This window comes from Pseudorasbora parva, chromosome 17 (genome assembly GCF_024679245.1).
Source record: "Pseudorasbora parva isolate DD20220531a chromosome 17, ASM2467924v1, whole genome shotgun sequence".
In the NCBI taxonomy this organism is placed as follows: Eukaryota; Metazoa; Chordata; class Actinopteri; order Cypriniformes; family Gobionidae; genus Pseudorasbora; species Pseudorasbora parva.
The window spans coordinates 37,231,586-38,106,491 of record NC_090188.1 but is presented as its reverse complement, the minus strand read 5'-3'; the positions used below and the strand labels follow the sequence as shown (position 1 = coordinate 38,106,491).

Sequence of the window (874,906 nt, the reverse complement as noted above, 5' to 3'; positions counted from 1 at the left end):
AGCGCGCACTCTCTCTGTCTTCATAATAAGCAGTCTTAGCATATTTAATTTACATATTGCGTTAGTCAAAATCAAAAGGTCGGCAGACCGAATCCATGTCAGACCATTTTTCCTTGAATTTTGACTGTTCTCTGACTCACCAGTTTGAATTTGCTCTCCTCGTCCCTTCTGCCACAGTCTGTTCAGCCAGACTTTCTCTTTCACATTTCAAAAGCTCATCTTCAGTGTAACTGTTATTCTGGTTCAAATAGATACGGTTCAGGATCTGCACCAAAGGAAATATCTTCTGAATCGTCTCTCACAAACGTCTCCATGGTTACAACGCACGCTCTTTGAGCTAGCAGATCGTCATGCTGTTATTTATGTTGACAGAAGAAGGTGCTGTGTAATATCATTGCGCCACTACACCCATGACAGCCGCAAAGTTCCTACGCCGGAATGAGAAAGTAGTTCCTAGCTATAACGGTCTAAAAAAATAGAAACTTTTCATTTTTCGTTGGTCTTAGTACATGATGTAACTATAGATGTGTCAAGTTTTAAATAGGAAAAATATTGAAAGTCTTTGGTCATTTTTTTGATCACTGATGCTAATGGACCTATATGATTCAATGATGTATGCTAAGCTATGCTAAAAGTGCTACTGCCAGATACAGAGATCAGCTGAATGGATTCAAAAAGGGTAAAACTCAACTGTTTAACTCTAAGGGACTTGGAATATGAGCCTATTTTCCAAAAAAGTGGAGTGTTCCTTTAAAGGCATTTTTTCCTTACATTACTTTTCCTTTTATACTTTAAGTAGTTTTGAAACAGGTACTTTTACACTTTTAGTTGAGTAAAAAGCTTGAGTTGATACTTCAACTTCTACAGAAGTATTTTTAAACCCTAGTATCTATACTTCTATCTGATATACCTTCTACGTAACACCTCTGTGCCCTTTACCTGCTCATCGTCCTCATCCAAAGCCTCCTCAGGTGCCCTTCAACAAGCTTTTGGAGTATTGTCATATGATATGTTTTGTTCATGGACTTTCAGTGTGTTGTCATTTGTTGTTTCTTTGTTCAGTTTTCCGCCACTCTGTCCCCATAGTTACACTCGTTCGTTTAGTTCTCCTGTTTCCTTCAGTCTGTGTCCGGTCTCGCTGATGTGTGTTTGCGATCTACCTGGATGACTCACCTGAGTGTCCTTTTTCATTAAACTTTGTTTGAGAATTGTCTTCGCCTTCCTGCCTGAACACACTATTAAGTTAAGTTAAGTTAATAAGTTAGGTCAATAATTAAAGTCAGTAATAATAGTAATAATAATAATTAATAGTATTATTAATATTATATCAATAATACAATTCAGTTGAAGGTTCTATTTCGGTCAATGGTCACATGCCAAGCAGGTAAACAAATCAATAAAATTTTATTTTGTTTTTATTTTCTAAAAATTATTAATTTTCAATTTAAAATGTTATGATTTAATTACTTAATAGCTTTTCATTAAACTCATGATGCAGTTCCATTATGTATCCCAGTCTGGGAAACCCCGATATGATGTAATATTTAATGCACTTCATGTCGTTGATAACAAAGAATGGAATATATTTTCTTTATGTTAGTATTTTATATGGTACAATATTACCCTATAATAAATGTGATGAACAAGTTAGGTCAAAGTTATCTAAAATGAATCAAAAAGTAGTCCGAATTTATGACCTTATATAAAAAAATATTTTACACCAAAAGAGGGTTTGCGCTAGCGCAAGCTGTTAGTAAATCTGGCTTTCTACAGTCCCTGACAAAAGTCTTGTCGCTTGTGTACAAATTGACCTAAAGTGCCAATGAAATATATTTCTAATCAAGATATTTTTGCAAGAAATGGCTCATTTTAATCCCACCAGCTTTTGTGATAATGTTTCAGTGAAAAACTAAACTTTCAAAAAGTATTCTAATATTCACAGCTTGGTAAAGCCCATTGAGTCAATTTTTGCAAAGACATGTGACTAATAATGGATCAATTAGGTCTCAAGTGTGTATACAAAGAACCCCAGTACGCTAGACCTTCACATCAACTGCAACTAGACCTCTGCAAACATGCCTAAGATTCACCCTGAGACTAAAGTTTTGATTATCAAGAGGCTGAAGACCAGATCCACTGCTGATGTGGCAGACACCTTCAATGTGTCTCAGCGTCAAGTACAGAGGATAAAAAAGAGATTTGAAGAGACTGGAAACGTTTTTGACAAGCCCAGGTCAGGCAGACCCCGCAAGACAACTGCTCGAGAGGACCGTTTGTTGGCTCGAAAATCCAAGGCCAGCCCATTTTCCACTGCAGCAGAGCTCCACGAGACCTGGTCACCTGAAGTCCCTGTGACAACCAGAACAGTTTGTCGGATTCTGTCTCAAAATGGCCTGCATGGACGAATCAATGCCCAGAAGCCAGCACTAAACAAAAGACAATTGAAAAACCGTGTGGCATTTGCCAAGGCCCACAGCCTACTAAAAGGATGGACGCTGGAAAAGTGGCAGAAGGTGGATTTTTCAGATGAATCTGCAGTTGAATTACACCACAGTCGCCGCAAATATTGCAGGAGACCTACTGGAGCCAGAATGGATCCGAGATTCACCCAGAAAACAGTGAAGTTTGGTGGTGGAAAAATCATGGTCTGGGGTTACATCCAGTATGGGGGTGTGCGAGATCTGCAGGATGGAAGGCAACATCAATAGTCTAAAATACCAAGAAATCTTAGCTACCTCTTATTCCCAACCATAAAAGAGGCCAAATTCTGCAGCAGGACGGTGCTCCATCGCATACTTCCATCTCCATATCAAAGTTCCTCAAGGCGAAGAAGATCAAGATGCTCCAGGATTGGCCAGCCCAGTCACCAGACATGAACATCATTGAGCATATGTGGGGTAGGATGAAAGAAGACGCATGGAAGACGAAACCAAAGAATATTGATGAACTCTGGGAGGCATGCAAGACTGCTTTCTTAGCTATTCCTGATGACTTCATCAATAAATTGTATGAATCCTTGCCAAACCGCATGGATGCAGTCCTTCAAGCTCATGGAAGTCAAGATATTACATTTTAATCTCACAGTGCCACAACTTAATTTGCTGACATATTTTTGTATTTGCAGTAAATTTGTTACATTTCTGTATAGGCAACAAAACTTTTGTCTTGCCAAAATTTGACCTTTCTGTCTTGATTAAATGATAAATATTTTTTCTGTGAAAATTATTTATTTCAGTGCATTAAACATCATTTGGGAGGGTTTTAGCTTTTCATAGGAGCTATTTCTAACACCAATTAATTAATTAAAAGTCAGGTTAATATCAGGTATTTCTAGAAAATAGATAAGCGACAAGACTTTTGTCAGGGACTGTATGTGTAATGCAATGGATTATGTTACTTACTACAATTTGTGTCATGTAATTTTGAATCAGTAACAGACTAGAATTAGTAAGTAATCTACCCAGCACTGAATGAATCTGTGTTTTTGAACAAATAGGTTGAGTGAATGATTCCAATAACTTTCTAAAGGGGATGTAAAATGTAATGTAATGTAAAATAAGTCTCTGATGTCCCCATAGTGTGTATGTGAAGTTTTAGCTCAAAATTATGCTGTATGTTTTATAGCACATTAAAATTGTCACTTTTTGAGGGTAAACAAAAACAAGCTGTGTTGTGTGTCCCTTTAAATGCAAATGAGCCGCTGTTCATGAGGCGGAGCTTCAAGAGCTTGTGTTAGCAGCTCTGATAACCTCCTGACAGGCGATGAAACTGTTCAAACCGGAGTCGGTAATGATGGAGAGTCTCAAGAAGAAGTGACAACATGAGACAGGACGAGAAATTTTAGGGTTGTGATGTCACTAAAGCCTAGTTCAGGCTGCACGATTTTCAAACAAGATCACGTGTCAGACCTTGCAGTTCTCGCGCATTTTGGAATTGTTATTAAAAATGATAAACTGCACAAAGTTTGCTCCAAATTGTCTGTGTGCTGATTTGTGGAGAAAAAAAGTAGGTCTATTGCTGGAGAGACAGAGGGAGCAAGGATTGTGTTCTGCAAAGACAGTTTGAGGTAAATAAATAATTTTGTAATGTGCTGTGGCTAGACGTGCAAATGTTTGAGCTTTGTTTCTGTTTGATAGAACTGTAAATATATCTAGTAAAATACTGATATTCTGTCTATAACTCCTCCCTGAACCTCTTGCTGCCCTGTATCTCACGCTCTCATTGGCTGTAGGCCAGTGTAATTTTCAGTCAGAACTCGTTTCACACAGCAGGAGTTTGAATCGCCATGAGTTTGAATTGTCACTCGCATGCACAAGCTTTTCCTGTGATCTCTGGCATTTGTCGGCGATTTCACAAAACCTGTCGGTGAGTCAAAATCGGGGCTAAAATCGGGCAGTGTGAACTCGGCTTAACCCATGAAGAAGCTCGTTGTAGTCCTACCAGCCGTTTGTTGTAGTGCTTAAAAAGCGATTTCTGTAAAAGACAATATCTACCTTTGCTTTGAACTTTGAGCATCATAACTTTGTAGATGTTTATGCTCATACAGCAACATTACAAACTAACTGAAATCATAATCAACCACCCCTTTAAAAAGAAATTCACTTGTCGTCCACTCACTGGTGTATCAATAAAACATGCAGAAAGAGAAATGCTACTGGGAATGAATCACCGAGATTAACTGTTGTGTAAATATACAATGCACTGTGACAATTTTCATGACAGTTATGTACATTTCTATTACAGCTAAATACATGAGAATTGTTGCATTACAGTAACGAGTATATTGTTTACTATAGCTTATTTTCCAATAACCTAACATTGGTAACCCCAGTAGGGAAATCTATATATGAAACTGTATGTTTTCTTATTTTAAAACAAAATCTAGAGATGGTTTTGAGTCCTTTTGTGTTCGCACTTTCCCAGCAGCATCTGTCTTCACATGACAAGCTTTCGCCCTGCCCTTAGTTGTCACCTTTTCTGTCTGTATGATTGATTCACAATGTCTTACGAGATATCTTCACCCCCATCTTCAGAAGTCAGGGATCAGGTGTCCAGTTATTATAAGCGTCTAATGGTGACGCAGACTGCTTTGGGCGTCACTGCGGGAAACACACATGAGACTTTCCTCTCTCATTTAAGTCCAAATCTTGCACTTTTCTAAAATAGCTTGAGGGCGTATTTATACCGGTGTAGATCAGAGGCCTGGATGTGTGAACTCGCTGACAACTGCATCTCTGTGAGAAATGCTCTGAGACCGAGGTATGAGTTATACCGAGGTATAATAGTCAGGGCTTGTACACGATGGTGGTGCTCAGTATCTAGTGCTCGCTCTACACGCTGAAGACTCCTTCTCGGAATCGGACTTCATATGATTTAAAGCAGACAGATGGTGTGTGCATACATTATCTGTACTTATATCAACAGTTTCATTTAACACTATAACACTAAATCAATCTGAGCTCTCTCTATTCACTGCCAAACATGAAAAATAACTATGGGAAACAACCCGTGATGAGTCAAAAAAAAAAGGGTCAAACAGACCCCAATAGAAAGTTACAAAGAGTTTTTTTGTGCCAACACATAATTGTTGGGAAAAGGGAATGACAAATAACTTATATATTTAGTTAATAAAAAATATACACAAATAACAAGAATATCTGTTTGGCATTGTTTGATCTAATGTAACTAAAAATAATGTATGCAAACTTAAATAAAACTGCCTTTTATGTACACAAAGTTAATTTGAGTTACCTTAACCATTTAAGTAAGAAAGTATCTTATTAATAGTTAAAGTAAGGTGAACTCAATCAAATGAACTTTCATGAGTATTTAGAGCTTTCTTTTTCTTTTGATTGAAAAAAACTGACACTTTATATGTGATCTGAACTGTTTAATTGTTTTTAGTTTTATGAATTTGCTTCTTTTTATTTAGACAAACCTAACTGGGCTGGGATTTCTATTTTCCAGCATACTTGGCAAGCGTAAATGCTAAAATCAAGTGTTATGTGATGATTTCTGTGCAAGGTTAATGTTAAGTGAGAGATGTAGGAGTGCTGTGCTAATCTATAAGAGTTTCTGTAAAGTTTTATTTTTATTTTTTATTTTTTATGGAGGGCAAGCTTGGTTTGAGGACAGATTTCTGTTAAATGACCAATATTGCCATACTCTCTCAGCAATAGGTATTAATATTCATGTTGAGATTATTATGATCATTTTAAGTTTAAATGTAAGAATTAGCTTACTCAAATATTTACATTTAATCATTTAGCAGACGCTTTTATCCAAAGCGACTTACAAATGAGGAGAACAATAGAAGCAATCAAGCCAACAATAGGTGTGCTGAAGTGAGAAGTTTTTCCTTTGAGTTTTACAGACGACACCATTTTCCCAACTCTTGCGTGATTCCCTGAAATTTTGAATATTCCGATCTATTATGATTCTGACCTGTAAGGTTGCCAGAATAATAATCATACTCGGTGTGTTAATAGGCCAGATGAGAACTGGCACCCCGACTGAGTCTGGTTTCTCCCAAGGTTTATTTTTCTCCATCATGCCCTGATGGAGTTTGGGTTCCTTTGGTCGCTTTGGCTTGGCTTGCTCAGTTGGGGACACTAAAATTATGATCCAAGTTATTCAACTAAATATACAAATAAAATTAATTAATTAGGTCTTATTTAATTCTATAAACTATAATACTGATCTGCCAACATTGTCGCTATATGATAAATTAAAATAAGCTGATAACATCACTGTTTTCTCCAGAACAACTGTACAGCCAATACATTTTTTTTGCAATATTGTCCTGTTTAACACTGTGAAGCTGCTCTGACACAATCGTGATTGTAAAAGCGCTGTATAAATAAAGTTGATTGGTTGATTGATTGATTGATTGATTGATTGATTTTCAAAACGATCCCCATTTATCGTGGATCCAGGAAAACAACAAAAAATGGCTGCCTGGCCATTAGATGGTGATGAAACACAATAGACTAAACATGTAATGTGCATGTGCATGACCGCATCATTTTCACAGATTTGTGCTTTCGTTGTTTACATGTAAACCAGTTTAAAAAACATTGAAACTTTGAAAACCCTTTTTCTAAAGTTTGTGTTTTCACGCAACCAAAATATAATTGTCGTGTAAATGAAGGGTAAACGTTTTTAGTTTTTAGTTGAAAATAATGAAATAATGAAAATAATAGTCTTGTATTCTAGAATACTACATGTACCAATGTTTTTTAGATATATGGAATAGTAAGTGTTCATTTTAATTGCTCAATAATAACTTAAGAGCAATTAAATAAATTGTACACATTTCATTACTTGAACATTTTAATGTAACTGAAATGCACACATTTTCAGTTGTTCTGCATAGATTTGCATGTTATTCATTTAGGAACCTAGCCTAGAAATCTAGACGCACCCTAGCGGCAGCAAATCTAATCTGCCCGCGAGTGTCGTCTAGCAACTCTCAATACAGTTCTGAGCTGTAAACGCCAAACTCTTGCCGGGCCAATCACGTCGTGTATAGAGTCGGTGGGCGGGGCCATAATGACGACGGCCGAGTTGCGTTTGCGTGCTTCTAGTAAACACAGAAACTGGCGAACGGCGGCGGTCTTTTGAATCAGCTTTGACTGCGACTCTGGAAGACTTGGAGTTCAGCTTTTCTCTGAGAAAAGAACAAAGAACGGCACTGAAGTCATTCTTAAAAAGGGAAGATGTGTTCGGAGTTTTGACGACCGGATACGGTGAATGTTTAATCAGTCAGCGAGCTCTGTTTCACCTTCGTTGCTCTGGTTGGTTGTAGCGCTATCCTATCGCGTGCAGAGGGAGTTTGAAAGACAACCGTTTATCCCGCCCCTCGGATTGAGCTGTCAATGGTGAGTTTCCATTACCCTTCAAATTGCGCATATTGAAATTGCGCATTGAAAATATGCCCAATGGAAACGCGGCAATTTCGCAAAAACTCCCATATATCGCAAAAAAGTTTTTACGCTCTCATGAAGTGGTTTTTCAGGCAATTCGAAAAAGGACATTTTCGCAAAACTGCAATGGAAACGTTTTTTTCGCATTTACATGTCACCTGTTGCGGTGACGCATTGCTGCAACATAGGGCCTATATATTATATTTTCCACTCAATTGTGTCGTAATAACAAGATAATGTAGTTAAAAGGACATATATTTTCTCCTAATAAGGACTACAGGCTATATATACTGTAATTAAGACACTTATTCAAGAAATGTATTAAAACAGAAAGAGCTAGCCTATAGTTTCAGCCTTACTCAAAGGCCGAGGAAACAGGCCAGTTGCACGTCAATCCATTCCAGACGATCTTAGTTTGCTTCTTAGTTAATAAACAGGCAATTAATTGATGAAACATCGATCAAAATAAAAATACAATTTATACAAAACTAAAAAAAATTTTTTAAGAAAGACTTTCTAGAAAATAAAACTCGAAGTGATCAAAATCATGTGACTCCCCAGGTCTCAAACATATTGCGATTCTTACTCATGCTGCTCACTTTTCATAATCAACATATAAATTAAAATAATAATATTACAGGCTAATGTTTAGGCCTAAACGTACTTAGGCCTATTTAGTTGCGTAGTTAGGCTATGTTTTCTTTAACCCACTGCCGATAAAAGCGCAGACGTTCTCATTTTTTCCTTCTTCCTTTAAGAGAGATGAAACAATTTACAATACTCTGTCATTTTTAGCTATACAGATGAGTTCAAGACATAATTATAAACTATAAACTGTCTATTTTTATTTGTGGACTCGGGGAACTAATTATTTTGCATGCACTCACTCCAAACGCGGTCTCCATTTCAAAACAATTATTTCGTTTATTAAATGCCAATTTTTCTTTTCCAAAGCATTTCTAAATTCAGTTCATACGCCCAAAAAAATGAAATGTCTAGCCAAAATAACGAAAGTTATTTTGAAAAAAAAACCATGCTAATTCAAACATTTCGCTCTACTCTGCGTCAACCTGGCGCGCGTAAAAGTCGATCATTCTTTACAGATGACGGTTTGTTTGGAGAGAAGACGAGACAGAGTTCTTTATTAAACTCATAAAAGACAATATAGGATTACAGTAATACTGGATTCTAAACACAGAAATGCTACATTATCATGAAGACCTTGAAGCAGATCTGACACACACAAACACCTCATATCCGTGCCGCTTAAGTAACCTAAGGGGCTTTCCTTGCCATTAATGCTTGGATAACACACGTCTCCTTCTAATAAAAATAATGGCTGGTGGATGGGATATACAAACCTACCAAGTGCCATCGTTTTGGAATGACCTATCGCGAGAGGAAAGTAGCTAATATGTTTTAGTCGTATAACTGCAGCAATGGAAACGCTGTCATTTCGCAACAGTTTTTTATCGACATTTAAGAAATATCGCAAAAGTTTTCCGCAAATCTGTAATGGAAACGCAGCTAGTGGTGAGTTTCCAGACCGAACATCTTGATGTAGGTCTGGCTTGTCAAGCTATTAGGAACCCACATGATCAGGACTTTTGCTTGAGTTGGTCACGCGAATTTGACGCACAGGAGCCTGGTTTGAAAATAACTTATGTATGTGTTGTGTTTCATAGATCGCTACATAATAGAAAGTGTTGGGGGTAACAATTAACAAGTACTACAAGAAACGTGAGTTATGTAATCAGATTACTTTTTCAAGAAATGAGATAAGTAACGCATTGCTAAAAAGTTACCTTTTCGGATAAGTAATTCAAGTTACTTTTTTCCTATTTATTGACTGTGTCTTATTATTCCACAACCCCAAATGGCAGCGTAGCTGAAAGATCGTGCCCTCTACTGTACAGGTGGGAATTTGCATTTTCTATGGCTTTATTTGACAAATATAGCTATAACTTGTTTTGTTATTAAAAACAAGCAAGCAAGCCCAGCCAAGATGACAAAAAGCAATGCAAAAGTAATTTATAGGGTTAGTTCACCCAAAAATGAAATTGATGCCATTAACTCCTCACCCTAATGTCGTTCCACACCCGTAAGACCTCCGTTCATCTTCAGAACACAGTTTAAGATATTTTATATTTAGTCCGAGAGCGTATCTAAGTGTATGCACACTATACTGTCCATGTCCAGAAAGGGAATAAAAACATCATCAAAGTAGTCCATATGAGACATCAGTTGGTTAATTAGAATCTCTTGAAGCATCAAAAATACATTTTGGTCCAAAAATAACAAAAACTACGACTTTATTCAACATTGTCTTCTCTTCCGCGTTTGTGTTCAATCCTCAAATAAAGATTCAAACGGTTATGAATCAGCGGATTGATTCATGTGATTTCAGCAGTTTAAAACGCGATCCAATTCGCCTTATTCACCTGGCGGCCATTTTGAAAACTCTAACGCTGTTGTGGGGTACACAAACCCGGAAGCTGGACTCCGATACAGTACTAATCAACAGCAGCATTCTGTTTCACTGCACTTCGTCACACAGGATAAAATCCTACAGAGGACAAAACCTTTCACCGTTTTCCGGAGGATAAGGGATTACATGGAGAGTGGATTAAAAAAATATCAGAAGGGATCCTGGTCGTAATTTCTGCATTTTACTACATACGAAGTTCGAAAGACTCAAGCAATAGCAAGACTGGGACATGTCAAGTCAGCTTTATTTAGCGCTTTTACAATACTGATTGTTCCAAAGCAGCTTCACGGTGTAAACAGGACAATATTGCAACAAAATTTGATTCGGCTGCAGTCATTCTGGAGAAAACGGTGATGTTATCAGCTTATTTTAATCTATCATATAGTGTCAACGTGGGCAGATCAGTATTATAGTTGATACAGTTAATTTACATGTGGGAGATATGTGTATGTATAAGCTACTGGATCTTCATATATGTAAAATAAAATGTCCATTTATCTAAAGAATAAAGTACAATTTTATTACACATGGATGTATCATAACTTTACAACTTGTCAGAACATCAGAAAGAAATAAGTCATTCAAAAACATTGATAGGCATACTGGTCTAGGTTTGTAAATGGTAACTATGTACATTTATTGGTATGGAGGAATACAAATGGCCTGCTTGTATATTGTAAGTATGGAAAAACGTACTAGAAAAGGGCAGAACATTAGAAATTACATTAGGAGGAAAATTTAAAAACATTAACAAATGAAAACTATATACATAAACATATTATCAGTGATGCATTACATGATTTTGTTACACACAGCAGGCAGAAAGTGAGTGACACAGAATGCTGCTGTTGATTAGTACTGTATCGGAGTCCAACTTCCGGGTTTGTGTACCCCACAACAGCGTTAGAGTTTTCAAAATGGCCGCCAGGTGAATAAGGCGAATTAAAGAATCAATCCGCTGATTCATGACCGTTTGAATCTTTATTTGAGGATTGAACACAAACGCGGAAGAGAAGACAATGTTGAATAAAATCGTCATTGAGTCATTAATGACATCAGTTTTATTTTTGGGTGAACTAACCCTTTAACACATTACTTTCAATAAAACATTACTAAGTTAAACAGTTAGTTTACATTATAGGGAGTAATGCAATACTGTAACACATTACTTTTAAAAGTAACTTTCCCCAAACACTGACAATGAAACATTTTTGCCAGTGAAAATTCAAATTATAAATAAATTAACTTTAGGGTTTACATCAAAATCGCTAATTAATTAAAACTAGCAATATTCGCCAAATAATAGTTTGAGATTACTGAGAACAGTGTTCCTTTAAATTAAAGTCAAACTGGATTTGAACAGGATTTAAACAGCATCATTCATGTAAAATACGTTAGAACAGCCACATCTGACTGGTGGGGTTATTAACTGTAGCCTGGTGTTATCACTACCTGACTTCATTCACAGATGCATTTCAGATCCATAGCTCCCCCTTCATTTACAGTGGCTGTCACCTAATAGTGTGTGAAATCAGAGATCTGATGATATATCTCCTTACACTTTCCCTTATATGATGATGAACTGCCTAAATTGCGACGGCGATCAGTGTGTGACTGTGTGTATGACTAAGATTGTTCAGCTCTAAATACATGCTCTCTGAGATCTATAAATGTTTAGTTGGCCTTTATGTGTCTCACACACTGGCAATGTCACATCTGCATTATCATTTAATATCAGTGTGACGTTTGGAAGAGGATCGCTCAACAGACAGGTGGTTCTGAGCGTACGGTTGCACTCGAGGTCTGAGTGAATAAGCTGATATATTGCAGTGGGCAATAAACAGCCTCAGAGAGTTTGTGTTGCTGCCATAGAAGTGTGATGGTGATCTGGAGGAAAAAGAAGAAAAAGAGGATTATTTTGGACTGTCTGTCAATTTAAGGTTTCCCTCATTTTACACTCGAGCGAGCGCAGGTAAATGTTTTCGCTTTTTGAGCTTGTGGCATTTAAACATGATTAAACACTTTAAAGCAAGCACAGACACGTGTGCTGAGGGAAAACAAAACTGTTTGGCATATGATGAGAAGAAAGCAAAAAAAGCTCTTCATCACGCTATTTTAGGAATGGATTCACCAGATATTTTCCTATAAACGATTAAATGCTATGAAATTGTTTGATCCATTGAAAAAGTAAAATAACGAGTGTTTAAATGGTTAATTCACCCAAAATATTGTTAATTCACACATAATATTTTTGATGAAATCCAAAAGCTCTCCGACCCCTCCATAGACTCAACTTCAACTTCCAAGGTCCAGTAAGGTTGTAAAGACATCATTAAAATAGTGCATGTGACTCCAGGTTCAAACTTAATGTAATGAAGTGGTGAGAATACTTTTTGTGCGCAAAAACAAAACAAAAATAACAACTTTATTCAACAATTTCTTCTGTCTGTGGCTTCTGGGTTATACGTCAGAATGCAGGCTAACCCATGTGACATTAAAAAAAACATCCAATTATTTTTGTTCTGTTTTGGGAGAGTTTATCTTTGTTTAAACTACAGCATTATGAAAAAACAAATGCGTCAGCCAGGCAACTGCCATTGAGATTAATGAGAATGAGTGGTCATATGATTTGAGGCTAAGCTAACCCTTTAACAAACCAGGTTAGCTGGATTTATCTCACATCAAACTTTTGACGGCATGAACGCTTTTGTCACAGAAAGATTAGGCCTTTTCCACACTAAATTTTTAATTCCACACTAAATATTTTTATTCAAAAAATATATTTTTTTTTCTCCGTTTCGGCCTTCCGTCCCTACTGCAGCTCCGTTTATACTCGTGTATTTGTAAGGCCGCTCAAATCGTCCCAATGGAGGCTAACGATTGGTGGGTGATGGTCGATGCGCGTTCAGTCTTTTCAGCGGGGCAAAGAGATTTTATTTCAATTTCTCTTTATCTGACTCCATTTAATCATAATTTAGAATTTAGGTTAGAATGCCAATTGGTTATTTGGTCATTTATATTTAATAGTTTAATCACACATTTAATTATTCCGTTTAACCCTTTGTTGAAATAATGCCCGTTTGTAACCTGAATAATTCCAGAGCAAGTCAGAATCAATCAAAGTGTAACAATTTATTAACAGTCAGGTAAATGTATAATGTCAATTACATAATCAATTCAAAGGTAATCCATATAACATCAAATACTCTGAAGTAAAGAATGAAATATATACCTGACTTCTGAAAATTACATAATGCTGGCTATCTTTGAGACGTCCAATATTACGGGCTGACCTGTTTAAAGTGTCAAGCCCTGAGCTCTTTGCAACATTCCCTTAAATACCCAGAAACAAATGCACAAACTCTTTCAAATGTAAAGACGAGTTCACAATGGGAATTGCATTAATCAAGTCCTATAGACTTGTATTGATGTAAAGGCCAAATGGCTGAAAGCCACACCCACCAAACTAAGACAAGATATCTCTAAACTCATTGATTATCTTTTGGTAACTTCTGTGGGGATGAGATCTTTGTACCAGTCGAGACATTTCAAACGATATCAAACACATATAATACTCTATCGTGTGGATTGACATTGTAAGAGAGAGATTCTGGGTGTATTTTCAGTGATCTCAGCAGGAGAGAGGGTACACTGTAAAAAAGTATTTAGAAAAAAAGTTACCTGGTTGCCTTAAAATTTTGAGTTCATTGAAATTAAAAATTTGAGTTAATACAATGAACATTTTTTGAGATTCGACAACCTTTATTAAAAGATTATTAAAAGATTCTGTAAGCATATTGGGTAATTATGTGTGTGTTATTTCTGATGACGCAGTGAAACATGCCAAATAGTGCTATTTTCATGAGTTAGCACATTTTTTATGTGGTTCAGATACAATAATATTTTGAGTTTCTATTTCCTGCATTGTATCAACTCAAATTTTTAATTTCAATAAACTCAAAATTTTAAGGCAACCAGGTTACTTACTTTTTTAAGTTAAACCAACAAAAACCACCACAAATTTTTTACAGTGTAGGAATTGAGGGAGAGGGGGTCAACAGAGAAAGATGTAGATTAGCTGAGACTGAGGTGAGACTTGCGTCTCCAGTGGTGTGTGAGGGACAGTTCAGATGTTAATTTCCTTTATTTTCTCAGAGTCCTTGTTCCTCATTTAGACATTTCGGCATACTACTTTTTTCAGCCTTACACATTTTCATTTTAAAATGTATAATTTTTGCTATGGTTTTTGCCTGTCGTCTACACTACTTTGGCTATTTCAAACCTCAAAAACTGAGACTTTTGAAAGTGCAGACCCCATTTCAGTTTGAAAGCTCCGGCGTTGCATTTCAGTGTAAATCGACCAAAACCAGTAGCGGCTCCTGGTCGTAAATTTAGGTAGGACAGATTCTGAGTCTTGCCTCAGATTTTGTTTTCCAATATTGCAAGTTGTGTAGGAATTCCAGTGAGGAAAGTCATGTCTATTCTGCTGAAGCAGACTGACGTCATCTTGGTCTAGAGTGAGGTTAACTTGAGGTCACATGAAAATAGGTGGGCCAGCCCGAAATCCGCCCCAATGGCTGTCTATGAGAGCTCGCTGCAGTTCCATTTCTCACCACAGATTTACATTTGGCTCACAGACTGGCTGCCCCACCTAATATCATAAATACATGCACTTCATGACTCCGAAAATCCGACAATTATTTGTTGCAGAATTCTGAATACATTTACAATTTATTATTAATTTAGTGTATATAGAGGTCCATGTTCAAGCTGAGATATCATATCATCAAAATGACTATTAAAAGCACAGTATGTAAGTTTTGCCGCTAGAGAAAACTTACTTAAAACTAAGGCGTAGCTTGATGATGCTGTGAATGAGCGTGGAATCATGGGAGTTGTAGTCTTGACTCTTCACCTTCACATCCGTTGTAAAGGAATCCGGCGGGCTCGGGCAGAAATCATGTTCATGAATGAGTAAATGTATTAATGCTACGATGGTATGAAGCAGGGTGTGCTCAGAGCTCTTGGGAGCGAATGCTAATGAGACCTGCAAAACTCTGGTCTCGAAGCTTTTATTCTGCTTATTCTCCCGCTGGCCGCTTCCGCCCTTTTCGTTGAATAGTTGGGTACAGCAGTAATAAAACACAGATAAAACAATCATACTAAATACATTTGAATGTGTTGAAAGTTATGTTATATCATTACTCTGTGCGTTTGTTTGGTGGCTGGTGTGAGAGACTTGTTGCACTTTGCAACAAAGTTGCAGTTTTCTGTAGATAAATGTATATAAAACAGCGGATATGACATCGTTGACAGGCGACGCAAGAACACGGTCCGTAAAGCTGGTTAAAGATGCTGATTTCTCTGGATTTAAACTTTGTTGGAAATATTTGGGATAATGTAAGTACACAAGTCAACAAAATATATAACATTGTTCTAGTGGTCTTACATATTTTGCCTTTAAAATAAATAGGTGTCAGGTTTTTTTTAGTTTTAACCATTTAGAATAATGGTCCATTATTAATAGATAACTATGCAGGAAGTAATGCAGGACTAATGAGTAGCACTACATTAACACTTCAGCTACTACTATTAACTCATATAGAAACAAGCTGAACTGATCAGTAAGTAATATTGAATTCAGGATTCAGATAGTTCCTCATTACTGAATGAGACTGGCGTCACTAAAACTAATAGTAACAAGGAAAAATGATAAAGAATTACTATTAATTACTAATCTCAACAGTAACATGTCTGAGATGTGAGAAATTTTCTTTGTTTACTCTCAATGTGGTCATACAATGCATCACTTATTACTTAAGTGTTACATAGTCATTATTCAGGAGCTACTAGTGATCTAGACCATTATTTTAAAGTGGAAACTATTGTTAGTAGATCACTACTGTAGTAGTTCTTAAAAAATGTCCTTTGTTACTCTGAATGAAGTAATAAAATGCATCACTAATTACTCAAGTAACCAATCACTCTTTAAAGGTAGGGTAGGACGGACTGATCTAAAAAACTTTTGTCCAAATTTGTTTAAACTTTCTTTATATGTCAATACATAATTTAAATGTAAGTACTCTGAAAAGGAGAGTATAAAAATCGAGTGACTCTAGACTTTAATCTGCAATAAACACAGCTCATTATTTTTGTTCGATGAATTTCATTTCATTAAATTCACAGTGCAGGGTTTTGCAGTCAGCGAAGGCAAACAATGCAAAAAAAGGAAGACGAGATCGAGAGGAAGGACGAGTTAAGGCAATGCATAGAAAGTCTTTGGATAAACAAAGAAATCAAACGCGAGTAAATATCTGCGTGGCTTTTCAACGATGGTGAGAACTGAGGGACCTGAAAAACGACTCATTGCTGGCTGTATTTCTGCTGGACAGGTAATCTTTCATTTTGATTATATATATTTTTTTTGGTTCATGTTTTCATGAAGCATGTATCACTAGCACACGTAGCTGCCTAATGTAGCTAACATAACATTACTTAGCATAAAGTTACAATGTTATACACTTAGCCATTAGTAGAGATGATGAATACTCAATATGCTTAGCTCAAGTTGATCGCTGTCGTGTTGAATTTTACAAAATTTAACTTTAGATAACAAAATGCATGTGTAAAAGCTAGTACACCGCACCCAGGAACTTTTTTTTAGAGCTAAGTTAGCTTTAGCGACTACTAATCAACAATGCTTTCATCATGGAAACTCTTACATGCAAAACACAGTATATGTTAGGAATCTTACCCGAAATTCATCTTCATCACAGTATAACTGATGTTATTGGACCAAATCAAACAAAAATATATTTTAAACTTTACCAGTATCGGTATTCTAGCTTGATAGTGAGTACTAAAAGACATCTTATTTGTTTATATTCATACTGATAAAGTTCGATGTTTTATTACATGTGATTCTGACATGATGTGACTACATACACACTGCTCGTCTCAGGTCAATAATGCGTCTTCCAGCTGATTGGCCGGTGAGGCGCGTTCATGTGTTTTGGGGGCGTGGCTTTGGAAAGAGCCCAGAAGGGAGAAGGTGGAGTGAATGGAAATAATGAGCTGTCTTTAAAACAGTCGTGAGAGGTCTACAGACACTCAAATTTAATCCTTTCTTTTTCAGAGTACTTACATTTTTATTATGTATTGACATATAAATAACGTTTTAACAAATTTGGAAAAAACGTTTTTTTAACCAATTCCTACCTACCCTACCTTTAAGGACTACTAGTGATCTGGAACATTATTTTAAAGTGGAAAAAAACATATTTTCCACTTTAAAATAATGGTCCAGATCACTAGTAGCTCCTGCATATGACTATGTAACACTTAAGTAATTAGTAATGCATTTTATGACTATTCAGAGTAAAGAATATGATTAATTACATCTCAGACACACAATAATGTTGTGATAATTGGTCAGTTAGTTAATAGTTATTAATGAGGCTAATCTCAGTCAGTAATTATTGATTACTTAATAAGGAACTATCACCTAAATTCAGTCTTACTCAGGCTACTGATCAGTTCAGCTTGTTTCTATATGAGTTAATAGTAGTAGCTGAAGTGTTAATGTAGTGCTACTCATTAGTCCAGCATTACTTCCTGCATAGTTATCTATTAATAACGGACCATTATTCCAAAGTGTTACCGTTTTTAGTTTGCGTAATTACATAAGATCCTTACGGTTATATAGAAACTCCATATGTTCCTGCTGTACAAGAATGAATAATGTAGTCCATCATCGCTCTCTGCACTGTGGTGGTAAAGATCAGATGTCAAAGGCTCCATAGATGTAGGCTGTCTCATATGCTGTACTTAGTCGACACGCTGCTTGGCTTTCAGACAGACAGCATTCATTCATATATGATAGGGGCCTTGAAAGCCTGTCTTATTCACTATTAAGCATCATTTAGACTAAGAAGGGAAGAGGATGTCAGCCAATACTGACGTGTAAATGTTCACATGGCTAGAAAGGGTTTGTCAATGTCTTCTCACTGAACTTCTTCTGAAAGTGTTCATTTGATCCTTTAAAGAGCACTCTTGGTGATTATATTAAAACTGATATGAATGCTTTAGGCACACATCCCAGGAAAATACATTTCAAGAGTACTCATACAATTAATACAGTTCTCTTTACTGTTTTGTTCAGTCCTCTATTGAAACTATACAGTTTATGCAATAATCCGAGACACGGTGCATGAATTGTAGCGCTCCCTTAAGTCAACATTATTATACTCTCGCATGAGGTTTGTTAGTTCAACTGTCGAGGTTCATGTACTGCATCATGCAACTGTTTGTCCTCGGAGACACTACGAGCTGGTTAGGGTGGAAAGGTCAAGTACATAGTAATCATAAATCAAAAACACTGATGTTTCCAAGGAAAGAAAGCTCAAGTTACAGAGAAGGCTGTTTTACTTGTCACTCAACTCTATCCAAGTGCACACATTATCACATGACCCAGTAAATGTCCTTTAGTTGCCAATATTGAGCAAGTGACGCAATTCAAATTATATATAAATTACATTCTGAATCCTTGTCCTATATCTTGGAGAAAAAAACATAAATTAATAAATTTAAGAGAAAATAGGAACTTACAAATAAATGAAATAACCAATTGTTTATTGAGGATTATAAAATGGCTCTGATTGGTCAATAGCTGTTTTATTCATAATATAACCGGCTATGACCACTTCACCCAACGGTCCTGTGTATCACCAAAGCCCCTTTAAGACGAGTCATTTCACTCGGCGGCCATCTCTGGGCATGCAAGTGCAGCTCCTATCTCTTTAAATGGGGAAACATCCAATTTTATAAAACATTTCAGCAAGCTTAGCCTGGTTAACTACTTAAACTCCAAGACCATTTTTTTGGGGATTTCCACCTGGATTTGGCCTACCCAAATTGAAAAGCCTCCCATACACACATACAGTGGTCTACGTTCAAAATGTTGGTGTCATTTTACAGGAAACCCTTTGAAGTTACATAAAACACTGCTAAAAGTGATAAACATGTAAGTATATGTTGTCTAAAGCTGTAATATCCCCCCCACAAAAAAAAGGTAGGTGGTTTTCGAATTTTCTCTTTATAAATTCATTTTTGAAAGTGTGTAACTCAGGCCCTGTGTGCTCTAGGACCCAGCAGACAGTTTGGGCTGCTTCCTCTAAATTACAGAAAATAGTGGAAAAAAGAAGTTTGTCTGTGTCATGTTGTATGACAGATTTACTCAAATGGGTCTGAAGGGATGACATTGAACCTAGACCACTGTATGTGTGTATGAGAAGCTTTTCAATTTGGGTAGGCCAAATCAGGCGGAAATGGCTCCAGAGTAATTTAGTGTAAATACATTACTTTGTGTAAAACAAATGCCAAAGTGATGCATGTCTCCATAAAGTAGAGACTCTAAGCTTTCAAATGGTCCCACATATGAGGTCAGAGCTCCTCCACAGACATTTAAAATTGACGATGTCTTTCCCGACCCTGTACAGGGTCCACAGAGTTTAAGTGGATAAAAGGCTCAGTAGTACCGGAGTTATAGTCTGGCAAAGCTTTATAGACAAATCATTTCCAAAGGGGCGTCACCAACGGATGATGACGATTACAGAGCGACGGAGAAACATCTGAGTGAGCAATTCTCTGTTTGGGATTTCGAGGAAGATGTTGCAATGGCTTCTGACGACTTTTGCCATTGTTATAAAAGAAATATGATAATAGCTGATAATAGTGTCCACCGCCACTCCATCAACATTATAGCATCTCATAGCATCTCAGAGCGACTGAATCATCTCAGAGCGACTGAATCATCTCAGAGCAACTGAAGCATCTCAGAGCGACTGAAACATCTCAGAGCGACTGAATCATCTCAGAGCGACTGAAGCATCTCAGAGCGACTGAATCATCTCAGAGCGACTGAATCATCTCAGAGCGACTGAATCATCTCAGAGCGACTGAAACATCTCAGAGCGACTGAATCATCTCAGAGCGACTGAATCATCTCAGAGCGACTGAATCATCTCAGAGCGACTGAAACATCTCAGAGCGACTGAATCATCTCAGAGCGACTGAAGCATCTCAGAGCGACTGAAGCATCTCAGAGCGACTGAATCATCTCAGAGCGACTGAATCATCTCAGAGCGACTGAAACATCTCAGAGCGACTGAATCATCTCAGAGCGACTGAATCATCTCAGAGCGACTGAAACATCTCAGAGTGACTGAAACATCTCAGAGCGACTGAAACATCTTAGAGCGACTGAATCATCTCAGAGCGACTGAAGCATCTCAGAGCGACTGAAACATCTCAGAGCGACTGAAACATCTCAGAGCGACTGAATCATCTCGGAGCGACTGAAGCATCTCGGAGCGACTGAAACATCTCAGAGCGACTGAATCATCTCGGAGCGACTGAAACATCTCAGAGCGACTGAATCATCTCGGAGCAACTGAAACATCTCAGAGCGACTGAATCATCTCGGAGCGACTGAAACATCTAAGAGCGACTGAAACATCTCAGAGCGACTGAATCATCTCGGAGCGACTGAATCATCTCGGAGCGACTGAAACATCTCAGAGCGACTGAATCATCTCGGAGCGACTGAAACATCTCAGAGCGACTGAATCATCTAAGAGCGACTGAAACATCTAAGAGCGACTGAAACATCTCAGAGCGACTGAATCATCTCGGAGCGACTGAATCATCTCGGAGCGACTGAAACATCTCGGAGCGACTGAAACATCTCGGAGCGACTGAATCATCTCGGAGCGACTGAATCATCTCGGAGCGACTGAAACATCTCGGAGCGACTGAATCATCTCAGAGCGACTGAAACATCTCAGAGCGACTGAAACATCTCAGAGCGACTGAATCATCTCGGAGCGACTGAATCATCTCGGAGCGACTGAAACATCTCGGAGCGACTGAAACATCTCGGAGCGACTGAATCATCTCAGAGCGACTGAAACATCTCGGAGCGACTGAATCATCTCAGAGCGACTGAATCATCTCAGAGCGACTGAATCATCTCAGAGCGACTGAAACATTTCAGAGCGACTTTTTTTTCAATATAATTTAAATAGATTTTACACACTAATTGCAATATCGTATCGCATATCGAATATCGCATTATTTAACAAGATATTGCATATCGCATTTTTCTTCAATACCGCACAGCCCTACAAACCACACAGAAAATCGCTACACTTCTCATACGCTTTCTTTCCTGCCTGGCTTATCGTTCCTACTTGGTCATTCAAAAGAATTCACATGAGCACAAAGTCATGTAGAGTGTGATGAAACAAGAGGGGAGTGTCTCTACGAAATACGAATGCAAGTGGTCAGTGTTTTAAAATGCATGTTGATACCAGTAAAACCGGTTCTGTGTTTGTCTAGCACTTCATTCACCAATTGTTAATTGAGAAAAAACACCTTTTAGAAGAGCATCACATGCTGAACTACAATACTTTAAATGTTTGGAGGCTATCTGAATTCACGACGAGCAGCACACGAGGGCTGAGTTCATACATAACAGGCTGCAATAAAGGGTGTGTGTATTCTTGTCATCCATGGACTTCAAGGTTTGAAATGCCCACTGGCCTTTGTATTTTTCTCTAGCCTCAGCTGCTCCGGGTCAAGGCTGCCGCTAGTGTGGAATGCGTGTTGTTCTCTGTGCATCTCCATTCTCATCCCAGTGTAAACAGGCATGCATTTTGTGCCAGGTGGCTGGAGAAGCACCTCAGTACCACATTTCTGAGAGTCATTCAATACTAAAGCCATCAAGGTCTTAGCCTCTTGATGGATCACTCTCAACCGAGCATTGTGTACAGATTACTAGCAGTTAGAGAAGAAGGCATCCCACAGCTGCACTATACATCTAAATGTGCAACCTCTCAACTCCTCAACCGCCAACTATTTTAGAGTCACCACCCATCCAGGTCAAAATTAGCCTGAGCCACCCACTTTCCAGACCGCACAATCTCCCAACTAGCCTCTCCGCCTCCAGTTAATATAACAATGAGCTCTGAGATTAGGTTACAACAATGGGGCCACGGTCCAATCACAGTGCAGACATGAGAAGTCGTCGTCTGAGGGCATTAACCATATTGCAATCCGTGTGCCAATCACTATCCAGAAATGCGTGAGAGGAGCCGGGCATCCCAACTATGGAACGTTAATTCTCACCTCAAGAGTGTTGCTCAGTGGAGGAAAGGGTGCTAATGGCCTGAGTGGGATCTTCTTACAAAACAAATATCTTTAAAGTGCAAAGAAAAACTTTAAAGCGTTCATTACTTTCGAACAGGGGTTTCCGTTCCTGTTTCCAACACTCCTACCTGGAAGTTGCTAGTGATCATTAAAGCTACACTGTGTAACTTTTTTAGTTTATTCTTAGCTAAAATCACTTAGTTCTTTCAAAAATATGTGCTCATTAATGTATATTTACTTCTTTCAAGTAATAAAGTATTCTCGTAAGTTTATAATATGCCATTGAAAATACATACGGGTGAGGGGTTCGAATGCTGGTCGCCATGTTGCCCCTCCATCTTGAAAGTACATTAGCCAAAGAGGGACATACCCGTAAATTCAAGCTTCGCCTTTCGCGTTATAACACTAGATGGCACCGTGTCGAATGTGAAGAGGGGGATTGCTTGAGACTGCTATATACTGACAAATTAAATAACTGCAAATTATAATAGTTTTTTAAAGTAACGTCATTACTTGAAGGAACACTTATTGACGAGGTCGAACTGGAAGCCATGCTAATCATGGACTAAATCGGCCACCGTAGGAGTTAAAACGACATCGGAATTGAAAGGAACAGAAACTAATATTCACTGGATGGTCATATACCTTTTCACCACTAGATGGGGGAAAATATCACACAGTGTAGCTTTAAGACCTTGATTAGCTGCTTTAGATGTTTAATTTGTGCTAATAAGTGCTGTTTAATTCGTGCTAGAGCTAAAGATTCTTTCATAATTACCATAATATCGCGATGACAACACGTGACGCCTTACTCAGAGCTGTTTATGTCCTTCAAGCTTCCATACTCGCAAAATCTAAGAACGAACTGATGTCACATGAAAGATGTCACGTCAAACCAAATCAGGCCGAGACGAAGTTCGTTTGGAGTTCGTATTTGGAGTTGGAAACTACTTGTCAAACTGAACTTTCCGGAAAAGTTCGCTCCTTTGTACTATCATTGGTCCGTGGCGATTGCGTAATAGGTGTGTGCTGAGGCTCCGCTTCATTTCTCCAGTTCAGCCAGTCGAGGTCAGACGTCTGCGAGTAAAAACATGAACACACTGGAGAGCTGCTTTATAGCAGAAACTGAAGTTGTACTTCTGATGAAATGAGACTCTGACACAGTTTTTCATGTTTCATACCACTTGATTTTAAGCTATCTGGTAAATGGACTGCATTTATATAGCGCTTTTATCCAAAGCGCTTTACATTTTGCCTCACATTCACCCATTCATACACCGACGGCGATGTCAGCCATGTAAGACGCCATCCAGCTCGTCAGGAGCAGCTGGGGTTAGGTGTCTTGCTCAAGGGCACCTCGACACTTGGTCAGGTGGAACCGGGGATTGAACCACCAACCTTCTGGTTTGTAGACAACCTACATGAACCACTGAGCCACTGCCACCCAAAAAGCTATCTATTGTCTAAAGTGGTATATAAATAAATGTGACATGACTTAACTGGAGTGCTTGTGCAAACATATCCACGTTGCTATGATCAGACGCGTTTCTTATGCTTTATTAAAATGCTCTTCTCAATTTTGTTATTGAGAGGAAAGCGCGCAGCACATGTTTACATATTCATCTAACCGTCGCTCTCAGCAGTTCACTAACTCATGCTCATGTATTTTTAAACTTTTATTTACCCCTTAGCGAAGAATGAAAAATAACTTTGCCGTGAGTATATCTGGTGTTTCTATCGCAACACTATCAACGCCGAAATGAATAAGCCGTTAAAGCGTTTTTTATTGCACTTTATTTTACAATATGTGCACTTACAAGAAAGTACTGAGATTTATCAGGTTACTATATGGGTTAAGATTAGGTTTAGCACCTAGTTTTAACAGTTATAGGAGTCTGTACGTATGCAAACTGGACTTTAAAATGAAGTGCTACTTTTCAGACTACCTGAGAGGTTTGAGTCAACTGGGTGTCCAGTTGCCAGATCCAGTTGCTCTGACATTTTGTGTCGGGTTTCGGCCAGTGTAGTTTAAGAGCTTCTACCTATCAAGGAGAGTTTACAGAGGGATTAGGGCACAGTCGGATGTCAAGCGGATTAGGAGATCTTGGGTCTTCATCATAAAAAATAATCCTGTATGTCAAGACCAGAGAACCAGTTTACCTCTTACAGTGGACTGCCCTCGCCTTAGAGATTGAAATTAATTGCCAAGCTCACTTCCATTTCATAAATTGTGTCTTTGAACACTTTGCCTTGAAGCCGGTGCTGGAAATACCTCGCAGAGTCAAGGGACTGTAAAAGATTTAGTTGGACTCTGGCTGCTTTAAGACAACTACAGCACACCCAGAGCGGAAGATCTTCAGGAATAACATTAAATTGGTCAGTAAACAGCCGGGATAGATTGAATTTGACCTGTGCAGGATGACAAGGAAAGATGTGCACAAGGTTCTCTACATCTACAACAGGGATTAGGGACCTTATCTTTCAAATTCTCATGTAGCTCTCAGAGCAAAAATAGCCTTCTAGTTTTCCTGAGTGGAGAAGAGGCTATCTTATCAAGGGGTTCATTTAACACCGCTTCAATCCGACAACGTGCTTGGTGACAGAGTACGAACGCGTGCCTGCCGCTCGGCTTTAAGTGAAGTCCTCTGGGGTGTGAGCAACCCCGCGAGTCAGAGCCGAAGGGCAGGGTGAGAGGCTGTGAAGTGCATGGACGCGTGCGCCGCCTTGTTCTCCATCCGAGAGCGAGGTTTAGGGTGAAGGGAAGGTCAAGCAGCCCCTTCTTCATGCTGTCTGCAACTTACACACATGCCGAAATAACTTCAAAGATAGACGCCCGGCATACACTAGACGCGGACAGGGGGACAAGTCTCACAGTCAGAAAAGATCAACACAGAGAGCCGATCAGTGGATCTTAGCACACCCTGATATTCACATAGGAAGGAGCACCAGGCTCAGGCTAGAAGAAAGGGTAGGTGAAAAACATTTATCTGGGAATGTGTTTCTACATTTTTTTTGTATTACTCTAAATCCCTGAAGATATTATACAGGATTTACTGAGGCTTTAGTTATTTTCAATCGCTTTGCCTCTATTCTCAAATGAGTCTTTTTTTCAGATCTGTGAACAGTTTAGTTTCTAGTTAGTTTCTGGTTCACATTAGTTTTGAATTTCTTATTGATTTAACCAATTGCATGTGTTTTGGCTCATGTGTGCAAAAGAGTAAATTCAAGGTCTACAATTTGTACAATAATTAAATGCACGTGGCATGTTGTTGATAAAAACTGATAAGTTGATTCTCAGTGAAATTGTCAAACTTCAGAACTTCTAAACATTCTTTCATCATGTGAGAAATTACATGCAAAATTATACATTAAAATATCAAAATAAGATATATATACATCTTAACTATCATAAATATTTGTAATGTCAGCTAAATTGGCATATGACCTGTCATTGTAATGAAATAGGAAATCGAAATGGCTGTAAGGTGGTGTATATTTAGTGCAGGATTAACAGATTTACATGTAAAATATAATATATTGTTTAATAGAAGAAAAGGCTAGTAAATTGAAGTGATCTGGTTGTTGTATTTCGCGGCGGGAGTTCAACAGCGCTGCAAATGTGTCTACAACATGATTTTGCTGCATTTAGTATTGTAGCCAATCACAGGCATTTCCATTGAAAACAAGGACCAATCAGAGATGTTGAAGTTACTGGTAAAGAGAATCCGCCGTTTTTCAACTAAACGTTACCAAGTTCGACAGATGCACAAATGAAGAATAAATAAAAAATTTAAGATTACTTGTTTAAAATGGAAGTTTCCAACATTAATCATACAGATCTACTTTTTTCTTATTTAAAGAAAAGATTTTGTTTTTTAATCAGACTTTGTGGCTTTTCTTACACTTATTTACTAAAGTTACAAAAATATAGATTTAAGTGCTATTAGTTTTGATAATGTTTAAAGAATACATTTGCCAATAAGTGCTCCTCTGATGCCATCTGCTGATTATAGTTGTCAGTTTTAATTTTAAAATAAAAGTTTTTGTTCTTCATAAAAGTTTGTTCTCCTATATCGCGAAACTTTCAAGCTTTATGTGATTCATTTTTGGACGAACCACACACACACTGTATTTTGCGAGGGACTGTCATGTTGAGGGAGTAATATGAGGACGTCATACCTTGGCTTTTGGTGAATGGACGCACTGAAGGAGGGACATCACAACTCAGCAGCTCTGTCAGTATAAATGCATTTGTGTTTTCACAGTTGATTTATTTTTGTAGAAATGTGAAGCATGTAAACTGATTCTTGTGGTAGAGCAATAGGAAGATGTGTAAGAAGTTATGAGTGTGTTAGAAAAAGACATAATGGGGTGTGTAAAAATGAACAAGCAGCTGAGAATTTTCAGTTTACATGTAACACATTTCTGCAAAAATTAATGTACTTTCATTTGTATGTACTACAGTACTGACTTTTCCAACTTTTACCTTACCTCTGAATCTGTATTTACTGTGCACAGAGTAAAATGCATGCTCATTGTGTGATACACAGACAAAACTGACATTCTTGTACAGTAATAGGAAGCAAAAGGAAAGAAAAGGCACGACATTTGTACAGCACATATTTCCATGGTGAAAAAACATCGAAACATTTTTGAGCAGTGTGGCTCACAGGATGACAAAAACGTTTTATTTTGGTGCCATTCGCCGACTGATTGACACTAGGTTTTGAGGCATAAATTAATTGATTTGGGCAATACGTTTTTGCAGACATGCAATAGAGTTCAAACAGTTGAATTGCAAATTTGAAAAATGTGCCCAATCGACTTTGTAATTTTTGTAATTCTTGATGTAATTCTTATTGTGTTTGACTTGAGTGATGTTACTTGTCCTTTCTAAATTAAATATAGTTTAGCTAATCAGAATGAGTTTTTTCTTTTTCTTTTTGGATTTTGTTTTCACATGTGGCCTTGTGTTGCTCACTAGCAACTCACTGTAAGGCTCTACTTTGCAGTCGTATATATTACTTGTCCATGTGGCGTGGGAAACATCACTGGGTTGTAAATAGAGTTCATAAATACCATCACTTCCTAATAAAACTCTGACTATAATCTACTTTCTCTGGCACTCGCTGAGCTGTCTAGCATAAGAGCATTAGATAGATAGATAGATAGATAGATAGATAGACAGACAGACAGACAGACAGACAGACAGACAGACAGATAGATAGATAGATAGATAGATAGATAGATAGATAGATAGATAGATAGATAGATAGATAGATAGATAGATAGATAGATAGATAGATAGATAGATAGATAGATAGATAGATAGATAGATAGATAGATATAACTTGTCTTCATGGACTGAAACTGCCATCTGAATCCCGCCATATGTAGAGCACTAACCCCATATGTTGGAAGTAATATGAAGGAAGCTCCAGCAGCTCTATTGCTAGTTAATCTCACTCTGCTGTCTACACACAGAAGGCATCCTCTCTCTGTTGCTATAGTAACAGTGACCACCGCGGACACACAAACCAGGATTACACTGTGATATTCATGCGCTTTGCTTGAAATGTGAGTGGTCTATGATAGATGCGGCGTAAAAGGGATGAGTTGTATTTAAAGCCCATTTAACATGGTGCTTTGAAGATGCTTTTATCCTCCACTTCATCCAATCTCCAGAGGAAAAGCACAGATATCAAAGGTGTAGCATTTACATTGGCTTGGTGTGCGAGTCCATTTTCTCGGAAGGACAAATGTACCTATCATCCAAGCTGCTCCGCTTTAAACACCCACTTAGCTTCTCCGTTCAAGCCGTCCAACTGTATGAGTCAGAGGAGGAGATTCAGTTGTTTGTTTGCACAAGCACATTGAAATACAGATTTCTAGAGCACAACTGGTGTTGTTCATGTAATCGTAATGACCTGAGTTGTAATGACATATTACTGTTATTATGAGAAGTTAATTGACTATAAAATGCGGATATGAATTGTTGAGCGACTGTAGATGTTTTAGTGCTTTGCCCCTGTGTGAAACAAATACTGTGACTATCAAAGTTCCCATCTAAGCAGTGATAGGATTACTCTGGAAAAAAAAAACTAGGAAAAAGTTCAGCTTGCATTTCTGAAGTAATTTATTTCGGGGCATGGGGAGGGAGTTGAGGCGTGCCTCGTGTTTCTAAACGGAAGTTTTACAGTAATATGATAACATGACATATGAAGTGGAACATTTGGAACAACAACAAGAGCACGAATCAGGAGCGGAAGCTGGGAAAAAGTTCCTGGAAATACAGTACAGAGGCTTGAGCTATGATTCTATTATACATGCTATTATATGGATATTCATATTTAGAAAATAACATGGTGAAAGCTAAATAAATAATAAAGTGAAGAACACAGTTTTTTCATGCATCTGCCAATTTTGAGATCATAGGGTTTTGCCTTTTCATAAAGTGTTTTTTTGCAGATGAGTGGAAAGAAAACATCCAAAATTCACTTCTAAGTGTATCTTTTATAGAAGTTTTATCTATTTGCATCTGTAGATTTTTATATCTATTTCTGTCTGTAGACGTGTTTTCTGATTTATGCGGTGATGAAAAAATATATATCCTAAATCCCCTCTGTAAATTTGTCTCTAATATGTAAAAAAACAACATTTTTTTAACCTTGCTTTATCCAAGGTTCAGATATTTGTTCTAGAAAGGAACACTGTAAAAAAAAATTGTTTTAGCTTTAAAAAAGTAAGTGAAATGTTAAGTTGTACTAACTGACAACTTGGATATTTGAGTTGAATAAACTTACATTTTTAAGACAGTGCGAACACTTTTAAGTTGAAACTATTTTTTACAGTGTATGTAATTTAGTGCATATTTAATTAGAGTATGCCTGATTTGCATATTTAAACAATATTTCAGAAAGCTTGTAATACAAATGTTGTTCTTGCAATTCTTAATGTAAAAAATCTACTGGGGAATTAGGACAATATTAGTTTTTTATTTTATTTATTTATTTATTTATTTTTAAATTATTTATTTTTTGAGTTCATTGGAATTAAAAATTTTAGTTAATACAGTGAACATTTTTTGAGATTCGACAACTTTTATTAAAAGATTATTAAAAGGTTTTGTAAGCATATTGGGTAATTGTGTGTTTTATTTGTGATGGCTCAGTGAAACATGCCAAATAGTGCTATTTTCATGATTTATCACATTTTTTTATGTGGTTCAGATACAATAATATTTTGAGTTTCTATTTATTAAACAAATTTCCTTCTTTTTATCAACTCAAATTTTTTTATTTCAATAAACTCAAAATTTTAAGGCAACCAGGTTACTTACTTTTTTTAAGTTAAACCAACAAAAACCAATTATTATTTTTTTACAGTGTATGATTGGAACATAGGCTTAGGGCCCTTTCATTCGTAAAGCGTAAAGCGACGCCAGGTGCAACGCAAGTGTTTTTTTGCTACTTTCAGCCCAGCGCAGTTATCATTTTCATGTCCACGTTTTTTAAATAGCAAATGCACTCGCGTCGTTCAGGCGCATTGTTGATGCGTTGCTATTTTGGGCAACTGAAAACGACTGCACCATTGACCAACAAAAACCTGGTAAAAAGTCAATAGTGCAATTATATTGAGGCACTTAAAGGGCGTGTTATTAATATGTGCCTAAAGGCGGATGCACAGTATACAATTATTATTGTGTACATAAAGATAAAAATGCCTACATGTCATAATAAAGAGTCATTGCATGTCTCAGAATTACCTATTTGCTGTCATGATGAATGAAATTGGCTAATTATTTAACCAATCGTGGCAATACACAATTGTATTTAAGCTGACCGGTCAGGTTGAGTGTGTGTAAATTCTGCCATGTAAATAGCAAATCTGCCATGGTGCAAGCACAACTGGCTTTTAAAGGGAATGGGAGACGACGCTCTGATTGGTTTATTGCACATTATGTCCAAAACACACCCATGACTCCACTGACTACACCAGGGGTCCCCACTCTCGGGCCTGGAGGGCCACTGTCCTGCAGAGTTTAGCTCCAACCCCAATCAAACACACCTCAAACAGCTAATCAATGCATTTATAGGCGTTGATTAGCTGTTTCAGGTGTGTTTGATTAGGGTTGGAGCTAAACTGTGCAGGACAGTGGCCCTCCAGGACCGAGATTGGGGACCCCTGGACCACATTGTTAAAAAAAAAAGTCAGGTCTCTAATTGGAAATTTTCAAGTGACTGATCACATCTACATTTTTCAGTTGGCCAAATTGAATTTCTCAGAATTATAATTCGGCCAACTGAAAAATTTAGATGTCATCAGTCACTTTTTTTACAGTGTAGGTACAACCTTTTTTAGACCACGCGTCTGGCGTGCAGAGCGTTTTTTCCGTCGTTAAACTAGCAAAAATGGATTCGGACACACTCAAGTGCACCTGCGCCGTGACCAAGCGCTCGGATCGTTAAAATACGGCCCTGAGGGGTCTATAGCCTTAATAATCCGAAAAATAGATGTTGAAGGTTTGTCATGGAACCATTAATGCCAATAAGAAACCTTTATTTTTAAGAGTGTAGAACTTTTCCACTGCACTTCATCGGTTCTGCATAGTGGTGTAAAATAAACGTTCTTTAGATTATAAAAATGTTCTTCACACTAAGAAAATCAAGTTCACTGAAAGGTTTTTCTACGGCATCGCTGCAAACAAACCCCCCCTTTTTTTTAAAGTGTAAACTTACATGCTAAAACAGAAATCATCCTAATTATTGTCCTGCCGTTTTCAGCTCAAGCATCATAACGAGTCCACAGCAGGACAGACGTACAAAAGTGTGCTTAAACCGAGAAGCTGAATGGCTGTAATCACGGGCATGCCTTTATCTCAATATAAACACAAGGCGAGCAACCAAAACAAATGAGCTTTGAGTGCTTTCCTATTCATCGGTTCCTCACAGACTCTCAGGATAAGCCCCCAGGAGCCCGTTAAACACATCTACTCATTCTGCTTTCCATAGTGATTCAGCGCACAGTCGCTACATGTCTGCCTATACATACGCCCTCATTTATAGTAATATATTTGTATGGCAGCGAGTGAGTGTGTTCATGTGTAGGTGCGTGCGTGTGTCTCCCATCACAGTAGTGTGGACATGTAGATGCCTGTTTTCAAATGTTCCACAGGCCTGATATTGTTGAGATAATCTGCTGAAAAACGATCCTCTCCACACTATCGCCTGAAGAGGAACGTGTGGGCACATCAGCCCCCAACATCAGGAGTCTTGTCTGTCGCTACAGCAACAGCAAAAAGCCTTCTATTACCGCTACAGCATTCGCCAGAGTTTCTGCCAGACTGCGTTTCTGATAGACCGCAAACAAGCCGGAAAAATGTGCACAATGCCCTCTCTATCAGTCTCCACCTGTGCAAAAGAATGTTTACATGGACGGCATGAAATGACGAGACTTGCCGTGCGTGCATGAAACTTTAAATACCAAAAAGAGTCTCAAAAACATGCAGTGTACATCTTTGAATCACTCAAGCACGATGTATTGTTCTTTGAGCTGTGTGGCATTGAGGGAAGCCTGTCTCTTTAAGAGCCAGTCCTTAGGCAGGTTGGCTTGTTGAGTGGGGAGGTGGAACCTTGTCTGCTTCTAAACAAGCATTTCTAACAACAAAACGTGCCTCACTAGCGGGCTGATCTCGCAGGGTGTGCGTACATACGGGACTGAATAGTGAAGTTGCGCCTGATTTTCTTTTGCATGACTTCCTCAAGGTGTGTGTGTGTGTGTGTGATATGTGAGTCCCGCTTCATCAGCACCTGAGGTTTGCAACACTCTGCTGGAGGGGCCACCAACAGCTCAGGTGTGTAACATCGTCTGAATTTACCATCTTTTTTCGTCATTGAATAGAGTTGAATTGTTATGCAGCATTTAAAATGAAAGAGCTGGCTTATGCGGTACCTTTTGAACTCTATAACTTTGTAAAAATGTATCCTTGGGTTGTAATTTAAGGAGGGATGTTTGTACAAGGCTTCAGGGAATATACTCTGATCGAGCGCAGGCACTTAAAGTTGTGAATTATACCGGGGATGGCAAGAAAGTGTTTGTGTTCACACACCATTGGAGATGGAAATAGTGTAGGAATAGACTATAGCTTAACTGTTATTCTGAGGTTGATTCTGGTTAAAGGAACCACGTGCATATTAAGTTTCCATGGCAGCTTATTAGTAAATAATGATTTTTTAAAGTACATATGCTCAGATTAATTACTGTAATTAACTGTCAATTAAGTGTATTTTGTCCTCCAGGCTACATCCAAGTAGCCTAACCATTGCCGTTTTGAGCAGTTCTTAAGAGTAATGAACCTTTTAATAATCTAAAGAACCACTAAAGTTTGTGTAATGCAGTTTCCATGGATGTTAAAGTTTCTTCACTAAAGACTGTGACATACGAGGACACAAATGTGTATAATGACATGGGTATGACACAGGTATTACAAGGAGAGGGTGAAATATGAGGACATTGGCCATGTCCTCACTTTTCAAAATGCTTATAAATCATACAGGATGAGTTTTTTTTAGAAAGTAAAAATACAGAATGTTTCCTGTGATAGGTAGGTTTAGGGGTATAGGGGATGTGTGTGTGTGTGTGTGTGTGTGTGTGTGTGTGTCTGTGTGTGTGTGTGTGTGTGTGTGTGTGTGTGTGTGTGTGTGTGTGTGTGTGTAGGTTTAGGGGTAGGGGCAGTGTAAGGGGATAGAAAATACGGCTTGTACAGTATAAAAACCATTACGCCTATGGAATGTCCCCATATGTCACAAAAACAAATGTGTGTGTGTGTGTGTTCGTGTTCCAAGGAGGAAAAGGAAACAACATGTAGTACAACATTCTGGAACAACATTCCAATCAACCAATCAGATTTGAGGAACAAGTTTCTGTCAAGAGTTAGGTTAGGTTTAGGGAAATGGATATGGTTAGGGCTACATTTTCAGACCAGAATGCTGTTCCAGGATCAACAAAATATGTTGGAAAAATCTGGACGTGAGTTGGAGTTCTGACTCTAAATTCTGATTTGAAGAGCCACGTATGAAATGCTGTTAAATTCCCACCGATGAGCGCACATTGTGTATTAAACCCGTTTATTATGTTGCTTGGTAACAGTAAACAGCCTACAGTTGAAGAGCTTGGAAGGATTGTTCATTCTGATTATTAGGAAGTTTCCTTGGACCCATGTCATTACTAAAGAGCCCCTAAGAAGACATGCCGGAGGAAAAATAATAAGTCAATGATATTTTGTTCCCCCAAGAAACTTTGTGTTCACTCTCAAACTGTTGTGTTCTTTGCGAGTGAGCGCAAAGTTTCTCAGGGAAAACACACATTTCGCGAGAGAACGCAAAAGCATTGACTTCTTATTTTTCCCCAAATCTCATTTTTTTTCTTCTCCATGTCCCTTTAGGGCTCCGTGCTTTACAAACATGTTTTTGTTCCCTTTAAATACTTAAGGAGAAATTCTGAAGAATCTTCATCGGACATTTATCAAGCGCCAAAATGACTCCATAAAACAGAACAACATTTAGACAAGATCAGACAGATCTGAAGTCTCATAAACAACGGATATTTTTTTTAAACGGGACTAAAAATGTACCTGTTTAGAAAGTCTTTCAATGTTTAAATTAATGAATGTTATTTTATTATATTTATTTGTTTATTTTCCTCTATCTGTAGAACTTCGAGATTTTCTTTAAAATGTAAAGATCTTTATAAATAAAATGTATTATTATTATTATTTACTTTAAATGTTATGTTGTGTTTTGGTTACAACACATGTGAGAAATTCTGGGATCAATGATGTCAAATCTGGCTGTTTTTGTAGTCTGAAATTGCTGCGGTGGACGTGAATAATGACTGTCAGTCTGTTCCTCGCACAAATTTGCATACAAGTTGTGATTGGACTAAGTTGTGTGGACTATACTGGACTGTATTATTGCTGTTTTTTGCAATGTTTGGAGCTTGACAAAGTGCCATCAAAACTTCGAAATAAAATGTATTCCATGTAAGGTAGAAAGTCATGAGGGTGAGTAAATATGGCACATATATATATATATATATATATATATATATATATATATATACATATATATATATATATATATATATATATATATATATATATATATATATATATATATATATATATATATATATATATATATATACATATATATATATATATATATATATATATATATATATATATATATATATATATATATATATATATATATATATATATATATATATATATATATATAATTAATTTTAAAAGCAGTTTTGCATCATGCTGCAGAACACCGCTTACCTTAATCCCAGTAACCGCAAGGCCACAGGTGGCTTATTGCTTTAATTAACATCAATCTGAAAGAGAAAACACCTTCTTATCAGTGAACACAGTGGTCACACCTCGCTTGTTGTCAGATGCCTTTGTGATGTTATTTTAGTATTTAATAACACATGCTGACAAAATATGTTAATAACAGCTTTGCCATTATAAAAAAAAAATTCAGTTTCTCAAAATTAATGTTATACATAAGGCAATGCAAACACTGAATATTATGCAAAATGTATTAATGAAATATGCTAAATAATACAAATGCACTTTATGCATTTAACCTCACTTTATTTTCCAGTATCATTGCTGTTCACTTCAAATACCCGCAAATCACACCCTTGTATTATTTCTGTTGCTGAAATTCAAATGTTGAACAACCGAAGATGAAGAGATAATAATTCGTCTCGCTTTTTCACATCGCCTTCAGGCTACATCTAAATCTATATCATTTATAATGAATTGCTCTGGATGATTCATTACATTTTGATAATTTGTGAAAGATGGACCATAAAATTGATGACAATGTCTCTGTATGTGTAGTTTCAGCTGGATAATGGCCAATGTGTCAAATGGCATAAAAGGCTTCTGACTGTATTTTTCCCATCTGATGTGACACATATTAATTAAACACAGCTGGAAATAGCACCTTACACAACCACAGAGTGAGCTGCTCATGAAATAAAGTCATGTTCAAATATAGCTTGCCTTCACTGCCAGGTGTCTGCACATGAGACCGGCCAGAAAGCATACGCGATAATTGACATGGTATCCCCAGCATCAAGGACAATAGATGGAGGCTTCCTACTGGGACATGCTAGAGAGCCTTCTGTCATAGAAACTGACCTATTCTCAGTTCTAGCATTCAAACATTTACCAAATTCATTAGAGGTAAAGAAGGTGCAGGATTTTAAGTACTTAGGGTCAATAGTCCAGAGCAATGGGGAGTGTGGAAAAGAGTTGAAGAAGCGGTTGGAATGGGTGGAGAAAAGTGTCAGGTCTGTTGTGTGATAAAAGAGTACCAGCAAGAATGAAAGGAAAGGTGTACAGGACAGTAGTGAGACCAGCATTGTTGTATGGTTTGAGGAAAAGACAGGAGGAAGAGCTAGAGGTAGCTGAGCTGAAGATGTTGAGGTTCTCTTTGGGAGTGACGAGGATGGATAGGATCAGGAATAAGTGCATCAGAGGAACAGCACATGTGAGATGTTTTAGAGACAAAGTTAGAGAGGCCAGGCTGAGATGGTTTGGACATGTTCAGAGGAGGGAAAGTGAATACATCGGTAAAAGGATGCTGAGGTTAGAGCTGCAAAGCAGGAGGTCGAGAGGAAGACCAAAGAGGAGGTTTATGGATGTAGTGAAGGAGGACATGAAGGTAGTCGGTCTGAGAGAAGAGGATACAGAGGATAGGACTAGATGGACGCAGATGATTCGCTGTGGCGACACAGAATAAACCCTGACAGAGTGATCAGGACCCCGACGCGAAGCGGAGCTTCACTCTTAAGAGGTTTATTCTGCGATAACAACCGGCTGGGTGTACATTATCCCGCTTATTACACGGCTACTAGTCTCAAATAAATTAGACACAAAATATTGTCTTGAGATTAAATATTTTATTAGCTCTTACGCAAAGCTTCCGCGAAGAAAATCAGTTCCAAACTGCTTTAAGTCTTTATCTATTACTGCTAAATGTTGAAAATGAATGCTGAAAGGGTTAGTTCACCCAAAAATGAAACCAAGCCTATGATTTACTCACCCTCAAGTCATTAAAGGTGTATATGACATTCTTCTTTCAGACAAATACAATCAGAGTTATATTTAAAAAGTCCAGGCTAACGTTAATCCCAGCAGTAGTTGTAACGTTAGCTGTTTTTGAAGTCCATAAAAAATGCAGCTGTCCGTCAAATAACGTGCTCCACACGGCTCTGATGGGTTAATAGAGCCTTCTGATTCGAATCGATGCGTTTGTGTAAGAAATATATCTATATTTAAAACTTTATAAAGGAAACCCACCTTGAAGTCTTCCATTGTAGCCATGGCTGTTTAATTATTTAACAGACACAAGATGGCGCCAGCGTTAAGCATAGAAGTAGTACCGGATGAGCGGTTGTTATCTGGAAATAGCATACCGCTGGAATGCGCAATTGACCAATCAGAATCAAGTATTTTACAGAGCCGTGTAATAATAAACAATATTTGCTCGTTCTCTGTGTTAGCTGGACTGAGATATTCAAAATATCACTCTGTAGTCTTTTGACAGCTCCGGGGCTTTTGTGAAAACTACAGATTACACTTCCGCATGTTTGTACACTGTCAGAAGAAAAGGTACAATGCTGTCACTGGGGCAGTACCCTAAGGTACAATAGCAAAAAGGTACGAATATGTACCATTTCTTCATTTCACAGTGAACCTTTTTCTGAGAGTGTAAGACTGAAAAAACTAGTATATGCCGAAATGTCTGAATGAAGAACAAGGACTCTCTGAGAAAATAAAGGAAATTAACATCTGAACTGTCCCTCACACAGCACTGGAGACGCAAGTCTCACCTCAGTTTCAGCTAATCTACATCTTTCCCTTTTGACCCACTCTCCCTCAATTCCTTCCCACTTTCATGCTGAGATCACTGAAAATACACCCAGAATCTCTCTATTACAATGTCAATCCACACGATAGAGTATTATATGTGTTTGATATCGTTTGAAATGTCTCGACTGGTACAAATATCTCAACTCCACAGAAGTTACCCAAAAGATAATCAATGTTTTAAGAGTTTAAAGATATCTTGTCTTAGTTTGGTGGGTGTGGCTTTCAGCCATTTGGCCTTTACATCAATACAAGTCTTGATCAATGCAAATTCCCATTGTGCACTCGTGTTTACATTTGAAAGAGTTTGTGCATTTGTTTCTGGGTATTTAAGGAAATGTTGCAAAGAGCTCAGGGCTTGACACTTTAAACCGGTCAGCCCGTAATGCTGGATGTCTCAAGATAGCCAGCATTATGTAGTTTTCAGAAGTCAGGTATACATTTCATTCTTTACTTCAGAGTATTTGATGTTATATATGGATTACCTTTGAATTGACTATGTAATTGGCTTTATACATTTACCTGACTGTTAAATAAATTGTTACACTTTGATAGATTCTGACTTGCTCTGGAATTATTCAGGTTGGGTATAATTTCAACAAAGGGTTAAACGGAATAATTAAATGTGTACTTAAACTATTAAAAATGAATGACCAAATAACCAATTGGCATTCTAACCTAAATTCTAAATTATAATTAAATGGAGTCAGATAACGAGGAATTGGAATAAAATCCCTTTGCCCCGCTGAAAAGACGAACGCGCAGCGACCTTCCCCCTGCCGATCGTTGGCCTCCATTGGGACGATTTGGGCGGCCTTACAAGAGTGTATCCCTGCTCACAAACAGTCCGATTGTCAGAGGGTTATTAACAGAACAGTTATTGTAAGGGTAGGTTTGTCACTGAAAATTGTATCATACTATGTCTACTCTTTGAGCAGCATTAAGGTAAAAACTGAACACTATGGCAACGGCTTTCTTAAATATGACAGCGTTTTGCTTTGGGGGTTTGGGAGGAACTGACAGAACGACAGTTTCAAGTTTTTCCCCTGCTTGGCCTAAACCACAAGGCCCTTTTTTATCGATCTGAGCGCATGCATGGTCTGAAGCACATGGCGCAGGTGCACTTACGGTGTGTCCGAATCCATTTCTGTTTGTTAAACAATGGAAAAAACTTAAACAATGGTCCAAAAGGGTTAGTCTCTTAATGAGTCATGGATGTGTTTTTGGCGTAACGTACATAAACGTTTAAAGACTGAACGCTTCTTCAGAGAGGAATCCTTTTATTTATTTTTATTTAAAAATGTTTGTGTGCTGCTGTGTGTGTTAAGTAATGTATAAGTAATGAGTTTACACGAGTTGTGTACCTGCCTATAGGCTCATATTACTAACACACCTTTAAATGACAGAAAAAATACTGCGCTACTAACTTTAGAGCAGGTTTTGGTCATTTTCAGTTCCTCAAAATAGCAACGCATCAACAATGCGCCAGAACACATCTGGTTTTCAGAGCAGCACGCCCATGGGGCAAACAGATGGGCACAAGTGCATTTGATATTTAAACAACGTGCTGAACGTGAAAATTATAATTGTGTTGGGCTGAAACTAGCAAAATCACTTGCTAGGTGTATGATAGGGCCCAATGTGTTTGTGGTCATCCAGTTTAAAATGTGTGCTACAAACACAGGGCACGTTCAAACTGTCTTTTATGTACTTATGATTCTTTCCCTTAAAGGGTTACTTCAGCGATTAGCATATGGCTTTGTATCAGTAGAAACCCTGGAGAATATTCAAATTATTGTGCTTTCCCCTCTCATATCTCCCTGAGACGAGAGATTTATGCATTTTATTTCTGGAAAAATTCCTCCTATGATGCAAAATGACGCTTTTTGCATCATAGGAGGAATGTTTGCCCAGAGGCTAAAAACTACAGCCAGCAGAGGGAGCCATTTCCGCATGTTTTGAATCCGGCATTGGGGGATGGAGATCACACTCAGCTTGCAGACAGGATCATTTAAACGGAGCTATGGTGAGCAATGTAAGTCTTTTAACTTCTCAAATTCATTTCTATGAAAGTTAAGCTTGCAAAGGCATGAACTGAAACGTGCCAGACTGAACTCGCATTGTGAATTTATGCCGCGAGTGTAGTCGCGATTACCTCAGCTCTCATCACTCCTGCAGTAAGTGCTCAGTGCTGTGAGACTCGCGCGGTGACTCACTCATTATATTGAACAGACACGTTCAGTTTTTAATTGTAGTGTCTCTAACTCAGTCACAGTAATGAAGTTGTTGGCGTTGGGAATGGCCTCACAGGGCAGCGAAGCATTCTGGGAATTGTAGTCTTTCATCCCCATGGGACAAAAATACATTTTCTGTCTTTTCTCAGTCTAGAAAGCACCAAATTCAAAAATAATTTCACATTTCTACTGCATTGATGGCCCAGTTTAAATACAGATTCATCTTCCCAGCGCTGAAGTACCCCTTTAAGAAAAGTATCCATGATTTTATTACAAATAAAACCAAAAAACATGGTTATTGTAGGTAAACCATGGTAACCACAAATTAACAATGCGCTATTCTTTGGTGAAGTAAATACCACAGAAAAGCAACACTGAATAAGCTTTGGACAGCAAAATGCCCAGAGCATTATGAGTGGTAAACTAACTCTTTAATATTCGGAAATATTATCAATTTGACTGCAATGATACCGCCAGATGAAAAGAGAACTTGAACTGAATTGAGCAACATTGACAGTTATTGAACTGAATTGAATTAACATGGAGCTGACTCAAGCTAAACACAGTCACTATTGTCTTCTGTAAAGCTGAATAGAACTTGTTTCATAATCATTAAACTTTACAGTTATTGAAATTGAACTGAATTGGGCTCAATAATGACACTATGACTTTTTACAGCTTTTACAGCAGAAGTTGAATTTGTCTCATATTTGATGGTTTGCGCTGCATTATTAATTCTGTTATTTCCTGTTTATTATTGTGGAGCTGCTTTGAAACAATCTGTATTAAGTTGTATAAAGCGCTATAAAGGTGACTTGAATAAAGACAGCGAGTTTTGAAAACAGTAATGTAATCTAGATGAGTGGGATTGGTCCCACTTGGGCTATTTGCAAATCAGATATTACGAAATGTATCACATAGATGAGAGCAACAAATAGACACAACACAGCGCTTTCTGTCAGCGTTCCTCTCAGCGAAACTGTGTGTGAATAGACAAAGGAAAGGAGCTGTACGGTATTGTTGTAAATGTCCACCATAAAAGATTCACAAAGCTGTTTTAATAATTAAGCATTAAGATGAATTATTCAGCGTGTCTGTTGGCTGGTTCATGTTCAGGTGTTGCTCTGATGTGTGGAGAGTGAAAGCACTCTGAGCTCTTCATCCTGGGATGTTGAGTCTGATTATGGGTGCTATAGTTGGCCAACACCAAAGCATCCCTTATTTTTAGTGCCCTATCTCTTTATACTTCAGTTCAGTAGGTATGTATTCATAATACATGAACAGCAAAGTTTGTCACTGAATAAATGCATGCTAATTTCATGAATGCTAATGTGTTATTCTCCTTGTTTCAGATTGCCCTGCACCATGAAACTCGCTGTAGTTCTTCTCCTCTCTGTCTGCTGTGTGCTATTTAAACACAACTGTGAAGCTCAAGGTAAATCTATTTATTCCACCACCAAAATACATTACATACTGTTTAAAAATGTAATTATAAATGTAATTTTAGTGTATATACAATACTGTTGGTTGCTAGTTTACGTTTGCTAGTTTATATATAGGGTTAAAGGGTTAGTTCACCCAAAAAGGAAATTTCTTTCATTAACTCCTCACCCTAATGTCGTTCCACACACGTAAGACCTCCGTTCATCCTCTGAAAACAGTTTAAGATATTTTAGATTTAGTCCGAGGCCTTTTTGTCCTTTGAATGTAAGTGTATGGCCACTTGCTGTCCACGTTTAGAAGGTTATGAAAACATCATCAAAGTAGTCCATATGTGACATCAGTTGGTTAGTTAGACTCTTTTGAAGCGTCGACAATACATTTAGGTCAAAAAATACGATGTTATTCAGCATTGTCTTCTCTTCCGTGTTTGTTTTCAAACCTCAAATAAAGATTCAAATGGTCGTGAATCAGCAGATTGATTCGTGATTCGTATCACCAGTGTCACGTGATTTCAGCAGTTTGCCAGTTTGACACGCGATCCGAATCTTGAATCATGACCGTTTGATTCTTTATTTGAGGAACATGGAAGACAATGCTGAATAAAGTCATATTTTTTGTTATTTTTGGACCAAAATGTATTGCCGACGTTTCCAAATAGTCTAACTAACCAACTGATGTCACATGGACTACTTTGATTATGTTTTTATTCCCTTTCTGGACGTGGACAGCAAGTGGGCATACACTTACAGTACATTCAAAGGACAGAAAGGCCTCAGACTAAATCTAAAATATCTTAAACAGTGTTCTGAGGATGAACGGAGGTCTACAGGTGTGGAACGACATTAGGGTGAGTCACTAATGAAAGAAATTTCATTTTTGGGTGAACTAACCCTTTAATGACAGAAAACATGGTCTAAAAGGGTTGTCCCTAGTCTCTTAAAGAGTCAGTGCGCAACGTGCAATAAACCAATCAGAGTCTCATCTCCCATTCCCTTTCAAATCCAGCTGCGTTCGCACCATAACGCAAATTTGAATCACATGGTGAAAATTGTGCTACTGACTTTAAAGCAGGTTTTTGTTGGTCAATGGTCGTTTTCAGTTCCTCAAAATGCGCCTGAAGACACATGGTTTTCAGACCATGGGGGAACGAGTGCATTTGATATTTAAACAACGTGGCGCTAGAGGTAAAAATTATAACTACATCAGGCTGACACAAAACACTTGTGTCGCGCCTGGCATTGTGCTGGGTGCATGATGGGGCCTTAAAAATGTTTCACAATCCACAACATTTCAAATCAGCTTTAAAGAAATGTTAATGTTTATATTATGTTAATTGCCTACATATTCTTGCCTTATAGTTGCATTTAGCTGTGTGATAATATACTTTACATTATGCAATGATAAACTGCGATGCATATGTATATATTGCTTTACGTGAGTGTACTGTGTGTGTATGTGGATACAGATGGATGTTACTTATATGTCCAAATATAGCTGGGTGATAATGTAGTTCAAGTTGTGCAACGGCAAAATAACAGCAGTTGATATTTTATATTGTAGTTATAGTGTAATTATATTTGCACTACACTGCAAAAAAGAAATTCAGGTCTCCAATTGAACATTTTCAAGTGACGGATCACATCTAAATTTTTCCGTTGGCCGAATTGAATTTCTGTTAATTAAATTGCATCATTTCACAGAATTTCGATTTGGCAAACTGAACAAATGTTAATCTGATCAGTCACTAGCAAAATTTTCAATTGGAGGCATTAATAATTATTATATTATTTTTTTACAGTGTATATAAAATACATTAAAAATCTTTTTAGTATGTACAATAATGGAACTAGTTATATGACACTAGCAAAATATGACAAGACCAAAGCACACAACCAACACAAGCACTTGCAAAATAATACAAGAAAATGTCAGAGCAAGTTAATTATGCATTTGCCAAATGCAAATAAAGAATTGGCCATATCGGCTGTTAATTTCCTGCCAACTGTGCTGCAACAGGATCCTGCCGAGTAGATTACATAAAACTCAGTGTCAGAGGCCTTTGATGGTTCCTTTGTGGCCAATCCGTCTCTTGAGTATTCAGCTGTGAAATTCCTGGTTAGAGAATGTGACAAATCTGTGTCTCAGTTGTTGGGCGCAAGAGTTTGTGTCTTACGCGCGTGTTGGGGGCAAAGGGCAATGCCCAGAGTCCTTCCTATGCGTCTAAGCGAGCCAGCGGAAACGTCAGTTGTGCCCATTGACCTGCAGTTGAAGATGGGGGGAAAATATGATCTGTGCATGTCTGCAAAGGTGGATTATAGAGCAGGCCAATGGGACCCCGGGCCTCTGACGGTCAGGGGCTTCCAGCCGAGAGGCTCAAATCTGGAAACAAGCCACTGCAATGCAAAACTGATACAGACAGACGGACAGCGCTTGAATGAGTGCCAGTGACTATTGCCACAACGTGAAATAAGAAATGGGAAATCATATCAGTTTCTGGCCCCTGCTCAACAATATCACTGCCTGCTGGACATTTTAGAGCAGCTTTGATGTTTTATATTAGGGTACGCTGGTGTTAAAGAAATGGATTCCCCCCAAACAGGGTTATTATTGTTAATTAAAGACCTATTAAAAAACTTAAAGGGTTAGTTCACCCAAAAATGTCTCATGACATTCTTCTTTCAGACAAATAAAATAAGTTATATTAGTTAAGGAGTTATATTAAAAAAGTCATGGCTCTTTCAAGCTTTATAATGACAGTGACGGTTGGGTCATTTTTGAAGTCCATAAAAGTGCATATATCCATCCTATAACTGCTCCACACCGCTCCGGGGGGGTTAATAAAGGCCTTCTGAAGAGAAGTGATGTGTTTGTGTGAGAAAAATATCCATGTTTAAAACTTTATCTACTATAGTCCCTGACAAAAGTCTTGTCACTTATCTATTTTCTAGAAATACCTGATATTAAACTGACTTTTAATTAATTAATTGGTGTTAGAAATAGCTCATATGAAAAGCTAAAACCCTCCCAAATGATGTTTAATGCACTGAAATAAATAATTTTCACAGAAAAAATATTTATCATTTAATCAAGACAGAAAGGTCAAATTTTGGCAAGACAAAAGTTTTGTCGCCTATACAGAAATGTAACAAATTTACTGCAAATACAAAAATATGTCAGCAAATTAAGTTGTGGTGCTGTGAGATCCAAATGTAATATCTTGTATGACTTCCATGAGCTTGAAGGACTGCATCCATGTGGTTTGGCAAGGATTCATACAATTTATTGATGAAGTCATCAGGAATAGCTAAGAAAGCAGTCTTGCATGCCTCCCAGAGTTCATCAATATTCTTTGGTTTCGTCTTCCATGCGTCCTCTTTCATCCTACCCCACATATGCTCAATGATGTTCATGTCTGGTGACTGGGCTGGCCAATCCTGGAGCATCTTGATCTTCTTCGCCTTGAGGAACTTTGATGTGGAGATGGAAGTATGCGATGGAGCACCGTCCTGCTGCAGAATTTGGCCTCTTTTATGGTTGGGAATATAAGAGGTAGCTAAGATTTCTTTGTATTTTAGACTATTAATGTTCCCTTCCATCCTGCAGATCTCGCACACCCCCATACTGGATGTAACCCCAGACCATGATTTTTCCGCCACCAAACTTCACTGTTTTCTGGGTGAATCTCGGATCCATTCTGGCTCCAGTAGGTCTCCTGCAATATTTGCGGCGACTGTGGTGTAATTCACAGAAGATTCATCTGAAAAATCCACCTTCTGCCACTTTTCCAGCGTCCATCCTTTTAGCAGGCTGTGGGCCTTGGCAAATGCCACACGGTTTTTCAATTGTCTTTTGTTTAGTGCTGGCTTCTGGGCACTGATTCGACCATGGAGGCCATTTCGAGACAGAATCCTACAAACTGTTCTGGTTGACACAGGGACTTCAGGTGACCAGGTCTCGTGGAGCTCTGCTGCAGTGGAAAATGGGCTGGCCTTGGATTTTCGAGCCAACAAACGGTCCTCTCGAGCAGTTGTCTTGCGGGGTCTGCCTGACCTGGGCTTGTCAAAAACCTCTCCAGTCTCTTCAAATCTTTTTTTTAACCTCTGTACTTGACGCTGAGACACATTGAAGGTGTCTGCCACATCAGCAGTGGATCTGGTCTTCAGCCTCTTGATAATCAAAACTTTAGTCTCTGGGTGAATCTTAGGCATGTTTGCAGAGGTCTAGTTGCAGTTGATGTGAAGGTCTAGTGTACTGGGGTTCTTTTTATACACACTTGAGACCTAATTGATCCATTATTAGTGACAGGTGAAGCTCATATGACAAGGTGACAACACTTATGTCTTTGCAAAAATTGACTCAATGGGCTTTACCAAGCTGTGAATATTAGAATACTTTTTGAAAGTTTAGTTTTTCACTGAAACATTATCACAAAAGCTGGTGAGATTAAAATGAGCCATTTCTTGTAAAAATATCTTGATTAGAAATATATTTCAGCGGCACTTTAGGTCAATTTGTACACAAGCGACAAGACTTTTGTCAGGGACTGTAGTAACTTATCTAGCTTTACGTATTAAACTTACAGAAAAAGTGTAGCGCCCGCGCCTCGTGCAGTTCGATATGCTTACACTAAATCTGACAAGCATAAACGGTCTGCAATATCGCCAGACGGGGCGTAAGCATTTGGAACTGCGAACACTTTTTCCGAAAGTTGAATACGCAAGACGATTTCCCAGAAGCTAGATAATTTACTTTTTAAAGGTTTAAATATGAAAAAAGTAGGGGCAGTGTAGGGGGATAGAATGTAACGCGTTGATAAACACACTAAAAAGCGATTATGCGTCTTGATAGCACGCCAAAATGGCATACGAATTGGCGTGTCATACATACGGCATTTCATGAGATCAGTCAGTTTTTTTGCTGGAAACTGCAGTGAATTGAATGTAGGTACGTTTGCGCATTTTGCAGAAAGTTAGTAAAGGCACATTTTTCCAATGAGCCTGTGTTACAACCAACGCTGGTGCTCCAGAGCCTCTCTGGATCATAATCCGTCCTCTCTTGTCTGTCCTGGCAAAATGTTTTTCTAGCAGTGCAAATGGCTGAGTGGATACTGAGTCTGAATGATCCTTGGGTTCACATGGATCTAGTTACCTTTTTCCTCAGCTCCTTCAGTCACTGTCCGGCCAGCCTTCTGTTTCACTCAACCTGCTCCCCAATGAGATCTTAGACACACATGCGTATACGCTTGGGGAGTGTGGCCCGTCTGGGGTTTAAAACCAAAGGGAAACCCACACCTGCATGTTTCACTGGCACCAAGGCGCTGAGCATAGCCACGGGGGTTCTGGAGAGGGAATATAGGGTTTCATGGTAGGAATAAATTTAGATCCCTCTGGTTTTCACATGCAGCGAGCCCACTCACGGTGGTGTCTGTTTAAGGACCCCCATGAGGTGAGCCACAGAGACCCGAGGATGGAGACAGTCACAACACCTGTCGCACTACAATCATAAAGCACTCAGCCCCAGGAAACCCAGCCATTGTTAACAACTGAAATGATCACTATGGCCCATTGGCAGATCAGGCATCCTCCTTCAGCATAAATCAATCCCTGCCGAATCAGAACAAGACAGATCAAATCAGCAGGTGTGAATCTCAAGAACATGTCCACGTCATATTTTAAAATTACCACAATCAAAAGGACAATAAATTACAATTGTGTTTACATTGTGATGATATTTTTGTGACTTTTAAGCACATCCCCCTCTTAATTCTGGTCATACAAATAAAGCGACTTATAAATGAAAGGACATCACAAGCAATAAATCACAGAGCCTATAATATTCATACTGCCAGGTTAATTAGAAGGTTAGGCTAGGAAACATGTTTGAAAATGCATAGAATATCAATACGCATTATGATAATGAGAATTTTTTAAAAACTGTAGTTTTGTTGTTAAAATGTCTTTAATAGTAAATAATGTCACTAGCCAAGTTTGCATCTACTTTTTTCACAGTTTTGTTATCAACAAAGTGAATATGCCTAAAAAAACATGGCAAAATTTGTTGTCTCCAGCTTGTTTCCATCCAATTGGTATTTTTACCGATAAAATGGTGTGCGTAATGCCGTCATCCCTAAAAAAATGCATTGTTGCGTAAGTTTTGTTAGCCTGGATGCCAGGCGAACTTAGCCTCGCACACAACATTTGAGGTTGGGAAGTTCTGGACTTGATACATTGGTCCCAAATAGTACACTTCATGTGCACTTTCGGACTTGTGGACTTACAATGGCCGCTGCGTGCGCGTGTCCGTTACGTCCACGACACCGCAGGGTGTCCCATTTGTAGTTTTAGGTCTCAGAAGGGTTCTCGCGAGCGCCCTCTTTGAGGTCGATATGTGCCCTCGATGCGCACATCTGCAGAGCCCGCACTGGTGCAGGTTACGCAGCGGACTTCTTCCCGGCAGTCAAAGCCGTCTTACGTTGTGAAAGTGCTGACTGAGAGGAAGATTGTGAGAGTTTAGGGTGCCATTTGGGAAAGGGCCATTGTGGAGCAACTATGAACCAGAGCTGTTCAGACAAATACAATTTTCAGGCCGTAATCAACAGTAACGTAATCATCAATGTCATCAAAGAGCGCTTTGGTTGAATTTGTTCTAATCCTAAACGGAGAACTTGTTCGTATATGCATTTACCTTTACCATTTCTCTCAAAAATGATGATCGTGTTGGTAAGTACTCAAATCCTTAATTTTTTTTTACAATACCGGCAAAGATTGTCACTCTTCTACTATTTCTTCCAGTTGAGTTCTGTTGACAACTATGCATTAGTCCTTCATGAATGAACCGCTCATTTTGGACTAATCTTTAATGCGACTTGGGAACAAGGAGTTGTCTCAGAGACCTGAACTAATCAATTCTGTTTTCGGGACTGCATGCATTGCATATGGGGCTGTCACAGCCCAGATCAGACACTGATGACGGAACGACTCAAACTCGAAGACAGGAGAGGTGTACTAATCTTTCCAGGGAAGAGATGTGATTAAATGTGAAATGACAGAAGAAAGAACGACTTAGATTCGGAGGTGAGGTTAACTAATAGACCGCATAGTCTGAAGACCCAGCAAAGCAATTAATGAATAATTTATTTCTTAAAGTTTGGCCTTGGCTGCATTAGCTTATAATTTATTTTATATTCTAAATGTGATCAATGTTTGCATAAGTACTAGATGTGTTGGGGAATTTAACGTAGCATTTTAATTATATTCTGATGAAATGAACAAAATGACTTGAAAAAAAGATTTGTTAATTTTGCTAAACCAGATTCAAAGACTCGAGTCCATAAAATGATCCGAACTTCACACTACTACTATACGTCTCAACATACATCACTTATTTTTTTTGAGAAAAAGGGTTTCACCGCAAATAAATGTGGTGTCACATGACAGAATTAGCCTATATAATGTGGGTTGAACCCAAAAAGCTCTAAACGAATTTTAGAATTGTTAAAACGGTAGCTCTATAGACCATTTAAAAAGGGAAATATAGGCCTACACAAATAGAAAGTTTAGGTTAAAGCTGTCTCTGGAAAAAAAAAAAACTTTGCAGCGATTTGATGCTATTGAACTCAGAAAGCAGAACAAATAACTTTTTAGTTTGAATGAAACCAAGACTGGCTTATCTGCATGTTCAAGGCTTGGGTTAAAGATTTTTGCTATAGGAGCGAACATTTGACAGTACCAATCTCTTTTTTTTTTATCCGAAAATTTAGCATGAGCTCCCCTGTTTTCAAAATCAGGAAAAATGTACAACCAATCGGTTGAAACACGCCCCATAATCACAGCTCAATGGAGCAGCATCAGAGCTTTTTGGATTCAACCCACATTATATAGGCTAATTCTGTCAAGTGACATCACATTTATTTGCAGTGAAACCCTTTTTCCTCAACAAAAAAAGTGTTTGCAAAGTAATTTTTCGCAACATTTAAAGTATCGACATACATCGAATTTGTATGCTAAAATTAAACAAAAAAAGATTGTCTTGCCATTTGAAAAAAATTATCGATAATTACCATTTTGATGAGATAAACCTTTTTTTCGCAATAAATAAATAAATAAATAAATAATAATAATTTGTTGATGGAAACTGTGATGGTTTTATATTCTGTTTGGTTTAGTTTTCCTGTTCAGGGATCCGTTCTTCGTACCTCACGTAATACATCTGAGATGAGATGATTTGACAGATCCCAGATCTTCTAATCCTGATAACTGAATAAAAAAATATTATTTACAAATAAAATTTTATATTTATTATTATTTTAAAGTATTATTGCCCCTGGTTCAGTAAGGAGCTCTTGTAAAACAGTAGCAGTGGCTGGGACAGATTTTAAGCATCACCTCAAGATGCGATCTAATCCGGTTTACATGAAATGAGCCGCTCCTGAGCAGGTTTAAGCTAACGGACCGGTTGCTATGACAGCAAGTCCAGGATGAGTGTCGAAGAACCAAACTATCCGAGATCAAACCAAATCGTCAACAGTCAAATCCAGCTAACTGAGTTAACGACGTACGAAGAACAGGTCCCTGTTCTAGTGTTTACTGTCAGTTTGTTAATTGGTTCTGTTTTCCTCCATTCCCTACCTGTTTGTTTCCTTGGTTACTAATTGATTATTATGTTCAGGTGTGTCTAGTTAATTATCTCATTAGCTCCTTTGTTTGCCCTGTGTATTTAAGCCCTGGTTCGTTTCAGTTGTCTGTTCTGGTCTGCATCCTGAGTACCCTGAGTTTTGTTCAAATAAGCTACCACACTTAGATTCTGTTTCAACTGACTTTGACAGTCACAATGCCAAACATATCTGAAGGGTCCTAAAAATAGGCTTAATTTTCTTTGAACTTTAAAGAAATACTTTTTGGGATGAATTTTACCAGGTTTTTTCCATTACAGAAAAAGCGAAAAAAAAAAAAAAAAGGAACTGTATAATTAATCTTGGTGTAATTACTCCAATAGTATAAAACATATAAAGCATTAATGGCTTATGCAAAATACAAATCTTGACCTAATGTCAATGGTGAAAACCCAAAAGATCCAGACATTTAAAAAGTTATTGTAAGCATAGGACTTTATTTTTTAACTACTAATTTTTTGGTTTTGGATCTGCACACATACCTATCTGATATGTGTGTCTCTGTTCTCTTTTCTTTTTTGTTGTGCTGCTGTTCAATAAATAAATTCACTAAAATGAAACTACATTTTTCGATAAGAGAGGATATTCTAAGAGATCTATTCACTCTAAAAAATGCTGGATGGTTTTAGCCAAATCTGGGTCAAATCTGGACAAACCCATCCGTTGGGTTACATTTTTTAAATACATTTTTAACCCAAGGATTGGGTTTGTCCATATTTGACCCAGCATTTTTTAGAGTGTATTTATTGCCTCAGTTCTTTTAGCATTGTGTTACCCTGCACCACTTAGAAATTACACAATACTCTATTGAACTGAATAGTGAGCAAATTTATTGATGTATCATATCATTTTGAAAACCAATGTGATCACAAATATTTACACACACTACAGACCTGGAGGCTTTTCTAGAATAGGCTACTGGAATTTGTACCACATTAACAAGAGAAGGTTACCTGCACCACATCTGTCTGTCAGCACTCTGAGATCATTTGACTTCTGTTTGCTGTCACACCCACACTCATTCTCTCTTTAAAACTCTTTACTGTGGATGACGAAATTCAGTATTCACTGTGTCCATCCTAGATTCAGACAAATACCATTGCATGTTTTTAACATACTGCCCAGTGTTTCTAAAACATTAATATGTTCAGTTTTCTTGTCATGATTAGAATGTTTTTGTACATTCTTCTAATATTACTTTTACTCTTAGTATAATAATAAAAAAAACATCATCAAAGTAGTCCATATGTGACATCAGTGGGTTAATTAGAATCTCTTGAAGCATCGAAAATACATTTTGTTCCAAAAATAACAAAAACTACGACTTTATTCAGCATTGTCTTCTCTTCCGCGTTTGTTTTCAATCCTCAAATAAAGATTCAAACGGTTATGAATCAGCGGATCGATTCATGATTCGGATCGCCAGTGTCAAACTGCTGAAATCACGTGACACTGGCGATCCGAATCATGAATCAATACACTGATTCATAACCGTTTTAATCTTTATTTGAGGATTGAAAACAAACGCGGAGGAGAAGACAATGCTGAATAAAGTCGTAGTTTTTGTTATTTTTGAACCAAAATGTATTTTCGGTGCTTCAAGAGATTCTAATGAACTAACTGATGTCACATATGGACTACTTTGATGATGTTTTAATTCCCTTTCTGGACATGGACAGTATAGTGTGCATACACTTAGATACGCTCTCGGACTAAATATAAAATATCTTAAACTGTGTCTGAAGATGAACGGAGGTCTTACGGGTGTGGAACGACATTAGGGAGAGTCATTAATGACATCAATTTCATTTTTCGGTGAACTAACCCTTTAATGTTAACAAAGGTTGTTCTTAGAACATCATGATAATGCTTATCAATTATTAATAAGAATGTTCTATAAATATTATTTAAATAATATTTTGTCTTAACATTTACATTAACTTAATATAACATTAGTGAAAGTTGTGGGAACGTTCCCTGTTAGCTGGGTAGTAAAGGCAAGAAGGAAAGAAGATTGCTTTAAGTGTGAATATTGAATTATGTACAGCAAACGTTCCACTTTTCATGTTGCATTTCTCCCATTTCTAAACTTACTGCTCCTCACTTGCTCCCTTGCTCACTAGTAAGAGAAATCGCCTTAGGGTTATGTACATTATATTGCCAAAAGTTTTGGGACGTCTGCCTTGACATGCACAATGACTTTAAGGACATCCCGTTCTTAATCCGTAGGGTTTAATATGGAGTTGGCCCACCCTTTGCTGCTATAACAGCTTCAGCTCTTCTGGGAAGGCTTTCCTCAAGGTTTAGGAGTGTGTTTATGGGATTTTTTGACCATTCTTCTAGAAGCACATTTGTGAGGTCAGGCACTGATGTTGGACGAGAAGGCCTGGCTCGCAGTCTCTGCTCTAATTCTAATTCTAAAACAAAGTTGAGAGCATGAAATTGTCCAGTGTCTTATGATGAACCATTAAGAGTTCCTTTCACTGGAACTAAACGGCCAAAGCCCAACTCCTGAAAAACAAACCCACACTAAAATCCCCCCTCCACCAAAATTTACACTTGGTACAATGCAGTCAGGCAAGTACCTTTCTCCTGGCAACCACCAAACCCAGACTCATCTATCATATGATTTGTCACTCCAGAGAACAGATCTCCACTGTGATGGCATGATTTACACCACTGCAGCTGACAATTTGCATTGCACTTGGTGATGTAAGGCTTGGATGAGCAGCTCGGTTATGGAAACCCATTCCATGAAGCTCTCTAAACACTGTTCTTAAACTAATCTGAACGCCACATGAAGTTTGGAGGTCTGAAGATATTGACACTGCGGAAAATTGGAGACTTAGCAGGCGCTGACCCCACTCTGTGATTTTACATGGCACCCTACTTCGTGGCTGAGTTGCTGTTTTTCCCAGTTGCTTCCACTTTGTTATAATACCACTTACAGTTGGCCGTAAAAATATTTAAAGGTCCACTGAAATCAAAATGTAAGTTTTTTAGCTTTTAGTATGACTGTGTTAGCCTTAAAGTTATGAATAAGCTGGTATGTTCCAAAACTATGATAAAATTTGCATTTAGGAGATATAAGCATTCAAAATTTACAGTCTCCCAATTCCGCTAAAACGAATTTCAGATTTTGGCGACATCATCGCAGACTTCACTTTCTCGTCAAATCTTCTGTCCAATCAGAATGCGCTCTAAAATCTAAAGCCCGCCCCCTACACTGCTGAAGCTGAAATCGGTCAGTTGTTAACATACATTTACTCATTTCTACATGGTGAAAGGCACATAGCACACTATATATGTGATAGGAAACAATTCAGTGTAAATATGCTTTCATTTGAGGCAAATAAAGTCTGTTTTCACTTTAGTTTCACGCACCGCAGCAGCGCACACACCCTAACAGCTCTGGTCTAAATTTAGACTACAGACACGAGAGCGCAGCGCGGATCAGATGCGCGGATCAGATGCACGAGAATATACATATCAAACTGTATATTAACGAATCGCTATTGGCTGTTTCAAAAAAGGGCTGCTAACAGCTGGAGCCGTTTCAGGGGAAATTACATCAACACATTGAATAATGCGGCGCGTTTCAAGGCACTTCAGTGGACCTGTAAGCGTGAAGAAATTTCATGAATGGACTTATTGCACAGGTAGCAACCTATCACAGTACCACACTTTAATTCACCGAGCTCTTGAGAGCAACCATTTCTTTCTCAAAAGATTGTAGAAGCAGTCTTGATGCCTAGGTGCTTGATTTTATATACCTGTGGCCAAGGAGGTGATTGGAACACCTGAATTCAATGATTTGGAAGTTTGTCCCAAAATTTTTGGCAATATAGTGTATGAAGGGAATGAGACGGTGCATCAGTTGCTGATGCTATGGGGACATGTCCTCCTGGAGCCCGGTGTCTGAGGCATGAGTAACTTCACACCAATATCACTGGCCAATGCAGTGTGATAACATCATGCTGAGCATTTAAATATGCAAGCACGTCATCAGATTCAATTTGTCTAAAGGATGCGTAAAACTGCCAAAAGATGGCAACACAATGCAGCGAGACGCCGCATCAGTTGCTGACACTATAGGGACGTTAATACCCACTACACCATGCTGACCAATGGTGTAGTCTGTTGGATTGGGGCCAATCAAGGAGCATAATCCTGCTTTACTACCCAGATTGACAATTAGGGAGGATGACAAGCAAGAGAGTGTTTTTCGTAAAATGTTTAAATCCCACTCAAACTCAATGACAAGCTTCAACTCATGCCAGTCCCTCCTAGGCAGCTCCACCCTACTTCAACTCCCAGTTGATGAACTGGGGTGGGTAACACCAGGCAATTATCTGTCAGGCACAACCTAAAGTGCATATCTCTAGCCTTGGTTAATTTCCCGCCAAAGAGGATGGTTAGGTGAGATAAGAAGCTGTACCACCAGGGAGCTCCACCCCACTTCAACACCCAGTTATGAACTAGGGAGGTTGACTGATGAAGGTAATGTTTTATCCTAGTTCCATCTGTCAGCACTACTATTTCCTATTCAACCAAAGATCCTTATCATGCTAAAGTGGTGCCAGGGAGCAACACCCACCAATGGATTCCATTCAAGGTGGGGGGCCAGCAGACTATGTTTGCTTAACTTACAGATCTAAAAACGAGTGAAGCCTTACTTTAACATCCATTCTGGAAAAGGTGACAGATTAGGGAGTCAACCACTTTAACCTTCAACTATACATCTCTGCTAAAAAAAAAAAAAAAAAAAAAAAAAGATCAAACAGCAACAGAGATCTCAATAAGTATTTACTTGGAAAAATACAGGTATTAAACTCATTTAACAGAACAGCCACTACAACATAAATGATACCTAACAAGTACCTGCATGAACAACATGCTTATATACACATTGGGGCAATCAAGGAAAAACAGAACAGGTGTGATACTAAATTAACATCAATGGAGACTAACTAGGAACATAGACAGTTAGGCAGACTGGGGAAACCAAAACTAAAACAGTGTGTACATACGCCTGATAAATATATTGTTCTATCCATTAATAAGGGAGGATAAGCCCTAGCATATCCCCTATTCTTTGGAATCGGAGGAGGGAGACAGGTGACAGTATTTATTCACCTCCACACATTCAGCTTACTGGATATCTTTTGGAGAACACAGCCACTTGTCACATCTTTTTACAATAAAATGGAGTGGGTGACAGACTCCTGAGGCCTAATAAAGCATTCTACTTATTTTTACTCTGCTTTGAAACCTGATGAAGGGATAACATGATGGAAAAATGGGTCAAACCATCAAAATGCCTGGTCCATTTAGAGTCCTAAAGACTGTAGAGGAAAGGCCTTGATTAAGCTCGACCCAACACATATTCATGAGGTGCATAGGCCTTCTTAGAAACTAAACTGAAGGTGTCAATCCTAAATGAAAACACTCAAAAACATCTTCCCCATTTCTCAATTGTATAAGGGAGTGCTAGGAGGAGGAAATGGGAATAGAAATATCAGATTCAGCTTGGCAGTGGGGAATAAAATTAGGGCACTCATCTTCAGTTTGTATTTCAATACAGGCTTATGCAATTTAAGGTGCTTCACAGGCTCCATCCCTCTAGGAGCAAGTTGGTTACAATGTAAAGTCCAGGGTCAGACCCAACGTGCCCCAGATGTAGTCTGGAAAAACAGGCCTGAGTCGCATGTTCCGGACATGCCCCAGATTAACAACATTCTAGCAGACATTTATTTATATGCAACAAAGATCTTGATCCCAATCCAGTGACTTCCATCTTTGGTGTAGAGCCAGAAGAAATGCAGCCAACAACTAATCAGAAAGAGCTCATAGCCTTTTCCACATTATTGTCTAGACGCCTGATTCTTCTCAGTTGGAAAAAGGCAATGCCACCAGCTCACAACGCTGGGTGACAGAGGAGATGTAGCTCAAACTTGAGCACCTTAAGGGTGTACTCACTAGGGCTGTCACTTTTTATTCGATATTCGAATATGCATTCAAACATGACGTGAAATATCCGTAATTGAACTATAAATAAACTATCCGGGTTTTAAAGTGCCATGTAGCGCAATTTTTTAAAATCGGTGCGTTTACATGGAGCACTGTAATCGGTTTAAAAGTCCAATCTGAATGAAAGTGCTCCATATAAACACCTCAATCCTAATAAAAATGCCCAAACTGAATTAAATTGTAATCGTTTGAGATGGGTGGGATAAACCTTTTCATGAATCGATCAAATGAAACATTTCACCATGTAAACGACCTGACTGGATTACTTTTGTGAGCATCCTTATATGACGTACACAGCGCGCGCCTTCACAACTGAAGTAATAAGAAGTAAGAAATAAGAAAATATTAGAATAGATTGCTTGATATTTAAAATCTGATCGATTTCGATTTTGTTCAAAAATGACAGCCCTAGTACTCACACTAGGCACGGTTGTACTGTGCCTGAGCACGATTGACCCGGATTATGGAGGCAGCTGACTTTGATGGAGATTTTTACAGCTTTACTCGCAAACTAAAATTCATAACTTCCTAAAGGCATCTGACTGCACCCTCGTCTACCTAAACTTCACTGCTGTTTTAATAAAAAGTGCCAAAAAGTTTGGAAGGCGCAACTGTGGCATCATTCAGGACGGTCTTAACACTCTCCCTGATGCCCGACAGATGAGCAACAAATGCCTCTCCATCGCCACCATATCCGTCATGGATCGGCTGATTGAACAGGCCGCCTGTTTATTGCCGTGGAGGGCCAGATCTGTGGCTATGTGCAGCTCAGCAACTGCTTTAGGAAATAGACCCTCATTCTGGTCCAGGTCCATCAGCCTGATCTGCCGCCACATATGACTTGCCAACCAGCCTAGATGTTGTCTGGCACAGATTGGATGGCAAATCAATGACGAAGATGTCATAAGATCTCAGAGAAAGTATCACAGTGAGACCATCCATCCTCCTCGAAGTCTGAACGTGCATGCTCTGCTCCTAAGCAAATGCCACGGAGCTTGTGTCCATCGCCAGGAGTAATAAAACATGGACACGGGGCACACATCTCTTTAATAGTTTGCTTGCCAATATGACATTGACACAGCGTAGAGATCTCTTTGACAGGGAACCCACTCCATGGCAAAATTTGTGGCCAGTTCTTTCAATGTTTGGTTTTTATTATCGTGAGAGTTGGCCACAAGATATATCTGAAATGAAATAAAACACTTCGTGTAACATTAGGCCTTTATATTTATGTTACAACCATAATGAAGAGATATCAGAGTAGTCTAAAGAAAGAATAAACATAAATCTGACTCGTCCCAATTAGTAACTGTTTTACATTTTGGCAAATTGGTGGCGAATTCGTACACATTTTTATGATATAATTTGCATGTTTTCATACGATGTGTTTACACCCAATTGACTGTAATTTTTAAGGGTGTTCCTTCATGATTCCCTTTTTCTAAAAATCTTTAATTTTTGTATAATTCAATCAAAATGTATAAAAAAATCACCCCCATGTGTTTTTCTATGAGAGCGGTTTGGCAAAATCAATGGTAAAATGGAAATTTAAATATCAGAAAGTTCTCAGAGACGTACTATTTTTCAGTAATATACAGGTCCTTCTAAAAAAATTAGCATATTGTGATAAAGTTCATTATTTTTCATAATGTAATGATAAAAATTTAACTTTCATATATTTTAGATTCATTGCACACCAACTGAAATATTTCAGGTCTTTTATTGTTTTAATTCTGATGATTTTGGCATACAGCTCATGAAAACCCAAAATTCCTATTTCAAAAATTAGCATATTTCATCCGACCAAGAAAAGAAAAGTGTTTTTAATACAAAACAAGTCAACCTTCAAATAATTATGTGCTAATTATTATGTTCAGTTATGCACTCAATACTTGGTGGGGAATCCTTTTGCAGAAATGACTGCTTCAATGCGGCGTGGCATGGAGGCGATCAGCCTGTGGCACTGCTGAGGTGTTATGGAGGCCCAGGATGCTTCGACAGCGGCCTTAAGCTCATCCAGAGTGTTGGGTCTTCCATCTCTCAACTTTCTCTTCACAATACTCCCACAGATTCTCTATGGGGTTCAGGTCAGGAGAGTTGGCAGGCCAGTTGAGCACAGTAATACCATGGTCAGTAAACCATTTACCAGTGGTTTTGGCTCTGTGAGCAGGTGCCAAGTCGTGCTGAAAAACCAAATCTTCATCTCCATAAAGCTTTTCAGCAGATGGAAGCATGAAGTGCTCCAAAATCTCCTGATAGCTAGCTGCATTGACCCTGCCCTTGATAAAACACAGTGGACCAACACCAGCAGCTGACATGGCACCCCAGACCATCACTGACTGTGGGTACTTGACACTGGACTTCAGGCATTTTGGCATTTCCTTCTCCCCAGTCTTCCTCCAGACTCTTCCTCCAAACATGCAAAATTTGCTTTCATCCGAAAAAAGTACTTTGGACCACTCAGCAACAGTCCAGTGCTGCTTCTCTGTAGCCCAAAAGTGGCTTGACCTGGGGAATGCGGCACCTGTAGCCCATTTCCTGCACACGCCTGTGCACGGTGGCTCTGGATGTTTCTACTCCAGACTCAGTCCACTGCTTCCGCAGGTCCCCCAAGGTCTGGAATCGGTCCTGCTCCACAATCTTCCTCAGGGTCCGGTCACCTCTTCTCGTTGTGCAGCGTTTTTTGCCACACTTTTTCCTTCCCACAGACTTCCCACTGAGGTGCCTTGATACAGCACTCTGGGAACAGCCTATTCGTTCAGAAATGTCTTTCTGTGTCTTCCCCTCTCGCTTGAGGGTGTCAATGATGGCCTTCTGGACAGCAGTCAGGTCGGCAGTCTTACCCATGATTGCGGTTTTGAGTAATGAACCAGGCTGGGAGTTTTTAAAAGCCTCAGGAATCTTTTGCAGGTGTTTAGAGTTCATTAGTTGATTCAGATGATTAGGTTAATGGCTCGTTTAGAGAACCTTTTCATGATATGCTAATTATTTGAGATAGGAATATTGGATTTTCATGAGCTGTATGCCAAAATCATCAGTACTAAAACAATAAAAGACCTGAAATATTTCAGTTGGGGTGCAATGAATCTAAAATATATGAAAGTTTAATTTTTATCATTACATTATGAAAAATAATGAACTTTATTACAATATGCTAATTTTTTGAGAAGGACCTGTATAGGCTAATATTAATTAATATTAAACATAGTCCAAAAATCTAATCTAATTTGATTATTGCTCTAAAAAATAGGTCACCGGGTTTAAATAATAGCAGTAATAATAATACTAAATCTAATTATTTTTGACCCCAATGTGTGTATGTAAATTACCTGCAAGCAAGAGGGAAAACATTTCCATTCATTTCATATTGAGCTGTAGAACAAGAATCATTACGAGAACAGATTGTTTTGGTTTTAAATGTTAAACTAATCCTTCAGCTGTCCATGTTTAAGAGATTACTCTTCGTATTGTTGTTTGGGCTGCTCTCAGTTATCAGTTTGTACTTCTCAGCTGTTGCACTGATAGCACAGGAAAGCCAGGCATGCATTGTTCAAAGCTCTGTGTTTCCAGGAATATATAGGTCTTGGCCAGATTACATGGAAAATTCTTCCCATTCCAGCGCCAGTAATGAATATGAGCTTACACATGTATTGTGTCTGACATACCAGATCTTATCCGAAATAGTCACACGATTAAGTGAGCACGTCAGATGGGGGAAAATTAAGTTCTCATAAGTGTAACACGTGATTTGCATAATAATTGTTCAAAACTTCCTGTCTGTAGGGAATAATTCAGCATGTTTAGTGAAAAGGCTCATACAGGACATGTGATGTCAGTGGAGGTTTGTAGGCATGTAGGGGTTGGGCTGAATTCTTGTGATGTTCGGGCAAAGCTCATACGGGCGGAGACATGAGCACATTCCTCTCCTCCCACCGCACACGCTCCCCTCGTGCCCATCACCACAGACACACGCGCTTGCTGGCCTAGCCCCAACACACACACACACACACACACACACACACACCCTGCACTAACATCCACCGTAGTGCAAAACCCAATACTGGATAAGCACAGCCAAGAATGCTAAATCACTCAGTCGAAATGGTGATGATGGAGATCAGGGGTGAATCATTTCCTGTACCACATCTTTACATAAATGTATATAACTTTATATAAAAGTACATGTAGATTATTAACCCTATTAAGCCTACTGTATCATAATACATTAATGTCTAAGGCCATTGTACACAATCTACTACATGCATTCTGCCCTATGACTGATATTTTATAATTAAGTATTTTATTGTGAAAACCCCCCTACAGGGCATTGGTCACACTGTGAAATGACTTTTTATATGAGTAAACAACAGGTAAGTTTTATATTGCTAGTATTTGTATATGAACAAATATTGGACTATTTTTCTGAAAAATATTAATACATATTAATGTGCATATCAGTTTGAGGAACGTTTATTTGTTCATCTCTCAATCATCATCGTACTATGGTGTGATATTGCATTATATGTCCCCCCCATAATAATAACTAAAGAGATTTGATCATAAAACTAAGCATTTAGCATAAGCATCATCTTACTAAGATTATTGGGAGATATAGAGTGACAATTGATATTTTATGTAAGTATCTGTTGCACTGTTTTAAAGATCACATTAGCTGTGTTGCCATCACCCTTCATATTGAGCAAATTGAAATTGTGAATTGGAAATATGCCCAATGGAAACACGTAAATTAAAAAAAAAATTAAAAAACATTTTTATGGTTGCATGAGGTGGTTTTTCAGACAATTCAAAAAAGGAATATTTCCCAAAACTACAATGGAAACAGGTCATTTACAGGTGACCTGCCGTGTGTAAAAGTCACATGTTCATTCTTTAAAGATGGCGCAGTATGTGTGGACAGAAGTCTGGTATTAAACTCAGAATTCTAAACAAGAAAGAAATGCCATAATTCATCAAGACCTGGCAGATATGAGAGAAACACCCAGAAACACCTCACACATGGCCGCTCATCAAAGTATAAGGAGCTTTCCTTGCCATTAAAGCTTGGATAAAATGCCTACATTTCCTTCGATTCAAAATAATGGCTAGCGCTGTGGCTGGGATACACATAGACCTGCCAACATCCGTTGTCATGATTTTTGGGATTTACTTTTTGGATTTTTGGAAGTACTAGAAAAGCTGTCCTTTCCCAATTGTTTTTTTTTTTAAATCAATATTTAGATAATATCACAAACGTTTTGTTTGTGCAAAACTGTAATGGAAACCAAGCTATTGATTTACACTACAAGCTATCAGAATTTCATCTTACTTTTTGACTAAAGAAATATCAGCAACTGCACCACATTGCATTCATCTTTCAGGGTTTAGGTTTTTTAGGTTTAGTTTAGCAATATTTTAGTTAGCTGCCAAGGCAACATTTCTGATTGCTGATTTATTTATGCATAAATTCAGTTTAAAAAATATCTGTCTCAAACATGTATGCTTCTTTCACAGTTCCGTTTTCCTCAGTAGAAACATCTCCGACGGCCTCAGCCAGTAACTGCACGTGTGAACTTGGCCACGGAAAATGTGCTGAAAACGGTGACTGCAGGTGAGACGATTCATGGGGGTGAAATGTATGTGACTTTCAGATGTCATGTTGGCAAAGTATATTTGGCCTGTGCAAGCTTGTTCCTGCTCAGAAGACTGTAAACAGATTAACAGTACAATGAACAGGGTATGTAGGGTTAACTCTGGGCTCTGTGCGGCAGGTGTGACCCCGGGTGGGATGGGCCGCGGTGCGACGACTGCGTGCGGATGCCCGGATGTGTCCATGGCTCCTGCCATCAGCCCTGGCAGTGCACATGCATGGTCGGGTGGGCAGGCCGATTTTGCGACAAAGGTGATTAATTATTTATGAACATAAGTGGCTAATGCTTAATTAGACTGGCATGACAGACTGGCTTGTTTCCGCAGATATTTACGTGTGCTCGAGAGAGCAGCCGTGTCAGAACGGGGCGACCTGCGTCTTGAGTGACTCGGGGGATTATAGCTGCTTATGTCTTGAAGGCTTTCATGGGCGGGACTGTGAACTGAAAACTGGGCCTTGCCAAAAGACCAAGTGAGTGTTTTTCTTTTTTTTTAAATACAATGTAAATGCTTGCTCATGTTTTTAGATAAAATAATAATGCATTTTATTTGTATTGCACTTTACATTTGGAACAAATCTCAAAGTGCTACAGTTAAGATCATTTTAAAATGGCAAAATACTAATAGATTTAATAGCTAAGACATAAGCTCTCCCAAAAAGAAATGTTTTAAATCTTTAAAAAGTCTCAAGAGCTTGAGGTGCCCCCAGATGACCGGGTAGGGCATTCCAAATTTGAGGAGCGGCAGAAAGCCCGATCACCTTTAGTGCTGAGCTTAGTCTTGGGAAAATCGAGGTGGTTTGAGTTTGTTGAACGAAGTGATCGAGCTGTAGTTGAAGGTGTGAGTAGTTCTTTCAGATAGGAGATAGATACTCTGTTTGATATCACAAATCGACTTTCTGTTTCTGTTACAATGAACCCCTTTATGTGAGATCCGTAAATAGGGGATTACTCATGATATGACCGCTTTGAATAAACTTTTTTTCGTTAAGATGTGATCCTTAACCTATTAGCACACAAGCCCAGACACACTGGCACATGAAGTACAACAGCCTGGTCAATTTGCAGCCTCCAGAGTGCAATCATGTAATTCAATGGGCTCATTACCGGCCCTGTAATAGACTGCGAACACCGACACGCTGCAGCTCGGCCCTACGGTTCTTCAGATGACGACCAAAACAACCTGACTGATTGGTTTCCAGGGAAATGATGCCGCATAACTGGACCAGTTGCTGTTCTAGCGACACCACATTACTGTTTAAAAAGAAATGTTTTATGGTTTAGATGTGCACATGAATGATGTAGTGAGGAATTATGCAATGTTACTTTATCTTTGTGTCTGATTCAAAGCTAGCAGAACACTAAATCTAACGAGCTTTAACTGATAAAAATAACCATCAGTTTTACCCATCCGGTCAAATATTGCGCAAACATCACTAACAGCTTAAAGTGGTCAATACTGGCAAATTACCATAATATAAGCGGGATAATGCACTTCTAGCTCTGCATTAAATGACTTAAATGCACTTGGCGGAGACAACCACTCTTCTTCTACTTCGTGTCGGGTGGTTCTTAGCCTCCGTGTCATGCATTAAAATTGTTTAATGCACAGCTAGCAGTGGATTTTCCCTCACTTATTTGGCAGGAGTAACTTATATTGAATTCAAAGTGCTATGTAGTGTACTCACCTAAACCATTATTAGGAACACCTGTTCAATTATCTAATCAACCAATCACATGGCAGTTGCTTTAATGCATTTAGGGGTGTGGTCCTGGTCAAGACAATCTCCTGAACTCCAAACTGAATGTCAGAATGGGAAAGAAAGGTGATTTAAGCAATTCTGAGCGTGGCATGGTTGTTGGTGCCAGACGGGCCGGTCTGAGTATTTCACAATCTGCTCAGTTACTGGGATTTTCACACACAACCATTTCTAGGGTTTTACAAAGAATGGTGTGAAAAGGGAAAAACATCCAGTATGCGGCAGTCCTGTGGGCGACAAATGCCTTGTTGATGCTAGAGGTCAGAGGAGAATGGGCCGACTGATTTAAGCTGATAGAAGAGCAACTTTGACTGAAATAACCACTCGTTACAACCGAGGTATGCAGCAAAGCATTTGTGAAGCCACAACACGCACAACCTTGAGGCGGATAGGCTACAACAGCAGAAGACCCCACCGGGTACCAGTCATCTCCACTACAAATAGGAAAAAGAGGCTACAATTCACATGAGCTCACCAAAATGGGACAGTTGAAGACTGGAAAAATGTTGCCTGGTCTGATGAGTCTCGGTTTCTGTTGAGACATTCAGATGGTAGAGTCAGAATTTGGTGTAAACAGAATGAGAACATGGATCCATCATGCCTTTTAACCACTGTGCAGGCTGGTGGTGGTGGTGTAATGGTGTGGGGGATGTTTTCTTGGCACACTTTGGGCCCCTTAGTGCCAATTGGGCATCGTTTAAATGCCACGGCCTACCTGAAAATTGTTTCTGTCCATGTTCATCCCTTTATGACCACCATGCACCAAGGTTATTTTCGTAAACGAAAACTGAAACTAAGACTAAAACTATTGGTCAAAAAACATTTTCGTAAACTGAAATAAAATTAAAAAATCTGAATAAATAAAAAACTAAAACTAAACGAAACTAACTACTCTTACTAAAAAACTAACTGAAATAAAATAATAATTAGCAAAAATAACTATTCGTTTTAGTTATTAATAAGCTCTCTTTAATGTGGTGGAAAATCTGACTGTGGCGGTTGAGGGAGTGTCTGTGTATTGCGCTACTGCGCGTGAAGTGATCTGAGGAGGAGATTAACCGCTGTCCTGTGACGGATGCGTGCAGACAGGCAACACACCGCTAGTCCTAAACGGCAGTTCACAAAGAATCAATGCGTCCGTGGCAGTGAAATGGGAAATAACACAAGGTAATGAGATGCACGTTGAACTTCTTTTAACTTAAGCTCGCTGTTTTAGAATGCCGTTTCTTACGCGACGAGAGACGCAGGCGCAAAAGTCAGCAACTATAGTAGCAAGTACTAGCCTACTGTGCGTTTGAGATTTCATGTTTGCATAATATTGACAGGCTCAAAGGTGTTATCATAATCATTTACTACTAATAATATTATTATCTGTGTGGAGACATTTCCCCACAAAGTAGGGAATATCAGGACACACATGCACACACGTTTGTTTCACTATATAAGTGAGGACATTACATAGACTTCCATTGATTTTATATCAGGTTAATGATATTTTATATCCCCTAACCCAACCCCTATCCCTAAACCTACCCATCCCAAGAACGTGCAAAACAATAGATTTAAATAAAAACATGTTTTTGCCGATTTATAAGCCTTTTTAACTATTGAGGACCAGTCAAATGTCCTCACTAGTCAGTTATCATAATATTTTACTAGATAAGTGAGGACATTGGTCCCCTTTACAATTATAGCACAACACACACACACACACACACACACACACACACACAGTGTGTGTTGGCTGTATTCAGATGACTTTAGCTGTGGTCTTACGCTGCTAGCCTACATTGTACTACTGAAGAAATTAAAATAAGCTTTTAATTGTTTAACAATATTTCATCTTCGGTATGAATGAGTTTGTCTGGAATTTATAATTTTTACTTTTATATTTTACGTTGCATTTATTTTGTTCTTTAAGATAGATCCTCTGAGTATTAGCCTATGTCAAAAATATCAAATATAATTTTTTAATATCAAAATATAATTTATTTCATTTTTTATCTCCAGATCGTTGTTTGTATAGGTCATAGTTTGACTCAAGCTTTTTTGCTCAAAGGTGAAGACCCAACTTTATGCATGTTTTGTAAGACCGTCCTGGGTTTAAACAATAATGCTTGTTTATCAAGTTTTTTACTTAAGGATGTTTAGTAAGATTAAACTCTACACTTCATTATGGTAACTCTGCTAAACTATAATTACTAAAACTAAAACTGAAAATAAATAAATAAAAACTAAATAGAAATGTATTTGCAAAATAAAAACTAAACTAAAACTAGCAAAACCATTTGTAAAACGAACTAAAACTAAACTGAAATTTGTAGCAAAATTGAAAACGATAATAAAATAAAAACTAATTTCAAAAAGCAAAACTATAATAACCTTGCCATGCACCTCTGATGGCTACTTCCAGCAGGATAATGCACCATGTCACAAAGCTTGAATCATTTCAAATTGGTTCCTTGAACATGACAATGAATTCATTGTACTAAAATGGCCGCCACAGTCACCAGATCTTAACCCAATAGAGCATCTTTGGGATGTGGTGGAACGGGAGCTTCTGCCCTGGATGTGCATCCCACAAATCTCCATCAACTGCAAAATGCTATCCAATCAATATGGGCCAACATTTCTAAAGAATGCTTTCAGCACCTTGTTAAAATCAATGTCATGTAGAATTAAGGCAGTTCTGAAGGTGAAAGGCGGTCAAACACAGTATTAGTATGGTGTTCCTAATAATCCTTTAGATGAGTGTAAGGTTGCACTTTCTACATGGTGAATGGCACATAGTGCAGTATGATATAGGGGTTAGGGAACGATCCATACAGTGTAAATATGCTTTCAGTTGAAGCGAATTAAATCTGGGTTCACGTTAGTAAAAAATTCCTGGCAAAATCATGCATTGCCTGGGAATTGACAGGGGCTGCTAGCTCTATGCTCGATTGTGAGTGACAGGAAGTATCATAGGCCCAGGAATTGGAACTACACTGGTTATTCTGAATTTTTTTGGGTGTTAACACTTGGCATGTTTGGTTAGATGAAAAAAAATCCTGGTGAGATTGCGGTTCATTTGAATAATTGTGAACGCTGTCATCCAAACCCTGTTGCACCCACCAAACAAGCGGACCGAGACCAATGAAAAGATGGGTCTCATCCGCTTCCAAATGGTTTGAATGAAATATGAATGCAAACTTGACCAAAGACGAGATCTGTCCCGAAATGTATGTAATAAAAATCGACCAATCAGGTTGTGAACATATCCCTATGCCTTCTGGTTCAGTGTTCAAATGCCAATGTGAACGATAAGCAGCTAAAAAAATGTTGTCTGGACCAAATGAACCAAGCGAAACTAGTTGTGAATGTACATCATTTCTCAGAAAACAATTTGTTACAATACAAGTTCAAAAAATCTCAGTGACAATTGAAAATTATGTCATTAATTACTCGCCCTCATGTCGTTCGACACCCGTAAGACCTCCGTTCATCTTCGGAAAACAAATTAAGATATTTTTGTTGAGATCCGATGGCTCAGAAAGGCCTTCATTAGCCCCGTTTCCACCACAGGAACTTTACCCAGGAACTAGGAACTTTGGGTGGTACTTCGTGTGTTTAGACCGCAGGAACCAGGGTAAAATTGAAGTTCCGGGTAAATATTTCCCCCTCCAAACGGCCCTGCTCGCGAGGTAGTACTTTTTCAAAGTTCAGGAACTTTCGAGGGCGGGACTTGGGCGCTGAACATGCTGATTGGTTGAGCTCACGCAGTTCAACCGGCATTTTTAAAAGTCTTTTGCGAGGTTCGGTCTCCGTTCAGTAAATATCAGTCTTGCTCTCTGTCTGGTGGCGCACGGTTGTCTCAGCCACCTCACGTTCAATGTCCGTAATAGCTGATAATAATATACATTGTCATTTTAAATCTAGCTTTACAAGCTTTCTGAATATGCTGCAGCTGCATGCTGCTGAATCTGCATATTAGTGCTCTTTTCTGTCGTTGTTAATTACCTCTTTAGTAAACCTATACATAACCAGCAAAAGCAGCAAAGCTTGAATCTCTTCCATACTCGTTATAAATTTTTTTTTCACCATGTAAACGACCTGACCGATTACTTTTAAGTGTGTGTCCTTACATGACGTGACGGCGCGCGCCGCGCTCATGTTGACAAGAGAGGAAAGTACATTTTTCTGAGGGGTAAACTTTTTATTTCGTAAGTTATGAAGATAATGTTGGAGTAATGACACAGCGTATATTGCCCCAGGCAGTTTTTACTTTAACTGCGCCTGACAGAAGATTTTTTTTCTGAGATGATTATTACACTTTACAACAAATAGCTATAAATAATACTGTATTAGTCCTGGTGGCCGTTAAGAGTTGCTATGGCTACAGTTAACACACTCCAGCTGCTGGAGAAAACAGCGTTGACATTTTTGGTGCGGCAGATAAACTGCATGTGACAAAATGATTGCGATTGAAAGTCATCACATGTAAACACCAGATCGGTTTAGATAACGTCTCATGTAAACAGTTCACTAAATCTTTCAATCGGTACACACACAAATGATGTCCTTCACTGATTTGGAGGAGCAGTCGCGCGCAGTCCTACATCACCGGAATAATTTGCCTAATCTTCTCTGAACTTTATCGCGGTCGAAACGCAGACAGCTGCAGGTCTGGGGGGAAGAAAAGTTCCTGTAAAAAAGTTCCTGGTACAAATTGTTCCGGGTAATTTTGGTGGAAACGGGGCTATTGACACCAATGTCATTTCCTCTCTCAAGACCCATAAAGGCACTAAAGACGTCGTTACAAAGCCCATCTCACTACAGCGGCTCTACAATCATTTTATGAAGAGATGAGAAGAGTTTTTGTGCGCAAAGAAACTAAATAACGACTTATATAGTGATGGGCCGATTTCAAAACAAAGATTCGAACGGTTATGAATCCGCGTATCGATTCATGATTCGGATTCCAATGTCACGTGATATCAGCAGTTTGACACGCGATGCAAATCAATACGCTGATTCATAACCGTTCTAACATTGTTTTGAAATCGGCCCATCACTACACAAGTTATTTATTTATTTTGCGCACAAAAACTATTCTCGTCGCTTCTTAAAATGATAGTAGAGCCGCTGTAGTGAGATGGGCTTTGTAACGACGTCTTTAGTGCCTTTATGGGTCTTGAGAGAGGAAATGACATTGGTGTCAATTAAGGCCTTTCTGAGCCATCGGATCTCAACAAAAATATCTTCATCTGTGTTCTGAAGATGAACGGAGGTCTTACGGGTGACGAACGACATGACAGAATTTTCATTTTTGGGTTAACCAACCCTTTAACCTTTAAAACATTGTGACAGTAGCATAAATCAAGATATTTGTTTATTTCTTCAGGTCCCCCTGCAAAAATGGAGGTCTATGTGAGGATCTGGGTGGTTACGCTCCAGAATTGTCTTGTCGATGCCTGGCTGGCTTCACGGGGCCCCGCTGCGAGACCAACATGGACGACTGCCAGATGCGCCCTTGTGCCAACGGTGCCACCTGTTTGGATGGCGTGAACCGTTTTTCCTGCCTGTGCCCCGTGGGTTTCACCGGCCGTTTCTGCACCATCAACCCGGACGACTGCGCCAGCCAGCCATGCCTCAACGGAGGACGCTGCATAGATCGAGCCTCGACCTTCCAGTGCTTCTGCCCTCCAGGATACACCGGCAGAACTTGCGAGATTCCCGTCTGGGAGTCGGGATCTCAAGCGGTGTCTCCGTTCAGGGGCGAAGGAGACAGAGTTACGCAGAGCAAATCGGCTCCGGGAAATCACTCCCGTTGGACCACTCCTAACGGGGACAATAGAAGCTCGTTCAAAATTTCCGTGGTGACTCAGCATGGGGCGGAAGGGCTGTCAGAGCTGCAGCTCATCATCCTGCTGGTGTTGGGGGGCATGACTTTGGTCGTGGTGGCAGTAACAGCTGGTCTGGTGCTGCGTGGACATTGCCAGGACCGATCGGCTCGCTGCCAATGCAGACCGGCCCCCACACACCATCGCCCATTCCACCGATGTCGGACGCAGCGGCAAAACTCTGTGCCTGCACAACAGGAATGCAAGATCAGTTTCCTCCAGTCTCCGGCTCCAGCCGAGCTCGAGAAGAAGAGGATAAACACCGACATCATTTAACCGCAGAGATCGAGCAGCTGCTCATTTTGAAGTAAAAGGCCACTTCTGACCACTCAAAAGATAAAGACTGATGAATCTGAGAGTCGGCCGCTGAATGCAGGTGGTCATTATCCAGAGCGATTGCACGGAAATTAAGAACCAATTAGTAGTTGTATTTTAATTATCAATTTCCACAAGTGGGGCATGTTCTGCTGAGGGAACATTAGGTCAGTTTGAGTCAATTACCTGGTCTGGAACATTATTCCGAAGATAAAAAATGTTTATCTATGTAATATTTTGTCAAAAATGTAATAACTTCCTCTGCCTCTGAAAAAGATTTTGGCTGATCTCACCAAGCACCATTTGTGATGGAATTGAGAGGTGTTTTAGTGCCATTCTGAGTCTGTATTTCCTCTCCCAAATTGTATTTTTTTCTAAAACTATTTTTTCCTATGTATTTTTTTGTGGGGTCTTTTTTCCCCTCAAACAAAATTGCTTGCTTGCTAACAGCATGCGGCACCAACTTTGGCAACCAGAAGCAGGTTTTTTTTTCTCTCACAGAAAATAATGGTTAATATTTTACAATAAGGTTAGTTTTTAAAGTATTTATTAATCTTAATATTCATTCCAACAATTACTTATACATTATTAAAATCAAAAGTTGTATCTATTAATATTATTCAATGGGTCTGAGCTGACAAACTAACAATGAAAAAGTCGTATTTTAATCAACTAACATTAGTAAAGATTAATAAATATTGTAACAAATGTATTGCTTATTGTTTATGTTAGTTACTGCATTAACTGATATTAACTAATTGCCCCTTATTGTAAACTGTTAGCAAAAATGTAATTATTTGAGAGGAAATAAAAAAAATGTCCCCTTGTTTCGGGGCTTTCGTAATTTTCATAGAGGCAATTTTCAAGATCCAATCAGTAAAAAAACTGATCAAATTGAATCACAGCATACACTTTTCTCATTTAATATACTGTATTAGCTGGAAATGTCACATTATGAAGGCAAGGTGGATGCAGATGCTGTTTCATGTTGATTTTAAGGTACACACATCCTGGGAACTATTTGTTGATATGACGTTTGTACTCAAAGAGTATACGGTAGCATTAATGGGTGTAAAATAACAGGAAACACTAAACCACTCAAGAATATCAAAACATCCATCATGTGTTAAATTAGTATTGTATTTTGTACAATCTAGCCACATTACTAGAGAAGCTCTTTTAATTTCAGATGTATGTGTACACATTTTTGCCAAGTGTTCAAATCGTAAAATGAGTATATGCTAAATGTTATTTTTTGAGAATATGGTTTGTTTTATGAACATACTTTTTTTTTGATGAAAATGTAACGTTCCCTTTAACATTATTGTGATGTTATTTTAAGTGGTTTAGATGGTAATATCAGTTTTATGGGAATGATTTTTGTGATATAAAATGATACATAAAGAACAGTATTCTTAAGTGCAAATATAATTTATTTATGTAATTTATTGTTGAAATGTATATTTGTTTTTTTTTATTGTAATGTGCATTTTTATACAGAACTGTGTGTATTAAAGTTTTTAACTGTGTAATAGATAAGGCCCATGTCTAAGTCATTCTACAAAAATACCAGGTGTCATCCCTTAAACTAAAAAGACATCAAGTGACCCCTGGTGGACAATTCAAACCATCTGCAAAACTGATAAATGCATTACATGATTGGATCAAAAGCATGTGGAAATTACCTTCTAATAATTCTGTCTGGTTATCTCAGTTATTTCTAGATTTACTATACTAGAAATTACTACAAAATGTTTATTTCTATGACACTAACTAAGTAACAGCAGTGTTAACCTGGAAGAGATTTAATCACACAATACACAGCTTTGTTGACTTTTTCACTGAAAATGTAATATAAATGCTTATGGCTTACCAAAGTAAAACTGTCCAACTGACTTTGAGCAGAGCAGCATAAGAGAGTAGAGCTTATCTGTTATAATTCGCTGGCATGTGCTCATCAGTTCTTGGTGATACTATTAAAATATTTCTCCAAGAAACTCTCGACTTCATCCTCTGTGTAGTCCTGTACACGGAAGAGGGAGTTCGTCGACGCTCCTCTGATCATGGCAGACAGCACTGGAGGGTGAGAGATGATTCAAAACCAGGGTCACACTTCATCAAAAATTCAACAGAAATAACACTCACATTCTTGAATACGTGGTTTCTGGGGACGCCCCATAGGCATAATGATTTTTGTATTGTACAAACCATATGTTATTTGAATTTCAAAGAATAAAAAAACATTTAAACAATATAAACAAACCATTTTTTAAACCATATTTTTAAGTTGCAATACCTATGTTATTATACACATTTGTGTCCTCATAAACCACATATACCTGTACAGACACACACATGTATTATATGTCTTAATACCTTTTCCAGAAGAAGGTCTGAAGAGACAGAGAACCCTCTTGTTCATTGCTACAGCTCGTCCAAGTTCATAACCAACTCCCAATGAGGGCTGTGTCACCTCAGCTACTATCACTGATGCAGAGAGAGAAAACTGCACTGTAATGAGAGTCCTGAGATGGGTCTGATACAGCAAAGCATGGTTAATGAATGACAGTTCTATCATGACAACTGTCTGAAGAGTTTAGCATGGTAACGGATTTGACAATGTTAATGTATTTGATCTTGGCGGAATAGATCTGCTACACTGCAGAGCAACTAGCGACTTGCTACTGCCAATACACAGACACTCTGCTGTGAGCATGTAAGACATGCTGCTGCTGCACAAATAGCATAGGAAAACTGTTAGCAGATCCTTACAGATGGAGCTGGGGAAGGTGGAGGCAGGGCTCCAGAATGCATCCTTTTTTTCAGCCGGTGAGACATAAATTTCCAGCACAAGTTCACCTCTAACAAAACTTTGGTTTCCATCTTCCCCAGCTCCACCTGTATCTACTACTGATAATTTAATGTACTATTTGTGCAGCAAATAGCATATATAAATGGCAAAGGAAATGAAAGCGAAACTTAACTGCACTACTCATTTGTGCTTCACGGGCCATTTATCACTTTGTACCAAAAATAGGTGAAGTCACGGGCCGATCTCGAACACACGGCACGGTTACTACACAGAATTCACCACAGAATTACAAAATTAATAACAACACTGCAAAGTCTGTCAAACAGTGCTGATGAAGAAACCAGGAGAAGCATTGTGCCAAGTTTTAAAAGGCTCAAGTCCACAAATCAGCAACATTCACCATGGATTTAATGTAGCATCACTAACTTTAACTATGGTGTTGTTGAAGAAATAGGCAAACACTTACAAGTACTTCACATTTTTATTTCAAGCACTGCAAAACTCTATCATCATTTTTAATGTGATGACCAAAACATTATTTGTTCATCCTTCAAAGATTGTCCTTACTGATAAAACTAAAAGTTCCAAGATGGTTCTTTGCCTCCACATTGTGATTTTAAATAATTTATTGCACCGCTAGCTGTGGATTAAATTTACTTTTAAAAAAGTCTACTGTATAATTATTTTCCCCATCTGTACATAAAAAAACAAACAAACAAACAAAAAACCTTTACACAAAACTTTACTGAAAACCCGGCACTTTCAAACCTATCATTTTTAAAATATTAAAGATCATTTTGTATAATCGTAAAAATGTCCACCTGTAACTGAATCAAGTAAACGTAAGAATAACTTTATAATGTTAGTAGCCTAGGGCTGGACCAGAATATTTGAATATTTAATAAATGCATACAAAATACACGTGTGAAGTCTGATGTTTCAGAAAATATAAGGGGTCACTAACTTTGTCAGTTATTTAATTATTTTTTATGAAATGTCATATGGTGTGACAGAAAGAATTAAGACTATAGAGGTGTCACAAAAGGACATTAAAACGTTTATAGTGGATCCAGAAAAGTTCAATTTTTGAACAATTCTGGGACAGAAACTTTGCATGTGCTTCAAAGTAACAGGACCTTAATTGGGGTCCTTCAACTAATTAAACTTCAGTGAAACTGCCCGGTTTAAAAACAGGATATGGTGTCACACCATAACCAGTTCCTATGCTTTTAGAAATATATGGATGAAAAAATTTTTTTATTGTGATGTACTTAAATAGACACGTCAACAACCCATCTGCTGGACTGATAAGTGGCCATATAAATATCGGCAACTGCACTAAATTGCATATTTTTTTTTAGCTCAGTTTGGGTCTCAATAAAATGTTTCCTCAAGTATGACCTCCATATTCTCCTTTATTATACTATTATACATGTCTGTGTCTGTAGTATCATGTATAAACTACAAAAAATATATATGTATTATGCAAGCTTTTTGTAAAATGTGACGTGTAGAGAATCACATTTGTTTAATTTTATCATTTGAAATGCTATTATGTGTGGATGCATGAACAACACTTCTGAATAACAATGAGGTGTGCCAACTTTATGAACATGTCATTATGATCTCTCACCATCTGACATAATCAGCCACTCCAAATCTCGGTCATGAATCGCTTTATCCCCATCCAAAGCGCCATCTTCACCTGGATCATGGACACATGTTTAGTGCATGACTGTGTGGTTATTTGCAGTTATTCATACACATTATCAGAACACCAAACACGATATGAAATGTATACATACTAAAGTCCTATAAGAGGTTGTGTAACTATGAGAAAGAGAGTAAAAGAGAATCACCCTTTTCAGACAGACTGTCACAGCTGACGTGCTCTGTTAAAACCTGGCCAAACTGCTGTAATTTCTTCACTATTCTTTGGTAAACATTCACGTCCTGTCTCCCTCCTCGGATACTTCCACAAAAGTATATGTTCATACTTTGCAAATGTCTTCGACTTTCGACGAGTGTAGTTTTCTCGATAACAACACAGCGCTTTCTAGTTTGGACGGGAAGTTCAGACAAAACTACTGCAAGTTCATTCCTTTCCCGCTCAAACACACACGTCACGGAGAAGCGCGCGCCACCCGGTGGCGATGTTTACACATGCAGCCATTTTATTTATTTATTTTGCTGGGCCATAACCCATTTTTATTATTATTCAAACAAATGATTCAAATAACTGATTTCAGCATATAATAAAAATGCTTCATAGGACAGATATCACATATTCTCAAACATTAAAGCCAAAGAAAGAAAAGAAACAACAACAGAGAGAGAGAGAAAGAGAGAGAGAGAGAGAGAGAGAGAGAGAGAGAGAGAGAGAGAGATAGCCTATTTAATACAACACTGTTGCTTTATAAATGTAGCCTACCGATTTATTTTTTTATTTCAGAATACATATGAAGCCTACATACAGTAACAGAGAAAACATTCATATCAACAACAACATTAGCAATAACAAAATAACACACTAATGCACATACATTAAGAAAAGCACAGTAATTAAAAAGTTAAATCACTATTTTAAATGAATCATGAAGCCTCAAAATAAAATAAAAACATTCTTAATTATCTTAATTAGTTTACTTACACACACACATTATATATATATATATATATATATATATATATATATATATATATATATATATATATATATATATATATATATATATATATATATTGTGTGTGTGTGTGTTCAAGTAAATTAATTAAGATAATTAAGAATGTTTTATATATATATATAATATATATATATATATATATATATATATATATATATATATAATATATATATATGTATATATATAATATTGTGTGTGTGTAAGTAAATTAATTAAGATAATTAAGAATGTTATATATATATATATATATATATATATATATATATATATATATATATATATATATATATATATATATATATATATATATATATATAAACAACATGTCAAGTTCATGGTCAAGTTATATTTATTTATTTACGTACACATCTTGCTCGTCGACGTATCATGACGCAATCAATGCGCAGTTCTGCTTCTGCGCAGGACCGGAAGCAAATAATAGCTCTCCAGATACAGATACCTCTGCTCAAAACATTTGGATAAAAGAGCTCGACAGAAGATACAGGTAACAGAAGATGACCCGAGATCATTTTCTGCACATGGTGAACAGTCGCATTCATTAGTTAATACCCTGGAATTGTAAGTGTATATGACTTAGCAGGGTTTTATAGCCTAAGCTTACTTTGACAGGTGTGTGTTTATACCACAACAAACATTATTTTCTCGTAACATGTCAAGGGACGCGAGGGCCGTGTGAAATGAAACCGTTGTGCATGCTTACTGTGTCTGTTAGCAGCCAGTGAATGGAAGTGGCGAGGGCCCGAGAGATGGGTCCAGAGAGAATCTTACCGAGCTCCGAGGAGGATGTGGTGCAGGACCGGCCTTTAGACAGCGCTGTGCCGGAGGAGTGGAGCGGAGAGGACATGGAGGAGGAGGAGGAGGATGGTGGAGCTGGAGACGAGGACAGCGCTGGATATTATTACCAGCCTCTAAATCAAGACCCAGACGGGATGAACAACTCCCACACAGAGCCAGCGGATGAGGGAAGCGCCGCGGAGCAGCTCCAGGAGGTCCAGGACAGAATAGAGGTAATTTAACTTACATGAAGTCTTTCAGTTCAGTTTTATTTCATCCGTTTAGGAAATTAAGTTTGCACAGGTGCCACACACATAATTTATACAATCACATATAACAATTCATATAAAAATTGACAGCATATTATCCATGATTACAATTTATTTAACATAGAAATAGCATTTGGGATGAATGAGTGTTTAAAGGGTTAGTTCACCCCAAAATGAAATTTATGTCATTAATAACTCACCCTGCATCGAAAATACATTTTGATCCAAAAATAACAAAAACTACGACTTTATTCAGCATTGTCTTCTCTTCCGCATTTGTTTTCAAACCTCAAATAAAGATTAAAACGGTTATGATTCAGCGTATTGATTCATGATTCGGATCGTGTGTCAAACTGCTGAGATCACGTGACACTGGCGATCCGAATCATGAATCAATACGCTGATTCATAACCGTTTTAATCTTTATTTGAGGATTGAAAACAAATGCGGAAGAGAAGACAATGCTGAATAAAGTCGTAGTATTTGCTATTTTTGGACCAAAATGTATTTTCGGTGCTTCAAGAGATTCTAATGAACTAACTGATGTCTCATATGGACTACTTTGATGATGTTTTTATTCCCTTTCTGGACATTGACAGTATAGTGTGCATAGTATAGCGTACTTAGATACGCTCTCAGACTAAATATAAAATATCTTAAACTGTGTCTGAAGATGAACGGAGGTCTTATGGGTGAGGAACGACATTATTGACATTAATTAAATTTTTAGGTGAACTAACCCTTTAAACCTCTTCGTTCTCCCCCCGAATGCTCTATATCTACGACCTGATGGGAGTACCACAAACTCTCTATGTAAGGGTTGGGAAGAGGAATTAATGATCACATACTTTTTTTTAACAACGCGCTCTTAAAAAATGTCTTGAAGTGATATCTGTTGAACTCCAATAATCCTAGATGCAGTCTTGACATAGACAGAGTAATACATTGGGGTAGTATTGTAGTCGAGACCACCTAATCCGAGACCAAGTCTCAATCAGCTCCCTAGTTCAGTAGTAAAGGCACTGATCAGGGAGTCAGCCCATTGACTTATGAACAACTTACTGAACAAGGGAGCTGATTGAGACGCACCCAAAGACTTTAAAGGGGTTGAGGCCAAAACAAAGGCAGGGCAAGATCGAGTCAAGACCACACCAGCACTCCTTAAATTCATAAAGATCCACATTACCGCACTGAGAAATTACTTATTTTTAATCTATAAATATAATTAGAATAACACACTATATAGAAGATTCATCTGAATTGGTAAATTAAAAATGCATACATATTGTTAAAATATATGTAATGTTTGTATAAAAGCAATATGTGCAGTCATGCTCAAATTCTTGCTCATGTGATATTGCTTGATTATATCATTACACAGTATTATAATTGTAATAATATAACAATCTCATATGAGTACTTTAGTGCAACAATATCTTGAATTTTGTGAGTATTTGAATTCATTTGACACAATCCCTCATTAATATCTGCACTGACACCAAAATAAATCAAATTAGAAATAAGTTATTGATTGCATCTGACGAGAAAGTTTTACATTCAAACATATTAATGTTAATAATTAAATCGGACAATGCAACAGCAATCCAGTGCATCCCAGCAGCTGTGGTCTTGAAACAAAATCCCAAGTCCTCTATGTCTGAGACCGAGACAAGACCTTCAAAAAAATAAAAGGTCTTAAGACCGGACTCGAGCACTATAGCTCTACTTTTGGGTGCTTGAAATGTGCCCATTGCATCCTCATCATTCTGGTTAGCAAGTATGGTTTACCCACTTGTTGCTTGGTTTCATGACATTTGGATTGTCTTGCTGAAACCTGATGTTGTCATCTTCATCAATGTTTTGCAGGCCATGGGTCTGTTCCTGCCCCAGCCTCCTCCTGACAGCGATGAAGAGGAGGATCCCGAGGGAGCTGCTGCCTGTAGAAGTCATGCCTCCATTCCCATGGATGAAGGTGAGCAAGAGGACAGTGTGTGTCAGTGTTGGACTAACATTTCATTTTCAATCAATGCAATTGGCCTTATAAAATAAAGTTAAAGTGATAGTTCATCCAAAAATGAGTTTGGTATGTAATGACTTATCTTTCTCATCTCTGTGTGTGTCATAACTCTGTCTGACGCACCCACCGCTAGCCTAGCTTAGCACAAAGACTAAACGGCTCCAGCTAGCCTACTGCTCTAGCTGCTCTAAATTGTCACTTATTGAGCAGTAGGCTAGATGGAGCCGTTTACCTCCAGTCTTAATGCTAAGCTAGGCTAGCGGTGGGTGCGTCAGACAGAGTTATTGCACACACAGAGATGAGAGCGGTGTGTGTGGACTTATCTAACTCTGGGGATACGTGAATAAGCTAAAGTCCCAAAAATGTGCCGTGTTCATTAAAAAAATAAAAAACACTGTTATTGTAGTTATTCAATGGTAACCACAAATTAACCTTGGTTTTGCTTCAAATCCATAGTTTATGGTAGTTGTGTGCTTATACAAATGGTAATTTATACGGCAAAAACATGGTTTTACTATCTAACAGAACCATGGTAAATTTTCGTAAGGGTATGTTTGTATTATTCATTATGTACAAAAAGTTACTAAGCAAAAGGAGTTTAAATCCCTACATTAAAATAATATAATAAAGAAAAACAAAAGAACCCAAACACTGAGTGTTACCATATATTTTCAAACCTTGAAGTGTTGCTAATATAACCCATTGTGTGCTTCCTGGACATTTACATGTAGAGAACATACTGGTGTGTTATGTTCCTTACATTTTCTTGAATTGGTCTTAAATTTACCTTCATAAAACCTGCAGAGTACTAAACTGCAGTGGAGAGTGAACTGAGCCATGGCGAGTCGTACCACGCAGTGGAAAAGCACAATATAGATGTGTTAAAAAATAATACCAACAATTTAACTTTAATATATTAATTTTCAGTTGCACTTTTTTTGCAGTATGTACACTTTCAATATACTTACCATTAATTGTTACTACTACACTAAGTATATAGTATGCACTAGGGCTGTGTGATATTGAAAAAAATGCGATATTTGATACGATATTGCTATTAGTGTGTAAAATCTATTTAAATTATATTTTACAAAAATATTTAAATATTTAAAAACTGAGAATGATACCATTTATGTTTCACATTCTTTCTGGGAAAAGAAACCAACAGTGTTTTAGCAAAAATTTGTCACAAATCGGATAATAATAATAATAATAAGTAATTTTAACAAATGTTTCGGTGTGTGTGTCAGACAGCGCGAGATTGTAATGAGTTGTTTTCCACAAGTTATTGCATTTAATAACTCTTTTTAACATCAAGCAAGTCACATAAGTAACAGTCATGAGGCTAGTCTATTCTCTTCTATATATGCGCCAACCTAAAATGTACACTTTTCACAATGTTTAAGTAGTCTTTTAAAATCATTCAGATATAGCGTGCCATTGTGATATTTCAATATATTGCACAGCCCTAGTATGTACATGCGAAACAGGACTGTAAAATAAAGTGCCACCAAATGTTCTCATTTGTGTTCACAGATCACGTTGAGCTGGTGAAAAGGACCATGGCGGCTATCAATTTGCCGACGCTGGGAATCCCTGCCTGGGCTCAGGAAATCTCAGACGACCAGTGGAAGGACATGGTCCAGCAGACGCTTCAGACCAGACAAAGCTCTGCAGGTCTGAGACTGGACCACAAGTGAAGCCTCATCCCACCCTCAACACATCTCATACACAGAGATCCTGACATTTGCTCATCTCAAACAAACCCCAAGGCTCATTTATCATCCTGGCTGTGGTTTATACCAACTGTGGACTGAAATTCTTAAAGTATAGTTAGTAGTTTTTAATTGCTTTGAATAATCAGGATACTTGCTGTGCAACAGTTCAGAGTTGGCAATTTTTCCTCCTGAAAACACCCCAGACATATTTCAGCCTCGTCTCAAGGCGGTTGTGTTAATTATGCAGTAAGTTCTTTTGCTTAATTACTTTTTTGTAAAGTGAAGTTTGGCAAGATTTAGTGGTTGCCTTTGTATGACAGTATAAACGTGTAAATGGTGCATCTCAGTTTCATTAATCTGATTGTTAACAATGTCCAACGAGTGACCGATCCTTTATGTATTTCACACGGCTCGAGCAACACAAATGGCCGTCACGTCTTTTGTGTTTCTTTATTGTTGTTCTGTACATACATGAACATCTGTACAAAATATGACTTTCATACTATGTAATGCTCAACCTAATTAAAGTACAACATATGTACATATGACCTGGAAAGCAGCTTAAGATTAGTGTCAGACTTGGGAAGGAGGGCTGGGAGAGGAGGGAAACGGTGAGTGTGGAGAGACCCATACTTTCTTAATTTCCCTGTTTCTGGTTGCTGCCGGACAAGTTGAACACTGGCCCCATCCGCCTGTCAAGCTGCATTGAGGAAGAAAACATGCTGCGTTCAAGAGTGAAGTTGCCTCTGATTGTTTCTGGAATGTTTTGGTCTATTTAGAGGCAGCAAGGTTGGCAATTCATGCTCTTGATTGCATTGACAAGTCATTCCTGTACCCCGACTGGCTGAGGTGATGTAACAACACTTCAAACAGCTAATGATTTAAAGACTTCACCTCTGCACTGCATACTATATGCCGTAATAGCGCAATTCGAAACGTATGCACACGTTTGGAAAAAGGTGTAGCAGCTTGAATTCACAAGAGGCGAATTACCTTGAGCTGCACACTGGATAGCAAAGTGTTGCGTTGTCCAGCAGCCTGTCGGAGGAATAAATGTTCCCTCACTATTGGAATGATCAAAGTGACACTTCACGGGACAGACCTTTACAACAGAGAGGGGACATCATACGTACAAGCAAACAGAACTAAAGAAAAGATGAAGTTGGGTGCAGAAAGAGGGGATACTGAAGGGCAAGGGCACAATCGTAAGCAATATACATGACAATATACAGTACACTACAAGTAGTCGCAACGGCAATCGCTTTTCCATATATTTAAGCCTGGACAGGTAAGCGAGGATCTTTTCTCTTGAAGTATATAGTCCTATTCGGAGGATTGTATAGCGCTTGATCGTACACTAGACCAGTGGATGGTTTTCCTTACCGCTCTAATACCTGAAAATAATATTGCTTAGGCGCTTTAAAGTGAAAACAACAGCAAAATAAGACGTGCAATCTTGGACAGGATGGTAGTTCTCGATCTTTTCGACAGGAGTTTGTTTTTCTTTCTCGTCTAGTGCTTATACATCAGAAAAAACCTATGAGACAAAAACGACAACTTACAAAAAAAGCTAGGAGGTGAATGGAGGAACAGAACCAGTTTAAGAGGTCTTAAAAAGGAAAATAAAACACGGAGTGTGGACCAATAGGTGCATGCGTTTAGATCACATTTTCTGCGGACTGTAAACGGACTGTATACTACTTTTACTGCATTTTCATCAAGCGCTCTGCTGGTGGTGGATATAGAGGTGATTGCTTCCACAAAGCTCTCGAACGTTTTTTGTTGATCGTGATCATTAACACAATCATGGAGGAAAACAGCTTAGGTCAATCTCTTTAACCTCTGCCTCCTAACGTGTGGTCATGACCTCAAAAAGGACTTCAGATGACTAACTGAAACATTTACAGCCCCAGGTCGCTATGGAGAAACGATTTCACAGTCCCATCTCAGATGAACGAGCAGACCTGTCTAGGGAAGCATCTGAAATAGATTCACAATCCCATGCGAGTTGAAAAACTCAAACTTGCATGTTTAATTCATAAAGCTTGTTCACTAATTAGGTTTTGTATAACATCAAGAATAACCCTGATCTCCCCCGTTTGGCTACCATCCCACACCGGACAAATCCAGTACAGGGTCTCCATATATCCAGTAACATGATTCATTTAGTTAAGTGTGGCCCCTTCATTGCAGACACGACAGATTTACAGAGGCAGTGATTGGAATACAGAAGCTCTCAAGCAGCGGTGAAAATGGGAAGGGGGAGCATGCGGACAAATGGAGACGGAATAAAGTGGACAAAATAAACAGGCGTGTGGAGAGAAAAACAAAGCAACCACAACAAGAGCATACTTCAATTTTTGTAACCCACACTGCTTTCTACCAACCCAGCGGTCGCTTCTATTCGGTGTGGGGATCAGCAGCTATGCGTCGATTTTGGAAAGAGTTTGTGCACGCATGGGAGTCGGGGCAGAGTGCATGGGAGCTCTCCACTGCTCTGTGGACTGGGCTTTTGCAGACGGGGCTCTCCAACAGTGAGGGAGGAAGGAGAATGGATAGAGGCAGAGGAACAGAGGTGCGTTACAGCAGGCGACAATTTTGGACCAAGACGAGAGGAAGAGTTTAGGCGCGGTGGAGGGTGGCGGTGCTCCCCCGTCAGAGGGCTTCCTGGTTGGCCGTCAGGTACTCCTCTGCTCGCTTGTGAGCTTCCAGGGCTTTTATAGTATAGACGTCCTGCGGAAGCTCAGACTTTCGCCTCATCAAAACCTTGTCTTTCTTGATGTCTTTCATCCCCTGAAAAGAATAGAGTTATATTCCTGAGACAGTGCAAAACGAATGGCCCAAATAATGCATACGTTTTGACATTGATGTGTAGCTTATGCATACAGCTGAATGCATGGCCTTTCAATCATTCGAACAAAGGGGCTCAACATATGTGCACTAGTAAGTTTCATCTTTGTCCAGTGTTTGCTCTCTCTTCAAATGTTATGACTGATAAAAATGTTCGCAATTTTTAAAGCTAGTTATGGCTTATCTATTAACCCTCCCACATCCCTTAGCATATGTGTAAAAATGTATACCTTGGGCTTGAGGAGGGGTGGGCAATATAAACTATAAAGATTTGGTAGAAACCAACTGCTTGAGGATTTGGATTATTGTGTCGATAACTCTCGTGCTGCGTTGTCACAATGGTTTATCACTTTTGTAGATTTAATTAGTGTCTTTGTAAAGACTATGCAGTTTTTTTACATTTGATTACTTTAGCCTATTTTTGTAATTTTTATGGTTCTAGACCTATGTAAAAAAAAAAACTTCAAGCACTGTATACTTCATTTGTATCCTGGCTCTGTTGTATTTAGTGCTTGTAATGTTTTTTCTTTGTTCTTGTTTTATTACGGACTCGTCTTCAAGCTTGAGAACTTTTTATTCGCGTTAGTTAGGCAAGTATTGTTTTTGCTGTGATACTGAAATTGGTGTAAAGAAACATGAAATTGCATGGTACTACCATGTTGATATTATATATTTTAAGCAAAAATAACTATATTGAGATATATATTATATATTATTAATACACGGCTCTGTCGAATACTTGATTCTGATTGGTCAATCGCGCATTCCAGCGGTACGTTATTTCCAGATAACTCCCGCTCATCCGGGTACTACGAGTTATCTTGACCGGTGCTGCTTCTATGCTTAACGCTGGCGCCATCTTGTGGCTTAAACAGCCGTGGGTTACAATGGAAGACTTCAAGGCGGGTTTCCTTTATAAAGTTTTAAATATGGATATTTTTCTTACACAAATGCATCGATTCGAATCAGAAGGCTCTCTTAACCCATCAGAGCCGTGTGGAGCACGTTATTTGACGGACAGCTGCATTTTTTATGGACTTCAAAAACAGCTACATCTACTGCTGGGATTAACGTTAGCCTGGACTTTTTAAATATAACTCCGATTGTATTTTTCTGAAAGAAGAATGTCATATACACCTATAATGACCTGAGGGTGAGTAAATCATAGGCTTGGTTTCATTTTTGGGTGAACTAACCCTTTCAGCATTCATTTTCAACATTTAGCAGTAATAGATAAAGACTTAAAGCAGTTTGGAACTGATTTTCTTCGCGGAAGCTTTGCGTAAGAGCTAATAAAATAGTTAATCTCAAGACAATATTTTGTGTCTAATAATTATTTATTTGAGACTAGTAGCCGTGTAATAAGCGGGATAATGTACACCCAGCCGGTTGTTATCACAGAATAAACCTCTTCAGAGTGATGCTCTGCTTCGCGTCGGGGTCCTGATCACTCTGTCAGGGTTTATTCTGTGATAACACCCGGCTGGGTGTACATTATCCCTTACTTATTGTGTCTCTCCTTAGTATTGAGGAATTACAACGTGGATGGGTACAAGGAAAAATATAAAAATGGAATTCAATTTATAAAATGGCTTACCCAATTTTTTTTTAATTATATTAATTATTCAGCCTTATGTTGTTGTAAACCCATTTGACATTTATTTGGAAGACAAATTAAAATATAATTTATGGGCAAAGAACCAATGAGGTTCATTCTCATGTTACGCAGCACGTTTGACCTTCCACAGGAACCAATGAGGTTTGTTCAAGCAAGTATGGTTTATGTTCGATGATTAATGTTTATATGTAATAAAAGCCTAAATTCAATCTGTTCATTATATAAAGTAATTGTGACTCTTCAGAAAATTTTGAATAAACCACTTAATTCCTGTAGATTAGTTTTACAATCTCTTCATGAAGTGTCAAAGTGGTAGTTTCAAATGGAGGGACAGAAATCACTCAGATTTCATTAAAAAGATCTTCATTTGTGTATTGAAGACGAACAAATACAGGTTTAGAAGGACATGAGGGTGATGGATTAAAGGGGGGGTGAAACACTCAGTTTCAGTCAATCTCATGCCAATCTTGAGTACCTATAGAGTAGTATTGCATCCTTCATATCTCCGAAAAGTCTTTCGTTTTATTATATTTGTAAAAGAAATATGGGCTGTACCGAGTCTTTCCGGAAAAAACCGAGCGCCTGGAGGCGTATCGAGTGGGCGGAGCTAAAGAATGACATATGCGCAAAGCGGTGAAGTCCTCAAGCGTGGAGAAACCCATCTCAGCTATCTCAGCTAATAGATATGATCCAGAATCTAATTCGGAGGCTGAAATAGAAACAGCAACAGCAGGACGTCCGTCTTTGTGGTATGTACTGTATTTAGTGGCCTGTCAACATGACATGATTCGGTTTATGGACTATTGTATGCGACCAAACCTTAGTAGCAAGCAAAGCGGTTTTGCACGTCAGAGTAGTGTAACGTTATAAGTTACATAGAACAACAATGAAGTCCGTTAGTGCATTTGAATGACGAAGCACGCGATCGTGTCGTTTACTGATGTTTACATACGCGACGATAAGCACAGCACAGACATCTGAAGCAGTTTTACTTACCGGCTGCTTCCAGGACCGAAGCTTTATCGCTGGGACGGCTCCGTCAAAAACACACTTCTTGGAGTGTGGAGATCCACTTTGCGATGCGACTGAAGCATTTTTGCGTTCAAATCGGTTCAAATGCAGCGCTGCCTTCCCGGAATGCTGTGCTGAAGCGTTGAAGTCGCTTAATGTCAAAGTGGAGGAATGAAGTGGAGCGCGGCGCGGACTATAACCGATCTGCAGCTGAGAGACTGTTTACGGCGTGCATTTCCTCTCTCGCGCTAGTGACGCGCGTGCGCACCCTACCGGGAGAAGAGCCCGTACGGCCCATACAAGGACCTTCCGATCTTTTAAAGGGGGGGTGAAATGCTGTTTCATGCATACTGATCTTTTTACACTGTTAAAGACTTGGAATCCCATACTAAACATAGACAAAGTTTCAAAAGTTAAGGTGGACGTTTGATGGGAGTATTTCTTTGTCAAAAATACTACTTCCGGTTAGTCATAAGTTTCGGCAAGTTTTTTGAGATCATGCGTCCCCATTGACGTTAGTGGGGGCGGAATTTCCTTGTATGGGCCTTACGGACAATTCTACCGGAGAGCGTGAGAGAGAGAGGGAGAGAGAGCGAGGGAGAGAGCGAAAGCAACAGGCTACGCCCATCAAAGCGCTGGCTTGTAGGATGCTGGACAGGTGACAATTACACATAGCACATAATGTCACCAAAAAAGTGCGTTTTTGGTTGCCAGACCAAGACAGTCCTGCACAGATTCCCCAAAAACCCCCGCGTTAAGGCAACAGTGGATGTAATTTGCTTTTCCGGATCAGCAACTGAGTTGCGCGAATGTTTATATCTGTTCGCTGCATTTCGGTGCCGACTGTTTCATAAACAAGGCCCAGCTTGACGCCGGCTTTTCCCAATCGCCTAATGCTGAAGGATGGAGCAGTCCCAACGTTAGAAGGGTGAGTGAGACTGCTTCAAATGTCTGTTTTTTTTAGTCCGCTTACTGTCTGCACAAACCACGCGTAAACACACAAACACACGTGCACAACTGCACTTCCCACATGTACACCTTCAAAGACAAAAATACGACGATATAATTCAAGTATAAATATGTAAATAACACAAGCCGCTAAGCATATTATATAGTTAGTGTATAACTTGTACCACATACAGACGTCCTGCTCTAGTCGTTTTTGCTGCTGCTCCTGTTCAACTGCAGCCTCTGGGTCTGATTCCGGATCATAGATGTATGGCTGTATCTGATTAAAAGCCATATTTTTATTTTGAATAAAGTTTTTTTCCCGCTGTTAGGGATGACGGACTCGACTCAACACACAGCGCGCTGCTGCACACGTCATTATTTAGCTCCGCTCACACGATACGCCCCCACCCGCTCGGCTTTTTTCGGAAAGACTCGGAACAGCGCATCTTTCTTATATAATTATTTAAAAAATAAAGACTTTTCGGAGATATGCAGGATGCAATGCTACTCTATAGGTACTCAAGATTGACATGACACTGACTGAAACTGAGTGTTTCACCCCCCCTTTAACGTCAAGTAGACCCATACTCGAAAAAAACTCTCCGAAACTTGTGAGAAACCGGAAGGAGTATTTTTGACACAGAAATACTCCATCAAACGTCCAACATTAGTTTTTGAAACTTTGTCTGTTTAGGATGGGAATCCAAGTCTTTAACAGTGTAAAAAGCTCAGTATGCATGAAACAGCATTTCACCCCCCCCCCCCCCCCCCCTTAATGACAGGATTTTTGAGGAAATATCCCTTTAAATATAATACATTAACAATGATTTGATGTTGTTGGACTAAAACGCAAACCTGTAATCTAAATTAGCTGTTGTTTATTTCTTTTTTGCCAATACCCACAAAAATCCACTGTACAGACATCTTTAGTTGCTGTGAAGATCTTCAAGTGTTCGTTTGATTGTACCTGTGAGGCTTCTGACTCCACAGTCTTCTTCAGCAGCTGGATGTCCTCGGCTGTAGGAGTCTCTGTCTCCATCGAGTACAACGGCATCCCTGCTTCGTTATACATCATATACTGCACGTACACACAAACACATGCCATTTACACATACATCAAGATAGTTCACACCTAAACATACATCTGCTAGGCTGGGCAGGACTGTTATAGGATATTTACATGGGAGAACAAGAAATATATTATTAATGAGTGTTGTCACAACTTAAATAAATAAATACAAAATTAAAATGATGTGCGGTCTAAGGTGCATGTTTATCAGCTATTTTACAAAGGCTTTGCCTATGGCTTATCCAAAAATAATTCAGTGTGAACTTAGTTAAAATAAATAAAGAAATAATAATGTGATTAAATGAGACGAAGCACCTAAAGCATTTAATTTGAGAGGCTGCTCACTGCAGAGCCAATGGGTGGAGCTTGACGTCCAGCTCTCTGTCTTTGGACATAATGGGTGGAGCTTAAAGGTCCTAATTAGGTTAAGCTCCACCCATTTGGTCCAGCCTTGACTGGATTATGGTTTACTGGATATGCAAAAATAGACTCAACAAAAATGGCTCACATTTTAACCAAGTGGTTGAGTTTCCAGCTAAATCTGATTTGTTCATTCCACCCACCTTACATCTAAACAGAACTTGGTAGGAGAGATGAAAGTAACCCACAGAGTAAGATGAATGCATAATAACTATTCCATAACAGAAATAAATGACTCACCTCCTCCTGAGCCAGACCTGGCCGCAGCTGAACCTTTGTACTCTGTGAAAATCCAAAACTTGTGGTTAAAAAAATACACATTAACAGGATCCCTTATCACATCCTGATTAAACTGTGGCAGCTCTTTGTGTTTGCCCTCAGAGCACAGAGAGAGATGAGTTGTGATAATTACACTCGCCAGGAGTAGATTGGAGTTGATTCATTCTAATTAGGATACATACAAAAATGAGATACACACAAAGCTTTTGCAATTCATCTCAACATGACTATAACATGACTTCACTATAGACATGTGCCGATTTTCGGTAATGCGATTTATCACGATAATGAATATGCACGATATTGTTATCGTGGGCACTTTAAAATATCGTAAATAATAATTTATTAACAATTAATAATTTTTTATAATGCACTCAAAAATACTTTGCCCATCAACCGTATAATTGCTCAACACCGCTGTATTCTGCTTCAAAGGGACATGCGCTCAGGTGTAAATGAGAAGCACATGAACCGGTGAAGGAGACGCGCTGCTGAAGTACCGCTCAGTGACAGCAGAGGGCGCTGATGAACTGCAGAATGCAGCGGTTAACCCGGAAACCCGCAAACAAACAAAAACCCTAGGTGTTTCTCAATGTCAAGGATGCTTCCTTGGAAGGACGGATCCTTCAAAGTCACTTCCTTCAGAGGCTAGGCGAGGCTCCTCTTTAGCATTCGGAGAACACGTAAATGGAACAGGCTAGCAAGTGCACGTCATTGCGTCATTACGTCAGTGAAAAGGTCCGTTGGCCATCAATAACGTTATGTGTAACGTTATTTTTATTTTTTTAATATCAATACAGTAGTAATTTGTACCGGTATTTAAACGTTAAACTTTACTTATATTTACTACGGTTATAAAAAATGTTTGGTAACGTAAATAAAAGCATTGTGGCAAGCAGCGAGGTGAGGGTCCGTGGAGTGATAATGAGCGGCAGCTGATCGCCGCCACACCGGTCTCGGCTCACGGCAGTGACGGGAGTATAATTGGAGGAGCATGGAAGATGAGAGAGGACTAGGCCTGGACTTTATGTTATGGTTTGTTTATGTTTTATTATGTGTGTGCGGGCAGTCGCCCGTGAGGGGGCTATTATAAAGTTGTTGAAGGTTTGCCGGTTCCCGCCTCCTTCCTTCCCATCTACAAAACCCGATACAAGCATATTTGCCCCGTTCACGCTCCGAGTCCGACTCCGGGAACGTCTGATAGCAAAGCTGCGCGCATAGGATTGTGGGTGATTTGAGAACGTGAAGTGCGCGAAGGCTACTCATATGCATCCTTTCCTGTATATGACATATTTTTCGAACGAAGGACTCAGTCCTTGGTTGAATTCCGAGGATCCTCGACATTGGAACAGTCCTTCGTCGGATGTCGATGACGTGGCATCCTTAGAATTCTGGCTTCCGAGGATCCTTCCTTGACATTGAGAAACGCCTCCTGTGTAGTTTTTAAAACAGCCATTCGTTTTGTAATCTACTTAAAGACTTAATAGGCTATTTATTTTCAAACTTAAACATTTTTATGTTTTAATCTGGACTACAACATGCCCTAATGATTAGAACTGTTCTGATTATTTGTTATTGTTCAGTAAAATATTCAACTTTATTAGTTAACATGTTAATTCATTATTACCAAACTGACAATGAAAAATACTTATAAAGAATTAATTATTCTAAGTAATGTTAATTTCGTAGTTATTTAACTTTTTTTATGGACCTAATAACTTTTTTAATGGACCTAAGATAACAATGATCTGTATTTCTTAACTAACATTAACAAAAGCATTATACTTTCTGTACCAAATGTAGCTGTTGCTCAATCTTAGTTAATGCATTAAATAATGAGACCTTATTTGTTAGCCTACCTGTTGTTCTTTATAGCCTAATTCTTTTGCACTTTAATCTGTTTGAAAATTGTACTTTTACAGCTCTGAAAAAAATCAAGAGACCACTTAACATTGATTTCTCAATGATTGGTCTTAATTTTTTTTTCCAGAGCTTTATATATTTTTGGTGAATTATTGTATTTAAACATTCAGTTATTTTTGTTATTACAAAAATAGTTCTTAAAGTTGTTATGCTATGACAACACCTTTTTTTTGCAGCTTATTTCAACATCGTGATAATATCGTATATCGTGATAAAACTTCAGCAATTAATCGCAACATGAAAAATTGATATCGGCACATGCCTACTTCACTAGCTATGTTCCATGCACATATTTTTAAGTGCATTTTGGGATATTGCATATAATAAAACTGCTGGATGGTAACACTGTAAAAGAGCACATAAAAACATATGCACTTAATTGAGTCTGATACATTTTTAAGACATGCGCATAAACCACAATGGAAACACATTTACCGAATATACTCTGTGATGCGCATTAAAAAAGTCATGTGAAGGGACAACATAACTGGACTAGCCAGCGGAGCAAATATCATTACTCATGTTTTCAAAAGGGTTCTGTTTACCTGAGGGTTCTGTTTTGCTAGTTCTTCAATTTTATGCCACATTTCTTCCCGTTCCTTAAGTTTGTACTTCTCTCTAGGGAAGAACAGGAAAACAAAGAGTTTAGGATATGTCAGAGAAAATAACTTGTATGTATTTGTGAATGTATATGGTTTCCACAAGCTTAGTTCAACAAAACCAACTTGCTTAGTAATTCTGCTTAGAGGACAAAGACAGTCACTGGGTCTCAAAATCTAGAGAACTGCCTACCTAGACATCATCTCTGGGCATGTTCGATGCCCAAAATGCTGTCTCTCTCTTTGTAGTTCACTAGGATTTGAGACAGTAAATGACAACTGCTGACAAGATCTTCTCAAACAATTTGTGTCAGAACAATCCTTTACAATCTTTACACCTTTTTGCTCCCTCATATTCTCCGTTTCTTCCCCCGTTCACTTACTTCTGCTTCTCAGCCTTGTACTGCTGAGTGCAGTCATCAAACAGCTTCTGGTTCATCTCCATAAAGAGCTTTAGAGCATTGTAGATAAGACCGTGGATTGTCCTGTAGGAAGAAAAACAGCATTATTTCAACAGAATTGTTTTTTTTCTTCAGGTGGTCATTCTTCATAAGAAAGAAAAAAAAGCTTTTTTTGTACAAGATACACCAATCAAGCATAACATTCTGACAGGTAAAATTAATAACACTAACTATCTCCATCATGGCATCTGTCAGTGGGTGTGATATATTAGGGAGCAAGTGAACATTTTGTCCTCAAAGTTAATGTGTTGATGTGGGAAAAGAAGGATTTGAGCGAGTTTGACAAGGGCCAAATTGTGATGACTAGACGACTGGGTCAGAGCATCTCCAAAACTGCAGCTCTTGTGGGCTGTTCCCGGTCTGCAGTGGTCAGTGTCTATCAAATGTGCTCCAAGGAAGGAACAGTGGAGAACCGGCCACAGGGTCATGGGTGGCCAAGGCTCACTGATGCACGTGTGGAGCGAAGGCTGGCCCGTGTGGTCCGATCAAACAGACAAGCTACTGTAGCTCAAATTGCTCAAGAAGTTAATGCTGGTTTTGATGGAAAGGTGTCAGAATACACAGAGCATCGCAGTTTGTTGCGTATGGGGCTGCATAGCCGCAGACCTGTCAGGGTGCCCATGCTGATCACTGTCCACCACCGAAAGCACCAACAGTGGCACGTGAGCATCAGAACTGGACCACAGAGCAATGGAAGAAGGTGGCCTGGTCTGATGAATCATGTTTTCTTTTACATCCCGTGGATGGCCGGGTTGTTTACATGGGGAACACATGGCACCAGGATGCACTATGGGAAGAAGGCGAGCCGGCGGAGGCAGTGTGATGCTTTGGGCAATGTTCTGCTGAGAAACCTTGGGTCCTGCCATCCATGTGGATGTTACTTTGACAGGTACCACATACCTAAGCATTGTTGCAGACCATGTACAGCATTTCATGGAAATGGTATTCTCTGGTGACTGTCGCACTTCCAGCAGATGCTTCAGGAATGGTTTGAGGAACACAACGCGTTTGAGGTGTTGATTTGGCTTCCAAAATTCCCCAGATCTCAATCCAATCGAGCATCTGTGGGATGTGCTGAACAAATAAGTCCGATCCATGGAGGCTCCACCTTGCAACTTTCAGGGCTTAAAGGGTCTGCTGCTAACATCTTGATGCCAGATACCACAGCACACCTTCAGGGGTCTAGTGGAGTCCATGCCTCAATGGGTAAGGGCTGTTTTGGCAGCAAAAGTGGGACAAACACAATATTAGGAAGGTGGTCATTAATGTTATGCCTGATCGGTGTATGTCTTAATGGAAAAAACAGATTGTAAATGTACACAATCTGTCAAAGTGTGGCTGTACTTGTTCCAGTGGCTCTTGGAGTTCTTGTAGAGAGCGGGAAACATGATGGGGAGGATCTTGGCTGCATTGTCGCTGATCAGGCTCATGATGTACTCATTGTTCCAGTAATACAACGCTCTTTCAGCAACCTGGCACACACATGACATTACAGACATGTTACAAAACTCCACATGCACATGCTAGTACTCTCTCTTTATATTATTGCACATCTTCGATGACGGCTGAAACCTTGTATCAACAAAAACTAGGGCTGTCCTCGACTAAGGATTTAGACATTCGAATCAGAATTGGTGAAGATTCGACCGTGAGATCGGTGGTCGAATCAGGCTCCGCATATCGATGAATCGAATCTTCGACTATTCGGGGTCACCCTTAACAAAAACACTACTTTTCAAGCTGCATTATCAAGGTTAATATTGTGTCTTTATTATAGGTTTCAGACACTTGCATATGTCATTATGTTATGGACATTTATCAAAACAAAGCTCAAATGGAGTTGCAAAGTTTTTGACCCGCAAATTTCGGACATGCATATTTTGTCAGTCATTAGAACGGCCGCATCTGAGGCGGTAAGTGCAACGTGTTATATTTTCATCAACTTACAGATCATGAAGTTCACTGTAGCTATGTGTGCACTCAGTTTTTTCTGTTATTCGGTCAAAACTTCCTGTTATTAAAGTGCTTTACAGAGGCTATTTGAAAAAAAGTCTCACTTTTAAAATCCATGTCCCAAGCACACAATTTAAATATTGTATGTAGCATATATGACAGACTTGTGCTGCACATGTTGCAATTAACCATATTTTCTTTTTGAAGTGATTCCAATCATATTTCAAGCGATTTAAAGCCATCATGAAGAACAGTGCACATCTGAATTGTCTCAACTGAAGGAAATAATCCATAATTCATCAGCTTCAAGATATCAGCCAAATTCTCTTATGAGGTCAATAAAGATAACATTAAAAATGAATCAGCCAATAATAATATGGTGTCTGATATATCGTGCATCCCTAATGCTAGACTAAGACACACATCTCTGCTCATCAAATACATGAAATATTTTATATATATATATATATATATATATATATATATATATATATATATATAAATGCAGCACTCATTTTCTGTTTGATCTGTGGCCTAGCCCATAGTTGGAGAAATGGAGAAGCAGCAGCAAACAGAAATGGAGAAAGAAAAGTGTTAAAATGATTTGTATCGCAACTAATAATTCCACATATGAACTTCCTTCAAGAGCCTCTCTTACAAACTAAATTTGCAACTTGTATAAAGAGGAGAAAGCTAAATTTGAGAAGGCGTTAAGACAGAAAAATAATTGCGCTCACCGTAGACAACTGGAATTCCCTCAGTAACCACAGCTATCTGGGTGTCACAGCACATGGAAACTTCAGTTTCACGCTTTGATCGTTATGAAGACAGATGAGAGGCACTATGCTGATATTTGCACTCAGCACTTTAGGCAAGTAGCCAGAAATACGAACATTATACTCAAAATGAGCATACTGACCACTGATAGTGCACGCAACATGACTGCAGCGGCCAATAGTGCTGGACTGTATACCGGTTCATACCGAATACCGGTGTTTATTTTGTTATGATATTGATTTTTATAATCCCGCAATACCGATGTGTCGCTTAAAGGGGTGGTTCTGTGCAAGTATAACATGTCTAAATACTAGGGGTGTAACGATACGCGTATTCGTATTGAACCGTTCGGTACGAGGCTTTCGGTTCGGTACGCGGTACGCATTATGTACCGAACGGTTTTTGGACTAATTAATTAGATTTGGAAAATAAAAAAGTGTGTGAAATATAATAATATGCGTTCAACAAGGTAGCCCAATAACCAAAACGACATAACAGGCAATGCCCCTGACACCGCCGAAGTGAAAAAAAAAACGAAAAAAAAACACCACATATGTTTTAGGCTGCTCAGTCAGGTGCTCGCTTACTCAGTAGGCTACGCGCTGAATGCTCGTGGCAAAATGGCAATTGCGTTTAACAAACCAGAAATAGAAGATCCTCCAATAACCAACAGGTCTGGTGTTTGGGTGAACTTTGGATTCTTGGTAAGCTATGATGGTGTTGGCAAGATTGATGGATTAAAAAACAACGGTGTGTCGCATTTGCTGATGGTACAGCAGCGGGAATAATTCATGTCATGTCAATCAAAGCCGACAACAAGACGATCTTGTTGTCTTTACGCCGACAACAAGACGATAAAAAGGAGAAACAGCCACAAACTATCCCACAAACTATCCCCGCAGCATTTAGACAGACATTTCCAACTTATTCAAATGGCAAAAGACATCACCGCGGCGAGTGGTCCATTTATAGCCGCGGATATGAGACCTTACGCCCGTTTTACACATACTCCGTCTGCAGTGCGTGTGCGGTGCGTATTTTTTTCCGTACCCATGTTAACGGATGACAGCTTTCAAACTGCACGCGGGTGCTATCCGTCAGTCTGTTCCAGGAGCGTTGCGTCTGCAGCAGTGCACGGATCGTTTTCGTACCGAGTCTATTTTTTGCTGCGCTGCGTTGCTGCATTAAAGTGATAGAACATTGTTCGCATTAAAATAAACATGTACTGACGCGAAAATCCAGTAATTTCACCACAGATGCATCTCATTTAAAATATACTCTTGTTTCAAAGTCAACACATGGCTTTTTTTTTTCTCAAGTAAAGCAACAAAACGACACTTTACCTGGCAGGTTAAAAAAAATGTGCCATAATGGATAGCACTCGTACTTTCTTGGAGGTGAAAAGCAAAGTTCTTTTTGACCTGCAGGATTTCTTTTAAAAGGGTGTAAAAACGAAAGTAAAGACTAGAGTCGGCTGTTTTTGAATAGACTATTGTAAGTTTCTAATTAAAAATGTTTGTGATTTAGGCTATAACCTATGTTTAAATGTTTTGCCACTTGTGTGAGCTAAATCTAAAGTATATAAATATGAATAAATTAATTTAATAAAATGTTGTTTAAATGTAGCAGGCTACGTAACCTGACTTCTATTAAAGAGTAAACAAAGAAAATTGGAATTCTGACGAGGCATGTTCAGTAAAAACTTTTGGATTTTAAATAAAAAATAATTAATAAATGCTGTGTTTGTGATATGCAACAGCGGATCAGTTGCGGACTGCAAACGCAGCATATGTAAAGCACTACAGGGTGTGGGGCTCCTGCAACGCACACGCAACGCAACATGCACCGCACACGCTAATGTAAAGAGCTAATGTCTTATTCCTGTAACTACATAGATGATGGGTAAAATCATACAACAACAAAAAATCATACTTTGTTAGTTTTAATAAAATAATAATAAAAAAAGGTAATTTCTGCCAATTTTTTCTTTTTGCTGTATCTAAAACATACCGAACCGTACCGAACCGTGACACCAGTGTATCGTATCGAACCGAACCGTGAATTTTGTGAACCGTTACACCCCTACTAAATATATATATATATATTAGGGCCGGGACTTTAACGCGTTAATTAAGATTAATTAATTACATGACTTTAACGCGTTAATTAATTACGCAAAAAAAAAAAAAAATTAACCACACTTATTTTTGCACCGCGGAACGTTTTTCAATGAATGAGTTTCGACGGACCGATTATACTGGAACACCAACTAGCGCTCCGGAGTCACGACAACAACAAACCGTCAGTGAACATGAACGAAGAAGCTGATGAGATCGCTTTGCTTGGCCCCGTGGAGGGGAAATTTTGTTTTAAAAAAACGAAAGAATGGAAGCGTCGACAAGAGCATGGTTGTGCAAGCTGTACAACAAGGAATTTGCGTATCACCGCAGCACATCGAGCCTCAGATATCACAGATATGCTTTTGCTAAACTTAATGGCAAATATTGCGCTGGTCTGCTGGACTGAAATAAATAAACAATATTTTGTTGATTAAGCTTATGTATTCAGTCATTATTCAATGGTATACTAAAAATACATGTGAAAAATTACTTCTCATTGTTCTCAGGTCAAATATTTATATGCAATTAAAATGCGATTAATTTCGAATAATTAATTACAAAGCCTCTAATTAATTGGATTAATGTTTTTAATCGAGTCCCGGCCCTAATATATATATATATATATAATTTTTTAAACAGCATATTTTTCTTATATTTTATCTTTATTCCACACCGCTGTCTCCACTGTCCTTTGAACGGCTCGTTTGCTTCCTGCTTCTATGAAGCCCATCGCTCCGAGAAACGCAATGGTCTTAGATTGGTTAGATGGCCAAATGTAGTTTCCTGTATTTTTGCCAAGCACAGGTTGTCCGGAAACGCCACGGCCCTTCCCCTTAGGGGCAGAAGTCATATCTGCGGAGACCATAGACAGTAAAAGAAATGGACAGAGCGTTCCCATTGACTTCAATGGCGGAAAAATGAGGCCAATCAGAGGCACTCACTTCCTGATGGCTGAGCGAACTGCGCAGGCTCAGACTGAGCTCAACGACGTAGATGTGACGTAAGGAACCTGTCTGACAGCTGTAGGTCTTCTAGTAGTTGTGGAAAGTGAAATCTGAATCACGTTGTTTAAATATTTTCTCCCGTTGCTTTTGGCTCACTATGGGCTTCTCCCCATTCTTCTCCCTTGACTTTATCAGACTTTATGTCTCCACGTCCCCCCGACTGCCTCATAGACAGTAAAAGATTGCTTCTGAGCTTCTCCTCCTGTCTATACGGTAATTTCTCAACTGTGCGACAGAGCATTGGTTATGACGCAATCGTTAGCCTATTTTTACAAAAACAGCTTCTGCGGGGCGATAGTGTAAGATACAAGGTAATGGAGCCTTTTATGCATTATCGTGTTTCTTTAGAAATAAACAATGGACAAATGGAGTCTTTAAACACCTCAGATGTAAAGTTATTCAGTGTCAAAGTGACTCTGAATGAACGGGAGTCAATGGGATGCTAACAGCAGGTGATGGCTTGGTCAGCAATGGCAGCCCCTATGGGTGGAACGCTTTCCGAGTGCTAGATTACCCCCTTGGCGGAGACTAGCAAGGGTTTATGATGTCACCAACCCAGGAAGAAGCTCGTTGTAATCCAAACCGGCCGTTTTTGTAGGTAATAAACTGCCGTAACTTTATCCGTTTGCATTGAACTTTCAGCGCTGTAACTTTGCAGATACTGTTTATGCTCAAGCAGCAACATTACACACTGACTAAAGTTTAAAAAGTAAAATCGCATGCAAACACCCCTTTAAACAACGTTCTGAATGCTGCGCAGCACCACACTGTTTGAGAGGGCTCTCGTTTCACTGTAGTGAGGACACAGCTGAGACCGCATTACAGCGGAGAATTCAAACAACATGCGGCGTGCAGAAGAGTGGTTTCTGCGCGGATCACCGCAATGAGTTTAACAGCACTCACCACATGGATCATATAGATCAGATACAGACCGGAGTGAGTGCGTTTCAAGTTTTTATAGACATTTCATATACTCTAGTGCTCTAAACATGGACTAGCACCGTGTCTGGCACATATTGAATCACTTCTTCGAATCTAATATATGTGCAAATAAGGACACTGATACAGCCGTTCGTCTGATCATGACCATGATGACACGAGGTATTATTTTTATACACAGAAGACAATGATGTAGAGTAGACCAAAAATTCAAAGAAGAATGAGCTAACTGTCTTTATTCCTTCTGTTAAACTGACATTTGTCATTTGTCCAGAGACTGTAGTGTTGTTAAATATATTGCAAATATCCTTAGACCGTTTAAATATTATTCCGAATTTCTCCATCATTTTTTTATATTACATCATTAGTTTTTTTAAATGCATCAAGGTGTCCTCTGTGTTTTATTGGTGGTTGTCTCCACAGAGCATCATTTTGTGGTGCTTTGCAAACCTGTATTACCTCTTAGTGTGGAATTTTTCTACATTATTCACTCATTATGACCAGAGGTGTAGTGGTAAAAAAAGAGGTGGGAAAACTATAAATTCTGGGTGACCGCATAGTGGTCAAGGTAAGGTGGGTCACTGCCTACCGGTGTATGCAGCCCGATCTCACGGCAATTCGTACTAATTTTACGAGGTGGCTATTATGAGCACATATGAGAGAACACACTAGAACATATTCACATTAAACAAGTTGGAATCAAAGACTGTTAATTTTGTCTTAAAAAATTACTCAAGCCGACTAATCGATTATCAAAATAGTTGTCGATTACAGTTTTTGCCAATTGCTAATGAGGCAGGTGCAGATTAACGACAGAAGGATGAATTTGGTGCCACATATTTTAATTTAAAGAAAACTCAGTTTCTGTAATTAACAGAAGATAGACAAAGTAAGTTGCACTGTAGTTTCCACGAGTGTTTAGCCTAATGGCTGCCGACATTAACAGGCGATTTTGCTAAACTAAAAAAACAATAATACCAAAATTTTTCCATTTGAACACAAAATACACTGCATCATTACAGCTTTTTTTTTTTTTTTTTTTTACAGGGTTTCGACATGCTCTCTACAATAAACCAGCTGCCTGTGATTAATTAATATCACAACAATGTCCAGAGTGCCTCTTTGTCCACTTGAAAAGTGATTGAAAAGTGTCACAAGCTGATTAAATGTACTACAAATGGATAATTATGTCATTTTGAAAGTTGCCGGATCCTTTTTTGAATCTTGGTTGCGTGTCGTTCATGAATGATTTGTTCATTTTGAACGAATCTTTAATATGACTCGGGACTACCGAGTTGTCTCAGAGAGTGATTCGTTCATTTTGTGTTGACCGCGCATGCATTACGCAACATTTGGCTTCTGATCGTTCTGATTCTGAATCGACAGGTGAGATCCGAGTCTTTTGTTCTTCCTGTCAGTCCCATAGAGACGGAAAGAGAAAAGATTGGCTCATTTTGCTGAACGAGACTCAAAGATCCGAGTCAGTAAAATGATCTGAACTTCCCACTACTCTCACTGACAGTTGCAGCGCAATATGAAAGACTTCGTCTAACTGTACAACAAACAACCAATGAAAATGAACAATATGAAACTAAAACGACATAAGCTTAATTTTAAAATGGCTTAGGAACTGTAGGCTATTTAGAGGTGGATAAACTCAATTTAGAGGTGGATAAATGCACTTTGGAGGTGGATAAACGGTATTTCCAAATTTTGGGAGGTGCGTAAACGGCGTTTACGGCCGTTTAGCCTCCACTACATCCCTGATTATGACAGTAGGGCATTCTCATCTAGTCGAAAATGTGGTTAATACCCAGGCATGCATAAAAAAAACCTGTCATATACCACGAAACAGATATAATTTTTTTTTAAATACAGTGATATAAATTTTTGGTCATACCGCCCAGCACTAGCAGCCAGGCAGGTCCCGTTCCAGCATATGCCTTGCATTGCACACAGTCTCCACAGAGCTCTCCACAAATGCCCGTTTAACGGCACCTTGGGAAAATGCAGGATGGTAATGGGCCATTTCATTTGAAAAACATGCGTGTTCTTTATGCTCTATATTTAGGGTTTCAGTAATAATAAATGTACATTTTGCATGTTCAGAAGACGTGAGGTGCCCTGTCGTGCGAAAATGTAAACAGGTGTGTGTAAGTAAATTGCTCAGTGCAAAGAAAGAGAAGTAATGGAAACAATTTCTATTTTCTTGTGTCTAATGGACATGAACAAGTTCTTTGAAAAACATTTTTGACCTTCGATACATGTCTAGTCTTCATGCTCTGTTGAGTATGGTTTTACTAAATAAAGTTTCAAACATTTTTTTTTTTGTTGAGAAAATCTTGAGTAAAGAAAACGCTGTACTTATTCAAACTACCAGTTAATTTACTCTTGCTTTGCAAACCAGCAGAGATGGTTCAAACTGTGTGTGGCATTTAATTCACGATAGAGGCGGGCATGTTATGAGGTTACTGAGGATCCAATTAAGTTACGAGGTTTAGTCACAAACTCTTAATACTTTTCATTTGTTTTAATATTTGCAGAACTCATAGACAGACATAAAGGTGACCAATAGTAATGATCTTAGGAGATACAAGGTTTCTGCCCGAGATCGACAATATTTAAAAGATTATGTAAATGATGCCCAATGTTCAGTGATGGAAAGAGATCATTGTTTTCATACCTGGAAGTGTGGACTTGATACACACTTGGCAAGCTGTCTAAACAGAGGCTCCATGACTTTCACAAACTCTGAGGGCTCAATCACATCCAAGATTTCCTCCAGCTCGTTCAGAAACATCACCTCCTTAGGACTGTGAGTCTTGGGCCAGAACTTCAGCAGGCCCATAATCACCTGATCAGCAGAAGAGGAAGGAAAATAGCTGAGAAAGTCATCTTAGCACCAGTTCAAAATGAATAAAGAATTCATACAGAAAAAAACTTGAAAGAAATTTTAATAATAGTGACAGGAAACGGTGCAGTTGCCAATGCTGTAAATCTTACGGGTTCAGTGAGGCTGCTGTCCTTTTCCAGAAACTGCACCACACAGTAGGCCAGCTGAAAGCACAGGAAATGACTTTTTCCAAATAAAACACAATAGGATGACTAACACTGATATTCCTCATTCTATTAAAACATCATAACCTCTAATACTCAATCTATAAGTATAGACTATGGATACAGTAAGACAGGGGTGGGCGATTTGCTGGATGAGGCACTAAACCGGAAAAATCTTTTAAATGTGGTTATGCAAAATTCATGGGCGTTTTGACCACCTTTAAATATCACTGTGAAGGAGAAAATGCAAGCGCTCAAAAACTGTTCATCCTCATGGTGTGGAACTAAACAAAGCCCCCTTAGTTGCTGTAAAGCTTTTCTACTGAGGGTTCCCACTCTTTAATGAACACCAGGTTTAAGGAGTTTCAAGTACTTTTTAAAGCACTTTTTATTTTGTAACAAGCACAATAATGACAATAAAGGTGGGGGTGTTACTGCCAGGCTGTACAGTATCAAAGACCTACTGTACCTGTGTCTATCATTTCTGCAGTAATAAAATACAATGAGGAGAGCGGGCTGATACAGTGTGTGTGTGTGTGTGTATGTGTGTGTGTGTGTGAGCCTGTTTATGTGGTTTATGAGGACACAAATTTGTATAACTACATGGGTATTACACTGGTATTACACTATAAATGTGGTTTATGAGGACATATCAAATGTCCTCATAATTCAAATGGCCTTAAAAACATACTAAATGATGTTTTTTTGAGAAAGTAAAAATGCAGAATGTTTCCTGTGATGGGTAGGTTTAGGGGCAGGGGCAGTGTAAGGGGATAGAAAATACGGTTTGTACAGTATAAAAACCATTACGCCTATGGAGAGTCCCTGTAAACCACATAGACCAACATGTGTGTGTGTGTGTGTGTGTGTGTGTGTGTGTGTGTGTGTGTGTGTGTGTGTGTGTGTGTGTGTGTGTGTGTGTGTGTGTGTGTGTGTGTGTGTGTGAGAGAGAGAGAGAGAGAGAGGGTGAGGGAGAGAGAGTGTGTGAGGGTGAGGGTGAGGGAGAGTGAGAGAGAGTGTGTGAGGGTGAGGGAGAGTGAGAGAGAGTGTGTGAGGGTGAGGGTGAGGGAGAGTGAGAGAGTGTGAGAAGGTGAGGGAGAGAGAGTGAGAGAGTGTGTGAGGGTGAGGGTGAGGGAGAGTGAGAGAGAGTGTGTGAGGGTGAGGGTGAGAGAGAGTGTGTGAGGGTGAGGGTGAGAGAGAGTGTGTGAGGGTGAGGGTGAGAGAGAGAGTGTGTGAGGGTGAGGGAGAGAGAGTGTGTGAGGGTGAGGGTGAGAGAGAGTGTGTGAGGGTGAGGGTGAGAGAGAGAGTGTGTGAGGGTGAGGGAGAGTGAGAGAGAGTGTGTGAGGGTGAGTGAGAGAGAGTGTGTGAGGGTGAGGGAGAGGGAGAGAGAGTGTGTGAGGGTGAGGGAGAGTGAGAGAGAGTGTGTGAGGGTGAGGGTGAGGGAGAGGGAGAGAGAGTGTGTGAGGGTGAGGGAGAGTGAGAGAGAGTGTGTGAGGGTGAGGGTGAGGGTGAGGGAGAGAGAGTGTGTGAGGGTGAGGGAGAGTGAGAGAGAGTGTGTGAGGGTGAGGGAGAGTGAGAGAGAGTGTGTGTGAGGGTGAGGGAGAGTGAGAGAGAGTGTGTGAGGGTGAGGGAGAGTGAGAGAGAGTGTGTGTGAGGGTGAGGGAGAGTGAGAGAGAGTGTGTGAGGGTGAGGGTGGGGGAGAGGGAGAGAGAGTGTGTGAGGGTGAGGGAGAGGGAGAGAGTGTGTGAGGGTGAGGGAGAGGGAGAGAGTGTGTGAGGGTGAGGGTGAGGGAGAGGGAGAGAGTGTGTGAGGGTGAGGGTGAGGGAGAGGGAGAGAGTGTGTGAGGGTGAGGGTGAGGGTGAGGGAGAGGGAGAGAGTGTGTGAGGTTGAGGGTAAGGGAGAGAGTGTGTGAGGGTGAGGGTGAGGGAGAGGGAGAGAGTGTGTGAGGTTGAGGGTGAGGGAGAGAGAGAGAGAGAGAGAGAGAGAGAGAGAGAGAGAGAGAGAGAGAGAGAGAGAGAGAGAGAGAGAGAGAGAGAGAGGGGGGGGGGGGGGGGGGGGGTTTGAACCAGAGATGCAATTTGAAGCCCTCTTCTTCCTGCTTTTAATATTTAATTTCACACTTGGTTGTAGTTTTCTTTTTTTATGAACCATTACTTGATTTTAAAAAATAAAATATAGGCAGAATATTACACACAGAACTTTGCAATAAAATAAGAGAACATGGATAACTTAATAGTTAAGCATTACAAGTTTTTGTTAACCACCTGTACAGGGTGGTGTGGAGGATCAAACCAGCAGAAATAAAAAATAAGTAAATAAATGAATGAATGAATAAATAAATAAATGTGATAATAGGAAAATAAATAAAAGAATAAACAACTTAATCAAATAAATTATTCATTTTAATCAAATTAAATTTTGTATTATATTTCACCTAATTTATTATTTTCTGCTTTTGTACATTTAAAAATATATATTTTTAACTTTGATTTATCTGTATACATTTTTATACATTTATTTTTTATATTTAATCATTTATTAATTCATTTATTTTGTATTTATTTCCACATATTTATTTTTACATTTATTTACTTATTTATTGATTCATTCATTTTAATTATTTTTTTCCTGCACAACATGGAAATGAGGAGAGCGGTCCTTGTGTAGCTTCAGCACATTTGGTTGAGAGCTCACGCATAGAATCGTCAGACCAGCTGAACTAGGCGATAGAGGAAAGTTATTAACTATTTCCCCGCCAAACACAGAATTTTCTGGGTTTTTCCGTGTTAGATGCCGTTAGACACTAGGGGCGCTATTACGCATCTTCTGAAAGAGTTCAATAAGTTCCTGATCAAAACACAGGTGAGGAAGACGCAGTAAAACCAAGCGGCAACCTCCACCAGTTTCTCTTGTAGCCAATACAGAAGTGACTTAAACTGCAATTCATTGACTGGCCACTAGGGGCAGGCTCCAGAAGGGAGCAGAATCTTATTGAGCCCCATGCCCAACTTTATAGCAGAAAAAACATGTTTACTGCCTGGTACAAATTGTGGTTTTGGCCTATACGGCAAATTTTTCCCTTCATGAACTCTGTGAGGGGGGTGAAATTTTTTATAACTCTTTTGGTTACATTATATAAAGTCTTAAAATGATGCATAATTAAGGGTGTGGCCACTATGATTGACAGGTGGATAGCCATTTATCCACTTTCTGTTCATCGGGTAACCTCAGCTCCACCTCTTTGCCCATTTTCTGTTATCTGAAAGTGACGCGCTGCCAAGATGGCAAGGGCCAGCTCATCGCTACTTTATGCTTCCAAACTGCTTTGCAGAATCCTATGGGTGATGTCACGGACACTACGTTCATATTTTTTACAGTCTATGGTTAAGCTGCGTGGGTTTGGCATCAAAAGAATAACAGAATCTTGCTCTTGGTCCAATGTCAAACATGAAGATAAATGATTGAAAGTATGCATTACCTCAAATTGTTAAATAACATCTGAAATAACCATTAGCAGCAAAAAAGGTCTCCAATATGCTGTAAAGTAACAGCACTTAAATTGAACTTAAAAAGTAGAAACTTTAAATGCAAGCAAATACATAAAACATTTTTTGTTTTTATATATTATTTCTTTATTTTTAAATCACGCAAGCAAGAGTTCTGTTCAGACGCTTGGATTCAGTATTCAGTACTACAGCATAATTTTGAGTTTGCATATTTTTCTTAAATGAATTGATTTAATAAATAAATGAAGTGAATTGATAAAAAATCCCAGTGTTATACTAAATTATTAACTCTCTTAGAATGCCACTCAGCCAATCAAATTTTAGGACTAACGTTGATTACTGAAACTTTTGAGTATATGTTTTTTACAGCATAGTTTTTTCATCCCCCCTATAGTGAAATCAATCCTTTCAACATAAAAGTCCCCAACAAAACAAATATCTTCAGAAGAGAGTTCTCCTTAAGCGTACCTGTGGGTGATAGACGCTGAGAGACTTCACTTTGTGTAAAGGCAGTAGCACTCTGATGAGGAACATTTTGTGCTCCTCTTTCAGTGGCAGGGCAAAGCCATTAATTATGCTGTGGGAAGAACATGAGATCGGTCATGTGACAGACAAGTTCTTTCAGTTCGGCAAAGAGAGAAAGACCTCCTCTCGGATTTGTCATGGCAACACTGATAGTGGTCACACTCACCTTCCTAAGATTTCTAAGAGCTCTGCGATTCCATTGTGATGCTCCGTCTCGTATATAAACCTACAGTGCGAGATCAAGGACATCGACTCAATGGATGATTCTGGAAGAGATATCAGTCTCACCTTTTCTCACAAACACAAGCTCTGGCTGACTCAAAGACAGAGCTTACAGTTTCTGTCTACTGTTATAAAGTTTATGAATGAGAACATTTTGATATCCAAAAGAACAGCAGATGTGGATTAGTAAAATGAACAGCTTGCCTGTAGAATATATTGTTAATCTGCCGACGGATGTAGGCTCTCAGCCCCAGGAACTTTCCATAGATCCTGTGCAGGATGGTTTTTAGGAAGTCCCGCTCTCTGGGGTCTTCACTGTCAAAAAGCTCCAGAAGCTGAAAATAAATAATGTGAACTGAATCCATCAGCACAATCATTACAGGTGTTCTGAGACCCAATCACAGTAGCTACGTTTACATGCATCCAAATCAGTTTATAATCAAATTAACAGATCAACTGGACTGAAAAGCCTTCCTGTGAACACTTGTAAAAAAACATGTGATGTAGACCTGGGGCCTATTGCACAAAGCTAGGATAAGGGATTAAGCCGGTATATCTTGGTGCTCTTGTCATCTTTTTTTTTTTAATGTAATACACCGCTTAAATTAAAAAGGCACACTCACACCAAGAACGATAACGAAAGATAACTGTATATTAGCTGATAAATTGAGCCAGGATCACCTAGACATCCCGTCTTAATCCCTTATCCTAGTTTTGTGCAATAAGCCCTGTTTTGGTCCGTTCTTCTTACCTCACTTAATACATCTAAGATGATTTGACAGAACCCAGATCTTCTAATCGTGATAACTGATCTCTGGCTAATTTGGTTCTTCAAACTAATTTGTGGATTGTATTAAAATATCTGGATTAAGTTATCTGAGATCACAGCACGTTCTCGTGTTCCCTGAAGAGGGCAGATGCAGCGATACTCGATCAGCAGTGCAGCGAATGGCTGGCGGCAAGAAAGCAACGTAATGACATCATATAATTAAAAAAGACACCTGACGAGGAACAGTTGTTTCTTGTAGTTCGATTGGTATTATTCCATAGTGATGGATGCCCCATTTTTACAGTTGAGCCCCTGCCCCAGAGAAACTCTTTGGCCCTGTATATAGGATAGATTTTTAATAACTTTAAAGGGTTTGGTCACCCAAAAATGAAAATTAGCCCATGATCCCTAGGATTATATGACATTCTTCTTCTCTTCAGTCAGTACAGGAGCCTACACTTTCGTGTTTCTGTTTAATGTTAAATAAAATGAGGCATGGGATGCTAACTGTATCTTACAGCTTGCATACAACTTTATCTCGCGGCTCAACAATTTTACCTCCTACCGACCAAAATCCAACGTACTTCCAGACATGGCTTTAGATTTTTTAGTTAAAATCGTCACCTTTCAGCAGCGACAGTGCGACTCCTGTGACCTGTCTCTGAACCCCCATGCGCTCGCTCACTCGCAAAGCAGACAGCCACGCCTCTACTACTGCAGCGTTTTTTTATTTATTTATTTTTTTTAATTTGAATATTAATTTTCCCCTTTCGAAATTTGTTTGTTAAAAACTATTCGATTATATATTCGAATTTAGAATATTCGTTGACAGCCCTACTAGTAACTGGTGTGCAATGTCATCAGATGGGGCATAAGCATTTTGAACAGCGAGAGGCGTGGGCGTAATATTTTTCCGTGACTTGAATACGGAAGACGAGTCGCCAGAAGCTAGATAATTTACTTTACACATCACTTCTCTTCAGAAGGCCTTTATTAACCCCCCCGGAGCCGTGTGGAGCACTTATATGATGGACAGATGCATTTTTATGGACTTCAAAAATGACCCAACAGTCCCTGCTTTATAAAGCTGGGAAGAGCAAGGACATTTTTAATATACCTCTGATTGTGTTCGTCTGAAAGAAGAATTTCATATACACCTAGGATGAATTGAGGGCAAGTAAATCATGGGGTAATTTTCATTTTTGGGTGAACTATCCCTTTAATGTGCTTGAATTGTGCACCAAGCACTAAATTCAAGTATTGGATCAGGACTCTGTAGATACTCTGCATTCAATGACTCGAAAAAGCTTGATCGGGACATCCCTAGCACAAAGAGGTGTCAGAATGGTGATATATACCCTTGCTTTAAACTCGACTTAGTATTCTACACAGGCAAGTGCTGAACACTTTACTGCAACATGCTCGTATAACCTTTAAAAGCAGCTGGCCTTAGTTTTCTTACTTACATTTACAACAGAGGGAGTGTGTAGCTTCCTCTGATAGTGTGCTGATGAGGACAATCAGAAGAAAAGACACTTACCGACATTACAAACTTTTGGTCGATGTATTTTTTGGCAACATTGGGCTGGAAATCAGGTGACTCCAGGAATCTTAAGAAGAATTCATAAACCAGCTGAAGAAAGGGAGAGAATGAGAGATAAAATAAAGATTCATATATGATGATTGTATGTCAGGTCCTCTTTGCCACCAGAACAATAGATGCTCTCAGTTCTTGTCAAAATTACAGACATTTTGCTCCAAAACCTAGTGAGATGCCTCGCTGCAATCAAGCCAGCAGGGAACCTCAGAAGTGACGGTCTACATACGCAGAAACTCTGTGACCCGCACAAACGTTCATTTTGACTTTAAAGTGTTAGTTCACCCAAAAATGAAAAATCTCTCATTAATTACTCACTCTAATGTCGTTCGACACCCGTAAGACCTCCGTTCATCTTCAGAACAAAAATGAAGATATTAGTGTTGAGATCCGATGGCTCAGAAAGGCCTTCATTGACACCAATGTAATTTCCTCTCTCAAGACCCATAAAGGCACTAAAGACGTCGTTACAAAGCCCATCTCACTACACTACAATCATTTTATTTTACGCTGATTCATAACCGTTCGAATATTTGTTTTGAAATCGGCCCATCACTATATAAGTCGTTATTTCGGTTTCTTTTGCGCACAAAAACTATTCTAATCGCTTCATAAAATGATTGTGGAGCCGCTGTAGTGAGATGGGCTTTGTAACGACGTCTTTAGTGCATTTATGGGTCTTGAGAGAGGAAATGACATTGGTGTCAATGAAGGCCTTTCTGAGCCATCGGATCTCAACACTAATATCTTCATCTGTGTCTGAAGATGAACGGAGGTCTTACAGGTGTCGAACGACATGAGGGTGAGCAAATACAGAATTTTCATTTTTGGGTGAATTAACCCTTTAACATAGTGCTGAAGCTGACAACTTCATACTTGAGAAGCATAAAAATTATAACACTAAAATAAAGTATTTTTATGCACACTATTTTTAACTGAATTATAATTTGACAAGCAGGGCGGACGAGAGCCATGAGAGAGTGGCGCAAAATCCTCTTTCGTCGTTCCTCCCTTTATGCTTCAGAGCTCCTCCGTGAGAGGATTCGAGACCGATGTGATGCGCAGCTGATGCTCATTTGCAAACACGCCACCGGCCTCACGACGCTCTCTCACGGCTCTCGTCCGCCCTGCTTGTCACAGACATTTTTTTATATTCCACATGCTTTTGCTTCATCTATCTTGGATATGCATTGCATTAAGCTCAGGGAAATATATAAACTTCTTTGCAAAGGACACGTGATGCTGCCTTTGAAGACAAAGCAGTTTTGAGGTCTTACATTTGCACAGCATAATGTAAAAAGGCAAATGAATGGGCAACCACCAAAAACATTTAACATACGCTATAGGGCAGCATAATTAATCAAATTTTAACTGTGATAACTATACCTGCTTCTATCAATGAATTAAAAATAAACATCCTGAGAATATTTTGACAATTTGACATTCTTGCATTGGATAACGAGCCTTCACTATCTTTCCTGCTTACCGGGTTGCCAGACTTCATAAATATAAATCCCCCAAACTGAGCTTTTCTCTTAAAAGTATACGTTTTCTGTACAATGCTTTACTTAATCTTTCCAACATGGTTCTCTCTGGGCTGCAAAAGAGCACAAAACACTGACAAACACATATGATGAAGTTTAGTGATTGAACAAAAGTGTCATACAGCCAGTTTTTGTCCCTTCATGAGGCCACGTGTGTGACTTGCTGCTATTAAATCTGTGAGTAAACCTTCTCTGAGACAAACTGTAATAAATATAAACATGAATCTGAACCATATTGTTTGGAGTCATGGATGGTGAATGAATTAATTATGTCCGGTTCGCGAACAAATCGTTCTTTTTAACTGGATCTTTTTAGTGAACCGGTCATTCGAAACGGTACGCATCTCAAATCAGCCCTGATCCCACAAGTTACTATAATTACTAACTTTCTGACATGAGTGACAGTCCCTCCGACTACAGGGAGTGCAGAATTATTAGGCAAATGAGTATTTTGACCACATCATTCTCGTTATGCATGTTGTCTTACTCCAAGCTGTATAGGCTGGAAAGCCTACTACCAATTAAGCATATTAGGTGATGTGCATCTCTGTAATGAGAAGGGGTGTGGTCTAATGACATCAACACCCTATATCAGGTGTGCATAATTATTAGGCAACTTCCTTTCCTTTGGCAAAATGGGTTAAAAGAAGGACTTGACAGGCTCAGAAAAGTCAAAAATAGTGAGATATATTGCAGAGGGATGCAGCAGTCTTAAAATAGCCAAGCTTCTGAAGCGTGATCATCGAACAATAAAGCATTTCATTCAAAATAGTCAACAGGGTCGCAAGAAGCGTGTGGAAAAACCAAGGTGCAAAACAACTGCCCGTGAACTGAGAAAAGGCAAGCGTGCAGCTGCCAAGATGCCACTTGCCACCAGTTTGGCCATATTTCAGAGCTGCAACATCACTGGAGTGCCCAAAAGCACAAGGTGTGCAATACTCAGAGACATGGCCAAGGTAAGAAAGGCAGAAAGTCGACCACCACTGAACAAGACACACAAGCTGAAACGTCAAGACTGGGCCAAGAAATATCTCAAGACTGATTTTTTTAAGGTTTTATGGACTGATGAAATGAGAGCGAGTCTTGATGGGGCAGATGGATGGGCCTGTGGCTGGATTGGTAAAGGGCAGAGAGCTCCAGTCCGACTCAGACGCCAGCAAGGTGGAGGTGGAGTACTGGTTTGGGCTGGTATCATCAAAGATGAGCTTGTGGGGCCTTTTCGGGTTGAGGATGGAGTCAAGCTCAACTCCCAGTCCTACTGCCAGTTTCTGGAAGGCACCTTCTTCAAGCAGTGGTACAGGAAGAAGTCTGCATCCTTCAAGAAAAACATGATTTTCATGCAGGACAATGCTCCATCACACACGTCCAAGTACTCCACAGCGTGGCTGGCAAGAAAGGGTATAAAAGAAGAAAATCTAATGATATGGCTTCCTTGTTCACCTGATCTGAACCCCATTGAGAACCTGTGGTCCATCATCAAATGTGCGATTTACAAGGAGGGAAAACAGTACACCTCTCTGAACAGTGTCTGGGAGGCTGTGGTTGCTGCTGCACACAATGTTGATGGTGAACAGATCAAAACACTGACAGAATCCATGGATGGCAGGCTTTTGAGTGTCCTTGCAAAGAAAGGTGGCTATATTGGTCACTGATTTGTTTTTGTTTGGTTTTTGAATGTCAGAAATGTATATTTGTGAATGTTGAGATGTTATATTGGTTTCACTGGTAAAAATAAATAATTGAAATGGGTATAAATTAGTTTTTTGTTAAGTTGCCTAATAATTATGCACAGTAATAGTCACCTGCACACACAGATATCCCCCTAATATAGCTAAAACTAAAAACTAAAACTTCCAAAAATATTCAGCTTTGATATTAATGAGTTTGTGTTCATTGAGAACATGGTTGTTGTTCAATAATAAAATTAATCCTCAAAAATACAACTTGCCTAATAATTCTGCACTCCCTGTAGAAATAAACGAATTTTTTGAAGTATTTTGTAACTCCAATAGTTCACTGAACCGAGTCATCTTTTGCTGAGAGATCTGATGAACTCACGAGCTGCTGATACTGAATACGCGCGTGTAAACCGAACATAGCGGTTCTCTGATCAGCAGTACAGAATCGAAAACCGTTTCTGTCGGACACGTTCAATCCTGAGAGCCGATGAGCTAATCATGCATGTTATTTGTTCAGAGGAACGAAATGCAGGTGAAGTGTATAAAACAAATCACGCTTGGAAACATTATCACATAAAGCTGTCTTATCACTGTATTATTTTAAAGTTTGGAAACACAATGGATTGTAAAACGGTCAAACTAAACATTTATTTGCTTTATCAATAATGAATGATATTTTTGGGAACAGCTTTTTTCTTATTTAATTTCTAAGTCGATACACATTTTAAAATGTAATCAAAAAGTAGGTACGATATCAGACTATTCAGCTTGCAGCAGTTCGCAGCTGGAATTTGCACTCAGCATCTGTGATATGTGACATACACTGCTACAGCGGTTCTCGAGTCAGGAACGGGTTGCAGCGGTTCTCGAATCACCAATACAGAATCGAGAACCGCTTCTATCTGAGAACCGATGAGCTGAGGTACTGAGCATGTGTGATAGCGTCGTCATGAACCAAACTGTTTCTCTCGGACAACTGATGCTGATAATACATGAGCACGAGTGAACCAAGGAGTAAGTTTATGTTATGTCAATGTAAGTTTATTTAATCTGTGTAAAATATCAGTGTTTGCACGACAGTGGCTGTATTGAGTGCTTTTGCAAAACATAAATGAAAAAAACATATCCAAGATGATGATGATGATGATGATGACAATAATATTTATTACTATACTAAGTTTTCATTACAAACACTTTATATGAATGTGTTTGAATCGGTTTGAATGTATTTTCATCCGCCGGGATGATAGAAATGACGTCATTACGTAAGGACGTAAAAGAATTGGTAATCCGTTTTTTTTTTTTACCGGTTCTTTGAAACGAACTGTCCGAAAGGACCGGTTCACGGAAAAGAACCGAACTTCCCATTACTAGAATAAATGCACTTATGCAACCTCTGTGAATACAGAAAATCATTTTAATATGCCAATTTATTATTAATGTTGGAAAAGATGTGTATCTTTTTTGAAAGAAATGAAATATTTTTGTTCAGCATGGATGTGTTAAATTGCTAAACGTGATAGTAAAGATTTATATTGTTAAAAAATGTTTCTATTTTGAATAAATGCCATTCTTTTTAACTTTTTTTTTTTATTCATCAATGAATCCTGAAATCAGTTTCCAAAAATATATTAAGCAGCACAACTGTTTCCAACATTGATTAAAAAAATCTGCCTATTAGAATGATTTCTGAAGGGTCATGTGACACGGAAGACTGGATTAATGGCTAATGCAAATTACGCTTAGCATCACAGAAATAAATTCTATTTTAAAGTATATTAAAATAGTAAACCATTATTTTAAAATGTAATAATATTTCACAATATTACAGTTGTTTTTAGTGTATTTTTGATCAAATAAATGCAAGCTTGATGAGAATAAGAGACTCTTTCAAAAACTTTAAAAATAGTAATTTTCCAAACTTTTGACTGGTACGGTGTATATACAATTATCTTAAAATATTTTTTCTGGTATATCTGAATATTAACCACAATTATGGTTTTTGACAATTGTGATTGTCAGTTTAACCATTATTGTGCAGCCCTATTTCAGTAAAGATTTTAGTAATACTTATAATGCTAACTAAATACTGGACTGGGTTGACAATTAGTGTTATTATAATATGAAGCACCACACACACCTGCAGGTGGGGCCAAGCGGCCTCCAGAGTGGGTTCATCCTCTTCAGGGTCAAATTCTGCTCCCGTAGGATTGGAAGAGGGTGGCAGAGTCCTGAACAAGTTTACAGAAAACTGAAAAGAGAAACACATTATCTGTCATTACACAAACAGAGAAACTGTCCATTCTAAGAATACACTAAAAGTACTATAATAAACCACAATACCTTTGTGTCACAATACCTTTTTTTTTTTAAAGGACACCAAGTAGCATTAGAAGCAAGTTAGTAAGCAGTAGTATTATTGTGTGACTGCATCGTTATTGCAGGGTCTTTTCTATTGTATTACTTATTTATTGTATTGTATTATTACTTATTACACTCTGTGACGTCAGCGTGAGGTGAAACACTGCCTTAACAAAAGAACAACACCTGATTCTGTGGCCAAGGCCAACGATTTTAGGTCTATGTGGAGCTAAACCAGATCGAACCTCCAAGCAATAAACATACCGAACAAGCTTCATTCTGATTCCAGTATTATGAATGTATATGAACTTTATTTTTAATGAAGACCCAGCTCACGTGGAGAAGACATTGTGCGTTTGTTCCTTCATTTCACCACAGATTCGTTTGTAAACAAGAGACTGGATTTGCAGACAGGATGAGAATACATGAATGACTGAAACAACACACTTATGTGAGTAAATTTGTTGTTTATATTTTTTATGTGATAGCATTACATTGTTATAGATCATATAATATTTATTGATTATGTGTCTAACTGAACATTTTGATTATGCTGATTCGTCTGGCTCTGCAGTGAGGCTTGTGCATGCGTGTTAGTGTTGCACGGTTAACGCTTATATCCACCGATCGGGAGGGCCAAGTAATAAAAAATAACATTCCAATCAATTGCGTGCTAATGAGTGATAAATCATTGTGTTTGTTTAATAAAGACATTTTACGAGCCTTGTGAGTGAATCCTTCTGGTTGCCATTTTCCAAAACGCTTTCAAGACAATTCTCATGTGTACTGACAGGGAAGCTGAAGCTCATTGACCAATTCAACTCTGTGCCCCACCCGTGGGTCCAATATTGCATCGCCATTCAAAATATACTGCAGAGATGAAGAGGTTAAATATGAAATCTTATCTAATCATAGCTGTGTGAGTTTACTTCCAAGTCTTAAGTGCAGTTCTGTGAGAGAGACTCAAAACTAAGGTAGAAAACAGCCTATTACTTACTTATTATGTTTTTGAATGTAAAAACCACGCAAACATTATAAGTTGACCTCAGACAACAGAATATAATATATCACAGGACACAATCATGAAGTGGAACGAAATGTATTGGATATTTCAAACTTTTTTAACAAATCAAAAATAGAAAAATTGGGCATATATATATATATATACATATATAAGGGCTGTGTATTGCCAAGAATCTGGTGATACAATACAGGGGTTACGATACGATATATTGTAATATATTGCAATATTTCTTTTTTGTGTTTTTTTTCTTTTTTTATAATTTAAAAGAATAAAGAACACAACCATGCCTAAAACACGAGAATGTATTTTATTTAATTAATACAGTATAATTTATATCACTAATCACTATTTTGTCCAATCTAAGTTAAGGGAAATGTAAAGTGACTGCAGGATTCTTTATGTGTATATGTTTTAAAGGATCACAGTATAGCAGTGGCTAATAACAACAGAAAGTGCAGTCCATTTCATGACTGAATGACTGTTTTATATTTAATACAGTTAAGCTATTTTCTATAAAGCAGTCTATTGTATAAAGTGCTATTTCAAGTAACTGCAGAGCTGGTCATCATATCCACATCGCTATGATCTTTCATTCTGCTGCCACCGCTGTCAGTTTTGGTGTTTGTTTATTTTGTTACTGAGAGGAAAACGTGCAGTACATATTTCTGTCGAAATGCTTCTCATCAGCTCAGGTGACGTCAGGATGTTAAGCGAGCTCTGTTTCAATGAGTTTCCCGAGTATTAGATTTTAATCTTGTCGATTTCCTTAGTGGTTTCTTTTGAGCTGAAGCCAAAATGAGTCCACACTTCAGCTCTGTATACTGCAGGAGTGGAATAATTCTATCATCTTGAGAGCTAGGTTTGCTAATGCAAACACTAGCAATGCATGCACTTTCACCTTGGACTTCTCCGGCTCCGCGTCAGTTATACGTTCTGAGATAACACTGCCATCTAGCGGTTGGGTGTTATACAGTCTGTGGTTTAAACCGAACACAAAGCCACGAATCTTGGATGTAAATAAATAAATAAATATCAATAGTGTTTTTGAGAATCGATACAGCATCGCCAAACGTAATATCGCGATATTCACGTGTATCAATATTTTCTTACACCCCTAGTATATACAGTATTTACATATAGAGGTGTGCAAGGGGATTTTATAGTGGATTTGTAGCCTAGAAATCTAGACACACCCTAGTGGCAGCAAATCTAATCTGGCCGCGAGTATCGCCTAGCAACTCTCTACACTTCTGAGCTGTAAACGCCAAACTCTGGTCGGGCCAATCACATCATGTATAGAGTCGGTGGGCGGGGCTTAACATAATGACGGCCAAGTTGCGCTTGCATGCTTCTTCTATTAAACACAGAAGCTGGCGAACGGCGGTCTTTTGAATCAGCTTTGACCGCGACTCTGGAAGACTTGGAGTTAAGCTTTTCTCTGAGAAAAGAACAAAGAACGGCACTGAAGTCATTCTTAAGAAGGGAAGATGTGTTCAGAGTTTTGCCGACCGGATCCGCCGAAAGTTTAATCTTTTAACTTGCTCTGGTTGGTTGTAGCGCTATCCAATTGCGTGCAGAGGGAGTTTGGAAGACAACCGTTTATCCGCCCCTCCGATTGAGCTGTCAATGGTGAGTTTCCAGACCAAACATCTTGATGTGGGTCTGGCTTGTCAGGCTAATGGATTTGAACATTACCTGTCCAATCAGAGTTAAGAGTCAGAACTATCCATTTAATAAGAATGTATTTGGTATTTTCTAATATACCTCTCTTTAAACTGACTATAACTTTCACAATGTTTGCACTAAAAACCTCACCTCACACAATTATCCACAATCGACAACACTGAACTGTCATCTTTTTTAGCTCTCATTATGAATGCAAGGCTTTAAATATGTATGACCTCAAATATCAACTCCCTCTGAAGTAAGAAAGTGGTAAGATACTGCTTATCACTTGTGTCCCAAAATGGCTGAGAGGAAGGAAAGGAGTGTTACTACTGCAGAGGGGCGGCACGTTGTTCTCTGTCAAGATGACGCAATGTTTCGACCACAGCCTCAGACGAGAGTCGACTCAGACCTCCAGACAGGAGAGGGAGGGGCGAGACATTCTCACTGACACCTCACACCGAGACGGGAGAGCGGGACATGAGAGTCTAATGAGCATGAGAGGATGGGGAACACTAGGGGACAATGTGCATCTGAAAGCTAAGAGGTTTGAGATTTATGATTGAGATTGTCTTGCAATACAATCGCAAGATTTATGATTAGAAACAGGGCTTGCTGATATAATGTTTCCAATATATACCAGATCATTTTTAGATATCACAATGTATCCCAATGACTGAAATGCACTTTTATTTGGCATTCTTTTCACTAAAGGCTGTGCGAATAGTATTTCAATGCACGTTTATGTTTGTAGACATTGCTGTGTATTAAATGTATCTTTTAGCGCTGTCAATCGATTAAAAGAAATCTAAATCTAGAAATCTAAAAAATCTAAAAGACACTAATCACACATTAAAATTCATTAAAATCTCCCCTAATAAAGTTTTATATATTTTTATATTGAAAAAATGTCACATTTAATCTTATAAATAATAAAATGTATGTATGTATGTATGTATGTATATATGTATATATATGTATATGTATATATATATATATATATATATATATATATATATATATATATATATACACACACACACACACACACACACAAAGACAGCAGCTTTTAAAAAATGTATTTAATGGCATCCTTTTAACTGATAACGGATACCAATCCTGCTACTGATGTCTCTATGAGATAATTTTTTCCCAATTTTAGCCATTAATTATAGCCATTCAGCATTACAATATAATGCAAAACTTAAAAAAACTTTTAATTTAAGTGAAGTTAAAACAATCTTCACAATCTTGTTTTTGAGTGCATTTGAGCATTTTGTTTTTTTAATTCTCTTTACCACTGGTTTAATTATCCTTGTTTTTATTTTTAATTCTTACACATGGTATTCTTATTTCTCATGCATATGCTATAACTATTTTAATTAATTTCTATGTAAAGCACTTCAAATTGCTACTGGGTATCAAAAGTGCTATACAAATAAACTTGCCTTGCCTTCACATAAACCCTTTTTAATAAATGTCACATTTAGCTGTGCACTTCAATATATCAGGGTTCATTGTTTTTCTATTAGCCGAGTCAGACTAGTTCAGATTTTTACTTTCCCAATCAAAATGCACAAAAGTTAGTTACATCAGTCAAAAATAACAAAAACATTGTAAACAGTGCTTTAAGATTTTCAGGTAGGTCTAACAGAAATCTAAGAGTTATCAAACACTTAAATTCATTATAAATTACAAATAGATTACTACTTAAAGCTACAAAAGTGATTCAGTCAATAGCAGTGAGTGATTCTCTTTTGTTTTTTTCGTTCTTTGATTATCCTTAAATGACAGACAGCAGCTGGATTCGGAAAGGTTGCAAAAGGTGATGCATATTTTCCTTACAAATGCTCCAAAAGGCTTCATTTATGTCATTTGGAGTGCAGTGCGCTTATATATTATAATAGGAAACTCACTGACAGAAGGCCTTCAGTTTCAAGTGCTCGCAACGTGCTTTATGATGAGTACTTCTGTGTGCGACTGCTGCGGCTGAAAAATGCTTTTATGACGCAAAATCAATGAAACTACAGTCAGTAATGTCTTAAGGAATAAACAAAGGACAATCCATATCTTATATTTCAAAAGAGATCTGTGCATTAGTGAATGCAGACCTCTCGCTGTATGTGTATATATATATATATCAGGGTATCTGCAGGTTTCCCCAAGTCAAATTTAAGACTTTTTAAGACCTTTTTAAGACCATTATGAATAAAATTTAAAAGACCTATATCACGCAATAAAAAAACGCATAGGAAATGCAGAATCACTCAATTAGGCTACTTAAAATTATATTATTTAATTTATTTAAATTGAACAAAGTATTAGTAAACGTATTATTCATAGCTCAATCCCACTAGGATTAGCACATATACACTATATATATATATATATATATATATATATATATATATATATATATATATATATATATATATATATATATATATATATATATATATATATATATATATATATATATATCTCATTTGACCAAAATTAGTTTTTATTTTGTGGTGGTCACTTCCATAGATTTGCAAACATTTTTTTTTTTTTTTTTATAATTAGGATGCAACATTAACCATATTATTATGTTAGATGCACAATAGTCACACATTGCAATAAAACTGACAAAATGCATGAATCTTGTTTTGTTATTATCAAAAAAGGCTGGTTCAGTTGTGTGCGATCTATCTTTAATAACACGATCGCTTGGGGTGGGAACCAACATCTTAAAAGTAAACCACAGCAATAATTGCTTAATATAAGTAAAACGTTTTCAAGTGATTACGTAATCAAGTAATCGGTCATTAATAAAATGTATTATAAACAAATGACAATAGGACAAATAAATACAATATAAAGATGCATATCTACAGAGAGGAACACTCCACCGTTTTTAGAAATAGGGTTTATTCAACTTCTTTAGACATTTAGATATGTGGGCAAATGCATTTGTCTCAGTGCATGCATTGTTTTAGTTTGGCAGGGTCGCCGCTAGCTTAGCTTAAAATGCATTTCCCCACATATCTAAATGTAGCAAAGTACCAAAGTTGAATAAGCCCTATTTCTAAAACAGTTGGTGTTCCTTTAAGTGTAAGTGCTGTTTCCCCCGTTTGTGTTGTTGTTAAGCTTATATTAGTTTGCTTTCACTTTGAGAACATACTAATGCGCAGATCCAGCGCTTACTTACACGTCTTAAACTTTTTAACTCAAATCAGGATATAGACATATGGATAATGTGTTTATATGATCGTTCAAGAGTAACCTTAGGGTAATGAGCCAAGAAATAACACATTCAATACACTCGCGCGAGCGCTGACAAGCAGCAAACACACGCAGTCTGAAATCGGAGTTCGGAGTTTACATCACTGTTATTAACTATTTTAGTGAAATCGGGTATATTATACTTTTATTTGGTCATTAAGCAAGATGGTGAGAAAGATTCGCCTTCGCGTTCACGATCGCGGAACTGCAAGAACCGTCAGAAAATTAAATTTTTCGGTTTATGCGTCTGTAGGGTACAATCAGAAAGAGGCTCGTGCCAATAACACGAAAGCTGATTGGCTGCAATAGACGTGGCATGCTTGTCTAATTTGTAGTTGTACTAGAGCGAACAATAGTTGGTCTAGCGAAAGAAAGAACTACAAACACCACAGAACAAACACACACACACACACACACACACGTGCGCGCGTGCTGCGGGAGGCGAGAACATTTCAATGAGGTAGCGTTACATGAACGTAGGAAAATTAAGACCTGTTAAACATTATTTAAGACCTAGAACGCAGTGCTTCCGCGAATTTAAGACTTTTTAAGGCCTTATATTTTGATTTTGAAATTTAATACTTTTAAGACTTTTTAAGACTCCGCGGGGACCCTGATATATATATATATATATATATATATATATATATATATATATATATATATATATTAGGGCTGGGCAAGTTAACGCATTATTATCGCGTTAACGCATTCATTAACGCCGACAATTATTTTATCGCGCATTAACGTAGTTATTTATTATTTCCGGTATATTGAAAGGCCGTTGCTCACTGCCTCTGAATACACACACAGAAAAACCATTGGTCACAGGACAATACAGTGCTGTCTGTAAGCCAAGGGCTTGACATTTTTTGTCTGGGACAAATAAAATATTAAAATAACCAGAAACGCGAGAATGATTCAGATTTTTTTTGGTTATTATTATTATATTAAATGTAAACACCGATTGATAATGGAGTGTATCTCTGCCTCTGGTAACAAAGTCACGTTGAGGCTCGCGCTGCCTGCCTCTTTGTGAGAGACATTCGTTGAGAAATCAAAACAATTGAGCAGATATATAAACTCAACAGAAGAAACATATTGGGGTAAAACTGAGTTTTTTGTAGTTGTTGATATTTATGATTTATGATATTGTTAATAACACAAGTCGACTTTGCAATCGTGAATTGTGTAGCATGAATGGTGTAGCCTAGTTCAATAAACAAGTAGCCTAATTAATATTAGGTTACTTAAATTTTAGATCCAAACAACCTTTTTTGTTCCACTGCACCCATGATTTCACCGACGAAAATAGTTCCAGAGGAAAGCAACACTCAGCGCGGTGTTTTGTTACTAAATGATTCAGTGTTTTGAATGAATCATTTGAATGAACGACTCAATGACTTGCTCATGAAGACGTCACTTGCTGCCCCCTATTGGCGGTTATGTTTAAAAGTATGATTGCATGTTTTATTTAGAACATCAATCTTATAACATTATTTATTGCAGCTGTATTTTTTGCAGTTTAAATTATTTAATTGGATTGGTAACAGCCTATAGTGTCTTTACTATTATAACTGAATTTATTAATCAAATGAAAGAATTTAACATAAAAGATGATGCAAACATTTAATACGATTTTAAAAAATGGCCTTTATAAAATTAAATAACACCCTCGGGCAGAGGTGTAGTGGTAAAAAAAGAGGTGGGTAAACTATAAATTCTGGGTGACCGCATAGTGGTCAAGGTAAGGTGGGTCACTGCCTACCGGTGTATGCAGCCCGATCTCACGGCAATTCGTACTAATACGAGGTGGCTAATATGAGCACACAAGAAGATATTCACATTAAACAAGCTGGAATCAAAGAATTTGACTGTTGTCTTAAAAAATTACTTAAGCCGACTAATCGATTATCAAAATAGTTGTCAATTTCAGTTTTTGCCAATTGCTAATAAGGCAGGTGCAGATTAACGACAGAAGGATGAATTTGGTGCCACATATTTTAATTTAAAGAAAACTCAGTTTCTGTAATCAACAGAAGAAAGACAATATAAGTTGCACTGTAGTTTCCACAAGTGTAGCCTAATGGCTGCCGACATTAACAGACGATTTTGCTAAACTATAAAAACAATAAAACCAAAAATGTTCTATTTGAACACTAAATACACTGCGTCATTACAGCTTTATAACAGGGTTTCGACATGCTCTCTATAAACCAGCTGCCTGTGATTAATTAATATCACAACAATGTCCAGAGTGCCTCTTTGTCCACTTGAAAAGTGATTGAAAAGTGTCACAAGCTGATTAAATGTACTACAAATGGATAATTGTCATTTTGAAAATTTCTGGATATCCATTTTCGAATCTTGGTTGCGTGTCGTTCATGAATGATTCGTTCATTTTGAACGAATCTTTAATATGACTCGGGACTACCGAGTTGTCTCAGAGAGTGATTTGTTCATTTAGAACGAATCTTTATTATGACTCGGGACTACCGAGTTGTCTCAGAGAGTGATTCGTTCACTTTGTTTTGACTGCACGTGCGCATTACGCAACATATGGGTTCTGATTGTTCTGATTCTGAATCGACAGGTGAGATCCGAGTCTTTTGTTCTTCCTGTCAGTCCCATAGAGACGGGAAGAGAAAAGATTGGTTCATTTTGCTGAACGAGACTCAAAGATCCGAGTCAGTAAAATGATCCGAACTTTCCACTACTCTCACTGACAGTTGCAGCACGATATGAAAGACAACCAATGAAAATGAACAATATGAAACTAAAACGACACAAGCTTAATTTAAAATGGCTTAGGAACTGTAGGCTATTTAGAAGTGGATAAACTCTATTTAGAGGTGGATAAACGCACTTTGGAGGTGGGTAAACGCTATTTCTGAATTTTGGGAGGTGCGTAAACGGCGTTTACGTGCGTTTAGCCTCCACTACATCCCTGCCCTCGGGCGAATATCACAAATATGCCGATTTAAGTCGGCCTATGTAAAAGCTGACAGAACTCTGATGAAAATATTACAACAGAATCGATATATGTTTATACCACCAATTTAATTTAATTTAATTTAATTTGATTAAATTAATGTTTAAGTTGATAATTACAAGAAATATTGTAACTGTTACTAACTTAAACTGCTGTAAAAAGCACCTTATTTGTTTAAAGTGTTTGCAAATCATATGTTATTGCACTTTTGTTCATATAGCAGCACTTTTGTATTCATTATTAAATGTATATATAAAAATAAAGAGAAAATCAAACTTTTAAATGATTTTCTTTCTTTCAGGGCGAATACATAAACATTTGTAATAAATTATAATTATAATTTTGTATTGCTGAGCCCTATTTAGGACACAGCAGATCTCTTCTCCGAATTATGAATGGCTGAAAGAAAACGCAGGTGTCTGGGCCTTGATTTATGATGGCTAATTACCTATAATTCCCTGGTGTACATTTACACTTGAGCAGATTTTATCCTGGGCCTGGCTAGTAATCACCTTGGCATTGGTCAGTCAAAAGCCATTTCTGTCAATTGGTCACATGATAGACAGAGGTGTGCACTTTCAACATGTTTTGTCCTATTATCTTCTGACCAGATGAGAATCAGCTAACCAACATTATGTTTGACTGCACAAAAAATGTGTTTGTGGTACAACAACCAAATGCAAAGCAATCTGTGACACTTTTTTTAATATATATAGGTTGCCTCAGATTTAATATACAATATCTCGACGTCCTTCATGCCACTTGTCACTTTGAATGAGTTCTTGTGAGTCACACGATACAGTGCAGCTGAGGCATCACCTTAGTGTGTTTGCAACTCTGAGGGATCTCAGAACGGTAGGAGAGGATTAATGTTGCCATGGAAACTGAATTAGAGGGGCAATTTTCCACAAATAAAAAAAAGAAGATATTATTAAATTTGAGAAATCTGCCAAAGTGTTTTTTGAAACCCAGTACTTTATTTAGCTTCACTTTTGACCACTCAAGACAGGGTGGTGTGAACCAAGCCACACATTGCTTATGCATGGGAACCATGTGTAAACGGTAATGGGGATATAGCTGTGTGACTAATCAAATTTTAGTTTCCATTTTGGCTTACAACAATGACAAAAGACGCTCATCAGTCATGGCCCCACAGCGCCTAAACACCAACAGGCTCCGTCTGCTACAGCAGCCACGCCCCTAAACACACGCTATAGGCTGAGCTGGAAAGAGATTGGCGGCTCTCAATGTTTGATGGTGCCTAGGAGGCTCAATGTTTACACTTTTGAGGGAGATAAACCCATGAATAGAATACTAATAGCACAAAAACAATAAACTGGGTTAAGAGTAGGTCTGGACGATATGACCTAAAATTACAATCTTGATAAATTTAACATTTTAACTTGATTACAATTAATGAACAATTATTTTGCTTTGTTGTTGTTATTGTTTTTTGCCCTCAGGTGTGCGAGCTACTGTCTGCATGAGTGTTCGTATGCTATTATATATATATGAGCGCATTAGTTGATTATTAATTATACACATTCGTTGGTCTAAAATTGCTTCAGAGTTAAAACTGGCAAGCCTTAAAACACAAACAACTGACAAACTTTCGTGAGGAATTATATGTACATTTAACTTTTCGAGCCTCTTATTGCTACCTGTCACAACTTTTTTGGAATGTGTATCTCTCATGAAGTCCAAAATGAGCCAATATTTGGCATGACATTTCAAAATGTCTCACTTTCAACATGTTATCTATTTTCTATTGTGAATAAAATACAAGTTTATGAGATTTGTAAATTATTGCATTCCTGTTTTATTCACAATTTGTATATTGTCCCAACTTTTATGGAACCGGGTTTGTATTAAAATCGTATTAGGCTTTGAAAGAGAACTCAAGGTGTTCTCCGGGCAGCTTTCTGTGAACACAGGACAACAAAGTTTGGGCTTTATGTGACAGCCTAAATGTGTCAAATTGCCAGGGTTGGCAAGTATTCACGTAAACACAGTCGGTTATGACTCAAGTGAACCTAAACAGTTGTGAGAAAAGCAGATGTGTGTCAGTATATTAGATCTGTGCATTTAGTCTTAAAGTGACAGCAGCCTAATAAACCAGCTGCACTGTGTCATTAATGTTAATCAACCATTAAAAAAAAGAGGAAAAACAATCAACGCTCTTGACTGTATAACTTTTGTAGCTTTAAATTCATGCAGTGAAGACTAAGCAGTATTTTTTTTTAGATTTGATTTCCATAATTTTCAGTATCAAGCTATTAGCTGAATATTATAATGTTAGAAATGTAAAACTTAATCATTTAATGTCTTTTTTCCCCATTTTATTTTTCTTGTTTGTAATTTGCTTTTTTGTTTTTATTATATTGATGTTGACTTCATTACTTGTCCTAGTATCAGTTCATATCAAGAATTTTACTGTTATTAAAATGATGATATCATAGCAATCTTATTTCCAGCAAAATATCCTTGATATTGCTATACTGAAGAAAGATTTTGGTTATATTGCCCTCCCCCATTGTCTTAATTAATCATGATTAAAATATTGACCAAAGTAATGGTCATAGAATTGATTTTATGATGATTTTTGCCATAATCGGATACCCTAAATGGGGTGCATTGATGTATGTCTGCTTAGGGAATATTTGTGCCGTCTCACCATGATGACAGCTTCGGGGTAGATGGACTCTGTGACCACGTCGCGGTTGTGTGTGATGTACTCCACCATTTCATTAAGGCCGGCTCTCTTCACCTCCTTGTACTTGAGATCACTTAGTGGATCAGTCACAAAGTCAAAAAGCACACAGCACTGCCGCAGCTTCTGGACAAACAGTTCTTCTCGATCCAGGGGTGGGGCATCTGGAATAGAAGACACAATAAACAAAACAGCCTGAGTGACACCTGTCAGGCAAGAGAGATGGGCGACAGGCAAAACAGTCAATCAAACCAACCTGCAAACCTCCCAGGGAAGATTTCTTATACCTCTTACTGTGCGTTTTCACACCAACACACCATCTAAGCAGAGCTCCTATTTAGGAGGCTCTCTGGTCCACCAGTCTCTCATTTACACCCTCCTCTCACCTTGACCGTGAGCCTCATGCCTGTCTGTGTGTTTCAGACTGTGTGTCTCTGCATGAGCTTGTCCAATATAGCACTGTTCTGCCAAGGCAGCAAACTGCTGCAATTATAAGACCATAATGGCTGAACTTGAATCAGATGACCAAGTCCTAAGCATGAATGATATATTTTAAAATGTTATTTATTCCTGTGATCAAAGCTGAATTTTCATCATCATTACTCCAGTTTTCAGTGTCACATGATCCTTCAGAAATCATTCTAATGCGATGATTTACTGCTCAAGAGAAATTTCTAATCATTATCAATGTTGAAAACAGTTGAACTGCTTCAGATTATTGAGTATTTTTTAGGATTCTTTGGAAAATGTTTAAAAGAACAGCATTTATTTGAAACAGGCATTTTTTATAACATGAAAATCTTTACTGCCACTTTTTTTTAAAATTAGCTTCAATTTAGTGATTAGTTAGCATCACATGGCATTTTTCATATATGAAAATGTTTTAGCAAAAAATATGCATGATTGGAAATATATTAATATATTTTATTTGTATGTATTTTTTTGGTGCATATGAATAAAAATAATAACATTTTCATGTGTTAATTAACTTTTTTTTAATGCATTTTATTTATTGCTTTAAATATTCACAGCAAATGGCTATTGAGTTTTTCTCAAAATATAAAAAGAAGATTTAAGAGAATGTAAAATGAAGATATAATTGTTTTGACACTATCACCAAGTCATAATAAGAGCTAAGGCTGGGTACGGACACATTTCACAATTTGATTCAATTTTGATTCATAAGCTTGCAATTTGATTCGATATTGATAATATGGCAAAAAAAAAAAAAAACAAGAAAAACAAATCTCTTAACTAACGCTGCAAACTATGGGAGTCAGTTGAAGCCTACTATAATACTGAAGGTAAAAATGAACTGATTTGTATATTATATATATATATATATATATATATATATATATATATATATATATATATATATATATATATATATATATATATATATACTTAAATCACACTTACACTTGACATTATAATATTAATTACATAATCATATTTCTACTCCGGACTGTTTTTTTTTAAATATACATTTTTAAAGGCCGTCATAAAAATGTACTCATACATGTATTAAACATTGAAGAACATAAAAAAATTATAATGAATATAAAATATGGTGCATATATTTAGCAAAATGCTCCTCTCTAGAGTAATTTTTTCACGCTGACTAACGAGTTTATGTTTTTCTGAGGTAAATCTGACATTATGTGACATTGTTCACAAGTTGTTTTACCAGGGTATATACAGAACTTCTTAAATTGAATTAAATACCTTTTACTACCTTTTTCACTACCTTCAAAATATTGTTTAATACCAGCGCAACTGAGCCCCTGCCTCTTTGAAAGTAAAAGTGCCCTTTTCGATCGCACCTCAGTGCCCCCACGAACGTGATTTCCACCTGTGGGGGAATGTTTATTATTTTTATTTATTTTTCTTATTTGCCTCTTTGCATTGGAATTCTCAATTTTAACCTTAATTACTACACTAATTGTAATAAATAATACAAATATTTTAAGTGGTCATTAATAGACCATAATTTTTGCACAAATAGTAAATGTTAAAATATTTAATAAATAATAAACCAAAAGATATCCTCAAAATATTCAATAAACATTATTAAGCTAACATTTATTTAACTGAAAAAATTGTTAAGGTGTATGGTCACATTTGACTACCAATGACATGAGTATGAGTGTGACCAATTAGTAAGGAATACCTGAGGGCTAAATACAAGAAAAACATTAATGTTTACGATGTTGCATCTCCATCACTGTCCATAATAAAATGATAGCCTACTGTAAATATGGTTAAAGTAATAATCAATGCACACTATGCTGTACTGTTTATCAAAATTTTTATTATTTACTGGATTTGGGCACTTTATTATTTCAATTTTCTATTCGTGTCTCAGGCGCGAAGCTTGACAGGCTACTGGCCCTTTAAGACCTAATGGGCGGATATGCGTCGTCTTGCTCGACTGTATAAAGTTCACTTAAGCCATATACAGACTATGTCTGCTAGGATACTTATCAAGATGAGCATGTTGACATACTTTTGTGTGAGTTTGTCCGATCCAGCGTAAGACTTGAAAAATAATTCAATATTTGCGCGCTTTCGGATGATGCACAGAGACAAATACTCTCACTATGCACGCGAGGTCTCATTCGCGTCTTGTGGCACAACACCCGGGTGGTGATGGTGAAAATGACTGATCATATTCGAACCAGAGCAGTTGAAAAACTCTTTCTATGTTTGATTCTAACATACGGCAGCACTTGAAGGTTACTACAGCCGTGAAGCTGAGCTATGTTGCAGAGAGAGGCTGTGTCTGTCAGTTATTATTATACATATGACAAAAACAATTGCAACGCTGTAGCCGACCATAGACCATATGGACGTAGTGTCCGTGACGTCAACCGTAGGATTCCGATAGGCCGTTCTGAAGGGTAAAGTAGAGGTGAGCTGGGCGTCGCCATCTTGCGAGCGAGTCATCGCGTGTCACTCCCGGATAACAGAAAATGGGCAAAAAGGCGGGATGTGCGCAGAGCTGAGGTGACGCAATGACTAAAAAAAATTCACCCCCCTCACAGTTGTCATGAAGATCAAAATTAGCCTTATAGGCCAAAACCACAATTTGTACCAGGCTGTAAACATGTTTTTTTCTGCTGTAAAGTTGAGAATTTTAACATGGGGCTCAATGAGATTCTGCTCCTTCTGGAGGCTGCCTCTAGTGGCCAGTTGAGGAATTGCAGTTTACATTACTTCCGTATTGGCTTCAAGAGAGATTGCGGGAGGTTGCTGCTTGGAGCCGACAGACTCATGTCAGACTCAGTCATTTCAGTGTTAAATAATCAGGTTAAACAACGATTTAATATACTGCAAATAGCCTACTAATACCAAACTACCAAGTACTGCGCACAGTGCGCAGCTAATTAATTAAAGGATTTTTTTTTTCCTAATGTCATTTTTAGTCAGAAATTAGCTTTTATTTTGTTGATTACAGTCTATATATATATATATATATATATATATATATATATATATATATATATATATATATATATATATATTTATTGTGACAAGTCTCCCGAGCTCTCATCAGCGTCGCCCTGGCAACGGATTACAAACACCTGCACGCGATCAGCACGGGCCGGATCGTCACAGCTGCAGGCCATCAGGCCCTGGCATAAAAGCCTCCACACTGGGACACCAGTTTGAGCACGATCTCCATGCAGCACTACTCTAATCCTTGTCTCTCTCTCTCTCCCAGAAAGCAGCCTGTGACGCTCCGGCCACCCCGCCGCACCTACGTCACCGCTAGCACCAGGGCACCCGGAAGGAGGACACTTACAGCGCACCTGCACCTTAAATTCACACGCCTGTCACTGTTTCCACAAATAAATCCACCCTCTGGGGGTTTTGCACCAATTTCACTGTTGCGTGATCCTTCACCCTGCCACAATATATATACTGTAATCAACAAACGATATCAACAAAAGTGAACGGATACGCTGCACGATTTAAATAGCGTTAAAGTCCTCATGAAATCTTATTTTTTTTAGCGCATATTACAGGTCTTAGGGTGATCAATTAATCCGTGCAAGTTAATACACAGAAAAAAATTGTTTGCCGTGGTAATCTTTAATCAAAATCCGAAAAGTTACTTCCGGTTTGGTTCCTTCTCAGATGATGTCAGTTTGACGGCTTGCGGTTTAAAATGCGTAACCCATCCCCTCTAGCCGTTCATCTGCTATGAGTGCGAGATGGAGAGGAGGAGCGCTGAGGTAAAACCCTGCCCTCTATTCAATATTCCCTTTCACTTGGAAATACGTCACAGCACTGAAGAAAACTCACTCGCTACTTCCGCTTCAGTAGAACTTTAAAAAAGTTAATGAATAACGACACGCAATATGTGGTGGCTGGTGTTGATTCTGTGGAGCACTGCCACGAATTTGTCTATGTCTGGGAAACACTGTTGTAACATTGGGCCTATGTTGCTCTCCAATGCCACGTTCGAATTGAAAGAGTAGTGTTTAGTTGCTAGGTCTAAACACCACAGCACCTCAGCTCGCAATGTAGCACTTCCCCGTGTTTTTAATTACTGAATGGAAGCAAGCTCGCGTACACGTTTGGCAGCAAGCCAGCCGGGTACCGAGTTTGTTCCAGCGCACGCGAACTAATGATATCGCTCAGGTCCTACTCTCAACATATAAATAAATCCACGCGAATTTTAGAAAAAAGGCCTGTACTTAACACAAATTAAAAAATATTATCTAAAAATTTGGGCTCGAAAATGTAACCCCTCGTCAAATGACGTTTATTACTTTTTAATGCCCTTAATTTTGGCTAATTTCATATACTACCTTTTACAACCCCGCGGACACCCTGTTTAATGAACACTTTCCACGGTTTAAATGTTTTTGAATTGTGTAATAAATGGACGTAATTTTAAATATGATAAATTTTTTCATATCAACAGTAACAAAGCACAAAGATTATAGCGATTTATTGGATGGGAGAAGCGCTACTATGTTCCATTCATTCATCAGCTGAAAACAGGATAGACTTATCGATTCTTGGGATTTAATAATCAATGTCGGTTCGTAAAATTTAGAATAGATTAAAATCGAGAAAGCACTATTTTTTTTAACCTGCCCTAATAAATACTACAAGTGTTTCAATATTAGAGGGGAAAAAATTATATTCAGTCAGCAAATGTTATGTAACTTGAATATGAATCAAGCAAACTCAAAATATTTGAATCAGTGCTGCTATTTGTCATTTTTAAAATCACAAAGAAGAGGTTTTAGACATGACAGTGTTTTTTTAAACAGACCCCGTCGATCAAGATGAACGGCACAGGGTAACGAGGAGAGGATGGGGGATTGATCCACTTTTGAGCAGCGTAGGGGACGGATGAAAATGCAGGACTAAAATCTGGGGCACAGATGACAGCTTCAATGAATCTATATTAAACGGGATCCACAGAGAGCTGCACTGCCGTAGCTCTATCAGAAAAGTCTAACTTCCCGTTTCACACGTCAAACAAATGGCAGAATGCTTGACATGTCTCAAACAAACAGCTTCTGTTGTGAGATGTGTTGACTATCAGTCTCTTTGATGGTGTCCTGCATCTCGATCGTGTGCAAGTATGAAATATATGTCACCTATCCTTAACCCTGCTGAAACAAGTGAATTCTTTCAACAATACTTTATGCTGGCGGATGACAGCAGGATTTCCAGAATAGATGCAGGACATGAACCTCAACATCCTGTACCAGGCCTGTAGTCTGAAGTAGGAGTGTGTGATTCGGAGATCTTATGCAATGCCAGAGGAGGTCTGAGCGTGATGAGAGGAGGAATGGAGGAAGAGGATGGCCTGCTGCCAGCAGGTTTTCTGCTGATGAATGCAAAGGATGGCTTTCATATTGATCTAATCAAACCAAATATGCCCTATACATATAAAAGCATGAAACAAAATAATCAGAGTCAGAAGACAATGATAAATGGTGGGGGTGCAACCATTAGGAAATTTGAGGCAGATACTGATAGCTAATCATTTATTTTTACCTCCTTTATGTATTAGTGGTTGGAAATATACTGGCTGAAACTAAAGGGGTGGGAGATGAAACTGATTTCAACGATACAGTGGTATAAATCAACTGTTTCAAATTAATTCACATGTGTAATAACATTGGATATGAATGTATTTTCGTTAATACTGAAAAATGTGTATATTGGTGGTTAGGCCTGTCACGTTAGTCAAAAAATCAATTAATCGCACGATAAAAAAAAAAATTGAGCTCGATACTTTTTCCGGCCATGATAATTTCCATTTTCATGCTTGTTTGTTTGTTTTCCTCTTCTCTCGCTGACTGAGCGCCTCGTCCATTTGGTGAATTGTTTATACTCGACGTGCAGACTGGGTGCGGCGTGATGAGATGTCATGCTCGGCCAGATTCGCCTGGAACTCATGGCTCTTCGGTTGCGAAGCTGCACGTAAAGTTACAAACTTTGGCGTGCACAGCGTTTAGCGAGGCAGGGTCCGTCGCGTGCTCCGTGTTGACGTCAGTTTTGTCACGCTCTTGTGGTCACGTTGAGTATAAACGAGGCTTAAAGCTACACTGAAGTTGTCAGTTTGATAAATGCAAGTTAATTCTTCAGTTCAATCTTTGTGTGCTAAAAAAGCATGTAAGTTCCTGTAAAGATAGTAATACACAATCTCCTTTTTAATAATCCAAATAAATGAAAAGCATGTCATCAATGTCTTCTCTCTTAGTGTATCAAAATCTCACCTAGCTTTCCTGAGAGATGGTCAAATAATTTTTTTTTGTAATACTGTATCCTAAATTGTGGATAATTAAGCTATATATCACATGCTGAAGTAAATTTCTGTAGTGTTACTGATTAAAAGAAAAAACAAATACAGAACCGAAAACCGCGATACGAACTGTGCCACCCCTAATCTGAACTTTGAAAAAATTTACCTGCATTATTGTGCCATTATCATTATTTTAGATGAAAATGGTCTCAGAACAACAATATTATTGTTTATCGCAATAATTTCTAGGCCAATTTATCGTCCAGCAAAATTTGTTATCGTGACAGGCCTATTGGTGGTGTATGTATGGTTATGGACCAAAAATAAGAAAATTGTGTTTTGACGTATAGCTCTATAGATGCGCACTACTGTTCAAAAGTTTGGGGAGATCTTTTTTTTAAAGACATTTAAAACTTTTATTAAGCACGGATACATTCAATTGATAAAAAGAGACAGTGAAGACGTATATAATATCAATTTCTTGTTACAAAATATTTCTATTTCTAGATTTCTATTCCAAATAAATGTTGTACTTTCAAAACATTCAAAGAATCCCAAACTAAATTATCAAACTTTCCACGATAATATTATGCAGCGCAACTGTTTTCAACACTGATAAGACATTTTCAAGGCCCAAATCAGCATATTAGACGGATATCTGAAGGCCTATAATAATATTTCCCAATGTTTTTTTTTTGGGGGGGGGGGGGGGTATCAAATGAATGCAGCCTTGGTGAGCACAAGAAACTTCTTTCACTGATCCCAAATTTCCAGCACCAAAACTCCTTCAGGACTGATTAGGACCTAAGATGACTCTCTTCGGGGTTGTGTTTAGGTTAAGTAATGCAAATCACTAATAATTAAAGCATCTGCAAGGAGACATCGCTGTGCCATTAAGATAATTGCAAGATAAAGTGTTATTACTATTATCACAGGGGACATATCTCTGGTGAGCATTTCAATTGGATTTGTCCCAGACTAGCGCTGTGAGGAGTGACACCTGTGAGACTGAGCGTGCATCTGCACACAAACCATTTGAACTGGTGCATAAGCAGACTGCCAGCACTCATGTTATGTCAAGTATACTCAGATTTGGCTAGTCACTGTTACATTTGTCAAATAGGTTAGTGAATATGCAAAATTACTGTAATGATGCTTGAACAAAATTATATCAAAACCACCCAGCATAAACCTGTATTAAAGTTTTCTGTATACCTGATATATAGCCATCATTAAACCTGTATACCCTCTGTATTGCCAAATTTAAATTGCCTCAGACTTTTACATTATACACCCATATTTTATTTCTTATTATAAAGCATGTCTTACGTTTAGGATAAATTGCATTATGCCCTTTACATGCAGTAGCTCACCCAGTGTCCTCAACATTTTTTCAGATGCACTCATATCAAACTACTGTATATCGATATTGTGGTGAGGTGAACGAGAGAGGGACATGGGAGGAGCGAGTGAGACCAGGGACGTGATTGCGAAGGAGTGTCACCTGCGAGCCACACCGGTCTCGAGTCCTCTCATGAGGGAGCTCAGAGGCATTTAAGGACAAGCAACACCAGTCAAGGACGAGAGAGGACCAGGCCTGAATGTTATGTTGAGTTTTGTTTATGTTTTGTTATGTGTGTGTGTGTGGGCAGTCATCCGTGAGGGGCTGCCTACGGTTTACTTTTCGTTTTGTTTATTTAATGAAAGTTGTTAAACGTTCGCCGGTTCCCGCCTCCTTCCTTCCAATCTACGAACTTTATTACAGATATATATTAACTCTTTCCCCAATAAACATGGAAATTTCTGTTATTTGTGAGAAAATACTTCCTTGCCAAACACAAATAAAATTTTCTGGGTCTGTGTGCTTTCACTGTCAGACGCTAGGGGGCGCTATTACACATGTGGACCCAGGGCTTCAAGTTTTGATAAAAAAAAAAAAAAAAGGGAAAAAGCATGAATAAAACTTTTTTTTTCTTTTTTTTTAAGAAGAGGGTCAGGTTAGCTCTTTCTATTCTATGAGCTACGAAATTTTCATGAAAATGGTCAAAAACATGGCGGGCGCTGGCAAAAACATTTTTTTTAAACGTTAGCAGGGAAAGAGTTAATGATGAGGCAATGAACTCTTTCCCCTCCAACATTTAAAAAAGAAAAAGTTGCCAGCCACCTCCAGAGCTTTATACATACATACAACAAATAATACGTTCACATGTAATCTCCAAAAACAACACAAAGACAGTAGATTGTGAACTTAAAACAGTCTTCGCATAAACCCATTGTCACATTTAGCCATGCCCTTCATACACCAGGACTCAACATTACAGATGGAGTGGTTCAGATTTTAACCTGCCCTGCTAAAATGCACAAAAAAAAAAATTTTTTTCATTGTTTTTAACCAATGTAATCTTGTGCTTAAAGATTTTCAGATGGGTCTAAAAGCTAAGAAATATATATCAAGTTATCTAACACTTCACAGCCTGCATAAATTATCAATTAAATATAGGATTAAACCTTATTCAAATTCAAATCTACAAATGTTATTCTGTCAAGAGCAGTGAGTGATTTTCTTTTTCTTTTGTTCTTTGATTAACATTAAAGACACTTTAAGACCTGGCACACACGACCCGGATCTAACACACATCCTATTTTCTCACAGCCCCTTGCTTTCATTTAAAGGTCCCGTTCTTCGCGTGTTTTCGAAGCTTTGATTATGTTTACAGTGTGCCATATAACATGAGTTCATGTTTCGCGTGTAAAAAAACACAATATTTTTCACACAATTTACTTATCTGTACAGCGCTGTTTCCTCTGTCCTAAAAACGGCCTGATGATTTCCTTGTTCTATGAAGTCCCTCCTTCAGAAACACGTAACGAGTTCTGATTGGGCCAGCGCTTCCCGTGTTGTGACTGGACAGCAGTAAAGGTCCCGCCTCTTACCATAACGGGGCGATGCAAGTGCTGAATGCGCTCTTCTCCACGTGGGAGAGCAATAAGACCACGCCCCCTATTTTGCGTGTTCTTGTGGGCGGAGGGTTAGTCAACAAACGGTTCTAGTGAGGTCATTCCTGAAGGAAGTGCAGCGGTGTAGTCCAAACCGGCCGTTCGCTGTAGGCTTTGAAAGGGAACTTCTGTTAAATAAAATATCTCGCTTGGCATTGAACTTTGAGCTTTATAATTTTACAGGTATTATTTATGCTCTAACAGCAACATTACACACTAACTAAAGTTTGAAATAGGGATGCACGATTAATCGAAATCGAACCGCAATCGCGATTTGGCTTGTGTTCGATTATGAAAGCTCAAAGGCTGCGATTTAAATTAAATAAATAAATGCCCAGTGTGTTTGCGAAGAGCGGCTCTGTGATAAACGCTGCTGTTTGAGTCCCTTATAACTAGGGCTGGGCGATATGACGAAATATATCGTCTGGACGATAGAAAATGTCTATCGTTTTATTTTAGGCTCTATCGCTTACGCCACGATAAGGCGTTTACAGCAGAATTTTACGTCAAGATGCACCTCACTCCACGGCATGCCCATGCACGCTGCAATACATAAACAAACATGGAGGAAGACGGTAGTAGACGCGGTTCAGACCAGGGTAATAATTATGCCAGAGTGGTGCATAAGCGCGCAAAACAAACTTCGAAACTAATGAGCAAGTGTTTGTGAGCTGATGTGGCTTCTCATCAGAGTGAAGCAGACGAGGCGTTATTTTATAGTATTCTATGTCAATCAGCACTGCATTATAATACGTTACACTTTATTACTATGAAAATACCTTTGACGGCTTGAAGAACTCAAATACACCATATTTTGCTGCTGTCGTGTTTATTGTCGTCATCAGGCATGTGATTGGCTAAGGATAAAAAAGCAGGAAAATATACCATATTTTATAATATAGACCACCCCCACCCCGCCGCACCGATCAAACTGGTGGCGGATCAATATGGAGAGTAAAGCAGGACCCATAACAACTTATTTGAACAAAAAAATACATTTTATTGTAATAACTTTTTTGTACAGTATGAAAAAAAAACTAATTATTTGGTGGATGCATTTTTACCCAATTTTAATAGCTAAATGTGCAACATGCACATTTTCATGTCAAAAGAAGGCCTCAATTTTTGTATGACTCTTTAGCCTTTGTAGAAAGCTTTTTTAGAGCCTCTACACGTTTCTTTTGGAATTTGCGCCTGGCATGATAAATTAATCTATAATGACGAAATGGGGGTGCAATTCACATTTATTCCACAAGGTGGCGATGTCTGATACCCAATGAAGTGACGTTTCACTCATAGTTACCTCTGACAGAAAACGAAACAATAATAATTATAATCTGCAAAACTTGAAATGGCTTAGTGATTTACTGCAGAGAGCAAGTATTAAACACAATCAAATATTAGTGTCACTGTCTCTTGATGATGGATGTGGTCAAGAAGCTGTCAGTGAGCAAAATATTGATTTTGAAGACATTGAAAATGAGTTTGGAGAATATGCTGGAGATCGCGAATATGAGGCAGATGCTGAATATACTGGTAAACGATCTCTGACGAGGAAATATGATGATGGTATTAAACATCTGCTCAAACTGAACCCTTCCAAGCTCCAAAAGGTAACGAAATAGGTTTTATTTTATTCTTCTGTAGCTGTTACTCTAACATCAGGAGTTGTATATATTATCGCGACAGGTAGAGGTCTAACGTTATCCATGTTAAATATAGATCTGGGTAAGGTTCTATATTTAATGTAAGATGTTCTGCGAAACAGTCATGCATTTAAGGGTTAAGCTATGGAATGGCTTCAGATGACTTTGTCACCCAAACTGACGTGAAAAAAGCGGGGGGCGCCGAAAAGCGCGCTGTTTGCATATATAGCTAGTGCTAGCAAATACAAGTAATGTTAGCTGTCAAGTTAATGTTAAATGCAGCTTAAACATCCTGCCATAGTGGAAAATCAATCAAAATCGATCATCTAATCAATCGACAACAAAGTCAAATTAGTAACTTATAGGTTATATATAGACACAAGCAATAGTATACCCAGATCATCCGATCCGGTGATGTTCTTGTCACGATACAGTCCTTGTTGCCAGTGTTGCCAACTATTTTCCAAGGAAAGTAGCTAAAGCCTGCCAAAAAAAACGCTAAATGTCGCTAGATGACGTTATGCGTTAATTAGCATATTAGTGACGTCATCACGCCGTCCTTGCGTTCAGCCTGCGTAACGTTTTTTCATTTAGCCTACTATATTTTACAATAATATAATAGCCTACAGCCGATTGTCCAATAAATGTTTTCATTTCCTATACCTTTTTGTCATACAATATATGATATAGTGAATTACAAAAAAAATTATGTGTAAAATCTGAATTGAGAAACTGGATGAACTAAAGCTCTGTGAGAGAGTAATATAAGTGATAAGCACAAGAGATGGAACTCATCATAACTCATTTATTTAAATATAAAACAAAAGAAGCAGATAACATTAAGTGAGAAATCGATGGCAACCTTGTGTGCTCATGTGTAGCTCGCTCATTCACGTCTGTCAGCTGCTGTCTGTATGCGCGTGCAGCTCCCCTCAGCCATTCACTGAACAGGGCAGACGCAGAGAGGTGTGTGTGACAGAGGGGAAATAAGACCTCGCGCTCGCAGGACAGTACTGGCGACATTTATAAACTAAAGTAGCTGAAGTTTGTGCATAAAATCGCTAGAGGGGTCTGAAAAGCCGCTAAATATAGCGACAAAGTCGCCAAGTTGGCAACACTGCTTGTTGCCCATCCCGCGATCGTGGTTTCGTCCCGGGTTACCATGGTGACGGCTGTGAGATGACGGTCAACCCCCCAATCCCCCCCCCGCCCCCGCCATTTTTTTTTTTTTTACAGATCTGCATGATTTACGTAGGTCACATTTTCAGGTCGGAAAATCCGGAATTCCGGATTAATCCGGAAAAATCACATCCCTGGTCATGTTTAATCAAAGCGTCTATATCTTCTGTTTACAGAACGCCATTACTTCTCTGAGGCAAATGTGGCGTTTTCCGCTCCAGGGCGCCCTCTAGCTTTCAGTATGAATTAAAAACTTTGGATAATCAATAATAAGAAAAAAATATACTTAATACATTTTAAAACTTAATAAACTTAAAAAATTATAAATTTATTGGACAATCCATGTTTTTTTTAAATGTACAGGAGTTTTTCCCCCCACAGTGGATGCACAAGAGGTTAATATTTCATATTAAAGACAGACTTTAAGAAATTGAAATCACAGATAAACAACACACACACACACACACACACACACACACACACACACACACACCTTTTATTTTTTACAATAACTTCTTAGTTATAGGCTGTCTGCATATTAATAGGTAACCCAGCAGTTGTTTTTTTTTTTTTTTGTAAAATAAGTTTTCTGTAAAATATTACAAAAATAATAATAATTAGTATTAGTATTATATTGTTATATTTATTCTGACATATTCTTTTTATTTGTAATTATGAAAATGTTATTGTAATGGTAATACATTTTATTTTTTAAAATATTTTAGCAGTAATAATAATCATAATTATTATTATTAGTCACATTAATATAAAAACACAAAATGTTATATACACACACACAAAAAATTATAATAACAATAATCGCATTTTAAATCGCAATTGCAATTTTATCCAGAATAATCGCAATTATATATTTTCCCCAAATCGTGCAGCCCTAGTTTGAAAGATGGAATCGCGAAGAACGGGACCTTTAACACTTTTTCATTTATTTAGGACAAGGATACTCGACAAAACAAGAATTGTTGGCATAATTGTGTTTTTTTCTGTTCAAGCGTGAATGACCCCTTTGCTTGGTGTTTGTTTACAGACAGCCGCTTCACAGACGCACAGCCGTAATGATTTGATTTTGGGTTTTATTTTCGTCTTATCACGGTTGAATAGTATAATAGCACTTGAATGAATGATAGCATGATCACATACTGCAGCGCAGCCAAAGGACGACAGAAAAAAAACATCTGCGTTAAAAACATCTAACACATTCTGCGTTAATTGCGTCAAATATTTTTAATCCGTTATACAGAAAAAATGAAATTGCATATATTAACGCATTAATTTTAACAGCACTAATATCGATAAATCGTACAAACTCGATATACTGCCCAGCCCGACAACAAGCAGCAAGCTTCCACAGCCCCCACAAAGCAGACCCTTTAGCAGCACACTGTCAAATGTCTCACGGAGGACCTATTCGATTATCTCAGTTGTCACAAGTCCTGCAAATCAAACCGGTATGTGACTGCGACACTGGAGCTGCAGAACCCTCAGGGAAGCATTTATCTCTCTCTCTTTGTCTGTTATGCACATACACACAAACAAATGACACAGAGCAGAGCTTCAGCTTGCCATTTAGTCCGCAGTGATTATTGCATAATGAGCCGTGCTTTTCCTTGAGTCCTGCAGATGGAAAGCAGGGCTGAGCACTGGAAGGAAAGCCCTTATGAATGTGGGATTACTAGACCTCTGGCAGGAACATAAGTTGCCTTCTGCTAGAATCACAATTCACTTGAACTGTTTTTTTTTTTCCAAGGCTGAGGAAAATAACTTTGATGGGGGGGTGAAACACTCAGTTTCAGTCAATCTCATGTCAGTCTTGAGTACCATTAGAGTAGTATTGCATCCTTCATATCTCTGAAAAGTCTTTAGCTTTATCATATTTATAAAAGAAAGTTGCGCTGTACACTCAAACAAAAAATGATTATAGCTCTTTGCTCAGTTTATTTAAATAAAACAACACAAATCTTTAGTTTTTTACTTAATTGCCATTCTACTTAATTTTATTACATTAAGGGTACGTTCACACTTGTAGTTCGGTTAGTTTGGTTTATTTGGTCCGGACCAAAAAACTAAATCAAAACATATAGTCCTGTTCCGCTTAGCGTTCACACTGGCATTTTTAAAGGTGAACTATGTAGTATTTTTGCAGTAAAATATCCAAAAACCACTAGGCCAGTGTTATATATTTTGTTCAGTTGAGTACCTACAATATCCCAGAAGTTTCCAACTATTTGTAAATTGTGAGAAAATTGCTATTTTAACTAAGGACAGGGACGTTGCAGCATTGCATTTGAGGGAGTCGCCTGTCAATTGCGTTATATCTGCGTTACCCTCGGTTTCGGCTTTTATTTGGCAGGAGCGCTTTACTCTTAGCAGTGTGAACAACTGAACGCACGGAGTAACGTCATAACATTGTTTTAAACACACTTAAATGTATCTAATATGATAAACAGAGCTGCATTACCTCAAAATCATAACCGGAAGAGCGGATCTGTGCAGGCGCCCGGCAAATCAGTCCCGTCCCGTCATAATAAAAGTCCCGGTATTCGCAAGGCGGGTATTTGTTTAACAATTGCTCCAGCAGCTGTGCTCAGGTCCATAACACTCGGTCCTGCTCTGCTTTAGACTACAGTAACGTTAATAACCGCATGCATGAACGTGATTTCTGCCCGAGTATTTTTCACCGGCTGTGATGAGAAGACCACATCTCCCAAGATGCTGCGCTCACACTTTGCGTCATCAAACTACGCATTTGTTTTGCATAGGCGCCCTCCAGTGGACAAAAGCTGCATAGTGCACCTTTAACAGCGACCCTAAAGTTACCGAACCAAAGCCTCAGGGAGACGCTCACAACCTGATTGGTCGGCTTATATGACGTAGGAGCTCGCTTACCGAACATTCAAAACAATGCTGTGTGCTGAAACGCGATCATTTTATGTGCGTACATGTGCCATTATTTTTACCCACTGAGAACTCATGAAGAGCTCATAGATGTGCCCAAAACATTCAAAACAGCAGCAGGATTTATTCCGTTGTATGCAGAAAAGAGTCGGCCGTCTCTTATGTAAAAGAGACGGCAATTCTGTCGTCTGGGAAACACAGGTCCTTTGATGAGAAGAACCATGTGTGCTTTTTGTGCAATTTTTCTAGCATTTTCGAAACATGCTTGTCGGACCAAATATTAATTTGGCACTTCCTCGTGCTCCAAGTTTGCCCTCTAACTAATGTACGTTGTTCATTTTGGATACACCGATCTTTCCACGTCGTCAAATCAGCGGGCTGTGTCGCATCTTGTGACATTACGTCCGTTTTTTGGTTCATTTACATGTCTTTGGTGCGGTTCGATTGATATATATGAACGCAACACGGACCAGAGTTCGTTTGGAAGCGGACTGAGACCCATCTTTTTAGCGGCCTCGGCCCGCTTGTTTAGTGTGCACCAGGGTTCGGATGGCATGTTTGGTGTTCACATATGTTCAAATGAACTGCACTAAATGAGCAATCGCACCAGGGTTCGTTTTAATCGAACCAAACATGACAAGTGTGAATGCACCCTAAATTAACTAAAATTTGTAAAATGTTAAAGGGGGGAATATACATCAAATACTCAATCAAATGTCCAACTTGTTATTTTGAAGTTATTTTGTCCATGTTTAGGATGGGAATGCAAGTCTTTAACAGTGTAAAAAGCTCATTATGCATGAAACAGCATTTCAGCTGAAGTGGATCTTCAGGCCAAAACACAACATGTCAACATCAGCATCAGTTGAGGGCTCGAACTTCACTTTTTAAATGATAATATCCTGGCTGGACTACTGTTGTCAGCGATATAAGTATTTGAAATTAACATGATTTCTTAATGTCTAGTGACATATCAGGGCCCTTTTATGATTCATTGTAATACATTTATTACATACAGTTTCTTCAAGAATAACAGGCTAATGAACCCACAAGTCAAGCAACCTGCAAATTCAAAACCAAAAATAAAATGTAAACGGCTGCAGAGTGCACATTTACGGACAAACTGTCATTCACGGTGTGCGCGCACTGGCGCATTTTCAGTTCATGCAAATGGAAGCTGATTGAAGCACAGTCAGTGATACCTGTATTACCAGTGTTGTCACACATTGATTAATCAGTGGGAAAATTTCCTCACCATCACATCCATTAATTAACCTGACAAGCCAGACCCACATAAAGATGTTTGGTCTGGAAACTCACCATTGGCAGGGCTCAATCTAAGGGGCGAATAAATGGTCTTTCAAACTCCCTCTGCAGGCAATAGGACAGCGCTACAACTGATCAGAGCACCGTAAAACGGACCTATTTGATGGATTAAACTTTCGCCGTATCCGGTCAGCAAAAATTCAAACACATCGGCTCCACTTCATATTAGGTGGCCTTAAGTACTATGTACTTACATCAAAAAATAAGTACAATGTACTTAATGTGTTGAAATTGTATTGCAAAACACCTTTGCTGATATTGAGGTGGGATACGGGTAGAGTTATGGACAGGTGTGATGGTGTGGGTGAGTTTAAGGGTAAAGTAAGGGACAGGTGTGGTGGTATGGGTGAGTTTAAGGGTAAAGTTAGGGTCAGGTGTGGTGGTGTGGGTGAGTTTAAGGGTAAAGTTAGGGTCAGGTGTGGTGGTGTGGGTGAGTTTAAGGGTAAAGTTAGGGTCAGGTGTGGTGGTGTGGGTGAGTTTAAGGGTAAAGTTAGGGTCAGGTGTGGTGGTATGGGTGAGTTTAAGGGTAAAGTTAGGGACAGGTGTGGTGGTATGGGTGAGTTTAAGGGTAAAGTTAGGGACAGGTGTGGTGGTATGGGTGAGTCTAAGGGTAAAGTTAGGGACAGGTGTGGTGGTATGGGTGAGTTTAATGGTAAAGTTAGGGACAGGTGTGGTGGTATGGGTGAGTTTAAGGGTAAAGTTAGGGACAGGTGTGGTGGTATGGGTGAGTTTAAGGGTAAAGTTAGGGTCAGGTGTGGTGGTATGGGTGAGTTTAAGGGTAAAGGTAGGGACAGGTGTGGTGGTATGGGTGAGTTTAAGGGTAAAGTTAGGGTCAGGTGTGGTGGTATGGGTGAGTTTAAGGGTAAAGTTAGGGACAGGTGTGGTGGTATGGGTGAGTTTAAGGGTAAAGTTAGGGACAGGTGTGGTGGTATGGGTGAGTTTAAGGGTAAAGGTAGGGACAGGTGTGGTGGTATGGGTGAGTTTAAGGGTAAAGTTAGGGACAGGTGTGGTGGTATGGGTGAGTTTAAGGGTAAAGTTAGGGACAGGTGTGGTGGTATGGGTGAGTTTAAGGGTAAAGTTAGGGTCAGGTGTGGTGGTATGGGTGAGTTTAAGGGTAAAGGTAGGGACAGGTGTGGTGGTATGGGTGAGTTTAAGGGTAAAGTTAGGGACAGGTGTGGTGGTATGGGTGAGTTTAAGGGTAAAGTTAGGGTCAGGTGTGGTGGTATGGGTGAGTTTAAGGGTAAAGGTAGGGACAGGTGTGGTGGTATGGGTGAGTTTAAGGGTAAAGTTAGGGACAGGTGTGGTGGTATGGGTGAGTTTAAGGGTAAAGTTAGGGTCAGGTGTGGTGGTATGGGTGAGTTTAAGGGTAAAGTTAGGGACAGGTGTGGTGGTATGGGTGAGTTTAAGGGTAAAGTTAGGGTCAGGTGTGGTGGTATGGGTGAGTTTAAGGGTAAAGGTAGGGACAGGTGTGGTGGTATGGGTGAGTTTAAGGGTAAAGTTAAGGTCAGGTGTGGTGGTATGGGTGAGTTTAAGGGTAAAGTTAGGGACATGTGTGGTGGTATGGGTGAGTTTAAGGGTAAAGTTAGGGTCAGGTGTGGTGGTGTGGGTGAGTTTAAGGGTAAAGTTAGGGACAGGTGTGGTGGTATGGGTGAGTTTAAGGGTAGGGTGTAAGGGAAGTGCCAACTGTGTAATTACAAATGTAACTACAGAAATTAATTACAGACGTAATTACATGCCGGTATTTTTTTTTATGTAAGTACAATGTAAAAACATGTGCATTGTATCAAATGATTAATTACAATGTTAGTACAAAGTAATTAAGGCTACTTTGAGCATGGCCACCTAATATAAAGTGGGTCCAACACATCTTCCCTTCTTAAGAAAGATTTTGGTGCTGTTCTTTGTTCTTTTCTCAAAGAAAAGCTTAACTCCAAATCTTTCAGAGTCGCAGCCAAAGCTGATTCGAAAGACCGCCGTTCGCCAGCTTCTGTGTTTACAAGTAGCACACAACTCTGCCGTCATTATGTTAAGCCCCGCCCATCGCCTCAATACACGATGTGATTGGCCTGACCAGAGTTTGGTTGCTAGACGATACTCGCGGCAGATTAGATTTGCTGCCACCAGTGTGTGTCTAGTTTTCTAGGCTATAAATTAATACCACTGTTAGTACATCTTCCTGAAAACTTAAAACACTGTTTATTTAATTTGTATTTTTATTCTGTTTGTAATTAGTTTCTTGGATCTTATTGTATTGCCGACTGCTTTCTTGTACTATTGTAATCGTTTTGAGGACCTTTACTTACATTAAACTAGTTTTAGTTTTTGCTTTAGTATTTATAATTTAAAACTGTAAAATGACACGTAACATGTAATAAGAATTTGGATCAGATATCGCCCACCAATAAAAGTGTTAAATAATCATATTATTTTTGCCATAATAGAGCAGCTCTACTGTGATGGCACAAGCAATCTGTCTTCAGCCAACATAAAAACAGATCAACTAGGTCAATACGTACAAACAACAAATAATATTTAAAAATAACAAACGTCTCCAGAGGCATATCCATAGCTAGATTATAATGTGACTATTGTGGGCCAATTCACAGAAAACACCCAGCGCTTTTGAAGAGCACATGCAATAACCTCGGGGCTCCTAAACAGATGACAAGAAAGAGAGAGGAGCAGTTGTGCATGGTTCTTAGGGCAAACTGCTTAAAATAGTCTATTAAAATGATAAGTGGTCACAGTTGTGTGCCGTGATGATCGTACACTCACAAAACCTCTAGAGAAGCTATTAATGCTAACATTTGACCTCTTGTCCCACACAACCAGGCCAATGTACAGTATGTCCTCTCACATGCTCTATAGCTGCACCTACAGCAACCACTATACACGACAGACATCAAACCCTGAAACACTCCAACAAGATACTGAGCTGCGTTTAGTGTTTAGAGTCATACGAGACTGTTTGCATATCTTGAGCTAAACATAACCCAAGCTAATTAAACAAATTACGGCCCAGTGACCTGCATGTGCCGACAAAGCAAATAGGACTGACTGAACGGTCTTTAGTCAGGGCGTAAGGTCAGGCTGTAAAGCTCCCATTACACATATGATACTGCAGGGCTTGACAATAAGGCCTGCCCGATGGCCCTGGGTGAGCATGAAAGATGCTCGGGACGCTCAGAACTGTCACTGGGTGTGTTTACACGCACATTCTTAAGTCGTTTATGCCTAATAAACCGACATTGAACATGTTCATGTAAACGCGGTAACCCGTTTTTTTTTTAATTTTATTTTTATCGGAGTAAGGTCATAAACAGCGTAAGCATAAACCGGTCGGGACATATGAAGGATGCAATACTACTCTATAGGTACTCAAGATTGACATGAGATTGACTGAAACTCAGTGTTTCACCCCCCCTTTAAATATCTATGGACTTCACAGTCAGTTCGTCACTTTCGCCGACAAGCGGATGCAATGAAACCGGTTTTCTGTTTGTACGTGACATCCGGCATAAAGCCTATTCTTCTCCTTATTATAAAAATAATACAAAACACTTAGTACCGTATGTATAGTTATTACCCCGACCCCCTCAGTGGAAAACTCATTAACATGATGTGGTTACCTTGCCCTTCAGCTGCGTAGCGCAAACAGACAGTCATAAGACTGAGAATTAACCTCCATAGGCAAATCACTGACCCTAGAGCAGGACATCTTTATCTCTCTGTTCTTTCAGTCACACTTGACCACAGCAGAACAACATGGATTTTATTACAATATTTTTTGTTATACATTTTTTATTTAAATTTTAAATAGTAAAACATGAGTGCACAAAATGTGGTACCATGAGTGCACATCTGACTGGATGTGCTACATTGGAAGCCATTTTAAAATTAACAACCAATTTTTTTTAAATCAATTTATTGAACACTGGTGTAATTATCATAGTGCTGCCAACCTGCCATAATTTTATAAAAGCAATTAGCCACACAAGGCTGTGTCACAGTACATTTACTAAGCATTAAGAAGAAAAAAACTTGACCATTGATAAGTCACTGAAAAATACAGCCCGTGTGGTTTATTGCTTTAACAAATAGGCCTGCTATTAAACCACATTTTACTAAATACAAAAATTGAAAAGGAGCTGAAATGCAGTTTGAACACTGCACACCAAAACGAAAATAAGCTTTTGATAAATACTGTGTGCTTCATATTTTCCTAAGCAACATCTTAGTAAAAGTAATCGTAATTTTAAAATCTTCAGCAGTCAGAATGATGGTTCAGTGACAGTCTTGTATGCCTCACACAATGAGCCATCTTTCTACTGCCAGGACATCTGCATGGTATACTGAGATCATGCTGCTGCAGGCAACCGCCGCGTGATACACAATGTCCTTCACAAAAACTGGGAAAATATAGGCAAGCACTCATTCGAAAGCCTGTTCAAATATGTCATCTCGAAACTTACGTAATCCACTTATGCTGAAAAACAGAAGAGAGCTAACCAAGAAGTGATCTACTTGCGCACAATGCATGCACAAATCAATTATGTATGTATGCATGGTGTCGTCTGCATTCTGTCTCTTCCTGTATCAACTTTTAGTCTGTTTTAATCATTAAGTCTTTCAATCTCATTCATAATGAATATTACTTCTGCCAACATGCCCATTTAAAACACTAGTAACGCTAACAGTACTTCGGGAATAGTCCATGCTATGATTATAATACATTTTCTGCTAGTATCATGAAATTACTTTCAAATAAATCATTACACTTCAATGGGAACCACACATTTTTGCCATTCAAACTGTTATCATGGCAAATACTGAAGTAAAAATCACTCGCTTCAATGGAATTCCTAGACAAACATTGAGCTAGTTTGGCTTAGTTCTCACACAAAGACAGGAAAAGGGAGACCTCCATGCTTCCTCTGTTTGTTTGCCATGTGGACATCCAGAGGAGACAGTGCCAGACCACTAGAAGCAGTGTTGCCTGGGCTAGAAACAAACACACAGAGACATTGTTCTGATGCAAGCATCTGTTTGACACCCTGTATAGAAAGGTGACTACGTGTATTGGTCAAGGCTCCACAGGAATGCTCATGACGCATTATGCAACCCAGAATATTTTAAGATACAGCAAGGTTATTTGAGATCATTGTTGTAGTGTGTAGGTGCACAACTCCAAAACTAAAACACATTGCAACAATCACTGCCGTAATTACTTTTACCATGAGAGAAAACATTTCCAACTAGACTGGAGTTTTACATAATAATAAACAACAACGACGACGACGACAGTAAAGAGCAACTCTTCTGAAAACGGAACATCATTCTTCCAACTATGAAAGCACAGGCACTAACAACACTTAACTACCTTCCTCCGGGAGTTCCTGCTTGGAAAGAGCAGAATTTAGGTGCAGTTCGAGAGGCCACACAATTTTTCTGAATGTCTGATCGTGTGTGGAAAATGACTTTAGGGCCTCAGCCTTCTGCCAGCACAGCTTAAAACACATTCAAATATTCATCACATATGAATTATGACAAAGTACTTTGTGGTGTTTATGTTGTTTATTTGGTAGATGGTTGTAGGAGTGCACATTTTATCTCCCCATTTTATATTTATATACAAACCCACACACACACACACACACACACACACACACACACACACACACACACACACACACACACACACACACAGGACACTTTATTAGGTACACCTTGCTAGTACAATATTGGACCCCCTTTTGCCTTAAAGGACAACTCCGGTGAGAAATGAACCTAGGTGTAATTAACAGATGGTTACTGAGTAGATCGTTCTCTGGGATGCGTTTTCATGAAAATCAAATGTAAAGAGTTTTATCTCAAACACAGATTAGCTTATTACGCTAGTATATGGGGCATATAATAAGCATATAATCGCTAGTTAATATCACTAACAAGGCTCAAAATAGCCTCACACTAACACGGCAGCATAATGAGGGTCCCTACATGCAAACCGAAGCATTGAGAACTTTGTAAGTGTACAAACAGTTTAATAAGAAGACACTTTATAAAGACAGTACGTTAAACGTATACAGACAGCAGCCATCTTGGAAAACAGTCGAGCCACAAACGCGGTGCTAAGTTACTGTTACTTAAGTTAAGTTACTGTGACTTGGAATCTCATATGGGACGCCTTCTTCCCTTGTAGTTAGTCAACCATATATTTTAATAAACAGATATAATTTATGCATTTCCATGTAGTTAGATTTCACAAACTTAATTCCTATCGACCAGCTCACTTAGCTCGCTTAGACTGTTTTCCAAGATGGCTGCTGTTTGGATACACGTAATGTACTGCTAATCTGTTATTAGAGATAAAACTCTTTACATTCGATTTTCATGAAAACGCATCCCAGAGAACGATCTACTTGTTAACCATGTGTTAATTACCCTTAGGTTAATTTTTCCCCGTAGTTGTCCTTTAAAAAGGTCATGAATTGAGAAATCAACTTCCTTGTTAGTCAAAGAAAGGCCTTTATTGACACCAGGCCCAGCAAACGCTTGATCTCAGAATGTGCCAAACTGTCAAACGTGCCAAAGACCCAGCTCACGTGGGGAAGCGATTGCGCGTTTGTTCCTTCTTTTCACCACAGATTCGTAAACAAGAGACTGGATTTGCAGACAGGATGAGATTACATAAATGAAGCAACACGTGTGTGTATGTGTGTGTGTGTGTTTGAATGTGTGTGTGTGTGTGTGTGTGTGTGTGTGTGTGTGTGTGTGTGTGTGTGTGTGTGTGTGTGTGTGTGTGTGTGTGTGTGTGTGTGTGTGTGTGTGTGAGATAGTATTACATTGTTACAGATCGTTTGATATCTATTGATTATATGTCTAACTGAAAATAACTTTGCCTGCGGACGGGCTATCTTCAATATTAAAATAACATTCATTTCTTGATGTGTGTTGTTGACTCTCTTGATATTTAAAAGAAAAATACAAATTGCGAAAGTTTTGATCATGATGATTTGTCTGACTCTGCAGTGAGGCTTGTGCATTAGTGTTAGTGACGCACATTCACGCTTATATCCACCGATCGGGAGGGCCAAGTAATAAAAAATAACATTCCAATCAATTGCGTGTGGATGAGAGATAAATCATTATTTGTGCTTGATAAAGACATTTTATGAGCCCTGTGAGTGAATCATTCCGGTTGCCGTTTTCCCACACGCTTTCAAAACAATTTCTCATGTGTACTCACGGGGGAGCAGAAGCTCATTATAATATGTAAATCTTATCCAATCATAGCCATAGATGTCTACTTCTAAGTCTTCAGTGCAGCACGCCCATAAAAAAAAAAAAAAGAGCGTTCCATGAGAGAGACTCAAAACTAGGGTAGAAAATAGCCTATTACTTATTCATTATGATGATTTGAACATAAAAACCATGCGAACATCATTAGTTGACCTCAGACAACAGTATAAAATAATAATAAAGCCAGTTAATGACCCTTTTAAGAACGGCCTTAATTCTTCATGGCATAGATTCAATAAGGTGTTGGAAATGTTCCTTAGACCACCAGCACGATGGATCCATGCTTTCATGTTGTTTATGCCAAATTCTGACCCTACCATCTGAATGTTGCAGCAGAAATCGAGACTCATCAGACCGGATTTTCCAATCTTCTATTGTCGAATTTTGCTGAGCCATTGTGAATTGTAGTCTCAGTTTGCTGTTCTTGCTGGCCCCGCTGTGTCTTCTGCTGCTTCAGCTCATGCTTCAAGGCTGGACGTGTTGAGCATTCAGAGACGTTCTTCTGCAGATCTCGATTGTAACAAATGCTTACCTGAGTTACTGTTGCCTTTCTATCAGCTGAACACGTATGTTAAATCTCCTCCAACCTCTGGCATCAACAAGGCATTTTAACCCACAGAACTGCCACTCACTAGATGATATTCTCTCTTTTTCTGACCATTCTCTGTAAACCTTAGAGGGTTGTGTGTGAAAATCCCAGAAGATCAACAGTTTCTGAAACACCCCATCTGGCACAAACAGCCATGCCATAGTCAAAGTCACTTAAATCACCATTCTGATGCTCAATTTGAACTTCAGCAGATCGTCTTGACTATGTCTACACTCCTAAATGCATTGAGTTGCTGCAACATGATTGAAGGATTAGATATTTCCGTTGACAAGCAGCTAAACAGATGTGCCTAATAAAGTGGCCAATGAGTGTATGTGTATATGCACACAAAAATGTGTACAAAATGTACATATAACCACACACATGCACACACACACACGCACACACACACACACATGCACACACACACATGCACACACACACATGCACACACACACACATGCACACACACACACACGCACACGCACACACGCACGCACACACACACAGACACACAAACACTTTTGGTATTCTAATGAAATAGTTTTCTCTCCTTGCAAACCTTTATCAAAGAAAAACACATCATTTTGTCCAGAATGTTTTCTACTTAGGAACACATATGCACACTAGGAACAAAGTAAGCATCAAGCCCTGTCTGTCATTCAGTCACAACAGAAGTTTCAGCTACATTTGTAAGCATTAACTGGTCAGCTTTTTTGGACTACCGACATGCAGTAGCACAATGACGCAGTTACTGATGAATGCAGTCACAAAATCAGATACTCTCCCCTCGATGAAATTTGATCACAAGTGGTCATAAGAAGCATTTGAAATGAATTTTAAATGGCTCTCTCTCGGCTGACCACTTGTGATCAGATGACCATCTGAGATAGATGATTCAGAGGTAAACAGGACCTAATATAAATGAACACCTCACATTAGCTGACAACGCAGTGCTGAATAAATTAAACCATACACTTTCTAAGAATATTCCACATCAGATTCTAAGAAATGAACGGCAAGAAACAGGCTTAATTAGATTGAAGATTAGTGTGTAACTCTCTAAATTGTGAGCTGCGGCAAGGTTTCACTGTCCTACTTAGCGCAGACACTTGCACTGCTGATCCAATTACCGTCTACGAGTTGTCATGTGCTTAAACTCCCTGTGCGGCGAGACGAGAAGGACTCTTCCTGACTGAGACTATGACAGAACAACGCAAACAGGAGAACAACCAAAGATGAGAAACAATATTGAAAGATCTCGATAGAAATTCCAATTGTTTTACCACATTTTCAGGAATAAATTATTTTTGATATGACTGGAGTCTGCAATGAAAAAAAATCCAAGTCGCACTTTAAAAACAGCTCAATCTGGCACAGTAAAAAAAACATTCAGGGGTCATTTAAGGCTACCCTCTAACAGTTAACACAATTAGCACCATTCACTGTGATATGTGCATAACAACAGATCACTTGATTATTTCAAAGAAATCTTCAACAAAGAACAGTGAACGATGCCTATTCGGCTATGTGCAGTTTGGAGTGGTTTCTACCTTTGAGGGCGGGAAGCTTCTGCAGTTCCCGGTTCTTGCTGAGGTTGAATCGTGATGAACTCTGTCGACGCTCCTTCTTTACAATCTGTGGCCCACCTGAGTACTTAATTTTGTTGAGCTGAGTGGGAGGTGGAGTGCTGTTGCTCGGACGCTTGCTGGCTGTCTGCTGGGCCTGAGAAAAAAAAACACAATGTTCAGAATCAAAGTGGGCACATTATACCATTCTATGCAACCACACCACTTTTGGTCACAGAAGGTCAGACTCCAGTGCCTTCTCATGGCAAACACAAATCGAAGAAGCAAAATAATGCACCAAATAGGAAAAAAGCAATCCTGCAAGTCAGAGGCAGGGGAAATACTCATTCTGGAGAGCATTTTATTGGACAAACATTTGGATACACCATCAGTTCTAGATAAGACATCATTATTTGTGTGCATCATCTTAAAGAGTACGTCAACTTTATGAGCACACTAGCCTATAAATGGCCTCAAAATTAACACACAACTGTCTCCAATGTATTGCGTCTTTACACCAGCTTCATTGTCGAGAAAGTGCACCTTTTAACTTACATCTATCTTTATATAATCTCACAAGCTCAACAGGTATTCCTCTTTGCCATGAATTACAGTTTTGTTTACACTTTTAAAATAATATTTATCCATATCTGCATAATACGTCATAGCTGGTTTACAATAAAGTATCTGCCAAACAGTGCAAATTTAAGCCAGCTAACTGCATCACACCTCACTGGGAAGCAACTGAATCTAATGTAATATTAAGCTTCTAATGTAATATTAAAATATATTTACAGGAATAATTGAGAAAAGCAGGATGGAAAAAAACTAATTCACTCCCTATTGAGCAATTAATTTCAGGCCATAATTTTATATATTTAAGGAATAGCAAATAATGCCCCCTTGTAAAAAATAAATTTGATGCAATAGGAAAAACAAAAACAGAGAAATGAAAGCAGAAACGCATCCTACGTCTCAATCAGCTCCCTAGTTCACTAGTCAGGGCACTGATCAGGACATAAGTCAATGGGCTGACTCCCTGATGAGTGCCCTGACAACTGAACTAGGGAGCTGATTGAGACGCACCTACAGTCTTTAAAAATTAAAACTTGGCATTGTTAATTTTTCTCATATTGGACACATTTATTAGGAAATAACATAAGATCAGGTAAAACAATAAATGAAAACTGATTTGGACATGTAAGACTAGTATAGATGTTTGAGTGATAAGGTGGCGTTTTATCCACATTTACACTTAATTCTCAGGGCTATTACATTCAACTCATGGTGAACTAGGGGGCAATATAGCAGAAGACACGATTAGCCCGTAGAAATGTGTCACATGACGTTAGTGTGCTGCGCAGTCAAATTTAGATGTGTTAAGCACTGCGGTTTGAAAACGGGTTAATTTCAGTACATGTGCACGCTGTCTGAGAGGCTGAGCCCTGTCTGAGAGACACGCTACATGAAGCCACTGCTCACAGAGCATGTGAGAACTGAACTGGGTGCTTTTTGCCGTCTAATTGGGCTTGAACGGTTAAAATCACATACCTAGGTGTCAAAGTGACATGTATTTGCATGTCCACAGAGTCATGTATTAAGTGAACAAACAGTTGAGAAACAGCAGAGAAATTGAGAAATAAAGCTCACAAGTCTAATGGGTCCGTGCAGCCTGTCTTAAAGTGACATCATCCAAATGTACCTGTTGTCATTATTAATGCTTATCAAACAACAACAACAAAAAGAGAAAAATTGTTCACTGCTCTTGACTGAATCTCTTTTCTAACTTTAATAAGAGTAAATGTACATTTAATATATACACAGTAAAGACTATGCATACTATTTCTAGTGCTTGAAGTTTGTCAGGTTGGACATTTTTCTCAGTTGTCTTAGTTCTAGTGTGTTTTCTTTGTTCTCTTTATCACTGTTTATTTGAAGCTTGAAAGTTTCTTAGTCTAGTATTAGTTTTTTTTCATTATATTGAAAATGGTGATAAGAATTATGAAATTTCAGTGGTATCAAAAACTAAAGTTGAACAAAATTTCAATGGCAAAACATAGTATAACACCATTGCAAACATTGTTGTAACTAGGGATGGGCATTTAAAAAGATAATATTCGATGATTGCTGGGAGTTATTTGAAAATTGCAACTCCTTCCCCGCATGCAGAGAGAGAGAGAGAAAGAGAGAGAGAGAGAGAGAGAGAGAGAGAGAGACAGAGAGAGAGAGAGAGAGAGAGAGAGAGAGAGAGAGAGAGAGAGAGAGAGAGAGACAGAGAAAAACATTTTTTTTTTATTAACCCCAAACTTTTGAATGGAAGTGTATTATGTTACAAACTGTTTAAATCATTAGTAAATAGACTATATTAACTCAAACCATATAATTATTGTAACATCCTGAAGCATATGACTGTTTTTTGACATCGCCCCGAGTCTCCAGTGTGCGTGAGCAACACTGAGGTGCAAAAATAAAGTAATCAGTGCATGCATTTTAGCCTATTACAATGTCATTAAGGCAATCATGTAAGAGATGATAGTGTTGAGGATGTACCCTAGATACGACAAAGAGAAAGCCTGCAGTTTATTCACTTTTTTTGTTTATGTAGCAGCCATTAAAATAGCTCAGTTTTTTTAACACTTGATTTGTCTTGCCTAAGTCAATAGATATAAAACACAATGTTAGTTGATATGTTTACTATCACCACCACAGTAAAAAGGCATTTTTGACATGTTAAGGCATGGGCTGATGCTGCTCGCAACGGCCCTCGCAAACAAAATGGGCTCTACAATCTACTAATAAACTAAATAAAAAATAAAAAAACATACAGTTTTTCTTACCTTACACCTCTCCGCAAAATGAATATAAATCCGATCTTCCAATTCCCACGCTATTTGCACATTCAACGAAATCATGTCAATTAAAGCAGCAGATATGAGCTGCATTTTATTCATCATCAGCTCATGCTCAAACACCGCAATATCATTTATTTGTATTGGTGGTTGGATATTAGGCCTGGGACAACGCGTCGATGTCATCGATGACGTCGACGCAAAAAATACGCGTCGATTTGTCAGACTCAAAATAAAGATGGTGGCGCCGGAGAGTAGTAGCAACCATAGATATACATAATAAAGTATATTATGTAATTAAAGGTGAACTATGTAGTATTTTTGCAGTAAAATATCCAAAAACCACTAGGCCAGTGTTATATATTTTGTTCAGTTGAGTACCTACAATATCCCAGAAGTTTCCAACTATTTGTAACTTGTGAGAAAATTGCTATTTTAACTAAGGACAGGGACGTTGCAGCATTGCATTTGAGGGAGTCGCCGGTCAATTGCGTTATATCTGCGTTACCATCGGTTTGGGCTTTTATTTGGCAGGAGCGCTTTACTCTTAGCAGTGTGAACAAGTGAACGCACGGAGTAAAGTCATAACATCGTTTTAAACACACTTAAATGTATCTACTATGATAAACAGAGCTGCATTACCTCAAAATCATAACCGGAAGAGCGGATCTGTGCAGGTGCCCGGCGAATGTGTCCCGTCCCGTCATAATAAAAGTCCCGGTATTCGCGAGGCGGGTATTTGTTTAACAATCGCTCCAGCAGCTTTGCTCAGGTCCATAACACTCAGTCCTGCTCTGCTTTAGACTACAGTAACGTTAATAACCGCATGCATGAACGTGATTTCTGCCCGAGTCCTATTTTCCACCGGCTGTGATGAGAAGACCACATCTCCCAAGATGCTGCGCTCACACTTTGCGTCATCAAACTACGATTTATTTTGAATAGGCGCCCTCCAGTGGACGAAAGCTGCATAGTGCACCTTTAAGTATATTATTTATTATGTATATTATCTATGGTAGCAACACGAGTGGCTCCTCAGACTTTCAGAAGTGCAAGGCTTGCTGGTTGGCGCACGGAGCAAGCGCTCTTAACACAGGCGCGCATGCACGCGTTTTGTTGTCACGGCTACATAAACAAATTTCTGCACACAGGGAGACAGATGTTTTGGTAATATTTTATGTATTTTAATCACAAAACCAAACGTTTGCATCAAGTGAAAGCATCGGGCACATTGGCTACCTACATAATAAGCGGTTTTAAATTTAAAATGTTCACTGTCTAATCGCGCTGATGTGACAGAGGGTATCCATCCTCTAAGTGAGCAGTTTCATCCCAGGACTATTCCGGGGGGAATAAAATTGGCGCCCGTAATGCACTCTACATGTAACTGTTTTCACTGTCATGCTACGGGGCTGTGTGGTGTTTTCTCTGCTTCTGCACACTAGAAGCGTGTCTGACGCAGCACTGCTGCTGCTATTGATGCGGAGGGAAGCCCTATTCTTAATGTTAAACATAAATAGCCTACTGATACAGCAAAGACAACGTCGGCAGTAGCCTATTGACCATAAATCTATGATATTGACGGCACAGGCAGTGTGCAAACTCCAACCTGTTTACGTGGAAGCCAAAAACAAAAACGGACACGCCACGCAGCCGAGACGCTCACGGCACGCTTCAGTGTCCCCGGATTTGATTACCCAACTTGTTGATATTTAATCGATGGGCATAGCCTGTAGGCTGAGTTGCATACATAGAAAAATCGCATATTGTGTTTCTTTGTTGTTGGTTAATACTTAGCTATTTATTTATTGCGTGTGTGTGTGTGTGTGTGAGAGTGTGTGTGCGCACATTGTTATGATTTTATTGAATGCATTGTTCTTGTATAGTCTTTTACTTTGGAATTTTAAAAGCAATAAACATATATTGCAATATTAAGGAATTTGTTTTTTTCATTCAGATAATTAAATCAACATTACAATACGAATCGAATCGTAACTGAATTGGACAGGGAAAAATTAATCGTTAGATTAATCGTTTTAAAAATAATAGTTTATCCCAGCCCTATAGGATATTAATCCAGCTCGAAAGAATTTCGAAAGGCATTTACTCCTGGTCTTTTGACAATCGGATAGATATCTGATCAGAGGAAATGAATGAAGTGAGCAGGTGTAAAAAGGCCATAACTCCTGCAGCGGTGCTGAAGGATCGCTCGCTGCTGCCGGCGCTCTGGACTCTGAACACAGTGCGAGTCTCGTGGTCTTGTGTTGTTTCCACCAGCGCAGCACATCTCAGTTTATATTAAATGTCTAAAATATAAAAAGGATAAGCCTAAAATGAAGGCATCGCCACCACATCAGCACCGAAACCATGGGGATTTTTTAGACGATAATCGCACAACATATTCAATATTCTATAATTAAATCAACTAATCGAATATTCGAAAATCATGACTCATCCCTAGTTGCAACAAAGCAGCGCAACACATCATCAGTCAACAATCTGCAAGCCAACTGCCTCCCCAACCCGTGGGAGCTGAAGTCCACAACTAACCTAACCTACATACCTCCTTATTACCATATCTAGATTCAGCCCACATTAAACTTTCATGAGTAGCCTGAGCTACACCATCAAATAAATATGGGTCTTCAATGCGAGATGAGCACCACAGAATCCATTTCGACCATAGGTGAGAATTACAGTATTACCACAGTGGGACTGTTCCCAAAACAAAACTGCATTTTTCTGTCCTTACGACTGTCAAGCTGTACGATGTGAGATTGTGTGTAAAATTCGAGGCAGACTGTGCGACAACAACCGTCTTTAATGACTGAGATATAAATATTAGCCAATACAGTATTTCTGACACTTTCTGTGAACTTCGTGTGAGGCAAAGTTTGACTGCAAAGGCAGTTAATCGGCCACCAGTGAGAATGTCACACTAAGCTACCCGAGACTGCCAATTCTGTCCTACGACAAAATAAATATTTCACAAACCTCGAAATTAGTCTCAGGCAGCAAAACTGAGGCAAAAAACACACAGCTTTTGATCAGGAGATTGAATGGAAAAAAACAAAGCTAATCTCTTGTTTATAGGAACACAGAATCAATGCAAAACCACAATGTGTTACTAGCACCATGGCTGAAGCAGTTCAGATAGCTGTAGAAACTGCTAAATGAGATGCATGGGACTTTCCATGCATGGAAAAATGCTTTATGCATTGCACGATTTTAATAAAGAAAAAGCGTCACTGTCCAAGCAACAAGCGGTATGTGTGTGTGTGTGTGTGTGTGTGTGTGTGTGTGTGTGTGTAGTCCACCGCTGTGAAACACATGTTGAGGCCTGCCGAGAGCATTGAAGAGCTGGCCTCAGTCACAGGGGTTGCATGACTGAGCCTGACTTAAAATAGACCAAATCAATAAACTTCACCCGCTGCTACGTCACACTCTCTGCCAGTTGATTCCAGCCGTCAGTATCACTTTGAACAACAGTGATATATTTCAGTACCAGCAGAGTTTACAGAGACAAGCTATTATGTCAATACAACCGCATACTTACAACTCAATACCTAAATGCATTCAAATGTAATTATGTAGCAAATCACCACGGATGCGAAATATCCAAAGGACGAAACAACCTTTCCTTCATCACTCTGAATGCTTCTTTACTAGGGTCTAAAAAAACAAGTCTGACAGGATACGAATCATGCCTGAAATCTACACAATAACTGAGAAGAACACTAAACAGCCGACTGAAGAAATAAAACTTCTGTTTATGTACATGCAGAGGTACACCATGTGGACACAAATTATATCAATGAAGTAAAAAAACAAAACAAAGAAATGATGAAAAAGGCTACTGATTTGGGGAACCATAACTGAATGTGGAAATGTTGTCTGTTGAAGCAATACAATATCTTGCCATTTACTTGATCCGTGCTCCTGTCACAAAATTAAGCACGACTTGGAGACAGAGAAGGAAGGACAGAACAATATATTTTAAGCTACTTTTATTAGATTTAATAACATACACAGACCTACAGTCTAGGCTCATTTTGAGAGGGGATTTGCATTGCTTTTTGTAGAAGAATAAAACAGCTTAAAGAGCCACTTTAATATTACTGGTTAAAAAAAAAAAGCAGAAATAGAAATGGGGGTTGTCTGGAAAAAAGGAAGATAGCAAGGGCTTTATCTACCCTCAGCAAGGCTCGAAATTGTGACCATTTTGGTAGCATATGCTCCCGAAATGTAATCTGTGTGACTTTAAAATATATTTGGGAGCATTTGAGTGCAAATAATTGTTGAGGTACAACCTGATTTAATTATACTACAAAACATTTGCTAATTACTGCACAGTCGGTGCCCTCTGTGAGCTGATAAATCTTAAAGGGGGGGGTCATGTCAGTCTTGAGTACCTATAGAGTAGTATGTATACTTCAGATCTGCAAAGTCTTTAGTTGTTTTATATTTATAAAAGAAAGATAGGCTGTACCGAGTCATTCCGGAAAAAACGAGCGGATGGCGGCGTATTGTGTGGGCGGAGCTATTTATCCTAAATAAACCATAGCTAATCAATCAGATTGAACTAATACATATGATCCAGAATCTGATCCGGAGACTGAAACTGAACTGGAGCAGCAAGGACGTCCGTCTCTGTGGTTCTGTAACTGTATTTAGTGGCCTGTCAACTTTTGTGTGTTTACTCGTGGTTCATGAGGACATGATTTGGTTTATGGACTATTGTATGCGACTAAACGGTAGCAGTAGCAAGAGGAACGGTTTTGCACGTCAGGCTAGTGTTTACATAGAAAAACAATAGAAAAGTGTGAACAGCCCTTGGTTTAATATGTTTGGGGCGGTTTTAAACACACACACCATACATTGCATGCTCCATCGATAAATTAACTATACATGATCGTGTTGTTTATATAATAATATATATGATAATATATACAATAATGTACTGACGGTAACAAGGCTGCGCTGTCGAGGCTCGCGCAGCCTCTTGAGGAGAAATCGATACAAATAAGCACAGCGCGCGCACACACACACACACACACACACAGAATATCAGTTAACATACTGCAGTAAAAATCTAAATGCGGAGTTTTTATAGCATATTTTTAATATATTTAAGCAAAGCAACTAAGTGCTGTTTTCCTGAATACCATCATGATTGAAAACGTGGCACTGATTTCATACAGCAGTTCAATAAACACTTAAAATAAAATTATTTACATTTTAGACGCAATAGACCTTTTTGTTGCGTTTCAGCAGTGAAAATAATTCCAAACAAAGATCACAGCAGAACCACAGCACGTCTCACAGCAACACTCAATTATTTCATTGCTGAATGATTTCACGTTTTGAACAAATCGGTTTAGTCAAAGATTCAATAGCTGCATCTGAGGCAGAGTAACCGTTTAATGATCTACAACAGCAAAATACAGCGAGCTTTGGTGAGAACTAAACAAATATTTAATTTCTAAATTAGTAATTTCTCGCAAGAAATTACATCAGAAGTGGTCCAAAACGTACACGTACAGTTGTACACACACCCGGACCAGCAAACACAACTTTCAGAAGCCATCTTTATTTTCCCAGCTCAACTGTCACCGAATGGAACGCATAGGATTGTGGGATATCAAAGGCAGTGAAGGATACATCTATGCTGCCTTCAAAAATCCATCAGATGAAGGTCTCTCAGGCGGCAGGAAGTGAAGCTAACGTTAGATTCGGACGTGCCTTGATGTCTTCCTACCTTGAAATGCTTCCTCTGACGGCAGCATTTTTTCAGGTTTCAAACATAGCCAATGACCCATTCATTAACAACGGCCTCATTCTTGAATGAATTAGTCACTCATTAATGACTATGACTAAGTTATTAAACTGCTCACCTGCTGCTGCCTAATTGTGGTTAGGGGTGTGTTGGTGGCAGTTTTTACCATAGCGGTGGTCTAGGGTTGTGCCGGTGAACATGACAACCGCACCACCGAGTAGCACCGGCGGTGGTCAGCCAAATAATAATCATCGACAAAAATTTTTTTTTTTTTTATGTGAATGCTGTTTTACGTGAATATTATGACACAACGCTTTATTTACTAAATAAATAATAGGTTCGCAATTAAATTTTACCTCGCAGCCATGGAAACATGGTTCAACTGGTTCCAAACGAGATACTTAATTTATGTCTCTCAAGATTTGGGAAAATAAATAAGAGATTCCATGTCCAGTAGAATAAAACTGAGTACGCCTATTGTTAAATTTGTGGAAAATCAGATGACCAGATCGCAAAACGCAAAGCTTAAATTAGGCTCACCTTACAATGTTTACCTCTCTCGTTCGACATGAATGTTGTTTTCATGGCTGCGAACATTTAATTGCAGACCTATTATTTATTTTGTATAATAAAGTGTTGTGCTTCACTCGTGTCATAATATTCACCTAAAACAGCATTCACATAAAAAAAAAAAATGTTGTTCGGTCAACCACCGCTGATGTTACTTAGCTAAAAAGTAAAAAAACTGCCACCGTCACAGCTCTACTTGTGGTTTAGTTCCATGTTTAAAAGTGTTATTCTTTCCAACATATCTTATTTGTATATTCAAAATATATTTGAAACAATCTCATAACATTATCAGGTGCAGTTGAAATTGTTCAGTGTAAATGATTTCATTTGATTGGTAACAGCTCTACAGTGTCTTATTATTCTAACTGAATTTATTCAAAATAATAATTTAAAATGAAAGATGAATCACAAATTTGAAAAGATTTTGAGGGTTAAAAAACGCCCCTGAGGGATAAATATGCAGATTTAAATGTTTCAAAGCTAATAAAACACTGATGAGGATATTGCTTCATAAATAAATTATATCTACAACACAAATATCTATTTATCATCTATATTTTTTCTAGACAAGCAACTTTTTTTACTTGGACAATTGAATGATCTGATGATGTATACTAAATATAAATCGTGAATTATAATACGTGTATAGTAAAAAAGTTCATTTCGATCCCTGCTCAGCATCAAAGTATGTACTTCAAACCTATGCCAGTATGACAAGTCAAGCGTGCTGCTGGGAAAATGTCTGTATATAACTCAGAATAAACTTCATCCAAGTTGCAAAAAAACAAGCAGAATGAACAGGAAGCGCAGTGATTACTTCACATATTACTATGTAAAATGTACACTGCAAATTTTTGTCTTCTAGTGTCCTGAGAAATGAAAAAGCCCAGCTTCAACACTTTTTTTTACAGCAAGTACTTGCCAAGTCCACTAGGCAGCCCTACGGTCAAACACAGCGTGAGCAACAGTTATTTTAGACCTGATATGTTTTGGTACTGTCATTACCTCTTCTGAATTGTCAGTTCCAGCATCCTTTCCGCCTCCGGCGTTACTGTTTTTCGTGCTGCTTTTTGCAGATTTGGTTGGTTCCTGTAATGATCACAAAAATGAACATATGTGTCATAAATGCAGCTCATTTCTGATTTTGTTCAATCGTAAAGCCCATTTTATTATATCTAAAAGGGGATGGTCTGCATGCAAGTCAACCCATGGGCAGGTCATGCTGCAGGGCTGGAATGACAGGTGGAGGAACCCAGAAGCCCAACTGAAACTGCATTTTCAATCAGGCAATGACATGCACAAAACATTGACTGCCATTCTGGGAATGATAAATGATTTCAGTTCACCCCGTCCAGCATCATATACATGGTGACAAACTTGTCCACTTATATATCGAGCGTTTATATAACCATGCCCACAGCTTGTCCACTGAAACATTGACTCATGCAGGAGACGTGTTTGCGTGTCCAGCTTATGCTGCAATCTGTCAACTAATACGTCTCTATTCACATATTAACGGCCGATCATAATCTCACTATAGAAAACTGATCTGTAAAGCAAATACCGGGTAAAACAGCCATCGAGGAGCATTCCCCCAAACACATACGTGTCACATTTTAAACACAAGTCACGGTGAGCCAAAGAAAACGCTTTCTCGTTATTTAAAAATCCCTGTGAACATGTAACTGTCAGTGTTTTGACTTAAGATATGCAGGCACGAATGCGCCCTTTTAGCGGGCTAAGCGCGGCCTTCACTCACAAAAAACAACGCTACCAAATGCTGCAGAATAATTATGGTCAAATGAATTCTCGTACGCGTTAATTAGACATGTGTTATGAATGCAATCTGTACTTTACCTTCTCTTTTTTAGTTTTATTCGGCATTTTGCAAATGTTGTCTTTAGCCGTGCCTCCGTGATAAGGCTTCCCTTGCACTCGGGCTCTCGCGCACACTGTTACCTCCAGCTCCCGCGCCCTCCCTTCACTTAGCAACAAGCCGATTGGTCAACAAAACGCAAAACTAGCTAGCAACAGCACAGCGGAATTTGCCTATTGGCCGCTCCTTGAACCAGACGGTCTTGAGTTTGCCAAACGGGGTCCGGGCTGCGACGAGGAAGGGGACTACAGCTGTTGTTGACGACTTATCTAAGGTGCAGATTGATCGTGCTGGTGACATTGACCGTTAACACGTCAGAATAGGGTCACACAGAGGGTGTTTTGGTTGTATAGGGCACTGCTATTTATATATTCATAAATACATATTTTTATTTATGAATTTGGATACAGTTTAGGTCATCTGGTTCAGCTTGATAATTATTGTGTCCTCAGATAGGCTGCTGTACTGTATATTTACCATATTAAGGGTATAATTTATTATGTTTAATTCGTTTAAAATCCGTTCACTGCATAGTAACTTTTTATAAACACAGGGTTAAACCCATAGTTCACTTCATTAATAATTTGACAAATGAACACAACTCTAGCTTTGAACAAGCTTTAGTACACCTTAATCCTTATTTCATATAATGGCTTATGGTTTCATTTTTCAGATATACTATCTTACATAAATGTTTTTTTGTATTTAAATACATATTATAAAATACATATTGTGTATTTAAGATAATATTTTACATTTTTCTAAAGAGCCCCATCAAAAATCTCCATGCAGAAGCATCTAGTGCCACCTATTGGTGATATAGCCTATTCCAAAAGTCATTTCGACAAAACTACACATTCCATTTTTAATTATAGTCAACTACAAAAAACAAAAACAGAAGCAAGATTTAATTCAAAAGCGTTTATTTGAAACACATAAAACATCATTTACATTAGCCTATTTTAGGGGTCCCAAACTCAAATGTCGTAACTTGTTAACTTGATTTTCAAATATTACTAAGCTATTCGTAGTCCATTCGTTTACTCGATGTCTTTTTACAAACCCGTATGATTTTCTTCTACGGAACACAATATAGGCTATTTTTAACGCTGGGGTCAACATTGGAATCCACTGACAATCATTGTACGGAAAATAAAACTTTTTTTTCCTTCTTAATATCCTTTATATCTTACAGAAGAAAGTTAGTGATGCAGAGCTGTAATATAGTGATAAAGTGGATTTTCTTTTTTAGGTGAACTATTCTTTCAAATAAGCTATTCTAAGTAAGTTTCCCCCAATGTATGAATTATATTAATGCACGTTAAATGACCAAACTATTCGAGGCAAAACACTTACCTCCATAGTAAGCAGCAGCTTCCTTTTTGCTGATGTCAGTTCCTCCTTGGCTGCAGATGTCGACTGTAATATTACTGTCATTAAAACACAGTGTAAACAAGTCAACCTGTATCTCTAGAAAATCCCTATCTCAAAAGATATTCCTAAATAACTTATTAATCTTTAGGTGTAATGATTCCTTTATATCTGGACAACTAGTTGTATGCAAACATTGTACAATTATAAAGCAATAAACAAGAAATACAAGTTCAGTAATTTCAACGAAAGCAGTTGCAGCATATTAGTGTTAACTTTGTAATAAAAATATAATTTTTTATCTACATTTATATTTGCTCCACATGCAAGTAACTAAATACTGAGAACAATGCACCTCATTCATAAAACAGGAACAGAATAGATTTATGTGTATAACGTTCATAAAACTGCTAAATGCAAAGTTTCATTCAATGTGGAAAATTACCTTAGAATAGTTTTATGAACCATTTACACATCCATTCTTTTCCTGTTTCATGAATGAAGCCCAATTTGTGCAAAAGGTATACAAACAAATACAATTTTAAAAAAGAACAGCAGCAATAAACATATCAATAAGAAGCAAAGACAGAAAGGGTTGCTGTGATTTATTTGAGCTAGCACAGAACTTGTGCAATAACACCAACTATTTGCAGATGTTAAAGTAGCATGGTAGTTATGTGAACATTATAACAACACAACATATGTCTGTTAAAAAAACCTGGAACCGGAAAGAAAAGCTATCAATAAACAGCACAGAGTAATGAAAACAATAGAGGCCAAGCCTGACATTTTCTGGCCAAAGTTGTGAATGCATGTCCTTGAAGCATGAACTCCACACCATTTCTCTTCTCTGAGCCTGGATCTTTGTGGCTCCTGCATTAAAATATCTTCATTGATTTAAATTGAACGAACAGAGGAAATGGATTTAGAGTCTGAAATCTTTAATACACATCATATGCATTGTGTTTTACATTACCTTTGGGGAAAAAGGAATGATTTCTGCTGGAAACAAAATACGGAAACAAGTAGCTCAACACCAGGTGCTTTTGACAAGATAGCGAATCTTACACATATTTAGGGCTCATTACTTGATGAAAGTTTTCATTCTCTTAGAGGGATTCCTTCCCCAGCACCCACTTCAGAATGAATGCTTTTCAGTCCACGCTTTCACTGGCATTACCTGCCAAAAGGTTAAGAATAGACATGAAACATTCTAACTGGATCAAGCAATTACAAAGAATACTTGAAAATCACTTATTTACATTCAGAGGTAACATATACATCCCTAAACCAACTCTTGGAAGGTCCTTTACAAAGGCTCAAAATTGAATTCGAATGTGTCCAAGTTCAGTTGCTCAGTAAAAGAACCAGGAAGCGGGGAGAATGACATGGGTTCCTCAGATTCCAGAGGGTTTTCCTCTTCATTATTTGTCTGTATTGTGTCCACACTATTAACTTCCATCACAGTAACATCACCCAGGGAGATTTCAATAGATTTAAGAACTTGTTGATCATCAAGATCTTCCTCTTTTGAGCTGTCTTCTTTTTGAATCTCTGGTTTTAAGAATGCTTGTTCAAATGCTTGTTCAAAGTTTGAGTCAATTGGGCTGGGAGATTTTTCGCTCTGTGCAATTTCTGAGTCTTCGTTCATGGGAGATACTTCACTCTGGACAACTTTTGAGGGGCGGCTGGGGGGTTCTTCTATCTGAGATACACTCAATTCCTCATTCTTGGTGGGTTCTTCGCTTTGGACAACACCTGAGTCTCCGTTCTTGAGGGGTTCATCTCTTTGGGCAACTCTTGAATCCTCATTTTTAGAGGGTTCTTCTCTCTGGGCAACACTCGAGTCCTCATTCTTGCAGGGTTCTTCTCTCTCTGCAATTCTTGAATCTAAATACGTAAGGGGTTCAACTTTCTGGGCAACTTCTGAGTCCTCATTCTTACAGGTTTTTTCACTCTGGGAAACTTCTGAGTCCTCGTTCTTGGGGGGTTCTTCTCTCTCTGCAATTTTCGAATCCAAATACGTAAGGGGTTGAACTTTCTGGGCAACTTCTGAGTCCTCATTCTTAAAGGTTTTTTCACTCTGGGAAACTTCGGAGTCCTCGTTCTTGGGGGGTTCTTCTCTCTCTGCAATTTTCGAATCCAAATATGTAAGTTGTTCAACTTTCTGGGCAACTTCTGAGTCCTCATTCTTGAGGGGTTCTTCACTCAGGGCAACCTCCGGGTCCTCTTTGTTTAGGGGTTCTCCACTCTGGGCAACTTCTGAGTCCTCGTTGTTGGGTTTTTTTTCACTCTGGGCAACTTCTGAGTCCTTGTTGTTGAGGGGTTCTTCACTCTGGGTAACCTTTGAGTCCTCTTTGTTTAGGGGTTCTTCACTCTGGGCAACCTCAGAGTCCTCGTTGTTGGGGTTTTTTTCACTCTGGGCAACTTCTGAGTCCTCTTTGTTGAGGGGTTGTTCACTCTGGGCAATTTCTGAGTCCTCATTGTTGGGGAGCTCTTCACTCTGTGCAACTCGTGAGGACTTGGGTTTTTTTTCGCTCTCTGCAACTTCTGGGCCCTCATTCTTGGGGGGTTCTCTCTCAGCAGTTCTTGAATCCACATACTTAGGGGGTTCCACTTTCTGGGCAACTTCAGAGTCCTTGTTCTTGGGGGGTTCTTGGCTCTGGGCAACATCACTAGCGCATTTGTCTTTATTGTTGGACGCTTTACAGCTTGAGTCTGGAGGTGTAAATCCAGAGTCTTGTTTGTCACCAGCACTGGCACTTACAGAAGGTTTAACCGCAGCGCAGCTACTGTAAAAAATGTCATACAAATCTTTTGCTTTTCCTGCAGCAAGAGTGGTCTTTGGCTTTACCATTTTGGGGATTTGGTCTCTGGGGTTAGAAGAAAACTGAGGAGGTGGACGAAGGATTACGGTGAGATTCTGCTCCCCCTCAGGCACTCCAGGAGCCGCCACATCAGACTCAAGAGTAACAACACATTCACTGGGAGTAACAGGTTTCCTCTGGGCAGCATTGACCACTTGTGGCGCTGTAGTGGGAGATGGAAGTGGTACGGATGTGTTGAAGATATCTACAGGGCTTGGAGGCGGCTTTGTGTGTTTTAATTGCACCTCTTCTCCACTAAATGCCTTGGAGATGAGGTCTGCTGACAACGCTGGGCCTATCTGAGTTCCTGTTACAAGACCAGCAGATTTGTCACTAGCAACAGGTGGTGTTGGTTTATTTTGCACACCTGTAAAAGACTTCCTAATAACCATAGGAGATGGGGGAGGCGGTAAATTAGGATTACTTTTATTTTCGTTGTATGCAACCCATTCACAAGAGGGAGGAAGCACAACCTTTCCTGACAACTTCATAGCAATGGATTTTGCAGCAGCTATAGACTTGGAAAAGGGATCTAGCTCAGCTTCCTTGTTTTCTGCTGTTTCGGTAGGCGCCTCTTCATCTTCCTTTAAGAATTGTGCTGCCATCCTCTCTGCCTCCTTCTCCAGTGTTGTCTTCTGTGGCTTTTTCCAACCGAACTTCCCAAAGCCAGGCCGACCAGAAGCTTCTTCGTTTTTCTTGCGAAGTTTAGCCAGCAAGGCAGGGCTTGGGCCACATAAGACTTTAGGAGGCTCGCTGGGTTTCTCTGCCTCTGCTTTGACATCTTTAGCACTGAACTTCCCTGTGCTCTCCTGGTCATCTTTAAAAAAACCAGCCTTGCCCTTCTGGTGCAGTGTTTTATCTTCCTTTTTTTCATACTTTCCATTACTTTCTTGGTCCTCATCCCACTTTGATTTGGGCCACTTCCCCCATTCCTCATCTTTAAATTTTGACTTCTTCTCCTCAGCCTCCCGAGTGTATTTGTATCTCTTATCATCTTCTCTGCCATACTTGGCCTTCTCCTCTTCTTTACCATACCGGCCCCTATCATCATCCTTTCTAAATCTATATCTGTCATCCTCTTCTCTATATCGATAATGTTCATCATCATCTCTGTTTCTAAATCGGTCATCTTCATACCTGGATCTTTCCCCTTCTTCCTTCCTGTACTTATACGTGTATTCTTCTTCTTTCTTTGATTGATTTCGCTCTTCATCATCTTTTTTATACCTAGCTTTCTCATCGTCCTCCTTTTTCTTGTATTTCTGTTTATCTATATCCTCTTTCTTGCATTTCTCCTTGAGTTTATTCTCATTCTCTTTGATATTCTTGTACTCCTCTTCCTTGCTGTACTGTGGTTTTGTCTCCACTTCATTACTCGACATTTTTCCTCCTTTACGGTGTTTGGATTTCTTCATATCCTGATCGCCGTCTTCACGTTTTCGTTTGTGCTCTGAACTCTTTTGGCTCTCTAAGCCAGCCTGACGGTCCAGGTTCCTCCTTTGTTCATAGAGGGGATTTTCATACATTTTTGTCTGTTGACAAAATCAAACACATATGAGCCAATCACATCTGGTCAAACAATAACAATTTACGGTCATATCCCAAAGTCATTATGAATATTGTGTGATGTTTACCTTGTATCTCTCATTGTGAGAATGGCAGGTGACATGGGCCTCAGCACAAATGGGATCACCAAAAAATTCTTCACATAACTGGCAGAAGAATCCCCTCACAGGAATTAAGAACTCAGAGCCTAGAAGAGGTAATACAGCAAGAATTAAACACATTTACCAATACTGTGTAATGATTTTTGGTGGCTTGTAATTTACCCTTGCTCTGTTCCAATGATGAGGCACACTGCAAGAAAACTAGTTTGTATCACTGCAATCAACCCATTAGGGAAAGGAATCATGCAGAATTTATCGATTCTCGTTCGCTGATCCTCAAATTTCACTTAATGATTCCATTTCCTTAAAGGTGCACGTTTTGAACCAAATGCATCACTTCATCCTTAACTAAATGATTGTGTTTTATGACTAACAATGACATTTTAAAAGGTGTTACCTTTGGCTGGCTTTGAAGTCTTCTTTCCAGCTGGTTGTTTCTTTTGACTGTCGGATTTTGCCCAAGGTCTGTCATAAGGATCTAGAGTCTATAGGAGAGCAAAACAATAGATAACTTAAGCAGATGCAACTGGCAGATATAAACACAATTCACAATTAAACAGACTGAACAAAAAATCTCATTACATACCTTCCTATGGGTTTTGTTGTGCAAATGCATGAAATAATCAAACATTGAACCACTGGTGACATTGCAGTTTTTACACCAGTGGTTTCCTGCATCGTAGTACTCAAACAGCTCGGCAGCAGTGTCTAGGGAATGGCTGCTCAACGGAGGAGATGACTTGGGTTTTTCAGGAGAAGCTCTTGATTTTGAGGCGGCTACCTAAATTAGTTTAGGCAAAAAAATGCATAAGTAAAAGTCACTAAGCAAGCAATAAAATGAAGAAGGAAAAAAAAAACAAATACTCTTGAGGTACCTAAGTTTAAAAGAATGAGCAGAAGCTTTTCAGAGAAATGAATATAACACTTCAAATCCTAATTTTCAATCATTAAAGTTTGTCATAGGACACTTACCTTAGTAAATAGTCCATCTGTTTCCAGTCGGGGAGAAGTTACCCATGGGTTTACTACTTGAATATAATTGACTATTGTAAAATAAATGGTTTTAAAAAGCCATTGAAATGGCTATTATATCATTTACCATGCATTAAATTAGACAAATCATTAAAGCACCAATGCAGAAAAAAACAAAAGATTTTTGCAGTGAATATCTTTCGATTTGTGAGCAATACATTAATATTTGCTGTAGTAGAAAAACAGACAATTAAAACCATTTTCTTAAAAGCAATATTTGTGATCACAATTATAAAACGTATAGAGAGTATACTGGTAAGAATTAAGAACAAATAATTATCTACAAGCTATGGGTAGACAAACCTATGCTGTAGAAATAAAATACCTAAAACTGATTTATTGCTGTTACAGATGATGGTGATGTCCTGTGTCAGAATTACAGAATTACTGATTGTCCTGTGATGTCCTGTGTCAGAATTACTCTTCCAGCAGTGCCAATATCCAAACAAATTTTTAAGACCAGTGTAATTATTTAGCAGGAGTTAAAAACATTGTGTCCGTCTACCTCAGAGTAACCCCTCAAAATATACAAATAGAAATGATTTTAATTAGAAAATAAGTAACAAAAAAATGGATGCTTTTCCCCCACATCAAAATGTTTGCAATATATACATAAGCAAGAGTCAGATATGATCACAGGTAAATTACTGTAAGAAATAAAACAATGTTTTTCAAACTGTGGTACACGGTGATACCACCAGCAGTACACAAAGTGCCTCAGGTGGTACACAGCTCTGGAAAGTTACTTTACTTTAAACCAGGGATGTGCCAGAGGCAAATATTATGTTCAGAAAGGAAATGACGCGTTCTACGGAGCCTCTAAAGCAGGAATGGGCATTTCCAGTCCTCAAGGGCCACAGTCCTGCAGAGCTTAACTCCAACCCTGATCAAAATCACCTGCATGTAGCCTTCTAGTAATCCTGAAGACATTGATACGCTGGTTCAGGTGTGTTTGATTAGGGCTATAAAGCGCAATATAAAATCAGCATAGTACGTATTTAGGTGTTAAAAGTAAAGGCAAGCTTTGAAAATGTTGCATGTCAGTATATGCATATTGTAATCCTTTCTAAAAGTTGCTATTGTGGTCTATGCATGGTTTTAATGTTACTTCTCAGTTTCCTTTCACAGATCGGCAAAGGCAAACTACAGGAAAATCCTAATCAAAATATGGCTTTATGTTGCTCAGTCCTTAACCTAGAATTCAAAATGATGCCAAATGACTACATGCTATTTGATCAAAGGTGGTACTTGCTCGGAAAAGTTTTAAAACCACTTTGACTAAAAAGCATCTGTGAAAACAATTACCAATTATGTTTCAATAGCACCAAATACATTTCAGCCTCATGACCACCCCAGTAAAACAACATCTAACAGGCTACTGATATGACAAGAGCCTTCATCTCATGTGAACATTATTTTAAATATTTTTCAAATGTGCTATTGATTTCTTTAGGGCAGTGTTTCCTAATCCTGGTCACGGAGTACCCCCAACACAGCACATCTTAGACGTCTCCCTAATCAAACAAACCTGATTCAACTCATCAGCTCATTAGTAAAGACTCCAAGAGACCTCAAATGTGTGTTAGATAAGAGAGACATCAAAAATGTGCAGTGCTCTAGAACCAGGAATGGAAACCATTGCTTTAGTGGAACATTTTTATTAAAGAAAACTGAATGCCCATTATTTACACACAAAAAAATGCTTAAATGTTTTATGTAATCACCGTCAAGATTTGCCACTTGAGATAATTTTTAAAGTGGCAGTCTAATGGTCATTCAACTCTACCTGGGAAGTTCGTATTTACGAGTTGGGAAGTCATGACACGTCAAATGGGTTAAAGACACTTTCGTTGGAGTAAGATGGCGGTGTACTTCCTCTAAGGCCGTGTGTCCACCAGGGCGTTTTTAGCCAGCTGAAAACACCTCGCTGTGAGAGCTTGAGAGCGTTTTGGCAGGCAGCGGGGTTTTTTTTCTTCAGTTGAGACTCTTTACTTGTCATTATGATACGGAAAATCCGCAGAAGTGTTACTAATTTCACAGGTAGTTCGTTTCTGTATTGATTCTATATAAAATTGCACATACAATGTAAAATATTTGCTCTGGCTCTTGTTTTAAATCAATTTGTTACGTTATTATTGTTTGTTTTTATCTGTTGACGTTGTATAAGCAGAATGTGGCGGTTGGTCTGTGTGTATTTGCCCCGCCCCTCCTCCACTGTGATTGGTCGGCTGAGTGAAGAGTGACAGTGATGAGCGCTGCGTTTTACTCAAATTTGAACATTCTTCAACTCTCGCCGACCAGTAAAAAACGCTGAGCACTCGGCGCGTGAGCGTGAAATACTCGCTCAGCGCCTCAATGCGGTCCAGACGTTCTAAAGTGTGCCGCTCCCATTAAAAAAAAAATTGAAAACGCCAGCCAGCTGTGTGAAAAAACGCTTTGGTGGACACTGGGCCTTAGGGTGCTTTCACACTAGCTCTTTTGGTGCGCACCCAGGTTCGATTGACATCAGAGTTTGGTTAATTTGGATCATGTGAACGCTGTCCTCCAAACTCCGGTCCGCCTAAAAAGGTTGTCTGGGGTTCGGTTCATGTGAACTTTGGTGAAGTTATGTAAAATCGCAGAAGTGAATCGCTATTAAAAATTTATGATTTGATAAAAAGGAGTGTTTGAGTGCGTTTCACTCATTTTCCTGACATGCTGCAAGTAGAGAGCTGCAAATATAATTTCTGCTAGCCTTCAGCATTTCCTTAGAGCATTTGCAGTACATTCACATTAGATAAGATGCAAGTGTCTTTTCATACTGAAGCTTTGGAAACAAAACCAATGGCCAAAAAACTAAAATATAAAAGTCTGGTGAGCAATGCAATGCATTTTGCTCACCGTCATTACCAACAAGGTAGACCGCTGCTGCATTGATGACAAGTGCACCACGATTCGGACCCAAAAATATAATCTGAACACAGTCTAGCGGGGCAGGAGGTGGGGGGAGCAATCGAACTCTGGTTCGGTCCAGGCAATCGAACGAAGTGTGAAAGCACTCTTAATTAACTACACAAAAATACAGCAAGGTTTTGCTCATCAGGTGTGTTTTGTTTTTTGGTTTAAATTAATTTAAGAAGCCACTATGAACTGTATTGTGGTACTCCACCTTATTTTTCACCGACACGCTACCAACTCAAAGACCAGGGCTCAAAGAAAATCAGGAGCTTATTACTTAAGCAACTCGTAAATACGATCTTTCTGACATGATTTGAACACACAGAAATACTTGACTAGGAAAAAGCCAATCAAGAGCATGTACCTTTCCTATAACAGAATTAGCAACTCTACCTTATTGTATTGGGTGCTGGTTTTGGCCCCCGTTTTCTCTGGGCTTCTGGTTGACTCCTTCTTATTCTGAGGAGGCAGCTGCTCATGGTCCCCGGAGATCTTCGATTCTTTGTAGTCTATACCGAGGATAAGTGCCACTTTGATCAGCTCTTCATGTTTTTGATCTGCCGCTCTCTGTTCAGAGCGCAGTTTAGAGATTTGGGCCATTGCATCCTCTTGGAGCTGACCGAGCTCTATGAGGAGAGGGTCCTTGTGTCCATCCTTCTCCCTTCGCTTCTTTCGAAGAAGCTCCCCTAAAGGATCAAAACAAACACTGTATAATAACATGAGCCCTTACATAGTAAACATTTCCAATTTCCACTTAGAGAGAAATACCTTGCTGCTTTCTCAATGTTTCCACATCCTTTAAAAGATTTTCTTTTCTCTTGTGTCGCATTACCTTTTCCTTTTTTAGCTTTTCGAGCTCTTCCATGACCTAAGACAGAATTTTATTTAGACCTTAAATGTATTCATCAGCAAAAACACAGATATGGTATAGAATAAGGTATTTAACAATTCTGGTTCTGATCAAAGAAAGTCAAAGAGGAAAAAAAAAAAAAAACAGTACCAGTTCTTGATTCCCAACCCGACAAATTTGTAATGAATTACCTTTTGTTTTTCGCTGGCGGTATTCTTAGCTTCCATTTCTTTTATCTGAATGCCAGCTGTGATCGCTTTAGAGGCCACAGCATCCAATTTAGAAGACGCTGAAAAGATTATCAAATCATGTTTAACTGTAATGTCCTAAGTCTAAATCATCCAAATATCTCTCCATTTACTCACCATCATGTCATTCTGAAACCATGACTTATTTATTTAATGCAACACAAAAGCAGACATTTTTGAAGATTTTTTTTCCATAACCAGGGCGCAATGCTAAGGATTTTTTTTCTGCTGGCCCAGTCGTGCCAGTGGTTCATATTTTTACTTGTCCTGCCTAAATTTTTCAGTACTGCCTAAAAAAAATGTTAAATAATGTTTTAATTGATTTTAACCCATAATAATGACATGTAAAGTAACACTGAATAGTCTGCACTGTATAAATGAAATATGGATAAATCCTTATTAATGCTACAAAAATGCATGAATTATTTGAAAAAAGTAATTATTAGGCCCATCTCCACAAGACACGTTCTGTGTGAGCGCATAGATGAAAACAGCCTTCTGTCATCAGCAGGTATTTCATAATCTAGACAGACAAAAACATTATTGTTAATAATTCTGATGCCGTGCCAGATGAGATGGACTCTGTAATAGCGATGATGTAGTCGCTGTTTTGTTTATTTTTCTGACAATGTTTGTGTTTTCCAGAGAATATTCCAGCACTCTCCATTCTCTTCACTCTTTAGTCAATGAATTAACATATAACCCTTTTAAAACTGTAGTTTAAAACAAATGCTTATATTTATGGGGAGTTACATTTAGGGATAGACTTACCTGTCATTTATTTATGTTCTACATTTGAAAACATTAGACTTTGTACATTTATTTTGCCTGTTATTAATTTGCTGTTTTATTAAATAAAAAGATGCACCAGCAGTAATTTTAAAAAGACACTTTAGTGACAATTTTTTTTCTTCAGTTGTACTCTTTCAGACTATTTATTGTTGTAAATGTGTTTTGGATTATTTGTAGAAGTGAAATAGCATTTTCAGTTCAGTGCTGTTGCTATACTTGTGAAAAACATAAATAAATATTGGTTCTATATATCGGTTATCGGGCACATAGACATGCAAATAATCAGTATCAGTTTTTAGTTTTTTTCTTAAATCATTATCGTTCGATCTCCAAGTAATAGTAGCTGGGTTTCCATCCAAACATGAATCGAATATTTTGCAAAAAAAAAAAAAAAATTGCAGTTAGATGCATTTTGCCATCAAGTTGTGCAAGCGGGTGATGGTGGTATTGTTAACCTAGTAACCAACAGTACATAAAAATACAAGATGTCTTCATCTTCAACAAATCCAGCGCAAGATGGAGAGGAGGAGCGCTGAAGTCAAACCCTGCCCTCTATTAAATATTATGTTTTAAAAAAAATGCTTCGAAATGCGTCACAGCACTGAAGAAAATTCACTTGCTACTTCCGGTTCACTGGGACTTTAAAGTTCATTACGTCAGAATTTATTCAGCAAATGTGTTCCCATCTCCTGTTATTCGCATTAACTCGTTTTCAAAAACCAAAACCTCCAAAAGTCAAAAACCACCTCAAGTGAAAATAAAAACTTTTTTTTAGAAATTTGGAGGTTCTGATGCGATACTTTAATGTGCAAAAAACAGGGTGATGGAAACAACTTTTCCATCGCGATAAAGATCGTCCGGCGAGTAAACCTGTTTTGCCCAAGCCTGCAGCACCCCTCTCAAAAAACTGAAGCCTCCGCGCCTCGATCGCCCCCAGGTGGCCGGTCCCCTCCGTGTTTTCTAATAAACGCGAGGCAAACTAAACAATCAATTACACTTAAAATATTTTTTACCCAAAGTTAGTTTGTTATTGTAGGCAGTTATAATCACGATCATTTCAAGTGTTTTTTTTCTTTTAAAGTTTCATTTTATTTAGTTATTTGATGCAAAAAAAAAATGGGTGTGTGACATCATGATTGACAGCTGAGATCGACGTCTTCTCTGAGTGAAGTTGTCACTGAGGCACTAACTGACCTTTTCAGGATTTTTGGGAGCAGATTGGAGCTTTAGCTTTAATTTCTACATTTCCATAACTGTTTATTTCACACCAACATATTGAATTGTTCTGCATCTGAGAGTGTGTGGACAGGCTTTTAAAATCACGGCTGTACTTCCTACTCTCTACTGCGCAGACTCGGTCCCAAGATGTCAGCGCCGTGCGGAGCATCTGAAAGCTTCAACTCTGGTCAGCGGATACGGATGAAGTCGCGTCGCCCATATTTTTTTACAGTCTATGGTTCTGAGCATATCCAACACAAATGCCAGCTCTTCTCAGTTGGGCAATGCGTTGGGGGCACCAGTGTGACCTCTAACAAAATTTACTCACACTGGCAAAGCTGCAGTCTTGAGCCCATTCAAAATATGGTTTGGAATGGCATGAAGGTGAGTACATAATGGCAGAATTACATTTTTTTCTGTGAACTACTCATTCAAGCAACTCCTTGAGAATGATTAAGTTAGAAGGTCACTAACCTTTTTTATTGTCGGTTTTACCCTCACTCGTCACAGGTTTAATCACTTTAAGATAGGGTCGATCAAAGGTAGGTACGCTGTAGGGGTCCATTGGACTGGGAGGAGGTACTGGCATACCTGGAGGTGGGTACATCGGCCATCCCGGGGGCATATATGGAACGTAATTACCATATGGATCGTAACCGTGTGGAGGGAAGTCAGGTGGCATTACTCCACGTGGGGGTGGGTATGGGGGCACGGGATGGGATGGGAGACTGGGTTGGGAAGGATATGTCTGTGTCCCAGGACCCACAGAGGGTGTCGTAGGCCACCTGCTTTCTGTGATGGCAGGTTGAGCCTCTTTTTTGTTCTGACTATGTGAACGTGGAGATCTTTGCTCTGGGGAAACTTGCTTTTTCTTGCTCTGTCCTGAAGTGCGATTGAAACTGCTACTTCGGCTTCCTCTGCTTCTACTTCGGCTGCTACTCCGGCTGCGACTGGAGCTCCTGCTGCTGCTACTGCTGCTGTAACTCCTACTACGGCTCCGGTGCTTTCTATTCGACTGCCGACTCGCTGGCGTCTTCTTTGCAGGGGCGCTACCATGGAGGCGCTCTTGCGTTCTAGCGGCCATCTTGCTTATTTCGGCCACTCCCAGGTCTAGGCCAATTGTTTTCAGCAAATCTTGTATCTTTTCATATTCCTCTACCTCCTTTCTCACCTTGACATCCTGTGGCCCAACTCCAGGTGGGAAGTCATCGGGTTCTTCTTTGGCATTTATCTCAGGTGTGGCAGAGGAGCGATGCCTGTCTGCCTTCCTGCTCTCTCTCTGCAAATGGCTCGTCACATTTTCTGCAGTATGGCCAAAAGTGTAAGGCGCAGTGCCATGTTCTCTTCTCCGACTATCAGAAGACTGTGGGAAACTTGTGTCTGGAAAGCTGGAATCTTCTGGAACCTCCTTAGCAGGTTTCGAGTCATCACCCTCTTCCTCTTCATCTCCATAGAGAAATTTCTCTTCATCTTCAATCTCTGTGAGACTCTTTTTCGCACTTTGAGGATGGACTGCCCCCGCTATCATTCCAAGCAACTCTGTGAGGTCTGACTTCTGCCTTCCTTTCTCGTAAGGGACCTCACTTCCGCCCTCTCTGGCTGGCTGGAGCTTGCCAATCAGCTCTTCAAGAACATTGCCATCAGAGCTTTTTCCCAGCATGGATGCAAACATGTCTGGATCCATGGTTTTGGAAAGTGCACAGAGAAGCTGTTCTGCCTCATGTGAAAGACCACCTTCTGGATTTCCTCGAGGGGAATCACTATTCTGAAATACATTGGTTAAACAAGTTTTAGGCACACTAGCATCATTAAATCTTTCTTTACTTTCAAAGAGTGAAGCCAATTTAATGTCAGTAAAAGCCAAGGTCACACTAGACTTTGAACAAAATTTTTACAGACACATCGGTCAACATGCATCCGAAACATAAAATTAATTAAAAGCAATGTACCGTATTTTCCGGACTATAAGTCACACTTTTTTTTCATAGTTTGGCTGGTCCTTCAACTTATAGTCAGGTGTGACTTATATATCAAATTTATTGCATACTGACTGACAACATAGCCGCCAGAGGGCACTCTATGCTGCTACTGTAGCCTACCCCTGAAAAAAACAACTGAAAACAGAAAAACTCTTAACTGAAATATTAACTTAAAGACAACAACTTGACTGAACACAAACAAAATGCCCCCATTAAGAAAATCCTATTCTGCAAATTACAAACTGCATAGTGAAATGCGTAGTAAAATATGCAGCTGAGAACGATTCACATGGCAGCGTTTGTCTGCCTCTCCCGGCATAGCATTGTTCAGGCACCATCTGTGGACTCGTTCCTCCAGCTCTGGCCATCTTGTTTTCAGTCTGCGATTAGCTTTCTTTGTTTTCTTCATTAGAGTTAAAGACCTATGCTTTTCACCAGTCCCTCACAAGTTTCTCACTCACTTCAAACTTTCTTTCTTCTGCTCGGTTATGCACAGCGAGCAGTTGCACACGCAGCTCCCGCTCTGCTTCTGCCCTAATGCGACTTATAGTCCAGTGCAACTTATGTTTTTTTCCTCTTCATGACGCATTTTTTGACTGATTTGACTTATACTCCGGAGCGACTTATAGTTCGAAAAAATACGGTACTCGACTTCACTGCAATCCTGCAGATTTAGTTTGCTTTCTTTTAAATCAAGCTGCAATACGTCAATCTTCTATTGGTCACACAGCTTTACGTGATACAAATTCGCAGGGTAGATTTCACCAAACGTGAACTTTGGAAGGCAGCGTTTCCGGTCTCCCGCATTTTTATGCGTATTATTGGAATTGAATGCAATGAAAAGTGTAGTGTGACCACCTCTTAAAGACCAAAACATACTCATTGAAACATGTCTTCTCTTTCAGGTCAACAGACACTTGAAGGTTTAATATCACCACCACGAGTCTCCAGAAGAGATGCTCCACAATATATCAGTTTTCAGATAATTTTAATTGTTCATAATCATTCTTGTTTAACATGTAGATTATCTATGCCATAATTTAACACACTTTAATAATTAAAACAATTCTCCAAGGTATTTCTATTTTTCATACTGCGACCCATGATTCACATTAAAAATGACCGTTTAGTTCTTAGAATTACATTTTTTATCTAATTTAGATATCTAATTTCAATGTCATATGATAGTTTCTTAAAGGAATACTCCACCGTTTTTTCATATTAATCTATGTTATTCCCTTAACTAAAACGAGTTGACACATACCTCTCGTCTCAGTGCGTGCCCTAAGGGTGCTTTCTCACCTACCTTGTTTGGTCTGGATTTTCAGTTTGGTACGAACCAAAATTACAGGTGTGAAACCTCCCTCGGACCATGGTCCGGACCAAACAGACAAAATTTGGTCCGAAGAAAAGAGGTAGTCTCGGTCCGGACCAAACTGAACAAAGGTTCGGTTCGTTTCTTGTGTGAAAGCATTTTCTGTTTAGTTCGGACTTTCAGACCATTTACAGGAAGTTCTGGTGTAGGATTAGTGAAAAAACACAGATTAAACAAAATATTTGCACAACGAGGACGTTAATTTGGTGAATTTGCCTCGAGTATAGTTGGTGCCGCAGATAGTAATGCCATAATATTAACAGTATTGTCAACGATATGCGTCTGTTCATTCATTCTTGTCAAAGTTAGTCGTTAAATGGACAACACACTGACGTCAGACGCATGTCTGCTAACAAACCAATCAGTGTTAAGATAACGCCCACATAGATCATGACGACAGGACGCCAGTGCGTCATGTAAAGTTCTTTGGTGCGCTTGCATAACTGCAATGTGTAATCAAACCAAAACTAACCAAATGGATACAATGTATCAAAACACGAACTTTGGTTCGGACCTTGGTGCGGACTTTCAAGTGTGAAAACGCCCTTAATCGCTCTCACGCACTGTGACGATCTGATAGCATTTAGCTTAGCCCACTAAGCCCAGTTCATTCACTATGCTACCAAACAGAGATCAAGTTAGAACCAAACACCTCCATGTTTTCCCTATTTAAATACGTTTACACGAATAGTTGAACGACCAAGTATGGATACACAAAATAAAACGTGGCTCTAATCTAATCGGTTTAAAAAGCAGAACTATAATGTATGGTGGAATAGCACTTTTGCGAGTACTTCGACTCGGTGCAGTAAAAAGTCAGGGGTGTGTATCAAATCGTCTTAGTTTAGGGAATAACAGTTTAATATGAAAACAGTGGAGTATCCCTTTAAGACATAATGAGAGGTAGTTACCTGCACTAGCATGGGAGAATCAGTCTCGGAGGAATCCATTCTTTTCTTCAGAATAGACTTTGCCGGCTTCACAAGCATATCCTGAATTTCCTTGCGTCGCCGAGCCTTCTCAAGCTCAGTAAAGTCCTCCTCCTGCTCTCTAAAATTACCTGATTTGACTCTCCTGGTGACACTGCTGTGCCGACTCCTACTGGAGCCGCTGCTGCTACTGCTACCGCTACGACTAACACTGCGGCTCCTAGCATGACTCCTTCCTCTGCTTCTCCCCCTGCTTCGGCTCCTTTCTCGGCTGCGGCTACGGCTCCGGCTGCGTGGCCGGCTCTTGCTCCTCGCCCTGCTCCTGGCTCTACTCTGTTTGCGACTACGGCTTCCGCTTCTGCTCCGACTTCTACTTCTACTGTAGCTCCTCGCACGGGTTCTGCTCTTGCTACGTGCTCTGCTCTTTGCTCGGTCGGGACTCCTGCCGCGACTGTAGCTCCGACTCCTGCTCCGGCTGCGCGGTCGACTTTTGCTGCGTCCATAGCCAGGACTGCGACTCCGCCCTCTGCTCCTGCCGCGGCTAACACTGCGCCTCCTCGAACCCCTGTCGCTGTGCCCATCATGGCTTGACCTCCGTGGAGAATAATAGGGCTTACTGTAGTGTGGATCTCCAGCACTATAATCTCTGTCAACAGAAATTATCATATCATAAAAGGCAACTGGAGTACAAAAGCAAAATTTCTTATCAATAAACCAACTTTATTTAGCGTAGAGCTGGGCAATATGGGATAAAAAATAAAATTTCAATTTAATTTTTTTAAATCCGATTTCAGATTTTTTTCCGATTCAAATTTTGCTTTTATTTAATCAAAACGAGACAAATGTAACCCCCATATCTGGGATGAATAATAAATTAATGGGTACAATGCCTTTGGTTCTGTGCAAAGCGACTGCTTCGGTGATTGTTCTCCATCATGCCCCTTTCCTGTCATATGCGGTGGCTTGTGCAAAGGATTTGGCTACAGTTAGCTGTTTTTAGCTAAGGTTTCTTGGTCACTGTGGTTTTGTTCGTCTCGGAGAGACTGGCATTTTTCATATTCGGCTGGATGTCTCTGTTTCAGGTGTTGGAATAGCTTTGCCTTTGACTGCGATGGACTTATGGCAAATGTTGCAGTGTGGGAGACGCTTTCTCCACGTCTGTCGCAGCAAACCCATACCAATTCTAAAAAACAGATGATTTTATTCCTTTCTTGGGAACAAACTTCCCACTTTCACCGGTAGCCATGTTGTCGCTTTCTATTGCCGTTTTGTGTGTGCTATGATGTTGTTGTCGTCGCTTGCCATACTATGTGAAACTAACGCTACGGAAGCTCCAGGGAGCCAAAATTGCGGCATTATACAAAACCTCGATTTACTTATTTTTTTAAAAGCCCGCAATAAAAAATGTGAAATAATTCATTCAATCGATTTGTCGCCCAGGCCTAATATAGCGCTTTTACAATGCCGATTGTTTCAAAGCAGCTTCACAGTGTTAAACAGGACAATATTGCAACAAAATTAGATTTGGCTGTACAGTCGTTCTGGAGAAAACAGTGATGTTATCAGCTTATTTTAATTTATCATAGAGCAACAATGTTGGCAGATCAGTATTATAGTTTATAGAATTAAATAAGACCTAATTCATTTATTTTATTTGTATATTTAGTTGAATCTAGTGAGTCATGTGCTCAAGTAAAGAGATTACACGATAGCTTCAAGCGATGTAGTATTAAATATTATAAAACTATTCCTAAGGGATTTCTGGCTCTCAAGATCCACTTTCCTGCAGAGTTTAACTCAAACTCTGATCAAACTCACTGTAGCTTTCCAGTAGGACATTTGGCTGAATCAGAGATCCCTAAGCCCTCATTCACTATTCCCCACATTAGTCCACTAATATGGTTCACTTGAAGGAGTGAATGAAAACGAGTGAGTGAATTCGGACAGTCGTTGTGTGTACATCGGCTGTACAGTCGTTATTGCGGTGCAATGTGGGATTGAATGAGTGCACTCAATAACATCCTCTATGGTTTCGGACACCACTACAAATGTCTGTCCCCTCAAATAATGCCCGATTAGAGGGTATAGGGAGTGTGATTTCCGATTCAGCCCTTGATTAGTTTGTTCAGGTGTGTTTGATTAGGTTTGGAGCTAAACTCTGCAGGAAAATGGATCTCGAGGATCAGGATTGTCCAACCTTGCACTAGAGTTAAGCTGCATCAGAGAGAGCTGCCAATAATGATTTTGAATAAAGTTTAGAGAAAAAAATGAGGGCCCTATGGTTTCCGTGACGCCGAAAATAGATACAGAATCACAGAATCCAGTCATAAAAACAGAGTTTACTGTATAATGCAGAATTTTATGGAATTTGTAAAATATTTGATAAATAAAAAGGTCAGAACACTTAAATCAAATAAGTGTTATAATGCGATATAGACTAGTGTCTGTGAATATTGTTACGTCCACAGGGACGTAGGGATTTATTTTATTTTATTCATTTTTGTGGATTCTATTTTGTGCTTGTTCTGTTGTTCTTGCTCCTCCTACTGTCTGCTTGACAGGCTCATGAGTGTCACCTGAATCCTGTTCCAGATCATTAAGTGGAGAACAAAGGAACCCAGAGATTTCCAGTCAGCGAGAAAGACTGAGGTTTTTCCTCTGCGGGAGGGACTGCCATCTTCTGATCCCAGTGCTGTTGTGTGCTTATATGGTGTATGGTGTATAGTGTTTTGCCTGTAGTGGCAGGCAAAGAGCTGTGAAGTGTCTCAGCTAAGTTGTGTATAACCAGTATAGCAAAGTGAGCTGTTACGTGTTACAGCTAATATTTGCACTCCTTAACCTTAACTCAATCTGAGCAGTGTAAATCAATGTGAGCTGTCTGTGAACATCAGCATTCTATTTTTATTTCCTTAATTTTCTCACTGTAGGGAGGTGGAAGCCTTTTGATTTAAGACCCACCTTTTCTCCTGTTTTTGGTGTAGTAAGGGAGTTAGGTAATTGTTTCTGTAATTTCTTTTATTCATTTTTGTTAGGTAAGTTATGCAGCAGTATCCCGTGAACAACTGCCTTTTGGAAGAAATGCTTGTTTCATCAATAGAGGTGTGATACTCCTGAAATGTAAGCCATGTGATTTTCTCTAATTGTTGGGACCTGTTCTGATTTACTGTGTCTCATGTCCAGAAACTTGTACATGCAAATGCACCTATTGGCCACTTAATAAGTCAAGACATTTTAGTGTGTGTAATGTGCAGCTTTTGACCAATCTGCAAATTCCTCTTGGCAGGATTTGAGATATTGTGATTCTTTGATTGAATTATGGAAGTAGTGTGGTCCTTCCTATATTCACAAAGCCCCTTAACTTAACTTGCCTCACAATCTGTTGCTCGTGTACTAAGAAAAGAATTTGGCATGTTGTGTTATACCTGTGAGCTAACGTGTTGTATTTATTTATTTTTCTCTGCATTTTGTGAAATGCCAAGAAAAAAAAAAAAAAAATCTTAATGGTGGGGGTGTTACGTCCACAGGGACGTAGGGATTTATTTTATTTTATTCATTTTTGTGGATTCTATTTTGTGCTTGTTCTGTTGTTCTTGCTCCTCCTACTGTCTGCTTGACAGGCTCATGAGTGTCACCTGAATCCTGTTCCAGATCATTAAGTGGAGAACAAAGGAACCCAGAGATTTCCAGTCAGCGAGAAAGACTGAGGTTTTTCCTCTGCGGGAGGGACTGCCATCTTCTGATCCCAGTGCTGTTGTGTGCTTATATGGTGTATGGTGTATAGTGTTTTGCCTGTAGTGGCAGGCAAAGAGCTGTGAAGTGTCTCAGCTAAGTTGTGTATAACCAGTATAGCAAAGTGAGCTGTTACGTGTTACAGCTAATATTTGCACTCCTTAACCTTAACTCAATCTGAGCAGTGTAAATCAATGTGAGCTGTCTGTGAACATCAGCATTCTATTTTTATTTCCTTAATTTTCTCACTGTAGGGAGGTGGAAGCCTTTTGATTTAAGACCCACCTTTTCTCCTGTTTTTGGTGTAGTAAGGGAGTTAGGTAATTGTTTCTGTAATTTCTTTTATTCATTTTTGTTAGGTAAGTTATGCAGCAGTATCCCGTGAACAACTGCCTTTTTGAAGAAATGCTTGTTTCATCAATAGAGGTGTGATACTCCTGAAATGTAAGCCATGTGATTTTCTCTAATTGTTGGGACCTGTTCTGATTTACTGTGTCTCATGTCCAGAAACTTGTACATGCAAATGCACCTATTGGCCACTTAATAAGTCAAGACATTTTAGTGTGTGTAATGTGCAGCTTTTGACCAATCTGCAAATTCCTCTTGGCAGGATTTGAGATATTGTGATTCTTTGATTGAATTATGGAAGTAGTGTGGTCCTTCCTATATTCACAAAGCCCCTTAACTTAACTTGACTCACAATCTGTTGCTCGTGTACTAAGAAAAGAATTTGGCATGTTGTGTTATACCTGTGAGCTAACTTGTAGTATTTATTTTTCTCTGCATTTTGTGAAATGCCAAGAAAAAAAAATCTTAATGGTGGGGGTGTTACGTCCACAGGGACGTAGGGATTTATTTTATTATCCTTAATCTTGAGTAAGACTGTTTTGTTTGTTGTTTTGGCATCTCCCCTCCTTACGTCCTGTTTGTTAATGCTCATTGTTAATTTAATAAATCTTGTTATTTTGAAACTGGTGTCATTGAGCCATGTGTGTCTGCCCTGGGACCTGGAGATGGCAGTTCTCTCATCCTCTCCCCGCAACTTTTTGTTACACTCCTTTCCTGCCCCTAGACTAGAAGGGAGGATCGTTACAATATTAAACCACAAAAAGACTATTTAAATATGAATCCTGCATGTTCTGCGTGAACGAATGGCGTAGGCGTGTGGTTTCATTTACACCACACACACACACAACGTTTGCATCTCCAAAATTACTTCACAGTTTTATTTGAGGAAAAACTATTGTCATATAATTTCCTTTTAGGTTCTGGGTTTCAAACATTTTTGGGGGTATTTTTATTTTAAAGAGCCTATAAGGGTCAGTCCAAAAGATACAGAGATTTAAATGCGACTCCATGAGTAAATTAGACAATTGTACACATTTTTAGTGGTCAAAAACCAAACGTGGGTCACTTTGCATCCAACTGATACTTTTTTCTTTTAAAGAGGAATATTTGAACAACAAATAATGTGGGTAGCGACTGATACTTATTGTGTTTAAAATTAAGATTTTAGAAGAAAAGTTAGTTAAGAACCAGAATCTAAAATCATAATGAGATTGTATGAGTTGCATGCATGCAAAACACAGTTATATTTTTCATTTTTGAACGGTCACCGTTGGCCTATAATGCAACAAAGATTGCTAAAGATTTTACCATTAGACCTACCAATCTCTTTGTAAAAGTAAAATAAAAATGCCTCTGTAATTTGGCTCCATATCTCATGTGAAATTGTCATTTTGACCCTGCTCCACAAAACAGTGAACTATTCAGTAAATATACATGCTACATTTAATTGTTTTGCTATCAACACCATTTATGCTTGTCTTTCTTCAGAAAAAATATATATTTTCAAATGTAAAAAAAAAAAAAGTGTTGTAAAATGTGCCATGTAGTGTATTACAGCATTACCAGTCAATATATTGTTCTTCAATCACTAGGTTGCTTCTCTTACCGGACATACGGAGCATCTGTCCCTTTATAGCCTGATGGATGGGTCAGCTCATTGCCCACCGTTATGACCAGACTGTGATCAACGGGGAGACCACCACGAGGAGGTGATGCACTGTACCTCTGTTTAGAAAAACGATAACAATACTCATACATGGAATAAATCAAGAACAATTAACAAAATAAATAAACGGTAGGCTCTCAGATGCAGTTTTACTATGGTAACGTTACTACTGATATCAGATGGATAATGGCGGGTTAAAATACCAGATGCGCCATAATGTTTATGACACTTTATAAGAATATCATCATGGTATTACTTCTATAAAACCATGGCACCAATGAACATTTTTATCAGTGCACAGACGTAAGCAATGGAATGAGAGGGCACTAAAATAGTAGAATATAATAATTTGTACATGCTATTTCTCCACGGAACGGCATATTACCGTAATGTACGTCCGAAAAAAAACATGGCAGGCCACTTTTTTTAGTGTGTTGACGGTGTAAAACTAGGCACATCCACGGTGCATCACTGCAATGTTGTGTGCAGCCGTGTACGTTAACAGTTTTAGTTTGCTTTCATACCCCATAGGCTCTTTGTGGTCGCCCTCCTCTATATTCATCAGGCGGGTCTCCTCTTGCTCCGGGTGAATATCTCCTCCGCGGGGACGGTCGTCGGTACGGGTCCGGAGGTGCATGGTGAGCCCGCTCGGGAGGATGGCTCGGTCCAGGACGAGGCCCGAACCCGCGAGACGGCGGAGGATGATAGCCGCCTCTCTGCGGCCTAGAACCGCGATACATAACGACGCTTAACTGTTGTTTCTGCGTCGAAGTCGAGTCGTTATTATTCCGGTCGCGGGATAGTGATTATCCCTGCAACAAGTTAATGCGCATCCAACAAAAATCTCCCTGCTGAGAGAAAATATGAATGAGAGCGTATTCATTACACACGAACAACGCTCTCTGTGGTCGCTTCCTGTGCCGCCATTGGCCCTCATTCACAGGACATGACGTCAAGCCAAGATCAACCAATCAAACGCAACGATACAGCATTGTTTTGGTTATCGAGTCTCCTAAATAAAATAGTAAGATTAAAATGCACTAATATAATGGGAGGATTAGGAATTGTAAATGCGGTCGATATATATATATCGTATATGTATCAAAATGCGGGTATCATTAGTATTTATTTATGTTTTTTGCTTTCGTTTTTAAAAGTAGGCCTTTATGCTAAACAAGCATGCATTTGTTTGATTACAAATATAGAAATTCTCGTATTATTGTGAAATATTATTACAATTTAAATGAACTGTTTTCTATTTTAATACTTTAAAATATAATTTATTTCTGTGACGCAAAGCTGTATTTTCAGCAGCAGTCGCGTGATCCTTCAGAAATCACTCTAATATGATGATTTACTATCAATGTTGGAAACAGGTGTACACACTACTGTACAAAAGTCACAAACTGTTTTTATTTATTTATTGGGAAATAAATGTATATTTTAAAAAGTCATACAAATGAATAAAAATGTAATTGTAAATATTTACATTGTTAGAAAATATTTCTATTTTGAATAAATTATGTTCTTTTTAAATAAATAAATAAATCATATATATATATATATATATATATATATATATATATATATATATATATATATATATATATATATATATATATATATATATATATATATATAAAACTGCAATATATATCCATATAGATTTTGAGAATCTGTGCGCAAGATCCCAGTCCTAACCACTGAAGCCATTCAGGATCATTTGAAACACACCAACTAACAGCCACCCAACATCACATGCAAGTTGTAACATGAAAAGATGCCGTGGAAGTTGGTTATTATTGGCTGGAACGTGGAAACCTCATGCAGTGTCAGATTAAAGGCCAACAGTTCAGGTTTATGTAGACCTATATACACTAGCATTCAAAAGTTTGGGTCGGTAATATTTCAAGTGTCACCAAAGACATGGTAGTAAAATAATTTTACAATTAAATGCTGCTCTTTTAAGCTTTCTATTTATAAAATAATCCTGGGAAATATAGAAATTTTATATCAGAAATGTCTGTTCAATTCAATTCAATTGATATTAGAATGATTTCTAAAGGATCATGTGACACTGAAGAATGGAGTAATGATGCTGAAAATGTAGCTTTGCATCACTGGAATACAGTATGTTTTAAAATATATTAAAATAAAAAAGGAAATTATGACAAAAACTGCTCATGACATTCTCGAATTGACTTTTTTGACCAAACATTTCCTCCATAGGCGTAAAGCGTAGTTGGGTTGGATCGGGACCCCATCTGAGTGTTTTCTGAGTTTTTCTCATAACAAGAAAATTTAATAACTTACTATGTGAACCTATGACAACTCATATTTACACAAATATTGCTTTGTGTAAAACAGACATAAGATACTTTTTCAGTGCACCAAAACACATCTTTACAAGTACAATTTTGGCTGTAATATTTGTGTCCCCTTCAAAAATTACCTTTGAGATATTTTTTGGTTGCTGGATGGGGCCTTGGAGATTTGGAGGGATCATGCCTGAAATACTTTTGGCTAACTATACACCGATCAGGCATAACATTATGACCACTGACAGGTGAGGTGAATAACACTTGATCATCTCTTCATCACGGCATCTATTAGTGGGTGGGATACTTTAGGCAGCCATCAAGTAAACATTTTCACCTCAAAGTTGATGTGTTAGAAGCAGGAGAAACATAAGGATTTGAGCGAGTTTGACAAGGGCCAAATTGTGATGGCTAGAGGACTGGGTCAGAGCATCTCCAAAACTGCAGCTCTTGTGGGCTGTTCCCGGTCTGCAGTGGTCAGTGTCTATCAAAAGTGCTCCAAGGAAGGAGCAGTGGAGAACCGGCCACAGGGTCATGGGCGGCCAAGGCTCATTGAGGCACGTGTGGAGCGAAGGCTGGCCCGTGTGGTCCGATCAAACAGACGAGCTACTGGAGCTCAAATTGCTCAAGAAGTTAATGCTGGTTCTGATAAAAAGGTGTCACAGAGGAATGGTTTGAGGAACACAACGAGTTTGAGGTGTTGATTTGGTCTCCAAATTCCTCAGATCTCAATCCAATCGAGCATCTGTGGGATGTGCTGAACAAACAAGTCCGATCCATGAAGCCCCACCACACAACTTACAGGACTTAAAGGATCTGCTGCTTACATCTTGATGCCAGACACCACAGCAAACCTTCAGGGGTCTAGTGGAGTCCATGCCTCAATGGGTAAGGGCTGTTTTGGCAGCAAAAGGGGGACCAACACAATATTAGGAAGGTGGTTATAATGTTATGCCTGATAAGTGTATATAGATAATACTTTTGCATCCTTTATTCAACTTCAAGATACTTTGACTTAACCAGCTCTCATTTATGTAGATACTTTCAGATACAAAACTTTATTGATAGCAGTTTCCCTTGGCTGCTACCTCAGAATATTCCTGAGGCTATTTTAGAATATCACAAATTTATGAAAGGGGCGATCTCTAATACTAAACAATCCCGATGCTTTGTGAGGAGCTTAATCTGGTACTTGAGAAAAATATTGGGGACCCATTCCTTGCCAAAATACATTCATCATCAATTAAAGGCACACTCATTCAATTCAAGGTAGTGCAAAGAACTCCCTGGTCCAGAACTGCACTTTTTGCCACTATCCCAAATTTTCTGACTTCTGGGAGAGTGTTCAGGAGTTTGTCATTATCTTCTCTTTACCAATGGACCCCAACCCTTTAACTTAATGTTCTTGTCCTCATGTCTGAGTGGCGTATGTGGTGAAAAAATTAAGATTAAAAAAATAAAAATAACCTTGATTGAGTCTGAAACAATGTGCTGTTTATTTAGACATTTCTTTAATATTAATAATTATACATTTTCCAACAAAACCAAATATTTTTCCTCTAATTGGGAGAGAAAACATTTACATTCATGCATTTAGTAGATGCTTTTATCAAAAGCAGCAGCGTTTATCAGAGCCAACAATCACTGCAGTACACAATGGCAAGTAGATTAGGAAACCAGCAAAATACGAGTAGAAATACATATTTTGCTACCATACAGTACATAGAAGTAAATCTAGTCACCAAAAGAGCAGTTCTTGGTCGTAAAGCACATTTGATGAATCCTGGTCTGAAGAAGAACTTCACATCAGTGTCAGTCCATTAAACATGGCACTGCAAGAGCTTCTCACCATTACTCATTTGTAGGATATTAAAACCATGGCACTTTATAACAGATTAATGTTTAAATCACACCCGAGACACGTTTATCAGGTGTTTTCCACACTGGTCATCACCCACGCAATCTATATGACCCTGCTCTCTTAGGGCATGCAAGAGAGTCTTGGTATTTAAAAAAATCCTCGCCTTCATGTAATGATCTAAAGCAGTCATCTCACCATGTTATCTGCTTCAATTTCAACTTCAGGAGTTCCTGGTTCATTCATGTATTGACATTATTTAAATAAGCAGGATTCAGAGAATATCCAAAAGATATCACACATGTATATTTTACACACACACACACACACACACACACACACACACACACACAGAGTATAGAAAAATATATAGCCTACTACTACAGATTATTTTCCACAACTTCCATATTTTAACTCATTGATTTATTACAAAGGAACAGCCACAGACATTTCACTTCAGTTCAAAACATGACGTTATTGTTGCTTTATACTACAATTATGTGAAATCTACCAACTCAAAAAGACGTTCATTGAGCGAGAACAACCACTTACCTGGAGAAATCCACAGTGTGTGTTTTCTTACTGATTCTGATTCCAAGAGACATAGAGACCAAGATGATTACATTTGCATTTGGATGGAAGAATAAACAGAGACAACAGAGGGACATACCAAGAAAGGTTAACATGAGTGAAATAACATTAAAATGTTAAAAAGGACACCTCTGGTTTCACAGGCTAGACTAAAGCCAAGTGCCAGACTGATTAAACTGAAAGCAAATTAAAACGTGCTATTGTTTGTCTCAAGATGGACACAGTAATGTTATTTTCTAAGGCACATTTATAAAAGCTACTTAAATGTCCTAATTGAACTAAAGCATAATCCTGGCTTAATCTCAACCCTGTGAAACCAGGCCCTAGACTTTTAAATCGATTACTACGAACCAAGATTTTACCTATAACATAAAGAGAAAAATATAGCAGCAAGCAGAAATTATCAGGGAAAAGCACAAAAATGAACGATGCAACACGCAAGCGTAGCTAGGAGCTTAAAAAAAAAACTTGGCAACAAATCATTAAAGATGCTTTGATATTATTTTTGTAAAAGTGGCTGATAGCTAACAAATAAAAATAATTACCTTGCTTATCGATTTTGACCAATAGGTGGCGCTGTTATCAAAGTGTCATGGTGTGGCCAGTGTAAGGGGACAATGACAAAAAGTTTGGTTTCAATATGCCAAAGCGTTGCAGTTACATCTACAGAAAAAGCTTGGCATCATCCGCACAAATTCGTTGACGTTTTGAGAACAGCTTCATCTATTGAAACGCTTTTGAGAACTTTTTGCCGGCATGGTCTGAAGAGAAGTAAACTTTGGTAAAAATTTGAACAACAGTGTTAGAGGAGTTCGAAAAAGCAGGTTTTCAAAGAAATTCAAAATGGCGGAGAGCACGTCTGAGAAAATATGGCACCACTGGTATCATTGTTCTTAATATGACCCAAAGAATCTATCAAGACCAGTTTCATTAAAATGGGCAAAATTAAACAAAGTTATTAGCATTTTTGTAAACTTCATTATACCTTTGGGCCACAAGGTGGCACTCTCTTGAAATGTTTTGAGTACCTCTAGGGCAAGGTCCCGATGATAATACAATAATGCACTCTTAAAATACAGCATTTTAAAACTAAATTCAAAATGGATGACTCCCACAATAGTTAATAAAGGAAAGTATGCTTTTATGATTTTTGGGCAAACTATTCAGAATTTAAAAGCAAAAAATATAGTTTTAATCTCCTGACCAGTAGGTGGTGCTGTGCCATAATGCTGCATGTATAGCTTGGTCAAGTTTGGGATGACATTTGGTCTGAATACATTTAAGTGTTGCAAAGATATAGTCCAATTTGGCATGCTCTTCATCACATTAGGTCACGCATTGTTCAAGGGTGTTCAAGGATAGGGTTTATCAAAAAGCTTTTGATACCGTTTTGCTAGCATGGTCAGATGACCCGATTCGATTTTAATGAAAATCGGAAAAACTGTCTAGGAGTTTTACAAAGTAGGGGTTTTTTTGGGCAGGAAAAAATTTGGCAGAAATTATGTTTGTAGTCCTTATGGTTATTAGCATAAATGTAATTGAAAATTTGAACAATAGGTGGCACTAGAGGGATTAAGTTGGTGACTCCAAATTTGCTGAGGTGAATGTTTGGACTGTCCACTATCAGTCTGCCAAATTTAACAAATTTCACAAGATTGCACCCGTCAGTGCTTTGCCCCAAATAAGAAGTGTGAACTTTTCGCTCTAGTCTAGCGGTGTGTGTGAATCATCCCAGGCAGTTTGTGATGGAAATCCTTTGATGGAGAAAAAAATAGGCTCTTTAAACGTGTAGTGAAAGTGTTTTTATGGGAGATCTGAGGATTTTGCCCAATTCCTCTTTCACGTTCTTAATACTTACATGCTTGTATTGACATCTTAAATGTGCAAAGAAAAAGAAATGAAACAACAGCCATAGAAAGAAATAGACCAATGCTGTAACTAAACCTCTCTCATAATTAAGCAGTCCAGACATTAAGTGATTAACGATGGAAAATGATCTTACAAGACGAGTTTAATCAATTAAAGTTATTTTTCGTCATCCTATAATTGTGGGTGTATTTTTTCTGTTCAAGAAGTCATTGTTTCTATGACTGAGCAGACTCCCAACAGCTTCTACAATAAAGTACACGTTTATATATTAAAGGTATTTACAATATTTATGGTGGAATGTAAATAAGTGAAAACAATCACTGGTACAGATTTCAGCACACATTTAAAAACGACCCCCTGTGGCACACACATCGGTTTGGTTTCACTGATCTAAAGCTTTAGAAATCATGAGAGGATATTTCTCTAACAGACCCAGAGAGCATCTGAATACTTCTCATCATTTCCTGGAATGCATTTAATCACTGTAAAATGTGTTAAATGGAGCTGACACTTCCTGATAGCAAAATGTTCTAAGATTAAAATGAATTACACAAGGGGAGTTATAGATAACTCTTTATATTTGAAATCCAAGTGTATGACACAAAGCAAAGTCTACTCCTTATCAAAAGACAACAGTAGGGTAAAGCTGATTGAATTATCACGTCTTTATTTGTCATTAAACTAAATGTATAAAACAACAAGTAAAAACGTAAGTCTAACATTCTTGCAAAATATTTCTGTAATTTGTATGTATAGAAAAAAAATCTGATGATCTTTCATTCAACAAAAGCTGTATAACAATTCATTTTGCATTTAGAAAAAAAGAAAAAAGACATGGCACTGTACAAGTTGACAGCTGCATTAGCTGAATAAAACACATGAGCGTTTGAGGAACTTCCCCATCTCAAACAGATGGGTCAGATGTCTCTGTCTTATTCGTCTCATGCTCCCATTTCTCCAGAAAAGCCTGTAGGTTGAGATTGAAGATGTCAATGCCCTTCCCAGAGAGGTGAACCCCATCTGGTCTGTAGTGTCCCAAATGAGACTTTATGTTGCCATGGCTCAAACCAGAGCCACCCAGTTCTGGCATCATTCCTTCTATACTGTTATTAATGGCCATACGAATGATGTCCATTTCTTTGCTATCTTCTGTACCCCTCCAGGACCGTCGTGAGAGGATGCTGGACCACACCAGCAGGCATTGGGGGAATATGCTCTTCAGCGAGATCATATCTTTCTGCACAGTCTCAATAAAGGCTTCTGGAGCAGTTGTGCTAATGTCATTTCCACCCAAGTGGATTATAAGCACATCCGGTTTGGGCCAGTTGTCTTTGAGCTGGTGCAGCAAAGGTACAAGTTGTTGCCACGTCATGCCCTGCACGCCCTTCCACCAGACGCGCACACAGTTCGGGTGCATGCCCAACTGCACTCCAAACTCAGGGGAAGTTGCCCTCTTCTCAGCCCAAAACACAAGAGAGTGGCCACATATCCACACATTCTTTATCTCACTGGGGGAAATTTTACCTGTAAATGTGTTACAATATAGGGTGTACATTAACCTCAACAGGCAACATTTGTTTTGTTTAAAAAAAGGGTTGTCCATAAACATCATTTCAAGACCTACCAAGAGATATTTATACCAGAAGACCTGTACCTAATCCTGACAAGCCTCGTCTAATTTGGGTTGACAAATAAGAGAATTAGGGCCAGATTTACTAACAGCTTGCACCAACGCAAACCCTAAACTCCTGTCGGGATTGACAAAAGGGACACTGAAAAATTACAGCTGAAAAGGTGTGGACAGTTACTTTTGCAGCTGAACTTATTGAATTTGAATTTGTAGGAGTTTCCCTACAAGACAATTTTTTTTTTAAATTGATTCGTGCAAGGTGATTTACTAAGGTTTGTGCTCGTCAATTTATTGGTGTTTGCGCCATTATTTACTGCATTAAAAAGCATGTCTTAAGCCAGACGTTTGGTGGATCTTCAATTGATCACGGATGGAACTTTCCACTCCCATCTGCCAGTTTTGGGAATTGTGTTCACGCCAATTTGCCCTGTATAGTAAATCTGGCCCATAAGGTACAATTTACCTTATCTACCATCTGATCTGCATCTTGTTTTGCGAGAAGTTAGAACACGTCTACACAGGAAGCGACTGGCGTTGAGTCGGCTTGCGATTGTCTACACTAGAAGCGTTGAAGCCGATGCCCCAACCAGGACTCAAATCATGGATATATCCTAATTTATTTTCAGCAAAATTATTGACTTAGCATGAGCTATTTTAGAATAGCCTTTTTTTGTTGTTGATACAATTACATTTACCCATCACCAAACCATGACTTTGAAGTAAAGGTGCGGTCACATTAGCGAAATTTTGCAGCTTACGCAGAAGTCACCTTCAAACCAAGCAGATTTCTGTTGGGCAATGCGGTGAATTTACGTGACCAGCTGAACACTTGTGAAATTTGGGGAAATATTTCACCCTCATCTGATCATGTGGATTCCTATTCAAATTACTGGATTTCAATGGCAAAAACCTTAGCAATGATAAATGCGACCACACCTTAAAATAAATGCACTGCAAAGCATTCAGATATTATCTAATTTTAAAAAATGTAAATAAATAAAAAACAGTGTAAGAAATGGATCTAAAACTGGCAACTGTTAACAGAAAGTGCATTCCAAAGTAGCGTAACAGAGACTTGTGGTGTAGACAGCGCCACTGAATATATTGCAACCAATCTACTTCTAATCCGCAAATCCAGTGTAGACAGTGTAAGTTTTTTCTAGCTTGCCCTCTGAAAAAATCCAATACTTTAAAACATAATATCACTGTTTAAAAGCCATTACCATTTTTTTTCACAAATTAATCAAGATTCTAATTTCAAGGTCTGCCATTTACCAAAAACATTCCAAAATACTATTTCCTGAACTCATGATAAATGGCTAGTTTAGGACTAATAAAGCTCCATTATTATCTCATATTGTCCCCATAATGATCTATGAACTACCTGAATACATTTTTCTTGGGAATAATATGACTGGGCTGGATGACTAAGTTTCTTGCAAGACAAAATAATAAAATAAAATAAAAACTATGCAGTAATTACATCTGAAGCTCAATTAATAATAAAGAAGTCAATAAGTGCCTGAACCTAAAGACTCCTGGAAATACTAATACCTGTAGCTGAATTCCGATTTTGTCCACGTACTCGCTGGGCTTCCATTTGCTGTTCTTTCTTCAGCTTCATTCTCTGGTTAAACTGTTCAAGCTGCCCAGAGCACAATCACATAAGAACAAAACTCTCACTGACAGAATTGTGCTAAAACAATCAGTAGATTTATCACAGGTTCCAAATGTTACAGGTGCGTTTATACGCTGAAGACAATTAGCTCAATGCAACATTGTCCTTGAATTGCTTCCGATATTTGCCACATCACAGAATTACAAAGCAAAGTGTAACATGAGAATATTATTAAGTATAACATGGATACTAAGGATCACAGAACAAAGGATTCCTCAAGTGAGAAGTTTGAAGAAAGATGTCATACCCGTTTCTTCTGCTTAGCCTTGATGTCGTCTTCTGTTATGGTAGGAACCTGTTTATTCTCGGTTTCTTCCGATGTACTTTTTGCTTGATTGTCCTCTATAGGCTGTATGCTAACAAGTAAGCTAGCAGGCGCCGCTTTAACTGTTTGAATTGTCTGACATGCCTTGACTGTTTGTATTGTTTTGAGGCACCTAACAGGCTTTGTTGGGATTTGCTGAACTGCTTGGTTATCGTAGGAAGTGCCCATTGAAGAGAGGTGGAGAGGGTTCTGAGAAGGTGAAGGACCATACTGATATGGCATGGAGAGTGGAGGCTGCACACCATATTGATTGGCCATTTGTGCATTGTACGAACTATAAGTGGGCATCATATGTTGAGGCATTGCTTGGAGACCACTAGTGTAACCTAGATTAGGGGATTGAGGTACAGTTCCATAAGGGTTCATACCAGGGGCCACTCCCCAAAACTGTTGATCACTGCTTTGATAATGTGCATATTGTGAAGCAGAAAAGGGGGGAACATTGGAATTTTGGGCATACTGGGAACTATCAGGTTGAATGGTGGTTAAACAGGTCCCTGGTTGGAACGGAACTTGAGAAACTGCGGTCGGCTCAGATGAAGTTTCGTAAGGATCTTGTTTGTCTTCTGTTGGTTTCAAATTCATCACGGTTCTCTTGATGCTAGTTAGGTCTAAATCTTCCACTTTGTGCTGGTCTTTGTATTTGACAGAGTCCTTGTAGCTCATGTAAACCTTACGATTCGAGGAATGAGCTGGGGAAACAGATCGGACTCCTTCAGAGTCTGAGGAATCTGCCCTACTACTACTACCCCTTTGCTCAGATTGGCTCCCTGATCGCTCCCTTTTTTGGTCAAAGGAGTAAGATGATGCACTGTGAGGTTTTCTCATCTTACCATACAACCGCTCTTGTGTCCTGTCTGCTAATTTGCTAACCTCTGCTGTGTCTAGATGAAGCCCTATCGTCTGAAGAAGACTCTGAATTTTTTCAAAGTTCTCTGACTTTCTGTCTCTCTCTTCATTGCTTTCTTCGGACTGCTGACGGGCTAAGCTTGTGTCAAAATTACTATCAGGCATCTCTCTGTCCTCTCCGCAAGCAAGCAGGACATTTGGATTGACTTTCTGGTACTCAACAGACTGACTACGCTCCCTATACACACTGTGATCATCAGTGTAATGTCTGTGCTCTGTTGCATACGGATCGGTGCCCTCATCATACGGATTCCATTGCTCAGAGAACTGATTTGGTTCTTTATGCATGCTCCAATTTTCTGAAACTATCGGATGCCCATATGGACTTTTCTTTTCAGCTTTTGCAGTAGGATCTACACCATACTTCATTCCAACAAGTTGAGAAAAACCACTACCATCCTGAACAGCTCTTTCATGAGGCAAGAGGTCATCTTTGCTAGGGTCATTCAAATGGGTTTCAATCTTCACAGGGTTTTTAACTCGTTCTTGGCCAGAGGGTTTAACCATAAAGGAAGGCTGATCATTGTCTTCATCTTCCTTAAAAGGATCATATATTTCATCCATGAAGGGTATGTTTCTATCTAATTGTGGTTGAGGGGGTTTCTTTATGTTCATTGAAGCCAGATCCTTTCTTGCCTCTTGAAACAATGAGTTGACAACACTGGTGTCAGCCTTGTTGAGAGCACTAAGGAAGCGTTCCATTTGAGTTGTAAGATTGCGGTTTTGACTGGATGGTAAAGTCTGACTCGTTGAAGGGTTACTGCTATGGGGATGACCATGAGGTTGGCGAGTTGTTGCCCCCTGTTGCTCATCATGAGAATGATTACCTTTGGACACGTTTGAAGATTTCTGGTCATGCAAAGGCCTTGAACTGGAGGCTTGCGTAAGAGGCTGTGGGATTACTAGTTTGTTAAAAGGAGGCGATTGAGACACTTGTGAGGCTGCTGAAGACTCCATAATCTGCTTGAAAAAGCCAAAAGTACCAGGATGAATAGGCTGTGGATTTGAGGGCCTGTTAAATGGCGAAGCTGCTGTCGTCTGAGAAAGTATCTTTGTAAAATTAGAATCATCCTGACATGGATGACCATATTCATTGACTGATGCTGTCTCACTCTGCAAAGATACAAATAGTAATACAAATAAAAAAATACAAACAATTTTCCTCCCCCAAATTACACTGTAGAGACAAGTAGCTTTTCCTTAAAACATTGTGCTTACTCTGGCTTCCAATAGCGCTTTTCCACCATTAAGCCAAATGGTTATTGTTGATGAAAAACAGTTTTGCACATCACTAAAGCTTTTTCACCAACACCAGAGTACAGTTGGCTAAAAGCCTTGAAAAGTTTGTGCATGTAATTGTTTGCAATGGTACCATTCTGAGCCGGATGGAAAATGCTCTGGTACCAAACTCATCATGCCTAGAACTGTTCAGCCAGATGGTGGAAAAGCGCTTCAGAAGTATTTTTCATAGCACTGCTGGGACATCCAGCTAAAACAAGCTTCAGATGGTAGTTGGTTTGATATGGTTTCTAGATGACCCAAAACAGTAATTTTATCAATCAGATCGGACCGTAAAATGGTTGGGTCACAACGTAGAATACCATCTCGGCCAAAATCCGACCAGCTGGTGAGGCACATAACCTGGAAAACTACCAGTAATTACCCAGCTACCATGTTTTAAAAACCTTCACCACCTTAAGCTGTTTTTCCCACCATGGAGTGCTAATCTTTATAATATCCTTTACAATGAACAAACCTGAGAGCTGAGAATCTCTGAGCGCTTCTTCAAAATTGACTTTTTCGGCTGAACATCAGGTTTTAATTCAGAGCTCCATAAGTTCCCTTTAGACATTAAAAATGTTTGAGCGTCATACTCATATTCCGCTTTCATTTCAGGCACTTCCTGAACAACTTTGATCTTCTGTTCCAAGGCAAATATCGCTCTTTTGCGTGCTATGGATTCACTGAGTTCTTCTAATCGCTTCTTTTTTTTCACCAATTCTTGATCGTGAAACTTCTCAGACCATGCAGTGGTCAAAGTCCTCTCCGAATTACTTTCAAATGTAGAGCAGCCAGGTGTATTTGAGCCAAAAGCACTAGTCTGTTGACGGTATCCCATTTGCATCTCTTGACTCTCACTCTTTAACGGAGCAGTAGTTTCCTTGCTTGCAGGAGCCTTAAAGAATATAAGAGACACCATGAGATATGCAAGAGAAAATTAAGATGCAAAACGAAAGCTAGGAGCCCAAGTAAAGACAAACCTGAGATGGATGATCAGCTTGAGGTTCAGAATGCTTCTTCAAGATGGACTTCACTGGTTTTAGGTCAGGCATCCACACGTTTTCACGATGCACATGATCATAATCAAATGTTGTAACTCCACTTTTTCCATCTACCTCATCCTCAGGTTCAATCTTTTTTGCTTTTTGCTCCATAGCAACAATAGCTTTCTTGCGTGCAATCATTTCGTTGAGTTCCATTAGCTCTTTCTTTTTTTTCAATAATTCATCATCTACATTATCAGGGCTTTTAGCTCTGCTTTTGTTGCTTGAATCTTTACTGCTGCTTTGTTTTGCATGGCGATCATATCTGTCGGATGGGCTGCGGCTTCTCTTCCTGGCACTTTGGGTTCCCCTTTCTCTGCTTCTGCTGCGACTTCTACTCCGTCTGTGTCTCTCGGACCGCTCTTTGCTACGACTGCGTTTGTGTCTGTATCGACCTTCCCTCATCTCACGGCTGCAGCTTCGGTTTCTGACATAGTAGCTCCTGCTTCGGTCTCGGCTCAGGCTTCTGCTCCTGCTGCGACTATATCTGCGTCTGCCACTTTCTCTGCTTCTGCTCCGACTATACCTACGTCGACTATTTTCCCTGCTTCTGCTCCGCGCTCGATCACCTTTAGCTGTGCTCCTTTCTTGTTTAATTTCGCTTTCCTTCTTCAGATCTTTTACAGATGACAAAGATGGTGACACTTTGTCTTTTCCCTTATTTGAGTTGCTAAAGATCAAGAAATTGTCAAGAAAAATCACATTAAAATCTATTGAATGTTACAACATAAGGACAATATAATATTTAAAAATAACTACTGAGAAATGTGGAATTTCTACAATGTAAAAAATATACATACTATATTGATAACTAACAACATTAATTACAATATACAAGTATCCAAACCAAATATGATTTTTTTTACAATGACAAGCCTTTACAGAACATTTTTCATTGGAAAGACTCAAGATATACAGATGTAACTATTATCACTATGTGAAAACACGTTATCATCACATTTATTCTCCATTCCAAACATAAATAATAACTAAGTTACATTTTAACAACATTTTAAAAAACAAATTATTTATTATTTTCTGTCAGACATACTGGATACAGCAAATGATTGAAGATATAAAGACAGATCAAAGTAACTGCTGTGGTTAGTTTAGGGGCACATATTTGCATTGTGACCAAACATTTCGCTTCAATCTATGACAGAAAAGAGACTTATTGTTTTACTATCATCTAAACACTAATGGGCTAAACTGACCTACTTACTCATGATTTACTTACTCTACATCCATCGATTCACTGCTTTTGCCCCCTGTTTTGACCTCTTCCTTGATTTGTTCTTTTGGATCCTTCAGCAGTTTGATGGTCATTTTCTTCTGCAGGCAGCCAAGCAAATACGGTAGAACTCACATGTAACAATCAACTAAACCACTGAAAATTACTGATAAACTTTTTATTCTACAAACTAGGGGTTGCACTAACTAGTCGATTAGTTCTGATACTTGTCATTATTCTGCCACAACTTTGGGATCTTTCGAAGACTGCCCCCAAATAGTCGACTAGAAGAGGTTTAGGACACATCCACACAAAGCCAGAGCTTTCCCAATCAGATTCCATAAACTCATCTCAAGAAATATATATATATACACATGAAACCAGTGAAACAAAAACGATGTAGTATACTTCCAGACCAGTGACCAGTGATACATGTGGCACTGTAATTCTGCCAAAGAGATGTACTAAAAACAGAGAAGACTCGGAGCATGTGCATGCAGTGTCTGACTAGGGCTGAGACATGAGGTGATGAAATTGTTTCACAAAATATACGGATTGGCTGTATTCAGATTCATCCAATCTGGAAACCAAAACACCGGATCTGTCTGGATGAAATGCCGATACGATACAGCTAAACATGTCTTTGTGAGTATGGCCTCTTAGTCAATCAAGACTTTATTAATAATAATAATAATAATACATTTTATTTATAAAGCACTTTACATTTTAAAGAAAATCTCAAAGTGCTATTAGTCGGTTAGTCGCAGAAAAAACTTGTTAACAGCGTATTTTTGTGGTAATTACAGTATATCGGGCAGGAAATCCAAACTTTAGACCATCATCTATCTGCCTCAAATATGAACTATCATTTGAAACATGCTAGTAGCAACTTTACATGGCTGCTCATTAACCTAGATGCATGTGCGCTATTATTAGGCGCATATTCAAGTGTTTGTGCGGAGTGTGGAAATGTATACAGGAAATAACTGCCCGTGAACTGAGAAAAGGCAAGCGTGCAGCTGCCAAGATGCCACTTGCCACCAGTTTGGCCATATTTCAGAGCTGCAACATCACTGGAGTGCCCAAAAGCACAAGGTGTGCAATACTCAGAGACATGGCCAAGGTAAGAAAGGCAGAAAGTCGACCACCACTGAACAAGACACACAAGCTGAAACGTCAAGACTGGGCCAAGAAATATCTCAAGACTGATTTTTCTAAGGTTTTATGGACTGATGAAATGAGAGTGAGTCTTAATGGGCCAGATGGATGGGCCCGTGGCTGGATTGGTAAAGGGCAGAGCTCCAGTCCGACTCAGACGCCAGCAAGGTGGAGGTGGAGTACTGGTTTGGGCTGGTATCATCAAAGATGAGCTTGTGGGGCCTTTTCGGGTTGAGGATGGAGTCAAGCTCAACTCCCAGACCTACTGCCAGTTTCTGGAAGACACCTTCTTCAAGCAGTGGTACAGGAAGAAGTCTGCATCCTTCAAGAAAAACATGATTTTCATGCAGGACAATGCTCCATCACACGCGTCCAAGTACTCCACAGCGTGGCTGGCAAGAAAGGGTATAAAAGAAGAAAATCTAATTATATGGCCTCCTTGTTCACCTGATCTGAACCCCATTGAGAACCTGTGGTCCATCATCAAATGTGCGATTTACAAGGAGGGAAAACAGTACACCTCTCTGAACAGTGTCTGGGAGGCTGTGGTTGCTGCTGCACGCAATGTTGATGGTGAACAGATCAAAACACTGACAGAATCCATGGATGGCAGGCTTTTGAGTGTCCTTGCAAAGAAAGGTGGCTATATTGGTCACTGATTTGTTTTTGTTTGGTTTTTGAATGTCAGAAATGTATATTTGTGAATTTTGAGATGTTATATTGATTTCACTGGTAAAAATAAATAATTGAAATGGGTATAAATTTGTTTTTTGTTAAGTTGCCTAATAATTATGCACAGTAATAGTCACCTGCACACACAGATATCCCCCTAAAATAGCTAAAACTAAAAACTAAAACTTCCAAAAATATTCTGCTTTGATATTAATGAGTTTTTTTGTGTTCATTGAGAACATGGTTGTTGTTCAATAATAAAATTAATCCTCAAAAATACCACTTGCCTAATAATTCTGCACTCCCTGTATATAGATATCTTAAAATGTCCAATTTTAAAGGCTCAATTTTAAAACTCAAATAAAAAACAAATACTCTGATTATGTAATGCGTATGAAAGATGCATCTCTCTATAGGCGCGTTCACAATACAGCAGAGATTTAGCATCATCAACACATTTGCCGACACAGAAAACACCAGTTTATTAATAAACATTTAAAATGCCTCTTTTAGGCTTTAAGCTCCTCTGAGCTTTATGTGTGCACTTGAGCGTAAGGCATATATTCCACCCTCTATTATATGGTCGTCATTTAATTAATATAAACATGCAATCAATCGATTAATTACTTAAATGAACCCATTCTAGTTGACTAGGAAAATCTTTCTTTGAGGGCAGCCCTAGATCTTTGGCAACTAGTAGTGGATCTCATCACTTGAGTTGGGATTATTCCATACATGGTGACAGCAGAATTCCCCTTTCCTCAAACTTTGTCCCAGTGTTGTTGTATATTATTCATTTTGTATAGTAACCGGTCATGGAAAAATATATTCAACAAAAGTGAAAATGGGAAACCCTGACCAAACAAATGAGATGGTCTTTGTTCATGTAAAAGCCAAAATACTTGCGCACTACAATGAAGTTATTAAAATGTTGCACATATGCTAAAAGGAATTGAACAAGAGGGACATGAATTTGACCCCTAGTGCTGCACAGTGTATTGATATTAATCAGGTTTAGACCCACCAACTCATTTTTGGATGATTAGTAAAACGAGTAGTCGTGCAAGCCCTAGTATGTAAATTTTACAACAAAAAAAAACTGATGTACTGCACCTTCTCTTTGACCCCAAAGGCCTCTAATTTTGGTGCCGATGTGAAGACACTTTCATTCAGCCTTCTGATTCTAACAGCACGCTTTCCCCCTTCAGCGACTTCACTCTTCAAATAGTATAGCAATTATATCAAAAAGCTGGATTGACAGATCAGTATCCAAAATGTATCCTTTACTTTTCCAGCAAAAGCCAGAACTACAGTAACAAAATACTGGGCATGAAATTTTTTAACAGTTACAAAAGGTTAATGAACAAAATTTTGTAACTGTAGTAACACAGTAATAATGTAAAGCAACAGATGATGCAGAGTTGATCATGATGTTTCAGCGGCTGAGAACTTACCGGTACTAACGTAAATTCAACCTTCTCAGACAAAGTGAGTTTGGTGTCCTCCATAACTTCACTTATGTCAAATAATAGCTGTGGGTCCTGTTGTGTCTTGATAAACCCAAAATTACCATCCAGCTTGACAACAAGACCCTAATAGATGGAAGCATGTCATAAGCAGAAATAAATCTTTAAATACCGTACAAAGATCATATTTTAAAGATCAGCACTGGCAACAAGAAAGAATAATACTTTAAATATGAAATTAAACTACCTGGCAGCAGGTGACCATCTTAATAAGTGAGCAATTGAGTCATTTATTCAAACGATTCGTTAAAAAATGAGGCAGTTGTTTATTAATGAGCCAATGAATCTTTTAGTCAACCGATTCAAAACGCTGAATCATTAAGTAATGAAACATGGCTTCACTTGCCCCTTCAAAAAAATCCACTTGTCCCGAACAAGCGTTAATGTTGATTGTTCATTGGGGGGCTTATCAAGTCAAAAATATTGAGAACCACTGCTATAATGGCTTAATAAATTATTATATCTTTCGTAGAACTGATAGTTACTCCAAACAACGCTTAACTAAAAAAAGTTTGGCGCATTCCCTACACTTCCGATGTTTGCTTTGAATTAATGGAATTTCCTTGCCTGTAACTTTAATGTCCCATTATTAAGATCAATGGTGCAAGTTAATTGTGCAAACCTTAGAAAGCTAAATGCAAGCTAACTGTTAAGCTAAGACCAAGATATGGGCGCAGCTGCTAATCAACTGTTGTGTCTACTTCAAAACAACTACCAAGATTTTATATAGACTCAACATCTTGTGTTAACTAGCCTAATCACCATGGATGAAAACAACAAAAGAACACTCACTATCTTTCGTTGCTCTTTAGAGTCTGTCAGGAAAGTTTCTGGCAGGATCTCTACATTCACAGCCCACTCCTCCTTCGTTAAGCTGTTGGTGGAAATGTTGAACTGGACCTTGTCACCGACCATCATGGTGGCCTTTGTGATCACGTCACGTGACCGAAATGATAACTGTTTCTCAGAGCCCTCCACTGTGGTGACCAGAAGACCCAAAATGGGCTCTTGCTTGTCCATCTGCAAACATAAATACATAAAATTGGAACACAACTGCTATAAAAATTTAAAAATACCCACACCGGTTTTATAAATAATAATGAAACGCTCCATGCATCTTTTCAATCAGCACAATGGTACCCTTCCAAAAAAAAACTCTAATTTCTCAAAACTACTAGGGTAACAAACAGTTTTTTTTTTACATGCATTTATGGAAGCTAAAAAAAATCTCTAGTGCTATTGTACATTAAAGGAACTGTATGTAAGAAATGTATTTCAAAGAATCATAAAATAGCACTGATATGTCACTAGACATTAAGAAATTTCCTTAAGTTAATTTCTGATGTTGATGTTGACATGTTGTGTTTTGGCCTGAAGCTCCGCCCTCCATTTATCTACCAATCACGAAGTCAGCAGTGTGTGGGCATCCGGGTTGCCAGATCTGCTCTAGTTACCACAGCTGCAGATCTACAAACGTTCCTGCTGATCCTGCAGCCAATCTGGCAACCTCGAGTCGGGGGGGGGGGGGGGGGTATACACCTCTCCACAGTCATTTGAAAAAGATTGCAGTACCAGTTTTGGCCACAATCTTACATACACTTCCTTCAAATATTATCTTTGTGTATTCAATCAAGACCATTGCTTATCCATGATTATAAGCATGCTTATTTTTGCTCATTTTGCATGGGGTAAAGAGATTACCTTACATGACTTTAATTTAAAGATGCATTTTGTTTTTGTTCTGAATGAGTTCTGAAAACAGTCTGCAGCTAGTCCCGGTCTAATCTGCTTTCTGTAACCAAATGCTGTGAGAAAGAACTAGGGAGTAACACTCCTTTCTGTAGCCAAGGTCAGTAAGGCCTTGGAAGAGTCTAGGGAGTCAGATTAAATGTTTTCAAATAATAAAAAAACAAAACATATACGTACAAAAGGTAAATGGTAAATGGACTGCATTAATATAGCGCTTTTAACAGACCCTATGGCCATCCAAAGCGCTTTACATTTTGCCTCACATTCACCCATTCATACACCGACGGCGATGTCAGCCATGTAAGACGCCATCCAGCTCGTCGGGAGCAGCTGGGGTTTGATGTCTTGCTCATGGACACTTCGACACTTGGTCAGGTGGAACCGGGGATCGAACCACCAACCTTTCGGTTTGTAGACAACCTACATGAACCACTGAGTCACTGCCGCCCCAAGGTAGTAGGTACGGGTAAAAATATATATAGATTTATTGATTTTAATTGATCCTCATATTGAGAAACTGATATCAGTTCTTTAATACGAAGAATCAATCTTTCAGTCTGTGTTAGCCTGGATGCCAAACGAACTTAGCCCCGCCCACAACATTTTTAGGTCGGGCGGTTCAGTCTGGCATCGCTCCATAGAGGAGTAATTATCCCCGAACAGAAACTGTTCAGACCAATGAAATCATCAGGGCGGCCATTAGACGATGATGGACAGATGATCAACAGTAACGTAATCACGTCATCAAAGGAGCTTGGATTATATTTGTTCGAATCCTAAACGGAGAGTTTGTATCTGCATTCACCTTCACAATTTCTCTCAGAAATGATGATCATGTTGGGTAAGTACTCTGTGTATCATTAAATTATTTTATTTTTTCACACCACCGGCAAAGATCGTGTATTTCAGCCTGATTCCAGCACGCGTGCACAGGGTTGACAAGAAAAAATGGCGTTTGGAGGGTAAAATGTGTGTTATTTTGGCAAGGTTGCCGGCTAAAATTCGCACTCATGGGTCTATACGTCACATAATAGTCGCTTCAACCCGCGGATATAGAAAACAACCCGCGGAAAAAAACGCGGACTTGGCAACACAGTGCAGTTAAGCTCTGATGACATTTGACAGTGCGTCGCTTCGTTGCTCTGATTGGTTGTAGGTCTGTCCAATTGAGGTCTTTCCTGGTTCGGTTAAACGCGCCTCATAATCACAGCCCAATGGAGCAGTTTCAGACTCATATTCTGACTAGAAGTATGACCACGTCAGTCTAAGTCTCTGTAGTTTCCATTGATGAATGCCATATACTGTACCTGTGAAAGGCCATAATCAATCTATATTGAATTGAATCAAATAGGCGTGGGTGATATTGGCCAAAAACTTGCATCATGATATCAGGAATTTTATTTCACGATAACGATATACATCACAAATCATGATATAGTTATTTTTGCCTCAAATAAGGTTTTTGATACCACTGAAGTTCTTACCACCATTGTAATAGCTCTATTTATTATCAAACCCATCCCAAAATGTAGCAACAGTAAAAACTGCATTTTAATAAATTTTAATAGCTTCACCTTATATCTGCTTTTTATAAATCTTAGCAATCAAAATTGAAACAAAATGTGATTAATAAATCACAGGCCTAAAGACTAAACTTTTATTGGCCATCGTCACTTATTAAACAGGGACTGTCGTGTTTTTCGCACTGCAGCTCCGTACAAGATCTCTCCCTCTCTCTCTGAACCGCAAAAATGTCTCTCTGCACTTAGAAACTGCTGTCGATATAGAATTTGCGAACGTTTATATAGCAATAATAAAAAATAGTAAGTGCATTTACTTCCTTTCTCCAGTAGTGACAGCAGAACCGAATGTCAGAGCTTATCGATACTGCAGTCTTTTATAATTTTCACTGGGGCTCATTTAATACAGCGTTTCGGTATCCTGGCTCCGCCCTCCTACATACTTCCCCTCAATCCCCTCAATGTCCAATCAGTGAACAGAGGGAGTGGCTGAGAATGATAACGCTAGATTGAGATGACAAACGTCACGACCAAACATTAGCGATCGGTATGGCAGATCCAGAGTGTCTCTGGGCAGATCCAATAGTTTTAAACTTCATCAAGGAAGTTAACGCTTATCAATGGAGATTGGCCAGACTCTCAGTACAAATTTGATGTAATTTCTGGTGGAACCAGGCTAGTGTTTCGGTACCCGTCCATAGCTACCTATACAGTTTACAGTATTATCAATAAGAAACATTTAGTTATAATTAAATTAACTTTTTTTGTTATTTTTGGACCAAAATGTATTTTCGATGTTTTAAGAGATTCTAATTAACTAACTGATGTCTCATATGGACTACTTTGATGATGTTTTTATTCCCTTTCTGGACATGGACAGTAATGTGTGCATACACTTAATAGATACGCTCTCAGACTAAATCTAAAATATCTTAAACTGTGTTCTGAAGATGAACGGAGGTCTTACGGGTGTGGAATGACATTAGCCCGAGTCATTAATGACATTTAATTTTTGAGTGAACTCACCCTTTAAAGGCACAATATGTAATGTTTCAGCATTAAAAATATAAAAGATCACTATATCTATGTTATATATTTTTTAAAGTTGTGTGTTTACATTATCCCGACAGTTCCAATTAACTTCTAAATCCAGAGAAATTAATATTTTAATTCGAAGACACGGACCGTGTCTTTATTTCCGTTATGTCGCCAGTCTTTCACGTCATATCCACTTTTGCGTCTTGCTTCCTGCGGAACTCGGCGGAACCATAGATATCTATGGGCGGAACCGCCAAACTCAAAGAGGAACACTGACAGACAGTATAAGGGGAACCCCCGTATAAAAAAGTCTGTATGATAATGGATCATGACTACTCTTTGCCTGTACGTTTTGCCGGCTCAACAAAGCGCAAACGTAAGGGTGAAAAAAATGACCCGAGAAGATTTTGGGACAGTAGAAGAAGCAAGAGAAGTGTAAACCTTGGAGAAGCCTTTAAAAAATGGCGAAATCTTCGTGACAAGCTCGGACTGCAGAGAGATGCTGATCTCGCTTGCGTTTTAATAAACAGGTCATTTAAGTAACCATTCAGCTAACATAATAATCATATAATCATAACATGCTGTATGTTTGCATATTGCATAGCGATCTTGACCACATTGAGACGCGTTTAGCTGAATACGTATACATTTTGTATTGTATCGGCTTTTCAAACAGGCGGATTCTGTGTTTTTGGAGACTGAAACAGCTTTTTTTTTTAAAACTGATTCAAAAGTATATTTCTATCCGTATATTTGGTGACACGATGATGTCATGTGTAAAACGCAGATGGACTAGCTATTATTGGTTTTATATGTAGCTGGAGAAAGTAACGTTAGCTTCATATGGTAATATGCCACTATCTTGGTCAATTAATATAAGGTGACCGTCACTTTTATCATATGTTAATACTAGCTACATATAATATTGATTTAATAATGATCTACTTATTCATATATCTCTGAGTTCCAAAATAAATGTTTATTAGAATGATTGATGAACGTGGGGAGCGACACAGCGCGTGTTCCAATGAACAACGTATTGCTGGTGCTGGTTCTCTCATTTACTGTTTTATGTTGGTAATGATAAACTAAATTGAAATTTATTTCCTTATTGAACAGTTGATATACAGAATGTTCGACAATCGCGGATGCCATGTCAATATATCTATAATTTGAGTAACTCAAATTATGATGCGCGGTTAATATGTCAACATAGCCTACCAACGTATAGGTATGTTGACATAGCGACCGCCCGCACAACATTCTGTCTCGCACATTATCTAACGTTACTGATAAGTTTGTTAAGTAACGGTAGCTTGCTGCTATTTCATTAGATTGACATTACATAAAGTGAAAAGCCGTAACTAAACTTAACAATAATAGAGATGTAATATAACAATCAATTACCTTGTCAGTGAACATGTTTTCTGCTGGAGATGCCAGATTCGCTGGTTGACAGTGGCAATAATGACAACAACTCCCATGAGCCCACGCACTTTCCCGACGTCATCAAAGTACGTCAGTTGTTATTATTTTGAATGAGTGACCCCTAGTGGCCAAAAGTTGCATACTGCACGTTTAAGGAATGTGTCATTCTATGTTTATGTGTTTTTGATACGTGACCTTTGTGAACCCTCTGTGTGGAAGCTGCAAATGAGAATAAAGAGGAAGTTGAGTGCGGCAGCTTGTGCGCGCGAGGGTGGGGGTATAAAACTTTCAGACACAGAGGGAAGGAGACCTTCTCTCTCTGAACGTTCAGAGTGATGAATGCCTTTCAACTCACACAACCACACAACTCACACAAACCAGGAAGATGGCGGAACGCGTGGTGCACGCTGACAGCAGGGCAGGAGTTGCAGGTGCAAACGATTCCGATTCTAAACCAAAAATTGGTGATAAACCTGATTTTAAAGTTAAATTTGATCTTAAACTTAAACAAAGTCAATCTACTGCTGACTGGACACAGAAGTGCTTTGTTGTAGTTTATATTGTTCTCCTCTTGATTTTATCATTGCGCTGCTGTTGGCCGACAAACATATATCAGCGGCGACAAAACAAGCAAGCTGTTGTTACTATTTTTGACTCAAGTAGTCAGCTCACTTCTTTTTCCGTGATATTAAATAACGGGAAAGCGGCTTTACCAACGAAGCAATTGCGCTCAATTGAAAGAAGAAAGCCATCTCAACTCTTCCGAAGGACAATAAGCTATTTAGCTATCACTCTTTTGTTGGCGAGCGATATTCATCAAAACCCTGGACCTAATTTTGACCGTGATGAATTACACCCTGCTGGAGTTTGCAGACGGCAAGGTATCGGTACTTTTAAAGTGCGTGCTCAAAATGAGATCAAGGAGAGCTTACATCTGTTTAAAACAATGAATCATTCAAAAGTTCTATGGGATCCACGCTCCAAGCCTAAAGGATTACTAATGGGACATTTAAATATCAGAAGCGTTGCTTCAAAAACTGAACAATTGGAACAGTTACTTACAAACTCGAATTTCGATTTGCTTTGCTTGTCTGAAACGTGGTTGACAGAATCATCGCCGAATACTGCATACTTGGTCCCGGGATATAAAGTCTTCAGAAAGGATCGAAAAGTTGGGAAAGGTGGTGGACTCCTAATATATGTGAAGGACTGCATAAAATGTAAGGAAATTGAATTTAACACTTTAGTAGATATAGAATGCATTGCTGTAACAATTGTTTTATCCCCATGCATGGCATTTACTGTTGTTGGTGTTTACAGACCTCCATCATCAAGTAGTATATTTTATGATAATTTAAGAAAAGTTTTAAAAGGGTTTGATAAAAGTAAGGAACTAATTCTGTTTGGGGATTTTAATGTAAATTGGATAGACAAATTACATAGAAAAAAGCTTCAGGAGATAGTAAGTCAGCTTGATCTTGCACAGTTAATTCAGGGCCAAACCAGAGTTACTTCATCATCTAAAACTCAAATAGATTTAATATTTAGTAACAAACCAGAAAGAATAACTAAGTCAATGAATTTATTAACAGGGTTATCCGATCATAACCTTATATTAGTAGTAAGAAAATTAACAAAACGTAGGTTAGAATATCAACAAGAGAAAGGAAATGTGCTAAATATTATACCAAAAAGATTGCTAAATGAATTTGAAGAGAAATTAAAAAAATTAAACTGGAATGAGATTCTGTACACAGATAATGTAGATGATGCTTCTGAATGTTTAATGGCCACAATTAATAAGGTCAAAGGTGAATTCAGTAAGAATGTTAAATTTACTAGAAAGAAACAGAATTTACCTTGGCTTAATGAACAGCTATGGAAGTTAATGAAACAGAGAGACCATGCCTTGAAAACAGCACTCAAATCTGGGTTGGCTCATGACAGAAGAACATTTCAGTGCCTACGTAATAAAGTTGTAAAGGAATTGAGAAAAGCAAAAGCTAAATTCTTTATTGAAATTATAAATGATGCAAAGGGCAATAGTAGACAAGTTTGGGCAAATATGAATAGAATACAAAAGAAAAATAGTAACAAAGGAAATAAAGATATTCAATTACAAGTTCAGGGAAATTTAATTCAAGACAAGCATCAAATTGCTAGTGTATTCAATAATTTTTTTATAGATTCAGTTCAAAATTTAGCACAAGGGTTTAGCGCAAGAAATAAGGACATTGTGCCATTAAACTATAATGCTCCTATTTTTAATATTTCTGAAGTATCCGAGTCTAATATAATACACATTTTGGGTCAACTTAAGAGTTCTAGGGCTAAAGATGTCTTTGATTGTGATTCTACGTTTGTTAAAAAGTATACACATGTTCTTAGTACACCCATCACTCATCTGGTTAATTTGTCAATAAAGCAATGTTATTTCCCGAATGCTTGGAAGTCAGCAGTAATAACACCGATTTTAAAGAATGGTGATCCTACTAATGTAACCAATTACAGACCTATTAGTATTCTACCAGTAATTTCCAAAGTAATTGAAAAGGTAATTTGTAGCCAATTAATAGAGTTTTTAAATCTTGGTTCTTTTCCTCTACATCCAATGCAGTTTGGATTTAGGGCACGTCATTCCACAGAGACGGCAAACTGTTACTTTGTTGAACAAATTAAATCCAGTCTTGATGGAGGAGGTGTTGTTGGTGCTGTCTTCCTAGATTTTAAGAAGGCTTTTGACACTGTAAATCACAATGTACTTTTATCTAAATTGTCAAAGTTTAATTTTTCTATTAATACATTAACATGGATGGAATCATATCTAAACACAAGGAAACAATGTACAAGAATTAATGATATATGCTCATCGTTTTTTGACTGCACTATTGGAGTCCCACAGGGATCTATTCTTGGACCAGTTTTATTTAGTTTATATATTAATGATCTACCCACTGTGTGTCCAGAGGTCCAATTTCAGATGTATGCAGATGATACAGTAATTTATACCCATGCTAAAACAAAAGAGCAAGCTGCTATCAAACTGACTGCTGCACTGGATAAAATCTCAGATTGGTTAAACTACTCATGTCTTACTCTTAATGTGAGTAAAACAGTGGCAATGTATTTCTCTATTAAAAGAAATGATAAGCATCATCCAGATATTTTAATTAAAGGTGAAGCAATAAATATTGTAGAGTATTTTAAATACCTGGGTGTGATTATAGATTCAAATTTAAATTTCAAGAAACATGTGAAAAAGGTTTCTAGATGTGTTAGAGCAAGCTTAATGGTTTTCCGGAATATTAGACATCAGTTACCTGTGGCTGCGGCGAAGCTTTTTATGCATACAATGATTTTCCCACATTTGTCGTATTGTGCTACAAGCTGGTCTCAAGCAAATGTAACAACATTGAAGCCATTATATAATTTCTATAAGCAAACTGTCAAAGTTTTAGACAAAAAATCAAGGAGTTATCATCACTGCATTATCATCAGAAATTATAAATTATTGACGTTTGATAGTTTTTTATTCTTTGCAGATATGTGTTTGATGTACAAGTTAATTCATGATCTTGCTCCACCACCTCTTAAACAGTGTATTACTTTCTGTAAAGACAACTCTAGGGAAACCAGGGCATCTACTAGAGGCGATTGTTCAGTAAAATTCAAAAAAACTGTATTTGGACAATCTGCATTCTCATATAGAGCAGCAGAAAGATGGAATTCATTGCCGGTTCATATTAGAGATTATACATCATTTAGTATTTTTAAAACGGAACTTAAATTATGGTGTAAGAAAAATCAGTTATGTGATCATTAATTATTTTAATTATTGCATATATGTATGTATGTATATGTGTATTTATGTATGTATATATGTATATGTATATATATGTATGTATGTGTATAGATGTATGTATGTGTATGTATATGTGTGTGTATATATGTGTATATGTATGTATATGTATATGTATTATGTATATATGTATATATATATATATATATATATATATATATATATATATATATATATATATATATATATATATTTTTTTTTTTTTTTTTTCTTTTTTTTTTTTTTATGAATTTCTATCTGATTCAATATTTCTAATATTCTGATATTATTATTATTATTTTTTATTTTATTTATTTATTTATTTATTTATTTTTATTATTTTTTTTTTTTTTTCCCTTCTTCTTTCTTTCTTGGATTGTAATTGAATTCTGTAATTGTATTGAACATCATCCTGCCCAGGGACCGCAGATGCAAATTAGCTATTTTAGCTAACTCTGGCACAACATTTGGGTTGTGTATGGTCCCTGTTAAATAAATAAATAAACTAAACTAAATAAACTAAACTTTCTCGCAAGAAAGAAACAATTGTTAAACCTTTCAATACTTCTCTGAATCCTAATTAGTTTGAAGATAAAATAATTTCCATGTCACAATACAAAACATATGATACAGGGGTTACTATCCGATAAATTGTTATGCTGTATATTGCAATATTTCTTTGTTGTGTTTTATTTTAAGAAAGATCTCATTAAAAAATAAAGAACACAAGTAACTATTTTATTTAATTAATACAGTATCATTTATAATCACTAATCACCATGGTGTGCAATCCAAGTAAAGGGAAATAGTAAAGTGACTGCAGGATCATACACTTTATGTGGATATGTTTTAAAGGTTCACAGTATAGCAGTTTTTCTATTTAACAACAGTAAGCGCAGTCCATTCCTGACTGAATGAGTGTTCGTTTTATATTAAATACTGTAAAGCTGTCTTCTTTAAAGGAGTCTATTGTATTCCATTTCAAGTACTGAACTGCAGAGCTGGTGTATCCATCACTATGATCAGATGATTTCGGTCTGCTGCCACCGCTGTCAGTTTTGGAGTGTGTTTATTTTGTTACTGATAGAAAAACGTGCAGTACATATTTCTGTCGAAACGGATGTCGTCGGGATGTTAAGCGAGCACTCAGATTCAATGCATTTCCCGAGTATTGGATTTTAACTTGGCCTGAATGATTTAAAATGACTCCTGTCAAGTTCCTTAGTGGCTTCTTTATAGCTGAAGCCAAAATGAGTCCACACTTCAGCTCTGTGTACCGCAGGAACAGAATAATTGTTCGTGAATAATCGTCTGGGAAGCCGGGTTTGCTAATGCTAACGCACGCACCTTCACCTTGCGCTTCTCTGAATCCGCGTCAGTTACGCTCTATTATATCTATTATAACACTGTTACTGTACACACTCTGTGTAGTATCAGAGCATATTAATGAAGTATGAGTACAAGTACAGCAGAGTAGTATCAGGCCTGATACCGATACTGGAATCAGCGCATCCCAGTATATATATAATATACTATATATAATATATATACTTCCACCATCAGCTGTTTTCTGTCCACCATCAGCTCTGTTTCTGTTCACCATCAGCTCTGTTTCTGTTCACCATCAGCTCTGTTTCTGTCCACCATCAGCTCTGTTTCTGTTCACCATCAGCTCTGTTTCTGTTCTGTTTTCTGTGTTGGTTGATTGTTTGTAGTATTCTATATTTTTACTTGTTATTCATTTTTTTTGTTATCCCCCCCCCCTTTGTTGCACTTTGAGATTCTTCGGAATGAAAAGTGCATTATAAATAAAATCTATTATTATTATTATTATTATTATATTTACGGTCTTACATTATTCCTTATCCAGCACAAGTTTATATACATTTACTGAAATACTTTTTCAGTTCCTTATGTTCAGGTTGGTAGATTGTGAAGGCCTACCTCCTTTTCTTTGGTTGGGCTTTTCTTTGGGGCGATTCTGATCGTCCCCTCATACTTCTCACTGCTTACATCGACCCCTGACTCTTGAGAACCAGCCGACATGGTCACAGGCTTCCACTGCAAATGTAAACGTGAATGTGATTTAGAAGAAAGTAGAAGTTAATGAGCACAATTTCCTAAAGTTATCTACAACAGGACAACTATGAGTGAACTTTTTTTCTGTCTAAATACCTTGTCGTCATTGCCTTTTGCTTGCTGATTAAAGGTCACAGAGCCCTCGGGCAGCTTTTTGAGTCGGATGGCCTTCTTTGTGTCATTCACCTTCAACACACAGGATTTGTATGTTATGAAGCTCTGAGAACTATCAACAAAAAAGCCAAAGATACAGTGTGTACTGGTGAAAAAAAAAGAGCCTAATAAATTTCCTCACATTCAAAATAGTGAGCTCCACTTCATCCATGACATTCAGCTCATCATCTGATAAATGGTCAGCAGCAGAAGCCGGCAGGTTATTATGTTTCTCTGTCATGATGGTCAGGTTTCCATCGATCTTGTTCATGACCACACCCTGTGAAAAAATATAAATAATAAATATATTATGTTTTCAGAAATTTGTTTTAATAGTTTGTCTGTACAAAACATAAGTGTTTTAGGTGTTAAACCAAGCTGAACGCAACATCTCTTTAACACTGTGGTCTCTAGATAATGGCTTGGGTCTCTGCTTCAATGTAAACATGCATTATTTCATATTTTTGCCCATTATCTGCTAGGCTAAAATGCGAAGCGACAAAGTAAAAATCACACATCTCAACAATTCATTCATATCTAGCATAAAGGGTCAGGACGAAACTTACACTGCTGGTCAAAACCAGCAATATATAATATATTGGAATATACCAATGCTTTTTTAATGTTTTTGAAAGTAGTCCAAGGTTGCATTTATTTATGTTTTTTTATTTTTTTTGTCGTATTTATTACATGATCCTTTATAAACAATTATAATATGGTAATTTGATCCTCATGTATTATGAATTATTACTGGGACTCAATTATTAATAATGGTGTTTATTATTTTCAGTATTAAGTTAAGCTTGTGGGTGTCCATTTTTAGCCGATCCCGGAATAATCTGATTTTGGTTCACACTGCCAGTGATTTTTTGGGATCTGTGTGTGCATTCACACACATCCTGTAAAGATGCTGTGAAGACACGTGACATCAATGCGGCGTCTTAAGTTTGCTTATGATCTGTGATATCTCTCGAGAAACCACACTTGTGCTTTTTTTTCTGATTCGAACATAAATCGAATCGCATACAGTTCCACAACTTGGCGAACATAGCAGATCTTAGCGGATTACATTTTGGGAATATTCAGCGTCATATCATCACTACGACACAACACTTACGGCATTGATTACAGCTTTTGTTCACACTGGGCATGTTCCGGGACTGAGCTTAATTAGGACATGGTGTACACTACTGGTCAAAAGGTTAGAATAGATATTATTTTTTGTGGACATTTGAAGCCCTTTAACATTGCGTTGTTGATCCTGAAAAATTGCAAGAGTGCCTTCTGTGTGGACATGTCACATGTGAATAAAATAAGTTTGAGATTTATAAATTAATGCATTCCTTTTTTATTCACAATTTGTACAGTGTCCCGGGTTTGTATTTTATAATATACAATTAATAATTTTTCTATTATATACACACTGTTCACTCAATGCTTCATATATATTTAATGATATGGGTCAACTCATTTCCTCTTGCTCTCAAGTTAACTTCAGTTTTCAATTTTTTTTCTCAAGTATCATTGCCAAGTAAAACTGCCTTAATCATACTATTAACAGACACACTCACTACTTTCATTTAAAAGAGTCAATGTAACTCTGGTCCAAACATATGCCTCTAAAACCTTTGAGGGCATTTAACCTCTTCTCCCACACCCCCATTTTTGGCATGTGGGGCATAAACAACATCACATTTACTCTACAAATGAATGCAGAAACAACTTAAAAGACACTCTTTTTTTTTTAAATATTTGTTGTAATGGCATTTTTTATGAATAAAGGTTAGTATCACTGATACTAAAACTGCTACTGATGTCCCTATGAAACGTGTTTGTTTTTTTTAAAACAATAATAGACATTCAACATTACAATATAATTGAAATCTATCAATTTCAATTAGGCTTCAAAAAATTTACTTTTAAATGTAAGTTTAATTAAAGGTGCACTATGCAGCTTTCGTCCACTGGAGGGCGCCTATTCAAAACAAATCGTAGTTTGATGACGCAAAGTGTGAGCGCAGCATCTTGGGAGATGTGGTCTTCTCATCACAGCCGGTGAAAAATAGGACTCGGGCAGAAATCACGTTCATGCATGCGGTTATTAATGTTACTGTAGTCTAAAGCAGAGCAGGACCGAGTGTTATGGACCTGAGCACAGCTGCTGGAGCAATTGTTAAACAAATACCCGCCTCGCGAATACCGGGACTTTTATTATAAAGGGACGGGAGACAGTCGCCGGGCGCCTGCACAGATCCGCTCTTCCGGTTATGATTTTGAGGTAATGCAGCTCTGTTTATCATATTAGATACATTTAAGTGTGTTTAAAACGATGTTATGACTTTACTCCGTGCGTTCACTTGTTCACACTGCTAAGAGTAAAGCGCTCCTGCCAAATAAAAGCCGAAACCGAGGGTAACGCAGATATGACGCAATTGACTGGCGACTCCTCAAACGCAATGCTGAAACGTCCCTGTCCTTAGTTAAAATAGCAATTTTCTCACAATTTACAATTAGTTGGAAACATCTGGGATATTGTAGGTACTCAACTGAACAAAATATATAACACCGGCCTAGTGGTTGTTGGATATTTTACTGCAAAAATACTACATAGTTCACCTTTAATGTATTATAATAAATGCCATATTTACATGTGGCCTTCCAACCTGTTAGGCATATACAGAAAATGAATAACTTTAAACCACCATTGAGTGTTTGTAAGAACATCCGGTTGTGATTTAATGTGGATTTTAGTCATATAATGTTGTTAAAATATATGTTTTATAAGCAGCCTAGCGCTACACCTGCTTAGCATTTATAATTTACATCCTTTATTGATATAAAAATACCCCAAATCACATTAAAATCACACACAAACCATATACTATCTTAATCGTGTGTTTATTAGCGTCTTGTTTCATGAACAGTGGTCAAATATCAAAGCTGGAGGCTTTAATCTTTCTAATGATACACCAACGATGCGCTGCAGGATAAGGAGTTAAAGGAGAACATTTTTCAGAGTCATATCCTCATTTTGTTCAACACAGATTTGTCTGGATAAAATAAAATGAATGAGCAGTTAGAAGTGCACTGGAGGATAGAATTCAACAGTCCTACACTTTCACAGACAAACCCAGAAAAAAGGTCAGAGGGATATGATGGGATACTTACCATCTCCCTGATTTCTTTGGTGAGTTGAAAAGTGTCTGGTGTTTTTGGTTTGATGTTTGTGGCTCTTTGTTCCCTGGTAATCACATTCGTCACCAACTGGAACTCCACACGATCATACAGCAGCAGAGTTACATTGGTGTCCATTTGGCCAAAGGGCAGTTTAATGGGATCCGTAGCGATAATAGTCCTGATGCAGCCAGGATTAACCTCCTTGGCATTGCCCTAATAAAATACATAAAGAAAGATTTTAAATGCTTCACTTAGTTCAATTGTTTACAACAGGACATCGTTACCATGACTTATTAAAGCAGTGGTTCGCACAGGTACTGTAGGAGGGGTGGGGGAGATCAGCACAGAAGAACAGAAAACATCCGTTTCATCCGCATTCTGTGTGCATAGCGGTTGCCGTTCTGCCTTAGTACCAAATCTACTTTTTCTGTAGTACCGACTCAGAGTATATTCAGTAACCACTAATAGGCAGCTGCTTTTAGTCGCTTCTACAAAACACCATTTAAATAATAATCCTGCATGTTCTGCGACTCTGTGTGAATGAATGGCACAGACGCACTGTTTTATTTTTGTGACACTCATGACACGTCCTGTCTTTTTAGCTTCTGCCGTCACTATATGAGGACGAACACAAACTTCAGCTCCAGTCACTTTATGAACATTGACCGTTTCATTTGAAAAACTATCGTCATAATATCAAACACACAAACTCAAAAGGCTCGGTTTAAATTGACAAATACATTACTGTTGTACAGTAGATTTAGCTACGTCACAAAGTAATAATAATATTAATTAGGGCCGGGACTCGATTAAAAAAATTAATCTAATTAATTAGAGGCTTTGTAATTAATTAATCGAAATTAATCGCATTTTAATTGCATAAATATTTGACCTGAGAACAATGAGAAGTAATTTTTCACATGTATTTTTAGCATACCACTGAATAATGACTGAATACATAAGCTTAATCAACAAAATATTGTTTATTTATTTCAGTCCAGCAGACCAGCGCAATATTTGCCATTAAGTTTAGCAAAAGCATATTTGTGATATTTGAGGCTCGATGTGCTGCGGTGATACGCAAATTCCTTGTTGTATAGCTTGCACACAACCATGCTCTTGACGACGCTTCCATCCTTTCGTTTTTTAAAACAAAATTTCCCATCCACGGGGCCAAGCAAAGCGATCTCATCAGCTTCTTCGTTCATGTTCACTCATGGTTTGTTGTTGTCGTGACTCCGGAGCGCTAGTTGGTGTTCCAGTATAATCGGTCCGTCGAAACTCATTATTTGAGTTTTTTTTTTTTGGCGTAATTAATTAACGCGTTAAAGTCACGTAATTAATTAATCTTAATTAACGCGTTAAAGTCCCGGCCCTAATATTAATACTACAACTATTAATAATAATTATTATTATTATGTGTGCCTAGAACATTGCTTATTTTCCACTTGATCTTTACTTTTAAACAGCATGTAGCCATATAAACATTTAAACGTTTATTTGTAAAATTTACTTATAAAGATTATAATCATAAATAATAAACAAAACTCATTTAATTAATATAATTAGTTAAACAAAACAACAAAATAGTTCCAACAGATTTTGCTGTGGCACTGAAACTGTAACCAAGAACTGTGAAATTGTAATGGTATTAATACCAGATTACTGGCCAAACATTTTACAGATGACGCAAATCGACGATATTTGCGTCACCAGAGTAATTTTTACAGAAATAAAATGCAGAAATCTCTCGTCTCAGGGAGATATGAGAGGGGGGAGCACGATCATTCAAATATACTCCAGGGTTTTTACTGATACAAAGCCATATGCTAATCGCTGAAGTAACCCTTTAAACTTGTTTACATAAATTAAAAGTTTTGTTCTGATCTATTGTTCCCTCTTAATGTTATATTTGTCAATGTTTTAACAGCATTTCAAAGTGAAACTACTGCAGGTGTTTATTTTTTTTTATTGCAGGTTCTTTAATCGAAAAAAAATCTTTGCTTGTATAATTTTTTGTCAAATTATTTGGTAGTCGAACACGGGATGGGGCTTGGGGGGGGCAACATACTTTTTTAAAGGGGGGTGAAACACTCAGTTTCAGTCAATCTCATGCCAATCTCTTGAGTACCTATAGAGTAGTATTGCATCCTTCATATCTCCGAAAAGTCTTTAGTTTTATTATATTTGTAAAGAAATATGGGCTGTACTGAGTCTTTCCGGAAAAAAACGAGTGCCTGGAGGCGTATCGTGTGGGCGGAGCTAAAGAATGACGAGCGCACACAAAGCGGTGACGTCCTCAAGCGTGGAGAAACCCTTGCTATCGATCTCAGCTAATAGATATGATCCAGAATCTAATTCGGAGGCTGAAATAGAAACAGCAACAGCAGGACGTCCGTCTCTGTGGTATGTACTGTATTTAGTGGCCTGTCAACATTTGTGTGTCTTTACTCGCAGTTTATGAGGAGATGATTTGGTTTATGGACTATTGTATGCGACCAAACCTTAGCAGTAGCAAGCAAAACGGTTTTGCACGTCAGAGTGTAACGTTATACAGAGAACAGCAATGAAGTCCGTTAGCGCATTTGAATGACGAAGCACGCGATCGTGTCGTTTACTGATGTTTACTCACGCGACGGTAGCCAACAGCACAGACATTTGAAGCAGTTTTACTCAACGGCTGCTTCCAAAGCAGGACCGAACCTTTATCGCTGGGACCGCTCCGTCAAAAACACACTTCTTGGAGTATGGAGATCCACTTTGCGATGCGACTGAAGCATTTTTGCGTTCAAATCGGTTCAAATGCAGCGCTGCCTTCCCGGAATGCTGTGCTGAAGCGTTGAAGTCGCTTAATATCAAAGTGGAGGAATGAAGTGGAGCGCGGCGCGGACTATAACCGACATAAGTGTTCACGGACGACTGGATCTGCTGCTGAGAGTGTTTATGGGCGTGCATTTCCTCTTTCGCTCTAGTCACGCGCGCGCACCCTACCAGGAGAAGAGCCATACTCGAAAAAAACTCTCCGAAACTTGTGAGAAACCGGAAGGAGTATTTTTAACACAGAAATACTCCATCAAACGTCCAACATTAGTTTTCGAAACTTTGTCTATGTTTAGGATGGGAATCCAAGTCTTTAACAGTGTAAAAAGCTCAGTATGCATGAAACAGCATTTCACCCCCCCCCCCCTCTTTAAGGTTTAAAAGGGGGACGTGACCAAAATAAGTTTGAGAACCACTGCGTTAAAGCTACATCAGTCTCCAACAGAGAAATGAACAGAAACCACGTGTTTTTTTAAATCACTGCATGGTGGATTTAATCAATCTCCCATGCCTCACTACTGTGCATCTGCCCATTAGAGCAGAAGCAGTTGCCTGATTGGTAAGTGAAGCCATATCAAACTGATATCAAAATAAGAAACAGCATTGAGGAAAATGGTTAATGAATAGATTTTCCAGTGCTAATTATCTGAAGCTTACAGACCATGGCTTACCATGATGTTATCTTCATCTGTGTTTCAAAGATGAACGAAAGTCTTAATGGGTTTGGAATGACATGAGGGTGAGTAAATGACAGATTTTTGATGACTATGCCTTTAAGTATTGTGTATGCCATCGTGGACAGATGCAACAAATCACAAATGAAATTATATTTTAAACTAGTGAAATTTCTAAAACTATAACCCTGGTGTGCACACAACCATCTTGTGTACATATGACTATCTGGCCTTGATGATCTTCCAGTGCATGTTGTTAAAGGAATTAAAACCTTCAGACATTCTCAATCCTTTCTTATCACCAAGGCCAGCAGCAGTCACCCACGCACATGCACGAGAGGGGGAAAAACGTTTCTGTTCAGCACAAATGAATACATTGTTAAAAAGATTGTACACTACTATAATGCCATAAGTTTTGGGAATTCTGCTTTTACATGCACATGAACTTTAATGACATCCCGTTCTTAATCCATAGGGTTTAATATGGAGTTCACCCACCGTTTGCAGCTCTAACAGCTTCAACTCTTCTGGGAAGGCTTTCAACATGGTATAGGAGTGTGTTTATGGGAATTTCTGACCATTCTTCTAGAAGTGCATTTGTGAGGTCAGGCACTGATGTTGGACGAGAAGGCCTGGCTCACAGTCTCCGCTCTAAAGCGGTTCTATTGTCCAAAATGTCTTGGTATGCTGAAGCATTAAGAGTTCCTTTCACTGGAACTAAGTGGCCAAGCACAACCCCTGAAAAACAACCCCACGCTATAATCCCCCCTCCACCAAACGTACACATGGCACAACGCAGTCAGGCAAGTACCGTTCTCCTAGCAACTTTTAAACGTCTATAAAGTCGTCTATTGGATTGCTAGATAGAGAAGCAAAATTGGTCAATCCAGAGAACACATCTCTACTAGGGATGGGTATTCAATAAAATGTTCTTATAAATTAGTCGATAGTCGATCGTTAATTCTCCCAACGATCGACTATCGATTAATCATTAATATTTTTTAGAATAAAATTAATTATTGAACTTTTATAAATTAAAAAATGCAATGAATACAAAACTGCAACGTATTTTCCTCGATGAGACCTTTATTACAAGATCAGCTTGTGGCAGACAGTAAACTAGGTTCAGTTAGCCAAACTGAGCATGTTCGCAAGCATATGCGTTTCTGCGTGGCATTTTCTATGCCTGAAGCTGCTATTGATGTATAGGAAAGGCCTATACTTCATGTTAAACATAAAGATATAGACTACTGATACAGCAAAGACATTGACGGCAAAATATGCTACCGAATATTTTGTTCTGTAACCGGTGCAATGTTTCAAAATCGATCGCGCGCGTGACTAGAGCGAGAGAGGAAATGTACGCCCATAAACACTCGCTCAGATGCAGATCCAGTCGTCCGTGAACACTTATGACGCGCCGCGCTCCACTTTATTCCTATGGGTGATATCAACGCTTCAGAACAGCATTCCCGGAAGGCAGCGCTGCATTTGAACCGATTTGAACGCAGAAATGACGCAAAGCTTCACAACATCGCAGATTTCCACAGTCAATGCTGTCACAGGACTTCACCAAATCATACCAAAGAAGTGTGTTTTTGACGGAGCGGTCCCAGCGATAAAGGTTCGGTCCTGCTTTGGAAGCAGCCGGCGAGTAAAACTGCTTCAAATGTCTGTTGGCTATCGTCGCGTGAGTAAACATCAGTAAACGACACGCTAAAGGTTAACGTTACTCCATTGCTGTTCTATATAACGTTACACTCTGACGTGCAAAACCGTTTTGCTTGCTACTGCTAAGGTTTAGTCGCATACAATAGTCCATAAACAGAATCATGTCCTCATAAACTGCGAGTAAACACACACAAATGTTGACAGGCCACTAAATACAGTACATACCACAGAGACGGACGTCCTGCTGTTGCTGTTTCTCCTGTTCAATTTATTTCAGCCTCTGGATCACGTATTAGCTGAATCCGATCGATAGCATACTTGGGTTTCTCCACGCTGGAGGACGTCACCGCTTTGTGTGCGCTCGTCATTCTTTAGCTCCGCCCACACGATGCGCCTCCAGGCGCTTGTTTTTTTCCGGAAAGACTCTGTACAGCCCATATTTCTTTTAAATATATAATAAAACTAAAGACTTTTCGGAGATATGAAGGATGCAATACTACTCTATAGGTACTCAAGATGGACATGAGATTGACTGAAACTGGTGCTACTTAAGAACCACTTTTCCTGGTTCGGAGCTGGTGCTTTGGGTGTGGAAAGACAAAGAACTGATTTGAAACTAGGCTCTGGCTCCGAACTAGCACCAGCAATGCCTTGGTGTAAAAGGGGTATCTCGGATTTTACATGGCCCACCACTTCCTGGCTGAGTTGATGTTCCCAACTGCTTCCACTTTGTTAAAATACCTCAAACAGTTAACCGCAGAATATTTAGCAGTGAGGAAAATTTATGAATGGGCTTATTACACAACTGGCAACCTATCACAGTACCAAATGAATTCACTGAGCTCCTGAGAGCGACCCATTCTTTCACAAATGTGTGTAGAAGTGTCTGCATGCCTAGTTCTTGATCTTACATTCATTTAACCATAGAAGTGATTAGAATCAATTCTCAATTCAATGATTCTGGCAATAAAGTGTATATGAGGTGATGACAGCTGAAATGAGTATTGCTTGAATATGTCCATTGATGAATGTATTTGTTAAAGTCATTTTGTCCCTAATCACTCAACGCTGTAAGGCTGAAAAAACTAGTAGATGCCGAAATATCTAAATGAGGAACAAGGACTCTGAGAAAATAAAGGAAATTAACATCTGAACTGTCCCTCACACACCACTGGAGACGCAAGTCTCACCTCAGTTTCAGCTAATCTACATCTTTCTCTGTTGACCCTCTCTCCCCCAATTCCTTCCCTCTCTCCTGCTGAGATCACTGAAAATACACCCAGAATCTCTCACTTACAATGTCAATCCACACGATAGAGTATTATATGTGTTTGATATCGTTTGAAATGTCTCGACTGGTACAAAGATCTCATCCCCACAGAAGTTACCAAAAGATAATCAATGTCTTAAGAGTTTAGAGATATCTTGTCTTAGTTTGGTGGGTGTGGCTTTCAGCCATTTGGCCTTTACATCAATACAAGTCTATAGGACTTGATTAATGCAATTCCCATTGTGAACTCGTCTTTACATTTGAAAGAGTTTGTGCATTTGTTTCTGGGTATTTAAGGGAATGTTGCAAAGAGCTCAGGGCTTGACACTTTAAACAGGTCAGCCCGTAATATTGGACGTCTCAAAGATAGCCAGCATTATGTAATTTTCAGAAGTCAGGTATATATTTAATTCTTTACTTCAGAGTATTTGATGGATTACCTTTGAATTGATTATGTAATTGGCTTTACACATTTCCATGACTGTTAATAAATTATTACACTTTGATTGATTCTGACTTTATTCAGGTTCTGGAATTATTCTGACTTTATTCAGGCTCTGGAATTATTCAGGTTACAAACGGGCATTATTTCAACAAAGGGTTAAACGGAATAATTAAATGCTTAAACTATAAATGACCAAATAACCAATTGGCATTCTAACCTAAATTCTAAATTATGATTAAATGGAGTCAGATAAAGAGAAGTTTGAATAAAATCCCTTTGCCCCGCTGAAAAGACCGAACGTGCAGCGACCGTCATCTGCCGATCGTTAGCCTCCATTGGGACGATTTGGGCGGCCTTACAACACGGACACACACACCCACACACACACACACCTGCAGAACTCCCCTAACGCTCAGCACTAACTCTTACTCTCATATTTCTATTCTAGGTACAACTGGATTATTACTGAATAGTGAGACTAATTACCCATATCAAATAGCTTGAACAAGCACAGTTTCTTTCCTACATTAACTGAAAGTTGAGGAGGGACATAATTAGATAGATCTATCTTTACTAGGGATGTCAATTTACAAAATTCACATAATCGATCATTGATTCAATGAATTAATAATTAGTTAATTGATTATAGATTATTCTTTAACCTCTAAAATCCAAAAAAGGGGGCACTAATAAATTATCATGCTTAACCCACACAAAATAGGTGTAGTTTTACAGCTTAGAAGCTTGACTTTATAGAGAATATAGAGAATATGACAATCACTTAACAAGTGCTTTTTAATTTAATATTAGAAGTGTATTAGAATATTAGAAGAGCTCTATCTTCATAAAATGAAAAAAGTAACTGCTTTACATGAAAATGTGATCTGTAAAATCATTGTAAAACACACATAGACCTGTGTTATACACTTTTGAAAAGGTCCTAAAACTAGCAGAATACAACAAGAATATTTGTTTCAGTTACAGACCAAAGTATTCCAAGTATTTTTATGAAATCTCACCACTCACACACAAAATCAGAACAACATAAACCAGATCACATATCTTTATTAGAGCAGATGGTCTCGAATGACCCCAAACACAACATAAGGCAATGCGTAGATCACAGAGTGACATGACATGCCGCTTGGCTAAAACAATAGACTTCCAGGATCTGATCGTGACGTGATCATGACGCACTGTTTTCCAGCGTCATTTGACAGTTCAGTGGGTGGAGACGATGTGTAGACACCAATCAGACACTGTTTTACAGCTGGGGCCTATACCATGAAGCCGGTTTAGCAGGCTAGCCAGATATGTTTAAGCTTAGTTTGTGCCAATCCTGGGTTTCAGGTGCCATTAAAGTGTTTTGGCTGTGTTTATCGCCATAGTAACTTAAGCTCCACGGCTAACCTGCTCCAGGGCAAGTTATGTTCTGGATAAGAGATCTCAAACTGAAATTGGACCAATCAGCTGTGAGTAAAGTGACACCAATTAAGTCACTCTCCCCGTTTCTGCTCCAAATTAAAGGTCATTACATAGCAAATGTTTTTAAAGAAGTGTCTGGTTTTTAACATTGGCTTATTTATAATAATAATAATTTTGAATGATTTAGATCTAATTTAGGTAATTATTATACCCTAAATCAATTACACATTTATCATTTTTGTTAATCAATCATTAATAGGGACTCAAATAGCCTACATAAAGTCATACAAATAAGCTTTAAAATCAATAAATAAAACTATTTTAAAAAAGCTTACTGAGCTTAAATGTTCAATTCTCTCTATATATCAACTTAACTAACTTCATAACTTTTACTTGCATTGACGTAAAATATTTTTTCTTTAAGTTGTCCTCTTTCATAGACAGATTTTCTTCTTGCTGTGTATTTTTTTAAATTCTTACTATTTTTCAATCATGTAATAATCTGCAGAAGAGGAAAGTGAATCTCAGTTCCACTGATGTCACAGCGTGTGATTGGTTGTTCACTGCTGATGTCATAGCTAAACTCCTGAACTCAGGATCAAAGCCTGAGTTGACAGAGAAAGCTGATGATCAGCATTATGGGACCAACAAAGCCTGAAGAGATTGGTTTGGTTTTGTCAGCTCGAAACTAATCCTGTAAACCTGAGTTTGTTAAACTACCATCGTGGTACAGGCCCCTGGAGTGCTCTTGGACTGTTTTGATCGCTCACATTGACAAGTCTTGATTTACCACTCGCCATAGAACAGGCGTGCATAGCTGAAACAGCGCTGGAATATCACCAGAATATAATTACTTGATTATTACTCATTTATTCTATGTACTTTTGATGTGGCATCTCGACAAGTAGTTCTTTTGTTCAGCAAAATCACTTGTTTGGAGGCTTTTTGGACCGTTGGTTAATAAAGTTTCAAATTAAACAGTTAACCCTAATCCATTGCATGTCTTGAAGTCATTAATACACTTGAAATACGTAACTACGGTGTGCTGCTTGCTTCATTTTTCATTGCGTCTGTTGCATGTTTTGCGCAAACCTACGTAATCTAATGACCTTGCTTAATCGACCATTGATAAGTTTTATTAAATGATTATTTATTAATCGTTAGCATCCATAATTTTTACCATTAAATGAAAGTGGATGTTAGATATCACGGATGGATATCTTGTCCCATCTTCCATTTCTTGATTAAAAAGTACTGTGACTTTTACTCACCTCAAGAAGGGTTTTGAGAACTACGCCTTCATAAACCGTACTCTCAATGTCATCTGTTCCTCCTGGTGCCACTTTCACATCAACCGCACATTCTTTTCCCTGAGATCACAAACCGTTAGAGTAAAAAAAGCTAGAACAATTCCAATATACAAAACGCTTCAAACTTATTCTGGGATCGTAGCACATATGTAAACACTTACCAGATTTTTCACTACTGTGAAATGCACTTTAACCCCAGGCACCAACTGAGATCGGTTTCCATAAAAGGCATCGAAAACGAAAGAGAATTTCTTCAAATCTTCCCGTTCAATGAAACCACAATTATTCTGAGGGGAAATCAGAAACAGTGCTATTAAAAGGCTTGATCATCAAAAACTCACTCACTCATTTAAATAAAATTCAGCACAAGAGCTATTTTAAATGCTGAATTTTTACTTTCGGGTAAATAATGCATGGCTTTCATTATGGCTATTAACATCATGCACAATGATATTTAACTAAAACGTAACAATTTGAATACAATACAAAACGTGTTTTATGTAGCATGTCTGTCACATCTAAATCATAGTTAGACCAAAAACCATTTAGCATCACATTTGGTTATGTTCACCAACATATTATTCATTATTAATATTATAGTAATATAAAATGAACATCATTATAAATACTTACGCCAATAAATGAAATGACACCCAATGAGCGTCCACGAGGAGTGCTGAAACAAAAAGGCACAAGGCAGTTTACTTCAACAACCTCTCCTTTCTTGAACCACCATTCGTTTTCCAGCCATACAGACTATACGTTACTTTGCAGAGATATTCTTGAACATTGATATCTTTGACGCCATGGATTTAGGAGGTTCCGTCTTTGTCTCTTTTGGCGCCGGCTGATCTTCTGTCTGTGGAGGTTGGGGAGGACAAGCATTTCCAGGAGGAGGCATGATCTGAAATAAAAAGGATAGCAGGCATTGCACTGCAGATCTACAAGATTATACAAGAGCAATCATTTAGCACCGAATCAAATACAAGGGTGAACTTACAGTGGCGTTGAACGCTTCAGGTGGAGGCTGTACTGGACCTGGACCCAGGAAATCAACTGGCGGTCCAGCAAACCCTCCTCTCTCTCCAAATGCAAGATTGCCCTTATTAGCACGACACAAGACACATATTTGCTTAATTCTACATTAAAGTCACCAAGAAAATCAAATAGTTTTTAATGAAATATTGCAGTATTTATTATAAATGATTTATGCATGGTCACCATATCTTTAAAATAAATCCCTCCATCCCTCTTTCCATCCCTCTTATATATGTGTCCATAATCTTTAATTAAAATAACTTACCATCCCTCTTGCAATTATGACATGTTTACTAGTTCAAGGGTGGGACAACCTGTCACGGTCACATCACAGCGATTATCACAGCGTAATAATCAGGGAACTTTGCTGCCGTGCCATGAGTGCAGCGGCTCAATGATATTACGCAGAGCTTGACAATAGTCCCCAGCACACTCTCTGTGAGAGCAGGTTGTCACCTTGGTTGTGCTGCCGGAAGTTAGACTATTTTCAGGCTCTGTGTTATATCACTGAGCCGCTGCACTCATGGCACGGCAGCAAAGTTCCCTGATTATTACGCAGGAATGAGAGAATAGTTCCTAGCTAGACTCAATCTAGATATCAATCTAGAAAATCACAACTTTTTATTTTCCGCCGGTCTTAGTACACAATGTAATTATAAACATGTAAACAGGAAAATATTGGTGTTATTCTGTCACTTATTGAGCAGTAGGCTAGCTGGAGCCGTTTACCTCCAGTCTTTGTGCTAAGCTATGCTAGCGGTGGGTGCGTCACACAGAGTTATGGCACACACAGAGATGAGAACGGTGTGTGTGGACTGATCTAACTCTGGGGGATTCGGTGAATAAGCTAAAGTCTTAAAAGTCGACGTGTTCCTTTAAATATGCACCATAAATGCCATTTGTGCCTTACAAAGTACACTGCTGAAAATCATCCAATATCCTTTTAATGTTTTAGAAAAAAATATCATAATATCCATAAAAACTAAATGGTATAAAATACTTCTCAGATAATTTTTTTAAAATAAAGTTGATTTCCATGGGCCAAATGGTATTTTAATTCAAAATATTTTGCACGCTTAATTATTTAGCATCACAACTGACGTAACATTTGGAATAGTCCGAGTCAGATACGGACATTATTATTTTTGACGTCACTCCAAGGAAATAACCCGGTTTATTAATAAAGTCATGTAAACGCGATTTACTTGCGTTGTCAGTTTACTGGTTTGCATGCAAACGGAGAAAACTGATTATTTCAATAAGCTGATATTTGTGAGTTATCAGCTTACTGGTGTGCATGTAAACACACTCACTGTTGCCCATCCCTAAGCTGTTTTTGCTTTTCAAACTCCGAGAGGAATCAGTTTAATATGTTGCAGGCTCATTTATTGATAATAAATTATATTGATGATGATAATACATAATAATATTGAGCCTTTTAGACCCCGGCCCGTTTAGACCTGTATTTAGAGTTTCAAAATGCATCTTACTACCAAAAGTAATCAGTCATGGCCTCAGTTTCATGCCAACTTTAAGCTATTTTTAAATCTCAGTAATATGATACTTCAAAGTAGCTCGTCTTATCCAGCTTAACCAATCATAATGGACACAAAAGCACATGAGATATATGCAGAAAGGGAAATAATACATTTACACTCTATTATAAAACTTGATTATATTTGTTCTCCATCTATAATAATAATCTAGATCACAGGTTTTCATGAGGGGCCGCAAGCGAGTGCCAACAGGTCCGTGGAAAAGCAGTGCAAAAATCATAATAGTAACTTATTAACTAAATAAACAGATTCATTTGATTCAATCTGTTCATTATATAACGCGATCCTGTCTTTTGTAAAAGTTTGGACCAATCAGCTCAGTTCATATGGATTAGTTTAACAATCTCTTTATGAACTTTTTGAAGCATCATATTGGTAGTTGTGTAGCGCCCAATGGTGGGACAGAAAGCACTCAGATTTAATACAAAAAATATCTTCATTTGTGTTCCGAAGATGAAAAAGAATCTTATAGATTTGGAACAACTTGTGGGCGAGTAATTAATGACAATTTAAATTTTTAGGTTGACTATCCCTTTAAATTTTACCCAAAAGTGAAAATGCTGTTATCATTTTCTCACCCTCAAGTTGTTCCCAACCTGTATGAATTTTCTTCTGCTGAACACACACACAAAAAAGGTATTTTGAAGAATGTCTGAATATTGGACCAAATTGACTTCCATAGTGTTTTTGTTGTCTGTTTGTTTTTTTTAACTATGGAAGTTAAAATGTGTTAATTTTATGATATTCAAAATGTTTTGAGTTCAGCAGAAGAAAACACCCCAAACAACAGGTTTGGAACAGCTTGGGGGTTAATTTTAATGTTTGGGTCAGAATCCCACTTGGCAGCTTGCGGGACAGTACACCACATTTAGATGACAAATGAGGACCCCAAAAACTTACATGTACATCCATTTGTTGCACAAAACGCGGGCCCATTGGACCATACTGCTCCATTTGGTTGAATCCAGGGTCCATCCTGTGGAAACCTGGTCCCCCTTCAAACTCGGACGGGTGGAAGTTCGGGGGTCTTCCCATAAACTCCGGTGGGCAGAAGTCTGGAGGTCGGTCATTAAATTCAGGCTGACGTTCACAAAACTCCGGAGGACAGAAACGCGGTCCACATTCAAGCTCTGGGCGATAAAATCGCGGTGCTGGTGGTCGGTTCCCAAACTCTGGTTGATGCTGGAAACGTGGATCAGGAGCATCAAAAGGCGGGCGGAACTCATGTCTGCCGGGAAAATTCATCGGATGGAAAGGCTCATTGTGCATCATGAACCCCTGCGTATCGTGCATAAACCGTCTATCCCCTTCCATGTTATCCATCATCATCATTCTGGGGTTTGGGGGCCCGAAGTCGCAATGGGGCCCAGGAAACCTCTGTCCAGGTGGGCCCATTGCGCGGACAGGAGGACCGCAAAACCCGCCGTGAGGAGGAGGAGGAGGTGCTGCGGGGCCCTTACCATGCTGCGGTCCCGGTTTTGGAGCATTTCCTTTTCTTTTCCGCAAGCGATTTTTACCCATTTTCCAACGGATTCCAACGGACTGGTCAGTGACGTACAGCAGCCACAAGTTGCCCGGTGAAGCTGCTAGCGGGGCCACACGAACCGCGTCACTACCACATTAATTTGCGTTTACGACCATGCAGATATAATACTGTTTACGTCGCATCGAAGCAAAACATTAAAAGAATAAAAGTGTTTTAATACATTTGATTCCAGCTGAGCCACTCACTTGACGTAAACTAAAGCTTAACGGTCTAATGCACGGACTCAGTCACTTCACCATGAACACACGCACGCACAGAAACAATACAAATGGTCGGCGGATGTGACGTAACACATTCAAAATAAGAGCGCACAAAAGATAGCATAAACAAACACGAAAGAAGCGTACAAAATGTAAAGGCAAAATATAAATACATTAAAATATATATAATAATAATAACAAATCAGCGTATTGGATCAATGTCAGTTTTTAAACAATTAATTGGTTAATGAAATGCAAGTGTTATTTAGAAAGCGCTACTTATTTTGCACACTAAAATCATAAAACCGTCTACTAAAGAAAACATATAGGCATACCGTGACTCACGTGTATTTTAAAGGGTTAATTCACCCAAAAATTAAAATGACCCCATGATTTACTCACCCTCAAGTCAAAGCCTTTGTATAGACTAAATCTGAAGGCAAATAATTAGACTACATGACTGCCATATACATACTGCCATAATAACTGATACTTCTATATACCATGCTATCCAATAGTCATCAAACTGATGTAAAACTTAAATATAGCAACAATGGGGTCCAAGCAATGGCTCATGCAGATGATACAGTGACACAGTGGCCATGTCTCTCAAAAATTAAGTTTTATGAGAGTGTCTCTTTATGAACTTATTATATTAAATTGTATTAAAAGTACCTTGTTTTAAATATCAATATAAAATATAACATTTAATTATCTTAATATAAAATAATAATAAATAAATAAATATGGGTTCATTTAAAAGCTATATTGAAGTAAGTAAAAAAAGGAAAACCATAATGCCATTTTTTCATGCAGGGGAACAGTACACCTGATCATAAGTCAGTGTGCACACTACAGGGTTTAAAAAAAGGCTTTCGCTGCAATGCCATGGAACCAATGAACAGTTCTTAAAGGGGTATTTCACCGGAAGATGAATGTGTATTTATATGGGATCATTTATGTAGTAGAAATGTCAAATTATTTTAGAAGTTGGTGTCTTCTAGACTGAGAAAAGCCAGAAAATGTATTTTTGGCTCATGTGGATAAAAGACAACAACTCCCAGAATGCACTTGCTTCGCTGCCCTACTAGGCCACTCCCAAAGCCACGCCTGCCGGTTACATCACTACCCACCGCGGAGGAATTAATTGAAAAGTTGAACACTCGATTTGCTCGGACCACTCCGTTATGAATGCCCAAGCGGCCGTGTGTGTTTACATTCTGTGAGGGATCCCACCACTATGGGCGGGTTGAAAACATGCGGCTCTAACTCCTACTGGCTGCAGTCTCAAGCCTCTGGCCAAAAAAGCCAGATCATTCGAATGTATACTGGGTTTCTACTGATACAAAGCTTAATGCTAAATCACTGAAGTAACCTTTTAAAAGAACCATTTTTTTCTTGAGATCTGAATAACTATAAACCTTTTGTGCGATGGTTAAAGGTTCTTTATGGAACCATCAATGACAATTAAGGACCATTATTTCTCAAAATGTATGTGGAAATTTGTTGCAACAGACCTGTAGAAAACTTCAAATAAGCATTTTTTTCCCTTATTCAAATAAAATAACTACATTTTCATCTTGAAAACTGAGTGAAACATGGTTCATAACACACTTTAATCTTACAAAACAATTTCAAACCCAAATAGCCTAAATATTAAATCAAGAAAATCTGCCCTTTGGGGATCTGCTTGCAGTATGAGCTTAAAAACTCTTAAAAACACAAGTGGGAATGTTTTGAATCTGCAGGGCTAATTACCTTTGTTAGCATTATTACAGGTTTAATTTAGAGCCACGCCCTAATTTGACACCAACATAAATGAAGATCAGGTGGGTGGTTTGGTGTAGCTCTGGAGTGGCGTAGGTGGTTTCTTTTAGGACGGCAACAGTTAATCATTTCTAAGAGCGGCGATTGTGTTAAGCGTGTGTTTTATGTTTTCAGGTTTTAAAGACTGATTTAATTCTTACTTGCTGTGATACTCAAGCACAATGGTGAGATTCTTGATTATTATTTTTATTGTGCTACTGCATAACCACTTCACTTAACTTGTGACTGTTTGCTTGTTTTGGTCAAACCAGAGGGAGTGTATTTCCATACATATTGGTCAAGCAGGTATCCAGATGGGTAACGCTTGCTGGGAGTTATACTGTTTAGAGCATGGCTTCCAGCCAGATGGGACCATTGTTAATGATGGCAGCTCATTAGTAGACTCCTCTTTTGGCACTTTCTTCAGTGAAACCGGTGCTGGGAAGTACGTTCCTCGTGCAGTCTTCATTGATTTGGAGCCAACAGTTGTTGGTGAGCCTGAACTCAAGCTCTTTATCTTATTCGTATTCAAAACTCTTGTTGCTGTATGTCCAGTGTAGCTCTATATTCTCTTCTATTTTGATTGAAATGCAGATGAGATCCGTAACGGACACTATCGACAGCTGTACCACCCCGAGCAGCTCATCAGTGGCAAGGAGGATGCTGCCAATAATTACGCTCGTGGTCACTATACCATTGGCAAAGAGATCGTAGACTCTGTGCTTGACCGGATGCGCAAAATGGTGAGTTTGCACTTCCCATTAAAGGTGGTTCATGGAGCTGCTGATACTAATGTCCATGGAGCCCTGCCATTGCAAAAAAGTTTCTTTAGATAAACTGTTCTTCACACTTGGAATTAAAAAATGGATTCAAGAACTACTCCCTGACATGTTTTTTGGGAACCCAAAGTGTTTTTTTCTATGGCATTTATGTGCATATATTTTGGACCAGACCGTTGATGAGACCTTGTCATTCCAAACAATCAGACTCTTGTTAATCATTGGAGCACAAATGAAGCTTTTTTAGATTAAATTTGAGAGCATTCTGTCCCTTTGTTGACCACGTCGCACCTACCACTTCACCTTTTTAGACCAATTTTCACATTATTTTATTCATATATAAACCTTTATCAATTCTCACATTAGCTATGGTAACCTGAAGCTCAAGCATGTTTGCTCTGAGTACCAATGGGATTCATTTGTTACGCAGCACGTTTGAGCTTCCGCAAGAACCAATGAGATTCATTCTTGTGTTGCACAGCACCTCTTGCCTTCATTTCACTCAAATGTGTGGTGACTGTTTTATAGCCAGGAATACTACTGGTATGTGTGAACCCATCTCTGCCTTTTCCCTCTGATTCCTCTGTAGGCGGACCAGTGCACCGGTCTGCAGGGGTTCCTGATCTTCCACAGTTTTGGTGGTGGAACAGGCTCTGGTTTCACATCTCTTCTGATGGAGCGACTGTCTGTTGATTATGGTAAAAAGTCCAAGTTGGAGTTCTCTGTGTATCCTGCCCCGCAAGTTAGCACTGCGGTGGTTGAGCCCTACAACTCGATCCTTACGACCCACACCACTCTCGAGCACTCGGACTGTTCCTTCATGGTGGATAACGAAGCCATCTTTGACATATGCAAACGCAACCTCGACATCGAGCGTCCCTCATACAACAACCTGAACCGGCTCATCGCCCAAATTGTGTCTTCCATTACTGCGTCACTGCGCTTCGACGGAGCCCTAAATGTCGACCTCACAGAGTTCCAGACCAACCTGGTCCCGTACCCTCGTATTCACTTTCCACTGGTCACCTACTCCCCTATCATTTCGGCAGAAAAGGCCTACCATGAGCAGCTCTCCGTACCGGAGATCACCAATGCCTGCTTCGAGCCAGCAAACCAGATGGTGAAGTGTGACCCTCGCCGAGGAAAATATATGGCCTGCTGTCTGCTGTACCGCGGTGACGTGGTTCCGAAAGATGTCAACGCTGCCATAGCCAACATTAAGACGCGGCGCTCCATCCAGTTTGTAGACTGGTGTCCCACGGGGTTTAAGGTTGGCATCAACTACCAGCCGCCCACTGTCGTGCCAGGAGGGGATCTGGCCAAAGTGCAGAGAGCTGTCTGCATGCTCAGCAACACCACTGCCATCGCAGAGGCATGGGGCCGCCTGGACCACAAGTTTGACCTGATGTATGCAAAGAGGGCTTTTGTTCACTGGTATGTGGGTGAAGGGATGGAGGAAGGAGAGTTCTCAGAGGCACGGGAAGACATGTCTGCCCTAGAGAAAGACTATGAGGAGGTTGGTGCTGATTCCACAGAGGACTGTGACGAAGAGGATGAAGAATATTGATGTTGCCTGTACTTGTAATTTGAGTAAATAAACTTAAGCATTTAAAAAATTTTTCGGTTCTATGACTACTTTTGCTTTCTTGACCTTGACAATGGGGTTTAGTTGAGGTTGTGTCCTTTGGCACTTGGGGGGAAAATGTAGCCACAGTTCAGCTGAAGTCACATTTCAGTTGCAAGGGGTTCACTAGTTTAAGATCAGTTTTGTTTAAATGTAACTCATGTCACTTGCTTATGGCTTCAAACCAGCTGTTTTTGAACCAATTAAAGTTTAACTTAATTACCTTAAATTTCCTGGATACTGGGGGGGGGGGGGGGGGGCAAGAACTCTTGATGTCAAGGGCCATCTTGCAACATTTAGTCCATAATTCCACAAATGTTAAGAGTTGCCAAATGCAGAAACCAGATGTTCGACTCTTGTTCATCCCATTATTGGTGGAACTGCCACAGTAACTCCGCTTTACATTAAATGTTGAGAGGTGTAAAGTGAAAGGGTGATTCTAAACTCCACTGGCACTTCAATACCTGTGTATCTATCCTAATTCATAATCAAAACCTTAATATTTCATTATATTCTCGTGACTCTTTCCAGTTGTGTTTTTTTTTTCTTTTCTTTTTTTCTAAAGAGTGTGTTTGTTCTCTGAGGAGTGACTGAGGGTCTGACCTAGAGATGTGTGACGCATCACTAAACACTTGAGGTATCACACCCCTAACATGTCAGGAGTGCAGTAACAGTATTTGCTCTCTTAGCCTGGCTTCCAGATATGAAATGGATTTGTCTTTAATTTATATTTTATTTCCTTTTATTGAAACGTTAAAGAGTCTAGATGAATATTGTCTGTACCTCTCTGAGAGAGCACATGTTATCAGTATGTTTGAGAAATGTTTATAAGTAGTTAAGATGTTCTCAACCTTGGAGGAAACCAGTATTCTCTGAGTTTTAGGTGTGTGTGTCATATCTATGCATGCGTTATGTTGGAGATGGACATTTCTGTGGACGATGCCAGACTTGAAAATGCTGTTTGGTGGCCTATGAGGTCACAAGTGATGCAATACTAGTTATTGGGAGAGGACCAGTCTACCTAGTTTGGCGATATGTGCTCCTATGTGTGGAAAGTTGCTTACGTTACATCTTATCTGAGCCAATCAGAATGACGTGAATAGACCTTGAAAACGGTATAACTGTTGAGACAATTGTATATGATAGGGAGAGGCGACGAGACTGTGAGAGCGGGAGCACGGCCTACGAACTCCTTGTGAGACTTGAAGCTGGCTTCTGCTTTTGAAACTGTAAACTATTCTTAAGTACATTTTTCTTTTAATTAATTACTCTCCTAATTCTTGGTCTTCTTTTCTTCACTACTCGTCCTGGGTCATAAACTGTTAACCCCTAAAAAAAGAGAACCTGAGAACCATGCATAAAAGTACAGGTGCCTTACATCAAAAATGACTCCACACCCATTCCCATACTTGAAAGTCTCAAGGCCTGGCTTCCCATAGACCCGATATAGTAAGTCTGGTTATGAGTAACCCACTTCGATTTGGTTGCATGTTGTTTTGCCAACTTTATGTAAGACTTTCCATGTAAGCAAAGTCAACCGTGATTAGAAGGGGTTTGATTTCTTTGACATGTTTATGTTCTAGATGACAAATCTTTTCTTGGGCTTTGGTTAAACATCATAGACTGCTTTGATTAGGCAGGATTATGGTTCAATTAGGGCATCTAAGTAGCTTTTATAAACGGGCCTTAGGAAAAAAACATTACTAGTGTGCACTTTGAGACAAAACAATGGCACTGACATATTTTAAGATATTAGTGCAGTTTCCTTTCAGTTAAAAAGCTCAAACATGCATTTTAGTCTAGGGCTAGGCTCAAGCTTTGTCTGTGAAACCGGGGGTTAAAGTATCTGATTTTAACTTTACTTGAGTATTTGACTCATACTGAATGTAGGCTCAAAGATTCATTAGTCCTCAACACCTAAGCTACGTGCCAATTAAAACAAGAAACAGTTGATTTGTGATGTCTGAAGAGACATGATTGCTTGATAAACAAATTGAATTTCGTCTTCATCGATTATACCAGGGGTGTCCAACCCTGCTTCTGGAGGGCAACTGTCCTGTAGAGTTGTACAGAAACCTGTAGAATCTTCCCAGCAAGTTGGAGCTAAACTCTGCAGGAGAGTGGCCCTCAAGGACCAAGTTTGGACAGTCCTGGATTATACAATTAAGGCATTATTATGGATGTACAGTTGTAGTGCCACCTATAGGTATCATTTTGATGCCACTTTGTGTGCATCCTCAGAACGCCCTGTGGTCCGTGTACTAAGATTTGTTAGGGTTGGATGTTGCATTCAGGGGATGTAGGTCAATTCGTAAAAAAGCAACGCCTGCCCATTTAATTCACTAATTACTTTTTTTTATTAATCAAAAAGCTTGTGCCACCACCATCCGTCTGCTGTGTGCTTAAATAGGTAAAGATCAGGCAAACGGCCTAGGACAAGTTTGAAAAGTAATATATCTGAATATATTTATCAGAAAGACTCCAAGATAGATGGGGGAGGGGGTTGGTTTTTTTAGCCCTTAGACTTCCAAATTTATGAGGCAAAAAACACAAATCCCCTTATTATAGCGCCACCTAGGGTCTGTGCGCTTGACACACACACTTCAATACAAACACATTTGGCTTCCACAACCTTCGGTGTTTGGACCCCTGATAATAATGATAAAACACTGTACTGTGTAGCAATGTAGTTCACAGAAGTACAATTTTTGCCCAATATATAACACAACAATCTTGTTTTTGCCCTCTGTTTAATAAAACATACAAACAAAGACATTGCATTCCTGTCAAAAGCACAAATAGGCAAAGCATTCTTTAGACTGTGCTATTCTGAACTCAACACAAAAGGCCCATATTAAATCTCTAAGAAAATAGTCATAGTTCAGCTGAAGTCAGGCCAGTGTTGATTCAGTTCTGCTGTAAAGATCATCACGTATTACATTTAGAAAATATAGAAGAAAAAAACGAATCAGTCAGGGGCCAGCCCTCCTCTGGCCAATGACCAAACACAGAGTCATTATGATTTCATTCAGGTCCTTTTGCTTGAAAATCGGCTTTATCACGCCGGTATGGAGCTGAAGCTGGTCATAGGGTCTGTGCAGAGGACCTGCCTGGTTCTTGTGGTCTCTGCTGCGGGTCTGTGCTGATGGCTGTCATGTCGGCGAGGCCTTCACAGGGACCGTCTATTAGACACGGTCTCTGATGACATTCAGGGCTGTGTTGTGGTCGTGTTTAGGCGCAGGTATACCATCTGATCTAGATACGGACTGGATACACCTGACTATGGTTCCCAGACTAATATTGCGAAGAAGCCATTCCTCTTACGATGAAAAAGGTACATTGGGTGTTATAGGAATTGTTCCTGGTTCCGGTTGACCTAATTTACAACAATTATTTAATAGATGCGAAGTACAGAAATGTGATAATATGCCACGTGTATGCCGAGTTAAAAAGATGTTTTTAATCTAGATTTAAACTGATAGTTAAATTCCAGAGTTCAGATTATTCCAGTTTAGTGTTAGGTTATCCCTAGAATTTGTATTATCCCAAGATTAATCCAGAGTTTGGGTGCTAAATAGGAAAAGGATTGACCACCTGCAGTTGATTTTGATATTCTAGGTATTCTCAACTGGCCAGAACTTTGAAAATCACAATAGATGTGATGGATTATAATGCGTCAAGAGCTCACTCAAGTACTGAGGAGCAACATTTAAAATGACCTTATATTGCCAAAAGTATTGGGACACTCCTCCAAATCATTGAATTGAGGTGTTCCAATCACTTTCATGGCCACAGGTGTATAAATCAAGCACTAGGCATGCAGACGCTTCTACAAACATTATTAAAAGAATGGGTCGCTCTCAGGAGCTCAGTGAACTCAAGTGTGATGCCATGATAGTTTGCCACCTGTGCAATACGTCCATTTGTGAAATTTCCTCACCACTAAATATTTCACGGTCAACTGTTAGTGGAATTATAACAATGTGGAAGCAATTGTGAAAAACAGAAATCCAGCCACAAAGTAAGCCATGTAAAATCATAGAGCGGGGTCAGCACATGTTGAAGCACACAGTGCACAGAAGTCGCCACAGACCTCTAGTTAGCTATAGACCTCCAAACTTCATGTGGCCTTCAGATTAGCTCAAGAACAGTGTGTAGAGCTTCATGTAATGGGTTTCCATGGACGAGCAGCTCATCCAGGCCTTATCACCAAGTGCAATGCAAAGCGTGGGATGCAGTGGAGTAAAGCACACCGCCACTGGACTCTAGAGAGGAGTGGAGACGTGTTTGGCAGTTGCCAGTAGAACAGAAGTACAGGAGTATTTGCCTGACTGCAGTGCCAAGTGTAAAGTTTGGTGAAGGGGGGATTATGGTGTGGGGTTGTTTTTCAGGAGTTGGGCTTGGCCCCTTAGTTTCAGTGAAAGGAACTCTTAATGCTTCAGCATACCAAGACAATTTCATGCTCTCAACTTTGAGGGAATGACTGCGCACTGTTGGACTTTTTCTCCCCAAAGTCCTCCCCAAGTTCAGTGATCGGCCAGGAGTATTATTTATTACGAGTTACAGCGAGTAAAAAAAGTGATCTGATAACAGGATTCAGAACAGCAAAGATCCCTATCTGGGCGGTCCAGAATACTTTACAACATTGACTGTTCAATCTATTCTTGTTCTTCCGTCTCCTCCCCACACCACGTTTCCTCCAATCAGGGGTCCTGTAACATCAGTCTCCAGGCAGCAATCTATAAAGAGAAAATATAATATACGGGACACAAAGGGCAGCTGGTAATTTTCCATTTCATACCCTTCTTTAGCCTTTGTTTCATTAAGTTTCGATTTCTGTAGAAGTGGTTATGCTTTTCTCAGAACTCCTCCAACTAACCTTTTCACCCCTAACCACATGCAGACATTGACTTTTTCACCTCCAACCACATACAAACATGTAAGATCATCAACTTTCATCTACAGCAATCTTCCATATATCATCAGTAATTTTAATCATAATAAAAAGCAACATTTAGCAACTTAAATCATAATAAGCAACATCATGAAATTAGCAAGAAATTTCCTTCAGCACCAGTGCACAAAGCAAGGTCTATAAAGACAAGAGTGAGTTTGGTGAGGAGGAACTTGACTGGCCTGCACAGTCCTGACCTCATCCTGATGAATTTTTGGGATGAAATAGAGCGGAGACTGAGAGCCAGGCCTTCTCGTCCAACATCAGTGCCTTACCTCACAAATGTGCTTCTAGAAGAATGATCAAAAATTCCCATAAACACAAACCCTAAACCTTGAGGAAAGCCTTCCCAGGTTGAAGCTGTTATAGCGCCAAAGGGTGGCCCAACTCCATATTAAACCCCACGGATTAAGAACGGGATGTCATTAAATTTCATGTGCATGTAAAAGCAGACATGCCAAAACTTTTGGCAATATAGTGTGTATATGCAATGTTTAATAGGGAGCCAGTGCAGTGATGACAGAATCAGGCTAATATTAATACATCCTGGTTCTAGTAAGAACTCGAGCTGCTGCGTTGTGGACCAGCTGGAGATTGTTTATTAAGCGAGCAGGGCAACCACCCAGTAGAGCATTACAATAATCTAGCCTTGAGGTCATGAACACATGAACTAACTTTTCTGTATCGTTCTGTATTGTTTCTTGTTCTGTATTTGTCATTGAAAGCATGTCATGAAATACATGCCTATGCCAAAGATTTCAGACTTCTGAGGGTCCTGCGGCAATAGAGCAACTGGCATCGGGAAGAATGGAAACGAATAGATGGCTCTCTCCAAACCATCTTAATTGCAGTGCCAGTATGTATCCTGCGTTAACTTGGGACTTCGAGGAGCCTTTAACAAGCATGCCTTCTGGAATTAAAGGCAATTAAACTGAGTGCAACAAAACGCTAGGTCAGTTTTTCCCTACATTTCGCTTTCCTTTGGGGCTAATGTATTGCATGCAAAATTAATGAAATAGAACGAAAAAAACCCTCTACACTCAATTTGAAGAAAAGCATTTATTTTATGAGCTGAATTTGAATAACTTGTTTTTAAGTTGAACAGAGAAACATTTCAGAAGATGGACAGTATATGAATATATAGGTTTATCTCAATTCAAAATTGGACTTTGGAGGATATTTTATATCTCCATCTCTATACAAGTGAACATAAACATGTCCAAAGCATTAAAACTTGTTTTGTTTTTTTGAATGAAAAAACTGAAAGCGATTAAGGTATGTTTTGCTTAGCAAATAATGCAACAAGCTACAATACTTTTAAATATGTATTGCCATTACTGCATCTTAATAAGACAGGCTAAAGGAAATGTTTAAGTGTGCAGGGTTCCGGTGCTTGACACAATCAGCAGGTAGTTAAAGCACCATCCTTGTCATGGACTCGTCTGAGAAACTAGCCATTTTTCATGCAGCCCTTAAACACGGGTGCTGATGTTTTTCTCTTTTCAAAACCTTTGAAAATATATCCAAATTCAAATGCTTACAATCATTCAAATGGTGACCAACCAACTTAATGTCATATATGAAGGCATTTAAAGAAATTTAAAATAGAATAAAGGCAAGTACTTTTGGTATTCAAACTAAATACACAATGCCGACACCTTTGACCTAATACAAAAAAAAAAAAAAAAAAAAACACCTTTCTTAATGTTCACACATCCCTTCTTTTTAAATTTGTTTTTTTTTTTAACCAAAAAAATGAAATTTGTTAATAACAAAACTATGAACAGTTTCAAAAAATATCACCTCTACAATATAACATTGATAATTAAGATCCTTCATTGAACTTAGAGTACCCTCATCAGCCATGAACGAAGTTACAATTTCATTAGATAAAGAAACTGTAGCATAAACCTAAATAAACGTGAAATACCACTTTTGGTGCAACAACCAAAAAAATGCTAGGGCTCAAAGTAGGTGCTAAGTGCGAAGCAAAGACCACGCTACTAAGAAACTTACTCAAAACTCTGGATTCCCATTACAAATGGTTGCTTTTTTCTCTTTTATATGGGTGTGGTATTTGTAGTGACTACTTTTACATTAGTAGGCATTCTGTAAGTATTGTGTATCACTCATTTAGTCAAAAGGGCTGAAGTCCCTCTCCAAGTTTTCAGATTCGTCGTCATCAGAAAAGAAGTCGTCGTCATCTATGTCTTCCTCGTCGTAATCCTCGTGCCACTCTGGAACATATTCATCGTCATACTCGTCATCCTCCTCCGCTTCATCCCCGGGGTCTTCGTTGTTATTGTTGTCAGAGTCTCCGGACTCAGAGGCTCCATCTGATTTGGACCTGAAATCGTAACAAAACATTGAAAACATCTGCATGTGTCAGTAGGATTTCCCTGTAAATGTGCAGTGGCTCACTCTTTGTTGGCATCCGTGTTGTTAGCCAGATTAGAGGCCTGCGCCGTCTCCTGGTCTGGCCCAGTCTTGGACTGATATCCTACACGGAAGTCCTGCCAATCGGAGATGGTCAAATGTGTTGCTTTGAAGGCTTTTAATAAACAAGTTCACGTTTAAGCCTAAAAAAAGTACACAAGTGAGAATATGTAAGAGTAGATGTACCTGAGTGGAGTGCTGGAGGATGGCCACAAGACGTTCCTGAATCCGGCGAATAAGCTCGAGGCCAGTGTTAAGATGTTCAGGTTTTAGGAGTCGGACACAGGATGCAAGATCAGTGCACTGCAGCAAGGTCTCCTCTGAAAGCAAAAGCACAATTCATTTTATTATAGTATAAATAATGCATCAGAATAATGAAGCACAATTGAACTAGAGCAGGATTCACATGTTGATGAAAAACTCAAAGTAAAATGCAATATGATCTGCTATATTCAGTGTTTGAAAGCTTCTCGGTTCACAGTAAATGGGCACCAACTGTCCAGTTTAATTTATGTGTATGCTAATAAACGTTCAACCATAAGGGCTAGAAACAAAATTCTCTGTTGCTCTGATTCCTTTGCTCAATCCGATTGATGTAATTAAAAATCATCCACCATTTTGAATATATTTCTACTTTTCTGAACTCTGATTTTCATGAAAATCTAACCAGATCATCTTCAGACCATGCCGACTGAAGTTTTAGAATTCAAGTCAATTCATCAAACCTTTCTCCACCTATTTGCTCATATTTTCTGAACGATTTGAAAACAAAAAAAAACACAAAGTTTGATTCAGTGCATAATGCTGAGTCAAACGATACTCAAATTCCCCATATCAGCCATTTTGGGTGTCGGCCATTTAGACTTTTGTTGTAAAATGCTTTATTTTATGGACAGATTGGCGTATCGTTATGACACTAAGGCACCATGTCTAAGGCACCATGCCCTAACAGTACTCAAAGTTTCGGGGCAATAATTTAATAATAAGTAATAATGACATTTCCAAAAATGCTAATAACTTTTTGATTAAATCAGCCTATTGTAATGAAACTTGTCTTAATAGATTACTTGGTTTATGCAGAGAACATAGACAACAAGTTTGCCATAGTCGGTCGAACCTCACGTGTGGGTCTTTAATTTAGAGACTCTCTTCATGTCTTTGCAGTTTAAATATAATGATACGTTTGGCCATTAACTTTTAAATGCATCATTACAATAGTTCACAATGCTGCTGCAAGTGAAATATAATGTGGATAACATTGAATAAATATATTTTCATCAGGTTAAATACTGATAATTGATCACTCAAACCCCTTTATCTAATCCTCTTTACTTAAATGCAGACAGTAAAAGAAATGGACAGAGCGTTCCCATAGATTTCAACAGTGGAAAATGAGGTCAATTAGAAGCACTCACTTCCTGATGGCTGAGCGAACTGCGCAGGCTCAGACTGTAGCAACCTGTCTGACAGCTGTAGGTCTTCTAGTAGTTGTGGAAAGTGAAATGTGAATCATGTTGTTTAAATATTTTCTCCCGTTGCTTTTGGCTCACTATGGGCTTCTACCCATTTTTCTCCCTTGACTTTAGACAGACTTTATGTCTCCACGTCCCCCCGACTGTCTCATAGACAGTAAAAGATTGCTTCTGAGCTTCTCCTCCTGTCTATACGGTAATTTCTCAACTGTGCGACAGAGTCGCGTTGGTTATGACGCAATCGTTAGCCTATTTTTTACAAAAACAGCTTCTGCGGGGCGATAGTGTAAGATACAAGGTAACGGAGCCTTTTATGCATTGCCGTGTTTCTCTATAAATAAACAATGGACAAATGGAGTCTTTAAACGCCTCAGATGTAAAGTTATTCACTGTCAAAGTGACTCTGAATGAACGGGAGTCAATGGGATGCTAACAGCAGGTGATGGCTTGGTCAGCAATGGCCGCCCCTATGGGTGGAACGCTTTCAGAGTGCTAGATTACCCCCTTGCTTAAATGTCGGACTTGCACAACCGTCATATTTGTAGTTTTTTAAGACTTATCTGCATTTGTAGTTCTAATTGAATCCACGTCAAACTTCCAATGGGTTGTGGGCAATATCAGCCATTAGAGTGTGTGTCGATCAACACTTCGAAATTCTGACCGGAAATAGTAAACCATCCGGGGAATCTCTTTGGAATACTCTTTTCAACATACTATGATTTGGGACATACTAATTCTATTTTTTAAAATACTATTTAGGAAGGATAATATGCGAATTGGGACGCAGCACTACTTTTGAGCTCCTCTACAGTTTGTCTAGCGTAGAAATCTAGACGCACCCTAGCGGCAGGAAATTTAATCTGCCCGTGAGTGTCTTCTAGCAACTCTCAATACAGTTCTGAGCTGTAAACGCCAAACTCTTGCCGGGCCAATCACATCATCGGTGGGCGGGGCTTAACATAACGGCCGAGTTGCGTTTGCGTGCTTCTAGTAAACACAGAAACTGGCGAACGGCGGTCTTTCGAATCAGCTTTGACTGAGACTCTGGAAGACTTGGAGTTCAGCTTTTCTCTGAGTAAAGAACAAAGAACGGCACTGAAGTCATTCTTAAAAAGGGAAGATGTGTTCGGAGTTTAGCCGACCGGATACGGCGAATGTTTAATCAGTCAGCGAGCTCTGCTTCACCTTCGTTGCTCTGGTTGGTTGTAGCGCTATCCTATCGCGTGCAGAGGGAGTTTGAAAGACAACCGTTTATCCCGCCCCTCGGATTGAGCCGTCAATGGTGAGTTTCCAGACCAAACATCTTGATGTGGGTCAGGCTTGTCAGGCTACAGTTTGTCAGATTTTTTCCAAAAAATTCGAGTTTTGGATTTTTATGTGGATAGATGAAACCTTTTTCGAATACCACTGCAACAAATTTGAGGCATGATACAAGATCGACTCGGAGGCTGTATCTCTGCATTGCATTGGCTCTATATCTCTTATTGTCATATTCAGCAAAACAAAGAAATTCATACAGGTTTGGAACAACATACGGGTGAATAAATGATGACAGAATTTCCGTTTTTGCGTGGACTATCCCTTAAACTCAGGAGGCATTTTGAGATTATGAATTAGAAAAATATAACCATAACAAAGAGCGCTAAAAATGTTTTGTGGTCTCTGTGAATTCTAATGCTTTGAAAGTTGTTTTCTTTGTCTTCTCATCATTAGTCAAAAAACAAAACTGATTGTCAGAGTGCAGAGTGAGCGTTCCCCAACACCCACCAAGCAGGATCTGCAGGGCGTTAGTATGAAGGTCCAGAGCTTCTGTCTGCTGCTCCATCACATCCATCTTCTCAGTGTCCTGGTTGTAATAGCTGTATACACATGAGTACGCCAGCACCTACGAGACCAATGACACAAACACAACCATAAGGACAGAAAAATAAAACAACTGAAAATATTTACATTTGTTTAAAGCCATATACGATTCCCACCTTTCGAGCTTGGGCAAGAATCTTGCAGGCGTCTATCACAAACGTCAAAGACTTCATCTGTAAAGCTTCATTTATAGAAAACACCTTGTTTTCCAGGTTGATCGCAAAGTCCTGCAGAAAACAATAGACAGATGCTCACATTCTTGTACAGAATTTCAAAAGTAAAAAAGTGAATGTGACGACGGCTCCAACAAACCTTGGCTTGGTTATGAAATGTGCATCTCTCGTTATAATCTTGGAACTTCTTCTCTTGTCTTGCAGCTTTACTCACCTGTGATTGCATATTAAGAGAGACAATTTTTAGGCAATAAGTTTAAATATTTAAAATCAGTGTCTCTCATTTTAAATGTAGGAGACAAAATTACTGATAGGGTTGGTAGGTTTGATTAAAGGTGGAGTGTGTAGTATTTATGAGGATATATTGAAAAAAAAATCGTTTTCAGTGGAGTATAAAGACCTTATATAATGTACCGTAATTAATTTTATTACCTTAGAATGAACCATTTCTATCTACATACTCCATGAGTCCACTTACAGCAGTCATCAGTTTTTTTGCATTGTCTTGTTTCTACAGTAGCCCTAAACGGATAATCTTCTCTACAGTGTGCTATTTTGCTTTTGATAAACAAAATAACCAAAAAAATAAACAACCTCACCGCTAGATGCCACTAACATGTACACACTGCACCTTTAACCATCTGGGGTTCTTCATTAATGGGTCACACTCAGGACCTTTGGGTCTAAAAGGACCCGGAGGGCGGGATTAAAACATTTTTGAGTAAAATCAATGAGATATATTTTTGTTCAATATTTTTTCTTTTCTTTTTTGGTGTTTTGAGATAATTTTCTGATTTGTAGATTATATGCACAAAAAAACTGTATTTTCATATTTTTGCCAATTTCCCGTTCATTTCCTATGGGGGTCATTTTTCACCCGAAGGTCCTGAGTGTTATTATTTTTTTTTTACACTTAGACTTTTCAAATTCTGTCCCCAATTTTTTGGGATGATCATATACCAAGTACCAATAAAGTCACAAAGTTTCATACCATTCCAATGAAGCAACGATTTAAAAAAGAATAATAATTATAAAACACTTTACCCCACCCTCTTGGGATTAAGATACAATTTTTTTTTTGTAAAATCAAAGAAATATATTTTTGTTTTATAATATATTTTATTTCATTTTTTGGGTGCTTTGAGAAAATTTTATGATTTATAATTAATATTTATGCAATAATTTTGACCCATTTTTTCCCATTGAATACAATAGAAAATGTATATATATATATATAGCCTAGGTCTCAATTTCTTTAATGAGATTGGTGCCATCCGGTGGACACATTGAGCATTTTTATCATGCAATAGCACATTTTTACCACTAGTGGATTTACAGCTCTCTGTAGAAAGGCTTGTGAATTCTAGGGATTTTTGCACATATTTGGCAATTTTTTTCAGGTTGTTGTTTTTAATATATAACAACAGCTTTTCAAAGACTATTTTTGTCAAGTTTTTTGTTTGTCTGGTTGGCTTTTGTTTTCATAAACAGGTGCTGCAATAGGCCTGGAGGTCACAAGGGAAGAATTCCATCCTTTGATCTTACTCTCTCTTTCTGTGTGTGTGTGTGTGTGTGTGTGTGTTTCACCAGTCTCATATTTCCCTATGTGTGTGTGAGTGTGTCTATTTTGCAACATTGATGGCTTACAGTCTCATGCTTTCATTGCTGTGTACTTTATTGATTAATAATTGCTTTATATATGCTGTATATCTACCAGATCACAATTCAATTCGAGACACACTTCATGTCTTTTGAAGATACTTACCATAGCGGAGCAGTTATAATAATCTTTATGTGTTGGCTTCCATGGCTTCAGACATCTCCAGCAAAATCCATGATTACATTTGGCACATGTCATACTACGTGGAGATAGATACAAGATAGAAATGTAATAGTAAAGTTAACTGTTGCATAGTTCTTCAATTTAATAACAGCAAACAAATAGATCAAATAATACACACTCTTTGTTTCTTTATAAACTAAACCGACTAGTGCATGTACACTCACTGTAGGCAACCTTCATTCTTTTCAATCTGAGCCTGGCAGCTGGGGCAGCGTTTGGATATAAGCTTGGCCAGATGTTTACTCTGGGCTTCCATACTCATTCCCTCATAATAGCCTCCATCATCCATCCATTGAGACATGTGACTGCAGCTGGCTGGGTAGTGCGCCTGATGGTTGAACGAGAGAGATTATTGAGGCGTGAGTAAAGATTACACAGCACAAGCGCAGGTGTTAATCTCGCTCATTTCATAAAACCAAGGCTTACTTTTAAAGTTTATCTGGTGAATCTCACAATACCCAATATAACCTCATCATCACTTTGGAAGATTTCTACTCAACCAAATACAAATTAATCCAGCTTATTACACGGCTCTGTCGAATACTTGATTCTGATTGGTCCATCGTGCATTTGAGCGGTATGTTATTTCTAGATAACAACCGCTCATCCGGGTACTACGAGTTATCTTGACCGGTGCTGCCTAACGCTGGCGCCATCTTGTGTCTGTTAAATAATTAAACTGCCAGGGCTACAATGGAAGACTTCAAGGCGGGTTTCCTTTATAAAGTTTTAAATATGGATATTTTTCTTACACAAACGCATCGATTCGAATCAGAAGGCTCTATTAACCCATCGGAGCCGTGTGGAGCACGTTATTTGACGGACAGCTGCATTTGTTATGGACTTCAAAAACAGCTACAACTACTGCTGGGATTAACGTTAGCCTGGACTTTTTAAATATAACTCTGATTGTATTTGTCTGAAAGAAGAATGTCATATACACCTATAATGACTTGAGGGTGAGTAAATCATAGGCTTGGTTTAATTTTTGGGTGAACTAACCCTTTCAGCATTCATTTTCAACATTTAGCAGCAATAGATAAAGACTTAAAGCAGTTTGGAACTGATTTTCTTTGTGGAAGCTTTGCGGAAGAGCTAATGAAATATTTAATCTCAAGACAATATTTTGTGTCTAATTTATTTGAGACTAGTAGCCGTGTAATAAGCGGGATAATGTACACCCAGCCGGTTGTTATCACAGAATAAACCTCTTCAGAGTGATGCAAGATCCTGATCACTCGGTCGGGTGAATATAACCATTTATGTTAAAAAGGGTAACACTTTCGTTTGGGGAACACATTCACTATCAACTATGACTTTTGCCTCAAACTCCTAATTTACTGTTTATTAATAGTTAGTAAGTAGTTGTCAAATTTAGGTATTGGTTGGATTAAGGGATGTAGAATATGGTCATGCAGAATAAGGCATTAATATGTGCTTTATAAGTGCTAATAAACAGCCAATATCCTAGTAATATGCATGCTAAGAAGCAACTAGTTAATAGTGAAAATTTAACCCTAAATTAAAGTGTTACCATAAAAAGTTATTCTACTATTATAGTCATATTTAACTGTGTATGTAGAGGTTTAAAAGAGAATAAAACGTTCTCACATAAGATGAGCTGCCATTAAAAGCCATCTTGTGATCTTGTGCTGACATGTGATGAACTGATGCCTCTTTGTGCTACCATCATATGATAAACATGTGATGAACTGAGGCCTCGTTTCATATAATATAGGTTGGGGCCAAAGGTTGATAAACAATATTGCAATTCATAACATGTATTGACTTGTATTAGAGTATATGGAAACCTGTATAGAAGACTGTCAAGACTCTGGAGCTGCTCTGCAGACAAACTCTGCAGAGCATAGTTAAATACTGCTTTATATCTCTATTAATAAAGTCTACCTACAGGCATCAAAACAACTTTGATCACAGGAATAAACTACATTTTACAATACATAAAACATGTTCACTGTTTTTACTGTTCACTGTTTTAAAAAAAAAATCAAAAGCAGTCTTAGGTGAGCAACAGACCAGGGCTGTCACTAATGATTATTTCAGTAATTGAGTAATCGGTCAGTTTTTTGACGATTAATCCAAATCTTTTTAGGTAATGAAAATAAACCTAAGCAAAGACCTAAGCCTTTAAAATGACTTAATGCTACAGCCACTGTTGAACAAGATTTGTTGAACTACTAATTTGTTGAACTACTAATTTGTTGAACAAGAATGGACATCAAACTCAGAACGAAAAAGAGTGAAATCACAATGAACAGTTTGCTTATTTAGAAAAATACTGATGTATGAGTAGGTTTATAAATGATTAACCTTACAAATCTGATGAAACGGCACACGTTGCGTTTCCAGATGACCATTTTAAGCAACCCAAATTCTCAGCATAAGCAGAGATGGAGTTTGAGGTTGTAATAGATTGCGAGGCTTTAGAAAACGGTCTAATAAAGCGGTATGACGTATTGCTTGTGGATATTTCCACCCACTGCACGCCTCCACGAGCTCGGCTGTTTTCTGAAAGAATCTGTACACCATAGCTGTCTTTTATAAATCTGATAAAACTAAAGACTCTTCAGAGATATGAATGATGCAATACTACTCTATAGGTAATCACGATTAACATGAGATTTGAAGAAACTGTGCATTTTATACCTTTAATTTTCATTACACAAAATGTGTTTACTTATTTTGAGTTGAAACATGAGCCGCACATGTTATGAACAGGCTTTTCTTTATCAGTCAATCTTTGAGTGTTCATGAAAGACCGTAGCATTAACAGGGTTAGTTCACCCAAAAATGAAAGTTCTCTCATTAATTACTCACCCTCATGTCGTTCGACACCCGTAAAACCTCCGTTCATCTTCAGAACACAAATGAACATATATTTGTTGAGATCCGATGGCTCAGAAAAGCCTTTTTTCCCTTTGACACCAATGTCATTTCCTCTCTCAAGACCCATAAAGGCACTAAAGACGTCGTTACAAAGCCCATCTCACTACAGCGGCTCCACAATCATTTTATGAAGCGACGAGAATAGTTTTTGTGCGCAAATAAACTAAATAACGACTTATATAGTGATGGGCCGATTTCAAAACAGTTTCGAACGGTTATGAATCAGCGTATCGATTCATGATTCGGACCGCCGAATCAAGTCACATGATTTCAGCATTTTGACACGTGATCTGAATCGATTCGCTGATTCATAACCGTTCGAATATTTGTTTTGAAATCAGCCCATCACTATATAAGTCGTTATTTTGTTTTTTTCTGCACACAAAAACTATTCTCTTCGCTTCATAAAATGATTGTAGAGCCGCTGTAGTGAGATGGGCTTTGTAACGACGTCTTTAGTGCCTTTATGGGTCTTGAGAGAGGAAATGACATTGGTGTTAATGAAGGCCTTTCTGAGCCATCGGATCTCAACAAAAATATCTTCATTTGTGTTCTGAAGATGAACGGAGGTCCTACGGGTGTCGAACGACATGAGGGTGAGTAATTACTGAGAATTTTCATTTTTGGATGAACTAACCCTTTAAGATGCCACATTAGGGAGATTACCTCTGGGAAGTTGCAGCTGAAGCAGGAAGACCAGCAGCACTTGGAGCAGGTGCCCATGCTACCGATGTTCTCCTTGCACAGGATCTGGTCACAGCCCTGAGGGTTGGTACACCAGGTCAAGTTGGAGCAGCACTCAACAAAGCCTCGCAGAAGGGCGCTCTCATACTGCGGGAGAAAGCACAGGATACAAACTCATTCTCAAGTACCTCAACTGTGTGTGTGTGTGTGTGTGTGTTTGTGTTGACCCTGCACATACTTTGGCAATGGTATCCTTATCAGTGAGGATGTTTTGGAAGAACTTCGAGGTTGGCTGAGCCCGACAGTCTGTGATTGGACAGTCGCAGTTCATGACCAGATTCTGTTCAATACGAGCAGTGAGGTACTCCTGCCAGCAGGACTAATGGGAAATGGAGAAAACGCATGACAACAGAACTGTAAACGCATAGTTCAGCATAGCGTCACAAACATTTAACATGTTTGAGGGTTTATACCATATGAGCTACGCTGTCATATTAATGAAATCAAAACTGGACTTTTAGGCTGTATGTTAGCTGTCTGTCATCTATACGGCAGTGTATCACCCAAAATATGAACATTTGTTCACATGAACGCGTCTAAAAAAAAAAAAAAAACTAGGGATGCCAATGTGACAATTTTGTCTGATCCCGATAACTTTATATTTGAAAGTCGATAACCAATATATTGGCTAAATCTAAAACCAAATATTTCTATAATTTTTGAGAGCCTGATTACAAAAACAAGTCTCACCATAAAAAGCCATTTCCCAAGCACACAATTATTATGATGTTCTCATTATAATTTTGTGTTATCTATATGACAGACACTGCACATGTTGTACTCAAATGTATTTTCCTTTATCCATTATTTATCGGCTTTAATATATTGGGAACATTTTCTTATTGGACCGATATTGATAAAATTAACATATGTCGGCCAGATATCATAAATTGTGCATCCCTATTCAAAATATTTGTAATCCACTTGCACTGAACAATCAAATGCTACATAAAATGAGAATATCCCTCCCTCTAATACTACCTGCAACTGACTAGCAATGGTTATTCAAAAGTTTGGGGTTGGTAAGGTTTTTTTAAATGGTTTTTGAAAGTAATCTCTTATGCTGAAGTCATTTAATCAAAAATTTAGTAAAACAGGATTATTCTGAAATATTACAATTGAGTGGTGCAGGTATGATACACCACTGGTTTCTTAAATATTTTCCTATGGGGTTTTCCAATTTATGTGTAAAATAAAACCTGTTGGAAACATGACTTGATACTTTGACGTTTTGTTCTACAAAAGTATATTACATCCACCCATAGCAAAAAACGATGTTATGAACATAACTTGAGTTTTTTTCAACAGTTTTTATTTACACACATTGAAAAACCCCATAATAAAACCCCATAGGAAAATCTCGAAGGAACCAGCGGTGAATTAGACTTCCGGGTTCTGACGCCATACCTGCGCACCTGTTTAAAATAGCTGTTTTCTATTTGAATATATTTTAAAATGTTTTTTGTTTTAATTTTCAGCATCATTACTCCAGTCTTTAGTGTCACATGATCCTTCAGAAATCATTCTAATATGATGATTTACTGCTCAAGAAACAGTTATAGGTTCGAGATAGATTCGGTTAACACTGTAAAAATAGCAGTATAAGTGTAAAAAATAGATACTATTTATACTTTAGTGGCAGATACAATTTTCACCTCAGTGTTGTACATTAAAGGTTATGCAATATCATTGAGTGCAAATTATATTTATTAAAATATTAAATCACTGCCCCCTTATTAGGACAATAAAGCCCTCCCTACACATACCCCCTAAAAACGTTATTATTACACACGATTAGACACTTTATTTAAACTTTTCGAATATTTGCTTTATTTTTATTGATAATAATTGCCTTTCCGATCCGGATTCGAAGGCATATCGATTTGGGTCAAATCTTTCTGCTACACGCCTTACAGCTATACTGCTACTGTTGACAACCCAGCGTCTTATTGCACAAAACTAGGATAAGGGATTAAGCCGGGATATCTTGGTGCTGAAGTCTGCATTTATTTAATCAAAAATTGAGTAAAACAGGATTATTCTGAAATATTACAATTGAGTGGTGCAGGTATGATACACCACTGGTTTCTTAAATATTTTCCTATGAGGTTTTCCAATTTATGTGTAAAATAAAACCTGTTGGAAACATGTCAACTGTATGTAAAATTTAGTACACCGCTGTCGTGTAAATGTACCCTGAAGGCACACACACATCAAGAATGATAATGATAACGAAAGACAACTGTATATTAGCGGATAAATTGAGCCAGGATCACCAAGATATCCCAGCGTAATCCCTTATCCTAGTTTTGTGCAACAGGCTCCTGATGTCAATGGGCAGAGTTAGTGTAAATAGCCTCTACCAATAAGGCGGGTATTTGCACTGTACCATTCATTTTTTTCCAAGAATAGAAAGTGATAAAAGCAGCATTTATATGAAAAATAAATATTTTGTAACAACAAAAAAACAAAAAACATACTGCCCCCAAACTTTTATACAGTAATGAATTCTGAGGAGGTTTTAACCCCACACTCACCCTGCAGCAGTAATGCATGCAGCAGAGCATGGGAGGGGGGTCACTCTCTTTGGACTGTGAAAGGCACACGGGACATTGGGCCCCGGGGCCTGGGGCCGGCTGAGGGTTGCGGATCTTGAGGCCGGCAGCCAGGACCAGGGCGTCTGGGTCGTCAGTGTACCGCTGGATCAACAAGTCCACGTTCCACTTGCAGTGAATTAGCAGGTGCTCGGCCCGGTCCAAATCCAGGCTCAGGGTTCCCGCCACCTGCTGAACGGTGCGCTGCATCAGCTGCTTGACCTCCTCTTGAGTCATTGTGCGACCCATGGAGAACAGCACAGCCTCCAGCACGCCTTCCTCCGTATGCTGAGGGGGAACTATAAGGCCTCCCAGGCTGCAGAGGGAGATATACACACACACACAACATGTCATTACATGGACTTGTGGCATATAGCACAGCAGAGTTTCTCAGGGAAGGGCATTATGATTCTTAACAGCAGGCACAAACAGAATCTGCAGACCTGTCCACATTTGCAATGCTGATTTTAGGGGGAAATCTGTGCAATGGATTTAGACAGGGAAGCATTAATAGTACTACACTTTCATTGGTAGCTGAAAGAATGACAGGTCGTCCAATTCTGTGGAACTCTGCAGTGCTTGCTCATCAACATTTATCCTTAACAAGAAAACATTATCTTCTATATATTCACCAGTTTTTTAACAGAATGATTTCTCTGTAATGATATAAAACCATACAATTTGTTCATTTTCAAAAATATATCCGCTTTAAAATGATACAAACTGGCATATCCTGAATAAATTCAGGGATAAAAACCTCTTTTAGATAAGTATGAATGTGTGAAATACAAAATACTAAATCATACAGCTAAATAAAATGATTCATTCCTGTTTACATAGAATAAATGAGCAACAAACATGATTCAAAATTTAAAACATCTTTATTTTTTATGTATTAAACATAAATGCCTTAAATCATCTTTTTCAACATTTCTAGCATAGCTATGCTAAAATGCTGCTGAATAAACATACGTATTAGATTTTTAAAAAAGTGGACAAAAAGAAAGAACAAATTCCTTGTATGGGCCAGTTCACCCAAAAGTTCTGTCATCATTTACTTACTATGTTGTCCCAAAGCCTTCTTCAAAACATCTTCAAAACACACGCATACTTGAAGAGGTCAAATGTAGGCCTTTATGTGTATATAAACATTAATAAACACAGAGCACACTGAATATGGTAAACGGAAGCTCAAACGCAACAACCAATGTTTGCATGTCGTCACTTAAGTACAGTTGAGCTACATTTGACCATATTTGATGTTCTCTGTGTATATGCATGGATCAAAGTTTATATATGACTACAAGGCTGAATTAAATCTGCGTTTCTTTAGAAGATTTGGATTAAACCATTTAGTTAAAATTAATATTTTTATGATGTCTTTCTGTACTTTGAAAGTTTTGGTTGCGTTGATTAAAAAAGATGAGATAATATAAAAAAATATCTTCATTTGTGTTCCGAAGATGAACGAGTCTTTTGGAGGGTGAGTAAATGGTTAAACTAACCCCTCAACTATGGCACAGGCAGGAAACGAGCAGCCTTTAATTTATAACAGGACTGAAATTCAGTCCACAGATGATCACAAATGTTAGTGCTATTTAAAATAAGGCGGCATTCAATTGGCCGAAGCCAATATTCACACTGATTAGCTCTGTCCTTGCGCAGGTCATAGTTAGTGCAACTGCAGATGTTAAACTATATCAAAAACAGATAAAGTAAAAACAAGCAGCAAAACACTTCCTGTGACAATGTGAAATTCCTGCCTCACACACAGACTGTTCTGAGAGCTATTGAGCTGCCTTGCTGTCTACTGCTAACACAGGCAGCTACCCTCTAAGGCACACAAAACCTCTTGAATGATGGATGCTCTACATAGGCAGCAGCTCCACATATCCCACAAATGGCTATCTGTAATAAAACACTCACCACACAACGGAGTCCAACAGTGTTTGATGTTAGTTAACGACAAAACGTTGTTATTCATGCTGCATATCTTTCTAAAAGCATCATTAGCATGTCTAGGTAGGCAGCTCACTAGGTTTTGGAACAGAGCAGCACACACAGGTAATTTAAAGAGCTTACAAATAAAAATAACAAAAAAACAGGACAGACAAGCTACTCGCCCCAACGAGAGGGTAACTGCTTTGCATCTCTCGTTTCAGAAAAAGAAAAGCCCTGAGAAGGGGAGGGAAAAACTTCAGTGAAAGCCACGTTCTTTGCCTCCTTTCTTGCACGTGGGTCTAGGGTTCAAGGGTTAAGGGTCATCAGCACACCTGGTGTCGGCCTTGCTGCCGCCGCTGCTTGCAGAGCTTTTTTTCCCGTCAATCTTAAAGGAGAACTGCGCCTGGCCCTTTCTAGGTGTGGACGGGTCCTCCATCAAGAACTCCACGATGTGTGGGCTTTCCTCGTTGCGTCGCAGGTAGCCTTTGTTGATGACATGCATGATGCAGGACAGCACGTCAGTAGTGCTGCAGCTGAAGCGGACCAAGGTGCGAGTCTGATTCGCCTCCTGCTTCTGACACCTGTCCAACACCTGCAACACCACAAGAAACACGCAAAAAGCACAAAAACTCGCAATTTCAGTTACGTGTGTGGTTTTATTCAACGATCACATTTGTTCATAATTCATAACAATCTAAAGAAAATCATATTTACATTTGTATAATAATAAAATTGTAAGTCTAAAACTAGTTAAATTAGTATCAAAATCACTACAACAAATGCTTTATGGAAATACGACAATTCACCATGACGTCACAACAGCAATAAATGTTCATCCGGGTGGCAAAAGCCGAAGCGTTCCTATGGCAAATTGCTTGGGATTCAGACATCGTTAACATGATTATTGAGGGACTGATTAACTAATTCAGGAGACAGCAATACATTAAATGCCTAACCTTGCTCCAGTGGATGTAGCGCTAGTCTACTACCATAATTTTTAAATGAGCCTAAGCCTACATTGAGTAGTTATTTTAGTGACTGTTGCTGTTTGACTTACAATATGTTAGGCCATCGTAGATGGTCTATTTCCCTGTTATCTATCTCAAAAAGGCTATGATGGTTTTCTGTTGCTCGGTCGGGGTCGGATCAGATGGCACAGACGAGAGCTTTTGACGGTCAAAATGATAGCGTGCTGTAGATAGCGCTACTCCGCTAACGTTAGGCATTCACTCAAACTAAACTTACGGTGATGATGAAGCCAGTGTGGTACACGCATCAATCATCCATCAGCCTACAACTGTTCTGCTTTTCCTATTTCTTCCATTGACATTCGATCAGTAGCCTACATGACACTAGAAGTTCAGTCTCTTCCTACTTTTACTTCAGGCAGTGACTGGCAAGGAGTTCGATCTTTAGAAGAGATCTGAACTTTACTAATATTAGTCTCGAATTTCCCCAGCTGAAGATAATTATGCTCTGCTGTGACTGTGTAGATGGACCGTTTTGAGAATACTTCTCTTTAGCGCCACTTTTGACGACGTCCACTCGCTTTAGCCTCCTCACCCACAGGTTTTGCTGGATATATTTACTTTTTTTCTGAAGGAAATCGATACAATCTTACACCTTTTGCTGTATATCTGTTGGCGTAACCCCAAACACAACACGTTTTCGTCATAGTTTCAACTTTAATCAACAACAATCTTCTTAACTATCTAACTGTTTACAGTAGTCGGCTGGATCTCTTCAGTTTGTCGGTAGAAGCCGCTCGCGTTCTGCCACCCGGAAGTATCCTGGTGCCGATTGCTTACAAACATTCTGAAATGCCGTATACTTTTCCATTTAAATTATTTACTTTCTTTTTGTATTGCAGTAGTGACATTTTGAAGGAAAATGTGCTTAAATGCCATAAAAAATGTCACAATATCAAAAATAAGAGTACTTAAATAGGCCTCATGCAAAACACAATCTCTATTTACAGGGTTCGTACACCTTTTCAAAGGTCAAATTCAAGCACTTTTCAAGCACTTTCAAGGTCAATTTTAATGATTTTTCCAGCACCTAACACCACTGTAAATTACATACCAATACATTGTCAAAATTATTATTTAGTACACTTTATCATCACATTAAAAAGATAATAATGCTATAAACAGCCAAAATCGTGTTTCGTAAAGCAGCAGGATCAGATATTTAACCAAATCACAAGTTTTATTTCTTTTAAATGTATCACTGTCTAAGTAGATTTTGCTTACTATCTAACCTGCCTTTGGGGTAAATGTAAAAACAATTACCCTAAACAAAATCACTCGACGGGTACACTTAACTTTCAATTCATTTATTGAACATTTTAAAAATGAAAACATTCGTCTTTGAGGTAGACAGTCAATCACATGTACCTCATTGACCTTTTCTATTTTTAATTTAAAAAAAATTGTGTGTGTATGTCTATTAAAAGTCTAGGCAATCAAGTATTTCTTCTGAAGAGATCACTTTATATGATCAGTAAAGAGCAGCAGGTGATCTTTTGTCTTTTTGTAGTTTGAATAACTGCTGCCCCTTTAAGACCTGACGCGAGTGTGGAATCAAAACACTGTTCCTGTTACTCATTCTTCTGAATCGTTTACGGCTGTATTTAGGTTAATACACACCCAGATGAACAGTGTAACATTTTTTTGTGTGTATTTGACCATTAATTAGCTGGGAAAAGGAGCTATTTTTTATTTTATTTACTTGTATGTCAGAGGTCGGCTTTATAACGGTATGTGCCCACTTCAGATATGAGCGCAAAATCTGCAGGAATTTGTAGAATTATGTATCTAATCCCGTGCTAAATTCAGACCGATCGAAAAATACATCAATATTTTTGACAGCACTAAGTTACTTGCAGGGGCAAAGCCATCTTTTCAGAAGTGAGTGGGACAGAATTTTTTTTTTTTTTTTTTGGACCAATATAATTTATTGCATCTCTTGCTTTTAATTGGGCAAGATATCAAATACACTGCTGAACAATAACCACTAATTAATATCTATAATATTATTCTCCTATTTTTTGTGCCAATTTTATAATTGGTTTATATACTAGCCTACAAACACTTGTGCATTAACACTCCATAGATTTTATTTAATGTAAAAATATATATATATATTCTAATGTAAACCAGCTGTTCTCCATGTGAATATATAGTAAAGTGTGATTTATTCCTGTGATCAAAGCTGAATTTATCATCATTACTCCAGTCTTCAGTGTCTCATGATCCTTCACTAATCATTCTCATATGAGGATCTGATGATCAACACACATTTAGGATTATTATCAGTTGTGCTGCTCATGGTGATGCTTAATTTTTGATGAAACCATCTAAACATTTGTGGTAAAATTAAAAAAGAGAGAAATTAATACTTTTGTTGATCAGACATGCATTAAATTGATCACAAGTGATATTTTTAATATTACAAAAGATGATAATTTTTAATGAATGCAAATAAATGCTATCCTTTGAACTTTCTATTCATTAAAGAAACCTGAAAAATAACATGTAGGCTATCATGGTTTCCACAACATTTTTAAGCAGCACAACTGTTTTCAACACAGATAATAATCATAAATGTTTCTTGATTATTAAATCCTGATATGAGAATGATTAGTGAAGGATCATGTCACACTGAAGACTGGAGTAATGATAAATTCAGCTTTGATCACAGGAATAAATTACTATATATTCACATAGGAAAAAAGCTGTTTTAATTTGTAATAATATTTCAAAATAATACTGTTTGAACTATTTTTGATTACATAAATGCAGCCTTGGTGAGCAGAAGATACTAAACATTAAAAGCTGCATTATTCATATGATAGCCTATACTTTATTGTCATCAATAGCCTACATTGAGATGGCTTGAAAAACACACATAAAGCATATATATTGTCGCAATCGTCTGATTGTCGTCGTCACGTTTCATCATCATAACGATTGTTTTCCTTCAGCTGCAGCTCCAGCGTGACTGGATATTACGAATCCGCTTTTGGACTTTCCGTGAGAGAGCGCCTCCTCATATTTAGATACGAATAAAATGACAGCAGGTCATGCATAGATTATTTTTTGTCTCTGAATTTAAATCTTGATGTATTCACATTGGTTTCTATGTATACACTTGCCCGTGACCTCAAGAAGCGCCCAATCAACCGAGATTAAAGAAAGCTGTTTTTAGCGTCCCTGTTAACTTGCCCGCCCCCGCGCAGGTAACGCCGGTTCGGATCCCGCTCGGAGCGGGTCGACTAGCATCGGTGAGACCCAGTAAAAGGGACGAAAATACATTTTATTAAAAGTGAGGGGGACACGTCCCCCGCGTAATCTACGCCCATGGTTACTTGTATGATCATCTGACACTATTTTTATGCACTGAGCTAATGTTTGTAGGTTTAAATTTGTGGCTACGTTCACTGCCTATTCCACAAATGAACATGTCATAACGGACATGCTAATCTTACATTATCACATTATACATATACTCTGTCACTAATGCGAATTCCTAGCTAGCAGTTAATAGCGCAAGTTAAACAAATAGGCGCTAATGTGTAGGCTACAGTAACGTTAAACTACTTTAGTTAGCTTACTTGAAAGTCTATGACTTAGCCTACCTTTCATGTGACTCGAAAGAGCAGACTCGCCCATATAGTGAAAAGCTGCATGTATTTTTGCAAACTTTACAGGAGGTACTTCGTGGGGTTTGTGCCAGTTTGATCCAAAATTCGTATTTAGCATCTTTCAGCCAACGTTCAATGAAACGACAACATGGGGGCGGAGTCACACGGAAATAGAGAGGCAGATCGCGAGCACAGCAGGTTTCATTTTAGGCTCTCCAACATTTTATTTCTACATTTAATAAACGAACTATTTAGTCAGATAGGTATTTGTTGTAAAAGAAATAGTTACAATTTCAAGCATTTTTAAGCACCTTATCCAAAATTCAAGCACTTTTCAAACCTTGAAAACACAACATCAAAATTCAAGCACTTTCAAGGATTTCAAGCACCCGTACGAACCCTGTATTTATTGGGATTTTGGGATGAAATATGATCTGGACACCATCAAATGAAAATTCTGTCATTTCTCAGTCGTTCCAAAGACCTTAGGATGAGCGAAGAGAATAATTTTTGTGCGCAAAATGAGAAAAACAGACTATGATGACTTTATTCAACTACGTTATTCACGTAGACCAACTTCCAGGTCATCAGAACATGGACCATTATTGGCAAACGTGAGCAACACGTATGCTGACGCAGGAGTTAGCCAATAATGAGCTGCCGTTCTGACGTACAACCCGGAAGAACTGCACTGTATTTACTAGGGCTGGGTATTGAGTTCGATACTTTTTTAGGTACTGACGAATTGCCTCGATACTATCGTGTATCATTTTGTGAATCATAAAAGGTCTTGTCATTCGATATCAAATTTCAATACCTTAATCTTGTCGTCAACATGCAGCATGATTGGCTGCGATGGAAGAAACGTGTTTACGGCGGTTATGCCCAGGGACACGTAACATGCGGCAAGTTTTACGTGCGCTTGAGTGTGAGGCAGAGATGCTCACAAGTCTCTGAGCTAGAGTCCAAGGTCAAGTCTCAAGTCTCTTTATTATAATAAGTCTCTTAAGTGTTGTATTACGTACGGCGACCCATCCAGGCGGTGTAGAGCACTGCAACGCTATATATAAGGAATTCAAAACATGTAATATGTTATTTTGACACCTTTCTCTATTAACATACCGTATCAGCTTTGATTTAGTTATATAACTGTAAACAGGCTATTGCAATATGACAAAAACCCCAAGACTGCTTTACCTTTAAGATAATATCTATTTTGCCTTAGCATGAATTGAGGTTCTGAAGAAAAAGGACTCCCTTGTCTGTCGCTGAATTATAATGATTATCATTTAGTATGTTTTTTTAAGCAGCTTGGATTATGAACCATGATTACGTTTTATTTTACTACCCATGTCATTATACACATGTGTGTCCTCATAAACCATATAACAAGAACACACAAACAAACTTTTAAAAACGTTTTTGCCCCACTTTTTGAAAAGAGGTATGTAGGACAACAAGGGTTAACATTAAACAAACGCTCATGTAAAAGCTGTCATGCGGACCTGTGAGAGCACCAGCACCACAACATACGTGGAGGAGGTCCATATTCCACGAGTAGGAATATAGCGTGGCCCCTTTAAGAGCTGCGCGTTTCCCTATTGAACTGCCGGTATTTTGTGTGTGTGCGCCGAACTGTGCCGTGATTCACGTGAACAGTGTGAAGAACACGGTCTTGGGAGCACTCGTTCAGAAAAGTAACCTGTGTATTCGTTTTAGCCGATTGTAATGTTTGTAATGTTGTAATGTAACGATTGTAATTTAGTTATATAAAACACATGTACTGTAAGTGTTGATGCTGTTAATGATTTACCTCAGACATGAGCGAGACTGAGCTTCAGTGCATCGCGCTCAGACGGCAGAGAATGTGCTCAGTAAAAAAAAACACTTTTCGATCTGGAGTCTAATAACAGTAAAGTAGAAAATATGTTAGCTTATATAGGCTATAACTGCACTTGTTTCAGAGTAAAGTTACTGCTAACCCTTTTCTTCCCCTATTAATGTTTGCTACTGCATTACATCTATGGCTGATCTCAATTTCTCAAACTACGGGCCACAGATCAAACAGAAAATGCACGCTGCGTTAATAAAATCAGTGCTGTTAAAATGAATTTGCGTTAATGCTTTTAGCGCGTTAATTTTGACAGCCCTACTAAAAATAAACATTGTTGGCGAGTCCCGCATCTCGAGTCCGAGTAGAGTCTGAAGTCTTTCGAGGACGAGTCAAGTCGAGTCTGAAGTCAATGTGTGTGCGACTTGAGTTTGAGACTCGGACTCGAGTATGACTTGAGTCACCATCTCTGGTGTGAGGTATATATTCTGCCCCCATACATACACGCACGCAAGCACACAGAGTCTGTAAAAAAAAAGTAAACAAACTAAAAAAATAAAACCAAAGTTTTTTGGTTCATTCAGGAAACAAATTGGTTCATTTCATCCTTTCATTCAGGAAACGATTCCCAAGCAGCCCTAGTATTTACTACATCAGCAACGAGGGGTCTGAAGACATTGTTGAATACAATTATTTTTGTTTGCTTTTGTGCACAAAAAGGATTCTCATCACTTTTAAACTTTATGCTTGAAACACTAGAGTCACATGGACTATTTTAACAATGTTTATAAAACCTTTCTGGACTTTAAAAGATGCAATGATGTTACTGCCTATGGATGGTTCAGAAACGTCTCGGATATCATCAAAAATATCTTTATATGTGTTCTATGTGGTCTTTCGGCTTGGAACAAAATGAGGGTGAGGAATTAATGACAGAATTTTTTTTTTGGGTGAACTAACCCTTTGCGGGTTTGTGAGTATTGTAACTTTTTTAATTCAAAGGGCTGCCTGAAGGTCATGCAGTCTTTTGAGAATTCATACTTTACCTTAAACACCAAATTGTCAATATGCATCTCCTTCTCATTCTTCATGATCTGCACAATGAGACAGTAGACGTAGTTCCTCTTCCTCTCTAGTGTGAGCGCAGCATCTTCATCCACATTCAGGTAGGTCTGCTTGGGAAGCAGGAAATGATAACCGTGTCTGTCCGAGCTCTGCGAGAGGGACTTCGTGTTCAATCTCAGGACCCCTGAAAAGTCCATCACAGCGTTTTTTTAATGCGATTCAAAAGTGTTGCTTTTTTAATTCAGAATTCAATACTCTGAACTCAATTCAGTGGTTCAGAAATTCACTTTTTTAAATGCATTTACAGTATCAAACGTTTGGTACAATTTTGAAAGAAGTCTCATATGTATCAAAAATACAGTAAAATGGCAAGATTCAGATTATGCAACATTACAACGGTTTCATTAGTTAACATGAATTAAGAATGAACAATACTTCAACAGCATTTATTAATTCTTAGTTAATTTTACTAATACATTATTAAAAGCAAAAGTTAACATTAGTTAACGCACTGTTACTGAAAATGAACAATGAACATTTTGATTAACTAACATTAACAAAGATTAATAAATACTGTAATAAATGTATTGCTCATGTTAGTTAACACATTAACAAATGAGACCTTATTGTAGTGTTACCAAAATGGTTTTCTATTAATATTATGGTTAATAAATAATATTATAATTATATATCGACAGTTAGCATCATTCTCCAGCCTTCAGCATCACATTATCTGACAAGAAAATAAAGGGAAAAGACAAGATTTGCTTAAAATCTTTTTTTTTACACTATAGTGGTGGGAAAAACACAAATTTCAAAATATGATTTGATATTGACTAACTTGGGGCTTATCAGGTACAGTACATTTTATGTTTACATTGTAATAAAACCATTCTCGCATTTCTAGTTTTTTTTTGTCACTTGTCAGAGACTAAGATTCATGTTGAGCCCCTTACAGTCTATGGTCCAGCCCTGTGTTCATTCATGATTGTTTTTGTGCTGTAAAGCGGAGGTCCATGTGTGCACCGTGCTCCTGTTTGCTTGAACTCACATTACAGCGCCAAAAAAGATTGCGACAGTTCAAGAGACGTCTATGGTCTCACTCCAGTCTATGGGAAAAAACTCATCGGATCTACACGACTCACATGAATGACATATTTTGATTAACAATGGCAAATTTCGTCAAAAAGTGACTAGTTTGCAGGTATTGGAAGCATGTTAAAATGGTTATTTTAAAACTAATCATATTTTACAATATTACTGTATTTTTGTTCAAATAAATGCAGCCTTGTTGAGAATATGCCTTTTTAAAAACAATTATTCCTTAACTCTTGACCAGTAGTCGGTATTTGATTCCTAACATACTTCCACTATTGTACCCTAAGCAAGAAAAATCGAAGCGAGGGTTTTTATTCGATGCGTCTTCTCATTTTGTTGTTCTGAGGTTCTCTCACCTTTCATTGGGTCCTGGCTACAGTCTGTGTGTGTGAGAACGCCCTCCTCTGCAGTGAGAGGTTTGAGGGCATGGCTCAGCATAGCAGGGGAGAGACCCGTGGCCTGCTGCAGCATCTCCACACTCACATCCTGAAGGCAAAAAAGGAAGTGAACACTTCTTAAACTAGTTCATATTACGATTTACATCTTGCCCATATTTGCATTGATCTTGTAAGAATACCTCGTGTTGATTGAACTGTAGCAGGATGTACATCTGCAGTGTGGAGACATAGAGAGTACAGGAGCCGTACTGAAGCTCTGCATGGCCGAGCCAGGTCCACTGCAGCCGGCGTGGCTTACTGTGGGTCAAGCTATACATGCGCTGACCTGCAGGACACGCACATATACAGATTAAATATGTCCGACCAACTGTATCATGTGGATTGCAAGAACTTACATTTCAGTGAAGTGTTATTTCAACTAACCGTTGGTGTAAAACTCTGTGAATTCAGCCAGATAATTGCAGAGTTGAGCAGGGAAGTGTTTGCTGGGATCCTCGAGGAAGCAAGGAGCTGACACTACCCAGCAACGCGGGGACAACACCAACACTTTCACGTCACTCTCTTCCTCGGGTTCAGACACATCTTCATCCATCATCTGATCATAACACAATGAACAACAAAATGCTTCATTTAATCATTTAAAAGGACCAAGTAATTCTGTAATCAGCTCGTTCACAAATTGGACACAACTAATCGCGTCTTGACAAAACACAAAGTAAGATATTTTGAAGAATATGGGGAACTAAACAGTTGATGGACCCCGTTGACTAATATTATGGAAGTCAATGGGGTCCATCAACTCTTTGGTTACTAACATTCTTAAAAATATCTTATTTTGTGTTCAGCAGAACAAAGAATACACAAGAATACAAAGATACATGATTGGAAAAACTTAAGGGTTAGTAAATGATGACAGATTTTTCATTTTTGGGTGAACTAGCCCCTTAAGTAAGTTTTTCAAGTATCTGTACAATTTTTTGAACTGAAGAAAATCAGCTGCTCCAAGACACGATAGTTGTGTCCAATTCGTGAACGAGATGATTCTATACAATCAATCTTGAAAATCGGTTGCAAAAACACACCAAATGATTAATTCACAAATTGGACCGGATCGGATTGCAGCTGTTCTCGAGTCAACAACACACGGATTCAAATGATCCGGTGAGGGCGAGTCTCCAGCTAACAATTCACTGAATTCACAAAAAAAATGAGCCAAGAACAAAAGATCCTCTTAACTTATGCGAAGAATGGCACAAAAATGTTAAGCTAAGCTAATGCTGAATATTAGGATTGATTATTGTGAATGAAATGTATATGGTCACTTTTAGACTGTTTGGTCAGATTTTAGTGAACTAAATCTGCTGGTTTAAGCCCACTGTAAAGCTGGAATGCGGACATGTATATGAGGTAGGTTTTATGTAAAAAAAAACAAAAAAAAACAAACAAAACAAAACACTTAAAGAAAATGATTTCCCATTAGTTCCCATGCATATTCCCCACTGCCGTAGTGGCTTAATCATAACACGACCTGAAACGGATTCTCTTAGCCAGCGATATAATATTGGCAGATTCCTCGCTCCAGTATAAGATTTTATTTGTCACCTCCTCAAAGTTCTCCAGATTTTTGTCCAGCTGCTGAAGACGGTAAAGATGAAACTCCTGCTGAAGCTCTTCAGATTCGCTCAGGTTGGTCAGCATCTGCTGTGGAAAGCGGTTTGGAAAGCAGGTGCCGATCTGCTCAACCACGGCGCTCTCTAACCACACCTTCCCCTGACCCAACAACCGGTCACCCAGATAGTACCTGAGGAAAATATGTACAACGTGAAAAAAGGGGAAACAGAACCATAATACTAGCCTGCATTTTTCCAGATACATTTTCTTGAGCCACAATATTTAAAATAATTCATAATAATATAATAAAATATGATAAAAGGTAGAATATTCTTTAGATAATTATTTTAGCAATATTACTCTGCCCAAGTTACAAGCAGCTGTTCTCACACCTGTAAAAATGCTCAAAGGTGTTGGCCAACTCCAAACCCGACAGGAACAGCATGGGCTCCAGGAACTGCTGAAGCTGGTTCAAGGTGTCCACGCTCCCAGAGTCCACTCCACTTTCCTGGATCATCTTGTCGATGTACTGCGCAAACCGTTCACTTACCTTCAAGTGAGTTAAAAAAATTAAATTAAAAGACATTCAAATTCTCATTGCAATGAAAAGCATTTTAATGGTCCAAAAAAAGCCTTTAACATAAACATATTAACTCGTTCCACAAATATCCAGCTTTCCTTGTTTTCAGATCAAAACACAGGTGAAGAAGAAGCAGAAACAAGGAATATCGTATGTAAGCAGATGTTTATGTAAAATTACACGATCATCAACATTAAAGAGCATATAAAACAAAACTGCCTAATGTTACTGAATGAAATGTGGACCCAGGATGAGCTACAGGACTGTGCAAGTATTAGGAGTGCTGATGGACTCCATCTACTCCATCTGTGTTTTGATCAGCGTTCTGGATCCGATCTGGATGTCGTCTGACAAAAATGTATTTTTCTCAGCTTTTTGCTCAAAATGTTTGAAAATATTATCTTTTTTTATTAAACTTATCCACGTTGTGCGGATAAAACACCTAACCCTATCTGTTCAGATATTCATACAACAAAATATTCTGCGGAGGCCATGTGGAAATGATCAAAAACACTGGCGGTGGCTGTCAACGTTTTTCAAAAACGCTTGTGGGGAAAGAGTTAAACGCAATATAAAATATGAATAAAAATATATACATTTACATACATTACATGCATACATTTAAAATAATATTAACATTCAATTTCGTGATGGGTTTCAATGAATATTTCCTGTTGACTCACGTGCATAGCGGTGAGAATAGAGAGCTGGAGCAAGGCAGCAGAAAAGCCCTGGCGGAGCGCGAGCACAAAAGCTGTGTGCTGGCCAAACAATTCCTCCATCGCATTCTTCAGCCGTAGGAACATTCCTCTGTACCGCTCTACGAAGTCAGAGAGGCTGCACGTCGAATCTAGGAAACACTTAACCTAGAAAGAGACGAACAAAAACCCACACCAGAATTATAGGAACTGATAGATATGACGTGCATTATTACAGTTGATTGTAGCAGAGTCCTGCATGGGTCCTGTTTGATAACCACACCCGCTTTATTAACATCACAGGCGACCCGATATTCGAAAGAAACACACATTTAATTCCGTACCCTGCCCGCTTGAAATGAAAACAGTGACCAAACCCACACTAAATAAAATGATTTTATTCAAATAACCCTAAACATCTGCAGTAAATGCCACACATTTCTGCAGGAATAGTCACTTGCATGCAGCGGCGGCGCCAGGGGGGGTCTTGATAAAAAATGCCTTGACCCCCCCACCCACCCTCTTCCTGATTAAAAAAAAATACATATTTGGGGTAAAGATTTAAAAATGTTTTCCTTCAAACAACACAGAACAATAATAATTAAATATTTATTCAACATATAAATGCGCGATTATGCATTTTCTTTTTGATCCGTGGCTCGTTAGAGACATTTAGATCAGCCATAGACGCAAAGGCTGCTGCAGCAAACGGGAAAAAAGGGTTAACATTAACATTACTCTGAAACAAGTGCAGTTCTAGACTTCATAAGCTACCACATTTTCTGCTTAACTTTTATTAGACTCCGCAGGTCGAAAGAAAAGTGTGTTTTTTCACAGAGCACATTCCCTGCAGTCCGATGCACTGAAGCTCACTCTCGTTCATGTCTGAGGTAAATCATTAACAGCAACAACACTACTTACAGTACATTGTTTTATTGAACTAAATACATTACAATGGGCTAAAACAAATACGCAGCAGGTTACTTTTCTGAACTAGAGCGCTCCCAAGTTCGTGTTTCTCTCACTGTTCGCGTGAATCGCGGCACAGTTCGGCGCGCACATAAAATACCGGAGGGACGCCCGTCTCTTAAAGGGGCCACACTATACCTGGTATGGTAGTCTGGTACTGGTGCGCCCACAGGTCCGCATGACAGCTTTCGAGCTGTGCCCTGTTATGAATTAAACTGCCAGTGTAAAAACTCCCTTTATTTATATTCTTAAAATGAGAGAAATCACTGCTTATTCTGAATTTTTATGATTAGACTTAAGAGACATGAACAATTTCTTTGAAAATCATCTATGACCTTTGGTACATGTCTAGCCTTCATGCTCTGAGTATGGTTTATAATAAATTTACATTTGCATAAAGCATGCATTTTTGTCCATACCCATGTTGATTAGAGTATTAAAAACTTAAGGTACATTTAGAACTGATAAGAATGGGCAATTAAATTGCGATTAAATCTTTAATCGATTGACAGCCGTAAAAAAAATATAAACATAAGAATTACTGCGCCGCACTATGAACGTTGCGTTCAAGACGCTGCAACGAACCGCAAGAGCTGATACGCTAAAGCTATAGCTTGAAGCTAAAAAATTTGTTTTCTCTGACATGGGTGTGGCTATGGCAATTAAAGTTTGAACATATTGTTTGCTAACTGCAAAGTAGTTGATATGTGGTGTTGTTTTTGTTGTTTAGTAGCAGTAATATGCAGTTATTAGCTGTGTCCACTGTATTTTTTGTTGGTTTTCATGAGACCCCCCATTGAAATGACCAGGACCCCCCATTGCCCCCCCAATCAAAATTGTCTGGAGCCGCCACTGCTTGCATGTCCAGGTATTCTGATTAATTTTATAATTCTTTCATCCACCAAATAAAAGTAGCAGCTCCTTTTAACACATTTCTCCATATTTCAATCCTACACTTCTCCAAAGTTAAAATAAATGTCTAACCTGTCGCTGCACGACACCCTGCCAGCACAAAGCAATGCCTGCGATGCTGCTAGTATTCTTCACTTTTGGTTTGGTAGAGGATGAGGATGAGCTTACTGCATTTGTTTCCTTATTCTTTCCCTCTTTACCATCTGTAACACAATGAAAGCACATAAACACTCAAGACAAATTGCTGCAAAAGTCAAAAGCATGTTCACACATACAAACTGGCTACCAATTAAACCTCAGCAAACACAGTCTGCCAGCAAGTAGGGCTGCACAATCAATTAGAAGTGACAATCAAAATCGTAATATGGGTGAGCGATTTTTAAAAATGCAAAATGCTGATGTTTAATTAAACCTTGAGTTTTCACGTGCTGCTTACTTCAAACTGAATGGGTGCATTTGTTTATGTCTACAACTTTTTTTCTAAGAATGACGATACAGTGTCTCAGAGCAGCTCTTAAAATCGGATCGCTTTATATCTAACTGGGGAGGTGGAAAGTTTGATTTGCTTTACAAATCTAATGACACTGGACTGCAGAAAAGTAGGAGTTTACTGTGTGTCATCTGATTTGGAATATTATAAAAAACGACTAAAAGTACGAAAATAATTTCTGTAAAAAAAAGAAAAAAGTTATCTATTGTAAAATACAATACCAAATACTAAATAACAATAATAAATATAATATTTCAACAAAATGATATTCAAGTGGACTTGATATTTTTAAAAATAAATAAAAATCATCATATGTGGTATGAAAAAAAAAGTAATATGTGGACCAAACATAAATCAACTTTAAGTTTTACTTTTAATATGAATGCAAAGAGAACTGGGTTCATTTTCACTGGGTTGAAATTTGAGGTCCGAGTTTAATTCATGTAACAAGGACTGAAGTGTTCCTACTGGCAGAAAAACTCCTTTGGGAGATAAATGGGCATTGCTAATTTTCAGTATTTGAACACGCGTGTGAACATGAAAGCTGCTGTTTCAATAAAGTTTGTGCTCTTTTTCCTTCATATCTCCATATCAAAGCATCAAATCCATGTTTTTACATGATACATTTTTAAAATTTTGGATTTGTTACCATAAATGACAGTTGTGAGTGGATTATCAAATTGTGCAGCCCTACCAGCAATTTCAATCAAAGAAAGACAAAAAAACACATATAAAGACAACAGAACTAAATAAAACTAAATAAATATAAATTAAATTAAGGCATTTTGTCATGGTTAGTTTGAAGTTGAGCTGAGCAAAATACATCAAAATGAAGTAAAAAAACAACACAAAAAACATTAGCACATACACTATTACTTACTCTTTAAATCTCTGCTTCTGTTGATACCTTCTGAAAACAAGAAAAATACCTTGAAATACAGAAGCTTTCATTTAACACATTCTCTGGACTAACAGAAAAGATTTACAAGACAGGACAACCAAATATACAAATATGTCCTATACATATAAAAGTACAGTAGTGGCACTCCAGTCTCTAGAATGTAGTTTTGTAGCCACTCACTGGATTTGATGGGAGGTTTGAGCTCTTCCGTATCAACCGTGCTGGTGTCCACATGAACAAGCAAATGAGTGAGACGCCGCACACGGGAGTTGAAGATGGAGGCTGAGTTCTTACACCTCTTGGAGGATTCAGAGTTCTCTAAATACTCATTCATCAACCAAGACAGAGGGCTGAGAGTAGAAGTCTCTGTTAAAAAGAGAAGATAAGATATTTAAAGAGGTACTTTTTTACATTTTCAACTTTAGTGTGTAGTGTTATTGTTTGAGGATGGAAAAAGGTCTGGAAAGTTACAAAAGCACAACGTCACTCCAAAGTAGGGTTGGGCGATCTACTAAATTGGCATCATACGGTGTCTACAGTAAAACATTGCGATGGACGATGACATTGGGTGGTTGTGATTGAGCACTTAGCTTCGTTCATGTGGTGCGCATCTGGAGAAAGAGAGAATGTGAACGGAGCTGAAAGGACTAGTAGAGGATACAGCGCTGAAATATCATTACCACAAACGAGTGCTTGTGATCAGGCACGTGCAGAGGGGGGATCTTTGGGTGCTCAAGCCCCTGCCCTTTTTCAAAATAAATCAAAATTGCCCCTCTCAGACAAATATCAATGATAATATTTGTGGTCAATAAAACAAAATAAATTTGACTTATAATAACATGACAATGTGTACATTAGTCAAGAACTGCTTAAAGGAACACTCCACCGTTTTTAGAAATAGGGCTTATTCAACTTCTTTCCTACATTTAGATATGTGGTGGGCAAATGCATTTTTGTCCCAGTGCATGCAATGTTTTAGTTTGACCTAATGTTTTAGGTCATCGCTAGCTTAGCTTAGCATAATGAATGGAATCCTATGTTGCCAGCTAGCATGTCCGAAGTAAAAGTGATCAAAAAACAAAACAAAAACGGTGTTCCTTTAAAAGTCGGGAAATGTCTGTATTTTTTTCATATCAGTTGGTCTGAGGCGTTGCCATAACGCGCTGCTAAGGGTTGCGTGCGTTTTACTGGCTTATTTTCCACAGTCTGTTCAAACAGCACTCGAGCGGCCCACATATGGTTCTTTCAGAGAGTGTCTGTGGCTTTTTTTCATCATTAGTCAAAACTAGTATTCATAAATGCTCGTTTGTCATGTATATATAGGCCTAACGTATCGCTGACAGGATGTTAACTGACAAAACAAAAAAGAACTGCACAAAACCATGCAGCAGCAAAAGTCGCATTAATGGTAAGTTAAGTAGTGTTACTTGTATTTATGTATATTGATGCACCGTTTACTATTTGATGAAACTATCAAAGTTAATGAAGCTAATGTGCCACTACAGGCCTGTTATGTGAAGTGCAATTTGGCGAAATGGTGATGTGAAAGGACTTTATTATATTACCATTTTTTATAATTATGCATCATTATGAAATAAGTCTCTTATGCTCATTAAGTCTGCATTTATTTGATCAAAAACAGCAATATTGTAAAATATTATTAAAATAATGGTTTTCTATTTTTAATATACTTTAAAATATAATTTATTCCTGTGGTCAAAGCTGAATTTATCATCATTACTGCAGTCTTCAGTGTCACATGATCCTTCACAAATCATTCTAAAATTATGATTTATTGTCAATGTTGGAAACAGTTGTGCTGCTTAATATTTGTAATTTTTTAATTTTTAGTATATAGATATTGCCCCTTTTTTAAATTTGAGCCCCTGCCCCTGAAGAACTCTGCACGCCCCTGCTTGTGATGTTTGTGGTGTGATCCGCAATGCTGTTTTGCTGCTCTGCTCACTTCAACTAGAAATGGTGCTACTGTTTTGCGGGATGGAAACATTACGGGGTCCGGATGCAGACCATGTCTTCCATTTGAATATCACTGGTTTAGTGGGGGGTGGGGAAAATCGGACCAGACTATGTTTAGGTAACTGAAGTTACCTGAGATGGTGATGCTCTGTATGATGGGAGTTATGAGAGCCTCCCAGCAGGTTCGGCCTAAAGCCTCTGCAGCCTCAGCGTCAGGCAGGAAACGGTCAGCAAACATCTGCTCGTGTTTCAGGGCACTGTTTAACCTGAACCCCAGAGAGATGCATATAATGTCAGAGGTTTTTGCATAATGTAGCAGTGAGAACATCTTCCATTCACTTAGTTCTGCTCTGTAAATAAAATATAACTATAGCAGCAGGTCTCACTTGTTAAAAAGCTGCAGCAGCTGGTTCTTGTCCTCCAGGATCTCCTGACACCAGGTGTGAGCTTTTGTAGTATAGAAGAGATAAGTGCGGCAGCACAGCTGCTCCTTAAACACGGGCCAGAATGTGGGCTTGGGCCCCAGAACCTCAAACCCATGCACTCGTGTATCAATGCCACCCTGTTGACAGAAAGGAAAACTATTTGTAAGCCAACTGGAATAAAGAGTCTCAGGCTTTATGCAGGAGTTCAGGCAAGGTCTGTCACATTTCATTCAATATGTCTGACCTGCTGACATCTTTTGACTCTGATCTGAATGATGGGCCAGAACCGGGTCATATTCTCCAGCAAAACCACATGGCTGGCGGAGGGTGCCACATTTACCTGTTTAACACACACAAAAGTATAATCTTAATGTGCAGTGTGCAATCATCACCTCTGTAAGACGAAAGAGAAGGGCTTTCTCACAGTGTTTAGTTCAGTATTGATGTTTGTGGGATCATCTCCTCCTAGAACTACAATACGAGCTGGCATGTAACTCGAGTCCTCACTGGCTACAAGCACAGTTAATTGCCTGTGAATGAAGAAAATGATAAAGATAAATATGATAAATAAATTTTTATCAGTTGCAGTGACAGTTGCAGAAATTAATTTTTCTATAAAGGGGCAACTTTTGCCCCATTAAACGGAATTCCAGGTGCAATTTATTTTAACCTATGTAAGGGTAAAATTGTCTCACCTTATTAAATGTGTCTAATTTCCATTGAATCAATAAATTAAATTAGTATAAGACACTATGGAGCTGTTTCAACTGCATACATAATGTTGTGAGATCAAAGTTTGAAATGTATACAGTGGGGCAAAAAAACGTATTTAGTCCAGGGTTGGCCCAAGGCATAAGAGAACTAAGCGAACTAGGCTGCATTTATTTGATCAAAACTACAGTGAAAACAGTTATATTGCGCAATATTATTGCAATTTAAAATAGTTGTTTTCCATGATTTATTTATATATACATACATACATACATATATATACATATATATATATATATATATATATATATATATATATATATATATATATATATATATATATATATATATATATATAAAATCATGGAAAACAGCTATTCTAAAGTATATTGTAATGTGTTCCTGTGATCAAAGCAGAATTTTCAGCATCATTACACCAGTCTTCACTGTCACATGGTCCTTCACAGATTATTCTCATAATGATTTACTGCTCACGAAACATTTATTTTTTATTATCATGTTGAAAACAGTTCTACATTTTTTTTTATTATTATTCTTTGAAAGCTTTCTATTTTAGATAAATGCTGTTCTTTTGAACTTTCTATTCATCAAAGAATCCTGGGGTAAAGAATTGTGAGCATATTTAGCATGACACTTCTAAAAAAATAAAAAAAATAAAATCGTACATATCCCAGTCTGAACTGTACTGTAAGACTTTGAATATTAAACTGTAAATGGACACCTGAGCACTCTTGTGGGTTTGCCATTTTTACTATTAAAAACCATATACGGGTAAAAACATGACAGACAGACATGATGTAAGCAACAAAGCTACAACTAATAAAATTGATAATGGGTGTGCGATTATTATCAAGAATTGACAATAGTCAATCGGTACAGAGGGGCCCCAAATAAAATTCTGCTTAGGGCCCCATGAAGGCTTGGGCCGGCTCTCTTAGTCAACCACCAATTGTGCAAGTTCTCCCACTTAAAAAGATGAGAGGCCTGTAATATATAATCATTGGTACATTTCAACCAGGAAAGACAAAATAATGAGAAACAAAATCCAGAAAAGCACATTGTCTGAATTTTAAAGAATTGATTGCTGGTAGTTTGGATAATTTGCAAATAGTGTGTAAAAACCTTGTGGCGACCTACAGAAACCATCTGATCTGTGTCATTAGCAAACAAAGGGTATATAACAAAGTATTGAGATGAACTTTTGTTATTGAACAAATATTTTTTTTCCACCATAATTTGCAAATAAATTCTTAAAAAGTTTAGACAATGTGATTTTCTGGATTTTTTTCTTCTCATTCTGTCTCTCATAGTTGAAGCGTACCCTATGATGAAAATGAGAGGCCTCTCTTATTTTTTTAAGTGGGAGAACATGCACAATTGGTGGCTGACTAAATACTTTTTTTGCCCCACTATATTAAAAAACAAAAACAATAAAGCAAATAAAGTGTAAAATAAAGTAAAAAAATAAAGTGGCTCTTTATAAAGGGGTCATTGAATCATTTACTCAAACAGATTCATTCAAAAATGTGGAATCATTCAGGAACGAAATACCATCTGCTGTGCCTTTGACTGGAACTATTGGGCAAAAAAAGACAATATTGACAATACTGGTGTTAAAAGGCACTTAATATCAGCTTCTTGTTTATTGAACTGTTTTATAAAATCAATATAACAATTGCAGTCATGCTGATATTTGAAAAAACATATTAATAGGATATATTAATATGTTATGACTATAAAACTCATATAGGGACATTGTGTTGCCACTTTATCTTGAATTGGAGGTATTTTATCAATTTGAGGCATTAAAATGACACTGAAATGAATGAGTAACTAAGCCAACATACCTGATGACCACTCCTTTATGCATGTAAATGTTGATAAAGTGGGAGCCAGTACAGCCGTTCGATTCCCAGTAAGTTTTGGGGTTTTTGTCTGTCAGTTTGTTAGCTCTATGGTGATTAGAGGAGACCTCCACCTTCTCCCAGCATTTGTCCTCTTTCAGTTCCACACTGGAGCCTAGAAAACATCACACCAATTTAACTAAACTCCATGGAATTGGGATACTTATACCTAAACTGGAACTAATTACATAGCATGGTTGGTCTAAAGCAACGGTTTTAAAAAGACTATTTTTAAATCAATATATTATTAGCCAAGAAGAAAATAATTGTTTCCACAAAATCAAATTGATTTAGTTTCAGCATGTCCTAAAACAGATGTTAGGCAGAATTGCAGAACTTTTCTTTACAATGTGCTTTTACAAAATAGACGGCTACTTTAAGACTTTTATGGCACTTTTTCTTATTATAAAAACAGGTCACATGTATAGAAAAGCGCAGGTGAGACTTTCTACCTAACTCCTTGTGCGTTTCATGAAAGAAAGAAATTAATAAGGTAGGTTGGAAAGACATGAGAGTGAGTTAATGAGTGAATAAATGGTGAACCATTGCTTTAATGATTACACTTTACATCAGTAAGTTTTAGGAACAAACCTTGGCACAAGTTCCGCAGGAACACATCAAAGAAGGGAATATTGATGGGCTGATGGCTGCGACGATGCTCTTCAATCTGACCAAGGACCATCTAAAGATGCAGATATGGAGCATGTAATCTTATCTTGTAGCATGTAATGTAAAGGAACATCAAAAAAATCCCTATTGTTTACACTGATAGTCTAACAAACCATTAAACATGTCCTCATTATGCTTTAGGAATTGATTCTATTTCTGAACAAGCCTACTTCATACCTGTATACACCCTGCCAGCACACTGGTGGTCATTTTCTTGTAGAGGCTGGCGTACTTCTCACAGTCAGTTATCAGGTCTCGAAGCTCCGTGACCATGAGGAGGCTGGTGCTGTGTTTGTCCAGGGCTTTGAGAAGAGCCTCTTTGGTGCCCAGTCGACACATCACAACAGCATAGTCTTTATTCAATGAGGCAAGTCGATATAAGAAGCGGATGAACTGCTGTACAACCTAAATGGGGATAAAGAGTCATGAAATGCTACCATTTTGAAATCATGATCTTATAAAACTAAATGAAGAAAAGTACCTCTCTGTCACTGACAAAGGCGGTCATAGAAGACAGGGAAGGCTCAATACTCTCATGCCATGGCAACAGATCCTCCTGGTAGTTATCCAAGAACTTGTTCAAAATCCTGTTAAATATAAATTAGTTAATAGAATATTAAAAACAAGACTTCATTTATTTTTTTGTCATTCCAAATTTCATTAAAAAAAAAAAAAAATCAAATAAAAAGTCCTGTTCACTCTTCCGCCTACGTCTAGCGTGACCGTTCCAGCGTGATTATGCAATCTGTGGCGAGCCGCAGAGCAGCGCAAGATGAACAATTTAAGTTAAAAAGTATTTACCTTCTTGTTTTGTTTTTTTAAAGGTCCAATTGTTTCACTAGATAAAACCCTATTCCTCATCTGGTATTGCACAGAGCCTCTGAAGCCCTTCGAAACTGCATTGATTTGGACCATAGAAGTACATAATGTGGAGTAAAATCCTGGAATGTTTTCCTAAAAAAGAAATTGCAATTTCTTTTTGACTAAAGACAGAAAGACTTGAACATCTTGGATGAGATTGGGGTGAGTAAACTATCAGTAAATTTTCATATTGAAGTGAACTAATTCTTCACACAGACAGCGGCAGGTTCATTAGGCGGCTGTAACTAAGATTTAATGCACTGATCCAATTTACAGGTGCTGGTCATATAATTAGAATATCATCAAAAAGTGAAACTTGTATATTTTATTCATTCATTACACACGGACTGATATATTTCTAATGTTGATTTATTTTCATTTTGATGATTATAACAGCCAACTAAGGAAAATCCCAAATTCAGTATCTCAGAAAATTATATTACTTTAGACCAATACAAAGAAAGGATTTTTAGAAATCTTGGCCAACTGTAAAGTATGAACATGAAAAGTATGAGCATGTACAGCACTCAATACTTAGTTGGGGCTTCTTTTGCCTGAATTACTGCATCAATGCGGCGTGTCATGGAGTCGATCAGTCTGTGGCTCTGATCAGGTGTTATGAGAGCTCAGGTTTGCTCTGATAGTGGCCTTCAGCTCTTCTGCATTGTTTGGTCTGGCATATCGCATCTTCCTCTTCACAACACCACATAGATTTTCTATGGGGTTAAGGTCAGGTGAGTTTGCTGGCCAATTAAGAACAGGGATACCATGGTCCTTAAACCAGGTACTGGTTGCTTTGGCACTGTGTGCAGGTGCCAAGTCCTGTTGGAAAATGAAATCTGCATCTCCATAAAGTTGGTCAGCAGCAGGAAGCATGAAGTGCTCTTAAACTTTCTGGTATACGGCTGCGCTGACCTTGGACCTCAGAAAACACAGTGGACCAACACCAGCAGATGACATGGCACCCCAAACCATCACTGACTGTGGACACTTTACACTGGACCTTAAGCTACATGGATTGTGTGGCTCTCCTCTCTTCCTCCATACTCTGGGACCCTGATTTCCAAAAGAAATGCAACATTTACTTCAGAGAATATAGCTTTGGACCACTCAGCAGCAGTCCAGTCCTTTTTGTCTTTAGCCCAGGTGACACACTTCTGACGCTGTCTGTTGTTCAAGAGTGTCTTGACACAAGGAATGCGACAGCTGAAACCCATGTCTTGCATAAGTGTGTAGTAGTTCTTGAAGCACTGACTCCAGCTGCAGTCCACTCTTTGTGAATCTCCCCCAGATTTTGAATGGGTTTTGTTTCACAATCCTCTCCAGCACCAGGTGTCTTCAATATTGAACCTTTCCACAATATTCAAATTTTCTGAGATACTGAATTTGGGATTTTCCTTAGTTGTCAGTTATAATCATCAAAATGAAAAGAAATAAACATTTGAAATATATCAGTGTGTGTAATGAAAGACTATAATATAAAAGTTTCACTTTTTGAATGTAATAGAAATATAAAGACTTTTGATGATATTCTAATTATATAACCAGCACCTGTACTGTTACTGCGTTTTCTCTCAACTGTTTACGTTGACTTTAGAAATAACTGCCTGTGTTTACACAGATATTTGGACCATATGTGTTAGGGTTGCACTGACAGACGATGCCATCTTCCATTGCTGATGGCTGACAGACATCACGATTTTGAGCCGGCATCGTGACTTCCTGTTTCTAGCTGAAGTCAGCAGAGTGCCAAAACAAGGGTGCGGATCACTCGACAAGCTCTCATGATAATATGTGGTAATGTTATTTCAGTCCTATACCCTCAAGTAGTTTTTTCGAAAGCCAAACATGCTTTCTTCAGCCCTTTCAGCTCAGTGTGCGCTCAAACGCAATCCCCCGATGGCACTTGAATGGTTTAAAAATGAACATACAGTAAACTATAAGCAGAATCGAAATGCATATCTTACCGAATCCATGGTTTTTGTACATTTGGAACCAGTTTTAAAATGGAACCTATTCTCAATACACAACGCTACTCTTGACACAACAATGATTTTAGACATGCTTTTGTGAGTGCATCTACCTCAAAGTAGCTTGAAATGTCTGTTATCTATTACCTAATTAAGACAGGCTCACCTAAGGATGGAAAGCTGTACAGCCCGATCTGCTCTGTGCTGGTCCAGAAGGCGGATGAGGTCCTGGAAGGTGTCTCTGCTGCGAGTTACCTCGTTTCTCTCTTCCTCCAGTTGGGAGGCGTCGTCGCAGAGCAACTGCTCCAGGGTCAGTATGACCTCTTTGGTGGCGGGCATTTCCTTCAGACTAACCACCAACATCTTTAGTTCTGTGTCCTTAAAGTCATTCTCTTCTTGAGACTCTACAGAGGCAAACAGTGATGTGGTGTTATAAGGCAATTTGAGGTACAAACATTTATATCCCAAGTAAAGAGTAACATGCTGCTTATTATAGGGCCATTGTTTTGACGACTATGTATTTTGACCCAATGCCTTAACCTTCAACGGTTCAAATCATTCACACATTTCTGTTTAATTATGCTATGATGGTAATTATTAATTGTTTGTTAGCATCTAAAAGCAATTCAATTTGGCAACAGTTACAATGAATGATGATACCTTTTTTCTCCAGTTTGTGGACCATGGAGATGTGGTTGAGGGCGATGATGGCCAGCATGCTGTGATGATTCTGAGCAGAAAGGCACTTCTTCAGCGTGGCACTGACATTGCAGGCGACTAGCTGCTCCGCCAGGCTCTTGTGGCTGGAAATCAGCATGATGATGACCAGCAGCCCGTTCCGTACAGACAAACCACAACTGCTTAAAATCACAGAAGAAAAATTAATCTCAATTCAGTGAATATCATTCAAATACGCTACATCTAAAATTATAGTTGGAAAGGGGCGCAACATTTCTGGAAACTTTCCATGGGAACTTAATCTGGGGAATTTTGGAAATATTCTGTGTTGGAAACTTAATTTATGTGAATTAATTGGAAATTTGTGCAAACATATGTAAACTGTATCATATACAAACAAATGTATAAAAAAACAATTGTAATAAGTGGATGTTAGTAAAAAAAAATGTGCATACTGATATACAGTATTTTCCAATTACAGATTTTTGGAACATGTAAATTTAAGGATTAATAAAAATAAAAAGTAAAAAAGAATAGCATTTATTAAAAATATAATTATTTTCTAACAATATAAGTCTTTACTAACTACTGTAAAAAAAAAAAAAAACATTCTTGCTGAATAAAAGTATTAATTCCATCTAAAAAATAAAAATAAAAAATAAATAAATGACTGGCCCCAAACTTTTGAACGGTAGGTGTATATTGTTACAAAAATGCTATTGAACAAATGCTATTCTTTTTAACTATTTTTTTTATTTTATTTTTATTAAAGATTACTGATTTGTTTTTTACTGAAGACTGGCTAAAGCAAATTCAGCTTTGCATTATAGAAATGAATTAGATTTTAAATATATTAAAAGTAGATTGTATCTGTATTTTTGATCAAATGTGCATGTTATGAAGGAATGCTCTGAGCATGTGATTGAGGGATGTGCAGGGTAGAAATTCAACAGAAAGTGCATTAAATCTGGTTATTTTAACAAAGATTATGCTGCAAGATTTTGCTAATACCCCGTTGTGCCGAACATTAGGTCAATGGCAGAAGGGATGGCACACAGGAGCCCTTTGGAGCCTTCTGGTGTAGCAGAGCCTATGCTTGCAAAAATCTCCAGCATCATCTGAGTGCCAGACTCAGAAAGGGGCAGACACGCACCCACACTGCGGGGGTCGTGTTTACTGGCACCTGTGATGACCTTCAGAGTCTGGGAGAGAAAAAAATATCATATTCATCAGTCACAATGGATACAAGGATCGTAAGGATTACACACGACGATTCAGGTTCCTTAACAGCTCGGTTATTAACATTACAGCATTTTCCAGAAAATAAATCACGCCTGACCAGAAGTCGTGTTTTTTCTGAGGTAAATGTGATGTTACATGACATTGTTCACAAGCTGTTTTATTGATGTCTTTCCCCAGTTGAAAACCCTCGATATTTGTTTGTAAAAATGAGTACCGACTAAAATCGAGAAGTCTATATTTTGTAACCAGCCCTAGTGAATAAGCACATTCTTATTATTACATAAAGAAATAAAAATTAAACATTTACAAACATTATCAGCACTATTGAGCAAGTTGAGTTCAAGCACTGTATGACGTAGCTCCTTTGCTCTTATGGAAATCCTCCGACATTTTTCTTTAAAACTTCTTGCTTTAGACTTTAATTTGTGACCGATGATTTGTTTTGCTCTGTTCTCTGGGCTACCACGTTTGTTAATTTCCACCGTGAGTACGGGCGTTGCCAGAAGCCAGTGATTATAATTTAGACAGTTTTAAATATGGATATTTTTCTTACATGTATTAACACACGGGAGTCATATTACTATTATGCTGGATGGATCAAAAACTATTCAATGCTATTATACAAGCTGATATTCAATGCTTTTTTATACAACTCAGTGTTTGGCTGAAATAAGAAAGTTATCCCATATAAATTATAGGATATTTTCCATGTTAAGTTGAACTATTTCTTTAAAGCGAAACCAAAACTACTGGCATATGGGAAAAGTGCTACACAAATAAATGTTACCACTTGCATTTGTAGCAAATTCAAATATGTGCACATTAAATGCATTATAGCAGCATGTTTCAGATGATTAAAAAAAGCAGTAATTTTTTTCCCCTAGGGAGATGGGTTGCCCATGGGCATTATTAGAATTATTTTCTCATCATATTTTCATGAACAGCATGTTAAAATAAATGAATTATAATCAATGCATTATTCTAAAAGACTGCATGAAGAATGAAATTCTACACAGGAAGAACATAGCTCATTAAAGGCATAAGGTATATGAACAAGAATCGCCACTCACCGCCAGTGCGATCTGCTGCACCTGTATACAAGTAGGATACTCCTGCATGCAGCACAGGATGGCTTTAACACCGCCCTCTGTGGCGAAGGAGACCCTCCACTCGTATTTCAGCATAAGACTGCGGGTCAGCAGCAGCGCATTGACAGCGTTCTGCTTGGGCTGGCTGCCAATCATCTCTACCAACATCTTTAAGACTTTGTCACTGGAAAAAAGAAAAAGAAAGTTATTTTCAAACTTTGTTATTTAAACTAATAATAATGTTAATCTAATGTTTATGGATTGTAATGGATTACGCATTGCAAGTAGACAGTGGACACTTTTCAAAAAACGTTTTCAAGTTAAGACGGCAAAGGAAAAAGTTTGTAATTTTACTTGTTACAACTCTAAAACAAACCCTAATCCTATGAAGAAAATGTTCTTTCAAATAAAAATCTCATATAATGCTGTGCTATCCTCAAAATGTATTTTATGGGTAACTATTTTAAGGTTCAGTTATTAACTAGTTGCTTATTAGCATGCATATTACTAGGATATTGGCTGCTTATAAGCACTTATAAAGCACATATTAATGCCTTATTCTGCATGACCTTATTCTACATCCCTTAATCCAACCCAATACCTAAACTTAAATGTCACAGAAATTACCTTACTAACTATTAATAAGCAGTAAATTAGGAGTTTATTGAGGCAAAAGTCATAGTTAATAGTGAAAATGTGTTCCCCATACTAAAAAGCGTTACCATTTAATGATATGTTGTATATTATACAAGGTGCTGTAAGAAAGAGATTTATCAAGTACAGTTCAAGAAATTATAAGTAAGATAACACAGAGCTGAGAGTAGTGGTATTTATGGTTTGTAAGTCCCACCGGATAGTTTGTGCCGAGTCTGATCGGAGGGTGCTTCTCTCCTGAGGTCCCTCCTCCTCTAAAATCTTACTGATGACTTTCATGCCAGCCAGCTGCAGTACGGCGTCGGAGCTGCTCTTCTTCATGATGTCCACCACCTCCCCCATCTTCTCTAGGCAGCTCTTCTTACCCTGCACCTTTGGACTGTTGAACACTGCAGTGAACAGAAACACACAAAAAAGCACTTGTTTAGAGGGAGAAATGTACGTCATCCTGTTCTGGGCACTCCTTTTACCCAATTAATTATTTAACAAAGAAACTTTGGTGAATTTGGGTGGATTTTGTTTACAACAAGGGTCTAAAATATTTTGCCACTTCTGCAAATGGTTGATGATACCAGCCATAAATATTTTTTACCGGGCTTGAATCTGTTTTTGCAAAACAGGCAGTTATGACACATTTTAGATACCACCAAAACTTTACAATTTTCTATTACAATTTCGATGCCACAAATTCCTAGCAAATATAAAGGTCAAACATTATTAAAGACAAGTAAACAGTAATAAAATAAGAACAAAAAGTTGAGTAACACTGCAGAGTCTTAACTTTATAAATTAAATGTAGACTAATCCTTAAATTACAAAAGTTATTCAGTCAAGAGCAGTCAATATTTTTTCTCCTCTGTCCTTTGTCGTTTGGACAACATTAAAAATACTGACAGCAGCAGGATTATAAGGATGCTGTTTACTTAAAGAACTAATGCACTGATCCAATATACTGATACATACTGTACATGTTTTTTTCAGATCTAAACTAAATGTGTGCAAATTTGTCCATTAAAGTGCAAGACAATGTCAAGCTCAATTTAGTAGCTTTCTGGGTGCCTGCTTCGCGTGTTTAAACTTACCACACAGTGTACGCATAACAAATTGAGTTCCCTTTCATGTCTTTTTGCACACAAATATTTCAACGGTCAATGCTTAAACTTTCGTGACAACGCAGCACTGGCTCATCAACTGTCCAGAGCGCCATTTACATTTATGTACAGTGCACTGTTACAATTCATAAAAATAGGCGATTGACACCGTTCCATATACTCGGCCATAGGGCTGGGCGATATGACGAAATATATCGTCTGGACGATAGAAAATGTCTATCGTTTTATATAAGGCTCTATCGCTTACGCCACGATAAGGCGTTTACGGCAGAATTTTATGTCAAGATCACCTCACGCCACGGCATGCCCATGCACGCTGCAATACATAAACAACAAACATGGAGTAGTAGACGCGGTTCAGACCATGGGTAATTCTCAGAGTAATTAGCCTATGCCAGAGTGGTGGCATAAGTGCTCAAAACAAACTTCAGACACAGACGCTGCAACGGGCTTTTACGCGTGGCACACCAGCCATATATTGAAATATTTTAATGGCAGGTGTAGGGATGGCGAAAACTAAACATTTTCTTGACCGACCACCGAGCCTCATTAGCCGGTTGAAACCGGTTGACCGATTACTTTAAAATATGCTGTGCTATTTGAAATAACAGCCGCGAGCCGCGCTCCTGCTCTCTCTCTCTCTCACACACACACACACACGCACTGTCCTAGCGCTGCCGCCTCCCTTCCACTCACGTCACTTTTTTTAAAATCCCCCACAGCGCGAAACATGAGTCCCGCAAACGTGGCGCCGAGGAGCTTGTTTGTAATCTGAGGACAATGGCTCCTTAGTTTCGAAATGGTTTGGGTAACGTTACACGGTGATCGCGTTGAAAATAAAGGCGTTTGTCTAGCGTTAGAAGCTCATTTGTAACATTGCCGCGGCTCATTTAAGAAAATAACACCTCTGAAGAGACGCCGCTTTAGTTCGAGTTAGAGCTAACAATAAAAAAAGAAAGACGATCAACACCTTATGTGTTACCACTGAAATGTAGATGTGATATATTTCCGAATGTAAGCCCATCTTATGCGGAATGCACACTTCATACTGTCGTCTGCTCTGGCTCTAACCTCGAGTGTTTTAGACTGTTTACTTTTTGCAAACCTTGTGAGCGCGCAAACCCAAACGCTGTGACCTCGCGCCAAATGTTTTTATTGGTTTATTAAGTACAAACAGGCGAGTTATGAAAAATTGAGTGCGAGGGATTTGTTCACTTCACACAAAAAGATTTTGGAATGAGACGGCTAACTGTAGCGTTTAGTCCACTGTCTATAATAGCCTAATTTAGAGATCACTTTTTTTTTTTTCAACAGACAACTTTGATCGGTTAGCGTGGATACGGTCAACCATCGGTCAAACGGTCATCGGTTAACATCCCTAGGCAGGTGTTAACTTTACCAACAATCTTGCTTGAAAAAAGGTTCTAAATAAAATAAAAATGTAGTCCATACTATCTTTATTTGTTTTGTATATCATTTCAAACTGCATTTCCACATTGCAATTTTGTATAGACTATTCATAAACTGAATTAACAGAAAAATTGCTATATCGTTATGCATATCGTTATCGGGATATCAAATTAGCTATATCGGGATATGAATTTTTGGCCATATCGCCCAGCCCTACTCGGCCAAATTAAAATACATTTACTATTCACAATATGGAAAGAGGGAATAAAACACTTGCTAAGAGCATGACTCAAACATGTCATTAATGGGCTTATTCAAGTCCTCTCCTTTTTTGAGTTAACTTTATCCATTTCGCGTCTCCCACATGTCTTAGCAAGTTGGTGAATGAAGTTACTTAGGTTACGTGTCACTTCTGCTTTATTAATTTATATAATTTTTTGAACAGAGTAACAGGCAGTTCTAGTTGTAATTTTCATCAATTTATTTATCTATAATTATTGACTATATTCTGGCCTGCCATCTAGTGGCAAATATTTTTTTGGCCCATGGCCAAATATACTTACCGACCCCTGGACTAAAGTCTTGGGGCACTTAAAATTGCAAAGCAGTACAACCAACTTATATAGTGATGGCCGATTTAAAAACAGAGTCGAACGGTTATGAATCAGCGGATCGATTCATGATTCGGATTACCAATGTCACGTGATTTCAGTGGTTTGACACGCGATCCGAAACATGAATTGATACGCTGATTCATAAAATTCGAAGCGGTTTGAAATTTTTTTTTGAATTCAGCCCATCACTATAAGTCGTTATTTCGGGGGGTTTTTGCACACAAAAACTATTCTCATCGCTTCATAAAATGATAGTAGAGCCGCTGTAGTGAGATGGGCTTTGTAACGACGTCATTAGTGCCTTATGAAAAATATCTTCATCTGTGTCTGAAGATGAACGGAGGTCTGACGGGTGTCGAACGACATGAGGGCGAGTAATTAATGAGATTTTTCATTTTTGGGTGAACCAACCTGGGAAGGCTGTGCAGTGCACGAGCCAAAAGGGAACGTAAACCCCGCTTAAACTTTCATTTGATTGGCCATCTCAATTGTTCTGACACTAAAGAGAGCTGTTAAGGCCTATTAGGACGGAAATTGTTTCTTATGTGGATATCAGTAAAAATAAATTTGCATGCAACCTCAGTGATAAAATTCATGCATTCGCATGGCGATTTATTCCCGGTGGAGGAGCGTTTTGTGATCCTGCGCACCTGAGAACGCTCACGTGGTCAAGTCGCATGATTGTCTGCTGCAAAAGCGTCATATGCTCGTAATACGAATAAAATCATATTTAATTTAATAATACGAAATTACTATTTAATTATTTAAATCTCCTGTTTAAAAATAGGAAGATGTCATTTAAAAAATATGGAAATGAGCAGAAATAAGTTAATACAATACTGCAAATTTAACCTATACATTAATAACGCCTCATTTCAAATGTTAACGTGTTTTTCTTCTCTTTCTCTTTTGAGCGGTGATGAATGATTATTCTTGTAAATACTTTCCAGCATTTCAGTAATAAAAGTGTAGGCTAGATCTTTAAAATACATCCAAATTACAGTAAAGCACAACGATACGGTACTCCACAAGGGGTCAAAAAGGATATAAACAGTTAATTTTTAAGCAATCTCTTCTTGAAAACTCAGAGATGTGGATTTGGGCAGGAATTCAATTACCACACAACCTTGGTTTGTGTCAAAAAAAAATAGTTTGGCTGGGGATTTTTACGTGGGTGGTGAGAGAAAAACACTGACATTATGGATTCGGATGGCAATAAAAATCACAGACTAGCCCCTGTAAATGATGAAAATACCTGACGACCCCACGAGAAACAATTACCGTCCGAGTGGGGCTTAAGACCACATTAGTTTAGACTGTCTGATCAGCCCATGGATCAACATCACATTCTGTTCCTGTCAATCACGTGGTGTCAACCAATTATACTGCATGAGGGAGGACCGATCCCACACACAGACACACACACGTCTATATCATCGATGTTAATCAAACAACAAAAGACAAAGAGAAAAATCACTCACTACTCTTGACTAAATATAAATATTTTGTAATTATCCTTAATCATTTTTAATTATTAATCCTGTATGTAATATTTAATTTATACAGTGGAAACCATGCCTTGTTATTATGATAAAATATGATTACTTAATTAAATTTCTGTACCATTTCTTACCTACCACTGTTAAAAGTTTATACCACATATACACTTTAAATAGCATTGTTTTTCACTTATCTTTGTTCTACTGTATTTGTGTGTGCTATTAGTTATAATGTTTACTTGTTTGTATCTTATTACTGAGTGAATACTTGTCTTTAATAATGTTTGAACTTTAGTTAGTTAGGCTAGTATCTTTTGATGCCTTATTGAAATGGAGAACTGTGCAATTTCACTGGCATCTAAACTTTTGCAGTCATAACCTTATTTATTATAATACAGCATTACATGGGTCAGAAACAATGAAAACAACAATGTATATCTAGTTTTTCGGGCAGGGCAAGTAAAAATATGAACCACTGGTCCGACTTTGCACAATTCTAAGGATTTTTATGTATTGGCCATGCAAGTTTGCCTTGAGCAAATAGATCTACTGCAGCATAAAGTTTATTTCTCCACTGTGACACGTTTCTACTGTCACAGGGTGTGTAAGGTCATATTCAACTATTCTATTCACAGAAATGTATCATTATGAAAAAAAAAAGAGGTTCTACTACCAGTCACATCCCTTTAAGCAACAACAAAAGGCTTGAAACAAAGACTTGCCTTTCATTTTCTCCTCTAGGTCATCAGGATACTTGGTGTCATCTTCACTCGGAAGTTCACTTTCTGTCTCACTGCCCGTGTCTGCTGGGATCTCCTTCTTAGCTTTCTTGGATACAGAGCCCATGATGCAGGAAGAAGCCGAGGAGGATAATGTGGCCGAAGATAACGACGAAGACGACGAAGCTCCTTGTCCTCCAAGCGAGCCATCCATCAGCATTTCCTCATCCTCAAGGCCAGCCCCTCCACAGCTCAGGTAGTGCTTGATGAAAGTGTGGGAGCAGAGCAGGTCGCCCAGACAGGAGGCCTGCAAATTCTGTTTAAGGTAGTGGAGAACCTTTCGTGCCACCTCACTCGTGAGGGACAGCTGGATAAGAGTCGACTCATCCAGCTCTACCATCTAAAAGACACCAGGAGAAAGAATACAATCATTGCCTAGTTCATTATTTACACACACAAACACATATATACATATACATCTATATATATACACATATATATATATATATATATATATATATATATATATATATATATATATATATATATATATATATATATATATATATATATATATATATACACATACATACATATATATATATATATATATATATATATATATATATATATATATATATATATATATATAATTATTTATTTATTATAATTATTCTAATGGCCATTGGTACTATCTTGGTAGCAGGGCATAGCCAATTCAACATTAAATATGTATTACACAGATGCAATGAATTTATGCAATATATACTAATGTTCAAAAGTTTAGACATAGACTAATCTGTGGCAGGGCGCTACAGAATCAACACCGGCCACCACATATTGAGTTTCGTCATTATTATTTTTTTAACACTATTTAAAAGGTATTCATTCAGTTGCATTTCCTTTTTCCTGCTCTCCCTCCATCTCTCACACGCGCAGCTCTCGGAGTATGCATTTATTTGTCCTTTTTAACCGTTGAAAACAGAGCCTGCGTGTCATGAAATTGCTTATCCTGTTGCGCCCTCTATAGGCCAGCGACTAGTCGACGTCAAGCTTAAAGCGTCATGGCAGAGCATTAAAATCGACCCCTAATCTTTATGTCAGATCATGTTTACTGACCTCACTCACCGTAAGTGATCGCGCGCTCAAGGCTGCTGGACATACTGGCGTATTAGAGGTAAAAAATTATATAAATACTGTTTGGTTTTTCACACAAACTGATCGTTTTGTGTCTTAAGACATCAATGTGTCGTCACGAGCCGCAGTGTTTAATATGGATTTGTCTGTGTATGTTTTTTTTTTAACATTCACATCGACATTCACATGCATTACAATTAAGTTTAAAATCTTCATTTTTGTTCTACTGAAGAAACAAAGTCACTAATATCTTGGATGCCCTGGGAGTACGCAGATAAACATCAAATTTTCCCTTTTTGGGAGAACTATCTGTTTAAACACACTGGCCTAAGTATGAAGAGCAGAGCGGAGGAGAGGGGGTTAGTACCGGTTCATCAAGGCTCTGTCGCAGGATGTTGTTGATCTCCTGCTGCTGTTTGGGCTCCAACTTCTTGATGAAAAAGAGCACTTCCCACCATTCAGCACGGCTCAGGATGTCTGCGTCATTTTGAGAGCCTTCCATCAGGTAAGGCAATGAATACATCCCACCAGGGGGCTTTGAGAAGAACGTCTGACTCACTGCCACGTCCAGAAACACAGAAGAGAACAATGTGGATTTATATAAAGAGATGGACGCACATAAAAGCAAACACAAACCTGGTTGAGTGTGAGACACCTTGATGACTTGTCTTACCAGTAGTGAGTTTAAGTGTCTCTGTGAGGGAGGAGGCCTTTTCCTGCGTCTCTTTCTCAGCCTGTCCTCCACTGCCATTACCCAGAATTTCAATCATATGCCAGTGCACCCAGTAGGTCCTAGAGAGGGAGTTCCAGTACACCTGCACAAGCCAAAACATGACAGGATTTAAGCAGAGATAAGGGCCTGACTTGCTCTTCTCTTTAAGCTAATGGAAAGTGAAAGAAGGGGCTTCACCTTTGGATAATGCAGATTGGAAAACTCAAAGGTCAAAGTAAATATTATATTAGCAGTTTTATTTTGTATTAATTTTATATGAGGTTTCCAGAATTTGCAGCTCATGCCTTGCTCTACTTTTTGCGCAAGTTACGTTGACTTCAGTACCCGGGGTTGATTGGTTGAGCTTGATAAATGTGGAAGTTTGACCATTAATACAAAGTTTATTAAGAGCTAGTTCTCCCCAAAAATGAAAATGAATGTAATGAAGATAACGCTTTATTTTAAGGTTCAGTTATTAACTATTAACTAGTTGCTTATTAGCATGCATATTACTAGGATATTGGCTGTTTATTAGCACTTATAAAGCACATATTAATGCCTTATTCTGCATAGGGTGTCAAAATTGCTCAAAAATGACGTTCGAATATTCTCTCTAAAACAAACACGAATATTCAAACTATTTGAACATCTGGGCGCGCATTTTGTCAATGACGCGCATTACGTCAATAACAGGACAAATGAATACAAAGAGACATTAACTACTTGTATAGTTTGTCTATTTAAGTTTATACATATTTGACAACGTATTACTTACACAAAAACAATTAAGACTGTTATTATAAATTATCTAATTATTATATATAAATTAACTAATGGCCAAGACCGCAGAGCGCAGACCTCTCTCTCTCTCTCTCTCTCTCTCTCTCTCTCTCTCTCTCTCTCTCTCTCTCTCGCCTTCACACGGATAACGGTTTAAATGAACAAACTTTGAGCGCTGATCAAGAGTTTTGTGCAAGCAATTTAAGGTCGCGAGACTCGCGACTCTTGTCCCAAATATAGCAGGCTTCATTCAGTGATTGAAACAAATATTATTAATATTAATTGAAGTTTTACAGCATATTGAGCGCTCCGAGCGAGCTGTGCTGTGGTAAACATGGAGCTTTTTCCTTGACATGATAAATAATCCCACCAGTGGAAGCAGTGCATTTATCCTTTATTCATGCAACATCTCTTCAGTCAGTACAGTAGCCCTACATTTTAGTAATGTTTCTGTTTAACGTTAAATAAAATGAGGCATGGTGTGCTAACTGTATCTTACATAGCTTGCATATTGCATATATCTCGCGGCTCAACAATTTTACCCCCTACCGACCAAAACCCAACGTACTTCCAGACATGGCTTTTTAGATTATGGAGTTAAAATCTCTTTCTCTGCTGTGGTCGAGTTGGGCTCTGCACTTTCTGCCATCTTCACTGCAAGACGCGTCCACTTTCAGCAGCGACAGTGCGACTCCTGTGACCTGTCCCTGAAGCCCCATGCGCGCGCTCACTCGCAAAGCAGACAGCCACGCCTCTACTACCGCAGCGGGGGATTTTTTTACGCTTTTTATTTATTTTTTAATCCGAATATTAATTTTCATCTTCGAAATTCGTTTTTTAAAAACTATTCGAATATATATTCGAATTTAGAATATTCGTTGACAGCCCTAATTATGCATGACCTTATTCCACATCCCTTAATCCTACCCAATACCTAAACTTAAATGCTACAAAAACTCACTTACTATTTATTAATAAGCAATAAATAAGGAGTTTATTGAGGCAAAAGTCGTAGTTATTAGTGAATGTGTTCCCCATATTAATGTGTTCCCGTAATTAATTACTCACATGTCTAAAAAGCCTATATAAAAGTGTTTGATATTGAGCGTCATGCTTTCACACAGCACTTACCTGGACCGGTGGTGAGCCGTCATTACTGTAGCGAAACTCTCCTTCATCCCCGGCACTGACCTCCTCGTAGTCCTCCAGCATACGGACCATCATGCCACTCTTCAGATTGTCCTGCACATACTCCACATATGCTGAACGCGAAGTAAAGTCAGAACGTGTCTTGAAACCATTTGTGGTTTTCTTCTTCTTTGGTGGCGTGACCGCAGTCATTGCTGTAGCGACCATGATGGAAGACGAAGCGGAGAAGCGCGGCTGAAAGATGGAGCGGATGGGGTGTTTCTGCATTTCATTATTTATTTCCTCCAGCCCTCTGCTTGTGCTCGTGGAGATGAAGGGCAGCTGCCGGTTGCGATCCCAGCCCATGACACGCACCAGCTCCGAGATGAGGTTGGCCATGGCCATGGTGAACTCGAACTCCCGCTGCACACGTGCATGCTCTGATTGGTAGGCTGCTGTGGAGGAGGAGGAGGGGCCGACATCCTGACGATCAGAGGCGGACTCCACCCCTGCCGTGTTGAGCTTGTCCATCAATGATGTGACGCACAAATAACGCTTCACCAGAGAGAAAAGCAGCTTGCCTGGAATCTAAAGAGACAAACCCAATTGTTATATTATACCCAAACATTGGTACAGGGTCAATAAAAAACAAACAAATGGGTTTTCATTTCCAAGAAGAAAAAAAAGGATTTTAAAAACATGTAGCAAGGTCTTAGAAACGTTTATTGGACACATTTAAAAAGGAAAAGAAAATGAATGAAAAATCAAATATTCATAATATTTAAACAAAACCTCTTCAGTCTTCACTGCTTAATATTTTCCCTCATATAAAATGAGGATTATTTTTTAAATCACATTTGTAATTAATGTATGTATGAATCGCTTTTTATGTATTTTTACATTTTATATACATTAGGGAAGCAGGATTTAGGATTTTTTCCGATATCCAATATTTTTCAACTCATTTTACAACTTTCATTTTGGCCTATGCTGATTTACGATACTTTTTTTCCTGTTTGGAAACAACACCATTTTGAGCAAAACCTTTTTTTATATTCTGGTTTTAGATTTCTGAGCTCTCCTTACTAGAAGGATACTTGTTAAAGATAAATAAATGTTAATACAGTTCTTTTTTTATGATAAGAGTATATTAAAAATCTCTGAAAATAACAATAATTTGTGCACATGACATCAGTTGATGCGGTCTTTATCTTAAAATAAAAAAATTCTACAATTATTTTAGAGCTCCTTGGATTATTCTTCATCATCTATTTTTTAACATTTTTATAACAGATTAATAAACTGTATATAAAAGTATTCAATTTAAAAGTTTCATGCTTGTGATTTATGACATCATTACTGATTTATTTATTCAGAAAAAGAAGTAACTTCAAGTTATTTGTGTATTCTACTTTTCAGGCGCATAAACACAATATCATACAGGCATAATTTTTTTACATGCCCTAACCCTTTTTTTTTTTTACTAACCCTATTTTAAACATTTATTGGCCAATTCCGATGTCGTACCGATAATAACGTGCATCCAAAACATAAATTTTATATATATATATATATACCAGAGATGCTCACAAGTCTCTGAGCTAGAGTCCAAGTCAAGTCTCAAGTCTCTTTATTATAATAAGTCTCTTAAGTGTTGCATTACGTACGGCGACCCATCCGGGCGGTGTAGAACACTGCAAAGCTATATCCAAAGCATGTAATATGTTATTTTGACACCTTTCTCTATTAACATACCGTTATCAGCTTTGATTTAGTTATATAACTGTAAACAAGCTATTGCAATAAGACAAAAACACCAAGACTGCTTTACCTTTAAGATAATATCTGTATTTTGCCTTGCAGCATGAACGCACAGTACAGTACAGACCAATAATTTAGGTTCTGAAGAAAATGGACTCCCTTGTCTGTCGCTGAATTATAATGATTATCATTTAGTATGTTTTTTTTAAGCAGTTTGGATTATGAGCCATGTTTACGTTTTATTTTACTACCCATGTCATTATACACATTTGTGTCCTCATAAACCATATACAAGAACACACAAACAAACTTTTAAAAACGTTTTTGCCCCACTTTTTGAAAAGAGGTACGAAGGACAACAAGGGTTAACATTAAACAAACGCTCATGTAAAAGCTGTCATGCGGACCAGTGAGCGCACCAGCACCACAACATACGTGGAGGAGGTCCATATTCCACGACTAGGAATATAGCGTGGCCCCTTTAAGAGCTGCGCGTTTCCCTATTGAACTGCCGGTATTTTGTGTGTGTGCGCCGAACTGTGCCGTGATTCACGTGAAGAACACGGACTCGGGAGCGCTCGTTCAGAAAAGTAACCCGTGTATTCGTTTTAGCCGATTGTAATGTATTTAGTTCAATAAAACACATGTACTGTAAGTGTTGATGGTGTTAAAGATTTACCTCAGATATGAGCGAGACTGAGCTTCAGTACATCGCGCTCAAACGACAGAGAATGTGCTCAGTAAAAAACGCTCTTTTCTTTTAACTTGGAGTATATAGGCTATAACTGCACTTGTTTCAGAGTAATGTTTTTGCTAACCCTTTTCTTTCCCTATTAATGTTTGCTACTGAATTACGTCTATGATCTCAATTTCTCCAACTATGGGCCATGGATCAAACAGAAAATGCGCGCTGCGTTAATAAAATCAGTGCTGTTAAAAATTAATTTGTGTTAACAGCGTAACGTGTTATTAACGCGTTAATTTTCACAGCCCTACTAAAAATAAACATTGTTCGCGAGTACCGCAGCTCGAGTCCGAGTCGAGTCCGAAGTCACTGTGTGTGCGACTTAAGTCGTACTTGAGTCAGAGTCTCAAACTTGAGTCCCCATCTCTGATATATACACATGCAGATACATACCATACATATCTTTTTTTTTTAAATTACTATTGTTTTATCTCACTGGAAAAAATAATAATTTTTCAACACTAATATTTATGGCTGTGTTAATTTCTTTATTTTCAAATTTTAAAGCCACTGGAAAATGCAGGGTGCCCTTAAAGCTACTATTGTAATCTAGTGCATCTTGGCCACTTCATGGAAGTAGAGCTATATTTTGTGTCAAATGAGTTGCTGGCAATGATGAATCAATTTCAGTTAGGATTCTGCCTTAGAAGGAAGTTGTCTATGTAGACAGCAGACAAGGCAGGACCTCACTGGATTTTGGACATATTTTCAGACTAGACTGGAAAGGAAGATGAGCACCTGGGGAAGATGGATGCCCTCAAACGAGATGCCATGCTCCTCAGAGGAGGTGGTTTCTGCAAAAAGCTCCAGCAGGGTGTAGCGGTTATCAAAGTCCATGTGCTGCTCGATGCCATCCTGCTGGCTGAGGGACAGGAGCACATAGGCACGACTCCCTGAAAGGCAAACAATATCATCCTTATCACAATGCTGTGTTTTTTTTTACTGACCCAATTTTTTACCGTCTTTATTTACTTTTATTACACATTTGACAGACACTTCTCCAAAACAACTAACACTGCATTGCAAGTATACATTATTAAGTCAAGCATTCTCTGAACAAATCTCTGAAAACCCAATAGAGTATATGAAACATTTACATTTACATTTAATCATTTAGCAGACGCTTTTATCCAAAGCGACTTACAAAAAGAGGGAGAGTAATAGAAGCAACGAAACAGACAAGGCCAACAACCTGTAAGAGCTGGAAGAAGTCTCAATTAGCACAGTACACAATGTTTTTTGTTTTTTTGTTTTTTTTAGACATCTACAACAAAAACTCATGTACACAAAATGCCGAACACTGGATTTTGATAGCTATGATAACAACCCATTAGGACTAAGGCTGTTGCCCCAACTGTTGTCGTTAATGCAGATTCAGTGGCCCAATGGGTTGGTTTTGTATGGCATTCTAGCTAAACGCGCAGCAATAGCCATCTACAACAAAAACTCACGTACGCAAAATACAGAACACTGGATTTTGATAGCTATGAAAACTATGTAACACACCCGCCTGAAGGCACAAATCCGGAAGAGAGACGTAGATATGATCCAGGAGTGTGCGCTTTTTGGTCGTTGCTGTGGTGATCAGTAAGTGCTATTCTGTATTGGTCAAGTGCAATTGTAAAGATGTGTCTTAAGATGTTTTTTAAAAATGGCTACAGACTCGGCAGCACGAATTGAGATCGGCAGGTCATTCCACCAGGTGGGAACGGTCCAGGAAAATGTCTGTGAGAGCGATTTCATGCCTCTTTGGGATGGAACCACGAGGCGCCGCTCACTCGCAGAACGCATATTTTTTCTAAAGAAAGACCAATGTAAATAGTGGTGAAAGTCAAAATATGAAATGTAATGGCTGTATAATTAATTAATAATCCATTGTAGAGGAGGATAAAATTATAATTTGGAACTAAATTACCAAATTACAGGGGGGGTAAAAATGACTTTAAAAAATTGCAGCATAATTATTTTATTTTTACACAGAGATTGGTAGGTCTGGTATTAGTAAAATCTATCAACTTTAGCAATCTTTGTTGCATTATATGCCAGCGATGACTTAAAAAAGAAAAGAAAAAGCACTTTTTTTTGCCCCAAGTTTATGTGACTGTAACTCAAGAAGTTTTAGGGGTGTAAGAAAATATCGATATACCCGAGTATCGCGATATTACATTTGGCGATACTGTATCAATTCTCAAAAACACTGTATCGATAAATAAATATATAAATATTTACATCCGAGATTTGTGGCTTTGTGTTCGAATTAAACCACAGACTGTATAACACCCAACCGCTAGATGGTAGTGTTATCTCAGAACGTCACTATTGCGGAGCTGGAGAAGCGCACGGTGAATGTGTGTGCATTACTTTTATCGTGAAACCGGTAATCGTTTCACCGCTACCTACATGCATGTTTCAAGGTTATAGGTAAAGAAACTAATTTGACCAGTAATATTATAATGTTTAAATTAATTTCTGAAGATTTTTTTCCGTTAGAGCTTTTTATTTTAATATTCATGTTTATATGTTTTTAATTTAGCACATTTAAAGTTCAGCACTGTTTTACTTTGTACCCCGGTATGCATTTTAAAAATTATCGGTCGATTAATCGGTTATCGGCAAGTGCGGGTCCAACCTAGTTATCGGTAAAATCCACTATTGGTCGACCTCTACAGTTTAAGTGTTCTTAAATGCATTATAATTTTTTTTAGTAATTGTTAAATTAATCTGTAAGTATAACTATATTGTGCATATTCATTACCGTGATATATCGCATTACCGAGTATAGGCACATGTCTACTAGAAAGGTATCTCTTCTTTTCAACATATACCTGTCTGCGTGCCATACATATTGTTTCTCCAAAGTTTGCATGCCTGTAACTCAAAAGTAAGTAAGTAAGTAAGTAAGATATCTTAATATGATTTTAGAAAAAGTACCAATAAATCACAAAATATGATTCTAGTTCTTAAACTTTCCATTTGAAGTCTGCATTTTCAAAAGACATGGGGAATCTCAGTGCGGCTGTGTTCAATTTTATGTATTTTACCCATTTTCAATGGTCAAAAACCAAATGCAGGTCACATTGCACACAGCTGAGCTGATACTTCCTGCATTTGAAGGTGAATGTCTCAACAATAAAAAATATATAGTTGAAACTAAAAAATGTGTCTCGTTTCCCTCTATCTAAATAATTGCAAGTTGAGGCACATCAAAATTTTAAGTTGAGGTATTTATAAGAATCTCTTTTTGAATCAGTTTCAGGGATATTTGGAAGACGAGATTTTGTGCCTGCAGCTTCTGAAGTTACTGAGAGTTAAAAAGAAAGTAGCACTCAGAGAGGTATGTTGTATGCAATTATATAAACAGAGTGAAACCAGATACATTTCTAGTTTCAGCATCATTTGTTCTTCAGACATTCCTCTTTAAACACAATAAGTATAAGCTGTTTGAACGGCTGACAACATTTGACCACTGAAACGTGTACAATTGACCATTTTACTCATGGAGCCGCATTAAGATCTCCATATCTCTGGGACTGAACCATATAGGGCCTTTAAAAATAAAATACTCAAAGAAATGTTTGTTAAGACCAAGAATCTTAAAGGATATTAAGATTTCTTTAATACTAGAGTTACAGGCACACAAGCCTTTTCTCATTTTTCAACAGTCATTGTTGGCATATACAACAAAGATTGCTAAAGTAAACAGACTTTACTAATAGGCCTACCAATCTCGGTGTATCAAGATGCTGCCATCTTTCTAATGTCATTTTTACCCCCCCTGTAATCTGCCTCCAAATCTCAAGTGAAAATTGTCATTTTGACCTCCCTCTTTCAAAACAGTGAATTACTCAATATACAGTCATTTATTATTTTGACTTTAATATTTTGGCTCTTGTAAAATTAACAAATGCACATTAAGAGAAAGTGCCAAAAAAAACAAACAAGCAATATCAGTACGGATGGAAAAAATGGGCATGCCACATCGATTGGGTCCATTTGATTTTGCCCATTTAAAAACAGAGGCAAAAAAAAGAGACCTTAGTTTTTCAGATGTTCAAGGATTAAAAATGTATAGAGCTCAAATATTTGATTTACAAGTGGCTCGGCTGTTTCATCTGATGGGTGAATTCGAAAAAGCCTTAAAGGGTGTCCTGGGTGTAGGGGTGTGCGATATTGACAAAAAAATTATTTTTCTATTTTTCTTGGATTTTCTCAATAACAATAATTAGATTATATTTTTTGCTGAGTGTTATTGTAATGCTACCTTAGTGCTGGTGATCAGCTGACTCCTAAAGTTTTTGATATTCTTCATATTCTGTGTGGTGGTCAGTTCACAGGAGTGACATATCTTTTCCACATAGATATATATATATATATATATATATATATATATATATATATATATATATATATATATATATATATATATATATATATATATATATATATATATATAGGAATTTTTTTACCAAATTATATGGATGCACCATCTTTTGTGTTCATTTCATGAATTTAATCAAATTAAATTGTAATAATAACACAATAGGGCTGTTACCAATCAAATTAAATGAGTATCAACAAAATTAATCTTCGCAATGGAAAGGAAATAGAAGCTGCATTTGAAGTGGCATTTACAAAGACTGTTTAATGAGCTTAAAAGTGACAAATAACCTGTAGTAATGCGTTGTTTTAAACACAACGTTGAATATTGATATTTGAAATTATTTAAAACGTGAAAAGATTCTTTAAATGTGAAATTAAATCCGTCACTAGGCGGCAGCAAGTCACTGTTAATGTGTGAGTCATTGATATTCAACCGATTCATTCAAACTACTGATTCATTCAGGAAACGATTCATTTGACTATATTATCTGTATAATTCACTGAATCAAATGATTTGTTCAAAAAGCTGATTCATTCAGTAAAGAGAACACCGCGTGTTGCTCAGAGGCGCGATTACAGTGCAGTGACTTTGTTTTGAACTTTTCTCGTTGGTGAAATAGAGTAAAAATGGGCAATATGGTGTCTAAACTGTAAGTCACTTATTAAATTCTTGTTTAGTAAACTTTTATAAAATCAATATCACATTTGTTATCATGATATTTGTTAAAAATACATGCAGTGAAAGCGTGCACCTGCACTAGTCTAATCTTCACGACTACATCACGTAGTGTATGCGCACACACACACTTTGTGTGTGTGTGGGGTATACTCAATGTCAGATCGCACATCGTTAAAACGACAATTACGATATAATCGCAGACGATATATCGCACCGGCAGCCACAAATTGCGTTTCGTTATTCTTCATTTTTTAACGCTATTTAAAACACGCACGCAGCGTATTTGTTTAGCTGCATTTCCTTTCCCTGCTCTCCCTCCATTTCTCGTATGCGCTCTCTCGCGCTCTCACTCTCACTCTACAGCCATTCAAAAGATAGCATGCCAACTGCACTGTTAATTTTGTTGATGAAGATCCTTTTTTCACAGACGAAAACGAGATGATAACTAAATAAAAACTAGTGTTGGATGACAAAAAGCTATGATGAAAATCTACTGTCATTTTCATCAACGAATGAAAGTGAGACGAAATGTTAGGGAGGGACAATTAGGGAAGAGATCCAGTCAGAACTGATGTCCTGTGTAACAGATGCACACATTTGAATTGTAACTTGAGGAGCTAACTACAGGGAAACGCGTGTCTCTCAGGCTCACACATCTCCAATACAGCGTTCAGAACGGCTCAAGCAATGATATTTATGTCAGGCAATTGCTTAGGAACTAATGCTGACGAATAATGACAATGTTTACTTTACAATGTTTATATAGTTATCCGTTTTAGACCATTGTAACAATGCATATTAGGGATGTCAATTTACACAAATTCCCATGATCGATCGTCGTTTAAATTAACGATCAATGAATCGATTAATCGTTAACCTTAATACTGCAATATGCGTCTACAGCAGTGGCTTATAGCTGACAGCATGACAGGATATGCAAATGCTGCTCAAAACGCATGTTCTTCTCCAAATGAATGAGAAGGATTTTTTTTTTATCTAAACAAAAGGCTATGGGATTGTAAAATTAGTCGATGTGATTTATAATTTAATTAAATGACTTATGGGTCATTCAAAATCCTTTGTGAATGTCCCTTGTCAGACTGTACGAACATGATCCCCGATGTAAGCCGTGTCACACTGTAAGATCTCAGTTGGCATTAATGTCAGACTGCACGATAGTTGAGGCGCGCTAAAGACGGACGCGCACAAGAAAACTCGTACGGAGTTTTATATCATCAATGAATGACGCGTTCGGTGACAGTGAGCTGCATTACGCGCGGGACTGAAATGACGGCTACAAAGAAATCTCTAGCTCTCGTTTTGGTCATAGTTTGTCTTGAAAAACAGAGATATTTGACGGTCGTCGTAGGAGAAGTCACACGGCCGGATTGTGTGCCAAATCTTCTGACACTTTCGTCTGAGGTAAAATTTGATCGCAGCGCTCATTAATCAGCTGCCGGTGAACATGTCAAACTAACGACCAAAGATGTCAGATTTTAGCCTAGGATCAGAGGAATCTTTTAGGATTTGCTAAATTTGTCTCAGACAGCCAAATCGTGGCAAAAAAAAAAATCGCACAGTGTGCACCCGGCTTAAATAACTAAATATAACCTGTAAAATAACACCAACTCAGATCTGTTATTCAGAATGTGTGGACACTCTTCCGAGAACAACGTGCTGAAACGTCACCTACAACCAATTAATTCAAAACGATTTATTAAAATATTGTTTTCATTAATGTTATGTAATGTGACAGTCCCAATCATAGTTATTATTAGTCGTGCGTTGCTGTTTGAACTGCGTGAGCTGAAGCGGATGCGCTGAATCAACACTGGTAGGTTACACTGAAGCGCTTTGCTAGCGCGTTATTTAACTCAACAAAAAGCTACCTATATGAGATTAATCAGATTTATATAAAGTTACCAAAATATTACAGATTATATCTGGACAAAATTATGCAAATGTACAAGTGAACTTCAATTGAGCTGATATTCACATTCAGAATGGGAGACGCGCTCTTCTTGGAACAAGGCTCTGAACACGGCACCTAAACCCAATGAATTTAAAACTATTTATTAAAATAGTTTCTCATTTACGTTATGTAATATAACAGTCTCAATCCTAGTTATTATGCATTGCTCTGTATGCGCTAAAGCCGAAGCACTAAATGAAAGCCATTTGCTAGTGCGTTTTATTTCGCTAAAAGAAATGCATCCTATATGATTGATCACATATATAACGTTACAAAATAAATGTAATCTTACAAATTACTTCATTACAATCTGATGCGAATGCACAAGTGAACTTGAACTAAGTTACATGCGTGTCAGAATGCGTGACTCACGCAGTTGAGCCGCATACACGCGCATGACCCTTCTTAATCGATGATCGATAAGTCTTATCGATTAAATGTCTTAACGACAATTAATCAATCATCGATTAATCGTTGACATCCCTAATGCATATTTTATCTCCCTCATCTGAACTTGAATGAGCATCCTGCAACTGCTAAAGTAAAGCGCAAGCATTTCAAAATAAGTCAATGTGCATTTAGGCATTTAATTAGCGTGCCAGAAACACGCTACGAAATCCCAAGTAGAACGCATCTCACAGCTACGGCGATTCCCTCCATGTGCAATAATGTGCAGAAAGTTATTGAAGGTCTGAGCAGCGCACATTTACTTGCTTGGACTACAGATTGCTGGGATATTTTGCTAAAATTTTCAAATGCCTGAAGGTATAAGTTATTGTTACATTATGTTGTTAAAAAAAAAAAATGTTTATAATTTAGTGTTGTACATTGCGAACAAAATGTAAGATATTATATTGCATAAAAGTCTAGTCTAAAAATGGTATAACAACGAGTGCTTGAATGTAAAAATCGAGAGTCAAACCGAACTGTGAGCTTAGAATCGAAAATGTAATCAAATCGAGGAGTTGGAGAATATTGACACCCCTACGTTATAGATCAAGATCAAGGATAATTAAAGAGCATATTGCAGGTTAGAGACTCCAGTGAGTCAGTGTATAGAAAAATAATGTAGGACATAGAATTTCTTTAAAATATACTTGTAAATACCCTAATAAGGCTTTTTGAGTCGTTTTTGTGAGAAAATTTTACTTCCGCATCTAAAAATGCGCAAACCGGAAGTGACATAACGAGAGGGAGTGCCGTGACTTTCAACCATAGGAAAACAATGGATCGCAATGACAGTTCGGACACTGTGGAAATTATAAATGTTTATTAATACTCATATGGCAGACCACAGCCATGCAATTATGACACACAATAAGGGACAGGCCAGGATTAGACAGAACAACGATCAGAAGAGAGGATTTGAGTTGTTGTGTGAGGAGAAACAGTGGAAAACAGAGCAGGTGAGAGAGTCGGCTCATACGCTAACACTGTGCTCAGATTACAATACTTCGCAGATAATTATCATGTATCAGGCAATCGCAAAGCTGCTATTGGTCATCTAGGAGTATTGATACCAATAACAGAAACTAATAATAAGTTCAGACCATCTGGCTTAAGTCACACTCGCCGTCCACATTAGATGTTAAAGCCGGGCGCGGGGCGTAACGTTACCCGGTGCTGTTTTTGCTGACATATGAGCTCGCAGACGATGTTTTTCCCTCGCGTGGACATTGTGGATGCTTGTATGGTCGTGGCTCGCAGCATGTGAGGAAAAACACGACGAGCCGAGCACGTTTCTCGCACCTCCCTCTCTCACGATATTTTTTTAAACATACAAAATCAAAAATAATCGGGAGTCGGCTTGATTCTCAGCATGGCTGGCCCCTATTGCCAAATCATGCACAACAATGTCACAGGCTAGATGTATGAGTATTATTATGCTATAGCTCAGTTGCTGCAACCATTACAGTGCCTTTTTACACACACACACACCATGACACACACACATACATACGCACGTGCGCTCTCACTCCCTCTCTGGTTGTTTCTGTTGAAAGGGCTGCTGTTCTATGCTTTTCAACAAATCATTTGCACACAAGTAATGTTTTCTATCTAAAGCTAGCAGCAACATTGAGTCTCTGGTTTGAGTCTTCAGTCTCTGTTTAACGCGAACGCTCGTGTATGTGTGTGTGTGTGTGTGTGTGTTCGCCCGGATCGCCTCAGTTACAGTGCTCAGTTCACGAGGTTTCTCCGAGCTGATCGTCTGACGGATCCGCGACCGGCCGTCACACTCCGCCGCGGCCGAGCCACAGACAGTATAACGTGTTATTGTGATCCTTTATTCACTCATTCGGTGTTATGGGTTTATTTTGTGCCGATTCACTGTCGATAGTGTGGGGATGTATGACGTTTTGAGTATGTATTTGAGTGAACGATGTATATACGCTTGAATAAAATATTATCAGCACATAATTCCTGACTTTTTTTTTTAAAGTGTGAGACTATGCATGTGTGTTTATGTAGCCTACATACTTTGTATTAATCAATGTTGAAATTGATTAATGTAAAAACAATAGCCAAGAAGCATTGCGTGTGAGTATTTAATCATTTAATATTATCCTTTAACTACATGAGTATTGCAATGTTAAACTTCATCATATCGCTGATAATCCGCGGTGTAAAGTGAACACACACACACACACCACCGCGTGTGTCAAAGCAGATGCAGAAGTGAAGTACCGTCTCTTCACCCGCACAAAACGCCACAATGCAGCTTTTCTTACTTTTTTTTTTAGGAAACCTGTGGACTCAATGTCCTGACAGGCTGGACACTATCATTTTCCATGACAATGATAAATTTAAATAGAAAAACTACCGAAAATACACTGATTACTACAGAATACCAACCTATTCTGCACTGAGCCAATGCAGAGCTTGGCAGACGACTCCCTCTCGTGACTTAATATGACGCGATGTTGAAAAAAACTGCGGTTTTACAAACAGCCAACGAAACGGCCACTTTATCTACTAAATTTGTGCTCTTATGTCTTTTAAAAACATTTTAAATCCTGCATTACCTTTTCATATGGCATTTTCATTCAAGGTTATATGTTTATCTCAAAAAAAATTTAACCTGCAATATAAAACACACTCAGACGTATTTGAGAATCGGAATATAAAATAGATAACATGTTAAGCAAGTTTATGAACATTTTGAATAAAAAAGGGAAAAGAAATCTGTCAAACTGCACTATTTTGTCTGATGCGAGTCACATGGCAAGCATGATGTGTCGCAATGAAAACAATATCACAATGGCTCAACATCACAATGTCTGTCAGCCATCGGCGGGGTCTGTTTATCAGCCCTTCCCTAGTCTGAAGGAAGAATGTCATTTACACCTAGAACGGCTTGAGGGTGAGTAAATCATGAGTCATTTAAATTTTCAAATCAAACATTTCTTCAAGAGGGGTTTGACTGGTGTTAAAGCAACCAGATAAAAGATAAGAATGATTATTACGTAAAAAATTAGTCAGATAAACAGATAAATAACAGAAAAAACATCCACATCTCACCCAGAGCAAAATGACTTAACCAGCAACTATTGTGCTGATTCTTCACTATTCTCAGAAACCCCTTTCTGCAAAAACATTTAGTCAAAGCACCTTCATGCAATTCCTGCTGAAGTGTGCAGAGCTCTAGTATAGTAATAGTACAGAACACTAAAGTAACGATACTTCCTTAAAATTACGTATACTATTACGTATATTATGCACAAGAAATAACATGGGCCACAAGTTATTTTGATGTTAAAATACTATGTCCTAACAACTATAAGGAAACTACTAATGTGCAAAAGCAGCACTATCTACATTGTTCTGTTAGTTTGAGTGGCCTGGCAATCCAAACCAAACCACTGGCCTGGATTTTAGGGTGGGAACTTTTTTTTCCAAACAAATGGCAGACAGGAAATATCATAGGGAATAAACACACAAATACACAGAGGGATCTTTTTTTTTAATTTTTTACAAATATTAGCGTTATAAATATACAAATAGTGCTATCATCTCACGTATATTGTGTTATTTATGTGTACAGGGTGAACACGGCTTAAAGGGTTAGTAATAACAGTGCTGGAAACAGTTCTGCTGCCTAATATATTTGATGAATAAAAGGTTAAAAAGAACTGCATTTATTCAAAATAAAAATAAAATTTATAATATAATCTAATAATATATTTTCTTTACTATCACTTTTTATCAATTTAACACATCCTTGTTGAATAAAAGTATTGATTTTATTCAAAAAATAAAAATAAAGAAAAAAAAATTACTCGCCACAAATTACTGACCAGTAGTGTATATTGTTATTACTAAATATTTATATTTTAAAAACATTGTGTTTTTTTATTACTTTTTATTCAACGTATCCTAAAAAAGTATCATGTTCTGAAAAAATATCAAGCAGCAGAACTGTTTCCAACTTTGATAATGAACTTTTTAAAATTTTATTAAAATAATTTCTAAAGGCTCATGGGATAATGATCCTAAAAATTAAGATTTGAATCACAGAAATAAATGATAATTTAAAGTATAATAAATTTGAAAACAATTATTTTAAATTGTAAAAATATAGCACAATATTAAATTTTTCTGTATTTTTGATCAAATAAATGCAGGCTTGATGAGCAGAAGAAACTTCTTTCAAAAACATTAAAAATATTAATTTACTAGTAATTTACCACGTTACAAATTTTATTTCATTCATGATGTATGATCTTTAAATTTGATAGTAAATGATGACAGATTATTTTAATGTATTATGAACTTGTTCTATTTGCCAATTTTCATGAAATGGTATTATTTTGTGTTACAGAGGCAATCTTGCAGGATTGTTTCATTTTTTTTTGCCATTACACATGTTATAACTTTGCACACTTGTAGGAGTTCCTTTGGCTCCTACATTTGGCAAATAAATTTGAAAAATATACCTGTGGTATTTGTTAGTAATCTTTCTGGCTTTCAGTTTATGAACATAACAGAATCAAAAATGCACCTTTAAGTTTAACAGATAATATCAGATGGCCTGCCTGCATGGAAGTCCTATTACCAATTTTGTGAACCATACACAACACATGACTCATACCAAATTAGGAACAAAGTAAAACATGAACTGGGATTCAAACAGAATTTTATTCAACTGAATTAGATTAAGTACACTTTCTGCTTGAATTTACACTGTTTTTCCATCCATGTTACACACGTTAAATTTTACATCCACTCAACTTTGATAAAAGTTTACTAGTTTACCATTGCCAGATTTATCCTGCCTTTCACACAGATGTACCCCAGGTTTTCTAAGGATGTTAACCTGAGGACAATGGCTTTCTCCATGAAGATTGATTTTGCAGACTATTGTCCTTGCAGTTAGGCCTAAACTGTGGAATCGATAAACTGTGTAATCCACAATCGCTCCAGCGGCCGTGCTCAGCTCCTCAACACTCGGTCCTGCTCTGCTTTACACTACAGTAACGTTAATAACCGCATCCATGAACATGATTTCTGCCCGAGTCCTATTTTCCACCGGGTGTGAGGTGAAGACCACATGTCCCAATAGTGTTGTCAAAAATATCGATATTTCGATATGTATCGATACTGGAATATCTGAAACGATACGATTCTCAGTTTTTACAGTATCGATATCAGCTGCGCTCTCCTTCTCTGACCGTCAGCGAGTTGACACACACCGGCATATTCTCACTCAGCCCGGTTAACCTCTGAGCACGGCGAACGCGGGTTCTGCTGGACTTTTTCCTCATGACAGTGTGTTAGTGTTAGTGTGTGATCGGTCAGAATTTCGCGCGGGATTGCACATAAATTAATTCTACTAATCCCCGCAGATTTCGTGCTCACATCTGAAGCGCACACACACATAGCCATGCGTCCGTTAGTCTTAAAGGGACCGCAGTCATTTGTTATTCAAACTACAAAAAGACAAACGATCAACTGCTCTTCACTGATCAACTTGTGTAACTTTAATAGTTTCATCTATACGCTATTGATTTTTTTTACAAAGAACATTATCCAATGTTGTTTTAAATGTAATTACTATGCATTTTTTTTATTCAGTTAACCTACTTATCTGAATGTTAGACCTACCTGAAAAAATAAAGCAGTCTATTTAATTTGTATCTTCTATTCTATTGCATTTATTTGTGCTATTGTTTGTAATCTGTTTATTTGTTCTTATTTTATTACTGTATACTCGTCTTTTTAAATTCAATTTACCGTTTGAAATCAAGCTTTCTTGTGCTGTGTGTAAGCTATTGCAACACAATTACCCCATTGTAAATAATACATTGAGATAGCAAAAATTTGTGAGATAATTTTAATAGTAATTGATCAATAATTGTTCAAATCAAAACGATGCCCAACCCTAAGGAACATGCTGGCCACATGAATTTTTTGTAAAAAAATAACAATGAATAATAACAAGTTCTGTTGTCATATTAAGCATCTTATCTTATCTTTTCTTTTTTTTTTTTTCTTTTTTTTTTACTGTGGTATCGATTTAGTATCGATATATCGATATTTTAGTCTGGTATCGTATCGAAGTCATAATTTTGGTATCGTGACAACACTATGTCCCAAGATGCTGCGCTCACACTTGGCGTCATCAAACTACACCTTTGTTTAGAATAGGCGCCCTCCAGTGGACAGAAGGTTACATAGTGCACCTTTAATAACAACAACACCAATAATTTAAATGATTAAACTTTATCTTTATTAACTTTATTGGCTTCACATTTTCCTTAGAGCAGTCAGCAAACCTGAGTAACCTAAAATGAAATAAATGCCTCCATTGTAGACTAGTCTAGACTAGTAAAAAAAAAAGCAAATTTATTGCACAAAAATGTATGTTAGCAAAGAAGTAATGTCACACCTAAATTATATAAATATGACTAATACTGATTAATAAACAGGCCTATAGTTAAAGATATTAAATAGCAGTTTTTGTAACACAAAGTAGGCACCACACTAAATTAAAAATATACAAAATAAAGTGAAAATAAAGGTTTTGGAAACAACAGTTACCATGGAGAATACATAATACCAACATGATGGTTAAAAACTGCTCCTGATGAACAGAATGCACTTCATAACTTCATGCAAATCCTTCCCAGCTCAGTACATGTTACGGGATTTATTGGTACTTTATTTATATCAGCAAGGCTACTTCGAATGAGGTACTCTCTCATCAATGACAAAAGCTTACTGGAGAAGGATGGACAATGCCCTTCATTTTGTTTGCACTTATAAATGCTGCTACCTACCAGCTGTAATCACCAATAAATGTTTTTCTATATCGTCATATATATTGACACATTGTGATATAACTATAAGTGTGAACCACTAAGGTCACATTGACTATTTTAACAATGTTTTGTACTACCTTCCTGGACCTTGAAAGTTATAATTAAATTGCTGTCTATGGAGGGGTCGGATTTCATCAAAAATATCTTCATTTGTGTTCCGAATTCCGAAGATGAACGGAGGTCTTATGGGTTTGGAAAGACATGAGGGCGAGTAATTAATGACAGACATTTCATTTTTGGGTGAACTATCCCTTTAACATGAGCCACATGCCTGTGGTCTCCTCCTCACGCTGAAGTGAGCGACAAACATGCCTCACCCCAATCAGAGGAACTAGGGATGAATAAGTGCATCCTGTGAATAAGACAGAAAGGAATGCGAGAAGGAACTAGAAAGCCCCTTTTTGTGACGGGTTCATTACCACATTTCCCCTTTCATAAAATGAAAATCAAAGTAAAAGTAACACTTGACTTTGCCTCTAAGATGTATAATTTATTAATAGCAATAGTTTTTTGGGTAACACTATTTTACAGTAACCTTGTTACATAGTTATGAGTAGTTATTATAGTAAGATCTATTAATTATGCATAATCACATGCAACGAAGCCCAAATCAAACCCCACCCTAACCTTATAGTAAGGATATGCAGTTAGTTAATATAATTCAGTACTTAAATGTATAATTACAGGGTGACAAAACATAGTTATCCTTCATTTTAAGGTGTCTTTGTTCTACTTTTAGACAGAACAGAAGCTCTCTAAAATTGTATGGGCAATGACAAGAGCTTAAACATCCTGAAAATAAAATTTGATCTCATCTGGCCCTTTTAGACACGGCCCACAGCAAATGCTAAGCACGCTGTGACAGCCCACGGCCTCTGCCCTGCACCGATGACTCACAATACCCAATATCTCACAGCACACTGATGGGAATCTGTGGCTTCATCAAACTTCACTGTGGTCTAACGTCAATACAGAGTCTTTACTTAAGGGTTCACCTTAGGCATCGCACTCATTCAATACAATCCATATGCACATGACTGCAGGAGAACATCACACGGTTAAAACTTTCAAACTCCAAGAAAGACCAATAGAGGATCTACACGACTGTTTGAACTCTTGGCTTACACTCAAACATGGAGGACACTCCTTGCTTTGGCAGTTTTAAATCAATACAAGAAAAAAAAAAGGATTCAAGTCTTGAAAGTATTTAAAGAAAGAAATTTTACTTTCACTTTAGACATTTCCGACTGGGTTTATATGTTAACCTTGTGTGTATTTGACAGTATTAGCGCAGTAAGACTGTCCAGTAATCACGTGTGTTTGACAGATGATTAGTGCGCGGCTGCGCACACTCAATGCAAAACTGTGCATATGCACGCAAATGAAATGTTTAACCGGCAAGGCTTTAAAACGCGGCTAAACACCCCCTAACTTTAGTGCATATGATTGGATATTTACTCATATCATATTGTGACGACACAAAGACGCATACCTGCTGTGAGAGCCAGGGCATGACAGCGGCACGGTCTCATTCTCTCTCCAGCGTGGGTGAGTGGCTAACTTGCAACTTTGTAAGGACAAAATTTGTTGTTGTTGTAATGACTTACTTTTGCAACTTTTGTAAGGATTAATCTAATTTATTCATGGAAGACCAATATTAATTTACATTTGATTCTTTACTAAATTTACTTAGTATTGCTTACTTTAATACTAATGTTAGACCTACCTGAAAAATTGTCTTTAAAAACAGAAATGCACTCCATGATCGAAGATTTAGGCGAGATAATTATATACATTTATATAACAAGAGAATTCCCCAAATTTTAGAAATAAAATTCAGGCCCTGAATGAATATCTGTAAAATTGCCTATAAATAATTATATATGTTAAAAAGAAGGCTTTGAAGTTTAAATAGTTTGTATCTGTGATCGGATCGGCAGATACTGCTTCCTGTGATTGGCTCCAATAATCCTGATTGGAGCACCCTTATATGCTTATAATTTTGTTTGCTTAATATAACGTTACTACCCATTTGACCTTAAAGTCTGAACCCAGTTTCTACTAAGGATGCATCGAATCCAGGATTCGGGTTCTGAAACGAACCCGCTTGCACTACACGATACTGGTCGATGATGCCGCAGTTGATTATGGCAACGTGTTTACTAGGTGGACCGTTCGAATACAGTAGGCTGTGAGAAAGTGAAAATGGAACTTGTGAACAGAAAATGTGTTGTTTGGCAGCACTTTCAGTCACAAGAATGCAATTCGAGTCGAGCTATATGTTCAATTTGCAATGCCGATTTGTCTCTTGGTGGCAAGAACCCTAAACAATAGCCGCTGGATGTCCGGTTCGCGAACGAATCGTTCTTTTTAACCAGATCATTTTAGTGATTCGGTCGAACCAGTTCACCAAATCAGACTGAATCGTTCTAAACGGTTTGCGTCTCAGATCAGCGCTGATCTCACAAGTTACTTTAGTTACTTGCTTTCTGACACGAGTGACAGTCCCTCAGACTAGAAATAAAGTAATATCTTGAAGTATATGTAGTAACTCCAACAGTTCACTGAACTGAGACATGTTTTGCTGTGAGAACCGGTGAGCTGAGATACTGCATGCGTGATAGCGTCGTCTTGAACAGAACTGTTTCTCTCAGAGTGCTGTTTCTCTCGGAAAACTGATGCTGATAATATATGAGCACGGGTGAACCAAGGATTTGTGTAAGTTTATGTTATGTCAATGTAAGTTTATTCAATCTGTGTAAAACATCAGTATTTGCACGACAGTGGCTGTATTGAGAGCTTTTGCAAAACATGAATTAAAAAACGTATCCAAGATGATGATGATAATAATTATTACTATACTAAGTTTTGATTACAAATACTTTATATGAATGTGTTTGCATTTATTTTCATCCTCCCAGATGATAGAAATTACGTCATTACGTAAGGACGTAAAAGAACCGGTGAAACGAACTGTCCGAAAGAACCACTTCGCGAAAAACAACCGAACTTCCGAGAGAATAAGAGTTGTGCATGAAGGAATCTACAGACAGCAATACGGCACAGTCATCCTGGCATAATGTTGCCTTTTAATTTTTTTTTAAATTAAATTAAAAATACACTGCTGTGGACGTTGTTTATGTCATTAATGTGTTCACTGTGATAGTGGACTGAGGATGGGAGTTGGATTCGGTATTCGGTTTCGGATTCGGCAGAATCTTAACCAGTGGATTCGGTATTCAGCCGAACCTCAAAAATCTGGATTCGGTGCATCCCTAGTTCCTATCAGGTTCAGACTGTTTTATCATCCTACATGCATTTGAGTGTGTTGAAAGTAAAAATTATGATCCAAGTTATTCAACTAAATATACAAATAAAATCAATTAATTAGGTCATATTTAATTCTATAAACTATCCAAATCAAACTAGCCAAATCAAATTTTGTTGCAATATTGTCCTGTTTAACACTGAAACAATCGTCATTGTAAAAGCGCTATATAAAAAAAGTTGATTGATTGATTGAAAGTAATGTTATAATGCTTCTCTGTGCATTACAATGATACACTTGTTGCACACTGCAATGAGCTAGAGAGAGATTAGGTGTGGTAAAACATGGTACTCGCACTAAATCAAGAAAATCTGATTTAAACAATAAGACTAACTGTGTTGTGCTAACAGTTGCTCACCTGTCTAATAGACAGAGGGTATCGCATGGTTTTTGGATAATTTAATGCAAAAATCTTACATATTGTGACTTTAAGCACATGCACATAAACTACCACGGAAATAAATTTACTCAATAAATTCCAAGACAAGGAAATGCTGCTCCTCCGCAAACAACCGTTTGTTGGAATAGAGTTTGCTTCAAGTCAATATTGAACAACTGCCACTTGCTCTGTTTTTTCATCCATACAGCAGTAAAATTATTATTTTTTAAACATAATACAAAAATATTTAAAGGTTGTTGCAATGGGTGTAATGCAATAATGATGCAAATAATGTAATATTAGACAAATATAACATTAAAAGGTATTTACTCCTAATTCCCAGGCTATTTAAAATATAATTTTAGATTTTAATCGAGTACAACAAAAAGTATTGCCAGTGGTTTTCCTCTTCGTTCAAGGGAAATACCCCAGGAAGTGAGAGTTTTACTTTAAACCGCTGGAAACAGCAACTCCCATATGGTTCCTCAGATGCAGCAAAAGATCACAGCCAACAGATCATTTAGAGACTGCCAAATATAATATCAATAAGTTGAATGCAGAAAGCAGACCACAGAACGCAGACCACAGAACGCAAGACTTACCCGCATCGTGAGAAGCCAGGGCTCGCAGCATCTTTCCGGCGCTGCGTCTTGTCTGTCGCTCCTTGTTGCAGAGCAGCTCCATGAGCAGGTCGAGAGCCCCGGTCTCCTTGAAGACTCCCACCAGAGAGCCGATGCTGGCGTAGGCGCTCAGCACGTGGATGGTGTGCGTAATGCTTATACCAAAGTCGCTGTTCTTGGCCATTTGCTTCCGGGCTCGGCGGACGAGATTCTTCACGTCGTCTTTCATGTCCAACAGCTCTCCCTCATCAAAGGTGTGGTCTGCGGGGAACTGGCCGCTGGGCCGCTCCTCCTCCTCCAGCATGGGCCTCTGGGAGTCAGCCTTGCGCTTGCCTAGCAGAGTGGGGCAGTTGGCGTACACGTCTTCAGTGGACATCCACATGAGGATGCTCTCCGTCTTGCTTTCTCCTGAAGTGGAGCCACTCGAGCCACCGACTCCCGAACTACTGCTGCCACCACCGCTCGCCTCATTGCTGCAGCCTGAACTGCTGCTATCATCCACAGTCACCAGGCTCCAGCGAATCAGGTACTCCGTCTGACCGTCGTGAGTCCTCCTCTGACGGATAAGCTCCTCTGGGTAAGCCTGTAGCTTTGGGCCCAGCTGAACCAGAAGGTTGCCATTGCGGCGCTCACCCACCATGGTAGCTGAGAATAAAAAAAGAAGAGTGATTTAATATCTATATCCATTTATTACGCCATGCACAACCTAAATGATAAAGAGAATTAAAAAAAAAAAATGTTTCTGCTGTATTACATAAACATCCTATAAGTTAAAGGAGTAGTTCACCCAAAAATATCATAATTACTCACCCTCTTATTTTTCCAACAATCTTTGAACCACAAATTAAGATATTTTTAGCAAAATCTGAGAGATTGCTGTCAATGAGTTTATTTATCCAAAACGTTAACACATTGAAAAATTCAAGAATAGATCATAAAACAAAGGAACAGAATGATTTAATCCAAGTCACACTTTATATGATGATGAGACTTATTTCCTTTTCTTCTGATTTTATTCATATAAACATTAAAGGGTTAGTTCACCCAAAAATGTAATGTATGTCATTAATGACTCGGCCTAATGTCGTTCCACACCCGTAAGACCTCTGTTCATCTTCAGACACAGTTTAAGATATTTTATATTTAGTCCGACAGCGTATCTAAGTGTATGTACACTATACTGTCCATGTCCAGAAAGGGAATAAAAACATCATCACAGTAGTCCATATGAGACATCAGTGGGTTAATTAGAATCTCTTGAAGCATCGAAAATACATTTTGGTCCGAAAATCACAAAAACTACGACTTTGTCTCAGCATTTTTTACTCAGCATTGTCTTCTCTTCCGCATTTGTTTTCAATCCTCAAATAAAGATTCAAACGGTTATGAATCAGCGTATCGATTCATGATTCGGATCGGCAATGTGATGCGATTTCAGCAGTTTGACACGTGATCCGAATCATGAATCAATACGCTGATTCATAACCATTTGAATCTTTATTTGAGGTTTGAAAACAAACCAGGAAGAGAAGAAAATGCTGAATAAATTCATAGTTTTTGTGATTTTTGGACCTAAATGTATTTTCGATGCTTCAAGAGATTCTAATTAATGTCACATATGGACTGCTTTGATTATGTTTTTATTCCCTTTCTGGACATGGACAGTAAAGTGTGCATTCTCTTAGATACGCTCTCAGACTACATATAAAATATCTTAAACTGTGTCTGAAGATAAACGGAGGTATTACGGGTGTGGAACGACATTAGGGTGAGTCATTAATGACATCAATTTCATTTTTGGGTGAACCCTTTAATGAATTAACATACATGGAGCACATCAAATATGACAAACAGAAGCTCAACCACAATTGCTTGACGTGTGAGTGTTTTATAAACTTTTTTGTAATTTTAATGGGGGGGGGGGACAAGAAAAAAGGACAAGACAAAAAATCTCTCAGATTTAATTAAAATATATTTTGTTTCTTCAGAGATTAAAACAACATGAAGGTGAGTAACTGATGATAAAATGATAAGTTTGGGATGAACTAAAACTACATTTTCAAGATAGATGAGACGTGATTAAAGTGTTGAGATGTTTCTGTAATGCATAAATGATAAAGTGTCATATTAAAGGAATATTTCACTCTAAATAGACATTTGTGTCATCATTTACTCACCCTCATATTGTTCCAAACCCATAAGACTTCCGTTCATCTTCGAAACACAAATGAAGATATTTTTAATGAAAGATATTTTTCATCATTTGCTCACTTTTGGGTGAACTATCCCTTTTAGAGCTGAAATGTTCAAGCTATTTAGGGCAGAACTAAAGGGTTTGGATGTTTCTTCAATACGTTAAACACTTCATAATCATCCAGAAGTGTTATATTAAAGGCAAGGGATATTTCACCCTAAAATTTACTAAACGTTACCAAAGCATCAAGGTTTATGAAGAAATGTAATTTAACCACACAGCTGACATGTTCATTAACGTAACGTGACTTGTGCTGTCAGTCCGCTAGCGATGCTGCTAGCGGCATACAGGCCTGATGTCTTCCTGTGTTTGATTCGCGGTCCTCGGAAGTTTGACTAACTCCAGCCTGCTCTGTGCTCATCTAAAGGGGTTTAAACCATTCAAGTCGCGCAGTTTTTCTCCTGTGGTGCGGTAAAAGCAACGCGCTGAGCTGAACAAGTGCGCATTAGCGCTTACATCAACATTGCGAGCAAGCAACGTGACGTGACGCGTCAAACTGAAACTAGTGTAACTTACAAAGCTGTATAGTATGCAAGAAGCAGCGAACCAGCAAACGTTGCGTGTATATTATAACTAGAGCGTTGTAGTTAGCCGCGCCGCGTCGCTAGCAGGGAACATATGCTGCAACTAGCTGTCAGTGCGGCCTCTGTGTTAAAAGACATAAAAAGCCCTCACTGAGCTCCAAAACTCCGCTTTGACTCACCTCCGGTGTTGCAGGGCCTCCTCTCCTTCTCGACTTTCCCCCTGGGTGGATGGAGTTTTCTTCTCCGTGGTAGCGTATCGTTGCCCAGCCTGAAGTCGTTTTTGCTGCCTGTTGTACAGTTAAGTGTTGTCTAGCGCTGCTTCCTGTGGAACAGGTATGAATTCAGCTCGCGTATGCGCCAACATCTGAGTGCAGCGACGCATTACTGCCACCAGTCGGCGTGGAGGAACTACAGGAGCCGCCGAAACATGAAGCATCCCAGCAAGCAATAGCCGTCATTTCACCGTCTAGGTTAACTATAGACAGGGCCGGCGCGTGCCTATAGGCGAACTAGGCAGCCGCCTAGGGCGGCAGCTCAGCCAGGGCGGCAAGAGAGAGAGAAGGCGAGAGAGAGAATTTTTTTTTATAAATTTATTTGTTAGTTTTACATTAGGTAGGTTACAATTATCGCACTTATATCAACAACATTTTTTCCCACTCCATTAGTATGAATTTAAATTAACTTTAAATTTAGAATAAAAATTCCCGCCCGATCGCGCCCCCACCTCACTTAGAGCAGCATCGATTAGTATATGCGTGCAAAATACGCTCGACTGTGCCATCCGTTCCGTGGAAGAGCGCTTTCCGCTGCTTCGAGACCATGGGCGCTTATTTGGATTTTTATATGACATCGCATCTCTCAAAGAAATAGGAGAACAGCCTACAATAGTTCTTCAGGATTGCTTAAGACTGGAAAAGTATGGCGTTATTTCCCTGTCAAATGTCGAGAGCGCAAATCTCTCTGCTCGCGCGCGGAATATAATGTGCGAGCGCAAATCTCTCTGCTCGCGCGCGGAATATAATGTGCGAGCGCGAATCTCCCTGCTTGCGCGCGAGAACTCTGAGTGCGCTCCCCCTCAGATACGCTGCTCTGCTCTTGTTTGAAATTTTTGTCTGGGCTCACTCAGAGAATATGCCTGCACTTAAAACGATTATGCAATGTTATTACGTTTGATTATTTAATTTCTGTACCTGAATCACTGTGTCCTGCAGCTTCAACTGTTCACTTGTATTCAATAATGTTTTACATTTATATTATTAGGCTGAGAATTGTGAAATTTCACTGATATCTACTGTTGTGGGTGCTTAAATATTGTTACATATTTAAGGTTACATTGGTCAAAACAATGAAAACAAATAAGTATAACACATGATATTCACGGTCTCTGGACCCCCTAAAGCAGCCTTGGCCACCCCATGTATAAAAGTCTACTTCTGCCACTGCCAGTGGATTATTTAGAAATGTATGCCAACTTTTGCGGTGAAAGGTAACTTAATTCACAAATTGCAGTAACATTTTCCCAATAAAATGGATTTAATTAATTTAGTAGTCAGTATTTTTAATTAGTTTTATTCTGTTGCATTTGTGTTTGATGCAGTTAGATATATCATAATTTTACTGGGGCATTTTGCCCCCTTATCTATTATTACATTATATATGCTTATATTATATCTATTAGGGGTCATTTTGTTCAGATTTTAATTATTTTTGCCTTTTGGAATCTGAATTCGCGATTGCACTGGACACGTTTTAAGTGCAGGCATATTCTCTGAGTGAGCCCAGACAAAAAATTCTAACAAAAGCAGCGTATCTGAGAGCGCACGCAGAGTTCTTCAGGGAGAACTGGAGATTCGCGCTCGCACATTACATTCCGCGTGCGAGCAGAGAGAGATTTGCGCTCGCGCATTATATTCCGCGCGCGAGCAGAGAGATTTGCGCTCGCGCACTATATTAATGTACTTTCGCGCTACAATAATGCGCTCTCGAGTTTGCAATCTTGTGGTGCATATGGTACGCGGTTTTTCGCGTGCATATGATACGCACTTTATGGCGTATTATACATACGAACCGTATTATTAGGGTTATGGGTATTATACGCATAAAGTGCGTATCTATTTATACGCATGACCATGAGATTGTGTTGGTTTTTCCAAATGTTTTTATAGCATTGAGAGTGCTTCTCACTCTCCCCGTCACTGAGCTCTGGAGAACGCAGTTTCTCAAAGCTTAAACTGATTAAAAATGATCTCCGAGTCCGTACAATGACAAAAGACAGACTCAATGGACTAGCAACAATTGTAATTGAGCACGAACTTGTAGAAAAAGTTAAACTCGAGGACGCAATCAAAGCGTTTGCCGCTGCGAAAGCCCGACGCGCACGCTTCTGAAATGTAGGCTATTATGTGAATGTCTGTTTGTGTGTATCAGTCAAGAAAAAATCAAAACCTCCAATGAGCTAAAAAGTTGCGTGCATATGTTTAGTTTTATTCCGTTACACTGTCTATTATAAAACAGAAATTGCAGCTGTAGAGCACTGTGTACTTTTTTCACGTTGCAGAATGAAAAATAAAATCTGAAAACATGCTTGCACGTTTTTATTTTAGTTTAATTTTATAGATAAAGAAAATATTAATTTGTATGTACATGCATCTTAAGGATACCTAATTGTGAGTGGGGCGGCACGATCGTGCTCTGCCTAGAGCGGCATTTGAGCTAGCGCCGGCCCTGACTATAGACCTGATATAGTCCAGCTATGAGTAGACCACTTTTAGCCAAAAGAATCTTGAATTTGGTTACATCTAATTTTTGTCCAAACAATTTGTGAGATGTATGATATTCCATCATGTAAGCAAAGTTAACAGTGATTACAAGGTGTTTGGTATCATTTCTTTAAAATGATATGTGCATAGGCTGTGTGTAGCCACGGTTTAGCTCCTATACAGACCGGCTATTCGTAGCCCACTTTTAGTCAAAAGACAAAACTGATTAATTTTAGTTTTTGGCAATGTAGCACATGATATGGTTAATATTACATCATGTTCGCATTGTCAATAATATCTGCAAGATGTGTCATTTCATGTCATGGTCTATCTATAGCCACGATTTAGCTCTGAATTGGACGGGCTATGTGTAGTCTGCTTTTAGCCCACCCATTTGTAAACATTTGAATAAGTTTTAGCTTTGCTGTCCCCCATAACATTCACTTAAAATGTAAGACAGTCAAAGAAAATCGTAAGCTAGATATATTTGAAAAAAAAAAAAAAAAAAAAAAAAATTACAACTCTCAACCGCTAGGTGGCAACTGTCGCCTGTGCTACTGGCAACGGCAGATATCGCGAAAAACATTTCTGTCGGTTGGAGTGGATTTTTTTTTTTACACAAGAAGAGGAGAACGGAGAACAACAACGGGCAACAGTAAACGTTAAAGGACATGATTAGCCCTTGTAAGTATCTGTGTTTTCGTTTTGACATATGCTCATTATATACATTATTTGTTATCGTGTATGAACGGTGAGATTTTAGCTTAGTAACATTATAGAATGAAGCCATGTGGTTAGCATGCTACATGTACACCTTCAAGGGGATAAACAAGAAACGTGCAACCTATAATAATTTGTTATGAAAGCCACAAATATTCTTTTACTCTTTGGATCATTATATGAAAATATGAGTCTTTGAATTGGCAAGGCAAAATTGAATGGCATATTTTACCAAGCCAAAAGTGCTTTACATAAAAGCAACATTGGGGAATTTAAAAAATCAATATAAGAAGACATTGTTAAAAAAAACATGATAACAGGAGAGTAAAACTTGCAGTGCAGTGTAAGAAATGTATCATTATTCCTTTCCAGTTAATAAAAGGCAGTGGCAAAGATTAAACCCTGATTTAAAATAAATGAAGAGTTGCCGGAGGACTGCAGGTTTTCTTTGAGTTTGTTCAAGATATGTTACGTATAAAAACTGAATTCTGCTTCTCCATGTTTAGTTTTGACTCGGGGGACAGAAAGCAGACCTGACCCAGATGACCGGAGAGGATGGTTCATAATGCGACAGACGATCAGAAATTCACTTTTGCCTTAAACCATTCAATGCTTTTCCAATCATCTACCTCAGGGTCCTAATGCAACATAATGGCTAAAATATCTTTTAAACACAAAAATTTAAATTCTGCCATTTACTCGCCTTCAAGTTGTTTCTTTTCGTCTGTTGAACACAAAAGAAGATATTTTGAAGAACCTGGATAATCAAAAGCTTTATGGGCCCCATTGACTTCCATTGTATTTATTTTCCTACAATGAAAGTCAGTGGCTACCATCAAATACCTGGTTACCAACATTCTTCAAAAAAATATATTTTTGTGTGTTCAACAGAAGAAAGAATCCCATACAGGTTTGGAACAACTTGAGGGTGAGTAAATGATGACTATCTCTTTAAACATGTCACATACATGTATCTTAACCTTTTATTGCCCAGCTCTAGTGCGCATCCAAGCAAAAGAGAATGACTTCATCACAATTACTTTAAATAAAGTAAACAATTATGATGTCAACATTGCTTTTCTTGTGCAACGTTTTGTTTCTTATTTGGCAGATGCCATGATGACCGACTTACCAGCGGCAACAGAGTTTATATATATATATATATATTTTTTTTATTACGTTGTTAATATTCCATATTTCTTGTCCTAATTTTATTTTTAATTTTATTTTTAACATTTTATTTGGTCATTTTTATGTTTTGATCTTTTAGTATTATCTTAAGTTGTCTAGGTTGTAAATGTTCTTTTTCTAAATAAAACCTTTATATTTAATGTGTTTGGATGGATTGTTATTTTTTAGAACCCGTTATATTTGAGTGAAAAGAATCCTTTAGCCATTTTGTTGTCTATTAAATGTATAGATTAGTCATGTGTTAGCCGTCTATTTGATGACAAGACTATCCTTGGGCTATGGTTAGACGTCTATTAGATTTTCACTGACAGCCCAAATTTAGCCTTGTTTTAGCCTAGACCCATATTGCTGTCTATTAGACGTATAGATGTAGTCATTCAGTAGCCGTCTAATCTTGGGCTATGATAGACGTCTATTAGATTTTCACTGACAGCCCAAATTTAGCCTTGATTTAGCCTAGACCCATATTTGCTGTCTATTAGACGTATAGATGTAGCCATTCAGTAGCCGTCTAATCTTGGGCTACGATTAGACGTCTATTAGATTTTCACTGACAGCCCAAGTTTAGCCTTGATTTAGCCTAGACGTCTGGGCTGTGTTTAGACGGTTATTAGACGTCTTTTAGACGCAAAATTGCTTGCTGGGATCGAATCTTTTGCTTCGAATCGGTGGTTCGGAGACGTTTTTATTTGGTTTGATGAGAAATTTACTTTACAAGTTTTTAATTTTGGTTTTAAATATATCCAAAGTAGACAATATAAATGCCAACTGATTCATTTTATTATAGGAAAGGCAAAAATGGCAATATGTTAGTAGGAAGAGAAAAATTGAACAAAAAGGCGATTATAATGTTGTAATGATGTTTAGCTATGATTAAATCTAAACTTCTAATTAATTTTTATTTTTATAAAGCCACAAATTGTTTAGAAGTGTTTGAAAACATATGGTGTCATTGAGGGGAATTGTGTTCTTTGAAATGAAATTACATTTTCTTTGAACATTATGTGATTTATATTTGAATTTTAATGGTTTTTTTTTTTTTTTTCATTTTTCTGTAATAAAGTTTTTTGAAAAATCAAAAAAACAACCCCCCCCCCCACACACACACACACACACACAAATGCTCATATAGCACTACATTTTAAAATACTTCACAATATCCAGACGGGGCTTTTTAGAAGGAGTATTTTAAAGAAATCGAAACAGAGGCTGCATCCGAAAACATATATACACTGTTCAGACATTATGACCACCTTCCTAATATTGTATTGGTCCCCTTTTGCTGCCAAAACAGGCCTGACCCATTGAAACATTGACTCCACTAGACCCCTGAAGGTGTGCTGTGGTGTCTGGCATCATGATTTTTTAACTCCTCTAAGTTGCAAAGTAGGGCCTCCATGGATCGGACTTGTTTGTACAGCACATCCCACAGATGCTCCATTGGATTGAGATCTGGGGAATTTGGAGGCTAAGTCAACACCTTAAACTCGTTGTGCTCCTCAAACCATTCCTGAACCATGTTTGCTTTGTGGCAGGAGCATTATCTGCTGAAAGAGCCACAGCCACCAGAGAATACCGTTTCCACGAAAGGGTGTACATGGTCTGCAAAAATGTAGCTACCATAGGTGCGTGACAAAGTAAAATCCACATGGATGGCAGGACCAAAGGTTTCCCAGCAGAACATTGCCCAAAGCATCACACTGCCTCCGCCGGCTCGCCTTCTTCCCATAGTGCATCCTGGGGCCATGTGTTCCCCAGGTAAGCACACACACCCGGCCATCACGTGATGTAAAATAAAACGTGTTTCATCAGACCAGGCCACCTTCTCTTATTGCTCCGTGGTCTAGTTCTGATGCTCACGTGCCACTGTTGGTGCTTTTTGCTCAAGCTCAAATTGCTCAAGAAGTTAATGCTGGTTCTCATAGAAAGGTGTCAGAATACACAGTGCAGTTTGTTGCGTATAGACTGGTCTGTGGCAGCAACAAACTGTGATGCACTGTGTACTCTGACACCTTTCTATGAGAACCAGCATTAACTTCTTGAGCAATTTGAGCTATAGCTTGTCTGTTTAATTGGACCACACGTGCATCAATGAGCCTTGGCCGCCCATGACCCTGTGGCCAGTTCTCCACTGTTCCTTCCTTGGAGCACTTTTGATAGACACTGACCACTGCAGACCGGGAACAGCCCACAAGAGCTGCAGTTTTGGAGATGCTCTGACCCAGTCCTCTAGCCATCGCAATTTTAAACAAATCACAATAAGTGAAAAAGTAGGCTGTGAGTAAAACTAATTTTTGCTTATGGATACCCCCCCCCCCCCCCCAAAAAAAAAAGAACTATGTCGTTTTTATTTGTACCTTTATCAGATTAACTGAAAGGATTTAGATTAATCGAGGTGACACTCATACTAAAATATCTTTTTAGCAGTAATTACAAGTACCCAAGACATTGTGTGATTTCAGATGCATCCATTGTGTTCAGACAGAGGGTGAAAACAGGTACTGCTTCAATGTAATTGATTTCTTTTTTTCTTTTCTTTTTTTCAAGAGGTGATGAATTGAGAAATCAACTTCCCCTTGAGATATATAAAGGTCATGGTAATATAAGAATATCTTGTAAGAGTCAAATCTGGTAAGAGTCAAAGAAAAGCTTTTATAGACACCAGGCCGAGAAAACAATCGTGTTTGCATCTTGACGTCATTGACTGACGAAATCAGAATAATAAGCTCGTGTAGTTCAGTCGCCCCGCCCACAGACTCATGGAGCCGTTCGGATCACGCTAGCCAGTAGCAATAAACATGCTGAAGAAGATAGCAAGATATTGCGTTATTCCTGGTTGTAGAAGAACACAGATCCTAATATGAGGAATGAGTGAATCTTCATTTATTTGTAATGAAGTTCCAGCTCACGTGGGGAAGAACGTTTGTGTGTTCACTTCACTGCGGGATCATTTGTAAACAAGCTTCAAGTGCTGGATTTGGAGACATATTGAGATTAAAATACAATGTTGTGCCTTCTATATTGGATCCAACAGGAATGGTGCAACACACTTATGTGAGTAAAACGTCTTTTTTATATGTAATATAAGTCCCGGGGCTGTGTGTTTTCCATACAGGCTACCAAAACGTAAGCCCGCCGTCGGCAGGCCGGTGAATCTCAAATAGTGAAATAATATTCCTTTCTTGATCTGGACGGCATGTGTGTGTGTGTGTGTGTGTGTGTGTGTGTGTGTGTGTGTACGCGGTTCGCGCTTATATCCACCAATCGGGTGGGCCAGTAATAAAAAAATAATATTTCAATCAATCGTGGTTAAATGAAAAATAAATCATTGTGTTTGTTTGATAAAGACGTTTATCGACGTCTAATAGAGCTACGGCTCTATATACAAGAGCTACGGTTTTCCTGTAGCTCAAACTGTAGAGCGTGGCGCTACACAGCAAAATCCCCAGTGTTAAAGGGTCATGAAACCCCAAAACACTTTTTTTGAGATGTAAACAGATATGTATAGGCTGCACATCATTGAAAACACTAAGGGTACTCATTAATGGTATTCATATGTGAAAATAGTTATTTTTGCATTTTTCAGAGCGATTTCTGTCTTCCGGTTTGAAAAGCTTAGTCGGAGCAACGTCACAAATGCTGACGTCAGCGCGGCCTTTTCAGTCCATGTATGGGCTGGTGGGCACATACTGACGTCGACCGCTCCGAGCGATTCTCGATATATTCATGACATAAAGCTCATTCAGTCCAATCCCTGCGCTGTAGTATGCATACAAGATAATTCAGTTATTATGCATGAGACAGTCACTTCTGTCAGGCTCGTCTTCCATCATTATTGTAGAGATATGGTGGGGAAGTTTTGGAAGCAGCGTGCGGAAAAGTCAAGGAGGAAAGCTAGGCGTTGTGCTGATACGAAGTAACGGAAAGGGCGCCGAGCGAGCTGTAACCGGCGCCGTCTGTGGAAGCCTTTGCTACAAAGGCTCGGTAAAGTAAAATTAACTTAGTCAACGCTTGCAGGTTCGGCGTGCGATTGCTCATCTAATTTTTGTCAGGAGTGCAAAATAACCAATCTGTAATCTGTTGGATAATGAACAAAAGCCACGTCCTCTCCGTTTTATTTGTGGTCACAGCCATGCACTAAACCGCATGTGTTCGGGCTCTTAGTGAAACAGTGTGCTGCATATTTGGACAAATATAGATTTAGCTGCCGAGTGATAGACAGCGCGGATCGTCACGGCAACCCAGCGCGCGTCGCTCCGTGCTTCAGATGCGCGGTCGAGACTATGAAGCCTCAAACACCTTCGCTTTTACCCCGATCTAGAATTACACATCTCTATCACATCGCATATTGGGTGGTTCATGTTCTCTTATCACGTCGGCGCGTTGTTCATCTTGCCAAACAGCGTGCATATTTGGACAAATATAGTTTTATCACGTTTGCAAAATATTTCGTCATGCAGAATAACATTTATTTTCATTTCTCACTGAATTATGCTGGTTTGAAGAGCTGAATGATTTGCGATCTCTGCTGCACGCCACTCATAGCTCTCTCATTCGCTGTACTCATCCCTCATTTAATCTCACTTTGGTAACGTGAACCAAGAACATGTCTCAGAACCGCTGTAACTGCTGTGTACCTTAAAATGCAATGTAAGTCGCTTTGGATAAAAGCGTCTGCCAAATGCATAAATGTAAATGTAAATGTAAAAATGTTTACGAGCCCTGTGGTCGAGAGAATCATTCCAAATCAATCCCTCCCTCATGTTAACTGAACGGACAGGAGCAGAAGCTCATTAAATATGGAAATATGCTTATCCAATCCTAGCCATGGACGTTTACCTCCAAGTCTCCAGTGCGGCACGCCCATTAAAACCCAGCGTTCTGGAGAGAGCCTGAAAACCAGTGTAGAAAATAGCCTATTACTTATGATGTTTTGAATGTAAAAACCAAACGAACGTTATTAGATGACCTCAGACAACAGTATAAAAAAAAAAAAAAAAGCCAGTTCATGACACCTTTAAACTTTAAATCATGTAAACCTCAAATATGATTCTGTAAATTATAGCACAATAGCCATTTAATGCCCTAAATACATGTGAAAAATATTTTTTTGTAACTATTATAAAAAGTTATCCCAGCTGGCACCATGACGAAATGTTGAAGTGACATCGAAGCTTGATATTGAATGATATCAAAATAACATCAAAATGGCATAAACATCATAACATCTTAACATCAAATAAATGTTTAATTGACATCAAATGCCAACATCAACAAAGCATCAAAATGACATCAACAGAGGTCAAAATCTTAACATCACATTGACATCAATATGACTTTCATTCTAGACCTATTTCGGGACGCAATTTTGACATCAATGTTTGATATTAAACGCCGACAGGGATGTGTAACTTTTTTTTCCAATAATACAGTGCTTGCTTACTGTAAATATTATTCTGGTGTTTACAAAAATATCACAAACAGTTCTTAAATGATTTAACAATTGTGGGGGGAAAATATTATCAATACAAGTTTTGTTTAAGTAATTTTTATTTTGACTCATTCTGGGCAGATTATAGTAATTAGAATCGCGTGGCCAATGTGTTTAATTGTTATATAAGGTCGCACCACAATGCCAAAAAACTGTGATCTAGACATTTTAATGAGATTCATCCTAAAATGCTTTTAATATTGCCTTTACCCAGTTGCATATATACACCAGTTTGTCTTCTACGTTTTATACACTAGATGACACTGTTGCAATTGACAGTATGTTAATAACGTGGCAAAAACAAAACCTTACCTGCAGTAGTCCATTTTATTAACTGTCAGAGACCCAAGAAAATAATTGTATTATGCTGCTTTACAGTTCAGAGCATATATTTAACTCAAATTTAGCATAGGTCTTTAAATAATTACTTTAAACCAGTTGGCAGAACTATTACTTCAGGGGATCTAAAACATTATGTTGAACTGTTTAGCCTTTTCTTTCAACATTATTTTCATTAGTTGTGTTTAATAAGATGTGCGACTATTGCCTGTACTATAGGATTTGGAATAAGATTATGAGCAACCCATAACATCCAGCATGAGTACAGGGATTTTTGCACAGGCAATCACCACTCACTTCAGAAAAAAATATATTTCTATTGCAAATACAGACCAGTTCTGTTTTGCAGCAATCAATTTTGTCATTTAAAGCAGTTACCTATTTATAAAATATAGACTAACCATTGCAAAGATACAAGATATATTAGACCATTTATGCTTTATTAAAAAACCAATTACTTTAAGAAAACCATTACGTGTAATCAGGAGTTAATACCGTATAACTTCTTTACCCGTAAAACACTAACACTATAGTACATTTTTGACAAAGAGTTAAACACATGCCAAATATTCAATTCATCGATGTAGAAAGCATTAAACAATTTCATTTGCATTTGTCTCAGCTCTTTTTTTGATTGAGGCACACAGCTGGATAAAACAAATAATGGACTCATTTGGAGGGAAGATAATATGATTTATCAGATAAATATGATATTATAGTCTCTATATATAGATATATAGTAATATTTTTATTTCTGTTTTTTATTTGTTTGCAAATGCACATGTTATAAATAGTTCTAAGTGTGTACTGCAATTTGTTTTAATTTCTGGTCCTGGCTTCTGATTGGTCAACACACTTTTCAATCCCAGATATCAACCTTTTCAAAATCTGATTTTTGTTACAATTTTAACAATACTAATAATTTCTTAATTCTGTATGTTTTTTATTTTTTAAATAATGTTCATTTAAATTTTTTTTTATTTAAAAACACCATAAAGACAAATGTACTTGGGATATAGCCACTGGCCATTCATAAGCAAATATGAGCACAATTAAATTAATTATATGAATAAAATAAACAAAAATATAATGTGTCATATATCATACATGTGTCTCTGAAACCCATGTTTTGTATTGATATTACTTTAATATCTGTATTTTTAATAGTATTGATAACAAATAAGAAAATTGTGAGAATATATTGATACTGCAGTGTGCCCATTCTTAATAACAGCAATGGCGGGAAAAACCTCTTCACCTTTTTTTGCTTAAAGTCCCTTTGTAGTCAATAATTTTTATCCCTTAACTCATATTTGATCACCAAAATAACATGTTTAAATCTTCATGTCTTAAAATAGCTTGAATGTAACTCTACACCCTTCACTGTGAAAAAAAAATATTTAGAAAAGTTACCTGTTTGCCTTAAAATTGACTTCATTGAAATTAAAATTGGTCTAATACAATGAACATTTTGAGATTCAACAACCTATATTAAAAGATTTTGTAAGCATATTGGGTAATTGTGTGTGTTTTATTTCTGATGACGCACTGAAACATGCCAAATAGTGCTAGTTTCATGATTTATCATTCTTTTTTCAGATACAATAATATTTTGAGTTTCTATTTATTAAACAAATTTCCTTCATTGTATCAACTCATTAACACATACCATGTTCCTGTTCTCCATCTCAGACACTGCCTTCTGAAATTCAGCATCCTTAAATACTTTGAACAGCTTAAATTATCAGTGGAGAAAGGCATATTCGTCATAATATAGGCTACATCATATACATAATTCACCTGTTATATTGCTAAATTTACACACAAAAAAAATCATATCAACAGAAATATATACCCAGATAACTCCTTGAGACTCCACTGCTTTACAGCAGTTAAAGGAACACGCCACTGTTTTTAAAAACGTTCATTTTCCAACTCCACTAGAGTTAAGCAGTTGGGTTTACCGTTTTTAAATCTATTCAGCTGACCTCCGGGTCTGGTGGTAGCACTTTTAGCATAGATCATTGAATCTGATTAGACCATTAGCCTCTCGCTCAAAAAAATGACCAAAGAGTTTCGATAGTCTTCCTATTTAAAGCTTTGCAATGATATTATGCAGTGCCTGAAAATAGGCAAACTTTCATCAACATAACCAATGTGACAACATAATTTTCAGTGTATTCTGGTTCAAATAGATACGGTTCAGGATCTGCACCAAAGTAAATATCTTCGTCTCTCACAAATGTCAGCATGGTGTCAAGGCGCTAGCATGTTGTGACGTTGGTTATGTCGACGGAAGATAGCCTATTTTCAGGCACTGTGTATATCATTGCGCCGCTGCACTCATCCCTTACGAAACAAAAATATATTGCATGAAAAAATATAATGTAATACATTAGGCAATATATTCACATATATGGGATTTAATATTTATATTTTCCAATGTACTGCAATATATTGAAAGCATCTATCATTTGTATATTTTGCAATATGTTACATGAATATATAATATATAGTATAGTACATCAATATATTATTCCATGTATTAACAATATATTTCAAGTACTATATTGGTAGGCTATATATATTATATCAAGTTCCTTATTACACAGGAATAGTTCAGCTATATCTGTCTAGAAAATAGCAACTTTTTATTTTCCGTCGGTCTTAGTACACGATGTGACTACAGAAGAGTTTTAAATAGGAAAAATATTGAAAATCTTTGGTCATTTTATGAGCGAGATGCTAACGGTCTAATCAGATTCAATGATCTATGCTAAGCTATGCTAAAAGTGCTACCGCCTGACCAGGAGATTAGCTGAATGGATTTGAAAATGGTAAAACTCAACTGTTTAACTCCAGGGGAGTTGGAAAATGAGCCTATTTTCCAAAAATAGTGGCATGTTCCTTTAATGATATGCTAAAGCCCGCTCACACATTGATCTGATTGGTTACAAGGTAGTTTGTGATGTCAGAAACACCAGCAATTTTAAACTGCGTTTTGGTTCACTGCAGTTTTAGGCCCCATTTACACGTACATGGTTATTTTAAGACATTTCTCTTCGTTTGCGGCCTTCGTTTACAAATGGAGAATTCGCCTCTCAAAACGAGTCTTTCTAAAAACTCCGGCCAGAGTGGAGATTTCGAAAATCTTCGTTTGCACGTTTGTATGTAAACTGAGACTAACGGCTGTTTAGGCAGCCAAGCGTCACAGTAGACGTCAAACGTGCGTCCGATGTTTACATGTGATCATGGAAGCGTTCAGAGTAGCAGTCGCATTTTATGTTGGTGCAAACTCTTCTCGTGTGTTGGCATTTGCAAATACAGCTGCTCCATTATGTCAAGGAGCACAGACGAATGAGTGCTTGGAGGTCAGCAATTTTGCAATAACTTCTCCCTCCAACATGAAGAACCAGTCCGCGTCACCGCCAGCACCGCCTGATTGGCTTACTTAGGCTTGAGCTTCTCGTTACACCGCCACCTACAGGTTTGGTATGCTCTTTGCGGTATATAGCCTATACACGAGTACGTGTCAATGAACCAAGCGGCAACCTCCCGTGATCTCTCTTGAAGCCAATACGGAAGTAATGTAAACTGCAATTCCTCAACTGGCCACTAGAGGCAGCCTCCAGAAGGAGCAGAATCTCATTGAGCCCCATGTTAAAATTCTCAACTTTACAGCAGAAAAAAACATGTTTACAGCCTGGTACAAATTGTGTTTTTTGCCTATAAGGCTAATTTTGCCCTTCATGACAACTCATTCGTTTACGTTATATAAAGCCTTAAAATTCTGCATAATTAAGGGCGTGGTTACAAGTGGCCATTTATCCGCCGTCTATAGTCATTGGGTCACCTAAGCTCAGCCCATATCCCGCCTTTTTGCCCATTTTCTGTTATCCGGGAGTGACACGCGATGACTCGCTCACAAGATGGCGGCGTCCAGCTCACCCCTACTTTAAGCTTCAGAACGGCTTATCGGAATCCTACGGGTGACGTCACGGACACTACGTCCATATTTTTTTACAGTCTATGAAATGAACACTTTTCTGAAAACTGACATGTGTGCACAGTTATTTTTGCACATTTCAACTGGAGAGGTCAGTTTATGAAAATAGTGTAAACGTAGCCTTAAAGAGAAAATAATACCCAGCAATGGTGTCTTATGAACTTGCACAAGGCTTGTCTTTAAGCATATTAAAAACACCACACAAACATATAAATGACATTAAAAACTTTTCACCACACTTTAATGAAATAGTTTAAATAGGCTACTTGCTGTAACTGTTGCCATAACAACACAATCTAGCTGTCACTATCTTAATAATAGCCATACAATATAAATTTTACCGAGGTTCAATTTGAATACAACTGGTGTCTCTGCTCTGACTCCTGTCATGTGCGCTCTTTAGGACCCAGGGGAACTCGAGCTCTTCCATATAAAGACCGCAGATGAGGAGAAAGCAAATGCATTATAGTGCACGGACATCAACAGTCTCAACGTGTCGTTTCGCTTTTTAATAGTCTTACCGCAGTCGTATTAAAACGACTGGCAAGATGCAGTATAATCGACATCGTGTCCGCATGAAAGGTTTTTGCTGGTGATTCCCCTCGACATTCTTGATAGATGACTTCTCGAAGCGGGGACAAAAACTGGACACTTTGGACTTTAATTTAACACTCTGCTCCGACAATTACATTCTGAAAGGATATATTACACGAGCATTTCAGCAGAGATTATTGGTGGCACAGATGAACATTTACTGACTGCTACACCAGCTCACCTTGGAAGGTAAGTTACCAGTCTGATCACGAACTTGTACAGCAAATGAATGATTGCACCAAGATGACATCAGTGCATCACAGGCTTTCTGAAGCCTGGCAACAGAAACCTTTCCATGCCTGTCGTTTGTCTCAATTCACCCTTGATCTCATTCTTCCACTGGTGCATTTTACCCAGAGATCACTTGATGCGCAGGTTGATTGATTAATGACTAGCAGATGAAAATATATGACTCTCGTGTATTTTGATCTGCTACAGTCCTTAGCCTAATCATAATGAGAGATGACGGAGGAGGATCACTCATTAAATAATTAAACTTGCATTTATGTGGTCAGTTATGTTGGTTATATGGCATTTACAAATCATCGTGGTTTTGTGTCGCGCGCAGATCTGTTTTTGTTTGCTTTGAATGTTCACAATTGCAGTCCAAAACCTCTTCCGAAAATATGCAAATTTGCTTAGGATTAATGTTTTGGTCCGAGAACATGATTTAGTAGGCTAGTTTTGAAATGAAACTGAATTAGGCTACTGATAAGGCTAACCTTTTAAGAAAAAAATAGTTCAAATCCAAACAACAACAATAATAAATAAAAAAAGTTATTAATCGAACAATTTTCGGTAATTAATCGCAATTAATTTTTAAAAATTATTTTATTAATTTTACATTTAATCTCCAAATTAATGAAGAAACAACATAAACACAGTATCCTATATAAAATACATATTTTTATGAATAACTACACTGATCAAAATTATGCTTGATTTACTTAAAAATATGATGATTTTGCATCATTTTATTTTGTAGATCAAACAAGACTAGTATTTGTACAAACCACTTAATTTTTAATTTTAATCTGTTAAACATAATTTGCACATAAAGTAAACTTAGGTTTGGCATTTCTCTAGTCATTTTTTTTGTGTGTGATCTACATAACTTTACGGGTTCTAAATATGTATTTTTGATTGAATCCAACTTATTTCTTTTCAATTCCATATTACAAATATCAAGTGGGATCTACTTTGTTTTTTCAAATTTGTTTGTGTTTTTTAAAGTAACTTATTTCTAATGCAAATAGTAAAATGTTGTACTACTTCGCTATTTCACCAATGGTGTATTTGTCAACAGAATGCCAGTAGAATGTACTCATAAAATAAAGAAATCTCGTTGCATTACATAAAGCTGACATTTTGGTTATTTGATAGTAAAAATGGACAGGGTCAGTATAAAAATAATATATCCACCTCAGAGATTAAGACATTGTGTACAATAAAACTATTGTGTTTTTATTGTCTCATTTCAGGAATACCCTTAATCCAGTCAATACATTTCAACATATACATGCTGTGGTCAAGGGTTAACCATAATATTAAATGGACATCTGTTAGTGTCAACATACCAACTGGATGTTAAACTCATATTTCAAAACATTTAAAATGACTGAACACTTTCAGTAAGGACCTTTATCAATAATGGAAAAAAGACATTGTACAGTATATTTTCTATACAATTATGTTTCTCAGTCACTTCTTGAATGGGATAGTTCACCCAAAAATGAAAATTTGATATTTATCTGCTTACCCCCACAACATGATACCAAAATAGCTGATTTTCTCAGTCTTAGCCATTATAGCATTCAGCATTACAGTATATGTGAAAGCTATCAATTTGAAGATTTATTAGGCTTTAAATGAAATAACTTTTAATTTATGTGAACTTAAAACATTCTTGACATAAACCCATTATAATAAATATCACATTTTCCTGTGACCAATATATTAGCGCTCAATTTGTTCTATTGTCCCAGTCAGACTGGTTTAGATTTTTACTTGCCCTGTCAAAATACACACAAAAAAGTATTGTTTTCATTGTTTTTGACCAATGTAACCGTGTAAACAGTGCTTTAAGATTTTCAGGTCTTAAAGGGAAATATACAGAAATGTAAGTATCCGGTTGTTATCGCAGAATAAACCCCGACCGAGTGATCAGGATCTTGCATCACTCTGAAGAGGTTTATTCTGCGATAACAACCGGCCGGGTGTACATTATCCCGCTTATTACACGGCTACTAGTCTCAAATAAATTAGACACAAAATATTGTCTTGAGATTAAATATTTTATTAGCTCATACGCAAAGCTTCCGCAAAGAAAATCAGTTCCAAACTGCTTTAAGCCTTTATCTATTACTGCTAAATGTTGAAAATGAATGCTGAAAGGGTTAGTTCACCCAAAAATGAAACCAAGCCTATGATTTACTCACCCTCAAGTCATTATAGGTGTATATGACATTCTTCTTTCAGACAAATACAATCGGAGTTATATTTAAAAAGTCCAGGCTAACGTTAATCCCAGCAGTAGTTGTAGCTGTTTTTGAAGTCCATAAAAAATGCAGCTGTCCGTCAAATAACGTGCTCCACACGGCTCTGATGGGTTAAGAGAGCCTTCTGATTCAAATCGATGCGTTTGTGTAAGAAAAATATCCATATTTAAAACTTTATAAAGGAAACCCGCCTTGAAGTCTTCTGTTGTAGCCCTGGCTGTTTAATTATTTAACAGCCACAAGATGGCGCCAGCGTTAAAGCAAGAAAGTAGTACCGGTCAATAGGGCTGGGCGATATGACGAAATATATCGTCTGGACGATAGAAAATGTCTATCGTTTTATATAAGGCTCTATCGCTTACGCCACGATAAGGCGTTTATGGCAGAATTTTATGTCAAGATGCACCTCACGCCATGGCATGCCCATGCAATACATAAACGCGCTCCCTCTGTCTCTCTCTCCCTCTCTTACTCACACACACACGCGCTGCAGCCTCCCTTCCACTCACGTCACTTTTTTAAAATCCCCCACAGCGCGAAACACGAGTCCCGCAAACGCGCCGCAGAGGAGCTTGTTTGTAATCAGAGGACAAATGGCTCCTTAGTTTCGAAATGGTTTGGGTACAAGGTGATCGCGTTGAAAATAAAGGCGTTTGTCCAGCCTTAGAAGCTCATTTGAATCATTGCCGCGGCTCATTTAAGAAAATGACAGCTCCGAATAGACGCCGCTTTAGTTTGAGGTAACGTTACTGCTAACAATAATAAAGAAAGACGATCAACACCTTATGTGTTACCACTGAAATGAAGATGTAATATATTTCCAAATGTAAGCCCATCTTAAGCGAAATGCACGCTTCATACTGTCGTCTGCTCTGGCTCTAACCTCGAGTGTTTACTTTTTGCAAACCTTGTGAGCGCGCAAACCCAAACGCTGTGACCTCGCGCCAAATGTTTTTATTGGTTTATTAAGTACAAACAGGCAAGTTATGAAAAATTGAGTGCGAGGGATATGTTCAATCACACAAAAAGATTTTGGAATGAGACGGCCAACTGTAGTAGCGTTTAGTCCACTGTCTATAATAGCCTAATTTAGAGATCACTTTTTTATTTATTTTAACCGACAACTTTGATCGGTTAACGTTGATACGGTCAGCCATCGGTCAAACGTTCATCGGTTAACATCCCTAGGCAGGTGTTAACTTTACCAACAGTCTTGCTTTAAAAAAAGGTTCTACATAAAATAAAAATGTAGTCCATACTACCTTTATTTGTTTTGTATATCATTTCAAACTGCATTTCCACATTGCAATTTTGTATAGACTATTCATAAACTGAATTAATAGAAAGGTTGCTATATCGTTATGTATATCTTTATCGGGATATCAAATGAGCTATATCGGGATATGAAATTTTGGCCATATCGCCCAGCCCTACCGGTCAAGATAACTCATAGTACCCGGATGAGCGGTTGTTATCTGGAAATAACATACCGCTCGAATGCGCGATGGACCAATCAGAATCAAGTATTTCACAGAGCCGTGCAATAATAAAAGTTATCAAACACTTCACAGTCTTCAATGCATAAATTATAAATATAGATTATTCATTATTAAAGCTACAAATGTTATTCAGTCAAGAGCAGTGTGTGACTTTCTATTTGTTCTCTTTTGACTTGTTGTGTTAAGTGGTTTGAAAGCATTTGCATGAATAAGAGCGGTCATATAATGTAACGATATAGCCAAAAGATGACGGAAAAAAAGGATACAGCACTATTGCGTTAAAATTTTTTATTACACAGCTCTCATGGACATCGCTGTTCTGAGCTTGAGACAGACTTGATAATAGTGTGTAATTTAAACCACTGCCACCTGCTGTTGCTTCTGCTTTTAGAGGGAAAAGCTGCCCATAACTGCTTGTCTATGATCTGTAATCCTCTGTAATAATAGTGTATTATTAGCGAAAAGGAGCTAGCAAAAGATCCAGTGTGTATCTGTATTTGCACTCGTCAAATGATTATATTTCCAATGTGTTTTCGTTTCAGTGGGTAATGTAGCCGATCACAGACATGTTTGTAGACTTCTACAACGCAGTTGGCCAATCACAGGTGTTAAATTTGGAATCCACTAACCACTCGAGTGTTTCAGTGTACTGAGTTCAGTTAACATACACGTCTCTGTAAGTGCAGACATTGTGAAAATAAGAGATTCATTGTATACCAGCTTCACTGATTTGCGGAACTTTGTGAGATTGCATTTATATTTAATAAGTGACAGCTTTTAGCGATTATAAAGGAGCAATATAATTATTATTTATTAGGGGTGACCCCGAATAGTCGAAGATTCGATGCATCGATATGCGGAGCCTGATTCGACCACCAATCTCACGGTCGAATCTTCGCGGGTGTTATGAAACGAGGATTATACCATTTTGGCAATATGGGGGTGCTCAATATTTTAAAGACGTGTCGCGGCGTTGAGCTGAGCATCGGTGTGCGACCCCTTTAAGGGCGCTGAGCTTAGCACCGCGCCTTTAAAATTATTACACGGTCAATGAGTGTACACACACCGGCGGCAGCATTCAGTGCCTGTCCGCAGCCACAGGAAGCTGTTTAAAATCCTGCCGCACCACAGAGCGCTTTCGTGCAGCTCATCTGTCAGTCAATTCAAAATTGAGCTCACGTGTATATAATGTGCGCGTCAGGTGGCGGTGTGAGTGAGATCCTGAGGCGTGCGGGGCTGAGCTTCGCGTACGTCTTCACCCGCTTTAGGCACAATCGGCTTCAGAACGTGCATGTAAACGCACTCAGTGTTCTTTTCCTCTCTAGGCAGGTATTTTTTTAAGTTTATTTATCAAAATGTTCTTTTATATATTTGTGTGATGTTCTGTATTTCGATCGCGGCTTTAACATGTTATGAGAAAACGGTTTATGAATGTTTATCCACCACCTTACCTTTTAGGCTATTTAAACCTAAATAAGAAAGCCATTGTCAGTTTGTCTCTCAGTTGGCAGGCAGTTTTGGTCGCTTTTTTAATAAAAGTTGTTGCTGTGTGCAGTGTGTAAAGGAAAATAAAAATAGTTTTACCTTTCTGCTGACAGTGTCGTGCCCCTCCCAACCCATTCACACACACACAGATGATTCGACTATCGGTCGACCATAGAGAGATTCGACAATTCTGATTCGATTGTCTAAATCCTTAGTCGAGGACAGCCCTACACTGAATCTTTGGTAAGTTGGAAGGAACACTGTGTTCCTGTCCTAAATGGCATCTTCATGTGCACTTTGCGGCTGCTATGCGCCCTCGATGCGCACTTCTGCTGAGCCCGCAAGTTTCCGAGCTACGCAAAGGACTTCTACCCGGCAGTCAAAGCGCCATTACGTCGTGAAAGTGCGGACTCAGAGGAAGACCATGAGGGTTTAGGGTGCCATTTGGGACATGGCCTATATCGAGCCCAACCTTTAGTTTAAACTGATAATCGTTTGTTCAACTCGCGTTGCGGTTCTTCTGCCACCCAGCCCCGGCTGAGGAGTGTTCCGGCGGGAAAGGGATGTTGATGCATATCCTTTGTACCGCAAACCCAGACGACGTACTGAAGGAAAATGAAAATTGAGCGGAGGTATGTAGGAGGGCGGAGCCAGGCTACCAATCTCCGCCCGAAAATCCCGGAAAACGTCTGTTAGTGCTTTGGTGTTTCTCATTATTCCTTTTCAGACAGTATATCAAACGTGTAATTGGCTTCTATGTTCTTTTAAAGATTAAAGGAACATGATCATTACCCAAATCAATCAAGAATAAATTGGTTTTGGAATCGATTTACAATTGATTCATTTTCAGAAACCTGTTTCTCATATCTGTTCAAAAGTCTATGTACCTTATGAATTTTGTTGGTCAATCTTTTTTTTTTTTTGAAAGTCTAAGGGCCAGATTTACTAAACAGGACAAATTATCATGAGAGTGCAATTCCGAAAAAGCGCTGATGGGAGTGGAAAGTTCTATGCGTTATCCACTGATGACGTGCAAATTAAAGGACCGATAATTTCCATAATGACCAACATAATCTACCAAGTGCAGCACAAATTAGCATCTGGCTTAAGACATACTTTTTTGGGGGCGTTAAATAATGGCACAAATACCAGTACATTGACATGGGGAAACCTTTGTAAATCACCATTCATTATTCATTTAAATACTCTCCTCCCATAAATTTTGCATCTGAAAGAAAAACTTCTACAAATGCATATGCAAGAATAAAAATAATGCAAAAATAACTGTCCACGCCTTTTCACTGCAAATTTTTTCACTGCGTGTCTTTAGTAAATCCTGACAGTAGTTTTTAAAGGGGTCATATAATGCCATTTTTGTACAAGTTAATATGATTCTTTAGTGTCTAAATGAAAACTTTGTAATATACTTTAATTAAAAATTCTCATTAGTATTGTAAGAAAACACAAATTTTACCTGGTCAAAAACCGCTCCGTTTTCAGCAAGCCATTTCAGAGCATACAGCTTTAAATGCTAATGAGCCTTGCTCGCCCCGCCCCTCTGTTCTGTGGGGGTTTGACTTGTGATGTGATTTGCTGATGTATGCGTTAGTTCATTGACAGACTGATGTTACAGCTAATGCCAATAAAAACTTTCTTTCGGTAAATGTAGGCTTGTCAGTGATGCGTAATGTTATCTATGCAGTGTAATAACTGTTACAACACAATTTTTTTTGTGACAGCAACAGACACCGTTATGAAACATCTACAAAAGTATGCTTAGTGTAGTGTTACCATGTTAACTTTATCACCAGCGTACACAGTTTGTAATAACACAATAACCATTATACGTTGTTCATTATAAACGTGGGATTATGAATTATATTGAGAACGTCATACATAGAAAGCATGCTGTAATGTAGGTTAACTTACCCGGTAAACTTTAGCCGCATTCATTGTGAAGTGTGCAAGCGATTTGCAAAGATTAATATAAAGGTTAATAAAACGTTACACTCACTTCTTCTGGAGGTGCAGCAGGAACACGAATAATTGGTACCGATCCTTTTCTCAGGAGCAACTTCTAAACCAAACCTGCTTTATACTGACCTTCGGTTATAAAGCAGTCTGGTGAGAAGTGATTCACGCAAACATGAAAGCATTGACGTTGATCGGGGGGGAATATTTCCTTTGAAAGCAAAACTTAGCCACTGCGTCTTCAGCGGTTCGGATTTGGGAACATCAAAATGACTGCTGTGTTCGTTATTACACCCAAGAACAGAACAACAAAACAATGGCGGACAATGATAATAAGAGGGCTCGCTCACGGCGGTTCTGAGTTGAAACTTTGCTGTCAATCAACAATCGTGGGAGGGGCGTGTGTGATGTCACACAGTCTAATGGCTTGATTTAAGAAAGGGGAAAACAAGAGGAGATTTAAAAAAACACTGGATGGAGTTTTATCATTTCAGGATGGTTGTGTAAGGGCGCTGCCAACACACATTTCCCTACAAACAACTAAAAGTGCATGTACCATTATATGACCCCTTTAATGCCAAAACAGTGTTTGCACTGAAGCAAGCTGTTAGTAAATCTGGCCCTAAGTTTTAGAATTATACCTCTGATAGGCTTATACCAGACTAACATGGCTCGTTTGAATTATGCATTTGATACAGTAGTACAAAATGTTTGACAAATCTGAGAAGAAAAAACAGTTCTGTCTGAAAACAGCTAAATATTGTACGATTAAATTGCCTGGCCGATATATCGGTCTATCACTAGTGTTTAGTGTTTTATTCCTGGAGTCTTTAATGTGTTATTGATATTTTCACACTAGCACTGTTAAACTGATGTATGTTTCCTTGGAAGGTATCCAGTGCTCTTTAGCACATCTAAAACACTGTAAGCAGTGTAAAATCTGAGGGACAAAGTGCTGAGATCAGGTATTAGAGTTCCTACTTTACAGGACCACCGACGCATCTAAATGCTTACAGGACACTGCTGATGGTGTGATGGATTTTTCTGTGCTCATGGAAGACTCAATCAGATTAGGATGCTTTGCTCCCATTAGGTGCCCCCAGCAATGGACACCACTTTTATTCGGTACACTGCTGAACTTAGCAGAAAATAAAGTTTGTGTATTCGGAAACCTGGCTGTAGGGTTTTAGATAATGCAGTGATTCAGAGCAAATCCATCTGCAAATTGATGGCCTAAACATGCATTTTATGAGAGCAACCAACATTCACATGACTGAGAAACAACAATACAAGGGTCCTTTGAAATTCCAGAGGAACAAAAACAAAAGAAAGTTGGTATTGAAGATGTAATAAAGTTTTGTAGAAATGGGAATGAAGGAGGTGGGAACCGGCGACCGTTCAACAACTTTAATCAAATAAATAAACAAAACGAAAGTAAACCGTTTATGCACACACATAACAAAACTCAACATAAAGTCCAGGCCTGGTCCTCTCTCGTCTTCCACTGTCTTTGCTCCTCCTTTTATACTCCCGTCACTCCGCCATGGTGAGACGAGACTGGTGCTGCCCAGAAGCAGACTGAGGCCATTGACTGCCCCGGTGGCCAGCTGATGGCTAGACTGCCCGCTTCATTGTCTTAGTCCACTTGTCTGTTACAGAGGGCAGCAGAAAGGGAAGGCTCTCTCTCCAAGCAGAGGTTGCACGCCTTTGAACTATGTTCAGGGCATGCCTTGCTCTCTAGGGGTTTCGGGGCACTACTGAATGTATATATATACTTATATCGTAAAAATAAACAATTGAGTGTCTAATTCAAATCCAAGTCTTCTGAAGTGACAAAGATGGTTTATGATGAACAGATTTACAGCGATGCACATACTGTAGTAAACACTGACGTTCCGATGATTGTGTGATGCACGGAAACAACGTGAGTTTATGAGTATAAGTGAGTAAACATAGAATTAGTCAAACAACATTTAAAGCAGCAATCCTTATAGTGAAAGCGCAAACATAATTTAAACCAGATCACATTTAGTTTTAGTAGTATGATTGTTCAAAGAATTTTAGATGGTTCTTGTATAGTGCATTAATAGCAGAAGAGGCAGGACGAGATGAGCACCAGCAGAGATGATGCCTGAAGTGTGAAACAATTTAAATTTACGGAGTTTCAATGACAGTATTACATTTATATCCGTTTTGCAGAGATATATATATTTGTGAGAATCCCAAATGAAATCGTTTTGATAAATCATAGCTTTGATTTCCACACAGGCTCCAGGTTGTTTATTAAAGCTGAAATGTGCCCGGATGTCGGCTTTTAAAGCAGTTGGAGCATTTTGAATTACTCTCATTCACATCTTGCCTCCCTCTGCCATTGCTACCGTGACAAAGCACGCACGTGACAAATAACATTATTAATTATTAATTATTAATATTAATAACCAGCAGCCATATCACCCTGTAGCCCAAGACTGGTTTCCCACTGAAGCTAAGCAGGGCTGAGCCTGGTCAGTACCTGGATTAGAGACCAAATGGGAAAACCAGGTAGCTGCTGGTAGAGGTGTTAGTGAGGCCAGCAGGGGGCGCTCACCCTGTGGTCTGTGTGGGTCCTAACACCCCAGTATAGTGATGGGGACACTATACTGACAAAGAGCACCGTCCTTCGGATGAGACGTTAAACCGAGGTCCTGACTCTCTGTGGTCATTAAAAATCCCAGGATGTCCTTCGATAAAAAGAGTAGGGGTGTAACCCCGGCATCTTGGCCAAATTTGCCCATTGGCCTCTGTCCATCATGGCCTCCTAATAATCCCCACATCCTGATTGGCTTCATCACTCGGTCTCCTCTCCACCAATCAGCTGGTGTGTGGTGAGCGTTCTGGCGCAACATGGCTGCTGTCGCATCATCCAGGTGGATGCTGCACATTGGTGGTGGCTGAGGAGATTCCCCCTTCAATGTAAAGCGCTTTGAGTGCCTTGAAAAGCGTTATATAAATCGAACAAATTATTATTATTATTATTATACGTGATGTCAGTAACATTATAATCGGTTATGGTCTATTACTGAACCGATACTGAATTGACCTCGTCTGCATCGAAGAAACGATTAATTTCGACATCCCTATTGCTAAGCCATTCCACTCCTTGGACTAGATGCATGTGTGTATTTACTCAGGTGAGTTTCTCAGTAAGCCCTGAGTTCCTACAGCACTTTTGATGCCGACAACAGAGTACATGGTCAGCCCTTGTGCTAGGCTAGGTGCATCCATGTGCATGGTTGGGCAACCCAGTCTCTCAGAGCACGTCTTCCCTTGGCAAGACATTTTGCTTCTCCTGGGGTTGAAAGATTTCACCTGCGGTTGGATACTCCAGGGTGCTCCTTCCGCAGCCCACACGTGGGCCATATGTGTATTCTTTAGTCCTCCCTTCGGGCAGGCATTGTGTTGCATTTTTCCACGTAGGATATGCTTCCCAGTATACCTTGGTATTCCTGTGTTAAGTGGAGTCCTTCATCCATGCTAGTCTTATGACAGGGAGCTCACACTTGCGCAGGGCACTGGAAGAGTGAGTGCTGAGTGGTTTGATTAGATTGATGTTACGTCTCTCTGCCACTTCCTCTGTACCGCTGGAACGTCTGGGAGTTCAGTCTCCAGCGTACTTCATTATATACCCACAGAGTGGGGTGGAGCTACGCTATGCAAAAAAAAGTTGCTTTTTTAAAAAGTTGCCAGCCAGTGAAATTTTGTTCTTTTAAACAAAACAAAAAAATACTCTAGCTTCATGGTGCATTTCCTTTTTTTTATTACACTTGAATAAGGGGACATTTAATAAAAAAGCAACATTTTGAATAAAAAGCTGAGAAAATCATGTTTTTGTCAGACTACATCCAGATCAGATTCAGAGCGATGATCAAACACAGATGGAGTAGATCGAGTCCATCAACACTCCTAACGCTTCACAGTCCTGTAGCTCACCTGGGTCCACATTTCATTCAGTAACAGTAGGCAGTTTTGATTTATATGATGTTTAAAGTTAATGATTGCGTTATTTTACATATACATCTGCTTGCATACGATTGCTTGTATTTTTTGGTTGTGTTCTTCATCTTTGTTTTGATCAGGTGATTCTGTAATTATTAATAGTGCCCTCTACTGTATAACAGTGAAAACACGGAAACCCAGGAAGCGTTTTCTCACAAATAACAAAAAATTCTGTGTTTGGTGGGGAAAGAGTTAAACGGAAACGGTGGTGCGTTAAAACACACCCTGTTCTAGGGGTGTCGAAATTAGTCATTTCTTCGATGCATCGCGATGCGGACAAGGACGATTCAGTATCGGTTCAGTGATAGACCATAACCGATTAATATAATGTTACTGACTTCATGTATAATGTTATTTGTCACACATGTGCTTTGTCACGGTAGCATGTAATCGCAGAGGGAGGTGAGTGGTGCGAGTAATTAAAAATGCTCCAACTACTTTAAAAGCAGACATCTGGGCGCATTTCAGCTTTTATGAACAACCCGGTAAGCACGACTTGGAGAACATGCGCGGTGAGTAAATCAAAGCTATGATTTATCAAGACGTTTTTATTTAGCCTACACTCCGCCACAAAACGGAGATAAATCAGATCTTCAATTCCCGCACTATATGCAGATTTATTGGAGTTCACATCACGTCAAAACAACAGATATGAGCTGCATTGTATTAATCAACAGCTGATTTCAAAGACCGCAATATGAATGAGTGCGAACACAGCACTGGTAAGATCATTCAGTTTCTTTACTTTTAATGAAGATGATTGTATGTTGAGGATGTACGACTTTACTTTCAGTTTTAATGTGCGGTAGTTTGTGCGTTGGCTTGATGAAGAGAACTCTAAGTCTGGACTGTAAGTCTGTAGGACTGTAAGTCTGGCTATAACAAGATATATAGCCTATAACACGCTCTTGCACGTTGATTTTTTTTTTAGCATTGTTGGGATAAGTAAAATTGGCATGTGTGGTTTCAACAACCATTTAGCTGTAAAGAGACCCAGACCACCTCCTAAAGTGGCTTTTAGTATTTTGTGTATTTGTTCTAAATGCTCCTGTTGTCTTCTATCCCAAGACTTGAGTTTTGTTTGATACATTCAAGAAGCATATTTTCTTTGAGCAGGTAAAATTAAAGGTTCAGTTCATATAACTGACTGACAAAATTGTATACGGGAGGATGCAGTGAATCATCAATTCAATGTGATATCGAATTGAACCGAATCAATGACATGATAATTGTAATCGAACCGAACTATGAGACCAGTGTAGGTTCACACCCCTACCCTGTTCTGATACACAAGTTGGTGAGAATAACAGCTGAGAAGGCACTTCTTTGTCTTCTTTTTGAAGAATTTTCAGAGCCTGATGAAACTGGTATAGATGTGTTTAATACTGCAAAATACATTCAATGTTACAGTCACTGCCTTTGCTGTCCTGAATAAAAGAGAATATCCCAACTGAGTGAAGGTATTTATTATTTACTAATTAATAATATTAATATTTAATAAATGATATTCATTATTATTATTATTATTATTACTATTATTATTATTAGTGTTAGTATTATTATTACATTCAGACATAGCTGAATTCTATTGTACAACAGTAATAGCCTGGTGTAATATTTCAAACAAATGGCATTTTGGGAAATTATTGCAATGCAGTTTGTGTGCAAGTGCGGAATAGAGATCAGCCAAAAAACGCTGATCGTGTGTTTGAAGCACAAACTGTCTGTTTCTGAGGCCGGGTTGACTGGTGCATCTCAAGAAAAAGGTCACCCTACAACAATTATTTGCACTTACACAAATGCTCCAAAATAAATATAGAGGTTTGAGATTTTATTTCTGGAGCATTTGAGACCAAAAGAAATTTCGAGCCTTGTCAGAGTTTCTCTGAAACCCTTCACCTTCCCCAGCTCCACCTATAGATATGGGTTAATTTTATATTTGCTATTTTCTGCTATATATGCAGCAGCAGTTTGTCTATACTCACAGCAGTGTATCTGTGTTTGTATTGGCACTTGCAAGTCCCTTTACTGTCCCTGCCTGTACAGTAGCAATAATCAACAGCAGCAGAGTAGCAGATCTATTCCGCGATAAGACCAAATGCATTGACACTGTCATATCCATTACCATGAAAAAAATCTTCAGAGTTGTCATGATAGAAATAGACTTAATTTACCATGAGCAAAATATAAATACAATTTTCGTTCTCTTTTTTGGGGGTTAAACATGATTTTGTGAGAATTTGTGAATTTACCATTTACAAATGTATTTTTCATTGTTTCATTGACATTTGTTCTGACACTCTGACATCAAATTCTCCCATCACAGTTTTATAACCATTGGTGATGTGGATTCTTGCAGGAAGAAGGGGAGTGACTCTTGAACCTCATGCCTCCACAAAGCCATTCATGAGGCAAGCCTTGCTCCACAGCAACAGACCAGCATGGAGAAAGGGCTCCGAACACGACCAGAAACAGAAGTGACGGATGAGAAAGACCATCCTACTCAAGGGAAGACCCCATTAGCAGGGAGTGCTGACTTGGGACATGAATGTTGCAAACGTAATGGTTTGATCAATACCCACAACTTAATGGTGGAAACTAAGGAAGGACTGGTGTCTGTCTATTCTGCCCCACAGTACCAGGGCCATGTGGTGTCCAAGGACAAAAATGGGACACCGGATGGTAGAGGACCCCCACAGTTGCTCAACCCCAGCGCCCTTCCCCAGGCCATAGACCCTTATTACAGGCCCAACCTCATTCTCTACCCTGAGAGTGTGTTGAGAGCATGGGGAGAGGGAGGAGACTGCTGCGAGACCACCTTCATTGAGGAAATGACCCCTGCCTCGTCTGGCTCAAAAGATGGGGTTCTGTTCACTGACAGCAGATTTCTAGATCTCTCTATGGAAGATGCCAAGATTCAGACACTCTCCTACGATGTGGATGACGATGATGATGAGTTTCAAGAACTCGAGGTGAGAGAGATTGCATACTTTAACACTTTTAAAGGGGTGGTTGATTATGATTTCACTTTTTTAACTTTAGCTAGTGTAAATCCAGCCAAGCATATGCAGACACAAATGGTTTTCTTGCTACTGGTTTAATTGAAGACTTTTCTCCAAATCCACCGTGAAAACTAAACACAGTATACAAAACATAATAAAGATATCCCATTAGCTTGCCAAAGCAAACGCACGCACAGAAGAGTGCACAACAGATGTAATTACCTTTTACTGACAGAAAATACAGACAAATAAAACACAATACCTCGTTGGCTGCATGCTGCAACAAAGGGAAATAATCTCTGAATCTTCTTTATGACCATTCAAGTCCTTTTTGATGAGAATACACCTTTATTCGGAGCATAATGTCCATGTTTGCCGCTTGCCTGCGTGAACTATGAGTGACGTGAAGTCAGTATTTGCGCATAAACTTGAACCGACATTTCAAAATAAAAGCACTGCAAATTATAATAAATAAAATAATGTATAAATGTATTAATAACAAACACAACTTAAATTCTCAATTATGAAAGTGATTTTAGTAAACAAACTACATTTTATTTAAATTATAAAAACAATATAATGGCAGCATTTATAGCTAGTGTGTAATGTTAGCCTAGAGATCTAGACGCACCCTAGCGGCAGCAACTCTAAATTGCCCGCGAGTGTCATCTAGGAACTCTCAATAACCTTCTGAGCTGTATTCCCCTAACTCTGGACGGGCCAATCACATCGTGTATAGAGTCGGTGGGCGGGGCCATAATGACGACGGCCGAGTTGCTTCTAGTAAACACAGAAACTGGCGAATGGCGGCGGTCTTTCGAATCAGCTTTGACCGTGATTCTGGAAGACTTGGAGTTAAGCTTTTCTCTGAGAAAAGAACGAAGAACGGCACTGAAGTCATTCTTAAAAAGGGAAGATGTGTTCAGAGTTTAGCCGACCGGATACGGCGAATGTTTAATCTATCAACAAGCTCCGTTTCACCGTTGTTGCTCTGGTTGGTTGTAGCGCTATCCTATCGCGTGCAGAGGGAGTTTGAAAGACAACCGTTTATCCGCCCCTCGGATTGAGCTGTCAATGGAGAGTTTCCAGACCAAACATCTTGATGTGGGTCTGGCTTGTCAGGCTAGTGTAATGTTGTTTTTGAGCATAAACAACATCTGCAAAGATAAGACGCTTAAAGTTCAAATCAAAGGGAGATATTGTCTTTTACATAAATCACTTTTTAAGGACTAAAACAAACGGTTGGTAGGGACTACAATGAGCTTCTTCACGGGTTGGTGACATCACAAACCCTACAATTGACATAAACCCTGCCCACACACTGCAAAAAATGCTTTTCTTACTTAGTATTTTTGTATCGTTTCTAGTCAAAATATCTAAAAATTCTTACATTAAGAAACATTTACTAGACAAGTACAAATTATTGTCTTGTTTTTGAAAAAAAAAATTAAATTAAATTAAGCAAAATAATCAGATATTGGGGTAAGCAAAATAATCTTGTTTTCTGTTTGAATTTTTAAGCAAAAACTCTTAATTTTTTGTTATTTTTTCTCAAAACAAGTACAATTACTTTTGCTCATCTAGCGAATACTTCTTGTGTTAAGAATTTATTGATATTTTGACTAGAAACAAGACAAAAATACTAAGTAAGAAAAGCATTTTTTGCAGTGCAGGAACATGTTGAGAAGAGGAAGAGTTGTTGTAGCACATTTGGGAGTCTGCTCAAGCTGTCGCATCCGTTGTTTCACACTTATTTTAATAGAGTACTGTAATGAAGTTCGTAAAAAGGAAGAAGGGGGCGGGAACCGGCGAACATACAAAGACTTTAATAAATAAAACAAACAAAACAAAAGTAACATGGGTAGCCCCTCATGGACGACTGCCTCGCACACACATCATACACCATAATCAAAACAACATACATTTCAGGCCTGGTCCTCTCTCGTCCTTCATTGGTGTCGCTCGTCCTTAAATGCCTCCGAGCTCCCTCATGAGAGAACTCGAGATCTGTGTGGCTCGCAGGTGACGCTCATTCGCCATCACACAACGGTCTCACTCCTCAAACGTCTCTTGCTTGTCCAACTAGCACGTAACACAAATGTTATAGCATGTCATAAAAACAAGATGACAACATAAGTTATAACTGTAATTAAACTAAACTATACCTGTTAGATCTTCATGCGGCAGATATTCTCTGGCACTCATGGCATTTTACAACCGTTCCCAAATGAGCGATTTATAGATTATCATGACTGAACATGCTAATCATTGACTTGAAGATGGTTAACTCCACATCAGCTACATGAATTCATCAACTAACCATGCAGAAATGTCTTGTCTCATTCTACGTCGTCACTTCTTCTTGAGTCTCTCCATCATTGTCAGACTCTGGTTTTAACATAAAAGGCTGAATAGTTTCTGACATTTTTCAGTGGGTGTCTGCGTGAGGTAATCGGAGCTGCTAACATGAGCTCTTGAAGCTCCGCCCTCTTCTTGAAAGGGTGGCAGGAAGCAGCAGCTCATTTGGATTTAAAATACATACAAAAAATGGCACGTTTTTGCACCCTCAAAAAGTGAGAATTTTAACGTGCTATTAAAATGATCTGTGGTGTTTTGAGATAAAACTTTACATACACACTCTGGGAACATCAGAGACTAATTTGACCTCTTGTTGGACTGCGGGTGAAAATTAGCTTTGAGCTAAATCCGGTACAATACATGAAGTTAAAAAGTTTATGTTAAAAATTGTACATGGTCCTCTTTATAAATAAAATAAAGTAAAGTAAAGTAAAGTAAAGTAAACTTGGCATTATAGGACTCCTTTAAATAATGGTTTGCATATTTTTATTTTTTGTAAAAATCGCTTGCCATTATGGGTAGTAAGATGGCTAACGTGATATATGTTTCACGCTTTAGAACTTCTGTTAAGGAAACATAGTGGACATCAATGCTTCCTGGTTTTCACAGGGCATTGTGGGACTTTTTAGAGAGCGAATATTTATTTATACAGTGATTTATACAGCCTTTAAAATGTATGTCTGTCTAATCATTACCCTGACTACTGAACTAGGGAGCTGATTGAGATTTACATCCAAAAATGTAAATTGTCATATTAATGTACTCACCCCCATGTCGTTTCAAACCTATAAGATTTTCTGTGGTTCGGTTCTTGGAAGTAAGGAAGAAGGCGGGGTCGGCGTTACTGGGACTCGTAGCTTTTATTGTTCTCTCAAACTCAAATAACACACGTGCTCGAGGGCACATCAACTCATTAAACTTTCACACTTCGTTCTCAATACTCTGTATGGCAATCTCTCTCCAGGCAGGCTGCACTCCGAGTCCCAGTCCAAACTCTCTCTCCCTCGTCTCTCTCTGCCGTGGCTTTTAAGCCGTCTCTCCTCGCCAACTACTGCAATCAGAGACAGGTGTTATTCATTTGCACTTGACCCACTTACGCCCCGCTCGGCTCCGCCTCCTCTCTCCCTCTGCCGATCCCGCAAAACCACGCCTCCCCTGCCACATTTTCATTTTAAATTCAAAACACTAATGAAGATATTTTTCAAGAAACCAGAGAAAGATTTCTGTACCTCCATTTAAAACCCATTCCTCTTAAATTTAAAAAAGATCCAAAAAATGTCACAAAGGCATAAGGAAAAATGTTTGTGACATTATAATAATAATAATAATAGATTTTATTTATAATGCACTTTTCATTCCGAAGAATCTCAAAGTGCAACAAAGGGGGGGGGGGGGGGGGGGATAACAACAAAAAATGAATAACAAGTAAAAATATAAAATACTACAAACAATCAACCAACACAGAAAACAGAACAGAAAACAGAGCTGATGGTGAACAGAAACAGAGCTGATGGTGAACAGAAAACAGCTGATGGTGGAAGTCTCTGTTAGCTCCGCAGCACACTGTGGTCCACTCCATGTTTCAGATTTCTCCCAGCGGCAGTGTCCCGATGACATCGCCGAGGCAGGACAGCTGAAGACCAGATGATGGGTCTTCATGACGATTCAAACGATGGGGATCGCCGCAGCACCATGCAGGAGGCAGAACATTTTTTCGGGCACTTCTGTGGACACACCGGGGCCGGCGCAGAAGTCCAAGCCGCTCCACGGCCGCAATGCAGGACGGAACAGCGGCGCAGCCGAGAAGCGGAACATCCCAACATCATGCCGGACGCCGATTACGATGGCCCAGATGACGCTAGCCCGGTGCAAACTTCAGCCACCATGCAGCTTAAGCCCAAGGGAGACCACCAGTGAGCAGTCGCGGCGAGAAAGTGAAACATCAAATGTCCACCAAACCAGAACCAACCGCAGCAATTCAAACGTAAACATTAAAAGCGGTGGAAAACGGCGAAACGAGGAACAACGTCCTCTCAGTGGCTGCCAGCAATCAGCAACAGCCCCAATTGTAGCTCTGACTGTTAGACTAGTCACAAACATAAGGAAATAAAATAAAATCTAAATCTAATAGTACATTAACATGATCATTTGTGGGTGGAGAAGCGGCGAACAGACGACGCCAGCGTCCTCTCCCCCACGTTGCCTAGCAACCTACTACAAACTACTACTGCAAACATTACTACATTAAACTACTGTATATAATGTTGAATATAATGTATAGTAATGCAATGGGGGAATATTTGTGTGTCCTGATAATAATATATTAACATTAATATTATTTAAGAAAGTAATAATAGTTAAAAAAAATGTTGGCTTAAAATATTGCGATAAAAATCATATTGTGAGTTTAGTATCGCGTTAGTATTGAATCGTGACATGAGTGTATCGTTACACCCCTAGTATCGATATTTTCAGGGAGTGAATTATTGTGCATAATTTTACCAAGAAACTTGAGTGACGTAATCAGATTACTTTTTTCAAGTAACAAGGAAAGTAATTACTTTTAAATTTACAAAATATGAGTTACCTTTTCAAATGGATGCAAGTTTGCTTTACCATTTATTGACTAATCTCACTTAATTAATCTCACTTTATTAACCAATGTCTTTGCTACCTACCTTTGATGATTATATTAAATCTTTCTAATTTTTAGGGAGTAACTGTAAAGCAATATGGTACTGTATTACTTTTAAAAGTAACTTTCCCCAACACTTGCAAGGAATAAAAAAAAAAGAAATATTTCTTTTAGACTTTAATTTTACAAATGAATTAATTTTTACTTTCTCTCTCACGCGCACAGTGAGCTGTGTGTATAAAGAAAGCGCATTCTCACATATTTCTAAACCATTTTATATATATATATATATACATATATATATGTATATAAATATATGTGTATAAAATATAAAATAACATAAGAAAGGGAAGATAAGGAAGATTAGAACCATTACATCAATTATATAATTACGACAGCAGAAAACATAACATGTATGCCAGGCTTTAGTGAAGGTGGTCCTTGTAAAACTGCTTAAAACAATATTTCATTTACCTAATATATTTTTATAATATATACTTTTAACAATATTTCATATAATAATATTGTACAAGGGAGATATTGAGTATGCTTTTATAATGATAGGTATGATAAATTGAAGCTCCAACTTTGACGTTTTCGTCCGTACAAATTCTTGAGGGGGGCCAATGCGTTAGAAGTGCTGTGATTTGCATAATCGTATACGTCATTTTTTTTTTTTTTTTGCATGCGCACACTTACACATAAACCAGGGTTTACAATACTGCCTGCGTAGGCAGCTCACTAGGTTTTGAAACGGAGCCAACAGTTTGCTAAACTGGATTTTCAGTCTTTTCAAATAATTTCTGCATCACACAAATGTTTTGTTTGCAATCCTTACCCATGTGAACCATACTTTTGTCCAATGCTATAAGGAAGGTGTGAGCTCTGTCTTTGCCCCTAATTTAACACCATCCTGTCATATGGTGCTGCTGATCTTTGGGAGAGCATGTGTCTAGAGCTCTTGCCAGATGCCTGGGAGAGAGAGAGGCTGATCAGAAGTGTAGAGAGTGTAAAGAGAGCCGGTCTGGACAGCCAGTTTCCTGCTGCTGCCCGCCTGTTTGCTCCACCTGTTCTGAGGCCGATGTGCAGCTTCACAGAGCCCTGCACGAGTGGGCACTGAGAGCACAGCCAAACCTGCAGATGTGTCACGGACTGTCTCTCATCAAGTTCACTTTGTTGTCAATTACGTGACCTCCAAAAAAGACTGATCTGATCAGTCATTGGATTAAAAATTTAAATTCTGTGTTTTTTATGTTAATGTGTAATGCTGTTTGAGGATGAAAAAGCTCTGCAATGTCCTTTTCAAAGTTTCTCATACATGAACGTAAGGTAACATTAATAATGGGCTACTTTATGTTTTATTGCCACCTAAATCCAGAATGTCAGTGTTTTTCTCCCACACCCACATAAAATCCCTGGACAAATTACAGACACAAGGTTCAGCATCACTGAGTTTCCAAGAGGAATCAATTCAAAATGCACTTGTTAAATCCTTTTTGACCACTGTGTTACACAATAACTATTGTGTTACATGTAAAAACAGTGGCATCATTTTGTTTTAATAAGTGGGTGGAACAGGAGCAGTGTTGGGTGTAATTAGTTACTATGTAATTAGTTACTGTAATTTAATTAATTTTCCCTTGAAGAAGGGATTACTCTTATTTTTTCTTTTATTTAATTATAGTAACTGATGTAATTGAACTAAATACTAAATATAATTATATATAATACAATAGTGGAATTAACATCAACTTTTAAAGTCTAACTTTAAAATGCATGTTTTTATGTATCCTTCTTACATTTGTAATACTTTGGTCAGTTAATAAGAGCAATTTATGTAGTTGTATATTTTGTATTTGAATGAATTAAGAGCCGTTTCATGTCAAACCTTGAATTGCTTAACTTGAGGTTGATATAGAATTTAGAAAGTAATTAGTAATAAGTAATTAAATACTTTTTGGAGAGAGTAATTTGTACAGTAATCTAATTACACTATTGAAGATGTAATTAGTAACTAGTAATGAATTACTTTTTTAGAGTAACTTGCCCAACACTGAACAGGAGTGGCGGGTAAAACATGATACAATAGCAATTGCAGAAAATATTACATTACAATTTCCAGAAATCAATTCCAATGGTACATAATTAAGCTTAATTTATCAACATAGAAGTCATGTTTAACGTGATCATCTGCTTTAGCCTAATACAACATTGTTAGTCCAGAGATTCTTCACATGAGTGAATAAATACATAGAAGTGCTTGTGTGCTTTAATGGTAGTGGTAGGAGTTTTGTTAAGCATATCAGAGGTTGTGGGTTCTAATCTGCTTTCGTATAGTTTTTTTCTCTCTTATTGAAACCGAAGGTGTTCATAAGTGATTCTATATCAAGAGCAGGGCCATGTTTTGTTTTGTGATTTAACCGGAATGAATAGAGTCTCCGGAACAGTGTTATATATGGAAGCCCATTTTCGCTGCTAAATAAAAAAATAAAAACAGTAATTGCGTCTTTTTATCTCAGAATTCAGACTTTTTTTTCCCTACAAATGCGAGTTATAAAGTAAAAAATTCTGAGATATCACGCAGTTTCGAGTTTATATCTCAGAATTCTGAGATATAAACTTGCAATTGCGTGATATAAAGTTATAATTCTGACTTTTTTTTCTCACAATTGCGAGATTTAAAGTCAGAATTTTGAGATATAAAGTCGCAAATTGCATGATGAGAAATAAAACTTTATAACTCGCAATTGTGAAAAAAAAAAAGTCAGAATTGTGAATTTATATCACACAATTGCAAGTTTATCTAAGAATTCTGACTTTAAAACTCGCAATTGTGAGAAAAATGCCATTGGCTATATAGGGGTGCTAAATATTTTAAAGACGTGGCGTGGCGCTGAGCTTCGCGTCTGGTGTGCGACCCCTTTAAAGGGCGCTGTGCTTTCACCGAGAAGCTCACCGCTGTACCTTTAATTTGAACAAATTCAATGAGTGTACACACACCGGCGGCATTCGGTGCCTGTGCGACTCAGGAAGTTGTTTAAAATCCTGACACGCCACAGTGCGCCATTTCAAGGTTTTATAAGAAATTTATATTATATTTCCCACAAATTGTACATATATGTCCAAAATGATTGTCCAAAGTTTACATACCGATTTCCCCCTGTGCAACAATATACAGTCCCTGACAAAAGTATTGTCGCTTATCTATTTTCTAGAAATACCTGATATTAACCTGACTTTTAATTAATTAATTGGTGTTAGAAATAGCTCATATGAAAAGCTAAAACCCTCCCAAATGATGTTTAATGCACTGAAATAAATAATGTTCACAGAAAAAATATTTATCATTTAATCAAGACAGAAAGGTCAAATTTTGGCAAGACAAAAGTTTTGTCGCCTATACAGAAATTGAACAAATTTACAGCAAATACAAAAATATGTCAGCAAATTAAGTTGTGGTGCTGTGAGATCCAAATTTAATATCTTGTATGACTTCCATGAGCTTGAAGGACTGCATCCATGCGGTTTGGCAAGGATTCATAAAATTTATTGATGAAGCCATCAGGAATAACTAAGAAAGCAGTCTTGCATGCCTCCCAGAGTTCATCAATATTCTTTGGTTTCGTCTTCCATGCATCCTCTTTCATCCTACCCCACATATGCTCAATGATGTTCATGTCTGGTGACTGGGCTGGCCAATCCTGGAGCATCTTGATCTTCTTCGCCTTAAGGAACTTTGATATGGAGATGGAAGTATGCAATGGAGCTTTGATGTGGAGATGGAAGTATGCGATGGAGCACCGTCCTGCTGCAGAATTTGGCCTCTTTTATGGTTGGGAATATAAGAGGTAGCTAAGATTTCTTGGTATTTTAGACTATTGATGTTGCCTTCCACCTTGCAGATCTCTCGCACACCCCCATACTGGATGTAACCCCAGACCATGATTTTTCCGCCACCAAACTTCACTGCTTTCTGGGTGAATCTTGGATCCATTCTGGCTCCAGTAGGTCTCCTGCTATATTTGCAGCGACTGTGGTGTAATTCAACAGAAGATTCAGCTGATCCACCTTCTGCCACTTTTCCAGCGTCCATCCTTTTAGCAGGCTGTGGGCCTTGGCAAATGCCACATGGTTCTTCAATTGTCTTTTGTTTAGTGCTGGCTTCTGGGCACTGATTCGACCATGGAGGCCATTTCGAGACAGAATCCGACAAACTGTTCTGGTTGACCCATGGACTTCAGGTGATCAGGTCTCGTGGAGCTCTGCTGCAGTGGAAAATGGGCTGGCCTTGGATTTGAGCCAACAAACGGTCCTCTCGAGCAGTTGTCTTGCGGGGTCTGCCTGACCTGGGCTTGTCAAAAACGTCTCCAGTCTCTTCAAATCTTTTTTTTATCCTCTGTACTTGACGCTGAGACACATTGAAGGTGTCTGCCACATCAGCAGTGGATCTGGTCTTCAGCCTCTTGATAATCAAAACTTTAGTCTCTGGGTGAATCTTAGGCATGTTTGCAGAGGTCTAGTTGCAGTTGATGTGAAGGTCTAGCGTACTGGGGTTCTTTTTATACACATTTGAGACCTAATTGATCCATTATTAGTCACAGGTGAAGCTCATATGACAAGGTGACTTTTATGTCTTTGCAAAAATTGACTCAATGGGCTTTACCAAGCTGTGAATATTAGAATACTTTTTGAAAGTTTAGTTTTTCACTGAAACATTATCACAAAAGCTGGTTGGATTAAAATGAGCCATTTCTTGTAAAAAAATCTTGATTAGAAATATATTTCAGCGGCACTTTAGGTCAATTTGTACACAAGCGACAAGACTTTTGTCAGGGACTGTACACTCATCATGCAGCTCTTCTGTCAGAATTCGATTCAAAATTGAGCTCGCGCATATGAAGTTTCGTTGCAAAACGAGATATACCGTATTTTCCGGACTATAAGTCGCTCCGGAGTATAAGTCGCATCAGTCAAAAAATGCGTCATGACGCGGAAAAAAACATATATAAGTCGCACTGGACTATAAGTCGCATTAGGGCAGAGCTGCAGCCGCGCGCATGCGAGCACGCGAGCACCCGCGCGCGCATGCGACCACCTGCTCGCGTGCACTCGCTCGTGCCCGCTTCACTGCATAACCCGAGCAGAAGAAAGAAAGTTTGAAGTGAGTGAGAAACTTGTAAGGGACTGGCGAAAAGCAGAGGTTACTTTAATTGTGATGAAGAAGAAAAAGAAATCTACTTGCGGACTGTAAGCAAGATGGCCAGAGCTGAAGGAACGAGTCCACAGAGGCTTGAACTCTCTGCCGGGAGAGGCTCTGCCGCGCGAGACGAACGCTGTGAGAATCGTTCTCCGCTGCATGTTTTACTACATGCTGTTTGTATTTTGCAGAATAAGATTTTCTTTATGGGAGCATTTTGTTTGTGTTCAGTCTTTCTAAGTTGTTGTGTATAAGTAAATATTAGGCTACAGGAGCAGCATAGAACGCATTCTCGCGGCTATATGTTTATTCTTGTCAGTCAGTATGAATTAAATTTGATATATAAGTCGCACCTGACTATAAGTCGCAGGACCAGCCAAACTATGAAAAAAAGTGCGACTTATAGTCCGGAAAATACGGTATCTATTTTGAGAAATGTTGGTTATTTGACATTATTATTTAAGACATCAACAGTCAAGTTCATTCACAATTTTTTGTACATTAAACTATTACTTGAGCTCAGTGTAGGCCAGGGACACAATATTCTTCAAATCCAGGATATTTTTTATTTAATTTTATGTCCATAAATAGTTCATAAATAAGTCAAAAACCATGCCAAAATGCAACATATTTATCTTAACATTGTCAAACATCTTAAATTGGTTAAAAAAACAATACATCATAAATATATGGAATAGTATATACAAAGATTGATTGATAATAATAAGATTCCGAGTTAGTTTTGGCCAGAACATGCATAACATAACAATTTTTTGGCTATATATCCACCATAGGCTATATTATTCTATAATACCATTAAGAAAAGCTTGTGTGTGTGTGTGTGTGTGATAGACCGACGTTACTCGCAGTCGCCGATGACCAAAATAAATCTTTGGATGTTTTCGCTCCCCTGAATGCCTTGCCTGTTTGGTCTTCTCCTTTTGATGATTTTCTTTAGATGCCTTCCTGACCGGCTCCAATCAGTCATCGAAATCCATAACGTTAAGCTTGACTCTGAAGCTTTGTGTCAGGGTCTAGAAAGAGACTGAAAGATCCAAATGCGATTAACTCATTTATTGACAGAACTGCACGAAGTACATAAAGTCCGAAGACCACTGAGAACTCAGAACGGGCAGGCAGGGTAAGAACAGTCAGGCAGGTCCAGAAGACAGAGAAGGCGGTGAGCTGGTCAGCGGCTCGTGACGCAGGGGAAGCAGTGGGCAGAAGAACCGAAGGAATCCCGGAATCCGGAACAGAGGCGATCTCCCGGGAGAAGCACAGCACACAACAGGGACCACAGAAGCCCGCAACGATCTGACAATGGGTGCAGTCAGTGACACGTATATAAAGGCAGCGGTGATGAGTGCAGCAGGTGATAGTGCTCAGGCAATAATCAGAAACCACGCCCCCAACACAACCACACAACACAAAGTGAGTGAGACGATGGATTGATGAACCGTGAGACTTTGATTCTCTGACTGACAGACAGCTGTTGATCAGTGACGGAGGCTACGTGACTGACAGCTTGCCTACAGTATAAACAATTAAATGGTAAACCTTTTTTAGTTAGCCTATTAAATCCTCTTTTTAAAAATATGTTTTTTGTTTTGCTATTATCGTTAATTCACTGAGCAAACTCGGAGCACTTCACCGGCGGTGAAGTGCTCCGAGTTTGCCTCGCGTGACATACTGAGCTCGCGCAGCATCCTGAACGTTCTTTATCGCACTTTGTAAAGAATCTGGGCTGGCGGATATCGCGTTCTGTGAAAAAATACATTTTGTAGGAGGCTTAAAATGTACATTTTTAAATCTTATTAATGGCAGCAATTCACACATAGATTAAGGTATATCTAAACAGTGATTTCCAATAATAAAATCTAAATGTCAAAAAATGCCGTTTATCGCGTTTTGCAACCAAACTCTTCATATATAATGTGTGCGTCCGGTGTGAGATCTTGAGATGCGGTGCTGAGCTTCAGTTCGGTGTGAGATCCTGAGACGTGGCGCTGAGCTTCAGTCCGGTGTGAGATCCTGAGGCGCGGTGCTGAGCTGAGCTTCAGTCCAGTGTGAGATCCTGAGGCGTGGCGCTGAGCTTCAGTCCAGTGTGAGATCCTGAGGCGCAGTGCTGAGCTGAGCTTCAGTCCAGTGTGAGATCCTGAGGCGCGGTGCTGAGCTGAGCTTCAGTCCGGTGTGAGATCCTGAGGCGTGGCATTGAGCTTCAGTCCGGTGTGAGATCCTGAGGCGTGGCGTTGAGCTTCAGTCCGGTGTGAGATCCTGAGACGTGGCGTTGAGCTTCAGTTCGGTGTGAGATCCTGAGACGTGGCGCTGAGCTTCAGTCCGGTGTGAGATCCTGAGGCGCGGTGCTGAGCTGAGCTTCAGTCCAGTGTGAGATCCTGAGGCGCAGTGCTGAGCTGAGCTTCAGTCCGGTGTGAGATCCTGAGGCGCGGTGCTGAGCTGAGCTTCAGTCCGGTGTGAGATCCTGAGGCGTGGCGCTGAGCTTCAGTCCGGTGTGAGATCTTGAGGCGTGGCGCTGAGCTTCAGTCCGGTGTGGGATCCTGAGGCGTGGCGATGAGCTTCAGTCCGGTGTGGGATCCTGAGGCGCGGTGCTGAGCTTCAGTCCGATGTGAGATCCTGAGGCGCGGCGCTGAGCTTCAGTCCGGTGTGAGATCCTGAGGCGTGGCGTTGAGCTTCAGTCCGGTGCGAGATCCTGAGGCGCGGTGCTGAGCTTCAGTCCGGTGTGAGATCCTGAGAAGCGGCGCTGAGCTTCAGTCCGGTGTGAAATCCTGAGGCGTTGAGCTTCAGTCCGGTGTGAGATCCTGAGGCACGGTGCTGAGCTGAGCTTCAGTCCGGTGTGAGATCCTGAGGCACTGTGCTGAGCTGAGCTTCAGTCCGGTGTGAGATCCTGAGGCACGGTGCTGAGCTGAGCTTCAGTCCGGTGTGAGATCCTGAGGCGTTGAGCTTCAGTCCAGTGTGAGATCCTGAGGCGTGGCGCTGAGCTTCAGTCCAGTGTGAGATCCTGAGGCGCGGTGCTGAGCTGAGCTTCAGTCCAGTGTGAGATCCTGAGGCGCGGTGCTGAGCTGAGCTTCAGTCCAGTGTGAGATCCTGAGGCGTGGCGCTGAGCTTCAGTCCAGTGTGAGATCCTGAGGCGCGGTGGTGAGCTGAGCTTCAGTCCAGTGTGAGATCCTGAGGCGCGGTGCTGAGCTGAGCTTCAGTCCGGTGTGAGATCCTGAGGCGCGGTGCTGAGCTGAGCTTTAGTCCGGTGTGAGATCCTGAGGCGTGGCATTGAGCTTCAGTCCGGTGTGAGATCCTGAGGCGTGGCGTTGAGCTTCAGTCCGGTGTGAGATCCTGAGACGTGGCGTTGAGCTTCAGTCCGGTGTGAGATCCTGAGGCGTGGCATTGAGCTTCAGTCCGGTGTGAGATCCTGAGGCGTGGCGTTGAGCTTCAGTCCGGTGTGAGATCCTGAGACGTGGCGTTGAGCTTCAGTCCGGTGTGAGATCCTGAGGTGCGGTGCTGAGCTTCAGTCTGGTGTGAGATCCTGAGGCGCGCCGCTGAGCTTCAGTCCGGTGTGAGATCCTGAGGCGCGCCGCTGAGCTTCAGTACGGTGTGAGACCCCCTTTAGGCACAATCGGCTTAAGAATGTTCATGTGTTCTTTTCTTCTCTAGGCAGGTATTTTTTTTAGGTTTATTTATCAAAATGTTCTTTTATAAATGTGTGTGATGTTCTGTATTGCGATCACAGCTTTAAAATGTCATGAGAAAACGTTTTACAAATGTTTATCCACCACATTACCTTTTATTTAAACCTAAATACTGTAAGAAAGCAATTTTCAGTTTGTCTGTCAGTTGGCAGGCAGTTTTGGTCGCTTTATTAAAAGTAGTTGCTGTGTGCAATGTGTAAAGGAAAATAAAAATAGTTTTACCCTCCTTCTGACTAATGTCGTGCCCCTCCCAACCTATTCACACACACACACACAGATGATTCGACTATTGGTCGACTGTAGAAAGATTCAACAATTCTGATTTGAATGTGTAAATCCTTAGTCAGGGACACCCCTAAATTGGAGTTTGTTTCAAAAATACATGGCAGATGGTAGACCAATCACAACGGACTGAGCCATCTGACCAATCAGAGCAGAGCAGGTTCACGGAAAGGAGGGATTTAGAGATTCCTCCATCGAGTCTCGAAAATTCAACTGTTTTTGACCTTTGATGCATGCAAACCTGTTGTTGGAGACCTCCAAAACAATATTAGGAAACTTTAAAATAGCATAATAGGGGCACTTTTAATGGAAACATTTTACTCACAATTTTTTTTGCAAATATGAATTTTAGTGAAAAAAGTCACTGGATGTGACTTTTGCTTGCAGCATATTGTGATGGTTCAATTATAGAGGAGTAAACTGCATAACCCTCAGACACAATCTCTTTTGGGTATTCCATAATCAGCTAATCAAAATTGCAATTTATGGAGAGATTAATCAGTCTATGAAACATGGGGAATGAAAATCTGATTGCATTGTCCTGAAAAAGACATCCCACCATACAGCACAGGACAGCAGGCACATCCACTCCGATGACTCATGTAACACTTTCCCTTTTTGCTTTCACAAGTGCGTCTTTCTTACCTGCAGAGAGAACTCGATCACGCCTCCTTTCGTAATCGCAGCCTTTAGAATATGCTCTGGCCTTTTTGAAATTCAATTTGGAATCAAATTAATGGAACACTTGACATTCCTATTATGCAGACACACTTCTCAATCTGTCGCACCATTACGAGGAGCACACGTTGCTTCATACGATACGCTGTTTGGAAGAAGATGTGCCAGGTTATCAGAGCAACTTGCCACTTCACAGCTAAAGCCAATTTGAGCAAATGAGATCTTGCAAGATGTGTATTGAAATTTATTGATGAGGCTGGACTGGAACTTGGCAACTGTTCATTAGATGTATTTGCATAATTAGAAATATGGTGTACCCAGGTGATGCCGTCAAATGAATATTAAATTCCATTTGTCATGTAATTTCTACACACTGCCTCATATTAGCGACTACGGTTGAAATGTAGCTTTTAGCTAATGCTATTATAATATAGCATGAATTGTTCTTGAATGAATAAATGGTATAAATGCATTTCTGATTATTCACAGGGGTTATTATATAACATGCAGTGTGTTTAAAATGCATAACCTTTCTCTGTGTCAAAATGAATAGGATGTAAATCTCTATATCCTTATATAAAAAAAAAAACATTTCCTGCCAGAATTAATTGGAAATAGCTAATTATTATATTGAATTTTGACTTTTCCACATTACTGTAGTACAGTCATTTAAATGTTTTGTTTGGCCTATGTGTGAAGAAAAGACATGTGGCTAGTTGCATTAAGATGTCATGCAATGATTGACTCATTTTAGGTAGGCCTCTTGGGCAAACATCACATCATGAACTGTAATCGGTATTTATAAAAATGTTTGATTAAGTTCTATGTTTGCTGTGCTTGTTTGTAGGTGTAATGCCTAATGCGTTTTTTTGTGTGAAAATAATATAATAAACAAACACGAGAACTCAAATCAGAGAAACTAAATCAGCACACCAACAAAACAGCCATGTCAGGGCAAGATCAGACAAGGAACATAACAAACACTGGGCTATAAATGATTTATCTGTGCACATTACGTGCACTTTTTAATCAAAAGGTTTTGACTTTTAGGAATTCATATAAAAATTAATTTTAATTGTAAATATTTAAATATTAAAAAAGCTCAGCTTGCCAAATGCAGAAAACGATCATTTCAACAGGTTAAAAGTTTGATAATAAAACTAAACATTCGTCTTTTATAGGGGTCAAAAATCAGTGACCATAGCCCAATAGTTAGCTAGAAAAATGAATCCATGAGAAGAGCATAGCATTTGGCTAAATATAAATGCACTATATTACATTTTCATAATATATCTACACCAAACCTGTTCTTTGATACTTAATGTTTAAATAAATCCATCATAAAAACACGTTTTTATGATAGCCACTGTGTAAATATTGTTTAAAACTGTTTTATGAGCAATTTAAATGTTTGTATACAAATCAGTTGTTACAGTGCATCCGGAAAGTATTCACAGCACATTTTATGTTATAGCCTTATTCCAAAATTGAATAAATTCTCTTTTTTCCCCTCAATTCTACAAATAATACCTCATAATGGCAATGTGACAGAAGTTTGTTTGAAATCTTTGCAAATGTATGTGTGTGTGTGTGTGTATATATATATATATATATATATATATATAATATATATATGTATGTGTGTATATATATATATATATATATATATATATATATATATATATATATATATATATATATATATATATATATATATATACATATATATGTATGTGTGTATATATATGTGTGTGTGTATATATATATATATATATATATATATATATATATATATATATATATATATATATATATATATGTATGTGTGTGTGTGTGTATATGTGTGTGTGTGTGTGTGTGTGTGTGTGTGTGTGTGTGTGTATGTGTGTGTGTGTGTGTGTGTGTGTATATATATATGTGTGATCATCCTTGATGTTTCTACAACTTGATTGGAGTCCACCTGTTGTAAATTCAGTTGATTGGACATGATTTGGAAAGGCACACACCTGTCTATGTAAGGTCCCACAGTTAACAGTGCATGTCAGAACACAAACAAAACCAATCAGGGCTGTTTTGTAGAGTGGCCAAACGGAAGCCACTCCTCAGTGAAAGTCCGCCTGGAGTTTGCCAAAAGGGACCCGAAGGACTCTGCCCTGAATGTTAGGCGTCATGTTTGGGGGAAACCAGGCACCGCTCATCAGCTGGCCAATACCATCCTTACAGTGAAGCATGGTGGTGGCAGCATTATGATGTGGGGATGTTTTTCAGCGGCAGAAATTGGGAGACCAGTGAGGATCAAAGGGAAAGATGAATGCAGCCATGTGTCTTTCTTGATGAAAACCTGCTCCAGAGCGCTCTGGACCAACAGGACAATGACCCTTAGCACACAGCCAAGATAACAAAGCAGTGGCTACGGGACAACTCTGTGAATGTCCTTTAGTGGCCCTGCCAGAGCCCAGACTTAAACACGATTGAACATCTCTGGAGAGATCTGAAAATGGCTGTGCACCGACGCTCCCCATCCAACCTGATTGAGCTTGAGAGGTCCGGCAAAGAAGAACGGGAGAGAAACTGTCCAAAAACTGGTGTGCCAAGCTTGTAGCATCATACACAAAAATACTTGAGGCTGTAATTGGTGCCAAAGTATTGTAAACTTTGTTTTTTCAACAAAGTATTGAGCAAATGCTGTGAATACTTATGTACATTTGGGAAATTATGGACATTGAGGGAAAAATAATAATTGTAATAGATTTTGGAATAAGTCTGTAACATGAAAAATGTGGAAAAAGTGAAGCCCTGTGAATACTTTCCGGGTCATTTTTAACCCTAAGGCTACACACTACAACTCTTGTTTCATATGTGAGACAAGTATATGAGAAAAATAATTATTGTATTGTATTTGTTTATTTTATTATTAATTATTTTATATTAATTATTAAGTTTTTGAAATGTTCACTGGTTCCCGCCTCCTTCTTCCCTGAGCTTTGTGACAAACTTATACAGAATTTGTTGCACAAAAAACTGCGCTGCGTTAACCTACCAAACGTTTTCTCATCCGTAATTCAGTGCCTCATCCGTGCACATGATTCATGAATTCCATCTCTGGACCATTCCACTCCTTCATAGTGCCATCAAGCTTCACCTTTGTTATTGTTTTGAAAATGATCCCATCATTTACTCTCCCTCAAGTCATCCTAGGTGTATATGACATTCTTCTTTCAGATAAATAAAATCAGTGTTATATTAAATAATGTCCGGGCTCTTCAAAGTTTTATAATGGCAGTGAATGGTTGTCGTTTTTGAAGTCCATAAAAGTTCATCTATCTATCATATAACTGCTCCACACAGCTCCGGGGGTTAATAAAGGCCTTCTGAAGCGAACTAATGTGACTTATCATGTTAATTATTGTGCCTTTTTCACTGCTTTGTGCTATCGCCCATGATCGCATCACGGATCAGACAAATTTCCACAAGAATCTTGAAAAACAGATGTTTTGGAAAGAGTGCTGAGGCAAGTTTTTGTAGCATCTAATGGTTTAGAGAAAATACAATCAAAGTTGCCTTTTCCCCCGTGGCCCCTTTAGCCCCATTATACCCTACCGTTGAACAGACCAGGTGCATTAAGCAAGTAGTGCGGTTGATTTTAACCTTATTTTTCAAAAGTCCTCTACATGCAAAATGTGTTACTATATTGTTAGTGGGCCCTTGCACCCCCCTAAGAATGACTATCTTAGATCTCGCACAGCTTTGTTGTTAGCATTATTACTCCACTTTTTTGTCTTCTTTTCCGCTGAAAAGGACAGAGATGTGAAATAAAGAGAGCTCGATGAAAATCCTTTCTGTCATCTGATTCATTCAGTGTTTTGTGTGTTTTCTGCAGAGTGAGTACTCAAGTGACTCAGAGAGTGAAGACAATTTCCTCCTGATGCCTCCGAGGGACCACCTGGGTCTCAGTGTTTTCTCCATGCTCTGCTGTTTCTGGCCCCTGGGAATCGCAGCTTTCTACCTGTCTCACGAGGTGAGAAGCTCTCAACAACAAACTTTTTCACAACATAATTTAGAGTCTGAGTGCTCTGTTTTATAATAAAGCAATAAGCCACAAGAGGCCATGAGTTAGGGCCCATTCACACCAAGGACAACAACTGTAATGATAGCGATAAAGATATAGGGCCCTATTCTAAGTGCATGGGCTAACTCGCACGACGCAGGGACATTTAGGGCGTGCCCGAATCCACTTTTCCTAGTTTAATGGCGGGAAAAATGGTTGGAGCGCCAGGCACATGGTCTACAATGGTTGTCTCCAGTCTCTTAAAGGGTTAGTTCACCCAAAAATGAAATTGATGTTATTAATGACTCTAATGACCCTAATGTCGTTCCACACCCGTAAGACCTCCGTTCATCTTCAGACACAGTTTAAGATATTTTATATTTAGTCCGACAGCTTATCTAAGTGTATACACACATTACTGTCCATGTCCAGAAAGGGAATAAAAACATCATCACAGTAGTCCATATGTGACATCAGTTGGTTAATTAGAACCTCTTGAAGCATTGAAAATACATTTTGGTCCAAAAATAACAAAAACTACGACTTTATTCAGCATTGTCTTCTCTTCCGCTTTAGGATGAGTCATTAATGACATAAACTTCATTTTTGTGGGAACTAACCCTTTAATGTGTCATGGGTGTGTTTTGGGCATAACATGTAATAAACCAATCAGAGCCTCATCTCCCATTCCCTTTAAAAGCCAGTTGCGCTTGCACCATGGTGGATTCGCTATTTACATGGCGGAATATGTGAGCGGAAAATCTGAACGCTTCTCCAGAGAGGAATCCTTTTATTTTTAATATTTCAAAATGTGTGTGTACTTGTGCATTGTGCACCCGCAAATATGTGAAAAATTATAACTGTGACGGGCTGAAAGTAGCAAAAAACAACTCGGTTGATTTAATTAATTTGATAATGACAGTAATAATAATAAAGATGGATGAAAGAATTATTATTATTAACAATAATATAATTATTATCACTCATTCAGTTTACACACTGTAAAAAAAATATTTAGAAAAAAAGTTACCTGGTTGCCTTAAAATTTTGAGTTCATTGAAATAAAATTTTTGAGTTAATATAATGAACATTTTTTGAGATTTGACAACCTTTATTAAAAGATAAAAAGATTTTGTAAGCATATTGGGTAATTGTGTGTGTTTTATTTGTGATGACGCAGTGAAACATGCCAAATAGTGCTATTTTCATGATTTATCACATTTTTTATGTGGTTCAGATACAATAATATTTTGAGTTTCTGTTAATTAAACAAATTTCCTTCTTTTTATCAACTCAGATTTTTAATTTCAATAAACTCCAAATTTTAAGGCAACCAGGTTACTTACTTTTTTAAGTTAAACCAACAAAAACCAACCAACACTATTATCACTAACTGTAAACTACGGCTTTTGCCTCAATAAACACCTAATTTACTGCTTTTCAATAGTTAGTAAGATGTTTAATTTAAGTATTGGGTAGATTAAGGGATGTAGAATTAGGTCATGCAGAATAAGGCAATAAACAGCCAATATCATATGCATGCTAATAAGCAACTAGTTAACGGTGAGAATGGGACCCTTAATTAAAGTGTTACCCAGTTTTATTGATACTTTCCCTGATTATGCTAGATGCTCCTGTGCTTTGAAAACAAAGACTTAGGGAAATCTGTTTAGCAGCCAAACGGTACATTTCCTAAACTTGCAGCACACACCAGCGTAAAGCCATGCGTTATGTGCTACACTTTGAACATTAGAAAACAAATATCCGTTTGTGTAGTCTGATGTGCGCTGCAGGGCAGAAGAGGGAGAATTCCCCGGGTTTGCCACATTGTTTCATAAAGGTGACTATAGTATGCTGCAGTGTCAAATGTATTTATAGCTTACCGCAATGCTCTTGAGAGGAGAGAGATTGCTTACAGAAAGTGTGCTGAGAGAGGGAGAGGTCATCCGCCTCTGAAGGGAAAAGTACAGAAAGTGGTAATTGCAGTATTTTCACGCATTCCCCCCTTCTTATTAAACACTTGTTTCAAAGCATTAATTCGAGATAGGAAAATTGTAGATATGGTATTGCTGGCTATTCTCACGAAAATGCGTATAAATAGTACGAGTGTGCAATGTCGTGGAATATATACGCCAAAACTCATTTTGGCGTGTCTCAACCACTCTGTTTTTCGTGTGCATATGATACGCACTTTATGGCGTATGTTTTTATGCTTGATTGTTCAAAAAATGCTTTTTTGTGATTGGTTACAGGGTTCCTACGCAATTTTCATTTCAAAATTCCATACTTTTCCAGACTCAAATTTCCAGACTTCCCTACAGATTTTTCCAACCATATTTAACTTGTTCTGTTAAATTGTTTTAAAATTCAACTGCTAACAGGTATGTTACATTCTAAAGGTTTAGTATTGGCGTTTTTGCCTTTTATTAGGATAGGAAAGTAGCTAGACAAGAAGTAAGTCCATGAGGCAGGACTTACATAAAATAACCTATATAAACCTACATACAGTGCCTTGCAAAAGTATTCGGCCCCTTGAACTTTGCGACCTTTTTCCACATTTCAGGCTTCAAACATAATGATATGAAACTGTATTTTTTTGTGAAGAATCAACAACAAGTGGGACACAATCATGAAGTGGAACGAAATTTATTGGATATTTCAAACTTTAACAAATCAAAAACTGAAAAACTGGCCGTGCAAAATTATTATTTAATTATTATATGTATGTAATTATTTAGCAAAAGGTCGCAAAGTTCAAGGGGGCCGAACACTTTCGCAAGGCACTGTAGCTTACCTATTGAAAGCGTTATCTGACTATATTTATACGTTACCAAAAACTTTAGACCTAATCTCTTTTTTTACGGTCTATGTGGTAGTTTGATCCAAACGGAATGAAAAAAAAAAACCAATTGTATATATTATATAAATTTAGAAATTCTTAATTTTATATTTATAAAATGAAATAGGGACAATAGTCTGGAAACATAAGTATTTTTCCATACTTTTCCAAACCCCGTAGGAACGAACAGTAACAATGGCATCGGTTTTACCGTATCCATTACAGCCTCACACTGAAATGCATGCAAAGTGGATTTGCTTTCGCAGCAGAAAACGGTGTCTCCTTGACATGTCGACACCACAAACTAAACCCTTTCAGGTCTCGGTTACAACTACAGTGTTTGAAGGTCAAAGTTGTTGTCAACTTGCTGCCAATGAAGACCATATGCTGGCATTATGCAAATGTGTTACAAACTATGGAGGTGTAATGCTGGATGCTCCAGAGATATAATAAAGAGTAGGATCCAAGTCCAATCCAATATTGGTGGTTTATTAATAAAACAACACAAGTAATCCAAACAAAGGCCAAACAGAATAGATCAAGACAGGGAAAGGCACCGAACAGAAACACACACACGAGACATCCACAAAGGATAACACCAGATCAAGAACATGGACAAAGAGGCCTGTTGTTGAGTTTCAGGGTAGGTTTAGAGCTGACAAATCCAGATAAATCCAACCTGGTTTAGATCAAGTTCAGCTGTTTCTCAATGCTCAGTATAAACATTCTCTGTCAACTCAGGTTTAATCCAGAGTTTGCGATCAACTCTCAAGCACGCGCAAAAAAAGTGTGACGTGCTGAAATGTGTCTCAGGCGCGTGCCTGAAAGTGAAGCCAATCACAGTGTCCGTTTAATTCACTTCTCTTTTGAAGATCGAGATCGATTTGAAAATTATCATGAAATTAAATGCATTTACAAGGCAGGAATAAACACTTTAGTTTGAAAAGGCAGATGAAAGAATATCTGACTATAGCAATGCATGATGTGAGTCAAAGAAATATGCCTAATAATTATAGATTCACAAAGAGCTCAAATTAATACACGTTGTTTAAAAGAATTACGAATGCATGTATTATATTTATATTACTATTTGGCTTCTTGTCAATTAATATAATATTTATATGGACATATTATATGAATTCAAAGTGATTATAATTCTTATAATGCATAATTAGCACCAAAAGATGCACAATTTTTTTTCTACATTTTTGTCATTATAAACTGCTTGCGCTCTCTAACCCAGAATAAAACCTGATCCAGTGCAGGTTAGCTGTGTAGTGTAAGTTACCATGATGATGAACACTGATAAAAACCAATCCACCTTCTTGAGCCCCAAAAAACTGAGTTTGCTCAAACTAATCTCAAACTTACCTGGGTAACAACTTAAACCAGCTTTGTGCAACAGGCCACCGGAGTTTAAATACACAAGACAACAAGGGGTTACCACAGGACTGCTGAAGTTGATTGCTTATGTCATGGAATATCTTTTTATTCGACCGTAAGTGGACTTCAAAGGGTATTCTGCCATCTTAAGTGAGATTCCAATCCAAAGGGAGCAAACATGTTCAGTTCGAAGGCAAACGGCAAAGGGAAGAAGGGAACATCGAGACATCACTTCACAGGAAGTGGAGAGAAACAAAAATCACCCAACTGTCATTGCGCGTGGCATCACCTGTCTGAACTAACGATGGAGCAGGGTTTTTAAACAGCAGAGTAGTTTACGAATGCCTTTTAATATTCATATTACTATACAAACTACAGTCCCTGACAAAAGTCTTGTCGCTTGTGTACAAATTGACCTAAAGTGCTGCTGAAATATATTTCTAATCAAGATTTTTTTTACAAGAAATGGCTCATTTTAATCTCACCAGCTTTTGTGATAATGTTTCAGTGAAAAACTAAACTTTCAAAAAGTATTCTAATATTCACAGCTTGGTAAAGCCCATTGAGTCAATTTTTGCAAAGACATAAGTGTTGTCACCTTGTCATATGAGCTTCACCTGTCACTAATAATGGATCAATTAGGTCTCAAGTGTGTATAAAAAGAACCCCAGTACGCTAGACCTTCACATCAACTGCAACTAGACCTCTGCAAACATGCCTAAGATTCACCCTGAGACTAAAGTTTTGATTATCAAGAGGCTGAAGACCAGATCCACTGCTGATGTGGCAGACACCTTCAATGTGTCTCAGCTTCAAGTACAGAGGATAAAAAAAAGATTTGAAGAGACTGGAGACGTTTTTGACAAGCCCAGGTCAGGCAGACCCCGCAAGACAACTGCTCGAGAGGACCGTTTGTTAGCTCGAAAATCCAAGGCCAGCCCATTTTCCACTGCAGCAGAGCTCCACGAGACCTGGTCACCTGAAGTCCCTGTGTCAACCAGAACAGTTTGTCGGATTCTTTCTCGAAATGGCCTCCATGTTCGAATCAGTGCCCAGAAGCCAGCACTAAACAAAAGACAATTGAAAAACCGTGTGGCATTTGCCAAGGCCCACAGCCTGCTAAAAGGATGGACGCTGGAAAAGTGGCAGAAGGTGGATTTTTCAGATGAATCTTCTGTTGAATTACACCACAGTCACCGCAAATATTGCAGGAGACCTACTGGAGCCAGAATGGATCCGAGATTCACCCAGAAAACAGTGAAGTTTGATGGCGGTAAAAATCATAGTCTGGGGTTACATCCAGTATGGGGGTGTGCGAGAGATCTGCAGGGTGGAAGGCAACATCAATAGTCTAAAATACCAAGAAATCTTAGCTACCTCTTATATTCCCAACCATAAAAGAGGCCAAATTCTGCAGCAGGACGGTGCTCCATCGCATACTTCCATCTCCACATCAAAGCTCCATCGCATACTTCCATCTCCACATCAAAGTTCCTCAAGGCGAAGAAGATCAAGATGCTCCAGGATTGGCCAGCCCAGTCACCAGACATGAACATCATTGAGCATATGTGGGGTAGGATGAAAGAGGACGCATGGAAGATGAAACCAAAGAATATTGATGAACTCTGGGAGGCATGCAAGACTGCTTTCTTAGCTATTCCTGATGACTTCATCAATAAATTGTATGAATCCTTGCCAAACCGCATGGATGCAGTCCTTCAAGCTCATGGAAGTCATACAAGATATTAAATTTGGATCTCACAGCACCACAACTTAATTTGCTGACATATTTTTGTATTTGCAGTAAATTTGTTCAATTTCTGTATAGGCGACAAAACTTTTGTCTTGCCAAAATTTGACCTTTCTGTCTTGATTAAATGATAAATATTTTTTCTATGAAAATTATTTATTTCAGTGCATTAAACATCATTTGGGATGGTTTTAGCTTTTCATATGAGCTATTTCTAACACCAATTAATTAATTAAAAGTCAGGTTAATATCAGGTATTTCTAGAAAATAGATAAGCGACAAGACTTTTGTCAGGGACTGTAGAATATTTATGAATGGTTATGGCAATAACCGTTACATTCGCATATTATATTTTATGAATATGTAGCCTAAACAAATTAAAAGTGTTTAGAAGCAGCTGAGGGCTGTCATTTTTTTTAAAAATTTTACTTATTTACCTCAGGAATGTTTACTATACAGCTGCACTTGGGAAAGAAAGCACACGAGATGAGACTGCTACAAAGAGCACAGATTGTTTTGTTAACTATGTATAAATGTATTCTTAATCTAATGTATTTTACGTAAATTATCATATTGAATGACAGGTGCAGCTTCAAATTTGTTCAAATTCAGGTCTCCAATTGAACATTTTCTAAATTTTTAGTTGGCCAAATTTACTGTGGATTGATGCAATGTCAAATTCAATTAAGCCAACCCAAAAAATTAGATGTCATCAGTCACTGTCATTTTCAATTGGAGGTATATCTGTACAGTAGGTATACAATATTGGTATATGCAAACTAATAAAACTATGGACAATTATATTTTTAGATACATATATAGGCCTAATGTGTGTTTTGTAAATGTATATGTTTATTATATTGTTATAAATTTTAAAGTAAAGTAAATTACACTATTAATTTATGTTATAATCATAATCTGCATGACCCCGTCTTTTCCTTTCTTTAAAGGGGTGATGAATTGAGAAATCAACTTTCTCTCGAGCTTTTGATAAATAAAAGGACATGTTAATATAAGATTATCCTGTACATCTCAGAGCTGAAAACTTCATTGTTAGTCAAATAAAAGCTTTTATAGACACCAGGCCCAAAAAACAATCGTGTTCGCATCTTGACGTCATTGTGTGGCGAAACACGCCTAGATAGAATAATAAGCTCGTGTAATTCAGTAGCTCCGCCCACCGACTCATGGAGCTGTTCGAATCGCGCTAGCCAGCAGCAATAAACATGGCAAAAAAAGAAAGCAAAATATTGAGATTAAAACACACTGCTGTGCCTTCTATATTGGATCCGATAGGAATGGTACAACACACTTATGTGAATAAAATGTCTTTTTTTTTTTATATATGTAATATTAGTGCCGGGGCTGTGTGTTTTCCAGACAGGCTACCAAAACGTAAGCCCGTCGGCAGGGCGGTGAATCTCAAATAGTGAAATAATATTCCTTTCTTGATCTGGGCGGCATGTGTGTATGTGTGTGCGTGCGTGCGTGCGTGCGATTGGGCTGCCCAAGTAATACAAAAATAATATTTCAATCAATTGTGGGTGGATGAGAAATAAATCATTGTGTTTGTTTGATAAAGACGTTTACGAGCCCTGTGATTGAGAGAATCATTCTGCTTGCCGCTTTCAAAAGAATCCCTCCCTCATGTGAACTGATCTGACAGGGAAGCAGAAGCTCATTAAATATGCAAATCTTATCCAATCCTAGCCATGGGCGTTTACTTCCAAGTAGAGTTTAGATTCTTTGCCCGAGCCCGAGCCCGAGCCCGAGCCCGAGCCCGAGCCCGAGCCCGAGCCCGAGCCCGAGCCCGAGCCCGAACCTGACCCGAACCAACCCGCGGGCCGGGTCGGGCTGAGATTTTCCTGCACTATCCTCGGGTCGGGTAGGGCCGGGCCCGTGATCAAGCGTTTGTTTTTTTAATCATTAGCCTACTTTACTAGTCTAATTGGGTTGGCAGAAAGCTGCTATAATCAGAAATTATATATACATATTTAGCAAAGTAAGAACTAATACAACAACTAAGAAACAAATGTGTAGGCTACAAAGTTGCACTAGTCAGGATTAGTGTAAAAATGCGTGTTAAACTCACAGCTCGAGCAGTGATGGAGCGTAGCATCATAAACAGAAACGCTCTGAGTCAAGAGCTGCTCGCGAGAACACTGCGCTTTGCTTAATTAAATATCTTCGAATCGTTTCGTTTAAAAGTGGTCATTTCAAGCTTTCTACACGCATATTTCTCATGTCTGTGAGGCAAGTATAGCCTGCTGAGTTCCGGTTTATTTATGAGACACGCGCTCCAGTTCATGAGCAATGAAAGCAATCACTCCCATGACTTCACCTCACGATTATAGTCTGCTATTTGCTTTTTATTATTAAATCCAGGCAATTGGCCTAAGAAACCTTTTTTAAAATTAAGATACAATTTAAACAAAACGAAATAAATGCTTTCTACAAAACAAAACTTAATATTAAACTAAATATAACCACCAAAATCATTTCTGACCCACTCGCATCTTTTCACTCATCATAATCAGATGAAATATGTAAAAATAATATTATAATATTTAAACATAAATATGAAAGAAAAAACACATTGTTTAATGGCAACAACAAAGTAAGCTACAGATAAATGTCTGAGCTGGATTTGAGCAAACATCAGTTTACCGGTGAGCGGATCATGAGCGCGCGCCTGCGAATTATTGAGCGGAGTCAAGTCAACTTTATTTATAGCCTATAGCGCTTTTACAAGGACGATTGTTTCAAAGCAGCTTCAAAGTGTTAAACATGAAAAAATTGCAACAAAAAGTTATTCGGCTGTACAGTCGCTGTGGAGAAAAGTGAAAACTAAATGTAGTTTTATCATGAGCCTCACCAGTCCGCTTCGCTGCGCTTTGCTCATTACAGGCTCGTTCTCGTCAAAACGCCCACGTATTGAACAATGGTCGTGTTTAAATCGGGCTCGGGCTCATAATTACAGTTAATGTGTCAGGCCGGGCCGGGCTCGGACACAACGTGCACGGGCTCGGGTAGGGTCGGGCTTGATTTTTTTGAGCCCGATCTAACCTCTACTTCCAAGTCTCCAGTGCGGCACGCCCATTAAAACCCAGCGTTCAGGAGAGCCTCAAAACCAGTGTAGAAAATAGCCTATTACTTATTAGTTATGATGTTTTTGAGTTTAAAAACCACACGAACGTAATAAGTTGACCTCAGATAAAAGTATAAAAAATAAAAAGCCAGTTCATGACACCTTAAATGACGTTGCAGGGTGTTCCAAATGAGCGATTATTGTCAGTGAAGTCCACTTCAACTGATATACCGTGCTCAGGGAGTAGGGAGCAGTGAACACTGTGCAGGGACCCTGTCCAACGGAGAGCACCCTAAGGAAATGTCACTGAAAAAAGGTAACTATAGAAACAAACACACAAAAAAGTTGAAACTTTCAACTTAAAAGTCCTTAGGAATCATGACAGTAGGTTTGTATAGAAAGACTCCTATACTTTTATTTTATTTTATTTTTTTAGGCAGTTCAGAATTGATTATTTCTTTTGGGAGACAAAAACTCCATTTATCTGCACTTTGATCTTTGAAACTTTGCAGACCATTTACATTCACAAACATGTATATTATACATGACATTAAAGGTAATATCTGAAAAGCATAAAGAGGCCCTTTAATGGTCCTCAAAAGACCTCATTTTCTTAAAGAAAAACATAATTTCTTTAAATTTTGTACTGAAATTTGTCCTGAACATGTGCTTGATGGGTTTTCTGAGAGTCATTATGTGTTTAAACTTTCAGTGGTCGCATCTGACGCTGACTTTAAAAGCAGTTTATGGCCCCATCTCTCCGTTTTTTGCTTGGTTTTTCTCTTTCTTTATCTTTCATGCGATACATCACGACTCAACACCCACAGCTCTCTAATTCTCTGCCTGAAAAAATAGAAATCCTTTCTCAGCCTGCTTCTTAAAATCTAAGCCTACACCAAAATCATTTCACTGCAATCCTTCTACAATCCCTATCAACCGATTCATGTAAAAATGTCAGAACAAAATGTTGTCAAAATATGATTGTGCAATTATGTGAGTAGAAATATCTAAATAAATATATAAATGTTTACGGATAAATATAATTTTAGACACTTTAAAGGGATCCTATAATGCTCTTTTTACAAGATGTAATATGTCTCAATAGTCCACAGAATGTGTCTACAGCAAAAAATACACCACAGATTATTTATAATAGGATGTTTTGAAAGGCCCTATTTGGGTGGCAGGCCATAAACTCGCTGTTTTCGTGTGTCTCTTTAAATGCAAATGAGCTGCTGCTCTCTGCCTCTTTTTAGAATAAGCTGGAGTCTTTAAAGCTCACATTAGCTTGGATTTTTTATTCTAAGTTTTATTCTAGCTTCATGCATTCTTTTTTATCAACACTTAAATATGAGTAAGTTTCATAAAAAAACATTTTGAACAAAAAGTAAAGAAAATCACGTTTTCCTGAAAGACTACATCCAGATCAGATTCAGAGCGATGATCAAACACAGATGGAGTAGATCGAGTCCATCAACACTCCTAACGCTTCACAGTCCTGTAGCTCGTCCTGGGGTGACATTTTATTCAGTTACATTAGGAAGTTTTGATTTATATGATGTTTAATGTTGATGGATCACGTCATTTTACATATGCATCTGCTTACATACGATCGCTTGTTTTTTTGCGTCGTCTGTTGTAGCCCATCCGCCTCAAGGTTGTGCATGTTGTGGCTTCACAAATGCTTTGCTGCATACCTCGGTTGTAACGAGTGGTTATTTCAGTCAAAGTTGCTCTTCTATCAGCTTGAATCAGTCGGCCCATTCTCCTCTGACCTCGAGCATCAACAAGGTATTTTCGCCCACAGGACTGCCGCATACTGGATGTTTTACCCTTTTCACTCCATTCTTTGTAAACCCTAGAAATGGTTGTGTGTGAAAATCCCAGTAACTGAGCAGATTACTGGAACAGTTTCTGGAACATTTGCAACCCTAGTGGCAACTAGCACTGGCCTCATCTTTATGATTTTTTTTGGTCTCTGCTATAGACTTGTAGTGTAAGGTGTACTTAAAGAAAATGATCAAATTGAGCTTTTTACAGCAATTAAAAAGTAACATCATTGTTTTAAGTTCAGAATTGTGTGTGTGTGTGTGTGTGTGTGTGTGTGTGTGTGTGTGTGTGTGTGTGTGTTAAAGGCTCAGTGTAATTCAGTTTGAACGGTCATGTATTATACATCTAGTGTTGCTCCAGGACCTTTCATCTTCTTGATTTTGGCGAGAAGCTAAAGGATGGCCGATGTGAAAGTCATCCGCCAGTGGGACATTTTGTGTGAATGAACCAGGCGTGATGTGCCTTGAGGGAGGCCAAAGCAGCCTCTTTGAACAGCTCTTTTATCTATTCTCTTTCAGTGACATCATTTTTAAAAGGTTATTGCTGTCTGCTGATATAATTGCATAGAGATTTAATCAGACATCTAAAGTATTTGACGTAACTATAAATCTTCAATGAGTTTGGACCACTGATCGTGTCCTTTTATTTTAATGCTCTGCCTGGATTGTTTTAGGTAACAAATCGGGTAGTAATACAGTTTGCCTGGCACTATGTCCCATGTTGCATGTTGTTCTAGATTGTGGATGATACAAAAAACATTCTGTTTACCATCTGTTGTCCATGAGTAACAGAGCGCAACAGTGAACACCTTTTTCAGACAAAAAACTATGAACCAAACCAACCAGGTTGTTTATTATTGGACTGTCTTCAGCATTATGGGTAGTGTAGTTGTGAACCTTTAAGATTAAGCTAAAATTACACTGGCTTCAGTTAGGTCTGTATAAAAAGTTTATACAGAATGATTAAAAACCAACTTCATTGTAAAGTGTATGGGATTTTTACTTCCTAAAGTTGACTGTTACATTCTAACAAGTGCAGAATCTCTGGATAAAAACATAAGCGAAGAAGCAAAAACAAGTGATATATAAGAAAATAAAAAATTTAACTGTGAAAGACTGTAAAAATGCAACGGTTAAAAACCATACCATATTATTTTTCCATACTATATTTTCGGTGAATAACTGTTAATGATCTAACCTTACGTTTTGTGTAATTTTACAGTAAAATACCGTTAAATGAGTAAAGTTTTTAGAAGTGAAAAAGAACAAATCGTTGTGTAATTACAGTGAAAAACCGTAATTTGACATTCCCAGAATTCCCTGAGACACTTCACATTTGATGTATTTTCATTGAAATAACTTTCTTTAATCAGTTATGTACATTAGGGTTTATTGGATTTTTTTAATGGTTTGTGTGAATGACACACATTTATGCCTGGCTCACACTACAGGAGTTTTAAAATCCTATCCGATTGGAAAATCTGGGTACAGCACACACTTCAGGAGAATCCTTGCAGATTTTCTTCCCACATATCTTAAACATGCTCACACTACAAGATTTGAAAATCAAGGAGCATCACACACTACAAAATATTATCAAGATTATCTTGCCAGAGGAAGTGCGTCACGTGATCTACGCAGCAGATCTTAAGCGGGGGAAACAAAATGGATAAGCCAAAATGGATAAGCATGAAAACTTGTTGTATCAATAATGATCATTGTTGTGAGAAAAACCAAAAGTGTAAGAATAAACCAGTGTGGATTAGACAATGCAGACAGGCTCAACATGGATTGTCAGTTCTTCAGTGAGAAATGGAGGTAATTCTATTGACCTCATTTGATCCTGTCGTTCGGGTGCTCGTTGTGTATAGCTGTGTGTGTGTGTGTGTGTGCGCGCAATGTATTTTTCCCCTCGGAGCTTGCCGTATAAAGCCTTGTTTATACTCGACGCGTCCGCATGAGCGCGAGGATGCGCGCGGCAAAAATGACGTCGACGCGGAGGGTCGTGTGCATTGGGTCCGCAAGACCCCATTTCGCCTGGTGGTGTGCAGCGGATTTTTTGTAACATACAAATTAGTTGCTTATATTTACTGAATGAGCCTACAAAAGCAGAAATAAGCCATTTTAAATAAAGATCCATGTTTGACCAAATAAATAAATAAATAAATAAATCACGACACTAAAGTTTAGGGAAATTAGGAATTATTAAGAATAATCAATTAAGATCGTTAATTTAGTGCATATTTTGTTCTCACGTCACAAGTAATAATATTAAGCCAAGGTTTACTGAGTTTTACACAATTCTTTTGTTGTGTGGTTTTTGGTGAAATGTTTTAAAAAAAATATCCTCACCTGTGTACATTAGCCCACTTCTTCTCGACACTTTTCCTGATGGTTTATAGAACAATTACTCCGAGTCGCCCTCTGTCGTTTCAAAGAATAGCACAACGGCGAGCGCGGCGAGTATAAACGCCTCGTCTGTTTGGGGAGGAGCGCGCGCAGTCAGCGGAGGCAGGCGCAGCGGAGCCAGGCGAAAAGCCTTAAAGGGGGGGTGAAATGCTGTTTCATGCATACTGAGCTTTTTACACTGTTAAAGACTTGGATTCCCATCCTGAACATAGACAAAGTTTCAAAAACTAATGTTGGACGTTTGATGGAGTATTTCTGTGTCAAAAATACTCCTTCCGGTTTCTCACAAGTTTCGGAGAGTTTTTTTCGAGTATGGCTCAGCTTGACGTTAATAGAGCGGAAGGTCCTTGTATGGGCCGTACGGGCTCTTCTCCCGGTAGGGTGCGCGCGTGCGACTAGAGTGAGAGAGGAAATGCACTCACATAAACACTCGCTCAGCTGCAGATCCAGTCGTCCGTGAACACTAATGACGCGCCGTGCTCCACTTTATTCCTATGGGTGACGTCGAGCGACTTCAACGCTTCAGGACAGCATTCCGGGAAGGCAGCGCTGCATTTGAACCGATCTGAACGCAGAAATGACGGGAAGCTTCACAACATCGCTTCAGTCGCGTCGCAAAGTGGATCTCCACGGTCACTGCTGTCACAGGACTTCTCCAAATCATACCAAAGAAGTGTGTTTTTGACGGAGCCGTCCCAGCGATAAAGGTTCGGTCCTGCTTTGGAAGCAGCCGGTGAGTAAAACTGCTTCAAATGTCTGTGCTGTTGGCTATCGTCGCGTGAGTAAACATCAGTAAACGACACGATCGCGTGCTTCGTCATTCAAATGCGCTAACGGTTACTCCATTGCTGTTCTCTGTATAACGTTACACTAGCCTGACGTGCAAAACCGTTTTGCTTGCTACTGCTAAGATTTAGTCGCATACAATAGTCCATAAACCGAATCATGTCCTCATAAACTGCGAGTAAACAAGTGCAAATGTCGACAGGTCACTAAATACAGTACTTACCACAGAGACGGATGTCCTGCTGTTGCTGTTTCTCTTGTTCAATTTATTTCAGCCTCCGAATGATTCTGGATCATATCTATTAGCTGAGATAGCCATGGGTTTCTCCACGCTGGAGGACGTCACCGCTTTGTGCGCGCTCGTCATTCTTTAGCTCCGCCCACTCGATACGCCTCCAGACGCTCGTTTTTTTCCGGAAAGACTCAGTACAGCCTATATTTCTTTTATAAATATAATAAAACTAAAGACTTTTCGGAGATATGAAGGATGCAATACTACTCTATAGGTACTCAAGATTGACATGAGATTGACTGAAACTGAGTGTTTCACCCCCCCTTTAAAGGTGGAGCATGCGCACTTTTTGTACTGGAGTGTAGCAGATTTTTCAGGCTGGTTATTACGTGTGTGACCGAGAATAAATTGAAGGAACGTTCAGACGACTGTCATTTATTGTTTTCTAATTTCTAAGTATTTTAGTATTTTTGCGTGAGAGCAGATCGGGAGGTGCAAGATTTGATCTGTGAACACCTCACATTACCAGATAATCTGCGCTGATCATCGGAACCGATCCGAGTCCTGGAAAATATTTTTTCTTCGAGTCTCGGGAGGGGAAAATCGGGCATAAATCGTCCTAAAACTCCCGTAGTGTGAGCCAGGCATTATTAGTATTGTATATATTATAATACTTTGAGTCATCATGTGACGCTCAACCCACTCATCACACAGCTTTCAATAGGTTGGTCATTTAACATTAGTTCAGTTAATACTATACGGTTATTTAACTTGAAGCTGCCGTTTTTTTACCATCATTTTAAGATCATCAAACATTAAACAGCACATAAATCAGAAAAAACCTAATGTTACTGAATGAAATCTGAATGAAATCGGCTTTGAAAAAATGCATTTTAAAGTTAATTGCAGCTGATGTAAATAGTGATTACATGTTGTAATAAATGATAATCCATATAGACTATTTAACATACTGAAGTGGTCCTTTCTAGTGATTTACAGTTATAGGCCGCCTGCACCCCCCCCCCCATTTTTTTAATGTAAAATAAAAATTATGATTGCTACTGTTATTTTTTCAAGTGTGCCTACAAGGCACAACAAAACTGGTGTTTCTTTATATAATTTATGTTCATTTTAAGTGAATATAAAACCGTGATACAAACCGAACCGTGAGCAATCGGTACTGATACACCCCTAGCATAATATATACGAGGGGGTGCCGCAAAATGTTGAAAATTTTCAAAGGGTGCCATGACTGAAAAAAGGTTGGGAAACACTGCTTTAATGGATAAAAAAAAATGGACAACGCAACTTCACTCCCTTCTATAGTACTAAGTGAAGCTGCCAATGTCCCAATATGGCGCTGACATATTGAGTGTCGAGTCTGCGCAGTAGTGAACTTGGAGCTCGAGTCTGCAAGAAGTGGAGCCGCGATTTCAAGGTCTTGTTCACACACAGAACAACTCATTATGTTGGTGTGAAATAAACAGTTATGGAAATGTAGAGATTAAAATTAAATCTCCAGTCTCCTCGAAAAGATCCAGGAAAAAGTCCGTTGGTGCCTCAGTGACAACTTCCCTCAGAGAAGCCATCAATCATAACTAAAACTAAACTTATTTAAAGAACGAACCCTTGAACTAACATCAGCGTGATAAAAACTGCCTAAAATGACTGAAACCGTCTTTGGATATTTGAAGTGCAATTTGATTGTTTATTTTGTCTCACGTCCCATTACATTCCTTGAAGGGCGGATTTATGACCTATACTGCATCCAGATCCAGCAACATGGGGGCGATCGTGTCGCTTTGGCTTTACTTTTCAGGACTTGAGTGGCACGCTTGTTTAGTACAGTCAACAATTATTTACAGCACTACTGGATTAAGTTAAAACTTTCTTAGAAATACATGTAGGCTTTTTTTTAATAATAAAAATCCTCCAAATATTTTTTTCCCCAGTTAATGCTTTTTTTCCAGCTTGAGAGACCCTTAAACATCTTTTTATTTGATTGTTTTTCATTTACTATTCACCCCTCAATGATAGTGCTCTCAAACAATGCATGCACAAATTATAATTTGGTTTTTGGTTTTATTTCACTGGTTACTAATTGCATCTGTGTATTGGGGGATGCATTTTTATGTTTTCTATTTCAGTTTCCAAGTGATTGCCTCCATTTTTTTTCACCAAAGCAAATAATCAATTCTGAATCGCAAAATGATTTTATATTGGCATTTATTTGAGCCCTATGACATGCTGAACAATTACAAGTAGTATGATTTCCAACAGATTTTTTTATGGTTATGGTTATGGTTGTGAATTTGTAGTAGCCATTAGACTGCATCACGATCCTTACATTTTCATGTGTCGCATTTAAACACTCATCAGATATATTACGATTACATTTTAATTTCAAATGAATTGTCCTTATTAGACCTTAATCCATGAGCAATTATTAAATCTGGGCAGGCCGGTGAATGCTGTTCCTATTCTGTCCTGAAACTGAACTATGTGACAATCTGTTTTTGCTAAGCTAGTGTGCATAATCTGATTCATTTCTTTCAGAGCGTGTTCTAACACAAGCACAATAAGCTCCTTATGTAATGGTTTGGCGAGAGAGAGTGCGAGTGTGGGCCTTGTAGAACATAAGCTTTGAATAACATATCTCTTTTTGAACAATGGGTGGATGCCTTCAATAAAATGGTTCTCATTTCATCAGCAACACCGTGGGTGCTCTGTGCTCGCCTACTTCAAGTCAAAATGAATTTATGCAGTAGTTGATGATTATACAGGAATCTCACATATTAATATTGCAGGAAATATATTCAGTGGAGGGGAGGCAATGGAGGCAGTGCCTCCTCAAAAAAAAGGATGAGAAAATAATCCATATTGCACAAATAAAACAATGCAAATATTACAAAATGTGTCTCTTTTGCCTCCCCTGAGTCCACTGACCCTTAACAGACCCCGTAAAGTTTAGTGGGGTGTATTTGAGAATGAATGGGGGAAAGTCACACCAAAGGTGATTGGTTTTAACTGGACATGATTGGTTTGTGTGATATATCCCGCCTTTTTGTTTAATTATGGGGTTGATGGGAAGACTAATAAAAAGGTAAGGAACCACTTAGATATCACCGCTTTGTCACATCCAAATCAAACATGAAATAGCCTGAAAACTAGCCTGACAAGCCAGACCCACATCAAGATGTTTGGTCTGGAAACTCACCATTGACGGCTCAATCCGAGGGGCGGGATAAACAGTTGTCTTTCAAACTCCCTCTGCACGCGATAGGATAGCGCTACAACCAACCAGAGCAACGAAGGTGAAACAGAGCTTGTTGATAGATTAAACATTCGCCGTATCCGGTCGGCTAAACTCCGAATACATCTTCCCTTCTTAAGAATGACTTCAGTGCCGTTCTTTGTTCTTTTCTCAGAAAAAAGCTTAACTCCAAGTCTTCCAGAGTCGCGGTCAAAGCTGATTCGAAAGACCGCCGTTCACCAGTTTCTGTGTTTACTAGAAGCATAGACAGTAAAAGAAATGGACAGAGCTATCCCATTGACGTCAACGGCGGAATGTGATGTCAGTAAAGGAGCACTCACTTCCTGATGGCTGAGCGAACTGCGCAGGCTCAGACTGAGCTTGACGACGTAGATGTGACGTGAGCAACCTGTCTGACAGCTGTAGGTCTTCTAGTAGTTGTGGAAAGGGAAATCTGAATCACGTTGTTTAAATATTTTCTCCCGTTGCTTTTGGCTCACTATGGGCTTCTCCCCATTCTTCTCCCTTGACTTTATCAGACTTTATGTCTCCACGTCCCCCGACTGCCTCATAGACAGTAAAAGATTGCCTGCGAGCGTCTCTGCAGGTCTATACGGTAATTTCTCAACTGTGCGACAGAGTCGCGTTTGTTATGACGCAATCGTTAGCCTATTTTTACAAAAACAGCTTCTGCGGGGCGATAGTGTAAGATACAAGGTAACGGAGCCTTTTATGCATTGTCGTGTTTCTTTAGAAATAAACAATGGACAAATGGAGTCTTTAAACACCTCAGATGTAAAGTTATTCACTGTCAAAGTGACTCAAAAATGGGAGTCAATGGGATGCTAACAGCAGGTGATGGCTTGGTTAGCAATGGCCGCCCCATGGGTGGAACGCTTTCCGAGTGCTAGATTACCCCCTTGACTAGAAGCACGCAAACGCAACTCGGCCGTCGTCATTATGGCCCCACCCACCGACTTTATACACGATGTGATTGGCCCGGCAAGAGTTAGGCGTTTACAGCTCAGAAGGGTATTGAGAGTTGCTTGACGACACTCGCGGGCAGATTAGATTTGCTGCCGCTAGGGTGCGTCTAGATTTCTAGGCTACCAGAAATCATGACTATTGTGGAGTTTTTTTAGTGCTCAATCACAATCAGTTTGGTGAAATTAAAGGTACATCTTCGTGTCTGTGACCAGTGTCTGTGACATCAGTTCCCAAATAAAATATAGTTTAAATTGTTACTCCATTTACAGTAGTTATTGTTTAGGAATAAATGTAAAAAATTATGAAAAACAGAATACTAATTACAATGAATTAGTAATATACAGAATACTAATTACAGAATACTAATTACAATGTATTAAACAGAATACTAATTACAATGTTAATGTGAAAATACATAACACATTTTTTCTATTTTTTATGTGACAACATTAAGTGTAACTGAATTAAATTTGTGTGTGTGTATATATATATATAAACTGAGGACTTCGTTTCAGAACAATGCACACTGTTAGATTTGATATAATCACTGATACAAAGTGAGCGATTGTCGTGTCTTATTTAGTTTCTTTTTAATTTTCCTTTTTATATTGTGTCATTACTCTATTGTGAATTAGTTTTTACTTTGATTTAATGGTAATTAATTATGCATGTCTAAATTGAAGCAGTAATTAGGCTACTAAGTACAGTCCTTCATCTTCACGGAACAATAGGCTGATAATCATGTTTGCACACTGACTGTGCACATTATCAGCAGGGGAGGAAGAACACGAATACTTTGCAAATCAAAGTTCAAATAAAGCATGACTAATTTTTGGCAAAGGATGCATTAAAATACTGGGGATTACACATAAGGCTCAAGAATAAAGTTTTTTTTTTTTGGCTTCTAAATCAGACATTTCGTTTTTTTACTTGCTCTGCCAACATTGTAACTGTCTCTGGATGGATGGATGGATGGATGGATGGGAGGGAGGGAGGGAGGGAAGGAAGGAAGGAAGGAAGGAAGGAAGCAAAGGGAAGTCCTGGCCTCCATTTTTTTCTTGTGTCAGAAGCCATTTCACTCAGATATAAAGTTGTAATAAAAACTATTCAACACCCATTGCAAATCAGGTTTATTGGCACAATCATTACAGATTTTCAACTGTTTGCAATGAACAAATCAAACTATCGTAATAGAAATACCTCAACACGACAAATGTTTCAAGTGGTTTCCCCAAATTCAACTGCAAAGCTTTTAAAGACTTTTGCATTCTCTAAATTATTCAACCCCTTCATGGCAAGCATATTTATTACCTTTTACTGTTATGACCTGCTGCAAACGAGATGTATACCGGACACCAGTTTCTGCCAGCGTTTCTGAGGAATCTCAGCCCATTCCTCATGAGCAATGGCCTCCAGTTCAGTAATATTCTTGTGTTTGCGTGCCGGAACTGCCTCGCTCAAATCACACCAGAGATTTTCTATGAGGTTCAAGTCAGGAGACTGTGGTGGCCACTGTAGTGTCTACCAGGACGACTTCTGCAACCATGTCATGGTGGAATTAGAGGAACAGCTTCATTAAAAAAATCATACTACTAAAACTAAATGTGATTTGGTGATTTAAATGATGTTTTTGCTTTAACTTTGAGGAGTGTCTTTCCGGCAGCGCGTGCGCTTCAGATGATCTGTGCAATCTGTCACAGTTCTAATCACAAGCCTGTCAAAATGACTATTCGAGAAAAAGAGAGATCGTAGTACTCCAGTATTAAAGTCATTGCACTGGTTACCTGTTGGTTTTCGTATAGATTTTAAAAATCTTTTATTAGTTAATAAGGCATTGCACGGACTTATAAATTGCTCCAGACTATCTTTCAAATATGATTACAGTATATGAACCAATAAGGACTCTTAGATCTTCTGCTTCTTCTCCTCTAAAGGTACCCCATATTCGCACTAAAACATTTGGTGATGCCGCTTTTAGCTGTTAAGCTCCTCACATCTGGAACAACCTCCCAGAGAACATAAGATGTGCTGAAAACATTAATAGTTTTAAATATAAATAAAAAAACGTATCTTTTTAGTCTGGCCTTCCTGTAAAATCTTAGATAATTGTATATTTTGTGTTTTGCTTTGTTTTTATTGTTGTATTTTATTTCTCATAATTTGATTTGATAAATTCTATTGTTGTGTATCTTAATGGGTCTATTTTACTTTTTACTTTTTATTTCCTCAATTTAATTTTTTATTAATTGCCAATCTATTGGTTCTTTGTCAAGCTCTTTGTCTTTTTTAACTTGTTTAGAAAGGTGCTATATGAATAAAATAGCTTGCTTGCTATATTCCTAAACTGTACGTTTAGCTCAAAAATGTATTCTGCATTCACTCACTCTCTTGATGATTTCACGCGTCACACAATCATTTGAATGTCCGTGTTTATTACAATATGTGCGTCGTTGTAAATCTGTTCATTATATAAAGCCACTGTGTCTCAGAAGACTTGGATTCGGATTAGAAACTCGTTTAGGTATTTTTACGATGCCTTAATGACATTTATTGGATCTTTTAAGTTTGAGAGGAATGGATTTTAAATGGAGGCACAGAAATCTCTCAGGTTTTATAAAGAATATCTTCATTTGTGTTTGGAAGTTAAACGAAACAACATGAGGGTGAGTACATGATGACTGGGTTTACGTATTTGGGTGAATTATACCTGATAAGTATAGTAAGCTGAGCCTTGGATAAAACAACTCTGTCGCAGCTCCAACACAATCACATGGTAATCAAATTAATAGTACGAGTGTGAAATCTCATGGAATGGATACACCAAAATGAGTTTTGGCGTGCATATGCTACGCAGTTTTTCGCAAGCATATGATATGCACTTTATGGCGTGTATATGACACGCTCTTGGGTAGGATTAGGGTGGTGGGGTGGGTGGTTCGTACATATAATACGCCATAAAGTGCGTATCATATGCATGCGAAAAACCGCGTACCATATGCACGCCAAAACTTAATTTGGCGTATCAATTCCACATGATTTCACAATCGTATTATCAATGATACATATCACATTTTATTTCGCGATTTATCGAAAAGCGATATATCGCTACACCCCTACTGCAAATGCTATCATAACTTATGTTGAACAGTCATAATTACAGCTGATACTAAATGTATTTATTATACATTCTAAAGATATTGTATTTTAAATGTGTATTTTGGATTAGGTTCCTAAGATTGTCATTAATATAGTTTCTTCAACATTTGCCTCACTGATCAAAAAGAACGGACTGAAAAAAAGTAAGGCACTGAGGAAAAGTGGTTGTGCTGGTAAACTCTGACATTTCCAGAGGCCTAAGAACATTTAAGATACATGCCAGGAAAACAAATGAATAACTGAACTGAATATAACAACATACTGCTTTGCTGCTTGCTTGGACTGTAGGGCTAAAATGTATGCCCTGACAGTAAGCATTACAAAAATCATGCTAATTCAGTTTGTATTGCAAGCCCACAGGGACATGAGATGCTCATGTGTACCGATGAGGGCTCAAAGCTCACCAGTGGACCGTTTGCTTTTCAAACAATGCATCATGATAATGTCAGTGACAGTTTTATTAGATCAAGTCTTCTGTGATGGATTTAGTGAATTTTGAATGAATAAAAGCAGAAATAAAGTGTGCTCAGCCCTGCAGGACATGACATAACAGCTTTGATTTATACATCACAAGGCTCTTGTTGTGCACAAACTGTAAATGAAATTGAAACACGAAGGTTCCCCTTCAGAAAAAGTAAACGGCATGCTTTTAAAAAGAGTCTTATAGAAACAATAGGCTTTATATACCTAATTGCAAAATTAATGTAATGTTTTCAGACACTTAAGTGAATGTTATTTAAAATGAAATATACTCACCTAAAGGATTATTAGGAACACATACTAATACTGTGTTTGACCCCCTTTCGCCTTCAGAACTGCCTTAATTCTACGTGGCATTGATTCAACAAGGTGCCGAAAGCATTCTTTAGAAATGTTGGCCCATATTGATAGGAGAGCATCCTGCAGTTGATGGAGATTTGTGGGATGCACATCCAGGACAGAAGCTCCCGTTCCACCACATCCCAAAGATGCTCTATTGGGTTAAGCTCTGGGGACTGTTGGGGCCATTTTAGTACAGTTAACTCATTGTCATGTTCAAGAAACCAATTTGAAATGATTTGAGCTTTGTGACATGGTGCATTATCCTGCTGGAAGTAGCCATCAGAGGATGGGTACATGGTGGTCATAAAGGGATGGACATGGTCAGAAACAATGCTCAGGTAGGCCATGGCATTTAAACGATGCCCAATTGGCACTAAGGGGCCTAAAATGTGCCAAGAAAACATCCCCCACACCATTACACCACCACCACCCGCCTGCACAGTGGTAACAAGGCATGATGGATCCATGTTCTCATTCTGTTTACATCAAATTCTGACTCTACCATCTGAATGTCTCAACAGAAATCGAGACTCATCAGACCAGGCAACATTTTTCCAGTCTTCAACTGTCCAATTTTGGTGAGCTTGTGCAAATCGTAGCCTGTTTTTCCTATTTGTAGTGGAGATGACTGGTACCCGGTGGGGTCTTCTGCTGTTGTAGCCCATCCGCCTCAAGGTTGTGCGTGTTGTGGCTTCACAAATGCTTTGCTGCATACCTCGGTTGTAACGAGTGGTTAATTCAGTCAAAGTTGCTCTTCTATCATCTTGAATCAGTCGGCCCATTTTCCTCTGACCTCGAGCATCAACAAGGTATTTTCGCCCACAGGACTGCCGCATACTGGATGTTTTACTCTTTTCACACCATTCTTTGTAAACCCTAGAAATGGTTGTGTGTGAAAATCCCAGTAACTGAGCAGATTGTGAAATACTCAGACCGGCCCGTCTGGCACCAACAACCATGCCACGCTCAAAATTGCTTAAATCACCTTTCTTTCCCATTCTGACATTCAGTTTGGAGTTCAGGAGATTGTCTTGACCAGGACCACACCCCTAAATGCATTGAAGCAACTGTCATGTGATTGGTTGATTAGATAATTGCTAAATTGATATAAAATGGTATTTTTTTGTAGGGTTTTTGAACTACTTAAGTAGGCTAAAGGTACATGTTTATTTGTAATTTCATAATTATTTCTGTTGTCTTTTAAATATATATACTTTCGAATGTACTGGCAAGTATAAACTTTAATATACTTTCTAGTGTATATATATTTAGATATATTTGTAATTACACATTTTTAATGAAGCTGCAAATAACACACTACAGGTAAAATTGTAATTAGGTAATTTACATGTGCTTTAGCATGTTAGTCAACACATCAAAACTTACTGATATAATTAAAAAGTGCACTTGTGTGTTTTAAGAAACAGTCATGAAAGTAGACTTGAGACTTTTACTTCAATTATTATGGAGCTAGAAATATGACTAAATGATCTGAATTTGAATTATATAAATCTGAATTATTGACAAGTGTAATCTAACAAAATTGAATATTATGTTGCATTTTACATAGTCCTGAATTTGATTTTTTTTTAAATGTTGAATATAGAACCTTTAAAATTGGACACATCTGAAATGTTTTTATGTCGAAATTGTATAGACATGTATTTTCAAACAGCAGATATTTTGTTCTGAATTAATAGACTGGAAATATTCAGTTTTTGAAAATACAGATTCAAGATTTCAGATGAAGAAGAAATTCAGATCATCAAATTCAATATTCTAAAATTCAGATCATCAAATTCAATATTCTAAAATTCAGATCATCAAATTCAGTATTCTAAAATTCAGATCATCAAATTCAATATTCTAAAATTCAGATAATCAAATTCAGTATTCTAAAATTCAGATCATCAAATTCAATATTCTAAAATTCAGATCATCAAATTCAGTATTCTAAAATTCAGATAATCAAATTCAGTATTCTAAAATTCAGATAATCAAATTTAATATTCTAAAATTCAGATCATCAAATTCAGTATTCTAAAATTCAGATCATCAAATTCAGTATTCTAAAATTCAGATCATCAAATTCAGTATTCTAAAATTCAGATAATCAAATTCAGTATTCTAAAATTCAGATAATCAAATTCAGTATTCTAAAATTCAGATAATCAAATTCAGTATTCTAAAATTCAGATAATCAAATTCAATATTCTAAAATTCAGATCATCAAATTCAGTATTCTAAAATTCAGATCATACAGAAAGTAGGCCAGAGGTCATCATCAGGGAAGAGTAAAGGATGTCAGAAAAATCCAACAGAGCACCATCTGATCATTTCATTTTCTATTTGTAATGGAATAAAAAGAAGATCAAACAGCCCTTTTATACTTTTTTTGTTTATATTAGATTAATGCACGGAAGAAAAAAAATTTGGCTAGATTTCTCATTTTTTGTGTGGTTTACCGCACAATTAAATAAGGTCGGGTGCTGATTAATATTTTATATATCAGATCAACATTTTTTTCTGTGAAACGCATTAAGTTGCACTGAAAAGTTGCCTGATCTTGGACCTGCCCTGTGCAGTTTAATAAGCGGTAGTCTTCTACTGCTATAAGACTACTATTTTGTTGAACAGACCTGGGCTGAATCTGAAATCGCTCCCTATACCCTCAATACCTGCAAACTGACAAGTGGTGAAAAGGTGACATGTTTCTGAATGAAATACATTTAGGGGGCTCTCTGCGGCATTGCCTCCATGTAGTTTTTAATATGTAAACAAAGCATTTTGGTGCACTCTGAGTCTCTGACAAGAAAATAAAGGTAAAGGTAGCATTTGCTTCAAGTAAAAAACATTTACACTATAGCACTGGGCATTGTCACAAGTTTCAAAATTTGAGTACAGTGTATTGGGGGGATTTTTGCAGAAAAATTTCGGGGGAAATATGCAGATTTAATTAGGCCTATGTTAAAGCTGATAGAACACTGATGAGAATATTGCTTCAAAATCAATATATTTATACCACCAAAAATTATTTTGCAGAAATGACTGCTTCAATGCGGCGTGGCATGGAGGCAATCAGCCTGTGGCACTGCTGAGGTATTATGGAGGCCCAGGATGCTTCGATAGCGGCCTTAAGCTCATCCAGAGTGTTGGGTCTTGCGTCTCTCAACTTTCTCTTCACAATATCCCACAGATTCTCTATGGGGTTCAGGTCAGGAGAGTTGGCAGGCCAGTTGAGCACAGTAATACCATGGTCAGTAAACCATTTACCAGTGGTTTTGGCACTGTGAGCAGGTGCCAGGTCGTGCTGAAAAACCAAATCTTCATCTCCATAAAGCTTTACAGCAGATGGAAGCATGAAGTGCTCCAAAATCTCCTGATAGCTAGCTGCATTGACCCTGCCCTTGATAAAACACAGTGGACCAACACCAGCAGCTGACATGGCACCCCAGACCATCACTGACTGTGGGTACTTGACACTGGACTTCAGGCATTTTGGCATTTCCTTCTCCCCAGTCTTCCTCCAGACTCTGGCACCTTGACTTCCGAATGACATGCAAAATTTGAGCAACAGTCCAGTGCTGCATCTCTGTAGCCCAAAAGTGTCTTGACCCGGGGAATGCGGCACCTATAGCCCATTTCCTGCACACGCCTGTGCACAGTGGCACTGGATGTTTCTACTCCAGACTCAGTCCACTGCTTCCGCAGGTCCCCCAAGGTCTGGAATCGGTCCTTCTCCTCAATCTTCCTCAGGGTCCGGTCACCTCTTCTCGTTGTGCAGCGTTTTTTGCCACACTTTTTCCTTCCCACAGACTTCCCCCTGAGGTGCCTTGATTCAGCACTCTGGGAACAGCCTATTCGTTCAGAAATGTCTTTCTATATATAAAATAAATATTTAAAATACTGCATTAAAGGTCCCGTTCTTCGCGTGTTTTTGAAGCCTTGATTGTGTTTACAGTGTGCAATATAACATGAGGTCATGTTTCGCGTGTAAAAAAACATAGTATTTTTCACACAATTGACGTATCTGTACAGCGCTGTTTCCTCTGTCCTAAAAACGGCCTGATGATTTCCTTGTTCTATGAAGTCCCTCCTTCAGAAACACATAACGAGTTCTGATTGGGCCAGCGCTTTCCGTGTTGTGATTGGACAGCAGCTTAGCGCACTTTGTCCGGAAAGGTCCCGCCTCTTACCATAACGGGGAGATGCAAGCCCTGAATGCGCGCTCTTCTCCACGTGGGAGAGCAACAAGACCACGCCCCCTATGTGCGTGTTCTTGTGGGCGGAGGGTTAGTCAACAAACGGTTCTAGTGACGTCATTCCTGAAGGAAGTGCAGCGGTGTAGTCCAAACCGGCCGTTCGCTGTAGGCTTTGAAAGGGAACTTCTGTTAAATAAAATATCTCGCTTGGCATTGAACTTTGAGCTTTATAATTTTACAGGTATTAACAGCAACATTACACACTAACTAGAGTTTGAAAGATGGAATCGCGAAGAACAGGACCTTTAACATACAATTATATTGAAAGACGACTTCCCTTTTTGATCACTTCTTCCATCAGGGAGAGTGCATGCTTTTTTTGCATGGCTGAATGTTGGACTCACGAACAATAATCACGTTGTTTGCATCCGCCCAAACTGATTTGCCGAAAATGTAAATGCGAAAGGGAGTTAAAGGGATTCGCCGTTAGCGCGCTCATAGAGAACACCGGCAAAGGATTCTGCCGGGTCCTAAAGCCTTCAGGGAACGGTTATTCTCGGTGGGACGAATTAGGAAACATGCATTGTGAAGGGCGCTCTGGAAGATGTGCAAATGGGCGTACCGGTAAGCTAAAGTCACATTCTGGGCGCACGGAGAGGTGGCAGTACGCTCAAGCTATATTTGGAAGTGGCGGTACTGAGTACCGGCGCGTACCGGCCCACTTAAAGCACTGTCCAACGGCTCTTTTGCAAGTTCCGAAACATAATCTTAAAGCTGAGAGGCTTGAGCCATCGATTCTACTGCAGTTATTAAAGGTGCCCTAGAATGGAAAAATTTAATCAACCTTGCCATGGTGAAATAATAAGAGTTCAGTACATGGACATCACATACTGTGAGTCTCAAACACCATTGCCTCCTCCCTTCTTATGTAAATCTCGTGAATCCAAAACTCCACGGAAAAAAGTGCTTCTCAACATAAACCCAACCATGACGCAAGCGTTGGGGATCATTTATATGCACGCCCCCAACATTTGCATCTGTCCTAACATGTGCATTGTCAGCCAGAAATGGAGCAAATCATCAAAACAAGCGGCTCGCATGGACACACTTCATGTTCCAGGCTGTTCAGGAGACCTGAGGACTTTACATATCCTTCCCACATGGATGTCAACAGTCAACTGTCATGGTTGATGTTTATAATACGATTCCACAACAATTTAATTCAAGATCGTTCGTTTGTTCGGCCCTTTTCAAGCAAGCTTCGCTCAGCGTCTTAAACTGAAGAAAGTGTCAATTACAACTGTTTTTCCTGCAAGCAGTAAGTACTGATTTATCCACTTATTGACTGTTTAAACAATTTCTGATTAAATTGAAAGTTTCTTAGAGACAGCATTGTCTAGATAACGCAAGATGCTAGGAAAAGTAACAATAGGAAACACCAAGTACCATACAAAACTAAATAGTGTGTCTAATGACAAAGGGTAATATTATTTTGTGTTACAAAATACAACTGTAGATACTTTGCTTAGATCATTCATTCGATCCTTCTAGCAAATGTCACCTTTTCCACCATATAAGTTAAAATGACAGTCAGTTGACAAGATTTCATTTTATCAATCTCCATTTGAGATGTTCTGCTTAAAGTGTCATTCAGTCGGTCTGTGTTCTGTCAGGACCCACGAGCCGCTTCACTGAACTGCTGTGAGCTGCTGAAATGAGCCAATCAGAGCAGAGCTCAACATTAATATTCATGACTCTTCCAAATAAGGCAAAAACAGAGCATTACATCCTAGGGACAATTTATAGGGTTGTAAATGGACCTGTAAAACTGTATCTGGACAATTTTTGCCCTTAAATAAGCCACATACCCTCTATGTAGATATTAGAGAACAATTTAACATATTGTTTCAAATCATTCTAGGGTACCTTTAATGAAATTATGAGAGAGAGAGAGCTTGCGTGAGTTAGGCTACCTCTGTGCGTCTCTAAACAGTGCTGTTATTACCTCGCTAGTGAAAAAATGTCCTTTAAGTTGCTTTATGCAGTTTTTGTTTTGTCCTGTAATTTCCGTTATTACAGTTAACTATTCAAAGTGATATGGAACTGTAATGCGGTCAAGAGAGCTGCCTGGAACTACGTTTGCTGTGCGTTTTCCATAAAATAATTGAACACTTCAGAATGTTCATCAGGTTTTGGTATGGACAAAAAGTTATGATTATAACTTTTTTCTAGTATTACACCACATTGTGTGTGTATTTTAGCACCATTTGTTGTTTTTCTTGTGGTATGAGATAGAGCATTTGGACCGAGAAGCGCTGCCGCGTGACGTCACACTGTAAAATGTATTTGTTGGTTTTTGTTGGTTTAACTTAAAAAAGTAAGTAACCTGGTTGCCTTAAAATTTTGAGTTTATTGAAATTGAAAATTTGAGTTGATACAATGAAGGAAATTTGTTTTTATAAATAGAAACTCAAAATATTATCGTATCTGAACCACATAAAAAATTTGATAAATCATTAAAAAATTGCACTATTTGGCATGTTTCACTGCGTCATCACAAATAAAACACACAATTACCCAATATGCTTACAAAATCTTTTAATAATATTTTTTCATAAAGGTTGTCGAATCTCAAAAAATGTTCATTGTATTAACTCAAAATTTAAATTTCAATGAACAATTTTTTTTAAGGCAACTAGGTAACTTTTTTTCTAAATACTTTTTCTACAGTGAGACTTAACAAGCGAATTACAGGTTCATTCCACAATGAGGCGTTATATGGGCCTGTTGAGAATAAAAGCTGTTTTTGGTTCTGAAACTTACAGGATATTCTTAAAGCATGATGACCTATTATATGTCAAAAGATCAAGGACAATTTGCTTTCTCAGTTCATGAACCCTTTAAGATGTAAGATTCTCTCAAGTCTGTACTTGAACTTTAATGGTTGAGGATGAGACGAGATGTGTGGTACGAATGCATATTGAGAAACAGTCTTCTTTTTCTCAAGGGTTGCTCTGTAGGTGCTGAGGTGTGTTCTGAGTAATTTTGCTATGCAGCATCTCACCAAAGTCTCATTGAGATCCCTAAATAGGCTTTGGTCCCTCCTTCAGTGTAAGTGTGCAGGATTTGTTCTTGCCAGTTATGTCATTCTCCAGGCGGGAATCATATCTGATCATATCTTTAGAAATGTAATAGCACACAATGTGAAGTATCAAAATTGTAGCACAGATGGTGTGGGACCAGTATTTGCCAAAATGTAATACTTCAGGTTATTTGAAGTATTACAGCATGGCAGTTGTTAATAAATGTAAAAGAGGCTTAAATGTGAATCTAAAAGTGATTAAATTATTAAGAACACAGCAAAAAAATAAATAAAAAATTATCCAAATTACCTCCTCCTAATCACCTTCATGTTTTGCCAGCTATTACAAGAGTCTGTAGCAAAGCTTTGTAAATGACCGCAGTCAGTGTCAGGTAACATGCAGGTATTGGAAAACTATGCAGTTTCCCAGCAATTAAACATTATCTTTTAATTTTTTGCTTTATTGTGTTTTTCTATGCCATTAGCATATTCCCATGCCTGTCTGCGGCAGGTTGCCGCGCTGTGGTCAGCGCTGACATCTTTCAGCAATCTCAAGAGGCCCAGAAGCAGGCAGAAGGCATACATTTTACAGCTGTCCTCTCAATGACCACTTTCACAGGAAGCTCTTCCAGAAAGGAGAAACTATCTTACGGGTTGACTATGCCTGTGAATCTTCTCCTTTTACTGTATCAGCTCAGAAATGAAAAACTGAACATTTACTTCATTAATGTTGCTTGGGCATTGATTAGATGCACATTATTAAAATATTTTGTATCACATTCTCATTTGCTACAGGAAATTATTAGTTGTGTCAATGCCTGTTCTCCATTCAAAAGTGTGTGTAAGTAAGGTTTTTATTCAGCAAGGATGCATTAAACTGGGTAAACAGTAAAGAGGTTTACATTGTTACAAATTCTTTCTTTTTCAAATTAATGCTGTTCTTCTTAATTTTCTATTCTTCAATCTTGTTTATCCTGAAAAATGTACCATGGTATCCACACAAAAAAAAGTTTGTAGAAATGTCTGTTGAGCAGCAAATCATCATATTAGACTGATTTCTGAAGGGTCATGTGACACTGAAGACTGATAGCCTGGTTGCCAGCCGAACATAGCCCCGCCCACAATTTTTTTAGGACGGGCGGTTCGGTCTGGCCTTGCTCCATAGAGGAGTAATTATCCCAGAACAGAAACTGTTCGGACCAATGAAATCATCAGGGCGGGCTTTAGACGATGATGGACAGATGATGAACAGTAACGTAATCATCACGTCATCAAAGGGGCTTGGATTATATTTGTTCAAATCCTAAACGGAGAGCTTGTTTGTATCTGCATTCACCTTCACTATTTCTCTCAAAAATGATGATCATGTTGGGTAAGTACTCTGTGTATCATTAAATTATTAATTTTTTTTACAACACCGGTAAAGATCGTGTATTCCAGCCTGATTTCAGCGCGTGTGCAGACAGGGTTGCCAATTTTTACAACAAAACCCACCAACTACTAGCCCTAAACAAGAGCTTCTCAGGGGGTTCTCCGGGGGAAAAATGGCGTTTGGAGGGTAAAATGTGTGTTATTTTGGCAAGGTTGCCTGCTAAAATTCGCACTCTTGGGTCTATATATCACATAATAGTCGCTTCAACCCGCGGACATAGAAAACAACCCGCAGGGAAAAAAACATGGACTTGGCAACACAGTGCAGTTGAACTATGTTGACATTTGACAATGCATCGCTTCGTTGCTCTGATTGGTTGTAGGTCTGTCCAATTATCATCCCCATGCCCCCCTTTCATCCCCATGTCCATAATCACAGCCCAATGGAGCAGTTTCAGACTCATATTCTGACTAGAATTGAGTATGACCACGTCAGGCTAGAAGACTGGGGAATGATGCTGAAAATTCATCACAGGAATAAAAGTGCAAGTGCTATTCTCACTAGCTCCATCTAACAATGCCTGATTGGGCCAAACAAGATAACAAAGACGCACATATTTCAACGTCTTCAGTTGTGTAGTCAGTAAAGCATAACCTTTAAGGATCTTGGTTTTGACGTCATCGACACAGGTTCGAATCCGCCTTTTACCGAGCTCGCTCTTCTCCCTTATCCCATCGCATATCACAACGGAAAAGTTTTTGCTTTTAATAAAAATTAAGAAAATGGTATAAAACAAAGATAAAAGACCGAAATGTTAAATAATAATAAAAGCATTTATTTGGAGTCAGGGGTAGTTGTAGGGAGGGCTTTTGTTGTCCAATTAAGGTGGCATCCATTAAAAAAATTATTGCATTCTGTTAATGTACAACAGTACTGAGGTGCATAGTATGTATCTGTCAAATAATATATATAAATTGCATGTAATTCCTATTTATACATATTGCAAAGAACCGCTACTTTTACATGGTGTAATAGAATATTGATGCAGTCTCCAGAGGTCGCATTCGAAGGCTGCATACGTCATCAAGGATGTCTTATTTAAGAAAAGTAACCGTAATAAAACTCACTGTTCTTCCTTGTGAGGTGTAAAATACTGTCATTTATTTCTTTATTCGCAATCTAACTTTTACTTTTCTTAAGTGACGCCTCCATGATGTATGCAACCTTCAAACATGACCTCCGGAGGATGCAGCATATGTTTCTATTTTCACCTTAGTATGCTATTTCACTTAGTAAATCATCTCAGGTTACGTATGTAACCATGGTTCCCTGAGAGGGAACGAGACGCTGCGTCGAAACGCTAGGGGACGCCTCTGCGTACCATGTCATGAAGCACTTGTGTAATCAGTCCAATAGCGAGACAATACGTCACAGGCGGGTGACGTCATCGACCAGGAAGCTATAAAGCACACCTGGACCAAACAGTCACTAGCTTCTGGAAAAAGCCGAACAAGTCGATCACAGGCATGGCGGGAGTATGGCATAGCGACGCAGCGTCTCGTTCCCTCTCAGGGAACCATGGTTACATACGTAACCTGAGATGTTCCCTATCTCGAGGGAACTTCGAGCTGCGTCGAAACGCTAGGGGACCTCAATACCCACGCCGCCAGAGTCCCAAATGTCTGTATGTGTGAATCAACCCAGAAACACCCGGGACCCCGGTGTAAGGCTACATCTAGATTGTAAAACCTCACAAATGTATGCGGAGAGGACCACCCAGCTGCATCACATACCTCTGACAATGAAACTCCAGAAATAAGAGCCATAGAGGCAGCCATACTCCTAGTGGAGTGGGCGCGGACCCTCCTTGGTGAAGGATGTCCGGCCGACTCATAAGCGAGCGAAATAGCCTCGACTATCCACTTGCTAAGCGTCTGCTTTGAAGCCGGTTTTCCCTTGCTCGGGGACCCAAAAACACACAAACAACTGTTCTGAGTTTCGCCACAGGGCAGCTCTGTGGACATATGCATCTAGGGCCCTGACCGGACATAGCAGATTTAGCTTCTCTTGGTCTTGACTAGTGAACGGAGGCGGACAGAAAGCCTGCAGCATTACTGGTCCCGGCACATTAGTCGGGACCTTGGGAGCATATCATTCCCTCGGGAAGAGAAATGCTTTTACCATTCCTGGTGCAAACTCCAGACAAGAGGGTGCCACTGCCTAAGTAGGCACCCTCGAGCGTGCCGCAGGTCTGAGCCTCAAAGTACCACGAAGGAAACGCATGACCCAAGGGTGTTTCCTCAATGATGCATTATCTAATGGAATATGATAAGCAGATATCGCCGACACATATACTTTCAGTGTCGACGTAGATAACCCTGCAGAGAATTTTTCTTGTAGGAACTCAAGAACTGAACCGAACGGGCAGTTAACAGGGTCCAAAGCCTGGTGCGTACACCAGGCGACAAAAACTCTCCATTTGAGTGCGTAAAGTCTCCTTATGGATGGTGCTCTGGAGTGCAACATGGTCTCTATCACCTCAGTAGATAGACCCGTGTTTATGAACTGGGCCCCCTCAGGGGCCAAGCCCACCGTTTCCACAGTTCCGGGCGCGGGTGCAGTACTGACCCCCCGGCCTGCGAAAGAAGATCTCTCCTGACTGGGATTTCCCAGGGAGAACCTTCTAGGAGAGACATAATGTCGGCGAGCCATACTTGGCCCGGCCAGAGCGGGGCTACCAATAAAAGCTGAACCCCGTCCCGGCGGACGCTCTCCAGCACTCCTGGGAGCAATGCCAGAGGGGGGAAGGCTGCGGGGCTGGATGCGTGAGGGAGAAATATGCTGGACAGTGTGTCGTCTCTCCAGACGCAAACAGATCCACCTGGGCTCGCCCAAAGCGGATCCACAGCTCCTCCACCACCTCGGGTGGAGTCTCCATTCTCCCGACATCACTCCCTGCCTCGACAGGGAGTCTGCCGCTACATTCAGGACCCCCGGGATGTACATCGCCCTGAGTGAGAGCATCTTGCCTTGGGCCAATGTTAGCATATGATGCGTCAGCTTCCACACCCGACGCGATCACAATTTTTTAGGTCTATTGTGACACACCAGTCCTCGGACCTGACGTGACACACGATCTGTTTTATCGTGAGCATTTTGTTTAGCTGATGCAGATCTAAAAATAAGCCTTAACCCTCCATCCTTCTTTGGAACTATGAAGTACCGGCTGTAAAAGCCCGACTCTCTGCAGAGGGGAGGGACCCGTGTATAGCCTCTTTTCGCAGAAGAGTCTGTACCTCTCGTTCCATGACCAGAGGCTGCTCGGGGGTTACTACCGTAGGAGTAACCCTGCTGAACACGGGTGGGTGTGACCCGAACCCTTTTTATAATGTGAGCAGGACCCATTCTGAGATATTCGGCAGAAGTTTCCACGCTGCCAGAAAATCTACTAAGGGAACCAGCCTTTTGAGGCTGGTCTCTGGATTTTCCTGGGTGGTCAGCCCGGTGTCCTGTAACGGATAACCGGCAGGTAGCAACCGAACTGACCACCCCGGGGCCCTCACGAGAGGGCGCGAACACCCCAAACCGCTACGTTTCCGGGCGGACAAGGAGATATATGTTCGCCGGGGACCGCCGCGCCCTGAAGCACCAACGGTGGCAGGGTTGGCAGACCGGAACCCCCCCACCCCCCCCCACCCCCCGATGGCACCGGGAACGAGCGGGCGCCTCGGCGAGCCGCACTCTCCCGGAGGGGACTGAGCGCGTCGCCCGGACCCCCGATCTCTCTGCGGGGGGGCCCCGAGCGGCCACGCTCTCTCTTTGTTTTGCTCGGTGTAGGTTTGAGAAAGGATGTACTCGGCTGAGGCTGCCCCGCCCGACAGCCCCAGAGGGACATTTTGATTTATTTATTTATTATATATATATATATATATTTTATATTTCACATCTCAATATCAATATCCCCCAGCAGGTCTGCTTGCTTTATATGCTTGCAGGGCAACCGCCGTATACAAACCGGCGGCCGCCTGATCTGCTGCCGAATATGCCCTACCCCCAAAGCCGGATTTTTTTTTTTTTTTTTTTTTACCGGCTTGTTGTGGGGAGCTGTGGGGCTGTGTAACGATGCGGACTCGTGGGAGAGATAGCTCGCAAGCGTCTCTTCCCCGCGAGACATCGTCGCCCTTTCTGAATGATAGATGTAGACCCATAATCTACGCGATGCCTCGGCAAACACGCGATCTGAGCCACTAGACTCAACCCCGTAATCTACACGCTGCCTCGGCAAGCGCGAGATCCGCGATCGAGTCATAGAATCTATATTGTAGACCCGTGATCTACGCGCTGCCTCGGCAAACGCGAGATCCGAGCCACTAGATTCAGCCCCTCGTAATCTCAAACATGCTGTCTGCTCGCCATTATATTGTTCTTTCTCTTTCTTATTTTATTTATATATTTATTTATTTTTTGGCGAACTTCTTGACACTCGGCCGGCCAGTCTAAACTTAACCTGGACACAGCGCGAGTTACACCAATAGCACCTCTTTTTATGAGTGTGTGTGTGTCGTTTTCTTTTGGCAGATCATCATCAGCGCTAACAACATCCAGTTCCTCGGAGCTGGAGTGCTGCTGCGTTTGTGCCTCAGCGCGAGCGGAAGAAAACCGCAGAGCGTGCTTCCAACTCGCTAACTGAGGCATGAGATCCAGCGAGTAAAGGCAGAGATAGGGGATCACCCGTCTCTAACCCCGCCACTAGATCCAACTGCGATCCCCAGGACGCGAGCCTTCGCTGCGCCTCGGCAACAGCGGGACCCGAGCCCTGAGGACCGCGAGCCAAAGCACTCTCCTCGAAGAGTGCCCGGCGTGATCTTAATATGCGCATTGGGAGTCTCTCGCAATGCTCGCAGCCGACCCCCTCGAGAGCTGACTGGGCATGCTCGAGCCCCAAACACATCACACATTAGGACGTGTGTATCCCCACCCGTGATGTAACGTGGGCAGGGAGGAACACAACACTTATACTGACTTGCCATATTTCTTTCTTTCTGTATTTTTTTTTGAACACACACACAATAAATGGACATACAATTCACACAGAGCGCTTGTGAAGACACAGAAGCTAGTGACTGTTTGGTCCAGGTGTGCTTTATAGCTTCCTGGTCGATGACGTCACCCGCCTGTGACGTATCGTCTCGCTATTGGACTGATTACACAAGTGCTTCATGACATGGTACGCAGAGGCGTCCCCTAGCGTTTCGACGCAGCTCGAAGTTCCCTCGAGATAGGGAAATAACAGCTATCTGCTCTTAGTATAAATAGCAATTATCGAAAATATGCTATTTTCACTAAGGGTAAATAGAATCTAGTTGCTATTAACACTTGGCGTGAATAGCTGCTGCCTTCATTTAAATACTCTCCTCCCATACATTTTGCATCTTAAAGGGAAACTCCTACAAATGCACAATTATGTCATCTCCAAAAATAACTGTACCCACACGTTTTTCAGCGCTACTTTTTCACTGCGTGTCAATAGTCAATCCTGACAGTAGTTTTTTAACGCCAAAAGAGGGTTTGCGCAGGATCCAGCTGTTAAATCTACACTGTGTAACTTTTTTAGTTTATTCTTAGCTAAAAACACTTAGTTCTTTCAAAAATATGTCCTCATTTACATTTACTTCTTTCAAGTAATAAAGTATTCTCGTAAGTTTATAATATGCCATTGAAAATACATACGGGTGAGGGGTTCGAATGCCGGTCGCCATGTTGCCCCTCCTTCTTGAAAGTACATTAACCAAAGAGGGAAGTAAATTCAAGCTTCGCTTTTCGCATTTTAACACTCGATAGCACCGTGTCGAATGCGAAGAGGGGGATTGCCGTGTTAATCTTGGACTTATTAGGCCACCGTAGGAGTTGTAAATATCTCTATTATGATATTTAGGGCATAGTGTTGCTAATTTTTTTTTTGTCGGTTTTTTGACATAAAACTTTGTGAAATGTTTTCAGTGTGTATATGCCAGTACCTTTTGAACATTTCCAGCACATTTGTACAATAACTTGATCATTTTGGTCACTACAATCATGATGTCATATCGATTGTCATATTGTTTCATCTCTTTCTTACATGCTCTCATTTTTTGCTAGTCTGACACCCATCAGTTCGAGATCATCCAGGCAAAAGGAAATGCACATTTGAGCATGACTAGAGTCATTTTTATTTTGTTCCTACCTCATGATGCAGTTGGTCAGACGTAGCTGAATAATGATCGGCTGCTAAATGTGAGGGCAATTTCAATACGACCCGATTAGCATCATCTGATTACTGTGGGCCGAACAACTGTGTGATGGATGTTGGCAAAGATGAAAGACACAAGCCTACAGGCAGACAGTTCAGCTTTTCTCCGTATGAAATTACAACCATTGTGTAATAAATCAAGATAATAGATGGCAAAATATCTCTGAGCGGTCAGGTAGGAGCATCTGTAAGTGAGCAGGGAAGGAAAACAACGTGGCAGCGGGGTGTTGAGATGTAAATGAATTCATCAGAAATATCTCTCCTAAATCTTGGCAACATTTCCTGGACTTCAAAGGCTGCGAGCCCCCGCAGGAGAGCTCTGAGTCATGCGGCACTTATTATTTATGCACTTTACCAGATCTGTCAGTCAGCTGTTGGAAAAGGGCCAATTAATAATTTCTCTGTTTTCTTTCTCTCTGCATCTCTCTTTTGCGATCATAGCTCGTTCACACTGCAAACCTTTCCAAAACATGTCAACATGTGCTATTTTTTGTCTTTGTTCTCCCTCCCTCATGCAGACTAACAAAGCGGTGACTAAAGGGGACTTTCATCACGCCAGCTCCAGCTCCAGACGCGCGCTCTTCCTCGCCGTACTGTCCATCACCATCGGGACGGGCATCTACGTGGGAGTGGCTGTGGCCCTTATCGCATACCTCTCCAAAAACAATCACTTGTAGCCTTCTCATGCTCAAACCACTCTTTCTTTCAGCAGTCAGAAAAATACTGGTTTACTTTGGGATCAGCTTTTTGAGAAAACGCCTAAGGGTCACAGTATAGGACTCACCAGCAATGTGTTCCTCTCCTGCACTTTTAAAAGTCACGTTCCCATTTCATGTGGAACAAAACTGTTTGTGTAAGTGTCCTGATCACTTTTCTGCATTTTCATGTGACCGTGCCACCATTTTTTTTGGTTGTTGTTGTTGTTGCGCTCAACGTATGTGCAAGTGCAAATCTAATGCTACATATAAGGGATTTTGGCCACATTAAAGTCAATGTGAAATCAAAAGGGACCTGATTTACTTAAGTAAATACTTGATTTACTAAATGCACGTTCCTGCTCATATTGTGCACATTTTTCCAAAGAAATCATTCATCAAAATGTTATCAGTTGTTCTGCCACTGAAACAACTTTACTTTTTGTCAGATAGCATTGGATAACGGATGGCCGGTCCAATAAATTCCAACTAGATGAAATATGGGCGGTTGCACCAGCTGTGCCCAAGTTACAACTTTGTCTAATTGCAACTTACACACTAATAAATATATTTTGTTGCACCATTAAATTTAGTTAAAACATTACTACATTTGAACTAAATACTCATGGAAGCCTCCAACAAGGAGAAACAGTCGGAATGAAACAGCAGATTGATTGAATTGCAGCAGATGCACACCAGGCCAAACGCAGAGAGCAATCTGAGGATTGCAATGGAAATGGTTTCTTTCGGGTGAATCCCAAAAGGCCTTTCATCCCACAGCATGCTCATTCCACCCAGTTGCGTTCATGGATGAGTAAGGTGGTTCACCTCATGGTGAATTAAATTTCTCATTCGGGGCTAGCGAAGAGGATGAACTGTTGATCGCAGCATTGAAAAGTAGGCTTTTCCCTTCGGAAGCGGTTGACTCGCCTAAGCCACCACCATCTGGTTTGATGGTGCAGGTTAAGACTGATGCTCAGTTGGCTGCTGTGCTTGCCCGAGCCACATGTTGGCCTTAAAGGGTTACTTCAGCGATTAGCATATGGCTTTCTATCAGTAGAAACCCTGAAGTATATTTGAATGCCCCACGGTGTAATCTGACTCCTGCAGCGTTAGTGCTGTGAGACTCCCTCAGCGGCTAAATCACATTATATTGAACAGACACGTTCAGTTTTTAATTGTAGTGTCTGTTCTCTAACTGAACTGATTTTATGAAGATGAACGCTGTGGTGGGAAAGTGATTCAGTAGCGGTGGCTTTGGGAGTGTCCTCACATGGCAGCGAAGCATTCTGGGAATTGTTGTCTTTCATCCCCATGAGACAAATTTTGTCTTTTCTGTCTAGAAAGCACCACATTCAAAAATGATTACACATTTCTACTACATTAATGGCCCAGTTTAAATACAGATTCATCTTCCCAGCGCTGAAGTACCCCTTTAAGTGGAATCCTCCACCCTGTCCTGAGCTTTCGCGGTTGGATAATTGGTTTCTGGGCTCCCAGTGCAAGTCCTGGAAATGCACCAGGAACTCACAAAAACGTGGAAGGCACCTTTCACCGCCAGAACACACTTCGCAGGTTCTTCCGCCATCAATACACTCAATGGCGGGCAGGCCAGGGGGTACTCGGTGGTCCCACCGGTTGAGTGTGTGAAACCAAGTTTATTTATATAGCGCTTTTATAATGACGATTGTTTCAGAGCAGCTTCACAGTGTCAAACAGGACAATATTGCAACAAACTTTGATTTGGCTGTACAGTCGTTCTGGAGAAAACAGTGATGTTATCAGCTTATTTTAATCTATCATATAGCGACAATGTTGGCAGATCTGTATTATAGTTTATAGAATTAAATAAGACCTAATTAATTAATTTTATTTGTATATTTAGTTGAATAACTTGGATAATATTTTTAGTGTCCCCAACTGAAAAAAACAAAACTCGATCAGGGCATAATGGAGAAAAAATAAACCTTGGGAGAAACCAGACTCAGTTGGGGTGCCAGTTCTCCTCTGGCCTATTAACACACCGTGTATGATTAATCCAAACATCTAAAAAAATTCAAATAAGAAGTGTTTACTAGACAAGCAAGGTAATTGTCTTTTTTGGGGAAAAAATACTAAAAAATTAAGAGAGTTTTTGCTTAAAATAAGATAAATAATCTGCCAATGAGGTAAGCAAAATAATCTTAATTTAAACAGAAAACAAGATTATTTTTCTTGCCCCACTGGCAGATTATTTATCTTATTTTAAGCAAAAACTCTTTAGTTTTGAGTTATTTTTTCCTAAAACAAGACAATAATTTTTACTTGTCTATTAAATGTTTCTTAACGTAAGAATTTTTTTGATATTTTGACTAGAAACAAGACAAATATCATAAGTGAGAAAAACATTTTTTGCAGTGCAGTTCCATCAAGCCAAGGCATTGAAAGAACTACAGGAGGGCAGTGCTGACCCAAGGCTTATGCAGGACCTGCGCTCAGCCACAAAGGTCAGGCTGGAGATGAATGAATAAATGAATGAGGCATTTATATAGCGCTTTCATATATACTACTATACTACTATACACCCAAAGCGCTTTACACTCATGTCAGGGGTCTCTCCTCAACCACCACCAGTGTGCCGCTCCACTGGGATGATGTGACGGCAGCCACAGTACAGTGGCACCAGTGCGCTCACCACACACCAGCGATAGGTGGAGAGGTGAGAGGGGGATAGAGCCAATTCAGTGGATGGGGATTATAGGAGGCCATGATTAGTAAGGGCCAATGGAGGGAATTTAGCCAGGACACCGGGGTTACACCCCTACTCTTTTACGAGAAGTGCCATGGGATTTTTGAGGACCACAGGGAGTCAGGACCTCAGTTTATCGTCTCATCCGAAGGACAGTGCTCTTTCACAGTATAGTGAGTCGGGCGATGTCAACCCAGGAGTGCCATCTATGGCTAAACCTTGTAGCGATGCGAGATGCAGAGAAAGTGTGCTGTCTTGACACTCCCATCTCCCGGGGGCCTTCTTTGACAATATTGTTGAGGTCTTCTCACAACAGTTATCAGCAGTGAAGATGCAGATGGAGACAATCAGACACATTCTTCCCCAGCACAACAAGGTCCTGCCCATCTATTAGCTAGTGAACTTGCAAGTGCTCTCTCGGGCTAGAGGCAGGCACAGCCTTATCTCTGTAGTGTCCAGTGCACGGCCTGCACATTTACTGGATTTGGACCACGCTTTAGACGCTCTAAGCCTGTTTCGAGGGACAGATAAAAGGGAAGGCTGTCTCCAAATAGAGGATCACCCAATGGATTATGGATGCCATTTCTTAGGCATACCAAGCCCAGGGCATGCCGTACCCCTGGAATGTGAGCACACTCCACTAGGGGTGTTGCTTTCCCCGGGCTCTAGTCAATGACGCTTCCCTGACAGATTTCTGTGGAGCACCGATGGTGGGCTACACCCAATACTTTCACAAGATTTTATAATCTCAGCGTGGAGCTGGTTTTATCCTGAATTTTACTGGGTATGAACAGGTATTTTTCGGGCAACCTGCTGGGTGTATCGCTTCCCCTTCTCTGAGGTGATGTTTGCTTTTTTTGTTCATGTGGGCTTAGTGCTCCACATGTGCTGATTCTTTATTGGTAATATAAAGTTACCAATAAAGTTTCCCTTTCTGCAATTTACCTAGGGCTTGGGGAGGTTACACTGCAAAAAAATGCATTTCTTGCTGAGTATTTTTGTCTTGTTTCTAGTCTAAATATCTAAAAATTCTTACATTAAGAAACATTTACAAGACAAGCAAAAATGATTGTCTTGTTTTGGGAAAAACTAACTCAAAATTAAGAGAGTTTTTGCTTAAAATAAGCGAAATAATCTGTCAGTGGGGTAAGTAAAATAATGTTGTTTTAAGATTATTTTTCTTAAGCAAAAACTCTCTTAATTTTGAGTTCTTTCCCCCCAAAAACAAGACAATTACTTTTGCTTGTCTAGTAAACACTTCTTGTTTTAAGAATTTGTAGATGTTTGGATTAGAAACAAGACAAATTTACTAAGTAAAAAAAGCATTTTTTGCAGTGTGTGATGTGGCCTGAGTGCACTTTTGCTAGGGCAGTCGTCCAATATTGCACAGCCAAACCTTGTAACTGTTCAGCTAGTTGTGGTGTTTAGCTTAGGTACGAGTGTCATGAAACAATGTCGAGTGGGTGACAGATAGGGAATGTCTTAGTTACTATTGTAAACTCTGTTCTACCTGCACTGAACAACCTGCTGAAACGGCCATGATGCTGTCTTGGCTCCTCAGCACAAACCTAAATGAGTGGAGCAAGCCATCTCCTTTTATACCCCTGTGTCCAGACATGCAAACTCCACTCACCAATTCTGAAGTGTCAGGGGTGTTTGGGGCTCCCAAGTGCAACCCCTAGTGTCAGTAAATCGACACAATGTCCTACGACGTTTCTTAGCCTCTAGTGTTGACTTTACATTCCAAGATCTTACAAACGGCTGGTGCAACCCTACTCACTTGCTGGATATTGTTTCACTCGGAAATCAGATTATAGAAATAAAATGGGCTGTGAACAGCATTTCATCTTGACTTTAATATTGGTTTGTAACAAACACAATATTTGGTATACATATCTAACCTGTCAAAAGATCAGAAGAAGATCTGAACTAGAATCTGAACAATCAATGACTTTTCTTGAATGTTTTTTGGATTACGTGAAGCATCTATTTGAAGTGCCACAGTGCTTTCTTAAGAATTGTGACACACGAAGGGGCATTTTCTCTTTTGATATTACAGAAACAATGAACATAAAGCCATATAGATGGGTTGCTCAAGCCTGCGTGTGGACTTTTTTTCCCAGAATGTATGGGTGAAGTCATTCTTGTGGGGCTGTAACATTCACTATTATCTACTCTGTAATTAAATCCTAAGGCTTTCAGTTTATACATGCCAGTCTATAAAGCTGTAAATGCCTCCGCTGTCAAATTTTCTCCCATACTTTGGGAAACACCTCTTGCCAGCAAGCTCATGCTAATTAAATGTGGTCTTTTCATTCAAACATGGTGCCGGTGTGTTCATCTGATTTGGACAATGTCTTTTAATGTTATGCTAATGCCTTTTGTCTTTATAATGAAGTGTTATAAAAAGTGAAGGTTCACAGACCGACAAAATGTTGTCTAATTTTCCAAATATTAATCGAGAAGTGCATATTTTAGAAGTTCATGCTGTGTATTAAACTATCAGCCCTCATTCACAAATGTGACCCTGGAGCACAAAACCATAAGTCGCACGGGGTTTATTTGTGACATAAGGAAACAGCAACACATTGTATGGGTCAAAATTATCAATTTTTCTTTTATGGCAAAAATCATTAAGGATATTAAGTAAAGATCATGTCCCATATATATATATATTTTGTAACTTGCCCATCGTAAATATACAAAATGTATTCTTAATAACAACTTAATTTGGACAACTTAATCAATATTTTTTTGCACCCTCAAATTCCAGATTTTCAAATAGTTGTATCTCAGCCAAATATTGTCCTATCCTAACTAACCATACCCCAAAGCAAAGCTTATTTATACAGCTTTTAGATTATGTATAAATGTATAATGTATTATGTATAAATCCCTAAAAATCTATCCCCAAAAATGGAACCTTATGATTGGTTTTGTGGTCCAGCGTCACAAATGTGTTCACGAAACGCCAATAAAACCCAATTGCACACTGCATTTGCTCCGACAATGCAAACCTACCTAACATTAATTCTGTTATGTATTAGTAATAGTTCCTTGACAACAAGAAACGACCCATCAGAACCTCATTTGACATTGTGGACAACATTTTATAATTTTTGGTTCTGATTATTGACATCGGATTGGAATGGCAAAAAAACAGTTATGTTAATACAACTGTCCATTTATGTTAAAGTAAGGTTATATTTAAGATTATGTTATGATTGTTATATTAAATTTAACTTAAGATATGGATAAAAGTTACTTTTTTTTGTATTATCAGTGTTTTCATTGAAAAAATAATGAGCAAAACAACCACTTTCAGCCTCAGCAGATGGTCTATAGTCAAATATTGTAATAGAAAACACAATTTGAGGTTGATTCAAATCATTTCTAGTAAACTCGTCCTTTAAAGGTAGACAACTAGACCTAACCTGTTGTCTATCCTGATGTTTTCATTTCACATTTCCCATGGGCTGGCTGAAAAACGAATCCCCTGTGCATATTTCATAAAAGAAGATGTATCTCCACAGTTTGCCAGAGATATTAGCTGAGCTGATTCATGCATTTTACATGCAGATTAGGATGCCTGAGGTTATGATCTCAAATTGTATATAGTTGGTATAAACAAAAGTAGTCAGCTTGTGAAACACTGCTACCTAATAAAGGGAAGAGTCATGTTGTCTGAACAGGATGCCCGTCTAGATTAACCCCATGAAGCATGACATAAAACATATGCTTTGTAATACAATAATGATGAGAGATTAACAAATAAACATCATCTTGAAATATTACTAACAATATAAAATGGTAGGCCTATTAAAATCATTAAGGATTTTACAAGACACATTTACAGTACCACAAACTGAAGGGGGACATTTTTTAGAATTACACTATAAGGCATTTTACTTGAGAGTAAATTGTGTTCATCGGGTTTTCAGCAGTTTTGATCATGTTGATAATTTAGAGGCCTCATGAATTTGTGTAACAAATATGATACAGTGGGGTTCATGGGGTTAATAAAGATCTTAGCATTAACTACTAACCTTGGACTGAAAGACAAGAGAGAGAGAGCTAAAGGGGGTCGGTGGGTTTATGTAATAATTCAACGCCAGTGTTTGTAATTGAATTAATCCTTAAACTGGGAGGTAAAAGAGTCAATAAATCAGTGTGGTCTTTGCATGGTAAACATGGGGTTTTTGTGGTCCTAGTTCATAGTTGTAAGAGCATTTATTGCTTGATTCATTTGAAGGGCTGACTCAAAATCATATGTTACTACGATGTGAGTCATTCATTGGGAAGTTTACATCTGCCGTTTTCCACCAGCGGAGGAGGAAAGCATACAGGCTTATAACTCAAGTAAACGTAATTACGACTATGTGCAACACTGCCAATGACCAGTTCAGCATCTGGTATAAAATCTGCTTCAAATAATTGATTCTAAGTGCATTAAATGTCAGAAGGGAAGTATTAAAATGCTCTGTAGTGACAGTGAAATGTTTTAAAAAGTCTTTTGTAACATTATGAATGTTTTTTTTGTTATTTTTGATCACTTAGATTTTTCTTTGGTAGTTTTTTCTTACCCCAAACTGATAAAAATAAGAAATGTTTCAGCATATTCGAATGATTTCTGAAGGATCGTGTGACACTAAAGACTGGAATTAATTCAACTTTGCATCACAAAAAGACAATGCATTTGAAAATATATTCAAAAAGAAAACAGTTATTTCACATTGTGATAGCATTTTAGTATTGACAGTATTAGTGTTTTTAATGTTTTAATTGCATAAATGCAGCCTTGATGAGCGTAAGAGACTTTCAGAGGTAGATAAGGCACAATTTCAGACTGATGTTAAAGGGTACAGATGGATGTTTTTGCACATTTTGTCCGCACCTTCCTGTGTTTTTCATCCATCATTCGAAGTGAAACGACAAATGTTGTTCCTGTAAAAACACGGTGCTCCCCTCGAAGCACAATCCACTGCATTTGTACTGCTACTCTTACTATTCTGCTAAAAGGGTTAAATGGCATCTGGGCGTAAGAGAGCAATTAGCCTAATGCACAGTTGTTCCATGTTTACGATCATTTGCTGAGATGTGATCTCAAGAGCTTTAATAATGTTAGAGGTTTGTATGTGTATTTATGGGGTTTAGTTAAATCTCTCTTCCACCACAACCCAAATAATTAGGTTGCAACATAATACCTGTTGTGGGCCATGCCTTGGGGTGGATGCAGATTTGTAAACACTATGGACTTATAATTCACAGATTGAAATCACTTGTGGCCTAATAAGACTGTCCAATGCCACAATGAATTTATTTTTCAAAATGAGCACCTGAACATTGGAAAAACACAGATTTCACCTGAGGGTATTACTGGAGAAAATAAGTCATGTTCTCCTTGGTTTATGTGAGGGGCATATCAATGAAGCTGGTCAAATATATGGACCTTCCCCAGAGCACAGATTCCAGGACGTTCTTTACCACATTGTCTGCTCTAGAAATAACAGGACACATACAATTTAAAGTATATAGCTATGATGTCTATCATATAGCCAAGATTTATTTGGAATATTGGGTCACAATTTATTTTAAGGTGTCACTGTTACTTAAGTACTGAGTAATATTAATTAACGTGTACTTCGGGTTAGGATTAGGTTTGCAGCATCTAAGTATGTGTAATTTACTGTTAAAAGTGCACTTGTCACTATTATGTTTTGTTTAGTTCATGGACTTCGAGTTTGTTTTCATGACGTGTTTCTTCATGTGCCACTCATCTGTCTCCTTGCTTAGCATCATTATTAGTTCATATGTTTCAGCAGTGTGTATTAATACTCCTTGTTTGTGTTGACTATTTAAATTGTTCCTTCTGCTGCACTCCTTGTCCAGCCACCATTATACGAACGTGTTTGCAAGTACCTTTTGGGACTTGTTGCTTATTTACCGAATCCCCCAGAGTTAGATAAGTCTACACACACCGTTCTCATCTCTGTGTGTGTCATAACTCTGTCTGACGCACCCACCGCTAGCCTAGCTTAGCACAAAGACTGAAGGTAAACGGGCCCAACTAGCCTACTGCTCAATAAATGACAAAATAACACCAACATTTTCCTATTTACATGTTGTGATGTGTAGTTACATGGTGCACTACACTGTATACTAAAAGTATATTCAAATGATTGTGCTTTCCCCCCTCATATCCCCCTGAGAAAAGAGATTTATGTATTTTATTTCTGGAAAAATTCCTCCCATCATGCAAATATTGTCAATTTGCACCATCGGAGGAATTGTTGGCCAGAGGATAAAGACTACAGCCAGCAGAGGGAGCCATTTCTGCATGTTTTCAACTCGTGCGTGGGGGATGGAGATCACACTCGCAGCTCAGCTCGCAGCTACAGCCTCAGGCATTCGTTTTTAAACGGTGCGGCCAACAGAGCAAAGTAAGTCTTTCAACTTCTCAAAAAAATTCCTATGAAAGTTAAGCTTTCAAAGGCATGAAAACGCAGCAGACTGAACACGCGCTGTGAATCTATGCCGCGGACGAGTTTAACTCAGCTCTCATCACGAGCTCATCCATGACTGTCAATATATCTGACTTCTGCAGCGTTTTGAGCTGTGAGACTTCCTCAGTGGCTAAATCACATATTGAACATACACGTTCAGTTTTTAATTGTAGTGTCTGTTCTCTAACTGAACTGATTTTATGAAGATGAACACTGTGGTGGGAAAGTAAAAGTGATTCAGTAGCGGTGGCTTTGGGAGTGGCCTCGTAGGGCAGCGAAGCATTCTAGGAATTGTAGTCTTTCATCCCAGTGAGACAAAAATACATTTTCTGTCTTTTCTCAGTCTAGAAAGCACCAAATTCAAAAATAATTTCACATTTCTACTACATTGATGACCCAGTTTAAATATAGATTCATCTTCCCAGTGCTGAAGTACCCCTTTAAAGTCTTGCCCAGTGTAGGCAGCTCAATAGGTAACAGAGCCATGAACTCTACTAGAATGTTCTGCAATACATCTGTTCTATAATGACAGACAACAATGCATTGTTTTGGCTTAACCAGCCTCGGTATACTGCAGAGAAAAGATTCAACAATCATGTCTGTGATTTGAACAACATCAAAAATAAATAGACAGCTAAATAAGTTACCGTCACAGAAAAATGAAAAATGAAAACTGTTGGCACATTCATCACAGTGGCAAGGCCTTGTGCTGAAGTGTCTGGCTAAGAAATCATTGCTGCAGCCGTTTCTCCAGGGCCATTCATTAGAAATGAACAGCGATTGAGTTTGCCCTGCACACAAACTCTGGCCTTACACAGCCTAGACACTAAAACCTTCCTTTCTGCAGAGCCAGCTGTTTTTCACTCTTGCTCAAAGTTGGCATGCTGATGGATGGATGTTAGTATTTATTTCAATTAGCAGAGATGGGACCAAGTCACACATGTGCAATTCTCAAGTAAGTCTCAAGTCTTAACCTTCAAGTCTCAAGTAAGTCCCGAGTATTTTTTTCTTATGCAAGTCAAGTCAAGTCCTGTAGTAGGTCAAGTCGAGTCACGGGTATGTGAAGTCAAGTCAAGTTCTATAGTAGGTTAAGTCCAAGTCAAGTCACCTTATTTTTGTAATTTTACCTGCAGAATCTGATCTTCATAAAGTGAAAAGAAAATATATAAGTAACTGTCAGTAAATTACAATAATTTGGATTTGCATTGTAAATACTCATGTTTAGTAAAATACATTATATAATCAAACAAAATTGTAACTTCAGAAAATTATTTATTTTTCAATTCTGCCAACAGTTTGAAACAATTTAAATTTTCAACATTGAGTCCATAAAGCATATCAAGATACAGGTGTTGGTTTTCCTGCTGGACATTACTGCCTGACGCACCTCCTCCAGTGCCTTTTGAACTGGTGTGCCCTGACACCACACTGAACACTTCCGTGAGCCTGAACGGGTCATCAGCTGGGGACCACCACTCATCGACATTTCGCTCCTTTAACCCCAGTACGTCTCGTCGTGGCGGAGCGATGGCAGGGATCTCTCCCTGCCACCCCCTGCTGATGCCCTAGATGTTTGCCCCCCAACCCTTCTCCTTCCTCCTTAGCCACAGCCAGAAGCTGCCTTTCTCCGCCTCCTCTGCCAACTCTTTCATGGCTTTCCGATGTCTCGCTCCTGTGCATCCCATGTCATGGAGTAGGCGAGCGGATGAGGAACCTACAAAGCCCCTACACCCCACTTCCACAGGGCAGATAACGGCTTTCCAGCCCGCCTCCCTGCACTCTGTCGCCAGATCAGAGTACTTGGCTCGCTTCCGCTCATATGCAGCCTCCACACCTCCCTCCCATGGTACAGTGAGTTCCACCAGGAAGACGGTCTTGCAAGCTTCTGACCACATGACGAGGTCTGGCCGCAGGGATGTTTCCACTATCTCCCTGGGGAACTGGAGCTGCTTTCCCAAGTCGACCCTCATGGTCCACTCACTTCCCGGTGAGAGGAGCCTTGCTATATCTCTCTGGCGGGAGGGTCTGGCACTCTCTCCAGCCCTTGCGAACTGGATGGAATGTCGTCCATGAGTGGAAGGTCTGCTGTTTGCCTCCTTTCTGCATGACTCTACCACCTCTGCCAGCTTCTTCAGTACTTGGTCATGTCGCCACCTGTAGCGGCCTTGGGACAATGCTGTCGTGCAGCCCGACAGAATGTGCTGGAGGCTTGTGTTGCTGGTGTTACAAAGGGAACAGGTCTCTTTGGCACCAAACCATTGGTGGAGGTTTCGGGGACAAGGCAAGGTATCATAGGTTGCTCTGATCAGGAAGCTGAGCCTAGCTTGGGGGATCTTCCCTAGGTCGGACCATGACATGGACCTGTCAACGAGACCTTCCCATGCCGTCCAACGTCCTTGCTGACCCTGCTGAGCCTTGATGTTAAGGCGTTCGTGCTCAGCTCTTGCCACTTCCGCCACCACCATGGCTTTTGGTCTTTTTTGGAAGCCTTTGACCAGAACAAGGGAATATCGCCCCTCCCAAGGCCTGCCCGACCCTCCTGGACTCTGCCGACCACCTCGCGGTGCTTCAGCCTGCCGATTGCCATGTCGACCTCTTCTTGGGCTTTCCACTTTCTTCCCATTCTTATCTGGGTGCCTGCTGCTCTCACCAGCTGGTCAGTGGTTTCCCTCAGCTCCAGCACCAGCTGAGCCTTCTCTTGCTTGTATCCCACGATGATGGATCGCAGTGGTAGTTGCAGCGTGTTCCTCCCGAAAAGGCCTACCTCTGAGAAGCATCTTGGTAGACCCAGCCACTTCCTGATAAATGAGTTTGCCAGCCTGTCCATCTTGTTTACCACTGATCAGGGGATTTCGCTCATCTTCAGTGGCCAAAAACTTCAAATATCAGCTTAACATCCAACATACTACTCTCTGAACACCTTCTTCTCTCTCCCTCTAAAACACAGTTCACATACAACATTAAACTTCGTTACATTTGTCTCTCTCTCTCTCTCTCTCTCTCTCTCTCTCTCTCTCTCTCTCTCTCTCTCTCTCTCTCTCTCTCTCTCTCTCTCTCTCTCTCTCTCTCTCTCTCTCTCTCTCTCTCTCTCTCTCTCTCTCTCTCACACCCACACTCGCGCGCACGATTTTTCCCACTCACTTAACATTGTAGAATCGAGTAATTTTTGTACAGGTGGCAAAATACAGCTACAGCTAAATGTATGGGATGTATTAAAATATGATCGTTAATGTTTATAATGATTGACATACATGTGAACACTCTTTAAATCTTCCATTGGTCATTGAAGCAATCTGTCCCATCCTAAACTCACACCAGTGCTATAATAGCTAACGCAAGTTTGCAATTCTTTTGGTGCTGCTAGTGGTGCGCAGAAATGAAACACTTCACCTTTGATAACTTTTTATGCCAACTTATCCAAGCTTATAAATGTGCACATTTGGCATAGTTTAGTTGTGGAGTCGACTGCTCTAATTGCATTTGAAGGTTATGCAAAAAAATAAATAAAGGAACAATCAAAAGGTAGCAATGACTAATTCACATCTGTCATTATGTGTTAATTAATAATTATTTCTTGTTCCATGCATTACAGTAATAGGCTACTATTTGAAATTACTTCATCATGTCTAATGTAATTAAATCTAATGAAATTATGTAACTGTTATGCACATCCAGCCTAGAGATGACTTTAATCACTTAAGTAAAATAAAAAATAATTAAAACATTATAATAATAATGATATTGTAGGAGTAGGAGTAGGAGCACCAAATAATTGATTTACATTCAGATCTATTATTAGTGTAACATACACATAGCTTTTAGTTTTATTAGCTTATTTATACTGAGTTAAGTGAATGGGTGGGTCACCTCTCATTTTTATGTATTATTATTTTCTATAGCAACACGTGCACGTCCTGATTTTGCTGAGTTACATGCGTTCCTAAGTCGACATATTTTGTATCCTGGTTGTTCAACATTCACATTCAACATTCCTATCCGAAGATTTGATCCTATCCATATCCCTACCCCCTATACATAAACCTACCCATAATTTATCCCTAAAATCAGAGGGGAATGATAGATGAATAACACTGATGTAAAAGCACCTAACCTCGTTTGTAAGCCTAATCTTGACATAAACTAAATTTGTTCCTCAAATCTGATTGAATGTTGTTCCAGGAGCAACAAAGAAGTTGATCTGATGAAAGTCTGTCTCTGGTTCAGCACCAGCCAAAGCGCGGACGCAGATTTGAAGTCAGCAGTTGATGACCTGCCGCCTTTGGGAAGCTACATTCAAAATACATTTGGCTCAAAAATCTGAGGGGGCACGATTTGAATGGGCATGACGCCTCCGATTAAATGATTGCCACTGAGCTGAATAGTGCCTCCCCATACCCTTAAAAAGGGCATTATTTGAAGGGACCGATACGTAGTGGTTTCCGATAGTGGACCTTATTGAGTGCACTCATTTAAACCCACATTGCACCGCAATAATGAGTGTACAGCCGATGTACACACAAACGCTGTCCGAATTTGCTCACTTGTTTTCCATTCACTCCTACAAGTTAACTATATTAGTGGACTAAAGTAGGGAATAGTGATCGAGGGTTTAGGGAGCAATTTCAGATTCAGCCAAGGATAACAAATAAGAGGATTCTGAGGGAGAGCAGGTGGGACAAATGAACCACTAATCAGGTAACAAGAAGTGTGGGGTTAAGAAAATAGACTGAAGAGCAAATAGCACATAGAAACAAACATGTCAAACCATGTGCTCGCACCAAACATGACATGCTCACACAGCCTTTGAAAGCTTTCAGAGACTTTGCGGCCATACAAAACATGACCATATGAAACACAGCACAAGACAACAAGAAAGCACACGGCTGATATAAACACGAACTTCATGCAACGATAGAACACAAAAACACACACGGACAGAAGAGTGTATGGCCCAAGCAAACTCGAAACCACACGCTCACACAACAAGATCGAACAATAACAGAAGACAAACACATGGAGCATGAATGTCCCAAACTAACTACTGTAGACTGAAGTGCTGGGATCCGAACACCACCCTCCACACACAAAACTCGCATGGACAGAAGAGCGTGTATATGGACAGAATTGCACGCTCACAATGACAAGAAGGAGTGTCAGAGCTCTGTCAATAAACCAAGAATAAAAAGACCGAAGTGACAGAACCCTCATAGTTCCTATCTCTAGCCCAACTAGATACCGTGCACTTGTAAAAGTGAATAAGAAATAAGACTTGCAACTTTATATGCAACTTGAATATCAAACCTTTTTAATTCTGGACAATTTTCAGTCCCTGGCCCACTCTTGCAGAGACTGCTATAGCTCCTATACAACATCATCAATCCCAGTGTTCACATAAATAATCCTGAGCTGAAGATCACAATGAAGACCCGAATGCTCGTGACTCACTGTCTTGTCTGCTAAGACACAGTATCAGCACTCATTCTGGATGAAGACACTTAATTGTGCCTCTGGGTCTCTCATGAGGGTTGTCGTGCATGTCAGCGCCAATCATACTAAAATCTCAGTACTAACATGATGCATTGTTTTTTATAATGCTAACATGAACAAGGAAAAAGATGCTTTTAGTACTGTTTCATCAGTTTGAGGGTGTTTGGGCCCTGTAGGGTTTCAGAAAACAAAATTCCTTAAAAGGACTATAGAGGGTTAGCCTGGATGCCAGCCGAACTTAGCCCCACCCACAACATTTTTAGGTCGGGCGGTTCAGTCTGGCCTTGCTCCATAGAGGAGTAATTATCCCCGAACAGAAACTGTTCGGACCAATGAAATCATCAGGGTGGGCTTTAGACGATGATGGACAGATGATCAACAGGAAAGTAATCATCACGTCATCAAAGGGGCTTGGATTATATTTGTTCAAATCCTAAACGGAGAGCTTGTTTGTATCTGCATTCACCTTCACAATTTCTCTCAGAAATGATGATCATGTTGGGTAAGTACTCTGTGTATCATTAAATTCTTTTATTTTTTACAACACCGGCTAAGATCGTTTATTCCAGCGCGCGTGCAGACAGGGTTGCCAAGTTTTTACAACAAAACCCGCCAACTACTAGCCCTAAACAATAGCTTCTCGGGGGGTTTCTCTGAGGAAAAAAAATGGGCTTTGGGGGGTAAAATGTGTTATTTTGGCAAGGTTGCCGGCTAAAATTCGCACTCATGGCTCTATATATCACATAATAGTCGCTTCAACCTGCGGACATGGAAAACAACCCGCAGAAAGAAAAAAAAACGCGGACTTGGCAACACAGTGCAGTTGAGCTCTGTTGACGTCGCTTCGTTGTTCTGATTGGCTGTAGATCTGTCCAATTGAGGTCTTTCCTGGTTCGGTTGAAACACACCCCATAATCACAGCCCAATGGAGCAGAATCAGACTCATATTCTGACTAGAATTGAGTATGACTACGTCAAGCTAATAGAGGGTATGCATTGATGCCACTTTCCTACTAGAACACCCCCCTCTGTCGGACTGAGTGGCAAAAGAGCTGCTGCATGACTGGAGTCAATAGGGGAAACTGCCCTGTAAAAACAAGCCATTACCAGTTTAAACTAAAGGTTGGAGTATTAAAGAGCACCTATTATGCAAAATTCACTTTTACATGGTGTTTGAACATAAATTCAAACGATTGACGATTACATTACTTTAAATGAGTGCACCCACCGAGATTATTATTACAAACATGAGCCACGTCTGAAAGGTAAAGGGGGAGGTGTTGCTATAATTTATAATAATATTTTCAGTATTACTCAGAAGTCTAGTTTCAAATATAATTCCTTTGAAGTTTTGGTGCTTTATGTAACGCTGTGTAGTGTAAATGATAAATCCCGTCTGACATTTGTGTTGGCTACTGTATACAGGCCACCAGGGCACAATACAGACTTTATCAGAGAATTTGCTGGTTTTGTATCGGAGTTAGTATTAGCTGTAGATAAAGTACTAATTGTTGGGGATTTTAATATCCACGTAGACAATGAAAAAGACGCATTGGGATTGGCATTTAGAGACATTCTAAACTCTATTGGAGTTAGACAACACGTATCGGGACCCACTCATCGCCTTAATCATACTTTAGATCTAATAATGTCACATGGAATAAATGTTGATACTGTTAAAATTCTGCAGCAGAGCGATGACATCTCAGATCATTACCTAATATCATGTATACTTAATTTACCTAAGGCTGCAAAGCCATCCCCTCGCTTCAAATATGGCAGGACGATAACCGCTGTGACTAAAGATTGCTTTGTACATAATCTTCCTCATCAGTTCCATCTCCTCAGCATTACAGATAGCCAAGAGGAACTTGATGCTGCAACAGAAACTATTGACTCTCTCTTTACTAGCACTTTAGACATAGTTGCTCCCCGGCGCTTAAAGAATATTAAAGCAAATAATCCATCGCCGTGGTACAACGAGCACACTCGGGCCCTTAAAACAGCAGCCAGAAAAATGGAGCGCAGCTGGAAGAAGACAAAACTGGAGGTTTTTCGCAATTTGTGGAAAGAGAGCATGATTGCATACAGAAAGGCCATAAAAACTGCTAGATCTGCTTATTTCTCAACTCTTTTAGAAGAAAACAAACACAACCCTAAGTATTTATTCGATACAGTGGCTAAATTATCAAAAAATAAAGCTTCAGCTTCTGATGTTTGTAAACAACACAGCAGTAATGACTATGAACTTCTTTACTAGTAAGATTGATAATATTAGGAATAAAATTATAACCATGCAGCCGTCTATTACAGTATCACTTCAGACAGAGCATTGTAGTGTCACTGAGGAAAAATTACACTCATTCACTACTATAGGAGGAGAAGAATTGGCTAAACTTGTAAAATCATCAAAATCAACAACATGTATGCTTGACCCTATACCGACTAGGCTATTAAAAGAGATTAATATCTTAGCTTAATATCATTAATAATTTATCTTTGACATTAGGATATGTACCGAAAACTTTTAAGTTGGCTATAATTAAACCCCTTATTAAAAAAACGCAACTTGATCCTAAAGAATTAGTCAATTACAGGCCAATCTCGAATCTACCGTTTCTATCAAAAATACTAGAAAAGGCTGTGTCTTCACAATTATGTTCCTTTTTAGAAAGAAATGGTATATGTGAGGATTTCCAGTCAGGATTTAGACCGTATCATAGTACTGAGACTAATTAAATAATCTAATTGGAGTTACAAATGATTTACTCTTATCATCTGATCGCGGTTGTATCTCTCTATTAGTGTTACTCGATCTTAGCGCTGCATTCGATACTATCGATCACAATATTCTTCTGAATAGAATCGAAAATTATGTTGGCGTTAGTGGAACTGCTTTGGCATGGTTTAAATCATACTTATCTGACCGTTATCAGTTTGTAGCAGTAAATGAAGAGATGTCACACCGATCACAAGTTCAGTATGGGGTACCGCAAGGCTCAGTGTTAGGGCCGTTGCTTTTCACCCTGTATATGCTACCACTGGGAGATATCATTAGGAAGCATGGCGTTAGTTTTCATTGTTATGCTGACGATACTCAGCTCTATATTTCCTCACGCCCTGACAAAACCTACCAATTCACAAGATTAACAGAATGCATAGCTGATATAAAAAATTGGATGAATAGTAATTTCCTGCAACTTAATTCAGATAAAACTGAATTTTTAATTATTGGACAAAAAAGCTCCACAAGTAGTAACCGAGAATACTGTCTAACACTTGATGACTGCTCTGTCAAGCCCTCGTCGTCAGTGAGGAACCTGGGTGTGCTCTTTGATACCAATCTTTCATTTGAAAGCCACGTTTCTAGCATCTGTAAATGCTCTACTGGGTGGTTGCCCTGCTCGCTTAATAAACAAACTCCAGCTGGTCCAAAATGCAGCAGCTCGAGTTCTTACTAGAACCAGGAAGTATGATCATATTAGTCCAGTTCTGTCAACACTGCACTGGCTCCCTATTAAACATCGCATACATTTTAAATTCTTGCTTATTACTTACAAAGCACTAAATAGTTTAGCTCCCCAGTACTTAAACGAGCTTTTAACCCATTATACTCCATCACGTCTATTGCAGTCTCAAAACTCTGGCCAGTTGATCATACCTAGAATATCTAAATCAACTGCAGGCGGTCGATCATTTTCCTATTTAGCTCCTAAACTCTGGAATAGTCTTCCTAGCATTGTTCGGGAAGCAGACACACTCTGTCAGTTTAAATCTAGACTAAAAACACATCTCTTTACTATGGCATACACATAGAACATTTTTAACTTTCATTATTCAAATCAATTGACTGATTGTTAGGCTGCATTAACTAGGTCAGCCGGAACCGGGAACACTTCCCATAACACCTGATGTACTCGTTACATCATAAAAAGAGTGGCATCTACGCTAATGTTAGTCTCTCTGTTTATCCCGAGGTTTATCCCGGATCTGGGCCGTGTCCGGATCGGATGGTGGACTTGCCTGGACATGACCAGCTCATCCTGGAGTGTCTGCTGAGCCGTGTCAATTGGTGTCTCCTCTGAATTTGCCTCACTGGCACGACATGCTCAAAACCCGTCTTCGGCGCAATAATTCCGATCTTTCATGTATTCATACTCTTGTGTAATCGACGCCCCATCCCATCATTTATTTCCAAATAAATCTGTCTCTTCCGTGATACCCTGAAATTTTGAATATTCCAATCTAATATGATTTCTGACCTGTAAGGTTGCCAGAATAATAATCTTACACGGTGTGTTAATAGGCCAGAGGAGAACTGGCACCCCGACTGAGTCTGGTTTCTCCCAAGGTTTATTTTTCTCCATCATGCCCTGGTGGAGTTTTGGTTCCTTGCCACTGTCGCCTTTGGCTTGGCTTGCTCAGTTGGGGACACTAAAAATATGATTAAAGTTATTCAACTTATTATACAAATAAAATGTATGAATTAGGTCTTATTTAATTCTATAAACTATAATACTGATCTGCCAACATTGTTGCTATATGATAAATTAAAATAAGCTGATAACATCACTGTTTTCTCCAGTACGACTGTACAGCCAAATCTAATTTTGTCACAATATTATCCTGTTTGACACCGTGAAGCTGCTTTGACACAATCGTGATTGTAAAAGCGCTATATAAATAAAGTTGATTGATTGATTGATAAATGTGTTTTGGCAGTGTGTGTACGGTGAATGGTAAAAATTCACCTTTTTTTTTTAATCCCCATAATTCATAACCACCATCTCAGAACAAGACGTCTGCAGATTCCTGGCAAAGTGAGACATTTCACCTACGAGTGTTGATGGAGACTATTAGTCTATTAAATCGTATTAGCATAGACCCCGCCCTCAGAGAGCTGTACATTGTCCGCCATGTTTATCTCCACGCCAGAGCATTTCAACAGCAGCATTCAAGTAAGTGTGTTCTTAATAAAGCTACTAAAGTTCATTCAGTCAAGAGCAGTGAGTGATTTTCTCTTCATCTTTTGTTGTCTGATTTATATTAACAGCAGATATAGCAGTAGGTACTGTATAATATACACACAGGATTTCTGTACTTGCTGCATATGTGCACAGACATAACCAACTGTTTTAATGGGAACCTTGCGCATTTGACCGTTTAATCAAAATAACACATGAAAGAGAACTAGTTTAGTTTAATAGCCAGATCACAGACGTGCCGACATCCAGCTCTTTGGGCGCATGCGTCGGGTGTGTGTGCTCAAGTTGAGAGCATAGACTGTAAGGTTGAGAGTGATATGGCTTTATAAAACGCATGCAGATGATAATATTTCATGATGATGAAGAACTGCAGTGTCACGCTAGCATGTTCGCGATAGAGATGGTAATCAAAGCTAAACAGAATTATCATGTTTCAGTTTTCATTCATATGTTCACGAGCTTTGAAAGCTCCACCCTCTGTGGTGGGGAGCAGCAGCTCATTTGCATTTAAAGGAAACACAAAATCATACTGGATGCCCGTGATCTTCAGGCCCTTAGACGGCACTGAATCACATACAGGAATGCTGCTGTAATGGAAATCACAACATGGGCTCAGGAATACTTCCAGAAAACATTGTCGGTGAACACAATCCTCCAGGGCATTCGCCATTGCCGGCTAAATCTCTGTAGGACAAAAAGCCATATCAAAACATGATACAGAAGCGGAGGCATTTTCTCTGGGCCAAGACTCATTTAAAATGGACTGTGGCAAAGTGGAAAACTGTTCTGTGGTCAGACGAATCAAAATTTCAAGTAAATTTTGGAAAATTGGGACGCTGTGTCACCCGGACTAAAGACGACAAGGACAACCGAGTTGGTATCAGCGCTTAGTTCAGAAGCCTGCCTCTCTGATGGTATGGGGTTGCATGAGTGTGTGTGGCATGGGCAGCTTACACATCTGGAAAGACCATCAATGCTGAAAGGTATATCCCAGTTCTAGAACAACATATGCTCCCATCCAGACGTCGATTTTCTCAGTTTAAACATTTGATATGTCTCATATGTTGTATTCTGAATAAAATATTGAAATTTGAAACTTTCATATCATTGCATTCTGTTTTTGAAATGAAGATCCAAGTGCCCAAGTTCAGACAAAACCATTTTAGGAAAATCAACATCAGTTTTTGTTCTGTATTTTTTTTTTTTTTTTTTTTTTATTCAAGATGACTTTGGGAAATGAGTGAATGAAACTATAGAACGATAACTTCAGAAGTGGAGGACATGAGTGAAAAGTTTGCTTGGCAAAATGGCACTGAAACTAATCAATTAAATCAATTTTTCTGAGTTAAAAAGGCTTAGTATGTGAATAGTACAGATTACTAGATTTTTACAATTAAGTTAAGACATTAAGTAAATTGAACTAAACAGTGTTAGAATCACTGTTGGATTTTACAGTTACCACAGGCAGAAAACAAAAGAAAAGGAAGATTTATCAGCCAAACTGGTGCTGTCAGCGATGTAACTTGAGAATATAGCTTTGAGAATATGTTTGAGATGGCGAATATGAGCCAGATGCTGAATGAACTGCAGAGCTCTGATGAGGACAGTGATGATGATGATGATGGTGATATAAAATATCTGCTCAAACTGAACCCTTCCAATTTCCAAAAGGTAACAAAATTGCTTTATTTTATTCTTCTGTAATTGTTACTCTAATATCCGGAGAGTTATATTATTGCAACGGGTAGAGATCCATCTGTGTTAGATAGATCGGAGTCACTAAAAGACCCAAATATCAGGGCCGTGCACAGACATTTTGAGGGGCAGTGGCCCAAACCAAAAAAGGGGCATTAAGGGGATTGAGTATCATCTTAATGTAGAGAATGAATAACAAACCTTTTACAATCATACTGTAAATACATTTGTTAGGCTTTAGAGCTAATTAAATTTATGTTTTTCTAATTATTCTTCCAAAAAAATGATTCTAGGCTAATTTGATCTCTTTTCTATTTTACATTTCTGTTGGAGATTTAAGTAGCAAATGAGAATCACTAAATTTATTGAATATATTTTGAGACAAAGGTATTGTTTATGGTATTTGGGGTAAAAAGGCATATTTAACATGATGATAAACAGCTGACTGACTTCCATTTGTTGACATGACATGGTTAAGATTCAGCTGGTAAATATCTTAAGTTGGGTGTCCATCTTAGAGGTAACATCCTATTTATAATAAAAATATGATAATAATCATATAATACAAATATATTTAGTTGTTACACCGATAAAACTTTATTAAATTATTATGGGATCTCAGTGTTTTCAGCATATTTACTTAAAAATTAGTTTCTGTATTTTAAAAATATTTTTGTATTAACATTTTAATATTTACTGAACAATGGTTGATTATTTTATTAATCAAAATAAACAGAAAATACTGCAAACGTTGCTAGAGATTTTTTGAAAGCATTAACGTTTTTGAAAAATGAGCACATTTTTCTTAGGGTGTGCTTGTACCCTGATACAACTTATTTATAATAGCCTTTATTACCTGTTTTTAAATTGCGTATACGATTAATATGGTTTAAATAAAAATCATAAATATGACATGTTATAGATAATAGTATTAACTCGTAAAATTGATTACAATCAGAAATCTATTTTACAGGAGTTAAAGAGTGACAAACTGTCAGCAATATTCAGTATAGCCAACACTATGGCGATTTACCCGCTGGCATGCTGGAGCTTTGAATCCATGTTTGCACTGTTGAAACAAACAAACTAGCTACTAATTTGCGGATCAACCACTGTCTGTATGTGGATTGTAGTTTGTAGCTAATATTCTTCGACATTCTTTAACTGCCGTCTCCACAGAGAGCGAACACCGCCGCAGACTTTGAGCGATGCTGCGGAGCGAGCAGGAAAACACGGAACGGATTAGCGGAATTAGTGGATTTTTAGCGTAACAGAATGCTTTTATGGGAATCCTCTGAGGGCAGGGGCGTGGGACTGGGGGGATAAAGGGTACTGAGTAACCAGGGCCCAAGGCAGGGAAGTCCGTTTTCTATACATACACATACATGGTACGGGGGCCCAGCAAGATGGTTTGTACCCAGGGCCCAAAATTTGGTGCTACGCCCCTGTCTGAGGGTGAGGGAGGGAAGAGGGCAAGAGGGGCACCTTAGCCGATGAGGGCAAAGGGGCAGTGGCTCTAGCCACCGGGCCACCCCCCTGTGCATGGCCCTGCCAAATATGTTCATTTAATGTGACCTTTATATAGAAATTTGGTTTAGTCCGTTTTAATAAAAACAAACCAAAAGTCTAGGTGAAGAAATGTCCATAGAGCATGAATTCTGTCCAACATAAAAAAATAAACAAAGAAAAAGTCATGCGCTTGTTTATCATTTTACCCAGAAATGTTAAATCAGAGGATCTGTTAACTGATTAAATGGTAGGTCTATGAGGTCCATGCATAAAATATGATGAAAATAAGATGTAAACACTAGCAGTCCGTGATAGAGATCCAGTGTATAATATTTATAGGACGGCTCTACTAGCGGGTGTCTGATGTAGAGTGCACGAGAGATGTTTTACTGAGGAAATGAACTTTACCTGACGCCATGATGCACAAACCAACAACAAACAGCCGCTGAAAGAGTGATGGAGGGGCCGTGCTCATCTAAAAAGAAGAAAGACAGAATAAATCACCCTTTAAAAGGACATTTAATGCAGTCAAATGCAAATCAATCTCATTCAATAATGGGCTTTTAATTGTTACGCAATGACGCACTGGGAAGCAACATCACACAGGGCATGACAGGACGCCACGGCTTCTCAAGTCAGCTGGGGATCACGTTTGTGCCTATGTAGATAAATGGGGTATGATTTCATTTTTTACTTGCACTGTAGGGTAGCTGAAACAAACAAACAACAAAAAATCAATTATGCAACATAAATTTATAAAGCAAAATACAAGCAGCATGAATTTCCACGCTGGAAAGGAAAGATGCTTGCTCTGCAAGATAAAATGTGGTCTGTCAGAAGAAATTATGTTTTAAATATCACACATATCCGTTTTAATACATATCTATCTCCACTCAAAACTCTACACACTGGACTCTACAATCAATCAAAACAGACAGCAGGGTGACCTTCACTTTGACAACTGACTTTGAAAGCAGATGTGCTAAGGAATAAATGGCAACTGAATATGAAGGGATGCAGTGACTAGGGGGTGGACGAGAACAAAAGATGGAATAGAGAAAGTAAAAAAATAAATAAATAAATGATTTTGAGGGGGTGGTACTGGGAAAAGAGGGTCCTCGAGATACTGTGCATCTCTTTGGTGTTGAGCCTAAACTGTAATTCCTCAAAGCCTCAAAGAGAATGAGAGTACAAGCATTTTTTTCTGACCTACATTCTCAGATAAGAACAGCAGCTTTAGTCCATGAGAGCTTGTGTTTCAGAGACGCAAGCTCAGAAATTAGACGGAAATGCCGTTTAAGTGGCTGCTTTCTAAAATTTACCTGAATGGTCATTTCTTATGTATATTTCCCCACTGCTATCAGAGTGATTCTGCTTCTGATGTATTTTTGTTAAAGGGGGGGTGAAATGCTGTTTCATGCATACTGATCTTTTTACACTGTTAAAGACTTGGAATCCCATACTAAACATAGACAAAGTTTCAAAAGTTAAGGTGGACGTTTGATGGGAGTATTTCTTTGTCAAAAATACTACTTCTGGTTAGTCATAAGTTTCGGCAAGTTTTTTGAGATCATCCGTCCCCTTTGACGTTAATGGGGGCGGAATTTCCTTGTATGGGCCTTACGGACAATTCTACCGGAAGCGCGTGAGAGAGAGAGAGAGAGAGAGCGAGGGAGAGAGCGAAAGTAACAGGCTACGCCCATCAAAGCGCTGGCTTGTAGGCTGCGCTGCACAGGTAATGTGCACATAACAATGTCACCAAAAAAGTGCGTTTTTGGTTGCCAGACCAAGACAGTCCTGCACAGATTCGCCAAAACCCCGCGTTAAGGCAACAGTGGATGTAATTTGCTTTTCCGGATCAGCAACTGAGTTGCGCGAATGTTTATATCTGTTCGCTGCATTTCGGTGCCGACTGTTTCATAAACAAGACCCAGCTCGACGCCGGATTTTCCCAATCGCCTAATGCTGAAGGATGGAGCAGTCCCAACGTTAGAAGGGTGAGTGAGACTGCTTCAAATGTCTGTTTTTTTTTTAGTCCGCTTACTGTCTAGTAAAATACTGTCGTATTTTTTCTAGCTTAATGATGGAAAAGAATGGTCGGAGCACCAGGCTTATCTAAAAGGGTTGCAGCTAGTCTCTTAATGAGTCAAGGGTGTGTTTTGAGCGTAACGTGTTTTGAGTCTCATCTCGCATTCCCTTTAAAAGCTAGTTGCGTTTGCACCATGGCGGATTCACTATTTACATTGCGGAATTTGCGAGCGGAAAGATGGAGCGCTTTATTTTTTATATTTAAAAATATGTGTGTGCTGCTGCCCTGTGTGTGTAATAAGCAGAGTGTACACATCTTAGACTGAACAAAAATATGGACATAGTGTCTGTGACGTCACTCATAGGATTCCGTATTTAGCTGGGCGTCGCCATCTTGCGAGCGAGTCATCGCGTGTCACTCCCAGATAACAGAAAATGGGCAAAGAGGCGGGATGTGCGCGGAGCTTAGGTGACGCAATGACTATAGACGGCGGAGAAATGGCTATCTACCTGTAACCATGCCCTTAACCCTTAAATGCATACCTCGGGTCGTTAGTAACCCGAGACGTCATTCACTACCCTCCTCCTCATTCATTTTTTAAAGTTAGACATCAACCTTCTTAGTATTCCTCAATCAATCCATTTTAAACAATATAACAAGAAAAAATAATTGAATTATAATTGAATGCCTGTTTTTTCACTAGTTTTTTGTCAAAATTGTATAGGGTCGCTAACAACCCGAGGTGTGTAGGATTGTACGTTTATTTTTTTTTGCACAATAATAAATAAATTAATCTATAATGACGAAATAGGGCGCAATTCACCTTTATTCCACAATGTCTGATACGCAATGATGAAGTGACGTTTCACTCATAGTTACCTCAACACAATCAAATATTAGTGTCACTGTCTCTTGATGATGGATGTGCTCAAGAAGCTGTCAGTGATCAAAATATTGATTTTGAAGACGTTGAAAATGAGTTTGGAGAATATGCTGGAGATCGCGAATATGAGGCAGATGCGGAATATACTGGTAAACGAACTCTGACGAGGACAGATGATGATGGTATTAAACATCTGCTCAAACTGAATCCTTCCAAGCTCCAAAAGGTAACGAAATAGGTTTTATTTTATTCTTCTGTAAGTGTTACTCTAACATCAGGAGTTTTCTATATCATCGCGACAGGTACAGGTCTGTCCATGTTAAATATAGATTTGGGTCGCTAACAATTTGTACCAGGCTGTAAACATGTTTTTTTCTGCTGTAAAGTTGGGAAGTTTAACATGGGGCTCAATGAGATTCTGCTCCTTCTGGAGGCTGCCTCTAGTGGCCAGTTGAGGAATTGCAGTTTACATTACTTCCGTATTGGCTTCAAGAGAGATCGCGGGAGGTTGCCTCTTGGTACACATGTTGTGCACCCACCTATAGGCAAATATTACTAACACAGTCTTTAAATAACACAAAAATACTGGTATAATCATTTTCAGTTCCTTAAAACAGCAACGCACCTGAACACACGAGCACGCCCATGGGTGAACAGATGGACGCGGATGCATTTGCTTTTTAAACAACGTGCTGGACAGGAACATGATAACTGCGTTGGGCTGAAACTAGCAAAAAACACTTGCGTTGTGCCTGCCACCACATGACGATGGGTGTATGAAAGGGCCCTAAGTGGTTGTAATAAAAAGTAACAAATCCTTAGTTTGCGGGTCAATTTGTTTGATCATTTCTGTTCATCCACTGAAAGTCCATTTCACCACTTTGATGATTCATAAAGTTCATAAAAACACAGTAAAAGTAAGTTTTTTACTTTATATTATGAGCCGATTTAATTTAGTCTTTTATTTACATAAACATTGATCAGTGCTCATACAATGAACAAATTAAATCTGTCTGACTTTACTTGGCTCTACTTGCCTGCGGAGAAAAAAACGAACCTCAATGCAATCACATTTATTAAACAAGCGTTTATTAAATGTTTATTAAACAAGCTTCTGTGTTTACCACATTTGAAGTGCTTTATGTATGTGTGATAATCTGTGTTCATATGGGAGTGGTCAGAATCCAAAATGTGCCATATAAAAGGAAAACAACCCTTGGAGATTAGTTTTCGATTATGATAATTATAGCTCTGCATGTTCATTTGTTCTTGGAGATTGAAAAAACTTTGGAGCAAGCATGGAAATGATATAAATCACAAATTACTGGATGATACCTCTTGTACTTGCTGTATATGGTTTCAGTCAAATTGTAGGAAATATTTCAGCTCTGGTAACTAATCACCCTTGAGTAAAGAGGGTAGGAAAACATGTCATATTTCAAGTTCCATTTTTAGCCTCAAGTGTTGTTCCAGAGCATCACATCAGGGACACAATATAGTACGGATCCTACCTGCTTTGAAATCCCTCTTGTACGTTATGTGTTATTCATAGAATATGACATATTCATAGGAGAGAAGAAAATGGTCCAAGCCTAAGATTGCACATTGACTCGTATACTCAGTGGATTGTTTCCCTTGATGTCGCTTGGCTTTGGTTTCTGCTGTGATTTTAGGAGATTCTACAGAATCCAGGCAGAGGGAAGGAAGTCATGAAAGGATTATGTCTTGATGAAAACAAATGATTGTATTGCAAGCTGAACTGTACACTCTAATAGTATTGCAAATAACAGCATAATGGGCCCTCCCCACAAAAAGTGAATTACGCAATGTATTTTGTTTCGGGCATAAAATTGTACTGCGAATGAGACAGTTTTGATAGTCTTTTGTAATTGTTGGTTTAATAATCTGTGATCTGACATTCTTAAGTATATCCATCCCTTTGCAAAAAACACACCTAGATAGTCAGCATACACTGGTTAGACTGCTGCACGTGCAAACGTTCATGCTGTGACTCACCTTATTAAAGTGCATTGAAAATGCCCCTGTATTTGTCTGATATACAGTGGGCCACCAATTTGTGCAAATTCTCCCACTTAAGATGAGAGAGGCCTGTACTTTTCATCATTAGTACACTTCAACTATGAGAGATAGAATCAGGAAAGAAAATCCAGAAAAAAAAGAAAAGATTTTTTTTTTCACATTGTCTGATTTTTAAAGATTTTATTTGCAAATTATGCTGGGAAATAAGTATTTGGTCAATAACAAAAGTTAATCTCAATGCTTTGTTATGCCCTTGTTATACCCTTTGTTGGAAATGACAGAGTGTTTTTTGTAGGTCGTCACAAGGTTTTTATACACTGTTGCTGGTAGTTTCGCCCATTCCTCCATGCAGATTTTCTCTAGATCAACAATGTTTAGGGGCTTTTACACATCAACACATAATTTCAAAAATGTTCTATAGAGTTGAGATCTGGACACTGCCACTCCAGGACCTTGAAATGCTTCTTACGAAGCCACTCCTTCGTTTCCCGGGAGGTGTGTTTGGGATCATTGTCATGCTGAAAGACCCAGCCACATTTCATCTTCAATGCTCTTGCTGATGGAAGGTGTTTTTAACTCAAAATCTCACAATACATGGCCCCATTCATTCTTTCCTTTACACTTTGTCCTGGTCCCTTTGCAGAAAAACAGCCCCAAAGCATGATGTTTCCCCCCATGCTTCACAGTAGGTATGGTGCAACTCGGCATTCTTTCTCCTCCAAACACAAGTTTAATTTTTACCAAAAAGTTATATTTTGGGTTCATCTGACCCTTTTACATTCTCCTAATCCTCTTCTAGATCATCCAAATGCTAGTGATGTTACGTATGACACTGAAGCTTCGATGCGCTTTTTGCGTATGCGAGACCATTTCAAGTGAAGCTCCGTATCAGGGTGTGTATTGGTTTCCCAGTCACGTGATCGATGACAAATGAAGCCTCACTTTCTGTCCAATCACGTGCGCGTTTCGCTTTGCGTCTCAGAAGGTTCGAACTCCAGATCGAGTTGTTGGCTCAGTCAGTCTGGTTGATGTATTTGTGAGGAGAGTGCTGTACTTTAAAAGTTAATCAATAAATTACATTTAGATAACCAAAATGTATTTGTCACTATTTATTTATTTGTCTCTTTTTTTTTTTTTGGTAAAACATTTGCTCTTTTTTTTAGGTAATTTGGTGTTAGGGGATATGGTGTTGGTGTTTGTATTTAGAGTAATGAAAAAAAGAGTAATGGGCTTTTCTCTGGGAATATTTTGAGTGTATAGCTTCCAATGTGTGTATGCTTTACAAAATAAATAAATAAATAGGGAACTACTGTCTAAGAGAAGAAATAGACTCTGCCCCAACACTGTAAAACAGCTTTTATGTCTTAATAAAAATATTTCAAAACTTTATCACTTTTCTGTCATTCACTGTACACAAACATTATCATTGTTGACAGTGTCAATGACAGTGTCATAAGCACATTTAATGATCATATCACACGATGGCCTTATTCACTATGTGTGTGGAGTATGCCTACTTTAGATCTTCTTGAATCACATATATAGCTCATTTATATTTTATTGTCACACTTTAATTGGTAAATTTATTTATTTAATCGACAAATTAAACACAAAAATGTAAGGCTTTTATGTATACACATTGAAACGGTGTAGTGTGTTGTGATTGCTTTATCGGACAGAGCTTCGATCTGCCCGCTTTATTTTAAATAAGCGCCAGATGGCGCTGTTCCTGACACTCGCGACGCCTCAACTCTTTTCCCGAAACAGTCAGCGTAACGACTCACTGCTTCATGAGGCTTCATTTCCCCATCCCTACCAAATGCTCTCTCACAAACACCAAGCTGCTTACCTATTGCATATTCAGTCTTCCCAGCCTGGTGCAGGTCTATACTTTTGTTTCTGGTGTCCTTTGACAGCTCTTTGGTCTTGGCCATAGTGGAGCTTGGAGTCTGAATGTTTAAGGTTGTGGACAGGTGTCTTTTATACTGATGAGTTCAAACAGGTGCTATTAATACAGGTGACGAGTGCCTCTTAAAGTTACAGGTGTGGGAAATCTTGCTTTTTAATAGGTGACCAAATTCTTATTCTTATACATTCTCTGTTTGGCTTGGTTCATGAACTATAACTGAAAATATCTGTAAAATCCCTATGGAAAAAATACTTCCAGAAGCCAGGCTGCTGAGAAAGTAAGTGGCACTGTTGCACTAGGAACACAAAGCTGGTTCTTTAGAGTAACTGTCTGTAAAAATACTTCAAGCCAACATGTCTTTCCTGCCCTATTATCAGGTTCACTAAAGGAAACAAGGAGATGATTAACCCCTACATGTACATCCCCTTCGGCCTCGGGCCCAGGAACTGCATTGGGATGAGATTTGCTCAGGTAACCATGCAGAGGTTCGACATCTCTGTGTGTGAGGAGACAGATTGGTCTCTGGTATCAGTGTTTGTCTGTTCACCTCCTGACCTTCTCTTGCTCTTCACCGGTTCCTCTGGAGCTCAGCCTCAGTGGTCTACTAGCTCCCAAAGACCCCATCAAGCTCAAACTCAAGCCTAAGAGGACAAAGAAGAGAGGAGAATGTTTTGAAGAGTGTGCGAGAGTCAGAGCAATTGTTGATTTTGTTGTGGTAGTATGTTGTTTTAGCAGTGGAGACATTTGAAAGATACAAGGTAAGGTCAGGAGAGGTTTTAGATTTCCGCCATTTCCGCCGAGTCCAGAGCAATGTTCACGGAGAACATCAGCCAGCCAGGGGGCAGATGGTGTGGGGCTGATCTGGATGAAAGGGGGCAAAAGCTGTCTAAGCAAGATGTTAGAGTGGACCAGGAAGTATCAGTTGCACTGTTAGCATCCAGTGCTGAGAACTGAGCAGGTGGAGGAAGTAAAGATGAAACCATAGTGGATAGGCGAGAGGGAGAGCCGAAAGGTGATCTGCGGAGGAGTGTGTGTTGTGTTAGGAGTCAGTATGATGTTAAGAGTGATGAGAAAGTGGTCTGAGGTGTGCAATGGAGAACCGTAAGTGTTGTCTATGGAGCAGTAGCGTGTAGACAAGGTCTAATTGGTTACTTGATTTGTGAGTAGCCGTTGTAGATACTCGCTTAAAGTCAAATGAGGTCAGTAGAGTGGTGAAGTTTCTGACTAGGTGTTTTTCAAGATTTTTATTAAGAAATTCAAATGCTTAGTTACTGGAATAATCAGCTGTTTAAATTAATCGGTTAAATGAATGATTCAATTACTTACTCATTAAGAGTCAAATGCTTTGTTCCCGAAATAATCAACAGTTTGAACAAGGCCAAGGTCAATTTATTTATAGAGAACATTTAAAAACACTAAATGTATGCCAAAGTGCTGTATATCTACACAATGTTTTTATTATTTTAAATAAACCAATAAAACACATACAGATTTCATTTAAAGGCCAATGAATACAGATACGTCTTTAGGCTGGATTTAAAAACAGGAATGGAAGGCGTCGATCTAATGTCCTGAGGTATGCATAATCTAGGACCAGCTACGGAAAAAGCCTGATCACTGTTAAATTTCAAGCAAGAGCGAGGTACATGCAGGAATTTCTTTCTGAGGATCTGAGAATGCGGGAGGATTGCTGATAAATGAGAAATCAAATGAATGAACAATTGAATGACTCACTCATTAAAGGTGGGGTAAGTGCTTTCTGGTAACCGTTGTTGATATTACAAATCACCAAAACAAACACGCCCCTACCCCCAAAAGAGTTTCGGCCCTATTGTGATTGCTCCGCCCCACACATACGTAACCCAGGCAACAACTATGGCAGAACCTGTGTTACTAATCCAGGTCAAATATTCAATGAAAAAGTCACCCCTTCCATCACAAAAACACAAACCATTCCCATGAACAACTCGATAGTACACAAGCATGACAGTCCAACTAACGACATATTACAATTATGACCGGATAAGGGTTATATAGATCATGAAAAGAGGAAACAAACATATATTAGGAGTATAGTATCTTACCTGTCGGACACATTTTGTGAGCTGATCTTGAAACAGACAGTGAGGAGATTTAGATGCTCCATACGGTGTGGAAATGAACGGGTCTTTGGTTGTCGGTCTGTCCAATTGAGGTCTTTCCTGGTTCGGTTGAAACACGCCCCATAATCACAGCCCAATGGAGCAGAATCAGACTCATATTCTGACTAGAATTGAGTATGACTACGTCAAGCTATCTTTCCTCTGCATTGCATTGCAAACATGAATTTTGTTGATATGGATTTAATTTTATTAATAACAGCCCTATAGTGTCTTATTATACTAATGGAATTTATTGATTAAATGTAAGAATTTGACATAAAAGATGATTCATAGGCTACACTTAATTATGTAAGAACAATTTGCATTTATAAAAGGTAAAAATGTCCATAAAAGTAAAAAATCTGAAAAAAGTAACATTTCTTTCCGGGAAAATCAAAAACTTTAGGAGTCAGCTCTCTCTGCAGTCTTAAAAATATTGTCCAATTATTGTTATTGACAAAATCCCAGAAAATATAGAGATGTCATTATTTGTCAATACCGCACACCCCTGTTTATTATTTGGACAAGTATTTTCTTCAGAACTTTTCTCTTTATTTTTAATTCCTGTACTCCACTAAAACATTTTTACATGTCCAAATATTATAAACAATTATGCCACAAACATATACATGTCTGTTGGGTTCTGTGCTTTTGCTTTGGCAGTCTAACCAGAACATCATTAGCTCATAATGCTTTGACGCATGTTAAGGGGAAGGCTGATTCAGGACAGGTTCACCACAGGTTTCTTGAAATTCACATGGAGTCTTGCCTGCATTGTCTTCATTATCTAAGATCATTTCAATCTTTTGACTAGAAGTGTACATTAGTGATGCCTACAGATTTAACACTGACAGAGAATGCAAAACATAAAAAATCCTATAAGAGAACAAATGCTTTGAGAAATGTCTCCTTCAGGTTATTCACAATCTGCCCCAGATGCTGATTTTCAGCATTTACCCAGGTGTATAAAAGTCCTCTCAGTTTAATAGATTATCAGTGTGGATGTCTAGATTTTGAGTAGATGCCTCTCAGACTCCAGTGTCCTGGGATTTGTTGTAAAACATTCATCCAGCATCACTTCTCAGTGAACTGTTGCTAGGTTACCTTCTACGCAGTGGAGCAGCCTGTCCTTGTTTAAAAGGGTGAGAAATGTACGTCTACATTTTTTTTTGTTCTAAAAGGGTGAAAGTTCATTGTGCAGATGTGGCAATCCTGAAGAGCCATGATGAGGTAATGTTTTTCTCTTAATACACACAGCATTTAAACATCATTAAATGCTTAATTATTTTTCATGAAACTACTAGGATATTTTTCTGTTATATCAAAATAATTACACATTAATTGCAAATGAATTGCACATGAAGTTTGGCTGAGAAGTTATGTCAAATAGACATTACATTTTATACGTTTTCAGCTTTAGAAAGAAATTTTATATTTGATTCAACATAATACGTTAAATCGACAGCCTTAATATTATAGGCCTATACACCAATTGTGTTGGTCCCCCTTTTGCTGCCAAAACAGCCCTGACCCATCAAGACATGGACTCCACTAGACCCCTGAAGGTGTGCTGTGGTAACTGGCACCAAGATGTTAGCAGCAGATTCTTTAAGCCCTGTAAGTTGCGAGGTGGGGGCTCCATGGATCGGACTTGCTTGTTAAAGGACAACTCCGGTGAGAAATTACCCTAGGGGTAATTAACAGATGGTTACAGAGTAGATCGTTCTCTGGGATACGTTTTCATGGAAATCAAATGTAAAGAGTTTTATCTCTAAAAACAGATTAGCTTATAACACTAGTCTATGGGGCACAGGGTAGTGAAATTAAATCGCTAGTTAATACCACTAACAAGGCTCAAAATAGCCTCACACTAACACGGTAGCATAATGAGGGTCCCTACATGCAAACCGAAGCATTGAGAACTTTGTAAGAGTACAAACAGTTTAATAAGAAGACACTTTATAAACATAGTACATTACGCGTTCACGTACAGGCGCTATCTTGGAAAACAGTCTCGACTCATCGAGCCACGAGCGCTCTGCTAAGTGATCAACTGTGACTTGGAATCTCATATGGTCCGTTGTTTCCAGAAGAAAACACTAAACACAACAGAGAAAAGAAATAAATAAAAATAAAAATGTCCATGTTTCACAAACTTAATTCCTATCGACCAGCTCACTTAGAACAGCGCTCGAGGCTCAATGAGTCGAGACTGTTTTCCAAGATGGCGCCTGTCCGTGAACGCGTAAGGCACTATGTTTATAAAGTATCTTCTTATTAAACTGTTTGAACACTTACAAAGTTCTCAATGCTTCGGTTTGCATGTAGGGACCCTCATTATGCTACCGTGTTAGTGTGAGGCTATTTTGAGCCTTGTTAGTGGTATTAACTAGCGATTTAATTTCACTTACCCTTTGCCCCATAGACTAGCGTAATAAGCTAATCTGTTTTTAAAGATAAAACTCTTTACATTCGATTTTCATTAAAACGCATCCCAGAGAACGATCTACTCGGTAACCATCTGTTAATTACCCCTAGGTTCATTTCTCACCGGAGTTGTCCTTTAAGCACATCCCACAGATGCTCGACTGGATTAAGTGTCAACACCTCAAACTCGTTGTTGTTCTTCTCAAACCAATCCTGAACCATTTTTGCTTTGTGTCAGCAGCATTATCTGCTGAAAGAGCCACAGCCACCAGGGATACCGTTTCCGTGGAAGGCTGTATATGGTCTGCAACAATGCTTAGGTCGGTGGTACATGTCAAAGTAACATCCACATGGATGGAGGACCCACGGTTTCCCTGCAGATCATTGCCCAAAGCATCACACTGCCTCCGCCGGCTCGCCTTCTTCCCATAGTGCATCCTGGTGCCATGTGTTCCCCAGGTAAGCGACACACACACACCCGGCCATCCACCTGATGTAAAAGAAAACATGATTCATCAGACCAGGCCACCTTCTTCCATTGCTCTGTGGTCCAGTTCTGATGCTCACGTGCCACTGTTGGTGCTTTCGGTGGTGGACAGGGGTCAGCATGGGCACCCTGACTGGTCTGCGGCTATACAGCCTCATATGCAAAAAACTGCGATGCTCTGTGTATTCTGACACCTTTCAATCAGAACCAGCATTAACTTTTTGAGCTACAGTAACTTGTTTTTTTAATCAGACCACACGGCCAGCTTTCGCTCCCCGCACGTGCATCAATGAGCCTTGGCCGCCCATGACCCTGTCACCGGTTCACCGCTGTTCCTTCCTTGGAGCACATTTGATAGATACTGACCACTGCAGACCGGGAACAGCCCACAAGAGCTGCAGTTTTGGAGATGCTCTGACCCAGTCGTCTAGCCATCACAATTTGGCCCTCGTCAAACTCGCTCAAATCCTTACACTTTCCCATTTTTGCTGCTTCTAACACATCAACTTTGAGGACAAAACGTTCCCTTGCTGCCTAATTTATCCCACTGACTAACAAGAGCCATGATGACGAGATAATCTGTGCAATTCACTTCACCTGTCAGTGGTCATAATGTTATGCCTGATCAGTCTATATGCTAAATATTAGTGCTGTCAAAATTAGCACGTTAACTCATGCGATTCATTTTTTCAGTTTTCAATGACTTCCAATTCAAACGCATGTGAAAGTGGCAGACTGTAAACGCAAGCTCATGCAAAAGGTTTTGCAATTTTCCAAGTTCAAGCTCGGTTCTTTGGGTGAACTCTGAGCTGCCAATTCAATAAATTTGAGTAGATTGTATATATTTGTTTAAATTTTGAGTGTATTACTATTTGCTGTTGAATTCATGTTTAAAAATGATGCTTCAGAGAGTGACGTCATATCACGACCATTGCCGTGTCTGAAGAAATTTTGCATGCTCAAAGTCTAGTGTGACTGCGGCTTAACGCGTTATTAAACCCGATTAAGGCAGCATCTATTTTTTTCAATCATCCTTTGGCTAGCGTTACATTATATGATCACGTTCTTCTTCATGCAAATGCTTTCAAACCATTCAAGCACGACATAACCAAAGAGAACAGCGCGCCATAAATACGTTTTTTTTTTTAATGCCATGCACTGAACAATCTATAACACACAGAATTATGCCAAAATGCCTGTTTAATCAAATATTCTCATAAGAGCAGTCTTAAATTAGTTAAATAATGTCTAAAATTAACTTAAAGGGTTGTGAGAAAATGAGGTGCGTGTGACAGCGCGTCAGATCTTAAAGTGACAGCAGACTAATGATTTAATTTGGATTAATATATAATATAGGCAGTTTGATAACTTTATTAAATTACTGTATATCTCTTACCTGTTAAACAGGAAGGAAGGCCACAGGTAAATAGGACATTTATTAAAATGGGTTTATGTGAAGATTGTTGTAAGTTCACTTAAATTAAGTTATTTTTTTAAAGCAAATGTTGAAATTGATAGCTTTCAGTTATGCTGTAATGTTGAATGTCTATCATTTATGTTTAAAAAATACATTTCATAGAGACATCAGTAGCAGTTTTAGTGTCAGTGATACTGGCCTGCATTCATAAAAAATACTGTCTTTAAGTTGTTTCTACATTATTTGGAAAGGGACTGTTATACTACACTATAAAATATGAAAAACTCCAATGGTTTTAATTGTGATTTATCAGATTTTATTTGATTAATTCGTTTTTTTCATCAATTGACAGCACTAATATATATAAAAACTAGCCGTTTAGACCAGTTTACATTGATTTAATGTAAACTCAAAAATGTTTCAAGTTTCAAGTCAATTATTAATTGTCAAGTCCTAATGCACTTCATCAGTCAGACTATCAGGGTTATTTTACGGAAACAGATTTATATTGGCTGTGTTGTAGAAAGCATGTTTCAATGAGGTGTTGATAATGATGTCTTGCCTTATGCCAATCGATGTAGTTTATAGTGGATTTTTTTCTTGATATGAAATAACTAGTGCATATAAATGTAAACATCATTTTCAGATATGTAAACCTATAGGCACTAAACATAATATAAGCTTTTTTATTTATTTATTTTTTACACATGAAGACAGGCATGTGGTATGGTGTAACGTTCACCCTGGAAAAGGCCAAACATCTATCTCTCAAACAGGAAATACTACAGCAGGAGGCAAGAATGACCTTTCATGCTTAAATGCATTTCCTCTTTTGTACAAAGATCTAGATAGAGATGGCTTCTTAGTGACATGCTCACAGTGTGTCTAATCTCACTTCAGTCAAAGGACTCAGAATGCAAGTCGGCAATGTGCATCAAGTGCTGAATATAAGGACTGTCATGTTCCATTTGATTCATTCTGTAAATATTCCTGCAGGGACAATATGTCACAGCTGCTTTCTGCTGCAAAAGGCCTTTCCCCCCTGAATTGAGTCCAAATCAAGACCAAATTTGTTTCCCTAGCAGTTTTATTTAAAAGCATATCCATAAGCAAAAAAACACATCTCTGCAGTCTGCAGTTGAGGTCCTTAGTTATGCTTTCCTACCGCAATAAACCAACAGAGACAGTCATTATAACCACAAGACTTTTTTAGACTCATTTGGTCTAACTGCCAAAAGGCAAGCTGTACTGGTCAGATGTAGAGTCTATAACCTCCCAAGGCTTGCTGAACCATGATACACAATCTGAAGACGTCACAGTCCAAAGTCCCTCAAAACCTTCCTCTAGCTCCAAACTATATTGGAAAAGATGACGAAAGGCAATCACCTCCACTTCAGTTCTCCTGTTCATTAAACAGCAGAAAATTATTGTCAGCTCATCATTTCTTTACTTCAGATTGAATCACAATGTAAGCGGTCATAGGAATTATCTAACCTGAATGAACCTGTTAAAGGCAGGGTAGGTGATTTGCTGGTTAAAAGTCTCTTCACATCCTGATAGCAATCTATACGCATGGTTTAAATCTTTTGAAGAAGGCGAAGGACCAATCATTACATTTGGTCCTATCTGCCTGTCAACATCATAGACTGTAAAAAAATATGGACGTAGTGTCCGTGACGTCACCCATAGGCCGTTCTGAAGCTTAAAGTAGGGGCGAGCTGGGCGTCGCCATCTTGCGAGCGAGTCATCGCGTGTCACTCCCGGATAACAGAAAATGGGCAAAAAGGCGGGATGTGCGCGGAGCTGAGGTGACGCAATGACTACAGACGGCAGGCAGATAAATGGCTATCCACTTGTAACCACACCCTTAATTATACAGAACTTTAAGGCTTTATATAACGTAAACAAATGAGTTATACAAAAATTCACCCCCCTCACAGTTGTCATGAAGATCAAAATTAGCCTTATAGGCCAAAACCACAAGGCCATCCTTAAAAATATTTTGGTTTGCAGTAACAGTAAAAAAAATAAAAAAAAGGGTCGGTAGGTAGGTCTATATTTTTTTTTTCAAATTTTAATACAAAAAAAAAGTACATTTTTGGTGATGGTGATTACGTAGGTATGAATTTAAACAAATTGGCATATCGTGACATCACTGACTGGGTCTTCAAGCCGTGCCTTCGGGCGTGTAGGCTAATTGCAGGCTATATAGACCACAAACAAATTGAAATATTTGTCAAAAACATGTTTATTGCATAAATTTCCGGTTTTAGTATTTTCCCGTGATACGTTTCTTATTTTTACGCTCGATTGTGTAAAAAGGGGTCGTTTTACGCTCTATTGTGAACACGCAACTATCTGTGTCTGTCTCTGAAGTGGCTTCCACTTCTTGCCAGACCAACGCATCTGGTGATACAGACTAGTGCATTTGAATATTAAAAAGCAAAAAGTTGTTTTTATGAATTCAATTAATTAAGTCTATAACCAGCTATTTAATCAAGAGCAGTGAGTGAGTCCTTATCTTTTGTTTGACAGAGAGAGCAGTAAAGGCTACTGCCCCTTTAAGACCTAATACAGAGATATGCATCGTCTTTCTCAACTGTATAAAGTTCTCTTAAGGCATATACAGACTGTCTGATGGATACTCATCAAGATCGACATGTTGACATACTTTTTGTGTGAGTTTATCCGTTCAAACGCAAGACTTGAAAGAACTCAATATTTGCGCGCTGTGAGACGTGCGCGCGCTGCGCACAGAGACCGATCTTCTCTCACTGCAGAGGGTTCTCATTCGCGTCTTCTGGCGAATATACTGAGTGATGATGCCGAAAATGACTGGTCATACGGCAGCACTCGCATGCATTGAACACAGTTTACAAATATAGACCGTTTTGCCCATGTTTTCTTTTATTATCGCTGTTGTAGTGTACGTGTATCCATCGACAGAACCATACATAAAGCATTATTTTTCAAGTTACAACCAGTGCCGCCACTCCCACCACGCGCTGGGGTCGAGCAGAACACACGCTACCCATAGCAAAGCGTTATGACAACGACATTTCAGACTGACAGAGACAAGATAAACGGCTTTTTCAGCATTTGTTACTGTTTTGTACACGTTGTTATATTAATTATAATTCAAAATCTCTTTTATTCGCCACAATATAGTAATGATAAATGTTGAGGGGGCACTTTTGATTCATTTTCAAAAAGGACAGGGGCTCAAAGCCCTCCCCTCTGCAGTGCACTTGCCTGGTGTGTGTAACGTGTCCATGGTCCTCCTGACTCCTATCACACAATGCGGCGAAATCTCCGACAGGGCTTTAAAACGTTACAGTGAATGAGAGTATGAGCCGAGCCGAAACCATGGCCGAAACGAACGCACGTGCAGGCCATAGTGTGACATCCGTTAACCATAGTGTAAACATAGATGACGTCACGGGTTTTTCTATAAACGAAAGAACGTAGCCTTCGTTTGTATGGCCCAGGCAATTTATACATTTATAATACTTACTAAAATATAATTCATATTATTTTATTACTGTTGTATTAGTTGTTTGAAAAGTAAAAAAAGAAATTGGTCGGTCTTAAAGCCAATTTACAACCGGCAAGTCGGTCGGACTAAAAGGGAAAAAAAATAAAAAATTGAGTCGGCCCTAAATTGACAGGGTCGGTCGGGTTACGGCAAACAAGAATATTTTTAAGGATGGCCCAATTTGTAACAGGATGTAAACATGTTTTTTTCTGCTGTAAAGTTAAGAATTTTAACATGGGGCTCAATGAGATTCTGCTCCTTCTGGAGGCTGCCTCTAGTGGCCAGTTGAGGAATTGCAGTTTACATTACTTCCGTATTGGCTTCAAGAGAGATCGCGGGAGGTTGCTGCTTGGTCAACATGTGCATTTCCAAATCTCCACTCACCTGCTCGCTCAGACCCTATAGTCATCAGAGCATTTTATACTATGCTGGGTTAGACAGACACCAATCAGCGAGCACTGCAGCCGAAACAGAGCCACCTTTCGAGTCACAAACCACCAATGGCAAAACTATCAGTGGTGAAATAAATCTGCAGCAGTCAGGTGGTACAGGTCAGTGCTCTTTTAAGGGTTACTTCAGCGATTAGCATATGGCTTTGTATCAGTAGAAACCCTGGAGTATATTCGAATGATCGTGCTTCTCACGCCACACACATTTTCTCGCGTGTATGAGAAAATACATCGCGGAGCAAAGAGGATAATGACAACACGCCGACAGACAGGACAGAACAAGTTACTTTCGATATGAAACAAAGTCTAAACTTTAAAATGTTGTCTTTTTTAAAAAGAAATGTAAACCACAAATAGTGTTTTGTGGGGCTCTTTTTAATGTGTCGTGATCACTAGTGCCTCAGCTAAAGCTGCTCGTGAACCGATTATCTCTTCCTTCTAAATCATTAATACGCATGAAATAAACATGAACACTAAAAGAAATGTTGTTTAACCACGGAAAGACGTCAGTACACACCGTTTTCAAGTTCAAGTCCACCAACGTTAATCTCTCCTGACTGCTTTGTCAGACAAACCGGCAGATTCGGCGATGTGATTGGTCAGATCACCTGTCAATCAAACTCGCAGTGAAAGGGTGAATATGAAGATAAAATGGACATGAACTACGACCTGCTTACCCGGCGTAACTCTGTTGCTTTTAAGTGTGCTATATAAATAAAATTTGACTTGAAATAACTTTTTTTGTCTAAAGACTTAAAGACTAAAGACTAAGTCACACTTAGTTGTAAATGTTGAACTGTTTATTCTTAATGATTGTTCTTTGCAATTGTATGGCTTACCATGTTTCATTCAGAGCATGTTAATCCTGATATAACTTAATAAAATACAAATATTGAAAGAAATCTTTATAATCATTTTTAATATGGCAATACTGCCAAACAGATATTCTAACAAAAAAAAGCATAGTAACTCCAATTTTGGTTAAAATGTAAAGTTAAATGTATTTGCACAGCAGGATAATTAGTTACCAAAAAAGCATGTTAAGAATCATTTTGGGAATAGGATCGTTACTCCCGGAATCGGAATCGGATCTTTAAGTGCCTTAAGATTCCCACCCCTAGAGCGCGGTCACGTTTACCTCAGCTCATTCATCACGGTGAATGTAATCTGTAATCTGTGATTGGCTGCTGTGAGAGTTCAGTGTAAACGTCCACTGCTGTGATTGGCTGCTGAGAGCTTTTAAAGTACATACTTAAAGTGAACACCTACCCACAAAAAAAAAAAAAAAAACAACAACAGGAAAACACACATTGTCCAATTTACTTAATTATATTATTTATCTACGCAACAAAATTGTGTTTCTAATTTGCAAAAAAAAATGCAAGAAGAATAACATTTATTTATAACAAATAAAACATAAATGCAAAACAAAACCCACGAGGGGGAAAACGTAACTAGAAAATACATAAACTGAAACTGAACACATACCACAAAGAAGTCACAGGGGAACGGAAGACGTAGACAGTACAAGGATACGACCCAGACTGACAAACACAAGGAGATTATAAAGGGAAGAAATCAAGAAGGGAACAGGTGGGAGAAATCAACACTAATCAGATAACAAGGGGGGAGGGATCAGACAATTACATGAGCACATGCTCAGAATGACAAAACCTATGGGAAGCCAAACAATCCAAAAGTGGGACGAGACAGCGGGCTGTTACAGAGCTCGCGCCGCGCGGACATGTCATCTGCGCGGTTCAATAGACCGAGCCGCGCGGCCGACTCGTCAGCGCAGCGCGGACGTGTTTACTAGCGCTACCCAATGGGCAGCGCGGCGCGAACCATAAATGCACTCAAATATAGATAGATAGATAGATAGATAGATTGGATTAGCCACTTTTGGATTGTTTGGCTTCCCATAAAAACCCACATGTGCACACAAGACAGGACAGGCATGTGACAACCATATAAATTATATAGAGTTACCATAGTGGAAAAGAGTGGAGCGATTGCTTAGGCTGTGAACTGAGACAGCTCATGTCATTTATGAGCATTTCATACGTAACACTTGATATGTTCATCTGGGTTATAAATGTTCAGCTGGCTTATAGAATGAAAGTTAGTTTGTACAGTCTTATAAATCAGTCATGTGACCACAAAAATACACAAACACAAAATAAACTAGTGATCAGGTTAAAGAGCCCCCCTGTGCACACCACTGTTGTTAGGGAGCCATATTAAAGTCCTTTTGAGACCACTCAATTGGGTTACTTGAAAATGACTTCATTCCATGATGTTGAAGTTATGTGAACAAATTATATTTGTTTAACTTAATTGATTGATGTGGAACCGATGTAGGCCTACATGATTAAATCATGTAAATCCAACACCTTTTTTCAGTGCAAGAAGGTATAAGGTAACGTTAAGGTTTTTTAATCGTCGTTGTTCTATGTATTTTGATTATTTATTTTACTTATATCCGTCATGCTGTTCTGGTTTGTTCTCTTTTGGGGGTTCTCTCGACAGGTTCTGAACTTTAGATGGAGTTCGGTCAAGCTGTGAGCGGGAGTCATGCCCAATGGTTTAGGATCCTGAAGATGTAAAGAACTGCAGTTCTCCAACTCATCTATGCATATGGATATTCTTTTGGATTAGTGCTGCTACGAACGCAGCTGAAGGTGGAGTCTGCATCCTATATCAAGATACTGCGTACATGGTTATTATCAGCATTCTAGTGACAAGCAAGATCTGACAAGCAAAATAACTCGAAAGCTCAGCAAATTTCAAGTATACAATTTTCATGCAAATACTGGTTTTCATCAGTCCTGTTTTGTCCTTTTATAAATTTGTCTGTGCACTAACGTGGTCTCTGTTTAGGTTGGCCGATTGTAGCCTTCATCTCTATGTGGCACTCTATGGGTTGTCTGCGTGGACTTTTTGATGTAAAAGAAAATATATCAAAGCACGTCCCTACACCCCTAATCATTCTGCACTTTCCCCATTGGTTCTCCCATATCAAGAAGATGGTTTAACCCATCTAGTGACAGTTTTACAGAACGGCAGACCATCACCTCACATCATCTCATCTGGTATACCGGACATTCATTCAGGATCATGTGCTGTTACAACAGCAGCCGAAAATGGGATTCAATGATGGTCAAGATGGTCTTCTTCAGCCTTTCTAATCCTATAGGCAATGCTTGATTGTTTTGAGCATGCTCCGCAAACTATGTGTGAAAATGTCTGCTACATCATCTGTTATTCAGTTTGCATATAAGAGCCACTAAGAGCTCATATGTAGTAAGACTAAAAAAACATTCTGCGATCTGTAAATTCTGTGGTACATTAACCGAAGCAAAGGGAACAACTTTCAATTTTCATCGACATGTGGAGCGAAAGCACAAAGATTAAGGACTAATGATTTCTGTAACTATATATTTATAAAATCTCAGTATTTTGACAGCTAATGCTTAGTAGTTTGTTCGTTGTAGAAGTCTGCAAGTGACTTTTTAGGCCCACGCTCCTGCTCACGCTTCTTCTTTATGCTGTGTCCACCTTGCATCCTGTAGTGATCGCGTTTCCATAAAGTCACATTGCTGCTACATTATGCGTCTCAACTATTATTTTAATATATTTACTGTTTACAAAGTAGGACAAAAGTGTCACAGAGAAATCCAAACCTTGTTTAATTAATAATTAAATGAGCATCTCCCCCAAAAATGTCTACCAGAAGGCTGCCCGCCCTCTCTTCCTCCGGCACACTTCTCAAACACACAGACATATGAATCCATTTTAAACCCTGCGGCTCGTGGCGACACATTGATGTCTTAAAACATGAAACAATCGATCCCAAAGGTATATTTCTAATGCAAACAAGTGGTGGTGGTGTTGGCTTTCATATACTTCAAAATCAATAGTTTATTTCCAAATCTACCCCAATCAGAGCTAAGCGATCTCCATCTCAGACTAATGTGACTATTCTGAACATCAGGAACAAATTATATTATACATTAAAGCAGCACTAGGTAACTTTTCAACCTTCAAAATATATTTTTTAAGACTCTTGTGATGATAAATCGACTTACAATAGGTTGAATGACACGTCTGCCATAGCCTGATGGGGTCTGTATCGTTTTTAATCGTACTTTTAAACTTCGGGTTTCGGGTAGTAACCCGAGAACAAAAAGAACTACAAAATTCGACTGCTTTACGGCATATACGTCACTTCCACCAACACCCACACTTCCTTAAATTCGGACGTGCGAGCCCAACTTTGTTCGTCGGATAATATAGTCATGTCCGAAGCAGCAGAGACAAATAAGAAAGAATAGGTTTTGTTGGAGGAAAGCAATAAGAGGAAACAAAAAAGTTATGGGATTAAAGGCAGGACGAGGATCAGCATGTGACCAGCGTTTGCTCGTCGGCGTGAGCTGAAGGAGGCGTGCCCGACCGATGCTGTCCTGCTTGTTATGGTGAGCTACCACTCAAACATTGAACTGAAGTATCATATAGATTCTGGAAAACGGTAACCAATAGACTACTATAATGACGCTGGCTTGTAAACGTGAGCATCGTGATTATTTGGCGTTTGAAAAAAATAAAACCCATGAAATTATATTTATATGACATGCTGAAACATGCCACTGACTGTAACGTTACCTGGGATGAAGACATTTCACACGCGCCGCCAGAAGAACTCTGAACTCCTCTTGCAGTGTTCAGGCGACCTGTTAGCGCTGCACTGACCCGCGGCGCCACTTTTATGAAGTTATTTGGCCCGCACCGCACCACTGTATATATTTTTACAACCCGCCGCGCACCCGCGACCATTAAATAGACATACGGGGTCCGCGGGTTATGAGACGACCGACGCATCACTAGTTCAGGGCTATCAGGGTTGTCATGTCAACAAATGCATGCGCGATGGCATCCCCTGTTGTAGGATTACAGATCTTACGACAGTAGTTGAGGACATTATTTTTTCAAAACTGTAGGGGGACCCCGAGAGCAAAAGTAGCCAAGTGGGGCTTTAAATCCTTTACAGGTAATACTAAGATTATCTATGTGTCTTTACAAGTATCAGGTTAGGTTACAGTATATCATTTAACTCCTAATACTTAAATCTCATGTGCCAAGTATACTATCTACACAAACATCTAGTCATGGTGGCAGTCCTTTATCTATTATGTTATAGATTTATACGGCTAACTTTTCCATTTGGTCTATCGAGGCCAACTCATGCACCCACGCTGTCTTCTCCTCCTTATGGGCTATCGTGGCCTTTACTCGATCTATGCAGCCTTCCACGCACACTGCCTTATCAAAGCCTCATTCTCAGCCAACGCGGCTTTTTGTACCCTGGCCTATCGAGGCGGTATACACGGCCTGACGTGGCAATCTTTATAGCCACATGGCTTTCTCGGACTCCTGCCTATCATGTCTTCCTTCACATACTTTAGGCAGTAGCCTAACAATTCCTTCTGTTGATTTAACATCAATGTCAATATCCATATATATGCACGTGCAATGCCCATTCTTCTAATAATATCATCTATTTTCTTTGCAAATATTTTAGGTACTTCATCCAAAGAATCTTCCAACGGGTGGGTATCTTTTGATTTACCAGTTCTTTTGGGGCTAGATATGATATGATATATTATATTTTATACTTTATTGTCAGACAAGTCTGAAATTGTTCTTGCACAACAGTATCTATTTTTACAACAGTCCACAAACATTAAACATAAACTTAATCCACCTTCTCAATACTCTGAATTTCTACTTAAGTAATTTATTCAACTCTAAGGTAGCCTGATACACAAAAGAGTGTTTCAGCCTCACTTTGTTGAATCTTGGGACTCTGTACCTCCGGTTTGATGGTAGTAATTTATTCTCATTGTGTAGGACATGATTAGGGCCAGAAACCATATTATTAGCCAGCCTTAACAAGTTGTTATAATAACTGACTCATAAAGCTTCTCAAGGGGCTGACCTACAATTTTTGAACATATTTTTAGTTGATTAAACAACTTTGTTTTTGACAAAACAGACAGACTCCTATACCAGATAGAGTTGCAATATTGCAATATAATCATTATAACAGACCTATAAGAACAGCAGAAGAATCTGTTTTCTTACTCCAAATGACCTAAGACGACGAAGGAAATAAATTCTCTGCTTTGTTCTTTTACAGAGAGTATTAATATGATCTTTCCAGGATAACATCATCAATCATAACTCCTAAATACTCATATCCTTTAACCTGTCTGATTTCTTCATTATGAATAAAAACGGGCATTAATTGAGTGTCAGATGTTGCACAAAATCTCCTCCATTTTACTCGTACTAATGACAAGAGCATTATTCTCGCACCACTCTATCAGTTAAGTCACCCCCTGTTGATGAAAATCAGGACTGAATTTTACAGATATTAAAACAGTATGATAAGAATACTTTAACATAAACTGATTTAACATGTCCGTACGACAGTCATCTGTATACAAGGTAAAAAGTACAGCTGAACTTAAACAACCTTGTGGTACTCCGACATTAGCGATAGCAGATGATTTGGTTTTAACTCTTTGAACTCTGTTAGTGAGAAAAGATATACCAGTGAATTAGGTAGGGATTTACACTCAACTGTAGCCTACCAGTTTTTAGCCTGGCTCTGCCTTCCTACGTACTTCCGCTCAATTTTCATTTTTCTTCAGTACTACGCCTGGGACTGCTGTGTTTTCTTAGGTTTTCTCCGAACAATTTTTTACCGGTCCAATCAGTGAACAGAGGGAGTGGCTGAGAACGATGACGTAGATGTAATAATAATAATAATAATAATTTGTTACATTTATATAGCACTTTTCTAGGCACTCAAAGCGCTTTACATATAGAAGGGGGGAATCTCCCCAACCACCATCAATGTGCAGCACCACCTGGATGATGCGACAGCAGCCATATTGGGCCAGAACGCTCATTGACCAGCTGATTGGTGGAGAGGAGACAGCGTGATGTAGCCAATCAGGAAATGGGGATTATTAGGAGGCCATGATGGACAGAGGCCAATGGGCAAATTTGGCCAGGATGTCGGGGTTACACCCCTAGTCTTTTTATTAAAGGACTTTCTGGGATTTTAACCGACCACAGAGAGTCAGGACCTCGGTTTAAGGGGGGGGGGGGGGGGGGGGGGGGGGGGGGGGGTCAGTGTCATGTCAATCTTGAGTACCTATAGAGTAGCATTGCATCCTGCATATCTCCGAAAAGTCTTTATTTTTTTTTAATTATATAAGAAAGATGCGCTGTTCCGAGTCGTTCCGAAAAAAGCCGAGCGGGTGGGGGCGTATCGTGTGGGCGGAGCTAAATAATGACGTGTGCGCGCCGCTGTTATTGTGTTGAGTGCGTCGTAAAGCTGTGTCATCCCTAACAGCGGGAAAAAAACTTTATTCAAAATAAAAAAAATGGCTTTTAATCAGATACAGCCATACATCTATGATCCGGAATCAGACCCAGAGGCTGAAGTTGAACAGGAGCAGCAGCAAAAAACGACTAGAGCAGGACGTCTCTATGTGGTACAAGTTATACACTAACTATATAATATGCTTAGCGACTTGTGTTATTTACATATTTATACTTGAATTATATCGTCGTATTTTTTGTCTTTGAAGGTGTACATGTGGGAAGTGCAGTTGTGCACGTGTGTGTGTTTGTGTGTGTGTGTGTGTGTGTGTTTACGCGTGGTTTGTGTAGACAATTGTAGTAAGCGGACTGGTTTTGCACGGCAGGCTAGTGTTTACATAGAAAGACATGGAATAGTAGCGCATTTGAATGAAGAAGCGCGCTTATTTAGTTCAACATATTTCCCCACTCTTTGTGTATTGTTGTTTGGAGTGCTTTTACAATACACAAACATAAAGTTACACATATAGTGGCCAGCTAAACAAATGTACACGCACTACACATCGCATGCTCCATTGCTCAATTAACTATACGTGATCATGTTTGGGCTACTTGATGGGCATAGGCAAAAACACAGACATTTGAAGCAGTCTTACTCACCGCCTGCGGTTCTAACGTTGGGACCTTTATCGTTGGGACTGCTCCATCCTTCAGCATTAGGCGATCGGAAAATCCGGCGTCGAACTGGGTCTTGTTTATGAAACAGTCGGCACCGAAATGCAGTGAACAGACATAAACCTTTGCGCAACTCAGTTGCTGATCCGGAAAAGCAAATTCCATCCACTGTTGCCTTAACGCGGGGTTTTTTGGCAATCTGTACAGGACTGTCTTGGTCTGGCAACCAAACACGCACTTTTTTGGTGACATTGTTAATTTCTTGAAGTCACATCACCTGTGCAGCAGCCTACGAGCCAGCGCTTTGATGGGCGTAGCCTGTTGCTTTCGCTCTCTCCCTCTCTCTCTCACGCTCTCCGGTAGAATTGCCCGTACGGCCCATACAAGAAAATTCCGACCTATTAACCTCAAGTGGACCCATGATCGAAAAAAAATTGCCAAAACTTATGACTAACCGGAAGTAGTATTTTTGACAAAGAAATACTCCCATCAAACGTCCACCTTAACTTTTGAAACTTTTGTCTATGTTTAGTATGGGATTCCAAGTCTTTAACAGTGTAAAAAGATCAGTATGCATTAAAAAGCAGGTCACCCCCCCTTTAACGTCTCATCCGAAAGACGGTGTTCTTTGTCAGTATAGTGTCCCCATCACTATACTGGGGCATTAGGACCCACACAGACCACAGGGTGAGCGCCCCCTGCTGGCCTCACTAACACCTCTACCAGCAGCAACCTAGTTTTCCCAGCTGGTCTCTAATCCAGGTACTGGCCAGGCTCAGCCCTGCTTAGCTTCAGTGGGAAACCAGTCTTGGGCTACAGGGTGATATGGCTGCTGGTGATGTTGTGCGCTAGTTTGAGTTGTAGTTCAGTAATGGCGGCGGAGAAAGATGCGAGCGAAACCATTCATTCCATTGTGGCACCGCTGCCCAATATCCAGAAGTTAAAGCCAGAGCAATAACAATCTTTGCTCTGGTTTGTTGGTGGCCATGATGTTGTGGCTCTCCTCCCCAACATGGGGAATTCGGGAAAAGTTTGATTTTCCAGCTCGATCCGTTAGTGATGAAGGAGTTGCTGTATTCGGACGGTAATAAAGTTCATTATTTCCATAATGTAATGACAAAAATTAAACTTTCATATATTTTAGATTCATTGCACACCAACTGAAATATTTCAGGTATTTTATTGTTTTAATACTGATGATTTTGGCATACAGCTCATGAAAACCCCAAATTCCTATCTCAAAAAATTAGCATATCATGAAAAGGTTCATTAAACGAGCTATTAACCTAATCATCTGAATCAACTAATTAACTCTAAACACCTGCAAAAGATTCCTGAGACTTTTAAAAACTCCCAGCCTGGTTCATTACTCAAAACCGCAATCATGGGTTAGACTGCCGACCTGACTGCTGTCCAGAAGGCCATCATTGACACCCTCAAGCGAGAGGGTAAGACACAGAAAGAAATTTCTGAACGAATAGGCTGTTCCCAGAGTGCTGTATCAAGGCACCTTAGTGGGAAATCTGTGGGAAGGAAAAAGTGTGGCAAAAAATGCTGCACAACGAGAAGAGGTGACCGGACCCTGAGGAAGATTGTGGAGAAGGACCGATTCCAGACCTTGGGGGACCTGCGGAAGCAGTGGACTGAGTCTGGAGTAGAAACATCCAGAGCCACCGTGCACAGGCGTGTGCAGGAAATGGACTACAGGTGCCGCATTCCCCAGGTCAAGACACTTTTGGGCTACAGAGAAGCAGCACTGGACTGTTGCTCAGTGGTCCAAAGTACTTTTTTCGGATGAAAGCAAATTTTGCATGTCATTCGGAAATCAAGGTGCCAGAGTCTGGAGGAAGACTGGGGAGAAAGAAATGCCAAAATGCCTGAAGTCCAGTGTCAAGTACCCACAGTCAGTGATGGTCTGGGGTGCCATGTCAGCTGCTGGTGTTGGTCCACTGTGTTTTATCAAGGGAAGGGTCAATGCAGCTAGCTATCAGGAGATTTTGGAGCACTTCATGCTTCCATCTGCTGAAAAGCTTTATGGAGATGAAGATTTGGTTTTTCAGCACGACCTGGCACCTGCTCACAGTGCCAAAACCACTGGTAAATGGTTTACTGACCATGGTATTACTGTGCTCAATTGGCCTGCCAACTCTCCTGACCTGAACCCCATAGAGAATCTGTGGGATATTGTGAAGAGAAAGTTGAGAGACGCAAGACCCAAAACTCTGGATGAGCTTAAGGCCGCTATCGAAGCATCCTGGGCCTCAATAACACCTCAGCAGTGCCACAGGCTGATCGCCTCCATGCCACACCGCATTGAAGCAGTCATTAAAAGGATTCCCCACCAAGTATTGAGTGCATAACTGAACATAATTATTTGAAGGTTGACTTTTTTAAAAATTAAAAACACTTTTCTTTTATTGGTCGGATGAAATATGCAAATTTTTTGAGAATTTGGGGTTTTCATGAGCTGTATGCCAAAATCATCAGTATTAAAACAATAAAAGACCTGAAATATTTCAGTTGGTGTGCAATGAATCTAAAATATATGAAAGTTTAATTTTTTCTCATTACATTATGGAAAATAATGAACTTTATCACAATATGCAAATTTTTTGAGAAGGACCTGTATTTACATAGATGCCTCATTCGACCGATCCACGCAGACACTAATGAGAAAAAAAATATATATATATATATCTATATAAAATAGTGCCGGGATTTACACCTTTGACGGAAGTAATGACGCTGAATGATGAATACTAAATGAGATTTGTCTGATATGAGGTAAAAAAAGAAAAAATACTATTGGGTTTCAAACTAACAAAACTAACCGATTGTTTCGTGTCTTAAGACACGGATCGCAGAATGTTTTTTTTTGTCTTACTGCATATGAGCTCATAGAGGCTCCTATATGCAAACTGAATAATAGATGACGTAGCAGACATTTTCACACATAGTTAAGAGCTAGAGGCTCGCTTCACATGACATCCTTCCTGACCTGAGTCCTAAAACCTTTGCACTAACAATAGTCTTGCGCAGTTGTGCTTAATGAAATGACACATCATAGGAGGTGTCAAACATCAATTTAAAGAAATATTAACATAGAGTAATAATCAATACTTTGAATGGGACTCGAGTGGACTCAGAAATAAGTCAGAGCCCTAATATGTTCGAGTACGAGTCAAGACCGAGTCCAAATGCACACGAGTCCATGACGAGACCGAGACCAATAAAATATGGTCTCGAGTCCGAGTCTCGAGTACAAATCACTGAATGGATGGATGTTCAGAATGTACGCAAATTAAAATGTTAGATATCTCAATCATTCAGTTAACTTTCTAGTGTCTGTTAACCTATGGATTAACCAGAATATAATATTGAGCTGTTTATTTAGTTTAGTCATTTAGTTTATTTACTGTTTATTAGGGGTGACCCCTAATAGTCGAAGATTCGATGCATCGATATGCAGGACCGGATTCTACCACTGATCTCACGGTCGAATCTTCGCGGTTGTTATGAAACGAGGATCATACCATTTTGGCAATATGGGGGTGCTCAATATTAGTGTTATAAAGATGTGTCGCACCTTTAAAATTAGAACACATACACCTACGCCGTCATTCGATGCCTGTCCACGGCGATTAAATGTATATTTCCCTCAAATCGTGAATGTACATACTGATTTCACCCTGTGCTACAAGATACACTCATCGTGCAGCTCTTCTGTCAGAAGTCGATTCAAAATTGAGCTCGCGCGTATATAATGTTCACGTCTGCCTGGTGTGAGCTACCTGAGACACAGCGCTGAGCTTCAGTCCAGTGTGAGACCCCCTTTAGGCACAATCGGCTTCAGAACGTGCATATAAACGCACTCAAAGTGTTCTTTAACTCTCTAGGCAGGTATTTTTTAAGGTTTATTTATCAAAATGTTCTCTTATATATTTGTGTGATGTTCTGTGTTTCGATCGCGGCTTTTAAATGTTATGAGAGAACGGTTAATTTACGAATGTGTAACCTAGTTTTGATCACTTTATTAAAAGTGGCTGTGTGCCGTGTGTAAAGTAAAATAAAATAGTCTTAGCCTCCTGGTGACTAGTGTCCTGCTCTTCCCAACCCGTTTATACCATTTATTTTTTTACGGTCTATGGTTTACACACATAGATGATTCGACTATCGAAGAGATAGTCTATCGACCAAAGAGACCATAGAGAGATTCGAAAATTCTGATTCGAATGTGTAAATCCTTAGTCGGGGACACCCCTACTGTTTATATAGAGATATAGTTTTTTATGAACAGCTTTTTATCGCATATGGCCTCAGTGCTCTCAATGAGTGCGTTTTAAACTGACATCGCAAGTAAACCGCGTTTACATGACTGTAGTTGTGTTTGATACCAAATGTTACGTCAGATGTGACTACCTGTCCCGACCCGTTTATGACCTTACTCCGAAAAAAGAAAACGGGTTACGGCTTAAGAACTCTGCAGAAATCAGCTTAAGAACGTGCATGTAAACACACCCAGTGACAGGGATAACCCTTCTTAACCATGCTAAAGGTAGTTCTCCCGTCACACTTCTTAATATACACACACACACTCCACCAAACATGCTCACGTCTTGGTCTGGATGGCCAGATGGGCCGTAGAACACAAACAATTGTTTCCCTGTTGCACACCAGGTTGAATCCATTAGCTGACAGATTAATCTAGAGGTCACGCCGGGCAGCAAGAGGAACATCGCCCAACATCATGCTGATTAATGATGCAGTACATCTCTAGGAATAACATTGTCATACATCATGCAGGAATCAATACAGTTTCCAATTTCCACAGAACAACATGTTTCTAGCGGTGCACCGAGGTTTATTGACATGCAATGACAAATGACCTCCCCTAAAAAAAAAAAAAAAAAAGTACACAAAAGTAAAGTTTGACCACTATACAAAGCCTTCAACCTTCAAATGTAATGTGATATTGAAGGTTATACTGCATATCTTGAGTTTTTTAAATAAATGAACAGAGTTCATGTTTGAATGTTGGCCTTGCTAAATGGTTGCTTTTAATTTGTCTGCTTATGATGTTCGGCAGTTGGCTGTCATGGCTGGTTGCAAACAAGTCGTTTTCACATTGCTAGTGTTCTTGCTGTTTGCTAGGAGATTGTTAGAAGCCTTGCTAGTTGTTGCTCTCAACCAATACAAAGATTTGTAGTAATATTAACAAGAAGCAAGAAGACAAACTGATATAAAAAGACACAGCTCACTCAAGTCAGAACAGAGAACAAGATCTCAGACGCTGCTGGTATGAAATCAAAGTGTCTGCTAGATTTAGTAAGACTTTGAAGCACTCGTCCTTCATGCCACGCATCTGTCATTACAACAGAAAGATAGCTACATTTATAAAATGGGACACCTATAGCAGATGATCTATAGGACCTTTAAGTATCTAGACGTTTGACCACCAACATGAAAATAAATCATTTGTTCTTGGGCTATTAACGTGAAATACTGGTATCCCTTAGCACAGTGGTTCGCAGACTTTTAGTGTCCCCCGAGGCCTTTAACACTCTTCCTCTTAGACTGCAGTCACACCTTCTCCATAAGGGACAATACCTTCAGGTTCACTTTTTACCTTTATAAAAGGCACATATTTATTATTAAATGTATGCCATGTTTTATGTAAAAATGATTAATATAATAAACAATCGCCAATTTAAATAAAATGAAATCAAGACGTATAAAGCCATCTTTGCACTGCAGCGGTAGAAGCTGCAGATGTTTTTACACACTGAATGCAATTAAAATGGCATCAATAAAGATGTGAGATAATGTTTTAAATAAATGTGTTCAATAGAGACATCTAAATGGTGGTAAAAAACAAAGTGATACTTTTAAACTAAACTACTTTTCGAACTAAAACTGTAGGTGGCAGCAAGTCACTAGCTACATTCACATTAACGCCTTTGTTTTAATTAGAAATCATTCATTCTGATTGATCAATCTGAAAATAGTGTGTGTTTACATGTCATGGACGCTAAATAAAGTTATTAGGTTAGAGTATTTATATGTCACAAGCGTCAAACTGGAACTGAATTTTTTTACATGCTCACTGGCACAAATATAGGAGTCGTGCATAGTCTACTATTCTCCTAAATTGCTTATTTTCTTTAGCAGGGCTTATGCAGGTTTTATGAAGGTAAAACATGAACAAATATATGCCAATGGGTACATAAGAATCAACTTAATTCAAATGCAAGTAATTTTCATACCCAGTGAAATATATATTATAATAAATATATATACCCAAACAGCTTTTCTGTGAAAATTACATACTATACGGTGATTTACCTAAACATGTCCAATCTGGCAACCAATTGACGCGAGCTCATTTCGTCAACCATATTGCATGTTTATATAACGTTAGTCACAATGTAGGCTAACGTTATGTAGGCTAATTCATTCATTAACTAATAACACACTGCTGTGTGTTACTTAGAGACAGAGCAAACAATATTGATAATACTGTACAGGCCACTTAGTCACAATGTAGGCTAACGTTATGCGGTGTCTGTGATGTACTCGGAAACACAAGCATGCAAAAACATCATAGGCCTACTTCAATTGAACACAAAACTCAAAAGTCAAGACCAAATCACTAAACAATCCTAATGGGTGTTGCAATCTGCCCAAAGACACTATATAATATTGAGGCAATAGTGATAATAAATCTATCTTTAATAAAAAAATAATTACCTGTGGAGGTTGTTTTTACGAGTTCACACTTACAAATGACTGAATAAAGTAAAACAACATAGGCCTAAGCGTATTTGATGTGCCGTCTGAAGCGATCAAGGGCTATGTAAACGTATGTACTATGTAAACTTAGCTACTGTCTTAAAGGAACATGCAGGCTTTTTAGGACTTTAGCTTATTCACTGTATCCGCAGAGTTAGATAAGTCCACACACACCGTTCTCATCTCTGTCTATACCATAACTCTGTTTGACGCACACACCGCTAGCCTAGCTTAGCACAAAGACTGGAGGTAAATGGCTCCATTTAGCCTACTGCTCAATAAGTGACAAAATAACACCAACATTTTCTTATTTACATCTTGCGATGTGTATAGTTTCATTGTGTACTAAGAAAAAATAAAAACTATACTCTCATTCCTGCATAATAATTGCAGCAGACGCAATGATATAACGCAGTGACTGAAAATAGTCTAACTTCCATCAGCATAACCAACGTGACAAACCTACTTGCACAGAGAGCACGGTGGGGACTATTTTCAGACTCTGGGTTATATTTTTGCGCTGCTGTACTCACGGTATGGCAGCAAAGTTTCTTGATTATTACACAGGAAGGAGAGTATAGTTTCTAGCCTTATCGGTCTAGAAAATTAAAACTTAATTTTCCGTTGTTTCATTCATTCATTCACTAATAAAACACTGCTGTGTGTTACTTAGAGACACAGATGCAACAATATTGATAATACTGTACAGGCCACTTAGTACCTTTTTGTTTGTTGATAAAATCAATGTCACATTTGCAATCGTGTCGATGTTTGGGAAAAATTGCATTCTTGCCATAGACTGCATGAGACAATGGATGTAGTGTCCTTGACGTCACCCTTAGGTTTCTGAAGAGCATTTTTGAAGCCCAAAGTGTGGGACAGCAGACAATCGGCTAGTAATGACAGCAGCCACTATCCACCTGTCACTGAAGTGGCCACGCCCTTAATTATTCTGAACTTTAAGGCTTAAAATAATTTAAATGGATAAGTTATAAATAAAATATTCACCCTCTCACAGTTGTCATGAAGGGCAAACATTTTTAAACCCATTTTTTATATCAGGCTGTAAACATATTTTTCTGTAAATTCTATGGGATTAACTCCCTTTTGGAGCCTGTCTCTAGTGGCCAATCAATGAGTTGCAGTTTTAGGCCCTGTCCACACGAAAACAGGTATTCAAACCGCACATTTTTCTATGCGGTTTGGCTGTCCGTCCACACGCAAACACATCTGGTCGCTTAAAACCCCAACTTTCTCGTGCCAGGGTGAATATTTTCAGAAACTTTTTCAGTCTTGTAGTGTAGCTGGTAAACTTTTGGCTTGTGACGTCGGCAGCCGCGCTGTTATCTCCTTCATTTGATGTCAGATTGTGCGCTGCTGTCTCCTTTGATTACATGAGGCGAGTCTGTGGCGGACATAGCCAAAATATTACTGCTAATAACTGTGCTAACAGCAGAGTTGGACAGTAGTGGAGTATTTTTACTTTCTACTCAAGTACATTTATAAGTATATACTTTATCAGTGTTTTTCTTTAGAAAACTTTTACTTCACTGTATTCCAAAGCATAATATATAACGCTATACTTTTTACTGCACTACATTTCATAAATAAAAGTTGTTGTTTTCTTACCTTTAATACTTAAATACATAAAAAATGTAGAACTTTCTTACTTGTACAAAAAAAAACAAAATTACTTGGAAAGTAAAAATACTTCAATACTGTTCGCTAACAGAGCTTATAACATACAGATAAACACACCGTTCTCCCATTATATTGAGGAACAGAGGCGTCAGAATGCAATACTACACAGGTCACTGCTTATGACAATGTTTTTTCTTTACTTTGAATGAATGTCTCGTTGTAGTCTTCTGGTTTATGGCATTAAAAAATAGTAATAATAAAAAAAATGCTTATGACAATTTTGTGAGCCTACTGGAACCGGTAATAACTTTTTTTTTCAGGCTTCTGATTGGCCATCTGACATGGCTTTTGACGGTATATTTATATATATATATATATATATATATATATATATATATATATATATATATATATATATAAAAAGAGCCTCTCAGAGTAGCAGTGTCTCTCAGAAGTCAAGATGGGCAGTGGATCACCAATTCCCCCAATGCTGCGGCGAAAAACAGTTTAGTGAAAATTGCACAGAGTTTGAAGTTATCATCATCTACAGTGCATGATATCATCCAAAGATTAAGAGAATCTGGAACAATCTCTGTGTGTAAGGGTCGAGGCCGGAAAACCATACTGGATGCCCGTGATCTTCGGGCCCTTAGACGGCACTGCATCACATACAGGAATGCTACTGTAATGGAAATCACAACATGGGCTCAGGAATACTTCCAGAAAACATTGTCGGTGAACACAATCGACCGTGCCATTCGCCGTTGCCGGCTAAATCTTGATCAAAACATGATCCAGAAGCACAGGTGTTTTCGCTGGGCAAAGGCTCATCTAAAATTGACTGTGGCTAAGTGGAAAACTGTTCTGTGGTCAGACTAAACTAAATTTGAAGTTATTTTTGGAAAACTGGGACGCCCCCTTTCAGCTGGACTAAAGAGGACAAGGACAACTCAAGAAGCCTGTATCTCTGATTGTGGGGGGGTTGCATGAGTCCAAGTTCTAGAACAACATATGCTCCCATCCAGGCGTCGTCTCTTTCAGGGAAGACCTTGCATTTTCCAACATGACAATACCAGACCACATACTGCATCAATTACAACATCATGGCTGCGTAGAGGAAGGATCCGGGCACTGAAATGGCCAGCCTGCAGTCCAGATCCTTCAACCATAGAAAACATTTAACGCATCATAAAGAGGAAGATGAGACAAAGAAGACCTAAGACAGTTGAGCAACTAGAAGCCTGTTTTAGACAAGAATGGGGCAACATTTCTTTTCCTAAACTTTAGCAACTTGTCTCCTCAGTCCCCAGACGTTTGCAGACATTTTTAAAAGAAGAGGGGATGCCACACAGAGGTAAACATGGCCATGAAAAGATGTGTTGATGCCATGACATTTAAAATCAACTTATTTTCCTCTTCATCAACTGCATTTTCTCAGTTTAAACATTTGGTATTGTCATCTATGTTGTATTCTGAATTAAATATTAAAGTTGAAACTTCCACATCATTGCATTATGTTTTTATTCACAAATTGTTCAGTGTCACAACTTTTTTGGAATCAGGTTTGTATATTTGTTCTTGGTATATGGTGGTAAGAGCTAAATCCCCACATTTACAAAGGTGCATAGTCGAGAACGGCAGTGATGTACACTTTCTAACTTTCTTACTGCATTATGTTTTAGGGTCAACAGAATATTTTTTATTTATTTATTTTTTACAGTTATATAGCAGACTTTTTGCTAAGGCAGCAGACCCTGCCACAGCCTATCATATGCTCGCTGCTTGTGTGTTGCAATCAGTTTTGACCGCAAAATATGAGGTAATTTGACTGGATGTGTGTTTGACCTTTTATAGCACTTTTCTTGTTTTTACACCATCAGTCTAAAAAAATGCTTCTTGTTTTTACACCATCAGTCTAAAAAAATGCTTCTTGTTTTTACACCATTACTCCCCCAAAAATGCTGTTGTTTCAACCCACATTTGGGTAAAATAGGGACAACCGTTGGGTTTAAAAATGCATTTTAAAATTTAAACCAAAAGTTGTGCTTGTTCATATTTGACCCAACCATGGGTTAGAACAACAGCATTTTTGGGGGGAGTGTAGAGGTGGCATTTCACCTGGTAGAAATACAAGCTCAGTTTTAATGTTATTTTAAGGGGGTAGAATTAAATGAATGGCCAAACTCTACATTTTGTTCATGTGAACCATTTGTCACCTTTTGTACCTTCAGGAGTACACGCATCCCAGTTTGAGAACCACTGCCTAAAACATTAGGAAACAAGGTGTTTGAACCATCTGGAACCGTTCAAACGGGCTAAAGGTGCAGTGGGGTAAAAGGCTTCTGTGATTGTCTCCGGTGTGATGCCTCCGATCTTTCGAACATTCAGATCTAATGTAACTTCTGACCTGTAAGGTTGCCAGAATAATAATCTTACACTGTGTGTTAATAGGCCAGAGGAGAACTGGCACCCCGACTGAGTCTGGTTTCTCCCAAGGTTTATTTTTCTCCATCATGCCCTGATGGAGTTTTGGTTCCTTGCCACTGTCGCCTTTGGCTTGGCTTGGCTTGCTCAGATGGGGACACTAACATTTCAACTAAATATCAAAATAAATGGAATTACTAAACTAAATTAACTATATCAACTGAATTACTGATCTGCCCACATTATGGCTATATGACAATTGAAATTAGCTGGACAATGACATCACCGAATTCAACAAATCAAATTCTGTTGCATTATTTTCCTGTTAACACTGTGAAGATGCTTTGAAACAATCAGTATTGTAAAAGCGCTTTACAAATAAAGTTGACTTGACTGTATTTTCCTCTAAACCACTAGATGCCACAAAAACTTGCCTCAGCACTTCCCAAAAAAAATCGGCATATGATGCCGTGAAAGATACGCGTGGAAATTTGTCTGATCTTTGATGTGATTGCAGCAGCAGCGCAAAGTTAATTCTGCGCTCATTTGATCTAATATTTGAGTTTTTTTTTTAATGTTGTAGATTTAAGTAGCAAATGACAATCAATACAATTACTGAATTTATTTTAAGAAAAAAGGTCTTAATGGTTTTCAGTAGGCCTGTCACGATAACAAATTTTGCTGGACGATAAATTGGCCAAGAAATTATTGCGATAAACGATAATATTGTCGTTCTGAGACCATTTTCATCTAAAATAATGATAATGGCATAAAAATGCAGGTACAGCTTTTCAAATTTAAAGGGTTACTTCAGCGATTAGCATATGGCTTTGTATCAGTAGAAACCCTGGAGTATATTCAAATTATTGTGCTTTCCCCCCTCATATCTCCCTGAGACGAGAGATTTATGCATTTTACTTCTGGAAAAATTCCTCCTATGATGCAAATTGACGATTTTTGCATCATAGGAGGAATGTTTGGCCAAAGGCTAAGGACTACAGCCAGCAGAGGGAGCTATTTCCGCATGTTTTAAATCCGCGCATGGGGGATGGGCGGTCACACTCAGCTTGCAGGGAGAGCTCAGCAGGCAGCTACAGGATCATTTAAACGGAGCTATGGTGAGCAATGTAAGTCTTTTAACTTCTCAAATTAATTTCTATGAAAGTTAAGCTTGCAAAGGCATGAACTGAAACGCGCCAGACTGAACTCGCGTTATGAATTTATGCCGCGAGTGTAGTCGCGATTACCTCAGCTCTCATCACTCCTGCAGTAAGTGCTCAGTGCTGTGATACTCGCGCGGTGACTCACTCATTATATTGAACAGACACGTTCAGTTTTTAATTGTAGTGTCTTCTCTAACTCAGTAATGAAGTTGGTGGTGTTGGGAATGGCCTCACAGGGCAGCGAAGCATTCTGGGAATTGTAGTCTTTCATCCCCATGGGACAAAAATACATTTTCTGTCTTTTCTCAGTCTAGAAGTCACCAAATTCAAAAATAATTTCACATTTCTACTGCATTGATGACCCAGTTTAAATACAGATTCATCTTCCCAGCGCTGAAGTACCCCTTTAATAAACTTTAATTTCTAAAGACTATTTAACACTGAAAACGGAAAACATTTAAAATAACCACAATAAATGAACAAAACAACCAAAAACAATAAAATCATGGACTCTCAGTCTGTTTAAAAAAATGCACTTAAATAAGAACCAAAAACAATAAATAAAATGGATGGAAATTGCAATGGATGATTGTGTTTTAGGAGCATATTAGGGGCGGCACGGTTCACAAAACACACGGTTCGGTTCGTATCACGGTTTTAGGGTCACGGTTTTCCGTTCTGTACGGTTCTTGTTTTTTTGTTTTTTTTTTTAATCCAGAAATGTACTTCAGCATATGATAAATTAATTATCCACAATTTAGGATACAGTATTTAAAAAATGTATTATATCATAGCCTGATCATGCACAAACTAACCTTGACCATCTCTGAGGAAAGTCTCTTGATGACATGCTTTTCATTTATTTGGCAAAAAAAGGAGAACGTGTATTGCTATCTCTACAGGAACTCATGTGCCTTTAGCACACAAAGATTGAACTGAAGAATTAACTTGCGTTTATCCAACTTCAGTGTAGCTTTAAGCCTCGTTTATACACGACGCGTCCGCTCGAGCGAGAGGGTACGCGTGCAAAAAATGACGTTGACGCTTGGCGTTGTGCACGTCAAATTTCGTAACTTTGCGTGCGGCTCCGCAACCAAGTTCCAGACGAATCTGCTGGCCGAGAATGACGTCTCATCATGCCGCACCCTCTCTGCGCATCGAGTAGAAACACCTCCCCTAACGGACACGGCGCGCGCAGTCAACGAGAGAGACGAGGGGGAAAAAAAGCATGCAAAAGGCAATTATTGCGGCCGGAAAAAATTATCGAGGCTCATTTTTTTAATCATGCGATTACTTGATTTATCAACTATCGCGACAGGCCTAGTTTTCAGTTTTGTTAACGGTCCCATTCTTCGCGTGTTTTTGAAGCTTTGATTATGTTTACAGTGTGCAATATAACATGAGGTCATGTTTCGCATGTAAAAAAACACAGTATTTTTCACACAATTGACTTATCTGTACAGCGCTGTTTCCTCTGTCCTAAAAACGGCCTGATGATTTCCTTGTTCAATGAAGTCCCTCCTTCAGAAACACGTAACGAGTTCTGATTGGGCCAGCGCTTCCTGTGTTGTGACTGGACAGCAGGAAAGGTCCCGCCTTTTACCATAACAGCAACATTACACACTAACTAAAGTTTGAAAAATGGAATCGCGAAGAACGGGACCTTTAACAGCGTTTCAATAATAGAAAAATATGTAAAAGTATGGTATTTAAAGCAAGACACAATAATTAACATGATAAACAACTTCCATTTGTTGACATGACATGGTTAGATTCAGATTGTGTGTGTATAAATATATATATTATTAAAAATATGGTATTAATCATATAATATAATGAAATTTAATTTATTGTTACAATTGTAAATCTATATAAAATTATTACGGGATCTCCTTCGATGCTTTTTAAAATAATGTTGTTTCTATATTTTTTAAATAAATTTCTATATTCAAATATTTTAATGACGGTATATTTAATTCTAATCTTTTATTTATCAAAATAAACATAAAATAGTTCAAACCTTTACTAAAGTGACTGAATTGAACCAGTATTAACTTAGAAATTAATAAAAACATTATTTTAGCTGAAGTATTTGTATCAATACAGTGTCTGTGGGGTAAAAGGGCTCCTCGCCATCTCATTCATTTATACGATTTTTAAACAAAATATTTATTTTCACATTCATTTATTGCTCGATGAATGTTCAATACAAACATAGATATTTTTCTGCATTCATACACTATTGGAGTAATGAAAAGCACATTTTTCTTAAGGTGTGCCTTTAGCCCCGTAAAAGGGACAGAACATTTTAAAATTTTCTTCCTTTCAAATTTAAAAGATAACAAGAAGGATTCATGTTTAAATGACCAAATGTTGACCAGCCCTGGTGTAAATGGAAGATGGCTGCATTGCCATTCTCCTCTTGTGAACTTCTGAGAAGATAGCTAAAATGTTTTTGGTGGTTGCAGGATGAACTCTGAGAAGAGAAGTGGTTTCTTGTCCGTTTGGATCCAATACAGGGTCAAATACAGAAGACAATTATATCACACTGACTGAGTACCAGCGCCACCTGCTGGCTTTAAATACCAACTTATGGAGCTCCTCCAGGCCTTATCCATAACTAAAGCATGTTCAGGCTGTGCGTCCAAATCTGATTTTTGTGCATATCCAATCACTCGTAAGACTTACTTGTTGCTACCAACAGCCCTGCTAGGATCCTCATGCGGGTGTGCAATACGACCACATCACCCCCATTCACTCCACTGGCTTCCTGTGTCGTTCAGGATCGAGTAGGAAGATCTCGCTCCTTACCCACCAGTTCATCCATGGTGAGGCACCCTCCTATCTTGAGGAACTCCTCACCACACAAACAGCCACTCGTAACCAGCTTTTCTGAACAATTACTTGAATGAATGATTCAATGATAGCCTGACAAGCCAGACCCACATCAAGATGTTTGGTCTGGAAAGTCACCATTGACAGCTCAATCCGAGGGGCGGGATAAACGGTTGTCTTTCAAACTCCCTCTGCACGCGATAGGATAGCGCTACACCAACCGGAGCAATGAAGGTGAAGCAGAGCTCGCTGACTGATTAAACATTCGCCGTATCCGGTCGGCTAAACTCCGAACACATCTTCCCTTTTTAAGAATGACTTCAGTGCCGTTCTTTGTTCTTTTCTCAGAGAAAAGCTTAGCTCCAAGTCTTCCAGAGTCGCAGTCAAAGCTGATTCGAAAGACCGCCGCCGTTCGCCAGTTTCTGTGTTTACAAGAAGCACGCAAACGCAACTTGGCCGTCGTCATTATGGCCCCGCCCGCCGATTCTATACATGATGTGATTGGCCCGTCCAGATTGTGAGGAATACAGCTCAGAAGGGTATTGAGAGTTTCTAGACGACACTTGCGGGCAAATTAAATTTGCTGCTGCTAGGGTGCGTCTAGATTTCTAGGCTAATTCAATGACTCACTCATAAGACATTTTTTTGTCATAATTATGAATTTCCAAAGCATGTTTTTTGCAAGCGAATAACCTTCTGAATGACATGCTTGCATCTACTGGCAATGTGATATGTAGTGCATTGTGCATGTGTGTTTAATTGGTATAGGCCTCATATTAAAACCTGATCTTATTTACTGATTTTTTATTTCTGAATTCTGACGTTATCTCATAAGTTCGACCATGTCATAGTTAGCAACTTAAATTCTCAATGTCAACTTTTCTTATTATCTCATAATTCTGACTTTTACCCTTATGCTATGACTGACTCATAACTTTTTTCCTTAGAATTAAGTTTTGACATTTGTAATAATTCTTAATGTATGTACATTGCATTTATTTTCTATAGGCAACATTAATATGAACAGTATTAAAATCTGATCCCATTTCATTTTAAGCCATAGCCTATTATTACTTTTTATTGGCATCATTTACAAATGTTGTCATAATTTATTTACTTTATCCTTATCTTTTTATCTCATAACTATGACATTTTATCTCATAATTTTGAGATTTAATTACTGTCATAATATCATTTTTTGTGTCATAATTATGATTTAACAAAGCATGATTTTTTTTCTCATTTCAGAAATGGCTCCAATAGGCAAATATTCTTCTTTTATATCTTTAGATCTTCTTTTAGATCAATTACATCTACTGACAATAACTTTTTGTCTCATTAACTCATAATTTAGATTTTCCCCCCCTTCTTATTGTGACTTAAATGTCCATATTTTTGACTCATGATTGTCTCATTGAATTTTTATTTAATAACGTCTAATCTTATGTAGTCGACTTTTCATGTAGTCGCGATGTTATATTGTCATGTTTATCAAACTAAAACTGATAAAAACCGTTGACAACACTTCATAGATAGTGTAGGTTTATATGTTGAACTTTATTCTTGTCCAGACAGACGCTTTATTAAGCAGTATATAAAGTATTGGATGAAAATATCATTTGAAACATCTGTGTATTTGAGAAATATTGCATTTATTTGACTTCAGCTGTGATAAAGTTTGCAAACGCAGTGCAAGCGTCACCACGGGAGGTAGAAAGTGTCCGACTTCACGCGGTCTACTCTCGCCGATCGCATGCATCCAGCCGCAGCCGATGTCGAACACACCTATTATCTTCTGCTGACTGGGATTTATAAAGGGATTTTTGCGCAGGTTCTGGCGTACAGATGGTTTTATAAATCTGATTTTTTTAACGCAAAATCTAGCTTACGTACATACACTTTTAGGATGAAATCTACAGTTTTATAAATGAGACCCCAGCTCGACATATTACAATTATGACCAGATTAGAGTTTTAGCATTCACCAAACACACACCGTTCTCATGAACAACTCCATACGAGTCGACAGTCCAGCTAACGACATATTACAATTATGATCAGATAAGGGTTATATAGATCATGAAAAGAGGAAACAAAAAAAGATTAGGAGTATAGTATCTTACCTGTCGGACACATTTTGTAAGCTGATGCTTGAAACAGACAGTGAGGAGATTTAGATGCTCCATACGGTGTGGAAATGAACGGGTCTTTATCATCGCTGAAGTGAGCCACAATACGATCGCAAATGGACAAACAAGCGAAACACGAGCATATTCAAGCAAAAGCAGCTAGTTCTCGGCTAATGTTCGTCATGTGTGACTCGTGTGTTTTGAATAATGACGTGCACTGAGCGAGCGAGGGAGGGTGCTTCTCATCATTAATAGTAGACACGCCCCTTACCTGCTGATTGGCTACAAGTTTGTTATTCCACTCGGCGGGGGTTTTGAAATAACACTGACCCCACCTTTAATATCTGATCCCATCTTCTTTTAGTTTTAACTGTAATTTTGACTTTTTATCTCATAATTTCTCAGGATATATCAACTTGTCATAATTATGATTTAGCAAAGTGATTTTTGTGTGGCAGAAATGGCCTTCAAAGCAAATATCCTTCTGAATTGCATGGTACTGTGTGGTACATTGTGTTTATTTTTTACACAGTAGCCTACGGTGCACAAAAAAGACAAAAGTGTTTCTTTAATCTTTTATCAAAATGTAACAACTTGCCTCACAGTTGTTGCAAACCCAGTTTAATTTTGACTTAAGAAATAGTGAAGTTAATATTGTGACACAAATCAACACATGTTCTTCAAGACAGTTTTGCTCTGCTCAGCTAATAATTCATCATACACACGCAGTACTCGCGTGTCGGTGTCAGCGGGTATTTCTATCAGTGAATTTCATCACGGATGTGGGAGGAAACCACAGGCGTTCATTTGCATCTTTCAAAGCACTTTAACAAACGCAGTTCAGTTTGAGGATGGACTGCATCCTTTGTTCTTCTCGATTTCGGTGGTCTCTGCAAAGTTTAATATTTACAGATGCAAATCTTCAACAATGACATGCACACAGAACTATCAAAACTTAACAACAAATATGCCAAATCTTGCAATGTGTTTAACTCCAAAGGAACACCGCATTGCACTCGAGCAGTAATCAGTAATCAGTCGACTGATTTCACCTGTGTTCATTTTAAAGGCATAATGGGAGTCCATGTAGGAAGCAATGCTCTTGACCAATGGGAAATGTGCCTGCTCTCTGGAGGACTGCAGCAGAAGGCTGGTGGTTGAAGTGTTGCTGAACAGGAAGTTGCAGAGTAGAATTGAGAGAGCTCCAACAGACATGAGGGTCTCTTGGCAGGTTCTTGTCTTGCTTTTCTTAGCAGGCTCAAGCTCACTCGGTAAGACGTTTTAATGAGATTTTGCTTAGTTCTGTGTGTTTGCTTCCATTACACGGTCAATTATATGGCACATTTTTAAGTTAATTTGTGTGATACCTTGTTGTCTGTTTTAAAATCCATGCAAAAATGTCAAATGCCATTTTTTTGACTGAAGGGAAAGTTCACACAGTCGTCAGCAGACCCGTCCCAGGAGCGCTGCAGAATGTCAGTAAGAATGACACTGGCGTGCAGAGGGCCGTCCTGACCGGAACCTACTCATTTAACAACAAGTCCAACGATGCTTTCCTGTTCAAAGCATCGTCTGTTGATGATGCGAAGATACAGGTACAGCACAAGATGCCCTTTTGTCTCACTGCGTGTGTAATGCATACGTCACCCAGTCTCTGCTCTGCTACAGGTAGTCAAAGGCATCCGCTACATTCTGGAAGTGGAGATCTCACGGACTATGTGCAGGAAGATGGCCAACAATGATGACCTCTCCAACTGTCCCTTTCAGAGAGATAGTCTGCTACGACAGGTATGTATGGTTTTCTGTGGAAGAAGTAAAAATAGCTTTCCTGTGCTAAAGTAACTCATTAAGGCCAAAATTAGGGTTCTCACTCTATCTTATGTTTTTTAAATAAGTCTCTTAAGTCAAGTTTTTATTACAAAAAAAATGTTTTTTGGGGGGGTTTTCTATCGATTGAACACACGGAGATCAGGCATAATATGGGCATGGCCCCTATTAGTGGGTGGGATATATTAGGCAGCAAGTGAACATTTTGTCCTCAAAGTTGATGTGTTAGAAGCAGGAAAAATAGGCAAGCGTAAGGATTTGAGCGAGTTTGACAAGGGCCAAAACTCCAAAACTGCAGCTCTTGTGGGCTGTTCCCGGTCTGCAGTGGTCAGTATCTATCAAAAGTGCTCCAAGGAAGGAACAGTGGAGAACCGGCCACAGGGTCATGGGCCGCCAAGGCTCATTGATGCACGTGTGGAGCGAAGGCTGGTCCATTTGGTCTGATCCATTGAGGTCTCAGCTCGCAACTTACAGGACTAAAGGATCTGTTGCTAACAACTTGCTGCCAGATACCATAGCACACCTTCAGGGGTGTAGTGGGGTCCATGCCCCCACTATGCCCAAAGGGGGACCAACACAATATTGGGAATTTGGTCATAATGTTATGCCTGATTTGTGTGTGTGTGTGTGTGTGTGTATATATATATATAACCAAATTTTCAGACCTGCAAATCACAATTAAAAAATTCCCTGCTATTTCCATGGTTTCCAAGAAACTGAGATCCCTCTACTTATAAAATACTGTGTATTGAGGTTGTAAATCAACACTCATATGATTTTTCATATTTCCTTTTATTGTAGACATTCCTCTGCCACTTTGACGTGTGGTCCATTCCATGGATGAAGAAAATGTCAACTTCACATTTTAAGTGTAAATCTTTTGATAAATTCTGAAATGTCTTTTCATCAAAATGTTTTTCAGTGGATCAGTCTGAAATGTCATGCTAATTTAATGAAAATAAAAAAATACGACAGTGAATAGAGAAATGTAGTGATTGTTATCATGTACAGTAATTCTATAAGAGCAAGGGACCTTCCGTTCATCAAATGCTGAGCTTGACTGACTCTGTGTGTAAATTATTCAGTGGGTTTCACGTCTGATGTGCTTCACACACCTACAGTAGATCAGGGGCTATCGCCACAGTCTCTGATCTTTAGAGCCAACCGGACCTAGAAATACACCAGCACTGATCAAACACATTTAACGGGTTTGTACCAACAGATTTTTTCATTGATTTTTATTTTTTATTTTTTTGACTACTCCTTTACTATTAAATCGGATCCAAAAAAAAGTTTTCGTTTACATAATGTATGTGTGTTTAATGTATATTTGAATACTCATTCATGTATATACAGTGCTTCAGAAAGTATTCACAGTGCTTCACTTTTTCCACGTACATGTACATGTGATTTTAAAACTTTTTTTTTTTTTAAATAAATGCAAAGATTTCAAACAAACGTCATTCACATTGTCATTATGGGGTATTATTGGTAAAATTGAGATTTTTTTTAACATCCATTTTGGAATAAGGCTGCAACATAACATGTAGAAAAATTTAAGCATTGAATACTTTTCGGATGCACTGTATATACATGAATGAGTGTATTCAAATATACATTGTGCACAGAGATATATAGAAAATTATATATGTGTGTTTATATGTGTGTGTGTGTGTGTGTGTATGTATATATATATATATAAATACTTAAGTCCATGTAGGAAGCAATGCTCTTGACCAATGGGATATGTGCCTGCTCTCTGGAGGACTGCAGCAGAAGGCTGGTGGTTGAAGTGTTGCTGAACAGGAAGTTGCAGAGTAGAATTGAGAGAGCTCCAACAGACATGAGGGTCTCTTGGCAGGTTCTTGTCTTGCTTTTCTTAGCAGGCTCAAGCTCACTCGGTAAGACGTTTTAATGAGATTTTGCTTAGTTCTGTGTGTTTGCTTCCATTACACGGTCAATTATATGGCACATTTTTAAGTTAATGGGTGTGATACCTTGTTATCTGTTTTAAAATCCATGCAAAAATGTTAAATGCCATTTTTTTGACCGAAGGGAAAGTTCACACAGTCGTCAGCAGACCCGTCCCAGGAGCGCTGCAGAATGTCAGTAAGAATGACACTGGCGTGCAGAGGGCCGTCCTGACCGGAACCTACTCATTTAACAACAAGTCCAACGATGCTTTCCTGTTCAAAGCATCGTCTGTTGATGATGCGAAGATACAGGTACAGCCACAGTCTCTGATCTTTAGAGCCAACCGGACCTAGAAATACACCAGCACTGATCAAACACATTTAACGGGTTTGTACCAACAGATTTTTTCATTGATTTTTATTTTTTATTTTTTTGACTACTCCTTTACTATTAAATCGGATCCAAAAAAAAGTTTTCGTTTACATAATGTATGTGTGTTTAATGTATATTTGAATACTCATTCATGTATATACAGTGCTTCAGAAAGTATTCACAGTGCTTCACTTTTTCCACGTACATGTACATGTGATTTTAAAACTTTTTTTTTTTTTAAATAAATGCAAAGATTTCAAACAAACGTCATTCACATTGTCATTATGGGGTATTATTGGTAAAATTGAGATTTTTTTTAACATCCATTTTGGAATAAGGCTGCAACATAACATGTAGAAAAATTTAAGCATTGAATACTTTTCGGATGCACTGTATATACATGAATGAGTGTATTCAAATATACATTGTGCACAGAGATATATAGAAAATTATATATGTGTGTTTATATGTGTGTGTGTGTGTGTGTATGTATATATATATATATAAATACTTAAATCTATACATGCATGTCTGTATTTATATATTCATAATGTGAGTGTGTAAGTGTGTATAATTATGTGCGCAAACTTTAATTTTCGAAGCGATTAATCACGATTTATCGTATTGACAGCACTGGATAAATCTTTAAAATGAATGATTCAAATGATAAACATTTTTTTACGCTCACTTGTCACCACCTCCTTGCATAATGACATGCAAACAAGAGTCAAAATACTTTCAAAAGAGGATTTACTCTTAATTTGATCACTACCAGAGACATCAGCGTTTATATACCCAAACTAAACTTTTATCCCAGTACACTTTTATCCCGTCGTGTAATAGACATAGCGGAATCGTTGTCATTTAGGAAAAAAAGATTGTGATCTTTTAATGATTAATCATGCAGCTCTACAGCAACCAAAACATTATCATAGAAATGTGACCCTAAATTGTCCTTAAAATCAAACACTACATTTATTAATACTAAAACAATCATTGATTAGCATTTGAAAATGTCTCCTTTTTCATATAGTTGAACTCTTTCCTCACCATTGCCAGAATTTTCTTTCATTAATGATGTCTCGGTCATGCATGTAATCTTGGTTCCCTGAATAGGGAACAACACGCTGTGTCACTGAAGCTATGGGAACATCCCCGGTGTGACGACTGTTTGAAGCCTCTATCCCATCATGCCAGTTGATTTAGTGGCGCTTGCACAGCCTACATGGAATACATAGTAATGGGAACAGTTGTGTATGCAATCTTGGTTCCCTGAATAGGGAACTAAAGCATGTTGACATTCTCCTACTTTGTAAGTGCTTCCTTCGTAATGGGAATTCTGAAGAGAGATGGCATGAGAACGCTCTTATGAGGCATATGTCACTTAATAAGTGTGCTCATGCCATCTCCCTTCAAATTTCCCATTACGAAGGAAGCACTTACAAAGTAGGAGAATGTCAACATGCTTTAGTTCCCTATTCAGGGAACCAAGATTGCATACACAACTGTTCCCATTACTATGTATTCCATGTAGGCTGTGCAAGCGCCACTAAATCAATGTATGCAAACTCTATGACACTGCATCACTGATGCTATGAGAACAGTATACCATGCCTTCAACTACATTCGTGGGTTTATCTGGAAGACAGAGGACAGCATTTTTCTCCAACAGCTAAAACCTGGGAGCCGGGAGCCAGGTGCTTCCTGAAGGAATAAAATCTAAAGAGAGATGGCACAAGCATGCTCTTATGAGGCATACGTGACATATTCTTTAGAGGCGGTGCAAGCACCATAGGCCAATGAATTGGTGTGATGGTATAGAGCTTCAGACAATCGTCACACCGGGGGTGTTCTCATAGCATCAACGACGCAGCATTGAAGTGAACCTGAGAAAGGGAAAACAATGCTTCCCACCCACTGGTAGAATTTTCTGGCAACCAATGTTTTAACTCTTTTATGGTAGGGGGTGTTATTACAAATATTCTGAAATAGTACAGAATAACTAGATTAAAACACAGGTGAAGAAGCAGAAACAAGCGATATAAGCATTGCTTTACACATGTAAGCTAATGCGATCATCAAACATTAAACAGCCAACACAGGTGCTGGTCATTTAATTAGAATATCATCAAAACGTTTATTTCACTGATTACATTCAAAAAGTGAAACTTGTATATTATATTCATTCATTACACACAGACTGATATATTTAAAATGTTTATTTATTTTAATTTTGATGATTATAACAGCCAACTAATGAAAATCCCAAATTCAGTATCTCGGAAAATGTGAATATTACTTTAGACCAATACAAAAAGAAAGGATTTTAAGAAATCTTGGCCAACTGTAAAGTATGAACATGAAAAGTATGAGCATGTACAGCACTCAATAACTTATTTGGTGCTTCTTTTGCCTGAATTACTGCATCAATGCGGCGTGGCATGGAGTCGATCAGTCTGTGGCTCTGCTCAGGTGTTATGAGAGCTCAGGTTGCTCTGATAGTGGCCTTCAGCTCTTCTGCATTGTTGGGTCTGGCATATCGCATCTTCCTCTTCACAACACCACATAGATTTTCTATGGGGTTAAGGTCAGGCGAGTTTGCTGGCCAATTGAGAACAGGGATACCATGGTCCTTAAGGGGGGGTGAAATGCTGTTTCATGCATACTGAGCTTTTTACACTGTTAAAGACTTGGATTCCCATCCTAAACATAGACAAAGTTTCAAAAACTAATGTTGGACGTTTGATGGAGTATTTCTGTGTTAAAAATATTTCTTCCGGTTTCTCACAAGTTTCAGAGAGTTTTTTTCGAGTATGTGTCGACTTGACGTTAATAGACCGGAAGGTCCTTGTATGGGCCGTACGGGCTCTTCTCCCGGTACGGTGCGCGCGCGTGACTAGAGCGAGAGAGGATATGCACGCCCGTAAACACTCTCAGCAGCAGATCCAGTCGTCCGTGAACACTTATGTCGGTTATAGTCCGCGCCGCGCTCCAATTCATTCGTCCACTTTGACATTAAGCGACTTCAACGCTTCAGCACAGCATTCCGGGAAGGCAGCGCTGCATTTGAAGCGATTTGAACGCAAAAATGACGGGAAGCTTCACAACATCGCTTCAGTCGCATCGCAAAGTGGATTTCCACACTCCAAGAAGTGTGTTTTTGACGGAGCGGTCCCAGCGATAAAGCTTCGGTCCTGCTTTGGAAGCAGCCGTTGAGTAAAACTGCTTCAAATGTCTGTGCTGTTGGCTATCGTCGCGTGAGTAAACATCAGTAAACGGCACGATCGTGTGCTTCGTCATTCAAATGCGCTAACGGACTTCATTGCTGTTCTATGTATAAAGTTACACTACTCTGACGTGCAAAACCATTTTGCTTGCTACTGCTAATGTTTAGTCGCATACAATAGTCCATAAACCGAATCATGTCCTCATAAACTGCGAGTAAAGACACAAATGTTGACAGGCCACTAAATACAGTACTAGGGTTGCCACCTTCAATACAGAAAAATAAGGGACGCCTGCCGGTGGCCACACCCCTCGGGGCCACGATGACCACAGTCCCGATGGTGTGCCAGTGCAGTGGTCGTATATCATAACTTAAAACCTAATTTGTATATATATATATATATATATATATATATATCTTAAGACTGATACCAGTGGACATTATAATAGGATATCTGCTATTGAAATCAGTGTGAACAGATGCACTCAGTATATAATACACAGCTATGACAATGAAAAACAAACTCAGCTGCTGTAACCTAGAGGGGAGTAGGATAAGAAATTGCAAATTAACTCGAGTAATTTTATAGTGTTGTGAACAAAGATTTTGACTAAAATATTTGTCATTGTTTGCAGTAACACCATCCAAACAGTGAAACCACACCTAAATAACTGAAAATGATATAATATCTACAATCATTTCTTATTTTAATAAAACACTAAACAACATTTTTATTTTTGGTAAGTTAAGTAAATATATTTATGTATTATTTCGTTTTTTGATTGTTAATTCTATAGTATTGGATGATGCACTTATAATTTGTTAAGCATAACAAATAGTTGTTTATTTTATTCCTAAAAGGTCCTATTTTGATTATATATATATATATATATATATATATATATATATATATATATATATATATATATATATATATATATATATATATATATATATCATCTCTTATTAAAGTAATGCTTGTGTCTGACTATAGCCTACAACTTAACCTTAATAAACAAATCATACCATAACATCATTAATGTAGCCTACATTATTAACATTATTTCTTAATAGGCAGCATTTATGAAATCTAACGTTATCAATCAAAAAATTGAGGTGATAAAAAAAAAAAAAAAAAAAAAAAAACATTACACTGTCTGCCTCAGGAGATGCTTGAGGTATAAAGAACTGTGCGACAGTGCTTTGATTTCGGTGAGCTCTTGCATTTCGTGAATGTTGCTCTCCCGTTGCGTGCTGTCTCACATCTGACAGGCCAGTGTGCGCCACTGAAAACACTCGCCGACAAATAATTATTGTGCAATTGGCTTGGTATTCATTGCCGCGGACACTTTCCAGCCAAATATTTATTTCTTCCCACTCTCGTCTGTACCTCTGCATCCGCTTGCGTTTCTGCTCTGAAACTTTTACAGCTGGACGCGGGAGGTATTTGGACCTGCCTCCGCCATCGTTTCAAATGGATTCTGCCCATATAGAAAAGAACCTATACCTCTTCTGACTCTGATTGGCCGTGATTCACGACCCGTGAACCTGAAACAAACCAATCAAACAAACCAACGACGGCAGCGACCCAATTAGGGGCAGAATAGGACGTGTCTTCACACAATGCGGGTGGACCTATGTAAAATACGGGACAAATCGCGTCCCGTATTGCTTTGATACGGGACGCGTCATTTTTCCTGAAAATACGGGACGATTCCGTATTTCAAGGGACGGGTGGCAACCCTATACAGTACATACCACAGAGACTGTTGTTGTTGCTGTTTCTCCTGTTCAATTTATTTCAGCCTCCGAATTAGATTCTGGATCATATCTATTAGCTGAGATCGATAGCAAGGGTTTCTCCACGCTTGAGGACGTCACCGCTTTGCGCGCTCGTCATTCTTTAGCTCCGCCCACTCGATACGCCTCCAGCCGCTCGTTTTTTTCCGGAAAGACTCGGTACAGCCTATATTTCTTTTATAAATATAATAAAACTAAAGACTTTTCGGAGATATGAAGGATGCAATACTACTCTATAGGTACTCAAGATTGACATGAGATTGACTTAAACTGAGTGTTTCACCCCCCCCCCCCTCCCCTCCCCCTTTAAACCAGGTACTGGTTGCTTTGGCACTGTGCTGGAGCCAAGTCCTGTTGGAAAATGAAATCTGCATCTCCATAAAATTGGTCAGCAACAGGAAGCATGTAGTGCTCTTAAACTTCCTGGTATATGGCTGCGTTGACCTTGGACCTCAGAAAACACAGTGGACCAACACCAGCAGATGACATGGCACCCCAAACCATCACTGACTGTGGACACTTTACACTGGACCTCAAGCTACATGGACTGTGGGCCTCTCCTCTTTTCCTCCAGACTTTTGGACCCTGATTTCTTAAGGAAATGCAAAATATACTTTCATCAGAGAACATAACTTTGGACCACTCAGCAGTAGTTCCGTCCTTTTTGTCTTTAGCCCAGGCGAGATGCTTTTGATTCTTTCTGTTGTTTAAGAGTGGCTTGACACAAGGAATGCGACAGCTGAAACACATGTCTTGCAAACGTATGCGGGTTCTTGAAGCACTGACTCCAGCTGCAGTCCAGTCTTCGTGAATCTCCCCCACATTTTTTAATGGTTTTCTCTCCAGGTTATCCCTATTGCTTGTACACTTTCCTACCATGTATTTTCCTTCCCTTTTACTCTCTATTAATGTGCTTGGACACATAGCTCTGTGAACTGCCAGCCTCTTTTGCAATGACCTTTTGTTTCTTGCCCTCCTTGTACAAGGTGTCAGTGGTCGTCTTTTGGACAACTGTCAAGTCAGCAGTCTTCCCTGTGATTGTGTAGCCTGCAGAACTATACTGAGAGACCATTTAAAGGCCTTTGCAGGTGTTTGACTTAATTATCTGATTAGAGTGTGGCACAGGGTGTCTTCAATATTGAACCTTTTGCCAATATTCTACTCTTTTCTGAGATGCTGAATTTTTGATTTTCTGTCAGTTATAATCATCAAAATTAAAAGAAATAAACATTTGAAATATATCAGTCTGTGTAATGAATGAATATAATATACAAGTTTCACTTTTTTAATGGAATTAGTGAAATAAATCAACTTTTTGATGATATTCTAATTATATTAACAGTATCTGTAAATCAAAACTGCCTAATGTTACAGTACTATACCTCATCCTGTTTCAACATTTCATTCTGTGCACTTTTGGGGTGTTGATGGACTATGTACTCTATCATAGGCTCAGTTCTTCCTTTTGATATACAGTATTGTTCCAAAAATAAGACACCCCTAATTAAAAGGCGACAACTCCTAAAAGTTTGGCCGTGTCAGCGAGGCACACAAACATGTCAGTCACGTGGCTTTTAGACGGTAAGTTTTTCTTTGACAGATTGCATTTTTAACTTTGCATTTGCAATCTTCTAACATTACACTATTGACACAACGTACTTGTTACATACACCGTATGTGTATTTGGCGCCACATATTGTTGACAACCCCATTTTTTTAGATACATTTCTAAGATTTTTTTTTCTTTCTTATATTCAGGAACAATACGGTATTGCATGTTCAGATATTCATACAACAAAATATTCTTGGGGCCATGAACACTTTGTGAAAATTATCAAAAAAGCTGGAGCTAGCTGGCAACTAAAAAAATAAATAAATAATAAAATTGGTGGGGGAAAAGAGTTATTTGCACAAGAAACACAAAAATAAAAAATTCTGAACTTCGGATTGTTAAGCTTTAGTTATATATAGGCTATTTTTTTATTTAACTCATTGAGCTCAAATAATTAACTACATTCGTAATAAATAATCAACAAGTTAAACCCGTCATTGAGTTTGAGTAGAGCTGCATGATTCTGGATGAACTGAGAATAAAGATTTTTTTGAGGGTTTCAAAATGGACCATTGGGAATTCTAAGTAGACAACTAAAAACACGTAAGGCCTGTTTCAGACAGGGCTTAGATTAAGCCTTGTTTAGGATATTTAAGTAGCTTTTATTGACAAGACTTACTCAAATACTTCATGTTCCAGTATTTTAAAGGGATCCCATGGTGTTGAGACTTGTATGGCTTAATATAACATAAATGATGTCTCTTACTGAATTATGTAGTAGAAAACCCATGAAAGATCTACGTTATTTTAAAAATCGATTTTATATTTGGACCATGGGCGGCGCCATTTTGTTTGCGTTCTAGGTTGATGACGTAGAGTGGTTGAACTCCTCAATCAGCTGGCATTACCCGTAGCTATTTTTACCACAACGCAACTCGAAAATTGTTTCAGAGTTAAACAAAACCAATGAATTCCTTTGTAATTATACTTAAAACACACTCAAACATACATGTGCACACAAACTCACCTACACAAGTCACAAACAGATCGGCGGGCGCGCACACGACAGGCTCTGTCTCAATCGAGATGTTGGGCTGCTCAGTCTCCACGACAGGGGCTGAATCTGAAATCGACCCTATACCCTTAAATAGGGCATTATTTGAAGGGACGGACATTTGTAGTGTTGTCCGACACCATAGTGGACATGTTCGAGTGCAGTCATTCAGTCTCACGTTCCACCGCAATAAGTAAAGCCGATTTACAAACAGCTGTCCGACTTCACGCACTCAAACATACATGTGCACACAAACTCTCTCTCTCACACAGACTCACACACACCCTAACAGATCGGCGCGAACACAGCAACACACACACACACCAACAGATCGGCGCGAACACACACCCAGCCCAACAGATCGGCGCGAACACACACACACACGCACGCACTGCGCGCGCATACATAACCCTCAATCTATTCCCTTTGTTGATATCCTGTTCAACACATCCTGTTCCCCAGATAGACTGTTGATAGTAGATTAACTATAATGCCTAATGTGACCAGCAGAGGGAAATATCTAGGTAGGACGATGGGATAAAGTAACGTGAGGAAGAGAGGCAGGATGTTTTGGTGATGATGCATGCAATTGAGACAGAGCAGTCAGGTGTGTGTGTGCGCGCCCGCCGATCTGTTTGTGACTTGTGTAGGTGAGTTTGTGTGCACATGTATGTTTGAGTGTGTTTTAAGTACAATTACAAAGCAATTCATTTGTTTTGTTTAACTCTGAAACAATTTTCGAGTTGCGTTGTGGTAAAAATAGCAACGGGTAATGCCAGCTGATTGAGGAGTTCAACCACTCTACGTCATCAACCTAGAACGCAAACAAAATGGCGCCGCCCATGGTCCAAATATAAAATCGATTTTTAAAATAACGTAGATCTTTCATGGGTTTTCTACCACATAATTCAGTAAGAGACATCATTTATGTTATATTAAGCCATACAAGTCTCAACACCATGGGATCCCTTTAACAAACTTTTGAATGAGTCGATGATGAATAATTATTTTAACGGTCACTTGTCGCCACATACAACGTCATTGATACAAGGCATCAAGTTACTTTCAAAAAGTTTTTTATTCTTTTTTGATCGCAACTGTAGAAAGTGTTTTTATCTGAACTATATACTTTTATCTCCGTACTTCTGTAATCAGTTGAATTATTGTAAGACAGAATTGATAATACTATGTGGTTGAAAATACTGTTTGTGAAGCGGTTTTATACCTACACATAACAACTGCTCTCTCTGGCTCAGTGCCAATGCCGATTTAAATGTTCGCTAGCACTTGTTGTCAAAGGTTTAATAGAATTGCTGTCATTGAGAAATAAGATCACATGGGTGTTTGAATTAAGTTCGCAATCTTTAACGATTGTGCAGCTTGAGTATCCACACAATCTTTGATGTCAACAAGACTTACTTTTGTCAGAAGCTTTAATCCAAAGTGACCTGCATTGTCTCCATTCCCAATTCATGCATTCCCTGGGAATCGAACCCTTGGCGTTGCTAACATGCTATACTGTCTAAACTACAGAAATGCAAAAAGAAAAAAGTTAAGCAAATTCATTTTGCTTTCCCAACTATGCAAGATTATGATTAACTTCATTTATTTCTTCACCATTGTCTGTGACCCGCCAGCTAAGAACCGCTGTTATATGACATTATTGCTTATAATTATTAAAGACACAATATATGAATGGAAAACACAGATTCTTGTGTGAGGGTGTGCTAAATACTATAAAGCCAGTAGCATTTATCAGCCAAGTGTGAGACAGCTCTCATTTCCGCAACATATACAAATAACAGTGAAATGAGGAATTAATACACCTTCAATCTCTTAATTAAAAATAAACCAAACCATTCACACATTTGAACATTCTTAAAACCAGAACTATTTATAGCTGAATGTTGCAGGAGATTCATTTCATAATAAAATGAAATTACCCTTTCACTTCCCCAAAACAACATCCTTATGCTGCCACCCACAGTCGTCACAGCGCTTTTAAGAAAAACAGTTGGCAGCTCTATTTTAAGGACCAGATGACGGCTTGGTGCAAATAAAACAAGTTCAGAAATTTCTGTCACAAGAGAGACGGAAATAAAAATAGTAATGGCACATCTTTTGATTAAAAAACAAAACAAAAAACTGGCTGCCAGAGAGCTTATTATTCACCGCACATCTCATCAACAAAAAAAAAAAGTCACCCACACAGGTTAATGGAACAAAATACAGGCATCTGTCAGACCTAAATAAAGAGAACGGGATCAAACGAACGGACTGTGTTTGGTCATGTGTTGACTATAATATGGAAGAATTTGATTAGTGTTTTTGCTGACGCGCCGCCAACGTTAATTGCTTCGGAATCTGTTTGTTTGGAAGCCATGACTCAAGCCGAGCATGTCAGGATCGTGACGTGTTCTTCGGTGCGGTTCACACTTTGCTCAGGTCCAGCTTGCACAGGTAAGGGGAGCGGAAGGAGCCCAGGTACAGGTAGCCGTTGTACTCGTGTGCTTCGCTGATGTAGGCCGCCACCATGCCGTGAGGGTCGTGGAAGCTACGCACACACGTGCCGCCGTCCTGCAGCTCTACCACCAGGCTGTAGCGCGGCACAAACTTCAATAGGGTGTCTTGACTGAAGAGCTGAAAACAGACAAAACATGGAAAAGCATATCCATTTCAGAAATATATATGGAGAAGGAATATATATATACAGTATTGTTCAAAATAATAGCAGTACAATGTGACTAACCAGAATAATCAAGGTTTTTCATATATTTTTTTATTGCTACGTGGCAAACAAGTTACCAGTAGGTTCAGTAGATTCTCAGAAAACAAATGAGACCCAGCATTCATGATATGCACGCTCTTAAGGCTGTGCAATTGGTTGAATTAGTTGAAAGGGGTGTGTTAAAAAAAATAGCAGTGTGGCATTCAATCACTGAGGTCATCAATTTTGTGAAGAAACAGGTGTGAATCAGGTGGCCCCTATTTAAGGATGAAGCCAACACTTGTTGAACATGCATTTGAAAGCTGAGGAAAATGGGTCGTTCAAGACATTGTTCAGAAGAACAGCGTACTTTGATTAAAAAGTTGATTAGAGAGGGGAAAACCTATAAAGAGGTGCAAAAAATGATAGGCTGTTCAGCTAAAATGATCTCCAATGCCTTAAAATGGAGAGCAAAACCAGAGAGACGTGGAAGAAAACGGAAGACAACCATCAAAATGGATAGAAGAATAACCAGAATGGCAAAGGCTCAGCCAATGATCACCTCCAGGATGATCAAAGACAGTCTGGAGTTACCTGTAAGTACTGTGACAGTTAGAAGACGTCTGTGTGAAGCTAATCTATTTTCAAGAATCCCCCGCAAAGTCCCTCTGTTAAAAAAAAGGCATGTGCAGAAGAGGTTACAATTTGCCAAAGAACACATCAACTGGCCTAAAGAGAAATGGAGGAACATTTTGTGGACTGATGAGAGTAAAATTGTTCTTTTTGGGTCCAAGGGCCACAGGCAGTTTGTGAGACGACCCCCAAACTCTGAATTCAAGCCACAGTACACAGTGAAGACAGTGAAGCATGGAGGTGCAAGCATCATGATATGGGCATGTTTCTCCTACTATGGTGTTGGGCCTATTTATCGCATACCAGGGATCATGGATCAGTTTGCATATGTTAAAATACTTGAAGAGGTCATGTTGCCCTATGCTGAAGAGGACATGCCCTTGAAATGGTTGTTTCAACAAGACAATGACCCAAAACACACTAGTAAACGGGCAAAGTCTTGGTTCCAAACCAACAAAATTAATGTTATGGAGTGGCCAGCCCAATCTCCAGACCTTAATCCAATTGAGAACTTGTGGGGTGATATCAAAAATGCTGTTTCTGAAGCAAAACCAAGAAATGTGAATGAATTGTAGAATGTTGTTAAAGAATCATGGAGTGGAATAACAGCTGAGAGGTGCCACAAGTTGGTTGACTCCATGCCACACAGATGTCAAGCAGTTTTAAAAAACTGTGGTCATACAACTAAATATTAGTTTAGTGATTCACAGGATTGCTAAATCCCAGAAAAAAAAAATGTTTGTACAAAATAGTTTTGAGTTTGTACAGTCAAAGGTAGACACTGCTATTTTTTTGAACACACCCCTTTCAACTAATTGCCCAATTGCACAGCCTTAAGAGCGTGCATATCATGAATGCTGGGTCTTGTTTGTTTTCTGACAATCTACTGAACCTACTGGTAACTTGTTTGCCACGTAGCAATAAAAAATATACTAAAAACCTTGATTATTCTGGTTAGTCACATTGTACTGCTATTATTTTGAACAAGACTGTATATATATATATATATATATATATATATATATATATATATATATATATATATATATATATATATATATATATATATATATATATATATAATTAGTTTTATGTACGGTACACAAAAACTAGGAATTTTTTTTTTTAAAGTTTTAAAGGAACTGTATGTAAGATTTCAATTAATCATAAATGGCCCTGATATGTCACCAGACATTAAGAAATCGTGTCAATTTCAAATACTTATATCACTGACAACAGTAGTCCGGCCAGGATATTGTCATTTAAAAGTTGTTGTTGCAGCCCTCAACTGATGTTGATGTTGACATGTTGGGTTTTGGCCTGAAGCTCCGCCCTCCACCTATCGACCAATCACAAAGTCAGCAGTGTTTGGGCATCCGGGTTGCCAGATCTGCTCTAGTTACCACAGCTGCAGATCTACAAACGTTCCTGATGATCCTGCAGCCAATCTGGCAACCTCGAGTCAGAGGGAGGGGGAGTGGGATACACCACTCTACAGTCATTTGAAAGTGATTGCAGTACCAGTTTTGGCCACAATCTTACATACACCTCATTTAAATAAATCATGAACCCAGCCAATGAGCGATGAGGTGAATCATAACACTACAAATTTTGATTTGACGCAAAAAAGTTATAAACAAAAAATATAAGGTACAAGACTGTGTTAACAGCTTTAGTGAGAGGAAGAACTACTATCGCATGAATTAGGGTCGTGTGATTTGGGGAAATTGTGATTTTTCTGACACATATTGCGATTAGATTTGTGATTTAATTTTGTAAGCCAAGCTTCAGCTCAATATTCTCAATACTGTGCAGCACACACTGTAAATTAAAGGAGCACAATATGCCTTTAACCGCAGACCCCTCCACTACCATGTAGTCTAGCAGATGCGGTGTGCCTTTCTATTAGTGTTTATTTTGTCAGCTATTAGTTTAAGCCCCATTCACAGCACCAAAGCATTTCGCTGTATGTCGCTAGTCTATCTCTGAACCAGGCTTGTGCACAAATCAGAATTTAATTGAGAATGACCCCTAAATTCCAATTCAGTTCTTGAATTTAAATCGAATTTGAATTCAATTGAATGAAATTTTAAGGAAAATTCAAAGAAATGCATAGACATGTCCATCTTGCCATAGCAGCTTCCTCTGCACCTGTTGAGAGAATCTTAAGTGTTGCAGGAAAGATCTTCAGACCAGAACGCTGCAGACTCAATGATAAAACATTTGAGGAGCTATTGAGAATTAGATGCATCATTGTTGCTCAGTGAGTTTTGCATTGGAATTAATGATAACTGCATTTACAACAACCTTGTGTAATTTTATTACTTTGAAATTAATATAACATTGTAACAAAACTAATTAAACAACATTGAGGGGTTCATTTATTTCACTTGATCATTATCTGTAGCCTGACAAGCCAGACCCACATCAAGATGTTTGGTCTGGAAACTCACCATTGACAATTTTGAGGCTTGAATTGAGGAACCGATTAAGCTGATAAAATGACTTGTTTATTTTAAGAGAATTAGCTCAATTGTGCAGTTTTATTTAGAGACACCATTGTAAGTTCCCAGCATGCTTTGCATATGGCTGGAAATAGATATTAATATTGAAATGAAGTGCTGTTTAATGTATTTTTGAGTGAAGGGAAACATCTGTTAATGTATAATGTTCATTTTTGTTTGACATTTGAAAGAATTTCTAGTTATGTTGAAGTTTTGACCGTTACCATTGTGCAGAAGAGTAGAGCTTATGGTTAGGTTGTGATGTGAATAACTGCAAGTATTATTATTATTATTTTGAAGAATGTTGTTGCTCAATAAGCAATAGCTTTGCTAATGCTAGTGCAAAAACACAATGAATGTGTGTCGTTCTTTAACTTTCGTTTTAGATCAAAGACTGCAATGCGAGAGAGATTGAATAATTGTAATGCGATTATCGGTTGTGGATATCTAAATCAGATTGGGTTCAGAAATCACAAAGCCTTCAGAAGACTGTAAAGGCTTATGGCATGCCTGAGCTGAAGCTGAAAGTTAAGTTGCACAACATAAATGCAATGTTCAGGCATTATTATTATTATTATTATTATTATTTATATTACTATTATTTACACTTATAGGTTGTAGGTTTAATTTAGGTTGTACTATGTTTACATTTTTAAAGACATTTGAAATCGATTTTTATATTTTTATTAGTTTTTGAATATATTATTTTATATATTATATTATATTATATTTTTGTTGATATTATATATAAATATCAACTATGAGATAATGTGGCAATTGAATGCAATAAATTGGTTTAGTTTTCACAGATATTAATGTATGCAATTTCAGCAATAAAATGTAAACATTTTCTAAAAAGGAAACGAATTAAATGTTGATTTTAAGATATCTGTCTTATTTAAAATAGGCTACAGAAATTGAACAAAGTTATCAAACAGTCTGTACTGCATAAATTATTAATTAAATATAGATAGATGAATCCTTATTAAAGCTACAAAAGTTATTTAGTCAAGAGCAGTGAGTGATTAACATTAAGGACAGATGCATGGCTGGCTGCTGTCGCTTTAAGCCTTGTTTTTATATATATATATAAATTTTTTTATATATATACATTTTTTTTTTATATATATAAAAAAAAAAATTCACTAGACATTAAGAATTTTTTAATATATATATATATATATATATATATATATATATATATATATATATATATATATATATATATATATAATTTTTTTTTTTTTTTTTTCGAATCAGAATTTTCGAATCTCTCTATGGTCGACCAATAGTCAAATCATCTATGTGTGTGTGTAAACCAAGCCTGCAGTCTCCCTCTCATTTACTGAAGCTTTCGCGCCTCGATCGCCCCCCGGGGACCGGTCCCAGTATAGCCGCCCCTCTGTGCTTTCTAATGGACGCGAGGCAAACTAAATAATAAAATTACACTTCAAATATTTTTCCCCCAAAGTTAGTTTATGTCATTGAAGGCAGTTATCATCACGATGATTTCATTTCAAGTGTTCGTTTTTAAAATAAGTTTAGTTTGAGTTAGTTATCTGACGCTTTAAAAACAGGGGGTGTGACGTCATGATTGACAGCTGAGATTGACGGCTTCACTGAGTGAAGTTGTCACTGAGGCACTAACGGACTTTTTTCGGAATTTTTGGGAGCAGATTGGTCCTTTAGCTTTAATTTCTACATTTCCATAACTGTTTATTTGACACCAACATAATTATTTGTTCTGCATCTGCGAGAGTGTGGGCGGGCTTTTGATTTCGCAGCTGTACTTCCTGCTCTACTTCCTGTACTCTACTGCGCAACTCCGGTCCCGAAATCGCTACTGTGCAGACTCGGTCCCAAGATGTCAGCGCCGTGCAGGCCGCCTGAAAGCTTCAAATATGGCAAGCGGAAACAGATGATGTCGAGTCGTCCATATTTTTTTACGGTCTATGGTGTAAACCATAGACCGGAAAAAATAAACGGTATAAACGGGTTGGGAAGGGCAGAACACTAGTCTATTGTCTAGTCTAAAGTCATAGTGATTGTCTAGTCACTAGTCTAAAGTCTATTTTTCTTTTACTTTACACACGGCACACAGCCACCACTTTTAATAAAGTCATCAAAACTATACACTATACATTCGTAAATGAACCGTTCTCTCATAACATTTAAAAGCCGCGATCGAAACAGAACATCACACAAATATATAAAAGAACATTTTGATAAATAAACCTAAAAAAATACCTGCCTTGAAAGGAAAAGAACACTTTGAGTGCGTTTATATGCACGTTCTGAAGCCGATTGTGCCTAAAGGGGGTCTCACACTGGACTGAAGCTCAGCACTGTGTCTCAGGTAGCTCACACCAGGCAGACGTGAACATTATATACGCGCGAGCTCAATTTTGAATCGACTTCTGACAGAAGAGCTGCACGATGAGTGTATCTTGTAGTACAGGGTGAAATCAGTATGTACATTCACGATTTGAGGGAAATATACATTTAATCGCCGCGGACAGGCGTCGAATGCCGCCGTCGGTGTATGTGTTCGAATTTTAAAGGTGCGCCGTGTCCGGTGCGAAGCGCCCTTAAAGGGGCGGTCACTCAGCGCCGCAACACGTCTTTATAACACTAATATTGAGCACCCCTATATTGCCAAAATGGTATAACCGTTTATCTATAACACCGTTATTCCCATCACTGATGGCAATAATACAAATTTTAAAATCAGCCACTCAAAAAAATTAAATAAAAACTTTACCTTGCAGTCACAATTCCTTGATTTAATTTATGGCAGCTTACCTTAAATATGAGCTTCTTAATCCAGGGTCTTTGAGACAGGAAGTCCAGCATTGAGAAGCCAGGGTTGGGTCGCACAGCAGACATGGCCACCCAGTATCCACCTGAAGAACTGCGTCGAATGTTGTCAGGAAATCCTGGGAGGTTATCTATAAAGGTGTCCATTCCTCCTTTATTGAGGCCAGACACGTGAACTCTGAGAAGAGAACAAAGTAAACATTCAATATGCAGAACTGAACATGAGCAGTGACAGACCCATACACATCAGCTAAACCAGGGGTTTTCAAACTGGGATCCGGGGACCCCCAGGGGTCCTCAAGAAGTTTCTAAGGGGTCCCCAGAACATTTCAGAGAATAAAAAAACAAAGAAAAAGTGGATAAATTCTACCAAACATTCTAACTGTTTCATTTCTAAATGTTTCTCGTCTTTCTTGCTGTACTTTCCATAATTGTATATGTTTGCTTTGTATCTTTCTAGTGAGTTGTTCTTACTTTAGTCACATTTATCTTGCTCACTGGGGTTCTTAATGCAGTATGTTATGAACCCCAGTGCTCATATAAATCATTTTTGATTATTAAGTATAGCCGATTTAAGTTTGGAAACCATACATTGTATTTATAATATCACATTTACTATTTATCTAGCAGTTTAAATGTTTTTTTCATACATTAAAATAGATGGATTTTAGGAAGGGGGTCCCTCATAAAAGGTTCATCATGTATGGGGGTCCTTGTTGGCATCATAAAGTTTGAAAACCCCTGAGCTAAACCAAGTCAAGCTGAAATTTCACCACTGGAATTGTTAAGAATTTAACAATTCTGGTTCCAATAAATGGTAATACACCAACCAAAATTTTGATCTTTTGGCAACATATTTTAATGTCTCATTTTAATAACTGCAACCTCAGGTAATCTGTGAGTAATTTGTACCTAGCACTGTTTCCACTGATTAAACCAGACCATCCCAGATCACCACAGGGTTAAAGTACATTAATATTAAACCTTCTGCAGCACTGAGACCACACTAAGTTTAGCAAGAGGAAACATGCTATGCATCTCTCCACACAGCAAGCTTAATGATGGAGCCTGTTGCCTTGGCAACTGCATGCACATCATTTATTCAGGTAAGGAGAACGGCCTGTGCCTCTAGCAGACATGAGACGTCAAGTTGCAGTGAACGAGGACTGTCATTCAATGATTCAGCTGTGAGAGGCGATAAAGAAGTGACAGGGAGAACTGATGTGTTCTGGCTGACCTGATAATGAACCAGCCTAAAGGTAGGAACGTGTTTAAAATTACACGGGACGATCAGTTTACTGAAATATAGATGGAAAGGTGAAGCACAGACTAGCTAATTATTAGTCGGATTTTGATTAGAAAGCAAATATGAGCATCTCTCAAAGGGGTGTAACGGTACACAAAACTGACAGTTCAGTACCGCAGTTTTACAAAATATCTCTTTATTTTTATTAAACAGTAGCCTACTTAAAAGATAATGCTGTAAGCTATAGGGAGCCCTGACTTAGACATTATAATATTAGAGCCCAAACTATTAGCCTTATACACAGTGGCTGTCTTACACAGAGAGATTTATTTAAACATACATAAAATAATCAATACATCACTAACAGGTCAAGTAGAATATAATAAATATTTATAAGCTAATATAGGTCATATGTAGTTTAAGAGTTGATTTCTCTAGTGAACTAACAGCTGTGGACTCTGAATGACTGCCTGGGGTAAATGTGATGGTGCGTGACATTGCTCTCAAGCTGTTTTATTGAAGTCTTCCCGCCGTTGAAACCCTGATTGAACGATTACGAGACATTTGTTATGTTTCAGTAAGTTGTAATGTATCCTTAACATACCTTCAGATATTAATTCATGTTTATTCTTTAGGAAGAGATGATCGCGTTCACTCACGTCACATTATAGAGCGTCAAAACATCATTTATCGTTTGAATTTTGTGATAAAATGGACAAAATACTTGATATGTTTGTGTGGGAACTCGGATTGTAGTGTGTTCCAGAGTGTAAAGCCAACTGCTAACTGTTAAAGATTGCACACATGCACCGGAGCAATAGACCTGTACCGAAACGGTTCGAAACGAATACAAGGATTATTAGGAACACATACTAATACTGTGTTTGACCCCCTTTCGCCTTCAGAACTGCCTTAATTCCACGTGGCATTGATTCATCAAGGTGCCGAAAGCATTCTTTAGAAATGTTGGCCCATATTGATAGGATAGCATCTTGCAGTTGATGGAGATTTGTGGGATGCACATCCAGGGCACGAAGCTCCCGTTCCACCACATCCCAAAGATGCTCTATTGGGTTAAGCTCTGGGGACTGTTGGGGCCATTTTAGTACAGTGAACTCAGTCATGTTCAAGAAACCAAATTGAAATGATTCGAGCTTTGTGACATGGTGCATTATCCTGCTGGAAGTAGCCATTAGAGGATAAGTACATGGTTGTCATAAAGGGATGGACATGGTCAGAAACAATGCTCAGGTAGGCCGTGGCATTTAAATGATGCCCAATTGGCACTAAGGGGCCTAAAGTGTGCCAAAAAACATCCCCCACACCATTACACCACCACCACCAGCCTGCACAGTGGCAACAAGGTTCTCTAATCAAATTCTGACTCTACCATCTGAATGTCTCAAAAGAAATCGAGACTTTTCAGACCAGGCAATATTTTTCCAGTCTTCCACTGTCCAATTTTAGTGAGCTTGTTCAAATTGTAGCCTCTTTAACAAAATGGGTTTTGATGGATATCAAAATCCTACAGTCATCCTTATAGAAAGGGTATGCAAATATGCAAAAGGTGCTGGAAAACGGAATAATTTGCAGGACCTGGAGGAATTTTCTGAAGAATGTTGATCAGTTTAACTGCTCAGGACAAACAAGAGACTCAAGAACATCATCACAAAACACACACACAGCCGTGGATCATCCAGAGAACGACACACAGTGTTAAGAATCAAGGGTACATAAACTGTTGAACGGGGTTATTTTTTATAAACTGAGCTATTTTTTAGTATTGTGGACTATATCTAGACATATTTTATGCAAAATATCTTATTCAGGACAGTACTAAATAAAAAAAAAATGACATGTATTTTGTACGATCCCTCTTATTTTAGTAAAATTATTCACATTTTCACAGATTCTGCAAGGGGTTCACAAAAGCTGAATTTTCCCTTCCATCATTACTCCAGTCTTTAGTGTCACATGATCATTCAGAAATCATACAAATAAAATGAACAGTTGTGCAGCTTAATATTTTTGTATTATAACGTCAGGATTCTTGATACATAGAAAGTTCAAAATAATGTATTTATTCAAACAGCAATCTTTAGTAATATCTATAAACTTGCAGAAGTATTACAGGTAATTTCTTTTAAAAAATCGTACTGATGCCAAAATTTTGACTGGTAGTGTGCAGAAGTACTGTGCTTTTGTTCTGGGATAATAAGATCCCGGGTTTTGATTAGAATCACTTAAAACATGAAACAATATACAAGTACATTAACAATCAATGACCAAAGTAACCGAATGTAAACAGTACGGTGAGCATCACCTCCTTATTCTAGCCATCGTGGTCTCAGCCACCAGAACAGACTCCTCATCAGGGAAGAGCTGGATGCCGTTAGGAAACCTCAGGTTCTCCATCATCACGGAAACTTCCTTGCTCTCTGTATCGTACTCAAGCACACTGGAAAAACAAAATAAGCAACAGTAGTCACTTTACTAAAACGCCATTTCTTATAAAAACAAGCAGTGATTCAGACACTACACACAACTAATAAAACTGTAAAGTGTGGAAACCCGTCAAATGCACATAAAATCAGATGAATTTTTCATGTCCCAGTTACCGTCCATCTGCTGTGGCTTCCATGATCAGGTGCATGAAGTCTCTGCGCTGCCACCTGCTGCTGGAGTCAGTGAAGTACACCTTTTTCCCATCCTGAGTTACATCCAGATCATTCACAAAGCCCAGACGTCGACCACCGATCATCTTCCCTGTGCTCACCAGAGATGTTACCTCACCTAAAAGCCAAAATGATTCAGTGCATTATTCTTTTTGGAGCTTGACAGACCAGTGGCCACTATGAACTATGTATGAGGAGGGGTGTAAAGATGCCTCAATTCCTCAATATATTGTTGAGTGAATAATGCCAGAGTTTTCATTTTATGCATGAACTATCCCTTTAAATGAGTACAGTCTTTTTGAAACAGATTATGTGGATTCCCTTTCCTTACCTGTGACAGGATTGACCTCAAACAGTCCCAAATAGGCATCAGTTACAAACAAGGTGCCATTGGGTCCCACGCGGATTCCCAGAGGACGTCCACAAGTGTGTTCATGCTCATGAGAGCCTTCGAATCAGAAAAAAATAATAATGATAATAGTCTCTCAATTATATCTATGGGTCAGTTGTTCAAAAAGTTTAATCTGGATCAGAGTGATCCAGTGATCTGGATTTGGAAATCCCACAGTTTGCTCTCCAGGATCAGGTAATCCATCTTACTTTTGTTTTCAAGGTAAAATTAGATTTCCCTGATCCCGATACACACTTTCTCAGATAACCAAATCTGGATTACTAGTGCTCTGCGGAGCCCCTAAATGGACATGATGATGGAAAATATGAGATGGGGGAATTGTTTTTTTATTTTTATTTCAATGCTTGCGTAACGAGAAACTGCTTTCACTCACAAAGAGCCTTTGACTGGTTCATCTCTTATTGTGCCAATGTAGCTTACAAACAGTGATCTTTTTTTTAAATTAAATATATTTTTGTTTGATATTTACAGCTGTTTGGTGATTATTTTATCAAAATCTCTTTTTTTTACTTTAATGTAGGCAACCAACTGGCTATATAGGTAGCCTAATAATGTCTACTTATAATTAATTACTTTAACAGTTAAAACTAATCGAGCAAAATAAGAAATGTGTGTGTATAGTACATGATACAATATTTTATATATCCACCCTTCTGCTGGGATCAGTATAATCCAGATTTTTGGGGGGGTTAAAGGTCCAAAAAATTTACAAAAAAGTTTTGAACAGTACAAACTGAAGATTTGATTCATATCAAAAAGAAGATTGGATTTTGTGATCTAATCTGATTTCAGAATCCTATTTGTCTTTTGACAAACCAATTTTCAAGATTGGATCCAATCCGATCAGATTACTATTGAACAACTGGCCCTAAAACATAACTCCTTTATTAAATAACTTGATGTGTTTGATGGAACAAAATGCCTGAGCTAGTCAACAATTTAAATTCTAAGCACATCTTATGTTTGTTTCCACAGTGTCAGCAGTTTACAACACAGCCAGGCAAAAGGAAGGAGTACATCCACTGTATAAAAAGCCCTCTTCTACTGTAATAAAACACATTAAGAAATGTAGGGCTTTAATATGTTACATTACATTAATGCATGTGCCTTTTTACTGTAATGTACCAATAGGACTTCCCCACACTAAAGATTTTTCTAGTCGACAAGACCATTTAAACCATTAGTCAGATATTTATGGTTTCAGGGCTGTCAAAGAATATTATAGGTAACCCTGTTCTACGTTACAAAGAAAGACTAAACCATAACGATGAGCATTTAAAATGTAAATTAAAAGGTATAGCAAGCGATTTCTGAGAATCATTGTTGAACACGGTCGGTGATTAAAATGAACCCAAACACACCCCGCCTTCATTGCTTCGCCCTTGAAATGCACAAATACGCAACACAAGAATGGATGTTGCTTTATCATAGCAGAAGCAAAGTAAAATAAAGCTTTGTGAAAAATAAAGCAAAGATGACAAACAAACGACAAGAAAGAACAAAGTACATAAGTATATACATGCAAAATTCAGTATTATTCAACAGCAGCACACACTCAGCAGAAAAAACACAATCTATTTTCAGGCCTCCCCGCTTCGTTTTCTCAGAGTTTTCTAATATAACTGGGTCCTTAAGTCTTGCTTGATCATAACCCTTCCTTTTCCAGCGATATTCCTTTGAGCTTTTCTCTTTTGTAATGTCAATTGGCTACAAATTTGTTGTGCTGCTCGATCCAATACACTTTCAACAGCGGTTTTCAGAAATCTCTTTCTACATATTTAAGAGCTCAAACGCATGCATAAACCATGCAGCTGTTACGGTTTAACTGGTGACAGATCGGCACAGATTCTTTCATTTGAAAAACCTGTGCAATGTGTTGATTACGATTAATTTTTCTAGATAATTGCAAACAGTGTTGTAATGCATTACAGGTAACTTGACTACCATAATCAGATTACTTTTTTTAATTAAAGGACAACTCCGGTGAGAAATGACCCTAGGGGTAATTAACAGATGGTTACCGAGTAGATTGTTCTCTGGGATGAGTTTTCATGAAAATCGAACACTAAAAACAGTTTAGCTTATAACGCTTGTGTATGGGGAAATTAAATCGCTAGTTAATATCACTAACAAGGCTCAAAATAGCCTCACACTAACACGGTAGCAGAATGAGGGTCCCTACATGCAAACTGAAGCATTGAGAACTTTGTAAGAGTGCAAATAGTTTAATAAGAAGATACTTTATAAACACAGTCCATTACGCGTTTACAGACAGCAGCCATCTTGGAAAACAAGACGAGTCGAGCCTCGAACGCTGTGCTAAGTGATGAACTGTGACTTGGAATCTCATATGGGCCATTGTTTCCGGAAGAAAACACTGAACACAACAGAGAAAATAAACAAATAAAAATGTCCATGTAATTAGATTCCACAAACTTAATTCCTAACGACCAGCTCACTTAGCACAGTGTTCGTCGCTCGACTAGTCGAGACTGTTTTCCAAGATGGCGCCTGACCGTAAAGGCGTAATGGACTGTGTTTATAAAGTATCTTCTTATTAAACTGTTTGAACACTTACAAAGTTCTCAATGCTTTGGTTTGCATGTAGGGACCCTCATTATGCTGCCGTGTTAGTGTGAGGCTATTTTGAGCCTTGTTAGTGATATTAACTAGCGATTAGACATGTGCCGATTTTCGATAATGCGATTTATCACGATAATGAATATGCACGATATTGTTATCGTGGGCACTTTAAAATATTGTAAATAATAATTTATTAACAATTTATATATTTTTTTATAATGCACTCAAGAATACTTTGCCCATCAACCGTATAAATGCTCAACACGGCTGTATTCTGCGTCAAAGGGACACGCGCTCAGATATAAACAAGCCCAACGTGCGTTTGCACACGACTAAACCGGTGAAGGAGACGCGCTGCTGAAGTGCCGCTCAGTGACAGCAGCGCTGATGAACTGCAGAATGCAGCGGTTATCCCGGAAACCAGCAAACAGCCATTCGTTTTTTGTCATTTCAATGTTGTTCATCACAGCACCAAATACTTAATACTTAAAGACTTAATAGGCTATTTATTTTCAAACTTAAATATTTTTATGTTTTAATCTGGACTACAACATGTCCTAATGATTAGAACTGTTCTAATTATTTGTTATTGTTCAGTAAAACTTTGAGACATACAACTTTATTAGTTAACATGTTAATTCATTATTACCAAACTGACAATGAAAAATACTTATAAAGAATTAATCATTTTAAGTAATGTTAATTTCTTAGTTACTATTTAATAACATTACAATCAAAATCAAAATAACTGTTTTAATGGACCTAAGATAAAACTAACAATGATCAGTATTTCTTAACTAACATTAACAAAAGCATTATTACTTTCTGTACCAAATGTAGCTATTGCTCAATCTTAGTTAATGCATTAAATAATGAGACCTTATTTGTAAGCCTACCTGTTGTTCTTTATAGCCTAATTCTTTTGCTCTTTAATCTGTTTGAAAATTATAATTTTACAGCTCTGAAAAAAAATCAAGAGACCATTTAACATTGATTTCTCATTGTTTCTCAATGTTAAGTTGTCTCTTAATTTTTTCCCCAGAGCTTTATATATTTTTGGTGCACTATTGTATTAAACATTCAATTATTTTTGTTTTAACAAAAATAGTTCTTAAAGCTGTTATGCTATGGCAACACTTTTTTTGCAACTTATTTCAATATTGTGATAATATTGTATATCGTGATAAAACTTCAGCAATTAATCGCAACATGAAAAATTGATATCGGCACATGCCTACTAGCGATTTAATTTCACTTACCCTGTGCCCCATAGACAAGCGTTATAAGCTAATCTGTTTTTAGAGATAAAACTCTTTACATTCGATTTTCATGAAAACGCATCCCAGAGAACGATCTACTCGGTAACCATCTGTTAATTACCTCTAGGTTCATTTCTCACCAGAGTTTTCCTTTACAGGGTATATGCAGGAATCCTGAAGTTAATTTCAATACCTTTTTAAGACTTTTTAAAGACCGTCTCAAAATATTTTAAGACCTCATCGCACTTCAAGTTCTAATCGGCAACAAACCTTTAATAAACAGTTGTAGTTGAATGTAGACTTAAAATCTCTATTGTAGGCCAATTTTGTATTGTTTATATTGCATATCTGTTTCGCAATGTATGGAGGGCGACACATTACCTAACTGCGCATTTCACAAAATACATGACGTCACCCGTAGACAGCGCTCGCCAGGGATGGAAATTAACTTGTTTCAAAGTCTACCACTCAATGTTTTTACAAGCCACTTTTTTGATTTTTACTGACAATGTGTAACTGCATGTGAAAATTAATACTGCAAGCTCTAAAATACTTAAGCAGTTTATTTAATCTCAAGTCTTAATGAAATACTGACATTCTCTTTCTCGCTTATACACACAAAAAAAATTGAACTGATATACATTTCATTAAATGAGAAGGGGTCTGTGCGCTCTTTTTTTTACCTGCATGTGGCATTTGGATGATTCGTGGTCTTTTATGGCTTCCAGTTTTATGGTTTTTAGTCCCAACAATGAAACTATTCGTTCTGGCATCTTTGAAGCGTGTTGACAACACACCGAGCAGAACATTGGCAGTAGGGATGCACCGATATCAAATTTCTTGGCCGAAACCAAAAAAGAAGAAACCAAAGCTGAAAACCGAAAAATAAAATTCAAACTAAAATGTTTAACTCGACCTCACTTATGTGTACATTAAATAATAATTTGTACATGCCTACTGGTCTGCAGAAATTGAATAAAGTAATCAAATGTAAAATAACTGCATATTTAACTGTTTAAATGAAAGATTAATCCTTATTAAACTTACAAAACCTATTCAATTAAGAGCATTGTTTAATGTCAAACTAAATATAAGGACAGCAGTAAAGGCTAAACTGCGCCTTTAAGACCTGATGCAGGGATATGCTCGTCTTTCTCGACTGTGCATACTATACAGTTTACTTAAGGCATATTCAGACTATGTCTGCTAGGATACTCATCAAGATGGACATGATGACACTTCTTGTGTGAGTTTGTCCATTTAAGCGCAAGACTTGAAAGAGAACTCAATATTTACGCGCTGTGAGATGAGCGGGCGCTCTCGGATGACCACAGAACTAATTTCAGCCATTTAACTAAAACCTCATTCATTCAACAAAAACTCACCCACTGACTTTTGGACAAGGGAACTGGAAGTGATAAAATGCTAACTCTACAAAGTGATCTCATACCTGCACCACTCTATTGTCATGTTGTAAATAAGACATCTGTAATGCAAACCCTTCCATGTTGCTTTTATTGTTTTCGGCGTATGCCTACCAACGCAACGTGGTTGCCATAGAAACCAATGCAGATAATCCTAAAAACGAAAGATCGGATCTGAACAGTTGCAAAACACAGTGTGGACAGTCCATAATTTTGATCAGATTCGGATATTTAAACCAATTTCATGTAATCAAATGTTGATTTCTGTGTACTGCTTATGACAAAAGTAACAACTAAACAAAAAAAATCATTAATGTTACAGTTTTCTAAAAGTTACTGAAAAATATAAAAAAGTGTCATGCCTTGTGCAATAAACCCATGAACCCAAGCATTTCAAACGACAAGGTCACTCGTGTTGCAATGCCACATTGCGCAGTGTTTGAGGAAACAGACGAGTATTTTTGGTTCTCTTACCACATGGTGGGTTGCCAAGTGTTGATAAAACATGAATGTTCCTTCCCTCAATTTTGACTATCTTTCCATCAGCCGTCCCAGTGTACAAAACATCTACAAAAAAAGACATTGCATATGTTGTCATTAATTATTTTTAAATATATAACGACTTAAGATTAATATTAAGATCTACATATTAATTTATATCATAAAATCTTCACACTTTCTTATATATTTTCAGAGTGTGCAAGCATGCAATCCTAAAATAAAAGAACACACTCCAAGTCAACACAACTTTTATCTATTTTGGCCAGTACTACCGCAGTCGATGCCCGAGTGCACACACTGCCAAACAGCTGCGACAAACTGGGTGAAAGGTAAAGTTTTGACTGCATTGCTTTGCAAATACTGACCTCCAATATTGGCAAGGGATTCTGGGCCGATGAGCTGCTCCTCGAACAGTCGCTCTGCCTGTCTGAGCTTTACGTTGGGCTCGTAACAGCCAGTCATAAGAGGTGGTTCATTGAGACTAATTATTAAACACAAGAGGGAAAAAAAAAAGAACTTTAGTTAAGTTTCACATTCAGAAATGTTGAGAAGAACTGAACTGAACGCCGTTCTTTCGTGAGAACGCTGGAGGAGATGAAATGCCCTACATATCAACTGCAGAGGCATCAATTATTAACCATTGTCAGGACTAAAAGAGAAATGAGAAAGCACTCTGGGACTCGACTTATTTATATTGGATTTTGTCTCGACTCAAGAACATTGTGGCAGCAGATCAGATCAGGAACCAGGACTATATTGGATCAGATATAAAAGAATTATTAAAGAAGCTTTCCATTCAGTGTTAAAGGAATGATTCATTGAAATATTAAAACGGTGCATTCATTGTGCTTACTCCCACTCATATTATTACAAAATAATTTTAATTCTGCGAAACACAAAAGGAGGCATTATACTGACAAGATCAAAAAGACAGAAAAAAACACCATAAAAGCATTCAATTGGACTCATGCACAATCAATATTTTAAGTATTCTGATGTCATACGTCATCCTTGTGTGAGAAACAGCCGCATTATTGCAAATATGTTTTGCCTCGACATCAGCTCACAAATTTTGGCAATTATAATGAAAAAAAGAGACACCTTTCATCTGCATCAACTACCTGTATTATAAAAACAGTATTCAGCAATCAAAATAAAGCTGAAATAAAATGAAAACGAAAATTATAAATGCTACCTTTGGTAATTAGTAATTAGTATTGGTAATTCAAAATAAAATTACCCCCGAAAGTAAAACTTAAAGCTGCAGTCTGTAACGTTTTTGTATTTAAGATTTACAAAAATGATATAATGAGAACATACAACATGAATTAATTTTCCAAACTGTGTTTTTGTCTTATCCTGAATAATAATGGTACACTTATAATATTAATTATATTGGGACTATTTCAGGCCAGACTGGTAGGAAGCGCTGCAGAGGAGCATGCAGTTCTGTTTATTAACCTCTAGAGTGCAAAAAGTTACAGACTGCAGCTTTAACACGGAGTAAAAATAAAGCTAGCCAATATAAAAATATATTAGTCCTGTTAATTGGTTAAAATGTTTTTACGAATTAAATCAACCTTTCTTTTTTCTTCATATTTTTATAGTGAAATAATTTCAGACACTCCCCAAATTAATGTAGAAACAACTTAAAGATGTATGTTAAAATATTTGTTGTAATGGCATCTTTGTATGAATGAAGGCCAGTATCACTGATACTAAAACTGCTACTGATATCTCAATTTAAACGGATTTTTAAAACATTAATGATAGACATTCAACATTACAGTATAATTGAAAGCTATCAATTTTAACATTTATTATGCTTTAAAAAATGTTTAAAGCATGTTAATATGTTTAAAGCATGTTAATCATAACATGCTGTATGTTTGCTAGGGCTGGGATAAACGATTATTTTTTAAACGATTAATCTAGCGATTATTTTTTTGATGCATCGATTAATCTAACGATTAATTTTTCCTGTCCGATTCGGTTACGATTCGATTCGATTATCGATTATCTCCCCATTAATTGCCTAATAGCAATTTATACATGTTGATTTAATTATCTGAATGAAAAAACGAATTCCTTAACATTGCAATATATGTTTATTGCTCTTAAAATTCCAAAGTAAGACTATTCAAGAGCAATGCATTCAATAAAACCTTGAAAACATAAAGTACACACACACACACACACACAGACACACACACACACACACACAAATAAATAAGTATTAACCTACAACAAAGAAACATATTATACGATTTTTCTATGTATGCAACTCAGCCTACAGGCTATGCCCATCGATTAAATATCAACAAGTTGGTTAATCAAATCTGGGGACACACTGCAAGCGTGAGCGTCTCGGCTGCGTGGCGTGTCGTGTTTTGTTTTGTTTCGGCTCACATGTTAACAGGTTGGAGTTTGCACACTGACTGTGACGCGCGGAAAACGCGTGCATGCTAGAAATAGAAGAGCGCCTATTTTTCACGTGTGTTGGGATTAAATTACATTTTCATGTTTGAAAGTCTGTAGGTTTACATAAATGCAGATATAGGCCTAATTGTAATAATAAAAAACGTCAATTAACGATTTTGAAATATTGCAACTGTCAATACAGAACGAAATATTCTGTAGCCTAGTATTTGCCGTCAATACCATAGATATGTGGCTACTCCCGACGTTTTCTTTGCTGTATCAGTAGGCTATTTATGTTTAACATTAGGAATAGGGCTTCCCTCCGCATCAATAGCAGCAGCAGCGCCGCGTCAGACACGCTTCTAGTGTGCAAAGGCAGAGAAAACGCCACGCAGCCCCGTGGCTGATCCGCAACAGAAACGCCACGCGCATCCGCGGCATGACAGTGAAAACAGTTACATGTGGAGTGCATTATGGGCGCCAATACTCCGTTTAAAACCGGAATAGTCCTGGGATGAAACTGCTCACTTAGAGGATGGATACCCTCGGTCACATCAGCGCGATTAGACAGTGAACATTTTAAATTTAAAACAGCTTATTATGTAGGTAACGTAGCCAATGTGTCCGATGCTTTCACTTGATGCAAACGTTTGTTTTTGTGATTAAAATACATCAAATATTACCAAAACATCTGTCTTCCTGTGTGCAGAAATTTGTTTATGTAGCCGTGACAACAAAACGCGTGCGCGCCTGGAGCAGGCGCTCTTAACACAGACGCGCATGCCTGTGATGCTCCGTGCGCAACCGCGCGCCAACCCCATAGACTGTGGCCAACCCGCAAGCCTTGCACTTCTAAAAGTCTGAGGAGCCACTCGTGTTGCTACCATAGATATACATAATAAATAATATACTTAATTACATAATATACTTTATTATGTACATCTATGGTTGCTACTACTCTCCGGCGCCGCCATCTTTATTTTGAATCTGACGAATCGACGCGCATATTTTGCGTCGACGTATTTTTTGCGTCGACGTCATCGATGACGTCGACGCGTTGTCCCAGCCCTAATGTTTGCATATTGCATAGCGATCTTGACCACATTGAGACGCGTTTAGCTGAATACGTAATGTTATACATTTTGTATCGGCTTTTCAAACAGGCGGATTCTCTGTTTTTGGAGACTGAAAGAGCTATTTTTTAAAAAACTGATTCAAAAGTATTTCTATCCGTATATTTGGTGACACGATGATGTCATGTGTAAAACGCAGATGGACTAGCTATTATTGGTTTTATATGTAGCTGGAGAAAGTAACGTTAGCTTCATAAGGTAATATGCCACTATCTTGGTCAATTAATATAAGGTGACCGTCACTTTTATCATATGTTAATACTAGCTACATATAATATCGATTTAATAATGATCTACTTATTCATATATCTCTGAGTTCCAAAATAAATGTTTATTAGAATGATTGATGAACGTGGGGAGCGACACAGCGCGTGTTCCAATGAACAACGTATTGCTGGTGCTGGTTCTCTCATTTACTGTTTTATGTTGGTAATGATAAACTAAATTGAAATTTATTTCCTTATTGAAGAGTTGATATACAGAATGTTCGACAATCGCGGATGCCATGTCAACATATCTATAATTTGAGTAACTCAAATTATGATGCGCGGTTAATATGTCAACATAGCCTACCAACTTATAGGTATGTTGGCATAGCGACCGCCCGCACAACATTCTGTCTCGCACATTATCTAACGTTACTGATAAGTTTGTTAAGTAACGGTAGCTCGCTGCTATTTCATTAGATTGACATTACATAAAGTGAAAAGCCGTAACTAACCTTAACAATAATAGAGATGTAATATAACAATTACCTTGTCAGTGAACATGTTTTCTGCTGGAGATGCCAGATTCGCTGGTTGACAGTGGCAATAATGACAACAACTCCCATGAGCCCACGCACTTTCCCGACGTCATCAAAGTACGTCTGTTGTTATTATTTTGAATGAGTGACCCCTAGTGGCCAAAATGTCATATATACCCGAGTCCTTCCTTCCTGGTAGAAAATGCACTGAAATGTAATACATTTCTCAAAGTCTGCACTGCATAAAAATGAAATTAAATCTAGATTAATCCTTACTAAATCTACAGTTTTCTCTGTTTTCCATGTCCTTTGATTAACATTAATGACAGACAGTATTAGTCTGCCACTGCTGAACATTACTCAGGTCTGACGCGCTGACACACACACATCTCATTTTCTCACAACTCTAAGTCCATTCAAGACTTTATTTAATTAATTTAAGATGGTCTAGAATGCTCCACAAAACAGGCATTTTGGCACAATTATGTATTATTGTTTGTTAGAGCAAAAGAGAACTGGATTCTGGCACTGTCTGTGCACACGATACTGGTGTCTTTCTGTGGATCATGTGTCTCACACAGTCAGGACATTCACAGACAGCATGTTCTCTTTTGTCTTGTCACGTTAACTTAAACCCCATGGAACCTGTACAGGGTCGGGAATGACACTGTCATGTATACGTTTCCGCCTGGATTTGGCCTACCCAAATTGAAAAGCTTCCCATACACACATACAGTGGTCTAAGTTAAAAATGCTGGTGTCATTTTACAGGAAACCCTTTGAAGTTATATAAAATACTGCTAAAAGTGTGTGTGTGTGTGTGTGTGTGTGTGTGTGTGTGTGTGGTGATGGTGGGGGGGGGGGGGGTCATCCCTTCAGACCCATTTGAATAAATCTGGCATACAACATGACACAGACAAACTTCTTTTTTCCACTATTTGGCGACACTATTGGAGGCGTATCGTGTGGGCGGAGCTAAAGAATCACGAGCGCGTGCAGCTACTGCATGAGAGCGTCTGAAAGCTGCGACATCCTCAAGCGTGGAAAAGAAAACGTTACCCTAAATAAACCATGGCTATCAATCAGATTCAACTAATACATATATGATCCAGAATCAGATCCGGAAGCTGAAATAAATTGAACAGGAGAAACAACAACAGCAGGACGTCCGTCTCTGTGGTATGTAACGTTACTGTATTTAGTGGCCTGTCAACATTTGTGTGTGTTTACTTTTGGATTATGAGGACATGATTTGGTTTATGGACTATTGTATGCGACTAAACCTTAGCAATCACAAGCAAAACGCTTTTGCACGCCAGACTAGTGTAACGTTATACATAGAACAACAATGCGCATTTGAATGTGCTTTGTGAGAACGTCCTCTAGCTTTATGTTTGAGTGGTTTTACAATAAACAAACTGACATCTATAGTGGTCAGCTAAACAAATGTATTTAAACACACACCATAGATCGCATGCTCCATTGATAAATTATCTATACGATCGTGTTATTTACTGATGTTTACTTACGCGACGATAGCCAACAACATAGACATTTGAAGCAGCTTTACTCAGCGCCTGCTTCCAAAGCACGACCGGGAACCTTTACCGTCACAGCTCCATCAAAACCACACTTCTTTTGTGACGTTGTTGATTTGGTGAAGTCCTGAGACAGCAGTGAGAGCAGTGTTTATGGGCGTGCATTTGTTCTCTCGCTCTGGTCGACGCACGCGCGCCCTTCCGGGAGAAGAGCCCGTACGGCCCATACAAGGACATTACGACCCGTTGACGTCAAGCGGACCCATACTCGAAAAACCTCTCCGAAACTTGTGAGAAACCGGAAGGAGAATTTTTAAAACAAAAATACTCCATCAAATGTCCAACTTATTTTTTTAAACTTTGTCCATGTTTAGGATGGAAATCCAAGTCTTTAACAGTGTAAAAAGCTCAGTATAAATGAAACAGCATCCCCCCCTTAAGTTTTTTCTTTTTGAACTTGCCGTTATAAATCGGAAATCAGTTATGTGAAAAGCAGAAGCTAAATTTATAAAGGGTTGGAATGACATTTGAGATGATTAAAAGATATCATTATCAGTTGGGGGATAAAAATCCTTATTATAGGATTATAACTAGCATATGAAGTCTAAAAAAGAAGGAGGTTTATACAACGCAAAATAGGGCTTGTTAAGGATTGCAACAGCTTGCATTTCCAGCAACTAACAATACGTTATTTTTGGTATTTTGTAATAAACTTTACAACTGACATTTAGCAATAAACACTGAGTAGGACCAATGACAATAGCGCATGGTATCTGAGCAATGCTGCATGACACAATGTCCACATGTACTCCTCTCTGTAACTTATACATCATTACACACACATGTTGTTGCATGCGTTATAAGACCATATCGTACATGCGTTGCTATAAAAAAATTATAATTTAGACCTACATTTTTTTCATAAAGTGTATGACTTTCAAATACAAACTTGTATGTCCAGGAACTGTCCTGAGGAATCCCTGAATATCTGAAATACTGTGTGACTTGTGTTTGCCAGTGCATGATTAAGGAGATCATTGTGAAAAGAGCTGAAAGCTCACCTGAACGCCTCTGGTTGAATGGGAGACTCAAACAGGAAAATGACCACCAACAGTGGGAAGAGCAGGAAAGCCACCAGTGTGAGTAATGTCACACGAAACACCTTCCCACTGTAAGTGCTGCAACGCACAACAACAACATGCTACATTTATATGAAGAAGACAGGTTTCACATAAATTAAATGAATCAAGTGCATGTAATGTTTCCCATGAAGGCAGGTAGGCATGTCTTACCTTGTGCTTTTGTACTGAGGTTCATGGGTTTCGTCTGTAATTATTTGAGGTCTGTTCAACCTCCTGAACCGCAGTCCCTCGGGCTCATTCATTTTGTTGTAGTGTCGACGCTTTCTCTGTTTCAAAGCTACGTTCACTTAAACATAAGACTTAATAAACGATGGTCCAACAAACGAGGAATTTATTCACAACATCCCAGAGCCAGCGGGCAGTTCATAACGACGTGCACGAGACCCACGCGCGTCCTCGACACCAGTGAGGGAGAAATCAACGGCTCAGAGAAACACTTTCAGTGACACCAGGACAATGTTTCAAAATAAAAGTCATGAGCTACTAAATCTTTGTTTTGTTTTTTAAGATAGGCAGCAAAATCACTAAAATAGCTCAAGTACAATTTTTCCATTTCTAAACAATCAAATAAATGAATACATTTATTTATTCTTTACAATAATAAATACATGAAACGTTTCATCAATGATTGCCAAATAAAACCATGTAATCAAGAAATTATTATCAATGCTGAGCTTGTACACGTCAAAGACTTTCAATATCACTGGAGCACAACTCATAAATAGTGTAACAACAAAAACAACCCAATACATAAATAATAATATATATATATATATATATATATATATATATATATATATATATATATATATATATATATATATATATATATATATATATATATATATATATATATAAAATATGTTTAATAATATGTATAAAATGCATCGATATATGACGATTTGCTATTGATTGTAGTGTTCATCTGTACTGTTTTTGGTATATTTTTATTGTTCTATGACTATGAGCGTTTATGAGTGGTAGGAATGGGAAAGCCATTATTTAGGCCTAAATATTACTACTTCTTACTAGTCTTTTTAACTATAATTTTGACTTTAATTATGAAAATAAAATATTACATGTTTTATATCTGCCTTCACACTGCTGGTTAACGCCGCTTGCACAAGAGGTGTATGTTGATGCTGCAATGGCCTTTATTAACACTGAAAACATTCGCAGTACAATTTGGATTGCCCTCAAGAGGCTCGATCTCAACGGTTGGTTTAAAATGTTAATAATTAATAATAATCTGTCCAAATGGCATTTAATTAAACAGTGGTCAGCTGCGTAGCATCCTGGTTGCCATGGCAACATGAAAAGGTTTGCTTTAGATCCTAGTTCTTCTGCCTATTTAACAATAGGTGAGAAACATTTCTTATATTAGGCTATATCCTGAATTACTCTGAAAATAATTACATTTTGCCTTTTGGCACTGTTGTAAAATGTATTGCGATAAATAGACAGCAACAGGTGCATCTGACAGCACAAGACTTACTGGTTGAACAAGAGTTACTGGTTAGACTTAGGACAAAGGAAATAAAAAATATATTGACTATGGCATTGAATAATTGTTGCACAAATTTGTGCTGACATGCAAATCACATGCGAATGTAAAAGATATAGCATAGGTAAGTCTCTAAAATGTATAAAGAGCGATTAATCTGGTACATCTGATTAACATCTGATAAATATCTCAGAAAAAGCAGTTAAATCATAAACATGTTAAAGACATATTCTAAATGTCTAACATCTAAAAATAAATCTCATAGAGACTGATTGCAGATTGCAGATGAGCAAAAAAAAAAAAAAAAAAAAAAAAAAAAAAAAAAAAAAAACATTGCAGATGAAAACACATTAAATTGACAGAATCCATAAAAATGTTTAATGGAAAAAGGGAAGTTTGATTTATATATATATGTATATATATATGTATATATATATATATATATATATATATATATATATATATATATATATATATATATATATATATATATATATATATATATATATATATATGTATATATATATATATATATATATATATATATATATGTATATATATATATATATGTATATATATATATATATGTATATATATATATATATATATATATATATATATATATATATATATATATATATATATATATATATATATATATTTGATAATTTTTTTTAATGGATTTCATAGGGCCCTAAAAATGTAATTTTTGTTAAATTGTATGTTTCAGGATTTCAATTAATTTGACTTTTTTGATCATCTAATTAACATCTAAAAAAATGTCTCAAAAAAGCAATTAAGGGTATGAAGGTAAAATCATGCCTTAAAGAATTGCATGCGCAGAAAAAAATAAAACATCTTGCAGATGAAAACACACATTTTACTAGTTCACACTTACATCAAATTAAATAGAGTAAAGATTATGCGTATTTGGCGTGCTGTCCGGGGGAGGGCGCCGGGCTCGGAATTTCGCCCGAACCCAGAGTACCCCCCCGTGATAGAGATACTCTAGAACTGGACTGGAGAATATTATAGATTGAGTTGACATCTAATAAGAGTTTGTTAGAATCAAGTGAGGAGCTGGGGTGGTGGAGGGATGCTAAAATGAAAATGGTCAACGAAAGAAAATCAGCTGTATTTATACACCCCTCTTATCGTTGATTAGCTTGATGTGCTCCACTTGTGTTTAATTAGGTTTAATTATATGAGCGTGCTCCGCTTGTGTTTAGTCAGGTTTAATTATCTGCACGTGCTCCTCCCGAAATTTTGTTAATAAAAACTTCACTAAATAGACGTCTCTGAGATGTACGTGTGCTATCAAGGCAAATATAGCCTAGCATAGGTACAACTTCTCTGCTAAAGACTGTTTAATCTGGAAACATCTGATAAACGTCAGAAAGAGCAGTTTTTCATACATTCTAAATCATAAACATCTTAAAGATGTTTTCTAAAATCTATTTAGGCTCCTGATTGGTTAACGCGGCGCAAATATCCACCAAAGCGTTAAACACTCAATTTGGGTCTTTCAAATCGCGTCATTCGCGGCACCGCATTAGCACAAGGGGGTAATCTAGCACTCGGAAAGTGTTCCACCCATAGGGGCGGCCATTGCTAACCAAGCCATCACCTGCTGTTAGCATCCCATTGACTCCCATTCATTTTTGAGTCACTTTGACAGTGAATAACTTTACATCTGAGGTGTTTAAAGACTCCATTTGTCCATTGTTTATTTCTAAAGAAACACGACAATGCATAAAAGGCTCCGTTACCTTGTATCTTACACTATCGCCCCGCAGAAGCTGTTTTTGTAAAAATAGGCTAACGATTGCGTCATAACCAACGCGACTCTGTCGCACAGTTGAGAAATTACCGTATAGACAGGAGGAGAAGCTCAGAAGCAATCTTTTACTGTCTATGAGACAGTCGGGGGGACGTGGAGACATAAAGTCTGTCTAAAGTCAAGGGGGAAGAATGGGGAGAAGCCCATAGTGAGCCAAAAGCAACAGGAGAAAACATTTAAACAACGTGATTCAGATTTCACTTTCCACATCTACTAGAAGACCTACAGCTGTCCGACAGGTTGCTCACGTCACATCTACGTCGTCGAGCTCAGTCTGAGCCTGCGCAGTTCGCTCAGCCATCAGGAAGTGAGTGCTCCTTTACTGACTTCACTTAACGCCGTAGAAGGCAATGGGATAGCTCTGTCCATTTCTTTTACTGTCTATGCATTAGCACTATTCGCGCAGCAGAATGAACTTTGGCGGATATTTGCGCTACGTTAACCAATCAGGAGCTGGCCTGCTGCTGTCACGTGGTGAAGTGATGGCTGGGAAACCCAAAACCCCAAGGCCAGAGTAATTTAAAAATACTACTGTTATTGTGTCACAAAATGTAGTTAAAAAAATGTAGGGGATTGCGATTCAATTTGAATTTTGTGCAGGTTGTGGCAGGACACGGAGGAAATTAAATAGCTGATTTTCTATTACTATTCCAAAATGGCAGGGTCATAACTTGTAAGACATTGGAAATGCACTTGCCAACAGACTTTGCTTTTCCTTTTGAAATATGGCAGTCCTTGTGAGTTCGCGTAAACGGAAAGGCAAACGGAAATGCACAATTTGCAATTTCCTTTTGAAAATAGTCTGTAATATTCATCCATAGCTAAAGCCGGCAAATTGAGTTTATTCCCCGTTTTTTAATCAATCCATTGAGCCATTTCGCAACATTGGCAGAACTCCCATGACGCAAATTCACGTCTGTTGTGAAGTGAACAGCACGAATGAAGCGAGTAAACCAACGTCTAACTACGCGCGAATAGCGGGATTTATTTCACTCAAGTCGCGTCTGGCGTGAACGCACAGTAAAAAATAGATCTTAAAGTCAGGTGTAAATCAGACATCAAATAGCCATCTCTGTTATGTTCATCTGCTATCAATATTGTAATATATAATATGAGAGCTGACATAACCATTTTTGTTTGCAGATGACAGGGTCACGGCCCTTCGGGAGGTTCACATTCCAAGTGGGGCCAAAGTAACCACCATAAGACAAGTGCGTTTTTGACCAGTTTTTGGGTTAAATATTGAGATTCAATATATGTATTCAGTTGGTGTTCTCTCTTTTTACAGATACTAGCTCATTCTTTCAGACTGGACACTTCTCAGATAACACTGAAGGTATTTTGACAAGCACATACTTCCTGTGGTGATGGAAACCTTTGTGATCTGCTCTATTTATGTGAACAGAAATATTTTGAAATCAATTTTCAGATGTGAAACAATCGAGGATCTCTAATTCCATTAAACTGTTGCATGCTGCCAAATAGCAAACAAATGTAAGTCTATTTAAACAATCTTACCTAGTGTCAAAGATGTATTCATTTATACTATGGGGCTGTGGAATGCTTGAATCTGATTGGTTGACGAACTATGGCGCCATTTTAATGCCATTAATAACGAACATTATAAGGCCCCGATCAGACAGAGTGTGCGTTTTTCATGATAAAAACGCGAAGCGCACCGCACTGCACTGCCTTTTTTGGTTGACGTTTTTTAATTTAGAAAAGAGCAGTGCGCTGCATTTAAAAAAACTTTTTTTGCTAGGTAAACCTCGAATCAGCTGTGCCGTCAGTCTAATCCATAGACCGCAAAAAAATATGGACGACTCGACATCTTCCATTTCTGCTTGCCAGATTTGAAGCTTTCAGGCGGCCTGCACGGCGCTGACATCTTGGGACCGAGTCTGCGCAGTAGCGATTTCGGGACCGGAGTTGCGCAGTAGAGCGCAGGAAGTAGAGCAGGAAGTACAGTCGCGATATCAAAAGCCCGCCCACACTCTCGCAGATGCAGAACAATTAATTATGTTGGTGTGAAATAAACAGTTATGGAAATGTAGAAATTAAAGCAAAACTCCAATCTGCTCCCAAAAATTTTGAAAAAAGTCAGTTAGTGCCTCAGTGACAACTTCACTCAGAGAAGACGTCAATCTCAGCTGTCAATCATGACGTCACACCCCCTGTTTTTAAAGCGTCAGATAACTAACTAAAACTAAACTTATTTAAAAAACAAACACTTGAAATGAAATCATCGTGATGATAACTGCCTTCAATGACATTAACTAACTTTGGGGAAAACATATTTGAAGTGTAATTTTATTGTTTAGTTTGCCTCGCGTCCATTAGAAAGCACAGAGGGGCGGCTATACTGGGACCGGTCATCTGGGGGTGCTACACATAAATGGCTGACATATATTTTTGAGCTGGTTATTGTCATGATCATTATGGTCATGGTCATTTCTTTATTATGTTATTCCTTTCTTAGTCCTGTTATATTTTCAGGATTGTCTATTTTTAAATGTGTTAATTTGTTCATATTCCTTGTACCCAGGCCGTACGTCCTTGAAGTGGCAAAAAACTACCAGCATGGTACGACAACTTTTGGGATACAGGGCTTTTTAAATAATGATTTCCCCCCTTTATTACATTATTAAAAAATTCACTATTTCCTTGAATATAGTCAACCCTAGACCAAGGAGTATTCCCATGACTGTTTTCAATAAAACCTTGAAGTCGAGACTACAGGGCATTGTGAAACAGGTGAGACTTTTGACTCAGACGTGAGTCATTGCCGCTTTAAAACAAATTCATTGTTTAGAACATCCTTGGTAAAGTAATGTCTCACATTTATGACACATCTGGGGTTATTTCAGATTGAAAGATTAGAAGAGCTGTTGCCTCAGATCAAGCTAAAACTCCATGAAAAGATGACAAAGGTGAACTTTCTTATATCTAACAACTTTCTTTTTGCGTTGATGCATTTCCTATTGAAACAGGATGTTGCTCACTCAAAATACTTTAGTTAGCCTATATCACAGAAGAAGCACTCTTTGCCATTTGCCATAATGCCTATAGAAAGGTTATATTATGGCAAATGGCAAAGATATGCAGTGAATTTTGTCAATGTTTAAGGCCCCATCATGCAAAGAATGATAACTTTAAATATACAAATATTAGCATCCACACCAGCAGATTTATGTATTTAATTGATTAAATTATGAAAATGATTCCAATGATTTTGTCTCTGTGGTGTTATCGTTATAGTTGTGGTGTGGTGTGGACACTGTTTTTCTTTTATATTTAGAATATTTTTTAGAACTTAATCTTTATCGTTATAAAGATGTGCTTGAAAGTTTGTGAACCTCTTGCAGAATCTGTGAAAATGTGAATAATTTTAACCAAATTAGAGGGATCATACAAAATGCATGTTATTTTTCATTTAGTACTGTCCTGAATAAGATATTTTACATAAAATATGTCTACATATAGTCCTCAAGACTATAAAAATAGCTGAGATGAACCCTTGATTCTTAACACTGTGTGTCGTTCTCTGGATGATCCACGGCTGTGTGTGTGTTTTGTGATGTTCTCGAGTCTCTTGTTTGTCCTGAGCAGTTAAACTGATCAACGTTCTTCAGAAAAATCCTCCAGGTCCTGCAAATTGTTCAGTTTTCCAGCACCTTTTGCATATTTGAACCCTCTCCAGCAGGGACTGTAGGATTTTGAGATCCATCTTTTCACACTGAGGACACTTAAAGGGGTGATGAATTGAGAAATCAACTTTCCCTTGAGCTTTTGATATACAAAAGGTCATGGTAATATAAGAATATCCTCTAAGTTTTAGAGCTGAAAACTTCCTTGTCAGTCAAAGAAAAGCTTTTATAGATACCAGGCCCAGAAAACGATTGTTTTCATCTTGACGTCATCGACTGACGAAACACGCCTCTACAGAATAATAAGCTTGTGTCGTTCAGTCGCCCCGCCCACCGACTCATGGAGCCGTTCGGATCACGCTAGCCAGCAGCAATAAACATGCTGAAGAAGATAGCAGATATTGCGTTATTCCTGGTTGTGGAAGAACACAGTCGCTGCATAAGCTTGCTTCGGATCATAATATTAGGAATGTGAGATACTTCATTTATTTTTAATGAAGTTCCAGCTCACGTGGGGAAGAACGTTTGTGTGTTCGCTTCAGTTCACTGCGGTAAACAAATCTCCGGTCGATGCTGGATGTAGATCTGACAGGAATGGTGCAACACACCTGTGAGTAAAACGTGTTTTTATATGTAATAGTATTGCATTGTTATAAATCGTTTTGCTTATGTGCACTTGTCTAACAGAACATACCTTTAGCACGCTGGACTCAGACACGTATGGTCCATCGCTCGCAAAGCCCGGCAGGCCGATCAATCTCATTATATTCCGTTCTTGATCTGTGCTGTTGTCTCTCTCTCTTGACATTTAAAGGGTGGTTCGCGCTTACATTGACCAATCGTGCGGGTCATGTGTAATATAAAAATAATTGTCCAATCAATCGCTGGTGGATAAAAAATAAATCATTGTGTCAAAATAAAACGAGCCCTATGATCGAGAGAATCATTCTGGTTGCCGCTTCTCCCTCATTCTCTCCTCTCCCTTGTGAACTGACAGGGGAGCTGAGTCCATCAAAACCCAGCGTTCAGGAGAGAGCCTCAAAACCAGTATAGAAAATAGCCTATTACTTATTATTTAAGATTTTTTTGAATGTAAAAACCGCACAAAGGTCATTAGATGACCATTAGTTAAATTTAAAAAAAAAAAACTTTAAGGGACTCACACAACTATTAAAAAAGGTTGAAACATTCACTGATGCAAAAGGTGCTGGAAAATTGAATATGTTTCTGGAAAACATTTGGCAGTTTAACTGCTCTGGACAAACAAGAGACTCAAGAACATCATCACAAAACACACACACAGCCGTGGATCATCCAGAGAACGACACACAGTGTTAAGAATCAAGGGTACATCAACTTTTGAATGGGGTAATTTTTATAAACTCAGGTTTTTTTTTTTGTCTTGTAGACTTTATGTAGACATGTTTTATGCAAAAAATAACATGTATTTTATATGATGCATCTTATTTTGTAACATTAATTTCACGGCTTTCATTGCAGGATATTGAGTTACTTAATCAAAAGCTGGTATTTCTTCACAAACGAATGCAGGTAAAATGTCATTCCTCATTTGTTATCAAAATCAAAATGTCATAATTGCTACTGGAGATCATCTATATCAGCAGTGAAATTCCCATTCATTTTCTCAAAACGGAAACTGATTTTGAGTGATAACTCCTAAACCTTTAAAGTAAGTGTAGGTAAGATTGTGGCCAAAACTGGTTCTGCAATCACTTTCAAATGACTATAGAGCGGTGTATCCCCCTCCCTCTCCCCCTGGCTCGAGGTTGCGAGATTGGCTGCAGGATCATCAGGAACGTTTGTAGATCTGCAGCTGTGGTAACTAGAGCAGATCTGGCAACCCGGATGCCCAAACACTGCTGACTTCGTGATTGGTCGATAGGTGGAGGGCGGAGCTTCAGGCCAAAACACAACATGTCAACATCAACATCAGTTGAGGGCTGCAACAACAACTTTTAAATGATAATATCCTGGCCAGGCTACTGCTGTCAGTGATATAAGTATTTGAAATTAACATGATTTCTTAATGTCTGGTGACATATCAGGGCCATTTTATGATTCATTGAAATACATTTCTTACATACAGTTCCTTTAAGTGATTATGTGCAGAATATTGCAATTTAAAATGCGAGGCAATCTCAGACTCACTAAAATGACTCTTCACCCTTCATTTATTTTAGATGGCTGAGTCCTATTGCTGGGAAGGGACGCTGACAAGAGCTCCACTGTGGTGAAGGAAGTCTGGCTGAAGAACTGACCAATGACAAGAGCAGAATCAGGCTGTTTTTGTTTTTAGTTTTTGTTTAAATCTGTAAAGAATCTGAATGATCTTTCTGAAGTATTCTCATTGTGTATTTTATCTGTTTTTCAATATCAACTAGCCTCAAAAATACATGGACACGACACGAGCCTGACTTATAAATAACTTGTAAAATACATTTCGGAGTCACGTCCTATCAGAGGTGTAGAGAATCACATTAACTATCAACATGATCCACTAACATTTCATAACTCAGTCTAATGTAATGGCATTCATACATTCAAGTATTAGTTAACCCAAAATATGTAAAGCAGGTCATAAAGTTTGAAAACTCATTGAAAGAAAGAGTTTTATTTATCCATACTTGCATGACAAAGTTCCTTGAAAGTGCATCGGCATATGGTAGGCTATATATACACAAATATACAAACATTATTGTCCATTAAATTTATTCTGAACATCAGTATGTTATAATGCATGCACTCTAAGTGCTGTGACTGATGGTCATTTATTTTAATTTTAAAAGTAGTATTCGATAAAGCCTCTCAATTAAAATGAGAGCATAAAAGGTCCATGAATGAAAGCCAGCTTACTGATCAACTATTTAAGCCTATTATTAATAATCGTTAGCAACATGCCAATTCATGCTAGCAAAATATGAATCCATGCTAACACCGTGCTAGTGACACGTATGATATTAATAAGCTGAAATCATGTAAGCAACGTGCTAATTAATGTTAAATCATTCTAGCAAACCTGATAATTCATGTTAACATGTCAAAACATATTAGCAACATGTTAAACAATGCTGATTCATGTTAAAAACGGGTTAGCAACATGCTAATTCATAATAAACCACTAACAAAAGGCTAAATCATGCTAACATTATAAATACTGTTAGTATTGCCAAAACATACCAACATGTTAAAAATAAAACATGCTAATTCATGCTACCAATGTGTTAAAACATGCTATGAACCTATTAAAACATGTTAAATCTAATCTAATTTTCTGAGAGACTTTATTGCCTTCAAAACCTTCAAACTTAAAAAGTAAACCTTCCCACTACAGCTATTTCGGTTCTGGCTTTCTCAAACCAACTTTAAAGTTTGTCATCAAACTTTACTCATACAGTACTAGACTATTTACAGTGGTCTAAGATGATGAATAAATCACACTCAAACACTTAACACCCTATGACTGCAGCCTTTAGATTTGAATAAAAATGGTCAGATATTTCCCCCCCGCACACCTCCCATACGCGCAGATCCTCCTCAAAAGGCTGAAAATGTGGATCTATTATTGCTGGCCAGATTAGAAAGAACTGTACAGATATAGGTCAATTCAAAAAACAAAATGTCCTCGCTGCTTAAGCCCCAATTCCCCACAAGAAAAACAGCATTGCAGTACTTGTCTCCACTTGTTTATTGATAAAGAAAAGGCTGTAGTTCTGAGCAATGACTTATCGTTTCCCTGTACAACCCACAAAGATGTTCTGAAAAAGTACCAAAATATATATTCCAAAATACGTTGTATATAAACCTTAAATGAATGAAATGGATGCTTCCTGTGAATGAGAAAGAAAACTAGCTTTGCGGTGAGGACTTCCACTCTAAATGCAGTTTGCTGAATTCTTTCACATTGATCCCAATGTCAGCCTTCAGTCCGCACGATTCAAAGGAAAGAAGCACATTTATTAGACATTCGGATCAATGTTCTGCGCAAGCATGAAACAAGGGAGAAAGGAATGTCAATCATCATCATTTCTACAGGATTATTTCATCCCTCATCTGGATGATGGCTTTATCAGGAAAAAAAAATAGACCAGCATCTATCAAGTTATTTTAAAAAAATGTATTTGATCAATTACATAAACCTACTGGTGTCCAGAGAAAAGGTCACAATTACTGACACAATGAACCACTATTAAAAAAAAACAAAAAAATCAAGTTGAAGTTACTGGAAAAACACTATGTACATAAACAAGGCTATGATGGACGAGAAATACATCAGGAGCACAGACTTGTGTCTTCATTCTGCTCTTCATTCCATTAGCAATTATAGACGGGCCTGTTAAATAAAACAGAACAACAAAAGAACAAACGGTCTGGCTTAACAGTTCTAGTTGCTTGCGTCTTTGAATAGTTTAAAACTTAAACGCTCTTTCTCAGGGAGCTATTCTTAAAATTTTTCCAAGTGGTCTGAATTCAAAAGGGGAAGGTGTCCTCAAAGCAATCAGCACATTCAACGACAGCTCTTCTATTCAGTTTTGGATTTTTTGCTGTCGTTGCCATTTTCCTCTGCCGTGGTTTCCTCCGGCTTTCGCTTCTTGGTGCTCTCAGCTACGTTGCTCCCGAGGTGCGGGGAGAAGGTGATGATTATACAGGTCATGTTGTCACATCCTGTGCCGTCCCCTGAGGTGTCTGGTGCTAAGCAGTGGTCGAGCAGCTAGACGGCAAAAAAAAAGACGCTTTTTAGTACATGGTTCCAGAAATCACTACAAGACAAAAAGGCCAAGAACAATTACATTAGCCATTCAATTGTATAAAAAACATAATTTGTTCCCTTTTTCACTAAATGGCCATGTTGTAATAATTTACTCCCTTGTTTTAGTTCAGGGACGCATACAGGTAAAAGGTAGAAAAACTCAGCACATTAGAGAAAACGTTCTCTGGGGCCGGGCAATTTTATTTATTTATTTATTTATTTATTTATATAATATATATATATATATATATATATATATATATATATATATATATATATTTTTTTTTTTTTAAATAAATAAATATATTTACTTTTTATGCTCATTTCTAGTCGCTATGAAGTATCTTTGCATCTGCCTGAAAACTAATTCTAACTGGAAAGAGGTAAAAAGTCTGTGTTTAATATAGGGCAAAACAACCCTTTAAAAAACACAAGGATTTTGTCTTGCTATTAAAACACTGAAATATTTAACAATAAGAAAATATATCAGAATATAAATTTGCAGAACTGATTTTATTTGCCCCTACATGTCATGCGTCGTTGTAGAAATGCAAATAATAGGAACAGTCTACAAAGATAAACATGAAGTCGCTTAACATGCTTTAAGGCCCGGCTTCAAAGACAGGGCTTAGCCTAAGCTTAAAGGGATAGTTCACTTTGACATTAAAGAGCATATAGCAGGTTAAGATTTTTTTGAGATAAACATATAACCTTGCATGAAAATGCCATATGAAAAGGTAATGCAGGATTTAAAATGTTTTTAAAAGACATGAGCACAAATTTAGCAGATAAAGTGGCCGTTTCGTTGGCTGTTTGTAAAACCGCTGTTTTTTTCAACATCGCGTCATATTACGTCACGACAGGGAGTCGTCTGCCAAGCTCTGCATTGGCCCAGTGCAGAATAGGTTGGTATTCTGTAGTAATCAGTGTATTTTCGGTAGTTTTTCTATTTAAATTTATCATTGTCATGGAAAATGATAGTGTCAAGCCTGTCAAGACATTGAGTCCACAGGTTTCCTAAAAAAAAAAGTTAGAAAAGCTGCATTGTGGCGTTTTGTGCAGGTGAAGAGACGGTACTTCACTTCTGCATCTGCTTTGACACACACGGTGGTGTGTGTGTGTGTGTGTTCACTTTACACCGCGGATTATCAGCGATATGATGAAGTTTAACATTGCAATACTCATGTAGTTAAAGGATATTAAATGATTAAATACCCACACGCAATGCTTCTTGGCTATTGTTTTTACATTAATCAATTTCAACATTGATTAATACAAAGTATGTAGGCTACATAAACACAAGTCAGGAATTATGTGCTGATAATGTATATTTTATTCAAGCGTATATACATCGTTCACTCAAATACATACTCAAAACGTCATACATCCTCACACTATAGACGGTGAATCGGCACAAAATAAACCCATAACACAGAATGAGTGAATAAAGGATCACAATAACACGTTATACTGTCTGTGGCTCGGCCGCAGCGGAGTGTGACGGCCGGTCGAGGATCCGTCAGACAATCAGCTCGGAGAAACTCGCGTGAACTGAACACCGTAACTGAGGCGATCCAGGCGAACACACACACGAGCGTTCGCGTTAAACAGAGACTGGAGACTCAAACCAGAGACTCAGTGTTGCTGTTAGCTTTAGATAGAAAACATAATACTCATAGATCTAGCCTGTGACATTGTTGTGCATGATTTGGCAATAGGGGACAGCCATGCTGGTGAAAATCAAGCTGACTCCCGATTTTTTTGATTTTGTATGTTTAAAAAATATTGTGAGAGGGAGGTGTGAGAAACGTGCTCACGTCATGTTTTTCCCATAGACAGTAAAAGAAATGGACAGAGCGACCCCATTGACGTCTACGGCGAAATAATAAAGTCAACCTAGGGGCACTCCCTTCCTGATGGCTGAGCGAACTGCGCAGGCTCAGACTGAGCTTGACGACGTAGATGTGACGTGAGCCTCCTGTCTGACAGCTGTAGGTCTTCTAGTAGTTGTGGAAAGTGAAATGTGAATCGCGTTGTTTAAATATTTTCTCCCGTTGCTTTTGGCTCACTATGGGCTTCTCCCCATTCTTCTCCCTTGACTTTATCAGACTTTATGTCTCCACGTCCCCCCGACTGTCTTATAGACAGTAAAAGATTGCCTGCGAGCGTCTCCTCAGGTCTATACGGTAATTTCTCAACTGTGCGACAGAGTCGCGTTGGTTATGACGCAATCGTTAGCCTATTTTTACAAAAACAGCTTCTACAGGGCGATAGTGTAAGATACAAGGTAACGGAGCCTTTTATGCATTATCGTGTTTCTTTAGAAATAAACAATGGACAAATGGAGTCTTTAAACGGCTCAGATGTAAAGTTATTCACTGTCAAAGTGACTCAAAAATGAATGGGAGTCAATGGGATGCTAACAGCAGGTGATGGCTTGGTTAGCAATGGCCGCCCCTAGGGGTGGAACGCTTTCCGAGCGCTGGATTACCCCCTTGGTTTTTCCTCACATGCTGCGAGCATCCACAATGTCCACGCGAGGGAAAAACATCGTCTGCGAGCTCATATGTCAGCAAAAACAGCACCGGGTAACGTTAAGCCCCGCGCCCGACTTTAACGTCTAATGTGGACGGCGAGGGTGACTTAAGCCAGATGGTCTGAACTTATTATTAGTTTCTGTTATTGGTATCAATACTCCTAGATGACCAATAGCAGCTTTGCCATTGCCTGCTACATAATTATCTGCAAAGTATTGTAATCTGAGCACAGTGTTAGCGTATAATGTTATGAGCCAACTCTCTCACCTGCTCTGTTTTCCACTGTTTCTCCTCACACAACAACTCAAAGCCTCTCTTCTGATCGTTGGTTCTGTCTAATCCTGGCCTGTCCCTTATTGTGTGTCATAATCGCATGGCTGTGGTCTGCCATATGAGTATTAATAAACATTTATAATTTCCTCAGGGTTCGAACTGCCATTGCGATCCATTGTTTTCCTATTGTTGAAAGTCACCGCACTCCCTCTCGTTATGTCACTTCCGGTTTGCGCATTTTTAGATGTAGAAGTAAAATTCTCACAAAAACGACTCAAAAAGCCTTATTAGCGTATTTACAAGTATATTTTAAAGAAATTCTAGGTCCTACATTATTTTTCTTTACACTGACTCACTGGAGTCTCTAACCTGCAATATGCTCTTTATATTTTAGCTGTTGTTTTAGCTTACCTCATGGGCATCGGAGATGTAGGAGAATTTGTTTCCCTGTATTTGTATTTGGTACTGATCCGAGGGCGTGCGTGCGTGTTTCCTGTTGTGACATTCGTGCGTGAAAACAATGAGAGACGTACACGCGTGAGAGATCCACTTCCGGCGCTTTCCGCGCTTGCGCAGACTAAAGCCAGAACGCGCGAATGTCACAACAGGAAACACGCAGGCGCGCCCTCGGATCAGTCGGACGAAGTGGTGTACAAGAGGTAAAAATGATATAAATACTGTTGGTTTTCTCACACAAACCGCTCGTTTCGTGTCTTAGGCCATCAGTGTGTACTTACGATGGGGGATTGTTTCATTTGGACTTCTCGGTGTATGCTCTTTGAGGTGGTGACCATAGACCTGCATTATGTGAGGCACAGACAAGAACGGTTTGACCTAAAATGATCAAAATTGAAACTACTGGGGAAACAAATACTCCTACATCTCGGATGCCCATGAGGTAAGCTAAAACATATCAAAATTTAATGTCAAAGTGAACTTTCCTTTTAAGCCTTGACTGTGAAACCGGGGGCCAACATAGTAAATATACTTTTTAAAATTTGTATTACCATGTAACGTGACTTCATAAAACGAAAACCTCAGATTTATGTGAATCTCGTAGTTGACCTACTCTGATCTCAAAAAGGTGATTTCTCACTGAAATGTGGACTCTGCATCTATGTAGTTAAATCGAAACAATGGAACAAATTAGTTCAACATGGCCATGAAAGAATTAAGGAAAGAATTCTTAACCCTTTTCCTGCCTTTTTTGTTATAAAGTTGGCAACCACTTTTTGATCATTTACAAAAACGTCATGGTTTCTACATCTTCACCTGTGTTTTGATCAGGAGATTCTGTAATCTTTCAGAAGATGTGTAATAGCTCCACCTACTGTATAACAGTGAAAACACAAAGCCATACATTTCCAATGGCAGGGAATGAATGCATACACACACATACACCGTTTTTGTTTGTTTTTTTATGCACAGGGCTCCATGATGCTGAAAGAAGAAAAAACCTTAGCCTAATTTGGATAGTCAGAGAAAATGAATAACACACAGAGCCAGGGACATGGTTAGGCCTGCTGTGGTAATCGGTTACTCGATACTCCAGACTAATATTTCTGAGAGTTGACAAATTACAAAATCGACGCCCCTGCATCAATTTGGTACCTGATTTGGCAGCGCTAGGCTGTTTTAATCAAAGCCCATTTAAAATCACAAAATGACAATGGTTTTGCTTTAATAAGTGCAGTAACTAATAATATTAAATGTTTATTCCTTGGAAATGCACATTTGACAGTAAAGCACTAAGCTTGAGTTAAGATGCAGATCAAATTAACTTTAACAATATGTAAAACATTTTTTAAATAAACAAAAAGTATTAGAGAAATCATCTTACAGGTTTGAAGCAACATGAGGATGAGTAAAGGACAAAATTATAATTTTTGGGTAAACTATCCCTTTAAGCACTTTATGTGCTTGAATTTCACTCAAAAGGTTGTGCTTACCCTGAAATGAATGTAAAAACGTGGTATTTCTGCCAAATGCCATGGTTACAGTTAGCATTAATACATTAAGTCTATGATGAATGTTGTTGATTTGTGAACTGAAAATCTGACTATAACTTATTTGTTCAATGTTTGGTACATTTCTCCTGGTGTCCATGTCAATGCTGTTTGATCTGATATCTATGATTTATAACAGAATTGTGTGCTGAAATTGAATGCTTTCTCACTGGGTCCGAGCTGATAATCTGCCCATAAAGCACAGCTCAAAAGAGCAGCATGGTTTTGTTTCACTTTCGTTTAGTTTGCCATTTGAGGTTTCTTATATTCAACAGAAATGGCAGCTCTAATCAGTTAAGCAACTTGGTGGCCTCTAACAAAATGCATTCGCGCTGGAAAGAAAAAAGGATGCAAAATGCGACCATTTGGTCACGGTTATCTCCTTTCTAAAATTCAGCTATGGGCACATCCCTAGTCACACATTTTCCCAAGGACTAACCTCTTCAATAATAGCAGATAGGGGTCTTTTTTTATCAGCGTCAGTTTTCAGTCTCTCATTTACAAAGTCGACCACTTCCTGACTGCTCATCACATTCCTTTAAACACAAAAACACAAATATTTCATACAGTCAATTTTCATTCAGTCATTGGCTATTCATTATAGCATTTCGCATGGAAGCGTTGCAATGAGATGTTATAGAACTACCATGAGATTAAGTGACTAAGATAAGACCACTACTTTAAACCTAGATGTTATGCACAATGGTATCAGAGCACCTGAATAAACATTAGAAATCAAGCTTTTTCTGTGATATTTTTTGTATTATAATATTTTTGTAATTAAGTTATTTCAACCAAATCCGCTACTATAGCCGATTACATGAAAGGATTGATCGAAGAAATAAAAGCATGTGGTTAAAACTAAATCAACAATTTTTTTTTTTTTTTTTTTTTTTTAAATCACCAAGCCCTAAAATAAAAATCATGTTATTTTTTGGTATTTTTCTTACCAGATGCCATCACAGGCAATAACCATAAAATCATGGTCTTCATTGAGCGTCAGCACTTTGACATCAGGCAGAGCAGAGATCATCTGTTCCTCTGGGGGAAGAGCCTTGTTCCTTTTATAAAAGTGATCACCTGCAAGAAAACACAACCATTTAGAGCGATGCAGAAAACAACAGTTCTCAAACAAAGGAAATGCGCCAAAAACATTTCCAAAAAAAAAACAAAAACATTAAAGGACAACTCTGGTGAAAAATGAACCTAGAGGTAATTAACAGATGGTTACCAAGTAGATCGTTCTCTGGGATGCGTTTTCATGAAAATCCGATGTAACAAATTTTATCTCTAAAAACAGATTAGCTTATAACGCAAGTGTATGGGGCATATAAAAAGTCAAATTAAATTCACACTAACACGGCAGCATAATGAGAGTCCCTACATGCAAACCGAAGCATTGAGAACTTTGTAAGAGTACAAACAGTTTAATAAGAAGATACTTTATAAAGACAGTACGTTACACGTTTACAGACAGCAGTCTCGACGAGTCAAGCCACGAACACTGCAATTAAGTTTGTGGAATGATCTAATTACATGGAAATGCATAAACTATATCTGTTTATTAAAATATGTGATTGACTAACTACAAGGGAAGAACTACAAGAGATTCCAAGTCACAGTTCATCACTTAGCACAGCGTTCGTGGCTCGACTCGGTTGATTTTTCACCGGAGTTGTCCTTTAAAGCCAGTAGGTACCGATAGCTCTGGAGAGGTTCAGGCCTCCGTTGACACGGCCGTCCATCGTCACCTTCCCGCCAGCATTCTTTATTCTGGTCAGCTCGAGCTCGTCCTCTGGTTTGTGGTCATAGGACATGTCCACCGCCTTTCCCTTTTCAGACACCACACACCTGGAGTCTCCAGCGTTGGCCACAATGAGCTGCTTCCCACGAATGAGAGCTACTACAGCCGTGGTGCCACTGTCTGAACCTGGCTGCAGAACGGGAGAAAACTATTTAATAAACTATGCACATAAGCATACGTCATGAGCTCATGTGATCCACTCCTTACACAGCTTTAAGTTTTCAAAGCATTCACATGAGAAACAATTACTTGAATAAATAATGCTTGTTTTAATTCTATAATTTTTAGAAAAACAATAAAGATTGATACAGCTGATGGTGATCCGACCTCGAATTTCACTAAAATATAAAAATTCAGTTTCCACAAAAAAGTTTCAGAGGAAAACAAATTACATAGATGCATTATTTGACCCATTCAGGTTAAAAATATATATATATTATTTTTTTTAATTCAGATAAATGCTTAATCATCAACAAAACACTACAATTCCCACATCCCAGAGGTCATGTGACATGCTAACCTCCTCTTTTCCATCCATGCCTGGCAAGCACATTTCCTCCTCTTCATCTGTATCCTCTTCCTCCCCCTCTTCGGTGTCATCCTCTTCATCGTTCTCACTGCTGTTCTCACCATCCTCCTCACTGCAGTCCTGTTGATCACAACGGATAAAGGACAACTTTTGTCAATTCCAAAATGTACAACTACAAATTCCATTGGTTTTCTGTAAAGTTTAAAACAATGTGTATTATGAAAAGCGCTAAAGAGATTAACTTGACCATTCCAAACAAAACCTTCCACTTTTGGTAACAGGTCATTGTACTGTGATTGAACCTGCAGTGTATATTAGCAAAATGTGCTAGTCCTGCTAAATGTGTCCACTCACCTCCTCCTCGCTCCCTTCCTCTTCTCCCTCCTCTGACTCTTCACTGTCCTCGAAAAACTTGGACTTGGCACTTCCAGGAGCAGGAGCAGCAGAGGAGGAGCAGGAAGGACCAGCATCCCCAGATTTCTCAGCGGGTCCAGCCGAAGCAGAGCCACTGGAAGCCGCTGCTCTTCTGCAAGCCCTAATCTTAGAGCCTTCAGCAGCATCTCCAGCAGCAGACGCCTTCTCCTTCCCATTGCTGTCGGCCGCAGAAGCCCCACATTCTGTCTCACCGTTGATTGCCTTCTCAGCATGAGACTTTTCTCCATCCCCAGACTCTTTAGAGGCATCTGGACACGGCTTTTTGGCATTTTTGTTTTGGTTCTGTCCGAAGCGGCTAAGCAGCTCCTCGATTGTCATGGTGGCCTCTTCATGCAGCAGAGCTGCTTCTTCATTATCAACTGACAAGAAAGAGGAGCATGGATATCAGTTTATTTTGTTAACTTGTAGTTGAACTGTGCATGGATTTTACAACTCAGAGGCACGATCATTCGAATACACTCCCGATTTTCTACTGATACAAAGCCATATGCTAAATCACTGAAGCAACCCTTAACAAGTGTTCTCGTTATGTAATATGACAGTCCCAATCATAGTCATGAACTGCTGTTTGAGCTGCGCTCGCTGAATTAACACCGGTAAACCATACTTAAAGACAGGCATAGCTTGAAATGTCTTTAAATGAATTCGAAATAGACCCCATTGACATGCATTATACGAGCAACGGTTGGAGGTAAAAATCTTCATTTGTGTTCTACTGAGGAAGCAAACACACCTACATATAGGATGCCCTGGGGGTAAGCAGATAAATATCACATTTTCATCTTTGGGTGAACTATCCCTTAAATGTTTCTTTTGTGTTTGTTTAGTAAATGGTAGTAAGTGGTGCTTTTACAGTAATGACGACACAGGAGAAGGGAAGAAAATGTGTTTCTCATCTCACTTCTATACTTTGATTTTTTTTTAACTCGTGTTTTTTCCCCCAAAGCATCAATAAAAATGTTTTGCAAATATTCTAAAGACAACAAGTGTCCATTTCTGCAAAAGGAGAGCCAAAGTGAGAATAACTCTGCTACCATTTTAAAAGTGGAATCGGGTGTGGTTTACAGATGTGCAACTAAATTCGGAAATCTGCGTTCATGTCAAAGCAATCCAAATTCTAACATCAAATTAACCATTTTAATTTGCAAAAGTGCTAGTCTGAAAGCACCATTAAACTTTGCAAAGCATCATTATGAGATGCTTCATTCAAAAACAACATTAACATTAATAATAAATAAAAACAATAAGATGCTATACTTCAAAGAAAAAGTCTTTCATTCATATGACCTACAGAGTCATTCCATAAACAGGAAACCAAAATACTTCTAAAAGACAGACTGAAAAAAAAGAGAGACCAAAAAAGACATGACAGGCACATTTAAACCTTGTGTTCAGAAGTGTTTTAGTCTGGATCACAAGTAGATGAGGGAGACAGATTCCCGTTTACAATCAGTTTTCTGATTTCTTTGAGGGGAGGCTCTATAGGCAGGTGAATGTTTAGTTTTTTTTGTAGATTTTTCGATCTAATGAACAAAATAAGGTCAGGCAATTTACTTATGTGCAAGACCAGAGTCGATGGAAAAACAGCAGCAGCTTTAGTTTCGGTAGAGCCACAAGACCAACCGAACGTTGTGAGTGTGTGTTAGAAATCAGGAATGGTCTTTGAAACAAACTTGGGTCTTCATACGACAAAGTTTAAATCCCGTCTTGCTAATGCGCTTCCCATAATGTTAACACATTTGGCCAGTAGGCGGAGAGTTGCCAGAGAGTAGACAGACTTTTGCAGCTGTTTGACCTAGGGATGGGATGATTACCGCTTTCACAATAAAATAAACCGACAGTTAGTATTATCATTTAAAATGTAATTATTAAAACAGTTTGACAGACACGATTTAAGAAACTTGCAGTTAGTCCTGTCCAGCTAGCATTCGTCTGGCGCAGGCCCAGTGTTGTTCTTTTCAATGAGAAGAAATGGCAAAAGGCAGTGACTGGAGTTGGGAGATTTTTCAGCCTACCAAAAGGACCAAACCTGAAGGAAACTTAAAATCGAGGGTAGTCACCACTTCTGCAGAACATGAAAAAATAAAGTCGCAGCAAAAGGGGAAACACTTCAAATCCGCCGAGTTGTCTTCGTGACCATCACCAACTGTTGTATAGCGAACACAAGGCAAACTCACTTCAACCACATGAGCGTTTACACTGCAAAAGCAATCCTGTCAAATGCGTTTCTGACGGCCTTTGGAAGTGGGTGAAAGTGGACAAGCTCAAAACTTTAGATCTAAAACGTATCATCAAGGTGTAAACGGGGCAAATATGCGATACATACAACCCAACACTAACCGTCATCTTCATCGGCTACTTTTTCTGTTTCTTCCTGAGGACGTCCAGCTATCTTAACAAGTTCCTTGATGACTTCCTCTGTGGTGATTTGGCCATCGATAGCCAGGAACGCATCTTCCAGAGCCTGCGAATACAAAGGCAACCAAGACAAACATAATGATGAGGTCAGTGATAACACCCATTTTCACACCAGATAATTAGAGCAGGAAAGTCATATTGAGAGACTATAATGGCAACAGAATGAAGCCATTTAACAAGCCTTCACATTTACTGGCCTGGAACATCTGAACTCTGCATAAAAAAATATTTTATTAGCAACCACAAAGTTGTGGGCATATGCAAGTTAAAGGATCACACCAGATGCAAACTGATAAACAACTGTAAAAGAGAAGCGTTACCTTTTGCAGCTTGCCATCCTTGTATGTCTTCTGCTCTTTAATAATGTCAGGTAAGTACTTGGAGCAATACAAAGCAACCTCTTCCCCTGGAGAAACAGTAATAGATTCTCATTGATCAATATTATCAAATGGATATTTCATCCAAGAATATCATTTAAAATGTTTGCCTCTTTCAGGAAGAGTTCACAAAAAAAAAAACTTTATGCAGCTCTTTCACATTTCACCCTTTCATGCAGTGTGTAATATAGCTGTCTGTGAATGTAAACATTGTTCAAAGTCAAAAGTACATGATAAATAAACGCATTGTCTCCCAAAAGAAAGAATCAACTCTGAACCGTCGAAACGAGTCATTTGCATAATGCCCGCCTGAGACTGTGCAAGTCTCCGGCTAATGTTATAACGGTCTTACTGAAACACTTCTGCTCATCATCTGTGGGCCGCTATTCCCTAACACTGTCTTTTCATGCAGATCGTCACTGTCAGATTGTCGTTCTTACTATCAGTAAAGATAAAGGATGGAGAAAGATTTATTTGGCAGTGGCACACTTTAATGTTACATCAGTTATACAAGTTAGTGCTCAGCTAACATTTGTGCCTTTATTGATACAGTTCCCATATGTGCACAGCCATATATTAGAAATCTACACACAGGTTTCCTGATGCACATACTCTTGTTAATGCTGATAGTGAATATCAATAGTTGCAGCATCCCATAATTTACCTCAAAATGAGTTAGCACATCACTAAGAAGCGTCGTGCTCAAGATCCAATGTTTCATAAACGGACGCTGGGATTGACATGGTAAAAAAAAAAAAACAATCGATGCTATCATTACGGTCTTTAAAGTGTGCACAATCCCAGAGCTGTAGGAAGCCTACGGACGGAGCTTATGGTGAGGAGCGTTTAGCTTCTGAAACGCGCTGTAAGTGGTGGACCAATCACAACAGACTGGGCCATCTGACCAATCAGAGCAGCTCACGGAAAGGAGGGATTCAGAGAGACCGATTCATCCATTGAGTCGTTTGAGAATCACTGAACAAAGTGGTGATGTGCAATGTATATGAGAAAAATTCAACTTTTTCTTGATGCATGTTAACCCGTTGTAGGAAACGTTAAAATAACATTACAGTCACACTTTAATTTTAAAGGAATTGTTCACCCAAAACTGTCACTTCCTCAGCCTAATGTCATTGCAAACCTGCATGACTTTCTACGGTGGAACCGTAGAAAACAGCGCTCACATGCACCAAGCTATAATGTTGACAAGAGAGGAAAATACATTTTTCTGAAGGATAAACTTTTTATTTCGTAAGAAGTTATGAAGATAATGTTGGCATAATGACACTGTCCTAAACCTACCTTCAACTGCGCCTGACATTAGAATTAATTTTTTTCTGAGATGATTACACTTTACAACAAATAAATATATTTTATAAAACCGTATAAGTCCCATAGACAGTAAGATAAGTCCTGGTGGCCGTTGAGAGTTGCTATGGCATCTGTAAACACATTCCAGCTGCTGGAGAGGACCGCGTCGACATCTGATGCAGTAGACAAACTGAAAGCTTTATATTCGAATACATTGCTTGATATTTGATATCCGTTCAAATTAGTTTTTTTTTCCAAAAATGACAGCCCTAGTTTTTCGTCTTTGCTATTGGTTGATTCCCGCTCCCGTCTACTCCCGTTAACCATTTATCCTGTACCGTCCAAATCCCGTGATTAATAGCAAAGATGACTCCCATCCTGCAGGAATCCCACAGGAATCCCGTGACCCGTGGGATTCCCGGAAAAATGTCAGCCTCTAGTGTGAAGTACATCTATGATGGATAAATGTACTTTTTTGAGCCTAAAATGTATATGTCCCGTTTACTGCCATTATTATCAGTGTTCCCACTATTTTCCAGCGATCATTTTCCAGAAGAATTTCAATTGTATTAAAGTGAGAATAAAAGCAAAGGATCTCTAAAGTAATATATTGCTCTCTAAATCTTTAAAAGGCATACAGTTTACATACAGTTTGACTTGACTATAAAATGAGTTTGATGAGCTCTTAATCATACATTGTGACTTATGAAAGTTTTTTTAGGCCACAGAATAAAAAAATAAAAGTAAGTGCAACTTTCTCTTGCTATTCTGACCGAGTTATAAAGTCAGAATTGTGAGATAAACAAAGTCAGCCTTTTCCCCTCAGAACTGGACTTTATATCTCGCAATTCTAAGTTTCTCGCAATTCTAAGAAAAGTAGTAAGAATTGCGATGTATAAACTCACAAAGGCGGAAAAAAAGGCAGAATTCACAATTTTGACTTTATAGCACAGCTTTGAAAAAATTCAGAATTGTGAGAAGCAATTACCATTTTTTATTCAGTGGCAGTAACAGCTTCCATAGTTTATTGTCATGAAAACTATACAAGGTTTTTAATGAGCTCTTAATATCATACATTATGACAAATTTTTCTGTTTATCAGTGTCAAAATCAAAGGAATATCAACTACTCTCAGAACTCCTGAAATGGTTCCTGAACACCGCACTTTCTGCAAACAACGCCAATTGTTTTGGGCCAATGATAAACTTTTTCATCAATTTTCCAGGATGAATGGGAACTCGGTTTATAAAGCTTGGAAACATCGGGATATTTCTTAATATAACTCTGATTGTGATCATCAGAAAGAAGAAAGTCATGTACACCTAGAATGGCTTAAAGGTGAGTAAATCAGGGGTTATTTTCATCTTAAAGTAAACTAATCTTTTAACGCAGTCTCATTTACGACTATAGAAGTTCACCCAACTGAAAGGGTGTGAAAAAGAAATGCAAAACGGGTGACTATTCACAAATCCTCTCCCGTGGCCTCATGGGATAGTAAAGTTTCCATCCTATGCACACTTCAGAATCTCACCAGAAGTATTAGTTCAGATGGGTACTTTTTGCGTACTCTTATGAGAACTTGTGCGTCATACTGTTTTTCAGCCACTGTATAGCAGGAAAGCATGTGACTTCAGATGCAGCCCATCCCTTTAAGTCTTCTTGCACAAAGTGGTCATATATAGACTATTTGTAAGGTGCTTTTTAGAGCTTAAAGGACATTACTACTATGAATATGGCATATGGAACAATACAAGAGACTGGAACGACTATGATGGCTAGTAATTGTATATTTTGAGTAAACTCACTCTTTAAAATCCCTTCCACAAGTTATGCACGTTACTAGCTTACCTCCATGACCATCATAGACCGCAAACATAGCGGTTTCATCATCCAACTCTGGGATGCAGTTGTGCGCGTCCTAGGAAACAAAACAAGCCATTAGAAAGGCGCTGAAGGCGGGAGTCAACCTGATCTTACTGGCGCCAAAATCCGAGCACGTCTCTCGACAGATAACAAAACACACACCACACAACAGCGATCATTTAAAGCGCAAACATCCAGTTGCACCCGGTACGGGCCATTCTCTTATGTCTCATTTCAGAGATCATTAGCAATCCACATAGCAGCAGCAAAGTGAAAGAAACGGTGAAAAGTGTGTTTTACCTCCATAGACACTCGCCAGCCCTGCATGGCCGCATACCCGTAGGTCATGCTCTTATTCCCGCCGTTGCCTATGCTCTTCTCCGTGTTTGGTTGAGACAAGTAAGCCCCCATTATGTTTGTAATGAGGTATAACGTAGAGAAAGAAAAGCTCGGGATATAAAAGAAATTCCGGTTTGCTGGCTCCAAATAATGTAATACGTCTGAGCAAACTAGGTACTTGTCACATTTCAGTGTGCAGCGACCGTTATGAGCGAGTAACCCGGTGTGTTACTCTGCTACTGCTGTTAGCTGACGGGCTGCTAACACTGGTGATGCTGCTGGAGTTTCTAAATGAGCAATCACAGATCAACGAAGAGTCCAGATAAGTCTGTCCAAAACTGACGGAACTCACATTAAACACGAAGGGGGATAAATGTTGATTCGATTTGAGTCTCTTTTAAAACATAGAAAAGCCCCTAACACGTGTGAGTCAACATAATCAACAGTCCACCAGCAAACCCATTTCACAGAGGGCGGACTTTAGGCACACCGGAAGAGGAAGTCTGCGCGTTGTGAGTTCGCGCATGCGCGTGGTTAGTAAAAATCGGTGGCGGGGAATTTTGATTCATTGTAGTGAGTCGAATCTTCTGAATCTTCTGAATCGCTGGCAAAAAAGATTAGTTTAGATTTTTTATTTATTGCAGAGAACGGAAAAATACAGAAAAATAACCATACCTCACATAATATCAACCTCAACAATAATAAAGGAAAACACAGAAAAAAAATAATAATACAAAATAGACAAAAAGATTAAATTAAAAAAAAAGTTGGCCATTATAGCCTATCACATAAAATGATTACATGAATAGATCAAAAGCAGAGCAAATTTAAATATTTTTCTATTTATTTTAAGAAGACAGAGAAGACTTTTTGAAAATTCGCATTTGTGAATGTAAAATTTGCTTAGGAAAATATTTAAATTAATAACAAAACATATATTTTGTTTTATGGGGTCTGAATCAAAATACCCAAATATAATGTTTCTCATATATATTGAAAAACACCAATATTTCATATTATTATATTGAAATATTGAAATACTCATTTAGATTTATTGACTAATTCGTACAGTCACAGGTTACATAATTAAAGCTGCACTATGCAACTTTCCGCCCACTGGAGGGTGCCTATTCAAAACAAATGCGTAGTTTGATGTTGCAAAGTTTGAGCGCAGCATCTTGGGACATGTGGTCTTCACCTCACAGCCGGTGGAAAATAGGTCTCGGGCAGAAATCACGTTCATGCATGCCGTTATTAACGTTACTGTAGTGTGAAGCAGAGCAGGACCGAGTGTTCTGGACCTGAGCACGGCCGCTGGAGCGATTGTTAAACAAATACCCGCCTCGCAAATACTGGGACTTTTATTATGGTGGGACGGGACACAGTCGCCGGACGCCCATACTGATCCGCTTTTCTGGTTATGATTATGAGGTAATGGAGCTCTGTTTATCATATTAGATGTGTGTTTAAAATGATGTTATGACATTACTCCGTGCGTTCAGTTGTTCACACTGCTAAGAGAAAAGCGCTCCTGCCAAATAAAACCCGAAACTCAGGGTAGCGCAGATATGACGCAATTGACAGGCGACTCCCTCAAACGCAATGCTGAAACGTCCCGGTCCTTAGTTAAAATAGCAATTTTCTCACAAGTTACAAATAGTTGGAAACATCTGGGATATTGTAGGTACTCAACTGAACAAAATATATAACACCGGCCTAGTGGTTTTTGGATATTTTACTGCAAAAATACTACATAGTGCACCTTTAAAGGTGCAGTGTGTAGTATTTATGAGGATCTATTGACAGAGACGAGCTGGCCATTGCCATCTTGGCAGCACGTCATTGCGTGTGACAGATGACTGAAAATTAGCAAAGAGGCGGGATGTGGGCGGAGCAGAGGTGATGCAATGACTAACAGACAGCAGATAAATGGCTATTCACCTGTCAATAAAAGTGGCCACGCCCTTAATTATGCAGAACTTTAAGGCTTATATAAGGCCTATATAATGTAAAGTAATGAGTTATAAAAAAAAAGTTAAAGTAACCCCCTCACAGTCGTCATAAAGGGCTAAATTAGCCATATAGACAAACACCACAATTTGTACAGGCTGTAAACTTGTTTTTTTCTGCTGTAAAGTCGGGCATTTATCATGGAGCTCAATGAGATTCTGCTCCCTTCTGGAGCCGGTCCCTAGTGGCCAGTCGATGAATTGCAGTTTAAGTCACTTCCGTATTGGCTACAACCAAGCCTGCAGTATCCCTCTCAGATACTGAAGCTTTTGCGCCTCGATCGCCTCCCAGTGACCGGTCCAAGTATAGCCACCCCCCTTTGTTTTCTAATGGACGCGAGGCAAACTAAACAATAAAATTGCACTTCAAAAATTTTTCCCCAAAGTTAGTTTATGTCATTGAAGGCAGTTATCATCACGATGATTTCATTTCCAGTGTTCGTTTTTAAAATAAGTCTAGTTTTAGTTAGTTATTTGATGCTATAAAAACGGGGGGTGTGACGTCATGATTGACAGCGAGACTGACCCACTGACAGTTGTCACTGAGGCACTAACTGACTTTTTTCAGGATTTTTGGGAGCAGATTGGAGCTTTTACTTTAATTTCTACATTTCCATCACTGTTTATTTTATATCAACATAATTCATTGTTCTGCATCTGTGAGAGTGTGGGCGGGCTTTTGATATCTCGCCTGTACTTCCTGCTCTCTACTGCGCAGACTCGGTCCCAAGATGTCAGTGCCGTGCAGGCCGCCTGAAAGCTTCAAATCTGGCAAGCGGAAACGGACGATGTTGAGTCCTCCATATTTTTTTACGGCCTATGGCTACAACAGAAACAGTGGGCGCTTGGCTCCGAAAGAGAGGGGTGAGTGGTGTGCTATTGCAATTCACAACCTCACCACTAGATGCCACTAAAATTCACACACTGCACACTTAAAGTCACCATGATATCAAAATTGACAAATCTTATTTTAAATGGAATTGCAGTATTTATTATAAATGATTTATTCAGGCACTTCATTATGTTTTAGAATTCATGTGCCCTTGTAATATTTAATGAGAATAACAGCTCATTCTCTTCTCTTCTCTTCTCTTCTCTTCTCTTCTCTTCTCTTCTCTTCTCTTCTCTTCTCTTCTCTTCTCTTCTCTTCTCTTCTCTTCTCTTCTCTTCTCTTCTCTTCTCTTCTCTTCTCTTCTCTTCTCTTCTCTTCTCTTCTCTCTCCTCCTCCGCTGCTTCTCATCCCTTGTGGTATCAGCACTCAACGTATCCTGGGCCACCTGTGTACTCTGAACTGGCGTATATTCTAGAAAACTGTTTTGATCACATGATTAGAAAGATGTTTGAACAATTTTGAGTTGTTAAACGATGACAACGGTGTTGTAGTTGTGTTTAACTTTTGCCACATGTTTGTACCATTTTGCAACACAGTACAAAATGTGTTTGAGTGAGTATGTGTTTAGAGTTTTGCAAAAAGAGTGGATGAGATTTGCAAACAGTGTCTTACCTGAACTTGTTTAAGGTTTTGCCTACAAAGTGACTGATTTGACAAATGGGTTTAGGCCCCTGAGCACTGGGTTCAGAGAATGGGCACTGGGTTGAAACAATATTTTAAATTGTTCTCTGATATCTACATAAAGGGTATGTGACTTATTTAAGGGTTAAAATTGTCCAGATATGGTTTTACAGGCCCATTTACAACCCCAGAAATTGTCCCCAGAATGAAATGGTCTGGTTTTGCCTTATTTGGAAGGGTCATGAATATTAATGTAAAGTTCGGCTCCGATTGGCTGTTTCACTGGCGGCTCATTTCAAAGGACAGAAACACATCTACCATATACTGTCAATCATGGAGAGATTATGCATCCAACCTTATGCTTGATCCTGTTTCTGACGAAGATAAAGATTTTGAGGAACAACCAATTGTTTTGAGATTGGAAATGGATGCTTTTGATTGGTAAGCTTAGTCTTTATTTTCAGTAAGACCTCACAGCCGGTGGAAAAGAATCGGGATAGGACTCGGGCAGAAATCATGTTCATGGATGCGGTTATCAACGTTACTGTAGTATGAAGAAGAGCAGGACCGAATGTTGAGGAGCTGAGCACGGCCGCTGGAGCGATTGTTACAAACACGCCTCGCGAACAACGGGACTTTTATTATGACGGTACGGGACGGGATACAGTCGCCGGGCACGCACACTATTTCCGCTTTTCAAGCATCTCTGTTCATCAGATACATTTAGGTGTTTTTAAAATGATGTTATGACGTTACTCTGTGCGTTTGCTCAGCGACTGCTGTGGCAAATGTTCTCACTGCTAAGAGAAAAGCTTCTGCCAAATAGAACCGGACACCAAACGCAGATATGATGTAATGACTCTCAAACGCTATGCTGAAACATCCCAGGTCATTGGTTAAAATAGCAATTTTCTCACAATTTACAAATAGTTGGAAACATTTGGGATATTGCAAGTACTCAACTGAACAAAATATATAATACTGGCCTAGTGGTTTTTGGATATTTTACTGCAAAAATACTACATAGGGCACCTTTAATCTGAAAATCTGAGTGTTGTGGGAGCTGAGCAAGGCCCCTGGAGCGATTATTACGCAAACGCACGGCTATGGTTTCATACATTTAATTCTAGCATTAAATTTTCCAAAAACTTTCTAGGCCATGCTTACACCCCTTAAATTATTATCCAGAACACAAGAAAAAAAAAAAAAAAAAACAAGGACCACAATGGAAATAAGTTAATGCAACTTTATTGTAATCCTTGACAAAGAATTACCACTTTTTTGTTTGTTTGTCAAATTAAGATAGTCTTAATGGTTATGTTTTTGCAACTATCCTCCAGATATCAGTGTATAAAGACAGTGTCATCGGCATAGAGTTGAACACAACAGTCATTAACAAAATATGTTAAGTTAACATATTTTCTACATAAATAGAAAAGAGAAGTAGTCCCAGTGTTGAACCCTGGTCCCTGGGGCACACTTTTTTTGTTTAATAAAAATATCAGATTTATGCTCATCGATTTCTATTATGTAGGTATGATTCAAACCATAAAGCTGCATTTTCAGAAAGGCCAATAGCAAAGATTTCATCTAAAAAGCAAATCCCTTATTTAATGTACATCATTCAACTTTGTTTAAAATGTTTGTTAATGTGCAAATGTAAAATAAACCACAGATTTTCAATGTGATATCAGACTTTTGGACCCTAGAGTTGATAAAAATTTAATTTGGGGTTTAATGAATTTGTGATTTTCAAAATGTAGGAAATTAAAACAATGTGTAATGTGTCCTGATTAAATAAGGTAATATTTAAGATTTAAGAAAATAAGCATGATTTTGGAATTAATTTTGAAGTGTTTTATTTTATTTTAGTTATGTTATAATATATAGTCTTTAAATACAGCTCTGAAAAAAATTAAGAGACCACTTAACATTCATATCTCAATGTGAAGTGGTCTCTTATTTTTTTCGAGAGCTATATATATATATATATATATATATAAACCTGACATTGTCATATTTTCATTGTCATTCAGCAGTTATGAGGGAAGAATGGAGACTCATACAGAAGTGCCACTTCCTGATATTATTGACAGAGGGCGCTCAAAGACAAAACATCACGCTCATTTCCACAACATCACCACTAGAGGCCGTCTGCTCATTTCTGTTTTTGCTGCTTTAAAATTCTAGACCAACCATTACTAGTAGACACAAAACAGTAGTCACATATGATTATTGAATTATTTTGGATTGTTTGTGCTTTAAATGACAGGACTTTTTAAATCTGAATCTGACTTGCTTAGCCTCAAATTGGTGCATTTTCCTTATTTTAGTTTATTTACAACACAACATAATGCCAATTCTAAGGATTGACAGCTCCTTTTGTCAAATGACTTTTATGAACCCTCTGCACATCTAGGCGAGGTTAAGCCGACTTCTACACGATCATCTCTCTGACTTTTCACCAAATCTCCCAGAGAGGGTCATCCCCCAAAGCTGGCTGAAAAATGGGAGTCCCTGCTGTGATTGACGTTTCGAAAGAAGCCCGTCCAGATGGAGAGGTGTGAGAAAGTCTCTCAGCAATAGAGCCTGAGGGGGAGGAACATTATTCCCTCAACTGCTGAGTCACATGAGCCTCTTTGTTTGGCCGGTAGCAGCTGATATGTACAAACACACGCACATGGCTGGAGCGTGGGACTGGTGCGGCACTCACCCACCTAAACAAACAATGAAGAAAATCAGCAGGCGAATGACAGTCGGGCAACTAAATGAGCTGAGGGATCCTACTGAGCTCCTTAAACCATGTTTGAGTGAGTTCTGCTAACACACACTAGGCCTATCTGTCTTTTATAATTAGCTGGCATCATTATTCATGAGGCTTTCCAGTAGCCCCAGACTAATGAGATGATAGACACCCAATCAGGCTTACGTCTGTACTGAAGTGGCCTGAGATGTATTTGTTGGCTTTGAGAGGGGGAGAACGAGTGTTCTCTCTCTCTCTCTCTCTCTCTCTCTCTCTCTCTCTCTCTCTCTCTCTCTCTCTCTCTCTCTCTCTCTCTCTCTCTCTCTCTCTCTCTCTCCCCTTCTTTCTCCTTGTGAACAACTGATGACCCGGGAATGCGCGATCCCCCGGGGATTAGGGTTTGCTGGAGTCTATGGGTATGAAACACTGCCATCTGCCACCGGGCACATTCATATACTCGGCAGAAGGCCACATCGTTTGTTGATTTAAATGGAGAACTTAACTTTCCCAGGACAGTATGACCCTAGCACCCCCACCTCCTATGCAATACTGTCTGTGAGCGAGCGGGAATGAGGCGTATTTTAAGGGATTCCCGTTACCACATGATGATGGATCTCCTTCGCACAATATGGCAGTGTGTCTGTGGGTGCGCCGGGATTCTGGGGGTGTGGGAGCTTCTCCTCTCAGTTGATTGGTAGAATGCTAATGATTATGAGAACGCTGGAAACGGCTTCATCCGAGCTGTCAGAGCCGACGCACCTAGATCCTGCAGACACAAAGTCAGCCTTTGGCCATTGTTAGACCAGATGCAAGGGAGGAACTTCAGACCATTAGACTGAATGCTAACCCTACGTGTATAATCAACCAAAATTACTGATTTCAAGTAGTCGTTATCAATCTTGGGAAGTAACTAGCTGAAAATAGCGAACTGGCTACATTTATCATAGTGACAGTAGCTCAGCTGTAGTGAAGCATGCGTGAGAAAACACTAGATGCAAAGATTTTAGTGCTCGTTTGAAAAATCATAATGTTTTGAGAACGTGTCTGTTCTGATTAATACTGATTGAGAGCCTTTTTTCTGGGCAAAATAAACACTATGTTTATAAAAATAAATTATAACATCTATTTGCATGTTAAAGGCACAATATGTAATGTTTCAGCATTAAAAATATAAAAGATCACTATATCTATGTTATATATTTTTTAAAGTTGTGTGTTTACATTATCCCGACAGCTCCAATTAACTTCTAAATCCAGAGAAATTAATATTTTAATTCGAAGACACGGACCGTGTCTTTATTTCCGTTATGTCACCCGTCTTTCACGTCATATCCACGTTTGCGTCTTGCTTCCTGCGGAACTTCGGCGGAACCGCCAAACTCAAAGAGGAACACTGACAGTATAAGGGGAACACCCGTATAAAAAAGTCTGTACGATAATGGATCATGACTACTCTTTGCCTGTACGTTTTGCCAGCTCAACAAAGCGCAAACGTACGGGTGAAAAAAAAATGACCCGAGAAGATTTTGGGACAGTAGAAGAAGCAAGAGACGTGTAAACCTTGGAGAAGCCTTTGAAAGATGGCGAAATCTTCGTGACAAGCTCGGACTGCAGAGAGATATGCTGATCTCGCTTTCGTTTTAATAATCAGGTAATTTAAGTAACCATTCAGCTAACATAATAATCATATAATCATAACATGCTGTATGTTTGCATATTGCATAGCGATCTTGACCACATTGAGACGCGTTTAGCTGAATACGTATAACGTTACATTTTGTATTGCATCGGCTTTTCAAACAGGCGGATTCTGTGTTTTTGGAGACTGAAACTGAGACTTTTTAAAACTGATTCAAAAGTATATTTCTATCCGTATATTTGGTGACACGATGATGTCATGTGTAAAACGCAGATGGACTAGCTATTATTGGTTTTATATGTAGCTGGAGAAGGTAACGTTAGCTTCATAAGGTAATATGCCACTATCTTGGTCAATTAATATAAGGTGACCGTCACTTTTATCATATGTTAATACTAGCTACATATAATATCGATTTAATAATGATCTACTTATTCATATATCTGAGTTCCAAAATAAATGTTTATTAGAATGATTGATGAACGTGGGGAGCGACACAGCGCGTGTTCCAATGAACAACGTATTGCTGGTGCTGGTTCTCTCAATTACTATGTTTTATGTTGGTAATGATAAACTAAATTGAAATGTATTTCCTTATTGAACAGTTGATATACAGAATGTTCGACAATCGCAGATGCCATGTCAACATATCTATAATTTGAGTAACTCAAATTATGATGCACGGTTAATATGTCAACATAGCCTACCAACTTATAGGTATGTTGACATAGCGACCGCCGGCACAACATTCTGTCTCACACATTAGCTAACGCTACTGATAAGTTTGTTAAGTAACGGTAGCTCGCTGCTATTTCATTAGATTGACATTATATAAAGTGAAAAGCCGTAACTAAACTTAACAATAATAGAGATGTAATATAACAATCAATTACCTTGTCAGTGAACATGTTTTCTGCTGGAGATGCCAGATTCGCTGGTTGACAGTGACAATGACAACAACTCCCATGAGCCCACGCACTTTCCCGACGTCATCAAAGTACGTCTGTTGTTATTATTTTGAATGAGTGACCCCTAGTGGCCAAAAGTTGCATACTGCACGTTTAAGATAAGGTTTACTTACTTTAATATTTTTAATATTTTTGCTATACTATTTAAAATATCGGGGTCGTTAAGATTTAAATTGTGTTTTTGTTTATGTTTTTGAAACATATAATTTTCAGAAATCATTCTAATTTGCTGATTTGGTGCTCAAGAAATATTTCTTCTTATTATCAATGCTAAAAAACAGTTCTGCATGAGATTTTTTTGGAATCCATGAATTTTACCCCCAGGATTCTTTGATGACTAATAATATAAAAAACAGCATTTATTTGAAATATAAATCTTTAGTAACATTATACTTTTATCTTTACTGTCACTTTTAATAAAGGCACACTATGTAAGATTTTTGTATTAAAAAGTTCAAAAACCACTAGAACAATCATCAAGCTACATCTTTGTTTGAATAAGCAACCTCTAGCGGCAAAACTTACATACTGTGCCTTTAATGCCTCCTTGCATGATTAAAAAAAAAAAAAATTGGTATTTGCCAGATAAATTCTTTAAAAATACAGTAAAAATGTAAACAACGTTTACATTTTACAATTTAAAACTAATTTACAAACCCCTAAATCCAACAGCTTTTTTTCTGCTGAAGCAAGGCCACGCCGCTACTAAAATCTGTTTTATACTTTTAACATTCTGACAACCACCAAAATAATATAAGTTTTGAAGTTTTACAGTTTCCCCCCATATATAAAGGAACTTACTCTTGATAAATGAACAGGATTTTACTGCAGCCACTTTTACAATCTTTTACGGTTAACATTACAATATTGTTTACAGTGGTAGTGTAGTTAGCTAAAGTGTATAATCAGCTTGTAGTTTAGCTTACACTTAAAAAGTGTATTTTTACTTCTTTTTGAGCAGCTTGTAATTGGCATGTTAGAATTTTAAATTAGCTTAAACTCTGTTTATTATTCATGCACTGTAACAAAAAAATTCAGATCGCCAATTGAAAATGTTCTAGTGACTGATCACATCAAAAAAATTTTAGTTGGCCAAATTTAATTTCTGTGAATTAAATTGCATCAATTCACAGAAATTGAAAAATTTAGATGTGATCAGTCACATCACAGAGTGATGAATTTATTTTTTACAGTGTGATTAAATTTACAATTCGTGACTGTACTTCTCAGATTATTCTTTTTATAGTCGGAAACATTGAAACTGGTCAGAAAATAAATGTCACTGTAACAAAGTTCGATAATGGAAGGAAGGAAGAGGACACGGGGGTCGGCTGACGGTTGATGCTTCTCTTTTATTTATCTCAAAACTCAAAACACACACTGCGGTGTGACTTTTCATAAGCTCAATGTTCACTTCCGGGTCGGCACTTCCGGCTTCCGGCAACTCAGTCTCTGGGTTTCAGCAACAACCGTCCGATCTCTCTCTCTCCTCGATCTCCGGTTCCCCCTAGGTTTTATCCCCTCTCCACGCTCATTACTGGAACGAGAGACAGGTGTTATTAATCTGCTTCCAACCCACTCACTTACCGCTCGTCCCGCGGCTCTCTCTCCCGCTGCAGACCTCGCTGAACCACGCCCCCCTTGCCACATACCCCCACCGCCCGACTCAGGCCGGGGAGCCGTCCGGCCTGCAGCCCCCCCCCTCCCCATTTCTGGAGAGGAAATCGGCCACAGCCATCTGAGCACCCGGCCTGTGGACCACCTTGAATTTAAACGGCTGAAGAGCTAGATACCAACGGGTGATCCGCGCGTTGGTATCCTTCATGCGGTGGAGCCATTGGAGAGGAGCGTGGTCCGAACAGAGGGTGAACTCCCGCCCCAGGAGGTAATAGCGGAGAGTGAGAACGGCCCATCTGATGGCCAAACACTCCTTCTCTATGGTGCTGTACTTAGCTTCCCTCTTGGAGAGCTTACGGCTAATGTACAGCACCGGCCGCTCTCCCCCCTCCACCTCCTGGGCCAGGACTGCGCCCAGCCCCCTGTCCGACGCGTCAGTCTGCAACAAGAAAGGGAGAGAAAAGTCAGGGGAGTGTAAAAGCGGCCCGCCACATAGAGCAGCCTTCACTTGGGTAAAAGCCTGTTGACACGGCTCCGTCCACTGGACCGTATCTGGTAGCCCCTTTCTAGTAAGATCCGTCAAAGGGCTGGTGAGGTCCGAATAATTTGGTATAAACCGTCTATAATATCCCGCCAGCCCCAAAAACTGTCTTACCTCCTTTTTGGTCTTGGGCCTTGGACAGGTTGCAATTGCGGCAGTCTTATCAATTTGGGGACGCACCTGACCATGACCCAAGTGGAAGCCCAGATACCTTACTTCCACCCGCCCAATCGCACACTTCTTTGGGTTGGCCGTGAGCCCCGCTCCCCTCAGCGACCTCAGGACCGCCCTCACATGCTGCATATGCCGCTGCCAATCGTGACTATAAATCACTATGTCATCCAGGTACGCAGCAGCATATGCAGCATGGGGGCGCAAAATCCTATCCATGAGTCGCTGGAAGGTTGCGGGCGCCCCGAACAAGCCGAAAGGAAGCGTGACAAATTGGTGTAATCCAAACGGCGTGGTGAAAGCTGTCTTTTCTTTGGACAATGGAGACAAGAGGATCTGCCAATAGCCCTTTGTTAAGTCCAGTGTCGAATAAAATCGAGCCGTGCCTAACCGATCAAGCAACTCGTCAACCCGCGGCATTGGATACGCGTCGAATTTCGACACAGCGTTCACCTTGCGGTAGTCCACACAGAACCTGACCGAGCCGTCTGTTTTGGGGACCAAAACTATCGGGCTCGCCCAGTCACTGTTGGACTCCTCGATTACTCCCATGTCGAGCATTGCGCCTAATTCTTCCTGAACTACTTTTTTCTTGTGTTCAGGCAAGCGATACGGCCGGCTGCGAACTACCACGCCCGGCTCGGTCTCGATATGGTGCTGAATCAAGTCGGTACGTCCCGGTAGGGGCGAGAACACGTCAGCGAACTCCGCCTGCAATTTTGATAAATCAGTGAGTTGTAACAGTGAGAGGTGATCTCCCCCAGGGGCCAGCGCGACTGATTGCGCTTTAATGCTCGCCTCTGGCCCGAGATCATCCTCTCCCCCGATCACCGTTGCCAACAACACTGATTCCACCTCATTCCATTTTTTTAGCAGGTTGAGGTGGTATATTTGACGTGCCCCGTTCCTATCGGATCGTATCACTTCATAATCGAGCTCTCCTATCTGCCGTGCGACCTCAAACGGCCCCTGCCACTTTGACATTAATTTTGAGCTCGACGTAGGGAGTAGAACGAGCACTTTCTCTCCCGGTGTGAATTTGCGTAGTTTTGTACCCCTGTTATATGACCGGCTCTGGCGATCCTGGGCTTGCAACAAATTCTCCCTAGATAGCCGCCCCAAGGTGTGGAGTTTTGTTCGCAAGTCCATGACGTACTGAATTTCGTTCTTGGCCAAAGAAGGCCCCTCCTCCCAAGTTTCTCGTAGGACGTCCAGCACCCCCCGGGGCTGCCGTCCGTAGAGAAGCTCGAAGGGGGAAAACCCCGTGGAGGCTTGCGGGACCTCTCGCACAGCGAATAAGAGGGGTTCTAACCACCGATCCCAATTTTTGGCGTCTTCCTGTACGAATTTACGGATCATGGATTTAAGAGTGTGATTAAACCGTTCGACCAAGCCGTCTGTTTGTGGGTGATAGACGCTTGTTCGAATGGATTTAATGCCCAATAATCCGTACAATTCGCTTAACGTGCGTGACATAAACGCCGTGCCTTGATCAGTGAGGATTTCCTTCGGAATCCCCACCCGGGAGATTAAACGAAACAGTGCGTCCGCAACACTCTTCGCAGAGATGTTGCGGAGAGCCACTGCTTCCAGATATCGTGTTGCGTAGTCCACGATAACTAGCGCAAAACGATGTCCGCGTGCGGATCGCTCTAATGGCCCGATGAGGTCCATCGCAATTCTCTCGAAGGGGACCTGCATTAATGGTAGGGGGCGCAATGGCGCTTTTGGGGCGGCCAGTGGGTTCACCAACTGACATTCAGGACAAGACGCGCACCACCTGCGCACATTGTCATGAATGCCTGGCCAAAAAAATCGGGCCATTAAACGATTCAGCGTGGCCGCCTGTCCCAGGTGGCCCGCCATCGGGTTAGCGTGAGCCGCCTGGAAAAGCATTTCCCGGCGGCTCTTTGGTACTAACAACTGGGTTGTATCCACTTTTGTCTGAGCGTCTTGGGTCACTCGATACAACCTATCCTTAATTATGGCAAAATACGGATACGTGACGGGCAACGCGGGTTGGAGGGACTGACCGTCGATAGTGCGGACCTGTTGAAAAGCATGTTTTAGAGTCTCATCTTGAGACTGCTCCAGAGGGAAGTCATCGCGGTCCGAGAGAATCAGTCTCTCGACCCCGCTCGGTTCCTCTGAAGCTGTTCCCAAGGGTCCCGTATCAGTCTCGCCAACCTGCACTCGCACCGCCCCGTTCCTAGCCTTGTTTTCCCAAGCGGCATCCGCGCATAACGACCCCAATAACGCCGAAAAGGCGGGCCAATTCGTCCCCAGAATTAGCGGATGCCGGAGGTGGGGACTAACCGCCACCTCAACACTATGCTTTTTCCCCCTAAACTGTATCGTGACTGGGACAACCGGATATTCCACCACATCCCCGTGCACACACCGCACCTTAACCATGCGGCTTGTATCCAATGCCCCAGGCTGCATCAGGCTTTGATGGATCGAGGTTTGGTTACATCCTGAATCCACCAAGGCCTGATATGTACCCCCCTTGATACTTACAGGAATTTGGTACTCTCCTGCTTGATCGGGGGTGGTCCGCTGGACGTCCGGGATCCGGATCATTGTCCCGATGTCCATCCTCGGACATCGGTCCACAAAATGATCCGGATCACCGCACCGCCAGCAGGCCAGCCCAGGCTTACCCGCCACCCCTGCGGCGGGGAGTGGGTTGGAAAATGAGCGCGGGGAGGGTGTGAAACCGGAGCCATTGTCGCCACCCGCCCCCAGCGGCCCCGCCCCCCTGGGCGGAGCCCGCAAACTCCCGGACGGTCCTGGGCCCATCCCACCCCGGCCTCTGGGGGGAACGCGAGGAGGGCCTGGAGGACGGGACCTGGGGAGAGGGACAGGGCGAGAGGGAGAGACAGAGGGGGGAGAGAGAGAGGGAGAGGTTAGTAGGGGCTCGCCGACCCCCGGGCACGCCACCAGATGGTCCTCCGCCAGGTTGATGGCCGTCGTCAGCGACGTGGGCCGGTGGCACTGGACCCACTCGGCGGTCTTCTTGGGTAGTCGAGCGATAAACTGCTCCAGTACCACCAGATCGACGATGTGGTCCACGTCGCTTCCACCGGCCAATAGCCATTTGCGGCACGCGTCCCGGAGCTGTTGGGCCATCGCGAAGGGTCGGCCGGCCTCGCCCCACTCCAGCGAGCGGAACCTCTGGCGGTGCTGCTCTGGGGTCCGGCCGACCCGCTGGATGATGGCCCTCTTCAGGTCTTCATATTCCAGGAGGTTCGCCACCGGCAGTTGTTGGGCGGCCGCCTGGGCTTCTCCGGTCAGCAGAGGAATGAGGCGCACCGGCCACTGTGCCCGGGGCCAACCGCAGGCCTCCGCGGCCTTCTGAAATAGGTCTATGAAGGCCTCGGGATCGTCCTGTGGCCCCATCTTGTGTAGGGGCACGTGGACCGGTGCGCTGGCGAGCCCGGCGGCTTCGGTGCGAACCTCCCGGTCGATCCAGCTCCGGAACCTCTCGCGGTCCTCTTGCTGGCCGCGGACGATGGCCTCGAAGCGGCGCTCCTGGTCCGCCCGCAGGTCCAGCATGGACTGGTGTTGTTCCTGATGGAGGGCCGCGAGAGCGGTGATGATGTCCGCAAACGGCGAGGCGGAGGGCGTTGGTGTTGTCATGGCGGCGGCGCGGTCCTACTTCCTTCCCGGGTTTTCGGCACCAGTGTAACAAAGTTCGATAATGGAAGGAAGGAAGAGGACACGGGGGTCGGCTGACGGTTGATGCTTCTCTTTTATTTATCTCAAAACTCAAAACACACACTGCGGTGTGACTTTTCATAAGCTCAATGTTCACTTCCGGGTCGGCACTTCCGGCTTCCGGCAACTCAGTCTCTGGGTTTCAGCAACAACCGTCCGATCTCTCTCTCTCCTCGATCTCCGGTTCCCCCTAGGTTTTATCCCCTCTCCGCGCTCATTACTGGAACGAGAGACAGGTGTTATTAATCTGCTTCCAACCCACTCACTTACCGCTCGTCCCGCGGCTCTCTCTCCCGCTGCAGACCTCGCTGAACCAAGCCCCCCTTGCCACAGTCACATATCAGCCACAGATGAGCTTATCACTAGCATTTTCACATAATTGTTTAACTAGTACAATAATCCGGATTGTGCGTCAAATACTGTGCCTTTGGTGCACACAATAACATTTGATCTATAACTGCTAAAGGGTTCACCCCAAAATGAAAGTTCTGTGATTAATTACCCTCCCTCATGTCGCTCGACAGCCGTGAGACCTCCGTTCATCTTCAGAACACAAATGAAGATATTTTTGTTGAAATCCGAAAGTCCATCTCACTACAGTGGTTATACAATACTTTTATGAAGCAACAAGAATAGATATTCACTTTATAAAAATATTTGTATGGAAAAAAAAAAAAGAAATCTAAATAACAACTTAATTCAACAAGTTCTTGTCTTCCGTCTGGGCCTCTGAACTCACGAAGCACCACGACGCATGCGCGAGAATTTGAGCAGGTGTGCTGACACTTGACCCGGAAGTGAGGAACTTTGCTTACAAGAAAAGGAAGACTTGCCATATCTAAGCTGTTGAATTCTACTTTTATTGTGCTTTAGGCCTTAGAGTAGTGCTCAAATCGTGCTAAAGTATGCACTTGTGCACAGAACTGTTAAATTCTCACACATGCGTCGTAGTGCTTTGTGAGTTTTCCGTCAGAGGCCCAGACGGAAAAGTCGTTATTTAGATTTCACAAAAACTATTCTCGTGTCTTCATAAAATGATTGTAGAGCCGCTGTAGTGAGATGGGCTTTGTAACGACGTCTTTAGTGCCTTTATGGGTCTTGAGAGAGGAAATGACATTGGTGTCAATGAAGGCCTTTCTGAGCCATCGGATCTCAACAATCTTAATGTGTTTTCCGAAGACGAAAAAAGGTCTTACGGGTGTCGAACGACATGAGGGTGAGTAAATAAATGACATAATTTTCACTTTTGGGTGAACTTACCCTTTAATTTTGTGGAGGAAACAGCAAACCATGATATTCTTGCTTTAGCTGAACACTTTGAATCTACAATCGCAAAAACATGACATTCACTTAGTTCTTAACATCTCCAAGCCTACGCATGCATTATTAAATATTTTCATTTTGATTTTCAGCTGCTCTATGGTCCATTTAGCACATTCATTTAAATCTATTCTGCAAAATTAAATTAAATTCTGCAGTCTCCCCACCAAGAAAAAGAAGATTTTTTTAATTAAGTCTGCAGGTGCCATCAGTCCTGACTCTGAAAGGAGACTAGTGTCTGTGCATCAGCTATTTTAATACCTCTGTATGCTGATATGTGAGAAATTGCTTAACATGTCACCATCACACTCATCGACAGGACAGCAATCAGTTTGACACCGCTGCTTTGTTTTTGTGTCCCTCCTCTCAGGAGTGCTCCAGTTATCATGCACCACTCTCTTCTATAGGATGACGATTACTCTCGCTCTTATAGAACATATCTGCTGTTTTCTCTGACACGTTATGTGATTAAGGTTAAAAATGCATGGTTTGACACTGTCCTCCTTATATCAACACAATAATGTCTGCCGTTATCTACCAGAATTTGTCCACATTGTGGAACAAGATCCAATGATAAAGCAACTAACCGACACCGATAAATGCTCTTCCATTGAAGGGTGTTTCATGAGGTGTGTCTTTAGGGGGATTAACCAGTGACATGACAAAGTGTCTTGCTGTCTGCTCAATAATGGCAACATGGATCGCAAGAGTGTTCCCTAGTTCCACAGAAATGAAACCTGTACAATTCTGCCCGACATTCACAAATTCTACATTCTAGCCAACTTCCTGTGTGATGTGATGTTTCAGAGGAAACAGAGACTATGTGTTACGTCACGGACACGAGGAAACAGGAAATTGGTGCGAGGACTCAAGTGCAGTGAGAAAATTATAATTTATTATAAAATAAAACAAACTCAACACAAAAACCCACGAGGGGGAAAAACACATAATCAGAACTGTAACATAACTCAAAAACATACCAACAGAGAAATCACGGGGAACCGGAAGACGCAGACATAACATACACAAGGATCCAACACAGACTGACAAACACAAGGAGATTATAAAGGGAACAAACAAGGCAGATAATGAGGGAGAACAGGTGGGGCAAATTAACCAATAATCAGATAACAAGGGGGAGGGAACTGACAGGGACACGAGCACATGCTCAACATAACAAAACCCACAAGTGCACACAAGACAGGACAGGCATGTGACATTACCCCCTCCTTAAGGAGCGGCTACCAGACGCTCCACTAGGGACGGGAGGGACAGACCCGGGCGGGACGGGAGGGACAGACCAGGGAGGGACGGGAGGGACAGACCAGGGAGGGACGGGAGGGACAGACCAGGGAGGGACGGGAGGGACAGACCAGGGAGGGACGGGAGGGACAGACCAAGGAGGGACGGGAGGTACAGACCAGGGGGGCACGGGAGGGACAGACCAAGGAGGGACGGGAGGGACAGACCAGGGGGGCACGGGAGGGACAGACCAGGGGGGCACGGGAGGGACAGACCAGGGGGGCACGGGAGGGACAGACAAAGAAGGTACAGACAAGGGAGGGGTAAACAAGGGAGGAACGAGGAAAACAAAAAGTTCAGGAGGCCATGGTGGCCCACAAAGTTCGAATGGCCAGGGCGGCCCACCGAGTTCGGGAGGCCCACCAAGTTCAAGCGGCCGGGGCGGCCCATAGAGTTCAGGCAGCCAGGGCAGTGCGGGTAGCGCAGGGCGCCAGGGAGGCGCGGTGAGAGCAGGGCGGCAGAGAGGCGCGGTGAGTGCAGGGGGCGCCAGGGAGGCGCGGTGAGAGCAGGGCGCCTTAGTGGCGCGGTGAGAGCAGGACGCCTCAGCGGCGCACGGAGAGCAGGACGCCTCAGCGGCGCACGGAGAGCAGGACGCCTCAGCGGCGCACGGAGAGCAGGACGCCTCAGCGGCGCACGGAGAGCAGGACGCCTCAGCGGCGCACGGAGAGCAGGACGCCTCAGCGGCGCACGGAGAGCAGGACGCCTCAGCGGCGCACGGAGAGCAGGGCGCCTCAGCGGCGCAGGGAGAGCAGGGCGCCTCAGCGGCGCAGGGAGAGCAGGGCGCCTCAGCGGCGCAGGCAGGGCGTTGGGGAAACTTCTCCAGTCCAGCAGTATCCACCGGCACTGGGACCACCGGAATACGATCTGCTGGCATTGGGACCACCGGAACATGATCTGCCAGAACTGGGACCACCGGAACACGATCCACCGGCACAGGGACCACCGGAACACGATCCGCCGGAACTGAGACCACCGGCACACGATCCACCGGAACTGGGACCACCGGAACTGCCTCCGGGGCTTCGGATAAAGCCCTGTGCTCCTTCCACGCATGCAGGACTGCCACCACAAAGCATCCCATCACAGCCCTCCAGGCCGTTTCCGGACTCGGGACCACCGGAACGGAGTCCACCGGCACAGGGACCACCGGAACACGATCCACCGGCACAGGGACCACCGGAACACGATCCACCGGCACAGGGACCACCGGAGCACGATCCACCAGCACAGGGACCACCGGAACACGATCCGCCGGCACTGGGACCACCGGAATACGATCCGCCGGCACTGGGACCACTGGAACATGATCCGCCGGCACTGGGACCACCGGAATAATATCCGCCAGCATTGGGACCACCGGAACACGATCCGCCGGCACTGGGACCACCGGCACAGGGACCACCGGCACAGGGACCACTGAAACTTGGACCACCGGAAAAGGCACGGAGGGAGACTTCCTTCTCCTCCTCCGTTTCAGGACCACTGGAACACGATCCGCCGGTACTGGGACCACCGGAATACGATCCGCCGGAATCGGGACCACCGGAACACGATCCGCCGGTACTGGGACCATGGAAGGACTGGGGCCCAGGCGGTTGATGAATTCCCAGAATCCCAGACTCCCCATACTATCCATTACCTCCGGAGAGAGGGGCATGTCGAGGCAGAGATTAAAAGCTTCCTTCCACTCTGCCTCATTGAGTCTAAAATGGTCCACCTCCCTGAGGAACCTGCCTGCGAACTGTTGCACATCCGTCCCCTGTTGACGGATGTACCGGGAGTTCAGGTAACGCATTACCCGCAGGTTCTTCTCCCACTCCATAGGAGGATACCGGGAGAAAAAACAAAAACAAAAACGAAAACAACAAAAAAAAACAAGTCCTGCTGAGTCCTCAATGGGTTGGATCCTTCTGTTACGTCACGGACACGAGGAAACAGGAAATTGGTGCGAGGACTCAAGTGCAGTGAGAAAATTATAATTTATTATAAAATAAAACATAAACTCAACACAAAAACCCACGAGGGGGAAAAACACATAATCAGAACTGTAACATAACTCAAAAACATACCAACAGAGAAATCACGGGGAACCGGAAGACGCAGACATAACATACACAAGGATCCAACACAGACTGACAAACACAAGGAGATTATAAAGGGAACAAACAAGGCAGATAATGAGGGAGAACAGGTGGGGCAAATTAACCAATAATCAGATAACAAGGGGGAGGGAACTGACAGGGACACGAGCACATGCTCAACATAACAAAACCCACAAGTGCACACAAGACAGGACAGGCATGTGACACTATGATACAAATGTAATAATATAAGTTTATTAACAAAAATAGCAACAGTAAATCTAGGCACATGGAAACAAGTGAAACAAAGTTCATCTAAACTTTGGGGAGAAAACAGAACCGGCAGTGACATACAACACCAGACCAGGAGCAAGGGAAACACTGGGGTATTTATGCTGCCTTCACGTGCTATTGGAATTATTGTAAATACGATTGTATTGTAAAAACGCCGTCTGATGTCGTGTTTAAGTTCGGGAATAATTTTAATACCCAAGTTCCCGAGATGGGCATGGCATAACCGTTAAAAATGGCGAATGGGAGACAAATTTGTGGCAGGTGTTTTATTCGTTTTTTTCCCCCGCAACATTGTTTTCATTGTGTTGTTGTTAAAGTAGTACATATTTACATAAATTAATAATCATTTGAAGCATATTGTGCATTTAAAAACACACCGAAAATCACATGTAGTTGACCATCATTCCAGAATAGTGAGCAAGCTGACTGGTGAAAATAGCTATACAATAGGATCATGTATGGCTGAAAACTATTACCATTTTAGTCTTTAAGCAGCCTTATCTTGTCTACATGATATACTATGCAGTTATTGTGTGTATTTCTTGTCTACATTATGTGATTATAAACAATATACTTTTATGTTGTGCTGCTATGTTTGCCAGTGATTCTATGATTTTCTGGGACTGAGAAATGACTGAAATGGTTATAGTTAAAATAACATTTTCCCAAGATGCACAAAAGTATGAACCTGGCGTCCTCCATTCTTTCCGACAACAAAGCACCTGAACACAACAAGCTCGTAATCACGACTTCTGAAGTGGGAAGTAGGAAACTTCCGATAGCACGTGAAGGCAGCATAATAATACACAAGAAAACATGGGGCTAACAAGGGACAGGTGAGGGTTATTGATACATAGGGTAACAAACAGTGGTAACCATGGCTACAAAAAAAGAGATCCACAGAAAAAGAGTTAAACATAAGCAAATCTGGCTGTGTCCGAAATCGCCACCCTAATCTTTAAACTGGGCATTATTTGGGGGGACAGCCATTTGTAGTGGTCTCCGAAACCATAGCAGAAGTTATTGAGTGCACTCATTCAATCCCACAATGCACCACAATAACGAGTGCAAAACTGATGTACGCTCAGCGGCTAGAGAATAGCCATAATGCACTGTGATGGTCGCGCCAAATTAATTCAGCATCTCGTCAGAAGATTTTTTTGATACGCTTACATGAGCTTAGTTTAAATAAACATATAGTATTTTCTGCTCTGTCTGCACCGGTGTGGATACTGTACTTCAGAATCCCAGATTCTATGTCTTGGAGTGTAAGCTAAATAAGCATTTTCATGTAAATAACTTGCCGTTTTTATGTCTGCCACTTTTTGGGAACAAAACATTAGAATAAATCACGTTACCAACAGTGATCAAATCAATGATCGCTCATATAACATCAAACCGTGCAAATTATTTTTAGCATTATACTTTGTTTTCTAATTGTTAATGTTAACAGCATTAGCATTGCGTGACGTGTATTTAGTGTTTACTAGCGTTAGTAGATTTCCATTTCTGTAGTCTTATCTTGTGCTTTTGACTACGAGGGATTCGATGCTCAGGTTGTCACTGATGATCGTCGCTTGGCTCTTTCTGGATTACTATCCACAATCAAAATGATAAGTTTTATCACTGCATCTGCTGAAAATGATCCGCTGAAGAACATGCGGTCCGCTCCTCACGTGTGTTACTACTACTGGCTCGCTGAGCTCCTTCTTTATACAAAGACGTCACGTAATGAAAGATGCAAAAACATGCCGTTGAAGAGATAGCGTGCCGGTAAATCAAGACTTCACAACTGAACAAAGAACATAGTAGTCCATATAAAGGTGAGCTGAGGGTCCACAGGTGATAATGATACAGAGATAATGAGGTTAATAGGAGCATGCAGTCCTAATACGCAGGAGAGAGGGATCTGGTGAAACCAGGAGGAGGCGCAGTTGAGCGTTCTGTGACAGACGTAGTGTCCGTGACGACACCTATAGGATTCTGAAGAGCAGTTTTGAAGTGTAAATTAGAGACGAGCTGACCGTTGCCTTACCCTTAAACTCACCCATACCACCACACCTAACTTTTAAAAAATATACAGTCCCTGACAAAAGTCTTGTCGCTTGTGTACAAATTGACCTAAAGTGCCGCTGAAATATATTTCTAATCAAGATTTTTTTTACAAGAAATGGCTCATTTTAATCCCACCAGCTTTTGTGATAATGTTTCAGTGAAAAACTAAACTTTCAAAAAGTATTCTAATATTCACAGCTTGGTAAAGCCCATTGAGTCAATTTTTGCATAAGTGTTGTCACCTTGTCATATGAGCTTCACCTGTGACTAATAATGGATCAATTAGGTCTCGAGTGTGTATAAAAAGAACCCCAGTACGCTAGACCTTCACATCAACTGCAAATAGACCTCTGCAAACATGCCTAAGATTCACCCAGAGACTAAAGTTTTGATTATCAAGAGGCTGAAGACCAGATCCACTGCTGATGTGGCAGACACCTTCAATGTGTCTCAGCGTCAAGTACAGAGGATAAAAAAAAGATTTGAAGAGACTGGAGACGTTTTTGACAAGCCCAGGTCAGGCAGACCCCGCAAGACAACTGCTCCAGAGGACCGTTTGTTGGCTCGAAAATCCAAGGCCAGCCCATTTTCCACTGCAGCAGAGCTCCACGAGACCTGGTCACCTGAAGTCCATGGGTCAACCAGAACAGTTTGTCGGATTCTGTCTCGAAATGGCCTCCATGGTCGAATCAGTGCCCAGAAGCCAGCACTAAACAAAAGACAATTGAAAAACCGTGTGGCATTTGCCAAGGCCCACAGCCTGCTAAAAGGATGGACGCAGGAAAAGTGGCAGAAGGTGGATTTTTCAGATGAATGTTCTGTTGAATTACACCACAGTCGCCGCAAATATTGCAGGAGACCTACTGGAGCCAGAATGGATCCGAGATTCACCCAGAAAACAGTGAAGTTTGGTGGCGGAAAAATCATGGTCTGGGGTTACATCCAGTGGGGGTGTGCGAGAGATCTGCAGGGTGGAAGGCAACATCAATAGTCTAAAATACCAAGAAATCTTAGCTACCTCTTATATTCCCAACCATAAAAGAGGCCAAATTCTGCAGCAGGCCGGTGCTCCACCGCATACTTCCATCTCCACATCAAAGTTCCTCAAGGCGAAGAAGATCAAGATGCTCCAGGATTGGCCAGCCCAGTCACCAGACATGAACATCATTGAGCATATGTGGGGTAGGATGAAAGAGGACGCATGGAAGACGAAACCAAAGAATATTGATGAACTCTGGGGGGCATGCAAGACTGCTTTCTTAGCTATTCCTGATGACTTCATCAATAAATTGTATGAATCCTTGCCAAACCGCATGGATGCAGTCCTTCAAGCTCATGGAAGTCATACAAGATATTAAATTTGAATCTCACAGCACCACAACTTAATTTGCTGACATATTTTTGTATTTGCAGTAAATTTGTTCAATTTCTGTATAGGCGACAAAACTTTTGTCTTGCCAAAATTTGACCTTTCTGTCTTGATTAAGTGATAAATATTTTTTCTATGAAAATTATTTATTTCAGTGCATTAAACATCATTTGGGAGGGTTTTAGCTTTTCATATGAGCTATTTCTAACACCAATTAATTAATTGAAAGTCAGTTTAATATCAGGTATTTCTAGAAAATAGATAAGCGACAAGACTTTTGTCAGGGACTGTATATATATATATATATATATATATATATATATATATATACACACACACTCACCTAAAGGATTATTAGGAACACATACTAATACTGTGTTTGACCCCCTTTCGCCTTCAGAACTGCCTTAATTCTACGTGGCATTGATTCATCAAGGTGCTGAAAGCATTCTTTAGAAATGTTGGCCCATATTGATAGGATAGCATCTTACAGTTGATGGAGATTTGTGGGATGCACATCCAGGGCAGAAGCTCCCGTTCCACCACATCCCAAAGATGCTCTATTGGGTTGAGATCTGGTGACTGGTGACATTTTTTAAGTTAGCATTTTTTCACTGCACTAAAGGTAAAAATCTTACATTTAATTTCAAATTCATATGAACTCATTGAACTAATTAGATCAGGTTGGCACTAGCAACCTATAATATCGTCCACAAAGACACACCTGCTTTTGCTGTCAGGACTCTCAAACAAACATCAATGAGTATTGAAAAATTGTGCACTTCACCTTTATTTCCATTTGATTAGCACCCAAAGCCAAACTTATGGAGCTGATTATGTGATGCAAACATCAAAATGTATTAGTTTCAAGTGTTTGAGTTCATATTCGACATTGTGGAACCATGCGAAAAGTCATTATTAATCAATCTGCCCCTGTAATAATAATATGTGTGTAAAAAAATACTTAAGTTTTAAGTGTGTAAAAAAATACTTAAGTTGCTGGTGTATTTGAAATTTTGCCAAAGTGCCTAACAGTCTATAGGTTAAATAAACGCGTAGTGCAGAAACGGTCAGCAGATTGTGTCTGGGCCTGAGACATGCTGATGCTGTCTTCAGCTGTATTTTTCTACCAAGTGTCAGTGTTTTGCTAAAATGTGCCAAATGAGAGAGGTTCTCAGCAGAACACTCTAGAGGTGCGAGCACCATTTGGGCCGGAGCGAGTGCCGTTTATATGAACCTGGATTTCCTTAGCCAGAATGGAGACTGGGAGTTTAGTCCCAATAAATTTTCTTTCTCACCTCTTCAGTTTGTGTTACTGTGGGAAAAGGAGCTGGTGAAAGTGCTGTTTAACAGCATTCCTGAACAACACCATCTGTCACAGCCACCATCGGCATCTCCAGCTCCTTTTCCCAAAATTTCAGCAACAGTGTTTAGGGTAATGGATTATGATTAACTCGCAATCAGATTACTTAAAAAAAGAAAAAAAGAAGTAATTTTTAAATGTACAATAAAATATCTGAGTTCCTTTTTGAGAATAAGTAACACAAGTTCCCATTTATGAACTGACAGCTGTCTTGTCCCCATGTTGTGAGAAATCAGTGAGGAAGTGCAGAGGTTGTGTGTGAACATGATGGCTATTGTAGTTCTTAGTCTTGAAACTATACAACCTAATTTACATCAAAAACAACTGCTCATGCTACATGTGTGTATCTTTGTTTGGATCGTGATTAAAATGCAGTGGTTGCCTCTCATTTCAAATGGCTAATTTTTTAAGGCTAGTTTGACCTGTTATAGAGCAAATAAACAACAAACTAATTTGCTTAAACAAATAACAAAAATTGGCAGCTGGTAATGGAAATAGCCAATTTGTTTGTAAAAAAATAAAGTAAAAATAAAAAACTAACTCTGAATCTGCCATATTCTATTGGTAAATTAGTAAAGGTAAATAGTAAATCTATAGATCTTGCCTTTCATCAAGGCTGCGATCAGGGATCTTTGGCTTGAAAAGGCTGGCTACCACTGTTCTAGACTAAATGTGAATTTACTCAACTCACTTGCATGAAACAGATTCAGTATTCCTCCTGCACACCTGCAATAATTATGTTAAATTATACGGTAACACTTTACAATAAGGTTCATTAGCTAGCATTAGTTACCTACATTAGTTAACATGAATTAATAATGAACTGCACTTATAAAGCATTTAATTATCTTTAATTAATAATTAATTAATTAAAGCTGTAGTCCGTAACTTTTTGCACTCTAGTGGTTAATAAACAGAACTGCATGCGTCTTGCGGAAGAACATTGCAGCCGGAGCTACTTCTCTCTGTTTATGTCTATGGCGGATCACTCAGAGACTGCATGTGCTCCTCCGCAGCAGTACCTACCAGTCTGGCCTGAAAAATTGTCCCGATATAAATACTTATTATAAGTGTACCATAATGATTCAGACAAAAACACGGTTTGGAAAATGGATTCATGTTGTACATTCTCATTATATAATTTTTGTAAATCTTCAAAATCAATCAGCTTTAATCTACCCTTATTTTCAACATTTCCTAATGTATTATTACAATTTTGTTAACATTAGTTAATGCACTGTGAACTAACATGAACAAACCATGAACAGATTTATTTTTATTATCTAACGTTAACAAAGATTAACTAATGGTGAACCAATGTCTATGATGCTGACCTTTGATGATCAAATTCAACAAAATGAATAAGCAAAATTTTGTTTTTTGTCTTTTAGTATATGAATATGTTATAGCCTTACTGTTATCTATGAGCTAGAGTGCTACAAAACAAGAACAAAATTCATATTTGGAAAATACAAGCATTGAAAACTTACAGTCTCTCACTTCCAACAATGTGGATCAATTTGATGACTGTAGTAGAGTCATCAGATTTTCTGTCCAATCAAATGCTCTGTAGAATTGGAAGCCCCTCCCCTTACACTATAAATAGACGCTGAAGATGTGGCTGAAATCGGTCATTTGTTCACACTAATTTCTACATGGTCAATGTCACATTGTGGACTAGGAGATTAGGAGGAAACTGTGGCTTTACCGAGCTCAACGGCTCTGGCCAAGCTGTGATATAAACGAAACACTATTGGCTATTTAAAAAAGGGGAGGAGCTGTTTGATATGTCCCGCCCTGTCTTTTAGTTTCAGGGGAAATTACGTCAGCACTGAATAATGCAGCACGTTTCAAGACACTTCAGTGGACCTTTAAACCACATTTTTGTTTGCTGAAGTAAAAGGTTTCTTCTTCTTCAATCCAGAATGGCAGCACTGCTGAAAGCTTTCTTTGAGCGGTGCCCTCTACTGTACAGACATGGATTTGCTTTCAGCCTGAGGCTTATTCATTTCACTTTTGGTTGAAAGGGCCTTTGCATTTGACAAAAATAGAAAAATATTTTATTTTCTATTTATTATTATTATTATTATTATTATTATTATTATTATTATTATTATTATTATTATTATTATTATTATTATTATTAAAAATCAATCAAACAAGCAAGCCCAGTCTAGGCTGGCGGTTTTTGGCAGCATTAATATGTTTGAATCCTACAATCTATATGATCTTAAAGCTCTGAATGGTTGGCCTGTGTCCCACTGTCTTCAGCCTGGGAAACACCAGAGGCGACAGGAACGATTAAAGAGGGGGAGGGACACCAACACAAAGTCTGAGAAGCCTTTCTCTCATTTCCATTCCTGTTATTGTTTTGTGGGTTTTCTTTTTTCCCCTTCTGCTGTTTGGGTTGTATTTTCTTTTACCTTGTGTAGTTTTGTTCTTTGTTTTTGAGAATAAGGGAATGTCATCCTGCCCATTTTTGTATCTGATATGACCTGCTTGTGCCAAGTGTCAGATTACAGAAGAGCTTGACTGAAGCACAGCCTTTGATATGGACAAAAATATTAAAACATTGATGTCTAGCATCCCTAAATGCACATTTAAGTTAGATGCTTTTTATTATTATTATTATTATTATTATTATTATTATTATTATTATTATTATTATTATTATTATTATTATTATTATTATTATTTCTTTATTGCAAATGTATTAGTTTATCCTCAAATTATATTTATGGTTTGGTTCAAATCTTAAATTCTGCTTTATTATTATTATTAATCAAAACATTTATTTTCCCAAAGCCAAAAACATTCATACAATGTAAAACAATTATTAATTTATTAAGATCACACTCAATGAGTATCATTTCTTTAGACATAAGCCTAAATGTAACATCATTATATAATTTTTGGGGGACTTTTTACAACTTGATTTCACTATAAACAAAATAAAATATGAAAGTAGAATTTTCACTTAAGATACAACTAAAAATGTTTTTTTTTCCACTATGGTGTCACATGAATTCACTTATCTTTTAATTGTTTCTATGGAAAGTGTTATTACTTTCAGACAAACTGAACAAAACCATAATGTTTGATTAGACCAATATAAAATTGCAGTTTAAATAAATGACATGGTCGTTTTACTTTGACATCTTTTCACCACTTGAGAACCGCTTGTGGACCCTAAAGAATTTAGAAATAAATCAAATAAAATCCATCCATCTTCCTGTTACCATTCAAGGGCGTCTCACGCTTCACAATGTGTTGATATTAAATTAGTTCTTCAGGGTTTGGGATGCTCTGAATAATGAACTTCTGCAGTCTCACTATTTCTGTTTATTATGCTGTTTGATGACACTGGACTATTCTCCTAAACTCTTTGTCGAAAACGCAATAATGCTTTATTTCCCCCAATCAGGTTTTTTCCTCATCCCCCCTTTTTTTGCACAAATATGAGTGAATAAAATTGAATGACAAACCAATTCAAAAAAAGGTGCTACCATGGTACAGTGTCAGTAAGATTTTAATACCATGGTTTAATCTATAACACTGTAAAACAAATTACCTACAATTGTGTTATTTATACCTGTTTTAACCCATAAAATGAATTTTGTTGGTATAAATTAATGTTTATAGGTTCAGTGCTTACATAATATACTACAGTCCCTGACAAAAGTCTTGTCGCTTATCTATTTTCTAGAAATATCTGATATTAACCTGACTTTTAATTAATTCATTGGTGTTAGAAATAGCTCATATGAAAAGCTAAAACCCTCCCAAATGATGTTTAATGCACTGAAATAAATACTTTTCACAGAAAAAATATTTATCATTTAATCAAGACAGAAAGGTCAAATTTTGGCAAGACAAAAGTTTTGTCGCCTATACAGAAATTGAACAAATTTACTGCAAATACAAAAATATGTCAGCAAATTAAGTTGTGGTGCTGTGAGATTCAAATTTAATATCTTGTATGACTTCCATGAGCTTGAAGGACTGCATCCATGTGGTTTGGCAAGGATTCATACAATTTATTGATGAAGTCATCAGGAATAGCTAAGAAAGCAGTCTTGCATGCCTCCCAGAGTTCATCAATATTCTTTGGTTTCGTCTTCCATGCGTCCTCTTTCATCCTACTCCACATATGCTCAATAATGTTCATGTCTGGTGACTGGGCTGGCCAATCCTGAAGCATCTTGATCTTCTTCGCCTTGAGGAACTTTGATGTGGAGATGGAAGTATGCGATGGAGCACCGTCCTGCTGCAGAATTTGGCCTCTTTTATGGTTGGGAATATAAAAGGTAGCTAAGATTTCTTGGTATTTTAGACTATTGATGTTGCCTTCCACCCTGCAGATCTCTCGCACACCCCCATACTGGATGTAACCCCAGACCATGATTTTTCCGCCACCAAACTTCACTGTTTTCTGGGTTAATCTCGGATCCATTCGGGCTCCAGTAGGTCTCCTGCAATATTTGCGGCGACTGTGGTGTAATTCAACTGAAGATTCATCTGAAAAATCCACCTTCTGCCACTTTTCCTGCGTCCATCCTTTTAGCAGGCTGTGGGCCTTGGCAAATGCCACATGGTTTTTCAATTGTCTTTTGTTTAGTGCTGGCTTCCGGGCACTGATTCGACCATGAAGGCCATTTCGAGACAGAATCCGACAAACTGTTCTGGTTGACACAGGGACTTCAGGTGACCAGGTCTCGTGGAGCTCTGCTGCAGTGGAAAATGGGCTGGCCTTGGATTTTCGAGCCAACAAACGGTCCTCTTGAGCAGTTGTCTTGCGGGGTCTGCCTGACCTGGGCTTGTCAAAAACGTCTCCAGTCTCTTCAAATCTTTTTTTTATCCTCTGTACTTGATGCTGACACACATTGAAGGTGTCTGCCACATCAGCAGTGGATCTGGTCTTCAGCCTCATGATAATCAAAACTTTAGTCTCAGGGTGAATCTTAGGCATGTTTGCAGAGGTCTAGTTGCAGTTGATGTGAAGGTCTAGTGTACTGGGGTTCTTTTTATACACACTTGAGACCTAATTGATCCATTATTAGTCACAGGTGAAGCTCATATGACAAGGTGACAAAACTTATGTCTTTGCAAAAATTGACTCAATGGGCTTTATCAAGCTGTGAATATTAGAATACTTTTTGAAAGTTTAGTTTTTCACTGAAACATTATCACAAAAGTTGGTGGGATTAAAATGAGCCATTTCTTGTAAAAAAATCTTGATTAGAAATATATTTCAGCGGCACTTTAGGTCAATTTGTACACAAGCGACAAGACTTTTGTCAGGGACTGTATGGTATTTAACAAAAAACTTTCGACAAAGAACAGCCAATTCATACACCACAGAAAAATTAAACATATATACAGTGATTATATGAGATGGTATTATCATAGTTATACTAATTTGACATACCATACTGTAGTATTTAATGTACAAAAAAGTCCCAAAAAGTATTTATTGGAATATCCAGTTTTGGAAGTATATGTCACGGTTGATTGTCGTAGTAGGAAGAGTGCAACACAGGAGATGAGGGTTTAACACAGTAGGGATTTTGCAAATCATATTTTCATGATAATAAGGTACTTCAAACAATGTCCAAAATATGCATATATCAATCTCATCCCATCCTACGGTTAGTCGTATCCTTAAACTGTTAGTTTTAGTTATAAAGCCAGTCACGACCCCACACCCCAATACTTTGCTGAGTTCCTGCCCGGATTCCTGTTCCTGTTCCTGCTCAGATCTGGCAATGATAATTTACTCGTTGTACCCAAGTATAACTGTCTACTGTGGGTGGAAGGGCTTTTGTTATTAGCCCTAAGCTAGGGAATAAACGGGCCCTAATCTCCAAACCACTCCTACTCTCCAGACCTTTAAGGCTCAACGTAAAACTCATCTCTGTGCTCAGTCCAGTGGCGAGGCCAGAAATTTTTAACTGAGTGGACCTTGGTGGAATAGGGTGGACCTCAATGACTACTCTCAAATTACACAAATTTAACAATATGGGACAAAATCACTTGACAGTAAATATAAGCTATATATAATTTCTTTTTTGCCAACAAATTCATATAATTCATATATACAAAATTAATTTATAACAAGCAGCTACAAAGCCTATTGCAAGGAAGACAAATATAGATATTGTGCTGCTATATGACCACTGTAACAAGACATCAGTGTTCAGTAATTGGGTTAATTTTAAAATGGAATAACCAGTTCTTGTCACTTATGCAACTCAGTATAACTGTTATCAAACATGTATTTGCAGCTTAATCTGTGAGAATTTTGTCTTGTGTTATGCACCGTGGCCCATGTTAAAAGTTTATTTCACTAGCAGACGTAAACTCATCTTCCCATCCCCTCAACAATACGTGATTGGCTAAACATTACTACTAAGCTTATTGATTGGCTGTTGCAATAAGGGAGTTATATGAAAATGTTTTCGCTCTACCGTAATTATTTTTTAATAGGGATGTCAATCGATTTAAATATTTAATCGCTATTAATCGCATGATTGTCATGAGCTAACTCGCGATTAATCGCAAATTTTTAGCAATTGTAAATCTAAAATTAAGTTTTTAATACTCTAATCAACATGAGTATGGACAAATATGCATGCTTTATGCAAATGTACATTTATTATTAGTGAAACCATACTTATTCAATAATAATCAATACAGCATGTCTCTTAGTCTCTTAAGCCTAAACTTTAAAATTAAGTGTAAGTAGTGATTTCTCTCATTTTAAGAATATAAAGGGAGTTTTTACACTGGAAGTTTAATTCAGAGCAGGGCACAGTTCGTATGAAAAATTGGTAATGTGTACCAGTGAGCGAACCAGAACCACACCACACCCGGAGGAGGTCCATATTCAACGAGTAGGAATATAGTGCGGCCCCTTTAAGAGACGCGCGCTCCCTATTGAACTGCCGGTATTTTGCGTGTGCGCGCAGGACTGGGCTGCGATTTACGTGGACAGTATGAAGAACACGGACTCGGGAGCGCGCTTGTTCAGGAAAGTAACCTGTGCATTCGTTTTAGCCGATTGTAATGTATTTAGTTCAATAAAACAGATGTACTGTAATCGGTGATAATGATTTACCTCAGACATGAGCGAGAGTGAGCTGCAGTGCATCGCGCTCAGACTGCAGAGAATGTGTTCAGTGAAAAAAAACGCACTTTTCTTTCTGAAGTCTAATAAAAGTTAAACAAAAAATGTGGTAGCTTATGTAGGCAATAACTGCACTTTTGGTTTAGAATATTAATGTCAACCCTTTTCTTTCCCTATTAATGTTTGCTGCTGCATCCTTTGCGTCTGACTGCTCTCACTTTTTCCAACTAAGGGCTATGCCACGGATCAAACAGAAAATGCGCGCTGCGTTAATAAATTTAGTGCTGTTAAAATGAATTTGCGTTAACGCGTTATTAACATATTTGACAGCCCTATTTTTTAATTAAACTTTCTGTACGTGTTTAAGTGATTTGTGTTGTCACATAGGCATATTCTTTCTGCTATCCCGTTTTCTTTTTTTTTTTTGTCTGTTCTGATTGGGTGGGCCAGCCGTCAATCTGAGTGGGCCAGTGCCACCCTGGCCCTTATGTAGCCTCGCCCCTGGCTCAGTCAATAACTGTTTTCCTCTCTGCCTTCAAGTAATCGCTCACTTTCTCATTTTTTATATTATACAATTATTGTATTTAATGTTCTCTTTGATAACTTCTTATGTTTATGATCTGTAGTTGTTTGTTGTCTCCATCTGCTTGTTTATTTGTAATAATAGGCAGGCTGACTGTTACTTTGTATGTATATTGATTGTACTACTTTGTGAAGTGACCTTGGGTTCTTGAAAGGCGCTATAAAAATAAACGATGGATGAATCTAATAAATCAAATAAACGATGGATGAATCCAATAAATCCAATAAACGATGGATGAATCCAATAAATGATGGTTGTAAGGAAGGAAGGAAGGAAGGAAGGAAGGAAGGAAGGATTAGCAGACAGACAGACAGAGGTTTGGGAGGTAGGTGTCACATGGTCCCAGTGCCGGTGGATCGTGTTCCGGTGGTCCCAGTGCCGGTGGATCGTGCTCCGGTGGTCCCAGTGCCGGTGGATCGTGTTCCGGTGGTCCCAGTGCCGGTGGATCGTGTTCCGGTGGTCCCAGTGCCGGTGGATCATGTTCCGGTGGTCCCAGTGCTGGTGGATCGTGTTCCGGTGGTCCCAGTGCCGGTGGATCGTGTTCCGGTGGTCCCAGTGCTGGTGGATCGTGTTCCGGTGGTCCCAGTGCCGGTGGATCATGTTCCGGTGGTCCCAGTGCTGGTGGATCGTGTTCCGGTGGTCCCCCCCTCTCCCTGCGCCGCTGAGGCGCCCTGCTCTCCCTGCGCCGCTTAGGCGTTTTGCTCTGCCCGCGCCTCCCTGGCGCCCTGCTCTGCCCGCGCCGCCCTGGCTGCCTGAACTCTACGGGCCGCCCCGGCCGCTTGAACTCGGTGGGCCACCCTGGCCATTCGAATTTTGGGGGCCACTATGGCCTCCTGAACTTTTTGTTTTCCTTGTCCCTCCCTTGTTTACCCCTCCCTTGTCTGTTCCTTCCTTGTCTGTTTCCCCTTTCCCTCCCGTGCCCCCCTGGTCTGTCCCTCCCGTGCCCCCCTGGTCTGTCCCTCCCGTGCCGCCCTGGTCTGTCCCTCCCGTCCCGCCCTGGTCTGTCCCTCCCGTCCCGCCCTGGTCTGTCCCTCCCGTCCCGCCCTGGTCTGTCCCTCCCGTCCTGCCCTGGTCTGTCCCTCCCGTGCCCCCCTGGTCTGTCCCTCCCGTGCCCCCCTGGTCTGTCCCTCCCGTGCCCCCCTGGTCTGTTCCTCCCGTCCCCCCCTGGTCGGTCCCTCCCGCGCCCCCCTGGTCTGTTCCTCCCGTGCCCCCCTGGTCTGTTCCTCCCGTCCCCCCCCTGGTCTGTCCCTCCCGTCCCTAGTGGAGCGTCTGGTAGCCGCTCCTTAAGGAGGGGGTAATGTCACAGGCCTGTCCTGTCTTGTGTGCACATGTGGGTTTTGTCATGTCTAGCATGTGCTCCTGTCATTGTCTGATCCCTCCCCCTTGTTATCTGATTAGTGTTGATTTCTCCCACCTGTTCCCTCTTGATTTCTTCCCCTTAATAGCTCCTTGTGTTTGTCAGTCTGTGTTGGATCCTTGTGTATGTCTCGTCTATGTCTCCCTGTTCCCCGTGATTCCTTGGTATGTTTGAGTCTTTGGTTTATGTTTTATGATTATGTGTTTTCCCCCCTCGTGGGTTTTGTTTTGAGTTTATGTTTTATTTTATAATAAATTATCATTTTCTGCACTTGAGTCCTCGCACCCATTCCTTTGTATGTGACGTGACAGTAGGTAAATAGATAGATATATATATATATATATATATAGATAGATAGATAGATAGACAGACAGACAGACAGACAGACAGACAGAGGTTTGGGAGGTAGGTAAATAGATAGATAGATAGATAGATAGATAGATAGATAGATAGATAGATAGATAGATAGATAGATAGATAGATAGATAGATAGATAGATAGACAGACAGACAGACAGACAGACAGACCTCATCAACAATAGTAACAGTTAGTTGTTAATTATATTGAAACTCCTGCAGTCATCCGGTCCTCATCTGCATCTGTACTGAGACACTTCCTATTTGTCATCTCTATTTAACACTCAGGCTTATTAAAGAGACACAGTTGACCCACTGATCAAAGCGTCTCCACACACACACACACACACACACACACACACACACACACACACACACACACACACACACACACACACACACACACACACACACACACACACACACACACACACACACACACACACACACACACACACACACATCATCTATCTGCCATCCTTCCATCCACCTACCCCTCCTTCCTTCAGCCGTTCCTTCAGTTCTTCCTTCAGTTCTTCCTTCAGCCCTTCCTTCAGTTCTTCCTTCAGTTCTTCCTTCAGTTCTTCCTTCAGCCCTTCCTTCAGCCCTTCCTTCAGTTCTTCCTTCAGCCCTTCCTTCAGTTCTTCCTTCAGTTCTTCCTTCAGTTCTTCCTTCAGCCCTTCCTTCAGTTCTTCCTTCAGCCCTTCCTTCAGCCCTTCCTTCAGTTCTTCCTTCAGCCCTTCCTTCAGCCCTTCCTTCAGTTCTTCCTTCAGTTCTTCCTTCAGCCCTTCCTTCAGCCCTTCCTTCAGTTCTTCCTTCAGCCCTTCCTTCAGTTCTTCCTTCAGCCCTTCCTTCAGTTCTTCCTTCAGCCCTTCCTTCAGCCCTTCCTTCAGTTCTTCCTTCAGTTCTTCCTTCAGTTCTTCCTTCAGTTCTTCCTTCAGTTCTTCCTTCAGCCCTTCCTTCAGCCCTTCCTTCAGTTCTTCCTTCAGTTCTTCCTTCCGCCCTTCCTTCAGTTCTTCCTTCAGTTCTTCCTTCAGCCCTTCCTTCAGTTCTTCCTTCAGTTCTTCCTTCAGCCATTCCTTCAGCCCTTCCTTCAGTTCTTCCTTCCGCCCTTCGTTCAGTTCTTCCTTCAGCCCTTCCTTCAGTTCTTCCTTCAGTTCTTCCTTCCGCCCTTCCTTCAGCCCTTCCTTCAGCCCTTCCTTCAGCCCTTCCTTCAGTTCTTCCTTCAGTTCTTCCTTCTGCCCTTCCTTCAGCCCTTCCTTCAGCCCTTCCTTCAGTTCTTCCTTCAGTTCTTCCTTCCGCCCTTCCTTCAGCCCTTCCTTCAGCCCTTCCTTCAGCCCTTCCTTCAGTTCTTCCTTCAGTTCTTCCTTCCGCCCTTCCTTCAGTTCTTCCTTCAGTTCTTCCTTCAGCCCTTCCTTCAGTTCTTCCTTCAGTTCTTCCTTCAGTTCTTCCTTCCGCCCTTCCTTCAGTTCTTCCTTCAGTTCTTCCTTCAGCCCTTCCTTCAGTTCTTCCTTCAGTTCTTCCTTCAGCCCTTCCTTCAGTTCTTCCTTCAGTTCTTCCTTCAGTTCTTCCTTCAGCCCTTCCTTCAGTTCTTCCTTCAGCCCTTCCTTCAGTTCTTCCTTCAGCCCTTCCTTCAGTTCTTCCTTCAGTTCTTCCTTCAGTTCTTCCTTCAGCCCTTCCTTCAGTTCTTCCTTCAGTTCTTCCTTCAGCCCTTCCTTCAGTTCTTCCTTCAGCCCTTCCCTCCGCTCTTCCTTCAGCCCTTCCTTCAGTTCTTCCTTCCGCCATTCCTTCTGCTATCTTTGTTCTGCGATTTAATGCATCATTTGACAGACATCACCAACTACTGGCCTGGCAGAATTGTACAGCACTTTTATTTGTTATCACGGATCCATGTGAATGGGGATCGTCTAGGCGAAAAACACAAAGAAAAAACTAATCTGAACTAATTGTTTTGAGAGGGAAAAAATGCAGCCGACTTCCTTTGTTGGGGAAAAAGTCAAACCTTATCAATCCCAGAAATATTATCCATATCAAAGGACACAATATAAAATCATCCGCAGTATGTTTGTGAAATCACACTTCAGGTGATAGAGCCAAAGTAACTGAGAAAAACAAGCGATAGTAAACTAGCATGAAAAAAAATCAACAGCAAAAAGTTTAATAAATGCTGCTCCAAAAAATCCATTGCTCAGTTAATTCACGTTAACTAATGCAATAACTATATATCAATAAATGAGACCCTTTTGTAAAGTGTTAGCACTTTTTATGTTTGTTTATTAATTAATTCAGGTTACTGCTGTCTAAAGAACTAGACCCAAAGCTAGACTAGAACAGAACATTCACAAAGACATCAAATGTGAAAGAAGCTTTTTCTGCCCTCACATCTGTATTATTTTTGTCACATTCAGTGGCATTTCTCCCTGAGATCTTGGTTCATTTCTGACATGAATGCAGTAATAACAGTAATTGGGTTGATGCTCACTTTAGGGTGTGATGATGACTGTCTTGGAGTCTGACCAAGACCTTTACATACTCTCATAACATCTTACTGCTTGTTCTGAGCCAACAACTTCCCTTAATTACAGGATATTTTGGAGCACACAAATTGTAGTCTTGGTTTATTGACCCCGCAGAAGATATAAGAATACCAGAAATAAGTGAGTCATTTTTCATCTTCATGAGTAGACCCAATTTTTGTTATTTTGTATTGTTTTATTGATAGATGAATACTTGATCAGAGGTTTCTCTGTGTGTCTTTGGCCCACAAACTTCCGTTTATTCAGAAACATTGTAAACCTCAAAATAAGTGCATTTCAACTAGTGATGTTTCTAGAGATGTTTTAGACTAATGTAAATTATATAATAATAATAATATTCAATGTAAAAAAACTGATATATATATATATATGGTTTTATTTTTCTCGTTTTAAGCGATACGTAATTAGTGTTAAAGAGAAACACACATTTTGTAAAATATTCATAAATGTATTATCTTAGCATATTACAAGATATATTAACTTTGTTAATCTTACTATCAGTTTTGTTTCTTTAAAAGTATCTTGTTTCAAGGACATTTAGATATAAAATATTCAAGTCTAAAATATTGACATTTTTGCATTATATAGCCTACCATATACATGATTTCTACAGCTTCTCATAAAGCACAATACATTTCCAGTAATATTCTCTAGATTAAGAGAATGCGAGTGTTTTGTTGCTGTTTGCTTGTATTACTACTCTCAAGTCTGGAGTCAGTCGTAACATCAACCCTCCTTGAAATATGTCATGCTTTTCATAGCGGTCTCGGCTAAGTGTGCTTCCACCAAAACCCCCTGATCAGATTTGAGGTGACAAAGCAGTTTGTGTCGAGATGCACAACACCAACAGAGGGCGCATGCCGTCAGCCGTCGCATTTTAACACAACAGACTCGCTGCTCTCATTGATTCTGCTCATTCATCCCTCCCTCTTCCACATGACTTTACACACGCACAAAGATACATGTGCCATGAAGGGCTGTTTAGTGAAGCCCTCTCTGTGTCTTTACATGCCATCAGCCTTTGCATTATGCAGCCGCCGGCTATGGTGTAAAATTGAATTACCTGTTACAATGCAGGCTATACACTGCAATCAGGATGGCTTTCTTTTCCCACAGCGTGGCGTGGGGAGGGGTGTCAAGGGGAGAAAGCAGACACCAGCTTGTGGGAAAGAGATATAATTCAATCACATCACAAAATGGCCAAGACCGGTTTTGTTGTCATGAAGTGCTGCACTGAATTCAAAGTAGCTGGTGTGTTGGTAAAAGGCAGATGGATACACTCATTAGGTTAGCACACTCTAACCAAGTCCAAGTTAACAAACGCACAGCAATAACAGGCCGACAGCAATCGACTTCCTTTGTTGGGTAAAAAAGTCAAACCTTATCAATCCCAGAAATACTATCATCCACAGTATGTTTGTGAAATCACACTTCAGGTGATAGAAATACCATGTTATTGCACATGCGCTATTGTTATACCATGGTATTCTTTGACAATATGCGAATACTATCATATGAAAATATAACATGCAGTTATTCAGCACCATGATATTTATGGTAACTTCCATGGTAAAACTCTTTGCAATGGCATGTAAATACCATTAATATGAAATAGTTATATAATGGTAATAGCATGTTTGTTTGGGACACGTAGCATGGTATTTTTCACAATGACGTGGAGCGCCATGTAAATAACATGTAATACTATGGTATTATTTGACATTACCATGTAAATACCATTGTATGAATATGAATATGAAATATGTCAGTATACCATGGTATTCTGGTAAATACCATGGAATATAAGTAACCATTCCGTACCATGGTTTTACCTTGTTTTTGCACATGCCCAGTTGTATTACTATGGTATTCTTTGACATAATAGTATGAATATGACATTGTTCAGTAGCATGGTATATATGAGGCTACAAAGGTAATACCATGTTTTACATGGACATGTACTATGGTATACTTTGGAGTACACATACTGTTGGAGTACACAGACACATACCATGGTATTTTTTCACAATGCATTGGAGTACCAAGTAAATACCATGGTATATGAATATAGTACTCTTTCAATATCATATTATTACCATGTTTTTGCACATACAAAACTGTATTACTATGTTATTTTTTTTGTTGACATTACCATTATGAATTTGAAATTGTTCAGTACCATGGTATATATGAGGCTACCATGGTAACACCATGTTTTTTGGGACACATAGCATGGTATTTTTCACAATGCCTGAAATTCAGTACCATGCATTACCATGTTTTTTTTTGCACTTGCACTACCTGTTATACTAGTTTTCTTTTGGATGTGAATATGCCATTTTTAGTACCATGGTATATATGAGGCTACCATGGTAATACCATGTTTTTTGGACATGTACAATGGCATACTACATGACATGAACCATTCAGTACCATGACATTACCATTTTTTGGCAAAATTATGATATTATGTCTTTTTGGACATATTCCATGGCTTCTTTGAATTTCTTGGAGTATGAAACTTTATGATTGTGAATATCTAGAAATACTTTATTTTACAGTGTCCTAGTTCAGGGGTTTTCAAACTGGGGTCCCGGGACCTCCAGGGGTCCTCCAGAAGGGTCTAAGGGGTAATTTTGATTTAGTCCCTGAAGATTTTAGGAAGGGGGTCCCTCATAAAGATTAATCATATTTGGGGGTCCTTGGCATCATAAAGTTTGAAAACCCCTGTCCTAGTTACATCTACTTACCATAGTAATAACAGTAAATTATGCATAATTACGTGCAACTAACTCTCAACCAAACCCTAACCCTATAGTGAGTACATGTTGTTAATTATTAGTCAGTGCTTAAATATATAATTACAGTGTAACAATGACACCCTAAAATAAAATGTAACAGTATAATTTTAAATATAGTACCATTAATTTTCCTTGGAGTACATGTTAATCCCATGGCACATGAATACAGTAATAATTCAGTATTATTTTATCAATTTAGAGTAATTCTAATGATAAATATTTATATTTAGAGAGAGAGAGAGAGAGAGAGAGAGAGAGAGAGAGAGAGAGAGAGAGAGAGAGAGAGAGAGAGAGAGAGAGAGAGAGAGATATGGCCCAGCAGGAGGCTGTTAGTAAAGCATCTCCTCTGCTGTTCTTCTCACCGTCAGCTTCCGCTGTCTTATCAGCCGCTTCCATGGCTAATTATTAGCTCATTATTAGTGCTCCCTAAAACAGCAGCTCACTGCAGCTGTCTGAGTGACAGGATTATCAGGGAGGGAATAGGTGGAGCAGAGGAGTCAGGATGGCCCGTTTCTAAAAGCAGCCGCTAATCATGTGACGTGAGATATGTGTGTGCTAGTGCTTCCTCTCGGACAGCATCTCAGACTGCGCTATCAGCTCGCCCAGGCCTGCCAGCCCTCATCTCAGGCAGACCTCTGACAGCTCAACTCTAAATCATCAGCTCTCATGAGAAAACACATGTTGGCTGTTCCACCATGTGGCCATTTGGCATGAATTTGTACGATGTGATTGAAGCAAATATGTACTTTTTTTTGTTGTTGAAAATGATACAAAACATGGACGACATGTCAGTGTGAAAGCTCACCCCTAAATGAGATTTATATGAATTAGCCACCAACTCGCCAAAAACCTACAGTAGCTATGTGTCCTCCGGTTTTCACTCCTTCACATAAAAATTTGGTTACACTTTATTTTAAGTGACATTGTTACAGTGAAATTACACAAACAAGTACTGAGTAATATTATTTAACAACCTACTATAAGGTTAGGGTTTGGTTTAGGGATAGTTACTTATAATGATGCATATTTTGCTGTTATTACAGTAAATACATTTTAAGTATGTCACCTTAAAATAAAGTGTTTTTTAAATGATGTATATACTGTAAGTGTATATTAATGATTTAGATTTCTTTTGAAAGAGCTAAGCTGTCATATTTAATCACCATTTGTTATGTACCATGGTATAACAGTAGTTGGTATAACACTTCATTTATTGTTACAGTAAATTATGCATAATTACATACAAATAACCGTCAACCAAACCCTAATCATACGTAGCAAGTACATGTTGTTAATATTTCTCAGTACTTATTTGTGTAATTACACTAACACGGACACCTTGAAGGTATCATTATTATAGTGTAATAATATATTTATTTACTATACTATACTAAGAGTACTTACTATAGGGTTAGTTGCATGTAATTATGCATAATTTACTGTTATTAATATAGTAAGAACATGCAACATATGTAACAAGGACACTGTAAAATATTGTTACCAAATAAAATGATATCTTTTATTTTAAGGTGACATTATTATAATGTAATTAAACAAATAAGTACTGAGTAATATTATTTAACTACATGTACTAGGGTTAAGGTTAGTTGCTTGTAATTAATGCATGATTAATGCATAAATTACTGTTATAATAAGTACATGTAACTACCTAACAAGTGTAACCCTTTAAGCTACTCAAGAAGATTATTAAAAGTCATTTTATTAAAGAGTCTGTTCACCCAAAAATTCACCCGAAAATTCTCTCATTAATTCCTCACCCTCATGTCGTTCGACACACGTCAGACCTCCGCTCATCTTCAGACACAAAAGAAGATATTTTTGTTGAGATCCGATGGCTCAGAAAGGCCTTCATTGACACCAATGTCATTTCCTCTCTCAAGACCCATAAAGGCACTAAAGACGTCGTTACAAAGCCCATCTCACTACAGCGGCTCTACAATCATTTTATGAAGCCACGAGAATAGTTTTTGTGTGCAATTAATATAATTTTTTATTACACGGCTCTGTGAAATACTTGATTCTGATTGGTCAATCGTGCTTTCCAGCGGTATGTAATTTCTAGATAACAACCGCTCATCCGGGTACTACGAGTTATCTTGACCGGTACTACTTCTATGCTTAACGCTGGCGCCATCTTGTGGCTGTTAAATAATTAAACAGCCAGGGCTACAATGGAAGACTTCAAGGCGGGTTTCCTTTATAAAGTTTTAAATATAGATATTTTTCTTACACAAACGCATCGATTCGAATCAGAAGGCTCTATTAACCCATCAGAGCCGTGTGGAGCACGTTATTTGACGGACAGCTGCATTTGTTATGGACTTCAAAAACAGCTAACGTTACATCTACTGCTGGGATTAACGTTAGCCTGGACTTTTTAAATATAACTCCAATTGTATTTGTCTGAAAGAAGAATGTCATATACACCTATAATGACTTGAGGGTGAGTAAATCATAGGCTTGGTTTCATTTTTGGGTGAACTAACCCTTTCAGCATTCATTTTCAACATTTAGCAGCAAAAGATAAAGACTTAAAGCAGGTTGAAACTGATTTTCTTTGCGTAAGAGCTAATAAAATATTTAATCTCAAGACAATATTTTGTGTCTAATTTATTTGAGACTAGTAGCCGTGTAATAAGCGGGATAATGTACACCCGGCCGGTTGTTATCGCAGAATAAACCTCTTCAGAGTGATGCAAGATCCTGATCACTCGGTCAGGGTTTATTCTGCGATAACAACCGGCTGGGTTTACATTATCCTTTACTTAACAAGTTCTTCCGTCTGGGCCTCTGACGTGAACTCACAAAGCACCACGACGCATGCGCGAAACATATCACCCCTAAATAGTACACATTTTCGGTTTTGTACCTTAAGGTACAGCCACAGTGACAGCAGCGTACCTTTTTTCTGAGAGTGAGCCTTTTCTTGAACTGGTTAATTTACATTAGATTACCTAGGAACAAGTTCAAATGAACCGTCCGTATGAACTGGTTCACAAAAAAACAAAACACGGATATACAAAAAAGGAGGTAGAACTCATTTTAGAACACATTCTGAAAAATAAAGGTTCCTTATTGGCTTTGATGGTTCCATGATGGACCTTTAACATCCATGGAACCTTTGCATTCCACAAAAGGTTCTTTATAGCGGAATTAAAGTTATTAAAGTTCTTAAAATAACCAAAAATGTTTCTTCTAAGGCAGTTTTTTTTTTTTTAGAAAACGTTATGATGCCAAGGACCCCCAAATATGATGAACCTTTATGAGGGACCCCCTTCCTAAAATCCATCTATTTTTATCTAAGAAAAAAACATTTAAACTGTTAGATAAATAGTAAGTGGGGCATTTATAAATACAACAAATTGTATCCCAACTTAAATTGGCTGTACTTAATGTTGGATGAATAAACCTGAAGAACATAAAAAAAAAAAAAATTGTATAAGCAACTTCCACAATAAATGTGCGTACTTGCCTTACATGTCCACTGAGCGAGATAAAGGGGGCTATAGTGAGAGAAACTCACTAAAAGGATACATATACAAACTTATACAATTCTAGAAAGGATGTATACGACAAGAAAGAAGAGAAATATTTAGAAATGAAACAGTTAGTGTAGACTTTATCCATTTTTGCTTTGTCTTTTTTTTGGTCTGAAATGTTCTAGTGACCCCCTAAGACCCTTCTGGAGGACCCCGGTTTGAAAACCCCTGATCTACGGCATCAATGTGAAAAAAAGGTTTTAAACCTTTACTTTTATATGTAAAAAAAAAGTTGTTAAAACAAAGATGGTTGGAATAGGTTTTACAAGAAAATGCTACTTCAGTCTCTCTTCTCCAAAATGTGGCATTTAAATCAACGCATGTGTTTCTTGTGAGAGTGAATTTGGGGAAGAGTGTGCTGTTTGATGCTGTACTCAGGGTTGTGTGAAGAGCCTGTCTGTCCAGCCGACCCGCGGCTCTTTCTCAAGCCTCTGTGCAGAGGTGACGGGCCATTTGTGTGAAAGAAAAAGAAGTGACTGAGGTGAGAATGAAGCTCATTCACACCTCACGGGCAGCAGGAGCTCTGGGAACATTTCCACCACACAACAATCCCAAACAGACACGGCTCAGCTTTCAGCACACGGAGCAAAGTAAATCAAATCATATACTTTTAGGAACATTCATCTTTTGTCATTGTTACTTTATTTTCATGCCAATTAAGGGCATTTCCCTCACAAATTCCCATTACTGTAACTAGTATTTTTCATTTATATATATATTTTTTAATTCGTTTGGTTTGTTGTTTATTAATTTCGGTCCTTACAGACAATTTTCCATAATCAATTAAACAAAAATAAAACCAAAGAAATATAACAAAAAATAAACATAACTGAAAAAGGTGTAGGCAGAAGCCACTGCTTATTATGCCTATACCCTTACACATTTTTATCTAATGAGCATATTTTTTGAAACACTTTTCATTAGTTGTATTATATTTATAAAAGAAATATAGGCTGTACCGAATCTTTCCGGAAAAAACCGAGCGCCTGGAGGCGTATCGAGTGGGCGGAGCTAAAGAATGACGAGCGCGCAAAGCGGTGACGTCCTCAAGCGTGGAGAAGAAAATGCTACCCAGATTCAACTAATACAGATATGATCCTGTCAACATTTGTGTGTCTTTACTCACAGTTTATGAGGACATGATTCGGTTTATGGACTATTGTATGCGACTAAACCTTAGCAGTAGCAAGCAAAACGGTTTTGCACATCAGAGTCAGACTAGTGTAACGTACATAGAACAACAATGGAGTCCATTAGAGCATTTGAATGAAGAAGCACGCTTTGTGAGAACGCTAGCTTTATGTTTGGGTGGTTTTACTGACACCTATAGTGGTCAGCTAAACAAATGTATTTAAACACACACCATAGATCGCATGCTCCATTGATAAATTAACTATACACGATCGTGTCGTTTACTGATGTTTACTCACGCGACGAGCCAACAACAGAGACATTTGAAGCAGTTTTACTCAGCGCCTGCTTCCAAAGCAGGACCGAACCTTTATCGCTGGGACCGCTCCGTCAAAAACACACTTCTTTGGTATGATTTGGTGAAGTCCTGTGACAGCAGTGGCGTGGAAATCCACTTTGCGATGCGACTGAAGCGATGTTATGAAGCTTCCCATCATTTCTGCGTTCAGATCGGTTCAAATGCAGCGCTGCCTTCCCAGAATGCTGTGCTGAAGCGTGTACGTCGCTTAATGGATCTGCACCTGAGAGATTGTTTATGGGCGTGCATTTCCTCTTTCGCTCTAGTCACGCGCGCGCACCCTACCGGGAGAAGAGCCCGTACGGCCCATACAAGGACCTTCCGATCTATTAACGTCAAGTCGACCCATACTCGAAAAAAACTCTTCGAAACTTGTGAGAAACCAGAAGGAGTATTTTTAACACAGAAATACTCCATCAAACGTCCAACATTAGTTTTTGAAACTTTGTCTATGTTTAGGATGGGAATCCAAGTCTTTAACAGTGTAAAAAGCTCAGTATGCATGAAACAGCATTTCACCCCCCCTTTAACAATTTTATTGCTCTGAAATTGTATTATTAATTTGAATCCAATAAGATGCAGATGTTAATATATATCCGCTTGGGTTGAAAGTTGGGTTGAATATGGACAAACCCAGAAATTGGGTTGCTTGAATGGGTCCATTCACTGGGTTCAAACAAACTAATTTTTGGGTTTGTCCATTTTCAACCCAACTTGAGTTGTTTTAACCCAGTATTTTTTTAGAGTATATGTAGACCTAATGTGTGTTACAAGGAAACTGTAAAATAAAATGCTACCAATATCATTTGAGGTGAAATGTAACCTGGACATGTTTGAGTGAGATTGACCGACAGTGTGTTTCCTGATGCTCGGGCCTGCGCTCAGTGTGTGTGTGTGTGTGTGGTGGCCCATGACATCTTCTTCTAAATGAGCAGAATTGGCATGATAAGAGAACAAAAGAAAACACGAGTCTCCAAACGCTCTGCGCTTCTATCGTCACCTGTGTGTGTAACTAGCCTGTATTAGGAAGACTTACAGAACAACACGTAGGTCTGAAGCACCGGGCCGTCATTCAAGCCGCTGTTTGACACACTTCTGTGAAGAGGAAGCTGTGGCACTTATCAAAGCCAACGCCATCATGTCACTTACCTGTCTACAGAGCGGGGAGTCTATTTTACTGCTCAATTACCCATCCTGATGCACCGGCTCACTCTGAGAACCACATGAGTTATTGCCCTTGGGAAGGGAATGCGGAGGGGCTAACCTGGTTCCAATATTTTAACCCCACTGAGACAGTTATGCTCTGTAAAAGATCAGAACATCCTGGCTCGCAGCACGGAAAATCAGCACCTCTTCCTGAGTCAAATGATTGGTGTAAAGTGCAGCCTGTCCTGGAAAGATTTAGAGGAATTACATACACGTCTTGAGCACTTTAACAGAAACAGAAAAGCAGTTCATTTAACATACATTGAGGTTTGGGGGCATGTTGTCACATTATATGGGGTAAGATGTCCCATTGGAAACTGACTTTATCCTTTCTAATGCTTTTAAAAACTGCTCTAGAGAATGCTGGGTTAAAAACAACCCAATTTGGACAAGCAATTGGGTCATTTTAACCCAGTGGTTGTTAAATGTTTGTCTAACGTCTAACGTAACTATTGTTTAACAAATTATATGGCTGATATTCATGTTTATTGTTGAATTATTATTCATTAAACATATTAATAATGTTAATTTATTAAACATATTAATAGATGTTAAAGTCGGGTTGCTTTTTTTGTCCATTTTCAACCAAACTTGGGTTGTTTTTAACCCAGCATTTTTTAGAGTGTAAAGCCTTTTGTATTCCTGGTAATTTTTAAAAATATTATGACTAATCAATAACTTTTCATTAATGTATAAATGCACAAAAATGTAAATGTTTTGGATGTTACCGTGTTATTACCTTGTTATAATAAAATGTACTTATTTTTTAACAAAAAATTAAGAAAATCTTTAAAATTTCTAATTTACTGTGAGGCAAGAAAAAAACTTAAATATTCATGAGAATTTTATTTGAATATAATTTAAGATTATATTATTATATTGAATATAGTCCCAGTATATGCCCAGTCAGTATTGAAATAGGGTTCTTTTTTTGTTGTTGGTTAAATTTAAACAGTAAATTAGGGTTAGGGTAAATATTAAAGCCATTTTGGTAAACAAATATGAATAAATAAATCAAAGTTTGAATAAAATTACAACTTTTGTGACAAATTGTCCCGATCTGATATAAAAAATGTTAAAATTGTACTTTCTTATTAAGTTAACTCCGGCCTGTCAGTGTGATTTTATATTGCATAACAGCATACAGATATGATGGAAATATATACATTTTAGTTTGGAGGGAATTAGAATTTTATTCTAATTTAGGAGGATTTTGAAGTAACTGTTTTCTAATTGAATATATTAATATTTATTCCTGTGATAAAAGCTGAATTTCCAGTCTTCAGTGTCACTTGATCCTTCAGAAATCATTCTAATATGCTGATGTGCTGCTCAAAATCATTTCTGATTATTATCAATGTTGAACAGAATATTGCTGGAAACCGTGACACATTTCAGGGTTCTTTGATGAATAACGTAAAAGTCTTTACGGTCACTTTTCGATTAATGTAATGCACTCTTCCCAAATAAAAGCATTGTTTTCTTTCAAACGAAAACTTTTGACCGGTAGTGTATCTATATGTAAACTTCCCCATGAGACAGCTATCAGCTAATCTACGATCTACGAGGTTAACAAACGGGTAAGTGTTGGTTCTTTTGAAGTGACGTCTGCCTGATCTCTAGAGAGAGGTGTCTGCCGTTGCATTGTGGGCCAAAAATGTGCAACTGAAATTAGCATGACTGTTGAAGGAAGAGAGAGGAAACTCTTGCCTGCACTCACACTTTCCGCTCTCACCTCTCACTATCCCCACCGACGTCCCTTCAGGATCAAGGTAACGCTTTCCATTCAAGCCGTAGAGACTGAATCATGGACGATGCTAATGTGCCATCAAAGCTATTCCCTGCCGCAACCTAGCGCAGGATCAAAGGGGGAATAACAGCCATGACTTCCACCATGAATTATCATAGCGGACGCCTCACCTGAGAGCGGACACCTCCCCGTCCCGCATCTTCAGAGACTGGCTGAGGGGTCACCGAGGAACAGACGTGGAACGCGACCCCATGCTCCGGCGCTTTAACCCCGGCCCTCATGCATGTGATTGACATAACATCACAGGGAGAGTGTGGCTGTTCAAGCGGCCATCTGTGTGGAGTTAGAGCATTCGCAGCTAAGTGTCACTTCAGAGATTTCCATCGGGGGTCACAAGGTTGGGGAGGAGTAGGGTGGGAAAACAAGTTTGGAGCATTAGGAAGCCCGTTCATCCCGCTGGCTTTTTAAAACACACATGTAATTTGCAGTTATTAAACTCGGACGGTACGATCGCGGCGCGGCTCAGGAGGGGGTGACTCCTGCACCAACTACAAAGCCATGTGCTACTGAGGGTCCGTCTCGCAGCTCCTGCTAAATGATCGCAGGGCTCGCTGGACCCGTCACGGTTCTGGCGCACTCCAGATGTCGCAGTGAACGCGCCGCACTTCCTATCGGCCCAAAACATACTTGCGAGAAACATAATAAGGGGTAACGATTGAGGGAAAAGACCACCAATTCCTATTTTGAATTGCATAAATCTTTGGCAGATGAAAGCACCAGGATTTTTATCATTCGCCCTATGTCATTATGGGTAATTGGGGCTTCAGGGTAGAAGAGAGGTCACATTCCTATAGACTCAGTTAAAATGTTTGGTAAGTTTTGTGTTTTATCGAGTTTACTGACCTTTGCCTAAGTGAAAGCGTTCGGTATGTTCAGTATGATATGCTGAAAACATTGCTGCTTGCTCTGCACATATCAGACAAGACAGAAAACTAGGGAAAGTAAGAGTGTCTTGACAACATTTGCTTAGCAACTTGCATCTCTCCATCCCCTTTCAATCCGAATACATCGCACGAGAAACTGAAATGTTCATAATCACACACAGCAACCATTATAACAAGCCACCCTTCCTTTTAGAAATGTCTAAATTCACCCTACCCCACCTTTTAAAATGTATTTCTATCTATCTATCTATCTATCTATCTATCTATCTATCTATCTATCTATCTATCTATCTATCTATCTATCTATCTATCTATCTATCTATCTATCCATCCATCCATCCATCCATCCATCCATCCACCCACCCACCCATCCATCCATCCATCCATCCATCCATCCATCCATCCATCCATCCATCCATCCATCCACCCACCCACCCACCCATCCATCCATCCATCCATCCATCCATCCATCCATCCATCCATCCATCCCCCATTGACTTTTATTGTGTGGACCAAAAGTCAGGCTTTGTAAATGCAAAGCCTAAAACTAACTTTTTGATAATTTACTGGGCATAAATATATTTTTTAACAGCCATATTTTTTTTGTGTGTGTGTGCAAAAACAGACAAAATGTTTGATACCAGAGAAAATTTACAAATTTCATGTACAGACATAATTTTGGGGTTACCATCATGCAGAAGAGTGGCTGTGTTTAGGCTGTGGGCACTTACAAATTCATCGGATGGATTTCCTCCTCTCAATTCAATATTTTTAGTTTGTCTAATGAGTTAATTTAGCATTTTATCTTTAAAAATATGCTTGTTGTTATTAAAATTTTTTTAAAAGGCAAATTAAATTGATAACAGTAATCATCTTACATAATAAACTTTTATAAATGTAACATAACATAAATAAGTAAATGCCACATATAAATATTATGTAACAGTGACAAATTCAAATGGTTTGTATTTACTCAAAGAAATTGTGTACATTTCTTTTGAATTAACAGCGATTTTTAGAATTTTTTTTTGTTCAACTAAATTGTTATTTGTAAAAATTGCTCAATATATTTGTGTGCAGCCACTTACCACATATGTTTTAAGTAAATTCAACAAGTCATTTTTTTGAGTGTAAGTGCAGCTCCTTAATCTATAGAATGGGGAAACATCAAATTCCCCAAAATTGTTTGCCAAGCTTACGAACTAACCAATGAAACCTGACAAAAACTGTCTCATAAATTTCATTAATAAACGCTCAAATCATGAGAAAAACTGCATTTTTCAGCCTGGATAAAGCCAATGCGCAAGCGCAGTCCTAAGTGCGCGTCTCTTCAGCGCGACTGGTTCTTTAATTTAGAAGGCGGGGCTTATTCGCCTTATTGGGCTTTGCACTTTCTCCCATTTATAAGTAATTGGAGAGTGAACCGTCTTCCTATATAAAGTATTTGGTCTTTGGTTACGAAAATATTTCAGTCAAGACCAGTGAGTGATTTTCTTTTATCTTTTGTTGTTTGATTAACGTTAATGACACAGACAGAAGAAGGTTCATTAGACTGCTGTCTTAAAGGCCTAATGCACCAATCCAATTTACTCTTACACGTGCTTTCTTTCTCAACAGTTTATGTTCACTTAAGATGTGACTTACCATGTTTATGAGGATCTTCACCTAAACAGGCATTTTCAAGTGCAGGAAGACGTGAAAGAGTGTTGAGTCGTGGATTTCTAGGCGTGCTCTTTGGATGTTTGCAAACAGAAAACTTCCCACACAGCGAGAAACAAATTGAGTTCCCTTTCACATCTGCTTGCACTTATTTTATTGCCAAGGCTTACATTTTCGTGATGTTGCAGCGCTTGCCCGTCAACCCAGAGAGTTTGCATTTGTTCACGTTCAAGCTATGTTAGAATTTATAAAAAAATATTATGGCCCGACTGCCGATTGTCAGTTTCATATGCTCACAAACACTGATTTCTAGCATTTAAAGGGTTAGTTCACCCAAAAATAAAAATGATTTCATTAATTACTCACCCTGATGTCGTTGGACACCTGTAAGACCTTCGTTCATCTTTGGAACAGCTGAGAAAGGCTTCAGAAAGGCCTCCATTGGCATTCAGTACATTTCCACTCTCAAGACCCATAAAGGCACTAAAGATGTCGATACAAAGTCCATCTCACGACAGTGGCTGTACAAAAATTTTACAATGCGACAAAAATAGTTATTGTGTGAACAAAAATCGAAATAACAACTTTATCCACTAAGTTATTGACGTGAACTCGACACATGCGTGAGAATATGACGCAGCTCCGCCATTCGAGACATGACCCGGAAGAGGAGGAGCGTCGCTATCGCATGAGTTCCAGGTAAGTACACGTCCGAGACCTACACGGAAGACAATAACTTGGCGGATAAAGTCATTATTTAGATTTTCTTTTTTTTTGCACACAAAATGTACTCGCTTCGTAAAATGATTGTAGAGCTGCTGTAGTGAGATGGGCTTTGTAACGACGTCTTTAGTGCCTTTATGGGTCTTGAGAGAGGAAATGACATTGGTGTCAATGAAGGCCTTTCTGAGCCATCGGATCTCAACAAAAATATCTTCATTTGTGTTCTGAAGATAAACAGAGGTCTTACGGGCGTCGAACGACATCAGGATGAGTAATTAATGAGAGAATTTTCATTTTTGGGTAAACCAACCCTTTAATGCTTGGCGAGTGTCAATTTTATTGCGGTGCGCTATCCCTTTAAAACCAATCATTTTCTTTTTGCCGTATCGAAAACATACCAAACCATGACACCAGTCAGTCGTATCGAACTGAACCGTGAATTTTGTTTATATATGTAGGCTGCACCAAAAAGCTGAAGGCAGGAAGGCATCAAGGCCCATCCGAATCCAATGTTAGTTTTAGTTCCTGCTTTCTGAGAGACCTTCATTTGATGGATTTCTGAAGACAGCACAGATGTTTCCTTCGCTGCCTTTGATATCATTGGTTTTATTTGGTGTCAGTTGAGCTAAATATATACATATGCCACCTGAAATTTGCAGTTGGTGGTCAGGTTTTGATGCCCAGTTCAGATTTGTTGAAATCTGAACATCAGGTGTAAACTGGGCCTAAAGCCTAGTTCAGACTGCACGATTTTCAAACTCGTCGGGTCACTGCTCTATTCACACTGAAGGACTATCTGGGGTATCATTCAGTCACTGCTGTGTTCACACTGCACGATGGTTTGACGACAGAGGAGTTCACACTGCATGACTGAACAAGAGGAAGAATCGCCGACAACTCTCTCTCTCTCTCCAGTGCGCAAACTACGTTTCCCAAACACACGTGCGATGTGCTGAGTAAACAACGCGAGATCACACGTGCATCAGACGGGAGTTCTCGCGCGAGACTTTGAATTTTTATTTAAAATGATAAACTGCACAACGTTTGCTTGAAACTGTATGTGCGCTGATTTGTGGAGAAAAAGAAAAAAGATTATGGCGGAAGAAATTGTTGGAGAGACAGAGGGAGCAAGGATTGTGTTCTGCAAAGACAGTTTGAGGTAAATAAACAATTTTGTAATGTGCTGCTGCTGCGGCTGGATGTGCAAATGTTTGGGCTTTGTTTCTGTTTGATAGAATTGTAAATATATCTATTAAAATACTGATATTCTGCTCTACAACTCTTCTCTGAACGTCCTGCTGCCCTGTATCTCACTCTTTCATTGGCTGTCGGTCATCGCCGATGTAATTTTCAGTCAGAACGCAGTTCACACAGCAGGAGTTTGAATCGCCGACAGGTCCAGATATTTATCATGCCAAATATCTCACCGGCGTCGGCGACTCGTCGGCGATTCTCTCTGATCGCGTCTTTGATTATTCACACTGCGTGATTGTCACTCGCGTGCACGAACACCGATTTGCCTGTGATCTCGGGCATTTGTCGGCGATTTCACAAAACCTGTCGGCGACTCAAAATCGGGGCAAAAATCGGGCAGTGTGAACTAGGCCTCAGTTTCCTGTACGCTAGTCGACAGCGATGGCCTAACCTCATGAGCATGGAAAAGGAGAAAACAGCTCGAGCCTGTTTATGAAACAGAGCCGCTAAGGAAACAATTTTCTGCAAGAAACAATCTTTAAACAGTAATGTTTATTTAAAGCAGCAGGGTTTGAGTCTGTTCCAGAGTCTTTAGGAACAAAGCTCCCCAAATGTCGAGGGGTGTTGCTGAAAAGAAACGATAATAAGAGGCTGTCCAGGGCTCTGCAGGGCTTTGTCCTCTTTTTTATTGTCCTTTATTGCACCATTGGTCTCACATAGAAATATATTTGACTCATCACCAACAAAGTTGCTCAAATGTGGGGGAAAATAAAGCTGGTTTCGATGTGTTTGCTGGTGGATGCTGGGGAGGGGTTGACCACCACATGCAATCTGTGGGGTTTTGTTCTCCTCCTTTTGTTTTGTGAGATGAGGTTTTCCAGCAACGACTGGACGAACAGGCTCCAGTAAATCACAGCTGAGCTAAATTTAATTCTTAGTTTGTCTGGGGACGTATGTGTGCTGGAGTAAGATTGTTTTCCTGAAGGGAAAAAGAAAACCAAGAGAAAGGAAAAAAGCAGGAGTATTAAAGCAGAGCTACTACTGTCTGTGCATCATGTTTCCAGTTGACTGAACACGTGTGTGTGTGTGTGTGTGTGTGTGTGTGTGTGTGTGTGTCTGTCTGTCTGTCTGTCTCAGACATATTTGGGACAGATTCTCAGGAATTTAAGGAAGAAAAATATACACACATGATTATTACTAATAAAAATATTTAAAAAAATCTAATAAGAATTTAAGGTCATATTTTAGATTAGGGTCCAATTCTCCCTATTAAACTCCTAATTTACAGCTTATAAACAGTTAGTTGTTAAGTTTCAAAACAAGGTTTCGAATGGTTATGAATCAGTGTATTGATTCATGATTCGGCTCACATGTCAAACCGCTGAAATCACGTGATTTTGGCGGTCCGAATCATGAATCATTTCGCTGATTCAAAACCGTTCGAAACTTGGTTTTGAATTCGGCCATCACTATACAAGTCAATATTTAGTTTTTTTTGCACACAAAAACTATTCTCGTGTCTTCATAAAATGATTGTAGAGCCGCTGTAGTGAGATGGGCTTTGTAACGACGTCTTTAGTGCCTTTATGGGTCTTGAGAGAGGAAATGACATTGGTGTCAATGAAGGCCTTTCTGAGCCATCGGACCTCAACACTAATATCTTCATTTGTGTTCTGAAGATGAATGGAGGTCTTACGTGTGTCGAACGACATGAGGGTGAGTAAGTAATGACATCATTTTCATTTTTGGGTGAATTAACCCTTTAATATGTGCTTTATAAGTACTGATAAACAGCCAACATCATAGAAATATATGCATAATAAGTAATAGTGAAAATTGGACCCTAAACTAAAAGTGTTACTGAAATGAACGTATATTCCCGGGTGAAAAAGAATTACACCTTTTTGAAAAGAGTACTTATTATAGAAACAATATACTTTAAAATAATATACCCTCTGCTACTGTTCTCACGTTGGTCAGAAACCAACTTTAGATCAATAATGATGTTAGTTATATTATATTTATGATCCGAGGGCGCGCGTGTGTGTTTCCTGTTGTGTACAAGAGGTAAAAACGATATAAATACTGTTCGTTTTCTCACACAAACCGCTTGTTTCGTGTCTTAGGCCATCAGTGTGTACTTACGATGGGGGATTGTTTCATTTGGACTTCTCTGTGTATGCTCTTTGAGGTGGTGACCATAGACCTGCATTATGTGAGGCACAGACAAGAACGGTTTGACCTAAAATGATCAAAATTGAAACTACTGGGGAAACAAATACTCCTACATCTCAGATGCCCATGAGGTAAGCTAAAACATATCAAAATTTAATGTCAAAGTGAACTTTCCGTTTAATGTAATTTCTTTTGTGATTTGTATGTTATGTATTCAAATATGTGTAATTACACATTTATAATGATGAAGCTGCAATTTAGTACATTTTAAAATATACTAACTTTAAATGTTATATCAAATAACACTACTTATGAAACACTACAATAAAACTTATGACCAAGTACTTTAAAGCATGACAAAAGATTATTAAGACTACTAGACTTAAATTAAAACTTTTCATTTTGACATTATAACAAAGTGCACTTAAGAGTACTTAAGTGTGTTAAAACATAGTCATGAAAGTGTATTCTCAAGAAAGGCTTTTATTTCATTAAAGTTATGGTAACACTTTAGTATGGGCAACACACATTCAGTATCGAAATAGAAAAATAGTCCAATCTGATTTAGGTTATTTATTTTAAAATTGTTAAAAACGTTTCAGCTCTGAATGAGACGGTTGCTATGACTTTTGCCTCAATAAACTCCCAATTACTGCTTATTAATAGTTAGTAAGGTAGTTGTTAAGTTTAGGTATTTGGCAGGATTAATGGATGTAGAATATAGTCATGCAGAATAATATGTGCTTTATAAGTAACAATTAACAGCCAATATCCAGTAATATTCATGCCAATAAGCAACTAGTTAACAGTGAAAATTAAATTAAATTAAAAAAAAAAAAAAAAAAAAATATATATATATATATATATATATATATATATATATATATATATATATATATATATATATATATATATATATATATATATATATATAAGAATATATATATTCTTCTAAGATTTAAAGTACACTAAAAGTGCATTTTCAATACAATTATGCACACTTCTTTTTCACAAGGGTTATCAAGATTACTTAGGTTAACAAGCCAACGTGTGTGTTTCTAAAACACCCCAGATGCTGCTTGAGGTCCATTGCTCTGCACGTATGTAACATGTGCTAACTGACACAACAAACATCGATCTTGGTCTAAATGAAGAACTAGTTATGAGATGCAAGTGGTTTGTTTAAGGAGTTTCGTTTCAGATGTGTGTTTAACACCCTTAAATAGATTTTGACCTGTGGCATGACTCTGTTCCACATTGCAGATAATTGTGGCAAAGTGATGCCGGCTAGGACAGGGAAACCGTTTGATTAACATGTAGTCTGATCACTCACTGTTCTTATTTTTCAGATGTTCATAAAGTAAGCGGACACGTTAAGGCCAACACCTATTTGACATAAATTGGAGCTATCAGTACATGTTGTAGGATTACCCAAATTTGTCATTCTCTACTGATCTTTCCACTGTAGCACAACATGAAAGCGGCACAGACAGGAAGTGGCCACCCTTCCCTCTCTCCTCTCTACCTCCACCATCCCCCTCTGGGGGTGACTGACTGATTTATTATGATTGTGTTGTCAATACATTTTTCTGGTGAAAATTAAGGGGTCCTATCATAAAAACAGCGCAATGTGATGAAAGGTGTAACAAGTGTTTTTTGCTCGTTTCAGCCCGACGCAGTTATCATTTCCACGTCCAGCACGTTGTTTAAATAGCAAATGCATTCGCATCCATCTGTTCGCCCATGGGCGTGCTGGTCTGAAAACCAGGTGTGTTCAGGCGCATTGTTGGGGCATTGCTATTCTGAGGAACTGAAAAGTATTTTTTGTTATTAAAAGAGTGTGTTAGTAATATGAGCCCATAGGTGGGTACACAACACACGTACACTCTGCTTATTACACACACAGGGACATGCAGCAGCACACATTTTTACATATTAAAAATATAAGGATTCCTCTCTGGAGAAGCGTTCAGTCTTTCGGCTTGCATAAAATGGGAATGGGACAAGACACTGATTGGTTTATTGGACATTACACCCAAGACTCATTAAGAAACTAGGGACAACCCTTTTGGAGCATGCACCGGGCGATATCCAAGATAAGACAGCGTTTATTGCGTTTTGTCTGCTCGCTCTGACACGCAAGTGTAAAGCCACCATGGCTTCCCTGAATGCAGCAAAATCTATTTTTATTTCAGATATTTTGCAGCAACTTCCCAGGAAGTGACGATATTGTTCTCATAAACACATGGTACTTCATTTGCAAATGTTTTGTGTTTGGATGGAAACAGCTAAAGCTGTCTTCATTTAGCATGTTCCCTCTGACTGGATAAATGACTTTTGTTTAATGCAATACAACTAGAGTACTTGTTTATAGTCTCAGTTTCCCGTTTCAGATGCCACAGAGACCTGTTGCAGTTGAGCCGTTGAGTCCTGATTACACTGATAAACTTTTGAAAACATTTCCCAGTAGGCTAGCACAGCTTTAGTATCGCACTTTATGGTTGAAGGCTGACATATGGCTAACAGGTCCTTCTGTGTACGTGTGCGCGCCTCGTCTCCTGCTGCTGTTCAGGTATTATCAGTTAGATACCGTTGAGTTGTAAAGTTACTGAGGTTCAGTTTCAGAGCTCACTGACTTCTTTCTGGGCTCTTTTGTGTGGGTTTGTGTAGGGTGGTGGCGGTTGTGCGTAGCGTCATCAGACACCGTCAGCGTCTGTGCTGTAGACAGTAGCTTTACAAAGAGCCTCTCATTGAGGACAGCCTTCTTTACAATAGTAGGCCATTGGTTTATGCACCTGGGAGTCCTGGGAGAACAAAAAGTGAGGTCATAAAATTCAAGCAGTAACACCACAGATGCTGAGCGCTCTGACCAACGTCAGTTCTTGGAGGACTGTTATTCCTGTTGGATCCTGCAATCAGCCAGTCATATCCCTAAATAAGCAGACGTTACTGTATGTAACAAATATGTACATAAAACATTGAAATTATGTGGGAACAAACTGAGCACAAAACAAACTAGCTAGGAAATCGGTTGCATTAGACTGCAGGAACATGTTAGGTCCCACTTTATATTAGGTGGCCTTAACTACTATGTACTTACATCAAAAAATAAGTACAATGTACTTATTGTGTTCAAATTGTACGGCAAAACAGTTTTGCTGATATTGAGGTGGGATACGGGTAATGTTAGGGTCATGTGTGGTGGTAGGGGTGAGTTTAAGGGTAAAGTTAGGGACAGGTGTGGTGGTATGGGTGAGTTTAAGGGTAAAGTTAGGGACAGGTGTGGTGGTAGGGGTGAGTTTAAGGGTAAAGTCAGGGTCAGGTGTGGTGGTGTGGGTGAGTTTAAGGGTAAAGTTAGGGACAGGTGTGGTGGTATGGGTGAGTTTAAGGGTAAAGTTAGGGACAGGTGTGGTGGTATGGGTGAGTTTAAGGGTAAAGTCAGGGTCAGGTGTGGTGGTGTGGGTGAGTTTAAGGGTAAAGTTAGGGACAGGTGTGGTGGTATGGGTGAGTTTAAGGGTAAAGTCAGGGTCAGGTGTGGTGGTGTGGGTGAGTTTAAGGGTAAAGTTAGGGACAGGTGTGGTGGTATGGGTGAGTTTAAGGGTAAAGTTTGGGTCAGGTGTGGTGGTATGGGTGAGTTTAAGGGTAAAGTTAGGGTCAGGTGTGGTGGTATGGGTGAGTTTAAGGGTAAAGTTAGGGACAGGTGTGGTGGTATGGGTGAGTTTAAGGGTAAAGTTAGGGACAGGTGTGGTGGTATGGGTGAGTTTAAGGGTAAAGTTAGGGTCAGGTGTGGTGGTATGGGTGAGTTTAAGGGTAAAGTTAGGGACAGGTGTGGTGGTATGGGTGAGTTTAAGGGTAAAGTTAGGGACAGGTGTGGTGGTATGGGTGAGTTTAAGGGTAAAGTTAGGGACAGGTGTGGTGGTATGGGTGAGTTTAAGGGTAAAGTTAGGGACAGGTGTGGTGGTATGGGTGAGTTTAAGGGTAAAGTTAGGGTCAGGTGTGGTGGTATGGGTGAGTTTAAGGGTAAAGTTATGGACAGGTGTGGTGGTATGGGTGAGTTTAAGGGTAAAGTTAGGGACAGGTGTGGTGGTGTGGGTGAGTTTAAGGGTAAAGTTAGGGACAGGTGTGGTGGTGTGGGTAAGTTTAAGGGTAAAGTTAGGGACAGGTGTGGTGGTGTGGGTGAGTTTAAGGGTAAAGTTAGGGTCAGGTGTGGTGGTATGGGTGAGTTTAAGGGTAAAGTTATGGACAGGTGTGGTGGTGTGGGTGAGTTTAAGGGTAAAGTTAGGGACAGGTGTGATGGTATGGGTGAGTTTAAGGGTAAAGTTAGGGTCAGGTGTGGTGGTATGGGTGAGTTTAAGGGTAAAGGTAGGGTCAGGTGTGGTGGTGTGGGTGAGTTTAAGGGTAAAGTTAGGGTCAGGTGTGGTGGTATGGGTGAGTTTAAGGGTAAAGTTATGGACAGGTGTGATGGTATGGGTGAGATTAAGGGTAAGGCAACGGTCAGCTCGTCTCTAATTTACACTTCAAAACTGCTCTTCAGAATCCTATAGGTGTCGTCACGGACACTACGTCTGTCACAGAACGCTCAACTGCGCCTCCTCCTGGTTTCACCAGATCCCTCTCTCCTGCGTATTAGGACTGCATGCTCCTATTAACCTCATTATCTCTGTATCATTATCACCTGTGGACCCTCAGCTCACCTTTATATGGACTACTATGTTCTTTATTCAGTTGTGAAGTCTTGATTTACCGGCACGCTATCTCTAGCTCAGTTCTTGTGTTTGCTCTTGTATTTCTGACTTGGACTTGTTATCGTTTTTGAACCTAAGCCGCCTGCCTCTGACCTATGCCTGTTTGATCTACGTTTCTTGGATTGCCCTTATTTGATTCTGTTTGAACTGTATGTCTGCTTTCCTCTGCTGGCTCACCTGTGTTAAGAAAATACTCAACCCTGCAGATGGATCCGAACGCCTCAGTCTCTTCGTCACAACGTCCTTACTTTTTACGCTCTATGGTAAAAACACACTGCCATGACATTGTTTATATTGTGCACTTTCTATGTTCTCCAAAAGTTTTACCAGAGCATACTGAAGTGAAAGGGATGGCTACTCACCCTCATGTTGTTCCAAACTCATAATACGTCATTTTTTATACAATGGAAGTCGAGGGGGTCAATGATGTGGCTTTCAATAGATATAATAAAAGATTCTTTAGTAGAAGAAAATATGTCGAAAATATAAAACAATAGAGGTTTGGAATGACATGCGGGTGAGTAAATAATGACATGATGATACGATTTACGATTTTTGTGTACCATGAATAAGGATATGAACATCTCAAAATTCCTACATCGCTGCAGCATTACACAAGAAACAAAAATTTTCCGGCACTAAAAAATACAAAAAAACATTCTTGCAAAACGTAAACATTTGATGAGGATGTTTGTTTGTTCGCCTCGAGTGCTGCGCTCCGTCATCACTGACTCGAGAGGGGTCAGTTGGATCGGCGCAGAACACACAGGTCAACAACAACAAACCTTTCCATGACCTTGTTGTGAGACGCGTTCCTCTGCACACACACATGAAGAGGGGGAAATGGAAACTCTTTCCAGGGTCCGTTCACTGAATGGCCCGATCGCCGTGGCAACAGGATCACTTCATCAGTCGAAGTGAACAGATGGTGTGTGTGCAACAGGCAACATATGTTCCAATGAGCCCAGGCCATTACTACAGATGGAGGGTGGGAAGGAGGCCGGCTCTGAAACATAACCTGACATTTCCTCCTCATTTGGCACCGCATTGTTACGCATCACAAAGAGAGATTAGCCTGAAGCGGTGAATAGCAGCGCAAAATCTCTTTAAAGGCAAATTACTAAGAGTCCGTCGCATTTCTCCACACACTTTACTTAACCAAGCTAGGCAGAAGAGCCGTATTTCACACGGGGGTCTGGGACAGAGGAGGGCCGTGCTGTTCACAATGACTGATATACAGCTCTCTTGTTCCCCTTCAGAGATTTTATGCCACTTCTGAGGAGGTGGGGATGGTTCTTAATCTTTACGTCTTGACTTGACATGCCTCCACAGACAGCAACAGGTCACTGCAGAAGAACAATCTAACCCTAACCCTAACCACAAAGTTTAAAGTCAATATGACATCTAAACTGACTCTCTATACTTTCCTAAAGAGATAATACACCAAAATATTTCAATTCTGTCATTTACTCACCTTCATGCCGTTCCACCGGATTACTTTCTTCTGCAGAACACACACACGGTTTACTATCTTTGTGGGGACTCTCCATATATGTAATGGACTGTAAACTGTACACATTGTATTTTCTCTCCCCTTACACTAACCCTACCCCTAAAACTACCCATCACACACGCACACAACACACACGTCTGGTTCTTTGTGGGGTCTCTCCAAAGACGTAATGGTTTTTATACTGTAACTATATATTATCTCCCCTTACTCTAACCCTACCCATCTCTCTCAAACAAACAAACATACACACACACACGCACGCACGCACGCACGCACGCACACACACAAGATATTTTTAAGAATGTTTGCTAAAAAGTTTCAACTGCCATTTTACGGACAAAAGAAAAAACAAAACACTGATACAGGTCTCAAAAAAAAAATCTTGTTTGCTCTACAAAAGAAAGTCATGCAGGTTTGGAACAATACGAAGGAAAATGAGGACACATATATTATATTTTGGGTGAACAGAATGAGCATGTTTTAACATGGTTCTAAACTTACATGCTGTTATTTTTAAGGCAGAACACAAAGGATTTTTTTTTGCAGAATCTCTTAGTGGAGTTCAGACTCAAAACGTGTCATTGACGTAACAGAAGCTGTTGAAATGCAACATGGAGAATGAGACACACAAACTTTTCCATGATAACTGTGGCTTCTTTGATTGGTGAATCTAGAATTACAGCCATAGCTTGTTCACATCAAGAATTATAACTATATATTAGTGTTAATACCAGCGGACGATATCAGTCTGTTTTTTCTAAGCACACACTGCAGTTTTGTAATCAGTCACTTTAAATGCTCAAACTCTTTAAAGCAGGATGAATTCTGATTGGCTGGCAATGTTTTATCGTTCATCGGGACAAAAAATCATTCTGAAAGTACTATAGTAAGATTTTTATTACTATATATTTATTGTAATAGTTGTCATCCTTGGTGTGAACAGGCCTTTTAATAAATTACATGATGACTGTTTCAATAGAAATTGAAATCTTAGCCCAAAAGGACAAATTAACAAAATTGTGCTCACCCGAGAGAGTGAAAGGCCTCTGTGGTAGATTTGAATGTTGTTTATATTCTTATGTGGTGTTTTTAATATGCTTTAAGACAAACCATGTGCAAAGTCAACAGCATTGATAAGTCAACAACATTGATGAGTATGGTGTTCCTTACGTCATAAACTACCTTGTAACCATGTCAACATGTGGGCGGGCTTTAGAATATCATTAAAGGGTTACTTCCCCGATTACCATTAAGCAGAGAGTGTTTTGTATGTGTCCAAGACGTACAGTCTTGTTCAAAATAATAGCAGTACAATGTGACTAACCAGAATAATCAAGGTTTTTAGTATATTTTTTATTGCTACGTGGCAAACAAGTTACCAGTAGGTTCAGTAGATTCTCAGAAAACAAACAAGACCCAGCATTCATGATATGCACGCTCTTAAGGCTGTGCAATTGGGCAATTAGTTGAAAGGGGTGTGTTCAAAAAAATAGCAGTGTCTACCTTTGACTGTACAAACTCAAAACTATTTTGTACAAACATTTTTTTTTCCTGGGATTTAGCGATCCTGTGAATCACTAAACTAATATTTAGTTGTATGACCACAGTTTTTTAAAACTGCTTGACATCTGTGTGGCATGGAGTCAACCAACTTGTGGCACCTCTCAGCTGTTATTCCACTCCATGATTCTTTAACAACATTCCACAATTCATTCACATTTCTTGGTTTTGCTTCAGAAACAGCATTTTTGATATCACCCCACAAGTTCTCAATTGGATTAAGGTCTGGAGATTGGGCTGGCCACTCCATAACATTAATTTTGTTGGTTTGGAACCAAGACTTTGCCCGTTTACTAGTGTGTTTTGGGTCATTGTCTTGTTGAAACAACCGTTTCAAGGGCATGTCCTCTTCAGCATAGGGCAACATGACCTCTTCAAGTATTTTAACATATGCAAACTGATCCATGATCCCTGGTATGCGATAAATAGGCCCAACACCATAGTAGGAGAAACATGCCCATATCATGATGCTTGCACCTCCATGCTTCACTGTCTTCACTGTGTACTGTGGCTTGAATTCAGAGTTTGGGGGTTGTCTCACAAACTGCCTGTGGCCCTTGGACCCAAAAAGAACAATTTTACTCTCATCAGTCCACAAAATGTTCCTCCATTTCTCTTTAGGCCAGTTGATGTGTTCTTTGGCAAATTGTAACCTCTTCTGCACATGCCTTTTTTTTAACAGAGGGACTTTGCGGGGGATTCTTGAAAATAGATTAGCTTCACACAGACGTCTTCTAACTGTCACAGTACTTACAGGTAACTCCAGACTGTCTTTGATCATCCTGGAGGTGATCATTGGCTGAGCCTTTGCCATTCTGGTTATTCTTCTATCCATTTTGATGGTTGTCTTGCGTTTTCTTCCACGTCTCTCTGGTTTTGCTCTCCATTTTAAGGCATTGGAGATCCTTTTAGCTGAACAGCCTATCATTTTTTGCACCTCTTTATAGGTTTTCCCCTCTCTAATCAACTTTTTAATCAAAGTACGCTGTTCTTCTGAACAATGTCTTGAACGACCCATTTTCCTCAGCTTTCAAATGCATGTTCAACAAGTGTTGGCTTCATCCTTAAATAGGGACCACCTGATTCACACCTGTTTCTTCACAAAATTGATGACCTCAGTGATTGAATGCCATACTGCTATTTTTTTGAACACACCCCTTTCAACTAATTCAACTAATTGCCCAATTGCACAGCCTTAAGAGCGTGCATATCATGAATGCTGGGTCTCATTTGTTTTCTGACAATCTACTGAACCTACTGGTAACTTGTTTGCCACGTAGCAATAAAAAAAATATACGAAAAACCTTGATTATTCTGGTTAGTCACATTGTACTGCTATTATTTTGAACAAGACTGTACATAAGTAAGTAAGTAAGTAAGTAAGTAAGTAAGTAAGTAAGTAAGTAAGTAAGTAAGTAAGTAAGTAAGTAAGTAAGTAAGTAAGTAAGTAAGTAAGTAAGTAAGTAAGTAAGTCAGTCAGTCAGTCAGTCAGTCAGTCAGTCAAGCTTTGTACAATGTCAGAAAAATGTACATTGCTGTCAATGGGGCAGTAACCTATGGTATAAAACCGAAAAGCTACTAATATGTACTTTTAAGGTACTAATTTGCACTCTTAAAGTACTAATATGTACCATTTAGGGGTGAGTAAGGTACAAAAGCCCCGTTTCCACCAAAATTACCAGGAACAATTTGTACCAGGAACTTTTCTCCCCCCCAGACCTGCAGCTGTCTGCGTTTCCACCGCGATCTAAAGTTCCGTGAAGATTAGGCAAATTAGTCCGGTGATGTAGGACTGCGCGCGACTGCTCCTCCAAATCAGTGACAACGGAGAGTAATCATTTTTGCGCGACCGTGAAAATGAACAAAAAATTATGACATTGTTTTGTACCGATTGAAAGATTTAGTGGACTGTTTACTGAACGTTGTCTAAACCGATCTGGTGTTTACATGTGATGACTTTCAATCGCAATCATTTTGTCACATGCAGTTTGTCTGCCGCATCAAAAATGTCAACGCTGTTTTCTCCAGCAGCTGGAGTGTGTTTACTGTAGCCATAGCAACTCTTAACGGCCACCAGGACTAATACAGTATATAAGCTATTTATCTGTTGTAAAGTGTAATAATCATCTCAGAAAAAAATTATTCTTCTGTCAGGCGTAGTTAAAGTAAAAACTGCCTGGGGCAATAAACACTGTGTCATTATTCCAACATTACCTTCATAACTTACGAAATAAAAAGTTAACCCCGCAGAAAAATGAGATTTCCTCTCTTGTCAACATGAGCGCGGCGCGCGCTGTCACGTCATGTAAGGACGCACACTTAAAAGTAATCGGTCGGGTCGTTTACATGGTGAAAAATCATAGACAGTAAAAGAAATGGACAGAGCGTTCCCATTGACTTCAACGGCGGAAAAATGAGGCCAATCAGAGGCACTCACTTCCTGATGGCTGAGTGAACTGCGCAGGCTCAGACTGAGCTTGAGGACGTAGATGTGACGTGAGCAACCTGTCTGACAGCTGTAGGTCTTCTAGTAGTTGTGGAAAGTGAAATCTGAATCACGTTGTTTAAATGTTTTCTCCTGTTGCTTTTGGCTCACTATGGGCTTCTCCCCATTCTTCCCCCTTGACTTTAGACAGACTTTATGTCTCCACGTCCCCCCGACTGTCTCATAGACAGTAAAAGATTGCTTCTGAGCGTCTCTGCAGGTCTATACGGTAATTTCTCAACTGTGCGACAGAGTCGCGTTGGTTATGACGCAATCGTTAGCCTATTTTTACAAAAACAGCTTCTACAGGGCGATAGTGCAAGATACAAGGTAATGGAGCCTTTTATGCATTGTCGTGTTTCTTTAGAAATAAACAATGGACAAATGGAGTCTTTAAACGTCTCAGATGTAAAGTTATTCACTGTCAAAGTGACTCAAAAATGAATGGGAGTCAATGGGATGCTAACAGGTGATGGCTTGGTTAGCAATGGCCGCCCCTATGGGTGGAACGCTTTCCGAGTGCTAGATTACCCCCTTGTGAAAAATAGACTGTAAAAAAATGAATAACGAGTATGGAAGAGATTCAAGCTGTGCTGCTTTTGCTGGTTATGTATAGGTTTACTAAAGAGGTAATTAACAACGACAGAAAAGAGAAACATATATTTAGAAAGCTTGTAAAGCTAGATTTAAAATGACAATGTATATTATTATCAGCTATTAAAGACATTGAACGTGAGATGGCTGAGATGAACGCGCACTATTAGACAGAGAGCAAGACTGATATTTACTGAACGCAGAACGAACCTTGCAAAAGACTTTTAAAAATGCCAGTTGAAATAAAATGCTGCGTGATCTAAACCAACCAGCATGTTCAGCGCCCAAGTCCTGCCCTTGAAAGTTCCTGAACTTTGAAAAAGTACTATCTCGCGAGCAGGACCGTTTGGAGGGGGAAATATTTACCCGGAACTTCATTTAGACCCTGGTTCCTGCGGTCTAAACATTAGAGGTGTGCGATACCGCTAGATTTGGTATCGATCCGATACCAAGTAAATACAGGGCCAGTATCGCCGATACCGATACCAATACCGATACTTTTTATTAATTGAGGTGGATGCGTCTTCAACCTAAATCAAAATGAATTTTCATGACTTTTAATTGGTTTTTGTGATTTGCATTTTGAGTTATTAATCAGTGCTACAAAAGCTTTTGTTCAGAAACAACTTTTGGTTACTTCTGCTTTATTTAAATAAACAAAGTTACAAAATGATTACTTCACAAATATAAAAAATGTAAAAACAAATTCTCTTTTCAAGTAGCATGTTAACAAAAAATGTTTCTTCTCTTTAGTGCACTTCTTTTCAGGATTTTTTTCTTAAATAAACAAAGTCACAAAGTTTTACTTCACAATAAATATAAAAAATGTAAAACAAATTCTCCTTGTATTATGATATAATGCTGAAAATTAAAATGCGCGGCTGAGCTGCGCACGCGCCTGACTGCTGGTGGTAGCGCTATAGTGGTGAGTCACGTGACGGTACAAAACAGGAGAGGGGGAGGAGAGCAGTGTCGAGCACGAGCAGCACTCTCTTGAGAGCTTCCTCTGCTCTGTGACAGCAGCAGAATTTTGACAAACACAGCCAGGTCGCAAAACGAGAGAAACTGAAACTTAAGTATCGATATTTTCACGTTGGTATCGATCAATACCGATACCAACGTTGGTATCGATATTATCGATATTAGTATCGATCTGCCCACCTCTACTAAACATACCGAGTACCAACCCAAAGTTCCTGGGTAAAGTTCCTGCGGTGGAAACTTTTGTTTCTCACTTTTGTACTTTAGGGTACCACCCCAGTGACAGCACTGTACCTTTTTTTTTCTGAGAGTGTGGAAACCCGGGAGTATATTCAAATGATCATGCTTCCAACCCTCATAACCCCCTGAGACGAGATATTTAAGTATTTTATGTCTGGAAAAAAGCCTCCGATGATGCAAATATCGTCATTTTCCATCATCAGAGGCTTTTTTGGCCAGAGGCTAAAGACTACCGACAGTAGTAGGAGCTAGAGCCGCATGTTTTCAACCCGCCCATAGGCTTGCAATCTCACCCACAGAATGTAAATGTGTACCGACGCTCAGCTCGGGCATACAAAACAGAGCGATGTGGAGCAAATCGAGGCCAGCTAAACTTCTCAATGAATTCCTATGAAAGTTAAGCTTTCATAGACATGAGCTGAAAACGTGCCAGACTGAACACGCACCATGAATGTGTGCCGTGCTTAGTTCAGCTCGGCTCTTCGCTCCCGTGATGAATGAAATCTGACTCCTGCTGCGTTTGTGCTGCGACTCGCTCTGCTCTCACATTATATTTTCGACAGACACGTTCAGTTTTTAACTGTAGTGTCTGTTCTCTAACTGAACTAAATGATTTTATTAAGCGAGATGTAACCGGCAGGCGTGGCTTTGGGAATGGCCTCGTAGGGAAGCGAAGCAAGTGCATTGTGGGAGTTGTGGTCTTTCATCTATGAGCCAAAAATTGTCTGGCTTTTCTCAGTCTAGAAGGCACCAACTTCTAAAATAATTTCACATTTCTACTACATAAATGACCCAATTTAAATACACATTCACCTTTCCAGCAGCGAAATACCCCTTTTAAGCAGGGGAGTCTCAAGAGAAGCAGCGTTATCCCAGTATATTTTTCTGTTGATATTAGCAACACATTATTAGTTGTGCAGTGTTTACTACAGTAACTTGAGCAGGGGCGTAGCCATCTTTTCAGAAGTGAGGGGGACAGAAATGTCGTAATACCTTTTTCGTTTTTTTTTTGACCAATATAATTTATCACATGTCTTGCTTTTAATTGGGCAAGATTTCAAATACACTGCTGAACAATAACCACTAATTAATATCTATAATATTATTCTCCTATTTTTTATGCCAATATTATGATTGGTTTATATACTACAAACACTTGTGCATTAAGATTCCATAGATTTTATGCAATGTATATATATATACACAGTCTTGTTCAAAATAATAGCAGTACAATGTGACTAACCAGAATAATCAAGGTTTTTAGTATATTTTTTATTGCTACGTGGCAAACAAGTTACCAGTAGGTTCAGTAGATTCTCAGAAAACAAACAAGACCCAGCATTCATGATATGCACGCTCTTAAGGCTGTGCAATTGGGCAATTAGTTGAAAGGGGTGTGTTCAAAAAAATAGCAGTGTCTACCTTTGACTGTACAAACTCAAAACTATTTTGTACAAACATTTTTTTTTTCTGGGATTTAGCGATCCTGTGAATCACTAAACTAATATTTAGTTGTATGACCACAGTTTTTTAAAACTGCTTGACATCTGTGTGGCATGGAGTCAACCAACTTGTGGCACCTCTCAGCTGTTATTCCACTCCATGATTCTTTAACAACATTCCACAATTCATTCACATTTCTTGGTTTTGCTTCAGAAACAGCATTTTTGATATCACCCCACAAGTTCTCAATTGGATTAAGGTCTGGAGATTGGGCTGGCCACTCCATAACATTAATTTTGTTGGTTTGGAACCAAGACTTTGCCCGTTTACTAGTGTGTTTTGGGTCATTGTCTTGTTGAAACAACCATTTCAAGGGCATGTCCTCTTCAGCATAGGGCTACATGACCTCTTCAAGTATTTTAACATATGCAAACTGATCCATGATCCCTGGTATGCGATAAATAGGCCCAACACCATAGTAGGAGAAACATGCCCATATCATGATGCTTGCACCTCCATGCTTCACTGTCTTCACTGTGTACTGTGGCTTGAATTCAGAGTTTGGGGGTCGTCTCACAAACTGCCTGTGGCCCTTGGACCCAAAAAGAACAATTTTACTCTCATCAGTCCACAAAATGTTCCTCCATTTCTCTTTAGGCCAGTTGATGTGTTCTTTGGCAAATTGTAACCTCTTCTGCACATGCCTTTTTTTTAACAGAGGGACTTTGCGGGGGATTCTTGAAAATAGATTAGCTTCACACAGACGTCTTCTAACTGTCACAGTACTTACAGGTAACTCCAGACTGTCTTTGATCATCCTGGAGGTGATCATTGGCTGAGCCTTTGCCATTCTGGTTATTCTTCTATCCATTTTGATGGTTGTCTTCCGTTTTCTTCCACGTCTCTCTGGTTTTGCTCTCCATTTTAAGGCATTGGAGATCATTTTAGCTGAACAGCCTATCATTTTTTGCACCTCTTTATAGGTTTTCCCCTCTCTAATCAACTTTTTAATCAAAGTACGCTGTTCTTCTGAACAATGTCTTGAACGACCCATTTTCCTCAGCTTTCAAATGCATGTTCAACAAGTGTTGGCTTCATCCTTAAATAGGGGCCACCTGATTCACACCTGTTTCTTCACAAAATTGATGACCTCAGTGATTGAATGCCACACTGCTATTTTTTTGAACACACCCCTTTCAACTAATTGCCCAATTGCACAGCCTTAAGAGCGTGCATATCATGAATGCGGGGTCTTGTTTGTTTTCTGAGAATCTACTGAACCTACTGGTAACTTGTTTGCCACGTAGCAATAAAAAATATACTAAAAACCTTGATTATTCTGGTTAGTCACATAGTACTGCTATTATTTTGAACAAGACTGTATATATATATATATTCTGATGTAAACCATGCTGTTCTCTATGTGAGTATAGTAAAGTGTCATTTATTCCTGTGATCAAAGCTGAATTTATCATCATTACTCCAATGTTCAGAGTCACATGATCCTTCACTAATCATTCCCATATGAGGATCTGATGATCAACACACATTTAGGATTATTATCAGTTGTGCTGCTCAAGGTGCTGCTTAATTTTTGTGGAAACCATCTAAACATTTGTGGTCAAATTAAAAAAGAGAGAAATTAATACTTTTATTGATCAGACATGCATTAAATTGATCACAAGTGATATTTTTAATATTACAAAAGATAATGTATTTAATAAATGCAAATAAATGCTGTCCATGGAACGTTCTATTCATTAAAGAATCCTGAAAAATAACATGTAGGCTGTCGTGGTTGCCCTCCTCATTTTTAGATTCGAATAAAATGACATGTCCTGCATAGATTATTTTTTGTCTCTGAATTTAAATCTTGATGTATTCACTTTGGTTTCTATGTAAATACATTTGCCCGTGACCTCAAGAAGCGCGCTATCAACCGAGATTAGAGAAAGCGGTCTTTAGCGTCCCTGTTAACTTGCCCGCTCTCGCGCAGGTTCGAATCCCGCTCGGAGCGGGTCGACTAGGATCGGTGAGAACCAGTAAAAGTGCGGGGGGCGAAAATACATTTTATTAAAAGTGAGGGGGACACGTCCCCCGCGTCATCTACGCCCATGAACTTGAGTAAAGTTGAGGGAGTGGATCTCTGAGCTGGTGTGAGTGAGTGGAGGCGGGGGTAATTTGCATACTCGTGGAAAAACATTTTAATATGTGATTCTGGTGATCAAAGATGAGTTAAGCGATAAAATTATTGACTACAGGGGGGCTTTAAGGTGCAGTCAGTAAAAATGTGATAAAATTGTTCTTTCGCCCTAACATCGGAGCACTTGGAAATGACTTGCCTTTGTGAATGTAAACACACTTTTACGGTAGCAACAGTTCGCTGCTTGAACGGTTTCCACTAGGATCAGTATTAGATGGTATCTTAGCAAAAACAATATTATTACAAAATAATTATAAACTACATTTTTTAAGATACATTACATTTGCATATTATTTAACTAAAGAATGAAGAAACACAGTAAATTCTTTACTTCCATATTCTCTACACTGGCTGGTTCATTAATATATCAGCAAAAGAAACACATTTCTATGAAAGTTTGTAAGCATTCGTCATCTGAATCGTACACCCCTAGTCCAAAAAACTAAAAAGCCCAAGGCTCTGAGTTATTTTTTTCTGTAATTGTCTATTTTTCTTTTGTTGGTTTGAATCTTGGTGCGAGTCCACATACAATTACGGCATGAGTAAACCTGCGGCCAGCTCCTGAGTTTTACAGTTCTCTATTCATAGCTACTGCCGTAAATATCAGAGGCTAAATATGTATGCAGTGCACTTCTGTATTTTTAGAATCATGCAAAGCCATTTTGTGCATTTTAAGCAGTGTCTCAACAGAGAGATAATTCCTCACAGATAATCATAATACACTATCTGATCTGCAGTCATATTAGACGGCTGTTTTTATTTTGGTCAGGAAGCAATTACAGGTCTTCTGAGACAGTGGGTCATTTTTAACTACGGAACGACTTGGTGTTTTGACTCAAAAACCAAAAAGTCAAGTCGCGGGAGGATGGTTATTACAGAAAACTGATCCGGCAATCTATAATTATCATCATTACCATAACTATCATCAAGCAAACATGTCTGTGTCCTCATGGTGTACGATTACATTATTATCATGAAAAGGTTTGGCTTGGGATGGGGGGGGGGAGGGTCTGGCTTCTCCAATTAAACTTTGAGTCCAATCAAAAGATTTAGGGTGTCACAAATACTTACACTTGTAATACAACACCTTACAAAACCTTTAAAGCTAGGGCACATTGCATCAAAAAATGTAACTTACATTGTTACAAAAAAGTATATTTCATATAAATGTGCTTTTTTTTTATAACTGTCTATTCATTAAGTAATCCAAAAATATGAAATGGGAAGGGGTCGAGCACCACACCGGTCTCGAGTCCCACAGAGGAGGTCAGGAAGGATAAAAGGAGGAGCGACGGCAGGGAAGGACGAGAGAGAAACAGGCCTGGACTTAACATTGGTGTTTTATTTTAGTTTGTGTCCATGAGGGGCTTCCTCTTTACTTTTTATGTTTATTTTATTATTAAAGCTATGTTGAACATTCGCCAGTTCTCACCTCCTTCTTCCCTAAGTCTGTACCTTAGTTACACATTAACATTTTCAAACATTAATAAAGTCACCAAACAGACAAATAAAAAAACAGTCTGATCGTCTCAGAGGGTTACAATACAATGCTCAACTGGTTTATTTTAGGATAAGCACCAAATGGTATCAACAAAAATGTAAATCCTATAATCCATCAATTTAGTAAAGTACATTAACAAATAAAAATAATTTTTAAAAAAAATCAAGTTTTTAAGATGTTTGGAAAATCTTCTGCTATGGATGTCAAAACAAAAGATAAAAAAAAACATAAAAATACTTACGGAAGCTCCTTTAAAAAACCCCTGTGGTGAAAATCAAGTTTTTAATGTTTTTTACATGTCTATGTGTAACTTTGAGATTCGTCAGAATGAAAAGTGCGTTATCAATAAAATCTATTATTATAATTATTATGTGGTGTTTTAAACCCAGCCTGATCTGCCGGCGATTTGATTTCGCCCTGCAACTCACCAGGCGAATCTCACGAAAATGCGTATCAATAGTACGAGTGTGCAATCTCGTGAAATGCATACGCCAAAACTCATTTTGACGAGCCTATGCTACGCTGTTTTTCTCGTGTATATGAGACGCACTTTATGGCGTATTATACATACGAACAACCCACCCCACCACCCTAATCCTACCCAAGAGCGTGTCATATACACGCCATAAAGTGCGTATCATATGCACGCGAAAAACTGCGTAGCATATGCACTGCAAAATAAGTTTTGCCGTATACATTCCACGACATGCATGTACTATTTATACGCATTTACATGTGATCGGGTTGAACTCACAGACTGTCTTATCCACCTGGTTTAACACTTAGACTGTAAATAATGGGTTAATCACGATGACGGATAGAGAAGCGATGGGCCGTTGCCCATTGATCACGCCTCTGTTGGTCTGATTGGTTGAAGTGACAGTGTCATTTGAATAAGGCTCGTTTATCCCGCCTCTTGTGCAGTAGAAAATACAGAGCAGACTTCCCTGAACAATGTTCAATCTTAAATTGATTAAGTGTTTTAATATACTTTAAGACAAACCATGAGCAAATTCATTAAATCATTCTCCTCAAAACTGCAGTGAACCAAAGACCATCTAAAAAACACGGTTTGAAATCGCTGGTTTACTATACTATGTATACAAAATACTATGTAACCGTTCACATATATAATGGGGGGCTTTCACACATCATTAATTCTGATGTGAAGCAGGGGAGCCTCAAGAGAAGCCAGGTTATCCCAGTATATTTTTCTGTTGCTATGAAAACAATGGTGTAAATTTTGCAATATAACGTGAATTATGTATATGATGTATATTACGATGTTATGATGAACTATATATATATATATATTCATAGCATTTCTCAGGATGCTGATTTTTAGAAGGCAGACTAAGATGGCGAACAGGATCATGGTTTGTGTAACATTAGCACAGTATTAGTTGTTTGATAATGTACACTGTAAAAAAAATGTTGTTTTTTGTTGGTTTAACTTAAAAAAGTAAGTAACCTGGTTGCTTTACAATTTTGAGTTTATTGAAATTTAAAATTTGAGTTGATACAATGAAGGAAATTTGTTTAATAAATAGAAACTCAAAATATTATTGTATCTGAACCGCATAAAAAATGTGATAAATCCTGAAAATAGCACTATTTGGCATGTTTCACTGCATCATCAGAAATAAAACACACACAATTACCCAATATGCTTACAAAATCTTTTAATAATATTTCAATAAAGGTTGTCGAATCTCAAAAAATGTTCATTGAATTAACTCCAAATTTTAATTTCAAGGAACTCAAAATTTTAAGGCAACCAGGTAACTTTTTTTTCTAAATAATTTTTTACAGTGTAGTCAAGCAAAATGAAAGCATATTAATTACTGCAATGTGTCCAACATTGTAGAGAGCGATACCATTGTGCAGCGTTTACTACAGTAAAGTGAGTGGAGGCGGGGCTAATTTGCATATTAATAGTTTCACGTATATTTAGATAAAGCACGGGCGTAAAGTTACATTCAAGCTATTTTAAGGCATGAAGAATTAAAGCTATTAAATGTCATTTTGGTGATCAAAAATTAGTTTAAAGGGATAAAATTATTGACTAAAGGGGAACTTGTAGAAAGAAAAAAAAAGTCATTTTATTATTCACACACTTAAGCAGAATCGACCAGAACTATGGAAGCCCGTTTCTGCCACTAAATAAAAGAATAAAAAAAAATAATAGGACATCTCAGAATTCAGACTTTTTTTTCCCTCTCACAATTGCGAGTTATAAAGTCACAATTCTGAGATATAATCTCGCAATTGTGTGATATAAAGTCACAATTCTGACTGAGAAATAAAGTATAAAGTAAGAATTGTGACTTTATATCATGAAATTGTAAGAAAAAAAGTCTGAATTATGACTTTACAACTCGCAATTGTGAGGAAAAAGTGAGAATTTTAGAGATAAGTCACAACTACTCTTTATTTTTCTATTTAGTGGTGGAAGCGGGCTTCCGTACAGATCAGAACTATTATAGGTCACAGGAAGCAGAATGTTATTATGGCAGTTGTTGTTTTGGGAACTAAAAAAAATATCACAAAAATGCCCACAATTGATCTTCTCCGTCATCGCAGAGACATATTTTTACCAACTGAGACCCCAAACTCTGAAAAGCAGCCCCTCCTTCCCTCATTTTCAAAAGGAGAAAAAGAATATGTGAGGGACAGAGCGCCAGATAATTGTTGGCTCCATCATGCCTGCTTTCCCTCCCTCCGTCTCTCGTGCTCTGTGAAGGAAACAGTGATGACAGCGTGCCAAAGTCTGGCTTCTTGTGGCAGCGTGTGTCCCCACCTCCACCCAACAGCGCCTGCTGCAGAACAAACGCTCTGTTCCTTACTGAGGCGACTGCCGCCCACCCTCAGCGGGCCGGGAGCAAATCACCATCCCGCTAACTCCAGCGTCACCCCGCTGCGCTCTGACCACACTGCCATGAGAATAGAGGCTATATTTACCATTAGTGCACACATTCAAACATATGCTATAATTAAACAGATGAAAAGGACAATGTGTGGTAGTGTTGCTAATCTTGTGGTTTTATTTATTTAGTTTAAAAAAAAGGGCTGGATGCACAATCGGCACCCGGCCCGTGCCAGGACGGGGCAGTCTGAGCAAACAGATTTAGAATCAAAGCCAAACGCTGCACAGGAAATGATTCTGTACACTTAAAAATAACTTCATTCAATGTTACATTTGCATAAGAAACATCCCAGCCCTAGCCATTGAAGCGCAATGGTTGGGTTCCGGGGAAGAAGAAATGAATACTCATTTTCTCCGTAAGGAAAACTGATGTTTAGCGATAATAAACCTGTTCGACAGAGCCATGGAAAAGAAATCAATGATAAAAAGAACTCAACAGCTGTTTCTGGTTAGAAATGCCAATAGTGTAATAGAGTTGGTGTGTGTGTGTGTGTATACGGTATATTGAAAATATAAATATATATTCAAAGTTGGGGCATTTATTTGATCTAAAATACAGCAAAAAATATTAGTTATATTCTGAAATATTTTTTACCATTACCATTTAAAAACTTTTCTATAATATATTGCTGTAATATATATAAAAACTTGTATATAAAGTTGTTTTCCCCCAGATCTGCTGCTGTTTGCGTTTCGATCACGGTCTGAAATACCGTGAAAGATTAGTCCGGTGACGTAGAACTGCGCGCGACTTTTCAGAGCCCACCGGATTTAGTCTTCCACAAATAAACTTAATAAAGTCTGAACCTCGTTGTCAGTCCATCTATCTTATTTTTTTTAACTTCGTTGTTGATTTTAACAGCAAACGACTCTTACTGCACACACCGCAACAGACTTTTAGGTTGAAATAAAGTGCTGCGTGAGCTCAAACAATCTGCATGTTCAGCGCCCAAGCCCCACCCCGAAAGTTCCTGAATTTTGAAAAAGTACTACCTCACGAGCAACTTAATTTAGACCCCGGTTCCTGTGGTCGAAACACACCGAGTACCACCCCAAAGTCCCTAATTCCTGGGGAAAGTTCCCACTATGGAAACGTGGCTTAAGTTTATAATGTTGGTTGCTCTGAAAATCTGAAATACACTCTTCATATACTCTACACGCTTTATTTTGTATGGATGTCTTTGAAAAAGTTCTGGTGTCAAGTATTCCCACTAGCTATGTTTCCATACAAAAATGTGAATTTAACTTGCGCAAAATTGGAACGTCACACAAAACATTAGCGAATAAATCAACTTTTCCACAGTGGCGGACAATACTCAAGTATTTTTAGCTTTTCAAGTAAATGTACTTTATCAGTAATCTTCTTTGGAAAACTTTTACTTCACAACATTCCAAAATATAATATTGTACTTTTTACAGCAATACATTTCATAATGAATATTATTTAATACATAATTACATAAAAATGTAGCACTGTATACTTTTACTCAAATGAAAGTATTCAAATTTTACTTGAGTATAAGTTAGTAAGTTCTACATTTCTGTGTAATTAAGTATTTAAAGCTACACTGTGCAAATTTTTTAGTTTATTCTTAGCTAAAAACACTTAGTTCTTTCAAAAATATATGTGCTCATTAATGTATATTTACTTCTTTCAAGTAATAAAGTATACTCGTAAGTTTATAATATGCCATTGAAAATACATACGAGTGAGGGGTTCGAATGCCGGTCGCCATGTTGCCCCTCCATCTTGAAAGTACATTAGCCAAAGAGGGACATTCCCGTAAATTCAAGCTTCGACTTTCGCGTTTTAAAACTCGATGGCACCGTGTCGAATGCGAAGAGGGGGATTGCCGTGTTAATCTTGGACTGAATCGCCCACCGTAGGAGTTAAAACTAAATCAGAATTGAGAGGAACAGAAACTATTATATACTGGATGGTCATATACCTTTACACCGCTAGATGGGGGAAAATATCACACAGTGGAGCTTTAAGGTAAGAAAACAACAGCTTTTATTTATGAAATGTAGTGCAGTAAAAGAGACATTATATTATGCTTTGGAATGCAGTGAAGTAAAATTTTCCTAAAACACTGATAGTATATACTTAAAAATGTACTTGAGTAGAAAGTAAAAATACTCCACTACTGTCTGCCTCTGTTTTTCCATCCCATGCGTTCAAGAAAACAAACTCACTTTTTATGCAAGTTTAGAATTTATGTGCATTGGCATTTCCATTCAACATTTTTTATGTGATTTCCCAAAATGCGCATACAAAATAAGTGGATGGAAACAGGCATGGTAAATCTGTCCTCGCTCTACAGAACTTGGGTATTAATGTGGTTTGTCTACCTCTTAGCTAATTTTGAAATTAACGTAATAATGCCACTTTTCCTACCAGTTACTGTTCATATTTCCTAGAACACTATTTCAGTTCCATTGTTCTCTTCCTTTCAGACTCCTACTGATTCTCAAATGGACGGCAATGCTAGTTTCATGGTTTTCAATTTTCAATGATCCCCTACTGTCGATTTCAAACACTTGAGTCTTTTCAATTGCCAAAGCTTCGTCAATCTGTTCTAGTTTTTGCATGAATAAATCTCTTGCCTCCATTTCCTGCTGTGCCTATATGCTCTAGTCCTTTCTTGCCAAGTCACGTGTTTGTCTAGTACTGTTTTTCATTCCTGCGGCTTTCATTCTCTGTAGATAAGGGGAAGAGCTGTGCTTTGACCACTTAAGCTATGGAACTTTCTCCATATCCTATTTCCGCTCTGGGGTGTTTAACAATACCTAGCGGAGGGACAGATTCACAGCCTTATGGGCAAAGAGAGAAACAGACTAAAAACAGCTCATTCTGTAATAGTAATTCATTCAAAGATTTTTTGTACTGGGACATGAGTTTCATCATAACTGGATCAATAAATCACAAGTATCACAACAGTGTTTTACACTACCGGTTTTTGAATAGTAGCGTATATCATTGGGGTATCAAAAACAGATATGCGTTTTTAAGACTTTCCTTTTTAAGACTTTCCTATTCAAATGATTTCTGAAGGATCATGTGACACTGAAGACTAAAGTAATTATGCTGAAATGACAGGAACAAATTAAAAATTAAAATATATTTAAACATTTAACAGATATATTTTGCAATATTATAGTTTTTACTGTAGTTTTGATCAAATAAATGTAGGCTTGGTTAGCAGAAGAGACAAAAACAAATCTTAAAATCGTAATCATTTCAAACTTTTGACTGGTAGTGCATTTAAAGGGGGGGTGAAATGCTGTTTCATGCATACTGAGCTTTTTACACTGTTAAAGACTTGGATTCCCATCCTAAACATAGACAAAGTTTCAAAAACTAATGTTGGACGTTTGATGGAGTATTTCTGTGTCAAAAATACTCCTTCCGGTTTCTCACAAGTTTCGGAGAGTTTTTTTCGAGTATGTGTCGACTTGACGTTAATAGATCGGAAGGTCCTTGTATGGGCCGTACGGGCTCTTCTCCCGGTACGGTGCGCGCGTGCGTCACTAGCGCGAGAGAGGAAATGCACGCTGTAAACAGTAAACTGCTCTCAGCTGCAGATCCAGTCGTCCGTGAACACTTATGTCGGTTATAGTCGGCGCCGTGCTCCACTTCATTCCTCCACTTTGACATTAAGCGACTTCAACGCTTCAGCACAGCATTCCGGGAAGGCAGCGCTGCATTTGAACCGATTTGAACGCAGAAATGCTTCAGTCGCATCGCAAAGTGGATCTCCACACTCCAAGAAGCGTGTTTTTGACGGAGCCGTCCCAGCGATAAAGGTTCGGTCCTGCTTTGGAAGCAGCCGTTGAGTAAAACTGCTTCAAATGTCTGTGCTGTTGGCTATTGTCGCGTGAGTAAACATCAGTAAACGACACGATCGCGTGCTTCGTCATTCAAATGCGCTAACGGACTTCATTGCTGTTCTATATATAACGTTACACTAGTCTGACGTGCAAAACCGTTTTGCTTGCTACTAAGGTTTGGTCGCATACAATAGTCCATAAACCGAATCATGTCATGTTGACAGGCCACTAAATACAGTACATACCACAGAGACGGACGTCCTGCTGTTGCTGTTTCTATTTCAGCCTCCGAATTAGATTCTGGATCATATCTATTAGCTGAGATAGCCATGGGTTTCTCCACGCTTGAGGACGTCACCGCTTTGCGCATATGTTATTCTTTAGCTCCACCCACTTGATACGCCTCCAGGCTCTCGGTTTTTTCCGGAAAGACTCGGTACAGCCCATATTTCTTTTACAAATATAATAAAACGAAAGACTTTTCGGAGATATGAAGGATGCAATACTACTCTATAGGTACTCAAGATTGACATGAGATTGACTGAAACTGAGTGTTTCACCCCCCCTTTAAGGAAAATGTGTCCTTTGACATTGGCTGAAGATGAAAAAAAAAAAACCCTGCTCTTAAACGAACATTTATCACTTGTAATATTAGATAGTTTTTAATGTTTGCATGACATAAAATAGAGCATGAACAAACATAAAAGCTTGCAATATTATAACATACAGACATGATGGACATGAGAGTATCATCAAAACTCAAGGTTGAAATGGAAGCATTTTGATCACTTTATGCCAGAACCACAATTCAGTCCAAACATCTCTCCATCCGGCTGCTTTGGATAATAATAACCGCGACTTTCAATGCTATGATACATTTTAACAATATTTCTTAAAGAATGGCTGCTTGAAAATCTAGAATCTAAATGTGTTGAAGGAGACAAAAAATAATAATTTTAACTGTGAACAACTGGAGTCGACGTCAAACCAGCAGTTGAAAGGTAAGAGATCATCTGAGACTAATTAGGGTCTGAGCTGAATGAATGGGTTTGGCACAGAGTTTAGGAAGCTTCCATTTTGGTCACTGATTCATATCATCCACATGGAAAAAAAGAGACTGTAATCTCACTATAAGATATAATTCTGAGGGCTTTTCAGGATATCACAGAATGGGAGGTTTATCTCTATCTGCCTGGTAAAACAGCACATTCACTAGTACTCACATTCATCAGTACAATTTCATGTTTTTGAGGGATCCACTGATACTGCAAAGATGTCTGTCACTGATTATCTGACGCCAGGAAAAAAAGGGCAAAATCTAAATGATAAGGCGTCCAAGAACATGGACATGAACATTCCCATCTGAGAATGCAGTTCATTAGTGCTTTGTTCTGTGGGTGACAATTGTTTCCACAAAAATGTTGTGCTGTTTAGTTTTGAGACGTGGGCCATCTATAACAAAATAAAGAAAATACATTTCAGTTATCAATGTAGATTAGAAGCAATAATAATAATAATAATTCATTACATTTATATAGCGCTTTTCTAGGCACTCAAAGCGCTTTACATAGAAGGGGGAATCTCCTCAACCACCACCAATGTGCAATGTCCAATAATGGACAGACAGACAGACAGACAGACAGACAGACAGACAGACAGACAGACAGACAGACAGACAGACAGACAGACAGACAGACAGAGAGAGAGAGAGAGAGAGAGAGAGAGAGAGAGAGAGAGAGAGAGAGAGAGAGAGAGAGAGAGAGAGACAGATAGACAGATAGACAGACAGGTAGACAGACAGACAGACAGACAGGTAGACAGACAGACAGAGAGAGAGAGACAGACAGACAGAGAGAGAGAGACAGACAGACAGACAGACAGACAGAGAGAGAGAGAGAGAGAGAGAGAGAGAGAGAGAGAGAGAGAGAGAGAGAGAGAGAGAGAGAGAGACGGACAGACAGACAGAGAGAGAGACAGACAGACAGACAGACAGACAGACAGACAGACAGACAGATAGATAGAAACAGACAGACGGGATGGATGGATGGATGGATGGATGGATGGATGGATGGATGGATGGATGGATGGATGGATGGATGGATGGATGGATGGATGGATGGATGGATGGATGGATGGATGGATGGATGGATGGATGGATGGATGGATGGATAGATAGATAGATAGATAGATAGATAGATAGATAGATAGATAGATAGATAGATAGATAGATAGATAGATAGATAGATAGATAGATAGATAGATAGATAGATGGATGGATGGATGGATGGATGGATGGATGGATGGATGATACATATTGAGTTATGTTGAAATCAGAGCGCTCACCTAGGTGCAAGCTGATACCTTCCTCTCTTTGGATGTCTTGGCCTTGGTCTATAGCCTATGGAAGACATTACGCTTATTATTTATCTTCAAAATCAAGTTAAATTCTTAATATTAAAAACATTAAATATGACCCGTACAACACGTTTTGTTTTCTGATAAGCCTTAACTCTGTTTCTGCCAGTGAGTGTAGTGTTGTGTACGGTTATACCTTGCTGGTAGTGTGTTGAGGCTGTGGGCTGCTGTGCGGTCTGATGGAGGTGGGGTCGTCTCTCTCCAAGCAGATCCTCAAGCTCCACAGGCCTCGCTGAGGCAATAACAGAAGCATTTAAACGCAGCTTTAATTGGAGGTTTGACTCTCTCACAATTAGTATTTGCAGTGGAGCATCACTGGAAACATAAAACGTACAATTGTGAAGCCTGAACTTCACCACCACGTCCCCAAAAGACTGAGGCAATGATTATGCCTCAAACGCACATAAATTAAAACCAGACTTTTTATACGTCTAGCCCGACAGCATCTTGCAATTGACACTTTAGACCATCTGCGATTGAAAACAATCTTTTTAGTGACAGAGAAATAATGAGGTGAATTAACATCAGGGAACAGAGGCAAAGTTTAGAAGTGGAAGAGAAATGAGAATGGACAAAAGGCCGGCAGAATCACCACACTGAAATATAAACTTTTAACTGGTTTTCAGGGCAATTGTTGGATGACAGGATTTAGTATCTGTTTTGGATTTTTAACTCTGTAGACTTTTTTGCTTTTTTTAAGCAGTAGTGACTGTACAGTTTTCCCCATGCAACTTTGTAAGAAATATTTTCATACAAATATTTCTCTTTAATTAATATAAAAATATATTTATCAGTAACTACAAACATTTGGTCTCAAACTAACTCTTACTGAGTGACTACTGAGTGGCCTTTTTTAAGGTATATACAATAAATAACTATATATTTTTTTTTACTTTGATAAAAAATGTATAGAAAATAAAACACTGTTTTATAGTGATGTAGTTACACGTCACTACATGTACTTTCCATAATAATAACAACAGTAAATTACACATAATTACAAGAAATTAACCCTCAACCAAACCCTAACCCAATAGTAAGTTCATGTAGTTAATTAATATCAATCAGTACTTATTTGAGGAAGAACATTAAAGGTCCACTGAAATGCCTTGAAACCGCATTATTCAATGTGTTGACGTGATTTCCCCTGAAACGGCTTCAGCTGTTAGCAGCTCCTCCCCTTTTTTGAAACAGCCAATAGCGATTCGTTAATATACAGTTTGACTAGAGCGGACCTTTCTCTGTTTTGGTAAAGCCAGTTTCCTCTAACACTGTTTACCATCATAATCTCCATATCGCATGGGTCGATATGTTTGTTGTCTGTGCGGACTCGCGCATATGATCCGCGCTGCGCTCTCGTTTCTGTAGTATAAATTTAGACCAGAGCTGTTAGGGTGTGTGCGCAGCTGCGGTAGGTGAAACTTACGTGAAAACAGACTTTATTCGCCTCAAATGAAAGCATATTTACACTGAATCGTTTCCTATCACATATATAGTGTGCTATGTGCCTTTCACCATGTAGAAATGAGTAAATGTATGTTAACAACTGACCGATTTCAGCTTCAGCTTCAGCAGTGTAGGGGGCGGGCTTTAGATTCTAGAGAGCATTTTGATTGGACAGAAGATTTGACGAGAAAGTGAAGTCTGCGATGATGTCACCAAAATCTGAGATTCGTTTTAGCGGAAGTGGGAGACTGTAAATTTTGAATGCTTATATCTCCTAAATGCAAATTTTGTCATAGTTTTGGAACATACCAGCGTATTCATAACTTTAAGGCTAACACAGTCATACTAAAAGCTAAAAAACTTACATTTTGATTTCAGTGGACCTTTAAATTATGCATAATTACATCATGAAGCTATTAACCCTCAACCAAAACCTAATCCTACCCTAACCCTATATAGTAAGTGTGTTGTTTCTTAATATTACTCAGTACATAAATATATAATTACACCGTAACAATGACAGCTTAAAATAAAGCTTAAAAATAAAATAATAAAAATGTTACCAAATAAAGTGTAACCAAAAATTACAAAAATTCGGGTTTACTGAGTTTCAGACCAGCTTCTGTACTGCATTCATGGATTCATGTACTCCAAAACGCATTTCTTGCCAAATCCCACAGGCGATTCTTCAGATTGTTATGAAGTTACAAAACATGTTGTGCACAACAGATTCTCCAAGAACAGCATATGACAAAATAAACTAGCTGGAATTCCAGACGACCAAAAACAAGTATAAACAAAAGAACATCAATCTAACAGGATACATCTTGAGATTCAAAACATGGCCACTCTGCCATAATCTAAAATATCTGATGACAAAAAACAGTTCATTTGCCTCCAAGACACAACATGAGCAGTTCATGAGCTGGTCGACATCAAGAGGGAAACCAGATGGAGACAATTTCACCATAAGGTCTCTTTTAATCTTAGGAGAGAACCACAAAACTCTGGATGGTGGTAAAAAGCAAAAGGGGCTCAAGGAGTTTGCAACAGCCACCACGTTATAATTGTGTTGTCTTGTTATGTTACTTAATATAGATCACTACCTATAAAAAGTAACCCAGAATTATTCTTGTTATGACAAAGCATCCCTTCGATCTAAAATAGTGTGCCAAACAGATTGTTTTCAGTGTCACAGACCAGATGGAGGGTGTTATGAAGACTGCTGGGTATTGTTTATGTGCAAGTAACCTTGACGTCTCAGCATGTAATCCATTTGTTTGAGTTACAAACAGGTCCACAAAAAATGGACCTGAAAAATGCTCCATAGATGCCCTCAGATATCAAATGTCTATCATTATGCATACAAATGCAAATGCAATGTATTGTGCATACAAATGCACATACAAATGCAGAATTATTAAATAATTCTGGCTAATGAGAAATCTGCATTGCAAGAGTTTACTATATTCAAAGGGGTCATGAACTGAGAAATCAAACTGAGCTTTTGACATATAAGAGGTCATCATTCCATAAGAATATCCCTATAAGTTTCAGACCTAAAAACGTCTTAGTCCAAAAACAGCTTTTATTGTAACCAAGCCCAGATAACGACTCATTGTGAAATGTGCCTATAGATGGGGGAAATATTGCCTCTACAAAAGATGATCAACACCTACTTCATCATCACAACTTTGGCCCCGCCCACTGTGAGGAGAAGAGCAATGCAGGATGGACTACAAATAACATTACTTTCCAAAGGAATGTGCTAGGAATGTGGTTATTTTATTTATTTTTAGCAATGTGAATGGCTCAGTTGAGTATTGTTTATTTGATTTGGTACATTTCACTGTGAATTCTTTGGTAAATCAGCCGCAATTTCAGCACAGGCTTTGCAAACAGACTTTTACGTTATGGACTCAGCAGTAATGCCACAACATGATGTGAGTAACCGGGTTAATTCTAATGCCTGATCTGTGACCAGTGATTTATGATATGTGATGATTCATATACAGTAGGATGTTCTTTGTCTTTGTGTCATTAAATCAAACCAGTGACTAAAACTTCAAATTTTTTCTCTTAGTAGGATGAAAATAATCTTATTTAAACTGATTAAATTATATATAAAAAGCAATCAAAGAAAGCTCTATCATCAAAATTCATGTAATAATCAACAAATCTCTTATTTGCAATGTGTTTGCACTGTTAGTTATGATGAAAGCATTCGTTAGTGTACAGAAACTGAGTTGCAATGACGAGATCGCTTTCATACGCTCAACATGTGTGTGATCGGCTACAATGTTCATCACTCCTACCTTTCATGCCCCGATCTAAATATAATGATATAGATCTAAATATAATGCCATGATCTAAATATAATTCTATAATCAACAGTTTTCACAATCAGTTAGTCTCCAGAGCTGTAATAGTAAAAAACTGCTAAAAGTTTTCGTGAGAGTTATACATGTAATACTAGCTATTTCATATACAAAGATGTCAGCCAATCACAGCAGTGAGCATTTGCACTGAAAGCTCACAGCAGCCAATCACAGCAGTGGGCGTTTCCACTGAAAGCTCACAGCAGACACGCCCCTTCAGAGCATTCACATCCGAGGGCTTAAATCAGATAGGAAAAATGACTTTCTAACTTATGACCATTTTTGATGAAAAAATCTAAAGAGCATTATAAGTGCACCCCAGGAAACATTATAAAATAATAAAACAATGCAGTTCATGACCCCTTTAAATCCATTTTGTAGAATACCATACATTTTCCCCAAAAGTTACAGTGAAAATTAATTAATTTCAAGTAAAGGGAGGGTTAAGAAAAGGGAAAGGAAATGTACACACCATCTCTGTAGTGTAGTCTGTGCGGTCGGCTGAGGACGGGGGCATCACGCCTCCTGCAGGCTCCCAGCACCAGCTCTCTGACGGACAGGAACAAAGACATCCAGGAGGGCTAAAAGACAAAAGACAAATTAGATATTTAAAGGTACAGTAGGTGTTTCTGAGAAACATTATTGATATTTGAAATTGACCCTCAAACAACACAACCCTCCCTTCATTGCTCTGCCCCCGAAATAACGAACATGCTATGCAAACACTAATATCTTGCGCATCAGACAGCTCGAGCAAGTATGGATGAATCCGCTGTGATCCAGCAACAACAACAGCATATCTTGGTTCTGTGAAACATCAAAAAAGGGCTTTCAGGACTTCTCAGCACAAATCAGCAGCAGGAGTCAGATTTATCAGATGATTAGAGTGAGGCGAGCTGACTGACAAGACGATGGCGGAAGATTTGGTTTCAAAGCGAAATGTGAAAGCACCTATTTAGCAATATTTTGAATTTAAACCCAATGCTAATAGCTGCTGTGCTAATTGTTTTGTTAATAATAATAATAATAGATTTTATTTATAATGCACTTTTCATTCCGAAGAATCTCAAAGTGCAACAAAGGGGGGGGGGAATAACAAAAAATGAATAACATGTAAACAAATAGAATACTACAAACAATCAACCAACACAAAAAAACAGAACAGAAACAGAGCTGATGGTGAACAGAAACAGAGCTGATGGTGAACAGAAACAGAGCTGATGGTGAACAGAAACAGAGCTGATGGTGAACAGAAACAGAGCTGATGGTGAACAGAAACAGAGCTGATGGTGAACAGAAACAGAGCTGATGGTGAACAGAAACAGAGCTGATGGTGAACAGAAACAGAGCTGATGGTGAACAGAAACAGAGCTGATGGTGGAAGTCTTTGTTAGCTCCGCAGCACACTGTGGTCCACTCCATGTTTTAAATTTAAACACAATTTTAAACACTCCCAGCGGCAGTGTCCTGATGATGTCGTCGAGGCATGACAGCTGAAGACCAGATGATGGGTCTTCTTGACGATTCAGACGGTGGGGATCGCCGCAGCACCATGCAGGAGGCAGACAAAGCTCTCCGGGCACTTCTGTGGACACACCGGGGTCGGCGCAGAAGTCCAAGCCGCTCCACGGCGGCAATGCAAGACGGAACAGCGGCGCAGCCGAGAAGCGGAACATCCCAACATCATGCCGGACGCTGATGACGATGGCCCGGATGACGCTAGCCCGGTGCAAACTTCAGCCACCATGCAGCTCAAGCCCGAGGGAGACCACCAGTGAGCAGTCGCAGCGAGCAACATCAAATGTCCTTCAAACCAGAACCAACCGCAGCAATTCAAACATAAACATCAGAGAAGCGGTGGAAAACGGCGAACGGTGAACAACGTCCTCTCAGTGGCTGCCAGCAAACAGCATAAGTCCCAATTGTAGCTCTGACTGTTAGACTAGTCACAAACATAATAAAATAAAATAAAATCTAAATCTAATAGTACAGTAACATGATTTGTGGGTGGAGAAGCGGCGAACAGACAACGCCAGCGTCCTCTCCCCCACGTTGCCTAGCAATAATAACAGTTCCAGGTTTAATATAAGCAAGTTTGTCATTGTACTATTTTGTTGTTGTGTTTTGTTGTTGTGTTTTTCATTGAGAATAATGCTGAACCTACCATTCAAGCAACTGCCAATTAAATTATTTTGTCCTAAGCAATTTAAAGGGGTCATGGAGTGAGAAATCAACTTTTCCCTGAGCTTTTGATATATAAAGAATAATAATATAAGAGTATCCTGTAAGTTTTGGAGCTGAAAACTTCCTTGTTAGTCAAAGAAAAACTTTTATTGACACCAGAGCCAGCAAACAATTGATCTCAGACTATGCCAACCCTTGATGTCATCGTGTGGTGAAACGCCGCCTCTACAGATAAATATTTACGCCTGCTTCTGCAGCCCCTCCCACCGACTCTTGGAGCTAAATGGATTGCGCTACCAAGCAATAAACATGGGGAAGATAAGATTTTGTGCTGCCTGGTTGCGGAAGAACAGAGTCCCTGCATAAGCTTCCGTCGGATCATAATATAAGGAATGCAGGGATGAACTTTATTTGAATGAAGTTCCAGCTCACGTGGGGAAGACATTATACGTGTGTTCACAGCGGAAGCGTTTGTAAACAAGTCTCAGGTCGACAATGGATTTGCAGACATATTGAGATTAAAACACAATGCTGTGCCTTCTATATTGGATACGACAGGAATGATGCAGCACACTTATGTGAGTAAAACATGTTTTTTATATGTGATAGTATTGCATTGTTACGGATAATTTTGATTATGTGTACGTGTCTAACTGAACATGCCTTACGCCGCATTCACACCGGGCGTAAGCGTTAACGCTTCCCATTTACTTTAAATGGGTGACATCATCCGTTGCCGAACTGAATTTTGGGTTCTGTCGCGTCGCTTCACTCGCGTTGCAAGCGGCAGAAGTTGAAGATTTCTCAACTTTTCAAGCGCCAGCGCAGGCGTCATCCAATCAGATCGCAGTATGCAAATATCCTTGAGCAGGCGCTAGCCAATTGCGTTCATTACTGCTCGGTGAACCATCCAGACGCAGCTCCCGGACCAGTATGTGATATTCTCCCCGCTGTCGGCGCTTTTTTAGGATTTAATATACCCAACAGCTTCGAGCACCTGTGCAGTGCACTGACAACAACTACAGGGGCAATCGCATTTACACATAACACCAAATCGGCATCCATTTCGTCTCACAGACTAGCTGTCAAAAAAGGCGTTTTTTTTTTTTGTGTTGTGGTCCAAGCGGCAAGTAAGTTTTAATGTGATTGGCTGCTGTCACTATGACGATCGCCTCAGCACCAAGCTTCAGCCACGCCCTCCATCAAGCGTTAACGCCTACACCCCGTGTGAGAACATCGTTAGCCCACTGTCACAGGCTGGAGAATCCTTTATTTGTTGGTTCATTGCGATTCGGGATCAGATTTGGAAATGTATGGGCCAGGGCTCGCAAAGCCCAACGTCCTGGGGCTGTGTGTTTTCCTGATGGGCTACCAAAACGTAAGCCAGACGGCAGGCCAGTAGTGTTGTAAAAAGTACTGACCGCGATACCAAACCGGTACCGAAATGTTAAAAATGTGACGCTTCGAGGGCTGTTGAGCTGGAATTGTAAACACCTCTGAGTGGCCATTGTGCTCACACGCTCATCGGATGTGACCATGATTGGCTACAATGATCAACGCATGGCAGCGGTTTGAAAGAACACAGAAGTGTTTAAAAGTGTTTCGAAAGCAGGAGCGTTTGAAAGCACAAGCAAGCGTCAACCAGCAGACTGGTAGGCTAAAAGACATCTGCATTCAAACGCTCCATGTCTATCTGTGTAAGCGCTCTGAGAAAAGCATCATTTTTGTATTTTTACAACATGTTTGTGAAGTGCTGATCATAGTAGCCAATCACAGACATATTTGATGAACGTGTGAGCACAATGACCAGTCAGAGGTGTTTACGATTCCACTCAACAGCGCTCAAAGCGTCACATTTTTTAAATTTCAGTACCGATTTGGTATCGCGGTCAGTATTTTTGACAACACTACAAGCCAGTAAATCTTAAATAGTGCACTGCACTGCAATTTCTTTCTTGGCATGCATGTGTGTATGTGTGTGATGCACAGCTCACACTTATCCACCGATCGGGCGGGCCAAGTAATAAAAAAATAACATTCCAATCAATCGCGGGTGGAAGAGAGATAAATCATTGTGTTTGTTTAATAAAATGTTTTGCCAGCCTTTTGAGCGAATTATTCCAGTTGCTGCTTCAAAACAACCCCTCAAGTGAACTGTCAGGGGAGCAGAAGTTTATTAAATATGCAAATCTTTTTTTCTTAAAAAGATTTTAAAAAAGAAAAATTAGTTCTGAGAAAATGTCTGCACTGTGAATATGGTCACTACGTTCCCTTAAGAAAATTCTGAAGCATGAAGCACATCATGTGAGCCAACTTTATAACACAAAATAAAGAAAAACATTATTTAAATATATTTTTACATAAACATACATAGACAGGTAATGAACATCATACATTTATAATTAAATTATGGCAGAAATGTTGCAGGTATATCTAACAAAGTATTTATCATACATTAAATAACATGAATTATCTGCTGTTGTTCATAAATATCAGTAAGTGACATAAAATTTAAAACAACCTGTTGTCATGTCACCATCATGTCCAAATGTGTAGTGAGCCAGGGTCCTTATCAGTGCATGATATACTGATTCACGACTGATTGAGACTGTCTGTATGGAGACCTCCATGAAGACGAGAGGTGACCATGCACAGTCTGAGTTAGTTCCTGACTGCATTTATAATTACAAACCCATGATTATAAGTGTGGGTTAAAAAATTATTTAGACGTTTTGGTCCCTTGGCTCCGGAAAAAACATTACAGCAATAAAAAACAAAAGAGATTCTGTAACTGTTTTGCAGTAAACCAAAGACATGTAAACAAAAGTTAAACAAAATCCAGTAAACAAAATATGTGTGGGCCATACAATGACCTGATTTTCATTTGTCCTGATTTTCAGCATGTTAATAGAGCTGCATATAAACCACGATACTTTTTTCTTTTCTTTTTTTTATAAAAAGGGATCATACTAGATCCTGTTTTTATTATGTCTCTGATGATCTGGTCACAATTTGTCAGAGCTAAAAATATTTTGTGATCTGATCAATCAGACCACATTCGAAGATGCAACCACACTGCATTTGTAGTGTAAATACCAATCCATTCAGACGCATCCAAGACAACAGTAAAAGGCCGCCCACTCACCTGTCATTCAAGCATTTAGCTAAAACAAGGATTGTGTGTGGCTGGTTATGTGTGGCTTTGGAATGCCATGATTGTGGTGATATTGAAATGTAAGTATCCGTCTCAACTGACCACTTGTGATCAGCTCATCCAAGCCGGATGTTAATAACAAGTGTAAACAGGGTCAATGGCATTTTCCTGTACTTACATTGCCTTCGAGAAGCTCCTCTTTTGAACAGCCTGAGTGGGCTTGCACATACTTTGAATGGAAGAGCAGGCCGTCAAAGGTCTTCCACGGCATGAGCTCACCCATTGGGAAAGGGATACCACATGCACTGTTGGCTGCGATGAGGTAGGTCAGACCGCGCACAAAGAGAGAGCCGAGCTGTACGGCTCTAGGGTCTACAACTGGGGTCTGCATGGGGGAGGGATAAAAAATACAAAGTAAAAAAACAATAGTTCTCAAAGGAGCAGCCACATTTACCAAAAGTATACAAACAAAATCCAGTCATTTCAAAAGGAATCAGAGCGATCTGGAGTTTTGGTGGGCAAAAAATTCCCTACATAGATTTCAATGACATAGAAGTTGGTCACACAAATTTGCTGTGGTGACCAAGTGTGCCACACACATCCTGAAAAGTGACAGCAAAACATTTCCATCGCCCCATGGTGGCAGGCTGCAGTACAGGTCATAAACCCCGTCCTCTCCATGTAATTGTAAGCCAAACAAAAATTCCAATTATTTTGATGGTTTCTGTCAATATAGGATTTTTCAATTTCGCATTAGCCGTTCATTTACATGACAAAGGCATTTTGGGGGCCTAAAAAAGGTCAACTTTTGTGGCAGATTTTGAAAACAATGACATCATGCACATGTTCATGCATGCGTATTACGTGTTCGTAGGGTTTCTTGACAAAGTGACATCGCCAACTTCTGGCCTGCCATGCATAATACAGCCTTTCTAAAAGCATACAGATTGGAAACAATGCAAATTAATGATTTCAGAATGTTTATTTTTAGCCGAACTGTTTCTTTAAAAGTAGCTTGGTTTCAAATTCATCTTGCTGTTGTTACCTATTGTGTCTTTCAACTTAGGCTGGAGGGAGGCAAGGTGTGACCCCGTAGAGCTCACCTGAAGTGGCCACGTGGATAAGGGGATGTTTACAAAGGGTACCCCCACCCCCCGCCAAACCGTCCACTGGTCACCTGTTCCCCCACCCACAGGAGATAAGAGAGGGGCTGATTAGGTTCCGTGACATGAAAATGTAAAATTGGCTTGCCACCTGCTCTGCTCTCAAACACAGCTTTGACTAAAGCAAACAAAAGGGAGGCTGGAGATAAAGCCGAAGTGACAGCAGCAACCCACTGCCCGCGCCTTCCAGGCGCACAGATTGAGAGCCAGGCCATCGTTTGATATATTACGCTGTTTACTCTGGCCTGACTTCCTCTTTGAAACCATGCCTCTTCAGTGAAATGACAGCATTTAATCACATTCACTGTTATGCATAAGGTTTAGAGAGTGGGATGAAGTAGACCGGCTTTGATTAAACCGCTTAAAAGGACACGTAAAAGTCTAAGCACCTTTAAAGCCGCTAATTGCTCAGCGTGGAAGTCAATAGGCCTCAGGACAAAGCTGATGCCACCCTGCTGCTGTAAAGGTATAGAGTGGGACAACAAACCAGAACAGCAGCTGCTCTGCAAGCATTTCAGCAGTGAACAATGAGAGCTGCTCCAGATGCCTGAGGGACCGCTGGACCCCCTGAGGACACACAGCTCAGCATTAATGGCAAACTACAGCCTTGTGTCAGGCTCTGCACCTGTGCCATACCTTAATGCACATCTGCTCAATGTTACTACTGTAAACATGAGTGCATGACAAGACAAGGCTTGTTTGAATTTTGTGTGGCATTTGAATGAACTTTCAATTTTAGATTTACTAAATAAACACGGTGGGCTGTATCTGAACTCAGCTTTGTGCAGTTAAAGTGTCGGGAGTCAAGAACCTGTTTAAAAAAAAGAAACTGGAATGAATGATTTGGCTCCGTTAATGGTTGTTGAATGGCTGCTTTCATCCATCAATAATCCAAATTCAGTTCACACAAGCACAATGCAAAAGATTTGTTTTAATTGTTTATTGTAAGGAATATAATGTCTCTGAAATGCTCAAACTTTTTGACTGTGCTCAAAGTCTTTTGTTCACTAGTTGGACTACTGTGTGAGTCGCGCTGTGTGTTTGTTGTGCAGAACTGTTAACGGAACTGAATGCCAAAATTATTTGTCTCAAGAGTTTCTGAACTGGTTCTGGTCAAAAAGTCTTAAATGTAAACATTGTCAGTATGAATCGATTTGAATCTGTCTAAAGACAATTACTTTTGTATTAAATGACAAACTATATATATAGCACTACTGTTTAATAGTTTGCAGTTTGTAAGATTTTTTAACTGGTTTAAAAAAATAAATAAAATGTTTTAAAAATATTTCACCAAGGTTGGATTTATTGGATCAATATTGTGAAATATTATTATAATTTAAAATGTGAATATCATTACTTCAATTTTCAGTGTCACGTAATCCTTCAGAATTCATTTTAATATGCTGAGTTTCTGCTCAAGAAACATTTCAAAAAAATCAGCAATGAAACAATAAAAACAGTTAACTGCTTAAAATGTTGTGGAAACTCTGATACATTTTTTTAAGGATTACTGGTGGAGAGAAAGTTCAAAACAAAAGTTTTTTTTATTCTATTTTATTTGAATTAGAAATATTTTAATAAGCAATTTGATGTATCCTTTCAAAATAAATGTAAATTCTTGCAAATAGAATATATATATATATATTGCTGTCCAATTGATTAATCGTAATTAATCACATCTAACATAAAAGTGTGTGTTTACATAATATGAGTGTGTACTGTGCATATATATATATACATATTTTATATATAAATATAACAAATATTTCTTAAATATATACATGCATGTTGGTGTCTTTATAAAAACACGATAATTATACACAGTACACACTCATATATTATGTAAATGTTTTATAATTTGAATCATTAAATTAATTCAGAATCAGTATCGCTACATTCCTTATGATTGTCATCCTGTACAGATGCTGTGTAGTGGCATCCTTAGCTTGCATTTACATTCCCTTACTATGACAAAGCAAAGCAGGGGGAAACTGATTAGACGGGGGTAATCAGGCAGCCCCTGGAGACTCTCTTGCCATCTGTCTGGCTCTTCTGCCTCCTAATACACCCCCTCCCCCAGCCCTTTTCACATTTCGGGCAGATGTGACAGTGTAACTCCCGATGGGAGACAACAATGGTGTGTGTAACAGGTGCTCCCACCACCCCATGGCACATGAGAGGCAGGAGAGCTTTACACACTTTCATCTGGCCAGCGGCAGGCTGTCGCCACTGCGCCTTGAGCACACACGCGCCTCTGGGCCAGCCAGCAATCCGACACCTGTTGCGGTGCACGCCTTCTAAACACACAATCCCTCAACGCTATCATTCATCGCCCAGCATATTGTGGACAACATAAAACGAGCCATATCACTTCACTTGAGCCAAAACGTAAACACACGAGACCATATATAAATAAATACCGCAGCAAAGTTCACAATAAACAGCCATTACGGCGCATAAAAGATACAGAGTCAGTCATTGTCTACTGGGGGGATTGAAATTCTTTGCTTGGGAACCACAATAGCTAAAGTAATCAAACATACAATCTGTAAAAATATAAATACTTAACTTAACAGTACATTTGTATTGTCAACAGCTTGACGTTTCATGAGTCAAGGGTGAGATATGCATCAGCATCTGAATACAACAGACTGGAGGGATTCACACCAGACGCAGAAAGGCCAGCAGTAGACTCAGGAGGATCTGTAAATTAGGAGGTGGCTTCCTGGATATCTCCCAAGAGGCTCTAATTTGTCCCTCTATCATCCATTATCTGTGCTGTGGGGAGGGCTCTCAATCCAAGCACTGCAAAGCCACAGGCCGCCCTTGGCGGCCGTGTCTGAAATAGCACGCAGGCTTAAATTAGGGTGGGAGCTGAAATAGCCCTGTGGTCGCCGGCGGGGACGACGCGGAGCCCGTCACCAGAGCATCACTCTCAGGTTAGAACCACAATTAGAGTAGTTTTGGGAGGAATGTCACAAGCAACCAGAAATTATCCCTCCAGTCTCGTTCACCATTTTTTTTTTTCAAATAGCAAAAGAATCTGATCTCTCAAGAAAAAGGCCATGATTTGTTAACTTGTAGGCACAGTGTTTGTCATCTACTGTAGCTTGTTTAAGTCATAGGTAATGTGATCAAAAACACTTGAAAGTTCACATCAAACCACGGCTTAATGTTCCAACATTGAATGACTATTCTTTTAGTATTTACTCACCCTCATGCTTTTCGATCCTCTTTGAAAAAAGTCTGAATGCATTTTTTTGTCAATTCAATGAAACTCCAACGCTAATTTAATAAATGTGTATAAGTAATTACAATTTTCAGGTAAACTATCCCTTTGGATTTCCCCTGGTGGATATGATCTGCTCAATCCCAGATAGCCAAATCCCTCGCAGTTTTTAAGAAATGAAAGCACTTAAATACATTCTGCCGACGTTGATTCTTATTTAAAAACATCTATTTTTCTTCTATGCTTTTACTTGTTCATAAATCCCTTCTTGTTGTAGCCCGGACAGTTTTGGACATTGTTTGAAACTTGATATAGACCTTAGTTGGGATAGACACCATGTTGAATTTTACACGGAAAACAAGACTTATCCTATAAAGGTCTTAGATCATATAATTCTCACAACATCAGCTTTATGGAGTTTTTGTCTACTGGAGGTTTTCTTTTTCTTGTTTAAATGTCAGCATGAACAATTGGTTATATTGTTGAAAACAGTTCAATCGACTGAACACACTGTTCTTTTATCCTTCCACAGTTACACTAACTAAGGTCTATTGTTAGCACTTCTTGTGATGTGAATGTGTGGTCAACATTAGAGAAATTTTCCAGGCAAACAATTGTTTATTTTCAATATTGTAGCAATGAATGAAAAACAGCTTATATAGGCCTTGTTTACACCAGGTATTAAAAAGCGTTTTTGTAGATCAACACTAGATCCAGGTGTAAACAGGGTCTAAAACGGTTTAAGCTTGTCCACTTTTAACCTCTTCCAGAGGTAGTCAAAAAGGCATTTGACAGGGTTGCTTTCGTAGCGTAGACGGTCACGCAGTCGAATGTGTTCGACCAACCACAAAAGACTGTCTACTCTCCTCCTACTGACCTGATGAGAAAACGTTATGGGAAGCGCGCTAGCCAGACGGGATTTAAACTTTGTCGGCTGAGACCCAAGTTTGGTTTGGTGCCCAGATGATCCTACAGTCAGTGTTCGTATCGCTGCCTGTCTGACAGACATTTCTGACTGGATGAAAGAGCATCATCTTAAACTCAATCTTGCAAAGACAGAATTACTTGTTTTCTCAACCAACCCAGCACTTCATCAAAATTTCTCCATTCAGCTTGGTTCATCGACCATAACTCCATCAAGGACAGCAAGAAACCTTGGAGTTGTGATTGATGACCAGTTAAACTTCACTGACCACATTACTGCAACAGCCCGGTCCTGCAGATTTGCTTTATACAACATTAAAGATTAGACCCTTCCTATCAGAACAGGCTGCACAACTCCTGGTTCAAGCTCTTGTTCTCTCCAGACTGGACTATTGTAATGCTCTTCTGGCCGGGCTTCCAGCATGCACTATCAAACCCGTGCAGCTGATCCAGAATGCAACGGCGAGAGTGGTCTTTAATGAGCCGAAGAGAGCTCATTTTACGCCTCTCTTCATCAGACTGCACTGGTTGCCAATGGCTGCTCGCATCAAATTCAAGGCACTAGTTCTCGCCTACCAAACAACTACTGGCTCTGCACCAATATACCTAAACTCACTTGTTCAGACTTCCACACCCTCCAGAAGCTTGTGTTCTGCAAGTGAGCGGCGCCTCGTGGTTCCATCCCAAAGAGGCATGAAATCGCTCTCACGGACATATTCCTGGACCGTTCCCACCTGGTGGAATGACCTGCCGATCTCAATTCGTGCTGCCGAGTCTGTAGCCATTTTTAAAAAACATCTTAAGACACATCTTTTCCAATTGCACTTGACCAATACAGAATAGCACTTACTGATCACCACAGCAACGACCAAAAAGCGCACACTCCTGGATCATATCTACGTCTCTCATCCGGATTTGTGCCTTCAGGCGGGTATGTTACATAGTTATCATAGCTATCAAAATCCAGTGTTCTGTATTTTGCGTACGTGAGTTTTTGTTGTAGATGGCTATTGCTGCTAGAATGCCATACAAAACCAACCCACTGCGCCACTGAATCTGCATTAATGACAACAGCTGGGGCAATAGCCTAAGTCCTAATGGGTTGTTATCATGGCTATCAAAATCCAGTGTTCTGTATTTTGCGTACGTGAGTTTTTGTTGTAGGTGGCTATTGTAGATGGCTATAAAAAAACAAAAAAACAAAAACAAATTGTGTACTGTGCTAATTAATTGAGACTTCTTACAGCTCTTACAGGTTGTTGGCCTTGTTTGTTTCATTGCTTCTATTGCTCTCCCCTTTTTTGTAAGTCGCTTTGGATAAAAGCGTCTGCTAAATGATTAAATGTAAATGTAAATATAAATGGTTTGAAGCTGAAAAACGTACCTAGCACAATGTTTTCTCCCCATTCCTAAATTTCTAGCACACACTCACAGCGTTTGGCTGGTCTTGTGTCTGTCAGAGCAGAAATGAAAGCAGCTGCTCTCTGTATGTTTTCCCATCGTCTCATGACGTCATAATTATTTTGTATAGTAGATCGACGGATCTGAAGTAGTCCATTCATTTTCCAGCCCGTAGACCCTACCATTGAAGAAATCTGGACTGAAGTTGTTGAAAGTGGATAAAAGAGACGGATTAAAACACCAGGTGTAAACGGGAATGTGCCTGCCTTGTCTACTTGTGATCTGATCGACTAAAACGGGGCAAATCCCTTTGCAAAATCTAAGGAAACCCTTCGCCATCACACACAATTCCAGATCATTGTGATTCCTATTAAAATGACTGGATTTAGAAAATCATGTGAACAACTGTGACTGCATCTTACTCCTCACTTTAGGGGGCACAGGAAAGGTTTGTACCTAGTAATCGAACTAAATGTTAAATGGGCAAGTCTTTTTTTGCTACGTTACAAAATAACAAGCATGACCACAGTTGTTCAGTAAAAATACTCCAACCAAGCCCAGTTAAAATGGGTGAGTGCGTGAGTGTAAAAGCAGTGTTTCAGAAAGGCAGAGGTGGCTCAAGTGACTCACCCTGAGCTGTTGCATTTCTGTGAAGGATTTGAATCTGACACAAACAGCTTGGCTTAGATATGCATCTACGTCTTCCAGAGAAAGCTGTCTTGCCTAGATCCAAGAGCAAACAGTGTTTTTACTTCAAGTATACACAACAAGCATCAAGCGTCACCACACACACATCTATACACAATGCAAGGGTATCAGAGCTGTCTGATAAGGGCTACACACAATAAACAGTGTTGAAGACACACCAGTGAACTCTTTTGACATGCAATGAGTCCAAATCATTAATAAATAAAGGCTAACAGAGCATACGTGGCGTGAATTGACCCAAACAAAGCCATTTGTTTACATTTAAGCGAAAACCTCAGTGGTCCATGGCATCAATGATGAAAAGTTAAACACACCTGAATGGCAATGTAGGTTACAAGACAAATCACAGCAATCAAAGGGCTGTCAAACTGCTTCAGCTCTTCAGTAAACTCATACAGGTCAAAGACATCCAGGAGTGTTGATGTTTGGACTGTTTTCACCTCTGGGTCTGTCCTAAACCACAGAGCCATCAGATCAGGGGGCCCTTCTGTTGATCACAAATTCACCACAAATTTAACTTGTGGGGTTGGCGTGTATAAGAGTAAATTAAGGATTAAATAACAGTTCTAAAAGGGTTCCTATTTACTTTGGCTATGATTATTTCAATCATTTGTGGCTGCTGAAAAATTATTGCACTCACAAATCTAGCTGATGGATATTAGCTGAGCATAACTAGAAAACTTTAATTTTCAAGACATATCTTTTGCTGCACCCGAAATAGCATGATATAAGTAGCCACTGCATTTGGGTTTGAAACTTAACCGTTAAAAACAAATGTTCTACATGTATGAATGTGTGTATTATAGGGGTGGGCAATCTGACGTATTTCTATCATTATCGATCTTGAAGATCCACAATATACTTTTCAAGCAAATCATAGAGATTGTTTATCTTTTATGTCTTCGTCGTGTTTCATGCCCACACCTAAACAGTCAAATCTACACAAAATATGCCAAAACGTCCCTCTCTTGGCGAGTATTTACATACAGAAAGTCAGTTACATTTTATTTTACGTGATAGTTTACCCATAAATGAATATTATCCCTTGATTTACTCAACCTCAAGCCATCCTAGGTGTATATGACATTCCTCTTTCAGATGAATTCAATCAGAGACGTATAAAAAATGTCGTGGCTCTTCCAAGCTTTGTAATGGCAGTGAATGGGAGTCCAAAATTTGAAGCCAACAAAAGCACATTCATCCATTATTAAAGTAATCCACACGGCTCCGAGGGGTAAAAGGTGGGATTTTATTTCAAAACTGCTTTATAAAAGCGTCTTGGACCGAGTACTAAAACAAACTTGTAGCCAATCAGCAGTAAAGGTCGTGTCTATTAATGATGGTGAGAAGAGAGCGCTCGGTGCACATCACTATTCAAAAGACATGACACACAGGGCGGACATTAGCAGAGCGAAGACAGAAATAGAGAGATGGCAGATAAAAAAACACATGTAGAACAAAAGAAGACTTACGATCAGGTAAGAAGTATCAGCTTTCCAGCGCTGGAGAGAACTGACGGAGGGGGAAGGCCTGCAATCGGATGCCGAGGTTGCTTAATTTTTACTTGATAGGCGAGTCACATTGATTGTGTTTTATTTCACAGAACTAATATATGCTGGCTTTTGTTTGAATATGCTAGTGTGTCATGTTTGCTTGTTTGTCCATTTACAATTGTATCGTCGTTCACTTCAGCGTTGTTGAAGATCCATTAATTTCCACATCCTATAACCCACTGTCTGTTTCAAAATCATCAATGTACTGATTTCACCCTGTGCTACAAGATACACTCATCGTGCAGCTCTTCTGTCAGAAGTCGATTTAAAATTGAGCTCGCGTGTATGTAATGTGGGCGTCCGGTGTGAGATCCTGAGATGAGACTGAGCTTCAGTCCGGTGTGAAACCCGCTTTAGGCACAATTGGCTTAAGAACGTGCATGTAAACGCACTCAAAGTGTTCTTTTCCTCTCTAGGCAGGTTTTTTTTTTTTTAGGTTTGTTTATCAAAATGTTCTTTTATATATTTTTGTGATGTTCTGTATTTCGATCGCAGCTTTAACATGTTATGAGAAAACGTTTTACGAATGTTTATCCACCACATTACCTTTTATTTAAACCTAAATAAGAAAGCCATTGTCAGTTCGTCTGTCAGTTGGCAGGCAGTTTTGGACACTTTATTAAAAGTTGTTGCTGTGTGCAGTGTGTAAAGGAAAATAAAACTTATATGAACCACAAAGGCATGGATTAATTTCAGATGGCCTTTATTAACCCCCAGAGCCGTGTGGAGGATGTCTATGATGGATGGATGCAAGATATGGGATGCGTGTCATTATGTTAGATCAATGCATTCGGTCTTAAAGTCGGTATGAAACGGAAGTTGAGACTGTCTTTTTCTCCCTATTGTGACGTATAGCCAAGTGAAACGGCCTCTGAAATTAGAAAAAATTTAGGGCGGCTCTTGATTTCACTCTTCGGGAATTGATTGGATTGTTGGAAGTTGGCCGTTGCTAACAAAATGGAGGCAGATTTGAATGCCCTCAGCGACAGGCGTCTGAGAGGCGGCGCAGAAATGAGACAGAGCGCGCAATAGCACATGACCAGGAGAGAAGATAAGTCGTTTCGAGGGGGGAGGGGAGGTCAATGCATTTGATTAAAGATTATAGGGGTATAATCCCCTATGTATAGGATAAATTAGGATAAATCATTTATAGTAAACACTACAATATAACATATATAAATACGAATTGTAAAATTTAATTTCATGCTGTCTTTAAAGCCTAATGTAAATACCTGCTGCTGTCTCTGTTAATGTTAAAGACAAAGACAAAATCACTCACTGCAAAATCACTCACTTTAAAACATATGTAGTGTTTTAAAGTTTAACTAAGGGTTAAAGGACTATTCTGACGACTGATTGTTTAATGCAATACTGTGTTTTAAATGGTGCCAAAGATCATAGGCTTCTCAAGTCTGGATATTCTTGATAATAGATCTCATAAAGGGAAGACTGTGATTCAGATCGGGGACCGGGATTGTTGTCATACCATGTTGTCATTAGCCCCTTTCACAGAGCAATCCAGGTATATTACTGTAAAATTACCAGAATGACTTACCGGTAAATACAAATATATGCTGTTTGCACAAACAACGGCTTCTGGCTTTTTACCAGAAAAAGACTGTTCACACATCAGCTTCAAAATACCAGTAAATGTCAGTCATCGGAAGTGACTGGCAAAAAATGCTTTTCTTACTTAGTATTTTTGTCTGGATTCTAGTCAAAATATCTAAAAATTCTTACATTAAGAAACATTTACTAGAAAAGTACAATTTATTGTCTTATTTTGAGAAAAAAATAACTCAAAATTAAGAGAGCTTTTGCTTAAAATGAGCAAAATAATCTGCCAATGGGACAAGAAAAATAATCTTGCTTTCCATTGGAATTAAGATTATTTTGCTTACCCCATTGGCTGATTATTTATCTTATTTTAAACAAAAACTCTCTTCATTTTGAGTTATTTTTCCCCAAAACAAGACAATTACTTTTGCTTATCTAATAAAGACTTCTTGTTTTAATAATTTTTAGATGTTTGGACTTGAAACAAGACAAAAATACTAAGTAAGAAAAGCATTTTTGCAGTGAGGGGCTGTTGTCACATGACCTACAGCACCAGTTGCACCGCTTCACTTCAATTCACAACTAAAAGGTAAATGTATGCCGAACACACACTTCAAAAACAAATATGTGAAACATAACTATTATTATATAGTTTTATGAATTATGTACTTGTATAGTTGAGGGCTTTTGGAGTGACTCTGGTAGGCTCCTTAAGTGGATTTCCTGGGAAGACGAACCATTCCTTGACTGAAACAGTATGACCGAAACAATCTATAAAACAGAGATAAAAGTTAGCGTCAATCGAGAGCAAAAATAACGCAAGGAAAAAAAAAACATCTTGAAAGCATCTTAGTCCTTTAAAAGTAGCACACAAAGGGAATTTGTGCAATCAGCTTGTATGTTATGAAATAATTTGACTGACAGAGCCTTTCCAAAATTACAGTGTAGTCCTCGCAGTTTGAAATCTGATATGTTTTGTCCCCTTCGGTCTGGCCCTTCTTTTCAACAGCACATTCACCACATATTTGCCCACACCACAAATATTGGACAGACATGAGACTTTTCCCAGAATCTTATAGAGCAATGCAGATTTATTTTCTGTAAACAACAGAGTTAGAGTACAACCTATATATTTCTATCGTTAAGAAAGGAAAAACACAAATAATATTTAGATTAAAATAATGATCATTATTATCCTAAGAGCATAAAAACCTTAAGTCCAACAAAGTCTAGTTTTCCTCAAAATTATTTGAACAAAAAAAAATCTTCGCTTAGCTACATTTTGGACCAATGGATAAGAATTACAAAAAACCTTTCAAAAACTATACTAGTCAACTTTTATTGATCATTTACATTTTCCTATTAAATTTCCATGACTTTGAAATATAAAAAAAATAATAATTTAATATATTTAATTTAAAATATATTTTAATTTAAAATATAAAAGATTTTATAGCTTGTTTTTGTCATTTTATTAAGTGATTGTATTTTTTTATATATAATTTATTTACTAAAAAGTATTTTTATTTCAGTTTTACACATTAGTAACTTTGTACTTCAAAATAAACATTTTATTTCAATTAGATGTTAAGGCAACATTTCTAATTTTCATCTAATATTTATATATTTACAAAACAAAACCAAATTTTTATATGTTTGGTTTTAATTAACAGCAAACTTTTGTGGGGGCCATTCGTAATGTTTTTCCGCAGAATGCTTTGTTTATACAGGAGAAATTAGGCATTTGTCAATACCTGGTAAGCAAAGTTACGACTTGGCAAGTTGGATTCAGGAGTACAAACTCCCAAGGACAAGAGGACAAAAGTCCGGTAATTCTGCAAATGGAACAGCACAGTACTTGATAATGTCACTCCCACTGTATACTAATAAAATGTATTAGTATATTAATATATTAAAATGAAATATGATATAAAACACCACCCTGCCTCTTTTCATTTAAAAAAATATGAAACGTAATGTGGCTCAGGCAATATGCGCATATATACTGTGATTTTCTTCGGTGTGTATATAAAGGTGTAAACGGGAATGTGTCTCCTCGTCTACTTGTGATGATGCGGTGATAAATGATGCGGGTTTTCTCCTGGGCCATTGATGCTTGCTGGTTGGTGCGAGATGCATTCTGGGATACCTGGCTGTCTCAAGTTCACACAAGTCCCCTCCTGATGTATCTTTGATTACAGGGACGGAGCAAAGATACTTATTAAGTGTGTGCATGTCAGTGTCAGTACCACGAGTCCCTATACACACATTATAATTACCCAACTATATAACCCAAAACCATTTAAATATATTTTTTCCTCCCATCTCATATTTTTTGCTATCACCATGTCCCTTTAGGGGCTCCGTAGAATCCATTATTTATTTTCCGAAACATAGTGTTCGGCTTCAGGGACATCCCTGGTAGCAATCATGAGGTCCTCTTCACAGTTACATACGTCACAGAAAAACAACATAAAACACTACATTTTCCATAAATGTTAAGTTAAATACAGACACGAAACACACCTGGCTGCACTGGCAGTAACAGGCCATAGATGCGTTCTCGGACAGGCAGATATAAGACTGCCTGCGGTGGTAATTCGACCTCATCCTCATCTTCCAATGTGTTACTGCACTCAACGACTCCATCATATAACACATTATAGATCAGGAAACACTCTGCCCGCGTGTGCTTCTCTATCACCGCCTGCAACATGGAAACATTTAATAAGTAAGAATAGAAACAAAGCCATGTCACTTCTGGTGGATCTGGTGTGTTTGTTCAATACAGAGGGATCTAAAAGCCTGAGTGAAATACAAATGTTTTTGAATACAAATCATATTATTATTATCAAATTAGGACCTATTATGCAAAATTCTCTTTTACATGGTGTTTGAACATAACTGTGTGTTGGCAGAGTGTACACAACCACCCTATAGTGGTAAAAAAACACCCATTCCTCTTTTTTAATCCCCATAAATCATAAGCAGTGTCTCAGAATAAGCCGTTTGCCGTTCTAGCCCCGCCCACGACTGCTGAAAGACTCTGCCCTATTAGCATAAACCCCGCCCTCAGTGAGCAGTACACGGTCCACCATGTTTATCTCCTCGCCAGAGTATTTAACAGCAGCATTCAAGTAAGGAATGTATTCTCATAAAGCTACTAAAGTTATTCAATCAAGAGATTGAGTTGTTTTCTTTTTCTTTTGTTGTTTGATTATTACAAGCAGATACTGTATATTATGCTGCTGTCACTTTAATACACAGATCATATATACACGTGGGATTTCTTAACTTGCTGTTTACATTCACAGGCATAACCGACTGAATAACCTTGTGTGTATTTGACAGTTCAAGCGCTTGATACTCACGGGACACGCAGTCTGACGGCCAGCTTTCTGTGTGCGTGCTTCGGGTGTGTGCGCTCAGAAAACCATATATCAGAAGTTTAGACTGATATGGCTTTAAAACGCATGCAGATAATAAACTTTCGTAATGATGAAGAACTGAGCGTGACTATGGTAGAGATGATAATCAAAACTTAGTTTTTAGTTTTTGGCTGCGTATCTCAGGCATGAGATGTACAGGCTCTGCCCTCTTCTGTATAGGAGGGGGAGGAGCAAACAGCTCATTTGCATTTAAAGATACATGCACAGGAAAAATTTGCATTTACAACCAACCCAATCATATGTAAATGCCTATAAATACTACGAGTGTGCAATGGCGTAGAATGTTACCGGCAAAATTTTGCAGTGCATATGCTACGCTGTTTTTTTCCGCATGCATTTGATTCGCACTTTATGGCGTGTATATGACAACGCTCTTGGGTAGGATTAGGGTGGTGGGGTGGGTGATTATGTATAATATGCCATAAAGTGCGTATCATATGCACGTTAAAATTAGTTTTGGTGTACATACATTCCACAACATTGCAAACTCTTACTATTTATACGCATTTTCGTGAGATCCACCTCTTTACAACATAGTCAAATAAATGACCTGCGGAGTATTTTAAACTAAAACGTCATCATTCTGGGGACACCGGCATAATGGGTCTTCTTTTACAAAAGAAATGATAAAACTTTGTTTATTTGCATGCTTAAATTAGATTTAGAATCCTATATTCTCAATATGGTCTCAAACATTTAGACCTCACTGTGCATTTTTCCTTCTTACCTGTAATATTTCAGCGGGTACATACTTTTCCATCGAACTCACAGTCTCAGGAAAGGGACGGCTGCACTTCAGCCAAGGGGACGTCTGCCCTGGAAGCAAATATATGCGTATTCCTTTTTCTAAAGCTTCTTCCTCTGCTTCAACTAACGGCAGTGAGGAAACACCAAATGTTTCCTCACTGCTGGGATGATGAACGGTAATGAATTCTGCAACAGCGTAGACCTTCTCTCCCTGAACTTGCTTGTGTTTCTTTCGATATGACACCAAAGCACTGTTGCGAAGACGTTGCATTTGCTGCTCTGGCACTATGTCATTACCCAACAGACAGGACAAGAGAGGAAGGTCGGTCACACGAAGATTTAAAACTTGGCATAACCTTTCTCTGGAGAAACGCACTGTTGTCATATCGTTTAAATTGAGTTTACTGATGGACAAGTATGGCACTGTGTTGTAGATAACAAAGTCTGTATCTTGACCAAGAATGCCCATGCAGTTGTGAGACAAAGCATAGTCGGAAATCTCATAATCTCCTTCTCGGACCGAGCATCTTGTTTCTTGGCCAAGGCTTTTGAGGGCAAATCTGGAGAAGGTTGCGAGTCCAGAGGGAAGGCAGAAAAGGTCTCTGCTGTGTGGCTGCTGCCCGCAAGTCTTAATGTGCTGAAATATTCTTGCAATGTCTTGGTTGACTCTCAGACGCCTCTTCACCCATTCTGCCCGCTTTTGTTCCTCGACTGTTCCATCGAAGAAAAAGACTAGGCGTATGCCGGCAGCCGTGAATGCATCAACAAATTCTTGAAGGATATGTATATACTCTTGCCACTGACCGCCATGGACCCAAGCTTGACAGCGATACCAGTACCTTAAACAGGCCATTCCGTCCACTACTAGTGTGGCGGCGCTGTCCGGATGGGCTGTGACATGATTCAGTGCCATCTGTTTGAGGTCCACTGGCACACAAGTGTCTGGGCAACAAGTCTCCATAAAGTACTGCAATCCCTTCACACCCATGTTCAGCTGCGTAAAAAGGTCGTCTGCAAGTTCATCCACCTAAAATGAAACGTGTGCATTAACATTAATGCCCCCTTTCATAAGATTTTCTCTTTTTATCAAAGTAATGACAATGAAAAATCTCAGTGCACCTGCTAGTCAATAATGCATATAGATTAAAATATTAGGGATGGGACGATACACCTATAATATCACGATACTTGGGAGTCGATACAATATGTAATGGCTTTGTTTTGTTTGCTTTTTTAACTCTACCATGGGGGGAAGTTGAATGAAAGCCATGGATGTCACTCATTTTTCACTTTCACTTTCCATTAGAATGTAATATGATGCCATCATGTAATACTCACCGATACAAAACATATCTCCCTCTAAAAACAAAAGCGGTAACTGTTCTCCACACGGACTAAAATAAAGCAATGTAATTTTAATTAATATTCGATTCTGGGGGAAGATGTCGAGGGGGATTTTAAGAATTAGTACCACAAAATGAACATATGTTTATTTCAAGCGCACACAAGTTTTGGTCTCAAAAGTAGACCATGCTCAAATCAGTTCGAAACCATTATGTAGTCTCAAACCGTTTTTTCATTTGATTTTGAAGTTACATATTGACAACATGCTCCTGTTATGTCCCATGTCTTATTAATCCGTAAACTGCGGACAGTCTGTTTATCTTTCTTAGTAGGCAGTCTTATGTATTCCTCACTCATTATAATCGTTTAGCCTCCTGAGAAACATCAGGTCATTTGAATGAAACGCTCTGTGACCACCAGTGTGTGTGTGTGTGTGTGCTAGGAATTTCACCATTAAAGCTGCGTCGCTGCCAGAATGGAAATGAAAAACTAGTTTCTTTCATCACTTAATGTCACAGATATTTAACCCAATGTTGCTAAAGAAACAAAAGCTGACTCACTATTCGTTGGGGCGTCAAGAATAATATGACTAGAATCAAGAGTTATTTCTCTAGCGAGCGGCTGCAACATGAGCTGAAGCAGTTGGAGAGTGTTTACAATGTTGCGCTCATTTCCGGTTCCGCCGCGCCGATCTCAGCAACCAATCAGATAGATAAAATTATTCTATTATGTGAACACTTATATGAAACACTGTAGGGTAGCATGGAGGAAGATGCACCCTTAAGAACAATGAGTATTAACTATTAAATTGTAACATATTTAGACATAATTTTATTATGTGCAAGATGCATCCAATGTGTTATTATATAGGAAATAGTCCTATTAGTTTTTTTTATAAAATGTAAAACCAAATCTGAATGTTCATCTGAATTCTATTACTTATATAGGCTACAGGCATATGAATATTTACATATTTAATTGTCCATATTTTAATCGAAGATTAAATATGATGTCATAATAGTAATACTATGAATGCAAATTGTATGATTTCACTCAACTAAGTTTTACAGGAAACAGAGATGTCTGAAATGTGAATCCAATTCCTTAAAATAATTATTAATAACTTTATTATTATTATTAGATTTAAAAATAACACCAGTAACAATGATGGAGGGGGGGGGGGGGGTCATCTTACCCCCAAGGGTCTAATTTTATCTTTTTACTTCAAAATGAAAGCTATAACTTTTACTCCAAAAATCTATAAAACATTAATGTGTCCACAAATCCATCATTAACATACAGACACAAAATATTTGATATTCAACACAAAATAATGTCATAGAAAACAATTTTCCGGGTCATCTTACCCTGACAGCCTATACCTTATCTCTCCCCGTATGTAGTAGGCTTTTTTTTTCTGCATGTTTTGCAAAATACATATTACTAACTTAACTTAGCACTAAATTAGGACAGCAGGCTTATCTAATATAATAATATAGAGTTTCATAAACTAAAACATAAAGTAATACGTTTCAATATTGCGTTACTCCTACAGTCCTACTAAAAATTAACTAATTGTTTTACTTAGTTACTTTTTAAGAAAAGTAATGCGTTACGCTGACGTGCTACTTTTTCTTACTTGGGAGGGACTTGTTTGTTTGTTTTAATAACAACAAAAAAGTTGTTCTATTTTGGGGCAGGTATTTCACTTTATACTTTTTTTTAAGACAATCAGTTTGAATGCTTTTTAAATAAGTCTAACTAATTAGATTTTACTGTGTAGTCACTGATTTCTCTGAACATGGGGACAAGAGAGCTGTCGTTCAATAAATGGGAAATTATATTTTTAAAAAAATTAAAGTAGCTATTTTTGGTATATTTTGGTGTAAATATAAAATTAATGCATGCGTTACTTATAGTCTCTTGAAAAAAGTAGTCTGATTACGTAAGGCAAGTTACTTGTGCGTTACCCCCCCCCCCCAACACTTCTCATTAGAGAGTAAAAACAGTAAAATGTATTTTATTTTTTCTTCTTCACGCTTCAACTTTTTATACAATCAATTACACCTGCATAATAGAAAATAACAGATGTGTTGCCAACAGTTGGCAGACGCAGGAATTCAATGTGGCCTACATGAGCAGCACAAGTTTTTCTGCTTCGGGTGAACTATTGATTTTTCCTCTTCTTTGAACCAAAGTTTCTCACATAAACAAAACCACCCCAGGGAAAGGGGCAGATGTTCCCTAAAGGACGATGGCACGCGACAGTCCTCAAGCCTGTTGAAGAATCTCTCTCTCTCTCTCTCTCTCTCTCTCTCTCTCTCTCTCTCTCTCTCTCTCTCTCTCTCTCTCTCTCTCTCTCTCTCTCTCTCTCTCTCTCTCTCTCTCTCTCTCTCTCTCTCTCTCTCTCTCTCTCTCTCTCTCTCTCTCATCTCAAAATTGAATTTGATTCAAGCAATTTCCAAAAAAGTAACTTCCTAGACCGGATGCAGTTGATTCACTGTGCGTTTTTTAGTTTTTTTCATAATGAGCGCGCCACCCCAGCCACGCGACACATCCTTTGTTATTGTAATCAGCGCAAGCCCTTGCTGCGTCATGATGGGGGGATCTGCTATTACTATATTGTATTGTCCTTTTCCTGAACACAAAATAAGGTTAAAATGTATTCACATGCATGATACCACCACACTTTAATACTGGAAAACCCATACTCATTCTCTCATTCAAAGCACTGAGAACCATTTGCGCTCTACTTAATTTGACGGATTCACTCTCCCACAAGCCGTTACTGCCCGTGTTCCCACGGCCACTTACTGCAGCATCCCTAACCATATGGCCCAGCAGAGGCATTCATGTGCCGCTTCTGCTGCTTTAGCATGCTTCCAGTCTCGTTTTGGACGAAGCCCGCGTGCGCGGCTGCGCGCCCCCGTCCAGAGAGGCAGTAGAGACATGCAGTTGTGATGTGAAAAAACGCCATTTGGTTGGGAGCAGATGGTTGGCTTGGGGGGCTGTCCGCGTCTTCAGAGAGAGTCCCCGAGGGCTCCTCTTGTATTCAGAATCAATGAAAATTAAAGCGCAGAGAAAGATGAAGAGTCAGAGCTCGAGTCCCGGCTTTGTTTGTCGCGGCTACTGGTGGGCAGGAGTTAAAGTACAACAGCCCCCTATAGAAACACTTAAGTTAAACAGTCTCCCCATAGTCCACCTTCAGAAAAGAAGAGGAACGCGAGAAAGGAGCTTTCTGCTTGATTTAACCAGGACAGAATCGCGTGGCATAAATTATGCTTGAAAAGAATAAGCGAAGTGGGCATAAATCTGAGGGTTTTCAACATGCTTTTCAGTGACGCTTTGCTGGGCTAATCGGGAAATGTGTGCAACGTCAGGCCGAAGAATAGTGTGATGATAGCAGGGTGACACGGTTCCGCTCTTTTTTACGGCCAGCGGTTCAATAACGAGCTCCGGAGCGTGTTGCTATGACACCTGTCGCGCGATAACATCCCGACGCATTCGCTTAAACAATAATGCATACTTATACAGTAGCCTACTGATGAATGCGCATTCTCTTCATCACGCATCAGATCAACTCATCTGGCTCCCAGCAACGCGTAACTGTGTCACCAATGCTCGTATTGTTGCATTCCTCTGGAACTGAAAACCGCTTTTAATTAACGCGCTAATGAAGACCACCCTCACACACACACACACGCACACACACACACACACACAAACAAACGCTCACGAGACAGAGCGAAAAGAGCGCGATTCATTTAACAATATGAACGATTAAAAGAACACATCGGAAACTTCCTCGTCAAATTAAACGCAAAATAATTGATAAAACACCAAAACAACAGAAGCTGCTTCTAGGTACTTTTGTCAGGGGTGACGTGAAGAGAGGGGAGCTCTTTCTCATTGTGAGGGGAGCAGGTGCTGTGTGAATTACCATACAGCTGAGAGGAGAGAGAGAGAGAGAGAGAGAGAGAGAGAGAGAGAGAGAGAGAGAGAGAGAGAGAGAGAGAGAGAGAGAGAGAGAGAGAGAGAGAGAGAGAGAGAGAGAGAGAGAGAGAGAGAGAGAGACTTCTTCTGCTCTCACACAATAACAAAGTGCCTTAATGACAGCCACGCGAACGACACACACCAGCTCGGCGTTTACAATCCAGCTTAGAGATGGAAACTCTCAATTTATGGAGTCGCCAAAACTCAAACCACTGTTGTTTGAAAAGGTTCCTAAGCACGTTCACTTTACATGAACTGATTATGTGAGACGCTAAACTACGATTTTTTTTTTCGAATTTCGAATTTCGAAATTTTCTTCATCTGAATCGAAGTCAAATGTCGCGGGTAAATTTGTTAACTGTAAACTGTCCTATAAAAGCCTAAAGTCTAGTTAAACATGTGTTTGTTGTTGTTGTTGTTGTTTTCTGAAAATGTGATTGAAAAGAATGATGTTGTTATTCTTAGAACATTCTACTAGCTCAAATATGTTTGTATGAACATCGAAATAATTTAATCAAACTAACTAAATCTATAAAAGAGGAAAAAGTTAGCAGGTTAGTTAATGACTTTAAGAAGATCCACAGAGTAAGAAACACCATAAAAAACCCGTCCCGTTATCAGGAATGTGACATTCCTGCAATGTGTGATGTAATTTGTGGTTTTAGGTCAGAGTGGGATGTACAGGATTCTCGAGGTTGCTTATTTTCCTGTATGTAAATTATTTTTTTTCTCTCTCCCTTTCTCTCTCTCTCACACACACACTCTCTTCCAGTGGCAAAGGGTTGCACATTTTACAGCTCAGTGACCATTTGCCGATTTTTTTTTCTTGGGGGGGTTGGGGATGGTGTGGATTGAAAAGTGTCCCTTTGTGACAACCAGAGCCAGATTGGGGAGTAGCTCATTTGCATCTCATTACCCTAGCAGTCTCTGCCTGTATATAACCGGCTGCGGGAGGACTGGGACATTAAACACGCACAATCCAGTCAGTCTCTCTCACATGGAAACCAGAGTACGGGAGGAAAGTTTGGATCAGTAGTTTGGATCACTTCCGCACCAATTGTATTAACGGAAAATAAGCGAAACATAGATAACCCTGTTCCTGGGGTTTCTGCATATTTTTTTTTCCAGCTTCCTAAAGTGGACTGCAAACTTTTGACAACTTGGAGTATTCGCCTTCTGAGGGAATTTGTTCGTCCCCATTTTTTGCGCATCGGGGTTTCCTCTTTATATCCATATTTGGGATTTAATTGCTTGATTTATTTTTTTCAAGGGAGACTTTAATGGGCTTGCATGAGCAGATAAAGTGAACGCAACAGAGCATCAACCAGAGCTGCCTCCCACTGAGTGGAGAACTTCGAGTCTCAATGATTTATTGAGACACGGTCTCATACAATTGCCTGGCCCGTGGAAGCTTAACAACAAAGTTCAGATCATCTTCACCATGGGACGACTTATGATAGCGGCTTTGCTGTGTGTCGTGATAAGCCAGGTAATTAAAGTCAACATCTTATTTGAACTGTGAGCACTGATCTCACATTATGATGGCAATCTTTTAGTAATTGTTTCTATTTCCATGTCTTTTCAGGGTTTTTGTTCTGGGGTTTTCGAGCTAAAGTTGCAGGAGTTTCTAAACAAGAAAGGGGTTACAGGCAACGCAAACTGCTGCAAAGCGTCCGCGCCTGAGGCTCAGCAGTGTGAATGCAAAACCTTTTTTAGGATCTGCCTGAAACATTACCAAGCCAATGTATCTCCAGATCCTCCGTGCACCTACGGTGGCGCAGTTACCCCAGTGCTCGGATCAAACTCCTTCCAAGTTCCCGAGAGCTTTCCTGACAGCTCATTCACCAACCCCATTCAGTTCTCCTTTGGGTTCACATGGCCGGTGAGTAGTTTTTACTTTGTAGGCTATCATGATAAATTTGCCCGTTTTGATGTGGTTTATAGCACATAATAATGACTCATAAGGACTCAGGATGCGGGTATTTAGACGCTTTAGCGGTGTTGGCGGGGTGGGAAAAGTCACATCCCCTGGGTTGAAATATAATTGTCAGCTCAGTGTGAAATTCCGAAACCTTTCATTTTACTGCAGTAAGCAAGTGTGAAATCGGGAAAATGAAGCTCGAATCCCCAGCGCGATCACACCTCACGCCATTCACATCTTCCGTTAGATATGTAAATCAGCAGGAAAGTGTGAAGGAATGCATTTCTTAAATTAACACTCCTTTTCTGTTTCAGGGAACCTTTTCGCTGATTATCGAAGCGTTACACACCGACTCCAACGATGATCTGTCGACAGGTAACAACGCGCAAAATGCATTTAACAGACGTTGCGCTTTAATTCATTCTTGTGCGGCATTAATGTAACGCTAAAATGAAATCGTCCACAGAAAACCCAGAACGTCTGATCAGTCGTATGACCACCCAGAGGCATCTGACCGTGGGCGAGGAATGGTCCCAAGACCTGCAGGTGGGTGGGAGGACCGAGCTGAAGTACTCGTACAGATTTGTCTGTGACGAGCATTACTACGGCGAGGGATGCTCTGTCTTCTGCCGTCCCCGCGACGACACTTTCGGCCACTTCACCTGCGGAGAGCGCGGAGAAATCATCTGCAACTCCGGCTGGAAAGGACATTACTGCACAGAATGTAAGTAGCCTACAATATTTATTATCACCTGCGTTTTGTATTTGAAAGTTTTTAGTGCGCATGTTTCGGTATTTCGCGAGAAAAACAACAAACTTCGTCGCTATGGTTGCAACAGGCGTTTGTGTGATTCAAATGAGGGACGTTGGCCAAATAATGGCACGCGTGCCATAGATTAAATGTAACGCCTGATTGGTTACTTGGCAGAGCGCTCGGCGCTGATTGGCTCAGAGCGGTGAGGTATTGTTGGAAGGGGGCAGCTGCAGAGTGAAGGTAGACAATAGAGCAGCTGTCCTGCACTGGCACCATGTACACCAGCTGTCCATCCTTATCTGCGCCGACTCTGGGACATTATGGGGAGGGGGTTGGATGAACATAGTGAAAAAGGGGACTTCTGACCCACAGTTAGAGAAAAAAGGGGCTTTTGTTTAGGGAGCTTTTGTATGAGTGCAACTGTGTTAACCAGAGTGTCCTTCCAATGGTAGTGAGGAGAACTTTTTTATTTTTTTGAGCAGCTTGGTAAAACTGTGCCTGAATATTAATCTGTCAGTTTGTCTGTCTGTAAGAAACTGGTAGTAACAAATACTTATTTATCTTTACAGCAATCTGTCTTCCGGGTTGCGATGAAGACCATGGGTTTTGCGACAAACCCGGTGAATGCAAGTAAGTGTGATGTAGATTTTTAACATGCAACCTTCATTGCTGTGGAAGTTAGCAACATGCTAACCGGTCCTCTGTGGTGTTTTTAGATGCAGAGTGGGATTTAGTGGAAAATACTGTGACGACTGCATCCGCTATCCGGGCTGCTTGCATGGCACCTGCCAACAGCCATGGCAATGCAACTGCCAAGAGGGTTGGGGAGGCCTCTTCTGTAACCAAGGTGAGCCTTTTGACATCGTAAACTGAGTAAGTTGTTGGTTTAGAGTTGTCCATTGACTCTGGAAGCAGCAGAGACTAACCTACATGTTTTATTTTGTGTTGCAGACCTTAATTACTGCACACATCACAAACCGTGCCAGAATGGGGCCACTTGCACCAACACTGGCCAGGGAAGCTACACCTGCTCATGCAGACCTGGCTTCACTGGAGACAGCTGTGAGATTGAGGTCAACGAATGCTCTGGCAGCCCATGCAGAAATGGAGGAAGTTGCACTGTGAGTTTGAATAAATACATGAGTCATTTCATTCTGTGTTTATGTGTTGTAGGAGTTTTGTTCAGTGTCCTAACTTTATTTTCAATCGTACTTTTGGATTTCACAGGATCTTGAAAACACCTACAGCTGCACATGTCCTCCTGGTTTCTACGGAAGAAACTGCGAGCTGAGTGCCACGACTTGCGCCGACGGCCCCTGCTACAACAGTGGACGGTGCACTGACAACCCTGATGGGGGATACTTCTGTCAGTGCCCGACGGGCTACGCTGGTTTCAACTGTGAAAAGAAGATTGATCACTGCAGCTCCAACCCTTGCTCGAATGGTACGTGGAGTTCTCCCAGTCTAATCACTGAAATGCAGATGAGGGGGTGTTTAAATCCATTGTCTCATGTTGTCTTGCTTCCATTGTAGGTGCCCAATGTCTAGATCTTGTGGACTCGTATCTTTGTCAGTGTCCTGAGGGTTTCACTGGAACACACTGTGAAGACAACATCAATGAGTGTGCCGATTATCCCTGTCAGAACGGCGGCACATGCCAAGACGGACTCAATGACTACACCTGCACTTGCCCACCTGGATACAACGGCAAAAACTGCACCTCTGCGGCCAACAAGTGCGTTCAGAACCCGTGCCACAACGGTGCCACTTGTCATGAGAGGGACGGACGCTATGTGTGCGCTTGCATCCCTGGATACGGAGGGCGTAACTGTCAGTTCTTGCTCCCAGAGAACACACAGGGACAAGCCGCTGTTGAGGGAGCCGACAAAAGGTACGCCGAGGACGATGGTGCCTTTCCTTGGACGGCGGTTTGCGCTGGGATTATTTTAGTGCTTTTAGTCCTGATCGGCGGCACCGTCTTGGTCGTCTACATCCGTCTTAAGTTGCAGCAGAGGAGCCAGCAAGTCGATAGCCATAACGAGATCGAGACCATGAACAACCTGACCAACAACTGCAGCCGAGACAAGGACTTGTCAGTAAGTGTCATCGGGACCACACAATTAAAGAACATCAACAAGAAAGTAGACTTTCAGAGCGACGCCACAGGCGGAGAAAAAAACGGATTCAAATCTCGCTACTCTCTAGTGGATTACAATCTTGTTCATGAGCTAAAGCAGGAGGACTTGGGTAGAGAGGACTCTGAGAAGAGCGATGCAACAAAATGCGAGGCTTTCGAGTCCGACTCAGAGGAGAAACACAGAAATCATTTAAAAAGGTAAATATTGTCGTCTATGCATTTTGGTTACTACAGAGAGGGTGTTGTTAGGCAGTACTAAAGTCGATTCTTTTCATTTTCAGTGATTCTTCAGAGAGGAAACGTACAGAGTCTTTGTGCAAAGACACAAAGTACCAGTCAGTCTTTGTTTTATCAGAGGAGAAGGATGAATGTATTATTGCAACCGAGGTAAGTCCAGAAGCTTTCCTTTGCTTGCAGTCATGAGATGTTAGTCTGCAAATTTGAATGCTAAACTTACGCTGTTTCTTCTTCGTGTTCCAGGTGTAACGCCACAACGGAGCTGTAGCTCATCTTGTTCTACAGGAGGTTTTACTCCAGTAATGCTGCTCAAACCAGAGGGAAGGTTTCCTTCATGTGACTGCTGCTGTGAAACTTATGTTGAAGGTGATATTCAGAATGAGCTGGTTCTCAACTGAAGTAAACACAGTGACTGCAGGAAAGGACGTTGGGCCATACTGGCTCGGACTCTCAAAGTTTGTTTCCCAGGAACGTGCCAAGTGGACTCGCTGCACTTCCTGTAGGGACGGTTTTACCTCATTGCACTATGATGGGTTGTATTTTTAATGTATTTAACACACATTTGAATCGAATACTGTGTATGCATATGCACTGACTGCAGTGTGTATCTGGAAGTTCTCTGATCATTTCATAGATCAGTAGAGGAAAAACACTGCCATCAAATATGTTTGTTACTGACTTGTTTTTTGAAAGCTTGTATTTCTTTTATTTAAATGTTATTTGTGATCGATGTGTTTGTGGTTTCTTTTTCCATGTGTGTGAAGTTTGATGTAATTTAAAATCTTTTTTCATTTTGCAAATTTGTCTATTGTAAATAAGGCACTTCGGGTCGATGTGACTTTTCTGATGTAAATGTATTTAAACACGCTGTCAAAACTTACAGGAATTGTTTTTATGACTGTTGCCCATGAAAAAAATCACCTTAATATTTTTCCAAATAAATCCTGTATGAAATATCACAAAATTGGTCAGATATTCCTGAGTTAAAGAACTGTTTGCTATCAAAATCATGTTGTACATTTTGCCAGATTAATGTGATAAATGTATCACGTTTTCCCTTTGAACCGCACTGAGTAAGACAATGACACACCCGGTAAAGACAAATTACAGCCTCGATCTTGATGGCAGGATATTTTTGGGTTATGCAAGAGCTCTTTGACAAAAACATCAAAACCACTTGTTGCAAATGGTTTGGTTGATGTTTCTGTTTGGTGGAACAAAGCTGTAGCCGAGCTCATTATGTGACTTATATAGAGCAAATGGAGACCAGAAACACTCCCTTAACATCTTAATATGAATTAAACAGGCAGTTTTTCTTCTTCTTGTTACAATTCAAAACAATCTGCAAGCAAAACTATATATTTAAGGGTTAACTTAGGCTTACTTGTACTCCTACTAATTCTTCTACTGGTGATATGACTTTTCATCCTTATGGTATTTAGGGAATAGGATTGTATTAGTAATGTATTTTATTTAGTTATCTGTGAAATGTTTGATAGCAGATGAATGAGAGTATGGATGGTATACAGTGGTATAAAAGTTAATAATGACTGCTCAAGTTATTTTTATATTGAAAGTACATAATTACTGTCTAATAATCCCTTTAGATCAATAACTGTACAAATCAGAAGGGACTTGAGCTCTGTAGAACTTGTGGAGTCTTTGGCTGTGGGTTCAGGGAGGATACAGTGAAAAGTATTCGCTGGTATTAGCCAACTGTTGGACAGTTGCTTTCACATACCACGCTAAGCTTTTAACTTAACTTTTTTCACTCGCACAAAAGGATTTCGCTGAGTTGGAAAATATCAGGAGACAGGCCTAAAGCAGTTCTTTTGTTTCTTCATTCAGTGTGGGCCTGACGCACTGCGGCAAATATCTTCTGTTAGATCTTTTTCAGTTGTGTGTGTTTTTAACATTGTGTTTGGTGTGGGATTCATTTGCAACATACTTATGCTATAATTTTTATTTTTAAAATAAAAAAAAAAACATTCAGAATATTCTTAATAGCCTCTTCATGTCTGTGGATTTATCCCAACATATGCCGTAAGCGCATTATGCGCACTGTGTAAACAGTTCTTATACAGTTTGCTGTTGTTTACAGGAACATCATTAGTTTATGCTGTTCAATCAAGACCAAAAGATGTGATGCCCTTTTCACATTTCTGAGGTTCTCAGAAGCAGAAGTCATTATAGTTTTGGAGAATAAAAATTACAAAAATATTATTTTTGTGTTCCCATTTGCTCCAAAATCAGTTTCTATGACTGTATAAAAAAAAGGAAAGAAAAAAAATATTAAGTGATTGTGATGATTATGGTGGTCAGAAGAGAGAGAGATTTGAAAAGTGCCATCATCAATCCCTCAACACTCTCGCAGCAGCTTTAGCTAATTTTTGGAAATGTAATTCCAAAGTAATATAGCACAAAGTATAAAACATGAAAATGAAATGAAAAGATGTACAGTGTTTCTAACTATCTGTGAAAAGGGTCTATTGGGATCCAAATGTTGGTGTTATCCAGGTTGGTGTACACTGATGTGAACTTATGGACAATATATAAAGCATAGTTTCATTGTACAGTTCTTTTTGAACATTAATTTGATCTTAAAGAAAAAATGTGAAGGTTTAGATGTAGTAAAAAAGTGTTACAGTAAATAGCTCCGCCCACAGTGAAATCTCATTGGTCCAGTATATTAACTCTTTCCCTGCAAGCATATTTGTAAAAAAAAGTTGCCAGCCACCGCCAGCATTTTTGATAATTTCCACAAAAGATTTCATGTTCCCCAGATTTTTGTTGCTGTATGAATATCTGAACATGCAATATATCTAAAGAAAAAACATGTATCAACACTTAAATTGATTTTTTTTTCACGTTTTTGTTAAAGATAACAATGTGCATAAATGCTTTTATCGTTTTTTTCTGCGTCTTTTTTTTCCGTCTCTGTTTTTTGATCTGGAGATTGTACTCAGAAGATGCGTAATAGTGCCATCGACCACATAAAAGCGAGAACATTGGTTGCCTGGACAATTTTGTCCATTAAGGGGAAAGAGTTAATACTGATTGTGGCACATGCAGAATTTAGATACACTTTATTTTACAGTGTCCTTATGTATAGTAATAACTATAAACTATGCATAATTACATGCAGCAAACCTTAAACCAAACCCTTTATAGTTAATTAACAGTATTTTAATGTATAACTACAGTGTAACAAAGACACCTTAAAATTAAAGGTAACCCTCAATTTTTGCTCTTAGTGAAGACAAAGTACTTTTTAATGAAAACATGTCATGATTTTTCACTCTTTGTTCATTTATTTGTTGGCTTGTTTTTCTGTTTCAGGCTATATAATATGTTGTAGGCTTTCCATGTGCTGTTTAAGCTTTGTTCTGTTCAGGTTATTATTTCTTTTATCTGCAGGACGCTACCATGACGGCACAAGACGTTTCATGGTGAAGTACATTTACATGACAAGAGAAGAATTTCAGCTGAGTTTGGTTGTTTAAGTGTTTCCACTTCTCGGAGATCTCGTCACAGATTATAGCCGCTGTTTCTGTCGTATTGTTGCTGTCTTTCTTCTTTGTCCTGGGAAGCGATGAGTGATAGTAGTGTACGGCATGCCTCGAAATCGGCCTGTATGTGCAACCTTACTTCTGCTTGGCGTAGTCCCTATAAAGCTATTTTCTGCTGCCAATCCCTTCAATGGCAAGTTAAATTTTGACAGATTGTGGTGAGAGGGGAACACGAGCATCAGTAAAGGGATTTCGCCACAGCGATGACCCACCCTTTGTTCAGGCGTAGTGGTCACCTGTCAGTCCTCACAATGCAGAGCTGTCCCCTTTCAACTGTTGCAACCTGGGCCCTTAGATCTCATTTGCTTTGGTAGAGAAGCGATTCAGAGTCCCGCAAGGGAAGTTTCAGGGAACAAAACTGTGTTATCCAGGGCAATTGAGAGCAAACAAAAAGAAGTCAGTGGGTGGAAGAGCTGCCGTTATACACAGAATGTCAGTAAAACAGACCAAAGTGACATCTGGGACTGGAGGAAAACTTTCTCTTACCAAAAGTAGCTATGTTTCCACCCAAAAAGGCAGATTTAACTTATGCACAAAATTGGAATGTCACATAAAACTTTTGCAAATATTCCATTCCATGTGTTCAAGAGAGCAAAATTGTCACTTCCTTTGAAATTGGTGCGAAATATCTGTAATAAAAATGAAAGTTGCGGCAATTGGTGAAACCCCTGAGTTTTTTTTTTCTTGTACAGTGACCCTGAGTTTGGGAAAGGTGCAATATAAATAAAAAAATATTATATATGCAATAAACACTGTCATGTTATCTTGGGTTCGGAGGTGGATGCTGGTGTTAGGAACACACTTCTGGGGGTTATTATACCAAATCATTTTGATGACAGACTTTGGCTCAGGCATTTCAGTATGGTCAAACCAACATTTGCTTTGTGATGTGATTGGCTCGTGTCACAGTGTTGGTGGCTGTAGTATCTTTTTCCCAACTATTGACGGAAATTTCTGTCATTCATGAGATAACGCTTAACCGCCATTGGTGGACATTTCTGGCTGTCCGTGTTGACACATCTTCTGAAAGCATACAGAATCTCCTCATCAAAACACAGGTGAAGAAGATGCAGAAACAATCAATTTATCACTTAATCATATGCATATGTAAAATAATGCGATCATCAACATTAAACAGCATAAAAATCAAAAACTGCCTAATGTTACTGAATGAAATGAAATGAGGAGGAGGTATAGGACTGTGAATTTTTAGGGTGCTGATGGACTCTAAATAATGGTATTTTTCTAACAAGCACTTATCATTTCACTTCAGAAGACACTGATTCATTGAATTTCATTAAGATTGTATGGATTGCTGCAGTTATTGCTGTATGTGCTGTTTGAGGATTCATCTTTTAGGAACCCAGATGAGTTTTCATTAGCAGAGATTATTTATTTGTCTATGTTCATCTGAAGAAAGTCATATACTACAAGCCAACCAAGAGAAACAAATAAGTGTTGTAAATCTGATTTAAAAAAGTTGTTTCTCAAATAAAGATTTCGGAGTGATATCAGATTGTGTACGTGTTTTTATTGTACTTACCCTGTAACTACATGAAACAAAAGGGGAACAAGCACCAGTTTAGAAACTCAGGAAACTAATTTATCTGGATTGTAATCCAGAAAGATCCAAATGACGATCATCAGTGACAAGTGGAGAATCACCCGTAGTCAAAAGCTCAAGATTAAATTTACTAACATTAGTAAACACTAAATACACATATTCATGCAATGCTAATGCTGTTAACATAAAAAAAAATTGAGAACAAAGTATAACAATAATAACAATTTGCATGGTTTCTACGAGCGATCGTTAGATTTAATCACCTTTGCTAGCGCAATTTTTTTGTAATGTTTTGTTCCTAAAAGTGGCAAACATGTTATTTATTTGTTCAGATTACACTTTCTTATTTAGGTTACACTCCAAGACGTAGAATCTGTGATTCTGAAGTACAGTATCCACACCAGTGCGGTGAATGAATGACAGCCGCACAAACTCCTCAAAGCGTTAGATTGATCCGGGGTAAGGAGCTGACCCACTCACACAACTTTCGTACAGATGATAACTCCGCAAATAACTGCAATTGCAGGTTTCAAACAGAGATGGCGACACAGAGGCAACACTTACAGACTGCAGCTTTAACAATGTTTATTAAAGTAGATTATATTTCTAAAATGAAATGAATCACAGAAAATATTAATGAAAAGGCTACTTAAAGAGTATACTTGCACTTTAATGAATCTTTCTTAACAGACTTTTGTGTTTTACTGTAAATTACATTTTGAATAATTGTTTTAATAAACTATTTTAATATTACATTTAAAGTTTTACAATTTAATTTTACATTTTAAATATCTAATTATATTCAACTTCAGCTTCAAAATATCTAATTAGAAATTAGATATTTTATATCTAAAAGACAAATTTAAATGTTTCAATGTCAGAAGTGTCAATAAAGTATATTTTAGTTTTCCATACATGCACAAATGTAATCAACAGTGAAGTCAAAAATGTACAAAAGTCCTGCTTAAGCGGGTCAAAAAAGCAGCTAACTGCATTTAAAGGGTTAGTTCACCCAAAAATGTTATGTCATTAATGACTCTGTTGCTCCACACCAGTAAGACCTCCGTTCATCTTCAGAACACAAATTAAGATATTTAGTCTAAGAGCTTTTCTGTTTCTTCAATGAAAGTGAATGCACACTATACTGTCCATGTCCAGAAAGTAATAAAAACATCATCAAAGTAGTCCATATGAGACATCAGGTAGTTCATTAGAATCTAGGATCGCATGTCAAACTGCTGACATTGCCGATCCGAATCATGAATCGTGTGTTATTTGTGTGTAAAATATGTGTTATTTGGCAAGGTTGCCTGCTAAAATTCGCACTTATGGGTCTATATATCACATAATAGTCGCTTCAACCCCCGCGAAAAAAACGCGGACTTGGCAACACAGTGCAGTTGAGCTCTGTTGACATTTGACAATGCGTCGCTTCGTTGCTCTGATTGGTTGTCGGTCTATCCAATTGAGGTCTTTCCTGGTTTGGTTGAAACACGCCCCATAATCACAGCCCAATGGAGCAGTTTCCGACTCATATTCTGACTAGAAGTATGACCACGTCAGGCTACATATGGACTACTGTGATGATGTTTTTATTCCCTTTCTGGACATGGACAGTATAGCGTGCATACACTTAGATACGCTCTCGGACTAAATATAAAATATCTTAAACAGTGTTCTGAAGATGAACGGAGGTCTTACGGGTGTGGAACGACATTAGGGGGAGTCATTAATGACATACATTTCATTTTTGGGTGAACTAACCCTTTAATATAAATTTAAACTATAATACATTTTCATTGAATTGCATTTGACATTCAGTGTCCAAAAACATTTCATTCAGTTTGTATTTTAAAGTATATAATTTCTGTAATATTAAAAAAGGGACCTTTTATATAGATAGATGAATATGAAGACTTGACATAACATGCACCAATATATCATGCAAAATAATATACTATACCAGGAAAGGGCATTTAAAAAGTACTATATAGTGTCAATTATATTTAACGCTGACCTTAACATCATGTCTTAATAGCAAGTCCCTTATATCTTGACTTGTTTGGGACACGTCCTCTGTATTTTCACATTCCACACTAACAAATTTCAGTTGCACCATATTTTACAGTCCTGTTCCCCATGTACATACTATATACTTACAGTATTATAGGAATTGTATTAACTGGGTAATAACTACACTGTAAAAAAAAAAAAATGTTGTTTTTTGTTGGTTTAACTTAAAAAAGTAAGTTTATTCAAATTAAAAAATTGAGTTGATACAATGAAGGAAATTTGTTTAATAAATAGAAACTCAAAATATTATTGTATCTGAACCACATAAAACATTTGATAAATCATGAAAATAGCACTATTTGGGATGTTTCACTGCGTCATCAGAAATAAAACAAACAATTACCCTATATGCTTACAAAATCTTTTAATAATATTTTAATAAAGGTTGTCGAATCTCAAAAATGTTCACTGTATTACAGTTCTTCTCAGTCGCTTTGGTACATTTCTCGAATCAAACTCACAATTTGCAAAACAGTAAGTGCATTTCTCAAAACAATTTGTACAAATAGCAAAACCCCATGGATAAACTGCAAAAGCCACTCTCTTACTCAAAATCCTTAGTTCATCTCTCAAAAGTAAATATCTGTGTCAATGAACATGTCAGTGCCATCAGAATGACAAGTCCTTGTGTCATTGTGTACGGAAAAGACAGTTAAATTGTTTAGTCATGGTCAGTATAACAGTTTACTCTGGAGGGTTGTTCTGATGGAAACTATGGCTAAAGTTTTGATGACAATTATTGTCAATTGTAAGTTACATCTTAGTGTATGTGTGAGTGTAATTGCAAGAGAATGGAAAAGATTCAAATTTACACTCTTACTGTTTGTACTGTATTTTATTGACAGAACATGTCATTGAGGTCCAGAAATGAAAAGACAGCACTGAATAGCAGACACACACACAAAAACCAAAAGAAGAAATGTGAACATAGGAAAAACTGTACATGCGGTGCTATAGAAATATATATATATATATATATATATATATATATATATATATATATATATATATATATATATGCTAGTTGATGTTTCATGAGAAGCACCTTCGTTAGAGAAAGTCAAGATTCACCTGGGAGCAATTTACCAATACAGGACAGATTTAGAAAAAAGTGTAATAGAAATAAAGAAATAAACTTTTTTTCTAAATACTTTTTTACAGTGTACAGGGTAAAAAAAAAAAAAAAATCAGGCCCCAATTGAAAATGTTCTAGGGAATGATCACATCTACATTTTTTAGTTGGCCAAATTGAATTTTTGTGAATTCATGCAATTTAATTAGCAGAAATTCAATTTAGGCAAATACAATTTTTAGATGTGATCAGTCACTAGAAAATTTGAAATTGGGGCCTTTTTTTTACAGTGTTGGTACTAACCCTCAACTTATTACCCAGTACTTTATTAGGTAAGTACACTGTAAGTGCATTACATTGTATTATTATTTTTATGTATTATTATCTTGATGTATTATTATTTTACTGTATGTTATACATAAATAAAGCCAAATTTGGTAAAATATGGTAGGATAAAGAAAGCAAGAATCTATAATGAAAGTTTTGACTGTTATATAATTCAGAGAATTAAAATAAACGCATTACTCATTACATGTGTTTGAGTCACTCCAAGCTTGATAGTCTTTAGGAATGTGTTCACTTGTGTTCAACATGTGGCGGTCCCATTGATGACATCAGGAGGTCTCTGACCACAGCATCTGACTTATCCATTGACACACGTTTAGCCAAATGGACCTGTGATTTACACTTCTGCAATCAGCAGAACTATTTCAAATGTTCAAACTGCTTTGGGGTGTTTTTACAGGCCACACAAGGTTTGACGATAGGATTTATTTATCTTAAACTCTACCCAGGTACGTTTAGAGGACACTTCATGACCTTCTCTATTTTGTCCCAAAAGTGCCCCTTGACATTGCCCAGGAGAGACCAGACCACCCAGCAGGAGAAGACAGTGCACCTCAGGCCCTGGAGATCATCAATCACTCTCGCTCTCGATGAGGGACCTAAAGACCTCTTGACTGATGTGAACCCTATTCCAAAATAAAGCCACTGATCTGGAGAGGATGGCGTCTTTGTTTTTAAAACACACAGAAAGAGCTATGTTTGTCACAGATGAAGAAGAAAGCAGCCGAGGGTGAGATCGCCAACCTTATTCACGTTCTGAAAGCAGCCACTTTCTGATAATTACTAAACTAAATAAATAAGTGCTACCGGCTAGCGTTTTTCCATTCTAATGCGCCGATTTGCTGCTCAAGAAAACCTTTCTTCTTATTATCAATGTTGAGTTTTTGCTGCCTAATATTTTTGTGGAAACTGTGATACACTACCATTTAAAAGTTTGGGGTTAATAATTTTATTCAGAAAGCTAGGACACATTAAATTGTGCACTGTACTAAAAAAAAGAAAGGCAGCTGTGGTTGCCAAAATAATTCTGTAAATACTTAAAATATAAACCTGTACATTTTACAGTATAAAACTGTAATTTTTACAAAAAGGAAAAGCACTCTGGTCCTCTTCGGTCAAAAATGATAAATGGTGCATTTATATACGTGTGTGTGTGTGTGTGTGTGTGTGTGTGTGTGTGTGTGTCTGTGTGTGTGTGTGTGGGGGGGGGGGGGGGGGGCTGCCACAAAGATGGCAATATCCGAAATCCTTGTCCTTGTAGGGACATTTTTAGGTCCCCATGAGGAAAACATCTTATAAATCACACAGAAGGAGTTTTTTTGAAAATGTAAAAATGCAGAATGTTTCCTGTGATGGGTAGGTTTAGGGGCAGGGGCAGTGTAAGGGGATAGTGTGTACAGTTTATACAGTATGAAATCCATTACGCCTATGGAAAGTCCCCATAAAACCTAGAAACACGATGTGTGTGTGTGTGTGTGTGTGTGTGTGTGTGTGTGTGTGTGTGTGTGTGTGTGTGTGTGTGTGTGTGTGTGTGTGTGTGTGTTTTACCTTGGGATTTTAAGAACATACTCATTCTGTGAAATGACAAAAAGTTTCAAGAAAACAGATAGATAGATAGATAGATAGATAGATAGATAGATAGATAGATAGATAGATAGATAGATAGATAGATAGATAGATAGATAGATAGATAGATAGATAGATGGATGGATGGATGGATGGATGGATGGATGGATGGATGGATGGATGGATGGATGGATGGACGGACGGACGGACGGACGGACAGTCAGACAGACAGACAGACAGACAGACAGACAGACAGACAGACAGACAGACAGACAGATAGATAGATAGATAGATAGATAGATAGATAGATAGATAGATAGATAGATAGATAGATAGATAGATAGATAGATAGATAGATAGATAGATAGATAGATAGATTATTATACATATTCCATAGCTTTGTAAAATAATCTCAAAATTCTAAATAATAATCAGAAAATGTTATTGAACAAAAATACACTATACTGCCAAAAGTTTTGTGATTCTTGCCTTTAAATGCACATGAACTTTAATGACATCCCGTTCTTAATCTGTAGGGTTTAATATGGAGTCGGCCCACCCTTTGCAGCTATAACAGCTTCAGCTCTTCTGGGAAGGCGTTCCTCAATGTTTAGGAGTGTGTTTATGGGAAATGACCATTCTTCTAGAGGCACATTTGTGAGGTCAGGCACTGATGTTGGACGAGAAGGCCTGGCTCGCAGTCTCCGCTCTAATTCATCCCAAAGGTATTCTAACGGGTTGAGGTCAGGACTCCAAACCAAACTCACTCATTCATGTCTTTATGGACCTTGTCATGTTGGAACAGGAAGGGGCCATCCCCAAACTGTTCCCACAAAGTTAGGAGCATGGAATTGTCCATAATGTCTTGGTATGCTGAAGCATTATGATGGATATTCCTTTCACTGGAACTAAGGGGTCAAGCCCAACCCTTGAAAAACATTCAACCATAATGTTCCCTCCACCAAACTTTACACTTGGCACAATAGTTAAGCAAGTACCGTTCTCCTGGCAACCACCAAACTGAGAGTCGTCTATCAGATTGACAGACAGAGAAGTGTGATTGGTCACCCCAGAGAGCACATCTCTACTACTCTAGAGTCCAGTGGCGGCATGCTTTACTCCACTGCATCAGACGCTTTGCATTACACTTGGTGATTAAGGCTTGGATGAGCTGCTTGGCCAAGGAAACCCATTCCGTGAAGCTCTCTACACACTGTTCTTGGGCTCATGTGAAGGTCACAGAAGTTTGGAGGTCTGTAGCTATTGACTCTGCAGAAAGTTGGCAACTTCTGCGCACAGTGGCCCTAATTTCTCAATCTTGCGTAGAAACGGGCGTATATGTTGGCGTAAGATTATGCTTACATTCCTCTCACCGCATGATTTATGAAACTGTGTGCACCTCTGCAATCCAGGTGTACGCAATACCTGCCCTTGATAAATGGTGCGGCTGAAAACGATCGTCATTACACGCCCCTATATATTCAAGTCTCCAAGCCTCCCGCACTCCCTCATTTTACGGCATGGACACACGGAAGACGGCAAAGAAGCGAAACTTCTCTGGCGTGGAGATCGGGCGCGCTCAAGACTCTCACTAGTCCACTAGTCAGGGCACTGATTAGGAAATAAGTCTATGGGCTGACTCCCTGATCAGTGCTCTGACTACTGAACTAGTGAGATGATTGAGACGCGCCCATCGAGACCTTCACTAGGGAAGTGGAAAGAAAACCCGAAATTGTTTTATTTGGGAGTTTAAAGAGTGGGATTAAAGGCAATACTAATCCCAATACTTTTGGCAATATATTGTATATTACAATTGGATTTCCTGGGGGGTAAAAAAGTTACATTTCAAAATTCAAGGCTTTTATCACTTTTGACCACAAAGAAGCCAAGTGTGACCGGAAGAGGACCAGAGGGTTAAGATATACTGACAACCACCATAATAATGCAGGTGGTAAAAGAGGAAGCCACATGAAGAATCATCAATAAGTTCATCATAAGTAGCTTTTCCACAGGCAGAAGTATATAGTAGTAAGGCTCACACTAAAAACATCATGGTAACACACATGACAATTGAATAATGCAATAAACATTTGTTAAACAACAGGGAATATAACATTAAACCTATATACAGTAAATGATAACAACAAATATTTACAAACATGATTATTTAAACAAAATACCATCAAATGTGAAGTGCCACAATTCTGGGAATGTCAGTTTACAGGTTTTGACTGTAAATTATATGTGGATTTTTAATTTACCGTATAATGAATTTATACAGCATTTTACTGTAAAACTTGAACAATTTTTTATTTCATTTTACTGTAAAATATTGTACAATACAGCAGAGGAACATACTGGTAACCTATTAACTTTATGATTTTACAATATTTTACAGCAGACATGACCTTAATTTTTTTTCAGTGTGAAAGTAAAAGCATTTATAATTCATAATGCAAAATAAACATTTCAAATAAATGCTATTCATCGAAGAATCCTGGAAAAATGTATCATTGTTTCCACAAAAATATTAAGCAGCAAACACTGTTTTTAACATTGATAAGAATAAGAACCCTTATTAATAACTGATCACTAAATCAGCATATTAGGTCATGTGAGACTGAAGACTGGAGTAACCAGAATAAATTACATGTTAAAACAGATAAAATTGAAACTATTTTATCTATTTAATCTATTTTGAAAAATATGTTAATAAATAATTATAAATATATGTTTTACTGTATTTGTGATCAAATTTATGCTGCTTTGGGTAGAATAAAATACTTTTTATTTTTTATTTTATTTTATTTTATTTTATTTTATTTTATTTTATTTTATTTATTTATTTATTTATTTATTTATTTATTTATTTATTTTATTTTATTTTATTTTATTTTATTTTATTTTATTTTATTTTATTTTATTTTATTTTATTTCATTTCATTTCATTTTATTTTATTTTATTTTATTTTATTTTATTTTATAGAAGTGGTTTGGGAATACTTATAATAAAGTCTCCATAAGCTCTTAGAGGGACCAGCGCTCATGAAGTTTATTATTAGCAAAGTTTATTATTAACATCTGCCGTGTCTTCACATCCAGCCCCATGGTGACTGGGGCATTGTGGACATTGTCAGAAGATAAAGGTCAAAGTGCCTTTTAGCCCCCGTGCTCCTCTTTCTCATAAAAGACTCCTGGAAGTGTCATCACAGAGCAAATATACATGATGCTGATTGCAAGACATTATCCAAACATAGACATACAGGCCAATTCAACTGCAAGCATTATTTCACTCCATTACACAGCATTGCGTTCCTTCTGCTGCCTCTGATGTGGTTATATTATGAGGATATCGAAAAGCACATTAGGCCTCTGTGATAAGATGCTAACTTCTGACAGTTGCTGTGTGGCAACAGGTCTGTAGGCATGGCAATAACTTCCTCTGCATCGTGGGAACTGCCCGAAGAAGACAATGATTGAATTCACAATGGTGCATACAAAGGCCACCTTTGGGAGAAACTATATCCCATGGCATGCTGGGAAAGAGGAGCAATAGCAGCAGATGTTGTGAAGACTATAAGCGACAGATGCCTGTGAAGCCAGCATTCAGCCAGGATGAGCCGAGCACACATCTCCGAGCCCAGCGTAAAAAAGAATTAGAGTAGGGGGCGAATGGAACACGCACACGAATAATGGCAGAGGAGTTTCTGCTATAGAAGACAGACAGCAGTAAATCGTGAGGGGATTGATGTTTGTGTACTTATAATTGTTTCGGAGTGTTCTAAAAGTTCTTTGTGAACATCTCAGAGCAGCAAGACGTTAAACTTCTGCTGTCGTGACAGTGACGCGAGCATATATTTGCGGTCAGCAACTGGACACTTAAAAATGTCTCAGTCATTGCACTGGATTAAAAACACAAACAATGTGTCATTTTTAAATATTATGTCACAAACTCATTTCAACCAAAATATTTCACAAAAGTGTTTTAAATTATAACAATCAAACATATTCTGACACTGTCTATGTCAATTAGTGGATCATGTTGATTGTTGGATGGATGGATGCATGGATGCATGGATGGATGGATGGATGGATGGATGGATGGATGGATGGATGGATCCACCAATCCATCCACCCATCCACCCACAATCCATTAATCCATCCATCCACAATCCATCCATCATTAATCAATCTACCATCCATCAATCCATCCATCCATCCACCCACAATCCATCCATCCATCTACCAATCCATCCATCTATTCAGCCATCCATCCATCCATCCACCAATCCATCCATCCATCCACCCACAATCCATTAATCCATCCATTCACAATCCATCCATCATTAATCAATCTACCATCCATGCATCCACCCACCCACCCATCCATCCATCCATCCATCCATCCATCCATCCATCCATCCATCCATCCATCCATCCATCCATCCATCCATCCATCCATCCATCTATTCATCCACCAATCAATCCATCCACCCATCCACCCACAATCCATCCATCCATCTACCAATCCATCCATCTATTCATCCACCAACCAATCCATCCACCCATCCATATATCCATCCATATATCCATCCACCCACAATCCATCCATCCATCTACCAATCCATCCATCTATTCAGCCATCCATCCATCTATTCAGCCATCCACCCACAATCCATTAATCCATCCATCTACAATCCATCCATCATTAATCAATCTACCATCCATCCATCCATCCATCCATCCATCCATCCATCCATCCATCCATCCATCCATCCATCCATCCATCCATCCATCTATTCATCCACCAATCAATCCATCCACCCATCCATATATCCATCCATCCATCCATCCACCCACAATCCATCCATCCATCTACCAATCCATCCATCTATTCATCCATCCATCCATCCATCCATCCACCAATCCATCCATCCATCCACCCACAATCCATTAATCCATCCATCCACAATCCATCCATCATTAATCAATCTACCATCCATCCATCAATCCATCCATCCATCCACCCACAATCCATCCATCCATCTACCAATCCATCCATCTATTCAGCCATCCATCCATCCATCCACCAATCCATCCATCCATCCACCCACAATCCATTAATCCATCTATCCACAATCCATCCATCATTAATCAATCAACCATCCATCCATCAATCCATCCATCCATCCACCCACCCACAATACATTAATCCATCCATCTACAATCCATCCATCATTAATCAATCTACCATCCATCCATCCATCCATCCATCCATCCATCCATCCATCCATTCACTATTCCATCCATCCATCCATCCATCCATCCATCCATCCATCCATCCATCCATCCATCCATCCATCCATCCATCCATCCATCCATCCATCCATCCATCTATCCAACAATCCATCCATCCATCCATCCATCCATCCAACAATCAATCCACCATTCCATCCATCCATCCATCCATCCATCCATCCATCCATCCATCCATCCATCCATCCATCCATCCATCCATTTATTTACTTTTTTTGCATTTCATATTCCACTCCTTTTTTATTTTTATAACCCCTCTAAAATGAAATCAAAATTGAACGAAAAAAAAAGCAAGGAAACATTGGCTAAAGAAAGCTCATTTATTAAACAAGAAGAGAGAAACTGGCAACTTGTCTAATCCCAGGTCATGTTCAATTGGTCTTGAATTGATCTCTGTTCGAAAGATTTTCATAGATCAAGAAAAAATTACATGTGAACCGACCATAGACTGTAAAAAAATTTGGACGTAGTGTCCGTGACGTCATCCATAGGATTCCGATAAGCCGTTCTGAAGCGTAAAGTAAGGGTGAGCTGGGCGTCGCCATCTTGTGAGCGAGTCATCGCGTGTCACTCCCGGATAACAGAAAATGGGCAAAGAGGTGGGATGTGCGCGGAGCTGAGGTGACATAATGACTACAGACGGTGGACAAATGGCTATCTACCTGTAACTACGCCCTTAATTATGAAGAACTTTAACGCTATATTTAACGTAAACGAATGATTAAAAAAAATTCACCCCCCTCACAGTTGTCATGAAGATCAAAATTAGCCTTATAGGCCAAAACCACAATTTGTACCAGGCTGCAAACATGTTTTTTAGCTGAGAATTTTAACATGGGGCTCAATAAGATTCTGCTCCTTCTGGAGCCTGCGTCTAGTGGCCAGTTAAGGAATTACAGTTTACATTACTTCCGTATTGGCTTCAAGAGAGATTGCGGGAGGTTGCTGCTTGGAACCAACCCAATAATGGCTTAAAGAAGAGCTTTTCAATGAGTCCACCAGTGCAGAAAATATATAAATATGCATATGTGATATGCATTCTTCTAAAAGAGCACAAAAGCCATGTAGAAAAGTCTCAGAGACCCCAACAAATGCAAATTAGGAACATGTGAAATGTAGTTGTCACAAAGAGTTAATAGCTATTTATTCTTTCTGGCTTAGATGTTGACATTTGGCCTGTGTGAACCACACTCGAGTCATAAGCAGCTGCTGGTCTTGAACATGAAGATCCATCAATGACCTGTGAAGGTCAAAGCATAATGAGTAAAGAGACTTCAACCGGCATATGACTCTCAAAGCTCAACCGATGGCATCCAAGTGTCATGAAAACACAGAAAGTCTACTGTACGACTGAAGCACTTTGGCTTTTCGGCTCCTAATACGTGTCAGTCCATACGTGGCTTCCGATTGGCTGTTGAGAGGGGAGTAGCGGTGCACGACTCTATTGAGACAGCATCAAGTGTGATATGTGGGAATGGACAAGTGGACTGACGCCTGATTAATGACCACAAACCCTGAATGCTCTGCTCTCTTCACATGATAATCATTTCCAATGCCAGATGGGGAAAGTTGAGGTTTGTAACTTTCAGGACAATGAATGACAATTCTTTTGACCGAGGACAAAAGAGGGAAGCCAGCTAACAGGCTCTTGCACAACACTTGGATGAAATGGGTGGAAGCTTTGTGTTTACAGAAAATGGCCAAACAGCAACATCTCGCTGTGATCCTCTTTACACAGACTTTGTTTGAGTTCTTTTTGTGCTTATGAATAAATATTTGAGTGGACTGAAGCCATAACACGAGGATGACGGGTGTGGGATGGTGTGGGGGGATCTTGGCCGCAAAGCATCGAACAAACACAAGTTTTCGACAAAATGAATACATGTAAAATGTTGTTTTTGGAGGTTGGCGTCTTGTTACCCTGTATAATCTGGGCAGTAAAATCAAAATAAAGATGCCTTCCTTCACATGCATCCTGCATAAACACGACACTCCCATAATGCATTGTGATCAGTGAAAAAAATCCATCCAAGATGGTAAAAGAAACAAATAATGGTAATTCAAAATATACATTTTTATAATTATAATACAGTATAATATAATATAATATAATATAATATAATATAATATAATATAATATAATATAATTTAATTTAATTTAATTTACTATAATATAATATAATATAATATAATATAATATAATATAATATAATATAATATAATATAATATAATATAATATAATATAATATAATATAATATAATATAATGCTGTTAAAAAAGTTTGGGGTCATTTTTTTTTCTCCTGCATTTATTTGTTGCATTTATTTGATCAAAAATACAGACATGATTACACTTGAAAATAACAGTTTTCTATGTGAATACATTTTAAAATGTCATTTATTGTTGTGATGACAAATGTGATGAAATCGTTAATCCAGTCTTTGGTGCCATTTGATCCCTTATCCTGAAAAAACATTTCTTATTAAATGTTACAAGGATGTAGATTGGGTAACCCAGCCTGATCTGCCGGCGATTTGATTTCGCCCGGCAACTCAGTCTGGAAACCCGTACATTCATTTCTACTGCTTCTGTAAAACTTTTGCAGGAACCAATCGCAGACCGGCTTATCCACTTGGCACGCTATTGGTGGGTTTAACATAATGACGGATAGAGAAGCGATGGGCCGTTACCCATTGATCACGCCTCTTGTTGTCTGATTGGTTGTGGGACTATCCAATTGCATACAGAGTCATTTGAATAATGCTCGTTTATCACTCCTCGTGTGCAGTAGAAAATACAGAGCAGACTCCCCAGACCAATGTTCAATCTTAAATTGAGCTTGGTCTGGTGAAAGCCAGACAAACAGGGATGCATTTTTTCAGGATTACTTGATGAATAGAAAGTTCAAAAGAACAGCATTTATTTAAAATTGAATTTTTGTGTAATTTTTTAAAAATATCTTTACTTTACCTTTTGATACATTTAATGCATTCATTGTAGAATAAAACTATTAATTTCTTTGAAAAAAATCCATGAAAAAGTCCATGCGTGCAGCGCATGCATAATAGTCCTGAGTGCAGGTGGTTGATAAGATTAGGATTGAGTAAAGCGAAGATATGCTGTTCTGAAAGGACATTGGGAACGTGATGTTGAATGACCGACCGCTCCTGTTCAAATTACACCAGAGCGGCAGCGGCTCGTCCACAGAGGGCGCTGGGGCGCTGAGCTGCCTGCCTGTTTTTATCATTAGCCTATGTCTTTTTTCTTTTTTAAAAATCTCTCATTTTGAAACATGATGTGTGTTAATTACTTATAATAATGGTTTTACTTTAGAATGTGTTTAGAACTCACTCTGATATTTGCATTCACTTTCAACGGCGTTACATTTATCATGTTGCTGCAGTAGCCAATAGGCTGTCTTCCGGGGCTCCAGATTGCTCGGCCCTACAGTGCTGTTATTTAAGCCAAAGTTTCCCCGGTTGCAACGCAAAAAAATCGTATATTTCGCCAATCATCGACGTCGAGTTTTATGGTTTGGGGGCGCTGAAAATATTGCCCGTAGTTCTGAGATTAGAGCAGTGCACTGCTGAACCACGGGACATTCAGCCTGGCAGACAACGAGTAGCACTGATGCAGTCGTGGGAGTTGAACTAGCCCCAACTTAAGTTAAATTGTTCCGAAAGAAGAACTTTATTACGGAGCCCCGCACATGCCATGCAGTAAAAACTAGTATAGGCTAAATTGTGTGCACAATTTACTATTTTGTTCCCTCGATTTATAAATAGTGCGCACGTTTTACTAATTTGTTCCCTCGATTTACTAAATTGTGCACAATTTATAAATCGAGGGAACGAAATAGTATAACTTGCGCACTATTTACCTTTTTTTTCTTGCACGTAATGTAAGTATAATAGGAGAAAAACTCCTTGTAAAAGAACTTGAACCACATAAGCCAGAAGGGAATAGGCACGAGAAAAGGAGAAAACCTACCAGAGAAGCTTTTCCTGAGGTTGGTTTGATCAAAAGGCTTGGCTAACTGGCTGTGGTTCATCAAGGAAATATTTTGCTTCCTTTGCTTACCGTTTAAAACAAGTGCCTGTGATAGCTCGTGGACACAGACCTGAAACACAGTGTTGTAGTCGAGATCAGCTCATTCGAGTCCGAGTCGAGTCCGAGTTCAGAGAGGGTCGAGTCCGACTTCAGAGAGGGTCGAGTCCGAGTCGAGTCCGAGTTCAGAGGGGGTCGAGTACGAGTCAAGTCCGAGTTCAGAGAGGGTCGAGTCCGAGTTCAGAGAGGGTCGAGTCCGAGTCGAGTCTGAGTTCAGAGAGGGCCGAGTCCGAGTCAAGTCCGAATTCCGAGAGGGTCGAGTCCGAGTCGAGTCCGAGTTCAGAGAGGGCCGAGACCGAGTCGAGTCCGAGTTCAGTGAGGGTTGAGTCTGAGTCGAGTCCGAGTTCAGAGAGGGTCGAGTCCGAGTCGAGTCCGAGTTCAGAGAGGGTTGAGTCCGAGTCGAGTCCGAGTTCAGAGAGGGTCGAGTCCGAGTTTAGTCCGAGTTCAGAGAGGGTCGAGTCCGAGTCGAGTCCGAGTTCAAAGAGGGTTGAGTCCGAGTTGAGTCCGAGTTCAGAGAGGGTCGAGTCCGAGTTCAGAGAGGGTTGAGTCCGAGTCGAGTCCGAGTTCAGAGAGGGTTGAGTCCGAGTTCAGAGAGGGTCGAGTCCGAGTCGAGTCTGAGTTCAGAGAGGGCCGAGTCCGAGTCGAGTTCGAATTCAGAGAGGGCCGAGTCCGAGTCGAGTCCGAGTTCAGAGAGGGTTGAGTCCGAGTCGAGTCCGAGTTCAGAGAGGGTCGAGTCCGAGTTTAGTCCGAGTTCAGAGAGGGTCGAGTCCGAGTTTAGTCCGAGTCAAGTCCGAGTCGAGTCCGAGTCAAGTCCGAGTCAAGTCCAAGTCCGAGTTTAGTCCGAGAGGGTCGAGTCCGAGTCGAGTCCGAGTCAAGTCCGAGTTCAAAGAGGGTTGAGTCCGAGTCGAGTCCGAGTTCAGAGAGGGTCGAGTCCGAGTTCAGAGAGGGTTGAGTCCGAGTCGAGTCCGAGTTCAGAGAGGGTCGAGTCCGAGTCGAGTCTGAGTTCAGAGAGGGCCGAGTCCGAGTCCGAGTTCAGAGAGGGATCTATCTATCTATCTATCTATCTATCTATCTATCTATCTATCTATCTATCTATCTATCTATCTATCTATCTATCTATCTATCTATCTGTCTGTCTGTCTGTCTGTCTGTCTGTCTGTCTGTCTGTCTGTCTGTCTGTCTGTCTATCTATCTATCTATCTATCTATCTATCTATCTATCTATCTATCTATCTATCTATCTATCTATCTATACAGCCTAACTTTACAAAGCTGCTGTTTTTCTTTACCTGATCACCTGCTCCTTTCCCTCTGCTGACTTTTCTACCCTGCTGGTATATTTACCTAGCCTGACAAGCCAGACCCACATCAAGATGTTTGGTCTGGAAACTCAACATAGACAGGGCGCAATCCGAGGGGCGGGATAAACGGTTGTCTTTCAAACTCCCTCTGCACGCGATAGGATAGCGACAGACGGCTGCTTTGGTATCTTGTTATACTGATAGTTATAGCTAAATACATTGCAATGGATTAGCTAGCTAAATATATGTGGTTTGTACTTAGCTATTACACAATATTCTCATACCTCATTCTCATGATTTATTTATTTTTTTGCATCCCTCTCTGACCAGCAGTTAAATACAGTCCGCTATGCAGCGCTTCTCTTCATTTTTGGCGCTAAACCGCTAACGTTACCCGTGTTCTCTCCCAAACACCACTCGCATTGTTTTAGTGAAAGTGCGACTCATTGATTGGGTGTCCCCAATCGGTTCAATGGAGGGGAGTATTTTTTGTCCGATTTATTATGACAAACTCATAATTGATTAGGAACAAAATTATTGTTTCAAAACAAATTAATTCTACACATTGTTCTTTTGATCTACTGTGACTTTCATGTTGAAATGGGGGGGGGGGGGGGGTTGTAACTGAGGGATTTGAATATTGGGGGGGCTTACACCCCCCCCCCCATAAACTACGTCCCTGAGTCACGTGCAGTTGCGCTTAAGAAAACCACACATCATTGGAAGTGTCAAACATCAATTATTAACTAGAAATATTAACATATAGAGTAATAAAAAATAAGGGACTCGGAAATAAGTCAGAGTCCTAACATGTTCGAGTACGAGTCAATTCTGAGTCCAAATGTACACGAGTCCACAACGAGACCGAGACCATTAAAATATGGTCTCGAGACCAAGAGCGAGTCCGAGTCTCGAATACAAATTATTGCTTAAACATATCATTTATCATTATTTGTTTGCACATTTTCTATCTGGACATGGAGCATAATAAACATGCAACTTGTTCATTATCATTACCTGTGAAACATTTCTATGGCAGTTAAATTACAATGAATTCCAGCGCAGCCTCAACTCAACTTTAGACACAGGTTATCTCATACACTGTAAAAGAATTCTGGTCTCCAATTGAAAATGTTCGTTTTTTTCAATTAAAAAAAAAATCTAAAATTTGTAGTTGTTCAAATTGAATTTCTGTGAATTAAATTGCATCAGTTCATAGAAATTCAATTTGGTCAACTGAAAAATTTAGATGTGATCACTCACTAGAAAATTTCCAATTCGAGACCTAATTTTTTTTTTTTTTACAGTGTAGGTGTTTCCGCTTGGTCCCCAGGTATCCCAGCCTCTGGGAATGTGTTAGTATGCGACTAGTGAAAGAACAAGTAAAGACCTTTGGCTCCAGGCTGCCTACTCCTCAGTCCGACCCACGGGTCTACAGGCTGCTCCAGCACCGCAGCGAACAGATGGTGAGCATCGCCCAATAATGGGATGACTAGCATTGCACCGTCCTTGCCCTGGTAACTGCTGGCCTGTGCTGGCATTTTCTCATCCTCGACCCCCTCCCCGGCAGTGATGGCAGCTTTTCGCACTCTCACTTCTGCAGTATGTAAATAAGCAGACAGAGAAGGCCTGCTTTCATCTAAATATGAATAGAATGAGAGGAGGCCGCTCAGAGGGAGACAGAGGAGCAAAAGGGGGGCAGGGCCCAATCTCCACTCCTCCCCACAGACTTCATTGTGAAAACATAGACTTAGACGAGACACAAACACGTTAAAACAAAGACATTTACAATTGTTCCTGAAAAGTTTTCTTTTGTTTTCTGACTTTTATGTTGTGATGAAACCAAACAACTAAGATATACTGACTTACTTCCAAGAATTCATAACGCAGGACTGACATTACACAATGACACAATTAATTTGTCACCTCACCTCTCAGAGGAAAGCTTTAAACCTGATATGCAAGAATGTTTGGCCAATCATTATTACATTTTCGGGTCTTTAGTGACCCGGATCTATATCTAACACAGATGAATCTCTACCTGTCACAATAATATACAACTCTCCTGATATAAGATTAACTATTACAGAAGAATAAAATAAAGCAATTTTTTGTTACCTTTTGGAGCTTGGAAGGGTTCAGTTTGAGCAGATGTTTTATACCACCATCATCATCATCATCATCACTGTCCTCATCAGAGCTCATTTCCCAGTTCATTCAGCATCTGGCTCATATTCGCCATCTCAAACATATTCTCAAATCTATCCCTTTCCACATCTTCAAAATCAATATTTGGATCGCTGACAGCTTCTTCACCAGATCCACCATCAATTGACTGACACTAATATTTGATTGCGTTCAGAACTTGTTCTACAGGGAATCCCTGAGCCATTTCAAGTTTTGCAAATTTGAGGATATTTTTCTTACACAAACCTGCCACTTCACTTCAGAAGGCCTTTATTAAAACCATGGAGCTGTGTGGAGCAGTTATATGATGGATAGATGAACTAAAACGATGACTTTAAAAACAAGACCTTTCACTGCCATTATAAAGCTTGGATTAGCCAGGACTTTTTAAATATATCTCAGATCGTGTTACTCTGAAAGAAGAATGCCATATACACCTAGGATGACTTGAGGTTGAGTAAATCATGGGCTAATTTTCAGTTTTGGGTGAACTAAACCTTTAAGAGTTGGTTAAGGTGTAAAGGTCAACAATGTAAATATAGAAGTAAAGGCAGAGGCACACCAAGCCGATGGTCAGCTGTCTGGGAATTTTGGGACGTGATTTAGATTACAAATTGTGATTAAAATGATTGCAATTTATAGATCATTTGTCAGTTGTGTATATTGATTCAGAGTCTCGCAGGAGTTGTCGTCTCTTCACAGGTGTTGGGGAATCTGAAACAGTGTAGCTTCTGTTCATAACATTTGATCTGATATAAATGGAGTGCAATGGCCTAGAAATCTAGACGCACCCTAGCGGCAGCAAATCTAATCTGCCATGAGCAACTCTCAATACCTTCTGAGCTGTAAAAACCAAACTCTGGTCGGGCCAATCACATCATGTATAGTCGGTGGGGGCGGGGGTTAACATAGTGACAGCAGAGTTGCGCTTGCGTGCTTCTAGTAAACACAGAAACTGGCAAACGGCGGCCTTTCGAATCAGCTTTGACCGCTAATCTGGAAGACTTGGAGTTAAGCTTTTCTCTGAGAAAAGAACAAAGAACGGCACTGAAATCATTCTTAAAAAGGGAAGATGTGTTCGGAGTTTTGCTGACCGGATACGGCGAATGTTTAATCTTCCAGCGAGCTCTTCTTCACCTTCGTTGCTCTGGTTTGTGTAGCGCTATCCTATCGCGTGCAGAGGGAGTTTGAAAGACAACCGTTTATCCCGCCCCTCGGATTGAGCTGTCAATGGTGACTTTCCAGACCAAACATCTTGATGTGGGTCTGGCTTATCAAGCTAGGAGTGCAAAATTATAAGATGTGTTGTTATGTGAATGCTTGGCTAAAGAGATGCATCTTTAATCTGATTTGATCATTATCCGGAAGGCTATTCCAGAATTTAGGAGCCAAATGCATAAATCTTCACCCTCCTTTTGTGGACTTAGGCTGTGTCCACATCATCACGTTTGCAAACGCCTCTTTTTCTCTTCGTTTTGGCCTTCTGTCCACACTGTGACCGGGTTTTTATAAACCAAAACTAAGCTTTTTGAAGTTTTTTTTATCCTAGGAGTAAACGGTCCGACTCGAACCGCTCAGAGCAGGATTTGCAGCTGGGTCTCTGGCTTGGGAGGCGGCTGCGCTTATAAGGACACTAAAGACTAAAGACCGCTAGTGTTAGTCCCTAACTTGAGATCAGGGGAGTGAGATTTACACACAGCTCTTACGTCCTACGCCCTACGTCCGTTACATAGGTACTAACAAAAGACCAGAGTTTTGTGACATTAAAGACTGTGATGGATAGTAGAGCAATAGAGGATCAGTTAAATACACAGGAGCTAAAATGTTATAGATCAGTAACAATACTTTGTAATCAATATGGAACTTAACAGGTAACCAGTATAGAGATAAATACAAAAATTAAAGCCAAAAATATGTATCAATGCAACGTCTTTTGAAGTAAAATAGCTATATAGATCCTGACCATAAACAGCAACAAATGTAACATTATTACCCCATCAGATGGCAGCAAAGACTGTCTTTATGAGTGAGTCAGTCAGTAACAAAAACTTTTATATTGAACTGAAACTGACAGAACGCGGTGCAAAACGCAACTGACAAATGCTTGACTAGCGCTGTCAAGATATCGCAAAACAGACTTTCAACTGTATTTTATATTATTAAAATAGACAGAAAATGCTGTATCTAAATGCAGGTAATAAACTCACTAACTCAATCTCTTTCTCATGATTCTCTAAGCTTCAATGAACAATATCAATAAGAACAAATGGTTGCTAAGTGTGTTGATACAGTTAGGTGAAGCTGTCAGAGCCATGTTTTAGTGTAAATAAATCACAGATATTGACCAATCAGAGTCAAGGACTGGAACTAACTGTTTTATAATGGAATGGTGCAGTATGTTAGGCAAACCGGCAGTTCGCATGGCACTGGTTCCTTCGACAAAAATCCAATCAGATTTTCCCATATGCTTTTGAATTATTGCAAAAAATAAATTAAGACATAAAGAAATAAAAAATGAGCTCTGTGATCAACAAACGTTTACATGTTTTGTCCATCAAGATAATTCTCAAAGATGAACAAAACTTTTATTAATTTTGAAGTGTAAATGCCAGAAGTAAAAGGCTAAAGGGTTAGTTTCTCAAGACCCATAAAGGCACTAAAGACGTCGTTACAAAGCCCATCTCACTACAGCGGCTCTACAATCATTTTATTATAACGAGGTTGTATAAGCAGATCGAGTTTAACTGTTCAGCATGATGATTTTATAATTTCTCCTCAGTCCATTCACATTTAGCAACTTAAAGCTGCACTATGTAACTTTTCCATAGGGCGCCTATTCAAAACAAATTCCTAGTTTAATGACGCCAAGTTTGAGCTCAGCATCTTGGGACATGTGGTCTTCACCTCACAGCCGGTGAGAAAGAATCGGGATAGGACTCTGGCAGAAATCATGTTGATGGATGCGGTTATTAACGTTACTGTAGTATGATGAAGAGCAGGACCGAGTGTTGTGGAGCTGAGCAAGGCCGCTGGAGCGATTGTTACACACACACACACACGGCTCGCGAGCACCGGGACATTTATTATGACTGGATACAGTCACTGGCGCCATTTCTGCTTTTCCAGTCATGAGTATGAGGTAACGCTGCTGTTTATCATATTAGACACATTTAAGTGTGTTTAAAATGATGTTATGCAGTTACTCTGTGTGTTCACTCAGCGGCTGCTGTGACATTTGTTCACTCTGCTAAGAGTAAAGCGTTTCTGCAGAATAAAACCGGAAACCGAGGGTAACGCAGATATGATGTAATTGACAGGCGACTCCCTCAGACATCCCGGCTCCTTGGTTAAAATAGCAATTTCCTCACAATTTTCAAATAGTTGAAAACATTTAGGATATTGTAAGAACTCAACTGAGCAAAATATATAGCACTGGCCGCTTGGTTTTTGGATATTTTACTAAAAAATACTACATAGTGCACCTTTAAGATAAATAACAGCTTAAAAAATCATGAGTGGAGTTATACTGATGTATTTTATGTCGTAGAATAAAACATATAAGAGTCCTGAGCTTTTGTTCACCACAGACCTTTAATTTCAGACATTTAACCAAAACCCTGTTCAAAAAACCCATTGACTTTTGGACGCGGGAACGGGACTACAAAGTGATGTCATACCTGCACCCCTCTCTTGGGGTTATATTGTGTAATATGTGCATTTGTATTATTTTATCCTAGTTTCCTGTATCAGTTTCATTCAGTTCATCTATTGTTTGTTAATTAGCTCATTAGTTCCTTGTTTCATCCTTGAGTCATCAATAAAGTATGTAAAACAATTTCTTAAAACTTTTCTTGCAACTTTTTGTCATTTCAGAGAATGAGTATGTTCTTAAAATCCCAAAGTAAAAAAACAAAAACAAACACACACACACACACACACACACACACACACACACACACACACACACACACACACACACACACACACACACACACACACACACACACACACACACACACACACACACACACACACACACACACACACACACACACACACACACACACACACACACACACACACACACACACACACACACACACACACACATATATATACTTGTGACTCCGCAAATGTTTCATATTAAAGTGTTCCACCCCTCGCCGGGTGATAGAACAACCTTCCAGGCAAACAGCAATGCTTCCTCTTGTGGTAGAATAACAGAGAGTTGCTGATTAAGATGGGTTATGCTGAGAAGTGATAGCAGACGACCAGTGTTACTGCTGCAGGAAACTCTGCCTGTTTCCTCCCTGGAGTCCCAGAAACAGAGTAAAAACAAAGCGATTGATTTGTGTATGGATTAGAAGATCATAATTTTTACATCCAAACACAGAACACGTCTTCTTTTTTTAATATTACTTCTCCTATTAATGGTGCAGTGTGTGATTTTTAGCGACATCTTGTTGTGAGGTTGTGAATTACACCCCCACCCCCCACCCTTTGAGCCCATAGAGAAGCTACGGTGGCCGTCACAGGACAAAAATGTCACCGTCAGAGACAGCAGAGCGTGACTAGCGCTCTGTGGAGAAGTTTGTTCGTTTAGTAGAAACATGGCAGCACATAATGTCAATTTCACTGTAAGGGGACCCACGGTGTCACAGTGTATGTAATGGCTCATTCTAAGGTAATAAGAATAAAATGGTACATTATCTAAGGTCTTTATACTCCACTGAAAGCATAGTTTTGTATATTATATTGCATTTCTGTCAATAGATCCTCATAAATACTACAATTTTAAAATACAATTATGATTGAGAAGTTTTTTTAAATATATTTTCTGAAGATGATGCGACATTGACAACACCTTAGTGTTGTGGGTGGTTACCAGGGTGTTGCTATACGGTTGCTGGGGATACTGCTAAAAGAGCCCAAATCAAATTCTTATAGGGATTTTCATACTGTATCTAACCACAGGTTTTTTGGACTGTGTGATGGCTAAAAACTAATAGCACATCTCTTCTCAACAAGCAGCTTAATTAGAGGTATCATGTCTGTGTGGTTTGTGACAAGTTTGTTTGGATATGACTTTTAGGAGTTTGAAACATCTTGCCAAAGTGAACATTACGGAAAAGGTCGCTCTGGCTGGTAAACACCTTCGAACTATTGGTCCGTGAAGGTTACGTGATAGGTAGGCGTGGCTCCATCTTCTTTGAGGTGGAAATCTTCTCCAGTTCACTTCTTCTGTTCAGTCCGTCGAGGCCAGATGTCCATGAGTAAACACATGAACTGGAGAGCTGCTTGAAGTTGTATGTCTAACTGAAAGCCACACAGACATTTTTCATGTTTAAAGTCCCCAGGAAATCAAAATTGAAGCTTTTATCATTTAGTATGATAATGATAGCCTCACTGCTATCTGTGAGCTAGTGTGCTCCAAAACAATGTCAAAGTTTGCATTTAAAAGTAGATATAAGTATTCAAAACTTACGGTAAGACTTTAGTATAGGGAACACATATTCACTGTTAACTACGACTTTCGCCTCAATAAACTCCTAATTTACTGCTTATTAATAGTCAGTAAGATTTTTGTTTTTGTACCATTTAAGTTTAGGCATTGGGTAGGATTAAGGGATGTAGAATAAGGTCATGCAGAATAAGGCATTAATAAGTGCTTTATAAGTACTAACATCCTATTAATATGCATGCTAATAAGCAACTATAGTTAATAGTTTAAGGGATAGTTCACTTTGAAATTAAATTTTGATTTAGCTTACCTCGTTGGCATCCGAGATGTAGGAGTATTTGTTTCCCCAGTAGTTTCAATTTTGATCATTTTAGGTCAAACCGTTCTTGTCTGTGCCTCACATAATGCAGGTCTATGGTCACCACCTCAAAGAGCATACACAGAGAAGTCCAAATGAAACAATCCCCCATCGTAAGTACACACTGATGGCCTAAGACACGAAACGAGCGGTTTGTGTGAGAAAACCAACAGTATTTATATCGTTTTTACCTCTTGTACACCACTACGTCCGACTGATCCGAGGGTGTGCGTGTGTGTTTCCTGTTGTGTACAAGAGGTAAAAACGATATAAATACTGTTCGTTTTCTCACACAAACCGCTCGTTTCGTGTCTTAGGCCATAGACCTGCATTATGTGAGGCACAGACAAGAACGGTTTGACCTAAAATGATCAAAATTGAAACTACTGGGGAAACAAATACTCCTACATCTCGGATGCCCATGAGGTAAGCTAAAACATATCAAAATTTATTTTCAAAGTGAACTATTCCTTTAATAACTGAACCTTAAAATAAAGTGTTACCAAACTTACAGTCTCTCGCTTCCGCCAATATGGATCAATGATTTTGAGGAGATCACACTGCAGTTCAGCTTCTCAGCAGATTTTCTGTCCAATCAAATGCTTTGTAGAATTGGAGGCCCCGCCCCCTATATTATAAACAGACACTGAAGCTGCGGCTGAAATCGGTCACGTTACCGAACTCAACAGCTCTGGCCAAGCTGTAATATAAACTAAACGCTACTGCACTGTAAAAAAATTATTTAGAAAAAAAGTTACCTGGTTGCCTTAAAATTTTGAGTTTATTGAAATTAAAATTTTGAGTTAATACAATGAACATTTTTTGAGATTCGACAACCTTTATTCAAATATTATTAGGCAAGGCAAGTTTATTTGTATAGCACATTTCATACCCAATGGCAATTCAAAGTGCTTTGCATAGAAATTAATTAAAACAGTGGTAACAAATGCATGAGAAAAAAAAGAGTACCATATGGACGAATAAAAATTAAAAACAAGCATAGTTAAAAACAGTTGTAAAGACAATAATAAGAATAAAAAAAATAAAATAAAAAAATAAAAAAATGGTCAGATCCCTGATATAAAAATAAACATTCTTCAGTTTACAGCCTACAAACATGTACCATCTTTATTAGAGCACCTCTCATTCATTTCTTTCTCAAACACGTTCATAACATCCATTTTAATCACTATTCCCTGATTTTTACTCAGAAACCTTCTTGTTAAACCCATTCTCACTCATCATACCCTCCACAGATTTACACATACTCAAACCTTATTGTCAAACTTACTATTTCCATCAAACCCAGTTTTCACTCATCATGTTTAACTCAAAAGAACAAAAACCAAAGATAAGAACAAAGGTAAACTAAACCAATTATAAAAAGAATAAAGAGATAAGATAGGGTGCAATCAGTCGGACATACAGTGCTCAGAGCTCATTCAGTAAACGCACAGCTAAACAGATGTGTTTTGAGTCTGGATTTGAATGTGGCTACTGTTGGAGCACATCTGATCTGTTCAGGAAGCTGGTTCCAACTATGGCTGGCATAATAGCTAAAAGCAGACTCTCCTTGCTTTGAGTGAACTCTTGGAATTTCTAACTGACTTGATCCTGCTGATCTGAGTGATCTGTTGGGTTTGTATTTAATCAGCATATCTGTGATGTATTGAGGTCCCAGCTTTTTGAGTGATTTATAAACAAGTAATAGTACTTTAAAGTCGATCCTAAATGTAACTGGAAGCCAGTGTAAAGACCTGAGGACTGGTGTGATATGGTCATATTTTCTGGTTCTGCTCAGAATCCTGGCAGCAGCGTTCTGTATGAGCTGCAGCTGTCTAATGGTCTTTTTGGGAAGGCCAGTGAGAAGGCCATTACAATAGTCCACCCTACTGGTGATGAAAGCGTGAACGAGTTTCTCTAAGTCTTGCCTGGAGACAAAACATCTAATCCTTGCAATATTTTTCAGATGATAGTATGCTGATTTAGTTATTGCTTTGACATGACTACTGAAACTCAGGTCTGACTCCAAAATCACTCCAAGATTCCTGACTTGATTTTTTGTTATCAGGCCTTTAGCCTCAAGATATGCGTTCACCTTGAGAATTTCATCTTTGTTTCCAAATGTAGTGATTTCGGTTTTGTCTTTGTTTAACTGAAGATCATTAGGTAGTCATTAGGTGATAGTGCTAAGTAGAGCTGGGTATCGTCAGCATAGCTGTGGTAAGCAATATTGTTATTTTTCATTATTTGGCTCAGTGGCAGCATATACAGGTTAAACAGGAGTGGTGCAAGAATGGACCCTTGTGGGACTCCGCATGTCATGGATGTCCACTCAGACTTATGGTCTCCTATACTCACATAATAACCTCTCCCTTCTAAGTATGACCTGAACCATTTGAGGACCATCCCAGAAAGCCCGACCCAGTTTTCCAGCCTGTCTAGAAGTATGGTGTGGTCAACAGTGTCGAATGCAGCACTGAGGTCGAGTAGAACCAGAATTGATGTTTTGCCTGTATCAGTGTTTAAGCGAATATCATTTATAATCTTTATGAGCGCTGTCTCTGTACTGTGATGTGGACGGAAACCAGATTGAAAATTGTCAAAGTATCCATTCGAGTGTAAGAATTTGTTCAACTGATTGAAAACAACTTTTTCAATGATTTTGCCTATGAAGGGGAGATTTGAGATTGGTCTGTAGTTGCTCAGTATGGAGTTATCCAGATTTCTCTTTTTCAGAAGAGGCTTAACTATTGCAGTTTTAAGGGCGGTTGGAAAAGTCCCATAGAGAAGTGAGGAGTTTACCACTTCTAGGAGATCTGCTTCTAAACAGTTAAACACACTTTTGAAAAAAGAAGTGGGGAGTGTGTCAAGGGCGCAGGTTGATGTTTTAAGATGCTGTACTGTGTCTTCTAAAATTTTGCAGTCAATAGCTTCGAAATCTGACATGGTAATTTTCCGAGGGTTTGGTATGATCTGACTGACCCCAGAGCAACTAGAGGATGTGCTGATCGCCTTTCTGATATTATTGATTTTCTCTGAGAAGTAGGAAGCAAACTCACTGCATTTACTGTCTGAGAGCATTTCACTAGGAGTCTGACTCGGGGGGTTTGTTAGTCTCTCGACAGTAGCAAAAAGAGTGTGCGTGTTGTTTATGTTTCTGTTTATAATGTTTGAGAAGAAGGTCTGTCTAGCTTTGCCTAGTTCAACATTGAAAGCATGAAGGGTGTCTTTATAGATGTTATAATGGACTACAAGTTTTGTCTTCCGCCACATGCGTTCAGATTTTCTGCATTGTCTTTTCATTATTTGTATTGCTGTTGAGTTTCTCCATGGTGCTTTTTGTTTGGTACTCTTTTTCCTGACTTTTAGAGGAGCAATATCATCAATTACACTCTTAACTTTTGAGTTAAAGGAGTCAAGGAGAAAATCAACACAGTCTGCAGATATGCTTGGTGTTAAAGATAAAGCCTTCATAAACAGCACATTAGTGTTCTCTTTTAAGCATCTCTTTTTGACAGAGACAGATCTAGCTTCAATGGCAGGAGAGATTGATAAATCAAAGAAAATACAGAAATGATCAGACAGTGCCACATCCTTAATAACAATTGATGAAATGTTTAGACCCTTAGTGATAAGTAAATCTAGGGTGTGTCCACGATTGTGTGTGGGTCCATTTACATGCTGTGTCAAATCAAAAGTGTTAAGAACAGTCATGAGCTCTTTTGTTGTACTGGATTCAATATTGTCTATGTGAATGTTAAAATCCCCAGCAATAGCAAAACAGTCGAACTCTGAGGAAATTATTGATAACAGTTCTGTAAATTCCTCGATAAAGGCTGGAGAGTACTTTGGAGGCCTGTAAATAATGATAAGCAGGATGCGTGGAGAACCTTTTAACACAATACCCAGATATTCTAGAGACAAATAGTCACCAAATGATACTTGCTTACATTGATAGAAATCTTTAAAAAGAGCAGCAACACCCCCACCTCTCCTAACTGCTCTGCAAACACTCATAAAAGTAAAGTTAGGAGGGGCTGCTTCATTGAGGACTGTTGCACTACAGTTTTCTTCTAGCCACGTTTCATTTAGAAGCAGAACATCTAGGTTGTTAGTGGTTATTAAGTCATTGACTAGAAATGATTTGTTCTTAAGTGAACGGATGTTTAAAAGCGCTAACTTAACAGTAATAATTTTTTTCTCCACATTAATCCTATTTTGACAGGAAACAGGCAGCAGATTATATTGGTTTGTTAAACGGCCTGACAAGGCCTTAGACTTTCTTTCACGTAACAGAACAGAGATAGAGAAAGAGGCAGGCACACTGGGTTCCCACTTGTTTTGTAAACATTTGATAAAGTTACTGTTATCATAGCCGGGACCCAAAACACATCACTGAGAGATGGAATTAAAACATTTTATTAAAAGATTTTGTAACCATATTGGGTAATTGTGTGTGTTTTATTTCTGATGACGCAGTGAAACATGCCAAATAGTGCTATTTTTATGATTTATCAAATTTTTTATGTGGTTCAGATACAAAAATATTTTGAGTTTCTATTTATTAAACAAATTTCTTTCATTGTATCAACTCAATTTTTTTATTTCAATTAACTCACAATTTTAAGGCAACCAGGTTACTTACTTTTTTAAGTTAAACCAACAAAAAACAACAATATTTTTTTACAGTGTGGCTATTTTAAAAAGAGGAGGAGCTGTTCAATATCTCCCACCCTGTCTTCCTGTTTCAATCAAATTTCGTCATTACATATATTCAATAATGATGCTCATTTCAAGGCTCATTTTGGGCCTTTAATACTGTAAAGCTGTAGCCTGACAAGCCAGACCCACATCAAGATGTTTGGTCTGGAAACTCACCATTGACAGCTCAATCCGAGGGGCGGATAAACGGTTGTCTTTCAAACTCCCTCTGCACGCGATAGGATAGCGCTACAACCAACCAGAGCAACGAAGGTGAAGCGGAGCTTGTTGATAGATTAAACATTCGCTGTAACCGGTCGGCAAACTCCCAACACATCTTCCCTTCTTAAGAATGACTTCAGTGCCGTTCTTTGTCCTTTTCTCAGAGAAAAGCTTTACTCCAAGTCTTCCAGAGTCGCGGTCAGAGCTGATTCGAAAGACCGCCGCCGTTCGCCAGTTTCTGTGTTTACTAGAAGCACGCAAACGCAACTCGGCCGTCGTCATTATGGCCCCGCCCGCCGACTCTATACATGATGTGTTTGGGCCGTCCAGATTTTGAGGAACACAGCTCAGAATGGTATTGAGAGTTCCTAGACGACACTTTCGGGCAGATTAAATTTGCTGCCGCTAGGGTGCGTCTAGATTTCTAGGCTAGTAAAGCTGCTTATTATACAAAGTGGTATGTAAATGAACGTGACATGACTGTACTGCAGTGTCGAATTGAAGAGCAGGTGCAAACATCCACATCACTTTGATTAGATGCTTTCTAAACTGCTGCTTTCTCACCGCTGTTATTTTTGTTGTGCGTTTATTTCCAGTATGCGGCAGTATATCACTGCAAAGATATATTCAAACTTCTTTTTTTCCCCTAAGCGTAGAACGAAAAAATACTCCACCATGATTATATCGTGGCTTTATGCACATCATAATAGCAATAGTTTAAAGAGCAAGGAACATGCCGCAAAAGCAGCAGGCGTTCACCAATGGCAGGGCAGCTTTTGTAATGTGACATTCTCTCTGCAGTGACATTCTCCACCGGGCCAAAAACAAACAGAGCGCACTTGCTCTAAGTCCCGTCACAAAGCAACACTGTCAGAGCAGATCAAGCCGCCACGTTCCCGAGGCCAAGCGTTTGTTCTCTGAGACCTCTGTTCGCTGTCAGGAGGGATGAACGTTAATGCTCACAGAGGTCCAGCGAGTGCCACTGACAGGGGGTTTCTGCCTGCCCTGCCTAATGGGCACAGGAGCTGGAGCGAGACTGCGGCACAGGGAGCGCTGCATGCCCGGATTTGTCATTTGTGAGATTTAATTTGTTCAAGAATGAGCCGGAGTCAGAGGTCATTCGGTTGGAGAGCCGACCTGCTGACAGGTTGACCGTTCACAGGGGGCTAATGAGAGCGCTCTGCCAAGTGAACGGAACAAAGGCAGACGGATTACATGGACTCATTTGTTGACTGGAATCAATAACACCAGTTACTCGGACTCGCATTTCCTCCTATACTCAGCACCGGGCTGACTCTATTCATTGAACGTCACACACATGCTTTTTCAGCGCAAGTCAAACGCACATACATTTTCACTCTTTGCACGCATGGCAGCTCAGGCTGTAGCGGGCGTCATCGATTTTGTGGCTCTTTCCACTTGGGTTGCAGCATTGTCACCGACGGGCATGAGCAGGGTCCCCCTTTTATGTGTCCTTCATTTTCCACTTGCCCACTCACTATTTCAGTTTAGCATATTTTCTTTGGCAACTGACCATCACTAACAGACAGGCAGCAATTGAGCCAAGGGCGGCAGTGAAGCGAAGTTATCAGAAACTTTAAAATATGTGTTATGAGCATTTGACCCAAAAGAAACAAAAAATATGCACCTTATATTATATTAAAGCAAATTTAAATTACTCATGTGGTACAATGCACTTATTGTGTACATACATGTATGTACTTACATTTTAAAAATGATCTGCATGTACTTACATACGTAATTATTTCTATATTATAATTATACTGCTGACACTTCACTTACACCCTTAAACTCACCCACACCACCACACCTGTCCCTAACGTAACCCTTAAACTCACCCACACCACCACACCTGTCCCTATCGTTACCCTTAAACTCACCCACACCACCACACCTGTCCCTAACTTTACCCTTAAACTCACCCATACCACCACACCTGTCCCTAACTTTACCCTTAAACTCACCCATACCACCACAACTGTCCCTAACTTTACCCTTAAACTCACCCACACCACCACACCTGTCCATAGCTTTACCCTTAAACTCACCCATACCACCACACCTGCCCCTCTTTTTACCCTTAAACTCACCCATACCACCACACCTGTCCCTAACTTTACCCTTAAACTGACCCATACCACCACACCTGTCCCTAACTTTACCCTTAAACTCACCCATACCACCACACCTGTCCCTAACTTTACCCTTAAACTAACCCATTCCACCACACCTGTCCCTAACTTTACCCTTAAACTCACCCATACATCACACCTGTCCCTAACTTTACCTTTACACTTACCCATACCACCACACCTGTCCCTAACTTTACCCTTAAACTCACCCATACCACCACAACTGTCCCTAACATTACCCTTAAACTCACCCATACCACCACACCTGTCCCTAACTTTACCCTTAAACTCACCCATACCACCACACCTGACCCTAACTTTATCCTTAAACTCACCCATACCACCACACCTGACCCTAACTTTACCCTTAAACTCACCTATACCACCACACCTGACCCTAACTTTACCCTTAAACTCACCTATACCACCACACCTGACCCTAACTTTATCCTTAAACTCACCCATACCACCACACCTGTCCCTAACTTTACCCTTAAACTCACCCATACCACCACACCTGACCCTAACTTTACCCTTAAACTCACCCATATCACCACACCTGACCCTAACTTTACCCTTAAACTCCCAGACCCTAACTTTACCCTTAAACTCCTAAACTCCACCCATACCACCACACCTGCCCCTAACTTTACCCTTAAACTCACCCATACCACCACACTTGCCCCTAAAATTACCCTTAAACTCACCCATACCACCACACCTGACCCTAACTTTACCCTTAAACTCACCCATACCACCACACCTGCCCCTAACTTTACCCTTAAACTCACCCATACCACCACACCTGTTCCTAACTTTACCCTTAAACTCACCCATACCACCACACCTGCCCCTAACTTTACCCTTAAACTCACCCATACCATTACACCTGACCCTAACTTTACCCTTAAACTCAACTATACCACCACACCTGTCCCTTACTTTACCCTTAAACTCACCCACACCACCACACCTGTCCCTAACTTTACCCTTAAACTCACCCATACCACCACACCTGTCCCTAACTTTACCCTTAAACTCACCCATACCACCACACCTGCCCCTAACTTTATCCTTAAACTCACCCATACCACCACACCTGACCCTAACTTTACCCTTAAACTCACCCATACCACCACACCTGTCCCTAACTTTACCCTTAAACTCACCCATACCACCACACCTGACCCTAACTTTATCCTTAAACTCACCCATACCACCACACCTGTCCATAACTTTACCCTTAAAATCAACCATACCACCACACCTGCCCCTAACTTTACCCTTAAACTCACCTATACCACCACACCTGACCCTAACTTTACCCTTAAACTCACCTATACCACCACACCTGACCCTAACTTTACCCTTAAACTCACCTATACCACCACACCTGACCCTAACTTTATCCTTAAACTCACCCATACCACCACACCTGTCCCTAACTTTACCCTTAAACTCACCCATACCACCACATCTGCCCCTAACTTTATCCTTAAACTCACCCATACCACCACACCTGACCCTAACTTTACCCTTAAACTCACCCATACCACCACACCTGCCCCTAAAATTACCCTTAAACTCACCCATACCACCACACCTGACCCTAACTTTACCCTTAAACTCACCCATACCACCACACCTGCCCCTAACTTTACCCTTAAACTCACCCATACCACCACACCTGTTCCTAACTTTACCCTTAAACTCACCCATACCACCACACCTGCCCCTAACTTTACCCTTAAACTCACCCATACCATTACACCTGACCCTAACTTTACCCTTAAACTCAACTATACCACCACACCTGTCCCTTACTTTACCCTTAAACTCACCCACACCACCACACCTGTCCCTAACTTTACCCTTAAACTCACCCATACCACCACACCTGTCCCTAACTTTACCCTTAAACTCACCCATACCACCACACCTGCCCCTAACTTTATCCTTAAACTCACCCATACCACCACACCTGACCCTAACTTTACCCTTAAACTCACCCATACCACCACACCTGTCCCTAACTTTACCCTTAAACTCACCCATACCACCACACCTGTCCCTAACTTTACCTTTAAACTCACCCATACCACCACACCTGTCCCTAACTTTACCCTTAAACTCACCCATACATCACACCTGTCCCTAACTTTACCTTTAAACTTACCCATACCACCACACCTGTCCCTAACTTTACCCTTAAACTCACCCAAACCACCACACCTGACCCTAACTTTACCCTTAAACTTACCCATTCCAACACACCTGTCCCTAACTTTACCCTTAAACTTACCCATACCACCACACCTGTCCCTAACTTTACCTTTAAACTCACACATACCACCACACCTGTCCCTAACCTTACCCTTAAACTCACCCATACCACCACACCTGCCCCTAACTTTACCCTTAAACTCACCCATACCACCACGCCTGTCCCTAACTTTACCCTTAAACTCACCCATTCCACCACACCTGCCCCTAACTTTACCCTTAAACTCACCCATACCACCACACCTGCCCCTAACTTTACCCTTAAACTCACCCATACCACCACACCTGCCCCTAACTTTACCCTTAAACTCACCCATACCACCACACCTGCCCCTAACTTTACCCTTAAACTCACCCATAACACCACACCTGCCCCTAACTTTACCCTTAAACTCACCCATACCACCATGCCTGCCCCTAACTTTACCTTTAAACTCACCCATACCACCACGCCTGCCCCTAACTTTATCCTTAAACTCACCCATACCACCACACCTGCCCCTAACTTTATCCTTAAACTCACCCATACCACCACACCTGCCCCTAACTTTACCCTTAAACTCACCCATACCACCACACCTGCCCCTAACTTTACCCTTAAACTCACCCATACCACCACGCCTGTCCCTAACTTTACCCTTAAACTCACCCATTCCACCACACCTGACCCTAACTTTACCCTTAAACTCACCCATACCACCACACCTGCCCCTAACTTTACCCTTAAACTCACCCATACCACCACGCCTGTCCCTAACTTTACCCTTAAACTCACCCATTCCACCACACCTGCCCCTAACTTTACCTTTAAACTCACCCATACCACCACACCTGCCCCTAACTTTATCCTTAAACTCACCCATACCACCACACCTGCCCCTAACTTTACCCTTAAACTCAGCCATACCACCACACCTGCCCCTAACTTTACCCTTAAACTCACCCATACCACCACACCTGTCCCTAACTTTACCCTTAAATTCACCCACACCACCACACCTGTTCATAACTTTATCCTTAAACTCACCCATACCACCACACCTGACCCTAACTTTACCCTTAAACTCACCCATACCACCACACCTGACCCTAACTTTACCCTTAAACTCCCCCATATCACCACACCTGACCCTAACTTTACCCTTAAACTCACCCATACCACCACACCTGACCCTAACTTTACCCTTAAACTCACCCATACCACCACACCTGACCCTAACTTTACCCTTAAACTCACCCATACCACCACACCTGACCCTAACTTTACCCTTAAACTCCCCCATACCACCACACCTGTCCCTAACTTTACCCTTAAACTCACCCATACCACCACACCTGACCCTAACTTTACCCTTAAACTCACCCATACCACCACACCTGACCCTAACTTTACCCTTAAACTCAGCCATACCACCACACCTGACCCTAACTTTACCCTTAAACTCACCCACACCATCACACCTGACCCTAACTTTACCCTTAAACTCACCCACACCACCACACCTGTCCCTAACTTTACCCTTAAACTCACCCACACCACCACACCAGTCCCTAACTTTACCCTTAAACTCACCCATACCACAACACCTGACCCTAACTTTACCCTTAAACTCACCCACACCACCACACCTGTCCATAACTTTACCATTAAACTCACCCATACCACAACACCTGTCCCTAACTTTACCCTTAAACTCACCCATACCACCACACCTGCCCCTAACTTTACCCTTAAACTCACCCATACCACCACACCTGCCCCTAACTTTACCCTTAAACTCACCCACTCCACCACACCTGTCCCTAACTTTACCCTTAAACTCACCCATACCACCACACCAGTCCCTAACTTTACCCTTAAACTCACCCATACCACCACACCTGTCCATAACTTTACCATTAAACTCACCCATACCACAACACCTGACCCTAACTTTACCCTTAAACTCACCCACACCACCACACCTGTCCCTAACTGTACCCTCAAACTCACCCACACCACCACACCTGTCCCTAAAGCCTAGTTCACACTGCCCGATTTTTACCCCGATTTTGAGTCGCCGACAGGTTTTGTGAAATCGCCGACAAATGCCCGAGATCACAGGCAAATCGGTGCTCGTGCACGCGAATGACAATCACGCAGTGTGAATAATCAAAGATGCGATCAGAGAGAATCGCCGGTGAGATAGTTGGCATGCTAAATATCTGGACCTGTCGGCGATTCAAACTCCTGCTGTGTGAACAGCCTTCTGACTGAAAATTATACCGACAGCCAATGAGAGAGTGAGATACAGGGCAGCAGGAGGTTCAGGGAGGAGTTATAGAGCAGAATTTCAGTATTTTAATAGATATATTTACAATTCTATCAAACAGAAACAAAGGCCAAACATTTGCACATCCAGCCGCAGCAGCAGCACATTACAAAATTATTTATTTACCTCAAACTGTCTTTGCAGAATGCAATCCTGGCTCCCTCTGTCTCTCCAACAATTTCTTCCGCCATAATCTTTTTTCTTTTTCTCCACAAATCAGCGCACATACAATTTGAAGCAAACTTTGTGCAGTTTATCATTTTTAATAACAATTCCAAGTCTTGCGCGAGAACTCCGGTCTGCCGCATGTGTGATCTCGCGTTGTTTACTTGTCACATCGCACGTGTGTTTGGGAAACGTAGTTTGCGCACCGGAGAGAGAGAGAGAGAGAGAGAGAGAGAGAGAGAGAGAGTTGTCTGCGATTCTTCCTCTTGTTCAGTCATGCAGTGTGAACTCCTCTGTCGTCAAACCATCGTGCAGTGTGAACACAGCAGTGACTGAATGATACCCCAGATAGTCATGCAGTGTGAATAGAGCAGTGACCCGACGAGTTTGAAAATCGTGCAGTCTGAACTAGGCTTAACTTTACCCTTAAACTCACCCATACCACCACACCTGTCCCTAACTTTACCCTTAAACTCACCCATACCACCACAACTGTCCCTAACTTTACCTTCAAACTCACCCATACCACCACACCTGACCCTAACTTTACCCTTAAACTCACCCATACCACCACACCTGACCCTAACTTTATCCTTAAACTCACCCATAACACCACACCTGTCCCTAACTTTACCCTTAAACTCACCCATACCACCAAACCTGTCCCTAACTTTACCCTTAAACTCACCCATACCACAACACCTGTCCCTAACTTTACCCTTAAACTCACCCATAACACCACAACTGTCCCTAACTTTACCCTTAAACTCACCCATACCACCACACCTGACCCTAAGTTTACCCTTAAACTCACCCATACCACCACACCTGTCCCTAACTTTACCTTTAAACTCACCCATACCACCACACCTGTCCCTGACTTTACACTTAAACTCACCCATACCACCCCACCTGTCCCCAACTTTACCCTTAAACTCACCCATACCACCACACCTGTCCCTAACTTTACCCTTAAACTCACCCATACCAAAACACCTGTCCCTAACTTTACCCTTAAACTCAACCAGACCACCACACCTGACCCTAACTTTACCCTTAAACTCACCCATACCACCACACCTGTCCCTAACTTTACCCTTAAACTCACCCATACCACCACACCTGACCCTAACTTTACCCTTAAACTCACCCATACCACCACACCTGACCCTAACTTTACCCTTAAACTCACCCATACCACCACACCTGCCCCTAACTTTATCCTTAAACTCACCCATACCACCACATCTGAGCCTAACTTTACCCTTAAACTCACCCATACCACCACACCTGACCCTAACTTTACCCTTAAACTCACCCATACCACCACACCTGACCCTAACTTTACCCTTAAACTCACCCATACCACCACACCTGACCCTAACTTTACCCTTAAACTCACCTACACCACCACACCTGTCCCTAACTTTACCCTTAAACTCACCCATACCACCACACCTGTCCCTAACTTTACCCTTAAACTCACCAATACCACCACACCTGCCCCTAACTTTACCCTTAAACTCACCCATACCACCACACCTGCCCCTAACTTTACCCTTAAACTCACCCATACCACCACACCTGTTCCTAACTTTACCCTTAAACTCACCCATACCACCACACCTGCCCCTAACTTTATCCTTAAACTCACCCATTCCACCACACCTGACCCTAACTTTACCCTTAAACTCACCCATACCACCACACCTGACCCTAAAATTACCCTTAAACTCACCCATACCAGCACACCTGACCCTAACTTTACCCTTAAACTCACCCATACCACCACACCTGTCCCTAACTTTACCCTTAAACTAACCCATACCACCACACCTGCCCCTAACTTTACCCTTAAACTCACCCATACCACCACACCTGCCCCTAACTTTAACCCTTAAACTCACCCATACCACCACACCTGTTCCTAACTTTACCCTTAAACTCACCCATACCACCACACCTGCCCCTAACTTTACCCTTAAACTCACCCATACCACCACACCTGTCCCTAACTTTACCCTTAAACTCACCCATACCACCACACCTGACCCTAACTTTACCCTTAAACTCACCCATACCACCACACCTGTCCCTAACTTTACCCTTAAACTCACCCATACCACCACCCCTGTCCCTAACTTTACCCTTAAACTCACCAATACCACCACACCTGTCCCTAACTTTACCCTTAAACTCACCAATACCACCACACCTGTTCCTAACTTTACCCTTAAACTCACCCATACCACCACACCTGCCCCTAACTTTACCCTTAAACTCACCCATACCACCACACCTGTCCCTAACTTTACCCTTAAACTCACCCATACCACCACACCTGACCCTAACTTTACCCTTAAACTCACCCATACCACCACACCTGGCCCTAACTTTACCCTTAAACTCACCCATACCACCACACCTGCCCCTAACTTTACCCTTAAACTCACCCATACCACCACACCTGTTCCTAACTTTACCCTTAAACTCACCCATACCACCACACCTGACCCTAACTTTACCCTTAAACTCACCCATACCACCACACATGACCCTAAAATTACCCTTAAACTCACCCTTAATTTCACCCATACCCCCACACCTGACCCTAACTTTACCCTTAAACTCACCCATACCACCACACCTGTCCCTAACTTTACCCTTAAACTCACCCATACCACCACACCTGCCCCTAACTTTACCCTTAAACTCACCCATACCACCACACCTGCCCCTTACTTTAACCCTTAAACTCACCCATACCACCACACCTGTTCCTAACTTTACCCTTAAACTCACCCATACCACCACACCTGCCCCTAACTTTACCCTTAAACTCACCCATACCACCACACCTGACCCTAACTTTACCCTTAAACTCACCTATACCACCACACCTGTCCCTTACTTTACCCTTAAACTCACCCACACCACCACACCTGTCCCTAACTTTACCCTTAAACTCACCCATACCACCACACCTGTCCCTAACTTTACCCTTAAACTCACCCATACCACCACACCTGCCCCTAACTTTATCCTTAAACTCACCCATACCACCACACCTGCCCCTAACTTTATCCTTAAACTCACCCATTCCACCACACCTGACCCTAACTTTACCCTTAAACTCACCCATACCACCACACCTTCCCCTAACTTTACCCTTAAACTCACCCATACCACCACACCTGCCCCTAACTTTACCTTCAAACTCACCCATACCACCACACCTTCCCCTAACTTTACCCTTAAACTCACCCATACCACCACACCTGCCCCTAACTTTATCCTTAAACTCACCCATTCCACCACACCTGACCCTAACTTTACCCTTAAACTCACCCATACCACTACACCTGACCCTAACTTTACCCTTAAACTCACCCACACCACCACACCTGTCCCTAACTTTAATCTTAAACTCACCCATACCACCACACCTGTCCCTAACTTTACCCTTAAACTCACCCATACCACCACACCTGCCCCTAACTTTACCCTTAAACTCACCCATACCACCACACCTGTCCCTAACTTTACCTTTAAACTCACCCATACCACCACACCTGTCCCTAACTTTACCCCTAAACTTAACCATACCACCACACCTGTCCCTAACTTTACCCTTAAACTCACCCATACATCACACCTGTCCCTAACTTTACCTTTAAACTTACCCATACCACCACACCTGACCCTAACTTTACCCTTAAACTTACCCATACCACCACACCTGTCCCTAACTTTACCCTTAAACTCACCCAAACCACCACACCTGCCCCTAACTTTACCCTTAAACTTACCCATACCACCACACCTGTCCCTAACTTTACCTTTAAACTCACCCATACCACCACACCTGTCCTTAACCTTACCCTTAAACTCACCAATACCACCACACCTGCCCCTAACTTTACCCTTAAACTCACCCATACCACCACACCTGCCCCTAACTTTACCCTTAAACTCACCCATACCACCACACCTGCCCCTAACTTTACCCTTAAATTCACCCACACCACCACACCTGTTCATAACTTTATCCTTAAACTCACCCATACCACCACACCTGCCCCTAACTTTACCCTTAAACTGACCCATACCACCACACCTGACCCTAACTTTACCCTTAAACTCACCCATACCACCACACCTGTCCCTAACTTTACCCTTAAACTTACCCATACCACCACACCTGTCCCTAACTTTACCCTTAAACTCACCCAAACCACCACACCTGACCCTAACTTTACCCTTAAACTTACCCATACCACCACACCTGTCCCTAACTTTACCTTTAAACTCACCCATACCACCACACCTGTCCCTAACCTTACCCTTAAACTCACCAATACCACCACACCTGCCCCTAACTTTACCCTTAAACTCACCCATACCACCACACCTGCCCCTAACTTTACCCTTAAACTCACCCATACCACCACACCTGCCCCTAACTTTACCCTTAAATTCACCCACACCACCACACCTGTTCATAACTTTATCCTTAAACTCACCCATACCACCACACCTGCCCCTAACTTTACCCTTAAACTGACCCATACCACCACACCTGACCCTAACTTTACCCTTAAACTCACCCATACCACCACACCTGTCCCTAACTTTACCCTTAAACTTACCCATACCACCACACCTGTCCCTAACTTTACCCTTAAACTCACCCAAACCACCACACCTGACCCTAACTTTACCCTTAAACTTACCCATACCACCACACCTGTCCCTAACTTTACCCTTAAACTCACCCAAACCACCACACCTGACCCTAACTTTACCCTTAAACTTACCCATACCACCACACCTGTCCCTAACTTTACCTTTAAACTCACCCATACCACCACACCTGTCCCTAACTTTACCCTTAAACTCACCCATACCACCACACCTGCCCCTAACTTTACCCTTAAACTCACCCATACCACCACACCTGCCCCTAACTTTACCCTTAAACTCACCCATACTACCACACCTGCCCCTAACTTTACCCTTAAATTCACCCACACCACCACACCTGTTCATAACTTTATCCTTAAACTCACCCATACCACCACACCTGCCCCTAACTTTACCCTTAAACTGACCCATACCACCACACCTGACCCTAACTTTACCCTTAAACTCACCCATACCACCACACCTGACCCTAACTTTACCTTTAAACTCACCCATACTACCACACCTGCCCCTAACTTTACCCTTAAACTCACCCATACCACCACACCTGACCCTAACTTTATCCTTAAACTCACCCATACCACCACACCTGACCCTAACTTTACCCTTAAACTCACCCATACCACCACACCTGTCCCTAAGTTTTCCCTAAAAAAACACATATTTGATTGGTTCACCGGGATGTCTTTGAAACCATTAACTGACACCAGACAACTGTAAACATATGAATGTGTTATTAAATTTATTAAATTATTTAAAATATCAGGTTCAAATTTGGGAAATATCTGCTCTACACAATCACTGCGAACTATAAAAAAGGTCACATTTTAGATCAGGGTTCCAATTCTCACTATTAACTGACTATTAACCTTAGTTAACTCCTAAATTGCTGCTTCTTAATAGTTAGTAAGGTAGTTGTTAAGTTTAGGTATTGAGTGGATTAAGGGATGTAGAAAATGATCATGCAGAATCAGGCATTAATATGTGCTTTATAAGTACTAATAAACAGCCAATATCATAATGTGCATGATAATAAGTACATAGTGAGTATTGGAACCTACACTAAAGTGTTACCAAAAAAAGAAAATTTGCAACTAAAACTTCTCAAATCTCTCTCTCTCTCTCTCTCTCTCTCTCTCTCTCTCTCTCTCTCTCTCTCTCTCTCTCTCTCTCTCTCTCTCTCTCTCTCTCTCTCTCTCTCTCTCTCTCTCTCTCTCTCTCTCTCTGTGTGTGTGTGTGTGAGAGTGAGTGAGTGTGTGTGTGTGTGTGTGTGTGTGTGTGTGTGTGTGTGTGTGTGTGTGTGTGTGTGTGTGTTTGTTCCAGTGGAATGCTTCTGATATTGTTCACCCTGATGAGGTCTGGCTAAAAGTTTTACTGAGGAAGTGCATCAGGACCTAGAGGAAGCCCTTGCCAGTATCCGCCCTCTATCTACTGCACAGGGAAGGGGAAAAAGAAACGCTAATGTAAACAGAAGCACAGCCATAAACTGTCTGATTGAACCTGACACAATGTAGAGAGTGTTTACCTTTCACTCTTGTATGTTGATTGATTTTTATTTGCTTTAATGACATCATTATTTTTTTGTCCTGTTGTTGCTCAAATGGTCTGTTTTTAAATCACAAAATCATTTCAATGAGCCAAATCATGACTTTAAAACTGAAAACAATGAAAGAGGAGCTGAAACACTATCAGGACTTTTAGAGGACTCGCTGCTGGTAGTTCAGCAGGCTTACTTCACAGCGGGGTAGAACCAACCGTGCCAACAGTGTGTGCCAGTATTGTTAGCAATGTCACACACAAAAAAGGAAAAAAAGAAAGAAATGAGGGGCTGGGAAGAGCAAAGATTTATCCTAAATGACTGAGTAAGAGCTTAAAAACGGAAAAATCTAGAATTTAGGGAAGATTTCGGTTGATTAGTTATATTGTCGTGGAACTTGTGCTGTGAAGTAGTTAAAAATGCCAAATAAAAAATATAATCTTTAATCATCATATTTAAGGAGTCCTTGATTATGATTGAACTTTTTTAACTTTAGTTAGTGTGTAATGTTGCTGTTTGAGCATAAACAACATCTGCAAAGTTACAACGCTCAGGGTTAAAGGCAAAGGGAGATCATTTCTTTTATAGATATCACTTTTTAAGAAATGAAAGCTTTAGCATAAGTTCTGCTGGGAAGACTCAATTACTACGTCACTTAATGCCTTCACTCTAATCCAATGATATTCTCATGCTCACGGTATAAAGGCTCTGTACTTACACATGTTTGAGTTCGCAGATACTGAAGCGACGATTACCCCCATCCTCCCCACCACCACCAGGATGGCCCTGTCCATACCCTGCCGGGGGGTCGGCTGCGCCCCTGCCCTCGTCTTCAGGCAGGAATTGCAGATCCGAGACCCTCGGATTATGCTCTTCGGACGGGGCCTACGCCAAATGACTCTGTACACTATCAGCTTGCTGAGCTGTTAAAGGGATCCCCTGGTGTTGAGACTTGTATGGCTTAATATAACATAAATGATGTCTCTTACTGAATTATGTAGTAGAAAACCCATGAAAGATCTACGTTATTTTAAAAATCGATTTTATATTTGGACCATGGGCGGCGCCATTTTGTTTGCGTTCTAGGTTGATGACGTAGAGTGGTTGAACTCCTCAATCAGCTGGCATTACCCGTAGCTATTTTTACCACAACGCAACTCGAAAATTGTTTCAGAGTTAAACAAAACCAATGAATTCCTTTGTAATTATACTTAAAACACACTCAAACATACATGTGCACACAAACTCACCTACACAAGTCACAAACAGATCGGCGGGCGCGCACACGACAGGCTCTGTCTCAATCGAGATGTTGGGCTGCTCAGTCTCCACGACAGGGGCTGAATCTGAAATCGACCCTATACCCTTAAATAGGGCATTATTTGAAGGGACGGACATTTGTAGTGTTTTCCGACACCATAGTGGACATGTTCGAGTGCAGTCATTCAGTCTCACGTTCACCGCAATAACGAGTGTACAGCCGATTTACAAACAGCTGTCCGACTATACGCACTCAAACATACATGTGCACACAAACTCTCTCTCTCACACAGACTCACACACACCCCAACAGATCGGCGCGAACACACACACACACACACACACACACCCCAACAGATCGGCGCGAACACACACACACAACAGATCGGCGCGAACACACACACACACGCACGCACTGCGCGCGCATACATAACCCTCAATCTATTCCCTGTACGTGTTGATATCCTGTTCAACACATCCTGTTCCCTAGATAGACTGTTGATAGTAGATTAACTATAATGCCTAATGTGACCAGCAGAGGGAAATATCTAGGTAGGACGATGGGATAAAGTAACGTGAGGAAGAGAGGCAGGATGTTTTGGTGATGATGCATGCGATTGAGACAGAGCAGTCAGGTGTGTGTGTGCGCGCCCGCCGATCTGTTTGTGACTTGTGTAGGTGAGTTTGTGTGCACATGTATGTTTGAGTGTGTTTTAAGTACATTACAAAGCAATTCATTTGTTTTGTTTAACTCTGAAACAATTTTCGAGTTGCGTTGTGGTAAAAATAGCAACGGGTAACGCCAGCTGATTGAGGAGTTCAACCACTCTACGTCATCAACCTAGAACGCAAACAAAATGGCGCCGCCCATGGTCCAAATATAAAATCGATTTTTTAAATAACGTAGATCTTTCATGGGTTTTCTACCACATAATTCAGTAAGAGACATCATTTATGTTATATTAAGCCATACAAGTCTCAACACCATGGGATCCCTTTAAAGGGTTACTTCAGCGATTAGCATATGGCTTTGTATCAGTAGAAACCCTGGAGAATATTCAAATTATTGTGCTTTCCCCTCTCATATCTCCCTGAGACGAGAGATTTATGCATTTTATTTCTGGAAAAATTCCTCCTATGATGCAAAATGACGATTTTTGCATCATAGGAGGAATGTTTGCCCAGAGGCTAAAGACTACAGCCAGCAGAGGGAGCCATTTCCGCATGTTTTGAATCTGTGCATGGGGGATGGGAGATAACACTCAGCTTGCAGGAAGAGCTCAGCTCAGCTACAGGCACTCATTTAAACGGAGCTATGGTGAGCAATGTAAGTCTTTTAACTTCTCAAATTCATTTCTATGAAAGTTAAGCTTGCAAAGGCATGAACTGAAACGCGCCAGACTGAACTCGAGTTGTGAATGTATGCCGCGAATGTAGTCGCGATTACCTCAGCTCTCATCACTCCTGCAGTTAGTGCTCAGTGCTGTGAGACTCGCGCGGTGACTCACTCATTATGTTGAACAGACACGTTCAGTTTTTAATTGTAGTGTCTCTAACTCAGTCACAGTAATGAAGTTGTTGGTGTTGGGAATGGCCTCACAGGGCAGCGAAGCATTCTGGGAATTGTAGTCTTTCATCCCCATGGGACAAAAATACATTTTCTGTCTTTTCTCAGTCTAGAAGACACCAAATTCAAAAATAATTTCACATTTCTACTGCATTGATGACCCAGTTTAAATACAGATTCATCTTCCCAGCGCTGAAGTACCCCTTTAATAAATGCACTATTGTCGATATATTTCTCCCCGAGTCTTTCTGGTAGAACTAAAACAAACGGCTGATTTGGACTACAACAAGTTTCTTCACAGGTTAGTTACATCAAAAACCTTACAATTTATGTAAACCCTGCCCTCGGGAACACAGGGTGAGGCCATGTTGAGAAGAGGAAGAGCTGTTGTAGCGCATTTGAGAGTCTGCTCAAGCTGTCACATCCGACTTTTCACAGTTAGTTTTTTGATCTCAGTATTTATGCTATTTTCCAATAGCATGTCATAAAAGCCAGATGATAACAAGTTATATACGTTATATCTTCATGCAGCAGATGTTCTCTGGCTCTCATGGCATCCTACAACAGTTCCCACATTTATAGATTATCATGACAGAATATGCTAATCAATAACTTGAAGATGGTTAACTCCACATCAGCTACATAAATTCATCAGCTAACCGTTCAGAAACGTCCTGTCTTGTTCTACATGTTGTCACTTCTTATTGCTTCTCTTTATCATTGTCTGAGTTTGAACATAAAAGGCTGAACAGTTTCTGACATTTTCAGTGTATGTCTGCGTGAGGTAATTGGAGCTGCTAACATGAGCTCTTGAATCTCCGCCCGAAAGGGGGAAGGGAGCAGCAGCTCATTTGCATTTAAAGGGACACACAAAAACAGGATATTTTTGCTCACCCTCAAAAAGTGACAATTTTAACATGCTGTAAAAATGCTCTGTGGGTTATTTTGAGCTAGTACACACACACACACACACGTCGTGTTTCCATGTTTTATGGGGACTTTCCATAGGCGTAATGGATTTCATACTGTACAAACTGGACATCCTATCCCCCTACACTGCCCCTGCCCCTAAACCTACCCATCACAGGAAACATTCTGCATTTATACTTTCTCAAAAAAAAACTCCTTCTGTGTGATTTATACGATGTTTTCCTCATGGGGACCTAAAAATGTCCCCACAAGGACAAGGATTTCGGATATTGCCATCTTTGTGGGGACATTTTGTCCCCATAACGTAGGGAACACCAGGTCACACACACACACTAGAATGTTTCAGGCATTATGGACAGACATATTGGGGTCCTTTGAACCAATTTTTTTTTTTTTTTTTTTTTTTTTTTTTTTTATGGGGAGAAACTTTCTGTTGACTGTCATCATCCACATTGCACTGTCTGAGGTAACTTTGCACGCCTTATGAAGAGCATCTATTAAAGTAAGTGTCTGTTCTAAGATTGCGAAATAGAGCAATAAAGACTTTCCATCATGTGCAATGGTTCAGCTTGATGCCTCTTCAGTATAAACTCACATGTCTTAACCTGCTGCGGTGTTTGGATTGATTTTTGAGTTTATACACCGCAATACATACTTCTATTAAGTTTTAGTACTTAAAGGGTTAGCTCACCCAAAAATAAAAATTCTGTCATTAATTACTTAATGTCTGTAATTACCCTCATGTCGTTCGACACCCGTAAGACCTCCGTTCATCTTCAGAACACAGATGAAGATATTAGTGTTGAGGTCCGATGGCTCAGAAAGGCCTTCATTGACATCAATGTCATTTCCTCTCTCAAGACCCATAAAGGCACTAAAGACGTCGTTACAAAGCCCATATCACTACAGCGGCTCTACAATCATTTTATGAAGACACAAGAATAGTTTTTGTGTGCAGAAAAACTAAATAACGACTTATAGTGATGGGCCGAATTGAGTCAGCGTATCGATTCATGATTCATGAAAGGCTGTAGTTCCCAACCGGCCGTTTGCTGTAGTCCTTAGAAATTGATTTCTTAAAAAGCAAATATCTCCCTTTGCTTTGAACTTTGAACGTTGTAACTTTGCAGATGTTGTTTATGCTCAAACAGCAACACACTAGCTAAAGTTAGAAAAGTAAAATCGTGCTTTACCACCCCTTTAATATAACTCCTTAACGAATATAACAAATTTTATTCGTTTGAAAGAAGAATGAAATATACACCTAGGATGACTTGAAGGTGAGAAAATCATGGGCGAATTTTCATTTTTGTGTGAACTAAACCTTTAAATACTTTTTAGAGTAACCTAAAAATGCTCTTTATATTATTTCCATAAGAAGTCGCTTTTTTTCTGTGTAAAGTGTGCTTCTTTTTCACAAGGGCATGCTAACAGTTTTAGCTGTTTAACTGTGTCTGTCTGGCTCCTCAGCTCTAGTGAGGACGAGTGAAGTATCAGTGTTGTGTCTCGGTAGCATTCGTCACGTTTAAGAGGAACTTCCCTTTCTCTGATGGTATGTGAGCTTCCAAAACTATTTACAGCCGGAAAGCTCCCTGAAGCTGATGGGTCTATTGGGGAAATGTTAAAAATGGGTTGAAAGTGGGTTTACTTTAAAGGGATAGTTAACTTTGAAATTAAATTTTGATATGTTTTAGCTTACCTCATGGGCATCCGAGATGTAGGAGTATTTGTTTCCCCAGTAGTTTCAATTTTGATCATTTTAGGTCAAACCGTTCTTGTCTGTGCCTCACATAATGCAGGTCTATGGTCACCACCTCAAAGAGCATACACAGAGAAGTCCAAATGAAACAATCCCCCATCGTAAGTACACACTGATGGCCTAAGACACGAAACGAGTGGTTTGTGTGAGAAAACGAACAGAATTTATATCGTTTTTGCCTCTTGTACATCACTACGTCTGACTGATCCGAGGGCGCTCGTGCGTGTTTCCTGTGGTGACATTTGCGCGTTCTGGCTTTAGTCTGCGCAAGCGCGGAAAGCGCCAGAAGTGGTATCACATTCTTGATCAGTGTATTCTGGTTCAAATAAATATGGTTGTCTGGTAATATATCGAAATCTTCTTCCATTGCGATGTCCTGTACGTCTAAATATGTTTAGATCCTGTACGATATGTTTAGGTCTAAATATGTTTAGAATATGTTTAGTGTACAAGAGGTAAAAACGATATAAATACTGTTCGTTTTCTCACACAAACCGCTCGTTTCGCGTCTTAGGCCATCAGTGTGTACTTACGATGGGGGATTGTTTCATTTGGACTTCTCTGTGTATGCTCTTTGAGGTGGTGACCATAGACCTGCATTATGTGAGGCACAGACAAGAACGGTTTGACCTAAAATGATTTAATTTAAGTGAACTATCCCTTTAAAGAAAAGATGCAAATCACAAAATTTCAAGGCATTCATTTAGTCAGGAGGGCCAACACATAGTTTGTTTGGCTTTGTTCACAGTCAGTCTGAATCTGATTATTTGTGTATCTGATTAGAATCTGATCTAAAATTATCCATATATCTGCATTGGTTTCTGTGGTGTTGGTTGCGTTAGTAGACATACAACGTTCAGTCCATCACAGTTTTCAGTTATCATTTTCACGTCCAGCACGTTGTTTAAATAGCAAATGCACTCGCGTCCATCTGTTCGCCCATGTATCCTTGCGTGATACTTTTTGTAAAGTTTTAGCCTGGTTGCCATTCACTGGAGGAGAGCATGCAGGACGTTTGTTTTTATTTCTCCTTCTGAAGTCCGAAAAAGATCAAAGGACATGTTGGAACAACTGCAGGGTGAGTAAAAGATGGCTGTATTTTCATCTGAGGGTGAACTATCCCTTTAAGTGAAAATTGTTTTGGTTATATTAAGTATTTTGACCTACATTAAGTAACATTTTGGCTTATGTCTAAAGAACATGCAGACTGGGCTATTCACAATAGATTGCAAACAATGTTCCAGTTTGAATTTTAGTGCTCAGTTACTACTGGCTTTTAATTCAACTCAAAACAAAAGTGTGATAGAATGACTCTGAGGCAAAACAAGACCGTTCCAAGATCTCTGACCGAGACTTTACTGAGAGGAAGCACATTATGAATGAGTTTACGATCTCCGTTACAGGGTCAGGTCTAAACCTCATTAACTTCTGTTTTTGTATCCATTGCAAAAGACCTCATGAATGTATTCCTAAAATATAAAAGAATAAAGCGGTACAAAGTAAAAATGTAGGTCAAATTGTAAAATATCCCCTTTAAACGGCAGGAAACGCAGGTTAATCAACAAATAATCAGCAGGTCACTGAGTCAGATTCCTAGAAAGCTGCTATAATGGCCATTCGGGATCATTTTCACAAACAGATGCACATTAAACATAACAGCGGTCACCTCTCAAAGATGTGCGGTTATATGTGGAGACAGCAGCACAAGGATTTTCACCATCACAGGAGGGTCTGCCCAAATTATTAGTCAGGAACAAGACAGTTTCCTTGGAATCTGTGCCCATTTCCTATTTGACAATGCAAAGAATGAGCCTTTCCTTACTGTGGCCATTTCCCTCTCATATCCTGAGACCACCCTTTCCATCCAGGCTTGTTTTTAACTGTTTCAACTCCCTCCTCCTCTTCATCCTCCTAAAAAAAAAATAACAACAACAAAACTTTGCTGGCTGAATTACAGTTCATCCAAACAGAAGATTTATTCACATTGTACATCAGTGGTTCTCAAACAATGTGGTCCACAAATTGAAAAAAAAAAAAAAAAAAAACTATAAAAATGACATAGCAACAAATACTTTATTTAATTATTTATTATGTTAACTTATTAATTATTTAATAAGTTAAATATGAATTATTATTAATCAGTATGAACCAAGGAATTAGCTAATTAATTATGTTAAAGGTCCCGTTCTTCGCGATTCCATCTTTCAAACTTTAGTTAGTGTGTAATGTTGCTGTTAGAGCATAAATAATACCTGTAAAATTATAAAGCTCAAAGTTCAATACCAAGCGAGATATTTTATTTAACAGAAGTTCCCTTTTAAAGCCTACAGCGAACGGCCGGTTTGGACTACATCGCTGCACTTCCTTCAGGAATGACATCACTAGAACCGTTTATTGACTAACCCTCCGCCCACAAGAACACGCAAAAAAGGGGCGTGGTCTCGTTTCTCTCCCACGTGGAGAAGAGCGCGCATTCAGCGCTTGCATCTCCCCGTTATGGTAAGAGGCGGGACCTTTCCAGGCAAAGTGCGCTAAGCTGCTGTCCAATCACAACACGGGAAGCGCTGGCCCAATCAGAACTCGTTACGTGTTTCTGAAGGAGGGACTTCATAGAACAAGGCAATCATCAGGCCGTTTTTAGGACAGAGGAAACAGCCAAGGGGGTAATCTAGCCCTCGGAAAGCGTTCCACCCATAGGGGCGGCCATTGCTAACCAAGCCATCACCTGCTGTTAGCATCCCATTGACTCCCATTCATTCAGAGTCACTTTGACAGTGAATAACTTTACATCTGAGGCGTTTAAAGACTCCATTTTTCCATTACCTTGTATCTTATACTATCGCCCCGTAGAAGCTGTTTTTGTAAAAATAGGCTAACGATTGTGTCATAACCAACGTGACTGTCGCACAGTTGAGAAATTACCGTATAGACAGAAGGAGACGCTCAGAAGCAATCTTTTACTGTCTCTGAGGCAGTCGGGGGGACGTGGAGACATAAAGTCTGATAAAGTCAAGGGAGAATAATGGGGAGAAGCCCATAGTGAGCCAAAAGCAACGGGAGAAAACATTTAAACAACGTGATTCAGATTTCACTTTCCACAACTACTAGAAGACCTACAGCTGTCAGACAGGAGGCTCACGTCACATCTACGTCCTCAAGCTCAGTCTGATTCTGCGCAGTTCGCTCAGCCATCAGGAAGTGAGTGCCTCTGATTGGCCTCATTTTCCGCCGTTGACGTCTACGAGATCGCTCTGTCCATTTCTTTTACTGTCTATGGAAACAGCGCTGAACAGATCAAGTCAATTGTGTGAAAAGTACTGTTTTTTTACACGTGAAACATGAACTCATGTTATATTGCAAACTGTAAACATAATCAAAGCTTTGAAAACGCGCGAAGAACAGGACCTTTAAAAAAAAAAAAAAACATTTTACAACAATATTTTACACAAAACTACATTTACATGCAACCACATAAACCATCTCAAACTGATGGCATCTCATGTAAACATCTCAATCACTCCAACTGAGCTCAACCAAAATGTCATTTCTATGTGATTATTTATGTTTGCAGTAATCTGCGCCATGTTGAACTAAAGCCACTGTGAGAGCATAACATGATCAAATGTTGGAAAAAACTATTTTTAATAGCAATGTTACTCGTGTTCTCTCCCAAAAAAATTATGTTACTTACACTTTATTTTAGGGTGTCATTGTTACAGTGTAATTAAGTAAGTTAAGTACTGAATAATATTAATTAACAACATTTACTTACTATCCACAACTTTCCCGAACTCTGACCTTTCCCATGATCGCTATGGCAACGTAGAACAAGCCACGAACTTCCGGTTTACGTTAGTCTGTACTGTTATTTGCTAAACGTTGGTTGTATTATCAGGATTCAGGAGTAGACTTACAACAACGCTTCAGGCAAAATGATCACATGTCCCAGATGGTCGCATGGATCTGACTATCTTACAAGAACTTAATAATATCTGTAGCACTAAGCGATTCACCCGAGTGCGCAGACATTTTGCCACTGTGTGTTAGGCTTGGCTGTTCCTATGATCCACGCGAGAGTTACCTTCCGTCCATGCGCCTGTAAATTGATTTTATTATAAATAAAGGTTTATTTGTTTCTAGTTATTTATTTTGTTCACCCGCATCCGCATTCACCCATCAGATATTATCCCGCGCCACACTCGGTTGTGCTGGGTCCCGCGGGAGTGCAGGTCTCTATTTGGAAGGCAACATTAGGATATTAGAGCGGTGTTGCTACACATTAAATCTGTAAATTATTGAAAACAATAAACATACCCCTTGCAAAAAAAAAAATACAGTTTTACTGCAGTATTTTAAATAGGTTAAACGAATATATAAACTCAATAATTACATTTACAGCAATGAAATGTTAATTTTTATTACAATGCACTTAAATTCATTTGAAGTTCATGCATCTATTTTCATGTTGATTAAAAAAAAGTCTACTGACAATGTCTGACATGAACATTTCAACAATTACAAATATTAAAATACAAATATTACTTCTACATCACAATTCTTGAGTTTATTTGAAGCGTTGAAGCTTGAGGCAGTTCAGTTAGAGAACAGACACTACAATTAAAAACTGAACGTGTCTGTTCAATATGTGATTTAGCCGCTGAGGGAGTCTCACAAACGCAGCAGGAGTCAGATTACATTCATCAGAGCTGAGGTAAACACGTCCGCGGCATACATTCACAGCACGGGTTCAGTCTGATGTGTTTTCAGTTCATGCTTTTGGACAACCCGTTCTCACTCCCAAGGCGTCAAAATCCGAAGCATGGTCAAGTGCCTTCCGCGTCACAATTAAGACGCTAAAGGTGCCCCTGGGCGTCATTTTGCGACGCGCTGGGTGCTCCATTCATTACAATGATAAACCTTTGGCGTCATAAACAGACGCATTTAATTCTTTGCGTTTATAAAAGCAGACATGATTTTATTAATATTTAAAGGCTACTTTCATATTTTGGAGCAACTAACTCCACTCCTACCCTAAACCTACCCATATCTAAACAATATAAAACACATACCAGGCAAATAAATGTACAGTCACAGGTATTTATTGCAAAAACTGACCAAAGCAGTATAAAAGTATTAACTCATGTTGCATTCCAAGTCTTCTGAAGTCATACGATATCTTCATGTGAAGAACAGAGTCGATCTTGATGTTTTAATCGCTGAAATGATGATCCCGCTGCCCCGTGAACGAACTCATTCATAGCTCATTCAAATAATTCAAAAGACTCCTGAGCATGACGCAATCGGTCACAAGACACACGAGAGCCAATGACATTTTACAATCAATGCTGACGTAATGACGCAATTGGTCACAAGACATACGAGAGCCAATGCAATTTCACTATGAAATCTCACGTAACGGGCGCCAATATTTGAAATTTGATGTGTTTGTTGATGATCTTCTGCGGATGGAGATGCTGATCGCTTTTGGGGATTTTCTTCATGCAAATCAATCGTTTGGCCTCGGAAAACTTGGATTATTTAACTTTTTTGAATAACTCGTGGATGCAGTCGTATGTTATATATCCTGTGTTTTATATCATGTTCAGACAAATGGGTAGGTTTAGGGATGGGATGGGGTTGGGTTACATGTTAAGCATGTCTAAATAGCGTAAATAAAATAAATGTAAATAAAATTATGCTTGCTGATTAAATTGAAAAACACACTCCAACATGTCTTAATGGCAAAATTATAAACTAATACAATTTCACCATGGCGATAACATTACTAATACCCAGCGCGTCTGTGTATGACGCCAAAGGTTTCTCACTGAAATGAATGGAACACCCAGCGCGTCGAAACATGACGCCTTGGGGCACCTTTAGCGTCTTTATTGTGACGCGGAAGGCACTTGACCATGCTTCGGTTTTTGACGCCTAGGGAGTGAGAATGGGTTGTTTTGGAAGCTTAACTTTCATAGGAATTAATTTGAGAGGTTGAAACACTTACTTTGCTCCACGACTCCGTTAACATGAATGCCCGCGGCTGCCCGAGTGCTGTGAGTGCGATCTCCCATCCCCATGAGCGGAGGAATGGGCGGACTCAACACAATCTCATGACAATTTGTAACTTTATGTTTTGGCTAATTGGTGGGTAATTGAACATGAATTTGTACATTGGTAAGTTTTCACACAATCTGCTGTATGGGTGGACAATCATGCTTTTTTGTCCCGTTCCTCCTCTCCTTTTTAAAAATAGCCAATAGCGTTTAGTTTATATCACAGCTTGGCCAGAGCCGTTGAGTTTGTTAAAGTTACACTGTGTAAGTTTTTTAGTTTATTCTAACCTAAAAACACTTAGTTCTTTCAAAAATATATGTGCTCATTAATGTATATTTACTTCTTTATTCTCGTAAGTTTATAATATGCCTGTAAAAATACATACGGGTGAGGGGTTTTGAATGTCGGTCGCCATGTTGCCCCTCCATCTTGAAAGTACATTAGCCAAAGAGGGACATTCCCGTTAATTCAAGCTTCGCCTTTCGCATACCTCTAGCTCTCCCTCGCACCTCCGTCACATCGACTGATCTCTGCTCACGGAGATGATGATTTAGCCTTGAGTGTAAACTTTACCTAACGCTAGTGATGTCGAACAATATACAGAATAACGATAGCACTGATAAAAGTTACTTTACTAAGATTAGCTTGCATTCGTCTGAGAACCTGATAGCTGATGTTAGCAATGAAATGGTAAAAAAAATAACGAAAACGTAAAACTATTATTCATTTTCATAACCTACATGTTAACTGACAAATTAAACAACTGCAAATTATAGACGAGGTCGAACTGGAAGTCATGTTAATCTTGGACTAAATCAGCCACCGTAGGAGTTAAAATGACATCGGAATTGAGAGGAACAGAAACCAATATTCCCTGGATGGTCATATATTTTCACCGCTAGATGGGGGAAAATATCACACAGTGTAGCTTTAAGCCACAATTCCTCCTAATCTCTAACCATTTATCCTCCCAAATGTCCTTCCCAAACTCGCGCATGTGATCCGCTCTGTGCTCTCGTGTCTCTGGACCAGAGCTATGTTTACACTGTCTGAATCGTTCCCTATCCCACAGTGCACTATGTCCTCTTCACCATGTAGAAAATAGTAAATGAGTGATGGATTTCAGTCACAGCTTCAGTGTCTGTTTATAATATAGGGGCGGGGCTTCAGATTCTACAGAGCATTTGATTGGACAGAAAGTCTGATGTGAAGCTGAAGTGCAGAGTGATGTCATCAAACTTGTTGATCCATATTGGCGGAAGGGAGACACTGTAAGGTTTGAATGCTTACATCTTCTTCTAAATGTTAATTGTTTTGGAGCACATTAATTTATAGATAACAGTAAGACTAACATAAGCCCTATTCAAAGCGGATTAGTTTAACATAGGGAGGTGGGGGTAAAGTAATTTTACCTCAGGATGTCTGTAATATTAATGACCAATTCACACGGGATCAGACATCTCAGTAAAACTAGCAGAAGTGGGAGGAGTAGCTCGCTTTACGCACCACGGTAACCTCCGTGTCGTCATGTGTGTATGACGTTCATGTTATCACGTGAGCAAACACACAACATGAGCGCCAGTCTGAATACATATAAAACAGTTAGGTCCAGTCTAACACTTCTGATTGGATTGTGTTGGTAATAGACACTTTCCTAGAGCTAAAATAAGTGTTGTGCCTCTAAGAAGTGCTTTGGATCTTCTTTTTGCTTTAAAGCTCCACTGTGTGATATTTTCCCCCATCTAGCGGTGTAAAGGTATATGACCATCCAGTGAATAATAGTTTCTGTTCCTCTCAATTCTGATTTCGTTTTAACTCCTACGGTGGCCGATTTAGTCCAAGATTAACATGGCAATCCCCCTCTTCGCATTCGACACGGTGCCATCGAGTGTTAAAATGCGAAAGGCGAAGCTTGAATTTACGGGTATGTCCCTCTTTGGCTAATGTACTTTCAAGATGGAGGGGCAACATGGCGACCGGCATTCGAACCCCTCACCCGTATGTATTTTCAATGGCATATTATAAACTTACGAGAATACTTTATTACTTGAAAGAAGTAAATATACATTAATGAGCACATATATTTTTGAAAGAACTAAGTGTTTTAGCTAAGAATAAACTAAAAAAGTTACACAGTGTAGCTTTAAAGCTACACTGTGTGATATTTTCCCCCATCTAGTGGTGAAAAGGTATATGACCATCCAATGAATAATAGTTTCTGCTCCTCTCAATTTCGATTTCGTTTCAACTCCTACGGTGGCCGATTTAGTCATGGCTTCCAGTTCGACCTCTTCGGTGAGTGTTGCTTCAGCTCAAGTGATGAGGTACTTTTTGAAAACTATTATAATTTGCAGTTATTTAATTTACCAAATGATCTATGATCAAATTAATCTATGTAAAATGAATAATAGTTTTACGTTTTCGTTATTTTTAACCAGTTCATTGCTAACATCAGCTGCAGGTTCCCAGACGAATGCAAGCTCTTAGTAAAGTAACTTTTATCAGTGCTATCATTATTCTGTATATTGTACAACACCACTAGCGTAAGGCAAACAAATTATAATGCAATTAAAATATTAATCTCATGTTATCCGCCATAGAACACGGATTTATGTTATAAGGTAAACAATACTTTTTCATCATTGACGCGAGGAAAACTATCCTAGACGTCGTTCTAGTGTTATGCACAGCACACCATGATATAATTAACGTTAGCCAAGCAACAATAAAACTTCCAATATGCACGAATAGGCTGAATTAATATTACCTGTCGAGAAGAAAGCAGGAAACGTCGGCGTTCTTTTTAAAATCGTTGCTCCTCATGAGCTCTTTCCATCTCAGAAAGGCCACTCCAATATTTATTTTGTCTTGTTGATTTGCCCGTTGCGTTGCCGTCTTAACTCTTTTCCGCTTCCTTGGCGACTCTGATACATATTCCGCAATGTTACTAGGTCCCCGACCCGGGTCGAATTCGGTAATCAATTCCGGGACGTGGTTGCTTTTACACAGAAGGCGACCCGGCAATGCTCCGAGAATATTGCGGGTCCGACGTGCATTGTGAAAGGGGCTTAAGAGTGATCCTCCATCATCATATAGCAGCCTCAAGCAATCCTCCTCTTCACATTCGACACGGTGCCATCGAGTGTTAAAACGCGAAAAGCGAAGCTTGAATTTACGGGTATGTCCCTCTTTGGCAAATGTACTTTCAAGATGGAGGGGCAACATGGCGACTGCCATCCGAACCCTCAACACTTATGTATTTTCAATGGTATATTATAAAATTACGAGAATGCATTATTACTTGAAAGAAGTAAATATACATTAATGAGCACATCTATTTTTGAAAGAACTAAGTGATTTTAGCTAAGAATAAACTAAAAAAGTTACACAGTGTAGCTTTAAATGGTATGCGGAAAATACTGGAGGTTTGCCACAGAGTTGTCCCTGCACCTACAACGCGACCGAATGCTTCAAGCGCCTCCATGCTCGCAAAACGTGCTTTTTTTCATTTTTAAACAGGTAATGACAGAATTTAACCATATATTTTAACAGCGGGTCTATTCCAATGGGATTAGTCATTTTTCCGGACCTTTTTACAGAAGGTAAAAGTCTCTGTAATCTTTATTATCCGTAATGATTACGGAGATGGCACATTCAGACGGGACTAAAATCACTAAGAACCTCTGGTAATAATTACTTTACCTCCATCTTCTCAAGTTAAACTAATCCCGTCCGAATAGGGCTTTAGTCATGCTAAAAGGAAAAAAAACTAAAATTGTGATTCCATGGGGACTTTAATTAGGTAGCTGTTGTCGACAAAAAGTACACAAACATTTTGTGAGTTACTGACAAAGTGAGGCATGTTGGGGGAAATCATCTTTTGGAAAGCGTCCCACTCTATGGTCAGTTTGATCGAGCCAGCTCACTGGGTTTATAAAGTGTAAAGTTTAATGAAGTAGCAGGCAAGGGAATGGTGGGGACAGTTCTCTGTGCACAGATGGCCCTTTGTAACTCCTGACACCTGCCAGCTGCCTGCTCTTCAAAATGATGGTGCTGGGGGGAGAGGGGACAGCCTCTCTTCTAAGCTGCCTACAGTGGCTGAGGTTGACCTCCTAACCCCCGGTGTCAGACAGGGCCAGCGAATGTTTTCTCTCCTCCCAGTGGGTCTCCAGCTCTTGTCTATGGCCCCTCACAATCCATGCAGTGGCCTGGGAGCCTGCCTGCTCTGGCAGCCCTTTGTAAATGTGCCGGGGATTAGATGGCTCGTGTTCCTGAGTTCATTATGAACTTGATGAATCAGTTCTCATAATATGAGTAATCTAATACTATCTATCTATCTATCTATCTATCTATCTATCTATCTATCTATCTATCTATCTATCTATCTATCTATCTATCTATCTATCTATCTATCTATCTATCTGTCTGTCTGTCTGTCTGTCTGTCTGTCTGTCTGTCTGTCTGTCTGTCTGTCTATCTATCTATCTATCTATCTATCTATCTATCTATCTATCTATCTAACTGTCTGTCTGTCTGTCTGTCTGTCTGTCTGTCTGTCTATCTATCTATCTATCTATCTATCTATCTATCTATCTATCTATCTATCTATCTATCTATCTATCTATCTATCTATCTATCTATCTGTCTGTCTGTCTGTCTGTCTGTCTGTCTGTCTGTCTGTCTGTCTGTCTGTCTGTCTTTCTGTCTGTCTGTCTGTCTGTCTGTCTGTCTGTCTGTCTGTCTGTCTGTCTGTCTGTCTGTCTGTCTGTCTGTCTGTCTGTCTGTCTGTCTGTCTGTCTATCTATCTATCTATCTATCTATCTATCTATCTATCTATCTATCTGTCTGTCTGTCTGTCTGTCTGTCTGTCTGTCTGTCTGTCTGTCTGTCTTTCTGTCTGTCTGTCTGTCTGTCTGTCTGTCTGTCTGTCTGTCTGTCTGTCTGTCTATCTATCTATCTATCTATCTATCTATCTATCTATCTATCTATCTATCTATCTATCTATCTATCTATCTATCTATCTATCTATCTAACTGTCTGTCTGTCTGTCTGTCTGTCTGTCTGTCTGTCTGTCTATCTATCTATCTATCTATCTATCTATCTATCTATCTATCTATCTATCTAATGTTGATGGGTCAATACATTACATTCATTTTGAACTTCAGTATATTTTTTTCTGTAATAAGTAGAAGTATGCTAAAGTGTACTTTTTCAGAAGTGGAAATTCACAATACAGTTATGCTATTTGTCTGTCATATCATTTATGACCTATTGTAAAAATATAGTATAATAACAATATGGTATTTTACAATATTTTAAATGATTTAAATCAAATATGTCTCAGACACATTGATGCACCCTAAGTTGACCTCACATTCATAAATTTGAGAGAAAGCAATGTGAATCAGTATGTTTAGTCTGTTACGCCTGACACCTGTGATTAAGAAAGATGGATTGCTATTCGCAACGTAAATTAGGTAATTGCACTAAATTGTACTAAATGTTTTCTTTGGCAAGTGTTAGCTGCTTGTCTTAAGATATTTGCTGAGGTTTGTAGAGTGAGCAGAATTATTTAGAGGAGCTCAAACTATATGAGTCTGACAGTTAAAAAAGGGAAAAAAGACAAATATGGGTAAACAGAATGTATAAATTTTTGTCTTATAAAAGAGGATAAATAGGACTGCTCCAAAAACAAAAGAGTTATTATGAGATCTCAGTTCTATAAGCAGGTACCACTTAAAGGGTATAGGTCACACAAAAATGAAAATGCTGTCAATATTTACTCACCCTCATGTCGTTCCATTGAAAATCCACGCAATACTACTTTGACACTTGAAACAGTTCATAAAGAGATCGTAAAACTAATCCAAATGATCCATATTGAGCTAAATTACAATGATTAGTTGTCTGTCGATAAAATTATTCACAGTTGCTAACCCGTCTGAAGAAACTAATAAAAAAATTAAAGTTTCTTTGATTTTTCAAGGAAAATTTCGTGGAAATTGAAGGTAATGTAAATATGACGCCTTTGACAGGTGACGCAACGACATGGTCCATAACACTGGTTAAAATAGCAGATTTTTAAACACTGCTGGAAACATTTGAGATAATGTAGTACACAAGTCCAAAAAATATATAACTGCTGATATTTTAATCCAAAAATCTTACATATTGTGCCATCAATGAAGCAGATGCCTTTTTTTTGTTCATGATGTAAATGTAAATACTTGATGCATTGTCTAATATGTATTTCCAAATACAACAGAAAGAAAACTTAGACAGAAAAATCTATACATAATTAAATAATTAAAGCATGATAATTAAGGCCATTTGTGTGATCATGTTTAGTGTTTTAGTGAAATGAATACCAACTTTACCAAAATTTGCTCTCCTTTCTCTTCAGTCTGAACCCAATGAAGTCCTGCTGCTCGGACATGCCTTTTGCACTGAGCTTTTGTGCTAAGGTTCAGTGTACTGACCTGATTGAGATGTTGACCAGATGATTCTTTCTATCTCAAGGCTCATTCACACCAAGGACGCCAACAATAATGATAGTGATAAAGAAATAGCTCTTATAGCTATTCTAAATGTAAAAGCATAGCAGAGTCCAAACTATAAAAGCACAGAGACACATATCAGCTGGTGAACAATTAAAAATTGACAGCCAATTCGAATCGATCCTGGTTTTAAGGGCTTGAGCATTTAAAGCGGCAGACAACAAAACAGCGTTGTGTACTGCATCTGGCTTTGCTAAAAGCAAATGTGAGCCTATATTGCTCTCAATTGCATTATTTATTTATTTATTTCTGTCTGCAAGGATATACAGTATTGTTCAAAATAATAGCAGTACAATGTGACTAACCAGAATAATCAAGGTTTTTAGTATATTTTTTATTGCTACGTGGCAAACAAGTTACCAGTAGGTTCAGTAGATTGTCAGAAAACAAACAAGACCCAGCATTCATGATATGCACGCTCTTAAGGCTGTGCAATTGGGCAATTAGTTGAAAGGGGTGTGTTCAAAAAAATAGCAGTGTCTACCTTTGACTGTACAAACTCAAAACTATTTTGTACAAACATTTTTTTTTTTCTGGGATTTAGCAATCCTGTGAATCACTAAACTAATATTTAGTTGTATGACCACAGTTTTTTAAAACTGCTTGACATCTGTGTGGCATGGAGTCAACCAACTTGTGGCACCTCTCAGCTGTTATTCCACTCCATGATTCTTTAACAACATTCCACAATTCATTCACATTTCTTGGTTTTGCTTCAGAAACAGCATTTTTGATATCACCCCACAAGTTCTCAATTGGATTAAGGTCTGGAGATTGGGCTGGCCACTCCATAACATTAATTTTGTTGGTTTGGAACCAAGACTTTGCCCGTTTACTAGTGTGTTTTGGATCATTGTCTTGTTGAAACAACCGTTTCAAGGGCATGTCCTCTTCAGCATAGGGCAACATGACCTCTTCAAGTATTTTAACATATGCAAACTGATCCATGATCCCTGGTATGCGATAAATAGGCCCAACACCATAGTAGGAGAAACATGCCCATATCATGATGCTTGCACCTCCATGCTTCACTGTCTTCACTGTGTACTGTGGCTTGAACTCAGAGTTTGGGGGTCGTCTCACAAACTGCCTGTGGCCCTTGGACCCAAAAAGAACAATTTTACTCTCATCAGTCCACAAAATGTTCCTCCATTTCTCTTTAGGCCAGTTGATGTGTTCTTTGGCAAATTGTAACCTCTTCTGCACATGCCTTTTTTTTAACAGAGGGACTTTGCGGGAGATTCTTGAAAATAGATTAGCTTCACACAGATGTCTTCTAACTGTCACAGTACTTACAGGTAACTCCAGACTGTCTTTGATCATCCTGGAGGTGATCATTGGCTGAGCCTTTGCCATTCTGGTTATTCTTCTATCCATTTTGATGGTTGTCTTCCGTTTTCTTCCACGTCTCTCTGGTTTTGCTCTCCATTTTAAGGCATTGGAGATCATTTTAGCTGAACAGCCTATCATTTTTTGCACCTCTTTATAGGTTTTCCCCTCTCTAATCAACTTTTTAATCAAAGTACGCTGTTCTTCTGAACAATGTCTTGAACGACCCATTTTCCTCAGCTTTCAAATGCATGTTCAACAAGTGTTGGCTTCATCCTTAAATAGGGGCCACCTGATTCACAACTGTTTCTTCACAAAATTGATGACCTCAGTGATTGAATGCCACACTGCAATTTTTTTGAACACACCCCTTTCAACTAATTCAACTAATTGCCCAATTGCACAGCCTTAAGAGCGTGCATATCATGAATGCTGGGTCTCATTTGTTTTCTGAGAATCTACTGAACCTACTGGTAACTTGTTTGCCACGTAGCAATAAAAAATATACAAAAAACCTTGATTATTCTGGTTAGTCACATTGTACTGCTATTATTTTGAACAATACTGTAGCAGAAGAATAGTGTTATATACTGCATGTTAGATGGAGTCCTATTATGCCCCTTTTTACAAGATGTAAATGATGTACCCAGAGTGTGTGTGTGTGTGTGTGTGTGTGTGTGTGTGTGTGTGTGTGTGTGTGTGTGTGTGTGTGTGTGTGTGTGTGTGTGTGTGAAGTTTTAGCTAAAAATACACCACAGAGCATGTTTATAGCATGCTAAAATGTATGTTTTTTGAGGGTGAGCAAAAATGCGCCATTTTGTGTGTCCCTTTAAATGCAAATGAGCTGATGCCCCCCCCCCCCTTTGTATAGAAGAGGGTGGAGCTTCAGGAGCTCATGTTAGCAGCTCTGATTACTTGACGCAGACGCACACTGAAAAATGTCAGAAACTGTTCAGCCTTTTATGTTCAAAGTCGGACAATGATGGAGAGGCTCAAGAAGAAGTGACAACATGTAGGAAACAGGACGTTTCTGAACAGTTAGCTGATGAATTTATGTAGCTCATGTGGAGTTCATTGATCAAGTCATTGATTAGCGTATTCTGTCATGATAATCTATAAATTTGGGAACTGTTGTAAGATGCCATTAGAGCCCGATATCCGCTGCATGAAGAGAGAACAGGTATAGTTTAGTTTAATTACGGTTATGATGTCATCTTGCTTTTATGACCTGCTATTGCATAATGTATTGCAATAAATGTGAAAAGACTCTCAAATGCGCTACAACAGCTCTTCCTCTTCTCAACATGGCATCACCCTGTGTTCCCGGGGGCGGAGTTTATGCAAATTAAGGTTTGTGATGTCACTAACCCGGGAAGAGGCTTGTTGTGTTTCCGATCAGCCGTTTGTTGTAGTCCTTAAAATGTGATTTCTCTCAAATTAAATATCTCCTTTGCTTTGAGCGTCGTAACTTTGCAGATGTTGTTTATGCACTAACAGCAACATTACACACTAGCTAAAGTTTATTCAAGCAATGCTAAAAAATGCAATGTCAGTGTATTTTACTCCTATTCACATCACTGTTTTCAAAGATGCCATTAAAAATGCATCATTTTCATGCGTCATTTTCAATGCATATTTTTTATTCCAGCAGCCTCTGGCAAAGACACACTTTTATAAATCACAAAGAACAATATCATGCATACTTTGAGCAAGAGGACAATTTTGGCACAACTCTACATAAACAGTTCAAATTTCTACAAACCCTTTTTCCTATTGACACATCAGCAGGGTGAGATCTCACAGGATGTGTGACAGGTCAGGAAGATGTGCCTGAGTCTGTAAATACTGGCTACTTGAATTACATCTTCAGCACATTAAGGGCTGGGAAGTGATGTCAGTCCCACAGCTGTCATGCCCGAGCAAAAGTGAGCAGTAAAATACGGGGCAACAGCATATGGGGGTAGCATTACCTCATTAAAAACCTTCTGATGCTTCAAATGTATGAAAACACGCAATGATGGAAGAGTTGCCCAAACATGAATGCCCAAAATCTTCTATCATGAGTAATTTTTTATTAAAGAAATGGTAGCATTCAAAATATATATTTTACTGGAAAATTACATGAAATCAATGAAAATGAAAGTAATTGTTATCCAAGGAAATAAATACTTCATAAAAAAATAAATAATAATAAGGTTCTTATCTCATTTAGTAACGGATTATTCATGAATGATTAACAAAACTATTGAAATACAATATAAACATATGTGATGTCATGCAGGGACTTATGGGAATGTCCTTTTTACTGTTAAGGAGGCTCGTATTTTTCCCTAAAAAGAGAAAGTTTAGCATTATTCCACCCTGTCCTAAGCCCAAACTTGACACGTATTCAGTCCAATTTTTCATGTTAAAGTTTCCTGCAGCCCTTCAGATGTTTCCTTTAGAGCCGAACCTATCAATAACTGAGCTTTTGTCGGGAATCCCAGTGTATAATGCTATGGGATAAAAGTAGGAGCGGCGATAATGGATGTGTCTCTTTTGCTCCTCTCAGAAGGGGGAACGTTCCATCATTGGCCTCCTTTAGTACTACGGTGTGTTGCCAGAGACAGCTGGTTAGCTGCATCCTTTTCTGCAGATCCCATCATCTTCTCACTGTGGGTCAGAGTAAATGAGTTCTCCCAGAGGTCAAAGGTAACGCTCCCCTTCCCAGGAGTCCACCCAGCCAGAACAACATTCCCTTGAAACAGGAAGGGAGGGCATTGTCCATATGTTGTCTTCACTCACAGGGCACAGACCTGTTAGGCTGTGACGTTAAGTTAAGAACCGTGAGGTGTATGAATCCAAAGCTTTTAGGGAAGATGAAATTAGATATGATATTATGATGTCAAACTTTCTATCCTAACAGATAAACCTGGCAGGAGAGCTCCGGCAAGTATCCATATGTTGGTTCAACACTTAAAACCAAAATCAGGCATAATTTAGGCTCTGTTCCAAAAGCGTCATAAGCCATGAACCAAACCAACAGCTAGACTATGAATCAAAGCATTACAAACTCTGATTTAAGCAAAGTAGTATTTGAAAATCTGACAAAAAGACAAAAGTACAAGACTGTGCTTAACGGTTTTATTTGAGAAAAGAACAACAATCCCATGAAACATTAGAAATTACAAAATATACATATTCAATAATTATCGATTTTATTAACTATTGACTCAATAACTTTATTAGGTACACCTTACCAGTACTGTGTTGGACACTTCAGAATTGCCTTAATGCTTCATGGCACAGATTTATTGAAATTCTGGAAACATTCCTCAGAGATTTTGATCCATATTGACATTTGTTGGCTACACATCCATGATGTGAATCTCCCATTCCAGCACATCCCAAAGCTGCTCCATTAGATTGAGATCTGGTGACTGTGGAACTCACCGTCGTGTTCAAGATACTAGTTTGAGATGATTTGAGCTTTGTGATGCATGTTATCCTGCTGGAGGTAGCCATCAGAAGATTGCTCACTGTGCTGATAAAGGGATGGTCATGATCGGCAACAATACTCAGGTGTGCTGTGACATTTAAACAATGCTTAGTTTTTATTAAGGGGCACGAAGTGAGCCAAGAAAATATCCCCCATAGCATTACACCAGCAGCAGCCTGAACCGTTGATACAAAGATGGATCAAAGTTTTCAAGTTTATGCCAAAGTCTGATCCTACCATCTGAATGTTGCAGCAGAAATCAAGACTCATCAGACCAGATTACATTTTTCCAGTGTTCAATTGTCCAATTTTGCGGAGCCATTGTGAATTGTAGCCTCAGTTTGCTGTTCTCAGCCGACCTGAGGGGCACCGCTGTGTCTTCTGCTTCTGTAGCTCATGATCTGCTTCAAGGCTGAACGTGTTGTGCGTTCTGCAGATCTCGGTTGTAACGAATGCTTATCTGAGTTAATGTTGCCTTTCTATCAGCTGAACCAGTCTGGACATTCTCCTCTGACCTCTGGCATCAACAAGGCATTTTCACCCACAGAACTGCCACTCTTGATATATTTTCTCTTTTTCTGACCATTCTCTGTAAACTTCAGAGACGGATGTGTGTGAAAATCCCAGAAGATCAGCAGTTTCTGAAATACTCAGACATCTGGCACCAAGAACCATGCCATGTTCAAATTCATGTAAATCACTTCTCTTCGTCATTCTGATGCCGTTTGAACTTCCTCAGACCATCTTGACCATGTCTGCCTAAATGATTTTTGCGTTAACAAGCAGTTGAACAGGTGTGCCTAATAAAGTGGCCTGTGAGTGTTACACAGGTATTTATATACGTTTGAAAGCATAGGGAGATTGATTTCATTCACAGCACTTCACGGGAGTGGGCAGTTCTTTTGGTTATGAAAGCTACAACATACTCCGCAAGAACAAAGAACAAAGTTCTCGCTCCCAGGACTGCGAGAACAAAATGACGTTATTTTGTTCTCACAGCCCTGGTTTGGGAGTTCTCGCAGCTTGTTCTCGACACATTGTCTGAGGAGAACTTTTTTCTTGCGGATGTCCGAAAATGATTGTGATTGGTTATACATTTAATGTGGGCGGGGTTAATGTGGAGAAGCAGATGATCGGCACCTGCTTTTCTCGTGAAGTATGGAATGTACTGCTAGAACAAACTTTGTTCTAGATCTTGCCACCTCGAGAAGACGAACACGTTTCTATGTTCTTGCAGAGAATGTTCCCACCTTGATTCTCTAATTCATGGAGAGTTCTCTGCAGATTCATCAGGATAAAATTCTCAAGGGTTGCACTGTTAAACAGGGTTTTTTAAAAATAAGATGAGATGATGGCTTCAACAGAAGCAAAGACCATCGATTAACAGCCTAATGACTCTTTAAAGGAACTGTATGTAAGAAATGTATTTCAATGAATCATAAAATGGCCCTGATATGTCACCAGACATTAAGAAACCATGTTAATTTCACATTTACATTTACATTTAATCATTTAGCAGACGCTTTTATCCAAAGCGACTTACAAAAAGGGGAGAGTAATAGAAGCAACGGAACAGACAAGGCCAACAACCTGTAAGAGCTGTAAGAAATCTCAATTAATTAGCACAATACACAACATTTTTTTTTTTTTTTTTTTTTTTTTTTTAAAGACAGACATCTACAACAAAAACTCACGTACACAAAGTGCTGAACGCTGGATTTTGATAGCTATGATAACAACCCATTAGGACTAAGGCTGTTGCCCCAGCTGTTGTCGTTAATGCAGATTCAGTGGCCCAATGGGTTGGTTTTGTATTCTAGCTAAACGCGCAGCAATAGCCATCTACAACAAAAACTCACGTACGCAATATACAGAACACTGGATTCTGATAGTTATGATAACTATGTAACATACCCGCCTGAAGGCACAAATCTGGATGAGAGACGTAGATATGATCCAGGAGTGTGCGCTTTTGGTCGTTGCTGTGGTGATCAGTAAGTGCTATTCTGTATTGGTCAAGTGCAAATGGAAAAGATGTGTCTTAAGATGTTTTTTAAGAATGGCTACAGACTCGGCAGCACGAATTGAGATCGGCAGGTCATTCCACCAGGTGGGAACGGTCCAGGAAAATGTCCGTGAGAGCGATTTCATGCCTCTTTGGGATGGAACCACGAGGCGCCGCTCACTCGCAGAACGCAAGCTTCTGGAGGGTGTGTAAGTCTGAACAAGTGAATTTAGGTATATTGGTGCAGAGCCAGTGGTTGTTTTGTAGGCGATAACTAGTGCCTTGAATTTGATGCGAGCAGCCATTGGCAACCAGTGCAGTTTGATGAAGAGAGGCGTAGGGTTTGATAGTGCATGCTGGAAGCCCAGCCAGAAGAGCATTACAATAATCCAGTCTGGAGAGAACAAGAGCTTGAACCAGGAGTTGTGCAGCCTGTTCTGATAGGAAGGGTCTAATCTTTCTAATGTTGTATAAAGCAAATCTGCAGGACCGGGCTGTTGCAGTAATGTGGTCAGTGAAGTTTAACTGGTCATCAATCACAACTCCAAGGTTCCTGGCTGTCCTTGATGGAGTTATGGTCGATGAACCAAGCTGAATGGAGAAATTTTGATGAAGTGCTGGGTTGGTTGAGAAAACAAGTAATTCTGTCTTTGCAAGATTGAGTTTAAGATGATGCTCTTTCATCCAGTCAGAAATGTCTGTCAGACAGGCAGCGATACGAACACTGACTGTAGGATCATCTGGTTGAAATGAGAAGTAGAGTTGAGTGTCATCAGCATAGCAGTGATAGGATAAGCCGTGTTTCTGAATGACAGAACCTAATGATGACATGTAGATGGAGAAGAGAAGTGGTCCAAGGACTGAGCCCTGTGGAACCCCAGTAGCTAGATGATGTGACTTAGACACTTCACCTCTCCATGACACCCTGTAGGACCTACCAGAGAGGTAAGACCTGAACCACTGGAGAGCAGTTCCTGAGATCCCCGTCCTCTTAAGTGTTGACAGGAGGATCTGGTGGTTAACTGTGTCAAAAGCAGCAGACAGATCCAGCAGAATGAGCACTGAGGATTTGGAAGCTGCTTTTGCCAGTCTCAGTGCCTCAGTTACCGAGAGCAAGGCAGTCTCGGTCGAATGGCCGCTTTTGAAGCCGGATTGGTTGTTGTCTAGGAGGTTGTCCCGTTCAAGAAACATAGAGAGCTGATTGAACACAACTCGCTCAAGGGTCTTTGCGATGAAAGGCAGAAGGGATACCGGTCGGTAGTTTTCTAAAAGTGCTGGATTCAGAGAGGGTTTCTTAAGCAGTGGGGTTACCCGAGCCTGCTTAAATGATGTGGGAAAGGTTCCCGTGTGAAGAGAAGTGTTGACAATGTGAGTGAGTGCAGGAGTGATTGAAGAAGAAATAGCCTGAAGGAGGTGAGTGGAAATAGGATCAAGTGGACAGGTAGTAGGGTGATTGGAAAGGATGAGTTTAGAAATATCTGCCTCGGAGAGTGGAGAGAAGGATGGAAGCGTGTTCGTGTTAGTTTGTTGAGATGTGCGTGTCAGTTTGTGATGAGGAGAACTGTTTGCTAATGAGAGCTGTTTTGTTGGTGAAAAATGATGCAAAGTCATCAGCTGTAAGAGTTGATGAAGGAGGGGGAGGAGGTGGACAAAGGAGAGAGGAGAATGTTTTAAAGAGTTGGCGAGAGTCAGAGCAATTGTTGATTTTGTTGTGGTAGTATAAGTATTTCAAATACTTATATCACTGACAACAGTAGTCCGGCCAGGATATTATCATTTAAAAGTTGTTGTTGCAGCCCTCAACTGATGTTGATGTTGTCATGTTGTGTTTTGGCCTGAAGCTCCGCCCTCCACCTATCGACCAATCACAAAGTCAGCAGTGTTTGGGCATCCGGGTTGCCAGATCTGCTCTAGTTACCACAGCTGCAGATCTACAAACGTTCCTGATGATCCTGCTGCCAATCTGGCAACCTCAAGTCAGGGGGAGGGTGAGGGGGATACACCGCTCTACAGTCATTTGAAAGTGATTGCAGTACCAGTTTTGGCCACAATCTTATATACACTTCCTTTAAAGGTTTAGGAGTTATCACTCAAAATCAGTTTCCCTTTTGAGAAAATGAATGGGAATTGCACTGCCGGAATCCAGCTGTTGAACTTTATAAGCAAAAAATACACAGTTCACAGAAATATTAGATAAATTTGTTATTTTTAACTACACCGATTGATAATTTTCACATTGACAGAGCTATATTATCTTTATTATAATCAGAAAGTATGCGAGTACTCTACAAGCACAGGTTGCATATGCATATTGAATTTTTTTTGTGGCTGTGCTAATTTGTTTGTCAGTGACCCAGGGCTGTTGATTCACAAGGAAATCAAAGAAAAAACTGAATAAGTGGAAAAGACAGAAATGTGTACTACAACAACAATAGATGATTATGGAAAGATTGTGCAAAGAGGTTAGAAAGTACCCGCATTTGTACAACTCTAGCCTAATAGTTTACAAGGATGTGTAACAATCTTCACAACAGATACACTGATCAGGTATAACATTATGACCAGGTGAAGTGACTAACACAGATTATCTCTTCATCACTGCACCTGTTAGTGGGCGTGATATATTAGGCAGCAAGTGAACATTTTGTCCTCAAAGTTGATGTGTTAGAAGCAGGAAAAATAGTGTAGGCAAGGATTTGAGCGAGTTTGACAAGGGCCAAATTGTGATGGCTAGACGGCTGGGTCAGAGCATCTCCAAAACTGCAGCTCTTGTGGGCTGTTCCCGGTCTGCAGTGGTCAGTATCTATCAAAAGTGCTCCAAGGAAGGAACAGTGGAGAACCGGCCACAGGGTCATGGGCGGCCAAGGCTCACTGATGCAGGTGTGGAGCGAAGGCTGGCCCGTGTGGTTTGGTCAAACAGACGAGTTACTGTAGATCAAACTGCTCAGGTAGTAAATGCTGGTTCTTAAGGTGTCAGAATACACAGTGCATCGCAGTTTGTTGCTTTTGGGGCTGTATATCCACAGACCAGTCAGAGTCCCAATGCTGACCCCTGTCCACTGCCATAAGCACCAACAGTGGAGTGTTTAAAAGTGTTTTGACAGCAGAAGCGTTTGAAAGCATAAGCAAGCGTCAGCCAGTGGACCGGTAGGCTGATAGACATCTACATTACATTTTTTTTTGTATTTTTACAACATGTTTGTGAAGTGCTGATCGTAGTAGCCAATCACAGACATATTTGATGAGCGCGTGAGCACAATAGCCAGACAGAGGTGTTTACGATTCCGCTCAACAGCGCTCAAAGCGTCACATTTTTAAAATTTCAGAACCGATTTGGTATCGCGGTGGGTACTTTTGACAACACTACAAAGTATACTTTGGGCTTTAGAATGATGTCTACATAGGAAGCTCAGTAGATATTGGAACGGAGCCCTGGACACTCAGTGGCCACTGGTCATCCTATTATAGTGAGCATCTGCAAAACTCTTTCAATTGAGGTTTAACATCTACAATTCCTTGTTTTGGCCAGCAGCAACAGCCGGCGTTTGGAACAACTGCAGCATCACTCCTCACCGACCAATATTGCTCCCTAGAGGGTTTGCTCTTCATTATTGTTTTAAAGAACTAAAAAATAGCCTTTATTCAATTCTATCAACAACTGGGGATAACTTGCTTGTTCATCTTGGTGTCAGCTTTTAACAGCACAAAGTGACCTCAGTGTCAGTGTCCCAAAAGCAAAGAGACTGAGCCATTTCTATTGTGACGGGGCAACAGGTGTGAGGCAGGTGCCCAAGCGTTCAGGCCGCTGCTCAAATATGAATGAGTTTCTCCGTTGCTTCACTGCTGTCTTGTGGTTGCAGCCGTTTTAAAAACAGAAAACGGGGGAAAGTATGGGGGTATTTGTTACCCAATGGTCCACTCAGAATGCAAGGAGTAGAAAATGCTTTCATTTGAACCTTGTACTGGGGTTTTCTATTCCATGTGGTTGGCTGTTTAAATATTGATTCTCTATATGGTAATACAACCGCTACTCATTTGTTTGGACACAGGTCACACAGTTGTACAAGAGGGTGAGTAACCCAACGTGTTGTGTTCTTTAAACAGCCCATCCCTGACTGTTATAGATGTTATGATTCAGCCGTTTGATTTTTTTGTTCTTTTTTTTAAAATTGACCTTGTATTGTTTTTTTTTTTTTTAGCAAAATGTCATTCTAAATGTTTTTTCTAAATGTCAGACTTCTGCAATAATGAGTACTAATTGTGCTTGTACTGTACTTCTAAGCTTAAGAGTATATATTAAAAAAACTACTTGCAGATCATATTAATAATGAAAAAATCCACTTAGTCTATTTAAATGGAGTACACACTTTTATAACTGTTTCCTAACATGCCAAACCCTCTGGTTCTGTTCGAGTGGTGGTCAAAAATAAAATGTATTTCAATGAAATGATTGTATTATATTTTAGTTTTTAATATTTTGTATTTTTAGGGGATTTTATGATACTAAATTATATTTATGCAGTAGTTATAATCTATTCACTACTGAGCATGGAACTGAAAATGTAATTTCCAACTTAAAACAGACATAAATCTTGACCTGGAAAAAAGTCAGAAAAAAACCTTCAGTTTGATCTCCTTTTAAAGATGGCACTTGGCAGATTGTAACAAAAAGCCTTTAAAAGTGAACTATAAAAAATCCCTACAGTGAAGCATGGTGGTGGCAGCATCATGCTGTGGGGATGATTTTCAGCGGCAGGAACTGGGAGACTAGTCGGGATCGAAAGAAAGATGAATTCAGCAATGTACCATCACAATAAAGAAGAAAAGATCTGTCAGTACTTCTGCCTTGTGACTTTAAGCTAGCGCTGGATTACAACACCACACAATTCAAAAGTCTATTAAAAAGTATCAACTGAACAAATCCTCGCTGCTATTACTAATAATCATCATTATTATATGTTATTTTTGCAAAGATATTCTGAATGAGTTTAGCATACTGCTATACAATTTCTAGGTGGTTACTTACTGGCCCAAATTACTAATACTTAGGGTTTATTCATATTTCAATGCACGGGTAGAATATGCTTGACTTAGCAAACATTTCTAATAATATCATTATGTACGCTAAGCTAATAAGATAAAACATTAGCTATAATAACACATTACAAATGCATTTGGGTATTTGATCTGCCTTTGAAGTCGTAGCATTTACAATATATTTGACCAGGGGATATTATGGCTTGACTGATGGTTTTACATAATTTGGCTATTCCTAAAGCCATAATTGCTTATAAACCCACCATTTACACTAGGAATTTGTGCAGAGGGTTAAAGAGCTCTATTTATGAAGCAGAATTATGTACAAGCTTGCCAGCTCTGAAAAAAGGTCGTCATCAACACATTTGAACTCCGTGACTCTTTCAAATGAATATGTTTGTGTTGTAATACAGGGAGACAGACAAATGGATGGATAAATAAAAAAAATAAAAGAAAAAATACAATTATTTCTTAAAGTTTTGTGTTAGAAACCAACCAAAAAGGCAAACATGGCAACATCCACTCAAACTAAAGAAAACTAAATAAAATATTTTAAATGAATCTTTGACATTAAAGTCTCATCCATTTTTTCATCTCATCCCTAAGTGAGGGGGAAAAAGTGAGTCACTTTCATGCATATTTTTGCCTTGTTTTAATCTGTTCCTATACTACTTTGAGTTATTATGACTGTTAGGTAGGGCCTTACAAATGTTTAAGTGTCTAGATTAAACTGGGTCCAGAGTTATGAGGTTTTAAGAGCTGCAGACATTTTTATTTGGGTATGTCGTTTTCAGAAAATGCTCAAAAATAGGGGTGCAGGCTGAGAGGTTAACCTTACAGTGATAACATAAAAGATATAAAGCAAAAAACGATCAAGCAAAAAAACTCTTCTTAATCAAGCACACCTGATTCACCTTACAACCTCGTTAATAGAGACTCCAAGTTTAGAAATATATTGGCCAGATAAGAGAGATATCCAAAATGTGTAGGGCTACTGTTGGTGAGCCTCCAGGAACAGAGTTGGGAAACACTCGCCTGTTTGACGAGGACGTGCTGCAAACCGTGAAAACGGAGCAACTGCGCCCTCGTGTGGATTTCTATGGAGCCCAAGGGACATGAAGGGAAAAAATGTGATGGTATGAAAAGTGATTTGGTAATGCTTGCGTTCATTTGGAAAGAACCGGAAAGGACACACAAGTTTTGTTGAGGGAACGCAAATGCTCCATTACCATTTCCTCTTAGTTTTCAAATGTGTCTGAACACAACAATTCATCTCATTCATTTGTGGTCAGGCAAAATGAGAAAATAATACAAGAGTGAACTTAAATGTAAATGGGCTCTTCTAATAGGCAACATTAAAGCGCCATACCTGACGTCAGCATTAAAGTGGCATATCCATCCAGTTTCTCCGTTTGAATGTTACGTTTCTTAACACGTCAATCATAACATTAAAGCTACACTGTGTAGCTTTTTTAGTTTATCCTTAGCTTAAACACTTAGTTCTTTCAAAAATATATGTGCTCATTAATGTATATTTACTTCTTTCAAGTAATAAAGTATTCTCGTAAGTTTATAATATGCCATTAAAAATACATACGGGTGAGGGGTTCGAATGCCAGTCGCCATGTTGCCCCTTCATCTTGAAAGTACATTAGCCAAAAAGGGACATACCCGTAAGTTCAAGCTTCACTTTTCGCGTTTCAACATTTAATGGCACTCATGGACGAGGTCGAACTGGAAGCCATGTTAATCTTGGACTAAATCGGCCACCGTAGGAGTTAAAACGAAATCAGAATTGAGAGGAACAGAAACTATTATTCACTGGATGGTCATCTTTACACCGCTAGATGGGGGAAAATATCACAGTGTAGCTTTAAAATAGTTCTGACATTACTGACACAAAACTGTAGTTCATCGTTTGGCATTGTCCCTTTACTAAAAAGGTTTGGCAAGATGTATTAGGATTTATTAGAAATTACATTGATAAATAATGTGTTGTATTGGAAGGATGCGGAACTGGTCCTTATGATAATGATCGATCTTAAAAAAAAAAAAAAATTGTAATCAGTCTGATTTTGTTACCCTTCTCGCTAAACTCCACATTCATAAATCTGACTCGCTTTTAGAAAAAAATTGAAAAATACCCATTTTCGATTAAGTTATGTGAAAAAAGTCATGAAAACATTCTGTTTGCAATTCTTTCCCTTTTTTCAGTGTAATGTAATTCTCATAATTTATCAATGTTTAATTTATATTACCCCCCCCCCTCCCAGTTTTGTTGTTATAACGTGTGTATTGTTTTGAGCATCAATTAAATAATACAATTAAAATCCTTACTGTCACTCTGAAACCTTACCGCAGATTCGTCAAAATTTAGCACAAAACTCATAGACCGTAAAAAATTCGTAAAACTCCAGACACCATACCATATCTGAATACCACCGCAACAGATAAATTACTGAACGAGGTGTCATTTTTTGAATGAATATATAAACAAAATGGAAGTTTGGTTGCTGGCAAGTTAACAGTGTGATTTTAATAAAATATCAAAACACGTACCGGTAATTAAAATAATTGCAAAAATAAATAGATACAAATAAATAAATAAAATAGTGATTTTTTGGTTGGGATAGCATTATTATTAAAATACAATTCGTCCAAATTTGTTCAAAAACGGTTTTCAATATTGATAAACACTGAAAATTAGTAAATTGTAATGATTTCTGATGGATCATGTGGCACTGACAACTGGAGTAGATAACATTTTAAAATAGAAGCTATTTTATTTTAAAGTATTTTTGAAACCTTGTCTAAGGCAAATGAAATGTATACTTTAAAAGTTGCTAATCTAACCACTAACCAAAGATGTATAGGTTAAATATGCATATCTATGAACCATCATTATTAGATGCATGCTCAGTTTAAGTTAAGTCAATAAAACATTGATTTGATTATAGTAATGGTTTGATTATAATAGATCAGAAGAGCAGACTGCATACACTAACTCCTGGTTGTCTACTTTTCTTTAAGACGGTCAAATTTTCATCCAAAGGGAGCTTTTGAATAGTAAACTGACGCTGGCCAGATCCTGTTACACAACACAACCTCCAAACAGCCAGACATCACCTGTGGCTCAGTCAAAACACAGCCGCACGACTCAATGGAAAGCTGGATCCTTTGTAATGAGGCCTTCACAAGTGTCTCTTTTCCAAGGAGCAGGTTGGTGTGTTTATTATGCTGCATACACACATATCAGGTGGCAGAGCAGCCGTCTTACACACACACACGTTATCTGCTGTTTTACTATTGACCTCCACGTGGCATCTGCTACACAGCACAATACAACACAAAAATACAGTTCCCATTCACTAGTCAGTGAAAGTTGAGATGACTGACTTATGCCATTACGGTGTGGTTAAAACACCCCGTGCGTCCTCCTGCTGCTCGGTTGAAAACACACAGGTCGCCGCATAATTACTGCATCAGGACCTTCCAAGTCTGAATTATTAGGGTCACTAAGAAGGGTACGCAGTGTTTAAGAACAATCAAAAATGTCCAAAACAAAAGCAACACACAAAATCTGTTTTGAACTTTATTTTAAACAATACAAAAACATCATCTACAGTGGAAACAATTGTGTAAAAAAAATCAGCTAGAAAAAAAATATCAACATACCAAACATGATTTGTCATTCAAATAATAGAAAAATAAAAATGAATATCAAAAGTGTTGTAAAAATTGGTCACCTTTTTGGAACTTATTTAGATTTTTTGGGTGTTTTTATTGTTCCTTTCTTCTGAGGTGTTGGTAAGTCTTTGTTACATAAATCACAGACCCAGCAACCTGTTAATGAGAGAGAAAAACACATTTGGACTGACTCTTCATCCCTTTGATGGTTCATTCTAAAAATCACTTTACATTTAAATTAGTGCTGTCAAATCAATCACATCCAAAATAAAAGTTTATTTTTACATAATATACAGTATGAGTGTGTACTGTGTATAATTTTGTATATATAAATACACACATTCATGTATATATTTACAGTATACACACACGCACAGTATATACATGCAAGTATTTCATATATACAGTGAGGAAAATAAGTATTTGAACACCCTGCTATGTTAAAGCTGCTGTACCAAATATTAACATTGATTTTCTCAGGTGTTCAAATACATATTTGCAGGTGTCTTTATGCAGCTAGTGACCTCAAACAGGTGCATCTAATTAAGGATAATAAATGAAGTGGAGGTGAACGAAGTGGAAATAAATGCAGTCATTTTAAAGGCAGACTCACGGGTCTTTGAGGGTCAGAATTCTAGCTGATAGACAGGTGTTTAAATACTTATTTGCAGCTGTATCACACAAATACAAATAGTTTAAAAAAAGTCATTTTGTGATTTCTGGATTTTTTTTTTTAGATTATGCCTCTCACAGTGGACATGCCCCTACGATGACAATTTCAGATTTTCAGACCCCTCCATGATTTTCAAGTGGGAGAACTTGCAAAATATCAGGGTGTTCAAATACTTATTTTCCTCACTGTGTGTATATATATATGGCATAACATCATGACCATCATGATCATCACATCAGGTGAAGTGACTAACACAGATGATCTCTTCATCACTGCACCTGTTAGTGGGTGGGATATATTAGGCAGCAAGTGATCATTTCTTTCCTCAAAGTTGGTGTGTTAGAAGCAGGAAAAATAGGCAAGTGTAAGGATTTGAGCAAGTTTGGAAATGGCCAAATTGTGATGGCTAGACGACTGGGTCAGAGCATCTCCAAAACTGCAGCTCTTGTGGAGTGTTCCCGGTCTGCAGTGGTCAGACCAACGCAATATTAGGAAGTCATAATGGTGGTCATAATGTTATGCCTTATCGGTGTGCATGTGTATGTATATGTGTGTATGTGCGTGTGTATTGTTCTTAAATGTATACATGCATGTATTTATATATGCATAGTAATTATACACAGTACACACACATTATGTAAACATACGATTTATCGATTTGACAACACTAATTAAAATGTATTAAAAAAAAAAAAAAACAAACATAGTGTTTTCCCCTTGATAAAACACACACAGAAAAGATTGGTTCACTCCAGATTTAAAATTGTGCTAGTTTACTCACTTGAAATTACAAAACTAAATAAAAAAAGTTATCAAAGAGTCTGCACTACATAAATAATACATCCAATACGGATTAATCCTTACTAAATCTACAGGTCTCTCTGTTCCCATTGTTCTTTAATTAACATTAATGACAGACAGCATTAGTCTGCTGTCACTTTAAAATATGCTGCTGTCAAATATCACACACATCTCATTTCCTTAACTCTTTAAGCTCATTTAAACCATTCTTTAACTCATTTAAGACTGCTCTTATGAGAATGTGACAAAACGGGCATTTTGCCATAATTCTGTGTGTTATAAGCAGTGAGGCCAGTAACGCGTTACTCTAATCTGACTACTACTTTCCAGTAACGAGTAATCTAACGCATTAGTATTTCCAAACCAGTAATCAGATTAAAGTAATTTATCTTCTGTGAGTCACTATTTTAGTCATTTTCCTTAGTGTATATATATATATATATATATATATATATATATATATATATATATATATATATATATATATATATATATATATATTTGATTTCTTCTTGCATCTCAGGGAGAGTATTATTTCAGGGAATATTTTTTAATTTCAACTTAAAATGTCAGGAGATACTTGATGTCACTGTTAAAAGTGCACTTCCAATAAAGTGAGGGTTGGCAAAAACGGTTGTCATTTCTATGTTGAGACGGCAGGGGTGTTGTCGACATTTGCTGAATGTAACTAATAAAGTAACTTGTAATTTTACTTAGTTACTTTTAAAATCAAGTAATCTATAAAGTAACTAAGTTACTTTTTAAAGGAGTAATCAGTAATCAGATTACTTTTTCAAAGTAACTTTGGCAACACTGGTTATAAGTTTGTTCAAGTATAACAGTGTGTACTGGTGGTGCACGTCTTTCTGTGCATTGTGTGTGTGTGTGTGTGTGTGTGTGTGTGTGTGTGTGTGTGTGTGTGTGTGCGCGCCAGGACATTCACAGGTAGTGTGTTCTCTTTGTTCGTATCACGCTTGAATAGTTTAAAAGCATCTGCATGAATAAGAGCGTGATCATAATGTAACGCTAGCAAAAGGATGACAGAAAAACACAGATGCTGCGTCGTATTTTAAATATTTTTAACGCGTTAACAAAAATAATTAATTGCATGCGTTAACGCATTAATTTTGACAGCATACATTTTTATATGTATTTATTTGATTTATTGATTGACTAAAAGTAGACCGAAAATCATGCCCGAAATCTTTAATCATGGGTGTGATGTAACTAAAGCCTATTTGTAACGGTTTACTCACAACAGGCTTCTAATGGGGTACAAAAAGCTTGTGGGGTGAAGTAAGATTTCAACAAACTCAAATTCAACATGATATTAACATGACAACATTAAGTCAATATTGTGGTCATTTATTCGTGCATGAATATAGAGCGTATGCCAAAGACTCACCCAGAGGAATGGCGCCCATGCCCACACAGAAGGTGTGGTAGCCTCGATCACACTTGTCACAGAACATCATCTCCTCCTCGTGGTGGGGCTGCTCGCAGACGGTGCAGGTCTTGCACTCCATGCACTGCCAGGGATACATCTTGATCTGGGACACCAAGTCCACACTCATATCCAAGCAGGACGGGTGACCTGAACACAAAGAGAGGTCTCTCATCATCTCCGCTGTTCTCGCAATGCTAGAAACCCTCAGGCTGACACTTAGGAAATAATGCTTAAAGGGATACTCACTCCACCGTTTTTAGAAATAGGGCTTATTCAACACCTTTCCTACATTTAGATATGTGGGCAAATAAATTTTTGCCTCAATGCATGCATTGTTTTAGTTTGGCAGGGTCACAGTTATCTTAGCTTAGCATAATAAATGGAATCCTATGCTGTCAGATAGCATGTCTTGAGTAAAAGTGATAAAAAAAACTCCCCTCCTAATTACTTCATGTGGCCTGCATATTCACAACCAGTACAAATAGTGATGCAGATTAAGACTCTGCGATTTCCTAGGCAGATATTAAAGGTCCTGTTCTTCACGCGTTTTCGACGCTTTGATTATGTTTACAGCGTGAAATATAACATGAGTTCATATTTCGCGTGTAAAAAAAAAAAAACAGTATTTTTCACACAATTTACTTATCTGTACAGCGCCGTTTCTCTGTCCTAAAAACGGCCTGATGATTTCCTTGTTCTATGAAGTCCCTCCTTCAGAAACACGTAACGAGTTCAGATTGAACAGCAGCTTAGCGCACTTTGCCCGGAAACGGGACCTTTAACTTGGGACTATATTATGAAGAAGCACAGGCGAAGCACTGCTACTTGGGCGCAGAGATATCACGCAACACATAAAATCTTCCGTCAACATACCAGTGTGAATAGTAGCTGGCTATTTTTTTCATATGGTACATGAATGGCGAAGAACAACTAACGGCGACCCTGCCAAACTAAAACAATGCATGCACTGAGACAAAAATGCATTTGCCCACATATCTAAATGTAGGAAAGATGCCGAATAAGCCCTATTTCTAAAAACACTGGAGTATCCCTTTAAGATATTATAAAACAGGATCTTTAAATCATCAAAAAGAAAATGGTAACAGTTTTAGATGAGTGCTGTCCTACTACTACACTTAAGCACAAGCAGTGTGGTAGACTAGAAGTTAAATATATCTCAAGTCGACTTTTGTGTTTTATCGCACTTGTTTGAAAACATCCAAGCTAAATTAAAGAACATAAAATCAGGAAGAGAGTTTTGACTTACCACTGTTTTGGCACTGGGAGCAGTGGATGAGAGCCTCCGGTTTGCCTTTCTTGTTGGCCTCCTTACCCTTCTGGCATATGCCACACATAGCATTGGGAATGACCTTAGGCTGCAAGGGCAGAGTAATGCTATAAACGCCATGGCAACCAAGGTCATACACACCATGTGATATGCTTGAACCAAAACCACTATGATTTTTAAAATTAAAAGGGATAGTTCACGCAAAAAAGAAAATTCCTTCATCATTTACTCACCCTCCTCAAGTTGTTCCAAACCTGTATGAGTTTCTTTCTTCTGTTGAACACAAAATAAATTTAAAGAATGTGGGTAACCAGACAGTTAATGACACCCATTGACTTCCATAATATTTTTTCTTGACGTGAATGGGTGTCATTAACTGTCAACATGAGAGTGAGTAAATGATGACAGATTTTACATTTTTTGGTGAACTATCCCATCAAATGAACAAAAACAGCATCTGAGTAATCTGAGTCCAGGATCTTTACATGAACTGGAATAATAAAATTGCCTACCATTTAAATTAAGAAGCACATAATATGTAAATAATAGACTAACAACAAAGACAAAAAAAACAAACAAAAAAAACAATCTGTATTGCACATAAATTTGGACAAAACACACTACCGTTCAAAAGTTTAGGGTCGCTATAAGATGTTTTGAAGAAATACATTTATACAGCAAGTCCTCTGGTACTGTTTGCATGTCGGTCAAAAATGACCAATTATTTTAGTAATATATTTATATATAATATAGTTATATATAATTCTAAAAAAACTAAACATAGATTTGTTGGTAAAAATAAATAAAAAAACACCATCTGATAGTTCTGATAAATTGTTCAGAAGCAAGATAAAAGACTTTTAGAACATAAACAATTTCTATTGTGTCAAATAAATTCTAATGTTTTGACCTTTCAATTCATCCAAGAATCAAGAAAAAAATATATATATCGATAACTGTTTTTACAAAATGTACCGTTTTCAACATGGATGATAATCAGATATATTTGAGCAGCAAATCAGCATTTGAATGATTTCTGAAGGATCATGTGACTGAAGACTGGAGTGATGATGCTGAAAAGCCAGCTTTGGTCACAGGAATTAAATTACATCTCTAAAATACAGGGAGTGCAGAATTATTAGGCAAATGAGTATTTTGACCACATCATCCTCGTTATGCATGTTGTCTTACTCCAAGCTGTATAGGCTGGAAAGCCTACTACCAATTAAGCATATTAGGTGATGTGCATCTCTGTAATGAGAAGGGTGGTGTCTAATGACATCAACACCCTATATCAGGTGTGCATAATTATTAGTAGGGCTGTAACGATACACCAAACCCACGATTCGGTTCGTTTCACGATTTTTGGCCCACGGTACGATACAAACCTCGATATGGGGGGGAAACAAAACAGTTCAAAAGATATTTTGAGGGAAAAAAAATACTCAGTGTGTCTCCGGCATCTGCATGTTGGTTGTGTTGCCGGCCAGTTGGGGAAGCTTCTTGAAACACTTACGGCAAATTGTGTGGGTCTTGTCAACTACACGATTGCCATCCTTGTTCTCCACCGGATAGCCGAAATGTTGCCATACTGCTGACTTAAAAATTGGACCTGGACAGGAAGGATCATTCTGGGAGTTGGAAGGGGATGTGAGAAGGCAGAATCGCGACATAGGTTCGTGGACCTGCATATTGCGATTTCGATTTCATACAGCATATCGTTACATCCCTAATTATTAGGCAACTTCCTTTCCTTTGGCAAAATGGGTCAAAAGAAGGACTTGACAGGCTCAGAAGTCAAAAATAGTGAGATATATTGCAGAGGGATGCAGCAGTCTTAAAATAGCCAAGCTTCTGAAGCGTGATCATCGAACAATCAAGCGTTTCATTCAAAATAGTCAACAGGGTCGCAAGAAGCGTGTGGAAAAACCAAGGCGCAAAATAACTGCCCGTGAACTGAGAAAAGTCAAGCGTGCAGCTGCCAAGATGCCACTTGCCACCAGTTTGGCCATATTTCAGAGCTGCAACATCACTGGAGTGCCCAAAAGCACAAGGTGTGCAATACTCAGAGACATGGCCAAGGTAAGAAAGGCAGAAAGTCGACCACCCCTGAACAAGACACATAAGCTGAAACGTCAAGACTGGGCCAAGAAATATCTCAAGACTGATTTTTCTAAGGTTTTATGGACTGATGAAATGAGAGTGAGTCTTGATGGGCCAGATGGATGGGCCCGTGGCTGGATTGGTAAAGGGCAGAGAGCTCCAGTCCGACTCAGACGCCAGTAAGGTGGAGGTGGAGTACTGGTTTGGGCTGGTATCATCAAAGATGAGCTTGTGGGGCCTTTTTGGGTTGAGGATGGAGTCAAGCTCAACTCCCAGTCCTACTGCCAGTTTCTGGAAGACACCTTCTTCAAGCAGTGGTACAGGAAGAAGTCTGCATCCTTCAAGAAAAACATGATTTTCATGCAGGACAATGCTCCATCACACGCGTCCAAGTACTCCACAGCGTGGCTGGCAAGAAAGGGTATAAAAGAAGAAAATCTAATGATATGGCCTCCTTGTTCACCTGATCTGAACCCCATTGAGAACCTGTGGTCCATCATCAAATGTGCGATTTACAAGGAGGGAAAACAGTACACCTCTCTGAACAGTGTCTGGGAGGCTGTGGTTGCTGCTGCACGCAATGTTGATGGTGAACAGATCAAAACACTGACAGAATCCATGGATGGCAGGCTTTTGAGTGTCCTTGCAAAGAAAGGTGGCTATATTGGTCACTGATTTGTTTTTGTTTGTTTTTTGAATGTCAGAAATGTATATTTGTGAATGTTGAGATGTTATATTGGTTTCACTGATAAAAATAAATAATTGAAATGGGTATAAATTTGTTTTTTGTTAAGTTGCCTAATAATTATGCACAGTAATAGTCACCTGCACACACAGATATCCCCTAAAATAGCTAAAACTAAAAACTAAAACTTCCAAAAATATTCAGCTTTGATATTAATGAGTTTTTTGTGTTCATTGAGAACATGGTTGTTGTTCAATAATACAATTAATCCTCAAAAATACAACTTGCCTAATAATTCTGCACTCCCTGTACACTATATTGCCAAAAGTATTGGGACACCCCTCCAAATAATTGAATTCAGCTGTTCCAGTCACTTCATTTCCTCACTCCTAAATATTCTGCGGTCAGCTGCTAGTGGTATTAAAACAAACAAGTGGAAGCAATTGGGAACAACAGCAATTCAGCCACAAAGTGGTAGGACATAAGATCACAGAGCAGGGTCAGACATGGATCAGTGAGTTTGGTTTGGAGGAACTTGACTGCCCTGCACAGAGTCCTGAGCTCAACCTGAAGAGTTAAAGCTTTTAAAGCTGCTAAAGTTTGGGCCAACTCCATATTAAACCCTACAGATTAAGAATAAGATGTCATTAAAGTTCCTGTGCATGTAAAGGAAGGCATCCTAAAACTTTTGTCAATATAGTGTATATTCAAATAGAAAACTGTTATTTTAAATTACACACACACACACACACAACTGTATTTGGATCAAATAAATGCAGGTGAGCAAAATAAACTTCTTTCAAAAACTGACCCCAAACTTTTGAATGGTTGTGTATGTAATTTACAGTATATCAAAAATGACATACAATGTGACCATCTGTAAATTGTAAATGCCTAAAACAAAAACACACATAAAATATTGCGATCTTCAAAATTAGAATAGAGGAAAACAGAGGAAGCTACAAAACCTTAAATTATCGATTAAACACATATTTACAATATTACAAAATTTTTAAAAGATGTGTTACCCTAATAAACAAATAAGGCTAGCCTAGAAATCTAGACACACCCAAGGGACAGGAAATGTAATTTGAACAGTTTTGTCAAGCAAATCTCCGTTGGCTTGCGAGCTTGAAAAAACAAAATCTAGTCGGGCCAATCACATCGTGTATAGAGTCGGTGGGCGGGCTTAACATAATAATAGCAGAGATGCGAAGGTTACGGGTGCTACTTGAAAACACAGAAGCTGGCGAACAGTCGTCTTTTGATTCAGCTTTGGCTGCGGCTCTGGAAGACTTGGAGTTAGGCTTTTCTTTGAGAAAAGAACGGCACTGAAGTTATTCTTAAAAAGGGAGTTTCGCCGACCGGAGCGTCAAAAGATTAATCTATCAACTAGCTCCGCTTCGCCTTCTTCATTGCTCTGCTTGGTTGTAGCGCTATCCAACTGAGTGCAGAGGGAGTTTGAAAGACGACGTTTATCCTGCTCCTCAGATTGAGCCCAGCCAACGGTGAGTTCCCAGACCAAACATCTTGATGTGGGTCTGTCTTGTCAGGCTACTAATTGGCAGTAGCAAAAGCCAACCGTAAAGGGTAACAAATATAAAGGTCATTACACCCAAAAGTGGCCAAAATGCAGAACAATATTTGTGCGCTACTTATAGCAAAGTAGACTTGACACTTTCATTCAGTGCTGACATCCATTAAGAAATCTCTCTACAGTCTAATTTCTTTAAAACCTCTTTATTCAAAAGGTTACTCTAAATACGAACATGTCAAAGGCCCTACCATAAAAAACTGTTCAACTGAAAAGAGCAGTGACAACATTATGTGGGGGGAAAACGAAAGAGGCTGGCCAAGCTACAGGTTGAGACACATTTAGACGTTAGTGAAGCTCACAGTTATGTTAACGGAAGGACAAAAGCCTTCATTCTGTCACAGTAGGAAAGAACAAGCTGAACTAAGAGTATCACATCATAAAAAATAATCACATAACAGGAACAAGAACATTTAATGTTGTTTAACTACAAACACTTTTAACAAGACTCGAGGAATTGAATAAAAAGGGATGGAAATAAACAAGCCAACAACATACCAACAGTGAGAGGATCAACAGAAGCTGTACCTACCGTGTTTTAATAAAGCACCGCAGTGATTCATGACTAAAACTCCACATTCAGATTAGATCGTTTAAAATGTAAATAATGTTTTCAAATTTCCAAAACACTTCTGGCAGCCTTTCTTCAACCATTTATCAGCACAATAAAACAATCTACCCATATAAACCCAGATTATGAACTACTAAAGAAAGAACACACTTTGTGTTCACACCAAAGATGATAACTATAAAGTTAATAACCGCGTGTATTCTATGAGACTACTGGTTTGCTTTTTGGGTTTTTTCAGCATCTAAATGATAAAACACTGGCAGCCAATCACAATCCACTCTGCTTTGAAGAGCTTGAGCAGTAAAAGCAGCAGACGGCATAACTGCAGCAACACACGCACTTATCATAAACAGAATAGTTATTGTTATCATTCTTAGTGCTGTGAACGGGCCTGAATCCTGACAATCTAGTGTTTAAGAGGTGGAAATAAACTGGGGCTGACCAGAATGGAATACTAGCTGTTTGCTACATATATTATGTAGAATACACGGCATACTGCCTATTCCTCTAAGAAAGTGAAAGATTATAAATAAAAAAAAAAAAAACAAAAAAAAACCCTTGGCTAGTAGTATGCTACATTGTGGTCACATGTCCTCACGTTGCATGTGTTCTCATCTTGGTTATGCCCTTCTAAATTTTTTTATTTAATTCAGGAATTCATCCGATTGGAAATTGAAGGTCAGTTGGAGTGCACTGCATTGTGGGATACAGTATTCACTGTAGTATACTGGCAGACTACTCTGACAAATGTCATTCAGGTACTCTCTGCGTGCAGAACATCTACATGCTATGCATACTCTGAGTGGTGTGCTAATGCAAGAATAGCTGGGCCAGTTTACACTGCTCATGCTTCCTGAGGTAACGCAACTACAGGGTAAACTAATGAGAATTAAACTGGGGCGTAATGTCAAAAAGTGTCAAATTAAATGATATGCAAACTTCATTCCACAGGAAAAGGTTTGATAAGTTAAGAACAAACCTTTGCAACTAAGAATATTCAAATCGTCATAAATAAAATTATTACTATTGCACAAGGATTTGTGTAAGCAGAAACATAGCTTAAAATGCAAGTATATGTGGGCAAGCTCCTTATAATATAACGTAGTAAAGCACTGCCAAACTTTGTATACATTTTGTTTTGTACAACAAGAGTAAAATGTAGTAATCTGTTGTTGTGGAAAATTTGTAATGTGTTAAGGTAAACCTTTTGTTGATCCGGCAAGCATTTTGACAAGGAAAAAAAACATCAACTTACACAATTTAAACAGAGTAAATCAAAGGAAACACTGATATCAAGCATATTTAAGGTGCTCAGAGAGTCCGTGTAGAAAACCACTGACTTCGACAATGTTATACCAAACAATAGTTTGATAACCATTTCATGCCTGAAAGATAATAATGCATCACTAGCATGACAAACAAAGGAGAAATAAAGCTAAGTTTAAAAGTGCACTCGGTAAGTTTATGTAATGTTTCACTGGCTCTTCTTCATCTAACATCTTTAAAGGGTATGACTTTGTGTGACTGACTTTCTTCTGTGGAACATAAAATGTTATATTAAAAAAATAAAATATGACCATTTCTTCTGCGGAAAATACAAAAAAAAAATGTATTTGTCTTTTTATGTATTATGTATTAAATGTATTATGTCTTTATCCATACAATGGATGTCAATGGTAAGCAAAATGGTTTGGTAACATTCTTTAAAATTATGATTTGCATCATCTTTCACCTGTCAGCTAGAATTAATAAAATGTTATGATAGTTGGAATAGCTATATTTCTATAGCTATATATAGTTTACTGTAGTCATCTGTGTGTGTGGGGTGGGGTGGGGGGGGGATTTGGAGATACGCAATTTCATATTTCCAGATAGATTATGATCCACAAAAGAGGTTTCACAAAAAATAAAATAAATAAACCAGATGTACAAATATACAGAATGAGATACAAAAGAAGAAGAATGAAATTCACATATAAATACCATTTTAGAGCTTGACAGCCAGTCACTATGAACTGCTGCTAAATGGAAAAGAGCTTTAAAAACACAAGTTTGATTATTGCTATTTGTGTTATTATTATTACTAGTAACTTGGTCTGGTTGCAACACAGCTTGCCATGTGATTTCAAAACAATAACTTAACATTTGATTGGAGTCCTCATCCAAAACAACTATTCAAATCTTGGTTTCTTGCAATTATATATTTATAAAATCAGGGAAAACATTACTGAGTGCACTCTTAATATTTTCTTCAACTGTTTTATATCTATGGATTAACACTTTTCAGAGTTTAGCAGCCGAAAGAAACTGCTCACGTGCCCTTCAGTATAACTGACAGGCAGGTGGATATATAGATAGATAGATAAATATTGATAGATAAATAGAGGTATTTTAAGCTATATGAAGTACTGTTGACTTTATAAGTGTATTTACCTTCACAAGTGCATCACAGCAAAAAAACAGCCCTAAACTAACAGCAGTACCACACTAAAATGTTATTGCTCAAAAGGTCTGTGCAGAACACAGTAACTGTCACTGGGTTTCCTGGCACTGGGAAAAATGAGTGCCACACTTAAAAATGAAAGTAAGTTCCATTGACTCGTGCAGTCCCAATTTATGACCACCAGGGAAAGTGTGTGTGCGTGAGTGCATGAGTGTGTTTGGACAAGGAACTGATGATCAAGGCAGAAGAAAGAGGACTTCTCTGCTGAAAGTGCTGGAAAAGAGGGGTGGCGAAAAGGGGAGAAGAGAGGTGTTGGGTTATTTAAAAAAAAAAAGATCAGGGGCTTTTTTCTTCTACCTTGTACCCAGGGACAGATTTGTGTTGGATGGTGCGAGGAGTGGCGTCTTTGCCCTGGTTGCCGGGTCGGTCTTTGCTCTTGACTTTGGATTGAATTCCGCTGTCTTGGCTGTCTCCATCTGAAGTGTTTCCTGATGAACTGTCCTGCAAGTTAATAAGAAATAAAATTGACCCACTTTATTCAACATACTTCCTATCATCCACGATTCATTGATGCACATTATTCAAACACAGAATTTTTCCCCCTTTTTGGATGACGTCACCTTTCATGTAGACCATCATCAATCCAATTTATTCCTATTGGTTAAAGTCAAATTACAGTCAGTGTTATTTTTAAGAGTTTTTTATATAACCCTTTTATATATAGATGGTATTCTTTTTTCTCATGCATATGTTATCACTATTTTAATTAATTTCTATGTAAAACACATTGAATTGCCATTGGGTATGAAATGTGCTATACAAATAAAATTGCCTTGCCATACCTAAATTATACACCGATCAGGCATAACATTATGTCCTAATAGTATGTTGGTCCCCCTTTTAATGCCGACACAACCTGTTGAAGCATGGACTCCACTAGACCCCTGAAGGTGTGCTGTGGTATCTGGCATCAAGATATTAGCAGCAGATCCTTTAAGTCCAGTAAGTTGCGAGGTGGGGCCTCCATGGATCGGACTTGTTCAATCAGCACATCCCACAGATGCTCGATTGGACTGAGATCTGGAGAATTTGGAGACCAAGTCAACACCTCAAACTCGTTGTGCTCCTCAAACCATTCCTGAACCATTTGTGCTTTGTGGCAGGAGCATTATCTACTTGAGCGACAGTCACCAGAGAATACAGTTTCCATGAAAGGGTGTACATGGTCTGCAACAATGCTTAAGTAGGTGGTATGTGTCAAAGTAACATCCAAAGTAACTGGTCAAATGGCCACAGGGTCACGGGTGGCCAAGGCTCAGTGATGCACGTGGGGTGTGAAGGCTGGCCCGTGTGGTCTGATCAAACAGACGAGCTAGTGTAGCTCAAATTGCTCAATACGTTATTAATGCTGGTTCTCATAGAAACGTGTCAGAGTGGATCTCAGTTTTTTGCGTATGAGGCTGCATATCCACAGACCAGTCAGGGTGCCCATGCTGACCCCTGTCCACCACCGATAGTGCCAACAATGGCACGTGAGCATCAGAACTGGACCACAGAACAATGGAAGAAGGTCCAATGAATCATGTTTTCTTTTCCATCAAGTGGATGGCCGGGTGTGTGTGCGTCGCTTACCTGAGGAACACATGGCACCAGGATGCACTATGGGAAGAAGGCAAGCTTGCAGAGGCAGTGTGATGCTTTGGGCAATGATCTGCATGGAAACCTTGAGTCCTGCCATTCATGTGGATGTTACTTTGACACGTACCACCTAACTAAGCATTGTTGCAGACCATGTACAGCCTTTCATGGTATTCTCTGGTGGCTGTGGCTCTTTCAGCAGATAATGCTCCTGACACAAAGCAAAAATAGTTCAGGAATGGTTTGAGAAGAGTTTGAGGTGTTGACTTAGCCTCCAAATTTCCTACATCGCAATCAAATCAAGCATCTGTGGGATGTGCTGAACAAACAAGTCCGATCCATGGAGGCCCCACCTGACAACTTACAGGACTTAAAGGATCTGCTGCTAACAACTTGTTGCCAGATACCACAGCACACCTTCAGGGGTCTAGTGGAGTCCATGTCTTGATGGATCAGGGCTGTTTTGGCAGCAAAAGGGTAAGTCATAATGTCATGCCTGATCGGTGTGTGTTACTTATAACATTTTAATGGCTAAAGTCCGGTTACACTGTAACTCTGCTATAAGAATATAGGAGCAGAGCAGCATGTATGTAAAAGTCTTTTTGGAAAAAAAACCCCAGCAACTTTGGAGTGTTGGTTCTTGTAGCTTAGATTTTTTTTACTATAAAAAAAATGTAAGAGAGAGAGAGAGAGAGAGAGAGAGAGAGAGAGAGAGAGAGAGAGAGAGAGAGAGAGAGAGAGAGAGAGAGAGAGAGAGAGAGAGAGAGAGAGAGAGAGAGCGAGAGAGAGAGCGAGAGAGAGAGCGAGAGAGAGAGCGAGAGAGAGAGAGAGAGCGAGAGAGAGCGAGAGAGAGCGAGAGAGAGAGAGCGAGAGAGAGAGCGAGAGAGAGAGAGAGAGAGAGAGAGAGAGAGAGAGAGAGAGAGCGAGAGAGAGAGAGCGAGAGAGAGAGAGAGAGAGAGAGAGAGAGAGAGAGAGAGAGAGAGAGAGAGAGAGAGAGAGAGAGAGAGAGAGAGAGAGAGAGAGAGAGGAGAGAGAGAGAGAGCGTGCCATGGATACTGATGTGATTCACACCTGATGACACAAAGACACTCCCCTATAATAAGCCTACCAAAATGAATGGTTTGAGAGAAAAAAAGAATGTGAGGAGAATGTGAGTAGCAGTTTTTTTGTTTATTTTTAAGATTGTGCACAACAAAATATACATAATGAAGGTCAAAGGCACATTATTGAGCACACTGACCTAAACACAGACATTTGTACAGTTATGCACCTTTGTGCCATTTCTAAAAACAATTCCTGTTCAACAGTAGAAACAAGTGAATCATACCTGGCATTTCTAAGGTGTATGCTGCTTCTGAAGAAAAAAAAAAGTCAGTGCCCCAAAATCAGTGATGGAGCTTATTTTACCATGATCATGTTTCCTGCCGATGGTACAGCTCTCAAACAGTCTGAACACAACGTTTGAGTCAGCAGGACTCATCTGTGGTGTGGGAAACTGATCACTGTATATAAAAGAAGAGGGAAGCAAACAACTGTAAGAATAATGTAAGGAGCAACAACATTACATTATAAATCACTTATAGCCTAATAATATTACCCACAGATAAAAGGAAAAGATTCATAGACTTTTAAAACTGCAGTCATGACACAAACAGTCTATATTATCATACAGTACAAAAAACTATTATTGTTTAGCACATTATCAACATCAAATTTTGAGGAGATATTTCTGAACAGTATCTCACAGTAAACACTGGTGTAAATATTCTTAGACTTTAATATTAATTATGTAATGGTACAACCACTCATATTACTTTTATATTGTATTATGCTTTCATATTATAAACCATTTACATGCAATTTCAAATTAATTCATATTTCAACATGTCTTACTTGATTTCACACATTTTAATTCTGGCAATAAAGTTTGGGAACTAGAACTAGTAAGGTGTAAAAACACCTTAAATAAGGTTAAAAAAAAACAAAAAGAAAAAGAATGGCTTACAAAAACAGCCTTCGCAGAAACGTCACAAAGCTACGGGAACATACAATCCGTTTCTGATGCAGAAAAGCTAGATCATGCATTCATGACCTCTAGACTGGATTACTGTAATGCATTACAATCTGGTTGTCCTCAATAAACAAGCTACAATTAGTACAAAATGCAGCTGCTAGAGTTCTTACTAGGTCAAGAAATTATGATCATATAACACCAGTTCTATTATCTCTACATGGATTACATTTTAAGTTCTGTATTGCTACTGACCTAGAAGACTAGCCTAGAAATCTAGACGCACCCTAGCGGCAGCAAATTTAATCTGCCCGCGAGTGACATCTAGCAACTCTCAATACCCTTCTGAGCTGTATTCCCCAAACTCTTGCCGGGCCAATCACATCGTGTATAGAGTCGGTGGGCGGGGCCATTATGACGACGGCCGAGTTGCGTTTGCGTGCTTCTAGTAAACACAGAAACTGGCGAACGGTGGCGGTCTTTCGAATCAGCTTTGACTGCGACTCTGGAAGACTTGGAGTTAAGCTTTTCTCTGAGAAAAGAACAAAGAGCGGCACTGAAGTCATTCTTAAAAAGGGAAGATGTGTTCGGAGTTTGCCGACCGGATACGGTGAATGTTTAATCTATCAACAAGCTCTGCTTCCCTTTCGTTGCTCTGGTTGGTTGTAGCGCTATCCTATCGTGTGCAGAGGGAGTTTGAAAGACAACCGTTTATCCCGCCCCTCGGATTGAGCTGTCAATGGTGAGTTTCCAGAACAAACATCTTGATGTGGGTCTGGCTTGTCAGGCTACTAGAAGACCCTAATGGTAAAGCTCCTGTGTATTTAATGGAACTTCTATTCCTCTCCAATCCATCACGCTCTGAAGGCCACAAAACTGTTGGCTTCTGGTAGTCTCTAGAATATCTAAGTTGACTAAACGAAGGAGAACGTTTTCACATTTGGCTCCTAAACTCTGGATTAGCCTTCCTGATAAAATTCAGTTGTCAGACTCACTCTCCCAGTTTAAATCTAGATAAAAAATACATCTCTTTAGCCAAGCATTCACATAATGCATCTCATAACCTTGCACTCAAGCTTTATCAGATCAAAAGCACAATTATCTTTGCTTGATGTTATGAACAGCAGCAACGCTAATTATTTTCCATTTGCTTTTCTGTTTGATCTCAGTATGTCAGCTCAAGTTTGAATTCAGAGGACCTCAGACACCTCAACACCGGTGAAGAGACGACTCCTGTAACTCCTGGGAAGACTTTGGATGATGCAAACTCTGAATTACATGCACCAATACTACTACATTTTCAACTTGATGACAACTTGTAATTAATTACTTCAATGAGCTCATTGTTTCTGCCTTAAATTTAATATATTGTTAGCTATGTAGTAAGATAATTTCTGAAATTAACACGGTCACCTAAATTGTAACATCAACACGCATTTTCTGTAAAGCTGCTTTGAAACGATATGTACTGTGAAAAGGGTTATGCAAATAAATGTGAACTGAATTGAACTTACTCGTCAGTAAATGATATCCACCGCTGGATCAAGCCGTGCGTTGCATCGCGTTCTTCTTCTGAGGTAAATTCAAGGCTTATTCCTCATAGCGCGTCGTCTTCCAAACACGATGGAAAGTAGAGTAACCTGAAGCAGCTTGACGCTTTGTTAATCCAGGTGATGGGATGGGGCGTTAACAGGGCGATTATCGCATGAAAAGCCTGCGCTGTGCGTAGATGTGACCACATTACAGATAATGAGCTCAGACGGGAAAGATTGTACCTATCGCTGGTGTCATATGGTCCACATAATAATAAAATATTTGATTTTAATTTCAATTGATTAATTTAAGACTAGACATTTTAAGCTCTCTATAGACATGTTTCAGTGGAAAGAAATCCCTGAGTGTCAGTTAACTTTTGTGACACGTTTCAGAAAGAAGTTCACGTAGATTGAGAGGGCAGAAAGCACACGCTGTAAGTTCTTTATTTTACAAAAACTGTTTTGGTGTAATTATGAGTGTATACAAATAATAAGAATATGCCATTTGCAGTTTTAAATGACGTCTGTTTGACCAACAATGACAGAGTATTATGAGTTATTGTTGCTGTTACAAGAAAAAAGCAGCAAAATGTATTGGAGCATTCATCAACACCAGGAGTTTAACTTCCCACAGGATTGTGGTGGGTGGACCGCGATCCCTCAAAAAGAAATTATTTATTTATTTTATAGTTAAATGGACCAATCTGATGCACTTTGAAAGTTTAATATTAAGAGCTCCAACCCATGCTCAGTTTCTAAATTTAACAAAGAAAAAAGTTGGTGAATTGACTTAAAAATTGAACTAAAAATTATTATTTTTTTGTTGTGATATAGTGTCTCAGTCTACATTACATTCACATTGGTGTATTAGGAAGCCAAGCAATTAGTATATAAATTGTAAAATAATTTCAGTAAAATAATCAGTAAATAATTTGATATTATCATCATCCCAATGACAGTAACAGCCATATCTTGTAAAACAAATGCACTGTAAAATAAATGAAAATGAATATACTATAATTATATTATTTTCCTCTATGCTACATTAAGTAAATTTTAATACTTTTTCCTCATTTCTGAATTTGCAACATAAAAAAAACTTGTTTTACACCGGTCTGTTACTGTAGGGACAAACCGCTATCGAGTTCAGGTCTGGCTACATGAGACAATGACTAAACCAACTATGCATTTAAAGTCACAAATCGTCACATGAAAACAACTTACAGAGGAACCTTTATGTTTTTTTCCATCTTCTTTTCCATCTTCAGCATCATCAGAGTCGCCATCACTGTCCAGGGCAGGCAGCTCTGGGTCCAGCGGAGGCTCATAGAGAGCGGTGTTCAAGGGCAAGTAGCGGAGCTCATTTGGAGAGTACCTACAAGCGTAGATGAGGCAAGAAAAGCTCAGTCAGAAAGCTGGACAGAGGCCACATTTTAGGACAATATTGCAGCGTTGTTCTCAAGTATATGGAGATTACAGTAAATCGTCACAGGGTATATACAGCAATCCTTAAGTTTAATTTACTACTTTTTAATACCTTTTTCACTACCTTCAGAATATTTTTTAAAACCATCACGACACCGAACTGCAAGTGTTAATCAGCAACCTTTCTATTATTTACACAGATTTTGACATATATAACATACAAAAAAGAATAGATTTAGAATCGACACCAGGAGGAAATCTGTTATAAGTTATCATTCAGACAGTAAAATAGATCTCAACATTCACAAAGGTTGGTTAAGGAGAAGCATTACTGCATACACATTTGATTTCAATTAATAATTGGCAATTAAATTATTTAGTGTTTTTTTTCCAACAACGAAACCTGAGCCAAATATTCAATTTCTATATCTGTGATAAGTTGTTGAATTTAACAAAATACTAAAAACTAGTGCTGTCAATTGATTAAAAACTTTAACTAGATTAATCACACATTTTTTCTGTGATTAATTGCAATAAAAAAAGAAATGTCAGGGTATCTGCAGGTTTTACCAAGTCAAATTTAAGACTTTTTAAGACCTTTTTAAGACCATTATGAATAAAATTTAAGACCTATATTGCGCAATAAAAAAAACATGCATAAGAAATCCAGAATCACTCAATTACTTAAACTTATATTATTTAATTTATTTTAAATTGAACAAAGTATTAGTGAACTTATTATTCATAGCTCAATCCCACCAGGATTAGCATATATATATATATATATATATATATATATATATATATATATATATATATATATATATATATATATATATATATATATATATATATATATATATATATATATTTATTAGGGCTGGGCAAAAAAAAAAATCGATTTTTCGATTAATCGGTTTTTAAAATCTGGTCGATTCAGAATCGATTCTCAAAGGACATGAATCGATTTTTTTTTATATTTATTTCTGCTAACATTGAACATAAGCTTAACGTAAATCTATTTACTAGTCTTCTCCACTAGATGTCACCCATTTGCCTTGCGTGAGCTTACAAAGGAGCAAGAGGCGCACATCATTTATCCATTCAGTGTTTAAATGGCAGCTTCCGGTGCGTTGTCGCCTTTTATAATGCTGAGGTAAAATGCTGTAGTAATGCTACAAATCTGCGGAACCATTTGATGTGACAACACACACACAGCCGAGCACACAACTGCTAAAAATAATTACATACACTCGAATGCTTGCCTTGCATTAGGATCAAACTTGAGCAGTTACTTAAGCATGTACGTTAGCCATTATAAACATATTCAAATTATAGTCCATATACAGCGCAGGATCAATAATTCAAACCCTAATAGCTTATAAACAGATTTCCTCAAATAATAGTTTGTCCACAGACAACTTAAGTCAGTTAAGGTATTGTTGTCTGTTACCACGACAACTACTCACCCATAGACCAAAAATTATGAACGCATTTCTCATGTATGAAAAGTAAATTTGCACACGAGCAGCAAAATCGCAAGAAAAGCTTGTTGTGTACTGAAAATTGCTATAAAAAAACATCCAATATCCTTTTTTATGTTTTATAATAAATCTATCAAAACATCCATAAAATACTTCTCAGATAATTTTTTTTTAAATAAAGTTGCATCAAAATTGTATTTAACAATTGTATGGATTTGAAATATAGAGATGCGTTCTGTTTTAATGTACTCAGGTGTACCTAAAATAAAAAGTTTTACATACATGATTGTGGCTCTTCATTTCTTTTTAATTACACATTTATGTTCACTGTTCTTTTTTATAAATACCTATAGTATTTGTATTAAATCTATTTGAGTTGAATCGAAAATCGAATTGAGAATCGAAATTGAATCGATTTGAGGACTTGTGAATCAAAATCGAATCTGAACATCTGAATCGATACCCAGCCCTAATATATATATATATATATATATATATATATTTTTTTTTTTTTTTTTTTTGTGGTGGTGGTGGTCACTTTCATACAAAGAGGAACACTCCACTGTTTTTAGAAATAGGGCTTATTCAACTTCTTTTGGATAAACACCATTTAGATATGTGGGCAAATGCATTTGTCTCAGTGCATGCATTGTTTTAGTTTGGCAGGGTCGCCGCTAGCTTAGCTTAAAACGCATTTCCCCACATATCTAAATGTAGCAAAGTAGAAAAAGCCCGATTTCTAAAAAAGTTGGAGTGATCCTTTAAGTGTAAGTGCTGTTATCCCCGTTTGTGTTGTTGTTAAGCTATATTAGTTTGCTTTCACTTTGAGAGCTTACTAATGCCCAGATCCAGTACTTACTAACAGTTCCCAAACTTTTTAACTCAAATCAGGATATACATATGCATAATGTGTATATTTGATCGTTCAAGAGTAACGTTAGGCTAATGAGCCTAAAAATAACATTCAATACACTCGCGCGAGGCAGTAAACACATAACGTTACGGGTATATTATACTTTTATTTGGTCATTATGCAAGATGGTGAGAAAGATTCGCCTTCGCATTCACGATCGCGGAACTGCAAGAACCGTCAGACTCAGCTGAAGAATAAAATCCGTTTTATGCGTCTGTGGAGTACGATCATAAAGAGAGGCTCGTCCCAATAACATGAAAGCTGATTGGCTGCAATATAAGTGGCATGCTTGTCTAATTTGTAGTTGTAATAGAGCGAACAATAGTTGGTCTAGCGAAAGAAAGAACTACAAACACCACGGAACAAACACACACACACACACACAAACACACACACACGTGCGCGCGTGCTGCGGGAGGCGAGAGCATTTCAATGAGGTAGCGTTACATGGACGTAGAAAAATTAAGACCTGTTTAACATTATTTAAGACCTAGAACGCAATGCTTCCGCGAATTTAAGACATTTTAAGGCCTTATATTTTGATTCTGAAATTTAATACTTTTTAAGACATTTTAAGACTCCGCGGGGACCCTGAAATGTTTTTGCACGTTTTTAATATATTTTTTAATATAATCATTTCACAGTTCATCAAATTAATGTAGAAACAACATAAAGACAGTATATTTTAAATACTTCTTTAAATGGCATCTTTTTATGAATGAAGGCTAGTAATTACTGATATTAATACAGCTACTGATTTTTTTAAATACATTTATTATTAGGCTTCAAAAATATAACAGTTTTTAATTTAAGTCAACTTAAAACAATGCTAACATAAACCCATAATAAATGTCATGTTTACTCCTGCCCTTCCTGTCTTAACAGTTAGGAAACATACAGAAATTGAATAAAGTTATCAAAGTTATATGCAGTCTGCACTGCATAAACTATAAATTAAATAGTTAATCCTTATTAAAGCTACAAAAGTTATTTAGTCAAGAGCAGTAAGTCATTTTCTCTGTTCCCTTTGTTCAACTTTACTGACAGGAAGCTTTATTGGCTGCTGTCCCTTTAAGAGCAGACAGACACGCGGATCTCACTGTTTATATACTGTCTATGGATACTGTCTACTCTTTTTGTTCATTTTAGACTTTATATAAATAAGATAAGATAAGATAAGAATCACTTTATTCGCCAAATGCATCAGCAGATACACAGGAATTTGATATGGCCATCAGTAACACACAAACTAAGCACACAAACATATATGCATAAAGCTGCAAAGGCATGCCTAAAACAATCAATCAATCAGTAATAAAATAGTCCAAAATAGTGCACAATCAGCTGTTCATAAGAGAAATGGCTCTTGGAAAAAAACTATTTAGATGGCGTGAGGTCCTTGTCCTCACTGCTCTGTACCTTCTTCCTGAAGGGAGCAGCCTAAAAATGTCACTTGCTGGATGGGACAGATCAGCAGCAATTTTAGCCGCCCTCTTCCTTACTCTGGCCTCATACAGGTCATTCAGTGACAGCTGCCTTTGTCCAGTCAGCCTCTCTGCTGTGCGCACAATACGCTGTAGTCTGACCTTTGCCTGGGCTGATGCAGATGCAAACCAGACAGTGATGGATGCTGAAAGAAGGCTTTCCACAGTGGCTCTATAAAATCTAGACCTAACAGAGCTAGAAACGTTTAGTTTATTTAACTGTCTCAAAAAAAACATTCCACTATGAGCTCGCTTAAGAATGGAGGAACTATTTTCCTCCCATTTTAAATCATTTGTAATAACAGTGCCTAAAAATTTAATTGACTCCACCCTCTTCACAACGGAGCTCTTGATAGTTAGAGGAGAAAGGGAGGTAGGTGTTCTACGAAAGTCTATCACCATTTCCACAGTCTTTTGCTGATTAAGCTCCAAGTTGTTCTCATCACACCACCCAACCAATTTAGAAACTTCCTGCCTATAAGCAGACTCGTCGTTTCCCTTTATAAGGCCCACTAATGTAGTATCATCTGCAAATTTAATCAGCTTGGTGGAACCATGATTGGAAGTGCAATCATTTGTATACAGTGAGTAGAGAAATGGTGACAGCACGCACCCCTGAGGTGCTCCAATGTTAGTTTTGATCATTTAAGTTATCAAAATCATTTAAGATTGCTCTTATGAGGATAGTCATTGAAGATATGCCTTGAAGCAAGTCTAAAATAAAACGTAAGCCAGCCACTTTTGTTGAGCGCGCAGTTTTCTGAGATGATGCCGAACGACCGCCGAATATGACGTCAGCATCAAACATACGTTGAGACGGAGACGAAAGATCTTTGATTATGTGCCCAGATATGCTAACGCCCATATTTAAACGAACTAACACGAACGCAGATAGAATTTCAATCAGAATAGGACACCTGATAGTCTGAAAAAATAATACCTAATTTGGAAAAAAAATAATACCTCTGAGACCACATTTAACACTTTTAATGGCCTTAAATTTGACAATTTTGATTTATCACTTTTTAATACTTAAAAAAAAAAAACGGACACCCTGCATCAACATGTAAATCAGAAGCTCAACAGGATTTTGCAATAAAGCAGCAATGATTAATTACACAATTCACCTTTTGTAGTACTCTTGGAACTGGCCAGGAATGAGTGCAACTGGGTATGGACCGGTCTTGGTTCTTTCTGGTGGGAGGACTTTGTATTTTCCTTGAGGTACCTGTATAATCTTCAGATAAAAGAGAAATAGCGAACCAAATAAGTTAAGTGTTTACTACATAGGTGTTCAAAGCCATTGCTAGGGTTTTGCTAGGCTATTGTTAGGCAGGTCTTAGGGTTTTCTGTAGGGGTGTAACAGATCGTGGATTAAATTAGCAAATTATTTTGGAGAGTTTACACATGACATTACAATCATGTTGCATTGTGGTCTGTGCCAAGGACAGTGTTTGGTAATTGCTGGATGTTTCTATTTCTATCTTGATGAAGCTGTTTTATATGCATTTTATACACTACAGTACACAATCAGATTATCAAAGAGTAGGGTTAGTGTTAGGGTTAGGACATCTTACATGTGTTTGAAGGTCAAAATAAGCCCTTCTCTCTTCCATCCGCTCTCGGTTGAAATTACTGTTGAATTCAGCAGCTTTTTTAGCTGCTTTCTTTATGTATTCTGGCACTTTACTTGCTTCAACTTTTTGAGGATTCTGTTGCTGCATTTGCTAAAAAGAAAAAAGTCAGCCCATTAGCACTCACCGATTTAATTATTACATCACTATTGCTACAAACAAGGATATACCAGTATACATGTTGTCACTTATGCTCACCAAGGCTGATCAAAAAGAGTAAAAACTGTATTTTTGTGAAATATTATCATTTAAAATGACTGTTTACTCTATTTGAATATACTGGATTTTAAAATGTAATTTGTTTCTGTGATCAAAGCTAAATTTTCAGCATCATTACACCAGTCTTCAGTGTCACATGATCCTTCAGAAATCATCCTAATATGCTGATTTGCTGTTTTCAATACTCAAAACAGGTTATATATAAAACTAAGTACAAATAAAAGAGTGTTACTCACTGCACTAAGAGTGCTCACAGAGTACTCCTTAGTTATCCTCAGCCGCTCTCGCTCCTGTAATATGACGGAATACTCGGCATGTTTGGCTGGGTACTCCTTAATCATCAAATCAATAACTTCATCACTGCGCAAAGCAGTGAGACCTAGGGAAGAGGGCAGAATGTCAATATAGGATTCTCGCATTTAGCCTTACACTAGTGGCTGATACATTGAACTTTTACTACATCAGTAAGCTACACGTCAAGGCTAAAAAGCTGTTAAGCAAATGATGAATTAAAATCACTGTGTTGGAAAACTACACCATCTCAGTTCGAGTTTGTGTATTGGCATTCAATCAAATATTTTCAGGGTAAGAATAAAGTTACCTGTAGTGTAGCAAATTTCCAGGAATTTTCAAGGCTGGAAACTTTCCATGGGAATTAATGGGAATAAATTGGGAATTTGCACAATTGCATGTTATCCTATAACAAGGAACTTAAAGGGTTAGTTCACCCAAAAATGAAATTGATGTCATTAATGACTCACCCTAATGTCGTTCCTCACCCGCAAGACCTCCGTTCATCTTCAGAACACAGTTTAAGATATTTTATATTTAGTCCGACAGTGTATCTAAGTGTATGCACATTATACTGTCCATGTCCAGAAAGGGAAAATATCTGTGTTCCGATGAGGAACGGAGGTCTTACGGGTGTGGAACGACATTAGGGTGAGTCATTAATTACATCAATTTCATTTTTGGGTGAACTAACCCTTTAAATGTAATTTTCATCAGCCATTACTTCAGTCTTCAGTGTCACATGATCATTCATAAATTCTGATATGCTGATTAAAAACTCAGATAATATAAATGTTGGAAACAATTGTGCTGCTTCATTTTTTTTATAAACTGTGATACGTTTTTGCAGGATTCTTTGATTTAAAAAAAATTATAATATATAAAATATACAGTGCCATTCCAAAGTTTTTGGTCAGTAATTTTTGATCAGTAATTTTATTAAAGGAATTAATACTTTTATTCAACATGAATGTGTTAAATTGATTAAATGTGATAGTAAAGATTTATATTGTTAGAAAATATTTCTATTTTTAATAAATGTTCTTTTTAACCTTTTATTCATCAGTGAATCCTGAAAAAGTATCAGTTTCCAAAAAATATTAAGCAGCACAACTTTTTCCAACATTGATAATAAATCAGCATATTAGAATGATTTCTAAAGGATCATGCAACTCTTAAATAACATGCATAACAATTGGTGCAATACAAATATACTTATTTTATATTTGCTAAATTAGAAGTAATCAATTGAAAAAATATCAGTATGCAAAAAAAAAAACAAACAAAAAAAAAACATCTGCTTATGACCAATTAAAATGTTTTAAATGAGCGATCGTTAGATTTAATCACCATTGGTAGCGTGATTTATCGCAATGTTTTGTTCCCAAAAGTGGCAGACATATTACTTGCTTGAAAATGCTTATTTAGGTTTCACTTCAAGATAGTGTTGTCAGGTCACAATACCAAAATTATGACTTCATTACAATACCAGAATAAAATACCTTGATACCGATACTAAATCGATACCACAGCCAAAGTAAAAGTAATTGAATAATGTGACAACAGAACTTATTAGCGGCCAAGCCCCCAAAGGGGCTGTAGTCCTTATTGTATCTGTTGGTTTACTTTATTATTATTATTCCTCCCATATGGGAGTCATACAGGAGTTGTAGTGATGTTCATGATTAGTCATTGGACCAAATTTGGAGTCTCTAGGACCAACGCTATAGCACCACCACCAGTTCAAAAATTCCCTTTTCTAAAGGTTATAACTTTTGAACCCTTTATTAAACTTTTGAAATTAAACTCATTACACCTGATTCCTCTCTTCATTCTGAACACATTCATTATCTTACATTAAGACATTAAGACATAACATAAAAAAGTTCTGATGTCGCAAACTTAACAAGATCGACCCAAAATTGGTTCAGAGGCTGTATCCCAGCCAAACTTGGATCAATTGAAACGAAAATTGGTACGCTTCATTGGACCCATGATCTGAGGGTCCATGCTAAAGTTGGGAACAGCATCACATGTTTCATATCTTTCATCAGATATGAAAAATGGCTATTTCTGCTCATAACTTCTGAGCGGTTTGTCAGAAAGTGTCTATGGATTCCTTGTGTCATGCCAAATCTGTGGATACCGGATATGTTATTTGCAACAATGTCATTGTAAAGAAAAAAGAAAAAGTATCTTCAATGTAGCTAGCTACTTTTTGATAGTAACTTGTAGTGTAGCTAACTACCGTTTATAGCATTGAATGTGACTTAACTATTTTAATCTACAAGTAACTTGTAGCTTGTAAAGCTACAGTTTCAGAGTAGCATGCCCAACACTGCATACAGCTGGCGGAGCAGAGTGTGGCAATAAAGCCTATCTGCTCCATGCAATCGGCACAGTTGGACCGAATGAGAATTATATTCAGAAACTTTCATGCAAGCGCCAAAAAGGGCAGACCTTTTCAGGACTATGTTAATATGTATTAATAGTATGTATTAATATATGCAATTTTGTATTAATAATATGTATTATGCATTAGCAATATGTATTAATAGTTGAAGCAGCTGATAAAAAATATAAGTGGCTTGTGAAATTAAGCATCCAACAGCCACTGGGGCTGTTAATAAAAGATAATTTCCCACACTGGCCGCGCATATGCACAACTCGCGTACAGATAATATCTCTGCAAATAACTGCAATTGCAGGTTTCAAGAAGAGATGGCGACACAGAGGCAAAACATACAGACTGCAGCTTTAAGTTTCCAAATTGAAATATTTACAAAATTCCCCATATTAAGTTCCCATGGAAAGTTTCCGGAAAGTTCTGCCCCGTTGCAACCCTACAACTTTACAATATAATATAATATATAATATATTTTTTTCTGTTAAGCAAATTCCAGATTAAAAAAAAGAAATACATGGAAATAAGAAAGACTGAATTACTGAAATCTTACCCAGTGTACACTGTGTTTCCGTAATGACATTCTGCTCTCTCAGATAAAGCTTTTCTTTGTGAGACAGGTCTCTTCTTTCCAAATCTGGTATTAAATTGAAAGTTTAAAAAAAAGTATAACAGCAAAATATAAAACTGTATCTCTATCATCAGTAACTGAATTTGAAGAAAAAAAAAAAAAAAGAAAACTATTCAATAAACTTTCCCCTGCTGACAGTTAAGAGGCTTGCTGCTCATACCTGGATATTTCCGTTTGAATGACGTGACTCCCAAATACTCGCTCACTTGTTCTTGTAACATATAATACTCCCCTGTGTCATCCGGAGGCCATTTGTACTCTGTCAGGTTTTCAGCAGGGAAGTATGTTGGTCTGTAATGAAACAGCAAGCCTCAATACAGAGATAGTAGGACTGGGCCAGAATAATGAGTAAAAATTGGCTTTGGCCAGCGAGTAAGCAACCAATAGGAGTCCACGTAAATAAAATAATCAGCTAAATAACTTCATTTTCATGACGAAGGAATATAGTTTTAATTAAAATAAATAAAGTTCCATGGTTTGTAAGAAATATTTCTAGATACATTCTCATAACCCTCACATTGCGTTCTGGTCAATTTGACTCAGAGAGGATTTTCTTTTTCCTAAAACTGCTAGTTAAAGGGACAGCTCACCTAAAAATGAAAATTATCCAATAATTTACTCACCCTCAAGCCATCCTAGGTAGAGGTCGACCGATTCATCAGATTTGCCGATTAATCGGCACCGATAGCTGATTGGTGGAACAATCGGTTATCGGCAAAAATCAATACCGATAGTTTTTCCGGTTTGCGTCCGTTGCGGGAGCGGCTGAGAAGGCTGCTGTCATTACAAATTACATTAAGAGAAGGGTCTGCTGGCATTATATAGCACGAGAGCGGCCTCTAGAGGCCAAATGAAAAACTATCACTGTTTACATGTGAGGACACGTGAGGCTCCGCGCTTCACAACACACGCTGACACATCTGATGCCGTTTAAAACAGCAAAAGGGAAACGGTATGAATACAGAACACTTCAGTACATGTTGCCAAATCATTATTAAGTAATTGATTTGTTGACTAGATGCTTTAGCAGGGGAAGAACAGCAGTATATGTACTTTGTCGTCGAGGCTGACAGGACGCTAATATTAGCAGCAACGGTTACCTCAAGCATTTAAAACGATGTAACTGAGAAATTTTTTTTGATGTGAGAAACTGTATCATGCATCCAACACAAATATAAACGCATTAGACGTCACATATGTTGTTATTTGGATAAGAAAACCGTGGTGTTCTAAAAAAGCGAACTGTTTGGATTTATATGAAATGATAACACTTAAAGGGGGGGTGAAATGCTGTTTCATGCATACTGATCTTTTTACACTGTTAAAGACTTGGAATCCCATACTAAACATAGACAAAGTTTCAAAAGTTAAGGTGGACGTTTGATGGGAGTATTTCTTTGTCAAAAATACTACTTCCGGTTAGTCATAAGTTTCGGCAAGTTTTTTGAGATCATGCGTCCCCATTGACGTTAGTGGGGGCGGAATTTCCTTGTATGGGCCTTACGGACAATTCTACCGGAAGCGCGTGAGAGAGAGAGAGGGAGAGAGCGAAAGCTACAGGCTATGCCCATCAAAGCGCTGGCTTGTAGGATGCTGGACAGGTGATGTGCACATAACAATGTCACCAAAAAAGTGCGTTTTTGGTTGCCAGACCAAGACAGTCCTGCACAGATTCTCCAAAAACCCAGCGTTAAGGCAACAGTGGATGTAATTTGCTTTTCCGGATCAGCAACTGAGTTGCGCGAATGTTTATATCTGTTCGCTGCATTTCGGTGCCGACTGTTTCATAAACAAGGCCCAGCTCGACGCCGGCTTTTCCCAATCGCCTAATGCTGAAGGATGGAGCAGTCCCAACGTTAGAAGGGTGAGTGAGACTGCTTCAAATGTCTGTGTTTTTTTTAGTCCGCTTACTGTCTACACAAACCACGCGTAAACACACAAACACACGTGCACAACTGCACTTCCCACATGTACACCTTCAAAGACAAAAATACGACGATATAATTCAAGTATAAATATGTAAATAACACAAGCCGCTAAGCATATTATATAGTTAGTGTATAACTTGTACCACATACAGACGTCCTGCTCTAGTCGTTTTTGCTGCTGCTCCTGTTCAACTGCAGCCTCTGGGTCTGATTCCGGATCATAGATGTATAGCTGTATCTGATTAAAAGCCATATTTTTATTTTGAATAAAGTTTTTTTCCCGCTGTTAGGGATGACAGCTTTACGACGCACTCGATTCAACACAAAAGCAGCAGCGAGCACACGTCATTATTTAGCTCCGCTCACACGACACGCCCCCACCCGCTCGGCTTTTTTCGGAAAGACTCGGAACAGCGCATCTCTCTTATATAATTATTAATTTTAATAACTTTTCGGAGATATGCAGGATGCAATGCTACTCTATAGGTACTCAAGATTGACATGACACTGACTGAAACTGAGTGTTTCACCCCCCCTTTAATATAATACAATAATATTCAATTTGTAACATAGAGTAAGGTCAATAAATGCTGTAGAAGTATTATTCATTGTTAGTTTTATCTGTTAACCTGTTTATGCACTATGAACTAATATGAATGATTAAGGTAGAATTTTAATGGTCGAATATTAATACATGCTGTAAAATGTACATTACATAATGCATTTAGTTCATGTAAGCTAGCTAAATAAATACAGCATTGTTAACAAATGGGACTTGCAGTCTGTTACCTGACATTCACATACATGTTTCTAGGTTATAGCTTAAGAAACATTTATTTGTAATATTTTAATGTTTTAGTTATTTTCTGTAGAATTTCTTTTTTGTTAGAACTCATTTTAATATTCTCATATTTACATATGAAATTTAACACATTTTCATGGTTCAATTTAAAGTTAAATTTCTTGTAATAAAGTTCAGCACAGCTTTTTTACCTGTTATTTTATGTATTATTATTATATTTTAATCTAGTATCTTTTTAAAAACTATCGGTCGATTAATCGGTTATCGGCAAGCGAGATCCAACCTAGCTATCGGTAAAATCCACTATCGGTCGACCTCTAATCTTAGGTGTATATGACATTCTTATTTCAGAGAAAAACAATCAGAGATGTATTAAAAACATTTCCTGGCTCTTTCAAGTTTAATAATGGCAGCCCAAAATTAAGCCAAAAAAGTGCATCCATCCATTATAAAAGTTACCCACACAGCTCCGGGGGTTAATAAAGGCCTTTTAAAGTGAATCAAGGGGTTTGTGTAAAAAATGTTTTTTTTTTTTTTAATTTAAACCTTTACAAAGCAAAATATCTAGCTTCTGCCAGACCGCCTTCCATATTAAACTTACGAAAAAAGCATAACTGGCATAACTATGATGTCAGACGTAGCATAAGTGTTTTGAAATGCAAGAGCCATTACAATGTTATATGTAATTTGAATACGGAAGGCAGTCTGCCGGAAGCTAGATACTTTACTTTATATTGTGTTTAATATGGATTTTGTCCTTACATAAACCCATTGATTCACTTTAGTAGGCCTTTATTAAACTCCGGAGCCATATGGATTACTTCTATAATGGATGGATGCACTTTTTTGAGCTTCAAATTGTGTGTTCCCATTCACTACCATGATAAAGCTTGAAAGAGCCAGGGAATTTTTAATATAATTCTGATTGTATTTATCTGAAAAACTAAAAAAGTAATACACACCTAGCATGGCTTGAGGGTGAGTAAATGATGGGGTAATTTCATCATTTGGTTTTTCCTGGACCGTTCCCACCTGGTGGAATGACCTGCCGATCTCAATTCGTGCTGCCGAGTCTTTAGCCAGTTTTAAAAAACATCTTAAGACACATCTTTACCACTTGCACCTGACCAATAAAGACTAGCAATTAACTATCCAATTAAATGTTGTGTTTGTTTGTCAAAAAAAAGGTGTACTGTGCTCGATTAACTGAGATTTCTTCCAGCTCTTACAGGTTGTTGGCCTTGTTTGTTTCGTTGCTTCTATTGCTCTCCCCTTTTTGTAAGTCGCTTTGGATAAAAGCGTCTGCTAAATGATTAAATGTAAACGTAATTTTCATTTTTGGCCGAACTACCCCTTAATGTTATTACACTAAAATAACTTGGGTATTACAAGTTGAACTTACCCCAAAAAAGTGATAATTTTTATTCCTTTTTTAATATCTTCTTCTGTTGCTTCTCTGTTACTCCTTCCCTTCTGAAAACATCTTACTTCTCAATATTAATATAAAAAATTATTGTTAATACATTTGCTATTCCTTATTCAAATTTGACCTCCGACATTATCGTTGCTTGTCTGCGTGGATCTCATAGCATCACAAAACCAAAGAATAAAATACAAATCTGCCTTCGCCACTATAATACAAAACACCTGTGATGGTGTGTGTCAGATGTGCTGCTCACCCCAGCTCATGGTTGGACGTGTCACAGCTCCGGGAACTGTCTCCTGAACCCATCCTGCGTCTCTTGGGGGCTTGACTACCATCACTGGAATTCTCCTCAATGTCATCCTGTTTGAAGAGTCATAAAAAAGATTCTGGCAAGGAAATTTCAAAATTCCCTATTGGGATTAATAGATAATGTTTAGCTGCGCTGCCTAGAGCTGAACTCATACTATATGGCCGTAATAAACTATTAATGGCTGTCCAAAACCATCTAAATGAGACACGTTGGGTCCGTTCGCGTGTTTCTTTTAGAATTGTTTTATTTTTATTTTAGATTACCGGTAGAAGTATTACAGCATAATCTATGCCTTTAGCTCTCGGCTAGTAGGCTAATAGTAAATAAACAAAGGCGAATGTGGCTCACGTTCAAGTTTTTATGGACGCAATAACAGCATAGATGTGTGCCTTATATTCTGCAATATTATAACTGCAGTCTGTGCAACAAAATGTAGCCGTGAACATCCACAAACCTTCACAGACTGGGTCCCAGGAGTCGCAGGATTGCTATCGCAAGGTCTAGGCGACAGAACAGCTGCCATGTTGATGTTCTGCTAATGAAAGAGTGTCGCATTCCGACTGGAAACTAGGAACACAAGGAAGTGTTCTGACTTACCTCAACACAAAAAATCGCCGTGCAATAATATACGTTACTTTATATTAAACATTTTCTGTTGGGGAAAAAAGTACTCTTACCGTATTTACATTTTATACACTTTTCATAGGAACAATTTATACTTATTTTATAAGCAATGTTTTTTTATGCTTTATTATTATTATTATTATTATTATTATTATTATTATTATTATTATTATTATTATTATTATTAATAATCGAATAGACATAATTTTAAAACACAAGATTTACGTAAAAAAACACAACAAACACTACTAGATTATTTTTTACCATATTGTGGTTTAATTATCTTAATAACATTATGCCTTATTGGATGTATTAATAATTTCAAGTACACTACACTTTAAACTTTCAGCTGGGGTAAAATCATAGGGTTAAATGTAAATCTACATTAATTATTAAAAAATAATAATTTATTTTGAGAGTTGAGTACCTTCCTTGACCATTTAACATTTGGGTTAAACCTAAACTGCCATAATAAATGTCTATTGATGTCTATTATGTTTAGATATTATATATATATATATATATATATATATATATATATATGAATGACACCTCAACTGTCCAATCGTACGCCGCTTGGAAAGTCTTACTAGCCAATTGGAGCGTAGGGGGCGGGGCATTGGGGAAAAAAAACAACTCGCGCGAGTGTCTGGATGGAACAGGAAGTGAAACCAGCTGCTGCTCAGTGCGAGAAGCACTTTGTTCAGAAACTTCGGCTGCCTCTGACGGCTCCGGGGCTTTAAAAGATGGACAGCCAAGGAAGAAAAGTGGTGGTTTGTGATAACGGAACAGGGGTACGTTCGCAACTCTAACACCTGGCATTTGTTTTTCGGTTCGTTTAGCTTTTGACTGAGGTTAAATGAGAGCGAGGCAGACAGACCTCTAACAGGAAGTCATGAAAGCTTAGCGCAGCTATAAGGAATGTCTGACAGCTGCCCTCATATTCTTCTCTTATCCGACTGTGAAGTGATTTATGTTCTTTATGTTCCTATTTTAAGCACCGTGCATTAAATGCTAGTAGCACAGTTGCTGTGAAATGTGGGGTGATTTGCGTATATGATTCTGATATATCACTATATAATATAAACACAGTGGCAGACAAATAATAATTTCGTATCTGGGTTTGTTGCTACCAAAAACCCCAAGGGCTCAATCCTGCAGTTATCTCAGCCTGCTAGCTTGTTTCAATCATTGCTACCATAATTGAGATTACTTTTCGTTACAATGGCTACAGTTAATGTATGCTGTAGTGTTCCCATCCACTTTAAATACTGCCTGTTATGGTCATCCACTTGCTTTGATAACGTTTTGCAGATTGCAACAGAGATGCTACTTCCTCTCGCGGATAGCTGTGTAAATCGAGTTTCATTAATGTTGGGGAAGCTCTGTTTTGGTAGATCATAAACATAACTGATGCCTCAAATAATTTGCCCTGGAATGTGGGGGCGTGGTAGGATATCCTGACGTCATAGTTGGCTAGTGAGCGAGTGTTCACAATCTGATGTGGAAATAATGCGAACAAGGAATATTTTAGTAGTGTATTTTCAGCAAATACTAAAAGTGGTTGGGTCAGGGCGGCCAATGAACCAGAGAGCCATGATGAGTCAGAAGGAAGTGATGTCAGCTGTTAAAACCACAGCATGCACAGAGAAAGCAGCAGTGCTTGGTTGACCAATAAATGAGCCTGAAAGCCTTCAGACCATTTTTGGAATCATGTTAATATGAGAAACAAATATCAAAAGAAATTAGTTTTATGCAGACTTGTTTATTGGCGATGATTCACAGGGCACATACCATCAGGTACAGATGAAACCAAACAGTCAAAGGCTATTCTGAATATATCCAGTGCTGGCAAAATTAATTGAGTTATTGTTATTTTAATTCTCTATTAAAAAAACCTTCAAAGTGATGTTTGATTTGTTTGAATCGGACAAATGTCTGAGCTGCATAGCAGTTAATTTTGAGAAAATCTAGTTAAACGTTTTCTGGAAGTTCCTAAACAAAAATCGTCCATACCTTAAAATCCCTGGTCATAACACCAAATTCATGAAACTAAATATCTAGGAAAAATATATTTAATTTCATATCATTCCATGATACCACAATTGTTTGATTAACAGTAATGAAACAGACAGCCTATATTATATTAAAACCTACTGTACCGCACGGATCAATAAAATATGTAACACATCAGATGTTTTTCCACAATAGTTAACCAAACGTTCACTTAAGACTTAACAGAGAATGTTTGCCTGGATACTTTTCTGGATACTGGACTACTTTCAAAAACATATATTGGGGGTTATGGTCCTACTGTCAGGAGCAATGAATGGATAAGTACAGATAAATATCTTAAAACAATATGGGACATTCTCACTCAATATGGACCATCGTCTAGTAGGAGACAGATGAAGTACTTCATTAAATTCTCCTTTATTTGTTGTTGCAGCTCATTTGTTGGTGGCCTGAATGATGAAGTCAATAAACTATATAAATATGTAAAACAATTAAGAACAAATTTATACACATTTACAGATCATTAAATACTGCATTACAGTGCAGCAGGAACGGAAACGAGGTGGCATTTTTGATTTTCCAGTTCCATCGTCCAAAGTTAGTTGTTATTAAGTGGGTTTTTGGTTAAATGCCTGAAATAAGGACTGTGGTGAACACAAGCTCAAGATATGTTCATATTTTATACATAAAATACATATATACAATAACAATATGCACAATTATCTACATTATCCGTCTAGCCATCACAATTTGACCCTGGTCAAACTCGCTCAAATCCTTATGCTTGCCTATTTTTCCTGCTTCTAACACATCAACTTTGAGGAAAAAATACTCATTGGCTGCCTAATATATCCCACCCACTAACAGGTGCCGTGATGAAGAGATATTAAAAAAAAGAAAAGACAAAAAGCGTAATTCACTTCACCTGTCAGTGTTCATATTGTTATACCTGATCTGTGTGTGTGTGTGTGTGTGTGTGTGTGTGTGTGTGTGTGTGTGTGTGTGTGTAGGTAGGTAGGTAGGTAGGTAGGTAGATGGATGGCTCATAAGTGTCTTTTTCTATGGGCTACAGTATAAGGCGTCCGCTACAAATATCATCATTTTTGCACTATATTGTAGTATTTTATAAAATGTGTGTTATTGCATTCTAAAAGTTATTAAACCAGGCCTTTTTTCATTGGATATTTAAGAAAAATTCTATACAATTAAAGATTTTTCTCTAGTTATGCTCATCTGTGGAATATTCAATGACATGGAAATTGCACACAAAAAAATGCGTGCAATTCTCTATGAAATTGATTCTTCCATCTGGTAATTACAATTTTCACCATGCACTTTAGATTAAGATCTATTTGTCACCATTAACTATTAACTATGACCTTTGCTTCAATCAACTCCTAATTAAAATAGTCTGTAAGGCAGTTGTTAAGTTTAGGTATTGGGTTTGATTAAGGGATGTAGAATATGGTCATGCAGAATGAGGCATTAAAATGTGTTTTATAAGTATAATAAACAGCCTATAACTTAGTAATATGCATGCTAATGAGGAACTAGTTCATATTGAGAACTGAACCCTAAACTAACGTGTTACCATTTTTTGTTTGCAGTTAATATATAGCCTCTGCACCAGCGGAGCATAACAATGGCCAATCATCATGATGTGTTAAAGGCATCCGCAATTCAGTTTGAGAGGATGAACACCGTATACTTCATTACGTTACTCAGTCTCTACCTCTCATTCCTTTAGTTTGTCAAGTGTGGCTATGCCGGATCCAACTTCCCAGAGCACATCTTCCCAGCATTGGTGGGCAGGCCCATCATCCGGTCCTCAACTAAAGTGGGCAACATTGAGATTAAGGTGAGGTCCACACTCACACTCACACACACTCTACTTTCTGCCTGGTTAGATGATCGATTTGGAGTTTGTTAGAGAATACTTTAAATTGAAGAATTCTCAGAAGTAACATTCAAAACATCATCTTAGTTGTTTTAAAGAAAGCCTTCATTCTGTCCTGTTTCACCTTCTTTTTATACTTGCACTCTTTCCTCCTTGTTCTTCACATGAAGTAGAATAACAAAAAAATGGTAAGTGCATCTTGACGTGTGCTTGGGTTAACACTTATCGCTTGTTGAGGGGAGTGTGTTGCACCGTGCAGTTTTTCAGTGGTGTTGCTGATTATGGATCTTCAATTTCTTTTTATTTTGAAGGGTTCCTCATTCCATATAATCAGGTCTGGGTGATATAACAAAAGAGTATTTCTCTTTTGACAATATTTAATATAGTTCTATAACTAGTCTAGGGCTCTATGATTAATGTCTTATAACTGAATTAACAAAGCATTAGTAAAATGTTAGCATACCACTTATTAATGATTTATGAATGTAAATGACTTGTAACTGAATCAACAAAACATTCATAAATGTTAGCATATCACTTATGAATAATTTATGAATGTATAGTCAAGTTTTGTAAATTATAATTTTAATTATTATTATTATTTTACTGATTCTGGTATAAAATTGTACTAAATGTACTTATTTTTGTTTTGTTTTGTTTTTTAAAATGTTTGTTTTTATTATGTTGCAATTATGAAAATTTTGTTAAATGTTTAATATGTGCCATGTAATAGCCAGTGATACTGATGTGGCAATAAACTTAAATACCACTACTATTTACACACACACACACACACACAGATTAAATCTCTTTCCAGGGAGGCCTGGTCAAGACGGCAGCACAGAGTTTCAGAGCCACAAAAACAATAATTATTCAAAATGAATAAGCATAAAATCAAGAAAAACACTTATAAGACTCGTTTAAAGCACTTTGCAAGCAAACATTTAAAAGTACTCCGAGGCGGCAGTATCTGTAGTTTATCTATATTTTGCAGATCATTCTGAGCCCAAGGAGCATAAAAAGAAAAGCATGTTTTCCAAATTCAGAGTATCCCTTTCAAACTTTTATTCGAATGAACGATAGGGATCTAGTACAATAACAATTTGTATAAAAACGTTAAAGGTTTTGAAATAAGATGGAAATTTACCTAGAAGTATTTACATATACATATTCAATTTCCTCCTTTGGTGTAAAGATGGATATATCCTATGGATATAATGCATTTTAATATATGTAAAATGCCACTTGGGGTGGTGCATGGGTGCAAAACATTGAATCAGTGTGTGCGTCTCAATCAGCTCCCTAGTTCAGTAGTCAGGGCACTGATCAGGGAGTTCATTTTAAGAAAAAAGAAAAATCCCACAATGTACCGTTAAAACCAAGGAGCATCGATATGTTCCCTTAATGGAAGTTCTGAAGCATGAAACATACGCATAGACAGTTTTATATAAAGTTTATAAAAAACAAACTATTATTTAATTATATTCAACATGAATGTACAGCGGTAGAAAAATAATCAACGTCCTCTAGCTAAGATTTATAATGACAAAATGTTGCAGGTGTATGTAACAATCAAAAGTATTTATCATAATCCACTTTAAATAACATAAAAAAAAATAGATGCCAGAAAAATATCAGTTCTGCTGTTGTTCTTAAATACCACTCGGGGACGTTGACCTGTTGTCATGTCACCATCAGTCCCAATGTGCAGTGAACCAGGGTCTTTATACTCACCAGACAGAATCAAACAAATCAATTTAAATGCAGTCTCTTTTACTGACGTTTATATAATATATTCTGGCCAAATATGCCCATTGGCCTCTTTCCATCATGGCCTCCTTATCATCCCCATGTACGATTGGCCTCATCACTCGGTCCCCTCTCCACCAATCACTTGGTGTATGTGTGTGGTGAGCTTTCTGGCCCAACATGGCTGCCTTCACATCGTCCAGGTGGTGCTGCACATTGGTGGTGGTTGAGGAGATTCCCCCTTCAATATGTAAAATGCTTTGAGTACCCAGAAAAGCGCTATATAAATGTAACAAATTATTATTATAACTATTATTATTGTGAGTATTCTACATATCGCCCAGCCCTATTTCTAATCAGTTTTATTTTTGTTCTGTTGTGTATTGTTTTATCTAAATCGCCACAGTGGGTGCATTGCTTAAAGTGCTCTTATGCTGCACTTTGTCTTCTGTTTCAAAGCTGCAAATGTCTTTCACAGAACTTGGCAACTATTCAGATCCCCATCTGACATTATAGCTTAATATCTTCCTCCGGTCTGAAATAGATTTAGCAGAAGTTGGCCTCAAGTCTAGATTGAGGGAAATGTTGATATCTCTGCACTTTGTGTAGCTGCCTGTCTGTTCAATGTCCTCTGTCCTCTATAATACTGTTTGAGGAACTAGAAGAGAACCAATATGCTCTAAATAGATTCTGATGTGTTACAAAAGATGCATTGGTAGCAGTGTTCACAGGATATTGTTTTACACGCAGAGCTCCTTTTAAAACACCTCTAGACTAGACAACCCTGGATATGCATTTTCAGACAAGCAAAATGTTGCTGAAGGTGTGCTGTACCCAGGAAGTTAGTCAGACAGACGAAATTTAAGGACAGCAGGGCTCTATTGAAAACACATGGCTCGACCAGACACATCCTGTACCGGTGCCAAAGAACACACTGTACCCGTGCAGGCCGTGATAATCCATACAATTACCATTCAGTGATTCATTCAGCGCTCAACGCCTTCCTAGTTATTAGAGATGTTTTCTCAGACGAGCATCTCTATTACCAAAGTGTATATAAAAAGGCTCCGTTTTGATTTAAATAGGCAAAGTTTGAGTCTATGATTGGATCGTTAATGCAGTGATTATTATGCAATGTTATATGTTTGGCAACAGTTCTTCTAACCCTAATTGATGGAGTGTGTAGCTTTCCTTTTGTTAATCATCCATGTAGGAAGACACATCATGGCCAAATTCAAATGACCTTAAACTCATTGAAAGTGTCTTTGGAGGAGACTTTACAGAGTGCTGGATTCTTGCATTGGCAATACAAGACCTTGAGCAAAAATTGATGCATTGATGAATGTTGTGATGTTTTTTCCATCAAGAGGTGCATCATCATTTTTTTATTTTTTACAAATGTCAAGCACTCTGTTAGCCTGACAAGCCGGATCCACATCAAGATGTTTGGTCTGGAAACTCACCATTGACGGCTCAATCCGGGGGCGGGATAAACGGTTGTCTTTCAAACTCCTCTGCACGGATAGCGCAATTGGATAGCGCTACAACCAACCAGAGCAACAAAAGTGAAGCAGAGCTAGTTAACATATTAAACTTTCGCCGTATCCGGTCGGCAAAACTCCGAACACATCTTCCCTTTTTAAGAATGACTTCAGTGCCGTTCTTTGTTCTTTTCTCAGAGAAAAGCTGAACTCCAAGTCTTCCAGAGTCGCGGTCAAAGCTGATTCGAAAGACCGCTGCCGTTCACCAGTTTCTGTGTTTACTAGAATAATAGGCCTAATAATAATAATAGGCCTACATTTTCCCTGTGAATTTTAATTTGCAGCGTCATTGAATTCACGCATGCGCGCGAGGTGGAAGGACAATAAAACAACGAACATGGCAGCTTTGAAAACTCCAGAAACGGTGAGGACAGAAAATACTAGAGTAGATTAACAAACTCAAGCCGAAGCTCTCGTCACTATACCACCGCCGCCATGCTGAAGAAGCGCCGAGGACAGACCGAGTTTTCCTCACTCTTCCTCTTCTCTCATTCCGCCGCGGTAAGAACAGCTGCGGACAGAGAATACTCTGTTAGACGAGCAAACTCAGGCTGCTGGATATGTTGATAACGCGGCCTACGTCACAGCCATTCTTACTGTACGGCACTGTAAGTTCTCACTTACTGCCAAGGAAGTTGTAATGGCTGCCATGTCATGACAGCGCGCGCCCTCTCCACAGCGCATGTTCGCTGACTAGAGCACTCTGGAAGGGGGATTGTTCTTTACAACCATCAATACTCCATTAATTTGCAGTTGAATGTCTATAATAATAGTATCAATATGTTGCATAACTACAGTCCTGTAATTCAGCTAACAGCTGGAAAAAAATGGTTTCTTCAAAAACACTTATCTAAATCTCGAAGATCGGATCGAATCAAATAATGATAATTGATTCAAGATCTTGAGAATCGGAATCGAATCGATTCTTGAAATTTGAATCGAAACCCAGCCCTACCGACCTGAGTTTGGTTTTTACAGCTCAGATGGGTATTGAGAGTTGCTAGACGACACTTACGTCAGATTAGATTTGCTGCCGCTAGGGTACGTCTAGATTTCTAGGCTAGCACTCTTTAAGACTCCTCTTGGAATATGGCCATAATTGTTTAACCCTCATCCCTCCCTTAGTTCATTTTGATATGAAACTCATAAAAAACAAATAAAAATTGAGTGTTCATGCACTTTAACCACAAATACACATTTTTTTACTGATTCAAGGAGTTTTGTGCTTGAATTTTAAAAAAGTCACAAATCCTTCCCTTGCAGATCAATTTGACCCCCTTTGGAATGAATGGAAGGCAAGGAATAATTCAGTACACCTAGAAAACTTTTTTAATGTATTCTGAAGCGAACTGGTTTTAGGGCCCATCAGAACAGCTTATTTGCTCCATATAGAGCTATAAGGCCATCTGGTTGTGAATTGCAACCGGCCACCGCTCACCCCTTCCTTTCGAAGCACATACAGAAGCTATGGTGGCCGACACAGGACAAAAATGTCGTTGTCTGAGGTAGCAGAGAGTAGCTAGCGCTCTAGAGAAGTCTGTTTGGTAGAAACATGGCTGCGCAAAATGGGGACTTTTTAGAGATAGAAATGGCTTAATCTAAGGTAATAAAAACATAACGGTACATTCTGTAAGGTCTTTACATGCCACTGAAAACATATTTATGTATATTAAATTGCATTTATGTCAATAGATCATCATAAATACTACACACTGCACCTTTAAGTTAAAAGAATGTGAAAAATGTGTTTAAATTATGATACTTTTCATTTATTGATAACGTAGTAATTTTAAAGGTAAATAAATTAAAATAAAAATCTTTAAAAATTGCATTTAAGATGAAATTAAATAAGCTTACTGGACTTTAAAAAAAAGTATAATTTTTAGGACTATTTTGCATGAATCATTTTGACATGAGGGGGAAGGATTCAACAAAGTGTGAGGGAAGGATGAGTGTTAAGAAATGAAAAGCTACACACTCCATCAATTCATTTGTTTTAGTTACAGTTGTTATAGGTGTGGACATCTCTATTCTCATAAGCCATGTTTCCATTACCCTTGAAATTGTGAATTGATAATACGCCCAATGGAAACACGTCAATTCTGCAAAAATTGCAAAAAAAACCTTTTACGCTCACATGCGGTGGTTTTTCAGGCAATTAAAAAAACTGATATTTTGCAAACCTGTAATGGAAACATGACAAAAAAAGGCAGGTCCAAGGCACTCGAAGGATAAGGAAATAATTAAAAAGCCTTTATTAGGTATGGCTTAAGTCCTTTTAAAATACAAGAGCCAACATGTTTCGACCAACCATCAGGGCAAAGCAACACAATGAATGCGAATGATACCAACTTATAAGTTAAATCCCACCCATAAACCAACAACATTCAATTAGCCAAATAAGGCCTAATACAATCAATTAACCCAATGAGGCAATCAGGTCTACAGGATTGGGGATACCAATGTAATGGGCAAAAAACTAACAAAAAAAACTCCCCTTTATCGTAGGCTACCTGGAGAGGAAAACAAAGCAAGTATCACAAATTAGAAAGAAACAAAACCCAAAGACAGAAAAGGCGAAAGTACGGAAAAGTTTTTTCTCATTTACAGGTCTAATTCTTTAAAGAAGTGGTGTGTTTGGACAGGAGTCGAGACAGAGTTGTTTATTTAACTCATAAGACAAATTACGGGAATAATTACGGGAATTCTGGATTCTTAACAACAAAGAAATGCCACAATTTATTAAGACCTGGAAGCTGAGAAACGCCCAGAAACACCACACACGTGGTATAAAGGGCTTTCCTGACATTAATGCTCGGATAACACACCTACGTCTCAAAATAATGGCTAGTGCAGTGGCTGCGCTTAGATGTAAACCTACCAACATCAGTCGCCATGATTTTTTTAAATGACTTATTGCAAGAGTGTTTTAGTCACATAACATCGTCATTTCGCAATAGTTTTTTGTCGACATTTAGAAACCATTGCCAACGTTTTGTGCATATCTGAAATGGAAACCTGGGTATAGAATTAGAACGATTAAAAAAACGTTTCTTCGTTGGTGTAAATAAAGGCATTAAAGCCAATGCTAAACGTGAGGGTTTATCTGGGGTAAATTACTAATATGTTGTGCATGGAGATCTGCTGTTCTGTGCATGGTGGTTGTAGTGAACGAGTGCAGCATCTGTCCGTATGTCCATCTCATCTCAGCGGCCGTGTTTACTGTGCTTGAGCTCTTCATGAGCTGTAACGGAGGTGTCCTTTTGACTCATACTCTGACTCCAAATTTGATCAGCTGTGGGACATGAGATTCCCAGTGTCCTGCATCTGTTGTGGAAATTCTGATGCTGAGCTGCCACATTGAAGTGTTTTTGACTGATACTAAATTACTGACCTCCGGTTTCACCATCATAGCTATGAGCTGAGATGGTTTTTCTAACCTTTGATTTATGATTACTCAGGATCTGATGGTGGGAGATGAAGCGAGTGAATTACGCTCAATGCTGGAGGTGAACTATCCGATGGAGAACGGCATCGTCAGGAACTGGGATGATATGAAGCACTTATGGGATTACACCTTTGGCCCGGAGAAGCTCAATATCAACTCACGCGACTGCAAGATCCTCCTCACAGAACCTCCCATGAACCCGACCAAAAACCGCGAGAAGATCATAGAGGTGTGTAGTCAGACCATAATCTAAAGATATTCATAAAGGCATGAAGCCTACCAACCCTAATGTGAGTTATTACATTGATATAATTTTTATTCCATAATGGCTGAAAATAGTTTCTTATTGCTGTAAAATGTAATGAGATTACTTTGTGTTAAATCTATTCAATTTTTTTGTGTGAAAACATTCACTGAAAAATGCATATCTAAACGTGACCAAAAATGCTAAAATTATCATTCAGGTATTTGAGTGTTTGGCCTAGCCTCGTAGTTTGGAGAGTTTTGATGCCCAAAATTATGTATATAAAATATATATACAGAATATACAGTTCTATGTGCTTGTAGGATTTGTTATTATGACGTGTAAACTCGTAAATTTCTGAGAGCTACAACTTGTACCATGTGGTAGCTGTACCACCTGACCACCACAGATTTAAAGGTCCCGTTTTTCGTGTGTTATTTGAAGCCTTGATTGTGTTTACAGTGTGCAATATAACATGAGTTCATTTTTCGCGTGTAAAAAAACTTTTCACACAATTTACTTATCTGTACAGCGCTGTTACCTCTGTCCATAAAACGGCCTGATGATTTCCTTGTTCTATGAAGTCCTTCCTTCAGAAAGACGTAACGAGTTCTGATTGGGCCAGCGCTTCCATTGTTGTGATTGGACAGCAGCTTAGCGCATTTTGCCCCCTGAAAAGTTGTTCTGGCCAGGACATTCCTTACTTCACGAAGAAAGCAGATGCTGAACATGTCCATTTCTCCCCATTAACCCCACCCACTTTAAATTTCTGACCAATCACATAATAGTTCTCGGACATCCACAATAATAAAGTTCAGATGATACGTCGAGAACAAGCTGCCTGAACTCCCAAACCAGGGCAGCGGGAACAAAATGACGTCAGTTTTTTCTCTCAGCCCTGGGAGTGAGAACCTTTTTTTTCTGTTCTTGCGGAGTATGTCACGGCCTTTAAGCTCCTCTGGAAAAAAGCCTTTAAGAATGAACTTGTCAATCCACCTTATGGATTACACAGGAAACTGACCAATATGATGCCAGTTTTACTCGCATGTCACTTGCAATTTGGAACACTTTGAAATGTTGCCTTGTGAAAGCGAACTGAACCAAGAAGAAAATGCAACATTTAAAAAAAAATTAAGTCCCTGGTTCGGAACAAAGCAAATTATCTAGAGGTCTGGAAACGCCCTAAAAGACCCAAACAATTGCTTAAGAAAATAAGGACATTTAATTTGTAAAGAGCACTAGTATTTTTTACCTTGATTGTGCTAGGCTTCCGGTCTCTGTTATGTTCAATTTGTTAGCATATTATTTTAATATCATTATCATAAATGCACTGGTTTGGTAGCGTAAATAGTTTAATCTTTTATTGGACGTTGTTATTATTCTAGGTATAAACCTATAATGGCTATATGAATAAATTCTCATTGATTCACAGGAAATGTCTCACTTCTGTGTTGAGAAATAAGGTGGATAAACCAGGCTTTACACTTGTGAAATTATTTTTGAACTAGGCTAATGGTCTAGTACTGTTATTATAGTGAATTAGTTTACTTGTTCATTTGTCTTTCTTTGTCCCACTGCCCTTTAGGTCATGTTTGAGACATACCAGTTTGCAGGTATTTATATCGCCATTCAGGCTGTGCTGACCCTTTATGCTCAAGGTGAGTTATCCTATGTACAGTTTTGACCTTTTACAACCTTATTGCTCAAAATGTTGAATTGCCAAACATTTTATTGCACCTAGTCCACTATCAGTGCATCGCTAATTTCCGACTTTCTATCAATATTTGCCTGTTGTGCTACACCCAGGCCTTTTGACAGGGGTGGTGGTGGATTCGGGCGATGGCGTAACCCACATTTGTCCCGTGTACGAGGGCTTCTCTCTGCCCCATCTTACGAGGAGACTGGACATTGCGGGACGAGACATTACACGCTATCTCATTAAGGTATGGAATATTTCACTTTTCATGATTCATCATCTCGGTTAAAATGATATTAAGTATCTAATTTCACTTCCTCATTTCAAAGGTACGCGCTTAGATGTCCCACAATACCCTGAAATGCCCTAATAACATGTTAAAGCAACTACCTTTTAAGGAGCTATTCAAACAGAGCATGTTTTTGTGTTTAAAATTGCGAGATGCAGGGTAGTGGAATAATTATGAAGCAAGGTATAGAGAACTCATTTAAATTGTATTCAACTTGAGAGCTGCGTTTTTAAAATGCTGCGTCGTGCAAGAAGCTGCAAAATACGCGAGACTCGAGCATAGCAGTCAAACATGTCTTTGTTTACAATGGACAAGCAGTGCACTGTTATAGAACAACACATTAAAGGAACACACTTTGAGTCGACTTCCGGAAGGCAAATGGAGTAGACGTGTTTGCGTACATCTCCCGCTTACTGTTTTGCTTGAGCCACTTTAAAAGCCTATTTCGGCTTTAAACTGACCACACGGACTAAATTGATAATCTTCTGTTAACATGACCTCCAAATCAAGTAAACAAAGCAAAAAAGAAACCAGATCGGACATTGCTGACAGCGATTCCTGCGAGCTCAATATGGCGGGGATTGCTAAACTACTGGATGAACATCGTCAGGCCCTCTCGTCCGAATTTAAGTCGACTATATCGTCACTCGAGGCCAAGATCGACTGCGTTCAAACTGCAGTATCTGACCATTCCTACAAGATTGCCTCCCTTGAGACAAACGCCAATGCTCTGGATCAACGCATGCTTGCGCTGGAAGCTACTTGTACCGCTCTGTCTGACAGCAACGCTAAACTACTAGCTAAAGTTTCGGATCTTGAATCTCGCAGCCGCCGCAATAACATTCGCATTGTTGGCCTACCGGAATCGATTGAGGGTCCCCGTCCTTCTGCCTTTTTCTCTCAGCTCTTAGTCGATGTTTTGGGAGAGGATGTTTTGTCTTCTCCACCGGAGATTGATCGGGCCCATAGGGCTCTCGTCAGCAAACCCGCGGCCGGAGAGAGGCCGCGCGCTGTCATCATCCGGCTTCATCGCTATCAGCAAAAAGAGCGGATTGTCCGCGAGGCTCGAGTTAAAAGAGGCAAGTTGCTGTTTCAAGGCAGCCCGATCGCCATATATGAGGACTATGCACCTGAAGTGATGGCACAACGGTCTAAATATCGGCGGGTGATGACAGATCTGTACAACCTGGGATTTAGACCAACCCTACTATTCCCGGCGAGGCTATCCATCAGGACCAGAGATGGGAGCAAAAGATCGTTCTCATCGGTGAATGAGGCTGAAGAGTACGTGACATCTGCCCGGGCCGACTTTCCTTTGGAATGAGATTAGTTCCATACGCTTTTTTTTTTCCTCTTTAACATATACGCATCTCAAATATGTATAGGCCTACTGCATATAATGTACTTTTGTTGGTATATGAGACGTGCGCATGTATACTTTAAGATATTTTATGGGACTGGTCCGAACCAGACCATTGGTTTAACAGTCATGTTAACTTTGAATTCATATTTCACATTAAGTTCAATGGATGGCTCACTGAGGGGCTGTACATCTTGTTCGTGTTTCATATGTAGATGCTGGCAGTTTGTTTAATTTTTTTATTATTATTTTTCTTTAAATGAATTATTTTTTATCATTTAATGCAACAGGACTTTGTTGATTCTTCTTTTAATTTGACAGTGGGCCATTTGCTCCATTTACACTAATGCAGTGTTGGGCTTATATTATGACAGTTTTACTGTTTATTTATGTTCTGTCATTGATCTAGACTGGACCACTGGTTAAGGGACCACGTTAACTTTCAATTTTAGGTTTAATTTTACTTTTAATGTATGCCTCTTTAAAAGGTTGCTCATTTTGTTTAGGTTTCACCTAGGTGCCTTGCTTTGTTAATAATCTGTTTCTAAACCAGCAGCTCATTTGCGTCCTAACAACAGGATACATATACGAAGTTCGTGTGGTTATTTACACGTGTGTGTGAATGCTCTAATTATTGGTAACATGGGGAGATTGACCGAGAGAGAGATAAAAGTGGTAGAAGATGTGGAGCCTGAGTGCTCAGTCAAGTCAAGTTTTTCTATTGGGTGGGTTTTTTCACAGTGTTTCCTGTAATTTTTTTTTTTTTTTTTTTTTTTTTTTTTTTTCTTCTTCCTTTGTTCATTTTCCTCTCCCTCTTTTTTTTTTTTTGCATCCTCCTCACTCTCCATCCAACTTTCCTTCAGTATTGGCCTTACCAGAATTTATTACGATTTTAATTTGGTAAAATGGCTAGTATCGCTATGAAGACAGGTCAGAGACTACGTCTGGTCTCATGGAATGTCAAAGGACTGAATAATAATGTCAAGGCTGGTAAGGTGCTATTGCATTTACAGCACCTAAAGACTGATATTATGTTTCTGCAGGAAACACACTTGCGAACTACAGATTTACTACGCATCAAGAGAGCCTGGATGGGTCACTTATATCATTCCAAATTCTCTCAGAGATCCCGTGGGGCTGCTATCATTATACATAGGAAGGTCATGTTTGAAGAGACCAATACCATCTCTGACCCTAATGGCCGTTTTGTGATGGTCTCAGGTAAACTTTGTAATGTGCCAGTCATTTTAATTTCAATTTACGCTCCTAACTGGGACGACGACAAATTCTTTGTTAAGTTTTTTTCAAGCCTTCCAAATGTTGATGATCACCATATAATTATTGGGGGTGATTTCAATTTGGTCCAGGATGTTTCACTTGATAGATCTTCTCCTAAACAATCTGTCTTATCTAAATCAGCCAAAGTAATATCAGAGTATGCCTCTCAGCTGGGACTCTCTGATCCCTGGAGATTTAAGCATCCTCAAGATAAAGTTTTTTCATACTTTTCACACGTACATCATACATTTTCAAGGATTGATTTCTTCCTCTTGGACAACAAATTGTTAAATTGTGTTGATACTTGTACATATCACACAGTAGTAATTTCGGACCATGCTCCCGTATCTATTGATGTGGTTTTATCCCCTAATAGACCTGCACCTCCTACCTGGAGATTTGACTCCTCTAAACTATCAGACAACAAATTTAAAGATTTTGTTGCTTCGCAGATCAGTCTATATTTTGAACTTAACCAGACTCCAGATATCAGTAGTCTTACTCTTTGGGAGGCTTTCAAGGCTTTTATTAGAGGGCAGGTTATTTCCTTTGTTTCTCATTTAAGAAAGACTGAAACATCTAGCCTGTCTACGATTGCAGATGATCTGTTCAAATTAGATGCATTGTATGCCGTTTCACCCTCTCATTCCCTTTATACTAAACGGGTACATTTGCATGCAGAATATGACCTTCTGATGACAAATATAACAGCGAGGCAACTTAGACAATGTAGGCAACGTTTTTTTGAGCATGGTGACAAAGCGGGGAAATTATTGGCTCATCAGGCTCGCATGGCTAGTGCTTCTAGGTGGATTGCGAAAGTCAAATCGACAGCAGGTGAACTGGTATCAGATCAGATGGGAATTAATTCTATATTTTTAGATTACTATTCTACATTATATACATCAGAGAGCTCCTCAAATCCTTCGGCAAGCTTTGAGTGTCTCAATTCGTTAACTTTTCCAAAAATTGATGAAGGCCTTGCCAACAATTTAGGCGGTCCAATCACTGAGGCAGAGATAAAAGAGGCGATTAAATCTATGCAATCTGGAAAGTCCCCTGGCCCAGACGGCTATACAACTGAGTTTTACAATTCTTTTGCATCCTCACTAACCCCGATCTTAGCAAGGCTGTATAATGATTCTTTCAAGGAAGGACACCTCCCTCCATCCTTATGTGAGGCTTCCATTTCCCTGCTTCTCAAGAAAGATAAAGACCCCACCTCTTGTGGCAGTTACAGACCAATTTCCCTTCTCAATGTTGATTTTAAGATTTTAGCCAAAATTTTATCCTCTCGCCTTCAGTTGGTACTACCATCTTTAATTTGCTCAGATCAGACTGGTTTTACACCAGGGAGACATTCATTCTTTAACACTAGAAGGCTTATGAACATTCTCTTCTGCCCCTCATCTGGCTCACCAGAAATAATTCTGTCTTTAGATGCCGAAAAGGCTTTTGATAGGGTTGAATGGGTTTATTTATTTTTTATTTTAGAAAAGTTTGGGTTTGACTCCAATTTTATCTCTTGGATTCAGCTTCTTTACTCATCACCAGTTGCTTCTGTACATACTAACGGCTTACATTCACCTCTTTTTTCTCTGCAGCGCGGGACGCGTCAGGGTTGCCCCCTTTCCCCTTTACTTTTTAATCTCGCTATTGAGCCTCTTGCTATTTGGCTGCGTAGCCATAATGGCTTTGAAGGAATATCACGTTATGGTTTAGTTCATAAACTTTCTCTCTATGCCGATGACCTTTTGTTGTACATTTCTAACCCTGTCTCCTCCTTGCCGGTAATATTAGATATCCTGGATAAATTTGGCCGCCTCTCTGGCTACAAAATAAATTTGCAAAAGAGTGAACTATTGTTTGTCAACTCTGAGGCCAGTAAGATACAGTATTCTCCTTTTCCTTTTAAGATAGCTTCAGGGGGATTTAAATACTTGGGGGTGTTTTTCACAAATTCATTTAACAATTTATTTGTCCGAAATTTTCAACCGTTGGTCGATAAAACCAAGTTAGATATGTCTAGATGGACTTCACTTCCTCTCTCCCTTGTAGGGCGCATTAATCTAGTTAAAATGGTTATTTTGCCCAAATTTCTTTATCTGTTTCAACATATTCCAATTTGCATAAATAAGTCTTTTTTTAATACGTTTGATGGTATTCTGCGTTCATTTATTTGGGGAAACAAGCCAGCGCGACTTAAGAAATCATGTCTTCAACTGCCTAAATCTAAAGGAGGACTTGCACTTCCCAACTTCCAACAATATTACTGGGCCTGTAATATTTATAAGATCCTTTATTGGAACAATTCTGCCCATGCTGATAAATGCCCCCCTTGGGTCCATTCAGAGATTGCCTCAACAAAAGACACTTTATATTCTGTTATTTGCTTCCAACTCCCCTTAGCTATTAGTAGAATTTCAGCTAATCCAGTCGTCTCAAGCACGATAAAAATTTGGGTCCAGTTTAGGAAACATTTTGGCTTACACAGAGCATCTATTCACACACCTATCTTAAATAATTACTTCTTCTCCCCATCTTGCTCTGATCCTGCTTTCCGAATTTGGTCAGTAAATGGACTTGTCGAGCTCAATGACTTGTATGATGATGGGCGGTTTGCATCCTTTTTATTTTTGTCTGCTAAATACAGTCTGCCCAATAGTCATTTGTTTCGGTTCTTTCAGATTAGACACTTTGTTCAGAAGTTGTTTCCTCACTTTCCCAACCGTCCTCCTGAATGCCCTCTTGATAATTTTCTCGCTCTAAGAGCAGGCCAGAAGCATCTAATTTCAGTTATTTACAACTTAATAAGTTCACTTAATGTGGACCCCACTGTTTCTCTGAGAGAATCGTGGGAGAATGACCTAGGTACCTCTTTCACAGATGATCAGTGGTTCAACATTTTAAAGTTAGTTCATTCCTCTTCTATATGTGCCAGACATGGCCTATTACAGTGCAAAGTGCTGCACCGGGCTCATCTAACTAATGCCAAGCTGGCAAATTTTTTTCCAGACAGGAGTGATGCTTGCAATCGTTGCAAGCAGTCTCCTGCCAACCACATTCACATGTTCTGGAGCTGTCCTCGGTTGACAGACTTCTGGTCCAATGTCTTTGACACGCTTAATAATGCTCTTAACATAGATTTGGACCCAAACCCCTTGACTGCTCTTTTTGGCATCTCCTTGAGACCCGACTTGACTCTCTCATCTCGCCAGGTTATCGCCTTCACTACTATTTTAGCCAGACGAGCCATTCTTCTTAAATGGAAACATGTCTCCCCTCCATCGCATGATAGGTGGATTCAAGAAATCTTTAACTGTATAAGGCTTGAGAAGCTAAGATTTTTGCTTTCAGGATCTCTCAAAACTTTTCATAAGACTTGGGAACCTGTTTTAGACCACATAAAAGGTTTACTCTGTTCTCCGGATACTAGCGCCAATACACAATAACTGACTTCTATTGGAAAGAGGAAGGACAGATACTAGAGAGAGGATTGTTTATTTTCATATCGCTATTTATGTCTATTACGCATGTTTTTGTTTTTGTTTTTTTTTAATTTTTTAATTTTTTTTTTTTTATTTATTTTTTTATTTTTTTATTTATTTATTTATTTATTTAATTTTTTTTTATTTATTTATTTTTTTTTTTTGCTTTTATATTGCATGTATAATTCGGGGTGGGAGGGTTCTAAAAGGGGTTTATAATGAGACAATTTGTGATCTCTTATTTTTCATTGAATGTATAACTATGTCTTGTTAAATACCAATAAAAAAGATTGAAATTAAAAGGAACACACTTTTTGGGACTTTAGCTTATTCACCGTATCCCCCAACTTTAGATAAGTCCACACACACCGCTCTCATCTCTGTGTGTCATAACTCTGTCTGACACACCCACCGCTAGCCTAGCTTAGCACAGACTGGAGGTAAACGGCTCCAGCTAGCCTACTGCTCAATAAGAGACAAAATAACACCAATAATTTTCTATTTACATCTTGTGATGTGTATAGCTACATAGGAACTATATTCCCATCCCAGCGTAATAATCAGGGAACTTTGCTGCTGTACCATGAGTGCAGCAGCGCAATAATATTATGCAGAGCCTGAAAATAGTCAAACTTCCGGCAGCATAACCAAGGTGACAACCTGCTCTCACAGAGAGTGTGCTAGGGACTATTTTCAGGCTCTGCGTAATATCATTGCACCGCTGCCTCATGGTACAGCAGCAAAGTCTCTTAATTATTACGCAGGAATGAGAGAATAGTTTCTATGTAACTATACACATCACAACATGTAAATAGGAAAATGTTGGTGTTATTTTGTCATTTATTGAGCAGTAGGCTAAATGGAGCCATTTACCTCCAGTCTTTGTGCTAAGCTAGGCTAGCGGTGGGTGCGTCAGACAGTTATGGCACACACAGAGATGAGAGCGGTGTGTGTGGACTTATCTAACTCTGGGGATAAAGTGAATAAGCTAAAGTCCCAAAAAGTTGGCATGTTCCTTTAATTTAATTACTTAAATATATATATTGATGAATACTAAACCATATTAAGCGTTTAATACATAGGCGTAATATATATCCTATTCCATGCTCAAATCACCAGCAAAAGTAATGATTATGAATGTGTCTGGGGGGGAAAATATCAAGGAGACATGAATTATTTATGAATAAACTAGTGTTTTCTGAGTGAATGTTGACTGCAGAGTTGACGATGCTGACTCGCCATCTCCACATTAAACGCACCTTTCATACAGATCACATAATCAGAGAGCGTTTGAATTCAGTTTGTGTAAAAATAGACATTTCAAGCTCTATAGATAATAATTCTCATGTCTGTGAGGCAAGTAGCCCATACTCTGAGTTTCGGTTCCTTTTTATGACCTGCTAAAGTTCACAAAAACTCAGACGGCAGAAAGAGCATCCTGTTTGTTTTATTCATTTGATCGAAGCACAATGTTTTGGTGTTATTGGGAGTTTACACAGATAAAATCTGCATGACCAAAAAAATATTTTTAAGTTGTTTCCACTGTTATCAGGAATAAATTCAAGTGATCATGCCGGCGCTTTAATGTCACTTTGTAAGTACGCTAATACCATAGACAGTAAAAGAAATGGACAGAGAGTTCCCATGGACTTCGACGGCGGAAAATGAGGTCAATCAGAGGCACTCACTTCCTGATGGCTGAGCGAACTGTGCAGGCTCAGACTGAGCTTGACGACGTAGATGTGACGTGAGCCTCCTGTCTGACAGCTGTAGGTCTTCTAGTAGTTGTGGAAAGTGAAATCTGAATCACATTGTTTCAATGTTTTGTACCGTTGCCTTTGGCTCACTATGGGCTTCTCTCCATTCTTCCCCCTTGAATTTATGTCTCCACGTCCCCCCGACTGTCCCCCCGCCTGCGAGCGTCTCCTCGGGTCTATACAGTAATGTTTCAACTGTGCGACAGAGTCGCGTTGGTTATGACGCAATCATTAGCCTATTTTTACAAAAACAGCTTCTACAGGGCGATAGTGTAAGATACAAGGTAATGGAGCCTTTTATGCATTGTCGTGTTTCTTTAGAAATAAACAATGGACAAATGGAGTCTTTAAACGCCTCAGATATAAAGTTATTCACTGTCAAAGTGACTCAAAAATGAATGGGAGTCAATGGGATGCTAACAGCAGGTGATGGCTTAGTTAGCAATGGCCGCCCCTATGGGTGGAACGCTTTTCGAGGGCTAGATTACCCCCTTGGCTAATACTTAAGCTATATTTCAGCTTCCCCAAACATTTTAATTTGCGCCTATTAATAGCGCACATTTATCTAGGTTAACGTTAGAGTCAACTAACGTTAGAGGCAAATCGCAAATGTTTGGATTTCCTGCCTGATGTACTGTAATTACCACAAGAAACTGTTGTTAACGACTAACATTTAGTCGATTATTAGGGGGCAGCCCTACACCTGACCAAAAAAAGTGCACCAGGTCAAAGAAAAATGTCACATTTTATTATTGCATTCAGAAATAATGTAAAATATCTCTGAATCAAAATGAAGTTGTATAAACATTCTAACATTATAGGCCCCCCTTATTCCTCAACAAATCCCTTATATTTAACAGTATTTAGACCAGGCTACTCTCTCATTCAGCATCAATCCAATTGTGTGCTCTTTGTGCATGTTTTGCATTCTTTCTGTCAATTGCATTATATAAGTCACTTTGGAACAGGGCTTAAACACTGGGGCGGGGGTTAATCAATCGGTTCCCTCCGAGCAGAATCAGGATTTTTCAATGCATTTAGTATGGGGAACACATATTCACTATTAACTAGGACTTTTGCCTCAATAAACTCCTAATTTACTGCTTATTAATAGTTAATAGTAAGGTAGTTGTTAAGTTTAGGTATTGGGTGGATTAAGGCAGATTAAGGCAAACCTGTCCTGGAGGACCCCCAGCACTGCACATTTTGTATGTCTCCCTAATCAGACACACCCACTTCAGGTCTTGCCATCTCTACTAATGAGCTGATGAGTTGGATCAGGTGTGTCTGATGAGGGAAACATGCAAAATGTGCAGTGCTGGGGGTCCTCCAGGACAGGTTTGGGAACCACTGGATTAAGGGATGTAGAATATGGTCATGTGCAGAATAAGGCATTAAGGGTGCACTATGTAGTATTTTTGCAGTAAAATATCCAAAAACCACTAGGCCGGTGTTATATATTTTGTTCAGTACATACAATATCACAAATGTTTCTAACTATTTGTAAATTGTGAGAAAATTGCTATTTTAACTAAGGGACCGGGACGTTTCAGCATAACTTTTGAGGGAGTCGCCTGTCAATTGCGACATATCTGCGCTACCCTCGGTTTCGCGTTTTATTTGGCAGGAGCGCTTTACTCTTAGCAGTGAGAACAAGTGAACGCACAAAGTAATGTCATAACATCATTTTCAACACATTTAAATGTATCTAATATGATAAACAGAGCTGCATTAGCTCATAATAATAACCGAAAACGCGGAAGTGCGGGAGCTCGGCGACTGCGTGCTGTGTGCACGAGCCGTGTGCTTGTTTAACAATCGCTCCAGCAGCCGTGCTCAGTTCCACAACACTCGGTCCTGCTCTGCTTTACACTACAGTTATTTACGTTAATAACCACATCCATGAACATGATTTCTGCCCGAGTCCTATTTTCCACCGGCTGTGAGGTGAAGACCACACGTCCCAAGATACTGCGCTCAGACTTTGCGTTATCAAACTACGCATTTGTTTAGAATAGGCGCCCTCCAGTGGACGGAAAGTTGCATTGTGCACCTTTAATATGTGCTTTATAAATGCTAAACATCCAATATCTTAGTGCTTGCATGCTAATAAGCAACTAATTAATAGTGAGAATTGAACCCTAAAATACGGTTACACATTTTTTTACATTACCATTCTGAAAAGGGTTTGTGACTAAAAAGGGTTTGTGACTTTAACTCTAGTGTTTCTTAAAACGGTCAGCTAAACCTCACACAGCAGCTCTAGCCACCTCAGTCGTGAATAAAGAGATCTTGAAGACTCATCTCCACTTCTTTACACTACAAGGGTAAATAAAAAAGCGGTCTGTTTGAATGAGTACAGCGTTTTCTTTACTCAGAAAACACAATGTTTGTTACGGCTTATGTTTGATGTAATTGAGGAGCAGAGAAGAGAGTCTTAGTTTGGTATTTGCTGTACCAATTCAGCCGATGCATAATCACTTCATCTTTTTATAACACAAGGTTTTGGCCACATGTATTACACAACAGGAAAAACTGAGCACTCACATAAACTTTGTACGCTGTAAATTGGTGAAAACGTCATGCGACGCACTGACTGCCTCAGATGTAGCCAAATCTCAGATGTTCAGTGGTGAAAAACCTCGTAACTCAATTTGAGTTTGATTTAGGTCAAATGCTATTTATATGCAAGTGTCAGACCATGCATATTGCCACAATACTATATTTATTTTTCCTGAGTAGTAGCAGTTCTACACTAACCTGCAATTTTCGTTGGTTTGAAAGCACACACCAGGCTGGATATTACCTGCCATTCATTTTCACTTAAATGTAATGCTTTAATAGCTGGTGTCATATCCTCTGGAAAAACTCCTGGGATCCAAAATTTAAGGCCAGTGCTTTGCCACAGCGGCTAACCTATGACGATTAACAGCTGACCGCGGGCGTGTCACTCGTGTTGGATGTCAACATCAATTTTGCATTGGCCGTACTATTTGAATTCATGATTAGTTGACTGCAAAATAAAAATAATAATCGGATAGATACAACAATGTTATTTACCAACAAGCATTTCAGTTCAGAATGATTAAATTATTCTCCGGGGGAAAAAATGGTGTTTGGGGGGTAAAATGTGTGTTATTTTAGCTAGCACTGCCCTACTTAGGAATATAAATCGCAACACTCTTCAGATGATTAAAAAATGTGACTTTGGTTTGTTTTTTAAAGTAAACAAAAATCTGCACACTGCTGTTGCTGCTTCAAAAAATGTATTTAAAAATGACAAAGACCCAAACAACAAGCACAAACATGTATAATTTGTATCTGTGTGAACCTTCACACCTGACCTCATTAGTGAACCAATTACCCAATCATCCAATATAGTGTACAAAAAAATTAACAATTTGACTGACAATTTAAAATGTATTGGTTCACTAATGAGTTCAGGTGTGATGGTTCACACAGATACAAATGATACACGTTTCTGCTTTTTGTTTGCCTGACGAAGACCCTTTGCGTCGAAACGTTGTCCTTTTTTAATACATTTTTGGGAGCAGCAACTGCATTGTGCAGATTTGATTTATGCTCTATTGAATCTAGCAGCTGCAAACGTTTTACTGGATGTGCGCACAATTTTTTTACATGTTTTTTGCCATCACACAGTTGCTCTTGCTGCGAGGTTACGCCTTCAACCATTCGGCAGACTTCGAGACAGTTCGCATGATGAAGGAGAAGCTCTGCTACGTGGGATACAACATCGAGCAAGAACAGAAGCTCGCCCTGGAGACCACCGTATTGGTGGAGTCCTACACGGTCAGTTTTATGTGACTCGGGGAAGAATTTCATGAACCGTTTTAAGACAAGTTTGCATTCTGAAAAGGTGTTAACAGCTTGCAGGGTGAAAGTATCCTTCTTGCTGAGATGTTCGAAAGTTACAGTTCAAATGTAACAGTATGTGAGGCAGAAGTTTTTCTGGCTGGAGTTTTTAGTATGTGGTTTCACAGATTTCCCACTGGGGCACATAAGTGTTCTCCGTTTCCATGGTAATATGCTCTTTGGATTGGATTTAGCAGCAGGGAAATTTTTCAGTCTACACTTTGACATCCTGTCTGTGAGACGCCTCAAACGGCTGGAGTCTGATAGGCTGCTGGATGTGTAATTAAGCAGAGTGGCCTCAAGAGGGGGCAACAGTTGCTGACAAGTTGGTCAGAGTTTTACTTGTGACACAAAGTGGCCAACGCTCCTTCATTTCTTTGAGTCTGTAGGTAGGGGTGTGGTATTTGTCTTTTTGATTTAATTTCTGAACTTCTTCTTTAAGAGGGCATTAAAAAAGGAGACGTTTTGAAACAAGGAAGGCCGTGTGGTGTTGAAGTTGCTTAACCAGCATGTAACATCATTTCCTGCGTGGCCACAATCCTTCCCCAGCTGGGAAGCTCTGCATTTCCGACCTCTGGACGGTCCTCAATGGGCTCTTTATATAATCCCACGCACCATGTCGCCATTTTCTCATTAGTCATCACAGTTAGGCTCGGCTGTGGGTTACCCTTCAGACCTGAGACTTTGCTCAGTCTAACAGGAACATCTTATGATCAAGCGCTGAGGTATGTGATAAGAAATTAGCTGAATGTTGACACGAGGAGTGGTTACATACCACAGGACTTATCAGCCAGGTTACTTATCATAAATCATAAATACTTGCAGTCGTGTTGTCACTGGGGACAGTTTAATAATGCAAGTCACACATCATATGTACATAAACATTACAGTTTAAGAAATTAATACTTTTGTTTAACTCAAAATAGGAAGACAATTTATTTAACAAAAATAGGAAGGATCACAAATCGTGTCTAATTACATATTTAGGGAAGTAGTCATTTTATCAGCAGCAAAAGCGTCATAGATGTATTTCTTTTATATATATCGGACAGCAGCCCTATTTGTATTTTTAGTAAGGGTGTGTTCACAGTTGGCATGTTTAGTTTGATTTAAAATGAACCCTGTTGCGATTGCTCTGTTTGTGCGGTTCATTTGAGGAAGTGTGAACGCTGCCATCCGAACCCTGATGCACACCAAACAAGCTGAAAAGACGGCTCTCGTCCGCTTCCAAACAAACTCGGTGCAGATCGAATTAAAATATGAATGCAACTCAGACCAAAGGAATGTAAGTGAATCAAAAACGGGACGTGATCTCACAAAATGCGACTCTTAAAAAGGACAGAATGCTCAAGCACACCAGCTTTTTCTCATCATAGTCGTGGTTGCCATTAGAGCTGGGCTGCACGATTTGGGGAAAATATATAATTGCGATTATTCTGGGCAAAATTGCGATTGCGATTTAAAATGCGATTATTGTTATTTTTATTTTATTTTTTAAAATCCAGGTCCAAATGAACCAAACTACAAGTGTGTACAGAACACACCCTAAAACTCGTTATATTGACTGATTTAAAACCCTAAAGGTTTCTATATTCTCTGTGCCACCAGCTCCCTGATGGCCGGATTATTAAGGTGGGAGGAGAGAGGTTCGAGGCCCCAGAAGCTCTGTTCCAGCCCCATCTCATTAATGTGGAAGGGGTTGGAGTGGCCGAACTTCTCTTCAACACCATTCACGCGGCAGACATTGACACCAGGTGAGCTCTAATTCCACACCACCAGCACTTCCTACAGTTGCTGATTGGATCCTCCCTCCAATATACAATATAAGTTGTGTGTCTCAATTTGTGGCGCTAAAATGAACAAACCTGTCATTTTAGTAACTTCACCCTTTACCCTCCAGCATCGATAAACCTCAATGTATGTTTATATCTGCGCATCCTTCTCTCTCTCTCTCGCTCTCTCTCTCTCTCTCTCTCTCTCGCTCTCTCTCGCTCTCTCTCGCTCTCTCTCGCTCTCTCTCGCTCTCTCTCTCTCTCTCAGGGCTGAGTTCTATAAACACATTGTTCTGTCGGGAGGATCCACCATGTACCCTGGTCTGCCCTCTCGACTAGAGAGGGAACTTAAGCAGCTTTATCTAGAGCGGGTACTGAAGGGTGATGTTGACAAGCTTTCGGTAAGTTTGCCCAATGTGTAAATGTGTCATCCATTAAACATGAGCTTAAAGGGATACTCTACCGCTTTTTCATATTAAACTATATTATTCCCTTAACTAAGACGAGTTGACACATACCTCTCTCATCTCAGTGCGTGCTCTTAATCTCTCTGACGCGCGGTGGTGAGTCCAGTTCATTCACTATGGTACCAAACAGAGATCAAGTTAGAAGCGACCAAACACCTCCACGTTTCCCCTATTTAAATACTGTTACACCAATAGCTGAACAAACAAGTATGGTGACATAAAATAAAACGTGCCGCTTTCTCATTTCTTTCAATAGAGGGGAGGGGGAGATGTGAGGAAGGATTTTTCACCCGAAGTACTCTCCCGACTTCTGAGTCGAAGTACTCTCAGAAGTGGTATTCCGCCATACATTATAGTTCTCATTTTTAATCCGTTTAGAAAAATCAACTTGATTTTATGTGTGTGATTATAGAGAATATGGAGCTCATACTTGAGCAGTTTCTGATATTTCCATTTTTAACACCGGGTAAAGGAACGTTTCACAGCCGGGTTAGTACCACTGTTTACCTGGGGTTATAAAACCCTGCTCTGGAGCAGGGTTAGCTCGGCTTTTGCAGTGTTAACCCTAGGGCTGTGTTGAAAAAATCGATTCACCAATTCTGAATCGATTTTCTTATTAATTTCTAAAGATCGATCCGTAACTCAGAGGATCGATTTAATAATAGGCCTATATTTTCCCCCTGAATTTTAATTTGCCGCATCATTGAATTCACGCATGTGAGCGAGGTGGATGGACAATAAAACAACGAACATGACAGCTTTGAGAACTCAGGAAAGAGAGAATACTAGAGTAGATTAACAAACTCAAGCCGAAGCTCTCGTCACTATACCACCGCCACCGTGCTGAAGAAGCACCGCGGACAGACCGAGTTTTCCTCACTCTTCCTCTTCTCTCGTTACCGCGGCGGACAAGAGTAAGGTAGACGAGAGAACTCGGGCTGCTGGATATGTCGAGAACGCAGCTTACGCCACAACCGTTCTCACTGCAGCGCGCGCTTACTGCCAAGGAAGTTTCAATGGCTGCCTTGTCATGACAGCACGCGCCCTCTCCACAGCGCACAGTTGTTCTTTACAACCATCAATACTCCATTAATTTGCAGTTGAATGTCTATAATAATAGTATCAATATGTTGCATAACTACAGTCCTGTAATATTCAGGTAACAGCTGGAAAAAATGCTTTCTTTAAAAACACTTGTGTAAATCTCAAAGATCGGATCAGATCAGATCAGATCAGATCGAATAATAATAATCGATTCAAGGTCTTGAGAATCAGAATCGAATCGATTCTTGAAATTTGAATCGAAACCCAGCCCTAGTTAACCCTGCAATTGTGGTGCCAAACTTGTGCAGTGTGAAATGATGGTGTTTGTTTGTTAAAGCTAGACGCTTAGCAACAGACAACCAATCACGTACTTATATTTGCATACTTTGGACAGTGTCGGCAACACTGCACATTGTATATAAACGGTAAATTCATTGTTTCAACGGAAAAATCTCAAATGCTGACAGAAAACGCAACAATAAGGAAGAGACCTTTTTTTAGTGTGAAGTGTCCATGCAGTATAAACTTGATAATACAGTCAGCAATAATAAGATGCGCAATGCTAGAGCTTTAATGTAAACAGGTCGCATGCTGAGTTCATCCAATCAATGGCACTGACCCCGCAAATATGCAAAAAGCACGTTAACCCAGGTTTAGGAATGTGCAATGTAAAGCATCATCTTATGAATACCCAGGATGAATAATGAGCAGAGTGGAATGTAAAGCAAGATAACCTAGGATTTATTTACCCAGGGTTAACCATTTCAAGTGTGAAAGCCCATAAATCTCCCAATAATATGTCTTTGTACGGTGATATTTAATGGGTTAGTTAACCCAAAAATGAAATGTCATTAATTACTCTCCCTCATGTCGTTCCAAACCCAGAAGACCTTTGTTCATATTCAGACACAAATGAAGACATGTTTGATGAAATCCAAGATCTTTCTGACCCCTCCAGACACAGCTATTTAAACAGCCATTTAATGAACACTTTCGAGGCACAGAAAGGTAGTAAAGACATTGTTAAAATTGTCCATGTGAATACAGTGACAAGAGTGTCCTGCTTAAAACCCCCCAAAATAACCACTTTATTTTGCTCTCCAGCTCTCCGATTTCATCAGAAATATCTTAATGTGTGTTCTGAAGATGAACGATTGCTTCAGTATATGTTCATCTTGAAATATAACTAATATTGTAAAGGTTATTCTCATGTTTACATAATACAAATCGGTAGTGCTGGGCGGTATACCGGTTCATATCGAATACTGAAATTTATTTTTATGATATGTATTTTGATGATACCACAATACTGGTAAATGTCGCTTTAAACAACGTTCAGAACGCGCCGCAGCGCGACACTGTTTACAGAGGGGTCCCGTTTCACTGTTTGCAAGGCTGAATCCGAAATCGCCCACTACAGGACACCACTAAAAATGGCTGTCCCTTCAAATAATGGTTATGGGGGGTGATTTCGAATTCAGCCCTTGATTACAGCGGAGAATTTAAACTTCACGCGGTGCACACACGAGAGCGGTTTCTGCACGGAGCGTCTTGAGGAGGTTAACAATGCTCAGCAGATCAGATTCAGAGCGGAGCCAGTGCGTTTAAGTTTGTTTTTATGGACCTACCTATGTCATATACTCTAGTGCTCTAAACATGAACTAACAGCATGTATGCTATGCGCACATTTCATCACGTCTTCTTCAAATGAAAGGTATAGGACACGCATACAATGTATGCCTACGTCTGATCATGACAAGACCCCCATAGATTATTCTGCTACACAAAATGCAATAAAGTAAGCTAAAGCTGCTGTCCGTAACTTTTTGCACTCTAGTGGTTAATAAACAGAACAGCATGCGTCTTGCGGAAGAACATTGCAGCCGGAGCTACTTTATGTCTATGGCGGATCACTCAGAGACTGCATGTGCTCCTCCGCAGCAGTACCTACCAGTCTGGCCTGAAATAGTCCCAATATAAATACTTATAACTGTACCATAATGATTCAGGGTAAGACAAAAACACGGTTTGGAAAATGGATTCATGTTGTACATTCTCATTATATCATTTTTGTAAATCTTGAACACAAAAAAGTTACGGAAAGCAGCTTTATTAAACAGACTGAAAATTCAAAGAATATTGGGCGAAAAAGTAACTGCTTTATTCTTTCTGTGTTAAACTTACGTGTGTCATTTTTTTTCTCTCTCCGTGGTCATATTTTAATATTCATGTGTCTGTAATGAGTTTGTTGCAGGTCTGTGTTTTATTGGTTGTCTCCCTACAGAATCATTTTGTGGGGGTTTCAAACCTATATAGCTCCAGTGGGGAATTTTCTACAGTATTATTCACTCATAACCGTAAAATAGGGCATTCTAGTCAATCTACTGCAGTATTTCCTTTCTCAATCAGTAGAAAATGTGATTAACCCTTGGTCATGCATAGGAAAAAATATACCGTCATATACCGTGAAACCGATAGGCTATAATTTAGAAAAATACTGTGATTATCGATTTTTGGTCATACCGCCCAGCACTACAAATCGGTAAAGAATTCACAGCAAAAAGACAAGTGTATCATGACCTAAAAGGGATATTTTTATACAATTATACTTAAAGGCTTTTTCCTTGCTAAAAGAAAGTATAAACTGTCAATTAGACAACAGAAGCCATGTATTAGATGGTGTACAAAATAATTTTCAGAAAGTTTTGATCATGTTGATCATTTAGAGGTCTTAGAAGTTTGCATATCACATATGATACAGTAGACTTTATAAAGTTAAGCCTGGATAGAAGAAGTTATTTCAACTTTTTAAAAGCACACAGGCGTGTCGTCATGCCTCCTGTGCACCAGCAGGTGGAGCTGCAGCACCTGCTACTAAACAGTCAGAGAACTGCCCATCTGAGCTCCATCTCATTTAAAACCTGGCCATTGGCCTGGAAAAGCATTTTGGGGAGCCTCAGAGTGGGCCGCATGTCAGGCCACTATATATAGACGATCAATTTCAGATGGCATGCCCGATACGGCCGAGCGCCGTGTCCGTCTGCCTATCCCAAAACTGCGTTTAAGGCAAATTAAAAAGCAATAGACTTTACACGAAGGCCTCCATGAGTCCCTTTAGCCACCTGTTTATGAGAGTCTGAGAGCGGATGAACACAGAACGGCTCCACATACGCTGTACACCTCATTATTCTCCCATTTGGATTGGCCGCTCGATTCTCAAAAACGGGACAGTGTGCTTTTTATATGCATTAAAGAGATCCATTCAAGCCGTTTTCTGGTATGTGGGTCAGTGTCCATGCTATTCCACTCCCCTGAAATTCTCGTCACGCTGTCTATTTAATACCCCCATAGAAATTCAAGATCCGAATCGAGGACCCTCCCCGCCGCAAGCACATGGTGTTTCTGGGTGGGGCAGTGCTGGCTGACATCATGAAAGACAAGGACAACTTCTGGCTGACGCGGGAAGAGTATCAGGAAAAGGGCATGCGCGTTCTGGAGAAGCTCGGCGTCACCGTCAGATAAACGCGGATGCGGTCCTCTGAAAGAAACGCCCTGCATCTATTTCACATCACCTTTGTTCAGCCTGTTCTGCCAGAGTCGTGTCCAGGTGTGGATTTATGGGTTTGAGTTATGAATGGTACTGGGGAGGTTTTGTATTATGTCTTTTATTTGCTCCTCTGTCACTGCACTGGCGTACGAGTGGCGATCAAGTGGCTACTTTGCAGTACATTATCTTGTCCTCTTGATTATAATATAGGGTAATATTCTATATACTACCATTCAAAAGTTTGGTATCAGTAAGATATTTTTTATGTTTTTGAAATGCACATCAAGGCAGCATTTATGTGATTTAAAAATACGATAAATGTATTAAGAAATATTTTTGCAATTTCTGTGTAATTATATATATTTTTAATGTAATTTATTCCTGTAATCACAGCTGCATTTTCAGCATCCTCACTCCAATCTTCAGTCACGTGAAAATCATTCAGAAATCATCCTAATATGAGAATTTGCTGCTCAAGAAACATTTTTAATTATTATCAGTGTTGAAAACGGTTGTGCTGCCTCATGTTTTTGTGGAAACCATGATGCATTTTTTCAGGATTCTTTGATGAATTGAAAGTTCAAACAGCATTTATTTGAAATTAGAATTTTTTTGTATTGTCCTTTTTTCAATTTAATGCATAATTGCTTAAAAAAATATATTCTTACTGACCCCAATATTTGAATGATAGTGTATACTTTAAATGACAAATTATAAATGTCTTAATATATAGAATAAAATGTGAAACTCAGATTTGTTAAAGATTTTTTAGCTTAAAATGATTTCACCACATTTTAGGAATATTGTTTTCTTATGTTAATAAAATGTTTTAAACCAAACCTGTTTTTTTTCGGGGGGGGGGGGTAATTTTTAATTATTAAATATTGTATTGTTTTTTGACCCTGTATTATCAATATCATTCCTTGCTCTGCTCTCCTCGAGGAGATGACATTATATTTGATGGGAAAACAAGCATCTTTAAGTATTATAAATGAATCCTGTGATGTTTTGTGCAATTAGTTGGATTGTGTTACCCTAAAACACTTAAACTATTTGATAAAATTACAAAAATTATAATATAATTATTATCAAAATAAAAGATTCATAAAACAATTACTTTGAAGTGTCCATTCTTCTCTGAGTGATGGCCAACTTTAGTTTTTAATTTCCATCCAATAAGCCATCTCGTTCATTCGTCTAAATGTTTTATTTTTAAAAGCACGTTTAAGTGTCTGATCTTGGCTAGAACATGTTTCTAAACCTCTTACATAAACGACAACACAAGCATGTTTGTGTAATGAGTGAGGTGGAGTACTATATGACAGGAATGACCCAATCAGCGATGAGCAATAGCAATATGCAACACCAAAGCTTACAAATGGTTATGACAGGCACCATCATCACTTCTGTATTACTGCAAAGACTAATATAAGCTGTAATGAATCCACGCCTGGATGTGTTGTACCGTATGTCAGTCCAGTGACAGAGAGACAAATGTGTTATCGTCTGTGTGTAATGTAAGGGCAAAAATAAAAAAAAATTCCAGGGGAAATGACTGTTCTCTGCCAGTATTATACGACAAATGAAACCGAGCAGGCAAAAGTTATTGCGGTAATTTTGATTCCAATGTGGTCACGGAGCTTTAGCCCTGTAGCTGAAGGGAAGCCTTTTGCTGTTTCTGTCTGTTCGTTCAGTGCCGTTTCCCTGTTACTGTGTCATGTGCTTGTCCAGAATAACAAGAGGGACTCCAGTTACTGCTACAGGGTTTTTTTTTTTTTTTTTTTTAAGCATTTGGAGAGATTGAACTGAGAGTCTGCAGGATTTTTAGCTAATGTATTTATCAGGCGTGCCAGTCTTCTGCTATGTCTGCCTTTTAAAAAATAGTTTCAGCGCACTTCAACACGTTCAACAGTTGCTATATATAAAGAAACATGTTTTTATTCTCTTAGCTGTACTTTTGTTTTGTTTTTATTGTTTTTTTCACTTGCATTGCTGTGTCTGGCATAGAATAAAATAATAAAAAATGTTCTGCAATATTAATCCGACAGTTGCTTCAATTTATTCCTAAATTAATGATCCGGGATGCTCAGGTTTGAGATAAAATCAGATCTGGATAATGGCTGATTATCAAACAGTACACACAGTGGTGGTCAAAATTGTTGGCATCCCTGGTAAATATGATCAAAGATGGCTGTAAAAAAATAAATCTGCTTTGTTTATCCTTTTGGTCTTTTATTTAAAAAAAAGAAGTAAAATCTAACCCTTTCATTAAAGTAAAATAATTAAAAGTGGGGGTTAAATTACATTATGAATAAATGCTTTTCTCCAAAACATGTTGGTCACAATTGTTGGCACCCTTTTATTAAATGCTTTTTGCAACCTCCTTTTTCCAAGATAACAGCTCTGAGTCGTCTTCTCTAATGCCTGATGAGTTTGGAGAACACCTGAATAGAGACCGGAGAGCATTCCTCCATACTGAATCTCTCCAGATCCTTCAGATTCACAGATCCATGTCAGTGCTTCTTCTCTTCAGTTCAGCCCCTCATTCACTATAGGGCTCAGGTCAGGAGTGGGAACAGGCATGGCAGAAGCTTCATTTTGTGTTCAGTGGCACATTTGATAAAATGTGATAAAAGATAAAAAGGATAAACAAGGCAGTTTATTATTTTTACAGCTATATTTGATCATATTTACCAGGGGTACCAACAATTTTGACCACCATTGTAGTTGCAGTGTTCTGCCTTATACTGTCTCATGCATATATTACATTACATTACATATATGTCCAATATTTGAAATATATCATTGTTCAGTGCCAATCACAATTTATGTAACTGGGTCTTTTTTTACTTTTTTAAAATACTTTTAAAACATTTTTTATCATAGTGTAACTGCCCGATGCTGATTTAAATAAAGAATGTGTTTTTATATATTTTCTGCTGTTATTTGTTCTTTTTTTTCTTCTTTTTTTTAACCTCAATATCATACTCAAGTTGACATTTAAGTTCAAAATTAACAAACATCCATATATATCATCCTTCATTCAAAAAGTGTTGTGTCATCATCTGATTCACTAAGGTAAGCCTATTATAAGTATTTTATGTTGTAGAACTGACTGGATGGTTTTTGCGGGAAATTGCGTTCATACAGTCTTGTTCAAAATAATAGCAGTACAATGTGACTAACCAGAATAATCAAGGTTTTTAGTATATTTTTTATTGCTACGTGGCAAACAAGTTACCAGTAGGTTCAGTAGATTCTCAGAAAACAAACAAGACCCAGCATTCATGATATGCACGCTCTTAATGCTGTGCAATTGGGCAATTAGTTGAAAGGGGTGTGTTCAAAAAAATAGCAGTGTCTACCTTTGACTGTACAAACTCAAAACTATTTTGTACAAACATTTTTTTTTCTGGGATTTAGCAATCCTGTGAATCACTAAACTAATATTTAGTTGTATGACCACAGTTTTTTAAAACTGCTTGACATCTGTGTGGCATGGAGTCAACCAACTTGTGGCACCTCTCAGCTGTTATTCCACTCCATGATTCTTTAACAACATTCCACAATTCATTCACATTTCTTGGTTTTGCTTCAGAAACAGCATTTTTGATATCACCCCACAAGTTCTCAATTGGATTAAGGTCTGGAGATTGGGCTGGCCACTCCATAACATTCATTTTGTTGGTTTGGAACCAAGACTTTGCCCGTTTACTAGTGTGTTTTGGGTCATTGTCTTGTTGAAACAACCGTTTCAAGGGCATGTCCTCTTCAGCATAGGGCAAAATGACCTCTTCAAGTATTTTAACATATGCAAACTGATCCATGATCCCTGGTATGCGATAAATAGGCCCAACACCATAGTAGGAGAAACATGCCCATATCATGATGCTTGCACCTCCATGCTTCACTGTCTTCACTGTGTACTGTGGCTTGAATTCAGAGTTTGGGGGTCGTCTCACAAACTGCCTGTGGCCCTTGGACCCAAAAAGAACAATTTTACTCTCATCAGTCCACAAAATGTTCCTCCATTTCTCTTTAGGCCAGTTGATGTGTTCTTTGGCAAATTGTAACCTCTTCTGCACATGCCTTTTTTTAACAGAGGGACTTTGCGGGGGATTCTTGAAAATAGATTAGCTTCACACAGACGTCTTCTAACTGTCACAGTACTTACAGGTAACTCCAGACTGTCTTTGATCATCCTGGAGGTGATCATTGGCTGAGCCTTTGCCATTCTGGTTATTCTTCTATCCATTTTGATGGTTGTCTTCCGTTTTCTTCCACGTCTCTCTGGTTTTGCTCTCCATTTTAAGGCATTGGAGATCATTTTAGCTGAACAGCCTATCATTTTTTGCACCTCTTATAGGTTTTCCCCTCTCTAATCAACTTTTTAATCAAAGTACGCTGTTCTTCTGAACAATGTCTTGAACGACCCATTTTCCTCAGCTTTCAAATGCATGTTCAACAAGTGTTGGCTTCATCCTTAAATAGGGGCCACCTGATTCACACCTGTTTCTTCACAAAATTGATGACCTCAGTGATTGAATGCCACACTGCTATTTTTTTGAACACACCCCTTTCAACTAATTCAACTAATTGCCCAATTGCACAGCCTTAAGAGCGTGCATATCATGAATGCTGGGTCTCATTTGTTTTCTGAGAATCTACTGAACCTACTGGTAACTTGTTTGCCACGTAGCAATAAAAAAATATACGAAAAACCCTTGATTATTCTGGTTAGTCACATTGTACTGCTATTATTTTGAACAATACTGTACGTCACTCGCTGTGTCTGTCATAGAGAAAAGTCGCTCTGGCTATTTTGACACGTATGGTGAGAGATTGGCATAGGTTAGTTGTCACAACTAGCCAGAAAGGTTGATGAAAAGAACCTACAAAAAAAATAAAATTGTGAATCAAAATGGGTGTGGCTTGACTTTTCAGAGAGGAAGAGAACTGGGATTTGTCAATGTTTTGGAAATGTCGTCAAAGCGTCATGGAGATATTATGGAGATATGATAAAGCGTATATGGCGTTATTGTAACTCAACGTGTGAGTAAAGTATTTCATTAAACCGATACATTGCCATATGTAACACACTAACAGAGTTAATTGTAATTGGATCAAATTCCACAATCACGCAGAGCCTCAACCAAAACAATATCCTTCCGCAAAATGAATGCAGTCTTGTTTTTCAACCACTAGATGGCCAAATAACTTGTGTCCATTTATTCTAACACTGCAATCATTTTGCGGTGTAGTGTACCTTTTCTGTAAATGTTTTCCCACTTTTCTTATGATCAAACATTTCCCTAAGCTGCCAATGAGTAAAGTGTCACATGATCGTGGGATGGTGAGGGGTGGGCATCACAATGGTGTTCTTATCTTGAAGAATAGGTCTGAATGTAGTTGTTGATTGTGATAACCAGGGTAGTTAACTATTCTCAGGTGTTCGAAGCTTGCTTGAGTTTATAACCTGAAAAAGCACCTTGCTGATTACTTTATGGCATCTGAGATACTTTGATGAGGTTTGCAAATGGTGCTTATAAACAGTATTGGTAGCTTTCACTAGAAGTCATTGTGTATTAAACTGATTTGATGAGGAATGCTTCTGAGGGAGTCCTGATTTGAAGAGATCAATAAGGAATTTGGGCTGTCACTGGTGAACGTTCCCCTCAGTTCTCAAAATACCTCGCTGGTCCCTTGATCAAAGCGCGTCTAATCCTCAGCTTTCCCACCGAGTCAGAAGTTACACAGATAAGGAGTCTGTGCTGTCCACCTTTGACCCTGATTACACTTCGGAGGAAGTGGTGCTCAAAGTAGCACTTAAAAAGCCTTTTGTTGTTGTGTAATGTTATGCATCACTGCTCACATAAGGTGGACAAAACAAAAAATATGGAAAAAAACATTTTTTTTCACAGGCGATTTCAGAAATATCTTCATTTTAAAAAACAAAACAAAAGCATAGAAGTCACGGATGACCTGTTTAAGGTTTGTTATAAAAAGCCATATACAGTACATGTTTTATTTGAAGATGATTGATATGATTATGAATTCACTAAGAGAAACACCGAAAGACATGATTCGTGTTATCTGATACACTGTTTTTATTCATTTTACTGAAGAACAGATCATCCATATCAATTTACATAATTTATTGGGTAAAAAAAAAAAAAAAAAACTTAAAAGAGTATTAAAAACATATATCCAATTCCTAATTCTTAATAACAAAGTTACACTCTCAAAAATTCTGTGTAAAAAACAACAACAATGTTGGGTCAAATATGGACTAACCCAGCGATTGGGTTGTCTTAAGCAAATAATTAACCCAACTGCAGGATTAAAACAACCCAATTGCTGGGTTAGTCCATATTTGACCCAACATTGGGTTAAAACAACCCAGCATTTTTTAGAGTGTATACACTGTACAAAACTGTATGATCAATAAGTCAACATAACATTGTCAAAATAAGTTATGTGACAATGACAATAAATACATTGTTCCAGTATTTACTGCCATCTAGTGGAAACGGCCAGAACTCTCTGCAGGGTGCTAGAGCACAGGGCTTGAGTTACACACTTTATTAAATCTACACTGTGTAACTTTTTTAGTTTATTCTTAGCTAAAAACACTTAGTTCTTTCAAAAATATATGTGCTCATTAATGTATATTTACTTCTTTCAAGTAATAAAGTATTCTCGTAAGTTTATAATATGCCATTAAAAAAATACAAACGGGTGAGGGGTTCGAATGCTGGTTGCCATGTTGCCCCTCCATCTTGAAAGTACATTAGCCAAAGAGGGACATACCCGTACATTCAAGCTTCGCCTTTGGCGTTTTAACACTCGATGGCACTCATTGACGAGGTCGAACCATAGACCTTAAAAAAAAAAAAAAAACTGGATTGCCATGTTAATCTTGGACTAAATCGGCCACCGTAGGAGTTAAAACGAAATCGGAATTGAGAGGAACAGAAACTATTATTCACTGGATGGTCATATACCTTTACACCACTAGATGGGGGAAAATATCACACAGTGGAGCTTTAAAAATGAATTTATAACAAAAAAAATCAAAAATATTACAGCTCAGACAACATATACTTAAATGTTTATCACTTTTAGCAGTAACTTCAATGGGTTTCCTGTAGCCACCCAAATTATGTATTTAGACCACTGTATGTGTATGGGATGCTTTTCAATTTAGGTAGGCCAAATCCAGACGGAAATTCCCAGAAATAATCACAGAGCAATTGGTTACCTGGTTGCTTAAAATTGTAAGTCCATTAAAATAAACTAAATGAGTTGATACAATGAAGGAGATTGGTTTAATCAACAGAAACTCAAAATGTTATCTCAACCACATAAATTAAGTTGATTTGACAAAATAATTTTTATTTTTTAACAGTGTGGATGTAACAAATATTTTTAAAGCCAGGGATGCCTGAAAAATACATTTCAAATATACATCTGGAGTAGGGCATTATACTATATTTCACTGTAGAGTTTTATGATGTTTCATTTTGGTTGTTGCAGATAAAGCATGTATTTTAAAGCATGTATTTTAAAGTATATTAATGTATTTTAAAGTATATTATTTTAAAGCATGTATTTTTTTTTTGATAAGCATGTATTTTAAAGCAGATAAAGCTTTATGCTTTATAAAGCATAAAGACATCACACAAATCATATGTGATTTTTCACGGCTACTTAGGACATGCTAGCTGGCAACATAGGATTCCATTCATTAAGCTAAGCTAACGGTGACCCTGCGGAACTAAAACAATGCATGCACTGAGACAAAAATGCATTTGCGCAAATATCTAAATGTAGGAAAGAAGTTGAATAAGCCCTTTTTCTCAAAACGGTGGAGTGTTCCTTTAAATAAAACTCGTTTTTTATTTAATAAATGTAAATGTGAGAATTATCCATATGCATAACGTTCTTTAAATAGCTTGCAATCTCGATTAGCTACAGCCAGACGTTCTTCCAAACAATGTGATCTGGAAAACGATTCCCACTGATTTAAAAGGCGTTTGGCCTGCAGTGTGACGTCATCGCTTCCGCCCTCTCTTCCTCCCTCCGTCCCTCCCTCCCTCCTCCCCCCGCGCGCTGCTGCTGCTCGCGCTGGGCTCGCGCTGTTGCTGCACAACAATAATCCAACATGGAGTAATCAGAGATGGGGCTCGTTGGGGCCACCCTCAGCAACATCAACGCACATTTCATCTAAGGGATTATCGGGAATACACTCAAGCACTCAAAACTGTGGGAAATTATTCGGAGGGATCTGATTTAGGCTTCTTTAGTCCAAGATCCTCCAAGGTTTTCATCAGCAACTGGTTAGATCCAGTGAGAGGAAAAAAAGAAAGAAACGAAAAAACCCATCAAGACGGAGAGGAGAGAGAGCAACAAGAAGACACTATCAGACGAAGGAAATGTGAGGGATTATTTGGAAAAAGAGCGGCGTAAAAATGACGAACGAACAGAGTGCACCCATTGTGGGATTTTTTTGTAGGTGAAACGAGAAAATGATTGAAGAAACACACCCAAACGAGTAAGTACCTGGAAAGAAATGTCTTTTTTTTTCGTTGTTGATGTTGGGTTTGTCTTTTGTTCTGGACGTTTGTTCTCATGTCACATCTTCTATGGGTTGATTAAGTCGAATCGCATCCGAAGATGTTGCTGGAAAAGTTTGGTAAACTATTTTACGTTGAAATGTTGAGTGGTATCGTCAGAGGGAGGGGGGGGGGGGTCGTCGGGCCCTCTCCCACTGATAGTCTGAAGGAAGGAGGGAGGGGGGAGAGATGGAGTAGGGGTGGAACGGAAATATTTGGTAAAGGGATTTGATGTTTTAAAGGCCCTTCCTTAAACATTCCTACGTGTTTGCACGCCACGCGTTGCTTAGCGCAGCAGAGCCATTTTGTTTGTTTGTTTTGTTTTTCTGAACAATTGGGCTTGCTTAAATATTGACCAGTCATAAAAACCCAAGTGGTTTTATGTTCTAGAAAGTCTGTTGCGGTGGTCGGATATATCCGCCATTTGTTTTCTTCTCAGGCGCTTTGAATCGTTCTCATTTGCATACAGTTCATTCATAAAAACACCATTTGACTTTGTTGGCTCGGTGACAATGCGTCATAGGGCTGTTTAGTCAGTTAAATTGGGCTATTTTAAATCATAAATGTTTGTTTACCTCGTTTACCCTAATAACATGACACGGCGGAGCTTTTAATGTAATAGTTGTACGATATATTTGCGGGTCTCTTCGCCTACACGCGTTATTTATTTGTTTTTCACCGACTCGACGGGTGGGCACTAATAGGCCACGCATTATTATAGCTGTATTTCCTAATATTCTGCCCTTCCGTGACAGAATTGCTGTCACACGTTAACAATAGTGGCCTCACGGATGAATTGGAGTCAGTCTGCCAGCGCTTGTCAAACGGAAGGGCGAAGGGCAGAGGAGTTGTTGTTTGCGCTCATTCATAAAAGCTGTAACCTTCAGCCGCTCCATTCATGACTGCAGCGATCGCTTCAGCGATAAGCCGCGATCCGCGTGCGTCAAGAATACACGACACCCCCGGTGAATAGGTAAACAATTAACTAATGTAGCCATTCTTCTACAGCTGATTGATTGCTACATTGCAAGAACTGCAAAATATTTTTTGTATTACAAGTTTTCTGAAATGTTAGTTTTAAATATGCAAATGATGCGTTATCTAATTAAATATACACTAATTTGAATGGATTTCTAGACCAAAAGGTTAAAAAAAGATATAGTTTAACATATTAGAGTTTTTATCATTCTATAAATCAGAAAATACTATCATCATCCAAAAAAGTCAACAAAAAGTAGTAAATTAGGCAACCCCCTCTGTAAAAGCCTTCAGAACATACAGTATGAATACAATGGAGAAGTTTGGTGTATTAAAGTGCTACTGAAGTGGAGATTTCTGACTAATAAGCGGCCTTTAAAGATATAATGTAAATTAAAAATACAGACGCAAATAGATACGTGCTATAAAATCTACACTTAGAGGTGTATTTTGGATGTTTTCTTCCCACTATTCTGAAAGAAAAAAAAACGTTATCAAAAGCCCAAAATCTCAAAATTGACAGATGAATGAAAAAAGAGTATTTTTGCCTGTAATGTCTCGCCTTAAAACGATTCACACGTTTGCAAGTGTACCTACATAAACAGGCAGGTGCAACTAAAAGGTGAGTTACAAATGAAAACAAACCTTGCATACTTGCTAATACTGTCCATGAAGTTATTACACATTACCCTGGAGATTTATGAAAAGTTACAATATTTCCTCCTTAGTAAAATCATTATATCGTGAATATTAAATGTTTATAACAAGTTTATTAATGCTCATCAATATAAAGTACGCATTACGCAGGTGGTTAAAATCGTTAAAGCTAAATTTGATAGCTGAAGTTGCTTACGCTGGTAGTTAAGTTCAGGTTATAAGTTACTGTGGTAATACTGTTACAATAGGAATCACTTTAAGTGTCTAAGTACTATGTACTAGCAATCTTTGATACAATGCACTTGTTTTTACATTGTATAATAAAAAAATACCTGCTCATAATTGCATCTATAATTTCCCTGTTGACCCATAACCTAACCCTAACCACCCATAAACCAGACCACAAAACCCGTCCCCAACCTTACTCACATCCCATTTTTTTTTTTTTTTTTTTTTTTACAATATGCACACAAGAAGGTTCATTATAATATCTTGGTTGCACTTTATTTGTTAACACTTTATTTTAAAGTGTTACATGTGACAGATTACACGTAGTTACTATAGTAATTACTACAAATCTTGCTTAATTACGTATCCTAATTCTAACCCTAAGTACATGTAGTTATTATTACTAGGTACTTAAATGAATAATAACTCCGTAACACGGACACCTTAAAACAGGGTTAAAATGTACTTACTATAGGGTTAGGGTTTGAGGGTTAGTTGCATAATGCATAATTTGCTTTTATTGCTATAGTAAGTGCATGTAATATAACAAGGACACCTGTAAACCTTTACAGTGTAAAATCTTTGATACAGTGCAATTATATTTGTAAGTATGTTTTTAGTAGCCTAATATTAATGAACAACATTACTACAGGGTTAGGATTAGGAATAGGGTTTGGTTAAATTGCATGTGATTATTTTTACAACAACTACATGTAACATATGTGTAACAAGGTCACAAGGACACGAAAAAAACCCATTTGATTTTAGTAGTCACAGTAAAGGTAGTAACACTAGTAAATGATTGCAAGGTTACACATTGTATACTCGTCTCTACCATGTTATTTAGGGACTTGCAGGCTTCGATAAGGTTCTTGTTACCCAATAGGATGAATGTGTTATGACACAGACCAGTCATTTCAATCCTATTGATCTCTGTAATAATGCTCCCAAACTAACATTTGACTAGTATAGAAGACAACAGTGCTAAATGACTTTCAGAAGAGGTCACCCAGTCCCCAACCATTCCCAATCCGTTGCCCCGTGCAGGAAAAATCGATTTGAGATCCTCTTTTCAATCTGACTCATACGAACAGCCTCGGCACAGACTGTGTGTGCCCTAAATGAGAGTATTACTTTGTGTATGATTATCCTTATGTTTACACTTCAATGCATATTTTTTCTGACATGGTCTAGATTATAATATAGTTTTAGAAAAGAATCATTATGACAGCACTTAGCTCCTAACGTCTGATATTTTTGACATGCTCGCTTGATCTGCAGCAATAATTAACCTTAATGTCTTAAAGCGATGAGTCCTCAATGTTTCAGGAGCAAGCTCAGCAGTTTTAGAGCCCTGTGTCTCTCTTTCTATTAATTTGATTTAATATTGGTAATGTTAGCCATTTAATTCCCTTTAAGAGGATGTTGGACTGTATTGCTTTCCCTGGCTTTTGTCTGGAAAAAGAGCTTTATTTAAATCTGCTTATATTCTGATCGGGTAGTGTTTTTTGAAGTGTAATAAACTGAGGATTGGCTGTTATGCTACTGTGACCTGAAGTGTATTATTTATATTCATTTATCGTTAATGGGATGCTTATGTACTTGGCTTTTGATTTATATTCAGTGACGTATTCGAATGCAACAAAAGTCCTTGAACATTCCTGATGATCATTATTGTGGTTGAAACCTGAAGTTTAAGGCGATGAACATTCACACTAAGGCAACTTAGTTTTTTAAGTTAAACCAGCAATATTTTGTCCTGCTCAGGTTATGTAACCAATAAATGAATGTTGAAGCTGGCAAGTATGTGCTTTGCAAGTTAAGTGAGTTTTTTAAGACTATAAATATTTTATTGAGCTACAAAAGAGGTGGTAATAATGGTTTGCGTAGTAAATATTAAGACTGCGCGATTATCAGAATTACCGAAATATAAAATTTCATTTATTTAATATGCAAATTAACCACAATAACTTTTGTTTTGTTAAGTTTTAAGTCGCAGTTTTGGGGTGTGTTTGTCCGATGACATTTGCAAGACGATCGACAAGCCGAACATAATAATGTTAAACATGTACATAGATTATATCATTATCAGTTTTTAAATCATTTAAATTGATTTTACACAATTTCACATTATTTAAGTTATAACATCACACTGCATGTGCATTTAAATACAATTATCAAAATTTCATGGAACCGTGGTGAATTAAAGATGTACAGTTGTCGTTTAGTCTGACAGATTTCCATTTCAGAGTTCAAGAAGTGCTTTTCTTATTTCCCATTATCAGACATTATGAATGTGTTTTACATCCTGTGGAAAAGAGGCAAGGGCCAAATGCTCCTGCCCAATCTTCCAGGCTGTTAATTTTTCTATTTGATTGTTTCCTTAAATGTTTTCTTGGTCAGGCCAAGTAGTAAAATGCAATGGTTTATTTGTGAAAGCCACTCTGCTGTTGTAAAGCGGGCTGTCCAAACAGAGCTCCCTCCCAGTCCTCTGGAGAATGAAAGCGTTGTCAACTTCTCACCCCTCAGTGGTCCTGCTGAGAAGGGAACACAGATAGCTCTTCTGTCACGGCCCAGACAGGAAGCCATTATCTGCGCTTTATTGAACCTGTTGTTCTTTTTCATTCAATCAGCCCAGCCCAGGCCCCCCACCCCACCCGAAAACATTGCAGAGCCAAATGAGGTCTTGTGAATTTCAGCGCTCTCATATGGAAATTCGCATATGTCCACTGGAAGTCCAGTCAACTGCACAAGTTCTTTTATTCAGTGTGCTTCCACAGCCCAGTGACCGGCCATTCAATAGTAAAGCCGACGGATAACGAGGAGACTTTTGCCAATGCGATCCGTTGCCAGCGAATAGAAGTGGCCAAATGTCATCTTAGCCCAACTTTCCAAGTTTGTTAACTCTAAATCAGACTGATTCAGACTGAACTGAATATCAAATGAAACGGGACACCTGGACATGAACAATAGCTTTGGTATTATTTGCCGCCATTATTTAGCGCTCTTTGTGTCCTTTCTGGCCTTAAGGGTTGGTTTTCCCCCTTCTCAGGTTGAGGATGTAGTTGATATGACACAGATCTATGGCTGAATAGCACTTTATTTAGCATGTAACCGTGTGTTTTTGGTGTCCATTTTTGTATGTGTGTGTGTTTGCTTTTGTGAAATATCAGGACACAAATGTATATAATGACATGCGTATGACACAGGTATTACAAGGAGAGGGTGAAATATGAGGACATTACCCATGCCCCCACTTTTCAAAAGGCTTATAAATCATACATGATGAGTTTTTTTGTTTTTTGTTGAGAAAGTAAAAATGCCGAATGTTTCCTGTGATGGGTTGGTTTAGGGGCAGGGGCAGTGTAAGGGGATAGAAATAAGGTTTGTTTGTACGGTATAAAAACCATTACGTCTATGGAATGTCCCTACATTTCACAAAGACAAACGTGTGTGTGTGTGTGTCCGTGTTTGTGTCCCATTATAGGGACAAAATGTCCCAACAAAATAGCAATATCTGAAATCCTTGTCCTTGTGGCAACATTTTTTGGTCCCCATGAGGAAAACCGCTTATAAATCAGAGTGATGCTTTTTTGAAAATGTAAAAATGCAGAAATGCAGAAAGTTGTCTGTGATGGGTTGGTTTAGGATTAGGGGATAGAAGAAGACAGTTTGAGTAAAAAAGCCATTGTGTCTATGGAAAGTCCCCATAAAACATGAAAATAACACGTTTGTGTGTGTGTGTGTGTGTGTTTGTGTCTTTTTTCACACAAAAGCCAATATGATACGCTCTCTACAGCAATATTTTAATTATTTTTTTAAAATATCGGTCCTTATTTTAGGTTGTCAAATGGTATTACCATTAGATTAGTAAGTTTATGTTATTTGTAAAACATAAACATTATGGTATAAAAATTAAATTTTCATGCTGTTTTAATTGGTTTATACCAAATACGTGACAGTTATACCACTTGACATTGCTAATCAAAACTTTTGTTTAAAATGGTGTAAAGATGTTTCAAATGAAGGATAAATGTGAATGACGGCTACATTTCTAAAGACATGTTTTAAACTAGATGGTTAATAGATTTTCCCTTTATCTTCTTCACACATGCACACAGACATTACCGTTGAAACGTTTTGGCTATTTGACTTTAAGAGAAATGTCTTCCGCCCACCAAGGCTGCATTTGTTTGATCAAAACACACTATAAAGAGTAATAATTTATTTTTAATATTGTAATTTATTCCTGTGTTTTCAAGATCATTACTGCACTCTTCAGTGTCACATTATCCTTCAGAAATCATTCTAATATGCTCAAGAAACATTTCTTATTATTAGCAATTTGTTACTTGTGAATAACTTCATTAAACACATGTTTTACTGCCCCCAAGCCTTTGAACAGTATAGTGTGAATATGTGTCCAATGGCCGTCTTTGGCTACTGTGTCATGTCTTTTTCCAGCGTCTCGCTTCATGAGCTTTGTGTTTTTTAGACACATTGTCAAGTTGATAATAGTTCTGCTTTTGACACATGTATCAATATCAGTTTATAACAATGGGCCAGTCATGAATCTAATGGTGGGATAAGCATTTGAGCTTAATAGTTATTTAAATTAGTAATAACATACTTGAGCATGTAGTTTCTGTGCCGCGAGCACAGAATTTGTACATAACTTTGTCATTTAATATAGTGTAATGCCTTTTCAACATTAATGTTCCTTCTGAAGTACACAAAATAGACTTGCTTTAAAAAAGTGAGTCTTGTGTTTCCCCGTCTCTGTCTTTTGTAGTGTGCTGTGAGCAGGGCCAGGCAGGGTTACACAGACCTTATCTAAGGAAGTAACACTCTGCCCTTATCAGGTTTGGTGTAACTGTTTAACCCACCTGCCAAAAGAGGCGGAAACCACTCTGGCCTGCATTTATATATTGGTTTTCCATTACTTGCCCAAGGATTTTTTTTTTTTTTTTTTTATGTGTGCCCTGTGCCAGATTGGCCGTTCAGTGGGGTTAGGGGGCGGTTTGAGTGAAATCATTCTGAGCTCTTTGTGTGAGGAACAGACTTACATTTAAAGGGGCCATGTTTTAAAACGTCATTATTTAGTATATTGGGTGTACTATAATAGATCAAAATGCTTAATGTTCCAAAAAACATACTTTTTCGCATACTGCGTGTTATTGCAGCACCTCTATTCTCAATCTTTTTTTCCCCTCGTTTCAAGAAATATCTGCGTCCACACGAGATTACAAAAATGGACTAAAAACGATGTAGTTTGCATGCCAGGCCAGTGTGTGGCACTGTAATTCTGCCACAGAAATACACTAAAAACGGAGAAGAAGAGTTGTGGCTAGAAGGGGTAAAGCAGTGGTCGGAGGTGAGGCAAAATCTCACAATAAAATAACAATAAATACATTTGCTACTTAACAGATGTGTTTTATTAATGCCTACACCTACCCCAACCCAAAACATACCCTTACAGGTATGCAGATACGTTAATTAAATGAGCCGATATTGATGTGCGCATGCCCAGTGCCTGTAGTTGTATCCCTTACATCTTTCACCGTGCTGGACGTAGTGTGATGACTTCACCGTTTCAGAAAATATACGGATTCGCTGTACACACGAAAATGGAAGATGATCGTTTTCAGATTTATCCGCTTTGGGACCCGGTTTCGAAAAATATCGGATGCATGCTTTAATGCAAAATTTATACGTATACAGCTAAACGCGTCTCCGTGTGGACGGGGCCTGAAATGCTCTAATTAAGTTCCGGTTTCTACAAAGCCCCCCTATTCCGAAAAAGCCCTGGGTGCTCTACAACACTACAATTCACTCAAACCGTTGGGTATCCGTATGCCTTTGAGTCACTGTAACGCTTGCCCTCGGTTTTTAACCGTTTGCACATATTCAAAACAATCTGGGAGTCAGTGATGTCAAATCAGACACCTCTTTGTCACTTTTTTATCTTTAGAGTTTTGCAATTGCAAAATGAGACCATGTAGTAATCAAGTAGCTATAGTCAATTTTGATTTCATGGTGTATTTAAAAAATGCAGAGGTGGACAAAGTACAGAACTTCATTACTTGAGTAAAAGTAACAGTACTATTGTTCAAAAGTAAATGTCCTCTTTTATGTCAACACATTACTTTATTATCGTTGTATAAATGCACATTATGCTATGATGGTTTAAGCCAGTCAGTGATGCTTCATCCGACATGCTAGCATAAGACTAACTTAAACTAATTTAAATACTTGTAGAAAAGTTACAATGCCCTTTACAAAGCTGCTGTCGCTTTAAGGCCTACTGCACGGATCCAATACACTGATACACATCTGATATATCTAACTGTTTATGTTCACTTAAGACATAATCAACTTTATTTATGTGAATACTCGCCAAAAAGAACATTTTTACATCCTTCTTCTTCCATTTTGCTATAAACTATAAATGTTCAAAAATGCTGGGAAATCAATGACCTTCACGTGACCCTAGAAGAGTGCAGACCCTTCTGCAAAACCCAAACACCTTTTAAAGAAGAAAAATCATTCACTGATTTTCAAAGCTGCTACAGAAACGACTTTCGACTTTGAGGACCTTGATAGAAATGTAGTGGAGTAAAAAGTACGACATTTGTCGTTCAAACGTTGTGAAGTTAAAGTCATACGTTTCCAGAAAAAAATAATACTCAAGTAAAGTACAGATACTCAAAAAGTGTACAAGTCGTACTAGAGTAAATGTACTTAGTTACTGTCCATCTCTGGAAAAATTAAACCATTGATTTAACATTGGAGTATTTTCATTTTTCATTTTATTCATTCTATTAACCCAATAAGCCCACGTTAGACCCATGCATAGCCCTCACATGGTAAAACCATTATCCGCTTGTTAATTCGTGATGTAGGGAATATTGTTTTCCGGGTCCAAGCCTCCATTTGTTTCAATTGAGAATACTTTCTCAACAGCCATTTATGAGCACTATTTATTCACATCAAACTTTTAAGCTAAGCTTTTAAAACGTTACAGTGTACACTACAGTCTCTGAGCTCATGGACACCAATATTTTAAAGATTTATAAAAGACAACTCACTCTCTGGCCAACTGAATTTCACAATGGAGATAAAAGTTAGGATCATGATTTTCTAGTAGTATTATAGCATGCCATGAGTATATTTTAGCACCGTTTGTTTGTTTGCTTTTGGTATCTCTTAGATCGCTTGATCCCGGAAACTCTGACACGTGATTTCAGACTTAAAAGGTTAGTTCACCCAAAAATGACATTTCTTTCATTAATGACTCACCCTAATGTCGTTCCACACCTGTAAGACCTCCGTTCATCATCGGAACACAGTTTAAGATATTTTAGATATCCCACTTGCTGTCCACGTCCAGAAGGTAATGAAAACATCATCAAAGTAATCCATATGTGACATCAGTTGGTTAGTGAGACTCTTTTGAAGCGTCGACAATACATTTTGGTCCAAAAATAACAAAACAAGACTTTATTCAGCATTGTCTTCTCTTCCGTGTTCCTCAAATAAAGAATCAAACGGTCATGATTCAAGATTCGGATCGCGTGTCAAACTGGCAAACTGAAATCACGTGACATTGGTGATACGTATCACGAATCAATCTGCTGATTCACGACCATTTGAATCTTTATTTGAGGTTTGAAAACAAACGCGGAAGAGAAGACAATGCTGAATAAAGTCATATTTGTTTGTTATTTTTGGACCAAAATGTATTGTCGACGCTTCCAAAGAGTCTAACTAACCAACTGATGTCACATATGGACAACTTTGATGATGTTTTCATAACCTTCTGGACGTGGACAGCAAGTGGGCATACACTTACATTCAAAGGACAGAAAGCCCTCGGACTAAATCTAAAATATCTTAAACTGTGTTCTGAGGATGAACGGGGGTCTTACGGGTGTGGAACGACATTAGGGTCGTTAGTGACAAATTTCATTTTTGGGTGAACTAACCCTTTAACAAATAACAAACAAGATTGCTTGAATACCCTAAAATAATTTTCAGGTAAACAATTTTTTGGTTCTTTTTATTTTACTGTTTTACAAGTTAGCTAGAATTGGGATATAAAAAGAGCACACTGTAGCTGATAGAGTGGCTAAATGATTGTGTCCCATCCCCCAGAATTCACGTGTTTGCCCGGAGAGAGAGAGAGAGAGAGAGAGAGAGAGAGAGAGAGAGAGAGAGAGAGAGAGAGAGAGAGAGAGAGAGAGAGAGAGAGAGAGAGAGAGAGAGAGAGAGACCCCGAGTGAGCGCTCTACTGACTGAACTGAGTGTTGCAACACTCATGTGATAAATGTCATGTGTTCATATGTCTACTGAATGTCCGCTGCACCACTGGACTGAATAATGAGGCCATCCTGTACTCCTGTCCACATTCTGCTCTTATTCAGGAGTATGGTGCAGTTTGGTGCCTGCAATATGTTTTTCCTCTTTACATTAGCAAAGATGCAAAGGGAGTAAAAACCAGGCACCAATGGAAACTGTGTACTGACCCCAAACATGCAAATGGTACAGCACATGAAGCATACAGGCATAATTTAGGTTGCAAACAGGTGGTTTTTAAAAGTTTTATTATTGCAAATCTATCTATGAAAGCATGAACAATGGAGGAAAACAGTCACCACCCATTTCTACAGAAGCTATATTTTTTTGCTGATAAAAGTATGAAGTAATTTAATGAAAGATGATAATAGGTTTAGGTGCATGTGGAATCTCATATATGAAATGAAACATCTTAGTTCCAGTGAAAGAATGCTGCACTACAACCAGTTTTGCCAGGCACTGGTGTTATTTATCAACATTTATCTATCATAACATGAGAATTAACCTCACTGGTTCTTGAGGAAGCTCAAACGTGCTGCGTAACACGAGAATGAACCTCATTGGTTCATTACTGAAGCTCAAACGTGCTGCGTAACACGAGAATGAACCTCATTGGTTCTCGCTGAAGCTCAAACGTGCTGTGTAACACGAGAATGAACCTCATTGGTTCTTACTGAAGCTCAAACGTGCTGCGTAACACGAGAATGAACCTCATTGGTTCTTGAGGAAGCTCAAACGTGCTGCGTAACACGAGAATGAACCTCATTGGTTCTTACTGAAGCTCAAACGTGCTGCGTAACACGAGAATGAACCTCATTGGTTCTTACTGAAGCTCAAACGTGCTGCGTAACACGAGAATGAACCTCATTGGTTCTTGAGGAAGCTCAAACGTGCTGCGTAACACGAGAATGAACCTCATTGGTTCTTACTGAAGCTCAAACGTGCTGCGTAACACGAGAATGAACCTCATTGGTTCTTACTGAAGCTCAAACGTGCTGCGTAACACGAGAATGAACCTCATTGGTTCTTACTGAAGCTCAAACGTGTTGCGTAACACGAGAATGAACCTCATTGGTTCTTACTGAAGCTCAAACGTGCTGCGTAACACGAGAATGAACCTCATTGGTTCTTACTGAAGCTCAAACGTGCTGCGTAACACGAGAATGAACCTCATTGGTTCTTGCTGAAGCTCAAACGTGCTGCGTAACACGAGAATGAACCTCATTGGTTCTTGAGGAAGCTCAAACGTGCTGCGTAACACGAGAATGAACCTCATTGGTTCTTACTGAAGCTCAAACGTGCTGCGTAACACGAGAATGAACCTCATTGGTTCTTGAGGAAGCTCAAACGTGCTGCGTAACACAAGAATGAACCTCATTGGTTCATTACTGAAGCTCAAACGTGCTGCGTAACACGAGAATGAACCTCATTGGTTCTTGAGGAAGCTCAAACGTGCTGCGTAACACGAGAATGAACCTCATTGGTTCTTACTGAAGCTCAAACGTGCTGCGTAACACGAGAATGAACCTCATTGGTTCTTGAGGAAGCTCAAACGTGCTGCGTAACACGAGAATGAACCTCATTGGTTCTCACTGAAGCTCAAACGTGCTGCGTAACATGAGAATGAACCTCATTGGTTCTTGAGGAAGCTCAAACGTGCTGCGTAACACGAGAATGAACCTCATTGGTTCTTGAGGAAGCTCAAACGTGCTGCGTAACACAAGAATGAACCTCATTGGTTCTTACTGAAGCTCAAACGTGCTGCGTAACACGAGAATGAACCTCATTGGTTCTTACTGAAGCTCAAACGTGCTGCGTAACACGAGAATGAACCTCATTGGTTCTTGATCAATCAATCAATCAATCAACTTTATTTATATAGCGCTTTTAGAATCACGATTGTGTCAAAGCAGCTTCACAGTGTCAAACAGGATAATATTGCGACAAAATTAGATTTGGCTGTACAGTCGTACTGGAGAAAACTGTGATGTTATCAGCTTATTTTAATTTATCATATAGCGACAATGTTGGCAGATCAGTATTATAGTTTATAGAATTAAATAAGACCTAATTCATACATTTTATTTGTATAATAAGTTGAATAACTTTAATCATATTTTTAGTGTCCCCAACTGAGCAAGCCAAGCCAAAGGCGACAGTGGCAAGGAACCAAAACTCCATCAGGGCATGATGGAGAAAAATAAACCTTGGGAGAAACCAGACTCAGTCGGGGTGCCAGTTCTCCTCTGGCCTATTAACACACCGTGTAAGATTATTATTCTGGCAACCTTACAGGTCAGAAATCATATTAGATTGGAATATTCAAAATGTCATGGTATCACGGAAGAGACGGATTTATTTAGGATGGGGCGTCGATTACACAAGAGTATGAATACATGAAAGATCGGAATTATTGCGCCGAAGACGGGTTTTGAGCATGTCGTGCCAGTGAGGAAATTTCGGAGGAGACACCAATTGACACGGCTCAGCAGACACTCCAGGATGCGTTGGTTATGTCCAGGCAGGTCCACCATCCGATCCGGACAGGGCCCAGATCCGGGATAAACCTCGGGATAAACAGAGAGACTAACATTAGCGTAGATGCCACTCTTTTTATGATGTAACGAGTACATCAGGTGTTATGGGAAGTGTTCCCGGTTCCGGCTGACCTAGTTAATGCAGCCTAACAATCAGTCAATTGATCTGAGTAATGAAAGTTAAAAATGTTCTATGTGTATGCCATAGTAAAGAGATGTGTTTTTAGTCTAGATTTAAACTGACAGAGTGTGTCTGCTTCCCGAACAATGCTAGGAAGACTATTCCAGAGTTTAGGAGCTAAATAGGAAAATGATCGACCGCCTGCAGTTGATTTAGATATTCTAGGTATAATTAACTGGCCAGAGTTTTGAGACCGCAATAGACGTGATGGAGTATAATGTGTTAAAAGCTCGCTTAAGTACCGGGGAGCTAAACTATTTAGTGCTTTGTAAGTAATAAGCAAGATTTTAAAATGTATGCGATGTTTAATAGGGAGCCAGTGCAGTGTTGACAGAACTGGACTAATATGATCATACTTCCTGGTTCTTGAGGAAGATTTTTTTCCTGGTTTCTGGATCATATTTCCTGGTTCTTGAGGAAGCTCAAACGTGCTGCGTAACACGAGAATGAACCTCATTGGTTCTCACTGACGCTCAAACGTGCTGCGTAACACGAGAATGAACCTCATTGGTTCTCACTGACGCTCAAACGTGCTGCGTAACACGAGAATGAACCTCATTGGTTCTCACTGACGCTCAAACGTGCTGCGTAACACGAGAATGAACCTCATTGGTTCTCACTGACGCTCAAACGTGCTGCGTAACACGAGAATGAACCTCATTGGTTCTCACTGACGCTCAAACGTGCTGCGTAACACGAGAATGAACCTCATTGGTTCTCACTGACGCTCAAACGTGCTGCGTAACACGAGAATGAACCTCATTGGTTCTCACTGACGCTCAAACGTGCTGCGTAACACGACAATGAACCTCATTGGTTCTTACTGAAGCTCAAACGTGCTGCGTAACACGAGAATGAACCTCATTGGTTCTTGAGGAAGCTCAAACGTGCTGCGTAACACGAGAATGAACCTCATTGGTTCTTACTGAAGCTCAAACGTGCTGCGTAACACGAGAATGAACCTCATTGGTTCTTACTGAAGCTCAAACGTGCTGCGTAACACGAGAATGAACCTCATTGGTTCTTACTGAAGCTCAAACGTGCTGCGTAACACGAGAATGAACCTCATTGGTTCTTACTGAAGCTCAAACGTGCTGCGTAAGACTGGTTTACGCACATCAAGCAAACATGCTTCAGTTTCTGTTTACAATAACTGATGTGTGTGTTGATGAACGTTTATCAACCAAAATATTTGGCTATTTTTAATAAGATTAAAATAAAATCACTGAATGGAATAACAGTAGCGAAAAGAAGACTGCTGATCATGACTTTTGCTATCAGCCATTTGAAGTATGTTGTTCGAGCATGTAAAAAGTTTAATAAATGTTAATAAAATTACACCAGTACCTGGCAAAACTGGTTGTAGTGCAGCATTCTTTCACTGGAACTGTTTCATTTCATATGTGAGATTCCACATGCACCCAAACCTATTATCATCTTTTCATTAAATTACTTCACAATTTTATCAGAAAAAAAATTTGCTTCTGTAGAAATGGGTGGTGACTGTTTTCCTCCATTGTATCATGGTTACATAGATAGATTTGCAATAATAAAACTTTAAAAAAAACACCTGTTTGCAACTTAAATGACGCCTGTATGCTTCATGTACAGTACCATTCAACAGTTTGGTATCAGTACACCGTTTCCATAGAAGTATTAATTAGCACAACTGATTTCAATTAATATAATAATAATGTAAGCAGCATATCAGAACGATTTCTGAAGGATTATGAGACACTGAAGACTGGAGTATTGATGCTGAAAAATCAGCTTTGCATCACAAGAAGAAATTACATTTAATCATATATTCAATAGTAAACCATTATTTTTCATATTAATAATATTTCAATATTTCATCCGTGTTGAACTAAAATAGCATTATGCCTAAAGGGTCCGTTCAGCCCAAATTTCTGTCATCATTTCCTCACCCTCATGTCATTCCAAACCTGTATGCCTTTCTTCTGCAGTACACAAAGATATTTTGCAGAACAATTTTGGTGACCGTTGACTTCCACTGGTAAGAAAATGTCATTTTTAAGGTGAACTATCCCATTCATCTAAATAGTAATCGCTCAAAAAAATGGCATTTTCAAAAGGCCTCCAATGTAGAAACCAGTGGGTCAAGGTTTAGCCTAAACTACACCCTCTGCCTTCAGAAAGCATCTTTCTCTATCGACAGCCATCATAATACCGTCTTTTCTTCAACACTCAAACGACCAGGACCAGCTCTCCTGTCCGCGCAAATGATTGATGGTTAAGAGATGTAGGTGTTTACACAGCGTATAGGCTCCAAGTCAGCTCTCGTGTGCGTGTAGGTGTGTTGTTTGATGTAGAGGGGCACAGTAACTAACTGCACTGGTTCATGTTCGGTTGAGCCCACACCCTGTGCATGTGTGGGTGTTCTTGGTCGTAGCTTTAGCTGGAGGTGTAGGCGAGTTGGAGCTTACGCTGCTCGGAGATTATATTCTCTGCACGTTAGACTGCAAGAGAGAGAAAGCTGTGCTGTAGGCCGCCGGCTCAAGGCAGAAATGGCTGCTTGTGGATGACTCATACTCCAGCACTCAGAGTGTTTGTCAAGGAGACTGAATCATACAGTGTGTGAAGAGGAGGCTGGAGCTTTCTCCCTGCTTTCTGGACGCAGACATGCTCGGTCTCCGTCCTTCTGAGCGTGCCCGGGAGACGCTTGCCCCGCGATGCCGTGAGCGCTGCCGCTAGATACGCAGAGATGACGGAGAGCAGCCGGTAAGCCCGGTCCAGGCAGGTTTTTCCAGATCGTTCTGTTGTCGAGAGCCGTTCTGCTCTGCGTTTGTCTGTCAGTCGCAGTTTCTTTGCAGGTTTAAAACGCAAGGTGCTGCTTTGGATTGCAAAGGTGGCGGTTGTTGGGTCCATGTGGCGTCCACATGATTTCAAGCACAGTCCGATTTTTAGTGCATCTTGGTTTTTCAGCAACAGTGCAGGGATGCAAATTTGTGGTGAGCTGACAATTCTGTGTAAAAGATTCGATGTACAAGCCGTACTTAAATAGCTCTGCACTGACTGGCCAATAGGAATTAGCGGCAGCTCTGCGTCTTTCGCTCTGTGGAAATGAAATGCCGCAACTTGGTCGTTTATGTGGGTTGTTTATGGATGTGCGATGTGTATTGAGTTTGTTGGTTGGTTTACTTTATGATGATGCTGTTGCGATCATGTATGACACTTAATTGTACCTGTAATGTTTTGTCCTAAACTTTCCAATACCCAGAAATATTAATTACATTTCTATTATAATAGATTGCGGATCGATGTAGAATAACGTAAAAAAGAGAATTGTGATGCATTTGAGAATTGATTTTTGTCAGTCACAGGCTGAAGAGTGTTTGATGTTATGAATCAGATCAGCTCAAAAGATTTGGCTGTAGAATAATAAATCTTTAAGACTTGCATTTGGGATTTTTAACATGGGTAAATGCTGGTAAAATCGCTGTTGCACACAGCCTTGAGTGGCTTATTGTTTTTATATACACAATATGATAAGAGACACCAACATTCAGTTAGTAGATTATTATATTAAAACAATATTTAATGAGTAATAATAATACATTCATTACGCCACACTCACTGTTTGCAATGTTTTATTTGAGAAATAGAAATGGTTGACTAAGCTCTGTTTATGCTGTTCAGTCTTGAAATGCACAGTAGCTAACAGCACATTTCCAGCAGGCCTTTGTGGCAGCCAAAAACACACAAATTGTGTAATTGTATGCACAGTTTTTGGATCCCCTTTTGTCTGATTTGTTTGATTAAACAAATGGTTAATGGTTAAACAAGTTTAAATTGGTTCAAGGAAAGGAAAGGAAGGAGTCGTCTGTTTGAGTAATAAACATTCTCAGAAGCACAAGCTTTATGGATGGGGCAGTACCGTTCATCAGTCTCTGTTATTTTAGGGATATTTGGGAATAATGTTTCCAGCACCTCATGAGGATACGACCACCCTATATTTGGCCTCACAGGAGAAGATTGCGTATTGAATTAACTCCCTGAGTCGTCCATTGTTGATCTCATTGAGACTCTGGGAAGAGGTGGCGACATATCATTTAAAGCCTAGAGAACATGGACAATTCTGCATTGTACGGAAACCATTGTGCCCTATTGTAACGGCGGTGCCCCTGATTGTAATCAAATAGACTAAACTATGGTGAGACATCCGTCTATCCGTCTCTCTCTCTCTCTCTCTCTCTCTCTCTCTCTCTCTCTCTCTCTCTCTCTCTCTCTCTCTCTCTCTCTCTCTCTCTCTCTCTCTCTCTCTCTCTCTCTCTCTCTCTCTCTCTCTCTCTCTCTCTCTCTCTCTCTCTCTCTCTCTCTCTCTCTCTCTCTCTCTCTCTCTCTCTCTCTCTCTCTCTCTCTCCCTTTTATTGGGCCGGGCTGGGCTGGCTGGGCTTATAACCTCGGCCCTGTAGCACTGAGCCCAATACCAGGCTGTGTTTCCACTGAAGCTCAAGCACTAAAACCTGCCCGTAACACACCTCTCTGGAACAACGTCACACAAACCCATCATCTCACCAAATAATGTATGTTTTATCCGAAAACTAATCAGAGCGAAATCACTGGAAACTAGCGAGATCACAAACGAGCATGGTAAAACGGCCGTTTGTTGCCATTTTGTTGTTTACTTAAAAATTTAAAACCCAAGCATCATGACATCATGACTTACATAAAGCGTAAACATACACACCACTTTCTGAAGCCAAATGCGTGTTATCTGTACGCATTTTGAGCTCTCCGCGTGAATGTCTACGCCAAAACGAACCTTTATATATGTGTGTGTGTGTGTGTGTGTGTGTGTGTGTGTGTGTGTGTGTGTGTGTGTGTGTGTCCACAAGGTAAATGGATTTATAAGCATACTAAATTAAGTTTTTTTGTAAAAATGCAGAATGTTTCCTGTGATGGGTAGGTTTAGGGGCAGGGGCAGTGTAAGGGGGATAAAATATACAGTTTGTACGGTATAAAAAACCATAAGGTCTATGAAGAGTCCCCACAAAGATAGTGAACCAGACATGTGTGTGTGTGTGTGTGTTAGATGTAGGGGGATAGAATGAAACGGCGTTGATAAACACGCTAAAAAGCGAGTATGCGTCTGGATAGCACGCCAAAATGGCATACGAATTGGCATATCATACATACGTCATTTCATGAGATCAGTCTGGTTTTACAAAATAACATACATTTATCATATAAAATTCATTTATAATGAAAAGTCTTTAATGCTGGTATATTAAGTCATCCAAACTCCAAACTTAGTATTCAGCGGGTCAAAAAAACTCTGGGCGTTGGCCGCGAGGAAACCCTACGAGGCCCGATCAAGCCCCGGATGTGACAGTGGAAACACTTTTGGCCCTGGCACGCACTAGCACACCCGCTTTTGGCCCGGCAGTGGAAACACGGCTACTGTGTTGCAAACCTGGGAAATTTGTGAAACCTTTGTGAGGTTAAATAAATCCATGTAAAAGAATTGTGTTATTAAATTATCATTTAAAATGTTAGTTAAAATTTTGTCCTCATTTACTCACCCTCTTATTTCAAACCTTTATGTCTTTCTTTTGTGGAACGCAGAAAGAAAGATCTGTTCTTTTCCATACTATGAACGCATTCAGTGACCAGTGGCTGTCAAGCTCTAAAAGACCAAACACACCACTAAAGCATCATACAAATAGTCTATTTGTACTAAAATCCAAGTTTTCAGAAGTGTTTTGTTTGAGGAACAGAATGAAATCAAAAAGAACATTCTGTCATAATTTACTCACCCTCATGTCATTCCAAAGTCATAAGACTTCTTATTCGAAAGACAAACAAAGATATTTGTAAAAGAGGCATTCCTGAAACTCTTTTGAAAGTCAACACAATCAAAATTTTGATGCTTCAAAAAGTGTATCTGAACTATCCCAAAATCGCTTTACATTTAATTTAGGCTTTTATTTACATATAAATGAACAATATCGAACAAGTGACGGTGCGATATGGCTGTTTCAGCACCACTCTGATTGGCCGAGTGCCAAACATATTCAAAGCATGCTGATGTAGAACCATGTCGCATGGTTACGAGTATGATACTGCGTTTATACAACAACTTGACAGCACAAGTGTGTAAATAAATAAGAAACAACAACGTAGTGTCTCTACGCCACGCATTCAAATGTCAAGGTGATAGTTTTGAAAGTTGAGCCCAAGCCTCCGTTACTAATTCTAAAACGTCACTTCATAGCTTATTTTATAGCTGATGTTAAGCCAGTATCTACAGTAAAGCCTTGTTTATACTCGACGCGTCCGCATGAGCGCGAAAGTGCGCGTCAACGCGGAGGGGGCGGTCATGTGCGTTGGGTCCGCAAGACTGCATTTCGCCTGGCGGTGTGCAGCGCATTTTTTGTAACTCAACGCACAGCTCCGCATCCGAAGATGAACGAGTTCTCAGCGAACCTAGCCGAGCATGACGTCTCATCACACCGGCCCCCAGTTTTCACATACAAATGAGGTGCTTATATTTACTGAATGAGCCTACAAAAGCAGAAATAAGCCATTATAAATAAAGATCCATTTTTAATCAAATAAATAAATAAATCACAACACTAAAGTTTAGTCAAATTAGAAAATATATAAAGATATTGTTAATTTAGTGCATATTTTTTTCTCACGTCACAAGTAATAATATTAAGCTAAGGTTTACTGAGTTTTACACAAATCTTTTGTTGTGTGGTTTTTGGTGAAATGTACTAAAATAAATATCCTCACCTGTGTACATTAGCCCACTTCTTCACAACGCTTTTCTGGATGGTTTATAGAACAATTACGCAGAGTCGCCCTCTGCGTTTCAAAGAATAGCACAACGGCGAGCGCGTCAAGTATAAACACCTCGTCTGTTTGAGGAGGAGCGCGCGCAGTCAGCGGAGGCTCACGCAGCGGAGCCAGGCGAAAGTACAAGGCTCAAGAGTCAGCAGCAAATTCGGTAAAACGGTACCAGTGCTGTTACTGGGAGAATATCACACGGTCGGAAAAGGCTCTCAGCCAATCAGATTCAAGAATCAGAAATAACTGTTGTATAAACATTGATCATGCACATTAATCAGCATAGAGCACATCAGATAAGAACCAGTGAGGTTTGTTCACACGAGCATGTTTTGAGTTTCCTCAAGAACAAATTAAGTTTGTTCTCATGCGTCAAGCATACGGTTAAGTGTCTGTTTACCATCTGTCTTTATGAACTTTTTAAAGTGGTGGTTGATTATGATTTCACTTTTTTAACTTTAGTTAGTGTGTCATGTTTGAGTATAATCTGTAAAGTTACGATGCTTAAAGCAAAAGGATTTATATATTTTTTTAAGAAATCGCTTTTTAAGGACTACAACAAACAGCGTATAGGGACTACAACAAGCTTATTCACTAAAATTGACATAAACCCCGTCCCCGGGAGTTGTTGTAGCACATTTGTGAGTCTGCTCAAGCTGTCACATCCGACTTTTCACATTTATTGCAATACAGTACGAACATGTCATGTCATAAAAGCAAGAATACATCATGTTATAACCGTAATTAAACTAAACTATACTTGTTATATCTTCATGCAGCAGATATTCTCTGGCTCTGATGGCATCTTACAACAGTTCCCACATTTATAGATTATCATGACAGAATATGCTAATCAATGATTTGAAGATAGTTAACTCCACATCAGCTACATAACCATTCAGAAACGTCCTGTTTCATTCTACATGTTGCCACTTCTTCTTGAGTCTCTCCATCATTGTCTGACTCCGGTTTGAACATAAAAGGCTCAACCGTGAGGTAATCAGAGCTGCTAACATGAGCTCTTGAAGCTCCGCCCTCTTCTAGAAAGGGGGTCGGGAGCAGCAGCTCATGTGCATTTAAAGGGACACACACAAAAACAATGCGTTTTTCCTCACCCTTAAAAAGGGACAATTTTAACAATAAATATTTTACATAAAAAGGGGCATAATAGGACCACTTTAAAGCATCCAAGTTTTGATTGTGTGGACGCTCATTAGAGGGACAGGAATCTGTCAGATTTCATTAAAAACAAATTTCTTGTGTTTTCGAAGATGAACAAAAGTCTTATGGGTTTGGAACAACATGAGAGATAGAAAATGTGAACAGAATTTTCATTTTTGGGTGAACTATCCCTTTAAGATATTAATCACTGAAAAATAGGCTCCAGCAATGCAAATGATATCAGTGACGATGAACCAGTATTTAACAGTACCTTTATTTAGCCATGTTACCCTGTGAGTTTGCCATGATTTAACTGCAAACATCTTCTCTTCCAAGAAATCTTTTTTGTTGTTGTTAGTCAATACAAGTTGGACACTTGTGTTCATGGGTGAGTGCAGGGTGGAAGCGGATTGGGGGTTGTTGCTTTTCTTATTTATTTATTTGCTTAGACATTAAGGTGTCCTTGTTACAGCGTAATTATATGTTAAAGTACAGGGTTAGGACTAGTACTTGGATTAGGGCTAGTTGCGTATAATTGCATTATTTGCTTTACAAGGACACTGTAAAATAAAGTGTTACCATTTTTTCTCCATTATGATTCCTTCTAAAAGACCATAACAATTGAATGAGTGTGTGTGACACGTTTGAATGGAGATGGAATAAGAAGGACGGTTGTGTTGTGGTTGATGGTGTGTCACCTGTGTGGCACTCGGCGAGTTGTTTCTTGGCCGGTTACGGTGGGGTGTGACGCTGGCCTGACGCCCACTGCCGCACAGATGGGAGAGAGGCCGCACTGAGACACCTTCAGCCTGGGACGGCAGCGAGCAGAGGGAGTCGTGGCTTTCGCCGCCTTCGTACATTCTGTTGTGTGTGTGTGTTCAAGTAAGTGTGTGTACGTGCATGCTTCACATTATGTCTGTTAAATGCCTGTAATTCTAGGACCCTATTTTTTCCCCTGAGAAGCCAGATGGTAGATGTCCCAGCATCCTAAAGAGACATGCTAGATATTCTCAGTTATTTACTTGGAAAAGATGACCAGCTAACTAAAACAACTGAATTGGATGATTGGAGTAAAAATTGCAGAAGCATTTGAATTTTGCAAGTTATAGTTTGGGTTTTTGAGGTCATTGGTTGTTTTCATTCTTGTTTTGTTTTGTTTCATTTACTAGTTATTAGGTGTGTAACAATAGTGTCACAATATATTGCAATACAAAATTGCAACAATATAGCCTGACAAGCCAGACCCACATCAAGATGTTTGGTCTGGAAACTCACCATTGACAGCTCAATCCGAGGGGCGGGATAAACGGTTGTCTTTCAAACTCCCTCTGCACGCGATAGGATAGCGCTACACCAACCAGAGCAACGAAGGTGAAGCAGAGCTTGTTGACAGATTAAACATTCGCCGTATCCGGTCGGCAAAACTCCGAACACATCTTCCCTTTTTAAGAATGACTTCAGTGCCGTTCTTTGTTCTTTTCTCAGAGAAAAGCTTAACTCCAAGTCTTCCAGAGTCGCGGTCAAAGCTGATTCGAAAGACCACCGTTCGCCAGTTTCTGTGTTTACTAGAAGCACGCAAACGCAACTCGGCCGTCGTCATTATGGCTCCGCCCACCGACACTATACACGATGTGATTGGCCCGGCAAGAGTTAGGGGAATACAGCTCAGAAGGGTATTGAGAGTTGCTAGACGACACTCGCGGGCAGATTAAATTTTCTGCCGCTAGGGTGCGTCTAGATTTCTAGGCTAGCAACAATATGTATCGTTGATAAATCTTTATTGTGTATAGTTCACGCAAAAAATTTTAATTGCTCTGTGAGAAAAAATTCAAGTGTACAGAGTTTAAGTGTCAGTACTACATTAAATTACTATACACAGATCAGGCATAACATTATGACAGGTGAAGTGAATAACACAGATTATCTCTTCATCACGGGACCTGTTAGTGGGTGGGATATATTAGGCAGCAAGTGAAAATTTTGTCCTCAAAGTTGATGTGTAAGAAGCAGGAAAAATGGGCAAGTGTTAGGATTTGAGCGAGTTTGACAAGGGGCAAATTGTGATGTCTAGACGACTGGGTCAGAGCATCTCCAAAACTGCAGCTCTTGTGGGCTGTTCCCGGTCTGCAGTGGTCAGTATCTATCAAAAGTGCTCCAAGGAAGGAACAGTGGAGAACCGGCCACAGGGTCATGGGCGGCCAAGGCTCTTTGATGCAGGTGTGGAGCGAAGGTTGGCCCGTGTGGTCCAAATCAAACAGACGAGATACTGTAGCTCAAATTGCTCAAGAAGTTAATGCTGGTTTTGATGGAAAGGTGTCAGAATACACAGTGCATCGCAGTTTGTTGCTTTTAGGGCTGCATATCCACAGACCAGTCAGGGTGCCCATGCTGACCCCTGTCCACTGCCGAAACACCAACACAATATTAAGAAGGTGGTCATAATTGTATACCTGATCAGTGTGTAATGTTGAATATAATGTATTATAATGCAATGGGGGAATATCATATCGTACCGTAAGTTCATTATCAAATCATGACATGAGGGTCTTGTCACACTCATACTCGATACGGCTCTTAGAAATATATTGTGTAGGCAAAAACCAGTCTGATAACATCTGAAATGAAAATGAACATTTCGTCAATGTTTACTCACCCTCATGTTGTTCCAAACCCAACCCAGGCTCATTGGAAGACGCTGTGGTGACATTTCTGTAAAAATTATATTTCACTGCTTCTTGCACTTTGACATGAGATGTCCAGCGAATGGCATTAAAAGCAGGTTGAGTTTTATCTGAACCAAATGAACGTGAATACAATGATCAAGATATCATAGAAATCCATTGCTCAAACGGAACGGGAATATTTTATTGTTCCGATTCTTTGTTCAGTATACTGTAGCGTGATTTTGATGTATTTGCTCAAATAAAGAAAGAATATGAAATGCATGAATTCTAAAATATGTTGATGACTTCAAATGCCATAAAGATAAAAGTCTTCTGTTATAAATGTCTAGTGTCCTTGGAAGGACAGAGGAGATAAACAACAGGAAGCAACAATGACATCACACAGGAAGGAAACGGCAGCCTCTAATTTTAAGCAGACATTACATTGAGTGACTAATACGAGTGTGTTCGAAATGTAAGAGAAGAATTCAGTGTCTTAAGGGGCAATGCTTTGGCATAAAATGATGGTACATGTTCAGATTGACAATCATTCGTATTTGTTCTTCCGTTTGTAATTTATCTCTCAGCCCTTTACCCTCTTGTGCCCTCCTGCACTCACCGGTGTGTAACGGGGTGCGATCTTTCAAACTGTACGAGGGAAAAGCGAGGGAAAAGGACTGTTTTTTTGTAAATTTCCACATCACAGATGGATAGAATGACTCACTCTCTCACACACACAGACATAAACACTCACACATACTTCAGTGACATTTTCGCTCGCCTTTCTGCATTTAACATCCAGGTTTTATCATGCGTCCTCTTTTAGATTCAACGTGAGAAAGCCTTTCGGTAATATTAGCATTGCTTTTAATCAAATATATCCGCCGGTGAACTAATTGACGGACATTGACCGCATTTTGGAATAACAGGCATGGCAGTTTCCCTTTATGTTTGCTCCAAAACCTACAGCCTTGATAATAAACATCTATTTTATGGTTTTAATCATTTCTCTGGGTTTTCATTAAATATTGTACACAATTGAATTAGTTAATTTAGCAAAATCTTTAGGTCTCATTTAATCACACACACACACACACACACACACACACACACACACACACACACACACACACACACACACACACACACACACACACACACACACACACATTAAATGAGATAACAATATTTATATGATTAACGTATGTACATATAAATTATAAATACATACATACACACACACACACACACACACAGACACACATACATACATATATATAATGATTATGTGTATATATATATATATATATATATAATACAAATATTAGAAAACTTAAATGGGTTTATAAATGTTGTCTTGGCAACTATAAGTGAAATAAATATTTTGTATTACTAAAAATGAAAGAAATTGCTAATATCAAATTTTTTTTAAAGCACATAACAAACATAAAATTATTCTGAAATCAAATAAAGCCGCTAATTCAAAATATTAATAAATAACTATAGTAACACTAAAATAAAATAAAAACTTGGTACATGTGTGTGTGTGTCTCGCCATTCCCATAGAGAAAAGTTGCTCCTGCTACTTTGACACTATGGTGTGGGTGTGTCATTGGGGAGTTGTCACAACAAGCTAGAAAGTGCTATATATATATATATATATATATATATATATATATATATATATATACATACATACATACATACATACATACATACATACATACATACATACATACATACATACATACATACATACATACACACACACACACACACACACACACACACACACACACACACACACACACACACCCACACACACACCTTTTGGACCCCAGACACCGTACGGGACATGAAGGACGTGTGCTTCCAGACACCGACAGCTGCAGCTTAGAGGCGAATCATCAGCCCGCCGCTTGTTCAATTATGAAAAACACCTAGTTTTATGAGGAGTTACATTTGATTTGATTTTAATTAGCTGCTGATATTGAATGACTCTGGCATAGAGACAATCCCCTGGCCTGGCTCTCTGAGTGTAAGTACATTAGACGGTGCTGCTCCCACAGGACTTCCTCCCTCATTAATTCTAATCCCACAGACAGCATTTCTCTATTTTCTTTCCACTAGAGGAGCCGCATCTGCGTAGGCCCTGGGCCAGTCACTGTGTGTAATAATTACAAATGGATGACCGTAATACCCGCTCATGTGGCATGTTTTGTAGATCCGGTTGTATTCTCTTTCATTAGACAGAATCTCAGATTGTTCTAGATGCTCTTCATAAGGACTTCACATCGCAGAGGAACCTTTCTAGCTTGTTGTGACAACTCCCCAATGACACACCCACACCATAGTGTCAAAGGAGCAGGAGCAACTTTTCTCTATGGGAATGGCGAGACACACACACATGTACCAATTTCCCACAAAAACCATCCCGACAGGTCTGAAATCTACACTTTTAGGCCCTGTCCACACGAACACAGGTATTTTCAGAACCGCAGTGTTTTCTGCATCCACACGCAAAAGCAGTATCCGGTCACTGAAAGCCAACTTTTTTGAAAACTGCCAAGGTGAACATTTTCTGAAACTTTTTCAGTCTTGTAGTGTAGCTGGTAAACTTTTGGCTTGTGACGTCGGCAGGCGCGCTGTTATCTCCTTCATTTGATGTCAGATTGTGCGCTGCTGTCTCCTTTGATTACATGAGGCGAGTCTGTGGCGGACATAGCCAAAATATTACTGCTAATAACTGTGCTAACAGAGCTTATACAGATACACACACCGTTTTCCCATTATGTTGAGGAACAGAGGCGTCGTAATGGAAAACTACGCAGGTCACTATACTTATTGACAATGTTTTTCTTTACTTTGAATAAATGTCTCATGTAGTCTTCTGGTTTATGATATTAAAAAAGTAATAATAAAAAAATGCTTATGACTGATGTTGTACCGGAACCGGTAATAACCTTTCTTCAGGCTTCTGATTGGCCAACATGGCATATCAGCGCTTTGCAGCTTTTTTTTGCGTTTTCATGTGGACAGAGATTTTTTTTTAAACCATGCTTGTGTGGTCATATGATGTTTTTTTTTTTTTACTAAGTTTATAAAATGACCTATGTATGTTTGGACTAGGCCTTAGACAAGTAAGACAAAAACACATTTCGGAAGACTACCATTTAAAAGTTTGCCTAAGTAAGATAATTTAAAAAGCAATTAATACAGCATTATGAAGTAGCATTAAGTTGATCAAAAGTGACAATACAGATTTTTTTATTTTTACAAAACATTTCTATTTCAAATAAATGCTGTTTTTTTATTTTATTTCTATTGATCAAATAATGGAAAAAATTATATATTAACCAAAAAAAAAAAGTTTTCAACATGTCTTGAGCAGCAAATCATCATGTCAGAGTGATTTCTGGAGGATCATGTGACACTGAAGACTGGAGTAATGATGCTTAAAATGCCGCTTTGATCACTGGAATACCGTACATACCTTTTTAAAAACTGTAATAATAATTAGCAGTGTTATTTTTTACGGTATATTTGATCAAATAAAGGCAGCTTTGGGGCCTCATTATTCCAAACTTTTGGTTAATTCTGTTTTTCATTAATTGGCAAATCACCAATATTATGTGATAAAAATGCCATCATACATTTTGCTTCTTTATTCGACAACATTTGTCAGGTCCTGCTAAAGCGAATGCAGCCTTTACCAGAAAAGCAGCTGGCTCTTTTATCTGATCGGATCGGACTTCCTTTACTATATTGAGTGTTGTGGTTTCTCCCAGTCATTTCCTCCTGCTTGTATCTGTCTGAGCACGGTTTGGGACATCGTTGAGATCTCTTCTGCAATTCTAGAGGAGAAACGTGAGAGTTCTAGGGTTATTACTTACGTCAAGAAGAATCAGATACATCTTCATTTGCTCTCCATTTAATCTCACTACTATCTGGTGGGAAACAACTGATAAGTGTTTTTTTTCTTTCCTCCTGGTTATTTGTGAGTCAGACGTTTGAGGTCCTAATGTAGATGGTGAGCGTTCACACGTACATGAGGCCGTTTCCTTCCTCTGGCTCAGTCGTCCGCTCTCCTTCTCTGGTTAATTATTGAACACGCCAGCTCAGATTACCATATAAGGCTGACTGCTGACTTTCACAGCTTTACAGGGGAAGAACGCTCGAGTTAGTTTGAAAGTATACGTGGCTTGAGCTCTGGACCCTCACTGTGAGTGAAGATGCCTCTTGGGATGACTTTTTAAATTTGGTTTTAATTTTGCCGCCTTGCCCTCTGGCTGTGTGTACCGCTGTGATTATTGTGAATGTCATACTGACAGGCCGCCTTGGTTTGACCTAAGGTGTTGAGGCTTGATTTCCCCATTGCTATGTCTGACATAACTGTGCACAGCCGCAGATGAATGGAAAATACACAGCTGGAGTTAGAGTATGGCTGGCTAGGATATGGCTAAAATAAAATATTTTATTTATTGAAATAAAATGTGTTTTAATTATTATGATATAATCAATAAATCAATGTATTTATACATTGAATACACTATTCAAAAGTGATATCAAAAGCTCAGTAAGTCTCAAGCGATATGTCAGTAAATGTGGTCATGGATTTGCAGTATACTTTAATACAATTATTTTAAATACATTCTGATATAGATTTTTTTTCTCTCACTAGGGATCGTAATTAAATTTGAATCAAAGACATTTAGCAAAACATCATGATTTTCATAGTCATTTTTTATGACAAAATGTGTTAATATCAGTAAATATCAGATAATCCCTAATTTGGATTATGTCCCATTCATGTCTTTGTCTTTTTTTTTATTGAACTAAAATGTGTTTTAATGATTATGATCAAATCAATAAATCAAGGTATTTATTAAAAATTACACTACCATTGAAAAGTTTGGTCTCCATAACATTGTTTTTAAGAAATTAATACTTTTATTCAGCATTAAATTGATCAAAAGTGCAAAAACGGTGTCGAATGTTACAAAATATTTCAGTTTCAAATACGTAATTACTTTTAAACTTATTTTTCATCAAAGAAATATATTAAGAAATGTTTCTTAAAACGCTAATAAGCCTATTAAAATGCTTTCTGAAGGATCATGTGACACTAAAGAGGGGATTTATGATTTGCATCTCAGGAATAAATTACATTTTAAACCGAATAAGAAGTATATATAAGAACAATAAGAAGTAAAATACAGTTAAAACCTAGTTAAAATTCAATAAGCATAAAAAAAAGAATATTAAATCACACATAAGTTCATAAAGACAATATTTCCCAGAATGTTTACTACAATATTTAATGCCACCACGGGGGCTACTGTGAATATGTGATAATTTGAGTTTTGAATCAATGTTTTTCACAATGAATCAAACTTTAATGTTACTTTACAAAAATAAATATACCAAAATGTATTTGAGATACATTAATTTTATGTATACTACAAATACATTTCCATATGTTTGTACTTAAATACCATGCAATTGTACTGTTGGTATATTAAATGTATATACTTAATAGTATATAATATTAGTAATATTAGCATAGTCTGCTAAATATAATATAGTCTGCTAAATTGGAAACTAATTTTGTAAGTAATGCCCTTTATTATCTAGAAATACTGCTGAAGTTCAACTAAAGATATTCTTAAGTATATTTGATTGTGCTGAAGTGGAACTGTTGCAAGTATATTATTTTAGGTTCACTTTAAATATCTTGCATTTAAAGACTGATATTATACGGAGATCCTACTATCCTTACTAATAGTGATATTAAAACACATTTTAGTTTAATATTGAGAAATGTGCATTGTGCAATAAAAAAGTACTCCAAATAAATTTGAATAAAATAAAGTCTCAAGCAATATGTCAGTAAATGTGTTAATGTGTTACCCAAAAAAGTAAACTCTATCATCCTGTACTCACCCTGTTAAAAAAGTGTTTAAAAGTGCACAACTATTCTTAAGAGGAAGCTTTTTCCCTCAAGTGCAACTATTAGAAAAATAACAAAATTATAGTTTTTTAAAGTAGAAAATAATATTTATCTAAAGAGATATATTAAAATAAAAAGTGCTTAAAAGTCTACACAACTATACTTAAAAAAAATCAATTATATTTGTCCACTCGAACGATCGCTTTCAATTTAAAACGGTTTATTTATTAGCAATTATTTTTCAAACAGATTGAATTAAAAATACAGGCCTGCCCCTAATAAAAGCCAGTACCCATCGGCAGTTCAGGTGAATAAAGGCCCTGGTCTTTATTTGAGGAATTACGGTATATATCATGTTGAATATAATGATGCAATGGGGGGATACTTGTGGATCCTAATAACACAATAATGATAATAATAAAGTAAAAAAAATAATGAACTTTTTATTTTGGCTTAAAATATCACAATACATATCGTATCACTAGTTCAGTATCGTGATTTATATTGAATCGAGACACAGAGAATCGTTACAGCCCTACTGAGTATCAAATAAATGTGTTTTTGAAATACATTCTGGTGTAGGTTTTTTTTCACTAGGGATGCTACAGAAATTTAAATCAACGACATTTAAAATTTAAATCATCATAACAGTCACATTTATTTAATAACAAAATTAGTTTCAAATATCCCTCATTTGGATTTCGTCCCATTCATGTGTCTTTCTCTCTCTTTCTCAGTGACAGTTACATTGTGCGTGTCAAAGCGGTGGTCATGACCCGAGATGACTCGAGTGGGGGATGGCTGGCACAGGAAGGGGGGGGCCTCAGCAGGGTGGGCGTCTGTAAGGTGATGCCTGCTGAGCTGACCGGCCACAGCGACTTCCTCATCCATGGCGAGCGGCTCAAAGACAAGCAGGTGTGGCACGAATATTCATAGTCTTCCTCCCCAGGGGCTTCTAGGAAATCAAGCTGATTTACAACCAGGGGAGTTTTGCATGCTGGGTTCTTTTCCAAGACGAATCTGGTTACAAATCCATTTGTTATGTGATTTGCAAGACTTTTCTCAGGCAATGACCTCTAGCAGTGCAGCAGCAGCAGAAGGCTGTGGGCTCAGTCTCAGATATGTCTCACTTGTTTTGGCTGGCAGGTGATTTTGGAATGTTTCGTGAGGAAGGATCTGATCTACACGAAGGCCACGCCCACATTTCACCACTGGAAGGTCGAAAACAAAAAATGCGGCTTGACGTTCCAGAGCCCCGCCGATGCCCGTGCCTTTGACAGAGGTGTGCGGAAAGCCATGGAGGACATAACAGAGGGTGAGTATCAAAAATACTTGCATGTATCCAGGCTTATAAGCGCACTAAAAAAATGTTTTCTACTCCACAAAAAATATTTAGATATAAACAAATGTTAAGTACCTTCAAATGGTAAAAGTATCTTTTAAATCTATCCAGTCTATCCAGTCTATCGAGTCCATCGACTGCCCCTAAACTTGCACAGTCCTGTAGTCACATTTCACTTTTAAAATGATCAATCCTCTGCGCTTCTGCGTTTGTAAATACGCATTTGTCAAGGGTTACTCTTTTAGTGCAAGTCGACTTGCGTACCGCTGACCGCTGAAAGGTAGTTATTTTAGCCTATAAAGATTTAAATATGGATTTTTTCTCACACAAATATGCCACTTTGCTTCAGAAGGCCTTTATTAACCCCCCAGTGCCGTGTGGAGCTTAATGTGGATAATCGCGTTATTTTACATATGCTATCGCTTGTTTCTGTTTCTTTTTCGCCTGTGTTTTGATCCAGAGATTCTGTACTCAAAAGAAGTGTAATAGCTCCCCCTACTGTAAACAGTGAAAAAAGGGAGAGAAAATTCTTCAATGATGGGAAAGCGCTGACTTATAAATGTCAAAAATTCCCTCAATGGCGGGTAAAGAGTTAAAGTGCTATACACTCGCATAAGATAAAGACTCTAGTCATATACAAGAGGGGTCTCCCCTCATGCTGGCAGCCATGTTGAGCTCACATAACCTGCTGACTACTCTTTTTATGTCAGTGAAATATGTCAGTGAATAGGGTATGTCCACAATTGCATCAATAAATGAGAAACATGAGAAAATGTGTGTGCTATAATGCATCCACACCAGTAGGCGTCAGTATGAAGTCTAAGGCCACTGTTGTATTAGCTAGAAAAACAACAAAAATGAATTGCTTATCCAAAACAAAACAAAAATTTATATTTAAAAGAAAGAGATGTTCACAACAGCATACTACCAAACCGCTTTTACTCTTTTGTATATTGTGTATTTGTTTAGTACAACAAATGCAAATGCCTGTAGCATAGTGTTAAATGTGCTGCAAGACTTTGAATAAACTACAACTGCCTATGTTAAGGGTGGAGAGGCTATATATTAGCAATGGGATGCCTAAGGTGTCAGTGATACGCTCTAGGACATCTGGCCGGAGTTGTGTTTCATCCATCAATCAATCTTACACTGTCTTCTTGTCAGTTTCTTTCTCTCTCCAACCTCAAATACCACCATTAACAGACAGGATATGTGAAGGTCCGTCGGCTCATGTCTCCTGTTTGTGTGTTTTATTTTAGGTTCCACAACTTCCTCTTCAACTCTCCAAAATGAGGCTGAACTTGGAGATGATGATGTGTTCACAGTAAGAGCTTTTATTCAAAAAAAATATTTAGCAAGCATGATAGTTGTTAGTAATAATACAATTTTTGTGAGATTGTTGTCATATGGTTTTCACGACGCTTTAATGCATCATCACTGTATAAACAGTCCATGTCATACTGTCCAACATACCAGTAGATGAATCTCGAGAAAAGAAAAAAAAATCCCAGGACAACTGAAAATCAATAGAAAAAGTAAGACATTTAATTTAGATTTTTTTTATTACATTTGATTATTTTTCAATTTTCATCATATTCCTATAATCATAAATGTGTCCAGACATTTTTAATAAATGTTTAATGCAATTAAATTTTTTAATAAATGTTGGATAATCCCATTATTCTAGTTATTTTTCAGTTCAGTTATACAATATTTTTTACCATTAAAAAAATAAACTACAAAATTGTAACAAAAAATTCAATGCAAAAAAAAAATATATATATAATATAATATATATATATATATATATATATATATATATATATATATATACACAAAGCCCCACACAAGACATGCAGAAATGTATTAATTTGTGGCATTATATTTAAATTTATTCTATTTTTTGTATGAGCCAGACATGTTCTTCACTTTTCCTGTTTCCTCACCCAAACATATCGGCGGTAGGTGTTGTTTCACGCTATTGTGCACTGAGGACATATACATTTTAAAAGTAATATTTAGTAACTTCCTCTTCCATTCAGCTTTGAGTGTGTGTGAAGTGTCCCAGAAAAGAGTCCTTGTGATGTTTTTTCCCAGTGTGGAAGAGACGGGCCTTTGTTTTTTGAAGATGGTGGATGTGATAGCAGCGCAGGCAGGTTTCCTGTGGCCATTTCTGAGTAAGCTGTTCTGACGCTTGGCTTTTGCCCACTTACTGTCACAGTCACAGGAGACCAGGAGCAACAGGCGGGGTCAGGAGATGACTTCCTGCTCTCCCCAGTAAAACTATCATTAGCAGCTGCTTCCTAGCTAACTGCCATCCTGATTTACTGCCGCCCTGGGTGGAAGGAGGGGGGCACGCACAGGGGAAGCCTCATGGCTCCTCTTTCACTCGCTGTCTGTCTCGCTTTCAGGCCAAAAGGGTAGACTGCTAAGCCAAGGACCCTGAGCTTGAAAGGAAACTTAATCCAACACTTCTTTCCGTCCTGGAATTTATGCTCTTCTTGTGCAGTTTGACGCGTTCAGAAAAAAACAGGACGAGATTTACTGCCGTGCGGCAGTTCTTTTTAAAACCTACCTGTTTTGCAGGACACACACATTCTGCGGCTGTCAGACCCGCTCGGAAGCGAGTGGACGCACACTTCCACGTGAGGTCGTTGGCGCAGTTGTTTGGTTGGGAGCTGGTGTTGATGACCTTTCCATATATTGCCGTGTGAGGCAAGTGGCCGCAGACAGCAGAAATGCGGGTCTGGATTTACAGCTCGTGGCGATTATGTCGAGGGGAGTTGTTCCTTTGCTGGGATGTACATTCCTCCTGACGGTTCCTCGTGAGCTAACCTATACTTAACCTCAGCTCGTTTTAGCTCATTCAGATCAGGGAAAGGACTCGCGTCTCTGAATGCTGGGCATTTAGCAGGGTGTGTCTTTCATGTGCTCTGAGACGCATGGGTTTGGGATACTTGTTCCCACAGCACCTCGAACTGATCAGAAATGACATTTTCACGTAATACATTGTCTTTTTTTTTTTAAATTTATGTCATTTCAACCAAACGGCCAATGTAACCAAGCAGATTCAAAACTTTAGAAGTAAATTTAAGTAAAATCTATTTTCAGTACATGAATTATTTTGATTTATTTACGTACCTATTTAACAAGACATACATATATAATGTCCATTTATAATACAACATAAAATGTCATAAAAATGATTGCAATTTCTATTCATTTTATTTCACCAGCAAAACCACAGTATATTTTGAATATTGTAAATATTTAAAACAAATAATAATTATAATTTACACTATCATCATCGCTTTTGTTTATGTTTGCTGATCAATGTTAAATGTTTAAAGGCAGACTCGGGTACGGTTCATGGATCCGCACACAAGTTCGAAGAAACAAACCAAACTCTGATGTCAATCAAACATGGGATGCGCACCAAAAGTGCTAGTGAAAACACCCTCAGTAAACTTAATAAAAAACTATATAGACAAAACGAATAAAAATGACAAGAACACAACAACATTACTACAATTTGAAGAATTTAAAGACCATATTAATTCAAAATATTACTAGAACTAGAACAGTATATAAATGATACTAAAATAACACTGGTATGACCGGCTTTCTTCTGGAGAGCACACAGGAGATATTTATGACCGAATGTCTAAGCCGTATTGTCTGGCAAGATTGTCATGACATTATTTTTAGTTAAAAAGTCTACTCATAAAGATACACTATGATTTATAGTGAAGTAATTGAACATTTTAGTTAAACAATCCCATTATTTGGATCTATTTGAGCTTAGTATGACTTTCTTGTTTCAGGTGTGTATCTGATTTACATATTGCATGAATACACGCTTTACTCTATACTTTAATAAAGTAAGGTAGAGTTTCTGGCAATTTGGGCTGTGCAGTGTGTGTGTGTGTGTTGGGAGGAAATATATAAATGACAAAAAACAACTTCCTGTGCAGCAGTCAGGCAGGATAAGGCTTTGCTGTATAAAAAGCTCACAGCCAGGGCCCTGGAGGATGCTCAGAGGAAGTGGGATGTGGAAGACTAACAGTTCTGGGAAGAGGGGAAAAAATGAGGTGGAAAGAATCAATGCTTCTTTATGCAGGAGGTAGAGAACCTTTATTCTGTTGTCCTCTCCGGTCCTTAGCAGCGTTGGGCATCTGCATGTGGAGTATGTGTACGTAAAGGCTCTCTGCACTAATCACAGCAGTGGAAAAGCTACCGGTGCCCTTCCAACCTCCGGGCCGCCCGCCTCAGGCTCAAGGTGGCTAATTACAGGCAATTTGACTTGGAACCCAATTAGTTCCAGCACATTTTTCACTCCCTGGATTGTCTTATTGAGGAATTATAGCTGAAAAACACCATAAAACCCTTGTTGTCAGTGGTTTGGAGTTCTATACGGAATATAACACAATTTCCAGATAGCATCAGTCATGCACGTTGAGCACACGCTGACCGCACACACGTTTAGCGATGGCGGGCATTTGGTGCGATCAAATCCGATTGCTGCGGTTGACCTCAGCTGCAGGAAAGCTTTTGATGTACAGCAAATCCAACTATGCTCAGACCTACAATGTTAACTGGTAACCTTTAAAGGGATAGTTCACCCAAAAAGGAAAATGTTATGTTTATCTGCTTACAGATGCATGAGGGGCATCCAAGATGTAGGTGTGTTTGATTTAAAGCATGCAGCACCTCAAGACATGTTGCTTTGCTATTAGAATTGACTAAAACTAAAGCCTAAAGTACTCAATGTAAACGGTTAGCAAATGGAAATGGTCAAACTCGTAGACTTTCAAACATTCTCCATGTGATAGCATGCTCGAAGACAAGCGCTTGATACGTGGGCTCAAGATATTCGCCATTGCATATTGAGCCATTTCTCTCCAGAAGTTATGACAGATTTAAATGTCTTTGTACTCGTTTAACTCTTTTAAGCGTTCATCAGCTCAGGCATCTTTTTGTTGTGGAGGTGTCCAGAAGTTTATTGTTTTTTTCTCCATCTCATCAGTTTCAATTTTGACTGTTAAACAAGCCGGTCTTGCCACCTTCTGGACAAAAAAAAATCAAGGCGCGTGGTTAGACAAGTCTGGTTAGAAAAGTGTGCATGGTTAGAGAACTCTGCTGCTTTTCCACTGCATGGTACGGCTCGGTACAGCTCACTTTTGGGCTTCGAAATCTAGTACCTGGTATTTTTTTTAGTAACCACCTCAGGTACAGAGAGAATCATCACTACCAGCGTCATTGGATTTGTGACACAAGACAACCAAACCTGCTAGATTTAAATAGTCAGCAACAGCCACCGCCATATCATTTGTTCCCACAACTTTTTTAAACGACCGTTGCACGAAACTTGAAAAAAGAAATGGCTGTATCATGGTCAATAGTCCCGGTGGTAGCGCAACTATAGCGATCAGTCTCTAAGCCCACCCAAGTGTTACTAAACTGTAGTCGAAAAGCCAAAGTGAAGCGAGCCGAGTCGCAGTGGAAAAGCGCCATTAGACCAGGGGTCCACAATCTTGTTCCTGGAGATCTACCTTCCTGCAAAGTTCAGCTCCAACCCCGACCAAACACAACTGAACCAGCTTATTAAGATCTGGATCAGGAGCACTTGATAATTACACACAGGTTTCTTGGATCAGGGTTGGATCTAAACTCTGCAAGGATCTCCAGGAACAGAATCGGGCACCCCTGTCTTAGACATTTGAGAGAGGGCTCACAACGACCCAGAAAACCCTATAATAACCTATACTAAAAGTATACTAAAAACATTCGGAACACATAAGCAACCATCTTGCAACGCCCAAATAACCTCACAACAAAGATTGCTTTTGTCAATAACTGTCGCAATCCAAATTCTGCCTTTGTTGTTGCTTATGTAGAAATCAGTCCATCCCATATGTTTTTTAAGGCTTACATTACTTTTTCTGACCCCTGCACTCAGCTTTGGTCTATGTATGGTCCTGTTTGTGACCTCTGCTTCTATTTTTGTGCTCTTCATGCTACTTCTTTCTTAGTAAATCCTATGGGGCCACATTAAGGTATGTCCGGTTATAGCCAGTTTACTGCTCAGACTGTTCTGCCAGCCCAGTTTGGATTGGTCTAGTGTGGTTTCGTGCCATAGGGTGGCCAGCCTCAGACTTAATGAAGGAGGGCCCATTTGTGAAATTACCCAAAAGACTTCAGTCCCCCCCTCATTATCTTTCCGCCCTCCCCCGCTGTGCCACTGATTGCGCGTCATTAATGGCCCGGCATCGGCTCTGCTGCTGGGAAGGTATGCCTTTGAATCAGAGTTGGGCCACATGTGCCTTTGAACTCTCTTGTTATCTGCGCTACGCCACAATTTTAGAGCTTTTCGATAAGACGGTTGATTTTGTGGTGGGGTTTAGTGATTTAGTTTAGTGTGCCATTTTGTGTTCTCTGTTATGTTCTTCGTTTCTGTTACAAAATCTGTACATCAGTCTTGTGAACGTCCTATCTAGGCAGCATTTTAGCATTTTAAACGTATTTCTGTCATGAAAACTGTTCAAAAAGGTAGGCTGCATGATTATGTTGCCTATTAAAGAGTTACTTCACCGATTAGCATATGACTTTGTATCTCTAGAAACCCTGGAGTATATTCAAATGACCATACTGTTGGGGGTCATAATGCATTATAAGTAATCAGATTACTTTTTCAAGTAACTAGTAAAGTAACCCATTACTTTTAAATTTACAACAAAACATATTTTTTCAAAGTTAATTTTTCCTCATTTATTGACGGACAAATCTCGTCCTCATGTAGAGATAAATTGTAAGTCAGAGTATTACGCAAACATCCAATAATCCAATATGTTAAATAAAACTAATATTTGAATGCATTCCATTTTATTTTATTGACCAATGTACTTGCTAGAAACAAGAGTTAGAAACAAAAGGAACACTACGTAGACTACTTTTAGGGTCAACAGTGTGTTTTTTGAATGACTTGTACTTAATTGTGTGAAGTAATGACCGAGCTGAACGAGGAAGTGGAGCATACCCAAGTGTGTAGCTTCCATCTAGGTTAGGATGCTGCCTTAGAAGACAGCTGCTTATTTAGGCAGTAGGCAGCTCACTATTTTTATATCTAAGTCAGCATTAAACTGCTTGAGTTCTTTGGAGCAGTGTTTTTTAGACCTGCAATGTAAACATCTGAAAGGGTCTGTATTTTTAATTATCTCCAGCAGTCCAGCCCCAGCTACCCTCCTAAACGTATTTTTAAATCATGTCAGCTCAGGCTCTCTTGGCGGTGATTTGAGGGACGCCTGTATTATTTTTGGCCAGCAGTTCTGAGGTCTTTGTATGAACACGAAGGGGAAATCAAGGCCCGGCCAGGCTGGACTAGGACAGAGAGAACGAGAGAGAGAGACAGAGCTTGGGCCGGAGTGCAAGGGCACGGCCAGCCACCGGAGACTCTTTGTTTCTCTCGCACAGCTGGAGTTTAGTCTCAAACATGGAAAAACTCAGTTTGAGTGGCACGGCATCATCTGATCCCAGTGATCCGACAGACCCCGCCAATGGTTTGATGAACACGGTTTTCACTTCTGCGTTGACATATTTCCTAAAAAGAGAGAGTTTAGGTAGACATCGAAGAGTGCAGTCCGCTTTTGCTAGTCAAAACCAGAAGTTTTTACAAAACACAAACTAAACATAGCCCATTAAAAAGACATTAAAATAAAATAAACGCACTTTGATGGACTTACCATCTGTCCAGGATGTTTCCCTGCCTACAGCCCGAGATGCTGGGACGGGCTCCAGCGTCTCTGCACCCCTACATAGCAGTTTAAAAAACTGATGAATGCAAAATAACATCAAATAAAACCTCTCTCACTTTCAGCTGCTCTTGTTAGGGGAGCCCAGTGCATACTTGTTTGCTTATTTGCTTATCATTCTTATATTGTTTTTGCCATATTTAATATGAAATAAAAAAAAATAAAAAAAATTCACCTTCAGCTACTCCCGTCAGGGGTCGCCACAGATATCGTCCTCATTCTTGAATGACGGCGTGCATATGAGCCGACTTTTAATTGCCACGGCGCAAGATTTTATCATGTTTTGTCCATTGTTACAGTGGCAATGACATGATTTCACGAGTAGCAAGTAAACACAGCAGTGTTCCTTGTGCTTCTGTAGAACCGAAAAGATCTCAGCATTTGAATCACAGCTTCCCCTACTGTGTGGATCAGTTTCTTCATCGTTACATTTTGAATTGTGCTTTCTTCATTTGCAATGCATCTTTAATGATTTTTTAACTGTTTACTATGTTGTGTTGTCCAAAGAGGTAAAAAAGCACACATGGACTTTGCAGCAAAACACTGTTAAATGTGTTAAATACCAACAAAATGGCTACAGTAACATTTTTGAAAATAAGGCATTTCAATAATAACCTATAACATTTTCATTGCCATTCAAGTGAAATTACTGAACCTAAACATAGGAGCCTGATAAAAAATGTTCAGACGAACTCTTCACTTTTTATTAGAGACTTTATACATCCAAGATAAAGGGTTAAAAATATATTGAGTAAATAAGCTTTCCATTGATGTATGGTTTGTTAGGATAGGACAACAATTGATGGGTTGATAATTTTTATCATAAAAGAAACATCAATATTATTGCACAAATATACTCACTCGACTTATGACTGGTTTTGTGCACATATTTGTTCCAGACTTTCCAGTATTTGAAAATTGTTAATCTGCTAAAAGTGAATTTTGTACGCTAGCTTCTCAAAACTAACAGCAAAAAAACAAAACAAAAACAATGTAGGGTTTTTTTCAGTTGGTTTCTCACTATGCCAATAAGTTTTTGACATATGTTCTTCTAACCACATACATCTTTTTAAAGCCCAAAGTGTGTGTGTGTGTGCATGCTCGCACTCCACCTGGCAGGTGGTTGTTGAAGGCATCCGGTTCAGCCAAAGGAAGGATCACGTCCAGACTCTCAGCCACTAATCACTTCCCATCCGCCCTGCCTGTCTGTCTGTCTGTCGTTCTGTCTGTCTGTTCGGTCCACCTCCGCAGGCAGCTGTCTGTCTGCACCATTCTAATGTTTTGTGTTTAACGACCAGGCTGGAAAGTTTACACTGGAGCTCATCCAGACAGAGCGCTGCATTTCTGTTCGTACGTTTGAAGAAGACGTGTGGCCGTTTCCATTGACCTCTTCTGACAGGCTGCTTCAGAGTCTCAGTTTCACTCCAACCTGGCAATGACAGAGCAAATCTACACTCCTTTTCCTTCTACTCGACCACTCATTTTTCATAGCTAGATGTTCCTAGCTACATTATAGTACAAAATATATTGTACATTAAAAACAGTGGTACACGTCAGAAGGACTTTTTTTACCTCAGCAGGAAGAGAAAGTCTTGATTTTGGTTCATAGAACAAGCATTGAGGTGTTCTGTAGGTCTCTCTGGTGATGTTACGGACCGGAGCTGTTGGTTTTGTGTGTGATGGCCTATATCCCAGCATGCTGGAATCATTTTGAGTTCCTCTAATAACAGGGAGACTTCAGAGGTTTTTACAGATCCTGCGGCCTGAGGCCTGAGTTTTTTGTTTAATTGCACACTGAAGTTGAGCCACGTCACGTCGGATTGACTGCACTGACGTGTGTGTTTATGTGCACTATATGAGTGTGGTGTATTAATGTTTAGCTGTAAATCAATGGCGCTTGCCCATGACGTCATGGAAAAGTGCATTTACTCTGTAAAACACCTGTCTGTGATCGGGATTCCCGTCTCGTCTTTTTGACAAGACTGCCCGCGGTTTCCTGGACAGTACTTGTAGTGTGTTCAGCTCTTGTTTTTTCATCCTGATGTTTCTCAGGAAAGGACGGCTTTCGTTTTTCAAATGTCTGCAGGTTGTTTGTGACTGAGTTTGTCTTTTCTTTTCCCTTTGTTCTTCAGACTGCCACCGACAGCTCCTCAAACTCATCTCAGAAGAAGGAGCATGCTACACAACTAGTGGCCACCTCCACCTTCTACGAGCCTCACCCGCATCGCTGCATCCTGCAGTACCGACCGCCTGAGCGCTACAGCTTGGATCAGGTGCGTCACCTTGAATCATATCGAGAAACTGGAGCCTAGTATATATTTGCATGAAAGAATGAATATTAAAGCTACACTGTGTGATATTTTCCCCCATCTAGCGGTGTAAAGGTATATGACCATCCAGTGAATAATAGTTTCTGTTCCTCTCAATTACAATTTCTTTTTAACTCCTACGGTGGCCAATTTAGTCCAAGATTAACATGGCTTCCAGTTCGACCTCGTCAATGAGTGCCATCGAGTGTTAAAACGCAAAAAGCGAAGCTTGAATTTACGGGTATGTCCCTCTTTGGCTAATGTACTTTCAAGATGGAGGGGCAACATGGCGACCGGCATTCGAACCCCTCACCCGTATGTATTTTTACGGGCATATTATAAACTTACAAGAATACTTTATTACTTGAAAGAAGTAAATATACATTAATGAGCACATATATTTTTGAAAGAACTAAGTGTTTTAGCTAAGAATAAACTAAAAAACTTACACAGTGTAGCTTTAATAATACGTCATCTAGAGCTGGGAGACTAGTAAATTCAGAAAATACATTGCCGTTCAAAAGTTTCCTGTTATTTTGTTAGTTTTTTTAAATTTATAACTTTAGCTTAATTAATAATTTAATAATTAATGCATTAATATTGTCACAAAATATTTCTATTTCAAAAACACAGCAAAAAATGCTCTTAAAGAATTGAAACACAAAAATAATTGACATTTAAATATTATCAATATTTGAATGATATTACTAAATCAGATAAAGTAATATCTATCTAATATGCAATAGCTATCTATGATCATGGGGCACACTTTTATGCGTTTGTATTCTTCTTGCCTTTTAGAAGTTCTCCAGGAACCCCTTCCCCTTTGAGGATGAGGAGATCGTCCGAATCAACCCCCGGGAGCGCTGGCTGATCACAGGCTACGAGGACTACCGATACGCCTCCGTGCCGGACAAGTTCATCCAGCCCGAGGACTCGGACTCTTACGTTCACATCGCTAAGAGTGAACCCTTGAAGCACGACTACAACTACCCCTACGTGCCCAGCTCCGACTTCAGCCAGTGCGACCTCAAGAGCCACTGCGGCGGCGGCGAAGCGGTGGCCACCCAGCCTCGGGCGTTCAAGCTCAAGGGTAAGCGGAGGAAAGAGGACGGAGAGCGATCGCGCTGCACCTACTGCCGGGACATGTTCAACCACGAGGAGAACCGGCGCGGGCAGTGCCACGACGCACCCGACCCCATTCGAACCTGCATCCACCGCGTCAGCTTCATGTGGTGTGCCGACAGCATGCTGTACCACTGCATGTCCGACCCGGAGGGTGACTACTCGGACCCGTGCTCGTGCGACACCGGCGAGGAACGTTTCTGCCTCCGCTGGACGGCCCTGCTGGGTCTGTCGGTGCTGGCGCCCTGTCTGTGCTGCTATCCGCCGCTTCACGTGTGCCACCGCTGCGGCGTGGCCTGCGGATGCTGCGGAGGAAAGCACAAGGCCGCTGGCTGAACCCCCTGCCCGTCCCGAAACCATCCCTAAACACACCCCTCGGAACGCTAGCACTGAGGAGGGCAGGAGCGGACAAAACCGACACGGCCCGGTTGGAGCTTTTACTGTCTTTTACTTCGCGGTCTGGTTCCAGAAAACAATTGGTGCATTTAACTGGCTTGAAAAACATTCTCTTCCCTTTTGGTTTGATTTTATAAATATGAATATATATATGTATATGTTCTTTTCTTTCCTTTTTGTTGTGGATGTTTCTCTCAGTTCCTTGTGAAAGAAATGGCTCTTTTGTCAGGTGGCTCCTGGAGCCGTCACGTCATGCATTACTTATGCAGGTACTTTATATTTTTTACACTGATTTGACTTTTTAAGAACTTGAATAGCTTGTTTCGGTTTTGCGTTCGTGGCCAGCAAAAGGAGGAATTAGCCGTTTACTCTTCCTAAACAGCTCCTTACACAAACTGGCATTTGTATCCCAAGCCCTTTAACCATTCTGAACAATAACAATGAGATTAGCTCGAGACACTAAACCTGTAGTTGGAAGCGTCCATTTGTAGTGCGTTTGTGGGAGAGCGCGTGTCGATGCCTGCGTGCGTGTTGTAAAGGAATGATAACATTGTATCACAGCATAGTATTGTTGTTATTATATTTAAGCCAAATTTACATAAGCTGCATCCAGAGTATATGTAAATACTGTATACTCATATGTATATGTTTCAAATTGAATTATTGTAATCACCTTCGACAGCAACAGCTGTGCTTCGGACAACAGACATTTTCCGTATAGAGTTGACTTGTTTCGGATGCGAGGGTGGCTTTTGAGTTGATGCGTATTTAATATCCAAAGATTATTTTTGTCATATTTATTTTTTGCGGTCAATTGAATCACCAGCCAAAGGGAGAATAAGTAAATAAATAGAGAGAAGTTATCAGTCCGTGGGTGAAAAAGCACAACCGCGATGGGAAAGAGGAGTCTCTAGAGAGCCCACGTCACTTAAAAAAGCAAAAAAATCATTCTTTTAATCACAAATTTTTGTCTTGATCATCTAAATATCCTCATAACAAATTACTTGATTTACTTGAGAAGCAAAATTGTGTAAAATAATTGTCTGGCTTTCACCAGACCAAGCTCAATTTAAGATTGAACATTGGTCTGGGGAGTCTGCTCTGTATTTTCTACTGCACACGAGGAGTGATAAACGAGCATTATTCAAATGACTCTGTAGGCAATTGGATAGTCCTTCAACCAATCAGACCACAAGAGGCGTGATCAACGGGCAACGGCCCATCGCTTCTCTATCCGTCATTGTGTTAAACCCACCAATAGCGTGCCAGGTGGATAAGCCAGTCTGCGATTGGTTCCTACAAAAGTGTGTGTACAAATGAATGTACGGGTTTCCAGACTGAGTTGCCGGGCGAAATCAAATCGCCGGCAGATCAGGCAATCTAGCAAAATAAGGCTTTTTTGAAGAATATATCTGAATCTGGTTGGGTTTTAGCTTTTTTTAAATTAATGTATTATAATTTTCTATTGATTTAAAAAATAAACCTCACACAATTGTATTAGATTTATCCTTAAAACAAGGGGGAAAAACAGTTTGCCAATGGGATGAGAAAAATAATGGAAGACAAGTCAATACGAAATAAGGCCAATGACTTGAGCGCTTACAAAAAGTCCACTAGGCACTCACATGCTGAACGTGTCTTTCCACGCTCATGGCCAAAGGAGTACACTATGAAAGGCAGAAGATTACATTTTTTATGCAGTTTTGCTTCTTGTGTAAATTGTTTTAGGACTGTTTAGATATTTTACTGAAGTAAAAGATAAAAATTTCAATTAATAAAGTGATTTTTTTGCTCTTTGATTTCAGATATTCTACAGAAGGAAAATACTAAACCGCTGTCTTTTTTCCCTTACTGACAGATGGTTCATAATTTGTCTCAAAGAGAATGAATTGTTGTCGCAAAGATGTTTCCAGGTCCAGTCCTTTTCTCTAAGAAAAACGAACGGAAACAGAAAAATAAGCTTGATTTTTTTAGGGTGCTTTATAGAGGGACATTTGCCAAACCGTTCTCCAGTTTCTTCATGACAATAACTTGACGCCTTAATTTTGTCTCAAAGAACTTTTGAGAGGACAGTGGTTCCTCAAAGAAGAGAAAATAGTGAATGGATATTTTTCTATTATATATAACAAAAGATTAAATAACACCCCAATAGATAGGCCTTTCTGTTGAATAAAAAAATGTGCTCCGGTTATTGCGGGAGTCAAATGGCATGGTACAATCCGTGAGGCGGCTCGTGTGTGTGGAGTCCGTCTCATCACCTCACCCGCCCCTGTGAAGGACCTCGTGGTTACCCAGTCACCTTCCCGTTTATGCTTTGTCTGATAAATCATCAACCGACGGAGCATTGCTCTCATTGATATTCAAACTGTGTGTAAGCAGTCGAAGAATGTACAGTATATGTGCGTCAAATGCTTCATGTTATATAAACGTTCAGCCTCAAAACCATGTTCTCAATGGTGGCGTGTTCTCAAATCACAATGTGCTCTTAAAAATAAAGGTTCTTTAATGGTTCGGTGAAGAACCTCTTCTCAACAAGAGCAATTTTCTTTCTCGTCATAATAGTTCTTGATGTCACACCATTGGCTCAAAGATTGGTTCGGAATAGCATACTACTATTACTATTGCTGCAGTACTTCTTTTCTTGTTTTGTGTGGTTTTATGTGTATGCATAGACTACTATATCCCACAATGCACTGCAGATGATATTAACCTTCCATTTTCACTCTGATGGATGAAATGGGAATAAGGCCTGTTCACAACAAGAACGATAGCTATAATATAAAATGACTTTTAGTGTCCACACCAACTGACTTGGTGTATTCTGATTGGCTGGCATAACGTTGCTCCTCCTGTGTTGTTAGCATTGTAGTGTTGGCGTGGACAGTTTTTCAGCTGCGCTGGTTCTTTTTCATTCATTTCTCCCATAGGGATTTCAAAAAAGTCTTTGTTAAAGCGTTATAAGCCATGAACCAAGCCAACCAGCTATGAGGTGAATCACAACACAACAAAAAAAAGGATTAGGAGAAGAACTACAATCGCATGAAACACTGCAAACAGCGTATTTGAATTAAAAGCGACTGAGAAATATAAAACTACTCATTTACAAATGTTGATAAAGAGCTCTTGGTGCGTCTTGCTTCTTTCGACTCTCTGATTGGTGGAATTTTCTGTACGGCATCATGGGTAATGTTGTTTTTCACCAATGTAGGTTTTCATTCCGCTGTTAAACTCGATTATTTAAACATATGAACTGTTTTATAAAATAATGCGGGCTGACGCTTTAGCAGGAGCAAACACCATCCCTTAGCCACCTGTCTGTGTTTAAAGATTTATAATTTATCGTTCAAAATCAATTTCCCTATGGAGAAAATGAATGGAGTTTTTACTTTCGGGACCTGACAGTTGCTCTTAATTCTCATAAAATCAGAACAATTATTAAAACGTTAGATTGTTATCATCCTATTGTGAACAGGTCTAGAAAATCTTGATTGGACTGTCGAAAGTAAATACATTTTTATACAAAATTGGATTCAATTTGGTTTAAATGTAGTAATATTTGCTGGATCAAAGTGCATTATTATTTGCCGACTTAAACGTGATGTGATCATGTGGCAATAATGTGTTTACTGTGGAATAATGCATGCTTTTTCACTATTTTTTTTAAAATGATATTGTATACAGCAAAGTATTAGTATGCTAGTATTCCATTCCGAACATAGTCTGTGTATCCTCAGGTTAAAATGAAGCAGTTTTGTGTTCTTAAACGTGCATACAGTGGGCTCCAAAAGCTAAAATGCTTCAATTTAGCATTTTTCTATGAGAATATAACATTTCATTACTAATCAAATTATAATATAAGAATAAGTGGAAAGTTTAATTGAAACGTCATGTACCTATTGTTTTCATTTTCCAAAATAGCTAAAACCTTGTTTAAATGAAAAAGCATCACATTCAGTGTGTTCCCAGACTTTTGGAGCTTTTCTAAAAGCCTTTATTTTTAAGAGTGGGGGTCGCGCGGTGTGGTTTTTGGGGAATGAGAAGAAGCCCCCTGTCGGTTCACTGGAGTCCTCACGCAGTCACTGTGTCCTTCATTCACCACATGTCCTTTCTGTATCTGAATATGTCAGCTTCTGCAATACCGCTGTCATCCGAGCTTAGAGAAGAGCTGCGTTTTATTTTTCTATCTGTGGTAATGGAACGTTAACCAAAAGCATTCTGTTTGAGCGTCTGTCCTGGTGCAACGTCTAGCTACCACACACATTTACCTGTTAAAAAGTGCCTGAAGCATCATGTTAATCTATCTCCTTGTATACTAAAAAAGAGAAAAGAAAATGAAATAAAACCTATTGTATTGATTAGTTTTGTTTTTTACAATCCCAATTTTTACCTCTGTAAAAAGCAAAAAAATCTATATCAAGTGTATGATGTACATTTTTATTTCTATTTTTTTTTAATCGTTTCTAACATGTATGATCAATGTAGCTCCTGCTTTTAGGAAAAGATGGGGAATAAAGAAAGTACTTTGTAAATACCAGTTGATCATATCAGAACTACATGGCGGCCTGGCAGTTCTACATGTCAGTTCTACATGTTTGTCATAGATCCCAATAAAAATGAAAGAAACCAGTAATCGCCCTACATTTGTGCTGTTTGCCAAGTCTACCGAGAGATTGTTCGGCTTAAAAAATTCAAATGTGATGATTTACACCCAGTACACATTGTAGCATTTTGGGCTGTCCCGGCCGAAAGATGATCGATCGTGGCTATTTCTGAGGTCATGTCTCCTAAACGGTTGTCCCCGTCGTACAGTGAGAGAGGTTTTCATTACAGATTTGTGCTAAACTTTTGCGATATTTTCTAAATGTTGATTTAAAAAAAAATTATCGGTGAAATCAACTGATGCTATGCAACTAAAACTTAAATCTACACTGTGTAAGTTTTTTAGTTTATTCTTAGCTAAAAACACTTAGTTCTTTCAAAAATATATGTGCTCATTAATGTATATTTACTTCTTTCAAGTAATAAAATATTCTCGTAAGTTTATAATATGCCATTGAAAATACATACGGGTGAGGGGTTCGAATGCCGCTCGCCATGTTGCCCCTCCATCTTGAAAGTACATTAGCCAAAGAGGGACATACCCGTAAATTCAAGCTTCGCCTTTCGCGTTTTAACACTCGATGGCACCGTGTCGAATGCGAAGAGGGGGATTGCCATGTTAATCTTGGACTAAATCAGCCACCGTAGGAGTTAAAACGAAATCGGAATATAGAGGAAAAGAAACTAATATTCACTGGATGGTCATATACCTTTACACCGCTAGATGGGGGAAAATATCACACAGTGTAGCTTTAATTTTTTCTTCTTGCAAAAAGACATCCAATAAAATCATGGCGAGTGATGTTGGTATCACCGCACTAGCCATTACTTTGAGACATACGGGTGCTGGTCATATAATGAGAATATCTTCAAAAAGTTGATTTATGATTATATTATATTCATTCATTACACACAGATATTTCAAATGTTTATTTCTTTTAATTTTGATGGTTATAACTGACAACTAAGGAAAATCAGTATCTCAGAAGATTTGAATATTGTGAAAATGTTAAATATTGAAGACACCCTGTGCCACACTCTAATCAGATAATTAACTCAAACACCTGCAAAGGCCTTTAAATGGTCTCTCAGTCTAGTTCTGCAGGCTACACAATCACAGGGAAGACTGCTGACTAGACAGTTGTCCAAAAGACGACCACTGACACCTTGTACAGGAGGGCCAGAAACAAAAGGTCATTGCAAAAGAGGCTGGCTGTTCACAGAGCTATGTGTCCAAGCACATTAATAGAAAGACGAAGGGAAGAAAAGATGTGGTAGAAAAAAGTGTATAAGCAATAGGGATAAGTAACCACACAACTTTTTGATGATATTCTAATTATATGACCAGCACCTGTAGGTGTGTTATCTGCTTCCAGGTCTTGATAAATTGTGGCATTTTTTTGTTATTTAGAATCCAGTATTCCCGTAATTCTTTTGTCTTTTATGAATTTAATAAACAACTCAACTTCAATTACTTGAAAAACCACCTCATGCAAACGGAAAAACTTTTTTGCGATATATGGGATGTACTTGTTTCCATTGGGCATATTTTCAATTCGCAATTTCAATTTGCACAATTTGAAGGCTAATGGAAACGCGGCTACTGTCTTGCGACCAAAGATAGCCTTTGATAATTGTCTGACAGTGTCAGAAATATATAGTATGATCATCTCAGTGTTTGCTGCTACAACTTATACGTCTACTGACTAGCCAATAAAAATGCATCATGAGACATGGGTATATTGATCAACACAACGTGGCGGTAAAACTTAAAGGTGTCATGAACTGGCATTTTTTTTACTGTTGACTGAGGTCAATTTATGACGTTCACAAGTTTTTTACATTCAAATATATCATAATGAATAAGTAACAGGCTTTTTTCTACACTGGTTTTGAGGCTCTCTCCTGCACCTGTAATTACGGGTGTGCCGCACTGTAGACTTGGAAGGATTGGATGAGCTTTGCAAACTGAATGAGCTTCCGCCCCCGTCAGTACACGTGAGGGATTGTTTTGGAAGAGTGGGGAAACAGCAACTGGAATAATTCATCCCACAGGGCTCGCAAAATATCTTTATCAAACAAACACAATGATTTATCTCTCATCCACCCACGATTGATTGGAATGTTATTTTTTTATTACTTGGCCCGACCAATTGGTGGATATAACCGTGAACCATACACACATTGCCTTAAAACCACAGTTGCGATTCATCTAGCTCTATATGTTTAGCACTACCACATGCTGATGACGTTTTATTCTTCTATACTAACTTGCGTCGTAGCTTACAATTCAATAGGTGTCATCATCGTACAGTCTACATACATGTCGTACATTGCGATTTGTAACAATCATATAAGACTGCATAAATTGTGTAGCAGGGATTAGACTTTGACCTCCCGTGTGTTGACCTCTGCACTCGCTGACATTTTCGGCGTCCTTTAAGGTCCATTCCCGAGCAGTGCCGGTCAGAGACTACTGGGGGCCCTATGCAAAACTTTGTCCGGGGGCCCCTGCAAGTGTTTTTAATTGTTTTAAATTGTTATAAATATAAAAGAATAGCTGAAATATACAGAAAAGGGCACAGAGAAACAATGACTGCATCCAAAAACCTAGGCCGCTGACTCGTTGCCTCGCTGCCTTATCAGACAGTGACTATAAGGCAGCATTTGTGCATGAAGGTACCTCACAAAACAGATTTCTGAGGAAGTGCGACAGTTTAATGATCTACAGAAAAATAGAGAGAGCTTTGGTGAGAACTAAAGAAATATTTAACCACTAAATTAGTAATTTCTCGCTAGAAATGACATCAGAAGTGGAAAATATTGATACATTCTTTTTACATTTACACACAAACTGACCTGATGCCGTCCTGAAATGTGTCCTCCGAAAGCAGCATTTTACAATTTTCCATTCCAAAGAATGATTTGTGTCCAGCTGATAAATGATAAAAAAAAGTGAATTGAAGAGCTCAAGCATTTAAAAGTGAAGACAACACAACTGCAATGCCTTAGAATAAGCAGAAGGATATTGTAATTTGTTGTAATATAATTGTCGTTATTGGTGTGAACGGGCCTTTAGCCGTCAGTTCACCCATGTGAAAGAGTCATCGGCTCTCTGTAAGCTGTTATCAATCAAAATCTCGGATCGAACACGTGAAACACCCCCCCCCACCCCACCCCCCCAAGGTCCCAATGCTAGAAGCCAGACGTGACTGCAACGCTTGCATCTGGACCCAGAAGTCTTTGAGCAGCCCAGACATGTGAAAGCCATACAGGACATTAAGCTGTTTCGCTCAGGATGTTTCTGAAAAAGCATATGGACGATTATCTGGCAAGAAAAGAGGGAGGAGGGGAGAGAAATGTCCCCAAAGGCTTGGCCTGCTGCTGCTTGGTGACTGCAAATAGCATCAGCCTCCACATGTGCAAACATTTAAGATGTATTTTCTCGTAATGAGGTCACTTTATTCTTGCTTTAAAAGAAAGGAAGCAATTCCTTACCTCTGTTTTAGGGCCCTTTTGCCTGCAGCTTTTGGAATTCGGATTAAGATATGAGGCCTACTAAAACTAGTTTACATGCACTAATTTCCGTCAGTCCGAATGAATCCAGTTCGATTTCAGATTCTGAAAGTGCATTTCCGAACAAAACTTCAGCGCATATCACTGCTAAAATGTCATGTTTTAAAAAGAAAGTTCACCCAAAAATAAAAATGACCCCATGTTCAAAACTGAGCATAACTATAATTTACTTTGTAGAACAAAACATCAAATTAAAGTCAAGTTATGTATTCCAGAGTCTTTATTTTACACCTAAATCGAAAGACCCCATGGAAAATCTCACCGGAATTACTCACAGCGGTGAATTACAGGTTCTGATGGCACACCTGCACCACTCGATTGCAGCAAGTGTTTTGCAATACAGCGTTAAAACAATAAGTACATTAGAAGAAACTATTATATTTATAATAAGTAAATGAATCTAATACTTAATCGAGTACGTAACTACACCAAGCATAGAGTCATATGTGTTTGGGGAATTATTGATTGAAGCCACAGTAATCTCCTTCCTGTTTTTGTCAGACCACAGTGCTGTCTGAAGAAGGACCCCGGTTTCCTGTCTGGAGGCAGTGTGAGACAGCTGCTTCTGCTCTTTCCTGTTTGCTTGTTTGGGCTTGTTCCTCCACCTGTTGTTTGTCTCCTGCTGTAGGTGTTGTTTTTAGAGTCATTGAGGCGCAGATCCAGCCGTTCTTGTCTGGACCCATCAGGCAGCCACTAATCATCAGCTTGACTGCATGGCCGACTGAATCCCACGAAAACATTCCCATGCCACATTTCACCGCAAAATCACAATAAAACGGGATATTATATTTTGAATGAAGAAAGTCATGCCTTTTTTAAGGACTACTAAGGATCTATCTATCTATCTATCTATCTATCTATCTATCTATCTATCTATCTATCTATCTATCTATCTATCTATCTATCTATCTATCTATCTATCTATCTATCTATCTATCTATCTATCTATCTATCTATCTATCTGTCTATATGTCTGTCTGTCTGTCTTCTAATGGAAAATATATTGTAACATTATAAATATCTTGACTATCACAATTGATCAATTTCATGCATCATTGCTCAATACAAGTATGAATCATTTTTTTGTTTGTTTGTTTAAACTAACCTAAAACTTTTTTTATGTACTGCCAAGCAGTTTTTTGATAACTATCAATTAAATCTGCACTATGCAACTTTTCCATCAGCTAGAGGGCGCCTATTCAAAACAAAGGTGTAGTTTGATGACGCCATGTTTGAGCTCAGTATCTTGGGACATGTGGTCTTCACCTCACAGCCGGTGGGAAAGAATCGGGATAGGACTCTGGCAGAAATCATGTTGATGGATGCGGTTATTAACGTTACTGTAGTATGATGAAGAGCAGGACCGAGTGTTGAGGAGCTGAGCACGGCCGCTGGAGCGGTTGTTACACAAACACACACGGCTCGCGAGCACCGGGACTTTTATTATGACGGGAAACTGCCGCCGGACACCAATTCTGCTTTTCTGGTCATGAGTATGAGGTAAAGCTGCTGTTTATCATATTAGACACATTTAAGTGTGTTTAAAAGGATGTTATGACGTTTCTCTGTGTGCTCGCTCGGCGCTGCTGTGACACTTGTTAAAGCGCTTCTGCAGAATAAAACTGGAAACCGAGGGTAACGCAGATATGAGGCAACTGACTGGCAACGACCTCAAACGTCTCAGTTCCTTGGTTAAAATAGCATTTTTTTTCACAATTTACAAATAGTTGAAAACATTTAGGATATTGTAAGAACTAAACTGAACCAAATATAAAACACTGGCCTGTTTTTTTTCGATATTTTACTGCAAAAATACTACAGTCCCTGACAAAAGTCTTGTCGCTTGTGTACAAATTGACCTAAAGTGCTGCTGAAATATATTTCTAATCAAGATTTTTTTTACAAGAAATGGCTCATTTTAATCCCACCAGCTTTTGTGATAATGTTTCAGTGAAAAACTAAACTTTCAAAAAGTATTCTAATATTCACAGCTTGGTAAAGCCCATTGAGTCAATTTTTGCAAAGACATAAGTGTTGTCACCTTGTCATATGAGCTTCACCTGTGACTAATAATGGATCAATTAGGTCTCAAATGTGTATAAAAAGAACCCCAGTACGCTAGACCTTCACATCAACTGCAACTAGACCTCTGCAAACATGCCTAAGATTCACCCTGAGACTAAAGTTTTGATTATCAAGAGGCTGAAGACCAGATCCACTGCTGATGTGGCAGACACCTTCAATGTGTCTCAGCGTCAAGTACAGAGGATTAAAAAAAAAAGATTTGAAGAGACTGGAGACGTTTTTGACAAGCCCAGGTCAGGCAGACCCCGCAAGACAACTGCTCGAGAGGACCGTTTGTTGGCTCGAAAATCCAAGGCCAGCCCATTTTCCACTGCAGCAGAGCTCCACGAGACCTGGTCACCTGAAGTCCCTGTGTCAACCAGAACAGTTTGTCGGATTCTGTCTCGAAATGGCCTCCATGGTCGAATCAGTGCCCAGAAGCCAGCACTAAACAAAAGACAATTGAAAAACCGTGTGGCATTTGCCAAGGCCCACAGCCTGCTAAAAGGATGGACGCTGGAAAAGTGGCAGAAGGTGGATTTTTCAGATGAATCTTCTGTTGAATTACACCACAGTCGCCGCAAATATTGCAGGAGACCTACTGGAGCCAGAATGGATCCGAGATTCACCCAGAAAACAGTGAAGTTTGGTGGCGGAAAAATCATGGTCTGGGGTTACATCCAGTATGGAGGTGTGCGAGAGATCTGCAGGGTGGAAGGCAACATCAATAGTCTTAAATACCAAGAAATCTTAGCTACCTCTTATATTCCCAACCATAAAAGAGGCCAAATTCTGCAGCAGGCCGGTGCTCCACCGCATACTTCCATCTCCACATCAAAGTTCCTTAAGGCGAAGAAGATCAAGATGCTCCAGGATTCGCCAGCCCAGTCACCAGACATGAACATCATTGAGCATATGTGGGGTAGGATGAAAGAGGACGCATGGAAGACGAAACCAAAGAATATTGATGAACTCTGGGAGGCATGCAAGACTGCTTTCTTAGCTATTCCTGATGACTATTCATCAATAAATTGTATGAATCCTTGCCAAACCGCATGGATGCAGTCCTTCAAGCTCATGGAAGTCATACAAGATATTAAATTTGAATCTCACAGCACCACAACTTAATTTGCTGACATATTTTTGTATTTGCAGTAAATTTGTTCCATTTCTGTATAGGCGACAAAACTTTTGTCTTGCCAAAATTTGACCTTTCCATCTTGATTAAGTGATAAATATTTTTTCTGTGAAAATTATTTATTTCAGTGCATTAAACATCATTTGGGAGGGTTTTAGCTTTTCATATGAGCTATTTCTAACACTAATTAATTAATTAAAAGTCAGGTTAATATCAGGTATTTCTAGAAAATAGATAAGCGACAAGACTTTTGTCAGGGACTGTATATAGGGCACCTTTAAGTAATTCAAATTTTTTTTTTGCATTAAATACTTGAATAAGCACGTGCTTATTTGTCATGAAAATGTTACAGTAAAAAAAAATCTTAATGGTCCTAAAAATAGACTTTTATTTATGCAAAGTATATTTTCTTATTTCTTTCTTTTGACACTATTCTCTGCATTTGTATATAAATTATTAAAAATGTGTCTTGGCTGGATTCTGATGAGATTGGGAGTAATTAACCTTAGTAAATAGTTCTTGTGTTTACTGTCCCTCCCCTCCACCCCAGTCCTTGACTGTGACGTTTTTTATTTGTATCCAACTTCCCTTGCACAGAACAGTGTGGTACATGTACCAGGATGTTATTGTGAGCAGATAACAGCTTTGAGCCTCCACATCCTCTGACTGGACAGGGAGGGGTGACCACTTTCCCACACCGCACGGCCAGCTGAGGAAAAGCCAAAGTGGGCATTGTCTCCAGTGCGGCCTGCCTCTCTTATCATTCCTTCTGGGCACCAGGTCACAAGCGCTCTCCTTCATGACCCGAGACACATTTAGTGATCAGAATCCCAGAGAGAGTTTGTGTTCGTGAGCTTTTCCGAATTAAGTAGTCACTTGGTAACTACGCAGTTCTGTGCTAGTAACCTCTGCAAACACATTTGCAACTGCATAGCAACGCCCTGGCAACCACCCACAACAGCAATTTGCATGCCTGGGCACCTCAAGTTATAACATCCAAAGTTCATCCCAGCAAAAGGTTACTTTGTGGCAGTCGTGTTTTGTTTCTGTGCACTGAGCGGTAAAAACAGGCCATTGAATAAGATCTTTTGGAATTGTTTACTGAGGCCCGTCTCAGCCTGTTGCCATGGAAAGGAAGTGAAAAGTGTCCAGATCCTGATGAAAGTCGCAGCCCAAAGGGAGTAATTGTCTCCATGTGCTGACTTAATAAGTTCTCTGTAAGCGCTCTCTTTGTTAGATGCACTAGACACTATCAAGCTTGTAAGTTTGAACTTTATTTTAGTGTGTAATGTTGCTGTTTGAGCATGAAAAAGGTCTGGAAAGTTATTTCATTAATTACTCACCCTCATGTCGTTGGACACCCGTAACACCTTCGTTCATCTTCGAAACACAAATGAAGATATTTTTGTTGAAAGCTGATGGCTGAGAAAGGCTTCAGAAAGGCCTCCATTGGCATTCAGTACATTCCCACTGACCCACTCACAAGACCCATAAAGGCACTAAAGACGTCGATACAAAGTCCATCTCACTACAGTGACTGTACAATCATTTTACAATGCGACGAGAATAGTTTTTGTAGAAAATCAAAATAACGACTTTATCCACCAAGCTATTGACGTGAACTCGACGCATGCGCGAAAATACGACACAGATCCGCCGTTCAGATACATGACCTGGAAGAGGAGGAGCGTCGCTATCGCATGAGTTCAAGTCCGAGACCAACACGGAAGACAATAACTTGGTGGATACAGTCATTATTTTTATTTTTTTTGCGCACAAAAACTATTTTCGTCACATTGTAAAATGATTGTACAGCCACTGTAGTGAGATGGACTTTGTCCACCAAGTTATTGTCTTCCGTGTTGGTCTCGGACGTGAACTCATGCGATAGCGACGCTCCTCCTCTTCCTTTATCGTTCTTGTGAGTGGGTCAGTGGGAATGTACTGAATGCCAATGGAGGCCTTTCTGAAGCCTTTCTCAGCCATCAGCTTTCAACAAAAATATCTTCATTTGTGTTCCGAAGATGAACGAAGGTGTTACGGGTGTCTAACGACATGAGGGTGAGTAATTAATGAAATAATTTTCATTTTTGGATGAACTAACCCTTTAAAGTGGACATAATGTCTGTGACGCCACCTATAGGGTTCTGAAGAGCAGTTTTTAAGGCCTCAAAGTCGGCTGTTTCCATTTCATCAACGCGCCATCGTGCGTCACGCCCGGATAACTGACAATCGGCAAAGAGTCGAGACATGGCTGGAGCTGAGGTGATGGGAAGACTAACAGACAGAAGACAAACGGCAATCCACCTGTCACTCATCTGGCCACGCCCTTAATTATGTAGAACTTTAAGGCTTAAAGTTCTACACACACACACACACACACACACACACACACACACACACACACACACACACACACACACACACACACACACACACACACACACACACACACACACACACACACACACACACACACACACACACACCATATAGACCAAAACCACTTTTTGTATTAGACTGTAAACATGTTTTTTCTGCTTTAAAGTTGGGCATTTTAACATGAGATTCTGCTCCCTTTTGAAGCCTAGTGGCCAGTCGAGGAATAGCAGTTTAACAAAATGTACACACTCAGTGTGGACAGGGCCTTAATATGTGCACAGTTTTTTTTTTTTACATGGTTACACAGGTCGTTAGCAACCCTATGCGACCTTTATAAAAAAAGCATGGGAACACAGGCATTCTTTTATATATTTTTTTTTTCTTGTTATATTGTTTATAAAGAATTGATTGAGGAATATTAAAAAGGTTGATGTCTAACTTTAAGAACTGAATGAGGAGGAGGGAAGTGAATGACATCCCGGGTCAATAAAGACCCGAGGTATGCGTTTAAGGGTTAAACCAAAGCAACTTTACTGCCACACATTCTTTACTAATGAATGTGCCTCTCAGGTCATTCATTTTGAGTGGAGCAAATCAAGGACGGAGCTGCAGCCCTCCGCTCGCTGCTTTAACTCTCTCCCACACTCCCTAGAATGTATGATATCATTTTTGGGCTCAAGAAGAGACCGGAGAAACCCTGCTGCATCTGAGCGCTCGCTCCCTATTCCCTTAATGTGTGTGTGTGTGTGTGTGTGTGTGTGTGTGTGTGTGTGTGTGTGTGTGTGTGTGTGTGTGTGTGTGTGTGTGTGTGTGTGTGTGTAAGAGTTCCATTCCCTTCCACCAAAGCTCTGCTGTGTCTTCCAGCCCAAAACCAGGGAATGATTATTAAAACAAAAATAATTGTTATAGAGACCGAACTCGGAGACCATCAAAGGGCTGCTTTTGATTCGATTTGAGCTTTGCGAGCGGCTCTGGGCTTGTGGATTTGACAGATCTTATTGGGGCCTAATTTAAACGGGCCCCAGCGTGTCTGCCTGCCTCCCTTTGTTTACATGGCTGAAATCTGAAACAAATGTGAACATGATACTCCCTGTCCTCTGCGCAGCTCCATTCAGCCTCTCTTGCACAGTTAGAAGCGTGTGTGTATTGACATGTGCATCCATTGTGTCGTTCTGAGGGCAGTACTTGATCGTCAGTGTCTACAAATATACTCTTCAGCTCACTTAAGGACCGAATGCTTACTGTATTTATACAATACCAGGAAAGCTAAAATCAGCTCTACTGATGGTGACACCTCTGGAAAGAAAGATATGAGGCCCTTTTTAGGAAAGAGCCTGTTTGAGAAGCAATTTATTCAATAAATCAGTTAACAGTGTGATGGGGAAAATATCTTTAATGATATTCTATTATCATAAAACTATTATAGTTTTTGTTAATATTTTGAATCTAATTTTATTAGTTTTTTGTTTTTTGGCTAATTTTAACTAAAGTTTTAGGTTTTTTTGTAGTTATTTTAGTATTTCAACTAAAGTGAGTAGTATTTATGAGGATCTATTGATAGAAATGCAATATAATATACACAATATTTTCAGTGGTGTAAAGACCTTCTATAATGTACCGTTATGTTTTTATTACCTTAGATATGAGCCATTTCTATCTCCAAACACTGCGGGTCCCCCTTAGAGTGAATTTGCCATTTTGTGCCATCATGTTTCTACAGTAGCCCTAAACGGACAAACTTCTCTACAGCTAGTCACTCGCTAGTCACCAATGCTGCGTTCCACTCCACTTTTAGGCACTTGCGAACTTCCCTAAGCACTTCCCCTCGGGGGAATCTCCGTCGCCATTTTGAAACGCCATGTTCCACTACGTGACGTGGACAAGGGAAGTTTATATGGACAGACCCTTGCTCTCTTGATTTTGACCGAGGGAGCGAGTCTACTTCACATGTACACTTCAGGCAGCTTCATATACCACAATCAAGCGGCAACCTCCCGCGATCTCTCTTGAAGCCAATACGGAAGTAATGTAAACTGCAATTCCTCAACTGGCCACTAGGGACAGGCTCCAGAAGGAGCAGAATCTCATTGAGCCCCATGTTAAAATTCTCAACTTTAAAGCAGAAAAAAAATGTTTACAGCCTGGTACAAATTGTGGTTTTGGCTTATAAGGCTAATTTTGATCTTCATGACAACTCTGAGGGGGGTGAATTTTTTTATAACTCATTCGTTTACGTTATATAAAGCCTTAAAGTTCTGCATAATTAAGGGCGTGGTTACAAGTGGATAGCCATTTATCTGCCGTCTATAGTTATTGCGTCACCTCAGCTCCGCGCACATCCCGCCTTTTTGCCCATTTTCTGTTATCCGGGAGTGACACGCGTTGACTCGCTCACAAGATGGCAACGTCCAGCTCGACCATACTTTAAGCTTCAGAACGGCTTATCAGGATCCTATGGGTGACGTCACGGACACTACGTCCATATTTTTTTACAGTCTATGACCACAATACAACGCGATTGCGACGTCACCGCATATCACGTTTAATTTACCCCACCACAAACAACTCTATGATATTTTAATTATTTAAAAAAAACATTTAAAACAACCCAAATACACCTATATACATAAAGAATGCTGCATTAAACTATTTCGTGAAGGAAAAAATAATAATAATAAATACGCTCCAGAGTGGATTCCAAGTGATCAAGGGCTTGGGCGTTCCAGTTCAGTCCATTGCAAAGTTTCCTCCAGTAGTGGACACTCATGCAACGCAAGCAATGACGCACATCTGAGTGAACAAGACGGAGGGAAGTAAGCAAGTGAAGGGCATAATAAAAAACAACTGGAATGCAGCACTAAAGGGAGGGTGTGTGTTTGTGTGTGCGCGCGCAATTCACAACCTCACCGCTAGATGCCGCTAAAATCACACACTGCATCTTTAAACTAAACGAAAATGAGAAATGTTGCAGAAAGAAAATGTAATTTTTATATTTTAGTAAATGCAGTCAATGTTTGTTTTATTTTAAATTATTTAAATGTTTTTCACTAACAATGATGAATATAAATAAACTCTTTCTTGGTAAGTAGTGTACATTATGGGTCACACTTTAAAATTACAATATAAAAAAATAAAAAAAGTATTATTACTAAGGCATAAGAAATCACTGGCTAATGTACATTAAAACAGTCAAAAAAAAGTTTTTGAATTATATATTTTTTCATGTATATCCTTTTTTGAATGTACATGTAGCCTACTGATCAACTAAATATTATATCTTTTTAAAAGAAACAATATTCTAAAATAATTATAAATTATTGAAATTAAATGAATTAAAACGTATTTTATTATAAACAAAATAATATAATTTTGGTGTATTCATTTATTCCTAATAAACCACAAGCTAGAACTATATAGTTATATATATAGTTCTAGCTTGTGGTTTGTTCAATGGAACAGTTCTGGTGAGCAAAATAAATGTGCAAGGAAGTCGTACCGTCCGTTATGCCCAACAGGAAGTGGACTTTGTTAGGTCGGGCCGCTGTCCCCATGTGTTGGTGGTGGTTTGGTCAGACAGGAGGAAGGCACTGTGTGACAGGAGGCCATAAAGCAAATGTTTCCTCTCTGTCTCTATTCCAGACACAGATATTGTGTCTCTTCCTCTGATGGTTCCTCTATTCCATGCCACATTTACATTTCCTTATTCTTTGTCCATCTGCCTTTGTTTTCTTTTTCACGAACTGCATCTTTTTTTTTTCCAGAGGCCTTTGCTGTTTTTGTTCTGAAAATGACTTCCTTCCTTCCTTTACAAGCTGACCCCCTGAGGCCGAGGGGAGGTGTGTGTGTGTGTGTGTGTGTGTGTGTGTGTGTGTGTGTGTGTGTGTGTGTGTGTGTGTGTGTGTGTGTGTGTGTGTGTGTGTGTGTGTATGTGTGTGTGTGTGTGTGTGTGTGTGTGTGTGTGTGTGTGTGTGTGTGTGTTTGACTGTGCTGTGTAATTACGGCCCCCTCTCATCTCAGACTTTATGGAGATTCAGTGAGCTCCACACTGTTTCTTCTGATCTTGTTTCTGATAGCTTAAAAAAGCTTTATGCTCTTAAAAATAAAGTTTCTTTATTGGCATTGATGGTTATATTAAGAACCTTTAACAGCCATGGAATCACTAACGGTTCGTTACAGTGGGATTTTTTTTTTTTTTTTTTTAAAGATTATTAAAATGCTCTTCACACTAAGAAAAAAAAAATCTTTTAAAGGGGACCTATTATGCAAAATTTACGTTTATATTTTTTGAACATATTTATGTGTGTGTACACATGCCACCCTATGGACCTGTCATATCAAAACTATCATACACACGGCACAATGCAGCGCCAGTGCAACGTAAGTTTTTTTTTGCTAGTTTCAGCCAGACGCAGTTATCATTTTCACGTACAACGTTGTTTAAATAGCAAACCACTCGCCATGGTCTGAAAACCAGGCCAAGAGCATTGTTGGCAATTGCTATTTTGATGCAACTAAAAACAGAATTGTTGGGTTATTGGGTTGCGTTAGTAATATGCGCCTATAGTTGGCTGCACATCGAGAAGCGTTGAGTCTTTCCACTCGCAGATTCTCCCATGTAAATAGCGAATCCGCCGTGGTGTGAGCACAGCTGGCAGTTAAAGAGAAAGGGAGATGAGACTAGACACAACACACCCATGACTCATTAAGAGACTAGGGGAAAACCTTTTAGATTGTGCGACTACCCTTTCCTTCACATTTACCTTTCCTTTACCTTTACAAAGTAGCCTTTTGACCATTTTTCCCGTTGTTAAACTAGCAAAAGTGGACGAGTCCTAAGTGCACCTGTGCCGTAGCCTGATGTGGTCATACTCAATTCTAGTCAGAATATGATTCTGATTCTGCTCCATTGGGCTGTGATTATGGGGCGTTTCAACCGAACCAGGAAAGACCTCAATTGGACAGACCTACAGCCAATCAGAGCAACGAAGCGACGCATTACGCTAGCTGTCAAATGTCAACAGAGCTCAACAGTGTTGCCAAGTCCGTGTTTTTTTCCGCGGGTTGTTTTCTATGTCCGCGGGTTGAAGCGACTATTATGTGATATTAAGACCCATGAGTGCGAATTTTAGCAGCAACCTTGCCAAAATAACACACATTTTACCCTCCAAACGCCATTTTCCCCCGGAGAACCCCCCGAGAAGCTATTGTTAAGGGCTAGTAGTTGGCGGATTTTGTTGTAAAAACTTGGCAACCCTGTCTGCACGCGCGCTGGAATACACGATCTTTGCTGGTGTTGTAAAAAAATAAAATAATTTAATGATACACAGAGTACTTACCCAACATGATCATCATTTCTGAGAGAAATTGTGATGATGAATGCAGATACAAACAAGCTCTCCGTTTAGGATTTGAACAAATATAACCCAAGCCCCTTTTGATGACGTGATGATTACGTTACTGTTGATAATCTGTCCGTCATCGTCTAAAGCCCGCCCTGATGATTTCGAACAGAAACTGTTCGGAGATAATTACTCCTCTATGGAGCAAGGCCAGACCGAACCGCCTGACCTAAAAAAATGTTGTGGCCGGGGCTAAGTTCAGCTGGCATCCAGGCTACCTGTGCCGTGCACTTTAGACCATGAACTAAGATTGTTATAGGCCAGTGTCTCAGAATGAGCCATTCAGGAACGTGCTTCAGTGTGACGTCACTTGTGCTTAGGCCACGCCCACCTTTGATGTCGGTATCTGACCTATTCGCTTAGACCCCGCCCTAAATGTGCACACAGTCCGCATGTATCTCCTCGCCAGAGTATTTAACAGCAGCATTCAAGTAAGAAATGTATTCTTATTAAAGCTATTAAAGTTATTCAATCAAGAGATTGAGTTGTTTTCTTTTTCTTTTGTTGTTTGATTATTACAAGCAGATACTGTATATTATGCTGCTGTCACTTTAATACACAGATCATATATACATGTATTTGACAGTTTAAGCGCTTGATACTCACGGGACGCGCAGTCTGACGGCCAGCTTTCTGTGTGCGTGCTTCGGGTGTGTGCGCTCAGAAAACCATATATCAGAAGTTTAGACTGATAAACTTTCATGATGATGAAGAACTGCAATGTCACGTGAGTGTGACCGCGATACCAAACAAATGTTTTCGTTTTTGGCAGAGCAATGGAGGCACGAGCTGTACAGGCTCCGCCCTCTTCCAGAAAGTGGGGCGGAGCAGCAGCTCATTTGCATTAAAAGTTACATGCACGAAAACAGCATGTTTTTTTCTTCCACTCAAAAATGGAAATGTACATGTTCTGTGGGGTATTTTGAGCTGAAACTTCACAGACACATTCTGGGAACAACTAAGACTTACATCTTGTAAAAAGGGGCATAATAGGACCCCTTTAGGAACTGCTTACTGAAAGGTTCTTTGGGGAACCAAAGAAAAGCATTCTTATGGCATTGCATCAAAAATGTATATTTTTAAAATGTTTAATGAGTATTTAGACTGTATTTAAATTCTTTCTTTGTTTTTGTTATCTATCTTGATGTTTTCAGCATTGCTTTCTAGGATACTAATATAAACTCATACTTTACTATTACTTTTTGTCATATGATTCATTCATGTTATTATTAATTACTTAAAATAACACATATAAAAAGGAATGACATAGTAACCAAAAATAAACAGGAATATTGTGTCTAATCTTATATTTTAGTTTATTTGAGAAGTTTTGTTTTTGTCGTAAGACACACAGTCAGAAGTAAGGTGTCCTTGGGCGGCTGTTCCGCCTCTGCCGTTGCTGCGGAGACCAGAGCAACATCTGTGTGGAATTCCAGTGATTGCCACATCAAAGAGCCGCTGCCTGAGCTTCAGTAATGAGCTGCTCTCCAGCCTCAACACACACACACACACACACACACACACACACACACACACACACACACACACACACACACATGTCGTGTTTCCATGTTTTATGGGGACTTTCCATAGGCATAATGGATTTCATACAAACTGTACATCCTATCCACTAAACCTACCCATCACAGGAAACATTCTGCATTTTTACTTTCTAAAAAAAAATTCATCCTGTATGATTTATAAGCATTTTGAAAAGTGGGGACATGGGTAATATCCTCATATTTCACCCTCTCCTGTAATACCTGTGTCATACCCATGCCATTATACACATTTGTGTCCTCATATGTCACAAAAACATGCCGACACCCACCCACACACACACACACACACACACACACACACACACACACACACACACACACACACACACACACACACACACACACACACTTCTTATTTCCTATCTATCTATCTATCTATCTATCTATCTATCTATCTATCTATCTATCTATCTATCTATCTATCTATCTATCTATCTATCTATCTATCTATCTATCTATCTATCTATCTATCTATCTATCTATCTATCTATCTATCTATCTATCTATCTATCTATCTAAAAATAGCTTTTAATGGGATCAGCAATGATAAAAATTTAACATTAATAATAAAACATTAAAACAATAAAACATACCAACATTGATAATAAAAGAAATGTTACTTGAGCGTCAAATCAGCAAAAGACAATTATGAAAATTCAGCTTTTCCATCACAGGAACACATTTCATTATAAAGGGGTGGTTCCGTGTTTTGTTTATGGGGCGCAGTAAACCATGTCAATTAAAAAAATATATATATATTTTTTTACGTTGCTTCCCGCTTCTTTGAAGCCCATCTCTCAGAAAATCGCAATGGTCTTAGATTGGGTAGATGGTCAAATGTAGCTTCATGTATTTTTATTGTCCGTAACGCCACGCCCCTTCCCATTACGGGCAGAAGTCACATCTGCGGAGACTAGCAAGGGTTTATGATGTCACCAACCCAGGAAGAAGCTTGTTGTAGTCCAAACTGGCCGCTTTTGTAGGCAACAAACTGCCATAACTTTAAAAGACAATATCTCCGTTTGCATTGAACTTTCAGCGCTGTAACTTTGCAGATACTGTTTATGCTCAAGCAGCAACATTACACACTAACTAAAGTAAAAAAAAGTCAAATTGCATGCAAACACCCCTTTAAAACATATTCAAATACAAAACAGTTTGAATGCAGACTTGGTGAGCATAAGATACTTTTTTTCAGTATAATAAAAAAAAAACTTTGAACAGTATAATAAAATAAAATAATCGATGCTATAATAATATATGGCTGGTTTTTAGCACATGTTAAAGGTTCAAAATAGATTTTAAAAGCAGCGCTGCCTTGCTAATTCAGCAGAAATATTATTATTTGTAAATTACAGTTTTAAATGATAAAGAGTTGCTCAGTAAATAGGAATTATTCTGCATCCACAACAGCCTTTTTTTCTGTAAAAGCAACAGGATTTATTACAGTGTATATTTGATGAAACATTTATATTTTTGTTATTTCTGGATTATTCTTATATTAATATTATAATAGTATTAATAATAATAATCTGTATAGGTAATTACATTATCTTTATTAGAATATTAGATTTATTTGAATAATTAGCATGAATAAAATTATGACACATAATGTACACACTAGGCTATATATCAAGCGTATAGTGTCTGTTCTGGCAGGTCACATCTGTCAAACTCGCATCAGCTGACTGTCAGCTGATCACGTCTACCTTACAACGTTAATCACATCACATCACATCACATCACATCACATCACATCACACACACACACACACACACACACACACACACACACACACACACACACACACACACACACACACACACACACATGTCGTGTTTCCATGTTTAATGGGGACTTTCCATAGGCGTAATGGATTTCATATTGTACAAACTGTACATCCTATCCCCCTACACTACCCCTGCCCCTAAACCTACCCATCACAGGAAACATTCTGCATTTTTACTTTCTCAAAAAAAAACTCCTTCGGTGCGATTTATAAGATGTTTTCCTCATGGGGACCTAAAAATGTCCCCACAAGGACAAGGATTTCGGATATTGCCATCTTTGTGGGGACATTTTGTCCCCATAACGTAGGGATTACCAGGTCACACACACACACACACACACACACACACACACACACACACACACACACACACACACACACACACACACACACACACACACACACACACACACACACACGGGGGGGACGGGACTGGATTGTGCTTTATTATCATGAAAAAAAAGTGACAAAATTGGTTTCATTTTCTTAATGGTTTCACAATGCCCAAGTCCCGCTCTTGAGACTCATATACAGCGTTTGAGTAAAACATGTCCTTCAGCGCCACCCTGTGGAGGTTGCGACAAACATACACGAAGAACGAATCAAAATAGAACATTTACCACAAATTTGACAGAAAGTTATTAACTATATTATAATAACTATATTATAATATAATATTATTAACTGTATTAAATATAGACAACAACAATCATGACATTATATGGCAATAAAAAATAATGAATAATTATAATGGATGACAAAACAATATTTGAATGGGTTATTGGCAAAGCGAGATATCTAATCATCTTTATATTGCGTTTCAGTCTGGCTGTAATTGTAGTTCTTGTCAACATAATAATTGGATTATTTTCCATTTGATGTTATATACTGATGTCTAAACTATGAGGGCAATTTGACTGTTTTGCCCACATGAAACCACATGTGATATTCCACCAAAGTCTTTGGGACGAAATGTCAAGCTAAATGAGAGCAGAGTTTGTAGAAGAGAAAGCACAGAGGAGCCGGTTAAACGAAACCACACATTCATTTGGAATGAGTGATGAAATTACACTGAGGCTGTTGTCATTGGAGGACTCGGGGTTAGCCGTGTGTGTGTGTGTCTAATGTATAATTACACTCCGAGTTGCCCGCGGGGCAGCGAAGAACGCCTGGAAATATGTCGTTTGACTGGTCCCATGGCAACACTTGGGTCAGAGAGGACATATTTTTTGTTTAGGCCTTTTGAAGGAAGAAAAGAAAGCAGCTTTGAGAGGGGAACTGCCAGGAGACACAGCATGCTATCACATGAAGGAGGACTTCATTACGCTAGTGTAGTGGGCCGAACAGTAACTGTAACCTTTGAAATGAGCGTTAACCTTTGACTTTCTAATGCCCCCGTGTGGGCCTGTTTCTGACGTCCGCTGGAATGCTGCTGCATGGGGCTTTTCTGCTGCCCTGTACGCTCTATAAAACAACACAATAGACCTATCTTGTTGATGAAGTGACATTTCACAGCAGAGTTACGGTGAACTATTCAACGAACACATTTTAAGGTGGGGGAGACAAATGCCACACACTAAATTTCATTCACAAACAAGCTGGAGTGACGTAAAAAAAAGTACAGTCAAGTTCTCTCTGGCTGAACAAAAGATGATTTTGAGGTATGAAGTGGGCGTCCACTGTTTTTCTTCTGCTGTCTAAATGTGTGATGCATTTGAATTCAACTGATGATTAATGCTAACACTGTTAAAGTAGGCCTATGTAGCTATTATTTCAATAAGGTAGGGTGCACTGAAGAAAAAAAACATCCTGTAACGTTTACAGTAAAAAAACTAAACAACAAAAAATGTGGTTGCCAGATATATAGAGTTTAAATATGGTGAAAAAATATTTTCAGATATATTTTTCAACTTATTGCCATATATTTAATGTTGATATAATGGTAATTTACTACTTGAACTACAAAAATCTGCTTTTTACCTTAAATTGTAGTTGTACTGATAACCACCATAATAATACAGAAAGCTACATGTGATAAGTGCATGGTCTGTGCATAAAACATGTCCAATATTCATATATTGACACTGCACACAAAATCATATACACAAAATATAAAATATTTTAACAAAAAAATGTCAAATATAATCATGTGATATGACTTACAGGAACTGTAAAAACATATTTGACTGTATTTTAGAGTGAAATTGCATCTAAGGTAATGTTAAAACATTTACAGTTTTTCACCATATAAGGAAAGGTTACTTACAGTTGTTCAATTAACAGTTTTTTTGTTTTTTTATTTGTATTTTTAAAATCTTTTTTATACTATCCACAGGAACATAAAATACAGAACAATTACATCTTTCCCACTCCAACATATATAATAAAGTTAAAATAATTACACAAATAAAGAACAAAAATTAAAACGTAATAAAAAAAAATAAGTTCAGCATCTGTTGTTGTTTAAGACAATAATTGGTTCAAAATTTGTTCACGGTCATTATTTTTAAACATTATCTGGTTGTTAACAAATTGTATAAATAGGTTGATTATCTTTTTAAATAAATCTACATTTCATCTAATCATATCTGTCAGTTTTTCCAAAGCAAGATTACAAGTTTTTAATCCATTGAGAGGACAGTCTTTGAGTCTGTTTTCATGCTAATAACACGTTTAGCATATATTAAACTGTGGCGAACAGTTTAACTGGCTAAATATGGAGTAGGCACAATTTTAGCTTCCAAGGGAAATTTTTTTTTTTTTACTGCAAGTTCTTTTTTTTCTGTAATATTTTAAGTCGAAACCATTAAGTGTTAAATAACCAATTTGAAATAATTATAATATAGCTGCGTGCCACTTTGTCACAGAAGGGCTGTATTAAAGTGCACAATGTCTATAATCCCAAAAATCCAACAAAAGTACTCGCAGGAGATCACAGGAGAAAGCTTATCAAAAATCAACATGTATAACATAGACGACACCAAACAAATAATATAATAACTGAATAAACTGAGGGCTTAAATATAGAAACTGAAACAGGTGTGACATTCACATCATTAACCAGGAAAACGGCAGGTAAATGAAAACAAAGGAAATGAGAAAACTAGAATTAAACTGAACCAGAACATACCCGTGACGCACTTAGACTTTTGCTTTAAAGGACCATGCCGACCTTTTGGGACTTTAGCTTATTCACCGTTTCCCCCAGAGTTAGATAAGTCCATACCGTTCTGCATACCAGCAGGTGTGATAAATCAATGAAACAATGAATAACCATGACAACCAATGAAAAAATACTTAGTGACCATAAAAGGAAACAACGAGAAACAAACTAAAAGTGGAATTGGAACGGAAACTGTAACAGAACAAAACGGGCCCTATACACCCGACGCAATGCGTGTTTTTTGCTAGTTTCAGACCGACCCAGTTATCATTTCCACGTCCAGCACATTGTTTAAATAGCAAATGCATTCGCGTCCATCTGTTTGCCCATGGCTGGTCTGAAAACCAGGTGTGTGCACATTGTTGGCGTGTTGCTTTTTTGAGACTAAGCACAGCCCTTTTAGACCATGTATGGCGTGTCGACCGTTTTTTCCGTCATTAAACTAGATTCGGTCGGACACGCCCTATGTGCACCTGAGCCATGCGCTCAGATCGGTAAAATAGGGCCCTATATCTCAGAATCAAATTTCATAAAGATCTAACCTGATGAGGTCTTTATGAAGTTTGAGTGTAAGAGATTTTTAGCAAATAACACTTCTGCCTGTTACTCAAACAAAGCTATCATATGACTTCAGATGAATTGGAAATAGCACATAAGTTATACTGTGCTATGTGTCACTGTGTTAAGTGTGTGGGTTTCAGCATGAACATTTAAAAATAATATTGTACAAAACTATTGAGCCACCATTTAAAAATTTTAAATAACTAATTTTAAATAAATATAATATAGAAATCCTTTAGACTTTAGCTTAAATAAGCTGACAGCTGAAATAATAATAAAAATAACAATTTTGCACAACATTTCTCATACCAAAGATATGACAGATATTGTCTATACATGTTACAACTGGCCTGTTCACCTCTACTAATGTTTACATTTTATTAAAAATGTTCATCTTTTTTTTTAATACTCTTGATAATGTATTTTGACTCGAGTCTAATAAAAGTTGGCAGATTTGCCTCATAATAAAGATGTCACCTTGACCGCACTCAAATGTTTGCAACAATTACAAGGTGCTGCTCTCAGCCTCACAGAGCTCAATTTCAATAAATTGCCCCTGATGCTCTTCAGTGTGTTTATGAGCTGCCGGCGACTGGCAGAGGCGCTGTGGAAATTCAATTTGGTACCAGTGCATGGGATTCATGTACTGGAAAAAAGATGGAGGCAAGGGGAAACGTGCCCTTGTTTACAGATGGCTGCTAATCTATCAGGAAATAAAGTGTGATAATTTCATTCATTTTTTTATTGTACTATTACACACACATATGAGTGTCCCAGTCTCCACTGCCACACAGAGTCTCTAGTGGTGTTTTGGTCTTATTTCCATTTGTTTGTAGAGGATCATTGTTAAAGGAGCATACTCAGCACTGAAAGCACACACAGCACATAAACACAGCCCCCCACCTCAAACACAACCTGCCTATCTGAAAGATTGATGACAGCGGCCTTTAGCAGGACTGCCAGGCGGCCTTCACTCACTTCTTTCATAGGTTCAATTTAATCGAGTTCTAAACCTTGAAAAGCTGCCTTGAGAAAATATCTTAAGATCAGGTCAAATGGGGACTCAATTTATTTTTTTGCTTTCAAATATTGTAACAGATTATATAAGTCTCAAATGGCTTCAATTTTTTTTTAAACATAACTAATTCCACAGGGTTGCAAATTCATACTGCATGATCTGACTGTGGCCAATAGAGGGAGACAGAGACTAAACCACGACACAGCCATTCTCACATTCTCATATATATACATATATATATATATATATATATATATATATATATATATATATATATATATATATATATATATATATATATATATATATATATATATATATATATATATATATATATATATATATACATATACATGGAATACACAGTCCATCATAGTTTGTTGTGTTTGGGTCTGCATAGCCACAGACCAGTCAGAGTGCCCAAGATGGTCATAATGTTATGCCTGATCAGTGTATATGTACATATATATATATATATATATATATATATATATATATATATATATATATATATATATATATATATATATATATATATATATATATATATATATATATATATATATATATATATATATATATATACACAGATCAGGCATAACATTATGAACACTGATAACACAGATTATCGCCTGTTAGTGGGTGGGATATATTAGGCAGCATGTGGACATTTTGTCCTCCTCAAAGTTGATGTGTAAGAAGCAGGAAAAATGGGCAAGTGTAAGGATTTAAGCGAGTTTGACAAGGGCCAAATTGTGATGGCTAGACGACTGGGTCAGAGCATCTCCAAAACTGCGGCTCTTGTGGGCTGTTCCCGGTCTGCAGTGGTCAGTATCTATCAAAAGTGCTCCAAGGAAGGAACAGCGTTGAACCGGTGACCAAGGCTCAATGATGTACGTGTGGAGCGAAGGCTGGCTTGTGTGATCCAATCAAACAGACAAGGTCATAATGTTATGCCTGATCGGTGTATATACACCGTTATACATTATATTTCCATAATGTAATGATAAAAATTTAACTTTCATATATTTTAGATTCATTGCACACCAACTGAAATAAATATATATATATATACTCATGGGACCCAGAAATAGACATTTGTCCTCTGTAGTGGACATTATTTTTGTGAATTTCTCTGAAAGGTGTCAGAGTTTTCTTGTAGAGATCACATTCTGGGCTTTGCACAGATACTTGTACTTTAAAAATGACTGACATTAAATTAGTGATCAAATTTAACACTCTAATGCATTATAATATTAACATTTAAATCTGACTAATTTTCAAATTTTTTGTTATAAATCAACATTTCAGGAACATTTTTTTATGGCATTTAAAATCAATATAAAACGTTCTGTTATTTTCATACATGTCCACTGTAGAGGACACCAGGACTTAAAGTTTATCAGGTATTTTAGGAGACATAATAAATTATATTTGTAATATTCCTATAATAGTAGATATTATGAAATTATGAATTATGAAATGATATATGAAAATCTTGCAAATTACTACTACCATTATTACACCTCTTTTTTATTACCTGCTGACCCAAGAACACATTAAAATGCAAATGAGATACAATGTATAGATACATTGTACAGGTCCTTCTCAAAGAATTAGCATATGTGATAAAAGTTCATTATTTACCATAATGTAAGGATAAAAATTAAACTTTCATTTATTTTAGATTCATTCCACACCAACTGAAATATTTCAGCTCTTTTATTGTTTTAATACTGATGATTTTGGCATACAGCTCATGAAAACCCAAAATTCCTGTCTCAAAAGATTAGTATATTTCATCCGACCAATAAAAGAAAAGTGTTTTTAATACAAAAAAAGTCAACCTTCAAATAATTATGTTCAGTTATGCACTCAATAGTTGTTCGGGAATCCTTTTGCAGAAATGACTGCTTCAATCCGGCGTGGCATGGAGGCGATCAGCCTGTGGCACTGCTGAGGTGTTATGGAGGCCCAGGATGCTTCGATAGCGGCCTTAAGCTCATCCAGAGTGTTGGGTCTTGTGTCTCTCAACTTTCTCTCCACAATATCCCACAGATTCTCTATAGGGTTCAGGTCAGGAGAGTTGGCAGGCCAATTGAGCACAGTAATACCATGGTCAGTAAACCATTGACCAGTGGTTTTGGCACTGTGAGCAGGTGCCAGGTCGTGCTGAAAAACCAAATCTTCATCTCCATAAAGCTTTTCAGCAGATGGAAGCATGAAGTGCTCCAAAATCTCCTGATAGCTAGCTGCATTGACCCTGCCCTTGATAAAACACAGTGGACCAACACCAGCAGCTGACATGGCACCCCAGACCATCACTGCCTGTGGGTACTTGACACTGGACTTCAGGCATTTTGGCATTTCCTTCTCCCCAGTCTTCCTCCAGACTCTGGCACCTTGATTTCCGAATGACATGCAAAATTTGTTTTCATCCGAAAAAAGTACTTTGGACCACTGAGCAACAGTCCAGTGCTGCTTCTCTGTAGCCCAAAAGTGGCTTGACCCGGGGAATGCGGCACCTGTAGCCCGTTTCCTGCTCACGACTGTGCACGGTGGCTCTGGATGTTTCTTCTCCAGACTCAGTCCACTGCTTCCGCAGGTCCCCCAAGGTCTGGAATCGGTCCTTCTCCACAATATTCCTCACGGTCCGGTCACCTCTTCTCGTTGTGCAGCAGTTTTTGCCACACTTTTTCCTTCCCACAGACTTCCCACTGAGGTGCCTTGATACAGCACTCTGGGAACAGCTTATTCGTTCAGAAATTTATTTCTGTGTCTTACCCTCTTGCTTGAGGGTGTCAGTGATGGCCTTCTGGACAGCAGTCAGGTCGGCAGTCTTACCCATGATTGCGGTTTTGATGAACCAGGCTGGGAGTTTTTAAAAGCCTCAGGAATCTTTTGCAGGTGTTTAGAGTTAATTAGTTGATTCAGATGATTAGGTTAATAGCTCGTTTAGAGAACTGTTTCATGATATGCTAATCTTTTGAGACAGGAATTTTGGGTTTTCATGAGCTGTATGCCAAAATCATCAGTATTAAAACAATAAAAGACCTGAAATATTTCAGTTGGTGTGCAATGACTCTAAAATATATGAAAGTTGAATTTTTATCGTTACATTATGAAAAAATAATGAACTTTTAACACATATGCTAACTTTTGAGAAGGACCTGTATATAATACAATGTAAAAAAATTATAATAAAAAAATCAGGCCCCAACTGAAAATGTTGTAGTTACTGATCACATCTGAATTTTTCAGTAGGCCAAACTGAATTTCTGTGAATTGATGTAATTTATTTAAACAAATTCAATTTGGCCAACAATTTTTTTTAGATCTGTCAAAATTTTCAATTGCGGCCTGATTTTTTTTATTTAAAAAAAAAAAAAAATTACAATACCTGCTTATGGCAATTTTACAAACATATTGCATAAAGAAAAATTGCATTTCAAATAATTATTTTATCTTTCATAACATAGTTGATAATCATCTTTAAACAAAGTTTGGTATAGACAAGGATATCTTGATGATCCTGGCTCAATTTATCAACTAATATAGAGTTATTATTTTTTATTATTGTTCTTGGTGTGAGTGTGCCTTCAGGGTACGTTTACACGACAACGGTGTACTAAATTTTGTATACAGATGTCAAGATCACCAAGATATCCCGGCTTAATCCCTTATCCTAGTTTTGAGCAGATAGGCCCCTGGGCCCGGTTTTTTAAAAAGTTTAATCCGGAGAAAATTGATCCGGATTTAGTAATCCTTTTTTTGTGATCCGTGATCACGCAATCCAGCTTACTTTTGGAGCCAGTTTTTTAAAGCAACATCGGATTGGATCAATCTGATCCGGATAGGAACTGTTCAGGATCACTAAATCTGGATAACCAGTGCTCAAACAGGATAGAGAATCACAATGTAGAACTATAGATATGTAAAGAGCAACACGTAGAATAGCCAGTGTGGGGTCAATATAAGGTTAATTTTATTTGAAATGAAAACACACATTTAATTAAAAAAAACTAAACAAAACAAAAATCAGTGATTGCCATTCTTTGCATTTTTTGGTTATTCTGTAATCATTGCATGCTTCACTGATAAATATTCTAAAAACAAAAATATTTTCGATTGTGATGAATATATATATCAGTTAGTGACAGAATAAAATGTATTGTTTTTGGTCAATTTTGACAGCTGTTTGGGGGATTATTTTATGAGACCAAACTCTTTCTACTTTGCTGTAGAACTATACTGAAAGGCAGAATACGTTAAAGCCTACCTTATCACTTTAGCCTGACGGATGAACAAATACAATTAAAACCTTATGAAAAAATAGGATATCTTGTA

The 874,906-nt window shown here is 38.9% G+C and overlaps 18 protein-coding genes across 38 annotated transcripts; 9 read left to right on the top strand and 9 right to left on the bottom strand.

Moving 5' to 3' along the window:
• Positions 1-25,500: 25,500 nt before the first annotated feature.
• Positions 25,501-70,908, top strand: dlk2 (delta-like 2 homolog (Drosophila)). Of its 3 annotated transcripts, none has more exons than XM_067422614.1 (6): positions 25,501-25,588; positions 41,160-41,242; positions 61,463-61,559; positions 61,720-61,850; positions 61,925-62,069; positions 68,740-70,906. In XM_067422614.1, exons 2-6 carry the CDS (start codon positions 41,173-41,175, stop codon positions 69,512-69,514), a joined length of 1,218 nt encoding a protein of 405 aa, XP_067278715.1. In that variant the 5' UTR covers positions 25,501-25,588; positions 41,160-41,172; the 3' UTR covers positions 69,515-70,906. The 3 variants fall into 3 exon arrangements, with proteins under 3 accessions (XP_067278715.1, XP_067278716.1, XP_067278714.1); XM_067422615.1 differs by lacking the exon at positions 25,501-25,588 and adding an exon at positions 32,086-32,473 and having other exon boundaries at positions 61,478-61,559; positions 68,740-70,908; XM_067422613.1 differs by lacking the exon at positions 25,501-25,588 and adding an exon at positions 32,161-32,473.
• Positions 70,909-71,045: 137 nt separating this feature from the next.
• Positions 71,046-74,492, bottom strand: dnph1 (2'-deoxynucleoside 5'-phosphate N-hydrolase 1). Its single transcript, XM_067422626.1, has 4 exons — positions 74,225-74,492; positions 73,999-74,070; positions 71,930-72,040; positions 71,046-71,629 (listed from the first exon to the last, which is right to left on the bottom strand). The coding sequence occupies exons 1-4, from the start codon at positions 74,358-74,360 to the stop codon at positions 71,511-71,513; spliced, it is 438 nt and encodes a 145-aa protein (XP_067278727.1). The 5' UTR covers positions 74,361-74,492; the 3' UTR covers positions 71,046-71,510.
• A 936-nt stretch (positions 74,493-75,428) lies between these two features.
• mea1 (male-enhanced antigen 1) lies at positions 75,429-80,396 on the top strand. Of its 6 annotated transcripts, none has more exons than XM_067422620.1 (4): positions 75,429-75,554; positions 75,783-76,077; positions 77,980-78,085; positions 79,667-80,396. In XM_067422620.1, the coding sequence occupies exons 2-4, from the start codon at positions 75,793-75,795 to the stop codon at positions 79,828-79,830; spliced, it is 555 nt and encodes a 184-aa protein (XP_067278721.1). In that variant the 5' UTR covers positions 75,429-75,554; positions 75,783-75,792; the 3' UTR covers positions 79,831-80,396. The 6 variants fall into 6 exon arrangements, with proteins under 6 accessions (XP_067278721.1, XP_067278724.1, XP_067278725.1 ...); XM_067422623.1 differs by having other exon boundaries at positions 75,439-75,554; positions 75,786-76,077; XM_067422624.1 differs by having other exon boundaries at positions 75,458-75,628; positions 75,786-76,077.
• ppp2r5d (protein phosphatase 2, regulatory subunit B', delta) lies at positions 80,284-163,916 on the bottom strand. Of its 4 annotated transcripts, none has more exons than XM_067422608.1 (18): positions 163,460-163,531; positions 161,233-161,316; positions 151,018-151,189; positions 124,702-124,901; positions 112,862-112,972; positions 107,442-107,534; positions 105,337-105,467; positions 105,077-105,136; positions 104,854-104,962; positions 100,826-100,879; positions 100,506-100,676; positions 92,374-92,501; positions 90,952-91,053; positions 90,762-90,821; positions 90,515-90,587; positions 88,008-88,049; positions 87,246-87,356; positions 80,284-82,641 (listed from the first exon to the last, which is right to left on the bottom strand). In XM_067422608.1, the coding sequence occupies exons 1-18, from the start codon at positions 163,463-163,465 to the stop codon at positions 82,504-82,506; spliced, it is 1,845 nt and encodes a 614-aa protein (XP_067278709.1). In that variant the 5' UTR covers positions 163,466-163,531; the 3' UTR covers positions 80,284-82,503. The 4 variants fall into 4 exon arrangements, with proteins under 4 accessions (XP_067278709.1, XP_067278707.1, XP_067278708.1 ...); XM_067422606.1 differs by lacking the exon at positions 163,460-163,531 and adding an exon at positions 162,085-162,330; XM_067422607.1 differs by lacking the exon at positions 90,762-90,821 and having other exon boundaries at positions 163,460-163,916.
• A 146-nt stretch (positions 163,917-164,062) lies between these two features.
• znf318 (zinc finger protein 318) lies at positions 164,063-186,058 on the bottom strand. Of its 4 annotated transcripts, XR_010898834.1 has the most exons (13): positions 185,636-186,058; positions 185,052-185,170; positions 179,351-180,014; positions 175,560-176,850; positions 173,019-173,116; positions 172,746-172,845; positions 172,371-172,663; positions 168,595-168,789; positions 168,406-168,493; positions 167,976-168,094; positions 164,563-167,873; positions 164,451-164,473; positions 164,063-164,347 (listed from the first exon to the last, which is right to left on the bottom strand). XR_010898834.1 is itself a non-coding variant. In XM_067422595.1 (11 exons), the coding sequence occupies exons 1-11, from the start codon at positions 185,849-185,851 to the stop codon at positions 164,784-164,786; spliced, it is 6,273 nt and encodes a 2,090-aa protein (XP_067278696.1). In that variant the 5' UTR covers positions 185,852-186,058; the 3' UTR covers positions 164,063-164,783. The 4 variants fall into 4 exon arrangements, 1 of the variants encoding a protein (XP_067278696.1); XR_010898832.1 differs by having other exon boundaries at positions 164,451-167,873; XR_010898833.1 differs by having other exon boundaries at positions 164,063-164,473.
• Positions 186,059-191,403: 5,345 nt separating this feature from the next.
• si:dkeyp-121d4.3 (uncharacterized) lies at positions 191,404-232,216 on the bottom strand. Its single transcript, XM_067422597.1, has 19 exons — positions 231,292-232,216; positions 228,798-228,899; positions 228,565-228,701; positions 228,431-228,473; positions 227,959-228,084; positions 227,759-227,857; positions 218,174-218,395; positions 215,148-215,285; positions 214,949-215,038; positions 214,718-214,834; positions 203,993-204,220; positions 203,129-203,266; positions 202,788-202,892; positions 199,851-199,945; positions 198,551-199,283; positions 198,046-198,465; positions 195,303-197,402; positions 194,932-195,022; positions 191,404-193,271 (listed from the first exon to the last, which is right to left on the bottom strand). Exons 1-19 carry the CDS (start codon positions 231,910-231,912, stop codon positions 192,652-192,654), a joined length of 6,225 nt encoding a protein of 2,074 aa, XP_067278698.1. The 5' UTR covers positions 231,913-232,216; the 3' UTR covers positions 191,404-192,651.
• A 1,753-nt stretch (positions 232,217-233,969) lies between these two features.
• tuba4l (tubulin, alpha 4 like) lies at positions 233,970-236,338 on the top strand. The gene is made up of 4 exons (XM_067422611.1): positions 233,970-234,128; positions 234,216-234,435; positions 234,538-234,686; positions 235,312-236,338. The coding sequence occupies exons 1-4, from the start codon at positions 234,126-234,128 to the stop codon at positions 236,287-236,289; spliced, it is 1,350 nt and encodes a 449-aa protein (XP_067278712.1). The 5' UTR covers positions 233,970-234,125; the 3' UTR covers positions 236,290-236,338.
• Positions 236,339-242,344: 6,006 nt separating this feature from the next.
• Positions 242,345-318,084, bottom strand: LOC137045716 (cullin-9). Of its 6 annotated transcripts, none has more exons than XM_067422590.1 (43): positions 317,923-318,084; positions 317,143-317,179; positions 314,948-315,610; positions 297,027-297,181; positions 293,786-294,370; positions 291,836-291,977; positions 291,530-291,720; positions 290,029-290,425; positions 284,868-285,060; positions 284,000-284,201; positions 282,699-282,889; positions 281,670-281,869; positions 281,176-281,413; positions 278,660-278,765; positions 278,356-278,583; positions 278,101-278,191; positions 277,453-277,624; positions 275,298-275,403; positions 275,118-275,213; positions 274,835-275,010; positions 274,581-274,714; positions 272,652-272,837; positions 272,451-272,477; positions 271,153-271,283; positions 269,185-269,367; positions 268,314-268,471; positions 267,913-268,111; positions 266,734-266,905; positions 266,490-266,635; positions 266,269-266,398; positions 264,796-264,998; positions 257,606-257,865; positions 255,276-255,648; positions 252,917-253,057; positions 252,661-252,825; positions 249,252-249,415; positions 249,010-249,103; positions 247,384-247,458; positions 247,188-247,298; positions 246,976-247,093; positions 243,923-244,056; positions 243,722-243,813; positions 242,345-243,647 (listed from the first exon to the last, which is right to left on the bottom strand). In XM_067422590.1, exons 2-43 carry the CDS (start codon positions 317,177-317,179, stop codon positions 243,434-243,436), a joined length of 7,779 nt encoding a protein of 2,592 aa, XP_067278691.1. In that variant the 5' UTR covers positions 317,923-318,084; the 3' UTR covers positions 242,345-243,433. The 6 variants fall into 6 exon arrangements, with proteins under 6 accessions (XP_067278691.1, XP_067278690.1, XP_067278694.1 ...); XM_067422589.1 differs by having other exon boundaries at positions 272,451-272,480; positions 281,670-281,866; XM_067422593.1 differs by having other exon boundaries at positions 272,451-272,480; positions 317,923-318,065.
• Positions 267,671-517,433, top strand: si:zfos-1056e6.1 (uncharacterized protein LOC107988029 homolog). Its single transcript, XM_067422625.1, is given in 10 exon segments — positions 267,671-267,682; positions 508,276-508,376; positions 511,647-511,714; positions 511,792-511,839; positions 511,933-511,997; positions 513,049-513,086; positions 513,178-513,257; positions 513,371-513,433; positions 515,651-515,701; positions 516,352-517,433. Coding segments are annotated over 9 exon segments (537 nt in total). The 5' UTR covers positions 267,671-267,682; positions 508,276-508,306; the 3' UTR covers positions 516,406-517,433.
• LOC137045729 (synapse differentiation-inducing gene protein 1) lies at positions 332,893-406,515 on the top strand. Its single transcript, XM_067422616.1, has 4 exons — positions 332,893-333,032; positions 346,691-347,303; positions 366,062-366,199; positions 404,227-406,515. Exons 2-4 carry the CDS (start codon positions 346,773-346,775, stop codon positions 404,383-404,385), a joined length of 828 nt encoding a protein of 275 aa, XP_067278717.1. The 5' UTR covers positions 332,893-333,032; positions 346,691-346,772; the 3' UTR covers positions 404,386-406,515.
• LOC137045730 (cystatin) lies at positions 470,193-472,480 on the top strand. The gene is made up of 4 exons (XM_067422618.1): positions 470,193-470,945; positions 471,100-471,269; positions 471,343-471,462; positions 472,303-472,480. The coding sequence occupies exons 1-4, from the start codon at positions 470,771-470,773 to the stop codon at positions 472,393-472,395; spliced, it is 558 nt and encodes a 185-aa protein (XP_067278719.1). The 5' UTR covers positions 470,193-470,770; the 3' UTR covers positions 472,396-472,480.
• On the bottom strand, positions 483,009-507,586 carry apmap (adipocyte plasma membrane associated protein). Its single transcript, XM_067422612.1, has 9 exons — positions 507,310-507,586; positions 507,079-507,195; positions 500,546-500,661; positions 500,154-500,246; positions 494,333-494,449; positions 493,945-494,119; positions 493,650-493,784; positions 490,066-490,258; positions 483,009-484,059 (listed from the first exon to the last, which is right to left on the bottom strand). The coding sequence occupies exons 1-9, from the start codon at positions 507,399-507,401 to the stop codon at positions 483,850-483,852; spliced, it is 1,248 nt and encodes a 415-aa protein (XP_067278713.1). The 5' UTR covers positions 507,402-507,586; the 3' UTR covers positions 483,009-483,849.
• A 405-nt stretch (positions 517,434-517,838) lies between the features above and the next one.
• ppm1g (protein phosphatase, Mg2+/Mn2+ dependent, 1G) lies at positions 517,839-533,301 on the bottom strand. Its single transcript, XM_067422610.1, has 10 exons — positions 532,772-533,301; positions 532,457-532,526; positions 529,241-529,326; positions 528,843-528,966; positions 526,422-526,861; positions 526,059-526,187; positions 525,434-525,668; positions 524,685-524,814; positions 524,174-524,270; positions 517,839-518,879 (listed from the first exon to the last, which is right to left on the bottom strand). The coding sequence occupies exons 1-10, from the start codon at positions 532,880-532,882 to the stop codon at positions 518,691-518,693; spliced, it is 1,611 nt and encodes a 536-aa protein (XP_067278711.1). The 5' UTR covers positions 532,883-533,301; the 3' UTR covers positions 517,839-518,690.
• A 75,862-nt stretch (positions 533,302-609,163) lies between these two features.
• Positions 609,164-639,333, bottom strand: fam120b (family with sequence similarity 120 member B). Of its 2 annotated transcripts, XM_067422599.1 has the most exons (11): positions 639,210-639,333; positions 637,286-638,332; positions 635,636-635,816; positions 633,779-633,880; positions 630,314-630,486; positions 629,922-630,014; positions 622,753-622,959; positions 617,709-617,817; positions 613,549-613,644; positions 613,341-613,395; positions 609,164-612,449 (listed from the first exon to the last, which is right to left on the bottom strand). In XM_067422599.1, exons 2-11 carry the CDS (start codon positions 638,291-638,293, stop codon positions 612,428-612,430), a joined length of 2,046 nt encoding a protein of 681 aa, XP_067278700.1. In that variant the 5' UTR covers positions 638,294-638,332; positions 639,210-639,333; the 3' UTR covers positions 609,164-612,427. The 2 variants fall into 2 exon arrangements, with proteins under 2 accessions (XP_067278700.1, XP_067278701.1); XM_067422600.1 differs by lacking the exons at positions 609,164-612,449; positions 613,341-613,395 and having other exon boundaries at positions 613,596-613,727.
• A 4,292-nt stretch (positions 639,334-643,625) lies between these two features.
• Positions 643,626-649,090, top strand: dld (deltaD). Its single transcript, XM_067422598.1, has 11 exons — positions 643,626-644,131; positions 644,228-644,524; positions 644,878-644,938; positions 645,030-645,287; positions 645,887-645,947; positions 646,034-646,164; positions 646,269-646,438; positions 646,545-646,761; positions 646,851-647,652; positions 647,736-647,841; positions 647,935-649,090. Exons 1-11 carry the CDS (start codon positions 644,084-644,086, stop codon positions 647,938-647,940), a joined length of 2,157 nt encoding a protein of 718 aa, XP_067278699.1. The 5' UTR covers positions 643,626-644,083; the 3' UTR covers positions 647,941-649,090.
• A 79,158-nt stretch (positions 649,091-728,248) lies between these two features.
• On the bottom strand, positions 728,249-760,686 carry phf10 (PHD finger protein 10). The gene is made up of 12 exons (XM_067421616.1): positions 760,551-760,686; positions 760,040-760,146; positions 755,791-755,921; positions 755,553-755,636; positions 752,541-752,683; positions 752,029-752,178; positions 751,579-751,688; positions 746,370-746,520; positions 740,319-740,462; positions 732,545-732,653; positions 731,236-731,424; positions 728,249-728,512 (listed from the first exon to the last, which is right to left on the bottom strand). The coding sequence occupies exons 1-12, from the start codon at positions 760,617-760,619 to the stop codon at positions 728,427-728,429; spliced, it is 1,473 nt and encodes a 490-aa protein (XP_067277717.1). The 5' UTR covers positions 760,620-760,686; the 3' UTR covers positions 728,249-728,426.
• Positions 760,687-761,355: 669 nt separating this feature from the next.
• On the top strand, positions 761,356-794,226 carry actr2b (actin related protein 2b). Its single transcript, XM_067421988.1, has 9 exons — positions 761,356-761,514; positions 764,484-764,594; positions 771,385-771,600; positions 773,201-773,273; positions 773,422-773,558; positions 785,144-785,293; positions 786,965-787,110; positions 787,397-787,529; positions 791,991-794,226. Exons 1-9 carry the CDS (start codon positions 761,467-761,469, stop codon positions 792,159-792,161), a joined length of 1,185 nt encoding a protein of 394 aa, XP_067278089.1. The 5' UTR covers positions 761,356-761,466; the 3' UTR covers positions 792,162-794,226.
• Positions 794,227-800,289: 6,063 nt separating this feature from the next.
• On the top strand, positions 800,290-844,609 carry spred2b (sprouty related EVH1 domain containing 2b). Of its 2 annotated transcripts, none has more exons than XM_067420784.1 (6): positions 800,290-800,740; positions 831,065-831,242; positions 831,474-831,642; positions 832,929-832,993; positions 841,610-841,750; positions 842,588-844,609. In XM_067420784.1, the coding sequence occupies exons 1-6, from the start codon at positions 800,715-800,717 to the stop codon at positions 843,245-843,247; spliced, it is 1,239 nt and encodes a 412-aa protein (XP_067276885.1). In that variant the 5' UTR covers positions 800,290-800,714; the 3' UTR covers positions 843,248-844,609. The 2 variants fall into 2 exon arrangements, with proteins under 2 accessions (XP_067276885.1, XP_067276886.1); XM_067420785.1 differs by lacking the exon at positions 800,290-800,740 and adding an exon at positions 816,063-816,479.
• The last annotated feature ends 30,297 nt before the right edge of the window (positions 844,610-874,906 follow it).

What these genes read in the sequence shown, in the direction of transcription:
- actr2b (XM_067421988.1), top strand. Translation starts at nt 761,467, where the DNA reads ATGGACAGCCAAGGAAGAAAAGTGGTGGTTTGTGATAACGGAACAGGG. An exon ending in TGGGCAACATTGAGATTAAG is followed by an intron (nt 764,595 to 771,384) that starts GTGAGGTCCACA and finishes ATGATTACTCAG; the next exon opens with GATCTGATGGTGGGAGATGA. An exon ending in TATTGGTGGAGTCCTACACG is followed by an intron (nt 785,294 to 786,964) that starts GTCAGTTTTATG and finishes CTGTGCCACCAG; the next exon opens with CTCCCTGATGGCCGGATTAT.
- ppm1g (XM_067422610.1), bottom strand. Translation starts at nt 532,882, where the DNA reads ATGGGGGCTTACTTGTCTCAACCAAACACGGAGAAGAGCATAGGCAAC. An exon ending in AGGAAGGGAGCGAGGAGGAG is followed by an intron (nt 526,188 to 526,421) that starts GTGAGTGGACAC and finishes TGTGATCAACAG; the next exon opens with GACTGCAGTGAGGAGGATGG. An exon ending in ATTGCCTGTGATGGCATCTG is followed by an intron (nt 524,271 to 524,684) that starts GTAAGAAAAATA and finishes TTGTGTTTAAAG; the next exon opens with GAATGTGATGAGCAGTCAGG.
- tuba4l (XM_067422611.1), top strand. An exon ending in TTTGGAGCCAACAGTTGTTG is followed by an intron (nt 234,436 to 234,537) that starts GTGAGCCTGAAC and finishes ATTGAAATGCAG; the next exon opens with ATGAGATCCGTAACGGACAC. An exon ending in TTGACCGGATGCGCAAAATG is followed by an intron (nt 234,687 to 235,311) that starts GTGAGTTTGCAC and finishes ATTCCTCTGTAG; the next exon opens with GCGGACCAGTGCACCGGTCT.
- LOC137045729 (XM_067422616.1), top strand. Translation starts at nt 346,773, where the DNA reads ATGGAGAAAGGGCTCCGAACACGACCAGAAACAGAAGTGACGGATGAG. An exon ending in ATGAGTTTCAAGAACTCGAG is followed by an intron (nt 347,304 to 366,061) that starts GTGAGAGAGATT and finishes TGTTTTCTGCAG; the next exon opens with AGTGAGTACTCAAGTGACTC. An exon ending in CTTTCTACCTGTCTCACGAG is followed by an intron (nt 366,200 to 404,226) that starts GTGAGAAGCTCT and finishes TCCCTCATGCAG; the next exon opens with ACTAACAAAGCGGTGACTAA.
- dld (XM_067422598.1), top strand. Translation starts at nt 644,084, where the DNA reads ATGGGACGACTTATGATAGCGGCTTTGCTGTGTGTCGTGATAAGCCAG. An exon ending in TGTGTGTCGTGATAAGCCAG is followed by an intron (nt 644,132 to 644,227) that starts GTAATTAAAGTC and finishes ATGTCTTTTCAG; the next exon opens with GGTTTTTGTTCTGGGGTTTT. An exon ending in GACAAACCCGGTGAATGCAA is followed by an intron (nt 645,948 to 646,033) that starts GTAAGTGTGATG and finishes TGGTGTTTTTAG; the next exon opens with ATGCAGAGTGGGATTTAGTG.
- znf318 (XM_067422595.1), bottom strand. Translation starts at nt 185,851, where the DNA reads ATGTATCGCGGTTCTAGGCCGCAGAGAGGCGGCTATCATCCTCCGCCG. An exon ending in TAAAACCGACAATAAAAAAG is followed by an intron (nt 173,117 to 175,559) that starts GTTAGTGACCTT and finishes TAATCTTTTCAG; the next exon opens with CGTCTTCTAAATTGGATGCT. An exon ending in CCAGCACCCAATACAATAAG is followed by an intron (nt 168,790 to 172,370) that starts GTAGAGTTGCTA and finishes AAACTAATTTAG; the next exon opens with GTAGCCGCCTCAAAATCAAG.
- si:dkeyp-121d4.3 (XM_067422597.1), bottom strand. Translation starts at nt 231,912, where the DNA reads ATGGGTAAAAATCGCTTGCGGAAAAGAAAAGGAAATGCTCCAAAACCG. An exon ending in CTGAAGCGTTCAACGCCACT is followed by an intron (nt 228,702 to 228,797) that starts GTAAGTTCACCC and finishes TTTTTATTTCAG; the next exon opens with ATCATGCCTCCTCCTGGAAA. An exon ending in CCAAAGAAATCAGGGAGATG is followed by an intron (nt 215,286 to 218,173) that starts GTAAGTATCCCA and finishes ATTTTTTCACAG; the next exon opens with GGTGTGGTCATGAACAAGAT.
- spred2b (XM_067420784.1), top strand. Translation starts at nt 800,715, where the DNA reads ATGATTGAAGAAACACACCCAAACGA. An exon ending in GAAGAAACACACCCAAACGA is followed by an intron (nt 800,741 to 831,064) that starts GTAAGTACCTGG and finishes TCTCTTTCTCAG; the next exon opens with TGACAGTTACATTGTGCGTG. An exon ending in AGCGCTACAGCTTGGATCAG is followed by an intron (nt 841,751 to 842,587) that starts GTGCGTCACCTT and finishes CTTGCCTTTTAG; the next exon opens with AAGTTCTCCAGGAACCCCTT.
- mea1 (XM_067422620.1), top strand. Translation starts at nt 75,793, where the DNA reads ATGGAAGTGGCGAGGGCCCGAGAGATGGGTCCAGAGAGAATCTTACCG. An exon ending in AGGTCCAGGACAGAATAGAG is followed by an intron (nt 76,078 to 77,979) that starts GTAATTTAACTT and finishes AATGTTTTGCAG; the next exon opens with GCCATGGGTCTGTTCCTGCC. An exon ending in CTCCATTCCCATGGATGAAG is followed by an intron (nt 78,086 to 79,666) that starts GTGAGCAAGAGG and finishes TTGTGTTCACAG; the next exon opens with ATCACGTTGAGCTGGTGAAA.
- dlk2 (XM_067422614.1), top strand. Translation starts at nt 41,173, where the DNA reads ATGAAACTCGCTGTAGTTCTTCTCCTCTCTGTCTGCTGTGTGCTATTT. An exon ending in ACACAACTGTGAAGCTCAAG is followed by an intron (nt 41,243 to 61,462) that starts GTAAATCTATTT and finishes CTTCTTTCACAG; the next exon opens with TTCCGTTTTCCTCAGTAGAA. An exon ending in GCTGAAAACGGTGACTGCAG is followed by an intron (nt 61,560 to 61,719) that starts GTGAGACGATTC and finishes TCTGTGCGGCAG; the next exon opens with GTGTGACCCCGGGTGGGATG.
- ppp2r5d (XM_067422606.1), bottom strand. Translation starts at nt 162,111, where the DNA reads ATGCCGAATAAAACTAAAAAAGAGAAG. An exon ending in ATAAAACTAAAAAAGAGAAG is followed by an intron (nt 161,317 to 162,084) that starts GTAAAGTACAGA and finishes TGATCATTACAG; the next exon opens with GAACCAACCAAATCTGCAAA. An exon ending in TACAAGGCTGAGAAGCAGAA is followed by an intron (nt 90,822 to 90,951) that starts GTAAGTGAACGG and finishes CTCAAATCCTAG; the next exon opens with TGAACTACAAAGAGAGAGAC.
- LOC137045716 (XM_067422593.1), bottom strand. Translation starts at nt 317,179, where the DNA reads ATGAACGGAAGTCTTATGGGTTTGGAACAATATGAGG. An exon ending in TCAATACTGAACTAAACACT is followed by an intron (nt 275,214 to 275,297) that starts GTGAGAAAGCCC and finishes TGTGTTAAACAG; the next exon opens with GTAAATGTGGCACCCTCCGC. An exon ending in GAGTCAAAAGATGTCAGCAG is followed by an intron (nt 275,011 to 275,117) that starts GTCAGACATATT and finishes TTCTGTCAACAG; the next exon opens with GGTGGCATTGATACACGAGT.
- apmap (XM_067422612.1), bottom strand. Translation starts at nt 507,401, where the DNA reads ATGAATGAGCCCGAGGGACTGCGGTTCAGGAGGTTGAACAGACCTCAA. An exon ending in ATTCAACCAGAGGCGTTCAG is followed by an intron (nt 500,662 to 507,078) that starts GTGAGCTTTCAG and finishes TTTAATAATTAG; the next exon opens with TCTCAATGAACCACCTCTTA. An exon ending in ACGATGGCTAGAATAAGGAG is followed by an intron (nt 490,259 to 493,649) that starts GTGATGCTCACC and finishes TTCTCTTCTCAG; the next exon opens with AGTTCACGTGTCTGGCCTCA.
- dnph1 (XM_067422626.1), bottom strand. Translation starts at nt 74,360, where the DNA reads ATGAACATATACTTTTGTGGAAGTATCCGAGGAGGGAGACAGGACGTG. An exon ending in TGACAGTCTGTCTGAAAAGG is followed by an intron (nt 74,071 to 74,224) that starts GTGATTCTCTTT and finishes TCCATGATCCAG; the next exon opens with GTGAAGATGGCGCTTTGGAT. An exon ending in CAGACCTTCTTCTGGAAAAG is followed by an intron (nt 71,630 to 71,929) that starts GTATTAAGACAT and finishes CTCACCCTCCAG; the next exon opens with TGCTGTCTGCCATGATCAGA.
- phf10 (XM_067421616.1), bottom strand. Translation starts at nt 760,619, where the DNA reads ATGGCAGCTGTTCTGTCGCCTAGACCTTGCGATAGCAATCCTGCGACT. An exon ending in CTGTGAGCACTCTTAGTGCA is followed by an intron (nt 752,179 to 752,540) that starts GTGAGTAACACT and finishes TTTTCTTTTTAG; the next exon opens with CAAATGCAGCAACAGAATCC. An exon ending in AATCTGTCCCTGGGTACAAG is followed by an intron (nt 732,654 to 740,318) that starts GTAGAAGAAAAA and finishes CTGCCCTTGCAG; the next exon opens with CCTAAGGTCATTCCCAATGC.
- LOC137045730 (XM_067422618.1), top strand. Translation starts at nt 470,771, where the DNA reads ATGCTCTTGACCAATGGGAAATGTGCCTGCTCTCTGGAGGACTGCAGC. An exon ending in TTGATGATGCGAAGATACAG is followed by an intron (nt 471,270 to 471,342) that starts GTACAGCACAAG and finishes GCTCTGCTACAG; the next exon opens with GTAGTCAAAGGCATCCGCTA. An exon ending in GAGATAGTCTGCTACGACAG is followed by an intron (nt 471,463 to 472,302) that starts GTATGTATGGTT and finishes CTTTTATTGTAG; the next exon opens with ACATTCCTCTGCCACTTTGA.
- fam120b (XM_067422599.1), bottom strand. Translation starts at nt 638,293, where the DNA reads ATGGGTGTGAAGGGATTGCAGTACTTTATGGAGACTTGTTGCCCAGAC. An exon ending in TACCCGCTGAAATATTACAG is followed by an intron (nt 635,817 to 637,285) that starts GTAAGAAGGAAA and finishes TCCATGTTGCAG; the next exon opens with GCGGTGATAGAGAAGCACAC. An exon ending in GTTACTGCCAGTGCAGCCAG is followed by an intron (nt 633,881 to 635,635) that starts GTGTGTTTCGTG and finishes TCTGTTTTATAG; the next exon opens with ATTGTTTCGGTCATACTGTT.